This window comes from Saccopteryx bilineata, chromosome 2, assembly GCF_036850765.1.
Source record: "Saccopteryx bilineata isolate mSacBil1 chromosome 2, mSacBil1_pri_phased_curated, whole genome shotgun sequence".
Taxonomy (NCBI): Eukaryota; Metazoa; Chordata; class Mammalia; order Chiroptera; family Emballonuridae; genus Saccopteryx; species Saccopteryx bilineata.
In genome coordinates, this window is record NC_089491.1 from 140,206,841 (window position 1) to 141,360,273 (window position 1,153,433).

The 1,153,433-nt window shown below is 40.7% G+C and overlaps 6 protein-coding genes, 1 long non-coding RNA gene, 1 other non-coding gene and 13 pseudogenes across 27 annotated transcripts; 11 read left to right on the forward strand and 10 right to left on the reverse strand.

The window, feature by feature from the left end:
• The first annotated feature begins 7,050 nt into the window (after positions 1 to 7,050).
• On the forward strand, positions 7,051 to 46,532 carry RESF1 (retroelement silencing factor 1). Of its 7 annotated transcripts, XM_066258071.1 has the most exons (8): positions 7,052 to 7,194; positions 8,457 to 8,550; positions 15,096 to 15,159; positions 28,972 to 29,035; positions 33,798 to 38,766; positions 39,933 to 40,016; positions 40,135 to 40,430; positions 40,461 to 45,467. In XM_066258071.1, the coding sequence occupies exons 5-8, from the start codon at positions 33,840 to 33,842 to the stop codon at positions 41,853 to 41,855; spliced, it is 6,702 nt and encodes a 2,233-aa protein (XP_066114168.1). In that variant the 5' UTR covers positions 7,052 to 7,194; positions 8,457 to 8,550; positions 15,096 to 15,159; positions 28,972 to 29,035; positions 33,798 to 33,839; the 3' UTR covers positions 41,856 to 45,467. The 7 variants fall into 7 exon arrangements, with proteins under 7 accessions (XP_066114167.1, XP_066114168.1, XP_066114162.1 ...); XM_066258070.1 differs by having other exon boundaries at positions 7,051 to 7,194; positions 39,939 to 40,016; positions 40,135 to 45,467; XM_066258065.1 differs by having other exon boundaries at positions 40,135 to 45,467.
• Positions 46,533 to 49,363: 2,831 nt separating this feature from the next.
• Positions 49,364 to 50,557, forward strand: LOC136324757 (derlin-2 pseudogene; annotated as a pseudogene).
• Positions 50,558 to 56,850: 6,293 nt separating this feature from the next.
• Positions 56,851 to 58,466, reverse strand: LOC136322987 (14-3-3 protein theta pseudogene; annotated as a pseudogene).
• A 176-nt stretch (positions 58,467 to 58,642) lies between these two features.
• Positions 58,643 to 59,231, reverse strand: LOC136322988 (ferritin light chain pseudogene; annotated as a pseudogene).
• Positions 59,232 to 102,130: 42,899 nt separating this feature from the next.
• Positions 102,131 to 102,206, forward strand: TRNAI-GAU (transfer RNA isoleucine (anticodon GAU)). Its single transcript has one exon. It is a non-coding gene; the product is annotated as a tRNA-Ile (tRNA).
• Positions 102,207 to 158,101: 55,895 nt separating this feature from the next.
• On the forward strand, positions 158,102 to 391,035 carry BICD1 (BICD cargo adaptor 1). 6 transcript variants are annotated; one of them, XM_066258079.1, is made up of 10 exons: positions 158,102 to 158,786; positions 253,227 to 253,439; positions 303,181 to 303,333; positions 313,873 to 314,298; positions 337,219 to 338,313; positions 343,049 to 343,200; positions 353,441 to 353,758; positions 354,732 to 354,928; positions 380,173 to 380,248; positions 384,706 to 384,908. In XM_066258079.1, exons 1-10 carry the CDS (start codon positions 158,574 to 158,576, stop codon positions 384,791 to 384,793), a joined length of 2,931 nt encoding a protein of 976 aa, XP_066114176.1. In that variant the 5' UTR covers positions 158,102 to 158,573; the 3' UTR covers positions 384,794 to 384,908. The 6 variants fall into 6 exon arrangements, with proteins under 6 accessions (XP_066114176.1, XP_066114177.1, XP_066114172.1 ...); XM_066258080.1 differs by lacking the exon at positions 380,173 to 380,248 and having other exon boundaries at positions 384,706 to 391,035; XM_066258075.1 differs by lacking the exon at positions 354,732 to 354,928 and having other exon boundaries at positions 353,441 to 353,648; positions 384,706 to 384,808.
• LOC136323727 (matrix metalloproteinase-15 pseudogene) lies at positions 320,216 to 322,576 on the forward strand (annotated as a pseudogene).
• On the reverse strand, positions 363,218 to 414,186 carry LOC136324761 (uncharacterized). The gene is made up of 3 exons (XR_010729136.1): positions 414,056 to 414,186; positions 401,867 to 402,025; positions 363,218 to 365,408 (listed from the first exon to the last, which is right to left on the reverse strand). It is a non-coding gene; the product is annotated as an uncharacterized lncRNA (long non-coding RNA).
• On the forward strand, positions 413,646 to 697,023 carry FGD4 (FYVE, RhoGEF and PH domain containing 4). The gene is made up of 17 exons (XM_066258073.1): positions 413,646 to 414,155; positions 608,740 to 608,892; positions 619,404 to 619,587; positions 624,567 to 625,074; positions 646,688 to 646,777; positions 652,940 to 653,085; positions 653,529 to 653,685; positions 656,407 to 656,545; positions 659,092 to 659,150; positions 659,466 to 659,612; positions 671,808 to 671,980; positions 676,865 to 676,895; positions 678,578 to 678,670; positions 678,975 to 679,100; positions 682,484 to 682,624; positions 687,817 to 687,957; positions 690,509 to 697,023. Exons 1-17 carry the CDS (start codon positions 413,879 to 413,881, stop codon positions 690,749 to 690,751), a joined length of 2,808 nt encoding a protein of 935 aa, XP_066114170.1. The 5' UTR covers positions 413,646 to 413,878; the 3' UTR covers positions 690,752 to 697,023.
• On the reverse strand, positions 447,748 to 449,363 carry LOC136323728 (proteasome maturation protein pseudogene; annotated as a pseudogene).
• Positions 453,534 to 454,763, reverse strand: LOC136323729 (large ribosomal subunit protein uL4-like; annotated as a pseudogene).
• On the reverse strand, positions 459,804 to 467,306 carry LOC136323730 (leukocyte surface antigen CD47 pseudogene; annotated as a pseudogene).
• Positions 500,712 to 503,082, forward strand: LOC136323731 (dnaJ homolog subfamily C member 2-like; annotated as a pseudogene).
• On the forward strand, positions 503,389 to 506,154 carry LOC136323732 (large ribosomal subunit protein eL31-like; annotated as a pseudogene).
• LOC136322989 (leucine-rich repeat-containing protein 34-like) lies at positions 508,640 to 510,092 on the reverse strand (annotated as a pseudogene).
• LOC136323733 (adenylate kinase isoenzyme 6-like) lies at positions 606,265 to 607,497 on the forward strand (annotated as a pseudogene).
• LOC136323734 (heterogeneous nuclear ribonucleoprotein A1-like) lies at positions 677,192 to 678,043 on the reverse strand (annotated as a pseudogene).
• A 26,649-nt stretch (positions 697,024 to 723,672) lies between the features above and the next one.
• On the forward strand, positions 723,673 to 790,939 carry DNM1L (dynamin 1 like). 8 transcript variants are annotated; one of them, XM_066258081.1, is made up of 21 exons: positions 723,673 to 723,897; positions 752,060 to 752,207; positions 755,886 to 755,924; positions 757,407 to 757,453; positions 759,175 to 759,246; positions 762,580 to 762,666; positions 764,414 to 764,576; positions 767,497 to 767,617; positions 769,005 to 769,136; positions 770,009 to 770,215; positions 774,965 to 775,085; positions 775,284 to 775,439; positions 777,936 to 778,025; positions 780,878 to 780,970; positions 783,953 to 784,009; positions 785,150 to 785,227; positions 785,478 to 785,510; positions 787,641 to 787,817; positions 787,975 to 788,084; positions 788,214 to 788,373; positions 788,959 to 790,939. In XM_066258081.1, exons 1-21 carry the CDS (start codon positions 723,796 to 723,798, stop codon positions 789,013 to 789,015), a joined length of 2,250 nt encoding a protein of 749 aa, XP_066114178.1. In that variant the 5' UTR covers positions 723,673 to 723,795; the 3' UTR covers positions 789,016 to 790,939. The 8 variants fall into 8 exon arrangements, with proteins under 8 accessions (XP_066114178.1, XP_066114181.1, XP_066114179.1 ...); XM_066258084.1 differs by lacking the exon at positions 785,150 to 785,227 and having other exon boundaries at positions 723,674 to 723,897; XM_066258082.1 differs by lacking the exon at positions 755,886 to 755,924 and having other exon boundaries at positions 723,674 to 723,897.
• A 5,923-nt stretch (positions 790,940 to 796,862) lies between these two features.
• On the reverse strand, positions 796,863 to 819,363 carry YARS2 (tyrosyl-tRNA synthetase 2). Of its 2 annotated transcripts, XM_066258089.1 has the most exons (5): positions 818,561 to 819,363; positions 817,584 to 817,751; positions 800,401 to 800,556; positions 799,567 to 799,737; positions 796,863 to 797,194 (listed from the first exon to the last, which is right to left on the reverse strand). In XM_066258089.1, the coding sequence occupies exons 1-5, from the start codon at positions 819,340 to 819,342 to the stop codon at positions 797,035 to 797,037; spliced, it is 1,437 nt and encodes a 478-aa protein (XP_066114186.1). In that variant the 5' UTR covers positions 819,343 to 819,363; the 3' UTR covers positions 796,863 to 797,034. The 2 variants fall into 2 exon arrangements, with proteins under 2 accessions (XP_066114186.1, XP_066114187.1); XM_066258090.1 differs by lacking the exon at positions 800,401 to 800,556.
• A 68,656-nt stretch (positions 819,364 to 888,019) lies between these two features.
• On the reverse strand, positions 888,020 to 991,790 carry PKP2 (plakophilin 2). Its single transcript, XM_066258091.1, has 13 exons — positions 991,504 to 991,790; positions 974,593 to 974,705; positions 973,323 to 974,005; positions 965,591 to 965,726; positions 951,220 to 951,427; positions 937,625 to 937,802; positions 918,560 to 918,677; positions 917,383 to 917,547; positions 916,165 to 916,338; positions 908,228 to 908,381; positions 894,323 to 894,512; positions 888,368 to 888,455; positions 888,020 to 888,222 (listed from the first exon to the last, which is right to left on the reverse strand). The coding sequence occupies exons 1-13, from the start codon at positions 991,724 to 991,726 to the stop codon at positions 888,154 to 888,156; spliced, it is 2,499 nt and encodes an 832-aa protein (XP_066114188.1). The 5' UTR covers positions 991,727 to 991,790; the 3' UTR covers positions 888,020 to 888,153.
• On the forward strand, positions 978,208 to 979,358 carry LOC136323735 (ras-related protein Rab-32 pseudogene; annotated as a pseudogene).
• Positions 991,791 to 1,153,433: the final 161,643 nt, after the last annotated feature.

Consider the following 1,153,433-nt stretch of genomic DNA (forward strand, 5'->3'; position numbering starts at 1 on the left):
ATCCAAGCCTTTTTCGCACTCAGATCACGACCTGCCCTTTGTGATTCTTGCTCTCTGTAATGCTGGCGGTTGAGGCCAGGCAGGTTCTCATTGAATTTGGGCAGACGGTAGAGGAACTGTGGAGCCGGAAAGGATCAGGCCATACCCATTTTTTGGCGGCTCACTAAGATAGGGAAGTGAATAAACAAGAAAGGAAAAGAGCTAATAAACAAAAGGAAACCTGTTTTTCACAGTGAAGGGCAAGGGAACAGGAAAACTGCACCTTGTAGTGGCGGGAGAGTGATCTGGGAGCATCACTGCCAATGGAGAGCACCAGAAGTAGCCTGACATAGACCCCACACATGTGGCACTGCTATGTGCTCAAGTACTAATCAGGCAAAGTGCTTGCAGCTGGTAAGCCAGCAAGTAAGCTTTACACAGCTGTTTTCCCCACACTCCCCCTCATAAATTTTCTTTCTTCACACTAAGCTGCCAAAGCGCATGGCTGAGGAAGAGACCTCCTCTATCTACTACACCGTTGCTCTGGCAGAACCCCCACCACCCACGGCCCCCTCTCCTGCCTCTTCTGAAGGCCCCTGTCATATTCTCTCCACCTTCCTCTTCTACTACTTTTTCCCCTGGACAATAGCTCACCATGGACCAGAGCAGCTAGTAATTGACCAGGTACTGAGTGAGAATGGTACGGAATAAAGAAATAAACTCAGAGAGAAAGAGGATAGAATCAGGAGGTCTCTGCAAACTGATAGCAAGCCAGAGAAAAGCAAAGCCCCTGGTCTGTTTTATTATATAGTGCAGAGCCATATACAAATAAGGAAGTCTCTGATAAAAAGTCACACATCTGAGGCATAAACAGGAATCCTCATAAGAGTGCACCAGCACCCACCATGCAACAGTCAAGGGTGTGGGTAAGATCCTAGTGTTAGAAGGGTATGGGAAGATCTTAGTCTTAGAAGGGTGTGGGAAGATCTTAAACTAAGCCCTAGGCTCTAAGGATTTTGTCAGTTTACAGTCTGTTTCCCACAACAGCTGCTGCCCCAGATCACTCCCTTGCACACTATATCAGGAACCATTTTTGGCTTCTATCCCTCTTCCACTTCTGCCCCAGTTCTACAGCGCCCTCTAGGACTGAAGTAGCCTGAGTGGAGGGAATTGTCCGAGTACATTCCTTATCTGATTTATTCCAAATAAACAGGAGGCTAGGCTCCTTCACAAAGGACCCTACCACCTCTATCAAGGAAACTGAATATCTCAATCAGTCATATGAACTAACCTGAAATGATTTACATGCAATCCTATCCTACTCAACCCTACAGCCTCAGGAGAAGGATCAGGTTTGGAAGCACTCAAGCTCATGTTAACACCATGCTTTGACAAGCCCCTAATAATCCAGTTGGTGATGAGGCTGTCTCTGTCAGGGATTCCCAGTAGAATTATCAGGAAGATGGTGCTGGCTGCTAAACAAGGGATCATATGATTCTTTGCCTCAATGAGGGCCTTAAGAAGTCCCCACAAAAGGCAGTCAATTGTGAAAAACTCAGAAATTATCTAAGTGAACCATGAGAACCCAGCCACCTTTCCATCCCACCTAACAGTGGCTATGAGAAAATACACTGACCTTGATCCCCCTAGCCTGGGAGGATCAGTAATTCTAAATCTGAGTTGCATCTCTCTGCCCACCCCTGACATCAGATGGAAGCTGCAGAAATTAGAAGATGGTCCTCAAATTCCACAACAGGTACGCCTTAATTTGGCCTTCAAGGTCTTTAATAACCAGCACGAGGAAGCCAAACAGCAGTGTATAGCTGAATACCAAATGCTTGCTTCCGCCATCAGGGGTCCCGAAAGAGCTCACAAAGCTCTTGGAAAGGACAGAAGAAGGGTCTGCAGCAAAAGATACCAGCGGGACCACCTAGTTCCTGCTACAAGTGCAACCAGCTTGGCCACTGGGCAAAATAGTGCCCTGACCCTCGACCTCCACCTAAGCCATGCCCCCAATGTGGGGGAACATATTGGAAATCAGACTGTGGACAGGCCATGCGGGGCCAGTCCTCATTCTTTCCATAGGCAGGTGGAGGAAGGAACCTTGGGCTTGACCTCATCAATCTAGTGGATGTAGACTGAAGATATCTGGGAATGGATGCCCTGTCATCACTACTTCCAAACCATGGGTAACTCTGATGGTGGCAGGTAGGCTAGTTTCATTCCTTATTGACACAGGGGCAACCTATTCTGCCCTCCTTGAATATCAAGGTCTGCTCCGGTCATCAGGGATCTCAGCCCCATTGTGGGGATTGACAGCCCCATTCCCCAACCCCAGGTCACCTGTCCTCTGGCTTGCAACCTCAGTGCCCACCCATTTCTACACGCCTTTTTAGTACTCCCTACTTGTCGAACTCCTCTGCCAGGCCAAGATATATTGTCCAAGGCACAGGCCACCTGTCTTTTGCCCCACCAATTAATTCCAACTCAGTGATAAACAGCCATTTTTACCTACTCAGCCTTTTACAGAAGCCAGCCAGTCACGGGAGGAATCCTTCCCGGTGCCCCCTGAGCTTGTAAATCCCTTTCTATGAAAATCTCTCCCCCTCCCTTGCCACTCATCACAAACCCATCCTAATACAACTCAAGGACTTTTCTCAATATCTTACCCAAAAGCAGTATCCGATCCCCATAGAAGCCCAGCATGGTCTGTAGCCCGTGCTCTCCCCTCTTATGAAGAAGGGATTGCTGCGCCCTTCTAACTGTAAGGACCAAGAAAAGATCAGAATGTAGAAAGCAGGCTAGGCACTAACAGAACAGGGAACTTAAGTGTTACAGGCAGGTCCTGCCCCTGACCGTTAGGAATGCTTTGCCCAAGGTTGCTCAAAGATGCTGACTCACTGACCACAAAATAACAGTATATGTGTTTAGACTTGCAGAATTTTGAAAAATGCCATTCCATATTTAGATTGTTATGCTACATAAGTATGAATTAGCCAATAGCTAACCGCCACATTTGCTTCTATGAACTGCTTGCTTGCTCAGCTTATATAAGGACTTAGTTGTAGGTGCCAGGCGCGATTCCCATTTGCAGCTCCTTGTGAGTACGGTGTCTTAGGACATCAGGGAATTCGCCCCTGCGCAGGTTAAACTGGTCAATAAAGTTACATCTATACTCCTGAAAGTCTCTGATGTTTGTTTTAGCACCTGGTAGATGTTACACTAACTTCCCTTACAATACACCCATTTTTCCCATTTTTAAGTCAAATGGGACCTACTGACTAGTGTAAGACCTTCACATCATTAATCAGGCTTTAAGGCCCATTCACTCAGTTGTTCCTAAAACTTTTTTTTTTTTTTTTTTTTTTATAGAGAGAGTCAGAAACAGGGACAGACAGGAAAGGAGAGATGAGAAGCATCAATCATTAGTTTTTCATTGCACAGTGACACCTTACTTGTTCATTGATTGCTTTCTCATATGTGCCTTGACTGCGGGCCTTCAGCAAACTGAGTAACCCCTTGCTCGAGCCAGCGACCTTGGGTCCAAGTTGGTGAGCTTTTGCTCAAACCAGATGAGCCTTTGCTCAAGCTGGCGCCCTCAGGGTCTCGAACCTGGGTCCTCGGCATCCCAGTCCGATGCTGTATCCACTGCACCACCGCCTGGTCAGGCTGTTCCTAAACCTTATACCATGCTGTCCCAAATTTCCTCAAACACCACTCGTTTTAAGTGCTAGATCCTAAGGATGCTGTAAAGCCAGAAGCCATGACCAGGGCCACCATCACAGCAGCTTGGCCCATGCAGGTTCACATTGGATTCGGACAGTCGGTAAAGAAACAACGGAGCCAAAAGCTGGTGGGCCATTGTCTTTAATTCTAGCTTGCACCCGGTGGGCAAGTAAAACACACACTGGGCTCCAAAACCCACTCACATTCAGTGCTCACAAAGCTACTGATTTATCCGAGTTTCCTAGAATCAAAGGTTTCTAGCTCACCAGACTTATTCACCTCTGTTCCCCATCTCCTTCCTTCTCTCTGCACAAACTCTGCACAAACTGGCATCTCACTCAGCACTCTGCCATCTTGGCTGCTTCTCCTGGCCACATGGCCTCTTTCTTCTCTCTGCTCTGCTCCCTCTGCTCTCTCATGCTAATCATCCCAGGAACCAAGAGAGCAAGCTCTTCTTCTGCCCCCATTTTATATTGTAGCTTCACAACCTCTAATCCAATATACAAAATAGGGAAGTCTCTAATACAAAGTCACTTCTCTAAGGCATGATTGGATTGTACCACCCCACATCAAAAAGGGTAGGAAAGGCTTAATCCCAAAACCAAGCCCCAGGCTACAAGGATTCTGCCTGCCTTTAGCCCACCCCAACACACATTAATATCACCTGGGCGATGGCTTCCACGTGGGCAGCGCCGTCTTTAACAAAGTGAGCATAATATATTTTATCTGCCCAACAGATGCATTCTTCACTATCCCTCTGCATCCTAGTTCTCAAGACCTCTCTCACTCCATCTGGTCTGGCATACTGTTGTAAAATACCGTACCTCACTTCCGCGGGTTTATGTAGAGCAGGGGTCTCAAACTCAACTCAGCATGTGGGCCGCAGAGCAAGATCACAGCTGTTCGGTGGGCCGCACTAGGTCTACAAAAGGCAACTGTTATGCAACACTTTTCTCACTGCAGTTGAAAACAAAAAAAAAATCAGTACAACAAGCACAATCGTACATGCAGTTTACTCAGTGTCACAAAACGACCAGAAACTGTAGTTCGCATCACAACTGCTGTTAACTAAGCTAATATCTAGCTAGGATGCTAGAGAAATGAAAAATACAAGTAGGCCCCTAGGCTTACTTAATTTAATCCAAAATATTTTGAACTTTGTGGATTAGTCTGCGGGCCGCACAAAATTGTTTGGCGGGCCACATGCGGCCCGCGGGCCGCGAGTTTGAGACCCCTGATGTAGAGACAACAAGTCCAGATGAATTTTGAAGGGTTTTATTAAAAGGAGATTTATTAATATGCTGGCCGCAAATGACTAACACAGGGCATATCTGACCCAAATCATGCAGCCCCAAATGTATCTCAGAGGCTGGTTATATACCCTTTGACCACATACAGGTTGGGGGGCATGACAGCATGACACAATCATTAACAAGCTTATAACATTTGTCTAGGGGATTTATAAAAAACGTTAAAACTTTCAAGGTAACACAATGGTGACGTCATTTTACATATCAAAAACATTCATAAACCTTTTAGTGTCTATCTCTCCTCCTTTGCCTAGAGGTACACATTAATCTCAGGACTCCAGGAAGGGAGGGAGAGCCAAAATCAGTGTAGGGTGGTATGTAAATTTTGTCTCTTATTGAAAGGGAAAGGAAGTTCTTCAGATAACCTTAATCCTTTCAGAGAACTAAAACTAAATGACCCAGTTGTCCTTGTAAGTCAGAAGACTTCTATATTCTTTTCCCTCCACTTTCTAAAGAAAGGATGGGACAGAAAACCTGATTTTTCCTCTTTAAAATGGCATTGCCAATGCTAAGTTTTACTGTTCTTTGGCACCTTACCACAATACCAGCAGCGCTAATGAAGTTCACTTGGCTTCTACTGTTAACAGGCCCCATATTCTATGCTTTCCCACTTTTTCTCTTTGGGCCCTGCATCCTATGGTTATTTATGTGATTTCTACAAGATAGAGTAAGAACTCTAATTAATCAAACAGTAGGGCCAGTTCACTAGCAGTCCCAAATAGTGTGCGCTGAGTACATTTCAGAGGCTGGTTTAGTACTCTTTGACTACATACAGGTTGGGGGGGGGGGGCATGACAGCATGACATAATTATTAACAAGATTAACATTAAACAAGATTTATGTTACATTAACAAGATTAACATTTGAAAGCCTGACTTTTCCTTTTAAAATGGCATTGCCAATACTAAGTTTTACAGTTCTCTGGTACCTTACTAAAATACCAGCCAATACCAGAACAGGTTGAGAGTTCTTTTCTTCCAGGCTTCCCATGATGCCCAATGTCTGGCAGGAAATAGCAAAAGAGAAATCACACCCTCTTTCCCCCTTTCTTTATTATAATCAACAAGACATCTTAGAGCAAATGCATCCTCAGGGCTCAAAACTATCCCCTACCAACCCTTCCTTAGGTAGTATGTGATGAACTGTACTTAACCTTTAAGTTGACCAAACAGGAGTCTGTTGCTAAGGGAGGCAGGAGGTGAAACAACAGAAGGAGCCCATTACCGATGGAGGCAGGAACCCAAACAACAGAGGAATACCACAAGCCCAGGCAGGATGCCTGGTAACCAGCACCAACAGAAACTGCCAGAGGAGGCAGCAGAGTAAAATACTAACCCTCTCACCCTTGCTTGGAGCTGACTCCCTTATTGGACTCAGCCTGCCTGCACCCAGGCGCTTACAATAAACTCTCTTTTTTATACTTTGGGCTCTGTGTTGTTGATGTGACTCCTGTCCACACAGACCTTTCAGAGACCAGCAGCAACAGCCAGAGAACTTGTTAGAAACAAACTGTTACATCTCAGGAGACAGACCACAGCAAACCCAAAGCCTCTAAAATGGTTCCTCAACCTTGATAGGGTGGCTATCAAGGTCGAGCGAGCAAGCAGCGTTTACAAGGGTGGAAGAGGTGGTATTAGCTGACTTTATACTTGGCTAAATCTCTAGGGCAGGGCTTCCTGGATGTTGGGTACATAGAGTTCAGTGGAAAATATTGCTACATTTCTAACGGTTGTTTATCTTTTGCCTCCAGCCATGTACTTGATGTACTCAGTTTTCATGGCTGGTGGCCTGCACCACTTTTCCTAAAATGTCACACAAACATTTTCAAGACCACTTTAGATCTACATAATTGGCGGTTTTGCAGGTGGTGCTCTTCAATTCCTTTTTAACAAGGCCTCCCGTGGGCGATTCTGATGCAAATTAAAGGAAGAAAACCACCGCTGAAGAAGATCTCTCCTTCTAATGCTTAAATATGCTTCCCAAACAAAGGCACAATCCACTGGAGGGCGGGGCTGGTCTCGCTGGCTACTTATCCCGACGGCGCTAGGACCGCGGCTGCGCCCAGCACGAAGCCCGCTGCTGGCCCCGCCCCTGAAGGCGGGCCGGAGTTGACTTAAACTCTCGAATCCGGGAGCCCGTCGAGTCCTCCTCTCACCCGGCCTCGGGTCCTCGCTCAGCGGTAAGCGTGAGACCTGGTACTTGGCTATCCCTTCTTGGCTTTTTCGGACTCCCAGCGAGGCGCCAGGCGCCAGGCGCCGGGAGCCCAGGTGCCCACGGGCTAGAGCAGGGTCGCCCCCGACCGCCGAGCGCTTTTGTTCTGAGGCGGTTACGGAGTCGCGCGGGCTGCGGGCGCTCGGGCGGCTCCCGGCCTGGAGAGCCCCGCAGGCCGCCGCCCCGACCTCGGTCGGCGCGCCCCGCCCGCTGCCCGCGGAGGACGCCCGGCCCGCGGAGGACGCCGCGCCTGAGTCCTAGGGTGCCGCCTGGCCGCTGTTTTCCTTAAAGCGCGTCAGCCGTCCGCGGGTGCGCATTTTGTTCAGCTCCGGGGCGTCTGGTGGGGCGGGGCTGGGCGGTGGAAGCGCAGCTCCTGTTTTTAATTATTTCTTGTCGCTGGAGTGAAGAAAAAAATTCTTCGTTTTGCATTTACTGTTTATCGAGCGCTCCCGTCCGGCCCACCATTATCATGCGGTTCCTCCCGGAGCCAGAATACCGCGCGCACCTCCCAGTGGCCCGCGGGCGCGTCTGGCCGGGGCTGCCGGTCCTTGGCGGCGATTCCCGCCTGCAGGCATTTTTAATGCACGGCCGCGTCCCGGTTCTCGGTGCCCCGGAGGCACGCGCGATCCCCCGGCCAGCGCTCCTGGGGTCCTGAGCTGGGCAGCAAGCTTTCGGGGCGTCGTTTCAGTGAAAACGTGGTATTTGTAATGCTTTCAGTGCCTGGCTTCAAGGTGCAGAGAACACAGGCGATGGTGTTTGAGCTTGGAATGCATTTCATTGGGCGGGTCGCAGAGTTTAGTATGTTAGCTGTAAATCATTGAAGTTTTTAAATTTAGTGTTAACATGCATGAAGGTTTAGGTTTAAAGCCCCCTCTCCTTATAGTTGGGTTCTTTTTTTACACATCTAGAAAATTGCTAGTGTTCTTGTTTGGGAATGAAGGAACAGTACCGTGATGAACTTGGAGAAGGGTACGTATATTGGAATTCTAACTTGAAAAAGGAATTGTATTTTAGGCCAGAGCTAGTTTCTATTTTGTTTGTTTTTGCTCACTTCAGAATTTAGGAAACTCAGTGTGCTTTTTGTGCAACTTCTAAGTAACAGCTTTGCACAGCGATGTCATTTCAAGTAGACAGAATTAGCATGTAGTCTTATGAATTTAATAGAATTAAAAATGTCATGCAAATTTAACGTTAAGTAGTTATTAATTATGTAGTTTCTTCCTGTTCCAGGACCGAAGAAGTAAACATTGTGGAGAGACACTGACATATTTGAAGAGAAATGGGAACATAAACAGCAATGAAAGAGTGACTTTTCTGTTTAAAGGTAAGTATGTCACCTACAAATATAACTATTATTATGGCTAATATCATTAGCAGATAGGTAAAGACAAACAAAATTGATTCTTGAGTTCAGTATCAGTCTGGATATACAGGCCTGTTGGTGACTGAGGAATAGTTGTCTACCTTTGGTGTCAGCAGCTCATCCTTATGGGTTTTTTGACATCCATAGTTGGGTAGATGTTCATTCATGGTTAGGTGCCTGATAAGCTGCTTTAAGGGTTAGGTTTGCATGTTTCTTTTTTTCTTTTTTTTTTTTTCTTTTTTCCGAAGCTGGAAACGGGAGGCAGACAGACACCCACATGCGCCCGACCGGGATCCACCCGGCATGCCCACCAGGGGGCGATGCCCTGCCCCTCTGGGGCATCGCTCTGTTGCGTCCAGAGCCACTCTAGCGCCTGAGGCAGAGGCCACAGAGTCATCCCCACCGCCAGGGCCATCTTTGCTCCAATGGAGCCTCGCTGTGGGAGGGGAAGAGAGAGGCAGAGAGGAAGGAGAGGGGGAGGGGTGGAGAAGCAGATGGGCGCTTCTCCTGTGTGCCCTGGTCGGGAATAAAACCCGGGACTCCTGCACGCCAGGCTGACGCTCTACTGCTGAGCCAATCGGCCAGGGCAGGTTTGCATGTTTCTTTAATGGATGTCCTTTCTTATAAATAACATCTCCAGGTGGCAATTATTTTTAAAAGTCTTTGTCCCTGGGAGTTTGCTAAGTTAACCTGATGTGAAGCCAGGAACCCATAGGGCACAGTGGGGCCTTGCTTGTACCTAGCACTGGATCCAGGTCCCCGGGGTGGTCCTGGGTGGGCTTCTTCAGATAACCTGCCAAGCTACCAAGTAAATGTTGGCACCAAACCATTTCCCAACTTCCAGGATTCCTTGGTGTCATCCGTGGCCAATACAAGTCACACTGGGACTTGGAAGAGGAGATCTCAGATGCCTGAGATCCATCCATGTTACTATCTACTTAAAATTCTCTACATCCTGTTTCTTATTTGTTTGGTTTTATTTTTCTGGCAAATAGTGTCAGAGGAAGACAGCATAGAATACAACTCTGAGTCTTATAAAGCCAAAGTGATCATCTCCAGGGTTTCCATGTTGTGAAAACCAAGCGTTCAGAAAGAAACCTTATGTCAGGTGTCCTCAAACATTTTACACAGGGGGCCAGTTCATTGTCCCTCAGATCACTGGAGGGCCGGACTATAAAAAAACAACTGAACAAATCCCTATTCACACTGCACATATCTTATTTTAAAGTAAAAAAACAGAACAAATACAATATTTAAAATAAAGAACAAGTAAATTTAAATCAACAAACTGACCAGTATTTCAATGGGAACTATGGGCCTGCTTTTGGCTAATGAGATGGTCAATGTCCAGTTCCATATTTGTCACTGCTAGCCGTAACAAGCGATATGATGTGTTTCCGGAGCCGTGACTCCTGCATCTCGTGTCACCATGCACCGGAAGTAGTACTGTATGTGAGCAACGCAGCATTTTGCAGCGCCACCACATACTGTCCTCCTCTCACTGGCCACCAATGAAAGAGGTGCCCCTTCCGGAAGTGTGATGGGGGCCGGATAAATGGCCTCGGGGCCGCAGTTTGGGGACCCCTGCCTTAAGTGGTGATTAAGATCGTGGTGCTTGGAATCAGACTGCTGAACATTAGCTCTTGGCTCTGCCACTAACGATGTATACAACCTTGGGAAACTTTAACTTCTTTTCCTCAATCATCTGATCTGTAAAATGGGGATAACAGTAATACCTACTTCATAAAATTGTTGTCATAATACAGCACGCTTGGAGCAGCTCCAAGCACATGTGTTCAAGAAATTTTAGCTGTTGTCATGTTAGAGGAAATACTTTTTTTTTTTTCCAAAGCTGGAAATGGGGAGAGACAACCAGACAGACTCCCGCATGCTCCCCACAGGGATCCACCCGGCATGCCCACCAGGGGTGACGATCTGCCTACCAGGGGGCGATGCTCTGCCCCGCCACTCCAGCGCCTGGGGCAGAGGCCAAGGAGCCATCCCCAGCGCCCGGGCCATCTTTGCTCCAATGGAGCCTTGGCTGCGGGAGGGGAAGAGAGAGACAGAGGAAGGAGGGGGCAGGGGTGGAGAAGCAAATGGGCGCCTCTCCTATGTGCCCTGGCCGGGAATCAAACCCGGGTCCCCCGCACGCCAGGCCGACGCTCCACCGCTGAGCCTACCGGCCAGGGCCTAGACGAAATACATTTTGTGGCTTAAGACAACAGTATGTATTATACAAAATTCAGTTTGCTAATTTAAGCTCTAAATGAACTAAACAGATTTGTGTTGATAAAATTTTTCACTATAGAGTCTGTTATAGTAAACTTGTTATTGAACAAGTTCCAAAGGGAGATGTAAACATATTTTGACCAGTAATTGATAAATGTGACTATTGTGACCTGATAGTGTATGTGTTTGAGAATAAAAAGTGAAACCAAAAATGTATGTAAACATGTTAATTGAACTTGAAGCTTGTTATTGAACAAGACAATGTAAATATTTACATTTGAAGCAAAAGAAAGTTGTAAAGGGGCATGGTGGCTGGCTCAAATATCTAAGGGGCTGAAGCTTCGAGGTCCTCTCTCCTTCTACTGATCCTTGCTGATGTCTGAATGTCAGACGCTTGAGGACTTCATCCCACTGAGCAAGGTCATTCAGGACCCAGTCTAAGCTAAACCTAGGCTGAGCTGGCCACTCCTCTGAACTGTGAGTGAATTAAAGCCTATGTGCCTTTTACCTTCCATTTTGTCTCTGTCTCTAAATCATAAAACCTTTGTTCACCAGCTGGGAATATACTTTCCTGAGGGTTACTATGACATTCTGTTGTAGGTTCTGTTTTTATAAGAAGTACCAGACATAACTCTAGTTTTTACTTGCAGACTTATTTGAAATCATGAATGCCTCTTATTAAATTCTCCACCTAGGGGAAATTTGCAACACTGCTTTTCCATATCCTGTGATGTTACACGAGCTCCATTTTCATATTATCATGTTCTTGGACACAATAGGAACATAAATGTGTAGAGAATTACTGTTTAAAAAGGCATTTGTAAGGGTGGGTTTCAAGATTTTGTTCTAGGCACGTCTCCATCCTCTTCCATCCCCCCACTGGAGGAGGACTATATAAAATAGATACAGAAAGCTCTCCATATGAGATCAACAGCAGTTTACCAACCCTGTTTATAGAAGTGCAAGTTAAAATTTACTTTGTAATATACCTTAAAGAAGGAAGTAATAATGGTGGACCTTGAAGAATTCTAAATGCTTTGTTGAGGCAGCTATGTAGTGTATCTTACTCTAAGTGTATTTGTAAATTGAAGAGCAGTGTTGGCCTGTTGAAATAAATGTCTCATGTGAGACATTTTCTCATAGGTATAATGATTGTTGAGATTTAATCAGTCACTAAGGTTCTCTCGAGATGTATTAAATTACAAGGATATATTTGTAAATACAAATTTTAACTTGCAGTTAAAATTGTAAATTGTTCAAAGAAATAATATTGGATACCCAAGTCGACCCCCCCTCTCCAGGGAATCTTTTGAATCTTTTTAAATTTTTATTGATTTTAGAGAAAGGGGCTAGAGTAGTGGTTCCCAATCCCCAGGCAGTGGACTGGTACCCGTCTGTGGGCCATTTGGTACTGGTCCGGAGAGAAAGAATAAATAGCTTACATTATTTCTGTTTTACTTATATTTAAGTCTGAACGATGTTTTATTTTTAAAAAATGACCAGATTCTCTCTGTTACATCTGTCTAAGACTCACTCTTGATGCTTGTCTCGGTCACGTGATACATTTATCCGACCCACCCTAAAGGCCGGTCCGTGAAAATCTTTTCTGACTTTAAACCAGTCTGTGGCCCAAAAAAGGTTAGGGACCACTGGGCTAGAGAGAGAAACATTGATTTGTTGTTCCACTGATATATGCATTCATTGGCAGATTTTCTTTTTCTTTTGATAGAGACAGAGAGGGCAGATAGGGACAGACAGAAAGTGAGAGAGAGCAGAAAAGTGTCAATTCTTTTTTACAGCTCCTTAGTTGTTCATTGATTGCATTCTCATATGTGCCTTGACTTGGGAGCTACAGCAGAGCAACTGACCCCTTGCTAAAGCCAGTGACCTTTGGCCTCAAGCTTGCAACCATAGGGTCATGTCTGTGATCCCACACTCAAGCCATGACCTTGGGGTTTTGAACCTGGGTCCTCTATGTCCCAGTCCAACACTGTCTACTGTTGCACTGCCTGGTCAGTCTCATTGGTTGATTGTTGTATGTGCCATGAATGGGGATTGAACCAACCTTGGCATATCCAGATGACACTAAGTAATTGAGCCATCTGGCCAGTATTATATACTTAAGTTTTTCATAAGCAGACTACAGTTTTTTAAGACCCAAAAGAAAATTTATTGGATTACATAATTTAAAGGCGACATTCAAGTTTGGCTCGATCCAGCATCTGAATCTGAAATACAGGTTTAAAGACCTCAGACACTGGCTTTGGGCTTTATAGCATTGATTTTATTCTCAGGCACACCGTCTTTTTTTTTTTTTTTTTCCCCATTTTTCTGAAGCTGGAAACGGGGAGAGACGGTCAGACAGACTCCCGCATGCGCCCCACCGGAATCCACCCGGTACGCCCACCAGGGGCGATGCTCTGCTCCTCTGGGGTGTCTCTATGTTGCAACCAGAGCCACTCTAGCGCCTGAGGCAGAGGCCACAGAGCCATCCCCAGCGCCAGGGCCATCTTTGCTCCAATGGAGCCTTGGCTGCAGGAGGGGAAGAGAGAGACAGAGAGGAAGGAGAGGGGGAGGGGTGGAGAAGCAGATGGGCTCTTCAGTGTGCCCTGGCCGGGAATCGAACCCAGGACTTATGCACACCAGGCTGACGCTCTACCACTGAGCCAACTGGCCAGGGCCTGGCACACCGTCTTTTGTTGGGTAGCCCTCATATCTAGCATGTATCTTTAGACAAAAGAATGTCCAAATCTACAGAAAATTTTATGAGTTTATTTGAGCCTAACTGAAAATATGCATGGAAGCAAGATCCCACGGACTGAGAAAATGCTCTGGAGTATGGCAGTTTTGAAGTTCTTTTTATACATTTGGGATTAAAGGAAGAACAGTAGGATTACATGAAACTCACTGACGTAGATTATGGAGGCTGGAGAAAGAGGGTGGGGGGGAGATAAGTCACTGATTGGATAAAAAGTAAAATGGAGATATACAGGGTGTTAGCATTTACAGTAAATAGGGATGGTAAACAGGCCACAAGATCAAAATGCTCCCTTGAGGGTGGTTGTGCCTCCCAGGGGTCTGGAAAAGATTACTCTGGCATTCCCAAGGTATGCTAACCTAGGTTCAGGAGAACAATGGGCAGGGCTTTGAGGCAAAGACAAACCTTTCACTAAGGAAGGCATAGACCGGAGGCATGACTACCCTCTGACAGGTCCAGTTAGGAATTTGTGATCAGATCATCCCAGGAGATGACTTTGGTCCCTGCGCTTGTCACATTTATTAACCCTTTTTTCTCACAGCCAGTCAGCTTCAACATGCACAGGACGTGTTCTTCTGTTCCACCAAAAGTTTAAACTCCATTGGCTCTCGCTGGGTCATGAGCATGTCTGTAGTCATAATAGGAAAATGCTATGGTTCTGGTTGTTAAACTAGCTTTGAGAAGTAATTCATATACCATATTTATGTACAGTGGTTTAAAGTATGGTCACATATATGAATATTTATGTTATTGTCACCACTATCAGTTTTAGAACATATTCTCGACCTCTACCCCAAAAAGAATGTCCGTATTCATTTGCAGTCACTTCTTATTCATGCTCAACCTCCCCATCCTTAGGCAACTGTTGATCTAGTTTGTCTCTAGATTTGTGTATTCTGAACATTTCATATAGATGAAATGTTACTCTTCTCTCACCTAGCACAATATTTTCAAGGTTTATCCATGTCAATGCATTTCTGTACATTATTCCTTTATGTTACCAAGTAATACATTGTGTAGATATGCCACATTTTGTTACCTTTCCATAAGGTAATAGATGTACTATTTCTACTTTTTGGCCACTGTGAGTAATGCTGCTGAGAGTATTCATGTGCAAGTGTTTGTATAGACCAGTGGTAGTCAACCTAGTCTGTACCGCCCACTACTGGGCGCCCCAGCTTTCATGGTGAGTGGTAGTAGAGCAACCAAAGTATAAATAAAAAAGATAGATTTAACTATAGTAAGTTGTTTCATAAAGATTTATTCTGCCAAACTTGGCGAAAATCTGACATAAAGTACTTAGCAAGTAATTATTATATGCTTTAACTTGCTATAACTCTGCTTTATAAATTTTATAAAGTAAAGTTATTTCCCTGTTTTATAAATCACCATTACTGTGGAACCGGTGGGTGGTTAGAAAATTTTACTAATAGAGAATCAAAAGTGGGCGGTCGGTATAAAAAGGTTGACTACCCCTGCTATAGACTCTTCTTTTAAAGATTTTATTTATTCATTTTAGAGAGAAGAGAGCAAGAGGAAGATAGAAGGAGAGAGAGAAGCAGAAAGCATCAACTCCATACCAGGCAAGCCCAGGGTTTCCAACCAGCAATCTGTGTTCTAGGTTGATGCTTTATCCACTATACCACCACAGTCCTGACTGTATAGACATTTCCTTTCTTTCTTGTTTTTGTATTGTTTGTTTGTTTCTTTGCAGGACAGAGAGGAAAGTAGAGAGATGAGAAGCTTCAACTCGTAGTTTTGGCACTTACAGTTGTCCATTGATTGCTTTCTCATATGTGCCTTGACTGGAGGCTCTACCTGAGTTAGTGCCCCTTCCTCAAGCCAGCGAACTTAGGCTTCAAGTCAGTGACCATGGGGTCATGTCTATGATCCCACATTCAAGCCAAATGAGCCCACACTCAAGCCAGTGACTTAAGATTTAAACCTGGGTCCTCAGTGTCCTAGGTTGAAAGTATCCACTGTGCCACCACCTGGTCAGGTTGTAGACACATTTTTAATCCTTGGGTACATATATACGTAAAAGTGGAATTGCTCTGTTAAAGGGTAACTATATTTGACCTTTTGAGGATCTGCAAGACTATAATTTAAAGTAGGTGGACATTTATATTCTCAGCAGCAATGTATGAGTTTCAGTTTGTCCACATCCATATCCATACTTGTCTTTTTTATTTTTTTAGCTTAAGAAAGAGATAATTGGGGACATACAGGGAAGGAGAGATGAGAAGCAGTAACCCTTTTTTGTGGTCTTAGTTCATTGATTGCTTTCTCATATGTGCCTTGACTAGAAGGTCCTAGCTGAGCCAGTGACCTTGGGCTTCAAGCCAGTGACCGTGGACTCATGCCTGTGATCCCACACTCAAGGTGGTGAGCCTGCACTCAAGCTGGTGACTTCAGGGTTTTGGCCCTGGGTCCTCAGAGTCCCGGGTTGATGCTTTATCCACTGCGCCACCACCTGTTCAGGCTACACTTGTCTTTTTAATTAGAGCCATCGTAGGGAGCATGAAGTTGGTAGGTAGCTCATTGTGGTTTTGATTGCATTTCCTTGATGACTAATGATGTTGAACATCTTTTTTGCATGCACATTAGCTATTTGTATATCTGTTTTGAAGGAAGTGTCTATTCAAAAACTTTCTGGCCTGACCAGTGGTGGTGCAGTGGATAGTCATCTACCTGGGACACTTGAGGTCCCAGGTTTGAAACTCTGAGGTCACCAGCTTGAGCAGCAGGGGTTCAAGGGTCACTGGCTTGGCTGGAGCCCCACCCCTTCCAAGGCATGTATGAGAAGCATCCAGTGAACAACTAATGTGACACAACTACAAAGTGACACTTCCCATCTCTCTCCTTCCTCTCTCTTTCCCACTCACAAACTAACAAAAACCCCTCCTTTTTGACTGAATTGTCTTTTTTATTGGTCAGTTTTAAGAATTCATATATTCTGGATTTTAGTTCCTTACTGGTGACCACAAATATGAGGATTTATTTGATTTCTATTCCATTGACCAATATCTATCCTATGTCAGTACCACGTGGCCTTATTGACTGTAGTTTTGTAGTGTTGAAAAACAAAATTAAACCAAATAAATTTGAAGATACTACTGAATTTTTTAATGTTTACTGATTTTTAGAGAGGAAAGGAGAGAGACAGAGAGAGAATTAGGAACATCAGTCTATTCCTGTATGTGCCCTGACCAGGGATTGAACCAGCAATTTCTGTACCTCGGGATGACACTCCAACCAACTGAACTATTCAGCCAGGGCAGATCTTACTGACTTTATTGAGTGATTATGAATCAAGCAGCATCCCAGCTAGTAAACAGGTGCTCCAGGAAGTTCTGGGAAATTAGTAATATTGCATGTCAATATAACTGAAAATTTAAAAAGTGGGAAATAGAAGGATTTTCTAGGAAAACTGGTTGGCAAGAAAGTTATTAACAAAGTCAATGGAAGGATTGTTTTGGGAAGTCACATGACTTGGGGAAGGGCTACAAGGGTCTTTTCAGGCAGATTCAAGTAGATTACCTCCCTGAGATCAAGAAATTCCACGCCTGTCCTGATGCGCAGCGGCTGTGATTTTGGTCCCTGGTCAGGGCACATGCAGGAACAAATCAGTGTTTTTATCTACCTCTCCTCTCTAAAATCAATACATTTATTTCATTCCTGGGAAGGGCTGAAACTGCAATTAAGTCTCAGTTTGCTTTTTGAGGGGCAAATGATCCCTCAGCATATTCTTTAGTAATTCTAGTCAGTTTTGAAAATGAGGCATAAGAGTCCTCCAACCTCATTCTTTTTCAAATTGAGTTTTAGGATCACGGTCTCAATTTCTGCAAAGAAATGTGTGAATTTGGTAAGGATTGAACTGAACTGAACTGAACTGAACCTGTAGATCAGTTTGGAGTATTGCCACCTTAACAGATTAATTCTCCAATCTATAAATGTGAGTTTTTCTCCTCAGTTATTTAAATCTTTGATTTCTTTTAGCAATGTTATATAGTATTAAGGTATAAAGTTTTTATTTTTTTATGTTACTATATTTTTTTCTAAGTTAAATGTTTTATAGACCTACATTTGGGTTTTGTATATTGAGCTTGTATTAGACAACGTAGCCAATCTAATTTATTAGTTCTGTATTGTTCTGTGGATTCCTTAGCAGTTTTCTTTTATATAAGATGATGTTTTCTGCAAGCAGAGATGTCTTGTATTTCTCTTTTCTACTTTTTGTTGAGCCTAACTGCCATGGTTAGACCCTCTAGTACAGTGTGAATTGAAGTGGCAAGAGCAGACATTGTCTTTTTCCTAACTTAGAGGGAAAGCATTCAGTCGTTCACCAGAGTATGTGAGTGGGTTTTTGTAGATGTCCCTTGTCAAGTTGAGGAAGTTTTCTTCTATTTTTAATTTCAGTGTTTTTATAATGAGAGGGTATTGGATTTTAAGATGCATTTAATTTTAGTCACATTTGATGTTGATTTGATCTGTGATGATCGTGTGTTCTGTCCTTTTTCCTTTTGGTATATTACATAACTTTTTTTAATCTATATTGATCAGTCTTGCATTGCTAAGTCTCACTTGCTCACAACATGTAATTATTTTTATTTGCTGCAGTATCTGGTTTGTTAGTATTTTGTTGAGGATTTTGCATGTATGGGGCTCCTTGGATTACAACACAGTTCCATTCCTATGATGGTGATGTAACCTGAATTTTGGTGTAAGTTGAAACTCACTAGCCTAAGTCACTTATGTATCCTAACACAGTTGTAAAATCATAATCTAGAACATAAAAACACAACTAAGCCACAGAAAAAGGAAAACATAAATATAGGGACCATGATAGAGGCCAGAAAGTCACCCAGAAAAGCAACACAAATGGAACACTTGTGCTTTTAACAGTCCAAAATGATGTAGGTAAGCATATTGGAGGACACCAACTCCCTCACTCATGCTGCATTACTGCGTGCATTACTGCGTATTCTTTCTGTACGCAACCAAATTAGTTCACCCATGAAGTCCATAGGTACAATTCTAATGGCATAAGCCAAAACCCTCCGCTCAATTTTTTAAAGTTTTTATGGGAGTGAATATATCATAAACTCGAAACTTTTATATGTTGAGACTGTTATAACCTAGGGACCCCCTGTATATTCATAACCTTTTGGTCTGTAGTTTTATTGTGATTTCTGTTTTGGTATTATAATATTAGCCTCGATTTTTTTTTTTCTTCTTCTTCTCCCATTGAGGGCCTGACCTGTGGTGGTGCACTGGATTAAAGCGTTGACCTGGAACGCTGAGGTCGCCAGTTCAAAACCCTGCACTTGTCTGGTCAAGGCACATATGGGAGTTGATGCTTCCTGCTCTTCCCCCTTCTCTCTTTCTCTCCTCTCTAAAGAAATGAATAAAAAATTTTTAAAATATAAAAACAAATTTTTCCATTGATTTGCGAGGGAGAGAGAGAGAAGTAACAATTCGCTGTTACACTTCGTTGTTTCACTTAAATGTGTACTCATTGGTTGCTTCTCCAATGCCTTGACTAGAGATTGAATGCATGACCTCTTTGCATGTTGGGCAGAGGCCCATTCCACTCGCTGTGGCCTCATAAAATTTAGTTGGGAAGTATTTCCTCCTATTTTGTGTTTTAGATGAGTATGTAAAATTGGTTTTAAATCTTGACATTTTTGGTGTGATTCACGGGAATGCCGTCTGGGCCTGACTATTTATTTCTTTCTGGGTAGTTTTTGTTACTAATGCCATCTCTATAGTTCTGTTTAGATTTCCCATGTCTTCTCGAGTCACTTTTGGTCAGTTATGTCTTTTGGAGCTCTGTATGCAATTCCAGTGTGTATGTGGTGGGAGATTACCCTCACCACCAACAAGTAATTCTCTGCAGACAGATGGAGGGCTCAGTCCCAAATGGCTAGCTCCCCACCATTCAGATGCTGGTGTTGTTACATGTGCTTCTGACACATTGGCTATAGCTTGCAGGTTCCCACAATTCTTTAAGACATTAGATGGCTAGTCTGCAAGTCTAGATTGTTACTTCAACAAATTGAATTGCTCTATAGCATTATTAAAGATTTTCAAGACCCCTTTCCTTAGGTTCAGTTAATTTGCTAAGGCGACTCACATAACTTCGAAACATTTTATCCTCTTGCCTGATAGCTTGATTGGTTTGAGCATTGTCCCTGTGTGCAAACGTTGTGGGCTCAATTTTGTCAGGTTACATGTAGGAACACGTTGATAATTTGTTTCACTCGCTCTCTCTCCCTTCTTCATGCTCTAAAATAAATTTTTTAGAAAAAGGTAAAAAAGAGGAAACCTTTTACTTATGTAATTACTAGTTTATTGCGTAGGATGTGTTAATAGCCTGATGGAAGAGAAGCATAAGGTGAGGTTCATGTGAAGGGACTTTCATGTCCTTTTCTAGCATGCCACGCTCCCCAGATTTCCACACGTTCAGCAACCCAGAAGCTTTCTGAATCCTTTCCTTTTGGTTTCTTATGGAGGCTTTATTATAGTGGTCATGACTGGTGAGATGAAAACATCTTTATTAGTCTCATCACTTAGGAAAATCTAAGGGTTTTAGGAGCTCTGTGCCAGAAATGGGGACACCCTGTACATGAAAAATTCTGAACAAAATACTAACAATCCAAACTTAACATTGTCTATATAGGTCTGTAACTTTAAATCAGGGGTAGTCAACCTTTTTATACCTACCGCCCACTTTTGTATCTCTGTTAGTAGTAAAATTTTCTAACCTCCCACTGGTTCCACAGTAATGGTGATTTCTAAAGTAGGGAAGTAACTTTATAAAATTTATAAAGCAGAGTTACAGCAAGTTAAAGCATATAATAATAATTACTTACCAAGTACTTTATGTCAGATTTTCGCTAATTGGCAGAATAAATCTTTATAAAACAACTTACTATAGTTAAGTCTATGTTTTTATTTATACTTTGGTTGCTCCGCTACCACCCACCATGAAAGCTAGAACACCCACTAGTGGGCGGTAGGGACCAGGTTGACTACCACTGCTTTAAATGAAATGACTGATAAAACCAATCTTATTATAGGTTAATTGGTATATAAACAAGAATTAAATTTCTGTGGCATCTCATCAATGTTAAAACAATGTTATTTGAGGACCTGCTGTATATAAGTAAGGTATTTACTTATTTGTTTGGTTTTTTGAGAGACAGGAAGGTAGAGAGATGAGAAGCACCGACTCTTAGTTGCATCACTGTAGTTGTTTGTTGGAGGAAAGCCAAAGCACCCAATGACTGTCTGTTCTCATCCTGAGGAAGTGAAGGTCGAGGCCAAGCACTCATGACTGAAAGTGGTTGTGTCCAGGGAAGGCCCCAAAGATGTGGGTGTTTTGCCCAACCGGAGCTTTCTGCAGATCAGGAATCAGACAGCAGATGGTGTTATGTCTCAGAAAGGGCAAGAGAAATCTAATCAGTTTTTGCAAAATTAAGCAATACAATTGTACACTGTATTCTGCTTGTTAGTTTCTTACGCAAGATGACAGTTCTGCTTAATAAATTGGGTAGCTGATCTCTCCAAAGCACCTCAATCCTGGAGAGATTGGGGTCTTCCACTTGCAGTGTTGTTGTTGCTGCCTCATTCCTTTGTGGCTTCTCTTTATGAAACTCTGAACATTAACAACAGTTGTTCATTGATTGCTCCTCATACTTAACTTGACTGGGGAGCCTCCAGCAAGCAAGCCTGTGCTTAAAGCCGGCAATCTCGGTTTCAAACCTGGGTCGTCAACATCACAGGTCAGTACTCTGTCCACTGCACACCACCGCTCAGGTTGTATTTTTTAATGTAAATTATAATATCACAGGGGGGTTATCTTTTTTTATTTAAATTGTTAAACATATTGGCATACGGTTATTCATAGTATTTTCTTTAATGTAAGATTGGTAGTAATGTCCCTATAGTAATTTGAGTGTGTGGTTTTTTTTTCTTGGTCAGTCTACTAAAGGTTTATTAATTTCATTGATCTTTTCATAGACTCAACTGTGGTTTGACCCTTTTCTCTATTTTCGTGTTCTCTTGGCAAAACTTGATGACAGCAAAGGATATAAGATCAGCAAAGAAATATGTATAGGCAAATTCCTTAAAGGTCAAATTTTTATTTCTACTTTCTCCCTCCATGAGAATTGCATAGACATGCTTTTTTGGTAGGTGCAGACTGCAGGGACATACGATTTTAAGAATTTTTACATGTAAAAACTCTTCAGGACCCCACAGAATTTTTGTTTTGTATAGATTACAACAGTATTTACTACATTAGAAACTAAAACTGAGGAATTAAAAATATATTTTTTATTTAAAAGTACAATAAATTATTTCATGTTAATATATTTTCCGAAAACAATAGTGAAAAGAGTAGCATTGTTTTGTATTTTTGCAAATCTCTTTTATATCTGGCTTAACAGAAATGGCTGGATTCTCCTCTGCATTTTAACACATGTATTTTTAGTTAAGTAGTTGAAAGGTGTTTCTCAGGTGACTACTTCATTATGGCCCTAAAGATTCACTGCCACAATTTGTCAGTTTTTCCATTTTCTTACTACATGGACCATGTTAATTGGTCAGTTTGTTGTGGCTAGTGTGGCTTGGAGTGTGGAATCCGTCAGTTTCGCAATTAAGTGATTGCCATCCCTTCTTACCCCATAAAACTTGCATAGCTCCCCTGTGTTGTTGAGGAAAGAAGACTGGAGAGTCAAGTGGTGGGAGCAGAAACCATAATGTAATTTATCCCAGGCTGTTACTATCATCCTCAACATAACTGCTGGCCAATGGAAACCATAATCTAAGGAAACTTAGAAACTTTTAACATTTGCTGACTTTGGGCAAGGATGTCCTTGGGAGTTGTGTCCTTGGGCAATGGCTTGAATACCTCATCCTATTAGTCATGATTTCTGTGGCTTCCTGATGAAGGGAAAGCAAAGCACTCTTGTATGTATTTCCTGGGCTATAATTATGGCTCTGAATTTAACTGATTGCTGGATCTGTCATCCCTTTCCTGATCCTGCTGACAAGAAGGTAAACTCTGTCCTATAGGTCTCTTCTGGTACTTCTGGATATTAACCCGTTCCAACAGAACCCAGGACAACCAGAGTAAATGCTGGGATATGGTTTATAATGACAGGGGTAACTAACAGGGAAAACCAGTTTTATCAGATTTCTCTTTAGAAGCATTTCAAACTGATCAGTTTTACTAAGGGAATTTTTCTACCTCAGGAGGCATAAAAAAGGCTTACTCCTATTTTAATGAGTAAAACTTACACTTCTAATACAATTTGTTACCCCAACAATATACTGAATCTCATGTAGCTTACACCTTCCTGTTAAACACTAATCCTGTATGCAAAGCAGTTGTCAGAGATTTTTAGGTATTTGAGACCACTCACCATCTACTGGATCATGTTTCCTTGAATAGGGTACTGAGAGGGCTCCAAAATGAGTTGTAAGGCAGAACTCCAAGGAAGGATAACTGACTTCTTCAGGTGTACTTTCTTATTTTTAATTCCCACTTTAGGTTATAACAGTTAGAAAAAGTGGTCTGAAATTTGTCTCTGTCCTCTCCTTTGGGAAATACAACAAACTACACTTGACCTTTGGACAATGTGAGTTCGAACTGTGAAGATCCACTATACATGGATTTATTTTTCAATAAGTACTAAACTTCATAAGTACAGTGTCATATATAATAACATTCAAAAACATGTGCTTTTTGTTATTAGTAAGGCTTCCAGTCAACAGTAGACTATTGGTTAGTTATGTTTTTGGAGAGCCAAAAAGATATACTTGGATTTTCAATTGCAGGCGGTGGGGTGGGCAGGAGTCAGTGCCTCTAACCTTTGTGTTGTTCAACCATCAGTGTAGACTTTCTAGCCAGAGTGGTAGTTGGCATTGCTCTGAACTTCCTGTTGGCCAGTCATGATGGGATATTTGTGGTTGCCAATACCCTGTTCTATACCTGGATTAATCAATCAGGAAAAAGTAGAGCTGTTTCTGACTCCAGTTTTCCGTGTAGCTCTTGCTGGTGAACCTTGATGGTATCTGGGACATAATTAGTTAGCTTCGTGTGGGGGGCCTGGTCATCCTGTTGGGAGTCATCATCTAGTCACTCTACCTGGTGTAGCCTGAGAGAAAGTATAAGTCATTAGAGTATCTAGTGGATTGGCCTGTGATTCTGAAGAGAATTTGTAGCTGGATACAAAGAAGATTGGAGAGTAGAGGTGTAGGGGAACAGCTTCACCATGGTGCCCCAGTGACTTTGTCTTCTTGTAGGCTGCACAGTTCATCTCAGTCTGACCCACACCTTGGGAGGACATCCTGCACATCCTCCCAGAACAAACTGATAGCCTTGTGAGAAATAGCCACAAGGTTATTTCTTGCGTGCCTCCCTAGTTTCAGTTAGGCTCAGGACTTGACCCCCTCCCTTTCTGTTTGGGGTAGTGCTGTAGGCTATAAAATGGCTATTGTTGGTTCCTCAGCAGCCTGTGGTTTCATCTTCTGGAACTGGGGGCACCGATATTTTTTTTGGGTTTGAGTAAGTAATTACCTGTATGTGAATCTGTTGGTTGGTCTCTTTTCGAGCTATATGGCAGCATGACAAACCAGCTTAACAGCTGTGATAGGAGGGCTTCTAGCCCTGCTAGCCCTGGCGCGCTAGACCCTTAAGTTCATTAATTCATTGTGACAATTAAATGTGATAATGTATTTAAAGCATTCAGCACAATTCTTGACATATAATTAATTCTCAAATGTGAGCTATTATTTATAGAGCTATTTGTAAAGATATATTTTACTATAAAATAATGTAAAATTTAGAATGATTGATTCTTGAAAGCCTGTTTCAAGGGCTGGTAACCTAATTTTCTGTATAACTAAGGGTCCAAAAAGCCAGAACTAGAGTGCATTCAATAAATCATTATACTTTTAAAATTCCTTAAACGAGGCTTTTATACTGGAGTGTTAGTCTTTGTGGGGTTTTATTTATTTATTTATTTATTTATTATTATAGAAGTAACTTTAGCTTTTTCCAATACAAATCAGTTTTTCAATGAAAAATGCTGGCTTTTCTCAATTTAACCACATCAGCAGACACTCAACAAATAAACTTGGGTTGTACAACACATTATAATGAAAGTTCCAGTTAAAGAAACCAGAACAGATTTGTTTTTGTTTTTCTCATTAAGAGAAAAGTATTGTATCATTCATACACATACCACACTCACATGTGTATGTATGTACATGTGTGTGTACACACACATGCGTGCGCACACACATATTTAAGAAGTTCTGTTTTTGAGTGCTGAAATACAGATGAAATCATGATTGGCTTCAATGTGAAGAGGGAGAAGTGGGACTTTTTCCTGTCTATAAAGTTAAATAAGGACTTCTCTCATTTGGTGTTCAGCAGTTGCAGATAGTGACTATTCATTCCACAAACATTTATGGAAGGCCGTTAGTGTCCAGATGCACATTTTGTATTAACTGTGACAGTTTTTTAATGCCTATCATCTTGGCTAATTGTCATAGTTACCTTTCATTCTGTTTCCCTTTTTGTTTGTTTTATTTTAGAGAGAGAGAGATTATAGGCTTCACTTGAGTTCATTGATTTGCTTCTCGCATGTGCCTTGACCAGGCAAGCGCTGGGGTTTTGAACCGGTGACCTCAACATTCCAGGTTGAGGCTATATCCACTGTACCTCCACGGGTCAGGCTTATGTTCAGTTTCTTAACATTTCATCTTACCTATAACAGGCTTGCCCGTGGCTTATCAAATATATATAATAGGTCCATTTTGTTTTGTTTTGTTTTGTTTTATTTTTGCAAGAGAGAGAGGGACAGACAGATAGGAAGGAAGAGAGATGAGAAGCATCAGCTTATTATTGCGGCACCTTAGTTGTTCATTGATTGCTTCTCATATGTGCCTTGTCTGAGGGGTTCCAGCTGAGCCAGTGACCCCTTGTTCAAGCCAGAGACCTTGGGATCAATCCAGCGACCTTGGTGTCATGTCTATGATCTCACACTAAAGCCATTGACCCCGTGTTCAAGCTGGTGAGCCCATGCTCAAGCCGGATGAGCCTGCATTCAAGCTGGCAATCTTAGGGGTTTTTTTGTGTTTTTTGTTTGTTTTTTTTTACAGAGACAGAGAGTGAGTCAGAGAGAGGGATAGACAGGGACAGACAGGAACGGAGAGAGATGAGAAGCATCAATCATTAGTTTTTCATTGCGTGTTGCAACACCTTAGTTGTTCATGGATTGCTTTCACATATGTGCCTTGACCACGGGCCTTCAGCAGACTGAGTAACCCCTTGCTGGCTTTTTTCCTCAAACCAGATGAGCCCGCACTCAAGCTGGCGACCTCGGGGTCTCAAACTCGGGTCCTCTGCATCCCAGTCCGACGCTCTATCCACTGCGCCACCGCCTGGTCAGGCAATAGGTCCGTTTTTATAGCATTTTTTCTGTTTATGGGTTTGTCTACTTGTGCATGTGTGTTTAAGATAGGAATAATTTGATTATTCCTCAAAAGTATGGTTTTAAGTTATTTTGTTTTGTAATTTTTGCAATAAGGTCAACTTAGAACTAAGGGTAGCTATGGGTTGACAATTTTTCAGTTAAACTACATCCTTTGCCTTGTATGGATATAAAATTTTTAAATGAAAATATTTCTCAAAGATTTTCTTCAGTGAGGTCTTTATAAAATGTACATGCATTGTTAGATTTATAGATTAGTCTCCATTAGTAGCAGCTGATCACTTTTTTCCCCTGCTTTATAAATTAATTTGAGTTTTGCAGTTCACAACTTGCTATTCACAGCTTCCTATACTTGTATTTTTAGTGACTTCTATATTTCCAGTTTTCTGAAAGAAGCAAGAGCAGTAATGTCATACAAGATTCAAATCCTGAATCTGACTTAAAGATAAGACTTTGTCCATTTCCTGGATGCAAGAATTTCTTTTAAATTAGGAACTTAAAGACTTCTTAAGATGACACACAGGAAAGCACAGTGGATTCTCTTAGAATAGGAGTATGTGAATTATACCTGAATTTCCCCAGTTTGGGCCATAGCACTTTTCATCAATGTCAGCTCTCAAGAGCTGCTTGCCTCCCAGTGAGAGCTACCACATCTTATCAGTATTGACATGAGTATTGACTGTTCTGTGAACTAAACTCTGCATCCAGATACGGCTTGTTAGTAGAGTCAGACTTTGTGCAGATAATATCTAGGATCATCGTTTAGGGTTCCCTAGTTTTCCTATAGTCAGTCATAGCAAGGTTGTTCCTAGGAGAATTCTCTACAACAGAATATAAGAAGTTAGTGCTTTGGTGGTTTGATGGCACCTGTTCCCATTACTGATGACCCTTTCATCACTTGACAAGTGTACTTGGACTACTGAATCTAGCCCACAGTAACTGCCAGAAACGATAGAGCCTTAATCCTACAAGGCAACCAGTGGGCAATTATTCATTGATTTACATCTTAAGGTACTCTAGTTGTGGGGGGGGGGGGGACTTAACCATAACTGGAAACAAATGTGAGAGTATATAATGTATTCAAACTTCTAATTTCTTAATGATTTTCCTGCCAAGTTGTTGAAAATGGGAAATTGAAGTCTTGCACCCTTTATATGAATTGCGCATTTCTCCCTTGTCTGTTTCCGCTTTTTATTTATTTATTTTTTATTTTATTTATTACAGAGACAGAGAGTGAGTCAGAGAGAGGGACAGACAGGAACAGAGAGAGATGAGAAGCATCAATCATTAGTTTTTCATTGCACATTGCAACACCTTAGTTGTTCATTGATTGCTTTCTCATATGTACCTTGACTGCGGGCCTTCATCAGACCAAGGAACCCCTTGCTGGAGCCAGCGACCTTGGGTTCAAGCTGGTGGGCTTTTGAGCCCGTGCTCAAGCTGGCGACCTTGGGGTCTCTAACCTGGGTCCTCTGCATCCCAGTCTGACGCTCTATCCACTGCGCCACCGCCTGGTCAGGCCACTTCTTATATTTTAATGTTGTGTAATTAGGGGCATATATGTTTATAGTTGTTACATTTTCTTGGTGATTTTATCCTTGTATGGTTGTAAAATGTCCCTCTATCTCTAGTAACTTTTTTTTTTCTATGTTGTCTGATAATTTACTCACTCTACCTATTTCTTGTGGCTGCAGTTTGAGTATCATTTTATCTCCTTTTTTTTTCTTTGTCTTTTTTTTTTTTTTTTAATAGGTGAGAGAAGGGGAGATAGTGAGGCAGACTCATATGCTCCCCAACTGGGATCCACCTAGCAACCCCATCTGGGGGTGATGCTTGAGTTCCTAGCTATTTTTAGCACCCGAGGCTGATTTACTCCCAACAGAGCTAGCTATCCTCAGTGTCCAGGGCCACACTCAAACCAGTCAAGCCACCGGCTGCAGGAGGGGAAGAGAGAGAGGTAGAAAGGTAGAAAGGTAGAAAGGTGGGGAGGGGAGAAGTAGATGGCCATTTTGCCTGTGTGCCCTGATTGAGAACTGAATCCGAGAAGCCCATAAGCCAGCCTGACACTGTTCATTGAGTCACCCCGTCCAGGGCCCTCCGTCCACTTTAAATCTTTTTGTATCTTTGGATCTAAAGTGCATCTGTTTGGTATGTCATGTAGCTAGCTTTTCATAATGTAGTCTGGCATTCACTCTCTTGGGTTTTGTTTACATCCATTCACATTTAATGTTATAAATGACAGTTGAATTTATATGTTCTGTTGTTATTTTTGATCCTATATTTCATGTATTTTTGTTCTTTCCTTACTGTTTTATTTTGCATTAAGTGAATATTTCCTAATGTAGCATTTTAATTTTTATAATGACTTTTTCATTATTTTATGGAAGTGCAAATTTTATTTAAAAAATAAAAATCATTTTTATTTTTATCTACCTTTTAAAATGTTAAGCATTTAAGATCTGATTTATTATATTTATGGTTTTTAACCAAGTTTAAAGACTTATCACTGGTGGGGTGAACAGGTGAAGAATTTGGGGGCCCAGTGAGGTTATTTGGTGAGTATATATGCACACCCACTTGTGAGTGACCTCATTCAGTAGAGACAGGTTGATACCAGTAATAAAGGAAAGGTTCTTAAGATTTTTAAGAAGTAGAGATTTGATAGGAGGATGCATGATGCTGAGTGAGGCAAGCGTGTGTGTAGTTTGGAGTTGTTGGGGACTGGGGAAGAGAGTAATGTGGTCTTAGACCATAAAGTCATTTTCAATATAAATATAATTTTAATAAAATGAGGTAAAATTGTTGGGCAATGTTGAGTTTGACATTTATGTTCATGAAGTAAAATTAATCTGCTGGTTTAAGTGATTTTTTTTTTTTTTCCTCCAGAAAACTTTGGCTACTCCTGTGTGGAGAAGGAGATTCTTAAGTTCCCATAGCTGGGATTTGTCAGGTGAGTGCCACTATTGTCACAGGTGAGTGGGAGTGAGTAAAGGGGGCAGGCGGGGTGGAGATTTGGAGCAAAAGTTTATTTTTCCAAGAGATATTAAGATGATAAACTGTGGAAATAATGTCTCTGGTAATCTCCTGTATAATCTCAAATGACCTAAGAATACATCGTATCCAAAAGTACAGGTTCTGCAATCAGAAAAAAGGTCAGAAAACTTAACTTCCTAATTTAGGTGACTCAGGAATGCTTTTCCAGGCTTTGGTGTCTTTTATGTCTACAAAGGAGATAGAACGGGGGGGGGGGGGTGACAAATGAGTCATATATCTCATTTTTCTTCCTACCCATATGCTTTGTATTAGTCTGCTTCAGATTTTTACTTGGTTTGCATTGGATCTACAGTATTGGTAAATTTTGAAATAATTGATATCTTGTCTTCAAATTTTTAAACATTTCATCTTTACAGTTAGAGTCTTTATTTGTTCTAGTAAGAGGTCTTATATTTTTTATTTTCTAAGTATTTCATTTTATTTTTGTGAGAGGAGGGGAGATAGACTCCCTACCACAGCCTGGGTGGCTTAAACAACAAATTTATTTCTCACAGATCTAGAGTCTTGAAGACTAAGATCAAGTATTTGGTTTCTCCTAAGATCTCTCTTGTCTATGTGACCTCATATCGTCTTTCCTTTCTGTGTATACACCTGGTGTTTCTCTTATGAGGACACCAGTCTTGTTGGGTTAAGAACTCACTCTTCTGATCTCATTTAACCTTAGTTAACATCCTAAGGCAGGAGTCCCCAAACTACGGCCCCCTGAGTCCATTTATCCGGCCCCCACCGCACTTCCGGAAGGGGCACCTCTTTCATTGGTGGTGAGTGAGAGGAGCATAGTTTCCATTGAAATACTGGTTAGTTTGTTGATTTAAATTTACTTGTTCTTTATCTTAAATAACTATTTGTTCCCATTTTGTTTTTTAATTTAAGAATAAGATATGTGCAGTGTTCATAGTTTTTTTTATAGTCCGGCCCTCCAGCTCTCTGAGGGACAGTGAGCTGGCCCCCTGTGTAAAAAGTTTGGGGACCCCTGTCCTAAGGAGTCTACCTCCAAAGGCAGTCACAGTTGAATAGGGCTCCAGTCATGAATTTTGTGGGGACAGAATTCATAATAAATACCACCTACAAGTTTACATCGGGTAATTTATTAGTTTTCAACAACTATTTAGAAGTGCAATTTATTATTTATTTTTAGTTTTTAATTTTGAGGCAGGGAGGCTGACAAACAGACTCCTGCATGTGCAACGACCGGCAAGACCCCTATGGAATGATGCTTTACCCATCTGGGGCCACTGGTCCATTGCTCGTGCAACCGAGCTATTTTAGCACCTGACCATGGAGTCATCCTCAGCCCCTGGGCCCATCTTGCTTGAACCATTCAAGCCATGGCTGTGGGAGGGAAAGAGGGGGAGGGAGGGAATGAGTAGAGAAGTAGGTGGTCACTTCTCTTGTATGCCCTGACCAGGAATTGAACCTCGGACTTCCACATACCAGGCCAGCACTCTACCACTGAGCCAACAAGCCAGGGGGAAGTGCAACTTTCTAATTTGAATTCTACTAATACCTGGTCAATTATTTGTCTTATTAAGGAGCTTCCCTAGGAGGGTTATAGATAGCTCTTTCTCCTTGAGACTTGTTTTTAAGTTTTAAAAGTACATACCTTCAATCTTGTTTTTCTTGAGTTAGTGGATAAACTACAACTGACACTGCCATCCAACCTTGTCCTAATTCACATGTCTATCAATATGAAAATTTATGTTTGTTATTCTCGCCTTTTTTATATTTTCATGTAAAGCTTTGAATCAGCTTGTAAATTTCCACCAAAATAAACCGCTTCAGATTTTTACTTGGTTTGCATTGGATCTATAGTATTGGTAATTTTTAAAATAATTGATATCCTTATTTGTCTTCAAATTTTCAAATATTTCATCTTTACAGTTAGAATCTTTATTTGTTCTAATAAAAGGTTTTATATTTTTTATTTTCTAAGTATTTCATTTTATTTTTGTGAGAGGAGGGGAGCTAGACTCCCACCATGGACCCCTGCTGGGATCCACCCAGCAACCCCACTTTGGACCAATGCTTGAATCAACTGAGCTATCCTCAGCACCTGGGGCTGATGCTTGAACCCATCAAGCTACTGGCTGCAGGAAGGGAAGAGGATGCAGGAGAGAAGCAAATGGTTTTTTCTCATTTGTACCCTTACCGGTGATCCAACCCCAGACATCTGTATTCCTGGCCAACGCTTTATCCACTGTGCCAACTGGCCAGGGCCAGTAATTGATTATTTTATGATCTTGAAAATAGGCCATCTATTGAAATGAATATGATCTTTAAAAATTATTATAATGTGATTACTTTGGTTAATTTTCTAATGACTAACCTTGTATTCCTAAAACAAACCCAATTGATCATGATGTGTCATGTCTGTTATCCTTTCATCTCTCACCCCATTTGTTTGCTAACATTTTGTTTAGGATTTTTGACTCTCTATCTTTCTGATAGAGATTGGCTTCTTAACCCTTTTAGTAGTGTTTTTTTCATGCTCACTGACTCCCCGGGAGGTTTTTTTTTCTAAAACATGAAATTAGTTCCAGTTATAGTTTTATTAACTTAAAATTATGTTTGTTTGATAGTCAATTTATGGAAACAAGAACATAGATTTGCCTTTTTTTAATGTTGCCTTACAAATTTTTAAAATAAAAATTATTTTACTCGATGGTCAGGAGGCACGAGGATGTACATGAACAATTCGTACTACTCAAAGGTTAATTTTCCTTCTTTTCAGCCTTTGTTTTACTAGACTCAGAAGATAGCTGTGACGTATCCCCTCTTTTGTCCATTCTAGGGACTTATACTGTATTATTATAATGATTGGTAGAATGCTCCCATAAAACCATGTGGACCTGACATTTACTTTGTGAAAAGATATTAAATTTTTTAAAAGAGATACATTATGTGTCAGTCCTGGTTGGTTATGTTTTTTAAGGAATTTCTTCATTCCACCTACATTTTAATTGTAGTAGGATAAAGTTTGTTAAACTAAATACATTTTAATGTTGGTAAGGTCTAGTTATACCCTTCTTTCTTAATACACTGTGTTTTCTTTTCATGATCAGTATTGTCAGAGCAGAGGCTTAATGATTTTTTTTTTTTAGAGAAATTAACTTGTGACTTGTTGAATCTATTTTTGTTCATAATTTTATTTCACTGTTTTCTGTAATTTATTTTATTTTCACTTATGATGTGGAGGTTATTTCCCAGTTCCTTTTTATAAATAGGTCTGTGTAGTGCTATAAATTATCTTCAGGTATTATATGTGAATTATGGATTGGGTCGTGTTCCCAAAAATTCTTCCTCCCAATTTCTGTACTGTAACCCTAATCTCCAATGTGTCTGTTTCTTTTTTTTCTCTTTCTCCTTGTTGAAATATAACATGCATTCATTATGCCTCAGTTATTTTTCAGTTTCCTAATACCTTCTCTCTAATTTCTAGATTAATTCCACTGTGAATTAATCTGAATTACTTTAATTCTTTAAAAGTTGGGATTGGCTTGTGAACCAGCCACATGGTCAGTATTGCTAGAAATTCATGTGCACTTAATAACAATGTATGTATTCTGAAATTATTGTGTGTACTATTCATGTGTTTAAGTCAAGTTTGTTTAATTTTATTTTAACCTGTCTTTCCTGTCATTTATTATGGTTATATTAATGGGTTTGTCCATTGTTAAACTTGTCAGTTAATGTTTCTGAGAGTGTAACCTATTTTAGCCATTTTATAACGCAAACTATCACTGTTTATGAAAATAATTTTTATGCCCTTTGACATTGATTTTAGTTCTAGGAATTTCTAGAAACTTGTAACAGAAATATACAAGCATAAATAAGAGAATGTATAGTGCTATAGTTAAGTGCCAAAACTAAGAAAACCAAATACCAGTCATACCTCAGAGACAGCGTGGGTTCCATTCTAGGCCACTAATAAATAGTCATGATAAAGAGAATTATAATCTTTTTGTTGATAGGACCTCTTGCCTGCAATTAGTAAAGCAGTAAAGCAAAGCACAATAAATTTATAAGTATTGCCTATATTTGGTTAATAAAAGACTGGTTAAATGGTTGTATACCCATAAAGTACAATGTTATGTAGACAGTGAGGTGGATGTATGTGTAGAGTAATGATAAGCTATCCTAGGTATAGTAATGAAAATCAGGCAAATTGTAGAGTATGTTTGGTAGGATTCCATTTCTTTGAGAAAGGAGGTTTTACTTATGTGTTAGTGTGTTTTATGTATAGAAATTTTCTGAAAGAAGGAGTAAGAGTTAATATACCCTTAGGTAATATTGACACTAGGGATAGACAGTAATATTTTTTAATCTTTTCTTATACTGAGCAAGGGTTACTTAGAATGAAGAGCAAGTTACAATAATACAGCAGAAAATATAATAATTACCACCTAAATGTACAAGCAAGATTCTAACTGTATTACATAGAATGAATTCCTGTTATGAACATCCCAGAAATATTATTGACATTTCCCATATTTATTGTTTCTTTGCTATTCCTCTTCCAAATTAAAGATGAGACTTTGTCCAGTTTGAGGTTTCAGGAATTATGAAATAGTCAGCATTGGAATTATGATAAACTAGTATCTTTAGAAATTCTGTTCAGGCAAAACAGCTTTATAATAAAAGATGTTTATTTTCTACAGATTCCTGACATTCAAAACAACTTCTACTACATCAAATTAACAATGAATTGGAACACAAAACCAGAGAGTGTCACCTTGCCACCATTATATTCTAAAAGCCAGTCACCTTTTTTGGAGCAGACTTTAATAAACACAACATCTCAAGGTTCTTTAAATTCTCCTGGAAGTAACCAACCAGCATGCATGTTCAGTAATTCAAATCCAGTTTTACAGCCACTGCTCAACATCAGAAATTATAACACTCCTCAACAAATCTCTGTACCTAATATGCATTGTGGGACAACTATGGCCTTGCAGACTTCAGTAGATAAAATAACGTATGCAAACAACATCAAAGGACCCAAACAAGTAAATCATAGTTTGCAAATGTCTTCAGGAGTTGCACAAAATGTATGGTTGAACTCACCAGTGAGGAATTCTATGTTTTCTCATTCTGGGGCAACTGTATCTCAACAAACTGGTCTTAGAACTAATATAGCCAATGTAAATGCACTACAGAATCCATCTGTGACAATGGTAGGAGATACCTATTCTATGCAAGTACAGATGATCCCTTCTAATTCTGTTAGAGTGCCTGTAACTTACCAGGGAAACCAGAGACTTAACTCATCTTTACCAGAGCAACAAAGTGACTGGGCACAACAGTATATATCTGGTGAACTGACTTATCCAGATTGCAGACCACTTCCAAAACAAACCAGTTATTCATCACAAAGTTTTTTGCCAAATCCTAATCTTCAGAAACAAAATCCTTGGCCACCTACATCACTACAAATTAAAAATAGTCATCCTTCAAATCCTGCACTGACTTTACAGTCAAAGCAGACTGCAACTATACAGTCCTATCAGTATGCAGTTAATCAGACTGATAGAAGACTTCCTCCTCCTCCTCCTTATGACTGTAGATATGCAAGCCAGCCTTTGCAAAACGCACAGCATGTTATTAAACACTCTTCTATGGACGTTCCTCATACTCAAGAAACCCACTTACCTGAAATGAGAAAAGACCTCTGTGGAACCTTTCAACCTCAAAACCTCTATGGAAATTTCTGTAACTTCAAAATAAGTACTAATGCGAGTCAGCCTTTTAATGATCCCATTCGATCTGCCCATCGCATTCAGATTGTTTCTCAGAATAATCAAGAAGAAAGAGGAGATTCTTGCAATCTGACTTCAAATCAAGTACTGGACACAAGTGCCACAAAAGAAAAGTTTGTGAAGGACATTAAAACATTAATAGAAATAAAAAAGAAATTTTCTGAAGTGGCAAGGAAAATTAAAATAAATAAAAATGTTTTGATGACAGCAGGTTGTATTAAAACAACTAAAGACCCTTATAGTGAACCAGGTCAAAATTCTGAAGTGCCTGTGAAACTACCTGCCAAAATGCATTCTGGACCACAGGTAACACCAGTCACTCCAGGGACTGCCAATAATAAACCAGCAACTGTATTGGGAACTGTAGAAGAAACAAGTAGAACACACAGTACATTGAATTCCAACATTCAGGACACCAATTGCACAAATTTTAACCAGGTCAATTCTATTTTACTAAATTCTGTGTGTTCAGAAAAGGTGCCCGTGCCAGACCAGTTACATGATTTGAAAGTTACAACTTTAAAGAATTCAACTATTGGGGATACTCACGCAACTTTAAATAACACCCAGTTTTTATCAGGAAATTTAGTCCACATTGCAGAAAATATGCCAGCAAATTCTGAAACAACCGTAAATAAAAATAGGCTGCTTCTCAGTCTTCTTTTACCTGGAGATAAAACTGAGATGTTATTAAAAGATGCTTGTGAAACTATTCAGGGTTCTAAACCGCACAATTTTGAAACAAATCCCAATACCCAGATCACTGGTAACAAACTGAACATGAGAACCATGGAAACTCCAAATACTTATAATATAAATGCCAAGGCTTCAGCCAATTTTTTTTGCCTTGAGCAAAAATCCTCAACAAATGGAGTAACTCTGAATAATGACAATCACTGTCCTGTGGAATTGCTAGCAACCTGTCTTTCTCTTTGGACAAAGCAACCTTCAGAACCTACAGCAATAAAACGGTGTAATGAGTCAACAAGCAGAACAGCAGTTGGAATTTCAAACTCTGTGGAAAGCAGTGATAACAGTCCATTTTCATCAGTGGAAAATTCTCAGAATAAGAATATAAACTCCTCACAGGTAACAACTCCACATATGATAGTACAGAATTATGAGGCTTCCAGTGCAGCTACTACAAAAGGAACAGAACTTCAGATTGCTGTAGTGTCACCCTTAATTCTTTCAGATGTCAAAACATTGCCTGTCAAAGGAATGAGATCTGAAGCTTTGTCTGAAACAGTGTATCCAGTAATTAAAGAAGGCAGTGTTTGTAGCTTACAGAATCAGTTGGCAGAAAATAGAAGTGTTATTGCTGCAATGAAAGTTAATGAATCAGTTGTAAGTACATCAACAAATACCAAGGTTTTCCCAGTGATTCGTAAAGAAAAACAAAATGAGTCACTTAATAGTAATTCAGAAGGCACACCTAATACCAGCCATGGAAAGCATATTGAATCAGAGCCAGATATTCACTATCCTGTGTGTGGTCAACAAGTTTTGTCTAAAGTAGGGGACAGTGACATTGTGAGTAGTGATTTGTTACAGATTGACAATATTTGTTCTCTTGTTGAAGGTGATACATCTTATAATTACCAAATAGCACAAATATTTAGCTCACTTCCTGTGACAGAGGTTGAACCACAGAAATCCTCTCTGCCGGATCTCCAGGTAATTAATGGTAGACAACAAAAAGAACAGTTAGACAATATCACTGAAAGTAAAGACTCTGGTTTTCCAAAAGATAATATTCAGTCCACAGATGTTTTACATAAAGCATCTGATCAGTCAAAGTCATTGCAGCCTTCAGAATCACCAGTTTTGAAGACTGTTGACGCAAATAGTGAAATTTTAGAAAAAAGCATTTTGGAGCATATCACTAAAGAAAGCACAGCTGCTCTTCAGCAGGACAGTAGCACTCAGGAAATTGAAGTGTCCCACAATTCCGCTGCCTGTGATCCTGTGAGAAAAGAGATTCTCGATGATGAGACTTCCAAGTTATATCCACATGATCAGCTCTCAGAACTTTTAAAAGAGTTTCCCTATGGTATTAAAGCTGTCAACATACATGGAAGTTCGGTGGCACAACAAAAAACAGACCAGATACCAAAAGATGAGTGTTGTGATAGAACCAGTTGTGACTCCAAATATTCAACAGACCAAATAAAAATTACTATCTTAAACTCAGAGCAAATGAAGGAATTATTTCCTGAACAGAATGATCCACTTTGTGATGTAGAGGAACTGAAAGAACCTCAAAAAGAAAACCCTGTTACAAAAGAAGAGAGCCAGTGTGACCCACCAGTATGTACAGACAGAGAAAGGTGTAATTCTGTAGTAGATAGGGAGAAAGATGATATCCATTGCTGTGCATTAGGGTGGCTCTGTATGGTTTATGAAGGAATACCCAAGTGTCAGTGTAATTCCATTAAGAACTTGACTGCAAAAGTAGAAGAGGAGGAGCAGTGTTCTTTGGAGACCAACAGTTGTAAGCAAGAAGATTGTACCCCTGATAGAGATCTCCCTATGGATTTTAATAGCCCTCCAAATAACAATCCAAAGATTGCTCTTCCTTTTCCAGATGGGAAAAGCAATTTACCTGAAATAGAACAAGGCAAAAATATAAAAGAAATATCCAAAACAAAAAACAGCTTACTAAGGACAGAACGAGAATTCAATCAACTTTTAATTAAAGGTGATAAGACACTAGGTTCCCTTCAAAGACGCAAAAAGAAAAGAAATCTGAAATTTCATGAGATAACTTTTCATTCTAATAATGAAACGAAAATTTCTCAAGAGAGCCTACAGAGGAAGCTCTCAGCTCAAAACTCACATCCACTAAAAGCAAAGTCGGGTTTCTCGACAATTAAATTTAAAGATCCGCATATGAAGAATGGTTCTTCGGTAAGGTCAGTATTGCCAGAAAAGAGAAAATTGAAAGCAGGCAATGCTGAACAAAGTGTTTCAGAGAAAAGGAAGCTAGGCGAAGGAAACATGCTTGATTCAGGGATAAAGAGGATAAAATATGATAAACAAGAGCAGAATAAAAATGGAGGCAGTACATTGAAAATACATAATTTTTTGTCAAGCCTGGATAAAAGAGCCAAAGTTAAAGAAAAGACAATATCAAATGTTAAATCCTCTGGCACTAAGGATAGTTCATTTAAAGTAAATAGAGCTAGAGCTCTATCACAGAAGGACTGTTTTCAAAGGCAGAAGCTTAAAAAAGCTAAGGGGATCAAAGCATCAAAGAAGAACAGTGGAGAAAATAAACCTTGTGATTCTCAATATGTGAGGTCCAGTAAACTTTCTTTGCAAGCAGGGAGTTATGGGAAATCAAGTGAGAGACACAGTAGCAGTGTGCAAACATCTAAAGAATCATTAAATATTTGTTCAAGGCAAGGTAAAAAACTCAGAGCCCATCATCCTGAGGGGTCTAAAACATACTTATCAGGGAATGTAAAAGAAGTAGTTGGTGGAAAGCAACAGGATAAAATGTGGGTTGCTAAAACCAAATTAGACAAAAATTTAAACAATAATAATGAAGTTGAACTCGGCCAGATGTCTCCCAAAGTAAAGGAGCAAAGGAAGCAGTATCTGAATAGAGTTGCTTTTAAATGCACCGAACATGAAAGCATTTTTCTTACAAAATTAGAGACTTTACCCAAGAAGTTTAATAAGGATAAAGAGAAGAGACTGGAAAATAAAAGTAAAAGCCTGTTACCTCAGAAGGATACCACAGGACAACAAAGCATGCTGGAGTTTAAATTATGTCCAGATGGACTGATGAATAAGAGCACAAACTCGATCGAAGAACAGAAGGATATGCAGTCCTGTGCTCAGAAGGAACAAGCCCCTGTGCAAGGTCCAGTATGATTTTTTTGATGGTGTCTACAACCTTGTAAAGCACTGTAGGTCAAAACCAGGGCTAGCATCTCTAATGCCAGTGAATACATTTTGACCATTAGTTTTTCTCAGTAAGTCAGTGCTTCATTGGATAGTAGTAGTTTCCAATCCTCTTATTGTAAATTTTGCTAAATTTGTACTAATGATGAGGCATATAAAATTGTATGGTCTGCCAAATACAAAGACTTCCTTTTGTACCAAGGAATCCATTATGGAAAAAAAATTTTTTCTATGTTAAAAATTTTGTTATTTCAAGAGTTTTTTGTTGATTCTCCTTTTTATTTGCAACTTTATAGCCCTGTGATGTTGAAATCTTGGTTTCAATATTAGGAGATATGTAATGATTATTAGTGATATCTTTTTATACTGTGTATAAATGTAAGGTTATTATCATTTTTGAAGCAGTTAAAGAGGTAAGGTCCAGTCTGCTTATGAGTGTGGACCATGGAAGCAGTATTCAATATTAAGTGACCAAACCCAGAGTAGCAAATATGACTTGATTAGCTGAACGGTAGAATTCTCAACAGTAGGTGGAAAGGAGAAAGTAGATGGCTAATTATTGTGGTATTAGGGAATATTGAGGTTTTTTGCTGAGAAACATATTTAAAAACTACAGGATGTGAACAGAAATCTGTTTCTCTTGAGCTTTTTAGACATCTGTTAAAGGTATATAAAGTTACAGCATAAATAAGGTATGTTTTCTTGGAATGTAAAAGGGATTTACAATTAAATAGACTATAAGATTTACTTTGTGAGGTATATTGGTTATTTCAGTTGGTGCTTTTAACTAGATCTTTACAGTTTGAGGCATGGATGTAATGGGAATGCTAAAAGTGGGTGGGGGCAATGTGAATGATGTTTCCTGTCATGTGGTCTTAAATACCTTGAAATGTGTTGGTGTTCAGCCCAAGTGGGAAAACTTAATTACATAATGAAGGTGAAATTTGAAAGCAACTCATTTTTTAAATCTCAGATGGGATGCAACATTTTTCTAGGGCCTTTTTAGTATTATGTGACTATATTATTACTTTATAAAATCTATTTTAGACTTACCTGATTTTCCTTCATTATAGTCCTAAAAGTGGTAATAGTTATATAGAGGTCTGAAAATAAATATTTAAATAGTTACAGGAATAAAAAGTACAAAAGAAGATTGGATAAAAGGGACACCTGAGGAGAAAAGGATTCCAGAAGCCAGTCAAGAAATAGGTAAAATCAATCATCTATTTAATTTCTTTCTTCTCTGTTACTCTGTCATATAAGCTTAATTATTCTTGTCAAACTATTGTGAAGTTTGATTTTTCATATTCATTCAAAAATGATTCAGGAGTTTGTAACTTGGATCCGTTGGGTCAGTTCCTGCGCCTCCACTCCAACCCTCGTGGGTCTCTTCTGTGTGCAAAGAGTGGCACTGTCCCAGACATAGCAGATCATAGAAAGCGGGGATTGGACCAGCTCTTCTCTGCCGGTGATACTAATGGACCCTTTATCACGAGCCCCAGCTCAGTCTCCGTAGAAAATGGAAATGACAGCAAGAAGTTCAAAAGTGATGACAGACATGCAGACATGCTCTGCAGAGTGACCTGCAGTCAGAAGCTCCCCAAGGATGTCACTGAGGGCAAGGTCATTTCCCTGAGTCTTCCCTTTCGGAAGGTCACCAATCTCCTAATGAAGAAAAGGAAAAAGGCCTCAGGGGAGGCAGCCACCATCATGGTGAACCACAACACCTCCATGACACCTGTGCTTCACAGCCGGCCCATCGATGTCCAGTTCTCCAACCACAAGGTCCTCAAGACTGACGACTCACCCAACCAGGTGCGGGCCCAGACAACCCTACAAGCACCAAACACAGTTGTGTCAGGGAACCTGGCACAGGCTGCTATAACCGCAGCTGAGGATGCCAGTATGGCAGTAGCTGGCCAGAGCCCAGTGCTCATGATCATCATGGAGCATCTCTTCTCCCCGGTTACCCTGGACTTCCTTCACCAGGTCTTCTCCAAATTTGGCACTGTTCTGAAAATCATTACTTTCACCAAGAACAGCCAGTTCCAGGTACTGCTACAGTATGCCGAAGCCGTCAGTGCCCAGCAGGCCAAGTTGGCGCTGGATGGGCAGAACATCCACAACGATAGCTGCATACTCCGCATCACCTTTTCCAAGGTCACCAACCTCAATGTCAAGTATAACAGCAACAAGTGCCGAGACTATACCCGTCCCAACCTGCCCTCCAGTGCTAGCCAGTCCTCACTGGACCAGACCCTGACTGCAGGCTTCAGTGTACCTGGTATAATGTCAGCCTCTTCATATGCAGGAGCTGGTTTTCCTCCCACCTTTGCCATTACTCGAGCTATAGGCCTTTCTGTTCCCAATGTGCATGGGGCTTTGACCTCTCCAGCCATCCCATCAGAGGCAGCTACAGCAGCAGGCCAGATTGCCATCCCAGGCCCACCAGGGGTTGGAAATTCTGTCCTGCTGGTCAGCAACCTCAACCCTGGGAAAGTCTCACTCCAGTGCCTCTTTATTCTTTTTGGTGTGTATGGTAATGTACAACGGGTGAAAATTTTCTTCGATAAGGAGAATGCTCTGGTACAGATGGCTAATGGGAGCCAAGCCCAGCTGGCCATGAGCCACCTCAGTGGGCAGAAGCTACATGGGATGCCAGTGCATATCATGATCTCCAAGCACCAGAATGTGCAGCTGCCACAGTTAGGCCAGAAGAGTCACAGCCTCGCCATGGACTATAGGAATTCGACCCTGCACCGCTTCAAGAAGTCTTCCCCCAAGAATTTCCACAATGTCTTTCCTCCCTCGGCCACCCTGTTCCTCTACAACATCCAGCCCTACATATCCAAGGATGACCTCAAGATCCTCTTCTCCAGCAATGACAGAATTGTCAAAAGGTTGAAGTTCTCCCAGAAGGATCGTAAGATGGCATGGATCCAGATGGGTTCAGTGGAACAGGCCATTGAAGCGCTCATTGACCTGCACAACCATAGGCTGGGCAAGGAACACTCCCTGTTTGTGTCCTTCTCCAAGTTCACCATTTAGGCTCCACTACCGAGGACCAGCCAGCTGAGTGATTCTGGCAACAACCTTCATCATCCCAGAAAATAGCCACTTTAAACAACAGAAGTGACCTTAAAAGACCAGAGCTCTTTTTAAAAAGTTAACTCTAGCTCACCTTGCTCCCACTGGGGAGATGGGGTGCTATCCTCAGGCTCTTGGTGATGTGTGGACAGTTTGCTCTCCTCTCTGGCCCCTGGCCTGTGCCTTCTGTAGCCTGCAGGGTGGGCATTCCCAAAACTTTACCTAGCTTTCTTGTGCCTTAAATTCACTGTTCTAGCAGGGCCTTCTGGGGTGGGAAATGCATAGGAATTTGGGGACTGAGGGGACAGCTTCCCACAGGGATCATGTGCCTGGCTTGGCAGGAGACTGCCTACTACAGGGTATCCCAACATCCCAATCTTTGGTTTAGTCAAGTGTGTGATTCTCCCCACCCCTGGCTTGAGGTGCCACTCCTGGGCCAAGACTCTCAAGGGTGTTGTGTTTCTGGTGAATTGTAAATCTCCGTGTTGTGCTTTGATGCAGTTGCAGACATCTGGGCCTAGCATTATTTCTAGTTGACCGAATGTTCCAAACTTCATTTATATGCAAAATAAATAGTTTTAAGTAAGCTTTTATATAGCAAGATGATAAAAATGGTATGAGTGTAATATAAATTTCCCTCTTATGACCCTTGTATATTGTATTTTTCTTTTAATGTTTATTGATTTTAGAGAAAGAAGAAGGGGGGGGTCATCAATCTGTTCCTGTATGTGTCCTGACTGGGGATCCAGTTGGCAGCATCTGTGCTCGGGACAACCAACTGAGTTATCTAGCCGGGGATGTATATTGTATTTTTTATTTTATTCATTGTAATTAAGTTGAAGGGCAGGATCTAGTTTCTACGCATCTGCACTGGGCAATTACTAAGGATACCCAGGTCCTTCCTAGGAAGCCCCAAACCTAAAACCTCCAGATACCTTATACCTAACCTGTCCGCTGCCTAGAAGGACAGGGGCTCTCTTCTGTACTTTCAGGGTTGTTGGTTTTTTTTTCCTGCAAATTTTGAACCAAAGTTGTCTGGGTTTTGTCTACCTCTAATGTTGGGACACCTTCAGCGGGATAACAGCCCTTGAGTCTTAATGTGTTTCTTACCTTGTGTATTCCTGATGCCCGAGGGACTTCCCTATGCATACACCTCATGCTGGCTGGTCCAGCCCCTCTTCAGAGTATGGATCCCTTGGGTTCCATGTCTGGGTGGGGACAAAGATGTAAATACAATTTTTTACACTTACTGTAATACATGAGGGGTGGCAAACACAGTTTTTTTTTATCCAGACACACGTTTATTTTTATACCAGCAGTTACAGGCTACGTATTGTAACACGGTGTATGACACATTGCAATGCTTGCCTTATTGGCTTGTAATGTTGAAAGAACTGAATTAAAGTGATTTTATAACAACTTTACCTCTTCCACAGGCTTTTTCTGTTCAAGATGTAGAATACAGTTTGGCTAGTCTGTACTGGACTTTGAATAAACTTTATCTCCAGGTTATATTCTATAAGCAGGTTCCCACTTTATCAGTATCAGGTTAGATCACTTCACTAGTGTTACATGGCTAGTAACTAGATGTCAGGGACTTTAACTGGGTTCCCTCTCTTGTCATTCATTACGTATGGAATTGAGTTTTTTGATGATGAGAGACTGAGGATCCTCATTAATTTTGTGTGGGGGGGCTGGGAAGTGATTTGGGCTGAGTCAATCAGTAAAACTTGAGGTTTTCACATCTAATTTAGTGGAATAAATGTATATTTTTAGGGTTTTGCATTGAGAACTGTAAACTAGTGTTTAGGGAGTTTTTTAGGAGCTAATATGTCAAGACAAGGGTTTAGCGTCACTTGGAAATGAAGAAAAATAATTGCACCACAAGCAACAAGGAGAAGCATACCTTCAAAAAAGAATGACAAGGGGGTATGGAGTAGTAAAGAGGGACAAATACATGGTGATAGAAAATGATTTGACTTTGGGTGATGGGTATACAACATAATCAACAGTTCAAATGCTATAAAAATGTTAACCTGAAACCTAGATATTCTTATTGATCAATGTCACCCTATTAAATTTAATTTTCTTAATAAAATTTTTAAAAGAATGACAAGATCAGAAGACAGTTGAAAGCCCAAATACATGGCACATTTGAAGGTGCATATAGGAAAAAAGTTGCATCAAAAGAGGTGAAATGCACTATTCAGAACAGAAAAGGATCTTAAAGTAATAAACTTGTAAAGTTGGAACACAAGTAGTAAAAATTTGGAAAAATGGACATGTGCATGTAGATCAAAGCAAGGGATACATTTTATTTCCCCAAAGAGAAGGTGAGAAGCATACTTGGAAGCTGAAGGTGAAAAAGTATTCGGAAGATTGATGCATACATAGATTGGCCAGAGATACTCAGATAAGTGTGAGGTGAAAGGCATAAAAACAGTCACAAACACTCAGTAGTGAAGGTGTGATGTCAGTACTGAGAATCATGAAATGGGAAGACCAGGTTGCAAGCACAATGAGATAGATCTACAGCTGTATATCAGCTGGTAGGAAGGCATTCCTATTTTCTGTGTCATGTTATGGAGAGGGAAATAGTGATCTATTTTCCTTTAACAAAATTTCATCATGGTGAGTTCAGTGAGAGGTGGCCCAGTTATACAAGTTGTAATCCTCTACCAAAGTCTGATGAAACTCAAAGTGAAAGATGAAGCGCACATCAAGATGATATGATTGGAGAACTTGAGCCTGTGTGAAAGACAAATGTCCTAACTCCCAAAGAGCTTTAAATAAGTATACACCTAAATGGTAGAAAAGTTTGGAGTGGATGGAGCAAATTATAAAACTCAATATAGGGTAAGCAGCAGAGGAAGTAACAAAAGTCCCAATGGGAAACAACATGAACCCAACTCGGGGGTCAGTATTACTGATGTCATGAAAAAATGAGGGTGTAGAAGAAATTGAAACAAGGACAACACTAGACTCTTAAGCCCCTCCCTCCTTCACTTCCCTCAGACAGGAAAGGAAAAATAACTCCAGAAAGTAATGGCTAGACCAGGAATGAAATACCAGAATTCTTAATCTGGGGAACAGTGAAAAAGGCATATCTAGAACTGCCCAGAAGTGAAAAGCTGGGACCATCAAAAGGAATAGTGAGGTTAATGGAGCACTGAAACAGTATTGAAACAAAAGTACTGACATATCTTGGAATACCTAATACATAACAAGGCCAGAATATTAAAAGGATCCATTCACTGCCTGGAACTGGCTGGTCTTTCTGATCTTCCTATGATAGTTTGGATTGCTGTCACGTCACGGATATCACATAAAGCATTCAAATGATAAATGACAGTTCTATTGAGCATAGGAAAAGGTAGAATAAGACACACATGAATAGAAAATCCCAAAGAACAGGCAAGATGTCCGTGTGTCATTTCTTTTGAGGGGAAAACAAAAATTTACCATGTTTGTCAAGTTTGATAAACTTCTGGTCCTAATTTTTTATCCCAGAGTAGAATGTTTGCTCTGACTATATATTGGTCACTGACGAAGAGAATAATATACAAATGAAATTTCTTTTTCCTTAGATGATAATGTTTTGGCTAATTCAAGAAATGGCAAGAGAACCTTCAGTGCAGATGGATTTGAGACACTACAAAACCCAGTAAAGGATTCAAAAGCAATGTTTCAAACCTTCAAAAAGATGTACCTGGAGAAGGAAAGCAGAAGCCTTGGTAGCAGTCCTTTAAAATAATTTTGAGACTTTAATTCTGATGGTTCCGTAATCTGAGAAAATTTGTCATTTTCTGCAGAATGTTTTGCTGGGAATGCACTAAATTGCTGTGGTAACATTTCTTGGTCAGAATGGTTAGATTTTTTTTGTTGTTTTTTTTTCTGAAGCTGGAAACGGGGAGAGACAGACAGACTCCCGCATGCGCCCGACCTGGATCTACCCGGCACGCCCACCAGGGGTGATGCTCTGCCCACCAGGGGGTGACGCTCTGCCCCTCCGGGGCATCGCTCTGCCGTGACCAGAGCCACTCCAGCATCCGGGGCAGAGGCCAAGGAGCCATCCCCACTCCAATGGAGCCTCGGCTGCGGGAGGGGAAGAGAGACAGAGAGGAAGGGGGGGGGTGGAGAAGCAAATGGGCGCCCCTCCTATGTGCCCTGGCCAGGAATCGAACCCGGGTCCCCCACACGCCAGGCCGACGCTCCACCGCTGAGCCAACCGGCCAGGGCCCAGAATGGTTAGATTTAAGTTATGTACATCATTGAGATTACTTAAAATGGCTTCAGAACCATATTTTCAGGTTAACCATAAAGTATTGAATTTTAAAATCATTGAGCCAAGTTTACCATTCTAAAAGGAATTCCTATGTAGATCTTATTTTGAAATGCTAACTGTTCTGAGAGTGCACTGTTCATCAGTTAAGAACTTATTTTAACTCGGACTGCAAATATACTTTAATTTCTAAAACATTAGTAATACTTAGTGCTCACTGTGAATGTCAAAGTATATTCCATTGTATTTTATACCTAATTGTAAACTATTAGAAATTTTGTTTTATACTTGTTAAACTGAACAATTTTGAATAGTACTGAAACATTACTTTTCTTACTTGAAATAAACAATTTTTTAAAAAAATGTTTAAAATCAAAATGGATTATTTGTGTTTGATTTCCTGCTCTCAGGACAGGACATATTTTAGAAAGTTTTTTTAATACATATAAATAAATTTATTGAAGTAACATTGCATTAATTTCAGACACAATATCTGTACTGCATGCTCAATGTCCACAGTGTAGTTTCTTTCCATTACTATATACCGGATCCCTTATTGCCCACTTAGGCTTCCCCTCTGGTGAATGCTGTTTTTTTGGTCTATATCTAGGAATTTGCTTTTGTTTGTTCTTTGTGTGTGTGTTTTTTTTAATCTACATTGAGTGAAGTTGTAGGGTTTTGTCTTTTTTTTTTTTGTCCTGTTTCCTCTGATTTATTAGTTAACATAATTCCCAAGATCCATCTATGTGTCACAAATGGCAATATTTAGTTTTTGTTGTAGCTTAATAGTGTTCCATTGCATGTATGTGTGTATATACATAGCTCACTTTTTTTTTTTCCAGTCATCTGTCTGTGGACACTTGGGTTTTTTCCATGTCTTAGCTATTATAAATAATGCTGCAATGAACATAGCACTACACATATCTTTGTCAATTAGTGTCTTTATACTTTTTCTGTCGATACACAGAAAGAATTACTGTATCATGTGGTAATTCTACTTTTAGGTCCTAGAGGAACCTCTACTTTTTTTCTTTATGTAAGAGGAGGGGAGATAGTGAGACAGGCTCCCACATGTGCCCCAATTGGGATCCACCTGGCAACCCTGATTTGGGGCCTGGGGCTGATGCATGAATCAAAAGAACTATTTTTAGTGCCTGAGGGTGACACACTAGGACCAATCAATTTGTCCTTAGTGCCTGGGACCAGTACTTGAAACCAGTTGAGCCACTGGCTGTCAGAAAAGAAGGGGGAGGGGGAGAGAAGCAGATGGTCTCTTGTGTACTGTGACCAGAAATCGAACCTGGGGCATCCGTATGCCAGGCTACCACTAGCCACTGAGCCAACTGCTCAGGGCGTACTGTTTCAAATATTTACATTCCCACCAACCTGTACAATGGTTTCCTTTTCTCTACATCCTAACACTTGTTATTGCCTTTTTTATAACTTCTAAAAGGTATTAGATATCTCATTGTGATTTTGTTTTTTATTTCCCTAATTAGTCATTATTATTGGTCATTGTACTCTTTACTTCTGGGAACTCTCAGAATTAAAAAGCAAAACAAAAAAACTTAATGTCTTCGATAAAGCAATGAAAATTTATAATGTTCTGAAGTCTCAGCTCTTAAGTATATATATATATATATTTTTTTAAATATCCTATGATGAAATACCAAATACACACGGGATTACATGCCTTCTAGTCTAATTTGAAGCAGAGATACAGAAGCAATGAAGTATGATGGTCATTGAAAAATACAAATGTTTTAACATGTAACTGACCTAGTTCCATGGAACAGAATTTTTACCTGAATGACTCATTGATGGACATTTTTCTCAAACTCTTCTGACATTTCAAGGAAAAGTATTGTTGCCAATGATAAAGTTGAACTTGGCAAGAAATGTTAGGATTTTAGAAAACTTGTATCTGGTGGCCCTGAATTGAATAGCATCCTACTGTGATGGGATGTATACGGGAATGTGTCAATACTTGGAGGATCTACATAACAGTGAATATTTTATGAAGACCAATGTGTAGTGGTAAGATACCCATTCAAAAAGCCAAATAGGCCAATGGATTTTAATAATGTGAAAAGTTCCTTCTGGCTTCAGCTTCATATTGCAGCTAACTTTCAGGAAACAACTGCTTAACTATTGGTACAGTGTCAAAGAAAAATACGTATGTTTATCTGAAAAGGCTTTTAAGAAACTTGCTTTGTCTGCATAACAAGCTACATATGTATGTGAGATTGGATTTTCTTGACATTTCAAGCAAAACTAGTTCAATAACAATGCACAAGTAGGTAGAATTCAGCTGTCATTCAAGAGATGAAAATATAAAACTCAGACTTCTCAAATTTTTTATTTTGATAAAAGTTTTTCATAACATATAACCATTTAATGGATTCATTTCTAATGAAAAAATTAGTTTCAGTTTGTCAAGGGATAAATATCTTTGGAAGTTTAGTTTGATAACAATTTCTCATACCTTTTGTTTTGCCTAGGTAGAATGGATTTGTCTATGAGATAATGGAATTTTTTAAATGCTAATAGAAAACTATAGACTATTGACTCAAAACATTTAGAAGGGGTAGGGAAGGAAATTTAGCATTTCCTCCACTAAGTCCTTTCAGTTGCTTCCTTCCTCTTTCTTACTCTAATTCTAACTCTAAATCAATAATTTCTTTGAGATTCCGGGCTATTATAATTGTAGGAACCCAGTGATTAGGAACTGCTACTGTGACATTTTTGATACGTTGAATCCCATAAATCTTTTAAGAATTTGTTGCTTTTGATTGCTTTGAATTAATATCCAAAATGTGACTCCCATCATGTGGGATTTAGTCTAGGGATGCAAGGTTGGTACAATATTTGCAAATCAGTAAATGTGATTGATACACCACATAAACAAAATGAAGGATAAAAATAGCATCATATCAATAGATGCAGATAAGCACTTGATGAAATCCAACATCCCTTTTTGATAAGTCTCTTAAGTAATATGGCAATAGGGGAACATACCTCAACATATAAAGGCCATGTATGACAAAGCTACAGCCAACTTCATACACAGGCAAAAACTAAAAGCTTTTCCCTTAAGATCATGAGCAAGATGGTTGACTGCTTTAATCACTTATTCAATATACTACTGGGAGTCCTGGCAACAGCCATCAGACAAGAAGAAAAAAAAAGACATGCAAATTGGAAAGGAATAGCGGGAAGGCAGGTGGCGGTGGGGAAGATGGCGTACCAGAGCCTCCGGCTGGAGTATCTGCAGATCCCACCGGTCAGCCGCGCTTACACCACCGCCTGCGTTCTCACAACCGCCGCTGTGCAGTTGGAATTGATCACACCTTTTCAGCTGTACTTCAATCCTGAATTAATCTTTAAACACTTCCAAATATGGAGGCTTATCACCAATTTCTTGTTTTTTGGGCCAGTTGGATTCAATTTTTTATTTAACATGATTTTTCTATATCGTTACTGTCGAATGCTAGAAGAAGGCTCTTTCCGAGGTCGGACAGCAGACTTTGTATTTATGTTCCTTTTTGGTGGATTCTTAATGACTATTTTTGGTTTGTTTGTTAGCTTAGTTTTTTTGGGTCAGGCCTTTACAATAATGCTTGTCTACGTGTGGAGCCGAAGAAACCCATATGTCCGCATGAACTTCTTCGGCCTTCTCAATTTCCAGGCCCCCTTTCTACCCTGGGTGCTCATGGGCTTTTCCTTGTTATTGGGGAACTCAATCATTGTGGACCTCTTGGGTATTGCAGTTGGACACATATATTTTTTCTTGGAAGACGTATTTCCCAATCAGCCTGGTGGAATAAGAATTCTGAAAACGCCATCTATTTTGAAAGCTATTTTTGATACACCAAATGAGGATCCAAATTATAATCCACTTCCTGAAGAGCGGCTGGGAGGCTTCGCCTGGGGTGAGGGCCAGCGCCTCGGCGGGTAAAGCAGCAGTGCCAATTATGAGGCCCAGCTGGGAAGGACTCAGTGACATACCATTGGGAATCTTTTATCCTTTGTGTTGCAAAAGTGTGGACACTTTTGACAGCTTGACAGATTTTAACTCCAGAAGCACTTTATGAAATGGTACACTGATTAATCCAGAAGACATTTCCAGAAGATTGCCAGTGGTTCCTTACTGCACTGGTACTGAAAGTATAATCTCTTGGAGCCAAAAAACTGGGGAAACAAATACCCTGCCGCCTCTAACGAGCAAGTACACAAGTACTTGGGGCTGTGATGTGAGCAGAGCTTCATCTTCCTCTTCTTTGATAGACGAGGCCATGGTGTAAATGGAAGTTTCAGAGAGGACAAAATAAAACTGAATTCCCTCTCTCTCTCACTGAAAAAAAAAAAAAAAATTGGAAAGGAATAAGTAAAACAGGCATTATTTGCAGATGATAATACTGTATGTAACAAACCCTAAAGATTCCACCAAAAACTACTAAAAATCAATGAATTCAGTAAAGAAAACAAATATTCAGAAATCAGCATTTTCATGTACCTATAATGAATTATCAGAAAGGGAAACTTAGAAAACCCAATTACAATTGCATCAAAAAGAATACCTAGGAATAAATTTAATCAAAGATATAAAAGACCTGTACTTGGAAAATCATAAGACACTGAAGAAGATGAAAATATATGTGGAAGCATATAGCATGTCCATGGATAGGAAGAGTAAACATTAAAATGTCCATACTACCCAAAACAATCTATGGATTCAACACAATACCTATCAAGATACCAATGAGGCCCTGGCTGGGTGGCTCACTTGGCTGGAGCATTGTCCTACAATGCAAAGGTGGCTGGTTCAGTCCTTGGCCGGGGCACATACAGAAACATTGCTTCTTCTGTCTTTCCCTTAACCCCCTTCCTCTCTCTGGATTCAATAAAAATAGAAGATTAAAAAAATAAAGACCAAAAAAAAGGCAACAGAGAACATTTTTAAAAAAAATACCAATGAGGTATTTCACAAAGCTAGAACAAATATTCCAAAAAATTTATATGAAACCACAAAAGACTGCGGATAGTCACAGCAATCTTGAGAAAGAAAAGTTAAGGTGAAGGAATCATGCTACCTGATACCAGACCATACTACAAGGCCACAGTAATCAAAACAACCTGGTAGTGGCATAGAAGCAGACATACAGATCAAAGAAACAAAATAGAAAGCCCAGAAATAAACCCACACCTTTGTAGTCAATATATTATTCACAAAAATTGGGATATTTTATAGCTTCATATTTATTTTTAAATATTCTTTAATTTTTGTGAGCAGTATATTTGACAAAGGCAAGAACAGACAATGGGATAAGACAGTCAAATGTTGGAAATATTGGACAGATACATACAAAAAAATGAAATAACCATTTCCTTACAACATACACAAGAATAAACTGAAAATGGATTAAAGACTTTAATGTAAGACTTGAAACCATAAAAATCCTAGAAGAAAACATAAGCAGTGAAATCTCAGACATTTCTTGTAGCAATATTTTTTCCACTATATCTCCTTAGGCAAGAGAAACAAAAGAAACAAATGGGACTACATTAAACTAAAAAAGCTTTCACACAGCAAAGAGACCATTTACAAAAATAAAAAAAGCCCTCTGAATGGGAAAGTATATTCGCCAATGATACATCTGATAAGGGATTAATATCCAAAATTTGTAAAGAACATACAACTCAACACCAAAAAAAAAAGTCTAAAATGGGCAAAGGATGTGAATAAACAATTCTCCAAAGAGGACATACAGATAGCCAATAGATATATAAAAAATGCTCAAATAATCATCAAAGAAATGCAAATTAAAACCATGAGCTATTACCTCACATCTGTCAGAATGGCTGTCAATAAATCAACAAATGTTGGTGAGATTGTGGAGAAAAGGGAAGTCTCATGTACTGTTTGTGGGAATACAGATTGGTGCTGTCACTGGATAACAGTATGGAGTTTCCTCAAAATATTGAAAATGGATCCTGCCTTAGGATCCCGTGGTTCCACTTCTGGGAATATATCCAAAGAAATCCAAACACTAATTTGAAAGAATTCATGTGCACCCATATATTCATTGCAGCATTATTTAAAATGGCCAAGATTTGGAAGCAGCCTAAGTGCCTATCAGTAGATGAGTGGTTTAAAAAGCTGTGGTGAATTTACACAAAGGGGAAAAGGAAATCTTATCGTTTGTGACAGCATGAATGGAACTGGAGAGTACTATTCTAAGTGGAATAAGCCTGTCAGAGAAAGACAAGTACCATATAATTTCACTATGTGTGAAATCTAAACAACAAAAACCCAGACTCAGATATACAGAGGACAGACTGACACCTGTCGGAGGGAGGGGAGTTGTGGAGCTGAGTGGAAAAGTTGAAGGGATTAAGCAAAAGAAAAAATCATGCCATTATAGTCACAGACAACAGTAAAGTATTTACTCAAGGGAAAGGGGAGTGGTGGAAGGTAGAAGACGGTGAAGGGGGGATAAATGTTGACAGGAGTCTTGACTTTGGAGGGTAAACAATGTAAACAAATAATATGTTATAGAATTGTACACTGGAGACCTATATAATGTTATTAACTAATGTCACCCCAATGAATTTAATAAAAACAAACAATACAGCTCCTACTTTGTGATATAAGGCATTCAAACTTTTTAAGTAGTCAAAATATCAAATATAAATCACATACTTATGGCTACATGGGCTGAGCAAGATATCAAGTTATGTATGGGAAGGATTATCCTAACTCAGTTCCTCTTGGGTGCTTCTAAGTCTTGTGGGAAGCAAAGTTTGTGGGTAGTTATATTTTTGTGCTTAGATTAAAATACACCTTTGATTAATTAGCCTTTATTTGTCTCTCGTTAGTGATTAGTTCATATTCACAATAAGCCAGGCAGTTATATTGTACTTTGTATACCTATGGGACTACTCACACTACTTCTAGTTTGATCCAAAACACTAAAGTCTGTGACTACAACCCATTCCTTTTTATTTTTTAATTTTCATTGGATTTATTAGGGTGACATTGGTTAAAAAAATTGTATAGGTTTCAGGTGTACAATTTTATAATGCATCATCTGTATATTGTATTGTGTGTTCACCACCCCAAGTCAAGTCTCCTTTCTTAATTCATTTCTTACCAAGGAACATTTTCATGACATGATAAATATCAACACTTGCCCTTTCTCCATAATTAGGATTTCTGAACCAGTTGGTCAGAATGTGCCTACTAAGGAATCTCAGCATTGTACTCACAGACTTCTCCTTTAGCTTCCACCTGTATTTGCCTTTGCACATCTAATTTCTAGTGGCCTGCTTCTTCCCCCCCCCCAAAAAAAATGAATAAATAAAGTCTAAAAAAAATAAATAAATGAATTGTTTTTTTAAAAAGATTAGCATTTTAAATTTTCAATAGCCATATGTGACTCATAGCTACTGAATTTTATAGCAGAAGATTCCAAGGTACTTTCAAGTATCTGTAGGTACTGAAGAGGTACTGATTTTTTGAGAATTTGTAAAGTGCTGTGCCATAAATTGCCTGACATTTATCATATACTATATTTCCCCATGTATGAGACACTCCCATGTATAAGACGCACCTTAATTTTGAGGCCCGAAATTTAAAAAAAACATGTATTACATAAAGTTATTGAACTCAAGTTTTATTCATCATAAAATTCATACAACTCTTCATCACTGTCAAAACTCCCATCCATTAGCTTGTCCTCATGTGTCTGATGACAAATCGCTGATGATGAAACAATGAGTGCAAAGACAAGTGTGAAAAAGCAGGAAATGCAAGTAAAAATTCTACAACCACTGTATAAAATGCACCCAAGATTTTAGACCCCAAGGTTTTTGAAAACTGGTGTGTCTTATAAATGGGGAATATGATATTATCTCATTTAACACACATACAATCTTAAGATTCCGTTATCATTATTCCCAGTGTTAAATAAAAAACCATTTGTTTTCTTCACCATTGTATATCCAATTCCTGGCTGATTTTCTGAATAAATATATATTTTATGAATATATTTATGACTATTGAGGAGTGAACATTTGGACTTAAAATGTGTAAATAACTTGTTTAAAGTAACAGAGCCAGGACTCAGACCCACCTCTGTGACTTGACTCCTGGGCTCCTAACTCTATTGATATGTCTCCTGTATGGATAGATGAAAGAACAATTATCTTACTAGTGAGTGGCACATTAATAAGGACATGAAAACCTACCAGAAATAGAAGATTCATCATGTATTACTATATGAAGCAGTTGTTGAGTAACTAAATATATGTCAGAAATGCTAAAAATTGGAGTTACATCAGAGGCACTTGTGGTAAGGTACGTGAACAATAAAAAATCCATCCTTAGTGCAGTCAACCTGATTATATCCTGCCATTGGAAACAAATGAGAGTAACTTTTAAATAGCCTTGGAGTTACTTATACTGCAACACCTCACAGCCTTTTTATGAGCAAATTTTGGAGTGTGATTAAATGTGAAGCAGAAACAGACTTACTAGTTTTTTCACCTCCATAGCATCTACCTGCTTACTAGTCCAGACAGGCAAAAAGCCAACATCAAATAACTACCCTATCAGGTTTGATAAACCTATTAAACAAGTACCAGAGTGACTGACAAGTCAGTGCATCTACTTACTAACTTTGGATAGTGTTGGATAAATAGCCTGCTGTCAAGTCAAGGTTGATTCATGGACTGTGCCTGGTGGGTTGTGCTGCAGTTAATAAACGGGGAAAGATAGAAAGACTGGTAATAAGGAAGTCTAAGGAAAGAGTTATATGGAGGACTTCTTGGATTGGGCATAGTTTAACAAACCTGTGACCCACATCCTGCTCATTAGAGGGCATCCACTGCAGGGTAGCTTCTCAATAATCAGATGAACAATACATCCAATCCTGTGATAGTCAACCTCTTTCCCCAACCATCCTGGGTGCTTGCTTAATAGCCCTGTTTGTAAAATAACATGGCAACAGGGAAGTAAGCTCTGCATGAAGGTCTCCTCACTGAGTTTTATCTACCTTTGCTTCTGCTAAGAGTCAAGGCCAGGCTGAGTCCCTGAACCAATGAACCACTTGAAGACAGATCGATACACTGGACATTTTCTATCATGGAAAGAACAACAATTTGCCCTCGTGGGAATAGAAACATTACAGATATGGATTTGCCTTTCCTGCCCAAAATGGTTTTACCAGCATTAAACAGAAGGTCTTAGTCATTGACAAATTCTCTTTATTCATATTCCATACAAATCACCTCAGATTAAGGAACTTGTTTATACTAAGGGACATAATGAAATAAAATTACACTCACAGAGTTCACCTGCTTTACCATAAGCCCCAACAACCCAGAAGCATCTGGCTTGAAAAATTTGTAGAATGGCCTGTTGAAAGTTAAGTTGCTACCTCAGCTAAAAGAAAATTTCCTAACAGGTGCTGTCATAAAGGATAAGTATATGACTTAAACCAATAAACAATATATGGCGATATCTTCCTCATAGTACATGGAGGTTCAAAATGTTTTTTTTTTCACTGTTTTCACTTTGCTTTTTAAAAACTATAATTCACACATATATATAAAGTGTAAAATTTGGTGTTTTTTTTGTTTGTTTTGTTTTAGTATATTCACAAAGTTCTGTGCCATCACCACTACCTAATTCCAGGACATTTTTGTCACCTCCAAAAGAAACCCCATATGCTTTATCATTCCCCCTCCCAACCACCCACCCTAGGTAACCATTCATCTACTTTTAGTCTGTGGATTTTCTTATTTTGAATATGTCATATACAATAAATGAAGTCATGCAATGATGTGGTCTTTTGCATCTGGTTTCTTTCATTTAGCACAATGTTTTCAAGGTTCATCCATGTTGTAGCATGTATTAGTACTTCATTCCTATAGCCTTCGCTGGCTGGCTCAGTGATAGAGCATCAACCTGTCATGTGGATGTTCTGGGTTTGAGTCCCAGTTAGGGCACACAGGAGAAGCGATCATCTGCTTCTCCTCCCCTCCCCCTTCTCTTTTCCTTTCCTGCAGCCATGGCTCAATTGATTTAAGAGTGTTGGCCCCAGGCACTGAGGATGGCTCAATGGAGCCTCCACCTCAGGTGCTAAAAATAGCTTTATTGCAAGCATGGCCCCAGATGGGGGTCACCCGATGGATTCTGGTCAGGGCACATGGGTGAGTCTGTCTCTCTCCCCTCCTCTCACTTAAATTATTCCATTGAATGGCTTTTTACTTTGAAATGTAATAATACACTTAAGGAAAATTTTCTTCCCATTCCATAACCATTAGGCTCAGTGGATTTGGAAATTCCAATGCCTAGTGGAAGAATGTTCTACTAGCGAGCACTGACATGGTTTTATTAGTTTGGAAACTGATAATCTCCTACCATTTTGGTTTTCTCATGCCAATAAAACATCAAGCAGGCCAAGAGATTGATTTTAATTACCAAAAGGAAATTTTGGCTAGTAGCTAGGTTGCTACTAGCTAATGGGGGAGGGAGGTCAGCCCATGTCTGCAATCCACAGGAATGGGGATGAGAACACATTTCAGAAATGTATAGGAGGTTGTATTGCCAAGACTTTGTGACTGATGAGATATAGGGATTAAGGACAATTAACTCTTCTTTTTTTTTCTAGTTAAGTGTAAGTGAATTTTTATTAGGAAGGGCAGTTGTCAACTGAAACAGCAGCAAATCAAGTGAAGAAGGGAATTCCCTGTTATCAGATACACAAGACTTCCATCATATGTGACACAGGAGGCATTTCAATTTGTGACCCCCAATCTAGAAATGTCAAATGCTTTCCCATTCAATCTAATACTTCTGGATTTCTACCGAAAACGAATACATTAAGAACAAGGAAAAGTTGCTCACAGAAAGGAAACCCCAAAAAGGAGTAAGGTAGGGAATGTAGAAATTAAGAAATTAGGTAAAACACTCTTTAAATTGTAATTAACTACATTTTTATATCTTCACTGTAATACAAAACACAATCACTTGCAGAACTGGTTCAGATTACTTAAATACCAGATACATTTTTAGTCCTCTACGTAAGTGTTTGGAAGATACTTATGTTTATGTGGAAATGAAGCTATTAATACTTTTCTACAGCAGTAACTGCACACCAGGGAGGCCAAGACAAACACAAATCAAGGAATGGAGTTTTCCCAAAGCTGCAGTGTGAAAAGACTATAAACAGCTGATTCCATACACATGAATGGGCTTCTTCCTCTAGGAAATCCGAATGGAGTAAGGAATGGAGTTGTGTACAGTTTCTGGAGGGAAGAGGAGGACATCCTGTCTGCAGTTAGTTCTCTGCCCCTTCCGCCGCATCACACTCTTCTCTCGCACTGTCTGATGTCCATAATGTGAGGTTGTCCCTAAGCAACTGCATGATGAGGGTGCTGTCTTTGTATGAGTTTTCATTCAATGTATCGAGTTCTGCAATGGCCTTGTCAAAAGCCATGTTAGCCAGTGTGCAGGCAAGCTCTGGGTTATTAAGGATCTCATGGTAAAATACAGAAAAGTTAAGAGCCAGCCCCAGACGAATTGGGTGTGTGGGCTGCATCTGTTTCTTGCTTATGTCTAAAGCCTCTTGGTACGCTCCTTGGGAATTATCGATCGTTTGTTTCCGATCATCACCACATGCAACTTCAGCAAGGTACCGGAAGTAATCTCCCTTCATTTTCAGATAGAAGACCTTACTCTCTGGATTAGTTGCGTTGGCTATTAAATACTTATCCAACAATTCCAGGACCGTGGTGCAGATGGACCTCAGTTCGGACTCCACTTTCTCTCGATAGTTCTTGATCAGCTGCAACTTCTTGTCGAAGGTGTCAGTCTTCTCGATGCTGGAGATGACCCTCCAGGCGAACCGGCGGCCACCGACCACGTTCTTGTAGGCCACCGAGAGCAGGTTGCGCTCCTCACTGGACAGCTCGGCGCCCTGCTCCGTCATGGCCTTCATGCAGGTGGCCATGTCGTTGTAGCGCTCGGCCTGCTCGGCCAGCTTCACCTTCTGGATCAGCTCCGTCTTCTCCATGGGGACAGCCGGCGAGGACAGCGAGGGTGAGCACCGAGCCGGATCGGAGGGCCTTCACGTCTCTGCGGCCGCGGCGCGAGTCCCCCAAATAAGAACTCTTAAGTCTGTATCCTTTTCTGTTTTCTGTCTGTTGTTCTATTAAGTACTAGGAGAGGAGCAAAAGGGATAACCAATGATAATTGAGAAATAGTAAAATTTTCCTCTCAGTTTTGTTTCTCCCCTCCCCACCCCATGTATATAGATAGAGTCTGTTTAGAAACTATTCTTATCAAGTGCATATGCACTTAGGGTTTTTATGTCTCCTTGATAAATTGATCCTTTTATCATTATGAAATATATCTGTCTCTGCGAATACTCCTTGTCCTGAAGGGCTCCAAGGTGGTTAAAAGGATGCCTAGTGGCAAAAGCCAGACACCAGGGGAATGCAGAGGGACCCCTCAAGGGCCTCTGGGTTCCAGAGGCAAGTCCTGCTTGAAGGTGAGCCTTTTGAAGAGATACTCACCCAGCCCAGCCTGGGGGCTGGCCAGCCTGCGGAGGTTGGTCAGGTGGTTGCCCATTTTCTTGATGAGTTTCACCTGCTCATCCAGGAAGTGGTTCTCCAAGAAGTCACAGAGATGAAGGTCTCTGCGGGTAGAACGCAGGGCATGCAGCTCCAGAAGGCCTGGTTCAGGCTCTTTTCCATGACTGTGGCGGCTTCCATGGCATCTTGAGAAGGCTTCAGTAGGTCCTGGAAAAGGGCACAGTGACACACTGGTTTTGTATCTTCAAGAGGCGCTGGGCACCCTCCTGCTTATTCTCAGCCTACTCAAAAAACGTGACCCCTGACCTCCAGAGCTGCCCTCCAGGACCCTATCATTAAGGTCAAAATAAAAGCCCAGAGAGAGGTAGGTGTTGGACGCCCGCAGTTGCAGGTTGACCAGGCAGTTGACAGCAGCCTCCACCTCGATGGAATAACTGACGAATTTGAGAGCTCATGATTGTTTGGCAATAAGGAGTTATGCTCATAAACGATATTGGCTGGTCTCAGAGGCTGAGGATGGCTGAGATTGTTCCGAAGGTGGTGAATAGAAAAGAGGTTGGAGGGTGGTGGGAACCTGAAAGAAAGTGTGTCCCTGTGTCTGTTTTGTCCAAACATTGTTGAAGCAAGAGACAGATCTAGGGGACTGCTGAGGGCACCACCCCAGCTTTCTTATGACTAGTGTTTGCATGGTATAACATTTTTCATGCTTTTACTTTTATCCTATTTGAGCTGTCATATTTAAAGACCTTATAGCATATGAGCAACATATAGCAGCACACATTTAATATTAATATTGATAGTATTAATAGCTTGTGTCTAGGGCCCCTTCCAGAACCCTAAGATTTTGATTTTGGATTCATTGGACATCTGTATAAGTTTATTTCATTCCACTTACAGTGACTTTTTAGCACCTTCTCAACTATTCTAAGCACACTTTACCCCAGGACCTTTGCACTGACAATTCTCTCAGCCTGGAACAATATCGGCTGAGAGAGCATGAGCCACTCCTCTTTTAATACAAGCACTCTAATGTCACTGTGATAGATAATTTTACCTTATCTAATAGTTAATTAATATTAGTTAATTCAATAGATAGCTAATTAAACATTATTTTGGGGTGTATTTGTGAGGCTGTTTCCAAAAGAGATTAGCATTTGAACTGATGAACTGAATAAAGCAGGTTTTCTTCACCAGTGTGGAGGGAAATTATCCAATCCATTGAGGGTCTGAATAGAACAAAAAGATAGAGGAAGATTGAATTTGCTTTCTGCCTGACTGCATAAGTTGGGTATAACCTTTGGTGCTCTTGGTTGTCAGGCGTTTAGACTCAGACTGGAGTCTACACCATCAGCTCTCTGGTTCTCAGGCCTTTGAACTATACCATCAGCTTTCCTGGGTCTCCAGATTGCTGACATCAGATCGTGGGACTTCTCAACCTCCATAATCACATGAGCCAATATCATTCATACACACACACACACACACACACTATTGGTTCTATTTTTCTGGAAAACCCTGACTAATACAATTACTTTTCAGAGATACCCTTCAAGACCACATTACCCAAATTACATCCTCATTCTTGAGGCTGACTTGTTTTTCCTCACAGTGTCTATCATAATCCTTTATTACATAATATGTATATTCATTGTTTTTCTCCCTACTGGAATTGATTGATTGATTGATTGATTGATTGATTGAGAGGGCAGACAGGGACAGACAGGAACGGAGAGAGATGAGAAGCATCTGTTCTTTATTATGGCATCTTAGTAGTTCATTGATTGCTTTCTCATATGTGTCTTGACCCAGGGTGGCGGGGCTACCGCAGAGCAAGTGACCTTGTGCTCAAGCCAGCGACTTTTGGGTTCAAGCCAGCAACCATGGGGTCACATCTATGATCCCACGTTCAAGCCAGCCACCCTGTACTCAAGCTGATGAGCCCGTACTCAAGCTGGCAACCTTGAGATTTTGAACCTGGGTTCTTTGTGTCCCAGGCCTATGCTCTATCCACTGTGCCACTGCCTGGTCAGGCTCCCTACAAGAATTTAAATCTATGAGAAGAGGACTTTGCTTTGTTTCCTAGTATTTTTATTTATTTAACAAAAGTTTGTATTTCATTTTCTATGTGTTAGGCACTGCCTTAGTGCTTTACAGTTAGGAACTCATTTTGTCCTCATAGTAACACTCTGAGCCTGGTAGGTACTATTATTATCCCTCTTTTGTGGTGAAGAGAGTGAGGCACAGAGACGTAAAGTATATTGTCCACGGTCACACAGCTAGAAAATATTTGGGAGAGCTGGATTTAAACTCAAGGAGGCTGATTTCAGGGTCTACTATTGATCACGATTCTATGTTATATAGAATAGTGTCTGGTACAGAGTATGTGCTCAATGAATACTAGTTCAATAAAATGTGTTTTCCTGCAATCTTTCTTTACCCAGAATTCAGGTAGTGTTTGATTGCAAGGCAAAAACTGCTTCTCTTGCCTGACCTGTGGTGGCGCAGTGGATAAAGTGTTGACCTGGAAATGCTGAGGTCGCCGGTTCAAAACCCTGAGCTTGCCTGATCAAAGCACATATGGGAGTTGATGCTTCCAGCTCCTCCCTCTGTTCTCTCTCTATCTCTCCCTCTCTCTTTCTCTCTCCCCCCCCTCTCTCTAATAAAAATGAATAAATAAAATCTAAAAAAGTAAATAAATAAAAAATTAAATGAAAAAAACTCCTGCTTCTCTTGAGTTCTGTATCTGAGTGCCTAACACATTTATCTCCGGTCTCAGGTGGTCACAGCCTGACCACCAGCTGGTTGGAAGCTCAGGAGGAAACCACTGCTCTCTAACTCTAAATCTTAGATTCTTTTTTATTATTATTATTTTTTATTTATTTTATTGGGAGGAAGGGAGGCAGAAAGACAGACTTCAGCATGTGCCCCAACCGGGACCCACCCAGCAAGCCCACTAGGGGACAATGCCGTGCCCATGGGGGTGGGGGCACTGCTCCTTTGCTCAGAACTGAGCCACTTCAGCACCTGAGGCAAAGCCATGGAGCCATCCTAAGCATCCAGGGCCAAATTGCTTGAACCATTCAAGCCATGGTTGGGGGAGGGGAGGGGAGGGGAGGCTAGGGAATAAGAAGAGGAGGCGGGGAAGAGAAGCAGACAGTTACTTCTCCTGTGTGCCCTGACTGGAATCAAACCTGGAACTTCCATACACCTAGTCGACGCTCAATCTTAGATTCTTTAGTCTGGAATCACAGGCCATTGTAGGGATGACAGCTTTATAGTATATGAATCAAAGTGAAAGACTTGCAAAAAAAGTTTGAATTATTTTTTGTGAAGGTAACAAATTCAAAATAAAAACAAATGAGAATGTATGTTGGAATAGAATGCAAATCTACAGAAAAGTTTAAGATTTAAAACTGGAACATAAGCCTGACCTGTAGTGGCGCAGTGGATAAAGCATCGACCTGGAAATGCTGAGGTCGCCGGTTCAAAACCCTGGGCTTGCCTGGTCAATGCACATATGGGAGTTGATGCTTCCAGCTCCTCCCCCCCTTCTCTCTCTCTCTCTCTCTCTCTCTCTCTCTCTCTCTCTCTCTCTCTCTCCCTCTCCTCTGTAAAATGAATAAAATAAAAAAAAAGAGAAAGGCTTAACAGAAAATGTTTTTAAAAAAAAACTGGAACATAATTTTACAGTGTTTAGCATGGGCCCTGGCCAGGTTGGAGCACCGTCTCGATGTGCCAAGGTTGCCATTTCCATCCAGTCAAGGGCTTGTACAGGAGTGGATAAGTGGAGTGATGGATCAATAGTTCTCTCTCTCCCTTCCTCTCTAAAAAAAAATCAATAAATAAATATAAAAATATATTAATTTTTAAAATAATAATAATGTGCCTGACCTGTGGTGGCGCAGTGGATAAAGCATCAACCTGGAAATGCTGAGGTCGCCGGTTCGAAACCCTGGGCTTGCCTGGTCAAGGCACATATGGGAGTTGATGCTTCCAGCTCCTTCCCCCTTCTCTCTCTGTCTCTCCTCTCTCTCTGTCTCTCCCTCTCCTCTCTAAAAAAATGAATAAATAAAAAAATTTAAAAAAAAAAAAAATAATAATAATGTTTCTGCCTGGCATGCACCCCATTAGTCAGTCAAGAGAAGTACATTCCCTGTAGTAGAAGGCCTTCAGGAGAAACTACTTTACTGGGAAAGGCAGATGACCTATGGGGGATGGGCGGGGAAGAAGGAAGGAAGAGCGAATGGCCAGGAATACATAAAACTGAGTTGGGGGTTTTACATCTCCACTGTGTCATTCTTAGCTTGTTCCCAGTCCCACAGCATCAGCAATGGAGATGGAAATGTAAACACTCAACCGAATGTTTGCTTCTCTCTGGATGATTTTATACTTTTAGAAAATAAAAACTATTTGACTGTACTTTCCTCGTCCTTTCCCTGTTCCCTGCTGAATCTGAGGGAAGCTCTTGCTGGAGAGCTGTGTTCACTGGACAGTTTGATTTGTTTACCTTGGGCCCAGGGATAATTCTTTGTTTAAAGATGCAGAAGATAGTGGGGGAGGGGGGAGATCTAAACGACTTCTTGTCCTTGAACTTAATATGAAGTGGGGCAATGGAGCAGAATTCAGGGTTAAGGACCTTCAGGAGGATAGTGATTGGTTTATTCAAAATACTAAATGCTAATGACATTTTCAAATCCTAGTTAACAGTTACCCTGCTCTTCGTGTCCTTGGAAGGTTTCAGAGAAGTGTTAAGAAGAACTGTTCTGGCACAAACCAAGACTCTCCTTGAATAGATTGCGTGAAATTAAAGATAATTATAAAATACATTCTTACAGTGTGATTTCATGCTTGTTCCCACATTTTGTGAAACATTCTGTGGCATAATAAAATTCTCATGAAGAGCCTGTATTACCATCCTCACTTTTAGCTGAGGACACAGACAAAAAGGGGGTCGCATAATTGTCCAAAGACACATTAGGGACGAGTGACAGAGGCAGAACATGCACATGGGCGTCAGGACAAACACTGCCCACACTGCTGCTTGATGTGTTTGTGAGTTATGAGTAAAGCTGGATGTGTCCTGAACTTGCTTAACTTTTCACTCTCTCTTCAGCAATCATGCACTGAAGAAGGAATTAAAAATTAGAGGCAAGAAGGTTCTCATTTCATTTGCTCCATCTTTAAGTCTCCTGGAAAACTCCTTTTTTTTTTAATTTGCTATGACTTTGAATTACTTTGTCTTCCCCTCTTTTTGGATCAGTTTGCTCTTGATGTTAAAAATATTTTATTCATATAATGCCCCAGAAGAAAGTAACAAGTGACAGAGAAACTGTAGAGTCAGAACCATTTCTTCTGTGAAGTCTTATAAAATCAAAACAAAATACAACCCTTTCATTTTGTATAGCAAAGGAAACCATCAACACAGTAAAACGGCAACCCACTGAATGGAGAACATATTCACTGATACATCTGATAAGGGGTTACTATCCAAGATTTATAAAGAACTTACACAACTGAACACCAAAAAAACCCCCAAACAACCCAATTAAAAAATGGGCAGGGGACCTGAATAGACACTTCTCCAATGAGGACATACAGATGACCAATAGACATATGAAAAGAGGCTCAATGTCACTAATCATAAGAAAAATGCAAAGTAAAACCACAATGCAATATCACCTCACACCTGTCACAGTGGTTATCATCAGTAAATCAGCAAACAGGTAGTGGTTGAAAAGTAGAGAAAAGGGAACCCTCATGCACTGTTGGTGGGAATGCAGACTGGTGCAGCCACTGTGTAAAGCAGTATGGAGGAGGTACCTCAAAAAATTTTAAATGGAACTGACTTATGACCCAGTGATTCCACTCTGGGAATTTATCTGAAGAAACCTGAAGCACTGATTAGAAAGAACATATGCATCCCTATGTCCATTGCAGTGTTACTTACAATAGCCAAGATTTGGAAGCAGCCCAAGTGCCCATCAGTAGATGAGTGGATAAAAAAGTTGTGGTACATTTACACAATGACATACTATTTGTCTGTAAACAAAAAAAGGAAAAAGAAGGAAATCATACCTTTCATGATGGCATAGGTGGACCTGGAGATCATTATGCTAAGTGAAATAAGCCAGTCAGTGAAAGACAAGTACCATATGATTTTAATTACATGTGAAATCTAATGAACAAAATAAACTAATAAACAAAATAGAAACAGACTCATAGGTACAGAGACTGGCAGCTGTGAGTAGGGAGGGTGGTTGGGGGGCTGGTTAAAAATGGTGACGAGATTAAACAAAAAAAAATACCTCATAGACACAAACAACAGTGTGGTGATTACCAGAGGGAGAGGGGGGTGGGGCAGGTAGAAAAGAATAAAGGTGAGACTAATGGTGACAGAAGAAGACTTGAATTTGAGTGGTGGACACAATACAATATACAGATGATATATTATAGAATTCTACACTTGAAACCTGTATAATTTTATTAACTAATGTCACCCTAATAAATTCAATAAAAATTTTTTTGTAACAATGCCAAGAGGTAATGACAAGATAGTCAATAAACAATTTAAAATTTTTTTTAAATGGGCATCTTGACCAGATAGCTTGGTTGCTTAGCACATTGTCCAGATATGCAAAGATTGTGAGTTTGATATCCTGTCAGGGCATATACACTTAAAGGCTCCAGTGCCCTAAAGGGCTTCATAGGACTCCATCAGGGCCCTGCTCCAGAGTGGAAAGAAAGGTCATTCAACTGAAGCCTGCCAGGCTTCCTGGCCCCATCAAGGGGTACACCTCTGCTGTGGAAAGAGGGACACGAGAAAGTAAGCTGCACCCTTGCTCCATGGAGGGAGGGTTCAGTCTCTTCTAACCCTGCTCCAGCTAACTGTGACCTGACCTTGCCCAGCATGCTGGGAATTGCCACTGAAGGCCCAAGGACATTGTTCACGAGCCTAAAGTATTTCTTCCAAGTTGCAGATAAACTGATCTCATTTCTTGTAAACACAAGAACCTTTTACTATGCCTCATTTGAATATTTGAGTTTTATTTATCCCTCGAAGATCTCTACTGTGGGTATTGACAGTCTGATTTTGTTACTTTATTTAAGGTATAGTATCTCCTCTTGTCTCAATGCCCCATACCTATTGTAGGCTAGGACCTGCTGCTAATTCCAGCTAGAAGCAGTGGTCACTAGGACTTAAACTCTAACTATAAAGTGTAGAAATATAACTACCCTTTCCCTAAGTACTTTCAGGATTTACAGGTTACTCAGAAAACTGTTCAGAGACTGTCCAAGAGGCACTTCCAGCATTACATCACCCAAGGACTGACTTTCACATGGACAGGTCCACACACCGTGATCCTGACAACTCCCACTGCTGCTCAGGGTGACTCTTTCCTCCACCCTGACCATCTGGAGCTCAGAAACAGAGAAACAAAACTGACCTCTTGTCCTTCTATTCTCTATTCACCTTTCATCCTGTATCAACCAATCAGGGCTTTCTACTCATGTGGGACCAACACCTATATGTGTCTCCTGACTCATTGGACAAAAACCTGTATCCTAGTCTATCTCACCCCAAATATCAATCTAATCCCACCCCATGAGCCTCGTCCAGTTCCTAGTACACTACCCATTAATCTATGGACCAAACGAGCTGTACAGGTAATCCCTCTTCTTGTTGCTTTAGAAATCTCTACAAAAGTAGGTCTAGGGACTGGGGGACTGGCCACACTGCCCTGTCTTATTCTCTCTCTCTCTCTCTCTCTCTCTCTCTCTCACTCTCTGAAGCCCAGCAAATTTGTAAACATGGAATCAGTGGTTTCACACAAACTGCGTGTCTTGACTATTGCCTTTCATTGGTCCACTCACTCTCCTATTTATTTTTCCAACTTTTGGACCCTGCCTCTTATGTTTGTTCACTAGTTTCTTACAGAACCACATGCAGACCTTCGCCAATCAGAAAACTGGAAAAATTTACCTAACCCTACACACCAACCCTGAAACCTGCCGTCATGAAACAGAAAAATCTGAAACCCTATATCAGCAAACCTCCTAAATCCTATCTTTCAACCCCTACAGGTCTCCTAACCTTAAAGCTCTCCCGTATCCCTGAAGAACTAGGAGAATGAATAGCATTCACCTCTTAACGCTTCTCAGTCTTTTTACCCTTCACAGAGTAAGGGGACAAGATCGCTGGGTCTTCTTGGCTGAAGAAGAGCCTACAAACAGACATGAAACATTTCTTTTCGCTCAAGCTAACTGCTCTCTCCAGGGCTGCCAGGAAAGAATATCTCTAACTTTACCATGGGAGAACTTTCACCCCCCGCTATACAACCCTCCTTATCTCTGCATTCCTGATCTCAAAATACTTGCCCCCTTCTTTATCAAGTTCCTACAGGCCCAGATGAGAGAAATCTCTAGAATTACCTACAATCAAATGCTCCTACACACCTTTTCCCCAATACCCCAAGGAGAACTTCATGAGGGAAATATCAAATAGGTAGGGATGACAGCAAGAAGCCGCCCCTCAGCCAGAGAAGTTCCCTCCTGAATGTTCTCCAAACCCCCTTTCTTTTAAACCACACATACTCAGTCTTTCTAAAAAACCAACAGGTTCCCTGTCTCTAAAAATCTCCACATATCCTCCCATTCAAGAGGAACCAGACTAGCACATCTCATGAGGCTCAACCAGGAGACCATGTATCACCATGACACTGTCCACTTGGCACTTGCAGCAAGCAACTAACAATTATTACCTCGCAAAATTTTTTTTACTTCCTCACTCAGGTTTTCTGAGACATTGCCTGGTTCAGACCTTACAGCATGGAAATTGATGACCTCCTTAACTGGATGAGGGACTTGGCTTGGCAAGGTTCTCTTCTTGATTTCTCTCCAGAAGAAGCAATAATTTTCCAATTTTTTCTCCCCTTTCTCCTCATCACCCCTGACCATATATATAAAATTAATAACTGCCTTTCTTTTATATGTAACCACAGAGTTGAGAAATGATAGATATGTGTATTCCAAACTGCCATCTTGATGTTCCGCTTATCTGTCAGACCTCACCTTTACTGGACTGTGGCCCCTGATACAGAGGAATTCCAAAAAAGCTGACAAGCCGCCCCAAGGAGGGGCTCTGGACATACCAGGACTTTTGATTCAACACCCACATGCTCGAGGCCCCCTAAGGAGGAGCGTTCAGGACATACCAGGATTTTTGCCTCAGTATCCCCTCAGGCTCTCCCAAACACTATATAACTCACCCCTAGTCTGTAACCAGCATTCTATTCCCCCGGGAGAAGTGCCCAGCAGGGTTCCTTTCTTCCTTTCAATAAAGCCTGTTACTCTGGTCTTTCAGACTCCCATGGATTCCAACACTAGTACTTAAGTAGGAGGACTTATCACCACCATTTGTCAATTATAATTTATTCTAAATTCACCTGGAAATTGGAATGGCCATGTTAATTGGCCTTATATGAAGGAAAAATCAACTTCTCATATACAGGGGTGGGTAAAGGTAGTTGTTTGTATGGAAAATACAATAATTAATAAATAATAATACAAGAAGAAACTCTGTTTCATGTACTCACAACTATCCCATAGGAACTGGAAGAGGGGGGTACTATCTTCCTGGATTTCTACATTTCAAAGAGATGGACTGGAGCAACTTGAGAAAAGACATCCTAGATTATAAACTGGCAAAGGCCTTTTGAAAGATTTGTATGCATCTCAAAGGGGCAGAGAAAGAATTTGTAATGACAAGTTTTCTAAAAAAAAAAAATGCTTTAAGAAAAGAGAGGGGAATCTCTTCCCTCATTTTTTTAATTAAATGAGAGGCAGGGAGTCAGTATCCCTCATGCACCCTGACCATGCCCACCAGGCAAGCCCCCTACCAGGTGATGCTCTGCCTGTCTGGGTCCACTGCTCTGTTGCTTGGCAACTGAGCTATATTTTTTGTACCTAATGCGTGGCCATGGAGCTATCCTCAGTGCCCACAGCAAACTTTGCTTGAGCCATGGCTGTGGGAGGGAGGGAGAGAGAGAGAGAGAGAGAGAGAGAGAGAGAGAGAGATGGGGGGGAGAGAAGGAGATGGGCACTTCTCCTGTGTGCCCTGACTGGGAATTGAACCCAGGACTTCCACATATTGGCCAACATTCTACCACTGAGTCAACCAGCCAGGGCTCTTCCCTCATTTTTAACAGGAGAATTAAGCCTCTTATTTTTATTTTCTACTTGCCCTTACATACCCAAACACTATCACCCGCAATTATCTAGTATTAACAGTTAGTCAGCCTGACCGGGCAGTGCTGCAGTGGATAGAATGTCGGACTGGGATGCGGAGGACCCAGGTTCGAGACCCCGAGATCACCAGCTTGAGTGTGGGTTCATCTGGTTTGAGCAAAGCTCACCAGCTTGGACCCAAGGTCACTGGCTTGAGCAAGGGGTTACTCGGTCTGCTGAAGCCCCCACCCACCAAGTCAAGGCACATATGAGAAAGCAATCAATGAACAACTAAGGTGCTACAACAACAACAAAATTGAACAGTTAGTCATGTTTGCTTCAAACTTTTAAAAATTATTTTATTATTTTTGACAGTGATTGAGAGACAGGAAGGGAAGGAGGGGTGAGAGAGGGTGAGAAGCACCAACTCGTAGTTGCTTTCACTTTAGTTGTACATTGAGCTGATATGTGACAGGGCTGAGCTTTTCTCTCTCGCTCCCCCATGGGGAGATGGCTGGCAGCTGAATGCCTGAATGTTGATACCAAGTCACCAAGGCCAGAGTGCTCTGGGAAACTAGATAAGCGCTTGAGCAGCAACTGCTTTCCCGCCCTCACCCCTGTCAGAGGAGCTCTAGACACTGCACTAGCTGCTGACACTTTTTTCGGCCTCATGCTCCAACTGAGCTATCCAGCCAGAGCTTGAAAAAAATACTGACATTAAAATATTTGTTTGTACTCTCTCCAACCTCAGTCTCCCTCCCTCATTTGAAGCTGCCACTACCCTGCATTCAGTGTGCTTCCTTTCAGTGGTGATTGCTGTGTGTTTTGTTTGCTTTTATAATTTTTTAATCAGAAAACATCTCTCTTTTAGTCTCTGCTTTCATCTGTTTCACTTTTTAAGATTCCACATATACATGAGATCACGCAGTCTTTTTCTTTCTGTGTCTGGCTGTTTTCACTTAGCATACTGTCTCTGGGTTCATCCATGTTATTATACATGGCAGGATTTCCTTCATTTTTTAAGGCTAAATAGTATTTCATTGTACATATGCATCACATTTTTTCTTTCTTTCTTTCTTTGGCACTTTTTAAACTTTATTCAACAATCAGCAGTTAGTTCTCATCCACATTAACTGTTTGCAGATTTTTGAAAGTGTGACAGGTACCTAGGTGACCAATGTATAGAGCAAAATAATACTGAGTGAAACAATTATGTTTTCTGAACAACTCCACCCTGATCTGGTCTGGGTTATTCCTTATCCCTTTGGTCCAGACAGCTTTGTTGAGCCTGGTGTCAGTGCATTAATCTGGAGTCCCCTTCTTCTCGCCACCCTTCTCTATGGGAGCCACTGTGTTGGGCCCAAGTTGGAAAGAAACCTACATCATATTTTCTTTATCCATTCATCCTTTGACAGATATTAGGTTTCTTTCTGCAACTTGGCTATTGTGAATAATACTGCAATGAACATGGATGCACAGATATCTTTAAGGCATACGTGGCTGTTGAATAATATTTCTTGTTTTATGCAGTATTGTTTTGCAATAAAGTTGATGAGATGCCATATGAACTTAACTTTTGTTTATATCAGCCTATATGGTAGAATTTTTTTTGTTATGAAATGGTGTGCAGAAATTTTGCTTCTTTAATATATATATAATCTTTTCTCCTTTATTTCCTTTTGATTCTAACTGATCTCATCCAGCACTCAGACTCACCTGCCTCTTTCTCTCTTGCACACCCACACCCTTAATCATTAAACCCTCAACACAATGAGGTTCTGGCCATCAAATAATCTTAGGAAACAAGCCTTGGGTCTGTTGATCAAAGAGGCAGAGTTTAAGTCAAACTAGAGATAATACCTAGGCCTCAGCTGTGCTTCAGCTCCATAATGACCTCACTAACCACATGCTTGTGAAACCAGATGAGCAATGCCATGACTGACATCAGGACCAGATGAAGTGATCAGCTGCCCGTATCCTAGATCCAGCCAATCAGTAAAGACCATGACCCTAACCACAACGTTAACTGCCTTCATCCCGTATCTAACACATCCCCTAGAAGCCAGGCCTTTGAGCTGTAGCTCACCTATGACTCCAGGCATGGCACTACTTCCTCAGCTAATAAGCCTTTAGTTTTTTACTGCAAGCTCCTGTTCATGTCTCATTGGAGGACTTGGATGCACACAAACAAACCCCTTTAGTCTGGTACCAGTTATGAATCATTTCACCACAGTTCCAAGGACCTATTCATGATGTTAAGCGAGGACTTACTGTACTAACTTCATTTCCTTTGGATATCCAGAAGATGGATGGCTGAATCCTGTAGTAGTTTTATTTTTAGTTTTTTGAGGATCAGGGGATAGGGGAATAAGAAAATGTTGAGCCTGACCAGGTGGTGGCACAGCGGATAGAGCGTCGGACTGGGACGTGAGGACCCAGGTTTAAAACCCAAGCCCACCAGCTTGAGTGCGGGCTCACCAGCTTGAGCGTGGGGTCGCTGGCTTGAGCATGAGATCATAGACATAACCCCATGGTCGCTAGCTTGAGCCCAAAGGTCTCTGGCTTGACGTCCAAGGTCACTGGCTTGAGCCCAAGGTCAATGGCTTGAGTAAGGGGTCACTTGCTCTGCTGTAGCCCCCAGGTCAAGGCACATATGAGAAAGCAATGGGTGAACAACTAAGGTGCCGCAATGAAGAACTGATGCTTCTCATCTCTTTCCCTTCCTGTCTGTCTGTCCCTTTCTCTGCCTCTCTCTCTGTCTCTCTCACACACAAAAATAATAAAATGTTGTTTAAAGGATACAAAGTTGCTGTCTGTAATATGAATAAATCTAGAGATCTAGTATAATGATTATATAAGGTCTACCAGACAGTTCTGTTTCTATCATAACAAGTTTCGACACGTAAGCACATGTCTATTTGGCGCATGTGTGCTTCTCTATTTTTATCACTTAATGTATACATACTCACGTAGCAAATTAACTAAAACAAAGTTGATTCACGTTAGTCTTATGTGTGAAGCGATAGTGTACCCATGGCTACTGATAAAGTTCATTTATGCCACTGTATTTTGGGGACTCGTCAAGAAATTGCAGAACTAGGCTGGGAAATTCTGTCGCATCCACCATATTCCCCAGACTTAGCACCCTCCGACTATCATTTGTTTTTGTCCTTACAAAATTTTTTGAAGGGCAAAAAATTCAAAAATGAAGAAGGTATCAAACAAGCACTGGTTCAATTTTTCGCATCAAAAGATAAAACATTTTTCAAAAATGGGATATACAAATTGCCCTCACGCTGGCAAGAAATCATTAATAATAATGGCAATTATATTATTTAATAAAGTTTATTGACAGTAAGAAAAATTTGTATTTTGTTTTATTCCCAAAACAGACAGAACTTTCCGGTAGACCTTATAGTTAGTAATGCTTATTGAATACTGGAAATTTCTAAGAGAGTAAATTTCAAGTGCTTTCATCACACACACAAAAATGGTAACTGTGAAGAGATGATATTTTAGTTAGCTTGACTGTAATAATCCTTTTACTATGTATATGTATATCAAATCATGTACACCTTAAATATATATAATTTTTATTAAAAATGAAATATTTTATAATGAAAAATATGGAATATAAACAGTGTCACTTTTCTGTGGCCCAGCCAAGATTAAAAAGGGAACAACAGATGAAGTTCCTGGCAACCAGGAACTCTTGCCGGATCTACTCTGACTGTACTTCGCATGTATGCTATGACTCTCCCTCCCAGAGATCCAAATGACGAAATGTGGTCATCTGACTAAACGAAGTGCAGCAAAGTCCAAAGTCATGTGAAAATGAGTCATGCTCTGAAAATTGGTGTGTCAGGGTACTGATGCTTGCTGGCTTATCTCCCCTGCCCTCTTCCCCCAAGCCTCTGTGCTTCAGAAACTGGAATATTCCTGTCCTTGGGCATAGGGCCCATGTATGGCAGCAATAAATAACAATTGAAGGAATATGAGTCACGGGTGCTAGGGACTTGCCAATTAGCAAGAGGATGTTACTTTCATATATGGATATAATGACATGGCTTTTAGGTTATAAAGATGCCTAAGTCCAAGAGCAGAAGGACAGTGTGTCAGTGTCTACCTCCTGCAGAGTAACCATGTTCAGTGGAATGTGTACTTCCTGTTTTCCCGATTTGTGTATATTTTATTTTTTTAGGGTTTTTTTTTTGTTTGTTTTGTTTTTGTTTTTTGTATTTTTCTGAAGCTGGAAACGGGGAGGCAGTCAAACAGACTCCCGCATGCGCCCAACCGGGATCCACCCAGGGGGCGATGCTCTGCCCATCCGGGGTGTCGCTCTGTCGTGACCAGAGCCACTCTAGCGCCTGGGGCAGAGGCCAAGGAGCCATCCCCAGCGCCCGGGCCATCTTTTGCTCCAATGGAGCCTCGGCTGCGGGAGGGGAAGAGAGAGACAGAGAGGAAGGAGAGGGGGAGGGGTGGAGAAGCAGATGGGCAATTCTCCTGTGTGCCCTGGCCGGGAATCGAACCTGGGACTTCTGCACGCCAGGCTGACGCTCTACCGCTGAGCCAACCGGCCGGGGCCTTTTTATTATTTTTTATTTATTGATTTCAGAGAGAATGGAAGGGAGAGAGAGACAGAAACATTGACTTGTTTCTGTATATGTCCTGACCAGGGATCGTACAGGCAACCTTTACATATGAAATAACGCTCCAACCAATGGAGCTGTCTGCCCAGGGCTGACTTGTGTATATTTTAATGCAGCAGTTCTTTCCAGTATAATCCAGAGAACCTGGAAATTCCCCCAAATCATTTCAGGGATTCCACAAGGTCAAAACTGTTTTCAAAATAATACTAAGCCATTATTTGCGATTTTCACTTTCATTTTCTCATGAATGTAAAATGAAGTTTACCAGAGACTATGTGGCATGTGGTGTCATAACAGACTGAATTGATAGCAGATATGAAAATCTGACTGTCTTCTAGCTGACTAGACATCAAAGAGATTTGCAAGAATGTAAAACAATGCCACGCAAGAGAAAATTATCTTGTGTCTTTTTTTAAAATAAAAATGTGTTATTTGCCCTGGCTGGTTGGCTCAGTTGCAGAGTGTTGGCCTGGCATGTGGATGTTCTGGGTTTGATTGCCGGTCATTTGCTTCTCTCCTCCTACCCTTCCTCCTTCTCTCTCTCTTTATCTTTTTTCCCACAGCCATGGCTCAATTGGTTCGAGAGCATCAGCCCTGGGTGCTGAGGATGGCTCCATGGAATCTCCATCTCAGGCACTAAAAATAGCTTGCTTATGAGCATGGCCCTAGATAGGCAGAGCACTGGCCCCAGATGAGGGTTGCCAGGTGGATCCTGGTTGGTGTATTGTGGGAGTCTGTCTTTCTACCTCCTCTCCTCTCACTTGGAAAAGAAAGGGGGAAAATGTGTCATTTATAACTAAATGCTATTTAAAATGGATTAATAAATATTTTTAAGTTTTTAGTTTTAATTTATAGAACAGTAAATATTGATAAATATAAACTATATAAATAAAAGTTCATTGGAGTCTCAATAATTTTTAAGAGTACAAATGGGTCCTGAGTTGCTAAAACATTTGCTTCTTTGTTTAATGGTAAAAATCTCCCATCTACCATATATGATAAATATTTGGTCCAATTTTCTTCCATTCCATTAAAAGAGATTTGACTCTTCTATCACATTATTTTACTACTGATTCTGTCTTTAACCATTTGCATTGAAATCTTTTATATCTAGTTTTGTTTTAGTCAAAAGCCTTAACTAATTGCATGGAGTGGTATAACTTTATTATTAAAAAATGTTTGTTAATGGGCCCTGGCCGGTTGGCTCAGCAGTAGAGCGTCGGTCTGGCGTGCGGGGGACCCAGGTTCGATTCCCGGCCAGGGCACATAGGAGAGGCGCCCATTTGCTTCTCCACCCCCCCCCCTTCCTCTCTGTCTCTCTCTTCCCCTCCCGCAGCCAAGGCTCCATTAGAGCAAGGATGGCCCGGGCACTGGGAATGGCTCCCTGGCCTCTGCCCCAGGCACTGGAGTGGCTCTGGTCGCGGCGGAGCGCCCCCCCCCCCCACCCCGAGGAGCAGAGCGTCGCCCCCTGGTGGGCAGAGCGTCGCCCCTGGTGGGCGTGCTGGGTGGATCCCGGTCAGGCGCATGCGGGAGTCTGTCTGACTGTCTCTCCCCGTTTCCAGCTTCAGAAAAAACAAACAAACAAAAAAAATGTTTGTTAATGAACCAAATGCCTGTAATTTTTATTATGAATGGCATTATGAATTTTCCCCCTTTTCTTTATTTTTCAAAAAAAGCTATATCAGTGAAAACCTACTGGCAGGGGGTTGGTCTCCTCTTTACAGTTGCAAGTAATTAGAAGGAAGATAATTTGGGTTCTTCCTTTTTATTTCTTTTTTTTTAATTTGGGTTATTTCTAATGCTAACATTGTGTTCACTTGGATTTTCAGTGAAGCCCACCCAGAAGAAAGAATTTGAAAGCAAGTAATTTATTGGAAGGTGATCTAGGGAACACTGATAGAGGCATGGAGAAATGAGATAAAACGATGAAAAGAAAGACCTAATTCATACTAACATGATTATGACTACTGCAAAAAACAAACAAAAAGATGGAAAAGAAGGTAGTTAAAGAAAGGATGAGATATCAAGTCAGCTGCCACTGTGAGCACAATCCAGTTTGGGAACTCTAGGAGTCATTATAGAAAACTTGCCTCTCAGTCATTCCATAGAGCAGGGGTCCCCAATCTACGGCCCGCGGGCTGCATGCGGCCCCCTGAGGCCATTTATCCAGCCCCGTCGCACTTCTGGAAGGGGCACCTCTTTCACTGGTGGTCAGTGAGAGGAGCATATTGAACATGTCATTAACCAAAAGCAGGCCCATAGTTCCCATTGAAATACAGGTCAGTTTGTTGATTTAAATTTACTTGTTCTTTATTTTAAATATTGTATTTGTTCCCATTTTGTTTTTTTACTTTAAAATAAGTGTGCATAGGGATTTGTTCATAGTTTTTTTTTATAGTCCGGCCCTCCAACAGTCTGAGCGACAGTGAACTGGCCCCCTGTGTAAAAAGTTTGGGGACCTCTGCCATAGAGGGTTAGGAAGCTGGGGTGTTTATATACTAACCAACTTTAGTCATTGGTTATAAACGACTGGTTGAGTGTTTAAATTCAGACAGCTGGAAATCAGTCAGGCATACAGTACAGAGCAAGAGCATAGACAAGAGCAACAACCAGTGGCAGTTACAAACACAAAGCCAAGCTTTTCATTATAAACACTGCATTATTTTGTATGTTTCGGAAGACTTAGATAACTGATGTCAACTTATTTTTCAAGAAGGTTAAGAGTTGAAGCAAAATACTCAAGGTGGTCTAGATGGCAGCTTAGACTTGGTTGTGTGGAAATAAACAAAGACTAGTCAAAAGAAAACAAGCAGCCCTGGCTGGGTAGAAATGGAATGTCCTATGTGATTGGCTGAGGGAGCATATTTGACTCTTTTTGGTTGATCCCTAGTTGGAAGTCAGGACAAAAATTAGGGGAGCTTGCAGTTACTGACCAAGCCTGCACATGAGGGCATTCCTGTAGGCTTCTGTTTTTTTACTATAAAGTTTTCCCAGTCCTCTGCTGACCTTGAGTCTCTGCCAAAATGCAAGTAATAGTGGCTGACTCTCTTGCTACAGCAACCTCTGAAAAAATAGCCTTTGTCTGTTTTCATTTGGTTGATCTGTATTTGCAAACCAGACTACTTTTATTCTCACCCCCTTGCCTTCTTCCTTATGACTGAGTAATATTGCATTCCATATATGCCACATCTTTATACATTTATCCGTGGATGGGCACTTAGGTTGTTGGGAATACTGGTGGCTATTGTGAATACTGCTGCAATGAACAGGGGGTTGCAGATATATATTTTAGTTGGTGTGTTTGTTTTCTCCATACAAGTACCCAGAAGTGGGATTGCTGGGTCATACGGTAGTTCTAATTTTTTGAGGCAGATATATATTCTAGTTGGTGTATTTGTTTTCTCCATACAAGTACCCAGAAGTGGGATTGCTGGGTCATATGGTAGTTCTAATTTTTTGAGGAACCTCCATACTGCTTTTCATAGTGGCTACATCAACTTACACTCCCACCAGCTGCACACAAGGGTTCTCTTTTCTCCACATTCTTGCCAACACTTGTTATCTCGAGTTTTCTTGAAAATAGCCATCCTGCCCTGGCTGAGTAGCTCAGGTGGTTAGAGCATTGTCCCCATATACCAAGGTTGTGCGTTTGATTCCTGATTAGGGCACACACAAAAATCAGCCAATGATGTATAAATTAAGTAGAACAACAAATTGAGTCCCTCTCTCTCTTTCTCAAATCAATAATTAAAGTATTTTTTTAAAAGAGCCATTCTAACAGATATGAGATAACATTTCATTTTGGTTTTGATTTACATTTCCGTGGTGACTGGTGATGTTGAGCACATTTTCACATTCACCCATCTGGATGTCTTCTTTGGAAAAATGTCTATTCAGATCTTCTGCCCATTTTAAAATCAGATGGTCTTGGGTTTTTTGTTATTGTTTTATAAGTTTTCTATACATGACTGTCAGATATATGACTTACAAATATTTCCTTTCATTCAATAGGTTGCCTTTTTATTTTATTGATGGTTTTCTTTGCTGTGCAGAAGGTTTTTAATTTGATGTAGTCAAATTAAATGGCTTATTTTTGTATTTGTTGCCTTTGTTTTTGGTATCACATCTAAAAAATCATCTCCAAGACAGATGTCAAGAGTTTACCTCCTATCTTTTCTTCTAGGACAGGGGTCCCCAAACTACGGCCCGCGGGCCACATGCGGCCCCTCTGAGGCCATTTATCCGGCCCCCACCGCACTTCCGGAAAGGGCACCTCTTTCATTGGTGGTCAGTGAGAGGAGCATAGTTCCCATTGAAATACTGGTCAGTTTGTTGATTTAAATTTACTTGTTCTTTATTTTAAATGTTATATTTGTTCTCGTTTTGTTTTTTTACTTTAAAATAAGATATGTGCAGTGTGCATAGGAATTTGTTCATAGTTTTTTTTATAGTCCGGCCCTCCAGTGGTCTGAGGGACAGTGAACTGACCCCTGTGTAAAAAGTTTGGGGACCCCTGTTCTAGGAGAAGGTTTCATATTCAAATCTTTAATCTATTTTGAGTCCGTTCTTGTGTATGGTATAAAATAGGTTCTAGTTTTTTTTTTTTTTTGCATGTAGCTGTCAAGTTTCCCCAGCACCATTCATGGAGAGACTGTCCTTTCCCCATTGTATAATTTTGGCTTCTTTGTCATAAATTAATTGACATTGTGAAAGAAAATGGCAAAATCGAATTAGTGTTATTGATAGAGCAATTTGAAATGGAGCTTGGAGGCCTCCAGAAAGCTGAGCTAACACACCCCCTCCTAGTGAAACTGAACTTTTGAACTATGCTAAATCAAACAACACAGCATGATACAGTTTCTGGACTAGCTCTGCATCACTGAACTTTGTTTAAAAAAATTGATTTTTTAAACCTAGCAATAGACATAAACAATTAATCATTTATAGCATAGTGCAAGCCAGCTCACTAGCACCAATCACAAATCTTTCAAAGCAACTTGTGTAACCTTTCTGGAAGCCCCTCTTTTCTGTCTTTATAAACCCTGAACCTTTCTTTCTGCCTCAGAACACATAAGGGTTTATTCCTATATCTGTGTCTTCTGGATTTGCAATTCCTAAAAATACCCCCAAATAAAGCTTTTGTCTGGTTGCAACTCGTAGTTAGAATTGATTGACAACCATATATTCATGTATTTATTTCTGGGCTCTCTATTCTGTTCCATGAATAAGTGTCGGTTTTTATGTCAGTACCATACTGTTTTGATTACTGTAGCTTTGTAATATAGTTTGAAATCAAGGTGGGTGATGCCTCTAGCTTTGTTCCGTTTTTTTTTTGTTTGTTTGTTTGTTTTTTTCAAGAATACTGTGGCTATTTGAGGTCCTTTGTGGATCTATATGAATTTTAGAATTGTTTGTTCTATTTCTGTAAAAAATGTCATTGGAAAATTAACTTTTAATTTTAAAACCTGTCTGCTTACACTTTTGGTAGTCAGGTACCTTGTATCTTACCTTAATTTCTCGTTTGTAAGTGAAAGAGCTTATGTTAACTTCTTGAGTAAAGAAGGGTAGAGGTATAAAAGTAAATTACAAATAAAGACCAGACTAACAGCAGAAACAGCTAAGCAGAAACAGCTAAGCCATGTAAGTGAAACCTAATATTGCTTATTCTGCAATGTAAGCAAAACTTAACTAAGGTTGTTTCTTATAAATGCCTTAAAAAATCATTTAAAAACCTAAATTGTTTTTCCAAAAATGGCATAAGATGGCCACATTTAACCAATTCCCTGTCATTTGAAAGAAAAACCCAGAGCTATAACCAATCATTATAAGGCTTAAATAGCTTCCATGTTTTTACTATATAAGTCATCCTATAAAAACATGCTTCTGGGCTGCATAATACTGTTGGTTTGAAGATTCCCAGTTTGTGAACTGTTAATCTATACACAATAAACTCTTACTAAATGCAATTATATTGATCTGGTTTTATTTTTAATAGTTTCTGGATTTTGACAGGGGCCCCCTACCAAGTTCACATAGGATTGGCCATAAGCATTGAAGTCTGTGCCCTGGCTGGGTAGCTCAGTTGATTAGAGCCATCGACCTGATATGGAAAGGTTGTGGGTATGATCCTCAGTCTGGGCCCATACAAGAGTCAACTAATGAGTATACAATTAAGTGAAAGAACAACCAATGGTTTTCTCTTTCTCTCTTTTCCTTCCCTCTCTAAAATCAATAAATTAAAAAGCAAGGGGCCTGCTTAAGTGGTGGTGCAATGCATAGTGCATCAACCTTGGATGTTGAGGACCCAGGTTCAAAACCCTGAGGTCACTGGCTTGAGCGCAGGCTCACCAGCTTGAGCACGGGGTCGCTGGCTTGAGTGTGGGATCATGAACATGAACCCACAGTCGCTGGCTTGAGCCCAAAGATTGTTGGCTTGAGCCCAAAGTCACTGGCTTGAGCAAAGGGTCACTGGCTCAGCTGAAGCCCCTTGGTCAAGGCACATAAGAGAAAGCAATCAATGAGTAACTAAGGTGCCGCAACTATGATATGGTGCTTCTCATCTCTCTCCCTTCCTGTTTGTGTTTGTCCCTCCTATGTTTCGCTAAAAAAAAAAAAAAGAAAAGAAAAGAAAAGAATTAAAATCTGAACTTTGTCCACTTATGCTGCAGAAAATACTCATTGTAAAGATAAATTTGTAAAACCTTTGATTTGGATCAAGGGGAAGGAATGTTGAAGATAATGTATATTGCTCATTTTAAGAGATAGATATATATTATTATTTTAACATTAATTCAATTTAAAAATGAACAGAGTCTGAATGGACATTTTCCCAAAGAAGATATACAATAGGCCAACAGATTTATAAAATGGGGCTCAATATCATTATTGTCAGGGAAATGCAAATTAAAACTACTATGAGATATCACCTCATACCTGTAAGAAGACAAGAGATAAAGTGTGGGTGAAGATGTGGAGAAAAGGGAACCCTGTGCACTGTTGATAGAAATGTAAATTGGTGCAGCCAATGTGGAAAACAGTATGAAGTTTCCTCTAAAAATTAAAAATAGAACTCTGATATGATCTAGCAATCCCACTTCAAGGTATTTGTCTGCAGAAATCAAAACCACTAAGAAAAAACATCTGCATCCCCTGTTCATTGCAGCATTATTCACAATAACCAAGATATGAAAACAACCTACTAACTGTCTATCAACAGATGAATGGATGAACGATGTGGCCCATACATGCAATGGACTATTATTCAGCCATGAGAGAAAAGGTAATCCTACCATTTGTAGCAACATGAATGAAACTTAAGGGCATTACGCTAAGTGAAATAAGCCAGACAGAGAAAGACAAATACTACATGGTATCACGTACATGTGAAATCTTTAGAAAAGATTTTTAAAAAGCAAAACTCATAGAAACAGAACAGAAAAGAGGCTGCCAGGGGCTGAGGAGTTGAGGAAATAGGGAGAGGTTGGTAAAGGGTACAAACTTACAGAGATGAGATTAATAAGGTCTGAGAATATAAAGTAAAACATGGTGACTATAGTTGATAACTCTGTATTTTATCATTGAAATTTGCTAAGAGAGTGGAGCTTAGCTGTTCTCACCATAAAAGAAAGATAGGACTCTTTCCAGACTTTCAGTAGGCCTTTCACCTTATAGAATTTTGTCTTGGAATTCAGGACAAGAAAATTCCTCCTTCTCTTCTTTCTCCTTTACCTCCCTCTCCTCCTCTTCTTCCTTCACTTCCTCCTCCGTTTCAGCCTTATTGAGGTATAATTGACAGAAAATTCATAAGTTTCAATCACTTGTTTTTTTCCCATTTGGGTGTTTTAATAAACTGCAGCTACACCTCCATCAGGTGTCAGTAAAGCTACAAAAATGGAAACAACTGCCACAAACAACTCTGGGAGTCACCGTCTTCCAGCCCCGCTTAGGCAACTGCTGTGTGATCAAGGATGTCAAATTGAACGCAGCCTCTTCCCTCAAAATGCTTTGACACTAAGTAAATGGAGAAAGAGCAGAGACACACATCAACTACTCTCACCATCTGCCTGCATGTTCCAGATAAGCCAGTGTGTGGACGCTTGAGTAAAATTTAATGAAAACACGGCCACTCCTCAGAGCTAGTCACACGCCCTGTATCAGCAGGTGTACAGATAGCAGAGAGAACCCTTGTCTGAAAACATGAAGTCCAAGTTTCTTCCTCTAAATCAGCAGTTCTCAACCTGTGGGTCGCGACCCCGGCGGGGGTCGAACGACCAAAACACAGGGGTCGCCTAAAGCCATCAGAAAATACATATTTATTATACAATACATTTTTAAATAAAATATGTATTTCCGATGGCTTGAGGCGACCCCTGTGTTTTGGTCGTTCGACCCCCGCCGGGGTTGTGACCCACAGGTTGAGAACTGCTGCTCTAAATCTCTCTCTAAATTGCTGTGTGGCCTAACCTGTGGTGGCGCAGTGAATAAAGCGTCAACCTGGAATACTGAGGTCGCTGGTTCAAAACCCTGGCTTAACTGGTCAAGGCACATAAGAAAGTTGATGCTTCCTGCTCCTCCTCCTTCTCTCTCTTTCTCTCCTCTCTAAAATGAACAAATAAAGTCATTAAGGGAAAAGTAAAGGAAAAAATTATTTAAAAAATTGCAGTGTGTCACTGAGCAACAACAACTTTTTTCTCAATTGTGAAAATGATGGAGCTTGGTTTAAGATTTCTCTAATCTCTTGAGATTATTTTTCCTTCTCTTGTACCTGGAGATTTTTTTTTTATTTTTTATTTATTTATTTTTTTACTTATTCATTTTTAGAGAGGAGAGAGAGAGAGGGAGAGAGAGAGACAGAGAGGAAGAGAGAAGAGAGAGAGACAGAGATAGAAGGGGGGGAGAAGCAGGAAGCATCAACTCCCATATATGCCTTGACCAGGCAAGCCCAGGGTTTCGAACCGGCAACCTCAGCATTTCCAGGTCGACACTTTATCCACTGCGCTACCACAGGTCAGGCCCTTGAGATTATTTTTATTTGTCCATATCTATTGATAGAAACCAAGAATGATGTGATTTAAAAAATTTTTTTGCCTCCTTACTTAATTCCTTAAGGCAGTGGTTCTCAAACTTTTTGAAGTCAGGGTGCATTTAAAATCCTACAAATAATTGTAGGTGCACTATATACAAATTTCTGAGACATATGTTATAATAATTAAGTCAAATATTAAAGAAAAAATATAAAGTCCAAGTGTGCTTTTATGGTAATTAAACAAAATAATTATAACAAAATTAAATTTATTCTGACATTAAAATACATTTTTATGTTACATTTTTGTTACGCTTTTTAGAATTCGTAAAAAAGGAGTTAAAAACTAAAAAAATGACAAAAAGTTATCTTTTATATATATATAGATAGATAGATAGATACATTCTTAATAAGATTTAGTAAATTCGGCAGGTCCTGGCACGAACATTTAAGTTTTTTTCATTCTTGTGTTTATGAGAAACACGAGCCTGATTTGTCCTAGCGGTTTCTTCAATGCTTGGGCATATATTTGAAAGGCAAACTCTCATTTCCTCATCAATACATTGAAGAATTCCTCTTTTTACTCTTAATTGTATTGAGTGCAGAAAACCCCCACCATACATATCATCTTAACCTGACACCAAAGGATAGAAGAAACTTGCCTCCAGTCTTTCCATGGAATATGGGGGTAGTGTAAACAATCCAGCACCACAGTTTAACAGCCTTTGCAACCTAATCAGGCAAGTGAGGTGGGGGGTTGGGCAGACTGTCAGTTTACAGCCAATTCCCCACATCTCTGTCCCCCCAAAAATCTAAACTCCAAAAATCCTGTTGGTTTTTTGGTTTCCAACAGGCACATATTTCTCTGGGATATCATAGGGCACACCTGGAAATCTTCTAGGGCGCACCAGTGCGTCCTGGTGCACACTTTGAGAACCACTACCTTAAAGCTTACTAGAAGTGAATGAAAGATTTGGCTGGTGCTAGGAGGTGAAAGAAACCAGCAGAGAGCAGTAATGCAATAAGTTTGGGTTTCAAGTACCAAATGTGGGACAGGCAATAACTCCTGGCGTGATTTGGAGTACCAGTAATATCAATTGGTAAGTTAATTGAGGGGGTGGGACTAGATCTCAAAGCCTTGCTTATTGTTATGTATAACAAAGTATTAACTGGCTCCATTCCCCATTCCTCTTCAAATAACTGTTGTGGATTTCTTAGAACAGTTCTCAAAGGAATATACCTTATATTAGGACCTAGGACACAGATATATATATGTACATATCTGCATCAATACTTAACCTTACAATACACAATGCATGCTGTTATTTTCTATTCTATTGTGTTTGGTTTCTTTGTTTTTGTTTTCTAATTCTTGGCTTCCATCAGCAGTGTCTAAGCTTTGTACTGGGGTAGAGGGCATGTGGCTAGCAACTGTCTCCTTCTTGGATCTGGGCTGTGAATTTGAGAACAGATGTTTGTTATTCACTCTATAACTTCCTAGGCAGTAAGCCAGTGGGGGTTGTCCTGCTGTTGGTCTTTGCATTGATGGCCCATCTGTCCTGGATCTTGAAGGGAGTGGGTGTAGAAGTAGGAATGCAGGGAGAAATCTTATTAAACATAACCTCGTTCTGGGATTCAGAATGTGACACTGAGTCACCCTGTTGGAGACGTTCTTTTTTAAAGAAAATTTGTATCTGTGATTAAGAGTTTCTAAAAACATAAAATAAAATAGATGATTTTAGAAATGTAGATATCTCCTGCTGTACATCAGTAATCTGTTACTAAAAAATGAGTTGTTCTGTGTAAAAATGCTCATCTGGAGCCTATTTCTCATTTTATTTTAGATAGAAAAAATTTTATTATGTCAGCCCCGAGCCCTCAACTAATTTCTTTCTTTTAAAATTGATTGATTGATTGATTGATTGATTTTACTGAGAGAAGTAGGGAAAGCAAGAAGTATCAACTCGTAGTTGCTTCACTGTAGTTCATACCCAGGGTTTCAGACTGGTGACCTCAACGTTCCAGGTCAATGCTTTATCCACTGTGTCACCACAGGCCAGGCTCAACTAATTTCTTACACAGGTAAATAAAGTGCGGTCACACACAGACACACACACATATATAATTTTAAAAAATACAAACTATCCTGTTAGGTATAAAATGCTTAAAACATTCTTTATTTATAACCAAATAATTATTATAATGGGGTCAATAACAAACAACAGCTTTTGGGCAGTCAAAGGCCACTGACAAAGATGGCTTTACTGTTCTTTGTAGCCTGACTACACTTAGACAGCCTCTTCCTGATTTTAGTCCCCTGAGCTCCCTTTTTTAAAGAGTATTTGCTTTAGAAAACATAAATTCTTTCTTTGCCCCTTGGAGATGTACATCTTTTTAGACACCTCTTGTGAGTTTTACAACCCAGGAAAGTCTTTCTCAAGAACCTGGAAACCATCCCTTTGACATGTGTCATGAGCAAGCCATTTATCTTTCCACAACACCTGGTTTATTGGGAGAGACCTCCTCAGTAAGCCAATAGTCACACGCAGGTTACACACAGGGAAGGGGACCTTATGTGATAGAAGCGAGCAGAGTAAGTGTTCAGCACAATGCCCTGGTCGCTGGTGGTGTCTGCAGGTGGAGAAGTGGTATCAGTCTCAAGCCAGGTGGCTACAGTGGTGGCACATGTCCAGTGGAGTCTGGCAGGGCTCCAAGCATGACCCACTGTACCGCCAAACTCCAGTGTAGGGTGGTTGGAGGTCTTAGTTCTTATAGCCCACAAGGTGTGGAGGTCCCACTCATATTGGAGTCCAGATGAAGTCCCTACCTGAATGTCCAGACTTGTGGTTTTGGGTGTTCTGGGCCCTTCCCAAGGCCATTCTCTATACCACATTACCTCAGTCTTGACATAGTACTTGACATAACCAACATGGCTGACACTCCATGTTGGTTTGTCAAAAGTGTTGGAATCCATGGGAGTCCAAAAGACCAGAGTAACAGGCTTTATTGAAAGGAAGAAAGGAACCCTGCCGGGCCCTTCTCCGGGGGAGAAGAGCACTGAAAACAGACTGAGGTAAAACTTTATAGGGTTGGGGATAGCCTTGAGCAAGGGTGTGCTGGTGTGTTCATCTTTCTGGAATACTCTTCATTGGGGTGATTGACCAGCTTCCTGGAATTCCTTTGTCCCATGGGCGACTGTCCGGTAATTAAGGGTGGGATCAGGGAGCCAAGCGGAACAGCAAAAGGGCAGATTGGAATTCACGTATCTATCATTTCTCAACTCTGTGGTTACATATAAAAGAAAGGCAGTTATTAATTTTATAATATATGGTGAGGGGTGATGAGGAGAAAGAGGATAAAAAATTGGAAAATTATTGCTTCTTCTGGAGAGAACTCAAGAAGAGAACCTTGCCAAGCCAAGTTCCCCATCCAGTTAAGGAGATCATCAATTTCCGTGCTATAAGGTCTGAACCAGGTGATGTCTCCGAAAACCTGAGTGAGGAAGTAAAAAAATTTTGCGAGGTAATAATTGTTAGTTGCTTGCTGCGAGTGCTGATAGAACAGGGTGACATGGTGATACATGGTCTCCTGGATGAGCCTCATGAGACATGCTGGTCTGGTTCCTCTCGAATGGGAGGACCTGTGGAGATTTTTAGAGATAGGAAACCTGTTGGTGTAAGTTTTTAGAAGGACTGAATATGTGTGGTTTAAAAGAAAGGGGGTTTGGAGAACATTCAGGAGGGAACTTCTCGGGCTGAGGGGCGGCTTCTTCCTGCTGTCATCCTTACCTATTTGATATTTCCCTCATGAAGTTCTCCTTGGGGTAGTGGGGAAAAGGAGTGTAGGAGCATTTGATTGTAGGTAATTCTAGAGATTTCTCTCATTCAGGCCTGTAGGAACTTGATAAAGGAGGGGTCAAGTATAGTGTGTGTGTGTGTGTGTGTGTGTGTGTGTGTGTGTGAGAAAGTTCTCTCATGGTAAAGTTAGAGATATTCTTTCCTGGCAGCCCTGAAGAGAGCAGTTACTTTGAGCTAAAAGAAATGTTTCATGTCTGTTTGTAGGCTCTTCTTCAGCCAAGAAGACCCAGCGATCTTGTCCCCGTACTCTGTGAAGGGTAAAAAGACTGAGAAGCGTTAAGAGGTGAATGTTATTCATTCTCCTAGCTCTTCAGGGATATGGGAGAGCTTTAGGGTTAGAGGACCTGTAGGAATTGAAAGATAGGATTTAGGAGGTTTGCTGATATAGGGTTTCAGATTTTTCTGTTTCATGACGGCAGGTTTCAGGGTTGGTGTGTAGGGTTAGGTAAATTTTTCCAATTTTCTGATTGGCGAAAGTTTGTATGTGGTTCTGTAAGAACCTAGTGAACATTCCCGGCCAGGGCACACAGGAGAAGCGCCCATTTGCTTCTCCACTCCTCCGCCGCACTTTCCTCTCTGTCTCTCTCTTCCCCTCCCGCAGCTGAGGCTCCATTGGAGCAAAGATGGCCCGGGCGCTGGGGATGGCTCTGTGGCCTCTGCCTCAGGTGCTAGAGTGGCTCTGGTTGCAACATGGCGACGCCCAGGATGGGCAGAGCATCACCCCCTGGCGGGCAGAGCGGCGCCCCATGGTCAGGCGCATGCGGGAGTCTGTCTGACTGTCTCTCCTTGTTTCCAGCTTCAGAAAAATGAAAAAAAAAAAAAAAGAAAGAAAGAAACTAGTGAACAAACATAAGAGGCAGGGTCCAAAAGTTAGAAAAATAAATAGGAGAGTGAGTGGACTAATGAAAGGCAATAGTCAAGACACCCATTTGTGTGAAACCACTGATTCCTTGTTTACGAATTTGCTGGGCTTCAGAGAGAGAGAGAGAGAGTAGGAGTAAGACAGGGAAGTGGCTAGTCCCTCTGCCCCTAGACCTACTTCTGTAGAGATTCCTAAAGCAACAAGAAGAGGGATTACCTGTATAGCTTGTTTGGTCCTTAGATTGACAGGTAGTATACTAGACTCTGGAAGAGACTCATGGGGTGGGATTAGGTTGATATTTGGGGTGAGATAGATTAGGGTACAGATTTTTTCAAATTAGTCAGGAGACGCATATAGGTGTTGGTCCCAAATGAGTAGAAAGCCCCTGATTGGCTGATACAGGATGAGAGGTGAATAGAGAATAGAAGGACAAGGGGTCGATTTTGTTTGTCTGTTTCTGAGCTCCAGATGGTCAGGGTGGAGGAAAGAGTCACCCTGAGCAGCAGTGGGAGTTGTCAGGATCACGGTGTGTGGACCTGTCCATGTGAAAGTCAGTCCTTGGGTGATGTAATGCTGGAAGTGCCTCTTGGACAGTCTTTAAACAGTTTTCTGAGTGACCTGTAATTCTGCAAGTACTTAGGGAAAGGGTGGTTACATTTCTACACTTTGCAGCTAAAGTTTAAGTTCTAGTGACCACTGCTTCTAGCTGAAATTAGCAGCAGGTCCTAGCCTACAATAGGTATGGGGCATTGAGACAAGAGGAATAAAGGAGATACTATACCTTAAATAAAGTAACAAAATCAGACTGTCAATACCCACAGTAGAGATCTTTGAGGGATAAATAAAACTCAAATATTCAAGCGAGGCATAGTAAATGGTTCTTGTGTTTACAAGAAATGAGATCAGTTTATCTGCAACTTGGAAGAAATACCTTAGGCTTGTGAACAATGTCCTTGGGCCTTCAGTGGCAATTCCCAGCATGCTGGGCAAGGTCAGGTCACAGGTAGCTGGAGCAGGGCTAGAAGAGACTGAACTCTCCCTCCATGGAGCAAGAGGGCAGCTTACCTTCTCATGTCCCTCTTTCCACAGCAGAGGTGTGCCCCTTGATGGGGCCGAGAAGCCTGGCAGGCTTCAGTTGAATGACCTTTCTTTCCACTCTGGAGCAGGGCCCTGATGGAGTCCCATGAAGCCCTTTAGGGTGCTGGAGCCTTTAAGAGCGTATGCCAAAAGCTGGTATTTCTTAACTTCTTTTGGGCCTTATTTGCCTTTTCTGTTACTTCCTTGGCCATTGTAGACCTTAAAAACCATGCTCAGAAGATCTCACTGAGGGGCTTGACTAAGAGAGCAAATTGGGAATTCAGTGTTTAAAGAAGCCTATTAAACTGAGGAGAGAAATGATTTGATATGTGGTGGTAGGTAGTTGGAGACTGCAGAGGGTCTGAGTTAGAACTAGGGTGAGACCTCAGGTGGTGAGGGTTAAGGCAATGCCCAGATAGACTAGGGACTGAGAGTGAAGTTGAGCCTTAGCAGAGCAGACACGATATTCCTTCACAGTGAGGAAGTTAAGAAGGGTGGAGATATGTCTCCTTGAGGCAGGCAGGGAGAGGCTGTAGAGGAGTAGGTTATCTACATATTGTAAGAGAGTACTAGTTTTGAGATTGCATGCTGCTAAGTCCTGAGCTAGTGCCTGCCCAAACAGGTGTGGGCTGTTTTTGATCCCCTAAGGTAAGACAGTCCACATAAAGGTAAACAGAAAGTAAGACAGGGTGTAGAGGAATGGTAAAGAAGGTATTCTTGAGATCTACAATCCTGAAGTGAGCGGTGTTTGAAGGAATGTGTGACAGTAACTTGTAGAGATTAGTGACTACTGGATGGAGGGGAACTATCACCTCATTGATTAGATATAAGTCTTGTACAAGGCGATAAGCCCCTGAAGGTTTTCGAACAGCAAGGGTGGGGGTATTGCAGGGAGAGTCCATGGGGATGAGTAAGCCTGGTTTAAGAGGTAGGTAATTATTGGTTTAAGGCCTTAGAAACAGACACAGTTACATATTAAACAAAGACTTCACATACTATGAATTAAGAAATTTAAATGAGCGTACTTTACTTGTTTCAATTAAAATTATACTAGAGATATTTTCTGACAAACAAAAAGACAAGATGGATTACTTACTCACATAGCTTAATATACAATTCTGCTTTTTTAAAGTTTTTCAAGATGACAGGGAGTTGCAAGCATAGAGGGGAGGAAGAGAGAAAGCAGATGGATGGACAGTGTGAGCAGCTGGATGAAAGAAGGCGGGTCAGAATCTGCAGGAGGAGGAGGAGGAGGGTAAAGTACTGGTGTGGCGTCCCGTGGTCAGAGGAGTCAAAAAAGATTTAGAGCTTTGAGGAGAGGGGAGAGGGCAAAAAGGAAAGAGGCACAATCACAGTTTTTAAGGATGGAGGAGGGATCAGAGAAGAGACAGGCACCACAGCCAGAGCCACAGCTTCTAAAGAGGAGGGAGGGGACAAAGAACACAATGGAGAAGGGAGGGGGCTCTTGGAGGGAAGAGACTCGAGTGGAAAAAATTTTCAGAGGGACCAGAGAGGGGTCCCGAGAGAGGGGTGTCCTCGGGGGTCAGGCAGGAGGGAGAGAGTTGGGAGTCCACAGAGAAGGAAAGATTAGGAGCAGAGGTTTTAAGTGAGGTTTCTTTGGCCAAAAACGGCCTGCGTGTAGAACAAGTAGTGCAGAAATTAAGGATAGGAGTGTGTGACATCCGAATAAAGGCCATAAAATATATTAATAGGCTTTAGAAATAACTTCAAAGGAACTAGTCCAGTAAATGCAACCCATTCCTGGAGCAGATGAGTCCTTGAGATAAGGAAGTCGTTAGACTCCCAGGATGACTAGGAACAGATGGAAGTCGTTAGACTCCCAGGATGGCTAGGAATAGATGAGTCCTTGAGATAAGAAAGTCGTAAAACTCCCAGGATGATTAGTGTAACCCAATCCTGGAGGATAGATAGGGAGTTTTCCAGCTGGGGGCTTTCAACTGTATGACTGGTTACTAAGGCACCTGACTAAAATTTAATTTGAGGGAGCCAATTGCTAAACGCAAAATTCGCTTCTGTATGAACCGCTTGCTTGCTACGCTATAAAAACCCCTAGATTGTAGGCGCTCGGTGTGACTCTGGTGACTGCCACCTGAGCTCACCCCTGCGCAGGTTTTGCTTTTTCTTTGCCATAAAACTTTGTTTAAACTCTCCAAACATCTCCAGTGTCTATTTTACCCGGCGAGTGCAACAGAGTGAAGGAAGAAGAAAAGCCTGCATGTAAGGAATTTCTGATGCCCTCCCCATCTGGTGGCAAAAGTTGCAAGATCTCTTAGGATATTGTAATGGTAGTAGAAAGCAACCTAGCTAGGTGCCTAGACTTTCAAGGAAGTCCGTAGAAGCAGGCTGCTTGGAGTAGAAACCTCCCAAACTGTGAACCACAGAGAGTAGGGTGAGTCCAGAAGGAGTAAAGGAGTCCCAAAGGAGTAGAGAAGTCATCTCTGAGGCCTGAGATTGGGAGGAGCCCATGTTCCAAGGGGAGCCTGGCTGGACGGTTTGGACTGGGAGGAGCCCACAGTGGAGGAGACTGGTGAGAGAAGGGGGCATCCCCGCCTTCAGTCACTGTTACGAGAGGAGAAAATCTCAGTAGAAAGAGAGTCTCAGACAAGAGGTCGTCACCCCAAGGCTGAGATCCCAGGACACAGGAGAGTGGCCTGGCTAGGCACGCCTGTAAAGCCAGGAGCCACGGCCAGGGCCAACACTATCAAAGCAGCTCGGCCCATGCAGGTTCGCATTGGATTCGGACAGTCGGTAAAGAAACAGAGGAGCCAAAAACTGATGGGCCATAGTCTTTAATTCTAGCTTGCACCCGGCGGGCAAGTAAAAATACACACTGGGCTCCAAAACCCAATCACATTCAGTGCTCACAAAGCCACTGATTTATCCAAGTTTCCTAGAATCAAAGGTTTCTAGCTCGCCAGCCTTATTCTCCTCAGTTCCCCATCTCCTTCCTTATCCCAGATACAAACTCTGCAAAAACTGGCATCTCACTCAGCACTCCACCATCTTGGCTGCTTTTCCTGGCCTCCTCCACGTGGCCTCCTTCCGCTCACCTCTCTGCTCTCTCCTCTACTGATAATCTCAGGAACCAAGAGCCCAAACTCCCGTTTTGCCCCCACTTTATACTGTAGCTTCACAACCTCTAATCCAATATACAAAGTAGGGAAGTCTCTAATACAAAGTCACCTCTGAGGCATGATTGGATTGTACCACCCTACATCAAAAAAGGGTGGGCGGTTCGAAACCCTGGGCTTGCTTGGTCAAGGCACATATGGGAGTTGATGCTTCCAGCTCCTCCCCCCTTCTCTCTCTCTCTGTCTCTCTCTCTCTCCCTCTCTCTGTCCTCTCTAAAAATGAATTAAAAAAAAAAAATTAAAAAAAAAAAAAGGGTGGGAAAGGCTTAATCCCAAAACCAAGCCCCAGGCTACAAGGATCCCCAATACACATTAATATCACCTGGGCAACGGCCTCACGTGGGCAGCGCCACCTTTAACAAAGTGAGCATAATACATTTTACCTGCCCAACACACACCTAAACTTTTGTAGAAGTCCATAAAGAAGTAGAGGCAGACCACCCATAGATATGGGGTCTGAAGCCAAAACCATCCGACCAGGAAGGGGTGTTTTTAGAGAGAAATTTGGAGGCCAACCGGGGAAGGGAGAAACTCCTTACCTTTCTGGTCCAGCAGGGGTTCAGGACAAGGTTAGACTGCTGGCCAATTGACCTACAATTACACGTCCAAACAGAATCAGGGAGTAAGCCCGGGACGAGCTGCCACTGTCCATTACTAACCTGGTTGTAAGTTTGGACGGCAAAGAGGGATCATCCAGGCAGTTAGTACCCTGTCCCGGGTTTTGGCACCAAATGTTGGAATCCATGGGAGTCTGAAAGACCAGAGTAACAGGCTTTATTGAAAGGAAGAAAGGAACCCTGCTGGGCACTTCTCCCTGGGGGGAGAAGAGCACTGAAAACAGACTGAGGTAAAACCTTATAGGGTTGAGGATAGCCTCGAGCAAAGGTGTGCTGGTATATTCGGCTTTCTGGAATACTCTTCATTGGGGTGATTGACCAGCTTCCTGGAATTCCTTTGTCCCATGGGTGACTGTCCGGTCATTAAGGGTGGGGTCAGGCAGCCAAGAGGAACAGCAAAAGAGCAGTTTGGAATTCATGTATCTATCAAAAAGTATTTTAAAATATCCTCTCTGCTTTTGCTCTTTATAACATGTAATCAGCAAGGAGACAGCATCCATCTCTCAGTTTCTGTGGAAGTATAGGAGCCTAATTTCAAGATGCCTTGCTCCAAGTTGTCATAATGGTATGGAAATTTTGTTTTTCCCTGAATAAAGCCAATTAGCAAACACAGATGGCCTATAACTTCTCCCTAATGTCCTCTACTACTTTTCCACTGGCACATCCCAGTTCAGGCTTAGTTCTGGCTTCTCTCCCTTATTGTGGTAGCCTTGGATAAAGTCTTCTTTTCCTGCTGAATTTTGTCCAGTACAATTTGTACTTTGACATTACCAATGGTCTAGTACCACACCTTTTTTGCGACTACTCCATTTCACATTTAAAAAAATTTTTTTATTAGGGATTCTATGTTTGTTTCCTAGGGTTGCCAAAACAAAGCATCACAAACTGAATGGCTTAAATAACAGAAATTTATTTTCTGACAGTTCTGGTAGCCAGAAATTAAAAATCAAGGTGTTGACAGGGCTACATTCTCTTTGAAGTATCTGGGAAAGAATCCGTTCCATCCATGCCTTTCTCTTAACTTCCAATGTTGCCAGTAATCCTTGGTGTTCCATGACTCGTGCATGCATCATTCCAATCACTGCCTCCATCAATTTATGATGCTTTCCCTGTGCGTGTCTGACTCTGTGTCTCTTCTCTTATTATAAAAATGCCAGTAATATTGGAGCAAGGGCCCACAATACTTGAATATGACCTCATCCTAGCTTACATCTTAATCATCGTATTTTTCACTCCATAAGATGCACTCTCCCCTTACCCCCCAAAAGTGGAGGGTAAAATGCCCGTGTGTCTTATGGAGCAAAAAAATATGGTATTTTATTAAATATTATTAACATATCATTTGGTTCAGATTTTTTTTTTTCCTCCTTAAAACCGTAGGTGTGCCTTATGGTCAGGTGCATCTTATGGAGTGAAAAATATGGTACCTCTGCAAAGATCCTATTTCCAAATAAGGTCACATTCACAGGTACAAGGGATTGGCTTTCAACATAGTTTTGGGGTTTTTTTTGGCAGGGAGGCACAATGTACCCCACAAATGACTCTGAATAAATATCAATAGTATTTGGAATGAAAGACTTTTCTTGCATATAATTTTGTTAAAAAATATTGTTATAGTGAAGATGTAAATAGATGATTTTTAAAAATATAAAGTTGGCTGGAAATGTTATATTGAAAAAGACATGTTTTGTGAAGGTTGGCTATTAAAAATGAAGTTCTTTCAGGACAAGGTTTGCCTGGGAGACATTAAGCAAAGTATGCAGTAATCTGTCTGCCTGCATGGCATGCTTAGGTGAAGATTCTTTAAGGGGAACCAAGGCATGTATTAAAGGCAAAACTAGGCCTGACCTGTGGTGGTGCAATGGATAAAGTGTCAACCTGGAACTCTGAGGTAGCCAGTTCAAAACCCTGGGCTTGCCTGGTGAAGACACATATGGGATCCCGATGATGCTTCCTGTTCTTCCTCCCTTCTCTCTCTGTCTCTCTTTCTCTCTTTCTCTCCTTTCTAAAAAGGAATAAATAAAGTCTTGAAAGAAAAGACAAAACAATGATTAAAGCAACTGATTTTATTGAGGCTATTGCAATAAGGAGAGCATCCCAGACCCAAAGATCAGGGTGCCTCCTAAGGTTAGTTTTGCCTTAGACTTATATAGACAGAGGTAAATGGGCTCTCAGTGGGTTGATATGGCTATGACTGTTAGACTGAAAAGAAGACTGGCAACTGAAAGGTTTAGAGAATCAGGCTTTATTAGAAAGAAAACCTGCCGGGCTGTCTCGAAAAATGAGAGCAGCCCCGGCTACAGTCTTAGGCCACGTTTTAAGGATTAGGTTAGGGAAGCAGGAGGGGGGCGGAGCATTTGCTGATTGGCTGCCGCTATCGCTGGGCACAAGGGTGCTTTCCACTAATTACGGATGTTTGTACATTTTCAACTGTCAGAAGTTTCAACCGTCCATGACTTCTTGGAATTGTGACATCGGACATTCCTTTGTGGTTGGTCACCTCCCGCAAGCCCTGAAAAGACACTCACGCCGTCAGAGTTAAAGAAATGAAACCTAAGAGTAACTAAGTAATGACAAAGCAGAATGCTTCACCTCTAATGGTTCCGCTCTGCTAATTCCAGTTTTGTTTTTGTAACCTTGCTTGCTTCTTGCATCAGCCAGGGCTATAAAAGGCCCCAAAGCCCGCCGGTCCAGTCGGGACTCAGACTTTGGAATGCTAACTCCTCTGGGCCCACCAGCATAATAAACGGGTTCTCCACCTTCCAAGTGTCGAGTGTCGCTTGGCTTCTTGGACAAGGTGACTTATGTTGGGTTTGGTTGTTTTGTATTCAGAAGTCTCAGGTACCTGAACAGGAAGTGTTTTTCTCTGTGGTTAGCTGGTTTCAGGGGAACAAATAGTTCTAATATTTGCTAATCGATTATAACAAAGAACGGGAAGTTGGAGGATCTATGTCTATGTCTGCTTTGTCACAAGTAAACAGAAGTGTCACCGCTGAGAATTACAGTTGTCATAAGAGAGTGGACAGTGAGTTTTATCCACGTCGTATGGGGAAGAGTATTTCTTTGAGTAAGCCGTTTCCTAGAACGCAAAGGATGGGGGGGGTTCTGAAAACACGGGGTTGGTGCAGGTATTCTTTATCATTGCTGCTTTCTAGAAGCAAGGGCTCAGGCAACTTTGTCAGTAGGCAAGAGGAAGAAGGATCTGTGTATGGCAGAGTGCCTGTAGTCCCTGTAGTCCTTGCCTGCCTCTAACTATGTAGTTCCTATTTTTATCATTATTATTTTTATTTTTATTTTTACAGAGACAGAGAGAGAGGGACAGGCAGACAGGAAGGGAGAGAGATGAGATGCATCATCAGTTTTTCGTTGCGACACCTTAGTTGTTCATTGACTGCTTTCTCATATGTGCCTTGACCATGGTTCTTCAGCAGACCGAGTAACCCCTTGCTCGAGGCAGCAACCGTGGGTCCAAGCTGGTGAGCTTTGCTCAACCAGATAAGCCTGCTCTCAAGCTGGCGAGCTATAGCTCCTTTTTTAAAAAATGGTTTAATTCATCCCTGAAAAATGGATCCAGCTCTGTGGGACACTGCTGCCACCAAGTGGCAGGATCCATTTAGTGACTGCCAAACCTCAGACTTGAAATGACTGTACATTCTTTTCCAGACTCCTGTGTGCTGTGTGTACCCGGGAGCATGCAAGAAAGAGCACTGGGATGCAGGAACAAAATACCAGAACTTCTACGGCATGATATTTTTATTGAAAAGACAAACAAGAATTTAAACTTTACTTATATTTAGTGTGTCAATGGAAGAAATGTCCAAACCTGTAAGAATTTTTATGAGTTTATTTGAGCCAAACTGTCAAGAATTGCCAGGAAGCAAAGTCTCAACAGATTGAGAAAATGCTCCGGAAAATGGCATTTTTACCTCTTGTTTTATACATTAGAATCAAAAGGGAAGACATAAGGGGGTTACAGGAAATGTATTGGTGGTAGATTGGGAGCCCGGAGAAAGCAAAACTGGGGGTGGTGTGTGTGGGAGAATCTCTGGGATTAGATAAAAAGATAAATAATGTATATACAGAAACTTCTTTTACATAAGGTGTAAAATATCAATAGATAACAGTTAATTACCATGATAATAATAAGGAGGTTGATTGGTTCCTGCTCGGTGGGTGCCTGCCCTGATGCCCTGAGGGGGACAGGAAAAGATTACTCTTTATATTTTAAAGACACGTTCTCAGGTACCTTATTGTAGATGCAACAAATAACTGACAGGCTCAGTTAAGGTAATCATTGACCTTTGTTAGAGAAAAATACCTCCCTAGGACAGGACTACCCTCCTGTGAACTGCTTTTAGTTAGGAAGTTTTCATTTCAGACCATCCTGGGTGGTTACTTTAGTTCTATGAGTCTGAAGGACCACCATGCAGGCTTCCCCTGAGCTCTCCAGGTTCAGCGTGGCCCCTTCTTTGTCCACAAATGTACTACCAGCTTATACTGGGTTCACTACTCAGAATATGTCACATGTCACCTTCTCAGATAAAAGTAGAAGCTTCACACAGTGGCTGTTCATCTCTGAATCCCTTCAGAGTATAATAACAAATTGCAAATTGTAGGTGAGTGGTTAAATGCGGATAACATTACCTAGTTTCAACTAAACCTACCTTTACAAAATGGGCAAGTGGCATTAGAAGACTCCTACAGCAGTGGTCCCCAACCTTTTTGGGCCACGGACTGGTTTAATGTCAGAAAATACTTTCACAGACCGGCCTTTAGGGTGGGACAGATAAAGGTATCACGTGACCAAGACAAGCATCAAGAGTGAGTCTTAGACGAATGTAACAGAGAATCTGGCCATTTTTTAACATTAAAAAAAAAATAAAACATCGTTCAGACTTAAAAATAAATAAAACGGAAATAATGTAAGTTACTTATTCTTTCTCTGCGGACTGGTACCAAATGGCCCACGGACCGGTACTGGTCCGCGGCCCGGGGGTTGGGAACCACTGTCCTACAGAGACCTGACCTGTGGTGGTGCATTGGATAGAGTGTTGACCTGGAATGCCGAGGTCGCTGGTTCGAAACCCTGGATTTTTCTGGTCAAGGCACATACAACAAACAATGAACAACTAAACTGAAGAACTATACTTTTCATCCTTCCTCCTCTCTCTGTAAAATAAATAAATTTTTTTAAAAATTTAGAAGATTCCTAAAGAAAAACTACTGGTTTAAAACATAACTTTACTGAGGCATGTACCAGCAAACATAAGCAATAGCATAACTGACAAATATTCTTACAGTAGTAGATGCTCTTTGCCAGCTGTTTAACAAGAAAACCTCCTCCCCCAAATCTAACTTATTTTACAAGAAGTTGGTCAAAACATTAAAAATTGTCAACAATGTTTGAAATATGAATTTGCTCTATTTAAAATTTTGTTTATTGATTGATTTTCAAGAGATAAAGGAAAAGAAAAAGAGAAAGAGAGAAACATCAATTTGTTTTTCCATCTACTCATGCAATCATTGGTTGATTCTTGTATGCCCCCAACCAAGGATCAAACCCACAACCTTGACATATCAGGACAATGCTCTAACTAACTGAGCTCCCCCGCCAGGGCTAACTATAGTTAACATTAGCCTCAACCCAATTGTTTTGTGAGATATGTTTTGGCTATTGCAGCCACATGCCCACTAAGATTTGAAATAATTTGAACTTAGTTCTAATTCTTTATATCATTATTTCATAGTTTTAACCCAGTCTTTTCAAAATTTGTGAAATGCAGCACATACGATCACTGGTCCTCTCCTTATTATAGTAGGGAAGAACCATGACCAAAATCCGTTTGTGCACTTATGAGATATGTTAAAGAATAATTTTACAAAATGGTAAACGCATGACTTCCTGGCAAATATAAGATGAACATATGTCAAAGACTTAACTCACTGATTATTGAAGCAACTAGTAAAGATGCTATAACAAATTCAGTGCTACAAGAAGCTAGGGTATTTATAGCATAATATTTATAGGATGCAATACTGATTAATGTCCAGTTGTCCACAAATTTTTGGATGGAAGTTTTTGCATTTTACGTCTCTTCCCTGTTCTATCCACTGACAAATTATCTGCATCTCTTCCAGTCAAAGTCTCCAAATTAACAAGTAACTTTACTACTAACGTTGGGACCTTGAATCAATAGTAAATAATGGGATAAACTTCACATTACTATGAACGTTTGGCCAAATTTAGCCCATGTGTTTTGCAAAATAATGTTTTGTTGAACTAAGCCACCTCATTCCTTTACTTATTGTCTGTGATTGCTTTTGTCCTCTGGTGGCAGACTTGAGTATCCACAGTCTTAAAAACCCTACAAAGCTTAAAATACCATCTGGATCTGGACAGATAAAGTATGTTGACTTCTGCCCTAGACAAGCCTTGGGTGGGCTTTACCCCCACATTGAAAAGATGAGCAGCCACCTATTTGTTTTCTTTCACTATTTGCAATTTTTGGATAACTTTTCTGACAGATACTTGAGACCTCTTAATACATGGTTTATATATTTCCATTGTTTTCAGGTAAGTCTTTTGGTTCAGAGTCTCTAAGTCTTGATTGCACACATTTTGATCAAACACATACCATGCGCTAGAGGGGACAAGGCACAGGACCCAGTCCAGCTGCTTTCACACTTTAGTGAGCAGGTCAGATGTGTAACAGTGAAGGGGTTTTCTCGAAAGGGATCAAAATTCTGCCACCTTAAGGCTGCTTTTTGGGATATTGATTTTAAGCTGTTTGTTAAGAAACAAAAGACTCAGAAAGACACTTTGACCTACCCTCCCCCCTTTCCTGCCCAAGAGATTTAGACAAAGAAATCTGATTCAGGAAGGAGATCTTATGATGCTGCCTTGGCCTAATTTGAATGAAATGTAAACAAGAGGGCTTCAGGCAGGTGCCTGTTAACTAGATAACCACTGTGTCCTACTGTTTCTGGTTGCCTAGCAAGGCTTCCCCAGCCTTGTTTGTTCCTCTGTCTTCAGACACCTGTAAATTGTGCATTCTCACTCCTGAAATCTAGGACTGACCCTCCCACTTCCTCCTTTGTCCAAAATGTCTTGCATACCCATTGTCGCCTCTCTGTCTGGAATTTTCATGGAATTATCTTGTCTATGTCAATTTCCCATGCATATGTATTAAACTTTGATTTTCTTCTGTAATCTGTTTCTATTAATTTGATAGTTAGTCCAGCATAAAAGAATTTAGGAGGTAGAAGGAAAAGTTTTAATATCTTTTAGCCCCCACAACTCTAAGAGGAACTTGAAATCCAGGCTGAGAAAAAATGTCCCCGATATGTGAAGATTGGAGGCCAGAGACAAACGGGAAGGAAACCCAGTCAGAGGGTTAGTTACTAGAAGAAGAAATTTGAATTGACCTGGAATCTCTTTGTTTTAGGAAAACCACTCCAATGGGCCTTTTGATTATGGAAAAGTAAAACCAAAGTCCTGTTTCGGAATGGAGATGTCTCAGGTAATGGGCAGGTAGGCTGTTTCTCACTATTGTAAAATGTGGTCTTCTCATGTGCATCCTTTCAGTAAAATATGTTGTAACACCCTTTTAACAATGCACCTACTGATACATTTTTTTTTTTTGCTAAATTTCACACTGAAAGCTTTCATTTCTTTTTTAAAAACTTATTTACTGATTTCAGAGAGAGACAGACAGACAGAAACATTGATCTGTTTCCATATTGTCGTGACCAGGGATCAAACCAGCAATCTTTGTACCTCAGGACAATGCTCTAACCAACTAAGCTATCTTGCCAGGGCAAAACACATTATTTAAAAAAAAATTGCCCTGGCTGGATAGCTCCATTGGTTATGTAGCAGGAAAGTAACCTAATGGAGAACTGACATTCAGATAACTATAAGAGGAAAAGAGAATTTATTAATAAAAGCCAGCGGAGCATGTGGGGCCAGTAGCTCCAAAGACATGTGCTCCCCGAAATTAGATTTCTTACATCTTATATACCTTTTACAGAACAAAAGTTCACATACATGGCTCTTGTGTTTCCTTTGTCTAGAGGTACATACGTCAATCACATGATTTCAGGATGGCAGGGGGCTTACATGACTTCAGAGGATAAGCTTTTGTAAATCTCCCATTAAGGAGAAAGAAAGGGGAGAAGAAAGGGCTACTCAAATCTCCCTTCCCCCTCCCACATTCCAGGCTGTTTACATTCTTCCTCACAGGTGTGGGAAGGGAGGGGGTCTGTCTCTCCTTCCTCCTTCCTCTCAAAACCTTCTGGTATGAAAACCTCTCCATTTATAATATAACAACCCATCCTGAGCTGGTGTAAATCACACACAAGTATAAAAATCATATTTACAAAATCTCTCTGAACACTCGGCTTAAATCATAAAGTGCCTTTGAAGCCTCTTATTAAAGGGGGGGGCATATTTTATCTCACTCCCCTTTTTGGAGACCTCCAGAACCTCATTTTATTACTAGAGTCTCACCTTCTTCATGTGGTCCCTGGGGTAAGGCCTGATAGTGGCTGTGTGATGGTTTTTATCACACTCTTTAAGCTGTTTACTAGCAGTGGCAACAGACACGGACCTATTAGGCAGATTTCTAGGAACAGTAAGACTGCTTCTATTAGAGTTTTAAACCCAAGAAAGGTTGAGAATCATCCCCAAAAAGACTATCGGGGTCCCATCCGTGCCAGACTTGCACAGGCACGTGTGCCAGTTTTCTCATCCTTTTGACTAGGTCCTCAACTGCCTGGCCCTGGTCATCTATTTGGCAACAATCAGTGAGATTGAATTTCCCACACATTCCTTCTTCTGCTGCTAACAAATAGTCTAGGGCTAACCTGTTTTGGTAGAAGGCATTTTTCATCTGAGTTTGCTGATGTGCAAGGTGGGTTAGGGCAGTGGTCCCCAACCATTTTTGGGCCACGAACCGGTTTAATGTCAGAAAATATTTTCACAGACTGGCCTTTAGGGTGGGACAGATAAATGTATCACGTGACCAAGACAAGCGTCAAGAGTGAATCTTAGACGGATATAACAGAGGGAATCTGGTCTTTTTTAAAAATAAAACATCGTTCAGACTTAAATATAAATAAAACGAAAATAATGTAAGTTATTTATTCTTTCTCTACAGACTGGTACCAAATGGCCCACTGACCAGTACCGGTCCGCGGCCCAGGGGTTGGGGACCACTGGGTTAGGGCTCTCCCAGTCTCCTATTTTTACCCACTGTAAGGGCTGTGGAGCTGGATGGCCAAGCAATTCTCTTTTCAGTTAGAACTTCATCCCAAAGCACAGAAGTTGCTGGTTCAATCCCCAGCCAGAACACATACAGGAACAGATCACTGTTTCTGGTTCTCTCTAAAATCAATCAAAAATAAATTTTTTAAAAAAAATTTTGTTTCTAAAAAAATTAGTATTATGCTGTAAAGCTAGTAGCCATGGCCAGCATCACAGCTGCCTGGCCCATGCAGGTTCACATTTGATTCAGACAGACGGTAATGAAACAACAGAGCCAAGAACTGGTGGGCCATTACCTTTAATCCTAGCTTGCACCCAGCGGGCAAGTAAAAACACACACTCGGCTCCAAAAGTCACTCATTCAGTGCTCACAAAACTACTGACTTGTCCGAGTTTCCTAGAATCAAAGGTCTCTAGCTCACCAGACTTATTCACCTCTGTTCCTCATCTCCTTCTCTCTGCACAAACTGGCTTTTCCTTCAGCATTCCACCATCTTGGCTGCTTCTCCTGGCCTCCTCCACGTGGCCTTTCTCTGCTCTTCTTCTCTAGCATGGGTTCCTCCTGGAACATAATCACTCTTCTCCCAGAACAACATGATCTCTCTTCCTTTTAAAACCTTTTGGCGCGAGCCCTGGCTGGTTGGCACAGTGGTAGAGCATCGGCCTGATGTGCAGGAGTCCCGGGTTCGATTCCCGGCCAGGGCACACAGGAGAAGTGCCCATCTGCTTCTCCACTCCTCCCCCTCTCCTTCCTCTCTGTCTCTCTCTTCCCCTCCCGCAGCCAAGGCTCCATTAGAGCAAAGTTGGCCCAGGAGCTGAGGATGGCTCTGTGCCTCTGCCTCAGGCACTAGAATGGCTCTGGTTGCAACAGAATGACGCCCCAGATGGGCAGAGCATCACCCTCTGGTGGGCATGCCGGGTGGATCCTGGTCGGGCACATGTGGGAGTCTGTCTGACGGCTTCCCTGTTTCCAACTTCAGAAAAATACAAATAAATAAATAAATAAATAAATAAAAGAAATAAAACCTTTTGGCCTGAAAGCCCTCCCCCAACACATATTAACATAATCACGCCCATCCCAAGCAAGAAGAGCAATTAATATTATCACCTTGGGTGACGGGCTTCTACATGGGCAGTGCCAGCTTTAACAAAGTGAGCATAATATATCTTATCTGCCCAACAAATGCTCAAATTGAAACATACAGGATCAGTAAAAAATTAATTTGTTATAACAATAATATTTAGTTAATATGTATATATGTAAATGTTTGGTATGATCAGATGACAAGGCAAAATGAATAGCGAGTTGCTTGGGCCTCTGTGTAGACTAAGAAGAATGTGTCGGGTACCAATGCATACGGAAACAGTTACGATACTTCACCAACTCAAATACCATACCTTACCATAACTGGAGTTGCCCTCAGAAAAAAAATTTCTTTCCAAATAGAATTAGTTTGCCTGACCTGTGGTGGCACAGTGGAGAAAGTGTTGACCTGGAATGTTGAGGTTGCTGTTCGAAACCCTGGGCTTGCCTGGTCAAGACACATATGGGAGTTGATGCTTTCCACTCCTCCCCCCTTCTCTCCCCATCCCCCATCAAAAATGAATTTTAAAAAAGGGAAAAAAAAAAGAACAACCAAACGGTAAGTAATTCAATAAAATCCTGGGCCAAGTAAGGCACAATCTTTCCTAGATTTTCACAGTGAATACTGTGAAATACAATGAATTCCTGGAAAGTTCATTGTCTAGTAAACCATGCAAAAATATTTTACATATGTGTAAAACAAAGTTAGATTTAGGCTCAGATAATTTTAAACAAGTTTTTAACCTCCATAAATGTGTGAAGGAACATTGAAAGTTCATGCCGGCTGAGAGTTTTGCGTTTACTGTTCTACACATTCAGTGTCTTGATTCGGACAGATGGTAATGAAACAACAGAGCCAAGAACTGGTGGGCCATTACCTTTAATCCTAGCTTGCACCTGGTGGGCAAGTAAAAACACACACTGGGCTCCTACTAAATGAAAGTAGTGCCCATACAAATCCCTCCACTTCCACATCCTAGTCCTTGAGACAGTCGTCAAAAAGACTTTCAAATGTTTTCAAATTGCCCTTCGGAGGGCAGTATAATTCCTGTGGTAAATCACAGAACTACATATAAAGATCTACCATAGACAAACCCTGCCCTTGCCTGTGGAATTAAGGTAGGGGAGCATTATTTTGTGGCCTGGGAGGCTGGCTCAGGATGGGAGTAATAGGGACAAAGGAATATTTTTCCTTTTGCGAGCCCCTAGGGAAGGCTGGAGCTCTGGCGCTTTTCCTTAAAGAAATGACTGAGGCAACACTTAACACCTTTCTCATGCATTTAAAATTTTCCTTCATTAATTTGCCTAAACAGCAAGAATAATATTCCCTCTGTTGGGCAGATAAAATATATGATGCTCACTTTGTTAAAGATGGTGCTGCCCACTTGGAAGCCCGTCGCCCAGGTAATCATATTAGTTGCCCTTCTTGCTTGGGATGGGCCTGATTATATTAATGTGTGTTGGGGGGCGGGCTGTGGGCAGGCAGGATCCTTGTAGCCTGGGGCTTGGTTTTGGGACTAAGCCTTTCCCACCCATTTTGATGTGGGGTGGTGCAATCCCATCATGCCTCAGATAAGTGACTTTGTATCAGAGACTTCCTTATTTGTATATTGGATTAAAGGTTTTGGTTTCTACACTAAAAAGTGGGGCAGACCAGGAGCTTGCTCTCTCTCGGTTCCTGAGATTAGTATTAGAGGAGAGAGCAGAAAAAAGCCACGTGGAAGAGAGGAGAGCAGAGAAAGGCCACATGGAGGAGGCCAGGAGAAGCAGCCAAGATGGAGGAGTGCTGAGGGAGAAGCCAGCTTGTGCAGAGTTTGTGCAGAGAGAAGGAGATGGGGAATAGAGGTGAATAAGTCTGGTTAGCTAGAAACCTTTGATTCTAGAAACTCGGATAAGTCAGTAGCTTTGTGAGCACTGAATGAGTGGGTTTTGGAGCCCAGTGTGTGTTTTTAGTTGCCCGCTGAGTGCAAGCTAGGATTAAAGGTAATGGCCCACCAGTTCTTGGCTCTGTTGTTTCATTACCATCTGTCCGAATCTAATGTGAACCTGCATGGGCCAGGCGGCTGTGATGGTGGCCGTGGCTATTGGCTTTACAATCATCCACTGGTTAATATGCCAAGTAGCAATCCAAAGGGTCAGTCCACAATAGACAGCCCAGCTGTCAGTACAGATCACCAGAAGTGAAGGTTCATTATGGGCAACTAGCCAAACAGCTTTTAATTCTGCCCACTGGCTGCTTTGGCCTGTACCTGTGTCCATCCAAATAGTCTCAGTGGCTATAGCCATCCATTTGGCAGGTTGGCCCCTGCTGGAAACATCAGTATACCAGACATCCTCGGGGATGGGCACCCGCCCTTCCTGGTAGGGACTGACTTCAGGTTCTGCCTCCTGATCCCCAGCTGCACCTGACTCTAAGGTCGCATAGGTGGCTGAGACTTCCTGCAGTTCTTCCTGCAGCACCAGCAACAGGCTGGTGCTAAGAGGGTGGACATTTGAGCCATACCACTACGTCAGGGGTCAGGACCTATGGCTCGAGAGCCAGATGTGGCTCTTTTGATGGCTGCATCTGGCTCACAGTCAAATCTTTAATAAAAAAATAATAACGTTAAAAATATAAAACATTCTCATGTATTACAATCCGTTCATTTCCTACCGCTCATGTTCATGGTTGCAGGTGGCTGGAGCCAATCACAGCTGTCCTCTGGAACAACACCAAATTTTTATTGGAAAATGCTTAACATACATAGGTTGTTGTATGGCTCTCATGGAATTATATTTTAAAGTATGTGGTGTTCATGGCTCTCTCAGCCAAAAATGTTCCCAACCCCTGCACTATGTGGTTTGGTCGCCCAATCTCTCACCCATCCTGCAATAGGGTGTGTTGTCTTGACTGTAACTGGTGTTGTGGTTGTAATGTTCTCAGTGGCCAGGAGGGCAGCATACACAGCTGCTGGCTGCTTCTCCACTAATGAGTAACAATCTTCAGCACCTTTCCACAATTGGGACCAAAGGCCAATAGGTTGCCGTAAGTGCTCTGTCCATTGCCACAAACCCCATCCAAAGCCCTCCGAGGTTACATGAACATCCAGCTCACAGGGCCTGGCAGGATCAAACACATTCAAGGCCAGTGCCACCTTGACAGCTCTCTTAACTGCTGCAAATGAACCTTGCGCCTGCTCAGTCCAATTCCAACGAACTCCCTTCCAAATAAGGTTGTACAAGAGACGTAGTAACTGAACCAAATGGGCTATAAATGCTTGCCAATACCCAACAAACCTAAGAATTCCTGTAACTGTTTAACTGTAGTGGGCATGGGGTATGCTTGGATCTTATCTATAACTGCATCAGGGATAACTTTTGTCTTACCCGACCAGACAGCTCCCAAGAATTTAACAGATAACCCAGGTCCTTGTAATTTGTTCTCGTTGACTGCTCAGCCACATGCTTTCAAATGAGATAGCACGGTAGGGACTGCTAGCTCCAATTCTGGAAGAGAATCACTAGTTAGCATAATATCATCAATATAATGGTACATGCGAACTGCCTCTGGCTGTTTCCATTTAGCCAGCTCGACAACCACCAGCCCATGGCACAAGGTGGGTGTGAAGCCAGTAGCCAGGGCCACCATCATAGCCGCCTGGCCCATGCAGGTTCGCATTTGATTCGGACAGATGGTAATGAAACAACAGAGCCAAAAACTGATGGGCCATCATCTTTAATCCTCCTAGCTTGCACCCGACGGGCAAGTAAAAACACACACTGGGCTCCAAAACCCACTCACATTCAGTGCTCACAAAGCTACTGACTTATCCGAGTTTCCTAGAATCAAAGGTTTCTAGCTCACCAGACCTATTCACCTCTGTTCCTCATCTCCTTCCTTCTCCCTGCACAAACTGGCTTCTCCCTCAGCACTCTACCATCTTGGCTGCTCCTCCTGGCCTCTCCCATGTGGCTTTTCTCTGCTCTCCTCTCTAATGCTAATCTCAGGAAACGAGAGAGCAAGCTCCCGTTCTGCCCCCATTTTATAGTGTAAAAATCAAAACCTTTAATCCAATATACAAAATAGGGAAGTCTCTAATACACATTAATATCACCTGGGCAATGGCTTCCACGTGGGCAGCGCCATCTTTAACAAAGTGAGCATAATAAATTTTATCTGCCCAACAGTGGGGCTATGCAAATAGCCCTGGGGTAACTGTAAAGGTCCATTGTCTCCCTTCCCAACTGAAGGCAAATTGGTCTTGACTCTGCAGCTATACCAATAGAGGAAAAAAGCATTGGCCAAGTCTGCCACAAAGTGGTATGTCCCCAACTCATGGCTTAGCCAATCCATCATGTTAGCTATCGAGGGAACAGCAGCGTGCAAAGGGGGAACAACTTTATTAAGTTCTCTGTAATCTACTGTCATTCTCCAGGTTCCATCTGCTTTGCGCACAGGCCATACTGGGGAGTTGTAAGGACTGTGTGCTGGCTGGATGATCCCCACCTTTTCTAGTTTGAGGATTGTCCCTGTGACTTCTTCATAACCACCTGGCAGGCGGTACTGCTTGGTGTTAGTCACACGCCGAGGGACGGGTAATTGCAAAGGGGAATGTGAAGCATGTCCCCACCACACTGCCTTCACAACCCTGATCCGCAGCCAGAACTCCCCAGCTCTAGTTTCCAACCACAGTCCTTGCAAGACATCTACCCCCAAAATATATTCAGGAATAGGAGATACATACACCTTATATGGCTTAGGAGGCAGTCCTCCTATCTCCAGTGGAATAGTTATTGGCTTCACTTGAACAGTTTTGCCCCCATAACCATCAGTGGCCACTGGGGTCCCAGCAAACTGCTCTGGGTTCCCATAGAGGAGGGAACATTCTGCAACTGTATCCACCAAGGCCAATACCCGTTGTACATTGGAAGGGGATCAGTGGATAGCCAGTTCCATGTGTGGCCTCCGGTCCCCGCCCATTCCTTTTAGACGGGTCCCTCAGCTCTTTTCCTATTCATACTGGTACAATGGGTCTTGGGAGTTCTCCTCTCCCTCGGCCATCTCTATCATATAATCTTGTAACCAAGCTGCCCACACACCCAACGTTTTATTGGTAGCTGCTGGGGCCTTTCGTCTCAGTGGCTGGAACTTCTGTTCTGGTTTAAGCTGCCGCCACAGCTCCAAAAGAATTTTATCAGACTGGCCATCCAATTTCCCCTTATCTGCTCCAGCCGCAATCAAATCTACCCACATCTGCATTTGGGTAACCTTTACAGGCCAGTTTCCCTTGTTAGTTGGGGAGGCAACATAGGCAGCAGCCCTCACTGCTTTATGATCCCGAGCGGCCTCCAACTCTCCCAAATCTGCTACCATCTGTGTAACTGCACTGATGGGCTGGCCCACATAGGGGCCCAAGATAGCCACAAGTGACCCAAAAAGGGCTGACGGGGCGCTAGCAAGGACAAATTCCCTCATTTTTGCCGTAAACACTTCCTCGTCTGGCCCACGAGATCCAAGGTTGAAAACAGCATTCTTCATACCTAGTTCCTGAAGGACCTTTACTAACTCACTGTAGCATTTCCACTGACTCATTGCCCCTGGCCATTCTCCAGCATTCTGACAGACCATACGAATGGCAGCCATCACCCATTCTAATAGGGTATGGCCTCCTGGGTTGCCATGGCAGTTCTGAAGACGTTGCTTTGAGGAGGAGTGTGTGGTAATGGTGGCCAATTTCTCCATCTCTGTTCCAGAGAGCATGATGCCATTCACCCTATGTCCCATAATCGTAGTAACCAGGCTACCAGGGATTTAGTAGGTTTCTGCCTAAATTGTGCCCCCAACTCCATCAGCTCTGCCTGGGTATAGGGCCAAACCACAGAGTGTTCCATTACCTGGGCAGGAGGCTGTGGCTGCCCCTGAGGGAATCTTTGTTGCTGGGTTTTTACCTTCCTGGCGACTACTGGTTGGGCTCTCAGTGTGCGTATGGCAGCTTCAGCCTGAGCCTTCTCATCCTCAGAAGAGGAGTTGCAAGCGCCTGCTCCCGCTGACTCAAAGCCAATCCACCGGCACAGATGCTGCTGCTGCTTTGGTGACCGTTTAGGCTCCTGTGGCTGCTGGCTTTTGGCCAGAAGCTGAGACTCGAGCTCTTGAATCCACAGTTGTTTCTCCAACAACTGCCGGTGCAAACATTCAGCTTCCAGGGCAAACTGCAACTCGCAAACCCTTAATTCCTTTTCCAGTGTTTGCTCCAATTCCAGCCTTTTCTGCCATTTGATTTGCAATTCATACTGAAGCTTTCGACCTCGGGCAGCTTCTCGCAAAGAACTCCTGGTTTCCTCTTGAGTAAAGAACACCCAGCCCATGGCCCCTAAAAGGACAGCCATGGGGAGCCAGAACAGTAACCAGTCCTCTACCCCCACCCATCAAGGGTGGTAGCCCCATACCGATCTCCGAATCCTGCTGCAAACTACGCCAGTTGTAAGGCCAGGAGCCGCCATCGTGGCCGTTCACATGCAGGTTTCCATTGGATTCAGGCAGATGGTAAAGAAATGGCGGAGTTGGAGGATGGTGGGCCATTCTGTTTATTGGTGTCTCACCAAGACAGGCAAGCCACAAGAGAAGACAAGGGAATTTTCCCATGAAGGGCAGGGATCGAGGAGGCCCCTACAATGGTGATAGCAGGAACTGAGAGAGAGCAAGCTCCCGGTCTGCCCCACTTTATAGTATACAAATCAAACCTTTAATCCAATATACAAACAAGGAAGTCTCTGATACAAAGTCACTTATCTGAGGCATAATGGGATTCCTCATAAGAGTGCACATCATACAACAGTCAAGGGTGTGGGGAAAAGTTTAGTCTTAAAACTAAGCCTCAGGCTATAATGACCCTGCTTGCTTACAGCCTGTCCCCCAAACCCAATACAAATTATAAGTGAGCAAACATATATATCAATTCACAAACTTATTTGACCAACATGAGGGAAGATGAACACTGAAAGATTTGTAAACATCTTTGATTGTGTTACCTTGAAAGTCTTAATGTTTCTGTGTATCTCCTAAACAAATGTCAGCCTGTAACATGATGTCATGCTCTCCCCCACCCTTGTGTGATCACGGGTATTTAAATAGCCCCTGAACTATTTTGGGGGCTTGCACACAATTTAGGTCTGTTGCCCTGTGTCAGCCATATGCAGCCGGCATATTTAATAAATCTCCTCCTTTAATAAAACTCTTCAAAACTCATCTGGACTTGGTGTCTCTATGAGAACCCACGGAATTAAGGATTGAATAATTTATAACAAATAAAACTATAAATTTGTTGTGCATAGAAATAGGATTGAAAGGATATAAACTAAAATATTGGCCCTTATTCTGGAGTCTGAAAATCGCAGGGAGTATTAGGGTTTTACAGTGGAGTGGTCTCCTAAGTCATGACTGCAAGCCACAGAAAGCTATGTGTGCTAGCCAGATTTCAATCAAATACCTTTTCAAATTTGTTTTTATTTTTTTACAGTGGAAATAAGTTTAACTTATTTCTTTTATTTTATTTAACAACTTTTTTTTGTTAAAAAATATCTATAACTTAAAAATAAAGCAAAAGTATAATTATATATCCTTTCAAAATCATACTGAAAGAAACTCAGCTAAGGACTAATGTTGGGGGCAATAATTCTCAAAATTGTTGACCTGAGGAACCCCCATACATTTCAAAAATTATTGAGGACCATAAAAACTTTTGTCTATTATATGTCACTATTAAGTGTATTAAAAACTACAACAAAAATTTTAAAAAATTTTATTAGCTTTTTTTTTTAGATTTTCTTTATTCATTTGAGAGAGAGAGAGTGAGAGAGAGGGAGAAGGGTGGAGGAGCAGGAATAATCAACTCCCATATGTGCCTTGACCAAGCAACCCCCAGGTCAAACTGACAACCTCAGCATTCCAGGTTGACGCTTTATCCACTGTGCCACCACAGGTCAGGCTATTAGCTTTTTTATAATAAAAAGAATAAACACATTATATATTAACATAAATATATTTTTAAAAGAACTATATTTTCTAAAAATAAAATAAATGAGCAAATAGAATGGCATTTTTAAGCTTTGTGTTTTCTTTAGTGAGAGAGACAGACAGAGAGATAGAGGGACAGATAGGGACAGGCAGACAGGCAGGGAGAGAGACAAAAAGCAGCAACTCATAGTTACAGCACCTTAGTTGTGTTATAAAGTACTGCACCCCAGATTCTGAAAGGCTCTGTACCTCATTTCATCGAGTTTACATAGAGACACCTAGTCCAGATAAGTTTTGAAGAGTTTTATTAAAGGAGGAAATTCATTAAATATGCCAGCCGTATATGGCTTACATGGGGTAACAGTCCCAAATCGTGTGTCTCATTTATATTCTTGGGGTTGGTTATATATCCTTAATTATACATGGGCAAGGAAAAAGCATGACATCACAACCTTTGTCTTTACCTACACAGGTCTGGGAAAAGGATGAAGGGGGGATGGGACACAATTCATTAGCAAGTTCATAACATCTGTCTATAGAAGCAACAAAAAACATTTCTACACATTAAAATTTACAAGGTAACACAATAGTAAAAATGTCATTCCACACATTAAAACACATTCCTACATCTTCCAGTGTTCATCTGCCATTCCTTTGTTCAGAGATACATATACATTAACTATACACTTTCAGGAGGGGAGGGGTAGTTTCCATGGGGACAAATGCCTGTAAATTGCTCATTAATATAAGAAAAGGTTTAATTTAATCTTTCTCTCCCTGTACCTGGCTAGCTATTCACCCATTTCCCCACAGGTGTGGTGGAAGGTCAGAGAATCCAAGTCTCCTTCTCCTTTGCATTTAAAACACAATGCCATTGGCTATCTTGATTTTATGCTAATCACACAAGCATAGAAATCCCATCTACAAAGTCTCTCTGCGCCTAGCCCAAATTAATAAAATGTTCTTTAAGCGTCCTAAAATATTAATATTAATTTTGTAGCTTTTGGTCCCTTATAACAGTTATTCATTGATTGCATTCTTATATGTGCCTTGACAGGGGGGGAGGGGCTACAACAGAGCAAATGACCCCTTGCTCAAGCCAGTGACTATGAGGTCATTGGCCCCACGCTTGAGCCAGTGACTCCACGCTCAAGCTGGTGAGCCCGTGCTCAAGCCAGCAACCTTAGGGTTTCAAACCTGGGTCCTCTGTGTCCCAGTCCAATGCTCTATCCATTGTGCAACCACCTGGTCAGGCATCATTTTTAACAGTTTTACAAATCTTTCTAACATCTTCTGTCATAGAAGGCAGGTGGATTCTAATATCTGCTTTTTATTAGTTGGCTACAATGTCACATGGAGGCTCTAGAAAACTCTACGTGAGAGTTTGAAAGAATGAGAGTGGAAAGGCAAATAATGTCCTAGTATTTTTGAGAGCCCCTGCTCTAGAAAAATGCACTCAGAACCCAGACTCTGTGAAGTTAAATGTTAAACAGGTGGATAATTTGCAAGTGATTATTATTTTTTTTTTTTGCAGTACTGATGTAAATGATTTCTGTCCAGTAGAAAACATAATCCAAAGGTTACCAATTTTTGTTTTCCTTTTTTTTTTTTTTTTTGTATTTTTCTGAAGTTGGAAACAGGGAGGCAGTCAGACTCCTGCATGCGCCCGACCGGGATCCACCCGGCACGCCCACCAGGGGGCGATGCTCTGCCCATCTGGGGCATCACTCTGTGGCAACCAGAGCCATTCTAGCACCTGAGGCAGAGGCCACAGAGCCATCCTCAGCGCCCAGGCCAACTTTGCTCCAATGGAGCCTTGGCTGCGGGAGGGGAAGAGAGAAACAGAGAGGAAGGAGAAGCAGATGGGCACTTCTCCTGTGTGCCCTGGCTGGGAATCGAACCCGGGACTCCTGCACGCCAGGCTGATGCTCTACCACTGAGCCAACTGGCCAGGGCCTACCATTTTTGTTTTAATTTAAGCTGTTTTTTATCTAATTTAGCAATCATATGCTGATATTCGTCCAACCTCCAAGTGATTATACAGGCATACCTCGCTTTCTGGCACTTCATAGGTATTACATTTTTTACAAATTGAAGGTGGGAACTCCCACCAGCAAAATGATTATGATTCATTTTATTGTGATTCTCACTTTATTAAGAGGGTTTGGAACTGAACCCTCAACATCTCTGAGGTATGCCTGTGTATATCCAGTTTCTCAAATTCTCCTTTGAATCAGATTTTCATCCAACTGGTCCCCTTCGTTAAAGAGTTAAGTAAGCCTTTAACCATGTCTGTGGCACTTTCTCATTTTATATTTATCTAAGATTTTTTTTTTTTAAGTGAATGGAGAAGAGAGAGAGACAAAATTCTACATGTGTCCCGACTGGGATCCACCTGGCAGCCCTGGCACCCTTGTCTGGGACTGATGCTCTAATCAACATAGCTATCCTCAGCACTGCAGCCACTCGCAGCTGTGAAGGGAGAAGAGAGAGAGAAAGGGGAGAGAGAGGGAAGAGAAGCAGATGGTTACTCCCATGTGTGCCTTGACCAGATGGAACCCAAGATGTCTTCATGCTGGGCCGACACTCCATCCACTGAGACAACTGGCCAAAGCCTAAGAGTCCTGTTTTTAAGTGTTTGAAAGTTATACTTTGATATTTCTCAATTTTTTATCTTGAAATATCAATATTTCAAACCTTTAGAAAAGTTGCAAGAATACTATGGTGAGTACCCTATGCCAATTACCTAGATTTAATCATTATATTTTTTACCACATTTACTTTAACTTCTCCCTTTCTCTCTTTCTCCATTATTTTATTGTAAGGATAATTAAAAAAAATAAAATTCTCCCCTTCCCCAGTTCCCATTTTTAGAGCATTTCTGTGAGAAAACTTAGTGGTTGCAAATCCTTTTCCTAATTTTTTTAATTTGAAGTATAATTGACACATAACATTATATCTCTAACTTAAAATTTTTTAGGCCATAGACAGTTGGCTCAGTGGTAGAGCGTCAGCCCAGCATGTGGATGTCCTGGGTTCAATTCCCGGTCAGGGAATGTGGAAGAAGCAACCATCTGCTTCTCCACCACTACCTCTGCTCTTTTTCTCTCTCTCTTTCCCTCCTACAGCCATGGCTCAATTGATTGAAGCACATCAGCCCCTGGCCAGGCACTAAGGATGGCATTGTCAAGCCTCCACCTCAGATGCTAAAAATAGCTCAGTTTTGAGTATGGCCCCAGGTAGCGGTTGCCGGGTAGATCCCAGTTGGAGCACATGCAGGAGTCTGTCTCACTATTTCCCCTCCTCTCACTTGGAAAAAAAAGGAAAAAAATTTTTTAAAGGTGTGATTGGTTTTAGAAAAAGGGGAAGAACGGGAACACACACACACACACACACACACAGAAACATTGCTTTTTTGTTCCACTCATCCATGCATACATTGGTTGACTCTTGCATGCACCCCAACCAGGGATCGAACCTGAAACCTTGGCACATTGGGATGACACTTCAACGAACTGAGCTTCCTGACCAGGGCTGTATCTCTAAAGTTTGGGTTTTTTTAAATAAACATTTTAATTTAGATTGGTAAGTACAAGGGCATTCTCCTATATATTCAAATATAATAATCTCACTCAGAAAATTCAGAGGTTATACAGAAAGCTATCCTATTATCTAATACATAATCTATATTACAATTTTTTCTATAGTTGTGGACAAGTCCTGCCGGTGGTGAGGACGATGGAGACACAAAGACCGAACTGCAGGGACCAGGTTCAGTGATGCAGATCTACTTTATTCAGGAAGTAAGCTAGCTTATATATACAGTTTCAGCCTCTATAGGGTGTTACTCAAAGCCAATGGCTGAAAAGATCAGGGAGGTGCGTGGTTGGCGCTAAGTCACTTCCTTATAGCGGGCGAGCTTCCTTCCTGGGTATGCCCAGGAGGCTTCTGGGAGCTGGAGTATTCTCAGAGCATTGCATCAGCCACAGCTGCTAGAAATGCGCTCTGTGCTCCACCCACATATAGTCCTAATTGTTAGGCTTAAATTGGCCCTTTTAAATCTAGAGCCCTTATAAAATTCAAATTCCCTTCACCTAACTCTTATTAGGGCAACTTCTTCCATAAACATTTTTTTGCCCAACCTCCCCCTCCCCTTAAGCAACTCCCCCCACCCTGGAAAAGCACTGTATGGTTGCAGTTAATCTACTTGCTATTCCCTCCCTTAATGACTGGCCTTCACTTTAAAATGTAGCAAAAAGTTTACCTTAGCAGGAATGTCTGGGAAAACTTGCCCTGAGGAGAGACCTGATGGTTAGGGGATGGGCGTTTCTCCTGTGTGCCCTGGCCGGGAATTGAACCCGGGACTCCTGCACGCCAACCGGCCAGGGCCTACATTGTTTCTTTACCGACTGTCTGAATCCAATGCGAACCTGCACGGGCCAGGCTGCTGTGATGGTGGTCCTAGCCACTGGCTTTACAGCTACATCAAAGAACTTGTGTCTCTGCAGCAGGATTTCCCCTCCTCCTGCTCATCGTCAAGTCAGTGATAAAGGCCACAAACCCTGACATGCTAATCTGATTATGTCCAGGTGCAAGGGAACCTATGTCAGCAAATGCGTGCAACAACCCCTATATCTAATGCTCACTCCTGCAGTTTGGGGCTGATACCTTGCTGGTCTCAGCCTGCTTGTATCTAATATACAGGTGCTTTTAAAATAAATTTTCTTTTTGGAACACACTAGTCTCTTGTTTTTGGTTCATCTCATTGAGGAAGGAGACCGCCCCCTTTAAATAAGAGGCTTCAAGAATATTTTATTATTTAGGCCAAGCATTCAGAGAGATTTTATAAATATGATTTTTTGTGTAATTTACAAAATCTCAAGATGGCCGACCATATTCCTGTTTAGGAAGGAATATTCCTGTTATAATGTAAATAAAGAGGTTTTCCTACTTAGAAGAGTTTGAATAGAAAGAGGAAGGAGCTCAGACCCCCTCCCTTCTATACACCTGGGTGAAAGAAGGTAAAACAGCCAGGAATGTAGGAGGGGGAAGGGAGACTTGAGTAGCCCTTTCCTCTCCCCTTTCTTTCTCCTTAATGGGAGATTTACAAATGATAATCCTCTGGCATCCTGTAAGCCTCCTCTCATCCTGAAATCGTGTAATTAACGACAAAGGAATCACGTGAACTTATGTTCTGTAAAGAGTATATAAGATGTAAGAAATCTAATTTCCGGGAGCATGTATCTTTGAAGCTATGGCCCTGTGTGCCTGTCAGCTTAATAAAATTTTTCTCTTTTCCTCTTATATGTTGTCTGAGTGTTGATCCTCTGAGGTTTTGTTCTCCTGCAACATCATGATTTCTGTCTTTCATTAATAATGTCCTTATATCTTTTCTTTTTGCTTCAAAATACGATCAAGGATCATACATTCATCCTTTAGGAGTTTGAACTCTCCACTGGCTGGGTGAGAGTTTACATTTAAAACATTTCTTCACTCAGTATTTCTGCTGCTTTTCTGTATGTAAGAAAGAAACAGGTAAATAACAGCATGATGTACTTGATTTATATCTTTATATTTGCAAATTACTTAATTTCAGTAAGCTTCAGTGAATCAGTTAGGATGCTCTTGGTTGCAAATAACAGAAAATAAAAATAATAAAAGTAACCTAGACAATTACATTTAATATCTCACATAAAAGAAGTCTGGCATTAGGAGCAGCTGCTCAGTGATGTTATCAAAAAACCAAGTTCTTCCTGCCTTTCCACTGCCATTCTCAGCATACTGGTTTGTCTCCTTAGGCTGCTCCCCTCACAGTTCCAGGACGGCTGCTATAGTTTCATGGCCGCACATGAATTATAATGTTCAATGGCAAAAAATGTATCTCTACTTTGCTCTTTTTCTATAAAAAAAATTTAAGTCTTTAAAAAATGTTTATTGATTGACTTTATAGAGAGAGGGAAGGGAGAAAAGGAGAGAGATAAATATCAATTTGCTGCTCCACCCACTTTTGCATTTCTTGGTTGACTCTTGCATGTGTACTGCACAGGGATCAAACACGTAACCTTGGAGCATTGGAATGATGCTCCAACCAACAGAGTTACCCAGCCAGGGCTCCACTTTGCTCTCTTTTTAAGAACTAAGGAAACCTTCCTAAAAGTCCTGCAAACCAGCTTCATTGGCTAGAATTTAATTCCATGCCCTTGCTCAAACCAATGTGTTGGCAAACAAGATGACACTTCCATGGCTGCCCAGGGTCAGTTAGGGCCAGTTAAAATTTATCTCCTAGTCTGGGGAGGGGCTCAGGATTTGTTTGCATGATGAAAAAAACTTGGTTTAGGAAAGATGACCAACAGTGTCTGCTACACTCAGTTTTCTTCCTTATAAAAGGAGGATGATAACATCTATTCAAGGTTGCTGAGTATAAGATAAAATAATATATGAGTAATCCCCTAAACTGGTGCTTGGAATGAAATGTGTTAAGACAAAATTTCTTTCCCACTTTCTGCTTAAGATTTTCAACTGTTATTCAGCCAAAAGATGGCAGCAGAGGGGAAAATCTTCCACTGAATAGTCTGTGAGCAACTACATAGCAGAGAATATTAGTTCACCTAGTGAATCACTGCATCTATATTAGAATTTATCAGAATTTTTAAGAACTCTGAATTTTAATGTTGTTAGCAGAATAATCTTTATTTGGTTATTGCTTGCATTTTTACTGTTATACTAACTATTCTTCAAATTGAGGAGCCACTGAGCCACTTCACCCACAGGTGTTGTAAGATACCAAAAACTACAGAATTAATATTAATATTTTAAGAGGCTTGGAGAACATTTTTATTAATTTGAGCTAAAGTGTGCAGAGAAATTGTGAGAATAGTCTCTGTACTGTGTGATTGGCATAACCAGGATGGCCCTTGGCATTGTACTGTAAATGCAAAGGGGAGGAAAACATGGATCCCCAGACATTCCACCACACCTGTGGGGAAAGGGGTGAATGGCAAGCCAGGTGCAGGGAGAGAAAAGCCAAAATAAACCTTTTCTTATAGCAATGAACCATTTGCGGGTATTTGTCCCCACGAAAACTACCTCTCCTATGTAAATGTGTGTAGTTAACACATGTGACTCTGGACAGAGAGATAGCAGATGAACACTAGATAATATGGGAATGCCTTTTAATATGTAAAAAGATATCTTTCTGCCGTTTGTTAACTTGTAAATTTTGTTTTCTCCAAAATAATGTATGGCTTGCAAATTGAACGTGGTCCTATCATGTTAAAGGACATATGACTATAACCAATAGTGGTAAGGGGCTCCTAATTACAATTTTTGCTTCTGTACTTCTCGCTTACAAAACTATAAAAACCAAGTAGAACAAAGGGCCGGCGCGCTCCCTCAGACCACTGTTGGAGTTGCCGCCGCTTGGCCAATCTAGACAATAAAGCTTTGGTGTGTAATTGTCGGACTTTGTTTGTGTCTTCAATGTTTTGGGTCCCTCCGGATTAGGATTAACACAAATCACATAAAGTTTCCATATATATCAATCACTTCAGACAAGGAACTATTGTAAATAGGATTCTATGCAGAGCAATTAAATAGGCTTGAAAACATGCTGCTAAAAGCACTCGACTCTCCAATTATTGTTATTTGAGGGGTAAATCATTTAATAATTTCACAATGCCTATATTAGCATATATTAATTAATAACTGATTGATTAATACTTACATCTTCCAGTGGAATTTGCTATAATTCAATCAGTTCAAGAAACATTTAAGCACCTGTTATATGCCAAGCTCTATGCTGCTTTGGAAGAGTTTGTTGTGTTGGGCAAAGACATAAATAGAAATTTGAACAAATAATGCTAACATAGAGGTATGTACATGGTACATAGGAGCAATAAAAAGGGTACTAAACCCAGACTGGGAGATAAGGAAAGTTTTTCTAGGACTAATGAGGCCTGAGCTGCTGTTGGGCAGATAAAATATATAATGCTCATTTTGTTAAAGATGGCACTGCCCACATGGAAGCCTGTCGCCCAGGTGATAGCCTGGGGCTTGATTTTAGGACTAAGCCTTTGCCACCCTTTTTGATGTGAAATGGTGGAATCCCATCATGCCTCAGAAAAGTGACTTTGTATCAGAGACTTCCTTATTTGGACTAAAGGTTTTTATTTCTGCACTATAAAGTGGAGCAGACCGGGAGCTTGCTCTCTCGGTTCCTGAGATTAGCGTTAGAGGAGAGAGCAGAGAGGAGAGCAGAGAAAGGCCACATGGAGGAGGCCAGAAGAAGCAGCCAAGATGGCAGAGTGCTGAAGGGAAGGAAAAGCCAGTTTGTGCAGAGTTTGTGCAGGGAGAAGGAAGGAGATGGGGAACAGGAAAATAAGGCTGGTGAGCTAGAAACCTTTGATTCTAGGAAAACTTGGATAAGTCAGTAGCTTTGTGAGCACTGAATGAGTGGGTTTTGGAGCCCATTATGTGTTTTACTTGCCCGTCAGGTGCAAGCTAGGATTAAAGATGATGGCCCATAAGCTTTTGGCTTTGTTGCTTTTTACCGACTGTCCGAATCCAGTGCGAACCTGCATGGGCCAGGTGGCTATGATGGTGTCCGTGGATACTGGCTTCACAGCTGCTATTCAATGAATAAACTGTACTTAGAATAGCAAGAGTTGGGTAAGCAAAGAAAAATGGTAAGACATTCCAGTATGAGAACAGTCACAAGGCAGAGCACAATCTTCAACTTATAGTGGAATGTTGAAAGAGGGAGAACTATGTGTAGAAAACTACCAGCAACAAAGAATTTCCTGAGGCTCTGGCCAGTTGGCTCAGTGGTAGAGCGTTGTCCCAACGTATGGAAATCCCAGGTTTGATTCCTGGTCAGGACACACAAGAGAAGTGACCATCTGCTTTTCCATCTCTCCCCCCCCCCCCTTTACCCTTCTCTCTCTCTTTTTCTCTTACCCTCCCACAGCCATGGCTCAATTGGTTCTAGCGCATCAGCCTGGGCACTGAGGATGGCTCCATGGAGCCTCTGCCTTAGGTGCTAAAAATAGCTTGATTGTGAGCATGGCCCCAGATGAGCAAAGCGTCAGCTCTATATGAGGGTTGCTGGATGGATCTCATTCATTAACGAAGGGGACCAGTTGGATGAAAAACTGGTTCAAAGGAGAATTTGAGAAACTGGATATACACAGGCATACCTCAGAGATATTGAGGGTTCAGTTCCAAACCTTCTCAATAAAGTGAGAATCACAATAAAATGAATCATAATCATTTTGCTGGTGGGGGTTCCTACCTTCAATTTGTAAAAAATGTAATACCTATGAAGTGCAAGAAAGTGAGGCACGATAAAATGAGGTATGCCTGCATAATCACTTGGGGGGGCACGAATATCAGCATATGATTGCTAAATTAGATACAAAACAGCTTACATTAAAACAAAAATGGTAACCCTTTGGGAGAGAGATGAGAAGCATCAATTCTTTGTTGCAGCACCTTAGTTGTTCATTGATTGCTTTCTCATATGTGCCTTGACTGGGGAGATACAGCAGAGCAAGTGACCCCTTGCTCAAGCCAGTGACCTTGGACTCAAGCTTGTGAGCCTTGCTCAAACCAAATAAGCCTGCACTCAAGCTGGCGACCTCAGGGTTTTGAACCTGGGTCCTCCACATCCCAGTCCAATGCTCTATCTACTGCACCACCACCTGTTGCTAATATATAGAAATAATATTGATTTTTGTATAATAGCATTGTATCCTATGACTTTGCCAAACTCATATATTAGCTTTCATTTTTGTAGCTGAGGAATGATATTTGAAAACTGCAATCTAGATTTTAGGAATGTTCACTGATACTGGGTTGTTATTGTTTCTAGGGCTTTTTATTGGATAACACCAAGAAGAAGTTATAAGTATACCTTGATATTTTCTTTCTTTTAAAAAAGTATTGAGCCCTGGCCGGTTGGCTCAGTGGTAGAGCGTCGGCCTGGCATGCGGGGGGACCCGGGTTCGATTCCCGGCCAGGGCACATAGGAGAAGCACCCATTTGCTTCTCCACGCCCCCCCCTTCCTCTCTGTCTCTCTCTTCCCCTCCCACAGCCAAGGCTCCATTGGAGCAAAGATGGCCCGGGCGCTGGGGATGGCTCCTTGGCCTCTGCCCCAGGCGCTAGAGTGGCTCTGGTCGCGGCATAGCGACGCCCCAGAGGGGCAGAGCATCGCCCCTGGTGGGCGTGCCGGGTGGATCCCGGTTGGGCGCATGCGGGAGTCTGTCTGACTGTCTCTCCCTGTTTCCAGCTTCAGAAAAATACAAAAAAAAATAAAGAAAGAAATAAAAAAGTATTGATTTTAGAGAAAGAGAAAAGGAGAGAGGGAAAGAGAGAGAGAAACAAGGAACAGCAATCTGTTCCTGTATGTGCCCAGATCAAGGACAGAACCAGCAACTTCTATGCTTTGGGATGATGCTCTGACAAACTGAGCTATCTGGCCAGGGCTAGCTTGATATTTTCAATTCGAACTTTTGATTACTGGGTTTTACTTAAAATCTTTGATTGGCCCTGGCTGGTTGTCTCAGTGGTAGAGTGTCGGCCTGGCGTGTGGGGGACCCGGGTTCGATTCCGGCCAGGGCACACGGGAGAAGCGTCCATTTGCTTCTCCACCCCTCCCCTCCTTCCTCTCTGTGTCTCTTTTCCCCTCCCGCAGCCAAGGCTCCATTGGAGCAAAGATGGCCCGGGCGCTGGGGATGGCTCCTTGGCCTCTGCCCCAGGCGCTAGAGTGGCTCTGGTCGCAACAGAGCGATGCCCCCGGAGGGGCAGAGCATTGCCCCCTGGTGGGCAGAGCATCGCCCCTGGTGGGCGTGCCGGGTGGCTCCCGGTTGGGCACATGCGGGTGTCTGTCTGACTGTCTCTCCCCGTTTCCAGCTTCAGAAAAAAAAAAAAAAAAATCTTTGATTGAACTTACATGTATCTACTTTTTTCATGTTGAAACCCCTGATTTCTAACATTATTAGCATAATTACTTATTTATTCACATCAAAATATATATATTTGTATCAAAATATACAAATATACATATATTCATATCAAAATATATAAATATACAAGTATGCAAAATAACACATATATTTGTATCAAAATATTAATATAATTGCTAACAACGAAGACTATTGAATGAGGTTCAAGATTATTTTACACTTTTTATCTTTAGAATATAGTCACTGAGAATGTTCAGTCAAGATACTGTGCAATATAGTTAGCTCCATTTATTTTCCATTTGTAGATATTGATTTTTTATTTAATTTAGTTTATTATTATAGAAACACATTATTTCAGAGTTAAAACTAAATAAGCACATACCGACAAGTCTCATTTCTATCACTGTCCCTTACATCTTATTCCCTAAATGGTAACTATTTTTATCAGTGATTTATCAGCTTTCCATTGATTCATTCAGCAAACGTAAGTACGTATTTTTTTGTTTATTTACACTTGTGTATTTGAAATAGACTACTAGAAATGGAAATATCAGACTGAAGGTAAATTCATTTATAACTTTGTTAGATATGGACAAGTTCCCCCTTACAAGGCCCGAACCATTTTGCTGTCCTTGGAAATATATATATAAGAGGGCCTAGTTTTCCCACAACCTCTCCAATAAAATATAAAATCACATTTTTTGAGTTCCACCAACAGATGAGTGAAAAATGATATTTCAGTATGATTTTAACTTATACTTTGTACCTTATTTTCAAAGATTATTTTTTCTGGAATGTTGTTACTGCCACAAATTTTGCTTTTTAACAGGTACTGCTGATGCTTGGAAAGGAAAATGGATTTAATGACGTGGCTTTAACATTAATTATAATCTGTGTTGAATTCTTGATCAATTATAATTATATTCAAATTACATATTAATTAATGTAGATTCAGAGACTGGCTATCTATATCATGGATTAGCTAAACCTTCATTTCCTTTCTTTCTTCTTGTGTCATATGATCTGTGGCTATTTTACCAATAATTAATGCTTTCCTCATTAGCTGACTAGGCAGTCAGTAAAAAACATAATGAAAACAACTGAATCTGTCAATTTCACTACAGGGTGGGGCAAAAGTAGATTTACAATTGTAAGTACATGAAAAACAGTTTATTCTTGTATTATTATTTATTAATTATTTTATTGTTTTTTTATATGAGCAACTGTAAACCTACTTTTGCCCCACCCTGTATTTGGCAGTCATTTGGCATTATGATTAGTTATACAGTAAGTTTCTCCTTGGATTTTAATAATGCATATTCATTCTTTGCGACCTTGGAACATTCAGTGTTATCTGACCCTGGTAACATATGCTTTAACTGACTCTGGGGAACAGAATGAGAAAGTGATGGTTTGCATGAGTGAGTTTGCATTCCTGGACTATCTTTCAGGCTTCTGTTCGTATTTGTAATTGAGGTTACTGGGTTAGTAAGGCAAGTAATCACTGGCAGGCAAACATTTTCAGGCATATGGCAGAGAACTTGGATGAAGAGCCAAGCCCTGATCACAGCTGTTAGAAGGGTAGCCACTTGTATAACAGTTTTATTATTAATAACTTATATAAGTAGCTCTCTTGTCCTTGATGTACACTGATCATCAGTTAACTAGATAATGCCCACGGTTTGCCAGAGGACCATCAGACTGCAAAGCTCAGTGGTGAGATGCCAAGGTCGGGGCCGGTGCTATGTGTAGGGTGCTCCAGCTGACTTTCCCTGTAGTAGACTAGGGGTAGCTCTAGATGTAGCCCTTGCCCTGTGTGAAAGGGTGGGAGCACTCTGAGAGGCGGGGTTGCTGGTTTCCTGAAGCTGCCATGGTCTGAGTGTTAGTGGTTATATCTCTTTAGAAGTCTCACGGTTGAAACTTCCCCTTTATGCTGAAATATCCTGGAAGACAGGGATCATGTCTTGCACACCTTTCATCTCAGCGTGGGACTCCTGTTTCCTCTTAGACCAGAGGCTGTTGAAGCTCTGGTGGGCTTTGGACTTGGCCAGTGGTTATTTTTCTCTCCTACGATTGATTGTCCAGGGGAAACTTTGTGAACTCCATGAGTGCAGGGGTTCCGTCCATTATTCCTGCTGTTGTATCTCCAACATGCAGAATGGTGTTTGACACACAATGGATGCTCAATTTGTTGAAGGAACCATCTTTTCCTCCTTCAACAAGTGAATGTCAGAGCCTTGCTCTAGGCCTGCACAGTCTCCAAGTCAATAAAAAATAAACCTGAATGGAATTGGATCACCAGCATCTCACAAGGGGGGGATCTGGGGTTGATTTCCTTAACCCTTTGAGTAGTGAGTTTTTTTCATGCTTGCTGACTCCTGGGAGTGAGGTGGTTTTTTTTCAAAAAGTGAAATTAGTTCTAGTTAAGTTTTATTAACTTAAAATCATGTTTGTTTGATAACCAATTTATGGAAACAAGAAGAACATACATTTGCCTTTAAAAAAATGATTTTATTTATTCATTTTAGAGAGGGGAGAGAGAGACAGGAGAAGGGAGGAGCAGGAAGCATCAATTCCCATATGTGCCTTGACCAGGCAAGACCAGGGTTTCGAACTATCAACCTCAGCATTCCAGGTCAACACTTTATCCACAGCACCACCACTGGTCAGACTATTTGCTTTTTTTTTTTTGTATTTTTCTGAAGTTAGAAGCGGGGACGCAGTCAGACAGACTCCCACATGCGCCGAACCAGGATCCACCTGGCATGCCCACCAGGGGGTGATACTCTGCCCATCTGGGGCCTTGCTCCATTGTAACCGGAGCCAATCTAGCACCTGAGGCGGAGGCCATGGAGCCATCCTCAGCACCCGGGTGAACTTTGCTCCAATGGAGCCTTGGCTGCGGGAGGGGAAGAGAGAGATAGAGAGAAGGAAAGAGGGAAGGGTGGAGAAGCAGATGGGCGCTTCTCCTGTCTGCCCTGGCCAAGAATCGAACCTGGGACTTTCATACACCAGGCCAACGCTCTACTGCTGAGCCAACTGGCCAGGGCCTATTTGCCTTCTTTTTAATGTTGCCTTACACATGTACAATCATGCTCTGGATGGTCAGGAGGCACGAGGATGTACATGAACATTCGTACTATTCAAAGGGTTAACAGAGCCCAGAGTAAAGTTCAGAGATATAGCTTTTTCTCTTTTCCTTTCCTCACTCCACATTTTATTTGTCTAATTTGATTGAATGTTATCCTTCTATTTTTTAAAAATTATTTTTATTTATTTATTCATTTTAGAGGACAGAGAGAGAGAAAGAGGGAAGGAGTAGGAAGCATCAACTCCCATATGTGCCTTGACCAGGCAAGCCCAGGGTTTTGAACTGGCAACCTCAGCGTTCCAGGTCAATGCTTTAGCCACTGCGCCACCACAAGTCAGGCATCATTTTTTAACTGAACTGATGCCAGCAGTAACCTACTTCTCAGCTTGTTTTGTGAGAAACTTCATAATTTGTTTAAGCCTCAGTTTGGGTTTTCTTTTACTTGCAAAAGCGTGAATTTCTACCTTGTAGTTGATTTTATCTTTCTAGCAGGTTAGTTTGGTCTGTTTCTAGATAGTAAGTTATCTCAGTGGTCCCCAACCTTTTATGGGCCATGGACCAGTTTAATGTCAGAAAATATTTTCACAGACCGGCCTTTAGGGTGGGACGGATAAATATATCACGTGACCGAGACAAGCATCAAGAGTGAGTCTTAGACGATGTAACAGAGGGAATCTGGTCATTTTTAAAAAATAAAACATCTTTCAGACTTAAATATAAATAAAACAGAAATAATGTAAGTTATTTATTCTTTCTCTGCGGACTGGTACCAAATGGCCCACGGACCAATCCGCGGCCCGGGGGTTAGGGACCACTGTGTTATCTGACACTGTGACCTCAAATTCATGAATTTGTGGTCCAACCCTCTCATGCAATTTTATCTTTCCTTTGGTCCTAATTTTGAGCTGTATACGTTTCCCTGTCTACCACTGGATTATTACCTGCACTTTTCTCTAAATGGTTTGCTAGTCTATCCTGATACAAACATTATATATTTTTTTTAATGTAGGAAACAATGATATATGGAGGATATACTGTCAGCCAACACTCCCCATACCCTTCTAGGTATATTAAAGACCTTCACTGACTCTTTTTTTTTAATTGATTTTTAAGAGATAGACAGACACATCGACCTGTTCCTGTATGTGCACTGACCGGGGACTGAATCCACAACCCTTGCATCTAACCAAGCAAGCTATCTGGCCAGGGCACTTCACTGACCTTATGGCAACCCAATGTCTAAGCATTAGCCTTCTTTCCCACCCCCTTTTTTTTTTTTTAACAGAGTCAGACAGACAGGAACGGAGAGATGAAAAGCATCAATCATTAGTTTTTCATTGCGCGTTGCAACACTTTAATTGTTCATTGATTGCTTTCTCATATGTGCCTTGACCATGGGCCTTCAGCAGACCAAGTAACCCCTTGCTCGAGCCAGCGACCTTGGGTCCAAGCTGGTGAGCCTTGCTCAAACCAGATGAGCCCGCACTCAAGCTGGCGACCTCAGGGTCTCGAACCTGGGTCTTCCGCATCCCAGTCCGACGCTCTATCCACTGCGCCATCGCCCAGTCAGGCCCCACCCCCTTTTATGGCAGAGGAAACTTAAGAACAGAGAGGTGAGGGAACTTGTCTAAGGCCTCTCAGCTAGCAACAGGTAGAGCCCATTTTCACATCTAGGCCTATTGGTTCCTCAAAATGTTCTTGCATTTGGGGGGGGACAGGCTTGAATTTCTTAGTTGCAAACAAAGTAATGCACTGTTCCATTTAAGCAGAAAGGGGCTTATTCCAGGTTTTAATGTAGCTTACAGAATTTCCAAGAGAGCCAGGAACCAGGCTTGAGTGCTATACAACTTGAAGAAACACCCACCACACCACGGACAGCCAACACAGAAACCGCACCTCTACTTGTGCGCTTCTGCACCTGGTGCCTATGGCACTCAAGACCTTAGTAATAGCACATTTTGAAAACTTAAAAAAAAACCTCTAAACATCATCATTGATTATTCTGTGCTAAACCATTAATTAGTTGTCGTTCCCCTCAACCCCCCCCCCCCCGCCCGCCCTTCAAGGTCAGTGTTCATTAATTTAGTACCACCATCTAGCTGGCCAGTAGGGCTTGGCCAGTAGAATCTCTGCCACGGCAGCCCTGGAAGAATCAAGGGTCTCGGCCACAAGAGCGGCCTGGACTTAGAGCAGCTGCCTCCTCCCGGAGTTTCTTTTACTCTCCAAGTCTCCCAGGCTTGCTTGGCAAAACCTGGTCATATATGTAACCGTGGCCACAAGGGCATCTAAAAAATGGAGTCCTCAGTTTTCTAGCATATCGAGTGCAAGATGACAAGCTGTAAGGGGTTGGAACTGGCACTGAATAAGAGGATCTGCTGTAGGCTTCTTTAAACAAAGATTAGAATTTTTTTTCCATTCATTTGTGGGTGGGGGAGTGGAGAGAAAAAGAGAAGCATCAACTTGTGCACTCACAGGTTGCTTCTTGTTTGTGCCTGACTGAGGTGGAACTCGTGATCTCTGCATGCTGGAGCAATGCTCTATCCACTGTCCCACCTGGCCAGAGCAAGAAAGATCTTTCTGTACAGCAGAGATATTTTATTGGTTACTGCCACAAGGCAAAGAGCAAATGGATTGCAATTCAGCTGCATCTCTGGAAAATCTAGGAGTGATAGAATGACTAAGGTAGAATTATAGGCATGAGGGACATGATGAATAAATGATGCCACCCATAGGCTGGGGAGAAGGAAATAGTGGCTTCTTGCCATAGGTGAAGCAGTTATTCTTGAAGTTTCTTTTCGGTGGCTCCATACATATAAACTCATTAAAATGTTCACATGTTTCTTTCTTAAATAAGATGGTGGTCTGCTTCAAAGATACTACTTAGATTTTTTTGTCTTTATATGTTTCAAATTTACTTCTGGAGAATTATGGCCAAATAAAGCCTTTCTTCTGCTCCTACGTGAGTATGTGAAAAACCAACCTGTGGGACATCTCTGTTACATTGCTGTGGTCTTATATGAGATGTTGAATCAAAGGCCTTCTAACTGGTTATGAGAAGTGTTGTTGAACTGGAAGGGCAGAGGAAAGTCTTCTAACTGCTCCCACACTCAACATCTGAGTAATGGGAACATTTTAACAACTTTTAAAAAATAACTCTGTAAATTGCTTCATTGATTATTCTTGCTAAACTGTTAGTTTAGGTTTTTTTCCCCCTACTTTCAAGGTCAATGTTCATTAATTTAGTACCACGATCTAGCTGACAGGTTGTCCTATAACCTGTCAAGGGCATTGACAAGTGACAAAGATATTGCTTCTCCTGAAGGATTCCAGGGAACTTTTCACCCCCACTCACAGGGTACTGACAGCACAAAATGTCAATCCCCTGTCTAAGTGTCACCAAATGGCAGCTTGAGCATTTCCTGCTGCTGCCAGAAACCAGATACCATAGAGTGAAGAAGCTCTTTGCATTCAGCAGCTTCCCTGTTCATTCATTTTCAGAGCCTGTTTTTCCTTCAACAATGCTTCTCAGAGAGAACCGTGACAAGTGTACAGATGAGCTCTCTCTTCCTACTTTGCTGTATAACAACATGTCTACTCTCTTAAATCCTCAAACATATCAGCTTTTAGTTCACTTTCTTGAGGTACTCATTATGATACCTATGCCGAGGGTTATCAAATCAAATTATTATTAGTGAATATCTCAAAAGATATTCTGCAGGATTTCATACCTTTCATAAAATTTGCTATGAAGTTATCTTTAAAATCAGTCATGTTTGGCCTGACCAGGCGGTAGCACAGTGGATAGAGCATTGACCTGGGATGCTGCAGACCCAGGTTCAAAACCCCAAGGTCACCAGCTTGAGCATGGGATCACAGACCTGACACCAAAGTCGCTGGCTTGAAGCCCAAGGTCACTGGCTTAAGTCAAAGTCACTGGCTTGAGGAAGGGGTCACTGGTTCAGCTGGAACCTCCTGGTCAAGGCACATATGAGAAAGCAATCAATGAACAATTAAGGTGCCACATGAAAAACTGATGCTTCTCATCTTTTCCCTTCTTATCTGTCTGTCTCTCTCACTAAAAAAAAAGAAAAAAAAAAATCAGTCATGTTTTCTTTTATTAACATCATCTTACAAAGGAGGAATTTCATGCTTATTAAAAACTAAAGTCAATATATAAGTAAAAGCACTCAGCAGAATGCAGTAAATTAAAGAAAACCCTTTTGCCTAATTTATGGTGGTGCAGTGGATAGAGCTTTGACCTAGAATGCTGAGGTTGCTGGTTCGAAACCCTGGGCTTGCCTAGTCAAGGCACTTATGAGAAGCAACTACTGAGTCAATGCTTCCTGCTCCTCTCCCTTCCCCTTTTTCTCTCTCCTCTCTCTAAACATCAATAAATAAAATATTTTTTTTTAAAAAAAAAGAAAGAAAATATTTTTTTCAGCAGGAGAGAAAGACAGACAGACAGGGACAGACAGACATGAAGGGAGGGAGATGAGCAGCATCAACTCATAGTTGCGACACCTTTATTGTTCATTGATTGCTTTTCATATGTGTCTTGACCAGGGAACTTCAGCTGAACCAGTAACCCCTTTTTCAAGCCAGAGACCTTTGGTCTCAAGACTGTGATCCCGTGCTCAAGCCAGATGAGCCCATGCTCAAGCTGGCGACCTTGGCGTTTAAAACCTGGGTCCTGCCTGACCAGGTGGTGGCGCAGTGGATAGAACGTCGGACTGGGATGCGGAAGGACCCAGGTTCGAGACCCCGAGGTCGCCAGCTTGAGCTCGGGCTCATCTGGCTTGAGCAAAGAGCTCACCAGCTTAGACCCAAGGTTGCTGGCTCCAGCAGGGGGTTACTTGGTCTGCTGAAGGCCCGCGGTCAAGGCACATGTGAGAAAGCAATCAATGAACAACTAAGAAGTCGCATCGCACAACGAGAAACTGATGATTGATGCTTCTCATCTCTCTCCATTCCTGTCTGTCTGTCCCTGTCTATCTCTGCCTCGCCTCTGTAAAAAAACAAACAAACAAACCTGGGTCCTCAGTGTCCTAGCCCGATGCTCTACCCACTGCGCAACTGCCTGGTCAGGCAAAAACAATTTTTTTAGGGAAAGGGAATATCAGTAATAACAATTTTAGTACATTTCAGCAGAGATATTAGATTTTATGTTCATTGGCATATAATCATGTTATTTGCACATTAATCCTCCTGGGTTATTAGGCCTAATTACTGGGTAACCCTTTTAGCCATTTGTTGCAAAGAGCATTGTGATTTGCTGGTGGCTCATGTGGCTTATTTTATTAGAGTTCTATTTGTATTGCAGGTCTCTCTATTTTCAGAACACTTTTAGATAAAATGCTCAATTGGTGTCTTTTATATAACTGCTATGCTGTTAATGGTGAGCCTGGGACTGGAATCTTATCTCTAGAACCAGGCCTGCTGCCTGAGCCATAATACGTTGTTAGTGACTGAACGAGTTAACCTCAACCCTTACATACTGTGAAAGTAATTCCTTCTCTAACTTCTTTTTATTTCTACAAGTTTGTATATCACCACAGGAGGGCTTATTTATTTATTTATTTATTTTAATATTTTATTTATTCATTTTAGAGATGAGAGAGAGAGAAAGGGAGTAGGAGTAGGAAGTATCAACTCCCATATGTGCCTTGACCAGGCAAGCCCAGGGTTTGAACCGGGGACCTCAGCATTCCAGATGGGCGTTTTATCCACTGCACCACCACAGGTCAGGCAGGAGGGTTTATTTAAATGGCATAATCTGTAGTAATTAACAGTAAAAGATGAGGAAAAATAAGTGAGAAAAAAGAGGAAAGTAGATTATTCAGAAGAAACTCAGATAAATTTGGATAATCAGGATATTTGAGCAGTTACTAGTTGAGGACTGGTTTAACCCAGAGCAGGGGTGGGCAAACTGAGTGTTGTTAGCAAAATCTGGCCCAATGCCTGTTTCTGTACAACCCAGGAACCAACAGTGATTTTAATATTTTTAAATGTCTGGAAAAAGGTTTATTTAGTCACATGTGAAAATTATAATAAATTCAAATGTCAGTATCCTTATATAAAGTTTTATTGAAACACAACTGCTCTTTTTTTTTTTTTACAGAGACAGAGAGAGTCAGAGAGAGGGATAGATAGGGACAGACAGACAGGAAAGAAGAGCCATGAGAAGCATCAATCATTAGTTTTTTGTTGCGACACCTTAGTTGTTCATTGATTGCTTTCTCATATGTGCCTTGACCATGGGCCTTCAGCAGACCGCGTAACCCCTTGCTCGAGCCAGTGACCTTGGGTCCAAGATGGTGAGCTTTTGCTCAAACAAGAGGAGCCCGCGCTCAAGCTGGCGACCTCAGGGTCTTGAACCTGGGTCCTCAGCATCCCAGTCCGACGCTCTATTCACTGCGCTACTGCCTGGTCAGGCACAACTGCTCTTTTTTTTTTTTTTAATAATTTTATTTTTTTAATGGGGTGACATCAATAAATCAGGATACATATATTCAAAGATAACAAGCCCAGGTTATCTTGTCATTCAATTATGTTGCATACCCATCACCCAAAGTCAGATTGTCCTCTGTCACCTTCTATCTAGTTTTCTTTGTGCCCCTCCCCCTCCCCCTTTCCCTCTCCTTTTCCCCCCTCCCCCCCCCCCCGTAACCACCACACTCTTATCAATGTCTCTTAGTTTCACTTTTATGTCCCACCTACGTATGGAATAATGCAGTTCCTGGTTTTTTCTGATTTACTTATTTCGCTTCATATCATGTTATCAAGATCCCACCATTTTGCTGTAAATGATCCGATGTCATCATTTCTTATGGCTGAGTAGTATTCCATAGTGTATATGTGCCACATCTTCTTTATCCAGTCATCTATTGACGGGTTTTTTGGTTGTTTCCATGTCCTGGCCATTGTGAACAATGCTGCAATGAACATGGGGCTGCATGTGTCTTTACGTATCAATGTTTCTGAGTTTTGGGGGTATATACCCAGTAGGGGGATTGCTGAGTCATAAGGTAGTTCTATTTGCAGTTTTTTGAGGAACCACCATACTTTCTTCCATAATGGTTGTACTACTTTACATTCCCACCAAAAGTGTATGAGGGTTCCTTTTTCTCCACAGCCTCTCCAACATTTGCTATTACCTGTCTTGCTAATAATAGCTAATCGAACAGGTGTGAGGTGGTATCTCATTGCAGTTTTGATTTGCATTTCTCTAATAGCTAAAGAAGATGAGCATCTTTTCATATATCTGTTGGCCATTTGTATTTCTTCCTGGGAGAAGTGTCTGTTCATATCCTCTTCCCATTTTTTTATTGGATTGTTTGTTTGTTTGTTGTTGAGTTTTATGAGTTCTTTGTATATTTTGGATATTAGGCCCTTATCTGAGCTGTTGTTTGAAAATATCATTTCCCATTTAGTTGGCTTTCTGTTTATTTTGTTATCAATTTCTCTTGCTGAACAAAAACTTCTTAGTCTGATGTAGTCCCATTCATTAATTTTTGCCTTCACTTCTCTTGCCTGTGGAGTCAAATTCATAAAATGCTCTTTAAAACCCAGGTCCATGAGTTGAGTACCTATGTCTTCTTCTATGTACTTAATTGTTTCAGGTCTTATGTTTAGATCTTTGATCCATTTTGAATTAATTTTAGTACAGGGGGACAAACTGTAGTCCAGTTTCATTCTTTTGCATGTGGCTTTCCAGTTTTCCCAGCACCATTTATTGAAGAGGCTTTCTTTTCTCCATTGTATGTTGTTGGCCCCTTTATCAAAAATTATTTGACTATATATATGTGGTTTTATTTCTGGACTTTCTATTCTGTTCCATTGGTCTGAGTGTCTATTTTTCTGCCAATACCATGCTGTTTTGATTGTCGTGGCCCTATAATATAGTTTGAAGTCAGGTATTGTAATGCCCCCAGCTTCATTCTTTTTCTCTAGGATTGCTTTGGCTATTCGGGACAACTGCTCTTTTTAAAAAAATATTATCCATGGCTGCTTTCTTACTGTAATGGCCAAACTGAGCAGTTGTGACAGAGATTATATAGCCTGCAAAGGCTAAAATATTCATCCTTAACTTGATAGCTTAGTTGGTTAGAGCATCATCCTGATATGCCAAGGTTGAGGGTTTGATCCGTGGTCAGAACACATACAAAAGTCAACCAGTGAATACATAAATAAGTGGAACAACAAATTGATGTTTCTTTCTCTTTTTTTTTTCCATTAACTTTTTTTTTCTTTTTTGTGACAGAGACAGAGAGAGTCAGAGAGGGACAGAGACAGACAAGTAGCAGGAAGGGAGAGAGATGAGAAGCATCAAGTCTTCCTTGCGGCACCTTAGTTGTTCATTGATTACTTTCTCATATATGCCTTGACCAGGGGCGGGAGGGAGGGGGCTAAAGCAGATCGAGTGACCCCTTGCTCGAGCCAGCGACCTTGGGCTCAAGCTGGTGAGCCTTGTTCAAACCAGATGAGCCTGCGCTCAAGCTGGCAACCTCAGGGTCTCAAACCTGGGTTCCGCATCCCAGTCCGATGCTCTATCCACTGCACACCATCTGGTCAGACTCCCATTGACTTTTTTTAAAAAAACTTTTAAAATTTTTTATTTATTTATTTTAGAGAGGAGAGGGAGAGAGAGAGGGATGAGAGACAGAGAGAGAGAAGGGGGAGGAGCAGGAAGCATCAACTCCCATATGTGCCTTGACCAGGCAAGCCCAGGGTTTCAAACCGACGACCTCAGCATTTTCAAGTCGACACTTTATCCACTGCACCACCACAGGTCAGGCATCCCATTGACTTTTGAGAGAGAGGAAGGAAGAAAGGGGTGGGGAGAGAAAGAAAGAAAGAATCATCAACTCATTGTTTCCCTTAGTTGTGTATCCATTGATTGCTTCTCATACAAATTGATGTTTCCCCCCTCTTACCCTTCTCACCCTAAAAAAAAATAACAACAAAAAAACACCAAAAAAAGCCCCTAAAATATTCACCATCTGGTCTTTTACAACAAAAGGTTGTCAATCCCTAGATTAGACTTCTGAGTTTAAAATTTGGTAGTTCTGTCTTTCTCACTTTTCCTTTCCTACTCTTCCATTTTCTATGCATATCTTGGGGAGCCTCAATCTGATTTCAGAGGTGGCGTCTGGTTAAAAGTGAGGGTCTTGGCCCTGGCCAGATAGCATGGTTGGTTAAAAGCATGGTCCTGAAGTACAGAGGTCGCCAGTTTGATCCCCAGTCAGGGCACGTGTAAGAACAGCTTGGTGTTTCTGTCTCTCTCTTTCTCTCCCTTCCTTTCTCAGTAAAATCAATAAATTTAAAAAATAATAATTTCTTTTCAAGTGAGGGTCTTGGTTTATACCTACGTCTGAAGTAGAGGGGGCCCGGAAAGAGCAGAGAACCTGACAGAAGACAAACCTGGGCTTTAGACTCTGGCTCTGCTGGTTGTATATCTTTCCTTAATGAGCATTAGTTTTGTCATCTGTAACATAGAGATAATACTTCAGAGATGTGCAGTGTGTAGTCTAAAAAACTGGAATGTGTACAAGGCCTGATATATACTATTATGTCTACAAATACTAACTTCCTTTGCAATTCCCTAAGGAGTAATGCTTTATGCTTGTGGTGGTTGGAGGATAGAGAACTTCTTGCATGGAGTAATTATTTTCTTGGGGAATGCTCCAATGGGGTTATCTTTAAAGTGACCTTCCTGGGCCTAAGTAGACTCCCTCCCTAGACTACATTAGGCACCTTCACCTTGGGGTCTGAGGAGGCCCGCTTTGCACAAGCAAGATCATGGCTAACCTAAAGAATCTGTGCTTAGGCCCTGGCCGATTGGCTCAGTGGTAGAGCGTCGGCCTGGCGTGCGGGGGACCCGGGTTCGATTCCCGGCCAGGGCACATAGGAGAAGCGCCCATTTGCTTCTCCACCCCCACCCCCTCCTTCCTCTCTGTCTCTCTCTTCTCCTCCCGCAGCCAAGGCTCCATTGGAGCAAAGATGGCCTGGGCGCTGGGGATGGCTCCTTGGCCTCTGCCTCAGGCGCTAGAGTGGCTCTGGTTGCAATATGGCGATGCCCAGGATGGGCAGAGCATCGCCCCCTGGTGGGCAGAGCGTAGCCCCTGGTGGGCGTGCCAGGTGGATCCCAGTCGGGCGCATGCCGGAGTCTGTCTGACTGTCTCTTCCCGTTTCCAGCTTCAGAAAAATAAAAAAAAAAAAAAAAAAAAAGAATCTGTGCTTATATGTGACTTTTCATAGTTTCATTGAAGTTTATCAACTAGGCTTTCATTTCCATTTTGCGTTCTCTCCCTCTCTTTCGTGTTCTCTCTCTCATAAAAAATATATATCTGACTTTATACTTAAAATGAATCTCATTGTCTTATAGTACTCCTTTTCCTGTGGAGATCCATAAAACAACAAGAGTCCTGGCCAATTCTACATATTATTTGACCAGGCTCTTAATTTTTCCATTGATTTGAAGGGATGGGGAGAAGCATCAACTTGTTGTTCCACTTAGTTGTTCTGTTTGGTTGTGCACTCATTGATTGCTTCTCATAGGAGACCTTGTTGTGCCGGGATGACATTTTATCCAGTGGGCCACCCAGCCAGGGCTTGACCAAAATGCTCTTAAATTCTTTGATTATATGCTCTGAAACATATACCACAAACTCTAGGCAATATGTTGGGTATTCATTACAGCTTTCACACTTAAAATATCCGCACAATTATTGTCACATCTGAACTTGGTTTTGGTCTGGATAGAAGTTACAATGATGACTCAGTTCATTCTATGAACCTGAAGTCTATTTTGCTAAAATAGACAACAGCTGAGCTTTGTCTATGTCATAATCTAATGAAGCAACAGTATATAAAATAACATTATAAGTCTGGTTCCTGTTTTGAGAAAGAAATTCACTTAAATATAATTTCCTTTTCTATTTATCTAAAGCATGCACTGTATGGTTTTTGGTTTTTGTTTTTGTTTTTTGTTTTTTTTACAGAGACAGAGAGAGAGTCAGAGAGAGGGATAAATAGGGACAGACAGACAGGAACAGAGAAAGATAAGAAGCATCAATCATCAGTTTTTTGTTGTGACACCTTCGTTGTTCATTGATAGCTTTTCTCATATGTGCCTTGACCACAGGCCTTCAGCACACGGAGTAACCCCTTGCTTGAGCCAGTGACCTTGGGTACAAGCTGGTGAGCTCTGCTCAAACCAGATGACTTCCAGGTCTCAAACCTGGTCTCTGCATCCCAGTCCAACGCTCTATCCACTGCGCCACCGCCTGGTCAGGCCGCTGTATGATTTTTGTGTTTTCTTTTCTACTTGATCTCTAGAGGTAAATATTAATTTTTTGCCTTGTGAATGAATGATAAAATTCTTGGTCTTGAAGTGAAAAAATAATTTTTACAAATTAATTATGTCCTCTATCCCTACCCCTGTTCCTGTCCACATCTTTCAAATAGTTGTCCTTTCTCAGGGTCCCTACCTGTTCAGCTTTGTTATACGTTTTCATAGTCTGGAGAGCCTGCCCTTCACACCCTTGCTAATTCTCATTGCTTCAGTGGTCTATTTCAATTTTCAGTTAATTAAATGCTTCAGGCATGATGTTTCAAAACATGAACAAAAATTATCAATGATACTTCACCTGACTCATTTTGCATTGCTTAAGCTTTTAAGTGCATTCCCTAATTTGTAGTTCTACAAGTTAGAGGTCTGGTTTTTTTGGACAATCCCAGCTTCTAGTTTTTTCATTGGTGTCTCTTGGTCTACCTAAGGCAGTCAAAGCTGAAACCAGAATGAATAATCGTCACAATTAGTTAAGGCAAGTTTTCCAACGCAATGGGAAATGCCTGATTTAATTGACATGCCAATTATATCCCAGGCTATATACTCTTATAGGATGTGTCTACTGACCATAGCAAATTGTTCCCATTATGTATTTACTGACTTCACTGGGGCGTGACTTGGGGAAATGGGTTGACACCTTCAGAGTTTGTGCAGTCTGTTATTACAGCCACCAGCACTTTGCTCTTTGGGCTGTGACTGGTGGATACCAGCATGACAAACCCATTTTTGAATCATACTAACAGGTTTTTATATGAGCAGGGTGGATAGGACCTACCTGAGTGACCTCATGATGTTATTGTAAGAATTAAATGAGATAACACATATAAAACTCAGCACAGAGTCTAGAACATAGCAATTGCCCAGTGAATTTTATATGTGATTATATCAAGACAGATATATACCCTCCAAAAGTTAGTTCCAGTCCTGGCTGGATAGCTCAGTAGCTTAGGCCATTGTTCTGAAACTCAGAGGTTGCCTGTTCTATCTCTGGTCAGTGTACATATAGGAGCAGATCAATGCTCCTCTCTGTCTGTCTCCCTCTCTCTCTTTCTCTCTCGCTAAAATCAATAAATAAAAATTTATAAATAAGATAACTTCAATATTGTCTCTTCTGATATTTTTGCTGTTGTTGCTAAATGAAAGGCAGGAAAGCAGAAAGGCAGAAAGACAGACTTCCACATGTACCCCAACTGGGATCCACCTGGCAAGCCCCCTACAGGGTGATGCTCTGCCTACTTGGGGCTGCTGCTCCATTGCTCAGCAATAGAGCTATTTCAGTGCCTGAGGTGAGGCCATGGAACCATCCTCAGTGCCCGGGGTCAAGATTCTTGAACCATTTGCCATAGCTGAGGGAGAGCAAGAGAGAAAGAAACAGAAGGGGAAGGGGAGGAGTGGAAAAGCAGATGGTCACTTCTGTGTGCTCTGACTGGGAATCGAACCTGGGACTTCCATATGCTGGATCGACACTCTTCTGCTAAGCCAACCAGCCCGGGCTCCTTCTGATGATTCTTATGGCCACAGATAAAAAAAGTCATTGGAGTTGCTTAAGACTTTTCACCTTATAAAGATCTTTTATCTCCATCATTTCATCTGATTTTTATGGCTGCGCTGGGAGGTGATATAGGTGTTATTATTATTCCCAAAGGGTTTAAGTGACTTACCAAAGCCACACAGGACATGAATCCAAGTCTTGTGACTACTGGCTTTCTGCTTTGTGCACTAGGGCATGTTGGCAGAGAAGATGGCTTGGGATTCTTAGATACACATTGCAGATGGAGGAGGAAGAGGTAGAAAGTGGGAAAAGAGTCGACGGGCTTAGGGGAGAAGCTTATATGAATACTTGATAAACATTGTTGCCAGGTGTGAGGCCCTGGGCAAGGTGCATAACCTTTCTGTGCCCTCATTTCCTCAGCTGTAAAGTAGCAATATTATCATTATCATTATATTATGATTACTATCAATTTCCTGAGGTTTTTATAAAGGGTAAATTAGTTAATATATGTAAAATGCTTAGAACAGGGCTTGTCATAGAGTGTTATTCAAGACATGTTATCTTTTTTAAAAAGTTGAAGAAAAGGTTGAGTTAGGTTGGAATCAATCTTCCTATCTGTTTACCAAGTTGAACATCAAGAGCTTGTAAGTGGATTTTTCTGAATCACACAAAGATTGTTGTTGCATGTGAAATAAATTGTCAGTGAAGTTTGCGTAGCTCTGCCTAGCATGTGGCCTTGGGCTGGGCATAGCCTCTTTCAGCATCCTCATGAAAATAAACTGAACTATCCAGGTACTTTACTAGGAGAAATTAGAGGACATATTAGAAAACTATTGCGACATGTGCTTTTTACTTTTTAAAAAAATGTAAAAAGGAACAGAATAAACTTAAATGTCAAAAAAGAAGCTAAGAATTTTAGCTGGGTGTGCAACACAATGCCAAACCATTTAACTTCCTTCTGCTGGCAATGAGAAAAAGCATTTCTAAAATGAAATGATTTTAGGAGACAATGATTTGTTTGACTTGGTTTACTAAAAATTACTTGTGCTAGTTGGTTATGTAGTTATGGCATCAGCAGGGTTTCTATGGTTACAAAAATAGTTACCCTTCTATAGTCTTTGCCACAGAGAAGTATTTGATTATGTTCTTAAAATGGTTTTGTAGTTCAAGGAATTTTATTTCACCTTAAAGAGCAAAACTTAATGTTTAACTCTTTTTCTGGAATTGTTCATGATTTAAAAGGATAAGCAAAGAAAGATTATAGAGATGTCCTATTAGTAGCTGTGTGTGGTATGTTTTGTGTTTGGAACTGTACAGCTGTCCTTAGTTAATAAGATTGCGTTCACTCTGCAGGACCCACACACAGACCGAGCATCCGATACGTGTTCCTGTTGCCCCTTTTCCATTGCTGGTGACTGTTGCTTCCCTCTACTATGCTATCTTCTCCTCTCTCAGCAGATGACTAAAGACATAGAAAACAGAGGTCCTTATCTTTTATTTTATGTTTATTTTATTGATTTGAGAGAAAGGGAGAGACAGACAGACAGAGACAGGAACATCAATCTGTTCCTGTATGTGTCCTGATGAGGGATTGAACCAGCAATGTCTGTGCGTCAGGGTGATGCTCTAGCCCAGTGGTCCCCAACTCCCTGGCCGTGGACTGGTACCGGTCCATGGGCCATTTGGTACCGGTCCGCAGAGAAAGAATAAATAACTTACATTATTTCCGTTTTATTTATATTTAAGTCTGAACAATGTTTTATTTTTAAAAAATGACCAGATTCCCTCTGTTACATCCATCTAAGACTCACTCTTGATGCTTGTCTCGGTCATGTGATACATTTATCCATCCCACCCTAAAGGCTGGTCCGTGAAAATATTTTCTGACATTAAACAGTCCGTGGCCCAAGAAAGGTTGGGGACCACTGCTCTAGCCAACCGAGCCACCTGGACAGGGTGAGGGCCTTATCTTTTATTTTATTTTATTTTACCATATTTCCCCATGTATAAGGTGGTCCCATGTATAAGATGCACCTTAATTTGGGGGCTCAAAATTTGAAAAAAATGTATTACATAAAGTTATTGAACTCAAGTTTTAGTCATCATAAAATTCATACAACTCTTCATCACTGTCAAAACTCCTATCCATTATCTTGTCCTCATCTGTATCTGATGATGAATCACTGTCTTTAACAATGAGCATAAAGCCTGACCTGTGGTGGCACAGTGGATAAAGCGTCAACCTGGAAACACTGAGGTTGCCGGTTCAAAACCCTGGCTTGCCTGGTCAAGGCACATATGGGAGTTGATGCTTCCTGCTCCTCCCCCTTCTCTCTCTCTCTCTCTTTCTCTCTTTCTCCCCCCCTAAAATGAATAAATAAATAAATAAAAATTAAAAAAAAACCAATGAGCATAAAACAAGCATGAAAAAGTGGGAAATGGGCCTGACCTGTGGTGTCGCAGTGGATAAAGCATCGACCTGGAAATGCTGAGGTTGCTGGCTTGAAACCCTGGGCTTGCCTGGTCAAGGCACATATGGGAGTTGATGCTTCCAGCTCCTCCCCCCTTGTCTCTCTCTCCTCTCCCTCTCTGTCTCTCTCTCCTCTCTAAAAATGAATAAATAAAATAAAATAAAATAAATTTAAAAAGCCTGATGCAAAAAAATTTTAAAAAAAAGGGGGGGGGGAAATGCAAGTAAAAAAAATCTACAATCACTCCATAAGATTCACCCAGTTTTTAGATCCCAAATTTTTCAAAAAACAGTGATCTCATGCTCAAGCTGTTGAGCCTAAGCTCAAGCTGATAACCTTGGGGTTTTTAACCTGGGACCCAGATTAACACTTTATCCACTGTACCAACCCCAGTCAGGCAAGAGGCACTAGTTTTTAACTGTTAATTGCTTGGGTCCTAGATCTGACTGGCCATCAAATCAAGGGAAATAGAAAGAAAATAGGTTTTGTGGGGGTTTTTGTTTGTTTGTTTTTTGTATTTTTCTGAAGCCGGAAACGGGGAGAGACAGTCAGACAGACTCCCGCATGCGCCCAACCGGGATCCACCTGGCATGCCCACCAGGGGGCGACGCTCTGCCCACCAGGGGGCGATGCTCTGCCCCTCCGGGGGCGTCGCTCTGTGGCGACCAGAGCCACTCTAGCACCTGGGGCAGAGGCCAAGGAGCCATCCCCAGCGCTCGGGCCATCCTTGCTCCAATGGAAACTTGGCTATGGGAGGGGAAGAGAGAGACAGAGAGGAAGGAGAGGGGGAGGGGTGGAGAAGCAGATGGGCGCTTCTCCTGTGTGCCCTGGCCGGAATCGAACCCGGGACTTCTGCACGCCAGGCGGACGCTCTACCACTGAGCCAACCGGCCAGGGCCTAGGTTTTGTTTTGATTTGATTTATTTGGTGGGTGGGAGTGTATGGGGGGCTGGTATAAAGACAAGGTGGTGGAGGCCCTGGCCGGTTGGCTCAGCGGTAGAGCGTCGGCCTGGCGTGCGGGGGACCCAGGTTCGATTCCCGGCCAGGGCACATAGGAGAAGCACCCATTTGCTTCTCCACCCCCATCCCCTCCTTCCTCTCTGTCTCTCTCTTCCCCTCCCGCAGCCAAGGCTCCATTGGAGCAAAGATGGCCCGGGTGCTGGGGATGGCTCCTTGGCCTCTGCCCCAGGTGCTAAAGTGGCTCTGGTCGCAACAGAGCGATGCCCGGAGGGGCAGAGCATCGCCCCCTGGTGGTCAGAGCGTCGCCCCTGGTGGGCGTGCCGGGTGGATCCCGGTCGGGCGCATGCGGGAGTCTGTCTGACTGTCTCCCCGTTTCCAGCTTCAGAAAAATACAAAAAAAAAAAAAAAAAAGACAAGGTGGTGGAAACATATTGGGGAGAAGGGCAGCAATAAGCAAGACTTCCACAGGGTCTGTCAGAAAGCTAGAGGCTAATCCCTGGAGCTGCCTACTTAAAGAGGAGGTCCAGGACTAGCAGATTTCTGGGCCCAGAAAAGGCTTGGGAGCTGAGCCTTTTCATACCCAATCAGATACACTTGCAATTGAATAGCAACATGTCCATGACCAGTGTCCCAGGGGTCTATACCCATTTCTTCTCATAAGATATAGGGAGGGCCTTGTTCCTTGCTGGGTCCCCCATTCATTACCTTGTTTTGGTTTTTTTTTTATGTTTGTTTGGTTTTTTTTTTTCATTTTTCTGAAGCTGGAAACAGGGAGAGACAGTCAGACAGACTCCCGCATGCGCCCGACCGGGATCCACCCGGCACGCCCACCATGGGGCGACGCTCTGCTCACCAGGGGGCGATGCTCTGCCCATCCTGGGCGTCGCCATGTTGCGACCAGAGCCACTCTAGCACCTGAGGCAGAGGCCACAGAGCCATCCCCAGCGCCCGGGCCATCTTTGCTCCAATGGAGCCTTGGCTGCGGGAGGGGAAGAGAGAGACAGAGAGGAAAGCGCGGTGGAGGGGTGGAAAAGCAAATGGGCGCTTCTCCTGTGTGCCCTGGCCGGGAATCGAACCCGGGTCCTCCGCACGCTAGGCCAACGCTCTACCGCTGAGCCAACCGGCCAGGGCCCCATTCATTACCTTGTATAAACATCTTCTATCACCATGCCCTAGCGCAGGGGTCGGGAACCTATGGCTCGTGAGCCTGATGTGGCTCTTTTGATGGCCACATCTGGCTCATAGACAAATCTTTAATAAAAAAAATAATAACGTTAAAAATATAAAACATTCTCATGTATTACAATCCATTCATTTCCTTCCGCTCATGTTTATGGTTGCAGGTGGCTGGAGCCAATCACAGCTGTCCTCCGGGACAACACCAAATTTTTATTGGATAATGCGTAACATACACAGGTCATTGTATGGCTCTCACGGAATTACATTTTAAAATATGTGGCGTTCATGACTCTCTCAGCCAGAAAGATTTCTGACCCCTGCCCTAGCGCACCAGAATAGGAGGTGGGGTAGGGATAGAGGAAGGTTCTGTAGGTAGTGCCCAGGATCCATTCTCAGCTCCTCTCTTCATTCTAGATATACTCCCTGGGCTCGCTCAACTTCCACACAGATTCTCATGCACATTAAATGTGAAATTTCCAGTCTTCTTCTCCTTCTCCTTCTCCTTCTCCTTCTCCTTCTTCTTCCTCTTTCTCTTCCTCCTCCTCCTCTTCTTCTTTTAATTCTGTTGCCTTTTTTAAAAATTACTTCTTCTTATTCTTATTATTATTCTTATTATTAATTTTAGAAAGAGGAAAGGGAAGAGAGGGAGACAGAAACATCAATCTGTTTCTCTATGGGCCCCAACCAAGAATCAAACCAGCCGTATCTGAATCTCAGGACAATGCTCCTACCAACCGAGCCATCCAGCCAGGGCATGAGTCTTCTTAATTACAGTCTGATGGCATCCAAAACAGCTTCCGCACAAGAAATACGTCTAGTTTCTCATTTACAAGTTTTTTTATCTTTGTCTTTGTCCCTTAATCTCTAAATCCTTGATGAATACTGTTCCATAGTAAAAAGGAGAGTCCTGGGAAGGAGAAAGAAGTTAGCATTCATAATCCTCATAACCACTCTATGAAGGAGGTATAGCATTCTTATTTATAGAGGAAGAAATCGAGGCTTGGAGCAAGTAAGTACCTTGTATAACATCAAACGGTTTGAAAGGAGGATGACTAAGGGTTAAAATCAGCTCTTTTTATTTTCTTAAAAAAAGAAAGTTTCTGGTTTTATGTTGGGAAATAAAAATTCTTGTTCCCAGGATCCCTTGTTTCCAGGGATACTAGTCTGACCAGGAAATGACTAGTTATTCTCCAGTACATGTATGAGGTGCTTACTAAGTTACCATATCCTTTTAACCTAAATTTTATTTCAGAATACTGAGTAAAGTCCATGTCCTTCTAGCTTAATCTACCCTCTGACATTACATGGAACCTCGACCTGTCTGGCAAAGGTTACCCTACAGGATTCACACTATAAAGAAAAACACTTCTCCTCCCGTGTACCTCTACTCTCACACTACTCATCCCTGGCACCAGTCAGGCGGGTTCTCCACACATCAAGTAATTCTGCGACAACTGCTGGGCATCCCACAATGTAACTAAATTCTGACACTACCCATCTGGAGGTAGCATGAGATCCCACAGGTCCAAGGCTCAGTCCTATAAGACCGCCCCCATTCCCATTTCAGATACTACTTGAAAGTCCAAGTTCTTACTTTTGCTTCTGATGACTGGCTATAAATCAGAGTTGTCATACTCCAATCTTTGGTTTCAATTAGCTTGTTATAGCAGTTCCCAGAATTCAGGAAAACAGTTTACTTACTAGATTTATTATAATGTATTATAATGGATATAAGAAAAGATACAGATGAACTGTCAGATGAAGAGATACATAGAGCAAGGTCTGGAAACACAGGTGTTGGGGTGTGCCACCCTCCCAACACACGAATATGTTCACCAAACCCAAAAGTTCTCCGAACCCTGTCCTTTTGGGCTTTTATGGAGCCCTTGTGTGGGCTGTGAACACCCTCCTGTTGTAGTTGAGCCTTGATTGCAGTTGGTACATCAAGGGGAGGGATTTACCCCCAAGCTGATCAGCTGCAAAGACTGGCTTCAAGGAGGATCAGCTATGCAGGGCCCATCACACAGAGCAGGACTTATTTTAGTGGGGATCTTGTGCTTGCTGAGTCCACCCCTTGAGTGTGTCACTTGTGGAGGTGTTAGGGTGGTGCTTTGATGTGGTCTGTAGCTGTCCAGTGGGAGCGATGGCTCTGGGGCCAAGGTCAACCACTGCCTGTGTTCTGCTTGGGTTCTACCCACAGATGGCTAATACTTGTGCTGGGCTGGGAGGTGCCCAGGAGAGGCCAAGCTGCAAACCAAGGCTATCTGCTGCTGGTGCCTAGCCAGGGACACTTAATGAGCATGGGGCATACTGAGGCCAGTTGCTACTTGTTTGAGAGATATTAGGAAAATCTGAAGTATGAGCCAAGAAAGGCCATTTGTATGGAAAAGCCACTGGAAATAGCTTGGGTGGGCCCACAGAATGGTTGGGGGTGGGCTTCAAGGAATCACCAGGGCAGGGTAAACAGTGATAGCCAGGTTGATGGAGACTCGGATATGGCTTCCACCCACCAGCTCAGTCTCAATGTAGCTTCTTCTTTATATCCTTAGTTGTAGGACTTCTATTCAGCTAGATTTCAGGTGGTTCTCAGTGATGGTTGTCTGTAGTTTTGCTGTATTTTTTATTTCCAAAGAGATTTTAATGCATGACGAGAAGCTAAACAGAAGTATCTTGTCTCTTCCGTCTTTGTGTAGTATGAAACTCATTTGCCTCAGAAAGATGTTTACTCTGTGAATTTTTGCACTTTGAAAGACTGTATCTTGACCCTGGCCAGTGGCTCAGTGGATAGAGCATCAGCCTGGTGTATGGATGTCCTAGGTTCTATTCCTGGTCAGGGCACACAGGAGAAGTGACCATCTTCTGCTTCCTACCTCTCTCTCCCTCTTCCCCTCTCACAGCCAGTGCCTCAATGGGTTTGAGCATGGCCCCGGGCACTGAGGATATCTCCATTGTAGTGCATCAGTCTCAGGCACTAAAAATAGTTTGGCACTCGAGAATCAGCCCTGGATGAGGTTGCTGGGTAGATTCTGTTGGGGCACATGTGGGAGTCTGCCTCACTATTTATCCTCCTCTAACCTAAAAAACCCACACACAAAAAAGAAAGACCACAGCTTTTTCTTTTTAAAATTTAGATATAATTGACATACAGTATAACACATTAATTTCAGCTGTAAAACACCTAAATTCTTTATTCTAACTTGCTTAGTAAGCCTCAGACTGTTTTTCTTTTAACTCTTTTTTATTGATTGACTTTAGAGACAGAATTAGGGAGAGAGAGACAGTCATTCATTTGTTGTTTCACTTAGTTATGCATTCATTGGTCACTTCCCATATGTTCCCTGACTGGGGATCAAATGTGCAACCATGGTGTTTCCAGATGATGCTCTAACAAACTGAACTAACTGACCAGGGCAGACTCTAGTTTTCGTTCTTTACACCCACCAACTCTTCTCTGCTTTAGACTTATATAAAAGTGGCTCTCTCTTCCTTGATAGCTCTTCTCTCACACTTTGCATATTCAATTCCTTCAAATTCCTTAGATACTAAAATAAATTTCACTTGTTGTTGTTCCACTTCAATCTTATTCTGTTTTTCTTCAAAAACTTAAAAAATAAAACATATATGCTGCTTATAAGGTATCAAATATCCTATTAACAATAATCTCATCAGTAGTTATATTGTTATCCCCTCTTTAAGAATGAGGCAACCTACACACTCACTGCTAGTAAGTGGCTAAGTTGGATTTGACCCAAACTGACTAGCCTCATCTCTTAACCACTATGCTGTAGCCCAGGGGTCCCCAAACTATGGCCCGCGGGCTGCATGCGGGCCCCTGAGGCCATTTATCCGGCCCCCGCCGCACTTCTGGAATGGGCACCTCTTTCATTGGTGGTCAGTGAGAGGAGTATAGTTCCCATTGAAATACTGGGCAGTTTGTTGATTTAAATTTACTTGTTCTTTATTTTAAATATTGTATTTATTTCAGTTTTGTCTTTTTACTTTAAAATAAGATATGTGCAGTGTGCATAGGGATTTGTTCATAGTTTTTTTTATAGTCCGGCCCTCCAACGGGCTGAGGCACTGTGAAAAAAGTTTGGGGACCCCTGCTGTAGCCTCTGCCTGTTAATGTTACAATTTGGAACTATTGTATTAATTTATCTTTTCAGTAGTTGTCTGTTTGGTTTCTGAATGTTTTGTTGTTTCTTTTTTGGTTGTTTATCCCTTACCAGAACAGAAACTCCATGAGGCTAGGGACCATTGACCATTGACATCTCATTGGTCATTGATTTCACAATGCTTACTATTGTACCTAGGACATAATGGATACTTAATAAAGATCTGTTTAATAAGTAAGTGAGCAAGAGCAAGACAATACAATATTTATGCTGATAAAGTTGGTTAGACTAGAGGTTGGTTTGAGGTACTAAGTCACAAAATACAATTTTTAAATTTTATTTAGAAAATTAAATTTAACGGGATGACATTGATCAATAAGAGTATATAGGTTTCAGGTAAACATCTCTATAGCATTTGAACTGCTGATTGTGTTGTATACTCATCACTCAAAGTCAAATCATTTTCCACCAACGTATATTTGTCCCCTTTTTACTCCCTTCCTCTCAACAAAATACAAATTTTCCTAAATATTTGTAAGTAAGAACATTCCATAGGTAATTGGAGGCTGCTAGGATAAAGAAATATGAGAAAACTCCACTTTCAGGAATAATTTTCTACATACTTGTCATTGATATACTTATAGATCTAAATCTATTTATCTGTGTCTATACTCACCTATATTTCTATCTTTAGCTCTATATCTATATGTACATGATATGTATGACATATACATGAGAACAAGAAAAATGTAGCTGTGCAGTACCAGGAGAATATGGTATATAGTATAAGAAAATAAGTTTACTTTCTTCAAGTTAAATACCAACATAGAAAGGATAATAAGCAATATATATATATTTTAGCAAAAGAGAGAGAAAAAAATAGGGAGAGACAAGCAGGAAGGGGGAGAAATGAAAAGCATCAATTTTTCGTAGCAGCACCTTAGTTGTTCATTGATTGCTTTCTCATATGTGCCTTGATGGAAAGGCAGGCTCCAGCTGAGCCTGTGACCCCTTGCTCAAGCCAACGACCTTGGGCTCAAGCCAGTGATCTTGGGCTTCAGGCCAGTGACCTTTGTGCTCAAGTCAGTGACCATGGGGTCATGTCTATGATCTCATACTCAAGCCAGTGACCAGCCTGTGCTCAAGCCAGATGAGCCCGCACTCAAGCCAGTGACCTCGGGGTTTTGAACCTGGGTCCTCTGTGTCCCAGGCTGTCGCTCTAACCAATGTGCCACTGCCTGGGCAAGCAATAAGCAAAATCTTAAAAGCATCTTTTAAAATTGATTTTAGAGAAAGAGAGTAACATCAATTTGTTGACCCACTTATTTGTGTATTTATTGGTTAATTCTTGTATAGGCCTGATCAGGTATCAAATCTGCATCCTTGGCAACTGGGATGACACTCTAATGAACTGAGCTATACAGCCAGGGCAATAAGCAAAATCTTTAAGTGTTAAAGTAGGGTACATGTCTGAATGAAGTCAGACTGAATATATTAACAAAAGCGTTTTAACAGGGATGACGTCAGAGTAATGGCGTGGTAGGAAGCGATACCAATAAATCTCCCCCAAAACTCAACAAGATCTTCAACCAGAAACAGAAAAACCTATCCTTGGAGCCTCCAGATGTTTCGCAATACACCCGAAGGTATGGTCGAGCAAAAAATTGGCTAAATATATAATCAAACCCCAAAGGAAATAGGGAGTAAGAAATGCTCTGCCTTCCTCACTAACCTAAACAGGGCGGCTTTCACTGGGAACTGAGAATATAGAAACTGAGGCGGGCAAAGGGAGTGAATAGATCCAGGCCGCGGCACAAATGGCTGAACCAGGCTGTGGCACAGAGATCCAAGCCGAGGAAAAACTGTTCCTGTGGCAACCCAGGCAATACAAGCTAACACTTGCGCCAAACCCAGACAAAGAAAGACAAGTGGGGCAGCCATTTTCCCCGGTCTCCTGGTTGGCGTGCAGATAGTGGGCGAGAGATTCCTTCCAAAGCCCCAAGAGTGTGCGCCTGTGTTGTCCCACAGAGAGGCAGAGTCAGAGGCTTTTGTGTGGGCCAAAAGCAGAATCTCTGGGCCACTCCAGCACCCTGGGAAAGCCGTGCATGGAGAGGGAGCGAGAACTACAATAATTCCAACACCAGAACTTTTCCATGCGGGTGGGGGTTTCACTCAGGTGAGACTGCTGGCCTGATATCCTGGTCGGCGCGCACGGAGAGTGAGCGAGAGATTCCTCCCAGCACCTCAGGAGTGGGTGCCCGTGTTACCCCATAGAGGGGCAGAGTCAGAGGCTTCTGTGTGGGCCGAAAGCGGAATCTCTGGGTCGCCCCAGCGCCCTGGGAAAGCCGCGCACGGGGACGGAGCGAGAGCCAATTCCAATGCCAGAACTTTTCCGTGCGGGTGGGGGTTTCACTCAGAGGGTGAGGCAGCTGGCCTAATATCCTGGTCTGTGCGCGCAGATAGTGAGCGAGAGATTCCTCTGAGTGCCTCGGCAGTGCCTGCCCGTGTTATCTCACAGAGGGGCAGAGTCAGGGGCCTTTGTGTGGGCCAAAAAGCAGAATCTCCGGCCGCCCCAGCGCCTTTAAAAAGCCGCGCCCGGGGACGGAGCAAAAGCCAATTCCAATGCTGGAACTTTTCCGTGCGGGCAGGGTTTTCATTCAGAGGGTGAGGCAGCCAGCCTGATATCCTGGTCTGCGCGCACAGATAGTGGGCAAGAGATTCCTCCAAGTGCCTCGGAACTGCGCGCCCATGTTATCCCACAGAGTGGCAGAGCCAGAGGTCTTTGAGTGGGTGGTAGCCCCGCCTGATTATCCTAGCAGCTCCGACAGACTGAGCCTTACCCAAAGCCCTGTGCTGAGTGGGAATAGAGTAGGGAGTTGCCAGCTCTTTGAGCCTCTTACTATCCAGGCAGAGGCAGCAGCAACCTCATAGCTGGATTATCAGGCTACTAATTGAGGAAGGAAAGACTAGGAGAAAGGCTCCAGGAACACGAACTCTCTCACTGGTGGAGCCTATAAATGCTAATGAGCCTCAACTGCCAATGAGACTGAAGCACAATACACGACATCACCATAGAGACTTATCAACTGCAAACCTCTACCTGAGCGTGCCAAAGGGACAGAACCCGAGGTACAGAGTCACCGACCAGGAAGAGAGAGAGAAAAGAAAAAGCAAGAAGATAACCTCTCAAAATCAAGAATAATATGCAGACTTTATAGCCTATCCCATTTTATTATATTTGTTCGTTTGTTTCTCTTCATTCTTGATATTTTTTATTCCTCCTCCAATTTGGTCATTTAACTGTCTGCCGGTTTTACTCTTTCCTCTCCTTGAACTACACTACCCATAAGTGTTACATTTCCCATTATCTTTTCTTTCCTCTTCCTTTCTCTCTATGAGGGATGCACTCCAAAACCCTTAACTCTCTCTCTCTCTCTCTCTCTCCTCTTTTTTCTTCTTTTAGTGGTTCCCTCTTTTTTTTCTCTCTCTCTCTTTCTTTTCTCCCTCTATATTAGTTTCTTCCTTTCTCCTTTACGTCTCCTCTCATTCAAACCTCAATAACGAACAATATCTTATCTGGGACTCAAACTTATGTTTGTGGCATTTTGGGGGGTTTTTACTTCACCTTTTTAACACACTAGCAGTGCTCCCATCCCTGGCTCTCCATTTTATCTAGTTCTTGTTCCACTAAATACAATAGTAATTTTTTAATTTGTCCCCCCATTTTCCTGTTTCCCTCTTATTCCTCCCATCATAACTCTTAGTCAACCAACACCTAAAAGCAAATCATTTTATTTTTTTTATTTTTATTTTTTAGAGAGGAGAGGGAGAGAGAGGAGAGACAGAGAGAGAGAAGTGGGGGGAGGAGCTGGAAGCATCAACTCCCATATGTGCCTTGACCAGGCAAGCCCAGGGTTTCGAACCGGCGACCTCAGCATTTCCAGGTCGATGCTTTATCCACTGCGCCACCACAGGTCAGGCAAATCATTTTATTCTTGACCTAATTTTTTTTCTCATTTGCTTTTTGTGGGTCCATACGCCCTTTTTTTTTGCCCCTTTATTACTTCTCGCCAATTCAGGCCCTCCATTACAGGTATTGTTTGTTCTATTTAGTACAATATAATTCACAGGTCACCACAAGATATTCTCAAGAAAGAGGGGAGAGGAGAGGAGAGGAAATAAGGGGGGGGAATAATTTCCTTTTTTTTCCTAAATTTTTATTTTATTTTTTTTATTTCATTATTAATTTTTTTTAAAAAAACCAACAACTCTTTGATTTTTTTTTAACTTTTTATTCTTTATTAAATCTCATTAATACTATCAACAAAACCATCCTCAGATGCCATTAAGGAAAAGAAAATCGAATATCATGGATACAAAAGAAAGAGAGGTAACACAGCTAGATGAGGAAAAATCTATGGAGAAAAAATTTAATATATTGGAAACCTTGGAGCTAAATGACAGAGAATTTAAGATAGAAATCCTAAAAATCCTCCGAGATATACAAGAAAACACAGAAAGGCAATTTAGGGAGCTCAGAAAACAACTCAATGAATACAAAGAATATATTTCCAAGGAAATTGAAACTATAAGCTATAAAAACAAATCAAACAGAGATGAAAAACTCAATTCACGAGCTGAAAAACGAGGTAACAAGCTTAGCTAATAAAACAGGCCAGATAGAAGAGAGGATTAGTGAAATAGAAGACAAGCAACTTGAGGCACAACAGAGAGAAGAAGAAAGAGACTCAAAAATTAAAAAAATGAGATAGCTCTACAAGAATTATCTGACTCTATCAAAAAGAATAACATAAGAATAATAGGTATATCAGAGGGAGAAGAGAGAGAAAATGGAATGGAGAACATACTCAAACAAATAATAGATGAGAAATTCCCAAGCCTGTGGAAAGAACTAAATCCTCAAATTCAAGAAGCAAACAGAACTCCAAGTTTTCTTAACCCCAACAAACCTACTCCAAGGCATATCATAATGAAATTGGCACAAACCAACGGCAAAAAAAAAATTCTCAAGGCAGCCAGGGAAAAGAAGAATACAACATATAAAGGAAGGCCCATTAGATTATCAGCAGATTTCTCAGCAGAAACTCTGCAAGCTAGAAGAGAGTGGACCCCAATATTTAAAGTTCTGAAAGAGAGGAACTTCCAGCCATGAATACTATACCCATCAAAGCTATCCTTTAAATATGAAGGAGAAATAAAAACATTCACAGATACAGAAAAGATGAGGGAATTTATCATCAGAAAACCCCCACTCCAGGAATTACTAAAGGGGGTTCTCCAATCAGATACAAAGAACAACAAAAAAAAAAACAAAGCCACAAGTAAAAGCTCCAAGAAGAACACAATAAAACCAAATTTAAACTGTGACAACAACAAAAAGAAAGGGGGGAGAGGATGGAGATTAACAGTAGCAAAGGGCGATGGAGTGCAAAAGTACTCACAAAATAGTGCGCTACAATGAACAGGGTAGGAACCCTTTTCATTACTTAAAGGTAACCACCATTGAAAAAACCACCACAGAAGCACATGAGATAAAAAAGATAGCAACAGAGGAAAGATGTATGAAATACATCCAAATAAAAACAAAAGATAGAAAAATGAAAGAGAAGGATCAAACAAAACACAAAACTAACAGAAAGCAATTTATAAAATGGCAATAGGAAACTCACAAGTGTCAATAATTACAATAAAGGTAAACGGATTAAACTCACCAATAAAAAGGCACAGAGTAGCAGAATGGATTAAAAAAGAAAATCCAACTGTATGCTGCCTACAGGAAACTCATCTAAGTAACAAGGATAAAAACAAATTCAAAGTGAAAGGCTGGAAAACAATACTCCAAGCAAATAACATCCAAAAAAAAGCAGGCGTAGCAATACTCATATCTGATAATGCTGACTACAAGACAACAAAAGTACTCAGAGACAAAAATGGCCATTTCATAATGGCTAAGGGGACACTGAATCAAGAAGACATAACAATTCTTAATATATATGCACCAAACCAAGGAGCACCAAAATATATAAGACAGCTACGTATTGACCTTAAAACAAAAACTGACAAAAATACAATCATACTTGGAGACCTCAATACACCGCTGACGGCTCTAGATCGGTCATCCAAACAGAGAATCAACAAAGATATAGTGGCCTTAAACAAAACACTAGAGCACCTGGATATGATAGACATCTACAGGACATTGCATCCCAAAGTGACAGAGTATACATTTTTCTCCAGTTTACCTGGATCATTCTCAAGAATTGACCATATGTTGGGCCACAAAAACAACATCAGCAAATTCAGAAAAATCGAAGTTGTACCAAGCATATTTTCTGATCATAAAGCCTTGAAACTAGAATTCAACTGCAAAAAAGAGGGAAAAAATCCCACAAAAATGTAGAAACTAAACAACATACTTTTAAAAAATGAATGGGTCAAAGAAGAAATAAGTGCAGAGATCAAAAGATATATACAGACTAATGAAAATGACAATACGACATATCAGAATCTATGGGATGCAGCAAAAACAGTGATAAGAGGGAAGTTCATATCACTTCAGGCATATATGAACAAACAAGAGAGAGCCCAAGTGAACCACTTAACTTCACACCTTAAGGAACTAGAAAAAGAAGAACAAAGACAACCCAAAACTAACCGAAGAAAGGAGATAATAAAAATCAGAGCAGAAATAAATGAAATAGAGAACAGAAAAACTATAGAAAAAATTAATAGAACAAGGAGCTGGTTCTTTGAAAAGATCAACAAAATTGACAAACGCTTGGCAAGACTTACCAAGGAAAAAAGAGAAAGAACTCATATAAACAAAATCCAAAATGAAAGAGGAGAAATCACCACAGACACCGTAGATATACAAAGAATTATTGTAGAATACTATGAAAAACTTTATGCCACTAAATTCAACAACCTAGAAGAAATGGATAAATTCCTAGAACAATACAATCTTCCTAGACTGAGTCAAGAAGAAGCAGAAAGCCTAAACAGGCCTATTAGTAGAGAAGAAATAGAAAAAACCATTAAAAACCTCCCCCAAAATAAAAGTCCAGGCCCTGATGGCTATACCAGCGAATTTTATCAAACATTCAAAGAAGACTTGGTTCCTATTCTACTGAAAGTCTTCCAAAAAATTGAAGAAGAAGCAATACTTCCAAACACATTTTATGAGGCCAACATAACCCTCATACCAAAACCAGGCAAGGACGGCACAAAAAAAGAAAACTACAGACCAATATCTCTAATGAATACAGATGCTAAAATACTAAACAAAATACTAGCAAATCGAATACAAGAACATATTAAAAAGATAATACATCATGATCAAGTGGGATTCATCCCAGAATCTCAAGGATGGTTCAACATACGAAAAAAGGTTAACGTAATATACCATATCAACAAAACAAAGAACAAAAACCACATGATCTTATCAATAGACGCAGAAAAGGCTTTCAATAAAATACAACACAATTTTATGTTTAAGACTCTCAACAAAATGGGTATAGAAGGAAAATATCTCAACATGATAAAAGCCATACATGATAAACCATCAGCTAACATCATATTAAATGGCACTAAACTGAAGGCTTTCCCCCTTAAATCAGGAACAAGACAGGGTTGTCCACTCTCTCCACTCTCATTTAATGTGGTACTATAGGTTCTAGCCAGAGCAATCAGACAAGAGAAAGAAATAAAAGGCATCCATATCGGAAAAGAAGAAGTAAAGGTATCACTTTTTGCAGATGATATGATCCTATACATCGAAAATCCCAAAGAATCCACAAAAAGACTACTAGAAACAATAAGCCAATACAGTAAGGTCGCAGGATACAAAATTAACATACAGAAGTCAATAGCCTTTCTATATGCCAACAATGAAACATTTGAGAACGAACTCAAAAGAACAATCCCCTTCACGATTACAATAAAAAAAAAATACTTAGGAATAAACATAACAAAGAATGTAAGGACTTATATAATGAAAACTATAAACCATTGTTAAGGGAAATTGAAAAAGATATAATGAGATGGAAGAATATACCTTGTTCTTGGTTACGAAGAATAAATATAATCAAGATGGCCATATTACCCAAAGCAATATACAAATTTAATGCAATTCCCATCAAAATTCCAATGACATTTTTAAAAGAAATGGAGCAAAAAATCATGATATTTATATGGAAGTATAAAAAACCCCGAATAGCCAAAGCAATCCTAAAGAAAAAGAATGAAGCTGGGGGCATTACAATACCTGACTTCAAACTATATTATAGGGCCACGACAATCAAAACAGCATGGTATTGGCAGAAAAATAGACACTCAGACCAATAGAACAGAATAGAAAGCCCAGAAATAAAACCACATATATATATAGTCAAATAATTTTTGATAAAGGGGCCAACAACACACAATGGAGAAAAGAAAGCCTCTTCAATAAATGGTGCTGGGAAAACTGGAAAGCCACATGCAAAAGAATGAAACTGGACTACAGTCTGTTCCCCTGTACTAAAATTAACTCAGAATGGATCAAAGATCTAAATATAAGACCTGAAACAATTAAGTGCATAGAAGAAGACATAGGTACTAAACTCATGGACCTGGGTTTTAAAGAGCATTTTATGAATTTGACTCCACAGGCAAGAGAAGTGAAGGCAAAAATTAATGAATGGGACTACATCAGACTAAGAAGTTTTTGCTCAGCAAGAGAAACTGATAAAAAAAATAAACAGTCAGCCAACTAAATGGGAAATGATATTTTCAAACAACAGCTCAGATAAGGACCTAATATCCAAAATATACAAAGAACTCATAAAACTCAACAACAAACAAACAAACAACCCAATAAAAAATGGGAAGAGGACATGAACAGACACTTCTCCCAGGAAGAAATACAAATGGCCAACAGATATATGAAAAGATGCTCATCTTCGTTAGTTATTAGAGAAATGCAAATCAAAACTGCAATGAGATACCACCTCACACCTGTTGGATTAGCTATTATTAACATGATAGGTAATAACAAATGTTGGAGAGGCTGTGGAGAAAAAGGAACCCTCATACACTGTTGGTAGGAATGTAAAGTAGTACAACCATTATGGAAGAAAGTATGATGGTTCCTCAAAAAACTGAAAATAGAACTACCTTATGACCCAGCAATCCCTCTACTGGGTATGTACCCCAAAAACTCAGAAACATTGATACGTAAAGACACATGCAGCCCCATGTTCACTGTAGCATTGTTCACAGTGGCCAGGACATGGAAACAACCAAAAAACCCGTCAATAGATGACTGGATAAAGAAGATGTGGCACATATACACTATGGAATACTACTCAGCCATAAGAAATGATGACATCGGATCATTTACAGCAAAATGGTGGGACCTTGATAACATGATATGAAGCGAAATAAGTAAATCAGAAAAAACCAGGAACTGCATTATTCCATACGTAGGTAGGACATAAAAGTGAAACTAAGAGACATTGATAAGAGTGTGGTGGTTGGGGGTGGGGGGAGGGGAAGAGGGAGGGGGAGGGGCACAAAAACTAGATAGAAAGTGACAGAGGACAATCTGACTTTGGGTGATGGGTATGCAACATAAGTGAATGACAAGATAACCTGGAGTTGTTATCTTTGAATATATGTATCCTGATTTATTGATGTTGCCCCATTAAAAATAAAATTAATTAAAAAAAAAAGAAAAATACAAAAAAAAGGAAAACATTAAAAAAAAAGCGTTTTAGTCATAAAGGTGGTACAGGGAATGGGCAGCAATTGAACTTAGAAAAAGGAAAGTCACTGAGGCAAATTCCATTATTTGTTTTATCCAAAGGAAAGGGAGAAGCCGGCAATGTATTCCAGGTGTTATGACCCCTTTGGAAGGACTGTGCTTACACAGTGTGGATGAGGGATGGCCGGAGCCATCCTGGAAAGGTAGTTTAACTAACTACAATTACATATCTGTCTTTTTTACTTGAGTAGTTCACAATTATTCATCTCTGTGATAGAAGGTGGGTGCTACAGGAGCACACAAGAGGGCTTTTCAACTGCAGTGTGAGGTCAAGGCAGCATAGGTAACATGATGTGGTCATTATCATCCCTGCTTCTCTGACAGGTTGGATTCATGGTGGTTGCAAGTTTCAAGTGTTTTCTTTCTCTTTCTCTCCCTCCCTCCCGCCCTCCTTTCTTTCCTTTTTTCTTTCTGCCCTCCCTCCCTCTCTCCCTCCTTCCTTCTTATCAGAGAATATTATGTTGTAATTGTAAGCATCTAAGCTTTCTGCCTGTTTCAGAGGCAGTGAAAATCACATTTGAGAGTCTACTAGGCAAGGGCGTTGTCACTTGCTTCTCTTATCGCACCATCAGCAACTGTTTTTTTTTCTTTACCATGTACACAATGATGGGAAAGTTGAGTCCTGCCTTTTAAGTCAGAAAGCTTGTGAGTGTGTGTGAGTGTGTGTGTGTGTGTGTGTGTGTTGAACAACTCCTGGTCACTGAGAAAAAGCTGTGGAATAAGTGCCACCCAACAGAGGGAAGGAATTGGTCAGACCCTTGGTCTATGGGTCTCACAAGCCTCCTAGTTACACAGAAATTGCTCATTTTTTCCTCCTATCTCTTCATTTCCTCTTGGTTGTTCTCGATCCTCATTTTGTCTTTATTTATTCTCTTTCACTCTGACTTTGCCTTCACCTCCTTTTGTGACTCTTCATCGCTCTTCATATTGATTAAAGTGGTCCTTTTATGAGCATATAATATTTAGTTGCTGGGTTTGTATTAGTAATGAGTGAAGGTGAAGCCAGCATAATGATCCAGTTCAGTGCTTTGGAGTTATGACTCAGTTTTGGCTTTACCACTTAAGGGTTACCTTACTTTAGGAAGTCATTCAACTTTGCCTTCCTTTCACCACCTAAATTAGGGATAGTGGTTCCTACCTCAAAGAGTTGTTAGAATTGGAGAGAATGCATGTGTCACACTCAAAATGCTTGGCACATTGTGCTCAAAAAGTATTAGATCTTATTATTTGAAAAAAAGCTTATTGTAGCTTATTGTTGATAGTGTACTTCAGAAACTTCATGTTGCTTTCCTTTATTGAAAAATCCATTATAGAACTACTGGGGCCAGAAAGAATGGCACCAAGAGGTTTCCTTGTTGCATATACCAGAGAAATTTTTTTCCTTGTCAATAGCAATCTTGTGATAAACTGGGCACAGAAAGCCTGGGCGAGGGCAAGCAATCTTTGGCAAAGACTTTCTTCAGGTGGGAATAAGGTTGTTCAGTGTGAGGTGAACCAGGCCAAGGCAGGGAGGGAGCGTGGAGAGGGAAGAAGAAAGAGGGCGGAAGCGGGCGCCTAGGGGCGCGTCTGGCAGGCTTTGCAATCACAGCGTTAGGATACCCGAAGCCTGGAAGAACTCTGGGAGCCCAGAGGGCGAGAAGGATGCACAAGCCCTGAGTGCATTAGTTACAGTTTTCTTTTCTTCGGGGATCGCGCCTAGTTCAGGCAGTTTACAGAGCCGGGGTTCCCGTAGCAGCGAGACAGGGGCGCCCATGCCACTGTCGGGGGCTTTGACGTCCACCCGAGCAAAAAACCCTAGGAGGAACCCCCGCCGCGGCGAGCGGGCCGGGCCGGGCCGGGCGGGCGGGCTAGGGCGGAGGCTCCCTTCCTGGGCGTCCTTCCTCCTCCGGCTCCTCGGCCTCCGTCCCACGCGCCCCCCGGTGCAGTCGGCGGCGCGGCGGCCCTGCGCGCCCGGCGGGACGCGCCTCGGGATGTTTCGGTCTGACCCCTCCCGCCTCCCCCCCACCCCGCGCAGACTCCACCCGCCTCCCCGCCCCCTGCTCCGAGCCCCGACCAGGCGCGAGGGGAGGGAGCGGGCCGAGACTGCATCATTCCGCACCGGCTGCAGCACTGCCAGAGGGAGCAGGTGGAGCGAGCGAGCGACACGCGAGCCGGAGCGCGGGGTCCGGGGAGACTGCAGTGACGCTGCCCGGGAGACATGGCGGCCGGGCCCCTCTGAATAAGCAGAATCCCGAGCCCCTCGCGACCCGGCCGCCGCAGCCAGGGCCATGCCGCACGGCCGCTGACCGCACGCACCGGCCGGCCCAGAGGACACAGGCGGCGCCAGCGGCTGCCTCACCCCTGAGCCTCTCCCCTGTTTTCTCCATGTTGCGTTTCACGTCAGTTTCTCGGGTGGTGTAGCTGCTGCAAGAGGTGCAGTCGGGACATTGCTCTGCTCGTTCATCCAGCCACACTTTTCTTTACCATTTCCCCCCTTCCCTCCCCTTATCCCGCCTGCTTTGCAGCCATCTCCCCCACCCTGTGACCCTCTCCTGCCTCCATCTACCGGGACTATGGCCGCAGAAGAGGTATTGCAGACTGTGGACCATTATAAGACTGAGATAGAGAGGCTGAGCAAGGAGCTCACAGAGACAACCCACGAGAAGATCCAGGCTGCTGAGTACGGGCTGGTGGTCCTGGAAGAGAAGCTGACCCTCAAGCAGCAGTATGACGAGCTGGAGGCAGAGTACGACAGCCTCAAACAGGAGCTAGAGCAGCTAAAAGAGGTGAGTTGCCTGTCACCTCTCTCCTCCTCGCCCCCCCCATCCCCACCTCCACCCCCACCCCAACGCCCGCTCATCATTTGTCAAGAAGTCGGAAAGGATGCTTTTGAAAGGATTGTTACTTCATTTTAGAGCCCTTTGTTGATAAGAGAAGATTGAAAGAACCCATTGTTTTCCTCACAAGAGAAAAATTGCCCAGGAAATGAATGCATAAACTGGAATTTGGGAGGCAGTGGCTGTGGGGGAGGGAGATCCGTAAGAGTCTTCAAGTCTCAGCACTCTAAGGCGACATTCAGCTGGGTTGGAATGTATAATCAAACTTCACAAAACTGCTGTTATTGCTAACCCAGGTTTCAGTGACAATCTCATAATTCACAAAAGGCGATATGTAGGTAGATTTGTGTCGAGGCCCCACAATTTCAGGATGTAGAATCTATGACACCTCAGCCTTCTACTGAATGTAACCACCCCTTGATGAGAGAGGGAACTGTTAGAACTCCCCGCCAATCCCATTTGACAAAGGCTAGTCAATCTTCATTATCCTTGGATTTACTTATTCTTGTTCTCGGGCTGTGGCAGAAAAACAACCCTGCTGGGTGATTCCGCTGCCTCGATTTCACCTGAGCAAGGCAGGCTGGGCCGTGCACAAGTCTTGTAAGGTCACCCTGACCAGGGAAAATTCAACCTCCCCTACAAACGGTCTGAAGAATGATGTACATCAATTATATGGGTAGACGTGCACTTCAAATGGGGCTCTTCTGTTTGAAATGACTGTATTTACAAAACTAGAATATCACAAATGGACACTTGTCCTCTAGTCTTTTTTGGTATTTGGCTTCTTTTAAAGACTGGGTAATGTATTGGAAGAAGAAACTAATAAATGTTTTGATTTCATATCAACATTCACCAGAATATACATATTGTTGAAGGGACTCAGTCTGTTTTATCCCATTCCAGAGGCACTATGGGTAGCAGGTAACTGGTTATAAATTTAAATGTACACACTGCCTTTCTATGTGGTAAGTCTTTATTTTTAGGGGCATAGTGGCATTTTACATGTTAATTCTAGTTTTATATATAATGTCTAAAATGTTTTTCTTACAAGTATTCAGACAGTTATTTTGGGGGGGCATCTTGTTTCACGTTGTTACAGTTTAACAACTTGCCTTCTAATTTGGTACATAATATGGCAAGCATTTATACTTTAAGGTACTTCTTATTTTTATTCTGATGCCTAAATGCCAAAAATAAATATATGGTAAAAATTCTACGTAGAAATCTGATATTTGTGTATCAGGCTGTATGTAAATTTCTAGTTCATGTTTCTCTTACCATGTACATGTCAGTTCTTAACAGCAGCTGGACTTACTGGTATTTTCCAATTTAGATTAGGTCCTAGGTTGATATGTTTAAATTCAGTGATGCTAAACCTTGTGAAGTCAAGAAACAGGATGGTGATTGTAATTCTCAGAGATGTTTTGATGCTGTCTACACCTGTCATCTTCTCTTGGCCAAGAGAAGGAAGTGCGAATCAGGCAGTGTTAAGCCATCGCCTCCTTGGTAAGGAAAGGAGGTAGACTTGACTTAGTGAAAAGGAGGATAACTATTACCTGCTTCCGGCTTGATTTGAAAATGCTTGTAGGGTTTTATTTCCCTGTGTCATTGTACTGACCATGCATAGTAAACCTTAATTCAATTGTCTTTAGCCTTTATTAGACCATGAGCTCTTAGGCAAGGAATCTGTCTTTACTTTGCTTCCAAAGTCTTTAGCACAAACCTAGCATAGTGTGAGTGTGCAATAAATATTTTATGAAAGAATAAATTAATACTGTAAGAAGATACTTTTATGAAGCATTCACTAGTCAACATTGGTAAATGTCAGAGAAAGACGAAGAAAAGTAGAAAGTGACTAGTATGAAAAAACTACCTGTATTTCTTCAGCAATAGTGGGATAAATGATAAAACAGTGTTTTGTAGGAATAGTGTAACACTGGTTTCTTAATACAGAATAAAGCAATTACCAATTTTCTGTTAAAATGTTGAGGCATATTTTGTTTTATATAGCAGGAAGTGGATAAGAATTTATCAGGAGGATTTTTACCAAATGATACTTGTTTACATACGTATTTTGAGTTGCATTTAGCGTAAATCTAATTCATTTATAGGTTCCCAATGACTGGTTTATACAGTTCTACAAAAACATATTTTAGGGCAATAAAATAATCAGTACACTTGATTATTTGATAGTGAAACCTATTATTTTTATATTTTAATGTGATGTACTTTAGTTGGTAGTTTTATTTAAATGAGCTAAGTCAGTTTCAATAATATTCCCTGTTTAAAAAGTAAATCTAAAATAATTGTGCAAACTAAGGTATTTCAATGATGATAGCACATAGAACTCACTTCTGGAAAACATGCTTTGTGAGTGTCCTGATTTTCAAAAGGAAATTTTGTTCATTTTCACGTGTATATAGCAAATGATGTATGTCTATAAAGCCAAGTATAAAATAAATCTTTGGCTTCTTTCTAGGCTCTTTTAACAAATAAGATTCACTTAAAAATAATTGGCCCAGTTTATAGGAATGTCAACAGAAAATACTCTACTCAAGTCCCAAGTTGAACATTAGTCATTTGCAGTGTAGGAACATGGCTCAGTCTTTACAGGCCACTTTGTTTTTGAGCGTCAGCACCCAGCAATGTATTTGCCCTCCTTCCTGGGCTATGTCCTGCTGTGACAGTAATGCAAGTGAGCAGTGTTGCCTGAAGATGCACAAAATCAAGATGATGAAGTCATTAATTTTTTTAGTCATGTCTTAGTCTGGATTGCTTTTTATCCTGCCTGATATTTAGGGCTCTGCCTTGTGCCTACATGACTGCTGTAATTCTACGCCCAAAAGGACACACTTCAAAGAAAAATATGAAAGATCTGAAGAAAGGGTGACTCCTCGCATCACCATGTTCTCCTTTTTATATACTTGAGCAGCTGGACAAAGCAACATGTTGACTAGAATACTGGACTGTGGTTTGATTTCACAAGTAATGCTTGCTTTTCGATGACGTGAGGGGCACCCATGCCCAATTATGTCCTGGCTGATTTTATGTTTGGGATGTGTGTAAATCAACACTCTGTCCTCAGGCCAGAATAGTATTAGAGGAAGAGTCATGATTCTAACATACTTTGAAAATAAAAATATACGTGCATTTAAAAAATAAAAACCTGTAGAATTTAACTTTAGAATTTTTTTAAAACTTAAAAATATAGTTGGAAACTTAAATGTTGCAAAGTTGAAAAAGAGCCCCTAAGAGAGGAATGATTCAGCATTTCTGGTAGCATTTTAGAAAACATATTCGCATGACAACTTGAGAAAAGTTTGGCAGCTGGGTTACAGCCGACTATGGACTAAGACTCTTCAACTCATTTTCTTGTGCCTTTTCCCAACCCTGATACCAGGGATAGACACCACCTGCTGAAAGCACTTTCTGGGCATTGAACAGTGTGTCCTGGAGCCAATTTTATGTTCTTTCTCAGGACCATAATGAAATCATTCAAGAAAGAAATATTTTACTTTGAGAGATTGTCAAATTAGGGATGTGATGAAAGCCATTTAATTACCTGGCTTCATCTTTTTTTTTTTTTTTTTTCCTGAAGCTGGAAAAGGGGAGAGACAGACAGACTCCCGCATGCGCCCGACCGGGATCCACCCGGCACGCCCACCAGGGGCGAAGCTCTGCCCACCAGGGGGCGATGCTCTGCCCCTCCGGGGCATCGCTCTGCCCCGACCAGAGCCACTCTAGCGCCTGGGGCAGAGGCCAAGGAGCCATCCCCAGCACCCGGGCCATCTTTGCTCCAATGGAGCCTTGGCTGCGGGAGGGGAAGAGAGAGACAGAGAGGAAGGAGGGGGCGGGGGTGGAGAAGCAAATGGGTGCTTCTCCTATGTGCCCTGGCCGGCAATCGAACCTGGGTCCCCCGCACGCCAGGCCGATGCTCTACCGCTGAGCCAACCGGCCAGGGCCTGGCTTCATCTTTAAAGAACTAATTTTGCCCCCCTCATATGCTTAGAAAGATTGTTAAATTATTTTATGTGTTTAAATTCTAATGAAATCATAAGGAGGTTAAAAAAAAACCCAAAATGGTTTCCCCCCAATCTATGAATAAACAGAGAAAGTTAATACTTAATTTATTTACCTAAGTATTTTTTATTGTTTTTAAAGAAATGTTTATTATCCCATATGTTATCAAATGAAAACATCTAAACTGTATAAACATAGGCCTCGAGAAGCTGTAAACAACCTCAACAAAGAAACATAAGCACTTTCAATCCCATTTCTTTTTTTCTGACCCAGTTGCTTTACCTTGCATCATCACTTCTTTTTCTTTTAATTCAACACTTCATCTCTGCAAAGTTGTTTTTCACATACCACTTAGCAACGTTATAGTCTATTCGCATGCACAATGTTTGCGTGAGCATGTGCAGCAGCTGTGGTTAAGATTTTGTCAATTTCATGTGTACATGAAATATGCTTGCTCTTTATGGATATTGTTTTCTAAGCTGAAAATATGATACTTACTTGCCTGTTGAAATATTCAGATAGTAAAGAACTCCCTCACACATGAGGTTCTACCTATAAATATGGCTTCGAAGGAGAGGAGGGGACACAAGGAGATGCATAGTCTTACTGTTAAGTAATTTATCACGTTAGGAAAGGAGGCATGTGAAGTCAGGTGGCAGGAGGTGAAGTGGGAACGGGGCAGTGGCCACATTTAGTCCTGAGAATGGGGAACCATTAACAGAAAGTGAAAGGAAACACTTAGTAACTGGTGCCTTATGTCTTATCTCATTTAATCTTCAAAGCAACTGAGAGGCTTACTGCCCATTTTTACAGATAAGAAAATAAAGCATTGGACTATGTACAAAGCTCCATTTAGGCACTTTGCATGTCTTATCTCTAATTCTTATAAAACCCTTTACAAGGTAGCCTGACCAGGCGGTGGTGCAGTGGATGGAGCGTAGAACTGGGACACGGAGGACCCAGGTTCGAAACCCTGAGCTCACCAGCTGGAGTGTCAGCTCATCTGGTTTGAGCATAGCTTACCAGCTTGAGCCCAAGGTCACTGGCTCGAGCAAGGGGTCACTCGGTCTGCTGCAGCCCCCAGTCAAAGCACAAATGAGAAAGCAATCAGTGAACAACTAAGGAGCCACAACGAAGAATTGATGCTTCTCATCTCTCTCCCTTCCTGTCTGTCTGTCCCTATCTGTCCCTCTCTCTATCTCTCTCTCTGTCACAAAAACAAAAAATAAATAAAAACCTTTTACAAGGTAGATATTACTTGAATTATACAGAAGAGGAAAGAAAGTTCCTAGGTCTTAGAGAGGTTAAGGATTCTTCTCAAGACTGCAAAGCTAAGTGGTGAAAACCTGGTTTGGGAAGAAGCCCACCTTCTTGTCACTGTACCGTACTATCTGAGAGGGTGAAACCTCTTAGTTACAGTGCAGTTTTACAGGGGTCTCAAACTCGCGGCCCGCCGAACAATTTTGTGCGGCCCGCAGACTAATCCACGGGCTTACTTAATTTTATCCAAAATATTTTGAACTTCGTGGATTAGTCTGCGGGCCGCACAAAATTGTTCGGCGGGCCGCGAGTTTGAGACCCCTGGTTTAGAAGGTCCTGATGTTGGTCCCAGAGGATGGATTGGAGCTGGGCCAGGGCAGCTGGGGTAGTGAGGAGGGAATAAACCTGGAGGTGTAGCGTGAAACTCAACGTTGAATGTAACTGGAAATGGAAAATGAGGAAAAGAGGAGAGTTGAGAGTCTCAGGATGGATAGAAGGTGGATATACATTCACAAAGGAAGGTCCAATGGCCTGGAGTACTTTTAGAGAATAAAGTTGATGGCCAAGATATGTAATTCCTTTTAATTCATATTTTCTTTTAGGGGAGGCATAAGTTGCATGAGGAATTAAAATACTCAACTCTCCATAAACAAATGAATGATCTGTATAATTGGTTGCCCAAACCTAATTTCCAGAGTATGGAATATATGAAAAATTTAACTCATTTTCACCAATTCAGATTAGATTCTGAGTTAGGAGATGTGCAGAGTAATAATCAAGGAACAAAGAAGCTGGGTTGGCACAGTGAGGACTTTAACTAGCCCTTGCTGACCTTTCTGGTTAGAGGGGCCGGGAGCTACCATACACCCTTCACTTACCCGTACTTGAAGGAGTTTTTTGTCATAGGAGTTTAGTTGCTCTTTAAAAATTACAGTTATAGCCTGACCTGTGGTGGCGCAGTGGATAAAGCGTCGACCTGGAAATGCTGAGGTCGCCGGTTTGAAACCCTGGGCCTGCCTGGTCAAGGCACATATGGGAGTTGATGCTTCCAGCTCCTCCCCCCTTCTCTCTCTCTGTCTCTCTCTCCTCTATCTCTCTCCTCTCTAAAAATGAATAAATAAAATAAAATAAATAAAAATTACAGTTGTATAATTATGACAGTTTATGTCAGCAACCTTAGATAAAATTATATACATTAACAGATTCCCCTTCCTCTCCTCCCAAATCTGTCTGCATTGCTCACACTTTGGTAAGTGCAGTCAGTATTCTCTTGTACGTGTTTTAAGTACCTTTAAACATGTGAATTCATATGCAGGGTCGTTGTTCTTGTTTCTTTGTTTTATTAAAGTGGGATTGTGCCATACATATTACTCTGTGATCTGGCATTTTTCATTTATTAGTATATACTTTTAAAATGCAGTTATATCTAGGACAGGACTGTATTTTTAAGGCACTAATGTTTAAAGTGTGAAGAAAGTGGGGCTGATTAGGGAACAAAACCAGAGAGCTTCAGTGTGTGCAGGTGGAGGTGGGGGCGTGCAGGTAGGGCCCAGGTTCTGCCCTGACCATAGCTTGGGTGGAGACAGAGAAAACCAGTGTAGGCGTGTTTAGAAGAAACGGATGGAATTTGTCCCATGTGATAATACCAAGGAAAAGGGAAAGTGTCGCTGAATGTTTTCTGGGTAAGTTAGCAGCCCTAGTCTTGTTGGCCGGAGGAACTATGTGTATCAGCATAATAGATGGCTGGTTTCCATGGCCGGCAAGAACCGGTCCTGCATTGTAGCCACATCCCGTCCATACTGGGTTTTGGCAAGCAGCCAGGATGATTCAGGCAGTTGGGGCTTGTGACATCATCCCATCTTAGCGCTGAGATAGTTGAGTTTGAGTTTTGAGATAGCTGGTGAGGATCTTATTTGGCATCTCAGATCAGCATGTTATGCAGGTGTTGGGGAGAAGAGGGTACAAGACAGGGAAATGTTTCACAGAAGTGTTCTTCCTAGATAATCTCTATGATTTTTATCAGCTCTGAACTTTTGTGATGCTGTTTTAAAGTAATGTAGTCTCCTTATTTATCTACCTGTCCTTTTCAGATTTATTCTACTTTTTTTTTTTTTTTTTTTTACAAAGTACAGATTACTTTTGCCTAATTGCAGTAGTTTTCACCCCGGCTTCAGGGACATGCATCAGCTGTTTTCTGTATTTTTTCTCCTGTCCATTTCCACTTTGGTCACCCAGCTTCAGCCAGGAAGTGACACCTGCTTTCACACTTGTACTCTAGCCCTCCACAGTTTTGTTTTTTCCTAAAAACTGATTGTTCTTTTCCCCTTTGAACACAGGCCCGATCTCTTCCTTCTGGATTCACTTTACCTCTCTAATCAGGCCTATGCAGTTAGGGCACTGATCCATTGAGTTTGTTTTCATTGACATTTTTATACTTGGCTTCAGAAAGCAGAACAAAGCTCAGTGGGCCCTGGGGGGAGCCAGATTTTGGATCAAAATGAAGAACTAACAGGTATAGCTTTCTAAGAATGGAATGAGGCAGTCCTCGTTAGGAAGTCATGAGTTCCCTGTCACCAAAAAAGTTAAAGGAGATTCTAGCCAGTCACTTGTGGGGAAAACTGGCTTGGAGGGTTAATGCTTGGTTTATGCTAGGTGCCCCTCCTAGTCTCAGTATTTTTTACCTTATTCTGGGTGTTCCAAGTATTTCCATATGTCTCTGCTTTTTATAGTCCCATCCCTACCACCAAAATCACAGATTTTCTAACATGGTTAAAATTTTGTTTTCGTGTTTAGCGTTTCATAGTATTTAGGGACATTTAGAATGTTTCTAAACATTTATAATGTTTTCAAAGTGTAGAAGAAATTTATCCTCATTTTGATTTATGTTTCATTTGATGTTTTTCAGAAGAAAACGGATGCATAATATAAAAATTTCAGATGACTACATCTGTAACTGTTGGCAAATTCAGTGAGACTATACATTTTTCTTTTCTTTTTATTTATTTTTTACAGGGACAGAGAATCAGAGAGAGGGATAGACAAGGACAGACAGGAACGGAGAGAGATGAGAAGCATCAATCATCAGTTTTTTGTTGTGACACCTTAGTTGTTCATTGATTGCTTTCTCATATGTGCCTTGACCATGGGCCTTCAGCAGACCAGGTAACCCCTTGCTCAAGCCAGTGACCTTGGGTCTAAGCTGGTGAGCTTTGCTCAAACCAGATGAGCCTGAGCTCAAGCTGGTGACCTCGGGGTCTCGAACCTGGGTCCTCCGCATCCCAGTCCATGCTCTATCCACTGTTTTACCACCTGGTCAGGCGAAACTATACATTTTTAAGTTATGTGGTTGCATTGGGCAGCAGGGTTTACCGCCTGTGGAGTTTTTCTTTTTTTATGCTTCCAAAAGATGAATGTTTATTCTCAGAGACATCTCTTATTTGAGGAAGGTAACATTTTCATACCAGGAAACTGCAAACCCATTCTCCCCCAACTCCCGTTGTTTACCTTCCATCTACAAATGGCCCCCCAGGCCCATCCAGCACCCACTTGCCATCCCCTCCTGGGGGGTGGCCTTTAGAGGTGCCAACCTGGACTGAATGGGCTTCACTTCTTTTCTGTCTCCCCCTCTCACAACCCCCTGGGTTGTGGAGCGGTCTCCAGGCTACCTCGACCTTCTCATACATCCATTTATTGATGGTTATTTATTCCACTAACGTACCTTCTCTAGTGCAGGACTCTGGACTAGACCATAACCCTCACCAATGGTGGGGTTTCCCATTCTGCTCTTCCAGCACCCGATCTGTAGCAGAACCTTTGTTTTCATACTCGTGCCACCCGTGATCATGTACTTTGTCATTTACACATAGTCCTTTTATAATCTGTATCATTAGTTCTTTACATTATACATCAGTCTGAATTTTCCTTTTTGTTGTAGATTGCCCATTTGTAATGCCCATGGCCAAGGCCAAGGAGGTCTACATTGGATTTGGGCAGATGGTAGAGGAACTGTGGAACCAGAAAGTGTTGGACCATTTCTGTTTAATAGTTTCTCCCAATGGCTGCTGAACACACAGGCTGGGAAAACTGCTTCTCAGGCAAAGAAACAGCAAAATGGCCCCTCACAGTGGCAGGCAGGCAATCCACCATCTGCAGACCCCCTGAGTGCAAGCACCCATAGCCTCATATAGGACACACACACACACACACACACACACACACACACACACGGCGCTGCACTTACACAACAATCAGGCAAAGTGCTTGAAGCCGGTAAGCCAGCGAGCCAGCCTAACAGCTGCTTCCCCACACCATTACTTCTTGTTCTGTTTCATTTATTCATTCAAAAGTTTGTGTTTAGTAGTTACTATGTTTGGTACTATGCCATTTGTTGGAGATATAATTATTGAACAAGACAGACAAGATGGAGCTGTGTGAAAGAGCTTACATTTAGACCAGGGGGACGGTCAGTGTAAGGCTGATGGCCAGGGCCAGGCAAGTTCACGTTGGATTCGGGCCGACGGTAAAGGAACTGTGGAGCTGGAGGATGGTGGGCCATTCAATTTATTAGAGTCTTGCAATGGTGGACGAGCAGGCAGGCAGGAAAAGCCGCTTCTCTCTCCCCAGGACTGATGAGGAAACAGGCTGGGGTGAAAACCCCTTGGGCAAACAATAGCAAAACATGGCCCCTCCCAATGGCTGCAGCAATCCACAATCTACAATCTGCCACCCTGAGGGCAAGCACTTGCAGCCTTATATAGACTGTTCCCACGTGGTGCTGCCCCGTGCTCATGCACTGATCAGGCAAAGTACAAGCCAGCAAACCTAACACACTTGTTTGCCCAGCAGTCAGCAAGCACTCACACTCTTGTGAAGTGAGAATTCCCTGGTGAAGAGATTGGGACAGGCTGGGGAAGGCATAGTCAGAATGTACCTCTCCCTGTAGGTGACATTTGAGCTTGGACTCAAATGTTGAGAGGAGCCAGCCCTGTGGAGATAGGAGGAAGTAATTTTTAGGAAGAGGAACAGTGCAAAGATCTCAGAGCTCTATAGTTGTTAGGATAATGATGGGTCATCATGCCCTGTAAAAGTAACCATTTATATTTGAGAAATGACCATCTATAACATAGTAATTGACTTTGGAGTTTTTGAATAAGGTTTTGTGTCTCAACACTGGAAACGTTTGAGTGGAGCCTCCATACACCCTTAGGGCTTCTTCTGGAATGGGTGGAGCAGACCAGTGGCTTTCAATACAGACTACTTATTAGGATCACCTGGGTAATTTATAAAACTACTGCTGCCTGTGCCCTAGTCTGTGGCAGTTCAATCAGAGTCAGAGTCACTGGGGATGGAGCTGGGGCTTCAGTATATTAAGCCCTCTCCCCTCATAGGTGCAGCCAGGGCGGAGACTGTCTCTCCTGGACGTGGGCAACTGTAGGAGTCAGTAACTCCGCAGCGATAGAAGTGTTTGGTAAGAAAAGCTGAGAAGTTATAAGCTAATATGTAAGCATAAATTGCACAGTCTCAGAAGACTCTGTAATGCCTTTCAGAAAATTAACAAATATCATCAAAAATTGCATTAAGCTGTTAAGATGTATGTTAAATTATCTGTGTTTATTTCATCTTTAGGGTTGTTTAAAGTTTTTTTTTAAAGTTATATGTCTCCTTTTTTCTGTTTATCTTTTAAAAATTTTATTTATTGACTTTAGAAAGAGGGAAAGGGGGAGAGAGAGGAGAAACACTGATTTGTTGTTCCACTTATGTTCGCGTTCATTGGTTAATTCCTGTATGTGCCCTGACCTGGGATCGAAACTGCAACCTTGGCATATCCAGATGATGCTCTAACCCACTGAGCCACCCAGCCAGGGCTGTTGTGTCTGTTTTGTTTTCCTGTTTCATTTGCAGTTGTTTATGCTAGCTTTACAAGTTTAGAATTAGAATACTAAAAAGGAATTGCTTCAATGGATTGATCTTGAACTTCTGGGATTATTTCCCATTGTTGTTTTGGTTATACATGCTTACTATTTTCAAACATTTTATGGAGAAAAAGCACTACTGTAAAATGTAATATTTAACGGATATGTTTTTATCTTTAAATTTGGAACCGAGAATAAGAAACCTGTTTACATTTACGGGAAGTTCACAATAACAATAGCAATTTCCTTAAGAATGTTTTGTTGCAGTTGGCGTGGGTCTGTAATAGAAGGTTCAGAATGATGGGTCTTTGTTTTTCTCTTGCTTACTGCAGACTAATGTGGAATCAAATGCCACTGCTGAAGAGCCCTTAGCCATCAATTTTTGAAACTGAAAGAGGTTTATATTATACTGTGGGTGTGCCTTCTTGATAACCATCACTGATCGCCATATCTAGATGGTTTTAGGAGGTTTTTCGAAGTTGACCTTGGTGTGAGGTGACTAGATGGAGACTGGGTGGGTTTAGTCTTGTACATGACTTCTTTTGTTTAGCTGAAGATACTGTAATCTTGCAGATTATCTCTTTGGCCATTTCCAGCCCCTTTAATTCACAATTTGGCTTTCTTTCTGCTAATGCTGGTTTGTGCACAGAGCCTTTAAGCACAAAACCTCCAGAAAATATAATTAGGAAGGAAAAGCAATAATTAGAAGGAAAAAAGGCAATAATATAATGTATGTATTTGAGGTTATTTATTTATTTTTTGTATTTTTCTGAAGTGAGAAGTGGGGAGGCAGAGAGACAGACTCCCTCATGCGCCCGACCGGGATCCACCCGGCATGCTCACCCGGGGGCGATGCTCTGCCTATCTGGGGTGTTGCTCCATTGCAGCTGGAGCCATTCTAGTGCCTGAGGCAAAGGCCATGCAGCAATTCTCAGCGTCAGGGCCAACTTTGCTCCAATGGAGCCTTGGCTGTGGGAGAGGAAGAGAGAGATTGAGAGAAAGGAGAGGGGGAAGGATGGAGAAGCAGATGAGTGTTTCTCCTGTGTGACCTGGCTGGGAATCGAACCCAAGACTTCCACAAGCTGGGTCAATGCTCTACCACTGAGCCAACTGGCCAGGGCCATAATGTATGTATTTGAAAACCAATTATAAATACCTTTTGAATTTTGAAAACCATTTGTAAAGACCTTTTCACTCTTTGGATTGATATATTTTCTTCTTCTTTTCCAAGTGAGAGGAAGGGAGAGAGACAGACTCCCACATGTTCCTTAACAGGGATCTTCCCAGCAACCCTTGTTTGGGGCCAATTCTCTGCCTATCTGGGGTGGCTTACAACCAAGCTATTTTTAGCACCTGAGGCAGAGGCTCCACAGAGCCATCTTCAGCACCTGGGATGATTTGCTCAAGCCAATTAAGCCATGGTTGGGGGTGGGGGGAGAAGCAGATGGTCGCTTCTCCTGTGTGCCCTGACTGGGAATTGAACCCAAGACATCCACATGCTGGGCCAATGCTCTACCACTGAGCCGACTGACCAGGGCCTAGATGATTTTTTTTAATTGATAGATTCTTAATTAGTGTTAGCAATTCAGAATTAACTATGGTTTAATGATCTGGTTCTACACAATGAGAAGGTTCCCTTTTTGTTAATATTTTAATAATTTAGAACTAGAACCTTTTATTAAAAGAGTTCTCGGTCCTGTATCATAATCACTCTAGTTTTTTCCAATCAAATTTTAGTGCTTTTTTTTCATTTAATGAAATAAATAATTTGCCTTTGCAAGTCACATTGAAGTGTTTGGGATAGTATGAGCTACCATTTGCTAAAATTTAGACCAGAGCTTCAAACCTACAATTACATTTTTAGACAATGGTCACAGTAAGACATGTCAGGAAAGGCAACAGAAAGAACTCTAGACCACTGAGATTTTGGTCATCGTTGATCAATTCCAAGTGAAATATATTTTAAGTTGCACTTTTATTTGTGATACCAGTGTGACTAGAAATTTAAAAGGTGGACACTAGAGTGAATACTGTGAACATAAAGCTACATAATGATTCATTCATTCTTTCCTTCACTAGGATACATTTAGCGCCTCCGGTGTGTTAGGCACAGGTCTGGATACTGAGGACACAGCAGAGAACAAGCCGGACAGAAATCTCCATGCTCATGAGGCTCACATTCTGCATGGGTGGGGGACTTGGCAGGGGTTGGTGAGGAAGAGAGACAATAAACAGATTGAATAAGCAAACTAGAATGTTAGATGGTCCTACACTGTAGAGAGGAAGATGAGCTGGGAGGAGGGAGATGGCCTGTGGCGCGGGGAAAGGTGGCTATTTTCAGTAGTAGTCAGCCGATGCTTCCTTGAGTGGGACTGAAACGAGGCTGTGGGGCTGGAGAGGATTCAGTGAGGGGGTGAATGGGAAATGAGGGCAGAGAGGAAGGGGTGTCAAATGATGGAGCAGCTTCTAGTTGTCACCAGAACTTTGGCTTTTGCTCTGAGCAAGGTGGGAAACTTTTGGAGGCTTTTGAGCAAAGGAGTCACAGTGTTCTGCACTTTTCCCCCCATTGAGATAACCTGTATATACATTTAAGCAAGACTGTAACCTCCTAAGGGAAAAGGAGTTTAAGTTAACTTGGTAGCTCTTGAGATACGTTATAAATTCTTTTACCCTATCTCCCCAATCTTCACCCCTACCTTTAGCCCCTACCTGTCTCCAATAACAGGATTTTAACAGATGTTGATGGTATTGCATTGATTTGGGCTAGGAAAAAAGACAAGGTTATTAAGATAGCCAGCTATTTTGAAAAGAGTTTGGAATCGACTACTTGTTTTTTACAATAACCGTTTTGACTAATTAAACCAGTTAGTGAAAGGAACTGTGCTGACATGCCTGGTTTCTTGTACCTGAATCTTTACCTCACTTTCATCCACTCCCTGTTCCTTTTTCTGGACCATAAGAGTCAGTCTGAGGTGACATAGGGACAGTCTCAACATTGTGCTACGGTTCACTGTTACGGTTATGGTTACGGTTTTAGTTCACAAGGGACTAGAATCAATGCTGGTCATTCACTCATTCTTTCATTTATGTATTGAATATTTATAGAGCATCAATGATATACCAAGCTTTATGCTGGGTATCCAAAAATGAAGAAGACATAGTCTTTATTTATACACTTGATCTTAGCCAGAAGGCCAAGAAATGATTGACAGAGTCTTTTTTTTTAAAGTTACTTATTTACTGTTGGAGGCAACAGACATGAATAAATGTGATTACAATGTTTTATTTTATTTGAAAGAGTATAGACTTTTGAGTCAGAATGCACGGTATTTCAATCTGTTTAGTAAGTAGCTATGTGATCTAAGGCTAGTACTTGAACTCTATGCACCTCATTTTTTTGTAAATGGATAAAGATTGTAACTATGGGTGTTTTAAGAAAAATTTATGTAAAGCAATTAATATAGTCCTTGATACAGAGTAAGCACCTGATAAATGATGGATGTGATGGTAATAATGATAATTAATACAGTGATACCTCGGTTTTTGTTGATAACCTATCCGAAAACAATTGATGGAATCCAAAGCCGATGAAAACCAAGGCAGTTATTTCCATATGAATCAATGTAAATCCAATTAATTCGTTTTAGACATTCAAAAATACATACCAAACACATTTTATAGAGAATAAATGGAGTGTTTAATACTAAAAACAATAAGTAATTAGTATAAAATGAATGTAACAGACTAATGTAAATAATAAATGGAAACTTTCTTTGGTCCCATGATGGAGCTAAAAGGAAAGGGTTAATTTATTAGCAAGGGAAACACTTAACAGGGCCAATGAGATTTGAGCAGATGTATAATTTTATCTTATGTGCATTACATACATTTTGAAACTGAAAAACGCAAAATAAACACATTACACCAAATACTGAATACACAGTAATCACTTACATGTATTATATAGTATTAGCACTTGCAATCAATAAAAAAAGCACAAGAACATTGGAAAGCAATGGAATTGTTTGGCTAGACATGCAGGGTCATGTTCACACAAAGAGAAACACCACCACACTCAGCAGGAGAACGCGTGGGCCGCCCTTTGTTTTCGCAAAACACGTGGGCACGCTGACAAAATTCGAGGCAACCAAGAAAACCGAGACAAATTTTTCGCAGAAAAAATTGATGAAAACCAAAAGTGACGATAACTGAAGTCAACGAAAACTGAGGCATTGCTGTAATAACATTAAAATAATAATGCATTGACTGTGCTTGACAGGGCACCAAAGCTCCTATAAGTCAACTGAAAACAACAGTAATACAGTAGGAAAAAGACAAAGACGGTAACTAGGACCAAATGAAGAGGCTGTGTAGATAATCAATAAACATTTTTAAAATGCTCAGTCTTAGTAGTCAGTGAATGCAAACTGTAATTAGTTTCCAATTTTTAAAAAACAAATCAATTTACAAAAATCTTAAATACTGATAATATGCATTGTTGTAAAGTTTGTTGAAATGTAGCATTCTCATTCAGGTTTGTGGGAGTGTGAATTCGTATGAGCTTTGAGACTGTGATCTGTATCAAGACATAAAATGTATACCATGCTTGGGCCCAACAATCTCATACAAACCATAGTTAATTATACCAGTCCCCAAATTCTACTTGTCAAAGAAAAGTACTTTTTAGCATTGACTATCTAATCTACACCCTATGTAAGCATAAATCATATATGTCTGGAACATAAAAAGAATCAAATTGTACTCATTCTTCTTTTAACAAATCTTTTTTGTTAAATTGATTTTAGAGAGAGAGGGAGAAAGAGACAGAAACATCGATTTGTTGTTCCAGCCATTTGTGCATCTGCTACTTGATTCCTTTTTTTTCCCCTTTAAATGTTTATTTTATTGATTTTAAAAGGAGAGGAAGAGAGAGTGAAACCGGAACATGGACCATTTCTGTATCTGCCCTGATGGGGGTGGGGGCGTGGGGGGGTGGATTGAACTGGCAGCCTCTGTGCTTCCTGACGATGCTCTAATCAGCGATGCTCTAACTGACCCAGCTGTCTATCGGGGCCCACTGCTTGATTCTCGAATGTGCCCTGACTAGGGATCCAACTTGCAACTTTGGCATATCCCATGGATACTCCAACCACCTGAGCCACTGGTCAGGACTTTTAAACATATCTGAATGGACTTGTATGTGCTTAAATAATGCTTCTGTACATTTAACTAAAATAGTATTTAAAATCTAGCTGTACTTCTATATATCCCCACTTACCACTTCTTCTTTAACCCATTTCTTAGACCTAGTTTGAACTTTTAATTTAACAGTCTCAAAGTGTGATTAAAAAATTTGTTTCATTATTTTAACTCGTCTTGTTTTTGAAAATATATGTATGAGCATTTTGACAAAAGGCGGTGCTTGTTATTCTGGTGGTTTCGGGAGTTGCTCCTCCCAGAATAAAGGGACCGCCATCACCATATGTGCTTATTGTTGCCCCAGGAGCGGCCCTACCATTGCTCTACTGACCATATTAGCCAGAGGAAGTTACACATTTGCTCTTAGGTTTACAAATATATTGTACTTATAAGAAACCCTCTTTCCCCTCCTATGAAAGATATAGGTGGAGACTTGGGACATTTTAAATTTATGCAACCTCTCTGTGCTGTTTGAAATATAAAAGTCCTGGAATGTAAAAACAACTCTTTGAGAATTCACTGCAAAACGGAAAATTTGACACAGGAAAAAAATGCTATTCCTTCTACCTTTTAAGTTCTTTAGCAGGGCTACTACTCAAATGATCAGATACACCAATAGGAGAAAAATCAAATTAATACATGTGCATGGGGAATTCCTCAAGCATGAAAATGAAAGGCAGTGAGGTAAAATTGGGTCTATATGTCATTTTTGGAAAAAGAAGAAAGGAAGAGTGTTTTTGGCCTGAGCTTTCAAAGGAAGTAGGCAACTTACAAGTAGTTGAGGAAGAGAGGAACTTCATGGTATGTAAATTTTTGCTGGGCAACCCAGAAACAATTGAGCACAGCAGGTGCTCAGCAGGTAAATACATGACAGTTGCCCTCTTATTCATCATCTTCAAATTAGGCCACCAAAATCCTGAAATTTCCTTCCTGGAAGAGGTCTTTTCCTCTGACTCTCTCAGGCAGGAAAGGAGGGGTGGGGAGGTCAAAGGCTCTCTCCGAATCTTTTGTTTCTTAATGACCAGGTTAAAATTAATATCCCCAAAGGCAGCTCTAGGGAGGCAAAACCTTAGTCGCTTTCACTAGAAATGATGAAGTTAAATGGCACTGTATATCTCAGATGGCCAATAGGCATATTAAAAAATGCTCAACATCACTAATCATTAGAGAAATGCAAATTAAAACCACAATGAGATATCCCCTCACATCAGTCAGAATGGCGCTCATCAACAAAACAATACAGAATAAGTGCTGGTGAGGATGTGGAGAAAAGGGAACCCTCCTGCACTGCTGGTGGGAATGCAGACTGGTGCAGCCACTGTGGAAAACAGTATGGAGATTCCTCAAAAAATTAAAAATTGAACTGCCTTTTGATCCAGCTATCCCACTTTTAGGAATATACCCCAAGAACACCATAGCACTGATTCAAAAGAAGAAATGCACCCCCATCTTTATGGCAGCATTGTTCACAATAGTAAAGATCTGGAAACAGCCCAAGTGTCCGTCAGTGGACGAGTGGATTAAAAAACTTTGGTACATATATACTATGGAATACTACTCAGCCATAAGAAATGATGACATCGGATCATTTACAACAACATGAATGGACCTTGATAACATTATACTGAGCGAAATAAGTAAATTAGAAAAAACTAAGAACTATATGAATTCATACATAGATGGGACATAAAAATGAGACTCAAAGACATGGACAAGAGTGTGGTGGTTGTGGGCGGAGGGGGGGGAGTTGGGGAGGGGAGGGGCACAAAGAAAACCAGACAGAAGTTGAAGGAAGACAATTTGACTTCCGGTGATGGGAATGCAGCATAATCAAATGTCAAAATAACCTAGAGATGTTTTCTCTGAACATATGTACCCTGATTTTTCAATGTCACCCCATTAAACACCCGCAATGCCCAGGCATTTCTGGGCCCTGGGGGTACAAAGTTCTTGCTCGCAGGGGTTGACATACTAAAATAATAATTCTGCATAGTAATGTGTGCTAAAATGTACATAAAGGAGCATAAGGCCTGGCAGGAATGCTAGTGGGGAGGCTATTTTAGAAATGAGGGTCATCCCAAGTGGTGAGAAAGAAGAACTGGTAAAGGATTTCAGAGTCCTGGGTTGAAAGGAACAGCAAACAGGAAGACCTGGAGGTGCTAATTAGCCTGGTGTTTGTGCAGATGTTGGGGTTCTTACTGGTATTGGGGGCAGTGATCCTTTGCAAGGTGGAACTGTGTTGATGGACCTGAGGGTCCCTTGAAGGATGTTTACATCCTTGGCCCCACCCACTAAATGCCAATGGTGTCCTGCTCTTTTAAGTTTTCTGATAACAAAACACTCTCAGCGTGCAGCATGCTGACTATAGTTAACAATCAGTATTGTTTATTTGAAAGTTGCTTAAAGAGTAGATATTAAAAGTTCTCATCGGCCCTGGCCGGTTGGCTCAGTGGTAGAGCGTCGGCCTGGCGTGCGGGGGACCCGGGTTCGATTCCCGGCCAGGGCACATAGGAGAAGCGCCTATTTGCTTCTCCACCCCTCCCCCCCTCCTTCCTCCCCCCCTCCTTCCTCTCTGTCTCTCTCTTCCCCTCCCGCAGCCAAGGCTCCATTGGAGCAAAGATGGCCAATGGCCCGGGCGCTGGGGATGGCTCCTTGGCCTCTGCCCCAGGTGCTAGAGTGGCTCTGGTCACCGCAGAGCGACCCCCCCCCCCCCCCCCGGTGGGGCAGAGCATCGCCCCCTGGTGGGCAGAGCATCGCCCCTGGTGGGCGTGCCGGGTGGATCCCGGTCGGGCCATGCGGGAGTCTGTCTGACTGTCTCTCCCCGTTTCCAGCTTTAAAAAAAAAAAAAAAAAAAAAAGCCTGACCTGTGGTGGTGCAGTGGATAAAGTGTCGACCTGGAAATGCTGAGGTCGCCGGTTCGAAACCCTGGGCTTGCCTGGTCAAGGCACATATGGGATTTGATGCTTCCAGCTCCTCCCCCCTTCTCTCTCTCTCTCTCTGTCTCTCCCTCTCCCCTCTAAAATGAATAAAATAAATAAATAAATAAATGTGGAGAATTCTTTAAAAAAAAAATTCATCACAAGAAAAACAAATTCTGCAATCATGTGCCATGATGGATGTTAACTAAACTAACTACAGTGATCATTCCACAATACATACATATATCAAATCATTATGTCCTACACCTAAAACGAATATAATGTTATATGTCAATTACATCTCAATTGAAAAGAAAACTAAAAAGAAAAACAACAAAAACCACACATTCCGAACACTTCTTCTCCCCCTAAGGGGTAATGTTACCCTCAACCAGGAACCCCTGAAAGCTGGAATGGGGGAGATGGGGGGATATTCAAGAGGAAGATGAGACGTAGACAGTGACTCGGTCCTTGAACCCTGATAAGGAGTCTGGATAAGCATAACGGAAGTCAGTAGAGTGATGTGATCTGATAAGTGTTTTAAAAAGACCACTCTGGCAGTTCCTTGCAGACTGTGCAGACTGTGCCAGGAGCGAGCCAAGGTAGGAGGCTCCAGTGTTAGGTGATGGGGTGGGGGAGAATCTAACAACTGAGAAGCGATCAGATTCAGGATACATGTTGAGGTATTTGCTAATTGTCCTGAGTTAGATAGCAAAAAAAAAGAGAGAGATCGGGATGGCTCCTCAGTTTCTCTGTAAGGAACTAAGAACATAAAGAAATCATATGCTAAGGAGATAAGAAAATGAAGGAATAAAAATGATATTTCACAATTAAATTTAGAAGATAAAATATCCCATAGTTATTTAAATTTAATTCTGTGGATCCCAAATTTGATGCTTTGTTTAAAAAGAATTTAAAAAAGTGTCTGCCAAAAGTTTTAGTATTTGGAAAGGATTCTTGATTTTGACAGAAAAACAAGCATCATCCTGTAGCTATACTCTATGATGTAATTTACTGCACTTAAGTTGGCTACATTTCATGATACACATTGATGTTATAGCTATATTTCTTAATTTCCTATTACACACCTAAAATGCTGTCATTTTTCTTTCTATAAAATAAAACAAACTAGCCATATATACTCTTTTAATATTCTGTGAAGCCAGAGCCATCCAGTTACTAAAATGGATGTCAGTATTTTTTTTTTAACTGAATTTACTAGGGTGACATTGGTTAGTAAAATTAGATAGGTTTTAGGTGTACAGTTCTGTAATACATCATCTGTATCTTGTACTGTGTGTTCACCATTCTAAGGGGAGTCTTTTCCCCTTACCGTCTTCTACCTCCCCCCTCCCCGTCTTCTACCTCCCCCCTCCCCATCTTCTACCTCCCCCTCCCCGTCTTCTACCAACCCCCTCCCCGTCTTCTACCCCCCCTCCCTGTTTTCTACCTCCCCCTCCCCATCTTCTTCCTCCCCCTCCCCGTCTTCCTCCTTTCCCTCTGGTAAACACTAGACTGTTGTATGTGTCTGAGTTGTTTCTTTTTTCTTTCTTTTTTTCTTTTTTATTAATCTCTTGACCTTTTTCACCCAATCTCCCAATACCCTTTCCCTTTGACAGCTGTTAGTCTATTCTCTGTATCTGAGTCTGTTTCTATTTTGTTTATTTTCTTCATTAGATTCCAGGTATAAATGGAACATATAATATTTGTCTTTCTCTGACTGGCTTATTTTACATAACATAGTGTTCTCCGTGGACTCTTTAATACTCATTTACTGATGGGCATTTGGTCTGCTTCCAAATATTGGCTATTGTAACAGTGCTGGAATGAACATAGGAGTGCATATATTCTTTTGAATTAGTGTTTCAGTTTTCTTTGAATATATTTCCAGAAATGGAATTGCTAGGTCATAGGCAGTTCCATTTCTAAGTTTTAGAGGCAACTCCATACTGCTTTCCCAGTGACTTGACCAGTCTGCATTCCCAGGGACAGTGCATGGCAGTTCCCTTTTCTCTACATTTGCCTACACTTGTTTGTGGATTTATTGATAATAGCCATTCCTACAGGTGTGAGTTGAAATCTCATTGTGGTTCTAATTTGCATTTCTCTGATGATTAATGACCTTGAGCTTTTAAAAATATATTTGTTTATTTGTTTTGTACTGAATTGTGTAAGTTCTTTATAAATTTTGGAAATTAACCCCTTATCAGATATATCATTGGCAAACATGTTCTCCATTCAGTGGGTTGTCTTTTCATTTTGTTGATGGATTCCTTTGCTATGCAAAAAGCTGTTTAGTCCCATTTGTTTCTTTTTTCTTTTGTCCTTTGCTTGAAGAGATATATCAAAATATTGCCATGAGAAATGTCTGAGATTTTACTGCCTATGTTTTCTTTGAAGATTTTTATGGTTTCAAGTTTAACATTGAAGTCTTGAATCCATTTTAAGTTTATTCTTATGTATGGTGTAAGAAAATGGTTTAATTTCTTTCTTACTTTTTTTTTTTACATGTATCTAATTTTCTGAACACCGTTTGTTGAACAGACTGTCTTTATGTTATGGTATGTTCTTACCTGCTTTGTCAAATATTAATTTACCAAAAAGACGTGGATTTATTTCTGGTCCCTCTATTCTGTTCCACTGATCTATCTGCTACCCTATATTATGCCAGTACTATCTTTTTTTAAATTTTTTATTTCTGTGGCCTTGTATAGTCTAATATCAGATAATGTCATTCCTCCAACTTTGTTGTTCTTTTTCAAGATTGTTGTGGTTATTAGTGGTCTTTTTGGGTGCCATATAAATTTTTAAAATACTTGTTTTAGTTCTGTGAAATATACCATTGGTATCTTGATAGTAATTGAGTTGAGTGTATAGATTGCTTTGGGTAGTATGTTCATTTTAATGATGCTAATTCTATCCATAAATTCGGTATGTGCTTCCACTTATTTATATCTTCTTCAATTTTTTTCTTCAGTGCCTATAGAGCCCCTGAATAGGAACATAGAACAGGAGTTCAGTGCCCTGAGGTTTTCAAAAGCCACAGTGGCTTTACTGACAAAAGTACTGAACACAGCACAACAGGGATAGAATTAGCAATTCTGATTAATCAGTAGATGGGGATATTTGAGCTACTTCCCTTATCCTTTTGTATTTTCTAAAGAAGTTCCCCTTTCTGACTTACTTATTCTTGTTTCTGCTTCTAAGATTTACTTATTCTTGTCTGTGCTTCTATTTGTGTGTATCAGTAAATATCCATGAGGACCAGGGGTCAGGACCGTCTCATGGAACCTGCCTAGGGGATTGTGAGGTGGTCTCCGCTAGGTCCCTTGGTGCAAGCCACGTGTTCCCTGAGTAGTCATTGTCTTTCTCGACAAGTGGTGCCGTGTGAGGAAGGGAGCCGAAGGACAAGTGCTTACACTTTTCTGAGTTCAGCGCTTTACATCCTTGGCTCAATTTATTTCTAGGTATTTTATTTTATTTATTTATTTTTATTTTATTTTTTGATACAGTTGTAAATGGGATTGTTCTCTTAGTTTCCCTTTCTGATAGTTCATTATAGGTATATAAAAATGCGACTGATTTCTGAATTTTTTTTGTATCCTGCTACTTTACTGAATTCATTTATCAGTTCTAGTAGTGTTTTGGTGGAATCTTTAGCATTCTCTATAGATAATATCATGTCACTTGCAAATAATGACAGTTTACTCCTTCCTTTCCAATCTGGATGCCTCTTAATTCTTCTTGTCACATTGCTGTGGCTAGGACATCAGTGCTATGTTGAATAAGAGTGGTGAAAGCAGACATCCCAGTCTTGTTCCTGATATTAAGAGAAAGGCTTACAGTTTTTGCCTATTGAATATGATGTTGGCTGTGGGTATGTAATATATGGCCTTGATTACATTGAGGTGTGCTCCCTCTATTCCTACCTTGCTGAGTTTTTATCATAAATGGGTGCTAGATTATATTAAATTTTTTTTTTTTGCTTTTATTTGATATGATCAGAACCATACAACTCAGTCTATCCTAGATTCTGCTCAGACTTCAGCAGGGTGGAGATACCAGGAGTCAGGAGGGTGGGGCTTTTATAGAGTGAGGCTAGCAGATCTCCCATGAGGGGGAGGCAGCAGTCAGGTTCTTGGAAAAGTTAGAGGAGTGGCTCACACCCCAAAGTCACACAGTTCAGTCACTGACACCCCCTGAGTGTGCCCAGACCTCTACCTCCTGGCCCAGGCAGCTGACTTCTCCTGCAAACTCGACCGGTTAAAGCCAGAGGCAGTTCAGAGGTTCGGGCTGTTACATTCCCCCAGGCTGATGCTATATGGAGGGTAGTGTTTCTCCCAAGAAAGATGGCATTTGTAGTGTGGAGAGAAACGCAGCACCAGGATCCTGGTGGCTGTCCCTTCAGCTTTCTCCTTGAAGTGACAAACTCCAGTTCTCATGTGAGTCCACTCTGCCCTTCCTCCACAGGAGCCGAGGGTGAGTGGCTGTGAATGAGATTTTGTGTGTTAACTTTTTGAGAGTGCCTGTGTATCTAGCAGACTCCTCTCTCTCCCTGGTGGACAGAAACCCCACTGCTTTTTATAGCCAGATGTTAGGTAGGTGCCTCTTCCCACCTCTGATGCTTTGGAATGGGGGGCCTGGCTTGGGGTTGAGACCCCACTGTTTTCAAGGAGAACCTCTTCAGGTGAGATAACCCTCTAAAATCTCAGCCATCACCTGTAGAAGCAGGGCAAACCTTTTTGGAATCTCTACCCTTCCTACCAGTCTCAATGTGGCTTCTTCTGTGAATCCTTGCTTATAAGACTTCCTATTAGCTAGTCTTCAGTTGGTTATATATGTTGATTGCTCTGTATTTTAGTTACAATTTTAGTTTGGCCCTGGGAGGAGGTGAGTTTAGCTTCCACGTACTCTGTTGCCATCTTGGATCCAAAGTCAGTATTTTAAAAAAATAGTTATTTATATATTCATGAGAGAGAGAGAGCGAGCGAGAGGGACAGAAAGAGAGAGAGAGAGGGTGAGAAGCATCAACTTGAAGTTACTTCCACTTTAGTTGTGCATTGATTGCTTCTCATACATCCCTTGACCAGGGCCAAGCCAGTGTCCCCTTGCTCAAGCCAGTGACATTGGGCTTTCATGCCAGCAACCTTTGGGCTCAAACTGGCCAGCTTTGAGATTATGTGGATGATCTCCTGCTCAAGTCAGTAACCTCGTGTTGACCCATGCTCAGAGCCAGCGAATTGGTATTTCAAACTAGTGACCTCAGTGTTCTAGGATGACACTTTATTCACTGTGCCACCACTGGTCAGGCCGGAGTCAGTATTTATAAACCAAAGATTTAAAATGATTATTTATAGGAAGTGATGTGTGCACTGTAGAGTAGAAATATGGAGACTGGGGCACAAATATATCCTTCAACTGTATTTAAAGTAAAAAATGTGACTGATACAAATAACAGCTTTCTTTCCCCTCTACTGTGAATCTTTGCTGACTCACAGTGCTAGGTCATGCTATAGGCCCCAGGGGTCAGGGAGGCAAGTGAAAAAGTTGATGTGATCTTGGTTTGCAGTGATAGAAATATTGTTCAGAACGTGATGATAAATGTCAGTTCATCCACTCCTGGAATATTGTTGTTAAGCCTAATCTGGAGGGACTCAAAACATTGAAGACATGAATAAAATCCATTGATTACACACCAAAGTTTTATTGTCTAGCTTGGCCAAGCGGCGGCAACTCCGACAGAAATCTGAGGGAGAGCGGGCCGGCCCTTTGTTCTACTTAGTTTTTATAGTTTTGCAAGTGGGAAGTACAGAAGCAAAAATTGCAGTTAGGTGCCCTTTACCACTATTGATTATAGTCATATGCTCTTTAACATGATAGGACCATGTTCAATTTGCAAGCCATACATCATTTTGGAGAAAACAAAATTTACAAGTCAACACAATGGTAGAAAGATGTCTCTTTACATATTAAAAGGCATTCCTATATTCTCTAATGTTTATCCGCCATGTCTCTGTCCAGAGTCATACACATTAACCACATGCATTCACATAGGAGAGGTAGTTTCCGTGGGGACAAATACCCGCAAATGGCTTATTACTATAAGAAAATTTTATTTTGGCTTTTCTCTCCCTGTACCTGGCTAAGCCATTCACCCCTTTCCCCACAGATGTGGTGGAATGTCAGGGAATCCATGTTTTCCTCCCCTTTGCATTTACAGTACAATGCCAAGGGCCATCCTGGTTTTAGGCCAATCACACAGTACAGAGATTATTCTCAAAATTTCTCTGCACACCTTAACCCAAATTAATAAAATGTTCTTCAAGCCTCTTAAAATATTAATATTAATTCTGCAGCTTTTGGTACTTTACACCACCTGCGGCTGAAGTGGTGCAGTGGCTCCTCAATTGTGTTCTAGGTATAATAATGATCCAGGAACCACTGGGTATCAGGTATGGGTGGAACTCAATTTAATATGAAGAAGGACCTTTGTTGGTCAAATAAGTTTGTAAAATATGATTTTTATGTTTGCTTGCTTATAGTTTGCATTGGTGCTGGGCAGCGCCGGCTATATGTGGTCTGTGAAATTGCAAATTACTTTCCTCTTGGGGAAGGGCCATTGTTTTGCTAATGTTTGCTTGGGGGGCGGATTTTGATTGTCCCCAGCCTGTTTCACAGAGAAAGAGAAGAGACAGAAAGAAGCCATGTTTGCAGAGTGAGAGAAGAGAGAGAATGAAGAGTGCTGAAGAAGAAGCCAGTTTGGGCAGAGAGAGAAGAAGGGGAAGGAGAGAGAAGCCATGTTGGCAGGGAAAGAGAAGGTGTACAAATGGGGAACCAGAGCTGAGGGCTTTGGGAGCCCTACTGAGACTGGTGAGGACTTTGATTCTAGGAGGAACTGGAGAAGATTCTCCTGGTTGTGGAACTGGAGAATGTGTCAGTGGCTTTGGGAGTCCTGAGTGAAAGGGAAGTATTTTCCCTGCCTTTTGCTCGTCGGCCAGTGCGAGACTTTAATAAAGGAATGGTCCACCATATTTTGGCTCCTCTGTTTCGTTACTGTCTGTCCAAATTCAGTGGGAACCTGCATGTGAATGGCTATGATGGTGGCAGCCCCTGGCCATACAAACCTTCCTTATGGAAGATAAGAACAGTGTGACAGACAGCAGGCCTTCTGAGGTGAGACCTCCTGTTGGCTAATGGAGCTGATTAAGTAGAAGCCAAAAAGCAACTTGGTAGGGATGTTGAGGAAGTGAGTCAGACTCTGAATTTGGAACAGAAGATGTCTAAACTGTTTTTAGCACTGTGACTCTGTCATTAAATGTACCCATCTCATTAATACCACAGGATTAGAATAAAGTCCTGATTGATGGTCACACCAGTACTGTGGGTGTTTTTTGTGTTTTTTTCAATGACTACTTAGTCATTAGACTTTACAGGTAGAGAGCTATCCTGGAGAGATTGGCCCCTCTCATCTAGAGCAGAGATTGCAAACTGGTATCCATGGGTAGAATGCAGCCCAGAGATTTAGAAACATTTGATATAGGGAGCTGTTTTTAATTTTTTTTTAATTTTCTTTTAAATATATCATATTTTAGGTCTTAGAAAATTTGAAGATTTTGCCAAGTGCTCCGCCTGCATTTCTGTTTGACACCAGAGGGCTGGAGCTGAGTGATCCTTCCCTTTGAGAAGGGGCACGAGAAGCTTGCCGCAGTCCCACCATCCCATCTCACCTCCATCACCCTACTGTCTGCTTCCCTCATTTCCATCATCGGTCACATCCTTGTTGACAGTAGGCTTTTGACTCCTGGTCTAAATGCTGACAGTCTCTTGCCCTTCCAGGGGGAAAAAATAATAAAGGAGAGCCTGACCTGTGGTAGCACAGTAGAGAAAGCATCAAACTGGAATGCTGAGGTCGCTGGTTCGAAACCCGGGGCTGGCCTGGTCAAGGCACATATGGGAATTGGTGCTTTCTGTCCCCTCCCCTTTTTTTCTCTAAAAAATGAATAAATGAAATCTTAAAGAAAATAAAGAAGAAAGGAAGGTCAAGAATGAGAAGGTAGGGGAGTTAGAGGAGGATGATAGTGCCTTCCAAAGAGCCCTGGACTTGAATGAAAAGAATGAGGTTTCATTCTGAGTTCTACCTCGTATACCTTGAACCCTCCATTTCTTCTTCTGCTGAATGGGAACAGTAAACAGGGCTGATGTTTAGTTTTGAATGAAATACATAGTGTATACAGGAGCACTGGACCTTGCTCAAAGTACACACCATGATTATTATCAGCTGGTTGGCTGATGTCTCTGTTTTTCTGTAAAACCTGAGACAACTGTAATGTTCCTCTGTTCTGTGATTGTTGATCTTTCTTTTCTGCTCTGCCAGTTTCTTGGTGTCTTATTCAACTTTATATCAGCAAGCACTACACTTGACGTTTTGATGAGTAAAATAATTGAGTGAATTTTGAGAACGTGGGAAAGAGAATAGAGAAAAGGGAAATAAATGACCTGGCATCTCTTTTCTTCCGCAGACCCCCCTCATCTCCTTCCTCAGATCCTCAGGCTCCTAGTCTTGTGCGAACTCTGATCTCTTTAGAAGGCATTACTGTGCATTGACACATGAGAATGGGGAATTTTGTGGTTTTGATTAATTCATATTCTTTTAAAGTGACCAGGAAAGGAGAGTTGCTACATGCAAGAAAGCTAACATGTGTATAATTTCATAAAATGTTATGACAGTAATAGCTAGGGCCTTCTTTAGTAAGTTTGTAGTTCAGTTTCCATTTTCTAAAACTTTTTACAAGATAGAATTCACATAGTGCTATTAGTTAGCAACTGTGTTACAATTTCCTAATGAGCACTACATACCTGTTTTGTGCCTTAGTCACTGTGGTTGCCAAGGTGACTGCTTTAATATCTTTCATTTGCCTTTGGTGCTGAATTAGATGTCAGTGGACCATCCCTGGTTTAGCCATATTTCCAATGTAGACTCACTCTGAGAATTTTTAAGGCAGTGGTTTTATGGCTTCTGCTGTACTTTTTGTGTGTGGCATGATGAAAAAAATCAAAAGCCCTTAAAGTAAATCAGTTTGATCCGTGTTCCTGAACTAGATGGCAACCTGTTTTAGACCTTTTTCTATATTTTATATGTAGTCACAGCTCAGTAAATACTTGCTGATTGACTGTCAAGTTAAGGATTATTTTCATAGTAGCATATGTTAGGTTTTTAAAGAATTCTGATAGTGAAAAACTTGTTGGCATGTATCCATTTTCAGATTTTTCTAGATCTCATGCTAAATGAGAAGCAGCAGAGCCATCTGTCCCTGGAGCTGAGAGGGAGCTCGGCAGTCCTCCTTTGGGCTGCCCTGTCTTTGCAGTGGCTCTCCCTTGCTGGGCTGTAATTAAGTCAGCCGGTGGGGGCCCCCGTGTTGAAGGGGCCCTCTCCCTGCTGGACAAGTACCACTGTCTTTGTGTTACATGCCATGTTATTGTGGAGTGGATAATACTTCCTGCTTGGGTCTTGATTTAACAGCAGGATCTTCTGGGCTTCTTCCAAGAAGCAGCACATTTCCCTGAAAATAAATGGTGGGTGAATTCTTTCTTGAGATTATGTAAAACTATGCTAAATAAAAACTTTTCTTTTTCTCATGTTCAAAACAAGGCAAAATGTTTGTAGTTCTACTCCCAACGGTTACTTGGTTCACTGGCCTCCTTCTTGCTTTGGCAAAGGCGAATTATTTCCCCCCAAGGCAGAGACATTTTATTAAAAATGTTATATTTTAAAAATGTCTAAAAGTCAAGAATACAGCATCTTTGTAGGCCTCTCAGTGTGGTCTACTAAAAGAAAGGGTATAAATGAGACTGTTAGGATTGGAATTGAGTATCCTCGATTCCTCTTTCTCTTGATTTCATAAAGCCTTGTAGTCCCTCCTTCAGCTAAAGCTCCCTCCACACAACCCTTCTCTTCACCTCCCACCCTTGTCCTGCCAAACACTCTAGGTCTCCATGGTAACCAAACTTCCTCCTTTCTTATTCTCTTCCCAGAATATTCTTTCCATCTCCTCGACTCCGTTTACTTGTCTTCCCCTGTAGTCCTTTGTTGAAGATTGTGCTTGTTTTCTCACACATCCTGTGAATTTAAGAATCCAGGGACAGTGGCATGTTCTCCCCCTCCCCATTGCAACCATTATTATTCTCTCTAATGATAATTACAAAGAATGGTCTTTATTATTTCATTATGCCTCTGTCATTGCCTCTGCTTTTGCTATGCATTCTTGCCTTTGTTTTATTTTGACTGAGTAATTCAGTGAGAAAGACTGGAACTCAGGGGAGGGACTGGGATGGGGTGATGCAAGCAGGCGGCTCATCAGCAGGTACGTGGAGACATGATGCTGTCACTTCTTTATGAAAACATATTACTTCACTCTTAAGTGCTCAGTTCTGACTACATGGCTGAGTACAAAGCAGGTCCAACAATGGTAATAGAAAGTGTGGGTATTTAAGGATAGAAATAATATTCATGGATAAGTATCAGGCAGATAAGTTATTTTTTGCTCACTTCATTAAAGATGGCCGCTGCTCTCACTTGGTAATGCTCTCATGTGATACAGATAATTGCCCTTCTTGCTTGGGAAGGGGCTTGGTTATGCTAAGGGACTTGGTGTATTGGGGGAGGGGATTTCGCACTAAAAGGTTTAAAAAGGGGAGCTAGGAGGTCATTTTGGGGAGAACGACTACATTCCTTTTTTTGTCAGAGAGAGGGATAGGTACAGACAGACAGGAAGGGAGAGATGAGAAATATCAATTCTTCGTTGCGGTTCCTTAGTTTTTCATTGATTGATTTCTCATATGTGCCTTGATGGCGTGGGGGGAGGTGAGGGGGCTACAGCAGACTGAGTGACCCCTTGCTCTAGCCAGCAACCTTGGGCTCAAGCTGATGAGCCTTGCTCAAACCAGATGAGCTCATGCTCAAGCTGACGACCTTGGGGTCTCGAACCTGGGTCCTCCGTGTCCTGGTCCGACGCTCTATCCACTGCGCCACCACCTGTTCAGGCGTGACCATGTTCTTGTAGAGAACAAGAGCCCATGTTATAGCAGGGCAGGGAGGCCATGTGGAGGAGGCAGCCAAAATGGCGGAAATGTGAAGGAGAAGCCAGTTTGCACACGAGAAGGAGATGGGAAACAGAGTAAGACTGATGAGGTGGATGCCTTTGATTCTAGGAAAACTTGGATGAGTCAGTGGCTTTGGAAGCCCTAAATGAAAAGGGAAGTGTTTTCCCACTGTGTGTTTTCACTTGCTTGCTGAGTGCGAGTCTAGAATAAAGGAAAATGGACCACCAGTTTTTGGCTCTGCAGTTTCTTTATGATCTGTCCGAATTAAATGCGAACCTACATGGCCAGGCAGCTTTGATGGTGGCCGCGGATACTGGCTTTACAATAAGATAAATAATTTCACCATGCAATGTTCAGTCAACCAGGTCAATATGGTCCTCCGTCTTCCAAGAAGCATTCCATGCCTTTCATTTCTGGCTGGAGCTTTAGAAGTCTGTTATTATTCCAAGCACTTATTCAAAGGAACAAACCTATTAGAAATGTAAATGATGAAAAATGCTGAACTTGACTTGTGCTCACCAGCATTATGGACCTGTACACAGAGGAAATAGAAATCTACTGCCTTCTTTTTCAAAAATTCTTACTTACTGAATAGGGAAAGCATGCATGTCATGCTGTTTTGAATGTTTGTTATAAGGTTGAACAATTTTTTTTCACGTTATTTAAAAGTCTTTTACTGATAGACTGTTTTTGGGCATGTGTAATAGCCTTCTTATCAAACTGCACATTAATATCTCCATTGAAAGAAGTGCTGTAGTTGGAGAGTAGCTTCATTTCCTAAGCAGTGTATGTATTTGATTAAATTTTTGTAAGAACTAGATCTCCAAACAAAAACCAAAATGTTGAGTTTTATGGTTTTGTATGGATGAGTAAAACTTTACGTAAATTTCCTCTTTCTCACAGGGTTACATCTTTAAGTGTATGTAGTTTTGGCATTTGAAGAAACAGAATTAACAAAAAAAAAAATGTAGCTGTATTAAAAGCATGATATATCCCAGAGGAAATGTGGTGGCTTAGATTCAAGTGATTGGAAACACAAAGATATTCAGTGTAATTGAAATCTTCCTTAGAATGTATATGTCTCCTTGACTCACATAGGAAAACACATTAAGAAGTTAATACTAACTACCTTCTAATTATGTAAAAATTTCTCAAATTCAGAGTCTTCTGTTCCCTTTGAGGGAATAAGTTCAGAACCATGGGTCTCTGTTTTGCTTCTTTTCCTTTAGCCGAGTGGCTGCCTCCCTGAGCCCTTGGCTCTCCGTCTGTGAACAGACGGGACTCCATCTGCCCTTTCCCAGTGAGGGCTTACCATTCAGTCAAGACAGTGTGATCTTACACTCTTGTCCTACACGATTCCAACTTAAAGCTGAGAAAATAGAATCATTCAAGACCTTATTATTTCATGTATAGCTTATTCAGAATTTATACTATTTCTGATTAATTTTTCTGTCCTGATACCTGCTTTGGACCAATTTGTTGTGTTTTTTGTTAAGCTAAAAAAGATATGAAAAGATAACTGATTTAGGGGTCCCTCCTTTGGAAGCACTTTTGAATAGCACCTACTGCAGTAGCCTGTACATATTGATTTTCTTGCCTTTCTTACTCCCTATTCTTTGTAAGCTTCATGAGTCAGTGATCCTTGTCTTACTTGTTTTTGTCTCTCCCCAGGGTTTAGCACATGGTAGGTAATCAACAAATGTTGGTTGAATGTAGGAGTTAAATCATAGTCTAGTTAAAAAAAGAAAAGTATAAATCTCATCAATGTTTTTCACTTTGCTGAACAAAAGAGAAGATAGTAGAATTCTTTTTAAATAGGGAGGAAAAGTTATAATGAAAAGCACAGAAGTCTCTCCACCTATTCCTGCATAATGAATGGTCAGCCTTTCAGGCACACCAGGCTGGCCCTGTGCTGTAAAGGTCAGGAGCGCACAGCTCAGACCGTAGAGATCATGTTTTGATATGAATCCTATCGAATTGCCACTTTTGTTGGTCATGATGATAGAATATTACAGTCCCACATGGGTGAGCCTAATAGAGTAAGCAGAAAAGTGTGAGTATGAGGACTTAAATTTTAATCTATTTTGAGAACCTTTATTATCTGAGAACATCTGACATAGAAAAAGTCAAAGCAAAATGAATTCACTTAAAAATGAGGACCAGCATATCATCGTAAATAGTCAGGAAGAAAAAGGGATTGATTGAAATTCATTACAGACATGTACACATGTGAAAATATGTTGATAAAAATAACTAATTCTTCAAATTAAAAATGAATGGTTTATTGTTATTTATGGCATAATTTTTTTTCTACAAAGAAAATTTTTGTTTTCTACAATAGCCTTCACTTCACATCTGGCTCTTGCAGCATTCCTTTAAAGAAATCTCAAACTAAATTGGAGGAGTTTATTAACTTTTACAAGCCTTTAAAAATATTCTATCATTAGAATTATTTTCTTACAAAGCATCCAAGACATAGGCTTTCTTATTTTCTTTTCATTAATTGTTTACAGTCTAATGTGGCTAGATCCTGTCTGTCCAGGACTTTGGGTGTTATTGGAGTCCTCTTCTGTGGACTTTATGAAATCTTGTTTGTGGCATGATTAGAAATTCCACTGTGCATTCACCTTGCATCCCTTGCTGTGTCGCAGCAGCACTCTGTGAGACTTAGCCGTGGAGACACTGATTCTAGTGTAAATAGTTCTCTCTGCCCAACCTATTCTGTGTACCCTGACCTTTCTTTCTGCATGGCAGTTGGTGTCTCCTAATGATATTTTTTGTTTGTCCTTTGTTTCATCCCATCCAATTTCTAGAGTATTTAGTCTTATATGTCTGCATAAAGCATCTTAAACTGTGAAATATACCATATATACAGAAAAAGTACACAAACATGAAAGATAGTTTTTCTTTTTTATTATTATTATTTTTGGGTATTTTTCTGAAGTAAGAAGATGAGGGGGGGAGGCAGACAGACTCTCGCATGCGCCCGACCGGGATCCACCCGGCATGCTTACCAGGGGGCAATGCTTGGTCCCTCTAGGGCAGTGGTCCCCAACCCCCAGGCCGCGGACTGGTACCGGTCCGTGGGTCATTTGGTACCGGTCCGCAGAGAAAGAATAAATAACTTACATTATTTCCATTTTATTTATATTTAAGTCTGAACGATGCTTTATTTTTAAAAAATGACCAGATTCCCACTGTTACATCCGTCTAAGACTCACTCTTGACGCTTGTCTCGGTCACATGATACATTTATCCGTCCCACCCTAAAGACCGGTCGTGAAAATATTTTCTGACATTAAACCGGTCCGTGGCTCAAAAACGGTTGGGGACCACTGCTCTAGGGTATTGCTCCATTGCAGTCAGAGCCATTCTAATACCTGAGGTGGAGGCCATGGAGCCATCCTCAGTGCACAGGCCAACTTTGCTCCAGTGGAGCCTTGACTGCGGGAAGGGAAGAGAGAGACAGAGAGAAAGTAGAGGGGGAAGGGTGGAGAAGAAGATGGGCGCTTCTCCTGTGTACCCTGGCTGGGAATCGAACCCAGGACTTCCACAAGCTGGGCTGATGCTCTACCGCTTAGCCAACCGGTCAGGGCCAGAAAGACAGTTTTAACAGGTAATAGAGACACTGCTATAGCCACCTCCCAGGTGAAGGAAATAGAATATCGTGAGTACCCAGGGTCTCCCTGTGTGCCCCTCCTCTATTGCAGCTTCTCCTGCCCCAGGCAATCCAGAATTTTGTCATAAGTTTCTTTTAAATTTTTTATTGAATTTATTGGGGTGATGGTAGTTAATAAATTTATATAGATTTCAGGTGTACAGGACATCAGCTGCATAGTCTATCGTATGTTCACTACTCCAAGTCAATCTCCTTCCATCACCATTTATCTCTCCTCTTCCTCCTCTATCTCCCCCAACCCTCTTTCCCTCTTGTAATCACCATATTCTTATCTCTGTGAGTTCTTTTTTTCCCCTTAATTTGTTAATTTTTTTCATCCAGTCCCCAACCCCTGTCCCCTCTGACTGTTATCAGTCTGTTCTCTGTATCTATAAGTCTATTTCTACTTTGTTAGTTTAGTTTATTCATTAGCTTCTATATATAAGTGAAATCATACGATATTTGTCTTTCTCTGACTGGCTTATTTCAGTTAGCATAATACTCTCCAGGTTCATCCATGCTGTTGCAAAAGGTAACATTTCCTTCTTTTTCATGGTCATGTAGTATTTTATTGTGTAAATGTACCATAGCTTTTTTTTTAATTTTATTTTTATTTTATTTATTCATTTTTAGAGAGGAGAGAGAGAGACAGAAAGGGAGAGAGAGGAGAGAGAGAAGGGGGGAGGAGCTGGAAGCATCAACTCCCATATGTGCCTTGACCAGGCAAGCCCAGGGTTTTGAACCGGCAACCTCAGCATTTCCAGGTTAATGCTTTATCCACTGCACCACCACAGGTCAGGCACCATAGCTTTTTTATCAACTCATCTACTGATGGGCACTTGGCTGCTTCTAAACTTTGGCTATTGTAAATAACACTGCAATGGGTTTCTTTGTGTATATTCCCAGAAGTGGAATCACTGGGTCATAAGGCAGTTTTATTTTTAAATTTTTGAGGAAATGCCATAGAGTTTTCCACATTGGCTACAAAATAATATTCTTTCATAGTTTTACCACATGTGGTTTAGTTTTATCTGTTTTTGAACTTGACATGAATGAATTCATATTGTACATATTCTTTCATGCCTTACTTGTTTTAACATGTTTTTTGTGAGGTTCTCCAGGTCGTTGCATATAATAGTAGTTATTTCATTTTATTATTATGTGGTATTCCATTGCATGAATATACCACAATCTATATATTTACCTACTCCTTGGTTGATGGACTTTTGGGTTATTATTTTCATTCTTTGAGCTATTATGAATAGTGCTATTATGAACATTTTACCATGTTGATGAATTTCAATGAATGTAATGTCTGTGGCATAGATATACTGATCTTTAACCTTATCATGTTTTCCAAAGTGATCATGCCAATTTATATGTCTACCAGTAGTATATGAGAATCCATCATGGATATTGTCAGATTGTAAAGTTTTGCTTATCTGGTGGGTGTATAATGGTATCTTATCATAGTTATAATTTGCATTTCCCTGGTTACTAGTGAGATTGAACAACTTTTCATGTTTATTTGAATTTCCTATTTTATGAAATATCTAAGTCTTTAGCCATTTTAAATGTTAGGTTATCTGTCATTTTAAAATGGTATATAGGGCCCTGGCCGGTTGGCTCAGCAGTAGAGCATCGGCCTAGCGTGCGGAGGACCCGGGTTCGATTCCCGGCCAGGGCACACAGGAGAAGCGCCCATTTGCTTCTCCACCCCTCCGCCGCGCTTTCCTCTCTGTCTCTCTCTTCCCCTCCCGCAGCCGAGGCTCCATTTGAGCAAAGATGGCCTGGGCGCTGGGGATGGCTCTGTGGCCTCTGCCTCAGGCGCTAGAGTGACTCTGGTCGCAACATGGCGACACCCAGGATGGGCAGATTATCGCCCCCTGGTGGGCAGAGCGTCGCCCCATGGTGGGCGTGCCGGGTGGATCCCGGTCGGGCGCATGCGGGAGTCTGACTGTCTCTCCCTGTTTCCAGCTTCAGAAAAAAAAAATAATAATAAAATAAAAAAAAATAAAATGGTATATAGAAGTTCTTTATATATATTCTTGATTCCAGTCTTTTATCATTTGTATATATTACAGATATCTTCTCCACAGTGGTTTGTGTTTTTTCTTTTTGTGAAGTTCTTTGATAAAGTTCCAATTTTAATGTAATTGAATGTATCCATTTTTTCCTTTGTTGTTCATGTAGATTTGTGTTTTCTTGAAATTCTTTACTACCCTAAGGTCTTATGTATAATTTGTCCACAGATACTTTTAAAATCTTGTATTACTGTAAGTGTAAATAAATCTTTGAACCCATAGTAGTTGAATTGCATATATAGAGTTGAGTTCATAATTTCTAAGGTGAATATTAGTATATCACAATAGGACAATGGCTTTTTTTTTTTATTGTTTTTTTTTATATATATTTTTAATTATTTTATTTTATTTATTCAATTAGAGAGAAGAGAGAGAGGGAGAGAGAGAGAGAGAGAAGAGAGAGACAGGGGGGAGGAGCTGGAAGCATCAACTCCCATATGTGCCTTGACCAGGCAAGCCCAGGGTTTCGAACCGGCAACCTCAGCATTTCCAGGTCGACGCTTTATCCACTGCGCCACCACAGGTCAGGCGACAATGGCTTTTTTGCTAGAAAAATCTAATGCAGTATTTTTCCTTTTTCATTCATAAAAATGTTTTTGCTAAAGTAGAAATGGATGTATGCAGGTATAAATCTATAGTAGGTGAGAATGCCAAAGATTATGACTTAAACCAGTGGTAGTCAATCTGGTCCCTACCGCTCACTAGTGAGCGTTCCAGCTTTCATGGTGGGCGGTAGCAGAGCAACCAAAGTATAAATAAAAAGATTTAACTATAGTAAGTTGTTTTATAAAGATTTATCCTGCCAAACTTAGCAAAAATCTGACATAAAGTGCTTGGTAAGTAATTATTATTATATGCTTTAACTTGCTGTAACTCTGCTTTATAAATTTATAAAGTAAAATTACTTCCCTACTTTATAAATTACCATTACTGTGGAACCGGTGGGCGGTTAGAAAATTTTACTACTAATAGAGATACAAAAGTGGGTGGTAGGTATAAAAAGGTTGACTGGAAAAAAAAAAAAGGGTTGACTGACTACCCATGGCTTAACCCAACAAAACATATCTTCTTAGACACAAAAAACATTTTGTTAAATATCTGGTTTCATCTGGGCCAAATGAATAATCACCAGGAGATGTTAGGCAGTTAATTTACTTATGGTACCAGCACCTAATAACCACGTTCATTAATCAAGGCAGTTAATTTATTATCTTCCTGCATAACAATGTCCAAAAACCTATATATACAGCAACCTTTTATATAGTGAATGGGACCAAATTTAGCCACTCCAAAATGTGCCTTTTGGGATATTGATTTTAGGCTTGTTATTAAGAAACAAAAGAGTCAGAAAGAAGTTTTGACTTTTCCCTTTCCCCGCTGAAAAGAATTCGGATGGAAAGACCTGTTTTAGGAAGAGAACCTTCACATAGTATGATGGATGGGAAGGATCCCTGTGTAACTTGTTTTTCTGGGTTCCCCCTAACCCAGCCCCATTGTTTCTGGGTCCTTAGCAGCAATTTGTTCTCTGTGTGTTAACTTGATCTTCTGCCTATTAATTGCTTTCTGCCCTTTTGAAAGCACAGACCAATACCCTTTTCTCTTTTTTTTATTTTTAAATTTTTCATAGATTTTAAAGAGAGAAGAGAGAGAGCAAAAGAGTGAGAGAAAGAAAGGGTTGGAGGAGGAGCAATAAGCACCAACTAGTAGTAGCTTCTCAAATGAACCTTGATTAGGCAAGCCCAGGATTTTGAACTGGCCACCTCAGTTTTCCAGGTCAACGCTTTATCCACTGTGCCCTCACAGGTCAGCCCCCCCTTCCCCTCTGTCCAAAATGATATATAAACCTCAACTGTCCAATGCCCTTTGGGTCTTGTATTCTCAATGACCTCTGAGTGTACACTGGGAAAATAAACTTTGGACATTTTCTCCTGTTAATCTGTTTCATGCTAATTTGATTATTAGCCCAGCTAGAACTTAGAAGGTGGGAAGAAAATATACACTACTCACAAACATTAGGGGATCAGGGGATGTGTAGATAATCTGTACTTTCAGCCTTTTGTATAGTGCATTTTCATCAATGAAATAAAAGTTGGTTTTGCATCTCATTTGCATAATCAAACAACTTTCTTTGACTTATCATTTGCTTTTCTAATGCTCTTGTTTAATAAGAAAAAATCAAATGCTTCTTTTTTTATTGCCTCATTTTCATTTTGAAATATCCCCTAATTTTTGTGACTAGTATATATTAATCCAAACAGCTCTGACCTGTTTGGATTTTCTCTCCCTGACCTTTTTTTTTGTATTTCTCTGAAGCTGGAAACGGGGAGAGACAGTCAGACAGACTCCCGCATGTGCCTGACCAGGATCCACCCGGCACGCCCACGGGGGGGGGGGGGGTGCTCTGCCCACCAGGGGGCGATGCTCTGCCCCTTCGGGGCATTGCTCTGTCGCCACCAGAGCCACTCTAGCGCCTGGGGCAGAGGCCAAGGAGCCATCCCCAGCGCCGGGGCCATCTCTGCTCCAATGGAGCCTCGGCTGTGGGAGGGGAATAGAGAGACAGAGAGGAAGGAGAGGGGGAGGGGTGGAGAAGCAGATGGGCGCTTCTCCTGTGTGCCCTGGCCGGGAATCGAACCCAGGACTTCTGCACGCCAGGCCGACGCTCTACCACTGAGCCAACCGGCCAGGGCCCTCTCCCTGACCTTTTGATACTTACATCCTACTCCATACAAAAGGGGCCAGCCGGCATTGTCAGTCATCTCAGTGCTCAGAGCTCTCTCTTGTATCCACATGCCACTTTCTTTTATGGACAAATAGCAGTAGCATTAGTGTGGGTAGAACAAGTGCCATCATCCCTTATTGAAGAAAAGAGATGGCTGTCTCTTGAAGGTTGAGTAATATATAGAGACGTAGAGAGAGACCTAAGTTTTCTTGAAGGCAGTATTTTTAATTCTCATCAATGTTTTAATCAGTACCACTGCGCATATATTATCTCTGCATATTTTATCACCTCGTGTTGCATTCCTTCACGTTTGGTGGTTGCTTCTGCTGAGCACCTGAGTGAAGAAGAGAGGAATGAGGAAGTAAAGCAGCCTTAATCACAAGTACAGCCACTTAATGCTCATAGCTGCACATCTTTGAATGACAAGGAATGCTCACTGACATGGATATAACAAAGAACGACAGAGGAAAAAGCCATGGAAAGGTGCAAAGTAGGAGGGATGGAAAGTTTCATCTTTGCTATCAAAGCCCTATGTTTATGTTTCAAAATCCCATTTCTTCTCCTTTTTGACTATAATTTATTGAGTATGAAGTAAATTACCAGGCACTCTGTTAAGCCCAGTTATCATACAGGAGATCCTGAAAATCTTTAAATAGCTTCTTGTCTTAGATAAAGGAAGGAGAATGGAGATGCTAAAATAATCATACATTATTATTATACTACCTGATAATATACAGAATGCATCGGGAGCACAGAAAAAGCAGGTTTTGAGCTGGCTCCTAGCAGAAGACCAAGTTGATAGAATTTGATGATCATTTAGGTTTGAGGGGTTAGGAAGAGGGAGTTTCTTTGTTTATTTTGTTCTAAGGCTGCAGTGAATATTATTTCTATAAATGCAGCTGTGTTAGGGAGAAAGGCTTAGAAAAGAATTCCAGAAGACAGCTGATTTCTGTTTTCTGTGTGTATACACATCATCACAATTGTTCATAGACACAGCACTCATCCTTGTTCCTATGGTATTCATATAACATTTACCCTTACCCAGTCTGGGTGTCAGCTTTGGTCATAGAGAGTAGGGAGCCAGCTTCTCCTTCGGTGGATGCAATGCCTTCAGAGAAGTTCTTTCTTTCAGTGCTTTTTCTAGTTCAAGGTCTTGATTAGAGCTCTCTGCTTTGTCTCATAACTTATTGATCAATTGATGCCCAGGAAATTTGATATCAGAGACATTTGAGGCTCATTTAATCTTTATAAAAGGTTTTTAAAGTAGTAATTGTCCCTGAAGGCCAGTTTAGTTTTGCTAAGGTGAAAATCGCTATCATAATCAGTATCTTTAATCTAGTAAAATAGAGAATTTTTTGGTTAAATGATGAACCGAAGACTCAACAGTTATACCAAGGAAGTTTTATTTGTCCCAGTAGACATTTAGTGTGTTGTGGTGGAATTAGACCAGGGATTGGGAACCTATGGCTCGCGAGCCAGATGTGGCTCTTTTGATGGCTGCATCTGGCTCGCAGACAAATCTTTAATAAAAAAAAATAACGTGGCCCTGGCCGGTTGGCTCAGCGGTAGAGCGTCGGCCTGGTGTGCGGGGGACCCAGGTTCGATTCCCGGCCAGGGCACATAGGAGAAGCGCCCATTTGCTTCTCCACCCCCCACCCCCTCCTTCCTCTCTGACTCTCTCTTCCCCTCCCGCAGCCAAGGCTCCATTGGAGCAAAGATGGCCCTGGGCGCTGGGGATGGCTCCTTGGCCTCTGCCCCAGGCGCTAGAGTGGCTCTGGTCGCGGCAAAGCACACCCTGGAGGGGCAGAGCATCGCGCCCTGGTGGGCAGAGCAATTGCCCCTGGTGGGCGTGCCGGGTGGATCCCGGTCGGGCGCATGCGGGAGTCTGTCTGACTGTCTCTCCCCGTTTCCAGCTTCAGAAAAATACAAAAAAAAAAAAAAAAACGTTAGAAATATAAAACAGTCTCATGTATTACAATCCATTCATTTCCTACCACTCATGTTCATGGTTGCGGGTGGCTGGAGCCAATCACAGCTGTCCTCTGGGACAACACCAAATTTTTATTGGAAAATGCGTAACGTACACGGGTCATTGTATGGCTTTCATTTTGAAATATGTGGCATTCATGGCTCTCTCAGCCAAAAAGATTCCCGACCCCTGAATTAGACCAATATTATGTATCTATTAGCATTCTGCAAGTCTATTTTGACCTTGATAGACAAATCAAAGTAAAAATCAGCTGTGTTTTCAGTTAATTGTGTTAGTGGCTGTGTCCCTGTACCCAGCAAGTGTTTCCTGAGCAACTGCTATATGTGAAGCACTATGCTAGGTACTAGCCACACAAAGATGAGCACAACATGTATGCATCCTGCCCTCATAGTACTTAGAGTTGAGTGGGGGTGGGGGTGGAATTAATCAATTTTCCATGTTTATAATTACAAATGACATACGCATACAAATATAAAGTTTCTCTCATAGCCCATGCCTTCTTCCCTTTCACTTTTCCTCCTAATTATACCATCTATGTACTAGTTAACAGTCGTTTGTCAGGCTTATTTAGCAACCAGTTCTGCAATTTTCTCTTGCATGTTTTTGTTAACAACTACTGTTAGATAGTCACTTTTATGTATTGGCCAGTAGGACCTCACATCCCTGATGACTTTCTGATTTCCCTCTAGGGAAGGCAGGTGGAATGAGAGGCTGTGAACTGAAATAGAGAAGAGAAAAGGAAAGATTTGTGAGTCAGAAGAAATATGGTTTGGCCTGACGCGCAGTGGATAGAGCGTCGGACTGGTATACGGAGGACCCAGGTTCGAGACCCCGAGGTCGCCGGCTTGATCGCGGGCTCACCTGGTTTGAGCAAAAGCTTACCAGCTTGGGCCCAAGGTGGCTGGCTCGAGCAAGGGGTTACTTGGTCTGCTAAAGGCCTTGCGGTCAAGGCACATATGAGAAAGCAATCAATGAACAACTAAGGTGTCGCAATGTGCAATGAAAAACTAATGATTGATGCTTCTCATCTCTCTGTCCCTGTCTATCCCTCTCTCTGACACACTCTCTCTGTCTCTGTAAAAAAAAAGAAAAGAAAAAGACAAAGAAAAAAATATGGTTTAAACACAGGAATTTGAGGGAACTATGATATGATACATTGCAGTGGGGTACTGAATAGACCGGTGCAAAAACACTTTTTGAGTTTCAGGATTGACCAGTGAAAAAAAGCAAGAAAATTCACAATGAGGAGCCATTAACATGTGTCTGGTTCCGCTTATGCAATATATGGTTTCAGATTATAGTATATATGTTGCTGTCAGGATAGTGGAATGAGATGAAAATGGAGGATGAGCTTGGCCTGTGCTGGCGCATTGGATAAAGCGTCAACCTGGAATGCTGAGGTCTCAGGTTCAAAACCCTGGGCTTGCCAGGTCAAGGCACATATGGGAGTTGATGCTTCCTGCTCCTCCCCCTTCTCTCTCTCTCTTTCTCTCTCTCTCTTTCTCTCCTTTTCTCTTTCCTCTCTCTCTCTAAACATGAATAAATAAAATCTAAAGTTAAAAAATTAAAAACAAAATAGAGGATGAAGGAGGAAGAGAACTGTGTGTGGAGTCCTGGGAGCTCAGCCCTTCAGGACAGGGGAGGAGGGTCGGGAGGACCAGAGTGTGGTGGGGGCTGCGAGAAGGTCAGGACAGTGGGCTTGTGCAAGCCAGCTCTGTGGCACCTCAGGAACGAGAGCCTGAGAAAAACCAGCTCAGGAAAGCAGCCCACAGCTGATTTCTGAATTCTGAAACCCACAGCTCTCTTGTTGCGAAAGGGACAGTTGGGTGGTGGGGCTTCGTTTTCCTTGGCCACCATTTTGGATACAGTAATACCTTCTGGTTTTGTTGACCTTGGTTATCGTTGGTTTCAGTTTTTGTTGATTTCTTTCCATGAAAAAATTGTCTCCGTTTTCGTCAGTTGCCTTGGATTTCGACGGTGTGCTCCTGTGACCTCACTGCTTCTTTTGCGAAAACAAAGGGAGACCCGTGCATTCTCCTGCTCAGTGTGGTGTTGTTTCTCGTTGTGTGAGCATCACCCTGCGCATCTATGCCGAACGATTCCACTGGTTTCCAGTGTTTTTGTGTTTTTATTGATTGTGAGTGCTGGTAACTACAATTACGTGTAAGTGATTACTGTGTATACAGTATCTGCACCTCTCTCGCCCCTGCTCGCTGTCTTCCATACGCCAAGAAGAGTCTTCAGAAAGGTAAATGCCATGTTAAGTGTTTATTTTTTCTTTACATTAGTCTTTTATGTTCATTTTATATTAATTTCTTATTGTTTTTAGTATTAAACACTACATTTATTCTCTACAAAATGTGGTTTTGGTACGGATTTTGGCGCATCTAGAACACATTAATTGGATTTACATCAATTCATATGGAAATAATTGCCTCGGTTTTTGTTGGTTTCGGATTTCACTGATTGTTTTCGGACAGGTTATCAACGAAAACCGAGGCATCACTGTATTTTGTTATCAAACTGCTAAACTTCTTCCTTCTGGGTGGTGAAGATTTACCAAGAAGAATGTCTTTGTTATTTAAGGATAAATGATTTGTGGTTAGAATCATTCAAATTCATTTTTCACCTCATTGCTCATTCAGTCTCTTTTATTCTTTTTCATGTCTGCTTCAAAGCTAGCTACTCTCTTTAGATTGTCTCTATGGTGACTGTTTTTTAAAAAAGCTTTTCAAGTTTTCCAAGAACATGAATAAATACACAATAATTTAGTGAGTGTGGGTGTAAGTATGTGGGCGTGGCAGTAAAGAGCCCGCTATGCATTTGGAAATAAGGAATAAAACAAAGTATCAGAGTCGAGAAGAAAAAACCTCAAAGAGACAGAATGACTCCAGGTCAGCAAGCTTTGACAGGTCTTAAGAGAAAATATGATCTGTTTCAAGGCTACAGCAGTCAGAGAGGCAGGATTGTGTAAAAAGGGAAGCAGAGGACAAGGGAATCTGAGAAGCAGATGGAGGTTGGCAGTGGGCAGGGAATAGGGGTGGGTACCCTGCCTGGCCCTTGCCGTGGTCAGTCTGGACAGGCCTGTGCTGTGGCTGCACACACACTGGGTTTTCGGGGCCTGATGCAGTTACATTCGAGTCAGGCACATCTCATGTTAATTCTGTTCCCTGCTCCCCCAACTGACGCCTGGTTAACGGGGTGCTGGAGAACTTTCCTTTGAGGAGAGAAGGTAATTTTTGTACTGGGGTCTTTCTCTGACCTCTTGGCAGTTAACATAATAATTTTTATTGTAAATAAATAAATGTCTCTTCTGATTTTGTGCAGCAATCTCCTGTGCGGGAATTCACGTGCAGGAGCGCCTGTGAGTCTGGTATGGGATAAACTTCCCTAGTCCATGGCTCATAACCTGAATCAGGTCAAGTTCAACAAGTGATACTCCTGGTTAAGGTCTCTTGGCAGGCAGGCACTCTCCTGGTGAAACTCTTTCATATCACCTTCCACTGGGAGCTTTTACAGGTTACTGTTACTTTTCTAAAAGTGATAAAATTTAATGTAGTCAGATTTAATTCTGTAACTGTAAAGATGTGAATCAGATATCACCTAATGTGCAATGAGTAACTGGTCATTTGTAGGCATGTCATGATTGTCTCATTGCATTGTGCTACTTGTTCTCAACTAACAATTAATTTCTGTATAAGCCGAGAGTCTGAATAAGAGACCATGATGATCCTAAACATGTATTAACTATAGACAAGTAATATTTGAGTCAGTGTTGGTCATCGATATAGATTTTCTCTGTACAGATGGGGTGGTCTCTTATGAATGAGCATTTATACAATTGTAAGTTCATGTATGTTGTATATAAGTTAATATGTGTAACTTTGTAATAAGTTACATAGGTCACACAGTGTAATGGTCTAGTCTGCCTTTTACATGTTTCTATATGTTTTATAGGAGAAATATTTTTTTTCCAAAGTCAAGAAATATACTATATAACGTTTTATATTGCTAAATTTGTATTCTTTGTCCAAGAAGATTGTCTGAAAATAATCTGAAATGTAGAACAATCAAGTTTAGGCTTTAAATATTTTAGATGAACCAAGAAAAAGACTAGTGTCAGTTTAAAAGATGCAAAATGAGAATAAAGACAAAATATTGACCCCATCAGATTGGGAGAATTCTGGTCATGTTAACCTAAGAAGAACAAGTAACCAGTTTGGGATTCCCCAATGGTCTGGTAGGTCATTTTGGACTACCTGAAGGTTTATCTAGGAAAATAAGTGAAAAAACACATGTTTTTTTCTTGACTTTGAAAATTTAGCCTCTGATTGCACTGTGCAAATAGGAAGATCTCAGGCACGCGGATGAGGATAGAGATGACAAGAACTGGGTTTGGGGGCCGAGCAGAGAGAATGATGAGCTGAAGACACCCAAGTAAGATGCTTCTACTCAGTTGTATGAATGCTTTGCTTGTTAACATCGCTGAATTCACATCCTTGCTTTTTCATGCCACAAACAGGTAATTTCCAGGACTTTGGTGTTGTGTAATTTGGTGAGTAGTGATAGAAATGTGCCCCTGACACAGGGGCCTTGGGTTGGTCCACAGCAGTGGTAAGTGTGCACACTCTGATATCCCACGAGTAAAGGTGCTCGAGTATCTTGAGAAATAAGTAAGAATATGCAGGCTGTTGTTTAGAGATAGCAGTGTAAAGAGGAAAACTCTTTCCATAGGTAAAGAGGCAGACAAGACTCATGGCAAATTCATTGATTCTTCTATCTGAGCGTTTCCATGTCATTTTCATTTATAGCCCTTGCTTGTAATCTTAATATAAACTCTACCAAGCTTCTCAACAGTTCTGGTAAATCTTTGTTCTTCAGCAAGTACTCCAAAAAAAAAATTATAGGGTCCACTGGCTTAAGTGTAGGTATCAAAACAGATGGTGGTGGCATTGTTGGAAAGATGGTAGCAGACACAGTTTGCTTAAAGATAAAAGATTTCCTTGATGTAAAAGAAGACTGAGATTAACGTGACTGGAAATTTCTGCACGAAGCAGGTGATAAGGTCCAGGTCCTTCGGAGCCCATAATCCAGAAGTGCACCTGCCACTCATGGAGCCTGCGCCAATTCCACCATGGGCAGCGCTCCCCTTCTTCCTTAGCTGGTCGTTGCGCCCTCACAGCCTTTCTCACTGTTCTGCAGCCTCTGGCCACATGCCTGCCTGCTCACCAGGTGCAGCTCATTAATTATTTGTATGCAGTATGATTATTGGGTTATGGTACAGGTTCGCCTACATCACATACATTTTTCATTTTTATTAATTTGGAGACCTGCACATGCTGACACAAACATAAAATGTTGCACAGTATTTGTTGCAAGACTAGAGCCATTGAAGGTCATGTTCCCAGGCATCCTTAGGCTTATAACTGTACAATATGGGTACTTCATACTGGGTGATGACTAATCAGACTTGATCAGCTCTCCCTCGGGAGTTGGTGAGCTACACGGAGAAAGGAACAGAAGTGCCAGTGGTGGCAAGAGAGGCAGCAGAAGGAAGAGGAGCACATCCTGGGAGCATCCGTGTCAGAGCCCACTGAGTCGCAGAGCGCGGGAGACCTAGGAGACTCGAGGTTGGCGGGCCTCCCTGCCTCTGCCTGCTCGTGTGCATCTCTCTTTCCTGCCTCTGGTTTGCCTCTTTCTCCTTCCTGTGGCCATGCTGGAGGCTGGATGCTCCACAGTTCCTGAGATTACCTCTTCAGTTTATGCAGTCAGCAGAGACTAGTGTTTTTAAATCCGACTGCAGCTGCCAGGGAGAGGGAAGTTGATTGGCTCACCTGGGATTAGGTATTCACAGCTGGTCCATTCTGCTATAACCAGGGAGACAGATTTGTGTGTAAAACATGGTTGCTGGGGTCCAGCCCTATTTGAGGAGTTATTTTTGGAGGCATGTATCATAACTATTTATTTATTTTTTTCTTTAGAAGAAATCAAACCTATTTCATATAGTAATAACATAGTCAAATATAGTCAAAGAAATGCGCAGTCACATCTGGTTAAGTTTGATTGCTCACCTGACACCTGGAGCTGAGGTTGTTCCAGTTACATTCCCAAAGCTTCAGCAGTAAAACTGCCCCTACTGAGTGAGTCAGCCAGCAAGGCCCACCTGACAGAAGAAATTAAAAAACCAAAATCAGTTCAGGTTTATTAGATTCCCAGTACTTGAAAACAGAAGGTGCATTCAAGACTAACCCAGCTCTAAGATTTGTTGATGGACTTCTACAAGTTCATTATGAACCTTATTTTAAACACAGTCAAAAAAATATATATATATAGCCTGACCAGGCAGTGGCGCAGTGGATAGAGCGTTGGACTGGGATGCGGAGGACCCAGGTTCGAGACCCCGAGGTCGCCAGCTTGAGCGCAGGCTCATCTGGTTTGAACAAAGCTCACCAACTTGGACCCAAGGTCTCTGGCTTAAGCAAGGGGTTACTCGGTCTGCTGAAGGCCCACGGTCAAGGCACATATGAGAAAGCAATCAATGAACAACTTAGGTGTCACAACAAAAAACTGATGATTGATGCTTCTCATCTCTCTCCGTTCCTGTCTGTCTGTCCCCATCTGTCCCTCTCTCTGACTCTCTCTCTGTCTCTGTAAAAAAAAAAAAAAAAAAAAAAATAAATATATATATATATATATATATATATATATATATATATATTCAATGTTAACTATTCTGGACTTAATACTTTTTAGTTACTTCCTCCTCTGGGCGTCTGTGACTGTTGTCTTCATTCTCCTCTTAAGTCTCTTCTTCCCCAGTTCTCCAAGTGATTTTTTTTTTTTTTTTTGAGAGTGAGAGCAAGAAAGGAGAGAAAGGGAAGGGAGAGAGAAGCATTAATTCGCTGGCCACGTAGTTGTGCATTGATTGCTCCTCTTATGTGCCTTGACTGGGGATTGGATCATGACCTCAGGCTCAGGCCAAGCCTCTGACCCCTTGCTCAAGCTGGCAACCTTGGGCTCGTGCCGGTGATCTTGGGCTCCTGTCGGTGAACCCTTGCTCACGCTGGTGGCCCTGTGCTCCAGTCGGCAACCTCAGTGTTCTGGGTCAGTGCTCTATTCACTTTGCCACCACTGGTCAGGCTCCCTAAGTGCTCTTTATCTCCGCGCTCTTGTGAGTAGGGCTCAGGTTTGGCCCTTCGCCTCTCTGCTCTTCCTTTTCACTCATTTCTATAAATTTTCCAGTGTGTTGGTGCTGAGAAGACACATTTCTAGTCCTGATCTTTCCCATAACCACTTCTTCGTAGATAACAGTTGCCAATTGAGTACTCAGTGGCTTCATGTCTCACAATTACTAATATTCCCATAATTTCATTAGTGTCATTAAAATTCTTCCATTTTCCTATGCTTAACACCATGCACTCATCTTTCAGTTTCTTCATTGGGTCTCATTTGCAAGCCAGTGGATTTTTTTCTTTGCAGTGACTCTAGGAGTGATCTCATCTGGAATATCTTCAGTATTTTCCTAAGAGGGTTTATGTTTTCTTAAAACTTGGGTCCAGTGGTTCACAGTCAGGAACCACACCAGAATTACTTGAAGACATTTTAAAATTACAAACCCTCTGAGCTCTTACAGTCACAGTCTCGAGAGTGGTCTGAACATCTTGACAAACACAGGCAGAGTCTAGAGTAGAAAGGCTCTGAGGTGGTTGTGATGTGCACCCTCGGTTAAGGATCGCTCCTTCGGTCTTCCCTCCAGTCTGTCTTGCCCCTGTTGGATCAGTTCTTTAAACGCCACTTAAATCCTTCCTTTGTCGGCAGCCTCCTCACACCTGTTAGGTCAAGGCCAAGCTCCTAGTTTGGCCTTCAGCATTCACTATTCCTTTGTGTGAACTCTGAAACAGTAGTGTTTCCTTTATCTGCCACATTCACATTCATTCTGTGACTTGACTGGTCTCATTAAACTATAGTAGATCTTTCTTAACTCCTTGATCTTCTTCACCAAGCTTTCCCAGAGAATCTAGCTCATAGTATCCTTTCTTTCCCCGAATTCCCCTGATCTTACCGTCATCTATATTGCTTACAACCTGGTACTTGATCATGTACTGTCTTGTATGCATAAAATCTTTTCTATTGAAGTAGATTTTCAGTTCTTTTAAAAATAGGAAAGTTTTTAGCATCCTGCACACAATCTTCCATAGCCTGGTACTCTACTTACTCGTACACTAAATAGCGTCCATGCTGATGGGCTGTGACTGTGGGTAAACCTCCTCCTGCTTTACTCTGTATTCAGTTATGATGATCCCATTTTAGGTTTTCCTCTAATTCAGGCAACTTACCCCATATTGTTTCTGCAATTAGGTAGAAAGAGGAGCATCTGTCAAATTAACCTTTTTGCTTTTCTTACTCGAAATGCAATTTTAAAAAATGAGCTGTAGTTTTCTTACAATTCAGTATCTTGAGTGATTTTTTTCCAGTTAATCAGGATATTTTAAAATTTCTTTAATCCACAGTACAGACAGGGCCCTAAAAGCAAGTGTGGACTTTGTCCACAGCTGGACTCTATCAGCCACTAAGTGTCTGATTGCACATTTCAAAGGCACGCAGCAATCATTTACACTCTTTATTACCCAGGGGCATTTCAAACTGTTACTGAAATGCACTCATCCCTGGAGTCACCATCTGTGAATGGTAACACCATAAGGTACAGTGATGAGTGACTAAACCTAATTAATATGCAAAAAGGAGAATTTCAGCTGTCCAGCTATGGAGATTAAAATTCAACCTTTAGTCGGCTGAGCATTACAGCTAAATTTTTTATCATAGTACGTAAGTCAAGAACTCATCATTTTAGGATTCGCAAAGAAAGCAAAACAGCCCTTTTTTTCCACTGACATAAGAACATCTAAAAAGGTATATTCTTTAATACATGTTTACTATAAAATACTGTATTAAAACTCTGTGGGGAGCCTGACCAGGTGGTGGCGCAGTGGATAGAGCGTCGGACTGGGATGCGGAAGGACCCAGGTTCGAGACCCCGAGGTCGCCACCTTGAGCGCGGGCTCATCTGGTTTGAGCAAAAAGCTCACCAGCTTGGACCCAAGGTCGCTGGCTTGAGCAAGGGGTCACTCGGTCTGCTGAAGGCCCATGGTCAAGGCACATATGAGAAAGCAATCAATGAACAACTAAGAATTCGCAACGCACAACGAAAAACTAATGCTTGATGCTTCTCATCTCTCTCCGTTCCTGTCTGTCTGTGCCTGTCTATCTCTGCCTCTGTAAAAAACAACAACAAAAAAACACCTCTGTGGGGAAAGGAAAGTTCTTGGAAAATGCAAGGAGATTGTTATTGGTGTTATAAAATACCACAGTAGCAGTCCACCTCCTTGTTTATGCATTTGCTTGCACTCCAGAATCCCTGAGAGGCGAAAAAGAAAATGCTTTCATTTACTATTTCAACTGCATTAAAATAAAAGAAACTTTTGGGAGCAACATTTGTTAAGATATTAAGATATACTCGCTTATATTTAAATCAGTTTATGACAAAGCCTTAAAATCTTTGAAAATTTTCTCTAACTTTGTTATGACACGTAACCCTGAAGGGGTCACCTAAACTCTCTGTCTGGCTGGATGTATGAAGCCCTCACAGTGATACCAGGCCAGTTGGAATTGTCCAGAAATCCTACAGAACAATGCATCCCTCGGAAAAGATACTCCGTGGTGATTTATACGTCTCTATGGGCAAATCACACCTTTAAAATGTAGTGAGGTCTGGAAATAGCCCTGCTGTTGCAACCCATTGAGAGATAACTGTTCTCCTGAGGTTTGCCCCAGCGGGCGGAAGTGAAATAGCATCTAATGACAGTCTCTGACAGGAGAGGCTTATCAGACATTTGTAAGGGGACAACAGGAGACTCAGGCCTTTCTGCAGTAAAATTGCACTTAAAAATGATTGCTCCTCCAAGGGTGTTTGTATGCATTGTTAAGGCGCATGGCAGTTCAGGCAGCAGGCAAACAGCTTTCTCTGAATGGAGGGACAAGCCTGTCTCTTTGTGACAAGTGCCTGCACTTGTCCTATCTTTGCCAGGGAGGATACAATGCCATCTTCTCTGCTCAATCCCAGCTCCAGGACGCATTAATAAAGAGATGTAGCAGAGGGCCGCTTTAGCTGAGGCTCAGGTTCCCAGCTATCATATTGCTGAGATCTAAGGATATGATTCAAGTAATTAAAGAAAAGCAGAGCGAGGTTATATTAACTTGAGATGAGGTGCTCGGGGAGATCACTGTTAACAGCATTTTGAGTTATTTGGCAATGGAGACCTTGATCATTTTCCCTAACATTTCAATATGTTTTTGGTGTTCTGGGCTCCGGATACTTACTCTCTTTTTCTAAAGAGTTGTGAATTGCCTGTCAAGTTACATGCTCACATTTTTAAAATATTGCCCTGATGGCATTCCTAATCTTGTCTTGCTATTATTTACCACAAGCAGGGGACGTATGTATTTCAGAACAAACTTATTTAAATCAACCAGAAGAACTGCTTGTGACACAATCCCTGAAGCAGTCAGAGCTGCTTTTTATATTCTTAATTATTTGTATTCAGGAAAATCTCCCAACTATTTGAATTCTCCTCTTCAAATAGGGAAAATTCTATAAAATTGTTCTATGTATGTGTATGTATGCATGTATGTGTGTGTATATATATGTATGCGTGTATATAAACACACATAAATGTGTATATACACTTGGGTGTTGTGTGAGACATTGTTTAATTTAAGTAGTATGTGATACTGTGTTTTATGTGTTTGTGAAGTGCTGTGTTTACTATTGTGTGCATGTTTATATCTCTATATAAGATTTACTACCCCTTGAACAGTATTGATATTATAACACTGTGACCTAGAATAAATCTCAGGAAACCCTTAAACTTGACCTCACCAAACAATTTCTCAAACATGACGGTACTGTTTTATGCTGAGTAAATGCTATTGACTATTATATAAATAATAATCTTGACATTTATAAATGAAATAATACTTTTGTAGTCAAGCAAATTCTGATTTGCAGATTAATTTTCACAATCAGTACCGATCTTTTGTACCATGTTGGCTTCCAGGGAGAGTAGTGGACTCTAGTTTAGACTTCTAAATTGTTTATTCCTTAAATAGATACACTATGCTACGTAGTATCGTTCAGTGTTTAAGAGCATGGTTATTAGAGAAAATTCTGGATGTGTTACTTGCTAAGCTGTGTAAATGTGGGCAAGTTACTTAACATCCTTATGCCTCAGTCTATTCTTTTATAAGCTGTATATGTTAATAGTAGCTACCTCTTATAAATTTATGTATTTGTCTATATATCTATACATTTTTATGTATATATTTATACATATTTTTTTCCATCTCTTTCTCTCTAGAAATCTATACTAGAAATGTAGACACACACCACGCCCACCTACATGTAAATGCATATACAGAATAAGTTATATGTATATATCAGTGGTTCTTAACTGGGAGTAATTTTGCCCTCCCTTCCTTCTCTGAGGACACTAAGCAATGTCTGGAGACATTTTTTATTGTACCTGTGTATATTGTATAGAGGCCCAGATGCTGCTAAATGCCCTACAATGTAGAAGACAGCCCCTCAAAACAATGAATGACCCAAAATGTCAATAGTGCTGAGGTTGAGTATAAATCAGCTGTCATCAATATGAATACTATATAAGTTTGTGTGTGTGTGTGTGTGTGTGTGTGTTGGGGGGGAGAGAGAGAAAGAGAGAAAGAAATTGACAAATGAGCATACAAATACTAAATGAATTAGAAAATATAAAACTTTGAACTGTTACCTGGATTATAATTACTGGTATGTATGTGTTATCATTTATCATTATTCTTCTAAACCATAGGTCTGTTTTTATAGGCTTAAAACGTAATAATTTTGGTTGTTAATTGGCACATGTTTTGAAAATATTAGATATTGACTCAGCAGATGAAATGTTTGAGAAACCACTCTTGTCTGTTATAATTATTTTGAGTCCGGAGCCTTATTTTCAGAGATAAGTTCTTGATCCTTGCCTCTGTGTGTCAATTTGAATTTCATTTTGAACATGTAGACCTTTTTATAGTGCCCTTTCTGTATAGATGCAAACATTAAAGAAGGACCTATGCCCATTCACACGGATGCTAAGAGATTCTCTAGAGAGCATGAAATGTTGGTAGGACAGGCTTCTTTGCTGAGGTGCCAGTGTGGGTATGTGGTTATTATTTTTGGATAATTGGTACTAACAGATTTTTAGACCTACCCCTGAACATTTTGGGGACCTAGGACAAATGGAAACCCACAAAATCTTTGTCTAATTGTTAAAAGTGATAAATTAAGGGTGCTCCCCACCTTTTCTGCTTTAGAAATATTCCCATAAGTATGGTTAAAATAAAAATAACCACTCTGATTGAGGTTATAAGAGCTGTCTGACTTGAATTTTATTTATTTATTAGATTTTATTTATTCATTTTTAGAAAGAGAGAGTGAGAGAGAGAAAAAAGAGATAGAGAGAACAGGGGGAGGAGCAGGAAGCATCAACTCCCATTTTTGCCTTGACCAGGCAAGCCCAGGGTTTCGAACTGGTGACCTCAGCATTCCAGGTTGACAGTTTATCCACTGTGCCACCACAGGTCAGGCTTGAATTAATTTTAATTCTTATACTCTGGTATGAAAATCTGAATCATCTTAAAATACAACGGTGCCACTTAAAGTTGCTTTTGTGTTTCATATTCATTCACTCATTCATGTAACAAATTAGGGGTTATTATATATAGTGTACTGTGATGGGTAGATATCCTGTTAATGGTGAAACATTTTTATATTAAGTTTTAGGTATTGCACACACACATACATTTTTGTATTATTATTTTTTCTTTACATAATAAAGGATTAAAACAAATGAAGGTAGATTTAAAAATTTTGTTTTCCATTAAGAGAAATAGAATATTTCTCTCTTCTATTTCTATCATCCTTTTAAGAGAGATAGAATCATCAACTTGTTGACCACTTAGTTGTGTACACGTTGATTGCTTCTTGTATGTACCCTGACTGAGGATTGAACCCACGATCTCAATGCACTGGAAGGATGCTTTATTGACTGGCCCAGACCTACAGGTAGATATTTTAATTGTACTTAAGTTCTATCTAAATTTGCTTTATTTTAAACAAGACTGTGATATAACCTTATAAATATCTAACATACTACTTAAAAATCATTTTTACAGAATGGATTAACTCTATAACATAAGCAGTGTCTTTATCTTCTGTCTGAAAACCTTACTGATACAGAAATATCCAATATTGCCCATAATTTGTTTAGATCCAGAAAGAAAAATGATTTGAATGTTATTATGTCTTCACACTCACCTAAATCTAGTCTTTTACACGACTTACTGAGCATTCCCCACAGGGTAAAAGATCTTAGCGTGAAGATACTGTGGCCAAATTGTCACCCATCATAATGCTGAGTAGTAACCTTTCCAAGCTGAAAGATGGCATACTTATAACAAATGAAAGGGAGCTGATACTAGAGGGAACATTAGTGAAATCAATATTATTCAACAGAGACATAGACTCCATTAATGCTGTGTCAATATGACCAATTATTTTCTGGAGCACCGACATCATGGTTGTATTTTTTCTTTGTCTTTGGGAGAGAATAGTTTTGCTTACCATAATCGTGAAATTACAGTCATTTGCCAGAAGAAGGTCTTGGTAGTTTTGCATTTTCATCATTACTGGTTTCAGTTGGTTGTCATTTGATATTTAAACTCCTGACATTTATTGTAACTTGCCTTAAAAGGATAAAATCAATAACCTGGACTAAATGTTCAGGAAGTTGATGTGAATTCTAGAAATTTCTGGTGATATTCACTGCCCAAGGAATAAATTGAGATGAATGCAGGCAGAACTTTAAGAGTAATGAGAGTTTGTAAATAAATATTTATTTGTAGAATTATTTTGTTTCTGCTCTCCCAATTAGGCTGTAAGTTCCCTAAGTCAGGGGTGGATATATTTTGCTTGTCCATTTTATTCCTATCACCTTATATTGTATATTGTCTAGCAAATAGAAGGCTTTGGATGAATTGTTTTTTTTTAAGTGAGAGAGAGAGAAAGAGAGAGAGAGAGAGAGAGAGCGCGACAGGGACAAACAGGAAGGGAAAGAGATGAGAAGCATCAACTTACAGTTGCAGCACTTAATTGCTCATTGATTGCTTTCTCATATGTGCCTTGACTTGGGGGCTCCAGCAAAGTAATGACCCCTTGCTCAAGCCAGCGATCTTGGGCTCAAGCCAGTGACCTTGGGCTTCAAGCCAGTGACCATGGGGTTATGTCTATGATCCCACGCTCAAGGTGGCAATCCCACACTCAAGCTGACCACTTTGGGGTTTGAACCTGGGTCCTCATAATCCCAGGCCAATGCTCTATCCACTGCACCACTGCCTGGTCAGGTGAATAAATATTTTTTCAAATGCATGTGTAACTTTGCATAGATTTTTGTTCAGTTTTTTTTATATTTGGAAGCTGCCAGCCTCCATAGCACAGAATCTGCCATGATTAGGAAACTGCCACATTGTTGCATCCAGAACCCAGCCATGACTGTTGTAATATGCACCAGCAAATGGATGTTCCTCATCATACCCTTCAGTGCCCATGCAGTGAGGGAATAGCCACTGTGGTCTCTGGTAGCACTGTCACAGAGGAGGAAAATACCTTCATGACCAGGTTTGATAGCAGAAACAGCATATGCTCAGCCTCACTTCCTCCATCCAAGTCCCCACCTGCATGTGTCTGTGGTGGACCCTAAATCACACTCAAAACCCTAGCTGCAAAGAATCTGTAAAGTGCTATTTTTAATATTCCAGCCTTTGCTGGAAAGAAGGCTCGTTAGAAAGAATTTGGAATGGATGATAAGTACCAATCTACTGTGTCTGTTCTTCCTTCTCAAAAGTTTGCATTCCATCAGCAATCTTTGGAAGAATGTAATGTAGGTGAATTATTTTTCACTGCCAAAAGGTAATTGATGTATCTAGGTAGTGGTTAAAATTATGGGCTTCAGGCCTGACCTGTGGTGGCGCAGTGGATAAAGCGTTGACCTGGAAATGCTGAGGTCGCCGGTTTGAAGCCCTGGGCTTGTCTGGTCAAGGCACATATGGGAGTTGATGCTTCCAGCTCCTCCCCCCTTCTCTCGCTCCTCTTTCTCTCTCTCTGTCTCTCCCTCTCCTCTCTAAAATGAATAAATTAAAAAAAAAATTTTTTTTTTAAATTATGGGCTCCAAAGTCTTTATGCTATCTGAAGACAAATTCTCTTTCTTCTCTCTGATCCCTAATTTCCAAATCTGTTAATGGGCATAATCTTGCCTCAAAATATGACTTCGAGGAATAAATGATATGAAGAATGTGCTATGCTTAGCGTTGTGTCTGACTAATGGTAACTGGACAATACACCTATTGTAATTCTAACCCTTATTCATAAAATTTTGTTTCCTAATAGGAAAAGGAGATTCTTTGATTAAAAACTAAAACTTGAATTTTCCATCATGATAGATTTTCATGTCAGAGTACACTCTTATGTAACAAATCTCATTGTTCAATTCTTCCTTTGTCCCCATGCAGCAATTGACTGTTTATTATGCACACAGTTCTAATACGCTAGTTTTTGTGGGTTGATACTCTAGTTTTATTTCATTGATACAGATCTTAGTATATGCTCATTGTGGGGAATTTGAGAAAAAGGAAGTAAATAGAGAATAACATTAAATTACCTATAATGATACTATACAGTAACTGTTGGTAACAAAGTAATATTTTTCTCTCATTTTTTTCCTGCATATTTATGCTTTTAAAAATGACAATTTATATTTAATTTGATATACTGTTAATTCAGTCAAGACTATATTAGAAGCTTGGAAAACATTTTAATGGCTTGATAATGTTTTATTGTATGAAATATAAAAACTTACATTTCTAGTTCTTTAGTGTCATGGTAATAGCTTTTGAACATGAATTCTAGTGCTCGCTAGGTATTCCATGTGTCCCTGATGTTCCTAGCTTCCCTTTTTAGTTGAGTTAGGATCCTGAGAGTTTTAGACTAGCAATTTTCAATCTTTTTCATCTCATGGCACACATAAACTCATTACTAATATCTAAAGCACACCAAAAAATATATTTTTTGCTGCTCTGCAGGAAAAAACATGATACAATTTTGATTTACAAAAAAAAAAAATTGTAATTACCTACCCTTTTACCTCCAAAGTGACTTTTTTTTTTTTTTTTTTTTTTTTTTTTTTTTTTTTTTTTAGAGGCAGAGATAGACAGGGACAGACAGACAGGAACAGAGAGAGATGAGAAGCATCAATCATCAGTTTCTCGTTGCGCCTTGCGACTTCTTAGTTGTTCATTGATTGCTTTCTCACACGTGCCTTGACCGTGAGCCTTCAGCAGACCGAGTAACCCCCTGCTGGAGCCAGCGACCTTGGGTCCAAGCTGGCGAGCTCTTTGCTCAAGCCAGATGAGCCCGCGCGCGACCTCTGGGGTCTCGAACCTGGGTACTTCCGCATCCCAGTCTGACGCTCTATCCACTGCGCCACCGCCTGGTCAGGCCAAAGTGACTTTTAAAAAAATCAGGTGGCCTGACCTGTGGTGGCGCAGTGGATAAAGCGTCGACCTGGAAATGCTGAGGTCGCCGGTTCGAAACCCTGGGTTTGCTTGGTCAAGGCACATATGGGAGTTGATGCTTCCAGCTCCTCCCCCCTTCTCTCCTCTCTCTCTCTCTCTCTCTCTCTCTCTGTCTCTCCCTCTCCTCTCTAAAATGAATAAATAAATAAAATTTAAAAAAAAAAAAAAATCCAGCCTGACCTGTGGTGGCGCAGTGGATAAAGCGTCAACCTGGAAATGCTGAGGTCGCCGGTTTGAAACCCTGGGCTTGCCTGGTCAAGGCACATATGGGAGTTGATGCTTCCAGCTCCTCCCCTTTCTCTCTCTCTCTGTCTCTCTCTCCTCTGTCTCTCCTCTCTAAAAAAAGGAATAAATAAAAAAAAAAAAAAAAAAATAAAAAAAAAAAAAAATCAGGTGCCTATACTTGTGTATAAGGATATCTGGCACCAAGAATAAATGAGATGCAACCTTATTATGCAACATGATCAATAAGATGCAACTCTATAATAGGACCTATATGCTTGTGGATCGAGATGGGGCATTCACACTGGACAGCTATTGTGTTGGTTGTTATCATTTTTTTATTTAACAACGTAAGGGAAAAGAGGTCAGTGCTTCTGATTAAATAGTCAGGTATTACATGTTTTAAAAATTCTTTCAGCACACTGATTGAAAATCACTGTTTTAGACAATCATTTGTGCACAGAAGTCACCACCAAGCCAAGGTAGTTAAGAGCCTGTGTGTTTCCTTTATCTCTTTCTTCCCCTCCCTGACATGGATAGGAAAGTGCTATATTTCAGATGGTTTGGCTGGACGCGAAGCTGCCTGTTGTAACTTGAACATTACCAGAGGGAGAAATATTTGTTGAGTTAAACCATTGAGATCTGCCTATTGTAGCAACTTCTGTTAATTATCCTGATAATTTATAGAATTTATCTTGCTTACCAATGGTTTTGATTCATTATTATACTCCCCCGCCCCCAGTTCTAATGGCGAGGCTATTATGTACCAATTCTTATTAGTGCATTTAACACTTGGTTCTTTCCACCTTGTAAAGTGAAGATAAATTGGAATATATGTTTCCACAGTGGAAGACTAAAGAATGCTTACTACTGTATAATCTATTTTTGTCTCTTTTCTCTTTTCTCTTTTTTATTGACATCAAACCAGGTCAGTATTTTAGACTACAAATTTTCACTGAGTGGAGAAAAATAAATGCACCGGGGAACATCCCTGTTGTTAAGTGAAACTTTATGGTAATACAGAGGCAATTAAGGTAATTAGAGAAAGCCAAATATCACCTGTCTCTGTGTGTTCCTTAGTGGTGAGGGTCAAAGGGGAATTTTGCAGCCTGCATTCAGAAATCCCTTTTAAAAGCACATTGATAGTTAGAAAAATTGTTCTTCAAGGGCCTCAAAGGACAAAAATGAATCCATTAACACTCTAGAAAACAATGTGACTACTGCAGGAAAAAATGAAATCAGGAGGCAAAATGGATTTTAGAAGGTCACAGGAGCTAATTGTTAGTATATATGCTCTTCATCAAAATTGTTTTTAATGAGCTCCCTGACAGCTTTGTGTCCTGACAGTGGAGGTGAAACAGCCCGTCTGGGGTCTTCGGGTCATGATTAGCTGACACTGCCTTGCTTTTGCTGAACGAAGAGGGAGCTCTCCTCTTCAGAAAGACCCCCATGGGACCATGATAAGTCAGACAAAGCATTCCTTGAGACCTTGCATTTCACATCAGAGGTAGAGGAATTGCAATAAAGATGAACTGGGTTCATGAGTAGAAACTAGAATATTATGAGAAGAAAGGCTAGAGTTACTGGAAGACATATTGGAAAACAATTCCAAGGTTAACTGTTCAGATTTGTATAATAGATTTTATTTAATTTTTTTTAACTAAATGAGAGGCAGGGAGGCAGAGAGGCAGGCACTTACTTGCATGCGTCCTAACCAGGATCTGTCAGGCAAGCCCCCTACAGGGCAATGCTCTGCCCATCAGGGGTGGCTGCTCCCTTGCTCAGTAACCTAGCTATTTCAGTGCCTGAGGTGAAGCCATGGAGCCATCCTCAATGCACAGGGCCAACTCGCTGGAACCATTCAAGTTCTGGCTGTAGGAGGGGAAGAGGGGGGGGGGAGAAGTAAGGGTGGAGAAGCAGATGGTCGCTTATCCTGTGTGCCCTGACCAGGAATTGAACCCAGGACTTACACATGCCAGGCCGACACTCTAACATTGAGCCAGCTGGACAGGGCCATATAATAGATTTTGAGGCAATGTTGTGTCAAAATTCATTTGTGAAGAGGATTTGGCAATTAGCCTCAATGTAATTTGTAACTTGACTGATTTGCAAGGATTCAGGTATTCAAAAACAAAACAATAAAACAAGGCAGAATACCTAGAAACTGTAAAGAAGTGCATATCAGGAATCTTGGGAGGGGTATTTATAAAGGGAAATTTGTAGATGATCTTTATTGAATGATTTCTATGGGAAATGTCTATCTCAATTAACAGACTGTGTTAGTCAGACTTTGAGTTTCCGAAGATTGTTACTGAATTTACCAAACTGCAGTAGTTCTCAATTGGGGGCTATTTTGGACCTTAAGCTCTAATGTTGGGAGACATTTTTAGTTGTCACATCTAGGGTAACTACTGGCATCTAGTGGGTAGAGGTCAGGGATGTTTCTAAACACCCAGGCATCCTACATTGCCCAGGAGAGTTTTCACAATAAATAATCATTCAGCTAACAGTTTCGTTCTGGCCCAAGTTGAGAAACCTTGAGTTGACCTAAACTCAATTACTTGCATTTAAATGAACAAAGTGATAAAATTGGGAAATGAAAGCTAACCACATTTGTTCAGCCTGTACCCAGCACAGTGCCCTCGAGTGGGATTACAGATGGATGCCTGCCGCACTGAGATCGTACAATCAGCAACCCCTCCAGTTCTAGGTTGAAACCCTTGGCTGAGGGACATTTCTAGACCTCTCTAAGCTTCAGTTATTTTAAAAAAAAGAAAAAGAAAAAAGAGGAAGAATAATAATAGTACTTGCCTTGTAGTATTTTTGTGAAAATTAAGCAAGAAAACATAAGTGCTTGGCACAGTGCCTGACAATTTTTAAATACCTAATAAATTATAGCTAGTGTTGACATAGAAATAAAATTCAAAAGATATACATATAATGTTTGCATTGGTTGTCCCTGTGCTATGGGTTTTAACTTTCTATTTCTTAGATTGCATTTAAAAATTTTCTACTGTAACATGCACTTTCATAGTAAGAAAATACTAAACTTATTTTAAATTAATTGAGAAGGAAGCTTCAGATTCCATATCATAAATCCTAAGCATTCTCTTCTGTATTCCAGGGTCAAGTCTAGGTTATCTAGATCACAAGACCATCATATTTTCAGCCACCACCTAATTCACCCATGTGTGGGGAAAGCTGTGTTATTGGACTGAAGTGAGAATGAGAAATAAAATGGGCGTCAGTATTCTGAGATAGCAAAAGCAAGGAGGCCTTTGTGACAGACTGGATTGTGAGAATGGATCGCAGGATTTTGTTTTGCTGAAGTTATTCCTAGATATTTGTGCTTTGATTAGACATTAAAATTTCTTCAATGGGCACGTAGTAGAAACAGGGAAGTAGCTAAGAGTCATTCTTTGACATGGATTTTCCTAACGCAAGTTCGTCTGTGCTGAAGGGAAACCCAGAAAGAGCTGCGTGGTGGTTAAAAGCTGGACCGCAGCCGGGTCTCCTTGCCTCGAATCCCAGTCTTACCACTCGTTAGCTCCGTGACCTTGGGGAAGTAGCTTCACTTCCTTGGGAGTTAGTTTCCGAACCTTTAAAAGGGAAATAATAATGTCCTCCATAATATGAAGGGTAAAAGGAGAATGTATATATTCCTTTATATATATTTATTTAAAAAAATATATTTTTAAAATGTATTAAATACATATATATTCCCATTAAACCTTGCCTAGCCCATAATAGGAACTATGTAAGTGCTTGTTATTATTATGGAAAGTTGGATATATTTTTAAATTTTTCCTTTTTTTAACCTATTGCAAAGAAGAAAGACAGCACTAACTTCTATAAAACAAGGTAATTTTGATAGACATTCTTCAACATGTAAGGATATCAGACTGCTCTGGAGTAAGTAAGTATACTGTGGCTCATTCATGCTGTCAGCTACATCAGAATATCATGTTATTTACAAGTATCTATGAATGTATGATTGAAGCTTTTCAAGCTGTAGTTCTTGGTCAAACACTTTCCTTACCTCTCGCACTCTTTCTCAAGAAGGACCTCGCATTTATGTTTGAGTCATGAGATGAAGTCTGAGAAAGCACACTTTTGTGGAGTTCTTAGTGAGAGAGTGGAGCTTCAAAGTTTCCCTTTTCCTGGTGCAGTTTCTTGTTCCTTATTTTCTACTTACATGGTAGGTAAGCCTTGGTCTCCAGGGACTTCCGCTCAGTTCAGTACTAAGGAGCAAGGCCAGGGGAGGAGCCAGCAGCGAAGAGAGCAAGCCCACCCCTCAGGGGTGGTTTCATCCTGGACCTTCAGGGCAAAGGGTAGGAGGTAGGGTGGGGTGGGCCTTGAGATTCAGTTGAGGAGAACAGTTACGTGCCATTTGCCTGACTGGAGTCAGAAAGTCATAGCAGTGCCCTGGATGGATAGCTCAGGTGGTTAGAGCATTGTCCCGAAGCACAGAGGTTGCTGGTTTTATCCCGTCAGGACACATACAGGAGCAGCTCTGTGTTCCTTCCTTCCTCCCTCTCTCTATCTCTCTCTCCCTCCCTCCTCATCCCTCTCTCCCCCCCAAACATTAAAAAAAAAGTCATAATAGTGATTTATCACTCGTAACATTTGTGCTGAGAAATTTTCAGGCTCAAACTTGCCTCAGCAATGCTCAGCAATGTCGAAAGTTCGGGAGTGAGCCAAGTACTTGGGCAGGTCCTGAGTGCATCCAAAACGGATTCCCGAGAAGACTCCTGACTGTGTGCCGCCTGTCTGTCTGTTCTGAGCAAGTGGGACAGCCTTGTCCCGGATGCGCAGCATGGACAGGGGCCTTCATTTTCCATAATAGAAGTGGGCTCAGTGATGAACCCTGATAAGTTGAAGGATCTGGCTTAGTCAGCACCTCAGGCTCTGATGGGGAATTATACCAGGAACTGTTGATTTTCTCATGAAAACATTTTTTCATTTTAATTTTTTAATTCATGTGGTAAAAGAGTGTTTTAAAGAAAAATAATATATAAAACGTGCAAGAGCATAATACATAATTGTTGAATTATTGAATGTATTCAAAGTATTTGAAGTTTTATTCTCTAGATTAGTGGGTTTTGACTTCTACCCTCAGAACCTTTGAGGCCTCCTAAGAGGAGAGAGAATGTGGAAGGAAGGAAAGGTGTAGTTTCGCCTTGATTCATTTTATATATTAGACTTCTCTCAAAGGTTCAATTTGAAGAAAAGGTTTCCTGCTAACCACAGTTTGAAAACTTCTGTGTCAGCAAATGACATCTTACCCAGATCACTGACAGTGATCATTGCAAAGCTACCGTGTTGCTTAGCTTCCTTCCCAAAGAAAAACCTTCATCAAACTGTGTTTCAAAGTTATACTTTTAACTTATACTTAAGGTTCATATAAGAACTGTTTTTCCCCCTGTGAAACTGTAGAGTATGTGTCCTTAGTCCCCACATAAGGCCCTACATGAATTATACCTCTGAGTTTAATCCTAAGAAAAACCTCATTTATATAGAGAATCTTTCCTCTTTTCTGACAGTGAAAATTATATCATTATTTCCAACTTTTCCTTAGACATCCTGAAATTCTGAGTTATGTTGTATGCCCAATCACAGAAATGATACTGACTTTTAAAAAGGATTGGAATATTGGTTTGCTCATTGTTCTTTACCTATTTGCCCTATTTTTACTACTTTCTTTCCATTTTATTATATGTATATTTATATGCCTCTTTGCAGGCTGCCTCAAATGCTTTTTGGAAAGAGGCAGGATATAAATTCAATAAATAAAATATGTCCACTTACAAACAAAACCTTCTTGGGACAGAGCCGAAACATTACTTATATTATATTTAAAGGTCTGGTTCCCCCCCTTCTACAGGAAATTGTTTGATCATTTCCCTGTATTGTACTTGACTCTTTGAAGGTTGCAGACTTTTAGTTAGCTTATTAGCCTATTAGAAGGCTCATGGGTCTAGATTCTGTGTTTGTAGCAGGTGAGCCCTTCCTTTCAGTGGCACTTTACAGGTTATAGTCATCACTCTCTTGGAATGGTATATTTTGTGCGTCTAAAATTTGGCAAAATGTTTCTTTTTTTTTTTTCTTTCTTTCCTGAAGTTGGAAACAGGGAGGCAGTCAGACAGACTCCCGCATGCGCCCAACTGGGATCCACCCGGCAAGCCCACCAGGGGGCGATGCTCTGCCCATCTTGGGGTGTCGCTCTGCCACAATCAGAGCCATTCTAGCGCCTGAGGCAGAGGCCACAGAGCCATCCTCAGTGCCTGGGCCAACTTTGCTCCAATGGAGCCCTGGCTGCGGGAGAGGAAGAGAGAGACAGAGAGGACGGAGAGGGGGAGGGGTGGAGAAGCAGATGGGCGCTTCTCCTGTGTGCCCTGGCCGGGAATCGAACCCAGACTCCCGCACACCAGGCCGACGCTCTACTACTGAGCCAACCGGCCAGGGCCGGCAAAATATTTTATTGGTTTGATCAAAGATTACTAGAGCACTGAATTTTAGAGTTTGAAGTCACATAGAGATCATCCTAAGAGGGAAGGAAGGGAAGAGAGGATGGGAGGGATGGAGGAAAGAGAGAAAGAAACTGCTGGAGTCATTCTTACCTAGTTTTTAACTTCTTTTGAGTTTTGCCTCCTCTCTTAAAAATGAAATAGCTCAAAGACAGATCAAACACCCTAAGACAGCAATCTCTCCCTCTAAATCCAATTCCTTATCAACTCTGTAGAAATTATTTGTCACTTGACTTCAGTTTTCCTCTCTGAAAAATTACTTAAATTTATATACAGTTACCAGATGTATTCATCAAACATTTCTTTAAGAAACATGCACATGGCCCTGGCCAGTTGGCTCAGCGGTAGAGCATCGGCCTAGCGTGCAGAGGACCCGGGTTCGATTCCCAGCCAGGGCACATAGGAGAAGCGCCCATTTGCTTCTCCACCCCTCCGCCGCACTTTCCTCTCTGTCTCTCTCTTCCCCTCCTGCAGCCAAGGCTCCATTGGAGCAAAGATGGCCCGGGCGCTGGGGATGGCTCCTTGGCCTCTGCCTCAGGCGCCAGAGTGGCTCTGGTCGCAACATGGCGACGCCCCGGAGGGGCAGAGCATCGCCCCCTGGTGGGCAGAGCATCGCCCCTGGTGGGCGTGCCGGGTGGATCCCGGTCGGGCGCATGCGGGAGTCTGTCTGACTGCCTCTCCCTGTTTCCAGCTTCAGAAAAATGAAAAAAAAAAAGAAAAAAAAAAAAAGAAACATGCACATATTGGAAGTCAATAAATATTGGTTGGGTGGGTCAATGAATGTGAACTCTTTAGGAATCATTTACCCACAAATGACCTATAACCAAGATTTCCAAAAATTAAATTTGTATTAAGTCAAAAAATAAAACAAAAAAACAAGTCTGCTTCTTCCCACAGAGGTGTTTTTTTTTTTTAAATGTGAGTTTCCTCTGGGTGCCAGCCTTCCTACTCATCAAAGCACACACATTTTTTTAAAAGATTTTATTTATTCATTATAGAGAGAAGAGATAGAGAGAGAAAGAGAGAGAGAGAAGGGGGGGAGGAGTAAGAAGCATCAGCTCCCATATGTGCCTTGACCAGGTAAGCCCAGGGTTTTGAACCGGCAACCTCAGCGTTCCCAGGTTGACGCTCTATCCACTGCACCATCGCAGGTCAGGCCCCCACAGAGTTTTAAAACAGCTTTTACATAATGATCTTGAATATATTTTAATCTTGTTTATAGTAGAAATAAAAAGGCATCATCACATTTTCCTTTTGGGTAGCTTATTATTTTCCTCCCATAAATTCATTGGTGTGTTTTTTTTTTATGAATATAATAGACTTTGTCTGTTTTGAAAATATTTTTTTCTTTTGTACTGTTTATTGAGTTTATTTATGTATCTTTTACCCTACAAAAATGTAAGATGTGTACATAGTCAGATGTATTTATTTTTCTCTTCTACTACATCCCTAGGTTTTATAAATACTCATATATTCTAAAATTTGAAAATTATATTTCCCAATTAAATCTACTGGGATTATTCTGTATTTATTTTCTTCCAGTTGGATAACCAACTGTGTCAGCATAATTAAACTATCCTGCTCTATGAAATGAATAGCATTTCTGTCTGTAGTCACATTTTTCCAAATTTCTTGTTCTGTTCCGCAGATCTATCTTCCTATAATTAGGCCATTATAACATTTGAAAGCATTGTTGCTAACAGAAATTTAAAAATAGTAGAAACTACCTTTATTATTCTTGTTTTTATAACTTTCTTGGTTATTTCCAGATTTTTATTTTTTAATATATGTAATTTTAAATCATTTAGCTTTAAAACTTCATTGGGATTCTAACTGGAATGGCATTATATCTTCTGATTGACAAGCATGAAATGTGTTTTCATTTATTCAGATTTCCTTTTATTTTTTTTAATGTTTTATAATTTTTTTTTCACATAGGGTTGTAGCTTTCCTAAATGTTTTTGGGTTTTGGTATATGCAATTCCAAAAATTTCCTTTTATACTTGGTTATTAGTAGAATAAAGAAAAGCTACTCTCTTTTAATAGCCCTTTATTTATTTGTTTTATAGCATTCATTAGTTGACCTTTTTGTGTCTGTTTCATCTTTTGAATGTTAGCACAAGGTATCTCATGTTTACCTGGTTTACTGTTTAAACCCTAGCATTTCATGTTGAGTGAATGAATGAATATCCTCTTTTTTTTTTTTTTGTGAGAGAGAGAGGGACAGACAGGAAGGGAGATGGAAGCATCAATTCATAGTTGTGGCACCTTAATTGTTTAATTGCTTTTTCATATGCACCTTATGGGGCAGGAGCTTCAGCTGAGCTGGTGACCTTAGCTTCAAGCCAGTGACCCTGCACTCAAGCTGGTGACCCTGTGCTCAAGCCAGCGAACTCAGGATTTTGAACTTGGGTCCTCAGCATCCCAGGCCAGTGCTTATCCACTACGCCACCTCCAGGTCAGGCTGAATATCCTCTTTTAAAAAGTGTTCAAGAGGAAACCAACAATCTACTCTACTTTCCCCCCCTTTTTTTAATGTGCCTAACAAATACTGAACTTTTGATATTCTGCACAATTCAGTGATTTATAGTAAATTTGCAGATGCAGCTATCACTTGAAATTAAATTTAAAACATTTTCATTCTCCTAATAAGATCACTCTTGCCTGTTTACAAATAATCTCTGTTCCCACCCCCACTCTCTGCCCCAAACACCAATCTACTTTTTGTTTCAATGGATTGGCCTATTGTGGACATCTCATGTAAGCGATCATATAATATGTGATGATCTTTTGTAATGATTTCTTTTCCTTAGTATAATGTTACTAAAGTTCATGCATGCTCTAGCATGTATCAATACTTCATCTCTTTATTGCTAAATAATAATCTGTTGTATAGATTATTCTTATATATCTATTCATTAGTTGTTGGATATTTAGATTCTACTTGTTGGTTATTATGAATAATGCTCTTATGAACTTCACATGCAGGTTTGTTTTCATTTCTCTTGGGTGGAGTAGAATTACTGGTTGATTTTATGGTTTTTGAGAACCTGCCAACTCTCTTCCAAAGTGACTGTACCATTTTATATTCCTAGCAGCAATTTACTAGGCTTCTGTTTTCTCCTTTCTTAACTTTTTCCTCCCATTTGTTGTTATATGACTGAGATGTAGTTTGCATTGAAGTATAATTTACATGGGATATAATGCTTATATCTGCAGTGTACAATTAAATGAGTTTTTGACAACAGCATACATACATGTATCCAACCACTACATCAGTCAGGATATGGAAAATTTCTCTCATTCCAGCAACTCACCTTGACTCTCACCATATTTTGTTTATCCATTTACCTGTTGATGGATATTTGAGTCTTTTTTAGTTTATTGTTATTAGGAACAAAATTCCTACTATTGAACATTCTTATACAGTCTTTTTGGGGACATACTTCATTATTCTTGTAGAAATACCCAAGAATGTAGTTGCTAGGCCATAAGATATGTTATCTACTCAGTTGTACCCGATACTAAATCACATTACAAAATTTTATAAGAATTAAGAGTTTTTAAAATATGTCTTTGATATTCTAAATATAGGGGGTCCTCAGGTTACAACAGAGTTCCATTCCTATGACAGTGATGTAACCTGAATTTTGGTGTAAGTGGAAACACACCCTAGCCTAACATAAATAGAACACTTGGGCTTTTAAAGGTTTTTTGTTGTTGTTGTTGTTTGTTTTTTTAACAGAGACAGAGAGAGAGTCAGAGAGAGGGATAGATAGGGACAGACAGGAACGGAGAGAGAGGAGAAGCATCAATCATCAGTTTTTCGTTGTGGCACCTTAGTTGTTCATTGATTGCTTTCTCATATGTGCCTTGACCGTGGGGCTACAGCAGACCTTGGGCTCAAGCTGGTGAGCTTTGCTCAAACCAGATGAGCCTGCGCTCAAGCTGGCGACCTCGGGATCTTGAACCTGGGTCCTCTGCATCCTACATAGTCCGACGCTCTATCCACTGTGCCACTGCCAGGTCAGGCAACACTTGGGCTTTTAACAGTCCAAAATGGCATAGGTAAGCATACTGGGGGGACACCAACTCCCTTGTCATATGCCACTTTACTGCATATTCTTCTACCCTGTGCAACCATACTAGTTCGCCCATGTCGTCCATAAGTATGACGCTATTGACATAAGCTAAAACACATCTCAATTTTTTAAAGTTTTTATGAGAGTGACCATCATAAACTCAAAATGTATGTTGAGACTGCTATAACCTGAGGGAGGATCCCCTATAATTGTACAATTTGCCAATATGTATAATTGACTTCTATGATATTTTACTGATTATTTAATTTTATCGTATAGAACCTCTGAAATATTCAGTAATGATGGGGATATTTGGGACTCTTGTTTCTGTTTAATTGAAATGGGTTTTTTTGCATCAATATTTGGTGAGATGTTAGCTTTTGGTGTGTAGTCTTTATCATGTTTAAGTTGTGTTAAGCTTTCCCTGTGTTACCTAGCTGCTCAGTTTTACCAGCTATATTGTAGGAATATCTTACAGTCTTCCCTTGATTTCCCTCTGTTATTTGTTGATATAATAAATTATGTTTATAGATTTCCTGAAGATGAATTCTTTTAGTGTACCTGTAATAAATCTTACAAAAGACAAAAGTCAGGAATTACAGTTTATTGAAGAGGGAGTTTAAATGGTCAACAAACATAAAAAGAGGCTCGACCTTAGTTTTAGTCAAGAAAAAATGTATTAAAGTAAAATTGATATACTATTGTTTATCCATCAGATTAGTAAAAAGAGTGATGATACACTGTGCTGGTGAGAATTTAAGAAAACTATCTGATAACTATTTATAAACTAATAATACATTGTATTACTTTATGTTGAAATAACCTTATAATATTTTTCATGAATTTTGTATCATAAGAATTGGACTGTCAATGAGTGAGACAGTCATAATCAAAACATTGACTTCTTGAGTAATTAGTGCTATCCTTGATTAGTTTATAAAATGACAGTACATTATCCAGACATTTGATCCATTTGAAGTAACATTATAATAAAATTCTAATTATCAGGTAATTATTTTAATGGTCATTATTTTAATTTTGAATAATGAAGAGTGAGGAGTATGAGGGACATAAGTATTAAAGAGTGCCATTCTTTAAGAAATTTATAATAGCCTGGCCAGGTGGTGGCACAGTGGCTGGAGCATCGGACTGGGACATGGAGGACCCAGGCTTGAGGCCCCGAGGTCACCAGGTTGAGCGTGGGGACATGGGATTGACTGTGGGATCATAGACATGACCCCATAGTCATTAACTTGAGCCTGTGGGTCACTGGCTTGGAGCCCAGGGTTGCTGGCTTGAGCCAAGGTTGCTGGCTTGAGCAGGGGGTCACTCGTTCTGCTGCAGCCCCCGAGGTTGGGGCACATGTGGGAAAGCAATTAGTGGGCAGCTGGGAAGACCGAGGAGCTGCGGCAAAGAGTTGGAGCTTCTCATCTCTCTCCTTTCCTATCTGTCCCTGTCCCTCTCTCTGTTTTTGTCTCTGTCACACAACAAAAATTTATAATAGAAATCATTTGCTCTTCCAAATTGGACAAAATCAAGGATTAATAAGTTAAAGATAGCATGTGTTTCTTATTTCCTTAAGAAAATGTATAGTTTTTTTTCCTTAAAATGTGTATTTTTTCCCCTTTCTCATATTAGATTTGGTGGGGGAGGAAGACATTTTCTTCTATCCTTCTAGGCTATTTCAGCTAGTTTAATAATTAAGTTGACATGAGTCAGATTAACAAGAGAAAATAACCAGATATTGTTATATACATCCACATGGAGCCCCACATACTTGAGCATCAGAGACCCCACATATGTGAGAGCTTCAAAGACAGAAAGGTAAAATGAGAGCAGGATGATAAGAAGAGCAGATGTTTGGTAATTAGATGTTTACTCTGCCCTACAGATAGATCATGAAAAGTTATTTCTGGTGAAAACTCTTATAATGGGCATGACCTCAACTTAAATTCTTTAAGGAAGAGAGAAAAGTTTCTTTTGAGTCTGCAGGGTCTTGATCGCCTTCAACTAAAAAATGATCCACACGCCAAAGTGGCACATGCTGGGAGGCCTCTTCTGAATCCCTTCGATTTCTATTTATTTAGACTTATTTAATGTATTCAGAGTTAGGAGCATAATATATATTTGGACTCAGACTCAAGCTAGATCTTACCTTAATGTGTAGGTTTTTTTTCCTACCCCCTTTAACCCAATAAAATAAAGATTTTTACAGTATTTTTTAAAAAAAGAATAGAATCTATCCTAAGGAAATAAAATCACAGGACTCAAGTGAATGTATACAAAGGTAATTTTATATTATTTGCTTCATGGTAAGAACTAGAAAAATCTGAAGTCTATCGGTAGAAGAATGGTTGGATAAAATCCATATCATGCATTCATATATCATGGCGTTTATGCAATGATAAAAATAATGAGTTAGATCTTTATTGATCTGAAGGAATTTCTGGATTTTTTAAGTGAAATAAATTGCTGAGAAATGTATACAGCATAATAAAATTTTGTAAGCAAACAGTAATGTGTGTATTTGTTTACAATCTTATAGGCAAGAGAAAACATTTCAAAGTATGCATCTGATGACCCTGGCTACATGATTGTGTGATGATGGGTGGTTTGTATGTTCATTTGTTTTTTAACCTTATAGCGAGAAATAGCAAAAGTTACTTCTAGAAGTGTGAATTACTAATGCACTTACTGTCTGTATTACTTAAAGTTTATTCTTCCTGATATAGCCATAATTTCATGAGATTTAGTCATGTCTTTAATTAGTAGACTAATTGAGGGTAGAAATCATTTCTTAAAATACTATGCATCGCCCTCAGAACTTAGGGTAATTCTCATAATGTCAAGCGATCACTGTTGAACACAACCCATATGAGAGAATGGGCTCAGCATTGAACAGGTCAGAGCATGAGACTTTAGAACAGGGGTCTCAAACTCACGGCCCGTGGGCCACATGCGACCCGCCAAACAATTTTGTGCGGCCCGCAGACTAATCCACGAAGTTCAAAATATTTTGGATAAAATTAAGTAAGCCTAGGGGCCTACTTGTATTTTTCATTTCTCTAGCATCCTAGCTAGATATTAGCTTAGTTAACAGCAGTTGTGATGCGAACTACAGTTTCTGGTCGTTTTGTGACACTGAGTAAACTGCATGTACGATTGTGCTTGTTGTACTGATTTTTTTTTGTTTTCAACTGCAGTGAGAAAAGTGTTGCATAACAGTTGCCTTTTGTAGACCTAGTGCGGCCCCGCCGAAGGGCTGTGATCTTGCTCTGCGGCCCACATGCTGAGTTGAGTTTGAGACCCCTGCTTTAGAAGGAGCAGGCAGGCCCTGTTCAAGTGCTCTCCGCGGGGCTGCAGTGCTGGTATCTACGTGGTGCAATGACACAGGCTTGAGCACAGTTCTGGTTGGGACTTGAGCTGTAGTTTCAAGGAGAAGGACAGAAAGGTGAGCTAGAGTAGGACCTGGGTGAAAGGGGACTGATCAAATTTAGGATTGAATTTGATTAACTTTGGTTTTATTCAGACTGGAGCCTGAACTCCAGGATATCCTATCTGGTAAGTGGACCAGGGAAGAAAGACTCATTACTGAGTACCATTAGAAGTCAGGCAGGTGGTCACTTGCTGGCTCTGAGTAGTCTCTAAAATTGTACAGAAGCCCAGTGCCTTTCTGGGTGGGTGAAGGAAATGGCGGCTGTCCTCAAGCCAGTGTAGGGAGTGACTCTATGACTACTGTTGTCCATGCTGTCTCACTGTAGACCAGAGACTGGGGTCACTCAGTTCAGTGCCTTCCAGCTGTGTGGGTGAGGCTTTAATATTACATTTTCATTTAAGGAGCCCACAGTTCCTATTAGGGAAAATGGCTGTTTCTTAGTATATAGAGTACTCTACTTTTAGCCTCTTTTCCCACAGATGGCAGGGAAAGGTTTTGGAACACATGAAATACTAACCAAAAAGAACATGATATATCAATATATTGTAGTTGTTTAAAAAGATCACCAGGGCTGACCAGGTGGTGCACAGTGGATAGAGTGTCAACCTGGGACGCAGAGTACCCAAGTTCAAAACCCTGAGGTCACTGGCTTGAGTGTGGTCTCATCCAGCTTGAGCTTGGGGTTGCTGGCTTGAGCATGGGATCATAGACATGACCCCATGGTCTCTGGCTTGAGCCCAAACGTCACTGGCTTGAAGCCCAAGGTCGCTGGCTTGATCAACGAGTCACTCACTCTGCTGTGGCCCCTGGTCAAGGCACATATGAGAAAGCAATCAGTGAACAACTAAGGTGTCACAATGAAGAATTGATGCTTCTTCTCTCTTTCCTGTCATTTTCTATCTATTCCTCTCTCTGTTTCTCTCGCTATAAACAAACAAACAAACAAACAAACAAACAAATCACCGAAATGGAACTAAATCTTTAAGAGGATGTTCATTAAGAGGGGTTATTTCACATAGTGAAAGGGGTCCTGCTTTGTATTTTTCTGAGTAAAGTGGTCTGTTTGCGCCTTTGTGGGATACAGTGGCCCTACCTCAAGTGATGAAGCAATCTGTGGAGAAAACCATTTACACCAGAATCCAGATGCAGTTCCCACCAGCTACTGTTCCAAGAATGTACTCATATTTTAAATAAATGATAAAATCAATTTCTAGATGAAGTATACATTCCAAAGTAGAAACTTTGTATTATTGGTATATTTATCAATCCATATTAGCTAAGGTTGAACCTGACAGAAAAATATTGATCCAGTCTCAAAATAAGATAAAATACATTTTGAGGTCACTTGTTTTTCTTCTTCTTTGTGCTAGCCAGTGCCTAAAATCTAATGATGGAAGAGTGTAGGAGAGGAAAAAGCCATTTCGGAATGACTGGGTCTGAAGAGTGAGCTGACAAAGGCAAGTTAACAGGAGAAAAGCATACAAACGTATAAGTTTTATATGACATGGGAGCCTTCGTAAGGAATGAGAACTTGTAGGAACTGTTAAACCTGAGTATTTTTATGCTGAGTTTGGTGAGGAGGGCACAGTTGTGGAGAAGTATGCTAGGTTGAGGAATAGGAAGTGAGGGTAGTAAACTGGGCGACACTTAACAAGACCTGTTTTTTTAGATTCTTCTCAGTGTCCCATTATTTTTGGAGGTAAGGATGCTTCTCTCCTCCTGTATAGGGAGGACACAGGGCTTGTCTCACAAAAGGGTTTCAGGGCATGTTGCAAGAGAGAGGTGGGGGAGGGAGAACAGTCAGAGTGGTCCTTCCTCCTGCATTTTCCCAAACTTCTTCAGCTTAAAATATTCAGTAAGCCACGGTGTGGTGCCTTAGTTTGGGACGGTGTATCCTGAACCCCACCAATAGGTTGAATAGTAAGGAACCTAAATTTCTACTTTCTTGGTTCCCAATGTGCTAATTTTACTCAAACTGTGGAAATAAGCAAGGTGTTTTCATGGCTGTAATACTAATTTTTTTAAAAATTATGTGCCGGGCCTGACCTGTGGTGGCGCAGTGAGATAAGGCATCGACCTGGAACACTGAGGTTGCCAGTTCGAAACCCTGGGCTTGCCTGGTCAAGGCACATATGGGAGTTGATGCTTCCTGCTCCTCCCTTTTCTCTCTCTGTCTCTTTTTCTCTCTCCCCTCTCTCTAAAAATCAATAAATAAAATATTAAAAAAAAAAAAAAGAAAAAAAAATTATGTGCTGACTGTGTTCTAGGCTAAAGTAATTTTAGATCTTTGTGGTGGAGTTAAAGAGGACTTGATGTGGAGGATTTCCCTTGTTTATACTAGGCAAATAAGCAAAGCCCTATTTATCCACTGAACCTGAGCCCAAACTTGAATTTCTCTTTGCAAAGGTGGTGAAGTCTAGATTAGACTTCAGAGCTCCTGAGCTCCTGGATTTGATAATCAGCTCTAGTGTTCTGCCCAGAGGACCCTAGGGATTTCTGCCTAATCACCCACTAACACAAGTTTTCTGGGTCTGCTTTTCCATTTTCCTCACCAGTGGGTGTCTTCTCGAATGTCTTCTGGAGGGGTCTCAGTGGCTCGGATGCGTTTATTTTTATTTATTTTTTTATTGTTTTTGCATTTTTCTGAAGCTGGAAACAGGGAGAGACAGTCAGACAGACTCCCGCATGTGCCCGACCGGTATCCACCCGGCACGCCCACCATGGGGCGACGCTCTGCCCACCAGGGGGCGATGCTCTGCCCATCCTGGGTGTCGCCATGTTGCGACCAGAGCCACTCTAACTCTAGCGCCTGAGGCAGAGGCCACAGAGCCATCCCCAGTGCCCGGGCCATATTTGCTCCAATGGAGCCTTGGCTGCAGGAGGGGAAGAGAGAGACAGAGAGGAAGGCGTGGCGGAGGGGGGGTGGAGAAGCAAATGGGCACTTCTCCTGTGTGCCCTGGCCGGGAATCGAACCTGGGTCCTCCGCACGCTAGGCCGACGCTCTACCGCTGAGCCAACCGGCCAGGGCCTCGAATGCGTTTAAATAGGTACCAGAATACCTTGTACTTCCCATTGTGGAGCCGGGCCTTTCTCTTGATGTTTCCTATGGTCAGATTTTTTATTTCTTTACTTTATCAAATTTCCAAATATACTCTCCCTTGGGTCTCTTCCTTCTCTTCTGCAAAGGATTTCCTAGGCAAGGTTAACCACGTGCTGCTGGAAATACACGGGTCCCTGAGGAGACTAAAATAGTAATTCACCACTCTGGGCTCAGCTTGTTACATTTTCCTCCTAACCTTCTGCTCTCCTAGCCCTGGCTTGCTAATTCAAAATATGGTGGTGTCTTCCAAAAGTCATCCTTTGTAAATGTTTTATTAGTAATAAAAGCTAGCATTTATTGTATACTTATTTTGTAACATATATTATCTCATTTACTTCTTGCCATAATGTTATTAATTAAGGAACATTGGCTATCTCAGGCCCGCCACACCAGTGACCCCTCATCTGTGTGGATCCCAGCTTTGAACAGGTTGTTGCTGTTGTCTCCTATCATGTTCTCTTGCATGTATGTATATATGTATGTATGCACCTCTCTTGTCTATATACATACACATTTTAATATATATTATCCTGTAGCTTTAGAGGAGTTTTAGAAGGGAATGAAAACAAATGTTTTCTATCTTTGTTTACTTAGAAGATGGAATGTTACTTTCTACAAGGGAATCAAATGAATTTAGGAATATTTCTGACATTTCGAGAGATTATTTAAAAGAACTACAGAGTTATTTATAAAAATAACTTCACATTTTACTAATTTGTCATACTGAATGCCATGCTGTACAGTAAATCTGGCTAGAAAGTGAAAATGGTTATTTTTAGACTTGATACTTTTTTCTAATTAACATTTGAAATCATTTAAAATGACTCTCAGGAGCCCTTCGTTTTATGCAGATAAATGCAAAAAGACAGCTGGTTATTATATACAGTAGAAGGATTATATTTTAGCACATTTTCAGATTTAGCTAAGCTAATGATCCTATCGGAAAATATTATTTCTCACTCGCTGGCTTTTGGAACATAATTTAATTTTCTTAGCAACTTTTGCTTATAGTTGGAATTTACCTTTTATGATTCTAACAGAGTAAAATACTGACCTATGCAATTTTAGTGTAATTGAGTTTTTCTCTTTATGTCTGTTTGTACCTCATCAATTCAGCAAATGCAGAACTAGAGGTCCCTGCACAGCAGATTGCTGGGGGTGGGAGTAATTTGCTGACCTGTTAGCAGGGTAAGACCCTGGTGTCTGGCAGAATTGTGATGGTAATTGTTCTAAGATGCATTCTCTTTACAAAAGCTAGTGTTGCAGCTGTTTTTAATTAGCTGCTACAAATGAAAAAAACTGCCAGTGTATGCTTGTTAGATCTACTTAAATTTATTCCATTCCAAATGAAGAATTTAAAGAATAGCAATGTAGAACGGGAAACTGTTCATTATCAGTCAGGTTCAGAAAGGTGGTGGTGAGCATCTGAGTGTCTCCTTTTGATTTTTATGGGAAGGAGATAAAGCTGATTTCCTACAGTACAGACCATCACATTCTGCACTGTCTTGTTGTTTTCTAGTGTTTTCTTACATGTAAATTTCTGTCCTGAGCAGATGATGCTTTTGCGAGGAGAAGGAGCTTTGCTGTCCCCACTGCCTGGCACTGTGCTTAGACGGTATTCACGGACACGAGGAGATCTGGAGTATTTCTACCACAGTAGTTCTAAAAACTATTTTGATCAAAGGGTTGGAAATGGAGAGTTAGAAGTGTTGTTATAATTTATATTGAATTTTGGTGAATATTATTTACAGAGCTTTATTTGTCCAGTGGGTTAAAAAATATGCCAGTTTTCTTCTTTCTGTGTGTCTATAGGCCTTTAGGCCAATTTGCTATTTATTTTTATTATAAATGGCAGAATTGATGCTAATCATTGGGACTGTTGAAGAAAGCTGACCTTTTACGTTACTTACTGTAAGGTGTTTAAGTAGTCTGTGATAGTATTAAATGCAGTACCTTGCAAGGAGAAAAGCCGCTTTATTGATTTCATAGTACACTGATTTCTTGCTACTGTTATGGCCCTAAATAGTCAGTAATGGACTGTAACTAAAATGTTTTTTGAAAGATGATTGTTTTCCATCCTAGGAGAAGACTTAATGGGAATTTACTTAAAGTAACAGCAAAGGAACTTAGACTTCAGAAAAGCAAAATGAGGCTGATAGAAATACTTTTTCTATAGAACTCCTTTTGGTTGAAACTCTGGAAAAGGGCAAGTAAATTAGATAGCTAAAATCTCTTTCAACCTTTTTGTGTCTGTGACAGAGACAGAGAGAAACAGAGAGAGGGGGCAGATAGGGACAGACAGGAAGGGAGAGAGATGAGAAGCATCAATTCTTACTTGCAGCACTTTAGTTGTTCATTGATTGCTTTCTTATATGTGTCTTGACCGTAAGGCTACAGCAGACCGAGTAACCCCTTGCTCAGGCCAGCAACTTTGGGCTCAAGCTGGTGAGCCTTGCTCAAACCAGATGACCCACGCTCAAGCTGGCGACCTCGGGGTCTTGAACCTGGGTCCTCCGCATCCCAGTCCGATGCTCTATCCACTGTGCAACCGCCTGGTCAGGCTCTTTCAACTTTTGATTTAAAATTTTCTGTTCCTACTAATTACATTCCTACAGTACCACCTATGTGGTTTTCAGTATCCCTTGTTGCATTCCAGAAGTTGATTTGTAAACCAGTGGTTAGGAATATGTTGTTATGTATAAGTCTGTCCAGATGAAAGTCTCTTTCCCTTTTCTTGTGCCTGAACTAACAGTGGCTGAAAATGCAGGAGCAGAACCCCCCTCCCTCTGCAGCCTGCACTATCTGGCAGGGGAAGCAGGGAAAGCAGGGACTCCACCTTCCCCAGGATATGGAAAGTAATTTTACAAGTAAAGAAGTTCAAGGTGAACGCTGTGCCTAATTTACATTATTGCTTTTGTCATGTTTTCGACCAGTCACAGGAATGTTTCTACTATTAATCACAAATCATAAAATAATCCCATTCTTGGTTTATAATGATTCTATGGACTGCATCCACTGCTATGGTTTTGATACCTTATTAGTCGCTTAGGCTAAGCTAGGGTGTGATAACAAACAGCCCTTAGAATTTCAGGGACTCAAAATGACGAAGGTGTCTCTCTCATGCTATCCATCCATTCCAGGTAACTAAGACTGTTGTCCATGTCGTCATCATTCTGAGACGTGAGCTGAAGGAGAAGCCCCTGCCTGAGACTCTGCTAGTCTTTCAGCAGAGGGAAGAAACTCACAATGGGAGTGTTCAGTGGGTCTTAAAGCTTCTGCTTGAAAGTGGCCCCGTCGTGCCACACACGTTACAAACCGGATCAGATGGCCACTGGGTGTGTGCAGTCCTTTAGAAAAGGGCAGCACAAGTCATGCAGCCCTGCCTGGCATCAGTGTGGCAGGCATGTATAATCCCTGGTGAGGCGCAAGGAATGCTTTTGAATATTGGTACAGTCTACTATAGTTATAGAATTTTGACACTTGCTGTAAACAAACTCTCATCTGTTGTGTAATGAGGTCTGATGTTGGAAGACTTCAGTGACAGAGACAGCCCTCTGTACTTACCACACTATTTAATTTCCTTCCTGGGATTATAGGAAGTTAGCCTTTTTTCAATCCCTTTCTATCTATTAGGGGTCAGGAGAATATTTCTGGCCAGTGGATTATGGGGAGAAATGATGTGTGTACTTTTATTTTTTTTTATTTTTTTTTTATTTTTTATTTTTTTCCATTTTTCTGAAGCTGGAAACGGGGAGAGACAGTCAGACAGACTCCTGCATGCGCCCGACCGGGATCCACCCAGCACGCCCACCAGGGGCGATGCTCTGCCCACCAGGGGGCGATGCTCTGCCCATCCTGGGCGTCGCCATGTTGCGACCAGAGCCACTCTAGCGCCTGAGGCAGAGGCCACAGAGCCATCCCCAGCGCCCGGGCCATCTTTGCTCCAATGGAGCCTTGGCTGCGGGAGGGGAAGAGAGAGACAGAGAGGAAAGCGTGGCGGAGGGGTGGAGAAGCAAATGGGCGCTTCTCCTATGTGCCCTGGCCGGGAATCGAACCCGGGTCCTCCGCACGCTAGGCCAACGCTCTACCGCTGAGCCAACCCGGCCAGGGCTGATGTGTGTACTTTTAAACCTAGCTCCCAGATATCTGGCAAAACCCTTCTCTCCCGCCTTCCTCCCCTCCCCTCCCCTCCCCTCCCCTCCCCGCTCGTCATTGTTGGGGCAAATATGGAGGAGCCTGTCTCTTCAAATCACTGCTCAGAGATGCATCCAAATGGCCTGTCCAGAAACATCTACTTTGAACTATGGGTTAGAACAAATGAACCTTTGTTGTGTTAAGACACTGAGATGTTGTTCCTTGTTTCCGTGTTGCTTTCTCCTGACCAATATAATGTTGCTTTCTGTTTTATTTAATGATACATATTTGCTAGTGATGTGCATTTTGTAGGAAGTGGCCAAATACAACATACACCTAAAAATTTCTGAAAGTATACCTACATTTCTACTACAGAAATATGTAACTGAAGAGCTGATTTTTTTTAGTTTTGAATTTTAATTAATTTAAGTTTAAATGTTTCCACGTGGCTAATGGCTATCTTATTGGACTGTGGAACCGTAGACAGTGGGAAGCTTGTTGGTGATGTGATGTATTTTAAATCTTTCCACTTGCTCAGCAGTCTAAACGTATAGTCAACATGCCATTGTTACCAGAACCCCAATGGTTTTGAGTTTGTCTGCCTATGCACTCTGGCCCACAGAAATGCACGAGCAGGAATTTGCAGTATAGAAAGAAAAATAATTTGTATTGAATTGGCCAATCTGGCTACAGGGAGCTAATGACTCCAGTGGTTTGTAGGTTACAGGTTATATAGGGCAAATCAACAAAACACCATGAGTTGGGTTTGGGGTCATGCTGGGAGCTGGTTGGGTAGAGGTGCGAGATAAAGAGAATAAATCATTCCTTCAGGTCGTGAGGTTTTCTCTGGTGTCCCTCTGTCTGATCTCATGGGAATGTAGCCGCAGGGTAGCTCCACCTTAGGGCTCAGGAGCTGAAGCATAACTAAGGTCAAGGTCTTATCCTTAGCTTGCCAGATGTCCAGATCCTGTTACCTTTAATTAGGTCCAGGCTACTACTACTCTCTTCTGCTGCCTTAGGGCTTGCTGATTATCCGAGGGAAAGACTAGGTCTCTGAAGGGTGTAGAGAGAAAAAAAGGTGATTTCTAGAGCTAGGATTTAAAGCCAAATTTAATCTTAAGTCATAAGGACCCTTGGTTTTTCACTGTCTAAATTAGACACTTTCTGAATGACTAAGAACTATAAAAATAAACAGCCGAAAGTAATTACAACTTTACATAGTGTTTCATTGGTGATGGTTGTGACTTTGGGGTACTGGTCAGAGTTTTTTTACTAGCTCAGGTTGACTTGAGGGTTCATGTTAATAGCTTCTAAATGTAGAGTGCAGAAGAACAAATGGGAGAATGGACATTTTTGCCAGTGTAAGTGTGGTCTTTAAAGATATAAAATAAATGTAAAATGAACAGGAATTCACATTGATTTCTGAATTTCTTCATTGTGAAATATGTGAGATGTATCAGAGTTGACAACTTTGCAAATGCTGTGTCCTTCATTAAATTTCTATATTACATTTGTTGGAGATGCTTACAAGTCTAGGAATCATTTATAAGTGTTATAAAAGACTAGTTTCCTCTATGTTTAAAGGACTATTTTATTGGATTCAGAGCAAAATATCTAGATTATGTTGTTCACGCTCTCCCTAACTGATTATATGAATTTGGGCAGTTTATTTAAACTCTCTGGGTCTTAATTTCTTCTACAGTGAATTTATGAGCTAAGATGACTCACCAACCTCTAATATTATATGGTTCAACATTACTTTATTCCAGTCAGGTATTTTCTCTTTAACCATTTTTTTTTTCATTAAAAATTTTTTTGCCCTGGCCGGTTGGCTCAGCGGTAGAGCGTCGGCCTAGCGTGCGGAGGACCCGGGTTCGATTCCCGGCCAGGGCACACAGGAGAAGCGCCCATTTGATTCTCCACCCCTCCGCCGCGCTTTCCTCTCTGTCTCTCTCATCCCCTCCCGCAGCCAAGGCTCCATAGGAGCAAAGATGGCCCGGGCGCTGGGGATGGCTCTGTGGCCTCTGCCCCAGGCGCTAGAGTGGCTCTGGTCGCAACATGGCGACGCCCAGGATGGGCAGAGCATCGCCCCCTGGTGGGCAGAGCTTCGCCCCTGGTGGGCGTGCCGGGTGGATCCCGGTCGGGCGCATGCGGGAGTCTGTCTGACTGTCTCTCCCTATTTCCAGCTTCAGAAAAATGAAAAGAATAAAAAAAAAAAAATTTTAAGACTATTCATTTTAGAGAAGAGAGAGAGAAAAAGAGAAAGAAGCGGAGGAGGTGCAGGAAGCATTAACTCCTGTATGTGCCTTCAACCAGGCAAGCCCAGGGTTTTGAACCGGCCACCTCAGCATTCCAGGTCAGTGCTTTATCCACTGCACCACCACAGGTCAAGCTCTTGAACCACTTTTTATTTGTATGTAGAATCAGAGATACTAGAACTGAGCCCACCTGTGTCAACATGACTTAATTCTTTGCTTCAGGAAATCTTTGCTCAGGAAGACCATACAGTGAATTAATAAGTGACTTCACTGTTTGCTTTAGGAAATTCTTTCGATCACTTTATTAAGACAAACAGTGTGCTCATCTGGGCAAATAGCTCTCTCATTAGAGCAGTCTGTCGTTCCCCTGGGCAAACAGCTTGACAAGTATATGGAAGAGTGACATTTATGCATTGAGGTCTTGAAAATGAATCTGCTGGAAATGCTTTTATTTTACTATGTAACTGGGAGAAAAATATCTTAGTATGTTTGTGAGTCTAGATATTTTTCCCAACTAGCATGAGATTCTGTATAGTTTGTACATGGATGAGGTTCATTATAACAAGATTAATGAGGTCATCGTCATCAGATTAATTATAACAAGGTGGGTGAGCAAAACCAATTTTCTATCCCAAAAATAGTTTACAGGCCCTGGCTGGTTTGCTCAGTGGTAGAGTGTCATCCCGGCGTGTAGATGTCTGAGTTTGATTCCCAGTCAGGGCACACAGGAGAAGCGCCCATCTGCTTCTCCACCCCTCCCCCTCTCCTTCCTCTCTGTCTCTCTCTTCCCCTCCCGCAGCCAAGGCTCCATTGGAGCAAAGATGGCCCGGGCGCTGGGGATGGCTCCATTGCTTCCGCCTCAGGTGCTAGAATGGCTCTGGTTGCAAAGGACCAATGGCCCCAGATGGGCAGAGCATCGCCCCCTGGTGGGCATGCGGGGTGGATCCCAGTCAGGCACATGCAGGAGTCTGTCTCTCTGCCTCCCGGATTCTTACTTCAGGAAAAAAAAAATGTATACAACTTAATGTAAATGATCATTTGTCTATGGTATACATTCTAAGAAACTCAGTTTTCTAAAACATAGTCTTAGGGTTACAGGCTAAAGTCTTTGCAGTTTGAAATCATGTACTACAGAGGTTCCCTGATATTATTTACCCAACATTTTATAATTTCCTAATACGTAGTTTGACAAAAGACAGAGCATGTGCAAATTTAAATTTGAAGCACAGATTTGTGCCTGTGGCTTAAGTGTTCATTGTTCAATGTGCCCTTAACACCACCAAATGAAAGTACTTCTCAACTCATCACATTTTTAACCCTACACCTTAAATAAATAACCTGTATCAAAGCCATTTTTTTCTTGAAGTTTCTAAGTACCTTCATCACCCATGAGTTCTCTCTTTAATCTAAACTAAAGCTAAATTAAAGTATTTTCAGGTTTATAATTTTCTCATGAAGCCTGATAGGGAGAGCTTTGTTTGTAGGTTCATAGTTTTATCTCAGGAGAGTCAGTCACAGACCTGAGAGCAGTTTGCTGAGGATGTCGAGTTAAACTTACAGTGTGCCTTTGAGAAGAAATAACCCTGAGAAAGGGTCTCACGATAATACATTCTGTTGCTTTGACATAGCATTTTTGATGTGGGGACATTTGATGCAGACTGTAAAGGACAGTTTGATTTTTAGTTAAGAAAAATTACCAAATAATGTGTAAGCAAACAACGTCGCCTTCTGCCCTCGTGCCACTGTTGACCAGCTAGTGTTCTCTTTTCCTTCTCTTTTCTTACCCTCTCCTCCCTACTCCTGCCCTGTTGATATTGGATATAATGGTGGTCCATGAGTTGACCACCCTGATGTTGTATGACATCAAGCCGGTGCGTCCCTCCTTTAGCAGACCTAACAAACATCATCGTATTTTTGGTTTATTGGTGGCCACAATATTATGCAGCACATGACTGAACTGAAACAAAGTACATACATATTTATTCAGAAGCTATAACAATGGAAATAAATAAATGATAGCTACACTAATCAAAATGGACAAATTATATAAAAAAGGATAAATTGTAGGAATTTAAATGAGTTAAAAGAGCAAATTGCAAAAAGATGGCAAAATTCATATAATTCCATTATATGAATTTTATTTATTTATTTATTTTGTATTTTTCTGAAGTTGGAAATGGGGAGGCAGTCAGACAGACTCCCGCATGTGCCCAACCGGGATCCACCTGGCATCCCCACCAGGGGGCGATGCTCTGCCCATCTGGGGCATCGCTTCGCTGCAACCAGAGCCACTCTAGCGCCTGAGGCAGAGGCCATGGAGCCATCCCCAGCACCTGGGCCAACTTTGCTCCAATGGAGCCCTGGCTGTGGGAGGGGAAGAGAGAGACAGAGAGGAAGGAGAGGGGGAGGGATGGAGAAGCAGATGGGTGCCTCTCCTGTGTGCCCTGGGAATCGAATCCGGAACTCCTGCACGCCAGGCCGACGCTCTACCACTGAGCCAACTGGCCAGGGCCCCATTATATGAATTTTAAAAACAAACTATTAAATAATATATTACTTAAAATACATACATTATGGTAAAATATAAAGAAAAGCAAGAAAATGGTAATAGGAAATTCAGAATAGCGCTTACTTGGGGAGGGATTTCTGTGCAGCGAGGGAGACGGGGCCAAGGAGGGTCAGACAAAAGCTTTTGAAGCTAATGGGTCATGGTCAGAAATTCATTTTGATGTTATGTTCTTTGTGCTTATATTTTGTTTTATATTTTCTTTTATAGATAGTCGTTATATATAACAAAATTGAGAAAAATCTCTGAACCGTTGAGAAGGGAGTTTGTTAAGCAAGACTGAAGATACCAAACCATTGAGGATAGAAAAAACACTCGAGGCTTTAAGTTAATATATAAATATATGTGAATGATGGGTTATTAGGTATTGTGTTTTGAAAAAGCTGGGGCACCAAACCAAGTTATGTAGAATATTTAGTTAGGAGGTGTAGAAACACAGTATGTTATTCTTAGAATGAGGCCTCGTCATGACCTATGGGGGTGCAGAGGATAGGGCGTTGACCTGGAATGCTGAGGTCGCTGGTTCAGAACCCCGGGCTTGCCTGGTCAGGACACATATGGGAGTTGATGCTTTCTGCTCCTCCCCCCCCCTTCATTCTCTCTCTCTCTCTCTCTCTCCTTTAAAAAATGAATAAATATATATAATTTTTAAAAAAAGAATGAGGCCTCGTGGCCTTACAATATGATGATTAAATCAGTTAAGGATATGTAATAAATTGTTTAAAAGAAACTGTGGTCAGTTTCAAGTTTAAAATGCGTATTTTTCATTTTTATGATAAATGAAAAATGATTAACAAGATGAGAATAAAAGATTGGTAATCAGGCCCTGGCTGGGGTTGGCTCAACCTGGCATGTGGAAGTCCTGGATTCAGTTTCTGTCAGGGCACACAGGAGAAGCGCCCAAGTGCTTCTCCACCCCTCCCTCTCATACTTTTCTCTCTCCCTCCCCCTCCCTCCTCCTCCTCCTGCAGCCATGGCCTCCACATCAGGAGCTCAGAACAGCTGGGTTGCTGAGCAGTGGAGCAACGCTCCAGACAGGCAGGGCATCCCCCACCAGTGGGCTCAACAGGTGGATCCGGTCGGGTGCATGTGGGAGTCTGCCTCTGCCTCCTCTCTCAATGAATTAAAAAAAATTTGATAATCAAATATACTGTGTTTTCCAGATGGATGGAATTTATAATTGAGTAAGAGTTAGGTTAAAGGCTAAAAAAAGTTGGGGAAGTTAAGTTGAAAATTCTCACTAGAAGAAGGTAAAACTGAATTCTTTGCTAAAATAAACCTTAGAGCCTGTGTCTTGAGAAAAAAAATTTTTTTTTTACATTTTTAATAATCAGAAACAAAAAGATACATTAGAGCTCCCTTTCTGATGTGAGGTTTGGTGTTTCAGAAATGTGTAAGGAGCTGCTCTCCATAAAGAAAGGGACAGTCTCCTGAGTCCTACACACGACCAAGGAAACCTTCACAGCAGGGGGGGCAACAGCTGCCAGGTGTCAGACTTGAGGCTTTCAGGGCAGGAGAGAGATTGTGAGGGTGCATATTTAATAAGCATTCACTGTGTCCAAGGCACTTTGCTATACAGATTATACCTCCTATCTGACACCCTTACCTTTTAGATTAGTCTCCTCTTACCTTTGAGGTGGATGTTATTATTTTCATTTTACATATGAGGCAATTGAGACATAGAAATTCAAAAGTCTTGCCCAGTATTTTAGAGAAAGCAGATTTAAACCCAAATGCATGTGATTCCAAAGCACATCTTCCTACTAATAATAGCCAATAATCAGTGAGCCCTTAGTATATTTGTGTCAAGAACTCTTTCAAGTGATACATGGATTTTTTTCTCTTAGGCCTCACACCAACACTATGAAATAGACCATTTTACAGATGAGAAATCAGGGCACAGAATGTTAAGTAACTTGACGAATTGTCATATAGTTAGTAAGTGGCCATGTTGGTCCAGTCCAGGAGCACATGCCTTTAACCTCTTTTGCTTCCTGTAAAGTACTTGTACCCTTTCAAGAATCAGGCTGAATTTTGATTGTCAGGGAAACCTTTGATTTTTAATAACGTTTGAGCTATAGGAATTGTGGAAATGGATTTCTCCCAGCTGGGTTCTTTTGGGTTGTCACCTCCAATGGGTCCTTCTTTTCTAGTTGGATCATATTTTCTGAGACCTTTTGCTGCTGGAATATTGTGGTTTAGTAAATATTTCTTAGCCAGCTCTAACAAGTTTAACTAGTTGATTCATATTTTTTTGTGTGCTTTTCTTTACTAGGTCCTTTGGGCTCATTGTATTCTGGGGAATGAGAATTAATTCCCCCCTTTTTTAAGGGGAGAGGAGGGGAGATAGTGAGGCAGACTCTCGCATACACCCTGGTCAGGATTCACCCAGCAACCCCATCAAGGGCCAGTACTCAAGTATGGAGCTATTTTTCACGCCTGAGGCTGATGTGCTCCAACGGCTGCAGCGCCCAGGGCCACTCTAACCAATTGATCCACTGGCTGCGGGAGGGAAGAGGGAGAGAAGGGCAAGAGGGAGATGGGGGGAAGCAGGTGGTGGTCGCCTCTCCTGTGTGCCCTGAGAATCAGACCTGGGACGTCCATACGTCAGGTCCACTGAGCATTAATAATCCTTAATAGAATATAATAATCCTTAACAGAACTTTCATTTCTCTTAAACTCTCAAATTTTATACTTTTACATGGACTTCTCTCTCTTTAGACTTAATTTAAAACAAATGGTAATTAAACATTATTTAAGTCATTTAACAGGATTTTAAAAAAAGTATTTGAAGTAGATTAAAATAAAAGAAAATAATACAATGAGGTAGGAATTATAAAATCTTAAAACCATAGAGAAAACAGGAGATGGTTATACCAGAAACTTAAAGTATTTTAGTTATTTGCTACAGAGCATTTATTGCTGAATTTCCTGGTAACTGAGGCAACAGAGAAACACAGTTGTTCATAATGTTTATTATATGTTTAAAGAAGGAAAAAGTCATCCATTGTGGAGGATGGGTTTCAGTGACAGGCCAGTTGGCAACACTTTTCTTTCTACAAGTTAAATCATGCCTACACGTTCCCTGAGGCACTCAGATCTTAACATTCTGTCGCAGAAGCTTAAAAGAATTTCCGCTGACAGTCTTCACATAGACGCCTCAGCTGTGCTGTGGTTCTTGCTAGCAATACTTAAATGTAGGCATGCTCCTCTGGGGAAGGGTCAGATTCTGGTCTCTCTCTCCTTTGTTCAGGTATCTGGTCAGAGATCTTTTCTCTGTCCTCCGTAAATGAAACCCCTCTCTCCACATCTGTCTCCCTCTCTATCCCTGTACTATCCAACGCAGTCGCTGCTAGCTATAGGGGACAATTAAAGTTAATTCCATAAAATAAAAAATTCAGTCCTTTGGTCACACTAGTCATATTTCATCTCAGTAGGCACTGGTGGCTAGTGGTTATCATATTGGCAAAACACAGAGACATCACAGAAAGTTCTGTTAACGCACTGCTGTTTTATGCTCTTATCCGGGCTTTCGTTTTCTTTTCAGAGCTTTTCCAACATTATGGCATGCACTTACTGAAGATTACTCCCAAAGCAGAGATTGTTTTCTAGAACATTGCTGAATGTTCAGTGCCTGAAGCAGTGCCTGTTACAGTTCTCTATAAGTACTTGTTGAATGAACGAATGAATGTGTGAATTTTAGTATTTCTAATAAAAAATATTTTGTCTAATATCTTTGAGTACACTGTTCTGCCACAATTTTTAAGATGAAAGAATGAAAATTCTGTAACTGAGGACACAGACTTTAAAGATACTGCTATTATTAAATATACTAGCCAAACTGTTATTTCTTTTATCTTTGACATTTTTGAAGGGTAATAAATAAGTGTGAAGATTTTGCCTAGTTGGTAATATATTGTCCTAAACATAAAGGTAAAACATAGCAATTTTCTTTGGATTAAGAAGTCATGTGACTGGGATGAGAAAACCAAAGTACTTATTTTATAGCTAATTGGACTTAACTCTGCTCCATAATTTAAAGCAGCTGTGATACATTGCCATGGAATATATGAAAGGCAATATTGTGCAGTGGTAACTACACACACAATGAGAAATCATAATATATTCTAAAATTTCATAGAAATGTTGGTTTACCTCAATTAATTATAAATAAAAATTAGCCGTGAAATGACTCCGGTGTCTAAAGGAATCTGCTTTTTGGACAAAATATAACTAGAAGCATGACTATTCTAGATTTGCCTATAAATAGCCAGCGAAGTGAGTTTTGTTGAGGATGCAGCTTCAGTAGCTTTGGAAATGATTGTTTCTCTTCTCTTGGGCCAGCGTTGTCAGGATATACTTGGAATGGTGATGGAGGAGGGAGGTGCCTGACAGACCCGAGCAGGTCTGGCAGATCAGCTTTCACGATTAGCCAAATGCTAGATGTCAGTTGGTTGTCATGCCCAATTCCAGTTACTGACAATTAGGAATTAGGTAAAGTAGAAGCATTTTCTCCTTCACCCTCCCCCACTAAATGCATTGTCTGCCTTTTAGTTCTCATTTAATTTGGAAATGCAGATCATTGGGTGTCTATCCATAGCTTGTGCAGGATTGGTGTTACTTTTTGTTTTAATTTAAAATGTCCTTGGATAACCTTGCATCCTTTCATTGGTTTTAAAATCATGTCCAGTGAAGGACCAAGTTCTTCATAAAAATATTAACTAATTTTGGAAATCCACATGTTCAATTAAGATTACTAAACTGCAATAAGTATGAATTAAGGATTCATCAGAAGTTTTATATTGGCAGTATCCATTGTTGCTACCTTTTTGAAAATCCATTCTATGCATATATCTGAAATTTTAAATTTTCCTTTGGTGCTAGATCCAGAGTACAACTTTAAAAACATGACATCAAGGTGGATGGACAGATACATTTATTTACTGTTAACACCTTAGGTGTTGTTTTAGTTGCCAGGAGATCATTGCCTATGTGCTGAGAATAATATGGGGGCCATAGACTACCTCAGATCTATTGATTTTACTCAGGCAGAGTAAAGAAAACGGCCATAGAAGTGGGAAAATGGATGTGAAAAGGAAGCTAACTGAGGCGCTTGACACACAGTTCATGCTAATTTTAGATTGTACTAAAACTTGACTATAGAATAAGGGTTCCTTTGCCATAGTGAGAGTCTGCTGGATACCTTACCAGGTCACCCCTCCAAAAGCTTTTTACTGGGTAGTATGTCCAGAATTGACCTCACAGAATTTGACCATTAGTGATAGAAAAGTAAAGTAAATTTCACCTCCCAAAATAATTTTTCAGCCCAGGCTGGGTAGCTCAGTTGGCTGGAGCATCATCCTATTACACCAAGGTTGTCGGTTTGATCCCTGGTCAGGACACACACAAGAATCAACAAATGAATACATAAGTAAGTAGTACAACAATATTTCTTTCTCTCTCAAATCAATCAATTAAAAAATGTTAAATAAAAATATCTGTTCATAAAGGTATCTGTTTAAAAATAATATTAGTTTGCCTGACCAGGAGGTAGCACTGTGGATAGAGCTTCAGCCTGGGTCGCAGAGGACCCAGGTTCAGAACCCTGAGGTCACTGGCTTGAGCACGGAGTCACCAGCTTGAGTGCTGCAGGTTTGCTGGCTTGAGCCCAAGGTTGCTGGCTTGAGCAAGGGGTCACTCACTTTGCTGTAAACCCCTGGTCAAGGCACATATGAGAAAGCAATGAATGAACACTAAAGAGCTGCTACAAAGAACTGATGCTTCTCATCTCTCCCCTTCCTGTCTGTCCCTAGCTGTCCCTCTCTCTGTCTCTCTTGCTAATAAATATATTAATAAAAGTATTTTATTTGTTCATGACTCAGTATGCTTTTTATGAAAAGGTTCAAATAAGAGCCGGAGATTGTAAAGCCAAACACCAGGAGTATTTTGCTCTGTACATATGAATATTGATACCAGAATATTTCTCAATGATTAGTAACCATCTTTTGTCTTTGATCCATATTGAGGTTCTAAGAAGGTTTGAGACATGGGTTTCCAGGTTAGTATTTTTTTTAAAAAAATTTTGTTTTCATGAGTTTAAAGAGTACCAGATTGTCTTTAAAATTACCTAATCAAACTGTCTCTTCCTAACTTTTATGATGTCCCTTATAATGCCTTCAACTTTGTAACAAATGTGAAAATGAATTTCACAGGTTAATTCCAGCCTTATTTCTTTGTGCACTATTCGTTTTATGACATTTTACATTTCAAAATGTACTAATAGCACAAGTTAAATCATAAAGCCATAGTACTTTAACTGAACATAGTATCCCTTTGGTGTTCAAGCATGTACATTCTTTATAACCCTAAATTTCAAAATGTAGTAACAGCACAGTTACATCATAAAACAATAGTATTTCTAACTGAATATAGTAGCCCTTTGGTTTTAAGCCATATACATTCTTTATCATCCTCCTCCTCCTCCTCTTCTTTTCTTGTTGTTGTTATTATTGTTGTTTGTTATTTTTCTGAAGCTAGAAGTGAGGAGGCAGTCAGACAGACTCCCACATGCACCTGACTGGGATCCACCAGGGGGCGATGCTCTGCCCATTTGGGGCATTGCTGTGTTGCCACTGGAGCCATTCTGTCTAGTGCCTGAGGCAGAGACCATGGAGCCATCCTCAGTGCCGGGGCCAACTTTGCTCCAGTGGAGCCTTGGCTTTGGGAGGGGAAGAGAGAGATGGAGAGGAAGGAGAGGGGGAGGGGTGGAGAAGCAGATGGGCGTTTCTCCTGTGTGCCCTGGCTGGGAATCGAATCCGGGACTTCCACACGTTGGGCCGACACTCTACCGCTTTTTTTCTTATTATTTATTTTAAGACAAAAAAACAATAATATGGTTTTTTGTTGATATAGACACTTTACATTTTTAAATTTGATTTGTTGTGGTGACATTGGTTAATAAAACCATATAGATTTCTATCGTACAGTTCTATAACACATCATCTGCATACTGCATTGTGTGCTCACCACCCAAGATCAAGTCTCTTTCCGAAAACATACATTCCTTACAACCCAGTCAGTATTTTATCAGCTCTATCAACTCCTGTAGGGCAGAGACTATACTTACTTATTTTGAAATAATTCTAGATACAGAAAAACAATTGGAAAAATACTACACTAAATTTCATGTACCCTTTTACAACTTCCCCAAATATTAATATCTTACATAATCATAGTACAATTGTAGAAACCAGAATTGATATTGATATAATAATATTAACCAGTATAATGAATCCAATTTTGCCAATTGTCTTACTGTTTTTTGTAGGCCCAGGATCCCACAGTGCATTTAATTGTCGTGTTTTCTTAGTTGTTTCACATCTTTCTGGTCTGGAGGAGTCTTTCTCTAGTGTTCCTTACTTTAATACTTTTCAGGAGTCCTGGCCAATAATCCTGTAGAATGTCTTCAGGTTGGTTTTATTTTTGTGCTAAAAATTGGCTTATGCATTTTTGGCAAGAATATCACAGAAGTGATGCTATGTTCCTCTTGGTGTTAATATATCAAAGTGTACATAATATCACTATGTCTCGTTGCTACTGATCTAACTTTTCGTCACTTAGTTAAGGTCTATCAGCTCTCTCCACTGCAAAAATACTATATTTTTCCCATTGAAATCATACATTTCTTGAGAGGAGATTTGTGTTTGTTTGTTTGTTTGAGAGGGGATGTTTTAAGACTATGCAGATATCCTGTTTCCCATTATACCCTTTGCCTATTAATTTTATATTCTACCGATAATTCTTACCTGCAACATTTATTACTCGGTGTTTGCTAGATGCTGACATATTTTATTTTCATCATTCCTTCTGCGTTTATTAATTGAAGTTCTACAAGAGCTATTTTTCTTCATTTATTCAATTATAACATCAATGTGGCCTTATGGATATTTATTTTATTCTATATATTATAACTCATTACTATAATTATTTATTTTCTTGCCCAGATTATCCCAGCTCTGGATACTGGGATAATTCAGGTGGGCTCTTGTGTCCCTTGACTATCCCCTTTTGTTACTTATCCTCTGGCACCTCAATATGTATTGAGTTCATTTTGATCTAGCCCCTAAATTGATCGTTTCTCCAAAGACTCCTAGTTTTTTAAATTGGAGATTGATATTTAGAAACAAAATTTCGGTGCAAGGTATGGTCATTGCTAGTGGTATGTCATTGCTTCTATGGCAATAGGTTTATGTATATCCATGCATATAAACCTTTTCTTTCTCTGTATCTAGCCTACTGAATATTTACCGGTACCTAGTAAAGACTGTAAGTTCATCTTGGTACTTCTGATTAACCCAAAACCACTCGTTTCCTTCTAGACTTCTACCCTTCCTTGTTTGTAACCCCTTTCTCCAACAGTGAGAAACTTGGCTTTCATTATCTGTGTTCTTACTTGCTCCACCCTAGTATACATCAAGAGAAGTTTCAGAGTTGTGACCTCCTATCCCGGTGAGGTATTTACTAACTGGATAGTAGTGTTTGGGTAGAGTTCCTTTTGTCTTTAGCTTTCCAATATATAGCAAAAATATTGATTTCCAAAATTATTTCAGTTAGCTCTTTTCTTCTCCACCTCTTTCAGTGTAATTATTTTTCTTATCTGCAATACAGCTAGGTTCATTTGTTGTTTGTGTTCCATTTGGGTTCTAGCAGCATATAGGGGTGGATTGTAATAATGTACTTGGGAAGTATATGAAACATTACTGTGGTTCTCACAGAACTCTGAAAAGGAACACTTAGAAAAGGGCCACCCCTTCCTCTTTATCCCTTTTCATTCCCCCTTTCTTTCTACCCATTCCCACTCACCCCTTGAAGTTGACCACTTTTGTTCATTTCTTCTTCTTTCTCTTTTTTTTTAAGAGAGAAGAAGAGAGAGAAAGAGAGAGAGAGACAGGAATGGAGAGAGATAAGGAAGCATCAGCTTAGAGTTGCAACACCTTAGTTGTTCATTGATTGCTCTTTTATACGTGCCTTGGCCAGAGGCTACAGCAGAGCGAGTAAACCCTTGCTCAAGCCAGCAACCTTGGGCTCAAGCCAGCAACTTTGGGCTCAAGCCAGTGGCCATAGAATTATATTGATGATCCCGTCCGTGCTCAAGCTGGTGAGCCTACACTGAAGCTGGCAAACTCAGGATTTCAAAACGGGGACCTTGATCCACTGTACTACCACCAGTCAGGACTCATTTTATTAGTTTCTGGCTCATTATTCTGTATTTCTTTCACCCCTACAAATAAGTAGATACATATGTGCTTTCTTATACAGTGACTACATTTTGATGTCTTTGTGTTATATAGGGCAATTTGAATTTTGTTTGATGATTTGTCTCTTAAGGTTACTGTTCATAATTGCTGTAGCCTTACTGCTAATGTATTAGAAAGCTAATGGCGAACTATAGACATGATCCCTAAAAATATCATCTTTTAGAAAGCTAACAAAACTATTGTTTTCTTTCTTGAAAAATGTTTTGGGGATTATTTTCTAGAATGAAAATGAGAACGTGAATTTTGATGTGCTCATTGGAACTGAACTGTCTGTTCCTTAATGGGATTTGTAAAAAAGAAAAAAAAGATAACAAAGCAGACAGCAATGTTTTTCAGGTTCTCTTTAACCCATTGTGTATATATATGTTTTTAACAACATACTTTAAAAAATTATTCAGCCTTAGCTCAGTTGGTTAGAGTGTCATCCTGCCAAGGTTGCAGGTTCGATGTCTGGATAGAGCACATACAAGAGTCAACCAATGAATACATAAATGAGTGTAACTACAAACTGATGTTTCTTTCTCTCTCTCTTTCTCCCCTTTCCTCTTCCTACCACTCTCTTTCCCTCTGCTCCTTCCTCTCTGTCTTTAAAAATCAATCAAAAAAACTTTTAATAAAAAAATTTATTTCTCCTTATTAATCAAAAATTTTTTTTGAATTTTTCTGAAATGAGAAGCGGGGAGGCAGAGAGACAGAATCCTGCATACACCTGACTGGAATCCACCCAGCATGCCCATTTGGGGCTGTTGCTCCATTGCAGCTGGAGCCATTTTAGCCCCTGAGTCGGAAGCCATGGTGCCATCCTCAGTGCCTGTGCTAGCTTGCTCCAGTGGAGCCTTGGCTACAGAAGGGAAAGAAAGAGAGAGTGAGAGGGGTGGAGAAGCAGATGATCGCATCTCCTGTGTGCACTGACCGGGAATCAAACCCAGGACATCCAGATGCCTTGCTGATGCTTTATCACTGAGCCAGCCAGCCAGGGCTGCATTTGAATTATTTTAAATATCAATGAGAACTGCTAGACTATTAATAAAATATGTAGTTTTTGCTTCTGGGGATCTCGCAAAATTGCTCTTCTTACAAGCAAAGCAAAGCGACTCACTTTCCCAGTGTGATTAATAGTGCTGTTTCAGTGCGTTTCATCGTGTACTCTTCTCTTCACATGCTCTGCAGGCCTTTGGGCAGTCCTTCTCCATCCACCGCAAAGTGGCTGAGGATGGAGAGACTCGGGAGGAAACGCTTCTGCAGGAGTCGGCGTCCAAGGAAGCTTACTACCTGGGGAAGATCTTGGAGATGCAGAACGAGCTGAAGCAGAGCCGGGCTGTGGTCACGAACGTGCAGGCAGAGAATGAGAGGCTCACCGCCGTCGTGCAGGACCTGAAGGAGGTAAACACCCCCTGAGAGAGAGGTGTGGGAGAGAGGACGAAAGTTCCACCAGGGAGAGAGGAATAAACCTTTTGTCTTTACCCAGAGGAGCTGCATTAAGCAAGAAGCACATAATACTGATGCTAGCACAATGCCTGCCTTTTCAGTGATATGGCAGCTTATTCTGAGATGGGCTTTTCCTCGCTCTCTCTCTCATCATTATTAATAATTAAAATCTTTATTTATTGAGGATTTGGGCTTGCTGTTTCTGTGAAGTGTTTAAACAATATGGTGACTTTAGCGCTTCTTCCTCCTTCCCTGGTTTCCCTACGTCATGGAGAGCAGTGGTTGGCAGCACTGCTCCGTGTCGGCCTGATTCAGAAGGACGGTGGGAGCTCAGGACTCTTCACTCTGGGGAGTGAGACGTGGGGGTGTGTTCCGAGGGGTCTCAGAGTCTGGTGAAGGAGAACCATAAACCTGTCCTGGGTGTAGATAAGGCAGCAAATTACAGCTGGTCTGAATCAGGTCTGTGAGCCTTCCTTCCTCCATCCCGTCCTCCCCGGGACTCAGTTTCTGTCAGTGTCCCCACAGCTGCAGCGGGTGCCAGGCAGAGTCGGTCTGTGGTGATGTTGGGGACACGGAGAGCTGAAAGCACTTCGTCCACCAGGTCCTTTTAGGGGCATCTTTGGAAACTTCATATTAAATCATCCACTCCGTTTTTCATATTGAAAGCTGTGGAAGAGGCGCTGATGTCCTCTAATTCCTACATGAGTGCTGTGGAGATTGACCAACAGGGACCAGGTCCACTACTAAGTGGGGTTATTAATTGAGCAGTTTAATAAGAGAAAAAAGTAAGGTGAAAAAAATTGTTTGGTATTGTGAAATATAACAGACGTAATCCACTGATAACTTTCTTAAAATTCCAGATAGCGTTTTATTATTCTGACATGTAAGCTGTCCAAAATTTATTGTATTTAATAAATAATTTACATTTACATATGTTCATAGTACAGTGAACTAAAGGAATATCTACAGTAAAGTTTCTGCTTTACTTAGGTCATTGTCTTTGGACATGCTCATATATAGCATTGTGACTTGTGGAGACAGAGACAGGAGCCAACCAAGAAGTTAGCATTCTTCTTCTTCTTTTTCTTTTTTTTAATAGTGAGAGGAAGGGAGTCAGAGACAGACTCTGCATGCGCCCTGATCGGGATCTACCCAGCAAGCCCACTAGGGGGGCGATGCTCTGCCCATCTGGGGCCTTTGCTCCCTTGCAACTGGAGCCATTTTAGCACCTGAGGCGGAGGCCATGGAGCCATCCTCAGCGCCCAGACCAACTTGATCTAATTGAGCCTTGGCTGCAGGAAGGGATGAGAGAGAGAGAGAAGTGAGAAGCAAGAGGGGGTCAGGTGGAGAAGCAGGTGGGCACTTCTCCTGTGTGCCCTGATTGGGAATCAAACCTGGGACTTCCACACACAGGGCTGTAGCTCTACCACAGAGCCAACTGGCCAGGGCAGTTAGCATTCTTGGTATTAAGTAATAAGAAGAACATAAGACAGTTTTCAGGATGCCCTACTCCTCTTCTCTTCACTGCAAATGATTGTTAAAAGCCAAGCTGCTCTCCAATTCTTTGTCTGATGCATCTGTATGTGTTGGGTTTGGGCCATGACTTGCTTATCCTTTGTAGTAGCAAATTCTCTTTCTCCTAAGAAATTGTTATTCACTCTTAATGCCAGGCATCCCTGTAAGACAGGCATTCACTGCAGAAGTGGACCCACGGTCATCTAGTGACATAGAGCACCATCCTTGATTAAACGAGGTGTCGAACATCCACAGGGGGCAAGCTCGGCAGCCATGAGCAGCAGGTTCCCGTGTCAGGTTAGCAGAGAAGGCGTGACCTGGGCAACATAAGGGCCAAGTGCACATACAGGTGATTTGTGGAGAACTGTGATCAATAAGTCAAGCGGTTTTGATGTCATGTGATTGGATCCTCAAAGATGCACATCCTCATGGTCACGGCAGCTGCAGCTAAAGAAGGTTGAGGAAGGGGCAAAGAATCCAGAGGTGTTTTTCTGTTGAGGCAAAGCAGTGGTGATTGATGGGGCACCCTCACTTTGGTACGCCATGCTTGAGTGCAGTTTCCAATGAGTAGATATGTAATAAGCAGCAGGAGTTGGTAATCAAGAATGAGGATGTAAGTTGGGAATGAAGTGAGGTAACAAAGGAAAAAGTACTTGAGGACCCTTCACTAAGATCAGTTTTGAAATTTAGTAAGCACCAGAATCACTCAGTAAGACATGAGCCCTGGGTCTCACCCCCAGAGGTTCTGAGTCAGTAGGTCTAGGTGGGACTCAAGCATTTTTATTCTTAAGTTTACAGCACAGGAGGCTGTGGCTGCTGCTGTGGAGGCCACGCCGTGAATTTAGACTTTTTGGCTGTCCTAAAGCTGGGAAGGCTGTATCCCAGGATTACAGTTTTGGCAATTGCTATAAGCACCGTAATCTCCTGAATTATAGCCCTTTGTTATAATCTCCCTTGGTTATAGTCTTTTGATTTCTATATTTAGTTGATTTGTAGTAAGAGAATAACGACATTCAAATGTATGTTTTTTTAAATTTGAAATAGCTTGAGGATATTTAGCTGATGAAGGTCAGGTTGGTCAGGAAAAAAGGAAAAAAAAAAGCGGACTTCTGTTGCTTGGTCTTCTAAGTGTGCCTAAAATGTATTTGTTGGTACTGTTTCTGATGGGCTGAAAGCTAGGGGTATCACCTCGCCCCAACGGCCTGCTGGTTTTCATCCAGGCCAGATGTTTTAATGGGTCTAATGAAACTCTTAGTATTTAGAAGAGATTATATTTTTAAGAGGAGAAAAGGAATACATTCCATTTTTTGGCATGTTGATACAGACTGGTGATAAATTAAAATCCCAGTTTTTTTCTTTATTGTAGGCTCAATTTTATTTATTTGTTTGTTTATTTATTTATTGATTGATTGTACTATGGACATTGACTAATTCATAGAGATTGGGAAAGAGGTCATGAAACAAACAAACAAAAATCGTGACCTGATGGACCATGAGATGGAGACAAGGATAACAAATGCAAGATGTAGTTTATATCCGCCTGACAGATGCTGTGTGAACTCGGTAGTTAAGTTACTGGAATCATCTCTTACTGCAGTAGGATTGTTGATATTGTCAAAGGTATGTGTGTGTGTATGCAGTGTGTGTATTGTGAAGCTTTGTACATATGTTTGCATGTGTGTGTGGTCAAATTCTTTTCCATATATGGTAAGCATATGCAAAAACTGGGGAAATTTCTGAATTAGGTATTAGAAAATCAATATTTAGGTCTCAGCTCTGCTAAAAGTTCTAGTTTTATTCATGATATGTATTTGTAAAAGATTATTTTAGTATGAAGTAAATACATAGTAAACATAAAATTGTCATTATTTATGTATATCTACTTTCTTAAGTTAAATATTAGATAAACACCTCTTTGAATTTATTATCTAGAAAATTATTTCTGTTGAGATATGAACATGGCTATAAGAATTATGGTATGTTTTTATTTCTGCTTTGGTTGTTAGAAAGCTCCAGAACTATGTTTAACTGTAAAACCTATGTAAGTGTAACTTATTGTTTCAAAATTTGGTAATCAGACTTACACATAGCAAGACAGAAACAAAAAATGAGAAAGACGAATTGAGTAGAGGGAGAGGGCACAGCACCTGCTGATGGTAGCAGGAAGTAATGGCTGACATCCTGGCACCAAAACAATAAACAACACTTATTTAACAGCCAGTAGGTTGAAAGAGGGGAGAAGACTGGGTGATCTTACTATCAGTGTAAACAGCCTTGCATACCTGGCTGGTTCTTGAAGGGGTCACTGCATTATTACATGTGCTTACTGATGACCTACTTCGTGGGGAAAAGATTAAACTAATTAATGCGTCCAATACATAACAAAGCTTTTCTTACAGTTTCTGGCTGAATAATTGGTCATTGGGAGCTGTGTTTATATGTAGCTGAAAGATATTTTTTACCACTCTGCGAAGGCATGGCGTGGGTAGAGCTGAAAAGGCTCTCTCCTGCTGGCCATACTTGTTGGGAATGGACGTCATGCCTCTCTGGAATGGTGTTAAAGCACCAAACAGTAAAGAATTATCACTGTCTTTAATTGGTTTAAATAAATAATAATGGCCCTGGCCGGTTGGCTCAGCGGTGGAGCGTCGGCCTGGCATGCTGGGGACCCGAGTTCGATTCCTGGCCAGGGCACATAGGAGAAGTGCCCATTTGCTTCTCCACCCCCCCCTTCCTCTCTGTCTCTCTCTTCCCCTCCCGCAGCCAAGGCTCCATTGGAGCAAAGATGGCCCGGGCGCTGGGGATGGCTCCTTGGCCTCTGCCCCAGGCGCTAGAGTGGCTCTGGTCACGGCAGAGCGATGCCCCGGAGGGGCAGAGCATCGCCCCCTGGTGGGCAGAGCGTGGCCCCTGATGGGCGTGCCTGGTGGATTCCAGTCGGGCGCATGCGGGAGTCTGTCTGACTGTCTCTCCCCATTTCCAGCTTCAGAAAAATACAAAATAAATAAATAAATAATAATGTCATAGCTAACATTTATGTTAGTTTACTGCATGCACTTTACATTCATTATCTCTTTTAATTCTCCCAAAAAACTTACTGTTTCTATCCCCCCTTTACAGGTGAGGCAGAGAAAGGCAAAGCAACTTGTCCAACAAGTAGTCAAGCTGGTGTCCTGAACCAGTCAGTCTGACTCTAGAGCCCCTGCTCTTGATAGTGTTAGTGTTGTTTATTGACTTTTCGACTCTGGCAGAGTGAGCTTTCTTTTGGTTGAAAGTTCTTCTTTCCAACATTTGCTGAACCTACTGTAAATAAATCTCCCCATTACCATCATCAGGAATTTGAAAGCAAAGTTTAATAATATACAGACAGTTTACCTTTGAATGCTTATGATTTGATTGTGCCTTTGGGAAATAATGTTACATATACAGGTTTGTTTGTAGGATTACTGTAATTAATTATAGGCTCATTGAATTGTATGTTTGGTTTTAAGTCTGTGAATTTATAGGTCATATGAAGAGTCATGTAACCACAGCCACAATCAGAATGTGGAACAGTTTCACCATCCCCCACATCTCCCCGGTGTCGTGCTATTTCTTTGTAGTCATACACCTTCCCCACCCCAATCTCTGATAACCAATTATCTGTTGTCTGTCACTATAATTTTTGTCTTTTTAAGAAAGTTACGTAAATGGAATTATAAAGTATGTAATCCTTTCTCTCAGCAATGCCAATGAGATTTCATCTAACTTGTTGCATAATGTATCAATAGCTTGACCATAGGTGGCTTGCCAGGTAGATCCCGGTCGGGGCACATTCAGAAGTCTGTCTCTGCCTCCCTACTTCTCACTTAAGGAAAATAAAAAAGTCTGCTTCTTTCTATTGCCAAATAATATTTTACTGTATGGATAGACTGCAGTTTTGTTCTCTTTAAACACCTGTTAAAAAACGTTTGGGTTGTTTTCAGATATTGGCATTATAAATAGAACTGCTATATACGTTCATGTACATTAATGTTTTTGTGTGAACAAAGTTTCCATTCTTCTAAATAATTAGAAGGGTGGGCATTCTGGGTTAGTGGTAAATATGTATTTAACATGTCCAGAGTGGCTTGTCATTATTTAGTTCCACTAGCCATGTGTACGAGTTCTCGTTTCCATTTGTTCTTTCCAGCACTGGATATTATCAGTGTTTTTTATTTTAGCCATTCTAATAGATGTGTAATGGTATTTCATTGTGGTTTTAGTTTGCATATTTCTGGTGGCTAATAATATTAAACATATTTTATGTGTTTATTTGCTTTTCATATAGTCTTCTTGGTAAACTTTCTGTTTCAAGCTTTGCCCATTTTTTAATTGTGTTGTTTCTTATCTCAGGTACATTTTGAGAATTCTTTATATATGCTGGATCCAAGGCCTTTGCTTGGATATGTGATTTGTTCTGTACCTTTGAAATATGCCGTTGGTAGCTGATTTCTAGCCTCATGCCATTGTGACCAGAGAAGATGCTGGATATGATTTTAATCTTCTTAAATTTTTTGGGACTTGTTTTATGTTTTAACATATGGTCTATCCTAGAAAATGTACCATGAGCACTTGAAAAGAATGTGTATTCTGCTGCTTTGGGGTGAAAGATTTTGAAGATATCTGCTAAATGCAGTTGATCTAGTGTGTCCTTTAAGTATGCTGTTTCTTTGTTAATTTTATGTCTGGAGGATTTGTCCATTGATGTTAGTAGGGTATTAAAATCCCCTACTATTATTATATATTATAGTCTTGCTGTTGATCTCATCCTTTATGTCCATCAAAATCTTCTTTTTTTTTTTTTTTTTAATTATTCATTTTTTTTTAGAGAGGAGAGAGACAGAGAGGGAGAGAGAGGAGAGAGAGACAGAGAGAAGGGGGGAGGAGCTGGAAGCATCAACTCCCATATGTGCCTTGACCAGGCAAGCCCAGGGTTTCGAACCGGCGACCTCAGCATTTCCAGGTCGACGCTTTATCCACTGCGCCACCACAGGTCAGGCCATCAAAATCTTCTTTATATAGTTAGGTGCTCTACATTAGGTGCATAAATATTTACAGTGGTTACATCCTCCTGTTGGATTGCTCCCTTTTTTATTATTATTCATTTTTTTTAGAGAGGAGAGAGAGAGGGAGAGAGAAACAGAGAGAGAGAAGGGGGAGGAGCTGGAAGCATCAACTCCCATATGTGCCTTGACCAGGCAAGCCCAGGGTTTCGAACCGGCGACCTCAGCATTTCCAGGTCGACGCTTTATCCACTGCGCCACCACAGGTCAGGCCTGGATTGCTCCCTTTATCATGATGTAGTGACCTTCTTTATCCTTTACTATAGCCTTTGTTTTAAAGGCTATTTTGTAAGATATAAGTGTTGGTACCCCAGTTTATTTTTTAATATTTCCATTTGTATGAAATACTTTTTTCCATCCCTTCACTTTCAGTCTATGTGTATCTTTAATTCTGAGGTGGGTCTCTTGTTTTCAGCATATGTACGGGTCCTGTTTTCTTATCCATGCAGCTCCCCTGTGTCTTTTGATTGGAGCATTTAATCCATTTACATATAAGGTTATTATTGATATGTACTTATGTACTTATTTATTGCCATTTTAGTCTTTCAATCTATAATCCTCTTTTTCTCGATTTCTTTTTTTTCCTTTGCTCTTTTTACAGCAGGCCCCTTAATATTTCTTGCAGTACTGGTTTGGTTGAAATGAATTCCTTGAGGTTGTTTTTTGTTTGTTTGTTTTGGTCTGGGAAGTTATTTCTCCTTCAATTTTAAATGATAGGCTTGCTGGATAAAGTATTCTTGGTTATAGTTTCTGGTTTGCATCACTTTGAATATTTTTTGCCAGTCCCTTCTGGCCTCAATTGTTTCTGTTGAGAAGCTTGATGTCATTCTTATGGGGGTTCCTCTGTAGGTAATTAACTGCTTTTCTCTTGGAGCTTTTAGTATTCTTTCTTTGTCTCTTAACTTTGGCATTTTAATTATGATGTGTCTTGTTGTAGGCCTCCTTGGGTTCCTTTTTAATGAGTATCTGTTTTTTGAACTTGTGTGACTTTTTTCTTCATCAATTTAGGGAAATTTTCAGCTATGATTTCTTCAAACAGGTTCTCTATCCTTTTTCATTCTCTTCTCCTTCAGGAACACCTATGATGCAGATATTGTTTCTCTTCATGTTGTCACAGAGGTCTCTTAGTTTCTTTTTTTTTAATTTTTTAATTTTTTATTTTATTTATTCATTTTAGAGAGGAGAGAGAGAGAGACAGAGAGGGAGAGAGGAGAGAGAGACAGGGGGGAGGAGCTGGAAGCATCAACTCCCATATGTGCCTTGACCAGGCAAGCCCAGGGTTTCAAACCGGCGACCTCAGCATTTCCAGGTCGACACTTTATCCACTGTGCCACCACAGGTCAGGCCATCTCTTAGTTTCTTCAGCCTTTTTGAGCTTCTTTTTGTTTTGCTGCTCTACTTTTGTGTTTATGTTTGTCTTGTTTTCTAAATTGCTGATTTGATCCTCTGCTTCATCTTGCCTGCTATTGATTCCTTCTTCTGCTGCCTTCATTTCTGATATTGTATTTGTCATTTCTGACTGGTTCTTTTTTATGATTTCAATGTTCTTTTTGATGCTTCCTGTCTCTTTATTTAGGTGCTCGTTATGTCCATCCAGTGTTGCTCTAAGATCCTTGAGCATTCTAAAAATCATTATTTTAAACTCTGCATCTGCTATTTTGGTTACTTCCATTTAATTTAGTTCTTTTTCTGGGGATTTCTCTTGTTGATTCATTTGGGTCGTATTTCTTTGTCTACCCATTTTGTCTGTATTGGGTAGCGCTGTCTGACTTGGAAATTTTTGTGGTGTCTTTTTGTTTTTTAAATGTACTTTTTAGAACATTTTATGAATTTGACTCCAATGGCAAGAGAAGTGAAGGCAAAGATAAATGAATGGGACTACATCAGAATTAAAAGTTTTTGCTCAGCAAGAGAAACTGATATCAAAATAAACAGACAGCCAACTATATGGGAACTGATATTTTCAAACCACAACTCAGATAAGGGCCTAATATCCAAAATTTACAAAGAACTCATAAAACTCAACAACAAACAAACAAACAATCCCATAAAAAAATGGGAAGAGGACATGAACAGACACTTCTCCCAGGAAGAGATACAAATGGCCAACAGATATATGAAAAGATGCTCAGCTTCATTAGTTATTAGAGAAATGCTTATCAAAACTACAATGAGATACCACCTCACTCCTGTTAGATTAGCTATTATCAACAAGACGGGTAATAGCAAATGTTGGAGAGGCTGTGGAGAAAAAGGAACCCTCATTCACTGTTGGTGGGACTGTAAAGTAGTACAACCATTATGGAGGAAAGTGTGGTGGTTCCTCAAAAAACTGCAAATAGAACTACCTTATGACCCAGCAATCCCTCTACTGGGTATATACCCCAAAACCTCAGAAACATTGATACGTGAAGACACATGTAGCCCCATGTTCACTGCAGCACTGTTCACAGTGGCCAAGACATGGAAACAACCAAAAAGCCCTTCAATAGAAGACTGGATAAAGAAGATGTGGCACATATACACTATGGAATACTACTCAGCCATAAGAAATGATGACATCAGATCATTTACAGCAAAATGGTGGGATCTTGATAACATTATAAGGAGTGAAATAAGTAAATCAGAAAAAAACAAGAACTACATGATTCCATACATTGGTGGAACATAAAAATGAGACTAAGAGACATGGACAAGAGTGTGGTGGTTACCAAGGGTGAGGGGGGAGGGAGGACATGGGAGGGAGGGAGGGAGAGAGTTAGGGGGAGGGGGAGGGGCACAGAGAACTAGATAGAGGGTGACGGAGGACAATCTGACTTTGGGCGAGGGGTTTGCAACATAATTTGATGACAAAATAACCTAGACATGTTTTCTTTGAATATATGTACCCTGATTTATTAATGTCATCCCATTACCATTAATAAAAATTTATTAAAAAAAAACATAGAAAAGATACAGTAAAAATATGATAGAAAAAAAAATAAATGTACTTTTTAATAAGGTATATACATTATTATTTAGAAATTTTTTTAAATTTATTCACTTTAGAGAGGAGAGAGAGAGAGAGAGAGAGAGAGAGAAAGGTGGGAGGAGCAGGAAGCATCAGCTTCTATATGTGCCTTGATCAGACAAGTACAGGGTTCTGAACTGGCGACCTTAGCATTCCAGGTCGATGCTTTATCCACTGCACCATCATGAAAGTTTTTGTGGTGTCTTTATGAGGAAGATAGGCTCAGTGGTACTGACTTCCAGGCCACCTGTTTTCCTTGTTCTAGGAATGCTTCTTGAGGGTACTGTTTTCCCTCCTGTTGTATGAGTATTGAATGTATTTGGTCCTTTTGTGGGTATGCCTATCCCTTCAGCTGGCTGGCTCTAAGGGTCAACCTTTATCATGTGTATTACACACTGTGCAATGTCTGTCCTGTTGGGCATCTTTTTTCTCCACAGTGTCTGGTACCTGCTAGACTCCTCCTTTGGGCATGCTGCTTGTGTACTAGCTGAGTCTAGGGTTGCTGCTGTCTTCCACCCACTACCAGTTGTGTTGGTTCTAGATCTTCTTGGGTTGGTGTCAGCTGTTGTTTGTAACCCACTGTGGGCTACCTGTCTGCAGCTACTGCTCTTTTTGTTGTTTGTGTCTGTGTTTTCTGTGCCTAGGTCATGTGGGAGGGGCCATCCTGTGTATAAGGATCAGCTTCCTCCTGCTTAGAGATGACCGCAGCTTTGTAAAAGCCCCAAGCTCTGCAAGATTTGCCTCTACTTTTCAGCTGCTCCACCTCCTCTTGCAGCTGCATGGTCTTCTCACAGTCTTCTGTAGAATAACTGTAGCATGAGCCCAGACAGTCCTCACCCAGCCAACCCCTCTATAGGTTGCTAGCTTGTTGGGTCAGGGCAGCTGAGGTTGGGAATACAGCGTTAGTGGGACCCCCCACCTCAGGGGTCTCTTGGTCAGGAGCTCAGTACGGGGAATGTGGCCCCTACTCCAGAGCCTAATCAGCTTCAGCCACTGCTGGATACTCAAATTTTATTTCTCCTCAACAAGGTGAGCAGCAGGTTCATATTGAAGTGGGGCCAATAGTCCTCTCTGCAGAAATTCTTACTACTGGTGAGACCCTGGTCTCAGGGAGGAAGACTGAGAGAGTCCTTTCTAGGGGTTGACTGTGCCCCCTCACCCGAAAGTGGCTAAGCCCCTTGACTAGATTCAACAGTACACTAACAGGGACCCACATTTTAAGTGTCCATGCTCCAAGCCTCTCTCCCTTCCCCCAGTGGAATCTAGCCCAGCTGGACAGGACATCCAGCACCCAGGCTTGCTGACTGTGAAGCTCCACCTGATCCAATGTACATGAGCTGCTGTGCTGGTGCTGATCACAGAGCGAAATTTGCCTCAGCTTGGCCAGGTGTGAGGAGCCCTTCCTTTGGCTACCACTGTAGCTAGGGTTGTTAGGTCCTGAACTCATGCTCTCCACAGTTGGCAAACTGGATGTGCCAGCCCTGGGCCTCCCTGGCAGGAAACCCGGTGCAGACCAGTGGGAAACACTGCCCATGACTGGCCCTCAGCAACCTTCTTAGAGCTACAAGCAATCCAGATTTTGTGGCTGCCTCTGCTGGGCCCAGGTGTACATGGAAATACCTAGCTGCACACCTAGTTGGATTTTGCCTATACTGGGCCTGGGGGAAGGTCTGCTTTAAAGGCCAAGGTTTCCTGAGTCCCACCTCTTGCAGCCTCTGTCTGTTGACTGCTTATTGGGCTTGGCCAGTGAATAAGCATCTGATGGAGTCTAGGGCATGCAGCAACTCAAGGGTTAGAAGGGGTGGTGTGTGTGGCTGCCCCTTGGCCCCAGATGTCAGTCTGTCCATACTTTTTTCACAGACCACTGTAGGTTGTGGCCCCAGGAGTCTGGTGGGTGTGGCCTCTGAAACCCAGAGGTGTGGTCTGCCCACACTCTGGACAGTTTCTACTGAGTCTCTGACGAGGCGGAATTGCCAGTCTTAGACTCAGGAGCATGTATGGGAAAGCTCCGGCCTCAACACTAGAAAACTGAGTCACTGACGTGCCCCCTGCTTCATGGCTTTTCTGTATAACTCATTCTCCATGACTGGGGCAGGAGAGACTCCTCAGGGCGTAACAGTTGCTTTTCCCCAGGCTTATGCTGCTCAGAGGGGACAGCTCCACTCAAGAAAGATGGCGAGTGCAGTATTAAAGAATGACTCAGCACAGGGGTTCCAGTGGCCATCCCCCACAGTGTCTCTCCCTAATCTTCCAATATTACACTCTCCTCATGCAACTCTAGTCCTCTCAGCTCTCACTCCACCAGAGCCCCAGATAAGTGGCTGTGAACAAGATTTTCTGCGTAGACCTTTTAAGATGGAGCCTGCATCTCCAAGAGCTCTGTCTTTCTTTCAGACAGAAACCCAGCTCTTTTCATCTCTAAATGCTGTGTGGGTGTCTCTTCTAGGCTCTGGGGCCCTAGGCTGGGGCTCCAGCCCTGGGGCTGAGGACTCTGCCCTCTCAGGGTAACCCTTTTCACAGTGAGAGTCCCTCCAAACCCTCTACCTCGCTCACTCTTGGGAGCCGGGCAGCCCTTTCCAGGTCTCCGCCCTTCCTACCAGTCTCAGTGTGGCTTCTTCTGTGACCCTTGGTTATAGACTCTTCGTTTAGTCCAAAGTTGCTTTTTCAAAGTGATTATTCATAAATTAAGTTGTACTACAATTTGGTCCTGGGAGGTGGCAGTTGAAATATCTGCCTACTTTGTCACCATCTTGGAATCCTTCTCCATACGTGCCTTGACCAGGCAAGCCTGAAGTTTTAAACCGGTGACCTCAGCGTTCCAGGTTGACGCTTTACCCACTGTACCACCACAGGTCAGGCTGATTCTATTTTTTAAATTTAAATTTTATTTTTCTGTTCCAGTTTACATTTAATATTATTTTGTATTAGTTTCAGATGTGTACAGCATAGTGAGTAGACAATCATATACTTTACAAAGTTTCCCCCCTGATATTTCTAGTACCTACCTGGTACCATACATAGTTATTACAATATTATTGATTATATTCTCTGTGCTGTACTTTACATCCCTGTGTAAGTACCAATTTGTGCTTCTTTTTTGTTTTTTTTCTTTGTATTTTTCTGAAATGAGAAGCAGGGAGGCAGAGAGACAGACTCCCGCATGTGCTTGACTGGGATCCACCATGCATGCCCACTAGAGGGCGATACACCATTGCAACCAGAGCCGTTCTAGAGCCTGAGACGGAGCCTATGGAGCCCTCCTCCACACCCAGGCCAACTTTGCGGCATCAGAGCCTTGGCTGCGGGAGAGGAAGTGAGAGACAGAGAGGAAGGAGAGGGGGCAGCATGGAGAGCAGATGGGCGCTTCTCCTGGGTGCCTTGGCCGGGAATCGAACTTGGGACTTCCACACGCCGGGCTGACACTCTACCACTTAGCCAACTGGCCAGGGTCCAGGTTGTGCTTCTTAATCCCTTAACCTTTTTCTTCCAGCTACCCAATCCCTCTCCCCTCTGGCAAACATCAGACTGTTCTCTATATCTATAAGTCTCTTTCTATTCTGTTTATTTCTTGTTTAGAGTCTACATATACCATATTTCCCATGTATAAGTGCTCCCATGTATAAGATAGACCTTAAGTTTGGGACCTGAAATTTGAAAAAAATTGTATCACATAAAGTTATTGAACTCAAGTTTTATTCATCATAAAGTTCATACAACTCTTCATCACTGTCAAAACTCCCATCCATTAGCTTGTCCTTATCTGTGTCTGATGACAAATCACTGTCTTCAACAATGAGCGCAAAAACAAGCGTGAAAAAGCCAGAAATGCAAGTAAAAAAAAGCCTGTAACCACTGTATAAGACGCACCCAGTTTTTAGACCCCAAAATTTTTTAAAAAGGAGAAAGGTGCATCTTATACATGGGCAAATATGGTAAGTGAAAGTGTATGGTATTGTCATCTTTTTTTTTTTTTTTTTGGTGACAGAGAGAGACAGAAGGACAGACAGACAGAAAGAGAGAGAAGAGAAGCATCAGTTCTTCATTGCAGCACCTTATTTGTTCATTGATTGTTTTCTCATGTGTGCCTTGATCTGGGGGAGGATGGGGCTATAGCAGAGCGAGTGAACTCTTGCTCAAGCTCAAGCGAGCGACCTTGTGTTCAAGCTGGTGAGCTCTGCTCAAACCAGGTGAGCCCGGTCTGATGCTCTATCTACTGCGCCGCCACCTGGTCAGGCTGTCTTTATTTTCTTAAGTGTCTGTTGTAGAACACAAAGTTTTTTATTTCTATGAAGTCTATATGTCAGAAAATTTCTTATGTACTTATGTTTTTGATAACAGATTTAAGAAACTTCTCCATCCCTGAGTTGTGAATATTTTATCCTATATTTTCATCTAAAAGCTTTATAGTATAAAACTTAGATCTATGATCCATTTTAAGTTGAGTTTTATATAAGGTGTGAGGTTTATGTAGAAGTTTATTTCTTTTGCCATATAAATTTTCAATTGTCCCATCTCCATTTGTTGACAGGCTATTCTTTGTCCATTGAAATGCCTTTATACCTTTTTCAAATTGGTCATATTTGTTTGAGTCTATTTCTAGACTGTTCTGTTGATCTGTATTTCTATCCCTTTGCCAATACCATACTGTTGTGATCAAGTCAGAGAGGTAACAGGAAGCAAGTCATGTAGGTAGGGCCTTACAGACCACCGAAAGGATTTTAGCTTTACTCTGAGTGACGTGGGAGCTGTGGCAGCTGGTGAGCAATGCAGTGACAAGACTCTGATGAGGCAGGTATGAGAGTAGGCGGTTAATGTAATCATCAGATATGAGAAAATGGGGGTTTGCGTCAGGGTGACAGGAGGAGGTGGTGAAAGGGGGTCACCAATATTCTGAATATATTTTGAGAGTAGAGTCAACATGACTTTCTACTGGATTATATGTAGAGAATATGAGATAAAAAGGAGAAAAGATAACACAAAGTCCAAGGTTTTTAGCTTGACCAACTTGAAAATTGAGATAGGGAAGGCTTCAAATGAAACAAGTTTTAGGAGAGAAGATCAGAAAGAAGTTAAGTTGTAGATAGCTTAGGTTTTAAATTTCAGTGAGCCTCCCAGATGCAGACATTGATGGGTAGTGAGAGATGAGGGCCTAGAGTTTGGGAGAGCAGTCTGGGGATAGAAGTAGAAATTATCAGGAGATAGAGATGCTATTTAAGGCTTATCACTAAATTTACCAGGACAGGATGTGTAAATAGAAAAGAGAAGGGGCCCACGCACTGAGCCCGGGGCCAAATCTACATTTAGATACAGGGGACAAGGAGGGAAACTAAAAGTAATAGTGAGGTAGAAAGAAGTAAACAGAGAGTGGTTCCCAGGAACCAAGTGAGGAGAGTGAGATCTACAAAGGAAGAGATCAATAGTGGAATGCTGCTAATATGCAGAGAAAACGAGGAATTGACCACTGGATTTTAGCAAGAGGGAGTCATGCCGTCACTTCAGTGAAAGAAGATTCCCTGGAGTGGTGGGAGCAAAACCCTGATTAGAATGTATTTTAGAGAGAATAAAAGGAGAATTGGAGACAGAATAGAGGCAACTTTTTTCAGGAGTTGGTTTTGTTTGCAAAAAGGGCCAAAGAAAGGAGCAGGTAGCTAGGGGATAAAAGAGGCTCAAGAAAAATTGTGGGTTTTTTTCTTTTAAGGTGAAAGAAATAATTGCAGATGTGAATGCCAGTTGCTGATGGTTATGACCGAGGGGGGAGGGAAATTGTAATAATGTGAGAGGAGAGGGGGGAAATGCCCACAGCACCTAATGGCCCTGAGTGGAGACGGGAGGAATGGGATCTGGTACAGAAATGGAGGGATTGCCCTTTGAAAGGAGCAGGGCATTACCAACGTCTTTGGCAGTGCCTGGAGAGGCCGAGCGTGTAGGTGCAGGAATGAAGACGTGTTGGAAAGTCTCTTCAGGCTGCTTCAGTTTCCTCACGGAAGCAGAGAGAGGTCGGCAGCAGAGGGAAGATGGAGGAGGCGTTGGGGATTTGAGGAGAGACTATGGTGAGAGCATCACCTGGGAGATGAGTCACTAAGGTATGAGTGTGGAATGAGTGGACGGGGAGAAATTCGTTCAGGAGGAAGAATTCTAGGAACTGAGGTCATCTATGTGAATATTGAGAATCTGGGAATATAGACGAGAAGTTCTGGAGATGTTGGCAATAAGCCAGGAGCTAAAGCCTTGGGGGAATGGGCAGCGGGGACACGTTGGTGTTTGGGAGGTGACGGTAACAATGCAGGCAGTGGGCAATATTCAGTGACTGTGCCCACCCTGCTGCCACTACCTGGTCCCAGTGAAAACCACTAACAATTGTTTCTCTAAAACTTTATCCATACCAGCTTTAAAAAAATAATTTCATGACATGAAATTTAAAGCCGAGGAGTTGTAGGGAAGGAGGGAGGGAGAATGCTCTGAAAGCAGCCATGGGTGCCAAAGGGGCACCCATCCCACCTCCAGGCGAGCACTGGAGAGGGTAGCAGGAGAAATGGTGCACCTAAGGAAGAGCCAGGTGTCCATTAAAGCACAAAGGATGAACCCTGGCTGGATGGCTTGGTCGGTTAGAGTGTTGTCCTGAAGCACAGAGGTTGCTGGTTCAGCCCCTGGTCAGGGCACATACAGGAACAGATCAATGTTTCTCTCTCTTTTTCTCCCTTCCTCTCTAAAATCAATCAATAAAAAATAAAAATAAAACACCAAGGATGTGCCTTCTACACATCTGTAAGGTCACCTTAACTCCTACCGTGTATGCTCAGAGAGTCAGTGATTCATGATTAAATTGTGTGCATTGCCTTAAGGAGTACTCACACATCATTCTCTTTGTAATGATTGGTAATATTTTTTCCCCATGATTTGGGAAGTTGGGTTATTATGTTTTTCAGTGAGAAACAATACAGCAGCTTCTGTGACATTCTCAAAACGATGTCCATTGATCTTTAATCAAAACTATCTTTAGCCTTTTTGAAGTTATTTTGGGGAGATAATAAGAACCTGCATCTCCATAATCCTGAACATTTGGGGGAAATCTTAAAAACATGTAAGTATTTCCAGCATCCAGATGTTAGACATCATTGGGACACAGCTTCAAAATAGTACCATTTTTTGGCCCTGGCCGGTTGGCTCAGTGGCGGAGCGTCGGCCTGGCGTGCAAAAGTCCCGGGTTTGATTCTCGGCCAGGGCAGACAGGAGAGGCGCCCATCTGCTTCTCCACCCTTCCCCCTCTCCTTCCTCTCTCTCTCTCTCTTCCCCTTCCACAGCGAGGCTCCATTGGAGCAAAGATGGCCCCGGCGCTGGGGATGGCTCCTTGGCCTCTGCCCCAGGCGCTAGAGTGGCTCTGGTCGCGACAGAGCGATGCCCCGGAGGGGCAGAGCGTCGCCCCCTGGTGGGCGTGCCGGGTGGATCCTGGTCGGGCGCATGCGGGAGTCTGACTGTCTATCCCCGTTTCCAGCTTCAGAAAAATACAAAAAAAAAAAAAAAAAAGAAAGAAAAAAAAATAGTACCATTTTTGTCCATGACTCTTTTCTTTCTGCATTAGACAATAAAAAGGGGCATAAACTTCTGGCCTGATATGACAGTCACACCAACTTCCTTTATAATAGCCAGTCATGAAACTAGTGCCAAATGAAGAATTAAATGGGAAACTGCAGGGAAGGTCGAGCTAAAGTTAGAAAGTGGGAGGGAGCATTCATTGCTCAGGGCAGACTGTAGAAGTGGCTGCAGCTCTGGACCTGACACTGGTAAAATAAAAAGTCTGTTTTGAAAGTAATCTCGCATAATCTCTTGATTGTTTTTAAAGGGTAATTAAATTTTCACCAATTATCTTTAATTAAAAATAATAAACAGTGAAAGGCAGCTTTTTATTTTTTTAATTATTTGTTTCTTTTCCTTTTTATTGAATATATTGGGCTGCCACTAGTTAACCAAGTTGTACAGGTTTCAGGTGCACAATTCCACAGCACATCATCGGCACCCTGTATTGTGTGTTCACCACCCTAAGTCAGGTCTCCATCCATCACCGTTTACCCTCCCCAGGCCCCCCCACCTCCTCACACCCCGCACCCGCAGCGTCACCACACTGTTGTCTGTGTCCATGAGTTTTTTCTTTTTTTGTTCAATCTCTCCAATCCCACCCACCAAGCTCCTCACCCCAACAGCTGTCAGCCTGCTCTCCATCTACGAGTCTGTCTCTGTTCTGCTTGTTAGTTCATTTTGTTCATTAGATTCCACATCTGAGTGAAATTATATGGTAGTTGTCTTTCTCTGACTAAGGCAGCCTGTTTTTTAAAATGTAGAATTGATATGGTATATACTGTACTTCCCATATATATGTGGGTTATATATAATATATATTGATTATCTGTGACATGTTAGCATACATATGGATTTCTTTTATTTTTCTTCCTTCCCTTCCTTCATCTCTCCTTCTGCCTCCCCTCCCACCCTTCCCTTTCCTGTCTTGTGAATAGGGTCAAACGCTAGTTTTCTACGTCTTAGAATATAGGAATAAAGATCTGTGCACAATGCATTTTTGTACATAATGATTCTTGAACTAAAAATAGCTCGGTTCAGTTTTAGACTTTTTCTCCCGCCCAAGCTCAGGTTTTGCTCCCTGTGCAGACTGGGTGGCAGGCCTACCAGTGCACAGTCAGCGTTTCAGCTGGAATGCTTACTGGACAATTTTAATCCTTTTCTTTCTTTCTTTTTTTTTTACATCTTGACCTCTATTTCCAGAGAACATTCTGGTTGGCAGATGTAGCCTGATTAAGATTCTGTTCAGGCATTTAATTCTCTTAAGGGAATTTATAGCTTAATCTAACAATGTAGGATACCTCAATTTACTCAGAACTTACTTTCTTGAAGGTTAAGGAAACTTATACTTGAGTAAGACAATAAGAGCAAATTAACAAGTGATTTCAGTGATAGAATGAATTTTGATATATATCTTGAATTATACTTTTTAATACTTAATGAACATACAGTTTTAAAAATAAATATTTTAGACCAATTATGTTAAATTGATTAATAGACCCAAACTTTAGCTTTCAATTTGACTTAAGAGTAGAATACTCTGTATCCTATAAGAAAGGCTATTTCTTGATAACCTCCTTAACTAGCTTCCTCATCATCACTTGTTCAATAATATTAAACATTCTAAGCTTTAGAAATAGTAGTCTGATAGAGTTTTAGTTTCACTTAATTTTTCAAAAAGCAGAAAAGTAAAAATCTCTTCCGAACCTATCACCATGTACACAAACCTTACTGCCTGTAGTGCACTAAAGAAATCTAGGTTATCAAAATGTATTTCCTGCCTGACCAGGCACTGGCGCAATGGATAGAGCCTCATATTGGGACTCGGAAAACCCAGGTTCAAAGCCCCAAGGTCAGGAACTTGAGTGCAGGCTCATCTGGTTAGAGCAAGGCTCATAGCCTGAGCCCAAGGTCTCTGGCTTGAGCAAGTGGTCACTCAGTCTGCTGGAGCCCCCCGGTCAAGACATATGAGAAAGCAATCAATGAGAAACTAAGGTGCTGCAACAAAGAATTGATGCTTCTCATCTCTCTCCTTTCTGGTCTGTCTGTCCTGTCTGTCCCTCTCTTTGTCTCTCTCTGTCTCTGTCACACACACACACAAAAGTATTTCCTGATGGGCTTTGGCACACGATATGGCCCCAGTGTTGTTTTTAAATAAGGAGGTAAGATTTGACTACCTGTATAAAAAAGAGGCCAGCAACCTTTTTCTGGATGACAAAATATTCCTCGTTAGAATGATGGATATAAAAGAACCTGTCAAAATAAAAACATCCCTCTTGCTCCTGGGTATTAATGATAATGAAACCGGGCCCGGAAAGTAGCACAGATCTTACATCATTATTTGAATCAATCTTTCATGGGCATTGTTTACAATGAAATGTTGTTTCACAACTTTTTTTTCCTTATCTCCTTAAGGAGCCTTTTTATTTATTTTTAATGTTTTTAATTTTAGAGAGAGAAAGGAAGGGAGAGAGAAAGATCAATCTGTTGTTCCACTTAACTCCTGCATTACTCCGTTGATTCTTTTGTGCTCTGACTGAGGACTGAACCCACAACCTTGGTGTGTGGCGATGATGCTTTAAACAACTGAGCTGGGCATTAAGAAGCCTTTTTAGATATTTTTTCCTAATTGCCACACAATTAAATACTGAGGAATGAGATTTTGCAGGGCAGGGCTGTATTTCCTATGGCTGCTGCAACAAATTTTGTGGCTTTAGTCAGCAGATTATTCTCTTAACGGTTGTGGAGACCTGCAGTCGCAGATTACTGAGCTAAAGTCAAGGTGCTGGCAGGGCCATACTTCCTCTTGGAGATGCAAGTGGAGTGTCCGGTTCCTCCTTCAGATTCCACCTCTCTCCAGCTTCTAGAATTACATTTCTTGCTTTCATTGGCTGCTGACCCTTCCATCTTTCAGAGCCGGCCGTGTAGCCTCTTGTTGCAGGACCACATTACCTTCTTCTATGTCAAATCTTCTGCCTCTCTCTTCTAAGGACACTGATTACACTTGTGGTCTACCCGGATCATTCATGATAATCTCTCCACCTCAAAACCCATAATTGCATCTGCAAAGTCTCTGTTGCATGTAAGTAACATTCACAGTTCCAGGGCTGAGGACCTGAATATCTTTGTGTGTGTGTGTGTGGGGGGGGGGTGTTATTAAGCCTACCACACAGGAGTGATACCTCCCCTTATTGGAAATGCATTTTCTAGACCATTAAGAAAGAAAAAAAGAAAATTAATATGTAGCTTTGACTAGTAATTAATTTTTTATTTCGAGAGAGAAGACCAGAGAGAGAGAGAGAGAAAGAGAGAGAAGCATCAATCTGTTTCACTTAGTTGTGTCATAGATTGCTTCTCATAAGTGCCCTGACTGGAGCTTGAACTGATGACCTCAGGGATGGACAAGGATCAAGCTGGCACCCTAGGGATTGAGCAGGTACCCTTAGGCTCTAGTCAGCGACCCAGACTATGACCAATGACCTGGGCTCCAACTGGAGACCTCAGTGCTCCGAGATGATGCTCTATCTACTGTGCCACCAGCTAGGGCTAGTGTTCAGTTCTTTATTACATCTTAATTTATTTGTGTCACTTGCCATTACAACAGAAAGGGAAGATATGTTTAAAATTAATAGGATTTAGGCCCTGGCTGATTGGCTCAATGGTAGAGCGTCGGCCTGGTATGCAGGAGTCCCGGGTTTGATTCCTGGCCAGGGCACACAGGAGAAGTGCCCATCTGCTTCTCCACCCCTCCTGTCTCCTTCTTCTCTGTCTCTCTCTTCCCCTCCCGCAGCCAAGGCTCCATTGGAGCAAAGTTGGCCCAGGCACTGAGGATGGCTCTGTGGCCTCTGCCTCAGGCGCTAGAATGGCTCTGGTTGCAACAGAGCAACGCCCCAGATGGGCAGAGCATCGCCCCCTGGTGGGCATGCTGGGTGGATCCCGGTTGGGCGCATGCGGGAGTCTGTCTGACTGCCTCCCTGTTTCCAACTTCAGAAAAATACCCAAAAACAAATAAATAAATAATAAGATTTAAAAGAGGTGATGCCCATCTTGTGTCCGTGTACTCACCCAATTCACTCATTTTTCATCATCTTTTCTGCTGAGGCCAGTGAGCAGAGAAGGGCACTGAGTCACTCCAAGTTACTGTTAATACCTAACTCTTATTGTGATGGGCAGATCCACCATTAAGCTTCAGACTGAGAGCAATACCATTGAGTTGGCAGATGCTTTTGATGTGTACGTGCAGTCATATGTAACCACAGTTTTTCAGACCTTGGCAAAGAAAAATGGGAATTCTGTGCTGTACAGGTATTTTATTTTGCTACAGAATTTATCCCTCAGGGAAGGCCATACTGTTAAGCATCTACTCTGTGCAAGTGCTATGCCAAACATGTGTGAGCCAGTTATTAGACAGTTCAGAGGAATAAAATGAGTATATAATTAATTCTAAGACTGGAAGACACTTCTCCTGGGCTGTTCTTGTCAGGATAGTGGCCTGAATTAAAGCAGGGAATACCTGCCTGACATCCTCTAGCTACACAGATTGATTAGTTTCCTCTGGGAAACATCTAGTGCAGTGGTCCCCAACCCCCGGGCCACGGACCGGTACTGGTCTGTGGGCCATTTGGTACCGGTCCACAGAGAAAGAATAAATAACATATTATTTCAGTTTTATTTATATTTAAGTCTGAACAATGTTTTATTTTTAAAAAATGACCAGACTCCCTCTATTACATCTGTCTAAGACTCACTCCTGACGCTTGTCTCAGTCACATAAGTTGCCGCAAAAATTAAACCCATAAACTAGCAAAATGAGTGAAAAACAAAATTTCATCGAAAGTTTTTTTGCGAAGTGGAAAAGGGCCAGTGAGGAGACAGAAGAAGAACCTACGACCTCGAAGAAAAAGAAGGCTTCATTTAACAGACAATACCAGGAGTCCTACTTGAAGTATGGATTTATCGCAACTGGTGATTCTCGCGCACCAAGGCCGCTCTGCATAATATGTGGCGACTGGCTAAGTAATGAGGCAATGAAGCCTTCAAAACTGCTTTGCCACTTGGAGACCAAGCACCCTACTTTAAAAGACAAGACTTCTGAGTATTTCGAAAGAAAAAATCATGAACAAGAAGGACAGAAACAATTACTGGTGGCCACTACATCAATAAATGCGAGTGCACTGAGAGCATCATACTTGGTGGCTAATCGTATTGCTAAGGCTAAGAAGCCATTCACCATTGGTGAAGAATTGATCCTTCCAACTGCTAAAGTCATTTCTTGTGAACTTCTAGGAGAGGCTGCGGTTAAAAAGATAGCACAGATGCCTCTTTTAGCTACCACTGTCACACGGCGCATGGAGGAAATAGCAGAGGACATTGAATCACAATTGTTGGAAAGGATTAATAAATCACTGTGGTACACTCTCCAGGTTGACAAATCTACAGATATTGACAAAAAGACAATGCTACTTGTTTACATGCATTATCTTTATCAAGAGGATGTGCATGAGGATATGTTATGTGCACTATCATTGCCAACCAAAACCATAGCCACAGAACTATTTAAATCGCTGGATGACTATATATCAGGAAAACTGAAATGGTCTTTTTGTGTCGGCATATGCACAGATGGAGCTGCTGCCATGACCAGAAAAATGTCTGGTTTAACTACTCGGATTAAAGAGGTTGCACCTGAATGCGAGTCTACGCATTGTGTCATTCACAGGGAAATGCTGGCTAGACGAAATATACCACCGGAACTTAACAACGTATTGAATGATGTCGTTAAAGTTATTAACCACATCAAAACACACGCCCTTCACTCACGCCTGCTGGAGCAGCTTTGTGAGGAAATGAACTCGGAGCACAGACACCTTCTCTTATACACAGAAATTAGATGGTTATCCCAAGGGAGGTCGCTGGTCAGAGTGTTTGAATTACGAGAGCCGCTGCAGAGATTTCTCTCAGAAAAAAAGTCACTGCTAGCAGCACATTTATTTCAGTGACGAGGAATGGGTCGCAAAACTCACTTACTTGTGCGACATATTTAACCTCCTCAATGAACTCAATTGGTCACTTCAGGGGAAAATGACAACTGTCTTCAAGTTGGCAGATAAAGTAGCTGCATTTAAAGCCAAACTGGATTTGTGGGGACGACGCGTGAACAGGGGTATATTTGACGTGTTTCAAACATTCGCGGGAATTTTAGAAGAGACTGAGCCCAAGCCTTCATTGTCCCAGCTGGTGCATGATCACCTGTATTTGCTTTTAAAAGAGTTTAACACTACTTCCCAGCCACAAAAGACCCACGAATTGCCAAGGAATGGATCCGCCATCCATTTGTCAACAAACCAGGTGAATCCAGCGTGTCTATGCAAGAAGGGGATCAACTACTGGAGATCGCAAATGATGGCGGCCTTAAAAATATGTTCGAGACTACAACTCTGTCTGGATTAAAGTTATGGAAGAATACCCCAAGATCACCACAAAAGCACTAAAAACCCTGTTGCCATTTCTGACGTCCTATTTGTGTGAAGCGGGATTTTCTGCAGTGACAGCAACCAAAACAAAATTATGGAATAGACTGGACATAAGCAACACACTTCGGGTGTCCTTGTCTCCCAATACCCCTAGATGGGACCCTCTCATTGCAGAGAAACAAGCTCAGGGCTCCCACTGATTTAGCGTTATGGTTGTTGAGAGATAGGCTACTATCTCTCATTCTATAATATATAAACATTATAATAATTAACCCTTAACTTACAATATTTATAACAATGGTGAGTTGTATTTTTCATGCACTTTATATTTGTTTTGTGTTGTATCTTATTTTTAAGGCATGTTTAAACGTTACCATTGCAACTGGAAAGTGTTTGGAGGCAGAGAGAATGTTGTTACTCATGTTATGTTGTTGGTGCGATGTTAAGAGGACGCTTCTAATAAAGTTGCATATGAGTACACAGTGGATTCATGTTTATTTTTATTGTCATAGGTTCATGATTGGTAGTGAGCCTGAACCTATCATATTACATATTGATGTCAGACACAAAACGTTGTCAGAATAACAAATTTCAATACAACCTGAATAATGAGGACATGCTCATTCCTCCTTTAACTTAGCCCAATAAATATCGTAAGTTCAACAATTATATTTAAAAATACCACAGTTTAGCCCTGGCCGGTTGGCTCAGCGGTAGAGCGTCGGCCTAGCATGCGGAGGACCCGGGTTCGATTCCCGGCCAGGGCACACAGGAGAAGCGCTCATTTGCTTCTCCACCCCTCCGCCGCGCTTTCCTCTCTGTCTCTCTCTTCCCCTCCCGCAGCCAAGGCTCCATTGGAGCAAAGATGGCCCGGGCGCTGGGGATGGCTCTGTGGCCTCTGCCTCAGGCGCTAGAGTGGTTCTGGTCACAACATGGCAACACCCAGGATGGGCAGAGCATCGCCCCCTGGTGGGCAGAGCGTCGCCCCTGGTGGGCGTGCCGGGTGGATCCCAGTCAGGCGCATGCGGGAGTCTGTCTGACTGTCTCTCCCTGTTTCCAGCTTCAGAAAAATGGAAGAAAAAAAAATACCAGTTTTTATGCCAGTCACATAATTTTATTTTGTGCATTTATCCATCCCACCCTAAAGGCCGGTCTGTAAAAATATTTTCTGACATTAAACTGATCTGTGGCCCAAAAAAGGTTGGGGACCACTGATCTAGTGGATACCACTTGGCTCTCCAACCTAAGAGAAGTATTACTATTAAAGACTTAATGTCAGTTCTTCTTTGTTTATGTGATGCATATGGTACATGGCCTTGAACTCAGTCAGTTCTTTATTAACAATCTGTGAGTTATACTTCTATCTGAAATGAGGATTCAGGTCAGGATTATGGATTATACAACCACCTTTGGAAACAGACTTCCCCAATACATTCCACCAAATCACAGGCTAAAAACAGTTGCTATTTTTGGGAATATAGGACCTGGACTTCTTAATCTTTTTTTTTTCTTGACTGGATTGCCGGAAATTTTATGGAAGTCTGGCAATACAGTATTTCATGTTGGATAAAGTGGATGCACAAAAGAAAAATTGTAGTAGGCAAAATTCCTTACAAGTTTATTACTTAACACTTTGCAAGTAATTGAAATTAGAAGATTTGGATGTCATACTTAGAGCTAAGTAGAGATTGCCAGGGTTTAACACTGGTTACACATGTATTAGTTAAGTAACCATAGGCAAGTAAATTATCTTCTCTGGGCTTTAATATTGTTATCTCTTAAGTGGGAATAATAACAATACCTACCTCTCACGCTGTTGTGAGGATTATTTTTTAAGAGAGACAGACAGACAGATAGGGACAGACAAACAGGAAGGGAGAGAGATGAGAAGCATCAACTCATAGTTGTGGGCACCTTAGTTGTTCATTGATTGCTTTCTCGTTATGTCCAGCCAAGCCAGTGACCCCTTGTTCAAGCCAGCGACCTTGGGCTTAAGGCAGCAACCATGGAGTCATGTCTATGATCCCACATTTAAGCCAGTGACTCCGTGCTCAAGCTGGTGAGCCCGTACTCAAGCCAGCAACCTGGGGATTTCAAACCTGGGTACTCAGCATCCCAGGCTGATGCTCTTATCCACTGTGCCACTGCCTGGTCAGGCTAAATGAATCCTTACATGTGATACTTGGAACAGCACCTAGCACATAGTAAGCACTGAGTCAGTATTAGTAGCTATTGTATTATTTTGTTGCTGTTTGCATATATTTTTTTAAGTGCATTGAGAATTGTTTTTTAAGAATATTAATTTAGATGTAGAATTACTGGGTCACACGGTATAAGACTATTTTTTTTTCAAGATCATACATATAGCCATGTTGCTTTTTGAAAGTTTTAAAGCAATTTATGCTCCCATTAGAAATCACAAGGAATTCCCATTTCACTGGGCCCTGGCAAGCATTATGCTTTATAACACTTTCAGGTTGCATATTTAGTAGGTAAACCATGGCATCTCGGTATTAATGTGTAAGGTCATCATTTTATGCTTAAACAGAGCTTGGCATGTAAAAGACACTCAGGAAAGGACAAATGGATAAATGTGATATTTGCCACTTTTATAATTTGTGGAATAATTTATTCATTAATTTAATTTTATTTATTAACTAAGGACAATATATAATTTGTAATTTTTGCATGTTTATTAGACTTAATATTTCTATTATTTATGTATGCTTCAGGAAATTAATGCTTTTCTTAATCTTTTGCTATGAGCATCTCACCCAATTTGTTATTTGCCTTTTTTCTTTTTGTTTTTTTTTTGTTGTTGTTATTTGCCTTTTGATTGTATTTTACTTTGGACACAATGAAATTTGTCAGTTCTGTTTTTAAATCTACTCATTGTTTCCTATGAGGTTCCTTTTAGTGGTTTTAAACATAAAATATCTCCTTCCTTCTTCCAGTCTCTCCTCCCAAAACTACAATAATTTAATGCTAATTTCTATCAGTTTTATAGTTTAATTTTTACCTTGAATGCATTCTCTATGTGAGATTGAGTTTGGTGAGGGGTTTACATTTAAAATCTCCCCCTAAATGACTAAATGCCCCAGAACCATCTCAGCACCCTTTTTATAAGAACAGTACATTTTTCACCTGACCTGTGGTGGTGCAGTGGATAAAGCATTGACTTGGAATGTTGAGGTCGCTGGTTTGAAACTCTGGCTTTGCCTGGTCAAGGCATGTACGACAAGCAATTGATAAACAGCTTAATTGATGCAACTATGAACTTCTTGCTCAGCCCCCCCCCCCGTAAAATTAACAAATAAAATTATTTTAAAAATTGAAAAGAATATTACATTTTCATCTATACTTTTTATTTAAAATTACCAAAGTCAGTTTAATCAGAGTAATTGCAATCTGAAAAACAGGACAGAGTAATCACAATCTAAACAAAAATAACACACCCAGAATATTTTTATAATGTAGGCGAATAAAAGAATTGGAAATAAAGAATTGTTAGTAAAGCCATTTTTAATTCAAGTGAAGAAAAATAGAGATATTTAGTACATTATTACTGTTTTCTACAATATACAGCTTTTATGATTTGACATAGTTTTGTTTTTTCAGAGACAAAGTCAGAGTGAGGGATAGACAGGGACAGACAGACAGGAATGGAGAGATGAGAAGCATCAATCATCAGTTTTTTGTTGCGCATTGCGACACCTTAGTTGTTCATTGATTGCTTTCTCATATGTGCCTTGACCGTGGGCCTTCAGCAGACCGAGTGACCCCTTGCTTGAGCCAGCAACCTTGGGTCCAAGCTGGTGAGCTTTTGCTCAAACCAGATGAGCCCGTGCTCAAGCTGGCAACCTCGGGGTCTTGAACCTGGGTCCTTAGCATCCCAGTCTGATGCTCTATCCACTGCGCCACCACCCGGTCAGGCTGACATAGTTTTTGAAGACATGATTTACAAGCTTTTAGAATTGTAAGTCCTGGGGTTAAAGGTGTATATTTCTTATGACAGTTTCAATAATTTTACTTTGGATATTGGAAAACCACAAGAATATAGTCAAATTTAGTCTATCTCCCCAGGCTAATTGGTCAGCAATAAGTTTTGGTGAGTTTCCTGTGTCCTAAATATTCAGTAGTCTTATCAGGTTTGAGAAGGTTATTTCATACGTAGTTTCTGAATAAATAGATTATTTTGGTCTGAGTGATTTTCTTCTTTATTCCCCTTTAAATTTATTTCTTTTTAAAACAATATTTTATTGAATTTATTGGGGTGATACTGGTTAATAAAGTTATGTAGATTTCAGGTGCACAATTCTGCAGCACATCATCTGTACACTGCAGTGTGTGCTCACCACCCTAAGTCAAGTCTCCCTCCACCACCATCTATCCCCCCTCCCTCCTCCACCTCCTCCAAGCCCCGTTTCCCTTCTGCAATCCCCATACTGTTGTCTGTGTCTGTACATATTTTTCTTTGCTTAATCCCTTCATGCTTTCCACAGTGCCCCGGCCCCACCCCCTCCGACAGCTGTCAGTTTGTTCTCTGTTCTTTTCCACAGGACACCTACGTTATCGTGTTCATTGTATTGTGGTTTTGTTTTATTTATTTATTTTTTTTTGCATTGTGTTTTCTATGCCATCTGTCGGTTTCTGTCTATTTTGTCTTCTGTTCCATTGTTAGTCTCTCCACTCTTATTTCAGGTTTTTTATTTGTAATTATTGCCATGGAACCATGTGTTTAAAATTTACTAGCAAGCACTCTCTTCCTCTTATATTTTTCTTCTCTTTCAATTATTTTTGTAGCTATTTTATTTTATTTTTAATTTATATCAGAGTGGTCTGATTCAGTTTGTTTTTAGATTATCAATATGCCTGTATTTTTTTTTATGATTTTTTTTTCTGTATTTTTCTGAAGCTGGAAACGGGGAGAGACAGTCAGACAGACTCCCGCATGTGCCCGACCGGGATCCACCTGGCACGCCCACCAGGGGCAATGCTCTGCCCACCAGGGGACGATGCTCTGCCCCTCTGGGGAGTCGCTTTGCCGTGACCACAGCCACTCTAGCACCTGGGACAGAGGCCAAGGAGCCATCCCCAGCGCCCGGGCCATCCTTGCTCCAGTGGAGCCTTGGCTGCGGGAGGGGAAGAGAGAGACAGAGAGGAAGGAGGGGGTGGGGGGTGGAAAAGCAAATGGACGCTTCTCCTGTGTGCCCTGGCCAGGAATCGAACCCGTGTCCCCCGCACGCCAGGCCGACGCTCTACCGCTGAGCCAACCGGCCAGGGCCTATGCCTGTATTCTTGAGCAATAGAACAGTATGGAAGACAGGCTCATGTTTTTTATTATTATTATTAACTTTGTTAATTAACATTTCTTGCAGTGGCTTTAGGAAATAAATAATCCACAGGTAAGAAGAATCATTTTTTATCAACAGTTCCAAATTACAATCATTGCTTTTGGATATATTCTTTAAAATGAAGTATGGAAACTAATGATAATCATGACTAGACATTGCAAAGATCAAAACTAGGTTTCTTTTGTATTTGAAATAGAGAGCTAAGAGTACCTACTCATACAATTTTTTATCTAATTTTCTGCTAATATCTAGTCAGTATGACAGAGCTCTTCTTAAGGACCATTTCCCCTTATGCAAATAAAGGTGACCTCTATCCAATCAAATCATCAGAGCAGGCTTTTCATTTTTCATGGAATGTCAGCTTTGCCACCCGCTTGCCTGGTACCCAAAGCATATGCATCTATCTCCCTTCAATCTGCAACACAGAATATCCTTCAGAAGCTGTCATCAGAGAGGGTTATCTTCAATTGCCTACTTGTTATTCTCTTCCTGTTAAAACCCAGCAGACAGATATTCAAGGGTCATGACCCAGGTGACATCCAATCCACCAACTCCTCCATTTTTTCTTAAGTTTTATCCTTCTTTTGACATAGGTATTAGAAAGCTATACACCAGCAGTATGATGTGATGTTTAAAAATATGCACTCAGAAGCCAGATGAGAGTTAGGCTTCAATTCAGATCCATTCGCTTACTCTCAGTGGAATCTTGTATAATCTCAAAGTCTTTCCAAGTCCCAGCTTTTTCATCTGTACAGTGGGGATAAAAATAATAGTGAAGAAATCTATTTCTCTTGACTATCTAACGATGTTTTTAAAAATCAGGTAACTAGAATTGTACATCTCTTGTTTCTTTTTACACTGGTTTGATGGGAATCCAAGAGCTCTGTTTAGAGCTCAGTTAGAGTGACTTGTTGAGACCTGGTCGGGATATTGTTGTTTGGTATGTGAGCCTTTTGACCATGTGAGCAGTCTGTTGTCTAAGATCAACTGATTATCCTAAAGCAAACAGTGAATTGAATTACTGATTTACAGTCTTAGCTGCTGTAGACAAAATTTCCCTGGAACAGACAAACAACTAAGTCATATTGACACAGGGCATTCAGTTTTAGTCCTGATAAATAGCTACATCATGTTTATGCTGTGGCCATACTTCTTAAGAATCTGCACTTCTTTTTTTATTTTTTAAAATTCCCTATTTGCCTGCTTGGTGGTATTGCAGTGCATACAGCATTGATCTGGGTTGTAGAGGTCCCAGGTTCAAAACCTCAATGTTGCCGGCTTGAGTGTAGGCTCCCCAGCTTGAGCATGGGGTCACTGGCTTGAGGGTGGGATCATCAAAATGATTCCAGGGTTGCTGGCTTGAGCCTGAGGTCACTGGCTCAGCTTGAGCTCCCCCTTCCCCTGCCCCCCAGTTAGGGCACATGTGAGAAAGCAGTCAATGAACAACTAAAGTGCCATAACTAGGAGTTGATGCTTCTGATTTCTCTCCCTTCTTATCTCTTTCTTTCTTCATATATATATATATATATATATATATATATATATATATATATATAAATCTCACAAAATTTTTTGTTTTATTTTAACTGCTTTATTATTTATGCATATTTTATTAAAAATTGCCTTAAAACATTTAAGTAAAAGTTATAAATAGTGATAATAATATAATACAAGTGATGATATAATTCAAATCAGCAGAGAGAAAGAAAGCAAAGATGCTGTATGGTGTAGTGTTTACAGCATGGGGTCTGGAGACAGACATGTGGGTCTGAATCATGGCCCTGAGTAAATTAGTTACCTCTCACTCCCTCAGTTTCTTAATCTATTAGATGATTATAATATTGCCATACAGTTACTTTGAGGATTAAATGAGAGAGTGCAAAGCTCTTGGAAGTGAACAGAATAAGTGCCTGATAAACAAAAGCTGAAGAAAAGGTATGAAATCACAGTGTGGTCCCACAGTGATTTTAAGGATTTGAATATTGGGTTGGAGTGAGATTGACATCCAAAAGGAAAAAGCATCCAGCTTTTCTTACCAAGAAGCTGAACTACTGTAGATAAAAATTGCCTGACTTTAACACGGCTCCTGTTAAGTTAATGAATTATTTGAAGAATATCACAAAACTCAGACTTGGTTAATTTCTCTGAAAAGGTCGACTTTCCAATTTCAGGGCTGGAGAGATGGATATGGTCATCACTGGCCTTCAGTCTTAGAATCGGGACACCCAGGGAGCAGCCGACACTGCTTCCAGTTCTCTTCCCAGGAGATGTGAGGGCTGTGCGGCTGAGTCGCTGTGTGGAAAGGAATATGAAACTGCCCAGTGTCTGGTTTGAGTTTTAAGTTAAGGGAAAATTATGAAATGATGATGCCTAAGTTGACTTTCCAGTGTAGAACAGAAGGAATGTTTATATCGGAAAAAACTACTTGTCAGTAAATAAGTAAGGATGTGAACAATATCTCTGAGGCTAGAGAAACTCAAATGGTTACAGCTATTTCTCTGACTTCTCAGGATAACCTGATAACTAGGAGAATGATGGAAGGAGAATGAGGAAAATAATTGATTATCTCTACCTCCAGAAATAATACTATAATAATATAACAGATTTCCACCAAACCATTAAAACCTTTTTGCACTTTTCTGTTGAATAAGAAGAACTGTTAAGAAAACATCTTTATAGTTATTAGCTATTTGTAGCTTTTCCAGTGTTTATTGTTTTTACTTTCCTCTCCCACTATTCTGTTTGCCAGGTCCCGGTGTAGGCACTGGAAATACAGCAAGAAACAAGACAAATCCTTGCTCTCATGAAACTTATATTCAGTATGTGAGATGAACAGTGAACTTAATTATAATATCCTGTCATGTTGTTAAATGGGAAGTCCTCGGAGATACTGAGTTGTTCTGTTGATGGTGGTGGTATGACATCAAGAGTTTTGTTTTGATTATGTTTGGTTTGAGATGCCTATGAAATCTCCAAGTGGAGAAGACAACAAGAAGATGATTGAAGCCTGATCAGGCGGTGGTGCAGTGGATAGAGCGTTGGCCTGGGACACTGAGGACCCAGGTTTGGAACCCCGAGGTCACTGGCTTGAGTGAGGGATCATAGACATGACCCCATGGTTGCTGGCTTGAGCCCAAAGGTTGCTGATTTGAAGCCCAAGGTTGCTGGCTTGCGCAAGGGGTCAGAGGCTCGGCTGGAGGCACCCAGTCAAGGCACATATGAGAAAGCAATCAAGGAACAACTAAGGTGCCACAACTATGACTTGATGCTTCTCATCACTCTCCCTTGCTGTCTGTCTGTCTGTCTGTCTGTCTCTCTCTCTCTCTCTAAAAAAGTAAAAAAAAGAAAAAGATTATGATTAGATATATAGTCTAGAGCTCAGGGTAGAGGCTGAGGGTAGAGAAAGAAATGAACTATGAGAATAAGATGCAGCAAAGGAGTATTTACCAGATTTGGCAATAGAGAGGTTGCTGAGACCTTGGCAAGAGAGTTTCCCTGGGGTGGAGGGCACCATGGCCTGATTAGAGAAGGCTGCAGAGAGAATGTGAAGAAATGGAGGTGTTGAGTATAAACAATTAATATCAGGGTTCTCCCCTAAAAGGCAGCAAAGGGATAGGAATATTTTTAGTATCTGCTAGGGTGGTGGTTTCTTCTAATGGGAGATGTGTGCTTGTAGACCGGTGGTCCTTGAAGGAGAAACTGGTGATGAAGGAGAGAGGTCCAAGGGATAATTGCGAGAGTAAAGTACTTGAGCAGGTTAGATCTGCTTTCCTAATATGTCTGTAGATGGAAACCTTAAAAGGATAATGAAGACTTTTGTGCTGATTTTTAAAAAACTAATTAGGATAGGATGGGGATGGTGTGGGGATGGTGTGGGGTGGGAGCTGAATGAACCGGGAAGCTGGGAAGCCTGTGTATTACTCAGAGCCAATCTTTAGGGAAAGGAGCTGCAGGTGTGGAGGGCACAGTGTGGCAACAGATGGTAAAAGGAAAAAGAGGTTTGAAGAAGCAGACTTCCTGGGAAGCAGACCTGGGATGGAAGAGTACGCCTGGGCTTAACTGACAAGAAGCCCGATGTGTACAGGGATCTCTTTAAAATAAAATGTTTTTATAGGGTTGTTTGAAAGGTGAATAAGTGTGTCGTCTCTTTCCATTTATTTGTGCATCTGTTCTTATAGCCACAGCCTATTAGGACCTTCCATTGCCTTTCACAAATTGGTTTAAAGTTTTAATAACACAAATTTCCTCATCTAAGCACAGAGATCATTTCTAGTTAGGTTATTTCTCTGCAGTCAGCCACTTCCCCTCCAAGGTCATAGTCCAGTAGTTCAATCATACAGAAACAATCTTTTAACTGAACCCTGCAGTGGTGGTGGGGAGATGGGGATGAGAATATTTTTATCAAAAAGTGCATTATGGCCCTGGCCGGTTGGCTCAGTGGTAGAGCGTCGGCCTGGTGTGCAGAGGTCCCGGGTTCGATTCCCGGCCAGGGCACACAGGAGAGGCGCCCATCTGCCTCTCCACCCCTCCCGCTCTTCTTCCTCTCTTGTCTCTCTCTTCCCCTCCCGCAGCCAAGGCTCCATGGGAGCAAAGATGGCCCGGGCGCTGGGGATGGCTCCTTGGCCTCTGCCCCAGGCGCTAGAGTGGCTCTGGTCGTGACAGAGCGACGCCCCGGAGGGGCAGAGCATCGCCCCCTGGTGGGCAGAGCGTCGCCCCCTGGTGGGTGTGCCAGGTGGATCCCGGTCGGGCACATGCGGGAGTCTGTCTGACTGTCTCTCCCCGTTTCCAGCTTCAGAAAAATACAAAAAAAAAAAAAAAAGTGCATTATATCTATTGGAAGATTTTTTTGTCTGAGCAATAGTTTTCAAAATTTTCAAATTGTACTAAAATGTGGTCATTGTCAACTTTTTAGCAGATGATTTTCTTTTCGGCTCCCTATTGTAATAGCAGTCATTCAACATTTAAAAAATTAATTTCCTCCTTAATTCTGACCTGATTGTTAAGGCTCTTTCATGTGAGCTGCCAGAACAGCATGTGGACCTTATCATCCAAAAGACGACTTGGGGTCCTCTCTGGCCCCAAATCTAATATATTGACAGCTGAGATAGAATTAGAATGAGCAAGAAGTTAATGAATAATACCTTAATCACTGTGGAAATCAGAGCCCTGACCCGAGAGCGCCGGTCCTGACACTTGAATTCTGGGATGTCCACACAGGAGCTCCCTGGTACCATCATGGTTCCATGGTGGCAGCACAAGAGAGGTTGATGACAGAGGCCAGCAGTGCCAACTCTCTATGTCATTCTGTCTCCCTGGTTGTTTCGTGTCTCTTACTGGGTAGACATTCTCTGGTAAGTGTTAATATTCAGTTCAAAGATCTTCATACTACATGACCACTACCAAGATTTCATCCATAGATCTCTTCTTCAGACCTCCTGGTCCCCAATCTTCCAAACTTTGTGTCCCTCTGGGTCCCTGTATTTATATATAAGGTATATAAATTACCTATAATTTAAATAAGGTGTATAATTTACTTCTTGGTTAGGTCTGTTGTAGGATTGGCATTTAAGTTCAGGAGAGCAGAGATGTTCATAGTTTATTGTTGTTTACTGTATCTCTAGCACTTTCAATAGTATCTGGTACATGATAAGCATTCAGTGAATAGTTGCGGAATGAGTAAATGTTAAATACAAAGCTTTGTGTGAGAAATGTCTATTCTTAGAGGCTTATCTTTTCCTTTACTTTATTGTAAATGATATTTGGATTTCCATACTGAAGTATGGAATTTTAATGTGGTTATATATATCTATAATCCTTTCCTCTATGGTAAAGCCATAAATATATTCTCGTGTAATTTCTTCTAGCCTATCTTTTCCCCACTGATCTGCAGACAGGTGATGTCATTAAATAGCTAATAGACCAACCTACTATGAACATCTGTTTTCCGAATGAACTTAAGCTTTTGTCAAATTTGGCGTGCCCCAGAAGAGCTTGTTAAAACACAGTTTACTGCCTGACCAGGCAGTGGCACAGTGGATAGAGTATTGGTTTGGGACACAGAGGACCCAGGTTTGAAACCCTGAGGTCACTAGCTAGAGTACAGGCTCACTAGTTTGAGTACCGGGTTGCTGACTTGAGCGTGGGATCATAGACATGACCCCATAGTCGCCTGCTTGAGCAAGGGGTCAGAGGCTCGGCTGAAGTCCCGCAGTCAAGGTACATATGAGAAAGCAATCAATGAACAACTAAGGGGCTACAATGAAGAATTGATACTTCTCATCTCTCTCCCTTCCTGTTTTTCTGTCCCTATCTGTCCCTCTCTCCGTCTCTCTCACTAAAAAAACAAAAAACAAAACAAAACTGGAGTTCCTGATTTAATAGATCTGAGGTGGGCCTTGAGCATTTGCATTTTTAAAAAGTTTTCATGTGCTATTGATTCTCCTGGTTCTAGACCACACTATGATGACCCCTGTTATCAATATGTTCATGACAACACGTAGTCATTATTTATTCCTTTTCCCCTAGAATTAATGTTATTAGATTTAAATAGTATTATATTAATATTGAACATCATATTAGAAATTATTTTTTAAATATAATATTGGAAATAGGTTTATGAATACATAATACTTTGTAATTAAAGGAAATGCTGCTGTGATTATTTAAAAGGAATATAAATATGAATACTGTCCTTTCAGACTTCAATAGGAGTCATTCTTTTTTTTTTTTTTTTTTTTTTTTAAATTTTATTTATTCATTCTAGAGAAGAGAGAGAGAGAGAGAAAGAAAGGGAGGGCAGGAGCAGGAAGCATCAACATCCATATATGCCTTGACCGGGCAGGCCCAGGGTTTTGAACCGGCAACCTCAGCATTCCAGGTTAACGCTTTATCCACTACGCCACCACAGGTCAGGCAGGAGTCATTCTTTTTTAATCTAAATTATTTTCTTAGACTGTGAAAACTTAGAGCATATTCTTCTTCATACCTAAGTACAGTACTATATAGAAATTATCAGATGAGTAGTTTAATGTGCTGTGTATGCTCCATATGCAAAAAAAATCATTTTTACTAGTCTATACTTACAGCTTTCTAATTTGATTTAATTCAGAAAGAAAAAACTTTGAAAATTATTTCACCAAAGATAGGTATATATTTAGTGCATCATTTAAGTATTTCTAGCAGTTTGTAAATGCAATTTTAAATTCTCTGGCTTTATAACACTTTGTACTTGCCTTCTGAAATCATCATCAGTCCTATGACTGAGACACTGTTCAGTAACTCGTAAGGAAGATATACTGAAATTGTTCTTTTTTGATTTTTAAAAATATATACTATTTAGACAGAGAAGAAGGAGGGGAGGAGGGGTGGAGAAGCAGATGGGCGCTTCTCCTGTGTGCCCTGGCCGGGAATCAAACCTGGGACTTCTGCACGCCAGGCCGATGCTCTACCATTGAGCCAACCAGTCAGGGCTAAAAATATATATTTAATTTCATGTTTGCTTAAAATTGATTTGTTAATTTAAACCAGTTCTATGGGCCCCAAGCATATGTTAATTCATAATTGTGATTAATCTAAAATATTATTACTTAGGTTTATATTCTCAATTCACTAATGAAAGAGATTAAAATTGTGGTGAATAAAACATTTTAATATATAAACAGTAATAGTATAATGTATCTTAAATATCTGAATATAACTGATACTGTATTTGTGTTACTGCTCATTCTTTACAAAAAGCAGTTCTGGGCCCTGGCTGGTTGGCTCAGCGGTAGAGCGTCGACCTGGCGTGCAGGAGTCCCAGGTTCAATTCCCGGCCAGGGCACACAGGAGAAGCACCCATCTGCTTCTCCACCCCTCCCCCTCTCCTTCCTCTCTGTCTCTCTCTTTCCCTCCCGCAGCCGAGGCTCTACTGGAGCAAAGATGGCCCGGGCACTGGGGATGGCTCTGTGGCCTCTGCCTCAGGCGCTAGAATGGCTCTGGTCGCAACAGAACGACGCCCCAGAGGGGCAGCACATCGCCCCCTGGTGGGCATGCCGGGTGGATCCCGATCGGGCGCATGCGGGAGTCTGACTGCCTACCCATTTCCAGCTTCGGAAAAATGAAAAAAACAAAACAAAACAACAACAAAAAAAAGCAGTTCTGGCTCACTCAAAAATTTATATTTCAGATGTGTATTAATCTAATTGTTTCTGGAGAATGTGAGCTTTACTGAAAGTGTACAAGTTTGATACAAGTGAAATTAAATAAGTGAAGTTCCACCAAAGAATCAAAGCTTATCTCACACACACCTTAATTAAATGGTGAATGGGAACATATTGTATCTCACTATTTAACTCACTAAAATGTTAAATACATAATAAAGCACAAAAGTAATTATCAGGAGCTTTAAGGCAAAACTCTGAAGGGTTTAAAAAAAAATGAAACTCCAACAGAATATCTTATGAACTGTCCCTCCCTCCAGCACACACATGCTGAGAACTCATAGTGATTCTTAATATATATTTAATAGTATTTTTTTGGCCTTGGCCCACAGGCTAACTGCATTTCTCAATTAGTCATTTTGTTGCCTAAGATACTAATTAAAATTCAGGGCAGGGAAAAATACATCACTGGCCTTTGTATATCTATGAAAGGCCTTCTGATTAGACTTAATTTGCTGTAAAAGTGTCTTTTCTATGCACACTGAGAGGGACCCTACGTGTGAAGTGTGGTCAGTGGGTTCTCCCAGAACAACACAGACACCAGTGGCTCACCAGCCGGAAGCCATCGTGCTTTCTCCAGTGCAGCTCTGGCTGGAGGAGCCCCTGAGTTGAGCAGGTGCCAAAGAAGGACTCGCTCTCTAACATTCTTTCCCAGGGCTGGGGGGTGGGGAGCCATGCTTGAGCTCCTATGGGGCACTCAAAGTCTCCAAAGAGGTAAAACTTGTTCTCCTCCCCCAAGCACTCCATTTTCTCCCTGAATTATTGTCCTTCCTTTTGAGCCAAATAAGACTGTATTCAGAGCTAAAGGCTATGACCCCCTTCTCTCTCTGTTTTCGTAGTACTTCCTGCCTCCAGAGTTTGGAGGCCCAGAAAATAATTCATTTTGCAGAGAACTCTTCATTTTCTCTTTATTTTATTCTTCTCCATTCAGTCTGTTTTCTTAAGCTTTCTACCTGAATGTCTAAGTCAGGGAGCCTTAGTAATACACAGTAGCTCAGACTTAGGGATCTGGGGGAACTGGGTCAAACCTAGAGCTATTTTGCCAGGTGCAGTGGATAGAGCGTCAGCTTGGGGTATGAGGTCCCAGGTTCAAAACCCTGAGGTCGCCAGCTTGAGCGCGGGCTCACCTGCTTGAGTGTGGGTTTGCTGGCTTGAGCAAGGGGTCAGTGGCTTGGCTGGAGTCCCCAACCCCCCACCCCCAGCCCGTCAGGGCACATATGAGAAGCAGTCAGTGAACAACTAAAAGTGACACAACCATGGGTTGAGTTTCTCGTTTCTCTCCCTTCTTATCTCTCTCTCTCAAAACAAAGCCCTAGAGTTATCATTTCCTACCTCTGCGCCCTATCCCAGTTCCCTTAATCTCTCTGGGCCTCAGTTTACTCACTATTTGAGTAAAATATACAGTAAGAGTCTTTATTTACCTTATACTGTATGTTTAATTACCGAGTATCAACGCCTAATAGTTAATATGCAGTTGAATCATACATTCTCTTGCTGAGAATTTATTCTTTCCTATGTTTGATAAGTCATATGTCTGTGGTTAAAACAAGGTTTAATAAAACAATAAGTAATCAAGGTTTCCCAATTCAAATTGGTTTCCCACTTTCAGTTGATTGAAAAACATCACTTTGATGACAATGAAGCAGTTGTTTTGTATAAAAGAAGGAGAAAATAGAATCTATGTCACCAAGAAGAAAAAATATTACTGAATATATTTACACACACATAAATATGTATATATATATATATCTCTCTTTTAAATATATACTGAATTTTTACTAAGAGAGTAGTATTCAGATATTTCTGTTCATCTTGCCTTATTGTATTTTATTTGGTTTTAGAAGTCCATCTACAAAGATACAGTTTATAGGAAAATATTCTATTCCAAATGTTTTTCACTGTGAGAATGTGTGAAGAAAATGCTTCAGAATGTTCTCTTAGGGAGGCATAAAATTTCTGATGCTGTTTGTATCCTTTTTTTTCCCCCCCAGAGACAGAGGGGTGGATAGAAGGACAGATAGGGACAGACAGGAAGGGAGAGAGGTGAGAAACATCAGTTCTTCGTTGTGGTACCTTAGTTGTTCAGTGATTGCTTCCTCATATGTGCCTTTGACCCGGGGGTCAAGTGAGTGACCCCTTGCTCAAGTCAACGACCTTTGGGCTCAAGCCAGCGACCATGGGGTCATGTCTGTGAAACCACGCTCAAGCTAGATGAGCCCACACTCAAGCTGGTGACCTTGGGGTTTCAAACTTGGGTCCTCCATGTCCCAGTTCGATGCTCTAGCTACTGCCCAATCAGGGCCCAATCAGGCCTGTTTGTGTCCTTAACACACATTGTTTCTCTTTGGGGCTGATGTGGACGTTCTTGTTCTGCCTTCTGGTGACAAGCAACTCAGTCTCCTCTGAGTGTGTGAAATGTGAGGGAAAGAGGCTGTGCCCTCTCGTGTTCTCTGACATGTCTTTCCTGAGAGCAGCTGCAGTCCATAATGATTGCACTCCACTTTCTTAGCCTCAATTTCTGGCTTAGTTTACTTTTACGGAAGTTGCAGCAAGTGTACAGGGTCAGATCTCTGAAAGAACTCAGCCGATACTAGAGGCATAGTCATATAACGTTGTATAGGGGCAGAAAAGTTTTTCTTCTTCCCTTCTAGGTTCTTTGGCTGGTCTAATAATTTAATTGACATAAGACAGATTAACAAGAAGGAAAAAATTTTATACATATGGGAGCTCCATAAAAATATGGGTCTGGCTGTATTGCTCAATTGGTTAGAGCATCACCTAAACATCCCGAAGCACAGAGGTGGCCAGTTTGATTGCTGGTCAGGGCACATACGGGAACAGATCAATGCTCCTGTCTCTCCCTCCCCTCTTCTCTCTCTAAAATAAATAAAATAAACATTGAAAAAATACTTGAGACTCCCCAGAAGTCAGGCAGTTGCGGCTTTTGTACCATCCTGAGTTAAGGAGCAGGTAGGGGTCTGGGGCGTGAAAGGGGCGGAAGACAATCACGAGAAGGTAAGAAGAGCAGATGTTTGTTTGGTGAGCCGATGTTTGCATGCCATGCAGGTAAGTCTTTCTGATGTAAAATGTTATCTCTGGTAATAGCTCTCATCCTGGCACAGTCCCTTACCTGGATTCTTTTAGGCAGTTAAGGAGAGGTGGAAGGCTGTTCCTGAGTATGCTAGACCTCAGTTATCATCAACTTGAAATAATCCACATGCCAAAGGGGCGGGGCACATTCTGGGGTGGTTTATTCTGCCCTGCCTCAGCTTTGATAAACTAAAGAATGTGGTGCAGCCAGAGAAAAAACAGACGACAGAGAGGGAGGTCTGCGACTTCCAGACCCAGCTCTAGGGCCGTTTCTTAACCTCATGGTATATGCTTTGTGTTCAGGTTGTGAAGCACTAAGATAGACTCAAGATACCAGTTTCCGGGGAGCCAAGACTCTCAAGTTTACAAAAAAGTCTTGTATACCATGCTCCTCATGCAGCTAAATTAGAAAGTGTTATCTAAGAAGCCAAGTACCAATCATCAACCTTTAAATTTCCTACAAATATTGTAATATAAACAAACTAGTAGAATGTGTCTATATTTAACAGCACATTATAACTCACTATAGCTAATCTAGTTCATCCTTGTTAGTGGCCCAGATGTCCAAGGGTCTCTGGAGATGAACATAGAGTTATCTTTGACTGCACACGAATCCCAGCCTTCATTCACCATAGTCCCTGTCCTTTGCAATATTGTTTACCTCTCGCCTGGACCTTATAAATTTTACATTTCATTACCTCGGTCTTCTCCTGTATCTCAACCTATGACTCCTGCCACATCAGAGTTCCTTTCTTTCGGTTATTCCAAAGTTCAGTTTCCACTTATTTCAGGGCAAAGGACAAAGCTGATACCAGGAAGGCCTTGGTAGGGAGAGTTTTGGGGGAAACTTCAGTGGAGATTATAAGAAGTATAAAACTGATCACCTTTAATAATTACTTTAAAAATACATCTTTCAGTTTCTTAGACTTTTAATACAGTTGTTGAAATTGGAATGCCAGTTAAGAAACCTCAATACTTCAGAGTTTGTAACATATATTGCACTAAGCACATATTAACCATGGTCATTTTCGTGTAGGAATAAGTTGGCTCTATAGGTAAAGTTTGAAAATAAATAAGACATAAAGAAAAAAAAAGACATAAAGAAACTTTGGAGGTATATAAAAAATGTTAAGACAGTGGGCAGGGGTGGTAATGAGGCTGATGTGAGAAAAAGTAGAAGTGAGATTTTTACTTATTTGTATATATTTTATAATTTTGGGGTCTGGCATCAGTATCTCCTCATCTTACGCTGTTCATGAGATGAATCAGAGTCATGTACACGTTGAATGGCATTTTCAAAGAGTCTGCAAACGGTTACGGATGAAGAACACCCTAAAGGAGCTCTAGCACCACCTACAAAAGCCTTTGACCGACTTCTTTTTAAAAACTACCTTTTGGTAAAGACGTATGATAGCTCATGACAATTTAGAACGTGCTTTTAGAAATACTTTCTTATTTATTTCTGACAACTCTGGAGTTGAGCTGAAAAGCTGTTTTCCTGCTTTTAGAGGTGAGAAAACTGAAAATCCCCAAAATTTTTTTGGTGTAAGCCAGTATTGAGTCCAGGTCCAGGTCCAGAGCTATGTTTACTCTACCACCCACCTCTTTATAAAGTAGTTACCTTCCTGAAGCTATTATTTTTTATACTGTTTCATATATTGAAGACTTCAATTGAGTAATGATATTCACTATTACTTTTAACTTTCTTCTCTATTACCGTTTGGACTAAAGTTTGTATCTTGAGTAATACAGGTGTTTTATAGCAACAAAAATAAATAGCTGGGTCAGACCTGCCAGATAGCTTGTAAAAATCAATTAGCCTCTATTGTTCACACATACCTAAAGTGTAAACAAAAATAGTGTCTCTAATAGCCTTCAGTCTCTTGAAGGGATAACTTGTACATTTCAAAGCAAGTTATAAATTATATTAATTCCTTTTTTCTGGCCAGCCTTTGTATTCTGAAGGCACTCATCTTGCATTTTGTGATTGGCAATCCCTCCTCCTTTCTCATCACTCTGTAATTTTTTCTTTCAATGTTTTAAAAAGTCACTTTAATGCATACCATTACTTTCATTTTCTTCACTTTTCCTTTTATGATGTCTTTTCTCAGTCACAGTCTCTACATAGTGTGTTTCCACAGTGATGGGGACTAAAATTACTTATGATCTCAGTGGTTTGTGAGACTGTTGATGCTCTTTGTCCCGTGGGTCAGGTCATTCCTTAAAGCCGGGTCGCAATTAAGTCTGTAAGGCTGAGCAGAAGGATGTTTGCTGGAGATCAAACTATTTCTGGAATATTGTGAACCTAGCCTTCATTGTTAGTGCACAATGTATATTTTAAATCTACTTAGTGTATTGCCTACATTTCCCTATTCCTTTAATAGGTTATTATAGTACTTGTGCAATCAGAGCAGTGTGTATATTTGTAATTATAAGGAGATAGTATGAGAAAGGAAAACTGTCATACCCATCATTCAGTATGGAGTTTTGCATCTTTAAATTAACAAATGAGGAACTTAAAAAAGAAAAATCATGCAAGTTAAAAAAAAATCAAGCAAGAAGCAACTAGACCATTTTGGGAAATTATCTTGGTTTCTTGACTTCAAGCTTCATTATAGAAAAGAGAAAAAAAAATCCAGTATTTTATATCTGCAAAAACTCATTCCAAAACAAAAATCAGTATATTCACATTACAATACCAGGTCACAAAGCCATATTTCTATTGATAGAAAATAACTTGCAGCCCACTGAATGAAATTTAAATGATCCTGCTTGTGAAACATAATATTGCGATGACTATGTCTGATAAATGACTGGATCAATGCCAGCACAATGCAGTACTTTGCTGATATTGTGTGAAATACGTTTCCTGCTGCAGTAAAGCTGTCAATAGATTTCAAAAAACAAAAATATTTTGTCAGCAGTAACCAAACTATAAAATCTTGCAGTCTCAAAAGACCACATACTGTATGATTCCAGTTATATGAAATGTCCAGTATCGGCAAGTAGAAAGTAGCTTAGTGGTTGCCTAGGGCTGGAGGGGATGAGAGCGTGGGGAGGAGGGCAGTCGTTAACGGGCATGGACATCGTTTTTCGTGACGATAAAAATGTTCTGAAATTAATTATGCTGATGGTCACAACTCTGATTATATTGAAAACTGTTGAAATGTACATCTTAAACGGGTGAATTATTGGCTTGTGAATTATATCTTAATAAAGTTGATACCAAACAAATCTTACACAAAATGCTTTCCTGTTAAGCACATGTTGTACCCAGTTGAGCTGCAATGTAAATGTTTATTAAACTTTTCTTTTACTTAGAATAATATCTGTATTTTAATATCCTTTTATACAAATAAAAGAAGGACAAAACTACAAATCAGGGTGTAGGAAAAACCAGTCATTTATTTTGTGCCATTCATTTCAAGTGTGTACGTACAATAGAAGGGCAGCCTTTTTGTGGCTGTCAAGACTTTGCTTATGATAAACATTTGAAATGAGGCATTGAAATGTGAACTGCTTGTGAAATGAACTGGTCCTTGACTTCTAATGGAGGCAGATATCCCATGGGAAAGATGCCTGTATTGCTTCAAATTCAGTCTAGGAGAATTAACCCTCATGGTGCCACAATCTGAGCAAGATTCAGATATGTCTCATGGTAAGAATTACAGAGTTTTGGTTTCATTATAGCTTTATTACACTTGTATAATCACTCGCTCATTGCCAATCAGGACCCAATCATTTTGTCTCACCTTTTTTTTTTATATCTCTCCACTCCTGCTTTAATTTTATGCCATTATTTAAATCTGACGGTCCCTTCAGCCTGTGCATTTGGGAGGGATCTGGAGTTGGGCTGTAAGGAACTTGGTGGTTTACCTCACCATCTGCAAAGATACTATGTTTTCTCCTGTCTCGGAGTAATATTTTCCCATCATTTGGTTTGTGGGTTATTCAGAAGGCTCCTTGAAAAAGGCAAAGGTCTTGTGGTCAAATAAATTTAGCACACGCTGCGTTCCCTGTCTTACTCTTACATAGTCTTAGTGCACACTAGTATATTAAGAGATTGGAGAACAACAACAACAAAAATATGTAACTTTATTTAGCCTAGTATTTCTCAAATTTATGTTTGAGTGAGTCCTAGTATCCCTGCACAGAACTGTCCTGCCTCAGAACTCAGTGTGGAAAATGCTTTCCCCAAGTCCTACTTCTCTTCTCCCAGCCATGGCCTATCTCTTTATGTTTCTTTTTTCTTTCTGAGCATGTTTTTCTGTTTTGTTTTGTTTTTAGATTTTGTTTATTGATTTTTAGAGAAAGGAGAGAGAGAGAGAAAGGTGGGGGAGAGCATGTGCCTTAACCAGGCAAGCCTGGGGTTTCAAGCCAGTGACCTCAGCGTTCCAGGTTGCTGCTTTATCCACTGCGCCATCGCAGGTCAGGCTGAGCAAGTTTGTTATCACCCACATTTCAAACTTGTCCTGTCTGTTTTTCTAGTGATTGCCCAGTTATTAAGTCTGGATCGCCTTTGGGAATGCTGACTATATTGTGTACTCATTATCTTGTTGTGTTCATCGATAGCTCTCCTGAAGAATTGTGAAGCCCATAGTGCTGCGTGATAGAACAGTGGGTCTCACCTTACTGTGATTTCTCCCTCTGCATCCATCATCTTGTTAATTACTGAAGATTAAGCATTCTTGGCCCCAGTGCAGAGAATTCCTGCTTGGGGAAGGGCCAGGGGGATTATTGTCCACTTTCTAACAAGGGAAGTGTTTGTTTGTGGACAATGAAGGAAAGTAAGTTTTACGGTCTTGAACTGCCTGAATTCCCTGGCATTGACTGGCAGCTTTCTGGGAGAGAAGTGAGAGAGCCGGAACCACGTTCCCCATCCTTTCCTCTGTCCAACTTTCCCCACTTGGATCAGACCACCTGTCTTCCACTATCCATTCACAGATCCAGAAATTCCTGGTTCGACCATCCAACTTAATATTACTTAAAATTATTTATAGGAACATCATTAACTTTCACATTTACTTCATTGGAAAATTTCTTTTTTCTTTTTTCCTCCCCTTTTTTTCTTTTTTCCTTTTTCTTTTTTAGGTGAGAGGAGGGGAGCTAGTGAGGCAGATTTCCACATACAACCCAACTGGGATCTACCTGGCAAGCCTGTCTGGGGCCAATGCTCAAGTACCAAGCTACTTTTAGCACCTGAGGCTGATGCACTTAGACCAACAGAGCTATCCTCAGCACCTGAGACCACTCTTGAACCAGTTGAGCCACTGGCTGCAGGAGGGGTAGAGGGAGAGAAGGGGGACAGGGACAGTGGGTAGAGAAGCAGATAATCGCTTCTTCTATGTGCCCTGACTGGGAATTGAACCTGAGATGTCATATGCCAGACCTACACTATCCACTGAGCCACTGGCCAGGGCCAATTTCTCTTTTTCTTATAGCTGTATTTGAGTACTTTTATCCTTACTTACACCATTGTTCTTTACTTTTTGTTTGTTGGTTTATTATCACATCAATCAATGACCAAGTCCTATTCATTCTAAGTGAGATGTTCCTCAGCATTCCTCATTTTCTTTTACTTTGGGCTGTTGGAGCAGCTACTTAGCCTGTTCTCTGTGGCTCTTTTTTTCTTGTAACTCCTCCATCCCTGCCCTGAACAGAGTCGCTTGCCAAAACATAGGTCTGATCACATGACTGCTTTGCTTAAAAGACTTTTCTGGTTCCCCAAATTCCTTTGTTTAACATAGAATTTCTTGTAAAATCTGTCTCAAGTTACTTTCTTCCAGCCACAGGAGACTGCATATTTCCCAAACCACTGCCAAGCTAAGGACTTTAAAGGTTCCAAGCACTGAAAACATTTTTGCTTCCTCTGACTGTCTCATAGTTTAACAACACTAATCTGTAATTTAACGTTTTACTGTATGAAATCACACCAAGCTTGCATAAGCTGAGAATAATTAGCAGTTTTCCTGGAGTGGCATAAGGAAATGCTCTAGCTGACTACTGGGTATTTTAGCACTGCCCTCAGCACAGATGTGCCTCTGCTTTTGTTCAGAAGTTGACCTCTGGCTAGAAAGTCTGTCCTCTTTATCCATTTATATAGTTAACTCGACTTGCCCTTCAAGGTTCAGCGCAAATGTAACTTCCTTTATGACGCTTCTCCCTGCCTCTCCCAGGAGTATTGATTGCTCAGCCTTTTGGTGTGAGCCTTTGTAACAGCACTTGTTCTGTTACAATAAACTATCTGTGTGTCTGGGGTCCCTGCTTATTCCTCCATGTATTGTCATTAAACCCTCACAATGACCCTATAATATTAAGTACGTATTAGGATCCCCATTTTCTTACAGATGAGAAAACTGGAGTGTCTGTCACCTACATCACACAAGCTACTATTAAGATCCAATGTGACAACGAATATAAATAATTTATAAAATGCTAAGAGCCATATAATTGGAAGGCATTATTTTTTTATACATTACTCTGTGTGTGGTGCTGAGTGTTCATGTTTATATTTTCTTCTAATATAGTAGTAGTGGGGGAAATTTATTATTCCTATATAAAGAAATCCTTTTCATGTTAATTAAAATTTTAAGAATGCTGCTATATTCAGGTACAGTGCTAATAATGAGGATCATCTGTCCACACATTTCAGGGTAACCCCGTCCCCTGAGGAGGGGCGGGGGCCCAGGCCTCTGGAGGCGAAGGGCAAAGGCTGCACGCTGTCCCTGGTCGTGCCATTTTCTCCCCCTTTCTCTGCTTTTCTTTTCTCTCATTAGTCTTATCCCAGGAAGAAAAAACTGGGAGATAAATGTCCGATGAGTGGTGTGGAAAAACCCCGCCCACAAAACAGGAGCAATCTTTTAAGTTTATTAGGGAAGCAAAGAATATTGCCCATAGAGTCGAATCTTTGACAATTCAAACAAGGGCTTCTAGCAAAATAAATAAGATCATTTTTTTCCTCTGGGTCTTATGTCTGTTTTACTTCAGGCAAGTCTTTCAACTTAGCCAGTATCCCAGCCAAGCTTTTCTTTAGTTAGCATGAGGCGTTTTCCTTAGCTGTTTTATTTTAGTATTTGTTAGTGATCCTCACTAGCTTTGCCATGGTCTTAAAATTATCTTGACATTTTCTGTCTTACCATATAAGATTTTATGGTTAATTCTCAATGTATATGAGCTAGGCTTCTGGTCATTAACATTTTCTTTATAATTTTATATAAAATAACTGGCATCCAATTTATCAGGCTTTTTCATTGCTTTATAAATATAAATAAGGGAAATGATTTATATATCATTCAGTTATGGTAGATCTTTTAAAAATTAGAAAAATATCAACATTTCATGTTTCTGCAAAGTAAAAGAATTTAATGCAATTTTGTAATCTGGCTTTATCAACAAACGACCATTTTTTATTTTACAATTTGTGAGCATGTGTACTCAAAGTATTGTCCAGAGAAGAGGAAATAAAATCATGTTTCCCTCTCCAAGTCACTGGACTGTATAGTGAAAAAGAATTAAATATCAATTATTTCATAAATTTAGGTATGTTTTATTTCAAAGTGTGTTATTCTCCCTTTGTTCCTCACTCTACATCAGTGCAAGACAAAAAGCCACCATCCATACAATAATATTCTTTTTTAAATTTTATGTTGAACTGTTAGCATTGCTGTTTTGTTATTCATCCCATGGCTGTGAAGGCCTAAAATGTGCCAGAAATTAGAACACACATTTAAAAGGTTTATTTTAGCCAAATGAAAAGGGAAAATTTAATAAATGTGAAAAGTGTAAAAGGTAAGTAAATAACCAATTTCAAGTAATGATCAGTGCTATATCCCTTTAACAATTCTTTTTTGAGCACCTACTCAATGCTAGATGCTGATCTATAAAATAAACCATAGGGTGATGGTGAGTGAAGGGGGGAGAGCTGTCTTACATTAGCTATTCATGGAAGACCTCTCTAAGGAGATGACATTTGAACTGAAACCTAAATGACAAGTAAAAGCAGAAGAGTTTCTTAATCTGGGTCCTGGGAGTTGATGGCTAGAATTCAGGATAAGAAACTTGGATGGGAAAAATAATTATATCTCTGTTTTCACTAAACTCAGAATGAAATTTAGCATTTTTTTCCATTTGAGTGTAGGCAACAAACCTCAGAAGTATTAGCAGCACCTGTTACTACTTTGTGATCAATATTTTCATACCACATCTCAGTTCTTGCCGGTATTTTGAAGTATCATCATTGCTTTGAAGTTAAGATATAGTCATGCACTGCATAACAATGTTTTGGCCAATGATGGACCATATATGTGCCAGTAGTTCTAAAAGATTATAATAGGCCCTGGCCGGTTGGCTCAGCGGTAGAGCGTCGGCCTGGCGTGCGGAGGACCCGGGTTCGATTCCCGGCCAGGGCACATAGGAGAAGCGCCCATTTGCTTCTCCACCCCCACCCCCTCCTTCCTCTCTGTCTCTCTCTTCCCCTCCCGCAGCCAAGGCTCCATTGGAGCAAGGATGGCCGGGGCGCTGGGGATGGCTCCTTGGCCTCTGCCCCAGGCGCTAGAGTGGCTCTGGTTGTGGCAGAGCGACGCCCCGGAGGGGCAGAGCATCGCCCCCTGGTGGGCAGAGCTTCCGCCCCTGGTGGGCGTGCCGGGTGGATCCCGGTCGGGCGCATGCGGGAGTCTGTCTGACTGTCTCTCCCCATTTCCAGCTTCAGAAAAATACAAAAAAAAAAAAGTAAAAGATTATAATAGAGCTGAAAATTTTCTATCGCCTAGTGACATCAGAACTGTCCTAATTTAATAGGACAACACATGACTCACGTGTTTATGGTAATACTGGTGTAAGCAAGCCCATTGCACTGACAATCATATAAAAGTATAGCGCATACAATTATGTACAGTACATAATACTTGATAATGATATAAACAACTACTGGTTTATGTGTTCACTATTATGTACTCTTAATCATTATTTTAGAGTGTGCTTTTCTGAATTAAAAATAAAGTTTGCTATAAGACATTATTGCTATAAGGCAGTATGCCATGCTATGCCAGGAGCAGCCTCGTACATCTTGTATTTACTGTATCCTTTGATTGCATCACTTTCTCATGTGCTTGATTTAATCTCTTGTTGTTTTGTGCAGTAACATGCTGTACCAGCTTGTAGCCTAGGAACAATATAGGCTACGCCATAGAGCCAGGTGCGTAGTAGGCTAGACCATCTATGTTTGTGTAAATGCATTCTAATATGTTCATGCAATGAAATAATCACCTAAAGGTGAATTTCTCAGAATGTATCACCATTGTTAAGTGGCACATGACTATTTTTAACTACGCAGACTTTATCTACACTTCATAATATCTAGAATAAGAAAGTCTTATATTGATGCTTAATTATATTGTTTCAGAACAATGAAATGGTGGAGCTGCAGAGAATACGGATGAAAGATGAAATACGAGAATATAAATTCCGAGAGGCCCGTCTCCTTCAGGACTATACTGAGCTGGAAGAAGAAAATATTACGTTGCAGAAACTTGTGTCCACGTTAAAGCAGAATCAGGTAATGTTTAAGAAGTTACTTGGTTACACTCCAGATGGACCACATCTTTTGACTACTAAGGTTGAATCTTCTCTTTATTTCTCAGGGAGGAACCTGTTGAAATTTGCCTTAATCTCCCTACAATAGTTCTGTGCTAAAATTTCCCAATCTTTCTGTTTTTAGCTGAGAAATTTCCTAACCCTTCTATTTTAGCTAAGAAATTTTCCAACCCTTCTATTTTAAGCTAAGATTTAGAAGGCAAACCTGGAAGTAATATAATTTACAATAAAGCTTCATTGGGTAAGAAAAAATTTTAGTGTATACTTTAGCTCTATGTTAATTTATTTCAGGAGTAAGTCATATAATATTGTAATCAACTTTACCCGACAACTCATTAAAAGCTTGGATCTATCTGCTTGTTTTGTACTATAAGCTTCAGGTCTCTGTGCAGTCACATCTCTCTCTCTCTCTCTCTCTCTCTCTCTCTCTCTGTCTGTAAATGGCTTTTGCATCATAAAGGGAAAGGGATTATGAAATATAAAGCAATAAGAACAAAATTATAAGAAAAAGAAAACGGCCTGACCAGGTGGTGGCACAGTGGATAGAGCATCAGACTGGGATGCAGAGGACCCAGGTTTGAGACCCCGAGATCACCAGCTTGAGCGCAGGCTCATCTGGTTTGAGCAAAGCTCGCCAGCTTGAGCCCAAGGTCGCTGGCTCCAGCAAGGGGTTACTCGGTCTGCTGAAGGCCCGCGGTCAAGGCACATATGAGAAAGCAATCAATGAACAACTAAGGTGTCGCAATGAGCAACGAAAAACTAATGATTGATGCTTTTCATCTCTCTGTTCCTGTCTGTCTGAGTGTCTGTCCCTATCTGTCCCTCTCTCTGACTCTCTCTCTGTCTCTGTAAAAAAACCCAAAAAAACAAAACGCCTAATTTTTTTGTCAGCTGTAATCTTACTAAAAAGATTGCATGCATACATTTAAATAATACTTTTTTGGTTATGAACCTTTATTGCTTAATTTTTCTGATTGATTGGCGTTTTGGATTGTTACAGTTATTAGTTATAACATTCTTGAATTTGTAATTTTAGAAGAACTTATTTACAAATACTATTTTATCAAGTGGTTAAGTAAAGGTGAATTGTATGCAAGATCTGTTCACAGTGCTTCTCCAGCCACTACCGCCACTCTGGTCTAAATGCTGTCACGACCTCACAGGTCAGGTCAGCTGTCTGTGAGCCACGCTGCCCGAGGCGAGACCCATACAGAGTCCACAGGGTCAGGTTCTCGCCTTCGGTAAGCTCAGGCCAGCCCAGATGGATGCTTCGACTTCTACTTTCTTTTTAAGTTGGTAGTTCTATACAAAACTTTTATTGGTTTTGCTAGACATAGAGATGTTAAGAGAGGAAAGAAAATATCCAGAAGGAAAAAAATAAAGTCCAGGTATTGATACAATTGAAATTTGATTTCTGATTACTGCCATTTCCTCCCATCTTGGGATCGTGGGAGAAACGAGATGTCTTCTAAGGAGAGCAGGGGGAGCTTCATACTATGAAAAAAGGGCCCCCAGGATATCGCCATGGTGTTTTCCCCTCATTCCCTCCCTTAGACACTGGCTCAGTGTGTGCGGAGGGCTCTCAGTACCACGGGCTTTCCAGCTCTTGATTTGACTGGGGTCATTGAGTTCACAGTGGAGAAAACTAGACTTAAAAGAATTTTAAGAAAAAGAAAAAAATGTATGCTTCTCAGAAACATCTTAAAATAAGGATACTTTCTGTGGCTTTTTTTTTTTTTTTTTTTTTTTTTTGGTCACTGATGAAGTATGTAGAGGACTTGAAGCAAATTTACTTTCAGTGCAAATATTTAAAGTGGCTGTTTCTAGTGATTCCTAAAAAATCCTCCCTGCTTTGCGCAGGCAGGAGGGTGACCAGACGGTCTGGCTGTGGACCCCAGCACTGCGTGTGGTGGGCTTATTTACTCAGGAGGTTAGTTTAGGCCAGTATTAGGTATTCTTGAGAGACTGCCAAGGTACCCTGTGAATATTCATTAACCCAGATGCCATTTCTGTGGGAATTTTTACGCTCAATCTGTCAGATTACTGTCTACAGTTTACCCAGGCCCTTCCACCAGTAGTGGAAACATGGCACTCAAATGCTTAACTCAGAAGACTGAAAAAAATAAAATAAAAAAGCAAACAGGAAAATGTATACGTCTCTTTAATTATATTTTTTATGTGCAATGTGGTAATTTCCCAATTAAGTGTCTAATTAATTAATCTGGAATCATTTTCCATACTAAGGGCCATTCTGGCTTACTTCCTGACAGCCAGGTGCACTGTAGGGTCATAGGTCTTTCCCAATTAAGGAAATGCAGGTTTGGTTTGTTTGGGGTTTTTTCACTCCTACTACTGGCCTTTATTTACAGGAGTTAGCATATATCATAAACTCTCTTTCTAATTAATGAAGTAATAAATGTAATAATTTATACCACAGATTTTTTCAAACAGTTGATGATGGCTGGCTTTCAGTCTCAAATCTGGTCTGAATGTTGCTTTGTTGGAAGCTCCCTGTGCAAAATATACTGTCCAGCCTGATGCGATGTTTCTCACAGCAGCCAAACTATTACATTGTAAAATATTTTAGTTCAGTGAACTTGAAGATGCTTTTCTTCTGAAGTTCCATTTTCCTTATTGATTATTTTCTAGATAATTGTTTAAATAGCACTTGTTATTTCTGTTGTGGTTCCTATAGATTAGTTTGTTTATTTTCCATCTTTCTCTACTACGACATAGCACCTAGAAGAGAGACTGGCCCATGGAAGGCATTAAATAAGTATCTGTTGAAAGAATTAATAACTAATGTCTCTTAGGTTCACTCTTCAACTTAAAGAGGAAGCTAAAATTTTGAGATGATTAACCAATATTTATATATGGTTCTAAATGTGAAATATACGGGAACATCGAAAAGTTGACTGATTTGGGTTTGTGTTCAAAGTGAAATCAGAGCCTGACCTGTGGTGGCACAGTGCATAAAGCATCGACCTGGAACGCTGAGGTTGCTAGTTTGAAACCCTAGGCTTGCCTGGTAAAGGCACATATAGGAGCTGATACTTCCTGCCTCTCCCTCCTTCTCTCTCTCTCTCTCTTTCTTTTCTCTCCTTCTCCCCCCTCTAAAATGAATAAAGTCTTAAAAAATTTTTTTAATGAGGCCCTGGCCGGTTGGCTCAGCGGTAGAGCGTCGGCCTAGCGTGCGGAGGACCTGGGTTCGATTCCCGGCCAGGGCACACAGGAGAAGCGCCCATTTGCTTCTCCACCCCTCCGCCGCACTTTCCTCTCTGTCTCTCTCTTCCCCTCCCGCAACCAAGGCTCCATTGGAGCAAAGATGGCCCAGGCGCTGGGGATGGCTCTGTGGCCTCTGTCCCAGGCGCTAGAGTGGCTCTGGTCGCAACATGGCGACGCCCAGGATGGGCAGAGCATCGCCCCCTGGTGGGCAGAGCGTCGCCCCTGGTGGGCGTGCTGGGTGGATCCCGGTCGGGCGCATGCGGGAGTCTGTCTGACTGTCTCTCCCTGTTTCCAGCTTCAGAAAAATTAAAAAAAAAAAAAAAAAAAAATGAAATCAAGTCCAACCTTATAAATGCATTTTCACCTTTCTGCTTAAAAAATAAAAAATAAAAAGAAGTGTAGGATGAGCAGCCATCAGAAAGGCAGGTCAGGTCAGCTGTCCGCTCCCTGACAGACTACCAGAAGCAGCCACTGATGCAGCAAAGCTGATCCTGGACCTCTTGCATAAGAAACCACCTTGACAGAACCTTAGGAAGGTCTCAAAATGGGAGATTTAGGAAGGGTGTTCAAAGGTCTTAGGGTCTGAACTGGGTTTTGCCTGGTGACAAACTGGTTGGTATAGATTGAGTAGATGGCATAATAGTTTTTAGTCAGGAAGTACAGCACAGTGAGAGTCTTGACGTTTGTCTCGGGAAAGCTGTTTCAGTTGGGCCTCATCTTCTAGAAGTGAGTATTCCCTGTAAGCAACTAAGCTTTCTACGCATAGTCCCAGTGTTGGCACTAGGGGCCAGGGGTAGGAAAATAGCCTGGTGGCAGTGTTACATAACATAGGGGAGGGAATTATGTTAGTTTTAATGTTTAGAGATGTGATAGTGATTTTCCTAGTATCTCACATACTGAATTATACTGAATTAAAGCATGCAACTATTTGTTATCTAAGCATTGGAAACCCTTGATAAAATTAATAATTCAATTATATTTCTATTATGAAAAACATTTCCTCCAGGGATATATTTCTATATCAGGTAATAATGTCATAAGAGACCTAGGAAACATTTAATTTGGTTTGATTTCATTTAACCCATATTTCCAGGATATGGTTCTTGGAGGCCATGTCCTGGGGGTTTTTTTGTTTGTTTGTTTTTTGTATTTTTCCAAAGTGAGAAGCAGCCGGGAGGCAGGCAGACAGACTCTCGCCATGCGCCCAACCAGGATCCACTGGGCATGCCCACTAGGGGGCGATGCTCTGCCCATCTGGGATGTTGCTCTGCTGCAATTGGAGCCATTCTAGCGCCTGAGGTGGAGGCCATGAAGCCATCCTCAGTGCTCGGGCCAACTTTGCTTCAGTGGAGCCCTGGCTGCAGGAGGGGAAGAGAGAGATAGAGAGGAAGGAGAGGGGGAAGGGTGGAGAAGCAAATGGGCACTTCTCCTGTGTGCCCTGACCAGGAATTAAACCCCGGACTTCCATGCGCAGGGCAGACGCTCTACCACTAAGCAAATTGGCCAGGCCCCCCCCTTTTTTTTTTGTATTTTTCTGAAGCTGGAAAAGGGGAGGCAACCAGACAGACTCCTGCATGCGCCCAACCGGGATCCACCCGGCATGCCCACCAGGGGGCAATGATCTACCCATCCGGGCATCGCTCTGTTGGGACCAGAGCCACTCTAGCGCCTGGGGCAGAGGCCTTGGAGCCATCCCCAGCACCCGGGCCATCTTTTGCTCCAATGGAGCCTTGGCTGCAGGAGGGGAAGAGAGAGACAGAGAGGAAGAAGAAGGGGAGGGGTGGAAAAGCAGATGGGTGCCTCTCCTGTGTGCCCTGGCCGGGAATTGAACCGGGACTTCCGCATGCCAGGCCGACGCTCTACCACTGAGCCAACTGGCCAGGGCCCCCCTTTCTTTTTTATTGATTGATTTTTACGGGATTGGGTGTGGGGAGCAAGAAGTATCAACTCACAGTTGCTTCGCATTAGTTGTTCATTGCTTGTCATATGTGCCTTGCCTTGGCAAGCCCAGGGTCTCAAACCTGTGACCTCTGCATTCTAGGTTGATGTGCAATCCACTGCACCACCACAAGCCAAGTCGGCCATGTACTTTTTTAAAGACAAAAGATATGGTCACTGGCTTGACCTGGGGTGGCACAGTGGATAAAGCATCAACCTGGAACCCTGAGGTCACTGGTTCAAATCCCTGGGCTTACCCAGTCCAGGCACATATGGGAATTGATGCTTCCTGCCTCCCCCATCTCTCTCTCTCTCTCTCTCTCTCCCTCCCTCCCTCTAAAGTGAATAAATAAAGTCTTAAAAAAAAAAAAGATATGGTCACTGACTCAGAGCTTATAGTTCCAGTAGGGAATGCAGGCAATGAATTCAAAGCCGTTCAAGCTGTGTGTTAAGTTTGACAATACAGAACCACATTAAGATTTTTAGAGTTCCTAACTCTGAAAAGATTGTGGTACCTCATGTAGTTGAAAATAAAAAGAACTACCAAAACATGAAGTTGCAATAAGGAATCTCAACAAAGTACTAATTTTTTCTCTCATGATAACTACTTTGATGCTGTTTTCAAAATATCAAACATTAATTTTCAAGTTCCTTTTCATTCTGTGTCTTGGTTCATCCAGCTTGCTGGGGCTCTAATCATATGATGCACCCTTATAACAATGGCACCATGAAGGAGTGATCTATTTGACTGAGTGGGTCAACAAACACTTTGGAATTAGGATTAGATTCTTGACTTAGATCTTGAAAGACGAATAAGGGTTTTCCAGATGTCAGCTTTTGTCTAAGCAGAGAAAGACAAAACATCTGGGTGAACATTCAGAGCTTGAACCAGTGAGTAGAGTCAGTGGAAGTGCCCAAACAGAAAGAGATAAGGCTTTGTGGGAAGTCTGCCATCAATTGAATAAAAATCACAAAATTAAAAACGTACAAAGAACACTGAATTAATGTCATCCAGTCTAGCCCAGGAGTTGACAAAGTTTTTCTTTAAGGGCCAGATTGTAAACATGTTAGGTTTTACAGGCCATCAGTCTCTCTTACAACTGCTTCATTTTGTTGTTGTCACATTAAAAGCAGCCATAGAGAACATGTAAACAAAAGAGTGTGTGTTTTAGTAAAACTTTATTTACAGAAATACATGGTAGGCTGGATTTGGCTCAGAAGACATAGTAATTTTGTAAACCCCTGGTCTAGTTATCAATTTAATAGGGATTGAAGAATAAAAGGTCTGTAATGCAAACTGAATTAATGTCTGCAAATGTAAGCTATCACACAATCTGGGAGCAGTCAGAGGACTGGTAGAAATACTGGGAAAGGTTTGCAAGCAGGTGTTCTAAATTGTCCAGAGAAAGAAAAGGAAAAGGTCAGAATGAAAATGATTGAAAGTATATAAACAGGCCTGCAGGAAACTATGATACTAGACTTTGTTATCACAAGCAGTTTTCTGTGACTTGACTCTTCTGAATGATTATATTATGGACCTGTGAAATTCCGTTGACCTGGTATAGCAGTAAGTGTTGGTAGTCCATCAGTATCCATTATATTCCTTATCCCAATGTTTCACGAGTTTTTAAATGGGCACTAGCCTACCCAGAGTAAAGACTATATTCTTCACCTCCCTTGCAACCAAATGTCATATAACTAGTACTGGCCAATTGGATATGAAGAAAAGTGATATGGGCAACCTTTGAGACATGTCCTCAAAGGCAGTGGTCCCCAACCTTTTTTGGGCCACGGACTGTTTAATGTCAGAAAATATTTTCACGGACCTGCCTTTAGGGTGGGACGGATAAATGTATCACGTGACCGAGACAAGCGTCAAGAGTGAGTCTTAGACAGATGTAACAGAGGGAATCTGGTCATTTTTTAAAAATAAACCATCATTCAGACTTAAATATAAATAAAACGGAAATAATGTAAGTTATTTATTCTTTCTCTGTGGACTGGTACCAAATGGCTCATGGACTGGTACTGGTCCACGGCCCGGGGGTTGGGGATCACTGCTCTAGGTACAAGGTATGCCCCTTATATTGTCCCACAGCTTAGAACAGGGGTCCCCAAACTTTTTTCACAGGGGCCAGTTCACTGTGCCTCAGACCATTGGAGGGCCGGACTATAAAAAAAACTATGAACAAATCCCTATGCACACTGCACATATCTTATTTTAAAGTAAAAAGACAAAACTGAAATAAATACAATATTTAAAATAAAGAACAAGTAAATTTAAATCAACAAACTGACCAGTATTTCAATGGGAACTATGCTCCTCTCACTGACCACCAATGAAAGAGGTGCCCCTTCCAGAAATATGGCAGGGGGGCGGATAAATGGCCTCAGGGGGCCGCATGCGGCCCGCAGGCCGTAGTTTGGGGACCCCTGGCTTAGAACATGATCAAGATGGCAAGCCACCTGAGACCATATGGATCGGAATGGGAAGCAGTGTAAGGAGTCTGGCTCCGGGATGACCTCATGGAGCAGAAATTTCTACTGATCCTTGACTGACTACCTCTATATTGTTACAGCAAAGAGAAATAAACTTCTGTCTTGACTAAGTCACTGTTGCTTAGGTCTCTGTCACATTAGCCAAACCTACTACTTCCTAACTATATCAAAAACTTTATCCTAACCTCTGTGAGACAAACCATTGCATTGAGATTATATGAAAAAGGATGGTATGGGTGGAGCAGAACTAGAAATGTATGAAAATGACAATGGTCTATGATCCCTATATTTTAGTTTTTAAATCGTTTTAGCCTGGCCTGTGGTGGTGCAGTGGAGAAAGCATCAACCTGGAATGCTGAGGTCACCAATTCGAAGCCCTGGGTTTGCTTAATCAAGGCATATATAGAAGTTGATGCTTCCTACTCCTCCCTCTTTCTCTCTCTCTTCTCTCAAAAATGAATAAATAAAATCTTTTAAAAAGTCTTTTTAAAAATACAAGTTTAACCTGACCAGGCGGTGGCGCAGTGGTAGAGCGTTGGACTGGGATGCTGAGGACCCAGGTTCGAGACCCCAAGGTTGCCAGCTTGCGTGCGGGCTCATCTGGCTTGAGCAAAATAAAAAAAGCTCACCAGCTTAGACTCAGGGTCGCTGGCTCAAGCAAGGGGTTACTCCAGGGGTCTCAAACTCACGGCCTGCCTAACAATTTTGTGCGGACCGCAGACTAATCCACGAAGTTCAAAATATTTTGGATAAAATTAAGTAAGCCTAGGGGCCTACTTGTATTTTTCATTTCTCTAGCATCCTTGCTAGATATTAGCTTAGTTAACAGCAGTTGTGATGCGAACTACAGTTTCTGGTCGTTTTGTGACACTGAGTAAACTGCATGTACGATTGTGCTTGTTGTACTGATTTTTTTTTTGTTTTCAACTGCAGTGAGAAAAGTGTTGCGTAACAGTTGCCTTTTGTAGACCTAGTGCGGCCCGCCGAACGGCTGTGATATTGCTCTGTGGCCCACATGCTGAGTTGAGTTTGAGACCCCTGGGTTACTCGGTCTGCTGAAGGCCCGCGGTCAAGGCACATATGAGAAAGCAATCAATGAACTAAGGAGCCACAACGAAAAACTGATGATTGATGCTTCTCATCTCTCTCCGTTCCTGTCTGTCCCTATCTATCCCTCTCTCTGACTCTCTCTCTGTCCCTGTAAATAAAAAAAATAATAAAATAAATAAATAAATAAAAAATACAAATTTAAACTATTATAAACACTAAAATAAATTTAAAATTAAACCCATAGTTAATTATTAGTTTCTTATAATGATGTATATTGTCCTAGTTTTTTTCATTCACAATAGTTTATTTAGCAAATACTTACTACAGAGCAGAATTCTGTTGAAACACTATGAAGAAACATGGAAGCACTAGGAAGGACACATAGGTACATAAAGAGTATTTCCTCTTTCTAAGGAGATTATAAGGTGATTGTGGAGACTAAAGTACTTATTGAAAAGTGGTCTGTGCCATGGAAAAGGCCCCAAGGAGGCCATGTTGGCCTAGAGTAGAAATCTTTTCCCTGTGGGTTTACATGACCAACGGTGTTTGCGCAGGCTTTTTTTTTTATATATATTTTTCTGAAGTGAGAAGCAAGGATGCAGAGAGACAGACTCCCACATGCATCTGATCAGGATCCACCTGGTATGCCCACACTAGGGAACGATGCTCTGCCCATCTGGGGCGTTGCTCCATTACAACCAGAGCCATTCTAGCACCTGAGGCAGAGGCTATGGAGCCATCCTCAGCGCCTGGGCTAACTTTGTTCTAGTGGAGCCTCAGCTGCGGGAGGGGAAGAAAGAGATTGAGAGGAAGGAGAGGGGGAAGGGTGGAGAAGCAGATGGCCGCTTCTCCTGTGTGCCCTGGCTGGGAATCGAACCCAAGACTTCCACACGCCAGGCCAACACTCTACCACTGAGCCAACCGGCCAGGGCCTGTGCAGGCTCTTACTTAATATAATTCAAAAGAATATTGATAATACATAGTATAATATATATATATATTTGTTACCACATAATTGATAATTGATATTGTTATTCCAGATTCTATCCTTAAGCACATAAAATTTGGCTTCTTCATTTTACTCTTAAATGTATTTATTGAGATTATATTCTTATTGTGATCTTTTAACTAGCTTATCTCTGGGTATAAAAATTACCTCATTATTAATAATTCAATAAAACAGTAATGGTGATGATAAAATCTTGGTTGTGAATAGTCTGATAAACAATTACGAAAGAGAAAAATCTACATTATATTAGGCCAACGGCACCCTTTTTTGACCATTGGACCTTATAAAAGAAATCCTAAAACAGATACATTTTCATCTCTGCTAAGAATTTAATTTATGCCTGACCAGGTGGTTTCACAGTGGATAGAGCATTGACCTGGAATGCTGAGGACCTAGGTTTGAAACCCCAAGGTCACTGGCTTGAGCAAGGTAGTCACTGGCTCAACTGGAGCCTCCCAATCAAGGCACATATGAGAAAGCTACCAATGAACAACTGAAATGCCACAACTATGGGTTGGTGCTTCTCATCTCTCTCCCTGTCTCTCTCTTTTTCTCTTGCTAAAAAATAAAAAATAAAGAAGTGATTTATATATAATTTCTAAAAAAAACCCATCCTGTGTTGCCTTAAGGATATATATACCATGTATTTTTGAAGATTTATTTTGTAGACTGTTTTTATTTTTTTATTTTTTATTGATTTGGTCCACTAGAGGGTCTAAAGGCAGTTTTGTAAGACCCAAATTTTAGTTTTCTGAATCTTCTCTATCCTTTCTGATCCAGGTTGAATACGAAGGCTTAAAGCATGAGATTAAACGATTTGAGGAGGAGACGGTGCTGCTGAACAGCCAGCTGGAAGATGCCATCCGGTTGAAGGAGATTGCTGAGCACCAACTGGAAGAAGCCCTTGAGACCTTGAAAAATGAGAGGGAGCAAAAGAACAACCTGCGGAAGGAGCTCTCCCAGTACATCACCCTCAATGACAACCATATCAGCATCTCAGTCGATGGACTCAAGTTTGCTGAGGATGGGACTGAACCGAATAATGATGACAAAATGAACGGGCATATCCACGGGCCCCTAGTGAAACTGAATGGAGACTATCGGACTCCTACTTTAAGGAAAGGAGAGTCTCTACACCCTGTTTCTGACTTATTCAGTGAGCTGAACATTTCAGAAATACAGAAACTGAAGCAGCAGCTTATGCAGGTAAGAACTATTTAGGGTTGTTAGAGTGCATTTTGCACAGATGCATAGCATGTTGTGGGAATTCTTATTCTGACATTTTCACTTCTGAGTATTTTTTAAAATATTGCTTCTTCAACAATCAACTTTGAAAGTGCAATATTTTAGAAAATAACAACAGAAGAGGTGTTGAGAAATCTCATTTGCATTGCTTTAAGAAATTAATCTCTTAGAGTCACAAATTAGATTGCAATCAGAAGGCAGAGAGACAGCAAACATCTTGATGCATGTCTAACAAAATAATTGAAAAACTTTACATACAAGTGAAATGACAGAAAAGGAACTTTTCCATCAGAAGCAATAATATATATAGCTTCAAGAAGAGGAGTTATTCTTCATAGCAATGCTTTAAGGTTTAAAAGACATGAAGGTCTTTTAATATGCTAACTAGCCAGGGTACCATATGATTAAAAATACAGTAATGGAATACTATGCAACCATGAAAAAGAAGGAAATCTTACCTTTAGCGATGGTACGGATGGACCTGGAGACTATTATGCTAAGTGAAATAAGCCAGGCAGAGAAAGACAAATATTATGTGATCTCACTTATATATGTGGAATCTAATGAACAAAGTGAACTGAGGAACGGAATAGAGGCAGAGGTGGGGTCACAGAGAGCAGAGGGACAGCTGTCAGAGAGAAGGGGGATAAAGGGATGGAATGAGAGAAGGTGAAGGGATTAGTAAAATTATATATACATAGATACAGATGACAGGACAGCAAATCCCAGAGGGAATGGGAGAAGGGAGGTTAGGAGAAGGTGGCCCAGGGGGGATAATGTAAGACACATTGTTAGGGGTGGAGGGTATTATATTGAGTGGTGCTGGGGTCCAGCCCTGGGGGGAATCCAGGGGTCCCACAGGAAGAGATGGTGTCAGTGTGAATCGAGTGAGAGAACTGAATTCTTTTTTAGCATTCACTGCCAGGCATCTCTGCCAATGGCTAGTCTAGCTTTATTTTTATACACACACACTAAGTTACAATTACATGGTATTCAGAATACATTGATTAATAATTGTTTTTGTTGCACTATGGTTACATATTTCTAGGCAACAGTTAATTCATTTCTATATAAGCTATAAATCAGGTGGTAAGTCATTCTAAGTATAGTTATACAATAACTTGAGTAGCAACAACAATATTGGCGCAAACTTCTAAAAGGTCAGTACTGATTAATAACTCTACCTTACCTAATGTCCTATTGTCTAGTCCAATTTTATTTATTTACTATATTCATACACTAGTTAAGTTCTAACTTTATTTTTCTAAGAGTGTTCCACCACCTGCAGGTCAAGTATGCAAGAAGAAAGGAAAGTTTCTCTACTCTTCCGCGTGAAAAGGCTAGGGAGGTAAAGTAATGAATTAAGTGAAGGCTGAAAGGTGCTTCTGTGTATACTTACTGTTTCTTACCTATTCATAAGTCACAATCTATTTTTCTAACATGATTAATAGGAAGGAATTCTCCTACAAACTTAACCCTTTTCGAGGGATATCATAGCCAGCCTCTTATGTCTATGAGCCCAGGCAAAAGGGCTTACAGGCTTTTCTGTGGAACTCACATCCTCTGTCTCATTTCCAAAGAAATTACTATGAATCTACAGGGACGGTGCTATTATCCTGTGCCATAAATGATCGCACACACACCCAGAAAAGGGGAATAAAAGGCCAAATTAATTCAAAAAGTTAAAGAGGGAAGTATCATTGCGCCTTTTCTCTCCTGTGACTTTGTCAACCAGTAGCTGTTGATTGGCTTCCGACAGAGTGGGATACTTCAATCCATGTTAACACAATAGATTTAAATTTTTATTAAATAAATAAACAAAAGTTCAGGATGGATATAAGTCTGAAACCAAGGAGTTCTGATGCCAGCACAAGCTAGACCTTAAATTGTAGTATCTTCAAATTAAATGTCTTGTGTAGAGTCCCATGTTTAAGCTTATCTCATTGTAAAATGGCTTTCTATATAGTCTTGCCTCTCTCCCAAACCTTAATCCAGTACTAATGGAAAAATTGTCTGGGGAACATCACCATCATCACCATCTCCTGGGGGGTTCTTGAACTCCAAATTGTTGGGCTCTACACAAATCTACTGAAGCAGGAATCCGGTTCAATGAGCTTGTTGGGTGATTAAGTTTGAAGCTTACTCTTCAGTCTGTTACCCTTCCAAGGTTCTTTGCGAATAGCTGATAAAATCAGAGGCTAAGACTCTGGTAGTCATTTATTTTTAGAGCAAATGACACATAATTTTCTATCTCTACAAGAATGGTAAATAAAAAATGAAATTAGCAGAAATCAGTAAGAGACTAGGGAATGAATGAAGTGAATTTATGATAAGTTTTATTTTTAATATATACTATATCAAGAGTCAGCATACCCTGCTCTTTACTTGAGAGCTCAGTGCTTGTGCTGCTAACAGAAAATTAGTTTTCACAAGGATGAATTTGAACCTAAATAGGAAGGTAGGGACCCTGGAAGAAAATGAGTGTCATACCGACTTTTACCAGTTCTGTGTAGCTAATGCTTCCGTATGTCTTTATGCTCAGTTAATACAAGTAGGTTGGTCCTGTGGGGAAGGGGGGAATTTTCCCTCTTTTCCCTCTTAGTTTTTCTGATTGGCCTAAGAATTAAGTTGACATAAGAGGGATTAATAGGAGAAAATAACCACGTTTATTACATTTGTACACATGGGGGTTCTATAAGACTATGGGACCTGAGGTCAACATACAGGGCCATTAGATTTATATTACCTTTCTGGACTAAGGGGGCAGTAGGGATCTGGGGGGGGGGTCTCAGGGAAAGTTTACAATTCACAGGTAAATGAGGAAAAGTAAGCATTTGGTAAACAAATTCTTGCTGGACCACAACAATGTGACAAGGAGGTCGCCTACAAAACAGGCTGTGCCTGGTCTCCCTCTGTCTGCCCCACTTGGTTCCCATGAAGCGAGGGTGATAGCTCCCTTCCCGGACTCCTGTAGGCAGGTGAGGGGGACGAAAAGGGCTCTTCTTCAGTCTTTTGCTTCTTAAAAACAACCAGCTTAAAATCATTGATACCCAAACAAAAAGGTATATTTTGGGGTGGCACACTCTGCTTACCCCACCCCAAAGGGGCAGGTGCAGCACTGAATGATCAAATATGACCATTTCTGTAGTGAAATGTGAGTATTTACAGTAGGAGGAGAAGGTGAGGACTGTGTGAGGCCACACAGCAGGTGCTCAGGGAATTTAGGGCTGTCTGAGTGTGGCCGCCAAGTGAGGCATGATAACGCTTTCATTTAAAGGATGTTGAAATGGTGGCTGCCGTTGGTATAGCAACAGCTATCCGAGGAGGCAGCTCTCAATTTGGTATCTCAGCTTATCACGTCCACATGCTCTGGAGGTGAGAGTTGGTATTTTCACAGTTCTTTTTTCTCTTAGGACTTCTTTTGGCAGGGTTTCAAAGCCCTGTGGTTCAGGAAAGGCTGTGTGCCTTCTAATCAAACATCTGCTCTTAGTTCATGTTGACAGTTTGTGAAGGTGTCAACCAAGGGGCACAGGAAGGAATTTAACACCCAGCACCAGAAATATGCAGCTTTTAAGAGTTTCTTCCTTAGGATGAAAGAAACACTTTGAAAACAGCATCCCCAGGCCAAACTTTTTCTTATCTTACAAGATACCATCTATGCACGTAAATTATGTTTCCCCACCCAGGGGTATTTACTTATTCTTGTTCTAAAATGGAAAAAAAAAAAGTCCCTGTTTCTGCCCTGGGTATCAGGAATGGTGGGTGAGTTGCTTCGTTTCTCTGAGACACATTCATAAAGGGAAAAGCACCATATCTCCCCATGTATATGACGTGCTTTTCCCCAAAAAATTTGGGGTCTAAATACTGGGTGCGTCTTATACAGTGGTTGTAGGAGTTTTTTTTACTTGCATTTCCCGCTTTTTCACGCTTGTTTTTGCGCTCATTATTGAAGACAGTGATTCATCATCAGACACAGATGAGGACAAGCTAATGGATGGGAGTTTTGACAGTGATGAGGAGTTGTATGAATTTTATGATGAATAAAACTTGAGTTCAGTAACTTTATGTAATACATTTATTTTTCCAATTTCTGGCCCTGGAATTAAGGTGCGTCTTATACATGGGATTGTCTTATACATGAGGAAATACGGTAATAAATTCAGGCCCCCATCACTAGTCTCTCTGATGCCTTTGTTGGAATTATGGGAGGACAAATCAGGTCCCCTTCCTCAAGATATCATACTGTCATCTTCTGGGAAATGATGAGAATATGAAAATCTGTGAAAACTAATTTAAATAGTGCCCCCAATTGTGCAGTGTACAACCTGCAGATAATTAAACCGAGGCCCTGGTGAGCATCCTATCCTAGCCTCCTTTGTAGAGTTGTTTTGAAGACTAAATGAAATGGTAACTATGAAACCATGTGTAAATCACAAAATTTTATGTTATTAGACTAGAACTGTCAGTCAGGTTTTGAGGTGTCAAGAGGTTACCACTTCCATTTTATATAAAAAGTCAATACATAAAGTTCAGAAAGTATAGGAAAAGATAAAGGATGGTAAGCCTATATATTTAGGGGTGCTTTTTCCTAGAGAAATTTCGAGTGCATATTTTACTGAATTGTATTTCTTCCTAGGGTATGCAGTAAATTACAGGAATATTTTAAATTTAGCTAGTCATACTAATTTTCACATAACACAAATGCATATGAATTAAATAAGAAAAATACATATAAGGAAACATTTTTTGTAAATAACTTTGTTTTTTTTCAATTACAGTTTACATTCAATATTATTTTGTAGTAATTTCAGGTGTACAGCATAGTGGTTAGACAGTCATATACTTTGCAAAGTGTCCTCCCTGCCCCGTATCTCCAGTACCCACCTGACACCACACATAGTTATTACAATATTAGACTATATTCCCTATGCTGTACTTGACATTCTGTCACTACCAATTTGTACTTCTTAATCCCTTCATCTTTTTCACCCAGTTCCCCAAGAAAACATTTTTCATTCATCTAAGAGTTCTGATAAACTTGACAATAGACCTCAATAGCGAACAGCTCAATTAATGCCATTCTTTATTCACTAAGAGGCATTATTGAATAAACTATTTTGGCTTTTTGGTGCCCTCAAGGCTCTGTTATTTCCAATATAATATAATTGACATTTTCCAGTAAAAGTCAAGTACCTTAATTAGTTTTATTAGAATAAGAAGTAGTAGATCCTGTCTGGGAAAATACTTAATCTATTTAAAGGAGTCTCTATGCTTTTGTAAAAAAATTGTGGGTTTTTTTTTTTTTGACAGATTGGGGGGGGGTGTGCAGATAGGGACAGACAGGAAAGGAGAGATGAGAAGTATCAATTCTTTGTTGCGGCTCCTTAGTTTCTTTAGTTGTTCGTTGATTGCTCTCTCATATGCACCTTAACAGGGGCAGGGGGGAGCGCTACTGCAGAGTGAGTGACGCCTTGTTCAAGCCAAGGACCCTGGGCTTCAAGCCAACGACCTTTAGGCTCAAGCCAGGGACCGTGAGGTAATGTCTGTGATCCCTCGCTTAAGCTGGATGAGCCCGCGTTCTAGCCGGTGACCTCGGGATTTCGAACCTGGGTCCTCTGAGTCCCAGTATCGATGCTTTACCCACTGCACCACTGACTGGTCAGGGGCTTTTGTAAAATATTTATCTTTGGGCCCGGAGCTGCGCGGAACTCGCAGGGAACGTGGGCGCCGGCTCCCTGGCTGGCTTGCTTGCTCGCTCCGACTGGCTCCCTGCGCCTCCTCCCGGGACTGCGAGGAGCCGTGCCCGATTGTGCGTGGGGCGAGCCGAGTCCCGGGCGGGGCGGGCGGCGTGCACTCAGGGCAGCGTCCGGCCCTGGGCATGGACAGAGGGAGCTGGGCACCCTGGGGGCGCTGCGGGACGGGGAGGGCGGGGTCAGACAAAGGCTCAGGAGTTGCCTTGCTCTCGGGAGCTGGCCCCTTGCTGTCGGGAGCCGGCCCCGGGATCCTAGGCGGCGTGAGGCTCCAGCCGGCCCTCTCTTTCGTGGGCTGGCTCCGCGTGCCCAGAACTGCCCTGGCCGCTTCTCCTCGGGCGTGATAATTTGCCGAAGGGACCTAAGCGGCTTCGGTGGGGACAGGGACCTAGACTGGGAGGTCTGCCACATGCAGAGCGGGAGCCAGGGAGCGTCGCAAGTTTCCGAGTCGAGTGCAGGGACGCGGCGCCGGCGAGCCCCGCGTGCTACGATGCCCGTCGGGCTGGGCGCAGAGCGCATAGGCATTGAATGGAGTGCGCCCAGACAGCCGTCATGGGCAGGCAGCCTCCTCGGTGGCGAGGCCCCGACTGCTGCCGCTGCTCCTGGTGCTTCTGGGCTGCATGGGCCGTGGCGCAACTGCGGAAGACGCAGAAGTCAATGCTAAGAACTGGCTGCAGCTCTACGGCTACCGGCCCAGCCCAGCTGCCACATGTCCACCATGTGCTCGGCCAGATCCTGGCCTCAGCCTTTGCCGAAATGCAGCGCTTCTACGGGATCTCTGTTATTGGCATGCTCGATGAAGAGACCAAGGTGTGGATGAAGCGGCCCCGTTGTGGGGTGCCAGATCAGTTTGGGATGCATGTGAAGGCCAAACTGCGGCTGCGGGAGAACTATGGCCTCACCGGCAGGAAGTGGAGCAACCCTCACCTGACCTTCAGCATCCAGAACTACACAGAGAAGCTGGGCTGGTACCACTCGCTGGAGGCGGTGCGCAGGGCCTTCCGCGTGTGGGAGCAGGCCACTCCACTGGTCTTCAGGAGGTGCCCTACCAGGACATCCAGCTGCGGAGGCAGGAGACTGACATCATGGTTCTCTTTGCCTCTGGCTTCTATGGTGGCAGCTCACCCTTTGATGGCACGGGTGGTTTTCTGGCCCACGCCTACTTCCCTGGCCCCTGTTTGACGCAATGAGCCTTGTACCTTCTCCAGCATAGACATGCATGGGAACAGCCTCTTCCCAGGGGCGGTGCACAATCTGGGCCACACACTGCGGCTGGAGCACTCCAGCAGCCCCAGCGCCATCATGGCGCCCTTCTACCAGTGGGTGGATATTGACAACTTCCAGCTGCCGGAGGATGATCTCTGGTGTATCTAGCAGCTCTATGGCACCCCAAATGGTCAGCCACAGCCCACCTGGCCCCTCCCCACTGTGACACCCCGCAACCAGGCCAGCCAGACCACCAGCCCTCCAGCCCCCCATCCTCCACCCCCAGGCAGGAAGCCAGAGCGCCCCCGAAGCCAGGCCCCCCAGTGCAGCCCCGAGCCACAGAGAGGCTTGACCAATATGGCCCCAGCATCTGCAACGGAGACTTTGACACAGTGGCCATGCTGCGTGGGTAGATGTTTGTGTTCAAGGGCCTCTTTGGTTCTGGTGGGTCCAGCACAACCGTGTCCTGGACAGCTATCCTATACCCATCAGGCACTTCTGGCACGGTCTGCCCAGTGACATCAGTGCTGCCTATGAGAGCCAAGATGGGCGTTTGTCTTCTTCAAAGATGACTGCTACTGGCTCTTCCGGGAAGCAAATCTGGAGTCCAACTACCTACAGCCACTGACCAGCTATGGCTTGGGCATCCCCTACGACCGCATCGATGCAGCCATCTGGTGGGAGCCCACAGGGCATGCCTTCTTCCAAGAGGACAGGTACTGGCGCTTCAATGAGGAGACACAACGAGGAGACCCCAGCTACCCCAAGCCCATCAGTGTCTGGCAGAGGATCCCGTGTCCCCCAAAGGGGCCTTCATGAGCAACAATGCAGCCTACACCTACTTCTACAAAGGCACCAAGTACTGGAAGTTAGACAACGAGCGCCTGCGAATGGAGCCCTGATACCCTAAGTCCATCCTGCAGGACTTCATAGGCGCAAAGAACTGGGCCCCTGGTGGCCTGATGTGGCCCGTCGGCCCTTCAACCCCAACGGGAATGCAGAATCTAGGTTGGGGGGTGACAGCCAGGAGGGTGATGAGGGCCATGAGGCTGGCCCAGGCACCGGGAAAGGGGACTCTGGGGTGAGGACGGATAGGGGGCAGCAGCGTGGTAGTGCAGTGGGAGGAGGTGACTCAGACAGTAAACATGGTGATGGTGCTGGTGCCGCAACTACTGCTGCTTCTGTGCATCTTGGGCCTGACCTATGCCCTGGTGTAGATGCAGCACAAGGGCGTGCCCCGCATGCTCCTGTACTGCAAGCAGTCTCTGCAGGAGTGGGTCTGACCGCAGTTCCTGCCTCACGGTGCTAGGGGCCCAGCTGGCCTGTCTGTGGTTCTGCCATGGGCACCTAGCTTGAGCCTTTGCTGGCTTCCTCTGCCCCAGGCCCTCCAACATCCCTGCCAGCCCTGCCCTCATTGTTTATTTATGCCCAGGTTTTTTTGTTTGGGGGGGTTTGTTTGTTTGTTTTTTATTTTTGTACACTGAGCATGAGAAAGCCCTACAGGAATTGTCTGACTCCATCAAAAAAAAATAACATAAGAATAGTAGGTATATCAGAGGGAGAAGAGAGAGAAAATGGAATGGAGAACATATTCAAACAAATAATTGATAAGAACTTCCCAAGCCTGTGGAAAGAACTAAAGCCTCAAATTCAAGAAGCAAACAGAACTCTGAGTTTTCTTAACCCCAATAAACCTACTCCAAGGCACATCCTAATGAAATTGGCACAAACCAACGACAAAGAAAAAATTCTCAAGGCAGCCAGGGAAAAGAAGAATACAACATATAAAGGAAGGCCCATTAGATTATCATCAGATTTCTCAACAGAAACTCTACAAGCTAAAAGAGAGTGGACCCCAATATTTAAAGTCCTGAAAGAGAGGAACTTTCAGCCAAGAATACTATACCCATCAAAGCTATCCTTTAAATACGAAGGAGAAATAAAAACATTTACAGATACAGAAAAGATGAGGGAATTTATCATCAGAAAACCCCCACTCCAGGAATTACTAAAGGGGATTTTCCAACCAGATACAAAAAACAAAACAAAACAAAACCACAAGTAAAAGCTCCACCAAGAACACAATAAAACCAAATTTAAACTGTGACAACAAAAAAACAAAAAAAGGGGAGAGGACGGAAATTAACAGTAGCAAAGAACGATTGAGTGCAAAAGTACTCACAAGATAGTGCACTACAATGAACAGGGTAGGAACCGTTTTCATTACTTAATGGTAACCACCCTTGAAAAAACCACCGCAGAAGCACATGATTTAAAAAAGATAGCAACAGAGGAAAGATGTATGGAAATACAACCAAACAAAATCAAAAGATAGAAAAACGAAAGAGAAGAATCAAACAAGACACAAAACTAACAGAAAGCAATGTATAAAATGGCAATAGGGAACCCACAAGTGTCAATAATTACACTAAATGTAAACGGATTAAACTCACCAATAAAAAGGCACAGAGTAGCAGAATGGATTAAAAAAGAAATTCCAATTGTATGCTGCCTACAAGAAACTCATCTAAGCAACAAGGATAAAAACAAATTCAAAGTGAAAGGCTGGAAAACAATACTCCAAGCAAATAACATCCAAAAAAAAGCAGGCATAGCAATACTCATATCTGATAATGCTGACTACAAGACAGCAAAAGTACTCAGAGACAAAAATGGTCATTTCATAATGATTAAGGGGATGCTGAATCAAGAAGACATAACAATTCTTAATATATATGCACCAAACCAAGGAGCACCAAAATATATAAGACAGCTACTTATTGACCTGAAAACAAAAACTGACAAAAATACAATCATACTTGGAGACCTCAATACACTGCTGACAGCTCTAGATCGGTCATCCAAACAGAGAATCAATAAAGATATATTGGCCTTAAACAAAACACTAGAGCACCTGGATATGATAGACATCTACAGGACATTTCATCCCAAAGTGATAAAGTATACATTTTTCTCCAGTGTACATGGATCATTCTCAAGAATTGACCAGCCCTGGTCGGTTGGCTCAGTGGTAGAGCGTCGGCCTGGCGTGTAGAAGTCCCGGGTTCAATTCCCAGCCAGGGCACACAGGAGAAACGCCCATCTACTTCTCCACCCCTCCCCCTCTCCTTCCTCTCTGTCTCTTCACCTCCCGCAGCTGAGGCTCCATTGGAGCAAAGATGGCCCGGGCGCTGCGGATGGCTCCTTGGCCTCTGTCCCAGGCGCTAGAGTGGCTTTGGTCACAACAGAGAGACACCCCGGAGGGGCAGAGCATCGCCCCCTGGTGAGCGTGCTGGGTGGATCCCGGTCGGGCACATGTGGGAGTCTATCTGACTGTCTCTCCCCGTTTCCAGCTTCAGAAAAATAAAAAAAAAAAAAAAAAAAAAAAAAGAAAGGACCATATGTTGGGCCACAAAAGTAACATCAGTGAATTCAGAAAAATCGAAGTTGTACTAAGCATATTTTCTGATCATAAAGTCTTGAAACTAGAATTCAACTGCAAAAAAGAGGGAAAAAATCCCACAAAAATGTGGAAACTAAACAACATACTTTTAAAAAATGAATGGGTCAAAGAAGAAATAAGCGCAGAGATCAATATACAGACAAATGAAAATGACAATACGACATATCAGAATCTATGGGATGCAGCAAAAGCAGTGATAAGAGGGAAGTTCATATCACTTCAGACCTATATGAACAAACAAGAGAGAGCCCAAGTGAACCACTTAATTTCACACCTTAAAGAACTAGAAAGAGAAGAACAAAGACAACCCAAAACCAGCTGAAGAAAGGAGATAATAAAAATCAGAGCAGAAATAAATGAAATAGAGAACAGAAAAACTATAGAAAAAAAATTAATAGAACAAGGAGCTGGTTCTTTGAAAAGATCAACAAAATTGACAAACCCTTGGCAAGACTTACCAAGGAAAAAAGAGAAAGGACTCATATAAAAATCCAAAATGAAAGAAGAGAAAATCACCATGGATATCATAGATATACAAAGAATTACTGTAGAACACTATGAAAACATTTATGCCACTGAATTCAACAATATAGAAGAATTGGATAAATTCCTAGAACAATACAACCTTCCTAGACTGAGTCAAGAAGAAGCAGAAAGCCTAAACAGACCAATTAGTAGGGAAGAAATAGAAAAAACTATTAAAAACCTCCCCAAAAATAAAAGTCCAGGCCCAGACGGTTATACTAGTGAATTCTATCAAACATTCAAAGAAGACTTGGTTCCTATTCTAATCAAAGTCTTCCAAAAAATTGAAGAAGAAGCAGTACTTCCAAACACATTTTATGAGGCCAACATAACTCTCATACCAAAACCAGGCAAGGACAGCACAAAAAAAAAAAGAAAAGAAAAAAAGAAGAAAACTACAGATCAGTATCTCTAATGAATACAGATGCTTAAATACTAAACAAGATAATAGCAAATCAAATACAACAACATATTTAAAAAATAATACAAGCCCTGGCTGGTTGGCTCAGTGGTAGAGTGTCAGCCTGGCGTGCAGGAGTCCCGGGTTTGATTCCCGACCAGGGCACACAGGAGAAGTGCCCATCTGCTTCTCTGCCCCTCCTCCTCTCCTTCCTCTCTGTCTCTTCCCCTCCTGCAGCTGAGGTTCCATTGGAGCAAAGTTGGCCCGGGCGCTGAGGATGGCTCTGTGGCCTCTGCCTCAGGCGCTAGAATGGCTCTGGTCACGACAGAGCGATGCCCCAGATGGGCAGAACATTGCCCCCTGGTGGGCATGCCGGGTGGATCCCAGTCGGGCGCATGCGGGAGTCTGTCTGACTGCCTCCCCATTTCCAACTTCAGAAAAATACAAAAAATAAATTAAAAAATAATAATAATACATCATGATCAAGTGGGATTCATCCCAGAATCTCAAGGATGGTTCAAAATATGTAAAACGGTTAACGTAATACACCATATCAACAAAACAAAGAACAAAAACCACATGATCTTAATAGATGCAGAAAAGGCATTCGATAAAACACAACACAATTTTATGTTTAAGACTCTCAACAAAATGAGTATAGAAGGAAAATATCTCAACACGATAAAGGCCATATATGATAAACCATCAACTAACATTATATTAAATGGCACAAAACTGAAGGCTTTACCCCTTAAATCAGGAACAAGACAGGGTTGTCCACTCTCTCCACTCTTATTTAATGTGGTGGTAGGGGTTCTAGCCAGAGCAATCAGACAAGACAAAGAAATAAAAGGCATCCATATTGGAAAAGAAGAAGTAAAAGTATCACTTTTTGCAGATGATATGATCCTATATATAGAAAACCCCAAAGAATCTACAAAAAGACTACTAGAAACAATAAGCCAATACAGTAAGGTCGCAGGATACAAAATTAACATACAAAAGTCCATAGCCTTTCTATATGCCAACAATGAAACATTTGAGAACGAACTCAAAAAAATAATCCTCTTCACGATTGCAACAAAAAAAAATAAAATACCTAGGAATAAACATAACAAAGAATGTAAAGGACCTATATAATGAAAACTACAAAGCATTGTTAAGGGAAATCGAAAAAGATATAATGAGATGGAAAAATATTCCTTGTTCTTGGATAGGAAGATTAAATATAATCAAAATGGCCATATTACCTAAAGCAATATATAAATTTAATGCAATTCCCATCAAAATTCCAATGACATTTTTTAAAGAAATGGAACAAAAAATCATCAGATTTATATGGAACTATAAAAAACCCCGAATAGCCAAAGCAATCCTAAGGAAAAAGAATGAAGCTGGGGGCATTACAATACCTGACTTTAAACTATATTATAGGGCCACAACAATCAAAACAGCATGATATTGGCAGAAAAATAGACACTCAGACCAATGGAACACAATAGAAAGTCCAGAAATAAAACCACATATATATGGTCAAATAATTTTTGATAAAGGGGCCAACAACACACAATGGAGAAAAGAAAGCCTCTTCAACAAATGGTGCTGGGAAAACTGGAAAGCCACATGCAAAAGAATGAAACTCAACTACAGTTTGTCCCCTTGTACTAAAATTAATTCAAAATGGATCAAAGACCTAAATATAAGACCTGAAACAGTAAAGTACATAGAAGAAAACATAGGTTCTAAACTCATGGACCTTGGTTACAAAGAGCACTTTATGAATTTGACTCCAAAGGCAAGGGAAGTGAAGGCAAAGATAAATGAATGGGACTACATCAGACTAAGAAGTTTTTGCTCTGCAAGAGAAACTGATAACAAAATAAACAGACAGCCAACTAAATGGGAAATGATATTTTCAAACAACAGCTCTGATAAGGGCCTAATATCCAAAATATACAAAGATCTCATAAAACTCAACAACAAAAAACAATCCAATCAAAAAATGAGAAGAGGACATGAACAGACACTTCTCCCAGGAAGAAATACAAATGGCTAACAGATATATGAAAAGATGCTCATCTTCATTAGTTATTAGAGAAATGCAAATCAAAACTGCAATGAGATACCACCTCATACCTGTTAGATTAGCTATTATTAACAAGACAGGTAATAGCAAATGTTGGAGAGGCTGTGGAGAAAAAGGAACCCTCATTCACTGTTGGTGGGAATGTAAAGTAGTAGAACCATTATGGGAGAAAGTATGGTGGTTCCTCAAAAAACTGAAAATAGAACTACCTTATGACCCAGCAATTCCTCTACTGGGTGTATACCCCAAAAACTCAGAAACATTGATACGTAAAGACACATGCAGCCCCGTGTTCATTGCAGCATTGTTCACAGTTGCCAGGACATGGAAACAACCAAAAAGCCCTTCAATTGAAGACTGGATAAAGAAGATGTGGCACATATACACTACGGAATACTACTCAGCCATAAGAAATGATGACATCAGATCATTTACAGCAAAATGGTGGGATCTTGATAACATTATACGGAGTGAAATAAGTAAATCAGAAAAAACCAAGAACTGCATTATTCCATACATAGGTGGGACATAAAAACAAGACTAAGAGACATTGACAAGAGTGTGGTGGTTGGGGGGGGGAGGGGCACAAAGAAAACTAGATAGAAGCTGACAGAGGACAATCTGACTTTGGGTGATGGGTATGCAACATAATTGATTGACAAGATAACCTGGACATGTTTTCTTTGAACATATGTACCCTTATTTGTTGATGTCACCTTAGTAAAATTATTTTAAAAAATTTAAAAAAAGATTACCTTTCCAACCAAACATATTTGTCAAAAGGCTTACTTTATTACTGTATATCAGTAAACATAAAAGAGCATCTGTAATCACAATTACCAGGGGAGGAGTCTTGTAGATTTTCCTAAGAGCTTTATAGAGATATAATTCATATGCCATACAATTCATCTGTATAAAGGGTACAATACAGTGGTTTTCTAGTATATTAAGACTTGTGCACCCATCACCATAGTCAGTTTTAGAACATTTTTTTAGCCCAAAAAGAATGTACCCATTAGCAGGTACTCCCCATTTCCCAGAACCCTCCAGCCCTAAGCAACCACCAATTTACTTTCTTTCTTAATAGATTTGTCTATTGGAAATTTTATATAAATGGAATTAAACAATATGTGATCTTTTGTGTGTGGCTTTTTTCACTTAGTATAATATGTTTAAGGTTCACCCAAGTTGTAGCATATATATCAGTACTTTGTTCCTTTTTATTGCCAAATAATATTCCATTGTAAGATGTACTACATTGTATTCATATATCAGTGGGTGGCATTTGAGTTGTTTCCACTCTTTGTCTATGTAATGCTGCTGTAAACATTCTGTGTGTACATGTGTTTTCATTCTCTTGGCGATACACTGGGAGTGGAACTGCTGGGTCATATGCTAACTCTTATGTTTCATCTTCTGAGGAACTACCAGACTGTTTTCCAAAGCAGCTGTACCATTTCACATTTCTACCAGCAGTGCATGAGGATGTTGATTTCTCTGCATTCTCACCAGCACTTGTTATTATTTGCCTTTTGATTGTAGCCTAGTTCAGTAGAATGTTGAATAAAAGTAGCAGGAGCATTATTCTTTGTCTTGTTCTTGACTGTAAGAGGAAGGCATTCACCATTAGGTATGTCATCTGTGGGTGTTTTGTATCAGGTTGCGGAAGTTCTATTTCTACATTTATTGACTTTTTCCATCATGAGGAGGTATTGGATTTTCTCAAATGCTTTTTCTCTATATATTGAGACAATCATGTGACTTTTGTCCTGTATTCTGCTAACACAGTATCTTATTTGATTTTTGTATGTTGCAGTCCTAAGCTAAATCTCACCTGGTTGTCAAATTCTTCTTATGTGTTACTAGATTCAGTTTCCTAGTATGTTGTTGAGGATTTTTGTGTCTGTATTTGTAAGAGATATTGATTTGCAGTTTTCTCATTTTATCTTTATCTGGTTTTAGTGTCAATAATACTGGCTTCAGACTAAGTTGAAAGGGTTCTTCTCCATCCTTTTTTTTTTGAAGTCTTTGTCCACCTGACTGACTTTTGCATATGGGTGTGTGAATAAGAGGAAGACATAAAAAAGGAGTTTTCTTTTCATGAAACTCCAAGTATATTCCTTCCTTTTCCCACTGCTGGATTCTCTCAGCTATTCTTTCTCAGTTCTATGTTAAACTTTTCTCACAGTTCTCTCTTGTCAGAGCACAGATATGAACTGCCAGGGATGCTTCACTTCAACAGAGAAGAATTAATCATTTATTTCTGAGTTCTAGTTGTGTATACCGATACTACTCATACTATTACTGGAATTATACCAATAATTCATGTGTCAAATTGAGAGTCACATGACCAGGATAAAGACTTTATGGAAATTAATAGCTTATAAAAGAGCTTTGATTTTTTGTTTGTTTTCTTCTGTAGAAGTCCTAATATGAATGTGCAAATTCTGGATATTCATTTTTGTTGTTGTTCCTTCACAAAAGAATCTATTAGTTCTCAATATGTGCAAATATGTTTATAGAAAAGGTAAATTTCCAGGGAAATGAAATATAATCTCCTTGGGACATAATAACAACTATAATAGTTAAGATATATTGTATACTTACAATGGACTATACAGTTTACAAATTCACCATTCAAGTTTTCTGGCAAAATGACCAGTCCTACAAAGAAAACTAAAATCTTCAGTTCCAGATAGCAGATAAAGATTGTAGAAAGAGAAATAAGGCAACTATTCTTAGTCACTATAGAAGATTATAATTAGCCCTGGCCAGTGATTCAATGGATAGAGCGTTGACCTGGCATATGGATGTCCCGGGTTCAGGGCACACAGGAGAAGTGACCATCTGTTCCCTCCCCTTTCTGTCCTTATTCCCCTTTCACAGTCAGTGTCTCGAGTGGTTCAAGCATGGCCCGGGGTACTGAGGACAGCTCGGTTGGTCTGAGTGCATTACCCTCAGGTGCTAAAAATAGCTCGGTGCTCAAGCATCGGTCACAGATTCAGTTGCTAGGTGGGTCCTGGTCAGGGCGCATGGTGGGAGTCTTTCTATCTCCCCTTCTCTCATTTAAAAAAAAAAGAAGATTATAATTAAGTCAGTAAGTCTCTTGGCTATGTTCACAAAAGGAGATTAAAATAGCACAGTTAAAATGTCTAGTAATGTTAATCTTTAAAGTGCTTAGCATTTATTAATTCAAACCACAGTGTATCTTAAATACTTTAAGCACTGCTCTCTGAAATCCAAATACAGTTATGATACTCTAAGCCTCAATAGCTGAGAGAAAATATAAGGCTGGAGTTTTATAAAATTTTTATCATTTGGTAATTTTTTTTTTTAGTCAGACCAATCTTAATTGTCTAGAAAATAAATGTGTGTGTGTTGTGTGTGTGTATAAAATTTGAATACCATTCCATATTCAAGTGATTTTACCAGAAATGTATTGGCTGTGGAAAGTAGCACTGTATGTGAGTTTGGGCACACAAAAGAGACAGTGTTGTATTTGATGTTTTCTGGAGCTGCTATATGAAGGAACTGATAGACTTACCCCTCTAGTCTTAAAAAATGTTTATGCTGAATCTGAGTTGGCAGAATACAGATTGAAACTCCCCTGAAGGCATTTCCTCACGCATGATAACACTTTTACCTCTAAAACAAATTTAAGACACATTCAGTACATTTTGTTCTGGTCCAGTTTTTTTTTTTTATTTTGTTATTTTATTCAAAGGCTTTTCATTTAAGGGTTTTTTAGAAGTAGCTTTATCTTTGGTAATCATGCATATTAATCTAATGATATTTAGACTTTTCAGAGCAAATTTATTTAATTTTTCAAGAGGAAAAGAAAACAAAACTCCTGAAATAATCTATTTTCATTGAGATCGTATATAATGCCAATGATTTTTCCACCCCCTTCAAAAATTCAAACCACTTGGCTTTTCAACTAATACCATATTATATAATTACCTGGGTTTTTCACTTAAAAATATAGACCAGTATTCTAGACAAAGTCAATTATCTTGAGTTGTGGAGCTACAATCTTTTTATACCTGATGGAACCTGGCTAAGTAGGATTTGTATTCAGATATGTCCTGACTCTGAAATGAAAGGGTTGCTTTTGCACCCAGATTCAAATATGTGAAAACAGATGTGTTTGCCATGTAGAATCATTTTGGTCATGGGAATTAGACTGGAGTTACCCAAATCTTAACAACAGCTAACATAATACCTTGAGCATCAAATTCACCACCTTAATTAACAGAGTATCATTATCACGACATTTTGTGCACCTTTTATAGTCTACTAACTTGAAGCCTGCCCGGAGTCACATAGCTAAGAAAATGTTGGTGCCAAAGTTTAACTTTTCTCTGATGCTGTAGCCTCAATCTTGTTTTGTTTTGTTTTTTTTACCTATAAAACCTATACTATCCTTTTGGAGTATTTTGGTTTCTGTAGTCACAATACATACCCTGTGGTCTATGTTCCTGTCATAGATATGGGCTAGCACTATGTCATAAATAAAGCTACAATTTAGAAGCCTCTAATTAATAATATCACAAAACTGTATGTTCTAATATAATTGACCACACTATGCAAGCAGCTCTTGCTTTGCATGATATTGTGGAAACATAAATATGATTAAGCAAGCTGAAACCATGCAAAATAAATTTATTACTGAGAAAATTACAACTGTTCTGTGGTCTTTAAAAATTTTTTATCAAACATTAAAATATTGGTTGTAAATGTATAGAAAAATGGAAAAAAAAGTAAAACTACTTATTACACTGTAATCTAAAAATTAGAACCATGAAGTATTGTAAAAAATTGACCTCTGAAATAAAAATTTAACCACCCCCCAGAAAAAAAATACCTGGGAAATTAACTTTACATTTTGCAGAATATCAAAGTTATCCAAGCTTTTAAATGAAAATATAATCTCCTCCCCCCAAAAGAAAACTGATCAAGAGTAGTTTGAACTTGCCTTCTTCTCGTGCTGTAACTTAAAATACTGAGCATCATTTTGACGCCTTGACAATTTGTCATACTGTTGTCTAAGTTTAAATCAGCTTCCAGCATTTTATCCTTTACACTTTCAGTGTCTTAAAATATCTCTGACCATATCTTTAGTGTGCTGGTGTCACTTCCTTGAGGATATTTTCATCCTTCTTATAAAAAACAACTATTTTTGATATATTCTTCTTTGCCAAATTGCTTTGATTGCATATATGAAGTCCTTCCAACATAATCAGAGTCCACATTCCCACATTGAACTATTTCTTCTGTAACTCCATTTATGTTTGATTCAAATTTCACTTTCATTTTCACTGTTTCATTTTTGCCCCTTCCTTCTCTCACTCTTTCCTTCCCTTTCTGCCTTCTTTCTTCCTTCATTCGTCAATTCCCTCTTTGGATTATCTATTTTTATACAACATCATATGGGTTTATCACTGAGAGACAAGAAGACAGTATAGGGACACACTTTGTTGTCTAAGTGAACTGAATAACAGATACACAGTGACCAACCACTGACTATATGAAATCATGTGATTGGTCACTGGTCATAATGTTATACGTAATGATTTTGTAGATTGAAGTGGCCAAGTTAGTACTTTACATTTGCTCACAGTTAATATATTGGTTGTTGAAATTTGAATTTTATTTTGGGGGGACTGGTATATTAACTAAACCATGGTCACTGAAACTCATACATATTAGAACAGGGGTCAGGAAACTTTTTGGCTCAGAGAGCCATGAACACCACATATTTTAAAATGTAATTCCGTGAGAGCCATACAATGACCCATGTACATTATGCATTATCCAATAAAAATTTGGTGAGCCCTGGCCGGTTGGGTCAGTGGTAGAGCGTTGGCCTGGCGTGCAGGAGTCCCGGGTTTGATTCCTTGCCAGGGCACACAGGAGAAGCGCCCATCTGCTTCTCCATCCCTCCCTCTCTGTCTCTCTCTTCCCCTCTTGCAGCCAAGGGTCCATTGGAGCAAAGTTGGCCTGGGCGCTGAGGATGGCTCCATGGCCTCTGCCTCAGGCGCTAGAATGGCTCTGGTTGCAACAGAGCAATGCCCCAGATGGCAGAGCATCGCCCCCTGGTGGGCATGCCAGGTGGATCCTGGTCAGACGCATGCGGGAGTCTGTCTGACTGCCTCCCCGTTTCCAACTTCAGAAAAATACAAAAAAAAATTTCCTTTTTAAATTAAAAAAAAAAAATTTGGTGGTGTCCCAGAGGATAGCCACCCGCAACCATGAACATGAGTGGTAGGAAATGAATGGATTGTAATACATGAGAATGTTTTATATTTTTAACGTTTTTTTTTTTTTTTTATTAAAGATTTGTCTGCGAGCCAGATGTAGCCATCAAAAGAGCCACATCTGGCTCGTGAGCCATAGGTTCCTGACCCCTGTATTAGAGCCTTGCCAAGTGAGGGACTATACATGGTAATTATTTGAAGGATATCAAATAACACAAAGGATCATAAAAATACTCTATTATAAAGTTATAGATTGATGTATTCTAAAGTAATATATTGGTTAAAGTAAATATTAATTATATTTTAGTAATTTATATTTATTATGGAATTATAATTTTTCTTGTTTCCTCGGATTTTAGAAGAGTTTGGAGAGATAACATATGATCCATGAAAGTTTGAAACTTGAAACTGATAGCTTTTTCTAGATGTAAAGACATTCAACATCAGTCTGTTATCTTAAAGCAGGTCTCATGATGGTTTATATTTTTTTTAAAAGAAGGAAAAAAAGAAAACAAGTGCAGGAGGATATGATTCCTCTTATACAGTACTCTGAAATGTAAGTGGCTTGACCTGTGGTGGTGTAGTGGATAAAGCGTCAACCTGGAATGCTGATGTCACCAGTTCTAAACCCTGCGCTTGTCTGGTCTAAGGCACATATGGGAGTTGAAGCTTCCTGCCGCTTCCTCCTTTCTCTCTCTTTCTCTCTCTCTCTCTCTCTCTCACTCTCTCCTCTCTAAAATGAATAAATAAAAAAATGAAAATAAATAAAATGTAAGTGATTGCTTATCAAAAAACATGTTTAGCCTGACCAGGTAGTGGCGCAGTGGATAGAGCACCGGACTGGGATGCGGAAGGACCCAGGTTCGAGACCCTGAGGTCGCCAGCTTGAGCGTGGGCTCATCTGGCTTGAGCAAAGAGCTCACCAGCTTGGACCCAAGGTCGCTGGCTCCAGCAGTGGGTTACTCGGTCTGCTGAAGGCCCGCGGTCAAGGCACATGTGAGAAAGCAATCAATGAACAACTAAGAAGTTGCAACGCGCAACGAGAAACTGATGATTGATGCTTCTCATCTCTCTCCGTTCCTGTCTGTCTGTCCCTGTCTATCTCTGCCTCTGTAAAAAAAAACAAAAACAAAAACAAAAAAACATGTTTATATTATAAACATGTAAAAATTATTATTATTTATTTGACAGAGACAGAGTCAGCGAGAGGGATAGATAGGGACAGACAGACAGGAAGGGAGAGAAATGAGAAACATCAATTCTTCATTTCAGCATCCTAGTTGTTCGTTGACTGCTTATTCATTGATTGCTTTCTTATATGTGCCTTGACCAGGGGGCTATAGCAAAGCGAGTGACCCCTTGCTTAAAGCTAGCGACCTTAGGCTTCAAGCCAGTGACCGTTGAGCTTAAGCCAGCAACCATGGGGTCATGTCTATGATGCCTCACTCAAGCCAGCGATCCTGAACTCAAGCCACATGAGTCCATGCTCAAGCTGGTGACCTCGGGGTTTGAACTTGGGTCCTCTGTGTCCCAGTCCAATGCTCTATTCACTGCACAACTGCCTGGTCAGGCTGCAAAAATTCTTAATCCATAATAGTGACCACCTATATGGAGGGACAGAAATGGTTTTAAAAATTCTCAGATTAGCCTGACCAGGCGGTGGCACAGTGGATAGAGCATCGGACTGGGATGTGGAAGGACCCAGGTTCGAGACCCCGAGGTCGCCAGCTTGAGCGCAGGCTCATCTGGCTTGAGCAAAGGCTCACCAGCTTGGACCCAAGGTCACTGGCTCCAGCAGGGAGTTACTCGGTCTGCTGAGGCCCCCGGTCAAGGCACATATGACAGCAATCAATGAACAACTAAGGTGTCACAACGAAAAACTGATAATTGATGCTTCTCATCTCTCTCCATTCCTGTCTGTCTGTCCCTATCTATCCCTCTCTCTGACTCTCTCTCTCTCTGTCTGTCCCTGTAAAAAAAAAAATTCTCAGATTATACTTTCTTATATATTTATGTTTTGGGGGTGTGTGTGTGTGTATTTTTCCAAGTGAGAAGCAGGCGGGGAGGGAGGCGAGGGGGGAGCAGCAGAAAGATAGACTCCTGCATGTGCCCAACCAGGATCCACCTGGCATGCCCACCAGGGGGTGATGCTCTGCTCACCTGGGGCATTGCTCTGCGGCAATTGGAGCCATTCTAGTGCCTGAGGCGGAAGCTATGGACCCCTTCTCAGCACCTGGGCCAACTTTGCTCCAGTGGAGCCTTGGCTGCGGAAGGGGGAGAGAGAGAGAGGAATGAGAGGGGAAAGGTTGGAGAAGCAAATGGGCGCTTCTCCTGTATGCCCTGGCGGGGAATCAAACCCAGAACTTCCACACACCAGCCAGTGCTCTACCGCTGAGCCAACTTGCCAGGGCCTCTTATATACTTATGTTTAATGAGACACTATTTTATCTTAAGACCTGAATATTTTTCAATATAGAATAATAACACCTATATAATAATAAAAGTGTCATAGTATTCAGATTATTTACCAATTTTAAAAATTCTTATTGTGGAGAAAAGGAATTGAAATGATTTATAAATTGTTCTTTTATCCCTAAAATTCTGTATCTCTGACTTTTATAGTAAAAGCTCTTAAATTTAGTATATATCAATTTTGGAAATTAAATACTTATCTTTAGCAGACTGTCGAAGGTTCTCAGCAGTATTTAGTAAGTTCAAGTCTTAGGTTTTAAACCTGATTTCGAGTTAATCTCTGGGGAGAAAGGGGTAATTCAGAGGCATCTTGAGACTACCACTTATCCCACGAGAACTCAGAAGCAGGAATACACTGGGCTCTTGAAATAAAGACAATGCCAAGTACTATCTCTTGAAATCATGTTATTTTTTCTGTAAAGTGTTGAAAGGTAAAAATAAGATTGTTTGAGTAACATTCAAGTTTCATGAGTGGATGTATATAGTGCATGAGAATTCAGATGGGTAAATATGCATAGCATAATTCTTTTAGAATGACATCCTTTCAGAGTAATTGACTCACCAGAACTGCTGAAATAAGAAAACACACTCGTTTCATTCGAAATGAGGGGGACATTGGCTCTGTTGCATTTATTTTAAGTACACATGCCTGACTGGGATGAACTCGGTTCATAGGTGGCGTTGCACTGCAGTCACTCAGAGACTTTCTTTTGCCATCGCAGGTGGAGCGGGAAAAGGCCATCCTCCTGGCCAACCTCCAGGAGTCACAGACGCAGCTGGAACACACCAAGGGGGCGCTGACGGAGCAGCACGAACGGGTGCACCGGCTCACAGAGCACGTCAATGCCATGCGGGGCCTCCAGACCAGCAAGGAGCTCAAGACCGAGCTGGACGGGGAGAAGGGCCGGGACTCCGGGGAGGAGGCGCACGACTATGAGGTGGACATCAACGGCCTAGAGATCCTTGAGTGCAAGTATAGGGTGGCAGTAACTGAGGTGATCGATCTGAAAGCTGAAATCAAAGCCTTAAAGGAGAAATACAATAAATCTGTAGAAAACTATACTGAAGAGAAGACCAAATATGAGAGTAAGATCCAAATGTATGATGAACAGGTGACAAGCCTGGAGAAAACCACCAAGGAGAGTGGAGAGAAGGTGGCCCACATGGAGAAGGAATTGCAAAAGATGACCAGCATAGCCAATGAAAATCACAATACCCTTAATACAGCTCAGGATGAGTTGGTGACCTTTAGTGAGGAGCTAGCTCAGCTTTACCACCATGTATGTTTGTGTAATAATGAAACCCCCAACAGGGTCATGCTGGACTACTACAGGCAGAGCAGGGTTACCCGTAGTGGCAGCCTGAAAGGGCCCGATGACCCCCGGGGACTTTTGTCTCCACGGTTAGCCAGGCGGGGTGTGTCATCCCCAGTAGAAACAAGGACCTCCTCTGAACCAGTTATAAAAGAAAACACAGAGGCCAGCAAAGAACCAAGTCCAACCAAGACCCCCACTATCTCTCCTGTTATTACTGCCCCACCATCATCTCCAGTATTAGATACAAGTGACATCCGCAAAGAACCAATGAATATCTACAACCTTAATGCCATTATCCGGGACCAAATCAAGCATCTGCAGAAAGCTGTGGACCGATCCTTGCAACTGTCTCGTCAAAGAGCAGCGGCACGGGAGCTGGCCCCCATGATTGATAAGGACAAGGAAGCCTTAATGGAAGAGATCCTCAAGCTCAAGTCCCTGCTGAGCACCAAACGGGAGCAGATTGCCACACTGAGGGCAGTGCTGAAAGCCAACAAACAGGTGATCTCATTCTACTTACCGCACATGCTAACCAATGCTTTCCCAACTTGTTTATTCCTTAATGTTTTTGTAGTGTAAACTATCATCAGGGTGAGAGTTCAGAGTCCTGGTCAGTGGAGGAATAAAAACTAAGTCCCAGTACCAGATCAGAATATAATAATTATTTTTAATTTAGTGAATGAATGAAATACTAGGAGAGGAGCAACACTCGTTAGGTGGAGGTAGAGGTGAGGAAATTAGAGCAGGAACAAAGGAGAAGATCCATGCAGACATACAAGGCACTTCAGATGGTGCTCAGCTGGACTCCAGCAGTCAAGTGCAGAAACGGGAGCTGGAGGGATGGCAGAATAGGCTGGCATGGCAGCCTGTCCTTACCCCAGGGAGGCACAGCAAGAAAGACACCCTGGCAGGCAGCCAGAGCAAACAGAGGGGAGTTCTATAGCGAGAGACGGGTAGAGAAACAGAGACAGAGATCAGGGTAGGATGTGCACTAGCTCTGCCAGTGACCACATATCTGAAACTTAGGTTCTGTTGGGATGTTAACTCTTCGGGATCAGAGCTTAAGCAGTAGAGAATTTTTCCTAACCATAGATCTTATCCTTCTGCAGTAAGAATGCTATAACAGGCCCTGGCCGGTTGGCTCAGCAGTAGAGCGTCGGCCTGGCGTGCAGAGGTCCCGGGTTCGATTCCCGGCCAGGGCACACAGGGGAAGCGCCCATCTGCTTCTCCACCCCTCCCCCTCTCCTTCCTCTCTGTCTCTTTCCCTCCCGCAGCCGAGGCTCCATTGGAGCAAAGATGGCCCGGGCTCTGGGGATGGTTCCTTGGCCTCTGCCCCAGGCGCTAGAGTGGCTCTGGTCTCGGCAGAGCGACGCCCCAGATGGGCAGAGCATCGCCCCCTGGTGGGCATGCCGGGTGGATCCCCGTCGGGCGCATGTGGGAGTCTGTCAGACTGTCTCTCCCCGTCTCCAGCTTCAGAAAAAATACAAAAAAAAAAAAAAAGAATGCTATAACAAGAACCTACCTGCTTGACTGGTGGTGGCACAGTGGATAGAGCATTGACCTGGAATGTTGAGGTCCCATGTTCGATCCCAGGTTCAAAACCCCAGGGTCTCCTGCTTGAGCGTGGGCTCATCAGCTTGAGCGCAGGCTCACCAACTTGAGCGCAGGGTTGCTGGTTTGAGCAGGGCATCATAGACATGTTCCCATGGTCTTTGGCTTGAAGCTCAAGGTCACTAGCTTGGCTGGAGCACCCCCCTCCCATTCCCTGGCCGTCCAGTCATGTAGACAAAGCAATCAATGAACAGCTCAAGTGCAGCAACTATGAGTTGCTGCTTCTCATCTTTCTCCCTCCACCACCCCCTACAAAAAAAAAAAAAAAAAAAAAAAAGAAGCAGCAGAATCTACCTAATTTCTAGAGCCCCTCGAGGACTGAATTTGTTTTCCCACCTGAGTTTTACCTGGGTGTCTGTGAAAGACAGGAAAATATTTTCTACCTTTCTTTAATTTCTCTGGAAAATGAACCTTGAAAGATACATTTGAGAAGAGTGCTAAAAAGGGGCGTTGGTTAAGAAGAGCAACAGAGCACCTGAAACCTTGCAAATATAAGCAGGGCTAGTTTTAGAGGGTTAATTTCCAATTTAGAGTTCCTTCTTGTGGGAGCCACACTATTGCTTTTGTCATCTACAGTACAGCTCTCTAGTGTCTTTTTTCTCAGTTTCCATAAATCCATTGATATAGTGTAGAGGTCTAAACCCCAATATTGTCTGCACTGTAAACATGTTTTATGTAAATCTAAAGGCCAAGTAGGACCTTATTTTGTGCCGTCACTTCAGAGAAATAGAAAAGATTAGGGTAGACAAAGAATTTGTGAGAGATCTGCCTCCAATTAGAGGTCAGAATGAAGGAATTTGTTACCATAAACTGTTACAATCCAAAGACCCAGTGATTTATAGTGGCCATAAATAACCAATAGCATATTAGATAAGACATACTATCCAGGGCATTCTCAGACCATTCAGATAACATCTCTGACTTCTTCCTGAAGATTGAATATTAACCTTAAAACCTAGATCTGTAAGAGTATCAAGACACATACTGACACAGAGGTTAGATAATAAGCGTGGTCGATCGGCCAGATGGACTAGTTTGTGAGTAAGCACTCATTGATTACATATTTCATGGCAGGCAGTAAGGAGGGATGAAAGAATAAGTCACTAGTAATCTAGCAGGAGTTCAACAATGCCTATAACTGTTTACAGGATAGTACATATTATTAAGCACTTTGGCACAGTATAGACAATGCCATAGGAATTCAGAGCAGAGTGAAGAATTCCTAGCTGTGGTACTGTTTGCATTACGTTAGCTTCGTTGCCCTCAGGGTCTCAGTAAAGTCAATGAAAACACATTTCCAGCCGTTAGATTTTAATGATGTTGGACCTATTGCTGGGATGCTTAGGTGCTATAAATAGCTTCTAATGGCTATAGATAACATTCATTATATTTCTACACTATGGAATATTAATTATTAAGGCTAAGGGGAGAACTCTGTGGTATAGGAAAGAAGGAAATTTTCTATTTTAAAATAGTTTTCTGCATTCTTTTTGAGTCTTTTAATATGCATACTTTAGGATTTTATTTTGTAAGCACAGTGTCATCTGATGAATAAGCAAATGTTTATGAAGTACCATCTGTGAACTAAACTGTGCTCGATGCTAAAGATTCAAAGATGACTCTGGTCCCTGCCCCCGGGAAGAGGACTCAGACCAGTGGAGATGTCAGAATAGAAACAGATAATTGCAGTGCGAGGTTATACATGCTGTAATTGAGTTATGGGAACATTGCCAAGGAAAAACTGATGTTTTTTTAGAGGAGCTGGAAGAAACTTCACAGAAGGAATTATTGTTATGTCTGTTCCTTAAGGATAAGGAGTTGTTTTCTAGAAGAGGAGGAAGTAATTCCAGACAGAATGAACAGTATGTGGTAGAGGCACAAAATGGAAAGATATTTTCAGGGAATGGTTTTGAAGGTCTCTGTGGCTGGAAACAAGATTTTTTATTTAGAAAGTAAAGTTTGGGAGTGTTGGAAGAATGGGGCAAATAATGTAGATGCCAGTAAATCTACTGATGGGTTATAGACATTTAGAATTACTCAGTTCTGAAGAAGAGCTTTGTACAATCTGTGCACAAACATATCTACAGAAATAAGTTTTGGGAGGGCATTTCTAACAAATAATAAATAACTTTGTACTTCTATTTATATCTTGTTTTTCTCCCTTTGTCATAACACCCTTTAGATAACTGACCATGTGGCTCCTTGCGCTTAAAATTTGTTACATCTACATTTTCACAACTTAAACTTACCTAATTCTGTTCTAAATGAATATATTTAAGGTTTTAAAAAAAATTAATACAGCCATTTTCCCCAGGTCAACTTCTGCATTCTGGATAATTTTCTGAATTTATAAGATTTCTAAAGATGACACTAAGTTATAACACTACAGGACATATTGAACTATTTTTTGAGGAATTTTTCACTTTAATTTGAATTTAAATTCAATCAAAACTTCTAAGAAACTACTTTGGAATCACAACATGAAGAAACTACCACATTGCAACATTGTCTTAATTTAAAAAGAATTTACCTCTATAGAAGTTGGCACTTTGCATAAGAAATTCTGTGCTTGAAATAGCACAGAAAGAAATGTTAAAAATAAGGGTAATCTTCCTGGGAAATTCTGTTAGTAATGGATTTTTTTTTTATTAGTAAGGGACTTTTTTATTAGTATTGAATATTTTTACATAGCCTGAAAAGCTATAGTTAACAGTTTGTAAAAATGGTGTGTTTTCAGTTTGGTTTCAATATGATTACCATGTGATAGGCATCAACAAGGCTGTCCCGAAATATATGATATATTAATTTCATTCATTGATTCAATCAATAATTTTACATTTTATTTCCTACTATATGCCAGGCTGGTTCTTAATTTAAAACTTTATTCCAAGGACTTCAGACATTCCCAACTCTCAAATTCAAATAAATATTTGAGTTCATTCAACATTTTGGAATTTTGTGGTGAAGAATTAAATATGACTACTAAAATTTGATCATTTTGATTTGATTATAGTATCTGATTATTAAAATTTGATTGTTAAATCTGACTATAGTTCACTGTTTTGAAGCAGTTGTATGCAAAGACGTAATTTTTTTCCCCTTAAACATAAAATATAGATTGATAGTTTGCCATATACTCATGTCATAAGTTGCAATGGCCTGTATCTTTTATTCTTTGTTTCAGACCCACCGAGCACAGGTGACTGCAGAATATTTGAGGTCTATCTATCGTGTTTTAGTTGGAAGCAGTGCTTTTCCCCTAACTTCTCCTTGATATAATTCTTCTTGTATAAAGTTTCATTTTGGATTCCTTCATGTCTGAACATCCCACAGTCTCAACAACTTGCATTAAGTAATGATTGAACTATCATTACCTTAGCTCCTGATATTGACGCTGGTTCATGGCTGGTTTCTAGGGCAACTTAACCACATTATGGAGTCACAGCATGTCTTGACATTAAAGAAAAAACTACCTTTTGTCCAAAGTACATACCTGTGTTTATTCAAAATTTAATCAAATCTACTTCACTTCCCTTTATTAAAGTAATAGACCCAGCATGAAGAAATCTGTATGATAGGTTTTCCTCATAGGAAAGTTGTAAGCATTGTGATTTTTCCACTTTAGACAGCTGAGGTGGCCCTAGCTAATCTCAAGAATAAATATGAAAATGAGAAAGCAATGGTGACTGAAACGATGACGAAACTTAGAAATGAACTGAAGGCTTTGAAAGAAGATGCAGCAACTTTCTCATCCCTGAGAGCAATGTTTGCTACAAGGTAAGTTTTTTTTCTTCCAAGATTAGATGTGGTACATGGGGGAAAGGCTTTAAAATTCACATGCGTGGCCTGACCGGTGGTGGCACAGTGGATAAAGGTCCCAGGTTCAAGCCCCAAAGTCGCTGGCTTGAGTCCCAGGTCACTGGCTTGAGTAAGCGGTCACTGGCCCAGCTGAAGCCCTTCCCCAACCCCTGTCAAGGTACGTATGAGAAAGTAATCAATGAACAACTAAAGTGCTGCCGCTATGAGTTGATGCTTCTCAGCTCTTTGTCTCTATGCCTCTGTCTCTCACAAAAAAAAAAGTAAACTTCACATGTGTACCTCTGTGTGAATTGTGAAGATAATGGAAGAGATTCCACTCTGACAAATCTAAGAACTTTTGTCCTGTATTCCAGTGCCCTCTACTGGACACACTGGATCAAGCAATTCCTTTACATAGAAGCATTTATAGATTAATACAACAGATTAAAAGAAATACTTCCAACAAAGGAAAAAGTCCTACTTGCTAAAGTAGCTAAATATAATCCCCAGTGAAATTTACTCTCACCAAAGTATATAAAAGTACTACTTATCATTATTAAAGATTGCATGAGAAAGATACCATCATAATGAAGATTAATATTTCTCATATCAGCTAATTACTTAGACTTAATACATTGATGTAAATATAACTTCTAAAATATAATTATATAACCATGTGTTTTACATTGCCCAAGTAATTAATTACATGCATATTAGTTACCTCCTCCCCCCACCAGTTTCATTACAAGGTGCCACTGTATTTTTTTTTTAACTTGAAGTGACTGTTAAGAATGTATTGAGTCAAGGCATTCCAAATCCTGAGATTTTCAGTATGTGACTTTTTTTTTTAATTTTGAAGAGTTTTATTGCAGGAGAAGATTAGTTAAATATGCCGACTGCATATGGCTAACACGGGGCAATTGCAGACCCAAATTGTGCGTGCTGAGTATATTTCAGAGGCTGGTTATATACCCTTTGACCACATACAGGTGGGGGGCCATGACAGCATGACATAATCATTAACAAGATTAACATTTAACAAGATTTACATTACATTAACAAGATTAACATTTGTCTAGGGGATTTACAGAAAACGTTAAAACTTTCAAAGTAATACAATCAAAGACAGTCACAAATCCTTTCAGTATCTCTCTCTCCTCCTTTGCCTAGAGAGGGGTAGTCAACCTTTTTATACCTACCGCCCACTTTTGTATCTCTGTTAGTAGTAAAATTCTAAAAACTGCCCACCGGTTTCACAGCAATGGTGATTTACAAAGTAGGGAAGTAACTTTACTTTACAAAATTTATAAAGCAGAGTTACAGCAAGTTAAAGCATATAATAATAATTACTTACAAAGTACTTTATGTTGGATTTTTGCAAAGTTTGGCAGAATAAATCATTATAAAACAACTTACTATAGTTAAAGCTATCTTTTTATTTATACTTTGGTTGCTCCACTACCACCCACCATGAAAGCTGGAACACCCACTAGTGGGCGGTAGGGACCAGGTTGACTACCACTGGCCTAGAGGTACACGTTAATCTCAGGATTCCAGGAAGGGAGGGAAAGCTAAGATCAGTGTAGGGTGGTACGTTAATTCTGCCTCCTATTGAAAGGGAAGAAGTTTCTCAGTTAACCTAATTCTTTCAGAGAACTTAAGACCAAATGACCCTAGTTGTCCTTGTAAGTCAGGAGACTTCTATATTCCTCTTCCTCCATTTTCCAAGGAAAGAACAGGAAAGCCTGCCCTTTTCTTCCTAGAATATCAATATTAATTTGCAGCTTTTTGGTACCTTACAACATTCCCTACTGGCTTTATGTCTAAGTCAAATCTTTGACTTAATTTACTGAAAAGCATGAGGCTGTTGTGTAGGGATATTAACTTATAACATATAACAGATATTTAACAGACAGCATTAATAGCAATACAGTTCACTAAAGAAACAAATGTTACTGATCAGTTTCCCATAAATTGCACAAACCTTTTGCAACTTTTATAAAATTAACTGGCTTTTGTTTTACCCTAGTTTCCCTTCTCCCCAATGTCTGATTAAAAAGGAGTCCTTAGTGAGTTTCTTCATTCTTTAGCCATACGTAGACCAACCAGCTTCTGGTTTGTGATTGGAGTAGGGCACACTATTTTTCTACCTTAGCAGCAGTGGGAGTTGTCAGGATCACGGTGTGTGGACCCGTCCACATGAGAGTCAGTCTTGGGGTGATGTACTGGATTTCCTGGTAATGTTGGAAGTGCCTCTCAGATAGTCTTTTCAACAGTTTGCTGAGTAACCTGTAAATCCTACAAGTACTTAGGGAAGGGGAGGTTGCGTTTCCTTAACTATTTGATTCATGCATTTTATTTGCCTGGACCTTTTGGGTGCCTGTAGGTACAATATAACTTCAAATTAGCTTCTAATTAATATTGAGTTCCTTTCCTACTAGCTTTGAGACTGTGGACACAAATGCAGGCATACAGCAATTTCCTTACTTTGCCCAACATTCACTTGGACACAAACTGAACACTCAGATATTATGCCTTCTGCAATAGATTCTAAGTTTGACTTTTCCAATTATCCCTTTCCTGTTGGCAAAATCTTTCTCTAATTGGCTTCAAACAAACCTTTGGCAATAAGGGTCCCCAAACCCCACTGGCTTTGGGTGGCACCTATTCATTTGAATTACTATGTTCTGATTTTGAAGCAGATTGGAAAAATATAAAATAAACAATAAAATTCAAACAACTAATGTTAACAAATACTATAACAAGTGTCCTAATACAATAAAATCACTAAAGCCTATTAGATTATTAAACAAAACAAAGTTCTAACTAATATAACAGGATCCAGAATAAAATTCTTACAGTCACAAATGTTCTTAACATGTTAACGTAATTTCACTAAGTCTGTGTTGACAATATTGCTGCTTTAAATTATTTACAACTGTAACCTAATTTCTATTTCAATCTGAGAAATGTCCTAAAGAGCAGGAGTTACACACATTCAGGAAAAGTCCACAAAGCATTGGGGCTTTGGAGTTGTGGTCACATGCTACATTTTACAGCTAGAGTCTGTCCCAATGATTAATGTTTCTAGCTGGAATTAAGAGCAGGTCCCATCCTACAATAGGCATGGGGCCATTGAGACAAGAGGAATAAAGGAGGCACTATACATTAAATAAAGCAACAGAGATAAGACTGTCAATACTCACAGTAGAGATCTTCGAGGGATAAATAAAACTCAAATATTCAGGCAAGGCATAGTAAATGGCCCTCCTGTTCACAAGAAATGAGATCAGTTTACCTGCTACTTGGAAGAAATGCTCTAGGCTCGCTCACAGTGATGTGAGATGGGGACAACGGCCCTGGGCACCTTTAGCCTTCAGTGGCAAGTTCCAGCATGCTGGGAAAGGTCCGGTCACAGGTAGCTGGATTAGGGCTGGAAGAGACTGAAACCTCCTCCGTGGAACAAGGGGGCAGCTTACCTTCTCATGTCCCTTTTTCCCACAGCAAAGGCATGTCCCTTTGAGAAGCAGGGCAGGCTTTAGTTCAATGACCTTTCTTTATACTCTTGAAGCAGGGCCCTGATGGAATCCTGTGAAGTCCTTTCACGGTGCTGGAGCCTTTAAGGTCATGTGCCAAGAGCTGGTATTTTCCTGATCTCTTTTGGGCTCTATTTGCCTTTTCTGTTCCTTTCTTGGTCATTATAGACATTAAAAACCATGCTCAGAAGATCTCGCTGAGGGGCTTGAGGGCCCTTTTCTGTCTATATAAACTTTTGGAAAAAGACAAAAACAACATTATTAGCTGGATCAAATAAAAGAGGATAAAAGCTTGCAGGAGGAACAGGTTTGGTGTCTCCTTTAGAATTCCAGAGTCTCTCCACTGTTCAATAACTCAGTACATTAGCATTCAAAAGAAATTTTAACAAAAGTGTGATAAAATAGATTTGCAGGAGTTTCAGGATATGACTCCTTTCCTTGTATTACCTAGCACTAAACAATATTGTTTCAAAATGATAATAAACTAAACATTACATAAAAAGACATTATTAACAATTATTACATATTTTCCAAATATTTAAACTAAAATCTTGACATCACAGGGCTATGATATAGCAGATAAAAAGAATTTACAAAAGGCCTTTGAAATAACACATTTTTAACATGGAAAATATTTTTACACAACAAGGGAACCTTGGTACAAAAAGGAAGCCTTTTGAATTTGGAAGGCTATATAATTCTATATGCCTTAATGTAAAGCCAGTAGCCAGGGACACCATCACAGCTGCCTGGCCCGTGCAGGTTCGCATTAGATTCGGACAGACGGTAATGAAACAATGGAGCGAAAAACTGGTGGGCCATCATCTTTAATCCTAGCTTGCACCTGGCGGGCAAGTAAAAACACACACTGGGCTCCAAAACCCACTCATTCAGCGCTAACAAAGCTACTGACTTATCCAGGTTTCCTAGAATCAAAGGTTTCTAGCTCACTAGCCTCATTCTTTTTTGTTCCCCATATCCTTCTCTCTGCACAAACTCTGCACTAACTGGCTTCTCCTTCAGCACTCCGCCATCTTGGCAGCCTCTCTCCTCTCCTCCACATGGCCTTTCTCTGCTCTCTGCTCTAATGATAATCTCAGGAACCAAGAGAGAGCAAGCTCCTGGTCTGCCCCACTTTACAGTGTAGAAACCAAAACCTTTAATCCAATCTACAAAGAAGTCTCTGATACAAAGTCACTTATCTGAGGCATAATGAGATTCCTCACGAGAGTGCACCACCCCACATCATGTAACAGTCAAGGGTGTGGGGAATAGCTTAGTCTTAAAATTAAGCCTTAGGCTATAATGACCCAGCCTACTTACAGCCTGTCCCCCACACCCAATGCAAACTATAAGCGAGCAAACGTATATATCATATTTACAAACGTATTTGACTAACACTTATTATTAGTGCAATTTTAGTACAGTTTACAGTAAAAGAATTGTAAACTACTACCCCAATGAATTATTGATTGAGATAAATAAGGAATGGTCAAAATGCATTCACTATTTCATAACTACCCAGCTGACAAAGAGATATTAATTTTCTTTTGACCCACAGTAATTTACACTATTTAGGTCAACACGAGGGGCGGGATGCCTGGGATTCTTGGTGCCCAAGGGGGTACTGTTATGGCTAAAGCAGTGGGTCTCTCCCATGAATCCCATGCCTCCCATATTAGATAACAACCATGCCACATGAAGGAACTGGGGAAGGGGAAGGGAAACTTGGAGGGGACCCTACACCTGCTTCGGTCCTGCAAGAGAGTTGGAACCTTCCTCCCAGGGCTAGTTTTGTTCATTTTATACTTATTTCCCCTTCTATAACTTTCTGCACACTAGTGGAGGGCAATAAGCCATTAATCCTAATCCATGGAAGGCCCACGGGACCCCTATGTCCTAGGGAAGGGAAAGGGAGAGGCAGCTGGAGGGCCTGTTTCTGATAATCCCATTCCCTATAATCCTGTTACTCATGATCCCATCACTCATTCTCCTGCCCTGATAATCCTGTTTTCTATAATCACATCACTCATGATCCCATCACTTTTTCTGGATTGCAGTTCATAGCAAAGAACTGATAACCAGCAAGTTCTACACCTGTGGTTTGTTAATTTCTAATTCCTTTTTACCAGGTCTTGTTTCCTTTTCTTTTTCTAAAATTTTTCTAAAGCAAGGTTCTAATCTTTAATGCCATTCTTACCCTGTATTTTCCAAATGGGTAAAACTTCATTTGGTCAGTAGACGGATATCTGAAACTAGTTTTTATTCTATACTTTCTCTAGTCACTTCACTTCACCCTTAGTTGTCCCTGCACCCTTCTCCGACTGCTGTGCTCACAGCACATCCTGGCCCTGCTTTTTTTCTCACCCAAACCGCTTACTTGTCAGCCCTTTGCCCCAGAGGCTGGGGAAACACTTCAAACTGTCCAGAGAGAAGGCAAGAATTAGCACACTAATAAAAAGCAAGAAAAATAAGATGGACAATTAACTAGCACCCAGAATAAAGAGTGTTTGACTATAGAGGACACAAGACAAGAAATAGGAGCCAATAGAAGAAAATAATTTCTTCAGGAGAGAAATCAGAGCCCTGAAGCTAGGGGTCTTGGATCCAAGAGATTTTATATTTTTCAGGCTTGTTTTGCAAATTTTCTTTTACTTTTGCCCAGAAATTTCTAATTTTTCATGTAAAAATTCAATTTAGGCCTTAGAAATACACATTAAACAAAGACTTCACATACACAAATTATAATTTAAGAAATTTAAATGAGCACACTTTACTTATTCCAATTAAAATTACACTAGAGATATTTTCTGACAAAGAGACAGAACAGATTACTTACTCACAAGGAAGGGGTTCCACTTTCAGGGGCTTCTCAGGTGTTTTCCTAGCCACGTGCCCGGAACTTAGGCTTAGGCACCAGAGATTTCCGCTCACACACCACACAGCTCAGGAGTTTCAAACAGAAACAAGGAAAGCAAAGAACGAGATCCCGACAAACACAGAGAAGTCTCTGGAAGTCCAAGGCGAGACTAATAAATTCAGGTTAGCTCAGTCTCCACTGATTCAGTGTGATGCGAGACTGACTAATCCTGGACAGACTCAATCTCCACTATGCCTTCTTAGAGCACAAATGAAGTCCCCACTAAATGTCTTTTACTGAGAGCACAACCAGATACCTCTGGAAGTTCTGGGCAGGATGCAGTCCCCACTAATGTCTCCCTAGAGAAACAGACGTCTCTGAAGGCCTGAGGCAGAACTGGTGGACCTGGTCAATTCAGTTCTCACTAATGTCCTTCTAGAGTACAAGCAGATATCCCTGAGAGTCAGAGGCAGGACCTAATCCCCACTAATCTTCCTTTCAGAGGATAACCAGACGTCTCCCAGCAAAGCCCGAGGCAGGACCTAAAAACTCCACCGAAGTCTCGGTCTTGGAGAGCCTGTTACATGGGTGAGATCACGTCTGATCTCCACACAATAGCCCAAATTGACTAGTGTCCAAAACAGAACAGAAAAGCAAGAATTCAGAGGAAAGCTAGAATTCAGTAAAGCCAAAGAGTTGCTTTACTTACCTCCTTGATTTCTCTGCCAAATTGCCCAAATTGTCAAATTTGGGAACCGGGGGTGTCTACCGGAAAACTGTCCAGACCCCACAGGAAGACTGGGAACCCTGGAACATCTCAGGTGGTGCCTCTCTTTGAGAAACAAGCGGGGCCGGGCAGCTCAGCAGAAAGTCCATCCAATTCGGAGTGTCTCTATCCAGTACACAAAGCACCGGTCCCGGGTGAGCCCCCAAATGTTATAAAGTACAGCACCCCAGATTCTGAAAGGCACTGTACCTCACTTCAAGTCCACATAGAGACACCCAGTCCAGATGAAGTTTTTTTGTTTTGTTTTGTTTTTTACAGGGACAGAGATAGCGTCAGAGAGAGGGATAGATAGGGACAGACAGACAGGAACGGAGAGAGATGAGAAGCATCAATCATCAGTTTTTCATTGTGACACCTTAGTTGTTCATTGATTGCTTTCTCATATGTGCCTTGACCAGGGGCCTTCAGCAGACCAAGTAACCCCTTGCTCGAGCCTGCGACCTTGGGTCCAAGCTGGTGAGCTTTGCTCAAACCAGATGAGCCTGCTCTCAAGCTGGCAACCTCGGGATCTCGAACCTGGGTCTTCCGCATCCCAGTCCAACGCTCTATCCACTGCGCCACTGCCTGGTCAGGCTTGAAGAGTATTATTGAAGGAGAAGATTAGTTAAATATGCTGGCCGTATATGGCTAACATGGGCCAATTGCAGACCCAAATCGTGCGCCAGTATGTGACCATTTTTGCTGTCACATTTTATTGCCAAAATAAAAACAGTTATACGCATATCTTACATGATGCAAACTCAGTACAAAGTTCACAAAACATAACTATGCCTTTATTTGCAAATTCAGTAAATAATTTACATTTAACTTATACAGGTGTAAACCAAAATCCTGAGTTAAATAAAGCCCAGAATCTGTCTAGCTTTCTTTGGATTTCAGGAGAGAAAGGCCCAAGCTGATACTTTGTGATTGACTCTCTGGAGATGGCAGAGAGGAGGCTGAGTGCCCGAGGGATCCCAGGGGTGTGAGGGAACCAAAGGGAACTGACTTCTGGGTCTCCAAGCATGATAGGAGTTTGGGAGTAGAATATATTTATATATACCTCTGGCCAGGGGAGACAGGGCAGAGAATGAAGATGGTGCACATACCCCTCCCTCAATGATGAAAGAAATCAAGATTATATGTAAAATTAAGAAAACAAATTTACTCTTTGAAAAAGAAATCAAAACATTTTTAAAGGCTCAATCTGATTTATATAAGAATTATTTCCCCCAAATACTGCATTTTCACAGAAATGTGATTTTTTTTTTTTTTTTGGTATAGTAATTGCCTTATTCCATAGTACTTTTTTTTTTTTTTTTTTTTTTTCAGAGAGAGAGAGAGAGAGAGTCAGAGAGAGGGATAGATAAGGACAGACAGATAGAAACAGAGAGAGATAAGAAGCATCAATCATTAGTTTTTTGTTGCGACACCTTAGTTGTTCATTGATTGCTTTCTCATATGTGCCTTGACCGTGGGGCTACAGCAGACCAAGTAACCCCTTGCTCAAGCCAGGACCTTGGGTCCAAGCTGGTGAGCTTTGCTCAAGCCAGATGAGCCCGCGCTCAAGCTGGTGACCTCGGGGTCTTGAACCTGGGTCTTCCGCACCCTAGTCTGATGCTCTATCCACTGCACCACCGCCTGGTCAGGCCATAGTACTTTTTAAAATATTGTTATTAGAGCCTGATCAGATGGTGGTGCAGTGGATTGAGTGTCGTACTGGGACACAGAGGACCCAGGTTTGAAACCCTAAGGTCACCAGCTTGAGTGCTGGGTCATTGGCTTGAGCATGGGATCATAGACATGAGCCCAAAGATCACTGGCTTGAAACCTAAGGTCACTGGCTTGAGCAAGGGGTCACTCACTCTGTTGTAGCCCCCCAGTCAAGGCACATATGAGAACAACTAAGGAGCCACAATGAAGAATTGATGTTTCTCATCTCTCTCTCTTCCTGTCTGTCCCTATCTGTCCCTCTCTCTGTCTCTGTCAAAAAATAAAATATTGTTATTTGACCCATTAAAATAAATCCAGGATCCTGAAATTCACACTGTATTTAAGCCCTGAATTTTCTTATGATATCTCTACGGTGCTTTTTGATATGCAAGATTAAAGAAAATGAGCACCCACCCAGATTTCAAGTTCTTTCACTACAAGGTCTCTTTCTTTAAAATGCCATAGGGCTTCTGCTGATTTCACATTGTATACCATGTATTTTGGATAACTCCACAGAGTCATAAAAATACATGAAGAACATTTGTTACTATTATCTTAGTAGGTAAATCAACTCAGATAAAACTCTTAATTATGTGAATGACTTTTTTTTCCAACTGTGTATGTGCTCAGGTTTTACCCTTGATGGGAATAGATATCACTGAGCTTACCTTCCGGCTGCAGCACGAGTATCAAGCCTGAGTACAGATGTCTGACAGCCTTCTACATCTGTATCAGATCCTGTGCAGATTTTGGGTTTCTTTGGCATCTATTGCTTAATCTTCCAATTGAAAAATCATTGAAAATACTCAGGTTTTTAGTTCAGACAAATCTGCCCTACTGAAAGCAGTGGTGGCTGCCATCTGTGCTCAATTAAAATAAAGCCTATAAATATAGATAAAGAAGGAATGGTTTTCTTTATAAACATTATTATTCTTTTACATGCTACAGGCATCGCCTATAAGAAACTTGTCACATTACTCCCAAGAACACGTTACATGGTAGGAAAAGCCACTGTAACAAATCTTAGATGCTGTGAACACTGCCTGGGACTTGACTGCTTATTCCTGTGTCGCCAGGCAGCAGTCCCCACAGTAACTGTCCTTGGGGTGTAAGATGTTACCTTTTAAGAATGTCCCCATATGTACTCCATTGTATAGATGAACCGTCAATCGTTGAGCCTGCTCTACTGTTTCTAATAGTCTAATATAGTAGGGTTACCTCAATCCTGCTCTAGGAAGACCGGTCAGTGTTCTAAATATCTAAATTCCAGTAAAATCTATTACTTTTCCATTTAAATTTCAAATTCAGGTTTGCCATGATTTTCTCCTGACGTTTTGGTTTCAGATGTGATGAATATGTCACACAGTTGGATGAGATGCAGAGACAGTTAGCAGCCGCAGAGGACGAGAAGAAGACTCTAAATACTTTGTTACGAATGGCTATCCAGCAAAAACTCGCCCTGACCCAGCGGCTGGAGGACTTAGAGTTTGACCATGAGCAGTCCCGACGCAGCAAAGGCAAATTTGGAAAGAGCAAGATCGGCAGCCCTAAAGTAAGTGGGGAGGCATCAGTCACCGTGCCCACCATAGACACTTACCTCCTGCATAGGCAGGGCCCACAGACACCCAACATTCGGGTCAGCAGTGGCACTCAGAGGAAAAGGTATGCCTGCAGCAATCTTCATAGTACGGTGCAGTGGCCAGATTTTAATTAACTGCAAAAATGAATGTGTTCTTATTGTGGATGATGGAGGAAGGGAAGGAAAAGGAAAACTGGGAATGGGTATATAAATGGGCCTTACTAATGCTGGGGTTTTTTCAAAGCAAAACTTTTGATAATTGTGTTTATTTATTCCTTTCTGTCCTCCACACACCCCTTCTTAATTAACCATAATATGACTTTGAAGTGTCAACATTTTTGCTATTCCTTGTATGCATAAATATACAACGCCCTTACCTCCAACCTAATAACTGGTAGATAAATGTGGATATTAAGAATGAAGCTATATTTTACATGGATGGTCATTCTAAAATCATTATACCTCTGGTAATGGTTCTTTCACCAGCTTCTCTTTAACGGGGCAAGAATGTGACTATGTTCTCTTAGAGGAACTTTTATTTGTGTTACCAGAACTGATGACTGACTAAAGGAGATGTCTATATTTAGGTAAAATGGGATGGAATGTGTATAATCTTTTTCTTAAAAGAAGGTTTTTGTGTATTTTTATTTGGTATGTGAATGTTGCGCAAAGAAACCACTCGTAAGGTTTTCAGCGGCCTGATTTTTCTCATCTTTATTTCTAGAGTCCTGGATGTTGAAATATTTACCCTATGTTTTCACTTAATGGTGAAACTTTTATTTTAGGAGCTTTCAGTAAGAAATCAAGTAATATAAATATATTCTATTTGTGGTTCAAACTAACTATAATAAATCTCTTTTTCACTATCTAATACAGTTTCCAAATGGGGTTGTATCCTGGTGGGGAAACTAAACAATTAGCAAAAAATCTTGATTTACATGTTAAAAAAAAAATTAAATGCCAATAGAAATAATGTTGTCACTGGTGAGGCTTTGAAAGGTAATTAAAGTAAAACTTTTTTGTTTCCTATATGTATTTTCTTGGATCTCCTGCAAGACAATTTTCACCTTCCCTTTGTGATCAGAGCCGTCCCAGGACTTCAGGGGCTTCCTACCTACAGACTTTATTAAGAGTTCCCCCTGATCCCACCTCCACAGAATCATTTCTTCTGAAGGGCCCCCCTTCCATGAGTGAATTCATCCAAGGGCACCGGCTCAGCAAGGAAAAAAGGTTAACCGTGGCTCCTCCACCAGGTAAACATTTTTTCCTTGGGTGCATGTGACGCAAATGACTAGCTGAACAGACAGCTCTCCCCTTCCTTCCAACCACTCACGCCCACCCATCCGCAGAGCCTAACTTTGATGACGAGCACATTTCGACAGCTCAACTAAAAACACCTTTACCCTTAGCCTCCTGTTTCCTCCTTTATTCATCCAGACCATCCTTCCTTAGGAGTCTGTAGGGACTTCCTTTGAACCAACAAAGATGGAAAATGAGAGTTGGAAGGAATGGGGTAGGTAGAGGGCGCAGAGCAGGACGCACACCTGGGTCCTGTTTGCAATTTGGTAACTCATAGCAGTTCCATCTTGGTCACGTTTTGTTATTTCGTTTTGAATAGTTTTAAATAAAAAGAAAGTCCTTTGGGGCTCATCTCCTTTTGTAGTGACTCAGAATGTTTCCTCAATCTTTACAGACAAAAGTAAAATCCTCTAAAGCTGTGCTCCTCAGGGACATTCAGGTCTTTACAATGTTCTTGCAATTTGCAAGCCCTTATTCATTTCTGCTTACCCATATGCTCACAATTTACTTTAGCTTCACTGTGTGGCGTTTTTCTTTTTTCTATGAAGGGCTGTCATTGAAAACGTGACTTCTGGCAAATACAGTTAATCTTTTTGAGAAGCCCCTGCACGCTGTCTAAACATCAGAGGGAGGGCACAGGAAGCCCATGGAACAAAATAAGCCCAAGGACATCGATTATTTGGCTATCACACGGAATGAAAAATTAAAACTGATGAAGTTGTCAGCAGTTAGAAACTCAGAGATTTCACATGGGCATCTGTATTTCTGGCCTCCCTTGAAAGATTCTGAATATCGGGCAGCCCCAGGTCTGCATTCACGCATGTCAGCAACCTGTTAGAACTACGTACTGAGCTGCTGCTTTTGAACAGGGCAGGCTGTGCAGTTAGCCGTCCCTCTCACTCCGTTACTTTAACCCAGGCTGCCGAATGCGGTTCTGTTATCTCCTGGTCACTACTGTGGCCTTTGAGTTTTCCACCTTTGCCCCAGGTATTTTTGTTTGTTTACTTCGATTTTACCTTAATTCCTTTTTGGAAACCTCAGTCTTTGGATCTCTGATACTTTGCTTACGTGATTCATGAATGAGCCCACTGATTGGAATTAAAAAATGTGTGGAAGTTTTGAGAACATGTTAAACATTCTGCAAATATTTGAGAAAATCCATAGTGACAATGACTTGGAAGAGCCTAACAGTCAAAATGTAATCCCCTCCCCCCAAACAAAGAACAACTCTAAGAGTGTTTCTACTTGCATAGCTCATTTCCTATTGCTTTAAACCCCATAGGAAGGTACCTGGAAGTACCTGTGAATTACAAAGTGGTAATGATTAATTTGGATACTTGACTTAAATAAAACCCCACAAGTCTTCTTAGTGTTACAAATAGATTTAGTAGCACTGTCTACTAGAACTTAAAAAAGAAATTTTATAATTAATGAGTAGCCCTATTATCTTAATTTTAAAAGTATCATGTTGATAGAATTAAAAATTAATAAATGAATAGTTATTTTCATTTTGTATATGACTATTTGATCATTGTTTTTCATGAATATGTATTTTACATTCTTGTTATTACATTGTGGAAACCATTAACATTGTGTCATAAACTTTTCCATGTTGCTATCTAGTCTTATTTTTATTTTTAAAGATTATATCATACATTTTATTTCCGATGTTACCCCATTAATCACTGCTTCTCTTGTTAACCACTGAGATAGTTTTCCATTATTTATGATATTATAGAATGCTGCTGAGACTATCCTCATGCATTCAACCTCTCTAGTTTTTCTCAAGAGTGAGATCACTGGGTTAAAAGTCTGAACATCTTTATGTTTTTGCTCCATTTTGACATTGCTGTCAAAAAGGATATGTCAATGTACTATAAGCTCCACAAAACATTTTTCTCATTTTCACACATTCTAAATCTTTCTACTACTTTATGCACATTTTACTCATCTTGCAACTCTGAGGCTAGTTAACATACATGAATGAGACTACCATTATGTTGTCTTAAATGGTTTGATTTTGAATAATCAGAAAATGGCATTAGATTTAAATTTTTTTCTGTGTACAAGATTAAAGATATAAATAATGTTAGTCAATGTGATCCCTAGGCCAGAAAATCACTTCCATGACAATATAATATCATCATATTAATAAACCTTATTTTTAACCATTTATTTCAAGTTAAAATAATAAAAGAGGGGAGGGTGTAAAGTTGTTATTATGTATATCCCAAGGAATATTATGAAATCAACCAAACTAGTCTTTAATAAATTCTCAGATTAATCCAGCAGCATTTTCTAAAAGGTTTCAGTTAAATGAATTACCATAGAAACTGAGTAACCAACTATAACAAACAAATTGTAGCTTCTAAAAATATTTGCATTATTGACTATGTATCTATATTTTTAGGCTGAACTATATTGGGTAACACACACATATTAAACATTATTTATGATGTTTTTACCTTACAAAATATTTTTAAAAGGTTGAAAAAGGAAAAACATGCCTTATATAACCAACCCAAGGTTCTATGTGAAAATATCTTAAACCCATGGGAAGTTATAAATTTTATGAGTGTTCTTTATTCATGAATTTATAAGTTATTAATTTTTATAAAAGTTAATGGTTAGTAAAAGTATGTAGTCATCATTTTTAAAGGATAATTCATTGTTAATTTATTAGAATGTTTTTTTTGATAGACTTTGTTTTCTTTTTTTTTTTTTTTTTTTTTTTTTATTTTATAATTTTATTTTTTTAATGGGGTGACATCAATAAATCAGGATACATATATTCAAAGATAACAAGTCCAGGTTATCTTGTCGTTCAATTATGTTGCATACCCACCACCCAAAGTCAGATTGTCCTCTGTCACCTTCTATCTTGTTTTCTTTGTGCCCCTCCCACCCCCTATCCCTCTCCCATTCCCCCCTCCCCCCCGTAACCACCACACTCTTATCAATGTCTCTTAGTTTCACTATTATGTCCCACCTACGTATGGAATAATACAGTTCCTGTTTTTTTCTGATTTACTTATTTCGCTTCGTATCATGTTATCAAGATCCCACCATTTTGCTGTAAATGTTCCGATGTCATCATTTCTTATGGCTGAGTAGTATTCCATAGTGTATATGTGCCACATCTTCTTTATCCAGTCATCTATTGATGGGCTTTTTGGTTGTTTCCATGTCCTGGCCACTGTGAACAATGCTGCAATAAACATGGGGCTGCATGTTAGACTTTGTTTTCTAAAATGTAGTTTTAATATATCTTTTTAGGTAATTTTAGTTATTCTAATAAGCACACATAAGGGTAGTTTTTCTATTGAGGATCATTGGTCATTAAAAAGAATGAAATTAATTTGGTTTGGATACTTTGGTTGAGAATTGAGAGCTATAAATCTCATTTAAAATGTTAAGGCACAGAATATAAAATATTATTTACCATATATAAGAGATAGTTTCAAATAGATCTTATTTCTATGAGATGGTTAGCAGAAAAATCCCATCTTCTTCAAGGCATAATTTCTCAATATCTGGAGAATTAGCTCTAGGGTGGAGCACAGATTTTCAAAATTAGTAGAATGTTTTATACTAATTGATTTGCAACCTTTTAGAGGAAAATTCTAGCCCTGGCCTCTGGCTCTGGCTCAGTCTGTGCTACCTCAGCCTCTGAAATTCTGTTTCTAGGCATGGCCTGTTGACTTTCTTATTCTTGATTTTATCCCTACCCCGTTACACAAACTCCAGTTCCTCCAACATGTGCCTACCAGCTGGACTCGTAAGGAACCCTGTTGTCCTCAGCACATTTACAGTCAGGCAGCAGATAGTGTGTCTGTGTAAAATCATTGGTTATTTTGTAGCCAACATTTTATCTCGATGCCTTAACTACCTAGGCCTACATAATGATAATAATACAATCTCACATGTATTTAATAATTAAACATAGGCTACCAGAATATGTAGAAGGTATCTATGCGATTTGTAGGCAAGAGACCTTACTTCTGTAGTAGAGACTTAACTGCAGTATATGTACAGGGCAAACAAGAAATCTCAAACTTGGAAAAAGCAAGTGTGAACTCTCTTCGTAAAGTAGGAGCCTGAGCAGTTGCTTCTCATACTCTGTTTCCATGCGGGAGCTTTTGTGTCGGGGTGTTCCTCTGTCCTTTCCTGCTTCTTTCTTTTCCACCCTCTCTTTCTCTGACACCGTCTCAATGAACCAGTATGAAATAATAGCATTGATTTGAAATATGAAAAATTTCTATGATATTTTAGATTTTACTAATTTGAAAGCAGCTATCAGAAAGTCTTAACCTTAGATACATAATCATCACTTCTCGGCCTTCTGGCTAAGATCAAGTGTAGACACATCATCAGCCCTTTAGATGGGTAGTCAACAGCAGACATGCACGTGTTCATTAGTAAAAGTTGCCTTTGCATTTCCCTACATTCAAACAGGTAGACATTCATTTGTCTGTTATATTTAAAGCCTGTGTTCTTAAGCCTATGCCCAAATCATGTTTTTTTATTAACCCATTTGCTCATTATTAACTCATTCTTTAAAATTTAACAAAATATATTGAGTGTCTACTATGTCGGGCTATTTTCTTGGCTCTTGATAGAATGATATTCAAATAAAATTCTACCCCTGTTATTCAAAAAACTCATAATCTGATATGGGAGGTAGACAGGCAGATAAGTAATAATGTTAATAGATGTTCCTGTAATAACAGAGAAGTTAGGGTAGTTAGGAGAATCCTCCCAGAAAAGCATTAGTCATGAAAGGCAGCAAGAACGTAATAGGGGTGCAGGTGTGGGTCATGAGAAAAGCCTTACAAGAAAGCAGGTCAACTTGTGTAAAGGCCGTGAGCTTGCGACTGGGAACTGGGCAGGACTCGGAGTGATGGGAAACGAGACTGGGGTGGTGGGCAGGGATCTGAACACAGAGGGCCAGTTGAGTGCGAGCAGACTTTATTCTGTGGGCTTGGTTAAACGTTTTAAGAATAAGACCAGGTCTTCATTATGTAAAATCACGCTAACAGCAAGGGTAGGGATGGATTAAATGCGGCTAACACCTAAGGGAAAGAAGTATGTACAGAGACTAATGAAACGTGCAGGTGACAGGTAGTGGCAACTCGGGATCAGAACTGTGAGGAATGTGACTGTCTACATGAGTCTGACGTCAGAGAAGTCCAGCTAGACATGAAAGCCAGCATAGCCCGTGCACACACGTGACTGCCTTTACTCCTTCGTCCTCCCGTGGCCTTTTGTGGGAGGAGCTCCCTGAATGCTCTCTGAACTGACCACCTCAGTGGGATTTTTTCCCTAAAATATTTTCCTCTAGAGGCTTTTACCTTGGGGTGTGTTTCACTTCCCCAAACACTATACTGTGTTTTTCCACAGGATTCCATTCTTGAAGTAGCAGGAGTGAACAATATTTTGTTGAAATTTGTAGTTTTTTGGGCTTGTGTTTTCTTTCAATGAAGCTTCCACAGAGTTCTTAACCTGGGCATTTCCTGGTGCCAGAGCATGTTGCCCTGAGTTTGGAATCCACCAAAACAAAAATTAATTCAAAGATACTAATCCACAAAATTATCAACGATATTGAAAAATACATATTTATATCTTGCCTCAATGAAATATGCAATTAGATATTGCGTCAGATTTCCCAGGTTTAGGGAATTAGGTGCTGCAAGAGTATTTTTCTTACTTGTTCTGGGTTAGTCATGATTTATTTTAGAGTAGAAACAGACAACACCCTCAAATTTCCTCTCATTTCCTTCAATATTTTTCAAATAACGATTTCATTTTTACAGGAAATCTTTTAGTATGCAATGAACTTGAATTGGAATGTGCCTTGTGAACAATGTCATATGACAGATGTGTCTCTTCAGTAGATTCTGTCCGTCTCTCTAATGACAGATTCCTAATTGAAAACTGAAAATTAACAGAAATTTATCTAATGTATTCCCAATGAGTTCTGTGTTTGTTTAGATCAATGCCATATATCCTCCAGTATTGCTGAATGTTTTGATGTTCATCCAGATAACTATATAGTTTTGTACAAAACTAGTTTGAAATTTTAAGATTTTCCCCTTATTTTCTGTTGCAAAGGGTTACGCTATATGTATCTTACATACCAGCGCTATCACTGTGTACAAAAAAAGCACAAAAATTTTGAAAACTTTTCTGATCTCCTGTCTCCTGTAGGTAGAATTAGCTGCTCCCTCTGCCTGTGCCCCACAATAGACAACACAGTCAGTGTCCTAAAATCAGATTCCTCTGTAAATCTGGAATCTTCTTTTGAGCAGGAACCCTGCCTCCTCAGTATTTATTTATTTATTTATTTATTCATTCATTCATTCCATGGAGCCCTCATTCTGAGTGCACAGGCCAGTTTTTGCTCCAGTAGAGTGTTGTCTGCGGGAGGGGAAGAGAGAGATAAAGGGAAAGGAGAGGGGGAAGGGTGGAGAAGCAGATGGGCGCCCCTCTTGTGTGCCCTGGCTGGGAATCAAACCTGGGACTTCCACACACCGGGCGAATGATCTACCACTGAGCCAACCGGCCAGGGCTCCTCCATCATTTAATACCTAGGTCTTGCCCTGTAGTTTGCACACAAGAGATCCTCAAGTTGTTGAATCACTGGTAATCGGTTCAATTTTTCTATAATGTATGGCTTTATAGTGACTTATCATCTATACATGTACTTCTTCTGTTGTACAGAATTATAGTGTATTTCAGATTTTTTTTTAGTCTTTTTTTTTTTTTTTTTTTTGTATTTTTCTGAAGCTAGAAACGGGGAGAGACAGTCAGACAGACTACCGCATGCGCCTGACCGGGATCCACCCGGCACACCCACCAGGGGGCGATGCTCTGCCCCTCCAGGGCGTCACTCTGTTGCAACCAGAGCCACTCCAGCGCCTGGGGCAGAGGCCAAGGAGCCATCCCCAGCACCCGGGCCATCTTTGCTCCAATGGAGCCTCGGCTGCGGGAGGGGAAGAGAGAGACAGAGAGGAAGGAGGGGGGAGGGGTGGAGAAGCAGATGGGTGCCTCTCCTGTGTGCCCTGGCTGGGAATCGAACCCGGGACTCCTGCACGCCAGGCCGATGCTCTACCACTGAGCCAACCGGCCAGGGCCTTAAGATGTTTTTTTAGAAAAAACATTTCTTACAATCTTGTTTCTTTTTTTAATTAAATTTTTTTCTATTACAGTTGACACTCAGTATTAGTTTCAGATGCACAGCATAGTGATTAGACATTTATATTCACTGCTCAGAAAAATTAGGGGATATTTTATCACTGCACCTTCATTTTGAAACATCCTCTAATTTTTGTGAGCAATATAATTTATGAAGTGATCCCCCAATCAGTCTAGGACCCACCTGGCCCCAAACATAGTTATTACGATATTGTTGAGTATACTTCCTATGCTGTACTTCACACAGGTATGGTGTATAATATGGTGATCAAATTATATAACAATTGCATTTGGAAAATTTTCAAGTCAGTTATTCACTAATTATTTAATCCAGGCAGCATATATCATTTTGAACTTTCTTTTTTAAATATATACCCCCAAGTCAAAGCAATTATAAGACAATATCTATTTTAGAGGGCAAAACATCTGCTAATACAAGGTAGAGAAAAAGTTTCCATATAAATATATAGGCTTTCCTTATTTTTTTCTTATTCCTTTTATATTTGGTTTTACAGTTTTTAAGTATATTTTTCAGTAGATGATTCAAAATTCAAAAGGTTCAAAAAAGTGTACAAAGAGGAAGTAGCTCTGTCTGCCACAGTTGTGTCCAGCCAACATTTCAGAAACATTCTCCATGTATACAAGAAAATTTATATAAATATATATATATACTACAAATATGTATTAATAACATTGATGCAACCATAAACATTGTTATGCATGCTATGTTTTTCATTTAATATAGCCTAGATTTTTATTTCGATCAGTTCGATCTTATCTTTTTGTTTATTTTTAACCAGAAGTATGGAGAAGGAAGATACACTTGACCCATTTAGAAAAGCTTAAAATGTTTCCATATGTAGAATAGAAATATTTCTTGCCAGATAATAAAATGACAGCTATAAGATGTTTCATGTTTTAGACCAGAGCTATTTGCTAGAAAGATAATGTGATATTTATATATGTCATTCTAAATACTCTGGTAGCTATTTGAGAAAAATGAAAAGAAACAGGTGAACTTAATTTTAACAATGTATTTTATTTAACAAATGATATCCATAGTATTACCATTATAACATGCAGTCAGTGGAAGCAATTATTAAGATATTTTACATTCTGTTCTTCTTATTCAGTCTTTGAAATTCAGTGTGTATTGTGCAGCACATCTCCAGAAATAGCTATATTTCAAGTGCTCAATAGTCTGATTTGGCCAGTGGCTACTGAATTGGACAGTGCAGTTCTAGACCTTACTTACCAATGGTTTTAACTAGTTGAAGACAGAGGCCTCCAGAAGGTGGATAAGACCAATGGGGTGTTGAAGAGGCACAGGTGGGTTGAGGCACATGGAAGGCCCAGGAGATTCCGGGCAATAACTACCTTCCTGTCCTGACTCTGCCTGAATGACACTTTCTGGCTCACTGAAAAATATTGACAAGCAGAGGGAAAACTGGAAAGACACCATCACCTTTAGGGTTGCTTCCTAAATCATAGCTCCTGCTGCAGCTCCTTTGGTGGACTCACCAAAGAGACCACCCTCTGCCCCCAAATGACAAATTAGTCCACAGTCTAAATTTAAAAACTGCGCATGTTATCCTACCACCTTCTACCTATGCATGTTCCCCACCCTCAAGTCAGAGAGCAGCCTGTTTCTCCCAACCTGCAATCAGTTATTACAGCACCTAACCATTACTGCTTGCTCCTTTGTGCCTGGGAATCAGGTGTACAGCTGTCTGCCATGGGCATGGCCTTCCCTTTGTATCCCAAAGCCCTCTGTGCAGAGGAGAGTTTTAGTGCTCTCTTCTGGGGGGCTGCTGGGGCCTCTCCCTCACCGTGTTCCAGGGGAAATGGCCGTCAGCGTCTTCTGTGCTGTGCTCACTGTTTAATCCAATCTGCTCGCACTAGTCTATCATATTCTACTGTTTGCTCTTCCTGTAACTACATAATAACCTCTATTGTAAGAAACCGTCTGATTATAAGCATTTCCTGGATTGTTATATTCGGACTGCAGCTTTGAGAAAGCCACAGTAGGTACCCAGTGGAGCCAATCTCTAGGTTAAGAGCCATAGGCTCTCCTTTACCTATATAGGGTATATGGACAGTTAGAGTGAAGCAATGCTGAGGGACCTTCTCCAACCCCGATACTCTCTGATTCTGTGAATACAATTTTTTTTTCTCCATGATTGGGGCTGGAGTTCATTGTGTACGATCCATGTTTCTAAATAGAACTATATTAAAATATCAGCATCATATAGTATACCTTCCATCAAGGAAAAAGAAAAACCGCCCTGGCTGGATGGCTCAGTGGTAGAGTGTCGGCCTGGCATGCAGGAGTCCTGGGTTTGATTCCCAGCCAGGAAAAGTTGGCCCGGGCGCTGAGGATGGCTCTATTGCCTCTGCCTCAGGCGCTAGAATGGCTCTGGTTGCAACAGGGCAATGCTCCAGATAGGCAGAGCATCGCCCCCTGGTGGGCATACCAGGTGGATCCCGGTCAGGCACATGCGGGAGTCCATCTGACTGCCTCCCCGTTTCCAACTTCAGAAAAAATACAAAAAAAAAGAAAAAGAAAAAGAAAAGGAAAACCCTGTTCTCTAACATTTTGGGGACAATTTAAAATATATATGTGTTATAGACTGACTATATACAAGGCAGGAAATTGCAATATTCCTAGTTAACGCTGAAGCCCAGCTGCCCCTGGGCTTCAGTTTCTAAACCTATATGTGTTTTGTTACACTGCATATGAGCCCACTGATTTAATTAAGAAGTCTAGCCAACCTTTTTGGTACCCTTCAACATGGCAGCCAGGCATACTCTTCCGAGCGTTAAGAAACAGCTTGGAGAACAGGCCTTTCTATGCACTGGCCCTGGGTTCAGCAGCTCTGCTGAGCTCAGAGCAAGTTGGGCAGGGCCTGAAGGAGCAGTCTGAGTTCCTGCTGTGAGCGTGGTGCAAATGACTGGTAGTTCTCTTGCTTGTGGGAAGCCTACGCTTGCTACTAACTATTCCTTTGTTTTAAAGACATAATGAAAATGTAGTTTCATAGCACTCACACCTACTTAAAGTGACCTCGTCATTAATCATCCAGGAAAGATTCACAGGGCGCGGTCTCATTACACAGCAGTGCAGCACCCCACTGGTTCTCGTGTGCACAGCTGACTGTCCCGTCTTCCACACAGCCCTCTCTTTAGTCATCTTTTAACTCTTGTTTGGTTGTCTTGGCTGTTTGTCCAGTGTAGTTGTTAGGCCTGAAAGGTATGGGAGGAAAAGCACAACTTACATTGGTTGACTCTACTCCTTTCTATTGTTTACTTAAAAAATAAGTCAAGTCACCTGACCAGGTGGTGGCACAGTGGTGCAGAGGATAGAGTGTCAGACTGGGACGCGGAGGACTCTGGTTTGAGACCCCGAGGTCGCCACTTTAAGCGTGGGTTCATCTAGTTTGAGCAAAGCTCACCAGCTTGGACCCAAGGTCGCTGGCTTGAGCAAGAGGTTACTCGGTCTGCTGTAGCCCCTGGGTCAAGGCACATATGAGAAAGCAATCAATGAACAACTAAAGTGCCGCAAGGAAAAATTGATGCTTCTTATCTCTCTCCCTTTCTGTCTGTCTATCCATTCCTATCTATCCATCTCTCTGACTCTGTCTCTGTCAAAAAAAAAAGTAAAGTCATAAAGATATCATATACCCATTGATTTTGTTGTCCTTTAAGCCAAAAAGAAAAACAGTCATTGATATACTCTCAATATCACAAACTTCAAGTTTTCCTGACCTGTACATGTAAATGCCAAGTGTGTTTTGGCTTTCCACCTTGCTGGACTCCTGGATCTTCTTTTTCTGTTAGGATGCTTAGGCTGCTGACAGCACTTCAGTGTGTCCAGTCCTCAGATCACATCTCCTTTGCAGGGGCTGCTTCTTAAACTGGCCTCTCAGGTAATTCGCCTGAAACAGCGAATGTTCCTGTTTTATTTTTTTTAAGCATTTTTAAAAATATTTTATTTTTATTCATTTTAGAAAGGAGAAGAGAGAGAAAGAGAGAGTGAGAAGCAGGGGAGGAGCAGGAAGCATCAATTCCCATACGTGCCTTGACCTGGCAAGCCCGGGGTTTTGAACCGGCAACCTCAGCATTTCAGGTCAACGCTTTATCTCCACAGGTCAGGCGCAGATGTTCTTGAAAGGTAGACTAGATTAGACTGCTACTCTCATAATAATTATTTAAAAGAAACAACTTCTGCAGTTTCAAGTATTTGCATTAAAGACTTATATAAAAATATGTATATTTACATATTTTGCAGGCTAACGGTTTTGAACAGGACTGTCATTTTAACTCACCTTACTTTGACTGGATATAAAATTGATACTTTTTTTTTTAGTTGAAGGAAAGATACACTTTGCTCATATTGTGAACTTTTTTTACCAGTCTGATCCTGTTCATCTAATCCTTTTTTTTTTTGTTCTAAACTGAGCTTCACCTGTTAATTCTTTGTTGCATCTAATATTATGTCTTACTAACAGCTGAAAATCAATGTATGATCGGTTTGGATCATGAAGACTGACAGCAGTAGAAATTTAGAGTAGACAGGGGTACCATTTCTCTGATCAAATGTTACCCACGTCCCTGACATAGACATACATCCCAATGAGGACGTTGTTTAGTTCATCTTAAATATTTATACATACTTCTGGCTTTCCAGGCAGTCCTGGCTCCACCTCTATTCATAGGATCCTTTGAAAGAACAAGTATAGTGTAGTCATTTAGTCTCAGTAGGTATTTATAGAGTAAGCCATCATGTGGTGACAGTAGAATCAGTTAAACATAAATTTTTTTCTCTTTTTATGCACTACTTGACATCAAGCAAAACGAGGTAAGTTGGCTGTAAACCTGTAGGTGAATCTTACTTTCTTTAATAAATTTATTGCTTCAGTTAAATTTCTACAAATCAAATGTTTTTACCTTAGGAAGTTTATTGTAAATCTTTATTCTTTTCTTGAAAAATGAATAAGCCTCTTCTGTAAATTTGGATTTTAAAAATATTTAATATTTAACCATATTGCTTTTCCTTTAGCTGAGATATGCTGATGGTTTAATTTGCTTATGAGGGCACTGTACATTTTGAAACACTTGGTTTAGTTTGTGGGTTTTTGAATTGTTTTCCCCAAAAAATGTGGGTTACATGTGATAAACATTGCTTATTTTCTTTAAAAATTTTTAAATAAATAAATAAACAAGGGAAAACTGACATTATTGAAAGCCTGTACTTTTCAGATCTATGGCTTTGTAAAAGAGGCCGTCCTGAACCTCTCAGGGTATTTTCTAGCATTGATTTTTTTTTTCTTGAAAATGACAAAAAATAATGAAAGAAATATTAAATAAGAAAATCAAACACATGTCACTGAGTGGTGTTTCATATATTTTTCTTGTTTGGGATATATTTTTACAATTAATCTTTTTAGTGGGTTTTTGGTTGTAGTTTGTTAAACTTAATTATCTTTTGTTTCTCTTTGATGGTGAATTAATTCTGACATTTCAAAGGTATAAGGTGGTCTTTACCTGATACATGCTATTATTATTGACTTTGCTAAATTGAGAACAGACTACTGTACCACCTTGAGTTAACTCTGTGCTAGCTGACGTTGTTCTTGGGAAGGTCCTTTCTGAACACAAGGTTATTTTCTAATAGGTGTTTAATTGGTGTAAAAATCTGGCAGTAAAATGTACTTTTACCTCTTGGTGCCACTGCGTTTAATTACCCCCTCCCCCTTCACCTTCTGTGCCTTTCCTGCCATCGGCTCTTGGTCACACAAATGTTCATGGTTTAATTGTAAGTTGTTCAGAAGCAGAAAGTTGACTCTTCTTCAGGGCATTTTTATATTTCTCTTCTGCAAGGTTTGAAATAAAAATAGATTATGAATATCGCTTTGTTTATCAGCTAGTCCTATGATATTCATGAGGACAGCAAATGGAAAGCTGGGTGAAAGTTTTTGTCAACAATCACTGAAAAGTCTAAAAATGTTCCCTCTCCTTAGCAAGTTATACTTCGATTCTACGTTGTTGAAGACAGTTTTAATGCTTGTCACCAAAGTGTGATAAACTATATATAGTTGTCATTATATAAAGTCAGAGCCAGATGTTTTTAAAGATTTGTCAGTCATATTTTTGCATTGTCTAGACTGAAATTTTTTTATGTGTTTTAACAAGTCTATCTTTATTGTCCTCTAGAAATATTTAATGAATAATAATTGCTTCTGATTACCAAGGCTATAAACATATAATGGGATTTGCTGTGTTAAACACTGATGTAAATAAAGTTAAGGCTGAAGTGGCTGGTGACATAAATGAGCAGATTACACCCCTGAGTGGTTGGAAATTATGCTGTTATCTGTGGGTACTTTCTGAGAAACTAATGTATTAAGAGGATATGTGATATGTTTGGCAAAAAGAGATGAGATAGCCAACTCTGTGTTTGATTATAAAATGCTAAGAATTGTTCACAGCTGTCCATTCCTATTAGTGCACCATTAAATTCATCATTAGGTTTTGGAAAATATTTTAACTTTTCCTAACTGCTGTATATATTTTTATAAATGTTTCTATCTCGTTTCTCTGTTTTTTTTCCTTTATATAACGTTTCTACCTTACGGTTTTTTTAGTTTTTTGAAATTCTCTACTTTCTATGTTTGTGTTTAATTTATATGTATAGACACCCAGGGGACTACTTAACTGTTCAAGTTGTTACTTCTAGGGAGTGTATTTTGGTGCTTCTTTCTATTAACTTTTCTGTTAATTCACTAACACACTATTAATCATTCTGTAGATTTAGTGAGGAATAATTTAGTATTGATGTCATTGGGCACACTTTAAATAATGGCACTTAAAATGTTATTTTTAAGATGTATACATCAAAGTCTTACAGTTATCAAAGAATAATAATAACTAACTGCCTGATAACACTAAATAACCTTTAAAATCTTTTATCAGATAGTATTTCCTCTTTCTTGTTTCTGTTGTTAGAAAGATGTGGTTTTGATGACACGACTGTCTGCATAGTAAACTGTTTTTCAAGTGGATCCATCAGACAATGTCATTAACAAAGTACTAATAAAGAAACAAATCCAAAGATCTTTTTGGGGAAGTGAAGTCAGTATATTAGCAAGTATTATGCACCTCGTGCAAATTCTCCGAGCAAACTACTGTGGGAAAAGAAGAATTACAAGAATTAGGAGGCAAGGCTCTCTCTTGCCCTCAACCGCAAAGCCTGGCTGAGGAAATTAGGTAAACTGCACAGAAAGCAGTGGTCACCAGCTGTACACAGGAAATGCTGGAGGAGATGAGATAGTGCTGAAGGAGCTTAGGGGAAGCAGACACTTCCTTCTTGAGTGGTCAGGAATACAGACGAAAACTTATTAGTCAGAGAGAAGAGAGAGCATTGCAGAAGAATATAATGTTAGGAGCAAAGACTTATGGAAATAATATCATCGTATAGTTTTTATGGGGCCTTTTAAATTTCCATTGTGAATGGTATTTACTTTTTTTCCTTTTTATTGAATTTATTGGTGTTTATGTTGTTTCTTTAAGCTAAAAACCTAAGGTCATCTGACTCTTCCTTTTGGTCCCTCATGTCTAATCAACGACCGATCAATGACCATTCCTGTCAATGGGCCCCAGGCTGCGTGCCTGTACAAACGTTCTTTCACCTGATCTCTGCAAAGCCAGTGTTTATGTCCTTACTTAACAGATAGAAAAACTGTGACTCAATGGTAAAATTACTTCCTCAGTGCCCCTCAGCTACTGGTTGGTGGAGCAGGGATCTAGGCATGGAGCTCTCTCTTATGCACTCTGATTCTCTTGCTGAAATGAGGGAAGTTGAAGAGCACAAAGGAGAATGAAGAAGACAGGCAAAGAGACAGGAAATTACTGCAGACGCATCATTGGCAAATAGAAGAAAATTATTGTGAGGTACCTATTATTATCTATTCCCATAGATTGTTGTGTGAAAACCCTCACATAAGAAGTATGTCATTGACTATGGGGAGCACCTTTGTGCTATTATGCACAAATGTTCAGAATTCCTGAGTTTGGGAGACTTTTTTTTTTTTTTTGTATTTTTCTGAAGCTGGAAACGGGGAGAGACAGACAGACAGACTCCCGCATGCGCCCGACCGGGATCCACCCAGCCTGCCCACCAGGGGGCGATGCTCTGCCCCTTCGGGGCGTCACTCTGCCGCGACCAGAGCCACTCTAGCGCCTGGGGCAGAGGCCAAGGAGCCATCCCCAGTGCCCGGGCCATCCCTGCTCCAATGGAGCCTTGGCTGCGGGAGGGGAAGAGAGAGACAGAGAGGAAGGAGGGGGGGGGGGTGGAGAAGCAAATGGGCGCTTCTCCTATGTGCCCTGGCCGGGAATCGAACCCGGGTGCCCCGCACGCCAGGCCGACGCTCTACCGCTGAGCCAACCGGCCAGGGCCGGGAGACTTAAAAAACAAAAACAAAAAAAAACTGGCCTAACCTGTGGTGGAGCAGTGGATAAAGGGTCGACATGGAACACTGAGGTTGCTGGTTTGAAACCCCGGGCTTGCCCGGTCAAGGCACATATGGGAGTTGATGCTTTCTGCTCCTCCCCCTCTTCTCTCTCTCTCTCTCTCTATCTCTCTCTCTCTCTCTCTCTCTCCCTCTCCCTCTTCCTTCTCTAAAATGAGTTTAAAAAACCCAGTCAGGGCACATAACAGGAACAGATCAATGTTCCTCTCTCCCATTCTCTCTCTCTCCCCCTTATTCTCTCTCTCAAATTGATTAAATAAACATTAATAAATAAATTAATGGTTGTGCAATTTTTTTTGTCTTCAGGGCACAGTGCAGAAAAATTTATACTTTATACTAACACAATTATTCAAATTTGACATCCTATCGATTTAGTTTTCCCTAGCACCACTACTTAGACCACTTCTATATCTTCCTACAATGCTTTTTGCTAAGAAATTCAGATGCAGATTTTCATGTAGAATTTGTGCTCTGTTCTTCTGTTTATCTTTTCCTTCACGTTCCCTTGAATTAAAACATATTTATCTATTTCAATCCATGGACTGTTTAAGTTTTTTTGTTTTTGTTTGTTTGATTGATTGATTGATTGATTTTTAGGACTACTTAGGTTTTGGAAGAATTCAAGAGAAGTTTAGCTATTCTTGTTTTATTGAGAGGTACTATTGGCAGAGTGAGAGAGAGTAATAACTGCTTTCGCTTTGGATCAAGTATAAAGGCTCTGTATTAGGCTGAGGGGCTTAAGCAGCAAACATTTATTTTCTCCCAGTTCTACAGGCTAGAAGTCCAAGATCAAGGTGTAGGCAGGTTTGGTCTCTTTGTACACAGGCCGCCTTCTAATGGCCTTTTGTTGGTGTGTACGCACCCCTGGGTCTCTGTGTCCTAAATCTCCAGTCTCTTCTGCTTATAAGAACATCAGTCATATTGGATTAGGGCTTAGCCTACCTCAATTATGTCTTCAAAGGTCCTATCTCCAAACATAGTCATATTCTTAGGAACTAGGGTAGTATTTCAACATAAGATCTGAGGGGGGCACACAGTCAGTCTATAGCAGGCTGCATAGGACATCCTAGTGAATGAGCACGGGGTGGCCAGTCAGAAACCTGGGCTCAGGTTCTCACTCTGGACCTCTCTCTATGGGTCCTCAGAAAAATCTTTTTTTTTTCTTTTTTTTTTCTTTTTTTTTTGTGACAGAGAGAGGGACAGATAGAGACAGACAAGTCAGGAAGGGAGAGAGATGAGAAGCATCAAGTCTTTGTTGTGGCACCTTAGTTCATTTTATTGCTTTCTCATATGTGCCTTGACCGGGGGCTACAGCAGAGCGAGTGACCCTTTGCTCAAGCCAGAGACCCTGAGCTCAAGCCAAATGAGCCAGCACTCAAGGCACCAGCCTCGGAGTTTCAAACCTAGGTCCTCTGTGTCCCAATCTGATGCTCTACCTGCTGCGACACCACCTGGTCAGGCTCATTTAATTCTTCTGATGCTCAGTGTTCTACTGTATAAAACAGGCATTATGACATCCAAACTCAGTTGAATATTCTAAGCACTAAAAAGCTTTTGTGCCCTGGCTGGTTGGCTCAGTGGTAGAGCATTGGCCTGGTGTGCAGAAGTCCTGGGTTTGATTCCCGGCCAGGGCACACAGGAGAAGTGCCCATCTGCTTCTCCACCCCTCCCCCTCTCCTTCCTCTCTGTCTCTCTCTTCCCCTCCCGCAGCCAAGGCTCCATTGGAGCAAAAGATGGCCCGGGCACTGGGGATGACTTCTTGGCCTCTGCCCCAGGCGCTAGAGTGGCTCTGGTCGCAACAGAGCGACGCCCCGGAGGGGCAGGGCATCGCCCCCTGGTGGGCGTACTGGGTGGATCCCAGTCGGGCACATGCGGGAGTCTGTCTGACTGTCTCTCCCCGTTTCCAGCTTCAGAAAAATACAAAAAAAAAAAAAAAAAGCTTTTATTCATTATAATACACCATATAGGAAATGATCGTGCATAAATTTCTTAGTCTTCCTAAGCCTCAGTTTCTTATCTATAAAATAAGAACAAAACCTGTTTCTCTGAGTTTTTGTAAGGGTGAAAGAACTGTTGCATGCAAAATGCTTATAGCCTAGTGTTCACATATATACAGTGCTCAAGAAATATTCCATGCTACTATTACTACTTTTCATCCTTTCCTCCTTCTTCTACATTCCTTTTGCATGCTCTTCCTTTTCTGTGTGTACAGAAATCTCAAGTAGAGAATACTTTGAAAGGACAAGGCCAGGTTTTCAGAAAGAAGAAAGAAAGATATATATGAACATAAAAAAGGATGTCTCTGTGCTGTGATCATTAACTATGGAGTTATCTTAGAACAATCTAAAATGATTCTGTCAATTATTAATGTAATAACTTTTATAATTAAACATTCTTGCTTTTCTACTATTAATCATTTGCCCTATTCCAACAGTCCTAATGAATAAGTGACTGTTGCCTCCAAATAGGTAAGATTTTTGTTCCAAAGTGATATTTATTTGAAAATAATAGTGATATATTCTATAACAGCAGTTGTTCAAGTTGGTAGATCTAATTATTAAACCTGTCTTTCTTTACCAGTGTTGGAAACAGTACATCAAGTTATCAAAGATATAAACTGTCTCACCAAGAGGCGTGTTTGCTCTTTGTATCATGAATTTTAATTTTTCCTGCCAATATCTGAGTTGCCATTTTCAAAACAAAAAAGGGAAACATATATCCTTTTCTGTCTCACTTTTTTGTTGGAGGAAAAATGCTAAAAAACCATGGCCTCACAGAAGACAAAGACAAAGAGAGAAGTCCCACAGAAACATAGAATATGAAAGTGAAAAGAGGAATTTCTAGGTGTGTCAGAAGGATAAATTAAATTTTTATACAATATGAAAGAAAATAGTTTCTCTATAAACTTGACCTATAAACTTGAGGCTGATCCTCAGTAGTTTTCTAGAAATTCGTGGGTTTTATATGCTCACTATAAAGTAGGGATTACTAAAAACCAACATGATAAGTTCATCAAGAATGACTTATAGCCTGACCAGTGGTAGCACAGTAGATAGAATGCTGACCTGGGACACTGGGTACCAGGTTCAAAACCCCAAGGTCCCAGCTTGAGTGTGTGCTCATTGGGTTTGAGTGCAGGGTTTCTGAGCATGGGATCATCGACATGATTCAAGGGGTCACTGGCTCAGCTGGAGCCCCTCGGTCAAGGCATGTTGGAGAAGCAATCAATGAACAACTGAAGTGCCACAACTATGAGTTGATGCTTCTCATCTCCCTCTCTTCCTGCCTTCCTGTCCTGATCTCTCTCTCTCTCTCTCTCTCCCTCTCTCTCTCTCTCTCTCTCAAAAAAAAAAAAAAAAGAAAGGACAATGACTTATGATAGACTTACCTTTATCTGTAGCTCCTAAGACCGGGGAAAGTGCTACATAATTTATCTGAATTTTGGCAAACAACTAACCAGATATTTTATAATATTTTTTACACAAAGTAGGAAAAATTTTAGAGGATAATATAATTGTTTGGATTCATAACTGGTTGAATGGACATGTTCAAAGCATCCAGATTCCTGATTGATATTTGTAAAATACTGTCTCTGCTTAGCCTGGCCATATCAAGGTCACGGTTATCACATTTTCTGATTTGAAAGAGAAATAAAAGGGAGAGGAGGTTAATATTGCTGGATGACAGAATCTGATCTAGAGGATGTTTCAGGTAGGAAAAGGTGAAACTCTTATTAGAGATGAACATAAAACTAAAATGATATAAAATGCTCCATTGGAATTCCAGACACCACAAGTACAGGTTGGAGGAAGCGTGACTTGAGGGCACCGCCTGTAAGCAAAGCAAGCTCATGGGGAGCAGCAGTGTGGCCTGGCTGCCCCGGCAACGCCAGGCAGGCTTCTGCTCATTTCCTAGAGTCAGGATGCCTCAGCGAAGCCAAACTGCCACTCCACTCTGCCCATCACATCTCATCACACGTGACTTCCTTTCTGAGCACCTCGGTGTTAGAAGGCCATGCACAAACTGCTCAGGAAGCAGAGGAGAGTGAGGGAAGTTGAAATCACGTCTTATGAGTAAGAACTTGGCCTGAGAAAAACTCAAGGGACCGGGATAGTTTTCATGGGAACCTGTGTAGCACCTGGAGGAGTTTATGGTCACGAGGGAAGGAGATATGATAATGGAAAATAAGATCTCATGAAAGGGTAGAAATGCATTAGTTCTCAAGTCAGGAAAGCCAGGGGTTGGGTGCAGGCCATTTTGTAAGAGACTGTGTGCCACCAAGAGGTGCTGCTCTGCCTCCACCGAGCATCTGAGCCCCGAGGATGCCATCCCTGCAGCCCACCCCCCGTCCTGGCTGGATGTGGTTTCCACAGATCAGCCTCCATCCATGCTGTCCTCACCAACCCCACCACTCTCATCTGAGCCAAGCGTGGAGTCAAAACATGGAGGTGTCCCCTGCCTCCTTCCACAGGAGCCTCGCCCCTCCCCCACCCCAGATGTGGACTCCCAAAGGCATTGATTAATTTTATAAATTGCATTGAAAAGTTTAAAAATAGTAGAAGCCTGCCTGACCAGGTGGTGGCGCAGTGAATAGAGTGTCGGACTGGGACGCAGAGGACCCAGGTTTGAGACTCCGAGGTCTCCAGCTTGAGCGCAGGCTCATCAGGTTTGAGCAAGGCTCACCAGCTTGGACCCAAGGTCGCTGGCTCAAGCAAGGGGTTATTTGGTCTGCTGTAGCCCCATGGTCAAGGCACATATGAGAAAGCAATCAATGAACAACTAAGGAACCACGATGAAGAATTGATGTTTCTTATCTCCCTTCCTGTCTGACTGTCCCTCTCTCTGACTCTGTCTCTGCCGCACACACACACACACACACGCACACACATACACATACACAAATTAAAAAATAGTAGAAGCCCGAGGAGAGACCATATGACAAGACTTGCCCTGCCAAGGAAATTTCTTCATTCCAGCCGCCTCTTTATAGAAGCCGGAAACTATCTCATTCCTACGCCCTTCATCGTGCTTCATGTTTTCGAGGTAATTGGTTGCTTCCACATTACTATGCAACTGTGTGGTGAAATTCTTATGTTTCTTTGGTTCTCGGACCCAGGGATTTTCTAGAGGTAGCTGTGTCAATTGGAGAGACCGCTGGAGTAGTGACTAGACACGAGGCCTTGGTGTCAGAACGGTCTGCAGTCAGGTCCTCGATCCGCCACACTCCCCAGCTGGGTGACTTTGGGCACGTAATGTCCTGTATGTGGTGATCTGAATTAATTCAATCAGCGAAGGTTTGTGGACCTAAGCTCCGTATTTACTTCTGGTAGGAAAGGCCATGAAAAAAGTTAAAGAAAAAAAAAAAAAACTGGTCTCAGGATATATGAGATTTTGATGTAGTACCACATACCAAAAGTACTTATTTTCTTCCTGATAGGAAGAGTAAAAATAAGAACTCCAGAGTGTCTAATTTCAGACAGATAACTGTCTGGAACAGATCATACAAAGGCCCTAGAAGAAATACTTCATGATAATTCAGCAAATAATTATTTTCCTTTGTTCTTATTCTTTTATATCTTTCTTTCTACTTGAGGCCTTTATTTATGGAGGAATATCATACAAGGATACTCTTCAGGTGTCATTAAAACAGACCTCTAGGTGCTCTAAGCAATAATATCCTTTATTTTTCTCTGCTTTTACGGTACTAACAATCTCTTGAGTGTGCATTTCTCAGGCCAGTGACCTTATTATGTAAACCTACAATGTTATGTAATTTTGTTCTGAATATATCAAGTAAACACTAATTTTATAAAATAATTACTATGAGTAGAGACCATAAACAGTTTAGGTGTACAGCATATATGTTACAACCTCTAGGGAGCAGCCCGTGCCCACTTAGGTTTAATGTGTTGTTTCTGCTCTGAGATCCCCAGCTTCCCTATCGTGGGAAGCAGTGCAGTGATGTATCTTTAAGTTTCATTCAGCTCTTGCATCGTACCATCCTAGATTCAAATCTCAGCTCTACCTCTCAGTGGACTTTGGCAAATTACTTAACCTAAGTCCCTCTTTCTTCATCCATAGATTGGGAATAATAACACAGGGTTAAAGGACAGCATGTATGTTAAGTACCTGCAACGTGACAGGCACATGGTAATCAATAAGTGTGAGGTGCTATCATTATCATCATTATCATCATCATCATGACACTTTTTTTCCCCTTTTTTTTAATTCAGTGAGAGAAGGGGAGGCAGAGAAATAGACTCCCGCATGCACTCTGACCGGGATCTGGGGCATTGTTCCATTGCTCAGCAACCGAGTTCTTCTTAGCACCTGAGGCGGAGGTCATGGAACCATCCTCAGTGCTGGGGGCCAACTCGTTCCAACCGAGCTATGGCTGCAGGAGTGGGGAAGAGAGAGAAGCAAGAGGGGTAGGAGTGGAGAAGCAGATGGGCACTTCTCTTGTGTGCCCTGTCCAGGAATCGAACCTAGGACATCCACACATCGGGTCAATGCTCTACCACTGAGCCAACCGGCCAAAACCATGATGACACTTTATTGTAATAGCTTGTTGAATGTGCTTGTCTTCTCAATTGACCAGGGACCAAATCTTCTCTGTGTTCCTTTTATTCCCACCTCCAAACATAGTTTCAAACACATAATAGGAGTTTAGTAACTTGATTATTGAATGGTTCATATGAATTTTGGTGACCCAGATAACAGCATTGACTGCTGGGGTTCTACAGTGCCTCCTCCTTAAGATACTTAATTTTCATCTTTTATGCCCTCAAAGGCAATGAGAGAGGCCTAGTTCCTTCAAGAGTGAGTTTACCAGCTTCTACACAGAGAGGTGAGATTGTGTAAAGCCCAGAGCATCTCACAACTGGAAGGAATCTTCTCAATCTCCCAACCCACCTTTTAATTTTACGAAGTACACGCTAATATGTGTGGGTGGTTCAACTAGGTTAGACATGCACGTGCTCGGAGGACTACAGATCTGAGAAGAATTTAGAAGACGGTTGAGTTGGAGCAACACAGCTATTTTCTAAATTTTTTTTTTCATCTATCACCATCTTATTTATGGAATTTGCTTTTTACTCTTTAAGCATAACACTTAGCTTAGTACTTATAAATAATAAATGCAAAAAAAATAATAATAATTAGCCTGACCTGTGGTGGCACAGTGGATAAAGCGTCGACCTGGAATGCTGTGGTCGCTGGTTCGAAACCCTGGGCTTGCCTGGTCAAGGCACATATGGGAGTTGATGTTTCCTGCTCCTAACCCCGTCCTCTCCCTCTATAAATGAATAAAAATTTAAATAATAATAATAATAATTAGCCAGAGGTGGTGTTACTTCTAAAGAAGGAAAAACTGATATTCACTACAAACATAAGGAATATCCACCTCATTTAAACAATTGATTAAGGTGGTACATTATAGTCCTGCTCACCTGCTTTCTAATTTTAAACACAGGGTTAAAGCTTATTTCAAATGAATAATCTGTGAATGCATTGGCAAAAAAATAAAGTCTAATATAAGTGAGAAATGGAAAAAAATTTAAACTTTTAAAATAGTCTAGTTCTGAGGCTTTCCATTTTACCTAAGCTGAAACTTTGCAACAGAAGAGCTTTATTTACACCGCCCCCTCCCCTGTAAAGCATAAAGCCAGACTCCCCTGTGTTTTTCCCAAGTGTTCATGTTCATTTGTATTCATTGCATTTACACAAATACACCATAGGAGGGCAGCACACACCAGGCCGTATCAGAATCCTTATCTAAATCAGTCCAACACATTCCTAAATTATCATTTAGATAGAAAAGCCATTGGAAAAGATAAAAGGAGCATAAAGGAATTTACCCTTTAAGACTCTGAGTTTCTACAAAAGGGAATCATTGAGCTAATCAAGCTGCAAAATGGGAAAACAGAAGGGAAAAAAGCCTACTACAATATTTCCCACAGCCGAGAAAACGGAAGTATTGGTTACATTTGAAGGACTTTTGCTAAGTGTGCAATCTGAAGATCAGATACGAAAGGAGGATCAGATCTTGTTCCTGTTAGTAAGCAATAATTAATACGTTAACTTTCCAACTAAGACCACCTTGTAAGTGGGTCCTTTCAGTAATGATGGTCTCCTAAATGAGCTCCGAGGAAGTCTGCCTTACATTGTGTGTCCTTTGCATCAAGACAGCTGTAGTGTATTTTTAATGCCTTAGGTCAGGGGTGGGGAAATTTTTTGGCTGAGAGAGCCATGAACGCCACATATTTTAAAATGTAATTCCATGAGAGCCATACAACGACCCGTGTCCATTACGCATTATCTAATAAAAATTTGGTGTTGTCCAGAGGACAACTGTGATTGGCTCCAGCCACCCACAACCATGAACATGAGCAGTAGGAAATGAATGGATTGTAATACATGAGAATGTTTTATATTTTTAACGTTATTAATTTTTTTTATTAAAGATTTGTCTATGAGCCAGATGCAGCCATCAAAAGAGCCACATCTGGCTCACGAACCATAGGTTCCCAACCCCTGTCTTATATAAAAGCATTAGCAATTTTCATGAATTTTGGTATTCTGGAATTGTATCATCAGGTTTTGTTATAATAAAGAATATACTCACTTTTGAACAAGTGATACTTAAGACACCTGCTTTGGAATATAGATTTTTATACAGCCTCCTTAACTCAGGACTATAAATCCATAATATGTGATCATTTGGCTTAAATATTATCCACATAGCAGAGAAGCGGTATGCTAAGCAAAAATATGATCTAAGCATGACTTTTACTAGCTAGCACTGATGTTAACTTAGTGTGAGTCAAGTATCACTTAAAAATGGCAAAAATAAAGCAAAAGTGGATTTCCCATTCAGGTTAGCTTTCTCCATCAGTACAAGTTACTAACAATTTACTACAGAGTAAACTGTCTAACATTTCTGCTAACAGTCCTTTCTTATGATATATAAAACCAATCTGAAAACTGTAAAGATGATGTTCTTCTCTGACATCCTTCTATTAATCATGGAAAAGACTGTATTGCATGGTTTTCTCAATGTACTTATGGGATTGATAATATGCCCATGTGTCCTGACAATAAAACCAGTTATCTGAATATATTCCATTTTAGAATAGCAGATCTAAGTGCTAACTACCATCATGTTCAAGTTCAGAACTTGATAATTTTTCATTACATTAATAGACCCTTTATTTTTAGATGTATCCAAATACCAAATACAAATGTCCTGATGTACTTGAGTAATCCCGCTACTAATTTTCTCACTAATTTTCTAATACAATATTTAAGATAAAAAGTCTCGTCTCTTCTATTGGCATGATTGGGAGGGGGTCAGGGAGCTTAATTCAGATATTTCTGTGTGAATACGCATTCCTCACTAAATCTCTCAGGCAGCTGCTTTAGTTACTAACACAATGCTCTGTCGTCTTTGTATACATGTCTAATTTATCAGTTTCTCGTAGATTGTCAGCAGCCTGCTGCCTCCGTACCGCCACAGTGCTCACAACTAGCCGGGAGGCCAGACTGCCCGACGGTCAGGTAAATTCAGACGCCCTTTCTCTCCCCACCCAGCTGCATGTCAGAGCCATAGACCCCAAGCTCCCCTTTTCAACACCCTAACTGCCGATACCTAATTACATTTGCTACATTTTACTTCACATGTGGTGACACAAACACACTCTGGGTACTTGAGGTTTATAGGGGCCAGATGGAAATCTAAGAGAGCTAGAGTGTATTTTGCTGGTTACTAGAGGGACCAATGGCTGCCACCAGTTCTCAGGTGTGAGGAAATATTTGCATTACTCCAACGTTTCATTGCGCTCCAAAACAGAAAGCCTGGAATTGTGAAGATGTGTGGCCCACATTTTTGTGTTGTTGTTTGTCTCTTGTCTTCAGGCTGTATAGCTCAGGCAAACAAACAGGAAGGACATAAAGCATGCCTAATGTCTGTCCTCAGACAGCTTTATGAAAGTGTTTCTGTTTTCTGTCCATTCAGTACCTTCATTAAAACTGAAATTGAAAGGTGCAGCCTATGACAGACGCTCAGTGCCTACTGCTGCTAGGACTGAGTGAAGGAGCTTTGAAGTCAGATTGCTTAGGTTTCAGTTCCATCTCTGACCCATACCAGTCATACATTCTTGGAAAGTTACATTTGTTGACTGAGTTCCAGCTCTTATAAGTCAAGGATAAGAACAAGGCACAGGCCTGGCCCATCTGTGCCCTCGCTGCCTGTCACTGCTGCTCACCGTGCTTGGTGCCAACCTTTCCTCAAGACAGAGACCTGCCCTCTCTTTCAGAACTGCTCTCATTTGCTTGGGCTAAGATTAGAGAAGGCTAGTAGGGAATACTTCTAACTTTTATTTCACCCCCCCCCTTTTTTTTTTGAGAACCAGTTTGACTAAACAGCTCCCTGCCCCAGTTCCACATCTTCTGGAATTACTGACTCTAGATGGCTTGCCACCTCCACACAAATGATCCACTTTTTAAACGAAAGCAATTTAATGAACTACGAATGTTTCTGGTTTCTACCTACGTGAATATAGATAGCATGGTCCAGAGCAGGCTTCCACGGAGCCTCGTTGTGGTCTACACAGAGAAATGGTCAAATGCAGACAGACCTGAAATGACTGTCCTTTCCAGAGTCACGAGAATAATGACTGGCTCCCTTCCCACCTGTGCCCACTGCCAAGTGGATCGGATTGAATGTCCTCACAGCCCTTTTCATTTCCTTCTGAAAACTTAACACATAGCCCACCTTTGAAGATACCATACATACACGTTAAATTCTTTATTCTTATTAATCACTATGACCCCCATGAGGTAAGCAGTTACTACACCTGTTGGAAAATGAGGGAAATGCGTTTTGGGGAGGTAAAGTGACTTGTCCAGGGTAACCTACCTGGAAAGCAGCTGGGCCCAGTGACTCAGGCACCCATCCCTCTAACCACCACCGTACACCACAGCTGTCAGGACATACTCCCCCCACCCCGTTAGTTACGTTGTGAGAAGTTAAGTCAGATAGTATATAAATCACCCACATTGACTCTTTATCCCTGAATTGAAAGGAACATCTGTTTAATGAGAAACAAAATGTGCTAAGAACGTTGATTGATTTTAGATCAGGTATTCTACATCTGATTTTCATTTTAAAAATTGCTTTAGCCTGACCTGTGATGGTGCAGTGGTTAGAGCCTTGACTTGGAATTCTGAGGTTGCTGGTTAGAAACCCTGGGCTTGCTGGGTCAAGGCACATACAGGAAGCAGCTATGAGTTGATGCTTCCTGCTCCCCCTCCCTTTCTCTCCCTCTCTCTCTCCCCTCTCTCTAAAATGAATAAATAAAATATCTTTAAAAATTGTTTTATTCTTTCTACACCTTATACATATATTCAGATAGCTATTTAGGTGAATTGTTTTGAATTAAAGAGCACTTGTTCATATTTAAAAATATAGAACTTTTTTGTATATGCTTTTTATAGACTGATTCCATTGTAGAGCTAAATTATTCATGTTGTTTATAGATAATAGAAACTATAATATGAAAGGGAGGCCCAAAGTGTTGTGGCCTTGGATATAATATTTAAATATATAGAGATATTTGGTAGGCCCGTTGAACTGTAACCTATGTTTAAGCTGTTGCTACACACTTCACTGGTCATGCAGAAATGCTTGTCTTCCTTTATCAAGAATTTATCCCTCTTTGCCTGACCTGTGGTGGCGCAGTGGATAAAGCGTCGACCTGGAATGCTGAGGCTGATGGTTCAAAACCCTGGCTTGCCTGGTCAAGGCACATATGGGAGTTGATGCTTCCTGCTCCTCCCCCTTCTCTCTCTCTCTATCTCTCTCTCACTATCTCCCCCCTCCTCTCTAAAATAAATAAATAAAAATTAAAAAAAAATTAGCCTGACCAGCTGGTGGCACAGCAGATGGAACATTGGACTGGGATGCAGAGGACCCAGGTTTGAAATCCCAAGGTCACCAGCTTGAGCACAGGCTCATCTGGCTTGAGCGGAGGCTCACCAACTTGAGTCCAAGGTCACTGGCTTGAGCAAGGAGTCACTAGGTCTGCTGTAGCCCCCCCCCCCCAAGGCATATATGAGAAAGCAATCAATGAACAACTAAGGTGCCACAAAAAGAATTGATGCTTCTCATCTCTCTCCCTTCCTGTCTGTCCCTCTCTCTATCTCTGTCACACAAAAAAATAAATTTTAAAAAATGTATCCCTCTTCAAAAATTTATTCCTTTTGTGCTATTTGCCATTATATTGAATAACATGTTTGGTCCCCTGAAGAGAAACTCATTCTAAATCATGCAGATTTAACAGAAAGAAATTCTGTTGGGTCTGTAGAAAAGTCTGTCTGCTGCTGTGTTTCCAGGGCCATGTGACTCTGGAAGGGGAGAAAGAATCTTGCCATAAAGTATTTTCTCAGTCCACTTGAAACTCTAGGTCTCCTGTGTTTACCTCCCATGTTTTTTAAATTGATAGGAAAAGTCATTTTTATCAGTGGTTGTTCTAACTATACAGAAGAGCATATCTCCTCTTACACTAGATTTATAGCAGTTCAAAGACTTTGGGAAAAGTAAGAGTGACCTTAAGCAGATTGGTATTTGACATAATTTGGATTTCATATCAAAATTCTAGTATTCTAAAATATACATGAAGGATAATTTCAGTGCCAAAGATTAAAAAATTTTAATGATAATTTTGAATGACCTAAATGACACTAGCTTTTAAAGCTATATATAAATAGTAATAAACAACATTGGGTATTTTTCTGAAACATTACTCTTGTCAGAAATGAATTCTCTGACCTGACCAGGCAGTAGTACAGTGTCAGAGGCAGAGTGTGAGACAGGGACGCGAGGACCAAGGTTCGAAACCTCCAAGGTCACCAGCTTGAGCGCAGCGTCGCTGGCTTGAAGCCCAAGGACACTGGCTTGAGCCCAAGGTCACTGGCTCGAGCAAGGGGTCACTAGCTCAACTGTAGCCCCCCAGTAAAGGCACATGAGGAAAGCAATTGATGAACAACTAGGGAGCTGCAACGAAGAATTGATGCTTCTTATCTCTCTCCCTTTCTGTCTCTTTCACAAAAATAAAATAAAATTCTCTCGTGCTGAACTTCATAATATAAGGAGGAAAGCAGAGTTATGGAATAATGTCAACCTCTTTTAATAATAAAAATATCCCCATAGTGGATTTTCCTTGTTTGATTTCAAAAGGTCTAAACCCAAATGTGATTTGTAGTTTTACCTTAGGAAATTCAATAATTTTGCTTCCTTGTTCTTCAGAATTCTTTCTCATGGCATTGGTGAGCCTGAGCATTTCTGAGTTTATTTAAATAAATAATACTCAGAGGTATTTTGCAGGTTGGCATTATGTACTAAACAAATAGGAGGTGTTTTAAAACTCCAGTTCTATGTAAACAACCAAGCTAAAGCAGATAGGGGAACCATTGGAGCAAATTAGGGTTTCAGTGACAAATTCATGATCCTCTTGAATCTTGATCTACCAGAGAACTGATTTGGAATCCTCTGAAGCCTTGGTCCAACACTGCCCGCATCCCTGGGAGCCTGTTAGAAATGCAGATTCTCGGGTCCCGCCCTGGACTATGAACCAGAATCTGTATCTCACCAAACTCCCCAGGTGATTGGCATGCACACTGAAATTTGAGAAGAACTGATCTAAAGAAACCTTGCAACTAATCCAGAGCCCTAGTTATAAAAGCCTGTGTGCAAAACTTACCAAAGGGATTGTAAGGAAGAGTTCCCACATTTCCCTAGCATGTTTTATCTTTCATTTTCGCACATGGTCTTGAAAAGCCCTGGTCTCTTGGCATGCTTTAAGACTTAAACTATTTTCCATGCAAAATTTTGGTTCTCTCTCTCTCTCTCTCTTTTTTAACTGTCAGTGAAAATAACGTGTCTGTGTATCCTTTATAAGTGTGCCTGGACCCTTGTCACTACGTTTCTCGCTGACACACTTGTTTCTTATTTTCAGTCCTGACGTGGCTCTCCCTGACGAGCAGCCACCTCCCAGCTCGCAGTGCGCCCCTCTCCACTGTCTCTCCAAGCCTCCTTACCCCTAGACTTCATCTCCCGCGGACGAACATCTGGGGTGAACGTTTGGTAGCCACGCGCAAGATACTGCCCAAGATCCAGCTGGTGTTTTCTTCTCAGTTGTTAGATGTTATGATGGGATTCATGCCCGTCACTTAGAAGATGAAAGAAATTTGAGAAGAGCAACACAAAGCACAGGCTCCGCTGTGATGAAATGTTTTATGGTTTCTCTAGGTCACAGATAAACTTCTGCAATGAAATCGCTACAGTTCAATTAAATAAAAAAAACCAAACAGGACACATATATCTCAGATGACTGGCTTTATCTCGATAGCATAAGAGAGACCTAAGACCATGTAAAATATATATATTATAACATCTTTCCTAACACATCACATTCGGCTACGGAAGTTGATTCCAATATTTTTTCATCATTGATATTTATTTTATACTTTATTTGCCATATGATTTATGTCTGTTAAAGTCATTTCTGTAAGAGGTGAACTTAGTTCATTTATTTTTAAATAAGCATAATTTTCTCTGTTAAGTATGAGTTTTAATATAGTTTGAAATCTGGAATTGGCCAGGCTATGGTCATTTTTCTTGCACAAAATGATAAATGAGGTGCATCGGAATGTTAACAATAACTGTATTTTGCTGCTACATTGATATTGTTTATGCACTTATTTTCTAATCAGTAGCTCATTAACTGCTGGATTTTTTTTTTAACTAGAATTCTTCACTGGACATTATGAAGTAAATCTAAGAAAGAGACTATATTATGATTCATTGACTTATTCAACTTTTGAGGGCATCTTTAATTTCTTAAAATTGCAGACAAGTAGATGCACTGGTGCTGCTCCTTTGTGTGTGTGCATGTGTGTATGACGATGTTAGAGAAGGCTAAATACCATGAAAGGGAAAATGGGTGTGTTTATTTAATGACCAGAATTTTTTTTTTACTTCTCCCAAATTCAGGGTCCTGTTATGAGTCTTTCCTGCTAAAAGGTATCAAGTACAGATGGGAAAATATATACATAGATAGATGTAGGTTAGCCTTTGGTTAGTGACTTTACCCAGAAAGTGTTCACATTTTGATTGAAAATGTATGTTTTGTTTTTTCATAATGAATCTTCCTTGCCAAAAAAAAAAAAAAACCAATAGATAATAAATCTTAGCTCATTGTCTACTTTTGACAAACACTCAGGTGCCTACAATCATATTATACATGTTGAGATAATACATATTCCTTGTTAATTTACAGAGTCTGCTGGGTAACTTTTATGACGATTTAAGACAGTAGGTTTCATAGCAAAATTTACTTTGCACATAATCTGACAAACAAGGAAAACAGCTAATTGAGCTGAAAGGTCTAACACTCTTGGGCTCCTTAACTACCAAGTGCTGCCCACACAATTGCTCCTAGCCCTGATTCCTTGTCTAGTCAGGTAGCCTTAACTTATTTAAAATCATAACAGTTTGACGTTTTCATGTAACAATATCTGTAACTTCTCTCTAAAACCAACAAAAAAATTCCTCACTGTTAACACAAATGATAGGTAACAATACAGGGCCCTAACAATGAAGATCTAGTAAGAGCCGCTCAGCTTGCTGAGTGGAAGCGGTGGGACGTTAATGGGATGGTCCATCAAAGATGGCGGCCAGTGGGTAAGTCATACGGCATGGTACAGCCCCTTGCATCAGTCATAACACCTGTTAAGTCATGGTCACTGTTACCAAAGCAAGCAAGAGGTTATTAGTTTCCTATGTGAGTGCTATTTTCAACAGTGTCATTTATTACACAACTTGAAGTAGTTAGAAATCTTCAACACAAATCGGGCTTCAGCTGAAAGTACAGAAAAAAAAGATAAATCTTCCTAAAGTCTTGATGGTGGCAGCCTAACCTTCTGTTCTTTCTCAACTGCATTGCCTTGCAGTTCCTAAACACTATCTTCATTTTATTGATGTTGTATCTGCCCTGCACCAGTATTAGTGAGACAGTTTAGATTCTATTAGAGTTCAATTAAAGGAGCTACCCCTGATCCTTGTTTTTTGTTTTTTAAGCATCATGTGGTTGGCCCTGAGAATTGTTATAGCTGCGAAGTTGACTTTTAATAAAAATTCTTTGTGCCTGAGGGAAAATATGCCATTTTAAAAAGTACCTCAGGCCTGACCAGGTGGTGACACAGTGATAGAGTGTTGGACTGGGTAATGGAGGACCCAGGTTCGAGACCCTGAGGTCGCCAGCTTGAGCACAGGCTCATCTGGTTTGAGCAAGGCTCACCAGCTTGAGCACAAGGTCACTGGCTCAAGAAAGGGGTTACTCGGTCTGCTGTAGCTCCCCAGTCAATGCACATATGAGAAAGCAACCCATGAACAACTAAGGAGCCGCAACAAAGAATTGATGTTTCTCATCTATCTCCCTTCCTGACTGTCTGTCCCTATCCCTCTCTCTGGCTCTCTCTGTCTCTGTCACACACACAAAAAAGTGGTACCTCAGAACATCTTTCTATATTGCCTCGTCAGTTTTGTTGGCAGTTCTGGGAATTCAGCAGTAAGTATCGTTTCTATATAGTTAGAGAGGAGTCATCCTGCCAGCAATGCAGTATTATATTTTTGCTCCTTCGCTCTGTGTGCCCCAGTGAAAGGTCAGGTCACAGACAACACAGGTACTCCAACCTAAAGTTTATCAAATCTACTGTATACTAATTTTATTTCAGTTCCTTTATAGCAACAGAGAGGGAAATATTGTTTTGAAATATCAATTCTATAAAAAATTTGTTTTAAAATATCAATTCTATAAAAATACTCATTTTAGCGAACCTTTGCCAGGAAGGTATAGAAACTCAGAAGTAAAATTTCTAATTTTCAGCACAAAATTAAGTAATAGTCCCTAAGCAGTTAGATTCCTGTGTATTTACACTGTGGCATCATTTAGCATAGTTTAAACTGAGCCTTATCTACATTTACTTATAGGCATTTCAAGTGAATAAATATGTGTAGTACTGATAAAAGTCAGTCCTTATAAAGAATATCAGGATTCAAAAGGAAATTGAAAAATTGAAGAACTAGTGAAAATCAAAAAGAACAAACCTGAGTAAGACCAGTTGAAGAGAGATGTGGGGTGAAAAAAAGACTACAGAAATACAAAGGATACTGGCTAATTACTGCCAACACGGCGGGCAAGGATGAAAGGTAACCAGCAAGCATGGTTAGCAGATTAACCAGGTAATTTTTAAAAAGTAAGCACAATTACCATACTGGAAAGGACAGTGTGCAGAAATGCTTTTCTACTGAGGGTTTTTCTGAGTTAAAAGGTAAAAAGGAGCAATGGGTTGTCTTCAGCCTGAGTGCGTTGGGCATACAAGACCCCCAGGTTAATCTCTCCAGTGAACTCATGATTCATCAGAACCCCTTGCTTCCAGTTCTGTTTCAGTAAGAGCAATTTGGATAACTCTGAGAAGTCAAAGCTAAGTAATGAAGAAAAGACCTATTGAGAAAGATTATACTTTAGGCAAAAGAAGAGGTACACTATTGATCTTCGGGAAAATTTAACCAGTGTTAGACACCAGCTGTAGATATCGTTTTCAAGAATGTAGAATAAGACTAGAATAAGAAAAAGTTTTCAGTGTGAAGGATTTATATTAACTCTAGGATAGAGATCCTTAACAATGGGAAATTGATCATTAAAAGTGGTAATTATAAGAACTTTTAAAAAAATTACACTGGACATCGGATGTCCAGTAAGGATTAAGTGGCAAGATACCTTATGATAATGTATTATAATTCTAAATTTTCACAATCCTATGATCCTTTTATTTTAGATTTTAAAGTGAATTATTCTGGTTAGTATTAAATTATTTTTATTTATTGCAAAAGTTCAGCAATCTCAACTTTTCCAAAATGTTTGGTAAAAAATAAAACAGGATTGTTGGTATTTTTCCTTGCAGCTATAGTTCATATCTTTAAAGTTGACCAGAATGTGGTAATTTCACTATAAAAAGCCTCACTTGTCAGAGTCTGAAAAAAAAAAAAGTCCTTAGGAATACTTTGAAAATAAACGGTTTGTAATCCCTTAAGAGGTAAAGGCCTCTCAAACTTTATCTTAAAGAATCATCAGTCTACAATATTTGCTTTTTCCATGCTTTGGGAAATATTCATGTACCTCTGCTTCAAACAAGCGTGAAATGTTGGTCAAATAAACCATAAATGCAAACTTTTCCTGATTGTATCAAATAAAATCCTCTACAGTTCTGAAGTGGTAATTACAAAATATGACAAGAAATGAAATATATTTACTACTGGGATAAGAATGGCAAGTTTAACGTACAATTGCTATATTCCATCAGTCAAAAGACATAATCTGCCTCAGACACATCAGGGGAACCGATGGATTTCTTGGAAGCGGCTGGGCTGGTTCAACCCAAGGATGCCACAAATGCACTGATATTATAGATACAAAGTAGGACTTAGGTTCAAAGTGAACTAAGATAAAGTTCATAATTTTAATAATGGCCCTACAACTTTTTGTTTATAAGTCAGAATGATTCTAAAATAGTCCTGATATTTAAGATTGTAAAATTTACAAGTATATGTTTCCAAGTACGAGGAACATAATTCTCCAAAATAGTCTTGAGTTGTGATAAGTAGAATGATCAGTTGCTAATATTGACATTATTTTTACCTTAAAATCAATTTCTATGGTCACAGAAGACCAATCTAGCTCCCGAGTGACCTTTTCCAATGTATATGAGAATGCCTCACAATGAGTTGTGTCTGTAATTAAATCAATCTTTTTTTTAATGCCAAGTAAACTGCCATTGTCCCTGATGTATTATTTTATTTGCAGCCTAATTCTATTATTTAATGGCTGAACACCTCTTCCATTATTTCTACCCAAAGTATAACTGAAAAGGGTATTTTGTATTAAGACATGTTCCTGAATCAAGGGGTTTCCAGAAATAATCTACTTATGAAGAACAGCAGCAATTAACTGCCTTTAGTGTAAGGGTGTGAGTGCATACAAGTATGCCGTGTAAAATGTTTGCATGAGATATTTTGCATCATGTAAGCTTTCCCATATTCATAATATGAACACTATAGAAGTCTTATTTCTTGTGATTTCTCCATTAGGAATATAGGGAGATTGTTGCCTATATCTGATCTCCTTTCCATATTGAAATGCATGGCTCTAGTCCTCAGGATATTTTTATCCCTTTCCTCTGGAGTTATTTAAAATTTGTCCTGTTTAAACGGAAGCCTAGGTAAACTGCTGGGCCAGATTATTTCTGTGATTGGAATTTAATTGCTGTATAACATTGAGAGTACATTTTTATTTTAACTTTTTTTTTCTTTCAGAATTATTCTCTGATCATTGTGGTTCTCTAATGAAAACAGTGAAAAGAAAATCTGGTGCATTTTAGTGTGACCATTTTTCTTTTTTAAAGTCTTTCTTAAAATGAAGATCAGGGAACTATAAAGATCAATGTCATCATTTTGTTGACAAATCATTATTCGATGATAATGGAGATACAGAGGGAGTCATTTTGTTGTTTGAGTTCATAGTATGATTATGCACCAAAAGTTAGAGGAAGAGAATGATATTCACATTATTGCCACAAAATTTTTAAACTTGATGACTTTTTAAGAGTCAAGTAAACAATTCTTTGAAAATCTTTTATGATGTTTTTGTAATCTCAGTGTTTTTATTTGTGTGATTACGCATATATGATGAACCATACATGATCCTGATCTTGTATTTCTTTCCAGTATGAACATTTGTGTAATGTGTGGCCAACCCCGACTTGTATGTACACTGTGTGATTAGTGTTGTATGTAATTAATTATTCTGCTATTTCCATCTTTAATTGCAGTTGTTATTATGCCTTTTGGGGTTGAATGATGTGAAGCATTCCACATAATGATAACATATGAAAATGTGACTAAGACACTGACCTAAGAAACTCTTGTTGCTAATTATTTTTTAAAATCCAAATTTCAAAGGACATTTTATCTCAAAGACATATGCATTTGTTTTAAATTCAAAAAATTACGAATCTGTTATTGTTTGTTCTTTTCCATTCTTTTAATCTTAGACAATCCAAAGTGAATGCCTCCTGGGAGAGTCCGTGTGCGTGCCGGCATTTGTGTAATCTGATCATGCACTCGATGGTTGGGAAGATACTCCAGTGCTAAGAAAATACCTGAAGCCGATATATTAATTCTTATATCTTGGTTTATGTTACCAACTAAATATAGTGTAATGCGTAACTCTTCCCAGTAAATAAACTGGTTATCTTTTGTTCATTTCATCTATGCTACCTTTTTATTAGTTAGAGCATTTTTTCTGTATATCACTTTCGTTTGTACTTAGACAAAAGAGAAACATTTATGAATTTCTACATGATTGATACATTTATTCAAGTTGAGCCCATATTTGAACTAAAAACTGAATGCTTTGCTTTGATTCCTACGCATTCCTTCCTGGGGAATGTAAACCCCCTTGCCCGCCCTCTCCCTCTGTCATCTCCTTGTCTTCTCTGAAAGGTTATTTTGGCAGGAGGCTACACTTAGGTGCATTAGGTTAAGAATGTACCAGCATGCCCTGGCCGGTTGGTTCAGCGGTAGAGCGTCGGCCTAGCGTGCGGAGGACCCGGGTTCGATTCCCGGCCAGGGCCCATTTGCTTCTCCACCCCTCCCTTCCTCTCTGTCTCTCTCTTCCCCTCCCGCAGCCAAGGCTCCATTGGAGCAAAGATGGCCCGGGCACTGGGGATGGCTCTGTGGTCTCTCCCTCAGGCGCTAGAGTGGCTCTGGTCGCAACATGGCGACGCCCCAGAGGGGCAGAGCATCGCCCCCTGGTGGGCAGAGCATCGCCCTGGTGGGCGTGCCGGGTGGATCCCGGTCGGGCGCATGCGGGAGTCTGTCTGACTGTCTCTCCCTGTTTCCAGCTTCAGAAAAGTGAAAAAAAAAAAAAAAAAAGAATGTACCAGCATGAAAGAAATACCTGTTCTAAAAAGGGAAACATTTTTTTTGTTTGTTTTTTTATTTATTCATTTTAGAGAGGAGAGAGAGAGAGACAGAGAGAGATAGGGGGGAGGAGCTGGAAGCATCAACTCCCATATGTGCCTTGACCAGGCAAGCCCAGGGTTTCGAACCGGCCACCTCAGCATTTCCAGGTCGACGCTTTATCCACTGCGCCACCACAGGTCAGGCAAGGGAAACATTTTAATGAAAGAAACATGATTTTAATGAAAGAAGAATGAAGTTTGTATGTGTTATTTGGAGGGACAATTCTTTGTTCTTTTATGAAGGAATTGTGGAGTCCAAAAACTTTGAGAAGGTTAATTTACTCACTCCTTCAAATATGTGTCATAGCAAATCAGATGATTTCCGGGTCATCTGCTTTGACTTGATTTTTTGGAGGAAGGGGAGACAGAGGGTTGGAGAACCAGGCAGAATTGGACTTCTGTGAGGTTCTAATAGTTGAAACCTCTAATACAATCCTTATTATACTCCACCAAGGGCACTGCATCAACCCCAGCTAGAGCTGCCTGCTGGCCTGTTGTATAAACACACCAGAAATAATAGCATAAGCTTTCCTAAAAATCTCTTATTTTCCTCTTCTGAAAGATACTGGGGTGTTTTTTTTTTGGGGGGGGGTGAGGTTGAATCTATAAGTCTCTTTGATCCTTGGATTTCTCTTACGCAATAAAGCTGGCAGTTTGTTACATTCAAAATCTAAAACAACTAGATAGGCTTCTAGGACTGTCAAGAAGATTTCTCATCCCTACATTTTGCAGGGGACTTGGGTAGCACTGTATTGGTGTGAGGACAACATGGTGGGTGTCTGCAGTGCCACAGGGGTAAGAAAGGGCCAGAATTGATGTGAACTTGTGGTAGGGCTTTTCTCTTACTTTGTGTTGCACACAAATTGATTAGCACATTGTAGGAACTCAATAACCCTTGCCATCTAATTTTCTTATAACACATCTGGAACTGACTTTAAAGAACCTAATGTCAGCTATGATAATATCAGTAGGCACTAAATACTAACTAATGGGGGAAATAGTCCTTTTTAAAAATTATTTATTTTTCAGAGAGAGAGAGAGAGAGACAGAAACATTGGCCTGTTTCTGCATTGTCTGAGTGGGGACTGAACTTACAAACTTTGCATAGCAGGACAACTGAACTATCTGGCCAGGGTGGGAAATGGCCTTGAAATAAAGTGAGTGCTTATTTCTATCATTCTCTCCTGGCAGTCTAAAAACTAGATCTCTAACACTGTGTTTAAAAGAGCCTTAATATGTACAATACAATCATCTGACAGAGTGCCTTCTTAAACATTTTATGAATCAACTGTGACTAAAATATATACTTTGAGAAGAAACACAGAACCATTTTTCTACAATGTAACTGTCAAGGTAGAGAAATCTCACTGGCAGAAATATTGCCAGTGTCAAAAGTAAACACGATTTACAATATAATTTAAATGTAGAAAGCAATGCAAAGATAAATAAATCATAACTCTAGCAGCATCCTGTTAAATAGTGAAAAACTGTTGCAACTGTCTACATTATTTGTGAGACCCAATGAAAATGAAAATGTGAATCTCTTTGTTTAAAAATTATTAAGAATTTCAAGACAGCAGCAGTAGAGCATTAAACTAAGAAGAGAGGGTCCTGGATGATTGGCCCAGCGGTAGAGCTTTATCCTGACTTGAGGATGTCCTGGGTTCGATCCCTAGTCAGGGTACACAGAAGAAGTGACCATCTGCTTCTCTTCCCCTCCCTCTCTTCCTTCTCTCTATCTTTCTCTTCTCCTCCAACAGCCAAAGCTCCACTGGAACAAGTTGGCCTTGGGTGCTGAGGATGGCTCCATGGCCTCGCTTCAGGCACTGGAATGGCTTGGTTGCTGAGCAACAGAGCAACGGCTCCAGATGAGCAGAGATCGCCCCATAGCGGGGCTTGCCGGGTGGCTCCCGGTTGGGATGCGTGCAGGAGTCCCTCTGCCTCCCAGCTTCTCACTTAAGAAAAGTAAATAAGTAAATAATAAACTAAGCAGAGTCCTAAGTACAAGCCCTTTGTGACATAAAGGTCCACTTGCCTGTGAAGCCAGCCTTGCTCCAGACGATGCTGAAGTGATTTCAGACCTCAACACTAAATGTAGCTATCCAGAATCTGGTCCTTATTTTTAACAGAATGGATTTCCCAGTTCCTGTGCTTAGGGGGGAAAATTATGTGTTTATGTTCTGGAAAAAAATTAATGCTATTAGTTCAAAAAGTTAATAAAGTTGAATCTTGCTCCAATATTCCAATACGTTTCAAGCAAAAATATCTAAACTCTCATGTACCAAGTTGTTGAGAGATTATAAAAATCATTAAAAGAAATCTTCAAAATATCAGTCATGAACTTTTTTTTGAGGGATCTCAGGAATTTCATTGGGACCCTGTAAAGTCAGAGGCTCACCCACCTCCCCACAAGCCAAGGAGGAAGGTGATGGAAGGGTCAGCCATGCCAGGCGCACGGTATTTCTGCACGTGGTTCTCACTGTGTCAAATGGCACGTCAGGCTGGCCTGTCATAGCCCCACTCGGGCACCAGCCTCCCTTACTCTCCACATTTTCTGAGCTCCCCCAGGAGCAGTAAGCACTTTAATTAGTGTATATTAAAGTAAAGCGAAGGGTTTAAGAACCCTACTGATACCTTTATAACTTCCTTTGACATTTTAAATTATTAATGTCAGTCAAATGTCACAGGACAATTTACCTTGGGCTATTAGCCCAAGATTAATAAGTGATTCATATCAAATTTTTTTCAAATCAAAGGAAGAAGAGATTATTCACTACATTTAAATCCATTGACACAAAATATCAGCTCTCATGTTACAGTAAGCTACCCAATATGTAAGAAAGGAAGAAAATTTCATATGTATTTTGTTTTCGATAAAGTGACTGGAAAACTATAGAAATAGTTATTAGTAGAAGAGCAAAGAGTTGATGGGAAAACTGGGTGTACAGGGAGGGAGTCATACTCTTCAGTAGCTATCTTTTTATATTTCCTATTTCAACTATGGAAATATAGTATCTATTAAAATATAAAGAAATATATGTGCTCACAGAAGTTTCAGTGAAGTCAAATAAAAATAAGCATGAGTTCTAGAGAAATCATTGTTCTAGAACAGGCTATATCAGAAGAAGTATTTTTAAAAGCATAGAATTTTGTGTAAATTTTAGCCCTTGCATTTAGTAGCTCTGAGATTTTGGAAAGGTACTTAAGCTCTCAAACTGTCCATTTAAAAAATGAGGATAAAAATGTCTACCTGATAATGTTATTGCAAAAATTAAATGAAATAGCATACATAAGATCTTTTAAACATGTTTGTTTTTAGCCTTTGGTAGGTAGCCAATACTATTTCCAATAACACAGTAGCTAGACTATTGAAGTTCTATGTGGATGAAATTCACTTATTCCCTTAGACATGTATTAATTCACAATATTTATTGAGAATTTATTTTTGTGCCAGATATTGCTCTAGGGAATTAAGATGCATCAAAGAACAAACCAGAAGGTTCATGCCTTTTTAAAGTTTGTGTCATAAGTAGCAAAGGGAAAGTATAAAAAATAGTAAACATAATAAATACCAAAGTACATCAGACAGTGAAACTTTCATGTAAAAAGAAATAAGTAGAGGCCCTGGCCATTTGGCTCAGTGGTAGAGCATTGGGCTGGCATGTAGAAGTTCCGGGTTTGATCCCCAACCAGGGCACACAGGAGAAGCGCCCATCTGCTTCTCCACCCTTCCCCCTCTCCTTTATCTCTCTCTTCCCCTCCCACAGCCAAGGCTCCATTGAAACAAAGTTGGTCCAGGTGCCGAGGACGGCTCCATGGCCTCCACCTCAGGTGCTAGAATGGCTCCAGTTGCATGCAATGGAGCAACGCCCCAGATGGACAGCGCATTGCCCCCTGGTGGGCATGCCAGGTGGATCCTATTTGGGTGCATGCGGTAATCTGTCTCCCTGCCTCCCTACTTCTCACTTCAGAAAAAATACAAAAAAGAAATAAGAAAGAAAAGAAAGAAAAAAGGAAGGAAGGAGGGAGGGAGGGAAGAAAGGGAGGGAGGGAGGAAGGAAGGAAGGAAGGAAGGAAGGAAGGAAGGAAGGAAGGAAGGAAGGAAGGAAGGAAGGAAGGAAAAAAGAAAAGAGAAAGGGGAAGAAAGAAGAAGTAGTACAGGGAAAAGAGATGGTTCTGGGTAGGGTAGGGAGAAAGTGAAACTTTACAATATTAAATGGGGTGGTTCGGTTGGTCCTTACTAGAAAGAAGAAATATAAAAACTATCCTGCTCACATCATGACTGCTTCAGTTTTTAAAATTATTAAATTACATCTCATTCAAATTTTTAGAAGTTATTATCCATCTAAAATGATCAAACAGCAATTCACAGTGAGCCTAGCACTCTCAAAAACTGGTCTTTGAAAATGTTCTAATATTTTGGATTAACAGTAACAAAATATGTATATATTTTATTTCATGTAAATGTTGCTTTAAAGTCCCAATATTTACTTTACAAGTAGATATTATGCTTTCTTGGAGGTTTTGGAAATGCCCATTTCTACTTCTCTAATAAAAATTTTAGTCAAATAATTTCATCCATCAGTCTTATTGATAACTGTCAATTCTAATAAACTTGGAATTGTATAAATAATTTTTTAAATAACTCAATGTTGTCCCAGGGTAGTTCAGTTGGTTGGAGTGTCATCCCAATACACCAAGGTTGTGTGTTTGATCCCAGGTCAAGTCAAATACAAGATTCAACCAGTGAATGCATAAGTGGAACTACAAATCAATGTTTCTCTTTCTTTCTAAAATAAAAATATACTTCAAAGTTGTTTTTCTTTTTTTTTTTTTTTTAAATCTTTTTTTTCCTTTTTTTTTTCTTTATTCATTTTTAGAGAGGAGAGAGAGAAAGAGAGAGAGAGAGTCAGAGAGAGAGAAGGGGGGAGGAGCTGGAAGCATCAACTCCCATATGTGCCTTGACCGGGCAAGCCCAGGGTTTCAAACCGGCGACCTCAGCATTTCCAGGTCGATGCGTTATCCACTGCGCCACCACAGGTCAGGCTCAAAGTTGTTTTTCAATACAGGGCAGGGCAAAAGTAGATTTAAAATCATTTGTATAGAAAATACAGTAATTAATAAATAATACAACAATAAACTCTTGTGTTTTTTGTACTCACAACTATAAACCTACTTTTTCTCCACCCTGTATATAGTCAGAAGCTAAGCTATTTTTTCTAGTTCTAAAGTCCAACTCCCCTCCTTGAATGATCCTCTCATCCAAATTTTCCATGAAAGTAAACGTATCTTTTAAAATATATGATCACAAACTTTCTTCCTAATACAAAAGCAAGAAACATACTACATTGATAAGCTTTGTATTAGCTTGCTAGTGAGTGTAACCATTTTTCTTAAAATTTGTATAGATTCATACTTCAGGCTTGGTTGTTTCAGTACAATTTATAGAAAGTAACATATATAAAATATTTAAAACTCTGCCTTTTCTTTATTCTCATGAATAGTTGCCCTAATCCTGAGTAACTTAATTAGAAAACAAAGGCCACGTTACTAAATATATGTAATGTAGAAAGTGCCTCATCAAATCACATGCTGAGGTAAGTATGCATACTTAATGTCACACAAAGATGAAGATACAATCGAACTGATGAAAGAAAATATTACCTATTAAAAGCCTAATTACCTCCTGTGAAGAGTTCTCTAATGTCATTTCTTTTCAGCAGATGCAAAAATAAAGTTGGCTTGAATTCAAGTATAATTATGATAATGTGATTTTAATTACACACACCAAACCAGTCAAAGGTTGTCCTTTAAAAATGTGCTTTCTCTGGAAAATGGCTGTTCTTTGGATTGGACAATGATAGCCTACCATTATCTGTAATATCATTTGATTTCAACATCTAATGATTGGTGGGGAAAAGCAAGAGTTTTGAGAAATACGTCTTAGAAACATTCTTTTTGGATGTTGAATATTTGAAAGTCCACATTTGTCTATATCGTGCACATTACTGTATAGTTTCTATCCATTTTTAAGGAGGTATGCATACTTACTTTTTTTCCTAGAGAGAGGTTGAGAGCAGACAGGGACAGACAGGAAGGGAGAAAGATGAGAAAACATCAACTCATAGTTGTGGTACTTTCATTGTTCAGTGATTGCTTTCTAATATGTGCCTCGATGGGGGGCAGGGGGACTCCAGCTGAGCTAGTGACCCCTTGCTTAAGCCAGCAACTTTTGGGCTCAATCCGGCAACCATGGGGTCATGCCTATGAACCCACGCTCAAGCTGGTGGCCCTTGTGCTCAGGCTGGTGAGCCTGCACTTAAACTGGCGACCTTTGGGTTTTGAGCTTGGGTCCTCAGTGTCCCAGGTTGATGCTCTATCCACTGTGCCACCATTTGGTCAGGTTAAGGGATATTTTATTGCTTAGTATACTTCATTAGAACTCTGAAAGTGAGATCAGATCAGGGAAGTGGAATAACTAAGTAAGTTCCAGTGATTACAATATGTATAGCCCTGGCTGGTTGGCTCAGTGGATAGAGCGTTGGCCTGGCATATGGATGTCCCAGGTTTGATCCCCAGTCAGGGCACACAAGAGAAGCAACCATCTGCTTCTCTCCCCTTCCCTTTCCCCTTTCTCTCCCTCTTCCCCCTCTCAGCCAGTGGCTCAACTGGTTTGAGTGTCGACCCCAGGTGCTGAGGATAGCTTGGATGGTCCTAGCATTGGCCACAGACAGGGGTTGCCAGGTGAATCCTGGTCGGGGCATATGTGGGAGCCTGTCTCTCAATCTCCCCTCCTTTCAGTTAAAAACAAACAAAAAAACAATATGTAGGTATCTATCTGTTCTTATGTTCTCTTGTTAATAACTTCACATTTGACTATTGAAACCACAGTGTTTTCTTCTAAGCAAAGCAATTCAGTTACTACCGAAAACCTTTATGGCAGTTTGTAGATAAACATTTATTGATCATATATTACATTTATCAGTGGAATCTCAAAAATTCCTTTAAGATCAATCTGTTGAGCAAAATTATACCAACTACCGCCTGACCAGGTGGTGGCGCAGTGGATAGAGCGTCAGACTGGGATGCCGAGGACCCAGGTTCGAGACCCCAAGGTCGCCAGCTTGAACGTGGGCTCATCTGGTTTGAGCAAAAGCTCACCAACTTGAACCCAAGGTCGCTGGCTCGAGCAAGGGGTTACTCGGTCTGCGAAAGGCCCACAGTCAAGGCAAATATGAGAAAGCAATCAATGAACAACTAAGGTGTTGCAATGCGCAACGAAAAACTAATGATTGATGCTTCTCATCTCTCCATTTCTGTCTGTCTGTCCCTGTCTATCCCTCTCTCTGACTCTCTCTCTCTGTCTTGTTAAAAATGAATAAATAAATAAATTTACTTGTTCTTAAAAAAAAAAAATTATACCAACTACCAAACATGAAAATTTGGAAAAGATGTAGAAGTAATGGCGTTCTCCCGGTGCTTGCAGTCCTATACTGAACAACAGCAATTCTCCAGCAGCCTCATTATTGAGGACATACAAATACAATAGAATATAGTTGTAAGTATGTACCAGAACACAGCTGATAAAAGTTTGAAAACAAGCACAGAGAGCCTATGACTGTGTCTATTAAACTGTCTAAGGTATTGAACAAATTATTCAAAACTGATTGTATTCTTATACACCTTCTATCTAGATGATCAGAGCCGCGGGGTGGTGATTGGCTGGGTCAGAGAAGATCACGCAGGGAGGCTGCAGGGGCAGGGGCGGTTCCAGAGCCTATTCACAGCCCAGTTTTGCTAATTAGGCTTGTTCCTCCCAGAGCTTCCCTTTGTCCTTGGGTGGGAGTTAAATCTCTCCCTCACAGCCAAGAGGTTTGGGAGAGACCTGCTCATTCAGGATAAAAGCATTCATTTCACCTGAAATAAATCAGATTATTTTCCTGCCGAGTGGTCAGAGATGAGGTTCTACCCACCCCGTTCATTTATTTTCCTTTTTTTCCCTTTTCCTAGTAGTTAAAAGTAATACATGTTTACTGTAGTAAATTTTGAAGATGTGGAAAAGTAGAAAATGATATTTACCTGCAATCTTATCTCTCAATGAAAACTTAACATTTTGGTGCCTTTCCTTGAATCATACCGAATATACAATTCTGACTCCTGCTTTTTACTCTAAACATTTTATGGTATTTTTCTAGGTTATGAAAAGTTTTTAACTACATTATTCTTAAGGCTGGTATAATATTCTATAGCATGGATAAATTATACTTTTTTAAAAAGAAAAGACTATTTGAGCACTGATTTGTAAGTTGCTTCCAGACTTTTACTATTACAAATAAAGATGCCATTGAAATCTATCCAGAAATTGTCACATAAATATCTGTTATTTAGGATCCATTTCTTTAAGTGGAATGCTGTTGCCTGACCTGTGGTGGTGCAGTGAATAAAGCGTCGACCTGGGATGCTGCTGTCACCAGTTCGAAATCCTAGGCTTGCCTGACCTGTGGTGGCACAGTGGATAAAGCATCGACCTGGAATGCTGAGGTCGCCGGTTCGAAACCCTGCACTTGTCTGGTCAAGGCACATATGGGAGTTGATGCTTCCTGCTCCTCCTCCCCTTCTCTCTCTCTCTCTCTCTCTCTCTTTCACATCTCTAAAATGAATAAATAAATAAAAATAATTTTAAAATTGTTTCTGATTTGTCAATATTCTATGAAAATGCTTATCTTATATCTATCTGTGTCTACTTTGGGAAAAAAAACTCTTGAGATACTGTATAAGTAATTCCACTGACTTCAGTTTGTACTTGGTCTCATCATGAACAATTTCCGGCTTGTTTTGAATATTCTAATGACACAGAGTTATGTGCACCACTGCACATGCTTACAGATGTGCGAGCTTTGTAATAAAACAATGGAGTCATTGGAGAAAGAGGTCCATTCACAATGACAGACTGGCTACAGTCTTGTTGCTTTAATGTGTCACCTGCTCTTGACTTTGTTATGGAATGTACAAAGGCATGATATATCAGAGCTTCCATTATAGCTTTTTTTTTCACAATAGCTTCATAATTTTTCAAAATCCAACAAACTGTTATGTAAGATTCTTATTTTCATCTATATCAGGTGTTGACAAACTTTCTCTGTAAAGGGCCATTTAGGAAGTTATTTTTCAGAGCTGTTGTCAATCTCGTCTCTATCCTGACTACTCAACGTCGATGCTGTAGTGCAGAAGAGGCCGTAAACTGCTGGCTGGGTTCAATAACATTTTCTTTATGGACATAAAAGTTTGTATTTTACATAATTTTTATGTATAACGAAATATCCTTCTTTTGATCCCCCTCCCAGCCATTTAAAATATTAAATAGTATAAACATTAAAATGGTTTGTTCATGGGCAATAGAAAAATAACTGGTGGTATACTGGAATTGGCTCACAGATCACAATTTGCTGACCCCTTACCTACATGATCTCATTCAAAAAAACAAAGGGGCCTGACCGGGCGGTTGTGCAGTGGATAGAGCATCGGACTGGGATGTGGAGGACCCAGGTTTGAGACCCCGAGGTCGCCAGCTTGAGCGAGGTCTCATCTGGTTTGAGCAAAAAAGCTCACCAGCTTGAGCCCAAGGTCGCTGGCTCGAGCAAGGGGTTACTCGGTCTGCTGAAGGCCTGCGGTCAAGGCATGTATGAGAAAGCAATCAATGAACTAAGATGTCGCAACAAAAAACTGATGATTGATGCTTCTCATCTCTCTGTTCCTGTCTGTCTGTCCCTGTCTATCCCTCTCTCTGACTCTCTCTCTGTCTCTGTAAAAAAAAAAAAAACCACAAAGGGATATGTATAATTCCTAAACTCCAATATTGTTAAGCAGTAATAATAAAACATTAAGTACAAATTTTATAATTATACAACTTCAAGTGCTTTTCCTAAAATTTAGTTGAACTATTTTCCTGTTATTGATATGCTGTTGGCTAAAGGTAACAAAAATAGTCTCACTAACAGTGGCTTCACAGTGAGGACAGTTTATTTTGTCACTTACCGAGGATTTAAAAGGTGGGAACTTCCTGGTTTGTCTCAGTGGTGTGTTGGACTCAGCAACAGCCTGGGCTCTGCCCACCGTGCTGTTCTGTCACACTCAGGAGCTCCGACGTCTCCCCACGGTTGCCAGATGGTCCTAGCAGCTCGTCACTGGCACCTGCTGTGACATTCGAATAAAAGCTATAAAATATATTAATAGGCTTTAGAAATAACTTCAAAGGAACTAGTCCAGTAAACAGGTGAGCCCAGACTCCCAGGATGGCTAGGAGCTGAAGAGTCCTTGAGATAGAGAAGTCGTTAGACTCCCAGGATGGTTAGGAGCTAAGGAGTCCTTGAGATAAGGAAGTCACAAAGAACTCCTAAGACAGTAAATGTAACCACATCCTAGGGGATAGATAGGGATATTTCCAGCTGGGGCTTTCAACTGTATGACTGGTTACTAAGGCACGTGACTAGAATTTAATTTGGGGGAGCCAATTGCTAAATGCCAAATTTGCTTCTGTATGAACTGCTTGCTTGCTACGCTATAAAAACCCCTAGACTGTAGGCGCTTGGTGTGGCTCTTATTACTACCACTAGAGTCCACCCCTGCGCAGGTTTATTTTCCTTTGTTTTGTTCTCTAATTCTTTTAGCCATAAAGATTTGTCTTAAACTCTCCAAGCGTCTCCAGTGTCTGTTTTACCCGGCGAGTGCTACACTGCGTGCTTACAAAACCACAACTAAGAGAGGAGGAGTAGGGAAGACGTGGGTAGAGCATGGTTTCTTCTATTTTTACTCTTTATATTTTGGTTTTCTTTCTTATTGAATTTATCAGAGTAACACTGGTTAATACATTTGTATAGGTTTCAGGTGTATAATTCTATATAACACATCAGTGGTATACTGCACTGTGTGTTCTCAAGCCAAATCAAGTCTCCTCCCATCACTATTTGTACCCCCTTTCCTCTTTCCCACCTCCCCCAGCTCCCCTTTCCCTTGGGTAATCGCCACGTTGCTGCCTGTGTCTATGAGTTTGTTGTTTTGCTTAATCCCTTCACCTTTTTCACCCAGTCCCCCCAATTCCGCTCCCCTCTGACAGCTGTCAGTCGGTTCTCTGCTTCTATGAATCTATTTCAATATTGTTAGTTTATTTTGTTCATTAAATTCTACATATATGTGAAATTATATGACACTTGTCTTTCTCTGACTAACTTATTTTACTTAGCACAATACACTCCAGGCCCGTCCATGCTGTCACAAAAGGTAAGATTTCCTTCTTTTTTACACCCAAGTAGTATTCCATTGTATAAATGTACCACTGCTTTTTCATCCACTCCTACTGATGAGCACGTGGGCTGCTTCCAAATCCTGGCTATTGTAAACAATGCTGCATGAACATGGTGCATATATTCTTTCGAATCAGTGTTTCAGGTTTCTTCAGGTATATTCCCAAAAGTGAAATTACTAAGTCATAAGACAGTTCCTTTTTTATTTATTTTTTTATTTTTTATTTTTTTATTTATTCATTTTAGAGAGGAGAGAGAGGGGGAGAGAGAGAAAGAGAGGCAGAGAGAGAGGAGAGAGAGACGGGGGGAGGAGCTGGAAGCATCAAGTACCATATGTGCCTTGACCAGGCAAGCCCAGGGTTTCGAACCGGTGACCTCAGCATTCCAGGTCGACGCTTTATCCACTGCGCCACCACAGGTCAGGCCCAGTTCCTTTTTTAATTTGGGGGGGGGGGTAACTCCATACTACTTTCTCCAGAGGCTGCATTCCTACCAACAGTACATAAGGTTACCCTTTTCTTCACATCCTAGCCAACACGTGTTTGTTGATTTAATTTTTAATTTTTTAATTGATTTTTAATTTTTTTTTTTTTTTTTTTAGAGAGAGAGAGAGAGAGTCAGAGAGAAAAGCAATCATTTGTTGTTCCACTCAGTTATGTATTCATTGGTGGCTTCCCAAATGTGCCCCAACTGGAGATTGAACCAGGAACCGTGGTGTTTCAGGACAACATTCTTACTGACTGAGCTAACTGGCCAGGGCTTAATTTATTGATGAGCGCCATTCTATAAGGATATATCTCATTGTGGTTTTAATTTGAATTTCTATTGATGATTAGTGAGGTTGAGCATCTTTTCATATGTCTATTGGCCTCTTTCATATATCTGTATGTCCTCTTTGGAAAAGTGTCTATTCAGGTCATTTCCCATTTTTAAATTGGATTGTTGTTGTTTTTTTGGTGTTGAGTTGTAAAAGTTTTAAATTTTGCATATTAACCCCTTATCAGATGTATCATTGGCAAATATGATGGCTCACTCAGGGGATGGTCTTTTCATTTTGTTGATGGTTTCCTTTGCTGTGCAAAAACTTTTTAGTTTGATATAGTCCCATTTGTTAATTTTTTTCTTTTTCTTTGCCCCAGGAGCTATATCAGAAAAAGTATTGCTTTGAGAAATGTCCAAGATTTTACTGCCTGTGTTTTCTTTAAAAAATTTATGGTTTTGCTTGGCCAGGTGGTGGCGTAGTGGATAGAGCATCGGACTGAGACATGGAGAACCCAGGTTCGGGACCCCGAGGTCACCAGCTTGAGTACGGGCTCATCTGGTTTGAGCAAAGCTCACCAGCTTGAGCCCAAGGTCACTGGCTTGAGCAAGGGGTCACTCGGTCTGCTGTATCCCCCTGGTCAAGGCACATATGAGAAAGCAATCAATGAACAACTAAGGTACCGCAACAAAGAATTGATGATTCTCATCTCTCTTCCTTCCTGGCTGTCTGTCCCTCTCTCTGTCTCTGTCACCAAAAAAAAGAAAAAAAAATTATGGTTTTGAATCTAACATTTGAGTTTATCCTTATGTATGGTATAAGAAAGTGGTTTAGTTTAGACCTGTGGTGGCTCAGTGGATAAAGCAACAACCTGGAATGCTGAGGACACTTATTTGAAACCCTGGGCTTGCTGGTCAAGGCACATATGGGATTTGATGCTTCCTGCTTTTGCCCCCTTCTCTCTCTGTCTGTCTCTCTCTCTCACCCCTCTCTAAAATGAACAAAGTCTCAAAGAACATTTTTTTTTAAAAAAAGAAAGAGAGTGGTCTAGTTTCTTTCTTCTTTCTCTCACTCTTTCTTTCCTTCCTTCCTTCCCTTCCCCTCCCTCCCTCCCTCCCTTCCTCCCTCCCCCTTCCTCCCTCCCTCCCTCCCTCCCTCCCTCCCTCCCTCCCTCCCTCCCTCCCTCCCTCCCTCCCTTCCTTCCTTCCTTCCTTCCTTCCTTCCTTCCTTCCTTCCTTCCTTCCTTCCTTCCTTCTCCCATTATATGTTCTTGCCTCCTTTGTCAAATACTAATTGACCACAAAAGTGTGGGTTCATTTCTGAACTCTATTCTGTTCCATTGATCTATATGTTTGTTTTTATGCTGCTGTATTTTTTTTTTTTGCCCTTATTCAGCGAAAGGAGGGGAGGCAGAGACACTCCCATATGCGCCCTGACCGGGATTCACCCAGCAAGCCCACTAGGGGGCAATGCTCTGCCCATCTGGGGTGCTGCTCTGCTGCTCAGCAACTGAGCCCTTCCCAGCACCTGAGGTGGAGGCCACGGATCCATCTCTAGCACCCAGGACCAACTTGCTCCAATTGAGCAAGTTGGGAAGGGAAGGAAGAGAGACAAAGAGAAGAGAGAGGGGGAGGGGTGCAGAAGCAGATGGGTGCCTCGCCTGTGTGCCCTGACCAGGAATCAAACCTGGGACATCCACACACTGGGCCGATGCTCTATCACTGAGCCAACTGGCCAGGTCCATACCATGCTGATTGATCACTGTGGCCTTGTAGTATAATCTATATCAGGTAGAGTGATTCTTTCAACTTTGTTCTTCTTTCTCAAGATTTCTGTGGCTCTTCAGACAAGAAGAAAAATAAAACACATCTAAATTGGAGAAGAAGAAGTAAAACTGTCGTTATTTGCTGATGAAATGATACTGTACATAGAAAACCCTAAAGTATCAGTCAAAAGCTACTAGACCTGATAAATGAGTTCGGCAAGGTGGCAGCATATAAAATTAATGTTCAGAAATCAGTGGCATTCTTATACACCAACAATGAACTATCAGAGAGAGAAATTAAGGAAACAATCCCCTTAGCTATTGTAACAAAAAAAATAAAATACCTGGGAATAAATTTAAGCAAGGAGGTAAAAAACTTGTACTTAGAAAATTATAAGACATTGAAAAAAGAAGTTGAGGAAGATACAAACATTTGGAAGCATATGCTGTGTTCATGGATAGGAAGGGTTAACATAATTAAAATGTCTATATTACCCAAAGCAATATATAGATTCAATGCAATTCCTATTAAAATACCAATGACATGCTTCACAGATTTAGAACAAATATTCTAAAAATTCTGACCTGTGGTGGTGCAGTGGATAAAGCGTCGACCTGGAAATGCTGAGGTCGCCGGTTCGAAACCCTGAGCTTGCCTGGTCAAGGCACATATGGGAGTTGATGCTTCCAGCTCCTCCCCCCTTCTCTCTCTCTCTCTCTCTCTCTCTCTCTCTCTGTCTCTCCCTCTCCTCTCTAAAAAAAAATGAATAAAAAAAATAAAATAAAATATTCTAAAAATTTATATGGAACCACAAAAGAACCTGAATAGCTTCAGCAATCTTGAAAATGAAGAACAGGCCTGACCTGTGGTGGCGCAGTGGATAAAGCATCAACCTGCAAAACTGAGGTCACTGGTTCAAAACCCTGGGCTTATCTGGTTAAGGTACATATGAGAGGTGATGCTTCCTGCTCCTCCCTCTTCTCTCTCTAAAAATAAATAAAATCTAAAAAAGAAGAAGAAAATGAAGAACAAAGTGGGAGGTATTACGCTTCCTGATATCAAGTTAGACTACTGCCATTGTACTCAAAACAGCTTGGTACTGACATAAGAACAGGCATACAGATCAATGGAACAGAACAGAGAACCCAGACATAAACCCATTGTGTAAGGTCAATTAATATTTGACAAAGGAAGCAAGAGTATACAATGGCATAAAGACAGTCCCTTTAATAAATGGTGTTGGGAAAATTGGAGAGGTATATGCAAAAAAATGAAACTAGACCACCAACTTACACCATTCACAAAAACAAACTCAAAAGGATAAAAGACATAAATGTAAGTCACAAAACCATAAAAATGTTGGAAATATAGGCAGTAAACTCTCCTATCTCTCTCATAGCAATATTTTTGCCAATATATCTCCACAGGCAAGTGAAATAAAGGACAAAATAAACAAATAGGATTATATCAAACTAAAAAGTTTTTGCACAGCAAAAGACACCATTAACAAAATAAAAAAATAGCCCACTCAGTGGGAGAACATATTCGCTGATATGTCTCAGAAGGGGTTAATAACCAAAATTTATAAAGAACTTTTAAAACTCAACACCAGGAAGGTAAACAACCCAATTTAAAAAATGATCAAAGGCCAGGTCTTGGTACAGGTGGGTAGAGTGTCAGCTTGGGAGGCAGAAGACCCAGGTTTGAAACCCCAAGGTCACTGGCTTGAGTGCGGGGTCATCTGGCTTAAGCGTAGGCTCACCAGCTTGAGCACAGGGTCACTGGCTTGAGTGTGGGATCATAGACATGACCCCATGGTCTCTGGCTTGAGCCCAAGGCCACTGGCTTGAGCAAGGGGTCACTGTCTGCTGTAGCCCCCCAGTCAAGGCACATATGAGAAAGTAATCAATGAACAACGTGGGTGCCACAATGAAGAATTGACGCTTCTCATCTCTCTCCCTTCCAGTCTGTCTATCACTTTCTCTCTCTCTCTTCCAAAAAAAAAAAAAAATTGTACCAATTCAAAATATCACATTTTTACTAAATTTCTCTTAAAATGACTATATTCTCTTCTTCAATTTAGATCTTTACGAAATTATAGTGTGCATATCAGCTCCTTAATGCTACTATATAAGCCAGCATCCTTTATGCCTTTTCCTGACCTTTTCATCTTTAATGACATTTATGTGATTTCTTACTTAGGGATAGCATCAAAGTAAATAAAATAACTAATACATCTATAATTCATTTACTGAGGAAATAACATAATTTATTATTAAAGTGAGAAAAGTTTTCCATTCTTTTCTAGTAATATTAAAATAATAAACTTGCTGTAAACTGTTGATTCTATTTAATTGTAGTTTGGGAAGTGATGTTCCACCAGTAGTTGAAGCAGCTTATTAATTTATTATTTTTATTTTTATTATTCTTTTTTGGTTTTATTTTGTTTATTAGGAATGAGATCAATTTGAGACAGGTTATGTTGATGAAATTCAATAGAATGTTTAAAACATCTGAACTAGAATTAAAAGGCATCAATCTACATATAATTTTTGCCACACTGGAAAATAAAAATGTTACATTTAAGGAACATGAATCAGCCCATAGTCTTCCTGTTATTATATTTATTCCCAGGAAAGGGGTCATTCTGAGCCGCCAGTTCCTCTGTTTATAGTGGCTCTCCCATGGGCCAGGATGCCAGGCTCCTCCACAGGTCCCTGGGCATGCATGCCAGTGCGTGCAGAAGAGTAGAGAGTTTCATGCCAAGGGTGCAGAAACCAGGTCTGAAGGTGATACAAACCACCTCTGCTCACCTAACTGCAAGGGAAGGTTTAAATCAGTCTCCTTGTGTGCCCAAGGAAAATGATACAGGATTTGGTCAGCTCTTAGCATTGTCTTGGCTGCAGGGATATGGAGTATGAACATCTGTGTGTCGTGTGCCTCCCTGTATTTCAGGACCTAGCACAGTTCCCATGCAACATATGTTAATGAATTACTGACAAACTTCCTATTAACTGTATAAACAAATAAAATAGTATATTAAGACTATATGTACAAGATTATATTCAATACTTTGTTCTACTCTAAGATAACTTGAGATCAAATAAAGTCCTTTTGACTCATCCATTGTTGTAAAATGTAGTCATGAAATGCAAAGTCCCTTAGAAATGGTTTTTATCAGAAAGTAATCAGCAGCAGTAACATCGATAGAGGTAATAATGTTAGGTGATATGTATATTATAAAAAATTCCATCTGAAAATATAGACATCTACAGATTTCAACTGATATATTACTATGCAAATGCAAACAACTTGAACCTAGAAAGATATAGAAATGTGAATAATGTAAACAAGTTAAAATATTCAAATGGAGAAAAACTGAACTGCTGCTCAAATACTTGTGGTAAATGTGTTTACAGCAGTTCTCTATAGAGAGTGATCTACAGAAAAAGTATTGGGGGGTACTTTAAGCTTCATCAGTAACCAATTTTCCTTTTTTTTTTATAGAGAGAAGGATAAATAGGGACAGACAGACAGAAAGGGAGAGAGATGAGAAGCATCAAGTCTTTATTGCAGCACCTTAGTTGTTCATTAACTGCTTTCTCATATGTGCCTTGACCAGGGGGCTACAGCAGAGTGAGTGACCCCTTGCTCAAGCCAGTGACCTTGGGCTCAAGCCAGCGACTTTTTTTTTAAGTCAGCAACCTTTGGGCTTCAAGTCAGCAACCTTTGGGCTCAAGCCAGCGACCATGAGGCCCTATCTATGATCCCACACTCAAGCCAGCAACTCCTCGCTCAAGGTACTGAGCCCATGCTCATGCCAGCTACCTTGGAGTTTCAAACTAGAGCCCAGTCCGAGGCTCTATACCACGCATGGCCAACAGTTTTTGCCCCTGGGCCAGATTAGAAAGAAAACTTTTTTCACAGGCCGGATGAAATATTAAAATTAAAAAATGTTAAATACAAAAATGATTCATTTAAGTAAACAAAATTTTATTATGTAATTTGTTTATGAATAAATGTGAGTGAAAAAATTTAATATATTATTTTAATAAAAATATTTTTAATTAAAATACAATTATATACTGTATAAATATCCAAACTGTATCACAATCAATTGAAGCAATATTTAATTAATAGAATGAGTTTGAAGGGGTTATATCACAAATAAAACAATTATTTTGTTTTACAAACAGACTGGACACGTTTCCAGTTATCAACTGCAGCTATTGTTTATGCACAGTGCCACTTGATTCAGCACACTTGACCACAAAAATAATGAATTGTTTGACCTTGGGTGCGCACTGGCAAACTCCGCCTAAAAGAATGTGGGTTTCACATCGCTGCTAAACGTCAAACAGTTCATATTGAGTACAGACGAGTACAAAAGTTGTAAATCTTTATTTTTTTTTGTATTTTTCTGAAGTTGGAAATGGGGAAGTAGTCAGACAGACTCCCGCATGCGCCCGACCAGGATCCACTGGCATGCCCACCAGGGGGCTATGCTCTGCCCATCTGGGGCGTCGCTCTGTTGCAACCAGAGCCATTCTAGCGCCTGAGGCAGCAGCCATGAAGCCATACTCAGCACCCGGGCCAACTTTGCTCCAATGGAGCCTTGGCTGCAGGAGGGGGAGAGAGAGAAAGAGAGGAAGGAGAGGGGGAGGGGTGGAGAAGCAGATGGGCGCTTCTCCTGTGTGGCCTGGCCGGGAATCAAACCCGGGACTACTGCATGCCAGGCCGACGCTCTACCACTGAGCCAACCGGCCAGGGCCTATAAATTTTTTTTTTTTTTTCTGAAGCTGGAAACGGGGAGAAACAGACAGACTCCCACATGCACCCAACCGGGATCCACCCGGCACGCCCACCAGGGGTGAGGCTCTGCCCACCAGGGAGCCATGCTCTGCCCCTCCAGGGCATCGCTCTGCCTCAACCAGAGCCACTCTAGTGCCTGGGGCAGAGGCCAAGGAGCCATCCCCAGCACCCGGGCCATCCCTGCTCCAATGGAGCCTTGGCTGCGGGAGGGGAAGAGAGAGACAAGACAAAGAGGAAGAAGGGGGGGGTGGAGAAGCAAATGGGCGCCTCTCCTGTGTGCCCTGGCCGGGAATCGAACCCGGGTCCCCCGCACGCCAGGCCGACGCTCTACCGCTGAGCCAACCGGCCAGGGCCCCTATAAATCTTTATAATGGTATTTTTTTTTTTTTAGATTTTATTTATTCATTATAGAGAGGGGAGAGAGAGAGAGAAGGGGGGAGGAGCAGGAAGCATCAACTCCCATATGTGCCTTGACCAGGCAAGCCCAGGGTTTTGAACCGGCAACCTCAGTGTTTCCAGATCAACGCTTTATCCACTGCACCACCACAGGTCAGGTTATAATGGTATTTTTTTAAAAAATAAAGAAGTATCACGAATCCATTCGACCAATTATTGGAAGTTAACCCTAAATTAGTCACACGTGGAATTCTTTTCCGCGTATCACTATCTTCTTAAATATCTCGATTTCCAATAATCAAAGATGCTTCTGTTTCTGAGTAGCTGAGATTTTAAAGTAGTGAAGAATATTAAAAATTTAATCGCAGGCCATATAAACTCATTACGTGGGCCAGATCCGGCCCGCAGGCCGTATGTTGGCCATGCCTGCTCTATCCACTGCGCCACGGCCTGGTCAGGCTTTAATAACGAGTTTTCTAAAGGAGAAGACTGCCAGTGTCTTTTCTCAGAAAAATAAGTTTCTCTAAGCTAAGTTGCTAATTCAGTATTATTATTTGCAACACTACCTTTTTATTGAAGCAAATTATGTTATAAATTTGTATTTAAATTGTAGTGAACTTATGTAAATGGAGATAAAACTCCTTTCAGTATTATTTTATATTTGAAACTATTTGTTTAGCCCTGGCTCAATAGCTCAGTTGGAGCATTGTCCTGAAGTGCAGGGGTTTCCAGTTTGATTCCTGGTCAGGGCAGGAACATGTCAATGTTCTTGTCTCTCCCTCTGTCCCTTCCTCTTACTCTAAAATAAATAAACATTAAAAAAAAGAAACTACTTTTAAAAATAATTTCCATTATGATATGGCATAGAAGAAAACACCACAATTCCACAGAAGGAGACACTATAACTAGGTACAATGCAGTGATATAGGGATAATAAATCTGAAGGGAGCAAAAGCTCCTTTGAACTTGGTCTGAATGTATGCTTTAAATATTAGGAGGGCAGTTCTTTCTTTCTCCTTGAGTAGCAGTCAAGGAGACTGAGATTGTTCAACTGTCGTGTGTGTGTGTGTGTGTGTGTGTGTGTGTGTATGTGACAGAGACAGGGAGACAGAGAGAGGGACAGCCAGTCAGGAAGGGAAAGAGATGAGAAGCATCAATTCTTCATTGTGGCACCTTAGTTGTTCATTGATTGCTTTCTCATATGTGCCTTGATGGGGGTGGGGGGTTACAGCAGACCGAATGACCCCTTGCTCAAGACAGCGACCTTGGGTTCAAGCTGGTGAGCCTTGCTCAAACCTGATGAGCCCGCACTCAAGCCGGCGATGTCGGGGTTTGAAACTGGGTCCTCTGCATCCCAGTCCCACGCTCTAGCCATTGCACCACCGCCTGGTCAGGCTGTTGAACTGCCCTCTTAAAAGATTTCCTGAGGGTCTGACTGGAGACTAGAGGTTTCACAGTGGATAGAGTGTGGAACTGGAACGCTGGGTCCCCTGGTTTCTGGGGTTACCAGCTTGAAAGTGGGATCATTAACATGATTCCCAAGGTGGCTGGCATAAACCCAAAGGTCTCTGGTTTGTACAAGGGGGTCATTGGCTGGGCTTGAGCCCCCTCACCAAAGGCATCTATAGGAAGCAATCAATGAACAAGTAAAGTGATGCAACTATGAGTTGATGCTTTTCATCTCTCTCCCTTCCTCTCTCTCTGTATCTCCCTCTTTCTAAAAATCATCGGTTTATTGAGGAGGACTGGTTATGGGCTACACACTTCAGGGAGCGGGAGGAGACGTTACCTTGGTGAAGGGCAATTTGAATAAACGTGGGATGGCTTCCTAGGTGAAAGGGATGGCTGGGGAACTCTTTCTGCTTGAGCTCAAGCACTTCGTTAGCCTGCTGTCCTGTCCCTTCTTATCTCTGCAGTTTTAGAACACAGTTTCTTTGTTACTAGAGAGACTAGTGAATTCTAAAGTGCAGGTAAGCAAACTAATAATTTAAAAATGTATTTTTTCCACTTGGTATTTAGCTGACATTAAAGAAAATTACTTGACAAGTTAAAAAGACTCTAAAGTGCATTACTAATGAAGTCCTGAAAGTTCATGGTGATGAAGGTTTGAACCTTCTGGAACCTGTGGAACCTATGGATTGATAGCTGCACCTCTTCTCTTTTACTTCCACGGAGACACCTTCAGGGTTCTCTGGCCCCATGCTCTTGACAAAATGATTTGATTCTGCAAGATGAGGAATGACCTTGGGCAGAGACTCCCCTAAGGATTCTAGCTCTGCAATGCTATGTGACCTATTGTCGCTTCCACATCTTGGTTTTCTTATCTGAAATATATTTAACTCACTGTATAGCTCTACGACATAAATAAGATTGTTATTAAGGGCTCAAATACCGTAGCTTGAGACACAAGTAAGACCACTGTCATGTAAGTGTATGAGAGCAGCAAGCCACTGGGCAAAGTCTAAAGAAACTATAATTATCTACCCCCCCCCCCCCCCAATCCATTGCGTGGCCCGCAGGTGTGCGCGGCAGACCTGCCTCACACCCTAGGTGTGCCGCCGCAGGTGAGCGCCGCGCGGTTCCTCTCGGCCAATGGGCGGGCGGGAGGCGGCGGGGCGGGGCGGGGCGGAGCCGCCAGGCCACCCGCGCTGGGGCCGAGCCCGGGGCGCGCCACTAGGCACTGCGCGTCCTTGGCAGCGCTCCCGGCTGCAGGAGGAGGGGGCGGCCCCGGCTGCGCGAACCGCCTGAAGGCTCGCTCTCCCAGCCCCGCCCCGGGGCCTCGGGCGCTCGGCTCCGGAGAATAGTGGGCGGAGGCCATCCTGGGCGGGTCGCGGGCGCGGCGGCGTTAGGTGAGAGCCGGAGCCGCAGAGCCGGAGCGCCGAGTTCTGCGTGGCCCTCAGCATCCCGGCGAGGAAGGGACGAGGGAGCACTGGCCACGGAGCCGCGGCAGCACAGGGGCGCGGGGGCGAGGCCGCCCCGGAGCCCCCCCTCCCGGGTCGCGCCGCCCGTGGGCATGCAGGCGACGCCCCCCCGGGTCGGGCTGCCCGTGAGGAGCCCACCGAGCGTCCACTCGCGTCCAGATCCGGGCGGGAGAGAGCGCGGAGCCGCGGGCGACCCCGGCACCGGGAGCAGCAAGGGCAGCTACGACTTCAGGCGAGTGGCGATCCGGCGGAAATCCAACCCCTCCTACCTGTTGCCTGGGACCCCCAGACCCTGGAGCAGGCCCTCGTCACAGCTGGGATGGGCCGAGACGGCCCCCTTCAGGATCCGGTCACCCGCAGCCCCCCCAGGTCAGTGCCTCGGGAGGGGAGGGGTGAGCGGGCGGCTGGCGCAGGTGAGGGACGCGCCCAGTGCCCTGCAGGTGCTCCGGCTCTGCGGCTGCAAAGGGAGTCAGCCCGGGACTTTTCCCCAGAGGTTTCCTGGCCACCTGCCCTCTTTTTGACCCTTCCCCCAAAGGACCTTGCTTGGGCAGGAACCCGCCGAGGGCCGAACTTGCCCTGGAGGTCAGTTATCAGAGCATTCCGGAAGTAAAGATATCCCTCTTAAAATAAAAGTTTGGTTATAATTCCCATTTTCTAAATACTGAAGTTTAAGTTTCTCCGCTCAGTTCTTGCTTCCGGCGAGTCCTCGTGAAGGTCGAGTGAACCGGAGAGGCTGGTGTCCATCCTGGTCCGGCAGCCTGGCTGCTGAGTGACCAGAGGCCGGCTCTCCTGAGCGCTTCTGTTTTCCCTTTTGAAAAAAACCCTCGACTCCCACCCTGAGTGTGAAAATCTGCAAGTTTCTTATATGGAAAAATGTTCCTAACATCAAGAAATTTAGTTCTTATTGCTGTTTTGGTAATGCGGTATTTTGAATTGTGAATTCTCATCGGATCTGAGTATTGGAAGAAATTCTCAGAATGATCTATTCAAGCCCAATCTCTTTAGCCCTTGAAAGGCTTCCTTTCTCCCAAGGAGAATTTGAAACTGTGTGGAATATATTAGAGATATTTTTCTTGATTTGCAAAAACTTTTCCTTACAATCGCCTAGCCCCTTTCTTGTGCTTCTGTTATGCCAGAAGTGGAGATGTCTTGCATGTAGACTGGTTGAGTCAAACCCTTATTTAAGCAGCAGGAATAGAAATATTTTAATTCGTTTTCACTCATTTTATTGGTTTAGCAAAGCTGTTACGATGTTTTGAATGTGATGAGCATTGGAGGTTTTGAATTTTTCTGTCTAGTCCTTGTCCTAAAGTTGTGGTAGTCATAGGGCAGAAAAATATGATGATGACTTACAATTCGATGAATTTAGAGCCGCAATAGATATGAGCAGAAATAGCGATGTGAGAAAAAAATGTAAACAAGTGACTGAATGACAGTGCTTGAAGACACTGGTGAAATAATCTCTGAAATCTCTTCTGGATTTAAGTGATTCATTTTAAAAGGAATATAAGAATGTCTTCTTCCTTTTGAAGTGAAAAGGTATTGCTTTGTGTTGAAATTATTCATGAGTTAATTTTTTGTTTGAGCTACCCAATGTCTTCATCATCAGCTGTTTTCAACTTGAGGGTAATAAAACCCAAGTTTTACACATCATTTTACTTAAAATCACCTGCTTAGTTTCAAGCTTTGAGCAGGTTAGCAAAAGATAAAAGAGCCCTCAAATAAATAGTGAATAAAGTTGTGGCAGTGTAAAAATCATTTCTATAAGGCGGCTGTGCTTATAAAAGAAAGAGTCCTTTTCCGCCCCTTTTCTAGTCTATTTTTTATCCAGAGAAAATCCAGAGTGCCTTTTTTTTAAATGAAATGGAGAATCTAGCAATAACTTTTCTTAGTTGTTTACATGATCTCAGTATTGTTTACAAGAACTCCTAGTTTTTGCTATTATTTTCAGGGTTAAAAGGTAATTCCTATATCTTCCTGGGTACAGTTCTTTTCTCTTTACCACAATATAATTTGTAGTATCTGTTGGAGAATGATCTGATGTGCTTTTCTGATTGGTTTTGTTTTCTTTTTAAGTGAGAGAAGGGTATATAGACAGGCTCCTTCATGTGCCCCGACAGGGATCCACCGGGCAACCTCATCTGGGACAGATGTTCAGATCAACCAGGGTTATCCTCAGCACCTGGTCTGCCAGTTGCCAGAGAGGAAGAGAGAGAGATGGGGAGAGGGAGGGAAAGAGAAGCAGATGGTCATGCTTTTCATGTGTGCCCTGACTGGGGATGGAACCCAGGACATCTCATGCCCGGCTGACACTCTATCCACTGAGCAATCTGGCCAGGGCCTGATCGGGTGTTTTGACAGGTAGTCTTAAACTTTGAATGGCCACACTTCATTCAACTTGGTTGGGTAAGAACATTTTAGAAAGTGCTTCCTTCTTTAAATCAAATCTGCCACTCTGTTAAGTCTCATCCAACTATCTATTACCGTATTTTTCCATGTATAAGACACCTTTTTTCCAAAAATTTGAGGTCTAAAAACTGGTGTGTCTTATACAGTGGTTGTAGATTTTTTTTACTTGCATTTCCCGCTTTTTTGTGCTTGTTTTGCGCTCATTGTTGAAGACAGTGATTTGTCATCAGACACAGATGAGGATAAGATAATGAGAGTTTTGACAGTGATTTGTCATCAGACACAGATGAGGATAAGCTAATGGGAGTTTTGACAGTGATGAGGAGTTGTATGAATTTTTTTTTTCCAGAGACAGAGAGTCAGAGAGAGGGTTAGACAGGGACGGACAGACAGACAAGAACGGAGAGATGAGAAGCATCAATCAGTTTTTCATTCTGTGTTGCCACACCTTAGTTGTTCATTGATTGCTTTCTCATATATGCCTTGACCATGGGCTTTCAGCAGACCGAGTAACCTCTTGCTCAAGCCAGTGACCTTGGGTCCAAGCTGGTGAGCTTTGCTCAAACCAGATGAGCCCGCGCTCAAGCTGGCGACCTTGGGGTCTCGAACCTGGGTCTTCTGCATCCCAGTCCGATGCTCTATTCACTGCACCACCGCCTGGTCAGGCGAGTTGTATGAATTTTATGATAAACAAAACTTGAGTTTAATAACTTTATGTAATTTTTTTTTGTTTCAAATTTCAGGCCCCAAAGTTAAGGTGACTTATACATGGGAGCATCTTATACATGGGGAAATATGGTATAATATCTCATCATCAGAAAGTAAACAAGGTTTAAATTCCTAAGAATATATCTATTCCTAAATAATACCTACAAAAGTATTTACCCAGGACAATCACAACGTTTGACCCATTGCAAACTCATAATCAGATTGTTACTTTCCCTCTTGAAGAAGGAACAAAAACTGAGAGGTTCAGAACTTAGCACAGAATTCAGTTGAATGGTCTTAGGTTATAGTCTATGATTGTGAAACCCACTATTTTTAGAGTTTACTGCTTTTTGGTAAAAAAAAAAAAAAAAAGGAAAGGCTACCAACTGCATCTTCTCTGGGGAGCTAAATGTGAATCTTCTCATCTAAGGGAGAGGTGAGGTAATTAAGACAGGGTCTGGGGTGGTATAGCACCCAAATTGTAGTCTCACTTTCATTTCTAGTTGTGTGAATTGTACCAAAACACTTAACTATTAGTTTGCTCATCTGGCCAAGGGAGAAAACAGTACCTTATAAGACTGTTGGGAAAATTAAGTACAATTATATAGATAAATGGCACAAAACAAACATGCAAGAGGGTATCCTAACAAGGAATCATTATCCATCTTTGTGTCCCAAAGAGTCTAGCATCACCACTGGCACGCAGAAAATGCTCTATAAATGTTCACAATAGCTACTATTTATTTGAGTGCATTTTGTATACTAAGAACTCTTTTATGTGATATGCACATGAATACATATGTGTATGAATTTATTTCAAAATAATCTTAATAGGTAGGTATCATAGAGTGGTACTTGGTTATCCAGGATTCAAGTTCAAGTGTGTCTGTCATCAGAGGCAATGCTTTTACCACACATAACATAAAGCACGTAATCCCAGCCTTACCTGTGGTGGTGCAGTGGATAGAGTATTGGCCTAGAACGCTGAGGTTCCTGGTTCGAAATCCCAGGCTCCATTTCCCTTCCAAGACCTTCAGCTTCCGGGAGCCAATGGTATTGCCCCCAGGGCAGTGTGGGCTTACCAGTTAGTTTGCTACTGGGGTTTATGTTATAGTTCTTTTTCTTTTTTTCCTCTTATCCTTGAGAACCTCTTTATCTTCTTGTGATCCCAGCAGTACACTTAAAAATATATCTTTTGTTATTTGTTGAGCATCTGAGTGCTTTGTAATGAAGGACTCTTCACATTATTATGACCTGCAAGGTTTCCTTAAGTAGAGTTTCTTTTCACAGTTCTTACCATGGCTGGTATACTCAGGTTTTCAACACATACCCCGATATCTTGAGCACTTTTAGAGGGCTAATTTCACTTTTATTGGGAAGGGGTTGGGATGGAGATTTGGATAAGAACAATGAGAATAATTACTATTTATTGAATGCTGGCTCTAAATCAGAACTATATGTATTTTACTTCCAATTCTTATTCTTTTGACAGCCCAGCAAGATGGGTGGTATTATTAGCATTTAGAGAAGAAAAATACCCCAAGTTTTAGAAAGTTTTACCTGTAATTTGTACAACTAGCCTAAGTTTCAGAGGCAGGGTTTGAACTAGGCCTCGCTGGCTTCACTTCTCACAAGCTTGTAACACTAGTTTTTAGTATGTCCCAGGCCTTTGAAAAGCAAAATACAATGCAGTAACATTGTGTCATATATGTTTATATATACGCTAGTGCTAATACTATTTGTAACATGAATGAATGTATATTATTTAAAACTGTGATCTAAAAAAGTAATGTATCTAAATATGTATAATAACATGATGATGTACATACATAATGCTTATATTTGTTAGAAGCTGTTTAAAGACAGACTTTGAAATTAGAAAGTTCTTTAGAGGAACAAGAAACAGGAAAAGTTTTTTTTCACTTGGCTTTCCTTCCAAGAGCAGTTTAAAAGAGTAGTCAGTTGTCTTTTAATGAATAGCCATTCATTAGGGGTTTGACCAACGCCACTACCTCTGGACTTCCAGGGTCCTTGGATTCAATCCTGGTGTAGCTGGGGTTGTACTGAAATTCTTTTTTACAAGCATTTGCTGGAAAGTTGACTGAAAAAAGACTCAAATGTGAAGCATTTATTTTTATTGATGTGAGTATAGTGAGATTCACTAGGTTTGGACAGGAGCTCATGAATCTGTATTTTTAAAAGGTATATCAGATAATCCTGATGAGTTGCTTGGTTTCCAGATGCCATTCTACTGGCTGCATCAGAATTACTTGGAGTGCTAATTAAAAATTCTTAGCCGCACCCTGATATAAATCAGAATCTCCAGGTGTAGGGTTAGAGAAGCTTGATTTTTAACAGGTGCCCCAGATGATTCTGAATGCAGCCTGGGTTTTGAACCACTGTGCATTCCCAACCAAGGTAAACTCCACCTTTGGTCCTGAAGACAGGCACCCAGGACTTGCAAGGGCAAGGAATGATAGATCATCCCTCAGTTGGCATATCACCTGGGCCCTCTGTACTTCTTGGCAGATTTATTGCTCATTTCTCATTTATTTATTTTTTTAAAGATTTTTCTTTATTCACTTAAAAAAAATTTTTTTATTTATTTATTCATTTTATTTTAATTTTTTTTCGTTTTTTTTCTTTTTTTTATTACTTTTTAGAGAGGAGAGAGAGTAAGAGAGAGAGAGAGAGAGAAAGAGAGAAGGGGGAGGGAGGAGCAGGAAGCATCAACTCCCATATGTGTCTTGACCAGGCAAGCCCAGGGTTTTGAACTGGCAACCTCAGCGTTTCCAGGTCGACACTTTATCCACTGCGCCACCACAGGTCAGGCACTATTTATTCATTTTAGAGAGGAGAGGGAGAGACAGAGAAAGAGAGAGAGGAGAGATAGAGAGAGAGAAGTGGGGGAGGAGCTGGAAGCATCAACTCCCATATGTGCCTTGACCAGGCAAGCCCAGGGTTTCGAACCGGCAACCTCAGCATTTCCAGGTCGACGCTTTATCCACTGCGCCACCACAGGTCAGGCTCTTTATTCACTTTTTTAGAGAGGAGTGGGTGGGGGAGGAGCAAGAAGCATCAACTTCCATATGTCCCTTGACCAGGCAAGCCCAGGGTTTCAAACTGGCGACCTCAGCATTTCCAGGTCGAAGGTTTATCCACTGTGCCACCACAGGTCAGGCTCTCCTTTATTCCTAATTGCATTTTTTTTAACATCTTTTCTACTTTGCTTGTTGTTTCTTAACCCCACCGTGTCCCCCTTGAAGTAGTCTTTTTTTTTTTTACAGAGGCAGAGATAGACAGGGACAGACAGACAGGAACGGAGAGAGATGAGAAGCATCAATCATCAGTTTCTCGTTGCGTGTTGCGACTTCTTAGTTGTTCATTGATTGCTTTCTCACATGTGCCTTGACCGTGGGCCTTCAGCAGACCGAGTAACCCCCTGCTGGGGCCAGCGACCTTGGGTCCAAGCTGGTGAGCTCTTTGCTCAAGCCAGATGAGCCCGCGCTCAAGCTGGTGACCTCAGGGTCTCGAACCTGGGTCCTTCCGCATCCCAGTCCAACGCTCTATCCACTGCGCCACCACCTGGTCAGGCGAAGTAGTCTTTAATTTATACAGATGTACTGTTTATATCCAACAGAAGTGTCTGATGTGAACTCGGTTGACCTCTTTTTGCTTCTTTCTCCCCTTCTCTTCCCTTTGAATGAATTAAATTTGACTATTCTCTGGAACTACCGCCCAGCAGCATTCTTCCTTAAACAGCTGTATGAACTTCATTTGCTGTCTCCACTTCTTTATCCTCCTCCCTACTTATTTCTAGGCTGCCTTCTGTTTCCAGCACTGGATCAGTACTCTGTTACCTAATAGTCTGTTTCCAGCCTTTATTCCTTTTTAAAAAAAATTTTCTTTTTAAGTGAGAGGAGGGGTCCACCTGTGTCTGGACCTGGGTCCACTCAGCAACCCTTTTCTGGGGCTGATGCTTGAATCAACCGAGCTATCCTCAGTGCCTGGGTCCCAGGCTTGAACTATTTGAGCCACTGGTTGAGAGAGAGGAAGAGAGAAGGAAGGGGGAGAGAGAGGGGAGGAGAATCAGATGGTCACTTCTCATGTGTGTCCTGACCAGGGATTGAACCCGGGACATCTGCATCCTGGCTGATGCTCTGTCCACTGAGCCAACTGGCCAGGGCCTATTTTTAATTATTTTTATTTTTATTTATTGATTTTAGTGAGAGAGAAAGGGGGGAAGAGAAAGAGAGAAAAGAAAGAGAGAGAGGAATCAATCTGATCCATCTGATCCTATATGTGGAACCGGCAAACTCTGTGCTTTGGGACAATGCTCTATCCAACCAAGCTATCCAGCCAGGGCTTCAGCCCTGTTCTTAATTTCTTAGTGTCATTTGCTTCTTTTTTAAAGTTTTTTTTTGGGGGGGGGTAGGGGTCTGGATTACCCAATATCACCTGATTTTCCTGCTTCTCTGGATCTCTTAAGTTTCTTCCTCTGGCTAGCCCATTTTTCTTCTTCCTTCCCTCCAATCTCTAGATTTCCTGCCGCCCCCTCTGTTCTTGAGCAGTCTCCTTCTGGCTTCTCTAGGTCATCTATACTGCTCTGCTAGGGTTTGCTTCAGAAATGGAAAATGTTATAAGGGCACCAAGTTGCAACTTCTTTCTCCTCCTGACACTCCTTGGAGGTATTCCCAACCTTGCTTTTGTTAGGCTTCCAAGTTTATTTTAAATCTGCTCCTCTGTTATCTACTTGCCATCCAGTCAGCCCCCAGTTCTTATTGGTTCACCTTCATTGATCATGTTTCAGTCCTACTTCTCTCCCTAGCAATGCTGCTTGCCACTCTATGTACATACACCCCCACCCCCAATAATTTTCTTAAATCTGGGAATTGATCATATCCTTCCCGTGGCCAGAAGCCTTCCACAGCTTCCCAGCTGCCTGTTATTGATGTCTGTAATGAGATACTCTATATATCAGGGGTCCCCAAACTTTTTACACAGGGGGCCAGTTCATTGTCCCTCAGACCGTTGGAGGGCCGGACTATAAAAAAAAAAAAAAGAACAAATCCCTATGCACACTGCACATATCTTATTTTAAAGTTAAAAAAAAAAAAAAACAGGAACAAATACAATATTTAAAATAAAGAACAAGTAAATTTAAATCAACAAGCTGACCAGTATTTCAATGGGAACTATGGGCCTGCTTTTGGCTAATGAGATGGTCAATATCCGGTTCCATATTTGTCACTGCTAGCCATAACAAGTGATATGTGCTCCTCTCACTGACCACCAATGAAAGAGGTGCCCCTTCCGGAAGTGCAGCGGGGGCCGGATAAATGGCCTCAGGGGGCCGCATGTGGCCCGCGGACCGTCGTTTGGGGACCCCTGCTATATATTTTTTATTATTTATTTATTTATTTTATATTTTTCTGAAGTTGGAAACGGGGAGGCAGTCAGACAGACTCCCGCATGCGCCCAACCGGATCCACCCGGCATGCCCACCAGGGGGTGATGCTCTGCCCATCTGGGGCGCTGCTCTATTGCAACCAGAGCCATTCTAGCGCCTGAGGAAGAGGCCATGAAGCCATCCTCAGCGCCCGGGCCAACCCTGCTCCAATGGAGCCCTGGCTGCGGGAGGGGAAGAGAGAGACAGAGAGGAAGGAGAGAGGGAAGGGTGGAGAAGCAGATGGGCACTTTTCCTGTGTGCCCTGGCCAGGAATTGAACCTGGGACTACTGCATGCCAGGCCGACGCTCTACCACTGAGCCAATTGGCCAGGGCCGAGATACTCTATATTTAAGAACGATCACTTGGTAACTATTGGTTAAACCTTTACCAGTAATCCCTCAGTAGGGAGATGGACCTTTGAGTTCATACAAATGTTTAATATTCTTAGTTTTTGGTGTGTTTTTTTACAGAGACAGAGAGAGATTCAGGGAGAGGGATCGATAGGGGCAGACAGATAGGAACGGAGAGAGATGAGAAGCATCAATCATCAGTTTTTTGTTGCAACACCTTGGTTGTTCATTGATTGCTTTCTTATACGTGCCTTGACCGCGGGCCTTCAGCAGACTAAGTAACCCCTTGCTCGAGCCAGCGACCTTGGGTCCAAGCTGGTGAGCATTGCTTAAACCAAATAAGCCCACGCTCAAGCTGGAGACCTCGGGGTCTCAAACCTGGGTCCTCAGCAGTCCCATGCTCTATCCACTGCACCACCGCCTGATCAGGCACAAATGTTTAATCTTATTTGAACTATTAAAGTTGCTCTAGTTATGCATTGACCGCACTTTAGGAGTTGTGTATGTGTTCTTTTTTTAATTTTTAATTTTTATTTATTTTATTTTCTTTTCTTTACAGAGACAGAGAGAGAGAGAGTCAGAGAGAGGGATAGATAGGGACAGACAGACAGGAATGGAGAGAGATGAGAAGCATCAATCATCAGTTTTTCGTTGCGACACCTTAGTTGTTCATTGATTGCTTTCTCATATGTGCCTTGACTGAGGGGCTTCAGCTGAGCCAGTGACCACTTGCTCAAGCCAGCATTCTCTGGGCTCAAGCCAGTGACCATAGGGTCATATCTATGGTTCCATTCTCAAGCCGGTGATCCCGCACTCAAGCTGGTGAGCCCACGTCAAGCTGGCTACCTTGGGATTTTGAACCTGAGTCCTCAGCATCCCAGGTTGATGCTCTTTCCTCTGTGCCACCGCCTGATCAGGCCTGAGTTCCTTTTTAATGAGAATACTCAAAGAGAGGCTAAGTGACTTATCGGTGGTGCTGTACAAGAGAGTGGATGTCAGATGTAACCCTTTCTGATCAGTAATCCCAGCTTGCAAACTAAGTATTCTCACATCAGTGGTTCTCAGCTTTCCTTCTGTGTCTACATCACTCCTGTGCTCCTATCAGGAAAATGCAGTTTTGTGCAGGGGTGTATTAAGGAAGGTGTGGGAATAGCACACTCTGTTCTTTTTCAGAATTCATGGAATAGATGTCCCTTTTAGTGTAACAGGTTTTATTATTCCTGGCATTCTTTTTGATGCTGTGATGTGTTGACTTCAGAGGTATAGGCATTTGTAGGATCTGGATTGCTCCTCCACTGAAGGCTGCAAAAATGCTTTCTTAAATTGTAAAGAGCTTCATTATTTTATACCTTTATCATTTCCCATTTCTGCTGTCTTCTTTCATCCTTTATAGCCTTTTTCTTTGCCTGTTGTTTCTCACTGTTAGGACTTGGCTTTAAAAGACAAAATTCCAAATAAAAGCCCTTCTTTCTTCTGTCCATCTCAAATGGTCACATCTTAAACAATTTGAGAGCCAGAAATTAGAAGTAATCAGCCTGACTGGTGGTGATGCAGTGGATAGAACATTGACTTGGGACTCTGAGGTCCCAGGTTCAAAACCCCGAGGTAGCCAATTTGAACGCAGGCTCACCAGCTTGAGCACAAAGTCGCTGGCTTGAGCTCAAAGGTTGCTGGCTTGAGCCTAAGGTCACAGGCTTGAGCCCAAAGGTCACTGACTTAAAGCCCAAGGTCGCAGGCTTGAGCAAGGGGTCACTTGCTTGGCTGGAGCCCCCCAGTCAAGGCATGTATGAAAAGCAATCAATAAACAGCTTAAGTGATGCAACTATAAATTGATGCTTTTCATCTCTCTCCCTTCCTTTCTCTCTCATGCAAGAAAAAGAAAAAACAATATTAGGAATAACCAGAAGCTAGATTTTAGCTCTCAGCTCTTCCAGAAAATAATGAGACTGTAGAATATTTTTTTTATTTATTTTTTATTTTTTTATGTTTACAGAGACAGAGAGAGTCAGAGGGATAGACAGGGACAGACAGACAGGAATGGGGACAGATGAGAAGCATCAATCATTAGTTTTTCGTTGCGTGTTGCGACTTCTTAGTTGTTCATTGATTGCCTTCTCATATGTGCCCTGACTGCGGGCCTTCAGCAGACTGAGTAACCCCTTGCTGGAGCCAGCAACACTGGGTCCAAGCTGGTGAGTTTTTGCTCAAGCCAGATGAGCCCATGCTCAAGCTGGCGACCTCGGGGTCTCGAACCTGGGTCCTTCAACATCCCAATCCAACACTCTATCCACTGCGCCACCGCCTGGTCAGGCTACTGTAGAATATTTAATACCTGAAATACCACTGTATTGTGTTCTGTTTCTTTGTGTGTGTGTGTGTGTGTGTGTGTGTGTGTGTGTGTTCCGTTTCTTAATGTATTTCATCAAATCTAAAATGTACACTTTTTCATACTTTAACATCTCTGAAATTGTGATGCTTTTTTTTTCAATTGATGGTGAGACATTGATTTGTAGATTAGCCTAAATTTTAAAATATAATTGCACAATATTTACTACCTCTGAATAATACAGATTATGAAACATATTTCTGAATTATATAAATGAGAACATTTACTAAGCTTCCCTACCTCCCCTTCTAAACTCAAAACATAACTATATGTGGCTATCTCTCCCTTCCATATCTCTGGTTACTGCTTCAGCCCTCTTAATTATGGTTATAATTGCAAGAGTCATGATAATAATAGCTGTCATTTATTGAGCACTGTGTCCTAAGTTCTTTATGTGCATAAGCTCAGTTATTACAAATAGGACCCATTATTCCCATTGTACAGAATAGGAGCCAAAAACCTAGACAGAATTATGTAATTTGTCCAAGTTCAAAAGGCTGGAAGAGCCAGGATTTAAACCAATGCTCCTAACCCCTGTACTTTCTATCTACCATAACTTTTTTTTTTTTTTTTTAATTTTATTTATTCATTTTAGAGAGGAGAGGGAGAGACAGAGAGGGGGGGGGGGGTAGGAGCTGGAAGAATCAACTCCCATATGTGCCTTGACCAGGCAAGCCCAGGGTTTTGAACCGGCGACCTCAGCATTTCCAGGTCAAGGCTTTATCCACTGCGCCACCACAGGTCAGGCTACCATAACTTTTTTAAAAACTTATTATGGGTTTATTTGAGCCAAACTGTCAACTATTGCCGGAAAGCAAAGTCTCAACTTGTTGAGAAAAGGCTGCCACCGTAACTTTTTAATTTTTATTGCCAGTTTTTTTTTTTGTTTGTTTTTTTACAGAGACAGAGAGTCAGAGAGAGAGATAGACAGGGACAGACAGACAGGACAGAGAGATGAGAAGCGAGAAGCATCAATCATTAGTTTTTCGTTGCGCGTTGTGACACCTTAATTGTTCATTGATTGCCTTCTCATATGTGCCTTGACCGTGGGGCTACAGTAGACCGAGTAACCCCTTGCTCGAGCCAGTGACCTTGGGCTCAAGCTGATGAGCTTTTGCTCAAACCAGATGAGCCCTTGCTCAAGCTGGCGACCTCGGAGTCTCGAACCTAGGTCTTCCACATCCCAGTCCGATGCTCTATCCACTGTGCCAATGCCCGGTCAGGCTTATTGCCAGTTTTTCACATCTCTGAATATAAAGAGACTAATTATTGATCTCTAGTAATGGAGAAATACTTTCCTCCTGAGATATTTTTATCCTGAGTATTAAATAGAGCTTTACCTGTGGTGGTGTAGTGGATAAAGCATTGACCTGGAATGTTGAGGTCGCTGGTTTGAAACCCCAGGCTTGCCTGGTCAAGGCACATATGGGAGTTGATGCTTCCTGCTCCTCCCCCCCCCCCTCCTTTCTAAAGTGAGTAAATTATATATATATATATAACATATATATTTAACATATATATATATATATATGATATGAGTATTAAATAGAAAAGCAACTCTAATCTGTAGCTAGTGTGGAAGGAAAGGAAAACCATTTTCCAAAAGAAAGAGAAGCGTATTCTTAGGAAAGGTCCTGGAAGTGGAAACAGGAATAGCTTCCTAGTCTTTACTGTGCAGCCACTTTTCTTGGGAATATGAAATTCAAGCCCTATGCTGCTTCTAGGAACTTGGCTACATTATATCATAGCTCATTAGCTGGGTGATGGTTGCTTACTAAACTCTGAAGTTATGTGAATAGTATTAATTTTCAAAAATCCTGGTAATTTTAGGTGTTCAAAACTATATTTCTTTTTTTTACTCCATTTAAAAAAAAAAAGGAAGTTGGCCCTGGCTGGTTGGCTCAGTGGTAGAGCGTCAGCCTGGCATGCAGGAGTCCCGGGTTTGATTACCAGCCAGGGCACATAGGAGAAGCGCCCATCTGTTTCTGCACCCCTCCCCCTCTCCTTCCTCTCTGTCTCTCTCTTCTCCTCCTGCAGCCAAGGCTCCATTGGAGCAAAGTTGGCTCGGGTGCTGAGGATGGCTCCATGGCCTCTGCCTCAGGCGTTAGAATGGTTCTGGTTGCAGCAGAGCGACGCCCCAGATGGGCAGAGCATCGCTCCCTGGTGGGCATGCCGGGTGGATCCCGGTCGGGCGCATGCGGGAGTCTGTCTGACTGCCTCCCCGTTTCCAACTTCAGGGGAAAAAAAAAAAAAAGAGCTCTAATGCATGACCAAATAATAAAATGTGTCTAGATATACACACATACATGTATCTGTGTATAATCTATATGTAATACTAAATATTAATACTAGGCTCCTGCTTATATAGTTAGCAAACCACTTAAATTTTCTCTCTCTCTCTCTCTCTTTTTTTTTAAGTAAGAAGAGGGGAGATAAGACTCCTGCATGTACCCTGACCATGATCTACCCAGCAACCCCCATCTGGGACCAGTGCTTGAATCAACCAAGCTATCCTCAGTGCCCAGGGCCAGCGCTCTAACCAACTGAGCCACTGGCTGTGAGAGGGGAAGGGAGAGAGAAGGGGGAGAGGAAGGGGAAGAGAAGCAGATGGTTGCTTCTCCTAAGTGCCCTGGCTGGGAATTGAACCTGGGATATTTGCACACCAAGTTGGCGCTCTATCCACTGAGCCAACTGGCAAGGACATTTTAATTTTTCTAAGAGAATTAGTCATAGCTCTTTTTTTTCTCTTAATAGCTTAGTGAATAGAAAATTGGGTTTGAGTAGCCATACTCAGAGATACTGTCCACTGTTCAAGAACTAGGGAACTGACTGGGGTGCTAATTAGAGCCCCTCTGTAGTCCTTTTATAGAGAGTGGTAAACTCGGGCCACTGGTTATGAAAACAGTGAAAAGAAAGGAAGAGGAGGATTGAGGAGGAAGCACGGAGCAAACTGCCAATGGTGGCAGTCTTTGTTCTGGAGTCAGTGTGGTGCCCAGTTTAAGCTCATTTTCATTGAGAACTAATGCCCATTTCTAAGTTACAGAACTGAATGACCAACTTGTATGTTTTTGTTAACCTGCGAGATTTGCTTTAACCACATTGTAGACGTTGGGAAGGTAGAAAAAAAGGAATAAAAAATTGAAAGAAATTTACATAACCCTAACTTTCACTGGGCAGCTGTCATCATAGAATGTCTGATTGGCTGGCAGGTATGGGCTGGGTGGTGCTTCCATTACTTATGGTCTGATGGTGACTCATTTCTATAAACTCAAGGAAAATTGTATTGCCAATGCATTGTCTCACTGATGCACTAAAAGCCCTTCTTTCAGAATATTCATTCCCATAGAGCTTTTGTTAATTGTCTATATTTACTTGAGATTCCTGGGTCCACTACAATTTATACTTTTTCACTTCAAAAAGGATTTTAATTTTTATTCTCAAAGCCAGTTCCTTGCAATTAGTTCCTATAAATATTATAGTGGCTCATTCAGAAAAAGGCTTTGTTATGGACTTTTGGAAAAGTTTAACAGTTTATATTTGCTTATTTTCTTTTGTCCAAAATTAGATTAAATATAGATTAAAAATAATATCCCTTTATTAATTTTTTCTAATATTTTTCTCTTTGCTCAAGTGTTAAGTGACACCATTTTTTGTTGGAGATCTGAAAGTCTTGACTCATATATGAAATTTCAGTCACTTCAAAACTTATTTTCAGTGTTTGAAAAGTATTGAGTTTATCTGCTTTATGTTTTTACTTAAATGCGCCTTTGTGCTAATGTGTTTTCTGGGTCACTTTATTTAAAATGGAAGCCCTACTCCTGTGCTCCTTACCTTGTTTTATTTTTCACTTACAACACTTACCACTATGTAACTCTTTGCAGTTTTGTCCTATTTTCTGTCCTCCATTCCCACCCCCACCCCCACCCCAGTACACTCGCTAAACCCCAGGAGAGCAGGGGCTTTGTCTGCTGCTCTCTCTTTCAAAGGCAGGATACAGTCAGGATTCCCAGTGTGGAGACTGCCAGGCTCAGGCCTGAGAACTCCGTCTGGGCCGCTGGTCTCTGATACAGGGAAGAAGGTGATGGGGGTGGGTGGTGAATGTGAGCATTGCACTGACCTCCAAAATGTTTTGTCAGGACTGGGCCTTTTGTACCAGTGGCCACAGCAACTGGGACACCAGGGGCTGCTGTCTTGACAGGAATAGGTGGAGGCAGAGTGTGGGATCAAACTTAGGAATAGAGAAAGGAGTTGGCATGAGGCCTTCAGTTCATCAAGTTGAGAGCTGTGTATATGGAGAATCTTTCTTCATTGCCTCTTGGAGTAACTTGTAGAAACCACTTTAACATGCAGATGCACATTTATGTTAGTTAGCAGCATGAGAGCAGGGCTCAATCCTGTCTTGTTCCCCACTATTTCTCAAACACCTAAAAGAGTTCCTGGCTCATGTTAGGTGTTTGTGAAATTCTAATTGAGTGAATGAAATCCTGTGTTGAGTGTTACATTTTCAAAGTGTGTATTTTATGAGAGTCCAATACCTAATTTAAATAAACTTAACTAAACCAGCAGTTCTCCACCTGGGCAATTTTGACTCGAGGAATATGTGGCAATGTCCAGAGCTGCTGGTACCTAGGGAGGAGAAGTCCGGGTGCTGCTGAACACCCTACAATGCACTGGACAGCCCCCAACAAAGAATGACCCAACCCAAAATGTCAGTAGTGCCAACTTGAGAAGTCCTGCACTAACCATTTATCTTGTTGACGGTCATCTTAACCATCATACTTAGTTAGTGTCAATAGCTGAAGAAAATCCTTTGTTTACCAACCACTTTCATTTGTAGAAAACTTTAATATCTTTTATCCCACTTTCTTTTGACCTCACAAAGACATAAGAGGTGGGTCAAGGAAAATCACAGAAGAAGAAAGAAGCCTGGTTTTGATTTAATGTCCAGAATGTTATTTCTATAAGTTATACTATATCCCTCATCTGATATATGAAGTGATAATTGCAAAAAATCTGGGTTGAAATTTCTAGGAAATTATATACTAACTTGCTGTCTACAGTGCTAAATACTAAACTTTTTTTTTCCTGGACAAAGATATAATTGCAAATGTTCATTACTGAAATGTGGGTTGGCATCGTAATTTGTTCCTGTTCATCATGTCAAATTGTTAGACAATTTCTGTAATATCTAAAAGCTACACACTCTTTTAGCCACTTCCCACCAGAGCCACTCTTGTTCCTCTCCTAATCTGTGGCTTATTATCTGCTGTGAGCAATGGAGTAATTAAAAGCAAGATTAAAGAATTTGCTGAGTGAAGGCTAACATGAATAAAGTACAGAGTTTTCAGCATTGTAAGAGCAGATACTCTTTTTCTTTTTCAACTTGGACAGATGTCCTAATGGTTACTGCTGTTACCCCAAACCTGACCAAGATGAGTGCAAGTGGTATTAGATGTTAATATGTTTCCAAGCCATTTCTACAATGCAAATGAGTATTTTATGTTTTCCAAGATGAGAAGAAATGTCTCAAGGAGCATTATTGCATATTCCTACTTGCATCACTAGAGAGCCACAATATTGTGAAAATATCATTTTCATGATGGAAAAGAGTGTGTATGTGATATGTGGGATCATACAGTGAAATGATGTGCAATAGTAGGATTGTGTCACTTTTGATGAAAATAAAAAGACACTAGTCACTTACAAAACATCTGAAAGGAGAACAAAGAATTCATACATGTTGCTATAGGTAAGGTGACCAACTTTTTTACAATGAAAAGGAAGACAAAAATAAATGGAAGAAAACAATATCATAAATAAAAGAAACATTTTATTCATTGCAACAATAATATACTATAATATGATAAATGCATAATAAAAACATTTTATATTATAATTATGCTTACATGCCTATTAATTTTTAATAATTATAAGAAAAAGTACTCACTTAGATATTATTAATTAGATATTAGATAATTATTTAGGTATTAGATAATATCTAAATGAGTTTTCCATTGAATGAATATTTTTTATCAATGTATTATCTTGTAACAATATACTGGAAATATCTAAACAAGAAATATCTTTCATACTGAATTTTATGGCAAGTGCTGCAGCTAGAGTATCAATCTCAATTTCTCACTTGTCCAAAAATCATTAGTAATTGAAAACTCTTCCAACTGCTGCATTAGTTCCAGGGCAGCACAATGTAAATTGAACAAGAATAAATCAATTTTTACATGGCATATGTTCATTTTTGAAATGGCTGAATATTTCCACCCATCTTTTATCAATTTCAACGTGTTCATTTTCCCATTGAATTGATTTTTCAGAACTTAAATAGACATTCAATCTTCTAATTTCTTCAAGGTGACAATTGTCTATTTTGAAGTCTGGCATTTCTTTAGATAAAAACTCAAGACAAGATTCAATATCTGTTCAATATACTTGCGATGAAGTAAAAAAAACACCATTGAAAACTGTTATTTCCGTGACGTTTGTTTCAGACCACTCTTGATACATTGAAAACATGTCTGGTAAAAATTCTGCATTTCTTTGATAAACTTTTTTATTATGCCGGATTTGATTCCTCTAAGTCTGACAATTTTTTTTTTGTAATTAAAGGAAGAAATTTTTCTTTAAAACAAAATTTATATTGAAGGATAAAGTCATTCAAAATAAGACTAACTTCCGTAGCTGAGATGTATTCACCTTCAATCTTTTGAATCGTTTTGTGAAAAATAGATGCTTGATTATGTACAAAATACATTAATATCTCAGATATTTTATTACTGAAAAATGATTCCAGGATTTTAGGACATATGTCTAAACTTAAAAAATATGAATGGAGAGACTCAAATAATTGTAGAACACGCTCTATAGTGCAGGTGTTAGAGCAAGCCTTCTAACTTTTGAATATCCTATAAGTTTTTTGTAGTCAACATTTGCTTCTTCACAAAATTGTTTTAAAGTAGTAACACGAACAGTAAAACGACTAAAATGCAAATAAATTGTAGTTATTACTACTTCTACATCAATTGGCATGGCACATGATGCTGTGTTGATTGCATTTGACAAAATATGTGCATTACAACCTATTCCTAGTATTTTCTTTTGGAATAACACTTGTAATTTTAAATACACAATATTCACCCCTTTGCGTCTTTGCTCACCAAAATTTGTATTTGTATTATCAGCCTTAGTGTAACAACTTTGGATTTTAAATTGTTTTCATTTATTACTCTGTATAGATCAGGGGTCGGGAACCTATGGCTTGTGAGCCAGATGTGGCTCTTTCGATGGCTGCATCTGGCTTGCAGACAAATCTTTAATAAAAATAATAACAACATTAAAAATAGAAAACATTCTCATGTACTACAATCCATTAATTTCCTACCGCTCATATTCATGGTTGCGGGTGGCTGGAGCCAATCACAGCTCTCCTCCGTGACAACACCAAAGTTTTATTGGATAATGCGTAAGGTACACGGGTCGTTGTATGGCTCTCACGGAATTACATTTTAAAATATGTGGCATTCATGGCTCTCTCAGCCAAAACGGTTCCCAACCCCTGGTATAGATGGTTTGACAAAATTTCAGAAGTTTTGCCCTCAATAGATTCTAAATTTAAAATTTTTACTTGAATGCCCTTGGTAACATTAAAATATCTTACTATTATTGGATACAATTTAATTTCACTATGATTTGATGCATCAGATAAAATCGTTACAAATGCTGCAGTTTCCAAGTCCTCTGTAAGTATTTTGTCACAGTAATTTTTTTTAACTTTAATTAATTATTTATTTATTTATTTATTTTTACAGAGGCAGAAATAGACAGGGACAGACAGACAGGAATGGAGAGAGATGAGAAGCATCAATCATTAGTTTTTTAGTTTTTCGTTGCGACTTCTTAGTTGTTCATTGATTGCTTTCTCATATGTGCCTTGACCACGGGCCTTCAGCAGACCGAGTAACCCCTTGCTGGAGCCAGCGACCTTGGGTCCAAGCTGGTGAGCTTTGCTCAAACCAGATGAACCAGCGCTCAAGCTGGCGACCTCGGAGTCTCGAACCTGGGTCCTTCCGCATCCCAGTCCAACGCTCTATCCACTGCGCCACCACCTGGTTAGGCTGTCACAGTAATTTTTAAATACCGATTTCAAAATAGCCTCGCATTTTGTCCTGGTACATGAAAATTTTGCATTGTGAAACTTTTTCAATAATTTTTTTTAAACAACTTACTATAGTTAAATCTATCTTTTTTTAAAAAGATTTTTTATTTATTCATTATAAGGAGGAGAGAGAGAGAGAGAAAGAGAGAGAGAGAAGGGGGAGGAGCAGGAAGCATTAACTCCGATATGTGCCTTGACCAGGCAAGTGTTTCCAGGTTGACGCTTTATCCACTGCGCCACCACAGGTCAGGCACTTTTTCAATAATTTAGTTGTACAATCCATACTATGAAAACTTTGATTGTGAATTATGGTATGAAATGCAAATGTTCCCTCCATTGCAGCCAACTGTTTTTAATCTTTAGAATAATTTGAAGTTTTAAAAAAACTTGTTACTTTACAACTGGAAGTTGATGCATCTAATGATTGCTTCTGTTTGTTGGTGGTCAAGTGTTTTGTTATCGCTGCTCTGCCCCCAACTGCGATACAAAATTCTCCGCTGCAAATATTGCAGAAAACAATGGTATCTTTCTTTGATATGAGGAATGGAAATTCCTTTTCAATTTATCATTGAAATGGCATTTTCTCGTTTTTGATTTTTCCATCCCTTAAATAAAATTTAGATTTAAAAATAATATATAGAGCTACATGAACAATGCAAGCACATTGGGAACTGAAAACGTTACATCATAGTAGGCGAATTTTCTGGAAGCTAACTTAACAAAACTAAGTATCAAACAAAACCACTAATTTGGAGTGATATTCGGGTGTATTTATCATTTTCTAATTAAGAAATGTCTGTTTTATGCAACTATTTAATAAAAATGCATTATTAATAGATATGGTTTGAGGTTAGATATTCACTTTAAAACTCAAATTTCAGGAAAATACCTGTAAATAAATAAAATTATACGTATTTGGGAATTAATGAATTAATAAAGCGTAAATTGTGCTTACCTGTCTATGATTGAATATTCACTGAGAAAGAAATATTCATGAGTCTACAATGTTGTATGTGCTGTGTCGTGTTTCAGTAAGAAGTACACAAAGCCATTTGTGCACTTGGTATATCGTTTGCTCTCTCAAGGTCTCCAGAGCAGAGAGCATGCGTCTCATAATTGCTTCTCCCTGCACTGTACTGATCCTTGACAGATCACCATGTCAAATACAAATATGTCACATCGCACACAGTATCAGTCAAATATGGACATTTACAGATTAGTCTTCCAATATCAAAAAGGAGGACATGTAGGAGGACACTTTTTGAGGGAGGACGAACTTACAAAAGAAGGACTGTCCTCCCTAAAGGAGGACGATTGGTCACCTTATTGAGGTCACTTTGCCATGGATGGACTGTGGGGAAAACGGCTCTGTTAGGCTCGCTGGCAGGTTTACCTGCTGCAAACTCTTTGCCTGATAGGTGTGTGGGTGCGGAGCAGCACTATGTGTGCGTGGTCTACAAAAGGCTGCAGGTGCTTTCCCTGGGTGGAGATTCTCCCAGATGCTCTCCCGCCACCATGAGTGTGGTTTTCCTTGCTCCCTTGCCCTTACTGAGAATAGCAAATTTTCCTTTGTTCCCTTTTGTTGTTTATTTGCTCGCCTGTCTTAGGAACCTCCAATAAACGAGTATGCCCCCCTCCATTCTTTCCGGCTCCTGCAGTCTGCCCCATTCGATGGGAACCTGCCTGGCCTCTGCCACCTGCATTACAATGGATCCAGAGGGTATTATGCTAAGAGAAACAAGTCAGAGAGAGACAAATACCATATGATTGCACTCATGTAGAATCTAAAGAACAATCTAAACAAACAAAACAGACAAATTAATGTAGATCACAGACTGATGGTAGCCCAAGAGGAGGGAGTGTGGGGGACTGGGTGAAAAGGAGAAGGGATTGAAAAGTGCAGATTGGTAGTTATAGAATAGTCGTGGGCATGTAAAGCACAACATAGGGAATATAGGTAATAATTTTGTAATATGCCAGGTGGGTACCGTAAACATCAGGGGCATCACTTTGTAAAATATATGATTGTCTAACCACCATGCCACACACCTCAAACTAAACAAAATAATACCAGTAAATGTAATTGAAAAATTAAATTAAAAAATTTTAAGTTCATTTTGCAAGATTTTAGGAGCAAATTCAAACATCTGAGAATGTGAAATCTGCTGGTTCTACTCAAATTAATACCACCAGTATCTAAAAGTTTGGCTGCATTAGTTTTTTATCAGATATCTTCAAAAGGGCTCACGACAATTCCAATTACCAATTAAAATACACACACTATGTGTGTGCATGGTGTATAAGTAAAATTTGCAGCTAGCATTACTGAGTACTATGTAAATATAACAAGCTCTACCTGCATTACTTAATTTAATCCTTCAGAACCTTACAAAATAAATACTTTTATTATCCCAATTTTATAAAGAAGCCAGCTTAGGCCATGCAACCCACTTAAAGCTATGAGTAGAAGCAGGACTGTAACCCAGGCCTGTCTGATCATTGAGCCAGATCTCTCACCCAGTTTTATCATACTTTCAAGAAATCAATCTAATCCTCTCAGAACAAAAATTTTCTATCATTTCTCATTATATTTGATGTTTTAAAATCTTATTTGCGGCCCTGGCCGGTTGGCTCAGCAGTAGAGCGTCGGCCTGGCGTGCGGGGGACCTGGGTTCGATTCCCGGCCAGGGCACATAGGAGAAGCGCCCATTTGCTTCTCCACCCCCTCCTCCTTCCTCTCTGTCTCTCTCTTCCCCTCCCGCAGCCAAGGCTCCATTGGAGCAAAGATGGCCCGGGCGCTGGGGATGGCTCCTTGGCCTCTGCCCCAGGGGCTAGAGTGGCTCTGGTCGCAACAGAGCGACGCCCTGGAGGGGCAGAGCATCGCCCCCTGGTTGGCAGAGGGTCACCCCTGGTGGGCGTGTCAGGTGGATCCCAGTCAGGCGCATGCAGGAGTATGTCTGACTGTCTCTCCTCGTTTCCAGCTTCAGAAAAATACAAAAAAAAAAAAAAAATAAATAAATCTTATTTGCTACTCCATGACTTACATGCAGTACACAGACAAAATTCAGTCAAAACAAAAGTTCATCACATTGTGTAAATGTTTGAGTTAGGATAAATTTGAACCTTGTTCACAAGTAAATCACTTTCTAAATGTCAATTATCTTCAAAAGTTTCAAGTAGCCTGACCTGTAGTGGTTCAGTGGATAAAATGTTGACTTAGAATGCTGAGGTTGCCAGTTTGAAACCCCTGGCTTGCCCTGTCAAGGCTCATGAGAAGCAACCCACTCCTCCCCTTTCTCTCTCTCTCTCCCCACTCTCTAAAATCAGTAATATAATCTTAAGAAAAAAAATAGTTTCAAGTAGTTCCTACTTTCCTAGCATAAAACACCGAGAAGGCAAATAAGTTCATTATACCCATAAAAAAAAACCAGTCAGCCCAGATGCACAAAAAGACTGATTTACATGAATGAAATGACCTTCTTGAAAAAGTGTGATTAAAGCTCTCTTCTTCCTCCTCTTCTTCTTCTTCCTCCTCTTCTCCTCCTCCTCCTCCTCCTTTTAAATGTTTATTGTATTGATTTTAGAGAGGAAGAGAGAGACAGGGACGCAGATCTGTTCCTGTATGTGCCCTGACCAGGGATCAAATCAGCAATCTCTATACTTCAGTACAATGCTCTAACCAACTGAGCTATCTGGCCAGGGCAAACCTTTCTTCTTTGAAAAGATCAGACTATTTCAAAATAGCTAAGAAGTGAATTTAGCTTAAGAATTAAAATTATTTTCATGTACATGAAATTTACCAGGAAGGGTGAAACTGTTTTAAATACTTTAGCTGTAAAGAGTTATTTGTGTTCAAACTGTCAATGTTCACCTGAGCCTCATTTTTTTAGTTACAGGATAACCAACTTTTCTGTGGCTAAGGAAGATCTAATGCAAACTAACACAGTCAGAACAAATTGCTGAGGTTTAATGTTCTCCATTTCATTCATTTATTTATTCATTCATTCATTTATATTTTCAGAGAGAGAGAAACAAGAAGGAAGAGAGGGCGAGAAGCATCAGCTTGTAGTTGTGACACTTTAGTTGTTCACTGAGCTTCTCATACGTGCCTTAACTGGGGCTGTGCGAGTGCCTCCTTGCTCAAGCCAGCGACTTTTGGGCTCAAACAGGAGAACTTTTGGGGTGGGGTGGGGTCATGTGGATGATTTCCCTGTTCAATGTTGATGAGCCTGTGCTCAGAGCCAGTGACCTCACGGGTTTTGAACTGGCGACCTGAGCATCCCAGGTGGATGCTTTATCCACTGCACCACTACCAATCAGGCTAACCTCCATTTTAAAAGTGTAGACAAAAGCTTTTATAACGTAGTATTAATGAAAAGAGCTGGAAAGGGATGGAGTGTGTGAGGAACCTCAGAAAACCAAGAGAAAAGGCTCAGCTTATTATGTAGGTCAGGTCAAATGTAATATTAGATAACTAATCCTTTTGCTTTACCGAAAGTTATTTTTCCCCCCATGCCAGTAATATTTTCAAAGATGTAACTTGTCTCAAAAAAGAAAATTAACAGCGATGTGAATCACATCAATAGGTATAAAGGCTACTTTGTTGCATAAAACAGGTACACTTTTTAGAATTGTAGCTAAAAGCACTTTTCAATTGAATCCTGTCTCAAATATATCAAGGAAATTTATAGAAATCCAAGTTTAGAAAAAAAGTAGGCACTGAGTCATGAAAAACTTGAAGGCGGTAGATGTATTAGCTGTAGGATGTTCAGCAGCACCCTAATCTCTCCTCCCTAGATACCAGCAGCTCCCAGCATTGTCCCGAATTCCCTGAGAGTCAAAACAGTGCTCCCTGCCCGTGGGAGACATCACGTCTTCCAGCAGTATGCCACTTGGGGGTGTGCACATGGCTTCCTGCTTTTGGTTAATAGCTTGTTAGTCTAGGTAGATTTTTATTTTTAGGAAAAATATTTCTAAGGCTAGAGAGGACTTGAAATTGTTGCTTGGTAAGATAAATGTATAAGTCAGCCAGACATAACTCAAACTGTTGTTCCTCCCTACTGTCATTTGCATAAATGAAAACCTCTGGATCAATTCTTTTCTTAGAGAAATTACTTTAGGTAATCCAAATTTATGAGCAGTTGGCTCCTAGCCATCTGGTTTTATGGTATGTGTCATAATAAGTAAATTCTTCTGTCCCTCCTAGTTATGCAAAGATTCTTGAACCATCAGCTCTGGGACCTGGCCACACTGGCACATTTCATTTTTGTCCCCAGCTATTTCTCAAGCAAAAGCTTTATCTTCAGAGCTCCATTCTTGTTTGTAAGTTGTCATATTCCTCAAAGTGTTTGCTTGTTATTATGACTGAGAAAGCTTTTGTGAAAAACAAAATATCAGGCCTGACCAGGCGATGGCACAGTGGATAGAGTATCAGACTGGGACACAGAAGAATGAGGTTGAAACCCTGAGGTCACTGGCTTGAGCGCAGGCTCACCACCTTGAGCATGGGGGGGGCGGGTTGGCTTGTGGGATCTAGATATAACCCCATGGTCATTGGCTTCAGCCAGAGGTCACTGGCTTGGCTGGAGCCGCCCAGTCAAGGCACATGTGAGAAGCAATCCATGAACATCTAAAAGTATTGCAACTATGAGTTGATGCTCCTCATCTCTTTCTCTTCCTCTCTCTCTTTCCCTGTCTCACTAAAATAAAATATCAGCATATCTGCTTAAAATAGGCAAATTGTATGGTATCTGAACTATATCTCAATAAATGTTTTTATTTTTAAGTCAGCATGTTAACTTTTTTAAAAAGATAATTTATTACTTTAGTTTGGCATTAAGCGTTTTCAAATACTATTCCTTTTTCAAAACTGCTACTACATGGCCTGACCTGTGGTGGTGCAGTGGATAAAGCCTCGACCTGGAAATGCTGAGGTTGCCAGTTTGAAACCCTGGGCTTGCCTGGTCAAGGTACATATGGGAGTTGATGCTTCCAGCTCCTCCCCCTTCTCTCTTTCTCTGTCTCTCCTCTCTCCCCCTCTCTGTCTCTCTCTTTCCTCTCTAAACATGAATAAATAAATAAAAACACACAAAAAAACCCTGTTACCACAATCCAATACAAAAAACTGTACTTGAAGCTTGTATTGTTAATTTTCATTCCAGCTTTTTGATGACTACCCAGTACTTGAATAGGATATTCTTGACTACATATATATTTATATATATATGTATATGTATATGTATATACACACGTATATATAGTATGTACATAAATATTTATATATTTTTTAAAACATTCATTTTAGAGAGGAGAGATAGAAAAAGAGAGCTAGCGAGAGAGAGAGAGAGAGAGAGAGAGAGAGAGAGAGAGAGAGAAAGGGTAGGGGAGGAGCAGGAAGCATCAACTCCCTAATGTGCCTTGACCAGGCAAGTCCATGGTTTTGAACCAGCGACCTCAGCATTCTAAGTCGATGCTTTATCCACTGTGCCACCACAGGTTAGGCTATACATATATATGTATATACATATATATGTATTTTGTGACAGAGACAGAGAGGGACAGACAGGAAAGGATAGAGATGAGAAGCATTAATTCTTTGTAGTGGCACCTTAGTTGTTCATTGATTGCTTTCTCATCCGTGCCTTAACGGGCAGGGGAGGGGCTACAGCAGAGTGAGAAACACCTTGTTCAAGCCAGTGACCTTGGGCTCAGGCTGGTGACCTTGGGCTTCAAGCCAGTAACCTAAATTTTTACATGCTCAATAATCGTAAAACCCTATGTCAAGATTTTTCCTATTTTCACTTTATTTTGCTATTTCTGTGGTAAAAATAGGAATTTAGGAAATTTGGCTTACATAATTCTTACCCTTTGACCATTGCTTAGGAATGATTAGGTTGCAAATTGAGTTTGCCTTGAGTACAATGGCTTTTTATATGAGCAGGACTGAAGGAAACAACTCATGATGGGGTTATTGAATAAAATCTCTTGTTTCTGGACTCGGAGGTACAGAGAACAAACTGAGGGTTGCCAGAGGGGAGGGGTCTGGGGGCTGAATGAAAAAGGTAAAGGGATTAAGAAGTACAAATTGGAAGTTACAAAATTGTCGCAAGGATATCAAGGATAACATAGGGAACAAGTTAATAATATTGAAATAACTATGTATGGTGCCAGACTTATGAGGGGGATCCCTTTGTAAGTTATATAAATGTCTAACCACTCTGCTGTACACCTGAAACTAATATAATATTGAATGTCAGCTGTATTTGAAAATAAAATCATTTGTTTCTGTTGTGTGCTGAAAATGGCAATCAGAAAATATACACTGCTCACAAAAGTTAGGGGATCAGGGAACATGCAGATACTCCAGTACTTTCAGCCTTTCATATTGTGCATTTTCACCAATGAAATAAAAGTTGGTTTTGCATCTCATTTGCATAATTGAACAACTTTCTTTGACTTGTCATTTGTCTTTCTGATGTTCTTGTTTAATAAAAAAAATCAGATGCTTTTTTTTATCACTTCATATTTGTTTTGAAATATCTCTTCATTTTTGTGAGTAGTATTTTTGTTAACATTTAATGCATTGTTTTTTTGGGGGGGTCTGAATTTACACAATTATTTTGAGAATGAAGCATAACTTGACAATGGGAATTAGGCTATACTGTGAGTTGTGAGTAAAATACATATTATTTCCAAGAGTCTAAATTTTTTTGATTAAACACAGATTCAAATAACTCTGCTAACAACCTTTTACCTGTGTAACTTCCAGTTTTTCTAAAGAAGCCTAAAGGCTGGAATTTAATGTAAAATTTCTCAATGGTTGTGATTAATGGAAAAGTTTTAGTTTGTTTTGTGGACCGAATAACCCGTGCCTTTGGGCTGTGTGTCCATGTGCGCTCTGGCCTGGCCGGTGTGAGGTGTGCTTCCACCCCCAGTGGGGAGCCGTCAGCGCCTGTTACACAAACTGGAAAGTGACTGTTCCCAGAGTGCAGAGGGGTGCCAAAGACCTGCAGCGGGGCAACCGCAAGAGTCCACAGAGGAAGAGGCACTCCTCTGAGCCCTGGGGGTGGGATTTAGGGGTAGGTCAGTGAGCCATGGGCATCCTGCCCAGAAAAGGAAACACAGGCTGATTCTTGTGAGTAGCAATTCCAACCTTGCTGCCAACCTTGGGCTGTAGAGATATTCCAGATAAAGGCTAAAGCAAAGCCCTCCCCATAATCTGGATGAGCACCCTCTTTCCCCTAAACTTCCCCATGTGAATTGTGCAGTGAAGGTTAAAGAAGGATCTGAAAATTTGAAAATAAGAAAAATCAGCTCAGGGGTAAAGTCCCTTTGCTCAGCCAGATTATTGATCCTTCACAACTCTTATGTACAGTGGAATTGCTACTTTTTTTTATATAGTCACCCCATTTCTCATCTGGGGGCATCACTGGGCGGAAAATAAAATCCTCACATAACTTTCAAGTGAATAAGATATTGGCTCAGTACTGAAACAATTTGGTACCTTAAATTTTGATTTTCCTTCACAAGACTTTCATATTTTACAATTGCCTTTTATATTTCAAAGTGCATAGTTTGTGGGTGTGGTTGAATGAGTCAGATAAAGGCCATTAAAGTTACTCTTTCACCTTCCCAAAGTTAAAGGTCATTGCCCTTTTCTTTAAACCAGCGGTTCTCAACCTGTGGGTTGCAACCCCAGCGGGGTCGAACAACCAAAACATGGGTCACCTAAAGCCATCGGAAAGGCGACCCCTGTGTTTTGGTCGTTCGACCCCCGCCGGGGTCGCGACCCACAGGTTGAGAACTGCTGCTTTAAACATTAGATTTATGATTTAAGGTGACACCATTATGAAATTGTGTTATATATAATATTAAATGAGACTGTCCATTTGAAATATGGGAAGTAATCTGACATAACTAAGAATTAAATGCATAGTTTCATGTTTAATGCTCAAAGGCTTAGCATTTTAGACCTGAGTCATCCACTAACTTGCATAATGATGTAGGGCAAATCACTTCCTTGAGTGATGTACTTAGTTTTTCACCTGTTAAAAAGAGAAGTGTAACCTGGTCACATACTTGATAGGGCAAGGTTTGGAACACACAAACAGAAGTGCTGCCCCTCCCCCCGTACACTGTCAGATTTGTTCACCCGAGAAAGCTAGTATGGTGGTGCCTCATGCATCGCTGGCACTCAACCAAACATTTGTTGGTTGAAGTCATTGTAGAAGAGAAATCTACTTTTTTCAGTGGTGTTAGGAGTGGCAGAAAGTATATATTTTCAGGGTTTAACAACCAAACACTCATTAGGAGTGAAAGAACACAGGTACAGGAAAGTGAACTGTTCAGCAAAAATTGGAAGTCAATGCTTGCCTGATCTGTCCCCAAATCTTTAGGTTACCTTCGCTCCTTTCGTACCCTTACTTGTTCACTTTGGTTAATTAATTCATTTCATTCAGAACTCATTTTTTGAGCACCTGGTAGATGCCAAGCTCTGATTTAAGCATGATGATGGCCAATACGAAGTCAGGTGTATGCCACTGAGTAAGCCACCATCGTAGTAGAGAAATGAACAGAAGCGGACCACAGTGCTCACTGTATGGTGTTGAAGGTGTCATGATGAATGTCTGTGGCCGCTATGGTGGGAATGCAAGTAAGGAAGCCACCATTCTGAGCAGATGGAGCGGAGTCATATGGACTCAAAGTTTTTTTAATAAGGGTGCTTGAAATATGAACGTACATTGAGTAAGGGGAAGGAAAAGGCAGTAAATGACAGTGACAGATGGAAGAGAAGGGTCTGGTGCTGACGATGCAGGAGCAGCAGCTTGACCACTGCTCAGCGGCTGAATGACAGGAGATGTGAGGGAGAGAGGCACGGCAGAACTGGGAAGACCTGAGCCAGGAGACAGCCCCTGCAGCAGAGTCCTCCTACTGTAGGATTAGAAATTAATATATTTTGTATGAAATAATACTTATTTCCAATAAGTATACCAAGCATCTGATTTTTATGCAATTTAATCTTCATAATATTATTGGGAGATAGGCAGTATTGTTTCTATTTGTAGACTGAGAAACTGAGGTAGAAAAATCAAAGTCAGGAAATTCGCTTAGGGTAACACTGGGTGTGAATTCTCTATCTTAAAAATATATATCAAATGTACCCAAAAAAGTGCAAATATAGTACATAGAACTTATTCTTGTAAAAGCTTTTTTTCCCCTTCTTGATTCAATAGTAAGTTGCCTACCTGATACCTGATACACCATCATCCTAAATGTTTAGTGTTTTGTTTTGTTTTTTAATAAACCAGGACATTAACTTACATACTCATAACATAGCCATCAGAATCAGGAAGTAGCAGTGATTACAACATCTAATCCTTAGGTCCCATTTAAGTTTCACCAATTGCCCCAATAATGTTCTTTTTATTTTTTTTATTTTTATTTTTTTTATAGAGACCGAGATAGGGACAGGAAGGGAAAGAGATGAAAAGCATCAATTCTTCATTGCAATACCCTAGTTGTTCATTGATTGCTTTCTCATATGTGCCTTGATGGGGGGGTGGGCTACAGCAGAGCGAGTGCTCAAGCCAGCAACCTTTGAGCTCAAGCTAACGACCGTGGGGTCATGTCTATGTGACCTTCAAGCCATTAACCTTGTGCTCAAGCTGGCGACCTTGGAGTTTTGAACCTGGGTCCTCTGCATCCCAGTGTGATGCTCTATCCACTGCACCACTACCTAGTCAGGCACCCCAATAATGTTCTTTGGGGCAAAATAATCCATTTGGAATAACCCATGGCTGTTTATTTATTTATTTATTTTTTAAAAAGATTTTATTTATTGATTTTACAGAGAGGAGAGAGAGGGGGCAGAGATGAGAAGTATCAACTCATAGTTGCTTCACTTTAGTTGTTCACTGATTGATTTTCATGTGTGCCTTGACCAGGCAAGCCCAGGGTTTCCAACCAGTGACCTCAGCGTGGGGCAGCTATGTTAGGCTTGTTCGCAGGGTTACCAGCAGCAAGCACTTTGCTTGATTGGTGTGTGAGCACATGGCAGAGGCATGTGTGCATGGCCTATATAAAAGGCTGTGAGTGCTTGCACTCGAGAGAGATGGGGAATTGCGGGTGAGCGGACTGCCTGCCCGCCACTGTGAGGGGCCATTTTGCTGTTTGTTTGCCTGAGAGGTGGTTTCCCCTGCCTGTGTGCTTGTCCACCATTGTGAGACTTTATTAAACAGAACGGCACAACACTTTCCGGCTCTGCAGTTTCTCTACTGTCTGCCCGAATCCGGTGTGAACCTGCCTGGCCTTGGCCACTGGTATTACACTCAGCATTCCAGGTCAATGCTGTATCTACTGCACCACCACAGGCCAGGCTACCCATGGCTTTTTTTTTTTTTAATTTACCAAGAGGTACTATGTGCCAACACATGATTCACTTGGGAGAAATCTCTACAGCTGCACGGTCTCCTGCAGAGCCCAGTGCATGCATTGCCACCTCCAGGTCCTGCACGGCTCTCTGCAGCCCCACATTCAGCACGTTGAATAGATGAACCGAGGGCAGTAAAGATACCATAAACACATGATGCATGAATAGTCACTTTCATGGAAGTGCAAGGTTGACATGTGTGTCCTCCGAGAACTAGACCTAGCTTAGGAACAGTGTGCCCCCACCCTACCCATAGGTTGGCATTGTGGACATCACCAGTGGACACCTGGGAACACAGCCCATTTCTACAGGACAGGCACTGGCAATGGTGAGTGCAGGCCAAAGTTTGTCCGTGGAGCCCACAGAGAAGGGTGTTTCCACCGGCGAGGCAGAGTGAGCGTTTGCAGGCTTTCACCAGAACAAGAGTGCAGGTCCCGGTGTGACTTCCTTCGCTCTCCTGTTTTCTCCTCCAGTTAAGTTCACACTGCTTCCCAAACAGAACATCAGCTATCATCTTCAGGTCCAAAAGACTTTTTCTCCAACTCTGAGAAATGGGGTCTTGTCCGGAAGTAGCAGACCAGCTCATAGCTGTGGACATGTGCCTCCTCCACACTGGGTTTCTTTGCTGCGCAGCTGAGCCCTGACCACATTCCGTGTGTAGACGGCGACAGGCTTGTGCATCATACACAGCACGTGCTTCCAGTGGGGGGGTGTGTGTGTGTGGAACAGCCCCCTGCTCGGCACCAGCTGTGGCTCATTCATCTCCAGGTCTGAAAGCAGACACTGAGCCAGGCGGTAAAGCTATGCAGAGTGCCAGCTCTCTTGGTATCAAAGCTCAGCTGACTTTTCATTGTCTCCACACCAACAACCTGCACTGTTTTGATGTCAGGCTGCAATGCGGTGCACAATTCAGAGAAACAGTCTTCTGGCTTTACAATATAGTTATACTTGGGCTTCAAGAAACCTCCCTATTTGATAAAGATTTGAGAGTTCTGAGGTTGAACGCATAGGCGTTGTCCCAGAAGAGAACCTCACATACCAGGACCCGAGGTGCAGTGTGGCCGTGATCGGCCAGATGACCTGTCCTCCTTCAGCTACATGTCCTGGGTGTACATGGTGGAGTCAGTCATCAACTCAAACTGCCCTGTGGTCCCAGTGGGGCCTGTGCATGACCTGATCTCCACTCCACCCCTTACAATTCCTGAACAGCCTCTGGTTGCCTAAACATGAAAAATCCTGGGGGCACAAAGCACCTAGACCCAATTTCTAAACCCCCACCCCACCCATGGCTTTTCATTGACCTATTTATTTAGTTTCCTGTGGTCTGGAACAGATCCTTACCTTAGTCTTTCCTTAACTTTCATGATTTTGGCACTTCTAAAGATGAGAGGCCAGCTATTGTAGGATGGCCTTCCGTTTGTGTTTGTCTCAGCTTTCCTCATGACTAGATTCGGATTAGGCATCTTCAACAGGTATATCACAAAACATATGCTGTGTTAGTCTAATTGCATCTTCTCCACCCTGAGATGACTCACGGTTTGTCTTGATCCCATTCCTGATGATGCTGTTCACTTCGATCCCTTGGCTAAGGTGGTGCCTGCCAGCCTTGTCTACTGTAACATTTCTTTCTTTGTCATTGAAAGGTAGTTTGTTGGGAAGTATTTTGAGATTTTTAAATCTCATTTTTCATTAAATTTATTCATTTATAGCAGTGTGTACTCATCATTTCCTAATAAATGTGTTACCTTTTGACAAATTCCTGTAATTCTTCTTTTAAATTGACATCTGTTGATTGCTTTGTTAATTTTCACTTTAAAGGCAAGACTAAAATAAAAAACTCTGAACTTAGACTTTTGAACCTGAAAGAACCAAATAATAGCTATATTTTAAAAGTAGCTTCCATAAAGCAAATATTATTCTTATGAGTACACGTGGAATATACTGAAACAAGGTGAAATATCTGATTTTGTACTTAATTTGAAGTGTTTCCACTGAAATCAATGAGATGTTTACTCTGAAAGAGGCTACTGTGGAGACTGTAGACTCAAATACTAACAACGCTTATTCCAAATTTAATGTATGGAATACCTAAATAATAGGTTAAATTGAAAACCTGTTGTCAGTTTTATAATACAGTGATGCCTCGGTTTTTGTTGATAATCGGTTCAAAACCAATCAGCGAAATCCAAAACCAACGAGAGCCAAAGCAATTATTTCCATATGAATCAATGTAAATCTAATTACTGACAACTGATGAAAACTGAAGTCAACAAAAACCAAGACATTACTGTATTTATTAGCAACAATTTTTTTTTAAGTGGGAGGATGAGAGATAGACAGACATCCACATGCACCTCCACCCAGATCCACCCAGCAACCCCATCTGGGGCTGATACTCGAATAAGCTGAGCTGTTTTTAGCACCTAAGGCTGATCTGAGACATCCTCAGTGCCCAGGGCAGACACAATCAAGCCACTTTCTGCAGGAGGGGAAGATGGAGAAAGCAGCATATGGTCACTTTTCCTCTGTGCCCTGACCAGGAATCAAACCTGGGACTTTTATACGCTGGGCCCATGCTCCATCCATGGAGTCAACTGGCCAGGGCCATTGGCAACAATTTTTCCAAGATATAAAGGGCTATTATTTTCATATAAATCAGGAGTTTTCAAACCATCTCTAGTGCCTTCTTCTGCCACATGGTCATAAACCAAAGACCTAGATAATTTTAAATAATTAGATACTTATTAGATGACAGTTTTCATGGGTCAGTACTTTTAATATTGATTACATAAAATTACAGTAAAATGATGACTGTAAACAAGATGTAGTCCCTCTTTTAATGATCAGCACATTGTATTACAATAAATCAAGTTAATTTTTTTATAGACTATTTTTATTTATATATTTTTTAATTCTTAAAGACTTTATTCATTTCTTTTAGAGAGGAGAGAAAGAGAGAGAGAGAAAATGGGGGGGCAGGAAGCATCAACTCCCATATGTGCCTTGACCAGGCAAGCCCAGGGTTTTGAACTAGCGACCTCAGCATTCCAGGTTGACGCTTTATCCAGGCCTCAATAAATCAAGTTTATAATCCACCATTAGGTGTGGCTCCCCATTTAGTTCACTCTGGGATGGCTCATTGAGAATCTCTTCAACTCCAGTAGTCTCATCATTACCCCTCAAATACTCGAGTAAAAGGTTTGAGCTTGGAAGCACCTGTTGCACTGCCTTGAATTCCATTTGCAATTTTGGTGGAGCAAGCAGACTCTGGATGTTTCACAGCATGGATAAATTAATTTTATTTTGGTTGAGCTGGAAATTATTTTCTGATAATTCAAGAGGATGACTGGGCACAAGTTTATTTTTCACACTAGAAAAACTTTTTCAAAGAAGATCATGGCTTTTAAAAGCTCCACTTGCTGAAAGCTCAGTAACTAGAACGCTGCCCCTCCGCTGAGATCCAGGTCCTCTGGTGTCGTCTTAGCTCGCTCTGCAAACAGCCTCGCCGCCCCAGAACCGTCCGCCAGCTCGCTCTGCAAACAGCCTCGCGGCCCCAGAACCGTCTGCCAGCGCGCCACTAGCTTTGTTGCCCCCAGAGTTCTTTGAGCAGCACTTCTGGCTGGCACAAGAGGGCCTGGGGTCACCTTGTTCTTTCCTGCCCCAGTTCTGGAATCAGCCACTTCTCCAAGGAGCCTGGGTTCTTTTTAATGGAGAATGACAGTTAGATATCAAGACCTGGCCTAACCTGTGGTGGTGCAGTGGATAAAAGCTTCAACCTGAAATTCTGAGGTCGCCGGTTCGAAACCCTGGGCTTGCCCTGTCAAAGGCACATATGGGAGTTGATGCTTCCTGCTCCTCCTCTGCTCCCCCCCCCCCTTCCACCCCTCTAAAATGAATAAATAAAAATCTAAAAAAAAAAAGATATCAAGACCTGGGTGCTGGATATAACCATAGCTATCAGGGTGTTCCTGTTCCCACATCTTCTCAGCGAGGGAATATATGCACTTATATGCATATATATATACATAGTATACACACTTCGTCTATCTAAATATTATGAGTCATTCGTACAGATATAGCCAGTCCTAATCTGACTCCATAGCATTCATTCCAGTCTTTGCCCTTATTTTTTTTATTTTTTTACAGAGACAGAGAGAGAGTCAGAGAGAGGGATAGATAGCAACAGACAGACAGGAACTGAGAGAGATGAGAAGCATCATCAAATCATCAGTTTTTCGTTGAGGCACCTTAGTTATTCATTGATTGCTTTCTCATATGTGCCTTGACCGGGGAGCTACAGCAGACCAAGTAACCCCTTGCTTAAGCCAGTGACCTTGGGTCCAAGCTGGTGAGCTTTTTTGCTCAAACCAGATGAGCCCACGCTCAAGTTGGCAACCTTGGGGTCTCGAACCCGGGTCCTCAGCATCCCAGTTCGATGCTCTATCCACTGTGCCACCGCCTGGTCAGGCTTTGCCCTTCTTATATATCGATATTTGCAACTTCCTTTCCTGAAAGTGAGAAACCAGGTCCTTATTATCCTTAATATAATGTTTGTTTATTTGGTCAATCTTGATGTCCATAACTAGTCTCCCATTGCTGCTGCCCACCTCTTCCACTGTGCAGGTGTGCTCACATCACATGGGCTCTGATACCTGCTTGGCCAGGTTAACCCACATGTGGACATCTTCCCGACTCAGGTTGAGCTTGGTTCTTTTGTAGTTTTATGTGTGCCAAGGATGAAAAACTAGTTTCCTTCCCTTGTACTTTGGGTAAAGGGATAACGGAAATCTTTCCTATCCTCTCATAATACTAAACTGCCTTTTTTTTTTTCTTTTCTCTTTTCTTACAGTGACAGAGAGAGAGTCAGAGAGAGGGATAGATAGGAACAGACATACAGGAACCAAGAGAGATGAGAAGCATCAATCATCAGTTTTTCCTGCAACACCTTAGTTATTCATTGATTGCTTTCTCATCTGTGCCTTGACCATGGGCCTTCAGCAGACTGAGTGACCCCTTGCTCAAGCCAGTGACCTTGGGTCCAAGCTAGTGAGCTTTGCTCAAACCAGATGAGCCCATGCTCAAGCTGGCGACCTCGGGGTCTCGAACCTGGGTCCTCCGCATCCCAGTCCGACGCTCTATCCACTGCGCCACCACCCGATGAGGTTAAACTGCTTATTTTTTATTAGAGGTTTGTTTGTTTTTTTATCTAATTAGGTATCTTTTTGTCTGTTTTGTCCTCATCTTTGGTAGCAATGAATATATTTACATGTGCATGTTTTGATGCTTGTATCAATACTCGAATATATCATTAGTGGACAGCTTATAGTATGTTACATAAATGTGATATATATGACATATTTTAAGCATAAGTAGTAAAGTCAAATGTTTATATAGCATCATAAGATGCAAAGATGCTAGAACTGGCTTAAAAATTCCACATTTCATTAAAAAAATTTTTTTAATTAATTTTTAGAGAGAGGAGTGAGAGAGAGAAAGAGAAGAAGCAGGAAGCATCAGCTCATAGCAGTTGCTTTCTGTACATGCCTTGACTGGGCAAGCCAGGGTTTTGAACCAGAGACCTCAGCATTCCAGGTCAATGTTTTATCCACTGTGCCACCACAGCTCAGGCAAAAAAAAAAAAAAAAAAAAAAAAATCCACATTTCTACCTATTATTCTCATTACCACAGATTGCAGTATAAATTAGAATATTGCACACATTTAATTTTCTGATTTTAAAAGTACATAGAAACATTATCATTGTTTTAGTTTCTTTCAGTATTTATGTTACTCCTTAGAAGGATGTCTTTTTTTTTCTTTTATATATGCATGAGGAGAAAGTTACTGATTCACATCATGCTGATGTAAAAATAACAATAACAGGGTTTCTTACCTTCCTGAACTACGTTTCTTTGAATATCCTTCACAAATAAGCCAGTGGGTTGGAAAATCGCATTTCCTGGACGTTCTTTCTTAAGGGCATTTACGTGTTTTGGAGGAAGCTGTGTAAATGTGGGCACTCAGAACAGTTGCTGCCTGATCCCCAAAGTTCTAATTGATTAAAAAGCATGCTGACTTTAAAGTTCTGTTAATATTTTTTCTTCTTTAGATTTTCTATTCTTAAGTTTGTCCTGATATAATACTTCTGAGAAACTATTCTATTCTGTTGTTTCTTTTCAGTGATTTGTGGAGCAGTTTTATAGGAAACGGTTTTATAGCTGTCCTTGTGGTACAGGGAACTTCTTGTGGAATTCTGGATCTTGATAAGCACTAGATAATACTCACAGCTCGTTTTGTTATGAATCTAGAGGTCACTGTTGCACCCATGGCTGGACAGATAACATTTTATCCAAAAGCAAGTAAATGCATTCAGTTGTCTAAGAATGGAATTGTGGTGAATCAAAAGTGGGCAACTGCTGAAGAAGTTACCAGTACAAATGTAGGTGTATCAGCTTGGGAGGTACAGTCACACCACAAATAATACAGCTGGCTGGACTGACTACATTTACTAGTTTTTTGAAGTTGGGATCCTGAAACAAAAAGTAGGGAGCTTCAAGTGATCACATGGTGGGTGAATAATTTCACTTGAGCATTCCCTTTGCATTCTAGTCCATTGTTGATCTATGAAACCACTATATTTTTCTTTTTTTTGAGAGAGAGAGAGACAGGACGGGGGTGGGGGGGAGGAGAGTGATGAGAAACATCAATTTGTAGTTACTACTTTAGTTTTAGTGGGGGGTTTTGGTATGTGTATGATACACACACAGAGAGAGGTAGGGACATACAGACAGAAAGGGAGAGAGAGCAGAAGAATCAACTGCAGTTCCTTAGTTGTTCATTGATTGATTTCTCATATGTGCCTTGACCCATGGGGCTACAGCAGACCGAGTGACCCCTTGCTCAAGCCAGCAACCTTGGGCTTCAAGCCAGTGATCTTGGGCTTCAAGCCAGAGACCTTTGGGCTCAAGCCAGCAACCATGAGGTCATGTCTATGATGATCCTATGCCCAAGCCAGCGACCCTGTGCTCAAGCTGGTGAGCCTGTACTCGAGTGGCATGAGCCCATGCTCAAGCCAGCGACCTTGGGGTTTCGAACCTGGGTCCTCTGTGTCCCAGGCCGATGCTCTATCTACTGTGCCACCACCTGGTCAGGCTGTGTTTTTTTAATATTTTAATTTAATTTAATTTTAATTGTTTCTCATATGTCTGGGGCCTTAGCCCAGCCAGTGACCCCTTGCTCAAGTCAGTGACCTTAGGCTTCAGGCCTGTGATCTTGGGCTCAAGCCAGAGACCTTAAGCTTCTAGCCAGCAACCTAGGCTCTAGCCAGTGACCTTGAGATCATGTTGATGATCTCAAGCTGACAAGCCCTTGCTCAAGCCAGTGACCCTGTGCTCAAGCTGATAGAGCCCATACTCTAGCCAGCAACCCTGAGGACCCTCAGTGTTCCGGACCACCACTTTATCCACTTCACTACAAATGGTCAGGTGGATCTTAATAGCTGAAAGTGTTTGTGGGGTTTTTTTTGTTTTTTTGTGAGACAGAGAGAGGGACAGATAGGGACAGACAGACAGAAAGGGAGAGAGATGAGAAGCATCAATTCTTCGTTGTGGCTCCTTAGTTGTTCATTGATTGCTTTCTCATATCTGCCTTGACTGAGGGGCTATAGCAAAGTGAGTGACCCCTTGTTCAAGCTAACGACCTTGGGCTCAGGCCAGTGACCATGGGGTCATGTCTATGATCCCACGCTCTAGCCAGAGACCCCGCGCTCAAGCTGGTGAGCCCGTGCTCAAGCCGGCAACCTTGGGGTTTCGAAACTGGGTCCTCTGTATCCCAGTCCGATGCTCTATCCATGGCTACACTACCTGGTCAGGCTGTTCTAACCATTTTTAAGTGTGCAGTTTAGTGGTATTAAATACAGTCACATTGTATAATCAGAACCATCCATTCCCATAACTCTTTTCATCTTGCAGAACAGAAACTCTGTACTCATTAAACACTAGCTTCCCATTCTCTCCTCCCCCCAGCCCCTGGAACCTCCAGTATATTATGTTTTTTGACTACTCTTAAGTACCTCATATAAGTGGATTCATATAGTATTTGTCCTTTTTTTTTTTTTTTTGCAAAGCAGGGACAGAAAGGGACAGATAGGAAGGGAGAGAGATGAGAAGCACTCAGAGTTGTACCACTTTAGTTGTTCATTGATTGCTTTCTCATAAGTGCCTTGATGGGGTGAGGATGGGGGGGGGGCTCCAGCTGAGCCAGTGACCCCTTGCTCAAACCAGAGGCCTCGGATTCAAGCCAGTGACCTTGGGCTTCAAGCCAGTGATCTTTGGGCCCAAGCCAGTGACCATGGGGTCATATCTATGATATGACATTCAAGCCAGTGATCCCGTGCTCAATCTGGTGACCTAAGGGTTTTGTACCTGGGTCCTCAGCATCCTAGGTCAATGTTCTATCCACTGCACCACGGCCTGGTCAGGCTATATTTGTTAATTTTGACGGGTTTATTTTACGTAATATAATGTCCTCAGGTTTCATCCTTGTGCAATATCGCAGAATTTCCTTCCTTTTTAAAAAAGAAATTATTTAATGATTTGAGAGAGAGAGAGGAAAGGAAGAGAAAGAGACAGACAGGAACATTGATCTGTTCCTGTATATGGCCTGACCAGGTTTTAAAGATTCATTTTATAGAGGGGGGAGAGAGAGAGGGAGAGAGAAAGAGAAGGGATAAGGGAAGAAGAGGAAGAAGCATCAACTCTCACATGTGCCTTGACCAGGCAAGCCCGGGGTTTTGAACTGGTGACCTCAGCATTCCAGGTTGACACTTTATCCACTGCGCCACCACAGGTTAGGCTGTATTGAGCATCTTGTGCATGGGAAGTTTGTACTTACTATTTAGGGTAGCAGCTTTATGCTAAGTGCCATACAGATCATTTAACTGGCAGAGAGCACTTTTAGTCCAAATGCAGAAACAAATGCCTACCAGGAGAAGTTTAAAATGTTCAGTTTGTTTACATTAAACAGTAATTCCAGGGATGTTTATGAAGGCTTTGATGATACTGTTGTCCTTGTTATATATGATGCAGGGTCTCATGCATTGGATAGATCAGGGGTCCCCAAACTACGGCCCGCGGGCCACATGCGGCCCCCTGAGGCCATTTATTCGGCCCCCGCCACACTTCTGGAAGGGGCACCTCTTTCATTGGTGGTCAGTGAGAGGAGCATAGTTCCCATTGAAATACTGGTCAGTTTGTTGATTTAAATTTACTTGTTCTTTAGTTTAAATATTGTATTTGTTCCCGTTTTGTTTTTTTACTTTAAAATAAGATATGTGCAGTGTGCATAGGGATTTGTTCATAGTTTTTTTATAGTCCGACCCTCCAACGGTCTGAGGGACAGTGAACTGGCCCCCTGTGAAAAAAAGTTTGGGGACCCCTGGGATAGATGATGGTTTCTCATTTATTCCTTGCCAGCTCTCATTTGCTGAGAGGGATATAAACTTTTGATATTATTTTAGGTCTTACATTTCTTAAGATGAAAAACAACCTCCTTGGTTTTGGTGTAGCCTTCAACTTGATCTTCAACCACCAAACAAGGTTTAAGGAACTTCCTCAATGAGTGACCTTTACACCAGTGCTGGTGATGCCGAGGCAGCCAGGGCAGAGCAGATAGCATATCGTTTCTGTGTTGAGTTCACTATGCGGTGCTAATGGCTCCAGGTTTTTGTTGGTGCAAACATGTGGTCCCCAGAACACATATTTCCAAAAGCATTCTGGTAAGAACAGTGAGTCCCACCAGCTCACACTTGGGTTATTTGAGCTATAGCTCTGCCAGGACCTTATGACTCAGCATTGGTTTGATGACCTGCCAATTCACTGACCACGTTGGGCTGTCTATTGTTTTTTATTGCAAGTTGGTGTGAACAGAGTTCACGAGATCTGGTCAAATGGGAGCCATGAACACTTCAGGCAAAGTGACATTTTTGCCCGATGATCTCCCCCTTTTCAGAGTACACTGATATTGGAATAGCAACCCATCTAGTCTTGGTGGGAAGAGGAGATGGCTGTGCTCCTCTCATTCCGGCCCCTCCCACAGGAAAGGCTGGTGGTTCTATTTTAAAATTTTGGAGGAAGCACCATACTGTTTTCTGTAGTGACTGTACCATTTCACATTCCCACTAAAAGTATGCAAAGGTTCCAATTTCTGTAGACCCTCACTAACACTTTTATTTTTCTTCTTTATAATAGCCATTTTAATGGTTGTGAGGTAGAATCTCATTGACTTTTTTTTAGGATTGTATTTATTATTTATTTATTTATTTACAAGGACAGGATGAGTCAGAGAGAGGAATAGATAGGGACAGACAGACAGGAAAGGAGAGATGAGAAGCATCAATCATGAGTTTTTCGTTGCAACACCTTAGTTGTTCATTGATCGTTTTCTCATATGTGCCTTGACCAACCGTGGGGCTACAGCAGACCGAGTAACCCCTTGCTTGAGCCAGTGACCTTGGGTCCAAGATGGTGAGCTTTTTCTTGCTCAAGTCAGATGAGCCTGCGCTCAAGCTGGCGACCTTGGGGTCTCAAGCCTGGGTCCTTTTCCGCATCTCAGACCGATACTCTATCGACTGTGCTACCGCCTGGTCAGGCTCATTGACATTTTGATTTACATTTTCTTGATGATTAGTGATGCTCAGCATCTTTTTGTATGCTCATTGGCCATTTTTATATTATCTTTGGAAAAATATTCTAGTCCTTTGCCTGTTTTTGAATAAGGTTATTTGTTTGTTTATAGTTGATATCTTAGGAGTTCTCTATATATTCTGGATATTAATTCTGTATCAGATTTGCAAATATTTTCTTCCATTATGTAGGTTGCATTTTTACTCTTGATAGTGTCTTTTTTTTTTTACATTTAAAAAAAATAATTATTCATTTTAGAGAGGAGGTGGGGAGAGAGAGAGAGCGAGAGCGAGAGCGAGAGAGAGAGAGAGAGAGAGAGAGAACGGAGTGAGGAACAGGAAGCATCAACTCCCATATGTGCCTTGACCAGGCAAGCCCAGGGTTTCGAACTGGCGACCTCAGCATCCCAGGTCGACATTTTATCCAATATGCCACCACAGGTCAGGCTTGATAGTGTTTTTTGATGCATAAGAATTTAAATTTCCACAGAGTTCAATTTGTCTATTTTTCTTTTGTTACCTATACCTTTTGTGTCTTATCCAAGAAATCACTACCAAATCCAATGTTGTGGATGTTTTATCCTTTGTTTTCTTCTAAAAGTTTTATGTCTTTCATTTAGGTTCTTAATTTATTTTGAATTAAGTTCTCCATATGGTGTTAGGTAAAGGTCCAACTTTATTCTTTCACATGTGAATATCCATTTTCTCCAGCACCATTTGTTGAAGAGATTGTCTTTTTCCCACTGAGTTGTTTTGGCACCCTTATTAACATCATTTGGTCATGTACATAAGGGGTAATTTTTTTTTTTTTATAAATAAATTTTTATTTTAATGGGGTGACATCAATAAATCAGGGTACATATATTCAAAGAAAACATTTCCAGGTTATCTTGTCATTTAGTTATGTTGCATACCCATCACCCGAAGAGAGATCGTCCTCCGCCACCCTCCATCCAGTTCTCTCTGTACCCCTCCCCCTCCCCCTCTCCCTCCTTCCCTCCCCCCACCTCCCATAGCCACCACACTCCTGTCCATGCCTCTTAGTCTCGCTTTTATGTCCCACCAATGTATGGAATCCTGCAGTTCCTGTTTTTTTCTGATTCGCTTATTTCACCCCCGCACAATGCTACCAAGACTCCACCATTCCTCTATAAGTGATCCGATGTCACCATTTCTCCTAGCTGAATAATATACCATGGTGTATATGTGCCCCATCTTCTTCATCCAATCCTCTATTTTTTTTTACAGTGATTAAGAGCCTTTAAGCAAACTCTTGGCAAATACAGCAAGAATCCATAAATGAGTAGTGTCCTTAACATGTTCCCCAAGTCCAAGTTGACCCCATCACCATGCCAAATCCCTGAAAAATGCAACCCAACCACAGTTCAGTCTGTTAGGAGCTGTCACAGGGAGCAGGAGTCCAGGAAAGTTCCCCACAGGAAAAGTCCGCATGGCACTGGAATTGTTGTCACCATTCTATACTTTGCAGCTCATGTCCAAGTCCCAATGACCGCTGCTTCTAGCTGGTAATGATTCAGGTAGACTGGAAAAAGCCATTTTCAGCATGCGTGGATATGGAGCTCCTGTTCTCCTCTGCCTGGAGAGTTGAGACCAGGTTGCTTTTTCCTGGAGCTCTGTGACTGTGGCCTGGTAAAGAGAACCTTGGGATACACTAAGTTGGGTGGCAAAGGTAAATTCATAATACAAGTTGGCAAAAGGAGGAAAGAGAGCTCTAAATTAAGAGTAGGTCCCAGCCTGAAATATGAGTGGGGCATTGAGGTAGGAGGGATAAAGGAAACACTATATATTAAGCAAAGCAGCAGAAAATAGGACTATCAACACCCACAACAGAGATCTTTGAGGGAAGAATAAAAAACCTGACTATTCAGGCAAGACATAGTTAAGTGGCCCTTGTGCAAATGAGATCAGTTTACCTGCTTCTTTAAAGAAATACCCTAGGCTCGTCCACAGTGTCGTAGATGGGGCCGACGGCCCTGGGCACCTTCAGCCTTCAGTGGCAAACCCCAGCTTTCTGGGCAAAGTTAGGTCATAGGTGGCTGGAGCAGGGGTGGAAGAGACTGAACCCTCCCTTAGAGGAACGAGGGGGAAGCCCACCTTCCAGTGTCCCTGTTTCCTCACAGCAGAGGCGTGTAAGTCTGGCAGGCTTTAGCTCAATGACCCTCCTTTCCACTATTGAAGCAGGACACAGATGGCATCCTATGAGACCCCTTTGGGGTGTTGGAGCCTTTAAGGGTGTATCCTAAAAGCTGGTAGTTCCCTAAGGGGTAATTTCTAAATTCTATATTCTCCATTGGTCTGTATGGCTGTCTTTATGCCAATTCCATAATGTTTTGATCACTGTAGCTTTGCAGTAAGTTTTAAAATTAGTGTCAGTTTTATTTTTTTTCAAGATAAAAGACATTCAAATTGGAAAAGTAGAAGTAAATTGATTTCTGTTTGCAGATGATATATCTTCTCTGTCTGTGTAAAACTTTAAAAATTCCACACACACAATAAAGAGCTGTTAAAACTCATGAATGAATTCAGCAAAATAGGATGCAAAGACCACACACAGTTGTGTTTCTATACACAAACAGTGAATAAACTTAAAGGGAAATTATATAAACAATCTCATTTACATTAATATCAAAAAGAATAAAATACTTAGGGATTAGCTTTATCAAGAAGGTGATGGCACCCTGGCCGGTTGGCTCAGCAGTAGAGCGTCGGCCTGGTATGCGGGGGACCCGGGTTCGATTCCCGGCCAGGGCACATAGGAGAAGCGCCCATTTGCTTCTCCATCCTCCCCCCTTCCTCTCTGTCTCTCTCTTCCCCTCCCGCAGCCAAGGCTCCATTGGAGCAAAGATGGCCCGGGCGCTGGGGATGGCTCCTTGGCCTCTGTCCCAGGCACTAGAGTGGCTCTGGTCACAGCAGAGCGATGCCCTGCAGGGGCAGAGCATTGCCCCCTGGTGGGCAGAGTGTCGCCCCTGGTGGGCGTGCCGGGTGAATCCCGGGCGGGCGCATGCGGGAGTCTGTCTGACTGTCTCTCCCCGTTTCCAGCTTCAAGAAAGATAAAAAAAAAAAAAAAAAAAAAAAAGAAGGTGATGGCCCTGGCTGGTTGACTCAGCGGTAGAGCATCGGCCTGGCGTGCAGGAGTCCCGGTTTCGATTCCCTGCCAGGGCACACAGGAGAAGCGCCCATCTGCTTCTCCACCCCTCCCCCTCTCCTTCCTCTCTTCCCCTCCCGCAGCCAGGGCTCCATTGGAGCAGCATTTGCCCGGGCGCTGAGGATGGCTCTGTGGCCTCTGCCTCAGGCGCTAGAATGGCTCTGGACGCAACAGAGCGACGCCCCAGAAGGGCAAAGCATCACCCCCTGGTGGGCATGCTGGGTGGATCCCGGTCGGGCGCATGCGGGAGTCTGTCTGACTGCCTCCCGTTTCCAGCTTCGGAAAAATGAAAAAAAAAAGAAGGTGAAAGACTTGTATAATAAAAACTACAAAACATTGCTGAAAGAAATTTAAAAAGACATAGATGAGAACATATCCTGTATTTTTTTATTAGAAGACTTAAATATTAAAATGTCAATACTTCCTAAAGCAATCTATAGATATAATGCAATCCTTATCTAAATTCCAATTACTTTTTTTTTTTTTGCACAAATAGAAAAACCCATCCTAAAAATCATGTGGAATCTCAGGGAATCTCAACTAGCAAAAATAGTTTGAAAAAGAGAAAAACTAGTCAACTCACACTTGATACTCCCTTGATAGGTATTTTGGTCTACTTGATGATGTCTCAGAGGTCCTTAGGCTCTGTTTGCTTTTCTTCAGTTTTTTTCCTTTCTGTTCCTCAGATTTGATAATTTCCATTGCCCTGTCCTCAGGTTTGGTGATTATTTCTTTTGCCTGCTTAAATCTGCCTTTGAATCCCTCTAGTGAAATTATCATTTTAGTTATTGGACTCTTTAGCTCCAAAATTTCTTTTTGGTATCTTTTTAGATTGTCTATCTCTTGCTTAATATTTCCATTTTGCCACACATTTTCTTGACTTTCTCCACATATTCCTTTAGTTTTTTTGCATTTTGATGATTTTTAAAAAAAATCTTTGTCTAGTATATTTGCTATTAGACCTTTCTCAGGGACAATTTCTGTTGTTGTTTGAATGGGTTATACTTTTCTGTTTATTTGTATTCTTGTGATTTTGTTGTTGACCATTGGACATTTAAATCTAATGTGCTAACATAGGAAATCAGATTCTCCACTTTCTGAAAATTTTCCATGTTTTGTTATTTTCTTTATTTTATTTAATGGTCGTCTCTGTGCAGAGGATCAGCCTGAGGTGTAAACTTCAGTCTCTTCTGGTCTTTTCTGAGCCTTTCTGTGGGCATGTGCGTGGTTAGTTTCTAGTTTTCCTGAATGTGCTGTAGTTATTGAAAATACTAGTCTTTAATGTCTGCCTCCTGAGGGGAAAATGTAAAAAAATGAAGTGGGAAAAAAAGGCTCTTACTCTTTAAATTTTCTGTAAATCATTTCATCTGGTGGGGGAGGGTAATATGAAAAGGTATAACGGCCCTGGCCGGTTGGCTCAGCCGTAGAGCGTCGGCCTAGCGTGCGGAGGACCCGGGTTCGATTCCCAGCCAGGGCACACAGGAGAGGCGCCCATTTGCTTCTCCACCCCTCCGTAGCGCTTTCCTCTCTGTCTCTCTCTTCCCCTCCCACAGCCAAGGCTCCATTGGAGCAAAGATGGCTCGGGCGCTGGGGATGGCTCTGTGGCCTCTGCCTCAGGCGCTAGAGTGGCTCTGGTCGCAACATGGCGACGCCCAGGATGGGCAGAGCATCGCCCCCTGGTGGGCAGAGCATCGCCCCTGGTGGGCGTGCTGGGTGGATCCCGGTCCGGCGCATGCGGGAGTCTGTCTGACTGTCTCTCCCTGTTTCCAGCTTCAGAAAAATGGAAAAAAAAAAAAAAAAGGTATAACAACAGTGGCTGCCCACCTTTCAATCTGCCCTCCTGTGATCAGAAGCAATGAAAGCATAGGTCCCCATTGTTCGGAGGACAGGGTCCTTTTTTTGCCTGCCCTGGTTCCCATAAGCTGTGTGCAGCTGCTCCGGGAACGTGTGCACAGCTGCTTGCCAAGCAGCTGGGGCTGGGGAGTGGGCTACTGCTTCTGTGCTCGGAGCTGAAATTGGCCTGTATTAACCACAGTTTACCATGCCAGTCTTCCTCCAGAAGTTGCAAGCCTTCAGCAGACTCCAGAGTTTCAGAATAGTTACCATCAGACAGATTCTTCTAGTGCAGTTGTTGTCTATATGGAGAGACAAGGTACTTGGTGTTCCCTACTCTGCCTTCTTTCCAGAATCCTCTCCATAGAGAACCGTTGAAGAGCTCATCTTACCACTATAGTATAGATTGGGTACTGTGATACCGGTACTTAATTCTATTTGGCTTGGTTTAAAATTGTTTTTCTTCTTTCCTCTCTGATTATCTAATTCTAAAGTCTTGTCTTTTAGATCATACTGCTTTTTTGCAGTTGGCTGTTAGGTTTGGATTGTCACAGATGACTTCATGAAATGAATACCCCCCAAAGATATATGAGCTTAATTTTGAAGAATTGGTAAAATTTAGAATGGCAAAGATGGAACAGGAGTTGGAAGGATATATTCCAGATCTCTGAAATGTATAGAACTATATCCAATTATAATAAAATAGATATTTTCTTTTATGACAAACACTTTGTTAGGTCTTTTAAAGCATTGTTTATAATTCAGCAATAACCTTAAGCGATAGATATTGCTATCCTCATTTTCTGTGTAATACTAGTCTCCCTGAGACTTCCCTGGGTTTTATACTGGTATCTCCTCTTGTTTATTATGGGTCTTGGATAAATGTTTTAGTTTGGCTAATGAATTATATGCTCATCTAACAGAGAAGCAAAGTGGTGTTTAGTTTTATTAATATTAAACTTATCCAGCTTGCTTGGAAAGAGCCCGATTTGAGCTCTTATATTTCAGATTATAACAAATAATATTGTCCAAATCTATCTTGGGTAGATGGTTTTGTAGTAATAGTGGTGAGTAATTAGCCCTAGATCAAGAAATGCCTTGGACTTGTTTAGCAAATCATCAAAGCAAGACCTGAAAGGCACAAATTGTTCCAGGTAGTTTCTAACTGCATCCTGGAACAAAACTCAAGAATATTTATAGGAATACAAAAATATCCAACATCCAGCAAAGTGAAATTTAAAATACCTGGCATCCAGTCAGTGATTACTAGGCATGCAAGGAAACAGGAAAACACAACTCTTAAGGGGAAGAATTATCACTTGAAACCAACCCAAAACTAATACAGGTGTCAGAATGATCAGACAAAGCCGTTAAAACATGTTATAACTGTATTACATGTTTAAAAAGTGTTAAGTGTAGATAGATATGGGAGATGTAAAAAAAAAAAAAAAAAAAAAAGACCCAAATAGAACTAAAGATGGAAACTATAATATCCGACGTGAAAAATACACCAGATGGGATTGATGGCACATTAGACATTGCAGAAGAAAGGACTACTGAACTTTTAGGGATACTAGAAATGCTATAAAACAAATCCCTGGAGAGGTGGGAGAATGAGGAAAAAAATTGAAAAGAGGATAATTGAGCTTGGAATACATTAAGCAGGCTGATACAGTATCCTTGTAATCCCTGAGGATAGAAGAAAGAGGTGAGGGACAGAAAAGTTGACGAAATATCCAAAACATTTCCAAATTTGGTGAAAACAATAAATCCATAGATCCAAGAAGCTCACTAAACCCAAAGCACAAGAAATATTAAGAAAGTTACACAGAAGCACATCATAATTAGATTGTTCAAAACCAGAGATAAAGAGAAAATCTTTAGTCAGTGAAAAAAAGATTTTTTACATATAAAGGGATAAAAATAAGAATCTTTGATAGCAGCTGATTTCTCCTCTGAAACAATACAAGGAGGAAAAACAACATCTTTCTAATAGAGAAACTATAAACCTGGAATTTTATACTCACTGAAAATATCTTTGAAAAATCAAAGGAAAATGGGGAGGGGGTGTTGGGAGATGGGCAGTGTTGGTTAAATAAGTTTGTAAATATGATATGTATGTTTGCTCGCTTGTGATTTATATTGGGTGTGGGGGACAGGCTATAAGCAGGCCAGGTCGTTGTAGCCTAAGGTTTGGTTTTAGGACTAAGCTTTTCCCCACACCCTTGACTGATTGTATGATCTGGGTGGTGCACTCTCATGAGGAATTTAATTATGCCTCGGATAAGTGACTTTGTATCAGAGACTTCCTTGTTTGTATATTGGATTAAGGGTTTTGGGTTTTCTACTCTATAAAGTGGGACAGACCAGGAGCTTGCTCACTCAGTTCCTGCTATCGTGATTGCAGGGGCTTCCCTGATTCCTTGCCCTTCATGGGAAAAGCTGGTTTTCTGCTTTTTTCCCTTGACTTCTTTTGTGGTTTGCCTGTCTTCGTGAGACACCAATAAATAGGATGGCCCACCATCCTCCGACTCCGCCGTTTCTTTAACATCTGCCCGAATCCAATGGGAACCTGCATGGGCCAGGCGGCTGCTTTGATAGTGACAGCCATGGCTCCTGGCCTTACAGGCAGAAAATGGAAAGAGGATTAAGAAGTATAGACTTCTGCTTTGTCTGGATAGCTTAGTTGGTTAGAGCATTGTTCCAGTACATCAAGGCTGGGGGTTCAGTCTCCAGTCAGGGCACATATAAGAATCAACCAATGAATGCATAAATAAGTGGAATAACAAATTGACATTTCTCTCTCTTTTTCTCTCTTTCTTTCTTCCTCACCCTTCCCCCTCCCCCTTTCCCTAAAAATCAGTGCATTAAAAAAAAAGTGTAGATTTCTAGTTATGTCACAGGGATGTAATGTGTAGTATAGAAAATAGAGTCAATATTATAATAATAACTATGTGTGGCGACATAGTTCCTAACTATGGTAATCACTTCATAAGGTATATGTGTTGAGTCACTGTTATACACCTGAAACTAATGTAAGACTGTATGTCAACTTAATTTAAAAAAAAAATTAAAGGTGAAATAAAGACATTTTAGACATTGCCAGACATACAAAAGCCAACACAATTTGTCATCAATTGGGTGGGCTTTCAGATACCCTGTTTGATTGGGCTCAGGTGATTTAATAAATAGGCAGACCTTAGCTGGGCCAATCAGAATATTGTTGGGCAGATAAAATATATTATGCTCACTTTGTTAAAGATGGCGCTGCCCACATGGGAGCCCATGGCTCAGATGATTGCTTGGGATGGGCGTGATTGTATTAATGTGTGTTTGGGGGGGGGGGGGTTGTAGGCAGGCAGGATTCTTGTAGCCTGGGGCTTGGTTTTAGAACTAAGCCTTTCCCACCCTTTTTGATGTGGGGTGGTACAATCCCATCATGCCTCAGATAAGTGACTTTGTATTAGAGACTTCCCTATTTTGTATATTGGATTGAAGGTTTTGATTTCTGCACTATAAAGTGGGGCAGACCAGGAGCTTGCTCTCTCTAGGTTCCTGAGATTATCATTAGAGCAGAGAGCAGAGAAAGGCCACATGGAGGAGGCCAGGAGAAACAGCCAAGATGGTGGAATGCTGAGAAGCCAGTTTGTGCAGAGTTTGTGCAGGGAGAAGGAAGGAGATGGGGAACAGAGGTGAATAAGTCTGGTGAGATAGAAACCTTTGATTCTAGGAAACTCAGATAAGTCAGTAGCTTTGTGAGCACTGAATGAGTGGGTTTTGGAGCCCAGTGTGTGTTTTTACTTGCCCGCCAGGTGTAAGCTAGGATTAAAGCTAATGGCCCACCAGTTCTTGGCTTGTTTCTCTCTCTCTTTTTTTTATTTTATTTATTTATTTATTTTTTTGATATTTTATTTATTAATTTTTAGAGAGAGAGGAGAGAGAGAGAGAGAAGGGGAGGGAGGAGCAGGAAGCATCAACTCCCATATGTGCCTTGACCGGGCAAGCCCAAGGTTTCGAACCGGCAACCTCAGTGTTCCAGGTCGACGCTTTATCCCACTGCGCCACCACAGGTCAGGCACTCTCTTTTTTTTTAAAGTAAACAATTTAATGTCTCACATAGATGAAAGCCAGTTTCTTTCTTTGTTTTCTTCTCTTGAACAGTGAGTGAATCAAGGCCATGGTGCTTAACCACAAGTGCATTTCTTTCACATCTCCCAATCAGAGTCCATCAGCTCAATTCAGTTACTTCTAGGAGGTTGTATAGTCCTCTGATTAGAAGCAATAAGTTTCATATAAACTAATCCAAGTAATTCTGCTAAAGCTATAATACCCAAACCTGAAATCAGAAGAGGGGCATTGTTGGGCAGATAAAATATATTATGCTCACTTTGTTAAAAAATAGCGCTGCCGCCCTGGCTGGTTGGCTTAGCTGTAGAGCGTCGGCCTAGCGTGCGGAGGACCCGGTTCGATTCCCGGCTAGGGCACACAGGAGAAGCGCCCATTTGCTTCTCCACCCCTCTGCCGCGCTTTCCTCTCTGTCTCTCTCTTTCCCTCCCGCAGCCAAGGCTCCATTGGAGCAAAGATGGCCCGGGCGCTGGGGATGGCTCTGTGGTCTCTGCCTCAGGCGCTAGAGTGGCTCTGGTCGCAAAATGGTGACGCCCCGGAGGGGCAGAGCATCGCCCCCTGGTGGGCAGAGCATCGCCCTGGTGGGCGTGCCGGGTGGATCCCGGTCCGGCGCATGCGGGAGTCTGTCTGACTGTCTCCCTGTTTCCAGCTTCAGAAAAATGAAAAAAAAAAAAATAGCGCTGCCCACGTGAGGCCGTCGCCCAGGTGATATTAATGTGTGTTGAGAATCCTTGTAGCCTGGGGCTTGGTTTTGGGATTAAGCCTTTCCCACCCTTTTTGATGTGGGGTGGTACAATCCAATCATGCCTCAGAGAAGTGACTTTGTATTAGAGACTTCCCTATTTTGTATATTGGATTAGAGGTTGTGAAGCTACAATATAAAATGGGGGCAGAACGAGAGTTTGCTCTCTTGGTTCCTGGGGTGATTAGCATGAGAGAGCAGAGAGAGCAGAGCAGAGAGCAGAAAGAGGCTATGTGGCCAGGAGAAGCAGCCAAGATGGCGGAGTGCTGAATGAGATGCCAGTTTGTGTAGTGTTTGTATCTGGGATAAGGAAGGAGATGGGGAACTGAGGAGAATAAGGCTGGTAAGCTAGAAACATTTGATTCTAGGAAACTCGGATAAGTCAGTAGCTTTGTGAGCACTGAATGTGAGTGGGTTTTGGAGCCCAGTGTGTGTTTTTACTTGCCTGCCGGGTGCAAGCTAGAATGAAAAATAATGGCCCACCAGTTCTTGGCTCCATTGTTTCTTTACCGATTGTCCGAATCCAATGCGAACCTGCATGGGCCAGAAGGCTGCTTTGATAGTGGCCATGGCTCCTGGCTTTACAGGCATGCAATGGGCTACAGTGTGAGAGAGCACAAAGCCCAGCACTTGAAGGATCAATATGGCAATGCTGAAGGAGGACATCCCAATAGCTGGAGTTATCATAAACATACAGTATTGAAGTGTTGGGCGGATAAAATGTATTATGCTCACTTTGTTAAAGATGCCGTCGCCCAGGTGATATTAATGTGTGTTGGAGGCAGACAGGATCGTTGCAGCCTGGGGCTTGGTTTTGGGATTAAGCCTGTCCCACCCTTTTTGGTGTGAGGTGGTACAATCCTATCATGCCTCATAGAAGTGACTTTGTATTAGAGACTTCCCTGTTATGTATATTGGATTAAGGGTTTGGATTTCTACACTATAAAATGGGGACGGAACGAGAGTTTGCCCGCTTGGTTCCTGAGACTAGTATTAGAAGAGAGAGCAGAGGAGAGCAGAGAAAGGCCACGTGGAGGAGGCCAGGAGAAGCAGCCAAGATGGTGGAGTGCTGAGTGAGATGCCGGTTTGTGTAGAGTTTGTATTTGGGATAAGGAAGGAGATGGGGAACTGAGGAGAATAAGTCTGGTGAGCTAGAAACCTTTGATTCTAGGAAACTCGGATAAGTCAGTGGCTTTGTGAGCGCTGAGTGTGACTGGGTTTTGGAGCCCAGTGTGTATTTTTACTTGCCCGCCGGTGCAAGGTAGGATTAAAGGCTATGGCCCACCAGTTTTTGGCTCCATGGTTTCTTTACCGACTGTCCGAATCCAATGCGAACCTGCACAGGGGACTGGACGGCTGTGATGGTGGCCCTGGCCCTGCCTGCTGACTTTACATGAAGTAATATTAATATCACTGTAGGAACCACAATTAAACCAAGTTCACTGGCCTTCTTTGTTGAAAATTCACCTGGGACGAAAAGAATGGCTCCAACGATGACAAATGTAGTAAGCACCAGTCCAGCAACAAATAAAAGAATAGTTTTCTCCTTCGTGATACTGGAATTATATTTAAGTATCACAATACCAAACTGTCCCCAGAAGTATAGCCAACATTGGGAAAATGATAGTAAGGATACTTTCTTTTGGAGAAAACCATGTAACAGTACGGTATTTTCGTTCTATTATGATTTCACCCTCTCTGCTTAATTCTGTTACTTCACAAGTGTAGTTTCCAGGAACGGCATCCTTCTTATCCAGTTGCAAAGAGGCAATGCCCCTTAGTAACGCCTCTGGTTCGATTTTTGCACTCTGGAAGTTATCGCTGGCACTGAACGCCTTCTTATCTCCATCATAGTTGACGATTTCTTTTCCTCGAAATTTCCACTTTAAATACATGTCTGAAAGGGTAGTTGCCTCCACATTGTTAGCAAAGCAGGGGATGACAACAGTTTTATTGCAAGCGGTGTATTCTGCAGATTTGGTCAAATTAAATGTTATCTGAGCCGAACCACAGCGCGCTGAGCTCAGCAACAGCAGCACCACCGGGGGCCACATCTCGGCGCCTGCTGCGGGGCCGCCGCCGGGGTCTGGGAGCAGCCACCGCCGTCACAGTCGGGACCGGCGCTGCCCGTCCTTTGTTTCTTTACCGTCTGTCTGAATCCAATGTGAACCTGCATGGGCCAGGTGGCTGTGATGGCGGCCGTGGATACTGGCTTCACAAATATCCTTCTAGGTATGTGGATCTTGGATCATGAAAATATTATTAAAATGTGAAATCGGGGCCTGTCTGTATAAAGGAAAGACTATTCCATGATGTGACTTCTGCCTGGGCAGCTAGATTCAGAGCTGAGCGGAGATTGCTCCCCCTAAATTCCCTCTGACCCCTCCCCTTTGCCCTACAGGATGCTAGTTGGTGTCAGTTCCTGGAACAGGGTGTTGCTCTGCCCCAGGCAAGCATGATAAGTTTTCTCCTTATCTGGGGTGAGTCATGCCCCAATACCTATAGCCATCTTGCCTCCTCCTATATAACCCCTGGGCACCTACAATGCAGTGGGGGATTCTCCATGGTGTCTCACCTCCTTCACCACCACCACCCACCACCACCCAGAATGAGCACCTCATATATAAATTTCTTTAGTATACTCTTGGCTCTGGCTGGGAAATTTCCCCAAAAGTGTGGTAGGCCAGGGAGACTGAATTACAGAGAAGGTTGCCAAAGAAAGAGTTGTCCATGAAATGAGACATAGAGGCCAGAAGCAGACACTCCCTTGATACCTGGTGGTCTTTCAATTCCCAGTTCTTACCTGACACTGAGTTGCAGCCCAGCATTTGGATTCTGTGAGAAATCATTCTATCTTTAGCATGAACTTACCTCCTTTTTTTTTTTTTTTTTTTTTTTTTTTTTTTTTTTTACAGAGACATAGAGTGAGTCAGAGAGAGGTATAGACAGGGACAGACAGACAGGAATGGAGAGAGATGAGAGGCATCAATCATTAGTTTTTCATTGCGCGTTGCAACACCTTAGTTGTTCATTGATTGCTTTCTCATATGTGCCTTGACTGCGGGCCTTCAGCAGACCGAGTAGCCCCTTGCTGGAGCCAGCGACCTTGGGTTCAAGCTGGTGGGCTTTTGCTCAAACCAGATGAGCCCATGCTTAAGCTGGCGACCTTGGGGTCTTGAACCTGGGTCCTCTGCATCCCAGTCCGACGCTCTATCCACTGCGCCACCGCCTGGTCAGGCTGAACTTACCTCTTTTGAAGCTAGCCCTATATGTTCTTAGATATTTGTCATAAAAAAATAATAATAAATTCCAAATTCTTGTTTATTTTAGTGTGAATAATAATGATGAGATCACATCTAAACATAAGAACAGAAATAATAATAAGGATTTAGCATTTCTAGGCCCATCATATCTTTCTGATAAATGTGAAGGCCTTGGATTTCTGAGTCATGGAGGGAAAAGATGCTATAACTTTTAAAGTTAGTTCCCATTCTCACCATTTCATGTGCCTAAGTAGCCAGAAATTGTTGAAGAAATGAGGAAACAATGCCTCTGAATGTTGGAGTCAGAGTCCAGGAAAAATTAGAGTTTTCCATATGTACTATTTACTTTTCAAGCATTCTGCACAAGATACATGTTCTGGTTGTTACTAGGTATGTTAAGCAAAATTTTTAATTTCCATAGCTGAAAAAGCCTTTTATTTTACTATTTTATTTTTTTAAAATTTATTTATTTACTTCTTTAGATTTTTATGTATTCATTTTTATTATAGAGAGAGGGGGGAGAGAGAGAGAGAGAGGGAGAAATAGAGAGAGAACAGGGGGAGGAGCAGGAAGCATCAACCCCCATATGTGCCTTGACCCGGCAAGCCCAGGGTTTTGAACCGGCGACCTCAGCATTCCAGATCGACGCTTTATCCACTGCGCCACCACAGGTCAGGCCTACTTATTTTATTTTATTTATTATTAAGTGAGAGGTGAGGAGGCAGAGACAGACTCCCACATGTACCCCAACCAGGATCCACCCAGTAAGCCTCGTACAAAGTGATGCTCTGCCTGTTTGGGCCGCTGCTCCATTGCTCAGCAACTGAGCTATTTTAGTGCCTGAAGTAAGGCCATGGAACCATTCTCAGTGCTAACTTTGCTTGAACCATTTAAGCCATGGCTGCAGAAGGGGAAAAGAAAGAGATGGGGGTAGGAAGAGAGGTGGAGAAGTAGATAGTCACTTCTCCTGTGTGCCCTGACCAGAAATCGGGTGATGCTGTACCATTGAGCCAACTGGCCAGGGCCTGCCTTTTATTTTTTATTATTTATTTATATACACTGTGTCTGTAAAGTCATGGTGCACTTTTGACCAGTCACAGGAAAGCAACAAAAGATGATAGAAATGTGAAATCTGCACCAAATAAAAGGAAAACTCTCCCAGTTTCATACCTATTCAGTGCAGTTCGATGTGGGCTCACACACAGATTTTTTAGGGCTCCTTAGGTAGCTATCCCGTATAGCCTCTACAGACTCGTCACTGACTGATGGCCTACCAGAACGGGTTTCTCCACCAAACTGCCAGTTTCCTTCAACTGCTTATCCCACCGAGTAATGTTATTCCTATGTGGTAGCGCATCGTTATAAACACGCCGATATTCACATTGCACTTTGTCACGGATTCGAATTTAGCGAGCCACAGAACACACTGAACTTTTCTCTGTACCATCCACATCTCGATTGGCATGGCCGTTGGCTGTTCCGCTGAACACACGGTGTTACGTCATCATCTGCTGGGAGGGTTTTCCTTTTATTTGGTGCAGATTTCACATTTCTATCTTTTTTTTTCTTTTATTAATTTTTAGAGAGGAGAGAGAGAGAGTGTGTGTGTGTGTGTGTGTGTGAGAGAGAGAGAGAGAGAGAGAGAGAAGGGGGAGGGAGGAGCAGGAAGCATCAACTCCCATATGTGCCTTGACCAGGCAAGCTCAGGGTTTTGAACCAGCAACCTCAGCATTCCAGGTCGAGGCTTTATCCACTGTGCCACCACAGGTCAGGCTCTATCATCTTTTGTTGCTTTCTAGTGACTGGTCAAAAGTGCACCATGACTTTACGGACACATTGTATTTTGAGAGAGACAGAAATATAGAGTTGCTCCTCTATGTGCCTTGACTGGGGAATTGAACCAGAAACATCTACACTCTGCACTTGTTCCAACCAACTGAGCTATCTGGCCAGGGCTTTTATTTATTGGTTGTTTTTATTTGTTTTTTAAAGGGACAGGGAAAGAGAGGCAGGGAGAGAGAGGAAAAAGAAGTATTCATTTGTTGTTCCATGTACTCATGCATTCATTGGTTGCTTCCTGTGTGAGCACTGACCAGGGATTGAACTTGAAACTTGTTGTTTTGGGATGATGCTCTTAGCCAGCTGAGCTAACTGGCCAGGGCCACAACCAAAAGTCTTAATAGGAAGGGTTTATTGGACCATTGCTGGCAAGAAAAAGAAGACCAGGTCCTTTGGCATGAAATCTAAACCATTGTCAGCATATGCCAGGGAGAAAAGGCAAAATCTCCAATGGCAGGTGTTGGTGTCTGTAAAGCCAGTAGCCAGGGCCACAATCACAGCTGCCTGGCCCGTGCAGGTTCGCATTGGATTCGGACAGTCGGTAAAGAAACAACGGAGCCAAAAACTGGTGGGCCATCAACTTTAATCCTAGCTTGCACCCGGCGGGCAAGTAAAAATACACACTGGGCTCCAAAACCCACTCACATTCAGTGCTCACAAAGCTACTGACTTATCCGAGTTTCCTAGAATCAAAGGTTTCTAGTTCACCAGACTTTATTCACCTCTGTTCCCCATCTCCTTCCTTCTCCCTGCACAAACTGCACAAACTGGCATCTCACTCAGCACTCCACCATCTTGGCTGCTTCTCCTGGCCTCCTCCACGTGGCCTTACTCTGCTCTCCTCTCTGCTCTCTCCTCTAATGATAATCTCAGGAACCAAGAGAGCAAGCTCCCATTCTGCCCTTATTTTATACTGTAGATTGATAACCTTTAATCCAATATACAAAATAGGGAAGTCTCTAATACAAAGTCACTTATCTGGGGCATGATGAGATTGTACTACCCCATATCAAAAAGGGTGGGAAAGGCTTAATCCTAAAACCAAGCTGCAGGCTACAAGGATCCTGCCTGCCCACACAGCCCACAAAGACACACATTAATATCACCTGGCAACGGCCTCCATGTGGGCAGTGCCATCTTTAACAAAGTGAGCATAATATATTTTATCTGCCCAACAGTGACTGTCTGTAGAGCCAGAAGCCACGGCCACTATCACAACAGCCCGGCTCATGCAGGTTCGCATTGGATTCGGACAGTCGGTAAAGAAACAACGGAGCCACAAACTGGTAGGCCATAGTCTTTAATCCTAGCTTGCACCCGGCAGGCAAGTAAAAACACACATTGGGCTCCAAAACCCATTCACATTCAATGCTCACAAAGCCACTGACTTATCCGAGTTTCCTAGAATCAAATGTTTCTAGCTCACCAGCCTTATTCTCCTCAGTTCCCCATCTCCTTCCTTATCCCATATACAAACTCTGCACAAACTGGCCTCTCACTCAGCACTCTGCCATCTTGGCTGCTTCTCCTGGCCACATGGCCTCTTTCTGCTCTCTGCTCTGCTCCCTCTGCTCTCTCATGCTAATCATCCCAGGAACCAAGAGAGCAAGCTCTCGTTCTGCCCCCATTTTATAGTGTAGATTCCAAACCTTTAATCCAATATACAAAATAGGGAAGTCTCTAATACAAAGACACTTCTCTGAGGCATGATTGGATTATACTGCCCCACATCAAAACAGGTGGGAAAGGCTTAATCCCAAAACCAAGCCCCAGGTTACAAGGATTCTACCTGCCCACAGAGACACACATTAATATCACCTGGGCGATGGCCTCCTCGTGGGCAGCGCTGTCTTTAACAAAGTGAGCATAATACATTTTATCTGCCCAACACTGTCTTTTTTTGTGTGGCAGAGACAGAGAGAGGGACAGATAGGGTCAGACAGACAGGAAGGGAGGGAGATGAGAAACATCAATTCTTTGTTGCGGCTCCTTAGTTGTTCATTGATTGCTTTCTCATATGTGCCTTGACTGGGGGACTACAGCAGACTGAGTGACCCTTCGCTCAAACCAGATGAGCTCGCGCTCAAGCTGGAGACCTTGGGGTCTTGAACCTGGGTCCTCCACATCTCAGCCCGACGCTCTATCTACTGCGCCACCGCCTGGTCAGGCATTGGCGATTGTCTTTACACAACAACTAGTGGAGGATGTAAACTGTTTTGAAAGAATGTACATTGGGTGGGAGAAGGTGATGTGGAGCTACTTCTGGGGCAGGTGCAGCAGAGTTCATAAGAAGGAAGTGTTTGTTCCTTCCGATGGGTTGTGGGCACACCAGAGGGGAAAGTTCATGTGTCAACAAGGAGCAGAAGCTCCTAGGGTTCCCTGGTGCCTGGCTGTGCTCTCTTTTAGGTACCAGTGCCTGGAAGTTAAATCTGAGTTCTGGCACACACTCAGGAATGTGAGAAGTCTTGATAGATGGCCCGGAGTTACTAACAGATTAACAGCCCTGTCTCTCTTTTTCACTTTCCAGCCCACTGTACTTTAATTTAGAGCAGGCATCCCCAAACTATGGCCCGCGGGCCACATGCGGCCCCCTGAGGCCATTTATCCGGCCCCCTGCCACACTTCTGGAAGGGGCACCTCTTTCATTGGTGGTCAGTGAGAGGAGCACTGTATGTGGCGGTCCTCCAATGGTCTGAGGGACAGTGAACTGGCCCCCTGTGTAAAAAGTTTGGGGACCCCTGATTAGAGCATCTCAAATTTTTTCTTTCGTCACATAGAACTTTTGATTTTGCCCTTTTATCAATCACTAGTCTTTTACAAGCCATTTTTTTTTACATTTAGTCATTTTTTTTAGAGAGAGGAAAGAGATAGAACAGAGGGAGAAGCAGGAAGCATCAACTCCCATATGTGCCTTGACCAGGCAAGCCTGGGATTTTGAACCGGCGACCTCAGCGTTCCAGGTCGACGTTTTTACCCACTGTGCCACTGCAGGTCAGGCTACAAGCCTTTTTTAAATCATTTTTTTTAAATCACAAATGTTTTAAAAAACAGAATTAATATAATAGATTCCAGCTTCTGAGTTTATACCAAATGATTGTTTTAAACAAGTTTTGATTTTTATTTGTCAGCATCTCTAATCCAGTAGTTTTGTTTTTCTTTCTCTTATTTAATTCAACAGGATTACAAATTTTCTGTTAACCAAGTGTTTTGCTGGTAAATAACTTTAACTAGATTCCAACTTAAGAGTCTCAGAAAATTCTTTTAATAGTTTCCCCTTTTAAAATCGTCAATGGCCTTGTTTCTGACAATGTATCTTGTGCTTCTTTGTATTTTTCTTCCTTTCTGGGTAAAGTGACAGCATGAAAGTCTTTCATGAAGGTTTTGGTGATCTAAATGCTGTTTGAGGAGCTTTGACCTACTTAGAATGGCTCTTTGTGCTGGAATCCCCAGGGTAACTGCCACAGAATTGCCCCGTGTGAATGCATTGAAACTTCCCACTTGTCAGATCTTTTATTACACCAGCACAATGCAGCAGCATGCAGCCAAAAAGAAGTGAGGAAGGTCACATTGTACTTGACTTCCTTGAATTAAGTTTTATTCCTCTCAGTGTTTTCTGCAGATTCCTTAACAGTAAAACTGTGAAGGAGGATTTCCCAGCAGTCGTTGCTTGCTGTGTGTGTTCATTCTCAATACGTTTGCTGGGTTGCGAAACACCTTTATCCATTTTGTTGAATAGGACATTATGCTTACAGATAAAATTTTACTTTATATTTAGAGCTTTTATAGGCCCTAAACTATCAGAATACTTGTATCTAAACTGAACAGCATACATTTTTAAATATTATCATTTATTAATACTTCATTTTTATGACTGACTACAAAATATCCATGTCATGTGCTCTCTCTCTTTCAGGTTGGATCATTTGCAGTGGACTTTTTCCCCCAATCATTTCAGTTTTGTTTTGTTTTTTAACGCAAGTAGATATCTACCAATATATTTGAAAAAGAATCATTTAAGATTTAAAAAATAGCCTGACCAGGCTGTGACATAGTGGATAGAGCATTGGACTGGGATGTGGAGGACCCAGGTTCGAGACCCTGAGGTCGCCAGCTTGAGTGTGGTGTCATCTGGTTTGAGCAAAGCTCACCAGCTTTGAGCCCAAGGTCACTGGCTTGAGCAAGGGGTTACTCGGTCTGCTGTAGCCTCCCGGTCAAGGCATATTTGAGAAAGCAATCAGTGAACAACTAAGGTGCCACAACAAAGAACTGATGCTTCTCATCTCTCTCCCTTTCTGTCTGTCTCTCCCTTTCTGTCTGTCTGTTCCTATCTGTCCCTCTCTCTCTCTCTGTCTTAAAAAAAAAAGATTAAAAAAATAATCAGGTCATGTTCTCTTTGGTCATTATCAAGGTGGATTTGAGGATTTATTTTGTGAAGACTACACATTGTGATGAGTGTATAGGTGTTTCAGTGTACCTCTGGCCACTAGGAGGCGGCATAATCTAGTTCAAATTTCTGGGTTCTGAATAAGGAAACTTGGTCCTTTCTCATTTTAAGAACTTGGCCTGCATGAAAATGTTTGTCCTCTGAATCATTAAGTAATACTGGGAATGAATAAAATAACAGCTGATACCACAGAACCCTCCAGAAGGATATTTGCTATGTTATTTTCTTTGTATTTAAAAAGAAAAAGTAATTATTGTGATTGCCATAGCAGTAGCCTAATGTTTGAGGAAGTAAAAGGAATTAATAATTTTAAAGAGTGGGTACTTGTCCATTTACAGGCCCCAATTCTTTTTTTTTTTTTTTTTTTTTTTTTGATGTGTATGAATCTAAATTCTATTTTTTTTTTTTTTTTTTATAATTTTATTTTTTTAATGGGGTGACATCAATAAATCAGGATACATATATTCAAAGATAACAAGTCCAGGTTATCTTGTCGTTCAATTATGTTGCATACCCACCACCCAAAGTCAGATTATCCTCTGTCACCTTCTATCTTGTTTTCTTTGTGCCCCTCCCACCCCCTATCCCTCTCCCATTCCCCCCTCCCCCCCCGTAACCACCACACTCTTATCAATGTCTCTTAGTTTCACTATTATGTCCCACCTACGTATGGAATAATACAGTTCCTGTTTTTTTCTGATTTACTTATTTCGCTTCGTATCATGTTATCAAGATCCCACCATTTTGCTGTAAATGTTCCGAAGTCATCATTTCTTATGGCTGAGTAGTATTCCATAGTGTATATGTGCCACATCTTCTTTATCCAGTCATCTATTGATGGGCTTTTTGGTTGTTTCCATGTCCTGGCCACTGTGAACAATGCTGCAATAAACATGGGGCTGCATGTGTCTTTACGTATCAATGTTTCTGAGTTTTGGGGATATATACCCAGTAGAGGGATTGCTGGGTCATAAGGTAGTTCTATTTTCAGTTTTTTGAGGAACCACCATACTTTCTTCCATAATGGTTGTATTACTTTACATTCCCACCAACAGTGTATGAGGGTTCCTTTTTCTCCACAGCCTCTCCAACATTTGCTATTACCTGACTTGCTAATAACAGCTAATCGAACAGGTGTGAGGTGGTATCTCATTGCCGTTTTGATTTGCATTTCTCTAATAGCTAAAGAAGATGAGCATCTTTTCATATATCTGTTGGCCATTTGTATTTCTTCCTGGGAGAAGTGTCTATTCATATCCTCTTCCCATTTTTTTATTGGATTGTTTGTTTGTTTGTTGTTGAGTTTTATGAGTTCTTTGTATATTTTGGATATTAGGCCCTTATCTGAGCTGTTGTTTGAAAATATCATTTCCCATTTAGTTGGCTTTCTGTTTATTTTGTTAGGCCCCAATTCTTTTGTGCAAGTGTTCTGTGATCATTACTGTCATGAACAATGAATTTGGGTCTTATTTCTAGCTGGTGTTTTTCTAAAATACTGTGTTCAGTTTGTCTAAATATATTTTGAATAAAATAATGAGCAACAGTATAGCTATTATCAAAAACTATCTAAAATTGGTTGAAATTCTGGAAGTACCTTCTGCCAATTTTTCTCTGTAATCTGATAATTTTGCATGTCATCAAAATGTACTCTGACGTGACTATTGCTGGCTTCAGGAGAGTAGGGACTGTGAATGAGCTTTAAGGGGACAGTGGATGAGCAGTTGGCCTGTAGTCTATTTTTCTTCCTTTTCTTGTTCTCATGTCACCTGAATAATTGCTATTTAGTGACTTGGAGAGAGTATTACAGTGGAGAAATAAGGCCCCTTGGTTCTTCTGGGAATTGCCACTTTTAGGAAAATTTATTCTGCTCAAAAAAAGATTGGTTCAGAAGGCAAAGGCACTTGTGGGAGTATTTATTTATAATCTTATTTATCAGTTTGATGTTATTGTTATTGGCATTATTTAATTTTGAATCTGCTCCAACTAGAACCGCTTATAGTTCAGGTTATGCTCTTTTACCGTTGAATACACTCAATCTGGAAAGATTTAACTAAAGTAATCAAAAGTTAATCTGAAATATATGATGCACATTAAGAAATATTAGAGCTGTCATGTATTCTAAAGAAGTCCAGTAGTTCTTTTTGCACAAAGGGATGCAGTCCTTTAAAGTGGAACTCCCTGTGAACAAATAATCTGGCATTTTTTTGTTTGAGTCGTCTGAGACTTCTGCCTGCCCTTTTATATTTGAGATAAAAAGGTCTTCAGTCAGCTAATGAGTTGGGCTTCTTCTTCGTCATCTCCTTCTCCTCTTTTTGAGATCTTGGATGAAAGGCACCTTATAAAATATTATACAATAAAAAATAATAGGGGTAATTACTAGCTGGTTTTGTCTGTGTAGGATAATTAGAGAGTTTTCCTCTGGCAGATTCTGAATTTGTGCAGGAACATATGGATTCAAACAGAAAAATTGATTTGAGAGTTTTGGAGCCACTGTTATGCTTCCTCTAACATTCAAAGATTATGGACTGGAGTCTCTTCTGAAATCTGAAGGGCATTGCATTGGGCTACAGTTGCAAAGGATTTTCGAGAATATCTGTCCAACCTCCTTGGTTTGCAGATAAAGCCAGTGAGGCCCAGAGACTTGATATGACTGGCTCAAAGTCACATAGCAAGTGTGAAAGAGTCTCTAGAGGTCCAGTTTCTGGACACCCCAATTTGAGGACACCTATAACCACTCCTTCTTCTTCATTTAAAAAAAAAATAAATGTTTGGGTCCTGGCCGGTTGGCTCAGTGGTAGAACGTCGGCCTGGGGTGCAGGAGTCCCGGGTTCAATTCCTGGCCAGGGCACACAGGAGAAGCGCCAATCTGCTTCCCACCTCTCCCCATCTCCTTCCTCTCTGTCTCTCTCTTCCCCTCCCGCAGCCAAGGCTCCATTGGAGTAAAGTTGGCCCGGGCGCTGGGGATGGCTCTGTGGCCTCTGCCTCAGGCGCTAGAATGGCTCTGGTTGCGGCAGAGCGACACCCCAAGATGGGCAGATCATCGCCCCCTGGTGGGCATGCCGGGTGGATCCCGGTCGGGCGCATGCGGGAGTCTGTCTGACTGCCTCCCCGTTTCCAACTTCGGAAAAATACAAAAAAAAAAAAAAGAAAAAAAAGAATTAAAAAAATAAATGTTTGGTTAGCCTGACCTGTGGTGGTGTAGTGGGTAAAGAGTCGACCTGGAATTCTGAGGTCACCAGTTCAAAACCCCAGGTTTGCCTGGTCAAGGCACATATGAGAGGCAATTACTATAAGTTGATGCTTCCTGTTCCTACACACACACACCTGCCCTGCCCTGCCCTGCCTCTCTAAAATCAATACATGAAATCTCAAAAAAAAAAAAAAAGAAAGAAAGAAATGTTTGGCCTGACCAGGCAGGGGTGCAGTGAATAGAGAATTGACCTGGGACACTGAGGTCTCAGGTTTGATACTCATACTCTGAGGTTGCCAGCTTGAATGCAGGTTCATCTGGCTTGAGCCACAGGCTCTCCAGTTTGTGTGCGGAAACACCAGCTTGAGTGTGGGATCACAGACATGACCCCATGGTTGCTACCTTGAGCCCAAAGGTTGCTGGCTTGAAGCCCAACATCTCTGGCTTGAGCAAGGCATCACTGGCATCTATGAGAAAGCAATCAATGAACAACTAAAGGTGCAGCAATAATGAGTTGATATTTCTAATCTCTCTCCCTTCCTGTCTGTCCTTTCTGTCACTTGCTAAATAAAAAATAAAAATAAAAATAAATGTTTGTTGTTTTTGCATCAACAGGATGATATTTGGGACAAATTGGCAATGGGAGACCATGAACTGGTATAACCTGTTCTCAGCTCTATAATAGGCAGGTGTGTACTTGAAGAAGTAATTAAATTATTTGGAAGCCTTTACATTTTAAAAAGCAAAATAGAACTGGAGTACTTTTCATATATTCCATATCAATTACTGAGTAACTTATTGGTAAACATATAATTTATACAAAGAAAAACAGTATCATTTTTAAAACTATTGTTTCAGTATTGCTTATTTTTTAAATATAGCTTTTTTTAAAAATTTTAAACTAGAAATTATAGGTAATAAAGTTGAATCACTGTGAGGTATTTTATATTTTAGCCAGCATGTCTAGGATTTAGAGAAGGAGGCTGAAAAGGCAAAGAGGGAATGGTCATTTGAGGACCTATTTAGGTTTTGGTAGCTACTATAGTCTGATTTACTTTTTTTTTTTTTTAAGTGAGAGGTGAGGAGGCAGAGACAGACTCTTGTATGTGTCCTGACTGGGATCCACTTGGCAAACCCCCTACCAGACAATGCTCTGTCTACCCGGGGCTGCTGCTCTGTTGCTCGGCAATTGAGCTATTTTAGCACCTGAGGTGAAGCCATGGAGCTATCCTCAGTGCCTGGAGCCAAGTTGCTCAAACATGGCTGCGGGATGGGAAGAGAGAGAGAAGAGAGAGAGAGAGAAGAGGGAAGGGTGGAGAAGCAGATAGTCACTTCTCCTGTGTGCCCTAACCAGGAATCAAACCCGGAACTTCCACATGCCAGGCCTACACTCTGCTGCTGACCAACCAGCCAGGACCAGTCTGGTTTACTTTTTAATGTGTGCTATGTGACATAATATGGAGACAGTAATCCTGTGAGTACACATTTCCACTTCATAGATGGCGATCACAGTTATTCTGCTGTAGATTCAGTATTTCAGCTGAGGTCTCTTCAAAACTCGTGGTCTTTCTGCGTATTGTTTCCATTGGGTGTTGAGAAAGCTGAGATAAAGAATACAAGTAACTCACCTGACCTGTGGTGGTGCAATGGATAAGGAGTTGACCTGGAATGCTGAAGTTGCTGGTTAGAAGCCCTGAGCTTGTCCGGTCAAGAAGCAAATATGAGTTGATGCTTCTTGCCACCCTCGCCCCTCACCAGTCCTGCCTTTCTCTCTCTAAAATCAGTAAGTTAAAAAAGAAAAAGAAGAAGAAGAAAAAAGAATACAACTAAATTACTCTCTCTAGTATATTAGTAGTGAATGTTTTGTGAAGTCATATTTATAGTAACCCTACCCAAGTCATCTAATCCATGCATGATATGTGTTATTCGTTTCTGTGTATGGGGATCATATTTTGAATTGGGTTGAAATGTAACTATTTAAGCAAGTAAAATTAGTGTATATACAAAATTTACTGATCATTTCTGTTGACGTTACCTACTTCAGATAAAGGTTTTTATGGCTCCTAATGATTCATGTGTCTCTAGGCTCATAACAAGTTTTCAGATGATTTTTTCAATTTTGGAAGCAAACAAGATGAAGAAAAATGCCACAATACTTAAGAGGTTTTTGCCTGATGATTTTAGTAATAGATACTTTCATTTTATTCATCTGTTTTTCTGGTTATTTTGACATTTTTTCACCAGGTGTTTTATTTGTCTGCTGTGAAGTTATACAACTCACAGAGTGGAATTTGGATCCACATGTTTGCACAGATCACTGGGAGATGCTATAAAACAAACAGAAACCTTCCTGGGGGAATTTCAAGAATGCTGTGCATTTTAAAAATAGAAGTAACCACGTCTCTTGTTCCTGGTTTATGCTCTTTGCCCTGTGACTATTATCATTCCTTTTGGCTTTTTAAAGGTCTTCACTGTGACCTTTTTAGTTTTGAATTTGGTTTGTGTTCTGCAGACTATCAGGTGGTTAATGACAAGTAAACACAACATATGTGTCAGAGGAAAGTTGGCAGAAAAGTTTCTTTTCCATTCTTGGTGTGGCAGACTTGAGCGCTTTCATAGCTTACTCCAGGAATTGCCTTTTATGGTGAGTATCAAATACAACGACACATAAGAAACTTTTAAGTACTTAGTATTTAATTGCTCTTAGTACATTATTTCCTCCTATATTTGACTCTCTCCCTTATTTGGTTTAAGGCCATTAACTTTCACTTATATATTCTCTCTAGGGTTTGCTCACTTTTTAAATCAGTGAAACCCCTACCATGTGCTAGCATTTGCTTTTTGCCTGTTTCTGCTTTATCTTTGATGAAGCCACTATATACTTTTATTGAAAACAACACTTAAATTTTATCCTGATAGGTTTCCAAATGTTTTTTTTAAGAGGTTATTATTTATTATTATTATTATTATTATTATTATTTTTACAGAGACAGTCAGAGAGAGGGATAGACAGGGACAGAGAGATGAGAAGCATCAATCATTAGTTTTTCATTGCCTGTTGCAATACCTTAGTTGTTCATTGATTGCTTTCTCATATGTGCCTTGACCGCGGGCCTTCAGCAGACCGAGTAACCCCTTGCTTGAGCCAGCAACCTTGGGCTCAAGCTGGTGAACTTTTGCTCAAACCAGATGAGCCCGTGCTCAAGCTGGCAACCTCAGGGTCTCGAACCTGGGTCTTCCGCATCCCAGTCCCACGCTCTATCCAGTGCGCCACCGCCTGGTCAGGCTCCAAATGTTTTTAAAGATAAACGAAAGATTAGAGGCAGTTTGTAAGGGGAAAAATGCTTGGGATTTGTTGGGCAGATAAAATATATTATTCTCACTTTGTTAAAGATGGCGCTGCCCACTTGGAAGCCAGGTGATTGCTTGGGATGGGCGTGATTATGTTAATGTGTGTTGGGGGTGGGCTGTGGGCAGGCAGGATCCTTGTAGCCTGGGGCTTGGTTTTGGGACTAAGCCTTTCCCACCCTTTTTGATGTGGGTGGTGCACTCTCATGAGGAATCTTATCATGCTTCAGATAAGTGACTTTGTATCAGAGACTTCCTTATTTGTATATTGGATTAAAGGTTTTGATTTCTACACTATAAAATGAGGACATACCAGAGCTTGCTCTCTCCTTTCCTGAGATTATCATTAGAGCAGAGAGCAGAGAAAGGCCATGTGGAGGAGACCAGGAGAAGCAGCCAAGGTGGTGGAGTGCTGAGTGAGAGGCCAGTTTGTGCAGTTTGTGCAGATAGAAGGAGATGGTGAATAAGAACAGAGGTGAATAAGTCTGGTGAGCTAGAAACCTTTGATTCTAGGAAACTCGGATAAATCAGTAGCTTTGTGAGCACTGAATGAGTGGGTTTTGGAGCCCAGTGTGTGTTTTTACTTGCCCTCTGGTGGAAGCTCAGATTAAAGATGATGGCTCACCAGTTTTGGCTCCTTTGTTTCTTTACCGACTGTCCGAATCCAATGCGAACCTGCATGGGCCAGGCAGCTGTGATGGTGGCCGTGGCTACTGTCTTTACAGGATTCTACTTACCTTCTTAGGGGAACTCCATTTCCCCCATGTTTCTTTCTTTTTTTTTTTTTTTTTTTTTTTGGACAGAGAGAGAGAGGGACAGACAGACAGGAAGGGAGATAGATGAGAAGCATCAAGTCTTTATTGTGGTACCTTAGTTGTTCATTGATTGCTTTCTCATATGTGCCTTGATGGGGGGTCGGCTACAGCAGAGTGAGTGACCCCTTGCTCAAACTAGCGACCTTAGGCTTTAAGCCAATGACCTTTGAGCTCAAGCCAGCGACCATGGGGTCATGTATATAATTCCACACTCAAGCCAGTGACCGCGCGCTCAAGCTGGTGAGCCCGTGCTTAAGCCAAATGAGCCTGCGCTCCAGCGGATGACTTCGGGTTTCAAACCTGGGTCCTCTGCATCCAAGTCTGATGCTCTATCCACTGTGCCACTGCTTGGTCAGGCTTTCCCCATAGTTTCAAGATTGTAGAACTAGGATGATAATAAAGGAAACAGAGCAACTACTATATGCCAGCCACAGTGCTTAGTTGTTTAGTAAACATTATAGAATTAATTCTCCCCATTTTACACTGGAGTCTTGTGGCTCCTGCCTGGTGGCTGGGAAAGAACTTGGTTGGCTCAGGGAATGGCCTAGACTTTTTTGTCTCTTGAACACTAGGAGTCATCATTACTCTAGTCATGTGAATTCTGCTGCCAATAGGTGGCAAGAGAGAGGCAAGAATTTTAGGCAGACCTATAAGATTACAGTCAGCCATGCCTGCAGAGGTGGGAGGTAGGGAGAGGTCACTCAGAGTGCCACAGGAAAGGAAGTGCCCTCAAGTTTATTTCTCTGTTACCTAATTTAATTCTACCACTGGTGATGAAGTTCCTGGTAATGGAAATTATTACTTAGCATCTGTCATCTAAAAGGTATGAATCATAGAATGATAGCTGTCAAAAACTTTGTGAAGTGCTGCCATCAGAGAGGCAAGGTGCTGCTATTCCAGTTTTATAGATGCACCAATAGAGGTCCATAGAAATTGGCTCACAGGTCACTGGCTGGTCTTGCTCGTTAATTCCACTTCTGTGCTAATGTGTATTGTTTTGCATGCAGTCTATTTATGGAAAGAATTAGAATCTGGAAGATGTTCTAAATCCTACCCTCTAGTTATTCATAACCCTGAATGTAGGTCTTATTTGGCCACAACCAGACACTGCTGTTCAACAAGTGGTAATGACCAAACTTGCCAGTTCTGTGACTACAAGAAAGTGATTTTTACTAGGTCATCATTTCACATGTAAAACTAGAGTCGTAGTGGCTACCACATTGTGATACAGGATTGTGAAGATGAAAGGATAATGCCTATATGTGGCAGAAAATCTAGTATCATACCTGGTATTAACCAAATGTGTTTCCCTCTCCACCTGCCCCCTCAGTAGTAAATTTTTTTATATATATGTTTGCCTCTTATTTTGAAAATGTATCAGTTCCCTGGGAATACTAAAGATCAGTTGGAACTAGTGTGATCAAGTAGGAGTGAACACTTTATTCTCAAGAGTCTACCCTTTCCTTTTTTTTAGTGAGAGGCAGATAGACAGGAAGGGAGATGGGAAGCATCAACTAACAGTTGCGCCACTTTACTTGTTCATTGACTGCCTCTCACACATGCCTTGACCAGGGGCCTTCAGCCAAGCCAGTGACCCCTGGCTTCAAATCAGCAACCCCCTAGCCCAAGCCAGTGACAACGGGGTCATGTTTGTGAACCCGTGCTCAAGCCAGCAACCTCAGGGCCCTGAACCTGGGTCCTCAGCATCCCAGGTCATTGCTCTATCCACTGCACCACCACCTGGTCAGGCTTAAAAGTCCATCCTTTTAAACTGTTTTCTTTTTCTTTTTCATAGTAATGGACTTTTAAAAAGCAGTTTTAACATGGACACTGAATATGTAAATACATTTTCAGTTGTTTTCAGGAGAGCAGTCAGAAACTATGCTTTTGAATAGTGGCTTTCACAATTTTTTAACTACCCAACTCAGTACAACACTGTGTGTGCATGTGAGTGTCTGGAATTAAGCTTATCCTGTGCACTTATCCACTCCACTATTTTCTATCGGACCCACTAAATGGGATGCGATCACAGTTTGAAAAATCATCTGCCTTAGAGAATTCTTTTGGCTTGACTTTCTCTCTTAACTGAAGACTTTCTAGGTTGGTCAAATTCAAAATGAGAAGGTTATCCCTTTTGAAGGATGTCGGGTTGGATCTTAGACCTTGGAGCCTCAAGTAGTACTTGGGGGGCACTGATATTTTCGTCAGCTCATCCACATTTACTTGTGTTAGAGCAATGATTAAAGGCAGTGAGAACTGAAAGAAAATGCAACATAAGCACTGTGATTCACAGCTAACACTTTCGCTAAAACTTTTACTCACCCTGTGTTCTTCTGTGGGTGAATTTTAACCTTATTTCTTGCAGTTCCTGAACCAGTGGGCTTGTGTTAAGACACATCGCCTAGCAAATCCACTTGAGGCAACTTGAGCTGTTCAGGTGTAAACTGTTGAAAGAAACACACAGCTGCTGATGGAGTGGTGTAGCCATCATGACTGGGGCCTTCTTATTCATAACTTGGTATGTGTGAGCTTATTTTTGCCTCAGAGAAAAGATAAAACTGTCTTCTTTATTCAAAACACTCACCACCACCAAAAACGAACAGGCACATAAAACCCAAAGATTCAAGAGGTTAGTTGGCTTGCTAACCTACCACATAACTATAGGGTCAGACTAAAGTTTCAACCCAGCTCCGCCTAATTACTGAAAATCTTGATTTCCAAAATCTTCCCTAATATTTAATTAGAAATGTCAATGTCAAGAGTACCTTTGTTGACATTAATACTAAACAGAATTCTTTGGGAGGCAGATAGTTAAAGACTATAGTACAAGAAATACATAGTTTTTTAAAGGTGAATAACTCATTTATACTGACCTTGTGCTTCATATATTTAAGAACCCTCCCAGAAGGAACATCAGTTCAGTCCCCACAGATATGTTTTCTCCTCTGTGCAGCAAACCTGGAATCCTGTGCCAAATGCCCGACTTTACTGGTTTTACTCTGAGAAACCTGTGCAGTAAGAGGACATGGTTTCATTGTTGGCAGACTAAGGTATGAAAAGGTTATGTGAGCATGTAAATGAGAACTCAGGTCATCTGACTGCCTGCCCACTTGTTTGCACAGAAGCATTACTTCATGTGGGCACAGTAGCTGAATGTGTCAGGTAAGGGCCCAATGTCAAAACTGTCAAACGAAGAGGATCACACCTTGTATTTGCTTCTTGGGTTCAGAATGTAGCTGCATCAAGACTGTTTTGTCGGTGTTCTATAGAGTGATCCCGTAAGGGAAAAATTAAGTGAAGTTCTGCACTTCCTGGGTCTTTCACGAAGCCAATAAGTAGTCAACTCAATAAGCGGAAATATTCTTTAACTTGTGATTTTTCCTTTCTGTTCTCAGTTTCTAGTCAAGTTTTGCTAAGCACTTTATTTGCATGTGATCCAGGGAAGCAAGCTGTGTAAATAAACTCTGGATTAGACATAGTTCTGAATGTATTTGGCCTCATCCAACTGTAATTCCTTTTTTTTTTTTTTACAGCAAGAGAGAGAGAGGGAAGGAGGGAAGGAGGGAGGGAGGAAGGGAAGGACAGACAGCGAAGGAGGGAGATGAGAAGCGTCAACTCATAGTTGCGGCACTTTAGTTGTTCATTGATTGCTTCTCATATGTGCCTTGACTGAGGAGCTCCAGCTGTGCCAATGACCCCTTGCTCAAGCCAGCAAACCTTAGGTCAAGATAAATGAGCCAGCGACCTTAGGTTAAGATAAATGAGTTATTTGTCTCAAGCCAGTGATCATGATCCCACACTCAAAAGCTGATGAGTCCGTGCTCAAGCTGGCAAACTCAGGGTTTGAACTTGTGTCCTCAGCATTCCAGGTTGATGCTCTATCCACTGCACCACTGCCTGGTCAGGCCAGCTGTAATTCTTGATTCTACAGAAGATTATAAAAACAGGACAAGAGTGAGTAGGGCATTTACATTATATAACCATTGAAAGGCTGATTAGATAATAAGAATGGATAAAGTTTTTTTTTTTTTTTTTTTTTTTTTTTTTGCATTTTTCTGAAGCTGGAAACAGGGAGAGACAGACAGACAGACTCCCGCATGCGCCCGACCGGGATCCACCCGGCACGCCCACCATGGGGCGACGCTCTGCCCACCAGGGGGCGATGCTCTGCCCATCCTGGGCGTCGCCATGTTGCGACCAGAGCCACTCCAGCGCCTGAGGCAGAGGCCACAGAGCCATCCCCAGCGCCCGGGCCATCTTTGCTCCAGTGGAGCCTTGGCTGCAGGAGGGGAAGAGAGAGACAGAGAGGAAGGCGCCGCGGAGGGGTGGAGAAGTAAATGGGCGCTTCTCCTATGTACCCTGGCCGGAATCGAACCCGGGTCCTCCGCACACTAGGCCGACGCTCTACGGCTGAGCCAACCGGCCAGGGCCTGGATAAAGTTTTTGAGAGCTGCCTATGTTCCATGCAGTGTTCAAAGTGTTTTTACACATCTCATGAAATCTCAAAATCCCAGTGAAGACAGATACTATTATTATTCAATTTTTTTTTGTATTTTTCCATAGTAAGAAGCGGGGGGGGGGGGGGGATACGACAGACTCCCGCATGCGCCCGACCGGGATTCACCTGGCATGCCCACCAGGGGGCGATGCTCGGCCCATCTGGAGTGTTGATCTGCTGCAACTGGAGCCATTCTAGCGCCTGAGGTGGAGGCCATGGAGCCATCCTCAGCGCCTGGGCCAACTTTGCTCCAATGGAGCCTTGGCTACGGGAGGGGAAGAGAGAGATAGAGAGAAAGAAGAAGAGGAAGGGTGGAGAAGCAGATGGGCACTTCTCCTGTGTGCCCTGGCCGGGAATCGAACCCAGGACTTGTGCACGCCAGGTCAACGCTCTACCACTGAGCCAACCAGCAAGGGCCTATTCAAATTTTTACAGATGAAAAAAGCCACTAATAGTTTAACTATTGAGGGTCATAGTTTGATAAGTGGTGGAACAAGTATAATCTGCCTTGAGATCCTGTGCTTTTAATAACTTATACTGCTTTCCTGTGAAGTCGACATGAAACTAAGAGTTCATAGAAAATGGGTCCTAATTGTTGATTTTTCATTCATTTACAGTCTGAACTTGTACAAGTCACTTCATCTCTTTTTGCCTCTGTTCCTCATCTCTAAATAATGAATAACAGTCATTCTGCCTACAACTTCAGTTTGTGATAGGGCTTCCCGCTAGAGAGGTGTAGCGGCCACACACAGGGCAGGAAACATTGTGGAAATGAGAGGCAAAGGGAAGTAAGAAAACATGATTGAAAATAGTAGAAAGTATATTCCTAAAATGTTTATATGTAAAAAATACTTCAAAACATTGGTTTGGTGCCTGACTTGTGGTGGCACAGTGGATAAAAGCATCAACCTGGAACACTGAGGTTGCTGGTTCAAAACCCTCAGCTTGCCTGGTCAAGGCACATACAGGAAGCAACTACTGTGAGTTGATGCTTCCTGCTTCTCCCCCTTTCTCTCCCTTCCCCCCCTCTCTCTTTCTCTCCCTCCCTCCCTCCTCTCTCTTCTAAAAATCAATCAATAAATAAAAATTTAATTTGAAAGAAAACACATTGGTTTAGTGAGAGAAAAGTAAGTACACAAGGGGTCCTAAGGTTATGACAGTCTTGACATACAAAGTTTCAAGTTTACGATACTCACTCCCTTAAAAAAAAGGAGACATAAGTTAGCGTTGCACTTACGGACTATGTGGGTGAGCTAGTTTGGTTGTGGGCGTGGAAGAATATGTGGTAACACGGCATATGAGTGAAGGAGTTGGCGTCCCCCAGTACGCTTACCTACTCCATTTTGGACTGTTAAAAGCACAAGTAGGTGTTCTGTTTGTGTTAGGCTACAGTGTAAGACCTCCTTAAAGGAGTAAGCCTTTACCACCCCACAAGGGCCATGTGTTGAACCCACCCTAACCTCAGAATGCCAGCATTTTTAGTTAAATATATTAAGTAGAAATTTTATAACCCCTTTGGATCAAATTAATGGAAAAGAGAACACTTTAAAAATTGTGAAGCAGTTTATAAATGCAAGGAATTGAGGGAAGTGGGAAGTGAAGAGGGTGGGGTAGAGTTTAGTATAATTCGGTGGATTGCCACCTGTCATGAGGATTATAGTTTGGCAAGAGAACAATAAACCCCTTTTTTGTGACTGGACTGCACATTACCGTACACAGTGCAGTGGAGACCTTAGAACTTTCTCTTAGACCTACAAGAAAGCCCATCTCTATTCTGTGGGAGAGTGGTTTGGTGTGGGACCTTTGGGACTCAGGTTCTGCTATGTAGCCATTGAGTTCTCACATAGTCTCATTGCTGCTGGTTCTTCATAGGACTCCTTGTCCTGTGCAACCCAAGCGTTGAAGAATTGGATAGATGAAAAACATAATTTGTTTACACAGCAGCTATCTATTTTTTTTTTAATTTTTTTTTTGCAACAGAGAGAGAGGGACAGATATGCACAGACAGACAGGAAGGAAGAGAGATGAGAAGCATCAGGTCTTCATTGTGGCTCCTTAGTTGTTCATTGATTGCTTTCTCATATGTGCCTTGATGAGGGAGTGGAGCTACAGCAGGACAAGTGACCCCTTGTTCAAACCAGCAACCTTGTGCTCAAGCCAGCGACCTTGGGTTTCAAACAAGCAACCTTTGGGCTCAAATCAGCGACCCTGGAATCATGTCTATGATCCCAAACTCAAGCCAGTGAACCTACACTCAAGCTTGTGACTCAGCACTCAAGCCGGATGAGCCAGCACTCAAGATGGCAACCTCCCAGTTTCGGACCTGGGTCCTCTGCGTTCCAGTCTGACGCCCTATCCACTGCACCACCTCCTGGTTGCAGCAACTGTCTTTTGAGCTATATGTCATATTGGGACAATCTAATAAAGTAGAGGGGGTGATTATGTTGTTGTTTATACTTTCAGATAGAGTGACCCCAATTTTAACTCTTCTAGTCAGTGTTGGACAGTATTTTTGCACAAAATTGCATAATAAATATTTGGCTTAAAATATTTTATTTCTGTATTCATTTCTTTTATCTCTCTTCTGATTTTTCCACAGCTCACATTGGCATACCTACTATGTGAGGAATGTTGTATTATTTTTTATTTTTTTAAGTTTTTTAAAATTGAATTTAAAGAGAGAAGGAAGAGAGAAGGTCATCAATTTATTGTTTCACTTATTATGTATTCATTGGTTGATTCTTGTATGTACCCTGACATGGGATTGAACCTGCAACCCTGGCATATCAAGATGGTGCTTGAACCAACTGAGCTACCTGGCCAGGGCTTATTGTAGTATTTTTGATCAGTTTCTGTATGTTCCCAGCCAAGGACTGAACCAGCCACCTCTGCATTGCAAGACAATGTTCCAGCCAAGCGAGCCATTCAGCCAGGATTATTGTAGTATTTTTTAGGTGAAATTTAGCAAATAGAATTTAGATCTACTCCTAATGAATTTTTAATGACATTAATCTAAATATCATAGTGATGCCTGACCAGGCAGTGGCGCAGTGGATAGAGCGTCAGACTGGGATGAGGAAGACCCAGGTTCGAGACCCCGAGGTCGCCAACTTGAGCCTGGGCTCATCTGGTTTGAGCAAAAATTCACCAGCTTGGACCCAAGGTCGCTGGCTCAAGCAAGGGGTTACTCGGTCTGCTAAAGGCCCTCGGTCAAGGCACATATGAGAAAGCAATCAATGAACAACTAAGGTGTCACAATGCACAACGAAAAACTAATGATTGATGCTTCTCATCTCTCCGTTCCTGTCTCTCTCTCCCTGTCTATCCCTCACTCTGACTCTCTCTCTGTCTCTGTAAAAAAAAAAAAAAAGTAAATAAATAAAATAATTTAAAAATAATTTAAATATCACAGTGGAAATAAAGTGCTTAATACTACTACATATTAAGTACTATATAGAATACTTTTTTAATAACTTGAATCTTTCATTGTGTTTAGAATGTAAAACTTTATTTACAGAAATGATGGTGTTTTTATTTTCCAGTGAACTCTTACAACAAAATGCTCAATTAAAAATAGCTGCCTGATACAGGAAACAGCTCAGATAGCAGCTTCTGATTCTGTTCTAAAAACAGACTTGAGCTGCTTGTGTGCTAAAGTGGAGTGAACATTGAAAACTGTGTCAACAAATTCAGGTAAAAGTATGCTATATTTTAAGAAGGGCTTTGTGCATCCTTACATTAGTGTTTTTTTCTGATTATAAGAGTCATATGTACTTACTACTTTAAAAAAATATTACAATCATGTATTATGTAGAAAGCAAAATTCTTACCCAAATAGTGCTGTTGGTTTAATCTGGTGGTTTCTACCAGATTTTTTCTATGCATAACAAATAGTATATAATTATTTTAAAAATGTAATTGTATGTTTTTTTTCAACTCATATTTTCATTTATATATTAGGAATTTTCCATATTAAATCTTTTTAAGTGCTCTTCCTTTCATATCTCTTTTAAGGCAGCATAATATTTTACTCCATAGCTGTATTATAATTTGTTTAAACCAGTTCCCTATTAAGAGACGTGTGATTTGATGCTCTTACATTTAAATTTTTTCCTTGAAAGTCATTTTAGGGCAGATACACTTATAATTTAACAAATGTAACATGTTGATATTGTAATATAGAGAGTTCACTATATGTCTGGAACTTTTTAAAGCACTATTCTGTGAATATTGGAAGAATAATTTTACCATCTTATGAGGGACTTACTATCATTGCCCCTGTTCTTGAGATGCAGAGAGCCTCCAAGCTCCCTGCATGCTGTCATGGTCATCCATAGATGGACTAAAAGACATGGTGACAGGATCAGACATGTGAGGACCCAGAGCAACTAAGCAGAAGGACAGCAGCTTCGTCAGCATAAGAGAAGGCAGAGCTTACACATTTTTATTAGAGTTACTGATGTCAAAAATCTTTGCTGGTTGCCATAACAACAGACTTTGGAAGACCTGCTATGTTAATCTTTGTGACTGTGCCTTGAGGATTCCCTGCTTATTAATACAGATTGCCCCTGTATGTCCCCTGCGACTTTCAAATTCCTGTTGTAAATTTGCCTGATAGCAGGGCCTTTCCTTAGATTTGTCTGGGCCCCTGGTGTGCCTTGCTGAACACCAGGACGTGTCAGCCTGTGCTGATCTCCCATCCTTGGCCAGTCTCCCTGATGGCTGGTGTAGCTGTTCATTGCCTTCTTCTTTTTTTTTTTTTTAATTTTTTTTAATGTATTTATTCATTTTAGAGAGGAGAAGGAGAGACAGAGAGAGAGAAGGGGGGGAGGAGCTGGAAGCATCAACTCCCATATGTGCCTTGACCAGGCAAGCCCAGGGTTTCGAACCGGCGACCTCAGCATTTCCAGGTTGACACTTTATCCACTGCGCCACCACAGGTCAGGCTGTTCATTGCCTTCTACTGAAAATGAAAACTCTTAATTTATCTTTTTTAATTTTTTTTTTTTTTAGCACGAGCGAGAAAGCATTTGAGAGACAGACAGGGACCGACAGACAGGAAAGGAGAGAGATGAGAAGCATCAACTCATAGTTGCGGCACTTTAATTGTTCACTGATTGCTTTCTCATATGTACCTTGACCAGAGGCTTCAGTTGAGCCAGTGGCCCCTTGCTCAAGCCAGCGACCATGGGGTCAAGTCTATGATCCAGCGCTTAAGCTGGTGAGCCCGCACTCAAGCTGGTGACCTGGAGGTTTCCAACCTGGTTTGTCAGTAGCCCAGGTCAATGCTCTGTTCACTGCGCCACTGCCTGGTCAGGCCATTATTTTTTATTTTAAGATTTGTCTCCAAGACAGACTGTAAGAAAAGTCTCCTGAGATTTAAAGTGTATATTTCATTTGCTTAGATGATTGTTGAATTGATCCTACGTATAATGCATTAAATTTTTGGCGAAAAAGGGTTTATTCCACATTACATCTCTTCATACGTAACCAGCTTATCATGACTAGAGAGAATTTAAGTTAAAATATACCAAAAGAGACCTGTATTTTGGTTATTTATTGCAGTTTAATAAACCTTTCCCAAATTTAGTAGCTTAAAAGAGCAATTTATAACCTCAGAGTTCAGGGGGTTGACCAGGCAGTTCTGTTTCATGTGGTTGGATAGGAGGCTTAGATAGGAGCTTGGCAGGGATCCAGTGGCTGTTTGGGTTGCCTTTTGATGTCTGGGTTCCAAAAGGGAAGAAGTGGATGCTGCCCAACCAATTTAGGGCTAAGCCTGGAATTGGCAATGCATCACTATTGCCATATTTATTTATTCTTTTATTAATTTTAATGGAGTGACATTGGTCAATCAGGGTACATAGGTTCAGAGAAAACATCTCCAGGTTATTTTGTTATTTGATTATGTTGCATACCCATCACCCAAAGTCATATAGTCTTCCGTCACCTTCTATCTGGTTTTCTCATGCCCCTCCTTTCTCCCCACCCCATCCCTTCCCCTCCCCACCCCTGGTAACCACCACACTCTCCCTCCTCACCCCGGTAACCACCACACTCCCTCCTCACCCAGGTAACCACCACACTCCCTCCTCACCCCGGTAACCACCTCACTCCCTCCTCACCCAGGTAACCACCACACTCCCTCCTCACCCCGGTAACCACCACACTCCCTCCTTACCCCGGTAACCACCACACTCTTGTCCTTGTCCCTGGACACTATTGCCATATTTAAATTTAAATTTAATCTCACTCCATTACTACATCAGCCTGAGTGCAGGATTTTTTTTTTTTAATTTTTATTTTATTTATTCATTTTAGAGAGGAGAGAGAGGGGGAGAGAGAGACAGAGACAGGGGGGAGGAGCTGGAAGCATCAACTCCCATATGTGCCTTGACCAGGCAAGCCCAGGGTTTCGAACCGGCGACCTTAGCATTTCCAGGTCGACACTTTATCCACTTCACCACCACAGGTCAGGCTGAGTGCAGGATCTTATATCTAAATCAGGTCAAGATGCTGATGAGGCTCTTTCAGTACAGCTAATCTCAAACTGAATACATGTGAACTAAAGGGAAAAATTATTTGCTCCCCTCTCCCTAACACTCAATAGTAAGGCAGGGACAGGAAAATTGCAACAGACATTCCCATTCAAAATGGTATTAGAGACTGTGGAGCAATCCAAATCCTGATGGATTGCTTGTGGGAATGTAAAGAGAAAGGAAAACCTATCCGTACAAAACTTGTTCATGAATGTTGATAGAGACATTGTAATAGCCAAAAGGTGGAAACAATTCAAATACCCATCAACTGAGGAATGGATAAATGAAAATTTAAGATATCCATACAATGGAATGAAGTACAAAAATGTAGTACAATATGCTAAGTGAAAGAAGCCAGCCACAAAACGTCACATCTTATATGATTCCACTTATAGGAAATGCCCAGAATAGTCAAATGTATAGAGACAGAAAGTAGATTAGTGATTTCTTAGGACTGGTGGGGATAAATGAATGGGGGTTGGGGTGGATGAAAACTAAAGGATACAGATTTCTTTCTGAGGTGATAAACAATGTTCTTAAATTAATGGGTAGTATATATCTGTGACTGTGTTAAAAATCTTTGAATTGCAAACTTGGAATGAATTGTATGGTATATGAATTTTTTTAAAAGTCAGAAGGGGCCCTGGCTGATAGCTCAGTTGGTTAAAGCGTCATTCTGAAGTGCAAGGGTTGCAGGTTTGATCCCTGTCAGGACACATGCAGGAACAGATTGATGTTTCTGTCTGTCTATCTGTTTCTTTCTCCTCTCCCCCTTCCTCTCTCTCTCTCAAATCAATAAGTTGTTTAAAAAAGGCAGATAGGGAAGGTAGGCAGCACATAGCAGTCCCTGCTCCATAGCAGTTCTGAAATCCAGCTTGCCTTATGTCAGTGGTTCCTTATTTAGGGACCAGTTTATAGCTTGGGTGGTTCTACATGGCTATTGTCTCCACCTCCTAGGGTCTTGGCTGTGTTTTCTGAATCTTTTTACTTTTCCACAAGAACTAGTTCATATTTGCAGCCTCCTTCTGTCCAAATAGGACCCTGATTTTTTTTTTTTTACCTGTTTCTGTCCTTTTAGTCCAGGCTGATAATGCTTCTAATGATACATTTCTCAAAGTCTTTGTCGGGTTTTCCATGTATCTCTTTGGGGTTCACACATTAGATAAAAACCATGGTCACAAATCTCTTTGAGATGGGGTTCTCTCTACCTTGAACTGCCTTTATGTCAGAATGTTGTGTGAAAATGCCTTTAAGAGTCTTAGAAGCTCTTGTGTCTGCTAGAGATGGTCCTTATGATGCTCCCTTAAAATTTTTTAAAGACTTTTGGTTTACTTCTGTGATTCACAAAGTATGGTGTCTGCCAGCAGCATTAGCATCACCTGGGAATTTATTACGAAGGTCAGACTCCATTTTAGATCTGCTGAATCAAACCATGAGGACCCAGCCCAGTAATTTGGGTTTTAGCAATTCCTCACCTCACCCCCACCCCAAACCTAGCTGCATTGCACACACACAAAATTTTAGAACCACAGATCTAAATGGAAAAGGTCTATAAGGAACCGCCTAAGATCTTTATGAGGCTCAACAAAAGGTTGTACAACCCCCTCCTTGAGGCCACATTTTCCTGGCAGCACAGGATTTGATCTTTGCCCTGAGCTGTTTCTTACTTTGTGCATCTTTTGCTAACATGCTGAAATGAGGAATAGTTTTATTTTTGAACCCATCAAGTCTGACTCCTTTGTGTTTATTTCCTCTAAATTCTGCTTGGAAAGGAACCAAACAATTTCTTTTTTAGTCCATCTCACTACTGTTCTCTTTTATCACAGGCAGCTAAAATAAGCCAGTTGGTTATTTCAACATTCTTCTTGGAATTCTCCTTAGTCAGACCCATGAGTTCGGTGGGTAACCTTTCTACCTTCCACATTACTGCATGCAGTGGGTTTGCTGATGATTCTGCCAGTATGTAACGTAAGTTCCCTTTCTTCAGCCACCAACACCGTATCTTTACTTCTTCAAATCTTTATTAACAGTCTCCTCAAGATTCTTCCACCATCTTCTATTTACCACCTGGACCAAAACCAGTACAAATTTTATGTTTTTGTGACTGTAAAGCCCCACTTCTGGTAACAAATTTTGTTTCAGTTACCTACTGCTGCATAACAAATCACTCCCAAATTTAGTGGCTTGAGGAAACATTTATCTTCTTGCTCACAATTTTGGGATTCGCCAGGGTTTGGTGAGGATGATTCACCTCTGGTCTGAGACAGCTTGATTAGGTTAGGGCTGTGGAATTCATTTCCAAGATAACTCACTTGTACAGCTGGCAGGTTTGTTTTGACTGTAAGGTGGGATTTTAGCTGAAGTCATCAGCTGGGGTCTTGATTCTCCTTGTGGGCCCTTCTCATGCATGCAGCTGCTTACACCTTCTCTGAGTGTAATGCCTAGATTTAAAGTGGAGGAAGCAAAAGGTTCCAGGCCCCTTACAGATTTAGCCCAGAACTGGTGCAATGTCATTTCTTCCTTTTGCTGTTGGACAGTCATAGGCCCAGCCCAGATCCAAGGAGTTGGAGAAATAGACCTGCCTCTTAATGGGAGTAGTGACAAAGAAGTTGTGGCTGTTGTTAACCCTCTCTAATTTAAGTTTTGGTTGTTGTTTTTTTTTTTTAAATAATAATGAAAAAGTACTCTTGGCTAAAGTTAGGAATTGGTGAAAAGTAATTTGTTCATCACTTGGAGAAAGGTTCACGCTCTGGAAAGAGCTTTAAAAGAAAACATTTATATATGCAGAGCCTCTCAATATCTGTGGAAATTTTAAATGTTTTATTTCATTGCTAAACAGAAGTCATTTTTCTTTCTTTGGTAGAATTAAAATTTAAAATTTCTAATCAACTGAATAATAATACTCTTTGTCACTTTTGGTTGTGTCAAAATTTGTATGTGTTGGGGACATTTGAATGCATTTATGTGTCTGATTTGGTCTTAGCCCTGGCCTGTGAATTTTTAGTAAAGGTTGCCTTATACTGTATATTATCGAATGTGGAGAAGTAGTCTCCTTCCACAGACTGCCCCCTATTAAAATTCGAACCGAATGCTGTTTGTGTTGTGGACAATGGAAGGCAAACTCTGGGTGCGTTGTAGAAATGGTTGTGGTAAAGGCAGAGGGTGATGAAGGGATGAAGGAATCCCAGGGTTTTCTGTTATTTGAAGCTTGGGCAGCTGTTTCTAGATTGGCAAGAGAGGACAAAACAGATGGCAACAGGAGCTGCTTCTACTTTTGGTTATTTACCTAAATATTCTAGTAGGTTAGCTCACTCAGCCTAATAAGCAGCTTCCTGATTTTGTTAAGCACTTATATTAGTAAATTTTTCCCTATCCAACTTGATGCTTTACTTTAAAAAATCAAATTAATGCTCTATTACAACAGTGTTTCAATGGAGTTTAAATATAACTTGTAGCTTTAAGATTCATAGAATCTGATAGATATGAAATCGTTGACCTTTAACTTTAGTTCCTGTTTTTAGCTTTTGGGTTGGGTTATACATTATCGTGAGACACTGGTAAGTTGTTCAATATTGAGGTAATTTGAATATTTATCAATCATTTGATTGTAAAAATGTTTTGGGGGCAACACTAGTTTTTCTTACTTGCTTTTAGTTTAGTCTCTCATATCTGAGTGGTTGTCAAGTGAGACTAATAATGCATTTTCTCTCTCTCCTTGGTTCTGTTTATGTTTTTTTGTTCTTTATTCTACTCATACTTTACCAAGTGTGGTGGTAAGACATAATTTAGGAGTGAGATGATGAGTACTGTGGATGAGGTGACAATGACACAAGCATCTGATTCTGTTTGAGAAATCCCTCTAGCTTCTTGATTTTCTCCATCTACTGTCCAACTTCCCTAGCATGATATCATTACCAAAGTTTAGAAAATGATGTCCACACACTTGGTTTTCAGAAATTATCTTTTTTTGTCTCTCCACAAATTATAATTCCATTTGTTTTAGGATATCCTAGATATGTTATCATCAGTTTACCAAGCAGTTATTATGTGTGAAACAGTAAAGCATTCTGGGTGACACAGAGGGGAACAGAAAATGGTCACTGTTATTTGCTCCTCAGTCACCAGTCTCCATACTCTTCGTTCTCAGTTAGACTTGAAAGCAGACCATGGTTTCCTGAAGGCTTGGATTATTCACGTGAGGAACGTTGGTGGGAGGGCAGTGTGAGTTATTTCGGTCCTCTCAAGCCTCTACAGTTACTACATGCATTGATCGTTAATAGGACCTTCTCGTTTCAGAAGTTGTACAACCTATTACAGTCTCATTATTTTGAGTTCCGATTGTTAAGAATATATGCTTGGATATAGTTTTAAATTCTCATTTATTTCCTCTGGGTAGGTATATACCTTCCTGATTACCTTCCAGGTATTTTCACAGAATTCTCATTTCTGGGATAAATAATTTTAATCTTTTTGATTTTTTCATAGCTCACTTTCCCTGAAAGCTTTAGCAAATTGTCCAAATAGTTAATACATTTACTATTCAATAGAATTATTTTTCCACTTGACCTTCCTTCTGTAGATGGCTAAGCAGCAAAATTTATGAAACATTATTTTCTACCATTTACTCTTTAAAAATACCATTTACAAAATATATAATGTAGAACTTGAAAGGGACCTTTGAAGTTATATATGATACATATAATTTAGCCTGACCAGGTGGTGACACAGTGGATAGAGCATTGGACTGGGACACAGAGGACCCAGGTTCAAAACCCTGAGGTCGTGGGCTTGAGCACAGGCTCATCCGGCTTGAGCTCAGGCTCACCAGCTTGAGCGCAAGGTCACCGGCTTGAGCCCAAACTTCACTGGCTTTAAGCCCAATGTCGCTGGCTTGAGGAAGGGGTCACTCACTCTGCTGTATCACCCTACCCCCCAGTCAAGGCACATATGAAAAAGCAAACAATGAATAGCTAAGGTGCTACAATAAGGAATTGATGCTTCTCATCTCTTTCTCTTCCTGTTTGTCTGTCCCTATCTGCCTCTCTTTGTCTCTGTCAAAAAAAGAAAACAAAAAAGAAAAGAAATTATATAATTTAGAGCCCTTATCTTGCACTATTATTGCACATATAATGCACAGACTTGAGACATTGAATAACTATAATAATCTAAAAAAGAGAGGAAAACAGTGATGCATGGAAGATACTTATTCTATCCTCCTTTATACCTCTGGTCTGCTCTGTTTACTGTTTTAGTTACAAAATTCCTGTGGTGCCTTTAATTTCTTTGTAAATTATATAAAGCCTGTTTTTTCAGAAAAATCTGCTTATTTGCCCCAAATGGACATATTTTGGTTTATTTTATTATTGATTTTTAAATTCATTTAATGAAGATAATTTTGACTTTCAAAACTTGTTTGGACTATCACTTTTTATTCTGGTAGTATTTATAAGGTATTTTTACTTTATTTACTTGGGTTGCTTTAAAAAATTTTTTTAATTTTATTTATTCATTTTTAGAGAGGAGAGAGAGACAGAGAGGGAGAGAGAGGAGAGAGAGACAGAGAGAGAGAAGGGGGAAGGAGCTGGAAGCATCAACTCCCATATGTGCCTTGACCAGGCAAGCCCAGGGTTTTGAACCGGTAACCTCAGCATTTCCAGGTCGATGCTTTATCCACTGCGCCACCAGAGGCCAGGCCTACTTGGGTTGCTTTTAAAAAGTACATCTATGAAAACTACAAAGTACTGATGAAAGTAATCAAAATCTAAATAAATGGAGAGATATACTGTGTTTATGGATGGGAAGATTCTCAATATAGTAAAAATAAAAGTTCTCCTAAGTTGATACATACTTTTAACACAATTTCTATCAAAATTCTAGCAAGATTTTTGTAGGTATAGATAAGATTATTCTAGAATTTACATGAAAAGACAAAGTAACTAGAATAGCTAAAACAGTTTTGAAGAAGGAAGAATAATGTGGGAAGAGTCATGTTGCCCAGTGTTAAGACATTATGTAGCTACTATAACAAGACTATGGTATTGCCAGAGGGAGATACAAATAGGGAAATGCAACGGAATGGAGAGCCCGCAAGTAATTCCACACAAGTGCAGTCACCTGGTCTTTAACTTTGTAAAAGTAATGCAGTTTATCTTTCAACAAATGGTGCTAGAGCAGTTAAATATCTATAGACAAAAAAAAAAAGGGAGCCTCAACCTAAAACTTAGACTGTATACATAAATTAACTCGAAATAAGTCTTCAATTTAAATGTAAACCATAAATCTGGAAAACTTTCAAAAAAGTAAAGAAAATCTTGAGGGCCTAGGACTTGGCAGAAAGTTCTTAGCCAGGACACCAAAAGCATAAACCATAAAAGAAAAAAATGGATAAATGGGATTTCGTCAAAATTTCAACTTTTGCTTTGTAAAAGCGTGTTAAAAAGGTGAACTGGAACAAATATTTGGAAACCTTATATTTGACTATGTATTCTATCTATCTATCTATCTCTTAAAACTCAGTACTTAAAAACTCAAATAATCTAATTAGAAAATGGGCAAACAATATGAAGACACATTTCACCAATACAGATGACGAACGAAAGTAAGCTCATGGGGATACCTATCACACAATCATACGCTTCTGGACCTGCAGCCCAGAGAAATGAAATCCGCACTAAAACCTGTGTGAGAGTGGTGATAGCAGTTTTATTTGTAAAACACCAGAAACTGTGAAAACCTAATGTCCTTTAACATGATGGCCAAACTAACCATGGTATATCCACACTATGGAGTTCCACAGAGCCATAAAAAAGAACCACGTCACTGATGCATACAGGAACTTTAATGGATCTTCAGGGCATTATGCCAAGTACAAAAAGACAATCTCAAAAAGCCACATACTTATATAGATAGCATTCTGGAGAGGACAACATGGTAGAGCTAGAGAATAGATTAGTGGCTGCCAGAGGCTAGGAACGATGGGGAGAAGGGTGCTGGGTCTGACTGTAAACGGGGACACAGGGAGTTCTTTGTGGTGATGGAATTGTTGAGTATCCTGATGTGGTGGTGGTTTCGCAAATCTATACAAGTGAAAAAATGGCATACACCTTAACACACATTGTACCTGTGTCAATTTCCCGTTTTTGATATTGCACTATAACAAAATGAAGGGAAACTGACCTTTCTGTACCATTCTTGTAACTTCCTATGAGTCTGTTTTAAAATAAAAAAAGTTTTAAAATGAAAGACATACCCAGACTTTAATCCTGTACTGTCTGTCCACTAGCCACAGGTCATTTTTAAATTTAATTAAAATAAAATTGATTTCAGTTTCTTGGTCACACAAGACATGTTTCAAGTGCTTGTGTGGCTACCTTATGAGATATACATAGTATAAATGGAGAATATCTCCATCACTACAGAAGGGTCAGCTGACAGCACTGCTAGAGCTGCAGTAGTGGGTGCTAAGCGCCCTTTGCCTGGATTCAAACCGCTCTCCACCTGGATGTGCACTGCTGTGCCCATGGGGCTGGCCCCGCCCGTCCTTGTCATGCTGCTCCTGCCCAGTGCTGTGGACGCTCTGGGCACTTTCATCACCCACGTGCTGACCTCTGATTTATTCCATGCAATGCATTGAAGTCTTTTGACTCTTTTAATCACAGCCTCAGCACTGTGTGAAGTTGAACCTGTGGGAAGATGGTTTGAAGCTTTTGTTAAGTGGAGAAACAGAAATTCTTTTGCCTCTTCAGGAACTGCATGATGAGAAAGAGTTATCAGAGGTGAAGAATTGCAGTTAGAAGAATTTCCCATGCTAAAGACACTAGATCCCAAGACTAGAAAAACCAAGACCATAATGCAGTACTTAGACTTGTCCCTGTAAGAAACAAAGCTACACTGAGACAGATCAACGTAATTTTGATAACTCAGTTTTTTCTAAGTGTGAAGCAAAGGTGTTTTCCCCAGTGTTTGAAAAGGAATTCCAGATGATCAAATTTTAAAAATGTCTCAGATTTGATGATATGAATTCCTCATTTAAAGGTGTAGATACATTTTACTCTTCCTAATATAATTTTGATTCTTGAAAAAAATTTTGTCGTTCAGATGAGGGAAAGAAAAATAATGTCATGATGAAAGGAGATGAATTGAAAAGCAGAACAGAGGAACAAGGGCACAAAGAAAAAAAGAAGAAACAAACAGAATAAGAACATTAGTTGAGCCTGACCAGGTGGTGGTGCAGTGTATAGAGCATCAGCCTGGGACACTGAGGACCCATGTTCAAAACCCTGGGGTCACTGGCTTGAACGTGGCTCATCCGGCTTGAGTGCAGGTTCACCAGCTTGAGCATGGGGTCGCCAGCTTGAACGTGGGATCATAGACATGACCTAAGGTCTCTGGTTTGAGCCCAAAGTCACTGGCTTAAGCAAGGTGTCATTGGCTCGGCTGAAGCTCCTGGTCAAGGCACATATGAGAAAGCAATCAATGAACAACTAAGGAGCTATAACAAAGAATCGATGCTTCTCATCTCTCTCCCTTCCTGTCTGTCCCTCCATCTTTCTCTCTCCTCCACAATAAATAAAAAAATATTAAAAAGAAATAAAGAACATTAGTTGATAACACATACACCTGATATTCAAGAATAAAAATATTTGAGGAAATAGAAAAGGCCAAGAGAGAAGCAGAAAAGAAAGGAAAAGCAGAAGCAAAATCGAAGCAGCAAGAAGCTAAAACACCAAAAAACAAAGACAAGCTGAATTAGAAGCTGCCCCATTAGCTATCAAGAAAGTTAGATAACAAGTATTATTGGCAAAGAAGGGAAAGTATATCCAGGGGAAAAAAATTATTAAAAAGGAAAGGCAGAAACCTCAAAACTCTTTCAAGAGCTGGAATTAATTTTCTGATAATGAGTCAGAGTGGGTTAAAATGTGGAATAACTTTGTGATCACCTTTAACTAGTAAGTTTACAGTGTTTGAATTAAACATAGAAGAAAGAAATGAGCAAATTAGAAAAGAGGAAGAGAAAGCTGAGGCTCGTAGGTGATAAGCATCTCAGAAATGAACTGGTGGAGATGGAAATGGCATTAAAAATTGGTCAGAATATGATCTGCAATGATTGATTAAAGCTGCCAACCTCTTCTCTGCTGCAACAAATTCAAGACAGGAAGTTCTTGTTAATTATCCCTTTGAGCAGTACGAACGTTCATGTACGTCCTCGTGCCTCCTGACCATTCAGAGTACGAGCGTACTTGTGTAAGGCAACATTACAAAAAGGCAAATGAATGTTTTTCTTATTTCCATAGATTGGTTATCAAACAAACATGATTTTAAGTTAATAAAACTGGAACTGGAACTAATTTCATTTTTTGAAAAAAACCTCACTCCTGGGGGTCAGCAAGCATGAAAAAACTCACTACTCAAAGGGTTAAATAAACATATATTCTTCTTCTGGAGCCAAGAGAATCCCCAAAGATGTTATCAGCAAAGCAAAGAGTCTTCAAATATTTGACCCTCCTCGAGAAATAGACATAGACAAATGGTTCTGATACATTTTTAAGAGAACGCGCAGTGATGCCTCAGGCAGACGACCGTGCAGCGCCTTCAGAACGATTTGAAGGTCTACGCGCACATTTCACGTCTTGGTCAACAGGAGAGCAGAGCTTTTGGAACAAGCCTTAAAAATGTACCAGTAAATACATCTGAAAGATGAGGGGGAAAAATCACAGAAAGCCACCTATACTGGCAGGATAAAGAAGGACTGCCTGAAATGACAAAGGACTTGTCAGATGGTAAAAGCAAAGGTAGCTGCTCAAGAGCAAGAACTGGACGCACATAGAGCCAAGAAACGACTTTGGCTGTCTTTGTTGTGTGTGCCTGTTTGCAGTATAACTGGAAATACTGTAAAAGCCGGGCTAGTACTGCTGTAGACAAATCCCTCTCCAGGGCCAGAAGCCACGTGCGCAGGTACCTACACACTTCTTAGTGAGCTGCCTTCCATTTATAAATCAAAAGATGATAGTTTGTACCAATAAGATTTACATAGAAGACGTGGACTTGATAAGACAATTAAAAAAAAAGGATCTTAATTTTTGAGGCTCTATTCCATATTTTAATTAGAAAAGAAGATGAAACATTTGTTTTATGTTTGAAATAGGCATAGAGTTTTTTTCTTATCTGCCAAGGCCATTGCAGTTTCTTCCCATAATGGCAATATAGACCATACCCTACAGGAAATGGGTGAAACAGACCAGATGAAGAGGTATGGGAAAGAGCAGCAGGAACAGTATTTTAAATATCCTGTACTTGTTATTTTCTGTTTCTTAGTGACTGACCAGCTTACCAGTGGCAGCTCACCATTGCAGAGGAAGCGTGGTTTAGCAACCAGACTTGAAACCAGAAATCTATTTCTGGCTTAAAGTGACCTTGAGGAAGTGACAAATTTACTGTCCTCGTTCTCATAACCAATAAGCAAATAAAGATGAAAACGACTATTGCTCTGGTGAACTCTTAAGTTATTCTAAAACGATTCTACTGTTTTAGTTTAGATGTAAAACTATTTGCTTTACAAGTAGGTTAAATACAAAGGTTTTAAGGAATTTAGTTATGAAAAGTCATCCGATGTAGAAAGAGGAAGTTTACCAGTTTTAGGTTTTGTATTTGGGGGTTAAAAACAAGAAAACTCGGATATAGGGTAAATGTTTTTCTTATTCCTTCCCAGGTTAGTAATTTTGAGAAAATTTTGGGAGAATAAGCAGACATTTTCCATTTTAGAGATCTGGTTTTGAAGTTAAACAGTCCAGGGTTTGAATTGCAATTTTGCCATTTACTCTCTGGAGAAGTTATTTAATTTTAGTTCGCAGGTTCACCATCTATTTACGTGAAGCTAATAACACCATTTTGTTAGGGTTGTTATGAGAAGGGCATGTAGTAAGTTTACAGCTGTAATTATAGATAATATTAATTTTATTGAGATAATGGAATAAATGGTGGTGGAGTTAGGAGCAGATAAATAGCTTTATTTACTCTCTTTATATGAAAATTTATTTTTAGCCACACATAAAATTGTTTTGAGGGACTACTAAATTTTAGCTTTGTAACAAATTGATTGATATCATGGCTCCTAAAGCCATTCTCAGATTTAACTAAACACACGTGTATCACTGGATTGATCAAAATCATTTGGTTTAAAGTAAAAAGGTCTAAATCTGTTTTTATAAAATCTAGCAAACCAAAATATAAGCAGCAAGCTAAAAAATAAAAAAGAACACATTTAGCCCTGGCCGGTTGGCTCAGCGGTAGAGCGTCGGCCTGGCGTGCGGGGGACCCGGGTTCGATTCCCGGCCAGGGCACATAGGAGAAGCACCCATTTGCTTCTCCAGCCCCCACCCCCTCCTTCCTCTCTGTCTCTCTCTTCCCCTCCCGCAGCCAAGGCTCCATTGGAGCAAAGATGACCCGGGCGCTGGGGATGGCTCCTTGGCCTCTGTCCCAGGCGCTAGAGTGGCTCTGGTCGGGGCAGAGCATCGCCCCCTGGTGGGCAGAGCATCGCCCCTGGTGGGCGTGCCGGGTGGATCCCGGTCGGGCGCATGCGGGAGTCTGTCTGACTGTCACTCCCCATTTCCAGCTTCAGAAAAATACAAAAAAAAAACAAAAACAAACAAACAAAAAAAAACACATTTATAAGAGAAATTTTATTTTAGTGTAATTTTTACAGCATGTTTCTAAAGGTATATTCCCATACTATCTTGAATGAACAGTGAAAAGCTTTAGTTACTTATAAAGATATATAAAAATCTACAATGTACAGTATCAAATTACTGGAAAGTATTCCACATGAATTTTTTTTGCCCACTAAACTGCTAAAACACTGATAAAAAGAGGTCGAGAACCATGGCCAACACACTCAGTGGGATCCTGCCAGCCCTGGTACTCCGCAGCAGAGTGGGGCACTTGTAGTTTTAGCCAATGGTTTGCTGGCATGTGGTCAGTTTGAAATTTCCTGCTGTCCTCTGTGCTAGAAAGGGGGAAGCAAAAATGCTGACATCTCATCTGACTTCATCACTCACGTCTGAGCACATACATCAACGCTTCCTGTGCGAAACCTAGTCTACTACAGAGGACACCCACAGCCCTCAGCTGACCTGGGTAGGGTCTGGGGCAGAGCGGCTCCCACAAAGAAGGGTGGTGAGAAGAAGGGCCGTTCTGCCATTAACAAGGTAATGACCAAAGAGTACACCATCGACATTCACAAGTGCATCCATAAAGTGAGTTTCAAGAAATGTGCCTCTTGCACACTCAGAGAGATCTGGAAATTTGCCATAAAGGCGATGGGAACTCCAAATACACAGATTGACAGCAGGCTCAACAAAGCCGTCTGGGCCAAAGGAATAAGGAATGTCTATGTCTGGCTGCAGTTATCCAGAAAATGTAATGAAGCCGAAGATTCACCAGATAAGCTCTATACCAGGGGTCCCCAAACTTTTTACACAGGGGGCCAGTTCACTGTCCCTCAGACCATTGGAGGGCTGGACTATAAAATAAACTATGAACAAATCCCTATGCCCACTGCACATGTCTTATTTTAAAGTAAAAAAACAAAATGGGAACAAATACAATTTTAAAATAAAGAACAAGTAAATTTAAATCAACAAACTGACCAGTATTTCAATGGGAACTATGGGCCTGCTTTTGGACGTCTTCCATTGTGCAGCCACATAATCCTTTGCGCAGTACCTCGTTCTCGTTCAGTTACTCTCAGAACACTGACCACCAATGAAAGAGGTGCACCTTCCGGAAGTGCAGTGGGGCCGGATAAATGGCTCCAGGGGGCTGCATGCAGCCCGCGGGCCGTAGTTTGGGAACCCCTGCTCTATACACTGGTCACCTACCTATCTGTCACCATACACTGGTCACCTACCTGTCTGTCACTATACACTGGTTACCTACCTATCCGTCACTACTTTCAAAAATCTACATAAACAGTTCATGTGGATGAGAACTAACTGCTGATTGTTGAAGAAAGTTTAAAAACTGCAAAAAAAAATTATGCCATGAAAATTCCACTGAAAAATTCTGTCAGAAGATCTGAAATGTATATAGCTTGTCTCATTAATATCTACATAGCTATATCTATCTTACCTTAACGCTCTTGACCTCAGTTTTCTTACCCATTCAGTGGGAGAATTTCTAAGCTTCTAAGACTTTGTGATTGAAGTATGTGTTTACCAAAGTAGTTTCTTTTCATGCTTGCACTTGTTGGTTTATAAGCTGTATCAAAATTTTATTTAATTTTATTTATCAAAATTTCCTTAAGTGCTTTAAGGTAATATCCTATTTTCAGTTTGTTATTCTTTCAGAAACTCAGTAATTGGATGAAGTGATATCTCTAAATTGAACTGAGTCCAGGTATTACAGTTTAATTTTGACTTCAACATCTATATGTTACACAAAAGGGAATTAGAATTAGAGCTCTTAAGTAAACATTCGGTCATGATGATAAACCTTTAGGTCTTTTGAGAAATCTATAATATATGATGCATTAACTAAAATATTGACTTTAACCAGTAATTTTCTCTTAGTAACATGGCAAGGATGAGAAATTTGCTCATTGGTGCTTTGCCTCCTTTGAAACTCGATATGTTTTTATGAAGAAGTTACTTGGGATGGCTGGGTAACCTGGGAAGGAAACAGAGGCCCATTTGCTCTGGGGGAGATGAAGAGCTTAAAAACAGTTTCATTTTTCATGATTTCTTATGACTAGTCACCATGAAAAAAAAAATCCTAACATCCTTTAACACTGAGTTTTGAAGGATAGTTTGTCATACATCTGAAGACTGTGACTACCATGAAGTCACATCAGTTGGCCCCATGCTTCCCATTCATTCTACCACAATATTCCAGCGCTTCCTCACTACATTTTGAAATACCTTCATGGGATTTTGAAATGCATTGCTTCCGTAGTTCTTTGAGGCTCCATCACTGCTAGAAATAAAGTTATGAAACCTAGCTGTGCACTTCCCATTAGTTAGTTCTTTACTGTGTCTAACAGAAGTTGTGTGCGTTTCTGATACCTAAAGGCAGAATGCCTATGGATTTTACTCAAAAATCGTATATACAGATAATTCTTCCACAAGCAGGAAATAATGATTAATCAGAAGAGGAAAAGGCATTGCTGGATGCTGTTTGAAAGAAATCCTTTATGGGGGGCTGTGAGTATTGTTATTTTTGAAATTTCCATTTCTGGAATCTCTCAAGGGAAAAACATTTGAAACTTTTGAATGTACCAAGTACATGGTGTTTGCCTTTTTGTTTGCTACTGTATGATAAACAATTTGTTTCATTATTAACAAATTATTAGGGCTCTTGTTTAGAATGGTTTTATATTGTGATTCTAGCACAAAACTACTTTTTCTTAGTTTCATGGTTAATGTACGATCACTTGAGGTAACGGCATTTGTCTGAGGATTCATTGCACAGCATTGTTCCCTGACAGTAGAGAAAGTGAGCTATGCTCTAAGTGCAGTCATCACTGTTGACCTTTCTTATGTGAGACTTTTTATTATAACTTCTCTTGTCCTATTTCTAATTTCTATTTATCTTTTTTTTTTCTGTTTCTTATATGAGCTATACTTCAGCCAATTTCTTAGAACTTACTTGTGCACTTAATATTCTCTTGATCACCAATTATTGGGGAATAAAATGCCTTCTATTTCTGAAACATTAGAAAGGTACATTGGTAATCCTCAAGGAAGGATTTCTTGAATTTACATATGATTTTTTAGAATATGTAATCTAAGTCTAGTTGACTTGACTAGATCCTTTTATCTAGTCTTGTGTCTTTAATGTTCTTCTGGTCTTGTATACTTAAATGAAAAACCATTTTAGGTGAATGTCTTTGTTCAGAAAAACATGTTTAAACAAATTTTTGTTGAATAGTAAGGAGAAAGAAATTAAACATCCAGATATGGCTACTGGCAACATTTTGATGTGTTTTTCTTCTCTTTATATTTGTTGTTCTGCAAAGTTGTGGTTATATTGTACATAGATTTTCTTTTAAATCATACTTTCCTTCCCCACATAACGTTATTTCATGTTACTAAGAATTTAATAGATGTATGATATTGTTACAAAGTAATACTTTATTTTTGTTAACTTGGCCTCTATTAGATATTTTAAATTTTTCTCTTTTTTTAATTGAATTTATTAGGATGGCACTAGTTAACATAATTATACAGGTTTCAGAAGCCAATTCCACAACACATCTCTGTACACTGGTTTTGAGTTAAAAAAGAACACTACCACTTTTTTTTAATGGACAGCAGTACAAAGTTCAATGTAGTCATATCTTTTATGCATTTGACAAAAGTAACGTACTAATTTATTAAAGGAATTTAATAGGCAATAAAATATTCATATCAGTGAACATAAGACAAATGTGTGAAAATTATTGTACAGCTTTTATCATAGCTGTTGACTTACTGTTTTTTTTTAAAGGCCATTGGAGACTTATGCAAGATATACATGTTCGTCTACCACAGATAGCTCCACATCTGTATGGTCTGGCTTTAGATGGCCCATTTGGATGAAGTCTGAATATGCTGCACATGTAGCCTCATCAAATTTGTTTTCCTAAGTGCAGACATTAGAGAGCGTGGAATTTGTTTTCGTTGATTGAGAAAGTGAAAGTCCTTCTCCCTCTATGTTGTTGCTGACTACTGACGATCCTTTATGACTCCTGTTGTGTGAAGCAAGAGTTTCACTAAGATTCTTGCTCCTGTATTTTCTATTCTGTTAAAAGAAAGCTCTGTTACTTCCAGAGTAGTATTACTCTTCAGTACAGCAGCCAGTAACACCATTCTGTCACAATTTATTTATTGCAGCTGACATCAAGGTAGTGAAGACTTTTGTTCAAATACTGCATATCACCGAACAGTTTTAGACCACAGTTTCTTTTTTTATTTTTTTTTAAATTTTTTATTTTTCTGAAGTGAGAAGCAGGGAGGCAGAGAGACAGACTACTGCATGTGCCCAACCGGGATCCACCTGGAGAACCCACTAGGGGGCAATGCTTTGTCCATCCGGGGCCATTGTTGCAACCAGAGCCATTCTAATGCCTGAGGCGGAGGCCATGGAGCCATCCTCAGCACCCTGGCCAACTTTGCTCTAATAGAGCCTTGGCTGCCAGAGAGGACGAGAGAGATAGAGAGAAAGGAGAGGGAGAAGCAGACGGGTGCTTCTCCTGTGTGCCCTGACCGGGAATCAAACATGGGACTTCCACACGCCAGGCCGATGCTCTACCACTGAGCCAACCAGCCAGGGCTAGACCACAGTTTATTATATCATGCTTACTCACGTGCAGTTCAACACAACAGTGGTTTTCTTTTAACATGTGACCTACATCAGCTTTGGACTCTTCCTGTTCACTGTATAGTATAGGTTGGTTTAAGTTATTTCTACTATTTGTTTTAAATAAGGACTGTAAGCAAATGCTATCACACTTTGCATTACCAGATCACAGTCACCCAGATCTAACTTCTCTAAGGATGAATAAATCAATTTGTAGCATTGCAGCAAAAAAATTTCCACTTTTATTTTTAATCTTGTTCCCAGTCATTCTTTAGGTATTCTTATGTAGTGGTTTAACAATCAGTTCTCTACCTTTGGGCCCAATATCATTAAACATAAGGTTTAAGTAAATGAGATTGTATTGTTTCTAAAGCAGTTTTGCAGCATAGTATGCACCAGCATCACTTATGAGGTGATATCTAACACCCAAATCATTAATATACAGGGTCCTTCCACTGTCATTGAGTGATTGTTACCAGCCATGTTTAATGTGCTTCCTTCCAATCCCTTTTCAATCTCTTCACTCCTTGGAGTATATGCAATATAAAGGATTAATTTTCTGGGACTTTCCCATTCATATATTATTATAATGTTCCTGGAGACTGCTAGTAGGTTCTGGAGCTTCACTGCTGATGGCCTGGATCCAAGCCGCAGTAGGATTCGGGCCTGGAGTGAGGGCCAGAGTTGGGACAGGGACATGGCTTTGGTGTCCCCTTCTGGGCTGCACCACATGCTCCTCTGACCCTATGGGCAGCTTGTCATGATGCGTCACCATTTAAAAAGTGGTTTTTTATTGATTTTAGAGAGAGAGGAAGTAAGACAGAGGGAGGGAGACAGATAGAGAAACATTGATTTGTTGTTCAACTTATTTTATGCATTCATTGGTTGATTCTTGTGTGTGCCCTGACAGGAAATTGAACCTGCAACTTTGCGTATTGGGAGGACACTCTAATCAACTGAGCTACTCTATTTTGCAAGGTGCCTTAGGTGCAAAAAATCCCATTGTAGTTTATTTTGATTTAAGAGGTTAAAGTCCTGACCTTCAAAGTTAAAGACAAACATTGAATTAGGACTTTAAACAACCCTGTTGAGTTCCACATTTCAATTTATGGATGTCATCTTTTTTTTAACTTTTACTTTTATGCAGCAGACAGCTTATGTACTAGCTTTTTAAAATGTGAATTTCATTGCTTTTTTCATAGAGACAAATATGTGGGATCTATAGATAAACTTTTATAAATAGGCATCTTTGAGGAAAATTGCAAGAGGACTTCCTTAACCAAAGCAGGTTCTTCTATGCGAAAAGCCTCATGTGAATGAAAAACTAGATGCATGCATACAACATTAAGTCCAATATGGGATATGAAAATATTAGTACCTGAAAAAAATTTACAAAGCTTCAGCTAAAGTTTTCCTCTGTTTCATTAGGTTATAAATGGCCTGAGATTCTCCCAATAATTCAGTCATAGAAGAAAGAAAAAGCTTGTTGTTCCTTATTCCCATTGTATGGAGCACCTGTGTTACATACAGACTTGCACCAGGATGGAGTACTGACCTTTCTTGTGGAATGAATGGAACTGAGTTTAGAGTACTTTGAGTTACATCTTCTATTTTAAGGCATAAAGATAAATTCTAACAGAGAAATAGCTAGGATAATCAAATATGGAAGTTTGGAGCCTTAATCTCCAGTAATTATTTGGGGTCATAAAATTTGATTTTAAGATATCAGGGGATTTATTTTTTCTTTGCACTGCCTCTGTCTTCTTGCTAGTTTAGATAGTAATACTAAATTAATAGCCTGATTTTTCTTTGTAAGTGACGAAAATTTTATTGAAAATGTGTTATACTTAGAAATAATCATTTCTCCTAGTTTTTCTTATAACTTTGAAATTTAGGATCTGGTTACTACTAAATATATATATATATTATATACATATATGGGGGTCCTCGGGTTATGACAGTTCCACTCCTACAACAGTGACATAATCCAAATTTTGGTGTAAGTTGAAACACGACCTAGCCTAAGTCACTTACCTATCCTAACACAGTTGTAAAATCATAATCTAGATAGAACATAAAAACAGCCTGACCTGTGGTGGCGCAGTGGGAAAAAGCATCGACTTGGAAGTGCTGAGGTCGCCGGTTCGAAACCCTGGGCTTGCCTGGTCAAGGCACATATGGGAATTGATGCTTCCAGCTCCTCCCCCCCTTCTCTCTCTCTCTGTCTCTCCTCTCTCTCTCTCTCTCTCTCTGTCTCTCCCTCTCCTCTCTAAAATAATGAAAAAAAAAAAAAAGACAGTGATTAGAACATAAAAACAGAACTAAGCCACAGAAAAAGGAAAAGGACACAAATACTGTACACTATACTGCGTATTATTCCGCTGTGCGCAACCAAACTAGTTTGCCCACATAGCCGGTGAGTATGATGCTAACGGCATAAACCAAAGCACTCCTGTCTCAATTTTTTTTTAGTTTTTATGTGAGTAAGCATTGTGAACTCAACACATCATATGTCAAGACTGTCATAACCTGAGGAGCCCCTGTATTTATATTAAAAGGAAGTGAAAGTGGGCTTCATTACAGGACCTGTATGTTTTATTCCCCAATGACCAGTGTGAATAGATCTCTATGTTAGACTAAAGGAGATGCAGAATTAGGCTGAAACCTGCAGTAGTACTAGGGTGATTTTTGTCCCTTTTATATTTCAGACATCCTAAGCTGCATATGCTGCTCTTCAGAGTGTGTATAGAGTACACATAGTGTTCTAAGGGTTGACTTTGTAACTGAACCAATTGGACTCCCTTCCAGCAGTTACGCACATTTTGGCATTCCTGCCCAGTTGTTTAACTTTCCAATTCATCTGATCTTCTGGCATGAGAGCTGACAGCTGCAATTGCATATGGGTTTCATAACATAAATGAAGAATGAAAGGCCATGACCCAGTTCTTGTACAGTTTCACTGATGACTGAATTGGCAACTCAGAAATACTACAAATTTATTTGGCAGATTATCTTTATTTTACAGGAGGAAACTGTATGTATAAAAGGGTTTGATAATTGACCCTGAGTGATTTAAGTTCTCTTTCCTAAATCCTGGCCTTACTGTTGTTGAATACCTGTTATAAGTCACAGTGCTTTGCGTTATATGCACATTATATCTAATCCTTAGAATAATATTGTAAGAGAGGTGATATGACCGTATTTTTTAGATGGAAAAAGCAGATGCAATGAGATTAAATACTCATATCTACATATTTAGTAGTACATGGTGAATAGTAGGCCATGAATTCAAGGCTAAGATTTTCTGTTCTCAAGCTTGTGGACTATCCATTACACATGGTAGCAGTAATATTTTTCTTTTGTGCAAATGGTATTTTATTTCCATTTTGCTATTGATGGACATTGACTAGTATGATGAAGGGTGCTGTGAACATTATTGTACATGTCTTTTGGTGGAATTGTTTGATCACGGAGTAAATATGTTCTGTTTTAGGAGATGTTGCCTAAAAGTTTCCCATACTGGTTCTGGTGTGTGAGTGTTCTAGTTGTTCCATTTCCTTACTAACATATTCTGTTGGTTTTTAAAACTTTTACCCATGTGGCAGATATTTAGAGGTATCATTTTGTGATTTCAATGTGCACATGTCTGATGATTTATGATTTTTATATGCTTATGAGAGATCTTCTTTATCAAGACTTTTGCCATAATACAAAAATTGAATTGTTTTTCTTTTTTTTAAAGTTCTTTATATGTTCTGAGTACTAGTTCTTTGTCCAAATTTTGAATTACAAGTATTGTTTTTTTCCTGTATGTCTTTCTTTTTTATATTTAGTGATGTCCTTTGAGTACTGATGTCCAGTTTCAGTTTTTTCCTTTAAAGTTAGGTCTCTGTGTTCATTTTTTTAAAAAACCTTTGCCTATCTGTAGGTCATAAAGATGCTTTACCACAGTATTACTAGAAGCTTTTTTATTCTACCTCTTACATTTAGGTCTATGATCCATCTAAAATTGGTTTTCATGTAAGATATGAGGTACTGATCAAGATTAATGTTTTGGCTCATGTGGATTTTAAGTTGATTTCACACCATTCATTGAGAAGACAAGGACCATGTTTCCTGTTTCATTTCATCGCACCTAATACAGTGCTCTGTGTACATTGTGGGAAAGAGGAGAGGACTTACCAGTCATGGGAAGGTCTTCATAAAGGGAAGGTTGGTGTGTCCACCATGTAGGAGAAGGTAGAGAAAATGGTTTCACATTGCTGGATGAGAGAAGTTTGTGTGGTTTTGAGGTCTTCCTAGCTTCACTTGTCCCATAGATTTCTTTCCAATGAAAATTATGGAAATTGCAGAGAGTGAATTGCAGTCACTCTCACTGGATTGAAAACAAGAGAAATTGTCCATTCAAAACAGAGTTCTTTAGCTGCACCATCTGATGTTTTCTATATATAGTTAATAAACCTATATATAGTTTACCACAGTGGGGGGAACTCCCCCCCCCCTTGTTTGCTCTGTTTCATTGGTTCTGCTCAATGACTAATTTGATTTTTAAGTATACACTAAGAAAGGATTCCGTGAAAGGCTTTTAGTTCTGGCTGCAATGGAATAATTTATATTGAAATACCCTCCTGCCATAAAAAAACAACAACAAAAGAAAATAACAACAAAAAAAACCCCTGTAAAACAGGAACTGTTTGCAGGCATATAAACCTTATATGCTTGTATTTGAAAGAAAAGTTTTAATATCAGTGATCTGGGCTTCTTCCTGAAGAATTTAGAAAAAGAGCCAATTAAAGCAAAGATAAGTAGGAGGAAAGAAATAATCAATATAAAAGTGGAAAAAATACGATGGAAAACAGACAATAAAGGGAGCAAAAAATTGTTTTTTAAAAATGTTTAGTAAAATTAATACATCTCTATAAAGATTGATCAGGAATGAGAAAAGACAATTCCAACCTCAGGATTCTTACATTAAAAAGATAGTGCCCTGGCCGGTTGGCTCAGCGGTAGAGCGTCGGCCTAGCGTGCAGAGGACCCAGGTTCGATTCCCGGCCAGGGCACACAGGAGAAGCGCCCATTTGTTTCTCCACCCCTCTGCCGCACCTTCCTCTCTGTCTCTCTCTTCCCCTCCCGCAGCCAAGGCTCCATTGGAGCAAATATGGCCCGGGCGCTGGGGATGGCTCTGTGGCCTCCGCCCCAGGCGCTAGAGTGGCTCTGGTCGCAACATGGCTATGCCCAGGATGGGCAGAGCATCGCCCCCTGGTGGGCAGAGCGTCGCCCCATGGTGGGCGTGCCGGGTGGATCCCGGTCGGGCGCATGCGGGAGTCTGTCTGACTGTCTCTCCCTGTTTCCAGCTTCAGAAATATAAAAAAAAAAAAAAAAAAAAAAGTAAAAAGATAGTAAGTATTATGAATAATTTTTACAACTTAGTTGACATAGATATTTCTTTGAAAGACAAACTGAATAACACAAAAACCCTGAGGAAATAGAAATTTAAATCACCCCACTAAAAACAATTGAATTTGCATTTTAAAATCTAACCAAAAGCCTGACCTGTGGTGGCGCAGTGGATAAAGCCTCGACCTGGAAATGCTGAGGTCGCCGTTTCGAAATCCTGGGCTTGCCTGGTTAAGGCACATATGGGAGTTGATGCTTCTAGCTCCTCCCCCCTTCTCTCTCTCTGTCTCTCCTCTCTCTCCCTCTTTGTCTCTCTCTCTCCCTCTCTCTCTCCTCTCTAAAAAATGAATAAATAAAATAAAATAAATTTAAAAATTAAAATTAACTAAAGAAACCTCTGTCTTTTAAGAAAGAATGCCAAGATGCTGCTGGCCTAGGAACCACAGTGTTGTATGCTGTGTGGTCCATGAACACCAGAAATAACTTTCAAGACTCTTTATATGATCTGCATGTAACATAACATTTTTTGTGTGTGTGTGTGACAAAGACAGAGAGACAGAGAGAGGGACAGATAGGGACAGACAGGAAGGGAGAGATGAGAAGCATCAATTCTTCATTGCAACTGTTTGTTGCAACTCCTTAGTTCATTGATTGCTTTCTCATATGTGCCTTGATGGAGGGTGGGGGATAAAGCAGAATAAGTGACCCCTTGATTAAGCCAGTGCTCTTGGGCTCACGCCAGTGACCTTGGGCTTCAAACGAGCGACCTTTGGGCTCAAGCCAGCAACCATGAGGTCATGTCTATGATCCCATACTCAAATCAGCGACCTTGGGTTTTCAAACCTGAGTCCTCAGTGTCCCAGGCTGATACTCTATTCATTGTGCTACCACCTGGTCAGGCATTGGCAAATGTTAAATAGAATTAATTGATTGAATGACATGAAACTACAAAAGTAGAGAATTTTCTCTTCCCTTAAGAAATTAAACAGTTTTTACCTTCTTTCTTTGGTTAAGGAATCTTTGATCTGTTCTCTGATTCATTTCAGAAAATATATAGAGCCTATTGAAATGAGAAAGCTTTAATTTCTTGTGTATGTAAAATGATATATGATTAGCAATACCTCAGGGGTTTCTTGGTGAGCATCTAAGTCATGTTGGGTGTAAGTGTGGGCTATATTGTTCCCAGGCATGCTACTTTCACCTGAAATCATAAGTGCTGGTGTCTTATATGAGTTAAACCAAAAGTGACATCAGTTCTTTTTAGCAATGGTATTTCTTTTTTGGAGGGGAGGGCAATGTGTGTGTTTCCATGCATTATAGTTCTGTTGAATACTATTTTGTCCATTTTAAAAGAAAGAACCAAATTATAGCATCCCAATTATTTCTTAAAATTAATGAGGTTCATCTAGCATTCAGCTAACAGTTTAAAACCCTCTAAAGTGAACAGTGTTTAGGAGGCTATTAGAAAGTTAGACAGTGACTCTGAACAATGAGTAGTTCAACCTGCAGCAGAAAACTGTACATCAACTGAAAACAAATTCTCCTTTGAATCAAATAGGAAGTCTTTCTGGACAGAGAGTTTTGTTTATTCAAAGAAACGTGAAATAAATGTACTGATATTTATTGGGTCACTACAGAAATTATGCCCCTGATCAGTGCCAAGTCCTATAAAATAAGTTAAGTAGGCCCTGGCCGGTTGGCTCAGTGGTAGAGCATCAGCCTGGCATGCAGAAGTCCCGGGTTCTATTCCCGGCCAGGGCACACAGGAGAAGCGCCCATCTGCTTCTCCACCCTCCCCCTCTCCTTCCTCTCTGTCTCTCTCTTCCCCTCCCACAGCCGAGGCTCCATTGGAGCAGAGATTGCCCGGGCGCTGGGGATGGCTCCTTGGCCTCTGCCCCAATCACTAGAGTGGCTCTGGTCACAACAGAGCGACGCCCCGGAGGGGCAGAGCATCGCCCCCTGGTGGGCGTGCCGGGTGGATCCTGGTCGGGCGCACGCGGGAGTCTGTCTCTCCCCGTTTCCAGCTTCAGAAAAATACTAAAAAAAAATAATAATAAGTTAAGTAGCTTAATTATATATCAAAGTCTGCTTTTATCTAAAATTCCCTGACATGATTGAGAAAAAATGAAGCAACCTCTTCTTTTAAAATGATTTCATAAAATTTTTTACAGAGCTCAATGTTGAGAAAATCCCAACCCCTATTTGTATTATGCAAAAGCTTTAAAGGAAATACATCAAAATGCCGGTAATTTTTACATGGTAGTTTTGTAGGTCATTTAAATTTTACTTTATTTCTGTAATTTATACATTTGTAAAGATGTTACTTTTTTAGTCATTTAGTTATTTTTATTGTTTAATAGAAATATTTGGAAGAGTTAACTAGAATAGAGATTTTCTTGAAGCCTAGCAGTTAAAATCAGTTGCACATCTTATTTATTTTTCAGATTTTAAATATACTTACAAATGTGTTCAACAGAATGTATATCTGAAATTGCAATAGTTTTTAGTAAAAGATGATAAAGCAGAATGTTTTGTAAAAATGAAGTATTTGTGATATAGTTATGTTTCTAGGATATCATACCATATGTGCAGAAAAACATCTGGAACAAGTACCCCAGGATGTTCATAGGGGTTATCTCTGGGCGACAGGAGTAAGCTGAATTAATTATCTTTTTGCTTATGCTTTTAAAAGTGCTTTTGCAGTCAACATGTATTACTGGTTTATAAAGTTTTTTTGTTTGTTTGTTTGTTTTTAAGCAGCATGGGAGCCAGCATTTCTTCCAGTTTAGCAAAGGTGAGAGGCTGGTGCTGCCCTCAGCCCGGCAGCCCGGCAGCCCAGCTCCCCAGCGACAGCCTGTGGAGGTGGAGACACAGGAAGAGAATGTAGTTAGGTGCTTATGGGTGAACCAGTTGGACCAGACTCCCAAGTCTGCTGTCTCTTCTACTTCTGTTTTCAAGAGGAAAACTCCATGTGAGCTGATTGGAATAGTGTTGGGATTTAGGTAACTACCAGGTGTAGGTCATGAGAGTCAAGTCTGGGTCATAGACAGGGAAGGTGGGGATCTAGTGTCAATGTCACCAGGCAGTCACTGTCCAGTCACTTTGGAGAGCAAGGAAAGACAGAAGTGCAAAGAGAAGATACAATTTTTTTTTTCACTTAAGTCACAGTCTTGCTAAGGTGTACCTCTCTTTTTCAGTTTTCCCCCATAAAGCATCTAGCATGTTGTGACCATTGTAGGGTGCCTCATGGCCTCCTGAACTGCCAGGCATCTTCCCATTGAGCTCCATTCTCTTGTCCTGGAGAAGCAGTGGTACCGTTGATAAGTAACATTCATTAGTCCTGAGATGTCACTTCCTGCCAACTGGTTCCTGGAGACTAGAGAGCACACTTGCTGCTTGACTTATTGCAGAACTTATCACCTGCTTCCACTCACTTTTATGTGTCCGTGACCCGGTTCCGTGGTCACTTCCTTGCTTCTGAGCCTCGTCTTCATTCATTCCCTGCTAGTTTTTACTCTTCATACGTTGACAAAGATGTAATGAGCACCTGCTTTGTGACTGACATTGGAGGTTCCTTGGCAACCAAAAGAAAGCCGCTATCCTCATGGAATTTACTTTCGAGGGCCAGAAAATAAAATGTGTGAAAAAGGAACATTTAATATAATGTTAATCAATGTTGAGTGCTATTAAATAACAACAAACAGATCAATGTATGTTTTGTTTTGTTTTATGTTTTTTGCTTAGATGGTACTCTGTACCGTGCAAATACATTTTGTTTTTTTGACAGAGAAAAAGAGAGAGTCAGAGAGAGGGATAGGGACAAACAGATAGGAAGGGAGAGAGATGAGAAGCATCAATTGTTTCAGCTTCTTAGTTGCTCATTGAATGCTTTCTCATATGTGCCAGTGACCCCTTGCTTAAGCTAGTAACCTTGGGCTCAAGCCAGTGACCATGAGGTCATGTCTATGATCCCACGCTCAAGCCAGATACCCCACACTCAAGCTGGTGAGCCCACGCTCTAGCCAGGCAACCTTGGAGTTTCGAACCTGGGTCCTCCGTGTCCCAGTCCAATGCTATTGCCTGGTCAGGCTAATATTTTATTTTATTATTTTTAAAATTTTTATTGTTTTAATATATTGTGTTTTTTCATAGATTCAAGTGTCTCACTAAATATATCCCCCCACCCCCATGTTCCCTCAACATCCCCTTTGCCCCCCTAACCCCAACGCCCTCCCCCCTTCCTTCCAGGATTAGCTTTCCTGCTTTCTATAATGCTGTGTTATGTATATATAATTTCACCAATCTCTTTCCCTTCTCTGATCCCATCCTCTCATCCCCTTTCCCTGTTTGCTTTCCCTCTGGTCCCTTTGATCCCTCCTCTGCCTCTATTCTACTCCTCAGTTCATATTGTTCATTGGATTCCTCAACTGAGAGAGGTCATATGATACTTTTCTTTTTCTGCCTGGCTTATTTCACTTAGCATAATAGTTTGCAGGTCCATGATGTTGTTGCAAAAGGTAAGATTTTCTTCCTTTTCACAGCCGTGTAGTATTCCATTGTGTATATGTACCACTGCTTTTTGATCCACTCGTCCACTGATGGACACTTGGGCTGTTTCCAGATCTTGGCTATTGTAAACAATGCTGCAATAAACATGGGGATGCATTTCTTCTTTTGAATCAGTGATTTGGTATTCTTAGGATATATTCCTAAAAGTGGGATAGCTGCGTCAAAGGGCAGTTCCATTTTTAATTTTTTGAGGAATCTCCATACTGTTTTCCACAGTGGCTGCACCAGTCTGCATTCCCACCAGCAGTGCAGGAGGGTTCCCTTTTCTCCACATCCTCGTCAGCACTTATTATGTGTTGTTTTGTTAATGAGCACCATTCTGACAGATTTGAAGTGATATCTCATTCTGGTTTTAATTTGTATTTCTTTAATGATTAGTGATGTTGAACATTTTTTCATATGCCTATTGGCCATCTGTATGTCCTCTTTGGAGAAGTGTCTATTCAGTTCTTTAGCCCATTTTTTTATTGGATTGTTTACCTTCTTGGTGTTGAGTTTTACAAGTTCTTTATAAATTTTTATTATTAACACCTTATCAGACGTATTGGCGAATATATTCTCCCATTGTGTGGGTTGTCTTTTTATTTTGTTAATGGTCTTTTGCTGTGCAAAAGCTTTTTAGTTTGATATAGTGACATTTATTCATGCTGTCCTTTATTTCACTTGCCCGTGGAGATAAATCAGCAAATATATTGCTGCGAGAGATATCGGAGAGTTTACTGCCTATGTTTTCTTCAAACATGTTTATGGTTTCACGACTTACATTTAAGTCTTTTATCTATTTTGAGTTTATTTTTGTGAATGGTGTAAGTTGGTGATCCAGTTTCATTTTTTTGCAGGTAGCTGTCCAATTTTCCCAACACCATTTGTTAAAGAGACTGTATTTACTCCACTGTATGCTCTTACCTCCTTTGTCAAATATCAGTTGTCCATAAAGGTGTGGATTTATTTCTGGGTTCTCTGTTCTGTTCCATTGATCCGTATGCCTGCTCTTATGCCAATACCAAGCTGTTTTGAGTACAATGGCTTTATAGTATAACTTGATATCAGGAAGTGTGATACCCCCCACTTTATTCTTTTTCAGGATTGCTGAGGCTGTTTGTGTTCTTTTTTGGTTCTTTATAAAATTTTGGAATATGTGTTCTATATCTTTGAAGTATGCCTCTCATTGTGGTTTTAATTTGCATTTCTCTATAATAATTAGTAATGTTAAACATTTTTTTATCTGCCTGTTGGCCATCTTATGTCCTCTTTGGAGAAGTGTCTATTCATTTCTTTTGCCCATTTTTGGATTGGATTGTATATCTTCCTGGTGTTGAGTTTTATAAGTTCTTTATAAATTTTGGTTATTAACCCCTTATCGGACGTATTGTTGAATATGTTCTCCTATTGTATGGTTTGTCTTTTTATTTTGTTCAAGTTGTCTTTAGCTGTGCAAAAGCTTTTTAGTTTGATATAGTCCCATTTGTTCATCCTGTCCTGTATTTCACTTGCCCATGGAGATAAATCAGCAAATATATTGCTGCGAGAGATGTCAGAGAGCTTACTGCCTATGTTTTCTTCCAAGATGATTATTGTTTCACGACTTACATTTAAGTCTTTTATCTATTTTGAGTTTATTTTTGTGTATGGTATAAGTTGGTGATCTAGTTTAATTATTTTGCAAGTAGCTATCCAGTTTTCCCAACACCATTTGTTAAAGAGACAATCTTTACTCCATTGTATGCTCTATGTCTTTTGTCAAATATCAGTTGTTCATAAAGGTGTGGGTTTATTTCTGGGTTCTCTGTTCTGTTCCATTGCTCTGTATACCTGATCTTATGCCAGTACCAAGCTGTTTTGAGTACAGTGGCCTTGTAGTATAACTTGTTATCAGGAAGTGTGATGCCTCCCACTTTATTCTTCTTTTTCAAGATTGCTGAGGCTATTCATGTTCTTTTTGGATTTCATATAAATTTTTAGAATATGTGTTCTATATCTTTGAAGTATGTCATTGGTATTTTAATTGGTATTGCATTAAATTTATAAATTGCTTTGGGTAATACAGACATTTTAATGATGTTTATTCTTCCTATCCATGAACACAGTATATGCTTCCACTTGTTTGTATCTTCCTTGATTTCTTTTATCAGTGTTTTATAATTTTCCAAGTACAAATCTTTACCTCTTTGGTTAAATTTACTCCTAGGTACTTTATTTTTTGTTGCAACAATGAAGGGGATTGTTTTCTTAATTTCTCTTTCTGACAGTTCATTGTTGGTGTATAAAAATGCCTCTGGTTTCTGAATATTAATTTTATATCCTGCCACCTTGCTGAATTCATTTATCAGGTTCAGTAGTTTTTTGACTGAGACTTTAGCGTTTTCTATATACAGTATTATATCATCAGCAAATAATGATAGCTTTACTTCTTTTTCCATTCGGATGCCTTTCATTTCTTCTTCTTGTCTGATTGCTGTGGCTAGGACTTCCAGAACTATGTTGAATAAGAGTGGTGAAAGGGGACACCCCTACCTTATCCCTGGTCTTAAGGGGATTGCTTTTAATTTTTGCCCATTGAGTATGAGGTTGGCTGTGGGTTTGTCATAGATGGCCTTTATCATGTTGAGGTATGTTCGCTGTATTCCCACTTTGCTGAGAGTTTTGATCATAAATGGGTGCTGGATTTTATCAACTGCTTTCTCTCCTTCCTTTTGTTTATATGATGAATCAAATTGAATGATTTGTGAATATTGTAATAGCCTTGCCTCTCCAGAATAAATCCTACTTGTTCATGATGTATGACTTTTTTCATGTATTGCTGGATCTGGTTTCCTAATATTTTGTTGAGAATTTTAGCATATAAATTCATCAGAAATATTGGCCTATAGTTTTCTTTCTTTGTATTGTCTTTACCTGGTTTTGGAATGAGAATTATGCTCACCTCATAAAAGGAGCATGGAATTTTTTGAAATAGCTTGAGAAGGATAGGAGTTAGTTCTTCTTTGAATATTTGGTAGAATTTGCCTGTGAAGCCATCTGGCCCAGGCTTTTGTTTGTTGGGAGGTTTTTGATAACTGTTTCAATCTCATTAGTTGTAATTGGTTTGTTTAGGTTTTCTGATTCATCCAGATTGATTTTTGAAAGATTATATGTTTCAAGGAATTTTTCCATTTCACCTAGGTTGTTTAATTTTTTGGCATACAGTTCTTCATAGTATTTTTTTTTTACAATCTTTTGTATTTTTTCTGTGTCAGTTGTTACTTCTCCACTCTCATTTCTAAATTTTATTTATTTGACTCCTCTCTTTTTCTTGGTGAGTCAGGTTAAAGTATCATCAATCTTGTTTACCTTTTCAAAGAATCATCCTTTGGTTTCATTGATCTTCTGTATTTTTTTTTAGCCTCTATGTCATTTATTTCCGCTCTGATTTTTATTATTTCCTTCCTTCTACTTCCTCTGAGCTTTACTTGCTGTTCTTTTTCTAGTTCTTTTAGATGCAGGGTTAAGTTGTTTATTTGAGCTTTTTCTTGCTTCTTAAGGTATTCCTTAATGCTATGAACCTCCCTCTCAGGACTGCTTTTGCTGTGTCCCATACATTTTGAATTGTTGTATGTTCATTTTCATTTGTTTCAAGGAAATTTATGATTTCTTCCTTGATCTCATTGTTAACCCATTCATTATTTCATAACATGCTATTTAGTTTCCAAGTGTTTGAATATTTTTCAATTTTTCTATTGCAGTTGATTTTTAGTATTATGCCATTGTGATCAGAGAAGATACTTGATATGATTTCAATCTTCCTAAATTTATTGAGATTCATTTTGTGTCCTAACATGTGTTTTATCCTAGAGAATGTACCATGAGCACTTGAAAAGAATGTATATTCTGCTGCTTTGGGGTGAAAGTTTCTGAAGATATCCATTAAATCCTGTTGATCTAGTGTGTCCTTTAAGGCTGCTGTTTCTTTGTTAATTTTCTTTCTTGAGGATCTATCCATTGATGTTAGTGGGGTATTGAAATCCCCTACTATATAGGGCTATTGATCTTGCCCTTTTTGTCCATCAAAATCTGTTTTATATATTTAGGTGCTCCTATATTAGGCACATAGATATTTATAATGGTTATATCTTCCTGTTGGATTGCTCTCTTTATCATTATGTAGTGACCTTCTTTATCCCTTACTATATAGCCTTTGTTTTAAAGGCTATTTTGCAAGATATAAGTATTGCTACCCCAGCTTTTTTCCATTTCCATTTGTAGGAAATATTTTTTTCCCATCCCTTTACTTTCAGTCTATGTGTATCTTTTGTTTTGAGGTGTGTCTCTTGTAGACAGCATATGTACAGGGCCTGTTTTCTTATCCACATAGCTACTGTATGTCTTTTGATTGGAGCACTTAATCCATTTACATTTAAGGTTATTATTGCTATGTAGTTGTTTATTGCCATTTTATTCTTTAAATCTACATTTCTCTTTTACTTGATTTTCCCCCCCCCTTTGTTCTGTTTACAACAAGCCCCTTAACATTTCTTGCAGCATTGGTTTGGTTGTAATCAATTCCTTGAGTTTTTTGTTTGGGAATCTTTTTATTTTTCTTTCAATTTTAAATGATTGTGGACAAGGCCCACCAGGGGTGAGGATGATGGAGATGCAGAGACCCAACTCTGGAGACCAGGTTCAGTGACGCAGATCCAATTTATTCAGGAAGTAAGCTAACTTATATACACAGGTTCAGCATGTAGAGTGTTACATCATGTCCTTCACAGCCAATGGCTGAAAAGGTCAGGGAGCTGCCTGGTTGGCACTGAGTTACTTCCTTACAGCGGGCGAGCTTCCTCCTAGGTATGCCTAGGATGGTTTCAGGTGCTGGAGTGTTATCACAGCATTGCATCAGCCACAGATGCTGGGAATGGGCTCTGCGCTCTACCTACAAATGATAACTTTGTTGGATAAAGAAGTCTTGGTTGTAGGCTCTTGTTTTGCATTACTTTGAATATTTCTTGCCATTCCCTTCTGGCCTCAAGTTTTTCTGTTGAAAAGTCGATGTCTTCCTTATGGGGACTCCTTTGTAGGTTATTGACTGCTTTTCTCTTGCAGCTTTTAGTATTCTTTATCTCTTAGCTTTGGTATTTTAATTATGATATGTCTTGGTGTAGGTCTCTTTTTTTTTTTTTTTGTATTTTTCTGAAGCTGGAAACGGGGAGAGACAGTCAGACAGACTCCCGCATGTGCCCGACCGGGATCCACCTGGCACGCCCACCAGGGGCGTCGCTCTGCCCACCAGGGGGCGATGCTCTGCCCCTCCGGGGTGTCGCTCTGCCATGACCAGAGCCACTCTAGCGCCTGGGGCAGAGGCCAAGGAGCCATCCCCAGCACCCGGGCCATCTCTGCTCCAATGGAGCCTTGGCTGCGGGAGGGGAAGAGAGAGACAGAGAGGAAGGAGGGGGTGGGGGTGGAGAAACAAATGGGCACTTCTCCTATGTACCCTGGCCGGGAATTGAACCCGGGTCCCATGCACGCCAGGCCGACGCTCTACCGCTGAGCCAACCGGCCAGAGCCTTGGTGTAGGTCTCTTTGGGTTCCCCTTTAATGGAACCTCTCTGTGCTTCTTGAACTTGTGTGACTTTTTTCTTCATCAATTTAGGAAATTTTTGGCTATGATTTCTTCTTCTATCATGTGCTCTATCTCTTGTTCTTTCCCTTCTTCAGGAACCCCTATTATGCAGATGTTGTTTCTCTTTATGTTGTCACAGAGCCCTCTCTTAGAGTTTCCTCAGACTTTTTGATCCTCTTTTCTTTTTGATCCTTTTTTTTTTCTGTTCTGCGTCCATGGTTTTGCTTATCTTGTCCTCTAAATCGCTGATTCAATCCTCTGCTTCATCCAGCCTGCTTTTAATTGCTTTAATGTAGTCTTCATTTTTGATATTGTGTTTGTCATTTCTGTCTGATTCCTTTTTATGGTTTCAATGTCCTTTTTGATGCTTGCTGTCTCTTTGTTTAGGTGCTCATTATGTCCATGTATTGTTGCTCTAACATCCTTGTGCATCCTAACAATCATTATTCTAAACTCTGCATCTGGTATCTTGATTATTTCCATCTCATTCAGTTTTCTAGGCATTTCTCTTGTTGATTTATTTGAATTGTATTTCTCTGTCTTTCCATTTTGTCTCTGTATAGACTGCTCCTTTGAATGTGCTATTTGTGTAGCTAGCTGAGTGTAGGGTTTGTGTTGTCTGCCTCTAGCTTTCAGTTGTGTTGTTTCTAGATCTTCTTAGGATGGCTTCAGCTGTTTGTAATCTACTGTGGGCTACTTGTCTGCTGCTACTGCTCTTTTTCCTCTTTGTGTCAGTGTTTTCTGTGCCTTAGCTGGGTCAAGTGTGGGGAGCCTTTCCTTAAGATACCACTCTAACTAGGGTTGTTAGGTCCTGAGCTGATGCCTTCTGTATCTGGCCACTGGATGTACCAGCCCTGGACCTCCCTGGCCGGAACCTGGCGCAGACCAGTGGGGGTCACTGCTATTGACTGGCCCTTAGCAACCTTCTTGGAGCTACAAGTGATCCAGAATTTGTGGCTGCCTCTGCTGGGCCCTGATGCCATTGTAAATATCAGCTGCACTCCTATGTTGGCTTTTATCTACTCTTGGCCAGTGAGTGTGGCCTCTCTATTCACAAGGTGTGGTCTTTCCACCAGCCCGCTGCCTCTGCCACCTCCTCGAGCACTGGCCCTGCAGGACACCTCTCCCAGCTCCACCCCTCACCATCACTGGGTTCTGCCCCCCACATTCACATTGCTGGGCTCCGCCCCCTGCTGCTGCATGGGCCACAGCCGCAGCTGGGCCCTCCCGCCCTTCAGAGAGTAGTCAGCAGTTTGGGGGGGGGGGTGGTATAGCCCAGACCTCAGCACTCAAAACCTGTGTCACTGACTGGAGCAGGAGAATTTCTGGTGGGTGGGGTAATTACTTCCCTTTGCTGCACTGGTTCTCTCAGGAAGGATGAGCACTTTAGGTTTGGGGAGTGACCCAGTACTGGGGTTAGGGTGGCTGTCCCCCACTGTCTCTCCCTGTGCCCCCAAACTGTTATAAACTGTATTCTCCTGTTGTAACTCCAGTCCTCTCAGCTCTCCCTGTTCCCGGAGCCCTGGGTAAGTGGCTGTGAACGAGATTTTCTGCGTGGTCTCTTTAAGAGGGAACCTGAGTATGAAAGTTCTGTCTCCCTCTTGCAAACAGTAACCTGACTCTTCTTTCAGCTAAATACTGTCTGTATGCCTCCTCTAGTCTCTGGCGCTCCAGGCTGGGGTTCTGGTCCTGGGGTAAGAACCCATAAGTCTCTGCGAAACCCACCCCGCCCTGAGAAACCCTCCGGGCCGCCTCTCACTCCTGTGAGCAGGGCAGCCTTTCCACGTCTGCCCTTTCTACCAGTCTCGGTGTGGTTTCTTTGGTTATGCTTGGTTATAGATTCCTCTTAGTTTAGTCCAAAGTTGGTTTTTCAAGATGATTGTTCCTAAGTTGTAATCCACTTTGGTTCTGGGAGGTGGGAGTTGCAATGTCCGCCTACTGTGTCGCCATTTTCTCTTCTCTCTATTATTATTATTTTTTTTTAAGATTTTAGCCTGAGGGTGGCACTGGCTCGACTGGAGTCTTCCCCCCACCCCTCCAATCAGGGAATGTGTGAGAAAGCAATCAATGAATAGCTAAAGTGCTGAAACTATGAGTTGATGCTTCTCGTCTTTCTCCCTTCTTGCCTGTCCCTGTCTCTCTCTCTCTCTCTGTCTCTCTGGGCTGGGGGGAGTTTTATTTATTCATTTTAGATATATAAGGGAGAGAGATAGAGAAAGAAAGGTTGGTGGGGAGGGGTGGAGGAGCGAGAAGCATCAATTTGTAGTTGCTTCTGGCTTGTGCTTGACCAGCCAAGCTCTGGTTCTGAACCGGCGACCTCAGCATTCCAGGTCGAGGCTTTATCTACTGTACCACCACAGATCAGGCACATTTTTGTTCTAAATTATCTATTTAAAGGTAATTGCTTAAAAAACAAAACAAGTAAACACCTGTCAAATTACCAAGAAAATCCTGTAAAACTTCAAGTAAAAATACAAAATGCATGGTAACACATTTAAAATATCTAGGAAAATGTCACCTCTTTACAGATGTATTTTCTGTCTCAGTGTCTGTGACTGGTTAGCGCTGTTGTTCACTTCCGTGCTTTTTAGGCTTACATGATAAATTTGATCTTCAGTGAGGATAGGTAACTTTAGTGTGTCACAGGCTATACAGCCCTACCACTGTCCCGTCATTCCATCATTTAAGCCATTTGTCAAGAGGGAGTTTCCACGAGAGAAGAACAAGGAAAGAGCACTGCTGGTGGCTCTCAGCGTGTAGCCTACACAGGTATCTTTGTGTAGATACACTTGCCAGCGACCTGGTTCTTTAGTAACAACTCCTGCTCAAGCTGTCGTACTACACCTAAGTGTGTACACAATCGCTGCTCCAGCAGATTGTAGGCAAAATTGCTGCCCGCCCAGTATTTGAAGAAGATAAATTATCAGGCATCCTTGCCTTTTTAATGCCTTTTTATCTTGAGAACGTTTGGGGGATTATTGGCTCTCTTTCACATGTTCTACAGCCTACATTTGGGGGCCCTATTATGAGGTTCTGGGCAGTATGGCTTGAAGAACTATGTGGAGACAATGTCAGAGTACCCAGAGATGAACTTGGAGCTGAAGAGGACACTTTCTTGCCTTTCTTAGATCTGCCATTGTTTTTCTTTCTGAGCAGTTCCCATAGAATCAATTTTCTACAAACTACGAGCCAACTTTTTTTTCTTTTTTAAAGCTTAGTTTATTTATTTATTCATTTTAGAGAGGAGAGGGAGAGACAGAGAGAGAGACAGGAGAGACAGAGAGAAGGGGGGAGGAGCTGGAAGCATCAACTTCCATATGTGCCTTGACCAGGCAAGCCCAGGGTTTCGAACCGGCAACCTCAGCATTTCTAGGTCAACACTTTATCCACTGCGCCACCACAGGTTAGGCTGCCAACTTTTTTTAGTTGCTTTTTTTGGTGTGTGTGTGTGTGTGGGTGTCTTGCTAGTTAGTAGATCCAACCAAGAATACAGTGGAGTGAACACTGGAAAATATGTGTAGGAGGAATAAATAATATTTTATGACATGATTATTTATGATATTAAACATTTTGGAAAACAGGAAAGAAAAATATCACCAATATTTCTTTCACACTGCTTTTAAAACTTTGGGGTGGGTAAGCCTAGGTGTTTGTTCCTAAGAATATTTTCCTTTTTATGTAGTTGTTTGTAGTAAGTTCTTTAGTTATGTTTCCTTCTGTCCCTCTCTTCTAGAAGGTTGTGGAGCATAGTGACTTAGACCTAAACTTTGGTCTCATGAGGTTCTAGTCTTAGCAATGTGTTGTAGGGCAGAGCTTAATTTCTGAGTCTCAGTTTCCACAACTAAAAAATGAGGATACTAATACCTACTTCTTAGTCCCTGTGAAATTTCAATAAAATAGTTGTAAAGTGCTTATTATAGTGCCTAGCACATACCAGGGACTCAGTAAATCGCACATTGTTATTGATATACCGTAAACATTTCCTTTTACCGTAGAGTCTTTATGACCATATTTTTAATGATTGGATGATATTTTACCAAGTCGTTTGCATCCTTATGTGCATACCTATTCATCTGCATTGTTCACAAAAATTAGGAGATACTTAAAAATGAATACAGCCTGACCAGGCAGTGGCACAGTGGCTAGAGCGTTGGACTGGGATGTGGAGGACCCAGGTTCGAGACCCCAAGGTCGCCGGCTTGAGCAAGGGCTCATCTGGTTTAAGCAAGGCTCACCAGCTTGAGCCCAAGGTCGCTGGCTCGAGCAAGGGGTTACTTGGTCTGCTGTAGCCCCCCAGTCAAGGCACATATAAGAAATCAATCAATGAACAACTAAGGAACCACAATGAAAATTTGATGTTTCTCATCTCTCTTTCTTCCTGTCTGTCTGTCCCTCTCTCTGACTCTCTCTGTCTCTGCCACACACACACACACAAAAAAAAAGAATATGAAGTGATAAAATATCTCCTTATTTTTGTGAGCAGTATATTATTAGATTCTTAGGTTGCCTCTAAATTTACACTGGAAGAAAAACATCTTCAACAAACTGTTACTCAGCAGACTTAATAAGTTGTCACTACGTGCTAGGACCTTTGCTTGGCATTGGGAGCAGAGACTTCAGAGTGGCACAGTCTTGGCCTTTAGGGGCTTACAGTCTGAGGAGGGAGATGCATACAGATTACTCTTCTGTGGTAATTGACATTCCTGTCTGAGTTACTGAGAAAGTGCAGAGGAGAGGAAAAAATGTCAGACTCTGGAGAGCTTAGGGAAGGCAGGAAAGTGTCATAGGAGGTGAGTCACAAGAGTTAACGGGGTAGGGAGCAAGTTATTAAGGGCCCTTTAGGCCATCATACAAGAGGTTTTTATTCCCAGTGCAGTAGGAAAGTCAGTTTTGAGATGAGAAATGGCATTTTCTGCTTAGTTTTTACAGCCTCTGGAGGCAAAGTGGAAGCAGAGAGTTTAGTTAGGAAGTTATTAAAGAAGCCAGGTGAGAGATGGAGTGGCCTAGACCAAGTGGGAATGATGGAGGTGGTAAGAAGTGGCCAGGTTAGAAGAAATAACCCACAGAAGAGCTGTCAGGTGGGATGGGAGCTGTCTGAGAAAGAGCAGCATCAAGGGTGAGCTCCTGCATGGATAGCAGAGTCGACTTGCCATTTCCAGAAATAACAATGGATGTGGGAGAAGCAGGTTTGTGGAGCAAAGCAGAAGCTGAGTTTTGGAATATGTTATGTTTAAAATATTTATTAAAGAGCTAGGTAGAGATGTCTAATAAAAAGTTAGATATAGGAACCAGATTTGCCCTGAAGTGATAAATTTGGGCTGTGTCAGTATATTTGTGGCATTTATAACATGTTTTAAAAGTCTGGTTAGTTATTTTAGCATTACTTCCCTCATACAGAATTTCCTTTGGGATTTTCATCTTTAAAATAAAATCTAAATAAACTTTAGAGTCACATTTTTAAAAAAATGCTTTTTAAAAGATTATATTTATTTTAGAGAGAAGAGAGAGAGGGAGAGAGAGAGAGAGTAGGGGGGGAGCAGGAAGCACCAACTCCTAGTTGCTTCATAATTGCTTAGTAGTTGGCTCTCATATATGTGCCTCGACCAGGCAAGCCCAGGGTTTTGAACTGGTGACATCAGCGTTTCAGGTCGACGCTTCATCCTCTGCGCCACCACAGGTCAGGCTGTAAAATTTTTTTAAGTAAGTTGTCCTGTGGTGGCGTAGTGGATAAAAGCATCGACCAGAAATAATGAGGTTGCTGGTTTGAAACCCTGGGCTTGCCTGGTCAAGGCACTTATGGGAGTTGATGCTTCCTGCTCCTCCCTCCATTTTCTCTGTCTCTCTTTCTCTGTCTCCTCTCTCTAAAATGAATAAATAAAATGTGAAAAAGAATCTTTATAAAACCTTTAAAAAAGTTTCTCTCTTTTGCTCTCTCTCTAAATACATACACACATACACATATACATACATAGGGTAAGGCAAAAGTAGGTTTACAGTTGTTTGTATGGAAATAATATAACAATTAATAAATAATACAAGTATAAACTGTTTTGCATACTCACAACTATAAACCTACTTTTGCCACATTATGCAAGTTAATTAGAAGATTTATTAGAAAACCAGAAGTCCTTTGGGAAGACTTGGCATCTTTAACATCGGTCTTTGTATCAAGTATCACATTCTATCTCTCCACTTAGTTTTCCTTTTCTATCACACACATTTGATTGTTTCTTGATATTATTCTTGATACTTCTTGATATTATTCCCAAGTGTCATATACTTTTTGTTGGCATTGCAAGTCACCTCCTTTTTATTGGTATTTTGATAGATTTTGCTCTTATATATTTGCATACTCAACTTATAGTACTATATTCTTGATTTCTTTGATTTTTTAAATTTTTTCTAGGAATAGACTCATATCACCTGCAAGTAAGAGTTTTGTATTTTCCTTTTTTTTATTCATCTTCTTTTCCAAGTGAGAATAGGGGATATATAGAGAGAGAGACTTCCACATGTACCCTGACTGAGATCTACCCGGCAACCTCTGTCTGGGGCTGATGCTCTGCCCATCTGGGCTATGCTTGCAACTGAGCTATTTTTAGCATCTGAGGCGGAGGCTCCATGGAGCCATCCTCAGCACCTGGGTCTCATGCACTTGAACCAATCAAACCATGGCTGCAGATGGAGAAGAGAGAGAGAGAGACTGGGGAGGAAGAAGGGTGGAGAAGCAGATGATTGTCTCTCCTGTGTGCCCTGACTTAAAATCAAACCTGGGACATCCACCCCAGGCCAACACTCTATCACTGAGCCAATAGGCCAGGGCCTGTATTTTCCTTTTCAATATTTGAGTCTTATATTTGTTCATGCTAAAATAAGAAATCCTAAGTTTAAGATAGGAGTGACTACAAAGGAAGGAGGCAAATAGTACCTAAAAGTCTAATCACCGCTTACCATTTTTGTTTTGATTTTGCTTTAGGCTTGTCCTAATTATTCCTTTTCTTACCCTTTTAAAAATCAATTTTTAGCTCTGGCTGGTTGGCTCAGTGGTAGAGCGACCGCCTGGCGTGCAGGAGTCCCGGGTTCGATTTTCGGCCAGGGCACACAGGAGAAGGCCCATCTGCTTCTCCACCCCTAACCCTCTCCTTCCTCTCTCTCTCTTCCCCTCCCGCAGCTGAGGCTCCATTGGAGCAAAGTTGGCCCGGGTGCTGAGGATGGCTGTATGGCCTCTGCCTCAGACGCTAGAATGGCTCTGGTTGCAACAGAGCAACACCCCAGATGGGCAGAGCATTGCCCCCTGGTGGGCATGCCGGGTGGATCCCGGTCGAGCACATGTGGGAGTCTGACTGCCTCCCCATTTCCAACTTCAGGGAAAAAAAAATCAATTTTTGATGGATTTTGAATCTGTAGAGCTTATATGTTATAAATTTGTGCAGTACCCCTCCCTAATGGTTGGTTTTGGAGTGGTACACGTATTTGGTTTCCAGGCATTTTGTTCTTTAAGGACTTATTCTGGTGTGTGATCATTACGGTAGATGGAACACTCTTCTCCTGCTGAATCAGCATTTAACATGTATTGCTACTGAAAAAAGTTAAACCCAGTAGACAGTACCTAATCAGATGATTTCAATTCTGTAATTGGGTAGAACTGTAATGAAAATTTTAAATGGAATAGCCTGCTCCCACCCCATCAACACACTAAAAATGAATTTATATTACAAGTGTTTAAGTAGTTATTACATAATTTATAAAACAACTGCTTTTGAAAACTTTCGAACTGAGATACTATAGTTTTGCAAATTTGAAAACCGTTTTTGTTTGAAAAATCTTTCTAAATACAAAGCCTGTTTAACTTCTGCTATAGATTGCAAATCAGAAAATGACTTGCTGATGCACCTGAGATTTCTGGAGTGCTATACCATAAATTTTTGAGTTAATGTTCAAGTTTTGTTTTCTGTTTGTGGTTAAGCTTCCTGTGACCTCTGTCCTTGAAGGAGCAGGGCACACTCTGAAATGCTGGGACTTTGTACCACCAATGATAGATTTGCTGGAAAGCTTTTAATTGGCCTGCAGTGCCTTGTTTAAATAGCCAAACACCTGCTAGGCAAGCCCTGAGCATGTGAGTGGGGCTATATATGTTCCTTCCTTTAGGATTTGCAAGGTTGGAGCACAAAGACAGCGTTTGTTACCCAATAAGCAGTAGTCACACACTTCTACCAATCGCCTTAGGAGGGCTGGTTACCATGGAATCCACCATCTGTTCACTCCCTGCCGGAATGTGATTATCTTTGCTGGGCTGGGAACTGAGGGAAGCAGAGGAGCGTGTGCTCGTGTGCTGCGTGAAATGATCTGCCATGGACTGGGTGAATGGGAGGCTAGACCTGGCTCGCTGGAAGAACAAATGAAGGGAGTTTTGCTTCTACCATTTGTGACTTCTAACCAAGAGGAATAAATTCAGCCTTTATAAGGTAAGTAACTGTGCATCCAGTTTGTACTACATTTGGTTTGGGGCATTATCTCCATGTGGTACAGGAAAGAGAACTATAAGCTCTTCTAGAAGAAATCTCTAGCATTACATACTTCTGCTCTATTGACTTTAAACAGCTTTTATGCCTGTACAATTACATGTTAATGCTGGAAAACTGGAAGAATGGTTCTTTAATCTTTTACAGTATTTTGTGCCTGTGAAATTGTTTAGTGTCTTCTGAAAGTGGCAAAAAGACAGTCATTTTTAATGGTTTCTCAGAGTGAATTATACCAATATTCTTATTTGAAATACGCCCATGGCCACGTGTTCAATGTCTGTTCTTCAAATAAAATGTCTCAGGTCAGGGACATTTGTAGGTTATGGTTTCATTAACAATTATTCTGGCCCACATGACTGACCTACCATCACTAGCTCATGTTTTGAAATGTTATGTTTGTGCCGTTTTATTTTGCAATGCTTTTGCACAAGTTTCAAGGGCCGGAGCATGTGGAAACAATGTGACAGAGCTTTAACAGCGGGCGGGCGGGCACACTAATAAAGGAAGGGGCAACGATAGGAAGATCTGCTTCTATTTCAAGGGCTTCCTTTGTTTTTCTGTCTCAACAGCCCCTTAAAATGTGTGATGCATATTGTAAGCAGTAGAAGGAGATGCTGGTGCTAACAAATGGATGACTGACATTTTTCTGTGTGGCTCAGAGGTTGGTAGCTCAAACAAGGGACTTCTATGTCCTTTGTAAGGCAGCATTGTGTCCCCTTCCCCAAAACTGGGCCCTAAAATGTAAAAAGTAAAGAACAAAAAGAGTGCTGTCTATACTCTGGATACTTCTTTTGTGTAAGTTTTCCTGTCATTTAAACCACAGCGCCAGGGCTCTGAGTCAGCTGGGTCTGCCATTTTTATTTGCTATAGGAAGGCTTGCAAGGACAGGCTTTGCTTATGGAGCTTTCATCCTTCTAGTTGTGCTGTTCAGCTGTCATCTTGGACATTCCTGTCAGTGACTGCTCAGAGAGCAGGCAGAGGTCATTGCTACAGACTCTAGTTCTTTCATTTTCTTTTTTTAATGATCGTATAAAATTAGATAACCTTGTATTGGTCAAGGATTCATGTCCTTACTTGAAGAACAGGTCTTTAGGACTGTCGGTTGTGGGTTTTTGGTATTAATTGTAGTTGACTTAAAAATTCTTACATTTTGTGCTTGCTGGCCTATATACATTATTATTATAATACTATTTTAAATATTAATGATATACAGAATTAGATTAGGTACATACTAGGTCTAAAAAAGCATATTTTTTTCATTAATAATAGATGTATGTCTGCCTGCAAATTTAACAGCATCTATAAATATAAAAAAAAATTTTAAAGCTAAAATTATATTATTGGGATGGAAATTTTACCCATAAATGTCAACTATTCATAAGCAATATAAGTTTCAGAAGGAAATGAGATCATGTAAAAGCCAACCTGTGAGTAAGTAAGTGGGTTGAAGTGCCTGAGCGTTCACGTGTGGGGTTGCAGTGACTAAGCCGTGGAGTGGGCTGGGCACACTGGCACACTTCTGTTTTCTAGTGCTTGTGAATTTCCTTACTATTTTTATTGTTACCGAGTTAAAGTTTGATTGTATATTTTAAGTGGGTATTTGTCACTTTATCCCAGTGTGTTATGGATACTGGCAAGCACGTAGTCATTTATTTTCACTTTTAAGCGTATTTCCTAGGTTCTTTGACTGAGTTTTCTGAGTAATTAATAAAGCCATGAGGTATTCAAGATGTGTTGAAAAACCCTTTGTTCTCTAACCACTGACAAGAAACTTAAGGTTATACTTTCGGCAATTAGTGAAGAGGAATGGGCAGCAGGGACAGTCCCAGCCAGTGCTTCTGAGGGCAGGATGTGCACAGCCAGGTGACCTGTAGTTCGCTGGAGGGATGTGGCTTTTGGACCTGGTGTTTCTTATTGCCCGTGGTGAGACGTTCACTTCCATACACACACATTGTCAGCAGTAAAACCACCACCACGTGCCTACAGTCTTGTGGTAACGAGTTCTCGGGTCTGCTACAAAGCATTGCTTTCTGGTCCTCACTGTCACTGTCCTGTCTTGAGGGTGGGGAGAGGTGCCGGATGGAGTTCAGTGACTTCTGAAACTTCCTCCGCTTTTCAGACTCTCAGGTGGCCTGATGCTTTTCAATCCTTCAGTACAACTTTTAAGATTTTACTAAATGCCAAGTTTATATTTATGTGTGTACAGATGTAAAGCTACCCTTAATTCAGAGTTATTTCTTATAAAAGTGTTGTATAGATGACAAATCAGAAACTCTGAATAAAGTGCTTGGACTAATTCGAATTCGTAAGAATATGGGTGGACAGCAAATCAGCCCACCACTGTTCAGTGCAAATAGTCCGGCCTTTCTGCTTCTTCCTTTGACACATTAAGCCGGACTGCTGCCTGAGTTGACTTATAATTGAAATAGACTACAGAGTGAACGAACAGCTGTTAAACCTTACATTTTTTCCCTATGTTTTACTGCCACAGTCTGTCTAACCTATAAATTGAGTCTTTCTGTCTCTGTGCTTTTGAGATAACAGCTTTATAATCCAGGTTTTGAGGTTAACTATTTTTGGTCACTGTGGTCCATTTGGTCCTTGAGCTGCCTGTGCTTTCAAGATCATCTCATTTTATAGAGAAGATCCGAGGCCCGTAGTGATTAAGCAATTTGTGCAGGTTCACAAAACATGAATTGCAGAAATACCTCATGTTGGCTATTGTGTGTTGAATTCAAAGATATGGGGTAAGGTCAACTGACTTCCTGCATTGTTACCCTTATGAGGAGCAGAACAGTGGATGTCACCTCAGAGTCTCACAGGTGGACTCTTTAAGGATTAGAATTAAAGGAGAATCTGGATGCTGTCATTGCTGATGCTGCTATATTCACGTGTCTCTGGTGTTAAGCTGTTTGCATTCTACATGACTTTTAAAAATAGGTATACATAGTGAAAATTGCCCTTTCCCACAATTCCATATTACTATGGTTTCAAGAAATGCTTAGAATGAATTAATTTTGTGCGTTAGTAAAATTTTGCATTGCTGCATTAAACACAGAACTACGGGATGTGAAGCCTATAGGATGTGCACACAAACGATGGAAACCCACCCAAAGCGGTGGCTCAGAGGTGGCGGCTGTGTTTCACAGGGCTTCTCTCTAGATGAGTGGTACACCATGTACTTGATGATCAGCAGCTGTTTCTTCTGAGGTGCTTCCTCTCCTGTTTTTATAACTGCTCCTATGGTTTCCTATAAATTAAAAAGGCAAACCGTCTGTAACTTGGCAGTGAATGGGTCTATGTAGGCAGCAGTCGATACTTGGAACGGTTTGGTGTAACACACTTACTCCTTTCTCTCGCGGTGCCATCACTTGAAGCCCAGCTTGCTGGAGTTGAATGAGGGTGTCTAGCAGCACCTTATTCTGGGAAGAGTTCCATGTTTTGTGAATAACTTTCTCTCTGTGGGCTAATTGTTCTCTGGTAACAAATGTTTTGAGTTACTGACTTCCCCTATAAACAGTAGTTTCCTTCCTTTCTTCCTTCTTGTCTGCTCAAACCTGTGTTCTTTAAAAACTTTACCAATTTCCTGGTCCTGAAATCAGATTAATGAAATCATGTGACAAGATATATTCCCATACGGCCAACAGATGGGATCTAATGGATTTTTTAGATCTCTATTATGTTATGGGGTGTTTATTTTCACATAAAGATCTGTCAGGATTATCTCCTTTTTAACTCTAGTTTTACAGAAAATCATCTGAGGCCCATAAAGATTAAGCAAGTTGTCCAGGATCACAGAACGGGACTTGCAGAAACAGCTGATGCTGAGTGTTGTATATTGAAGGCAAAGGTATGGGGTAAGATCAACTGACTTCCTACATTGTTGTCCTTAGGAGGAGCAGAACGTGGGATGTCACCCTATAGTTCCACAGGTGTGATTTTTAGTATGCTCAGAGGGAGAGCCTCTTTGAAAGACAATTCTTTCAATAACCAAATTCGTAAGAAACAGATCTATTTCTCATTATAAATGCCTATACTTTAAAAAACTTTAACTGCTAAACCAACTCGGTGTTTTTGTTTTTTAGTTTTCAGGTTGTTTCCCTTATATCCATATCTACAGAGGAAGTAAAGTGATGCTCAGAATGTTACTTAGTGATCGTAGAGCCCAGAGCAGGTGGGGGCAGAGCACAAAGGCAAGACTGCCTGAAGGATGATAAAGTTCTACTCTAGGCCACACTTGCCCTGTGCATAGTCCGTCCCTGCTGTGGGTTAACGGACCCTCTTCTGTGGACAGTGCTGAACTGACATACAACCCTGATAGCTGACCTTTCCTCCCTTTCCTCTGCTCCCCTCACCCCATGCACCGTGGACCACCCTACCGCTACGGAGACATTCTTTCTTTGGCTATGTTACTGGTATCAGTGTTCACCTTACGTTCATTCTTCAAATATTTATTGAACATTAATTTTACTCCTTGCTGGGCCATGTGACCTGTCAGAAGATAGGGCACAGAACACAATGGGTAAGGTCCTCAGTGAAACTTACATAATAAAGGAGGAAGACCTAAAACACAAATACATGAATGATGTAACTTCAAATAGTGACAAGTATATAAAAACAAAACATGATGTGTGTTAAAGGAGGATTTTCAGGCAGCTGACTTTTTAGTGGGTCTTCAGGAAGTGCTTCTCTGGGGAGGTCTTCTATAAGCTGAGACACAAATGATAGGGATCTAGGAGTTAGAGTGTGTTATCTCCATGGTATTCAGGTGGATATTGAGGAAAGCCTGTCATCAGGATCAGTCCCTGGTCAATTAGTGCTGTAAAACCACACTTCATATTGATACAAAGATATCTTCTAGAGCCAAGGGGACAATAAGTTCATCTGGCTGCTGACCTCGCAGGAGGAGGCTGAACTGGGATTGTTCCCCTTCCTTTCCCTCAGACGGGCCTCTTTTGCACCTCTGGGTAGATGGTAGAAAACATGGCCACCCCAAATTGCAATTACACAAAAACCAAGGACCTTTCATTTTACTGCTATGTGTTTGTGTTATTTTTTTGCCCAAGTAAAGTAATACTAAAGGTATAGTCTTTCTGTTTATTAGGAAAAAAGTAGCTTCTTTTTAAAAAACATATATATTTTTAAAGACTTGATTCAGTTTAGAGAGGGGAGAGAGAGAGAGAAAGAGAGAGAGAGAAGGGGCGAAAGGAAGCATCAACTCCCATTTGTGCCTTGACCAAGTGAGGCCAGGGTTTCAAACCAGCAACCTCGGTTCCAGGATGACACTTTATCCACTGTGCCACCAACAGATCAGACTAAAAAAAAAGTAGCTTCTTAAAGAGTAAGCTGATCCCAGTGTTTAAAGTTAGATTGACATTTTCTATAAAGCTCATTTCCTCTCTTTAAAAAGTTGGGATAGGCATAAAATTATGTCCATAAAAGTGATCAGTAATATAGCTCTTCTTTGACTTATTTTTTCTGCTTTCTGGTCATTGTGTACACTGAGTCTCTTCTGTGATGAACAACTTCTAACTTCTAATCCTGATGAAGTGCATCCTAAACTCAAGGTCATGGCCACTTTGGGGGCTCTTAGTGGAGTGCTCATGACTAAGCTCACTTAGCTTCAGCTTTCAGGTATCTGTTGGTTCCATAGCATTTGGGACTCTTTGGCCCCTATTAATGTTTGTCTGCTGTCTTCTCGTTATACAAAATTGTCGAAGCAATAATTCCTTATCTCAGAAGAGCCAGCTCTGTACCAGGTAGACTATTAACTAATTCAATAGGTTGACTACCTAAAGCGTACAATATGCTTTGAAAAAGGCTGTCTCAAGGACCAGCTCTTTCTCTCCCAGAGAGAATATTCATTTTATTTATTTATTTATTTTTATTTATTTATTTTTTTTTTCATTTTTCTGAAGCTGGAAACGGGGAGAGACAGTCAGACAGACTCCCGCATGCACCCTGACCGGGATCCACCCGGCACGCCCACCATGGGGCGACGCTCTGCCCACCAGGGGGCGATGCTCTGCCCATCCTGGGCGTCGCCATATTGCGACCAGAGCCACTCTAGCGCCTGAGGCAGAGGCCACAGAGCCATCCCCAGCGCCCGGGCCATCTTTGCTCCAATGGAGCCTTGGCTGCGGGAGGGGAAGAGAGAGACAGAGAGAAAGAAGGGGCGGGGGTGGAGAAGCAAATGGGCGCTTCTCCTGTGTGCCCTGGCCGGGAATCGAACCCGGGTCCTCCGCACGCTAGGCCGACGCTCTACCGCTGAGCCAACCGGCCAGGGCGAGAATATTCATTTTAACATTAGTAAAAATTGAGTTGTTTTGGCCAGGTGGAAATGAAAAGGAGTTGGAGTGAGAGACAGATGGTTTGAAGCAAATGTAACAGCCACTTTTCCTGCATCTTAAATCATCCAGAACCATTTTTACCTGATAACCATAGTTATATTTTCATAAAACCTATTTTATTGATTGTATTGGCAGAAAGGGGGAAGGCAGGATGTACATACAATTTGTAGAGAACAGACCAAATGGAATCTTCTTTTTTTTTAAAGTTAAATAAGTTTATCTCAGGGAGCCTGGATATTCCTCTAATAAACATGTAGTATTTTTTTTGTGTACAGCATTGTACTGAGTAGTAAAGATACAGTCTCGCTCTCAATAATCTCACTTTAGTAACATGTATAATGCAGTTTCGTAAAACTGTATGAAGGTGAGTGTAAAGTGTTGTGATTGCAGAGAGAGAAGGAAGGAAATACACTCGGGCCAGAGAATCAAAGTTGTTGTCTTGCAGATAGCTCTACACTGTATCTTGAGGGTGAGGAGGTTTCTGCAAGGTTGAAAAGGAAAGAGTATTTCCTATCAAAGGAACAACATAAAGGCTTGAAACTATAAAAGGAATAACACATGTTTAGAATACAAGAAAGTTGTGCCTGACCAGGCTGTGGCGCAGTGGATAGAGCATCAGCCTGGGATGCAGAGGCCCCAGGTTCAAAACTCCGTGGTTGTCAGCTTGAGCAGAGGCTCACCAGCTTGAGCGAGGGGTCGCTAGCTTGAGTATGGAATCATAGACATGATTCCATGGTCGCTGACATAAGCCCAAAAGATGCTAGCTTGAGCCCAAGGTCACTGGCTTGAGCAAGGGGTCACTTGGTGTGCTGTAGCCCCCCCCCCCCCCAGTCAAGGCACATATGAAAAAGCAATCAATGAACAACTAAGGTGCCACAACAAAGACTTGAAGCTTCTCATCTCAGTCCCTTCCTGTCTGTCTGTCCCTATCTGTTCCTCTCTCTCTGTGTCTCTATAAAAAAAAATTGCTATACATTGGGATTGGGTGTAGTAGTGGATAAGAGGCATAAAATTACAGCTAGTGCTCGACTTATGACCATGATTGGTTCCGACAGACCGGTCATAACACAATTTGGTTGTAAGTTGAGTAGGCTATATGTACAGTACTGTGAAATGATATTATAAAAATCTTTAAGTCATATTTTATCATAATTTGTTTTCATTATTGTTATATATCATAATTTTTTTTGTTCATTTTATGCCATTTGTATAATCTCTACACCATTTTGTTTCTTATTTTTACATTTGTCAAGTTTAAGTAAAACACTGCATTACCAGTACAACTGGTTTAATATTTGCAAAGACAATTTCCTCTTGGTAGACATCTTGGAAGGGGTTTGATGAAAAATATCCAAGACACAAAACACGAATTGCTGTACCGAGTCTGGGATAACAGTTGAAATGGTGCATGTGGAGATGGTAGTGCTACTGGAAGCTGGTCCGCACCGTCGTATGCCCAACTGGGCAACGCTTGCACTGCCAGACGTGGAGCAGTCATGGCTAGTGATTGTGGTCATTAAGTCAAATGGTCGTAAGTTGCATAGGTTGTAAGTCAGTCAATACTTGTATATTAGTTTGTCTAAACCAGTGGTTCTCGCCCTAGGAGATTTCCAGGTGCGCCCTGTGGTATTCCAGAGAAATATGTGCCTGTTGGGGACCAAAAAACCAACAGAGTTTTGGAGTTTAGATTCTTGGGGGACAGAGGTGTGGGGAATTGGCTGTAAGCTGACAGACTGCCCAACCCCCCACCTCACTTGCCTGATTAGGTTGCAAAAGGCTGTTAAGCTGTGGTGCTAGATTGTTTACACTACCCCCCACGTTCCCCAGAAAGACTGGAGGCAAGTTTCTTCTATCCTTTGTTTGGTGTAAAGTTAAGATGATATGTATGGTGGAGGTTTTCTGCACTCAACACAACTAAGAGTAAAAAAAGAGAAATTCTTCAATGTATTGAGAAGGAAATGAGAGTTTGCTTTTCAAATATATGCCCAAACATTGAAGAAATCACTAGGACACATCAGACTCATGTTTCTCATAAACACAAGAATGAAAAAATTAACACATTTGTGCTGGGTCCTGCCAAATTTACTAAATCTTACTAAGAATGTATCTATATATTAAAAAAGATAACTTTTTTGTCATCTTCTTATTTTTAACCCCTCTTTATTATGAATTCTAAAAAGCATAACAAAAAATGTAACAAAAATGTTTTTTAACATCAGAATAAATTTAATTTTGTTGTATTTATTTCATTTAATTACCATAATAGCACGCTTGGACTTGGTATTTTTTTCTTTAGTATTTGATTTAATTATTATAACATATTTCTCAGAATTTTGTATATAGTGCACCTACAATTATTGGTAGAATTTTAAATGGGCCTCGAATTCAAAAAGTTTGAGAACCACTGATCTAAACCATGCCTCAGTGGGATTTTATCCTGTTGGCAGTGGAGAAAGCTCTTACTGATTTGCACGGGCAAGCAACATGGTACCTTTATACATTTTGTAAAGATGACTCGGATTAGGGTGGCAAGGTATAAGAGCCCTGGTATTTTAAGAGGGAGCAGCTCGTCCTGGAGAGAGATGGTGAGTTCCCTGAAGTAAGACTACGGATGGCTCAAAGATGTGGAATAGATAAGTCTATAGGAATAGAATTGTCAGAACTTGGTGATTAAATAGGTGTGGGCATAGGGTGAAGGAGTGGGAAGAAGCAAGGACAGTGCTGAAGTTTCTAGCTTGGATACCTGGCTAGATGATGCATCATTAGCTATGGGCAAAGCAGGCTACTTTTTTGTCTGTTTTTGAGAGAGAGGGGAAGATGAGCAGCATCAACTCATAATTGTGGCATTTTAGTTGTTCATTGATTGCTTCTCATATGTGCCTTGACCAGGGGGCTCCAGCAAAGTGAGTGACCCCTCGCTCAAGTCAGTGACCTTGGGCTTCAAGTGAATGACCTTGGGTTTCAAGCGAATGACCTTGGGTTTAAGCACACACAAGCCCGTGCTCAAGCTGGTCAGCCTGCCCTCAAGCTGGCAACCTTGAGGTTTCGAACCTGGGACCTCAGTGTCCAAGGTCAATGCTGTATCCACTACACCTCCACTGGTCAGGCCAGGCTACATTTTATTTGGAAACTATTAAGTATTTTATCGTATGTCTAACTAGTTTATATTTATGTAGGATATTTATATTTTTTACAATTTCAAAAAGAAATGCAAAATAAATCCATTAAGTTCTTAGTGTGATGATATATATGAGATTCCATTTTACAATAAAAAGGGGAAATATAACACCAAAAAGCAAAGGAAGAAAGATTTAAAAACAACTCCTAGTTTTCCTTTGAGAGTCATACTTCAAATTCTAGCGCTTTCTACCACTTAAGATTAATTGTTGCCTGTAAATAGGTGGCTGAACGCTAGCTGTGGAGTGAACACCAACAGCAAAACAGGGTTCTTCTGAGTTTACAGTGTAAGTTAGAAAAACTAATATTTACATTTTTATACAAAATGTCTAAATCTATCCAAGCAGGAAATTAGTTTGTTGGTTATATATATTTCAGTAATAAAATATTGAAGCGTTGTGAATGTTGAAGCAAGAAATGCCTATATGACATTGGGGGGGGGGTGCTTTAATGTCAAAAAAAATGTTTCCAGTGTTAAGTGGGCTCCTTGAAGACTCCTCAGTCACCAGTCTTCTAGTAAGGCTTTCTTCCCAGCCCCGTTGCTCTTCTCTGAGCTGGAGCACTCTGTGATTGTATCTGTCAGCAACATATAATATATTTTGCATTTGCTTGTTCTTGTCTCTCTCTCTCTCCAACTAGATTGAGTTCCTGAAGCTATTTTCCTTATCTGAAATCTCCAGCTTTTGGCTCAGTACTGAACCCATGCTTACATTTATTTATTTTTTTCAACTAATTTATTTATTTTAGAGAGAGAGATAGAAACATTGATCTGTTCCTGTCTGTGCCCTGAGTAGGAATCAAACTGGCAACCTCTGTGTATCTGGATGATGCTCTGACCAATGGAGCTATCTGGTCAGGGCCCAAGCTTACTTTTAGATTATTGAACTGAACTAGGACTAACAAAAAATATTAAGGTAAAAGAATTTGCCCACACCTAGGATTAGAACAGTAACTACCTGTTGGGTAAACAAGTGTGTTTAGGTTTGCTCACTTGTATTTTGCATTGGCACCATGTGTGTGCAGTCTATGGAAAGCTGCAGGTGCTTGCCCTCAGGGCGGCAGATTGCCCGCCTCCAAGGGGAGGGGCGATTGTTTGCCATTGTTTTGCTTGTTTGAATCCTGAGAGAGAGAGAGGGAGTGCTGAGGGGCTTGGGAGCCCTGAGATTTCGGCCCTGCCTGCTTGTCTGGGAAGTGCCCAGGTTGGTGGGGGCCTGTGAGTCTGGAGACAGAGTCCAGCTAGTCTGGAAAGAGAAAGGGAAGCGGTCTTCCCTTCCTGTTTCCTCATCTGCCATTATGAGACTAATAAACAGAATGGCCCACCATTTTCTGGCTCCACAGTTCCTTTACCATCTGCCTGAATGCAATGAGAAACTGCAGGGCCATCGCGGTGGTCACTGGCCTTACACTTCCTCATCTAGCTGCCCTGTCTCCACTTTAGAAAAGAGCTCTACTGCAGCAAACAGAATTGGAGACTTTCCCTCCAATCTCTGGTGGTTCTGGATCCATTCTTGTCCAGCTCTCCCTGACTAAACTGGGAGCTGTTGGAGGTCATGGGTTTTGTGTATCATCTTTATGCTCCCGGGTACTTACTTGCACAAAGCCCAGCAAATAGAAGGCACTGGATAAAGCATCTAGTGGAAAGAATGAGAAGAATGTGTCTTACCCACATATCTCCACAATAGAACTGCAGAGCAAAGGTAGCTATAATCTTTGAATGGGTGGGAGGAAGGATGGTGAGAGAGTTCATCACACTACTTAGAACACATACAATTTAAAAATTGAGAATTGTTTATTTCCAAAGTTTTCCCTTTAGTATTTTTGGACCATGGTTGACCATGAATAACTAAAACCATAGAAATCAAAACCACAGATAATGGAGGGTACTGTACCACTTTTAAAGGGGCAGTCAGATAAATTTTCAGTAATAGAGGTACTCTTGAACAAGTCGATTCCAGTCTATAACCAGTAACTTGATTTTTGTAAATAACAGGCTGTTAATTAAAAATTATATATGATGTAATAACTCAATTGTCAAAATCAAAACATACACTCTTCTCAGAAACCAGAAGGAAGAAAACAATAGTAAAGGTGGGGGGTGGGGGGTGCTTTGAAAATTATAAGATATGGAACTAATTTTCTTTTTTCAAGTTGTAGTTAGTATCATCAGCATTTTCTATTTGCACTGAGTATGCATTGTCTTTTCGACACTACCCTGGTCAAGGGTATGGTAGTGAAAATGAGAAAGTTTATCTATTCTAAACATGTATACTTATATTGATGCATACCATAGACTACAAACTGTGTAAACTGTAAAGTGATCATTTAGAGCAAATTGTTACACTTAAAATAGAATAGTTTATTTAATAGAATAGAAATCCCTCATTTCAAACTCCAGAGTGAATATTAGATGATCTATACATAAATTTCTTCTCTAGTAAAATATCTCTGACCTATGGATGTCCCAAACTTTAATTCATTATTTAAATGACGGAAGAAATGGTAAACCTAGTACTTTGGCTTGAGATGACGATTTTACCTAATCAATATATCTATGACATATTTTGGAACTGTTACTGTGTAATACAATAATGGATCTGGAAATGATTGCAATTTAAATTGGGCAATTTTAGGTCTCATGTATTTTTAGTGAGAATCCTAAAAAGTGCCTAAATGCTTAGTAAAGCTTCTTTATTAACTCATTTAAATAGGCAAATATTTTGTAGCTTCTGTGTACTTCAAACTGACCTTGTCTTAAGGAAAAGAGTACAGGAGGTCCTTGGGTTGTGACAGTCTCAACATAACGATGTTTTGAGTTTATGACACTCCCATAAAATCTTTTAAAAATTGAGACATGTTTTGGCTTAAGCCAAACATAGTGTCATACATTTTTTTACACTCATTTTCTGTCATTTTTCTATTAGTACAATCTAATGTAGAGTACAGTATATTTATGTCCTTTTCCTTTTTCTGTGGCTTAGTCGTGTGTTTCTGTTCTAGATTATGATTTTACAACTGCATTAGGGTAGTTACGTGACTTAGGCTCAGCTGTGTTTCGACTTACACCAAAATTTGGGTTATAGCACTGTCATAGGAATGGAACTGTGTCATAACATGAGGACCCCCTGTATAGTTATAAAAATAATTTTGTTAAACTGATAGGTTGCTTTGAGTTACTTCCTGTTCTAAATGACATTACATTCACCTTTATGTATATAGATTTTTGTTTAGGAAATCTTGCCCAAAGTGGCAGAGGTAGGTGATGTGCACTTTTTCTGGCATTTGATATGAATTATTATTTTGCTTCCTCAATGGCTATTTCAGTTTACCTGCCACTGGTGGTGTTTGGAGTTTCCTTAGGATTGGATCTTGTACTTTAAAAGCATTTATTCTAATCCAAGGCTAAAAAGTGATATTTTGAATGTCTTTTATTATGAGGATGACATTCTTTTTTAAATATTTCTTTATCAATATTATTCAGTTACTTTTAGATGCAAATATAATGGCATCCTTAATTTCATGATATTTTTTTGGTTTTTCATTATCATAACTGATATCCTAGAATGAAACCATAGTGTCTGTTGGTTTTATATCATCTCAGACAATCTGGAGATATGATTAAGATTTTGGGAGACCTCAACTTAAAATCATTCTGGAGATTTTTTTTTTTTCAAATTACTTCAGGTTTTTTGTTTTGTTTTGTTTTGTTTTTACAGAGCCAGAGAGAGGGATAGACAGGGACAGACAGACAGGAACAGAGAGATGAGAAGCATCAATCATTAGTTTTTCGTTGCGCATTGCGACACCTTAGTTTTTCATTGATTGCTTTCTCATATGTGCCTTGACTGCAGGCCTTCAGCAGACCAAGTAACCCCTTGCTTGAGCCAGAGACCTTAGGTCCAAGCTGGTGAGCTTTTTGCTCAAACCAGATGAGCCCGCGCTCAAGCTGGCAACCTCGGGGTCTCGAACCTGGGTCCTTCCGCATCCCAGTCCGACGCTCTATCCACTGTGCCACCGCTGGTCAGGCACTTCAGTGTTTTTACATGTAGCATTTATAATATATGCAGTCATCTTTATTTCAACATTGGTACAATAACATTTATGTCAGCTTTTTTACTTCTCTAAATTTCCAGAATAACTTGAAGATCAAAGGATTATTAGATGAAATGTACAAGAGACCTGTGGAAAATTCCCTAGAAACATAAATATGAGTTATCTTCTAGAACAGTGGTAGTCAATCTGGTACCTATGCCCACTAGTGGGAGTTCCAGCTTTCATGGTGGGCAGTAGCAGAGCAACCAAAGTATAAATACAAAGATAGATTTAACTATAATAAGTTGTTTTATAAAGATTTGTTCTGACAAACAGCGAAAATCCGACATAAAGTACTTGATAAGTAATTATTATATGCTTTAACTTGTTGTAACTCTGCTTTATAAATTTTATAAAGTAAAGTTACTTCTCTACTTTATAAATCTCCATTACTGTGGAACCAGTGGGCGGTTAGAAAATTTTACTACTAACAGAGATACAAAAGTGGACGGTAGGTATAAAAAGGTTGACTACCCCTGTTCTAGAAGTAGTGGTCTAGGAAGGGTTGTAATGCCCAAGGATGTGCAAAAGATGGACCAAAGATGAACCATTGTGGAGCAGGAAGCAGGTCCTGGAACTTGGAACATTTTCCCTAGGGGCTTTAAAATAATCTTAACATTCCTAATATTTATGGGCTTATTCTGGCACCTTCATTCAGTGTATGTGTCAAACACATCCAGTATGTCGGTGCATGTGAGAAATTCCACAGGAAGGGGATGAGACAGCGCAGCAAGCCCGCTGCCGTCCTTTCTGCCCATGGCACCTTAGGCTTGGTTGATGAAATAGAGTGCGGTTCTATTATCTTAGTGGAATTCTGGGAATACTTAGAAATAAATGAACAGAAACATCATTTGTACCACCCAGAAAATTTTTTTTTTGTATTTTTCTGAAGCTGGAAACGGGGAAGCAGTCAGACAGACTCCCGCATGCGCCCGACCGGGATCCACCCAGCACGCCCACCAGGGGGCGATGCTCTGCCCATCTGGGGTGTCACTCTGTAGCGACCAGAGCCACTCTAGCGCCTGGGGCAGAGGCCAAGGAGCCATCCCCAGTGCCCAGGCTATCTTTTGCTCCAATGGAGCCTCGGCTGCGGGAGGGGAAGAGAGAGACAGAGAGGAAGGATAGGGGGAGGGGTGGAGAAGCAGATGGGTGCCTTTCCTGTGTGCTCTGGCCGGGAATCGAACCCGGGACTTCCGCACGCCAGGCCGACGCTCTACCACTGAGCCAACCGGCCAGGGCCCAGAAATTTTTAGGTTATATAATAGCACAGTACTGAATTGAGTTGTCAGACTAAAGAGTTTGAGTTTTTACTTTTACACAAAAAGGTGTTCCCTATACACTAACCTTTCATGTGAATACAAGTGTCTGTCAGCACATATTTATCAGGTTCTTACCTAGCATATATGTTTGAAAAAAATAAATAGAACCTGTCCTTTGGAGCTGAAGGTGAGATGGGAATGAGTCAGAAAGTAAATGCAGTTAGTTGGCAGAGGCCGGCGCATGCTGGACAGTGGATGGTGGTTTTTGGAAAGTTTCCATTAATGCATAATTATATCACCAAAATTGTGTGTATCTTATTTTTTTTCCATTCATTTTTAAAAACCTCACTTCTGTGCACACATTCATCTTACATATACATCTCTTTAGTCTTGTTTTATTGATAAAATCTTTGAAATAGTTTTAGTAGGCTTTAGACCAAATTTTCAAAAAGGAAAACTTCCAAGACATTAAGGCAGATGGAAATGTACCAGAAGAGTTTCAAGGAAAATCATCGTGTGATTGGTAGATGGGACATTAAAATGTGTATCCTTGTTTTGTGAATGCGTCCCAGGATGTACCTCTTCAGAACAATGACTCTGGGGGGGGGGGGGACAGGCACTGACACCAAGTGTGGAAGTAAACTGACTTAGAGCTGCGGCATCATGGACTATATATTTAACCACGATTTAAAAAAACAAAGCAGACCGAGTCACATTGTTTTCTCAAAAATGATATTTTTTTCAGTAGAGCGTCGGCCTAGCGTGCGGAGGACCCGGGTTCGATTCCCGGCCAGGGCACACAGGAGAAGCGCCCATTTGCTTCTCCACCCCTCCGCCGCGCTTTCCTCTCTGTCTCTCTCTTCCCCTCCCGCAGCCAAGGCTCCATTGGAGCAAAGATGGCCCGGGCGCTGGGAATGGCTCTGTGGCCTCCGCCTCAGGCGCTAGAGTGGCTCTGGTCGCAACATGGCGACGCCCAGGATGGGCAGAGCATCACCCCCTGGTGGGCAGAGCATCACCCCTGGTGGGCGTGCCGGGTGGATCCCGGTCGGGCGCATGCGGGAGTCTGTCTGACTCTCCCTGTTTCCAGCTTCAGAAAAATGAAAAAAAAAAAAAAAAAAAAAAAAGATATTTTTTTATCTTTACCTCATCCTACTTTAAGTTCTACTTTTGTGTTTCACAGTGTACATTTTAGTGCAAAAATAGTTGTATTTAACTTACACCTTTATGCATACATACATACACATACTTGGGACTGCAATACCCAGATTTCACACTGAGAGGGATGTGTCATCAAAATTTGGAGATATTGTTCTAGAAAGCCTTCCCTGACCCTCCTCTGTGCACCTACAGTGGTAACAGGGCCCCGGCCAAACTTCCCAATCACCGTTTTACTTCCCTGCTCTCCCTGTGATGCCTTGGAAGGGACCATGTGATGAGATTGCAGTCCTGTCTGACAGTGTCCATGGGGCCTTAGTAACAGGACAGTCACGGTCCTTGCTTTGCAGAAGTTTTGGAAATGGTAGGAAAGACAGATGCTAAACGAGGACATTGAACATTTAATTACAGTTGTAAAGAAGTGTTCAAAGGATATCCACAGGGAATAGTGAGATTAGTCATATGTGAAGACCTTAAAAAGCCATAGGAACTGAAAAGAAAAATGTGGCTGAAGGAAATGAGATTACAGGAAAGACTGTGCACACATTACAGGAAAGGTCTGGACTTTCTAAAGAATTCTCAAGTGCCTCGAAGTTTGCCATGTACACTATATTGAGTCCCAAGCAGGGGCTCAATAATTCTTTGTAAATAAGCAGATAAAAAATAATTTTAGAAGAGGTTTCAAATTCATAGCTTTATTATTAATTTTTACCCACCCAATGTTTTTGAGTTTTAAATTAAAAAAAAATCATTCTTCAGTTTGCATCCTTGCCTGTTTGTGTTATTCACGTTGATGCTAATATATCTATTAGCCTTTGCTACCCTGTATAGAGGATAAAAATTTGCCCTATTCCATAGTCAGTGAGCTGCTTAGTAACATAATTTATCTTGAGAGTTGTAGGGATTAATGTAGAAACTAAAGTTTTAAAGGGCTACATGGATATTTTATAATCCTTACTATAATATTGAAAACCTGTTTATGTCCCACCATTATTGGTCAAGTTTACAATATATAGATTGCTAGGATAGTAATTTGAAAATTTCAAGCAAATAAATTTGTAAGTTATTAAGTACGCATTTAACAATTAAGCCCATATGATAAAAATGAGATTTTTTTTTGTATAAAAATGAGATTTTTAAAATTAGCTTTCTCTTTATCTTTGATCTTATTTCCTGCTACAAAGGCAGTAACTTAGGAAACATTATCTGAAAGTGTACTGAAATCTGGATCAACTATTTTTCTTTCTTTCTTTGGAACATTCTTTATCCCAGTAATATCCTTTCGAGATTGCAGCAAAAAGGAAACTACATGTTTAAGTGTGTCATCAGCTGTGAAACAAAAGGCAAGAAATAGGTAAAGTGGATGACTGGCAAAGATAGGATGGTGTTGGATATATTTAGGGTATCTTTTCTTTCCACATTCTGAGTTTGTCCTTTAAGAATAGTTGGGCCAGGTCCCTGGCCGGTTGGCTCAGTGGTAGAGCGTCGGCCTGGCGTGCAGAAGTCCCGGGTTTGATTCCCGGCCAGGGCACACAGGAGAAGCACCCATCTGCTTCTCCACCCCTCCCCCTCTCCTTCCTCTCTGTCTCTCTTCCCCTCCCGCAGCCGAGGCTCCATTGGAGCAAAGATGGCCCAGGCGCTGGCGATGGCTCCTCGGCCTCTGCCCCAGGCACTGGAGTGGCTCTGGTCGCAACAGAGCGACGCCCCGGAGGGGCAGAGCATCGCCCCCTGGTGGGCAGAGCTTCGCCCCCTGGTGGGCGTGCCGGGTGGATCCCAGTCGGAAGCATGCGGGAGTCTGTCTGACTGTCTCTCCCCGTTTCCAGCTTCAGAAAATACAAACAAACAAACAAACAAAAAAAGAATAGTTGGGCCAGCATGACCAGGCAGTGGTGCAGTGGATATAGCAGTGGCCTGGGATGCTGAGGACCCAGGTTCAAAACCCTGAGGTCGATGTCATGAGCACAGGCTTACCAGGTTGAGCACAGGGTTTCTGGCTTGAGTGTGGGATTATGGACATGACCCCATGATAGCTGTCTTGAGCCCAAAGGTTGCTGGCTTGAACCTATGTTCACCAGCTTGAGCAAGGGGTCACTGGCTCAGCTGGAGCCCTCCCATCAGGGCACATATGAGAAAGCAATCACTGAACAACTAAGTATCACAACATGAGGTCGTGCTTCTCATTTCTCTCCCTTTCTGTCTGTCCGTCCGTCCATCCTTCCATCTGTCTGTACCTGTCCCTCTCTCTGTCTCTCTCTGGCTTAAAAAAAAAAGAATAGTTGGGCCAACAGAAGAGACCTAAACAGCTGCTGTTACACCAGAAAGCTGTGCATTATGGTCTTGGGGAAAGGAAGACAGTCACTGAAATCTGAATGAGGCAGCTGGAGAGAGAGAAATGAAAGCTTTTCCTCTTTCCTCCCAAGTTAGTTGTAAGACTGGATGTGCTTTACCCTTTGTCTGACCTGGCAAGGGCAAAGCCTAAGTTTTATTTTCTTAAACCCTCAGAGGAGCCTTTTCTGGAAGCTGCAGGATAATTTCAAAGTTGGAAAAAATAATAGGTTCCTGTGGAAATTTATGAAAAGAAAACATTTTTCTTGACTTCCTTTTCAAAACCGGTGATTGATAGAGGGAACATGGTTTGGGAACATACTTTGAAAGCGAAGTGGCAAGAGATGAGGCTAGAAAAAAGTACTGTATTTCCCCATGTATTAGACGACCCCATGTATAAGACGCACCTTAATTTGGGGGCCTGAATTTTTTTTATAAATAAATTTTTATTAATTTTAATGTGGTGACATCAATAAATCAGGGTACATATATTCAAAGAAAACATGTCCAGGTTATCTTGTCATTCAATTATGTTGCATACCCATCACCCAAAGTCAGATTGTCCTCCGTCACCTTCTATCTAGTTTTCTTTGTGCTCCTCCCCCCAACCACCACACTCTTGTCCATGTCTCTTAGTCTCGTTTTTATGTCCCACCAATGTATGGAATCATGCAGTTCTTGTTTTTTTCTGATTTACTTATTTCACTCCGTATAATGTTATCAAGATCCCATCATTTTGTTGTAAATGATCCGATGTCATAATTTCTTATGGTTGAGGAGTATACCATAGTGTATATGTGCCACATCTTCTTTATCCAGTCTTCTATTTTTTTTTTTTTACAGTGATTAAAGCCTTTAAGCAAACTCTTGGCCAATACAGCAAGAATCCATAAAAGAGTAGTGTCTTTAACATGTTCACCAAGTCCAAGTTGGCACCAACACCATGCCAAATCCTTGCAAATGCAACCCAACCCCAGTTCAGTCTGTTAGGAGCTGTCATAAGGAGCAGGAGTCCAGGAAAAGTCCACATCCAGGAAAAGTCCGCATGGCACTGGAATTGTTGTCACAATTCTATACTTTGCAGCTCACGTCCAAGTCCCAATGACCGCTGCTTCTAGCTGGTAATGATTCAGGTAGACTGGAAAAGCCATTTGCAGCATGCGTGGATATGGAGCTTCTGTTCTCCTCTGCCTGGATAGATGGGACCAGTTGCTTTTCCCTGGAGCTCTGTGACTGGCATGGTAAAGAGAACCTTGGGATACACTAAGCTTGGTGGCAAAGGTAGATTCATAATAGAAGTTGGCAAAAGGGGGAAAGAGAGCTCTAAATCAGGAGTAGGTCCCAGCCTGAAATATGAGGGGGGCATTGAGGTAGGAGGAATAAAGGAAATACTTTATAATATTAAACAAAGCAGCAGAAAATAGGACTATCAGTACCCACAACAGAGATCTTCAAGGGAAGAATAAAAAACCTGACTATTCAGGCAAGACATAGTTAAGTGGGGGCCTGAAATTTGAAAAAAAAAAAGTATTACATAAAGTTATTAAACTCAAGTTTTATTCATCATAAAATTCATACAACTCCTCATCACGGTCAAAACTCTCATCCATCAGCTTATCCTCATCTGTGTCTGATGACGAGTGTTTGTCTTCTTATACTGCCTCATCCTCAGTTCCACCTTTGTTACTGAAGTCCCACAACCACTGTATAAGATGCACCTAGGTTTTAGACCCCAAATTTTTCTGGAAAAGGGTCCTTCTTATGCATAGGGAAATACGGTAAATAGAGGACTGTGTAGCACTGGCCATCCAGGGTATCAGCTGGTGCTTGGGGAGCATTGCTGCAGGCCACAATGAAGCTTGCAAATTTGCCACAGTTTTTCTCACTGCAGACCTGAAATAAGATCCTTTCTAACCTCTTGCTGCCTGGTGAATTCACACTCACCCTTCAAGGTAAAGTTTAAACTTCTCTTCTTCACTGAAGGAGAGAGCTTCCAGGCCTGTGGAAGTGAGAACATGCAGCTGAAAAGAGACGTTGGTACTGGCAGTAGGTGTTTCAGAGTCTTCTGCGGAGTGGGGGAGTGCGGCCCTCGAATGGGCCAGCTGGCCAGAGTAGCTACTGCAGAAAGAGAAGAATGCAAAGGACCAGAACGGGCAGTCGAGTCTGTGAGGGAATTCATAAGTGTGGACAAATGGTTTGGGGCACAGCAGAGATAGCTGGTTGGGCAGCATAAATTGATGAAAGAAAATGTTCTAATTGCAATCATTTTCATTATTGTGGTAAAAAAAATACACATTACATCCAATTTACCATTGTAGCCATTTCTGTGACATTAGTACATTCACATTATTCTACTGCCATCACCCCTGTTCATCTCTGGAACCCTTCTGTGTTCCTTTACTGAGGTTCTGTGCACATTGAATTGTTGTATTTTGCTCTCAATACACAGAAGCCTCACACTAGAACCCTATAGGTGGGCATTGTCGTGACAGGTATAGAGAGAGGTCCAGGTAAAGAACAGTAAACTGCTAGAGAAAGCATTTGTAAAGAGTGACTCCAGTGAGGCAGATAAAGCCTCATGACTATGTTAGGAAGGGATTGAGCAGACCAGAGTATCATTAAGTGCTTTGTATATGTTCTTTAATGAAGCTATTATGAAAGCTAAGAATGGTTTTATTTAAGAGTTTTGAGTAGGAAAGATAGAAATCTAGGTGGTGGCAGGTTGAGAATTGTAGTACCACAGGGTCCTCGGGTTACAGCATAGTTCCTTTCCTACAACAGTGACATAACAAGAATTTTGGTGTAAATCGAAACACACTCTAGCCTCAGTCACTTACCTATCCTAACACAGTTATAAAATCATAATCTAGAACAGGGTCAGGAACCTTTTTGGCTGAGAAAACCATGAACGTCACTTATTTTAAAATGTAATTCTGTGAGAGCCATACAACAACCCGTGTACATTACACATTATCCCATAAAAATTTGGTGTTGTCCTGGAGGACAGCTGTGATTGGCTCCAGCCACCCGCAACCATGAACATGAGTGGTAGGAAATGAATGGATTGTAGTACATGAGAATGTTTTATATTTTTAACTTTTTTTTTTTTAAGATTTGTCTGCGAGCCAGATACAGCCATCAAAAGAGCCACATCTGGCTCGCGAGCCATGAGTTCCCAACCCCTGATCTAGAACATGAAAACATAACTAAGCCACAGAAAAAGGAAAAGAACATAAATATATTGTACTGTACACTGTACTGTATTAACAGAAAAAATGAATGTTAAAAAAAAATTCCTTACCATTATTCCTGTGGTTGGCTCGCACACTGGAAAGGGCGTTGCAAGGTGGGAGGGAGCGACCTATGGGGAGGAGGAAGCTGGAGAGGCAGGAGAACCTGCAGAGGGTAATGGAGATCCTGGGTCAGGTGGATCAGGATTGCCTAAGTAAGGAACATGCAGGAGACACTGGAGATGATTCTATCTGTACACAGTGTTCTTCTCGAGAAGCAGCTGATGTAGAGGGTACAGGATCTGTTGCAGGCCTCTCTACCAGCTTAAAGAATTGTTCCAGGCTAGTCTGAAAGGTTGATGAGTTTTTTTCTTCCAAAATCTGCGTATAGCATTGCAAGGCATCCATAACAGCCGTCTCAATTTTTTTTAAGATTTTATGGGAGTGAGTGTTGTAAACTCAAAACCTCATATGTCAAGACTGGCATAACCTGACAACTCCCTGTATTTGAAATCTCAAAATAAACTACTTAATGAAGTGAATATGAATTACTAACAAGAGTGTCAGCCTGGCATATGGACATTCTGGGTTCAGTTGCCAGTCAGGCACACAGGAGAAGCAACCATCAGCTTCTCTTCCCCTTCCCCTCCCTCTTCTTTTTCTCTTCCCCTCCTGCAGCAAGTGGCTCAATTGGTTCAAGGATGTGGCCCTGGGTGCTGAGGATGGCTCAGTTGGTCCAAGTACGGCAGCCTCAGGTGATAAAAATAGCTCGGTACTTGAGCTTCAGCTCCGGATAGGGTTGCTGGATTGATCCAGGTTGGGGCACATGCAGGAGTCTGTCTCACTATCTTCCCAACTCTCACTTTAAAAAGTTATAAAGAAAGAAAAAAAGAAAGGGGAGAGGAGGGAGGGAGAGAGGAGGGAAGGAGAGGGAAGGGAAGGGAAGGGAGAAAAGGGAAGGAAAGGGAAGGAAAGGGAAGGGAGAAAAGGGAAGGAAGGAAGAAAGGGAGGGAGGGAGGGAGGAAGGAAGGAAGGAAGGAAGTTCTTCTAGTATAGCGTGGTTATTTCACATTGCTCATGTAGAATCCAAAGAAGCCCTGTAAAAATAATGATGGTTGGCCTGACCTGTGGTGGCGCAGTGGGATAAAGCGTCGACCTGGAACACTGAGGTTGCCGGTTCAAAACCTTGGGCTTGCCTGGTCAGGGCACATATGGGAGTTGATGCTTCCTGCTCCTCCCCCTTCTCTCTCTCTCTCTCTCTCTCTCTCTCTCTCTCACTCCTCTCTCTCTAAAAATCAATAAATAAAATATTTAAGAAAATAATGGTCACAATTAAAGAAGAAACAAGCACCATATTTATTTATTAACTTTGTTTCTGCTTTGAATTTAGATAACATAAATTATCCTGAATTAGTATATAAACAAAATTAGATTAAAGGCACCCCAGATGCAGAGAAAGAGTGGACCTTAATGGGGGTGCAGAGAATGCTAAAACGAAAGAAATATCACTAATTTAAAATGTGTTTCCTGCCTGACCAAGCAGTGGCGCGGTTGATAGAGCATCAGACTCAGAAGCAGAGGACCCTGGTTTGAAAACCCAAGGTCGCTGGTTTGAGCGCAGGATCATCTGGTTTGAGCAAGACTCACCAGCTTGAGCCCAAGGTCTCTGGCTTGAGTAAGGGGTTACTCGGTCGGCTGTAGCCCCCCGTTAAGGCACATGTGAGAAATCAGTCAATGAACTACTAAAGTGCCACAGCGAAGAATTGATTCTTCTCATCTCTCTCCCTTTCTGTCTGTCCCTATCTGTCCCTCTCTCACAAAAATAAGTAAGTAAATAAATAAAATGTGTTTTCCACTGAACAGTGTAGGTCAACATATAAAATGAGGGATGTGGTGCAGGAAATCCGTACAGATAAGACTGGACAGGTTATCACCACGGCATGGGGATCAATTTCATAATTTAGATTAGAAAAGAGTGACTTTATTTTCTAAGATTATTTATTAGAAGAGCATTATTAAAGTCAGATAACATTTCAGATACAAGGTTTCCTCTGCTAAATCATATACCTGAGATATCCAAATTATCCCTAGTCATATCATTAAAAAGATGTATAGCTTTCCATGGGCTTCCCGAGTAGTAACGGACTGTGTTATTGGAACTACAACTGAACGTCAACTAAAGAATTAATATAAAACATTTACATTAAAAAAGTTTCTTAAATACAGACTCAGGGATAATAGGCCTGCTTTGAAAATCTGTATAAAAATAGTTTGCTACAAAAATATTCAAGCAACAGGGTGGCACCTGGCATGTGTTCAAGCATTTCCAGGCTTCAGAAAGGCTTGCAGACAAGCAAAATGAAAATTATGCATCAGTTGGTTTTTAAAATTAAACTGTGTGTTTTTTAAGCCAATGAAGGAATCATTTTAATACAAAATTGTTGTTTGATTTCGTTAGGTTGTTATTAGAAGGCGAAAGAGTGCAAAATGGGTTGAGATTTAGATGAGTTTCATTCTATTTGAGTGGACTGCTTTCCAGTTAAACACCACTGGAGAATCAGTCAGAGGATTTTACTCCTTAGTTGATAGCTGAAAGTCAGAAGTACTTCAATTATTTTTTCTTATTTCTTGTTTGTTCTAGCTGAACAAAATGAAATATTAACATTCACTTGGGATAAACATCCTGTTATTTTATTGCCAAAATATGTATTAGTAAACAATTATTGAAGACAACTTTTTCATTAGTGCATGGAAGTTTTTGATTATATGACAGGTGGTGTGCCAGGTAGCTTTAAATAAAAATGGTGGAGCAGAGCCTGATCAGGTGGTGGCGCAGTGGATAGAGCATCGGACTGGGATGCAGAAGACCCGGGTTCGAGACCCTGAGGTCGCCAGCTTGAGTGCGGGCTCATCTGGTTTGAGGAAAAGCCCACCAGCTTGAACCCAAGGTCCCTGGCTCCAGCAAGGGGTTACTCGGTCTGCTGAAGGCCCACGGTCAAGGCACATATGAGAAAGCAATCAATGAACAACTAAGGTGTTGCAATGCGCAATGAAAAACTAATGATTGATGCTTCTCATCTCTCTCTGTTCCTGTCTGTCTGTCTGTCCCTGTCTATCCCTCTCTCTGACTCACTCTCCGTCTCTGTAAAAAATAAATAAATAAATGAATGAAATTTAAAAAAATTAATAAAAAAAATGGTGGAGCAGAGACCTTAGGCCCTCTTTCCCATATAAAACTTTTTTTAAAAAATCTTGTAGATTAATAAATTTTAATTCAGAAGCACAGATTATAAATTTTTGTTTAGATTAATTCCATTACAACTGCTATGCCAAGGGTTGGGAACCTTTTTGGCTGAGAGAGCCATGAACGAACGCCACATATTTTAAAATGTAATTCCGTGAGAGTCATACAACGACCCGATACGTTATACATTATCCAATAAAAATTTGGTGTTGTCCCGGAGGACAGCTGTGATTGGCTCCAGCCACCTGCAACCATGAACATGAGCAGTAGGAAATGAATGGATTGTAATACATGAGAATGTTTTATATTTTTAATGTTATTATTTTTTTTATTAAAGATTTGTCTGCGAGCCAGATGCAGCCATCAAAAGAGCCACATCTGGCTCGCAAGCCATAGGTTCCCAACCCCTGTGCTATGCTATTGAAAATAATACAGATAGCCTTAATAAAAAGTAAATTAAGTTCAGTATAATGAAAAAACAAGTGGTTATGAAATACCATATGAATGTTTGGCAAAACTTTCTAAGTTCTTTATTTAATAAAAATGTGTAAAAAATAACATGCTCTACTAGGAGGAGAAACATAACAGCAAGGTGACGACTGATTGAGTCTTGAGTGTCCAGGGTATTTTGTGAATAGCTATGAATTTAGTGTGGGTTTTAGATTATTTTTTAGAACTGATATCTATGACAAATAATCTTTAACTGAATTAACTAAATTACCTAAACATTTATTTAAATATCCTTTTAATTATACTGTCAAAAACTTCTGTCTTCACAAATTTACTTTTTGTAGGGAGCTCACTGGGTCATCATTTAATTTTTCAATACTTTTCTTATATTTTACTTTTTTTTTTTGTATTTTTCTGAAGTTGGAAACCGGGAGGCAGTCAGACAGACTTCCACATGCGCCCTACCGGGATCCACCCGGCATGCCCACCAGGGGGCGATGCTCTGCCCATCTGGGGCGTTGCTCTGTTGTGACCAGAGCCATTCTAGCGCCTGAGGCGGAGGCCATGGAGCCATCCTCAGCACCCGGGCCAACTTTTTGCTCCAATGGAGCCTTAGCTGCGGGAGGGGAAGAAAGAGACAGAGAGGAAGGAGAGGGGGAGTGGTGGAGAAGCAGATGGGCACTTCTCCTGTGTGCCCTGGCCGGGAATTGAACCCGGGACTCCTGCATGCCAGGCGGACACTCTACCACTGAGCCAACCAGCCAGGGCTTACTTTTTGTTTTTATTATTTTTTTTCATTACAATTTGCATTCAATATTATTTTGTATTAGTTTCACAGGTAGGGTAAGGTGATTAGAAAATTGCATACTTTATAAAGTGTTCCCTCTGATATTTCCAGTACCTACCTGGCATCATACATAATTATAACAATATTATTATTATTATTAATACTATTATTTTGACAGAGACAGAGAGAGGGACAGATAGGGACAACAAACAGGAAGGGAGAGAGATGAGAAGCATCAGTTCTTCGTTTTGGCATCTTAGTTGTTTGTTGATTGCTTTCTCATATGTGCCTTGACAGGAGGGAGGAGAGGGGGGCTACAGCAGAGTGAGTGACCACTTGTTCAAGCCAATGACCTTTGGACTCAAGCCAGTGACCATGGGGTCACGTCTATAATCCTACACTCAAGCCAGCAACCCCACATTCAAGCTGATGAGTCTGCACTCAAGCCAGGTGAATCTGCACTCAAGCCAGCGACCTCAGGCTTTCAAACCTGGTTCCTCCGCATCCCAGTCTGACACTCTATCCACTGCACCACTGCCTAGTCAGGCTATAACAATATTATTGAGTAGACTTCCTAAGCTATACTTTGTATCCCCATGACTATTTTGTAACTACCAAGCAGTACTTCTAAATTCTTTTACCTCTTGAACCTAGTCCCTCAACCCCCCTCCCTCCCCTCTGACAAACATCACTCCATTCTCTGTATCTATGAGTATGTTTCTGTTTTGTTTATTTTGTTCTTTAGATTCCAGATATAAGTGAAATCATATGGTATTTGTCTTTTTCTGACTGAATTATTTCACTTAACATAATACCTTCTAGTACCATCCATGCTGCCTCAAATGGTAAGATTTCATTCTTTTTTATGGTCAAGTAATATTCTATTGTACATATGTACTACGGCTTTTTTGTTCACTCACCTATTGATGGATACTTGGGTTGCTTCCCTACTTTGGTTATTGTAAATAGTGCAATGAAATAGGGGTACAAATATTCTTTCAAATTAGTGCTTTGGGTTTCTTTGGATATATATCCAGAAGTGGAATAGCTGGGTCATGAGGTAATGCCATCGTTAATACTTTGAGAAACTTCCATACTGTTTTCCATATTGGGTGCACTGATCTGCATTCCCACCAACAGTGCACAAGTATTCCCTTTTTCCCACTTTCTTATCAACACTTGTATTTGTTGATTTATTAATGATAGCCATTCTGACAGATGTGAGGTTGTGGTTTTATTTTATATTTCTCTGATGGTTAGTGATATTGAGCATCTTTTCTACTCTCTCATGAGCATCTCTATGTCCTCTTTGGAAAAGTGTCTGTATAAGTCCTTTGCCCATTTTTTAATTGGTTTGTGTTTGTTTGTTTGATTTTTGGTGTTGAGTTGTATGAGTTCTCTATAAAATTTGGGTATTAACTTCTTAATAGCTATATCACTGGCAAATATGTTCTCCCATTCACTGGGTTGTCTTTTCATTTTGTTGATGGTTTCCTTTGCTGTGCAAAAACTTTTAGTTTGACGTAGTCCTATTTGTTTATTTTTTCTTTTGTTTTTCTTGCCCAAGGAGTTATATATTCTAAATCAAAATTACAAAAAGAGGCCCTGGCCAGTTGGCTCAGCATTAGAGCGTCGGCCTGACGTGCGGGGGACCCGGGTACGATTCCCGGCCAGGGCACATAGGAGAAGCGCCCATTTGCTTCTCCATGCCCCCCTCCTTCCTCTCTGTCTCTCTCTTCCCCTCCCGAAGCCAAGGCTCCATTGGAGCAAAGATGGCCCGGGCGCTGGGGATGGCTCCTTGGCCTCTGCCCCAGGCGCTAGAGTGGCTCGTCGCGGCAGAGCGACACCCCAGAGGGGCAGAGCATCGCCCCCTGGTGGGCAGAGCGTCGCCCCTGGTGGGCGTGCCGGGTGGATCCCGGTCGGGCACATGCGGGAGTCTGTCTGACTGTCTCTCCCCATTTCCAGCTTCAGAAAAATACAAAATAAATAAATAAATAAAAATTACAAAAAGAAATTTGCCTCAGATTTTACTGCCTATGTTTTCTTCTAGGACTTTTATGGTTTTGAGTCTTACATTTAAGTCTTTAATCCATTTTGAGTTTATGCTTGTATATGGTGTAATAAAGTGACCAAGTTTTAATATTTTGCATATATCTGTCCAATTTTACGAACATCATTTATTGAGTAGACTGTCTTTGTCCTACTGTATGTTCTTATCTCCTTGTCAAACACTGACAGGATAGGCATTGGCTTATTTCTAGGCTCTCTATTCTGTTCCATTGATAGATATGTCTATCTTTATACTAGTACCATGCTGTTTTGATTATTATAGTCTTGTATTATAGTTTGATATCAGGCAGTGTGATTCCTTCCAACTTTATTCTTCTTTCTCAAGATTACTGTGGCTATTCTCCATCTTTTGTGGTTCCATACTAATTTTTAATTATTTGTCTTAGTTCTGTGAAATGCAGCATTGGTATTTTATTGAATCTATAGATTGTTTTAGGTAGTATGGACATTTTAACTATCTTAATTCTTCCTGTCCAGAAGCAGGGTATGTGCTCCTATTTATTTGAATCTTCTTCAGTTTTTTCTTCAGTGTCTTATAATTTTCTGAGTACAGCTATTTTATAGTCCTGGTTAAATTTATTCCAAGGTATTTTATTTATTTTATTTTATTTTTATTTTTTTTACAGGGACAGAGAGAGAGTCAGAGAGAGGGATAATAAATAGGGACAGACAGGAACAGAGAGAGATGAGAAGCATCAATCATTAGTTTTTCGTTGCGACACCTTAGTTCAGGGGTCCCCAAACTTTTTACACAGGGGGCCCAGTTCACTGTCCCTCAGACCATTGAAGGGCCGGACTATAAAAAAACTATGAACAAATCCCTATGCACACTGCACATATCTTATTTTAAAGTAAAAAAAACAAAATGGGAACAAATAAAACATTTAAAATAAAGAGCAAGTAAATTTAAATCAACAAACTGACCAGTATTTTAATGGGAACTATGCTCCTCTCACTGACCACCAATGAAAGAGGTGCCCCTTCTGGAAGTGCGGTGGGGGCCGGATAAATGGCCTCAGGGGGCCGCATGTGGCCCGCGGGCCATAGTTTGGGGACCCCTGCCTTAGTTGTTTATTGATTGTGTTCTCATATGTGCCTTGACCGGGGAGCTACAGCAGACCGAATAATCCCTTGCTCGAGCCAGTGACCTTGGGTCCCAGCTGGTGAGCTTTGTTCAAACTAGATGAGCCCGCGCTCAAGCTGGCGACTTCGGGGTCTCGAACCTGGGTCGTCCACATCCCAGTCTGACGTTCTATCCACTGCGCCACTGCCTGGTCAGGCTTTTATTTTATTTTTTGATGCAGTTGGAAATGAAACTTCCTTAGTTTATCTTTTGGCAAGTTCATTACTGGCATATAAAAATGCATACAATTTCTTGTACCTTGCTACTTTACTGAATTTATCAGTTTTAGTAATATTTTGGTGGAATCTTTAGGGTATTTTACATACAGTATCATGTCATCTGCCAATAATGAGTTTTACTTCTTCCTTTTTGACATAGATGCTGCTAATTTCTTATTCTTGTCTTATCAGTGTGGCTAGGATTTTCAGTACTATGTTCAATAAGAGTGATAAAGTGGATATCCCTGTCATTTCTGATCTTAAGGGAAATGCTTTTAGTTTCTCCCTATTGAGTATGGTGTAGCTGTGAGTTTGCTGTTTATGGCCTTAATTACTTTAGATATGTTCCCTCTACTCTCACTTAGCTGAGAGATTTTATTATAAATGGATACTGTATACTTGTCAAGTGCTTTTTCTGCATCTATTGATATAATCATGTGATTTTTAACCTTTATTTAGTTTACTTGATGTATTGTGTTAATTGATTTGTGTATAGTGTACCACCGTGTATCCCAGAAATAAATTCCACTTGATCATGGATTACAGATTTTTTAAAGTATTGCTGGATTGGATTTGCTATATTTTGCTAAGGATTTTTGCATCTATATTCATCAGGAATATTGGCCTATAATATTCTTTCTTTATAGTGTCTTTATCTGGTTTGGAGGTAGGATAATGCTGGCCTTATTAAATGAGCTTGGGGGTCTTCCTTCCTTTTGAATTGTTTTTGAATAGTTTAAGGATAGGTGTTAGTTCTTCTTTGGATGTCTGGTGAAATTTACATGTTAAGCCATTCTGCCCAGCACTTTTGTTTATTGGAGGGGTTTTTATTATTATTACTGCTTCAATTTTATTAGTTGTAATCTGTCTGCTCAGATTTTTTGTTTCTTCTTGATTTAGGAGATTGTTTCTAGGACTTTATTCATTTCTTCCAGATTGTCTAATTTGTTGGCAGATAGGTGTGCCTAATTTTCTTATAACCCTTTGTATTTCTGTAGTATCAGTAGTTCTCTTTCATTTTTTATTTTATTTATTTGGGTCCTCTCTTTTTTTCTTGAAGAGTCTGGTTAGAGGTTTATCAATCTTGTTTATCTTTTCAAGGAACCAGCTTTTGATTTTTTTGATCTTTTATATTGCTTTTTAAGACTATTTTGTTTATTTCTGCTCAGATCTTTTTACAAAGATAAAACAAATCTTAATGGTCCTAAAGGGAGAGATCAACAGTAATACAGTCATAGTGTAGGGGATTCTAACACTCCGTTTACATCATAGATAGATGATCTTCTAGAGAGAAGATTGACAGGGAATTATCGGCCTTAAATGACACACTTGACCAACGGTATTTCATTGATATCTTCAGAGCATTTCATCCCAAAGCAGCAGAATATACATTCTTTTCAAGTGCACATGGAACATTTTCTAGGATAGACCACAGGTTATGACACAAAACAAGTCTCAATAAATTTAAGAAGATTGAATCATATTATGTATCTTCTCTGACCACAATGTTATGAAACTAGAAATGAAGTATAAGAAATAAACTAAAATAACACACAAAGACATGGAGGCTAAATAACATGTTAATAAACAGTAAATAGGTTAACAGTGAGATCAAGGAAGAAATAAAAAAATACCTTGAGAAAAAATAAAAATGAAAACACAGTAACCCAAAATCTATGGAACATTGTTTAAACAGCCCTATAAAATAAATTCATAGCATTACAGGCCTACTTCAAGAAACAAGAAAAATGGCCCTGGCCGGTTGGCTCAGTGGTAGAGCATTGGCCTGGTGTGCGGAAGTCCTGGGTTCAATTCCCCGGCCAGGGCACACAGGAGAGGTGCCCATCTGCTTCTCTACCCCTCCCCCTCTCCTTCCTCTCTCTTCCCCTCCCGCAGCCAAGGCTCCATTGGAGCAAAGATGGCCCAGGCGCTGGGGATGGCCCCTTGGCCTCTGCCCCAGGCGCTAGAGTGGCTCTGGTCACGACAGAGCGACGCCCCCTGGTGGGCGTGCCGGGTGGATCCCAGTCGGCCGCATGAGGGAGTCTGTCTGCCTCCCCGTTTCCAGCTTCAGAAAAATACAAAAAAGAAAGAAAGAAAGAAAGAAACAAGAAAAATATAAAATAAACACTCTGACCTTACATTTAAAGCAACTAGAAAAAAAAAAACACAAAGCCCAAAGTGAGTAAAATAAAGAAAATAAAGTGGAGAGCAAAAGTAGCTTTACAGTGGTGATACAAATAAATTATACTATAATTAATGTAATATATAATAATGCAGGAATAAACTCCATTGTGTATATTCACAACATAAACCTACACTTGCCCACCCTTGTATTCAAAGTGATGAGAAGCAAGGACCCACTACTGAGATGACTACCCAGCTAGGCTGTCATTTAAATGTGAAGGAGAAATAAAGATTTTCCCAGACAAAAAAAAGCAAAAAGAGTTTATTACCACCAAACCAGCATTACAATAAATGTTAACAGGTCTTTAAAAAGAAATTTCAAAAGAGATGAACGTAGTCATAAAAAATAAAAAGGTGGTGGTGGTGGTGCAGAGGATAGCGTGTTGACCTGGGACATTGAGGTCCCAGGTTCAAAACCTCGAGGTTGCTGGCTTGAGCGCAAGCTCGCCAGCTTGAACGTGGGATCATAGACATGATCCCATAGTTTCTGGCTTGAGCCCAAAGGTCGCTGGCTTGAAGCCCTAGGTTGCTGGCTTGAATCCAAGGTCCCTGGCTTGAGCAAAGGGTTGCTGACTCAGCCCCTGGTCAAGGCATATATGAGAAGCAATAAACAAACAACTAAAGTGATGCATCTATGAGTTGATGCTTCTTACCACTCTCCCTGTTTCTCTCTATTTCTCAGAAAAATAAAAAGGCAATAAACACATACATATCAATAATCAGTTGAAATGAAAATGGCTTAAAAGCTTCAATTAAAAGACTTAGGGTTGATGAATGGCTAAGAAAACAAGACCAATATATATGCTCTCTAAAAGAGACCCACCTCAGAACAAAAGATACATAGACTAAAAGTAAAAGAATGGAAAATGATGTTTTATGCAAATGTAAATTTTAAAAAGCTGGAGTAGCAATATTTACATCAGACAAAATGTACTTTAAAACATAGGCTTTAATAAGGGATAAAGATGGACATGGCATAATGACAAAGGGAGCAATTCAACTAGACCATATATTTTATGTAAATATTTATTCACCCAATATAAAAGCACCTAAATATGAAGAAGGGCAAATGTAGGTTTACAGTTCATAGAGAAAAATATATAATACAAAAATCAAGAATAAACTTTTGTGTACTTATAACTGTAACCTAGTTTTGCCTAACTCTGTATATCCTGCCAACCCTTCTGACAGTCATATGGGAGCTTTTCTATAAGTGACTTAACTGTCTTTTCTTTCTTTTCTTTTCTTTTTTAGTTGGAGAGACAGAGACAGAGAGAGGGGACAGATAGGGACAAGCAGGCAGGAAGGGAGAGAGATGAGAAACATCAATTCTTTGTTGAGGCACCTTAGTTGTTCAATGACCTCTTTCTCATATGTGCCTTGACCAGGAGGCTACAGCAGACCCAGTGACCCCTTGCTCAAGCCAGTGATTTTGGGCTTCAAGCCAACAACCTTGGGCTCAAGCCAGTGACCATGGAGTCATGTCTTGATCCCACGCTCAAGCCAGTGACTTCAGGGTTTTAAACTTGGGTCCTCTGTGTCCTAGTCCGAGACTCTATCCACTGTGCCACTGCCTGGTCAGGCTGACCTGTCTTTTCTTTTGCTGCTTTTATGATTCTCTCTTTGTCTTTAACTTTTGCCATCTTAATTATTTTGTGTCTCTGTGTGGACCTCTTTGGGTTCATCTTATTTGGCACTTTCTATGCTTCCTGGACTTATGTGTTGTTCTTTTCCCTTTTCTTGCCAAGTTAAGGAAGTTTTCAGTCATTAGTTCGTCTAATAGTTTATTAATCCCTTGCACCCTCTCAATGTGGATGTTGTCATGCTTCATGTTTTCCTGAAGGTCTTTTAAATTATTATTAGTTTTTAAAACTTTTTTTTTCCTGTTCAGATTGGGTGTTTTCTTTCACTTTGTCTCTGAAAACATTGTTTCAGTCCTCTGCTTCATCTAACCTAGTGTTTATTCCTTGTTGTGTATTCTTCATTTCAGATATTGTATATATTTCTGATTGGTTCTTTTTTATGGTATCTATGTCCTCTTTTATGCCTACTCTTTATCTTCTCAGAAATTCATCTATCCTTATTCTAAATTCCTTAAGTATTTATTTATTTATTTATTTATCGACAGAGAGAGGGACAGATAGGGATAGACAGGAAGGGAGAGAGATGAGAAGCATCAATTCTTTGTTGTAGCATCTGAGTTATTCGTTGATTGCTTTCTCATATGTGCCTTGACTGGGAGGCTGCAGCAGAGTGAGTGATCCCTTGCTCAAGCTATTGACCTTGGGCTCAAGCCAGTGATCTTGGGCTTCAAGCCAGTGACCTTGGGCTTCAAGCCAATGACCTTAGGCTCAAGCCAGTGACCATGGAGTCATGTCTATGATCCCACGCTCAAGCCAGTGACCTCATGCTCAAGCTGGTGAGCCTGCCCTCAAGCCGGATGAGCCCACGCTCAAGCCTGCAATCTTGGGGTTTTGAACCTGGATCCTCTGCATCCCAGTCCGATGCTCTATCCACTGTGCAAACACCTAGTTAAGCATTGAGCATCGTTTTAACCATTGTTTTGAACTTTGTCTCCAGTAGATTGCTTGCCTCCATTTTATGTACTTATTTTTTCTAGAGATATTTTCTGTTCTGTAATTTGGGGCATGTTTCTTTGTCTTTTTATTTGACTTCCTCTCTATGTTTATTTCTGTGTATTGCGTAGATTTGTCATGTTTTCCAGTCTTGAACTGGTGGCTTTATGTATTAGGTGTCTTGTGGAATCCAGTGGCACTTTCTCCTTGATCACCTGAGCTGGGTGCTCCGGCAATGTCCCTTGTGTGGGTTGTGTGATCCCTCCTGTTGTACTTGAATCTTGATTGCTGTTAGTCTGGCCGTCAGTGGGGCTGACCATCCAGGCTGGATGATGTGAGTATCAACACTGACCACAGTGTATGCTGTGGGTGCTGAGGACATGACGCAAAATTTTTCTCAGCAGAGTCTGTGCCTGCTGAGATCTCCCTTTGAACACACTGCTTGTGAATATATTGGATTCTGCTCTGATGTAACCTGACACTGGCCACTGGATGTGTTGGTTTGGGGGCCTTTTGGGAGGAACTCTGGTGCAGGTCAACGTCAGACACTGCCTGTGACTGGCCTTTGGCAACCCTTTTGAAGCTACAAAGCTATCCTATCCACAGTTCGTGGCTGCCTCTGCTGGACCTGGGTATGCATGAGAAGGGCCAGGCTGAACACCAAGGCCAATTTCCATCATAATGAAGCCTAGATCCAGGTCGGGAAAAAGTCCAAGGCAGCCTGAGATCTGCCTTCATCTGCCTTTGCCTGTGGCTTTATGTTAGGCTCAATCACTGAAAGAGTCCCTGGTGGTATGCAAGTGGTTTGAGGTAGATTCTCAGTGAGTCACCAGCTAGGGGAAAGTGTTGTTTATCAGACTGATACAGATGGAAACTTAGGGCCAGTTCTGGGTCTGAGTTCACTTAGTAGAAGTGCTTGGGTACTCCAAGGCTAGTTGTCACCCCCCCGCTGCCCATAGACCTTTGTGGTGGGACAGGGTCTCAGGGACTCATCACAGCATGGCCAGTAGCCTTTATCAGGCCCAAACAGATCAAGATCTGGTTTTGTGAGGAAAGGCTCTGCACCAGTCATGTGTGGGAGCCAGAATTGGGTCTTTGCCTAGAGCCATACAACTCATTCTGCCCGGATTCAGCCTGAACCTCCTGGAGAGCTCAAATCGGGCATGGCAGGGCTGCAGGGGGTAGTGGATTTCCTGAGAGGGGGTGACGCTGGGTAGGTTTATCTGAAGGTGGGGGGAATGGCCTCTGCCCTAGAGCCATACAACTTGGTCACTGGCACCCTTTGAGTCTGCCCAGTATGGGCCCCAGCAGCTGACTCTACCACAGGGCATGCGCTTTGCAGGGTGTGGTGAGAGGGAGTTGGTTGCATTCCTCAGGCTGATGCCCTTTGGAGGGGAGCGCTTGACCCAAGAATGATGACATCTGTGGAATGGGAGAAGGACTCACACAGGGACCCTGGAGGCTATCCCTTCTGCTCTTGGGCCACCCTCCCATTGCAGGAGCCAGCGGTGAGTGGCTATGAATGAGCTTTTGTGTGCAGACTCCTTCAGAGGGTGCCAGGGTTTCTATCAGAGTCCTGTCTCCCCCTAGTTGATGGAATTCCCACTGATTTTCATAATTAGATGTTATGTGAGCTCCTCTTCCCAGCTCTGGTGCACTGGGCCCATGTACTGTTGTGGGTTTGAGGCCCCTCATTTCTCTGGGGGAAACTTTGCAGCTAAGCTATCCCTCCAGATTCTCAGCCATGGCACATGAGTGTAGGCCAGACCTCCTTTTCACATCTCTGCCCTTCCTACTTGCTTTGATGTGGCTTCTTCTGTAAATCTTTGGTCATAAGACTTCAGTTAGGCTTCATTGGTTATTCAGGCTGATTGTTTTATATTTTAGTTGTATTCCAGTTCGGTCTTGGGACGAGGTGAGTGTAACTTCTACCTAGTTTGACGCCATCTTGGATCACTCTCCTTTTTATTTTTCAGTTACAGTTAACATTCAGTCAAGACATGGCTTCTTCTTTATATACTTATAGGGATTTTATTCCACTAGCTTTCCTCTGGTTCTGCAGTGTGATTATCCTATAATTTAGTTGTAATTTTGATGTGATTGTGGGAGAAGGTGAGCAGAGTGTTTCCTACTCTGCCATCTTGACTGGGAGTCTGTCATGATTTTTTTTTTATCACAGGAATCAATGATTATCTCTACTATTGATGAGGAGAAAGGCAATAGATATACCAAAAATCATTTAGTTTTGAGTTTACACTATCTAAGTAAGACAAACAGTTCATTCCTTAGCCCCTTGCTTTTTTTACAGAAAAAAGCTTTTATTTTCTGCTCAATTTTGTAAAATTTGAGACAATTTATATACAGTAAAAATTCACTCTTTAGGAACAACTCTGATTTTTGACAAGCGCACGCAGCCATGGAACCACCACTAACTACCGTGTAGACACGGAGCAGTCCCATCACCTTTGCAAATTCCATCACGCCCTTTTGTAATCAGTCAGTCTCTCCCCATGCCCCCGACAGCCTCAGATCTATTTTATGTCCTTACAGGCTTACCTTTTCCAGAATATCATATGGAATCATGTCTATGTAGCTTTTTTATATATAAATTTTTATTAATTTTAATGGGGTGACATCAATAAATCAGGGTACATCATGTCCATTGTAGTACACTATCTTATGAGTGCTTCTGCACTCCATCGTCCTTTGCTTCTATGTAGCTTTTTAACCCTTTAAATAGTGAGTTTTTTTCATGCTCGCTGACTTCTGGGAGTGAGTTATTTTGTTTTGTTTTTTTTCAAAAAATAAAATCAGTTACAGCTTTATTAACTTAAAATCATATTTGTTTGATAACCAATTTATGGAAACAAGAAGAACATGCATATGGCTTTTTTCAGTGTTGCCTTACACATTTTAAAAATAAATCAATCATGCTCTGGATGGTCAGGAGGCACGAGGATGTACATGAACATTCGTACTACTCAAAGGGTTAAGTTGACTTCTTTCTAATGCACATGCATGTGTCCTTAGCTCATTCCTTATTATTGCTGAGTGCTATGCTTTTGTGTAGATTTAAGACAGTTTGCTCAGCCATTTGCTAATTAAATGGCAGTTGGATATTTCCCAGTTTGGTGATTAGGGATAAAGTCTCTGTAAACATTCATGTGCAGGTTTTTGTGTAAATGTTAGTATCCACTCGGGTAAGTATCTATGAGTGTGATTGCCAAATTTTAGGGAAATACTTGCTTAACTTTATAAGAAACTGATGTGGAAACTTAGTGGAAAGCTCAGAATTTAGTTACAAGTTTGTGGTAGATGCTGAATACAATTGTAGATTATCCACTAGTGGACAATGAGAGTCAACGATAATAGTTATATTTTATCTTTTTTTTTTTTAGCAAGAGAGTGGGAGTGGACAGAAAAGAACAAACAGACAGGAAGGGAGAGAGATGAGAAGCATCAATAGTTGTGGCACTTCAGTTGTTCATTGATTGCTTTCTCATACGTGCCTTGACCGGAGGGCTCCAGCTGAGCCAGTGTCCACTTGCTCAAGCCAGGAACCTTGGACTCCAGCCAGTGACCTTGGGCTTTATTCCAGCAACCATGAGGTCATGTTTATGATCCCACGCTCAAGCTGGTGAGCCTGCACTCCAGCCAGCAACCTCGGGGTTTCGAACCTGGGTCCTCAGCGTCCCAGGTCGATGCTCTATCCGTTCATTGCACCACCACCTGATCACACAGTTATATTTTATCCTAATTAAAACTTTTTAGCTGTAAATATTGTTTTGGTCTTCTAGTTTTCATCTTTAAAGTTTCAAAGTAGATACTTAATATCTTAATTTATTTTTTAAAAGTGAATTTTTTCTTAAAGGTTACTTTACTAGTGTTATTGGCCAAAATTTTAAACTTCTTAAACCTAGTTTTCTCTTCTGCAAAATGCTAATCAATTATTATTCCTTACCTTACCTGTATTATTCCTTTTACATAAAAGTGGTTTCTTCTGTAAAATAGTGATGAATTATGATTGCCTTAGAGTGAGGATTTAATGAAATGCTGCATGGAATGTAGCACCTGGCACAAAGTAAATGTTAGCTGTAAAAAAAAAAAGAAGTATTTGTCTGAAAACCATACCTGAGATTATAATTTAAACATTGCTATCAAAGCTCAGGAAGTACAGAAAAAAGTTGGGGCATTTTTATAACAGGAAAACATTCTGCTTTTTACATTATTGAAATTTGCCAAGGCTAAGTGGTCTTGGAATCAGATGTAAACAGTTTTCCTGACACAGTGAAATTTAAACGCTCGGGTAGAGTTTGCAAAGGAAATAAAAGACAACTCAGGCTTCTTTTCTTTCCTTGACTCCTTTTCCCTGACGTCTTTTCTTTTTAGATTAGTTTTAAAACCTATTTATGCCTAATTTGCAAACAATATGTATTAAGAATTATGAAGTTGATTACCATCAGTTCCACTTCTGAGTATATATCTGAAGAAACCCAAAACACTAGTTCAGAAATATCTATTCACTCCTATGTTCATTGCCCATTATTTACAATAGCCGAGATATGGAATCAGCCTATATGCCAATCAGAGTAGTGGATAAAAAAATTAATGGTATATAAATGCTATGGAATATTACTTTGCCATAAAAAAGAATGAAATCTTACCATTTGGAACAGCACAGATTGACCTAGGGGGTGTTATGCTAAGTGAAATACATCAGAGAAAGACAAATATCGTATAATACTGTATTAACTTAAATGTGGAATCTTAAGAACCAAATAAATGAACCAACAAAATAGAAATAGACTCATACATCTGGATAACAAACTGGTTGCTAGAGGGGAGGATGTTGGTGGACTGGGTGGAAAAGGTGAAAGGATTAAAAACAAATTGTCCCTGGCCAGTGGCATAGTGGATAGAGCATCATTCGGAGCACTGAGGTTGCTGACTGGATCCTGGGGTCACCGGCTTGACCCTCAGGGTGCCAGCTCAAACCTTCATCAGGGCTCAGATTAGAAACAATCAAGCACAACTAAGTGGAACAATGAGTCGATAGATCTCTTTCTCTTTCTTCCTCCCTCTCTTATCCTTTCTCTTTCTCCCTTTCCTTTGCTCTCTTTCCTTCCCTCCTCCCCTCTCTCTCAAAAAAAAGTACAGATTGGTGGTTACAAAATATTCACAAGGATGCACAGTACAGCATAGGGAATATAGTCAATAATACTGTAAAAATGATATATGGTGCCAGGTGGGTACTAGAGATATCAGGGGGAGCACTTTGTAAAGTGTATGGTTGTCTAACCTGTGCTGTTCACCTGAAACTAATATAAAACTAATACAAAGTAATTTTGGATGTATAATGTAATTGAAAAATAAAATACTTATTATGTTGATAACTCCATTTCTTGCTGAGCAGGTAAAGTTACTGTGTGTTCCATTTGAATGAATACATAAGCCACCCTCACACCTCATCCCGAGCCTTGTCACCTTTGCCCTGATTTTAAGCAACTCCTAAGCATGTGCAATTGATTCAGAGCTTAAGCCATCAGTGAGTGAGTCTATACGTGAAAGAAGCAAGTCTCTGCCCCAGTGGTTCTCCTGTGGGCTTTTAGGAGGTTTCTTGTGGGTGTAGTCCCGGAAATACAGTCGCAGACCAGCAGTGTCAGCGGCTCCTGGGAGCTTGTGAGAAATACACATTCTGGTGGAGTTGGAGCCAGGCAGTGTGTGTTAAAATGCCATCCACGTGACTGCACAACACACTGCAGTATAAGAACCACTATGTCTGGACACACCAAGGAGGGGACTAGAGAGTATTTTCAAAGTTGAGGGTAATGTCTATACCTGAGTTACTTCATTGTGATTTTATAAATATTTTAATTGACATTTTCTCATTTTTCAGGGCTATGAGAAAATTTTGAAGTACTGATTAAGTGATAAAAGCTTATAAGATATACAAAAAAGAAGTGATAAATATTTTATCAGTTAAATAGTGTTGGTCTCCTTGGGAAATTACATGAGTAGTATTTATTCACTGTGCACTATTGATTCACCAATGGAAAGTCGTAAGTGGCAAAATAGCATTTGAGATCATGCAAAACGACATTGTGACATCTTAAGCCTGTGAATCCTGAATCTGTAACCTCTGTATCCACTTCAAGTGGAAACAAACTGTTTTCATGCTGGCTTTTTTAGACCATTACTAATGGTTAAGGAATTAGTTCATAAACCATCTTATTCCCAAATGTATTTTTCAGTGTATTTGCAGCTTCCATGTGCCTCCGTTGTTGTTTATTTTACTGTAATAAATAGCAGTCTCTCCATCCTCATGTACTTGGTCTCATGAAAACACGGCAGCAGCCCTTCCTCCGGGGAGGTGTGGCATATTATGCATGAGGTCGTCTTAGAGCAGTGAGGTCTGAGAGTGCCTTGAAGTACACAGTGCTCCGCTCAGAGCTCCTGGCTGATGTGTGTGATCTCCAATCTACCAGAGGCTTTAAAGCCAGGAGTGAGGTATTATCACATGAACTTTAAAAAAGTGAAGACAAATATTTTCTTATCAAACCAGTGTAGTCTAATTATCAATACATGTGAAATCATGTCTACTGATCAAGGTAAGTAGTTTCATTTTCTAGTGTGTCTCCTTGTTTTTTTTTTTTTTTCCTTCCCCCAGATATGTGGGTCACTTTATAATACAGCACGCTGAGGGACATTGTAGTGGCAGTTTGGTTGTATTTTCAAGTTAAGAATAAGGTTCACATCGGTTTTCTACTTTAACATTAAAAATATGTACTGTGTTCATGGGGTTTGGCTCTTCCAGGAGGTTTCTTGTGGGCTTGTGAAATACAAATTTGTTTAATAATTCTGTTCCTCTGACTCATTCTTAGCAACAGTCAGGAAAGTTTGAAAATTCAGTCACCGAAGGGAGGAATGCAGAGAAAGAAAGCAAGTCTTCGTTTTTTCCTTCTGTTTCTGCTGTTGAACAAAGCTAAGAAATGTTTACCACTAACCCTTTTCTAGTGCCACTGCTTGGGAGCCCTGTTCTGTTCAAACACAAAAGTCCCAATCTTGTTTCAGCCAAGTTCAGGGGAGTGGGTGTAACTTGTTTTTCCATATAAGATAACATTGTAGAGACAGGCATGGGTTTGTTATTTTAAATTGATAGTGGTATTAAGCCACTGTTCTTTTTCCTCCAATATTCTACAGGATACTAATGACAAATTGAGTCTTTCAAAGGGGAATGAAATGCTACTGTGTGGTAGAAATGTAATCACGTGACAGGAAACTTCTGCTAGAAATATTTTTAAAACCTGAAATGGGTTCATTTTGTGTAGCTCTTTTCCCATTGTTTCTGCATAGATACAGGAGAACGTCTATGCTGTCAAACAGGACAAGCTGAACTTAGCAAGGGCAATCTTCAGAGTCACCGGGACTCTCTTCCTTGTGGTGTCACTCTTCCCCTCTCTCGGTCTCAGGGGGACTTACACTTTGTGTGGAAGCCCAAGGGTGGGGCTGGTCCAGGGCTGCAGCCCGCAGCTGCACTGCCTGGGCTGGCTCTGCTCCCAGGTCCTAGCCGGGGCAGAGATTGAGTAGCCCAGTTCCATGCCTGTCCTGGTTTCCTCCATCATTCAGGCAAGAGCCTCTGTTCCTTTGCTGGGGTCCCATCATTCTTGCATAAAGTTCAAGGTTTATGTGATCTCTCCGTGGTTTATCATTACGCTCTAAATATGAAGACTTTTTAATGTGGCAAAAGGGCAAAAATATTTTCCTTCTCTGTCAGAGATATTCTTTCTCTGAAACAGCTTCTGTCCTTGCTCAGTTCACCTTCAAACAGCAATGATTAGATCAGGGGTCCTCAAACTATGGCCCGCGGGCCACATGCGGCCCCCTGAGGCCATTTATCCAGCCCCCGCTGCACTTCCGGAAGAGGCACCTCTTTCATTGGTGGTCAATGAAAGGAGCGCATTGACCATCTCATTAGCCAAAAGCAGGCCCATAGTTCCCATTGAAATACTGGTCAGTTTCTTGATTTAAATTTACTTGTTTTTTATTTTAAATATTGTATTTGTTCCCGGTTTTTTTTTTTACTTTAAAATAAGATATGTGCAGTGTGCATAGGGATTTGTTCATAGTTTTTTTTATAGTCCGACCCTCCAACGGTCTGAGGGACAGTGAACTGGCCCCCTGTGTAAAAAGTTTGGGGACCCCTGGATTAGAGAGAGTTAGTATTCCCTCCTGGAAGGCAGCTCTCCACTGAAGGGAGAACCACTACTAGAATGTTCTTCAGTAATGAACCAGCTCCTTGTACTGAATGACTACTTTTACAAAGCTGTGGCTTGAGAAGTTCCTTTTAATGTTTTTAAACTGAAAAGACAGTAATATAGTGGGTACTTCCTGCCCACACTGCTGAGATATTTTATTGCCTTAAAATTTTTTAAATATACATATTTAGTATATATCTTATTTGCAAAAGTTTTATCTTTTTTAATGACTTGTAGAAACTTCCCTTTTTAAAACCTTGTTGTAGGCAAACCCACATGAAAATGGAACAGTGAAAAGTAGATTGTGAGGCATGACTCAATCGGAAGTATTGTTCCTTCTTTGCAGGGTGATAATATTGTCTTTGATATTTACCCAAACTATATGTAACTTAAATTGTGATTAAAAATTAAGATTTAAATTGGACCAGCTCTCCTGAGGCACTAGAACAACACTCACTGTGATAATATAATGGCTTTACCTCGACGCTTGCAGACCTATTCATCCCTACCCTCCCACAGCCCCCATCGCATCATCTTTACTCTCTGCGCTCTTTCTTTTTTATAAAATAGCCAATTTTTATTGGCCTGAAATATATTTGTAAAGGTCTTCACCCTGATTTAAACGTTGCCAGACTGGTCCCCTACCACAGTACCCATTAAGCCCTGCTTAGATCAGATTCGTCTAAGGTGGTTCTCCTCATGGAAATTGGTCATTCTACAAGGGGATTATAAAAAGCTGGCCCGGAGAAAATGACTGCCCCCCCCCCCCCTTATAGAATGACTACAGATAGGATTAAAAAAAATTATACAAAAACCACTAAGTCATTGTTTGCTCAGTCTTCTCAATGTCATTAGATAGCAGTTGGGGGGGGGGTGTTTGTTTGTTTTTCATATACTTAGACCAAACACCTTAGTCTCATTTGAATCCTTTATTTTTTTTATACATTCAATCTGTTAACAAACCCTGCTTTAAGAGATAGCGAACTAACCATATCTTAATTCTGCTACTATTTTCCTGGTTCAAGCCCCACTCGACTTTTTCTTAGATTATTTCAGTAGCTTCCTATTGACCTCCTGAAGTCTCTTCTCCACCCAGCAGCCTGAGTGCTCCTTTAAAAATGGAAAACAGATCGCTGTCCTTCCTCTGCTCAGAAGCCTCCAGAGGATTCCAACTCTGTCAAAGGAAAACAAGCCTCTGTCCTGTCAGTGATACCTGTCCTGCCCTGTTAGCTAACTCTCTGACCTCAATGCTGGGTACGCCCCTCCCTGCTCATTCTTCTCTATCCATGGTGTCTGCCTTATTTCCCCTTGAACACACCAGCTATGCTCTCGTTAGCTTTTTGGCAGGTTTATCCTTTGTTTGGAATGTTAACCCCACAAATATTTGTGTGCCTCACTCCCTTCGTGTCTCTGCTCAGCTGTCATCTGTGCAGGGGGCCCTTTCCTGGACTTCTTAAGAATAATAGCAGCCCCCTCACCTAACAGCACTCTCCATCTGCTTTCCTCCACTTTATTGTCCTCATAGCACTTTCTAACATCTCCTAACATCTAGTGTGTTATTAAGTGCTTTTTTGTTGTTATGTGGTTCCCTGCTATATCTCTAGATGTACACTGGGTACTGATTTTTGTTGGGTACTTCACTAATATTTGCTGAATGAATAAATACACTTCTAATATTCATAGACCTTTTCTGTTTGCAAATTTAAAGCTAAATGAGCAGGGATATAAGAGAAGTTCATTATAAATATTCGTAGTGTTCTCCGTTTCTTCCCCCGAATTCTCTTTGAAAGAGTAAATACTCTGCTTACTAGTTTCTGGTCTCACTTGTTGAGCAGAATCTGAACAAGTAAAAGTTTCTTCCCATTCGCCTGAGATGCCAAATCGATCACAGTTATAGAAAGGATGGGTAATGAGATGGGAGTCTATTGATGGGCTCAAGAAATGGTTTGGATTGCAAATTATGGGGCTCTGTTGGGAGAGAAGAAAATCGAAGTTCTGGAGTGTGAAACCAAGAAATTTGGGGAACAGTTTGCATGAAAAAATGGTGGCAAGATGAAGAAAAACTATTTAAGATGCTTTGCTATGTATTAAGGGTATACATTTTTTTTCTTATTTTCTTTTCTCCTTCCTATAAGGCATTTAACTTTTTGAAACTCTCCTGGAAAGGTGGGGGGTGGATGAAGAAGATAGAAAAAAATGTAACAACTTGGAAATGTTTCCTTTTAATAGTTCTTGTGAAGCTTGATTAGAAGGAGCAGAAAGTCAGTGCATGTGTGAAAATTATATATATATTTATATTCATGAAATTTCTTTCTAAATTCATCTGGAGAATTAGAAACTGATCTGCATTTAAAAATCTATAACCAACAGTTTAGGTAAATTTTGTTAATTATTATTTGATATATGATAATATCCTTGACCTGATTAATAATGACATTATTAGATCACTTGACTTCTTAGAAACATGAAATCTGTTTTGAGTATGTAGTAAAGAAAGTATACAGAGCTTGAAAATGAGTTTTTGTGGTTTTATAAAATATAAGCTCCCTAATGACTTGAACTGGTGGAGTTGCCAGTTCATATGGAATATCTACACTTTTTCTCTTTTCACATTGCCCAATAGAATTTTTTCCTTGATTGACTTCTATCAGAGTCGCTAAGTTAGAGTGTAAATTAGTAAATAGTGAATAAGAATATTGGCAAAGAAGATCTTTTGTATGCTTCTTAAGTCCAAAATAGATTAATTTATTAGAGGACGATGGTAAATAAACATGCTTAGGGGCAGAAAATATAACTGTATTCACTAGACTCAATCCTAAAACTTGTAATATTCCTGCCTTGAAGGGAGTTTAAGTCTGTTTCTGCCATGGACATCTGAAAGCAGTGGCTCTGCATGACAAATGTCAGAGAAGAGGTACAAAATAATATGTCTGGAGAGTAGGAAAGGGGAAGCATCTGACCCTTTTTATGATCCAAGAAAATGTCTTTCAAAAAAGGTGACATTCATTGGAACTCATTGTGTTTAAAGGAAGACTATCAAGCTAAGAAAACAGACATATGCAGAAACATGCAGAGACACACAAAGAAGAGTATAACATGTTCCAGGGATGGAGAAGATTGGAATGTGGTTAGTGCATTAAGGGTGCACGGCTGTGAGTAGAGAGATATGCAGGCAGGTTGATATCTGATGGTGAAAGGTCCTTTGTGACAAATAGAGTTGTTTTACTTTGGATCTTGCAGTCCCCTTCAAAGAATTTTAAGGGAGTATTAAGATTGGCTTTCTAAGTGAGTGAATGAAATAGTCAAACCTTTTCTGTATAAGAGTGATCATATTTGGCTTAACCAAACATGACTTCATGTAGTATAGGATTTTTAATTTAATTTTTTATTAAGCGAGAGGCAGGAATGCAGAGGCAGACTCCACATGCGCCCCAACCAGGATCCACCCGGTAAGCCCCCTACCAGGCAATTCTCTGCCCATCTGGGGCCACTGCTCTGTTGCTCAGCAGCCAAGCTATTTTTAGCACCTGAAGCCATGGATCCACCCTCAGTGCCCTGGGCCAACTTGCTCAAACCATTTTGAGCCATGGATTCAGGAGAGGAAGAGAGTGGGGGGGGGAGGGAGGGAGAAAGAGAGAGAAAAGAAGAAGAGAAGAAAGGAGGAGAAGGAGGAGGAGGAGGTGGTGGAGGAGGTGGTGGAGGTGGTAGTGGTGGTTGGAGAAGCAGATGGTCGCTTATCCTATGGCCCTGAAGAGGAATCGAACCTGGGACTCCCACACACTGGGCCAACAATCTACTGCTGAGCCAACCAGCCAGGGCCGATATAATGTATTTTTAAAATTCAGAATTAGAAAAGTGGTGATCTTTGATGAATTGACATACTTTTTCTCCCCAACTTCCTCTTCAGCCAGAAAAGAAAAAAAAGGAAATAATTGATAAGCTAGATGCAGTATTTGTTTTTCAGTTTTGTATGACTGCAACAATCCTCTGCATGGTGAGAAGCTGAGCACACAGTGCTATTGTGCCCTGGTCCAAAATTACGTCAAATTTTGACCTTTCAACCTCTAGTTTTACTAATCCACCTTGTTTTTTCCTAGGGGGAAAAATGTACTTGCCAATAAGCATAGCCTGGCTTCTTGTAGCTGGTTCGGCTGGTCGCAGTACTACAGTGATAGAACTGTTGCAGTTAAAATAAGTAGCTTTCAAGGTGAGGGACTCTGTCACCCTAAGGAGCTTTTCCTATTTGTTCATTTTCTCCCTTATTCCCATGAAGCTAAATTTAGGTTTGAAAAATGAATGGACACTGTCAGTAACTGCAAAACAAAGTGTTGGAGAACAGTGGCTGAGAAGCGTACATCGGCCAGTAATTTTAATTAGGCAGAAGCTCCCAGAAATTAGTTTACATAGGATGTCCGACTGGGATGTTTCAGCTCTTGGGGAATGGGTTTAGAGAAATCAGGTACAGAGAAATAAGCCAAAAAAGCAGTACAAAATTAACTAAAATCAGCAAGGTCAGGGAGGGTTTGCTCAGGGAAAGCATGTATATTCTCTTTTATGAAGAGAAACAGTAGCACATTCTTGGTTGCTTGTGACTGTGATAATTAAAAACAATTCTGTTCGTTTGTAGCAATATCCTTTTCCAGCTGTTTGAGACATTGGCCAGTTTGATTTTCTTCTTCTTCTTGGATCTGCAGATAAATTTATTGTGAGTAAATGGAAAATAGTTTGGCATGGGTAGAAGGACGTGGAAAAGCCAAGATTCTGTGAATTTATAAACCAGACATCTTGAGTAAATAAGTGGGCTGTAGCTCCTACGGAAAAAAAAAAGGAAGCTATCTTTTGCCCTTCAGGTTCTTTTCTGACATCTGTTTTTATTTCTTACAGAGTTTATGAAGTCAGTAAAGATTTTTAATTGTTTGAGAAGTCTCTCCTTTCACAACAGAACTTTCCACACTCTCTATCAGCCAGAAATCCTTTCTCTTGAGAATGCTCAAAGATCCTAATCTGTAGCTTTTCATTCAAACCAGGGGCAGTCTAGCTTATTTGGAGTCGTAGATTCTAAAATCAGATCATCGTACTTTACCTGCCACACGGTGAAGTGGGCCTCACACCTGACATAGACGTAGATTGGCTATAACTTTAACAGGAGTCAGTTGAATCTTGTGAGCCTAAATCATTTCTATTAAAATTTCACCAACTCTTCATGATATCTTTGTTTTAGGATATAATTTTTGTGGAATTGTAACTGTGTAAAATTAATGAATTCATTTCATTCAACTTCCATGGCAAGTACTAATCTGATCCAAGCCTGTTCTCATGCTAACAGGCATGGTGGTTCTCAGCCTTGACTTCACAGGGGAATCACCTGGGAAGTTTTAAAACATGAGGATTCTTGGACCCCGCCCCTGAAATTGTGATTCAGTTGGCTTGGGATCCAACCCAGGTATCTTGGTTTTCTTTCTTTCTTTTGTATTTTTCTGAAGTTGGAAACGGGGAGGCAGTCAGACAGACTCCCGTATGTGCCCGACCGGGATCCACCCGGCATGCCCACCAGGGGCGATGCTCTGCCCAGCTGGGGCATCACTCTGCTGCAATCAGCCATTCTAGCGCCTGAGGCAGAGGCCACAGAGCCATCCTCAGCACCTGAACCAACTTCGCTCCAATGGAGCCTTGGCTGTGGGAGGGGAAGAGAGAGACAGAAAGGAAGGAGAGTGGGAGGGGTGGAGAAGCAGATGGGCACTTCTCCTGTGTGCCCTGGCCGGGAATCGAACCCGGGACTCCCGCACACCAGGCCAACGCTCTGCCACTTTCTTAAGACCAAGAAGGTGATTCCTGGTTGAGAACCACTAATGAGGAAACATTGTCTATTGACCTATTGGTTCACATGCAGTAGATAGCTGGGGAAAGTCATTTTTGCTGAAAATATTAGGGCAGCTGAATCAATAGCATGTGGGATTTAGACCAATAAGAAACTTAAAATTGTACCCTGTGACACTGTTAATTTACCAGACATACCACAGAATCAGCTGTGCCATAATAGTGCCAAAGAGTTCCCTAAAATCTAGGGGATTTTTACTTGACCAAGGACTACTATTGGCTGGGGACAGAACTAAGACTCATTCTGGAAAGTCATAGTACTAATAGTGCTATACTAACTGTTACATTATAGCACTTACAGCACTCACCCATGGTTTGTTTGCCTTGATTATTTAGGTCAAGCTCTGCAAACCTTTTCTGTAAAGGGCCAGATCACAAATATTTTAGGCTTTGCAGGCCATGTGGTTTCTGTTGGAACACTCAACTCTGCCAGTTTAATGAAAAGTTACATACACAATATGTAAAAGAATAAGTGTGCCTGCATTTCAGTACAATTTGATTGACAGAAATAAGTGGTGGACCAGGTTTGTTTGGCCTCTGAGCTGTGAATTGCAGGCCTCCCGTTCCAGGTGTGTTTTAATCTTCCCGCTGAGGGACTGACTCATCATCATCATGGGCTGTAGTTTGCAGTCCCCTGATTGAGGAGCCTTGTACCCTTTCTACCTGAGAGCAGATTGAGGATCTTACTGATGCTACACAGCATCTGGAGCTTACAGATCCTGCTAGTGATCCTTGCAAGGTGCTAAACAGCCGCTTGTTGACTTGCATGCATGCAGCTCAACCTTTTTTTGTTCGTTTTTCTATTATCTCTAACCCACCTGTGTAACTAGTCTTTCTGTAGGGGGAAAGGTTGGCACAAAGTCCAGTTATGGAGAAGACCTGTGCTTCAGTTCTTAGAGGTTTGTGGCAGGTTGTAATTGCTGTTTGGTAGAATTCTGGTTTTTGTTTTTGTTTTGTTGTTGTTGTTGTTGTTTTACGAGAGAGGGGGGGAGATAGACTCCCAAATGCACCCCCACTGGGAACTACCCAGCAGCTACCTTCTGGGGTCAATACTCAAATCAACCAAGCCATCCTAAGCACCCTGGGCCAGTGCTTGGGCCAATCGAGCCATTGGCTGTGAGAGGGGAGGAGAGAGACAAGGGGGAGAGAGTAGGGAGAGAAGCAGATGGTCGTTTCTCCTGTGTGCCCTGACTAGGGACCAAACCAGGAACTTCCGCATGCCAGGCCGACGCTCTTTCCACTGGGCCAACAGCCAAGGCCAGTAGAATTTTTAAAGTGAATAGAGATTTGATTTGCTCTGAGGACGTTTATTATTGTCCTAATGTCCTAGAACAGATTCTAAGACTTTATTTAAAAACTCAAAGTATTTTTTTTTCTTATTTTGTGTGTGTGTGTGTGATGGAGACAGAGAGAGAAGGACATATAGGGACAGGCAGGCAGGAAGAGAGAGAGATAAGAAGCATCAATTCTTCATTGCGGCACCTTAACTGTTCATAAATCGCTTTCTCATATGTGCCTTGACCGGGGTCTACAGAAGAATGAGTGACCTTGGGCTTAAGCCAGCAACCATGGGGTCGTGTCTATGATCCCATGCTCAAGCCAGCAACCCTGCTCTCAAGCTAGTGAGCCCGTGCTCAAGCTGGCAACCTCAGGGTTTCATACCTGGGTCCTCTGCATCCCAGTCTGACACTGTCCACTGCACCACTGCGTGGTCAGGCTAAAAACTTAAAGTATTTCTTAAACTTGTTTTCCTGACAACTGGGGTGTTGTTAGTGATTTAAGGAGTATGTGTAGTTTCTCAAAAGAATATTTCATTTAATTTGGATTTAAGGATACTAAAGTGCTTATATGTGGTGAGTAGAGTCTTTGGCAAAATGAAGCAAATTCTGATGGGTCCTCATAGCCCTAAAATACTGGAAGTACAGCTTCACATCATGAACCCATTTCTAGAGCAAAACACAAATAAATAAGCGTGACAACAGGGCCATAAGTTGTAGTGGAAAAAGCATTGACCTTGGAATCAAAAGCTCTGATCTGATTCTTGGCTTACCCCTATTTACCTACCTTATCTCCATCAACTATAATATACAGAGGTATGTCCTAGATACCTTGCACGGATGCTTAGGGTAGACTGTGGTCCTTTCTCACCTCTTCTTAAAGACATCTGAGCCATGTAGCCCAGTGCTAACTAGGACTAGACTAGCATGAGTAAAGCTAAGGGAGTATGCGCACTGGCTTCCAGAGAAAACGTCTGAGAGTCTATAATGGAGAGATCTTATCATCCTCAGTAGAGCAAGGAGATCAGAAATATGAGAAACTGAAGAGCACATGAGTAGGAGGTTCATAGCTGTGAAGAGGCAAGGAAATCTGGAACTCTATCTTGATCTGCTTAGTTACCTCAAGTCAAAATTCACATTCTTATCTTGTATTTCTTTTTAGTATGCTTTAAATTTTTTTAAATTTTTTTAAATTTTATTAATTTTTTTCAATTACAGATTATATTCAATATTATTTTGTATTAATTTCAGATGTATAGTATAATGGTAAGATAATCATATACTTTGTAAGATGTTCCCCCTGACATTCCAGTACCCCACCTAGTACCATACATAGTTATTACAATATTATTGGCTATAGGCCCTGGCTGGTTTGCTCAGTGATAGAGCATCGGCCTGGCATATGGAAGCCCCCGGTTCTATTCCCAGTCAGGGCACACAGGAGAGGCGCCCATCTGCTTCTCCACCCTTCCCTTTTCCTTCCTCTCTGTCTCTCTCTTCCCCTCCCGCAGCCAGGGCTCCATTGGAGCAAAGTTGGCCCAGGCACTGAGGATGGCTCCATGTCCTCCACCTCAGGCACTAGAATGGCTCCGATTGCAGCAGAGCAATGCTCCAGAGGGGCTGAGCATCATCCCCTGGTGGGCATGCTTGATGGATCCTGGTCAGGCGCATGCAGGAGTCTGTCTGTCTGCCTCCCCTCCTGCTTTTCACTTTGGAAAAATACAAAAAATATATATTATTGGCTATAGTTTCCTGTGCTGACTTTAAATCCCCATGACTATTTTTATTTTGTAATTAGTAATTCTTAATTCCTTCACATTTTTCACCCAGTCCTCTAAATCCCCCCTTCTCTCTGGCAATAATCAGTATGTTTTCTGTCTCTATGAGTCTGTTTCTGTTTTCTTTGTTCGTTTATGCTATTCTTTAGATTCTACATATAAGTGAAATCATATGGTATTTGTCTTTCTCTGACTTATTTTCTTAGTATAATAGGTCTGTCAGTGCTAAGACAAATAAGATTTTATTCTTTTTTTTTTTTTTTTTGTATTTCTCTGAAGTTGGAAACAGGGAGGCAGACAGGCTCCCGCATGCACCCGACCGGGATCCACCGGCATGCCCACCATGGGGCGATGCTCTGCCCATCTGGGATGCAGCTCTGTTACAACCAGAGCCATTCTAGCACCTGAGGCAGAAGCCATAGAGCCATCCTCAGCGCCCAGGCCAACTTTGCTCCAATGGAGCCCTGGCTGCGGGAGGGGAAGAGAAATAGGAAGGAGGGGGGAAGGGTGGAGAAGCAGATGGGCGCTTCTCCTGTGTCCCCTGACTGGGAATCTAACCCAGGACTTCCACACACTGGGCCAATGCTCTACTGCTGAGCCCACCCGCCAGGGCCATTTATATTCTTTTGAATTAATGTTTTAAGTTTCTTTGGAGATATTCCCAGAAGTGGAATTGCTGGGTCATAAGACAGTTTTGTTTTTAATTTTTCAAGTAACTTCCATACTGTACTCCACAGTGGCTGCACCAGTCTGCATTCTCACCAACATTGCACAGGGGTTCCCTTTTCTCCACTCCTTCCCAACACTAGTTGTTGGTAGATTCATTGATGATAGCCGTTCTGACAGGTGTGTGTTGATATCTCGTGATTTTTATTTTTATTTTTCTAATGATTAGTGACCTTTAGCATCCTTTCCTATTTCTGTTGACCATCTATATGTCCTCTTTGGAGAAGTGTTTATTTAGGTCCTTTGCCTATTTTTAAATGGGATTGTGTGTGTGTGTGTGTGTGTGTGTGTGTTGAGTTGTATATGTTTTTTATAAATTTTTGGATGTAAACCCCTTATCAGATGTATCATTGGCAAATATGTTTTCCTGTTCAGTGGGTTGTCTTTTCTTTTTGTTGATGGTTTCTTTTGCTGTGCAAAAAATTTTAGTTTGATATAGTCCATTTGTTTATTTTTTGTTTGTTTCCCTTGCCCAAGGAAAAATATTTCTTGAATAAATGTCTGGAATTTTACTGTCTAGCTTTTCTTCTAGGAGTTTTATTGTTTTGCATCTTATATTTAAATCTTTAATCCATTTTGAGTTTATTTATTTTTTTTTTCATTTTTCTGAAGCTGGAAACAGGGAGAGACAGTCAGACAGACTCCCGCATGCGCCCCACCGGGATCCACCCGGCACGCCCACCAGGGGCGGTGCTCTGCCCCCCAGGGGGCGATGCTCTGCCCATCCTGGGCGTCGCCATATTGCGACCAGAGCCACTCTAGCGCCTGAGGCAGAGGCCACAGAGCCATTCCCAGCGCCTGGGCCCTCTTTGCTCCAATGGAGCCTTGGCTGCGGGAGGGGAAGAGAGAGACAGTGAGGAAAGCGCGGCGGAGGGGTGGAGAAGCAAATGGACGCTTCTCCTATGTGCCCTGGCCGGGAATCGAACCCGGGTCCTCCGCACGCTAGGCCGACGCTCTACCGCTGAGCCAACCGGCCAGGGCCCCTGAGTTTATTCTTTATATGATATAAGAAGGTGGTCTAGTATTATGTTTTGCATGTATCTGCAATTTTCCAATACCATTTATTGAATAGAATGTCTTTACTGCATTGTATGTTCTTGCCACCTTTATCAAGTGTTAATTGACCATATAGCCATAGTTTTATTTCTGGGCCCCCTGTTCTGTTCCATTGATCTCTATGTTCTGCTTTTATGCCAGTAATATGCTGTTTTGATTATTATGGCCTTGTAATATAGTTTGATTTCAGGTAGCATGATTCCTCTAACTTTGTTTCTTAAGATTGCTGAGGCTATTTGGAGTCTTTTGTGGTTTCATGCAAAGTTTTGAAATATTTATTTTTAGTTCTGTGAAATGCACCATTTGTATCTTGATAAGAATTGCATTGAATTGTAGATTGCTTTGGGCAGTATGGACTTTTTAATGATGTAAGGTCTTCCTGTGCATGAGCGTGGTATGTTTCCAAACATTTGTACCTTTTTCAGTTTTTTTCTTCCATATCTTAAAATTTTATGAATACAGATCTTTTACAGCTTACTACTCATTTATGGATTCTTGCTGTATTGGCCAAGAGTTTGCTTAAAGGCTTTTAATCACTGTAAAAAAAATAGAGGACTAGATGAAGAAGACGGGGCACATATACACCATGGTATATTATTCAGCTAGGAGAAATGGTGACATTGGATCACTTATAGCGGAATGGTGGAGTCTTGGTAGCATTGTGCGGAGTGAAATAAGCGAATCAGAAAAAAACAGGAACTGCAGGATTCCATACATTAGTGGGACATAAAAGCGAGACTGAGAGGCATGAACAGGAGTGTGGTGGCTAAGGGGGGTGGGGGGAGGGAAGGAGGGGGAGGGGAGGGGGAGGGGTACAGAGAGAACTGGAAGGAGGGTGGCAGAGGACGATCTCTCTTTGGGTGATGGGTATGCAACATAACTAAACGACAAGATAACCTGGAAATGTTTTCTTTGAATGTATGTACCCTGATTTATTGATGTCACCCCATTAAAAAAAAAATAGTGTTAAAAAAAAAAAATAAATAACTCTTAGACAAAAAAAAAAAAAAAATTTATTCCTAGAGGATGTGTGGTTTTTTTTGATGCAATGTGAATGGGACTGTCTTCTTAGTTTCTTTTTCGGTTAGTTCATTACTGGTATATAAAAATGCAAACAGATTGTGGATATTTATTTCTTTTGTATCCTGCTGCTTTAATGAATTTAGTTATCAGTTCTTGTAGTTTTTTTTGGTTGAATCTTTAGGGTTCTCTATATACAGTATCATGTCATCTTCAAATAATGACAGTTTTACTTCTTCCTTTCCAATTTGGATGCCCCTTATTTTTTCTTCTGGTCTCATCGCTGTGGCTAGGATTTCCAGTACTATGTTAAATATGAGCGGTGAAAGTGCACGTTCTTGTCTTATTCCTGATCTTGAAAGGAAATGCTTTTAGTTTCTCCTTATTGAGTATGATGTAGCTGTGGCTTTGCCATTTATAGCCTTCATTTTGTTGAAATATGTTCCCTCTGTTGTCAACTTTGCTGAGAGTTTTTATTATAAATAGGATTTTGTCAAATGTTTTTCTACATGTATTGATACAATTTTTGTCCTTTATTTTGTTTATGCGGAATATCATGTTAGTTGATTTGTGGATATTGTACCAACCTTGCATTCCAAGAATAAATTCCACTTGATCATGGTGTACAGTTTTTTTAATGTATTATTGCTAGATTAGGTTTGCTAATATTTTGTTGAAGATTTTTACATCTATGTACATTAGACATTCTGGCCTATAATTTAATTTTTTTTTGTAGTGTATTTATCTGGTCATAGAATTAGGATAATACTGGCCTCATAAAATGAGCTTAGGAGTCTTTTTTTCAAACTTTTTTGAATAGTTTGAGAAAGATAGTTGTTAGGTTTTATATATATATATATATATATATATATATATATATATATATATATATATAAATTTGCTAAAATTTAGGTGTTAAGCTGCCCTGTCCAGGACTTTTGTTTGTTGGAAGTTTTTTGATTAATGCTTCAATTTCATTAGTTATAATTGGTCTGTCCAAATTTTCTGTTCCTTTTTTATTTAGTTTTGGGAGATTGTATGTTTCTAGGAGTTTATTCAGATTGTACAATTTGTTAGCATATAATTGTTCAAATATTTTCTTATAATTCTTTGCATTTCTATGGTGTCAGTTGTTACTTCTCCATTTTTGTTTCTGATTATATTGATTTGGGTCCTCTCTCCTTTTTCCTTGATGAGTCTAGTTAAAGGTTTATTAATCTTTATCTTTTTGAAGAACCAGCTCTTGGTTTCATTAGTCTTTTGTATTATTTTATAAGACTTTTTTCATTTATTTCTTCTCTGGTCTTTATTATTTTCTTTCTTCTCACTTTGGGCTTTGCTTATTGTTTTTTCTCCTTCTTGTAAGTGTAAAGTTAGATTGCTTATTTGATATTTTTCTTGAGGTGGGCCTGTAATGGTATTAATTTTCCTCATAGGACTGCTTTCACAGTGTCCCACAGAGTTGGGGTTGTTGTGTTTTCATTTTCATTTATCTCAAGATATCTTTTGTAAGGTATTTTTCCCCGCCGAGAAGGAAGGAAGAGGGCTCGGAGCCGCAAAGTGTGGAATAAGTAAACGGCTTTATTGAGTACAGAGCACACACCCCGCCCCGCAAGGTTCCCTAGCCCCGAGGAAAGAAACATGGAGGCTAGGGAAGTTGCACGGATTAAACCGCGTGGGAGATATTTAAAGGGTCCCTCTAGGGAAGTGGAGCTACTATGACGTGGTGAAATTTCACTGGCTGGCAGACGATCGCTTCTTTCCAAATGGTTCCTGGGAAGCTTCCTTTGGCGGGCTTGATTGTGGGCGGTCCTAGCCAAAGTGGGTGGGTCTGAGTTCTCCACATGACTATCCTCCATTATCCACCGACCTTACATTCTGACCTTTTGTGTTAAATAGAAAAAGGGGCGCCATTTATTCATCTGGCTACTTTCTGCTGAATAGGGGCGTCGTGGGGAGGGGGAGATCAGAAGGTGGTGGCTTTGAGGGATGTTAAGAGGAACATCTGTGTGGCTGTGACTGGAGAAACTTCGCAGATGCGGTCCTGTAAGGATTTTTTAAAAAAGAGAGGAGTAATAGGGGATTTTGCAGGGTCCAGCCTTTTGGTGAGCTGGAGATGGATGGAGTCCAGTGGTTCCGACTGCCAGAGGTCCTATAAGGAGGCAAGCTTGAGGCAGAACTGCATGTCAGGAGTGGCGTAAAAAGGGGAAAGGAAGAGGGTCCCATCCATTCCCATAACCGAAACCTGTGAGGGAACTAGAGGTCCAGAGTATGCAGGTAAAAACAGCGAAGGCAGCCCCCATGTACACAAGAAATGAGGTGGACTGACTTACCCACTTGTTGCAGAACCCTGGGTTCTCCAAGTCCAGGCCATGTCCTAGGAGTTTGAGCGATGCACCCACCTGGCTGGATTGGCCTTCCATTTGGGCGGCTTATCCTCCACGTAGAGGCTCTGAGGAAAAAACCTGTTGCCCAAAGGGGCAATCACTCCACCAGTGACCGGGCTGCTTGCAGTCAGGGCAGGGCTCAGTGGGCAGCCACCAGCAGGGGCCCTGCCGGGACCAGTGGTCCTACTTGCCACACTTAAAGCAAGATACTGGTGGCTCTGCTGGTCACAGGGTTGCCACAAGAGTCGAGGTTTGGAGCATTACCTTCTGCTGCATGGGGGCCTGGCGAACAGGCCTGTTTTTACTAGTTGGGACCGTTAAAAACTTTAAATGCCATGTTCACAGGTTCCGGATAGGGGTTTGGGGGATTGGGAATAAGAGGAGGAGGGCTCGTGCGGAGCCCGGCATCCAGATCCTGCAGGAAACGCTGAAGCCAAAGGCAAGACAGGGCAGGAATTTCCGCACCATGCGCCGAAGTGGGTTGAAGTCGGAGATCCTGGTACTTTCTCCTGGTTTTTTCTTGGAGGAGAGGAGAAAGGAGCAGCCCTTGCGGACTTCTAACTCCTTCCCGGGTTTCGGCACCAAAAATGTAAGGTATTTTTCCCCGCCGAGAAGGAAGGAACGGGCCAGAGCCACAAAGTGTGGAATAGCAAACGACTTTATTGAGTACAGAGTGCACACCCTGCCCGGCAAGGTTCCCTGGCCCCGAGGAAAGAAAGAGAGATGGAGGTGAAAGATGGAGGTGAAAGATGGAGGTCAGAGAAGTTGCACGGATTAAACTGCGTGGGAGATATTTAAAGGGTCCCTCTAGGGAAGTGGAGCTACTATGACGTGGTGAAATTTCACTGGCTGGCAGACGATCGCTTCTTTCCAAATGGTTCCTGGGAAGCTTCCTTTGGCGGGCTTGATTGTGGGCGGTCCTAGCCAAAGTGGGTGGGTCTGAGTTCTCCACATGACTATCCTCCATTATCCACTGACCTTACATCTTTTGATTTCTTCCTTAATCTCATTGTTAACCCATTCATTATTTAGAAACATGTTTTATAGCCTCCATGTGTTTTTTAGTTTTTTTCCTTGTAATTGATTTTTAGTTTCATACCATTGTGGTCATAGAAAATGCTTGATATGATTTACGTCTTCTTAAATTTATTGAGACTTGTTTTATGTCATATCATATGGTCTATTTGAGAAAATGTTTCATGTGCACTTGAAAAGAATATATATTCTGCTTTAGGATAAAATGCACTGAAGATATCAATTAAATCCATCTGATCTGATGTGTCATTTAAGGCTGCTGTTTCCTTGTTGATTTTCTGTCTGAAATATCTATCTATTGATGTTAATGGGGTGCTAAAATCCTCTCCTGTGACTTTGTTCTGTTGATCTTGCCATTTGTAACCATCATGATTTGCTCTATAGGTGCTTTTTATGTTGGGTGTATAAATGTTTACAAGGGTTACATACTTTTACTGGATTGACTTGTTTATCATTATGTAGTGTCCTGTGTCTCTTGTTATAGCTTTTGTTTTAAAGTCAAAATTTTTGTCAGATATAAATATTGCTACCACAGCTTTTTTTAAATTTCCATTTGCATAAAATATCTTTTTCCATCCCTTTACTTTTAGTGTTTGTTTGTTTAAGTCTTTATTTACTGACTTTAGAGAAAGGAGGTGGGGAGGAGCAGGAATCATCAAATTATAATAAATAGTTGCTTCTTGTATGTGTCTTGACTGGGCAAGCCGGGGTTTAGAACCTGCAAGGTTAGCATTCCAGGTTGTCATTTTATCCACTGTGCTGGTGGTGGTCAGGCAGTCTGTGTATTTCTTTTGTTTTGAGCTATATCTTTTGTAGACAGCATGCGTATAGATCCTTTTTTATTACCCATTTATCTACTCCAGGGGTCCCCAAACTACGGCCCGCGGGCTGCATGCGGCCCCCTGAGGCCATTTATCCAGCCCCCACTGCACTTCCAGAAGGAGCACTTCTTTCATTGGTGGTCAGTGAGAGGAGCATAGTTCCTATTGAAATACTGGTCAGTTTGTTGATTTAAATTTACTTGTTCTTTATTTTAAATATTGTATTTGTTCCCGTTTTGTTTTTTTACTTTAAAATAAGATATGTGCAGTGTGTATAGGGATTTGTTCATAGTTTTTTTTATAGTCAGGCCCTCCAACAGTCTGAGGGACAGTGAACTGGCCCCCTGTGTAAAAAGTTTGGGGACCCCTGATCTACTCTTTGTCTTTAGATTTTAGCTTTTAAGCTGTCTACATTTAAAGTAATTATTGATAGGTATGTATTTATTGCCCTTTTATTTTTTATGACTATGTTGCTCCTTTATTTTCTATCTTTTTAAAGAACATTTAACATTTCTTGTAATACTGATTTGGTGGTAATCACTCCTTTAGCTTTTTCTTGTCTGGGAAACCATTTTTCCTTCAATTTTAAATGATAGTGTTGCTGGGTAAATATTCTGTTTTGTAGGTCCTTGCTTTTCATCAATTGAATATTTCATGTCAAAACCTCTGGCCTGTAATGTTTCTGTTGAGAAATCAGCTGACAGTCTTTGGGAGCTCCCTTGTAGATACCAAACTGTTTCTCTTTTGATGCTTTTAAGATTCTCTCTTTGTCTTTCATGTTTGCCATTTTAACTACTATGTGTCTTGGTGTGGGCCCATTTGAGTTCATCTTGTTTAGGACTCTTCACTTCCTGGACTTGTATGTCTTTTTCTTCATCAGATTAGGGAAGTTTTCAGTCATTATTTCTTCTTATATGTTCTCAATCCCTTGCTCTCTGTCTTTTCCTTCGGGTACTCTTATGATGCAGATGTTGTTACACTTCATGTTGTCCCAATGATTTGTTAAACTTTCCATATTTAAAAAAGATTTCTTTTTTCTTTTTTGATTTGGTACTTTTTACCACCTTGTTTTCCAAATCACTGGTTCAGTCCCCTACTTCATCTGACCTAATATCTTCTTGTCTAGTCTTTATTTCAGATAATGTGTTCTTCATTTCTGACTTTTTAATGATTTCTATGACCTGTTTCTTTCTTTTTTTTCTTTTTTTTTATCAGGGACAGAGAGAGAGTCAGAGAGAAGGATAGATACAGACAAACAGGAATGGAAAGAGATGAGAAGCAACAATCATCAGTTTTTTGTTGCGACACCTTAGTTGTTCATTGAATGCTTTATTATATGTACCTTGACCATGGGGCCTTCAGCAGACTGAGTAACCCCTTGTTCGAGCCAGCAACCTTGGGTCCAAGTTGGTGAGCTTTGCTCAAATCAGATGAGTCCACGCTCAAGCTGGCGACTTCGGGGTCTCGAACCTGGGTCCTCCGGGTCCCAGTCCAACACTATCCACTGCGCCACCACCTGGTCAGGCTCAGTAAGTTTCTTGAGCATCCTTATAACCATTGTTTTGAACTCTATATATAATATATAGATTGTTTCTATTTCATTTAGTTTGTTTTCCCCCTGGAGATTTCTTTCATTCTTTCATTTGGTGCATATTTCTTTGTCTCCCCATTTTTGTGCCTCTCTGTTTCCATGTATTAGGTAGGCTGTGTCCTGGTAGGATGGACCTAATTATATATTAGGTGTGTTATGGTGCATTCTCCTTGATAACCTGAATGGTACTCCAGGAATGTCACTTGTGTGGGTTGTGTTAGACCTCCTGTTGTAGTTGAGGCTCAATTGCTATTTGCCTATCCATGCATGGGCTCAGTCCTCATACTAGCTGACTGTGAGGACTGATACCTACCACAGTCTACAAACTACTGTGAAGGTATCGACCACACAAAGCAGAATTTGCTCAGCAGAGTCTGCTGCCTGCTGAGATCTTCATTTAGATGTGCCACTTGTGGAGCTAATTGTATCCTGTCCTAATGTTGTCTGAAGCTCATCACTGGCTGTGTTTGTTCTGAGGCCTCTTGGGTGACTCTGGTCAATATCAAATACTGCCTGTGACTGGCCTTGGGCAACATGTTTGGAGCTACAAAGCGATCCACAGTTTGTGGCTTGCTCTGTTGGGGCTGGGTGAGTATGGGAGGAGCCAAGCTGTGCACCAAGGCCAGCTTCCAGCAGCACTGAGCCTAGGGACAGTCAGGAAAAGGCCCAAGGCACCCAGAGTTCTACCTCCACCTGCCTCTGCCTGCTGGCTTCCTGGTAGGCCCCATCACTGAAAGAGCTGCTGGCGGTATGTGAATTACGTGAGGGAGGTTTTCATGAGTCACCAGATAGAATGAATGGTGTTCACCAGCTGATACAGATTCAAAGTCGGTGCTAGTGCTGGGTCTGAGGCTGCTCCGCAGAAGTCCCGGGTTTCAGGTAGGCTAGCTGCCACTCACCTTGTGCCTTCAGACCTTTGTGGTGGGATGAGGTCTAAAGTTGTCAGGGTGAGGCCAGTAAGGTTTATGAGGTCCAAACAGATCAAGATTAGGCTGAGTGAAGGGGAGGGCCCTACACCAGTTAAACATGTGAAGGAAAAATGGCCCCTGCCCTAGAGCTACTCAAGTCAGTCTGTCCTAGATCCTACCCATGCCTCCTGAAGTGCTAGGAATAAGGAGTGTGGGGCAGTGTATCTCTTCTTTAGGAGTGGTGCCAGTGAGGCTAGTGGGAAGGTGGACGGGACGGCCCCCCACCCAGGATTCTCACAGGCCAGTCTCGTACGTGCCCAACACCACCAGAACCTCTGCACCCTGGTCACAGGCAGCTGACTCCTCCCCAGGATGTTAGCTCCTTGGGGCGGGGCGACAGGGAGTCGAGAGGGTGGGACTGTTGCATTCCTCCAGGCTGATGCCAGATGGAAGGGAGTGCTTCGCTCAACTAAGATGGCATCTCCATCTACGGTTCAGGAGAGGGACTCAGTACCGGGACCCTGGCAGCTCTCCCTCCAAGTCTCTCGACGTAGTCACAGAACCCAGCCTCTCTTCCCAGGACTCTATTCCGCTCTCAACTACCCGTCCTTTTCCGGAGCCCAGGGTAAGTCACTGTGAATGAGGTTTTGTGTGTTGGCCCTTTAAGAGGGTGCCTAAGTTTCTAGTAAACTCCTGCCTTGCAGACAGAGGACAGAATCTCTGCTGATTTTCACAGCCATATGTTAGGTGGGTGCCTTTTCCTGGCTCTGGTGCTCTGGTCTGGGGAGCCTGGCATGGGGCTAAGACCCCACCCACACTCCTTAGAGGGAACTTTTGCAGCTGAGATGTCCCTCCTGATTCTCAGCCGCCACAAATGGAAGCAGGGCCAGCCCTTTTCATGTATTAGCCCTTCCCACCAGTCTCAGTGTGGCTTCTGTTCATCCTTGATTGTAAGACTTGTTCAGCTACTCTTCAGCTGATTATTCGGTTGGTTATTCTATATTTTAGTTGTAATTCTAGTTTGGTCCTGGGAGGAGGTGAGTGTAACTTACCTACTCTGCCACAGTCTTGGAAGTCTTGTTTTTTGTTGTTGTTGTTTTAGTGAGAGACAGAGACAGGAAGGGAGATGAGAAGTATCATCTTGGAAGTTGTGGCATTTTAGTTGTTCATTGATTGCGGTCTCATACTTGTCTTGTTCACAGGGCTCCAGCCAAGCTAGTACCCCTTGCTCAAGCCAGCGACCTTGGGCTTCAAGCCAGTGGCCTTTGGGCTCAAGCCAATGACTGTGGGGTCATGTCTATGATCCCACACTCAAGGTGGCAACCTCAAGGTTTTGAACGTGGGTCCTCAGTGTCCCAGGTTGATGCGTTATCCACTGTACCACAATCTGGTCAGGCATCTTGTAGTTCTTAAATTGGATTTTAAAAAATATCTTGGGTATTTTGAAGCTCCTGTCTGCATAGTATTGGCTTAAATGGAGGTACAAGTTCAGGGCAAATAGCTGTAATATAACAGAGGTGTAATTATTCTATTACCTGCTGAGTGAAGGGCAAAGGTATATGAGCTAGAGTTCTTGTCCAGGGTTCTTACAAACTGTATGTAAATATATGTAAATATAGCATCTAACATCAGCCTTGTCACTTAACACCACTTCAGCTTCCTCATCTTTATAATGGACATAAAAATGCCAGCCTTACTTTATCTCATAGGTTTCTTGAGAGGAACAAATAAAATGCATACAATGTGTTTCACATACATACTACATATTTGGCACAGAATAAACAATATTGTTAGTTTTTATTACTACCATTATTGCTAATGGTAGTAAAAACCATAGTAGTATTTGCAAGCAAATTTTTTGTAAACAGTATAAGGTTTAAAGCACCATGAAATACCAAGTTACTAATATTTTTGTCAACATTTTTGTGACAGTCAGTATACATATTTTTGCGTGTATGTTACTGAACAACATGTTTCAGCTCAGGGCATCCCAGTCTGAAGCTATGCGTTGGACTCATTTATACAACTCTTCTCAGTGTCGAGAGAACAAAGCAGTTGAGAAAAGGCCATCTTGAAAACGAGTTGTTTTTTCCAGGGAGCACAGCCTACTCTAGTACCCTGTTGGTATATGTGTTATAAATCTTCAGAAAGAGGTTAAGCTTCTTAGCACATGAAGTGTTTGCCACATCTTGGGGTTGAAACCCACAGGGAAATCACAGAGCAGAGAAACAGGTGTATCTGTTTATGACTGCAGAGTGAAAGACCAGTGATAGGTTTTTACATTCAGAGTATGTTTAGTTTCTCTAAACAGTATTTGAATTCATTTGGATTTAAGATACCTATAATGCTTTTATGTGGTGTGTGGAGTCTTTGGCAAAACGGAGCAAATACATATATTATGATACTTGTCTCAGTGAAATAAAAATGCCTGCATTATTCTGCATATGACTATTCTCTGCATTGTTAATCTTTATACTTTACATCCAGTTTTATAACCTCTTTAAGAAAAAGTCCCTTTGAAGATTTTTCTGTCTTCCTAAATTGTACGCCCCCAAGTGTGCTAGGTTGTGGATTTTGCAGGTGAGAGGAGGAGGAGGAATGTGAAGAGAATGGAGAGAAGGTGGACTGGCAGAATTACAGGTTTTACCTGGTTTTTGAAAGCTGAGGGCTAATCTAGTTTGAGACTGAGCAGAAGTCAAGCACCTGTCCCTGGTGCGCTTCGTGCTCAGCTCATTTTGGGATTGTGTAGCCTCCCAGCTGGAGGCATCAGGCTCACATTCAAATACCCAGGACAGTTTTGGTTTGTAATTTGAGAGTTGGGATCCTGAGGGCAGCCAAGTTGATTCTGGGGAAGTCGGGAGCAGGGGCCAGTAACGGAGATGGGAAAGTGTGGGGAACAGCCAAGGCGATTGCTGAAGGGAGCGGGACACAGTCCCTGGAAGCAACGTTCCCCAAAATGTGTTTCAAGACACACTGGTTCTATGTGTAGAGTGTTTACTTGTCCATCATATGTGATGGGAAGGTTTCCTGGATATGCACTGGGTTCAAAGTTAGGCTTTTTTCTCTTGGAGGGCTTCTCACAGTCTAATGTGCCCACTGGCATTGTGAATATACAAGGTAAAGGTGTAAATTTGGCAGGGCACAAATATTTCATATAAAATCATGGCTGTTTGGTTGTGGCGAGGGTGGGGGAAGGGGGGAGGAAGATGGAAGATCCTGTTGCTACAGTCGTGATTCACAGAATGCCCTTTGGGAAAAGTGTCCCCAGGGCATGTGGCCTGGCCTCTTCATTGGGCCGCTGGGGATCCTGTGTAGTCCTGAAGGAGCCAGCGAACACTCAGAAAATGTTCTCCAGGCTCTTAGTACATGCTCTCTTTCTCCCTCCAGCCTAATCACTTAACTGGTATTTACTGATATTAATAAAATTAAAGAGATCAGTCCTTATAGGAAGAAAGACGGTGATTTAACCCATAATTAGAGACCAAAAAAAACAACAAAAAATAGGTCACAGCCTCTGTACAGTTGGCCTGTGTCAGACAAATAGGCTTTTTCTGCCCTCCCTTAAATGGCAGTGAAATATTTTAAAGACAATATCAAAGGGGATATGTCTGCAAATTTCAAAAATGAGGAGTGAGGCTGACAGGAGTGTATAGGGACGGCGACCCCAATGAGTGGCAGGGCAGACTGTTCATTACGGACCGTCTCACAGGCTCCTGAGCCTTAACACACACAAACTCCGTTCTTGTGTTCTTCCTTAAAGGAAAGGCCCTGTTTCCATGTCACATTAGGCAGAAGCCTAAGTAAGGATCATCCTTTACTCCTGTCTTCCTCCTCCTTCAGCTGGGTCCCCACGTGTCCCACAGTGATTCCTCCTCGTCACCCTCCCCCATCGCCACAGAGCAGGTTCCTATCCTGTGCGCGGACTGGTGCCGTTGCTTCCTCTCCATAGTTAGCGAGGGGATGGGAGGCCGAGTGGACGGTGTTCCAGATACCTGTGGAATTGTACATCTCTTTCCCCCTTCAAACCGTGAATGACTTGAGGGAGAGGATTTGTCTTCCTGTCCCCAGTCATTTACAGAGTACCTGGTACTTTTACTTTGGGAGTTATCAGTCAATATATTTAAGTGGAGACCAAAAAAAAGAAAAGAAAAAGTGGAATAAAATAGATGTGCCATAGGTTGTATGACTCTCTTTGCAGTTGGTCATTAGTTATCCTCAGTGCTTACAGATCATTGGTACTTTGGAGACATAAAGATGAGCACTATTAAAATTAAATACCGAGTTTCTTTAAGAGGTCATAAGTAATTTAAATGTGCTTTTCAGAAAATGATTCATTGCCAAAGCCAGCAATTGTGACTAACAGCAAATAAAGAAATTGTCCAATGGAGGAAAAATGAAAAAGGTCTGTGGATTCACAATACACAGTGACAATCATGGGAAAGAGGAAAGAATGTGATTGCCCTGGCCAAATACTGTCATTTGGATGGTGAGAGCACTGTCCCGGAGTGCAGAGGTTGTCAGTTTAATTCCTGGTCAGGGCACATGTGGGAACAGATGAATGTTCCTGTCTCTCTCTTGCTCCCACCCGTCCTCTCTCTAAAATCAATAAAATAAACATTAAAAATAAAAGTGAAGGACATGATGAAATCATTTAGAGTTAAGATCATCTTCAGTACATTCTCCAAATGTCAGGCATCCTTTAATCATTACAAATACTGTTATTATCCTTAGTGAATAAGGGATTCATGGTTGATGTGCCATGCCATATACTTTAATTAATTATTGTGATAATTTGCAAGAAAGTCATTATTTGGTCAAAATTTATCTGAAGTGATCTATTCAGAATCCCTGAAAATGGAGGGATTGGGCACTAGAGCAGCTGGCAGGAACTGAGAAAGTAAGGCAGCAAGGGCTAGTGCTGCGGCGAAAGTGAACCAATGCAGGCAGCGGTGAGGGCAAATACAAGCAGACAGGAGGCAAGAGGGAAGGGCCTTACAGGGCTGGAGGGGGACGAGACTAAGGATCGGTTCCCTGATCCACTCTGCTGACATTGTATAGTGCTGAGTGTCATATAAAATAATAATAGCAGATACTCATATCTAGCACTTAGCATGTGCTGGCTGCTACTCTAGTACTTTCACTAGCATCAGTTAGATTGTAATCCTCACAACAACCTTATGGAAGGGTGTTTCTATTATGAATCCTATGAATTCTCATTTATAGATGAGGAAATTGAAGTATAGAGGAAGTAAGTCAATCACCCATCTAATAAGTGGAGAAGCCAGGATTTTGTTATATGATAGTTATAAGACTGCAGTGCCCTGAAGAATGTTACATTTTCAGCAAGGGTATATAGTTAGTGCTTAGTAATATACAAAAACCTGTGCAGCTGGGACCAAAGCAGCCAGACGGCAGGCCTCTGGGGATCAGGGAAAGCTGTGTGGTGTGTGTGTGCATAGCCCCTGAGTCGCCCTTTTGATAGAGATGATCATATCAGAGAAATCTAACATTAATGATCATGTCCATCTGCACAATTAAATACTTTGAGATTTTTGTGGTATATTTATTAATATCAAAGCTTAAAACTAATGAATCTTAGGCTCTGGTAAAAAGTGCAGTGGCTTCAAAACTTAGCAATTATTTGATTGTATAGATGGGCAGCTTCTCAGGGACATTTCTCATCACCAGCATAGTAGTAACCTAGGGAATTTGGATAAACCCAGAAATGGGTGTTGTAAATTGGTAACAATGTATCGGGTAAAGCGTATCTGTCTATGAACTGCCTCCAACCCAAGATGTTGTCAACTAGAACCATCCTTTGCAAGGAAGAAAAAAGAAGCACATGTAATTGATTGTGGTTTTTCTCTGCTCCCACCTTCCTCTCTAGTTATGTTGCAGATACAGAGTAATTCTTGTGCTTTAAATAGCAAGAGCTTTTGGTAACCTTGACCAACATTCTTAGTTGAATGTAGCCAAAAGGGGGAACCTCCCTCAGTGCATGGTTATGGCTGGGTGAGCTACCTCCTACTCCCTTCCCAACACAGGGATTCTAGAGTAAGTTGGGTCACTAAAATAACACCTAACCAAGACACAGCAGAGCAGACTGACCAAGCACCAATCTGACATCATCATGGAATGTGAACTTTACACTTCGTATGGAGGCATTCATGGTACATAATAAATAATTCTGAATGTGAGGAGCAGGTATTCGAACCCCTATGGCCATCTGTGAGCTCTGACTCCAAACTAGAATTTTGACAGGCTTAGTTGAAAGGTTCGGTTCCGTTTCAGTTCAGTTCATGTGACAATTCTAACTTTTAAGGGACTACATGCAATAGCATTCTTTAGAAATTTTATTATCCTTTTCATCCCTTCAGGGCATCAAGTAAAAAAAATCAGTAAATATTTCTGGAGCATGTTTTGTATTTCAGGAAAATAAAATATTTCTAATTTTAAAACACAACTGCCTTTTTACACATTTTATTGGTGTCATCCAGCTGTGGGACCTTTAAAAACATTGACTACAGTTACCTACCTTCAAGGCTTATTATTTTGAGTTCACATTGCTTTTGAATTTCAAAGGCTTCTAACAGTCAGCTTTTCTTGACAATATAACATTCTTTAATTTCAGGTAGCATCAGATGAATATAAAACATTGGTAGCATTTAGTGCATTTTAGTTAGTGAGGCTGGTAAATGTGAATAAAATTATTATTTTCGAAACATTTCCATCAGTTGCTGGGATTTTTGGCTGCTGCTGGGGTTTTTTGTTTGTTTGTTTTATCAAGACAAACATGGATTTTACAATTCTCAATGTTTAGAAATCTGGGTTATAAGGAAGAACCCTTCACTTGAGTCAAGGTTTTTCCTAGAAATATATAATTTGTAGAAACAACCTTGAATGTTTTGGAATTTATTTATTTATTTATTTATTTTTAAATTGACCACATGCTTTTTTATTATTTATTATTTTTTAATTTATTTTTTACAGAGACAGAGAGAGAGAGTCAGAGGGATAGATAGGGATAGATAGACAGGAATGGAGAGAGATGAGAAGCATCAATCATCAGTTTTTCGTTGCGACACCTTAGTTGTTCATTGATTTCTTTCTCATATGCCGTGGGGCTGCAGCAGATGGAGTAACCCTTTGCTTGAGCTAGCGACCTTGGGTCCAAGCTGGTGAGCTTTGCTCAAACCAGATGAGCCTGCGCTCAAGCTGGCGACCTTGGGGTCTTGAATCTTGGTTTTCTGCATCCCTGTCCGACACTCTAACCACTAAGCCACTGCCTGGTCAGGCGAATGTTTTGGAATTTAGGTAAGAATGGAAATGTTTGAAATTTTGGATAGAGTGAGCTCTAAAACAGATGCGTATTTCCTTATTGTTGGAATTCAGAAAACATCAGTCCTGAGATAACAACTAAAAATGTAGGCCAATGGAGAGGAACTTGCCTGAGGTCTCTGGAAGTATTACTGAGCATCTACTGTGAGAGGTGATGCCCCTAGGGTACATTGAAAACAAAGAGCATTTCCTTCCCAGGCTAACACTGTAACCAGAGCACAGACAGTAAGCTGCGGATGAAATAATGCAGTTTGTTAGAAGGTAATAAGTGCTTTGGAAAAATAAACTGTAAAACATTGTAAGAGTGGCACTTACACTGGAGTTGTCAGGGAATCTCATATTGACAACAGCTAGACCAAAGGCATCACAGCTGTGCTTGGCCTGTTTGAGGAACTTCAGGGAAACAAGTATAACTGAGTGGAGTGAGCAAGGGGGGGGCAGTACCAGCTGAGGTCAGTGGTTAGGGGTCTTGGACCAGATAATGTAGAGCCTGTCAGACACTGAAAAGAGCTGAGTTTTTACTCTGAGTAAAATATGGGGCCATTGGAGAGTTTTTTGTTTTTTTTTTGTATTTCTCTGAGGCTGGAAACGGGGAGAGACAGTCAGACAGACTCCCGCATGCGCCCGACCAGGATCCACCCGGCACGCCCGCCAGGGGGCGATGCTCTGCCCCTCTGGGGCGACGCTCTGTTGCGACCAGAGCCACTCTAGCGCCTGGGGCAGAGGCCAGGTAGCCATCCCCAGTGCCCGGGCCATCTTTGCTCCAATGGAGCCTTGGCTGCGGGAGGGGAAGAGAGAGACAGAGAGGAAAGGGGGGGAGGGTGGAGAAGCAGATTGGCGCTTCTCCTGTGTGCCCTGGCCGGGAATCGAACCCGGGACTTCTGCACACCAAGCCGACGCTCTACCACTGAGCCAACTGGCCGGGGCCCATTGGAGAGTTTTAAAGCATAGGATGATGAGAAAAACTTGAGTTATAAAAGGGATCTTTCTAGTCCTGGTTGACAATATGGACTGTCCTGGGGACAAGGGGAGGGACATGGAGACCAGGTGGAAGATCTTGATGCAATCCAGTTAAAGATTATGGTCATTTAGGCCAGAATAGTATGAGTGGATGTGGTGGTGGTGTAGAGGCAACAGAATTTCTTGAAGGAAAGAGGTGCTCCCAGTCTTGTTGCCCTAAGCATAGGTGAAGTTGCCACAAACTGAGGTGGAGAAAACCGTAAAGGTCGTTGGTTTGGCGTGCGAATTGGGAGATGAAGGAGTCACATTTGATTATGTTGAGTCATAGACACACTAGTGGAGATGCTGAGTGGGCAATTGAATGTAGTAATATTTCTTGACTTTTTCTTCATTAAGCAAGAGATATGCTTGTTTAATTTAAACATTTAAAAATTATGTTAAAAATGCATACCAAATTTTACTATCTTAACCATTTTAAGTATACAGGTCATTGGCATTAAGAACGTTTACACTGTTGTGCTACCATGACCACCGACCATCCCAGCTTGCAAAGCTGAAACTCTTGCCAAGGTGAAACTCTGTACTTTCCATTCTCGCCTCCCCCCAGTCCCTGGCAAATACCATTCTGCTTTCTGCCTCTGATTTTGACTGCTTTGTAATTCATGTAAGTGGAATTATACAGTGTTCATGTATTTCAACTGGCGTGTTTTACTGAGCCTGACAACATAGAGGTCCACCAAGCTGTAGCATTGGAAGGCCAGTGGCTGTGGCTGTGGCCATGCAGATGCAGGTTCCCATTGGATTCGGGCAGATGGTAAAGGAACTGTGGAGCCAGAAGATGGTGGGTCATTCAGTTTATTAGAGTTTCATAATGGTGGATAAGCAAACAGGCAGAGAACACCACTTCCCTCTCACTCCCAGGGTTCCTAAGCCCCTCAGCACTCGGGATTCACCAGACTCATCTTCCAGATTTACTGGACTCATAGGCCCCCACCAGCCTCAGCACTCTAGCAAAACAGGTGGGCGGAAATACCCCCTCTCCGGCAGACAATAACAAACAACCCCCCCGTGGAGGCAGGTCACCCACAATTTGCAATCTGCCACCCTAAAGGCAAGCACCTGCAGCCTTTCATAGACTGCACACACAGTGCTGCCCAGGCCAGTGCAAAATTCAAGCGAGCAGCAAACCTAAACACACTTGTTTCACACTTGAAACACATTGGTTTGCCCGACAAGCATGCATCACAATTTTCTTTTTTAGGGCTGAATAATATTCCATTGTATATGCTCAATTTGAGGGACATTCTACCAAATGCCTGACCTTCAAAAACTCCAAGGTCATGCAAGGCAAGTAAAGACCGAGTAACTCATAGATTAGGGTGCACCAAGGGACACAGTGACAACTAAATGCAACATGATATCTTGGATTGGACCCTGTAACAGAGAAAGGATGTTTGTGGACAAATTGGTGAAATCTGCAGTTTAGTATTAATATTGTACCAGTATTAAATTCTTGGTGTTCATAAATGTATCATGGTTTTGTAAGATGCTACTAAGGTTAGGAACCTGAGTGCAACTCTCCTGTAAATTTAAAATTAATTCAAAATAAAGTTGTTTTATTTTTTAAGGTCTCTTTTCACTTCTGGACAATGTACTCCTAAAAAGATTGTCTCCCTTAGAAAACTACTTCTGTCCTCTCAAATCCAAGAGGTCCTCTTGTCACAAGGGGCAGCGTCCATTGAGATCTTCTGGGCTAGGAACTTGGTTGGGATTAGGGGAGATGTTATGGATGGAAGATGCAATATAGACATGGCCATAGCACGGCCCTAAAGATGTGACCTGAGGTTTTGGGTACCATAGCAAGAGAGTAGGCCTGAAGAATCAGAGAACTGAGTGGTCATTGCTTTGGAATAGATGGCCAAAACATAAGTTCAACCTTAAAATGTGAAAGCCATTCAAGAATGACTTGGCAGCCTGACCAGGTGGTGACTCAGTGGATAGAGCATCGGACTGGGATGCAGAGAACCCAGGTTCGAGACCCTGAGGTCACCAGCTCGGACCCAAGGTTGCAGGCTCGAGCAAGAGTTTACTGCAGGGGTCCCCAAACTTTTACACAGGGGGCCAGTTCACTGTCCCTCAGACTGTTGGAGGGCCGGACTATAAAAAAAAACTATGAACAAATTCCTTTGCACACTGCACATATCTTATTTTAAAGTAAAAAAACAAAACGGGAACAAATACAATATTTAAAATAAAGAACAAGTAAATTTAAATCAACAAACTGACCAGTATTTCAATGGGAACTATGCTACTCTCACTGACCACCAATGAAAGAAGTGCTCCTTCTGGAAGTGCTGCGGGGGCCGAATAAATGGCCTCAGGGGGCCGCAGTTTGGGGACCCCTGGTTTACTGTCTGCTGAAGGTCCACGGTCAAGGCACATATGAGAAAGCAATCAATGAACAACTAAGGTGTTGCAACGCGCAACGAAAAACTAATGATCGATGCTTCTCATCTCTCTGTTCCTGTCTATCCCTCTCTCTGACTCTCTCTCTGTCTCTGTAAAGAAAAAAAAATGACTTGGCAAATCATAACAGGCAGCACAAAGTTTTGTAAATAGGAAACAAAGTCACCCTAAACCCCATCAGAGGTATTATTATCTGCCTCTTAAGAGTGTCCTGCAAAAGAAGACAGATCAAAGTTAAGTCACAGGCGCAACCTCTTCAGTTGGAAGAGGAAGCCTTATACAGTTAAAGATGAGGCTGGATTGAGAATATCTGAGATGCTCCCTGCAGTTAGCAGATGTCTAGATATTCCTTATAGGAAATAAGACCCAGAGATCTTAAGTGAGTGGCCCAAAAACAGAGGAATTCAAAATGGTTAGAGCCAGTGACTAAAAGATTACCAATTGTTAGGAGAAAATAGTATTTAAATTGGACCCCCCCAAGCTAATATAATATGACTAGTTACATCTGTGCCCAAGATAACCGTTTAATTGCTCTTTCTTGTTCTTGGTAAATTGGACCAAAAAGCCTCTTTAGTTATTATAAATTTTCTTGAATGGGTGGATCATCTGGTTACAATTTTAGTTTCATGTCTCTGTTACGCAACTGGCATCCAAATAAGAACTGTCTCCAAATGTGAGTAGGCCGAATCAGTCATAAACAAGCAAAAAGAAGTTTAACTTTTTATTGCTAGTATCCAGTATTAAGTGGTGCTGCTTTTAGTTAAACTTCCTTTACCTGATATGTTTGACCTAGACCAGTGGTGAGCTACATTTCCTGTGAAGGGCCAGATAGTAAATATTTTTGGCTTTGCAACCACATATGGTCTCTGTTGCATATTTGTCATTGCTTTAAAAAAAAGAAAAAAACAACCATTTAAGGATGTATTTTCTAGAGCCGTCACGTTGAGGAGCATGTTGCTTCCAAACATCCTCCTCGCCCATACACCAGTGGTTGGAAAAACCACATAGGCAAGGAACTTGCACATGATCAGGACTAAAATACATTAATGTGGCCATTCAGCTCAAGAAAGGTAGTAATATGATAGCTGTGATGAAGAGGACAATTGTCCCATTTTAGATGAAAATAGAGTAGTTGATGAGTTAGAAAACCAGATGAGTGAAGGTAGAATTATTGTTGGTTACTGCCTGACCAGGCAGTGGCGCAGTGGCTAGAGCATCAGACTGGGATGCAGAGGACCCAGGTTCGAGACCCCAAGGTTGCCAACTTGAGCGCGGGCTCATATGGTTTGAGCAAAGCTCACCAGCTTGGACCCAAGGTCGCTGGCTCGAACAAGGAGTTACTCAGTCTGCTGAAGACCCACGGTCAAGGCACATAAATGAGAAAGCAATCAATGAACAACTAAGGTGTCGTAACGAAAAATTGATGATTGATGCTTCTCATCTCATTCCATTCCTGTCTGTCTGTCCCTCTCTCTGACTGTCTCTGTAAAATAAAGAAAAAAAAGAATTATTGTTGGTTACCACAATTGGGATTTCTTCCCTGATCATGGATTTTATGTAGTTTTTGTGCTGAAAACAGTTAACAGTGTATTGTACAAAAGATTTGAAACAAGGGAGTATAATGAGAAGAACCTAGAAGATAACATTCAGTGTGAAATTTTTCAAATTCTGGCTCTGGGCAGTGGCTCAGTGGATAATGTATCAGCCCTGCGTATGAATGTCCCAGGTTTGATTTCTGGTTAGGGCCCACAAGAGAAGTGACAATCTGCTTCTATCCCCCCTCTTCCTGCCCCCTCTCCTTTTCTCCTTCTTCCCCTCCCAGAGCCAATGGCTCTATTGGTTCTAGCATGTCCCCATGCACTGAGGATAGCTCCATTGGAGTGCATCAGCCTCAGGCGATAAAAATAGCTTGGTATTCAAGCATCAGTCCTAGATGGGGTGGCCCGGTAGATCCTGGTCAGGGCACATGTGAGAGTCTGCCTCACTATCTCCCCTTATCTCACTTAAATAAGTAAAAATTTCAGACTGGGATGAACGCTCCTTCATAAGGAGCATTGGCATCCTACAAGGAAGGAATAGTTGTGTCAGCTGCCCAGCAATAAACTAGATGTAGAGATAAATATCAATCAGATATTGAAGTATAGACTGAGTAAGGAATCAAAGCTCATAGCTCTTGACTTATAAAACTGGCCATTTTATAATCACTTTATTATTTTTTTATTTTTTTGGCAAGAGAGACAGACAAGAAGGGAGAGAGATGAGAAACATCAGTTTGTAGTTGCAGCCCTTTAGCTGTTCAATGTTTGCTTCTCATATGTGCCTTGATAGGGGGTGGGGAGGACTCAAGCTGAGCCAGTGACCCCTTGCTCAAGCCAGCGACCTTTGGGCTCAAGCCAGCAACCATGAGATCATGTTGATGATCCCATGTTCAAGTTGGCAACCGTATACTCAACTGGTGAGCCTGTGCTCAAGCTGGAGACCTCAGGGTTTTGAACATGACTCCTCAGTGTCCCAGGCCAACGCTCTATCCACTGTGCCACTGCCTGGTCATGCCAAATCACAGTTTCTTAAATGGCATACTTTTATTTAATGATAGTGAGTTCCCTATTAAATTTTGTTTTCTCCTAAGCAAGGTCCAATATGTTAATAATATCACCATGTCAACTAGAAGAAAGGAAAATTTAATAGGAGTATAAAAAAAAAACAATGGCATATGATTCTTTAAAAGTCATAAGTTCAACATTTAATGTCTATGTCAGAAATGAAACAAAATTTCTCTCTCAATGTTTTAAAGTATATTTTGGAATTTTGAGTTGTAAATATAAGACAGTGTTACCCATATAATCTTAACATTCCTTTTCGGGAGGAAGCATGGATATTAGCTCATTTGGAGTCTATGTAAGCTAGTGAGTGAGAGGAGCATGTGTGCATCTCGAGCCGTTGGCAGAGAGGCCTTGGGTCAGCTGTTAGGCTGCTGCTTTCCTGCTTTGTTCTTTTGAGTTGCTCACTGGCTGGACTCTGGAAAGCTTTTAACAGATTAGTGCTGGGGCCCTCTGGTTCTCTCCTTAGCCGGCTTCGTCTGCATCATAGCAGCTGCATTATGCCCTTTTCATGGCCTTGCAAGGAAAGGAGTGGGTGTGGGGGGGGCAGGGGAGAGGGGGCCTCTGCCTGTGTGTGTGTCCGTGTGTGTGCGTGCACACGCGCAGTCTCTGTCAGTGTGCATTATAACCTTTCTCAGGCACGTGGAATGAGATCTTTCCCAGGAAAACTCTTTGTCAAGGTCAGCACACATGGGGAAAGTATTTCTGTACTTAGTCTTGCAGTTGTGCTGCTCCTGCTTTGTGGGGTCAGAAGAAATGTAAGTCATGAGACCAAGTTGTGCCCTGCCTATGCATTTACCTGCCCTTTCTTTTTGAACTCTCTCAGGCAACAGTACCTGTCCGAAGATCACTATAGTTCCACCCTTTCTGAAAAGTAGCACAACGACACTGGTTGATCAGAATGTATCTAATGAAGAGGCTCAGGGAATAAATGGAAAAACGCCAGCAAAACACTCGGCTGCAAGTCCAAAGCCACAAGGTATGCTAATCAGGGTTCTCTGAACAGGTTGGGCACTTTGTTTGTCAGTGAAGGCCACCCGGAAGTATGAAGACCATTAAGGAAGTGTTTTAAGCTATAAGTGGGAGGAATTGGGCGCATTTATTTATTTTAGGAGAAAAGTCAGTCGGTGAATCTTCTCAGAGTTGGGTATTTGCTCTGCTCCTAAAACACCTTATATATTTTTCTACCATGGTTCTTTTCATGTTTTGGAGATTGTTTATATGTCCCCTGAGGGGAACTGTGGTCTATTCATGCATTGTGCCTGACTTAGCACAGGGCCTAACTTGCTGTTTGTGTAATAAATGTGTAACAAAGGAATGTGTGTTTAGAAGTACTATCAGCAGCTAGTATGACCTGCAAGATACCAGAGGTTTTGTGAAGCAGACCATTCTAGAGCAGTGCTTAATGTACGCAGTAAGATGATATTATAATATTAAGGAACCTGGGTTTCAAAAATCTTCTTTTTTTTTTTTTTTTCTTTTCATTTTTCTGAAGCTGGAAACAGGGAGAGACAGTCAGACAGACTCCTGCATGCGCCCAACCGGGATCCGCCCGGCACGCCCACCAGGGGCACCGCTCTGCCCACCAGGGGGCCAAAAATCTTAATGAAGTCATTAGAAATTAAAAATAAACCATTCAATAATGGAGTAGCCAACAAGTGGAAAAACAGTTACAATGGTGGATTTGTTCAGTGACTGTTTCCTTTTACAAATAAATTTCTAGTGAATTGGGTATTAACTTTGAGAAGCACAAGGTTATTGTGATAATAGCAGGCCCTTTGAAATGTAGTAGAAAGCGAAGCTCCACTATAATTTAATGTGTAATTTCCTCGTAACAACAGATTTTTATTTACACTGAATGCTCAACAGTCAGCCCAGCAACAAACTGGACATTCGTAAAATTACTATACTTTGGAATAATCTTTTCTTTTCATTTTTTAAATTCAGTTTTTTAGGGAGAGGAGAGGAGAGGAGAGAGAGAGAGATAGAGATAGAGATAGAGAGAGAGAGAAAGGAAGAAAGAAAGGGAGAAAGAGAAGAGGGGAGGAGCAGGAAGCATCAACTCCCATATGTGCCTTGACCAGGCAAGCCCAGGGTTTCGAACGGGTGTCCTCAGCAGACTAGGTCAGTGCTTCATCCACTGTGCCACCACAGGCCAGGCTGGAAAAATCATTTTGTTTGGTTTATTTTGTATTTATTTTGTTCTCCTTCATGTTCTGCAAAGAAAAATGTATTATAGAGAATGCATTAGAAAAGAGCTGGTGTTATTCTTTAAAAGTTTTTTTTTTTTTAAGGATTTTTGAAAGAGAGCCATAGAAAGGTAGAAAGGATTTAAAATGGAGTCTTCTACATTATAAGATATTTTCTTTTGTTCTTATCACTAGCTATGTTTATAGCAGTATAGGTATAATTATAAAGCAAGATAGAAAAATTGGTGATTCAAACGAATAGCCCATTCATGAATTTATAACCTTTCCTTTTGGCCATACTCATCCCTATAACATTGATGTGACTATGAACATAAAAATTAAAATTTTATTTTATTGATTTGAAAGGGAGAGAGAGACAGGGACAGGAATTTAGATCTGTTCCTGTATATGCCCCAACTGGAGATCTAACGAGCAACCTCTGCACTTCAGGACAAAGCTCTAACCAACTGAGCTATCTGGCCAGGGTGAACATAGAAATTTTTTATTATGGTTTTATTTAGCCATTTATTTGCAAAGTACAAAATTCCATCTTGCTTATTAAACCTGAGCTGACAAAGATCAAGTGATGTAAGAATATAAAAAAGGAATATAATTTAATTTTATGTAATTGCCCACATCAAAAGCAAGAATTTCATTATTTATAAAGCCTTTTTTTGGAAGCATTCTTGCATTACTTCATTGTTTTTCATATTTCACTGAGATAAATTATAGCAATGTCCTTACTAAGCTACCATGTGCTGAAATAACAATATTATTATTTTTTCTTCTTTTTAGGGGGCACTTTAGTTGTTCATGGATTGCTTTTCATATGTGCCTTGATGGTGGGGGTGGGGGCTCTAGCTGAGCCAGTGAACCCTTGCTCAAGCCAGCGACCTTGGGCTCAAGCCAGCTGCAACTTTGGGGCTCAAACCAGCAACCATGGGGTCATGTCTCTGAGCCCACGCTCAAGCCAGTGACCCCACACTCAAGCTGGGTGAGCCCAGGCTCAAGCTGGTGACCTCGGAGTTTCGAACTTGGGTCCTCAGCATCCCAGGCCAACACCCTATTCACTGCTCTACTTCCTGGTCAGGTGAAATAACCATATTCTTTAATGAGACAACATTTAACCTTGCTTTTGCTGTTTGTAGCTATATGAAAGTCAGTGTATTGCTACTCAAATACATGTTTATTTCCTATATAGAATGTGGGTCCATGTGCACAATATTACTTCAGATATAGTCATGTGCTGCTTAGTGATAGAGATACATACTGAGAAATGAATCATTAGGTGATTTCGTTATGCAAACATTATAGACTCACACAAACCTAGGTGGTTTAGCCTGCTGCGCACCGAGGCTATATGGTAGAGCCTATTGCTTCTAGGCCTGGACAGCCTGTTGCTGTGCAAAACAACGTGAGACTAACTGAAGTGAGACTAACTGAAGCACGAGAGAAATGATGCAATCGGAGATGTGGCAAACACGAGGAGCATGAGGCCGCTGCCTGCGTCATAACATTGCGTACTGGGTTTTTGTTTTTGTTCTTATGACATACAGTTTTACAGCATTTTTTATTTTGTGACAGAGACAGAGAGAGAGTCAGAGAAAGGGACAGATAGGGACAGACAGACAGGAAGGGAGAGAGATGAGAAGTATCACTTCTTCGTTGCGGCTCCTTAGTTGTTCATGGATTGCTTTTTCATGTGTGCCTTGCCCGGGGGGCTGCAGCAGAGTGGATGACCCCTTGCTCAAGCCAGTGACCTTGGGCTTGAAGCCAGTGACCTTTGGGCTCAAGCCAGTGACGATGGGGTCATGTCTATAATCCCATGCTTATACCAGCGACCCCACACTCAAGCTGGTGAGTCTGTGCTCAAGTTGGATGAGCCTGTGCTCAAGCCAGCGACTTCAGGGTTTTGAACCTGGGTCCTCCACATCCCAGTCTGACACTCTATCCACTGTACCACCTGGTTAGGCTACAGTAATTTTTTTATGTGTGAAGAGTGCACTCTAATATAATGATAAGTATAGTATAGTAAATCCATAAACCAGTAACATAGTTATCATTATCAAGTATTATGTACTGTACACAAGTGTATGTGCTCTGCTGCTGTACAACTGGCAGTGCAGCTGTAGTTCTGTGTACACCAGCATCCCCTATGCTACAATCCCTAGGCAATTGAACCTTTCAGCTCCATTTTAATTTTAAAAGGGATCACAGTTGTATATTTGGTGCCTCATTAACTGAAATATCATTATACAATTCCTGACTATACTCAATAAATTACATAAAGTACTTGATACTTCTTTAAAAAAAATATATTCTCACTCCCTGGCCCCCTCTTGTTAAAATTTTAACCCCACCCTCAACTCTGACATTTCATATTTCCCCATCCCTACATTTTCCCCCCTCATTCATTACAATCTGATCTCCTATATAGTTTACTCATTCACATGGAAATTTTCTCTGCCTTTTGCACTACCGTGTCCCCCATACCTAGCACATAACACAGCAGATCTTCAATAATCCTTGTTGAATGAATTGCTGCTTTATCACCACGTTCCCTCTACTTACTTTGTTTCTGCTGTTTTTTTGTTTACAACTCAGAATGTGTGCCACACAGAGACCAGCATCCCTGAAGTGAGGATGCATGTTGGTATTATGAGATCAGCTGCCAAATACATTGGGCACTGCTTATTGACTTATTGACCAGTGATCAGTGTTTCCCACCCTCTATGAAAGGAAGCTACTTTTTGTTTCTCCAGACCCTTAAGAACATCTGGGTGACTGCGGTTGAGAAGGGAAAGGGGTGCTTATGGGCACCCTGTACAGGTGAAGGGATTATCACACTGACACCTACGTCTTCAGTGTATTGCAAATATCTTCTAAGTTATGAATGGTGAGGCTTCCAGGTCCATTGCATAATTTTAATTTAATTGAAGATTTTTTTTTTTGGTGGGTGGTGGGGGCAGACACGGACAAACAGGAGAGAGAGAGATGAGAAGCAGCATTTTAATTGTTCATTGATTGCTCTCTCATCAGTGCCTTGACCCGAGGCAGGGGGCTCCAGGTGGGCCAATGACCCCCTGCTCAAACCAGTGACCTTTGGGCTCAAGCCAGTGACTATTAGGTCAGGTCTATGATCCCATGCTCAAGCCAGCGACCTTCACTCAGGGTGGTTGAACCTGCGCTCAAAGCCTGGGACCTTGGGGCTTTTGAGCTTGGGTATTCAGCATCCCAGGTCAACACACTATCCACTGCACCACCACCTGGTCAGGCTAATTGAAGATTCTTAGTCTAAATCAGTGTTTCTCACCTGGAGACAATACCACAATTGATATTATCTGGAGACTTTTTTTTGCTTGATACAATTTGTGGGAGTTGCTACTGCACCTACTAAATAGAGGCTGGTTTTACGGCAGTATCTTACAAGATACAGGTCAGTCCCCACCCTGGCCCCAAATAATTATCTATCCTCAAATGTCAATAGTTTGTGAAACTCTGATTTAGAATCTAAAAACAGCTCATAATTAAATTTTGTTTGCTTCTCATGTGGAATGCTAATAAGATCATAGCTATAATTTATTGTGATTATTTTAAAGTAGAGACAATATTGAATAGCTTTTGTTTATGTAGTAATGTGTCTGGAACAACATCAGGTTTATGTTTGTTAGTTACTAATAAGTAAATATTTTTGAAGAATTATAGTTTTGAAAGGATAAAAGAGCTAAATTTTAGATTAGAGATTAGATAAACTTGTATTTGAATCTAGACTGTAGATTTAAAAATGGGTTCCTTCAATAGTTAGGGCTTGTTTTTCCTCAGCCTTGGAAAACACCCTGAGGCCTTGGAAAACAATGGTATATTTAGTTCATACAAATCAGACCAGTCAAACAAATAAATTAACAGAGCAACTTCAAATGTGAGTCTTTCCTCTTTTCATCACTTTTAATATTGGCCTGTTTCCTGCCATGCTAGACATAACTCAAAATAACTTTCTTAGCAGTTAAAGCTAATTGTTCTTTTTCTCTTAACAGCTTTGATCCACAAATATTTTTCATAGTTAATTATTTTGATAAAACCTATATGTTGTCACTTCTCCATTATTAAACCTAAATGTTGGGAAAGTTTCATGAACTTGGAAAGCCACATTATTGTGTTTTTATATAATTAAGTATATTTAAAGTACTCAAACCTATTTCATTTACTTCTAAAGTAAAACATTCTATGTGGAATGTTCAATTCTTTTTTTTTTTTTTTTTCATTTTTCTGAAGCTGGAAACAGGGAGAGACAGTCAGACAGACTCCCGCATGTGCCCGACCAGGATCCACCCGGCACGCCCACCATGGGGCGACGCTCTGCCCACCAGGGGGTGATGCTCTGCCCATCCTGGGCGTCACCATGTTGCGACCAGAGCCACTCTAGCGCCTGAGGCAGAGGCCACAGAGCCATCCCCAGCGCCCGGGCCATCTTTGCTCCAATGGAGCCTTGGCTGCGGGAGGGGAAGAGAGAGACAGAGAGGAAAGCGCGGCGGAGGGGTGGAGAAGCAAATGGGCGCTTCTCCTGTGTGCCCTGGCCGGGATCGAACCTGGGTCCTCCGCACGCTAGGCCGACACTCTACCGCTGAGCCAACCGGCCAGGGCGAATGTTCAATTCTTAAGGTAGAATGTTGTCAATGTATATGTAATGCATTAATACATAGCCAGCTATTATTTTTCATTGTAAAACTAATCACAATGTAGTGGGCATCCCCAACTTAAACTGCAATTAGTGTCTCTTTCATTTAAAAGGTTTTAAAATTTATTGACTTGAAAGAGAGAAACATAGATTTGTTGTTCCACTTACCCATTCATTCACTGGTTGACACCTGCATGTGCCCTGACTGGGGATCGAACCCACAAACTTCAGTTATGAGGACAACGCTCTAACCAACTGAACTATCCTGCTAGGGCTCTTTCATTTTTAATTATTTTTGCATAGTTGGAAATTTCTGAATTATTAAATTGTTTTGTTCTATTTACTGTCTGTAAAGGCTATAATAGAGCCCATTTTAGTTATTGTCACCTAGATATCTCAAACTTAGTGTGTCCAAAACCACACTATTGATTCTTCCTCTAAAAATTGATCTACCCGTGTGTCAGTTGATGACGATTCCATCCTTCCCATTCTTCAGGCCACAGATCTCAGAGCCATTCTTGACTCCTTGCTTTTTCTCTCATACTTCACATTTACTCTATCAGGAAATCTACTTTGAAAACTTACCTGGAATTCAACTCTTTCTCACTGTCTCCTTCTAAGCAACATTATCTCTTGCCTGAATTTTTACAATAACTTCCTATGTCTACCTGTCGTCCCCCCCATCCCCCATCCCTCCCCCATTCTCAACACAGAAGCCATAATAAGGCTGTTAGAATTTAAGTCATATATCAGTCCTGTAGTCAGAACTCTGCAGTGACTTCTCATTTCAAAATCTGTACAAGGATATACGTTATCAGGCCCTCCTACTGACCTCAGTACTTGCTCTTGTGGGAATGCTCCTTTGGGTCCAGTCACATTGGCCTCCGTTGGTCTCTAGCTTTTGCTCAACATGGTGGAATGCTTTTCCCCAAATGACTCCCTCAATTTCATCAAGTCTTAGTCAAATGAGAATTTCTCAGAGAGGCCTACTTTGCACACCCTTCTTTTTCTTTCTTTGTGTCTTTTCTTTATTTCTTTATTTATTTTTATTTTTGCAAGAGAGGTGGGGGAATAGACAGGGACAGACACACAGGAAAGGAGAGAGATAAGAAGCATCAACTCATAGTTGTTGTCATCTTAGTTGTTCATTGGTTGCTTTCTCATATGTGCCTTGACCGGAGGGCTCCAGCCGAGCCAATGAACCCTTTGCTCAAGCCAACGAACTTTGGGCTCAAGTCAGCAACCATATAGTATATCCTGTCTATGACCCCACCCACACTCAAGTCAGCAACCTGGAGGTTTCGAATGTGGATCCTCAGCATCCCAGGCCGACGCTCCATCCACCCTTCTTAAAACTGCAAACACACACCCCCCTGCACTCCCTACAATCTAGATCCCTTCTAGCTTATTTTTTAACTCTCTTCCATTTTTTCTCTTAGCACTTACCACCTTCTGCTGATATATGATTTCCTTACTATGGTTTCTGCTTCTTGTCTTTTCTTTCCTTCTTTGATATGATCAAGTGCATAGAACCTAATAGGTATTCAATAAATATTTGTTAAATTAATGAAAAAGTAAAAGATTTTTTAAAGCCCTGTATAGTATAGATGTGTAAGATTTTTCTAGGGTATATATTTTTGGAAATACCTCATTCTTAATGGTTGTATTAATTTATGTTTCCTTCCAAAATGTATGAGATTTCACATTTGCTTCATATCCTCACTGACACTTGGCATTGTCAATTTAAAAATTTTGGTTAATCTAACATGGCTGGAGTGGTATCATATTGTGGATTTAATTTGTATTTATTTCTCTGATCATTAGTGAGGTGGAACACTTTTTCCTTTTCACATCCTTTGGGCTACGGGAGAAGAAGTAGGAAGTTGAGTTTTAGTCATAATAAACTGGAGGTGCTGATGGGATACCTGGAAGATGTTCAGAAAACATTTCAAAAGTTTATACCCTCCACAGTGTAAAAGAAAAGTCATAAATGGTGAGAGAAAGGGAGAGGGAGAGAGGAATTATTTTCACTTTTTAGTTACAGTTTTTAGCAAAATAGTCATTATTTTTCTCTACAGCAGTGTTTCTGATACATTAGCCATTCTTGTACCATCATGAGATTTTTGGAGCATTTGTGCTTTTATTTACACTGTGTATATTTACTGATTTACTATACATTTGGACCCTTCCTCTGTGCTTCTAAAATAACTGTGTCCCCAGTGGCCACCTTTATCAACACCATTAAACTGTCTCTGCTCGAGACTGTGAGCTCCTTGATGACACAATTGTTTCCTTCATGTATTCCACAAACGTGCCACCAGCACTGTGCACACAGTTGCTGGGAATGTAGTTGTGCTCAAAACAGACATTTTCTTACCCTTGCAGCACTCCAGCCTTTTGGAAGAGAAAGCTTTACATCTTTAAATGCATTTTGTATTTTATTACTGGTCTGTTACTTAATACTACTAATTAAGTAATTATAATAATTATAAGCACATTGGGGCAAAGTACACATTGTTACAAAACAGTTTAAGAGATAGGCATCCCAGAGAATGGAACGGTCGGTGGAGTCATCTCCGAGAACCTGGCCAGCTGACCTTTCGATCATCTAACAGTATCCCGCACATAATAAGTAAGAAATGTTTATTGAGTAAACTCTAGATTAGATTGAGTTATTTTATAACAATCTTTGCAAACAGAATTATAAAGAACATATTTGCTTCCTTCTTTGAATATTCTAGTTGTAAATGTTGAAATTACTACTTATGTTAAAACTATTTATGTGTGTGTATAGGGGGATGATATTGCCCTTTTTCCTATCTTGGTACATATTTGTTCTACAAAGGAATTTTTTCTTAAGATTAGCAAATACCACACTTATAAAAGCCTCTTCCTTTCCAATTGATACTATATTAAACACCCACAAATATTATATATCTTGAAAAATAACATCATTTTCATGAATGAAAGCATGTTTTTTTTCCATTGGGAATTTATTCTTATCTTTGTTGACAGGGAATGAGATGAATTAATTGTTACACCTATGGCTTATTGTGACATACATTTTTTTCCCTTCTCTATAAGACTTGATAACTGGCACAGAAATGATGCGATCTAGGCCAGTGAGCATCAGGCAGCCAACCATCAACTGCGTTTATAAAAGAGACAAAATGACTGAAAATCAGGGTAACCTGCTTGGGGAAATGGGGCACGTGATTAGGAAGAGACATGATTCCCCAGCCTTATTCCAGAAGTTGGGCAAAAGGTTAAAAAAAAAAAAAAAGATGTGATTCTATTTGATTTGTTAAACCCATTTATAGAAAAACGCATACATGTTATATATATATATATTGTGTGTGTGTGACAGAAACGAAGACACAGAGGGACAGACAGGAAGGGAGAGAGATGAGAAGCATCAATCCTTCCTTGTGGCACCTTAGGTGTTCATTGATTGCTTTCTCATATGTGCCTTGACCGGAGGGGCCACAGCAAACCAAGTGACCCCTTGCTTGAGCCAGTGACCTTGGGCTTAAGCTAGTGAGCTTTGCTCAAACCAGATCAGCCCAAGGCGACCTTGAGGTTTCTAACCTGGGTCCTCCATGTCCCAGTCCGATGCTCTATCCACTGCACCTCTGCCTGGTCAGGCAACATGTTATATTCTTTTATCCAGGATGTAAATTAAGCTTTTTATGGCATATTACATTTTCTTATCTACAGTTTCTCATCTGTTAAGGGAATATCTATAGATATTAGTATTTTAGGAAATGATCTGTTTCTATTCTGTTCATTGGATGAAGGGCTTACTGTAAGCAGATGATTTGCAGTAAATTGATGCAAGCCAGCTATTAATGTAGAAGACAATAATAATAGAACTTTTCTATCCCCCTTTTGCTGGATTTATGGTGGGGGAGGCACAGTGCTGATAACAGAAGGTGCCAGAGTCTGGATACCAGTCATAAAACCAGATTAGCCTTGTTACCCCAGGACAGTCACTTAACCTCTCTCAGCCTTCATAGACACAGAAATGAATAACGGTACCTACCTCAGAGGACTGTAAAGAAAGAATTTTTATCTGAGATCAAATGAGATAAGGTGCTTTTGTTAAATGGGAAGATGCTATAGTAATGCAACATTATTACTATTTGTCTGTTGTTGTTTTGTTGGCTTTTATGTTTAACTTAGTAGGTCTGGATTCTGATATATCTGTTATTCTCTCTGTTTTTCAAAATGTGTTCTGTAGCAAGCAGTGTATCTCTAAGACTTAATTTAAAATTTAGCACTTTCTTTTCTGTGATTATGTAAATAACTGCTATGTTACCTCTAATAGTGTTAGAATACCATAGCCCTATGTGGATCCCTAAGTGTTTAATAATACCTTATTTAACACTTAAATAAGGACCTAAAATGAAAAGCACCACTTGAAACTTGGAGATGCAGTTTCCATAGGACACAGAGCAAATGTCTGAGATAGATAAAGGTCCCCTGGTTAAGGTTCAATACAAAGTTGACAGACCTCTTCATAAAAGTTTGATAATGCTAAAGACTTTTATAGCCAGGACACCAGACTTTTTGTTCTTGTTGTTATTGTTAAGAAAATATTGAATTCTATTAATTCTTTTTCTACAGTGCCTCCAAAGCCATTATACCTGCAGAAGTCAACTTTGTCCAGTATACACCAAACCCCCGGGTATAAAGCTTTATCTAGTGCAGCACCCAAGATGGAGGAAGTTAAACCTGCCTCTGCTTCTTGTGTCTCAAAAGAAAAATCCAATAAAATATCAGATCTCATCAGTCGCTTTGAAGGAGGCAGGTAAGAACCAATTTACAATGGGAGAAGGCAGAGGGGTGTAAGCCAGGCTTTGAAAAAAGTTTATAGAGCCAGTCAGTTTTCCAAATCAAACATATATTCTTCCTCCATTAGGTTTGGTAAGCCTTTTAGAAAGAACAAAATTTAGAAGTACTTAATCTTATCCTAATATAAATTGCCACTTACTGTCCATTACCTGTGTGCAGCACAGAATGCCACCAGCTGCTCCTTCACACTGTGTGCTGTGTAGATCTACGGATAGGCTCCCTCATTTCCTCTGTGTGTGTGTGTGTGTGTGTATGCGCGTGTGCGGTCATCGTGCTGGTGACCGGATATCTGGGCTGGAAACACAGGAGCTTGTCTCTGTTTCTAACTCCGTGTATTTGTAAATGTGACTCTGGTGGGCCTGTCCCATCTCTGCAGGCTTCTTTCCGATCCATTTTATTTAATGTGGGTCTTCTATATCCATTTAGTCTCTGTTTCCCCTCTCCCCACACCCCTGTACTATATGCTAGGTATTGTGAAGAGATATTGACCATAGCAAAATGTATGCTAAGTTACAGTCTTGTGTTTGTCAGATACAGTTTTATATTCTTTTGTTCTAATGTTTCAAAAAAAGTAGGTGAGATACTGTATATTTTTAACTTAAAAATAAGTGCACACATAAGTTGCTTTTCTACTTGTATAACTCTCAATTGTATTTTCTTAGAAATCCCATCACTAACAAATAAAATTTTTGAAAATTTTAATCATTTTTATGTCAGCAAAAGTCTGTATATAATTTAGCAGTGTGTGTGTGTGTGTGTGTGTGTGGGCGTGCGCGCGTGTGTAAATTTACTCTCATTGTTTTTGTTTTGTTTTGTTTTGATAACAGAGACTGAGAGAGGGACAGATAGGGACAAACAGGAAGGGAGAGAGATGAGAAGCACCAATTTTTCGTGTGGCTCTTTAGTTGTTCACTGATTGCCTTCCCATATGTGCCTTGGCTGGGGGACTACAGCAGAGTGGGTTACCCCTTGCTCAAGCCAGTGACCTTGGGCTTCAAGTCAGTGACCTTTGGGCTCAAGCCAGTGACCCTGCGCTCAAGCTGGTGAACCACACTCAAGTTGGATGAGCCTGTGCTCAAGCCAGCGACCTCGGGGTTTTAAACCTGGGTCCTTGGCATCCCAGTCTGATGCTCTATCCACTGCATCACCACCTGGTCAGGCTACTCTTATCTTTGAAGCTATCTATTTGCATTAATTTCACTGTAATATTTGGGAATGGCTTCCCATTAGGGTGGTTTTATTTGCAGGATTTATTGTTATATATGTACTGAATCAAAGTTTGGAAATGCTTTCAAAATCTGGAAATTGTGACCAAGTACAAAACTGCAGTGTCCTTCATTTAAAATGAGACTAAATTTAGCAACAAGTTCTGGGGGAAATTAGTTCAGAAGCCTGTCTTCAATTTTCATTGTCAATAAATTGTGGGAACTTGAGTCATGAATGTTTAGACTTCAACATCTCCCCCTCTGAAGTAGGGTTTTTGATGGCTTTGCTGTCTTAAATTATAGTAATCTTTACTAGAATGATTTAATTCCACTTATATATTTTTTGTTTCCCAGGACAAGTTGATTTAGTTGCAGGTCCCCAGGGCATGTCCAGGGGCAGTATACTGTAACGGGCCACTGGAGCTTGGGCCCCTGTTTACAGTGCAGGCCAGACCTGACCCTTAAATGGGTCTGTATTTCGAAGGCTGAGCCCTCTACCCATCACAGATTTGATAACCCACTTACTGCCTTCTCCATACACAAAAGGTGGACAGTTTCCCCACTTAATGATATCAGGGTTTTTTTCCTCTCTCAGATTTCAGATTCCAAGTGGCATTTTGATGCAAAGCTGAAAGGTTGGATCTAAGGAGAGATGTACTATCCTTTGTGACATCTTAAGAAAACTTGTTTTAAGTGAAGCTAGGATGTCGTGAACATTTTGGCAAATCTGGTGAAGGACTGTTACGTGTGGCCAGGTCCACTACCAATACAAAAAATAATTATATGGTCTTCGTGAGGTGTTACCAGTAGCAATAGACCCCGAGTTAGTAGTGTTCCATTGGGTCATCAAGGCTTGAATGGGAAGTCTGTATTTCTTGTTGAGTGATGTCCATGTGCCTGCAGTATAGCTCTTGGGTTATACCCTGGCTATTAGAGCTTAAACTATCACTTTGTGGAAGAGAGGGAGATTTGGCAGGTTATCAGCTACCACAGTAAATTGACAAGAAAAACCAATGTCGGTTACAGTGGCGTCATTGGAGACTATGTTGCACTTATGAAGACCTTACCCATGTATCATAGTTTTGCTCTTTGCAATAATCTAAGTAACTCTGTTTTATTGAGTATCTTAAAGGATATATTTGAAACAAGTGAAATTTTATTTTTTGTTGGGTTGTGGTTTTTTTTTGAGAGTAAGAGAAAGTAATATTTTTAACTTATGAAAGACCACGGGATTTAGGACAAAATAAAGAACATTTCCCTGTGAAACTGAACATTGGTTTCTCCCAAGGACACTGCTACGCCAACTGTTTTTCTCCAAAGCAGCAGGAATCTCCTACGTACTCGTTCAACCACTGCTTTTACTAACCTCCCCCTGCCGCCCTCCCACACACACACCCCTTTACCTCGTTCCCCCCAAGTATCTCCTGGCTGTCACTTAATGCAGGAAACCCGCACCTGTCATCCCAAGCTGTCCTTTGCAGCAGTCCTAAGCAAGCACAAGGTTTGTTGCAGAGACTTGGCCGAGGATCTTTCTGCTGGGCTGCTGGATACTAGTGTGGCCAGAGGGCAGGACAGTTTGATTCAGTTCTCCAAGGACTGTTTGGGAAGCTCTCTGGGCCAAGGGTATGCTTTCGCAGAAGGCAGCGCTCATTGGTGGAAGTGTGTCACATCTATCGATGCTGCTAACCTCTAACGTCTACATATATGACGTTTTCCCCACCAGTTTTCCTCTTCCCATGGAGCTGAGCTTTACCATGTCCTTTTGCCTCCCTTACTACTTTCTTGCTGTCTGTTGTTGCCTGTTCCCGCCTCCAGTCCTGAGCAGCCATGCCTGGGAGGAATGGAGTGAAGGGAGACAGTGGCACACCACCCAGCATTGTCTGTGACCCTTGCTGCTTGCCACCCCCACCTCCCTTAGCCCTGTGACCTCTCCCTGTGCCGGGGAGGACGCAGCCCTGGGCTATCTTCCCACGTTTGTGTGCAGCCTACTCACCTGCTCCCCACTCCCTCCTGCATGTTCCAGCATGTTTATTATAATATAGGTTAAGACCGTGAGGTTTAGCATCAGACCTCATGGTTTGAACTCTGGCTCTAGCATTTGTTAGCCATATGGCATTGCCACATTATGTAAGTTTCCAAGCCTGGATTTATAGAGTCCCTATTTTGGAAACACAAGGATGAAAGAAAATTATGTGAAGAGCTTGGTGTAGGTTCTGGCGCTTAATAAATGTCAGCTGCTAATATTGAATTAGTGCCATGCTCATCATCACAGCCACCATTATTGATTACTCATCGAGTATTTACTGAGTACTTTCCATATGGCAAGTGCTATGCCGAGAAGTGGGGATAAAGCCGAGAACACGACAGGTACGTTCTGCACCCTCACAGAATATTAGTCTAAATTTATCTTTATTCCTCATTAGGTCATAGAAATCTCTCCAAGACTGCAGCCCAGAGTTTTATGTTTTTCCTCCCTGGAATCTTGGATTAAAATGCTGTGCAAGTATTTCCAAGGGGACATTGTAATATATTGGCATTTAGGTTCCATCATACTGTCTATTATGGTGTTCTATTTAATGTCAAGTAATGATAAGGGCTTTAAAGAAAATGAAAATAAAATGTGTAGCTAGTGGTTGAGTGTGCTGTACTGAATAGAACAGTGTAGGAGGTGACATTCGAGCAGAAACCTGAATGATGTGCAGGAGTAAGCCAGTCCAGTGTCTTGGGGAAGGTTGTCCTGGGCGGAGAGGACAGCAGCTCAAAGATCCTTAGATGTGTGTATTTGCTCACTAGAAGTAAGGGTCAGCAAGGAGACAGGTGTGACAAGAACACTGTGAGTGAGCAGATGGAATTTCATGAGGCCAGGGCTAGCAGAGTATGAAGAATCTTGTAGGCCATTGGCAGAATGCCAGGTTCACCTAAAAGTGTGGGAGAAGCCCGCACAGTTTGGTCTCTGGCCGACTTGGAGAGACCAGACTGGAGGGATCAGGTGTGGAAGCAGAGAGCTCAGTTAGGAGGCTGTGGCAGCATGCGTAATAAAGTTTATGAGACTGTGTTTCTGCTTTCCAAATAAAAATAACTTTTGGTTTCTAACCTGCTTATAAATTGAGGGCTGACTATATTCATTTTTAAAGTGTTAACAAAGTTGCCTGACCTATGGTGGCTCCGTGGATAAAGCGTCGACCTTAACAAAGTGGCCTGACCTGTGGTGGCGCAGTGGATAAAGCGTCGACCTGGAACACTGAAGTCGCCAGTTCGAAACCCTGGGCTTGCCTGGTCAGGGCACATATGGGAGTTGTTGCTTCCTGCTCCTCCCTCCCCCCCTTCTCTCTCACTCTCTTTCTCTCACTCTTCTCTCTTTAAAATGAATTTTTTTAAAATTTTGAAGTGTTAACAAAAGTATAAATTTTGGGAAAAGATGGTTAATTAAATACAGATATTTCTCATTTCTATGTCTCTACTAATTAATATTGATAAACAGCCCAAGGAAATGTTTCAGATCTTATAGTTATACTCAGGCCGGTCATTTTTGCTGAACTGTTTAAGTGCAGGTAGCATCGCAGGAGACTGGAAACTGCATCGAATGTATCATCTGTATTTCTAAAACTATCAGAGGAGGAAACATTTTTTTTACTAAATACCGCTTTTTAGCTGGAATAAATTTTTTTTTTTTAATTCTAGAGCTTGTCTATGCCAGTGTTTTCACACTTCCTTGTATTTTCTCTTTTAGCACATTATCAAGTTACAGTGATTTGAAGAAACATTCTGCTATGAACCTAAATGCTCCCAGCACCCCAGGAAGGCACGGATTGACAACCACACCTCAGCACAACCTCTCCCCCCAGCACCCTCCCCAGAAACAAGGAAATGATCCGGATCCAACTCAGGGTGTACAGACGTGTGTGGCTAACGGTGTCGTGGAGGCACAGCGCGAGATGGAGTATGAGGAGGCGAAAGCGACCGCCGTTAGCCCAGACACTCCTATTCAAACCTCTGAACCCTTGCTTGATACGAACTTAGTAAATGGAGAGAAGGACGAGAGTACCAGGGGCCCCGCCTCACCCACAATGCACGACTCTGATGGAAATGCTTCTGACAGTAGCTGCAGGACTCCAGGTGTGGACCCAGCCCTCCCCCTGGAAGAAGGAGGGGCAGACGCAGAAGCCGAGGCCCACGAGAGGGAAAATGGAGAAAGCCCTTCGGAACTGGACCAGCTGGATCAGCACCATGAGACGAAGGTAAAGCAGGAGACCAGCTCATAAGCAGGAGGGAGCACTGACCATGCCACTACTGTTTTAAAACTCTATTTCATAGTATCTGAAATGAGTCAGATCACTGTCCCCATCAGTTACACAGTTTTTCCACTCGGAGGTGCTAAATGGTTGTTTCCCTAACCAACTCTCTGTAGGTTCTGTTGTTCTCGGGTGATTTCAGGGGTCAGAAGAGTGTGAACACTTCGATCTAGGAAAACCACAGACATTGCTTTTATTTACATGAAGAAAATGTTCTTTGTTGCTCTGGGTGTTAGAGTTACATCCTTCATTTTGCTGCTCTAAGCAAGCTACATCCTTCATGTTCATGCTCTAAGCAAGAGGAAATTGTATGATCTTTGCTTTTCAGACATTGCTAATCTGGTAATAGAAATAGACTTGGAAGATTAACTTGTACTAGCAAATGTTTCTTGTAAGGACATGAATATGGAAATATTCACAAATTATTCAACAGATATCTAGAACACTTTCCAGGCTTCTAATTTTTTTAAAAAAACAAAAGATTAATATACAATTTTAAAATTAGAAATCTCTTTAAAAATCATCTTAGCGAGTGATTCATCTATAAAAGCAGAAATAGTCCCGGAAAGCTGAAGTGGTTTTCCAGGGTTACAGTAATAGCCTAGACCCCTTGTTCCCTGATTCTCAGGCCAGTATTATATCCCTGGTGCAAGAAGTCACAACCATAAATGCCAGACCGTGGGAAATGTCAGTGAAAGCAGTAGCCATGAGTAATATACCAGAGGGAGGTGAGACTGTGGTAAACTGGAAGTTGATATCTTTTAAAGAGGCAGTAGTTCAACGAACCACCTGAATGGCATTTCTGCCCACGTGCTAACAAAGAGCCAGTTTGCTGGTGAAATATGGTCATGATTTACCTGTGTTACAGCAGAAACTGATACAATTCCAGCGGTAAGACCATTGCATTCATATTGCTTATTCCTGTCAGTATTGTGCTTTGGAAATAGTAATGAATATGGTTTTTACAAAGTACTTGGAATTTCTTGGATCAAAGGTGCAATATAAGCATCAATAGATGTTAGACTCTAAAGTTGTTTACATCTCTGAAGACAAGAAAAAACTTTCCACTGCTTAGTCTCTTATCAATTTTAAATAACAATCTATGTAGAAAAGTTGAGAATTGAAAACTGTATAATTATAGGAAAATTGGTAAGTGTCAAATCTGAGTCCTGAATCAGTGTACTTTTTTTTTTTTTTTTTAATGAGGCAATGGCATTAACATAGGCAGAAATTCAAAAGGACTGATATTAAAATACTAGAGTAAAAAGTGATTAATTGAAGTATTTAGAACTTTAAAGTGAAATGCACCTTACGGGGCAAGTTTCACTGCCCCTGAAATAAGAATTTCCAAAATAGAGCTAATGGTTTATTTCCTTGAGGTTCGGGAATTGATTTTGAATGCTGACTTTCCAGCAGGGAAAGTTTAAAGAAGGAAGTGGGGGGGGGTGAGTCATGCTGGGTAACATCTGAAATGTTAAAGACACAGGACATTGCAAAGTGAATCTCCACGTCTTGGTGGAATGTGAATTTTAGTGTCGCTTTGCTTGAACCATCGTGAACGAAAGAGAAGGTTAGAACCAAGAAACTCCAAACTCAGACATGTGTCCTCTTACCGTTGGGATGATGCCATCAGCAGTTATTTATAAAACAGTAAGAGCTGTTCTTTTTTCTTTTTTTTTTTTTACTTTTTTTTTTTTGTTGTATTTTTCTGAAGTTGGAAATGGTGAGGCAGTCAGACAGACTCCCGCATGCAACCAACCATGATCCACCTGGCACGCCCATCAGGGGGCGATGCTCTGCCCCTCTGGGGCGTCACTCTGTCGCAACCAGAGCCATTCTAGTGCCTGAGGCAGAGGCCACAGAGCCATCCTCAGCGACCGGGCCAACTTTGCTCCACTGAAGCCTTGGCTGCAGGAGGGGAAGGAGAGAGGGAGGAGTGGATAAGCAGATGGGCACTTCTCCTGTGTTCCCTGGCCGGGAATTGACCCCGGGACTCCTGCATGCCAGGCTGACGCTCTACCACTGAGCCAACTGGCCAGAGAAGAGCCGTTCTTATTAAGGGAAATATTTTAGTTCAGGGGTCCCCAAACTTTTTACACAGGGGGCCAGTTCACTGTCCCTCAGACTGTTGGAGGGCCGGACTATAAAAAAAACTATGAACAAATCCCTATGCACACTGCACATATCTTATTTTAAAGTAAAAAAAAACAAAACGGGAACAAATACAATATTTAAAATAAAGAACAAGTAAATTTAAATCAACAAACTGACCAGTATTTCAATGGGAACTATGCTCCTCTCACTGACCACCAATGAAAGAAGTGCTCCTTCTGGAAGTGCGGCGGGGGGCCAGATAAATGGCCTCAGGGGGCCGCATGTGGCCCACGGGCCATAGTTTGGGGACCCCTGTTTTAGTTGGTCATGATGCCTGTAGGTGGCTGGGTCCTACTTTTTTTCCTCCTGTCATATGTTATTATGTATATATTTTCAGAGATAAGTCTTACATGGTTTGGGAGATACTTAATAGGGCTTCCTTATTGCAGTGGAATCTAGAATGGTACAGCTGGCCTTTTCTCCTAAATGGGAATTTATGGCACATGGTGGATGGCACATGGTGTATGTGGGAAGAAAAAAATTTTTCTTCCTCTGCAGAGAGCTGTTGATCTGAACACCACATGCGTCTCCCATCTGAAAAGGACTGTCGGGATTTAATTTCCACATTTGATTTGACAACGTGTCCTCCTTTGCTGTGCTGATGCTTGTTGCATTGCCTTTCCTTGTTCCAAAGTGTGAGTGTTAGCAGTGTTAATAAGATGGTAAATTTTATATTATGTTCATTTTACCACAATTGAGAAGAAAAAAGAAATCCTAAAAAATTTTAACAGTATGTAGTGAATTGGAACCAGGAAATCTTGATGCTGCTTCTGGCTTGCCCACTAACTGAGTGTATGACCTTCAGCAAATCACTTCTTTGTGCCTTCAGTTAAAGGGTATGATCATAAGGCCCCTTCAGTGATTGCATCATGACTCTGTGCTGCCCTGTGCAGGTGTGTTCCTTTGTTAGCACAGCCCTTCAGGTTGTCAGCTGCTCCTTAAACTGTCTACCGTGTTGAATTTTTAAGACATTATGGAGTATTTGAGTTTCACTATGTAGATAACTGGGGAAAAAAATCTCTTAATTGTTATCTAATTCGATAAAGAGATTTATGTCAGGATAGTCTTAAATAAATTTCATTTATACCAGAATTAATGGACACTTTCTAAGTGCCCACCAGGAGTGTGGGAGAATGAGGGGTTGGGAGCTGGAAGGTAGGAGGAGATAGTTCATAAAAGTATATGCATGCTAAATACATCTTGAACAGTCATTATTAATCATTGAGAACTGACTTGAAAATTGTCTCAGCTTATGTAACTGTGTCGTTCATTATCTGCTGCATTTTGATGAAGGCTCACTTTCAGGGAATTAAGAATACTGTTATTTTTACCATGGAAAAGGTAAAGAATACCTACCTTACTGAAACTATTGATGCTATCATAAACATTTTTTTTTTAAAAATCTCAGAACCAAAGGACAATTGTTAACATTTTGTGATACCTTTATCTCTTACCCACAGGGTGTTATAGTATCTTTAAATTAAGGTTAATCTGTCTTTCATCAGCTTAAATGCTTGAAATCTTCTGAAGGGGAGATGTTATAAGGAAACCTTAAAACCCATAAGTTCCAGGGAAGGTAGAGGCAAAGGAATACTGAGTGTGTCCGTGTGCTGCCCACAAAGGCTTGCGTACTTGCGGAGGTTGGGGTGGGGGGTTATAATAGTATTAGAATTTCTATTTGCCATGACAAATTTGAGGTATCATAAGTAGCTTAATTTATATTAAGGGACTCATAAATGGTTCAGTATATTTTTTAATGAATTTCATTAGAAATGGTCACCTTTTTTAAGATTTGTAGGCTTTGGTATGTAAGCTTTAGTAGTAGAAGTACATTAATGTGGAATGTTGCTTTCATAGATTATACCCTATCTGTTAACTTCTCTTTAGTTTTCACGAGCCATTTAATATGCAGTATATACTTTAATATGTTATTGATAGATTTTTCTGAGATTTATTATTTTCTTCCATATTTCACAGAGTAAGGCAAGTATAAATGTGTATAGATACAAGTTTTTAAGGCTAGAGTTTAAATAACAAATCTGGTAGCAGTGTATTAAACCACTAATAATAGCAGTTTTATCAAGACTGTAACAGAAATAGGGTTTTTGTTTGTTGTTTGTTTTTTAGTCAGAGTAATATTATGTAAAGTTAAAATATCCACTGGGATGATTTCCCACCTCATAAAAAGTATTACCAGGCCCTGGTCAGTTGGCTCAGCAGTAGAGCGTCGGCCTGGTGTGTGGAGTCCTGGGTTTGATTCCTGGCCAGGGCACACAGGAGAAGCGCCCATCTTCTTCTCCACCCTTCCCCCTCTCCTTCCTCCCTCTCTCTCTCTCTCTCTCTCTCTCCCTCTCCTGCAGGCAAGGCTCCATTGGAGCAAAGTTGGCCCAGGCACTGGGGATGGCTCCATGGCCTCTGCCTCAGGTGCTAGAATGGCTCCCATTGCTGTGAAGCAATGCCCTAGATGGGCAGAGCATCGCCCCCTGGTGGGCATGCTGGGTGAATTCTGGTCGGTGTATGTGGGAGTCTGTCTGTCTGCCTGGCTCCCCCCACCCTTCTCACTTCAGAAAAATACAAATAATAATAATAATACCAAAGTAAATTTAGATATTTTCCTTAGTACAAACACTCCCCACAAAAGTCTCTGGTTTCTTGCCTTTTCTTCTTTCTCCACACCACCAGGAAGATTAGGAATTTTTGCAAATAAATTAACTGCATATAAGCAAGTGCTCCCTTTTTAAAAATCCCAGTCTCTGGGCCAAAACGCCTCTAAAATATGAATTGCCCTAGGATTGTTGGCTTTACTTTCATATCAAAGACTTCTTTCTCAGCCCACCGTGTCAACAATCATGCCGAGTGAACTGCACTGCCCTCAGTTCATCTTGCAGGAAAGAGGAGGATTTAGTAGACATTGTTTGGCTTTGACTTCATGACTCATCTAGTACCAGGCCAGATCCTAGGCCACACCTGACTGGGACAGCATTATTATGTTCATTACACTCTTCTGCCATCCCTCTTCTTCCTTCTCCTCCTCCTCCTCCTACGTTTTTTGGGAAATCATTGAGTGTGGTGGCAGGTGACATGTCTCTTGGTAAAACCAAAGGCACGTGACAAGCTAGCTTCAGTAGCGCCATGCCGCCCTTCTAATGCAATCTGTCTTGGTCTCTGGTGTGGGTGGCGTGTCAGCCTCACCCCCATCTTCCAGGATTCTCAGTGGTTTCTTGTTCTTAAATAGGTGTTAGTTGGTCTGTGGGCGGAGCAAAGTCGGAAACAACTTATGTCACCCTGTTGGTTATGTCATTCCCTAGAAAGAAAATTTTTAGGTTAATCTTTTATTTCACCAAAAATAAAAGAAATTATATAATAAAGTAGGGGATAGATGAAGAAGGAGGTGGCCAGCTACAAAGTAGAGATTTATTGAAACATTTTTTTAAGTCATTGTTTATTTCCGGGTTGTTTTTTTAATAATCATTTTATTTATGATATCATTACATAAGCCCTGAGGGTTTATAACCTTAGAACATACTCAAATTAAAATTAGGAAGATAATTATCTCCTAGGGAAAAGAATGACAGATAATTAAATTCAGAAGTAAATTATGACTAGGAAACTAGTGCTGTAATTCAAATAAACTCACTTTTCCTCTTTTTTTCTGTCAATTACCCCCTACTGAGTTTGTCAGTTACTTAAAATTATTGATTGATTTTACAGGATATAATGTAAGGCATCAAAGTTTCCTGGGAGGTAAAATAATGTTTATCTTGATTATTCATTTCTTATGATGGGCAACAAGTTTTGTTTTTGTTTTGGTAAAGCTTTAAATTTCTTTCAGTTCACTTTTTAAAAAAATTTTATATATTCATTGATTTTTAGGGAAAGAGAGAAAAACATCTGTTTGTTGTTTCACTTATTTATACATTCACTGGTTGGTTCTTTTTTCTTTTTTTCTTTTTCCAAGTAAGAGGGAGATAAAGAGACAGACTCCCACATGTACCCCAACAGGATCCACCCGGTAATTCCTGTCTGGAGCCAATGCTCTGCCCATCTGGGGTTATGCTCTCAACTGAGCTACTTTTAGTGTCTACAGCAGTATCACCCTGAACACGCCCGATCTCAGCTGATCTCAGAAGCTAAGCAGAGTCGGGCCTGGTTAGTACTTGGATGGGAGAGGTACTTTTAGCACCTGAGGCGGAGGCTCCATGAAGCCATCCTCAGTGCCTAGGGTGATGTGCTCGAACCAATGGAGCCATAGCTGCAGGAGAAGAGAAAAAGAGAGAGGGAGGGGGCGGGGGCGGGATGGAGAAGCAAGTGGTCCCTTCTCCTGTGTGCCCTGATCAGGAATTGAACCCAGGAGATCCATATGCTGGAATGATGCTTTGCCACTGGGCCAACAGGCCAGGACCCATTGGTTGATTCTTGTGTGTGCCCTGGCTGGGGATCAACCCTTAAACTTGTCATATTGGGACAGTGCTCTAACCAGCGGAGCTCCCTGCCAGGGCCTCTGTTTACTTCTTGAAAAAATAAGGCAGACAACTGTTGAGGTCTTGTTAGATTTGAAGACAAAGTAAGTCACTCCTTAGTTATTTCTTCTCTTGCCAAACCAGCTTGATTCCAAGTCAGTGAAGCACTGCAAAGAAATTACCCAGCTTCACGGATCAGCCTTCTGTTGTTGCTGTTATTACAGTGAGAACTCCAACTGAAGTTGCAGGGGTTTGAAAACACTGTTTAGGATAAGGGGAAGGTTACCTACCAACCAGGTGGCTATTTCATAAACGTTTTGAGAATAGTTTTTCTTAATTCACTTAAACTTAATGAACCCAGAAACTGCTTTATTTTATAGTGACTTTGTTTAATATGTTAGAAAGTTATACAAAAGTAATAAACAGCCTGACCAGATGGTGATGCAGTGGATAGAGTATCAACCTGGGACGCTGAAGACCCAGGTTCGAAAACTCAAGGTTGCTGGCTTAAGCGTGGGATCCTAGCCATGAGCTTGAAGCCTTAGGTCACTGGCTCAGTTGGAGGCCCCCTCCCGCCTCCCCTGTCAAGACATGTAGGAGAAAGCAATCAATGAACAATTAAAATGCCCCAACTACAAGTTGATGCTTCTCATCTCTTTCCCTTTAAAAATTAAAAAAAAAAGGGGGGGAAAGGAAATAATAATTTAAAAAGAAAGAAAGAAATGAACTGCAAAGAGTGTGTCTCTTTTACAAAGAGAGTAAAAGCCACCTTTTACTCAGTCTGAAAATTCAGAATGCCCGGTTCACTCTCCAGGTGCTGAAGCAAGTGAACGAGACAAGCCCTTCCCACAGAACCTCAACCTACTGAACACAAAGAAGCATCAGTAAATCACCATAATGTGGTGGCTTTGTGCTTCAGAAACACAAATGAAGCAGCCCCGGAGCAGGGCTGAAAGAGGGGCGGGCTGTGGAGAAGCAGTTGAACTGGGCTTAAAGAAAGAGTGGAAGTGGCTGGGCAGTCCAGAACAGATAGGAAAGAGGTGACAGGTGCGTCTGGCAGAGGGAACGTGTGAGGAATGACTGGAAGGAAGAGCGTGGATGCTGTATTTGGAGTATTTCTGGCATTTACATAATAAGAGGCCAGAGGGCCAGCCCTAGCCAGGTAGGTCAGTTGCTCAGGGCATCATCCTAGGATACCAAGATTTGATCCCTAGTCGGGCCACACACAAGAATCAGCCAGTGAATGCATAAATGAGTGAAACAACAAGTCAGTCTCTCTTTCTCAATCATTAAATAAGTTTTTTGAAATTAAAAACTAGTAATAATAAAAAAGGACCAGAGGGCTAAAGACATGAGTGTAGATGTGTAGAGGGAAAGGCTTAAAAAGAAAATATAGCCCTGGCCGGTTGGCTCAGCGGTAGAGCGTCGGCCTAGCGTGCGGAGGACCCGGGTTCGATTCCCGGCCAGGGCACACAGGAGAAGCGCCCATTTGCTTCTCCACCCCTCCGCCGCGCTTTCCTCTCTGTCTCTCTCTTCCCCTCCCGCAGCCAAGGCTCCATTGGAGCAGAGATGGCCCGGGCGCTGGGCATGGCTCTGTGGCCTCTGCCTCAGGCGCTAGAGTGGCTCTGGTCGCAATATGGCGACGCCCAGGATGGGCAGAGCATCGCCCCCTGGGGGGCAGAGCACCGCCCCTGGTGGGCGGGCCGGGTGGATCCCGGTTGGGCGCATGCGGGAGTCTGTCTGACTGTCTCTCCCTGTTTCCAGCTTCAGAAAAATGAAAAAAAAATAAAAATAAAAAAATAAACTAAGGACAAATTGTAATGGCTTTATATTGCCTGAGTTGTATATTCTCCCCCTGAGAACAGTGGAAACTTCTTAAAAAGATTTTTGAAAGTCTAAATAAAAATTAATAGTTCTCATAGAAAATCAAGAAAATGCAGCAAAGCATAGAAAATACAAAAAGCATCCGGTCTGACCTGTGGTGATACAGTGGATAAAGCGTCTACCTGGAATGCTGAGGTCGCTGGTTTGAAACCCTGGCCTTGCCTGGTCAAGGCACATATGGGAGTTGATGCTTCCTGTTCCTCCCCCCTTCTCTCTCTCTCTCTCTCTCTCTCTCTCTCTCAAAAAAAAGGTATGAATAAATAAAAATCTTTAAAAAAATGGAATTAGAACAATTCAAGTCCTAATTTTAAAAAGCATCTGTAGTTCCAATTCCCAGAGAGAATTGCTCTGCTATTTAACATTCCAGCTTGTTTTTCTGAGCCAATTAAAAAAAATCAATATATGGTCATTCTGCATCCTGTTTTGTTTTGTTGGATTAAGCATAGGTTTTTTTCCCCATGTTATTTCAAACTTTCCATAAGCCTGGTACTATCTGCCCCGAGGGGCACTGCATTAAAGCATGGAAGTGACATGATTTTATATCTGTGGGTTTTAGAAGAATGAGTCAGATAAAAGGAAAAACAGCTGGAGCTGCGTACATAATAAGCAACCTCAGGAACCCAGGTGTGAGAGGATGTGGGCCTTGCTGCGCAGGGGTTAGGAGAGGGGAGCGGTTTCTGAGGATCCGGTGTCTGGATGTGGGGAATGAGTCATGTTCAGCTCCCAGCTTGGGGCAGTGGCAGATGGTCTACCATTATTGAACTACAAAGAAATAAAAGAAGGGGCATATTTGGGGGGGAGGGGATAATAAACTGGATTTAGACATGCTGAATTTGAGGGACTTCTGGGATGTCCAGCTAAAGATGTCTAAAACAAAAATGGAATCCTCTGGTGACATGGTTTGTTGCTTAAGGGGGAAGGCTTTCGATTAAAAGAAGAATTCATATCCCAGCTCCATCACTTACCGACTAGGTGACCTGGGGCGTGGCACCTTCACACCACTCTCTCTGGGTCTTGGTTCCCCAAGTTATTAATGAAATAACTGAGTGGCAGACAGGAAGGAAAGTAATGGCTCTTGGAATGAGGGAAGGGAGTGGAGTGGCTGACTAGGCTAGTTTTGTACTGCTGCGTTTGTGGCGCCTACAGGGCGTCCACTTGGAAATACTGATTAAGCCAGTGGACACAAGGATCTGGAGATCGGGAAGGGGAAGAAGGAGGGAAGAGGATGTACACAAGGGAGGGGTTAATATTGCCAAAATAGAATATGGAGTAACAGAAAAAAGGTTGAGTACTGAGCTCTAGAGGCACAAACGTAATCAAAAGAGGAACTTAGCGAGTTGTCTGAGAAGAAAAAGAAGAGGAGTGGTGTTGTGAGCACCAGTGGGCCCGAGAGGACAGAGCACATGGGAGTGTTGGTGAGCTCAGGAGGATTTAGAATACGGAATTCCAGTTAGCCGGGAGAGCTAACTGCGACAGTACAGCTAACCAGCCCAAAGACCCTGGGTAATCAAGTTAAATTGAGTGAATTTATATTGTACATATACTGTGTGCAAGGCACTGAAGTGAATACAATGAGGAAAGTAACAGTAGAGAAGGGGGATTAGGATAAATAAATGACCATAATTTAAGATATCCAGAGGCGAAGGGGAAAGGAGAATTCAAAGGCAAAGGTAAAGTTCGATAGCAGGGCTGAGAGGGGGGAGTTCCCTGTTGTGAGCAGAGGTGGAGAAGCCAGGCGGAGTCTGGAACTCAGTAACTGAAATGTCCTCAACGGGTAGGATTTGGAGCTTGAGGACGGTGGAGAAGGTTGCTCTTGTGATAACCTGTGACTGTGACAAAGCTGGTGGGATCAGTCAACAGTCTTCCCAGCCTTATGTAGCGGCCTAGGACTCGGTACAGAGAAGAGGCAAACCGGGAGTGGGTGGAAGTAAGCCAGGATCAGCAAGTCAGCAGTGCCAAAAGAGCAGGGCATAACGGAGTCGGCAGGGGGTTTCACAGTGTTGCCATGAGCCAGACGTTTTGGGACAGTCGGCTGCATGGAGGGCAGTATGAGAATATAGAGCTGGTTTACAGTGCATGTGAAAAGAATGGAGAGGTCAGATCTAGAAAACATAGCAGTTGTATGTGGCTTACACAAACAAAGACAAAACAATACACCATAACCTGGTAGTCAGGAAGACAGGCTCAAGAGCCAGACTCGAGGTTTGAATCCCAGCTCAGCCACTAATCAGCTGTGTTACCTTCAGCAGGTCACTCAAACCTCTCTGCACCCAGTTTCTTGATCTATAAAACGGAGGTGAATATACCTATCTCATAATGTTGTTACAAGGCATAGATCATTTAATAGTTGTAAAGGACTTCGAACAGTGCCTGAAACATAATATGAGCTGTGTGTTTGTTAAATAAACAAAATAAAGTCCTATTTTCTCATTTGTAAGTCAAGATGAATAGACCAATGACTGCCCATAATTGCAGATGGCCTTCAACAGACCCCAGAATTCAACATATTCTGCCCTGTGAAGACTCCGCCCCCTCTATCATTTCCGTGTCCAAGCAAGGTACTGCTGCTGGGACACACAGAGATAAGTTTAGGTGCCTCTTCCTTTCTAACTTAGGTTCCCCTGTGTTTTGTTCCTCTTGCCTAAAAACCATAAGTTATTACCACACAAGGCGCTCATGTCTATGTACAAGTTTTTAACTCCAGGGAATTATCAGAAATATCTATCAATGACCTAATTTTTTTTTAATGTTCTGCCAAGACTTGGGATAGGTTATTTCAGTTCTTGATTGTGAATATTTGTTAAATTCCTCTTGGTGTTTAATCTTGAATTTTTGCAGAACCCCAAAGGACAGTTTAGTCTAATGTGTACACTCTGTGGAGTATAAGACGAGCAGAGTTCTCTCTTTGCTACCACTTACTTCCTGTCTGACCTTGTGCAAGTAACCAAACTGCCCTTGTCGGTGCAAGCTCTATTTCTCCTGCTTCCTCATCTTGTTTCAGAAGGATGTACTAAATAAAACCTTCAGATGAGAAGCCCATACACACCCCCATTCTCCTGTTTTGAACCAAGGACAAAAGATTGGAAAAGCATTGGTGCTGGGTCAAAAGTAGGCTCAGACTTTGCTCTCAGAGCTTCCTGAAGGATCATGCTAAATGAGCCTGTTTATGCTTGTGACGCAGTATTATGAAGCACTGGGAAAGGAGAAATGTCTGTGTGTCACCGTGGGCACTCTCTTTTTCTTGTCTTGTGAAACCTGGTGATAAATTCCTTGCTGGTTACAAATCTTCCCTGAGACCACATGACCTGGGACATTATTACATGGTCTTCATTGACTATAAAAATCTGTTTTATTCCCTGCTCTTCTCATTTTCTTATTTTCTTCATCTAGAGGAAGTTCTCTTGGTTCAAAGGTTATAACAGAGCAAGAACTTTTGTTTTCATAGACCTGGATTTGAATCCTGGCTCAATCACTTACTAGCTGTATGACTTTTGAGCCACTTTGAAGACTTTGATGTTTGGAAATACATTAAAAAATGACACCAGAATTTTGATGCATCTCATGAATTGTGGTACAAAATCAAGTGTTTATTCTCTAACTTAACTCATCTTGTTTTGAGAAAATGGACTTCAGGAACACAGAGATATGTGTACCTATACAAAGCTACATCTTCCTTTTATGGAAGAATATAATTAACTCACGGCAGATTTAGGGAGAAACACCCCAGGGCCAAGGAATACTCATTCTGGTTCTATAAAAACCTGATAATTTGTATCCCTATTGCTTTTAATATAACCTCATAAATATATGGAAAAGGCTGTAATAACTTTTAGTAGATTTGATTCAGTGCTTTTAGAAAAAAATTCTGCTTAAAATAAAAGCGCATGAGCACATGTACTGAAGGTTACAAAGCATTAATACCAATATCTGATTTATTTTAAAATAGTAGAAGATGTTGCTCCTAAAACATCTTTGAAGAAACTGTAATTGTTTGTTAACATTTACAGAATTCTTTCTACAATATCTGCTCCCCCGTTGGTGGTTTTGAGGCGTGTGGCAGGGCGGATGGCACTAAGACTTTGAAGAATGACTCACTGGCTCCACACTGGCAGCATCTGCCTTTCCAGTTAATGAACTCTGTGAGCTGCGGGGGGAGGGAGCTCTTTGTCCGGCTGCTGCCATCTGGAAGAGTCGTGTCAAAGGTCTGAAAGGAGCTGCAGAAGCTCGTGACATCTGCATATAAGGAGGCAGAACTGACACTGCAGCACATTCATGAGCCGGCAGGTACAGTGACTAATAACTAGACTCAACCTGACCCCTATGCAGATGGGCCACATCTCTAGGAAAGAAAGGGACAGTGCGTATGGGGAGCCACTGCACCGACTAATAGCCTCGTAAGTGCAGTAAGCAGAGAGGAGTCGGAGGGAAGCAGATGGCATCGGGTAATCTCTTATTGTAAGTGGAGTGTATCTTACTTTTCTGAGCCTGGTACCTCAGGTGTGCTCTCGTGTGTTTGAGGCCATCATACACTGGAAATCGGCTTTCAGTATACAAGTGTATATTTGCAAGTGAAAACAGACTGCTCACAAAAATTAAGGGATATTTTATCGCTTCATATTCATTTTGAAACATTATCGTAATTTTTGTGAGCAGTATAAATCCCATCTCTCCATTGAATAGAGAGATATCAAAAGTCAGATGCTTTTAAATTAACATTTATCATTATTTTGTGTATGAGCTTCCAATAGACTCAAGTAGGATTACTTATTAAATCAATATTATTAATAAACAAATCAAACCATTGTTTTTTTCCTGAAGAATCACAAGAATAAACCACAGGACTTAATAAAGTGCTAAGCACAAAGGAGGAGTTATATACCTTCCAAGGTGGCAAAGAGTAAGAACTGGTATTATATATATAACTTTGCCTGTTTAACATTCTGCTTAAAAACATATGTATCAGACTGCAGCCCCAGTGTATCAGCAATTTAAAAACTCCTTTTTCCATTATTTAAGTGTAAGTCTGATTGAGTGATGAGAGCCTCATGGATGAGAGGGACTGTGTATTTCTCCCTAAGTGTGCTTATAAATGAGTTTTGGTAACTAACTTTTTGGTAACTAAATTAATTTTTTAAGGTTAGATGCCATCATGTTATTACATCAAACATGACTGAAGTTTTATACCTAATGATTACAAAAATGCTGGAAAGTCAGCTATAGTAGAATTTTGTTTAGTAATTAATGTATACATTTTTTTTAGATTTTATATATTCATTTTTAAAGAGAGAAGAGACAGAGAGAGAGAAGAGGGGACGAGGCAGGAAGCATCAACTCCCATATGTGCCTTGACCAGGCAAGCCCTGGGTTTCTAACTGGCAACCTCAGTGTTTCAGGTCGATGCTTTATCTACTGCACCACCACAGGTCAAGCTAATGTATAATTTAAAAAAAAAATTTATTGATTGATTTCAATGAAAGAGGAAGGGGGAGAGAGAGCGCGCCCTGTATGCGCCCTGACCGGGAATCAAACTGGAAACCTTTGTGCTTCCAGATTAAGCTCTAATCAATCGAGCTCTCTGGCCAGGGTGTAATTAATATGCGTAGTAGGTACCTCGTTCCATTTTTAAGTGGGGTAGTTGGTATTTCGTTAGTCTGTTCACCTGTAAGCACTTAATGCAGCCTTCTTGTTTGTTGTGAAGAAGGCTTAGAGTGAGAGCCAATTGCTAGTGAAGAGTTACATAAAATCACATACCACAGATAAGAATCTGATTCGGTCACCTTCTAACCAGGTGACCTTGGGCAACTTTCCAGACCTCTTTGAGCCTGGGGATTTTGTTCTGTTGTTAGTGGGCTGCCTGTAAAATAACAATAGTAATGCTATCTATATATGTATTTTATAAAAATGTTGTAAGGATCTTGGTAAAATACTTATAATAGTGTCTGATACATAATAATCAGCAAGTTCTTATTACAATGATTTTTTCTTTTGGCAGCAGAGAAAATGAGAGGGAGAGGGAGGGAGAGACAGACAGGAAGGGAGAGAGATGAGAAGCATCAATTTGTATTGTACTTGCCGTACTTTCGTTGTTCATCGATTGCTTCTCATGTGCCTTGACCAGGAGCTCCAGCCAAGCCAGTGACCCCTTGCTCAAGCCAGTGACCTTGGGCTTCAAGCTAGCAACCATGGGATCATACTGATGATCCCCTGCTCAAGCCAACAACCTCAGGGTTTTAAACTTGGGACCTCAGCCTTCCAGATCTATGCTCTCTCCACTGTGCCACCGCTGATTCAGGCTTATTACAGTGATATTATTGTGTGACTGACCTAAAACAAGGGTCCATGAGTCAGTGATTTCCTGACTTCAACCACAAAATCCCTAGTAACTTTTCACAAGCTTATATATGAGTGATTAAACCATGTCAGCAAGCTTATTTTTGCTTATCTTTGTGTTGGCTTTGGCAAGGTCAGGAACCTAACATTAGAAGACCATCTGTGTGGAAGGAACATAGCTTTTACTAATAACTGCTGGCATCTCCATAGATTTTGCAAAATAAAACCAGGCTATCCACAATTTGCCATGTTCAGCTAAAATATGATTAGCAGTCAGCAAAAGATTGTTTCTTATAAGCATCCTAAGATCCCATAGGTTGTGGAAGACCCCAGGAGTACAATAATAGACAGTATGATCTGTTAATTAATGAATTCTGAATCATAACAGATACATTATTTTATTATAGCTCAAATTCTAAATGATTGTTTTCTTTAAAGGAAAGTTCACCCTTTGGTAGTGGAATTTTTATACTAAACGCTTATTATACTTCATACTCTCCTTTGTCAGAACTAGAATCAGAACATATAAAACAGTGTGAGTCAAAATGATGCATCACTATTATTAAAATAAAACTGTGAGCTTGAAAAGAACAGACCTCTGAGAATAACTGCATGGGTATGTCTCAGACGCATTTCGATAAAGGAAAGAAGCGAGACTCTAAAGGCACGGACTCTGATTCCATTCACACAGCACTCTGGGGCAGGATAGATCAGCAGTTACCAGGAGCTGGGCCTGTGAGAGAGTGTGATTGACTACAGAGAGAGCTAAGATAAGTTCAATGCAAATGTTCTGCATCTTGACTGTGGTGGTGGTGACATGATTATAAGCCTTTGTCAAAACTAAAACTTTACACCAAAAGGGTGAACTTTACTATTATCTGTACATTGTATCTCAATAAATCTGGCTTTAAAAAACAAATCAAACACAAATAACTTGTAGTGTAGATGCAGATCAATGTTTCTTGTAAGTATAAGGTCTACCGGAAAGTTCTGTCTGTTTCTATCACAAGTTTCGACACGTAAGCACATGTTTATTTGGCACATGTGTGCCTATTTTTATCACTTAATGTATATATACTGACGTAGCAAATTAACTAAAACAAAGTTGATTCACGTTAGTCTTATGTGTGAAGCAATAGTGTACCCATGGCTACTGATAAAGTTCATTTACACCACTATAATTTTTATGAATTTCAACAAGGAAGAAATGCTACAAAAGCATGTCTGTCGCATCCACCATATTCCCCGGACTTAGCACCCTCCGACTATCACTCGTTTTTGTCCTTACAAAATTTTTTGAAGGGCAAAAAATTCAAAAATGAAGAAGATATCAAACAAGCACTGGTTCAATTTTTTGCATCAAAAGATAAAACATGCCCTGGCCGGTTGGCTCAGCGGTAGAGCGTCGGCCTAGCGTGTGGAGGACCCGGGTTCGATTCCCGGCCAGGGCACATAGGTGAAGCGCCCATTTGCTTCTCCACCCCTCCGCCGCGCTTTCCTCTCTGTCTCTCTCTTCCCCTCCCACAGCCGAGGCTCCATTGGAGCAAAGATGGCCCGGGCGCTGGGGATGGCTCTGTGGCCTCTGCCTCAGGCGCTAGAGTGGCTCTGGTCGCAATATGGTGATGCCCAGGATGGGCAGAGCATCGCCCCCTGGTGTGCAGAGCATCGCCCTGGTGGGCGTGCTGGGTGGATCCCGGTCGGGCGCATGCGGGAGTCTGTCTGACTGTCTCCCTGTTTCCAGCTTCAGAAAAATGAAAAAAAAAAAAAAAAGATAAAACATTTTTCAAAAATGGGATATACAAATTGCCCTCACGCTGGCAAGAAATCATTAATAATAATGGCAATTATATTATTTAATAAAGTTTATTGACGGTAAGAAAAATTTGTATTTTGTTTTATTCCAAAAATGGACAGAACTTTCTGGTAGACCTTAAATATGTAGAATAACATATTACTTTAATTTCCCCTGAAATGTTGATAGTTTTCTCATGTATCTACTGTGTATCTGTGTTCACTTTTAACAGTTTCTAAGTCATATTTTTAGTTCATTAAGTATTTTACTTGCTCTCTAAGTATTTTTAAATTACTTGAAAGTTTTAAAATGTCATGATATATATGGCATCTTTTACACCAGGGGTCCCCAAACTTTTTACACAGGGGTCCAGTTCACTGTCCCTCAGACCGTTGGAGGGCCAGACTATAAAAAAAACTATAAAAAAATCCCTTTGCACACTGCACATATCTTATTTTAAAGTAAAAAAACAAAACGGTAACAAATACAATATTTAAAATAAAGAACAAGTAAATTTAAATCAACAAACTGACCAGTATTTCAATGGGAACTCTGGGCCTGCTTTTGGCTAATGAGATGGTCAATATGCTCCTTTCACTGACCACCAATGAAAGAGGTGCCCCTTCCGGAAGTGCAGCAGGGGCCAGATGAATGGCCTCAGGGGGCCGCATGCGGCCCGCGGGCCGTAGTTTGGGGACTCCTGTTTTACACAGTGTTTGTTTCTTATTAATCATAGTGCTACAAATAAAATCAATAACACTTGGCCTGGCTTAAATAATAACAACTTTTATTGACTTTATCTCTGTGGTTATGGAATGGCCATTCATAGCAGTTAAGCCAACACAGGTACTCTCATTCACATGGAGCGGCAAAGAAAGAGCTCTTTTTCCGGTTCTTCCTTTAAGGGTAATGAGCCTCCTTTTCCAAAGCCCTCCAATCCCTGTGTATATTTCTTCATGTCTCCTTGGCTTCTGAACTAATCACTGTGTACCCATCATTACTATACCATTCAGGGTCCCCCTTTTGATCTGGAGTTGAGGTTAGTTTCCGCAAAGGAAAGGCTACATAGTAGTGGGTAGACATACACTAACCAAACCTGGATACCATTACAGAATGGGGGGAAAGATGCCAGGCAGGTAAGTAACAATGCTAGTGCTTTACCCTGAGTTTATCAGGTTAAACCAAAACATTGACTACTTGGAGACTTTGCTGATTATATGTACATAGTTGTTATTTCACTATTTCTGAGGCCACAAATTATTGAAACAGTACTATGTTACTTAAAGACTTCACATAAAGACACCTCATCTCAGTACTGCTGTAAGAAGCAACTTGGTAATTTTCCACATGAGAATGGACACTGCATATAAAGCATAAAGTAGATCAAATACATGTTGAATACAATGAAACATTATAATAGCATTTTATATAGTTTAAAATGTAACATTTACACAGATTAGACTGGGTTTAAAATATAATTTGGGTTGCTTTGGTACTGGAGTTTTTATATTAAACCTTTATTATACTTCATATTCTCCTAGAGTGAAAAGGATATTTCAGCAAAGTAACTAGGTAGAAATTTCTAAATTAAAAGATGTTTAGGTATAAAATATAAAATGCATTTTAATAGGACCAAGCCCAAGGGCTTTGACAGTTAGAGAAGGCTCCATAGATCAGGATGAAAATTCAGCAGGCCATCAAAAGGAAAGGAAGTTTGTTTGTTTTTAGTGAGAGAAAGAGACATACAAGGACAGACAGACAGGAAGGGAGAGAGATGAGAAGCATCAGCTCGTTCTTATGGCACCTTAGTTGTTCATTGATTGCTTTCTCATATGTGCTCCAGGCGAGGCAGCAACCATGGGGTCATGTCGATGATCCCACGCTCAAGCTGGTGAGCCCATGCTCAAGCCAGAGGAGCCCACGCTCAAGCCAGCGACCCCAGGGCTTTGAACCTGGGTCCTCTGCATCCCACGTGGACACTCTTATCTACTGCGCCACTGCCTGGTCAGGCAAGAAAAGGAAGTCTTTTTTTTTTTTTTTTGTATTTTTCTGAAGCTGGAAACGGGGAGAGATAGTCAGACAGACTCCCGCATGCGCCCGACCGGGATCCACCCGGCACGCCCACTAGGGGCGATGCTCTGCCCACCAGGGGGCGATGCTCTGCCCCTCCGGGGGGTCGCTCTGCTGCGACCAGAGCCACTCTAGCGCCTGGGGCAGAGGCCAAGGAGCCATCCCCAGCGCCCGGGCCATCTTTGCTTCAGTGGAACCTTGGCTGCGGGAGGGGAAGAGAGACAGAGAGGAAGGAGGGGGTGGGGGGTGGAGAAGCAAATGGGCGCTTCTCCTATGTGCCCTGGCCGGGAATCGAACCCGGGTCCCCCCGCACGCCAGGCCGACGCTCTACCGCTGAGCCAACTGGCCAGGGCCAAGAAAAGGAAGTCTTAAACACCTAAGATACAGCAAGAGCATATGCCAGGCAGAGACGATAAAGGAAAGTTTTGGGGATATCTGAGACATGTTTGGATAAAGGTGGACAGAGGAGTGTTTTTGGAGGAAAATGTGCAAAGAAGTTCAAGGAAGTAGCAAGGTGTGAACAACCCTGATTGGTACACAGAGCCTGGATTTTATCCTGTCATTGAGGGGAAGACTACTGAAGGCTCCTCTTTCTATGGAAAGTAGGGCTATCCTGGGCAAAGCAGAGTTTTAGGAATATCCTCATTGCAGCAGTATACAAGGTGGGTTAGACCAAAAAACAGTACCATCAGTGCATTTGGCAACTATTGATTGGCCTGGGCTTGAGATATGGTATGAGCAACACAGGATCGCACTGATGAGAACTTAAAGGGTGGACACTGGCCCTGGCCGGTTGGCTCAGCGGTAGAGCATCGGCTTGGTGTGCAGGGGACCCGGGTTTGATTCCCGGCCAGGGCACATAAGGAGAAGCGTCCATTTGCTTCTCCACCCCCACCCCCCTCCTTCCTCTCTGTCTCTCTCTTCCCCTCCCGCAGCCAAGGCTCCATTGGAGCAAAGATGGCCCCGGCGCTGGGGATGGCTCCTTGGCCTCTGCCCCAGGCGCTAGAGTGGCTCTGGTTGCGGCAGAGTGACGCCCCGGAGGGGCAGAGCATCACCCCCTGGTGGGCAGAGCGTGGCCCCTGGTGGGCGTGCCAGGTGGATCCCGGTCGGGCTCATGCGGGAGTCTGTCTGACTGTCTCTCCCCGTTTTCAGCTTCAGAAAAATACAAAAAAATTTAAAAAAGGGTGGACACTAAAGACATAATATCAGGAAAGGAGTTGATAGCTGACTAGATTTTATGGCTAAGTTTAAAGTTGTGCAAGGTGCCCCAGACAGATAACTGGAAAGGGATGGAACCATTGCCAGGATGTAAAGTTTAGGGATGGTGGCGGAATAGATGTTTTCCAGAAAAGATGAGTTTAGTTTTAGGTTGACACCATGTCAAAGTGGTAATAAATGTCCACTGGTTAGGTATGTGAAACTTAAAGGTATTTTATTGAGTGTCAATATTTTACTGAAGCATTGTGGTAGACACAGGAGATAGAACAGTTAACAAGCAAAAGCTGTTCCCATCCTCTTGGAATTAGGAAGTTTCTACGAATATATTTAAGGGTTTAGTAAATATGTATTGAAGAAATAATGGGGTATGAATTTAATTTTAAAATATGGGTAGAAGGAGGGGGTGGGGCACAGATGGAACAAGTTTAACAATAGGTTGATAACTGTTGAATCTCGGCAATGGCACATGGACGTCCATTGTACCCCTTTCTCTACTTTTATGTATGATTGCAGTTTTCGACAATGAAATGTGTTTGGCAAAAGCAAAAAGTTCTGTGCGTAGAGCTGATAATTAGAGAAGATGTTTGAAAGAGTGATGAAATCATGTCCAAACAGTAGCCCTGGAGAGGTAGGGAAAAAACAAAAAGTACAGTGTCTAGGAACTGGAAAAGGTAAACAGTGTTTCAAGGAAAAGATGGGTGATAGTGATAACTGACTGCTACAGAGGTCAGAGAAGAAGTTAAAATTTAAACAAGATGCTACAGATTATATTTAGCAAATTGCTCAATTCTTTTTTTCCTCCTAGCAAGTAAGAGAAACAGACAGACAGACAGAGACAGACAGGAAGAGGGGGAGAGAGATGAGAAGCATCAACTTGTCGTTGCGATACTTTAGTTGTTCATTGATTATTTCTCATACGTGGCTTGACTGAGGGGCTCCATCAAAGCCAATGACCCCTTGCTCAAGCCAGTGACCTTGGGCTTCCAGCCAGTGATCTTTGGGCTCAAGCCAGTGACCACAGAATAATTTAGATGATCCTATGCCTCAAGCCTGCAACCTCCGGGATTTGAACCTGGGACTTCAGTGTCCCGTTTTGATGCTCTATCCCAGTGGTAGTGGTCCCTACCGCCCACTAGTGGGTGTTCCAGCTTTCATGGTGGGCAGTAGCAGAGCAACCAAAGTATAAATAAAAAGATAGATTTAACTATAGTAAGTTGTTTTATAAAGATTTATTCTTCCAAACTTAGCGAAAATCTGACATAAAGTACTTGGTAAGTAATTATTATTATATGCTTTAACTTGCTGTATCTCTGCTTTATAAATTTTATCAAGTCAAGTTACTTCCCTACTTTATAAATCACCATTACTGTGGAACCGGTGGGCGGTTAGAAAATGTTACTACTAACAGAATCAAAAGTGGGCGGTAGGTACAAAAAGGTTGACTACCCCTGCTATCCACTGTGTCACCACTGGCCAGGCTGTTTCTAATTCTGTTTCTTTGTGGTTGGATGTTCCTTGATGGTTGAAAGGAATGGGATACCTGAGAAGCTTGAGAAAACTTTTAATCAAACCATGTGATGATGTGTTTATTACTTGTAAAATATTATCCAAGTTTTATATCCTAATATGTGAATATCTATTCTTTCTGTAGGAAACAAATGAGCAAAAACTTCACAACATAGCCAATGAACTTTTGCTTACAGAAAGAGCTTACGTCAACCGACTTGACCTCTTAGATCAGGTAATATTTTCCTTTTTCAGAATCATTTTAATTTTGGGCTCTATACATTATTTTAACTTAATAGAGAAAGTGTTTAGAAACTACAAAGAAGGACCTGACTATTTTTGGCCAGTGAAAGGAAATGTGTAACATTTCTAGCTTTGCCAGTACATTCTCTGGGTATACAGGCGTTAGACATCATAAAGAACAAACCGAAGAAGGACTCTCAGTATAAGTCACAAGCGTCTTTATCTGTGTCTTTCAACTGTACACACTAGTCTGTTTCTTGACCATTTATTGTGATTCTACATGCCATGTTACTATTAAAATTTAAATAAGTGATTGGTGATTCTGATGTGATAACTATCATGAATATATCACGCATTCTGTTTGGCTCTGTGTGCATGATCTGAGTTTTTGCAGTCATAGGGCCCGAGGGGATTTTGAGAGTTCACTTGTGCAGCCTTGTGGGAAACATTTAATACAGCGCCTGGTGTAAAGTTGCACAGTTAATATTTGTTAAATATGTGAATCTACTCTATCACATTTTGTACTTTTATCCTGGTAGAGCCTTTCAAATGCACATTTACAAAGAAAGTTGTTTTTTTTCCTCAGTATTTATTTGTTTAAGATTAAAAAAAATGAATTGAAATTATTGGAGTGATATTGGTTGATAAAATTATGTAGGTTTCAGGTGTACAATTCTATAATACATCATCTGTATATAGTACTGTGTGTTCGCCATCCCAAGTCAATTCTCCTGCTATCACCATTTATCCCTATTATACCCTCTTGTACTCCCCCCCACTTCTCTTTCCCTCTTGTAACCAACATACAGGGGGTCCTCAGGTTATGACACAGCTCTGTTCCTACAACAGTGAGATAACACGAATTTTGGTGTAAGTCAAACCACACCCTAGGCTGTCACTTACCTATCCTAACACAGTTGCAAAATCATAATCTAGAACAGAAAAACACAACTATACTGTACTCTACACTGTAATATAGTAACAGAAAAAATGAGTAAAGAGTTAAAAAAAAAAAAAAAGCCTTACCTTTATTCCTGTGGTTGGCTCGCACACTGGAAGGGGTGTTGCAAGGTGGGGGGAGCGACCTATTAGGAGGAGGAAGCTGGAGAGGCAGGAGAACCTGCAGAGGGTAATGGAGATACTGGGTCAGGTGGATCAGGATTGCCTAAGGCCCATGCAGGAGACGCTGGAGATGATTCTGCCTGTACTACAGATGTTTCGCCTTGAGAAACAGCTGATATAGAGGGCACAGGATCTGTTGCAGACCTCTCTACCTTCTTAAAGAATTGTTCCAGCCTGACCAGGTGGTGGCGCAGTAGATAGAGCGTTGGACTGGGACACAGAGGACCCAGGTTCAAAACCCCAAGGTCGCCGGCTTGAGGACAGGCTCATCCACCTTGAGCGTGGGGTTGCTGGCTTGAGCCCAAGGTCACTGGCTTGAGCCCAAGGTCACTGGCTTGAGTAAGGGGTTACTCGCTCTGCTATAGCCCCCTAGTCAAGGCCCATATGAGAAAGCAATCAATAATCAACTAAGATGCCACAACAAAGAATTGATGCTTCTCATCCTCTTTCTTCCTGTCTGCCTGTCTCTCTCCCCTCCCCCCCCCTCCTCTCTCTGTCTCTGTCAAAATAAAAAAAAGAATTGTTCTAGGCTAGTCTGGAAGGTTGATGACTTCTTCTCTTCCAAACTCTGCCTATGGCATTGCCAGGCATCCATAACAGCTCTGTAGACCTTACTGAATCTGTCATCGCTGGGATCCTCAGCCTGAAATTTTGCCAACTCATCCTCTACCATAGAAACACCTCTGCCAGACCCTTGGTAGTAAACCTCATGGGTTCTGGAGTTTCTATCTCTTCCATTCAATCAGCTGCTTCTCCAGCTGAATAAGGTCCTCAGCAGACAGCTCCTCTCCATGTGATGCCAGTAGCTCTGTGACACCCATTGTGAAGTGATGGCTTTTCTCTTCTTCGAAGCACTACCATCTAAAAACTCTGACTTTTGTTTAGGAGCCATGATAAGGGCCAAAAAGTCACCAAAGCAACACAAATGGAACACTTGCACTTTTAACAGTCCAAAAGGGCGTAGTTAAGCATACTGGGGGACACCAACTCCCTCACTCATATGCTGCATTACTGCGAATTCTTCCTCTGCACACAACCAAACCAGTTCGCCCACATAGTCCATTAGTACGGTGCTAACGGCATAAGCCAAAACACTCAGGTCTCAATTTTTTTAAGTTTTTATGGAAATGAGCGTCATAACCTCGAAACATCATATGTCAAGACTATTGTAACCTGAGGACCCTCTGTACTATTGTCTGAGATTATTTTGTTTTTGTTTTTTTGTTTAATCCTTTCACTTTTTTCACTCATCTCATCAATTACCCTCTCCTCTCACAGCTGTCAAGTATGTTCTCGGTATCTATGAGTCCTGTTTCTATTTTGTATGTTAGTTTATTTTGTCCGTTAGATTCCACATATGAGTGGTGTGAATTCATGTGGTATTTGTTTTTGACTGACTGGCTTATTTCACTTAGCATAATACTGTCCAGGTCTATTCATGCTGTTGCAAAAGGTAAGATTTCCTTCTTTTGTACAGCCAAGTAGTGTTTGTTTCGTTACATAAATGCACCACAGCTTTTCTATCCACTCACCTACTCATGGGCATTTGGGTTGCTTTCAAACCTTGGCTATCATAAACAATGCTGAAGTGAACACAAAGGTGCATATATTCTTTCAGAACAGTGTTTCTGGTTTCTTCAGATATATTCCCAGAGTGGAATCACTGTGTCACAAGGCAGTTCCATTTTTAACTTTTTGAGGAAACTCCATACTGCTTTCCACAGTGGCTACAGTGATCTACACTCTCATCAGCAGTGCATGAGGGGGTTCCCTTTTTTCCACATCGTCACCAGTACTTGTTGTTTGTTTGCTTGTTGGTAATAGCCATTCTGACAGGTGTGAGGTAATATCTCATTGTGGTTTAAATTTATTTCTTTAATGATTAGTGACATTAAGCATTTTTACATGTCTGTTGGCCCATCAGTATGTCTTCTTTCTAGAGAAATTTCTGTTCAGGTACTTTGCCTATTTTCAAGTTGGATTGTTTGGTTTTTGGTGTTGCATTTTTTAAGTTCTTTATAAAGATCGAATTTTAACCCCTTATCAGATGTATCGAGGATATGTTCTCCCATTCTGTGGTTCGTCTTTTCAATTTATTGATAGTTTTCTTTGCTATGTAAAATTTTTTAGTTTGATGTAGTTCCGTTTCTGTATTTTTGTTGTTGTCCTTGCTTGAAGAGATATGGCAGGAAAAATACTTCTGTGAGAAATGTCCAAGATTTTACTGCCTATGGGTTTTTTTCTAGGATTTTTATGGTGTTGAGTCTAACATTTAAGTCTTTAATTTAGTTTGAATTTATTCTTGTGTATGGTATAACAAAGTGGTCTAGTTTCATTTTTTTAACGAATCTGTCAAATATTCCCAACACCAATTATTGAATATACTATCTTTACCATATTGTATGTTTTTGCCTCCTTTGTCAAATATTGATTGACTGTAAAGGTATGGATTTATTTCTGAGCTCTCTATTCTGTACCATTGACTTTTTTTGTTATTATATCAGTACAATGCTATTTCAATTACTGTAGCCTTGTAGTATAGTTTGATATCAGGTAGTATGATTCCTCCAACTTCGTTCTCTTTCTCAGGATTGCTGTGACTATTTAGAGTCTTTGGTGGTTCCATATAAATTTTTGGAATATTTGTTCTAGTTCTGTTAAAAAGTTTTAAAATGTATCATAAGAGTACCTGTTGAAAAGTAAAGTCTCATAGTCTGACATCAGTGATAAAAGAGTTAAGATAATTGGTAGATTGTCTGCTAATACAGACTCCTTTTATTAGAAGAAAACATCACCATGTTTGAATGTCAGTTGTAAGAAGAATTGACCCACTTCTGCCATTGGAAAACTAGAACTTCATGGGAGTAGGTTGTCCTGTGCCCACTCCCTGTCGTTGATTCCTAGAGTAAACCGTTTCCCTGTTACGGTGAGCCATAAGGGGCCGCATTAAAGCTGTATTCTTTGCAGTAATGAGTTCATGACTCAAACATTCACTTTTCACAGAATTTCTCCATAAGTAAATCAATTTATGTTGAGCTTTCTTTTTCTTTATTATTTTGGGTTTTTTTTGTATTTTTCTGAAGTGAGAAGCAGAGAGGCAGAGAGACAGACTCCTGCATGCACCCAACAGGGATCCACCCAGCATGTCCACTAGGGGGTGATGCTCTGCTCATCTGGGCCGTTGCTCTGTTGCAACTGGAGCCATTCTAGTGCCTGAGGCGGAGGCCATTGAGCCGTCCTTACCACCCCGGCCAACTTTGCTCCAGTGGAGCCTTGGCTGCAGGAGGGGAAGAGAGAGACAGAAAGGAAGGAGAGGGGGAAGGGTGGAGAAGCCGATGGGCGCTTCTCCTGCGTGCCCTGGCCGGGAATCAAACCCAGGACTTCCACACACCAGGCGAATGCTCTAACCATTGTACCAACTGGCCAGGGCGAGCTTTTTTTTTTTTTGTATTTTTTCCTGAAGCTAGAAACTGGGAGAGACAAACAGACTCCCACATGCGCCCGACCGGGATCCACCCGGCACGCCCACCAGGGGGCGACGCTCTGCCCCTCCGGGGTGTCGCTCTGCCGTGACCAGAGCCACTCTAGCGCCTGGGGCAGTGGCCAAGGAGCCATCCCCAGCGCCCTGGCCATCTTTGCTCCAATGGAGCCTCGGCTGCGGGAGGGGAAGAGAGAGACAGAGAGGAAGGAGAGGGGGAGGGGTGGAGAAGCAAATGGGCGCTTCTCCTGTGTGCCCTGTCCGGGAATCGAACCCAGGACTTCCACACGCCAGGCCGACGCTCTACCACTGAGCCAATCGGCCAGGGCTAGAGCTTATTTTTTTTAAACTAATTTTGTCCTCATCAGGATCACAGACCTGAAGCTTTTCGGAATTCCCATGGTGGAGATGTGTCTTTGCCTCTCACCCAATTTTGTCCCGGCCCCCCATTTTCCTGCCACAGTAGTTTGTTCAGCTATTGCTGACTTCAGAGAATTTTAGAGTCTAAATTACTACAATACCCATTTATTGAAGTCTAAGGATATAATTTTGTGTTATTTTTGCTTTCCAAAAAGATGAAATGGAGGTGAATTTAGAAAATTAACAACCATCTGGACATTATGAAGAAACAGACCTCCTTCTGTCCACATTTAACAGAAATACAAGTTGTACAGTAGCCCTTGTGGAGGATAGCTAAGATTGCAAACTCATTGGAGAACTGGAATATTCTTTTGTTCAGCCACTGACCAGCTATTAAGCACCTTTTGTCTTATGGAAACTAAAGGATGATGTTCTCTCTCTCCAAGGAGTATACAGTTTTAATAGAAAAATGAGATTTATTCTAACAAATGACAATAAAGGCACTATGGAATAAATGATATATAAATTATTCAAAACATAAACAAGAGTGGAACATACCACAGTTATTATATGTTTGTAAAAAATTTTTTAATCTCTTAACTCTACCTGTGGATAGGGAAGGTAAATCCTGTCAACCTCAACTGGAAATTTTCTAGCAGAAAAGGTTAACGGTTCCACAGAAAGAGGCATAGCCTGGGTTAGAGTCAGAGTTTTCTAATTCTAATTCCTGGTTTTTCTCAATCAAAGCACATGCTCATTCCTACAGTTAAAAATTAATTAATTTCTGCCTGATCAGGCGGTGGCGCAGTGAATAGAGCATTGGATTGGGATGCAGAGGTCCCAGGTTCGAAACCCTGAGGTCGCCAGCTTGAGCCCAAGGTCGCTGGCTTGAGCAAGGTGTCACTCGGTCTGCTCTAGCCCCCTGTTCAAGGCACATATGAGAAAGCAATCAATGAGCAACTAAGGTGCCACAACGAAGAATTGATGCTCTCATCTCTCTCCCTTCCTGTCTGTCTGTCCCTGTCTATCCCTCTCTCTGACTCTGTCTCTTTAGAAAAACAATTGATTTATTAAACCATTAACTTTTCCATGTATTCAACAAAAAGTTATTAAAGAACCCACTGTGTGACTAGCATAATGCCAAGTGAGAAGCCAATAAATTTGAAATAATGTTTGCTTTATTCTCTTGTTCAGGTATTTTATTGCAAACTATTGGAAGAGGCAAATCGAGGTTCATTTCCAGCAGAGATGGTGAACAAAATCTTTTCTAATATTTCATCAATAAATGCCTTCCATAGTAAATTCCTATTGCCAGAACTGGAGAAACGAATGCAAGAATGGTAAGAGGAGCAGATAGCGAATGATATGTCTCAGGCAGTCATGCTAGATGCTGTGTTATTCAGCTTTTAAATTGAGATGTTAATGTTACAGAGCTGTAGCCAAACATTTGTGCTAAATTTTTATTTTATAGACAAATAATAGAAGTTATTCAACTTTAGTTGACTAGGATTTCATCTCTGCTCTCCAAACTATTTTGACTAGTGAAGATAAGATATTAGAGGTAAACTTGAGCTTCAAGATTTTCTTAGTATCTCTCTTTACTATGTCATTCTTAAACTTCTTTTAATTCTCTGCCTTCCTTTGTTGTCTACTAATCTCACAGCAGAGTGTATCTGATTAAGAAATCACAGGGTGTGTGTAGGAAAGTGATTACTTCATTTGAAGTCCTGTTAATTCACTCATTCTGTAAGAAATCTTAATGACTTGCCTCTATTTTACACAGGGAAACTACCCCTAGAGTTGGTGACATCCTTCAGAAATTGGCGCCATTCCTTAAGATGTATGGAGAATATGTGAAGGGATTTGATAATGCAATGGAATTGGTTAAAAACATGACAGAGCGTGTTCCCCAATTCAAATCAGTAGTTGAAGAAATTCAGGTACTATGACTTTTTTTTTTTTTTGTATTTTTCTGAAGCTGGAAATGGGGAGAGACAGTCAGACAGACTCCCGCATGCGCCTGACTGGGATCCACCCAGCACGCCCACCAGGGGCGATGCTCTGCCCACCAGGGGGCGATGCTCTGCCTCTCCGGGGTGTCGCTCTGCTGCGACCAGAGCCACCCTAGCGCCTGGGGCAGAGGCCAAGGAGCCATCTCCAGCGCCCGGGCCATCTTTGCTCCAATGGAGCTTCGGCTGCGGGAGGGGAAGAGAGAGACAGAGAGGAAGGAGGGGAGGGGGTGGAGAAGCAAATGGGCGCTTCTCCTATGTGCCCTGGCCGGGAATCGAACCCGGGTCCCCCGCACGCCAGGCCGACGCTCTACCGCTGAGCCAACCGGCCAGGGCCCAGAATAAATCTTTATAAAACAACTTACTATAGTTAAATCTAGCTTTTTATTTATACTTTGGTTGCTCCACTACCACCCATCATGAAAGCTGGAATGCCCACTAGTGGGTAGTAGGGACCAGGTTGACTACCACTGGTTTAAATATTTAAACAGGGCCTGACCTGTGGTGGCGCAGTGGATAAAGCCTTGACCTGGAAATGCTGAGGTCTTCGGTTCAAAACCCTGGGCTTGCCTGGTCAAGGCACATATGGGAGTTGATGCTTCCAGCTCCTCCCCCTGTCTCTGTCTCTCTCCTCTCTAAAATGAATAAATAAAAATAAATAAATAAATATTTAAACAATTCTTTAGCTTACATAAGATTCTGGGGTTGGGGATTCTGTTGCTCCTTGACTATTCTCTTTTGTGGTTTCTTTTCCATATGTTTCTGTGAAATAGTATATTCAAGATGTTAACATGGAACTTGTTGCATAGTAAATGCTCACTACACGATTATGGTGATGATGTTTATTATTTTATTAAATCTTAAATCTACGGTATCTCTCATCTCCATATTATGAGGATTGTGAAAGGAACAATGGATTAAGAATCAACTAACCTAGTTTAGAATCCTAAACTAATCCTAGTTTAGTAGTCTGCTACTTACAATCATTTGACCTCAGAAAACTCTCCCAACTCTTCTGAGCCACAGTTTCTTTATGTACAAATTTTGGGATCAGTAATATTTTCCTGGAGATATATGTATACATACACTCAATAGATTTGTTAGAGAAAATCAAATGAGATAGCTACATTTATAAATATTTATTAAGCAAAGCCCTCATCTTCCATACTAATTTCAGGCTCCTTTTACTTTTCGTCGTGTACAATACTAACTTCCAAACTAGTTTCCCCACGTTTCCCTAAAGCTACATTGCAGTAGGTTGATCTTAATGGCTCTCTAATGGTATTATTCCCCTGCGTGAAAACCTGCTTTAGGTGAAACAATACTAACCCCAGTTTGGCATTGTTAACCCAGATTACTGTTTCTTCTTTATCATTTATCATTTCCCTACAGTATATACTGCTCACAAAAATTAGGGGATATTTTTAAATGAATATGAAGCAATAAAAGAAGCATTTGATATTTTTTTTATTAAACAAGAACATCAGAAAAACAAATAAGTCAAAGAAAGTTGTTTGATTATGCAAATGAGATGCAAAACCAACTTTTATTTCATTGGTGAAAATGCACTGTACAAAAGGCTGAAAGTACTGGAGTATCTGCACGTTCCCTCATCCACTAATTTTTGTGAGCAGTGTATTATTATTTGCCAACAAAACTCATGTGTTCTTTTTTACTGGACATGTTTCATGCCCTACTCTCTTAGACCTGTTCTCCAAGGTCCCTTGATCTTTACTTGCCTCCTGGTCTTCCTCACTTTTCTTACCATCCAAAGGCTGCCCTCTCCAAGTTCACATTTAATGCTTCTTTCTCTACGAAGCCTTTGGTTTGTTTGCTTTAAATACAAACATCATGTCTTAATACAACCCTGCAGTGCTTTAATCTTGGTATGAGTTCAATAAATATGTTAAAAAGATTCATGCTTTCTTTAATATAAACAAGAACACACTTTTTAAGTAATATTTTCCCTTTCTTATGTTAACAGTTCATTGAAAACAAATGCTGTAGGCTCGATTTCAACCGAGAAAAAAAATCTATTTACAGAGGTTGGTTTCTAATGGAAAAGAATGCCATGACCTAATGAAAAATTAAAACTTTCTGACAGATAATAAGATGATCAGATCTTGTCATTCTTCCATGAGAATCTCTTTTAAGTTCAAAGAAAATGACATTTGTGGTAGGCTTATTATAAAATGGTTTCTGCTGAGTCCAAAGTCATTTAATGAAGTTGTTCTTAGTGAGCTCATTAAATACATAGATGCTTCTTTTGAAAATCTCTGGAGTGTGATTTAATAATATGACCTCACAGACCCTTGTAGTGAGTAATGGAAGTAGTTGCCAGCAGTATGGAATTTCTGTGCTTAAAATTCTGCTTGATTTTCCTTTCTGTTCCTATGTTAGGTTGGTGGTCCTCAAACTGTAATGGAAGAATCTGGGGTGTTTTAAAACACACATGCCCAGGCTATAACCTCAAAGATTGTAGTTTCATAGATTGGAATGGGGTTCAAAATGCCCATTTTGAATAGCACCCCAGCTATATGTAATGCAGGCGATGCCCAGACCATACTTTGTAGAGACACTGCCCTTACGGTGACTTTTTAGACTGGCTAACCTAATTTTTACATCTTTCTTTACAAACCTTTCTAATTACAGAAACAGAAGATCTGTGGGAACTTGACTCTGCAGCATCACATGCTAGAACCTGTTCAGCGGATTCCCCGGTATGAGATGCTCCTTAAGGACTACCTGCGGAAGTTGCCCCCTGACTCTCCAGACTGGAATGATGCAAAAAGTAAATGCTTTCCCCGCTCTTTCCATTATGGGATAATTTAGTGGCCAAGCAGCCTTGTGATTTCAAAGCAAGATAGATCTCATAGCCACTTCAGTAAAATATTGGTGCCAGAAAATAATCTCACCGGAAATTATTATCAGCACCTCAATTAGGCAAGCACTTGAAAGCGATGCGAATCACATTTGTCATGCTGGCTTCACATGAATTATTAACTCTGAAAAACAGTCTCTAAGACATGCGGAATAGCAATACACCCTTGCCTTCTCACAGGAAGAATGCAACCATTCACAATTGCTAGTGCTGCTGGGTAATAATTAGATAGATTGATGCATACCAAGAAAGTTTGTTGGCATTTATTATATAAAAATCACCTAAGCAGAGTTGGCTCTATTTGCTCAGAAGAGAAAATGGTGCAATTTAGTGTCAGTTAACATTTTCCCTGAGAAAAACTATTCCTATTCTGCTAATTATCTTTTATTTTTTAAGACTTGCTATTTATATCTTTTAGATTATAAATGAAGGCTCCTTTTGTTTTGTTTTTTTTTTGCTTGTTTGTTTTTGTTTTTTGTTTTTTACAGAGGCAGAGATAGACAGGGACAGACAGGAATGGAGAGAGATGAGAAGCATCAGTCATCAGTTTCTCGTTGCGCGTTGCGACTTCTTAGTTGTTCATTGATTGCTTTCTCACATGTGCCTTGACCGTGGGCCTTCAGCAGACCGAGTAACCCCCTGCTGGAGCCAGCGACCTTGGGTCCAAGCTGGTGAGCTCTTTGCTCAAGCCAGATGAGCCTGCGCTCAAGCTGGCGACCTCGGGGTCTCGAACCTGGGTCCTTCCGCATCCAAGTCCGATGCTCTATCCACTGCACCACCACCTGGTCAGGCTGAAGGCTCCTTTTAAGTGTCAAGAATTTCAATAGTAATTTTACTTTCTCACATACTTAAAAATAATCGATTAGCTGCAAAGGTAAGAATGAAAGTTAAGAAGTAGAAACGGGTCAGTACTCAGTGAGTGTGCATACTGCATGTGCAGTCTTAGAGCACTGCTACTTCCCCTAATAATTTCTTATCTTCTCTTATAAATGAACCTTGCTAAGAAACAAGGAACACAAACCACAGTTTGTCTGGAGCCTGGGTAGTGTTTTGAACACAGGCTGTCTCTGATTCGATCCTCCCACCATCCAAGTGAGTCAGTGACCACAGGAACCTCTCTTTTCCCTTTCTCCCTCTTCAGTTTAGATCTCTCGTGACCTGCTTCCTTCCCTGTTTTATTTCATCTCTGCTTTCCACTCACCTGGCCTGGGAGCTGGTGTTCAGGGCAGACGTGGCAGTCGGGTTGGAGGTGGGAATCCACGCTGCTCCTCAGACTGGGCTCCTGGGCAGTGGCCCCTGTCTTGTTTTGTTTCCTTCCATCGTGGATTCTGTCTGGAATGAACAGAAAGAATTGCCCAAATCAGCATGGTTCTGCAAAATGTGAAATAAAATTCTGTTTCTTCTATACTCAAAGAGTTGGACTTGTAAGGTGCCAATGTCAAAGATGACAAAGTCAGTAAGGGGATGGTGAGTTTTGTTGCTCATTTTGATTTCCCGTTGCTGCTTACAGTACTCAGGAAATCCTAGAGGGAGACATAAAAGTAGGGAAAGCAACAAAGTGTGTTCTGTTCGGCAGTGCAACAAGGAAGACAGGTGATAAGATTGTTGTAGCAGAATTACCCCAACTAGCATTCACAAGATGGTGAAGAAAGGCAGAGAGCAGGACACAAGGTAGGGTTGAGAGAACTCCCTGGGGTCGAGCCAGCAGGAGGCTTCAGCTTCCACTCTTCACCAGTGGTCCCTGACCTCTGGCTTTGCTCATGCCAGGAGTTCCCATCCCCATCTGTGAACCACCAGCCCCAGCAACGAAACCCTTTGTAGCATCTTTCACCTGGCCAAGGCTACAACTGTGGTTGTCTTTTCTCCAAGAATGTTGGTTATGCTGAGTCGTAAATTCCTTATGAAAGCAAATAAAATGATGCCACTGAAATGTAGAAAGTTGAGTCAGAGGACTTAAGTTCAAATGTGGCCTTTTAATATCACAGTTTTGTGTGACCTTAGGCAGGGCGCATCACTTTCCATTTCTTTTTATCTTAAATGGAACTAATATACTTTTCTATTCAGGGTTGTGTAAGAAGTGATTGACATAATACCTATGAAAGCACCTGGCAGACTGCCTTGTCCCAAGCTAGTGTACACGGTTTTTGTTGATTTTGAAAGTTCCCTTATGGTTTAAATATACCTAGAAACCTAGTCATTGTATATGATATTTTACGTGGAAATACCCTGCAAGTTCCAAGTATTAATCTACTTACAAATGAACGTTTCAAAGTATCCAGTTTGTAAATGGATAGAAATTGCCACTGCTTTTATTGTGTATCTTTGGTCTCAGATTTCTGCTTCTTCTTTTTTTCTTCCAGATCTCTTATTGTTGTATAAGATGTATGTCATTCAGCTATCTAGTAGCAGAGTAAGGACAACACGTGTTTATTTTCTTTTCTTTTTCCTCCATTTAGAATCACTTGAAATTATCTCTACCGCAGCAAGCCATTCTAATAGTGCAATAAGAAAAATGGTAAGTGGTTTTCAGAGGAGACAGGACTCTTCTAGTTAGGTAATTGTCAATAATATAACCTAGTATTATCTAAGGTTTGGATTCAAATGAATTGCTACAGATAAACAAAAAAAGATTGTTTATAAACTGTTTAGTGTTATCTGTAGTAATCTCCTAGGTTTTAGTTTCCTCATAACCAACCTATCAAAATTTATGCCTTGTTCCAATCGCTTCTGAATTATTCCTGTTTTAGCTAAGCTTGTTGTATTATTAAAGCCACTAAGGTGAAACCTCCTCATATTTGATATTGCTGTGTTCTATTTTTTAATTTCCTAGGAGAACCTAAAGAAACTCTTAGAGATTTATGAAATGCTGGGAGAAGAAGAAGACATTGTAAATCCTTCCAATGAACTAATAAAAGAAGGACAGATCCTTAAACTAGCTGCTCGGAACACATCTGCACAAGAACGCTACCTTTTCTTAGTGAGTATTGTGGTGTGAGCAAATCATATGAGAATGATTTATAAACGTTGTGTTACATACATCTTGGAAAAGTGGGATGCTTCCTTATGTACCAAAACAGTTCTGTCTAAGCTGGTGTAGTCACCACTGTTAAGGTTCCACATGTGGGATATCTTTAGTACCTGAAACTTGTTCTTTCAAGGACATAAGTCTTCTGTTTATTTTCCATGTGTAATTTACTTTATTAACACATACTGAAGACAGTTCAGCCTTTCCATGATGATCACAGTCATTAGTGTTGTATGTAAGGTATGACATGCTTTCTAGAATCCTCCTTTTCTTGTTTCAGATTCTCTTTCCATTCATTCTTACAGTCTAAATGGTATTACTTCTTGGATGTTATGTCAACGTATTATTTCATGACAACAGTTCTCTTCCTAATCATCTCTAAACACTAGTTTTTCTTCTTTTCCAAGTGAGAGGAGGAAATAAAAAAAAGACAGACTTCTGCATGCGCCCTAACTGGGATTCACAGGGCAACCCCTCTCTGGGGCCAATGCTATGCCCATCTCAGGCTGTGCTCTCAACCAAGCTATTTTTAGCATGGAGACAGGGGCTCCATGGAGCCATCCTCAGCTCCCAGGGCTAACTCACTTGAACCAATCAAGCCATGGCAGCAAAAGGGGAAGAGAGAGTGGGGGGGGGGGAGGTGGAGAAGCAGATGGTTGCTTCTCCTGTGTGTCCTGACTGGGAATCAGACCTGGGACATCCACACACTGGGCTGACGCTCTACCACTGAGCCAACCAGCCAGGGCTCTAACCACTACTTTTCAATTATCTGGTTTGAAGAAGTACATAAGCAACTTTGGAAAACTTGTGCCTAAAATATCTGTGTGACAAGTACATGAGTTTGCTATTTAGTTCCTTTCCACTGCAGTCAGTCCCTGTCCCTTCCTTTACTGCCTGGAAATGACAATTAGTCTGGGGTCTATCTGAAATGTAAGAGCTCTTCCTGGGGTATCCAGGCCATTTATTTTTAGTCACTGGTAATCCCAGCTCCTTTTCATATCTAGTGATATGATAATATAGGAATAGCTAACACTGAGTAACAATAAGCTGTTGTAAAGTACCGTAACTTCCGTGGGTTTACATAGAGACACCAAGTCCAAATGAATTTTTGAAGAGTTTTATTAATAGGAGGAGATTTATTAATAAGCCAGCTGCATATGACAAACACAGGGTATAGCTGACCCAAATCATGCAGTGTCCAATATAGCTCTGAGGCTAGTTATATACACTTGATCACATACAGGGTGGGGAGAAAAGGAGGAGGACAGGAGCATGACAATCATTTAAGCTTATAACATTCGTCTGTAGCAATGGTAGTCAACCTAGTCCCTACTGCCCACTAGGGGGCGTTCCAGCTTTCATGGTGGGCGGTAGCAGAGCCACCAAAGTATAAATAAAAAAATAGATTTAACTATAGTAAGTTGTTTTATAAAGATTTATTCTGGGCCCTGGCCGGTTGGCTCAGTGGTAGAGCATCGGCCTGGCGTGTGGGGTACTCGGGTTTGATTCCCGGCCAGGGCACATAGGAGAAGCGTCCATTTGCTTCTCCACCCCCCCTCCTTCCTCTCTGTCTCTCTCTTCCCCTCCCGCAGCCGAGACTCCATTGGAGCAAAGATGGCCCGGTCGCTGGGGATGGCTCCTTGGCCTCTGCCCCAGACGCTAGAGTGGCTCTGGTCGCGGCAGAGGGGCAGAGCATCGCCCTCTGGTGGGCAGAGCGTAGCCCCTGGTGTGCGTGCCGGGTGGATCCCAGTCGGGCGCATGCAGGAGTCTGACTGTCTCTCCCCATTTCCAGCTTCAGAAAAATAAAAAAATAAATAATAAAAATAAAAAAAGATTTATTCTGCCAAACTTAGCAAAAATCTGACATAAAGTACTTGGTAAGTAATTATTATATGCTTTAACTTGCTGTTAACTCTGCTTTATAAATTTTATAAAGTCAAGTTACTTCCCTACTTTATAAATCACCATTACTGTGGAATCGGTGGGCGGTTAGAAAATTTTACTACTAACAGAGATACAAAAGTGGGCTGTATGTATAAAAAGGTTGACTACACCTGGTCTATAGTATCTATAAAAACGAATTCCTATATATTAAAATTTATAAGGTAACACAATAGGGAAGGATGTCGTTTTACATACCAAAAGACATCCCCAAATCTTTTAGTGTCCATCTGTCATCCCTTTGTCTAGAGAGGTACATACATCAATCACATGTTTTCAGGATGGGAGGAGGCTTACATGATGTCAAAGGATAAGCGTTTGTAAATTGCCCATTAAAGAGAAAGAATGGGGAGAGGAAAGGATTATTTAAATCTTTCCTCCTTTTCTAGCACCTGGCTTGCTGTTTCCCTCTTTCCTCACAGGTGTGGGGAAGGAAGGGGGTCCAAGTCTCCTTCCTCTTTTCATTCAAAACCTAGTACAAAAACCTCTCCATTTACAATACAATGCTACCGGCCCTCCTGAGCTGGTGTGAATCACACACAAGTATAAAAATCATATTTACAAAAATGTCTCTGTATGCTTAGCCTAAATTATAAAATGCCTTTTAAGCTTCTTAGTAAAAGGAGGTTTCTTATCTCAGTACATAGTATGTCCAGGAAACTCCCACATTCCTCTCCCTTTATTCTCCACAGAAAGGAGGGTTCAAGAAACCTGACTCTTCCTCCTAGAATATTAATATTAAGTTTTGCAGTTCTTTGGTACCTTACCACAGAGCTACTCAATAAGCTACTGTACAATAACTCCGTAACTGATAGCTATTATTACAGTTGTTGTTACAGGCAAAGAAACAGACATTGGTAAAGAGGCTGCCCAGTGACTGGCACATGATTATAGTCTCAGGATGTCACATTGGGCTTTTCTGCTGCAAGGCTGCCATCTCACCACTATAAAATGAGTTGTCGGGGGGGGGGGGGTGTAGAAGTTTCTATGATCTACAGCCTCCTTTTTTTTTTTTTTTTTTTTTTTAATTTTTATTTTATTTATTCATTTTAGAGAGGAAAGAGAGAGGGAGAGAGAGACAGGGGGGAGAAGCTGGAAGCATCAACTCCCATATGTGCCTTGACCAGGCAAGCCCAGGGTTTCGAACCGGCGACCTCAGCATTTCCAGGTCGACGCTTTATCCACTGCGCCACCACAGGTCAGGCCTACAGCCTCCTTTTAAAAGGAAAATTTAAAGGAATTAATTGTCATGTGGAGGAGTGAAAAAGAATATCTGGTCACCATATGACCTAGCAGTTCTACTCCAAATTTGTGTGACTCAAGAAAATGGAAAACATATGCCTATTCAAAACTTGTGCATGAGTGTGCACAGCAAAATTATTCTATATACTAGCCAAAAAGTGGAAACAAATGTTCAGAGACTGATGAAATGGTAAACAAATGGTGGTATATCCATGCAGTGGAATATGAGATGGCAAGACAAAGGAATAAACTATATGCTGCATGGATGAACTTTGGAAATGCTGTGCCAAGTGAAAGAAGTCCTTCCTGAAAGCCCACACTATATGATTCCATTTATAAGAAATGTCCAGACATTCAGGTAAATATATAGAGGTAGGCTGTAAGTTGGCGTTGCCTAGGGTTGGTGGGGAGAAGGAAATGGACACAAGTTTGCTGTTTGGAGTCACGAAATATTCTGGAATTAGATAGTAGTGAGCATTGCACAATTTATTGGTTATACAAAAAAACGATGAATTACACATTTTAAAAGGGCTTGGTGCCTGACCTGTGGTGGCGCAGTGGGATAAAGCGTCAACCTGGAACACTGAGGTTGCCGGTTCAAAACCTTGGGCTTGCCTGGTCAAGGCACATATGGGAATTGATGCTTCCTGCTCCTCCCCCTTCTTTCTCTCTCTCTCTCTCTCTAAAAATCAATAAATAAAATATTTTTTAAAAAAAAGGGCTTGGTTTATGGTATTTAAACTATATTTTAATAATTTTTTAAAAATATGCCTGACCTGTGGTGGCGCAGTGGATAAGGCTTCAACCTGGAATGCTGAGGTCACCGGTTCAAAACCCTGGGCTTGCCCGGTCAAGGCACATACAAGAAGCAACTGTAATGAGTTGATGCTTCCTGCCCCTTTCCCCTGTTCTCCTCTCTTTCCTCTCACTAAAATCAGTAAATAAAATCTTAATAATAATAATAAATTTTTTAAAATATAGATTGTAAAGCCAGTAACCATGGCCACCATCACAGCCGCCTGGCCCACACGTTTGCATTGGATTCGGACAGTCGGTAATGAAACAATGGAGCCAAGAACTGGTGGACCATCATCTGTAATCCTAGCTTGCACCTGGCGGGAAAGTAAAAACACACACTGGGCTCTAAAACCCACTCACTCAGTGCTCACAAAGCTGATTTATCCGAGTTTCCTAGAATCAAAGGTTTCTAGCTCACTAGCCTTATTCACCTTTGTTCCCCATCTCCTTCCTTCTCCCTGCACAAACTCTGCACAAACTGGCTTCTCCTTCAGCACTCTGCCATCTTGGCTGCTTCTCCTCTCCTCCACGTGGCCTTTCTCTGCTCTCCTCCCTGCTCTCTGCCCTCCTCCTAGAACACAATCACTCTTCTCCCGGAACAACGTGATCTCTCTTCCTTTTAAAACCTTTTGGCGTGAAAGCCCTCCCCCAACACACATTAATATAATCACGCCCATCCCAAGCAAGAAGGGCAAATAATATTATCACCTAGGCTACGGGCTGCCACGTGGACAGCACCATCTTTAACAAAGTGAGCATAATATATTTTATCTGCCCAACATAGATATTGTCCAAATTGACTATAAAAATCATTTAAACTTAACAGAAGTATGTCAGCTTTCAGAAGTTATAAAGAGCTAAACATATATCAGGGACATGGGATGTCCTTTCAAGATTCAGAGATCTATTTATTTTGAAATGTAGATTTTGTTATTCAGGTACAGTGAGGCCGGCAGACTGGAGATGACCACCAGTGAAAAGGTAGCTATACTTACAGATGCCGAAAGGATGGTTATTCCACCCCAGGGGCGGGGGGCTACACAAGAAGGCACCAGAGTCAGGAAGCAGAGGGAACAGGCAGGAGACATGAGCAAGAGCTTTTATTGCGGTTTCTGCATAAAGGGATGGGCAAGGCAAGGGCAACAGCCTCAGATGCCCAGTGTACCCAGCTTTATCTGACTCTGGGACTCAGGGGGTGGTGTTAGGACCTGGCCCCAGGGTGATTAGGGTGGGGGAATTCTGACTCAGCATGTGAGAGCCTGATAAAGGAGGTGGTTGGAGTATGTGGGCTCTGGATAGGTTAGTTTCCATATGAAAGGAATGCTTGTAGGTGCATTTAGGTCCCTGGGCATTGGGGACCTAATGCACTGCCCCACGTGGGCTTGCCTGGTCAAGGCACATATGGGAGTTGATGCTTCCTGCTCCTCCCCCTTCTCTCTCTCTCTCTCTCTCTCTCTCTCTATCTCTCTCCTTTCTAAAATGAATAAATAAAATAAAAATAAATATTTTTTAAATTTTTTCTGGCAATAGTTTTAGGTTGCGTACCTCGATGCAGATCCAAGTCAAGCAGTTCTCTGGAGGACAGGAGGCAAAGAGCCTTCGGGGATCCAGCTTGTTCCAGTTCCTGTCAGCTGGCAGACAGCCTGTGATGCCACTGCCTCCAGGGAGAGTAAAGTCACATGGCAGGAATATTAGGAAAGCCCCATTCATCTCTTGAAGACCATTTAGAAGCATTTCCTCTAGTGTCTTTTTCTTTTAATCCTTCTGCTCTGATCAGGGACTTGTCAATCTCGCCTCTGGCCAGCACCCAGCACCCTTTCATTCCCATGCAGCATGATGGTTTTTTCATACCTAGAAACATTGGAAGTACCATTTTTTTTTCTCTCTCCAGAAAGAAAATGAGGATGGGTGTTCTTTTTGTCTGAAAAGCCAATTCTGTTTAGACTCTTATTGCGGCGTTCGAGTCTTCATGTGTTTTGCAGATTTGCTTGCCTTCACGCCATTTTTTTAAATGGCAATGGTGTGGTATTCTGTTAATTAAGTAAAAAAACCATACCTGACACCTGAAAGTTAAAAAAAAAAAATCAAGTTATCCTGTAGAGGTTTTATTTTTGGCTCTTTGGAGTTCTATTTTTTATTTCCTTGTAGCATGACAGATTTAGATTTTTTTCCCCTTATTTTACTTTGAATATAGACCAGGCTCTGGAAATTTCTTCAATAATGTACTTTTTACTTTCTCACACAAACTTTAATGAAACAGTCACTAGTGAGACATGAAATTAAATTATTTCATTCAAGTAAACATATTTTAAATAACTTGAAATGAACAGTTAAGGAACAATAGAGAGCAAGAAGGGGACGCCCCTAACTTTTAATACAGTTGAGACTTGCTTCTAGGTTTCGGGACGACCTGGCACTTCTAGAGCAGCCCGCTCGCCAGGCATTGCTTTGTAAGTTGTTCCTCCAGAGCTGTGGGCAGGGGACCAAAAGGAACCCCCTACACTGAAAAGGAAAGTTGATCTAATCAGTTACAGTTGCTCTAACTTCCTTTTTCAGTACCAAGTGAAAACTCAGAAATGAGGTGACAGTGGCTTTTGCCACAAGAGCACGGTTCACAGAGAGAGCAGTACTATCTAGCTCATTCCTTTACATCTGTGGCATCTACGTCTTTGTAAGCAATATTTTATATCCTTCCCGAGCTCCCAACTTCACCTCTAGGAAGAAGAAAAAGGGTATTGATTGACTAGAATTAGATTGTGACCTGAGGTATAAAAGGTTATTATGGCCCTGGCCAGTTGGCTCAGTGGTAGAGCATCGGCCTGGCGTGCAGAAGTCCCGGGTTCAATTCCCGGCCAGGGCACACAGGAAAAGCGTCCATCTGCTTCTCCACCCCTCTCCCTCTCCTTCCTCTCTGTCTCTCTCTTCCCCTCCCGCAGCTGAGGCTCCATTGGAACAAAGATGGCCCGGGTGCTGGGGATGGCTCCTTGGCCTCTGCCCCAGGCGCTAGAGTGGCTCTGGTCATGACAGAGTGACGCCCCGGAGGGCAGAGCATCGCCCCCTGGTGGGCAGAGTGTCGCCCCCTGGTGGGTGTGCCAGGTGGATCCCAGTCGGGCGCATGCGGGAGTCTGACTGTCTCTCCCTGTTTCCAGCTTCAGAAAAAAAAAAAAAAAGAAAAGAAAAAAAAAAGGTTATTATATAGTTATTGACAATTTGGACTGTGAATTTCCACTTATTAAGAATATAACAGGGGGCCTGACCAGGTGGTGGCTCAGTGAATAGAGCGTCGGACTGGGATGCGGAGGACCCAGGTTCAAGACCCTGAGGTTGCCAGCTTGAGCACGGGCTCATCTGGTTTCAGCAAAGCTTATCAGCTTGGACCCAAGGTCACTGGCTCGGGTAAGGGGTTACTGAGTCTGCTGAAGGCCCACGGTCAAGGCACATATGAGAAAGCAATCAATGAACAGCTAAGGTGTCGCAACGCGCAATGAAAAACTAATGATTGATGCTCCTCATCTCTCCCTGTCTGTCTGTCCCTGTCTATCCCTCTCTCTGACTCTCTCTCTGTCTTGGAGAAAATAAAATAAAAAAATATTTAAAAAAAAAAGAATATAACGGGGGGCCTGACCAGGCAGTGGCACAGTGGATAGAACGTTGGCCTGGAACACAGAGGACCCAGGTTCAAATACCTGAGGTCGCTGGCTTGAGTGTGGGCTTACCAGCTTGAGCATGGGCTCACTGGCTTGAGCATGGAATCATAGACATAACCCCATGGTCACTGGCTTGAGCCCAAGGTCACTGGCTTGAGCAAGGGGTCACTTACTCTGCTGTAGCCCCTCAGTCAGGGCACATGTTGGAGGGCAATCAATGAACAACTAAGGTGCTGCAATGAAGAATTGATGCTTCTCATCTCTCTCCCTTCCTGTCTGTCCTTATCTCTTCCTCTCTCTTTGTCTCTTGTGAAAAAAAAGATGTAACAGGGGAGCCTGACCTGTGGTGTCTCAGTGGATAAAAGCGTTGATCTGGAAGGCTGAGGTTGCTGGTTTGAAACCCTGGGCTTGCCTGGTCAAGGCACATATGGGAGTTGATGCTTCCTGCTCCTCCCCACTTTCTCTCTCTCTCTCTCTCTCTCTCTCTCTCTCTCTCTCCTCTTTATCTAAAAATGAATACAGTAAATAAAATCTAAAAAAAAAATGTAACAGGGGAAATGTAATCTTGAAAGCATGAAAGAGAAAGAGGAACATGTCATTTATTATGAGGTAGTTTGTCACCTCATATGGATATAACTACAAAAAGCAAATGCTAAGAGCTTCCATATTCATGAACTCTTGTTTCTATAAAATAACCAGACTTTGATGAGCTTTATAAAGTGAACTTGTGGACAAGTATCATAAAACTCAAAAAACATTACATTTGTCACTCAGTTTGGAGAGAAATTTGGTGGCATTTGCTACCTGGAAAGTGTGAGCCCTGTCCATTTTGGTGGCTCCTTGGCAACTCATCCTGCACCATTTGTGGCCTTGCGCAAAGCCCCTCCTGAGAAGGCCTGGATAGACGAGAGAAGGAAATGGTAATGGGAACAGGTAGCAGGCAAGCTGTTGCCTTCAGCAAGCTGGGATGGAGAATTTTCAGTGCATTTTTGAAATCTCTACATCCTAGGTACTGTGAGGAGGCAATGATTGCCGTTGTTTGAATACAGTGGGTGTGATAATAGCCTAGGTCTAGGTCATTAGTGTTCTCCTCTAGAAACATAAAGGTGAAATGGGGTGTGGAGATATATGTGAAATGTATTTCGTGTCCTTTTATTTCTACATTTTCCCGTTGTGGAAATGAAATTTCTGACACTGGTTATAGGAAGTTGCAAAATAATGGATGAGGAACAACTGGTGAGAAATTGGCTTTCAGAATGAGTACAACAGACGGTATCACATAAACATGTTGAAATGTCTTTAAATATCCATCACCATTTTTTGTCTCTATGGCTATGTGGAGCAAAACAGAGGACCTGGTAGAATAAGACATTTTTCCTCATTTAATCCTGTCAGTAACTTGTCATTTCTACAGATAATGATCCTGAGAGATGAACTCCTACATTGCAAATAAGGGTTTAAGTCTCCCATTGCTCTTGTCCTTGAAGAATATATTGATATGTAGCTTAGAAACAATAAATATAAATAGGAAGATAGTTATGTACCTCCTTTAGGAATCTACCTACAAATTAACCCAAATATTTAGACTTTTTATCCTTTTTCATGTTTTAATGCATTCAAAGTGAATTAAATGCCCTCCCAAAATCATTGCTTGGGCTTTTTGTTTGTTTTGTTTTTTGTTTGTTTGTATTTTTCTGAAGCTGGAAACAGGGAGGCAGTCAGACAGACTCTCGCATGCGCCCGACCAGGATCCACCCAGCATGCCCACCAGGGGGGCAATGCTCTGCCTATCTGGGGCGTTGCTATGTTGCAAGCAGAGCCATTCTAGCGCGTGAGGCAGAGGCCATGGAGCCATCCTCAGTGCCTGGGCCATCTTTGCTCCAATGGAGTCTCGGCTGCGGGAGGGGAAGAGAGAGACAGAGAGGAAGGAGAGGAGGAGGGGTGGCGAAGCAGATGGGCGCTTCTCCTGTGTGCCCTGGCCGGGAATCAAACCCGGGACTCCTGCACACCAGGCTGACGTTCTACCACTGAGCCAACCGGCCAGGGCCCATTGCTTGGGCTTGATGTTTGTGGTTGACTAGAAATGAGGCACTACATATAATTTGATTCAGGTTTAAAATAAAACTTTTATTTTAGTTTTAAATGTTTATTGGGTTTAGAGAGAGAGAGACAAGAACATTGATTTGTTCCTGTGTGTGCCCTGACTGGGGACGAACCCACAACCTCTGTGTTTTGGGATGATGCTCTAACCCAGGGGTCCCCAAACTACGGCCCACAGGCCTTATGCGGCCCCTGAGGCCATTTACCCAGCCCTCACCGCACTTCCAGAAGGGGCACCTTTTTTTTTGGTGGTCAGTGAGAGGCATCGCTCACATTTAGTACTGCTTCTGGTGACGTGGGACACCCGCGTCACGGCTCGGGAAGCACGTCATATCACTTGTTCCGGCTAGCAGTGACAAATATAGAACCAGACATTGACCATCTCATTAGCCAAAAGCAGGCCCATAGTTCCCATTGGAAATACTGGTCAGCTTGTTGATTTAAATTTACTTGTTCTTTATTTTAAATATTATATTTGTTCCCGTTTTGTTTTTTTACTTTAAAATAAGATATGTGTAATGTGCATAGGGATTTGTTCATAGTTTTTTTTTATAGTCTGGCCCTCCCAACAGTCTGAGGGACAGTGAACTGGCCCCCTGTGTAAAAAGTTTGGGGACCCCTGCTAACCAATTAAACTATCTGGCCAGGGCTGAAGTTTTTATTTTAAAGGTGGATCCTTTGGAGAAGGTTTTTAAAGACTTTTTGCTAAAATAGATGACTTTTCTGTTCATTCATAAAAGATGAATTCTTAAGCAAGATGCAGGTCAATATATAACAGTAAGAGTTTTTTACATCGAGTTAATGTGCTAACCCCACATGTTTGAATAAAATTTAAAGTAATAATTTTGGCTCTACAGGAGATCCTCAGGTTACAACAGTCTCAACATATAACATTTTGAGTTTACAACGCTCATTCCAATAAAAACTTTTAAAAATTGACATGTGTATGTTTCAGTTTAGGCCGTTAGCATCATACTCACAGACTACATGGGTGAACTAGTTTGGTTGCACGCGGTGGGAGAATACACAGTATTCTTTTTCTGTGGCTTAGTTGTGTTTTTATGTTCTAGATCAGGGGTAGTCAACCTTTTTATACCTACCTCCCACTTTTGTACCTCTGTTAGTAGTAAAATTTTCTAACTGCCCACCGGTTCCACAGTAATGGTGATTTATAAAGTAGGGAAGTAACTTGACTTGATAAAATTTATAAAGCAGAATTAACAGCAAGTTAAAGCATATAATAATAATTACTTACCAAGTACTTTATGTCAGATTTTCGCTAAGTTTGGCAGAATAAATCTTTATAAAACAACTTATTATAGTTAAATCTATCTTTTTATTTATACTTTTGTTGCTCTGCTACCACCCACCATGAAAGCTGGAACGCCCACTAGTGGGTGGTAGGGACCAGCTTGACTACCACTGTTCTAGATCAGGGGTCCCCAAACTTTTTACACAGGGGCCAGTTCACTGTCCCTCAGACTGTTGGAGGGCCGCCACATACAGTGCTCCTCTCACTGACTACCAATGAAAAAGGTGCCCCTTCCGGAAGTGCGGCAAGGCCAGATAAATGGCCTCAGGGGACCACATGCGGCCCGTGGGCTGTAGTTTGGGGATGCCTGTTCTAGATTATGATTTTACAACTGTGTTAGGATAGGTAAGTGACTTAGGCCAGGGTATGTTTCGACTTACACCAAGATTGGGGTTACGTTACTCTCATTGGAATGGAACTGTGTTGTAACCCGAGGAGCCCCTGTAAATTAATTTAACATTGAATACACTGATAAAAAGCCTGACCTGTGGTGGCGCAGTGGATAAAGCATAGACCTGAAGTGCTGAGGTCACTGGTTCAAAACCCTGGATTTGCCTGTCAAGGCATATATGGGAGTTGATACTTCCTGTTCTTCCCCACCTTCTCTTTCTTTCTCTCTCCTCTCTAAAATAAATAAATAAAATCTTTAAAAAAATAAATACACTGATAAAAATAATTGCTAAATATTACACTTTTCCCCTAAGCTATTATACAGTTGCTAAGATATAACAATGAGATATTTTGTCGTCTAAGTACTTCATCTTTATGGATTGAGAACTGTTGCTGGTCTGTGGAAGGTTCTCAATAAATTGTTGCTGAATTTAGTTGAATTAATTTTTTATGGTACAAAATGATGACTGAGTTATTTAAATATCAATAAAATGTTTAAGAACCAACAAAGGGAAATATATGCTGTATATTATAAAATATGATAATTTTGGTACAAGCCTAAAATCTCAATGTAGTATTTAAATAATTTTGCTCACATAGAACGTATGATACTCCTTGGGAAGCCCTTGGAATATTACCTAGGGCTACTTTCAATATGGGTCATTTTCTTCTCTCTTTGTTTCCCTGTTTGTTGATATGTGTTCTGTCTCCTTGCAGTTCAACAACATGTTGCTGTACTGTGTGCCAAGATTCAGCTTGGTGGGCTCTAAATTCACAGTTCGAACCAGGGTTGGCATAGATGGCATGCAGATTGTGGAGACTCACAATGAGGAATATCCACACACTTTCCAGGTATCTGGGAAAGAGAGAACACTGGAATTGCAAGCCAGGTAAGAGGACCATTCCTGTCACATGGTTTGCAAAAGCATCAGAACTCATTGTAGAATAGAATCATTCCAAGACTCTCTCTCAAGTGAATGCTACAGACCTCTGCGAACCTGGTTGTACAGAAGTGGAGAGAGAGAGGTTCTTAAAAAGCAGGAATTATATCTTCCCTTTTGATTCCTCTGTAGTGCCTGGGATAGTCATTTTCAGCAAGTAAACATTGAGTAAATTATATTTACTCTTTAGATTTACAAGGTGCTGAGAGCATGAAATGTGGTGTTTAGGCCAAGGTTTTGAGCCTTGTAGGAAAAGATACTCCCTCAGCCCCTTTTCCTTCCATCCTTCTTTTGGTCCATGCTAAGTGTTGAAGTTTAACTCTTAAGCCCTGCAGAGGCTCTGCATTCATGGGACTTAATGGCACTTTGATGGAGAAAATGTTCGGAGGAGACAGTGTAGCAATGGGAGTGGTTCTCTTGCCAGAGTGGAAGGATATATGAAGGTGGCCATTTGGGGCTGCAGTGGCCTCTAGCATCGGGGACTTCTGAAGGGATGCTTCTTCCTGTATGCTGTACTGAGTGGGAGCGAGGGCTGGAGTTCTAGCCTCCATCCCCCTAGCATAACCATGTCTGGAAAGAAGACAACATGAGAACCACTGCAGTAGATTGCAGCTACCTCGTGTGAACCACTGCAGGTCAGAATGCTGTCAGGTTTTGAAATATCTTCTTTAAAAGACTGTTTTCCATTTATCTTATAAAGGCCTGGCATGGTGAGAATTGAGATACTCCAGAAAGTCACAGATCAGAGAGCTAAGTCCCAATCCCAGCCCTGTTGGCTCTAATACCCTAGATGCCGTGCAGCATGAGAGAGCCCTTCCTTTCCTTTCTGTTCCCTTGCACCAATAGCACGTGGTCTGGCTGCTCAGGCAGATTCATCCTGGATATATGTAATTAGTAACTGCATAGAAAAAACTTATAAAAGAATAAAAAGCCTGGCCAGTTGGTGCAGTGGATAGAGTGTTGACCTGAGACACTGACAACCCAGGTTCGAAACCCTGATGTCGCTGGCTTAAGCACCGGCTCACCAGCTTGAGCACAGGGTCACCGGCTTAAGCACCGGCTCACCAGCTTGAGCACAGGGTCGCTGGCTTAAGCACCGGCTCACCAGCTTGAGCACAGGGTCGCCGGCTTAAGCACCGGCTCACCAGCTTGAGCACAGGGTCGCCGGCTTAAGCACCGGCTCACCAGCTTGAGCACAGGGTCGCCGGCTTAAGCACCGGCTCACCAGCTTGAGCACAGGGTCGCCGGCTTAAGCACCGGCTCACCAGCTTGAGCACAGGGTCGCTGGCTGGCTTGAACCCAAAGGTCACTGGCTTGAAGCACATGTTCGCTGGCTTGAGGAAAGGGTCACTGGCTCAGCTGGAGCCCCCTGGTCAAGGCACATATGAGAAAGCAATCAATGAGCAACTAAAGTGCTGCAACAAGTTGATGCTTCTTATCTCTCTCCCTTTCTGTCTGTCAGTCCCTGTCTGCCCCCCATCTCTCTCACTAAAAACAAACAACAACAAAAAAAAAATCAGAAAATAACAAATTTCAGGCTTTCGAAAGAGAATAAATCATCTTAGCAGAAATTTGCGCCCTGGCAGTCAGGGACCTGGTGGAATTACAGTTGTGGAAGATGCGGCAGGCGGCTGGGGACTGATCCAAGGCTTCGAAGGAAGCATTCCAAGCATGAGTGAAAATGGTGAAGGACTTGGTTCTGAATATCATAGCTCTTCTACCTCATTGTGATGAGTTTTGACCCTAACCATCAATCCCTAAAGAAGAATGTATGATGTTAACTCACTGGTTGGGTCTGGTAACAAAGAAAACTCCCTGTAGTTCTGATAATTAGAGAAGTCTTCCCTGCAGAAGAATAAAGGTGCCTCCGGCTCTGAAATGCCAGCACGCGCCCAGACCTGCAGACCCTAACAGCGGATTGTCAGGGTGTCTTGAGTTGCCTAAGTGGGGACTGCAGCCCTCCCGGAGTAGCTTGGACTGTTTTCTCTTTAGAATGGGGCTGGTTCCTGAGGAGTTTTCGTAAGGACAGGTAGTCATCACTTTGTAGGGTTCCAACATGGCAGTACTGGGTACATTCCAATTAGATTTGAATCATGGTCACTTCCTTAAAGTTTTTAATCCCCTCATATCATTGCTCTAGTTATATTTATGATTGTATGGTAAACTAAAGGCCAAAATGGATTACTTGTCTGTCATCTGTTCTATAATGACTCTCAAGAATAGAGACAAACATTGAAAGACCCAGAAAGTCAGAATGTTAGTGAGATTACATAGAACCCAGAACTGGGTATATTTGGAGATATTTCAGGAAAATTCCCTTCTGAAGCCCCCTGAAGAAGGAGTCTGCTCTCCTCGCTAAATGATTCTGCCTCAAGACTGGCCACTCCTCCTCTGTGCACACACTCCCCTATTCAAAAGGGTATAAAGTATTTTTTTTGTCATTTTTATTCAATGATTTTTAGTTGCATAATGAATATAAAAATATAGTGATAAACTAAACAAAAGAGTCAGTTAGTCTACTGTGACTGAGAAAATAAAACAAAGAGCATTAGAGACATACCAAGTGCCCTTGCATTTAAAAAAGCTAAAGCTAGGCCCTGGCCGGTTGGCTCAGTGGTAGAGCGTCGGCCTGGCTTGCAGGAGTCCCAGTTCAATTCCCGGCCAGGGCACACAGGAGAAGCGCCCATCTGCTTCTCCACCCCTCCCCCTCTCCTTCCTCTCTGTCTCTCTCTTCCCCTCCCGCAGCCGAGGCTCCATTGGAGTAAAGTTGGCCCTGGTGCTGAGGATGGCTCCATGGCCTCTGCCTCAGGCACTAGAATGGCTCTGGTTGTAACAGAGCAACGCCCCAGATGGACAGAGCATCGCCCCCTGGTGGGCATGCCGGGTGGATCCCTGTTGGGCGCATGTGGGAGTCTGTTTAACTGCCTCCCCGTTTCCAACATCAGGGAAAAAAAAAGAGCTAAAGCTAAAAGCATTTAGCATGCAGCTGTACTCTCAGGGCAGTAGAGCTGATTGGGGGGTGGCAGGAGACACAGGAAAATATCAATAGGGAAATATCTTTTTTCAGGGGGGAGATTGAAGCCCCCTCACCTCCAAGGATTACCAGATGAACGATAAGCAGAATCTCTCAGGTGACAGTCACAGAGTTCAGCAGCGGTCCTCAGACACTAATGCTCAACAGTATATTTACTGGAAAGATGGATACTGTCACAGGAGCAAACCTCCCGTCAGACTTATACATATGTGATCCCTGTGAGAACAGGCCTGTGACATTCAGGCTGGAACTTAAACTTAGCCCTAGCCTAGCAGACAGAAGCCACTCTTGGAAAGTCTTTAAAATTCCTTGATTTGGAGATCTTAGTCCAGAGTCGACTAATACTAAAGTGGATTTTTCTAATATAGTACAACAACCAGCTACACAAGCTACCACAAGGGAGATGAATAAAGAAAATTTGCCTCAACAGGAAAACAGAGGACTTGACTATAGTTAAGAAAATTTTTTTTCAACAGAAAATTATTAAATACTGGGGTCCATTAATCTGTGAAACTTACCTTCCTACAGCCATTTAAAATTTTTGTTTTGCTTTATCTATAATTGGCTAGGTGTGGTATTATTACCTGAAGCCTTCTAGCAAAATATAATTAAATTATTCGTCAAAGGAAATGTTCAATACTCCCTAATGCCTTACAAAGATATTTTAGGCCCTGGCCGGTTGGCTCAGCGGTAGAGCGTCGGCCTAGCGTGCGGAGGACCCGGGTTCGATTCCGGCCAGGGCACACAGGAGAAGTGCCCATTTGCTTCTCCACCCCTCCGCCGCGCTTTCCCTCTCTGTCTCTCTCTTCCCCTCCCGCAGCCAAGGCTCCGTTGGAGCAAAGATGGCCCGGGCGCTGGGGATGGCTCTGTGGCCTCTGCCCCAGGCGCTAGAGTGGCTCTGGTCGCAACATGGCGACGCCCAGGATGGGCAGAGCATCGCCCCCTGGTGGGCAGAGCGTCGCCCCTGGTGGGCGTGCCGGGTGGATCCCGGTCGGGCGCATGCGGGAGTCTGTCTGGCTGTCTCTCCCTGTTTCCAGCTTCAGAAAAATGAAAAAAAAAAAAAAAAAAGATATTTTAGATCCTCGAGGCTAGTTATAATCTTTCTTAAAATGAACTGTCACTAGTAGCCTTTAAAACCCTCTTCTGTCTTTATAAAGGTGAATTGGAAGATAAGTTGTATATCAGTGTAATGCTAGATCTACAGAGTTGTCTGATGTCTATAACTAGATGGTGGTTGTTAAACTTATTATCAGTACAGTATGTTATAAAAGCTAAGCTTATCTGTCCCCACCAAAAATTATGTGTACAAAAGTAAGTGGATGGTCTAAAACTCTGTTCAAGAATTTATTTGGCCTGACCAGGCAGTGGCGCAGTGGATAGAGCATCGGACTGGGAGGACCTGGGTTCAAAACCCTGAGGTCACCAGCTTGAGCCCAAGGTCGCTGGCTTGAGCAAGAGGTTACTTGGTCTGCTGTAGCCCCCTGGTCAAGGCATGTATGAGAAAGCAATCAATGTACAACTAAGATGCTGCAACAAAGAATTGATGCTTCTCATCTCTCTCCATTCCTGTCTGTCCCTATCTATCCCTCTCTCCGTCTCTGTCACAAAAAAAAAAGAAAAAAAAAAAAGAAGAATTTATTTGTTCAGTTGCCAGAGATTCTGTTTAATTTTGATGGTAACTCCTTCTTGGACATCCCTGAATTTTCCAGAAAGTTGGAACAACATTAAAATGTAGTTTTATTCACCAGTTGTAACTCATTAATGGTCTCTGCATTCAGTTTAATTTTGTTTTGTTTTAGTTCTGAACAAGACAAGGAAGAATGGATCAAGGTAAACTTTATTTCTATTTTTTTTTAAAGACACATTTATTCAACATCATTACATTTAGCAATCAACAGCATGTGTGCAAAATAAATCTACATTAAAACCCTGTTGGAATGCTTTACATTTTCCACAGGACAGAAACGAAAATAACCTGTGATACAATTAGTCACAAATGCAGTCCTTGAGTTTTTGTGCCAGTTCACTTGCATGCTGTCTAAAACATACATTCTCTGCCACAGCTAGGCCCGGTTACCACTGTGCTGGGCTGAATTGATAAGTCTGTTGTCCCCTGGAGCTCCCAGTCACTTCTCCGGCTCTCCTCTCCTGCTAAGTTTTGCATCCTGGCAGTAGTCAAAACCCCTGCCACCGCCTTCGCTTCTACAGCTGCAGGAACTGCCACAGCCACTTCCGTTTTGTGATTTAGCAAAATATTGGCTTCTGCCTCCAAAGTTTTCTCCTTTCATTGGCCCAAAATTTGAAGGTTGGTTGTTGTAACTGCCAAAATTATTGTAGCTTCCACCACCTCCAAAATTGCTTCCGGCATTACCAAATCCATTATAGTCATCCCCACTGCCATGATATCTTCCACCATCACTGCTGCCACCAAAGCCACCATGACCACTGAAATTTCCTCCATGATCACCTCTGAAGTTTTCAGAACTTCAGCCTCTTTGGCCGGATGAAGCACTAGCCATCTTGCTAGATAAGGCTTTCCTTACTTCGCAGTTGTGGCCATTCACAGTATGGGATTTCTGAATGATATTCTTGTCTACAGAGTCATGGTCATCAAAGGTTACAAAAGCAAAGCCTCTCTTTTGCCACTGCCTTGGTCAGTCACTTCAGTTTTTTCATACTGTTCAAAATAATCTCGTAGGTGATATTCTTCAGTGTATTTTTTAATACCACTGACAAAAGTCTTCACAGTGAAGCGGGCACCAGGTCTTTGAGAATCTTCTCCTGAGACTTCCTCTTTGGTCCCACAACTCTTCGATCCTCATCACGTGGCTTTGCATTCATGGTTGCATCCACCTCCTCCACGGTGGCATCTCTGATAAACCAAAAGCCTCTGGAGTTCTTGGTGTTTGGGTCTCTCATCACCATATAGTCTGGGAGTGTTCCCCATTGCTCAGAAGGGCGCCTCAGACTCTCATCGGTTGTTTCAAAGCTCAAACCTCTGCTTGACCTGCGGTGGCGCAGTGGATAGAGCACTGAACCTGAAGTGCTGAGGTCTCCAGTTCGAAACCCTGGGCTTGCCAGGTCAAAGCACATATGACAAACAACCAATGAACAACTAGAGGGAAGTAGCTACTTCTCGCATTCCCTTCCTCCTCTTTCTGTAAAAAATAAATAAAATCTTTTTTTAAAAAACCTCAAACCTCTGATAAAGAGCTTCCCCAGCTGCTTGGGAGACTGCCTCGGACATGATGACTGCGGGAGGGGAAACCTGAACGATGCTTAGTCGGCGGTGTCTGCTTGCAACTAAACCTTATTTCTATTTTTATTTTTGCTTTTTGGTGACCTCTGTGTATACACAGGTATGCAGATGTTGTATTGTGTACATGTAATTATCAGAGCAAGGTCACTGATATTTAAAGTGTTTCCCATCATAGATATTTGTTTAATAAAGTATTTTCATTGCTTTGCATGTGATACTTTAATGTGTGCTTTGAATTTTATTTATATCTCAGGCCCTTCAGGAGACTATCGATGCTTTCCATCAGAGGCATGAAACCTTCAGGAATGCAATTGCGAAGGATAATGACAGTCAGTCGGAGGTTTCTGTAAGTTGGATTAAATGAATTAAATTCTTATCTTTAAGCTCTTCACTCTTTGCAGTTATAACAGATCCATCAGGTCATCTCATCCTCAAACCTTTTTCCTTCACAATAACAGAATCTCATTCCTTCTTCAATGAATGTAGTAGTGAGTCCCTTTTTTATGCTGCTTAAATTCTTTGAACCTTTTACTCCTTTACCAGAACCTGGTATGAACAATGTTGTTAAAATGCTTTGTAGAAAGAAAGAGAGAAAGAAAATGACAGGTTTTTTTTTCCCTATTAAAATTGAATTTCTCTTTTCTTTTAAGACTGCCGAGCTAGGGAAGAGAGCCCCCAGATGGATCCGAGATAATGAAGTCACGATGTGTATGAAATGTAAAGAGTCTTTCAACGCGCTGACAAGGAGAAGGCATCACTGTCGGGCCTGTGGCCATGTACGTGAGATTGCCAGTAACTATAGGTATTGTAAAATCATCACCTCAGCAAAGTGCTTTGTGGATAAACTTACTTGCACAAAGCACTATGTTGGGTCCTGGAGGAAAAAATTGGTAAGCAAAATGATACTCAGCTTCACAGGGCTTACATTCTAACGGAGAAAATAGACCCAAGCAGGTAAATGGACAAATAAGCATTTCAAATTATTATAAATACAGTAAGGAGGCAGTCAAAAGGTTTAAAATGGCAAATAATGGTAAGGAAGAGGATTTGACACCACTTTTAAGAGCTAATGGAGTTGATATTTAAGCTGATGCCTCACAGATGGAAAAGAGCTGACCACAGGAGGGGAGGTGGGCAGAGCCTGCATGTCCGAGACCCTGAGGTCGGCCTGAGCTCGGTCTGCTCTTGAGACTGTTGAAAGGTCGTATGCCGGAGTAGAATGAGTAAGGTGAATTGTGGCGGAAGAAATAATAACCAAAGGAGTTGATGGCTTTGAGAAAATAGATAGAACTTGTTAGTATAAGTGGCAGTCCAACCTTTTGATGGGGAGAGGGCAACTTTCCTCCATTGTAATGGAAAGGATGGGTACAAATGTGGGTGTGTTGTAGATTTGGTGGTGGGAAAGGAGGGCATTGAGGTCTGATGATAGATATATTTTCATCGATGTATGAGAAAATGTCATCAGCTGAAAGTGGAGAGAGGGAAGGAAGAGATGTGGGGGAGATTGACATAGTTGTTTCTGGGCAGGAAGAAGTGGGCCCGTATAACACAGGGGCCCACTGGGTGCACCTTAGAGCTTAACGGTTATAAACGTAAAAGGACACACTGGTCCATTTAAGAGCAGTGATATTTCTCTAACAAAATCAGCAACTCAAGGCCAAGGAAGCACAGAACAGGTTTTCAGCAATTGAGTTGTTTCATATTGTAAGAGTAACCAGGAACAAAGCATGATACGAAGCTAGAAAGAGGTAGCAGCAGGCTTTGGAGGGCCGTGTAAACCCAGCTGAAGATTACACACTGTCTTCTAAAAAGCAATGAATAAACATAGAGAAGGGTGAGCATTGTAGTGTAATGATCTAATATATTATTAGTGTGCTTAAGTGCAGCGGTTCTTACTGCTAGCTCTTTTAGAGTATTTTCACACTACAGATTTATTCTTTCTCTGTTCCTAAGTTCTGACTCAACAAGGCAGTTTTATAGTCAAAATCAAATTTATAGCAGGCATCTCTTTTTGTTTACCCTCAGGGTAAGACTATTTAATATTTATCATTGAATTTGCTTGAAATGATCTTAGGTACTGATATACATGGTTCAGTAAACAAATGAAAATGTGTTTGAGCCTGACCTGTGGTGGCGCAGTGGATAAAGCATTGACCTGGAACACTGAGGTCATGGGTTTGAAACCCTGGGCTTGCCTGGTAAAGGCACATATAAGAGTTAGTGCTTCCTGCTCCTTCCCCGCTTCTCTCTCTCTCTCCTCACTAAAATAAATTTTTAAAAAATGTGTTTGAATGTGGATCATCAAAATACTATGATATGATTTGAAAATAAGATATTAATAGGAATTTATAGATGCAGATATGTCTGATTTTAAATCCTAGAGTAGTTTATAGTAATTATGAGAAAACAGTGAATACTTTTTTTTCTTCTTTTCCAAGTGAGAAGAGGAGAGATGGAGAGACAGACTCCCGCATGCACCCCTACTGGGATCCACCTGACAACCCCATCTGGGCTGATGCTCTGCCCATCTGGGGCCATGCTCACAGCCAAGCTATTTTTAGCATCCGAAGTGGAGGCTCCATGGAGCCATCCTCAGTGCCCGGGGCTGATGCTCTTGTACCAATCGAGCCATGGCTGTGGGAGGGGAAGAGAGAGAGAGAGAGAAGGAGGGAGGGGTGGGAAAGCAGATGGTTGCTTCTCCTGGGTGCACCGACTGGGAATCAAACTTGGGACATCCACACGCTGGGCCAACACTCTACCACTGAACTAACTGGCCAGGGCCCAGTGAATACTTTTTAATCATGAATTTTACATGCTGGGAACCTAAACTAAAAGTGTTACTAATACTTACATTTCTTGAATAGAGTTTGTTCACTATGAATGGGGGAAAATTGCTTCTAGAAGCAGAAGATAATTTTTTTAAGTGGAAGGTTTTTTTTTTAATAACACTTTTCCTATAGCAAGAAAAAATACCATTCACTGAGAGGTAGTATATATTTTCATTATAGTCATTCATTCCTTGGCATTCTATAGATGCTTATGTATGCTGCTGAGCAGAATATACAAGGACAATCCCATAGAGTTGACAGCCTACTCAGGGCGACAGTCAGATAATCACACAACCATGTGATTAGAACTTGGATAACATGAAAAAGAGTACAGGAAACTCTAGTAGCCCAGGGACAAGAGACATGCTATGTTCTGGATGTTGGAGGAGTCCTCCTTAAAGATGTGAAATTTGAGTCAACATCTCTGAAGGATGATCAGGAGTTCACTCATGAAGCAGAGATGCAGGAGGAGAGAGCGTAGCACTTTGAGGGACTGTAGAAGCCATTGTCACTACAGATACAGGGAGGAGGTGGGGCAGATGACGCAGGACTCCGTAGGCTGTAGTTAAGAATTTATTTATTATCTAACAGCAAAGGGAAGACTAAAGGGTTTTATGTAGAGGAGAAATATACCAGATTATGGTTTTTAAGAACCATTTTTCTGTTAAAAAATGCTATTTGGAAAATAGCTTGGAGAGTACGAGAGTAGAGGCCTGGAGGCTAGTAAGAATGTGACAAGGAGCAGTCACGAGGCTATCGCGGTCCAAACCAGGACTGATAGCCTGTACTCGGTGACTACAGGGAGCTGTGGGAAAATGGGCAGATTGAAAAACTAGACGGTAAAATCAGCAGGACTTTAATGCAGTTACTTCAGGGGGTGAGCTGTAGAGGATGTTGGGATGATCCTAGGTTTATGACTTGCCGCGACTGGTTAGATGGCTGTGCTATCTCCTGCTTTAGGGACACAGGGAAAGGGGGCCGGTTGGGAAGGGCGGGGTGGGGGAAGCAGAGCGCTGAAGGCAGAGAATCTTATGGGTGCATTTTGGGAGGATATTGATGAAACATCCAGAGGTATGAAGAGGAAGGGTCTGGACCCAGCCTTTGAAGATCAGCCATTAGAGGTCAGGAAGAAAAGGGTGAGCAAGCATTTCACAATCAACATTATGTTATTATGATAAATAATCCTAATGTTCACAGGGATATACTTAGTGTAATAAAACTTTGCCTTTATATATAACTCTTTCTCATTTATTATCATTATAAATGTTTATGGCTTAAATCTTATTTTTTAAATGTTATTACTCACTTTTCATTACCTTTTCTAATTTAAGGTGGTTTGTTGGAAGTGTTCTGATTACAAAGCTCAGCTGGAGTATGACGGTGGTAAACTGAGCAAAGTTTGTAAAGACTGTTACCAAATAATAAGTGGATTCGCAGACAGTGAAGAAAAGAAAAGAAAAGGGATTTTAGAGGTATGAAATAGTAAATGTTGGATGTGCTTGAGATTTTTATATAAGGAAAATAAAATTGTCTTTTAACTCTAAAGAATAGAAATAACACATTGTGTTATTTTTTAGTATTTAACAATTTGGAGAACAATGAGCAAGTCATACTTTTGTTATGTATTGCTGAATTTTGGGATCACAGTTGTATAAAAAGAAAAGGGGTGGTGTTCTGCATTTGCGAGTAAATATAATATATATTGATTTTATGAAGGTAGCTATAGTCAAATACTAAAGAAGTAATTGTTATATTGTCTAATGCCCAAATTATTATAGTGGTTTTTTGTTTGTTTGTTGAGAGAGACAGACAGACAGGAGGGAAAGAGATGAGAAGCATCAACTCATAGTTGTATCACTTTGTTCATTGATTGCTTCTCATACAAGCCGTGATGGGGGAAAGGGTGAGGCTCAAGCTGAGCCAGTGACCCCTTGCTCAAGCCAGTGACCATGGAGTCACGTCTGTGAACCCACACTCAAGCCGACGACCCAGTGCTTAAGCCAGTGAGCCTGTGTGCTCAAGCCAATGAGCTCGCACAAGCCGGCGAACTCAGAGTTTCGAACCTAGGACCTCAGTGTCCCATGTCGACACTCTATTCACTGCGCTACCACCAGTCAGGCAATTGTAGTGTATTTTTTAAAAGGAAATTTTTTCTCTTGGTTTCATCATACTGGCTTTGAAATACTACTGGATGAAATTATTAAACTTTAGATTAAAGTATTCATTTATTACCTGAAAAGTTCTTCCAACTTAATGACTTTTAGTAAAAGTATTATTTAATAGCCAGTGACAGTAATCTCATAGGTACATTTAAATATTATTGAAATATTTCACGAGTGATTTTGACACATGTTGCAAATATTGAATAGAATACATTCAGACCCCCGAGCCTGAAAACCATAATGCAACTTGTATCTGAAATGAGTTTCACACCGAAAGATATAATAAGGCCTTGGAGGCAGAAAGTTCAAGATAGCCTGGAAAATCTGTAAAAAATAGGCTCAAGATTAAAATTCTATGTACATAAAGTGATAGATAGAGCTCTGGCCAGATAGCTCAGTTGGTTGAAGTGTCCCAAAGCACAGAGGTTGCAGGTTTGATTTCTGATCAGGGCACATACGGGAACAGATCGATATTCCTGCCTCTTTTTCCCTCTCTCACTTCCTCTCTCAAATCAATAAAATAATTAAAAAAATAAAATATTAAAAATATTAAAGTCATAGATATACTTAGTTCATTAAGTTTCTATGGTTAATTATTAAGAATCAATGAGTGGCCTGACCAGGCGGTGGCGCAGTGGATAGAGCATTGGACTGGGATGCGGAGGACCCAGGTTCGAGACCCCAAGGTCACCAGATTGAGTGCGGGCTCATCTGGTTTGAGCAAAAAGCCCACCAGCTTGAGCCCAGGGTTGCTGGCTCGAGCAAGAGGTTACTCGGTCAGCTGAAGGCCTGCAGTCGGGGCGCATATGAGAGGGCAATCAGTGAACAACTAAGGTGTTGCAATGCGCAATGAAAAGCTGATGATTGATGCTTCTCATCTCTCTTCATTCCTGTCTGTCTGTCCCTGTCTATCCCTCTCTCTCTGAAAAAAAAAAAAAAAAAAAGAATCAATGAGTGTTTATTGAGCATTTACTCTTTATAAGTATGCAAAGGTCATTTTGAGTAACTGGAAAAGGCTCATGAACTTCAAGGTTCATATAAGGTTAAAGTGTAAGTCTGCACACAAAAAGTGTAACTCTGAATTCTAGCTGTCACTCGAATAGCAGACCGAAATGGGGCTTTCTCAGGCAGGGTGGGTGGAAAGGACACAGGCTCCGTACTTAACAACAGCGACTGATGCGACTGAATTGTGATGACAGCTTGTTTGAAGAGGTGAGTTCCAAGCTGCATCTGTGAAATAAAAAATCTAGCCGGTTTTCTAGAAAAACCTATACTTGAGGGCAAATAGCAATTACTTAGCTAGGCTAACGCACATGCACACATACATACACGCAGTATTTGCATCTTGCTTTGTGCCAACTAGTGTTACATGCGCTAGACCTTGCTTTGTGCCAACTAGTGTTACATGCGCTAGACCTTGCTTTGTGCCAACTAGTGTTACATGCGCTAGACCAAGGGTCAACATCCTTTTTCTGTAAAGGACCAGAGAAAAACTATTTCAATTTTGCAGGCCAAGAGGCAAAACTTGATATTATATAAGATGAGAGAAAACAAATTTTCACCAATTTACATTGACAAATTTTAAAATGTAATAATTTAGTAAAATTTTTTGTAATGTAGTAAAAAAAAATGGAATTCTTTGGTGGGGGACGGGAAGGTGACATTTCTCTTCATTGGAGTTCACAAAGTTAGTGTTCTCTATTATTAAATTGATTTTAAATGTTTATCTGTTAAAACTCTTCTAAACTCACAGGCGGTACAAGAACAGGGGTCAGCTGGTGGCCAGAGCTTGCCACCCCAGTGCTTCTTGAACTATCTGTGATGAACTGGTTATTTCCAAACCATCACAGTTCAGTACCTTTGTAAGATACACAGTTGTACCACATATATATAGTCAAATAATTTTTGATAAAGGGGCCAACAACACACAATGGAGAAAAGAAAGCCTCTTCAATAAATGGTGCTGGGAAAACTGGAAAGCCACATGCAAAAGGATGGAACTGGACTAGAGTTTGTCCCCCTGTACTAAAATTAACTCAAAATGGATCAAAGATCTAAACATAAGACCTGAAACAATTAAGTACATAGAAGAAGACATAGGTACTCAACTCATGGACCTGGGTTTTAAAGAGCATTTTATGAATTTGACTCCAAAGGCAAGAGAAGTGAAGGCAAAAATTAATGAATGGGACTACATCAGACTAAGAAGATTTTGCTCAGCAAGAGAAACTGATAACAAAATAAACAGACAGCCAACTAAATGGGAAATTATATTTTTAAACAACAGCTCAGATAAGGTCCTAATATCCAAAATTTACAAAGAACTCATAAAACTCAACAACAAAGAAACAATCCAATAAAAAAATGAGAGGAGGACATGAACAGACACTTCTCCCAGGAAGAAATACAAATGGCCAACAGATATATGAAAAGATGCTCATCTTTATTAGTTATTAGAGAAATGCAAATCAAACAGCAATGAGATACCACCTCACACCTTTTAGATTAGCTATTATTAACAAGACAGGTAATAGCAAATGTTAGGCTGTGGAGAAAAAGGAACCCTCATACACTGTTGGTGGGAATGTAAAGTAGGACAACCATTATGGAAGAAAGTATGGTGGTTCCTCAAAAAACTGAAAATAGAACTATCTTATGACCCAGCAATCCCTCTACTGGGTATATACCCCCAAAACTCAGAAACATTGATACCTAAAGACACATGCAGCCCCATGTTCATTGCAGCATTGTTCACAGTGGTCAGGACATGGAAACAACCAAAAAGCCCATCAATAGATGACTGGATAAAGAAGATGTGGCACATATACACTATGGAATACTACTCAGCCATAAGAAATGATGACATCAGATCATTTACAGCAAAATGGTGGGATCTTGATAACATTATACGAAGTGAAATAAGTAAATCAGAAAAAACCAGGAACTGCATTATTCCATATGTAGGTGGGACATAAAAGTGGGACTAAGAGACATTGATAAGAGTGTGGTGGTTACAGGGGGAGGGGGGAGAGGGAAAGGGAAAGGGGGAGGGGGAGAGGCACAAAGAAAACTAGATAGAAGGTGACAGAGGACAATCTGACTTTGGGTGATGGGTATGCAACATAATTGAACGACAAGATAACCTGGACATGTTATCTTTGAATATATGTATCCTGATTTATTGATGTCACCCCATTAAAAAAATAAAATTATTAAAATTAAAAAAAAAGATACACAGTTGTGTGCTTGAGTGTCATCACAAAATCAAATTGCTGTGACTGTCTCAGTGTTTGCTCTAACTTGCTGCATTTACCTTGAACTAGTAACAAAACAATTTGCGGCCCAGCGCTGTTGAATGGATGACACTGAGTAGCAGTACCCTAAGAATTTGACACTTTCCTTAATGTGTGCAGTAAAAACCATTATGTGGTCAAATGGTTTTATTCCTTTTTTAGCCAGTGATTTATATAGTTGGAGGCAAATCAGAAAACTGTAAATGGCTCTGCAAACAGTTAAGGCAATTTTTAAAACTTAAATGATCTCAATTCTCAGGACAAAGGTTGCTGGCCAGTATTTACCTTTTTGATGCTGCTTTCCTCCATCGTTGAAGTTGGGATGCATTGTGGTTAAAAATTTAGGCTCTGGATCCAGACTCAAACCCCAGCATGCCAATTCCTGAGTGTATGATCCTGGGTTAGCCATTTCATCTCTGAACCTCACAGATAATGAAAGTCGTAACTCCTTGGTGTTGGTGTGAGGATTAAATGAAATCATACATTTCTTTTTTTATATAAATAAATTTTTAGAAATCATACATTTTTTTTTTTTTTTTGTAATTTTCTGAAGCTGGAAACGGGGAGAGACAATCAGACAGACTCCCGCATGCACCCAACCGGGATCCACCCGGCACGCCCACCAGGGGGCGACGCTCTGCCCCTCCGGGGTGTCGCTCTATTGTGACCAGAGCCACTCTAGCGCCTGAAGCAGAGGCCAAGGAGCCATCCACAGCACCCGGGCCATCTTTGCTCCAATGGAGCCTTGGCTGAGGGAGAGGAAGAGAGAGACAGAGAGGAAGGAGAGGGGGAGGGGTGGAGAAGCAGATGGGCGCTTCTCCTGTGTGCCTTGGCCGGGAATCAAACCCGGGACTTCTGCATGCCAGGCCGACGCTCTACCACTGAGCCAACCGGCCAGGGCCATGATACATTTCTTAGTGAGCTATGAAGAGTGCCTGCATAGTAAGTAGTTAATAAATGTTTAACTTTAAATTTAAGGTCTGCTAATACAGAGAGTTAAAACTGACTTAAGTATTTTCCCACATGACTAATAGATCTAAATGAGTGTTTAAAATAATAATTGCAGATGAACCTTTTGGATGATCCCAGGAGATATTTTATATAAACACACTTATTTAATAAATGTTGCCTTCTATTGAATTCTTCTCTATCTTGTCTGTTTTGTGTTCTCACCCTCTCACTCTCTTTCTTTCCATTATGTTTTTCTAGATTGAGTCAGCAGAGGTATCTGGAAACAGTGTGGTGTGCAGCTTCCTCCAGTATATGGAGAAATCAAAACCTTGGCAGAAAGCTTGGTGTGTGATCCCCAAACAAGACCCTCTCGTGCTCTACATGTACGGTGCCCCCCAGGTATCCACACTGCATCTGTCTGAGGGGGTGGAGGCCATGGGGAGGGAAGCAGTTAGACACTGGACTCAGAATTCTCCCACCGCCTGGCCAGGCAATGGTGCAGTGGATAGAGCATCAGACTGGGATGCAGAGGACCCAGGTTTGAGACCCCGGGGTTGCTGGCTTGAGTACAGGCTCACCAGCTTGAGCATGGGGTTGCTGGCTTGAGTGTGGGATCACAGACATGACCCTATGGTCTCTGGCTTGAGCCCAGAGGTCACTGGCTTGAAGCCCAAAGTCGTTGGTATGAGCCCAAGGTCACTGGCCTGAGCAAGGGGTCACTCGTGCTGCTGTAGCCCCCTGGTCAAGGCACATATGAGCAAGAAGTCGAACAACTAAGGTGTCGCAATGAAGAATTGATGCTTCTCATCTCTCCCTTCCTGTCTGTCCCTCTCTGTTCCTCTCTCTCTCTCTCTCTCTCTCTCTCTCTCTCTCTCTCTCACACACACACACACACACACACACACACATACACACACTTCTCCCACCACTGCTTATAGAACAAGAGAGCCCAGCTTCACTGTTTCATTTCAATTGGAAAAATAATAAGTAACTAAAATTCAAGTTTACTTAAATTGGTGGATTCCTTTTATTGCCAATAATTTCTTTTTTTTTTAATTTTTTTAATTCATTTTAGAGAGGAGAGAGAAAGGGAGAGAGAGAGACAGAGAGGGAGAGAGAGAAGAGAGAGAAACAGAGAGAGAAGGTGGGGAGGAGCTGGAAGCATCAACTCCCATATGTGCCTTGACCAGGCAAGCCCAGGGTTTTGAACCAGTGACCTCAGCATTTCCAGGTCGAGGCTTTATCCACTGTGCCACCACAGGTCAGGCGCCAATAGTTTCTTCACCCCATGAATCTGCCCTTCTCTCATTCCTACTTAGTGGGTTTGAGAAGAATGTGACCTGAGTTAGGAAAGGGTATCGGGAGAAGGGGGTGAAGCAGAAGGAGAAGCAGGAGGGAGAAGGAGCCTTTTTAATGGTAGGAAGTAAGAGTAAGCCTTTCTCACCCCCTCCCTTGAATGGAGGGGTACCTGAAAGAGGAAAATTGAGAGGATGGGGAATTTACATCAAGCTTAGGTTAATGTTATCCAGTAAGAGTTGTTTAGAACCATGTGTGCATGGATCTGAGATGAATCTGGGGGAACAACAGACATGCTTCTAAGCAGAGCAGCACCAGGCACCATGAATTGTATAATACTTAACAAATAGCGCTTGGCCTTGGCCAGTTGGCTCATTAGTAGAATGTAGGCCCGGCCAGGGCACAGAGGAGAAGCGCCCATCTGCTTCTCCACCCTTCCCCTTCTTTTTCCTCTCTGTCTCTCTCTTCCCCTCCCACAGCCAAGGCTCCATTGGAGCAAAGTTGGCCCGGGCGCTGAGGATGGCTCCATGGCCTCTGCCTCAGGTGCTAGAATGGCTCCCATTACAGTGAAGCAATGCCCCAGAAGGGCAGAGCATCGCCCCCTGATGGGCATGCCTGGTAGATCCCGGTTGGACACATGTGGCAGTCTGTCTGCCTCTCCCCACTTCTCACTATGGAAAAATACAAAAAAAAACACCCCACAACAACAACAGAAAAAAACAAACAGCACTTAAACCAGTGGTAGTCAACTTGGTCCCTACCGCCCACTAGTGGGCATTCCAGCTTTCATGGTGGGTGGTAGCAGAGCAACCAAAGTATAAATAAAAAGATAGATTTAACTATAGTAAGTTGTTTTATAAAGATTTATTTTGCCAAACTTAGCAAAAATCCAACATAAAGTACTTGGTAATTATTATTATATGCTTTAACTTGCTGTAACTCTGCTTTATAAATTTTATAAAGTCAAGTTACTTCCCTACTTTATAAATCACCATTACTGTGGAACTGGTGGGCGGTTAGAAAATTTTACTACTAACAGAGATACAAAAGTAGGCGGTAGGTATAAAAAAGGTTGACTACCCCTGACTTAAACTAAGAATGCATTCACCTAGAAATACATAAAATTTTAAATGTACCTGTTGTATTTTAGCATATATCTACATTAAGGGCTGATAAAACTTTTATTTTTATAAATGAATTTAAAACACCAAGGTACATATTTTATTCTCTTTTGTGGTTTTTCTTATAACTTCTTCCTGTCCGTAAATCGATGCATAAAGGAACGAAACACCAAATAAAACTGTTTGGTAATGAAAGAATCGTTAACATTTGTTGGGTTTATACAGTAAGATGGCTATTTTTTTTTTCTTTTTCTCACTAAATGAAGAGCTGAGTAGGTCCGCCACAGAGAGGTGTCAGTGAATCCTAGCTGACGTAGATGTTCACTCATTCAGTCAGTCAGCATTGTCAGTGGCCTCACATACAGGCACTGTGTGATTGCTAGATCACCATCTCTGTCCATGAGAGCTCACAGTGCAAGTGTGTGGGATACGGTGGTAGGAAAAGAGGTTTAGTAGGAGGAGCTAGGTCACAAAGGGCGGTGCATAGCACGCTTATACATCTCACCCACTCAAGTATTATATCTTGTCTTTAGGACGTCAGAGCCCAGGCCACCATTCCACTCCTGGGCTATACTGTGGACGATATGCCAAGGAGTGCAGACCTGCCCCACAGTTTCAAGCTGAGCCAGTCCAAATCTGTGCACAGCTTTGCTGCAGACAGTGAGGAACTGAAACAGAAGTGGCTGAAAGTCATCTTTCTGGCTGTCACAGGTGAGACACCGGATGGTCCTGACGAGCATTCAGCTACCTTGGATGATCATCCTGAACCTAAATAAAAATCAGAATGCTGAACTCCAATACCAACCACAGTGTGTGTGGGGGTCTCAGGATTCACAGCTCAAGACATTCCCAGCTCTCCTCATTCATCTCTTAGCACTTTATGTTGGAAAATATAGGATCATAAATGTATCTGTTAGGGGACTATTTTCCTATGTTTGTACACTCTTGGTGAAATTAATGTGCAGAGCCATTCTACCGATAAAAGTTGGAAATAATGTGAAAAATGGAGCATTTTTTAATGAGCTATTCCTTGAATATGTACTTTTGTTGTGTAGAAAACGGTGTCAATTGATTATATCACTATCAGGTTAGAATAGGCTATTTTCATTTAAGAAATCGTTTAATATCTTCTCTTTCATATGTAGGAATTGTTAACAGTTTGGAAGATATACCTCCATGTTGCCAAAATAGATCCATGGTTAAAAATATTGTAAGGACAGTTTAGGCTGTTGTATTAACTTATTTTATTTTAGTCTATATAAAGTTCAAGCTGCATAAATAACATAATGTCCTTTTAAAACAAAAGAAAAAGAACAGATTGTTGGGTTTCGAACTTTCAACTTATTAAGAAAAGGTAATATTTGTTTTTGTAGAAATGCTCCTAAGAATAAAATATCTTAAGTATATAGCAATTATGTATATATAGAATTAAATATAAAAATATATACTCTACATGCTTTTCAGCTTTAGCTTCATATTTGTTTCTAATTTATTTTTAAAGTATAAAGCATGTTTTATCTTGCAATTGGACAGTGTTCTAATCTTTAGTGTTTTTGGTAATTTATGTTGAACTGGTTGACATCTAAGTGTATTGATATTTTTATAATAAGAAAAAGCAGTGGCATGGGATATATTTATCAATTCCAACCATATTTTTAAAGTACTATTTTTTTTGGTTTTGTTCTGTGCCTATTTAAAACAGTGCCTCTGTTTGAAGGTGCTAATAATTCCTATTTAAAGTGAGGTTTTAATTAATGCTTCAATTTTACTTATTCTGAGATAAAGTGCATTTTGGTCACCAGGATGGTCAGAGTCCTACGGGTTGTTTTTCCTTTTACAATCCTCTAATGGTTAAGCAGTTACTATCACTTTGTACAAAGATTTTCACAGAAACCTGAATGGTACAGAGCACCTGACCTTATGCAGCTCTGGGACATCAGCAAACTGCACACTGTACTGTTTTTCATAAGGCTGTTAAGCGTGGTTAAATGAGTACTGTATATAATGAATACTTAAGATAACTGTGTGGGCCTGTTCCTTTGTCAGCTATGAAACAAAATTAACATGTGATAACTTAGTTTGAAGGGGCTGAGTAGATACTAAAGGAAGTTTGTGCTCCACTCTAAACCTCCTCCATGAACGAAGGAGAGACGCAATATTGAAAAGCAGTGTTTCAATGGCAGGTGTTCGGAGGTACAAGATAATTGAAGAGCGTTGGAGTATTCTTTTCTCATTTATTCTTCTGGGGAAATCTTACAGACAAAATTGAATTCCTTGTGACGAAGGCTGCTCTTCATTATATTGTAGTTATGATTAAAACCTCACATAAACTTATTAAGTTGGCTATTTAACTTACTTCTTTTCTCAAATTACCATATTTCCCCATGTATAAGATGCATTTTAATTTGGGGGCCCAAAATATGAACACAGTATTATGTAAAGTCATTAAACTCAAGTTTTATTCATCATAAAATTCATACAACTCCTCATCACTGTCCCAAAAAAGTGGGAAATGCAAGTAAAAAAATCTACAACCACTGTATAAGATGCACCTGGTTTCTAAGACCCCAAATTTTTTGGGGAAAGGTACGTCTTATACATGGGGGAATACGGTAGATCTGGGTTTTGTTTGTTTTGCGTTTACCTTGTTATACCAAGAACAGTATCACTTTTACTGCATCAGGTTAGAAACCCACAAGGATGACTTCACTACTCTCTGCTTTGGGAATTACAACTTAAATGTAGACTAGAGTCACTCAAAATTTGAGATTTTCACTCATCGATTTAGGCCCTTTTAAGAAAATATGAACTATCTCCTATTTTTCCCTACCCCAAAGGAGCAGATAAACTCTTTATGGCTGACATAATTAGGTTGCCTTCCTCCATTAAAGAAATACCAGCCATGATTATTTATGTTAAACCAAATACTTGGAGCCAAAAAGAGAAAAGGTAACTTCTTTCTATTAAACCAGGGACAGATTTAGAAATATTTTGCATTGCTTTCCTTGTCTAGTTGCCAACCGTGTGCGCGTGTGTGTGTGCTTGTACGTACAACATCTGTGTTCATGGATTGTTATTGAGAAGGTTAAACTGTAGCTATAGATGATGCTTTGGTTTTCTTATTCTCAAGAATAGAGAAGCAGCAAAAATGTAGAATGGTTATTGAGAAGATGACTTTTGTAAATGTGGATAGAACAGTGGAAAGATAAGGGCCAATTGGAAGATTTATGCACCAGATTCTTTTTGAAAACTAAACAGCAAGAAGACTACACTTTTCCTCTCAGTAAGTTCTCCTGAAGTGGAAGTAACATGGACATGTTTTGGCTCAATAAGTATCCGTGTTATTTAACTTAGGTTATTGAAAGAATACTCATGAAGAGAATATTTATTATCATGCTCTTAATATTATCCATAACTTGTTTTTTTAATTAGAAATACTATTATAAGAAGAGAATTTCTGATTATCCCATCACTCTCTACACATCCCACCCCATCTTCTTTAGCTAAGCACAAAAAGAAGCAATGAAAGCAGCCTTTGCTGGTTTTTTTTATTAAAGAAATCGCTAGTGCTTTACTTGGAGAAAGGCAAAGAAATAGTCTTAGTCAGCCATTTAGTAAACACTCAACTAAACCAGAAGACCTCAAAGTATGACTCATTACAAGAATAACCGGTGTCTTTTGATTTCTGAGACACCTGAGCAGTCATGACAGATTGAACCTAAAAAAAGTAATTGGTTGCTTTCCTATTAAACCCAACATTCCATATGAGTCTTATTTATTTTCTCTAATTTGGTGCTTTCCAAGCCATCTTTTCTTTAAAGTGCCCTTCCTTTGAACTTAAAAAATACTTCTTTGCTAAGAGTGGCTATTCATTATAAAACATTCCAATTTTTTTAAACTTAGATTTTGCTTTATTGAAAGTCTACCATTTGGGAAGTATGAAATATAGTGCAGACCAATCTTCAGGTTTTAAGTGGGACTCAATAATGAAAAATGCCACCAGCCACTTTTATAATAATGGCATCTATAAATGCTATCATGTATGCAAGCAATAAAACTCTTCAGGGTGTTTTTATACTGAAATTTTAATATGAATGCCCCTAGCCACAGGACATAGAGAATTAACTTCTAGAAATAATAATATAACTCATTGCTCAGTATAGGGAAGAGAAAGTGTGTGTGGGGGGGAATGGGCATTATTCCATGGATTCAAATAACTTATCAAAACCAATTTGCTTTTGCAAAGGGTATGGATGGTGAAACAATTAAAGCACATCTGCACTACTTCATCAAGGAACATCTCATTTTCCACCAAATATAATAACATACAGGTTGGAGTATTTAGCTTCACTGGGACCTATGCCATTTTTTTAAATATCCCGATTTTTTTAAATTACCACACCTTTTTAAAGAACTAGCTTTTTAAATGTCCCCACCTATAGATAAACATTGGATTTTTTTTAAAAGAATACTTGTTGTAGTCCTAAGTACATACATTTAAAAAAAAACAACTGTATACAAACTTTGTAGTTCTGCAGGGTTGTTAAGGATTCATTGATGCCTTCTAAAAACCTTAGGTCAAAGATACTTGGGCAAGTTCACAATTACATTCTACTTTTTCTCGTCTACTTTGTGGAACAGGGTGTTTTTTACCTTTAAATTTTAGGTGTCTTTTCTGGTTCTATTCAAAGCCTTAAGTTCTTATTCTGAGCATATTGTCTGTGATAACTGATGATTTTTCTGGGCTAGATCCATCCTGAGGAAAAGGCACCAACAGAAGCAAATAAACTAGGGAAAAAGATTTTTTTTTCCCTAACTCATTTTTTGCAGTTATCTTTGCTATAATGCAAAATAGGAGATTAATTAAAATTTCCTACATCATATGATATTTGTGTTAGCGGGTCTAAGATTAAGCACATAGTATTTGTAAGTTAAAATTCATTCAAAAGACAAGAATGTCTTAATGTTTTCATTCTTAAATTTTGTATTCTTCAAGAATGTATTAATATAAAAACTGTGGCTAACCAGTTCTTTTTTTTTTTTTTTTAATTTTATTTATTTATTTTTTACAGACACAGAAAGTGAGTCAGAGAGAGGGATAGACAGGGACAGACAGGAACGGAGAGAGATGAAAAGCATCAATCATTAGTTTTTCATTGCACGTTGCAACACCTTAGTTGTTCATTGATTGATTTCTCATATGTGCCTTGACCGTGGGCCTTCAGCAGACCAAGTAGCCCCTTGTTGGAGCCAGCGACCTTGGGTTCAAGCTAGTGGGCTTTTTGTTCAAACCAGATGAGCCCGTGCTCAAGCTGGCGACCTCAGGGTCTCGAACCTGGGTCCTCTGCGTCCCAGTCCGATGCTCTATCCACTGCACCACCGCCTGGTCAGGCGCTAACCAGTTCTTATTCTTAGGACTGTATTGACATCCGTGGACCATGCTTTTTCTTTATTCTCATCCAGTTTTAATTGAATCAGGCTGCTTTTTATTTTCATATTACTGTCTACTATAGATCCTCCAGATTTGGAAAATATGGAGATATATATATATAAAGACCACTAAATCCACTTTTAAAATCCTTTCTGTGAATTTCTGAGTTTATATATGTATGTAAAAATACTGTTGATTTCCAGTTCTGTTTTTTCATAGGAATGAAATTTTTATAGGAACTGTTTATTTTTAGTTTAAATATTTTAACATAAATTATTCACATGCATTTTTAGTATAATTCCTTCTTATTTATGCCTGTAATCATGTCATGAGATAATAATTTTGCTTTCTTTACTGATACAGTAGAGAGGAATAAAATTAGGAACTGAAACAAGCAGGAATGAACAGAGAGGTGGACAGAACAGACTGCTGGCCTCCAGTTCAGAGCAATGTGTGTTAAGATAAGAGAAAAATACTTAAACTGCAGATGTGATATAAAGTAAGATACAAATCTACATAATTGCATACTGATGGAATTTATTGTACCCAGGCCTTTCGCCTTGGCCTCTTAATTGTATCATTTGTATCTTTATATAAACATATTTTTTTAATTTTTATTTATTGATTTTAGCAAGAGGGAGAGAGAGAGAGAGAGAGAGAGAGAGAGAGAGAGAGATAGGAACATCTATCTGTTCCTGTATGTGCCCTGACCGGGGATTGAACTGGCAACACTTGTGCTTCAGGACGATGCTCTTACCAACTGAGCTGTCCAGCCAGGGTGGTATCATTTATATCTTGTCATTTCTTTCTTTTTCCTTCAGGCTTTGAAAAAGATAATGCCATTCTATTGGGCCACTTTTGACACTATTAACTGAGGTAAAAGATAATCCCTCTAAAGTCCGTTATGGTCTTTTGCTTTCTGGACTGAACATTTGGCAGAATGTAGTGTCTTTTCCATGTTTTGAGATGAAATAGCACATGACTTCCACAAGATCATTTCTAACTTGTTGGGGTCACTGAGTAACATGATGGTCATCACTTTCTAAAGTTCATTATAGATTGAATTAGTGAGATTAGGTAATTTAGTGATAAATCAAGAAATCTCATTGTAGCATATTTTAATAAGTGAATACCAAATACATAGAGTGATATATATGTAGGTTAGGGGAGAAACATAATATTCTGTAGGGACCATTATGATAATGGAATTGCATTATATATTACACATTATATAGATGTTGGAATGTATCACTTGAGGGGTGTCCTCCCTTCATTAGCAATCATGTCTGTATATAAAATTGTATTTTGTTTTTATTTTACCAAACTAGCATTTCATTTTGTGAGTGGCAGTTGACTTATATTTTTGTATAAGTGTTATTTGGGTTTTGAATTACTGACTGATCAGATTGAAAAAGTATGTAATCAGAATTTTAGAGTTAACTCAAATGTGAAAAAGTATACACAAAGTAATTTTTCTTTTCTAGCTATATGAATGTAAATACTTGCAGATAGTGTATATATTGTGTAACATATGTATATATGGTCATAAAGGCAGAGAATCAGAAACATTGTAAAATTAAGCACTTTAATTCATATTAAACATTTGTATCTTGTAAATAAATACATCCTTAAATGAATTCTAAAGACTTAGATGTTATTTCACTTATGGTTATATATATGTTTGGTTCACAAATTTTGGTTGGTTCTTCCTTCTCCCCCCACCATCAAATATGCAGCCAGGGTTATTTATTAAAGAACAAGTCAGATACGTTGCTCCTCTACCTCTGCCCTTCTAGGGGCTTCCCATTTCACTCAGAATAAAAACCAAAGTCTTTGAGTGGCTTCACAAGGCCCTATATGTCTCCCCCGCCCCTACCATATTTCTCTGCTTTTCCTTACCCAAGCTGACTACCCTCCAGCCATATAACACACTGCTATCTGCTTCCCCTTCTTGTAATGCTCCTTCCCCAGATATCCGCATGATTCATTAACACCATTGCCAATTTAAAGTCTTTGGTCAGATCTCACCACTGTCTAACTTGACCATGCGTGGTATCTTAGATTCCAACTGCCTCCACTACCAACATAACACTCCCCTTCATCCTTAATCTGATTTATTTCTTTCTCATAGCACTTATAATCTTGTAACAAATTAAATAATTAGCTTTTCTAATGTTTGTTTTTATTGTTTGTCTATATCTACAAGAACATAAACTCCATGAAGATAAGGATTTTTATGTTTTGATCACTGATGTCCCCAATTCACAGCATAGTGCCTGGCACATTGTAGGCAATCAATAAATACTGACCAAAAAAGCTAGGTTATATAAAAGATTTTAAAAAATGAATAGGCCCTTCCTACAAAAGCATCAAATTGTCATGGGTACAGACTACTGGAATAGCAGCTAATGGGAAAAGAAAGCAACATAGATGAATTGCTTTAATAACAAAGCCAGCCTGACCTGTGGTGGCGCAGTGGATAAAGTGTCGACCTGGAAATGCTGAGGTCGCTGGTTCGAAACCCTGGGCTTGCCTGGTCAAGGCACATATGGGAGATGATGCTTCCTGATCCTCCCCCTTCTCTCTCTCTGTTTCTCTCTCTCTCCCTCTTTCTCTCCTTTCTAAAAATGAATAAATAAAATTTAAAAAAATAAAAAAGTTAAAAAAAATAAGTAACAAAGCCAGACTCTACAAATTGATGTTTCTCTCTCCCTCCCTCCGTCCTTCCCTCTTTCTCTCTTAAATCAATCAATCAATAAATAATAATAATAATAGTAAAATAGCAAAGACAGATTCCTAATTAAGGGTTTAAAAGTATAGTCAAGGATTTCAAATTATAATGGTGAAAATCTTAGTCACTCTTTTCATGATGGATTCTTTTAAATAAAAGTCAGTATCAGCCCACCATCACCCCAGCACCTGGACTTTGAGGAAATTAGAAGCAACTGGTCACTTCCAGAAAGAGCCAGAGGCATTGAAAGATGTGTCCTGAGGAAGTGGAGCTGGCAGAGGGGCCCTGGCCCAGGTTTGGGATAATGAGCCCTTGGTCTGCAGTTTACTCTCAGAGAGGAAGTGATTCGTGCATTATTTTGGTCCTGCATTTAAGTAAAAACAAAGCTGTTTTGTCTCAGTAAAAACACTCTTTCATACAGTTAAGATGTATGAAACCTCATGGTCTATTGTAGTATTTTCACAAGAAATATTTTTAGACAGTCACTTAAATATATCTTTATCATACACTGAACAAAGCTGTGAGTCGCTGATTCTGGGAGCTGATCGTCTAGGTGAAGTCTAAGTCTGTGGGCAAAGCTCTGAAATGATACTTCTTGGGCTTTGAGTTAAGTTCATCTTCTACCAAAGAGTACAGCCAAAGGGTCCCTTACAGAGATATAAAATAGTTGTAAAAGCCTGTTAGTAATTTAGGAAATTTAATTCTGCTAAAAAGTCATCTTTTAAAAGGTAAGAGTTTTGTTTTATTTTGTTTCTATTTAGAAAATTAAATTTAACAGGGTAACATTGATCAACAAGAGTACATAGATTTTGGGTAAACATCTCCACTTCATTTTTTTGTTGTGTTGTTTTTAATTTATTTTTTACAGAGATAGAGAGTCAGAGAGAGGGATAGACAGACAGGAACGGAGAGAGATGAGAAGCATCAATCATCAGTTTTTCATTGCGACACCTTAATTGTTCATTGATTGCTTTCTCATATGTGCCTTGACCATGGGCCTTCAGCAGACCGAGTAACCCCTTTCTGGAGCCAGCGATCTTGGGTTCAAGCTGGTGGGCTTTTTGCTCAAGCTGGCGACCTCAGGGTCTCAAACCCGGGTCCGCTGCATCCCAGTCCGACGCTCTATCCACTGCGCCACCGCCTGGTCAGGCGTCTCTCCACATCATTTGAACAGTCAATTATGTTATATGCCCATGGTTTTTTGTTTGTTTTAGCAAGAGACAGAGAAAGAGAGGGACAGACAGGAAGGGAGAGAGATGAGAGCTTCACTTCTTAATTGTGGCACCTTAGTTGTTCATTGATTGCTTCTCATATGTGCCTTGACTGGGGGGCTACAGCAGAGTGAGTGACCCCTTGCTCAAGCCAGTGACCTTTGGGCTCAATGTCTATGATCCCACACTCAAGCCAGTGACCCTGTGCTCAAGCTGGTGAGCCAATGCTCAAGCCAGCGATCTTGGGATTTTAAACCTGGGTCCTCTGCATCCCAGGCTGATGCTCTATGTACTGTGCCACTGCCTGGTCAGGCTTGTTTTGTTTTTTAATCCAGAGATACAAAGAACTCCTAAATCAGGAAGCCTTTGTCAAATTGAGGTTCAAGAGAACTGAGTTCTAATCCTGAGCACCTCTCTGAGCCCTGGTGTCCTTACTTGTAAAATACTACTGTTGGACTAAAATTAAAATAATGACAATTGTTAACATTGCTTTATACTCCAGTATTATAAGATTCTTATTGCTTATATTTTTGTTATTTATTGTTCCCCTGATTCCCTTTGCCTTTTTGAAAGCCTGTAGTTGCAAGTGTAATTTAATTGTATGTATAAATATACATGGTCACTTCTATTTCCCTAAATGTTCTTCAAGTCCTTCCTTAATATAGGGCTATATGGAGAGTCTTCTGTCCGGTGCTGTTCATCCAGAAGGTTCTGATCTCTCAGCAAAACCCACAGGCACTAGTGGATCCTGCGAGGACCAAGAAGGTAGCTGGTGGCCCTGGCCGGTTGGCTCAGTGGTAGAATGTCGGCCTGGCGTGCAGAAGTCCCGGGTTCGATTCCCGGCCAGGGCACACAGGAGAAACGCCCATCTGCTTCTCCACCCCTCCCCCTCTCCTTCCTCTCTGTCTCTCTCTTCCCCTCCCGCAGCGAGGCTCCACTGGAGCAAAGATGGCCCGGGCGCTGGGGATGGCTCCTTGACCTCTGCCCCGGGCACTGGGGATGGCTCCTTGACCTCTGCCCCAGGCGCTGGAGTGGCTCTGGTCGCAACAGAGTGACACCCCGGAGGGGCAGAGCATCGCCCCCTGGTGGGCAGAGCGTCGCCCCCTGGTGGGTGTGCCGGGTGGATCCCGGTCGGGCGCATGCGGGAGTGTCGGACTGTCTCTCCCCGTTTCCAGCTTCAGAAAAATACAAAAAAAAAAATTTAAAAAAAGAAAAAAAAGAAGGTAGCTGGTGGGGTCAGCATTAGTGGTGATACACATTGAAATATTCTCTCAAGAGTCAAAAGTTTTTCTTCAGGCAGTAGGCTGGGCTGTCAGGTAAGGCATGCCGGTGCTGCACTGTGGTGTTGAGCAGGGTTTGTAGAGGCCATTTGCCCTGGCTGAGCTCTAGGCTTGGAGTCCGAATCCTAACACCCAGCACACTTATTGGTGCCACCTACCTGTAATTGTATTTGGAGATAGGGAGAATAAAGATGTAACATTAAATGGTCATAGGAGTGTGGCCCTAATCTGATAGAGGAAGAGACATCAGAGGGCTTTTTCTTTCCACATGTGCACAGAGCAAAGGCTATGGGAGGACACAAGGAGAAAGCAGCCATATACAAGCTAGGAAGAAAGGTCCCACCAGAAACCAACCTTGCTGGCACCTTGATCTTGGACTTCCTGCCTCTACTCCAGAACTGTGAGAAAATAAATGTTTGTTGCTTAAGCCACCCAGTCTGTGATATGTCATTATAGCAGCATAAGCAGATTAATACAAATATGTAAAGTTTTTATACTCTTATTCTTGGAGTCTTTGTTGAGAGAGACATATCTCTCTCTCTCGCCCCGCACCTCCCTTTTAGTGGATGCTTTACAAAGCCCACTTCAGGAATAAGCTGAACCCACAAAATGAGAACTTTTCCAATAACATGTCTATCAAATTAGGCTGCTGTACTAATGAGGATAATTAGTACACCAACTGTTGCAGCAGACTATAAATATTAAAGTCTCTAGCCCTGACCTGGTAGTTCAGTTGGTTAGAGTATCTTCCCCAATATGCCAGGGCTACAGGTTCAATCTCCGGTCAGGGCACATACAAGAATCAAGCATTGAATGCATAAATAAGTGGAACAACAGATTGATGTTTCTCTCTCTGTCTCTTCCTCTCCAAAAAATAATAAAAACATTTTAAATCCTAATATCTCTACACGATAAAGATTTATTTTTTGCTCATTTGCATGTCTAATATGTTTTGTCAGGGACCTCTATTTCACATAGACACTCAGGGGCCCAGGCTAAGAGTTAATTAACCATCTTGCTACTTCACTCAACATATGGCTTCAGAGTTTGCCAAACTGGAGGAAGAGAGCTTGAGGGTTGAGCAAGGCTTTTTACTGACCCAGCTCAGGAGATACACATGCCACTCTTGCTCACAGTTAGTGCAGAACTAGTCACATGACCCCAACTAGACTGCAAAGGAGGCTGGGAAATAATAACTATGTGAATATTTAGTGATAGCAAATGTTCTTGTCATGTTCCTTATCATGAATTGAATTATATTCTTCCCAAAAGATATGTTCAAGTCCTAACCCCCAGTATCTCAGACTCTAATCTCATTTGGAAATACAGTTTTGTTAATCAAGTTAAATTTCTTTTGAATTAAAATCCTTTTGTCTCCTTTTAAAATGAGATCATTTGAGTGAGCCCTCATCTAACTTGACTGGTGTCTTTATAAAGAGAGGTCTTTTGGGAGAGACAAGATGGCGCTGGAGTAGGCGGACGTACCAGCATCTACCTCCCAGAACCAAAGTGGATTACAAACTAATTTTATGAACTATCAGCTGGAAAAACCAACTTTGGACTAAACTAAAAGGACTCTTCAACCAAGGAACGCTGAAGAAGCCACACAGAGACTGGTAGGAAAAGCGGAAACGTGGAAACGTGGAGAGGGCTGCCCAGCTTCTCAGAGCAAACGGCAGCAGGGAGAGACTTGCGTGGCGGGAAGTGAGTTTAGCAGAGGGGAAAGGGTCCTGAGCCCCAGGAACAAAGCCCCAGCCTGCAGCCCCAGAGCCCAGAAGAAGCGTAAGGACAGTATTTAGCTGGAAACAAGTCAGGATACTGTTTGTGAGAGAGTCTGATTTCGCAGACCCCGGATCCTTCTTAAAGGGACCGCGCAGAACATCTCTCTCACAAACACTCACCCGGGGCTCCTGGGGACGGAGGGAGAGGGGAGAGAACCACAGTAACAGGAAGAGAGTGCGATCTAGGAGGCATAGGGAAAACATTTTGGGAGATAGCCGCCCTAACCCCTGGGACGAGTCACTCCCCAAAGCTGAAGTGAATATTTCCCCCGGAAGCAGCAATACCAGCAAAGGGAAGCAGGAGAGCAGCCAAACAAGCTCCCCTGCAGCATTCAGAGCAGAGTCGCATAGAAGGAGGGAGCTTTTGGGTCTACAGTAGTGAGTCTTAGGGTCCGAGCTGCAGCGCCCCCACCCACGCGGCTGAGGGCTCGCTGGAGGGCGAGCGGCAGTGGGAGACAAAAGCGCGGTTCTGCTGGCAGGGTTGGAAGCCGGCTGGCCACCACTGGGCTCAGGTGTGAGCTCAGTCTTGCCCGGCTAGGGAGAAGGGGGCTTGCAAAAGCAGCCAAACTCAGCTGCCGGCAGCCTGTAATCCAGCCTCCGGGAGAAGGGCGGGAAACCCGGAAAGAGTATAAACCAGGCCTGGAGCAAGGGCAGAGGAGCACATCCCTGCCCCGCCCATGCAACCCAGGCTTCTGGTCTGATTTGGTAGCAGGCTCCTCCCACGGGGGTGGAGCCAAAAGCCCAGAAGAGGCAGAGTTCTGCTACGGAGCTGAACTTGGGCACGCAGCCCTGCCTGGTGGTAGAGCCAAGGCTAGCAGCTGTTCCTTGAGTGGGATCATCCTGCAAAGGCAGGGCAAAAGCTCAGAAACAGGCGGAGACCCGCAGCTGAGCAAAGGTGCTCGCCAGTGCCCTCAGGACCGAGCATAACGTCACACACGGGAGCGGGGCAAAGGCCAAGGCCACCAACCCTTGTGCACCCGAGCAAGTGATCACAGCCACTCCCGTGAAGAGAAAATGCGGAGGCAGAGAAATACAACACAAATAAACCAAGAGAAATCCCCAGAAAAGGACCTAAGTGAATCAGATATAACCAAACTACCAGATGCAGAGTTTAAAATAACGATTGTTAGGATGCTCAAAGATATTAGAACAACCATAGATGGCCATTACAAAAACCTAAATAAAGAGATAACAAATATAAAAGAGGACATTGAAATAATAAAAAAGAATCAGACAGAAATGACAAATACAATATCTGAAATAAAGAATACAATGGAAGGAATTAAAAGCAGGATGGATGAAGCAGAGAATCGAATCAGTGAGTTAGAGGACACAATAAATAAAGGCACGAAAGCAGAGCAGAAAAAAGAAAAGAGACTCAAAAAGTCTGAGGAAACTCTAAGAGAGCTCTGTGACAACATGAAGAGAAATAACATCCGCATCATAGGGGTTCCTGAAGAAGAAGAGAAAGAACAAGGGATAGAGACTGTGTTCAAACATATTATAGTGGAAAACTTCCCCCAATTAAGGCAGGAAAACATTTCACATGTTCAGGAAGCACAGAGAACTCCATTAAGGAGAAACCCAAAGAAACCAACACCAAGACACATCATAATTAAAATACCAAAGCTAAATGATAAAGAGAAAATATTAAAAGCTGCTAGAGAAAAAAAGACTATCACCTACAAAGGAGCCCCCATAAGGATGACTTCTGACTTCTCAACAGAAACACTGGAGGCCAGAAGGGAATGGCAAGAAATATTCAAAGTAATGCAGAACAAGAACCTACAACCAAGACTACTTTATCCAGCAAGGCTATCATTTAAAATTGAAGGAGAAATAAAAAGCTTTACAGACAAAAAAAAAAACCTCAAGGATTTCACTGCAACCAAACCAAGGCTGCAAGAAATGCTAAGGGACCTGTTGTAAACAGATCAAAGGAAAAAAAGAATATAGCAAAAGAGAAAAACAGTTTTAAAGAAAAAAAATGGCAATAAACAATTACATATCAGTAATAACCTTAAATGTTAATGGATTAAATGATCCGATCAAGAGACATAGGGTAGCTGCGTGGATAAGAAAACAGGACCCATACATATGCTGTCTACAAGAGACACACCTTAAATCAAAAGATGCACACAGACTGAAGATAAAAGGATGGAAAAAAATATTTCACGCAAATGGAAATGAAAAAAAAGCTGGGGTAGCAATACTTATATCAGACAAAATGGACTTTAGAACAAAGACCATAGTTAGAGATAAAGAAGGACACTACATAATGATAAAGGGAGCAATCCAAAAGGAAGATATAACCATTATAAATATCTATGCACTTAATATAGTAGCACCTAAATATATAAAGCAGACTTTGATAGACTTAAAGGGCGAGATCAACAGCAATACTATAATAGTAGGAGATTTCAATACCCCATTAACATCATTAGATAGATCCTCAAGAAAGAAAATTAACAAAGAAACAGCAGACTTAAAGGACATATTAGATGAACTCGATTTAATAGATATCTTCAGAACCTTTCACCCTAAAACAGCAGAATATACATTCTTTTCAAGCGATCATGGTACATTCACTAGAATAGACCACATGTTAGGGCACAAAAGCGGGCTCAACAAATTTAAGAAGATTGAAATCATATCGAGCACTTTCTCTGATCACAATGGCATTAAACTAGAAATCAACCACAATAGAAAAATTGAAAAACATTCAAACACTTGGAAACTAAAAAGCACACTATTAAACAATGAATGGGTTAACATTGAGATCAAAGAAGAAATTTTAAAATTCCTAGAAACAAACGATAATGAGCATACATCAACTCAAAATTTATGGGACACAGCAAAAGCAGTCCTGAGAGGGAAGTTTATAGCATTACAGGCATACCTCAAGAAGCTAGAAAAAGCTCAAATAAACAACTTAACCCTGCATCTAAAAGAACTAGAAAAAGAACAGCAAGTAAATCCCAGAGCTAGTAGAAGGAAGGAAATAATAAAGATCAGAGCAGAAATAAATGACATAGAGGCTAAAGAAACAATACAGAGGATCAATAAAACCAGGAGCTGGTTCTTTGAAAAGGTAAACAAGATTGATGAACCTTTAACAAGACTCACCAAGAAAAAAAGAGAGAGGACTCAAATAAATAAAATTAGAAATGAGAGTGGAGAAATAACAACTGACACAACAGAAATACAAAATATTGTAAGAAAATACTATGAAGAACTGTACGCCAAAAAACTAGACAACCTAGATGAAATGAACAAATTCCTTGAATCATATAATCTTCCAAAAATCAATCTGGAAGAATCAGAAAACCTAAACAGACCAATTACAACAAATGAGATAGAAACAGCTATCAAAAAACTCCCAAAAAAGAAAAGTCCTGGGCCTGATGGCTTCACAAGTGAATTCTACCAAATATTCAAAGAAGAACTAACTCCTATCCTTCTCAAGCTATTTCAAAAAATTCAAGAGGAAGGAAGACTTCCAAACTCCTTTTATGAGGCGAGCATAATTCTGATTCCAAAACCAGGCAAAGACAACACAAAGAAAGAAAATTATAGGCCAATATCCCTGATGAACTTAGATGCAAAAATCCTCAATAAAATATTAGCAAACCGGATCCAGCAATATATGGAAAAAATTATACACCATGATTAAGTAGGATTTATTCTTGGGAGGCAAGGCTGGTACAATATTTGCAAATCAATCAATGTGATTCATCACATAAACAAAATAAAGGAGAAAAACCACATGATAATTTCAATAGATGCAGAAAAAGCATTTGATAAAGTCCAGCACCCATTCATGACCAAAACTCTCAGCAAAGTGGGAATACAGGGAACATACCTCAACATGATAAAGGCCATCTATGACAAACCCACAGCCAACATCATACTCAATGGGCAAAAATTAAAAGCAATCCCCTTAAGATCAGGAACAAGGCAGGGGTGCCCCCTTTCACCACTCTTATTCAACATAGTTCTGGAAGTCCTCGCCACAGCAATCAGACAAGAAAAAGAAATAAGGCCTGACCTGTGGTGGCACAGTGGATAAAGCGTCGACCTGGAAAATGCTGAGGTCGTCGGTTCGAAACCCTGGGCTTGCCTGGTCAAGGCACATATGGGAGTTGATGCTTCCAGCTCCTCCCTCCCTTCTCTCTGTCTGTCTCTCTTCGTTCGCTTTCTCTCTCTCTCTCTCTCTCTCTCTCTCTCTCTCTCTCTCTCTGTGTCTCTCCCTCTCTTCTCTAAAAATGAATAAATAAAAGAAAAGAAAAGAAAAAGAAATAAAAGGCGTCCAAATTGGAAAAGAAGAAGTAAAGCTATCATTATTTGCAGATGACATGATATTGTATATAGAAAACCCTAAAGTCTCAGTCAAAAAACTACTAGACCTGATAAAAGAATTTGGCAAGGTGGCAGGATATAAAATCAATACTCAGAAATCAGAGGCATTTTTATACACTAATAATGAACTGTCAGAAAGAGAAATCAGGGAATCAATCCCCTTTTCCATTGCAACCAAAAAAATAAAGTACCTAGGAATAAATCTAACCAAGGAGATTAAAGACTTGTACTCGGAAAATTATAAAACATTGATAAAAGAAATCAGGGAAGATACGAATAAGTGGAGGCATATACCATGCTCATGGTTAGGAAGAATAAACATCATTAAAATGTCTATTTTACCCAAAGCAATTTATAAATTCAATGCAATACCAATGAAAATACCAATGACTTACTTCAAAGACATAGAACACATATTCCAAAAATTTATATGGAACCAAAAAAGAACACAAATAGCCTCAGCAATCCTGAAAAGGAAGAAAAAAGCGGGAGGTATCACACTTCCAGATATCAAGTTATATTATAAGGCCATTGTACTCAAAACAGCATGGTACTGGCATAAGAACAGGCACATAGATCAATGGAACAGAACAGAGAGCTCAGAAATAAACCCACAGCTCTATGGACAACTGATATTTGACAAAGGAGGTAAGACAATACAATGGAGTAAAGACAGCCTCTTCAACAAATGGTGTTGGGAAAAATGGACAGCTACCTGCAAAAAAATGAAACTAGACCACCAACTTACACCACTCACAAAAATAAACTCAAAATGGATAAAAGACTTGAATGTAAACCGTGAAACCATAAGCATCTTAGAAGAAAACATAGGCAGTAAGCTCTCTGACATCTCTCGCAGCAATATATTTGCTGATTTGTCTCCACAGGCAAGTGAAATAAAAGACAGGATAAACAAATGGGACTTTATCAAACTAAAAAGCTTCTGCACAGCTAAAGACAATAAGAACAGAATAAAAAGACAAACTACACAATGGGAGAATATATTTGACACAGCGTCTGACAAGGGGTTAATAACCAAAATTTATAAAGAACTTGTAAAACTTAATACCAGGAAAACAAACAATCCAATCCAAAAATGGGCAAAAGAAATAAATAGACACTTCTCCAAAGAGGACACACAGATGGCCAATAAGCATATGAAAAAATGTTCAACATCACTAATGATTAGAGAAATGCAAATTAAAACCACAATGAGATATCACCTCACACCAGTCAGAATGGCGCTCATCAATAAAACAACACAGAATAAGTGCTGGCGAGGATGTGGAGAAAAGGGAACCCTCCTGCACTGCTGGTGGGAATGCAGACTGGTGCAGCCACTGTGGAAAACAGTATGGAGATTCCTCAAGAAATTAAAAATCGAACTGCCTTTTGACCCAGCTATACCACTATTAGGAATATACCCCAAGAACACCATAGCACCGTTTGAAAAGAAGAAATGCACCCCCATGTTTATGGCAGCATTGTTCACAATAGCAAAGATTTGGAAACAGCCCAAGTGTCCATCAGAGGACGAGTGGATTAAAAAGCTTTGGTATATATATGCTATGGAATACTACTCAGCCATAAGAAATGATGACATCGGATCTTTTACAACAACATGGATGGGCCTTGATAACATTATACTGAGTGAAAGAAGTAAATCAGAAAAAACTAAGAACTATATGTTTCCATACATAGGTGGGACATAAAGATGAGACTCAGAGACATAAACAACAGTGTTGGGGTTACAGGGTGGGGGGAGGAGAGGGAGAGGGTTGGGGGAAGGGAGGGGCACAAAGATCATGGCTTTTCAGCATTTGCCATATTCCCCCCTTAATCTATAGACAGACAGCAAATAATTACGTATGGTGTTCCCACTATAAAGACTGCTGTCTTAGGGACAAATGCTGATAAAATATTTCAGCAGTTCCTCCTTCTTCAAAGACTTGTATGTAAACATAGAGCTCCATGGTTCATAGGACATACTCAAGCTCACTCCATGCTTCCTGGAGCTTTAGCACAAGGGAATGCCCCCCCCCTTTTTTTTTTTAGTATTTTTTCTTTTATTTATTTATTTTTTGTATATTTCTGAGGTTGGGGATGGGGAGGCAGTCAGACAGGCTCCTGCATGCGCCTGACTGGGATCCACCTGGCATGTCTACCGGGGGGAATGCTCTGCCCATCTGGGATGTTGCTCTGTTACAACCGGAGCCATTCTAGCGACTGGGGCGGAGGCCATGGGGCCATCCTTAGTGCCCAGGGTGGATTTGCTCCGGTGGAGCCTTGGCTGTGGGCGGGAGGAGAGAGACGAAGAGGAAGGAGAGGGGGAAGAGTGGAGAGGTGGATGGGCGCTTCTCCTGTGTGCTCTGGCCAGGAATCGAACCCAGGAATCCTGCACACCAGGCCAATGACTCTGACAGGTCTACCATATCATGCTTTTTACTTAAAAAAAAAAAAAATTTACATTTCTTTTGATTACTGATGAACAGGAGACACCAAATCTTTTTCGCCTGCAAACTACTACCTTCTTTATTAGATCTAGCTAATAACACTGTTCTGTCTTTTTTCCAAATAGCTCCAGATATATGGAAAAGATTTATATAGGCGGATGGGGATCCTCAAACCCCTCAGCGAGATCTTCTGAGAATGGCTTTTAAGATACCTAGAGGCAGAAAAAGCCCAATAGAGATCAGGGGAACTACCAGCTTTTAGGATACACCCTTAAAGGCTCCAACACCCCAAAGGGGTCTCATAGGATGCCATCTGGGTCCTGCTTCAATAGTGGAAAGGAAGGTCATTGAGCTAAAGCCTGCCAGGCTTACATGCCTCTGCTGCGAGGAAACAGGGACACTGAAAGGTGGGCTTCCCCCTCGCTCCTCTAAGGGAGGGTTCAGTCTCTTCCAGCCCTGCTCCAGCCACCTATGACCTAACCTTGCCCAGAAAGCTGGGGTTTGCCACTGAAGGCTGAAGGTGCCCAGGGCCATCGGCCCCATCTACGACACTGTGGACGAGCCTAGGGTATTTCTTCCAAGAAGCAGGTAAACTGATCTCATTCGCACAAGGGCCACTTAATTATGTTTTGCCTGAATAGTCAGGTTTTTTATTCTTCCCTCAAAGATCTCTGTTGTGGGTGTTGATAGTCCTATTTTCTGCTGCTTTGCTTAATATATAGTGTTTCCTTTATCCCTCCTACCTCAATGCCCCACTCATATTTCAGGCTGGGACCTACTCCTAATTTAGGGCTCTCTTTCCTCCTTTTGCCAACTTGTATTATGAATTTACCTTTGCCACCCAGCTTAGTGTATCCCAAGGTTCTCTTTACCAGGCCACAGTCGCAGAGCTCCAGAGAAAAGCAACCTGGTCTCAACTCTCCAGGCAGAGGAGAACAGAAGCTCCATATCCACGCATGCTGCAAATGGCTTTTTCCAATCTACCTGAATTATTACCAGCTAGAAGCAGCGGTCATTGGGACTTGGACATGAGCTGCAAAGTATAGAATGGTGACAACAATTCCAGAGCCATGCGGACTTTTCCTGTGGGGAACTTTCCTGGACTCCTGCTCCCTGAGACAGCTCCTAAAAGACTGAACTGTGGTTGGGTTGCATTTTTCAGGGATTTGGCATGGTGATGGGGCCAACTTGGACTTGGGGAACATGTTAAGGACACTACTTTTTTAGGGATTCTTGCTGTATTGGCCAAGAGTTTGCTTAAAGGCTTTTAATCACTGTAAAAAAAAATAGAGGACTGGATGAAGAAGATGGGGCACATATACACCATGGTATACTATTCAGCTAGGAGAAATGGTGACATCAGATCACTTATAGAGGAATGGTGGAGTCTTGGTAGCATTGTGCGGGGTGAAATAAGCGAATCAGAAAAAAACAGGAACTGCAGGATTCCATACATTGGTGGGACATAAAAGCGAGACAAAGAGGCATGGACAGAAGTGTGGTGGCTATGGGGGTGGGGGGAGGGAAGGAGGGAGAGGGGGAGGGGGAGGGGTACAGAGAGAACTGGATGGAGGGTGACGGAGGACGATCTCTCTTTGGGTGATGGGTATGCAACAGAACTAAATGACAAGATAACCTGGAAATGTTTTCTTTGAATGTATGTACCCTGATTTATTGATGTCACCCCATTAAAATAAAAATTAAAAAAAAAGAGAGAGGTCTTTTGGACTCAGGGATGGACATGCATGGAAGGATGGTGATGTGAACACATGCAGAGAACAGACTGAGATTGGAGTCAGGCTGCCACAATCTGAGAAACACTTGGGCTCCCCAAAAGCCAGGAGAGGGGCATGGAATAATAGATTCTCCTTCACAGCCCTCAGAAGGAACCAGTCCTGCTGACATCTTGATTTTGGACTTACAGCTTCTACAACTGTGAGACAATAAATTTCTGTTGTTTTAAACCAACCAGTTTGGCCTGACCTGTGGTGGCGCAGTGGATAAAGCGTCGACCTGGAAATGCTGAGGTCGCCGGTTTGAAACCCTGGGCTTGCCTGGTCAAGGCACATATGGGAGTTGATGCTTCCAGCTCCTCCCCCCTTCTCTCTCTCTCACTCCCTCTCTCTCTCCTCTCTAAAAATTAATAAATAAAAAAAATTAATTAAAAAAAAAGAGAAAATACTTTATTAAACCAAACAGTTTGTGGTACTTGGCTACAGGAGCCCTAGGAAATGAATATACTCCTTTATCAAGTTTATGCAGAAGGTGATTTAATACACTGAATTAGAAGCTAATAAATCTGTTAAAATAACTGGGATAACAGGCTCTAGCCTAGACATGCAGAAATTACTCCTAGAACAGTTGGAGCACCAAGAGTTCCTGTTACATTGCCACAGCCAGGAGGTTCCTCTCAGGAGCACTGCAGGTCAGCCACGAAGAACGTTAGCTCCAGGACCACACCATGCCTCCTGTGATCTGCACAAGCACAGCGGATGCCTTGTGTAACTCTTCATCCTCTCACAATTTAGTTCCAAAGTGAAGCGGTGAGTGAATGTGTCTGATACACAGAATTTTAATTATATCTGCAACACTTAGTTGCAAAGATATTTGAAATGTAGCTTTTTGGTTTATAGCTTCTGAAGCAAAAACAAACAAAAAACAACCCACAAAGAGGAGATTGAAATACATTTTAACAAGCCATTCTGTTTTATTTTTCCTTTTATCTTTTTGGTCATTATTTCATGGCTTCCTTAGCATCTTTCTTCTCTCTCCTCTTAATTGTTTCTGCTGCCCATTCTGTCCTTGACTTTTTTTTTTCTTTATATTCTCTAGATAAGTGCACATATGTCAAAATTTTTCAGGTGTCTCTATCTGCATTATTATGAGCCTCGTATACATTACCATCATTTCTGACTTGAATTACTATAACACTCCCTATCTGGTTTCCTATTCTCTCTTAGCTCATCACAATCCAATGGGATGAGGGGTGGGTGACCTTTATAAAGTTCATAATATCATGTGTCTCTTTACTCGCTCTTCTGATTTTTTCCATTACTATCAGGGTGCATTTCTAGTTCCTCCCTCTCATGAGTTCACCTTGACTGACCAGCTATTAGCTTTGGCCCACGCTGTTCCCTCATAGACCCTCCTGCCCGATATTTAGCCACACTAAACTATAGTATGTAAAGCATCCAGAATGTATCATGTTCTTTCCTTCCTCTTCACTTTTGCACAAGCTGCTGCTCTCTGCCTGGTTTGAAGGTTCTTCTTCTTTCTCTGGTCAACTCCTCTTCATCTTTTAATCCAGGAAGCCCAGGCTAGATCCTTCTCCTACATTCTGACTTCTGTTATATTAATTCTGGTTCCTTATTTTCTTCTTGAGAGGAGGGGATGACAAAAAAGGGAATTTGAGGAGTTTGGAGGAATGCCAGTAAATGTGTTTTATTGTTTTTTGTCTCTTTAGTGCTTAATATAGTACTTAATACCTGTTCTTTTTTTTTTTTTTGTATTTTTAAGATTTTATTTATTGATTTTACAGGAGAAGAGGTAGGGGGGAAACAAGAAGTATCAACTCATAGTTGCTTCACTTTAATTGTTCTTTGCTTGTCATATGTGCCTTGGCCAGGCAAGCCCAGGGTTTTGAACTGCTGACCTCAGCATCCCAGATAGACACTATCCACTGCACCACCACAGGCCGGGCTGCCTGTTCTGTTTTCATTTTTATTTTGTTTTTGTTTTTGTTACTGGAGTGAATAATGACACACATTTAAGACTGCTGTATGGATTTTGGGTGCATCATTTTCTACATTTGCATTAGTACTGCTAAGCTTTTTTAAACGATTTATTTTGGTTGTATCACATCCTTAGTAGTTATACAGTGTGTCCGTAAAGTCATGGTGCACTTTTGACTGGTCACAGGAAAGCAACAAAAGACGATAGAAATGTGAAATCTGCACCAAATAAAAGGAAAACCCTCCCAGTTTCTGTAGGATGATGTGGCAGCATGTGCGCATGCGCAGATGATGACGTAACACCGTGTATACAGCGGAGCAGCCCCCAGCCATGCCAGTCGAGATGTGGACAGTACAGAGAAAAGTTCAGTGTGTACTGTGGCTCACTAAATTCGAATCTGTGACCACTGAATAGGTATGAAACCTGGAGAGTTTTCCTTTTATTTGGTGCAGATTTCACATTCCTATTGTCCTTTGTTGCTTTCCTGTGACCGGTCAAAAGTGCACCATGACTTGACGGACACACCGTGTTATTCCTATTTCATATCTCAGAGGTTAGTAGTAAGATCATAGCTTCTTAAAGAGGATGATTAATTCAGAACTTTTTCTCTCATCCTGTACTAGTTCTAAAATAACAACTTGGTTAGTCCCTGAATAGCCTGATGAAGTATATGTAATATGCAAAACATTTATTCATTCACCCATTTACTTAGTCAAACATTCAGTAACTGAAGAGGAATTAAAATAAATAAAAGCCAGCATAAAGAAACAACTGTTTTTTGTTTTTGTTTTAGCCAGAGAGACATAGAGAGGGACAGATAAGCAGGAAGGAAGAGAGATGAGAAGCATCAGTTCTTTGTTGCAGCACCTTAGTTGTTCATTGATTGCTTTCTCACATGTGCCTTGACTGGGTTGGGGTGGGGGCTCCAGCAGAGCCAATGACCCCTTGCTTAAGCCAATGACCTTGGGCTCAAGCCAGCAACCTTGGGTTTCAAGCCAGCAACCTTGGGTTTCAAGCCAGCGACCTTTAAACTCAAGCCAGCAACCATGGGTTCATGTCTATGATCCCACACTCAAGCCAGTGATCCTGCGCTCAAGCTGGTAAGCCTGCGCTCAAGCCAGCAACCTCGGGGTTTCAAACCTGGGTCCTCTGTGTCCCAGTCTGATGCTCTATCTACTGCGCCACCACCTGATCTGGCAAAAAGTTAACTGTTGGATAAACCTTTAGACATATTACACATACTGTGCTTGATACTTTATGATATACTGCCTTACTCACTGATGTGTTATGATTGTATGGAATTTCTAGACAATTGGTTTCTTTTTTGAGGTTATTTTCCTTTTTTTAACTGATTTTAAAAATTTATTTTAGATTTATTGAAATGACAATTTTTTATTTTAAATTTATTGTATTGACACGGTTCCAAGTGTCCCACTCAATACGACACTTTGCACCCCCAGCGTCATGCTCCCCTCCCCCACATAGTCTCTTTCCATTCTCATTTCACCCCTTTTGTCCCCCCACCTTCATCCCCCCTTTCCCTTTGGGACTTGCTACCATTATCTGTCTCCATGTGCAGTATCATGTCTCCATGTATATAATCTGGCTGATCCCTTCACCTCCTCTGATCCCATCCCCTCTTCCCCCTTCCCTCTGACAGCTGTCCCTCTGCTCCATGTGACCCTGCCTCTGTTTCTATTTTGTTCCTCAGTTTGTGTTCTTAGATTCCACATAAAAGTGATATCATATGATATTTGTCTTTCTGCCTCGCTTATTTCACTTAGCATAATAATCTCCAGGTCCATGGGATGATAGACAATTAGTTCTTTTTTTAAATATTTTATTTATTCATTTTAGAGAAGAGAGAGAGAGAGAAAGGGGGAGGAGCAGGAAGCATCAACTCCCATATGTGCCTTGACTGGGCAAGCCCAGGGTTTTGAACCAGTGACCTCAGCGTTCCAGGTCGACGCTTGATCCACTGCGCCACCACAGGTCAGGCTGACAATTAGTTCTTAAAACTCAAATTGACTTTTGCTGCCCACTGCTGTCTATCTAGATGAACTTGTTAGGGAATTAAAAAGGAAAGATGTTCAAAGACTCTACAACAGTGGTCCACAACCTTTTTTGGGCCACGGACCGGTTTAATGTCAGAAAATATTTTCATGAACCAGCCTTTAGGGTGGGACAGATAAATGTATCACGTGACCGAGACAAGCGTCAAGAGTGAGTCTTAGATGGATGTAACAGGGAATCTGGTCGTTTTTTTTTTTAATTTTTTTAAATTTTATTTATTCATTTTAGAGAGGAGAGAGGGAGAGAGAGAGAGAGAGAAGAGAGAGAGAGAGAGAGAGAGAGAGAGAGAGAGAGAGAAACAGGGGGGAGGAGCTGGAAGCATCAACTCCCATATGTGCCTTGACCAGGCAAGCCCAGGGTTTCGAACCGGCGACCTCAGCATTTCCAGGTTATCTGGTCATTTAAAAAAAAATAAAACATCGTTCAAACTTAAATATAAATAAAATGAAAATAATGTCAGTTATTTATTCTTTCTCTGTGGACCGGTACCAAATGGCCCACAGACCAGTACCGGTCCGCGGCCCGGGGGTTGGGGACCACTGCTCTACAAGACCTGGCTGCTGCAGGGAGAGTCCCTGGTGCACGAATGTCCCTCTGTTCACCACATCATACTTGTCAGTGATGGGATTCAGCCAGTTCACACAGGTTCAGCTGAACTGATACCTAATTTTTTGTTGAATTCAGTGAACCAGTTGTTAAAATGGCACTTGTTTGTTTGATTGTTTTTTGTATTTTTCTGAAGCTGGAAACAGGGAGAGACAGACAGACTCCCGCATGCGCCCGACCGGGATCCACCTGGCACGCCCACCAGGGGCGATGCTCTGCCCACCAAGGGGCGATGCTCTGCCCCCTCCGGGGCGTCGCTCTGCTGCGACCAGAGCCACTCCAGCGCCTGGGGCAGAGGCCAAGGAACCGTCCCCAGCGCTTGGGCCATCTTTGCTCCAATGGAGCCTTGCTGCGGGAAGGGAAGAGAGAGACAGAGAGGAAGGAGGGAGAGGGGTGGAGAAGCAGATGGGCGCGTCTCCTGTGTGCCCTGGCTGGGAATTGAACCCGGGACCTCTGCACGCCAGGCCGATGCTCTACCACTGAGCCAACCGGCCAGGGCCTAAAATGGCACTTGTAATCAGGGTTTTCTCCAAGGTGTACGGCCGGGCAGCTGCTTAATGTGGAAATCACAAATTTACATTCCTTACTCTTTTTTAACATCCGTCTGTGCAACAGTATATTCTAAGTGCCTGTAGTGATGATGTTCATTCTGTCCATAAGTGAAAAAAATTTGACAGAACTATGCTTATAATATTTATTCATTTCATAAAACTCATTATACCTTTGATGAAATACTATTGATACATTTTAATTCCCCCACATTTGTTACTTCAGTAACAATGTAAAGAGAAAAAGTGCCAAACAACCAGGAAGTGACAACTTGTATTGTTTTTGGGTTTTTTTGGTCAGGTATTAATATTCTTTCATTAATATTTTAAAACTCTTTCTTATAATGTAATCTAGTTTTGTGTACTTCTTTTGATGTTCTTATTTAAGTATTAAATGCATGAAATAATAAACTACCTACCTTTTGGTATATCTTTTTTTTATACTTAAAACAGTCATTAGGGCAGAGAACCGATTGTTAAATGATTTGAATCCCACCACTGGTACTAGTGTGCTTTTGATGCCCAAAGGTAGTTAGCTCCCCAAGGGCTGAAAAACCGTACTTCTCTTTAACATAAAGTGTGGGCTAATAATGGAGTCGGTGCAGGGAAGACAAAAAGGAAGCCTGAAAAACAGGGGAGAAAAGAGATTTAAGGAGCTTCTAAGAAGATTTAAGGAGCTTTTAAAGAACACCAAACAACATGTTGGGAACCTAGAGAGCAGCTGGCAAGAAAAGAGGCGAACGTGAAATTCCCAGAGGCCGATGCTGATGCCAGGTAGAGTAGTTTAAGAACAGGATTGTCTAATGGAAACTTTCAGTTTTGGCATTACTGTGATGTCAAATCACTCTGTTATCTCAGTTAAGTATGTCACATTTTGAGGATGGAGGATTAAAAGGCTCAGTTCCATTGGTGTGTGGGTGTAGGGCAAACGAAGAAAAACAGTCTGGGGAGATGAGAGGACTCTACTAGTGATTTTATTTATTTTTAAAGATTTTATTTATTGATTTTACAGAAGAGTCAGGGGGTGAGGGATGAGAAGTTTCAACTGATAGTGCTTCACTTTGGTTGTTCATTGATTGTTTGTTGTATGTGCCTTGACTGGGCCAGCCCAGAGCCTTGAACCGGCGACCTCAGCACTCCAGGTCAGCACTCTATCCCCGTGCCACCACAGGCCAGCCAGTCTTCTTCTTCTTTTTTTTAAACTTTCAATTTTATCTTGTATTGGTTTCAGGTGTACAACTTAGTGATTACAGATATAATTTATGAAGTGATCACCTCAGTAAGTCTAGTACCCACCTGGCACCATACATAGTTATCACAATATTACCGACTGTATTGCCTATGCTGTACTTACATCCCTGTGACTGTTTTGTGACTACCAATTTGTACTTCTTAATTATTTCACCTTTTTCACTGTTTCCCACCCACGCCCCCACGCCCCACCATGGTAACCACCAGTTCTTCTGTGTCTGCGAGGACTCAATTACTCTTTTTTTAAAATATATAATGCATGTAATAGTATTTTATTATTTAGTTAGTTAGTTAGTTTAGAGAAGAGAGAGAGAGAGAGAGAGAGAGAGAGAGAGAGAGAGAGAAGGGGGAGGAGCAGGAAGCATCAACTCCTACATGTGCCTTGACCCGGCAAGCCCAGGGTTTTGAACCAGCGACCTCAATGTTCCAGGTTAATGCCTCATCCACTGCACCACCACAGGCCAGGCCTCAACTACTCTGAACTGTGTTGTCACAGCGCCCTCTAATGGGCTGTCAGTACCAGGTTCAGTTGCTGGCTTCTGACCCATTGGATCCACTCATCTGCAGCACCTGCCTGCAATGCCTGTGTTAAGCTTGAGGTCTAGGGGGCAATGCAAATTGATTGAAGCTGTTTATCATTTTTGCAAAATACTGGCAGTTTCCAAAATATGACAAAGAGGCTTCTCCATCAGAGTCGTGTATTTTATTGTAACGTTAGATCTGCACATCCAACTACAGGTATAATTTCCAAACATGGAAAATGGCAGCTTGGCTATGACTAATGATCAAAATGTTGGCATAATATGAATTTGGATATTTATGTTATAAAAAAATCAACTGAATGATCTTTTGTAAGAACTATTAAATTTTTTTCCCAGTTATTAATTTGATTTAAAAGCAACTTTCTCAAAAAATAAATATAAAAAATAAACGCTCTCTTATTAGGAGTTTTAAGTTAGAACTGAGTCAGCCTACTCCCTAGCAATAACGGGGCAGCTGTTCTGATGACGAGTCCAGTCCCAGGCTAGCTTAATATGTTTTGGATAGGTTTGACTGCAAATCCTCCTTGCAATTACATCAATTGCTTAAAGCCTTGCTATTCCAGACTTTCCAAGTGAAATAAAAGGAACCCTGACCTCAGGTTTACTAGAGTGGTATTACATAACAAGCGTCATATTAAAGAGGGGGGGATAACTAGCTAAATAAGACACTGCTTCTGCTCACTGCGAGCTCACTGTTGACTACGGGGAACGGCATGTTATGTCATGTCCACAGTCCCTGCCTCTCCCATTAGCAAATACTGGAGCTGGCTAAAATCCATATGCCTAATAAGTTACTTGATAAATATGTGTTGAATAAATGAGGGAATGAAGAAATGAGGCGCTATGTATAGACGGTAAGAGTTGGCCAAATAGCCTGTCTTGGTCCCAGCTCTGCCACACAGTGGCACAGTTAGCTATGCAAACATATCACTTCACTTAAACCCCTGAAGCATCGGTTTCCACATCTATCAATGCATCCCACAGGCAATTATAAAATGCTTAGTGCAGTGCCTCACACACAGTAAGCACTCAATAAAAAATAGTTTAATAATATTGTGGGAGAAGAGCAACCAGGAATAGAGGGAGTGATTCATTCTGGGAATTAGAATTTCTAAATTAAGTGCTATATATGTACATTTAGAGATAGGGAACAATTGTTGGATTTGGAAAAAAAATTTTATGATGAGTAAGGCATGTACTTTGTTTTCCAAAACCAACTTATTCCATGTGGTAGGAAACTTGATCTCTGAAGACAGTGACTCACATCATTATAACTCCACAACAAGAGAGAAAATTCTCTGGTTAACTCAAGTTTAAAAAGTCTCAGTGAAGGCTTCTAGATGGCCTTGCTTGGGTCAGGTTCATCCTCAAACCGACCACCTTAACCTGGTGTGGTAGGCAGAAATATGGCCCTTCTAACACATCCATGCCCTAATTCTTGGAACCTGTGAACTTTACATGCCAAAAGGGATTTTGCCAGCATGATGAAAGGTACACACTTTGCAGTGGGGAGATTGTCCCAGGTTATCCAGGTAAGCAAATCTAATCATGGTTTGTTTGTTTTTTACAGGGACAGAGAGAGGGATAGACAGGGACAGACAGACAGGAATGGAGAGAGATGAGAAGCATCAATTACCAGTTTTTTGTTGCAAGACCTTAGTTGTTCATTGATTGCTTTCTCATATGTGCCTTGACCGCGGGCCTTCAGCAGACTGAGAGACCCCTTGCTCAAGCCAGTGACCTTGGGTCCAAGCTGGTGAGCTTTGCTCAAACCAGATGAGCCCGCACTCAAGCTGGCAACCTCGGGGTCTTGAACCTGGGTCCTCTGCATCCCAGTCTGACGCTCTATCCACTGGGCTTACTGCCTGGTCAGGCTCTAATCATGGGTTCTTAAAAGCAGAGCACCTTTCCTGGCTGTGGTCAGAGACAGACATGATGACGGTAAGGTCAGAGATGTGACATTGCTAGCCTGGAAAATGTTAGAAGATGGGTAAGAGCTAGGAATGGGGCAGTCGCAAATCTGGAAAAGGCGAGCAGATGCGACACTTTGTGTGGAGACTCCAAAAAAGAAATGCAGCCCATATGATACCTTGATTTTAACTCAGTAAGAGCCATGTTTGGGTTCCTGACCTATAAGGCTGTAAGATATTAACTTCCTATTGTTTTCAGCCACTAAGAGTGTAGTAATTTGTTGAGGCAGCAATAGGAAACTCATACATCGGGAAAGCAAGGTGGAAACGTAACTTCAGTTCCTCCCCAAATTTGCTCGGCCTCATCCGCCCAGGCGCAGCCTGCTTAGTGAGATCCCCTACAGCCGCCATCACTGCCTCTCACTTCACTCATAGGAATCAATGAATTTGAAGGTATGAAGTAGGTGATGCAGAGGGAGACAGTGATAAGATGCTGTCTGAGCCCATGTTTCCAGTTATTTTTGAGGCAAACGTCATGTTAGCCTTTTGGTTGTGCAAGTTAAGTTATCCCTCTTTTGGAGTGCATTAATTTGAGTTAAATTTCTATGACTTGTAACCAAAATGTTCTAAATCATAAACATATAGTGATAGAGGGATGGCTCAGGGAGGAGTACTTTTTTAACTTCTTTATTTTTTTAATTTGTTGGGGTACAGGTTTCAAGTGTGCAACTCAATAAAATATCACCTGCACCCTGCATTGTGTGCCCACCGCCCTAAGCAGTCTCTTTCTGTTCCCATTGCCCCGCCCTTACCCACCTCCACAGCCTCTCCCCCTTGCCCTCTGACTGTCACCACATGGTATGTGTGTCTATGTGTTATGTATATATGCTTTTTGGTTAATACCTTCACCTTCTGTCATCCACTCTACCACCCTCCCCTCCTCTCTCCTCTGACAGCCGTCAGTCTCTTCATGTATCTATGTCTCCATTTCTATTTTGTTTGAGAGTTTATTAGATTCCACATATAAGTGAGATTATATGGTATTTGTCTTTCTCTGGTTTATATCACTTAGAGAGAAGAATGGCTGAGAGAGACTTTTTTTTTTTAAGTCTTGGAAAACAGTACCTGATAATGGCTTAATTTGATTCCATAGCAACCCACTGAGAAACACATTATCCTACTTTAGATGAGCAAAGTCATACTTACTGGCTAAGTGGCTCTCCCACAAGCAAAAGTGTTCTGAACTTAAAATGTGAAAGGCCTAATCTGTTTGCCTTGTCTCCAGTGAAACACATTGCACAGAGTATCCTGCCTTATGGTTTTTTTTTTTAATATTATCAAATGAGAGCCACTCTTTTTTAAGGCCTCACCACTTCCTGCTTCTCTGGCCTCAGAAACTTTAATGTGCCCAGTAAACTCAATGCTCTAATGTCTAAACAAGTACTGGACAAACCTGTCTGCTTTAATCTAACTAGCGGTGGTAGTGACAGAACTTTTGAGCACTGGCTATGTGATCATTCTTTCTTCTAGAAAAAAATAGAATTAAGAAGCAGTCACTATTGTTCCTGAAGCATGTTAATACAAGGCTCTGGGTGTTCCAGCATGTGATATTTTATAATTTAAATGAAAATATATAATGCCTTATAAAATTCATGACATTTGTCTTTCTGGAATATATGTGTGATTGCTCTTTTAATTTTGCCATCAGCAATTAGGTGTAAGACTATGTCTATTGGTGCCACAAATAAGGGAAAGGGTAGTAGTTACATTCTTTCTGCCACAGGGCCGCTTGCCTCCGTGAGACAGTTACTGGTTATGCTTACGGAGCTTCCCTGGGAGTCTCCCCTCTCTCTCTGTTGTTTTTAGGAGTTTAGAAATTTTTCGTCACTTGTCTCAGGAAGTTCTGTTTTTAAAATGTATCAAAGGAGGGAATGTTTATAAAACTTAATAAGGTATCAAAACACTGCTAGTGGACCTTCGGGTTGTAGCTTGGCTTCATTCATTTGTTCAAATGTATCTATTGAAGCCCTGGCCGGTTGGCTCTGCGGTAGAGCGTTGGCCTAGCGTGCGGAGGACCCTGGTTCGATTCTCGGCCAGGGCACACAGGAGAGGCGCTCATTTGCTTCTCCACCCCTCCGCCGCGCTTTCCTCTCTGTCTCTCCCTTCCCCTCTCGCAGCCAAGGCTCCATTGGAGCAAAGATGGCTCCGTGGCCTCTGCCTCAGGCGCTAGAGTGGCTCTGGTCGCAACATGGCGACGCCCAGGATGGGCAGAGCATCGCCCCCTGGTGGGCAGAGCATCGCCCCCTGGTGGGCAGAGCATCGCCCCTGGTGGGCGTGCCGGGTGGATCCCGGTCGGGCGCATGCGGGAGTCTGTCTGACTGTCTCTCCCTGTTTCCAGCTTCAGAAAAATGAAAAAAAAAAAAAAAAAAAAAAAAAAAAAAAAAATATATATATATATATATATATATATATATATATATATATATATATATATATATATATCTATTGAGTGCCTACTGTGTGTCTTGCTGAATAAATCAAGCATGTTCCCCACAGCACTGGATGGCTATGCCGGTGAGTGGTACCTAGTGCACAACTTTCATACTGCTGGTGGTCCTTCCTTCCCTCATGGAGATTGAATCTTGAGACCTCTATGAAGTCTTGCTTGACCTTTCCTTCCCCCTAGACTAGAAAAAGTGCTCCATAGTGCACCAAATCAGAGGACTTCACCCATTTATTTATAATGGTCCTCTGTTAGATTGTAAACATAGAGGGGACTGAGATTGCGTCTATCTTGTCACTTTCTAGGGGCTAAGGATGCACTAGTGAATTACACAGTCAAAAAAAATCCCTGGCTTCTAGCAGCTGATAATCTAGCAAAGGGCAAGGAAGCACAAACACATTCATTCAATGTGCAGCATGCTAGATGGAGATAAAGGCTATGAAGAAAAATTAAGTAGGGAAGGGGGTTTTCTCCTCACCTACTTTGGATCTTTGCTCAAATGTCACTTCTTTTTTTTTTTTTTTTTTTACTTTGAGATAGGAAACCTTGGAAGTTTGGATTAGAGGACAGATAACTGTCTAAAAAGAAAACCAACATTTAGGAAAAGAACAGTAGGCACACTTAGCAAAAAGCTAGTAAGGCAAGTTATCAGATCTCCACTTTGTTGGGAATCAGGCCACAGCAAATAACATTTTATACTAAATATAGAGAACAACGACCCAGCCTTTCCCATCTAAAACTCGGACACTGTTTCTTCCTAAACACATTTTACAAAAATCCAGGAGAACCGTGTTCTAACCTAGGCTGGCCTTGTAATTTTGCGAAATAGCACCCCACACCACCTGCCATCTACTATCAATCAGCCTTCAGATCTTTTGCACCAGGCTGGGGTGTCTGAGGCTAGAAGCTACTTAAGCCTTTCCAAACTGTCCCTTTTGACAGTGTCCTCAGAAGGAAATGACATCTTCGATAATCAAGAGATTCTGCTGTACTCAACATACATTCGGCATTTTCACAATCAACATGCCTCGAGCACAGGCACAACAGTATCTCTTCTCTCCCACTCTAGTCATGGCTATCTAGTCGTTTGACAAGAGCTAGGGAAGCAGCCCCAAAACAAGCAACCCTGCCTCCGGGCTAGAGGTCTGCGGGCGCCTCGCAGCCTTCTGGAAGTCGTAGGCCCTGGCTGTCCGCGGCAGAACTACAACTCCCGGCAGGCCTTGTTTCTCACCACCTTCCTTTCAGCGCACAGCTTGCCGGGAGGGGGCAGGTAGCGGCCGGGCGGGGTCCAATGGGTGCCGGCTCCCGAGGAGAGGGCGGAGGAGAGGAGGAACGAGGCGGAATCTGGGCCCCGGCCCCATTCATTGCCGCGGCCCTACCGGGCGGGGGGGTCCCGTGTTTTCAGAGTCATGGAGGCGCTAATTCCTGTTATCAACAAGCTCCAGGACGTCTTCAACACGGTGGGCGCCGACATCATCCAGCTGCCACAAATAGTTGTGGTGGGGACGCAGGTGAGAGCCGAGGGCGACGTCCGCCCTGGCCAAAACTCCGCGCGCGGGCCTGGTCCCGGCTGCGCGGCGCACGCCCCGCGGCCTGCGGGACGAGGCGCGGCCGGGGCCCCGGGGCTTCCTGGGCTCCGCCGCGCCGGCCGGCCGGCCCCGGGCTGCCGTGCATCGGGGCTGGGAATCGGGGCCTGGCCGGGAGGCGAGGGGCGGAGCCGGCGCCGCGGGCTCGGCGGGTCCCAGGGGCGGGGTAGGGAAGGGACGAGCCGTCGGGCGGAACTTCAGTCCTGTGGGAGCGGGCGCGGCTTTCCCCGCGGCCGCCGCTTCCAAGGGCACTTGGGGGACGCTCGGCGCACGCGGGGCGCGTTGGCTCGTGGGGGGCGGCTAGTCCCTTCTAGGCTGGTTTCAGGGCCGCCGGGTGTTTTGTCCCCCCCACCTCGCTTTGCTGAGGGGTTGCGGAGTCCGCTTTGGAACCGCTACTGTGTAGCGCCTGACTTGTTCTGCAGTGTAATCTATCCTTCCAAGGTTTCGAGAGCGCCGAAGCAGTTAAACACAAATAAAAACTAGAAAACGACCCCCCCCCCCCCACCTGAGTGTTAGGAAGGAACATCCCATTTTTCTGCATAGACTGTGGTTTTTTGTCTTCCGTCTAAATTGAGCATCAAGGTTCTCTGGTCTCTTACAGATAACATTTTTTTATATGCAGAAATGTTGAAGAAATAATGCTATTTCTAGAGTGACAGCGAAGTATAAATTTAATTTTCTCTGCCTGCTGCTTTTTTTATTGAAAAGGAATCATGGGACATTTGTTAGAGTTCAGAGAATCGCATTTTAGAGATTAACTAGTATGTCGATTTTAAATCCTTGCTACATCTTGTACAAAATTAAAGTATAGAGTAGAGCATTATAACAGGGAACTTAATGTTCAAAATACTACATATGTAGAGTATATTCAAACACTGGAAACCTTGGAAACCAGAGACATCCTGTACTCTGTGTGCTTTTAATTAGTTAAAGCTATAGGAATTACTATTTCAGAAACAAATTTCCTTGATCTGCTATAAGAGATGTATAGATTCTGCTCTGTCCTAGAGTATTTGTAACTCTTAATGTTTGTAATAATTGGCAACTCTGAATCATCAACATGTAGCAAATTATAACCAGTATTTTTATTGAACATATATTCTTCACTGCTGTGCTCCTACTCCTAGCCCCTGGAACAGTCTGGGTTGTGTAGTAGCCGCTTCATAAATGTTTTGAATGAATATCATTCACTGTAACTAGCTAGATATTTTAAACACCAGTACTTTCATCATCAAAACCCGTTTTTGTAAATAGAATTAGAGGTGATATAAATTAAATCTTTGGTCATAATTTGGAAGTTTCCTAGAGGTAGACTAGAAACTTTTCATATACTTAAAGGGATTCTCAATGCTTTTTAAGCTCAAACCAGAAAAAGAAACAATATTGTGTGTGTACTATAGTGTCAGCGTGAATAGTTTAAAATCACAAAGTGTTTTTCTTACACAAGAGAGTGTATTTCAGTGAGTAAACCCTGTTGGCAATATTGGAAGGGGCAGGGTAGAAAAGTAAAGATCTCCCCATTTATGAAAGCCGTTAACATGTGCTAGCAGAAACCATCCTAGTAGTGACAGTTTTATGCCACATTTGCATGTTATGTTTGAAATTACTCAGAAGCAAAATTACTCAGTTTTTAGACTTGATCTAATAGGGTTATCTCCATTTAGGTCTTGATGAGCTGAAATTCAATCCTATATTACTGAGGTAGGTACAAAAGAATAACAGGAAAATGTCTTCCATGTTTTCCTCAGTATGTTGGAAAAACCTCAATACTTGATTTGAATATAAATACACCACTACTTTGTTATCTGTGCCATTTAATGTTGTGTAACATATATACAGTACACACCTCACATTCATAATTAATGGAGTAGTGTACAATGAGTGAGTTTGACATAATGTGTTCTGTGCTTAATTCTGACTGGTAAACTCAATTGCAGTGATCCTGTCTTCATAATACAGGTAAAGTCTCTATCTTACACATCACCTATATCTTAAATGGCTAAAGGTCATTTTTAAAAAAATTATTTATTTATTTTTCAAGAGAGAGAGCGTGGGGGGAAGCGGAGAGAGAGAAATTCCAATTTATTGTTCCACTTATTTATGCATTCATTGGTTGATTCTTGTATGTGCCCTGACCAGGAATCTAACCCATAACCTTGGCGTATTGGGGAGGATGTTCTCACCAACTGAGCTACCCAGCCAGGGCTGCAGGTCCTCTTTTATTGAACTTTTTAGAACAGTGTTTCTAAACTTGTTCTATATTGGAATCACTTTGAAGATATGTTTTCTGGACTCCATCCTTAGACATTTTTTAAAATTTTTTTTGGGGGGTATTTTTCTGAAGTTGGAAATGGGGAGGCAGTCAGACTCCTGCATGCGCCCGACCGGGATCCACCCGGCATGCCCACCAGGGAGCGATGCTCTGCCCATCTGGGGCGTCCCTCTGCCGCAATCAGAGCCATTCTAGCGCCTGAGGCAGAGGCCACAGAGCACCTGGGCAAACTGGCTCCAGTGGAGCCTCGGCTGCGGGAGGGGAAGAGAGAGACAGAGAGGAAGGAGAGAGGGAGGGGTAGAGAAGCAGATGGGCGCTTCTCCTGTGTGCCCTGGCCGGGAATCGAACCCGAGACTCCCACACGCCAGGCCGACGCGCTACCACTGAGCCAACTGGCCAGGGCCCATACCTCCTAATTTGTAGTATGTGAGTGAGTCTTTGATTTTAAAATGCATAAAACCGGAGAAAACAGGGAAGGGAGGCGGAGTCTGAGGGCATACCACCATCCAATAGCATGTTGATCTTGGTGGCATTCTTGCTTCAAAGTATCAACTCCTGGGTAACATTTGCTGACCCCTAAGTGTTTTAAATGTTGATTTCTTAAATTGCCTAGTATTTGTTTGGGGCCTAGAGATTTGGAAACATTAAGAAAGAGGAATTATGTTAACAGCTGTTGATCCTTCACAGATTTTATGATGTAGCTAAATAAATTGCTTTCCTGTTTCTCCAGTTGAGATCCTTTGTGTGGCAAGAACAGAAAATGGGCCCTGGCCGGTTGGCTAAGCGGTAGAGCGTCGGCCTAGCGTGCGGAGGACCCGGGTTCGATTCCCGGCCAGGGCACATAGGAGAAGCGCCCATTTGCTTCTCCACCCCTCCGCCGCGCCTTCCTCTCTGTCTCTCTCTTCCCCTCCCGCAGCCAGGGCTCCATTGGAGCAAAGATGGCCCGGGCGCTGGGGATGGCTCTGTGGCCTCTGCCCCAGGCGCTAGAGTGGCTCTGGTCGCAACATGGCGACGCCCAGGATGGGCAGAGCATCGCCCCCTGGTGGACAGAGCGTCGCCCCTGGTGGGCGTGCCGGGTGGATCCCGGTCGGGCGCATGCGGGAGTCTGTCTGACTGTCTCTCCCTGTTTCTAGCTTCAGAAAAATGCAAAAAAAAAAAAAAAAAAAAAAGAACAGAAAATGGGGAGAGCAGAGGTTAATACTTTTGTTTCTTTTTTTTTTTTTAATTTATTTTATTTATTCATTTTTAGAGAAGAGAGACAGAGAGAGATTTTGACCAGGGTGTACTTTGCAGGTGGAGGAGGAGATAAGACTTAGATAACTTTTGTTAGTCTACTTGAGAAATTTAATCACTATTTCTTAAATTGAAGGAGAGCCCTTTAGCATGTAATCCAAGCCACCACTCAAGATAGGAATCCCAATTCATAATATGAACCTGAGACTCTGGCTCAGTGTTACTAGAAATGTGCTTTTCACTTTGCCCCTCCCCCCCCCTTTTTTTGTAACAGAGACAGAGACACAGGGACAGACAGACAGGAAGAGAGAGAGAGACAGAGCATCTGTTATTCATTGCAGTACCTTAGTTGTTCATTGATTGCTTTCTCATATGTGCCTTGACTGGGAGGCTCCAGCTGAGCCAGTGACCCCTTGCTCAAGCCAGTGACCTGGGCTTCAAACCAGCAACCCTGCACTCAAGCTGGTTGAGCCCGCACCCAAGCTGGAGACCTCAGGGTTTCGAACCTCAGTCCTCTGCGTTCCAATCCGATGCTCTATCCACTGCACCACCACCTAGTTAGGTTCGCATTGCCTTTTATTTCAGTGATTTCATCATTCTACCTTTTGTAATTCAGAAAAATGCAAAAAGAAAGAGAATCTTGGGTTTAATTTTATTTTGTTTGGAATCTTGGGTTTTAAATGACCAATTTGCAAACCAGTATATTTTTAATTTAATATTTTAAACATTGAAATATAATGTATAAAATTCACCATTATAAAGCTTACAATTCAGTGGTTTTAGTTTCTTCACAATGTTGTGCAACGACTGTCACTAATTTCAGAACATTTTTATTACCCCAGAAAGAAACTCTGCTCATGAGCAGTCACTCCCCATTTGCCCTACCACCAGCCCCTAGCAACCACTAATCTTTTTATTTCTATGGATTTGCCTATTCTGGACATTTCAGATAAACGAAATCATACAATGTATGGTCTTTGTGTCTGGCTTCCTTTTTTATAATTTAAAAAATAATCTTGAATTATAGTTTACATTCAGTATTATTTTGTATTAGTTTCAGGTGAACAGCATGACTGTCTGGCTTCTTTTGTTCAGCATGATGTTTTAGAGATTCATACATGTAGTTGCATATATTAGTACTTCATTACTTTTTATGACTGAATAATACTCCATCATAGTGATTTTTTAACTGGTGTGCTGCAAGAATTTTTTTTTTTAAATCTTTTTAGATTTTATTAATTAATTAATTTATTTAAGGACTTTATTTATTTTAGAGAGAGAGAGAGAGAAAGAGAAAGAAAAGGTGTGCAGACGGTATCTTCTCCTGTGTGCCCAGACCAGGAATCTAACCCGGGACATCCACATGCCGGGCTGACACTCTACCACTGAGCCAAGCAGCCAGGGCCACAATTTATATTCTTTATAAAAAATTGAGATATAATTGACGTATAACATTACACTAATTTCAAGTGTACAGCATTATGATGTGTGTGTGTCTTGAAATGATCACAATAAATCTAGTGACCACCCATCACATATAGTTGCAAATATTTTTTATGATGAGAATTTTGAAGATTTATTTTCTTAGCAACTTTCAAATATGCAATACAGTACTATTATCTAGTCATTTTGCTGTATATTACATCGCAGGACTTTTTCTTTTTAATGTTTATTGACTTTTAGAGGAAGGGAGAGAGCAGGAGAAAGACAGGAACATTTATTCCTGCATGTGCTGTGACCAGGGATTGAACTGGCAACCTCTGTGTTTCGGGATAGTGCTCGAACCAGCTGAACCATCTGGCTAGAGCAGGACTTACCTAGTTTTCTTTACTTTTTTAGGGCTTATTTTTGTAACTGGAAGTTTTTTTTTTTTTCTGAAGCTGGAAACGGGGAGAGACAGTCAGACAGACTCCCGCATGCTCCTGACCGGGATCCACCCAGCACTCCCACCAGGGGCGATGCTCTGCCTACCAGGGGGCGATGCTCTGGCCCTCCGGGGCGTTGCTCTGTTGTGACCAGAGCCACCCCAGCGCCCGGGGCAGAGGCCAAGGAGCCATCCCCAGCGCCCGGGCCATCTCCGCTCCAATGGAGCTTCGGCCGTGGGAGGGGAAGAGAGAGACAAGAGGAAGGAGAGGGGGAGGGGTGGAGAAGCAGATGGACTCTTCTCCTGTGTGCCCTGGCCTGGAATCGAACCCGGGACTTCTGCACGCCAGGCCGATGCTCTACCACTGAGCAAACCAGCCAGGGCATGTAACTGGAAGTTTTTACCTTTTGATCACCTACACCCATTTTACCCATCCCCCTTCCTCTGGCAACCACCAGTCTTCAATCTTCTTTCTGTATCTCTTGACTCTGGTCTTTTTTTCCCCCTTTGTTTTCTTGTGTAAATATGATTCCACATACAAGTAAGATTGTGTTAATTTGTCTTGGACGTTTCACTTAGCATAATGCCCTAAAGGTTTATTCATGTTGCCATGCATTTCTTTTTTTATGGCTGAATAATATTTCATTATATATAAAATCATGTGTTCTTTATCCAGTCATTCATCAGTGGACACTATGTTGTGTCCATAGCTTGGCTATTGTAAATAATGCTGCAGTGAACATTGGGGTGCATATATCTTTTTGGAGTTAAGTGTTTTGTTTCATTCAGATAAGTACCCAGAAATGGAATTGCTGGATTATCTGGTAGTTCTATTTTTAATTTTGTGAGGAAATGCCATACTGTTTTCCCATTTACATATTCATCAACAGTATGCAAGGGTTCCCTTTTCTCCATATCCTCACCAACACATTATTATTATTATTATTACTATTTTATTTATTTGTTCATTTTAGAGAGGGAGTAGATGCTTCCAGACTATGCTTTAACCAACTTAACTCTCTGGCTAGGGCTTGATGGTTTTATTTGCTGGGCGGAAACTTTTATTTATTTATTTATTTTTGCGGAAACTTTTTAATTTAATGTAGTCCCACTTGTTTATTTCTACTTTTGGTGTCAAATCAAAAAAATCATCACCAAAACTGATGTTAAATAGCTTTTCACCCATGTTTTTTCTCTAAGAGTTTTATGGTTTGAGATCTTGTAGTCAAGTCTTTAATTTGTTTTGAGCTGATTTCTGTGTATATTGTAAGATAATTGTCTAGTTTCATTCTTTTGTCAGTGGCTGTACAATTTTCCCAGCACCTTTTTTTTTTTTTTTTTTTTTTTGTGGCAGAGACAGAGTCAGAGACAGGGACAGACAGACAGGAAGGAAGAGAGATGAGAAACATCAGTCCTTCATTGTGGTTCCTTAGTTGTCCATTGATTGATTTCTCATATGTGCCTTGACTAGGGGGGGGGGCCTGCAGCAGACCGAGCGACCCCTTGCTCGAGCAAGTGACCTTGGGCTCAAGTTGGTGAGCTTTGCTCAAACCTGATGGGCCCGCGCTCAAGCTGGCGACCTCAGGGTCTGGAACCTGGGTCCTCCACATCCCAGTCTGACGCTCCATCCTGGGACTGCGCCATCTCCTGGTCAGGCCCAGCACCATTTATTGAAGAGACTGTCCTTTCCCCATTGTATTCCTTGGCTCCTTTATTGTGAATTGACCATATATGAATAGATTTATTTTTCAGTTGTCTATTCTGTTACTGATCTGTGTGTTTTATGCCGATACTGTACTATTTTGTGGTGGTGGGAGAGGAAGGGAGAGAGAAGCATCAACTCCTTTCATTTAGTCGTGCACTCATTTATTGCTTCTCATATATGCCCGGATTGGGGCTCAAACAGGCAACCTTGGGGTTGAGCTGACGCCCTCGAGATCAAGCTGGTGACCCTTGGGATTGAACTGGTGACCTCAGTACCCTGGGCGATGCTCTATCCACTATGCACCTAGCCAGTGCCGATACTATACTGTTTTTATAGCTTTATTATGTAGTTTGAAATTGGAGCATGATGCCACCTGCTTTGTAGTTCTTCCTCAAGACTGCTTTGGCTATTCAGGGTCTTTTGTGGTTCCATACAAATTTTAGAATAGTTCTATTTCTTATTTTAAAATTTCTTTAGATTTTTTTTTTTTCGACAGAGGGGAGAGACAGAGAAAGAGAGGGGAGAAGTGGAAAGCATCAACTCATAGTAGTTGCTTCCAGTATGTACCTTGACTGGCAGTACCCGGGTTTTGAACTGGCGACCTCAGCATTCCAGGTCGACGCTTTATTCATTCACTATGACACCACAGGTCAAGCAGGATTGTTTGTTCTCTTTTTGTGAAAAATGCCATTGGAATTTTGATCGAGATTGCATTGTATCTATAGATTGCTTTGGGAAGGTAGTATGGATGTTTTAACAACATTCTTCTTTTTTTTTTTTTTTTATAATTTTATTTTTTTAATGGAGTGACATCAATAAATCAGGATACATATATTCAAAGATAAGAAGTCCAGGTTATCTTGTCGTTCAATTATGTTGCATACCCACCACCCAAAGTCAGATTGTCCTCTGTCACCTTCTATCTTGTTTTCTTTGTGCCCCTCCCACCCCCTATCCCTCTCCCATTCCCCCCTCCCCCCTGTAACCACCACACTCTTATCAATGTCTCTTAGTAACAACATTCTTCTAATCCATGAGCACAGAATATCTTTTCATTTGCGTCTTTAGTTTCTTTCATCAGTATCATACAGTTATCAATGTAGAGGTCTTTTATTTCCTTCATTTAATTTATTTCTAGGTATTCTTTTTTTAAGATTTTATTTATTGATTTTAGATAAAGGATAGAGAGAAAAGCAGGGAGGAACGGGAAACATCAACTTGTAGTTCATCAGGAATACTGACTTCCAGTTTTCTTCTCTTGCAGTGTCATTGTCTGGTTTTGTTGTCAGGGTAGTGCTGCCCTTGTAAAATGGATTTAGAAGTATTTTTTCCTCCTTTATTTTTTTGGAAGAGTTTGAGAAGGATTGGTATTCTTTAATATTTGGTAGACTTCACAAGTAAAGGCATTTGTTCCTAGGAAGTTTTGTTTTGTTTATTGGACAGTTTTTTTAAAAAAGATTTTATTTACTGATTTTACAGAAAGAGGAGAGAAAGGGTTGGGGATCGAGAAGTATCAACTCACAGTTGCTTCACTTGAGTTGCTCATTGCTTGTGAGTGCCTTGACTAAGCAGGCTGAGGGTTTCAATGCGGCAGCCTCAGTGTTCCAGGTTGAATGAAGCTCTATCCACTGCGCCACCACAGGCCAGACCATTGGGAGTTCTATTTATTTTTTTACTGATTCAGTCTGCTTACTAATGGTATGTTCAAATTTTATGTTTCTTCGTGATTCAATCTTGATAGGTTATATGTTTCTAGTAGTTTATCCATTTCTTCAAAGTTGTCCAAATTTGTTGGTGTATTTTTTTTAGTTGTCTCAGCTGATTTCTTGTATTTCTGTGTTGTTATTTCTAATTTTGTTTATTAAATCCTTTTCATTTTTTCTTGATGAGTCTAGCCAAATGCTTGTCTATCGTTTATCTTTTCCAAAAAGCAGGTCTTAGTTTTATGTATTTTTTCTATTGTCTTTTAGTCTGTATTTTGTTTATATCTGCTCTGATCCTTTTTTTTTTTAAAGAGACAGAGTCAGAGATAGGGACAGACAGGAAGGGAGAGAGATGAGAAGTATCAATTCTTCGTTGCATCACCTTAGTTGTTCATTGATTGCTTTCTTGTATATGCCTTGAATGGGGTGGTGGTGGGGCTCCAGCAAAGCGAGTGACCCCTTGCTCATGCCAGTGACCTTAGACTCAAGCCAGCGACCTTGGTCTCAAGCTAGCGTCCTTGGGCTTCAAGCCAGCTACCTTTGAGCTCAAGCTAGCAACCATGGGGTCACATCTATGATCCTACGCTCAAGGCAGCAACTGGGCGCTCAAGCTGGTGAGCCCGCACTCAAGCCGGCGACCTTGGGGTTTCAAAACTGGGTCCTCTGTGTCCCAGTCAGACTCTCTATCCCAGGGGTCCCCAAACTTTTTACACAGGGGGCCAGTTCACTGTCCCTCAGACCGTTGGAGGGCCGGACTATAAAAAAAAACTATGAACAAATCCCTATGCACACTGCACATATCTTATTTTAAAGTAAAAAAACAAAACGGGAACAAATACAGTATTTAAAATAAAGAACAAGTAAATTTAAATCAACAAGCTGACCAGTATTTCAATGGGAACTATGCTCCTCTCACTGACCACCAATGAAAGAGGTGCCTCTTCTGGAAGTGCGGTGGGGGCCGGGTAAATGGCCTCAGGGGGCCGCATGTGGCCTGAGGGCTGTAGTTTGGGGACCCCTGCTCTATCCACTGCGCCACTACCTGGTCAGGCTATCTACCCCGATCTTGGATAGTTTGTTCTTTTACTACTAACTTTGGGCTTAATTTGTTCTTATTTTTCTAGTTACATGAGGTGTAGTAATGTTTGTTTATATGACATTTTTTTAATAGATTGATTTTTAGAAAGAGAGAAAGAGAAAAGCTTTCACTTGTTCCGCTTAGTTGTGCTTTCGTTGGTTCCCCATATGTGTACTGATGGGGATCGAACTTGCAACCTTGGTGTTTAGGGATGATGCTCTAACCAACTGAGCTAACTGGCCAGGGCCATTCTCTTATTTATTAATGTAGGTATTTATTGCCATGAAATTCCCTGTTAAGACTGCTTTTGTGGCACTCCAGAATTATTGGTATGTTCTATTTCCATTTTTATTTCTCTGAAGATGATTTTTGGTATCTCTTTTCAACCATTGGTTGTTCAGTAGCATGTTATTTAACCTCTATGTTATTTGTGAATTTTCCAATTTTCTTGTAATTGATTTCTAATTTTATACCATTGTGGTTCAAAATGAGCTTGATGTAATTTCAATCTTCTGAAATTTATTAAGGCTTGTGTTATGGCCAAACATGATCTATCCTGGAGGATATTCCTTGTAAAGTTAATAACAATGTGTATTATGTTGCTTTTGGATGAAAATGTTCTGTGTATACCTGATAAATTCATCGTTATAGTGCATTGTTCAATGCCAACTTAAAAAAAATTTTTGTTTGGATAATCTACATGTTGATAAAAATAGGGTATTAAGTCTAATGTGTTGCTGTTTGTTTTTCCCTTTAAATCTGTTAATATTTGCTTAATATATTTAGTGTTTCTATTTTGGATGCATAAAAATTTGCACATGTATATTATATTCTCTTGTTGGATTGACCTCTTTATCATTATATAATGACCTTTGTCTCTTAATACAGCCTTTCTCTTAAATTCTATCTTGTTTGCGACCCTAGTTTTCTTTTGGTTTCCATTTGCATGGAATATCTTATTTCATTCCTTCACTTTCAGTCTGTGTATGTTATGTCTGAATTGAGTCTCTTGTAGACAGCATATAGATGGGTCATGATTTTTTTTTAAATTTTTTTTTCTTATTTATTCATTTTTAGAGAGGAGAGAGAGAGAGAGAGAGAGGGAGGAGAGAGAGGAGAGAGAGGAGAGACAGAGAGAAGGAGGGAGGAGCTGGAAGCATCAACTCCCATATGTGCCTTGACCAGGCAAGCCCAGGGTTTCGAACCAGCGACCTCAGCATTTCCAGGTCAATGCTTTATCCACTGCGCCACCACAGGTCAGGCTGGGTCATGATTTTTTAATCCATTTAGTCAGTCTGTAATTTGATTGGAGAATTTAATCTATACTGCTCACAGAAATTAGGGGATATTTCAAAATGAATATGAGGCAATAAAAAAGGCATTTGATTTTTTTTTTATTAAACAAGAACATCAGAAAAGGAAACAGCAAGTCAAAGAAAGTTATTCAATTATGCAAATGAGATGCAAAACCATCTTTTATTTCATTGTGAAAATACACTATAAGAAAGGCTGAAAGTACTGGAGTATTTGCATGTTCCCTGATCCTCCTAATCTTTGTGAACAGTGTATTTGCATTTAAAGTAATTATTGACAGGTATGGATTTACTACCATTTTCATATTTTCTGTTTTATAATTCCCTCCCTTGCTCCCTTACTTCCTTCTCCCCTTCCTTCCTCCCTCTCTCACTCTCTTCCATTGTGGACTGATGATTTCCTGTAGTGTGGTATGTTTAAATTCTTTTTCTTTTTTGTGTATCTGCTATAGATTTTTGCTTTGTGGTCACTATAAAGCTTACATAAAGTAACTTATACTAACAGTGGTCTATTTTAAATAAATAACCTCAATGTGAATGCATTCTAATGCTCTACATTTTTAACCCCCCTCACTTTATGTTTTTAATGTTATAATTTACCAGTACATCTTTTTATCTTCTATATCCATTTATAAATTATTATAGTTATTTTTACTACTGTTGTCTTTTAACCTTCTTACTAGATTTAGAAGTGATTAACCAACCACATTAGATTTTCCTGAGTTTTAAAATATTTACCATTACCAGTAAAATGTATACTTTCATATGTGTCTTCCTGTTACTAATTACATGCTTTCATTTTAGCTTAAAGAAGTGTCCCTTTAGTGTTTCTTATAAGGTTAGTCTAGTGATGATGAACTATGTAAGCTTTTGCTTGTCTCGAAACTCTCTCCTTTGTTTTTGAAGGACCATTTTGCCGGGTAGTGTTCTTGGTTGGCAGGTTTTGACACTCTAAATATCTTTTGACACTCTAAATATATCATGCCACTCCCTCTGGCTTGCAAAGTTTCTTATGAAAAATCTGATTATTTTATGGGGCTTTCCCTTGTACACAAAAGGTTGTTTTTTTCTCTTCTTTTAAGATCCTCTCCTTTAAATTTTTAAACTTTAATTATAATGTGTCTTGGTTTAGATCTTTTTGAGTTATTATTATTTGAAACTCTCTGGGCTTCCTGGATCTGGATATTTTTAAATTTTTCCAATTTAGGGAAATTAGCCATTATTTCTTCAGATACATTTTCTGCTTCTGCCTGACCTGTGGTGTGCAGTGGATCAAGTATCTACTTGGAACACTTAGGTCACCAGTTTGAAACCCTGGATGTGCCTGGTCAAGGCACATACAGGAAGCAACTACTATGAGTTGATGCTTCCAGCTTTACCTCCTTTTTCCTCTCTCTCCCTTTCTCTCTCTCTCTCTTCCCCCTCCCCTCTAAATATCAATAAATAAAGTGTAAAAAAACAATTAAAAAAAGTTTTTTGCTTTCTCATATTCTTCTGGGACCCCTATAATGTAAATATTGGTCTACTTGATGTTTTCCCAAGTTATTTAAGCTATCTTCACTCTTTTTCATTATTTTTTGTTTGTTTTTTGGCCTGATTGTATGAGTACACTTAGAGTTCACCAATCCTGCTTCATCTTAGTCTGTTGTCAAACTGTTCTTTTATGTCAGTTCAGTTATTGTATTCAGCTCTATAATTTGTTACTTTCTTATATACTCTCACAAAAATTAGAGATGTTTCATGAATGTGAAGCAATAAAATATCCCCTAATTTCTGTCTTTGTTGAAGTTCTTTCATTCATTCATTTTTCTCCTGAGTTCATTGAGCATATTTAAATCATTAATTTGAACTCTTATCAGGTAAATCACTTATCCTCATTTCGGAAAGTTTTTTTAAGTTTTATCTTTTGTTTGCTTGTTTGAAACACATTCCTTTATTTCTTTGTTTTCCCTGATTCTCAGTTTGTTTTTATGAATTAGATAAATAACCTGCTCTCTAGTCTTGTAGGATTGGCCTTGTATAGGATATCTACCTTATTGTTCTACTCTGCTCTAGCTCTGACTTGCTCCCAAAACTGTAATTGTTTAAGCAGCCCACTTTTTTCTTAGTGGCTCCCAGTAGTTGAGGGCATGCCAAGATCTCTCGGTGCCAAGGGAGATGGTCTCAGTTGGCACCTAGATCCAGGCTCATTGGAAGCCGAACCTTTAGGCAGCAGCTTATTTATTTATTTATTTATTTATTTATTTAGTGAGCGAGAGACCAAAGGACAGACAGGGACTGACAGGAAGGTAGAGAGATGAGAAGCATCAACTCGTAGCACTTTAGTTGCTCATTGATTGCTTTCTCATATGTGCCTTGACTGGGGGTTACCAGCTGAAAAGGATTTTCTTTTTAGATTTTACTTATTGATTTTTTAGAGAAAGGAGAGAGAGAGAGAGACAGACAGACAGACAGAGAGAGGAGAAGCGGGAAGCATCAGCTCAAAGTAGTTGCTTCCTGTATGTGTTGTGACCAGACAAGCCTGGAGTTTTGAATAGGTGACCTCAGTGTTCCAGGTCTATGCTTTATCCACTGCACCACCACAGCTCAGGTCAGGCCTGGCAGCAACTTTAAAGTACATGTAAATATACCTTTTTCAGAAGAAGACTGAAAGATGGGCATTTCTGTTCACTCTCTGTCCTGTGCTTTGGGGGTATGGTGAATCTTCATGAGTCCTTTAAGACCCATTTCTCTGTTCATTATAGCCTTGTGGGTCTTGTGGACACAATCCCTGTTGACTTTCAAAGCTGGATGTTTGTGGGCCTATCTCAGGTGTGGGTCTTAGAAGTTAGGGTACTAGATGTGAGGCTTACCCTTTGCTTCTCAGGAAACATCTGAGTGTTCTTAGTTCCTTTCTATTGTGGGTCATTGCATCTGGGTTGGGGTTTATGGCAGAATTGTGTCAGCCTCTCCTACCTGTTTCAGTGTAGGTTTTAGCCCTTCATTCAATGTGTGGGTATTACTGTTTTTTGTTTCTTTCAGAGGGAGTTGTTTAGTTTGCAGCTGTAGATTCAGTATGTCTATGATAGGATGTGAATTCAGGATCCTCCTGTATCCTCATTTTGAACTAGAACGAACACATATGATATACATATATGTATATATATTTTTTAATGTAATTGTTGCCAATGTTTAAAGATTGGTAGATTCATTTTAACAGCCCAGATACCCAGTTTTTTTAAAAAGAAAAAAATTAGAAAAATCTAACAACACTGGGCCCACATTTCAATAATCTGAGCAATGCCTATTTTAGATGGGTCAGACTGTATCTAGTCTGCCACAGCTCCCTTGCTCCTAGTTTCCTTCCTTGGTTTGTCAGTCTGTTTTTTTTTAATGGTTTGTAGAGAGACTCTGGCTGGTTGGCTCAGTGAATAGAGTGTTGGCCAGCGTGTGGATGTCCTGGGTTCAATTCCTGGTCAGGGCACACATGAGAAGCGACCATCTGCTTCTCTTCCACTCCCTTTCCCCCTTCTTTCCCTCTTTCTCTCCCTCTTTCCTTCCTGCAGCTAGTGCCTCGATTGGTTCCAGCACTGGCCCTGGGCACTGAGGGTAGCTTGGTTGATTTGAGCATTGGCCCCAGACAAGGTTGCTGGTGGATCCCAGTTGGGGCACATGTGGGAGTCTGTCTGTGTCTCCTCCTCTTACGTAAAATAAAAAAATAGTGTGAAGAGGGCAATGAAATATTTCCTTTTTCTATGTCTCTTATCAAAAGTTCAATACTACTTGAGAAATAATCTTTTATATATATTTTTATATATGTATTTAAAATACATATATATACTAAAAATAAATAAAATACATATATATATATTAATTTTAATTTTTTGTATTTTTCTGAAGTGAGAAGCAGGGAGGCAGAGAGACAGACTCCCGCATGTGCCCGACCAGGATCCACCCGGCATGCCCACCAGGGGGCAATGCTCTGCCCAGCTGGGCCGTTGCTCCGCTGCAGCCAGAGCCATTCTAGCGCCTGAGGCGGAGGCCATGGAGCCATCCTCAGCGCCCGGGCCAACTTTGCTCCAGTGGAGCCTTGGCTTCGGGAGGGGAAGAGAGAGTCAGAGAGGAAGGAGAGGGGGAGGGGTGGGGAAGCAGATGGGCGCTTCTCCTGTGTGCCCTGGCCAGGACTTGAACCCGGGACTTCCACCCACCGGGCTGACACTCAACCTCTGAGCTAGCCAGCGAGAGATCTTATATTTTAATGTAAGAAATAGTCTTACCTTTTTTAAAATTGTTTAAAAATAACGTTTTATTTCATGATGTGAGAAATATTTTTCATGTGCAAATAAAATATCAGAAGAATACAATTGGTATGTCATTTTGACTGGTCTGGGTTGGTCTACTACCTGATTTTTCATGTGCAAATAAAATATCAGAAGAATACAATTGGTATGTCATTTTGACTGGTCTGGGTTGGTCTACTACCTGCCTCTGTGTGGGCAGTTGAGTTTGTAACCCCTGTGTTATTTTGTCAGGGCTGCCATAAAATATATTACACAGACTGGGTGGCTTAAATAACAGAAATTTATTTTCTCCACGTTTTGGAGGCTAATTCAACATCAGGGTGTTGGTAGGTTCAGTTCCTTTTGAGGCTTCTCTTCGCTTGTACATGGATGACTGCCTTTTTGCTGTGTCCTCATGTAGTAGTTTCTCTGTTACACTACTGTGTCTCTGTGTGTGTGCAAATTTCTTCTTTTGTAAGGACATCAGTAGGTCAGGCTGGATTAGACCTACCCTATTGAACTCTTTTTTAACTTAATCATCTGTTTAAAGTGCCTATGTCCAAAAACGTTTTGAGGTACATATTCTTAAGGGAGGAGGTTGTTAGGGCTTCAACATATGAATTTTGGAGTAACACTGTAAGTCCAAAGCAACTAGTTGTTAAAAATCATCTAGTATGGTCTGGCCTGTGGTGATGCAGTGGAACGGGCACCAACCTGGAACACTGAGGTCCCAGGTTTGAAACTGGACTTGCCAGGTCAAGGCACATATGACAAGCAACCAATAAACAAGTAAAGTGAATCAACTATGAGTTGATACTTCTCGCTTCCCCTCTCCTCTTCCTGTAAAATCAATAAATAAAAATCTAAAAAAAAAAATCTAGTCTGGAGAAACATAACAATGTATAACTGAAAATCAGTAGCCATAAAGGAGGAAGCTAAAGTAGATCATCAGTTTAACAAAATGCAGTTAATACAGAATTTAGGAGAGAAATTTAAAAAGTATTCTTTGTGAGATATCTCATTTAAGAAGGAAGGGATAAATGGCATAGTTGATGTGATCAGGCAGCAGTAGTCACATTGAAGTTGCAGAAAACATAATTTATGAAATAGAAAAACAGCTTGAGTAACTTTTAAAAGGTAGGTCAGAAACATATGCTATGAAACATATTACAGATAAGAGACTTGATTGTAAAAGTTCAGAGAGCCGAAATTTTTACCATAGTTGATGGGGAAACTAGGAGATGACAAAGAATAAACAAAAGTTCTTTGGAGCTAAAGGATGACAGCCTTAGATTCCAATTGCTGAGCAGAAATATTGAAAGAACTGGCGTGCCTTGGTTAATTTCTGAAATCATAACAATTCGTGTCAAAATAGGAAAAGGGAGGAAAAAACAGGTTTCCTAAAAGGAAAAGAGCCAGACTGGTATCAGACCTCCAATCTGGAACAGTAACTGTTATGTGACATAGAGAAATGTTTAAAATGTAAAGTGATGACAGATTAGAAGCAAAACATGAACAAATAAACATAATGGAGAGCCTGACCTGTGGTGGCGCAGTGGATAAAGCGTCGACCTGGAAATGCTGAGGTCGCCGGTTCGAAACCCTGGGCTTGCCTGGTCAAGGCACATATGGGAGTTGATGCTTCCAGCTCCTCCCCCCTATCTCTCTCTCCTCTCTGTCTCTCTCTGTCTCTCTCTCCTCTCTAAAATGAATAAATAAATAAAGAATTAAAAAAATGAATAAATAAACATAATGGAGAAATGTTTAAAATTTTCCTAGGAAAAATAGTGGTGATTATAAAATCTGTATACATACATACTACAACCATTGTTTAAATGCAGAGAAACATAAATTAATAAGAGAACAGGTTTTGTTTTGTTTTTTATTGCCCCTTTATTTTCTTATATAAGATAATGTGAAATAAATTTGAAATTACCTGAATTGCTTCCAGTTCTGTTTGTAGCTTGAGTGTAGTACTTTGAACTTTCCAGCAGAATTGGACACGTAAGCTGTTACAGATCACTTGTGCAGGAGGACAGTTGGACACAGGAATTAACCTGTAACGTATCTCTTAGCTGCGTGGCTGTACCAAGTATCTGCTTAGGTGTGGAAGGAAGAGGCAAATGTTTTAACTTCTTAAATTATCTCTTCAAAGGAGATCCTGTACCACATATGAAACATTAAAAAATTATTTATTTATTTATTTATTTATTTTTTTTTTTTAATTCATTATAGAGAGGAGAGAGAAGGGGAGAGAGAGAGACAGAGAGGGAGAGAGAGAGGAGAGAGAGAAGGGGGGAGGAGCTGGAAGCATCAACTCCCATATGTGCCTTGACCAGGCAAGCCCAGGGTTTCGAACCGGCAACCTCAGCATTTCCAGATCGACGCTTTATCCACTGCGCCACCACAGGTCAGGCTGAAACATTAAAAAATTATTTTGAAATACTGAAAATGTCAACAAGGTATAAGGAAAAATACTATGAACACCATTGTATCTACTACCCAGTTTAAGAAATAAAATGTTAACTACCCAGTTGAATTTCCCTCCTTGCCATAGAGAGAGAACCGTTTTCCTGATGTGGTGTTTATTGTACCTGTGCACATCATTATATTTATATATCGTACATTAGTCTATCACCTAACTAATATATAGGTTTATGTGGTATAAACCCAAAGTAGTGTTGCCTGACCTGTGGTGGCACAGTGGATAGAGAGTTGACCTGGAACGCACTGAGGTCACCCTAGGCTTACCTGGTCAAGGTACATACAAGAAGCAATCAATGCACAACTAAAGTGAAGCAAGTAAGATCTCACTCCCTTTCTAAAATCAATAAATAAAACCTTAAAAAAAAAAAGTTCTGGCTGGTTGGCTCAGTATATAGCATGTTGACTGGGCATGCGGATGTCCTGGGTTCAATCCTTGGTCAGGTCACATGAGAAATGACCATCAGCTTCTTTTCCCCGACCTCTCCTCTTTCTCTCTCTCTTCCCCTTTTGTAACCAGTGCCTTGATTGGTTCAAGTGCTGGTCCTAGCTCTCAGGATAGCTCAGTTGGTCCAAGTGTGTCAGCCTTGGGCACTAAAAATAGCTCAGTTGATTCAAGCATTTGGCCTTAGATGGGGTTGCTGGTTGGATCCCAGTTGGGGTGCATGCAAGAGTCTGTTTATCTCCCCTCCTTTCACTTAAAATAAATAAATAAATAATAAAAATAAACTTGAAGTAGTGTCAAATAGTATGCATTTCTCTGTAGTTTTTTTTACACAATCATACATGTGATGATTTTTACTTATCTGTACACATTCTTGGTTTGCTCAGTTATACTGCTGTATAACAACCCATTACGTATATGAGTATGTCAGAATTTATCTTCCTGTTGAGTAATATTTGAGTGTTTCCCATCAATTTTTATAGTAATTTAGTAAACAATGGTATTAGGAACATTCCTATAAATACCTCATTGTACATGTTGGAGAATTTCTCTAAGGCAATGATTCTCAAACTTTTTGAAGTCAGAGCGCATTTAAAATCCTACAAATAATTGTAGGCGCACTATATGCAAATTCCTGAGAAATATGTTATAATAATTAAGTAAAATATTAAAGAAAAAATATAAAGTTCAAGCGTGCTTTTATGGTAATTAAATGAAATAAATACGACAAAATTAAATTTATTCTGACATTAAAAAACTTTTATGTTAAATTTTTTGAGTTATGCTTTTTAGAATTCGTAAAAAAGAGGGATTAAAAAATAAAAAACCGACAAAAAAGTTACCTTTTTATATATATAAATACATTCTTAGTAATATTTAGTAAATTCGGCAGGTCCTGGCACAAATGTGTTAAGTTTTTCCATTCCTGTGTTTATGAGAAACATGAGCCTGATGTGTCCTAGCGATTTCTTCAATGTTTGGGCATATATTTGAAAGGCAAACTCTCATTTCCTTGTCAATACATTGAAGAACTCCTCTCTTTTTACTCTTAATTGTGTTGAGGGTAGAAAATCCTAATTCACATAAATAGGATGTTGAAAACTGTAGTAAAATGTTCAAAGCTTTTTAAGATACTGCCATATATTATTATTTTATAGAAATCCAAAAGGCTTCAAGAGACAGTTCCTTATGTTTAATCATCAATTTACGATCGGTGGATATACCTGCCCATTCTTCTGTTAATGTTAAACCAAAATCACTTGAAGCTTCTGTGAATGGGTTTCTACTCCAATTGTATTGTTCAGTGTTAAGTGATGGAAAATACTATAAATTAAATTCTGCCTGTCAGCCTTCAAGTCATATTTTATTTACACTTAACTTTGCTCACTTCCAGAATTGGATTGTTCAGTATCACACTTATTTTTGAGAAATCTATCCATTTCATTTGGGTGTATTTATCTAAAAATAATATATAATGTGTTAATAATAAATATAATAATGATGTATTAACAAAAAGCGGTATTTCTGTAATGAAATGGTATAATAGAGTAACTATATTTTTATATCTGGGCACATGCTACGAACCAGTGCAGCTAGTAATTCCAGGTCTCGAGTGGGAACAGTGTGGAATTAAGAAAATATGGGGTCGGGAGGGCCCTGTAATTGCTGCTGGCAAGAACAAAGTGCGCCCGGAAACCACATCTTGCTTTATTTATAGGGCAGAGTGAGGCCATTAGCAAATCAATGGTCTCTGATTGTGTTTCCAAGGCAACCCAAGAATTTTACCAAGTACAGAAAACCCCCACCATACATATCATCTTAACTTTACACCAAACAAAGGATAGAAGAAACTTGCCTCCAGTCTTTCCGGGAAACATGGGGGGTAGTGTAAACAATCCAGCACCACAGTTTAACAGCCTTTTGCAACCTAATCAGGCAAGTGAGGTGGGGGGTTGGGCAGACTGTCAGTTTACAGCCAATTCCCCACACCTCTGTCCCCCAAAAATCTAAACTCCAAAAACCCTGTTGGTGTTTTGGTCCCCAACAGGTACGTATTTCTCTGGAATACCATAGGGCGTACCTGGAAATCTTCTAGGGCACACCAGTGCTCCCTGGCACACACTTTGAGAACTACTGCTCTAAGGTATCAAGAAGTGGAATTACTAGACTATAGGATATATTGTCATTTTTACTTGACATTGCTACTTTCTGCGAGAATGGTTGTTACCATTTACATTCCCACCAACACAGAAATGTTTGTTTATATCTGTACTTGGTGGTGTTACATTTTTTTAATTTATGGTATCTCATTGTGTTTTTTATTGCATCTTCCGGTTACTAATGAGTTTGAAGATCTTATGTCTTGGCCCTTAGTGGTTCTGTTTTGTCATATCTTTGTGTATAATTTATTATTATTCATCTTTTTTATGATTCGTAGACTTTATACATTTGATTCTTAATTTTTTGTCAGTTATATGGATTACAAATATTTCCCAATTTTTAAAAATATGAATCAAAGAAATACTAATTTTACTGTAAATTATCAATCTTTTTCTCTAGTTTGTGTATTTGTATATTAAGGAATCATTCCTTACCTTAAAGTCGTGAAATCATTGTTATAGTCTCTAATTTATAGTTATGCCTTTTCACATTTGTTTATAATTCATCTGGAATTTATTTTTTTCTCCTTAATTTTATTTTTTAACAGCTCTACTGAGATATCATTATGTACTCTAAAGTTCATCCCTTTGAAATATATAATTTAATGGTTTTTAGCATGTCTGTAGAGTAGTGTAACCATCATCATAATCTGTTTTAGACTATTTCATTATCCATAAAAGAAACCTTCTGTCCATTAGCAGTCAATCCCCCACCCTTCTACCTCCAGTGCTAGGCAGCCACTTAGTCTTTCTTATTTCAGACATTTCATAGAAACAGGATCAAATAATATGTGGTCTTTTGTGACTTTTTTCACTGAGCATAAAGTTTTTAAGGTTAATCCATTTTGTAGCATATATCAATACTTCTTTTTATGACTCAGTGTAAAAATAAATCTTATGTAAGACTAAACATTAGTATTTCTAAGTGGGTTAAATTTCCATATTAAGGATTCTGGGAAGATGACAGCAGTGGTAGAATAGTTTACTGGTCTCTGTATGAGACTTTCCCATAACAACAGAATAGGATAGGGAAAGCAAAAACCCATGAACAATCTTTTACAAGAAAATTAGTTGACCATTTTTCTCCATAAACCCTCAAATATCAGTAGGTTGGGAGCAAACCACCAAGAGCTCCAACCCCTGTGTATTATTATCTATGTATAAAGAAGAAGGAAGCAATAGAACATCAGGTGAATCTGAGAATTAAAAAATAGCTAAAAGGGAAAAAAAAGCTAAAAGGCAATAACTGGAAAGCGTAGCGGGCCAGTTTAAAAATATCAGCTGAAACTGGAAGGGGTTTTGCACACACTGATAATGGGTTAGTGAAAGAGGTCTATTGTCAAGTCTTAAGGGCCTGAAGCTTCTTCATGAAACTTTTAAAATTAACCAACCAAAGCTCTCTTCCAGGACCAGTCCTCACAGTGAAAAGGAACTGAGAATACAATTGAGCATTCTCTGAAAAAATAGAAAGGAAAGAGAAGGTCCAGATAAAAGCAATGGGGAGAAACAGAGCCAAGATATTTTAGAAAACAAAGAAATATATTTTCAAGTACTTTTAAGAATACAGTAAGAGGAAATTTTAGAGTATGGAGTTAGAATAACTAGGCCAGGGCTCCTTTAAAAGTTCATGAAAATGGATTTCATTTAAATATCAACAATATGAAATGATTATTGTCGAATATCAAAGTTTTTAAAGAAAAATGAGTCCCAGAATAGCATTCTTATAGACAGTGTCCACAAAATAGATGAACATTATTAGATAGTAAGACAAAAGGCAAGACAAAAGACATTGTAATTAGAACATAGAATTTCAAAGAAACCAAATTTGTATAAGAAACATTTTAAACCTAAGTGGTAGAACTGAATAAAGTATCAGAAATAAAAATATTATTTTAGAATGATAAATTATAAGGAACACATAGCAGATAAACATAATATTGTTAAGAGAGGCCCTAGTCGGTTGGCTCAATGGTAGAGCGTCGGTCTGGCATGCAGGAGTCCCGGGTTCGATTCCTGGCCAGGGCACACAGAAGAAGCGCCCATCTGCTTCTCCACCTCTCCCCCTCTCCTTCCTCTCTGTCTCTCTCTTCCCCTCCAGCAGCCAAGGCTCCATTGGAGCAAAGTTGGCCCGGGCACTGAGGATGGCTCTATGGCTTCTGCCTCAGGCGCTAGAATGGCTCTGGTTGCAACAGAGCGGTGCCCCAGATGGGCGGAGTATCACCCCCTGGTGGGCATGCCGGGTGGATCCTGGTCAGGCTCATGCAGGAGTCTGTCTGGCTGCCTCTGTTTCCAACTTCAGAAAAATACAAAAAAAAAATATTGTAAGAGACATTGTAAGGAGAGAAATAGTAAAAATAACAAGGATAAGAAAGGTACAGAAAATTTGATAGAAATTGACATTGAAATTAGGCAGAGATCCAACATGTGTAAAGTAGGAGCCCCCTAATAAGAAAAAAGGATTGCAAGGGAACAGATACTAAACTGAAGTAAAAACTAATTTTGGAACTCCATTTTGAAAGCGTACAGCACATACTTGAGAACACATACAGAAAGACCCACACACATAGTCTAGTGAAATTATTGGGCTTTAGAGGAAAAATAAAAATCTTTAATTTGGGCAGAAGTCTCTTGTAAGGGAAGGAAATTCAGATTATTTATTACACTTTTCTACAGAACAATTTCTGAGAGCCTGACTGGTGGTGACTCAGTGGATACAGCGTCGACCTGGGATGCTGAGGTCCCAGGATCAAAACCCCGAGGTTGCTAGCTTAAGCGCGGGCTCACCAGCTTGAGCATGGGATCATCAGTATGATCCATGGTCACTGGCTTGAGCCCAAGGTTGCTGGATTGAGCAGGGGGTCACTGGTTCAGCTGAAGCACCCCCCCTCCGTCAAGGCACATATGAGAAGCAACCAGTGAACAACTAACGTGACACAACTACGAGTTGATGCTTTTCATCTCTCTCCCTTCCTGTCTCTCTCTCTCTCAAAAAAAGAAAAACAATTTATGAAAGAAGACAATTTGAGAGGACACAATTTAATATGGAGTTCCATATTTAAGATACTCAAGAAACTTGAGCCCAATATTTTATAACCAAACTGAATTTCAAGTGTAAATGTCACAAATTGTTATTAATATGCTAGAACTTAAAGACTATTGTTCCCATTAGCCCTTCCTCAGGAATCTGTAGTGAACGAGCTTCAGAGAATCAGAATGACTAGAGAGACATTAATATAAGGACTGACTGTTAACATTGTACAGATATTTATAGAACTACCACTAAAAAAGGAGAAAGTATGTTCTGAAAAGAGGTGGGAGAATGGTGGGATCATATGCAAAACATTTAAGAGGGAGAGAGAGAAGCATCAACTTGTTGTTCCACTTATTTGTGCCATTGATTGTTTCTCATATGTGCCCTGACAGGCTGGAACCAGTGAGCTCGGGACAAGCCCGCGCCCCTGGATGGAGCTGGTGACATCAGCGCTCCTGGACAGCACTCTTGTTTACTGGACCACTGGCCAGGGCAATGCAAAAAACTTTTAAAAACTTTTCATTAATCATATTGGTAGTGATAGTATTGGTTTTATTCAGAGACTCTGTAATGTGAAATAAAATGCAAATGAATAATTATGTTATTCTAATTCTGTCATAAACTGTGTCCTTGAGAACCATGATTCTCAGAAGAAAGAGGATAGAGAGAACTCAGATATGACCAATAAAATCAGTGTGTATAAGGTTGGTGAGATAAGTATTGGTAGCCAGATAGAACAAGTTAAAGATTTAACTCCAGGAGTTTTTAAAAAATAGAATAGATAACTAACTTCTCTATCCCAGAAAAAGAAGAAGAAAACCAGGAAGAAGAAATTAACAGTATTAAAAACTTAAAAAAAAATAGAAAACCAAAAAAAAAAAAAAATGCACCTATCAAAAAAATTACAAAATGAAATCAGTAAAATATAGATATGACCAATAAAATTAGTTTAATGCTCAATTGGAAAATTCGGTCAGAAAAAAGAACATAAAGCCTAACCAGGTGGTGGCGCAGTGGATAGAGCATCAGACTGGCACTCGGAAGACCCAGGTTCGAAATTCCGAGGTTGCAGTCTTGAGTGTGGGCTCATCTGGCTTGAGCATGAGCTTACCAACTTGAGCACAAACTCGCCAGTTTGAGCATGGGATCATAGACATAACCCCATGGCCACTAGTTTGAGCCCAAAATTTGCTGGCTTGAGCAAGGGATTACTGGCTCTGCTGTAGCACCCTGGTCAAGGCACGTATGAGAAAGCAATCAATGAACAACTAAGGTACTGCAATGAAGAGTTGATACTTCGCATCTCTCTCCTTTCCTGTCTCTCCGTCCCTTTCTGTCCCTGTCTCTGTCAAAAAAATAAAAGGAAAAGAAAAAAGAACTTAAAGACAAAATATTAGAAATAAGATAAATGAGCAATTTCTAAAAACATTATAAGCAGTTATGCCTGTAAATTTGAAAGCCTAGCATTTACTGATGGTGGTGCAATGGATAAAGTATTGACCCTGAACACTGAGGTCACTGGTTCAAAGTCATGAGATCTCTGGCTCTGAGCGTGGGCTTTTCAGCACAGATTGTCCATATGATCCCAAAGCTCACCAGCTTGAGCCCAGACATTTTAGGCATGAAAAGCCCAAGGTCACTGGCTTGAGCAAGGGGACACTGGCGTGCCCGGATCAAGGCACATGAAAAGCAATCAATGCAGTACTACAGTGAAGGCAACTAGGAGTTGATGCTTCTCACCGCCCATCCCCAATTAAAAGAAAACCCAGGAGCATTAGATGATTATTATGGACAGGTTTATCAAACACATAAAGAACAGGAAATTTTTGTTGTTTAAATTATTTCAAAGCACAGAAAATAAATGATGGAAAGTACCCATTTTACTTAATAAGATAAGCCTGGTTACTAAAACCTAGCAATACTAGATAAGCAATGTAATTTTCAACATGACCCTCCATATCCTGTTTTCTCTTAAGTGAGGCTTTTCTGGACAACATGAATGGGCCCTGGTGTCTTCTGGCTTCTGATTGGATTTGGAAATGGGGAGCCCAGGCAAGAATTGGAGAAAGGAGACTAAAGTTCGGGTATTTATTCCTCTGGCGCACTCCCTGTATGTAGGTTCCTAGTCCTTCCTTGGGGGCCGATGGGTGAAGAGAGCTGCTTTGTTGTTACTTGCCTGGGTTTTTGCACTACCCCTTGTGATTCTCCTAGGCCTCAGTGACAGCTTTGTAAATAGTCCACTTGTAAATAAACCCTCCTTAAGTTAACCTAAGTGGGCCATGTACTTTCTGTAGACCCTTTCTGATACAAAGATGAGTTTAGAATTTTGCATTTATAGAAAATATAAAGCTAAAAGATGTACTGTTTTTGGCTACTAAGAAAATATACAGTAAGAAAAACATTAATTACAAAGTTAAGAAAAACAAATACTATGAACATTTAACATGTATAATACAAACAAAGGGTTTATATAGTGTTTGATTTTTCTACCATTAGAACAATAAGTTCTCAGTGTCATTTATAGGATGTGTGACATTAAGAAAATGACATATAATGAAACCGGTTTTTACCATAGGCTAATTGATATAATCGAGAGTAAGTTCCTGTATTACATCATCAATGTTATAACCAAATGACGTTATTCAAGGATCTGCTGTATTTTGTCGATATTAGATTTTTTGAGTGTGATCATTGAATTGTGGTTATATGGAAGAATGTCCTTGTTCTTAGAGATATACCTCAATATTTAGAGATGAAGTGTCATATATAAAACTGTCAAATGGGACAGCAAAAGAAAAATGTATGTGTGTGTAAGAGAAAGTCAGTGTGTCAAAATGTTAATAATTAGTGCATCTTTGTTAAGGTATATGGGTAGTCACTAATATTCTTGCAACTCTTTTATGGCTTTGAAATTTTCAAAATAAGTTTGAGGAAATACTGAAAACAACAAAAAATGAAATACAAGGATAAAGAGCTTTATAGAACTAATAAGAAACATGATAATATGCCAGCATTTAAACAAGCGAATTACTGGAGAAATATTGAAAGCCCTTAAACAAAATGATGCTTGACTTGAATAATAAAGGAGTGCAAATTTAGATAAGCTGCCAGTGTTTGATCTATCAGAGTAGCAAAGATGCAAAAAGTGATAATGCCCATTGCTGATGGAGATGTAACAGATTTAACAGGAAATACAGCTTGGTGCCTGCCATGTTGTGTGCGGCCTGGCACTACCTGTGAATGCTCAAAATCTGTATGATCTTCAGTCACAGCAATTTCATTAAATGAAATAAATCTAATGAGGTAATTGGAGAAGTGAAGAAGGTTGTATGTACAAAGAATATAATTTGAAGCATTGTTAATAGTGCAGAAATCATTTGGGGTTTGATTTTTACACAGTAGAATACTATTTAACTGTTATACACAGAAGTTAATATCTTGATATAGAATGATATCCCTTATTGTTATATTAAAATAAAAGCAGGCTAGAGAAAAATACATATAGTGCTACCCCATTTAAAGTAAAATATCTACATATTATAGGTATAATTTTATATATACCAATATTATAGAGGTTTTGAAAACCTAGTAGGAAGACTGTCAAGAAGGTAGGAAAATTATGGGAGAGTGGGACTTTATTTGTGTGTGTGACAGAGACAGAGAGAGGTTCAGACAGGGACAGACAGACTGGAAGGGAGAGAGATGAGAAGCATCAATTCTTCATTGTGGCTGCTTAGTCTCCTTAGTTGTTCATTGATTGCTTTCTCATATGTGCCTTGGTAGGGTGGCGGGGGAGCGCTACAGCAGAGTGAGTGAGTGACTCTTTGCTCAAGCCAATGACCTTTGGGCTCAAGCCAGTGACCATGCAGTCATGTCTATGATCCTACACTCAAGCCAGTGACCCCCCCCCCCCCCCCCCCCCCCCCCCCCCCCCCCCGCTCAAGCTGAATGAATCTGGGCTCAAGCCAGCGACCTCAGGGTTTCTATCCACTGTGCCACTGCCTGGTCAGGCAGGATTTTTTTTATTTTAAAGAAATAAAGATCATATTATAGAAAAGAACTGTTTTCCTTTAAAAGTCTCGGCAACCATCTTTATTAAGATAATTTTGTATATGTTGCTGTGTTCGTCTAGTCTTACTGAGTTATAAGAAAATCTATTGAGGCAGTGGCGCAGTGGATAGAGCATCGGACTGGGATACGGAGGACCCAGGTTCGAGACCCCGAGGTCTCCAGCTTGAGCGTGGGCTCATCTGGTTTGAGCAAAGCTCACCAGCTTGGACCCAAGGTCGATGGCTCGAGCAAGGGGTTACTCGGTCTGCTGTAGCCCCACGGTCAAGGCACATATGAGAAAGCAATCAATGAACAACTAAGGTGTCTCAACGAAAAACTAATGATTGATGTTTCTTATCTCTCTCCATTTCTGTCTGTTCCTATCTGTCCCTCTCTCTGACTCTCTCTCTGTCTCTGTAAAAAAAAAAAAAAAAAGAAAGAAAGAAAATCTGTTAAGAAACTCATGTTGCTCTTGTATATTTTGTTTTCAGAGCAGTGGAAAGAGCTCAGTGCTAGAAAGCCTAGTGGGGAGGGACCTGCTTCCCAGAGGCACTGGTATTATCACTCGGAGACCTCTCATTCTGCAGCTAGTCCATGTTTCACCTGAAGATAAACGAAAAACAACGGGAGAAGAAAATGGTAAATTTTAGTATGAAATAAGAATTATTATTTTGGTTGAATCTTAAAGATATGAATTGATTAGACAGAAATTAGTAGCTGTAGCAGAAGCAGAAGTCCTCTGACGAGAGGTGTAAAAAAAGGAGTAATTTTTGTTATTTTGCAGAAGATGAGTAAACTTGTGTGGAATAGAATAGTACCTTTTTGATCAGTTTAGTAAACTGTTGTTCATGCTTTTTAATAAATTAGGATTTGGTGAGATACTCAGAAAACAAGAATCAGTTACTTTAAAGAAAAAGTTTTTGTCTTCAGTGTTTAAAAATTTTTCCCCCCTAGTGTTTAAAACAATGTATTTGCTGTTTTAGTTTGATGTAGAATTTAAATAATATAGATTCTATTTTAACGATTTATTTTAAATGAGATTAAAACGACTTTGCTTTTCAGCATAGCAATATTACCTCACCTTCCTTTTTTTGATCTTACCAAAGTGCCTGCTAAATTTTAATCTTTTGCCCTTCAATAGTATAAATATTATTTTTAGAAAATTTTGATTTTTTAATCTTTTTTTACTATCCTTCTCTTGCTAAGGCTTACCTACATAGCACATACTATTTTGATTTTTAGATCCCCCTCCCCCAAATAGTAAATGTGGATTATTAAGATAAGAAAATATGCAGTCCTTTATCGTACTTTGACTAAACTGAAAATATTTTAAGAAATGCTATGTGTGTACATCAGCAGATTTTAAATTACTTATTAAATATGTATCCCGTATTAATCATTTATGTTAGTGAAGTTTGAAATGTTTGATGAGTAATATATTTAATGTTCCTTTTTTAGTTTAGTGTTTGGTTCAGACTTTCTGTCAGATTTTGGAAGTGTAAAGTAGCTAATGATTAAATGACATTTGCAGCAGAGTACCATGTGTTTTCCATCTGCCGGGATCTGTTTTCAGTGCAGTTTCATTCTACTTTCTGTATTTGATCTAAGATGACAGTATTGTTGAAACTGAAGTTACTTTAATTTCTGTATCTGATTTTTTTCTTTCACTTACTATAGCAGCACTGGTGATGGTAGCTTCATTCTACCCTGCCCTCCACCCTTTATTCTCCCCTCCCCAGAGAAACGAGACCTGTTGTGAGCATTTACAATGACTATCAAGTCAATCACTGAAGCAAGTTAATGAAGTTATAGGTATTAACAAGTAATTTTTGGGGGAGAGACTGCCCAAGGATCTGAGGAGCCTTTTAATTATATTAGGTGGCTTCTTGGTATATTATTCATCACTTTGCATTTCTATATATTTTTTTATTATTGAAATTCTGGACCTTGAATTTAATCATTTTGCACTAATTTATGGTCCAGATTCAAACATATAAAATTACACTTTTAACGTTTTATTCCTACTAACTTACTAAATCAAATTTGCCAAATACCTTAAACTAAAATTTTAATAAACTGTATGGCATTCATTAGATATCTTTTAACTTTTTGTTTTCTTCAGTCACCTTGAAAAGGACAGATGACAACCTGTCTCTCAGATGTGGGCATTTGTTTCTGCAGGCGGGTGTACATTTCAGCTATAGAAGTATTAGTTTCTTCCTCTTTGCTTGTATGTCCACTATATTTTGTTGCTGTCTCTTCTTGGTGGTTGGTTAGTAAATCTGCATATCTTTACCTGTATAAATATATATATTTTCCAAGCTTAGTGCTTATTTTTTTATATAAAAAATTAAAAGTTCTCTTTAAAATAACAACTCAGTGTGAACACGCAATACACTCACTGTACCCAGATGTGTTGTAGAATTGGGCACCTGAAACCTGTATAATTATGTTAACCAGTGTCACCCCAATAAAATCCAGTTTAAAAAAAGACAACTGAGTTACTAAGAACACAAAATAGATTTCATAAATTTTGAGTACTAAATTTCATGTGCCTTATTAAGAACTAGAGTAAGTTCCTTAGTTTCTCGTCAGAGCCTCTTTATTCTCGGGATAAACAATTCTACCTAATCATAAACCATTCTAACCCTGAGGAAATCAGAGAGAATGATGCAGAAAAACATTTAGTTAGCCAGAAGAGTACGAACTATCTGACAGCCTGAGAGAGAGGAGAAAGGGAGGAAAACATAATCAGAAGAACTTCAAAAAAGGAAAAAAAAATCAGTCTCTAAGCATTTTGTACAGGGTTTAGCCTCAGAGGGCTTTGTCATGTTACTAATAATAGGTTAACTTAAGGACTGTATTCTAAGATGACATGGAGCAAAATGTTAGATATAGAGTTCAGTAAAACTGGCTTAAAATATTTTAATACATATGTATAATTTAATTATCAGGAAAATTTACTTAACATGAGGTCTCCCCTCTTTTTTTTTTTTTTTTTTTAAGATTTTATTTATTGATTTTACAAAGAGAAGTAGGGGGAACAAAAGTAGTTGCTTGTCATATGTGCCTTGACCGGGCAAGCCCAGGGTTTAGAACCAGCTACCTCAGTGTTCCAGGTCGGCACTTGATCCATTGCGCTACCACAGGCCAGGCAAAATTCATTATTCTGCCAACTACATAAGATAATAGAGGTGTTATGTAAATTAATAGTATTTTTCAGCTTGTCCCTCACTTCTGCCAATGTAAAAGAATTTTCTGGTAAAATCTTAATAAAAACAAAATCAAACTGTTAAAGTGGGATGGTGATTTAGTTTGAACTTTGAGTTCCATGATTATCTCTCTTATAAGAAATAAATGATATTTTCCTTAGATTTCTCTTAGTTAAAAATCCGAAAGTAGCATGCTGACGAAAGACCAAATTCTGTGTCCTATTAAATTCAATATATATTTCAAAGAACAATCCCTTATAAAACCCAGTCTTAGCGAATATATACTTGTATGTATGATATATACTTACTCTTAAGGTTCTGAAAGATGTATTTGTTATGTTTTGTAGAGTCTTTTTTTTTTTTTTTTGTATTTTTCTGAAGCTAGAAACGGGGAGAGACAGTCAGACAGACTCCAGCATGCGCCCAACCAGGATCCACCCAGCACGCCCACCAGGGGGCGATGCTCTGCCCCTCCAGGGCGTTGCTATGCCGTGACCAGAGCCACTCTAGCGCCTGAGGCAGAGGCCAAGGAGCCATCCCCAGTGCCCGGACCATCTTTGCTCCAATGGAGCCTCGGCTGCGGGAGGGGAAGAGAGAGACAGAGAGGAAGGAGAGGGGGAGGGGTGGAGAAGCAGATGGGCGCTTCTCCTGTGTGCCCTGGCCGGGAATCGAACCTGGGACTTCTGCACACCAGGCCGATGCTCTACCACTGAGCCAACCGGCCAGGGCCTGTAGAGTCTTTTTGACTATGTAGTTTGTTGTTTTCCATAGTCTATTATCAAATATCTAAGGCAAATTTTTGAATAGTAAATTAATTTTAATCTATTTGTGTTAGAATTTGAAACCAGAAGTGACATAGTTGTAATGGAAAATAAAAATAAATTATGGCACACAACATTATTTATATCACTTAAAATATTCAAGTGTATACATCCCTCTAATTAGAATTAATTATAATAGATATTATACAGTTGTAAATTTTGAATAATTGGATGCTATGTGCATTTGAAATGTATTTAGGTTTCTGCACATTTTTAAAAAAGGTTTAAAATATTAGGGATAAGCACTAAACTTACCATTCTGTGCTGTTTCTCTTTAACTACAGACCCTGCTACATGGAAAAACTCAAGACACCTTTCTAAAGGTTTCCTTTCTCCATTTGTTTCTGGCCCTTCTTTTTTTATTATGCCTGCATGTGTGCTTATGTACTCTTACAGGCTGTGCATTTTCTTCCATTTTTATTTGCCTATCCGCATTGATTGTGCAGGTTTTAGTATTGATAGTTCTTGTTACCTTTTGGCATTTCATCAGAATGAAGGCTTTTTTTTGGTGGTGAATGTAATTTATTTTTATTAAAAAAGAAACATGCTTGTGAAGCCAGGCCTTTTCTATACAAGGTAAATTCAGAACACCCCTCTGGTATGTAGTATCTGCCTCTGTGAGTTCTGTTCACCTAGATTACTCCAGTCCTCCAGTGATACCTCTTGGAAGAAGGTACTAAGCTTCAAGTAGGTGAGCATTTTACTTGTAAAAAGGATCCAGTTTTATTTACCTTTTTTCCACCAAAGAACTGACCCACTTTTTCCTCAATAAATATTTATTTGACTTTCTTACAGTGATTTTTATTTTGATTTCAGGTGGCTGATATACATTATTCATAAACTCATTAAGACATTTAAAACTCTTAATTTGGCAAAAGGCAGAATAGCTGTGTTGGGGAAGGTAAAGGTAGTTTACCTTTCTACAATTAAACATTTCTAGTTCCTCTGGGAAAAATAAAGGTAAACTTGATAAATTCTAGACTACTTGAGCTGTGCCTACAGTGAATCTATTTTCCCTTTTTCAGCAAGTGCAGGAGAAACAGACTTATTATTGGAAACTAATGGAGCAGAACCACCTCATACAGTGCATATGCTAGGGTGTTCCCCTTGACCCCCCATTTAATTTCTTTCCCTGCTTTCAAACCTAGAAAACATAGTCTTGGCCCTGGGAGGGGGGAAATTCACCTGGAAAGTGCATATAAATTAGATAATAGCTTCACACTCCTGAGAAAGCTCTTGAAAGAAACAGCAAATTGTGACTTCATAGGTAAGCAGCAGGAAACTAAATTTAAAAAAATGAAAATGCGTTGAAAAGTTGTTTCATTCACATATTGCAAATTTAAATCTTAAGTTGTGTGTGGAAATCTGTTATATATGCTTTTTGCATTACTCAGTGAGATTCTTAATTTTTCTTCTTTTAAGTCATTACCTTGAGTACTTTCATCAGATAAACTACTTTTATGTGTAAGATATTTAAAAATAAAGAATATACTTTTTACTGTAATATAACAAAATATGAAGAGAAGCAAACAATTTTATTAATAAAATCTATATTTCAAATAGGATGAACTGTGATCAACTCTGAAATTAGTCATGTTTTAATTTTAATACATAATATAATTTTTAATACATAATACAATTTTAAAAATGTGAAAGTGTATGTTAGCAGATCTTAAAATACTTGTTAACTTGTAGTTAGTGGCTAAATAGGAATCAATAATATTGTGTTGCGTTTTTGAATTCCTAACTAAAGATAAAAAGTAATTTCCATAGTTTCCAATAAATGGAGTTTTTTCTTTTTCCAGGGGTTGAAGCAGAGGAGTGGGGTAAATTTCTTCACACCAAAAATAAGGTAATGACACAAGAATATCATGAATAAATAACATGGTGAAAAAACTTTTTGTACAAATAGTTGATAATTTAGTTTTCTTATTGGTAATGTGGCATGTTATCTTGAAGCAGCTATTTCTTATAAAATAAAGCTTATTTCAGTAACATTTCTAATGACAGTAGTTTATTTTGAAAACACTAGGTAGAGCCCTATTTCTAATTTGGAGATTCTTTTTTTAAATTTTATTTTTAAATTATAGTTGATGGTATAATCTATTAGTTTCATGCATATATTAATAGTGATTAGACATTTTCTCTTTTTTTTCTTTTGACAGAGACAGAGGGACAGATAGGGACATACAGACAGGGAGAGAGATGAGAAGCATCAATTCTTTGTTGCAGCTCCTTAGTTGTTCATTGATTGCTTTCTCATATGTGCCTTGACCAGGGGGCTACAGCAGAGCGAGTGACCCCTTGCTCAAGCCCAGTGACCTTGGAGTCAAGCCAGTGACTTTGGGCTTTAAGCCAGCGACCCTTGGGCTCAAGCTAGCAACCATGGGGTCATGTCTATGATCCCACGCTCAAGTCAGCGACTCTGTGCTCAAACTGGTGAGCCCGTGCTCAAGCTGGATGAGCCCGCGCTCAAGCCGTCACCTCAGGGTGTTGAACCTGGGTTCTCTGAGTCCCAGTCCCGACACTCTATCCACTGCGCCACTGCCTGGTCAGGTGACATTTATTTCTTTACAAAAAATTTTTTTAATAGTAATCATTTTAGAGAGAACAAGCGAGAGAGAAGGGGGAGAGGAGCAGTAAGTATCAACTCCCAAATGTGCCTTTGAACAGGCAATGGACATTTGTATACTTTATGAAGAGATCACCACTGTCTAGTACCCACCTGGCACTATACATAATGATTACAATATTATCAACTATGCAGTCTGGTCCCTTGATGGTGAACCTTTTTATAAAAACTGCCCACTTTTGCAGTGCTGGTCAACCTGGTCCCTCCCGCCCACTAGTGGGCAGTCCAGCTTTCATGATGGGCCAATCGTGCCACTACTGCCCACCATGAAAGCTGGAAAGCCCACTAGTGGGCGGGAGGGACCAGGTTGACCAGCACTGCAAAAGTGGGCAGTTTTTATAAAAAGGTTCGCCATCATGGGTCTACTATACTGTACTTTATATCCCTGTGATTTCCCCACCCCCCCAAAAGCTGGAAACTGGGAGAGACAGTCAGACAGACTCCCGCATGCACCTGACCGGGATCCACCCGGCATGCCCACCAGGGGGCGATGCTCTGTTGCGACCAGAGCCACTCTAAAGCCTGGGGCAGAGGCCAAGGAGCCATCCCCAGCGCCCGGGCCATCTTTGCTCCAATGGAGCCTCAGCTGCGGGAGGGGAAGAGAGAGACAGAGAGGAAGGAGAGGGGGAGGGGTGGAGAAGCAGATGGGCGCTTCTCCTGTGTGCCCTGGCCGGGAATCGAACCTGGGACTTCTGCACGCCAGGCCGACGCTCTACCACTGAGCCAACCGGCCAGGGCCCCTGTGATTATTTTTATATGGAGATGCTTAACTGTTGTGGGATCAGTTAGCCTTGAAAAGCTCATATGATTCCTTGATTCAAAAAAATGTATGTATATAAATTCTTTGAAACATCTATAGAAATCCTTGAAATTTATCAAACCCTCACTTAAGAGCTTTTAATATTATTTTGAATATCATGCTTTTTTGTTTTAATTTTTAGCTTTACACAGATTTTGATGAAATCCGACAAGAAATTGAGAATGAAACAGAAAGGATTTCAGGAAATAATAAGGTAGGCATCTTTTTGAGCTAGAAAGTATAAGCGTTAGTAAATTCATCATTCAGCGAATTTTGTATATAATGTGTAGTGAACATTGTAAATTCATAATCCTGGTCTTTGACGATAGTGGAGTGTTTTCACAAATATATTAAAACTACTAAAGTCCCTTTTACAGTTTTATATACTGTCATATACTATATTTCATTTATATGTTCTTGGTCTTGTAATATGTATGCCACTTTATTATATAATTTTTCTATTAAATACTGTTAGAATAAGTTATCTTTTTCAGATGGTTTGATTTTACTTTAATTCCAGAAGCACTGTATAACTTAGGAGATACAGTACAGTATTTTAAAGAGCTCTTTTTCTTTTACCGGTGTAAGGCTGGATTTAGTTATGAATGCAAAGAAGAAAGAAACTAAATTTTTTTTTTTAAAGAAAGTACAGTTTCTTCTCTCAAGGATCTTTTTTTTTAAAATTTTTTTATTTATTTTTTACAGAGACAGTGAGTCAGAGAGAAGGATAGACAGGGACAGACAGGAACAGAGAGAGATGAGAAGCATCAATCATTAGTTTTTCGTTGTGCACTGCAACACCTTAGTTGTTCATTGATTGCTTTCTCATATGTGCCTTGACCACCGCGGGCCTTCAGCAGACTTGAGTAACCCTTTGCTCGAGCCAGCGACCCTGGGTTCAAGCTGGTGAGCCTTTGCTCAAACCAGATGAGCCTGCGCTCAAGCTGGCAACCTTGGGGTCTCGAACCTGGGTCCTCTGCATCCCAGTCTGATGCTCTATCCACTGCGCCACCACCTGGTCAGGCCTAAATATTTTTATTCATGGAATATGAAAGGTACAGTTGACCCTTGAAGAACGATGGGATTAGTCATAAATCCCAGCACTCTGCATACTTAGATTCCTCGCCATGGAGTTGACCCTTGAAAAATACGGGTATGAATTGTACAGGTTAACTGAAAAAAATCCATGTGCAAGTGGAGCCAGACAGTGTTGTTCAAGAGTCCATTTAATGTCAGCAAGTGAGTTATTTTCTTGTTTTCTAAGGTTGTGAGAATTTTAAGATAAATTAGGTGTCTAAGATGACGTTAATCTTGACACTAGGCCCTATCAAACTGCCTCCTTAAATGCTTCTGTTTTCTCACTCTCTTTTATTCATATTATTATCCTCTCTTTTCTCTTTCTTTTCATTTTTACCTGTATTCTTATGTTACCCAGAGGCACATTTATCCTACAAATGGGCCTTAGCCTAGTACTAATAGTCAACAAGCATTTATTGAGCCCTTTTACCTGCTAGGTACTGTGCTGGAGAGGTTACCTCTGACAGAAAGGCCTTTTTGGAGCCATGTTAATGCTTTATGCCTATGCAGGCTCTTTTGACTCTACTTGGTTGATTATTGAACTTTAGGCTGATTACCTTTGAGTTACTGCTACTGCTGCTATGTCTTTGAATTTCTAATAATTGTGTTGTATAGAAGATAAAGAAAGAGTGGCAGGAAACTAGATTAACTTATCCTCAGTCCTGTTCTTATTATCAGGGATAATTATGACTTTTGGGATGTTATTAATCATAACACCAGTCTGAATTATCTTTCCTGCAATTCCCATGGATTTACTGAACTCAGGCATTGGTGGCAATTTTACATGGTACTAGAATTTAGAGTTGATATGAATGGTGATTCAAAAGGAAGGTTTTTAGTTACACTAAACTGAATGTCATGAGGGATCAAGTCCTTATACATACAAGATGTTTAAGGTATGAATTATGATAGACTTACCTAGCAGGTTTCCTCCTCACCACTGTCCAAAAGATATGTCCCCTGCTCTCAAACTTATAGAAAATCTTTTCTGTATCATGTTTGTAATAAAGTAAATGATACTTTGATCTTAAATAAGTAATTTTAGTTGTGAAAATGTCTAAATGGTTTCATATACCTAAGATAAAGTTTTGAAGAATTGAAATATCTTTGAGATTGGAGTTGTCAAGGATTTTAGAAAAAGTTTTGTATTGAACATGATAAGAGAATGCCTGAGAAATATACAAACAAGATAGGAATGCCGAATATCAACAGGTAATGACTTTGGAACAGTGCAGTATTTAAAAATAGAAAAATAGTTCATAGTAATCCAATACAGAAAATGTAATTGTATAGAGAATTCAAAGTAAAGGATGTTCTAAAAAAGCTCTCTGGGAAATCGGTATTTTCAGTAGATTAATGAAGGAAGATATAAAGTGGGTAAATAGCTGAGAGGACTTTTGTTTTTTTTTTGACAGAGAGTCAGAGAGAGGGACAGACAGACAGGAAGGGAGAGAGAAGAGACACATCAATTCTTCATTGCAGCTTCTTAGTTGCTCATTGATTGCTTTCTCATATGTGCCTTGACCGGGGGCTAAAGCAGAGCAAGTGACCCCTTGCTCAAGCCAGCGACCCTGGGCTCAAGCCAGCAACCTTGGCTTTAAGCCAGCAACCATGGGGTCATGTCTATGATCCCACACTCAAGCCAGCAACCCCACACTCAAGCTGGTGAGTCTGCACTCAAGCCAGATGAGCCTGCGCTCAAGCCAGCGACGTTGGGGTTTCGAACCTGGGTCTTCCACGTCCCAGTCTGACGGTCTATCCACTGTGCCACTTCCCATTCAGGCGATGAGAGGACATTTTAAAGGATAAAGAAGGATGTGTAAGAAGGCAAGTTATGAACATTTTATAAGTTTCTTTCAACAGGTAACTAACTCAACTCTAAAACTTGTAGAGAGCCAGTGGTAAAGAGTCTATAGTTTTAGTATAGGGGAGGGAAAGTATGGGTATCTCATACCATCCAGATTCTCAGTATTTGATTTCAGGGATTTGGAGATCCAGAAAAAATTTCTGAGAAATCTTTCAATTTACACCTTTTGCCACTTGATATTCGAAGATTACGAACCATACTGATTTGGGTAACTTGTTACCTGTGCCTCACTTTCTGAGTTCAAAAACCTCTAAACTTGGATAGCAATACATTATCCTTTTGTTCAGCACTATCAAACATATTTAAGAAATAGCATCTGCTTAGGATCAAGAGAAGAGAATGAGAAAGAATACAGGGGAAATAAATTGTGAATATTATTGTTTTAGGGCTTAATAGGATTATAATATGCTATACACTTGACTGCCTCAATTTCCATGTGTTTCATTAGGTTTTGATTGATGAACTGTTTTAGGAATTATGGTTTAATTTATATTTAAAATAGAATCTAATGCCCATCTGCTTGAAATGAGGTTTGCTTTAACATTTTATATTTCATGAAATTTCAATGTGATTTTAATATGATGTTTTAAAACTTATTTTTAGGGAGTAAGCCCTGAACCAATTCATCTTAAGATTTTTTCACCCAACGTTGTCAATCTGACACTTGTGGATTTGCCAGGAATGACCAAGGTAAAGAATAGTTGTTATTCATTATGGATTTTTGTTTGTTTGCTTGTCGAGGTTTTTTCTGCACTGAACTTGATCTGTTAGTAGCATTTGATATCGTTGAGCTCTTCCTTCTCTTTGGAGCAATCTTCACTTGGCTTCTACACTCAACTGGTTTACTTCACTGGCCACTCCTTAAAGTTTCTTTTGCTGGTTTTTTATCTTCCCAATGTCTAAACAGTGTGTGTCCCAGAACTCAGTTTTTAGATTCTTGTCAAGTAGGTACACTTAGCCTCTTGATGATTTCATCCAATATTAAGGCTTTAAATACATGAGTCCCTGTATGCTGAGAGTATTTAGGTATCTACAGACTTATATATCCATCTCTAGAATTTTATGTCCAAGTATCTACTTGAAATGTATACTCTAATGTCTAATAGGCATTTCAGTCTTGATGTGTTTAATACCTGACCTAGTCCTCAACTTGACTAGATCCCTCTGTGATCTTCCTCATCTCAATAAATGACAACTCCACCAGTTGCTTAACCAAATAGTTTGACACCAATCCCTACCCTACTTCCTGTCAGTAAATTATCTTCGCTCTGCTTTTAAAATATATCCAAACTGTTTTATAGTCTGTGTTGTATGTTACACATTCATAGCTACCATCCTGATCTGGCACTATCATCTCGGCTGGGTAACTGAAAGAGCCTCCTAACAGATCTTCTCTATAATCTGTTCTTAACTAAGCAGCCAGAGTAATGCTACTAAAGTGAAAGTTTTATTATGTCATTTCTTGGCTCAAAATCTCTCTAGTGGCTTTTGATTTACTCAGAATAAAAGCTTAAGTTCTTAAAGAGATTAAAATATCTTCTTGAGGCCCTGGCTGGTTGGCTTAGTGGTAGAGCGTCGGCCTGGCGTGCAGGAGTCCTGGGTTCGATTCCTGGCCGGGGCACACAGGAGAAGCGCCCATCTGCTTCTCCACACCTCCCCCTCTCCTTCCTCTCTGTCTCTCTCTTTCCCTCCCACAGCCAAGGCTCCATTGGAACAAAATTGGCCAGGGCACTGGGGATGGCTCTGTGGCCTCTGCCTCAGGCGCTAGAATGGCTCTGGTCTCAACAGAGCGATGCCCCGGAGGGGCAGAGCATTGCCCCCTGGTGGGCATGCCGGGTGGATCCCGGTAGGGCGCATGCGGGAGTCTGTCTGACTGCCTCCTTGTTTCCAGCTTCAGAAAAATACAAAATAAACAAATAAATAAATAAATAAATAAATAAAATATCTACTTGATTTGTCTCTATTACTCTTCTCCTAACTCCTCCTGCTCCAGTCTCCTGCCTTTTATTGTTCACTCTGCTGGAATGTTCGTCCCCCAAATATCTATATGTACCTCTCCCTTAACTCCCTCAGTTTCTGATCTTTCTCTGAAGTCATTATCTGGTAAGGTCTTCCAAGCTGTACAAAGACAGGAATTTTGGTCTTTTTTTTTATTCATGACTGTGACATAATCTGGTATGTAGAACAGTGTCTGAAATACAGTAGGCTGCCAATAAACACTTGCTGATTGAATGAATGTGTCTAAGGTAATTAACATTGACCAATCTTTAACATAGTAAACTTGATATTTGTAAGAGTTACATTTTGAGACTCACATATTACCAAATTCACATATAGCACTGTATATAATTTCTTTTTAACTATCTGTGGATTAAATGGGGGAAAAAGCTGAGTCAATTTTTATTACTAGTTTTTTGATCATCTCTGTTTGGTTCAGGTGCCTGTAGGTGATCAACCTAAAGATATTGAGCTTCAAATCAGAGAGCTCATTCTTCGGTTCATCAGTAATCCAAATTCCATTATCCTCGCTGTCACTGCTGCTAATACAGATATGGCAACATCAGAAGCCCTTAAAATTTCAAGAGAGGTAGATCCAGATGGTAAGAACAGATGTTAATATTTATTGAGATGCTTGGTTAACAATGGTAACTCTATTTACTTTCAAGGAGAGGACTTTTTATTTCTGAGAGAAATAGCTCTAGCTGTTAATTCTGATTTTAAAATAATGCTTTCCTATTTTGCTTATAGTTTCAAATAGAAATTCTTATGGAAAATAAAGTTTTAATGGATTAATTACTGTATAGGCTAGGCAAAACTACGTCACCATAATGTTCACATTTGTAAATGGTTCCTTGAAGGTTTAAAAATAGCAAGATGGCTTTGGAAAAGTTTCTTGTTTTGTGTAAATAAAATGGCTTGGGTTTTTGAATGGCTGACTTCTAAGAGTAATTCTCATAGTAATCATTGCAGATTATATTTTAGCAGATAATTATGGTATCTACAGTTTTCAGAGGCACAAAACATTTAGACATGTACAAGGAAGGAGGGTTCCTAGAAATAAAGGTAAAATCCTTTTATGAGTGATTCATAACCCCAAGGATAAGTTCATACTATGCGTCAGTGTATGATACTTGACTAATGCTATAGTATGCACCACTTACTGGATATAAAATGCCAGCTTGTAAGAGGGTAGTTATTGTTGTTAATAAATATATGCTTTGCTCCATACAGGAGAGTTTTGTTTTTTCTACTTGAGTAGTTGGAAGGTCAGTGGGCTCTGCCATGTTTCTTTTTTCCTGCCTTGAAGAATTGCAAATAAAAATTTAAGAAATGTTAGTGCTAAGACTGCTAACTAAAATTTCCATCTTTGATTATTTTTGATCTAGTAATCTTAATATAGTAATATATTATAAGAAGAAAGTAATATAATCTAGCATTATTTATAGTATCAAAGAGTTAGAGTCAACTTATTATATGGCCTACAGTAAGAATGATTAAGTAAATTAAGATAATAAAATATGAAATTATTAAAAAGGATGATTTTATAGATTTGAAGCAAATAGAAAAATGCTTAAATTGAAAAATGTCTAGGCAGACAGGAGCTGGAACTTGAGTACATTGCTGGTGGGAATGGTGCAGCCACATTGGGAAACAGTTTGCCGGTGTCTTAGAAAGCTAAATCAGTAGTTCCGCTCCTAGGCAATTACTCATGTTAAATGGAAACTCAGGTTCATATAAAACCTGAATGCAAATGTCTATAGTAGCTTTATCTGTAATCTCCTAAAACTGGAAACAAGTCAAATGTTTCTCAAATGGGCGATAGATAACCAAACTAATGTATGTTCATACTATGGATATCATAAGAAGTAAAAGGGAGGAACAGTTGATATATGTAAAAACATGGATGACTCTCATGCATTATGCCAGGTAAAAGAAGCCAGATTCAAAAGGTCATATATATATGATTACATTTATATAATTTTGGAAAAGGCAAAAGTAGCATGAAAAATGGATTTGATTGTATAGTACAAGAAAAATTAGGGAGTAATGGGACTGTTTGTCTTGAGGTAGCACTGATACAACTCTTTGTGTTTGTCAAAACTCATGGAACTGCACACCAGGAATGAGTGAATTTTAAATCTAAAAATGCTTATTAAAATGTTAGCCCTAAAAGCTAGTAAGTTTATGTGAAATTTTTAAAAATTATACATAATGATTAAAATTAGTTTTCAAAAGTATTTGTAAGCAGAGGTTAGAAAAGCATTATCAAAATGATAAGAGGTAATGTTTGGTGAGCCCTGGCTGGATAGCTCAGTTGGTTAGAGCATCATTCTGAAGCACAGAGCTGGTTCGATCCCTGGTCAGGGCACATACAAGAACAGATTAATGTTTCTGTCTCTCCCTCTCTTCCTCTCTCCTCCCTCTCCCTCTCTCCTCCTTTTCCCTTTCTCTCTCTATCCCTCTCTCTAAAGTCAATACAATAAACATTAAAAAAAAGAGAGGTAATATTTGGTGAGATTATAAATGATGATTTTCCTTCAATTATTCCTTTAGTTTTAGAATTTTTATCTTGGCCCTGGCCAGTTGGCTCAGTGGTAGAGTGTCAGCCCTGCATGTGGATTCCTGACCAGGGCACACAAGAGAAGCACCTATATGCTTCTCCACCCCCCTCTAGCTTTTCTCTCTCTCCCTCTCTCTCTCTCCCTTCTCCCCTCCACTTCTCGCTCCCTCCCTCTCCCCCTTTCCTGCAGTCATGGCTTGATTGGAGCAAGTTGGCTCTAGGTGCTGAGGATGGCTCCATGGCCTCTGCCTCAGGCACTAAAAAGATCTCGGTTGCTGAATAACAGAGCCATGCCCCAGATGGGCAGAGCATAGCCCCAGGTGGGGGTTGCCAGGTGTATCCCAATCAGGGCACATGCGGGAGTCTGTCTCTGCCTTCCCTCCAACTGAATGAATGAATGAATAAAATTAAAAAAAAAATTTTCTTAGAAACTTTAGTTTTTAATGACAGCAAAGAAGTAAGCACTTACTGTTCTTTAGATTGGCAAATACATTTCATAACTTCTAGAAACACAGGTTCTTCCACTGGCAAACACACACTTTCAAGAAACATACTTCTAATAAAGTATAAGACATTCATTAACAGCTCTGAATTTATTTTCTAGTTTCTCTGTAAAGCCACAGGTAGGTAGGTGAATGTAAGACTTGTCAGTGTTCTAGTATTTTATGCTGTTTCATGATCCGTAGATATTCAGTAATTTTTGTCAAAATTCACTAATTTGGAAAAGAACAAATATTTACCTCCCAGAAATGTATGTTTTAAAAGATGGCCAAGATGAGAGTTCTTGACGAAAACCATATATTTACACCTCAAAGTTACCGGGAAAGAAATGCAAGCTTTTCCCTAAAGAATTTTTGTTTCTTTTTTTATCCTTATAGCCATTTTCGGAGACCTTAATGATTTTAATGTTAAAAACTTTATTTAATGGGTCATTTTCTTTTCTTTTTTGCATTTACCAGGTCGCAGAACTTTAGCTGTAATCACTAAACTTGACCTCATGGATGCTGGTACTGATGCCATGGACGTATTAATGGGAAGGGTTATACCAGTCAAACTTGGAATAATTGGAGTAGTTAACAGGTTAGCTGTCAAAAATGGAATAAGAATTGCAGCATTCTCATGTCATAGCAAATCTGAATTTTTAAAATCAGTCTGACATGTGACATTGTTTCTATTTTCCCATCTTATACTATAATCTTGGGATTGTTAAAGAAGTTATTGCTCTAAAAGAGAAGAGATTCATGAAAGCCTCATATAGATATTTTTAATGGAAAAGGTTCAAAGTAAGCAGTGCCACAAAATGTAAGGAAATGTAATAGCGAGACTTGAAATATGCCTGCCTGTTGTGTATGAAGAGAGCACTGGATAAGGGGAAAAAGTCTTATATAATTTGTACCCAATCACGAAAGAGTTTGTTTAGGTGGTGGTAGGACTGTAATAGGTTGATTTAACTCCCAGCATTAGTGCAACTATGTAATTGCCAGGATGTGCCTTGGAGAAATTTTATTAAATGTATCATAATTAAAAATAGCTGGTATTAAAAATTATGGAAGAGAAAGGGTATCTCATTATGTTTCAGACACTATTATAATGAATTGGCAAATGGTATCTCTTTGAACCCTTATACAACATCCCTGAGGTAGGAGTTTATGTCTATTTTATAATCAGAAAACTCAAGTTAAGCATTTACCAAAGCCACCTGGCTGGTGAAAGCAGAGCAGATTCAAGTGAGGATCCCTTTTAGGTAAAAGCCTTTATAAAGTCAGAAGCACTGAGATTATAATGTTGTCCACAGAGTAGATATAACGTGGGTTTAAATGACACCTAACATCTCTGGTTCGCAGACCTTTTAAATTTAAAATGTTTTTATTAAATGGTATCTGTAGGATCCATCACTGTTGTCTGCTTTCTATTCATATGTCCTACCTCATCCCTATTCCAGTTTTTTTTTTTAACTCCCACTGTTTTTCTTTTTAGGCAAGCAGGTGGTATGGCACTGTTTGTTGTATTTGTGGATGACTGCTGATCAAGTTAAATTAATTATTTTTGGTATAAATTAGTTGCCTATTCATGGACAAAACGTACAGTTGATGAAAACACACATTTTTTCACCTGTCTGTCCCTTTTATTTGAGAGTACTGCTTTTGACTATAGTTAATGGTGATGAGGCCAAAACTTTTTAGGCTTTATATACTTGTAAGTCACATGGTTTGCGTTTTGCTGAACTACCGCTTAATATGTGACCTTTGGTAGGTTGGTTAATCTCCCTGAGCTTCAATTTCGTTGGTGTAAAATGTCATAATACCTATCACATAGAATTAGTGTGAGAATTAAATAAACTAGCCCAACCAGGCATTACAAACAATGCCTGGTGATGCTGTATCACCATCATCACCATCATCACCTAGGGTACATAGAGGACCGCAGTTGATTTCAGCTGAACAGTTTTATTATTTTTCAACCCCAGGAGCCAGCTAGATATTAACAATAAGAAGAATGTAACTGATTCAATTCGTGATGAATATGCTTTCCTTCAAAAGAAATACCCATCTTTGGCTAACAGAAATGGAACAAAGTATCTTGCTAGGACTCTAAACAGGTAATTTTTTTTACCTCATAGAAAATGATGTTTTTCATTTGCCAGTATGTCTTGAGACACCTTACATTTTCAGTTCCTTATATCTTCATAATTTTGCATGTATAACTTTACTTTTTGTTTCTTATATAGTAGATTCTTGAGATGTAGATGTCTCTCTTTTTACTGAGGTGGTTAGCATTAAATTATGTAGTCTAAGAATTGTAAAATGAATTTTAATATGTCTGAATTATAAAATTCTTGACAGTCAATTTTTGATGATAGAATTAGTTCAATTCCACTTTGAATTTCAGGAATTGAACTATTCTTAATTAAGCATGTCTTTTATTCCTACTAATAAAAATAATTTAAGCTAAAGACTTTAAAATCTGAAAACCCACAGATGGTAGAGAGATTAGAATGCCTTTCTAGATAAAAATGACTGAAGTCAAAGCTGTTTTACTTTTGTCTTATTTCTATAAAGAAATTAGGGACTTAGATCTTAGTGAGATTGTCATTATGTATGCTGAGGGCCCATTGTAAAAGATAAGTCAGAAACCAAAATTATGTAGGTAAAATTGGACTGAGTAGCTTACTTTCTTTGAGGGAATTGCAGTAATTTAAAATAATTTTCTTCAATTTATATTTGGTTCTTTAGCAATTGCTATAATTTGATGGGTTCAAGGCAAATTTAAAAAGCATTGGCCAAGACAGCTTTCTTCATGGCATTTTTTTCAGACTCAAGTATTTACTTCTGGTCTAAGATTGCATCATTTCTTGCCAAGACAAGTTATTTGACAGGTTTCCCCATTATTTGCATTTTTTAAATTTGATGTGTTTGGGTCTTCAAAATATATAATATTACTTTAAAATCCTTCCTTTTTAACATTTGTTAGGTTACTAATGCATCACATTAGAGACTGCTTACCAGAGTTGAAGACAAGAATAAATGTCCTAGCTGCTCAGTATCAGTCTCTTCTAAATAGCTATGGTGAACCGGTGGATGATAAAAGTGCTACTTTACTCCAGCTTATTACCAAATTTGCCACAGAATATTGTAACACTATTGAAGGAACTGCAAAATATATTGAAACTTCAGAGCTGTAAGTAAGAAATTTCTCTATCAGTTTGGATACTGGATTGATAAATTATATTTTGTTACAGTGACAAAAGATACTGTGAGATTATCTGACTGTGAAATATATATTACCTGAAAAATGGGTAATATGATTTTGTAGAAATGTTAGGATATCTGGTATATGTGTTAAAATTCTTTGTAAAGCATGGCCCTCTCTGGTTGGCACAGCAGTAGAGTGTCAGCCTGGCGTGTGGAAGTCCCAGGTTCAATTCTAGGCCAGGGCACAGAGGAGAAGCACCCATCTGCTTCTCCACCCTTCCCCCTCTCCTTCCTCTCTCTCTCTCTCTTCCCTTGCCCCTCTCTTCCCCTCCCACAGCCAAGGCTCCACTGGAGCAAAGTTGGTCTGGGCGCTGAGGACGGCTCCATGGCCTCCACCTCAGGCGCTAGAATGGCTCCAGCCACAACAGAGCAATGGCCCAGATGTGCAGAGCATCGCCCCCTGGTGGGCATACTGGGTGGATCTTGGTTGGGTGCATGCGGGAGTCTGTCTGCCTCACCCCCGCTTCTCACTTCAGAAAAATACAAAAAAAAAAACTATGTGAAGCACAGTAAAAATTTCAGGTTTTTTTTTTTAAATAAGACTTTAATTGATAAGCCCTTAAGAAGATTTCATGATTTTTATTTTTTTATTTAGAGAAAGAGAGACAGGGAGAGAGAAAGGTGAGACACATCAACTCATGGTTGTGGCACGGTAGTTGTTCAGTGATTGCTTTCTCATATGTGCCTTGACGGGGGCGGGGAGGAGCTCCAGCTGAGCCAGTGACCTCTTGCTCAAGCTGGCTACCTTGGGGTTTCAAACCTGGGTCCTCAGCATCCCAGGTCAAGACTCTGTTCACTGTGCCACCCCCTGGTCATGCAAGAACATTTCATAATTCAACTTTTAAAAAATGCTTGTTTCTTTAATACACACCATATAACTGTTAATGAAAAAATAAGAAAATATAAAAAGGAATAAAGCATAAGGACAAAATTATTCTTAAACCCATCATCCAGAAAAATCTCTGCTAATTTTGGCATTGACCAAGACATTTTTCTATGCATCTATAAAACATATCTTTAAGAATCAGATGTTAGCCTGAGCAAGCGGTGGCACAGTGATAGAGGGTCGGACTGGGATGCAGAGGACCCAGGTTCGAGACCTCAAGGTCACCAGCTTGAGCATGGGCTCATCTGGTTTGAGCAAAGCTCACCAGCTTGGACCCAAGGTCACTGGCTTGAGCAAGGGATTACTTGGTCTGCTGAAGGTCCGCGGTCAAGGCACATATGAGAAAGCAATCAATGAACAACTAAGGTGTCGCAATGAAAAACTAATAATTGATGCTTCTCATCTCTCTCCGTTCCTGCCTGTCTGTCCCTATCTGTCCCTTTCTCTGACACACTCTGTCTCTTAACAAAAAAAAAAAAATCGGATGTTGGCCCTGGCCAGAGAGCTTGGTTTGTTGGAGTGTTGTCCTAAAGCGCAGAGGTTGCGGGTTTGATTCCTGTTCAGAGCACATACAGGAACAGATGGATGTTCCTATCCCTCTCTCTCTCTCCCCCTTCCTCTCTCACTAAAATTAATAAAGAAGCTCCTTCTTAAAAAAAAAATGAGATGCTATACCTGCTATTTGGAATCATTTCTTTAAATCAACATGTCATAAGCAATATTATACATTTGTATTACTAATCTTAAGATTTACATAGTGTTTTATTTTTAGATATACTATCATTTGTTGAACCAGTCCCATACTATTGATAGGTTGTTTTCACTTGTATACAAATATAATATAAACAGCTTGTGACTGACTGGGGCATGTATCCAAGTAAACCTTTAGGATAAATTCCTGGAAGTGGAATTACTAGTTCAAAGGCCATAACATCCTCAGTCTCTTACTATTGCCATACTATTAATAGATTTATTGTTTTACTATTAGCAGTATATAATAAAGTCCATTTCTCTAGAAAAGTATTTTTGTTTTGAAATTATAGACTTTGTGAAAGTTGCAAATGAATATAGAGGGAGGTTCTGTTCACCCTTCACTTTGTCTCCCCCGGTTGCCATCTTGCATAACTGTAGTATAATAACAAAATGAGAAAATGGACTTCGGTGTAAGCCATAGATCTTATTCAAATTCACCAATTATACCCATATTTGTATGTGTGTGTGTGTGTATGTGTTGTGTGCACACATGTACAGTTCTGTGTATTTTTGTGTGACTTCAGTGGTTTTTTCTTGTGATTTAACTCCATAAAGAGATAGAGTATTTAATTATTGGTTATTATATATATGTCATATAAAGAGAAATAAAAATTACTAAAATGACCCTTTCAAGAGTTAAGTGATTAAGGTATGTCAAGGTTACATAATGCTTGATTATAAAAAGGAGTATAAATCAAGTATTTTAATTCACATACTTCTTACTAAGTATAATACTTAGAAAAGTACATATAACATATGTGGAATTTCATAAGTAGTTAATAAAGCAAACATCTGTGTACTCACCTACTCAAGCCTTTAGAACACTGGAGAGAGACCATTTACATTTCTTTCAGGGATTGAGAGAGATCCCTCGTTTTGAATGCATTTAGGTTGGGCTCTTAGAATTTGGGAAGGCAGTAAGTCGGCTGTTTTAGGCTTTTGAACAGCAAAGAATAACCCAGGGTGTATTTAGAGAATGACATGTAGAGTGATGGAACATAATAGGAGGTAAGGCTTGAAAGTTGTCTAACAATACTGTAGAAAGTTGAGTATCTTCATGATTTAGAGAACTTCTTACTCTTACTGGGGTCAGAGGTAACTGTTTTAGGATAATCCTGGTCATTAAGAACATTATTTGAAAAGGGAAAGGTTGGAGAAAGACCAAGTACTGGTATTTTTTTTTTTTTTTTTGTATTTTTCTGAAGCTGGAAACGGGAAGAGACAGTGAGACAGACTCCCGCATGCCCACCAGGGGCGACGCTCTGCCCACCAGGGGGCGATGCTCTGCCCCTCCGGGGCATCGCTCTGTCGCGACCAGAGCCACTCTAATGCCTGGGGCAGAGGCCAAGGAGCCATCCCCAGCGCCCGGGCCATCTTTGCTCCAATGGAGCCTCGGCTGCGGGAGGGGAAGAGAGAGACAGAGAGGAAGGAGAGGGGGAGGAGTGGAGAAGCAGATGGGCACCTCTCCTGTGTGCCCTGGCCGGGAATCGAACCTGGGACCCCCGCACGCCAGGCCGACGCTCTACCACTGAGCCAACCGGCCAGGGCTAGTACTGGTAATTTTGACCCAATTTTTTTTTTTTTTTTTTTTTTTTTTTGTATTTTTCTGAAGCTGGAAACGGGGAGAGACAGTCAGACAGACTCCTGCATGCACCCGACCGAGATCCACCCGGCACGCCCACCAGGGGCGACGCTCTGCCCACCAGGGGGCAATGCTCTGCCCCTCCGGGGTGTCGCTCTGCCGTGACCAGAGTCACTCTAGCGCCTGGGGCAGAGGCCAAGGAGCCATCCCCAGCGCCTGGGCCATCTTTGCTCCAATGGAGCCTTGGCTGCGGGAGGGGAAGAGAGAGACAGAGAAGAAGGAGGGGGGGTGGAGGGTGGAGAAGCAAATGGGCGCTTCTCCTGTGTGCCCTGGCCGGGAATCCAACCCGGGTCCCCCGCACGCCAGGCCGACGCTCTACCGCTGAGCCAACCGGCCAGGGCCTTGACCCATTTTTAAGCGTATATAATTCAGTGGCATTAATTACATTCACAATATTGTACAACCATCAGATTGTATCTACTTCTCAGTTTTCATCACCCCAGCAGAAACTTTGTATCCATTTAAGTAATATCTCCTTGTTCACTGTGCCCCAGCCCCTGGTAACCTTACCTTTTGTCTCTATGAATATTTCCATTCTAGATGTTTCATATAAATGGAATCATATCATAATTGTCCTTTTGTGTCTGGTTTATTTTACTTAGCATAATGTCAGATTTAAACCCTTTGCTTAGACTACTGTAAGGAAGTATTGAATAGTGATGGTGAAAATAGAGGGAAAGAGCTGATTTGGGGAGACATAAAGTCATTTGTAGGACTTAAGTGGGCTTAAATCATTAAGAAACACAAGATGCTTAGTACATAGGCCCAGAGATTTGTTTAAAGCCGGAGTATGCAAACTATAGCTCATTGATTTTTGTATTTTAAAAAGGTTGAAAAAAGTTTTTAAATAAATTCAAATTTTAGTGTGCAAAAGTTTTATTAGAGCACGTCTTTGTTTATGTATTTAAATGTTATCTTTGGCAACTTTTGTGCTCAGTGGCAGTTGAGTAGTTGTGACAGAGAAAATTATGTCCTATTTACTATCTGGCCCTTTATAGAAGAGGTTTGCAGATCTCTAGATTGTGAATAAAAAATAAATAAGATACTATTTCTTGTCCTTAGGGAGCTCAGAGTCTAGTTGAAGAAACTAGGACAGAGAAAAGATGTTTAGTAGTTCTCAGAGTTGATGTTTCCTGGCAGAACAGTATGTGTGTGTGCGCATGTGCTTCATGAAATGACTCCTTTCCCCCATTAAGAAATAAAAAAGACTGCACAGAAACTGGTCACAGTGGAGTTAAGGACACATGGAAATGGGAATGGTCTAAATGTAATTGTTTATCTGAGACTTTCTCAGATGAGTCAAGCTTAAAGCTTATAGAAAGACTTCTGACTTGTAGCTTCTGTCCCCTTTAGTAATACTGGAAACCATGTATTTCATTGTCATTGCCTTTCAGATGCGGTGGTGCTAGAATCTGTTACATTTTCCATGAGACTTTTGGGAGAACCTTAGAATCTGTTGACCCACTAGGTGGCCTTAACACAATTGACATATTGACTGCCATTAGAAATGCTACTGTGAGTATGGTTAACTCAGGATTTCTTGAAATAAGGTTAAACCATTTTTCTAAAACCCATATTATATAGCTTTATAGTTTGGTCTCATACATGAAATTAGGAAGCACTTTTCATGAAAAATATCAAACTGTGATTTAATTTCGGTGAAGAACTAAAATTCAGTGTAGCTATAAGAGCTCACAATTTAATTGTTTTTAGGGCCCTCGTCCAGCTTTGTTTGTACCTGAAGTTTCATTTGAGTTACTGGTCAAGCGGCAGATCAAGCGTCTGGAAGAGCCCAGCCTCCGTTGTGTGGAACTGGTTCATGAGGAAATGCAAAGGATCATTCAGCACTGCAGCAATTACAGTACTCAGGTAATGGAGATGTGAGGGCAGTGCAGCAGTGACAGTACTCAGGTAATGGAGATGTGAGGGCACTGCGGCAGTGACAATACTCAGGTAACGGAGATGTGAGGGCAGTGCAGCAGTGACAGTACTCAGGTAATGGAGATGTGAGGGCACTGCGGCAGTGACAATACTCAGGTAACGGAGATGTGAGGGCAGTGCAGCAGTGACAGTACTCAGGTAATGGAGATGTGATGGGCAGTGCAGCAGTGACAGTACTCAGGTAATGGAGATGTGATGGGCAGTGCAGCAGTGACAGTACTCAGGTAACGGAGATGTGAGGGCAGTGCAGCAGTGACAGTACTCAGGTAATGGAGATGTGAGGGCACTGCGGCAGTGACAGTACTCAGGTAACGGAGATGTGAGGGCAGTGCAGCAGTGACAGTACTCAGGTAACGGAGATGTGAGGGCACTGCAGCAATTACAGTACTCAGGTAATGGAGATGTGAGGGCACTGCAGCAGTGACAGTACTCAGGTAACGGAGATGTGAGGGCAGTGCAGCAGTGACAGTACTCAGGTAATGGAGATGTGATGGGCAGTGCAGCAATGACAGTACTCAGGTAACGGAGATATGATGGGCAGTGCAGCAATGACAGTACTCAGGTAACAGAGATGTGATGGGCAGTGCAGCAATTACAGTACTCAGGTAATGGAGATGTGAGGGCACTGCAGCAGTGACAATACTCAGGTAACGGAGATGTGAGGGCAGTGCAGCAGTGACAGTACTCAGGTAACGGAGATGTGAGGGCACTGCGGCAGTGACAGTACTCAGGTAATGGAGATGTGATGGGCAGTGCAGCAATGACAGTACTCAGGTAACGGAGATATGATGGGCAGTGCAGCAATGACAGTACTCAGGTAACAGAGATGTGATGGGCAGTGCAGCAATTACAGTACTCAGGTAATGGAGATGTGAGGGCACTGCAGCAGTGACAATACTCAGGTAACGGAGATGTGACGGGCAGTGCAGCAGTGACAGTACTCAGGTAATGGAGATGTGAGGGCACTGTGGCAGTGACAGTACTCAGGTAACGGAGATGTGAGGGCACTGCAGCAATTACAGTACTCAGGTAATGGAGATGTGAGGGCACTGCAGCAGTGACAGTACTCAGGTAACGGAGATGTGAGGGCAGTGCAGCAGTGACAGTACTCAGGTAACGGAGATGTGAGGGCAGTGCAGCAGTGACAGTACTCAGGTAACGGAGATGTGAGGGCAGTGCAGCAGTGACAGTACTCAGGTAACGGAGATGTGAGGGCACTGCAGCAATGACAGTACTCAGGTAACGGAGATGTGAGGGCACTGCAGCAATGACAGTACTCAGGTTACGGAGATGTGAGGGCAGTGCAGCAGTGACACTACTCAGGTAATGGAGATGTGAGGGCACTGCGGCAATGACAGTACTCAGGTAATGGAGATGTGATGGGCAGTGCAGCAATGATAGTACTCAGGTAACGGAGATGTGAGGGCACTGCAGCAGTGACAGTACTCAGGTAACAGAGATGTGAGGGCAGTGCAGCAGTGACAGTACTCAGGTAACAGAGATGTGAGGGCAGTGCAGCAATGACAGTACTCAGGTAACGGAGACGTGACGGGCAGTGCAGCAGTAACTACTCAGGTAACGGAGATGTGATGGGCAGTGCAGCAATGACAGTACTCAGGTAACAGAGATGTGAGGGCAGTGCAGCAATGACAGTACTCAGGTAACGGAGATATGATGGGCAGTGCAGCAATGACAGTACTCAGGTAACGGAGATGTGAGGGCAGTGCAGCAATGACAGTACTCAGGTAACGGAGATGTGAGGGCACTGCAGCAATGACAGTACTCAGGTAACGGAGATGTGAGGGCACTGCAGCAATGACAGTACTCAGGTAACGGAGATGTGAGGGCACTGCAGCAATGACAGTACTCAGGTAATGGAGATGTGAGGGCACTGCAGCAATGACAGTACTCAGGTAACGGAGATGTGAGGGCAGTGCAGCAATGACAGTACTCAGGTAATGGAGATGTGAGGGCACTGCAGCAATGATAGTACTCAGGTAACGGAGATGTGACGGGCACTGCAGCAGTGACAGTACTCAGGCAATGGAGATGTGAGGGCACTGCAGCAATGATAGTACTCAGGTAACGGAGATGTGACGGGCACTGCAGCAGTGACAGTACTCAGGCAATGGAGATGTGAGGGCACTGCAGCAATGATAGTACTCGGGTAACGGAGATGTGACAGGCACTGCGGAAATGACAGTACTCAGGAACGGAGATGTGATGGGTGTCAGGGGAAGTAGTAAAAGATAGGAGGTAGTGGTTTCATGGGGTGGGAGGAACTAAATAAGATGGGCTAAGAGGTAAAACATTCATTTCCCTTGTCTAAAAGTGATTTAAATGTAGCTTCCAAGTCTGATTCAGTGATTAACTTAATTTCCCTTTAAACAAAATAGACATATTTTTTTCCTCTATCATATATAGGAGCTGTTGAGGTTTCCTAAACTTCATGATGCCATAGTTGAAGTAGTGACTTGTCTTCTTCGTAAACGGTTGCCAGTTACAAATGAAATGGTGAGCTATCATTTCACAAATCATCACTGTAATCACAAAAAAATTTTGTAGAGCATAATGATTAGAATTTAGGCATAATGTTTCTCGGTGTATTGGGAAGAAAAGTGGATTTCAGCCTTATTTCAAAGGAAGCTTCAATAATTCTAATACAAAGTGTTTTCTTCTTATTTTAATCATTGTTAGTCTGCAGCCACAGGTTGTCATGAAAAGGGAGTTCTTACTGAGGCTTGTGAGTAGTTTTGCTCTGTTGTGTTGGAAGTGATCTAATGAAAAATTAGTTTTTATCTTGAGTCTTTATAACAAGCTCTTACTTTAACTCTGATGTACATCAGGATAATTTGGCCACTTCTACAGTTTGCTTGTTTGATGACCTAATACTTTAATATTATGGTCACTTTCTTTTATTTTGTGTGTTGCTGCTATTCTTTAAAATAAAAATGCTGAAATTTGCAGAAATACAAAAACTTGGCATTGCCCTTTTTCCTCTAATAGTTGGCTGGGCTTTGTTTCTTTTCCTTTCTGGTTACTAAAAGTGCATTTGGGCCCTTGACTCAGGATGGTGAGCCCCAACGGAGGGTTACTGAGAGGACAAAACCAGCCTTGGAAACAGAATGTTAAGTGCTGCTGCTTAGTTTCCTGAGCAGGTGTAACCCCCAGATGATCTGACTCCACCCACTAATGTCACAAATCATTATAGTTTCATTTGAATAGATCTGTACTGTAGTGCTGTTCTGATACCTGGGATTTGGTGGGACAACGCAAATGAAGTTATTTTTTTATTTTTTTTGTATTTTTCTGAAGCTGGAAACGGGGAAAGACAGTCAGACAGACTCCCGCATGCACCCGACCGGGATCCACCTGGCACGCCCACCAAGGGCGACGCTCTGCCCACCAGGGGGCGATGCTCTGCCCCTCCGGGGCGTCGCTCTGCCGTGACCAGAGCCACTCTAGCGCCTGGGGCAGAGGCCAAGGAGCCATCCCCAGCGCCTGGGCCATCTTTGCTCCAATGGAGCCTTGGCTGCGGGAGGGGAAGAGAGAGACAGAGAGGAAGGAGGGGGGGGGGCGGAGAAGCAAACGGGTGCTTCTCCTATGTGCCCTGGCCGGGAATCGAACCCAGGTCCCCCGCACGCCAGGCCGACGCTCTACCGCTGAGCCAACCGGCCAGGGCCAATGAAGTTATTTTATTCTCTCTGCAACGCTGGTGAAATTTCAACTTCCCTTTTTGATTATTGTCCCACTCGGATTTTGAACCATATAAAATATTTAAACTAGGTGCTTCATTGATTTTACACAGAGGAGGGAGGGTTACGAGAAGTGTCCACTCATAGTTGCTTCACTTTAGTTGTTCATTACTTGCTTGTCATACGTGCCTTGACCGGGCAGCCTCAGGGTTTGGAACCAGCGGCCTCAGCGTCACAGGTTGACACTCTATATCCACTGTGCCACCATGGGGCAGGCTTAAACCAGGCACTTCATAATTAAGGTTAATCAGTCATTACCTTTTGTCAGTGGTTCTCAAAGTGTGCACCAGGGCGTACTGGTGTGCCGTAGAAGATTTCCAGATGTGCCCTATGGTATTCCAGAGAAATATATGCCTTTTGGGGACCAAAAAACCAACAGGGTTTTTGGAGTTTAGATTTTTAGGGGGACAGAGGTGTGAGGAATTGGCTGTAAACTGACAGTCTGCCCAACCCCCCACCTCACTTGCCTGATTAGGTTGCAAAGGGCTGTTAAGCTGTGGTGCTGGATTGTTCACACTACCCCCCATGTTCCCCAGAAAGACTGGAGGCAAGTTTCTTCTATCCTTTGTTTGGTGTAAAGTTAAGATGATATGTGTGCTGGGGGTTTTGGATTGATGATTAAACATAAGGAACTGTCTCTTGAAGCCTTTGGATTTCTATAAAAGAAGAATATGTGGCAATATCTAAAAAAGCTTTGAACATTTTACTACAATTTTCAACATCTTATTTATGTGAATTAGGATTTTCTACCCTCAACACAATTAAGAGTAAAAAGAGAGGAATTCTTCAATGTATTGATGAGGAAATGAGAGTTTGCCTTTCAAATATAGGCCCAAACATTGAAGAAATCGCTAGGACACATCAGGCTCATGTTTATGAGAAACATAAACACAGGAATGGAAAAACTTAACACATTCATGCCCTGACCTGCTGTATTTACTAAATCTTACTAAGAATGTATATATTTATATATATATAAAGATTAAGTTTTTAAAATTTTTTTTATTTTTTAACCTCTTTTTTTATGAATTCTAAAAAGCATAACTGAAAAAATGTAACATAAAAATGTTTTATAATGTCAGAATAGAATAAATTTAATTTTGTCTTTATTTATTTTGTTTACCATAAAAGCATGCTTGGACTTTATATTTTGTATATAGTGCACCTACAATTATTTGTAGGATTTTAAATGCGCCCCAACTTCAAAAAGTTTGAGAACCACTGCCTTATGTCTTTAAATGTATTCTTAAAGTTAACATCTTTATATCAAATTATGAAATGTTTTCTTAGTGTTGAAACTGACCTAAAACTTTGACATGGAATAGTGAATGATCTGAGGTTTTAATACCAAACTTGAATAAAGTGTTGGGGACTTAGATTTGCAATACATAGATAACATTCCTCCCCCCCCCAACTTAATACTTCTAACTACCTTAATGTCATTCCCCCCTTTAGATGCTAAAATAGAAATGATTAAAAAGATAGAGCAAATATTATTTAGCATAAGATTTATCACTTTGGGTGTAATTATCAAGTATTTATGTAGGCATCTGTTTCTTGTACTGGTTGACATATTTTTATGTATAGCCTAATTTTATTTTATTTTTCTAGGTCCATAACTTAGTGGCAATTGAATTGGCTTATATCAACACAAAACATCCAGACTTTGCTGATGCTTGTGGGTTAATGAACAATAACATAGAGGTAAATACAATTCAAATTAACCTTTTTATGAAAGTAGAACGCAGAGTCTGGGATTCATTGATATAGTATTGAAGGACTGCCTGGCTCCATTTCTGTGAAGGTTGTAGTTTATTCAGGTTGGAGTGTGTAAAACAAAGTGAATGTTTAAAATTGTTGTCATTTGGCTCTGAAAGCTGTGAAGGTAATATTCCAAGAATTATCTACATTGGTGTAAATTTGGAAACGTAGGGTGCTCTTTTCATTGGAGTGGCTGCATTTCATGCATCTTTTTTTTTTCCATTTGAGGTTAATATTGAAAGTTGCATAAGATCTCAGATGGAGCAGAGGCTGGTGGATGAGGAATTTATCTGATGCTAATTTTTTTCTCTGCCACTTTTATCCAAGAACAGTAAATGTTTCTGCTACTCCTTAATACAATAGGACTTCACAGTCCCCTTCTATATCAGATTTCCTCTTATGCATATGCATGGAAAGAATATTGTAAACATGGAATTTGGGAACTGGAAGGGACCCTGGGTTATCGACTTCAGTCCTTTGGTTAAACAAGAGATGAGGAACCGAGACCCACAGATGCTAATGGCTGTTGCTTTAGTGCTTATTTTGCTGGGCACTGTTGGAGGACAGAAGCACCTTCTCTTTAACAGGTACAGGGAACTATTTTCGTTAGTACATAGTGACTCCTATAGTCAAAAAATCCTAAAATGTACATGAGTAAGGCACTCAAGTTAAACTGTCAGAAGGTAAACTATATATAACGGTTATGTTAAAATTAGCATGTAGACACTATCTGAGGATAAGTATTTAGTTCTTATAACATTGAAACCAACTTCATGGAAAATTTGGGTCTGGGAGATTTTGTAATCATTGACAAGGACATTTATGATATATGGCATCATTCAGGTCCGTATTTTTCTACAAAAGTATGTCTCTAGTTTTAATTACTATGCCAAAGAACTTTATGTGAATATTGTCATTTAATCTGTACAGTAACCCTATGAGGGTAGACCTGTACAGTTAAAGCTAGGAAGTCAGGACCGTCGGGCCCTATGGCCAGTTGCGTCAGTAACTGCTTGGTAGCAGACGAGGGTGAGAATTTCTGGTGTTTGGGTTCCCTCCCTTGTGCTTGGTGTCCCTCTTCAAAATGTTCACTTTAAACGTGTTAACTTTTTATTCTGAACATAGTTAAAATACATATCATCTGCTATATATATATATATATATTTTTTTTTTTTTTTCTGAAGCTGGAAACGGGGAGAGACAGTCAGACAGACTCCCTCATGCGCCCAACCGGGATCCACCTGGCATGCCCACCAGGGGGCGACGCTCTGCCCATCCTGGGCGTCGCTATGCTGCGACCAAAGCCACTCTAGCGCCTGAGGCAGAGGCCACAGAGCCATCCCCAGCGCCCGGGCCATCTTTGCTCCAGTGGAGCCTTGGCTGCGGGAGGGGAAGAGAGAGAGAGGAAGGAGAGGGGGAGGGGTGGAGAAGCAGATGGGTGCTTCTCCTGTGTGCCCTGGCCGGGAATCGAACCTGGTACTTCTGCACGCCAGGCCGACGCTCTACCACTGAGCCAATCGGCCAGGGCCTCATCTGCTATATTTTTAATCACTGATACCCCCCATGAAAAAATTAAAAATGGGTGAAATTTCAGTCAGAACACTTCATTAACCACAGATCATCACTCCAAAGCTTTATTAACTTAAAACTTTTTGCAAGTTTGGGAGTATTTATGAAATGCTTTTTACCCAGGAACAATTTTAACTACCAGTAAATGCTTTTCTACTATATATTTGATGCTACCCATGACAGAGTCATTAATACCTACATCCTTCTGTTTTCATAGTCTTGCACCTATCATGGTGTTTTAACATATCATAGATGTTTATTCAATACCCGTTTTTGTGAACTGTATCTTTAGCTACTTGTATTAGAGTTACTTTGATAATATTAGCAAACTATTGTAGAAGAGCAGGCAGTGAAATTATCAGGTTACAGAAAGGACTGTCAGTTTACAACACTATATTTATGTCCTGGAGATGGTTTAGGGCAGTGGTCCCCAACCTTTTTTGGGCCACAGACCAGTTTAATGTCAGAAAATATTTTCAGTGACCGGCCTTTAGGGTGGGACGGATAAATGTATCATGTGACCGAGACAAGCGTCAAGAGTGAGTCTTAGACGGATGTAACAGAGAGAATCTGGTCATTTTTAAAAAATAAAACATCGTTCAGACTTAAATGTAAATAAAACGGTCCGGAGGTTGAGGACCACTGGTTTAGGGTAAAGAAAATGGAACATTTTTACAGGATAACCTTCACCACAGATATCTCTTAAACTTGTAGTTTTGGGTGTGGGAGTTGCGTGACTGTAACACAGAGGTGTCTAAATTGGAGTGATTGTAAAGGCTTTGCTTTAGTTTTCTCTAATCTGTGCACTTTAAATTCTGCATAATATGCTGAAGGCATATACACATTTATGTGGGAACAGTTTAAGATTTTATTTACTCATTATAGAGAGGGGGGAGAGAGAGAGAAGGGGGGAGGAGCAGGAAGCATCAACTCCAATATGTGCCTTGACTAGGCAAGCCCAGGGTTTTGAACTGGCAACCTCAGCGTTTCCAGGTTGACGCTTTATCCACTGCGCCATCACAGGTCAGGCTATGTGGGAACAGTTTAAATCATGGCTCTTGACTTATTGGGAAAGGCCATTGCCTCATGAGATTCGGTCCCTGGCCCCTCAGTGCCAGGGAGCCTCCATTACTGACAGTTGTAGTGTATCCTTCAGGTGTGTTGGGGCAGAAAAAAAGATTGAGAAGCATTGGGTTAAATGATTTGTTTGTTTTAAAATATAATTATGGTATGAGTTTCAACAGTGAGAGGATATACTGTAAGTTATTCCAAACTTTTCAATTAAGCTATTTTTTAGTAGGCTTATATCTCAGTGCTCCGATAATCACTTTTGTTTTGCTTGGTTGTGTTTTATAGGAACAAAGGAGAAACAGGATAGCAAGAGAATTACCTTCAGGTGTATCACGAGACAAGGTAAAAAACAATGTTTTTAAAGCATATTCCCATTATGCAAAGGTGGACTGGTAAGCCTCAGGGTATTACTCCTATGAGTAATTTTTTCTTCTCCCTTTAACAATCCATTGGAGCCTTTTCGTTGTTGGAGGAAAGGTATGCAAGTTTAAAAACAGACTTTGAATAATTTAAAGATAATGGTATTTTTATAGAGAACAGGCTGATGGTTTTCAGATGGGAGGTGGGTTGGGGAGCTGAGTTAAAAGGTGAAGTGATGAAGTACAAATTGGTGGTTATAAAATAGTCACGGGGTGTAAGCACAGCACAGGGATATAGTCAATAATATTGTATTAACTATGGTGCCAGGTGGGTACTGGAAATTTTGGGGCTGGAGGAAACACTTTGTCAAGTGATTAGCTACTATGCTGTACACCTGAAACTAATATAAGGTGATACTGGCCCTGGCTGGGTAGTTAAGTTGGTTAAGAGTGTTGTCCTGATACGCCAAAGTTGCAAGTTCCATCCTCGGTCAGGGCACATCCAGGAAACAAGTGAATGCATGAATAAGTGGAACAACAAATCATGTTTCTCTTTCCCTTCCTCCTCTCTCTAAAATCAATTAAAAAAAGATATTGAATGTAAACGATAATTGAAAAATAAAATTAAAGACAATGCATAAAAATGGATTTTAAGTGTCCGGCTTTATTTACTTACTTATTTTTAATTCACAGTGACTTTATCAACTTTGTGAAATTAGTTGAAGTGACTAATGACTGTTAACAGGAAGGCTTTTTGGAGAGGGAGGACAATAATAGTCACATAACAAATTAATACCAGTAATTGTTGAATATATCGTTTCTGTTTATAAAATTCTATTACCTCAAATTCTTTACCAAAAAAGATCTTACCAAATTCCAAAAATAAAAATGATGTTTTTTGATTTGGATTTTTCTTAAGTATTCATCTGAAGAAAGCCTTCACAGAGGTGACATTAGTACAGGAAATAAGGCAGAAAAAACATTAATTTTATGTCCCATAATTACTTTTGTTTTTCATGTTACTTTACTATTTTGATACAGAGGGAAAAATTCACATTTATAAAATGTTTCTGAATTCCATTTGGCATCCTTGATTTTTTTCCCCTGCATTTTTTGCCTTTAGTCTTCTAAAGTTCCCAGTGCTTTGGCACCTGCCTCCCAGGAGCCCTCCCCTGCTGCTTCTGCTGAGGCTGATGGCAAGGTCTGTTCTGATGTTTAATCTAAGCCTGCATGCCTAGTGTTTGGTGCGACGACGTCATCTGGAAACAGTACACTGCATAACAGTATTAATGTGGACTGTATAGAACAATGGATACTTATAAATTATTCTCTGCATGCTTTGCACAGAAAAAGAAGTTAAAGAGGAAATTATTCTGTAGTGTTTTAATTTCATGCCATTGATACTGAAATTGTGCTTGTTAAACTGCATGTTTTAACGTATCTTTTAACAGTTAATTCAGGACAACAGAAGAGAAACTAAAAATGTGAGTCTCTTACTTCAGAATGGCCATGTTGGTACCTTTGGTTCTCACTGAAACACTTTCAAAACCACTGAAGAGCCCATCAGTACAGTGGCATCCAACTCGTTGTCTGTGTTGTGTTTTTAATGTTTCTCTTAGCTAACTGATCCCTTTAACTTAAAGATGGCATTAATTCTGGTTTTAACATTGTTTTAAATAACAGTAGACTTTCCCACTGTTTTCTGTTACTTTCAAGAATAGCTTTGAATTTAAGATTTCAAGAATGGAGATTCTACTGTTGGGCTATTTCCTCAGTAAAGGTCCTGAGATGTGCCCAGTACTAATGGATAACCCTCTCATGCTCTTTCTCGTGCTTCCATTCTGTCTGCACTTGCCACCCTGTGTACGGAGCTTAATGTGAGCCCCAACAGCGTAAGCACAGTAATGCAAACGGACTGTGAGAGTTTGAGACTGTTGTTAATTCTTGATAACATTTTTAGGAGAGAACTAATCTGTACATTTTTCAGACCCATTCTTCTGGTTTTTCTGCCATTTAGGTCCTTTTCTATTGTCCAGATTTAAGGTTTTGAATCTTAAAATATGATAAATACCTTCTCTCAGCCCACTGTGCTAAGAGAACCATCTGAAAGCGTTGCTGAAGTGTTACTTCATGGCATCACCCTGAGTTTGCTTGCATTTCCTCAAGATCTTATTTGTTGTATCATTTGTGTCTACTTAACAGGCATTTTAAAATTAATGTGTAAATACACTGCCTATCTTTGGATAAAGCTTATCTTAACAGAGACATACTTAGGCCAGAATGATACTAAAAACTGACATTTTTAAACAGCAGCCATAATACTTGTGCTAAGTTTATATAAGCCATTTTTATTTCAACCTATAAATTTTGGGTATCATCTTACAGCTATTTGAATATAAGATCTTAAAGAGCATCTGATCTCTTAAGTATTGATGAATTACTGGTTTTCTTATCCTAGTCATTTTATTTTTAGAAATCAAGGACTAACATATTCTAGAAAAATGAAGAAGCAGTTGTGATTAGTGGTAGCACTACATTTCTTTCAGTAGATCCCATCTCAGAAGTACAGGCCTTGAGGAAACTTGCAGTGTGTTCATGTCATATTTCACATTCTAGGTAGCTTAAAGTCACCATCAGCTTAAGGTCATAGGTATATTCATTCTCATTTCTTTTATTAAAAAGTGTCTACTTTTATCCTGTGCTATTTCACTAACTATAAAGTAACCTTTATAGTTTACTATAAAGAAACGCATTATGTATTTCTATACATAAACTCAGCTTTGGAGACCTGAGTTCATACACTTTTTGGAGCGCTCACAGTTCAACAGTGGTGTTTAAATTTACTTTGAAGAAATTAAGCTGAGTGGTAGTTCTATTTTTCCTGAGCAGTCTTATTTTTAAAGGCATCTTATACTTCTTCTACAATTTAGTGTTAAGAGGGTTTGGAAAAAGGGAAAAACTTTGAAAATCTAGCCAATGCTAAAGAAGAAAGGAAATAGGTCCTGGCCGGTTGGCTCAGTGGCAGAGCATTGGCCTGGCGTGTGGGAGTCCTGGGTTTGATTCCCGGCCAGGGCACAGAGGAGAAGCACCCATCTGCTTCTCCACCCCTCCCCCTCTCCTTCCTCTCTGTTGTCCCCCGCCACCCCCCCAGCCGAGGCTCCTTGGGGCAAGGATGGCCGGGCGCTGAGGATGGCTCTGTGGCCTCTGCCTCAGGCGCTAGAATGGCTCTGGATGCAACAGAGCGACGCCCCAGATGGGCAGAGCATTGCCCCCTGGTGGGCATGCCGGGTGGATCCTGGTTGGGCGCATGCGGGAGTCTGTCTGACTGCCTCTCTGTTTCCAGCTTTGGAAAAATGAAAAAAAAAAAAAAAAAGAAGAAAGGAAATAATAAATAATATTGGTGGCGGCCTTGCAAATATTTTATAGCAGAACCTCTTCATTTAGATAGCTCAGAGCTCCACTTATACATGCCACCCATCTCTTTCTGACCCTAGTGTAGCTCCAGCTCGGTATTGGATGTGTTTTCTTTGACTCCTATCAAAAAGAGCTTTGTTTAGTTGTTGTCACATTTGATATAATTGACAGATTGTGGACATGTTTTTTTTTTTTTTCAGCTTGCACCTGGAGGTGGTGGGGTTGGAGATGCTGTTCAAGAACCAACAACAGGCAATTGGAGAGGAATGCTAAAAACTTCAAAAGCTGAAGAGTTATTAGCTGAGGAAAAGTCAAAACCAATTCCAGTTATGCCAGCCAGTCCCCAGAAAGGCCATGCTGTGAATCTGCTGGATGTGGTAAGCCACGAGAACTTGGTTATTCCAAATTAGTAGGAAAACACTACGAAAGACAAATGAAAAGTTTCAAAAACTTACTTGAATTTTGAATGCTAAATATTGCCATTTCAAAATCGCACAAAAATATTTTTTTTTTCTATTCCTCACCCCCATTTAGCCGGTTCCTGTTGCACGAAAACTGTCTGCCCGTGAGCAGCGAGATTGTGAGGTTATTGAACGACTTATCAAATCATACTTTCTTATTGTCAGAAAGAATATTCAAGACAGGTTTGTAGTATGTACTGTAAATGACTCTAATACTGATCGATGATGCCAGAATCTATTTTGAAAATACACGTGTTTTTAAAATTTTAGGTTTTTATTCTAAATCAAAGGGATCATATTGTTTTTTTGCAGTGTGCCAAAGGCAGTGATGCATTTCTTGGTTAATCATGTGAAAGATACTCTTCAGAGTGAGTTAGTAGGACAGCTGTACAAATCCTCCCTGTTGGATGACCTTCTGACGGAATCTGAGGACATGGCTCAGCGTAGGAAAGAAGCAGCTGATATGCTTAAGGTATTACTGTGATTTTTTAACTGTCACACTTTGGTTGTAGATACAGATACCTAATGCATTCTTTTTTTTGTGATAGAGACAGAGAGAGAGAAAGGGACAGATAGGGACAGACAGGAACAGAGAGAGATGAGAAGCATCAATCATTAGTTTTTCGTTGCGCGCTGCAACACCTTAGTTGTTCATTGATTGCTTTCTCATATGTGCCTTGACCGGGGAGGCTACAGCAGACCGAGTGACCCTTTGCTTGAGCCAGCGACCTTGGGCTCAAGCTGGTGAGCCTTGCTCAAACCAGATGAGCCCGTGCTCAAGCTGGCGATCTTGGGGTTTCGAACCTGGGTCCTTCGCATCCCATTCCGACGCTCTATCCACTGTGCCACCACCTGGTCAGGCTAAAATGCAATTTCATTACTGGATACATCTGTAGTCTTTATAGGATGGTTAATCTTATTCTCTTGGTACTTGATTAGATTCAAGATAGATACTAGTTAGTATACTAGTATAAATCAACCACATAATACAGATTACTCCACATAATTCAGATTCTTTGATATAAGTATGTATTTATAATTCTTATCTTTAATGCAGGCATTACAAGGAGCAGGTCAGATTATTGCTGAAATCCGAGAGACTCATCTTTGGTGAAGAGGACTATAAAAAACTGAGACTTTGTTGACTTGAAAGTTGCTAGTTACTGCCTACTTGAGTAGATTTGTATTTATGAACTCCTGCTGTGTATTGCAATGGAATGAAACTGGCTATAAACTGAAAGTTGTACTATATATTACAGAATGAATTACATTTAGTCCAAATAATAAATGGCTGTTTCTAAAGTTTCCCACTATATAAATACATCAAGTCTGTCTTGGGACAGTTTCATCTGAACTTAAAAAGAAATGCTAATGTTCTTGTGCAAGCAGTCTGCCTGTGGATACGATGCCCTGTGTAATGTCAGTAGTCTTACCGCTGCCGCCATAGTCCCTCAAGAACGCACCGAGACATTTCATACGACTCTACTGCATGCACTCTACAAACCGATCTGGCTTTGAAAGGTGTGGGTTGACAAGTTACTCACATAGTCACTTCCACCTGTCCTTTGATTTAGTTTTATCTCCGCAAACTTTGATTTGTTAGTAAGAAAGCTGGATGCACAAGAGGATCTATCATGATGACAGTGACGTGCTGTGTGTACTGTGTAGCTATGCAGCCCTTCCACTTCTGGGTCCACACTGCCCTACTGCATTAAAATGCCTTTGATTTGCAAACCTTGAAGCATGAATTACATTTTCCTGTATTAACCCTTTGAGCAGTACGAATGTTCATGTACGTCCTCGTGCCTCTCGACCATCCAGAGTACAATCGTACATGTGTAAGGCAACATTTAAAAAACGCAAATGGATGTTCTTGTTTCCATAAACTGGTTATCAAACAAACATGATTTTTTAGATTAATACAAGTGTAACTAGAACTAATTTCATTTTGCTACTTCAAAGGGTTAAAAACAACTATCTAGACTTGACTATCTATCTAGTAAGCCTTGGTGATGACCAGTTCCTTTCGGTTTTTAGAGGTTCAAAAAGTAAATCCCCTTGGTTTTCAAATATCATAGTAGTGATTCAGATATATCTTTAAATTGGGGCACCTGCACCATGTTCCCAGATTCACTCGGAGGCAACTACTGTGCTGATTATAGAAGAAGTGTGTCTTTTCTCTATTGGTAATATTTCTGCTTCATACCAGGGAAATACATTAGAATAGAGGTGAGAAAATATTGGTGAAGCTTTATTTAAAGAGAAACATGCAGATACATATTCCTAATGGCTTCTAGACTACTAAATTGCATTCAGGGATTTGGGGGTGAGGTTTAGAATACATACACATTTTATTAAAATTCCTCAGGTGATTCTTGATATAAATTTTAACAAGGGTCAAAATCCTTAAGGCATCTAGCTCCATCATAACCAATATATTATTTATATATTGCAGATAGTAAATTTTTTAAGTTACATTTATGAAGAACTATTGACAGTATGAAAATGTTAACTTTAGCATGTGGTTCCCATTTCCTAAGAAGCAACAGGCTCATCAACTGATCTCAAACATAAAAACACCCGATTCAGTCTGATACATGGTACTTTGAATTGGTGAGTAGTACCATCTTGACAGAATACATGGCACCAAAATGTTTGTTAGCACACTTTAAAATCACTACCATCATTAAACATCAGCTTTGAAATTATAGCCATCCATGATTTACTTCAGACAGATCAGATAACAACCATTTTAGCCATTTGAATTTTAAGGGTAAAACCCCTCCTAATGTACCTTTCTCCAGTATATCAAACATTTCCAATTAAAAATGTTACCTTTAAAGACATGCTATGGTAATAATGCACGTTCTAGTACTACACACAGTGTACAAAGGAAAATAGGAAAGAACGGTATGGAAAGGGAAAGCCTTTGTTGGTCCTTAAACTGAGTGAAGTTTTGAAACGTGGAGATGATCTATGACATTTATAATGGATCCTGTATGTTCTTGCTGTGTAAATAAAGTTGCTGGTTTGTATCAGTACTTTCTTCCTAACTTGACTCTCAAAAAAAGATTTAGATAAACTTTGGCTTTTAAACATAGAAATCTAATAGTTTATATTGTATGAAAATTTTATGACTTTATTAGATTTTAACAATTCCCTTAAGTGTTAACGTCTTCTCCATTTTTTGCATATGGAAAATAGTGACTTGCTCGAAATACTCCAGGCAGTAGTTGGCTGGAACTTGAACATTAAAGCCTTGCTCTGCTGCCCGTAAGGTTTTCCAGAAGAAATTTGATTCTGAACCACATTGTATGTGTACCTTCCACTTGATCCTCAGGGAAATGGGGTGCTACTACCTTGATTTTTCATATGTGGCAACAGTTCTGGAGATTAAACTTGCCTGATGTTGGAGAGCTTAACTAAGTCTTGATACCAAATCTTTTAAATCTGACCTGAAAACTTCCCCTTACCTGTGTCTTTTGATATTCTCATACAATTGGATAGTTAATATAATACAGTGTGTCTGTAAAGTCATGGTGCACTTTTTTTTTGACTGGTCACAGGAAAGCAACAAGACGATAGAAATGTGAAATCTGCACCAAATAAAAGGAAAACCCTCCCAGTTTCTGTAGGATGATGTGGCAGCATGTGCGCATGCACAGATGATGATGTAACACCGTGTATACAGCAGAGCAACCCACGGCCATGTCAGTCGAGATGTGGATGATACAGAGGAAAGTTCAGTGTGTTCTGTGGCTCGCTAAATTCAAATCTGTGACCAAAGTGCAACGTGAATATCAGCGCATTTATAACGAAGCGCCACCACATAGGAATAACATTACTCAGTGGGATAAGCTGTTGAAGGAAACCGGCAGTTTGGTGGAGAAACCCCGTTTTGGTAGGCCATCAGTCAGTGATGAGTCTGTAAAGGCTATATGGGATAGCTACCTAAGGAGCCCTAAAAAATCTGTGCGTGAGCCCACATCGAACTGCACTGAATAGGTATGAAACTGGGAGAGTTTTCCTTTTTATTTGGTGCAGATTTCACATTTCTATCATCTTTTGTTGCTTTCCTGTGACAGGTCAAAAGTGCACCATGTCTTTATGGACACACTGTATTTGCCTCTTACTTTGGTTACTTAAGTTTTCAGGTTATCACAAGTTATAATCTGCTAGGGGACAGAAAATGAAATTTAAAACTTAATTTCCAAATTTATAAAATATTGCTACCTTCAGTAGTCTGACAAAACGCTGTGAATACATTTAGTTACACTGAAACAGGTACGGGAGTGGAAAACTGAATTAGAAACTCTGAAATGTCAAGTACTGATTTTTAATCTTTGGAAAGAAACTATTTCTATTGTAATTTCTAATGCCAATTATGGCTTTACATAACTTTTTTGTGTGTATATATATATTTTTTTGTATTTTTCTGAAGCTGGAAATGGGGAGAGACAGTCAGACAGACTCCCACATGCCCCCGACCGGGATCCACCCGGCACGCCCACCAGGGGCGACGCTCTGCCCCTCCAGGGTGTCGCTCTGCTGCGACCAGAGCCACTCTAGTGCCTGGGGCAGAGGCCAAGGAGCCATCCCCAGCGCCCGGGCCATCTTTGCTCCAATGGAGCCTTGGCTGTGGGAGGGGAAGAGACAGAGAGGAAGGAGGGGGGGGTGGAGAAGCAAATGGGCGCTTCTCCTATGTGCCCTGGCCGGGAATCGAACCCGGGTCCCCCGCACGCCAGGCCGACGCTCTACTGCTGAGCCAACCGGCCAGGGCCTATATATTTTTGAAGTGAGAAGCATAGAGGCAGAGAGACAGACTCTTGCATGCGCCCAACTGGGATCTGGTAAACCCACTAGGGGGCGATGCTCTGCCCATCTAAGGCATTGCTCCATCGCAATGAGAGCCATTATAGCGCCTGGGCCAACTTTGCTACAATGGAAGAGAGAGATAAGAGAGAAGGGAGAGGGCAAAGGGTGGAGAAGCAGATGGGCACTTCTCCTGTGTGCCCTGGCCGGGAATTGAATTCAGGACTTCCACATGCAGGGCTAACACTCTATACCACTGAGCCAACCGGCCAGGGCAACTTTTCTCCTTTTTAAGGAAAAGTGTATTTGCTTCCTAAACAACACAAAAAATAAGTTTCTAATACTAGATTTTGCATTTCTAATGTGGAGGCTAGAGGCACTGCGATTTTAGAACAGTATAGACCAGGGGTCCCCAAACTACGGCCCACGGGCCACATGCGGCCCCCTGAGGCCATTTATCCGGCCCCCGCTGCACTTCTGGAAGGGGCACCTCTTTCATTGGTGGTCAGTGAGAGGAGCATAGTTCCCATGGAAATACTGGTCAGTTTGTGGATTTAAATGTACTTGTTCTTAAACAAGAGAGAGCCCAAGTGAACCACTTAACTTCCCACCTTAAGGAACTAGAAAAAGAAGAACAAAGACAACCCAAAACCAGCCGAAGAAAGGAGATAATAAAAATCAGAGCAGAAATAAATGAATTAGAGAACAGAAAAACTATAGAAAAAATTAATAGAACAAGGAGCTGGTTCTTTGAAAAGATCAACAAAATTGACAAACCCTTGGCAAGACTTACCAAGGAAAAAAGAGAAAGAACTCATATAAACAAAATCCAAAATGAAAGAGGAGAAATCACCACGGACACCGTAGATATACAAAGAATTATTGTAGAATACTATGAAAAACTTTATGCCACTAAATTCAACAACCTAGAAGAAATGGATAAATTCCTAGAACAATACAACCTTCCTAGACTGAGTCAAGAAGAAGCAGAAAGCCTAAACAGACCTATCAGTAGAGAAGAAATAGAAAAAACCATTAAAAACCTCCCCAAAAATAAAAGTCCAGGCCCTGACGGCTATACCAGCGAATTTTATCAAACATTCAAAGAAGACTTGGTTCCTATTCTACTCAAAGTCTTCCAAAAAATTGAAGAAGAAGCAATACTTCCAAACACATTTTATGAGGCCAACATAACCCTCATCCCAAAACCAGGCAAGGATGGCACAAAAAAAGAAAACTACAGACCAATATCTCTAATGAATACAGATGCTAAAATACTAAACAAAATACTAGCAAATCGAATACAACAACATATTAAAAAAATAATACATCATGATCAAGTGGGATTCATCCCAGAATCTCAAGGATGGTTCAACATACGTAAAACGGTTAATGTAATACACCATATCAACAAAACAAAGAACAAAAACCACATGATCTTATCAATAGACGCAGAAAAGGCTTTCGATAAAATACAACACAATTTTATGTTTAAGACTCTCAACAAAATGGGTATAGAAGGAAAATATCTCAACATGATAAAGGCCATATATGATAAACCATCAGCTAACATCATATTAAATGGCACTAAACTGAAGGCTTTCCCCCTTAAATCAGGAACAAGACAGGGTTGTCCACTCTCTCCACTCTTATTTAATGTGGTACTAGAGGTTCTCGCCACAGCAATCAGACAAGACAAAGAAATAAAAGGCATCCATATCGGAAAAGAAGAAGTAAAGGTATCACTTTTTGCAGATGATATGATCCTATACATCGAAAACCCCAAAGAATCCACAAAAAGACTACTAGAAACAATAAGCCAATACAGTAAGGTCGCAGGATACAAAATTAACATACAGAAGTCAATAGCCTTTCTATATGCCAACAATGAAACAACTGAGAAGGAACTCAAAAGAATAATCCCCTTCACGATTGCAACAAAAAAAATAAAATACTTAGGAATAAACATAACAAAGAATGTAAAGGACTTATATAATGAAAACTATAAACCATTGTTAAGGGAAATCGAAAAAGATATAATGAGATGGAAGAATATACCTTGTTCTTGGCTAGGAAGAATAAATATAATCAAGATGGCTATATTACCCAAAGCAATATACAAATTTAATGCAATTCCCATCAAAATTCCAATGACATTTTTTAAAGAAATAGAGCAAAAAATCATCAGATTTATATGGAACTATAAAAAACCCCGAATAGCCAAAGCAATCCTAAAGAAAAAGAATGAAGCTGGGGGCATAACAATACCTGACTTCAAACTCTATTATAGGGCCACGACAATCAAAACAGCATGGTATTGGCAGAAAAATAGACACTCAGACCAATGGAACAGAATAGAAAGTCCAGAAATAAAACCACATATATATAGTCAAATAATTTTTGATAAAGGGGCCAACAACACACAATGGAGAAAAGAAAGCCTTTTCAATAAATGGTGCTGGGAAAACTGGAAAGCCACATGCAAAAGAATGAAACTGGACTACAGTCTCTCCCCCTGTACAAAAATTAACTCAAAATGGATCAAAGATCTAAACATAAGACCTGAAACAATTAAGTACATAGAAGAAGACATAGGTACTCAACTCATGGACCTGGGTTTTAAAGAGCATTTTATGAATTTGACTCCAATGGCAAGAGAAGTGAAGGCAAAAATTAATGAATGGGACTACATCAGACTAAGAAGTTTTTGCTCAGCAAGGGAAACTGATAACAAAATAAACAGAAAGCCAACTAAATGGGAAATGATATTTTCAAACAACAGCTCAGATAAGGGCCTAATATCCAAAATATACAAAGAACTCATAAAACTCAACAACAAACAAACAAACAATCCAATAAAAAAATGGGAAGAGGATATGAATAGACACTTCTCCCAGGAAGAAATACAAATGGCCAACAGATATATGAAAAGATGCTCATCTTCTTTAGCTATTAGAGAAATGCAAATCAAAACGGCAATGAGATACCACCTCACACCTGTTCGATTAGCTGTTATTAGCAAGACAGGTAATAGCAAATGTTGGAGAGGCTGTGGAGAAAAAGGAACCCTCATACACTGTTGGTGGGAATGTAAAGTAGTACAACCATTATGGAAGAAAGTATGGTGGTTCCTCAAAAAACTGAAAATAGAACTACCTTATGACCCAGCAATCCCTCTACTGGGTATATATCCCCAAAACTCAGAAACATTGATATGTAAAGACACATGCAGCCCCATGTTTATTGCAGCATTGTTCACAGTGGCCAGGACATGGAAACAACCAAAAAGCCCATCAATAGATGACTGGATAAAGAAGATGTGGCACATATACACTATGGAATACTACTCAGCCATAAGAAATGATGACATCGGAACATTTACAGCAAAATGGTGGGATCTTGATAACATGATACGAAGCGAAATAAGTAAATCAGAAAAAAACAGGAACTGTATTATTCCATACGTAGGTGGGACATACTAGTGAAACTAAGAGACATTGATAAGAGTGTGGTGGTTACAGGGGGGAGGGGGGAATGGGAGAGGGATAGGGGGTGGGAGGGGCACAAAGAAAACAAGATAGAAGGTGACAGAGGACAATCTGACTTTGGGTGGTGGGTATGCAACATAATTGAACAACAAGATAACCTGGACTTGTTATCTTTGAATATATGTATCCTGATTTATTGATGTCACCCCATTAAAAAAATAAAATTATAAAAAAAAAAAAAAAAAAAAAAATAAATTTACTTGTTCTTTATTTTAAATATTGTATTTGTTCCCGTTTTGTTTTTTTACTTTAAAATAAGATATGTGCAGTGTGCATAGGGATTTGTCCATAGTTTTTTTTATAGTCCGGCCCTCCAACGGTCTGAGGGACAGTGAACTGGCCCCCTGTGTAAAAAGTTTGGGGACCCCTGGTATAGATACTAGCAAGATCTGAGATACATATACTTGATATAAAACTACCCATAATCTCTTATAATACCTCCTTTTCATTGTTGCTCCTCATGTCTAAGAAGGATAGGATTATAAAGATGGCATTTAGTTTCTTCATGAGATAGACTTTTTAAAACAAATTAACCTTAGAAATCATGGTTTTCTATGGTAGTCCTTAATGCTTAAGGATTCAGAAATAAAATATCCCATAATTACACAAACAATTATTTATTGACCAGTCAAAAAACAAAATTACACTGTGAGGCCCAGAGTACACTCCATTCTCTTGATGTGCACAGGTGAAGGTGTAAGATCTGGAGCCAACTTTTCGTACATCTTGACAATGAATGACGGATAAGTCTGAATCACCTGAGTGATTTTTCATCATAGCTGAAGCCATTTTATGATGTAAAAATTCCTTTTTCCTATTTTAAGTAATGAAAGCCCATTCTTAAGAATATGTTGTCCAATGACTAAAACACTCTCAGGATTTGTTACTTGTCTGTGATTTATACTGACTCCGCCTTCTGTTATCATCCGATACCTAAAAATAGAAATGTTTAGTAACTAGATAAAGCCAATCACTGTTGATCTCTCTTATAATACAAACACATCATTACAATATTTCTAAATCTCAGAGGCTCTCCAGTTGAGACCTTTTAGCACTGAATTTATCTCCACATTTACTAGATTTGCCTTCCTTTAATGCTCTTGTAAAGGAGCAGGTTTAAGGCATAACAGGTTTCTTGTTTTGTGAACAAAGAGAGCTAGGATATCTCAGCTCTTGATAGAACTGTTCAGTGGATAATGGTTTAAAAAGGAAGTGAACTGGAATAATGGAGGATCACTTTCTGGAAGGTGCCCTCTACCTTGGGGGGTGGGGGCAGAAGAGAAACCTCCAGAGCAGTGCTGCTTTTTAATGAGCTACCTGTGAGACACAAGTCACAATTATGGAAGACTTCAATGTCATTGACAGGTTCTTGGGAACTGGTTTTAAGGGAAACAATACATAAGGGAACCAAATGTTACCACAGGCTGACTGATTATAAGAGAGTCCTATGGCATATTTCTGGTCACAAAAATAGCATAAAATTTTAAAGACTGGACTGGAAATTTTCCTGAAAGAAGAGTCCTGAAACTGGGAGAGTAGGTAACAGTTATTTCCACAAACAGGGTGGGGAGGCATGGGAGGAACTAGAAAGAGGTGAGATTTCAGTAGAAAGGAGGGCTGGAGAGGAAAGCCCCGGAAGTCCTCCTGCAAGGCAACTGCTGGGCTTCTCTTAGCTGAACATTTTACCAAATAAAATTAAGAATCGAGTACTAGGCATGGTTTTACCTCAACAGTAAAAGATTTAAGGACAGATTTCTTACTCCTAGGAAGTGTTACTTTAGGCTGTTTGCTATAGTTTCCAGATATGGTCTACATTTTGTTTAAATGCACAAGCCAACTTTGTTTAACTTATACAATCTAAAAAATGTAATCATTACTTAGAACTCTGGCTAAATCAGATATGGTGTCATCTTAGGTAATAGTAAAACTTCCGGTATCAGTAAATAAACCACTAGGACAGTTCAGAAGGGGAAGAAAATTGCTTCCACAGTGAGGAAAATTCTTAGAACTACTGACTCACTGTGGGGAGGTGTATGACATCACCCTCAACCCAGGGAATAGTAAGTAAATAATTAGGAAGTCAATAAGGTGGAGTGGAAGGTGATACAAGGAGAGACAAAGGCTATTTTCTCTGTATAGAGAAATCTAAGGTTCTTTAGGATAGAAGCAAATAATCCAAAACAATTGAAAAGAAACCTCCCCACCAACTATAATACAACAAATGTCCTTCATAACCATGAGCATGGACTGATAACTATATTTAGCTTATGCTTGAACTCCTGCAGATGAGTGACTCAGGGTTTTCTGGTTACCTAATGCTTCTCCTTCTCCAACAGTTTCATGTATAACTGGATAAACAACAAACATAAACCTTTTTGTGGGATACCTTATTTCTTAATAATGCCACATAACAGGAACTTAAATATTCTACCTGCTTCCTAAATTGAGAAAATTCACAGGAGGAAAAACTGTATGTAGTTGGTAAGTCTTATTTACTTTTTAATTTTTCTTAAGTGAGAAGTGGGGACAGACTTCCACATGCACCCCAACCGGATCCACCTGGCAAGCCCCTTATGGGGCAATGCTCTGCCCACCTGGGGCCACTGCTCTGTTGCATAGCAACTGAGGTATTTTAGCACCTGAGGTGAGGCCATGGAGCCATACTCAGTGCCCGGGGCCACCTTGCTCCAACTGAGCCATGGCTGTGGGAGGAGAAGAGAAGAGAAGAGGGGGAAGGGTGGAGAAGCAGATGGTCGCTTCTCCTGTGTGCTCTGACTGGGAATCAAACCTGGGACATACACACACCAGGCTGACACTCTCAATGAGCCAACCAGCCAGGGCCTATAATAATAGTCTTATCAAGTTACACTGTATACTTATTCATTTTCAGAAATTCAACTAAATTTCAAATAGGTTGGACAACCCTTCTACTCCCCCAAATAAAGAGGATCTAGACTGAACATGAGAAGGTTTATATGAATCTGTCCATGTGTTCTTGTGATCTCAAATTGTGACCATCCCTGAGCCGACCGATCCCAGTGTATTTACTGAATATACTGATCCCTTAAACGCAAGCCTTTTCAATGTAGGAGGAAAAACTGACCCAGTAAGATTTAAGAAACAGTATAGTATTACTAGACTTCATAGAAAATTTAAGCTATTTTTCTCAGACTAACCTAACTTTTGGAGGGAATGAGATGCCATTAAAGCACTCTCAGGAAAAAACCCCTCTCTGAAAACACATCCTCTGAATTTTAACATTTAATATGGAATTAACTATAAATCTGAAAGTTAAATAATCTTACCCCCGGGGACCATCTGGAATGGCATTTGCTTTGCGGCATGTATCTAGGACACTTGTTCCAGGGTCAAGAACTAATTCAGAAAATGAAGCTTCTTTAAACAGCTCTTTTAACTCTTGATCAGACATGAGTTCCAGTGCATCTATGCTGCTGTGGTAAAGGGCTTGTGTACACCTGAAAAACAGTTTGAGAATACCGTGTGAGCGCTCGTTCAGACACATTTTCTAATACCCAGTAACCAGTTATGAAGTACCCATTACATTCTAGGCTGCAAGATTTTGAAACAGCAACTTTTTTTTTTTTAATTTTTCTGAAGCTTGAAACGGGACGCAGTCAGACAGACTCCCACATGCGCCCAACTGGGGTCCACCTGGCACGCCCACCAGGGGGCGATGCTCTGCCCATCGGGGCGTCGCTGTTGCGACCAGAGCCACTCTAGCGCCTGGGGCAGAGGCCGAGGAGCCATCCCCAGCGCCCGGGCCATCTTTGCTGCAATGGAGCCTTGGCTGCGGGAGGGGAAGAGAGAGACAGAGAGGAAGGAGAGGGGGAGGGGTAGAGAAGCAGATGGGCGCTTCTCCTGTGTGCCCTGGCCAGGAATCGAACCCGGGACTTCTGCACGCCAGGCCGACGCTCTACTACTGAGCCAACCGGTCAGGGCTGAAACAGCAACTTTTATGTTTTATAATTTATAAACTTAATTCAGGATCATCTTTCTTTACAGTAAAGAGAGGCTATTTTAAAGCAGTTAAGGCACACACTGGCAATCCTTGTTAGTGAAAAAAGACAACTTAAAGCAGTGCGGCTGGAACTTCATCAGGTGTTATTCTAAAAGGCCACCTTTTAGCAGCATCCAGCCCTTCCTGTCCATGAACGAGCTTTGTGACCTCTGCTGCAAGTCGTTTCTGAGGACCCCGCTTTTCCGGCTCTTTGACATGCAGCTGCATTATGTGTTCAATCTCCGGGAGGGGCAGGAAAGTGAAGAGCTTCAGGTGTCTTTGGGACAAAAAACAAAATGTTCGAGTTATACCACATACTTAATTTTTTATCTCCAGCACCGTTTTCCTTTAAATTTACTTATTTATTTAAAAAGGATTTATTGATTGATTTTACAGAGGGGTGGGGAAGCAAGAAGCAACTTATACTGTAGTTGCTGCACTTCAGTTCATTGCTTGCTTGTTGCTTGTCTATGTGCCTTGACTGGGCGAGCCCAGGGTTTCAAACCGGAGACCTCAGTATTCCAGGTCGATGCTCAATCCACTGCGCCACCACAGGCCACGCTACATTTATTTTTAATTGCGAAATATAACAATTATGTAGAAATGTACTGAACATAAGACAATCATACAAATGCCACCTGGACTGAAGTGTTATTATTTTGCTGTCTTTGTTTCAGATCTATCTTCTGAGTCAAAAATGACAGGTGCAGATGAAGGCCCCAACCCCATCATACTCCTCTTGCCCTTAATGATAACCACCAATCTAAACTTGTGTGCGTCCTTCACAAGCATGTCTTTATACTTTTTTTTCTTTTACAGAGACAGAGAGAGGAACAGACAGGGACAGACAAGAACGGAAAGAGATGAGAAGCATCAATTATTAGTTTTTCGTTGTGACACCTTAGTTGTTCATTGACTGCTTTCTCATATGTGCCTTGACCGCGGGCCTTCAGCAGACCGAGTAACCCCTTGCTCGAGCCAGTGACCTTGGGTCCAAGCTGGTGAGCTTTGCTCAAACCAGATGAGCCCGCGCTCAAGCTGGCAACCTCAGGGTCTCGAACCTGGGTCCTCTGCATTCCAGTCCAATGCTCTATCCACTGCGCCACCACTTGGTCAGGCTATACTTTTCTTTTCTCTGTTATGTACCCATAAGTAAAAACTGGCAGATATTTAAAAACTGGCAGATATTTTATATGTATTCTTTTTAATATTTTCTTTAGTGAAAAACAGAAAAGTAAACAAATCACGCATAGCTTCATGTAAACATAAAGCAGATGTTTACATAGATATACACTGCCCCACCCCAGACCAACTGGATCACCCCCTCCCATACCTCCACGTCAACACGCTTCTGCCTTTCATGGTAAACACTTCCTTCTTTTTCTTCACTTGGTTCTGCCTGTTTTTAGACTTTCTATAAAAACAGGCAGACAGAGCCATGTTGTATACAGCTGTTGTATGCAGCATTCCATGCTATGAATAATTCATAATGTAATTTATTCTACTTTGGATGTTCGTGTTGTTTCTACTCATGGACAATTGCTAATAACGCTATGAATATTCCCATATATTTCTCTTGGTGTACAACATACTCCTATTTCTGTTGGGAACGTGCCCAAGAACTGCTGGATCACAGGTTATGTGCATATTCAGCATTCGCAGTCATAGCCACATATCTTAGCGAAGTGGTTCTATAACTGTACTTTAAGTGCCGGACAGTCAGCCTTTGATTGCCAAAGTATCCATGTCAAAGACATCCACTTTTAAAATTTTTTTAATTGTATTTATTGGGATGCCAATTAATAAAACTATATAGGACAGCCCTGGCCGGATGGCTCAGTGGTAGAACATTAGCCAGATGTGTGGAAGTCGATTCCTGGCCAGGGCACACAGGAGAAGTGCCCATTTGCTTCTCCACCCTTCCCCCTCTCCTTCCTCTCTGTATCTTTTCCTCTCCTGCAGCCGAGGCTCCATTGGAGCAAAGTTGGCCCAGGCGCTGAGGATGGCTCCATCGCCTCTGCCTCAGGTGCTAGAATGGTTCCAGTTGCAACAGACCAATGCCCCAGATGGGCAGAGCATTGCCCCCTAGTGGGCATGCCGGGTGGATCCCGGTTGGGCACATGCAGGAGTCTGTCTCTGACTCCCTGCTTCCCACTTCAGGAAAAAAAAAAAAAAAAGTAAATAAATAAATAAAACTATAGAGGTTTCAGGAGTACAAGTCTATAATACATCCTCTGTATATTTGTATTTTGTGTTTATCACCCCAAGCCAAGTCTCCTGTCACCATTTATCCCCCTTTACCCTCTTCTACCTCTCCATACCCCCTTTCCTTCTGCTAATCACCATATACCACAGTGTTGTCTGTGTTTATGGGTGGTGGTTGTTTTTGTTGTTGTTGTTAATCCCTTCACCTTTTCCACCCATCCTCCCAACCACCTCCCCTCTGACAGTTTGTTTTCTGTATCTGAGTCTCTTTGTTTTGTTTATTTTGCCCATTAGATTCCACATATAACTGAAATCACATGGCATCTGTCTTTCCTTGACTGGCTTATTTCACTTAGTATAATACTCTTTAGGTCCATCCATGCTGTTGCAAAAGGTAAGATTGCCTTTTTTTTACAGCCACATAGTATTCCACTGTGTGAATGTACCACACTTTTTTATCCACTCATCTACTAATGGACATCTGGGCTGCTTCCAAATCTTGGCATTGTAAATATTGTCAATAACACTGCAATGAAATAGGAGTGTATATATTCTTCAAATCTGTGTTTTGAATTTCTTCAGCTATGTTCCCAGAAGTGGAATTGCTAGGTAAAAAGGCAGTTCCATTTTTAATTTTTTGAGGAAACTCCATACTGTTATCCACAGTGGCTGCACCAGTCTGCATTCCCAGCAACAATGCATGAGGGTTCCCTTTTCTCCACAACCTCACCAACATTTGTTGTTTGTTGATTTATTGCTAATAGCCATTCTGACAGGTGTAATATCACATTATAGTTTTATTTTTTTTTTGTATTTTTCCAAAGTTAGAAGTGGGGAGGCAGTCAGACAGACTCCCACATGCGCCTGACTGGGATCCGCCGGCATGCCCACTAGGAGGCGATGCTGGGCCCATCTGGGCCGTTGCTCTGCTGCAACCAAAGCCATTCTAGCACCTGAGGCAGAGGCCATAGAGCCGTCCTCAGCGCCCAGGCCAATTTTGCTTCAGTGAAGCCTTGGCTGCAGGAGGGCAAGAGAGAGACAGAGAGGAAGGAGAGGGGGAGGGGTGGAGAAGCAGATGAGCGCTTTTCCTCTGTGCACTAGCTAGGAATCAAACCTGGGACTTCCACACGCCAGGCCAACACTCTATTGATGAGCCAGCCGGCCAGGGCCTCACATTGTGGTTTTAATTTGCATTTCTCTGAAGATTAGTGATGCTGAACTTCTTTTCATATAACCCCTGGCATATGCATGCCCTCTTTGGAAAAGTGTCTTTTTGGAGAAGTGTCAGGTTCTATTCCCATTCTTAAAAAATTTATGCACTGATTTTAGAGACAGAGAGAGGAAGGGAAAGAGGGAGGAAAGGGGGGAGGAGAAAGGGAGAGAGGGAGGAAGAGAAGGAACGAGAGAGGGAGAGGAGGAAGAAAGGAGGGAAAGGAGGGAGGAAGGGTCAGGGTCCTTTGGCCATTTTTTAATTGAATTGTTTGTTTTTCTGGTGTTAAGTTGAATAACTTACTCATAAATTTTGGATATTATCCTATATTAGATGTATCATTGGTGAATATGATCTCCTACTCAGTGGGTTGTCTTTTCATTTTATTTGATGGTTTCCTTTGCTGTGCAAAACCTTTTTAATTTGATACAGTCCCATTTATTTATTTATTTTTTGTTTTCCTTGCCAGGAGACGTAGAAAAAATATTGCTACAAGAAATGCCTGAGATGAATTTAATTGATATCTTCAGAGTATTTCACCACAAAGCAGAGTACATAAATATTCTTTTCAAGTTCACATGGAACATTTTCTAGGATAGACCAAATGTTAGGACACAAAGTGAGCCTCCATAAACTTAGGACTGAATTCCTACCAAGCATCTTCTCTGAACATAATGGTATAAAACTAGAAATCAATCAAAAGAAGAAAACTGAAAAATACACAAAGCCATGGAAGCTAAATAACATGTTACTAAATAATGAATGGGTAAACAATGAAATCAAGGAAGAAATCAAAAGATACCTTGAAACAAAGGAAAATGAGACTACAACCACCTAAATCTACGGAACACAGTGAAAGCAGTCCTAAGAGGAATATTCATAGCATCACAGGCCTATCTCAAAGAACAAGAAAAATCTCAAACAATCTAACTTTACACTTAAAGGGAATAGTGGCCCTGGCCGGTTGGCTCAGTGGTAGAGTGTCAGCCTGGCATGCAGAAGTCCCAGGTTCGATTCCCGGCCAGGGCACACAGGAGAAGCACCCATCTGCTTCTCCACCCCTCCCCCTCTCCTTCCTCTCTGTCTCTCTCTTCCCCTCTCGCAGCCAAGGCTCCATTGGAGCAAAGATAGCCTGGGCGCTGGGGATGGCTCCTTGGCCTCTGCCCCAGGCGCTAGAGTGGCTCTGGTTGCAACAGAGCGACGCCCCGAAGGGGTAGAGCATCGCCCCCTGGTGGGCAGAGCTCCCCGTTTCCATCTTCAGAAAAATACAAAATAAAATAAAATAAAATAAAATAAAATAAAATAAAGGGAATAGTGAAGAACAACAAATTAAGCCCAAATTGAGAAGAAGAAAATAATATTTTTTATAAATAAACTAGAGTCTTAAAAAAACAAAAGGATCAATGAAACCAAGAGCTGGTTCTCTGAAAAGATAAACAAGATTGACAAACCTTGAACCAAATTCATCAAGAAAAAAAAAAAGAGGACCTAGATAAATAAAATCAGAACTAAAAAGAAGAAAAAACTGACTCCACAGAAATACAAGGAATTGTAAGAAAGTACTACGAACAATTATATGCCAACAAATTCAACAAGCTGGACAAAATGAACAAAATCTTTAAAACATAAAATGTTTTGCTTTTTTTTGTACTTTTCTGAAGTTGGAAACCGGGATGCAGTCAGACAGACTCCCGCATGCACCCGACCGGGATCCACCGGCATGCCCACCAAGGGGGCGATGTTCTGCCCATCTGGAGCGTCACTCTGCCGCAATCAGAGCCACTCCAGCACCTGGGGCAGAGGCCACAGAGCCATCCTCAGCGCCCGGGCAAACTCTGCTCCAATGGAGCCTCGGCTGCAGGAGGGGAAGAGAGAGACAGAGAGGAAGGAGAGGGGGAGGGGTGGAGAAGCAGATGGGCGCCTCTCCTGTGTGCCCTGGCCGGGAATCGAACCCGGGACTCCCGCATGCCAGGCCGACTCTCTACCACTGAGCCAACCGGCCAGGGCCAAAACATAAAATCTTATAAAACTAAGTTAAGAAGAAAATCTGAACACACCAATTATAACTAACAAAATTGAAGCAGTAATAAAAAAAACTCCCAATAAAAGTCCTGAGCTGGATTAATTTACAGATGAATTTCAGTAAACATTCAAAGGACTAACACCTATCCTTAAACTATTCCAAAAAATTCAAGAAGAGGAAAGAGTCTCAAGCTCGTTGTATGAGGCCAGCAGTATCCTAGTTCTAAACCAGCTAAGGACAGTACAAAGAAAGAAAACTATAGGCCAGTATTCCTGATGAACACAGATGCAAAAATCCTCAATGAAATCTTAACAAATCAAATTTAGCAGTATATTCAAAAGATCATACACACAATCAAAGTGGAATTTATTTTGGGGATGCAACACTGTACAATATCCACAAATCAATAAATGTAATATACCACATAAACAAAATAAAGGATAAAAATCACATAATCATATCAATAGATGCAGAAAAAAACATTTAATAAAATCCAGCACCCATTTATAATAAAAACTCTCAGCAAAGTGGGAATAGAAGGAACATACCTCAACATAATTTTATATATGACATATATGACAAGCCCACAGTCAACATCATACTCATTGGGCAAAAACTAAAAATATTTCCCTTACGATCAAGAACAAAACAGGGATGTCCGCCTACACTACTCCTATTCAACACAGTACTGAAAACCCTAGCCAAAGCAATCAGACAAAAAGAAATAAAAGATATCTATATTGGAAAAAAAAAGTAAAACTATCACAATTTGCAGATAACATGATATTGTAAAGAACCCAAAAGATTCCACCAAAATACTATTAGAACTGATAAATGGCCTAACCAGGCGGTGGCAGAGTGGATAGAGCGTCAGACTGGGATGCAGAGGACCCAGGTTCAAGACCCTGAGGTTGCCAGCTTGAGCACAGGCTCATATGGTTTGAGCAAAGCTCACCAGCTTGGACCCAAGGTTGCTGGCTCGAGCAAGGGGTTACTCGGTATGCTGAAGGCCCACAGTCAAGGCACATATGAGAAAGCAATCAATGAACTAAGGTGTCGCAACAAAAAACTGATGATTGATGCTTCTCATCTCTCTCCGTTACTGTCTGAAACTATCTATCCCTTTCTCTGACTCTCTCTGTCTCTGTTAAAAACAAAACTGGTAAATGAACTCAGTAAAGTAGTAGGATAGAAAATAAATCCAGAAATCAGTTGCATTTTTCTTTTTTGACAAAGACAGAGTCAGAGAGAGGATACAGACAGGGACAGACAGGAAAAAAGGGAGAAAGATGAGAAGTATCAATTCTTTGTTGTGGCTCCTTAGTTGTTCATTGATTGCTTTTTCATATGTGCCTTGACCGGGGGTAGGGGAGTGGGAGGGTGGGACCACAGCAGAGGGAGTGACCCCTTGCTCAAGGCAGCGACCTTGGGCTCATACCAGCAACCTTGGGCTTCAAGCCAGTGACCTTTGGGCTTGAGCCAGCGACCATGGGGTCATGTCTATGATCCCATACTCAAGGTAGCAGCCCTGAGCTCAAATTGGTGAGCCCGTGCTCAAGCCAGTGACCTAGGGGTTTCAAACCTGGGTCCTTTGTGTCCCAGTCCAATGCTCTATCCACTGCACCACTGCCTGGTCAGGCTTGATTGCATTATTTATTTATTTATTTATTTATTTATTTTTTACAGAGACAGTGAGTGAGTCAGAGAGAGGGATAGGCAGGGAAAGACAGACAGGAACGAAGAGAGATGAGAAGCATCAATCATTAGTTTTTCATTGTGTGTTGCAACACCTTAGTTGTTCATTGATTGCTTTCTCATATGTGCCTTGACCGCGGGCCTTCAGCAGACCGAGTAACCCCTTGCTCGAGCCAGTGACCTTGGGTTCAAGCTGGTGGGCTTTTGCTCACACCAGATAAGCCCACGCTCAAGCTGGCGACCTCGGGGTCTCGAACCTGGGTCCTCTGCATTCCAGTCCGACGCTCTATCCACTGCACCACCGCCTAGTCAGGCTTGATTGCATTTTTAAATCATTTTCTTTAATTTATTTTATTTATTCATTTTAGAGGAGAGAGAGAGAGAGAGAAGGTGGGGAGGAGCAGGAAGCTTCAACTCTCATATGTGCCTTGACTAGGCAAGCCCAGGGTTTCCTACCGGCAACCTCAGTGTTCCAGGTTGACGCTTTATCCACTGCGCCATCATAGGTCAGGCCAAGTTCTCCTTTTAGAAAGCCAGGTAACCTAGATAACTGATCACTTGACTGACTCCATGAAACCTCAGGCACCCCGTCTTGACCCCAATAAAGGCAGAGTCCCTGGTCCATGCTCCCTCCTCATCTGTATCCCTCAGAGCACTATGTACCCTCCAGGACTTCGAATAAATTTTGCTTTTCCAAAGTCTCCGGTGGTTGCTGCTGGGGTGGTCCAGCAACCATAATATGAACCATAAGGGCTGGTGCAGCCACAATACTGGCTCCTGTTGAGAGAATGTCTGAGAGGAGGGTGCTTACCACAAGCAGTATGGGCCCAGGTGAGCACCTGCAGGCATTTTTAGCCAACAGTATCGCGATCAATAGGCTGAGGCCAGCACAGCCACTGGTGTAACTGGCAGGGTTGTGTGACTGCACTCACAATGAACTGAGGGGAATGCCCCTCAGCCTTGCCTGGCTCACTAACTGGCTAGCCCAAGTGGGTGACACCCCTTCGAGAGGCAGCCTCGCTTGCCGGTATGTGCTTCTGCATTGCCTCTGCCACGTGTTACCTGTGGTATCTATCCCAAAATGTCACTGCTGCCATAAACTGCAGGGACCACAGAGCAGTGCGATCAGGACCATATGGTCTAACGAGATGATTAGACCATTAATTGGCTACTAATATACATGAGGGTTCTCCAGGCCTGGAGCTAAGTAAAGCTATTATCAGCCCCCAACCCCCAAGGAGAGCTTTGTGCTAAAGGCCTGAAGGAAAGGATACTCCAGTAAAGATGAGGGAGACCTCCCACCACCACCAGTGAGTGGTGAGTCACACCAGGACTGTGTCCCAACCTGGATGGGTCAGAGTCTTGCAACTGGATACTAATGGCACCACAAACGGGGAAATACAGCTGCGGCCTGTTACACCTGTGCGGCCACTGCATTTGCTGCTGTCCATCTTCGTGTCCCAACCCGATGGGATATCATGGATCCAATCCCTGGGTGATGTTGCTAAACAATTAATGGACAAACATAAACATCCCGAACATCTTGTGCCAGTGCCTCCTAAGACCCCGAGGAGAGCAGCTGCTCCCGACAAGGCAACCCCTCCAGGAGCTCCCGCACGTTGCTTAGTGCTGCCGTGTACCTACACACCAACTCTGTGTGAGACCCCAGCAAGGCCTGGCTCTCCCAAAGACCCTAGGGTACGGATCGCATGAGTAGAGACACACCCCATTCCTGGGGAGGTCAACAAGAGCACCCTGGAAAGACAGGAAGCCACTTATGAAGAAGGCTCACAGGGACATCTTCTACATACTTTTTTGGTAACAACACATAAAATTCAAGGAAATGAAAAAAATCATGAAGTAAAAAATAAAATCACAAATTATACCTTAAACTGTAATTCTAACATTCCTTAAAGATTTTGTACTGGGGGAAGGAGAGAAGGGAGCTGATTGGCTATTGCAGATTTTTGGGACTTAAATTGTTACTCAGGGCTGCCAAATTGCACCCAGTGGCTGGTATTTCTAATCTATAAACGTCTCTGAGATCCACCCAGGCTCTATGTCCGCTTCCTCTGAGATACCACATAACCGGAGCCCCCTTGGCTGTCCCCTACGTGGGCCAGACCAAAGCGACATGCACCATTAGGCACCTCTGCCACCAAGGGAGAAGCTGACAGGGTTACTGAGGCCTAGAGTGAGGACACAGAGAGAGAAAGGGAGGCAGAGGCCCCTAGAGTGGCTGACACGCACAGCAGGGCCTCCCCTCTCCTCACCTGGGTATTCCTGCCTGGCACTGAGCCCAGCCTTCCATCACAGTGGTCACTGCTAAGGCTCTCAGTGAATGGGGAACATTAGACGAGACCTATCTGCTCCTGTTCGAAATAGGCATGGTCCAGTGGTTTATCATTTCTATGACCTCAGTGACTCAAATGACCCTCTCCTCATTTCTAACCCTGAAGAAGCCCCATCCGACTGAGTCCAGAGAATTCTTTTTAGAAGATGCTCCCCCTAATTGTGGAAAAATGCTCCTTTTATTGGGACTTGAAAGGCATGTGAAAGGCACTGGAGAGCACTGACATGGTTGCTAGGCAGATACCCACTCAGACTCTCATACATGTCCAGTACTTCCAACTGACACTCCTACACCCCTGCTACCGCTAGGGGTCTTCCTTGAGCACATTTATCTCAATGAAAAGAGCTTTGCCTTCTTCCCCAAGAGACCCCCACCTAACCTAATTTTGCCCCTTATAGGAATACACAGGCTAATGTCCACTGGGAGTCAAAAAGCTTTGAGGTTCCTGCCTGACCAGGCGGTAGTGCAATGGATAGTGTCGGACTGGGATGCAGAGGACCCAGGCTCGAGACCCCGAGGTCGCCAGCTTGAGCGCAGGCTCATCTGGTTTGAGCAAAAGCTCAGCAGCTTGGACCCAAGGTTGCTGGCTCGAGCAAGGAGTTACTCGGTCTGCTGAAGGCCCGCGGTCAAGGCACATATGAGAGAGCAGTCCACTGACTGCAGTCCATTGACAAAAAACTAATGATTGATGCTTCTCATCTCTCTCCATTCCTATCTATCCCTCTCTGACTCTCTGTCTTTAAAGAAAAAAAACAAACCTTTGAGGTTCCTGAGCATTTACTCTCTGGATAGCCAGTCCCTAAACTCCAGGCTATAAAACTAGCCTTCTCCCAGCTACAGCCCCTCCTGCCACCTGTCACCTGGCCACAGAGCTGCCCTTCACCCTTCTCTACCCTCCAGAGGGCAGCCACCCAAGCTCTAACCTAGGAAACCAGCAGCTCCCAGCACTTGTCCCACCTCCCAGGGACCATCACCCTAAGCACTGTGCTAGCCCATTGGGACAATAAAAATGCAGTCCTTTTGGGCCCTTTTTGACACTGGGGCCTAAGTCACTGTTATTCTAGGCCAGGGGTAGTCAACCTTTTTATACCTACCGCCCACTTTTGTATCTCTGTTAGTAGTAAAATTTTCTAACCGCCCACCAGTTCCACAGTAATGGTGATTCATAAAGTAGAGAAGTAACTTGACTTTATAAAATTTATAAAGCAGAGTTACAGCAAGTTAAAGCATATAATAATAATTACTTACCAAGTACTTTATGTCGAATTTTCGCTAAGTTTGGCAGAATAAATCTTTATAAAACAATGTACTGTAGTTAAATCTATCTTTTTATTTATACTTTGGTTGCTCTGCTACCGCCCACCATGAAAGCTGGAACGCCCCCTAGTGGGCGGTAGGGACCAGGTTGACTACCACTGATCTAGGCAGTTTCTAAATTCTTATAAAGGGAGCCCTGCCTACAGAGCATCGCCAGTAAAATAATCAACGGTGTATAAATCCATTTGGACGCACTACTGGGACTGTTCACTCAGAGCCCTCTGAGGGTGGCCCCTTGGCTCTCTCTCTCTCCCTACTACAGGCATGGAAGCACTGACCACGCCATGCCATGTGGAGCAAGTCCAAGTTCTTCACTTCCTGGTGAGACTCACCAAAGGATGCTGGTGACTCTACTACTCCAGTCAAGTTGGTCCCCCCAATACCAAGTTAAATAGGGCACTGGAGGCCTACAACCTGTTATTAAAGATTTGCTTAGGATGGAAGTCATGATGCCCACAATCTCCCCTTTTAATAGCTCCATTTGGCTGATACTTAAACCAGCCACCAATGAATGGCACCTTGCCATTAGCTATCAAAACCTTACTGTTTAGGTTCCCCTGATTAAGGGTCCAATTTTTTTCTTTTTCTTTTTTACAGGGACAGAAAGAGTGAGTCAGAGAGAGGGATAGATAGGGACAGACAGCCAGGAACGGAGAGAGATGAGAAGCATCAATCATCAGTTTTTTGTTGCGACACCTTAGTTGTTCACTGATTGCTTTCTCATATGTGCCTTGACAGCGGGCCTTCAGCAGACCGAGTAACCCCTTGCTCGAGCCAGCGACCTTGGGTCCAAACTGGTGAGCTTTCCGCTCAAGCCAGACAAGACCACGCTCAAGCTAGCGACCTTGGGGTCTCGAACCTGGGTCCTCTGCATCCCAATCCGACACCTCATCCACCGCACCACCGCGTGGTCAGGCAAGGCTCCAATTTTTAATACAATAGAATTGATTGAGGACATACAATGGGCCCAAGGAACTTACTTTGTGGTGACTGACCTAACATATTCTGTTCCCACCATACAGAAAGCCAGGCCCAATTTGTGTCTTATTCTTCATTTTCTTAACTTCTGACAGGGCTTAATATCCTCTTATGTAGCTCCCAATGTGATATTTAAACAGCCTTGCAAATGCACAGAAACTCTACTGCCAAGACTGAAATACCTTACAACTGGAAAACGGTTTGGCAGTATCCTGATGACAGACTGAGGAAGCACACCCTCTGAGGAAGCAGTGTGGGCAGTTACACACCCTCCCGCCCCACCTACACCAGTATGGCTGGGCAGCTTCTCCTCACAAGATGCAAGGCCAAGCCTTATCAAGTTTCTGGGCATCATCTGGCTCTCTGAGGGCAAAGAAATCCCACCAACAATCAAAAAGGAGTTACTCACTATAAACCACCAACTATGCTCAGACAGGTACAACACCTATTAGGCATTTTCATGTTATGAAAGAAACACATTCTCATCTCTCACTGTTTGCCTTAGATACACAATCACAGGGAATGAAATGCAAGTCTGCCATCTCCCAGTGAGGCGAAGTAGTTGGGGACTGCAAGCCAACAGGGTCTTTGCAGTTTAGATTGTGGGGGGACAGGTGTGGGGGATTGGCAGTAAGCTGACAGTCTACTCAACCCCCCACCTCACATGCTTAGTGCAGTTGCTAAGGGCTATTTTTCTCCACACCTTCATGTTACCTGTGGTGCTGGTTTATACTCTCCTATCCCCCATGTCCCTCGGAAAGACTGGAGGCAGTTTCTCTTTACCCTTTGTTTTGTGAAGTTAAGATGTTATGTATGGTAGGGGTTTTCTGTACTTGGGAGAATTCTTGGATTGCCTTGGAATTGTGACTGTTTAAATGATACCTTTGATTTGCTAATGACTCACTTTGCCCTATAAATAAGGCAGGTAGGGGGGTAGGGGGGTGGGTACTCGCTCTTTGCAAGCCATCTTCTGCGTTGCAAAAAGTCCTCCCAAGCCCATCCTTTTTTCTCTTTAAGTCTATTTTCTTAATTCTACACCATTCCCCTCAGGACCTGAAATTAGTAGCCACGCTGGTGTGCGGCAGTGAGGCCCAACAGTGTGCCTTGAAAGTTGCCCAGCAGACAGTGCAATAAGCCTTGCCTTTGGTCACACCTGGTCTACATTCCAAGTCACTCCTGGCTATGTCTCCTGGAGTCTCTAGGCCAAACATGAGTCTACCTGATTTCCTATGAGGTTCTGGATTAAGCACCTACCCCCAACAACAGCCCCTGAGCACCAACTTTGGCATCTTACTGGGCTCTTTTAGAAACTGAGGCCCTGCCTGACCAGGTGCTGGCACAGTAGATAGAGTGACGGACTGGGATGCAGAGGACTCAGGTTTAAAACCCTGAGGTCGCCTGCTTGAGTGTGGGTTAATCTGGTTTGAGTAAATCTCACTGACTCGAGCCCAGGGTGGCTGGCTTAAGCAAGGGGTCACTCGCTCTGCTGTAGCCCCCTGGTCAAGGCACATATGAGAAAGCAATCAATGAACAACCAAGGTGCCACAACGAAGAATTGATACTTCTCATCTCTCTCTCTTCCTGTCTGTCTGTCCCTATCTGTCCCTCTCTCTGTGTCACCAAAAAATAAAAAATGAACTAAGTTGCCACAGCAAAGAATTGATGCTTCTCGTCTCTCTCCCTTCCTGTTTGTCTGTCCCTATCTATCCCTCTCTCTGACTCTGTCTTTTGTCAAAAGAAAAATAAAATAAAATAAAAAGAAGAAAAGAAAACTGAGGCCCTGACTGGCCAGTACTCCATACCCAAGTTCCTATAATACCCTGGGGTAGAGTTGGTTCCAGTAGTAGCCTGGCAAAGCCACTGATGCCTCCTTAGCAAAATGGAAATGGTACCTTAAAGAGGGCAAAATCTGATGTCAAGGCCTTTTCAAATTACAGGAGGATGTGGGCTCCTGCATGCTCAGCTCCCTGCTCCAGAGTCTGGCCGAGTTAGTGTCCAGGCTTGTTTCCTCCTCTGGCTGCTTGGGGAGCCTCGGGACCACTGTCTGGGAGGGACAGGGTGTCAGTGCTCTTCATCAGTGGCAGCTTACAGGGTGCAGCGTGCTGTGGCTATGGTATTCCACCCGGCCTCAGTTCCACTGGCAGAACTTATAGAGATGTTCACCTAGCCCTTAGGAGAGCAATAAACAGGGGCCTTTTGCAGATCCATATTTTTAGGCTCCTGGGCTACTGCTTACCACCTTGCAGCTCGGTCCGACCAATGGCTAAGGGACAATTTTCTCATATAAAAAAGACAAGCCCATTTGGGGTACCCACCTATGGAGAGGAGTCCCTAGTTCCTATCATGATGTTTTTGTTCACACTAACCACTCTATGTCAGAAGACATTTTCAACAACCTCATAGACTCCCTCGCTGAGCCCACCTCACTCTGCATGGTACAGACTCTTCAGGGTAGTAACCCTTCAACCAGTTTGAGAAATGGACCCCATGATCTCAGGCCACTGAGGAATTCATTGGGCTCAAATGAGAAGTTCATTGGGCTCAAATGAGGAATTCTAGGGCTCAAATGAAGGGACTCCTTTTCTCCTTGGTGGCAAAGTTATGACAGATGATTGCATTTTCTGTTCCCAAACCAAACAGTGGAAGCCATCCAGATGGTGACCTACTCCCTGGGGAGGATGTGTTTCCACTCCCGCTGGCAGACTGATTTCATCACCCACCGCCCTCCCTCTGCAGGGCTTTCCAGAAAGGCCTCCACAATCATTAAATACACACACGGGACTCCCCTTGGCGACTCCCACCCAGAATTGCTCTTAAAAACAGGCATACCTCATTTTATTGCACTTCACGAATGTTGTGTTTTGTTAGATATCAAAGGCAAGACCCAAACCAGCAAAGCAAACAAACAAAAAATCCAAAATTACTACATCTTTATTGTGGTGGTCTGGAACTGAACCCACAGCATCTTTTTTTTTTTCTTCTGAAGTTGGAAACGGGGAGGCAGTCAGACAGACTCCCGCATGTGCCCGACCGGGATCCACCTGGCATGCCCACCAGGGGGCAATGCTCTGCCCATCTGGAGCATTGCTCGCTTTGCAACCAGAGCCATTATAGCGCCTGAGGCAGAGGCCACAGAGCCATCCTCAGCGCCTGGGCCATCTTTGCTCCAGTGGAGCCTTGGCTGCGGGAGGGGAAGAGAGAGACAGAGAGGAAGGAGAGGGGGAGGGGTGGAGAAGCAGATGGGCGCTTCTCCTGTGTGCCCTGGCCGGGAATCGAACCGGGACTCCTGCACGCCAGGCTGACGCTCTGCCACTGAGCCAACCGGCCAGGGCCCCCACAGCGACTTTGAGGTCAGCTGTAATCACAAAATTCCTGGTGGACTGGCAGTTGAGAACCACTGCTCTGGACTGGAGATGACGGGCGTATCGCCAGGTCTGAGGCCTCAGATGGCCCGACTCCCTAGTCTACCTCAAACTTGGCAAAATGTTGAATGAAATAGGGACTATGACTTTTCAGGAACAATGAATTAAATATATCGCTCTGAATCTCGCTCAGGTGACTCACTGGAGTATTATTTTCCCGAATTTGAATAGTGTTTGCCTACTGACCCTACCCTATACCAAGATGTCTGTCAAACTGTGAGGATGTCCTCTGCCTGCTGCAGGGCACTACTGCATCAAATCTCCCCACTGTGGCAGGCCAACGTATGCATCTGGAACCAGACAGCTGCCCTACCTAGAAATGGCACCGTTTAGACTGCTTGCCCTCACTAGAATCATGGTGAGCTTGCACAAGGATTCCCAACCACGACTTCTGCTGGCCACCACTAGCCCCCGCCCCCAACACTAGCCCTGATACTCTCATGGCCTCTCCCACCACACTTCCCACCATCCTTTCCACAGGGCTGGCAAGACACTTCCCAAACACCACAGCCATTTACAGTCAGTGGGCGGGGTGGCTCCTCCCACACTGGAAATCGGAAATCGCGAGAGCCCCACCTTCAATGCTTTCCCTCCCGATCCATAGGGGATATTGTGGGTCTGTTTGCAGACCACTGTAACAAAGTGAATCATGATCTTTTTGCTGGTGGAGTCTTGCTTTCCATTTGTACAAACGCCACAGCCGTGAAGAACATTAAAGCGAGGCTTGCCTGTATTCAGATGACTCTATTTACCAAACGCTGTCTCTGTCAGGGCTTCCCTTCAGTTAGATGCCGTCACATTTTCCACCCCCGTCCCCCAAGGGATTGTTCTGTGCCCTCCTTGGGACCAGATGCTGCATGCACAGCGACGACTCAGCATCATCAATTCAAACCTATTTACATCAGATGGTCCAAGACATTAGTCTTTCACAATGAATGACCCAAATACATGAACAGATTCCCACAGATCACTAACTGCTTGCAATCTGAATTTGTTTGCAGAATTTTTTTTAAAGAAAAAAGGAATAATGGGCAGGTCAATTAAAGAAAGTTCATTCTGAACATCATATCCATTTTTTGAGCATCTCCTCCAGAATAATTTTGCCTTTTACTCTTTTTTTCTGGCCTTTCCTCCTCTTTTACATTTACCATGCAATTTGTGGTAATGATATCGGCAACCTGCAGAAGAATGGGTTCTGGAGTTGAAGTCAGATGATAAAAATTCAGTTCAGACCTGCATGTCTTTTCTTTAATTTTTTATTTTTCAGGCTGACGTGTGGTGGTGCAATGGATAAAGTGTTCACCTGGGACTCTGAGGTTGTTGGTTGGAAACCCTGGCCTTGCCTGGTCAAGGCACATGCAACAAGCAAGCGAGAAACAACTAAAGTGAAGCAACTACAAGCTGATACTTCTCACTCCCCCACTGCCCTGCTCTATAAAATCAATAAAAATCTTAAATTTTTTTATTATTTTTCAATTACAGTTAACATACAATATTACATTAGTTACGGGTGTGTACCCTAGTGGTTTCCTCAGTAGTGTTTCTGAATGTTCTGCAAGTCTTGCAAATTTAAAACTATTTCAAGAATTATTCCTAGATTATTTTGATGGTAGTCATATCAAAAATTTTATTTTTTTGAAAAATTTGGGTTTTTTTTTTGTTGCAGGTGTTTTTGTTTTCTTATTAATTTAGATTCTTCCAAGAGTTTAAGATAATGTGAATCAATGAGAAAATAATTTTTTAAAAAGCTCTTCAAAAGGTGTTTTTTGTTAAAGAAAAGGGACTTGACGGACAAAGATAAAATAAGGGTTAGTCACGTTTAAGATGAAAGAAGCAATAATGTCCTCACTACTTGCCAGATATAGATCATAACCTTGGCTCTAAGTTTTCAAGCTACCACAGTAGTTTTCTGCTTTAATCAACCAGAAGTGTTCAACTTAAAAAGTTAAATTACAGTGTTCTGTGATGAATCTGTTTATGCCTTCAATAGACTCTAAGTTAAAGAAAATATAAAAACTACAAAGCGTATGCAGATTCAATGCTAAAATTATTTCATAAGCTTATAAACACATTTTTTCTCAGCACACTATTAAGAACTTACCTTTCTACAGAATTATCTGGCTGCCTGACAAAGAATTGATACAATTCAAATGGAGATGTCTTATCTCTGCTCAGCCAAACAGCATTGCCAGCAGACTTGCCTAGTTTTGCTCCAGTTGTACTTGTAATTAGAGGAAGAGTGATTCCAAATACGTCTTCTCCAGTCATCCTATGCATAAAAAAAAACAAAAAACTTCATTATGTGTTCCAGGCACAGGTGGTGGCAGGTTCTGCTAATCACTCTTCAAATTTCAGTGTGGTCTGTTGTCCCAAGAAAATATCTGGAGTCTTGTCTCTTAACCGCTTTCACAGCATTCACTCTACTTTGGCATTTGTCGTTCTGAACTGCAACTGAACCAGTGACTCTGGGCAAGCCACGGAGGGGTGCTGCTTAACTAGGGCCTAGACATGTTTAAAAGCTGGGTAGGAAGAGGAGAGAGGTGTGGGTAGAGGGGGAAGTCTGGTGGAGCCACTAATGGAGAAAAATGAGTAGCTAGCCCTGTGGTTCATCCCTCTCAAGAAAATGCCATTAAAATCTACATCATTTGCCAAATTATTTGTAGTTGAAAACAACCTTCGGGTTGTCAACCAAGATGAGAAGCTTCACGGAAGTGCACAGCTAACGGAGAGGCTGCTCAAGGAGCTCTTATATGCGCTCAGGTATCAACAGTGAAAAGCAGTTTCTCAAGTTAGGAACAGAGCTACTTAGGGGAAGCAAAACATACAATCTGAATCCTGACTGGTGGTCTGTTTCCTGCAGAGCTCTAGAATACATCCCACACCTAATACTTCAATCCAGCCCTTCTGTTTTCATTAGTGAGAGATATGAACACCGTTACAGACCCATTATGAATGGAAATAAAAACCATGCCGGGCTTGAACGAAGCGCATCATTTCACAATCCTAATACTGCACCACAAGCTACTTCTTTGTAAATTATTTGGTCCCAGAATTTCCCCTGGGTCTAAAGACGCTTACTTGTGAATGAACTCATATCCCGACGTGATATTACCCAGCTGATCAGATCCACCCAGCTGGACGCGGCATCCATAACGCTGGAACAGGTAGTAGAAATCATAGGCCTGGAGCACCTGGTAGAAGAACTCGGACAAGCTCATGCCCTCGGGGCTCTTGAGCCGCGTCTGGACGCTCAGTCGGCTCAGCAGCGTGCCCATGCGAAAGTGGCCGCCCACTGCCGCCAGGAAGTCCACCAGGTGCTGCTTCTGGTACCAGGCCGAATTGTCCAGCACGGTGAAGCTGCCCCAGGTCTGTCCACTAGCGAAGAGCTGCTGGTGATTAGCCGCCAGGGTCTCGAGCCCCTGACGCAGGGCGCCCGCGTTGCTGCCCACACGCTCCGCGTCCAGCGCCTCGCGCTCCTTAGTGCGGCCGCTGGGGTCTCCCAGGCGCGCCGTGGCGCCTCCCACGAGCGCGATCACGTTGTGACCTGCTCGCTGGAAGTGAAACAAGCCCAGCAGCGCCAGCAGGTGCCCCACGTGAAGCGAGTCCGCGGTGGGGTCGAAACCGCAGTAGATGGTCTGGGGAAAGTTGCCCGCGATGCTGCGGTCGAAGAGCTCGGGGAGCTCGACCTTCGTCCCCTTCTCGGGGAAGAATTCCTTGAACAGACCCCGAGCCTTCTGCACCGCCAGCAACCCCTTAGCGCCCGAGTGGGTCTCTCGCAGCCCCGAGGACAAGGCTGTCAAGGGGTTTGGGGTACAAAACCACCGGCCCCAAGAGATGCACCGCAATATGGGCGCCACCATCTTGGTGGTGGCACGAAAGGAGTGCTGGGATCTCTGCCGCGCAGCTCAGCACCCGCCCCCTACAAACGCCTATCCAATTGGCTTCAGTGTTCATGTGCGCATGCTCGAGCAGAGCGGGCGGTTGCTTAGTTACGGAGCTGGCGCTCTAAGCTGTCATTGGCGTTCTAACTACTACAGGGAGGGTTTCGCTTAATGTCCAGTCATTTTAAATTCCATAAAACTTAATTATTCTTTTTGCAACATTGATGTGTTTATTATAATAGTTCCTCCCTTATAGGGATGTTGTGAAGATTAAGAATTAAAGTACGTGGCACATTGCATGCTACAAATATTAGTTTTTGTTTAAATTTCCACGTTAAAAAATTGATGCAAAGGTCCTTTGAATTTGTGTTTCTATACAAAAACTTGTTCGTAGAGGTTGTGAAGGGTTAGGAATTGGTTTAATTTCACGGAGAGATATGGAGTTGGCGTTGAGAGGCAAAAACACCTTTCTAATGATTCCTCAAGTACATAGATAAAAGTTCCTCAGCCTCCAGTATTCATCAGCTTTTCCAGCAGGTGGCAGTGTTGTCCAAGCTATACCGAGAGAAAATTTAGTAAAATGCAGAAAGCCCTGTTTTATTTAAGTTCAGGTAAGCAGGTGGGACATAGCTCAAGCATAAACGGATTCAAATTAGTAATCACATTGCTACAACATTGTCAGGTACTATCAGCACTCCACTCACTAAGGACAGGTTCTCATTGGCAGCTGATTGGCAGGGAATCAACTCCAAAACCCATTTTAGGAATGTCATTTCTAGAATTACTTTCAATACCGTCTTAGGTTGAGTTCCTTGGGAAACAGACTCAAATTTAGGGGGTTTTGTGCAGGAAGATTATGGGGGTGTGCTCTTGGGAACAACATTTGTAATGGAGTGATGGAAGCACTCCATTGGGAGAAATTGAACTGTGGACAGTAGGAGCCTCAGACGATACCATAGAAGGGCTCTGGAGCTGGGGTTGCATTCAGTCATCCTGAGTTGAGACAAGGGGGCAGGCCTTTGCACCCTAGCATTAGCCAGTTGTTAAATGTGGGATGCCTCTGGGGAAGGAGGCAAAACCTTGGGCAAAGCTTTGGCGGAGAGCAAGATGCAGAAGAGGACTCAGCCCCGGTGGTGTGGCTCATTGTTCAGAGCATCATCCAGATATGCTAAGGTTGCAGGTTCAATCCTCGGTCAGGGCACATACAAGAATCAACAAATGAATGCATAAATAAATGGAACAAGTCGATGTTTCTTTCTCTCCCTTTCTCTAAAACCAATTTTTTAAAAAAGAATAAAAGACTTAGCTGTGAGCCATTAGCGCTGATACTCTCAGCAGGTGGGAGACTGAATGTCTTGGTCCTGAAGCAGGGATCTGGGTCATGCTTCAAACCATTCCCTTCCTGGACCTTTCTACTTCTTAACGTTATAAAGTCATTTGAAAAAATGAAATATTTTTAAAATGAACTTATATGCATTTATAATTGCTAGTGAAGTAAATTTGTCATTACCAAGTGGTAATTTTGATAGGATTTTTAGATATTTATTCAATAAGCTATGTAACATTATCCCAAATGCTGAAGAAAATAAACAGGTCATCTTCTATCTCCAATACTGATATTCAAAATATCTTAAAATTTGCAATCCTGTTTATCTGTAACCTTATTTTACACCACTTTGGCCAGGGGTATATTTCATTTTGTATAGCAGGAAATTCTCCCAAGAACACAGCAAATGGTGCTTCTTGTTTAGTACCTGACACCCAGGAAGATTCAAACATTTTTAAGGAGGTATTTTTCTGCCTCACCAGGAAGTGGTTCAGTGGATAGAGAAAGCATTGGTCTGGGATACTAGGACCCAGGTTTGAAACCCCGAGGTCTCTGACTTGAGCGCAGGCTCACCAGCTTGAGCACGGGGTCTCAGGCTTGAATGCAGGATCATAGAAATGATCCCATGGTTACTGGCTTGAGCCCAAAAGTCATTGGCTTGAGCCCAAGGTCTCTCGCTTAAGCAAGGGGTCACTGGCTTGGCTGGAGCACCCCCACACACACCCCGGTCAAGGCACATATGAGAAAGCAGTCAATGGACAACTAAGGTGCCGCAACCCTGAGTTGGTGCCTCCTATCTCTCTCCCTGCCTGTCTGCACACTCCCCTTTGCCTCTGCTAAATGAAAAAAAAAGGGGGGGGGAGGTATCTTTTATTCTTGAGGTTTCTGGTTAATGTGACAGGTAACTTATCTGTGGCTTTTACAAGAATGTTAGTAATTTTATACCAGAAAGTATGACTTCATATTGCGGTTTAATTACTTAGCCACTTCAGGAAAACATACTTCTCCTTATAGAAACATGTACCTGTTTCAATATTATTTGATGGCCTAATCGGGAAGAATTTCAGTGGAAAAACAGAAAATTTATATATAGGACTAAATTTTATTATAAAGGTCTGGTACAAAAGTTAGTATCAGAGTAGGCTCTAAGAGTCTCAACAGTGGCTCAGTGATAGCAATGATTTTTTTTTTTTTTGTATTTTTCTGAAGCTGGAAACAGGGAGAGACAGTCAGACAGACTCCCACATGCACCCGACCGGGATCCACCCGGCACGCCCACCAGGGGCGACGCTCTGCCCACCAGGGGGCGATGCTCTGCCCCCCTCCAGGCGTTGCTTTGCCGCCACCAGAGCCACTCTAGCACCTGGGGTAGAGGCCAAGGAGCCATCCCCAGCGCCCGGGCCATCCCTGCTCCAGTGGAGCCTTGGCTGCGGGAGGGGAAGAGAGAGACAGAGAGGAAGGAGGGGGTGGGGGGTGGAGAAGCAAATGGGTGCTTCTCCTATGTGCCCTGGCTGGGAATCGAACCCGGGTCCTCCGCACGCCAGGCCGACGCTCTACCGCTGAGCCAACCGGCCAGGGCCAATCTTTTTTTCTTTTTATGATTTGTCATGGTGTGACAAGGAAAATAAGTCTTTGTCCAAAGACAGGAACGAGCAGAGTAAGTGGGGCTTTTTACCTTTTAATTGTATACATAGCTTACATTTTATGGGACTTGACCCATGACTTGAGTGTTCGGGGTAAGAAAAGTGCACAAATTGATTCTTGCTGATTTATTGTCTTAAAAAGTGAATGGATAGTATAAAAAATTATGTTAGAATATATAATTGATCTCAACTGTGATAACTTGAAGTTAGCTGACTTTGAATTAGAGGCACATCTATTTTGCAATTCCTCTGTGTAAATATTCACTATGATGCAATGACCCCTGGTTTATGTGGTTTGGTTTTCAAAATATAAACAATTATAAAAACACAGGTGTACCTTGGAGAGAATGTGAGTTCAGTTCCAGACCACTGCAATGAAGTATCACAATAAAGCAAATCACACAATTTTTTTGGTTTCACAGTGCATGTAAAAGTTATATTCGCCTGACCTGTGGTGGTGCAGTGGATAAAAGCGTCGACCTGGAATGCTAAGGTTGCCAGTTCGAAGCCCTGGGTTTGCTCGGTCAAGGCACATATGAGAAGCAACTACTACAAGTTGATGCTTCTCTCTCCTTCCCACTGCGCTCTCTCTCTCTCTCTCTCTCTCCTCTCTCTAAAATCAATAAATAAATTTAAGAAATTAAAAAAAAGTTATATTCACACTATACTGTAGTCTCTAAAAAACTATGTACATACTTGAATTTAAAAATATTTTATTGCTATCACTTCTTGGCCTTTGGCTAAGATTAATTGTAAAAATACTTTATTGCTAAAAATGTTAACCATTATCTGAGCCTTCAGGGAACTGTAATGTTTTCACTGATGGAGGGTGTTGCCTTTAATTTGTAAAAAAATGCAACATCTATGAAGTGCAATAAAATGAGGTCTGCCTGTTACAGCACAAGAGAGTAAATATTAAATAGTGTTTCAACTGGTCTCTTGCAGGTTATGCCCCATAGTTTAAAGGTAGGCAGTCCAGGGCCTGACCTGTAGTGGCGCAGTGGATAAAGCGTCCACCTGGAACACTGAGATTACCGGTTCGAAACCCTGGCTTCCCTGGTCAAGGGACATGTGGGAGTTGATGCTTCTTGCTCTTCCCCCTTCTCTCTCTCTCTCTTCCTCTTCTCTAAAATGAATAAATAAAATCTTAAAAGAAAAGAAAACCTTGTCCCTTGTTAAAGGTAGGTAGTCCAACTTGATTCTGAAACGTGTATCTGTGGCATGTTACATGTTCAAATTACAGATGAAATATGGCGGAGCTGAAACATGAGTCGCCTAAAGGTCACAGCAAAATGACAGCAAAAGGAGTCTGAGGACCAGAGGCAGATTGAGGTCAGTTGAGGCCCCGGGGCACAGAAGAAAATCTGGGTCCCTTAAAAAAAAAGAGAGAGACAGGGAAACCATATTTTTAAATAAATAAAAAATATTATGTACTATTGGCCCTGGCCGGTTGGCTCAGCGGTAGAGCGTCGGCCTGGCGTGCGGGGGACCCGGGTTCGATTCCCGGCCAGGGCACATAGGAGAAGCACCCATTTGCTTCTCCACCCCTCCCTCCTTCCTCTCTGTCTCTCTCTTCCCCTCCCGCAGCCAAGGCCCCATTGGAGCAAAGATGGCCCGGGCGCTGGGGATGGCTCCTTGGCCTCTGCCCCAGGCGCTAGAGTGGCTCTGGTCGCAGCAGAGCGACGCCCCGGAGGGCAGAGCATCGCCCCCTGGTGGGCAGAGCGTCGCCCCATGGTGGGCGTGCCGGGTGGATCCCAGTCGGGCGCATGCGGGAGTCTGTCTGACTGTCTCTCCCCGTTTCTAGCTGCAGAAAAATACAAAAAAAAAAAAAAATTATGTACTATTAATGTTAAAATTGCACATATGAAACCAAACTTAAGTGTCATTAGAAAAAGTGTAAAATTGGGGGTTTGCAGGGCCCTTCAGAAGTCAGGGGCCCAGGGCACGTGCCCTGGGCACCCGCCATTACATCCACCTCTGCTGAGGAATTCTATAAAGAATCACTCCCACTTGTGTTTTCTCCTCTCTTGGAGACTGGAGATACAGGTTTCTTTCAGAAGATGGGTGATGACATAGGATACAAATGAAAGTGAACAGGAACAGAGAATAAAAATTGCAATTCATTTCAGAGATTTAGGGATAGCCTTTCTTCCGATTGAAGTATTTCCATTCTATTCCTACTTTTTACTTCTTGAGAAAATTTCTAAAAGCTCATTTCAATCCTTTGTTGTTTGCCTATAATTAATAAGTCAAATCACCTCTTAATTTCATCCTCTCTCATGGGCTTCCTGTTGCAATTATTCTTGAAACCCACACCATAAATCCTAAAGCATCCTCCCACCCTGTCCAACCTTACCTGCAAGTCAATTGCTTCTTTTTCATGCTAAAGAAATTCCTTCCAGGAAGTTTCCTCTGCATTCACTGGGACAAGAGAAGAATGCTCTTACTATCCAGGTTCTTCTGACTCCTAAAATTTGTTAAAATGTGAGATCAATAATGCTTATCATCCTCACAAGAAAGGAAAGGCAACTGTTTGTAAATAAAGTGCCTTCAAACCTAGTGTACACCCTCTTCATTAAAGTGGCTCTAACGCTTTTTGAGCTGGTGATCATCTTAATATTCAAGCATTTAAAAAAAAATTTCTCTGAAGTCAGAAGCAGGGAGGCAGAGAGACAGACTCCCACATGCGCCCGACCGGGACCCACCTGGCATGCCGACCAGGGGGCAATGCTCTGCCCATCTGGGGCATGGCTCCATTGCAACCGGAACCATTCTAGTGCCTAAGGCGAAGGCCGTGGAGCTATCCTCAGCACTCGGGTCAACTTTGCTCCAGTGGAGCCTTGGCTGTGGGAGGGGAAGAGAGAGACCGAGAGAAAGAAGAGGGAGAAGAGTGGAGAAGTAGATGGACACTTTTCCTGGGTGCCCTGCAGGGAATCGAACCCAGGACCTCTACATGCCAGGCCAATGCTCTACCCCTGAGCTAGGCAGCCAGGGTCAATACTCAAGCATTTTTAAAGAGATTAGTTTCTTTTCATTTTTTACTTTTTTTTTTAACAATTAAGCTATTTTATTTATCATGTGATAGATAGTTGCCATAAGAGATTATTTTCTTTTAAACTGCTGGTTACAGGAGGATACTGACCAAAAATAAAGTTACTGAATGTGTATTTTCTTTCTGTATTGCAGTTTAGAGAAGGATAAATAACTATTCTTGCTTTCTTTTAAGCTGATTTTGTGGCCAGTAGAATAACTCATAGGGCTCACAGTTGACTTAATTATAGGCACCTGGTCACATACTCCTATAGCTGAATAATGGGGTTTTTTTGTTTGTTTGGTTTTTGTTTTTTTTTTTGTATTTTTCTGAAGCTGGAAACTGGGAGGCAGTCAGACAGACACCCGCATGCGCCCGACTGGGATCCACCCAGCACGCCCACCAGGGGGCAATGCTCTGCCCATCCAGGCCGTTGCTCTGTTACGACCAGAGCCATTCTAGCACCTGAGGCAGAGGCCATGAAGCCATCCCCAGCGCCTGGGCCATCTTTGCTCCAATGGAGCCTCGGCTGCGGGAGGGGAAGAAAGAGACAGAGAGGAAGGAGAGGGGGAGGGGTGGAGAAGCAGATGGGCGCTTCTCCTGTGTGCCCTGGCAGGGAATCGAACCCGGGACTCCTGCACGCCAGGCCGACGCTCTACCACTGAGCCAACCGGCCAGGGCCTGAATAATGTTTTAAGATATTTAAGACATTGGTTTTCTATCCTTTGTCTTTCCCTTTCCATTCTATCCATCTAAGCTGGTGGGAAATTCTGTGTGTTAGTGCCCCAGGGAAGTCAGGGAGGAATGCAGAGTAAGCTTGGAATTCTTTTGTGGCTTTTATTTCCCAAAGTCAAAAAACCTAGAGACAAGAGAAAGGGCATAAGCTTGGAGAAGAAGAAGAGAAAGAGATAGAACCCTCCTTATTAAAGAGGACCCCTGTTGGGCAAATAAGTTTGTAAAGTGTGTTTTTTTAGGTTTGCTCGCTTACTTTGCATTGGTCTGGGAAGCACCATGTGTATGGGTCTGTGAAAGGCTGCACTGCTAGCCTTCAGGGAGGCAGATTACAAATTGCAGATTACCTTCCTGCTTGGGAGGGCCCATTGTTTGCTAATGTTTGCTGAAGAAGGGATTTTTTCCCCAGCCTGGGTTTCACAGGAAGAGGAGTGCAGATGTGGAACCAGGGCTGAGGGGCTTTGGGAACTCTCCTGAGGCTGGTGGAGACCTGTTGGGCAGATAAAATATATTATGCTCATTTTGTTAAAAGATGGCACTGCCCATGTGGAAGCCCATCACCCAGGTGATTGCTTGAGATGGGCGTGATTATATTAATGTGTGTTGGGGGCGGGCTGTGGGCAGGCAAGATCCTTGTAGTCTGGGGCTTGGTTTTGAGACTAAGCCTTTCCCACTCTTTTTTTTTTTTTTACAGAGACAGAGAGAGAGTCAGAGAGAGGGATAGGCAGGGACAGACAGACAGGAATGGAGAGATGAGAAGCATCAATCATTAGTTTTTCGTTGCGCGTTGCAAAACCTTAGTTGTTCATTGATTGCTTTCTCATATGTGCCTTGACTGCGGGCCTTCAGCAGACCGAGTAACGCCTTGCTCGAACCAGTGACCTTAGGCTCAAGCTGGTGAGCTTTTGCTCAAACCAGCTGAGCCCGCGCTCAAGCTGGTGAGCTCGGGGTCTCGAACCTGAGTCTCCCGCATCCCAGTCCGATGCTCTATCCACTGCGCCACTGCCTGGTCAGGCAATTTCCCACTCTTTTTGATGTGGGGTGGTGCACTCTCATGAGGAATCCCATTATGCCTCAGATAAGTGACTTTGTATCAGAAACTTCCTTGTTTGTATATTGGATTAAAGGTTTTGGTTTCTACACTATAAAGTGGGGCCGACCAGTAGCATTGTTCACTCTCAGTTCCTGAGATTAGTATTGGAGAGCAGAGAGCAGAAAAAGGCCACGTGGAGGCAAGATGGGGAACAAAGGTTAATACGTCTGGTGAGCTAGAAACCTTTGATTCTAGGAAACTCGGATAAGTTAGTAGCTTTGTGAGCACTGAACGGGTGACTTTTGGAGCCCAGTGTGTGTTTTTACTTGCCGGCCGGGTCCAAGCTAGGATTAAAGATAATGGTCCACCAGTTCGTGGCTCTATTGTCTCATTACCGTCTGTCGAATCCAATGCGAACCTGCATGGGCCAGGCAGCTGTGATGGTGGCATGTTTACTAGCTTTACAGGGCCTTTGATTCCAGGAGGAACCAGAGATTTTCTAGGTTGTGGAACCAGAGAATGCGTCAGGGCTTTGGGAGCTCTGAATGAGAGGGAAGCGGACCTCCCTGCCTGTTTGCTCTCTGCCAATTTGAGACTCTAATAAATGGAACGACCCACCATTTTTTGGCTCTATTGTTTCTTTACCATCTGCCCGAATCCAGTGAGAGCCTGCATGGCCAGGATGGCACTGGCCACTGGCCATACAAGCCCCGACCTGAGCCAGAGAGCCTGGGCTCTCGGCTCCGCTTGCAAGAGGATCTGTGCATTGTTTCCTGGTTCAAAGAGATGCTCTCCTGGTGCCTTTAGGCCTGACCAAAGATTCCTTTGCTCCATTGGAGGCAGGGGAATGCCTGAGTGCTAACTGGAGGTCTCAGAGAACCACTGTGGGTTTGGCCAACAAGGATGCCTAGAGTGACCAGAATAGATTAGAGAACAGAGATATTTCCTAGGCATCATATAAGATGATCAAATTTTAGTTAAAACTTTGGACACATTTAGCTCAACCTTAGGACACATTTATGAACCAGAGAAAGATCCCTGACCTCATGGAGATAGAATTATTTTGTGAGGTTATATTTCTATGAGCGGTCTTGTTCTTCATCAATTTCCTCTTTCTGACCCAGGGTCCTTTTCTACCCCCAAGCCTTGGAGCAAAGATGGGGAATGACCCCAGGGCAATTGATGAGGAACCTGCAGGTTAGGATGTGTTGGAATCCATGGGAGTCCGAAAGACCAGAGTAACAGGCTTTATTGAAAGGTAGAAAGGAACCCTGATGGGCACTTCTCTGGGGAGAAGAGCACCGTTACAGACTAGGGGCGAATTTTATAGCGTTTTGGGAGAGCCTGAGGGGATACTGAGTCAAGAGTTCTGGTATGTTCTTTTTTATGGTTTTAGGATTTCAGCTTTCTAGAATGCTCCTTTTTGGGCTGTTGATCAGCTTCCTGGAACTCTTCTGCCTGATTATCCAGTAAGTAAGGGTGAGGTCAGGCAGCCAGGTGGGAACAACAAAAGGGCAGTTGGAGTTCCATGTATCTATCATTTCTCAACTCTGTGGTATGATAAAAAAGGATAAGAGGTGAGGGGGAAGGAGAGAGTATGGGGTTCAGGAAGGTTTGTCTCAGACCGGCCATCTTCTTGAGCTACTTCCTGCTGTTATCCCTATTGGGGCCTCCTTTGTGAAACCCCCCCCCCCGGGTAGTTGGTGTAAAAGCTTTTGATTGTAGGTAATCCTGGAGATTTCCCTCATTTGAGCCTGCAGGAACTTGACAAATAAAGGGGCAAGCATTAATATTAGGCACAAAATTAGGATTGGTCCTATAATTGGTGATAGCATGGAGAATAAGGAATTTTTCCACCATTGTTCGGAGTAGGGGTGTATTATATATAGGGTTCCAGATTTTTCTGTTTTGCAAGGGCAGGTTTCAGGGTTGGTGTGTAGAGTTAGGTAGATTTTTCCAATTTTCTGATTGGCAAAGGTCCACATGTGGTTCTGTAAGACACTAGTGAACAAACAAAAGAGGCAGGGTCTAAAAGTTAGAAAAATAAATAGGAGAGTGAGTGGACTAATGAAAGGCAATAGTCAAGACACCCAGTTTGCCTGACCAGGCGGTGGCGCAGTGAATAGAGCGTCTGACTGGGATGCAGAAGACCCAGGTTCGAGACCCCAAGGTTGCCAGCTTGAGCGCAGGCTCATCTGATTTGAGCAAAACTCAAACCCAAGGTCGCTGGCTCGAGCAAGGGGTTACTTGGTTTGCTGAAGGCCCGTGGTCAAGGCGCATATGAGAAAGCAATCAATGAACAACTAAGGTGTTGGAATGCACAACAAAAAACTAATGATTGGTGCTTCTTACCTCTCTGTTCCTGTCTGTCTGTCCCTATCTATCCCTCTCTCTGTCTCTGAAAAAAAAAAAGACACCCAGTTTGTGTGAAACCACTGATTCCATGTTTATGAATTCACTGGGCTTCAGAGAGAGAGAGAGAGAGAGAGAGAGAGAGAGAGATAGTAGGAATAAGACAGGGAAGTGGCCAGTCACCCTGCCCCTAGACCTACTTCTGTAGAGATTTTTAAAGCAACAAGGAGAGGGATTACCTGTACAGCTCATTTGGTCCTTAGATTGATGGGTAGTGTACTAGGAACTGGAAAAGGTTCATGGGGTGGAATTAGGTTGATATTTTGGGTGAGATAGTTTAGGGTACAGGTTTATGTCCAATTAGTAGGGAGACACATAAGTGTTGGTCCCACACAAGTAGAAAGCCCTTGATTGGGTGAGATAGGCTGAGAGGTGAATAGAGAATAGAAGGACAAGGGGTCAGTTTTATTTCTGTTTCTGAGCTCCAGATGGTCAGGGTGGAGGAAAGAGTCGTCCCAATAAGTGGGGAGAGTAGAGGATTGTTAGCTAGGGTGACTAATTAAACATTTTTTGAAAACCAATTTTCTGACTGTTCAAATTTTCAAATTCTCTTTTCTCTGTACAGACCTCCTACAACCTGCACAAACCTTCTACAACTTACATAAACCTTCAGCTTTCATGCACTTTCTTATCCAGAAATAACTGGCCTTCATAACAACTTGCTTTTTCCTTTTCTTTCAAAAGTATTTCCATACCTTATACTTTCTATTATCAAAACCATACATTTCCTTTCTAGTCAGAACTCTTGATTTAAAAATCTTTAACCTTTAGTGACAATTAAGTTGACTTTTTTTTTTTTACCCTAGTTTCCCTTTTCCCAAAATCTGATTAAAAGAGTCCTTAGTTTCTTCATATATTTGTCATATGTAGACCAACCAGCTTCCAGTTTGTGGTTGGAGTAAGGCATGCCGTTTTTCTACTTTAACAGCAGTGGGAGTTGTCAGGATTATAGTGTGTGAACCTGTCCATGTGAAAGTCAGTCCTTGGGTGATCTAATGCTGGAAGCGCCTCTTGGACAGTCTTTGAGCAGTTTGCTGAGTAACCTGTAAATCCTGCAAGTACTTAGGGAAAGGATGGCTACATTTCTACACTTTGCAGTTAGAATTTAAGTCCTAGTGACCACTGCTTCTAGCTGGAATTAACAGCAGGTCCCAGCCTACAATAGGCATGGGGCATTGAGACAAGAAGAATAAGGGAGACACTATACATTAAATAAAGCAACAAAATCAGACTGTCAATACCCACAGTAGAGATCTTCGAGGGATAAATAAAACTCAAATATTCAGGAAAGGCATAATAGATGCCCTTGTGTTTACAAGAAATGAGATTAGTTTATCTGCTACTTGGAAGAAATACCTTAGGCTTGTGAACAATGTCCTTGGGCCTTCAGTTGAAATTTCCAGCATGTTGGGTAAGGTCAGGTCACAGGTAGCTGGAGCAGGGCTAGAAGAGACTGAACCCTCCCTCCATGGAGCAAGGGGGCAGCTTACCTTCTCATGTCCCTCTTTCCACAGCACAGTCGTGTCAACCGTTGGGGCCGGGAAGGCTGGCAGGCTTCAGTTCAGTGACCTTTTTTTCCATTCTGGAGCAGGGCCCTGATGGAATCCTATGAAACCCTTTAGGGCACTGGAGCCTTTAAGAGTGTATGCCAAAAGCTGGTATTTCCTGACTTCTTTTGGGCCTTATTTGCCTTTTCTGTTACTCACTTGGCCATTATAGACCTTAAAAGCCATGCTCAGAAGATCTCACTGAGGGGCTTGACTAAGAGAGCAAAATGGGGAATCTAGTGTCTAAGGAAGCCCATTAGACTAAAGAAAGAAAGGATTTGATTTGTGGTGGTTGGAGACTGTGGAGGATCTGAGTTCAATTTAGGGTGTGACCTCAGATGGTGGGGGTTAAGGTGATGCCCAGATAGACTAGGGACTGAGAATGAAGTTGAGCCTTAGCAGAGAAGACATGATATTCCTTCACAGTGAGGAAGTTAAGAAGGGTGGAGGTGTGTCTCCTTGAAGCAGGTAGGGAGGGGCTGTAGAGGAGTAGGTTATCTACATATTGTAAGAGAGTACTAGTTTTGAGATTGCATGCTGCTAAATCTTGAGCTAGTGCCTGCCCAAACAGGTGTGGGCTGTTTTTGATCCCCTGGGGTAAGATAATCCACGTAAATTGCTGGGCTGCATTAGTGTCCCCGTAAAGGTAAATAGAGAGTAAAAGTCAAGGTGTAGAGGAATGGTAAATAAGGCATTCTTGAGGTCTAGGACCGTGAAGTGAGTGGTGTTTGAGCGAATGTGTGACAGTAACTTGTAGAGATTAGGGACCACTGGATGGAGGGGAATTACTGCCTCATTGATTAGGTGTAAGTCTTGTACGAGGTGATAAATTCTTGAAGATTTTTGAACAGGAAGGATGGGGGTATTGCAGGGAGAATCCACGGAGATGAGTAAGCCTGGTTTAAGAGGTGGTTAATTATTGGTTTAAGGCCTTAGAAACAGACACAGTTACACATTAAACAAAGATTTTATATATAAATTATGAATTAAGGAATTTAAATGAGTGCACTTTATTTGTTTCAATTTAAATTATATTAGAGATATTTTCTGACAAACAAAGACAAAATGGATTAATTACTCATACAGCTTAATATACAATTCTGTTTTTTAAGCTTTTCGAGATGGCAGGGAGTTGTCAGCATAAAGTGGAGGAAGAGAGAAAGCAGACGGATGGACAGTGTGAGCAGCTGGATGGAAAGAAGGAGGGTCAGAATCTTCAGAAGGAGGAGGTGGTGGCACCATGTAGTCAGAGCAGTCAAAAAGATTTAGAGCTCTGAGGAGAGGGGAGAAGACGAGGGGTAGTGGAAGGCACAGTCAGTCTCAGAGGAGGGGGAAGGATGGGTCAAAGAAGAAAAAGAGACAGAACTGCCAGTCTGTAAGGAGGGAGGAGGAGTTTAAGAACACAGTGGAGAAGGGAGGGGCCCCTGGCCAGCAGGGGAGGAGAAAGAGAGAATCGTATTTGCAGGTGAATAAGAAACAGAATCCTGAGATGACGTCAGAGTAATGGCGGGGTAGGAAGCGATACCGATAAATCTCCCCCAAAACTCAACAAGATCTTCAACCAGAAACAGAAAAACCTATACTTGGAGCCTCCAGATGCTTCGCAATACACCCAAAGGTATGGTTGAGTGAAAAATTGGCTAAATATATAACCAAACCCCGAAGGAAATAGGGAGTAAGAAATGCTCCACCTTCCTCACTAATGAGAAAATTTATCATCAGAAAACCCCCACTCCAGGAATTACTAAAGGGGGTTCTCCAATCAGATACAAAGAACAAAAAAAAAAAAAAAAAAACAGAGCCACAAGTAAAAGCTCCAAGAAGAACACAATAAAACCAAATTTAAACTGTGACAACAACAAAAAGAAAGAGGGGGAGAAGATGGAGATTAACAGTAGCAAAGGACGATGGAGTGCAAAAGTACTCACAAAATAGTTCACTACAATGAACAGGGTAGGGACCCTTTTCATTACTCAAAGGTAACCACCATTGAAAAAACCACCACAGAAGCACATGAGATAAAAAAGATAGCAACAGAGGAAAGATGTATGGAATACAACCAAATAAAAACAAAAGATAGAAAAACAAAAGAGAAGGATCAAACAAGACACAAAACTAACAGAAAGCAAGATATAAAATGGTAATAGGGAACTCACAAGTATCAATAATTACACTAAATGTAAACGGATTAAACTCACCAACAAAAAGGCACAGAGTAGCAGAATGGATTAAAAAAGAAAATCCAACTGTATGCTGCCTACAGGAAACTCATCTAAGTAACAAGGATAAAAACAAATTCAAAGTGAAAGGCTGGAAAACAATACTCCAAGCAAATAACATCCAAAAAAAAGCAGGTGTAGCAATACTCATATCGGATAATGCTGACTACAAAACAGGAAAAGTACTCAGAGACAAAAATGGCTATTTCATAATGGCTAAGGGGACACTGAATCAAGAAGACATAACAATTCTTAATATATATGCACCAAACCAAGGAGCACCAAAATATATAAGACAGCTACTTATTGATCTTAAAACAAAAACTGACAAAACACAATCATACTTGGAGACCTCAAAACACCGCTGACGGCTCTAGATCGGTCATCCAAACAGAGAATCAATAAAGACATAGTGGCCTTAAACAAAACACTAGAGCACCTGGATATGATAGACATCTACAGGACATTTCATCCCAAAGTGACTGAGTATACATTTTTCTCCAGTGTACATGGATCATTCTCAAGAATTGACCATATGTTGGGCCACAAAAACATCAGCAAATTCAGAAAAATTGAAGTTGTACCAAGCATATTTTCTGATCATAAAGCCTTGAAACTAGAATTCAACTGCAAAAAAGAGGAAAAAAATCCCACAAAAATGTGAAAATTAAACAACATACTTTTAAAAAATGAATGGGTCAAAGAAGAAATAAGTGCAGAGATCAAAAGATATATACAGACTAATGAAAATGACAATACGACATATCAGAATCTATGGGATGCAGCAAAAGCAGTGATAAGAAGGAAGTTCATATCACTTCAGGCATATATGAACAAACAAGAGAGAGCCCAAGTGAACCACTTAACTTCCCACCTTAAGGAACTAGAAAAAGAAGAACAAAGACAACCCAAAAGCAGCCGAAGAAAGGAGATAATAAAAATCAGAGCAGAAATAAATGAATTAGAGAACAGAAAAACTATAGAAAAAATCAATAAAACAAGGAGCTGGTTCTTTGAAAAGATCAACAAAATTGACAAACCCTTGGCAAGACTTACCAAGGAAAAAAGAGAAAGAACTCATATAAACAAAATCCAAAATGAAAGAGGAGAAATCACCACGGACACCGTAGATATACAAAGAATTATTGTAGAATACTATGGAAAACTTTATGCCACTAAATTCAACAACCTAGAAGAAATGGATAAATTCCTAGAAAAATACAACCTTCCTAAACTGAGTCAAGAAGAAGCAGAAAGCCTAAACAGACCTATCAGTAGAGAAGAAATAGAAAAAACCATTAAAAACCTCCCCAAAAATAAAAGTCCAGGCCCTGACGGCTATACCAGCGAATTTTATCAAACATTCAAAGAAGACTTGGTTCCTATTCTATTCAAAGTCTTCCAAAAAATTGAAGAAGAAGCAATACTTCCAAACACATTTTATGAGGCCAACATAACCCTTATACCAAAACCAGGCAAGGATGGCACAAAAAAAGAAAACTACAGACCAATATCTCTAATGAATACAGATGCTAAAATACTAAACAAAATACTAGCAAACCGAATACAACAACATATTAAAAAAATAATACATCATGATCAAGTGGGATTCATCCCAGAATCTCAAGGATGGTTCAACATACGTAAAACGGTTAACATAATACACCATATCAACAAAACAAAGAACAAAAACCACATGATCTTATCAATGGATGCAGAAAAGGTTTTCGATAAAATACAACACAATTTTATGTTTAAGACTCTCAACAAAATGGGTATAGAAGGAAAATATTTCAACATGATAAAGGCCATATATGATAAACCATCAGCTAACATCATATTAAATGGCACTAAACTGAAGGCTTTCCCCCTTAAATCAGGAACAAGACAGGGTTGTCCACTCTCTCCACTCTTATTTAATGTGGTACTAGAGGTTCTAGCCAGAGCAATCAGACAAGACAAAGAAATAAAAGACATCCATATCGGAAAAGAAGAAGTAAAGGTATCACTTTTTGCAGATGATATGATCCTATACACCGAAAACCCCAAAGAATCCACAAAAAGACTACTAGAAACAATAAACCAATACAGTAAGGTCACAGGATACAAAATTAACATACAGAAGTCAATAGCCTTTCTATATGCCAACAATGAAACAACTGAGAAGGAACTCAAAAGAATAATCCCCTTCACGATTGCAACAAAAAAAATAAAATACTTAGGAATAAACATAACAAAGAATGTAAAGGACTTATATAATGAAAACTATAAACCATTGTTAAGGGAAATCGAAAAAGATATAATGAGATGGAAGAATATACCTTGTTCTTGGCTAGGAAGAATAAATATAATCAAGATGGCCATATTACCCAAAGCAATATACAAATTTAATGCAATTCCCATCAAACTTCCAATGATGTTTTTTAAAGAAATAGAGCAAAAAATCATCAGATTTATATGGAACTATAAAAAACCCCGAATAGCCAAAGCAATCCTAAAGAAAAAGAATGAAGCTGGGGGCATTACAATACCTGACTTCAAACTATATTATAGGGCCACGACAATCAAAACAGCATGGTATTGGCAGAAAAATAGACACTCAGACCAATGGAACAGAATAGAAAGTTCAGAAATAAAACCACATATATATGGTAAATAATTTTTGATAAAGGGGCCAACAACACACAATGGAGAAAAGAAAGCCTCTTCAATAAATGGTGCTGGGAAAACTGGAAAGCCACATGCAAAAGAATGAAACTGGACTACAGTCTCTCCCCCTGTACAAAAATTAACTCAAAATGGATCAAAGATCTAAACATAAGACCTGAAACAATTAAGTACATAGAAGAAGACATAGGTACTCAACTCATGGACCTGGGTTTTAAAGAGCATTTTATGAATTTGACTCCAAAGGCAAGAGAAGTGAAGGCAAAAATTAATGAATGGGACTACATCAGACTAAGAAGTTTTTGCTCAGCAAGAGAAACTGATAACAAAATAAACAGAAAGCCAACTAAATGGGAAATGATATTTTCAAACAACAGCTCAGATAAGGGCCTAATATCCAAAATATACAAAGAACTCATAAAACTCAACAACAAACAAACAAACAATCCAATAAAAAAATGGGAAGAGGATATGAATAGACACTTCTCCCAGGAAGAAATACAAATGGCCAACAGATATATGAAAAGATGCTCATCTTCTTTAGCTATTAGAGAAATGCAAATCAAAACGGCAATGAGCTACCACCTCACACCTGTTCGATTAGCTGTTATTAGCAAGACAGGTAATAGCAAATGTTGGAGAGGCTGTGGAGAAAAAGGAACCCTCATACACTGTTGGTGGGAATGTAAAGTAGTACAACCATTATGGAAGAAAGTATGGTGGTTCCTCAAAAAACTGAAAATAGAACTACCTTATGACCCAGCAATCCCTCTACTGGGTATATATCCCAAAAACTCAGAAACATTGATACGTAAAGACACATGCAGCCCCATGTTTATTGCAGCATTGTTCACAGTGGCCAGGACATGGAAACAACCAAAAAGCCCATCAATAGATGACTGGATAAAGAAGATGTGGCACATATACACTATGGAATACTACTCAGCCATAAGAAATGATGACATCGGAACATTTACAGCAAAATGGTGGGATCTTGATAACATGATACGAAGCGAAATAAGTAAATCAGAAAAAACCAGGAACTGTATTATTCCATACGTAGGTGGGACATAATAGTGAAACTAAGAGACATTGATAAGAGTGTGGTGGTTACGGGGGGGAGGGGGGAATGGGAGAGGGATAGGGGGTGGGGAGGGGCATAAAGAAAACTAGATAGAAGGTGACAGAGGACAATCTGACTTTGGGTGGTGGGTATGGGACATAATTGAACGACAAGATAACCTGGACTTGTTATCTTTGAATATATGTATCCTGATTTATTTGTGTCACCCCATTAAAAAAATAAAATTACTAAAAAATATATATATAACTTAAAAATAAACTTATTTAATTTTTAATAAGAAAAAAAAAAAAGAAACAGAATCCTGCGAAGAGGGGGGGCTTTCTGGAGGGAAGAGACTCGAGCAAAGAGATTTGCAGAGGGCCCAGAGAGAGGTCCCGAGAGAGGGGCGCCCCCAGGGGTCAGGTAGGAGGGGAAGAGAGTTGGGAGTCCGTGGAGAAGGAAAAATTAGGAGTGGAGGTTTTAGGTGAGGTTTCTCTGGCCAAAGTACGGCCTGCATGTAGAACAAGTGGTACAGAAATTAAGGACAGGAGTGAAAGTAGAAAGAAGCCTGTACATAAGGAATTTCTGATGCCTTCTCTGTTCAGTTGCAAAAGTTGTCAAGGGCTCACAGGATATAGTAATTGAATGTCCTGTTTTCAGGCTGTTGGTCAAATAAGTTTTAAAATATGCTATATGTGTTTGCTCGCTTATAGTTTGTATTGGGTGTGGGGGACAGGCTGTAAGCAGGCCAAGTCATTATAGCCTAAGGCTTAGTTTTAGTTTTAAGACTAAGCTTTTCCCCACACCCCTGACTGTTGCATGATGTGGGGTGGTGCACTCTGATGAGGAATCCCATCATGCCCCAGATAAGTGACTTTGTATCAGAGACTTCCTTATTTGTATATTGGATTAAAGGTTTTTGGTTTCTACACTATAAAGTAGGGCAAACCAGAAGCTTGCTCTCTTGGTTCCTGCTATCACCATTGCAGGGGCCTCCCTGATCCCTTGCCCTTCATGGGAAAAGCTGTTTTTCTGCTTTTTCCTTGTGTTCTCTTGTGGTTTGCCTGTCTTGGTGAGACACCAATAAACAGAATGGCCCACCATCCTCTGATTCCGCCACTTCTTTACCATCTGCCTGAATCCAATGGGAAACTGGATGTGAATGATCATGATGATGGCTCCTGGCCTTACACAGGCCAATGGGAATCATTGTCTAATTGTATTTGGGGCCATGCCGTGTTACAGAAGAAAATGAGTTTTTTGGCTTAAGGTCAGAGAGGCCCAACTTAGTGAGGTTTTTTATGAGACATCCTAGAGGGGTCTGGTCAGAAGGCTTAGACTCTGAGGAGCCCATAGTGGAGACAGGTGAGCAAGAGGGGGCATCCCCGCCTTTTGTCACTGTTCCAAGAGGAGAAGATTTCCGTGTGGGGAAGTCGTTCCTGATAGAGGTTGTCACCACCTGTCAAGGAGTTCCGAGAGAGAGAGTCGAGAGGTTTGGCTAGGCGCCTAGTCTTTCGTGCAGTTTACTGAGACTGAAAGTCAAACCCCTCAAAACATGACGCGTGTCAGAGAAAACCGTCCAACCAGAGAAAATTTTGTAGAAAAGAGAAGCCGACAGGGGAAGGGGAGGGGAGAAACTCCTTACCTTTCTGGTCCAGCAGGGGTTCAGGACAGGGTTGGACTGCCAGCCAATAAACCTACAATTACACATCCAAACAGAACCAGGGAGTAAGCCCAGGTCGAGCTGCCGCTACCCATTGCTTCCCTGGTTGTATGTTTGGATGGCAAAGAGGGATCGTCCAGGCAGTTAGTACCCTGTCCTGGGTTTCGGCACCAAATGTTGGAATCCATGGGAGTCCGAAAGACCAGAGTAACAGGCTTTATTGAAAGGAAGAAAGGAACCCTGCTGGGCACTTCTCTGGGGAGAAGAGCACTAGTTACAGACTAGGGGTGAATTTTATAGCGTTTTAGGAGAGCCTGAGGGGGTACTGAGTCAAAAGTTCTGGCATGTTCCCTTTTACAGTTTTAGGATTTTAGCTTTCTGGAATGCTCCTTTTTGGGCTGTTGATCAGCTTTCTGGAACTTTTCTGCCTCAGGGGCAGTTGTCCAGTAAGTAAGGGTGAGGTCAGGCAGCCAGGTGGAACAACAAAAGGGCAGTTGGAGTTCCATATATCTATCAGGATGGGGCTGTGGGGGAGGAACACTGGGGAAGATTTGATAAGGGAAGGAAATCCCTTCCTGAATACTGTGAAAGGGCTTCTGGGCCATCAAATTCAAACCATTCTTCCCCTTTCAATCTGCAGTTGTGTCTTTACAATTGCTGCACTGATTATTTTTCTTTCAAGTAACAATGTTTTTCCTCAAGTAACCTTCCTTTTGCTATGAGTTTGGTGAGAGCTGGGATCATGTCTCAGGGGTGATTGGCAAGCCCTGAGCTGCTTATCTGTTTGCCAACATGCTGAGAAAAGTGGCCTGTCTCCTACAAATGGAATCTTGGAGACACCAGTTGTGATTGTATTGTGAGGAGCTTAGTTCAAAAGGATGATGTCTTCAGACAAGATAATTTTGGAGTTCTTCCATTTCTCAAATTACCTTAGTCATTTCCTCATTGCTCTGACATAATGTACAAGTGAATTAACAACTCATCACTGGCCTTCCACTGAGACCAACTGAATTTGTAACTCCACTGGAGAAGAAGTGAAACAATAAGCAATCAGTCTAAGTTTTGTAAAGCATTCCGATTTTGATTCCATCTACATATTTCTGTCTTGTTCTTTTCAGTGTCTTTTTTTTTTTTAATTTTTGACAGAGACACAGAGAGAGTCAGAGAGAGGGACAGATAGGGACAGACAGGCAAGAAGAAAGAGAGATGAGAAGCATCAGTTCTTTGTTGTGGCACTGTGGGTCAAATAAGTTTGCAAATATTATGAATATGTTTGCTCACTTATAGTTTGCATTGGGTGTGCAGGACAGGCTGTAAGCAGGCAGCATCCTTATAGCCCTAAGGCTTAGTTTTAAGACTAAGCCTTTCCCACCCTTTTAATCCTAAAATCTTCTCAACACTAAGCTTTTCCCCACACCATGACTGTCGCATGATGTGGGGTGGTGCACTCTTATGAGGAATCCCATTTATGTGACTTTGTATCAGAGACTTCCTTATTTGTATATTGGCTTAAAGGTTTTGAATTCTACAATATAAAGTGAGGAAGACCAGGAGCTCTCTTGCTTGGTTCCTGAAATGCATTGCAGAGGAGAAGCAGCCAAGATGGCGGAGTGCTGAAGGAGAAGCCAGTTTGTGCAGAGTTTGTATAGAGAAGCAGATGGGGAACAGAGGTGAATAAGGCTGGTGAGGTAACACCTTTGATTCTAGGAAACTAGAATAAGTCAGTGGCATTGGAAGCCCTGAATGGAAAGAGAAGTATTTTCCGACTGTGTGTATTTCTTGCCCATCAGGTGCAAGCTAGGATTAAAGCCCAGCAGTTCTTGGCTCCGTTGTTTCATTACTGTCTGTATGAATCAAATGTGAACATGCAGGGGTCAGGCAGCTGTGATGGTGGCCATGGCTACTGGCTTTATAGGCACCTTAGTTGTTAATTGATTGCTTTCTCATATGTGCCTTGATTGGGGGTGTAAAGCCTTTTTTGATGTGGGGTAGTACACTCTCATGAGGAATCTCATCATGCCTCAGATAAGTGACTTTGTATCAGAGACTTCCTTATTTGTATATTGGATTAAAGGTTTTGGTTTCTACACCATAAAGTGGGGCAGACCAGGAGCTTGCTCTCTCTCAGTTCCTGAGATTAGCATTAGAGGAGAAAGCAGAGAGGAGAGCAGAGAGGCCACATGGAGGAGGCCAGAGGAAGCAGCCAAGATGGTGGAGTGCTGAGTGAGAGGCCAGTTTGTGCAGAGTTTGTGCAGGGAGAAGGAAGGAGATGGGGAACAGAGGTGAATAAGTCTGGTGAGCTAGAAACCTTTGATTCTAGGAAACTCGGATAAGTCAGTAGCTTTGTGAGCACTGAATGTGAGTGGGTTTTGGAGCCTAGTGTGTGTTTTTACTTGCCCGCCGGGTGCAAGCTAGGATTAAAGATGATGGTCCACCAGTTCTTGGCTCTGTTGTTTCATTACCAACTGTCCGAATCTAATGCAAACCTGCATAGGCCAGGCAGCTGTGATGGTGGCCGTGGCTACTGGCTTTACAACCAGATACCCTGATGTTGAGGAGAAGTTTGTCTTGTAAAAGAGTATAAGACTCAGTGACAGGCCCAGTTGGTAGACAAATTCTTGTGAGGTTGTATGCTTTCCTGTAGGAAGGCTGATATGACCTGAGTTCACTGAATGTTGCATCTTCTCTCTTGGTCACAGTATTCGTTTCTTATGTATAAAACTCTGTATTTTTCTTGGGTTTGAATATACCCAGGGAGGAATCTTTTCCCTGGAGACAGCATAACAGTTCCATTCAGTTGGAAGTTGAGATCACTGCTTGGCAGTTTTAGGCTTTTATTTCCACAATATGAGAGGCAAAACACACAAGTGGTTTGGGTGATTTAGCCTAGCTCTCCAAAAGACAGAAGTTTGCTACACAATGGGGATAGAAAAAGGTATAGCTAGAACCCAGAATAGGTTCTAGTCCATCTATGTCCATTAAATGGAATAGAACGCAATATTTTAGAGGCAGGAAGTTACAGGGTATGATTTCTAAGAAATGAAGGTTTAAACCAAAAGCCTAGGTAAGGAATTCAGGTCAGATTAGGTGTTGACTGAAGGAAAAAGGAAAGAGTAAATGGGATGATTAAGAAGGCATGAGAAGGCCCTGGCCGGTTGGCTCAGCGGTAGAGCGTCAGCCTAGCGTGCGGAGGACCCGGGTTCGATTTCTGGCCAGGGCACATAGGAGAAGCGCCCATTTGCTTCTCCACCCCTCCGCCGCGCCTTCCTCTCTGTCTCTCTCTTCCCCTCCCGCAGCCAAGGCTCCATTGGAGCAAAGATGGCCCGGGCGCTGGGGATGGCTCTGTGGCCTCTGCCCCAGGTGCTAGAGTGGCTCTGGTCGCAACATGGCGACACCCAGGAGGGTCGCAACATGGCGACGCCCAGGATGGGCAGAGCGTCGCCCCCTGGTGGGCGTGCCGGGTGGATCCCGGTCGGGCGCATGCGGGAGTCTGTCTGACTGTCTCTCCCTGTTTCCAGCTTCAGAAAAATGCAAAAAAATAAAATAAAAAAAAAAAAAAAAAAAAAAGAAGGCATGAGACTGGAAATGCTGAGGTCGCCGGTTCAAAACCCTGGGCTTGCCTGGTCAAGGCACATATGGGAGTTGATGCTTCCAGCTCCTCTCTCTGTCTCTCTCTCTCCCTCTCTCTCTCTTCTCTAAAAAAAAAAAAAAAAAAAAAAAAGAAGGCATGAGATCATAAATACCAACTATAACCTTATTACCACATTGTAGATACAAAGAAGGATACACCTACATTTTTTCTTGCAGAGTCATGTGTATATACACACAGTACAAACTAATTTCCATTTTCTTTTTAACTCTTCTGTCTTTCCTCTCTCTTTCCCTCTTTTATTATTTTATGTCAGCTCATACCTTAAATGTTATAGAAGTAGCTTGACAGGTGGTGGTGCACTGGAAAGAAAATCAGACAGGGACACAGAGGACTCAGGTTTGAAACCCCAAGGACACCTGCTTAAGCAGAGGCTCATCCGGCTTGAGCATGGGGTCACTGACTTAAGTGTGGCATCAAAGATATAACCCCATGGTCATTGCTTGAGCCCAAAGGTCACTGGTTTGAGCTCAAGGTCGCTGGCTTGAGCAAGGGGTCACTGGCTCTGCTGTAGCCCCAACCCCCACCCCTGTCAAGGTACATATGAGAAAGCAATCGATGAACAACTAAGGTGGCGCAATGAAGAATTGATGCTTCTCATCTCTCTCCCTTCCTATATATCCCCCCTCTCTGTCTCTATCTTTCTGTCTGTGTCACACACACACAAAAAGGTTATTGAAGCAGGCCCTGGCCGGTTGGCTCAGTGGTAGAGCGTCGGCCTGGTGTGCAGGAGTCCTGGATTCTATTCCCAGCCAGGGCACACAGAAGCACCCATCTGCTTCTCCACCTCTACCCCTCTCCTTCCTCTCTGTCTCTCTCTTCCCCTCCCGCAGCTAAGGCTCCACTGGAGCAAAGATTGCCCAGGCACTGAGGATGGCTCTGTGGCCTCTGCCTCAGGTACTAGAATGGTTCTGATTGCGGCAGAGCGATGCCCCAAGATGGGCAGAGCATCGACCCCTGGTGGGCATGCCAGGTGGATCCCGGTCGGGCACATGCGGGAGTCTGTCTGACTGCCTCCCCGTTTCCAGCTTTGGGAAAAAAAAAAAAAGAAAGAAAGAAAGAAAAAAAAGATGATTGAAGCAGAATTATGTTAAAATAAGAAAAGTAACACTGGGGAACAAAATTTTTAAAGTTTTCTGATGCATGAGGTTTTAGAGCTGTGTCTATATATTTCTGTATCACTGATTCCAAATCTGAAATCCATTTTTTGTTGCATGCTCTAGTTTTTATGCAATTTTAATTTCTTTCTGTTACAGTTAATGGCATGCATTGGTTTTTACATTGGAGTTAAAGGGCAATGACTCTTGGATTGAACATAACCACAAGGCAATTAATGTTTTACAAACATCACTTTTACATAATTGTAGTTGTTTTTAAATGTAAAAAATTATTTTCTGATAAAAACACCCTCTTATTTTGTTTTAAGATTGAATCATGGCTTCCTCGAGTAGGCATAAATGTAAGAATAGTCCTGACACCTTCTGTTATATATGTGGCTGTTACACACTTCAACATCAAAAGTGCAATATTTCATCATTTGTGACATGTGCATATATTGCCTATTTTCAAGTTCCCCTTGGCGATCAAGGCAAGAATTGGGCTCCTCATATTGTGTGTCATAATTGTGAGGAAATGCTTCATGACTGGACAAAAGGAAAATGCAAAGGAATGCCTTTTGGTATTCGATGGTTTGGCGTGAACCTAAGGACCACAGCAGTGACTGTTATTTCTGTCTGATCCATACAAAGGGCACCGGCAAGAAAAAACAGCATATGATCACATATCCTAATATTCCTTCAGCAATACAACCTATCCCACACTCTGAGACACTCCCAGTTCCAGTTTTCAATGGTTTTATTTCTTCTAAGGATGAAGAAAGTGAACATGGTGATCAAGTGTATTTTGATAAGATGCATGAGGAAATGGTTGTAGAATCTGAAGGATCTTCTGATGCCAAGCAGTCATTAACCCCTCAGCAGTTTAGTCAACCCAAATTGAATGACTTAGTAAGAGATTTGGGTCTATCAAAGAAAGCTGCTGAGTTATTAGCCTCCAGGCTTCAAGAAAAGAATGTACTTCACCAGTCAGCTAAAGTATCCCATTTCAGGAAGCATGAACAAATTTTTGTGGGCTTTTTCCCAAAGACAAACACTTTGTTTACTGTCATAATATCAGTAGTCTTCTCAGCCAGCTAGGTGTTACCACTTACAGTCCAACAGAATGGCAGCTATTTCTTGACAGCTCTAAACAGAGTCTGAAATGTGTTCTCCTACACAACAGTAATGTTTCTGCAGCTGTTCCAATTGGTTATTCAACTCATCTGCGAGAAGATTATAATGACATAAAAATTGTCCTCGACTTTCTGAAGTATGAGGAGCATAACTGGATTATTTGTGTGGATCTTAAAATGGTAAATTTCCTGCTAGGACAACAGAAAGGTTTCACAAATTATCCTTGCTTTCTGTGTTTGTAGGACAGCCGAGCTTGGGAGAAACACTGGACACAGAAGGAGTGGCTGAAACATGAAGCTCTGGAAGTAGGGATGCAAAATATTGTGAATGAACCTGTAGTTAATCGAGACAGGGTCATTTCCCCCCCATTTCACATCAAACTTGGCTTAATGAAGCAGCTTGTTCAGGCTTTGAATAGAAAAAGTGAATGCTTTCAACACTATTTCTGCTTTTCCTGCCTTGTCTTTCAAGAAGATAAAAGCAGGTGTATTCGGAGACCTGAAGATGGCAGCAGAGTAGGCAGATGCACAGACTCCCAGCTTACACCACCGAACTGGATTATAAACTAATTTATGAACAATCGGTATGAAAAACCAAATCTGGACTACAAAAACAGCTTTCAAAAATCAAGGAGCAAAGAAGAAGCCACAACAAACCTGGTAGGGAGTGCCTGAATCTCCCCTGCTTACAGGAACAGGGTGGGGGGTGAGGCTGGGCTCTCAATTCCAAGGAAAAGAGCAGTAAATACTGCTCACAGCCACTTGCCTGGTGATCAGGGAACAAGGTGTGTTGAAAGGGCCTGCTTGTCTTCCAAAAAGAAAGGAGAAAGAGAGAGACGGATGGTAAAGGGGAGAGGAATATAGGTGATGACATAAAAAGCTGACTCATTCAGTGCTGGAGGCGGCCATAACTGGGGAAGGGGCTGATCCTTCCACAAAGCAAAATACAAAAGTACTTCCAGGTTACAGAGATACAGACATCTCTCCAGCTCCAATCAGAACAACAAGACACAGCTGAAAACAAGAAGTGGAGAGGAGGGGCAGTAACTCAGGTCTCCATGGAGATCTGAGATACACCTCCCCCTACTGAAGCTGAGAAAGCAACCCGCCCCCAGAAAGATTAACTGGCAGAAGAGGACTTCAGAGCCTCAGATCACACCCACTGCATTCCTGGATACAGTTTCAAATAAGCCCCCTGCTGAGATCAGCAAACAAGACAATCACCGGTTAAGAAAACAAATCAAGACTTCAAAGTGGCCCAAATCCTAAAGTGGATTATAAATAATAGCTGATGCCAACCCAAGAAGACTTAGAAACAACACAAGTAGAAACTAGAGGCAGACAACACCAAGCCTAGACTCAACCAGCTCTACAAACAAAATACCCAGACACCTAGGCACAATGAGAAGACAAAGAAGTGCAATCCAAATGAAACCACAAGAGAGACCTTCAGGAGATGAACTGAGTGATATGGAAATAATCAAACTTCCAGAGGCAGAGTTTAAAATAATGATTGTAAGGATGCTTAGGGATCTTAGAACAACAATGGATGGTCATCACAAACACCTAAATAAAGAAATAGCAAGTATAAAAAAGGATATTGAAATATTAAAAAAGAATCAGTTGGAGATGACAAGTACAATATCAGAAATGAAGACCACAATGGAAGGAATTAAAAACAGATGGATACAGCTGAGGATCAAATCAGTGAGTTGAAGGACAACTGGAATGAAGGCATGAAAGCAGAAAAGAAAAAAGAAAAGAGACTCAAAAAGTCTGAGGAAACTCTTAGAGAGCTCTGTGACAGAATAAAGAGAAATAACATCTGCATCATAGGGGTTCCTGAAGAAGAAGAGAAAGAACAAGGGATAGAGGCTTTGTTCAATCATATCATAGCTGAAAACTTCCCTAAATTAATGCAGGAGAAACTCTCGCAAATTCAAGAAGCACAGAGAACTCCACTAAAAAGAAACCTACACCAAGACACATCATAATTAAAATACCAAAGCTAAGTGATAAAGAGAAAATATTAAAAGCTGTGAGAGAAAAAAAGGTCATCACCTACAAAGGAGCCCCCATAAGGATTACATCAGACTTCTCAACAGAAACACTTGAAGCCAGAAGGGAATGGCAAGAAATATTCAAAGTAATGCAGAACAAGAACCTACAACCGAGACTACTTTATCCAGCAAGGCTATCATTTAAAATTGAAGGAGAAATAAAAGTTTCCCAGACAAAAAAAAACTCAAGGAATTCATTACAACCAAACCAATGCTGCAGGAAATGTTAAGGGGCATGGTGTAAACAGATCAAAGTGGGAAAAGAATATAGCAAAAGAGGAATACAGCTTTAAAGAATAAAATGGCAATAAACAACTACATGTCAATAATAACCTTAAATGTAAATGGATTAAATGATTCAATCAAAAGACATAGGGTAGCTGCATGGATAAGAAAACAGGACCCATACATATGCTGTCTCCAAGAGACACATCTTAAAACAAAAGATGCACATAGGTTGAAGGTAAAAGGATGGAAAAAAACATTTCATGCAAATGGAAATGAAAAAAAAGCTGGGGTAGCCATAATTATATCAGACAAAATGGACTTTAAAACAAAGAATATAGTAAGAGATAAAGAAGGCCACTACATAATGATAAAGGGAGCAATCCAACAGGAAGATATAACTATTATAAATATCTACACACCTAATATAGGAGCACCCAAATATATAAAGCAGACTTTGATGGATATAAAGAGCGAGATCAGCAGCAACACTATAATAGTAGGGGACTTTAATACTCCACTAACATCACTAGATAGATCCTCAAGAAAGAAAATTAAAAAAGAAACAGCAGACTTAAAGGACAGACTAGATCAACTCAATTTAATAGATATCGCAGAACCTTTCACCCTAAAGCAGCAGAATATACATTCTTTTCAAGTGCTCATGGTACATTCTCTAGGATAGACCACATGTTAGGGCACAAAAGTGCTCTCAACAAATTTAAGAAGACTGAAATCATATCAAGCACTTTCTCCGATCACAACGGCATGAAACTAGAAATCAACCACAACAGAAAAGCTCAAAAATTCTCAAACACATGGAAACTAAATAGCAGGTTGTTAAATAATGAATGGATTAAGAATGAGATCAAAGAAGAAATAAAAAATTCCTAGACATGAATGATAATGAACATACAACAACTCAAAATTTATGGAACACAGCAAAAGCGGTACTCAGAGGGAAGTTCATAGCACTACAGGCACACTTTAAGAAGCTAGAAAAGCTCAAATAAACAACTTAACCCTGCATCTAAAAGAACTAGAAAAAGAACAGCAAGTAAAGCCTAAATGTAGTAGAAGTAAGGAAATAATAAAGATCAGAGCAGAAATAAATGACATAGAGACTAAAGAAACAATCAATGAAACTAGGAGCTGGTTTTTTGAAAAGGTAAATAAGATTCATGAACCTTTAACTAGACTCATCAAGAAAAAGAGAGAGAGGACTCAAATAAATAAAATTAGAAATGAGAGTGGAGAAATAACAACTGACACAACAGAAATACAAAGGATTGTAAGAAAATACTATGAAGAACTGTATGCCAAAAAACTAGACAACCTAGATGAAATGGACAAATTCCTTGAAACATACAATCTTTCAAAAATCAGTCTGGAAGAATCAGAAAACCTAAACAGACTGATTATACCAAATGAGATCAAAACAGTTATCAAAAAACTCCCAACAAAGAAAAGTCCTGGGCCAGATGGCTGCACAAGTGAATTCTACCAACTATTCAAAGAAGAACTAACTCCTATCCTTCTCAAGCTAAAAAATTCAAGAGGAAGGAAGACTTCCAAGCTCCTTTTATGAGGCGAGCATAATTCTGATTCCAAAACCAGGCAAAGACAACACAAAGAAAGAAAATTATAGGCCAATATCCCTGATGAATATAGATGCTAAAATCCTCAACAAAATATTAGCAAACCGGATCCAACAATATATGGAAAAAATCATACACCATGATCAAGTGGGATTTATTCTGGAGAGGCAAGGCTGGTACAATATTTGCAAATCTAACAATGTTATTCATCACAGAAACAAAAGGAAGGAGAAAAACCACATGATAATTTCAATAGATGTAGAAAAGGCATTTGATAAAATCCAGCACCCATTCATGATCAAAACTCTCAGCAAAGTGGGAATACAGGGAACATACCTCAACATGATAAAAGGCATCTATGACAAACCCACAGACAACATCATACTCAATGGGCAAAAATTAAAAGCAATCCCCTTAAGATCAGGAAAAGGCAGGGGTGCCCCCTTTCACCACTCTTATTCAACATAGTCCTGGAAGTCCTAGCCACAGCAATCAGACAAAAAGAAGAAATAAAAGGTATTCAAGTTGGAAAAGAAGAAGTAAAGCTATCATTATTTGCAGATAATATAATATTGTATATAGAAAATCCTAAAGTCTCAGTCAAAAAACTACTGGACCTGATAAATGAATTCAGCAAGGTGGCAGGATATAAAATTAATACTCAGAAATCAGAGGCATTTTTATACACCAACAATGAACAATCAGAAAGAGAAATTAAGGAAACAATCCCCTTCACTATTACAACCAAAAAAATAAAGTACCTAGGAGTACATTTAACCAAGGAGACTAAAGATTTGTACTCGGAAAATTATAAAACATTGATAAAAGAAATCAAGAAAGATACAAACAAGTGGAAGCATATACCATGCTCATGGTTAGGAAGAATAAACATCATTAAAATGTCTATATTACCCAAAGTAATTTATAAATTCAATGCAATACCAATTAAAATACCAATGGCATACTTTAAAGATATAGATCACATATTCCAAAAATTTATATGGAACCAAAAGAGAACACGAATAGCCTCAGCAATCTTAAAAAAGAAGAATAAAGTGGGAGGTATCACACTTTCTGATATCAAGCTATACTACAAGGCCATTGTACTCAAAATAGCCTGGTACTGGCATAAGAACAGGCACATAGATCAATGGAACAGAACGGAGAACCCAGAAATAAACCCACAGCTCTATGTACAACTGATATTTGACAAAGGAGGTAAGGAAATACAATGGAGTAAATACAGCCTCTTCAACAAATGGTGCTGGGAAAATTGGACAGCAACCTACAAAAAAATGAAACTAGATCACCAACTTACACCATTCACAAAAATAAACTCAAAATGGATAAAAGACTTAATTGTAAGGCGTGAAACCATAAGCATCTTAGAAGAAAACATAGGCAGTAAGCTCTCCGACATCTCTTACAGCGATATATTTGCTGATTTATCTCCACGGGCAAGGGAAATAAAAGACAGGATAAACAAATGGGACTATATCAAACTAAAAAGCTTTTGCACAGCCAAAGACAATAAGAACAGAATAAAAAAGACAAACTACACACTGGGAGAACATATTTGACAGTATGTCTCATAAGGGGTTAATAACCAAAATTTATAAGGAACTTGTAAATCTCAACACCAGAAAGACAAACAATCCAATCAAAAAATGAGCAAAAGAAATGAATAGACACTTCTCCAAAGAGGATATACAGATGGCCAATAGGCAGATGAAAAAATGCTCAACATCATTAATCATTAGAGAAATGCAAATTAAAATCACAATGAGATATCACCTCACACCGGTTAGAATGGCGGTCATCAACAAAACAACACAGAATAAGTGCTGTCGAGGATGTGAAGAAAAGGGAACCCTCCTGCATTGCTGGTGGGAATGCAGACTGGTGCAGCCACTGTGGAAAACAGTATGGAGATTCCTCATAAAATTAAAAATCAAACTGCCTTTTGACCCAGCCATCCCACTTTTAGGAATATACCCCAAGGACACCATAGAATGGTTCCAGAAGGAGAAATGCACCCCCATGTTTATAGCAGCATTGTTCACAATCGCGAAGATCTGGAAACAGCCCAAGTGTCCGTCAGAGGACGAGTGGATTAAAAAGCTTTGGTACATATATACTATGGAATACTACTCAGCCATAAGAAATGATGACATCGGATCATTTACAATAACATGAATGGACCTTGATAACATTATACGGAGTGAAATAAGTAAATCAGAAAAAAAACTAAGAAGTATATGAACTCATGCATAGGTGGGACATAAAAATGAGACTCAGAGACATGGACAAGAATGTGATGGTAACAGGGAGTGGGGTGGAGGGGTGGGCAGGGGGCGAGGAAGGAGAGGGAGGGAGTAGGGGGAGGGTAGGGGCACAAAAAAAACCAGATAGAAGGTGACGGAGGACGATTTGACTTTGAGTGAGGGGTATGCAGCATAATCAAAGGTCAAAATAATCTGGAGATGTTTTCTCGGAACATATGTACCCTGATTTATCAATGTCACTGCATGAAAATTAATAAAAATAAGATAAAAAAAGCAGGTGTATTCAATGGGCCTCAAATTCAAACCCTCCTACGTGATGAAGAATTTGCCAGGAAGATGAATAAGGGGGAGAAAGCAGCATGGCAGTCTTCTGTGGCAGTTACAAAGAACTTCCTTGGCAACAAAAAAGCAGAAAACTATGAACTTTTGGTTCAAAGGATGCTGTTGGCTTTCCGCGACATTGGATGTAACATGAGCGTTAAGATTCACTTCCTGAACAGTCACCTTGTTAAGTTTCTCGAAAATCTTGGAGCTATTAGTGATGAGCAGACTACTGCTGGAGCATCAAATGAGATTGTTCTCAACAAGTACACAAACACAAGAACTACAGACGCAAATTTTTTCCTGAATAGAATTTAAATAAGTTTTGTGCAAATTTTATGATTAAAATAAGTGTTTTAATATGTTCTATTTCAAAATTGTAGACAAATTCTGATGCAACCATATCTTTTAGTGTATTAGTATATTTACTGCATTATATAAATTATTATATTTTCACAAAGATGATGCCCAAGAAGACATTCTACTTCATTATGTTAAACTAAATGTTGAAAGTTTTACAATAAGATGAAAACATAAAATCTTGAATTGCAAAATAACTGTAGATTACAGAGAAAAACTAATATCAGATTTGAGATCAGCACACTCAAATTAGGTAAGAACAAGTGTTTTTGTTTATGCAACAAAAATGTTGTTTCCCAGTGTAATGGGCATCTCCTACAGATCCTGAAATAAGATGTGGTAACTAATAAATAGTTGTGGAAGGAATGAGTATATATTTGATATACAAAGCATAGTTTTAATGTGTTATTAGTAATCATACATGTAAGTGCATGCATCCAAATACATATTTAGAATTTATAATAGGGGGAAAAACTCACTGGATATTTTGGGGGCTGCTCACTGTCATTCTTCCTTTCTACATTTGGATTATTCTCACTTTGTGAATTTTGGTGGATGATATAGCCTGTAAGGCCAGGGGCCATAAGCATACAGGTTCTCATTGGGTTCGGGCAGACGGTAAGGGAATTTGGAGCCAGAGGATGGTGGGCCATTCCGTTTATTAGAGTCTCGCAACAGCATATAATCAAAGAGGCAGAGAAAACCCCTCCATCTCTCTCCTAGGACTGATGAGCAAACAGACTGGGGGGAAAACCCTTCTATGACAAATAATAGTAAGCAATAGCCCCTCCCAATGGTGGCATGCAATCCGCAATCTACAATCTGCCACTCTGAGGGCAAGCACCCACAGCCTTACATAGACTATGCATGTGGTGCTGCCCTCAGGCAAAGTACAAGTGACCAAGCCTAACACACTTGTTTGCCCAACAATCTATATAGGGTACTTACCATGAATGGAGGTCACAGGATTGGAAGTTGCTCTGGGTGCCAGTGAGCTGTGAGGGGATGTGACAACCCAGGACATCACCCTGCACTATGGAGACTTCACAAGCTCTGTACACTTAGATGGCACTACATTTATAAAAAATATTATTCTTTACTATTCAATGATAAATTATCCTTAGCTTACTGTAACCTTAGCCTTTTTACTTTATAAACTTTTATTTTTTTAACTTTCCAACTCTTATTATAATATTTAGCTTAAAACATTGTATAGCTGTACCAAATATTTTATTTCTTTATATCCTTAGTCTATAAGATTTTTTCTTTGTGTGTGTGTGTGACAGAGACAGAGACAGAGAGACAGAGAGAGGGACAGGGACAGACAGGAAGGGAGAGAGATGAGAAGCATCAATTCTTCATTGCAGCTCCTTAGTTGTTCATTGATTGCTTTCTCATGTGTGCCTTAATTGGGGGGGGGGCTGCAGCAGAGCAAATAATCCCTTGCTCAAGCCATCAACCTTGGGCTCAAGCCAGTGACCTTGGGCTCAAGCCAACAACCATGAGGTCATGTCTATGATCCCACGCTCAAGCCACCTCGGGGTTTTGAACTTGGGTCCTCCACATCCCAGTTGGATGCTCTATCCACTGCACCGCCGCCTGGTCAGGCACAAGTTCTAATTTTTAATCCTGTATCCCAATGGGTAAATTTGCTCCCTCCATGGGGTGCACACCCTCTATTTTAGAACAAATGCCTTGTGCTTCTGGACAAAATGCAAAAGAGCAAACCCCTGCAGTGGTGAAGCTCTCCTCGCTCCCTCCTAAGGAATACTTTTAAATGAATTTCTAATGGTTTTTTAATTTTCGTAATGGCCACAAGTAATCCTTCTTACTTTAGGCTTTAACTAACTTAATGCTTGATTTTTCTTGTTCCTCTCTGACTTCTGTCTTATTTCTCTCCTCACGCTCTCTTTTTTTATTTGCAGTCTTGTTTTCTCTCAGGCCCTCTATTTCTTACCACATTTTAACATTTAAGAACATATGCATTTACACAGACTTTTACAAAATAACGCTCCCAGCAATATTGACAGGACACACATGCAAGCAAGGAGGGAGTGATTGCTTTTAGAGTCCCCTTGGATTCTGCCCAAGATGGAAAAAACCTGGAAGCCATTCAAAGACTGGATAAACTGCCAGTTGGGTAGAAAATTGGAAAGGAAAATGGGATTTCCCACATGTAAAAAATACATAAAAGAGACATGAATAGAAATAAAACCTGTACTACTTTTCACTGGAAAAATAACTCTTTATCTCATACATAATAAGAGCTGTGATCTCAGCCATTTGACCATCATATTTTAAGACCAACATCAAAAGCCTATGGGCAGTGGTAGAGTGTCGGCTTGGTGTGTGGAAGTCCCGGGTTCATTTCCCGGCCAGGGCACATAGGAGAAGTGCCCATCTGCTTCTCCACCCTTCCCCCTCTCCTTTCTCTCTATCTCTCTCTTCCCCTCCTGCAGCCAAGACTCCATTGGAGCAAAGTTGGCCTGGGTGCTGAGGATGGCTTCATGGCCTCTGCCTCAGGTGCTAGAATGGTTCTGGTTGCAACCAGAGCAACACCCCAGATGGGTAGATCATTGCCCCCTAGCAGGCTTACTGGGTAGATCCTGATCCAGCGCATGAGGGAGTCTGTCTCTCTGCCTCCCCACTTCTCACTTCAGGAAAAAAAAAAAAAGTCTATGGGGACCTGGCCTGTGGGGGTTGCAGTGGATAAAGTGTTGACCTGGAATGCTGAGGTTGCAGGTTCGAAACCCTGGGCTCGGCTGGTCAAGGCACATATGGGACTTGATGCTTCCTGCTCCTCCCTCCTTCTCTCTCTGTCTCTCTTTATCTGTCTATCTATATCTCGCCTCCCTAAAAAAATGAAAATGTTTTTTAAAAAGCCTATGGATTGAATTTGTGCCGTTTAAAGATAGGTTCTGCTTTCTTCTAGAAGACAATCATTGCTACCAGTTTCTTTTGCATCTGTTCAATATACTATGTATAACATTAATAATAACATACCATACAGATTGTTCTGTATCTTTCTTTTATTTGACATTATATCTTGGCAAAGTTTCAGGTCAGTATAGAGAGAGCACCATCCTGATTTTTTTATAATCTCATAAAAAGGTATAACTTTATGTAACATTATATTAGTTCAGGTGTACAACATAATGATTCAATATTTATATGTATAGGGGTGGGCAAAATTAGGTTTATAGTTATAATACAAATAAATATAATAAATAATATACAAGAATAAACTGTTTCATGTACTCACAACTATAAACCTACTTTTACCCACCCCATATAGTGGCATGCTCACTATAAGTTTAGTTAAAATACATCACCATAGTTACAAAAAAGTTTTTTCTTGTGAGAACTTTTAAAATCTACTCTTTTAGCAACTTTCAAATATTCAGTACAGTATTACTGACTATAGTTACTATGCTGTATATTACATCTCCATACTTATTTATTTTATAACTGGAGGTTTGTATATTTTGACTCCCTTCACCCATTTTGCCCACCTCCACTCATACCTGGCAAGCATGATCTGTTCTATCTCTGAGTTTGTGTGTGTGTCCTTACAATGCTGGGTATAGTGCTTTCTAGTTGGTAAGAACTCACATATTCATTTATTGATCCAGTAAAATCAAATAAAGCAACATATAAGGTCTACTGGAAAGTTCTGTCCGTTTTTGGAATAAAACAAAATACAAATTTTTCTTACCGTCAATAAACTTTATTAAATAATATATTTCCACACCAATCCTATCTTCCGAATATGGTCTGAAATGGTTTACTGAGCTGAATTAAGCCTTTCTGCGATATCTGATGTTATCAGAAAAGGATCTTGCTCCAACATGGTCTTTTTTTTTTTTTTTTTTTTAATAAATTTTTATTAATGGTAATGGGATGACATTAATAAATCAGGGTACATATATTCAAAGAAAACATGTCTAGGTTATTTTGTCATCAAATTATGTTGCAAACCCCTCGCCCAAAGTCAGATTGTCCTCCGCCACCCTCTATCTAGTTCTCTGTGCCCCTCCCCCTCCCCCTAACTCTTTCCCTCCCTCCCTCCCATGTCCTCCCTCCCCCCCCACCCTTGGTAACCACCACACTCTTGTCCATGTCTCTTAGTCTCATTTTTATGTTCCACCAATGTATGGAATCATGTAGTTCTTGTTTTTTTCTGATTTACTTATTTCACTCCTTATAATGTTATCAAGATCCCACCATTTTGCTGTAAATGATCTGATGTCATCATTTCTTATGGCTGAGTAGTATTCCATAGTGTATATGTGCCACATCTTCTTTATCCAGTCTTTTATTGAAGGGCTTCTTGGTTGTTTCCATGTCTTGGCCACTGTGAACAGTGCTGCAATGAACATGGGGCTACATGTGTCTTCACGTATCAATGTTTCTGAGGTTTTGGGGTATATACCCAGTAGAGGGATTGCTGGGTCATAAGGTAGTTCTATTTGCAGTGTTTTGAGGAACCACCATACTTTCCTCCATAATGGTTGTACTACTTTACAGTCCCACCAACAGTGAATGAGGGTTCCTTTTTCTCCACAGCCTCTCCAACATTTGCTATTACCCGTCTTGTTGATAATAGCTAATCTAACAGGAGTGAGGTGGTATCTCATTGTAGTTTTGATTTGCATTTCTCTAATAACTAATGAAGCTGAGCATCTTTTCATATATCTGTTGGCCATTTGTATCTCTTCCTGGGAGAAGTGTCTGTTCATGTCCTCTTCCCATTTTTTTATTGGATTGTTTGTTTGTTTGTTGTTGAGTTTTATGAGTTCTTTGTAAATTTTGGATATTAGGCCCTTATCTGAGCTGTCGTTTGAAAATATCAGTTCCCATATAGTTGGCTGTCTGTTTATTTTGATATCAGTTTCTCTTGCTGAGCAAAAACTTTTAATTCTGATGTAGTCCCATTCATTTATCTTTGCCTTCACTTCTCTTGCCATTGGAGTCAAGTTCATAAAATGTTCTTTAAAACCCAGGTCCATGATTTTAGTACCTATGTCTTCTTCTATGTACTTTATTGTTTCAGGTCTTATATTTAGGTCTTTGATCCATTTTGAATTAATTTTAGTACACGGGGACAGGCTGTAGTCGAGTTTCATTCTTTTGCATGTGGCTTTCCAGTTTTCCCAACACCATTTGTTGAAGAGGCTTTCTTTTCTCCATTGTGTGTTGTTGGCCCCTTTATCAAAGATTATTTGACCATATATATGTGGTTTTATTTCTGGGCTTTCTATTCTGTTCCATTGGTCTGAGTGTCTATTTTTCTGCCAATACCATGCTGTTTTGATTATCGTGGCCCTATAATATAGTTTAAAGTCAGGTATTGTAATGACCCCAGCTTCATTCTTTTTCCTTAGGATTGTTTTGGCTATTCGGGGTTTTTTATAGTTCCATATAAATCTGATGATTTTTTGTTCCATTTCTTTAAAAAATGTCATAGGAATTTTGATGGGAACTGCATTAAATTTATAAATTCTTTTGGGTAATATGGCCATTTTGATTATATTTATTCTTCCTATCCAAGAACAAGGAATATTTTTCCATCTCATTGTATCTTTTGCAATTTCCCTTAACAATGCTTTGTAATTTTTATTATATAGGTCCTTTACGTTCTTTGTTATGTTTATTCCTAGGTATTTTATTTTTTTTGTTGCAATCGTGAAGGGGATTATTTTTTTGAGTTCGTTTTCTAATATTTCATTGTTGGCATATAGAAAGGCTATGGACTTTTGTATGTTAATTTTGTATCCTGCGACCTTACTGTATTGGTTTATTGTTTCTAATAATCTTTTTGTGGAGTCCTTCGGGTTTTCGATGTATAGGATCATATCATCAGCAAAAAGTGATAGCTTTACTTCTTCTTTTCCGATATGGATGCCTTTTATTTCTTTGTCTTCTCTGATTGCTCTGGCCAGAACTTCTAGCACCACGTTGAATAAGAGTGGAGAGAGTGGACAACCCTGTCTTGTTCCTGATTTAAGGTAGAAAGTCCTCAGTTTTATGCCGTTTAATAGGATGTTGGCTGATGGTTTATCATATATGGCCTTTATCATGTTGAGATATTTTCCTTCTATACCCATTTTGTTGAGAGTCTTAAACATAAAATTGTGTTGTATTTTATCAAAAGCCTTTTCTGCATCTATTGATAAGATCATGTGGTTTTTGTTCTTTGTTTTGTTGATATGGTGTATTACGTTAACCGTTTTGCGTAGGTTGAACCATCCTTGAGATTCTGGGATGAATCCCACTTGATCATGATGTATTATTTTTTTAATATGTTGTTGTATTCGGTTTGCCAGTATTTTGTTTAGTATTTTAGCATCTGTATTCATTAGAGATATTGGTCTGTAGTTTTCTTTCTTTGTTCCATCCTTGCCAGGTTTTGGTATGAGGGTTATGTTGGCCTCATAAAATGTGTTTGGAAGTATTGCTTCTTCTTCAATTTTTTGGAAGACTTTGAGTAGAATAGGAACCAAGTCTTCTTTGAATGTTTGATAGAATTCACTAGTATAACCGTCTGGGCCTGGACTTTTATTTTTGGGGAGATTTTTAATAGTTTTTTCTATTTCCTCCCTGCTGATTGGTCTGTTTAGGCTTTCTGCTTCTTCATGACTCAGTCTAGGAAGGTTGTATTGTTCTAGGAATTTATCCATTTCTTCTAGATTGTTGTATTTGGTGGCATATAATTTTTCATAGTATTCTACAATAATTCTTTGTATATCTATGATGTCTGTGGTGATCTCTCCTCTTTCATTTTGGATTTTATTTATTTGAGTCCTGTGTCTTTTTTCCTTGGTGAGTCTTGCCAAGGGTTTGTCAATTTTGTTGATCTTTTCAAAGAACCAGCTCCTTGTTTTATTGATTTTTTCTATAGTTTTTCTGTTCTCTATTTCATTTATTTCTGCTCTGATTTTTATTATCTTTTTTCTTCGGCTGGTTTTGGGTTGTCTTTGTTCTTCTTTTTCTAGTTCCTTAAGGTGTGAAGTTAAGTGGTTTACTTCGGCTCTCTCTTGTTTGTTCATATAGGCATGAAGTGATATGAACTTTCCTCTTATTACTGCTTTTGCTGCATCCCAGAGATTCTGATATGTCGTATTTTCATTTTCATTTGTCTGTATATATCTTTTGATTTCTGCGCTTATTTCTTCTTTGACCCATTCATTTTTTAGAAGTATGTTGTTTAGTTTCCACATTTTTGTGGGTTTTTCCCCCTCTTTTTTGCAGTTGAATTCTAGTTTCAAGGCTTTATGATCAGAAAATATGCTTGGTACAATTTCAATTTTTCTAAATTTGCTGATATTGTCTTTGTGGCCCAACATATGGTCAATTCTTGAGAATGTTCCATGTACACTAGAGAAAAATGTATACTCTGTCGCTTTGGGATGAAGTGTCCTGTAGATGTCTATCATATCCAGGTGTTCTAGTATTTCGTTTAAGGCCACTATATCTTTATTGATTCTCTGTTTGGATGACCGATCTAGAGCCGTCAGCGGTGTATTGAGGTCTCCAAGTATGATTGTATTTTTGTTAGTTTTTGTTTTAAGGTCAATAAGTAGCTGTCTTATATATTTTGGTGCTCCTTGGTTTGGTGCATATATATTAAGGATTGTTATGTCTTCTTGATTCAACTTCCCCTTAATCATTATGAAATGACCATTTTTGTCTCTGAGTACTTTTTCTGTCTTGTAGTCAGCATTATTAGATATGAGTATTGCTACACCTGCTTTTTTTTGGGTGTTGTTTGCTTGGAGTATTGTTTTCCAGCCTTTCACTTTGAATTTGTTTTTATCCTTGTTGCTTAGATGTGTTTCTTGTAGGCAGCATATAGTTGGATTTTCTTTTTTAATCCATTCTGCTACTCTGTGTCTTTTTATTGGTAAGTTTAATCCATTTACATTTAGTGTAATTATTGACACTTGTGGGTTCCCTACTGCCATTTTATAAATTGCTTTCTGTTAGTTTTGTATCTAGTTTGATTCTTCTCTTTTGTTTTTCTATCATTTGTTTTTGTTTGTTTGTGTTCCATACTTCTTTCCTCTGTTGCTACCTTTTTTAAGTCAAGTGTTTTTGTGGTGGTTTTTTTAAGGGTGGTTACCATTAAGTAATGAAAAGGGTACCTACCATATTCATTGTAGTACCCTATCTTATAAGTATTTCTGCACTTTATCATCCTTTGCTACTGTTAATCTCCATCCTCTCCCCCCTTTTTTTCCTTTGTTGTCACAGTTTAAGTTTGGTTTTATTGTGTTCTTGGTAGAGCTGTTACTTGTGGTGTTGTTTTCTTTTGTTCTTTGAATGTGGTTGGAAAACCCCCTTTAGTATTTCCTGGAGTGGGGGCTTTCTGTTGATAAATTCTCTCATCTTTTCTGTATTTGTGAATGTTTTTATATCTCCTTCATACTTGAAGGATAGCTTTGATGGGTATAGTATTCTTGGCTGAAAGTTCCTCTCTTTCAGGGCTTTAAATATTGGGGTCCACTCTCTTCTAGCTTGTAGAGTTTCTGCTGAGAAATCTGATGATAATCTAATAGGTCTTCCTTTATATGTTGTACTCTTCTTTTCCCTGGCTGCCTTGAGAATTTTTTCTTTGTCATTGGTTTGTGTCATCTTTATTATGATGTGCCTTGGAGTGGGTTTGTTGGGGTTAAGAAAACTTGGTGTTCTGTTTGCTTCTTGAATTTGAGGCTTTAGTTCCTTCCACAGGCTTGGGAAGTTCTCGTCTATTATTTGTTTGAGTATATTCTCCATTCCATTTTCTTTCTCTTCTCCCTCTGATATACCTATTATTCTTATGTTATTCTTTCTGATGGAGTCAGACAATTCCTGTAGGGCTTTCTCGTTTTTTATTATTTTTGAGTCTCTTTCTTCTTCTCTCTGTTGTGCCTCAAGTTGTTTGTCTTCTATTTCACTAATCCTATCTTCAATCTGGGCTGTTCTGTTAGCTAAGCTTGTTACCTCGTTTTTCAGCTCGTGAATTGAGTTTTTCACTTCTGTTTGATTTGTTTTTATAGTTTCAATTTCCTTGGTAATATATTCTTTGTGTTCATTGAGTTGTTTTCTGATCTCCCTATATTGCCTTTCTGTGTTTTCTTGTATCTCTCTGAGTATTTTTAAGATTTCTATTTTAAATTCTCTGTCATTTATCTCCAAGGCTTCCAATATGTTAAGTCTTTTCTCCATAGATTTTTCCACATCTATTTGTGTTACCTCTCTTTCTTTTGTATCCATAATATTCGATTTCCTCTTTCTTATCGGCATCTGAGGGTGGTCTTATTGATAGCACTAATTAGAATTAATAAAGAGTAAAAAGTAAAAAAAAAAAAAAAGGTAAAACACCCCACAAAAAAAAAACAGTAATAATTTATTATTTCCCCCTTTTTTTCTATCTTCTCTTTCCCTCCTCTCCCCTCCTCAGGGAAATATCGTGCCTATAATGGAGGGCCTGATTTGGGGTGAAGAGTTCAAGGGGCAAAAAAAAGGAAGTAGGGACCTAATAAATGCAAAAAAAAAAAAAAAAAAAAAAAGGAAGAAAATCTTAGACAAGCATAAGATGATTTGCTTGTAAGTGATGGTCAACTAAGAGATATAATGAGAGGGATAAGAGGGAACCAGAATAAAGGACCAAAAAAGAATAATAAAGAAGAAAAAATAAAAATAATAAGTAAAAATCTGTTGTATTAAGTGGAGCGAAGACTAAATACAATGGAGACCTTGGGTTGGGAGGACCCAAAATGCCACAAAAATAAACAAACAAGAAAAAATAAAAATAAATAAAAACAAAAGCAAAAAAGAGAAATAAAGCCAAAAAAAGCCTTGAGTCCCAAATTAACTTATTTGTTCGTGATTGAGGATTATATGGGATGAAAGTAAAATGAGAAAAGAAAAAACGAATAGAAAGGAAAAAATAAGAAAAAGAGAACAACGAAGGAAGAAATAAAATAGGAAGAGAAAAAAACAAAATAAAGCAAGACAAAAAAAAAAACAAAAGAGGAGAGAGTGAGAGTTAAGTGTTTTGGAGTATAACCTTAAAGGAGGGTGAGGATGAAGAAGAAAAATAAAATGCAACACTCATGGGTAGTGTAGTTCAAGAAAGGGGAAGCATAAGATGGGCAGAGAATAGAAGGACCGAGGTGGAGGATATAAAGGCAAAAAGATAGAAGAAACAAACAACAACAACAACAAAAAAAAATTAGTGGATCAAGTTGTAAAGTCTGTGGGTTTTTCTTGATTTTGAGAGGTTAACTTCTTCCTTTTTCTTTTCTCTCCCTCTTCCTGGTCGGTGACTCTGTACCCCAGGCTCTGCCACTGTGTCACTCTTAGGTAGGGATTTGCAGTTGATGGGATTCTATGGCAATGTCATATAATTGGCTTTAGTCTTGCTGGAAGTAAAGGCTTGTTGGCGTTTGCAGGGTCCAACGATGAGAGAGTTTGCTTTCCTGGATTCTCTCTCCTAGTCCCCCCTTTCTGAATTAGCAGCCTGGTGATCCAGCTATAAGGCTGCAACTGCTTCTGCCTGGGGAGTAAGAGGCTCAAAGAGCTGGGAAATCCCCACTCTATCCCCACTCGGTGCAAGGCTTTGGGAAAGGCTCTGACAGTCAGGGCCTCCAGTGTAATCAGGCGGGGGTGGGAGTCAATTGTTGTCAAGGTGACTGTTCAGCGCCTATCATTTAGTTGGACCTCTCAACCCAGGCTTTCCACACTTTGTAGCCTGTTTTTGCAGGGAAGAAGAGGCACTAGTCTCTGCTTACGACTAGTGTAGTATAGACCTTATTATCTGCCAAGTCCTTCTTGTTAGTGTTTATCCCTGAATATGGAGGCTCTATCAATCAGAAGTTGCCCCCGCCCCTTTAGCGAGAGGCACTAAAAAATATCATGCCTCTTGTCTTGGATCGCTGAACTGAGAGCGATCTTATCAAATAGAACCGAGGGTGCGCAGATTTCATGGGTTAAGCTAATTTCAGTGATTGGGACGCAGCTGTGCTTCCGAAGGTATTTTAGGCTGCCTGCACGCGCCCCTCCCCCAACGCTTGATTGTTAGCTTGAATGGCTGGGTGAGGTGCCCCGCCCATGGAGAGAATCTCCCAAGCCTCTCCCGCTCGCCCCGCCGCTGGCGGCTGGACCGCACCAGGCGCAGGATAATGGAGCCCCCTGGGTGTGCGGGCCAGCAGGGCGCCCTGGGCGCGTGGAATGCCCAAGGCACGCACGCGAATGGGGCGCTCCGGGCACCGGTGGCCGGTGACCCCCACTCGCAGTGTGCGGGCCGCTGGGAACGTCAGCGGTGCTCAACCGGACCGGGCGCGCTCGCGGCGGCTCGCGTTGGCGGTTCGTGGCGGCCGCTCGCAGCGGCTCGCGGTTCCCAAGTATATGGGCTGACTCACCACAGGCGCACTTCCTTGCGGTTTGAAAGAATGTCCCTGTGGTAGATTCCTCCACACCCTCGTCTCTCAGATTCAAGTGATAACAGTCCTTTCGCTATCAGTTTGTGTGGAACTCCGGAATGCTCCGAGGATAAATTTTTCTGTTTCTAGTTGATAAATTTGTTGTGATTTAGGGGAGAGCTGTCGGACGCGCTGCTCACTGCGCCATTTCCGTGACGTCACCCCAACATGGTCTTAACAACATCTTCATCGATCAAAGATGGTCGCCCAGAACGTGGCTTATCAGAAAGGTTGAAATCACCTGTTTCGAATTTTTCGAACCATCTTCTGCATGTCCTATCAGAAACTGTACCTTCACCAAACATATCAATAAATTTCTACATGCTTCTGTAGCATTTCTTCCTTGTTGAAATTCGTATACAATGCAGTGGTGTAAATGAACTTTATCAGTAGCCATGGGTACACTATGGCTTCACACATAAGCCTAACGTGAATCAACTTTGTTTTATTTAATTTGCTACGTCAGTATGTATATATTAAGTGATAAAAATAGAGAGGCACACATGCGCCAAATAAACATGTGCTTATGTGTCGAAACTTGTTGTGATAGAAATGGACAGAACTTTCCGGTAGACCATATATGTAATAGAAATGGAAAATACATAATCTTCAAGACTAAAGCATTATTATCATTCTCAATAATAAATCCCAAAGCAGCTCATGTTAGACAAATGCATTCTGGGTTTACTGCTTCCTCATCCAGGCCTGCGCACAGAGGTAACTCCGATGGAGCTATCCATCTGAACTCCACCCTCAGCTTATGAACTTGCATCACACTAGTAGCCATAGTTCTGGCTTCAAAAAACTTTTGTTTTAAGAAAAGAGGGTGGCCCTGGCTGGTTGGCTCAGCGGTAGAGCATCGGCCTAGTGTGCGGAGGACCCGGGTTCGATTCCCGGCCAGGGCACACAGGAGAAGCGCCCATTTGCTTCTCCACCCCTCCGCTGCGCCTTCCTCTCTGTCTCTCTCTTCCCCTCCCGCAGCCAAGGCTCCATTGGAGCAAAGATGGCCTGGGTGCTGGGGATGGCTCTGTGGCCTCTGCCTCAGGCGCTAGAGTGGCTCTGGTCGCAACATGGTGACGCCCAGGATGGGCAGAGCATCGCCCCCTGGTGGGCAGAGCGTCCCCCCATGGTGGGCGTGCTGGGTGGATCCCGGTCGGGCGCATGCGGGAGTCTGTCTGTCTCTCCCTGTTTCCAGTTTCAGAAAAGTGCAAAAAAAAAAAAAAGAAAAAAGAAAAGAAAAGAGGGTAATGTTCTGTTTTATAAACAAAAGGCAAGAATAGATCCTCTTCGCAGAATCCGTTTGCTCCGATGAGGAGCAGAGCTGGCTCTGTGCTTCCAGGTGCGCTTCTTTGGATGAGAAGCTATTCTTCCTAATGCCTCAATTGAAGTCAACCTGCTGAGCAGATAGATGCTCTTGTTCAGCATTAACTCCAGTTGAAAGCATTTAGGCCATAAATTAAATCCTATTAGCAGGAAAGATCCAGATGCTCTCAGAGCTCTGAATTAAAAAATAAACAGAGAATAAGGAGTGGACGGAGGATGCAACTACTGGGCACGACAGTTGGTGCTCTGGCGTTTGGGTTTGCATAGCCACATGTTAATTTGTATTATCTGTCCCTTTACCCCAAACGGTGTGGATTACTATAAATGCCATCTTCTTTAGGTTACATTAGCTCTATTAGAACTGTGAAGGCTCACAGGGAACCAAGCCTTCTGTTCTAAAGGATGCACACAGAACCTTGTGTTGCTCTGATTGCTAAATACACTGGCTGGGCTATATTCACCCACATCTAATAGCAATTTAAAGCAAGAGAAGAGGACAGAAAAACCCTGCCCTGAAATAATGAGGCAGTCCTCTCAAAATTACTGCTCTGTGGATGCACTCTATTTTTAGAGAGTCTGTGATATCGATCCCAATCCAAATAGATCTAAACTTTGTTTTACTCCTGTTTTTTCATAGTTGGTCTCCAAGCTTGGAATCTGCCTGGCTGTTGCACTCCACAATTGTATAGGTCCTGGCTGGTTGGCTCAGTGGTAGAACATTGGCCTGGTGTGTGGATGTCCCAGGTGCGATTCCTGGTCAAGGCACACAAGAGAGGTGATCATCTGCTTCTCCACCCTTCTCCCCCACCCCTTTCCCCTGAAGCCATGGCTCATTAAAGCGAGTTGGCCCCAGGCACTGAGGATGGCACCATGGCCTTGTCCCAGGTGCTTAAATAGCTTGGTTGCCGAGCAATGGAGCAACAGCCTCAGATGGGCAGAGAATCGCCTCATAGGGGGCTTGCTGGCTGGATCCCAGTTGGGCGCATGTGGGAGTCTGTCTCTCTGCTTCCCTTCCTCTCAATAATGAAAAAAAAAGTTAGCATAGAACATCAGAGACTGATCTCTTACTGATAGTCTTATAAACTATTCTCTCTGACTTGATTACCCATGGTTTGAATTTTGCAGGGGGCCTCAGCTGAGAGATAGTCAACACTGGCTTTTTAATCTTTGCTTTACTGTTAGAAGTCATGGTAATCATGTGCTTCCCCTCTATGAGAGCTGGTCCATACAGTCCTGTGGCCGTCATCCTGCTTTAGCAGTTTTCCTGGCCTGCTAGAGTTCAGAGTAGAGTCCCTGCGACTTGGGGGAGCCATTGAGTGCAGTTAAGATCCAGGATTTGGACTAAGAAAAACATGGTCTGAATCTCTGCTCGTTTTCTTTCTGGCTGTGACTTTGAGTGAGTTACTTAATCATTTTGAGTTTTAGTTTTATAATCTGTAATATGGTGATAGTACTGTTTATGGCATGAGCTTTTACTCATAGGATTGGAAGCAATAATGTGCACCATAACATTTTTGGCAAACACACTTTGGTATCCACTCCATCCTGCAGCCAACTTTGACCAGAGCCTGCTTTTCCCCTCCAATCAGTGAGGACTGTGGCAGTCTTCACAATTTGTATGCCCTTAAAGAGATAAGGGGAATGTGTTCCTTTTTCTTCTTTTCTTATCTTCCAATATGATAGCTTTGTGGACTCTTCCTCTTCATAATCCTGAGTAAAAAAGATGAAAGTGTTCCTAAGCCCCCTGTTGAAGTATGGCCCATTCAACTCTCTGATAATACAAGAGAGTGGTCTCCTGTGGAAGGTCCCAGGCCAGTGCTCTTCTTAGTGCTAGAAATGTTTTGTGTGAGGGTCCTACTGGGTGTGAAAATGCAAGCTTTCAGCATGGAGCTCACATACACACACTCCTTACAATTATTTCTGTATTTCATAATAGTGTAAGAGGTAAGCAGATTAGAAATTATTCTTCGATCATGAATATCCTTATGTTGAGAAGGCCAATAAACGTTAATATACAGATCAAGGAAAGTTGAGATAAGGAAATCAGACCGCTTTGTGCAAAAGATCATACGGGAAAGTGGTAGGTGCGTTTTCAAACACCAAGCTCTCAAAAGGAGGATTTTCTTGCTCTGCACCTGAGAGAGATTCCAAATTATCTGTTACAGTTCTTTTGCAAAAACCTCTCAAGTAAAAAAACCCAAAAAAACAAAACAACATACCTCTCAAGTCTGAAGATCATTATTAATTTTGCCTTCTGCTTCTTCTTGCCATACTAAGTGATTCTAATTTTTAAAAAGTTTTTAAGATACACTGTTTTTCAATGATTTGGTTCCATTTTGAATTCTCCTTAAAAACTGTATATTTTTAAGTGGAATAACCTCTACGTGATCACTGTTTTCTAGTGAGATTTAATCCATTACTGGGTAGAGCTACAGTTATTTTGTCAGGTGCTTTATTACCTGCAAGACTGGAAACCAACATTTCTAATATACAGAAAACAATCTTCAATCCAGAATACCCCTATCCCAGTTCAGCTTTGAGAGTGGCTGGGCCCTAACTAGTCCATGTGCATGTGTCTGCGGGGACTGGAGTTTAGAAAGAGAAGGACATGTCAGTAATGGCAAACCTAAAAGGCTGGACAAAGCTAATGACAGGCAGCATTTTTGCTCTTCTTAATCTAAGAAAGGAGCCAAGAGAAGAAACAAAGGCACAAAATCAAAGATATTTTAGAATTGGAAGAAGTTGCTGATCTTCTGGTCTAAACATTTTATTCCAGAAGTGATGACCCAAGGCCATGATGCTAGGAACTGGCAGGTGCACCAACTCTATACACAGGCATAATTTTAATACCAATTTTATGAATGATGAAATTTAAGTAACTCAGAAAGTGGCAGAACTAGAGTTTAAACCTAGATTTGGTTGGCTTCAGGGCCTAGGTTTTAACCTCTGTGCTATCTCATACACATACCTTTATGAGGTGTTTTCTTGCATTGGTTCAGTTATGATTATTCATGATAAGTGACATTTACTCCATTGTGTTTTGTTCATTCATATTTCCTAAAGGACTTAGGTTGTTTCAGTTGAAGGAAGAGATATTCTCTTATATTTAAGAGACCTGAATTAATACATATGCTTTTCTCCTCTGGAGAATTTTCTAACCTCCAGTGTATCCTAGGAGTTAGAAGTGGCAGAGAAAATGGGCATTGAAAGGCCAAATTGAGAGTCCAACAACAACAAAATAAAGGTAAAATATGGGGAGCAATAACCACAAGTATATTTTTAGTAAATTAAGATTCTGAAAGCAATACCAGTCATACTTTTTTGTGTGTGTGTGAGAGGAGGAGCAATAGTGAGGCAGACCCCTGCATGTGCCCCAACCAGGATCCACCCAGCAATCCCATCTAGGGCCGAAGCTCAAGTATCGAGCTATTTTTAGCACCTGAGGTTGATGCACTCCAATGGAGCTGTCCTCAGTGCCTGGGGCCACACTTGAACTTACTGAGCAACTGGCTGTGGGAAGGGAAGGGGGGACCAAGTGGGAAGATATTTCCAGCAGATGGTTGCTTCTCCTGTGTGCCCTGACCAGGAATTGAACTCAGGACTTCCATACACCAGGCTGACACTCTATGCACTGAGCCACTGGCCAGGGTCTCGTCATAATTTAATAGTGGAAAATAACATTGGTAAAAGAGGTAAGTTGAATTGAGGGGCTGAGTGAAAAGGAGGCTACTATGAAAGAAAAAACAAGGACTCACTGTTTTTCTTAAGGCCTGGCTTGAAATGTTAAACCTTTCATGTATTTTTACATGATAAGTAGGCAGAAACTGAAAGAGAAGCAGGAGGTATTACATAAAACACACTGCAGAGGACATATTCATTTCAAAATATAAGTAATAATCTTCACCACTTCACTTATTCAATAATTAAAATTTATTGGGCACTTATTCTGTGCCAAGCCTTGCAAGAGATACTACACATCCACAGACCCCAATCACTTTACTTCTTCAGTCAATTCACTTCCCGGCAGAAGGAGACAGACAATTAAGCAGACATTGCAACATAATGGGTAAGTAAGTAGTAGGACCATTGAACTTTACTAGAACAATTTGATCAAGCAACTCAGCTTGCGGTATCTGGGATATCATCACAGAAATTTCTCTTGAGTTGTCTCTTGAAGCATGAAAAGAAGTTTTCCAGGTGAAGAAATGAAGGGGAAGATATTTCCAGCAAATGGCACTACATGAGCAAAGGAATTATGAAAGAGCACGTATGGGAGGTCTGGAAAATTGTGAGAGAAGTTAACGTGGCTGTAGTTACAGGACTGGGAGCAGCAGCTATCATAGTAGCTAGTAATAATAAAATTGTTCATGGTTTTTATATTTAGTTCCATGTATGTTCATGCCAGACTGAAGTGTAGTTTGAGAAAGGCTGGGTCTTAAAGAGTGGGAAAGAAGGTTTCTGTATATGATAGAGGTTATTAAAGGTAAGAGGAAGAGAAATGTCATATCAGAATGATGGACAATATATAGTCAAACTAATCCTTTCCAGAGTTTAAAGACGTCTCTACAACAGAGATACAGCTAAACGGGTCATTTAACCTGGAGACAGCAGTGCTGAGTGCTTCGTGAAGACCAGGTGGAACTTGGAGAAACTGTAACTATCGTAGAATAAGCAGAAAGAATAAACAGAAATATCTGTGCTATCCTCTAGGACTTTCTTTTAAATAACATGTTTAGGGTAGAGTATAGTATCCGCAGTCTGAAAGTCTGGGGGTTTAAATTTTGGCTCTGCCATTTACTAGCTACATGGCTGTGGACAACTTAACTTCCTGAAGCCTCAATGACCTCAAGTGGAAAATGGAGATACGAGAGGCTCCTTGCAGAGATGACACCGTGAAAGGCCTAGCACCATGCGTGGTACCCAGCGTGAACCCCCAACATGACAGTTATCACTGCTGCAATCCCAGGGGGATTACTTTGAACATTTAACTAAAGCTTCTACCTTCTTCAAAACAATTCTAGAATAAACTCTTTGGAATAAGCTGTGTTCACCATGTGTAAGATGATTCCATTTAGTGGGAGTGTGTCGATGGACAGGTGAGTAGCTGTTAATGGACCTGGAAAAACACATCTGTTGAAAATCAGCTTTCAGTGTTGATTAATGCATTGAGCTAAGGCCTCTACAAGTATTTGTTTGTACTTCACTTTTGTGGATGATGTTCGAGTCAGCTGGAACCAGCCTGTCAGTCCAAATCCTTCTTTTAGAGTACTTTTGAAAGGCTTTCCTTTTAATTTTTGTAGTACTCTAGGTCACACAGAAGTAGCTTTGTAGCTTTCTCAGCTGGCCCATGTGTGCATTCTGCTTCTCTAGCTACGGGGCTGGGTTCTTGAGGTAGAGACAAAGGACAGTGCTGGGCCCATGGTAATGGTCTGAGAAGGAGTTCCACATTGAAATGGTTTTAGAACAAAGAAAAGGAAATTCTACTTCATTTAGTGGGTGACTGATAACTATGCGAAGCTTCTTATCAGTGTTATATAGAGACTGCCATTTATCAATAAAGCTATGTACCCTATAAAAGGTAAGCTCCATGATAAGTGCAGGTGGTGGCCGTGACCCCCTCCTCAAGTAGATGAAGGGACATTAAAAACTGGACATTCTAGATCACCTCCCCCAGACATCCGGATTGACTCACCTGGGTGTGGAAGGTCCCCTAGCTTACTTACGGTTAATCCTCTCCCCACCCCTAATGACTACCAGCCCCCACCCTCAAATCCCCTATTTAACCCTACCTGTTAGACAACTGGTCGCTGACCTCTGCCTTAGGAGTCAAGCTCGACATATGACCCCTAAATAAACATTTCTTTTTTTTTTTTTTGTACTTTTCTGAGGTTGGAAACGGGGAGGCAGTCAGACAGACTCCCGCATGTGCCCGACCGGGATCCACCCGGTATGCCCACCAGCGGGTGATGCTCTGCCCTCTGGGGCATTGCTCTGTTGCAACCAGAGCCATTCTAGCACCTGAGGCAGAGGCCACAGAGCCATTCTCAGCGCCCGGGCAAACTTTGCTCCAATGGAGCCTCGGCTGCGGGAGGGGAACAGAGAGACAGAGAGGAAGGAGAGGGGGAGGAGTGGAGAAGCAGATGGGTGCTTCTCCTGTGTGCCCTGGTCGGGAATCGAACCTGGGACTCCCGGACGCCAGGCTGATGCTCTACCACTGAGCCAACCGGCCAGGGCCCTAAATAAACCTTTCTTGCCTGAACTCGTGTGTCCCCCTTCGGCCGACCTTACACTCCACAAAGGCAAGGGCATCTTTATCTTGTTCTCCATATTCTCAGTGCTAAGCACTGTATTTGACATGTAGCAAGCACCAAGGAAGTATCTGTTGAATGAATGGTATTGAAAGGGGTTAGGTATGTCAAAGATGGCAGAGCCTTAACAGACTGAGAGAAAATTGGTAAGTATTTTGGGGAGACACTAGCTTCTTTATGTTGTCACTGATGGAACAGCTGTCACACTAGCCTGTTAAATACTCCTTAGTAGAATCCCTGAGCAGATGAAGTTCTTAGAAACACCAGCCGTGCAGGTTCACAGAGCTCACATTTGAATGGACAGTGTTACACAAAAAGACTGAAAGATGGAATCAAAATGGTAGGGAGGTTTTCCATTCCTCCTTTAACATGAAACATGAAGCCAGGAGACTTTCAGATCATTCCTGTCCTCTTTTCCCATTTCCAGCCAGAATAGATTCCTTTGGCCTCTCTCAAAATTTCCCATTTGTTGCATAATTTTGGAAGCTACCTTGGAGCTTGTCTTGCTGTTACGCAGAACAGACCCAAGGGTGATGTTTTCTATTTAAGGCAGAGCTTGGAAGTTGCCAGCTGATTTCCAAACAAGACTGAAAGGCAAATGCTGGTATCAGGTTTTATCCCTTTGACTTAATTCCTTCCCTCAGACCTTAAACAGCAGCCTGGTGATGACTGCAGTAGGATCATTTGCATTGGTGATATTTCTTTAAAAGGCAAGGAGCTGGAAGCATCAACTCCCATATGTGCCTTGACCAGGCAAGCCCAGGGTTTCGAACCGGCAACCTCAGCATTTCCAGGTCGACGCTTTATCCACTGCGCCACCACAGGTCAGGCCAGAACTCTTGTTAACTGTAAGAGGTCTCTGTTGAATACGTTCACAGCGGAAGAGATTCCGCACAGTATGTGATTTTGATAACACATCATTTTAAGAGCAGTATCTGTTTTCAGTGATATTGAATTGGTGCCTTTTCTCAATCTCAAATATTTCTCACATGTTGCATAATGATTTACAGCATGTTTATGTCATCACATTTGAATCCTAGGAGAGGCAAGGGGACTAGACCTTTATAATCTCATTTTAACCAGTCTGTGGATATGGGCTTTCCCTGGCAAGGGGGCATGACCTTGGGTTTTATGGCTGTTTTCAGCAAGTCCCAGTGAGAGACTCAGCCAAGATGATGGGTACCACCACTCCCAGGAGCCTGTGCTTCAGACCTGGGGGAAGGGATCTGGACCGTGTGGGGGGCATGTGCTTTAGACCTGGGGGGGAGGGATCTGGACCATGTGGGGGGCATGTGCTTCAGACCTGGAGGAAAGGATCTGGACTGTGCAGGTGGTGTATGCTTCAGACCTGTGGGGAGGGATCTGGACCGTGTGGGGGGCATGTGCTTCAGACCTGTGGGGAGGGATCTGGACCGTGCACCATGGCCTCTACTAGAGGCAGGACAAGTGTGTGTGACCCCAGGGCCTTGGGCCTTTTCACTTTTTAATGACATCAGGTCATCTTTACTTTGAAAATGGTTTCAAACTTTTAAATCACGACATACACCATGCTTGAGAACTCATAATATATGTATAACAAATTTGCCATTTCCACCTTAGAAGTCCTCACAGGAATCTTCCTAATTGTATCCTTCTGTCCAGAAGTAACTTCTGATCTGTTTTGGTGTTTGTCATTTATGGTCTATTCTTTATAGCATTTAAAAAAAGGACGCCAATCAGATTGGGTTAGAGAACACGACTCAGCCTGTAAGATTTCCCCCTTTCAAACACCTTTATTACAAGTGTTTGTCTTCTTTACAGGTGTTACAGAATGTCGGAGACATCCACTCACTGATGAAGCACTGTTCTCAGGATGGCAAGCAAGGGATATTCTTACATCTTCTGTACAAGTGTTCTTAAACACTTCTCTACATGCAACTTCACAGCTTGTTAAAATCACATAAATATCTATTCCCAGTTTGCTTTTTGGTTTAGTTCTTAAACTTTAAGTGGAATCACCTTACTTTATATTGTCTTCATCTAGTTGTTTTCTGCTTAGCAAGGTCTAATTTAAGTTCACTTTCATTGATACTCGTAGTTGTAACTCATTCGTTTTCATTACTATTATTCCATTACATGATGATTTATTATGAAATGTCACTGATTTGTTTTATATGGTCTTTTGTAGTTGGTTGGACTTTTGGTGTTAACTTGCTCACCAGAGTTTATATCTTAAAAGAGGTTTTATATTTAACCAGGCCCTCAATCTCTAATTGTTGAATTCCAAGCACTGTGACAAAGCAGATATAAATATGTTTTTAAAAATTCATTTTAGAGAGGAGAGAGAGAGAGAAGAGGAGGAGCAGGAAGCATCAACTCCCATATGTGCCTTGACTAGGCAAGCCCAGGGCTTTGAACTGGCAACCTCAGCATTCCAGGTCAATGCTTTATCCACTGGACCACCACAGGTCAGGCTAAATATCTTATTTAAGTAGGAACTTTTAAAAATACAAATGTGTTTCTTTATACCACTTAATCAGTCTCCATTGACCTACAAAGTATTGTTGGTTTTTGTAGGCTCATAATTAACATTTTATAGTTGTTTAGTAAACTGTGACTCTATAGTTGAAAGGCTAAACAAGGGAATACCATCTTTGTTTAAAAAAATGAGGTCAAAACGTATGCAAGAATCACAAAATAACTGTGGCATATAGAAACAAATTCTGTGTACGGGTTCCTTGTGAACTCTGACCATCATTTCTGAGTTTTACTGCAGTACTTACCAAACACGGGGCTCCAGCCCAGAACACACCTTTTCAAAATAATGAATCTTGGGCAGTGAGTCAAGAAATGTTGAACTTCAGCCCACAACTCTAAGAATGAGGAATTTGCCTATTTGCTTGCGTTTTTATATTGAACTAATGTTGTGAATAGTTTTACAAAAAGATTAATTTGTCAAGCATAGCATCGTGGGACATGACCTTTCTCAAATGGTTTTCCTAATGCAGAAGGAATTCCAGTGTAATTCCAGGGCTAAACACGGAGCAAGTCAAAGGGTTCCACTATCTGCTCACCAAAATTTGACTAAAACTAGGGGCTTGTTAAAAAATTATTTTATAACATCTAGAACTGCTAAGTATCCTTTTTAAAAAAATTTTTATTTATTGATTTTAGAGAGAGAGAAATTGGGGAGGGGTGGGAGTGGGAAGCATCAACTCCTAGTAGTTGCTTCCTGTATGTGCCTTGACCAGGCAAGCCCAGGGTTTTGAATCAGTGACTTCAGTGTTCCAGGTCGGTGCTTACCCTCTGTGCCACCACAGGTCAGGTGAAAACTGCTAAGTAGTTTTGGTTCAGGAAATTTCATTAAAATAGGGTATAAACTGAAGACCTGGAAGTGCCTCTCATTTCCCATCAACTCAAACATATTAAGCTCTCAGGAACAATGGCCATTCTCCAAGAGGTTAAAAGCAAAGAGTTTTTTCTTTTTCTTTTCAAAAGAATACTGTTCTCTAATTTTTAATTATTTTAGACTTTTTGTATCAGGTACTAAAGTCAGCAATGTCCATATAATGGTATTTTTTTAAAATGATGGCTGACGAGATAGGTAATGAAGCAAAGCATAAACACAGTAATTACACTGTGTATGTGGGCTTGCAGAATTCAATTAACTCTAGTCAGTCTGCAAAGAGATTAACTGCAATCTTGCTGGTGTGTGGGTATGAGTAAGAAATTTACCCCACCTAAGTAAGATAAAATGTTGCTAGAGCTTGGGTAAGGGGAATAGGTACCAAAAAAAAGCATGTGCTTTAAAAGTCCTGTTTCTTTAAGAACAGAGAGAGCTCATCTGTGGTTCCAGTGGCTTGGGTAGAATCAAACGGGACCCAGACCGTTGTCCAGGTCTGGAATCTGCCTGTAACCAGTCTGAAACAGCATTTGGGCCTGGATTTTATATGAAATGGACTCAGCCATCCTGAGGGGGTAACTTGGCTTTCCTTAGCTGCAGCAGTGACTTTCTAACCCCACAGAGACTGAGAAATGCCACAGAGATGACATAAATCAAAACAATAATTTTAATACTTCTAAGTATACCTAAAGTCTTAAAATTATAATCTGCCTACATGTTACTTAATACATTTAAGAGAATTTGACATTTTGTATTTGTGATTTTATTTTGACAGAGAGTTAGAGGGAGAAACAGAAGGAACAGATAGGGACAGACAGAAAGGGAGGGAGATGAGAAGCATCAGTTCTTCGTTGCAGCACCTTAGTTGTTCATTGATTGCTTTCTCATGTGTGCCTTAATAAGGGGGGACTGAGTGGGGGGGGGGGAAAGAGCAGAGTGAGTGACTCCTTGCTCAAGCCAGTGACTTTGGGATTCAAGCCAGTGATCTTTGGGCTCAAGCCAGCGACCTTGGGATCATGTCTATGATCTCATGCTCAAGCCAGTGGCCCCGTGCTCAAGCTAGTAAGCTCATGATTTTGAACCTGGGTCCTCAGCATCCCAGTCCAATGCTCTATCCACTGCGCCACTGCCTGGTCAGGCTGTATTTGTGATTTTAATTGGAACTGTTTAAAACTAGTCTTCCGATTTTTATGAGAATGGTATTTGACTTAGTTTGTAAATAGTAGTCGAATGTTTAAAGGAATAAGCTATTTCAAATTTCTTGACACAAGTTTCTCAGCGCCATCAAACTGCTCAGGAAAGTTTATTTGGCTAAATGTTTGGGTTATGCTGCTATATGCGCAAAAGTCTTGAGATACATTGAAATTATGTGATTAGAGTTTAGCATGCTTAACTGGATATAATTAATTAAGGTGTTATTTGGCATAAATTGCTGTTAAACTTATTAGTTCTTAGATTCCTAACCAGGCCTTGACTGGTTGGCTCAGTGGTAGAGCATCAGACCTGCATGTGGATGTCTCGGGTTCGATTCCTGGTCAGGACACACAGGAGAAGCAACCATGTGCTTCTCCACCTTTCCCCTTCTCTCTTTCTCTTCCTCTCCTGCAACCACGGCTCAATTGATTCAAGTACATCAGCCCCAGATATGCTGAGATTGGCTCTGTGGAGTCTCTGCCTCAGGTGCTAAAAATAGCTTGGTTGTAAGCATGGCCCCAGGTGGGCAGAGCATCAGCCCCAGACATGGGTCACCGGTCAGGATACATGTGGGTATCTGTCTCTCTGTCTTTCCTCCTCTCACTTGGAGAAGAAGAGAAAAAAATTGACTATTAATCAAAAGTCAAGTAAGTTTTATAAGAAAACTATTAAATTTATTGAAAATGGCCAGATATTTTAAAAACTTTTAAAATTTATTATGTTAACATGAATTCAAGTGCCCTCTCAATATAACATCCTCATTCCCAACAATGTGCCCTCCATTATACCCCCTCCCCGCTCCCTCTGGGATTTGCTGTCCTGTTATCTATATCTCTGTGCTACGTATATATAATTTCACTAATCCCTTTACCTTCTCTGATCCTGTTCCGTCATCCCGTTTGCAACAGCTGTCCTTCCATTTTCTGTGACCCCGCCTCTGGCTCTATTCTGTCTCAGTTCACTGTGTTCATTAGATTCCACATATAAATGAAATCATATATTTGTCTTTCTCTGAAAATGGCCAGATATTTCAATTGAGCTTATTGTTTAAGAAGTACATACACATCATTAAAGATTCCTTATTAACATTAAAATAAAACTCAGTGGATAAACAAAATTTGGCTCTTCTGGGAAGCTAATTTCCCCAATTACTAAAAATAAGTGTTTGGAATACTGTACCAGAAGTCAGGGCAGAGAGCAGAATTCACTAGATATCTGAGTAGAAAGAGCTGCCTGTAGGAATTTGGGTGTCACACACTGTGGAAGAGTTGGTGAAGTCAGGGGCAGCTGCTGTTGTTAATGTCTTCACACCTGTCACTTAATTAAGTCTGATTAATTAAGTCACGGCTGCCAACACTTACAGGCTGGTGACTAGACATTGGTACACTTACATCTTTTGGGATTTACTTTGCAACCACAACAGCAGCTGGAAATGGCCTCTATCTTTATACCCAGTGGCATCACACTGGCAGACCCTAAGCTGCATCCAAAACTCTTAACTGTAAGAGTCAGGAAAATGTAGTTTTTTGTCTTCTAGCCCTTATGATACAACAGGAGATAATTCAGAAATGGTAGGAGTGGGTACTGAGTGCCCAAAGACAAGATCCATGAAGCAAAAGTTCCACAAATCCTTATATGGCTATTATGACTGTGTAATGTTTCTCAAACACCACAATAGGCAGGTCAGAAACCGGATGCCTTGTCAAACAGAGCCCCCATGGATACACTGTATTAGGCAACTGTAAATGGTTTTCCAATAGAGGTTTTAAAATGTTTTTGACCTAAGTTAGCTGTATACTTAATAACTCTTTCCAGTGTATAGAAACTATTTCCTCTTGACATTTGTTAGCAAATACATCATAGAGAACAGGGTTTACTAGTCACATAGCTTTATGGACTGTATTTCAGGTACTAATTTTCCCCCAGGCAATACGGCACAGAACATGCTTCTCAGCGTACCAGCAGGCCAAGCCTGTACCTTCCAATTCCCTGTTGGAATTGTATTTATTTTTCTATCAATTAGAATTAATTTCACAACATGGCTAAAGACTGCTTTGTAAAGAGCTTTATCAACAGGATAAAGGGATCTGAAGTACAAAATGAACTTACTAAATTTGCTTCTCTTTCTCTGTATTCTTACTAGCAATTTAATCTTGTAGTTGACATTTTGATCTAGGACAGAGGTTTGGAACTTCTTTTGATTTTGCTCTAGATAATGGTGTCAAGAAGTAACAGAATTAAGTCTGATTATGAGTACATAAACCAAAATAGCCTGACCTGTGGCAGCGCAGTGGATAAAGCATCAACCTGGAATGCTGAGTTCCCCAGTTCAAAACCCTGGGCTTGCCTGGTCAAGGCACATATGGGAGTTGATGCTTCCTGCTCCTCTCCCCCTTTCTCTCTAAAATCAATAAATAATATTAAATAAAAAAGAAAAGTGAGGAAAACCTGGAGGCATGGGGAGAGAGTAGACGGGGCAAGGAGGTTCAGGAGGTGAGTTTTCCCTCATCTCTTATCACCACTGTTTTATGGAGTTTGCTGTCTGCCCTAAGGTGATCCCAGGGACACCGTGAAACAGGGCAATACAGCTGGAGACAGAGGTTGAAGTTTGCAGACCTCTGGGTGGCAACCAGATCTATTAATATAAGAGGGAGGAAGTAATTGCTACCTTTTATTTAGTACCTAGGTGTCAGGCATTCTGAAAACATTTTGTCCCCTCAAAAATCCTATGAAGTAACACTTTTCAACTCCATTTTACCAATAAGGTAAAACTGACACTCAGAAACTTGAAATAAAGAGAAGTCAGAATCCAGAAACACTTCCAGTTAAGATGGTGAAGTAAATAAACGCTGTGCTCGCCTTCTGTCATGACTACATCAAAATCACAACTAAATTATAGAACCGTCACACCGAAGGCTGCCAGACAGAAGAGAGAGAGAGAGAAGAGGAGGAGCAGGAAGCATCAACTCCCATTTTGTGCCTTGACTGAGCACGCCCAGGGTTTCAAACCACTGACCTCTGCATTCTAGGTTGATGCTTTATCCACTGCTCCACCACAGGTCAGGCTGTTATCATTCTTTTTTTTTGTGTGTGTGACAGAGACAGAGAGTGGGACAGATAGGGACCGACAGACAAGAAGGGAGAGAGACAAGAAGCATCAATTCTTTGTTGTAGCACCTTAGTTGTTCACTGATTGCTTTCTCATAATGTGCCTTGACCAGGAGGCTACAGCAGACCAAGTGACCCCTTGCTCAAGCCCACTACCTTGGGCTCAAGCTGGTGAGCCTTGATCAAACCAGGTAAGCTGGCACTCAAGCTGGCGACCTTGGGGTTTTGAACTTAGGTCCTCCACGTCCCAGTCCGATGCTCTATTTACTGTGCCACTGCCTGGTCAGGCTGATATCATTCTTAGTAATATTTTTTGGATCTGTCTCCTCAGGCAAGAGAAACAGAACAAAAACAAACAAATAAATAAATGGGACTACATCAAACCAAAGAGTTCATGCACAACAAATGAAACAATCAACAAAATGAAAAGATATTCACCAGTGTTACATCTGATAAAGGGTTAATATCCAAAATATATAAAGAACTCATATAATACAACTTAACACACACACAAACCCAAGAAATGAGATTCAAAAAATGGGCAGAGGCCCTGGCTGGTTAGCTCAGTGGATACAACATCAGCCCAGCATGCAGATGTCCCCAGTTCAATCCCCCGTCAGGGCACACATAAGAAGTGACCATCTGCTTTACTGCCCTTCCCTCTCCTCCTTCTCTCTTTTCCCCTCCTGCAGCCAGTAGTTCAAGTATTGGCCCTGGGTGCTGAGAAGAGCTCGGTTGATCTGAGTGTCAGCCTTAGGTGCTAAAAATAGCTGTTGATTTGAGCATCGGCCCAAGATGTAGATTGCCAGGTGGATCCTGGTCAGGGCACATGTGGGACTCTATTTCCTCTCCTCTCACTTAAAAAAAATGGACAGAGAACTGGAACAAACATTTTTCCAAAATGGACATACAGATGGCTAAAATCCATATGAGAAAATGTTCAACATCATTAATCATTAGGGAAATGCAAATTAAAATCACGAGATATCACCTTACATCTGGCAGAATTGTTATCATTAATAAATCAACAAACACCCTGGCTGGTTGGCTCAGTGGTAGAGCATTGGCCTGGCGTGCAGGAGTCCCGGGTTCGATTCCCAGCCAAGGCACACAGGAGAAGTGCCCATCTGCTTCTCCACCTTTCCCTTCTCCTTCCTCTCTGTCTCTCTCTTCCCCTCTGCAGCCAAGGCCCCATTGGAGCAAAGTTGGCCCAGGTGCTGAGGATGGCTCCATGGCCCCTGCCTCAGGTGCTAGAATAGCTCCGGCTACAGCAGAGCAATGCCCCAGATGGGCAGAGCATCACCCCCTGGTGGGGATGCCACGTGGATCCTGGTGGGGCGTATGTGGGAATCTGTCTGACTGCTTCCCTGCTTCTAACTTCGGAAAAATACAAAAAAACAAACAAACCCCAAAACAAAACAAAACAAAAATAAATCAACAAACAAGTGGTGGTGAGGATGTGGAGAAAAGGAAACCCTACTGCACTGTTATTGGGAATTCAGATTGTGCAGCCAGTATGAAAAACAATATGGAGATTTCTCAAAAAATTAAAAATAGAACTACCATATGACTCAGCAACCCACATCTGGGTACTTATCTGAAGAAATTCAAAGCACTATTTGAAAAGACATAAATCCTATGTTCATTGCAGCATTATTCACAGTAGCCAAGATATGGAAACAGCCTAAATGCCCATCAATAAACTAATGGATAAAGATGTACATATATAAAATGGCATATTAGCAATAACCCCCCCCCAAAATCTTTTCATTTGCAACAACATAGATGGGCTTTGAGAGTATTATGCTTAACTAAAACAAGTCAGAGAAAGACACTATATATCAATAATTTCACTTATATGTGGAATCTAAAAAAAATAAAATAGATGAAAAAACAAGAGAAAAAATTCAGATATAGAAAATAGACTGATAATGCCAGATGGGAAGGGGTTAGAGGACTGGATGAAAAAGGTGAAGGAATTAAAAATTATAAATTGGCAGTTACAAAATAGTCACGGCAATATGAAGTATAGCATAGGGATTATAGTCAATAATATTTAAGTAGTTATATATGGTGTCAGGTTGGCACTAGACTTAACTGAAGTGATCACTCCTTAAATTATTTCTGTAATCACTATGTTGTTTTACACCTGAAACTAATATAATATTGTAAGTTAACTGTAACTAAACATTTTTTAAAAAAATTAAAGAAAAAGGGCACCTTTTTCTAACCTTTAGAAGTGTGAGTCCAACGAGTCCTGAGGAAAATAAAAGTCAGATTCCAAACCCAAGTTCTCTCTATTCAGCTAAATTAATGTCTCATTGAGAAAAACAAAGATTTTTCCAACTACCTCAGGCTCAGGTCAACTTTCTTCCAACTATTCCATTCTATTGATTTGGTCAATAAAGATGTAATGTGGATTTTACAGTGAGTAGTTAAAGGTGAAGAATGGTAGATATCAAGAGAGAATGAAAAAGAAGCACAGAAGCAGCTTCTGAAACAGTTTTATTCCACCCTATTGTCTAACCGTGGTAGGCAAACTGTGGCTTGCGAGCCACATGCGGCTCTTTGGCCCCCTGAGTGTGGCTCTTCCACAAAATACCACGTGCGGGCGCTACCTCGATAAGGAATGTACCTACCTATATAGTTTAAGTTTAAAAAATTTGGCTCTCAAAAGAAATTTCAATCATTGTACTGTTGATAGTTGGCTCTGTGGACTAATGAGTTTGCCGACCACTGTATACCAACCTTACCATCTTTAGTGTTCTTGAAATCGTATTGGTTTGCCTGCAGTTCCTTGCTCTCTCATCGTTCTTTATCCACAATCTTTCACGGACTTTGTCCTAAATGCAATGTAACAGCCATAGCAGAAAAACTTCTTTCACCTGCATCCTGTCAAAGAATACTGTTATCTCACAGGGCAGAGGAAATCAGTTTGCTAAAAAACGTTGAATTCTTTCTTTCAGTGTCCCTACATAGGGAAGATGATGTTGGTCTACTACCCTGCAGCCCTTTTTCATTGTTCAGTAAAACCTTGACTTTTAAGTATTCACCATCAATGAGGCTCAGGGAGATAGGCCCAGCTTTGAGTGAAATATGGTTGGTTTAAGAAAGGAACACTAGTTTCATTCTTCTCACCAGGATTGGTTTAGAAATGGAAGTGTGATATAATTCCAGGCAATAGGAAATGAGAGATATTTGATGGAGGATTCTTGGAGGAAAAAATTTCTTTACTTATTAAAAAAACAGATGCCAGAAAGAAATGTTACTTTCTGGCCTTGGAAGTGGCTTTGTGAAGATGGGATGTTCGGAGCTGCTGTAACCATTCTGTCAACATGAAAAAATCAACCAGGACACAAAAGGTCACAGGACAAGAACGGTACAGCAGAAGGATTGAAGGAATCTGGGTTCTTAAATGACTTTAATGAGCTAGTGAAATGACCAAGCCTAATCCTGAACCTGGTCTTCCCGTTATAAGACCTTTATGTCTTTGTTATAGTAAAAACATCATTTGTTGCTTATGCCATTTTGTGTTGAATATTTTTTCATATTCAAATATAAATAGAGTATTCTAAGTGATAAACTAAAACAGGAAAAATAGAACATGACATGCTGTTTAACATGTTCATATGTAATTCTTATAAAAAGCTACTTAGGCAACACCACAAAAACAGATTACTTCTTCTATTTTTTTTAAATTAGGAGCCAAAAAAAAAATGTCCAGAGTAAGGAGTAAAAGAAATAAATTCTTAAGAAAAGAAAATTTTAAATTAATTTTATTTACTGTATATTTATTTATTTTAGTGAGAGAAGGTAGGTAGGTAGAGGGAGAGAGAGAAAACCAATTTGTTGTTCTACTTGGTCATACATTCACTGGTTGGCTCCTGAATGTGCCCTGACTGGGGATCAAACCCACAACTTGGCATTTTGGGATGATGCTCTAACCAACTGAGCTATCGAGCAGTGTGAAAGTCTTTTTGGTCAGTTTTCTAAATATTAGAATTTTCACACTCTGATTACAAGTTGTCAATTCTGACAACTCCTGGCTAGAAATGAAGATATCTTCTTTTTTTTTTTGTATTTTTCTTAGGTTGGAAACGGGGAGGCAGTCAGACAGACTCCTGCATGCGCCCGACCGGGATCCACCCGACATGCCCACCAGGGGGTGATGTTCTGCCCATCTGGGGTGTGCTCTGCCGCAATCAGAGCCATTCTAGCACCTGAGGCAGAGGGCACAGAGCCATCCTCAGCGCCCAGGCAAACTTTGCTCCAATGGAGCCTTGGCTGCGGGAGGGGGAGAGAGAGACAGAGAGGAAGGAGAGGGGGAGGGGTGGAGAAGCAGATGGGCGCTTCTCCCGTGTGCCCTGGCCAGGAATCGAACCCAGGACTCCTGCATGCCAGGCCAATGCTCTACCACTGAGTTAACCGGCCAGGGCCTGAAGATATCTTAATGATTCTCTACTTCTCAGTAAGCATTTCTTGTTTTATAAGAGATATTCCAGAAGATCCTTATGTGTCTAGACCTCCTTAATCTTCACCCTACAGTTGACGATTTTGCATTTCCAAATATACGGTAAACTGTGACAGTGTCTATCACAATGAAGCCAGTTTTACTAAGATCAGAGCAATTTCTCATAAAGGTGCTTCTGACTTTTTTTTTTTTTTTTTGCATTTTTCTGAAGCTGGAAACGGGGAGAGACAGTCAGACAGACTCCCGCATGAGCCCGACCGGGATCCACCCGGCATGCCCACCAGGGGGCGACGCTCTGCCCCTCCGGGGCGTCGCTCTGTCGCGACCAGAGCCACTCCAGCGCCTGGGGCAGAGGCCAAGGAGCCATCCCCAGCGCCCGGGCCATCCTTGCTTCAATGGAGCCTCAGCTGCGGGAGGGGAAGAGAGAGACAGAGAGGAAGGAGAGGGGGAGGGGTGGAGAAGCAGATGGGCGCTTCTCCTGTGTGCCCTGGCCGGGAATCGAACCCTGGACTTCTGCACGCCAGGCCGATGCTCTACCACTGAGCCAACCGGCCAGGGCATAAAGGTGCTTCTCACTGGTCCTCAGCTCCAGCAATAAGTTCTCAATACATGCATGTTGAAAGATGTAATTAGTAATGGAAGCCCCCTTTTTCTAAAACAAACACCCATAGAACTAGTTGTTATTGGGAAGAACATCCCAGTCTAGTTCTAAGAAAATCTGTAAGTTTGGACTTGTTTTTATTCCTTGCTAGATGTATTGTGTGTTAGCAGCATACAGGTGAAAATCAGGTTTCGTAAAGATTTAAGTGCGTCTTGATGTGAAATTTATGAGATCTGATGCTCAGCCAGATATAGGGATGTCTGCTGCTGCCTCACCTGCTTCTCTGGGCTAATGACTACCTTAGAGTTCTCCTCTGGCCTGTAGATTAGCAGCACTCCAGGTGGTGAACAGCAAATTGATGTTTCTCTGTCCCTTCCCCCCTCTCTCTAAAATAATTAAAGAAAAAAAGAGATGGACTAAAAAATAAAAGCAAAGACACCCCAAACCAGGGAACTCCAGAAAATTTAGTTAGCATTTATTGAGGACATACTGTTAGGGAATGTTTTAAGTGCTTTATAATTAGAAACCTTTAACCCTCAAAACAACCCAACAAGGTGACTACTGCTTCATTCCTATGTAACAGATAAGGAAAGCTGAGGCTCAGAGAGAGCAAGAAACTTAACCCAGCCTGTAAGTGGAGAAGCCACAATTTGAGCTCAGGTGGCTGGTTCTAGAATCAGTCCTCTTCAACACTGTCAGACTGCCCCTCTGAACTCTCCAAGAGACAAGCCAGAAAGATCCACATTTCTCCAGCATGGAAACATGAGTCTGTCGTTTTTGCTCCCCACAGAACCCCCAGTCACCCCCACCGCTGTTCACATAGCTCCTGTGCCCTTTTTAGCTGTGACTTTGGAATGTAACTTAAACTCTGTTTCAGGCTATCTTCATGTATAAAATACAAAAAAGAAAATATATACACACACTTCATGAGGATACTGTAAGGCATGCTCAATACGTCCACGACTGTCGGGCTAGTCTCTCGAGTCTCCACCTAGGGACTCTGGTCTGTCCTCTACTGTCAGGGTAACACGGTGTCATCTTCTACACGATGATCTTTCAAATTTTTAAACGCAGGTAACACAGTGCCGTTCTCCAGGCTAAATAATGCCAGATTCTTCAACTGTGTCACCCAAAGTATTGCTTTCAGAATGCTTCCTCCTTTGCTCATATTTCAAACAGCTCTTCTGCCAACGTGTGGCATCTTGATTGAGCACTTTCTTGAAGAAATCATAAAAAGAGAGAGCTCTTCTTTTTCTTATTTCTTAAAAGGTTGAAGTTAATTTCCTAAGAGTTGAAACAGTCAGTACCAGCATAAACTAAAATGTTAAACCTAAAACAGAATTTTATCTTGAGAAGTTTATTTCCTTTTTTATCTATTTTCCTTCTTCCAACAAATGCTTTACTATATTAGTTATTGAGTCTTATGATGGACCCATTACAGGGTCATGTTGGGGATGAGTTGAATGAATGTTTGGACATTTTTCTTCTCTGTCACTTTAACAAGAACAGAGTCTTTTCTGATGCAAGAAGTTACTTTAAGGAGGCCATGACCAGATGCCTTCTACATTCCCTCTTAATCCTCAGATTCCATGACTTGAGGCTTCTGTAATTTTGCTCAAAGTACACATATACTGAAGTCTTCCTTATTCCAATGCAGTAAATTCATTACATGTTAGTAAAAGGAAGTTTCATTTATAACTTTAGTATCTATAAATTATAAATATATATATATATTTCTCATTCCCCTTATAGCAAATTGCTTCTTCAGAGGGTGATTACATTGGATTTAAAGTGGTTTATCTCCTCATGCTGTTTATATTCCCATTTGATACGTTAATCCTCTATTCTGGCAGATAATCCTTTAATTATTTCCATCAGGTATAAACAAATGTTTCCAGTTTTAGAAACCCAGGGCAGCAACATACCATATTCCAGAAGACCACTGAGAATTCTTGACAAGGGAGCGGCCCTTTGGAACTATCAGCACAGATCAATGCAACGGCCCAGCTCAGCAGATCAGTTCCTTTGATCACATGGGCATGGTCGGGATACACGGGAAATATAAGTGCTTTGTGTGTTGATCTGTGATCAAAACTGATAATCAGTTTTGATAATCACAAGGACCTCCCTCAGAGGTGTTCACAGCTAGCAAAGTAGTAAAATCTTTGTAAACAGCGACGAAGCAAAACACAGGGATCTAGCATAGTCTTACCTTTTGTGGTCACAGACTCACTCCATTTACAGAAATCTAACAATAAGTAACACATTTGTGTGTCTCTTAGTTTTTATATGTTTTAGTCACTAGCTAGTTCTATCTTTCTTACAGGAAGTGTTTCTTGGTAAAGAATTTAGGACTTTAATTTTAAGAAATATAAGCAATTACAAAGTATTAAACTCTTAGTAATCAGAGTTAAAATTTATAAAGTCAAACCCTCAAATGCCATGTCAATCATACCATATATTCAAAGATACACAAATAAGATCACAATACTGATGCAGGCAATGTTATTTTTGCCTTGCTTTGTGTTGAACTTTATTGAAGGCTCCACTGGTACCTTAAAAAGTACAGAAACTTCGCCTGACCAGGCAGTCGCGCAGTGGATAGAGCATCGGACTGGGATGCGGAGGACCCAGGTTCGAGACCCTGAGGTCGCCAGCGTGAGCGTGGGCTCATCTGGTTTGAGCAAAGCTCACCAACTTGGACCCAAGGTTGCTGGCTTGAGCAAGGGGTCACTCGGTCTGCTGTAGCCCCACGGTCAAGGCACATATGAGAAAGCAATCAATGAACAACTAAGGTGTGGCAACATGCAACGAAAAACTAATGATTGATGCTTCTCATTTCTCTCCATTCCTGCCTGTCTATTCCTCTTTCTGACTCTCTCTCTGTCTCTGTAAAAAAAAAAAAAAAAAAAGTAAAAAGTACAGAAACTTCTTGAGCATATATCAAGTATCTGGAGGAGTAAGCTACTCTAAGTGCTTATTGTCAAAACTCTGGAAAAAGAGAATTTCTCTCTTCAGTATTTTAAAAATTGGTATCTAAATAATTTCAGTTTAAACTAGGTTAGTAAACTTCACTCTTCTTCATTGAGCTGTTAACACTGAAAAAAAGTCAAGTTCTATATATAACAAAGACTTACACATTCAAATTGAAAATGGGAATTTATTGTCTATTATACTTTTCTGGCCAAAAGAAGAGGAAGAGTTTTTTCCTTATTACTTTCTTATAACATTGTCGTATTTTTTTTAAAGCAAAATATAACAGAACTGTAGTTGAGAAGACTGAAATTTATATGAATGGTACTAACTACAGCCCTGTTAAAATAGCAATAGCAATAGCAATAGCAACAGCAATACAGATTTGCTTTAACAGATGACATTGTCAACTTTTAAATTTAGCACTTCTCATATCACTTCTGGATGGCCCAGCCTCAATGTAATTTCTTCATTTTTCTTCTCTAGAGTTTCCTTGACATAAGATAATGGCTTGAGGAAGATCACATGAGACTTAATGGCCTTGTGCTATTTTTTAAATGTTGGGTGGATAATGTAACTCATTAAAATGAGCTGTGTTGCCTGACCAGGCAGTGGCGCAGTGGATAGAGCATCAGACTGGGATGCTGAGGACCCAGGTTTGAAACCCTGAGGTTGCTGGCTTTAGCGTGGGCTCACCAGTTTGAGCACGGGGTTCCCGGCTTGAGCGTGGGATCATAGACATGACTCATGGTTGCTGGCTTGAGCCCAAGACCACTGGCTTGAGTAAGGGGTCACTCACTCTGTTGTAGCCCCCTGGTCAAGGCACATATGAGAAAGCAATCACTGAACAACTAAGGTGCCGCCACAAAGAGTTGCTGCTGCTTATCTCTCTCCCTTCCTGGCCCAACAGTTTGAAAGGCCTAGGTTCCTTCTGTAGCCAGAGTCTGTTCTTCCACCAGCCCCCTGCAGTGGCTGAAGAAGTCCAGAAAATTGATTACATTGAATGCTACTGCTCAGAAGAGATTTGCATTTAATGCTGTTAGAGGTAAAGCACCTCCTTGAGCCAAAATCTCATTTCCTCAGTGTTTAGAGGAAATACTGACTTTCATAGCCAGTTTCCTTTCTCTGTGGAAAAGATTAAAAACCTGCTAAGAGCACTACCTTTCAGTTCTTTTTCTATAGTCATACATGCTCTGCCATCTAAACCGAAGTTCACTTAAAAGCAAAGAAAAAAATTTAAGAGGATAAAAATAAGCAAAAATAAAAAAAACAACAACAAACTGTTCTGCCATTACATTTTCTCCTGGAAAATTTAGCAACTCTTTCTCATTTCCAGTGTTTCAACACTGCCAGACAATATGCTCATGGCTCATCGGTGAAGCACTCTGCGTGTGAGTGACAAAGCATGGGAACCAGGAAATATGCATGTAAGTCAAATCACTAAAATCCCAGAGATGCTACAACAGCTTCTTCCTTATTCTGTTACTGTCCATTCCATGTGAACTCACACTGTGCTTCCAAGGCCATGCGTTGTAAGCCCCGACCACAGGGACCCCTATTTGTAGAGGGTAAATAGAGCCTTTGCCAGTATCATCTGGTGGCAAACTTGTGAAAATCTTCCAGAAGGCCAATAAAATCATATTCTGATGATCTGCTTTCTGGATTTGGCGGACTATGGACACAGAAAAGAATAAAAACATGACATGCTTTTTTTTTTTTGACGTTTCTTGAACTGGGAAGTAGAAAAATAGATGTTTTCTTTTCTTTCTCTCCTCTCTTTCTTTCTTTCTTTCTTTCTTTCTTTCTTTCTTTCTTTCTTTCTTTCTTTCTTTCTTTCTTTCTTTCTTTCGTGGCTGAGAATGGTGAGGTTGGTATTTCTGAGAGCACTTTTTCACTTTCCTCAGTCTTTAAGGGTGTGGTAGGCTTTAGTAGTCCGGCTGTTGACAAAATCTGTCTTCTTAAACTGAGCCTTCGGAATAAACAAGCAAAAATGTGAACGGTAACATTTGGACACGTAAAAATGCTACTCTTAGTGATTTCTCACAGGGGGCAGTCAAGCAGGCCACAGGATCTGGCTCTGTTGGCTACGACCCACGCCCTTCCATCACTCTTACCTTCTTGTAGGCATTATGGAGCTCCGTGTGCGTCCACAGAGAATATAAGAGAACAGAAGCAGCTTTACTTGCTTTGTTGGAGGCATAGCTGAAAGAAGAAGAGGGCACGCCAGGATCAGTGAGAGTGTGTGTGGGCTCCCAGAGGTGGCCTCTGACGTTCTGTTCAACCTCTTTGAGTGCTGTCACTCAGCAGCCCTCCATGAAGTCAGGCTACTCAACAGCAACAAGAGAATTAAGTCTACGGCCGCACCACCCTGAACTCACCCGATCTCGTCTGATCTTGGAAGCTAAACAGGGTCAGGCCTGGTTAGTACTTGAATGGGAGAATGAAATGGTGTCACAGACCAGGGACCGCTTTTCAAAAATTGTTAATACATTTTTTAAAACCTGTAACACAGTGCTAAAACTAAGTAGTTTACAGAGCAAATTCTTGATATTTTTTAAGGACTATATCCTTAGACATGTTATAGATCCTTTATTTAGAGAATATAACTGACACTTGTATATTTATATTGTCATTTATAGATAATAAATACATTTGTATGTTTGTATGTGTATACATATATATATGAATGCAAATATAAGAACATAAGACTGAAAAATATATATCCCTCTCTTGACTGACTGCCTCTATAAAGGTAGGGGTAAAGTAATATTTTCAAGTTAATGAAATAAATTCTTATTGAAACATTGTTAAAATAGTTTCTTTCATTCTTTTTTTTATTAGATGAGAGGCAGGAGGCAGGTAGGCAGAGATAGATTCCCACATGTACCTCAATGGCAATCAACCCAGCAAGCCCCCCACAGGGCGATGCTCTGCCTATCTGAGGCTGCTGCTCTGCTGCTCGGCAACAGAGCTATTTCAGCACCTGAGGCCATTCTCAGCACCCTTGCTCAAATTGCTCGAACCATTCGACATTTGAGCCATGGCTGTGGGAGAGGAGGAGAAAGAGAGAGTGAGAGAGAAAGAATGAAAGAGAGAAGAGGGAGGGGGTGGGGTGGAGAAGCAGATGGTCATTTCTCCTGTGTCCCCTGACCAGGAATTGAACCCAGGACTTCCACACACCAGGCCAATACTCTACTGCTGAGCCAACCAGCCAGGGCCTGTTAAAATAGTTTCAAAATGTCTTTGTTCTTGTACAGAGCAAATGTAAAATGTGTTCCTACTTTAAATTCAACCTCATTGAATTTAAGTTTGTACTTAAGTTTTTGATGTTTTGCTTTTAAATTTGTCCTTCATTTCCTGTTTCTGGCTGAGGAGAAAATGCTTTGATTGTTCTCTCTTCTATCACTGAACTACCACATGGCTGAATTTATTTTTCTAACAAAGAAACAGTATCTTTTATTTTTCCTACCATAGGAATTTGTAAACATGCAGCCCAAAATAGACAACACAAATCAGAGCTGTATGGAGAGGCACCTGCTGGTTTACTCATCAGCTAAAAGCCTTGCTCTTCCATACCAACATGGCAGAGAGGTTACAGCAAACCACCCCTGACAGACTTCCTGGGCACCTCGTGGACTCTCAGAGCAGCTTGCTCATAACCAAGATACTAAGTAATCCATTAAAGCTATGGTTCTCTAATATTTAAAATTGGGAAAAGTTCTTAAATACCAAGTGAAGGGGAACAGAATACATCACCCCACAAAATGCCTCTGGCACAGGATTATTCTAGGCTAATAATTTTAAAGAAACAGCAGACACAGGGAGAGCTCTGAAAACTGAGAAGTTACCCTTTGTAAAAGACATTTGCATTTATAAGGGGAATCTCCATTTGTAAGGAGTGTTTTCCCCCCTCTGTATCAGAAAGTGAAGGATGACAAAGTCTTTAGAAACTTTTATCAATGGAGAGGGAAAAGACTTAAATTTGTATAATAACCTTTGTTTACTGTGCTTTTTTGCTGGTAACCATCTCCATCCCAACATCTTTTGTCTTTAGCTGGCGATGTTATTTAAGGAGGCGACTTGGGCCATTTTAAGGAGTTACTTAGTTATTCTGGGTCTCTCCCATGTGTACAGAAGGTCTACCATGTTATCAAATTTCTGTTTATCTCCTGTTAACTTGTCTTTTTTTTTTTTTTTTTTTTTTTGTATTTTTCTGAAGCTGGAAACGGGAGGCAGTCAGACAGACTCCCGCATGCGCCCGACCGGGATCCACCCGGCACGCCCACCAGGGGGCGATGCTCTGCCCATCTGGGGCGTTGCTCTGTCGCGACCAGAGCCACTCTAGCGCCTGGGGCAGAGGCCAAGGAGCCATCCCCAGCGCCCAGGCCATCCTTTGCTCCAATGGAGCCTTGGCTGCGGGAGGGGAAGAGAGAGACAGAGAGGGAGGAGAGGGGGAGGGGTGGAGAAGCAGATGGGCGCTTCTCCTGTGTGCCCTGGCCGGGAATCGAACCCTGGACTTCTGCACACCAGGCCGACGCTCTACCACTGAGCCAACCGGCCAGGGTAACTTGTCTTTTTTTAACAAGGATGTCTCAGCCAAGAACCTAGAAGGGTAGAAAAAAATTATTTTTCCTCTCCCTCACAAGAGTGTTATATTTGCAAAGTTTGTTTATAAGTTGGTTGATAGCACTTGGGAACTCATTTATTCAAAGATAAAATATTATAAATGACAACTGGTCCTCAGGCTGGCCCAAGTGAAAGGATTTAGCCTAGAATAAAACCAGAGGATATGAAATAGAGAATGTCACACATGCCCCCCTCAGAACAGAACTTATGAGCTGGGAGACTGATTCCCTGTAAATGCTAATAAAAGAGGACAGACCCCCCTCCCCCTCCACTGCCAAGTAGCTTGTTGCAGCACCGTTTATCAGAATTGCAATTCCTCTGCTCTTCCCCAGTGAACTCATATTCTGGTCATTTGAGCTTGCCTCAGTTAATGTCTTCACTTAGGTAGACCCCCACAAATTATAGGTCAGCTATACAACACTCTGGCAAGGAAGCAGCAGGCAGAGCCAGCAGAGGTTCCTTGTTGACTTACTTTTTCTTTTTTAGACAGGGCATATGAGGACTAGCTCACAAATGGACACTCGGCAACATGGAAGCAACAGAGAAGCATATCTATATGTTGCTAAGCTATTAGAAGTTTCTAAAAGTGCGTATTCCAATATGCTGGTTATGCCTGAATACACAAGTAATTAAAATCATATGGTCTTATGGAGATTTGCTCCATAAGAAATTTGGATGACTATCTGTTGGGCAGATAAAATATATTATGCTCACTTTGTTAAAGATGGCGCTGCCTACGTGGAGGCCGTTGCCCAGGTGATATTAATGTGTGTCTCTGTGGGCTGTGGGCAGGCAGAATCCTTGTAGCCTGGGGCTTGGTTTTGGGATTAAGCCTTTCCCACCCTTTTTGATGTGGGGTGGTACAATCCCATCATGCCCCAGATAAGTGACTTTGTATCAGAAACTTCCCTATTGCCCTGGCCGGTTGGCTCAGCGGTAGAGCGTCGGCCTAGCGTGCGGAGGACCTGGGTTCGATTCCCGGCCAGGGCACACAGGAGAGGCGCCCATTTGCCTCTCCACCCCTCAGCCGCGCTTTCCTCTCTGTCTCTCTCTTCCCCTCCCGCAGCCAAGGCTCCATTGGAGCAAAGATGGCCCGGGCGCTGGGGATGGCTCTGTGGCCTCTGCCTCAGGCGCTGGAGTGGCTCTGGTCGCAACATGGCGACACCCAGGATGGGCAGAGCATCGCCCCCTGGTGAGCAGAGCTTCGCCCCTGGTGGGCGTGCCGGGTGGATCCCGGTCAGGCGCATACGGGAGTCTGACTGTCTCTCCCTGTTTCCAGCTTCAGAAAAAAAAAAAAAAAAAAAAAAGAAACTTCCCTATTTTGTATATTGGATTAAAATACAATTGGATTTCTACATTATAAAATAGGGGCAGAACGGGAGCTTGCTCTTGGTTCCTGAGATTAGCATGAGAGAGCAGAAAGAGCACAGCAGAGAGCAGAGAAAGGCCACGTGGAGGAGGCCAGGAGAAGCAGCCAAGATGGCGGAGTGTTGAGTGAGAGGCCAGTTTGTGCAGAGTTTGTGCAGAGAGAAGGAAGGAGATGGGGAACAGAGGTGAATAAGTCTGGTGTGCTAGAAACCTTTGATTCTGGGAAACTCGGATAAGTCAGTAGGTTTTGGAGCCCAGTGTGTGTTTTTACTTGCCCACCGGGTGCAAGCTAGGATTAAAGAAGATGGCCCATCAGTTTTTGGCTCCTTTGTTTCTTTACTGACTGTCCGAATCCAATGCGAACCTGCATGGGCCGGGCTGTTCTGATGGTGGCCCTGGCCTTGGCTACTGGCTTTACACTATCCCAAATAGTCATTTTTATTTTGCAGAAATAATTTGTTGTTTCCATGAAGACAGAGCAACTGCTATCTGCCAGGATCTGCAGACAGGTGAATAGTCTTTGCTCTTGGGGAAATGACCTTCTAACCAGTACTCCTTTTAATCACGTGACTCTGTATGTGGTCTTCATTCTCATGAGCTTTGCCAGAGGAAGACTGCAGAGCATGGGTGGGTTTAACTGGGTGGCGTGTGGTGGCGGACATGTGTGATTGTCCCGGCTACCACACACCCCTACGCTCATCGTTGTGTGGCCAAGCACACGTTTGTCCATTATAAGTGAAGTCTGTTTGCTTTGCAACTCATTAGAACTGAGCTGCAACATTTCTTTTTTGTTTATTTACAGAAGGAACTTGTATTGAACACGTCAAACAATTCAGAATTGCATAAAGAAAAAAAGATAATAATCTTCATGCCCCGTTTGAATCCCATCACTATAAATTAAGTAATAATAATAATTTGGTTACACTAAGGTTTTCATTCTCTTGCTCCCTTTTTTAAATAGGGAAAATTCAAAGACAGAAACTGGGATGTGGGCTGATGTATATGCATTAGACCTTCTGTTCTCAAAAGGGAAAAAGAGGTGGAAAGAGATGAGATAAACTGGGCTAGAATTTATTATGCTGCCTCCCGCTTCTTGCGTTATCACTACTTCTTCTTAGCCACATGGGCTGACACTGGCTCCACAGACTTCAGAGAGGAAAAGGGTACTCCCTGTCCACAGGACTCCCACTCTGCCTATAGTCTGCTGTTCTTAAATCACAGCTGTAGTTCTCAGAAACAAATTCATTAATTTGACCACCTGACCAAGTGGTGGAGCAGTGGACAGAGCAGCAGCTGGGGATGCTCAGGCCACAGGTTTAAAACCCTGAGGTCACTGGATTGAGAGCAGGATCACCAGCTTGAGTGGGTGGTCGCCGGCTTGAGAGTGGTTGCTGGCTTGAGCCCAAAGGTTGCTGGCTTGAACCCCAAGGTTGCTGGCTTGAGTAAGGGGTCACTGGTGTGGCTGGAGTCCCCAGGCAAGGCACATATGAGAAAGCAATCAATGAACAACTAAGGTGCCACAAATTAACTCATTAGTGGTCGGCAAACTCATTAGTTAACAGAGCCAAATATCAACAGTACAACGACTGAAATTTCTTTTGAGCCAAAATTTTTAAAAATGTTTATTTACTGATTTTAGAGAGAGAGGAAGGAAGAGAGAGAGAAAGAGAGACAGGAACATCAATCTGTTCCTGTATGTGCCCAGACAAGGGATCAAACCGGCAACCTCTATGCTTCGGGATGATGCTCCAACCAACTGAGCTATCTGGCCAGGACTGAGCCAGATTTTTTAAACTTAAACTATATAGGCAGGTACATTCCTTATTGAGGTAGCGCCCACATGTGGTACTTTGTGGAAGAGCCACACTCAAGGGGCCAAAGAGCTGCATGTGGCTCGCGAGCCGCGGTTTGCCGACCACTGCATTAGGTCAATAAAATACTGGAAGCTATGGAGTATGATTATCTCTGAATCCTGTCCATGGCCCTCAATGACTGAATGTTCACAACCATATTTACACATGGGAGTGGTGGTGGGAAAGGGGAGACAGCTGATGGGTAGATGCTAAAGAACTTACGTGTCGCCTGTGCTGATAGTCATAATTTTCTGCAGGCCCCCAGTGTTTAGAAGGTCCTGGGCATTCTGGTAACTATTCTGGATTATGTTGTTCAAAGTGTAACAGGCAGAGGCTGTAGTTTCAATGAGAAGCTCAGTAGTTGGAACTGTGTCAGGAATTATGGAAACCAAATCGGGCAGAGTTTCTTTGGCTAAAAAATGAAAGAAAAAGAACACTTGATTAAAAAAATTGTTTCTTTTTTTTAAAGATTTTATTTATTTATTTTTTAATTTTATTTATTCATTTTAGAGAGGAGAAAGAAAGGGAGAGAGAGACGAGAGAGAGACAGAGAGAGAAGGTGGGGAGGAGCTGGAAGCATCAACTCCCATATGTGCCTTGACCAGGCAAGCCCAGGGTTTCGAACTGGCAACCTCAGCATTTCCAGGTCGACACTTTATCCACTGCGCCACCACAGGTCAGGCAAAAAATTGTTTCTTAATCACAAGATCTCAATATATTTTGGGTAAAGAACATTTTAAAAAGGAAATACAACTGGTTAACAGTACATGGAAAGATGTAACTTTTCTAATACTTGAGTTTTAAAAGGATTTTTATAAAGATGACGTTCTGTGCTCAATACACTGGAAATCTTTTTAGAAAGTAATTTGACAGAAATGTCAAGAATTTAAAAATTTTTCACATTCTTTGATTTAGTAATTCTACTTCTGGAAATTCATTCTAAAAATATCACATTAAAGATAAAAAAAAACTTTTATGCAGCTATCTTTATTATATATATAGTATTATATATAAATGGAAAATTATGATAAGCCTAAATATTCCAATAGAATATAATTAACTAAAATATATCTGCAAAAGTTTTTACGTATCACAAAATCTATCTATGAAGCCTGTAAACAACAAGAAAATATTTATATTACTATTCCATGTGAAAAATCCATATATTTATATAAAGAATACATAATATTGTAACATTAGGAAACAAAATGCACATAAGCATCCTTAGAAGAAATATATTAAAATGTTTATAGTTGTTTTTCTACAATATTGATAATGACCGAAACATATTTTAAAAAAAATTATCTCTGCTGCCCAAAGTTTCTTTACTATATAATTAATACTATTATTTTTGTTAAAAAGACAGATTTTAAATTTATATTTTTCACTAAGTATATAAGTTCTTGGTAGTAGGGTTTTATTTTGGCTTCTTTTGTAGTAACAAGAGAGGTATTAAGAGTTGATGATTTCATTATAACTTGCCCTATGGTATATATATTTTGGGCAGTATGAATTTGTACTTGATGTTCTGCAATAATTCTTCTTTTTTTTTTTTTTTTGTATTTTTCTGAAGCTGGAAACAGGGAGAGACAGTCAGACAGACTCCCGTATGCACCCGACCGGGATCCACCCAGCACGCCCACCAGGGGCGAAGCTCTGCTCCTTTGGGGCATCGCTCTGTTGCGACCAGAGCCACTCTAGCACCTGGGGCAGAGGCCAAGGAGCCATCCCCAGCGCCTGGGCCATCTTTGCTCCAATGGAGCCTTGGCTGTGGGAGGGGAAGAGAGAGAGAGAGAGGAAGGGGGGGGGTTGGAAAAGCAAATGGGCGCTTCTCCTATGTGCCCTGGCCGGGAATAGAACCCGGGTCCCCCCGCACGCCAGGCCGATACTCCACCGCTGAGCCAACCGGCCAGGGCCTAATTCTTCCTGTTTTTTAATAAATAAATTTTTATTAATGTTATTGGGGTGACATCAATAAATCAGGGTACATATATTCAAAGAAAACATGTCCAGGTTATCTTGTCATTCAATTATGTTGCATACCAATCACCAAAGTCAGATTGTCCTCCATCACCCTCTATTTAGTTTTCTTTGTGCCCCTCCCTTCCCTCCCCCTCTCCCTCCTTCCCTCCTGCGCTCCCCCTCCCCTGCACTGCCCCAGTAACCACCACACTCTTGTCCATGTTTCTTAGTCTCGATATTATGTCCCACCAATATATGGAATCATGTAATTCTTGTTTTTTTCTGATTTACTTATTTCACTCCATATAATGTTATCAAGATCCCACCATTTTGTTGTAAATGATCTGATAGTATCATTTCTATGGCTGAGTAGTATTTCATAGTGTATATGTGCCACATCTTCTTTATCCAGTCTTCTATTGAAGGGCTTTTGGTTCCATGTCTTGGCCACTGTGAACAATGCTGCAATGATCATGGGGTTACATGTATCTTTACGTATCAATGTTTCTGAGTTTTGGGGGTATATACCCAGTAGAGGGATTGCTGGGTCATAAGGTAATTTTATTTTTAGTTTTTTGAGGAACCACCATACTTTCTTCCATAATGGTTGTACTACTTTACAGTCCCACCAACAGTGAATGAGGGTTCCTTTTTCTCCACAGCCTCTCCAACATTTGCTATTACCTGTCTTCTTGATAATAGCTAATATAACAGGTGTGAGGTGGTATCTCATTATAGTTTTGATTTGCATTTCTCTAATAACTAATGAAGATGAGCATCTTTTCATACATCTGTTGGCCATTTGTATTTCTTCCTGGGAGAAGTATCTGTTCATGTCCTCTTCCCATTTTTTCATTGGATTGTTTGTTGTTGAGTTTTATGAGTTCTTTGTAAATTTTGGATATTAGGCCCTTATCCGAGCTGTTGTTTGAAAACATCATTTCCCATTTAGTTGGCTGTCTGTTTATTTTGATATCAGTTTCTCTTGCTGAGCAAAAACTTTTTAGTCTGATGTAGTCCCATTAATTTATCTTTGCCTTCATTTCTCTTGCCTTTGGAGTCAAATTCATAAAATGCTCTTTAAAACCCAGGTCCATGAGTTTAGTACCTATGTCTTCTTCTATGTACTTTATTGTTTCAGGTCTTATATTTAGGTCTTTGATCCATTTTGAATTAATTTTATACATGGGGACAAGCTGTAGTCGAGTTTCATTCTTTTGCATGTGGCTTTCCAATTTTCCCAGCACCATTTGTTGAAGAGGCTTTCTTTTCTCCATTGTGTGTTGTTGGCCCCTTTATCAAAAATTATTTGACCATATTTATGTGATTTTATTTCTGGACTTTCTATTCTGTTCCATTGGTCTGAGTGTCTATTTTTCTGCCAATACCATGCTGTTTTGATTGTCGTGGCCCTATAATATAGTTTGAAGTCAGGTATTGTAATGCCCCCAGCTTCATTCTTTTTCCTTAGGATTGCTTTGGCTATTCAGGGTTTTTTATAGTTCCATATAAATCTGATGATTTTTTGTTCCATTTCTTTAAAAAATGTCATAGGAATTTTGATGGGAACTGCATTAAATTTATAAATTCTTTTGGGTAATATGGCCATTTTGATTATATTTATTCTTCCTATCCAAGAACAAGGAATATTTTTCCATCTCATTGTATCTTTTGCAATTTCCCTTAACAATGCTTTGTAGTTTTCGTTATATAGGTCCTTTACATTCTTTGTTATGTTTATTCCTAGGTATTTTATTTTTTTGTTGCAATTGTGAAGGGGATTATTTTTTGAGTTCGTTTTCTAATATTTCCTTGTTGGCATAATAGAAAGGCTATGGACTTTTGTATGTTAATTTTGTATCCTGCGACCTTACTGTATTGGTTTATTGTTTCTAGTAATCTTTTTGTGGAGTCTTTGGGGTTTTCGATGTATAGGATCATATCATCTGCAAAAAGTGATACCTTTACTTCTTCTTTTCCAATATGGATGCCTTTTATTTCTTTCTCTTGTCTGATTGCTCTGGCCAGAACTTCTAGTACCATATTAAATAAGAGTGGAGAGAGTGGACAACCCTGTCTTGTTCCTGATTTAAGGTGGAAAGTCCTCAGTTTTATGCTATTTAATATGATGTTGGTTGATGGTTTATCATATATGGCCTTTATCATGTTGAGGTATTTTCCTTTATACCCATTTTGTTGAGTGTCTTAAACATAAAGTTGTGTTGTATTTTAGCGAATGCCTTTTCTGCATCTATTGATAAGATCATGTGGTTTTTGTTCTTTGTCTTGTTGATATGGTGTATTACGTTAACCGTTTTACATATGTTGAACCATCCTTGAGATTCTGGGATGAATCCCACTTGATCATGATGTATTATTTTTTTTAATATGTTGTTGTATTCGATTTGCCAGTATTTTGTTTAATATTTTAGCATCTGTATTCATTAGAGATATTGGTCTGTAGTTTTCTTTTTTTGTGCCGTCCTTGCCAGGTTTCGGTATGAGGGTTATGTTGGCCTCATAAAATGTGTTTGGAAGTATTGCTTCTTCTTCAATTTTTTTGAAGACTTTGAGTAGAATAGGAACAAAGTCTTCTTTGAATGTTTGATAGAATTCACTAGTATAACCGTCTGGGCCTGAACTTTTATTTTGGGGGAGGTTTTTAATATTTTTTTCTATTTCCTCCCTGCTAATTGGTTTGTTTAGGCTTTCTGCTTCTTCATGACTCAGTCTAGGAAGGTTGTATTGTTCCAGGAATTTATCCATTTCTTCTAGATTGTTGAATTTGGTGGCATATAGTTTTTCGTAGTATTCTACAATAATTCTTTGTATATCTATGATGTCTGTAGTGATTTCTCCTCTTTCATTTTAGATTTTGTTTATATGAGTCCTTTCTCTTTTTTCCTTGGTGAGTCTTGCCAAGGGTTTGTTAATTTTGTTGATCTTTTCAAAGAACCAGCTCCTTGTTTAATTAATTTTTTCTATAGTTTTTCTGTTCTCTATTTCATTTATTTCTGCTCTGATTTTTATTATTTCCTTTCTTCAGCTGGTTTTGGGTTGTCTTCTTCTTTTTCTAGTTCCTTAAGTTATGAAGTTAAGTGGTTCACTTAGGCTCTCTCTTGTTTGTTCATATAGGCCTGAAGGGATATGAACTTCCCTCTTATTACTGCTTTTGCTGCATCCCATAGATTCTGATATGTTGTATTGTCATTTTCATTTGTCTTTATATATTTTGATCTCTGCGCTTATCTCTTCTTTGACCCATTCATTTTTTAAAAGTATGTTGTTTAGTTTCCACATATTTGTGGGTCAGTTTCAAGGCTTTATGATCAGAAAATATGCTTGGTACAATTTCAATTTTTCTGAATTTGCTGATGTTATTTTTGTGGCCCAACATATGGTCAATTCTTGAGAATGTTCCATGTACACTAGAGAATAATGTATATTCTGCCGCTTTGGGATGAAGTGTCCTGTAGATGTCTATCATATCCAGGTGCCATAGTGTTTCATTTAAGGCCAACATATCTTTATTGATTCTCTGTTTGGATGACTGATCTAGAGCCGTCAGCGGTGTATTGAGGTCTCCAATTATGATTGTATTTTTGTCAGTTCTTGTTTTAAGGTCAATAAGAAGCTGTCTTATATATTTTGGTGCTCCTTAGTCTGGTGTATATATATTAAGGATTGTTATGTCTTCTTCATTCAGTGTCCCCTTAATCATTATGAAATGACCATTTTTGTCTCCGAGTACTTTTTCTGTCTTGTAGTCTGCATTATTAGATATGAGTATTGCTACACCTGCTTTTTGTTGGATGTTATTTGCTTGGAGCATTGTTTTCACTTTAAATTTGTTTTTATCCTTGTTGCTTAGATGTGTTTCTTGTAGGCAGCATACAGTTGGATTTTCTTTTTTAATCCATTCTGCTACTCTGTGCCTTTTTATTGGTGAGTTTAATCCATTTACATTTAGTATAATTATTGACACTTGTGGGTTCTCTATTGCCATTTTATAAATTGCTTTCTGTTAGTTTTGCATCTTGTTTGATTCTTCTCTTTTGTTTTTCTATCATTTGTTTTTGTTTGCTTGTATTCCATACTTCTTTTCTCTGTTGCTACCTTTTTTAAGTCATATGCTTCTGTGGTGGTTTTTTCAAGTGTGGTTACCATTAAGTAATGAAAAGGGTACCTACCATATTCATTCTAGTACCCTATCTTATGAGTGTTTCTGCACTTCATCGTCCTTTGCTACTGTTAATCTCCGTCCTTTCCCCTTTTTTTTTGCTTTTGTTGTCACAGTTTAAATTTGGTTTTATTGTGTTCTTGGTGGAGCTGTTACTTGTGGTTTTGTTTTGTTCTTTGAATCTGGTTGGAAAACCCCCTTTAGAATTTCCTGGAGTGGTGGTTTTCTGATGATAAATTCCCTCATTTTTTCTGTATTTGTGAATGTTTTTATTTCTCCTTCGTACTTGAAGGATAGCTTTGATGGGCATAGTATTCTTGGCTGAGAGGTTCCTCTCTTTCAGGGCTTTAAATATTGGGGTCTACTCTCTTCTAGCTTGTAGAGTTTTTGCTGAGAAATCTTATGATAATCTAATAGGCTATCCTTTATATGTTGTATTCTTCTTTTCCTTGGCTGCCTTGAGAATTTTTTCTTTGTCATTGGTTTATGCTATTTTCATTATGATGTGCCTTGGAGTAGGTCTGTTGTGGTTAAGAAAACTTGGTGTTCTGTTTGCTTCTTGAATTTGAGGCTTTAGTTCTTTCCACAGGCTTGGGAAGTTCTCGTCTATTATTTGTTTGAATATATTCTCCATTCCATTTTCTCTCTCTTCCTCTGATATACTTATTATTCTTATGTTATTCTTTTTGATGGAGTCAGACAATTCCTGTAGGGCTTTCTCATTTTTTAAAATTTTTGAGTCTCTCTCTTCTTCTCTCTGTTGTGCCTGAAGTTGCTTGTCTTCTATGTCACTAATCCTACCTTCTATCTGGCCTGTCCTAATAGCTAAGCTTGTTACCTCGTTTTCCAGTTCATGAATTGAGTTTTTCATCTCTGTTTGATTTGTTTTTATAGTTTCAATTTCCTTGGTAATATATTCTTTGTGTTCGTTGTTTTCTGAGCTCCCTATATTGCCTTTCTGTGTTTTCTTGTATATCTCTGAATATTTTTAGGATTTCTATTTTAAATTCTCTGTCTTTAGCTCCAAGGTTTCCAATATATTAAATTTTTTCTCCATAGATTTTTCCACATCTGTATTACTTCTCTATCTTTTGTATCCATGATATTCGATTTGCTTTTTCTTTTTCTTTTTTTCATTTTTCTGAAGCTGGAAACAGGGAGAGACAGTCAGACAGACTCCCGCATGCGCCCGACCGGGATCCACCCGGCACACCCACCAGGGGCGGTGCTCTGCCCCACAGGGGGCGATGCTCTGCCCATCCTGGGCATCGCCATATTGCGACCAGAGCCACTCTAGCGCCTGAGGCAGAGGCCACAGAGCCATCCCCAGCGCCCGGGCCATCTTTGCTCCAATGGAGCCTTGGCTGCGGGAGGGGAAGAGAGAGACAGAGAGGAAAGCACGGCGGAGGGGTGCAGAAGCAAATGGGCGCTTCTCCTATGTGCCCTGGCTGGGAATCGAACCTGGGTCCTCCGCACGCTAGGCCGACGCTCTACCGCTGAGCCAACCGGCCAGGGCCAGATTTGCTTTTTCTTAATGGCATCTGAGGGTGGTCTTGTTGATAGCACTAATGAGAATTAATAAAGAATAAAAAGTAAAAAAAATGGGAAAAAATTTGGAAAAAAAATACAAAAAAACAATAATAATTTATTATTTCCCCCCCTTTTCTTTCTTCTCTTCCCCTCCTCTCTCTTCCTCCTTAGGAAAATATTGTGATGAACTGTGAATTATATTATGCTAAATGAAACAAAAACTACCTATAACGGAAAGCCTGAGTTGGGGGGAAATCTTCAAGAAGCAAAAAAAAAAAAATAGGGACCCACAAAATGCAAAAAAAGAAAAAATTTGGGTCAAGTATAAAATGATTTGCGATGAGTAAGTGATGATCGACTAAGAGATATAATGAGAGGGATAAGAGGGAAATAGGAAAAAGGAAAAAAAATAACTATTGTAATAAGTGGAGCAAAGACTAAATAGAATGGAGATCCTGGGTTGGGAGGAATGCTAATGAGTTAAAAAACAAAGTAAAAAGCACCCAAAATGCCACAAAAAAAACCACTTGAGTCCCAAATTAAATAATTTGTTCATGAATGAGGATTGAATGAGAGGAAAAGTAAAAGGAAAAAAGAATAAACTAATAGAGAGGGAGAAATAAGAAAAAGGGGAAAAGAAAAGGAAGAAAAAAGAAAAAAAAACAAAAAGAGAGAGAGAGTTAAGGGTTTTGGAGTGTAACCCTCATGGAGAGAAAGGAAGAAGAAAAGAAATAAAATGTAACACTTATGGGTAGTGTAGTTCAAGAAAAGGAAAGAATAAGACGGGCAGAGAATAAAAGGACCAAGGTGGAGGAAATAGAAATAATAATAATAAAGGCAAGAAGATGAAAGAAACAAAAAAATAGTGGAACAATTTAGAAGTCTGTGGATTTTTCTTGATTTTGAGAGGTTAACTTCTTCTTTCTTTTTCTTTCTTCTCCCTCTTCCTGGTATGTGACTCTGTACCACAGGCTCTGCCCCTGTGGCACGCTTAGGTAGAGATTTGCAGTTGATGAGACTCTATGGCAATGTCATATATTTGGCTTCAGTCTCGTTGGTAGTCAAGGCTTGTTAGCGTTTGCAGGCTCTGACAATGAAAGAGTTCGTTTTCCCGGAGCCTCTCTCCTAGTCTCTCCTTCCTGAATTAGCAGCCTAATGATCCAGCTATGAGGCTGCCGCTGCCTCTGCCTGGGGAGTAAGAGGCTCACAGCGCTGGCAAATCCCCACTCTATCCCCACTCAATGCAGGGCTCTGGGTAAGGCTCTGGCAGTCAGAACTGCCAGCGTAATCAGGCGGGGCTGGGACCCAATTGCTCTCAAGGTGACTTTCTATGAGCCTCCAGGCCTGTTAAGTAGCCTAGCACTCTGTGGGAGCACTCTCCCCAGGCTTTCCGCACTTTGTAGCCTGTTTTGGCTGGGAAGAAGATGCTGTAGCTGCTGCCTGCAGTACAGGAGGTCTTAAAATCTACCAAGTCCCTCTTTTTAGCGTATATCCCTGAGTATGAAAGCTCTGCCAATCAGAAGTTGCCCCCACCCCTTTAGCAAGAGGCACTAAAAAATATCACGCCTCTTGTCTTGGATTGCTGAACTGAGAGAGATCTTGTCAATTAGAGCTGCGTAGGTCAGTTGGGAGGTGAGCAGACTGTGGGTTAATCTAATTTCAGCGATTAGATCCACCGATCTGCTACAGAAAGGACTGCAAGTTGCCCGCACACCCCTCCCCCAACGCTTGATTGATAGCTTGAATGGCTGGGTGAGGCACCACGCTCACCTAGAGAAACTCGGGCGTAGGGAAGTTTGCTTTGGCGCACTCCCTGCGCGCCGCTGGCAGGTGCTGCTTGTGGCGCACTGGCGGCTGCTCAGGCGGCTGCTCGCGGCATGTGTGAGTGGCTGGATTGCCCGTGCGGGCTGACCCACCACAGGCACACTCTTTCCTCGGCTTGAACGAACGTCGTGCTGCAGCCTAGCTTCCTCCACACCCTTAGCCCCTCTCCCCCCAACTGTCAGTTCCAAGTGAAAGCAGCCTTTGCTCAGGTTAGTGAGGAAGGCAGAGTGTTTCTTTGTCCAACTTATTTCCTTCAGGGTTGATTATATATTTAGTCAATTTTTCGCTTGATCCTACCTTCGCCCTTCAGTGTGTGGAACTTCCATACGCTCCAAGGATAGATTTTTCTGTCTCTGGTTGATGAACTTGTTAAAATTTTGGGGAGATTTGTTGGTTGCGCTCCTCATGGCGCCATTTCTCTAATAATTCTTTTCATGTATGTTTTCCTCTTTTTCTCTAAATACTTTGGACTCTCCTTAAAAGATATGAAGCATGTTTCTCTTGCTTTTGTTGCTCCTCACAGCTGTGTAACAGTGTTGAGTTCATTGCAGTTATACAAGAAATACTTCTGCTTCATTTTATTTTTTCATCTGAGTTTATGTGGCACCCGGAACTGTACTCCTCTCTCTATGATACTGGGTTATAATTAGTTATGCTGTTGTCTGAATTCCCAATGAGGCTACACATCTCTTGAAGATAATCATTGTATTCATTTCTGGTTTTCCAGCAACCACTATGCCTATAACGGAGACTTACTCAATAAAAGGATCTGCCGCTATGTATCCTGTGATAATACCTGGACCCACTGACAGGAAAGATGTACTTTCTGCTCAAAGGCCAGAACACTTTCTCTGCATTTAAGCATTACAGCATAGCATAGTGTTAAGAGCTTAGATCTCAACCTGTGAAGCCATAATTTAGCTTCAGTCCTGTCTCTGCCATTTAATGGCTGTGTGGTCTGGGAAGCTACCTACCCTCGCCATGCTTGATTTTTCCTAATTTATAAATTGGGGTAATAACAGTATCTACTTCACACAGTGAGGGATAAACAAATTAATATGTGTTACTGTATCATAGTACCCTGGGCACAGTAAGTTCTCAATAGAGATGAGTTGTTACCAGAAGGCTTCCTCTTTTTTAATAAATTAAACCATAGAATTAAAGGCCTTGATGACATGAATTTTTCTTCCACTGAACTTAGGTTGAAAACATAAAAAATAAGTCTGCGGCAATCACAACAGAAAAGGCCCAATCCACGTCTCTGCAGGGTGCAGTAGCGGCTGCGGAGAGCCAGGCTGCCCACGTGGAGACCGATTCCCACGGAGGGAGCCCCACCTCTCCTTCCTCACCACAACCAGCATGGACGTCCACGGCTACAGATTAATTTTGAGGCTGAAATGTAGGGTGCCATGTTTAAGGAGCAGTGAGAATTAGAGAAGATAGAGCAGGGGTCCCCAAACTTTTTACACAGGGGGCCAGTTCACTGTCCCTCAGACCATTGGAGGGCCAGACTATAAAAAAAACTATGAACAAATCCCTATGCACACTGCACAGATCTTATTTTAAAATAAAAAAAACAAAATGGGAACAAATACAATATTTAAAATAAAGAACAAGTAAAGTTAGTTGATTTAAATCAACCAACTGACCAGTATTTCAATGGGAACTATGCTTCTCTCACTGACCACCAATGAAAGAGGTGCCCCTTCCGGAAGTGCGGCAGGGGCAGGATAAATGGCCTCAGGGGGCCACATGTGGCCCGCGGGCCGTAGTTTGGGGACCCCTGAGATAGAGTCTTCAAGATTTTGTAGCATGTTTGTTTTTCTTAGAAAAGTAGTATAACTGTTTATATCAACAAAGCTTAACTCTACAGTATACCAAGGGAGGGTCTTTAGGTCTCTCTCTCTCTCTCTCTCTCTCTCTGTGCATATATATATGTATAATACCGGGTAAGGCAAAAGTAGGTGTACAGTTGTTCATATGGAAAACAATACAATAACTAATAATGACAAGAATAAACCTTCATGTACTCACAACTGTAAACCTACCTTTGCCCCACCATATGTGTATGTACACACACACACACACACACACACACACACACTGGGGATATCCATAAATACATTTACATTAGAACAATTAAAATTGGACCTTTAATAGTGACATATAAAATTAAAGGCCTTATCATGATACTGGAAAGTTATAGCTCAATGTCATATTGTTGAGGTAGATTTATTGACTGGCTAAAAACTCAACCAAGACATTAGCTGGATGTTTGAAAATATTTGTAACAATGAATGTGACCTGAGATTCTAGAGACGTATCCAAATACTTCCTCTTGCTTGCACATACTGTACAGTATGTCATCTGATCCCAGGGAAAACACTGTTGGCAGCAAATATTAATCTCCCTGTTTGGGGCAGTTAAGTGACTGGCCAAGGTGACCTGTGGCAAAGGAGCATTGCAGGATGCAGACCCACTATTCTGTCACCACACAGTTGTCTTTCATTTATTCCTGGCTATTAATACTCTGACTCATGGACACAAAGCCAATTTAGAATTTAAAAACTATTTGTCTTGCTGAAACCTCTTCCCACTATTGCCTTTAAAGTGAGGGGAGGGTTAGCAGTGAAATCATCTTACATAAGCTATGGAGCTGCAGCTCTGTCTTCCGACAGTGAGAGGACCGAACCCGAGACCGGGCAGCACTGCCCTGAGGCACAGGCGTAATGTGTACAGTGCACTAATTTTCATCAGCGAGGTTTTAAAGATGGAGCCAACCCTTTATTTGGGGAAAGAAAAATAATCAAAAGATAATACAGCTGATTGAAGTAGAGCACAAAAGTCCACAGAAGACAATGGGGAGAACACTTTCATCATTTTGAAAGTGCCGATGGCAAAGTTTCTTTTAGATTGCCTAAAAAATGTCCAGGCTCTCTTTATATTTATATTTATAATGGGCATGAAACCACCTGTCCAGTGTTGCGCTGCTGGCTGCCTTTGCAGATGACGTTATTAAAACATAACCACAGGCCCTGGCCGGTTGGCTCAGTGGTAGAGCGTAGGCCTGGTGTGAGGAAGTCCCGGGTTCGATTCCCGGCCAGGGCACACAGGAGAAGCGCCCATCTGCTTCTCCACCCCTCCCCCTCTCCTTCCTCTCTGTCTCTCTCTTCCCCTCCCGCAGCCAAGGCTCCATTGGAGCAAGGATGGCCCGGGCGCTGGGGATGGCTTCATGGCCTCTGCCTCAGGCGCTAGACTGGCTCTGGTCGCAACAGAGCGATGCCCCGGATGGGCAGAGCATCGCCCCCTGGTGGGCGTGCCGGGTGGATCCTGGTCGGGTGCATGCGGGAGTCTGTCCGACTGCCTCCCCGTTTCCAGCTTCAGAAAAATACAAAAAAACCCCAACAAAACATAACCACAGACTTCAATATCTCTGATGCCATGTGTGTGTAATTTCAGAATAATCCAATCTGTTAAAAAATTTAAAAAATTTGTTTATAATTTTAGTGAAATGACTAATTTAGGGAGCATTAGGATGCATAATTAATGTTAACATTGCCTAACGAGGTGGTGGAACAGTAAATAAAAAGTGTCAACCTGGGATGCTAAAGACCCAGGTTTGAAACCCTGAGGTCAGTGGCTTGAGTGCAGGCTCACCAGCTTGAGTACAGGGTTGCCAGCTTGAGTGTGGGATCATCGACATGACCCTTGGGTTGAGCCCAAGGTTACTGGTTTGAGCAAAGGGTCACTGGCTCAGCTGGAGCCCCCCAGTCAAGGCACATATGAGAGGCAATCAATGAACTAAAGTGCTGCAATTATGAGTTGATGCTTCTCATCTCTCTCCCTTCCTGTCTGTCCTTATCTCTCTTTTTCCCTTAAAAAGAAAAAGAAAAAAAGGTTAACAGGTTAACATAGTCTTCCTATTATCCCATTTTATAGTTTTTGAGTTGATACACAGTTAGCAGATATTTCTAGGTATGAAGCAAATAAATGAAAAATTATTATGTGAGTATAACATAGTTACTGTTTTTGTCAATAATACAGACTCAAAAAAGGAGCAAACATGTTCAATGTATTTATTCTAAAACCATGTAGCTGAATCCACATATTCAGTGACTCTTTTTTGTCTATTTTTATTTTTAATGATCATCTGTCTATCCATGTTTCTAGTCCAACAATGGCCAAGTTTCTAAAGTGAACAACCGCTGTGTGAGTGATTTTAATGTTTCAGAAGAGTGGTGCTTCAATAGACCACACAGAGGACATTCTGAAAGGCAGCGCATGGATTAAAAAGACGGCACTGGATGCCATGGCTGAGGGCTGAAAAATATCGAATATGTTACTTATCTTGTTAATTATTAGTATGGTCTAAATTTGTTCTTCCTCAGTAATTAAACAACAAAAATAATGCTAGATATGAAGAAAGTCCTAATTGAGACCTAGTGAGAAAGTCTGCCCTTGATGTCTGGGTGCATACAAGTCAGGACTGCTTGTCACATTTTGCTCTTTATTCACATTTTCAGTCTATCATTGTAAAAAAAAAAAAAAAAGAACGTGATAACGACAATGTTTTACTGCACTTGTATTTTGCGATATGGTCACATTACATCTAGACACTCTTAGAGACTCACCAATTTCATTGCACAGGGGAAGGTTCCGTGACAGATTCCTCAGCAGGGAGACTGCAGTCTTTTTCACACTTGGGTCACCAACATGCAGCATCTTCCGAGTGTGCTGCAGGCCATTTTCCTTCTGGACCACGGTCTGCGCTACCGACACCGGCATCTGTTTTGTAAGATACATCCTATAAATACGATCGCATTAGACTTCATGGTAATAGTAAGGTTCTGTAGATTACTAGAGCTTGAGCAAGGTGTTTTAAAAACCAGAGTTGCGATAAAATCAGCTTAAAGATATTGTCTTTAAATTCTCATTGGGTTTTCAATTGCATTACTGGATAAAAAGAGTTTATGCAGTATTTTTAAATATAACACTGGATTAGCTACATCTTTTTGCATCTGTTATAGATAAAATGGGCCTGTCTTTTCCTTTTCTTTCTATTGATCCATCTGCCCTCTATTAACATCTTGAGCTCATCACTGTGAAAATAATGTGATAAAGACAGTGTTTTAGAATCAATGTTGTACAAAGTGACATTATATTTATTGGTTGTTGGCTTACTCATTTTTCTCTGTTTCTTCTTGTTCAAATTTTGGCATTTTATATATTTTAATAAACTTACTCATTTCTTAAAAGTCAGTTTATTCTTAAAAAAGACATTGGGCTTTTAAATAGATATGTATTGCCAGTTAGTTTATCTGTAATTCTATGCTTTGTGTCAGGCACTGCATATGCAAATTGCTGGTCCACATCCACTAGGAGCAAATCTCATTGGAAGTAGGCTGGTCACCTATTTTCATGGCATCTGAGTTCTGACTAGATTCTTCCTAGCATTGATAAACCTCTAACAATACTGAGGCCTTATTTTCTGTGTTGCTAATGTTATAGAGATTTCTATTTGAAGCTCTCTGAGGTCACCATAATTTCTGTAATTCATGACCATTCTTCAGGATGTATCTTCTCTGTGTATCTTATTTAAACACTGCTTGTTTTCCCCTACCTCCTACAGATTGTTGTTCTTCTTACATTCTCCCCTGTACATTTAAGAACAGGGGCTCTTAAAATAGGGTCCAATATATATGGAGAATACAGGAGATCCTTAAAACTACTTTTGCGTTTATAATAAACATTCTCAGGGAGAGGATCCATAACTTTTAGATACTCAAAGCCTCTTTGACTCAACAAAGCTTTAATAACCATTATTTTAGAATGTTTGTCTTTATCATAAGTTATATTTTGTCTTTCACTAATTCACAAAACATTCCACATTATCAGCTCTCCTCTGAGAAGAATCCTGCCTCCTGGAGAGGAGGCTATTTATTCTGTACAACCCCTATGTCTCGGGCACGGAGGTACATTTAACATGCCTCTCTTCCCAATGGCTTGTCTAGTATTTGTCTTCCCTCATATCTAAAACTCTGCTTTTTTGAGTCACTGACATTCAGCTCTATCACTCCCATAGCATTTCCTTTGTCATATCAAGACCTATTCGTCATTTCCCAACATCCACTGGGGGCTTCAGAGATTGGCTCACAGTCTTCTCCACCGCCTATCCATTGCAGGCGACCACATCAAAAGTCACTGACCTTCAACTTTTCTGTACATGAGCCATGCACTTCCATGGTCACACAGAATCCATATCCACGCAGATACAGCTTGACTTTGAGAACATCAACTCCAATGTTAGACTCTGAACACAACTTCCTGTTCTCCTTGCTCTCTCTCCCACCATGTTCTTCCTTAGCCTCGCCAAGAACTCCTGCTCCTTCATCTCAAACTTTACCCCACACCTCACATTATCCATTCTCTCCTGCCTTTAAGTTCTTTCTTATTTAGATTAAGGTACAGAAACATCACATCAAACACTAACTTTCTAATACCCTTAGCTCTTTTATCATTCTAGCTTTTTTTCACCTACCCCCTAAAACTGAAAAATTGATTTTATACTTGGTCACCATATATTGTGAAATGGTGCATTTGCAGGTTGCCACTTCGTAAATGTATGGTCTCCAATCTCCACCAGGAACCAACGTTGCTAGTAAATTTGCTGTTTCTTAGACACCAGTGGGGATTTCTAAATCCCCAGAATGATCCTTTTGAAGTTTGATCTTATTATATTCCACCTCAAGTTTAAATGCTGTGATGACTCCCGATTGCCTTCAGAATGATGTTGAAATGTCTTAGTATTAGCATATATAGTCCTTCACAGCCTGGCATCGTCTTTCCTCTCTTTCCTTACTGTTACTCCTTAATTCTTTTTTTTTCTTTTTAAGAGAGAGAGAGAGAGAGAAGAGAAGCATTGATTGATAGTTAAGTCACTTTAGTTGTTCATTGATTGTTTATCATATGTGCCTTGACTGGAGGACTCATACTGAGCCAGTGACTCCTTGCTTAAGCCAGTGACCTTGGGATCATGTTGCCCCGGGACCTCAATGCCCCAGGTCAATGCTCTATCCACCATACCACCACCGTTACTTCCTAATTCTTTAGGTTACAACTATACTAAATTGTGTATCTCTACTATTATAGCATAAAATCTTTGAAAGGAGGAAATCTATCTTATCCATTTTCCCCCCTCAGTTCCTACAATATGATAGGTCTTATATAAATGCTTATTGAAATGAACTATATAAATAAATATGCTATCAATTTTTCCTAAAGATTTACTATCATCTCAGAAGGCACTTGATGAGAATCAAGATGGACTAAAGTCACATATTATTATTGATAGATATGTGAATTCCAAACTGCCCTCTTTTTTTTAAATTTAATTAATTAATTAATTTTTTACAGAGACTGAGAGTGAGTCAGAGAGAGGGATAGACAGGGACAAATAGACAGGAATGGAGAGAGATGAGAAGCATCAATCATTAGTTTTTCATTGAGCGTTGCAACACCTTAGTTGTTCATTGATTGCTTTCTTATATGTGCCTTGACCGTGGGCCTTCAGCAGACCAAGTAACCCCTTGCTGGAGCCAGCGACCTTGGGTTCAAGCTGGTGGGCTTTTCCTCAAACCAGATGAGCTCGCACTCAAGCTGGCGACTTTGGGGTCTCGAACCCGGGTCCTCTGCATCCCAGTCCGATGCTCTATCCACTGCGCCACCGCCTGGTCAGGCCCAAACTGCCCTCTTGATGTTCCACTTATCTGTCAGACCTCACCCTTACTGGACTATCGCCCCTGAGACAGAGGAATTCCAAAAAGCTGACAAGCCACCCCAAGGAGGGGCTCCGGACATACCAGGACTTTTGATTCAACACCCACATGCTCGAAATTCTTCCTGACCCTATAACATTTGTCCCCCTAGCTTGTACCGGTGCCTTTCTCCCCGGGAGAAGTGCCCAGCAGGGTCCCTTTCTTCCTTTCAATAGAGCCTGTTACTCTGGTCTTTCGGACTCCCATGGATTCCAACACTTATTTCTTAATATTTTTGTTTTAAAATATAAGAAGCTTTTAAAATTAAAATCTTGCTTTATATGTATATTATATTATACCATTAATGACATATTCTTATGCACAATAAAGAGCTGTGCTATTAGTATATAAAAATAATCATTGGAAACATGCAAGCCTAGATGAACTCTGGATCATCAAATGATGTTTGCTCAACTAGAAGAAAACACAGCAGAGTCTTATTAATTCTGATTCACTGAGGGAACAGGACAGTCTGAAGTGGGATGTCTTTAGAATTTGTCTAGGAAGGAAGATAAACAATCAGATTTCCCAAATAGAGATTTTATATTTTGGCTTTGGAGAGTATATGAGAATGATGTTAATTAGTTGGTCAGCTGTATGCAAATGACACTCCCAGTTCATATTGTCTTGATTACTGATGAGGTTAAAACACTTCAAATATTTTTACTGTTAACTTAGTTAGATTCATTATTTTCTAGATACCACCCTTTCTTACAAAAATATTTTCCTACTGTACAGTTTACCTTTTTACTGTCTTAACAATGTCTTTTCATAGCATAATAGCATGTTATTAATTTTAATGTAGTCAATTTATAAAATTATTTTATGGTTAATGTTTTTTTGTGTCCACTTTTAAGAAATCTTTCCCTATTCTAGATCATGAAAATATTTTTCCACGTTGCCATTTAGAAGCTTTATTGTTTTACCTTTCACATTTACATCCTGTTGGAAATGATTTTGGGGTAAGGTGTGGCATGGTAGGGGGTATGTGGTATTTTTTCCAACAGATGTCAAGTTAAGTTGTTCTAAAGTGTTTTAGAAACTTGAAAAGTGTTTATTTCAACAACTATTAACTTTTACAATGTGATGTTTAATCTAAATATTTATTTTATTAAGATATAACTGACCCTGGCCAGTTGGCTCAGCAGCAGAGCGTCAGCCCAGTGTGTAAAAGTCCCGGGTTTGATTCCCAGCCAGGGCACACAGGAGAAGTGCCCATCTGCTTCTTCACCTCTCCCCCTCTCCTTTCTTTCTGTCTCTCTCTTCCCCTCCTGCAAGCAAGGCTCCATTGGAGCAAAGTTGGCCTGGGTGCTGAGGACCACTCCATGGCCTCCATCTCAGGTGCTAGAATGGCTCTGGCCAAAATGGAGCAACGCCCTAGATGGGCAGAGCACTGCCCCTTGGTGGGCATGCCGGGGGGGATCCCAGTTGGGAGTTGGGTGCATATGGGAGTCTGTCTGACTGTCTCCCTGCTTCTAACTTCAGGAAAAAAACCAAAAAAAAAAAAAAAAAAGATGTAACTGCCATATAACATTGTATTAGTTTTTGGTATATAATATAATGATTTGATATATGTATGTATTATGAAATCATTGCTTCAACAAGTTTAGTTAACATCCATCACCACATACCACACAGTTAAAAATATTTTTCCTCCTTGTGATGAGAACTTTTAAGATCCACTCTCTTAGCAACTTTCATCTATACAATACAGTATTGTTAACTATGTTCACCATGTTGTGCATTACATCCCAAGGACCTAAATTTATCTTATAACTGAAAGCTTGTACTCTAATTTTTAAATTTATATTCCACTTTTTATTTATACTGTTCTTATAAACTTATACTTTATACTATACTTAGTTTGCTAAATGGGTAAATTTTATGGATATATCCCTTTTCCTTATTTGTTATTAGAATGATTATTATGTCTGAACTAATAAAGTTTATATTAAGTTAGTTTTACAGACTTTTCTTTGTGACAGAGACAGAGACAGAGAGGGGGACAGATAGGAATAAACAGACAGGAAGGGAGAAAGATGAGAAGCATCAACTCTTCGTTGCAGCTCCTTAGTTGTTCATTTATTGCTTTCTCATATGTGCCTTGACCGGGGCTATAGCAGACCGTGCGACCCCTTGCTCAAGCAGGTGACTTTGGGCTCAAGCTGGTGAGCCTTGGGGTTTTGAATCTGGGTCCTCTGCATCCCAGTCTGATGCTCTCTCCACTGTGCCACTGGCTGGTCAGGCTAGTTTTACAGACTAGAAATTATGTCATGATTTTATACTTACACTATATAATTATCTTTTAGGAAGCTATTCATTTCAGATTAGGTTCACTGCCATTGAAGGCATATGGCCATCAGTTGATCAGCACTATCTCAGTTATGAACATAAGGTTTACGGACTGATTATTTTCTGGAACTATATGTAATGATATGCTTTTCATGATTTTCTATCCAATCATTCCTTTTGGAAATTTATTCTTTGCTTTGATCATAAAATGATTACAAAATCAAGTATTTTTTAATCACACAATCTAACAAAATTAAGAAAATGAACAATTATTCATAGAAGTCAAAATGATAATAAAAAGCATCTCATAAGTTATAAGAACAAAAGGTCTTTATAACATTGTTCCATGTTGCTAATCCTTTCTCCTATAAATCTTGAGGCAAGTTCAGTTCTAATGAGCTTGAGTATGCATTAATACTAGGTTAGAGTAGGCCACCTTTGGGGGACTGGACGGGTCTAAGGTTAGATAGATATGATTTTCAATGCCTTGACACATTTGGGGCAGTTATGCAGGTATCTCTGTTGTTTGGATTCCATGAGTGATGTTGGAGTGCAAGAGGCTAAAATCCAAGCTTAAAGGGTCTTGTCATAGTGAGCTATACTCGGATCAGAACAAGCTTAAATACACACATATACCACAATTTAATTTCTGACATTTTCATGTATGTTAGTAGTTAATAAGACGGCTTCTGTAGTTTGGGAAAGTCACAGAAATGGTGCTGGGAAACGTAGCTTGGGAAAACGAGAAGGTAAGAATGATAAATTAATGTCTCAGTGTCATTCAGGTCTCTTTAGTAGTTTCCCACTTCTATTTGTATAAAAGTACATTTGGCAGAAAACCAGATTAAAAGTTTGTTTGTATTCTTAACCACAGTGAAAGATAAATGTTGGCTTTAGTACTTCACAATTTTATTCAAAGCAGAGCAAGCTTCTGTGTAAATACATTAAAGAATTAATATGGTTTCTCGAAGAATAAATAATATTTTTGTGGTCTACAAGAGTGCTTTCCCCTATAAGGATGGGTACAGAGATTGGCCATACAATAAACTATTTTGGGGAAGTTTATTCTAATCACTTTATGACCAAAGCAAAGAATATAAGTTTAGTTCAATAGTTAAATGCTATTATATTTATAGCATCCTGCCTGACCAGGCGGAGGCGTAGTGGATAGAGAGTCGGACTGGGATGCAGAAGGACCCAAGTTCGAGACCCCGAGGTCGCCAGCTTGAGCGCGGGCTCAACTGGTTTGAGCAAAAGCTCACCAGCTTGGACCGAAGGTCGCTGGCTCGAGCAAGGGGTTACTCCATCTGCTGAAGGCCTGCAGTCAAGGCACATACGAGAAAGCAATCAATGAACAACTAGGGTGTTGCAAGGAAAAATTGATGATTGATGCTTCTCATCTCTCTCCGTTCCTGTCTGTCTATCCCTCTCTCTGACTCTCTCTCTGTCTTTTAAAAATAAATAAATAAAATAATTTATAGCATCCCTAACTATGTGTAACAAGGTGCAAAAAAAAAAAAATGAGGAAGGGAATAAGCTTTTACTGTTTTATGTATTTTGACTTTGCTAGTATAAATTAAGTGAGAAACAGCTCTTTATATTGTGTAATTGAATTTCTTGAACACAGAAGTACAGATGTCCCTTCCAATGCCATGCTGCAGTGGACATCTGTTGTGCTTGCCTGCCCAGCATTCATTAGTCCTTTTGGCAATAACACTGATTTTCCATAAGGTGCTACTTACTCCTTTACTATGCCAGTCCAGTCCAGTGGGTACAAGTGGCAGTGACCTTCTCCTGCTCCAACCATGCTTCTGAAATTCACTCATAGGCACATGACCCAGACCTGGCCAATTAGAACATCACAGACTCTTGGCCGCAGGTCCTGACTCAGAATGGGTAAGGGAGACTCATTCTCTGAGTTCTTAACGGAGCTACTGGGCGAAAAGTAATTTCTTTTCTTATAAGGACATTAGGCTGGATAAATGTAGCCTGAAATCTGTAGTGGCTACCTTTGCTACAACATGAAGAGAGCTGTTAAGAATGAAACCAACAAAGGAAAACAGAGCCCGGAGATAAGAGTCATGATTCTAACTGCTGGGGCACCTACGTCCCAATGACGAAGGGAAGACCCGTCCTGAGCTTCTCAGTTATATAAGCCAAGAAATCATTTATTATTTTATTATTATTATTTTTACCTAAGCCAGTTTAGATAGGGTTGAGATGTATAACTGAAAGAGCCCTGACCAGTATCAGTCTGTATGACTTTTTCACTTGCAGTGGCTGGGCGGGGCGGAAGCTGAGGCAGAACGTTCTGGAACTCTGCAACTCTGGCAATTCCTGAGACCTGTCTTCACGGAAGTGAAAAAACTTTTGTTCTTACTTCACTGTCTCATGTCTAACCCTAATGTGGGTATGTCTCTAATGTCATTACTTTAAAGTCATAAAGCAGGCGTGATACTCACTGGTCCACTTCCTGCCGTGAGATTCTGGAGTGCTCCCAAAGACGCCTCCTGGGTGTAGCTTCGGACACTTTTGGCGATCAAGGACAGGTACATTCGTATCACAATGGAGTGCCACAGCCACTCCACACCCTTGGGGTTGCTTTTCTCCTCTGGCATGGGAACGTCCTGGTATTGCTTACCACACACAGGATAAAATCTGGAATTAATGCCTTTAAGGGATGTCTACAATTCTATACCCACATCAAGAGACTAGAAATACTGCCTAGTCAGAGCAACTAATAGTTGGTATAATAAGAAGCCCCTGAAACAGAAATGAAAAGGCAAATATGTATGATGACTTCCAATCATTTAACTTTTAGCCCACGATGATGATTTCTCCCCAGCAACATCCCATACCCCTCAACTTTACATGTCACGGAGAGAAAGGACTCAGAGAATAAAGCATAGGCTGTCCCAGAATAGTGTTCAGGTTACTGTTAAACTAAAAGCTAAATTAGGCACAAACTCTCTAAAGATAAGAAAACCAGGCCTCTTCCCTCAGAGTCCAGTGAAGTGGTCTGGAATCACATCAGAATTCTAAATTGACTGGCTGTTCTCCTAGTTCACAAATACAACACTCCGAAGGGCAGGACAGGCCCCGTTCTTCCGGTTTGCAAGAAATGCCAGGACGGACAGTACTGCTTCCTATGGGTTTTGCCTTCAGGATGTCCAGAGTTTATTTTTATAATGTCCAAATCTGAACATCAAGGCTGTTTTTAATGTTAAAACAATTTATACACCATTGGCCATGTTGCATTAAACCTATTTCCTAAGCTATAGAGCATAAAGCAGCATGATTTAACAGCTAACAATGCAAATCAGAAGCCTGACTGCTTGGAATTGAATCCCATCCTCTCGACTAATCTGCTGCATTATTTGGGGGAAGCTGATTAACCTTTCTGTACCTCTGTTTCCTCTTCAGTAAGTGAGGGTATTAATAGGATACATCTCGTAAGGACTAAAAAAACTCAAAATAACGTCTGATTAGGGGTGGGCCAAAATAAGTCTCTCACTGTCTATATGGAAAATAATACAATGATTAGTGAATAGTAATACAAAAATAAACCCTGTGTTTCATGTACTCACAACTGTAAACCTACTTTTGCCCACCCTAGTATAGTCAGCACTCAGAAATATACTCACATAAACACCTTTTCTTTTGAAGCCCTCCCAACATACCTCTTTCACTTTCCTGCTTCGATTGCCAAAACACCCAATACTTTTGTTGTTGTCAGTCTGGATATTCCGGTTTTGAATATAGATACTCTGGGAATATTTCTCTGGGAGCTCTGTCTCCAGCTGGTAGGAGAGGTTATGAAGAATGCACACACAGTTCTCTGTGGCCTGAGAAAAGACATAAATATTGATCATATATATACAGACATCCCTTTTTTTCTTTTTTTTTTTAAATAAGACTTTACTTACTTATTTTAGAGAAGAGAAAGAGAGAGAGAGAGAGAGAGAGAGAGAGAGAAGGGAGGAGGAGCAGGAAGCATCAACTCCCATATGTGCCTTGACTGGGCAAGCCTGGGATTTTGAACCGGTGACCTTAGCGCTCCAGGTCAATGCTTTATCTACTGCGCTACCACAGGTCAGGCCAGACATCCTTTCTTAAGTGTGATCTCACAAGACTTATTAGGCTTTAGCTCTTACCAGGTTTCCTGGATGCTTGAACTGTAGGGAGCTTGGGGGAGTGGAATGGGTATGGTTAGAAAGGTTAAGGCTAGATCATGAAAGGTCATGAGCACAACGATAAGGAGGCTGAATTTCTTATAACTTTGTAGAGCCGTTCTAGTTTACTTTTCTAAGAGTATGTTTGTTCAGAATAATTCTGCATTTGAAATACATAACTTAGTAGTCATGTGGGGTTGGAAAACAGGGGGAGATGTTTGTAGGGACCACTCAGGAGTCAGTTGTAATAATCAGTATAAAACTTCTACAAACTAGGACTGCAGAGGTAGTATTAGAGAGATATGGTATAAACCAAACGGTATTTCAGAGGGAGAATTTCAGTAGATGTGGAATGGGGGGGGGTAGTGTGAGATTTCTCAATTTCTATTTTTATTTGGTGGGTGGTAGTAATGATCAAGAAAGATTATACAGAGGAGCACGTTTGTGGCATTTGGGCTCTTTTCAAATATCTACATAGAGTTGCTAAAAGAAATTTAGATCTGAAAAGGTCAAAGCACTGGGCCTTCACAGATTTTAATATTTCTAAGCATGTATGGGAAATCTTAAGCTCAGTAAATGAGTAAATGAATAAAGCTAAACTCAAACAGGTACTTCAGAAATCCTCTGAGGAGTCTTAGTAAGACAAAGAGAAGTCCGTATGTGAGATATTTAACTCCCACATCACCTTGTCATCTGGCTGGTAATCTGCAATGGTTCCTCGGACATAATGGACCAGCGAGTCAATCAGGCCGTCACACCTTCTCATCACTTTCCTCCCATCAGGGCCAGCTGAACTCATATTTCTATCAGGAAAAACAAAACGAAAGAGCGTGAGACTTAAGCCATGTTTCCCACAGGCCTTTGTTTCAAAGCTTTACTTGATGTTTCTTTCTAGGGTTTGGCAAACTGGCAAATTTGTCAAAATGTAACAGACTTGTCCTGGGGTCGATATCAAATGGTTCAACGGCCATTAAATCTGGATATAACTTCTAACTATATTCACATTAACATGTCATCATTAAAGGTCTTCTGTTTACTTCATTCCAAACACCAAGGTCATAGCCTTGTTTACTTCTTCATCCCATTTTTGAGAGGTAAACATAGGAAGCAAAGATTTTGCAATTAAAAGAACAAATGAGCCTGACCAGGCAGTGGCGCAGTGGATAGAGTGTCGGACTGGAATGCGGAGGACCCAGGTTCGAGACGCCAAGGTCGCCAGCTTGAGTGTGGGCTCATCTGGTTTGAGCAAAGTTCACCAGCTTGGACCCAAGGTCACTAGCTCAAGTAAGGGGTTACTCGGTTTGCTGAAGGCCCATGGTCAAGGCATATATCAGAAAGCAATCAATGAACAACTAAGGTGTCGCAACGAAAAACTGATGATTGATGCTTCTCATCTCTCTCTGTTCCTGTCTGTCTGTCCCTGTCTATCCCTCTGTCTGGCTGTCTCTGTAAAAAAGAAAGAAAGAAAGAAAAAGGTGTTGGGCTATATTATTTGGGGTTTTGTAGGTTTCGGTGTAAACTGTTATTGACAAATATTAAACCAGGTGTTCTAAAATGTGATGATTCTATCATGAAAATGGCAGAGAGACGTCAGGAAAAATGCAGGGTTTCACAGTGTGTTAGATTCAAGTCAAACACATAACCTATAAATATCTTTGCACTTAGTCTATTTCTAATTTTGCTAAGCCATGACACCTTTCTATAAATAGTAACTAAATCTACAAGTGGAGATTGTTTCCTCATAGAGAATGAAAGCTTAGCTTATAAAGTAATGTATTTGGGAATCATGTTTCAGATTCAAATCATGTTTATATTACCATGTTCCTTTAGATTGTATTTCTTGTTAGCATTAACCATTTAAAAATATCTTTTCCCCTAAAATGTTAACATCTTTGTCAATAAGAATGGCGAAAGCACAATACCTTCTGCCAACTTCGACTGCTGAGAATGATTCCTAATACATTTATCAAACCAGTTCCTTATACTGGCAGACAGAACATTCAAAACACATTAAAGGCTTGTCTATAATGTCTCAGTGTCATTCTGGATAACAGAAGAACTACAATTCCGAGAAATATGGAGGTCTTATTTTCTTCATTTTAAAAATAAAATATTGAACTGAGTGATTTCAAAAAGACTTTATGCTCCCAAATACTACATTCAAGAACATTGAAGAACAAATGCCCAGCGTTATTGCAAGAAACAAAGGGAACCAGGAAGGAGCACAGAGCGCTGTTCTTGGTTCCCCTGGAGATCACATTTATAGGCTGAAACCGATGATGCCTGGCTATGCTTAACCCACAAAAATGCAATTTCATGACTCAACCTAATAGTTGAGAAGTTAACACCACTACACCTAAAATGAAGGATATATTAACAGTTTAAAGGTTGTTCATTTGATACAATAAATTTTAGATTTCAACAAAATCTTATCTGTGACTTTGGTTCTCATTTGATATTTCCAATTAAACATTCACTTCCTTACTTTTTACTGTACCTGAATAACTCTGACACTTTGTCTATTAAAAAAAGACAATGAAGGGTTCATAAACTTAATGAAATCATTTTTATTACAGTTTATTCTCAAGAACTGACCATTGGAAACAAGATCCCCTATCTAATCTCTGAGCCAGTCCCCTTATTTTTTACACTTGGAAAAACAGAGCTCCAAAGAGTTTAAACTACTTTTCTTGGTGACAGTAAGTTAGCGGTAAAGTTGGGACAGGAGAGCTGCTCTTAATTCTGTGCCCTGGGTGGCTCCAGAGCAAAGTGCAGCTCATCTAACATTCATTCAGCCTGCCATTTGTTTAGCAAATACCATATGTCTCCAATTCCAAGACAATGTTATCATGTTTTAAAGCTTCCCTTTGAACTTTTCAACCTCTGGCTTGGAAACATGGCAGTGCTTTAAGATTGCTTTGACAATCAAAGGCCTGTCTTTCCCACTAGCTAAACCCCACTACATATCTCACAGATGGATGACTTAGCTTTGTTTAACTTCAGGGTGTTTATTTTGGGTGAGAACGGTCATTCAGTTTGGCAGTACTGACAGTTCACATGCACTAACTGTTGTCTTGTAGTCTGGCATTATCCAGACTCTACTTGCTTGAAATGGGACTTATCAGGGATTTCTGGCAGTTGATACCTTTGCTGACAGAAAGCGCAGAGAACCCACTGCTTCAGCGTTTGCTCCTGCATGTCAAAAATAGTTCCTACCTCACTCAGCCACCCAGAAATACAAATGATAAGAATATATTACTTTATAGCACTACGTCCATGAATAGAAGTCATTAGTCAGAAAGGTATTTGTTACTGTAGCAACCAATAATTATTAGAAAATAATAGATCCATCTTAAAGTATTTTTCAACGGCTCATACTTCATTTTGTGGGAACCAGAGAATTAACATGGCTAATCTTAGGCAGAACTGACCCTTTTATAATGTATCCCCTGAATCATGAGAAGTATTTACCCATAACTCTTTCCTATGTATAGCCCAATAGAGGTTTAATATGGAAAAATATCTGAGTAAATGTGTGTGTACCTTTTAGGAAACTAAAACTGTACACTATTGTATACCAAAGTTTTTTATTTGTTTATTTGTTTGTTTTGTGTGGCAGAGACAGAGAGAGTCAGAGAGAGGGACAGATAGGGACAGACAGACAGGAAGGGAGAGAGATGAGAAACATCAATTCTTCGTTGCAGTTCTTTAGTTGTTCATTGATTGATTTCTCATATGTGCCTTGAACGTGGGGGCTACAGCAGACCAAGTGACCCCTTGCTCGAGCCAGCGACCTTGGGTCCAAGCTGGTGAGCCTTGCTCAAACCAGATGAGCCTGTGCTCAAGCTGGTGACCTCAGGATCTCGAACCTGGGTTCTCCGCATCCCAGTCAGACGCTCTAACTACTGCGCCACCACCTGGTCAGGCTATTGTAAACCAAAGTTTAAATGTAAAAACCAGGTCCTTAGACTGGGACTTGGAAGCTGTCCCCCTCTTCACATAAAGGCAGGATTATTTTGGAACTTTTAACCTCCACTGGGCTTGAGTAAGGGGAGACCAGCCTGATCTGTAACTTGTGTTTGAAGTTAAAATTTTTTCTGGTAATATCAATTGATTTGTAAGGGGTGGGAAAGACATAATCTGAACTCTGTACATCTCTGAATAAAAACTTCATGTACTTAGGAGGATTCAGGTGTTTTTTTCTGAAAGCAAATCAGTAAATCATGACTTTCCCCAGGACCACTCATACATTCCAAATGAGTGTCACAGTAAAAAGGCAGAAAGAAAATCATACTCTCTGGACCTTACTAAAATTAAAAGGAAGACGGGCACATCTTTAAGATTAGTGACAGTGTGACTAAACCTTCAATTCATATGGCACACAAAGAACAGACAATGTCAAATGATAAAAAGAGTTGCGGTTTGGTGTGTGTGCCTGTGCGCTAGACATTATCCTAGGTACTTTACAAATATCACAATCTGTGATTTTCACAAAATTCCTGAAATTAAGGTTCGCTAACATCTCATTCAGAATCTTGACCTGTGACTCTTGTTTACAATCAGAATGACTTGCTTCTAACAGGGTTTGTCCTGGCCCTTCCTTGTGTGCATGTGGCTACAGGCAGGTGCCCCCTCAAACAGCCAGTCTGCCCGCACTGAAAGTCCAAGCTCAGTGGTGGTCACCTGCCCCAGGAAACAATGTGCTGATAGGCAATGTTTAAAGTAAAAAGGTATAATTATTTCCAGGACATGAAAATGGCAGACAATAATAGGAATGGAGTGAATCTTTTCAAGATACTTTGCCAACAAAATAAGTAATTCTAAGAGGCAGAGATCTTTTTTTTTTTTTTAATGGAGCATTTCTACTTATAATAGGTATGGTTTCCTACCAACACACAATTTACGTGTTCATCATATGCAAGACCTGGTGCACATGGGACCAGTCTTAAAGTTCTACCAGCACACTGAGACAGTGATCATCTCAATGCTTTTTAAAAACTGTGGGTACGTCTTCCTCTTCCCTAATAGTTACAGGCTTCCTCATACTGTTATAAATTGTGCGTTTAAGGCCCCCAGTAGTACCAGTCAATTAAGTTCTTGGTCAGAGTCCATTCTAAGACCCAATAGGCACTTGATAAGACACCGGCAGATAAGAAGGCATCCTTCTTCCTCTCGTTATTTGAGATTTAGGTCTGTGCTTTTGTATAACTCTCAGCTGATACATATCAAACAGTTGGGCCTTGTCTGTGATTAACCCAGAGAAAGCAGGAGAGGCAGCCTGTGGTTGTATAGAACAAAAGGGGAGCCTCATTTGAACTGACAGAGCAATAGAAGTCTCTGCCCAAAGAAGGGCTTGTCTGTTATTCTGAAGTCAACATCAGATCCTGAGGGTATCCGCAAACATCAGCCAAAGTCAACTGTTATATCTGTAGACAGAAGGAACGCTGGAGGTAGAACAAAGCTCTACAACCTACACGTTTTGTTCCTCCCGGGACAAGGAACATTCACTGAACAAAGAGATGTTAGTATCTATTACACATCAAGAAACTAGAACGTGGAGGAGAAAATCTATCCTTGCAATCCTTTAGTTCTGCTTTCCCGAATTTTTGGATCTTCCAAAAGTATGCTGACGAGTCTATGCAGCCAGTAATCATCTGGTTGGTAGGCAACAGTCATTTCCCCTTGATTTAGCAAGCTGTTCAAGGTAGAGTGCCAAGTTCCACTTAAAATCAATTATAAACAGCAAATGAATTTCTAAAATATGCCCAGAAGCCACTGGAACTTGAGCAGCTGTTCTTGATACATCAAGTAGAAGTTTAGGATGCCAGACTAGGATTGATGGAGAGGCTCAAGACCTAGAGTAGAACAGTATACTGCTTTGATAGCCTGCACCTCCAAGGCAGGGCGGGTTTTAACCACAGGATAGCAAAAAAGTCTTCAGTGGTATTCAAATATCTCAACCTACCCACGGGTTTTTTTTATATATAATGATGAATTAAAAAAATATTTAATAGTAGTCTGACTGTGATGATAGTTTCTACGTTTTTTGTAAAAAAGACCACCTTAAATTGTAAGCTATATGCAGATTTTCTTTTTAAACATAAAGAAATTTTTTAAAATCTCTGACAAAGACATTTTTGGGAATTCCTTTTTCTTTTCAAGACTCAACTCATTAACTGATGAGGAAAGACAAGCAAATATAGTCTTCTTGATAAAATAAAAGTTATTCTTCTGTTTCCTGATTCTTCTTCTTCCATATTTTCCTTATTCATGTATTTTTAAAATAATTATCCCAGGTCTGGGCCCAAACTAGGCAGTCAATATTTATGGACCGATAAGTAATAACAAAGAGTTTCTTTGGCAAAGAGAAATGTCATGTTTTCTGGGAAGTACAACTTTTTAATCTGGGTCCACCTGCGAAAGCCATGAATAATAGGGTAGTGGAAAATTTAGTCTGAAGAGTGGGTACCTTTGCAAGCGAGGTGGTTGTAGCTGTGCTGCTTGACAATTCCAACGAGACACAAACTCTCAGAAACGTTGGGGTCAGAGAGCAGAGAAGGGTTAGCAGGTAAGCATGGCTACTTTGTTTTGTTTGATTATTTGATTTGTTTTCTTCACCAATTTAATTATTGTTAAGAGATTTCAAAATAATGAGCTAAAACCTTTGAGCAATCATTTTGTAAAATTATGATCTAATTTAGCCATTTAAATACCTCTTACACTTTTTAAATTTACTTAAAGTTTACAAAATAATTCATTAAAACATGTTTGTATGTCTAAAATAACCAATTTATAAAATGAGATTATGACTGACTGTGTAACATTACTAGAAATACTGCCAATTCCATTATTTATATTTATATATCAAATGTAAGGAGTTTAAATAATTAACCACGTAACAGGTTGAAGTTCATGATTCAATAATTGCCTTTATATTTCTAGAAAAGTCACTCTTCAGAGTGAACAATATGGATACTTCTATCAGGTTTACACTGTTTCAGCTAACATTCTTGTGGTTTTATGTTACATATTTTCTCAGAAGTAACTAACCATGATTAAATTTGAAAAAGAACAAACTTATAGACACAGACAGCAGCGTGGGAATTGCAGGGGGAAAGAGGGCTGGAGGGAAGTGGAGAAGGTTAAAAGGAGGATAGACAGTGCTGGAGGGACACTTGCTTTGGGATGAACACACAATACCATATACAGATGATGTAGTGTAGAACTGTGCTCCTGAAACCTGTACAATTTTACTAACCAAAGTCACCCCAATAAATTCAATAAAAAAATTTTAAATGATTAAAAAAAAATGTAGGCCCTGGCCGGTTGGCTCAGCGGTAGAGCGTCGGCCTGGCGTGCAGGGGACCCGGGTTTGGTTCCCGGCCAGGGCACATAGGAGAAGCGCCCATTTGCTTCTCCACCCCTCCCCCTCTCCTTCCTCTCTGTCTCTCTCTTCCCCTCCCACAGCCAAGGCTCCATTGGAGCAAAGATGGCCCGGGTGCTGGGATGGCTCCTTGGCCTCTGCCCCAGGTGCTAGAGTGGCTCTGGTCACGGCAGAGTGACGCCCTAGAGGGGCAGAGCATTGCCCCTAGTGGGCAGAGAGTCGCCCCTGGTGGGCGTGCCGGGTGGATCCCGGTCGGGTGCATGCGGGAGTCTGTCTGACTGTCTCTCCCCGTTTCCAGCATCAGAAAGAAGAAGAAGAAGAAAAAAAAAGAATGTAGATTCTGGATATTAAGCTTATATTCTTATAGAAAGAAAAACAGGTCTAGGCCAGTTGGCTCAGTGGATAGAGTGTCGGCCTGGTGTGTAGATGTCCTAGGTTCTATCCCCAGTCAGGTCACAGAGGAGAAGCAACCATCTGCTTCTCTCTCCCTCCCTCTCTTCTTCTTCTCTTCCTCTTTTCCTCCTGCAGCCAGTAGCTCAAATTAGTTTGAGCATCAGCCCCTAGCACTGAGGAGAGCTTGGTTGATTTGAGCATTGGCCCCAGATGGGGGCTGCTGGGTGGATTCCAGTTGGGGTACATGTAGGAGTCTGTCTCTCTATCTCCTCTCCTCTCACTTAATTAAAAAAATAGTTATTTGATATCAGGTGAATTAGACCCTCATTTAATTAATTATCTTCTTAATTATCTAAATAATAATCTGGGATAATGTATAGGTTAAAACCAAACAATTCCTTTTCTGTCATGAGTATTCAGAATAAGTGGTGAGTGAGCAAAGGTAAATAGAATGAAAATGGATAATTAAGGAAATGTAGAATCAGTAAAGTCTGAAGTCTGATATTCAGAGAAGCATAAAAAAGTGAAATTTTGCCTGACCAGGTGGTGGTGCAGTGGATAGAGCGTCGGACTGGGATGCAGAGGACCCAGGTTCGAGACCCTGAGGTTACCAGCTTGAGCGTGGGCTCATCTGGTTTGAACAAAAGCTCACCAGCTTGGACTCAAGGTCGCTGACTCAAGCAAGGGGTTACTTGCTCTGCTGAAGGCCCGCGGTCAAGGCACATATGAGAAAGCAATCAATGAACAACTAAGGTGTTGCAACTCGCAATGAAAAACTAATGATCGATGCTGCTCATCTCTCCGTTCCTGTCTGTCTGTCCCTGTCTCTCTGTCTCTGTAAAAAAAAAAAAAAAAAAGTGAAATTCTGTGTAACAATGATTTTTTTGCATGTGTGCTGTAGTTGATAGATAGACATTCTCTTTCCAGAGAATGGCTAGTATAGATATTCAAAACAACTTGCCACTAACCTCACGGCTAATTTAGAACAAGACTGATAGTTACAGCTTTTCTTTCTAAAGGTACAGTTTGCTTTAACCACTCCTCCTCCCAGCTAGATTTACTGATAGGTGACAATGGAAATTTCTTTTAAGACAGTTAAAAATTTTAGTACATATACCTATATTATACATTCACCAAAACACATTTACTACACCACAACACATGGGAGAAAGTGAAGGTTAAGTCAGTTATAGGAGAAATGCATTTTTGATTAACTTGCATAAAATAGGGTTAAGAAAAAGGAATATGCTTTATAATGTGCTATAGTAATGTTTGTCATTTTGTCCTATCATCCTAAACAAAGTGGCCAATTCTGGGGAGGTTTATACAGTGCAATGCAGAAACAGTAGTTAGTCACACTGTGGTGATAAGGTTAAGGCACAATTTTATGATCCTTTCTCAGTATGATCACATTGAAAAACGACAGAAATGAAGCAGTGATAGAATGGTGAGCTAAATATAGAGAGGAACATTCAAACACTCATTCTCTTATTTTTCTTTTTTAAATTGATTTTAGAGAGAGAGGAACATTGATTTGTTGTTCCACTTCGATTTGTTTGATCCAATTATTTTCGCATTCATTGGTTGATCCACTCATTCTCCAACAGCTCCTTCAAGGGGACTCTCCAGTCAACATTTTTTTCACAACCACCAGGCAACTTCAGTTAAGCAACTCAGTGCCTCCGCACCAGTCTTCTCATACCTCTTTTATCAAATGTAATGTGATTATCTCTTTCGGTGCCTCTATCTCCCACCAACCCTAGAGTTCCTCCAGGACAAAGATAGGTTCCATGCTCCTTTGAAATTTCAGAAACTTAAAAAGTGCTTTGGATATAACAGGCACTTAAGGAATAATGATAGGGTTGGATTAGAGCAAGAGGAAAAACAGACCAAGTGGTAAAATCCCAAGATGGCTGGACTGGTTGCCTTTCTCAAATATCTGTAATTGTGGAGGAGTCAGTGGCACTTAATTTCTTCAACTGAAGGAGGAGACCATATCACATGCTGCCTAGATGTATCTATATCTGGCTTGAAGTGCTTTTTGTCATAACTTTGAAGCTCACTGCTCTTTGAATAAGCATTTGTTGCCATTCTCTAGTTTGAAAGACCCTACCATTTCCCAGGGTGTGACACCTGTCCACTTTCCGTACATGCCAGCCCCCTAGAGGTACATTAATTCCTGCCCTCTCAGCTGTTTCCAAACCTCTTTTTTAAGAGAACAAAGACTTAGGGAAGAAGAGTGAAGAAAGAAAAGAAGGAAGGAAAGAAAAGGGAAGAAAGAAGCTATGAGAGCCTGACCTGTGGTGGCGCAGTGGATAAAGCGTCAACCTGGAAACGCTGAGGTTGCCAGTTCAAAACCCTGGGCTTGCCTGGTCAAGGCATATATGGGAGTTGATGCTTCCTGCTCCTTCCCCCTTCTCTCTCTCTCCCCCCTCTCTATAATGAATAAATAAAATCTTAAAAAAATAAAATAAATAAAATAAAAATAAAAACAAGTTTAAAAAAAAAAGAAGCTATGAGAATGATATGGAGGAATAAAGAAATAATAAATGTTTGGTAGAAATTTTGAACATACCTTTCATAACCATTGGTTTTATATATGTCACATCCAAAGGTTTTCCAAGTGTGAAAATCAGTGAGGTAGAAAACAGATTTGTTAGCCAGGTCACCCCGACTCCCAAGCACTCACCGGTCCGAAAGGAAAGCAGGGACGACAATGAGTGTGTAGGAGAGGCTGCATGCAGAGGAGGAGGCTGCTGCTTTCCGGTAATTTACAATTCTGTGACTGTCACTTAAGTTCTTTAGAATCTGAAATATCTGGAAGAGTATCTTACTGATTGCAGTAAGTTATTAAATTAGTTTAGCTCTTATACTTCTTGCTCTAATAAAAATAATTTTTAAAAATAAAGCATTTTAGGTTTTTTCCACTAAAAGAAAAAGGAAAATGCTCAAGTTTTAGAATCCCTTCCAAGAAAACAATTGTTTCTTCTTTGAAAAAAGATGTGTGTGGAGAAATATGCCTATAACCTAATAATTCACATTTTTTGTTAAAGTAATCATGTAATGGAAATTCAGTATCCACAGTTTGCTAGTAACTGTTTAACAACCAGCTTTCTCAGGCAGGGGAGCAGGAAGATCTCTGATTTGTAGTGCTTGCCAATTTCTGTGGTATAATTACTCCACCATGGCTGATTTCAAGCTATGAACATGATGTCATGCATGTGTAATTATGAAGAGATGTTGGCGACTGCTCTTGCTGGTTCTAGCACAAATCAGAGTATACCAATTCATTTTTCTCTCTGCTACCTTGGATTTTACTACTCATTATGCTAGTATAATATGGCTTAAGAAAAATGTTGAAATTTGCATGAACACATTGTTTTCCTTATTGTGAAATCTGTGTCCCCCTTCAGTGAGTAACTTCAGCCCTGAAAAGTATGTAATTCCAAAAGGACCTAAAGAAAGCATCAAGGCCCATGGGAAATGCTGCTGTAAGCAGGTGTCAGCCCTGTAAACAATGGCATACTTGACAAATATGGTGCACCAGTGCTAGCCCTTCTGAAGGATAAACGTGCATGTTCTGACATAGGAGCACAATCTCACTGTAGCAGCTTCAAGAGGGCAGAACCCAGGCACTGCCACAAGTTCATTAACAAAGCAAACAATTTCACCTAGAGACTAGCAGACTGACTCTGTACCATTGCTATATGCAGATCAGAGGAAATGATATATATATAGTTTTTCTCCAAAGTAGATTGAAAAAATTTAGTGACACTAACCTAAGTCCACCATAATGCCAAAAATACTACTCATGTTACTAATTTATTGTTGGCTCTACACCTGCTGGGGAAGAGAATACTTAAACCTGTAGGAATTAAGATTATCTGATAACACTTATGACCTTTTCATGCAGCTAATGTTCACTCTTCTTAGGACCATTCTACACCTGCCTCACAATCTTTTCAGAGTAGGCTGGGGTCATAAATAAGCACCTACTCAGCAGACACCTCTACTGTCACAGAAACTGAGTATCTGATTGCAGGTTCCCTACTGGTCTTTTCTTACATTCTGACTCCTAGTTCCTTGTGGCTTTTACGTGCATTGTGACAACCTCTACTCTGAAGTTGTCTCCAATGCCGTCTCCTCTCTTGGAAAGATCTCCAACTTCTTATGCTTCATCTTTTTTATCTTCTCTGTTTATATGAAATGCAGTACAGAGTTCTATGTGCACAGAACTTCTAAAACAAAAACACTGAAATGCAGATACAATGTCCATAATGAGACCTGGACATGACTGCAAGTGGCCTACTTGACCCTGTGAGGCTGCCCGACTGGGAAGGGGGGAGGCTTTATCCACATCCGCACAGTCTGTAGCCACATGACTAACCTTCATGTATCCAGTACCCTACCGAAGAGCTTTGGCTTTGGGAACAGGCTTCCTGGAGTAAATTCCAGCTAGTAAGTTGCGTGTGATGGGAAAATCACTTAACTTCCCCAAGCCCTAGTTTCTTCATCTATAAAAGGGAAAACATACTTTAAAATGGTGTCATTCTGATGGGAGTACATTCAGCAATTACAACTTCTGGAAAATGGGTGACCACTAGGGCACTGCATCACCTGATCCACACAAGTCTTTTATTCCTCATTCACAGGGGAGACTAGGGGAAGAAATTGTTCAACAATATCTTTCTCTTTAGATTTTTGCCTTCTCAATATACCTTTCCTGTCGTTATAATTATTCTTCTTCATCCAGAACATATAGTCCTATCCTCCCCACACTAGAACATAATGAACTCCTTTACATGACCTTCATAATGAACTCCTTTACATGACCTTCATAATGAACTCCTTTACATGACCTTCAGGGCCTCCAGAGTCGGCCTTGGCCTGTTTTCCAACTTCTGTTTCATTACTTTCCACCACAAATTATAGATACTCTAGCTAGACTTGATCATTCATCTAATGTTTCATGTATTTTCATTTGTGCTCTCACTCATTTATTCTTTTCATTTGTATACTTTATACTTGCTTACCCTAGGCTAGAAACTTTTCTAGGTGTTAGGAATTAAAGATTTTTAAAATGCATAGGCTTGTCTGCATTTGTCATGAAAGCCCAATGTGCAAAAGAAGAGGATGCAGAGATGAGATAAAAAAAAGAAAGAAAAAAAGCAAGTCCCAGGGGTGCTGAATTTCAGTCCCAGCTTTGGAGCCGTGGTTCCTGGTGTGCTTCCTTCACTTCCACAAGTGACTGTCAACAGCTCAGCCACATGAGTCAATGAATCCCAACTTGGCATCAGCAAGCTGAGTTGAGCTTCAGCCTTTTCAAATGAAAAAATCCTGACTGATGCCACATTAAGAACTCTGCTGTACATGGTAAGGTAATGGGTACTAGAGAGAAATTTAAAAACGCAAAATATTTTAAAATGGGTCAAATGTTGTAAAGGCTCAAAAGTGTATTAAAAAAGCAGTTCCAGCCTGACCACAGGAAACAGAGGGACAGCTGTCAAGGGGAAGGGGGATGAGGGGATAGGATCAGAGAAGGTGAAGGGGTTAGTGAAATTATATATACATAACACAGAGATACAGATAACAGGACAGCAGGTCCCAGAGGGAAGGGGGGTGGGAGTTGGGGGACAGAGGCTAAGGGGGGGGTAGGTAGGTACATGTGGGGGAGGGTGTTGTATTCAGAGGGACGCTTGAATTCATGTTAACACAATAAATTAAAACTAAAAAAAAAAAAAAAAAGGCAGTTCCAGCCTGAGGCAGTGGCGCAGTGGATAGAGTGTCAAACTGGGATGCTGAAGACCCAGGTTCAAAACTCTGAGGTTGCTGGCTTGAGCACGGGCTCACCAGCTTGAGCACGGAATCACTGGCTTGAGCACAGGGTCGCTGGCTTGCATAGACATGACCCCATAGTTGCTGGCTTGAGCCCAAGGTCACTGGCTTGAGAAAGGGGCCACTCGCTCTGCTGTAGCCACCCCCACTTCCCTACCCCAGTCAAGGCACGTATGAGAAAGCAATCAATGAACTAAAGTGCCACAACAAAGAATTGATGCTTCTTATCTCCCTTCCTGTCTGTCCATCCTTATCTGTTCCACTCTCTGTCTATCACACACACACACACACACACACACACACACACACACACACACACACAGCAATTTCAGTGGACTGTACAAAAGATGGATTCAAGGGAGACCATTAAGACGCCTCTTATGCTGTTCAAGAACTTAGTCCTTCGTCCTTAGAGAACTTCTGAGTATTGAAAATAGTCCGCCAGGGCCCAGCTCACCTGGCGCCTCTCCTCCAGTGTCTTTCTAATCTCACTCAGCTGGCATGAATGGTCCTTTGTTCGGCACTCCCGCAGCACTGCGCTCGGACCTCTGACGCCGGCAGTGCATCGGAATCACCCTGAGAGCTTCTGATTCAGTAGCTGCGCGGTGGGACCCAAGAATTCCAACAAGTTCTGGGTGATGCAGATTCTCCTGCTCTGGGGACCCTGCTGTGAGAACCACTGCTCTAACACATTTCACGGTAGCAGTATTCTAGATGGTCTGCTCCTCAGCATCCCCCGCCAAATGAAAAGTTCCTGAAGGACTTCCTAAATTAGCCTTGTAAAACTCTCAGAAGCTAACATTAGGTATTACACAAAATTGGCATCTGATATGCACTACTGTGTGATTAACTGTGGAAATAAGAGAACCATCTTAGTATAACAGAAACATCAGTTAACACCCAGATTCCCTCACAGACAACAAAACAAAACTCCCTCGAAAGATAAAAAATCAAAAGGCAGAATATATCCTGACTTCCTTGAAGTTGCCTAATTTTGATTACATCAGGGGTCCCCAAACTACGGCCCGCGGGCCGCATGCGGCCCCCTGAGGCCATTGATCCGGTCCCCGCTGCACTTCTGGAAGGGGCACCTCTTTCATTGGTGGTCAGTAAGGGGAGCATAGTTCCCAGTGAAATACTGGTCAGTTTGTTGACTTAAATTTACTTGTTCTTTACTTTAAATATTGTATTTGTTCCCGTTTTGCTTTTTTACTTTAAAATAAGATATGTGCAGTGTGCATAGGGATTTGTTCATAGTTTTTTTTTATAGTACGGCCCTCCAACGGTCTGAGGGACAGTGAACTGGCCCCCTGTGTAAAAAGTTTGGGGACCCCTGGATTACATCCTCTATCTGATTTCTTTTTATCCTTGGACATAAGGACAATAATAATTTCCCAATATGAGAAAACTTGATGTACGTGGACCCTAGAGAAGTTAAGACTAGCACTTCCCTTCCTCCTGCGTGTGTTTCTGTTTCTTCTTGATTTAGTTGGCATCTGATAGTCCAAGTGAAAAAACATTTGGCCCTGGCCGATTGGCTCAGCGGTAGAGCGTTGGCCTGGCGTGCGGGGGACCCGGGTTTGATTCCCGGCCAGGGCACATAGGAGAAGCGCCCATTTGCTTCTCCACCCCCCCCCCCCCTTCCTCTCTGTCTCTCTCTTCCCTTCCCGCAGCCAAGGCTCCATTGGAGCAAAGATGGCCCAAGCGCTGGGGATGGCTCCTTGGCCTCTGCCCCGGGCGCTGGAGTGGCTCTGGTCGCGGCAGAGCGACGCCCCGGAGGGGCAGAGCATCGCCCCTGGTGGGCGTGCCAGGTGGATCCCGGTCGGGTGCATGCGGGAGTCTGTCTGACTGTCTCTCCCCTTTTCCAGCTTCAGAAAAATACAAAAAAACAAAAAACAAAAAAACATTTCAAGCATTTTTCCTTCCAGTATTTAGAAATGCTGATCAAAATAACTTCTTTATAGCTGTTCTTATGGTAACTTTCTGTCCTGTTAGGCAGTATTGCCTGATAGCTATTTAAAAACACCTAGGGATATATTTAATCAGGAGGCAAAAGCTTAAGACACTGAATAAGACACACATAAATGGGAAGATATTCCACACTTGTGCCCTGGACAAGTGATACTGTTAAAAAGTCCATACTACCTAAAATAATCTATAGGTTCAGTGCAATCTATATCAAACTTCCAATGGCATTTTTCACAGAAATAAAAGAAAAAATTCTATATGGTAATTTGTATGGAACCACAAAAGACCCTGAATAGCCAAAGCAGTCTTGAGAAAGAAGAATAAAGATGGAGGCACCATGTTTCTTGATTTCAAACTATATAACAAAGCTATATTATTTAAAACAGTATGGTATTAAAAAACAGTATGGGTATTGACACAGATCAATGGAACAGAATAGAAAGTCTAGAAATAAACTCACCTATATGCAGTCAATTAATTCACAAGGATTCAAGAATATACAATGGGGAAAGGAAAGCCTCTTTAACGGATAGTGTTGGGAAAACTGGACAGCCACATGCAAAAGAGCAAAATGGGCCTGACCAGCTCATGGCACAGTGGCTAGAGTGTTGACCTGGGATGCTGAGAATCTAGGTTTGAAACCCCAAGGTTGCCAGCTTGAGTAAGGGCTCTTCCGTCTTGAGCACAGGCTTACCAGCTTGAGTGTGGGGTTGCTGGCTTGGGCATGGATCATACACATGACCCCATGGTTGCTGGCTTGAGCCCAAAGATCACTGGCATGAAGCCCAAGGTTGCTCGCTTGATCCCAAGGTCGCTGGCTTGAGCCCAAGGTCGCTGGCTTGAGCAAGGGGTCATTGGCTTGGCTGGAGCCCCCCGTCAAGGCACATATGTGACAGCAATCAATGAACAACTAAGGTGCCTCAATGAAGAATTGATACTTTTCATCTCTCTCCCTTCCTATCTGTCTCTCTCTCTCTTTTTTTTTTAAATGAACAAATGGGACCAATATTTGGCACATATAGAACAATTAATTCATAGTGAATTAAAGACTTGAAACCATAGAACTCCTAGAAAAAAATACAGGCAATAAGCTTTCTGACATTGGTCTTGGTAATGATATTTTGGATTTGACAGCAAAAGAAAAGGCAACAACAATAAAATACAAGGAAGACTACATCAAACTGAAAAGCTTCTGCACAGCAAAGGAAATCATTAATAAAATGAAGAGACAACCCACTGAATGGGAGAACAATTTGCAAATCATATATCTGATAAGGTGATAAGGGGTTAATATACAGAATATATAAAGAACTCATACAACTCAACAGTAAAAAATAATTAATTAAAAATTAGGCACAGCCTGATCAGGCAGTAGCATAGGGGATAGAACGTTGGCCTGGGACAGAGGACCCAGGTTTGAAACCCCAATGTCACCAGCTTGAGTACGGGCTCACCAGCTTGAGCACAGGGTCACTGGCTTGAGCATGAAATCATAGACATGCTGGCTTGGGCCCAAAGGTTGCTGGCTTGAGCAAGGGGTCACTGGCTCTGCTGTAGCCCCTGATCAAGGCACATATGAGAAAGCAATCAATGAACAAGTAAGGTGCCGCAACAAAGAATTAATGCTGCTGATCTTTCTTTCCTTTTCTGTCTGTCTGTCTCTCTCTCACTAAAAAAAAAATAGGCAGAGGATCTGAATAGACATTTTTCTAAAAAAGACATAGAGATGGCCAACAGGAAAAGATGCTCAACATCACTAATCATCAGAGAAATGCAAATCAAAAACCATGGTGAGCTATCAACTCACACCTTTTAGATTGGCTACCATCAAAATGTGAATAGGCAAGTGTTGTGAGTGTGTGGAGAAAAGGGAACCCTTGTGCACTGCTGGTGGAAATGTAAGTTGGTGCAGTAACTACAGAAAACAGTATAGAGGTTCCTCAGAAAATTAAAACAGAACTACCACATGATCCAGCAATTCCATTTCTGGGTATTTATCTAAAGAAACCAAAACCACTTACTCAAAAAGATATAAAAACCTCATGTTCATTACAGCATTATTCACAATAGCCAGTATATAGAAACAATCTAAGTGTCCATCGATAGAAGAACGGATAAAGGAAATGTGGTTCACAAACAATGGAATATTATTCAGCCATAAAAAAGAAGAAAACTCTGCCTTTTTTGGCAATATGGGTGGACCTTGAGGGCACCATGCTAACTAAATGAAGTAAGTCAAGCAGAGGAAGGCAAATATTGTACGATCTCACTTATATGTGGAGCTGAAGAAGAAACAAAAACCAAAACCCGAAATCACAGATCCAGAGAACAGACTGGTGGCTGCCAGAGATGGGAGAGGAGCTGGGGGGATGGGGCTGCTGGCAAAGCTGTTGAAGGGAATCAAAAGATGTAGATACAAACTTCTAGTTAGAAAATAAAGTAAGTCCTGGGGATGTAATGTATAGCATGGAGACTACAATTATAACTGTATTGCATGTTTGAGAGTTAAGAGAGTAAATCTTAAAAGTTCTCACCACAACAAAAAATAATCTATAACTATGTATGGCGATGGATGTTAACTAGACTTATTGTGGTGATCATTTCACAGTATGTAAAATAACGAATCATTATGTACCTGAAACTAATATAATGTATATCAATGTATATACCTCAAAGAAAAAAATTAAAATAATAAAAGCACCAGGTTCAAAATTATTTTTTTAACCATGTCATTAAATTAGATGTTTGTGGATTAAGAGTAACAGGAAGGCTGCTGTGAGGCCAGTAGCTGTGGCCGCCGTGGCCATGCAGGTGCAGGTGCCCATTGGATTCGGGCAGACGGTAAAGAAACAGTGAAGCCAAAAAATGGTGGGCCATTCCTTTATTCTAGCCTCGCAACAGCAGGTGAGTAAATACAGCAAGAAAAACACTTCCCTTTCACTCAGAGCTCACAAAGCTACTGACACGTCCGGGTTTTCCTAGAATCAAAGGCCCCCACCAGTCTCAGTCATCTTTGGTTCCCCTTCTCCTTCTCTCTGCACAAACTCTGCAAAAACATGACTTCCCCTTCTCCTTCATTCTTCTCTCCTTAACACTTTTTTTGGGGGAAAACTCTTCCTCCAGCAACATTAGCCTAACAGTGGTCCTTCCCAAGCAGGAAGGTAATTAGCAATTTCACAGATCACATACTTGGCTTGCTACTCAGTGCCATTTTCTTTTTTTTTTTTTGTGACAGAGACAAAGAGAGACAGAGAGAGGGACAGACAGACTGGAAGGGAGAGAGATGAGAAGCATCAATTCTTTGTTGTGGCACTTTAGTTTCTCAGTGATTGCTTTTTCATATGTGCCTTGACCAGGGGGCTACAGCAGACCGAGTAACCCCTTGCTCAAGCCAGAGACCTTGGGGTTAAAATGGTGAGCCTTGCTCAAAGCAGATGAGCCTGCACTCAAACTGGCAACTTCGGGGTTTCAAACCTGGGTCCTCCACATCCCAGTCCGACACTCTATCCACTGCGCCACTGCCTGGTGAGGCGGCCCAGCAGCCATTTTTAATAATAAAAGTGAGCAAACTCAAAAGATACAAATTTTACAAACTCATTTGCCCAACACCTGCCTTAAACCCTGTGAGACAATGAAGGCCTGTCTACACAGACTTCTAGGTGGTCAGATCAGCTTTCTGGTTTCTCTACTGGAACTGGCATCCTTTCTCTTAGGAGCTACTGTGTGGATAGCTTCGGAAATCAAACATATCTGGAAAAAATACTCTGTTGAGACTTAAACCTTAAAAATTGTCTCCACATCAGTGTTTTTCAACCACTGGTATGCGGGAGTCGGTGTGCCAAAAATTTCGTGCTGATCCATGAAAGAGTTAACAACCTCGATGTTGTATGAAGATTATGAGTCTTTAACCATTGGGTCTGTAATCTTCATACAACATCAGAGTGGTAAACTCTTTCACACACTGGCATGAAATTTCTGATGGACCAGCAATTAAAAACCACTGCTCTACATTGTGGTTCTAGTAGAGTGATCTTACAGTATCTCCAGGTAGTGGGCTAGAGTTTTAAACAGACATGGATGCAGTAATTAAGGTGCACAGAGAAAAAGTGTGTGTGTGTGTGTGTGTGTGTGTGTGCGTGCGCGCAGGGGGGGAATGAGGAGTGGCATTACCTTAGGCATCCTGTGACATTGTAGAATATATCAAAATCGAGCAAACCATTTGCTTTGGGGTAGTCTCCTTCTGGCCACCCCGAAAAGGGGATGATGATATTCTCAGTCAGGATAAGCAAGGCTTCTGTTATCATGAGATTCTTGAGTTTGTCACTAGAGGACAAATTCCACAGCAAACCTAGAATCAAAACAGTGCAGGGTTGGTTCAGAAGGACTGCTGAACAGATCAGAGGCCAGCACCCCTGGGGCTATGGCCTGTTATAAAAAAGTGTGGGGTCGGGGTGACAACCCCTTTCCCAATTGAAAAAATTTGTTTAGAGCTAATTAGATGACAATGCAAGCTGACCCTCTCTCCCGCTCTCTCTAAAAATCAATCAATAAATAATCTAAAAAAAAAGCCCAAACAAACCAAAAAGATAGATACATAGACAGAGAAGGGGGGGGGAGTGCTTACAATATAAAACTATGCAGTTTTAATTCATCAGGAATGTGAAAGCAAGCCAGAAATCCCTAGACATGCTGTTTCTCTTAAACCCCTACCTACAAAGCTGAGCTCATTGAGATAATAAATTCTGAGCTCATCAACAAGGAGGCTTGAAATGATCCTCTTCTTACTAAGCCTTCAACATTTTTAAAGGGTCATATTTATTCTCCCTTAGATGCATGGAAAGAATACCTTCCTCTGCCTCCTGCTCCCCACTTCCTGCAACTTCCACCTGACATTTGCCTCCTAATCATGGCAGAAGGCCCGCAGAAAGCCTCCCAACTACGCTGATGCCTGTCAACAGCAGGCTGAACAATGTCAGCAGTTACTACTTATTGACTCCAACCCAGTCAGAGATTTTTTGTCCTCCTGGAATCTAGGCTGGCAACCTCCTGTATTTCTTACATTATAGACTGGCAGTGAGGGAGAGACAAGAGTGTCTTCTCTACCTGCCAACGTGGATGGCCTCAGCATTGGTCTAAGTAAGGCTGGTGCCACATTTACTCATTTAACTTTCCCTTTCCTTTTGAACTCTCCCACTCCCCACCCCCATTAAAGAGAAAGGCCATCTGTTGGGCAAACAAATTTGTAACAAGTGTTTTTTTAGGTTTGCTCCTTGTATTGGGGCAGCAGCATGTGTGTATAGCTATGGAAGGATGTGGGTGCTTGCACTCAGGGCGGCAGATTGCAAATTGAGGACTGTCTGCCATTGTGGGGAGGGGCTATTGTTTGCTATGGGTCCCCCTCCTTGGGGGCTGCTTTGCTGGGAGAGCCTAGAGGGAGAGAGGGATTGCTGAGGGGCTTGGGAAGCGGTCTTCCCTGCCTGTTTGCTCATCCACCCATTATGAGACTTTGATAAACAGAATGGCCCACCATTTTCTGGCTCCACGGTTCTTTTACCATCTGCCTGAATCCAATGAGAATCTGCAGGGCCACAGCTGCGGCCACTGGCCTTATACCGTATCAACTCAGGAAAAAATGAAGAAATAGGACACTGTACTTTCCAGGGCATTTGTGAGACCAACTGCAGCTGGGTACTGAGAAATAACACAAAATGGTATATACATTTAGGGTTTGTTTTTCTTACACATATTTTGCTCAGATACTTCTGGTTCACTGCAAGGGCTCCACATCTATTGCTTGTGATTCCAGTGTCTCTCAGGAGGTATAAAGTTGCCTGGCCACCTTTCACTCCTCAGTAAAGTTCCTTGAACTCACTAACATCCAGAAAAGAAGAAAGAAAGTGGGACAGAAAGAGAAGCATTCTTCATTTCCTTCCTTATTCACTCGCCTGTTGTCCTGTCAATAACTCCTGCTTGATAAATTCACCACTTTGTCTGCACGAAGGAGAGGTATACAGAACAGTCTCCTTTATGTAAAACGCAAGCATGGCCATCTTGGCAGAATTACCTGGTGATATCATCTCCCCCTAACTTTAATGACTGAAATAATACTCTGTATATATAGTTAACGCTTGGTAATTATTCAAGCATACTTGTACTTGGCCCGTCAGTTAGAATACGCTAAGCCTGATGCAGTCTTTTGTGTTTACACAGTTTACTTTGGCTGTACAGGTAACTAATTTCTAAAACAACAAACTAATTTCCACTGCAGCCTGCACTTAGCTTCCTTTAGACATAGCAACTCTGGCTCTGGCATCTTGTAAGGGCTAGAATTCTGGCTAAGGAGGAGGTCTTTTCCTGATCAAACTAGCATTGGGGGTTAGTCATCAGCAGTGTTGTGTGGTGTGGTGTGCCCCCCCCACCCCCCCCCCCCGCCACAGGTTTTGCAAGTCAATGACTTCATTCCTCCCACTTCCTCTAAAGAGGCTCCAGAAGGGAGAAAGAAAGGATTAAACTCCAAAGGTGGTTGGAAACAATGAAAGGCACGTCTGAAGTTGAGTTTTGGTTACTAAGATACAAAATAAAGTTAAAAAGAAATGAGAGAAAAAGGAAAAAAGCGTCCTGTACTAAATAAACAAATTAAGAGTCTCTGCTTACGGTGATGATGATGGCATGAGACTTGAGTTGGGGTGGTGAACACACAATACCGTGTACAGATGATGTGTTGTAGAATTGTACATCTGAAATCTCTTTGATTGAATTAACTAATGTGACTCCAATAAATTAAGAAATAAGTCTCTGCCTGCCAGAGAGAGGCATAATGACATTCCCCCTTGTATAAAAGACCACACAGGCAGTCAAAGGAAAAGTACACCTTACAATAAAAACCAGAGAAGATTTATTTGAACAAAGGGAGTGAAATTTTCCTTCAACAGTCAAGCTTGACATGCAATTACTATTCCTACATTATTTCTATGGTTTGTGATGTTTATAGTATATATAATTTAAAAATTTTAAATGTAGGATATTGGATAGAAATGTCATGCCTGCCAAATTTCTGTATGGTACAAAGCTAGGAAAGAGCTTAAATGTTCCCTCGAGATATGAGATCATAAACTCATATGTACACACCCTCACACATATGCACATAAAATCAATAAATGACCAATTACAAATTGGGAAAATAAGTATGACAATATGAGACAAAAAGTTAATACTCTTAAAATACAAAGTTCTTATAAATTACTAAAAATTAGTATGACTAGAGTGAGATCGATTGGCAATGGAGGAAGGTCACATGGGGAACCAGGCCCGGGAACTTTGGCTGGAACCACCCACACCCATGAGCACCAAAAGAAACTTCCCAGAGCCCTTAAAAAAAAATGACTGTCTGTCAGCCAAGGAAATTTCGCCACATCATATCAACTTGACCACCCTAACAACCCTATAAATTACCCCCACACGGATCCCCCCACGCGACTTCTCTGGCCCCTGTCCCCTGGACCAGAGAACCTCGTCTGGGAAGTGCTCTACTAAATAAAGCTTTTGCTTATCCACACTTGGTGGCTATGCCCTTCCTTCTTCCTCAGTGGGAAAAATACCTTACATTTGGTGCCGAAACCCGGGAGGAGCTTGAAGCCCGTTGGGGCCGCTCCTCTCCCCCTCCCCTCTGAGGAAGAACCAGGACCTCTGACTTTCCACCCACTTTGGCACACGGTGCGGTAAGTCCCCTGCCTCCAGCCTCCCCTCAGTTCTTTCCACCGAGACTCCCTGTCTGTAATCGCAGCTGCATCAGGGACCTCTTATCTGTTCCAAGTGTGTGTATGCCTGTGGAGACATCCCGAACACACCCACTCTACTCAACCGTTTGGTGACCAAAGGCTGAGTTGCGGCATGCCAATTCTCATCTCTGATCACTCCGAGACTGAGGGTGGCCCTGGGGGCACAGGAATCTAAACCTGATTCAAAAACACTCCTGGAGTGCCTTATCCAAAATCTCTCCCTCCCTAGAGAAGAAGAAACTGTTCTTTTTACCCACTGTGGCCAGGCCACAGAACCCACTGAATAATCAAACCAGGTGGCCTCCTGAAGGGACTTTCAATTTTAACACCCTCACCAATTTAACTATTGTCAAAGAATTGGGAACTGGTTGGAGATGCCTTACATTCAGGGCTTCTAGTATTTGTGCTCCCGTCCTAATCTCTGTGCCGCCTCTTCTACGGCACAGGCCCTCTTTGTCCAGAGAAACCTCAGCTAAATCCTCCACTTCTGATCTTTCCTCCTCCGCCGATCCCCAACTCTCTTCCCCTCCTGCACGGCTCCCTCCATCCTATCGGGCTCCTCCCCTCCCTTCTCTGAATCCTGTTTCTCATTCACCTGCAAATACCAGTCCCTCTTTCTCTTTCCCTGCTGGCCAGGAGCCTCTCCCTTCTCCGCTGTGTTCTTAAGCCCCTCCCCCATCAGGCCACCCTCCACCGGCCATCAGCCCTCATGCGGGTTTGCCAACCCCAGTCTTCTTGCAGGAAAGCATGGCCTTGTTCTGCCTCTGGCTCCAGCGTTTCCAGCCAGATCTGGGTGCCGGGCTCCCCAGGAGCCTGCCCCCCTTTTATTCTCAACCCCCAAACCCCTATCCGAGACCTGGTGAACATGGCATTTAAAGTTTTTAATAGTCGTGGCTAGTAGAAAAAGGCTGAAGCTGTTTGCCAGGCTCGCATGCAGCAAAAGGTAATGCTCCAAATCCAGACTCTTGCGGCAGCCCTGAGGCCAGCACAGCAACAGGGGCAAGGCACAGGAGGTGCCTGACCCAAGTCTGGGCTGCAAAGAGGATCCCCACCAGGAGCTTGCTTGAAGTGTGGCAAGGAGGGTCACTGGTCCCGGCAGTGCCCCTGCCTGAGGCCACACACTAAGCCCTGCCCTGACTGCAAGCAGCCTGGTCACTGGCAGAGCGATTGCACCTTTTGGGCAACAGGCTCTTCTTCAGCGTCTCCACACGGAGGACAAGCCACTCAAATGGGAGGCCAAGCCAGCCAGGCGGGCCCACCACTCGACTCCTAGGCCTCATGGACGACCGACACAGGCCGGACTCGAAGACCCCCATCACCCTCGCCAAGCCCAGATAAAGTTGCAAGTAGCGGGTAAGTCCATCTCATTTCTTGTGGACACGGGGGCTACCTTCTCTGTTTTGCCATCATATTCTATACCTCTAGTTCCCTCACGGGTCTCGGTAATGGGAATGGATGGGACCCCTTATTTTCCCCTTCGCACGCCACCGCTGACATGCAGTTTGGACAGAATTCCCTTTTTGCACTCGTTCTTAGTTATGCCCTCATGCCCTGTACCCCTTCTGGGTCGGGACATTCTACAAAGTCTCGGAGCCACTATCCTGCTGACAACATCTTCCTCACTACCAAGGGCTCCCCCATAATCAAGACTACCCTCATTTCTAACCATGTCTCTCACCTCAAGCTTGCCCCCACGCAGGACCGCTGGCAGTCGGAACCACTGGGCCCTACCCCGTCTCTGGCTCACTAAAAGGTTGGGCCCTGCTGATCCTCCTGTTGCTCCTGACCCTCCCACTGAGAACCTGCAGCCAGAGTGAGTTAAAGCAGGAAGCAATGCTGTTCAATGAGACTGGCCTGATGGAAGAAAGCATCGGGGTCCTCCACTGTCTGCAAAAGAAACTGCACAAGGACCACTCCTCCCACAACCCACTTAACTCCTGGTGGCAGTCACCCATCCTCACCTGGGCTGCCCCTATCCTAGGTCCTCTTCTAATTATCAACATATTACTCATATTTACTCCTCTTTTTAAAATTTTTATGGGACCGCATCCACGAAGTTTCTCGGGTCATGGTCAGACAGATGCTCCTACACCCATATAGGCGACTCCCCTCAGAGCCACCACCTTCCGACCTCCCTTTCCCACAACGCCCTTAACCAGCAGGAAGTAGCCAGATGAATAGCAGCGCCCCTATCTAACACAAAAGGTCAGAATGTGAGGTTGGTTGGCAATGAGGGAAGGTCACGGGAATTTTGGCTGGAACCGCCCATACTCATGTGCACCAAAAGAAACTTCCCAGAAGCCCTTTGAAAAAGAACGACCATCTGTCAGCCAGTGAAATTTTGCCACATATCAACTCGACCACCCTAACGACCCTATAAATTACCCCCATGCGGATCCCCCTTGCCCGACTTCTCTGGCCCCTGGCCCCCGGACCAGAGAACATCATCCGGGAAGCTCTCTAAATAAAGCTTTTGCTATTCCAAACTTCGTGGCTATGCCCTTCCTTCTTCCTCAGTGGGGAAAAATACCTTACAACTAGTACAAAAATTAACCCAAATCTAAAAGATATTAAGAGTCTATTATACACAGGAATGCATGTTCTCTAGAAATGCAACAGCTAGATATCATTTTTTGTGACTGTAGGAGGTGAAACCAGAACTAGTGGTGGAAATCTTGGGAAGGAGATTTTGGCTCACTGAAAGTATAAACTTCTAAGAGAGCATTGAAGAAGAGAAAGAGCTGCTTGTAAGATCCAGCTCTATTGCCAGTGGAGCTGATAAAAATGAGCTCTTTTACCAAAATATCGACAAGAGGGTTTTATTCTGAAATCAGTTTTAGACTAGACTAACCGTTTACAAATGAGCCCAGTGGCAAATCAAAATCACATATTTCTGGGCTATATCCCAAACTGAATGAGCCAGAATCTCAGGGTGAATTCCAGGAATTCTTTTTTTTTTTTTTTTGGACAGAGACAGAGAGAGTCAGAGAGAGGGATAGGGACAGACAGACAGGAAGGGAGAGAGATGAGAAGCATCAATTCTTTGTTGTGGCATCTTAGTTGTTCATTGATTGCCCTATCATATCTGCCTTGGGGGGGGGGCTACAGCAGAGCGAGTGATCCCTTGCTCAAGCCAGAGACTTTGAGCTCAAGCCAGCAAGCAACCTTGGGCTTCAAGCCAGCAACCTTTGAGCTCAAGCCAGCAACCACGGGATCATGTCTATGATCCCACGCTCAAGCCAGATGAGCCGCGCTCAAGCCAGAGACCTCGGGGTTTCAAACCTGGGTCCTCAGCATCCTCGTCTGATGCTCTATCTGCTCCACCACTGCCTCATCAGGCCAAGAGTTCATATTTTAAAACTAATTCCCATTTCTTGTATTGGGAAACCAAGGGCCCACAAGACCCTGAATACACATTGTTTCCAATGATCTGATCTTAGACTGCCTGACATAATATTAAGATGTTAGATTTTCATTTGTTTTGCCTTTAACTTCCAGTCAATTTTTTTCACAGTGCCTAATTTCAATTATTATAGTTCTCTGTTGCAGCTGGTCTGCCTGTAATTTTCTATCACTAAGCTTTCATTCCAGCCAAAAAGAGAGAGAACTGGATTCTACTAAGAGGTATACTTTGAATAATGAGCAATAATGATAATTGCATTATCCAGAAATTTATTGCCAACTGTGATATTTGCAAAAAAAATTGCTAACTAATAAAGGGATCTTATAGATATTAAAACCCATGTTTTATTAATATTGCCCTCTAGGATTGGAAGTATAGCTATTTAAGTCTGCATAACAATTAGGTAGCAAAACTTGCAAATTCATTGGTACAGGAGAAGGGGGAACAGGACGAGGAGGAGAACTGGGTTTTTTTTTTTTTTTGGTATTTTTCTGAAGCTGGAAACTGGGAGAGACAGTCAGACAGACTCCCGCATGCGCCCGACCGGGATCCACCCGGCACGCCCACCAGGGGCGATGCTCTGCCCACCAGGGGGCGATGCTCTGCCCTTCCCGGGTGTCGCTCTGCCGTGACCAGAGCCACTCTAGCGCCTGGGGCAGAGGCCAAGGAGCCATCCTCAGCGCCATCTTTGCTCCAATGGAGCCTTGGCTGCGGGAGGGGAAGAGAGAGACAGAGAGGAAGGAGGGGGGGGTGGAGAAGCAAATGGGCGCTTCTCCTATGTGCCCTGGCTAGGAATTGAACCCGGGTCCCCCGCATGCCAGGCCGACGCTCTACCGCTGAGCCAACCAGCCAGGGCGAGAACTGGGTTTTTTAACCTTGGTTTTCAAAGTGATCACAGAACATGAGGATTTTTTTTAAACAATCTCCTTTGCATGGATATACTCCTCCTTTCACCTAAATGCTGTCAGTTTTATATAGAAACACATTATCATAAAGGCCATTTATTCCAAGTTTTAAATAAACCCAAGGGACCTTGTTGCACATTACAAATAGTACACACTTTAAGAAGGTGCATAATATTTTATAGCAAAATGTTTTTGATATTTTATGAAAATACAGCAAATAAATGAAATTATTTCCATAAAATAATGCAGAGGTTAATATGAATTTGCAACAAATTTCATTGACAGTCATTCCCTGACTCTTCCTTACGCAATATTCAGAAGAGGGACAAGACTCTCCTGCTTCAGCCTGACTGGTGGTGGCATAGTAGATAAGAGTGTTGATCTGGGACGCTGAGGCCCCAGGTTTGAAACTCCAAGGTCACTGGCTTGAGCATGGGCTCATAAAGCTTGAGTACAGAGTTGCCAGCTTGAGTGTGGAGTCATTAACATCATCTATAGTCACTGGCTTGAGCCCAAAGGTCATAGGCTTGAAGCCCAAGATCAATGGCTTGAGCCCAAGGTCTGGCTTGAGCAATGGGTCACTGGCTCAGCTGGAGTCCCCCAAGTCAAAGCACATATGAGAAGCAATCAATGAACAATTAAAGACCCCCCCCCCAAATACTTCTCATCTCTCTCCCTTTTTGATGGTCTTTCACGTGCAAAAAAAAGAATCCTCTGCTTCTTTCGATTCCTATCACCTGTCTGATTTAATCCAAAGCAGAGCCCTGCACACTACAGTCAGTGCTCATTACTCAGTGACCTTGAAGATGAATCTCTGAGACTTGTATGTACTGTTCTTATTTCAATGTACCTACCACACTCACTATAAGGGAGGGGGAACAATCTCATGGGAGGGGGGGGGAATCTGATCCTGAAGCGTTTTCATTGGAAGAGGAAAGAGCTTCCCTCTTTGGTACAGAAAACACCAGAAAGGTCACTGAGTTGACATTCCCTACAGCAAACAAAGCTCTGTTACTAAACTTCTTAGGCATATATATATCTGATGGTTATAAACTGATGGTTCTTTTAATAACTTGGTCAGAAAAGTCAAGGTCTTACCTGAAAATAGATCTGATTCTCTTATTTATATATAATCTAAATATTCCCAGGCCACAAATCTCTCTTTTTATATATTTGATCAGACAGCCAGAGTTGCTGAGAAACTTACACGAGCACCACATTGTTACTGCAATAAACAGACAGGCATGAAGTAAGTGTCCACCTAATAACAAAGGATGCAAAGGTAGTCCAGAGAAGCCCCTTCCTTCAAAACTAGGGGTGAGGGTGGGAGGGGCTGACAGCAAAGAATAGAGGGATGGCATCTGACAATACTTCAGAGAAGTGATATTTGAGACAACTAGTGAAGGGCGAGAGGGTTCTCTAGGAGTGGAAGAGGACACCAGTCCAAGGCAACAGTGGCAAAGATATCAAGACAGAAAGGAAACTCGGCACAGACCAGCAGATCCTTTAGGATTGAGAGCTTGGGATGGATGAGCATGAGAGGAGACAATGCTCCAGTGGTCACCAGGCTCAGATCACAACATCTTTGGGTGGTATGGTACAGATCACAGACTTTATCCTACAGGTACTGAGCATAATGAGACAATACTTTCATTTTAGAAAGAAATCACTAGCAGAGTGCTGGAGAGGCGGGGGATATGTGATACTGAATCACAGAGGTCAGGTATGAGGCTACAGCAAGAGCAGATCAGAGGGAGGAAGGCTTGAACCCAGGCAGTGACAAGAGGAGAGAGGGAGTGTCAATGAGGAGTTGGCAAGAGCTCTCTGAGCTGTAATCCTCAAAGACAAGGCCCTTATCAGAGACAGGTAAAAGTTCGTCATCCCCTGCCCTTATGCTATATGTAGTATGTAGTAGACACTTTTTTTTTTTCCTGAAGCTGGAAACGGGGAGGCAGTCAGACAGAATCCCGCATGCACCCGACCAGGATCCACCTGGCATGCCCACCAGGGGGCGATGCTCTGCCCATCCAGGGCATCGCTCTGTAGCGACCAGAGCCACTCTTGCGCCTGGGGCAGAGGCCACAGAGCCATCCCCAGCGCCCGGGGCCATCTTTTGCTCCAATGGAGCCTTGGCTGCTGGAGGGGAAGAGAGAGACAGAGAGGAAGGAGAGGGGGAGGGGTGGAGAAGCAGATGGGCACCTCTCCTGTGTGCCCTGGCCGGGAATCGAACCCGGGACTTCCGCAAGCCAGGCCGACACTCTACCACTGAGCCAACTGGCCAGGGCCTAGTAGACACTTTTGATAGAGCAAAACACCCAGTAAAACTAGATTCAAATCTGGGCTTTGTTCTTTACTAGTTTTGTAACCTTGGGCACTTTACTTAATCTCCCTGAACTTCACATTGATCGTATATAAAACATCAATAATGCCTTATGGAGAGGAAAGGAGAAACAGAGATGAAAAATGAAAAGCCCAAGTTTAGAGACCCATAGTAGGGGCTCAATAAAACAGACAAGAAAAGATTCACATATATGGTTACTCACTTTGTGTTTCTAAACAAAGAAATAAACATGTCTATTTAAGTCAACAATTTCTGAGGCCCCGAATGACACTTATTTAACTTTTCTATTTGTAGAGCTAAAGGAAGTGATTTAGAAGGATTTGTATCAAACATTGAAAGTTCAACCCAATTCAATGAACATGCAATGAACACCCTCTGGAAGGAATATTTTGGCTTATACTAGAAATCCTGGGACTTGCATAGTCAACCTCCATTTATCAGCTCTGTAGATTACATGAAGATAACCAAATGGTTTCTGTGGCATCAATACCACAGAATGTTCTCTGACCTTAGTTTCCTATTGCCTACACAAGAAGAGGAAGCCTGGTTCAATGGATTACTTCCCTGACATACACCCCTCCCAAGCGTTGTAGCAACCACGGTACCCTAACCCCAGTCACTCTTATTGGCGCTTCTATTCAATGACCAGCAGCTTCTTTCTGCTTCTCTGCTGTGCTAGTTGTGATGTACACATTGCTGGGAATAAGTTTCACTTTCCTTTAAAACACCATTTAAAGCCTATCCCTCTTTAAAGGTCCACAATGAAACATACCTCCTTCATTAAATCTTTTCTTTTTCTTTTTTGACTCATAAATATGAAAAGAACTAACCCCATGGGACATGGGACATGTTGGCAGAAAGGTAGTATGGTACAAACCTCCATATAGTTTTATAAAATTAAAATATATCAAGATAGAAAAAATTTGATATTCAAAGATACAAATGAGTAGAGGACATATAACATTTTATAAAAGAAAAAAAGAAACTTGTTAAAGTGGGGATGGCATAAGTGCAGTATATTCAATTTAAAACCATATTTATGAAGTACCTCCTTTTTACATAAGAACACTGTCAACTATTACCATTAAAAAAAAAAGTATATAGGGCCCTGGCCAGTTGGCTCAGCGGTAGAGCGTCGGCCTAGCGTGCGGAGGACCCGGGTTCGATTCCCGGCCAGGGCACACAGGAGAAGCGCTCATTTGCTTCTCCACCCCTCCGCGGCGCTTTCCTCTCTGTCTCTCCCTTCCCCTCCCGCAGCCAAGGCTCCATTGGAGCAAAGATGGCCCGGGCGCTGGGGATGGCTCTGTGGCCTCTGCCTCAGGCGCTAGAGTGGCTCTGGTCACAACATGGCGACGCCCAGGATGGGCAGAGCATCGCCCCCTGGTGGGCAGAGCATCGCCCCTGGTGGGCGTGCCGGGTGGATCCCGGTCGGGCGCATGTGGGAGTCTGTCTGACTGTCTCTCCCTGTTTCCAGCTTCAGAAAAAAAAAAAAAAAAAAAAAGTATATAGCCTGACCAGGTGGTGGCGCAGTGGACAGAGCGTCTGACTGGGATGTGGAGGACCCAGGTTCGAGAACCCGAGGTTGCCAGCTTGAGCGCGGGCTCATCTGGCTTGAGCAAAAAGCTCACCAGCTTGAGCCCAAGGTCACTGGCTCGAGCAAGTGGTTACTCGGTTTGCTGAAGGCCCGCAGTCAAGGCACATATGAGAAAGCAATCAATGAACAACTAAGGTGTCGCAACAAAAAACTAATGATTGATGTTTCTCATCTCTCTCCGTTCCTGTCTGTCTGTCCCTGTCTATCCCTCTCCCTGACTCTCTCCCTGTCCCTGTAAAAAAAAAAAAAAAAAAAAAGTATATATATTAAAAGGGTTAACTTCTTTGGGTCTTAAGTTTCCTCATCTGTAAAATTGAGATTTAATACCCAATAATACCTAAAAATACCTGAAAACCTAAGGCTTGGCTTATAATTAAATTTCAAAGTGTTTGTGTATCACCTGGGACACTGGAGATACTTAAGGCTTCCCCAAGACAATGCTACCGAAGACTCCGCCAGGAATGCTCCCTGCACGCAGTGATGTGGCAGGGAGCTGCAGCAGAGAGCTGACTGTGAGGCAGGGAGGGTGGCCTGAACGTGGGTGAACCACCTTCTCCTCTGCCATATGCACTAGTTCTTCAAATAAAACTAGGCCTCCCTTCTCTGTGCTTCCCATATTTCTAAAACTTTGCTTGAATTCTATCTGATTAGGTCATATTTTCAATCCATTGGGTGGAAAGGAGGTATTTATTGGTTTAAATCAGTATTTGAACAGGCTGACCAGGCAGTGGCGCAGTGGACAGAACGTTGGACTGGGATGCAGAGGACCCACGTTTGAGATCCCGAGGTCGCCAGCTTGAGTGCAGGCTCATCTGGTTTGAGCAAAGCTCACCAGCTTGGACCCAAGGTTGCTGGCTCAAGCAAGAGGTCACTCGGTCTGCTGTGGCCCCCGGTCAAGGCACATATGAGAAAGCAATCAATGAACAACTAAGGTGCCACAATGAATTGATGTTTCTCATCTCTCTCCCTTCCTGTCTGTCTGTCCCTATCTGTCCCTCTCTCTGACTCTGTCTCTGCCACAAAACAAACAAACAAACAAACAAACAAAAAATAGTATTTGAACAAAAATATGAAGTACAGAACTGAAAAACATATCCAGTCACTCATTTTTTTCCCCTTTTTTGGGGGCAGGGGGGGTGAAGAGCTAGGTGGGCTAGGGAGCTGGTATTTTAAGGAATTCGGGTGATGGAAGGATTGAAAAATATAGTTTCTGATATTTTGACCAATTTGACTAAATTGATCCTCTACATCAGGACACTATTTGACTCTCCAATTTATTTTCTTTGTATAGATTTAGCAAATAGAATGTTGCGTAAATGATAAAAAAAATTTGGCGTAGTTCTTGTTGGGTTTCTTTCAGAATGTTTTGGACTCTTGGATAATATTGGAACCCCAAACATTCTCAACATTACAAAGTTCGCTGTTAGTGAATTTATGCAGAATTTTCATGCAGGGAGTCTTGTCAAGAAGTTGTTTTAAAGACATGTAGTCAAAGGTGCATAGACTTTGTAATGAAAAATATTAAGCAAAAGCCTCAGACTAATTTCCCAGTCAGAAGAAAAGGAATTCAAACTTAACTTAAACCTGGTGTCTTAGCCAGTGGGCAACAATGTTCTTTGAAAGCCATCTGTCAAATAACAATGAGCCCGTCAATCATTTGTTCCAGGAAACTTCAGAAAAAAAGACGATATAACACATCTAGCTGTGGTGCACCTTGTATGCCCTGTAATCTTTGGTAAGCTACCTGTTATTTGTTTTTTAGTCTCCAAGTCTCTGGTTTGCTTCAGCACCTGCAGCAGCCGAGGTACCCCGTTGAGTTCAGCTACCTCCAGCTTGTTGTCGTTGTCTTCAAATACCAAGTTCCTCAAGGCCCCACACGCGGCTCTCTGAACGTCTTCATTCTGAACTTTTAGGAGCTGCAGAAGCTTGGGGATGCCGCGAAGCTGATTGACCTGGGGAAGAAGTGGATACATATTTCAGATATTTATTAATTTTGATGTGGTGTAAAAACATTCAATGAGATACAAATGAACAGGTAAAGCTGATTTTAACTCCCATCAATCAACCACTATGTGTGGTACAACCTGAGACTCACAGCATACAATGTACTCCTGCTGTAAGAAATCTCTAATTGAGGAGCATATGATGAATTAGGGAAATTCAAACAAAAACCTATGGCTCTGGCCAGATAGCTCAGTTGGTTTGAGCATCGTCCTGAAGCATAGGGGATGCCAGTTCGATCCCCAGTCAGGGCATATACAGAAACAGATTGATGTTCCTGTCCCCTCCTTCCCTCCTTCTCTCTCTCAAGTCAATGAAAATAAACATTAAAAAAAAATCTTATGGAAAAATGAAGGAAAAAGTTAAATGATAAAGGGTATATCAGTGATAGCTAACTGGACAGAGTTAAGTAATAGCCCTGGTTGGTTGGCTCAGTGGTAGAGTATCAGCCTGGCGTGTGGAAGTCCCGGGTCCGATTCTGGCCAGGGCACACAGGAGAAGCGCTCATCTGCTACTCTACCCTTCCCCCTCTTCTTGCTCTCTGTCTCTCTCTTCCCCTCCTGCAGCCAAGGCTCCATTGGAGCAAAGTTGGCCCAGGTGCTGAGGATGGCTTCATGGCCTCCAAGTCAGGTGCTTGAAATGGCTCTGGTTGCAACGGAGCAACGCCCTAGATGGGCAGAGCATCGCCCCCTGGTGGGCATGCTGGGTGAATCTTGGTAGGGAGCATGTGGGAGTCTGTTTCTCTGTCTCCCTGCTTCTCACTTCAGAAAATAAAATAAATAACTACAATAACAATAAAACAAATTTTTTCCTCCTCTTTCTCCTCCCACTTCCATCACTAGGAAGAATAAGCACAGTGTTAAGAGTATTACATATATTATCTAATCAATAGCTTGCTAGAACTTTAAGAAGAAAGTACTCTTTTTGGTCCCTTGAGGCTTCACTGAGGGTAACGGGAGTAATACTTCCTTCGGAGGAGACGTTTGCAGAACAGGAGACAATGGAAAGGTGGACCACAGCAATTTTGATGGGCAATGTCTAAAGCCATTTGAACATTATAATGACAAGGCTAATGATAAAGATTTCATTTCAGCCCTGGCTGGATGGTGCAGTTGGTTAGAGCATCATCCCGAAGCACAGACGTTGAGGTTCTGATTCCCAGTCAGGGCACATATAGGAACAGATCCATGTTCCTGTCTCTCCATTCCCTCTCTCACTAAAATCAATCAATAAAAATTTTTTTAATTAAAAAAAAATTTTTATTTCATAGCTATCAGTTAAATCTGGTCTAACAGATCATCTATTTGATCACTTTATCTATAACCATTACTATTTTACCTTAAAAGCAGAAAGGCACAATTTATTTTAAAACAGGCCTATGTTTCCCTAATTTAGTCAAATTCTATTACATAGTTGGGTTTTAAGGTGGTTCAGCTCACTCCATAAAATGCCAGCAAGACTAAATCTTCACAGTAGCAGCATAAACATCAGATGCAGAAAGAAAATCCCTTGTCCTGAAGGTAATTTGGCAGCTTTGGAAATATTACTTAACTTAAAATTTATAAATTGCCTTCTTCAAAATATAATATGAAGTGGCTTACTGACCACACTGCATTTCCAGCTGTGATGCTAGCATTAGTGAGAGGTGGCACATGGCAGCTTCCACTGCCCTGTCTGGGGAGCGTGGACGCAGGCTTCTGTGTGAAAGCCTTCTGACCCGTTCTCTTAGCCTGCCACCTCTGTCCCCTTGGCTTTCAGCACTTGCAGACACACCATGCTCAGATAAAGGCTGAGACCTGACTACTGTTCTACTTTACTGTAGATTTGACTTCCTAGTGTCTGGCACCTACCCCACATTTAAAAATAGAATTTAGTTACTTTAATCCTTTTTATCAAGCAAATGGATAGAAATCATACCAAATGCATAAAGATGATCCCAGTCCCCTCATTGCATAGAACTAGAAGGACACTGGAAATGAATTCTGTATATATTAGAACACCAATGTCACAGGGGCTGTTCTTGCCCCTTTAAATTTAGGGCAGCAGCTGGAACCAGAGAGGTCACATCTGTTTCCCAGTTACACTAAATCCTCAGGGGATTTGTTCTCTCTTTGGGGTTAGGAAAAAAGATAAAGACTAACGTGAATGTCTCAGAACTTCAAAGGAGCTTTCATTTGAGATGGTTTCTAAATATATGAAAGGGCAAAATCACATATTAGAATTTTAACTTTTTCTTGGACTCTATTCTGATTCTCTTCCCTGCCAACTCTAAAATAATTAAGTGATCTGGATTTGTGGTGGCAAATTCTCAGAGAGAACAGACAGCCTCTGTTGGGCAAGGGCCCCCTCGAGCCTGTGCCTTTGCTCTCACTTCCTTTCCTGCTGGGAGGGCCCGGCCCCCACTGCCTCTCACCAGCAAAGCCCTACTCATCCTGCAGGAGCCAGTTCAAATGTCACCTTCTCTGTGAAATGTCACTCCCCTTCTCTTCTTTCCCTCCCTTTAGAATTAATCACTCCTCATAAAATGGTATAACCTTCAGGAAGGCAATTGGCAATTTATATCAAAAAAATAAAAATCTTCATAAGGAACCAATCTGAAATGCAGAAACAGAATAACACACAATAATAGTACCTACGTTATTCATAATAGTGAAGAAGAGACCATAAATGGCCAACAACAGGGGAGGGTTGGTTAATGATTACCAAGCATATCCATGGGAGAGGTAGGACAATGTTCAAACTGACAACTATTGTATTAGTCATACAGTTTCCTCATTAGTCAGAGGAAGATTAGCTACTGTGTAAGATTAGCTACTACTATCACCATTAATACGCCATCATTAAAATGCCTACAAACTATTAAAGTTATGTGAAAATGCTCATGATATACTGTTATTAAAAAAAACTGAGTTCCCAGCTGGTGGTTCAGTAGATAGAGCATCGGCCTGGCATATGGATGTCCTGGGTTTGATTCCTGGTCAGGGTACACAGGAGAGGTGACTATCTGCTTCTCCCCCTTCCACCTCCCCATTCTCTCCCTCTTCTCTTCCCACAGCCAGTGGCTCAATTGGTTTGAGCATGGCCCAGGCACTGAGGATAGCTCATTTGGTCTGAGCATGACAGCCTCAGGTGCTAAAAATAGCTCGGTATTGGAACACTGGCCTTACATGGGGTTGCTGGGTGGATCCCAGTCAGGGTGTATGTGGGAGTCTGCCTCACTATCTTCCCTCCTATCATCTTAAAAAAATAAAATAGTTGAATAAAATATCTGTATTTCTATTCACAAACACAGACATAAAAAAGGGAATGAGTTTCAGAGGTTTGGGAGAAATGGTGAGGGTATAAATTATGAACGGGGCTTGCTACTTTGTATATTTTTAAATGGCAGTATTTGTGCATACTTTTAACAATCACAACAAAAAGTCCCCACAGAGCCACATATTCAATTGATTATAACAATCTTCATGTGGGGTTAGGCAAAAGTAGGTTTACAATTGTGAGTACAAGAAACAGTTTATTCTTCTGTTATTAATTTTTTTTAAATTTATTTATTTTTTACAGAGACAGAGAGTGAGTCAGAGAGAGGGATAGACAGGGACAGACAGACAGGAATGGAGAGATGAGAAGCATCAATCATCAGTCCTTCATTGTGCATTGCAACACCTTAGTTGTTCATTGACTGCTTTCTCATATGTGCCCTGACCGCGGGTCTTCAGCAGACCGAGTAACCCCTTGCTGGAGCCAGCGACCTTGGGTTCAAGCTGGTGGGCTTTTGCTCAAACCAGATGGGCCCGCGCTCAATCTGGCGACCTCAGGGTCTCGAACCTGGGTCTTCTGCATCCCAGTTCGACGCTCTATCCACTGTGCCACCGCCTGGTCAGGCTGTTATTAATTTTTATATTATTTTCTATCTAAACAACTGTAAACCTACTTTTGCACCACCCTGTATATGCATTAAAAAAATCAGAGAACAAAACCATAATGATAATAATGGTGAAATCATGGGTATGTTTTTTTTTCCTCTTTTCTTTCTTAATTTTTCAAATTTCTTATAATAAATCTGTATTAGTTTTACAGTAAGACTTTACGAGACAGGTACGGCAGTCACTGCTTCTGTGATGAGGTCTGAAGCAGCCATAAAAATAAAACCCATTTAAGAAGGGAGGGTCATGCAGGTGAAATTATGGAATTTGTTCTTTCTCCTGCAAGCAAACAGGGCAGCTCATAAAAGGTCTCCTGGAAGCTGTGAGGAGAACAGATGAAGAATGGACAAGAACGGAGGGAGGGAGATTAATTAGGAGGCAGCTGGATTAACAGAGGTGATGGTGACTGGGGTGAGCTGTACCGCTACCTGGGTGAACTACTGCTCATAGAGGCTATGGTGACCAGGGTGAGCTGTACCGTTACCTGGGTGAACTACTGCTCACAGAGGTGATGGTGACTGGGGTGAGCTGTACTGCTACCTGGGTGAACTACTGCTCACAGAGGTGATGGTGACAGGGGTGAGCTGTACCATTACCTGGGTGAACTACTGCTCACAGAGGTGATGGTGACCGGGGTGAGCTGTACCATTACCTGGGTGAACTACTGCTCACAGAGGTGATGGTGACAGGGGTGAGCTGTACCACTACCTGGGTGAACTACTGCTCACAGAGGTGATGGTGACCGGGGTGAGCTGTACCATTACCTGGGTGAACTACTGCTCACAGAGGTGATGGTGACTGGGGTGAGCTGTACCGCTACCTGGGTGAACTACCGCTCACAGAGGAAATACTAGTCCCTGAGTTACTTATTCTGGGGCAGGCACTGCAACATGATCTGATTGCATTCTCATAGCTCTTCGTAGGACAATTACTCCTCTATATATATAGCAAAACTGAGGTTTAGAGAGGCAAAGTATCTTGCTTGAGGTTACCAGGTAATTAGGGTACTAGGATTCAAATCCATCCCTGAGTGACTCCTGAGCATCAATGCTCAAACCACCAAGTGTCCTACCTGCTAAACGCAGGAAGAACAAGTTTAGAAGGAGGGTTGGATAATAGAGAAGTAAAAACAAAAATAATGCATACATCTTTTTGATAAGTCGATGTTGATTTTAGTGGGAAGTCTAGAACATAGAGGGACATGCGGTTTGGAACCCGGGGGGGGGGGGGGGGGAGATGAGCTGGAGATGCTTATGGGTCCTATGCATGTAGTCACACATTAACAGAAGCCACAGAAGTGGATGCAGCAGGTCAAACAAGGTATTGAAAAGTGCCAGGGAGGCATCTAAGAGATATTCAAGCATAAACTTTTCACAGAGGAAACCTGAAGAGGCCACAGAGATGGTGAAAGAACCAGGAGATTCTGCTCCAAAGAAAAGAACGTTTCAAAAAGGAGAGAAGCTCAACAGTGTTATACGCTGAGACTCCTAATTGTATAAAATAAGAACTAAAAAGTTGCCACTGGTTTTAAAAGTTATGACTTAAAATTTTTATCTATATGTCCAAATTGTAACTGTTCTTTACACATATTCAAAAATTACAGCATTATTCTTAATGTTAGCAAGATTTTGTTAATGTTCTTGAGTTATTATATCATAATTCATAAATTTTCTACAAAGCATGTTTTTATTTTTCAATATCGTTTTTATGTTTCATTATTCTCAAATCTGGTCTTTGTTTTAGCTTTATCACAGAATGAGAGTTAAGAAGGCAAGCACAACTTTAATTCTATATTTAAGCAAAATAATATTTGTAATCAAATTAGCAATTTAAGAGATAGTGGAAATCTAGCCCAACTTGGGTAACGAAAGAAAATCCAAGTCTATTTTATAAAATAGAAATACACATAATAATGACCAGTTTTCAAAGCCTGGGAATAAATAAGATTTAAACATTTATCTGAGTTAGCCATAAAAAGGACCAATTTTTAGCCCAATGCTCCTGCAAACCACCACCACCACCAACTTTGCAGTCGTCTAAGAAGTCCCCGCAGAAGCAGCCCCTCCAGCCCCACGCAGGCCTTCGGGCAACAGCAGCTCTAGCCAAAATCCTGACTGCCAACCACTACACTGCAGCTGGAAGTGCTTCTGTCTGACTAGACTTACCTGAGCTGCAGGATTGACCACACTTTCTTTTCTCTCTGTGAAATCTACTGATTTCCTGAGTATTATCAAAGCTGGTAGGTTCTTCTATGTTGGGCTTTGAACCCCTATGCATACCTAGTTGAGTTATATGTTTAAGTTAGGTTTGTTTCCCAGTGTATTGATGTAAACTGTAATTGTTATTGTTATGCAACTTATTTACCTATTCTGAAAATGAATGAAATATAAGTATGAAAAGACTTTTGCCTCTGTGAAAACGTATATGAATGCTTTGGAAAGATGAAATTAAAGTGAAGAAAAATAATATTAATGTAGAAGACTAGAGAAAATGTAAAAATATAGAAGCATCTGAACTCATATGAGTTAGTACCATTAAGTTCTTATCTCACCTTAAAGAAACGAAAAATGGCAGATAATACATAAAGGGCATGTTTATATAAGAAATAAGATGACAAACTCTTTATATATGTGTATTATTTTTAAAAAGATGTTCTCTGTAACTGTTTGATGAACTGACCAACTATTAATCTTGATTTCAAAACACAGGAGAATTTCTACAATAAATGGTACTTTTTGGGGGACTTGTCAGATTAACAAAAGGAAACAAAAAAAAATAATGGCTGTGGTAGTAATGGCTCACACTGTTGGTGGGAGTGTAAATTTGTACCATTTGGGGGAGGAGTTATTAGGGAGTTATTTATCAAAATTAAAAATGACTTAATAGTAAAAAGGACTGAATTACCTACTGCCTGAAACAATTTTAAACACCAGACAAAACATACAATGGTTTCAATAACTGGACATGGGGCAACGACAGAAAGTGATTCTGAGGATGGAAAACAAGCACGGGAGCCTCACTGCGGCCTCAGGGCCCTTTCTGCACAGAGCTCCCAGGCTCCGGTGGGGACCCTGCCTGGATAGAGCTCCCAGGCTGCGATGGGGGTGGCAATGCAGTGAGAGGAAAGTGGAATTCAACAAGTGGAGTTGAGGAGACAGTGTCTAGAAGAAGCAAGAGGCGAGTGTTTGCAGGGAAGTGCACCAAAGACCTGCACAGGAGAACTCCTGAGATGTGCAGAGGGTCCCACCCCAGCATTCAACAGTGTATCAATTAGTGCACATGCGTGAGAACACTGCCCGGGGCCAGGGAAATAACCCCCAAAAAGGATGCTAGCAGAGGCCCAGGCACTCTGCCTATTTTCATCCAGCCAGAAAACCTCCTAGTGGATGGGAATTTGCGTCAGAGTTCTCAGAAGTGTCTTGCTTTAAGAAATGAGGACTAGTTAGTTTTAGAAGAAATGCTGCTCTGGTCCCACCAAACAAATCTCCAAAGCAGGATTTAAAAAAATCACACTGTTTTCAAGTAACTTACCAGTAATTGCATCCTAGAATATAGCTCAAGTATTTGTATTTACAGCAAAATAAAAATATCTAGCAGTCAACACAGATAAAATTTATAAGTGGCATTCAATAAAAAATTTTCAGGCATGCAAAGAAGAAGAAAAATATGATTCCTAATGAGAAGAAAACACAGTCAATTGAAACCTACCAAGAATGAACACATATGTAAGAATTAGCAGACAAGGTCATTTAAGCAGCTATTTTAACAGTCTTCCATATGTTCATCAATCTGGGGGAAAGATAGAACATGTTACATAGGGACATAGAAGTTATAAAACAGACTCAAATTTAACTTCTAGAGATGAAAATATAATTTATGAAATACAAAAATATACTGGATAAGATTAACGGCATATTAAACATTGCAGATTAGTGAATTTCAACCATAGCAACTGAAATTATCCAAATGGAAGCACAGAAACAAACTAAAAAAGAAAAACAAGTATGAATGAGCCGTGCAATAACTTCAAACAGCCTAATAATATGCATGTAAATAGTTCCCAGAGGAGGGGCAAAAACTATCTGAAGAACTAACGGTTAAATATCTATTTCCAACCAAAATTCCTAATGTGCTAAAACCCAGAGATCTACAAATTTAAACTAAATGAACTCCCAAGCACAAGAAACCTAAGGAAAACGACACTAAGGCATATTGGGAACAAATTGCTCAACACCAGTGATAAAAAAAAAGTCTTCAAAAACAAATTGGGTGGGCAGGGTGTGGGGGGTGGCAGAGACACATTATATCATATATAGAAGCAGAATAAGAAAGACAGGAAATTTCTTGTCTAAAGAAATTACAGTTAAACTCTTCCAGAAAACTGAAGAGGAGAGAACACTTCCCAATTTATTCTGTTAGGCTAGTATCACCCTCAATCCAAAACTGGACAAAGATATTACAAGGAGAGAGAATCATAGATTAATATCCTTTATAAATATAGGTGTGGGCCCTGGCTGGTTGGCTCAGCAGTAGAGCATCAGCCCAGCATGTGGAGTCCTGGGTTTGATTCCCGGCCAGGGCACACAGGAGAAGCACCCATCTGCTTCTCCACCCTTCCTTCTCTCCTTTCTCTCTATCTCTCTCTTCCCCTCTCACAGCTAAGGCTCCACTGGAGCAAAGTTGGCCCGGGCGCTGAGGATGGCTCTGTGGCCTCTGCCTCAGGTGCTAGAATGGCTTCGCTGCAACAGGGCAACGCCCCAGATGTGCAGAGCATCACCCCCTGGTGGGCATGCCGGGTGGATCCCAGGTGGATTCCAGTTGGGCCCATGTGGGAGTCTGTCTCACTGCCTCCCCGCTTCTAACTTTGAAAAAACACAAAATAAATAAATAAAGAAATATAGGTGTATAGTTTCTTAACAAAATTTTTGGAAACAAGCTAAATGTTCATTGATAGATAAATGGGTAGAGAAAATGTTATATATATATATGATATATACAACATGTATATAACAAAATATATATACAATATTTTGACTTAGAAAATATATACAATTTTATGACTTAATAGAATATTAAGTCATAAAAAAGAAAATCCTGCCATTTGTGACAACATGAATAAATCTTGAGTGCATTATGCAAAGTGAAGTCATAAAAAGACAATATCATATGATCTCATTTATATTTGGAATCTAAAAAGCAAATAAACAAACAAAGCCCTCCGCACAAATCACAGATACAGAGATCAGATTGGTGGTTGCCACAGTGGGTATTTGGGGGGTGGGTGAAATGGGTGAAAGTGGTCAGAGGTAGAAACTTCCAGTGGTAAAATACATAAGTCATGGGATGTCGCATAGGGCATGGTGACTCTAGTTAATAATACTACATTACATATCTGAAAGTTGCTGAGAGTAAATATATCTCAATTTTTAAAAAATGATGTTAACAATACTAAAATATAAAACATTGTCCTTTCTTTTTTTTTTTTTTTTTAGATCAAGACATTTTATTCTTAGTTTGCTAGGAGTTTGTCCTTTATGAATAGTTGTCAAATCATCATATAAATTTCCTTTTAATTTGTTAATTACATTAATTTCTTTTTAATAAATTTTTATTAATGGTAATGGGATGACATTAATAAATCAGGGTACATATATTCAAAGAAAACATGTCTAGGTTATTTTGTCATTAAATTATGTTGCATACCCCTCGCCCAAAGTCAGATTGTCCTCCGCCACCCTCTATCTAGTTCTCTGTGCCCCTCCCCCTCCCCCTAACTCTCTCCCTCCCTCCCTCCCATGTCCTCCCTCCCCCCACCCCTGGTAACCACCACACTCTTGTCCATGTCTCTTAGTCTCGTTTTTATGTTCCACCAATGTATGGAATCATGTAGTTCTTGTTTTTTTCTGATTTACTTATTTCACTCCTTATAATGTTAACAAGATCCCACCATTTTGCTGTAAATGATCTGATGTCATCATTTCTTATGGCTGAGTAGTATTCCATAGTGTATATGTGCCACATCTTCTTTATCCAGTCTTCTATTGAAGGGTTTTTTGGTTGTTTCCATGTCTTGGCCACTGTGAACAGTGCTGCAATGAACATGGGGCTACATGTGTCTTCACGTATCAATGTTTCTGAGGTTTTGGGGTATATGCCCAGTAGAGGGATTGCTGGGTCATAAGGTAGTTCTATTTGCAGTTTTTTGAGGAACCACCATACTTTCCTCCATAATGGTTGTACTACTTTACAGTCCCACCAACAGTGAATGAGGGTTCCTTTTTCTCCACAGCCTCTCCAACATTTGCTACACAAAAAGATTATTAGAAACAATAAACCAATACAGTAAGGTCGCAGGATACAAAATTAACATACAAAAGTCCATAGCCTTTCTATATGCCAACAATGAAATATTAGAAAACGAACTCAAAAAAATAATCCCCTTCATGATTGCAACAAAAAAAATAAAATACCTAGGAATAAACATAACAAAGAATGTAAAGGACCTATATAATGAAAATTACAAAGCATTGTTAAGGGAAATCAAAAAAGATACAATGAGATGGAAAAATATTCCTTGTTCTTGGATAGGAAGAATAAATATAATCAAAATGGCCATATTACCCAAAGCAATATACAAATTTAATGCAATTCCCATCAAAATCCCTATGAGATTTTTTAAAGAAATGGAACAAAAAATCATCATTTTTATATGGAACTATAAAAAACCCCAAATAGCCAAAACAATCCTAAGGAAAAAGAATGAAGCTGGGGGCATTACAATACCTGACTTTAAACTATATTATAGGGCCACGATAATCAAAACAGCATGGTATTGGCAGAAAAATAGACACTCAGACCAATGGAACAGAATAGAAAGCCCAGAAATAAAACCACATATATATGGCCAAATGATCTTTGATAAAGGGGCCAACAACACACAATGGAGAAAAGAAAGCCTCTTCAACAAATGGTGTTGGGAAAACTGGAAAGCCACATGCAAAAGAATGAAACTCGACTACAGCCTGTCCCCATGTACTAAAATTAATTCAAAATGGATCAAAGACCTAAATATAAGACCTGAAACAATAAAGTACATAGAAGAAGACATAGGTACTAAAATCATGGACCTGGGTTTTAAAGAACATTTTATGAACTTGACTCCAATGGCAAGAGAAGTGAAGGCAAAGATAAATGAATGGGACTACATCAGAATAAAAAGTTTTTGCTCAGCAAGAGAAACTGATATCAAAATAAACAGACAGCCAACTAAATGGGAAATGATATTTTCAAACAACAGCTCAGATAAGGGCCTAATATCCAAAATTTACAAAGAACTCATAAAACTCAACAACAAACAAACAAACAATCCAATAAAAAAATGGGAAGAGGAAATGAACAGACACTTCTCCCAGGAAGAGATACAAATGGCCAACAGATATATGAAAAGATGCTCAGCTTCATTAGTTATTAGAGAAATGCAAATCAAAACTACAATGAGATACCACCTCACCCCTGTTAGATTAGCTATTATCAACAAGACGGGTAACACTGTCCTTTCTTTTTTTTTTTTTTTTTTTTTTCATTTTTCTGAAGCTGGAAACAGGGAGAGACAGTCAGACAGACTCCCGCATGCGCCCGACCGGGATCCACCCAGCACGCCCACCAGGGGGCGACGCTCTGCCCACCAGGGGGCGATGCTCTGCCCATCCTGGGCGTCGCCATGTTGCCATGTTGCAACCCTCCTGGGCGTCGCGATATTGCGACCAGAGCCACTCTAGCGCCTGGGGCAGAGGCCACAGAGCCATCCCCAGCGCCCGGGCCATCTTTTGCTCCAATGGAGCCTTGGCTGCGGGAGGGGAAGAGAGAGACAGAGAGGAAGGCGCGGCGGAGGGGTGGAGAAGCAAATGGGCACTTCTCCTATGTGCCCTGGCCAGGAATCGAACCCGGGTCCTCCGCACGCTAGGCCAACGCTCTACCGCTGAGCCAACCGGCCAGGGCCACACTGTCCTTTCTTAAAAAGAAAACAACTCACAAATACTCCTGGCCTAGATTAAATCTCTCCAAATAATAAATAAACAAACTCACAGGGAGCACACGACTTAATAGTGAAAGAAAGACTGACTGCTTCAAGGACAAGTCTCACTTTTTAACAATGTGCTGGTGGTTCTAGTCAAAAGAAAAAGTAATGTAAGTCATTTATATTGGAAAGGAAGAAACAAAATTGTCTTTGTTCACAAATGGCATTATCTTCTATGTAAAGTCTGATGAATCTACAAACAGCACACGAGAACTAATAAGTGAATTTAGTGGTATGACAGGATACAAGATGAACTGTATTGATTAAGCTGTATTTCTATATACTAGCACTGGACAATAAAAAATTAAACAAACAAACAAAAAGAAAATAAAGAAACCTGGCCATTTATAAAAGTATCTAGAAATATGATATCCTTAGGGATAAATCGGACAAAAATCACTGAAGACTTCTAGAGTAAAAACCATAAAACAATGCTGAGATAAATCAGAGATCTAAATAAATATTGTAATATATCTTGTTCAGGGGTCAGAAAACTCTATTGTTCAGATGTCAGTTCTCCACATGTTGATCTATGAAGTCAATGTAATCTCAAACAAAATCCCAGAAGTTTTATAAATATAGAAATTGACAAGCTGATTCTGAAATTCAAATAAAACTGCTAAATACTGAGAATAGCCAAAATAGCCAGAAAAAGAAGAAAAAGGACTAACATTACCTAATTTCAAGACAATATAAAACTACAGTTTTTGTGACAGTGTGGTATTTGCATAAATATAGACAAATCAATGGAATAGACTACACAGTCCAAAAACAGACTTATTCACGGTGATGAATTACTTTTCAACAAAGGCACAAAAATAATTCAATATCAAAAAAGTCTTTCAACAAATGGTGCTTGAAAAATTTCATAAACATATTTTTTGAAAAGCAATTTGAACTCACATCTTGTAATATATAGAAAGATTAATCCCAAATGAGGCCCTGGTTGGTTAGAGTGGATAGAGTGTTGGCCCGGCATGCAGACTGCCGTCCTGCTCAGGGCATGCATGAGAAGTGACCGTCTGCTTCTCTTTCCCTCCCTCTCCCCCTTTTCTTTCTCTTCGCCTCTCACAGCCAGTGGTTCAATTGGTTTAAGCATCCATCCTGGGTGCTGAGGATAGCTCAGTTGATTTGAGTGTCAGCCCCAGACAGGGTTGTGGGCTGATCCAGCACAAGACACATGCGGGATTCTATCTCTCCTCCTCTCACTTAAAAAACAAACAAACAAACAAACAAAAAACGCTTGCATTCTTAAAAAAAAAGTTAAGTAATCTCAAATGAACCATAGACCAACTATAAAATCTAACACTTGTAAAACTTCTAGAAGAACATATAGGAGATTATCTTTGTGACTGTAGAGTACAGAAATATTTCTTAGATACACCATAAAAATCATGCTTCATAAGAGAAAAAAACTGAATAGCCTAAAATACATACTCACTCCCCCCCACCCCCCAAGTACACAGATTGCTGACAGTTGCCTCTGGGGACAGCTTCAAAGGGAGAGAGAGGTTGGGGAGACAAAGAAGGGGGCTGTTTGTGTAGTGACTTACTTTCTAAGTTTCTGAATTGCAGGACATTCATAAGTGAATATTTTCTTTTAAATTAAAAACTCTCAATAAATATTTTTATTTTATGTTTTAAAAAATTGAGCTATAATTGACATACAACTCAATGAAGATGTTTAAAAATGTAAGTTAGCCTGACCAGGTGGTGGCGCAGTGGATAGTGTTGGACTGGGACGCGGAGGACCCAGGTTCGAGATCCCAAGGTCACCAGCTTGAGCACAGGCTCATCTGGTTTGAGCAAAGCTCACCAGCTTGGACCCAAGGTGGTTGCTGGCTCGAGCAAGGGGTTACTCGGTCTGCTGTAGCCCCCCCTCCTCCCGGTCAAGGCACATATAAGAAAGCAATCAATGAACAACTAAGGTGCCACAATGAAGAATTGATGCTTCTCATCTCTCTCCCTTCCTGTCTGTCTCTATCTGTCCCTGTTTCTGTCACAAATAAAAATAAAAATAAAAATGTAAGTAAATTATTGGTTTCGGTTTGCAGGGTTGCAATAATAGATGGGGGAGGGTGCTAGTTTTGCAATGGACCTCAGGCAACACTTACCCTTTTCCGAGCGTCAGACTTCTGGAAGCACTCGTGCTGTATGAAGGTGGCCGCCACTGAGATCCTGGTAGGTGGTGTGCGGTCAGCATCCAGCATACTCACTGCCCGCTCCAGAGTCATCTCCAGGTCCGCATTCCTAGACAAACAGTCACAGATTCAGCTAAATCCCAAACCTGCTCTCTCCTGCCTACCAACCAACCTTCAAGAGATGACTTGGCTAACATTGGGAAGCACCCAGAACATCTGAGTCCTGGGTCATCTTTAGCCAAGAGAAAAATCAGTCCCTGACATCAGAAGCTGTAGGAAGCTAGTAGCTGAAATACTCCAGCTTTAGTCAGACTAGCCTCAGAAGACGTCAATGAATTGAGCAGAATCATAACATATACCAAAGAAAGAAACTGAAACTCCGTTTAAGGTAAATGTGGAGTGTGATAATTACATCCTAAAAAGTGACTTTAAAGGCACAAGACTTTAGATGAAACTGAAATCTGGCCACAGAAATGAAAAATTATGGTTACCCTGGTAATGTCACATCTGTAGAGAAAACACTTTTCTTTAAAACTCATTAGATTTTTTTCAAAGCTGTTCAGGATCTGTTATTTCACCTGAAGATGAGCTTTTAAAAAAGCATTCTAAAAGTGTTCTTATTTAATGAATATAACAGTATATAAACAATAAAAGCCAGGGAAACTGAGCTGATTTTGTTCAAATAAATCATGCTGGTATGACACATTCCATCAGGAAAGGTAATGATTAAGTGCAATTATAAATATCTTTTTTCCTTAAAAATATTTTAATACATATTATCATTTGCTTTGCTATTAAGATGACACTGACCTTTTTTCTAGCTAGTCACATACTTTTGTCCTTTACTAATTGCAGGTATTTATAGTGGCGATGAAATCTGATGCAGTTTGACATAGAGAAGATAATTTATAGAGGACAATTAAAACTGCTACTTATAAAACATAATAAATGTTAACTTCCAAATGCCTCATAGAACTACCCTGGTTTCTCCTCCTTTATTTCTGCCTAGAGGTTGACCAGATTAGGCAGTCTACTATCGATGTATCAATAGTTCAGCTTCCTTAAGCATCACCTCAGAGAAACTACTCAGGATGCTCATGTCGTAGAATTATGGCTAAAGACATGCCTTGAAGGTAACCTAGGCCCCAGCTTTTGCTTCAAAGGTGGTTACACCTGATTCATTCCAGGTAATAAACTCCAAAGACATTTTGGGAGGGTGTTTTCTGTACCTGCTGGCAAGCACAGTGAGTAAATTCTCTCTTCCATCAGGCTAACCCACAATATATGCACATGTGTTCAGATGTGAGCATGTGTTGTGTTGTGTTGCACGTGGTGTGTGTTTGTGTATGGGCAATGTGGTGGCTCCAGCGAGGGGATAAATGAGCCTCCGGACTGAAAGCTAATCCCCACTGCTTCTGAAGCACATGTTCAAACGCCAAAGTGTTACCTCAAGAGTGTAAGAGCATTGAAAATGAAGCAGAAAACAGTTTTGGCATCTATACTGAGAATTATATAATGATCTCATATTTTAACATGTTGTGCCTCAGGAGTCAATTTAATTGGTAAAAATATGCAGGCTATTACCATTAAAACCAGAATTTGAGTCATTGTTTAAAAATATAAATACACTTTTAAAAAGAGAAGAAAGTATTTTATATGCAAACATTCCACTGCCTTTACAGAGAAATCAAAACACTACCAGTCTCAATTTAAATGGCAATTTTAAATCTTTAGCATTTACCTCTACAGGTGTTTTGAAAGACAACTCATAGCATAAGAACAGGCTTTTTTTTTAACTCAGCTTTTTTTTTTTAAAAAAAGATTCATCCAGCCTGACCAGGCAGTGGAGCAGTGGATAGAGCGTCGGACTGGGATGCGGAAGGACCCAGGTTTGAGACCCCGAGATCGCCAGCTTGAGTGCAGGCTCATCTGGTTTGAGCAAAAGCTCACCAGCTTGGACCCAAGGTCGCTGGCTCGAGCACGGGGTTACTCGCTCTGCTGAAGACCCGCGGTCAAGGCACATATGAGAAAGCAATCAATGAACAACTAAGGTGTTACAACGAAACACTGATGATTGATGCTTCTCATCTCTCTCCGTTCCTGTCTGTCCCTATCTATCCCTCTCTCTGACTCTCTCTCTCTCTCTGTGTAAAAAAATAAAAAAAAAATAAAAGATTTGCCATTAATCCACTTTATAAGTCACAAATGACTCAGGAAGTTTAAATTTCCCAAAATAATTCCATTACTTGAATCTTTTATTATCCTGAACATGATTTACAAAGAAGCTCTGCATTCACTCCTAGCCAATCCAACACCATTTTATCATTAAAAACAGTTCTCAAACTGAACAAAGACTTCTTCAAAAAAAGTCTGCCATGGCTGCCAGGGCGTCAATTTTCCATTTTGTTCCTGTCTGTGATGCCCAACTCTAAAACATGGCGTATGTTCTGACCCCAGCCTGGCTCCACCCCTGCCATCCTCAATCCTCTCTTAATCCTCCTCTGATCAACTGCCACATCCTCCTATTACACCAGACTTTTAATACTTTTTTAGACAATACATGCCTCTTCATAAATCACTCTCCAATTTTTCTAGAAAGCCCATCCCTCTACCTAATTATCTATTCTTCAGGACTCAATTCAAATATCCTCACTTCTATGAAATCTCTCTAGTGCCCTTTTCTCCAGCTAGAGCTATTCCTTCTCTCTTCTCCTATAGCACTCCTCCCCTCCATCCCCTTCTTTTTCTTTTTTCCTCCTTCCTTCTTCCCTTCTCACTCACCCATAAAGCACTTCCTGAAGCCTGCAGAAATGTGGCTTGGGAATGGGGTCAGGGGAAGAGAGGACCAGGAACTGCAGCTGTTCCTGGACCCCATTATCCCCTGAACATACTCGCCAGAACAGTCTTTTCAACATAGCATTGGTTAATATGTTAAAATAAGGTCAATGTAAATGAAAAATATAAGAGGAGGCGAGGTTAAATATCCTTGGTTAGAATATGAGCTATTTAGTAATAAATAACAACCAATGTTTTTTTTATGTGTGCAATCCCTCAGCAACCAGCGTTCCTGCCAGCTAACAGCAGAGCCCTACCGCATGCTGGTTCCCAGACGCTAGAATAGGATAATCTGCCGAAGGCCAACAGACAGAAGCTGATGAGTGGAAAGCTCCTGCGTTGTGGTCCCAGATGTTCAGGAAATGCAACTTCCCCTGCCTCAGAGAGATTTTCAGTGATGAAAACACTGCTTTGGAAAGATGACTCTGGAGTGGCCGTGTGTTTCTAGAGACAGTTTTGAGGGCACTACACGAGTCTTAGTGGAAGCAAATAAGCCTTGAACTTGGCTGTTAAAAATGAAAATAGTTGAAGGAGACATGAAGAATTACGAACTTAAGGGAGGTGGTAATTAAGAGGACGTGTAGGGAAGCTGGTATGACTTCTTTCCTGCTCTGCACTGCTCTACGCCACAGAACTGACTGGTGATCCCCCTGGAGATCTGTCTCTCTCCTTAATCTCAGCAAACCGCCCTCTTGTTCTCTGAATTGCTAAATACATCAGTATGGACCACACAATCTGGCATTTGATGCATCTTACTGTCTTTCCTGAATCTCTGACCTTCAATATCCCACTTAATTTTTCCCTTATGGTGCGTACTGCAGTGCTGGGCACACTGGGTGAACCACCAGTCCCCTATAAGTATAGAAATCATATTTTCAGAAAAACTGATCCAGGAGGTTTTGCTTGGTGACTTCTTGAAACTTTCTTAAAAGTCCGACTGAGAGCAGGTGCTGACTGTCTTTTACTGCCATGTCTTGGTTTTCAGCTACACTAGCAACTAACTCTCTGACCAGACATTCTTCTTTTGGAAAGAAACATCCATTGTTTAATACCTTATGTCATTATGCAGGTTTATAGTGTTATCTAGCTACTCTACAGAAATGTTCCATAAATGTGAAAGAACAGTTCTTTACAAGTGGGACTTTCATTAGACGTGAAAAGGTAAGATTCTAAAAATAGGGGTCGGGTAGATCTGAAATGTGTGACAACAGGAAGAACAGCCGCGGAGGGGGCAGGACTCTCAAGGGACAGTCTGAGAAACTGAAATGAGCCTAGGGGCACACCAAAGCAAGGGAGAGTCAGGCCGAGATGTCACCTTGATCACTTATTTTCCTCATTATAGGAAATAACCTCTGACTTTCCTTTCCGTAGAAAGCAAAATTTTCAAAGAGTTCATTTCTATGATTTCTGGTCTCTAAGATGGCAACTTTAGGAATCATCAAGAATAGATTTTTTGCCCTTTATTTTAAATATCTTGACCCCAAGTGTTCCTTCTATTCTCTGAGATATAATTATTCTAATAAAATCTACCCTATTTGTTAAAATAATAACCTGAAACTGTGGTTAATACTTCCAAAATCTGAGTAACAAAAAAACCTAGATGGTAAAAAGGAAAGAGTTTATATTTCATTTCTTCCCTCTTTAATTCCTTCATTCTCTCACCATTCATTTATACAGTGATTGTGAAGGATCTACCTCTGTTTTATGGTGCTGAGAATATAAAGATAATAAGACACACTCACAAGAAGCTCAAAGTCTAGAGGGAGAGCAAGTAAGTAAATGAATAACCACAAGATATTATTCTGGTAGAGACACCCACACAGTACAGCTAACTGGGGCACATGGACCAGACTGGGAGGGGAGTGGTCAGGAAAAAGATGCATTCTGAGCTAAGCCAGGCAAAACCAGAGCTCCTGGGGGAAAAGGAATGATAGGCAGGCAGGCAGGCAGGTAGGTGGATGGGTAGGTGGGAGGGTGGGTGGATGGATGGATGGATGGATGGATGGAAGGAAGAAGAAAGGAAATATATGAATGAATACCTTCCCTTAAGGGAAATAAAAGAGGTTCCAAGTGGCTTGAATGTTTGTGCAGGGGTGTGTTTGGAGATGGTGGTCATGAAGGGTGAAGATGAGAAAGATGAGACTAAAGGGATGAGCAGGGGAAAACACAGGCCTTGTGTGCCATGCTAAAAAGTGGGAAAACTTGGTAGGGTTGTGGGGAGGTTATAAACTGGGGAGAGAAATAATCAGCTTTGGGAAGCTTATTAAAACAGTGCTAGAGAATGGTTCAGAGCAAATAGGACCTGAGACAGACAGATCAACCTAGGCAATAAAGATGAAAAGAAGAGTAAAAATTTAATACCCATTAAGGAGATAAAGATATAACATGGTGATATGTGATTGTGAAGGAAGAAGATAAGAATGACTTCCAGGTGTATAAATGGTAGGGATTTAGTATGAGGAAACGGTTAGCAGTAGAAGGCTGGGAGGGGCTGATAAACTTAGTTTTGAATCTATTGACTTTGGGATGTCCAGGATGTTATTGGAAATACAGGGTGGAACAAAAGTCAGTTTACAGTTGTTTGTATGAAAAATAATACCATATAAATAATAATACAAGAATAAACTGTTTTGCCTACTTATAAGTGTAAACCTACTCTTGCTCCACCCTGTATACACAAATCTAGATTCAGAATAGAAGACAGCTGAAGACGAAATTCTGGGAATCACAGGATTTATTGTAGGACACAGGGCTCCTCTGGAAGAGCACTGAGACTTGGAAGAGAAGGATTACCAAAGATGACTTCTTTGGGCACGCAGAAAAGTCTTTTCAGAGAAGACTAAGAGGAAATATGTGTGGAGGCAAGCAGAAAACTAGGAGAGGCTGGTGCCATGAAAACCAAAGGAAGAGAGAATTTTGCAGACAGTGGTGTAAATGCTGCCCAGAGGTTGAGTACTGTAAGGACTGAATAGGTGTGCCTCGAATACAGCAATAAGGCAGTCATAGGTGCATTATGGGAAAAGTGTTTCGGTCAAATGGTGAGAACCAACACCATATTGCAGTGGATTGATGACAGATTGGAATGTGGGGGCTCAGAGATGAAAGAAGAGAATGCCAGTTGCTGGAGGAAGTGGCATGATAGCTTTGTTATGATTAAAATCATTTTATTAGGATTGTGCCTAGCACAAATCCCAGAATATAGTAGGTATTCAATAAATTTTGAATTAGCCTGACCAGGTGGTGGCGCAGTGGGTAAAGCATCGGACTGGGATGCGAAGGACCCAGGTTTGAGACCCCGAGGTCGCCAGCTTGAGCGCGGGCTCATCTGGTTTGAGCAAAGCTCACCAGCTTGAGCCCAAGGTCACTGGCTCGAGCAAGGGGTCACTCAGTCTGCTGAAGGCCTGCGATCAAGGCACATATGAGAAGGCAATCAATGAACAACTAAGGTGTTGCAACACGCAACGAAAAACTAATGATTGATGCTTCTCATCTCTCTGTTCCTGTCTGTCTGTCCCTGTCTATCTTTCTCTCTGTGTCTGTAAAAAAAAAGAAAAAAATTTTTTTGAATTAGAAATGTAAAAGCCTTGATCAGCTTTTTCCTTCCATAACTCTTTTGAGTAGTGAGTTTTTTTAATGCTCGCTGACCCCTGGGAGTGAGTTTTTTTTTTCAAAAAATAAAATTAGTTCCAGTTCCAGTTTTATTAACTTAAAATCATGTATGTTTGATAAACAATTTATGGAAGCAAGAACATACATTTACCTTTTTTTATTGTTGCCTTACACATTTTTAAAATAAATCAATCATACTCTGGATGGTCAGGAGGCATGAGGACGTACATGAACGTTCACTCAAAGGGTTAACTACCTCATGAATTTTTCTTCCTTATAAGTGTGTCCATATTGACAAAGATTTGCTTTCTACAAGAAATGCTTGAAGTCTCATGCACAATTTTGCTTTATAAAAAACATCTCCTGCTTCAAGTTTAGACTAGCCCTAACATCTTTTATTAGCAGGACCTGCACAGTCAATGAATCCTGTACAATTCCACTTAAAGTGATATTAAACAATTAAGCAGCATTATAATTCAAACAAAAATCACATATTTAATGTTTTGTCATAATGATACATCATTATTTCAGGACTTGGTCACTTATTCACTCATTCATCATCAACCTTTTTTTTTGCAACTTTCTCAGTTTTTAAAATTTGTGCTTCAGCACGCAACTTGAATAAGGGTTAGGTTCCAAAGATTAGATTAGTCAAGACATAAAGCAAGCAAGAAGGCAAAGGAATGACTTTGAAAATTTAATTTTTTAAACTATTTGGTATTGCCAAAAAATACCCTCCAAATCACTGATATCAGAATTAAAAAGTAAATGTATTAGGCAGAAAAGGCAGGAAAGACACATCTAAAACTTAGGTGCCTTCGCTTAGCTCTCGGTTTTATGGTAGTAATTACCAATACAGCATTTGCGGTTCACTCAGCACCAGGAATACATCTTTTCTGCCATTTTCCTTCCTTTATTTCAAGAAAATGCCTGCCATTATCCATTTCTTCATCTGCCTTGGACTTAGCCCTTGTTCATCAAAGACGTAGCCATTTCTGCAGCCAGCATCTAATTTAGAACAACAGATGGACTAATCATCACATTTCCCGGCAAAGCGGCCATGAGGTAGCCTGGCCTCTGTCCCTGAAATAAATAGGCTAATCTGTCAATTAAACAGCTGCCTGAGAAGCCATTATTTTAATCACTTATCTCTGGAAACCTCTCCGTGCAGCCTCAGAAGTGCCAGCTCTCGGCGGCTGTAAGGGCTGTGGGAACAAAAAGTGCTGGCAGGGAGCGCATGGTGGTGGGAGTGGGCGCTCACCTGAGCTGGGAGTCAGTGAAAGTGCTTCTCTCCGCAAGCATGTTCCCGCTGCCCCCTGCTGCCACCTGGCCCACGGTCATGTGCGTCCTGCGCCCGCCGGAATCCACAGCGACACTGGGCCCGGCGTCCCTCACCGTGCGGCTGCTGTGGAAGGAGCTCTGATGCCAGGAGGTCCGCGCGCCCCTGTTCTGAGTGACGGGCTGCAGGGGCACCAGCGGCCGGACCTGCCCTGAAGTCAGGTAGTTCTCCTTCTCCAGGAGGTTGCCCATGCTGTGACTGGTCCCCGGCCTGGGGCATGTGAGCATCACTGGGTTGGGAGGGGCACCGTCAAAAACGCTGTCGTTAACAGAGCCGTACTGGAACTGTCTGTGGTAAGTGTCATAGTAGCGCTGTCTGCTCACGGGGCCCGCGGTGAAACCGACAATCTCAGAGCGGGCGTATCTCGGGGGCATGAGAAGGGTGGACCTCCGGCTTTCCTGGTGCCGCAGCGTGTGCCCCGCCTGGCTCCTCTGGCTGTACAGGTGATCGCTGTGGGAGTAGTGGGCCCTCTCAGGGCTGCTGTCTGGAGAAATCTCCAGTCTTCTCAGGGGCTGTCTCAAGGATCTTTCTTCCACTGACTTCTGCGAGCTGTACTGCGCAGTTCTTCTCCCCCAGCGACCTTCGTAAGTGGTGGTAACGCCGGACTACACAGAGAGAGAAATCAAGTTTAAATGAGGCATAAAGCAGTTTCCATCTTTGCTGAAGACGAACTATTCCAGAACTATTACACAAGGGGTCCGTTTCTCTGAATCACATGGAGAAGTAGGGCCCCTTCTGGGTAAAATCTGTTTTTAAATAAGAGTTGGTTAACTTGATTGAGGATTTATTTGCACCAGGAGTTGATACTGTAACTTATGGACACAGACAATAGTGTGGGGATTGCAGGAGGGAAAGGAAAGTGGTGGAGGAGAGGGAGAGGGGATCAATGGTGATGGAAAGAGACATGGTTTAGGATGGTGAACACACAATACAATATACAGATGATGTGTTGTAGAACTGTGCACCTGAACCCTGTATTACTTTATTAACCAATGTCACCCAAATAAATTCAATAAAAATTTTTAAAAAATGTTCCCAGTTTTCAACCGTGTCCACACAAAGTCAATCTTTTCACAATTCATTTAGGAAATAGTAGTATCTGGGAAAGGTGACATTAAAAAAGAATCTATGAGAGTTGAAAACTGTTTTCATGGTAATCTGATAACTAGTGTTACATTCTTTGGTATCCTACCTTGAGCATGTCATAGGTTTTAGGAACAGGGGAATGCCCGCCAGCAAAGTCATTTTCAACCAAGTGTAGGTTGTAGACATACTCAGGAACACTGCTAGTTCGGTGAAGATTTCCTGCAATCAAGCATATGGATGAAAATAATATAAGTGGGCCAATCAGTAGTTAAACATTATATGACAATTATATATTTATTTTAAATTTCAGTATGAAGGCCAAAAATACGTATTAGATTTACATTACTGTTTTTAATGCTGGTTTAACCTCTTGGATGTGGCAAATGATCAGTGGTGATCATAACATTCCCTACAGGCTTTTCAAAATAAAAGTTAAATTAAAAATAAAATATATAATTATTATTTTTAAGGAAAGAGAATGGGAGAGGAAATTTGCACAAACATCCAAAAATGTTTGTTTGTTACAATGCTGAGAAATTTGGGAATCACTTATTGGCTTAGGTGGGTCTGTACTATATAAAGTTCAGCTTCTTAAGTCACACCACTCTATTCCCAGGGCTGGACCCCAGGAGCTTTCTGAGAAGGCTGGAGGTGTAGGCAATAAATACAAGGGTGACTCAACACTAGTAGATAAGATAGCTTGTATAAACAACAAGGTGACTCTGTGTGGTCAAAGAAAACATGCACCGCTTGAAAGAGACCAAGCCTGGCATGGAGGTATCTGGCCACGTGAGAGTGAGACCGGAGAGGAAATCGACCTCTGCTCTACAAATGACTGTGTTTTTGGTATCAGCTTGGTTGGCGCACTCTTAGTTTGGCGATCTAACAGCCAGCCCACTCTCCTGCAATTACTGAGTAGGACACAGCCCATCCTGCTCTGCTCGGTCCAGGGAGTGCACAGGGACTCTAAATTGTTGCATGTCTCTTAAAACACTCCTCTGAGGATCAGGTGGTAGAAGACAGTGTACTCCTTGATCCTTCTCCCAGCTTTTTATTTGCTCTTCTTTTATAATCTCTTACCATCTTAAAAAAAAAAGAAAGAAAGAAAGAAAAAAGCTAGTCAAAATAAGCAAAGATCTCTAAAACCTAAGAAATTCCTAATTCCCTAATTTTAGCCAAAATTTTTTGTTATGGCCCTGGCCAGTTGGCTCAGTGGTAGAGCACTGCCCAGTATGTGGATTTCCTGGGTTTGATTCCTGGTCAGGGCACACAGGAGAAGAACCCATTTGCTTCTCCACCCTTCCCCTTCTCACTTCTCTCTCATTCCCTCCTGCAGCCATAGCTCGATTGGAGCAAGTTGGCCCTGTGCACTGAGGATGGCTCCATGGCCTCTGCCTCAGGTGCTAAGAAGAGCTTGGTTGATGAGCAATGGAGCAATGCCCCAGATGGGCAGAGCATCGCCCTCCAGTAGGCTTGCCAGGTGGATCCCAATCCAGGCACATGCTGGAGTCTGTCTCTGCCTCCCCTCCTCTCAATTAAAAAAGAAAGTTATACTTTTTTTGTCATTTAGTATTCTTTTAGGAATCAGAGAAAAAAATACTCAACTCTTCTAAGCTTCATAGACCTCATGAAAGATACTGAGAATAAGATGACACAGGCAGTCCCTTTCCAACATAATTGGAATACACCAACACACTTTTCCAATAAGTTGTTATAAAGTCAAAGCTTCAAAGACTAACAATAGATTCACAAGTTATTTTGAGAGAGAGGGAGAATGGAGATTGTCAAGAGCGCTGAAAAGAATGAATCCATCCCAAAATGTGCATGTATGTGTGTCTTTATTTCCTGGACCAGGTTTTAGGTTTCAAGGGGTCCTGGGGGAGGCAACTGCAGGTATGTAAATGTCACTCTAAAGACCAGGGAAGCTGAGTTAAGTTAGGCCTCTCCTGTTTCTAGGGGACTGATTTCTCCACAAAGGACGGTAAAAGGTCAGGCAGCCCCTTACTTTTTAATCTCAATGACAGAAAATGCCTGAAACCAGAACAAAGAATGAGGAAAGTAATCTCCTCTAAGACCCCAGAGCAAAGTTTCTGAGTGGCCTTATGATTCCATGCTCAATGCCCACCTCAGTCTCCTGCCTAGGCTGCCCACAGTCCCTAACTCTGCCCTCACCATTCCTTCTGCCCTTACCCCAGGCTATCAGGAAGGCAGGGCTGCAAGGGTCCTGCTGGTGTGGGAGTCCAGCTGAGCAAGTCCGAGGAACATCCTGGCTCTAATTCTGACGGGTCTGGGGACCAGACCTCGTCACTGGGGGGTGCGGTGGGGGCAGTGCTTAAACCATGCCTCTCTCCAATATAACAAAGCCCTTTACTACAGGGTTTTGTTTACTGCAGAGGTTATGGCAAGGCAGAGAATTACTGGTCAGTTGATATGTAAGAAACCAAATTTATTACCTTTAAAAAGGGTAGTTTAGGGGTATCCATGTTCAGAATTTTAAATTGTATAAAAATTAAAGATAGGAAAGTCAGGGACAATCTAGAATGGGAAAACACTAATGGCATATATGAATGGTTGCCAGAATAGTCATTCCTGTTACTCTATAATAAAATGGCACATGATGAAAGGGTGTGATTTTAGGAATCCAACAAAATTTCTTCAATGGGTCCCACTAGCCCACCATCACCTGCAGTGTTCCAGGAACACGTAGACGTTCAGAAACAGTTACTGGGGGGCTACTTGCATCTTTAAGCCGAGATTCCTGCAAGGATTTTTAAAAGGTATAAGAATCTTTGGACAGGACCCAGGGAAACAGTATATACTATCAAAAGAGCTAATCATTGAGTTTTATAATCAGGTCTGTTGAAGTAAAACGTTTAACTCACATTGTTGGTGGGGGTTGTAAGGTTTTTTTAAAGCAACTTATATGAACTCCTTACATTTCAGTATTATTTTTCTTTCAGGAACTCAAATTATATGTTTCTTTTCAATATTCTGTGACGCAGAGCCAGCTATTATCATTTTCCTTTATAAAGAGGGAAACAAATTACTTGCTTTAAATTGCAAAGAGATTCAATATCAGGTTTGAGTTCTGGCTTCCTCCTTTCCCCTGGGCTCTGCTGTTTCAGTGCACTGTGGCTTTCTGAAACTGCCATTTATTAAAGCATTAAAGGGATGATCATACCTAGTTTTTGATATGAGGACAAAGAACAATCATTCTCTTTCCTCTAGAACCTTTGCCTGGGCAACTCCAAATACCCTGTAAATATTAATTCTTTATTTTCTAACATAAGTCCTTATAAGGAAGCTTCTCTTTTAGTTTTCAGATGAATGAACTGAGACCAGTTTACTGGTTCCCAAAATAACTACAATGTGGCTGGTAACAGGGAATGAAATAAGACTCGATTTTTAAACCAGATCCTCTTCTTTTGCCAGCAAGGTTGTGACTCCTGATATCCAGCCTGCAGGTGAGTACAACAGATGGTTCCGCTGGTCAAAAGGCCAGTCCGAAACAGCAAATGATGCAGATTAATTTGCCTAGGCAGTCATGAGTTTGAGATCAGTATAGTGGATTAAAGGAGAATTAGCAGCTGTGTTGTAAGATTTTAAAGAAATTCTGAAAGGGGTGGAATTTTTCCTTAAAAGATAAATATTAATCAGGGTGGAAACTAAATCCCTTTAAGGAAAGTCATTTTCTAGTCAATCAGAGAATAAAGTATATACTATGACTATTGAACATATAAAACAATGCAGCCATGAAATATTTTTCTCTAAAGATAGAACAAGAGAGCAGATAAAAATATACTACAAAGAGAGCACCTGCCAGCTGCAGCAGGGTCGGGGGCACGCATGGCACCTCTTTCACGTGCTGGTCATCGGCGAGCTTGGCGTGGGCAAGACCAGCATCATCAAGCGCTACGTGCACCAGCTCTTCTCCCTGCACTACCAGGCCACTATCGGGGTGGATTTCGCACTCAAGGTCCTCAACTGGGACAGCAGGACGCTGGTGTACCTGCAGCTGTGGGACATAGTGGGGCAGGAGCGGTCTGGCAACATGACCCACATCTACTATAAAGAAGCTGTTGGTGCTTTTGTACTCTTTGCTATATTGAGAGGTTCCATGTTTGAAGCAGTCTTAAAATGGAAGAGTGGGCCCTGGCCGGTTGGCTCAGTGGTAGAGCGTCGGCCTGGCGTGCAGGGGTCCCGGGTTCGATTTCCGGCCAGGGCACACAGGAGAAGAGCCCATCTGCTTCTCCACCCCTCCCACTCTCCTTCCTCTCTCTCTCTTCCCCTCCCGCAGCCCAGGCTCCATTGGAGCAAAGATGGCCCTGGCGCTGGGGATGGCTCCTTGGCCTCTGCCCCAGGCACTGGAGTGGCTCTGGTCGCAGCAAAGCGACCCCCCCCCCCAGGGAGGGGCAGAGCATCGCCCCCTGGTGGGCAGAGCGTCGCCCCCTGGTGGGTGTGCCGGGTGGATCCCGGTCAGGCGCATGCGGGAGTCTGTCTGGCTGTCTCTCCCCGTTTCCAGCTTCAGAAAAATACAAAAAAAAAAAAAAAAAAGAAATGGAAGAGTGATCTGGACAGTAAAGTCCATCTTCCAAGTGGCGGCCCTATTCCTGCTGTCCTCTTAGCTCATAAATGTGACCAGAAAAAGGACAGTGGCCAGAATCCTTCCCAGATTGACCAGTTCTGCAAAGAACATGACTTCACTGGATAGTTTGAAACCTCCGCCAAGGATAACATAAACATCGATGAAGCAGCCCGGTTCCTAGTGGAGAACATTCTTGTGAACCACCAGAGCTTTCCTAATGAAGAAAATGATGTGGACAAAATTAAACTGGAACAGGAGACCCTGACAGCAAATCTCAGTGCTGCTGACGTGCGTGGCCTTGGCTCCTGTCTCATGCTTTCAGGATGTGGGATGTGACCTGGCTTGATTTCTCCATTTGGGGCCAATTCCTGAGAACAGATTAAGGTGGTGGCTGTGCAGCTCTGTGGATTTTCCCAGGGCTGTGCTTTAAAATGACAAAGATGGCGCCCCTGGGAGCCTACGCCTAAAAGAGGTGTCTGTGTTATAATCCTAATAGTGGCTCTGACCTTAATGTGAACACTTAGGCTTCTGTTGTTACTGCCATCAGATTCAGGGTAATGTTTACATCCTTCTTAACATCTCTTAAAGTGACAGTGTAAGCACTGGGGTGGTAATAAAACTCTCCTTGCAGTCTTACAGTAACTATATGAGTCCATTTTTTGTGTTCCATCTTCATTCTGTAGAACACATTTAGACTTTTAGCCACAGCAAGCTTGAAGTTTCTGGTCTTTTCAAATCTATAATAGTCATGGTCAAGGAGAGAATTTATTTCAAAGCATATACAATTAAATCCGAGGTACTGTGGTATGAGTTGTGACATAAACTGGCTCATTTGTGCTTTTACATAAAGTTTTGGGCATTTAAAGTATAATACATGAGAAACTAAAATCTGGCTCATAATATTTGTATTGCCATTCAACCAAACTAAGAATAGAATAAATATGTTGACTGAAAAAAAAATGTTTTATACATCAGGCACATCCTTTTTTTTTGGTGACAGAGACGGAGAGAGGGTCAGACAGACAGGAAGGGAGAGAGATGAGAAGCATCAATTCCTTCTTGCAGTTCCTTAGTCTCCTTAGTCGTTCATTGCTTGCTTTCTCATATGTGCCTTGAGGGGGGGGGGCTCAAGGCACCATAGGATCATGTCTATAATCTCATGCTCAAGCCAGCAACCCTGCGCTCAAGCTGGTGAGCCCATGCTCAAGCCGGCAACCTCGGAGTTTCGAACCTGGGTCCTCCATGTCCTAGTCTGATGTTCTACTCACTGAGCCACGGCCTGGTCAGGCCAGGCACATCTTGCTTTAAATAATTAAATCCAATGTGAAAATCCACATCTTCTAACATGAAAAATGAGGGTGTGGCTATATTTCAAAGGGTTCATTTACTTCGCCAAAGGAGTTAGATATCTTCCTTCCCTAAACCAAATTCATCTGTGGACTTGCTCTGGAGCCTCCGGCTCTACCCCTTTTCATATGTCTGGACAAATCGTTTAGATGCCTATTTCCCTTAATTCCAGCTACTAACAGAGTTGCTGAGAGAGAGGTTTACTTGAAAAAACACATTCATATGATTTAAATTGTAAAGCAACATGCAAAAATGAGGTGGTTTTGGAAACAAAATCTGGATCACAAAGAAACTTGTTTTCACCCTTTCTCTTGAATTAATCTGTTCTAGAAGGAGTAAACCAGTTTGTGAGCTTTAGTTTACATTGTGCTGTACCTTAGAGTGTTTATTCTGGTAAATTTACCAGTGGTATTGAATTTCACTTTTTCTGGTTTTTTTTGGGTTTTTTTGACAGAGACAGAGAGAGTCAGACAGGGAGAGACAGGGACAGACAGACAGGAAGGGAGAGAGATGACAAGTATCAATTCTTCGTTGTGGCACCTTAGTTGTTCAGTGATTGCTTTCTCATATGTGCCTTGACCAGAGGGCTACAGCAGACCTAGTGACCCCTTGCTCAAGCCAGTGACCTTGGGCTCAAGCTGGTGACCTTGGGGTCTTGAACCTGGGTCCTCCGCGTCCCAGTTCGACGCTCTATCCACTGCGACACCGCCTGGTCAGGCTTCTGGTTATTTTTGATTGACCCAGCCCTGAGGACCACAATAACATTGTTGCGATTTTCTTTTCTTCTTCTTCTTCTTCTTTTTTTTTTTTTTGGCCATTTATTTCACTTGCACCATGCAATTTGTATTTTGGGTGTTTCATAAAGGAGGTGATGATTTACAGGGAATATTTCAAATTAACTCAGGCAACATCACCCAAACCTTTTCTTCTGAGAACACCATGGACATTGTATGGAGCCCACTTTAAGGGAAATGAAAGTAGCAGTTATAGAACTTTAAACCCCACCCTCCTCCAATAAAAAGCAACTCAATTCAGGTCATAAAAAGCAACTCAACTCAATTTGCAGGGGTGGGGCTGCAGAGGGGTTGGGCTAAAGGAAGAGGGTGAGGGGCGTTGGTTTTGGTGGAAGGATTTCAAATTGCTCAGAAGATGGCAGAGTTGATCTTACAGGATAAGGTAATTTTCTCTCTTTCCTGGTCTGAATGTTAATCTGAATGAAATACTATCCCCTAAGCAGTTATTAGGAAAAATACCTTGATTTCTGGTCATCTATGCATGTATTGTCCAAAATAATAAATTATTTTAGGGTTAAAAAAAATAGGTTGATTTCCATAATCAGTTTTCCTTTGTGGCTTTTATGAGCAGCTTTATTATCTAATTGGTTAAATCTAATACACTTATGAAATCACACTGACAAGCCTCTATTTTGACATCAGTACCTATATTTGGGCACATTTAAAAAATCAACTCCAGCTTCCTTTATGGTAAATTGATGATAGAGAATTGCTAAACAAACAAACAAACAAAACCTTCATATACCCTGCTTTTATTAGAAAAGAGTAACATTCTTAGTCAGTAAAGCATATTTTCTTTCAAGCTTCTAGTACTTTCTGAGCCTGGTTAAAAAACTAATCTGGTTCACACTGAGCTTTAAAAGGAGAATGTCAGAGATGGAGGTACAAAAAATTCTCATGAAAACAAGTATTGTTAAATGTATGCATGGACTTTTTTTGCCACATTTACTGAGTGGATGAAGGGCATTCTCACCAATTAAGACTATCCACATTCCAGAAAATGTCAACATCTCTCGGAAAGGGCTCACAGTTGTTTGTGAAGGGCCCCAGCGGCACCCTGCAGAAGAACTTCAATGACAACTACAGAGAACTCAGTCTCCTTGCAAAGAAAAAGAGGCTCTGGTTTGACAGATGACGGTGAAATATACTGCTCACAAAAATTAGGGGATATTTCAAAATGAATATGAAGTGATAAAAAAAGAAAGATCTGATTTTTTTAAATTAAACAATAACATCAGAAAAGCAAACAAGTCAAAAAAAGTTGTTCGATTATACAAATAAGATGCAAAACAAACTTTTATTTCATTGGTGAAAATGCACGATACAAAAGGCTGAAAGCACTGACCCCTAATTTTTGTGAGCGGTGTTGAAAGGAGCTGGCTACCATTTGCACTCCTGCTGCCCTGTGTAGAACAGGGACCACGGGTGCTACACAGGGCTTCCTTTACCACTTGGGGTCTGTGTACTCGCAATTCCCTATCAGTGTTGTTGTTCAGGAGAATGGTTCTGTCAAAACCCTCAATGTCTTGGGTGAAAAATACATCCACAGGGTTCGGATGAGGTTGGGCCTAGCTTGTTCAGTATCTCAAGCTCGGAAAGACGAGTGAATTAAGGAAATGCCATTAAACTTGTATCAAATTCAGCTCTTTTGCTTCAATAAGCCATAACAGTTAAAAAGACAGGTATCAAGAAATTTTGGATGGTGTGTACGATTCTGAAAAAGGAACAGTTCAGTAGGCTGATGAATATGATCTAAGTTGACCTGGTACAGAAAATGCAAGGTGTCAGGTGATTCCTCAGACTTATCAGTGACATATTAAAGATACCATAAAAGCCATGTATTGACTTGGGGGGAAATGTATGCATAGAAATCAGTAGGCATTCACTACTGTTGTTGATTTAAACGCTATCCTTAATTGTGCTCACACGCAGTTGCCTTCACAGTGGAGATGCACAATGGTCATTTTTGATGGAAAATGAACTTGGAAGTCTAAAAGCTATATCACCTCTTGTATTTGGTCTTCGTATAGCAACCTCTGGGTAACAAGAGATCTCTTTCTCTGCAAACCTTATAAACATTTCACTTCTTCCATTAGAGTAAAATTGGGGGCATGCTTTTACAGATGAGACATGGCATCTTGACATTTATTAGAAGAAATCTGTACAGCAATTCATACTTCAGTGGCTCCTTAAAGTAATTTATCAGCAAAAGTAGTAACTCAAAAGAAAACATGAAAAATGTTAGGACCCATCAAGAACCATACATCAGGACTTATGAGTTAGTTGGTCACACATTTTTGCCTGTGTGGGCATATAATAGGATTCTTTCCCCTAGATCCCTGGTCGGCAAACTGCGGCTCACGAGCCACATGCGGCTCTTTGGCCTCTTGAGTGTGGCTCTTCCACAAAATACCACGTGCGGGTGCTACCTCAATAAGGAGTGTACCTACCTATATAGTTTAAGTTTAAAAAATTTGGCCCTGGCCGGTTGGCTCAGCGGTAGAGCATTGGCCTGGCGTGCAGGAGTCCCGGGTTTGATTCCCGGCCAGGGCACACAGGAGAAGCGCCCATCTGCTTCTCCACCTCTCCCCCTCTCCTTCCTCTCTGTCTCTCTCTTCCCCTCCCGCAGCCGAGGCTCCATTGGAGCAAAGATGGCCCTGGCGCTGGGGATAGCTCTGTGGCCTCTGCCTCGGGGCGCTGGAATGGCTCTGGATGCAACAGAGCGATGCCTAAGATGGGCAGAGCATCACCCCCTGGTGGGCATGCCAAGTGGATCCTGGTGGGGCGCATGCAGGAGTCTGTCTGACTGCCTCCCCGTTTCCAGCTTCAGAAAAATGAAAAAAAAAAAGTTTAAAAAATTTGGCTCTCAAAAGAAATTTCAATCATTGTACTGTTGATATTTGGCTCTGCTGACTAATGAGTTTGTCCTAGATTAACATTAAAAAACAAACAACTTCTTTTATCTTCTTTTATCCTTACTTTCTAAGAAAAATGACCAGATATTTATGGAAAGCACATTTTCACACCATACATATAAGTACTTGTTCTGGCTGGAAAATGAGCAGAATTTGTTGGTTTCAAACACCATGGTGAAAAAATGTTTTAAAACACATCAAAGTCTAGTAATATTTTGCATTATTGGAAAAAACGAAAGTATGCAGTTGTGATTATTGTGTAATTATTATTATTGTTAACACAGCTCACATAATCACCCTAAGAAACAATTCAGTGTACCAGATGTATAGCTGGATAGTACAGGCTATGAATTCTTACAAAGTTGAATATGCCAGGAGTTGGCATTGGTGGTATAGCGTGGTGAGCACAGCTGCCTTTCCAACAAAGCTGAATATGCCAGGGACAGACCAGTGCTCTGGGGAGAACGGGCCACTTGCTCCACATGCTACTGAGGGACTAGTCAATGGATATACCAACCAGCCAATTTTTCAGGAGCCCCCTTTAGCAGTTTGAGGTTATCCTCTGATATACCAGTTGATGGCATTTTGGAGATAATCTTCAAATTACTGCCCAAGGTCCTTTCATATTACTGATATCTATAGAATGTATTTTGAGTAGCCAGAACAGGTGGTTACAGAATTCATGATTATAAACAGGTAACTCAGTACACTGGTGAAGTACTAAATTGCTACATTCTGGAAGTTTCTAAATCTCTTAATTCCTGTAATTTGTCTCCTTACTTTGGCATTCCTGCCAATTCATTTGCTGAGCTATCCCATGATGATTACTTTAGAACTGCAATGACAAATATCACATACTCTCACAATGATGCAACAGTCAAAAAGAAGAATTTAAGTGTCACACCAATAAATTCAATTTAAAGTAAAAAAAAAACCCATGAATTTATGAAACTCATGAATTTATTTATTTAGCTTTAAGTTTACTATGGGGGATTTTGGAATCCGTCTTAAGTTATGATATTTCCACAGCCTCTCAATTGTCACAGCTAACCTCTTTCCTTCCAACTGATTCATAACTGCTATTCCTTCTCCTTTAAATCCTCCAAATCTATCAAAAGTGGTTTCAGAAAACTCCTGCATTTCCTGTGTTTCTTCCCGATTAAACATCTCTGACTCACAGTGATCAAAGCTTTCACTTGTATTTAAGGTCTACCTCTACAATATAAGGTGGACGGAGGAGGGGTTCGAGAGAGTGCTGTGTGTGGAGGACACAACAAGACTGAGTTTTGAGGGGCTCGTAAGAGTTAACTGGGCCAAGAGAAGGGAGGGAGGAGTGCAGCAGGGGTAGGAGTAAGAATACCAAACAAGATAAATCGCACACATTTGTTTGGGCTGTGGGAGTAGTGATGATTGGATGACGTTTGAGAAGTTGCAGGTTTGAGATCACAAAGACCTTGGAATGCCATGCTGAATGAGGGTTTACTCCTGTAGATAAGAGCAAGAAAATAAATTGAAGGAAAAGAAATCAGAAGATGATTAGATGAAATCTTAGAAAATCTACCCTAGTAGCCATGGGGAGAATGGGTTGGAGTGAGGGCAGAATAACACAGGAAAAGATCGTCTTTTCTTTCAAAGTACATTTTTACTTCACTGACATGAAGACTCATGCCCTTTACTTCCACTTCCAGTACAGTCCTGCATCAGCACTTGACAAGTTAATTGTTGATTAGTCATATTTCTTTATACATTCAAAAATGCTAGTTATACAAATTCAGTTTGTACTTAATCCTCCTGGCTGACATCTATCCTGTGGATTGCCACAATGGAGCCAAAATCTGAGGACAATAGTTGCTTGTGTGTTTCTATTTTATAGTGGATTGAAGGTACTCAAATATTTTCTACTATTTCTCTGTCATGCTAGGAATACAGAAGAAAAATTTCCACCAAATGAAGGCAGACTTTCTTCCTAAGTGATTAGAAGAGCTATGTTCATTTTGGCACAATTAGTTCTACATCTGGATTATATATACTTACTGTCATTCTTTTCTCTGTGTGGCTTATGTATTTATCTGTAATATTTTGATGGCCTGTAATAAGTTCCCATTATCTGCCAAGAAAAGTTCCCATTTTTCTCCTTCAAAAAAAGGTAATCAAGATACAATAATTCTGATGTGATCCTTCTCAACCCCCATGGATGTATTACTGAGATTTAAAATTTAGTGGGAATAACTTATTAAGCTTCTAATGAGTAACATTTTCTTCCAAAAATAAAGAAATTGCTGAAATTTGACAATAATGCTCTGGCCATATTATTTGACTATATATTTGATTATAATAGGCCTAAAGTTGATTATTCCAACAACATAAATATGTGAATTCTTTTAATGGTAATGGCAACTGTGTTCTCTTTTCTGTAAATATGCATTTTTCTCTAAGGGTACATATTTGGTTTTCTACCTCATCTGTAAGCATTTAAAAATATAACAACTATTTTTACATCCAATATCCAATCACCAATTAACTACATTACACAAAGATACAAAATAGATTTCTTAATAGTTCTGTTGTAAGAGGACCTGAAATTCTGTTATTATTCTTGCCCTAATAAGGCAGGGGAATGGCATTCTAATACAAAGATTTAGTTTTCTCCTAATTTTGCCTATTCTTACTTGCAACATTGCCTTTTACTATTTAGTTCCCCAGAAGACTGGCATCTATGTCTTCACACATATGTGTACATACACAAAACAGCTGGAAAACATTTATGGCAGAATCATATAATTTAAAATTTCCAAATGATATCTGCGATAGAACCAAATGATCGTATTAGGCCGTATTAATCAAGTCTGATTTTTAAATAGAGATTTTAGCAACATATTTGTTATTATATTTCATTACTATCATTGATAGGTTGCCAACAATCTGCGTGTTCTTTCAGAAAAGAAAAAAATAAAGCATTAGTAATTTTTATGGATCAGACCAGAAACTCAATTTGAGTGTAAAATCAATGTTAACTATTTGAGGATAAAATAATATAAATACGTATATCCTTATTTTAGTACACGAGAGAATAATTTAACGTTGATATCCAAAACAACACTTCAGGAGAATGAGCTAATGTGAACAACAAATACCTAGAATATTTCGTTCAAGTGAGCTATCCTGTGTTCTCATGAGTGGAACCACTAGCACAGGGCATAGATAACATTAATGAGCCTTTTAAAAAGCCTAAGGGAGCAGCAGTCTTCTTCTCTTTAAGGTAATTTCCTGTATCTTATCTGTGACACATAGAGTACGGAACTTTTATAATCACACACTGTTCCATTGATTCTGCAGCCTCCCTACCAAGCCCTGCCTGCCTCAAGACCTCACCCATAAAAGATGTGGTCTTAACATTTCTAGGGATGGAGGGCTCATTTTTCGTAAACACCGTTATGCTAACATTCTAATTCCTTTGACTAATTAAAAATCAAAAGAATTTCTTAAAAAAAGACACACTTTTTTTGGCACTCATTTCAAGAGATTTGCTAGACACTGGACAAAAAGTGCCCCATGGGCTATAGCAGGCAGACACGAAGGTACATTAAATCAGGTGGCACTACTGACACTACATTTAGAGCAGCATGTCATGTCCTGACCACCCCAACACCAAACTCCTTTTTTTCCCTCCCCTCTCCAGATCTCTCCTATTGATACTTTCTGAATTACCAGTCACCTCCCTTCCAGAATTGCTTCATTCCTGGAATTCCTTTTTGGCAATCAAAGCATTCAAACAGAATTTAAACGTCTAACTCCTCCCCACCACCCACCACCCACCACCAGGGGTCAGGTAGCCTTTCTTGCTACCTTAGCCAGTGTTCAGTCCTTTCTCCAGAAGGCCCTCTGATCACAGATATTCAAAAGATATTGGCCAGGAAAACTATATAAGTAAATGGCATGCCTCAAGTTTTTATGGTAGGTTTCCAAATTAGTTGCAAATTTTATTAAGATATTGTTCATTGTGTTTTATAAGTATTACATAACAATTTAAAACATGACTTTCTTCCTACACAGGCACCTAGCGGGAGACACTGTAATAAATAAAGTAGTAGTACTTTCAAAGTAAGTATAATAATTGAGATGTAGACACTTAAAATTTTTCTTCTTGCTGATACCTGCAATTCTTAAAATGTCTTCTGGTGACTTTTATAAAAGAATTTAAAAACTCCCTACAATACAGACTCATTTCTATATACTTCTGCCCCTCTGTTCCCACTCCCCATGAGTTATAGCTAACTTTAGAACCATTCAGCACAGCTTAACAACCAAAGGTAGAGAGATTTACAATGGAAACCACCCACCTATACTAAAGCAGTAGAGAGAACCAGATGGGTTCAAGTCCTCGCACAGTATTTATTAACAAATCAGCCCCATATATCTCATCTGTTTTCAGCCTAAATCTTACAGGTATGTCAACAATTCAGAATTCTCCAGGGCCCTGGGGCTAACAGCAGTTAACACCAGGGCCCTTTCTTCCCAGAATTTCTTGTGTTGATACGGGATTCTTTCCAGACCAGCACTGTATCAACAATTGCTTGTCTGTTTCAACTTTATAGACATGACAGTAATAGGGAAATAATAAACACAGTACTCACAAGCATCAAAAGCCCCTAGAACTTTTCAATGAACTTTAATTAAACAACATACTTGAACCACCTCTGGCAATTGTTCCATGGCAGGTTAATGTTAAATTCCTTTCAAGCCGATTACTTTTTTGAGTCTCAGAAAGCTGAGGCTTTAAAGTAAGTAGGTGTTGTTAGCTGTCTTATCACTCTGCCTGACTTGCACTTCTGTGTAGGCTGCTGAGTCTATTTCAGCTTGCTAGGAAGCCCCTGTTGCAATCAAAATATTTCAAACATTTTGTTCCGTAGTATGAAGAGCCACTCAACCAGTTGCCCTTAGCATTAGAGCAGAAGCACCATGACAGTGCCCTTTGCTCTACCAATCAGTTCTGTGAACTATGAAATATTCCTGTTATTACTGCCTAAAATGCTCTTCCCTCCAGCCACCTCCTTCTGTCCAGTCCTAGTAAATTTTGGGGATCTAAAATCCCAACTCCTCCTAGAAGCTTTTCAAAATTCCCTCTGTGAGTGGTCTAATTCATCTATCTAAACTCCACAATGTATTTATCAGCTGTTCTTTTTTTAGGGCTGATTACCCTTTATTATTTGATAACACATTTTTTTTAGAGGGAGGTTTCTTTCTTAGGACTTTGAAGTCCTTGCTTTAAAGCAAGCAGTCTGTTAGTTAATCAGACTCATTTGACAGTTCTTGAATTCACGAAGCAACATGAATTCATCACATTGTAGAGAGAATAGGTCGTGTGTGGGTTTGGGACTAAGTGTCCAATAAATGTTGAGGGACTAACATATTTTCGAATGTGAAATAACTCCTCATGTCTATCTCATATAATTGTTTTAAAGATATAATAAAATGCAAACATATTCTTGAACAGGGTTAAGCACATAGTAGAAGCCCGGCAATGCTCCCTTTCCTTCTGTTCATTCCCGTTTATTGACTAGATGTCTGCTTGCTCTTTCTGGCTAGCGATTCTCAGAGGGAACAAAAGAATATCTCATTTGCATCCCTGTGTCCAGGAAGTAGAAGCTAGTTTGGTTCCAGTGTAGCACTGGACCAGCACAGGCTAAATAGACGCAGTGCCTCCATTGGTCAACAACTGGCCTCAGTTTTCCTTGAGTCATTAGACAACCTCCTAAATATAAATTTAGGGGTTTTTTTCCCCATGGACTGTGGCAATTCTGTGCCCACTGTCTCAGAAACACCTCAATTTTATTTAAGAAAAAAATGGGAGGGAGATTTAGTGTCTAATAAAAATGCTATTTTGTATTAATAACCAACAAGCTTAATTAATAATATGACTGATGAGTGGTTTAAAAATTCAGGTTTGAAGTTTAAATATCAGTTCCACTACTTACTATCTGTGGGAACTTGAGTATTACCTAACTGCTTAGTGTCCTCATCTGTAAAATGGGGATTAAAGTACTTCCCTAACAGAGTTTGTTTTGTTTTTGTTTGGGGGGGGGATGGTCTGGGCGGTGGAGGATACAACACAATGAACTGAAACCATATAGCCCAATCTTTGGCACATAGTAAGCACTCAGTTGCATTAATTATAATCATTAAACATCTGTTTAACTTTTAAATATCTAAACATTGACTGCCTGATCCTTTAGGATTCTTTTACACAAATGAAAAGCAATACAGTCTCCTAGGGTGTGCTGTTTTAAATTTCCAGGATGATTTGCAAGCGTTTTTATTTTTCCTAATGTGTTCTCCATTTCCCACTGCCCAATTACTTCCTTGAGAAATAGTTCAACACTGCAGGAAACAAACTGATATCCCAACATAATTAACTGGTCAATATCTTTCTTCTTCTCTTTTCTCTAACAAGCTTATAACATTTTTATAATAAAAATAAATTAACTAATAAAAGTGGGACTGTGTAGCTCTGATCATCTGACTTTTAGCAGGGGAGAAAATATTTAATGTTTTCCAATTTTTACAATTAGTTTGCCTTCTTCGTCACCTGCCATCTTCCCTATTAACTACTGATACAGCTTTTACTTCTTTTTAAACTTTTTTCTCCTCTGCAAGGCCGAGGGGGTGGGGATGGGGGGGGGTACTGCGGCCTGCAGGGCCAAAGTCCCCTTCCTCCTCCCCCTCTTCCTCTGCGGGGTGGTATGATTGTTCCCTGACCCCAAAGCCTCCTTCCCAATTTTTTCACTTCCTAGATCAACTGCTCGCGCGGTACACTGGGTGGAGCGCCCCGAAGTCCGTGGGCGAGCCTCCGCAATCCCAATTCAGTTTCCTGGAGCACCAGTACTTTCAGGTTTTCTTTTTCAGAATTTTACTGGGATCATAGACTGTTTAAAAAAATCTAATAACATCTGTAAAAAAAAGGATCATATCAAATTTCTGAATAAAATGTCAGTATTTATAGACGCCTGGAGCCTCCAGGTTACGACTCTTGTACGGCGGGCGTGGGGAGGCGGGAGAAGTGAGCAGGTTAAGGAAGGAGTGAGAATCTTGGACTGAATTCTTTCACAGATATATATGTGCATTTAATATACGTAGATACACATATGACAAAGCTGAGTAGGAAGTTATTTCAGAAAAGAGTGCTCTCCCCAAGTACGCCAATGGGAGTTGGGAGGCGCGGCAGCTGCTACAATGGGACCGCGAGCAACAGGTGGGAAGGACACCAGGTCCCGCACCCCCAAGAAGCAGCGAGTCGAAACAACGGGGTGAGGGAGAGGTAGGGAACGGGGTAGAGGGGGCGGTCATGGCGGTGCAGGTGGCGGCGGGGCTCCACTCACCGTTGCCCACGAAGCTGCGGCCCTTCCGGGCCAGGGTCTGCTGCACCTGTTCTTGGATCCGCAGGTTCTTGGCCGCCTGGACGCTGCGGCCGCTGCTCCCCGCCAGCTTCAGTTTGGCCTCGGAGGGCAGAGCCAGGCTGGAGCTGTCCAGCTGCTCCAAGATCTGCTGGCCCAGGACCGTCCGGATGTAGCCGCATTCAGCGGGGGCTCCGGGGGCTGCCATGAGACCGAAGGAAGCGACCAAGCTGCTCGCCCGCCTGGAGACCTGCGGGTGAAGCTGCAGCGGAGCCGGGAGCACTGGTGCGAGCCCCGCCCCGCCCCCCGCCCCGGCCCCGCCTCCGGCCCCGCCCCCGCACCGGTGAGAGGGGAGTGAGGCCACGGGAACCTGGTAGTCCAGCCTCCCCGGGGAGGGGGCGCGGCTCCCGCCGGGCAGGCGCAATCGGCCTGGGAGCGGGGGCGGGACCGGGCGAGGGCGCAGACACCTGGCTAGTTGGACCCGCCTTCAGAGAGGTGGGGGAGGGCACAGTCCGCCGAGGGTCGCGCGCACTCTGGAGTCACCTAGGGTTTCGCCTGCAGGGCCGCGCCCAACTTGAGTTGCCTTGCTGGGCCTCCGCCCAGCCCTCGAAGGATGTGATTTCCGCTCGGTTGAGGAGGGGCCGCCCTCCGGGCAGGTGCGCCCTGGACAGTCATGTCTGTTCCTGGGCTGAGGATTGCCTCTGGAATTCTCTAGTCAGTAGTATATCTGGTTAGTCAGGCTGTGGCAGCCTGTTCCAAACATTTCGTGTATTTTCTGGACCTGAGGGTGAAAAAGGGCTACTTGGTCAGGCAGGACAAAAGTAGAAGGAAATTATGCCAAGAAGATGACATGTGTGAAATAAAAGATTTTTTATAATATGGTAGTTTTTTTTTCTTAGTACAACTTCAGGAACTATGTACTTTTTGCACAGATGCAGTCTCAAACATATGTTCTTCCTCACTGAGATCTGTTTCCTCTTACAAATACACATTGTACCCAGTACACTCTGCTCACCAGCTCCTCTCCTACGAGCACTCCCACACAGAGAGACTCCAATAAGAGGCACTAGGGAAGAGCACACTTTTAATAGGTGATAATTTTTAATAGCCCTATAAATGTTGATTAAGTCCTCGTTCTGACAGGCTCTGTAGGGGGGCTCGTGAAAGGGCCCTCTGACTTTCAATTGCGTCTTCCACAACTTAACATTTATCGCGCTATTAAGTTTCACACGTAGTTGACTACCAGGAACTTGAGAGCTAAGCTCAACAGAAAGGGTCCTTGACCTTAACGTTTACAACCTAAGCCACTTGTCCTCTTTGGACTTGAGAAGCAGAAAGAAAAACATCTATCCCTGGTGTTAAGTAAGACAACCTTCCTTTGAATGTTTGGGTTCCTACATTGCCCTTTCCCTCAAATCACTCAGTTACTGTACAACTCTGTTCGGGTCTGGAGTGGCTATGGCTGGAGAACACAGTTCCCTTTCGCATTGTCCTATGCATGGCTTTTTATCTTTACATATACCCTAATGCACACGTACATGAGCTTCCAGGGAGTAAGGAGAAATCAAGGGGCTCCAATCCTGAACAAGGAAACGGGGATAGTTCTGACACCGTTTCTTAACCAGCCACATGGAATGTAGTGCTTAAGTGAAGTCATGTGGATGGTACGTCTTGGAAGTAATTCCTCCCATCTCCGCAGGACCAGTCTTGAGGTAGATTATACCTTGTGAAGAACTCAGTTATGTAGCCAGTTGAAAACATCCAACCCTGATGCTAAGATTCAGTGAAGAGAGGGGTGAACAGAAGGGGAAATGACGATAGAGACTTCCAGCAACAAACTTTGTTCCTATCTTCTCTCCTCTCCTTGGTCCTGGCCTCTTTTGGTAGCTATGAGGGTGCTGCTTTGAAAGAGGATTTCAGTACCTGCCCCCATAGGGCCACCTGTTCATTTATTTTTTTTCTCTCAAATTGATTTCTTTTTCTTTTTAAGTGTGATGTTGTAATTGACGATCCTATTAGGTAGGTACCCATATTGAGCATGTAGAAATCTTGATTTGGGTAGTTGGGTGATTTGACAGGAGGAAGATGGTCAAAAACACAGCTTGCGAGTGAGGGAGGGTTAAATCTTAGCTTATCTTTTATAAGTACGCAGTGTGGCTTTAAGCAAGTTTCTGTAAATTTGTAAGCCTCAATTCTCTTAATCTATAAAATAGGAGCAATAAAAAATATACCTGTTATGAAGTGCTGCTGTAAGGATTAAATGGTAAGTGGATATAAGAAATCCTCAATAAATAATTGTTCAATGATCTTTAACAAACATCCCTCTGAGATCCAATTATGGATTTTCTCACCTTTTTTGGGTCTCTGCTCATGACAGCTTATCATTTGAATGATATACTTGCATGCACACACACTACATAGCACTCATTTTCTTACACAGGATTTATGCTTTGCTTACTTAATTGTTGTCTCCTTACTGCAGCATAAGCTTACTGAAAGCAGGGATTTTGTTTTGTTCACTGTTGTTCTCCAGATCCTAGAATAGTACACATAGTAGACAATAGGTATATTTTGAATTGATGAATAAATTAATGATGCATGAAGCACTTAGTATATTACATGGTATATGATTGTTCAACAACTGTTAGTAATAATTATTTATACATACATTATTGGTAACTTTGTGTGTGTGTGTGTGGCAGAGACAGAGAGAGTCAGAAAGAGGGACAGATAGGGATAGACAGACAGGAAGGGAGAGAGATGAAAAACATCAGTTCTTCATTGCGATTTCTTAGTTGTTCATTGATTGATTTCTCATATGTGCCTTTACTGAGGGGCTACAGCAGACCGAGTGTCCCCTTGCTCGAGCCAGTGACCTTGGGCTCAAGCTGGTGAGCTTTGCTCAAACCAGATGAGCCCATGCTCAAGCTGGCGACCTCGGGGTCTTGAACCTGGGTCCTCCACATCCCAGTCTGATGCTCTATCCACTGCACCACCGCCTGGTCAGGTGGTAACTTTTTTTTTTTTAAGTCAGAGAACCTTATGTATTCTAGGTATTTAATTATTTACTATGTAATATTCCTTATAAATAAAAAAATAAACTACACTGAGAACATTTAAAAATACTTTCTGAATTCAGTGATTTGGGAAAACAATCCTTTTGATAATAAGATAAACATAAATTCATTAAGGCTCCCTTTGGAGATGAGAATCCTGTTGTAATAGCAATCGTTAATTATAGGGTGAGGCAGTATGCAGACTCTGGCATTGTGCACCCAAATCTTGTCTAGAGGTGCTTCTATTCCAACAAAATGCAGGCCCTGCCATGTCTCCTGGGAAAGCTGCCTAGCCAACTTCCTAAACTGTGAGCAAGGCCTGAGATAACTGCTGAAGGTAGCTACCAGCCAACAAATTAAAGCACGGAAATAAAATGCTGTGAATGCTTCTGTGGTGTTTGGCTGCTCTATAATCTGTGACATTTTAATATTTAGGTCCAGTTTTGAAAACTCTTTTATTTCTTTTGTTTTTCACTTACCAGCAAAATTTGATAAAAGAAAGAAAAAAGTAGAACCACAGGAATGTTGAAATGGAATATAAATAACAGATAACTGAATTATGAGGAAACAATTGTAAGTTTTGTTTTCCTTCTGATGGAAACTTACAATAATGATTCAGAAATTCTTGAGTTCTACACTTGCCTTTTAATTTGATTTACACCCTATGGCTTTAAAGCACTCATCTTTAATTGTTTTCCAATCTACAGTTAGGGCCTCCTCAGAGTAATTTCATATCCTTTAACCATATGTACATTCCAGTATGGGACATTTCAATATGCAAAAATTTCAGGGAGTTACTAAAAACCTACATATAGTATAAAATTTAGAGCAGAAGTAATAATTTCGTGGAGACTATCAAAGAACATGAAGGGCATCAAAACTCTGATCCATATTTAAAAAACAAACTCTTAATACATTTTCCTGAGTGTCTTCTCTCATGAAGTATTTTCCTGTTACTATTTGTAAGCTATTATTTTGTATTGCTTTTAAAAAGTATTTCCTAAATTAGTGTAAGAGATCTGGCAGGTACAGAATTTAAAATAAACCTCAGGTTTTGTTTCCTTTTTTAGCACATGGTTGTGTTGCCAAGGCAATGGGTAGCGGGTTATCATTTGCTGCATATAATGAGGGTGGCTCAGGACTGGAAAGGGAGCTCTGGATGTGGAGGCTGAACACCACTCTCCAAAGGGGGCTTTCAGTAGCAATGAGGGTTAGGATGTTTCTCTTTAATGCAGATATTTATTTTGTCTGCTAATATGGATATATTGTGAATGTGTAGGTCTGAGAATGATTCTTTTTAAAAGCTCCCAAATATGGTGTGAGAGGTAGAAACCAGATGGGCAACCACTAGTACTGGCAATGAGCAATTTGTTGATAGTTACTGGAGCTTTCAAGACGGTTCCTTTAATCATGACTCATGGCATATATGAGCTGGTAGATCTGTTAAAATGATTATCTTCTGGGCCAATGGTCACAGCTACTGCATTACTGCCTGTTAGATCTCTTATCTGATGGCCAGAAAGGCTGAAGGGAGTGGACAACTTGATCGATTCCTATCACATATTCTTGTCTTTATTAGAGACCATGGTCTTCACTTTGTCTCCTCCATGAATCTAGCGATGAGTTAACTAGCAGGTGCTTAATAAGTCATGAGTGTAACTTCTCACCTACAGGCATTTTGATTAACTAGTTTGCCTCTGTGTGGGCCTAGGTGCAGCTGAACAAAAGGATCCTGAAGGAGGTGGCCTGGCCTGAAACCAAACATCCAAGTGACTGGAGCACAGTGTTTAGTGATTTTTAACCTTACAAAAGTAGCAGGGAAGTTCAGGAGAACCGAATTTTTTATATAAGTTTTTAGAGGAGCTAGCATCTCAGTGTCATGTATTGTTTAAATTATTAAAATTATTGCACTATATACGTTTTTGTTTGGAAGTTATTTGAATATAAAATATTGATTAATATATGTGTATATTCTTTTTTTTTTTTTTTGACAGAGACAGAGAGTCAGAGAGAGGGACAGATAGGGACAGACAGACAGGCAGGGAGACAGAGGAGAAGCATCAATTCTTCATTGTGGCACCTGAGTTGTTCATTGATTGCTTTCTCATATGTGCCTTGACCAGGGGACTCCGCAGATCGAGTGACTCCTTGCTCAAGCCAGCAACCTTGGGCTCAAGCCAGCAACCCCACGCTAAAGCTGGTGAGCCTGCACTCAAGCTGGTGACCTTGGGATTATGAACCTGGGTCCTCTGCATCCCAGTCTGATGTTCTATCCACTGCACCACTGCCTGGTCAGACTGTGTATATTCTTTTATAAATAAATTAGCTGTATTTTAAAATTTGTCTCCTTTTTTCATACACACAACTATTTCCTTGAAATTCTTAAAATAGAAGTATTACATTCCATATAGAAAAATAATACAATCTGATTTGGATTTTAAAAACCCCACTAAATTCCCTTGTTTCCTTCACAAACATCATCATAGAATGGAAGGGTGATATAAAGGTGTGCTGAAGCCAGAGCTGGGTTTGATTTGTTCCTTTACTGTGTGACTTTGGGCAAGTTACTTAAATTCACAGAGCTTCAAGTTTTTTATTTGTAATATGGTGTCATTACATTACTAGTTTTGGCCTCACAGGATTGTCAAGAAGATTCATTTAGATACTAAATATAAAGTACTTAGATCTCTAGTCCATACTTAGTATATCAGTTACCTATACGTAATTGCAAAAAATCCATCCCAACATGTAAGAGGTTAAAATGAGAAAAATTTCCTTTTCATGATTTTGTGGTTGATTCCACAATACTTCTGTGGGTCTGTCCTGGGTTCACGCATCTGGTAAAGGTCTGGTGGTGGCTTGGCTGGGGCTGGATTGTCTGAGACAGTCATTGTCATGAGTGTGGGGCTTTAACTGGTATTACTGAAACAGCTGGGGTGGTTGAGCCTCACTTTCTGTGTGGCTTCTCATCCGCCAGTAGGCTAGCCCAGGCTTCTTTACAGGATAGTCTTCAGCAGCATTCTGAGACAGCAAAAGTAGAAGCAATAGGCCTTTTTAGACTTAGGCTCTGGCACTTGCTTAATGTCATTTTGACTGTTTATTCTTACTGGCTAAACTGGGTAACAAGACTAGCCCAGATTCAGGGGGTGAAGAAAGAGATGCCTTTTTTTTAGCAAGAGAGAGAGAGAGAGAGAGAGAGAGAGAAGAGAGAGGAGAGAAAGACAGAGACAGAGATAGGCAGGAAGGGAGAGAGATGAGGAGCATCAACTCATAGTTGCGTCGCATTAGTTGTTCATTGATTGCTTCTCATATGTGCCTTGACGGGGTGGGGTGGAGGCCTCCAACTGAGCCAGTGACCCCTTGCTCAAGCTACGATGTAGGGCTTAAGCCAGCAACATTGAGGCTCAAGACAGTGACCATGGGGTCATGTCTCCCACTCAATCCAGTGAGCTTGCGCTCAAGCTGGATGAGCCTGTGCTCAAGCCAGTAACCCCGGGGTTTTGAATCTTGGGTCCTCAGCATCCCAACTCGATGCTCTATCTCAGGGGTCCCCAAACTTTTTACACAGGGGGCCAGTTCATTGCCCCTCAGACTGTTGGAGGGCCGGATTATAAAAAAAACTATGAACAAATCCCTATGCACACTGCACATATCTTATTTTAAACTAAAAAAAACCAAAACAAAACACAAAACGGGAACAAATACAATATTTAAAATAAAGAACAAGTAAATTTAAATCAGCAAACTGACCAGTATTTCAATGGGAACTATGCTCCTCTCACTGACCACCAATGAAAGAGGTGCCCCTTCCGGAAGTGCGGCGGGGGCTGGATAAATGGCCTCAGGGGGCCGCATGTGGCCCGCGGGCTGTAGTTTGGGGACCCCTGCTCTATCTGCTGTGTCACTGCCTGGTCAGGTGAGACACCACTTCTTAAAGGAGAGACCACAAGGAGTATGCATGCAGGGATGCAAGGAGCTATTGTGGCCATCTTTCCAAACCATCTAACACCCTTACTGTTCAATAAATGGTGGTTGCTACTGCCTGACCAGGTAGTGGCACAGTGGATAGAGCATCGGACAGGGATGTGGAAGACTCAAGTTTGAGACCCCAAGGTCTCCAGCTTGAGCATGGGCTCTTGAGTAAGGCTCACCAGCTTGAGCCCAAGGTCACTGGCTTGAGCAAGGGGTCACTCAGTCTGCTATAGCCCCCTGGTCAAGGCACATATGAGAAAGCAATCAACAAACAATTAAGGTGCTGCAACAAAGAATTGATGTTTTCTCTCTCCCTTTCTGTCTGTCCCTCTCTCTGACTCTCTCTGTCATAAAATAAATAAATAAAATAAAATAAAATAAATGGTGGTTGCTACTATTTTTCTCATAATCATTGTTATTATTATTTGGAATTGGCTATCTTGCAGAGGTTGGCAGGGTTGTTATTACCTTTTGATGGCTGAAGGAACAAAGCCAAAGGAAAGGAATCTTGATTTACCCAAGATCAGTGAATACAAATAGCTCTCTTCTTGTTATATCACTGGGTGGTAAATTCTATTTAGAGAAACACTGAACATCTTTAGAAATCAAGTGCGGTTCATCCAGTCATGTTTCACTGGATGTGAAGGATTCACTGTTAGTCCGCTACTGGTTTAAAAGTGAATGGTGTCCCAGTTTGCCACCTCAGTGAGGTCACCAGTGCTTGAACTATCATCATCTTGGATTTTCTTCAGAGCATACTTATTAATAATTAAAAAATTAATAAAAGTGCAACATTGATCCTCAAAAATGATCAATGATATATAACAATTTTATTGTGACATTCCTATTTAGAAAGATAAGGGGGAAATACATGATACCTTTAAGATAGAAAGAAGGAAAGTGCACTATTCACTTGGAATCTAGATGCTATGGTTCACAAGAACAGCAACTGCCAAGAGAGATGTGAAAGAGAGGACAGACCAGTGGCCGGCAAACTCATTAGTCAGCAGGGCCAAATATCAACAGTACAACGATTGAAATTTCTTTTGAGAGCCAAATTTTTTAAACTTAAACTATATAGGTAGGTACATTGTTATTAACTTAATTAGGGTACTCCTAAGCTGGCCTTTGCTAAAAATGTCCCATGCTATTAGGTCGCATGTGGCTTGCGAGCCGCGGTTTGCCGACCGCTGGGATAGACCATTGTTTGTCCAACCCTGTTACTTTACATTGTTATTCCATTATTGTCTTAGTTTGTTCAGGATGCTATACAAAATACCATAATTTAGGTGGTTTAATAACAATAAGCATTTATTTCTTAAGTTCTGGAGGCTGGGAAGCCCAAGATCAAGACACTAGCAGATTCAGAGTCTGGTTAGGACTTTTTTCCTGCTTTAGACAGCTGTCTTCTCACTGTGTCCTCACAAGGCAGATGGGGGAGGGATCTTTCTGGGGTCTCTTTTATAAAGCACTATTCCCATTCATGAGGACTTTACCCCTGCCCCCAAGAGCATCCCCCACTTCTGACCCAAGTACCTTCGAAAGGTCCTGCCTCCTAACACTATCACAGTGGGCATTAGGTTTCAACATATGAATTCTGGGGACACAAACATTCAGACTATAACAAATATGTTTTGTCCCCTCTTATTAGGTCTGCAGCATAAACCCCAATTTAAACATTGTCCAGGTGAGGTTGTGTGTGTGTGTGAGGTAGCGTTCTTTTTTATTTCATGATGAAATACACCTGTGCATTACTTCTTTCCTCTTTCTGGATGATGCTTTTCTGAATTTTCAAGGGATTAACTTTTTCCTGTCATTCAGATTTGTTTAAATATCTTCTCCTCAGAAAGAATTGCCCTGATCAACTAACTAGTCTTAAGTAGCTACCCTGTCATTCTTCACAAAGCACTCACTATGGCCTGACAGTTTCGTTATTTACAGAGGTATATATGTTCATATGTATCATTTTCCATACTAGAATGTAAGACCCATGCAAACAGTAACTTTTTCTTGTTCACCAATTCATCTGTAGTTCTTAGAATCCATTCATATAGTAAGCTCACAGGACTTGTTCAATAAATGTATAATAGAAAGACACTTTAATTTTAGTTATCTTTTTAAACAGAGTTTCAATGTGGGAACAAATACATATATATATATTTACTTATTAAGTGAGAGGTGGGGAGGTAGAGTAGACTCCTGCATACACCTCTATTGGGATCCACCAGGAAAGTCCCCTACCAGACAATGCTCTACCCATCTGGGCCACTGCTCCGTTGCTCAGCAACTAAGCTATTTTAGCACCTGAGGCAAGGCCATTGAGCCATCCTCAGGACCAGGGGCCAACTTTGCTCAAATGAGCCATGACTGTGGGAAGAGAAGAGAAGAGAAGAGGAGAGAGAGAGAGAGAGAGAGAGAGAGAGAGAGAGGAAGCAGATAAGTGCTTCTCCTATGTGCCCCGATCAGGAATTGAACCCAGGACTTCCACACTCTGGCTGACGCTCTACCGCTGAGCCAACCAGCCAGGGCCAGGGACAAAACTTTTAGTACTTTTTTATATGGTTTATAGTGAAAGATGAGATTCTGAGGTTTATATACTTATTTTATTATTATTATTTTTTAAGTATAATGATCTGAAATGATGTGTTAAATATAAGTAAGGTTAAGCAATTGCTTCTTTTTACAATTTGTTGTAGATCCTGGAATCTGAAACCCAGAGCTTACTGCTGATTTCTGGAAAATCTCCCAGAGCCATCCCCTAAATCCTCTAAAGGGCAAAGACCTTTTGGGAAGCCCTGGATTTTCATGGTTTCAGGGACATGTCTAGACAGGACACGTAATTCTGCATTCCTGAGTCCACTTGTATTATCATTACAACCCAAGTTTTCTGAAATTCCCTACTATCTCAATTTCACTGAACTAAACAAGTTTAAATTGGAACTTGTTCAGATCTGTCTTTTTTAAGCTTACAGTCTTAATATATTTCAGGTAGTAGAAAAGCTTTGAAGAAATATTCTGGCCATAGAACCAAAGTCAAATAGGAATCTAGTGATTTGTCTGTGGTAAAGAAGAAAAGGTAGGAAAGAAGTTCTTTTGAAGTTGAAGTTGTGACTGTGGCAACAGCTTCTGATAAAAAGGGATCAGAATGATTTGCTGGGCATTTGGATCAACGCTGCTCATATTTCAATGTTCTAGATTTTAGCAGAAACATCCAGCTTTGAGGCCATGAATAATAAGGCATATTGACTCAATAAGTCAAATTTCAAAGATGTTCTCGGGAGAGTATTTAGGCGAGGAAATGACCCTTAGTGACAGTTGCATGAGGGATCAAGGCAGCATCAGTGGTCCTGTCATTCTGAGGTCTTCCCCACCAGCCTAATCCTGGCAAGCTGACTTGATTTCACAGGATGGAACTCTTTAGCACAGACATTCTGAAGCAGCCAGGCTAAGATTCTTATTAGCCCCTAAATTACGGGTGCTCATTTCCTATTATTTTCAGCAGCTGCTGCCTAGGTTAATTCAACCCATCTCTTAAGGCCCCATTCATGCTCCTGCTCCTTAGCAAGCCTGACTTCATCTGTTTTCCTGGTTTTCACCTTGCCCCACCTCCTAGACCCCACAGAATCATTTGTTTTTGCTCCTGAGATTTGAACAAGATGATATATATTTTTTCAGATCTTAGCCTGGTGTCCTGAATAAAGAGGCCCATTTTATATGTGTTTGCATATATAGGATTCTTAAAATAAAAATTAAGGGATAACAAATGAATAAAAATGTGTGATAGATAAAGAAATACAGCCTAATGGTTAAGAGTGTAGCCTCTGGAATGAGCTGAACCTGAATTATTTTCCTACTCTGCCACTGAATAGTTATTTAACCATGGTCAGGTTGTCAAACTTCCCTAAGGCCTAGTTCTGACTTAAAGATGGGGGTAATAAATACTACCACATTTAATAGGATTAATATCATAAGTAAAATAACAGTTATGAACAATTTTATAAATCATAAAGCACTATAGGCATGTTAAATTTACCTTGCATATTTTAGAATTTTAAGAATGTGTCATCAAAGTAACAAACTCTTTTAAAGTCAGAAATATGCAAGACAGTAGTTAGAAGCATAGTATCCAAAAAGGTAAGGTACATTCTTGTCTAGGAGGCCTTTCCATTGCAGATTGTAGGTAGAGAGATAAAATGAAACTATGTAGAAGATAATAGCAATAGCATGTTGGAAATGATTCAAAACAACACTGAAGGAGGCAGTGTGGGGTGAGGTGCCAAATAAATTGGAAAGATCGGCAGTACCCCTGAAGTCCCAGGAGTAAGACACTGCTTTCCTGTTGGTGCAATCAGGGAGGATATTTGTAGAGATTGAGACTGTGGTTGTGTACTAATTGAGCTGAATCTGTAGAGTGGGTAGGACTCGAGTAGGAAGGCAGGTGGAGGGTAGAAGAAGGTGGGCAGCAGAAATGAGGAGATAGAAGAAAAGTGGGAGAGTTGGAAGGCTGAAAAGAAACTAATCTGGCTCGAGTAGTTCTGGCTCCTATTTCTAGAACCAGGTGAACATTAGATTCAAAGAAGAAACTTTAAAAATCATACAGATTCCTGGGCTCCAGTGCAGACCAATATCATCAAATCTCAGGGGTGGTGTCTGGGATCTATAGTTTGAAAACACTTTTAATGTGCTTCTGATGAACAGTCAGGTTTGGGAACCACAGGTAAAAAGGATTAATCGACCATAATGAAAGAAATTGAATTGAGGTCCATATTCCAAGGACTTGAATGTTAAGAATAGATTTTGTACTTTAGACAAAAGTACTTCCCAAATTTTAGTACTGTATGGATAATTTTAAACGGGATCCCATGAAAAAACTGCAATTAGTTAGTGAAGAGCCATGAAAAGGTTTGGAGGAATGACAGTGCTTTGTGGTATGAATCTAAGATACTCATCTACTTACTTATATTCTCTGGAATGGCCTGGAAGGGAAAAGAAAGTAGAGGTGAACTGATAAGTGAAGATTCCACAGAGGTCCTGCAGGGTTAATGGGGGTCAGAAGGGGAATTTGGGGCTCTGGAGTATGTATGTTCTCAGCCAAAGGAAGGAATAGTAGCAGAAGCCTTGGTTATATAGGAGGGATGTTTAGCACCATTCAAATGACCCCTAAGAAATTCAGTTCAGTGGTTTAGGAGGTCAAGACTGCTTCTTTTCTCTATCTCCTTAGGCTCTTAACACAAGCAACTCTTGGGACATTTTTCCACTCACTTGTTTGGGAATCCCAAATTTCTAGTCCTGCCCTTAAAAAACTATTTTTGTATAAGTTTTCTCTAGTCAACTTCTAAGTTCAAAGCAGTCATTTTTAAAGCACAGTGTACAGACACTCAGGGTACCCCAAGATCCTTTCAGAGAGTTCTACAAGGTAAAACTATTTTCGTAATATTACTATTGGAACTTTACCTGACTTTTCTGCTCTGTTGCCATTTGCACCAATAGTGGAAAACAGTAGGGGCTGGAACTGCTGGCCAGGCAGTGGTCCTGCACTGCACTGGGGTTCATTGTAGTCTTCTTGGCCATACACTTGCAGTAAAAAAAGAAAATCTGCTTTCACTTAGGAATATCCTTAATGGGGCAGTAAAAATGATAAATTTTATTAAATCTTGATCTTTGAGTATGTGCATTTTAAATATTCTGTACGACAAATTTGGAAACACATATAAAAAACTGCTGCACACAGAAGTGTGAGGGTTGTTTTGAGGGAAAGCATTTGTGCAACTGTGAGTTGTAAGTGAAACTAGTCTCCTTTTTTTCATGAGCTTTTTTTTTTTTTTTTTGTATTTTTCTGAAGCTGGAAACGGGGAGAGACAGACTCCCGCATGCGCCTGACCAGGATCCACCTGGCACGCCCACCAGGGGCCAGGCTCTGCCCACCAGGGGGCGATGCTCTGCCCCTCCAGGGCGTTGCTCTGTCGCGACCAGAGCCACTCTAGCGCCTGGGGTAGAGGCCAAGGAGCCATCCCCAGCGCCCGGGCCATCTTTGCTCCAATGGAGCCTTGGCTGCGGGAGGGGAAGAGAGAGACAGAGAGGAAGGGGGGGGTGGAGAAGCAAATGGGCGATTCTCCTATGTGCCCTGGCCGGGAATTGAACCCGGGTCCCCCGCACGCCAGGCCGACACTCTACTGCTGAGCCAACCGGCCAGGGTCATGAGATTTTTTTACTTGTAAGAACTGACAAAATATTATTATTTAGATGTGGGTAATAATTGGCATGTATTTATGTGTGTGTGTGTGTATGAAAATAAATAAAGTAAACCTGTCAATTCAAGGACACAAACTATAAGTATATATATGTTGCAAATGACAAGGTTCAAGTTTCTAAGTAAAAATTAGAATTTTGAAAAACATGCATCTGCTCATTGAAAATTTCCCATGTTTGCTGATGAGGTTGATGGTGATATTAACAAATATGATTTTTTGTTATTGTATAGTAAGATAGATGTGTTATTGTATAGTAAGGAGATAACGTAACTCAGTGAACCAATATTTCTAATGTTACAATCATACATGGATGAAAGAGCTATTCAAAGTGCTGAATAGATGAGAGAGCTTAGTGTGTCCAAGTAAGAAAAATTCATTCATGTCGTTTCAGATCTCACATCACAACTGACCTTTAAATTTATTTATTTATTTATTCATTTTATAGAGGAGAGGGAGAGACAGAGAGAGAGAAGGGCGGGGAGGAGCTGGAAGCATCAACTCCCATATGTGCCTTGACCAGGCAAGCCCAGGTTTCGAACCAGCGACTTCAGCATTTCCAAGTCGACTCTTTATCCTCTGCGCCACCACAGGTCAGGCCTTTTTTAAAAATTTATTTATTTATTTATTTATTTATTTATTTATTCATTTTATAGAGGAGAGGGAGAGACAGAGAGAGAGAAGGGGGGGAGGAGCTGGAAGCATCAACTCCCAGACAACTGACCTTTAAGATTCTACCATTTGTTGTTTTCATGTAGTAGTAAGGTGACCAATCATCCTCCTTTAGGGAGGACAGTCCTTCTTTTGTAAGTTCCATCCTACCTCGAAAAGTGTCCTCCTTTTTGATATTGAAAGACTAATCAGCGGTAGAGCGTCGGCCTGGCGTGCGGGGGAACCGGGTTCGATTCCCTGCCAGGGCACACAGGAGAAGCACCCATCTGCTTCTCCACCCCTCCCCTTCTCCTTCCTCTCTGTCTCTCTCTTCCCCTCCCGCAGCCCAGGCTCCATTGGAGCAAAGATGGCCCAGGCGCTGGGGATGCCTCCTTGGCCTCTGCCCCAGGTGCTAGAGTGGCTCTGGTCGCAACAGAGCGACACCCCGGAGGGGCAGAGCATCGCCCCCTGGTGGGCAGAGCGTCACCCCTGGTGGGCGTGCCGGGTGGATCCCGGTGGGGCGCATGCGGGAGTCTGTCTGACAGTCTCTCCCCATTTCCAGCTTCAGAAAAATACAAAAAAAAAAAAAAAAAAAAGAAAGACTAATCTGTAAATGTCCATGTTTGTTCGATGCAGAGTCGATCCATTGCATATGATGTGATGTATTTGTATTTGACATGATGATTTGTCAAGGATCAGTTCATTGCGGCGAGATGCGATTATGAGATGTATTCACTCTGCATGGGAGACCTTGAGAGAGCACGCGATATACTGAGCACGCAAATGGCTTTGTGTACTTCTTACTAAAACGTGACATGGCTCATATGACATTGTAGACTCACGATTATTTCTTTCTCAGTGAAAATTCAATCATAAACAGGTAAGCACAATTCACGTTTTATTAATTATCTATTTAATAATTTACAAATACGTATAATTTTATTTACAAGTATTTTCCTAAAATTTGAGTTTTTTTTTTTTAATAAATTTTTATTAATGTTAATGGGATGACATTAATATTTCAGGGTACATATATTCAAAGAAAACATGTCTAGGTTATCTTGTCATTAAATTATGTTGCATACCCCTCACCCAGAGTCAGATTGTCCTCCGTCACCCTCTGTCTAGTTTTCTCTGTGCCCCTCCCCCTCCCCCTAACTCTCTCCCTCCCTCCCTCCTGCGTCCTCCCTCCCCCCACCCCTGGTAACCACCACTCTCTTGTCCATGTCTCTTAGTCTCGTTTTTATATTCCACCAATGTATGGAATCATGTAGTTCTTGTTTTTTTCTGATTTACTTATTTCACTCCGTATGATGTTATCAAGATCCCACCATTTTGCTGTAAATGATCTGATGTCATCATTTCTTATGGCTGAGTAGTATTCCATAGTGTATATGTGCCACATCTTCTTTATCCAGTCTTCTATTGAAGGGCTTTTTGGTTGTTTCCATGTCTTGGCCACTGTGAACAGTGCTGCAATGAACATAGGGCTACATGTGTCTTTACGTATCAATGATTCTGAGGTTTTGGGGTATATACCCAGTAGAGGGATTGCTGGGTCATAAGGTAGTTCTATTTGCAGTTTTTTGAGGAACCACCATACTTTCCTCCATAATGGTTGTACTACTTTACATTCCCACCAACAGTGTATGAGGGTTCCTTTTTCTCCGCAGCCTCTCCAACACTTGCTATTACCCGTCTTGTTGATAATAGCTAATCTAACAGGGGTGAGGTGGTATCTCATTGTAGTTTTGATTTGCATTTCTCTAATAACTAATGAAGCTGAGCATCTTTTCATATATCTGTTGGCCATTTGTATTTCTTCCTGGGAGAAGTGTCTGTTCATGTCCTCTTCCCATTTTTTTTATTGGATTGTTTGTTTCTTTGTTGTTGAGTTTTATGAGTTCTTTGTAAATTTTGGATATTAGGCCCTTATCTGAGCTATTGTTTGAAAATATCAGTTCCCATTTAGTTGGCTGTCTGTTTATTTTGGTATCGGTTTCTCTTGCTGAGTAAAAACTTTTTATTCTGATGTAGTCCCATTCATTTATCTTTGCCTTCACTTCTCTTGCCATTGGAGTCAAGTTCATAAAATGTTCTTTAAAACCCAGGTCCATGAGTTTAGTACCTATGTCTTCTTCTATGTACTTTATTGTTTCAGATCTTATATTTAGGTCTTTGATCCATTTTGAATTAATTTTAGTACACGGGGACAGGCTGTAGTCGAGTTTCATTCTTTTGCATGTGGCTTTCCAGTTTTCCCAACACCATTTGTTGAAGAGGCTTTCTTTTCTCCATTTTGCGTTGTTGGCCCCCTTATCAAAGATTATTTGACCATATATATGTGGTTTTATGAAATTTGAGTTTTAAAGTGGAAATCTAACCTCCAACCATATCTAGTAATAATGCATTTTGATTAAATAGTTGCATAAAACAGATGTTTTTTAATTAGAAAATGGTAAATACACCTGAATATCACTCCAAATTAGTGGTTTTGTTTGATATTTAGTTTTACTAAATGAGTACTTTTTTCTTACAATTATTAAAAAATAATAGACATGTAAGCATAATTACAATATAAAATATGTTTTTTTTTTGTTTGTTTTGGTTTTTTTTTTTTTGTATTTTTTCTGAAGCTGGAAACAGGGAGAGACAGTCAGACAGACTCCCACATGCCCCGACCAGGATCCACCTGGCACGCCCACCAGGGGTGATGCTCTGCCCACCAGGGGGCGATGCTCTGCTCCTCCGGGGTGTCACTCTGTTGCGACCAGAGCCACTCTAGCACCTGGGGCAGAGGCCAAGGAGCCATCCCCAGCGCCCGGGCCATCTTTGCTCCAATGGAGCCTTGGCTGTGGGAGGGGAAGAGAGAGACAGAGAGGAAGGAGAGGGGGAGGGGTGGAGAAGCAGATGGGTGCTTCTCCTGTGTGCCCTGGCCGGAAATCGAACCCGGGACTTCCACACGCCAGGCCGACGCTCTACCACTGAGCCAACCGGCCAGGGCCCAAATGTTCTTATTATGCATTTATCATATTATATAATATGTTATTGTTGCAATGAATAAAATGTTTCTTTTATTTATGATCTTGTTTTCTTCAATTTATTACTCATACATCTCTGAAAAGGCTACTGAAATACTCTATCCCTTTTAAATTACATGTCTGCATAAGGCTGGAGTTTCTTCCTATAGTTTGATAAAACAACTTAACACAACAAAATGAATGTAGAAGCAGGAGTGAGAATCTAGCTATCTTACATAGCTGCAAATATATAACAATTTTACTCTTGTCATTAACTTTTTATTTTGGAAAATATAGTTATCTTTTCAAGAAATACGTTATTTATGTTTACTATATATAATGGTTCCATTGTTTTGAAAAATTCTAAGTTTTAATTACTAATATAATGAATATTGACAGACATGACCCACTCAATTAATGTTCTTTGGGTTCTTTAAGAGTGTTTGTGAATGTAAAGAGTTATAGAGACCAAAAAGTTTGAGAATTACTGGTTTAACTAAAGTTGCTCTGCCTATTCCTACAGTTTTTTACTTCCTTTTACTGTCATTGGAGACTAATGAAAAGAGAAGGGATATGCTACAAAAAGTATCACAGTTGTTCCTCTAAAAGTTAAACAGCCTGACCAGGCAGCAGCACAGTGGATAGAGCATCAGACTGGGATGCAGAGGACCCAGGTTCAAAACCCCGAGGTCACCGGCTTGAGTGTGGGGTCACTAGCTTGAATGTGGGATCATAGACATGACCCCATGGTCACTAGCTTGAACCCAAGGTTGCTGGCTTGAGCAAGGTGTCACTTGCTCTGCTGTAAACCTCTGGTCAAGGCACATATGAGAAAGCAATTAATGAACAAGCAATCAATGAACAACTAAGATGCCTCAACGAAGAATTGATGCTTCTCAACTCTCTCCCTTCCTGTTAGTCTGTTCCTATCTGTCCCTCTCTCTGTCTCTGTCAAAAAAAAAGTTAAACATAAAATTACCATATGACCTAGCAATTTCACTTCTGGGTATATAGCAAAAAGAATTAAAAACTGGTACTCAAACAAATACATGTACACACATGTTCATATAAATATTATTCAAATAAGCCAAACGGTGAAAATAAGCCAAATATTCATCAACAGATGAACAGATAAATAAATCATGCTATATACACATGATGGAGTATTATTTAGCCACGAAGAGGGATGAAGTACTAATACATACTACATCATGGATAAACCTTGAAAACACTAAGTGAAATAAGCTAAGACACAGAGGGTCACATATTGTATAATTACATCTGTAAGAAATATCCAGGATAGGTACATTCACAGACGCAGAAAGCAGATTGGTGGTTGCCAGTGATAGAGGGGAAGGGAAACAGGAAGTGACTGCTTAGTGGACATGGGGTTTCTTTTTGATTGGTGGAACTGTTTTGAAAGTAGATAGAGGTGGTGGTTGTACAACTTTGTGAATGTAATTTATGCCACTGAATTGTTGTTTTAAAATGGTTAATTTTATGTTATGTGAATTTCAAATTAATGTAAAAATATCAGAGCTGGATGATACAGGACTTGGCACTTGATGTGGATTCAGAATTTCTTTTTCAATTTTACTCAAGCAAAATGAACAGTATCTGTTTTCTTTCTGTTGGCAGTGTTTCAGGTATCTGGTGCTAGTATAATCATTATTTTGGCTATTATCAGACTTAGCTATGCAATTTTTGCTTTGATATTCTTCCCAGTTGTTGTGTTAGGAAGAAGGCAGAATTAGGCAGTATGCTAAAATTAAATCAGTATTTCTTACATAAATGATGGGTTGGGCAAGTCTGTTTTTGGTAATAATTCCCCTTTGAAGTCTAAAAGCAAGCAAGAAACTTGAGATTGCTGATATTTTCTACAGAAGAGTGAAATTCACTGAGTGAATTTATCAGGCAAAGGTGGGGCTACTCATTACTCATTGGGTTTCTTTTTCAAGGTATAGGTTCTTCTGTCCCTTACTTAGCAAAATTTCGGGAAATGTTTAAGTGTGTTGGATTATGATAAGCAGTTGGCTCATAGCTCTGGAGTTTGCCATTAGCTTCTTTTCCCCAGTAACCAGAAACAGTATGACTCATCAAGAAGATTGCATATTATGTCTTTGTGTATAGTCTAATTTTCCTTGAAGTCTGCACAATAGACATTTAATAAATTGGTCAGTAGCATAGCAAGATGGTCATATTTCTGATAACACAAAGCAGCAACTAAAGAAGAGAAAAAAAAATCTAAAGAGGTCTTTGTGTTAGGATTTCTGACCTTAAGATTAGGGTGTGAGGGTGGAGAAGGCAATACCCTAACCCTAACCCTAACCCTAGCTTCAATCTCATTTGTAAAGATTCATTAATGGTACAACTCATGGAGGATTTTGTGAGAGAATGTACATATGTATATGGAATATATAGGATTGTCCAGTAAAGGGAACACACACAAACACATACATTTATTTATATAATGTTATAGGCTATATATATTTATAGATAGGTTATATAAAATGCTAGAACTAAAACTGTGCTCGTCTAAAAGGAAAGACCAAGCAGCAAAGGAAGGTGGAATTAGTTCAACTTTCCTTTAGCTGAAAAAACAGATACATAAATAAAGCAAAAGATATAGTGACTGCTATTAGGAAAATATATACTGGGTAACATTTAAAGAAGAGAAAAATAAAGAAGCTCTGTGAAGGACAAGAGATGAAAGGAAGAAGGGTCGAATGAGGATAAAGTATTCCCAGGAAGTTCATTTGAATGGCATGAGGATGGGCAAATGTAACATTATTCAGTTACATAGACTATCAGGTCAGCTTACATTTTCTAATATTATAAATTAGGAGAGGTGTAGGACAAAGCAAAGCAGAGATTTACAAACCTTGCTGATATTCAGAATCACTCTGAGAAACTTATAAAAGCACACATGTCTATGCCCCACCCCGGTGATTCTGATTCTGTAGTTCTTGGGTAGAGAGTCCAGGGATCTGTGTTTTTAAAAAGATCTCCAGATAAATTTTGATACACAGCTACATTTGAGAATGGCAGTCATGGGAATATTTGCCTCTGCCCAGTGGTATCTGCTTAGTCCCTTCACATAATTCCCTTCTCTTTGCAGAGCAAGAAAAAAAGACATGGTGGAACAACCCAATTCAAAACAGAAACAATCATTACCTTTTAAAAATGTCCATGAGAAACTATTCACACTATATTTGTCTCCTTTTTCTTTTCTGATGACTTAGGAAGGAGCCACCTTCTCTCTAAAGCTGAAGACAAGCTACAGCAGTGACATCAAGTGGTGGTTGTCAGGTATTTTCTTTTTTATTTGAGGCTTTGATATTTAAACAAATTAACTAAAATAGGGTGTTGTTTTCCTACCCGCTCCTTCAGTCTGAGGATGTATTTTTTAGTCCCTGCATACCTCACTCGACAGAAATGCTAAAAGAATAAACAAAATTTGACCTTGATGTGAGATCTTTTACGTGCTTTCCAATATAAACACCTTTGTTTAGTTGTTTCTAGAACCAGGTGGTTTCAGTGGAGTAAAAGAAAGCCTACACAAAACTCTACATGCAAAAAAATATGATAATGTTGAAGAAACTGTCAGCAGTTTTAAAACAATATGACTCATAAGTGAGAGAGCACTATGAACTTGACGAAAGTGAGAAAACTTTGAGCTGATGCCAAGAAAATTCAATGAAAATTATAATGAAGGTCAAAACTCCTTTTAAAACCATCTGCAGTGAGCTAAAAGTTAGGTATCTGAAGAATAACAACACCAAAAAAACTGAGTTTTAAGGAAAGAAATTAAGAGGTGGCTTTCAGGATTTTTACCTTATAATTGCATTCATCAAAGATTTCCTCAAAGAGTGATCTCACAGTATATTTATACTATGACTAAGTTTATAAAAACTGGATAGACACAGTTTAAAGAAATACAATTGCTGAACAGACCGTGACACACCCAAATTACAAAGAAAAGAAAAGAGAGGAAGTTAGGCAATTAATTGGCATGTAGATGTTCAGTTACTCTGGACGATGGTGCTTCAAAACACTGGCAGAGGAGGAACCCTCAATGAATTAAAAACAAAACAAAAACAGAGGAGATAAGATTACTCTTGATCCCAGGGACCATTATTTTGTATGTGGAACCAAAGATTTGGTTGAATACCACAGAAATGCTGGTAGATGAGCCTCTCATCCCACGCCTCCGATGCTGGTGTGAGAACTGTAGAATGAAGTCACCAATTCACAGGAGGTGCTTTTTACTGTTGTACTTGTGTTACTCAAATGTCATTTAGAAAATAGTTTTAATATGTCTGTTTTATGCTTCTAAAATCTGAAAATAAAAGGAACTATGTTTTATTTTAAAATTCTAGAATTAGCTACCTTCTAAGTAGGGGACAGAATGGATTCTCAGTTAGCTCCTTGATGGTTACTCATTTTAAGTCACAAGTAGAAGGCTGATACATTTATAAGAACTAAAAATAGCAGCCAGCTGATAGGTAGGTCATGGACTTGCTGCTGCCTTAGACAATCAATGTTCAGAAACCATAAACAGGGAGAGAACTTTTATGAGTTATCTATTTTTGAGCTAAATGTTCTAAAATTTGTGAATGACTAAGTGATGAAGCATCCTTCTGCATGTCACATTCATATGTGAATAATAGGGAGGGATGAATGAGTGTTCTTCTTTAGTGTCTAAGTAATAAATCATTCTAAGACGAGGAAGAATGCTTTGCGTTGCCTTAAACTGAAAGTGTCCCTGGATTGAAATACTGGAAATACTTTATAAATCCCTATGAGATTATCTAAAGGCTCCAAATAAAAGGATAGAATTTTCTGTTTTATTTTACCCAATCAGATGTTAAAACAGATCGAAAACACAGAATAGCATCAACATTCAGCTTGTAGCCAATAATAATTGCCCTTCTGCCAAGTCATTCTATGCTTCCTCCTCTAATGACTGTGTAACACCGAGTAAGCAGGAGATAAAGTCGTTAGAGTAGACTGGGGCTGGAACATGACACTATCTTCAGAGATAGATGGATGTTGTCAAGAAAACAAAAGAGGCTCTGGCTGGTTGGCTCAGTGGTAAAGCATTGGTCTGGCGTGCAGGAGTCCCGGGTTTGATTCCCGGCCAGGACACACAGGAGAAGTGCCCATCTGCTTCTCCATCCTTCCCCCTCTCCTTCCTCTCTGTCTTTCTCTTCCCCTCCTGCAGCTGAGGCTCCATTGGAGCAAAGTTGGCCCGGGTGCTGAGGATGGCTCCATGGCCTCCACCTCAGGCGCTAGAATGGCTCTGCCACAATGGAGCAATGCCCCAGATGGGCAGAGCATTGCCCCCTGGTGGGCATGCTGGGTGGATCCCGGTCGGGCGCATGCAAGAGTCTGTCTGACTACCTCCCTGTTTCTAACTTCAGAAAAATACAAAAAAAAACCCACCCCAAAACCAAACAACAACAACAAAAAACAAACAAACAAACAAAAGAGATGATCATACCTGCATCTTAGGAAGACATAACTGGTAGTGGTGTGTAAAATACACTGGTGGAGATGAGACTGAAAGGAGTGAGACTGGCAGATACCATGGCTGGAGAAATAGAAAGGAGGGTACAATTAATGGGGTTGGCTACTGTGAACTTTTCTCTCATTTAAAAAGAGTGAATAGCTGTGGTTCAGTGGATAAAGCATTAAGCAAAAACACTGAGGTTGCTGGTTCATAACCCAGGGCTTGCCTGGTCAAGGCACATATGGGAATTGATGCTTCCTGCTCCTCCTCCCTTCTCTCTCTCCTATCTCTAAAATGAATAAATAAAATATTTAAAAAAATAAAAAGAATGAATACTAGAGAAAAAAAAGTGAGTTGAATACATGCTGGTCATTGTTGAGGAAAGAAAATAGTTAATTAAATGTGACAGTAAAGTCTGAAGTCCTAATGGATGGATTTTTTTTTTTTTTTTAACAGAGACAGAGAGAGAGTCAGAGAGAGGGATAGATAGGGACAGACAGGAATGGAGAGATGAGAAGCATCAATCATCAATTTTTCGTTGCGACACCTTAGTTGTTCATTGATTGCTTTCTCATATGTGCCTTGACCGCGGGTCTTCCGCAAACAGAGTAACCCCTTGCTCGAGCCAGCGACTTTGGGTCCAAGCTGCTGAGCTTTTGCTCAAACCAGATGAGCCCATGCTCAAGCTCCCGCCTGACCAGGCGGTGGCGCAGTGAACTGGAATGCAGAGGACCCAGGTTTGAGACCCCAAGGTCGCCAGATTGAGCATGGGCTCATCTGGTTTGACCAAAAGCTCACCAGCTTCGGCCCTGGCCGGTTGGCTCAGCGGTAGAGCGTCAGCCTAGCGTGCAGAGGACCCGGGTTCGATTCCCGGCCAGGGCACACAGGAGAAGCGCCCATTTGCTTCTCCACCCTTCCGCCGCACCTTCCTCTCTGTCTCTCTCTTCCCCTCCCGCAGCCAAGGCTCCATTGGAGCAAAGATGGCCCGGGTGCTGGGGATGGCTCAGTGGCCTCTGCGTCAGGCGCTAGAGTGGCTCTGGTCGCAACATGGCGACGCCCAGGATGAGCAGAGCATCACCCCCTGGTGGGCAGAGCATCGCCCCATGGTGAGCGTGCCCGGTGGATCCAGGAGGGGCGCATGCGGGAGTCTGACTGTCTCTCCCTGTTTCCAGCTTCAGAAAAATGCAAAAAAAAAAAAGCTCGCCAGCTTCAACCCAAGGTGGCTGGCTTGAGCAAGGGGTTACTCGGTCTGCTGAAGACCTGTGGTCAAGGTACATATAAAAAAGCAATCAATGAACAACTAAGGTGTTGCAACGTGTAACGAAAAACTAATGATTGATGCTTCTCATCTTTCCGTTCCTCTCTGTCTATCCCTCTCTCTGATTCTGTCTCTGTAAAAAAAAAAAAAAAAAAAAGTATTACTTGCTCCTAAGGAAATCACTCATCATTTACATGAGGGAAAGAAGAAAACGTGGTCAAGAGTGCAAAATGCTGCAGAGGTGAAGAAAATGAGAAAAGACTAATGAATGTGTGTAACAATTGAAGTGGTCATTAGTGATTTTTTTGAGAAATAAATTTCATAAACTTTTAGGCTGAAAAAATCCTACAGGAAATCTTTGAACTCTCCCTTTCCTTCCATTTTTAAATGTGGTAAAACTGACACTCAAGAATTTAAAGGATGCATGGGGTGGATAGGAGGTAGATGGGGGTGGATAAAGGGTGGATGGGGTAGATAGGAGGTAGATGGAGGTGGGTGGGGGTGGATAAAGGGTAGATGGGGTGGATAGGAAGTAGGTGGGGGTGGGTGGGGGTGATAAAGGGTGGATGGGGTGGATAGGAGGTAGATTTGCCCAGTATCTAGGAGCACTAATTCTCTACATTTATTTTGATATCAGGTTTGTGTCTTGTATTCCTCTTTCTTTATTATTGTTTTCCATAAAAAATGCTCTGAGCTAATATGCTTTCTTAAACACTTAAATTTGGGGAATGAGAAAGCCTAATGAGCTAAATTCTGTTAAGTAAAACTGACTCTGGGGAATACAGGAGAAGAACATTACTGATAGCATAGGATATACCAAGATCATCTACATTTAATTTTAGAGAAAAACTCAGAATTTCTTTCAGTACCTCTTTCATCCAGAGGATGGCTTTCTGTGCATCTCCTAACTAAAATAAGTGTCCATGTTTTGGGGTAGATGAAGGGGAGGTGAAGAAGTGGGTTTTAGACTAGGTAACTTCCAAAAGCAATTCCTTTTCTATTCCTGTATAGCAGAATGATGAGAGTGAAAGCTCTGCTGCCCAGGGTTGAGCAGTCACCAAGATGTGAAGATTGGAGGCAGGGTAAGGTGACTATTTATGAAATAAGTTTGGTAGCAAATGACAAGAGGTTGCTAGGAGAGGAAGGTAATGGCACTAAGGAAAAAAATAGGAAGAGGTAAAAATATAGTCTTTACTGGATGTTTCTGATTCTGACTCAGTCCCATCCCTGAGTGCTCTATTTACACATTTCTTTATTTGTTATTCCCTTTCATTAGACTCCCTTTGAAAATTCACTTTCCTGGCCCTGGCTGGTTGGCTTAGCAGTAGAATGTCAGCCTAACATGTGAATGTCCCAGGTTTGATTCCTGGTCAGGGCACACAGGAGAAGCACTCATCTGCTTCTTCATCCCTGCCTCTCTCTCATTTCTCTGTCTTCCCTTCCTGCAGCCATGGTGCAATTGGAGTGAGTTGTCACTGGGTGCTGAGGATGGCTCGATGGCCTCTGCCTCAGGTGCTAAGAGGAGCTCAGTTGCTGAGCAACAGAGCAATGCCCCAGATGGGCAAAGCATTGCCCCCTAGTGGGTTTGCTGGGTGGATCCCAGTCCATGTGTATGTGGGAGTCTGTCACTGCCTCCCCTCTTCTCACTAAATAAAAGAAATAAAGAAAAAGAAAAAGAATATTCACTTTCCCTCTGACATCCTTCCTAAAAATAACCATCACATCCTATACTACTGTATCCTATACGTAATTTTTAGTCACATGTAATAATTATGTACCTTTGCATGTTATATGCTTCTGTTCAGTTTTTAAAAATTCAGCAACTTAAAGATTGTGTTTCATGTATCCAACCCTAATACCTTATTACACACGCAGAGAGATGCTCACACGGGCACTAAAATATTGTTCTTATTTTTGCCATCCTCTTCAAATAATCTTTAAGCTTTTTAGTCATTCAACATATTTCTGAGCACTAGTGGGATGAAGAAATAGATACAAACCAAGGTGGATGGGACTCTGTCTGCCACACCACTGGTTTCCAGTCCTGGAAAAGTGGGTAGCTTTGTGGCTCGTGTAGCTGTTTATTTACCCAACAGTCATTGCCTCTCTTCCTTCATGCTAACTGAACCTTCCTTCTGTTTAGACATTGGACAGGCAGCAATGGGCCCTCCCCTTGTGCAGGAAGTGAGCCACATGTGATTAAGCTAGTCACATTAATCTTGTTCTTCTTTTCCACGGGAAGAGGGTAGGCTTGGTTCTAGTTATGGCAATGGAACACAAGGGAAGTCTTCTGAGAATATGTGACAAACATTGATAACAGAGAGAACACTTGGTGGGTTGGTACTGTCTGACCCCTCTCTACTTTTTTTCCTAAGAACACCAGTGGGAGGAAGTGCTAATTGGAACTGCAGTAGCTTTCCTGTGACCTTGCTGTAAAAGCCAGGAGAATCTCAGAGACTCTTACCTGGAACACTGACAACTCTGAGCTGATAAACTGGTTGGAACCACTTACTTCTAGATGTTTTGTTAACCACTAGTTATATCTCTTTGGCTTAAGCATCCCTTAATCAGGGTTTTTTTCCTCTCTCTTTTTTTGATTACTTGTATCTGAAAGCATCTTAATAGAATCTCTGATCAAAGGCCTGTCCATGAGGGTAAGGTAGCTAGGTGGGAGATAGGAACATTCCAAAGTTGAGATAATTCAGAGAAGTTATTTATTAAGGAATGTTTGAAGTAGTGCAGCTGGAGAAAGAATAATTATTGAGGGCTAAACGTCAAGAGTTGTGGAGAATGTCTCCAAAGTCTAAGCAATGTCTAGCATGCTAGATCACAATAAATACTTATTAAATGTACTTACTAAAGAACAATGCTGATGGTCAAATTTAGCATATGTGATAAGGGTAAGGAAAGTGATCAGGAGGATAATAAGTGAAATAAAAATATAAAAATTCATTTAAGAAATAGATCAAGAATGTGAAAAAATATTTGCAAATGATACCTCCAATAAGGGGCTAATATACAAATATATAAAAAAATTGTACAACTCAATAATAAAATTCCACAAATAATTGAATTTCAAAATTGGCAGAAGACCTGAACAGACATGTTTCCCAAAAAGATATGTAGAGGACCAACAGACATATGAAAAGATGCTCAATGTTACTAGCTAAAATGGATATGAAAATCAAAACCACAATGAGATACCGCCTTATACCTGTGAGAGTGGCTATTACTAATAAGACAGAAATTAAGTGTTAGGATAGTGGGAATGTAAATTGGTGTAGCCACTATAGAAAACAGTATGGGGGTTCCTAAAAAAATTAAGAATAGAGTTACCATATAAACCAGCAATAGCTCTTATAGGTATTTACCCTAAATTTTGAAAACACTATTTGTAAATATATATATATGTATCTCTATGTTCACTGTAACATTATTCATAATAGTCAAGATGTGGAAACAATTGAAGTGGTGTCCCTCAATGTATGATTGAATAAAAAAGATGTGGTAAATGGAATATTACTCAGCCATTAAAAGATGAAATACTGACATTTGCGACAATATGGATGGATCTTGAGAGTATCATGCTAAGGGAAATAAGTCAGATGGAAAAGGACAAGAACCACATGATTTTACTCCTCTGTGGGATATAAAGTAAAAGGCAACAAACAAACAAACAAACAAACAAACAAACTCATTGACACAGACAACAGTATGGTGATTACCAGAGTGGAAAAGGTTGAGGGGAAGATAAAAAGGGTAAATAGGATTAAATATATGGTCACAGAAGGAGACTAACTTTAGACAGTGAGCACACAATGTAATAATACACAGATGTTGTGCTATAAAGTTGTACACATAAAACCTATACAATGTCTTTAACCAATGTTACTTCAATAAATTTAAATTAAAAATGAAAAACTACCCCAAATAGGTCAGGATGAATAGCTGAGGGTTAAGTTTATGTGGATGTAGTGTGAAGTTTGGTGAAGGGATAGGACACTAAAGTAGCCATCTATACAGCATCAGACACTCCAGGAATCCCCGATCTTTTATGGGAGATAAAACATGCATATGAATGTAATGCACTATAGATAAGTAAGTACAGATAAAGGACTGTAGAAATCAATGGTGGGAAGGATTTTTGTTTGGATAGTAAATAAATCAAGAAGTGGTGACATTTGAGCTGGATTTTGAAAGGCAGAAATTGACATGAAGGAGGTGGGTCAGGCAAAGCAACAGGAGGAGCAAAAACACGGAGTCCGGTTTGGTGAAGATGGGTGATGGCTGATAGAGTGCCCTTTCTCTCTTTTCCATTTTGTCCGTTCACTCAAAATAACCTCTTTTCCTTAAAAAAAAAAAAAGTTTAGGTGACTTGTTTTAATTCCATTTTTTACTTTTTAATTGTGTCAAAATACAAAAACATAAAACATTTACCATCTTAACCTTTTTTTTAAGTGTATGGTTCAGTGACATTAAGTACATTCACATTGGGCCCTGGCTGATTGGCTCAGCGGTAGAGCATTGGCCCAGTGTGTGGATGTCACGGTTTTGATTCCGGGTCAGGGCACACAGGAGAAGCATCCATCTGCTTCTTTACCCCTCCCCCTCCCCTTTGTCTCTTTTTCTGTCTTTCTCTCCTGCAGCCATGGCTTGGTTGGTTCAAGCGCATCAGCCTGGGAGCTGAGGATGGCTACAAGGAGCTTCTGCTTCAGATGCTAAAAATAGCTGAGTTGTGAGTATGGCTCCAGATTGGCGGAGCATTGGTCCTAGATGGGGTTGCCAGGTGGATCCTGGTTGGGGCACGTGTGAGAGTCTGTCTCTCTATTTCCCCCCCTCTCACTTTGAAAAGAAGAAAAATAAAAAACAAACAAATAAAAAAGTACATTCACATTGTTTTATAACCAATCTCCTGAACTCTTTTCTTCTTGCAAAAATAAAACTCTGTATTCATTAAACTGACTTCCCATCACCTTCCCCTCCCCCAGCCCCTAGCCCTTGACAATCACCATTTTACTTTCTGTCTTTGACTATTCTAGGTACTTCATGTAAGTGAAATCATATAATATTGATATTGGTCATTTTTTTGTGACTGGCTTATTTAGCATAATGTCCTCAAGGTTCATCAATGCTGTATCATGTGTCAGAATTTTCTTCCTTTTTAAGGCTGAAAAATATTGCATTATATATATATATATGTATGATATAGATATATAAATGATATATATATATCACATTTTATTTATCCATTCATCTACTTATGGACACATGGATTGCTTTCACCTTCGGCTATTGTGACTAATACTCCTATGAACATGGATGTACAGATATTTCTTCAAGACTCTGCTTTCAGTTCTTTTGTATTTATATCCAGAGGTACAATTGCTCAATAATAGAGTTATTCTATTTTTAATTTTTTGAAGAATTGCTGTACTGATTTTTATAGTGGCTGCAATATTTTACATTTTCAATAGTGCACTAAGGTTCTGATTTCTCTATATTCTTGCCAACATCTGCCATTTTCTTTCTCTCTATATATATTTAAATATATTTACATTTATTTCTAAATATATACATTTTTATATATATTGTGGTAGTCATCCCAGTGGGTGTAAGGTGGAATCTCATTGCAGTTTTAATTAGCATTTCCCTAATGATTAGTGATGGTGAGGATCTTTTCATGTGTTTTGTTGATCTTTTGTATATATTCTTTGGAGAAATGTCTACTCAATTCCTTTGCACATTTAAAATTTTGTTTTTGTTTGTTGAGTTGTCTCTTATCATTCTTAAAAATGCCTAGAGTTAACACTTAAATCTGTTGAGAGAATTGTCTTAGACCACTTGTAAAGCTAGCCCAGTGGCCAGTATTATGCCACATGTGGCTGAACTTGTCATTAACAGAAAAACTGAACATAGCAGATGAAATGGTCTACATTCTGTTTTTTTAAGTATGATAAATAATTGAGTTAAAAATAATAAAACTCATTTCTGAATAAATTTTGAACATATTTATTGAATGTTTACTGTATGTTAGGCATGGTTTCTTGGATATATTGGAATATATACATAAAAACAAGATACATTTCTTTTTTTTATTATTTTATTTTTATTTTTTTATTAAATTTAATGCAGTGACATTGATAAATCAGGGTACATATGTTGAGAGAAAACATCTCCAGATTATTTTGATATTTGATTGTGCTGTATACCCCTCCCCCAAAGTCAAATTGTCTTCTGTCACCTTCTATCTGGTTTTCTTTGTGCCCCTTCCCTCCCCCAACCCCTCTCTCCTTCCTCACCCCATCCCCCTTCCCCCCACCCCCGTTGCTATCACATTCTTGTTCATGTCTCTGAGTCTCATTTTTATGTCCCATTTATGTATGGATTCATATAGTTCTTAGTTTTTTCTGATTTACTTATTTCACTCCGTATAATGTTATCAAGGTCCATCCATGTTATTGTAAATGATCCGATGTCATCATCTCTTATGGCTGAGTAGGATTCCACAGTATATATATACCAAAGCTTTTTAATCCACTCGTCCTCTGATGGACACTTGGGCTGTTTCTAGATCTTCGCTATTGTGAACAATGCTGCCACAATCATGGGGGTGCAATTCTCCTTTTGGAGCCGTTGTATGGTGTTCTTGGGGTATATTTCTAAAAGTGGCATAGCTAGGTCAAAAGGCAGTTCGATTTTCAATTTTTAAAGGAATCTCCACACTGTTTTCCACAGTGGCTGCACCAGTCTGCATTCCCACCAGCAGTGCAGGAGGGTTCCCTTTTCTCCACATCCTTGTCAGCACTTATTCTGTGTTGTTTTGTTGATGAGCGCCATTCTGATTGGTGTGAGGTGATATCTCATTGTGGTTTTAATTTGCATTTCTTTAATGATTACTGATGTTGACCATTTTTTCATATGCCTATTGGCCATCTGTATGTCCTCTTTGGAGAAGTGTCTATTCATTTCTTTTTCCCATTTTTTGATTGGATTGTTTGTCTTCCTGGTGTTGAGATTTACAAGTTCTTTATAAATTTTGGTTATTAACCCCTTATCAGACGTATTGTCAAATATGTTCTCCCATTGTATAGTTTGTCTTTTTATTTTGTTCTTGTTGTCTTTAGCTGTGCAAAAGCTTTTTAGTTTGATATAGTCCCATTTGTTTATCCTGTCTTTTATTTCATTTCCCTGTGGAGATAAATCAGCAAATATATTGCTCTGAGAGATGTCGGAGAGCTTGCTGCCTATGTTTTCTTCTAAGATGCTTATGGTTTCACAGCCTACATTAATGTCCTTTATCCATTTTGAGTTTATTTTTGTGAGTGGTGTAAGCTGGTGATCTAGTTTCATTTTTTTGCAGATAGCTGTCCAATTTTCCCAACACCATTTGTTAAAGAGGCTGTCTTTACTTCATTGTATTTCCTTACCTCCTTTGTCAAATATCAGTTGTCCATAAAAGTGTGGGTTTATTTCTGGGTTCTCTGTTCTGTTTCATTGATCTATATGCCTGTTCTTATGCCAGTACTAGGCTGTTTTGAGTACAATGGCCTTGTAGTATAACTTGATATCAGGAAGTGTGATACCTCCCACTTTATTCTCCTTTTTTAAGATTGCTGAGGCTATTCGTGTTCTTTTTTGGTTCCATATAAATTTTAGAATATGTGATCTATATCTTTGAAGTATGTCATTGGTATTTTAATTGGTATTGCATTGAATTTATAGATTGCTTTGGGTAATATAGACATTTTAATTATGTTTATTCTTCCTAACCATGAGCATGATATATGCTTCCACTTGTTTGTATCTTCCTTGATTTCTTTTATCAATGCTTTATAATTTTCTGAGTACAGGTCTTTAGTCTCCTTAGTTAAGTTTACTCCTAGGTACTTTATTTTTTTGGTTGTAATAGTGAAGGGGATTGTTTCCTTAATTTCTCTTTCTGACAGTTCATTGTTGGTGTATAAAAATGCCTCTGATCTGAGTATTAATTTTATATCCTGCCACTTTGCTGAATTCATTTATCAGGTCCAGTAGTTTTTTGACTGAGACTTTAGGGTTTTCTATATACAGTATCATATCATCTGCAAATAATGATAGTTTTACTTCTTTTTTCCAATTTGGTTGCTTTTAATTTCTTCTTCTTGTCTGATTGCTGTGGCTAGGACTTCCAGACTATGTTGAATAAGAGTGGTGAAAGGGGGGCACCCCTGCCTTGTTCTTGATCTTAAGGGGATTACTTTTAACTTTTGCTGATTGAGTATGATATTGACTGTGGGTTTTTCATCGATAACCCTTATTATGTTGAGGTGTGTTCCCTGTATTCCCACTTTGCTGAGAGTTTTGATCATAAAATCAAATGTTTTTTCTGCATCTATTGATAAAATCATGTGATTTTATCTTTCTTTTTGTTTATTTGATGAATCACATTAATTGATTTGTGAATATTGTACCAGCCTTGCCTCTCAGGAATAAATCCCACTTGATCATGATGTATGGTCTTTTTGATGTATCGCTGGATCTGTTTTGCTAATATTTTGTTGAGAATTTTAGCATCTATGTTCATCAGGGATATTGACTTATAGTTCTTTTTCTTTTCTTCTCTTTTTTTCATTTTTACAGAGACAGAGAGAGAGTCAGAGAGAGGGATAGATAGGAACAGACAGATAGGAACAAAGAGAGATGAGAAGCATCAATCATCAGTTTTCTGTTGTGGCACTTTAGTTGTTCATTGATTGCTTTCTAATATGTGCCTTGACTGTGGGGCTACAGCAGACCAAGTACCCCTTGCTCAAGCCAGTGACCTTGGGTCCAAGCTGGTGAGCTTTGCTCAAACCATATGAGCCTGCACTCAAGCTGGCGACTTCGGGGTCTCGAACCTGGGTCCTCTGCATCCCAGTCTGATGCTCTATCCACTGTGCCACCGCCTGGTCAGGCTAGTTTTCCTTCTTTATAATATCTTTACCAGGTTTTGGAATGAAGATAATGTTTGATTCATAAAAGGAGCTTGGAAGTCTTCTCTCCTGTTGAATTTTTTGAAATAGCTTGAGAAGGATAGATGTTAGTTCTTTGAATGTTTGTAAAATTTGCCTGTGAAACCATCTGGTCCAGGACTTTTGTTTGCTGGGAGTTTTTTAAAATAATTATTTCAATTTCATTTGTTGTAATCAGCCTGTTTAGGTTTTCTGATTCTTCTAGATTGAGTTTTGCAAGATTGTATGTTTCTAGGAATTTATCTATTATACCTAGGTTGTCCAATTTTTTGGTATATAGATCTTCATAGTATTTTTTTTACAGTCCTTTGTATTTCTGTGATGTAAGTTGTTACTTTTCCACTTTCATTTCTATTTTTTTATTAGAGTCCTCTCTCTTTTTTTCTTGATGAGTCTGGTTAAAGGTTTGTCAATCTTATTTACCTTTTCAAAGAACCAGCTCTTCATTTTGTTGAATTGATCTTTTGTATTTTTTTTAGCCTCTATGTCCTTTATTTCCTTTCTGATTTTTATTATTTCCTTCCTTCTACTTCCTCTGGGATTTGCTCCTTTTCCCATTTTTTTAAGTGCTGTGTTAAGTTGTTTATTTGAGCTTTTTCTTGCTTCTTAAAGTGTGCTTGTAATGCTATGAACTTCCGTCTCAGGACTGCTTTTGCTGTGTCCCATAGATTTTGAGTTGTTGTATGTTCATTTTCATTTGTTTCAAGGACATTTTTTACTTCTTCCTTGATCTCATTGTTAACCCATTCATTATTTAATAACATGTCATTTAGCCTGTAAGTATTTGAATGTTTTCCCATTTTTCTGTTGTAGTTAATTTCTAGTTTCATGCCATTGTGATCAGAGAAGATACTTGATATAATTTCAATCTTGTTAAATTTATTAAGACTTGTTTTGTGTCCTAACATGTGGTCTATCCTAGAGAATGTATCACGAGCACTTGAAAAGAATTCTTTCTTTTTTTAAGTGAGATGAGGTAAGTTAGAAAGACATACTCTCACATGTGCCCTGACTTTGATCCATCCGACAACTCCTGTCTGGGGCCAATACTCAAATCAACTGAACTATCCTCAGCACCCAGGGCTGACACTCGAACCAATTGAGCCACTGGCTGTGAGAGGAGTAGAGAGAGAGGAAGAGGGAGGGAAAGAGAAGCTGATGGTTCCTTCTTATGTGTGCCCTGATTGGGGATCAAACCCGGGACTCTGCATGCTGGGCTGATGCTCTGTTTACTGAGCGAAGTGGCCAGGGCCTTCATGTTTCTTGTTCTTGGGATTTGTTGAGCTTCTTGGATGTAAGGGCTTACAAATTTTACCAGATTTGGAAAAAGGTTAGCCATTACTTAAATAATTTTCTGTCTACCCCCTCCTTTGAAAATTTCAGTTATATGTATATTAGGCCCCTTGACATTGTCCTGTAGCTCATTGATATGTTGTTCCATTATTTTTTTCAGTGTATTTTATTCTCCGTGATTCATTTTGAATAGTTTCTATAGCTATGCTTCAAGTTTCCTAATGTTTTCTTTGACAGGGTCTAATCAGCTCTTAATCCTAGCTGATATATATATTTTTTAGTTAAGACATTTTATTTCATTGATTAAAGATTAATTTTTAAATATCTTTTACTTCTTTACTACACATGCTCAATCTTTTTCCACATTTTTGAACATAAGGAAAACATTATATATATGCTCTAATGTTCTTTTCAACTAATTCTAACATCTCTATCATTCTGTCTTTCTACTGATTGATTTCAATATTATTGGGGCCATTTTTCTGCTTCTTTTCATATCTACTAATTTTTATTGGATACTAGATATTGTGAAGTATACCTATTGAGTGCTGTGTTTTGTTTTTTTTTAAAGATTTTATTTGTTAATTTGAGATAGAGGAGAGAAAGAGAGAAAGGTGGGGAGTTGGGAGCAGGAAGCATCAACTTGCTTTTTGTACGTGCCTTGATCAGCAAGCCCGAGGTTCCAAACCAGCAACTTCAGCATTCCAGATGGATGTTTTATCTACTGTGCCACCACAGTGTAGGTGAGTACTGGGTATTTTGTATTTTCTATTAATATTCCTGAGCATTATTCTGGGGTACAGTTAAGTTATTTGGAATAGTTTAATTGTGAAGCTTGCTTTTAGCCTTTGTTACAGGATGAGCAGAGTCTAGGGTTTATTTTGCCCCATACTGGGACCTTTAGAGCACTCTATTGGGTGAGAACATGAAGATTTTCCATCCCTGTGTGAACTTTGAAAATTTTTCCCTCTGCTCTCTCTGGCTGCCCCCCCACCCCCAGACTTCAGGTAGCTTCCTTGTAGGTATGTGCTGATCTGGTCAGATGAAGACTTAAGGGAACCCTTCTGCAAATCTCTGGAGTTCTCTTTCTATGTGGCTCTAGTAGAGGAGAGAAAAGTTCTCCTTGACTCTCTTGGTGTCCATGTTTCGGTCTGAAAAGTAAACTGACAAAGACAAATCAACAGGAGATAAGCATGCAAGATGAGCCAGGAGCACCTAGCAAGCCATTTCCAGTTTCCTGACCTGAGGAAATTTTGTGAGATAATAAATGTTGATTGTTATTTTAAGTTGCTGAAGTTTGGAATCATTTGTTATGCAGCATTAGATAACTATTACATATTTTCATACCTAAGTCAAGAGTGCTATCCTAAGAAAACTTAAAAATGTGGGAGTAGCTTTGAGGCCTGGCAGTAGGCAAAAGCTGGAAGGATTAAAAAAGTATTATTTATCTAGCCTGACCAGTGATGGCGCAGTGGATAAAGCATTGGACTGGGACATGGAGGACCCAGGTTTGAGACCCCGAGGTCACCAGCTTGAGTGCAGGCTCATCTGATTTGAGCAAGGCTCACCAGCTTGAGCCCAAGGTCGCTGGCTTGAACAAGGGGTCACTGGGTCTGCTGTAGCCCCCCGGTCAAGGCACCTATGAGAAAGCAATCAGTGAACAATTAAGGTGCCACACGAAGAATTGATGCTTCTCACCTCTCTCCATTCCTATCTGTCTGTCCCTATCTTTCCCTCTCTCTATCTCTGTCACAAAAAAGCTTATTATTAATTAATTTATTTATTTGAGAGAGAGATATTTATTGCTCTACTTATTTATGCCTCATTGGTTGATTCTTGTATGTGCCCTGACTGGGGAAGGAAACTTCATGTATTGGGATGACACTCTAACTAACTGAGCTAACAGGCCATGGCAGAAGCTGAAAAGCTATTGAGGAGAGTGTGTGTGAAAACCCAAGGTATCCTGAAAAGACTGTCAGTAGAGACCTGCTGGCCTTTCAGAAGGTTGCCACTGAGCACTTAAAGGAAATAGAGGAAAATGTTTTTGAAACTGAATTCATGGGGTCCTTGAGTAGTGGCAGTAAGTTTAGCAACATGGTCATCTGAGGTAATGTAAAAACTATAAAATATACCTAATGAACTGGGCCATCTAGTTAAGAAGATGCCCAGGCTAAGTGTTGGTGATGTTTTCATATAGAAAAATGAAAGAGAGAGAGAGAGAAGGCTTAAACATTACCTGCTATGATTCATGGATCTTGGGTGGCAGGCTGGGCTAAAGGACATAAGCCTGGCCCTCCTAGTTTAGAGGGAGGGAGAAATATGAGGACACCTAACAGGTACTTCTTTGCCTATTTAGGAATAGAAGAGAGAGGTGGTGAGAAGTCTGTCATTACTTGGTTAATAGGGTCTGAGATTCAGCTTTCCTTGGAAGCTTTGGGAAATTTCAGTGCAGAGATCTGTAAGCAGGAAGAGAGAGAGAGAGAGAAAGAGAGAGAGAGTTTGTGTGTGTGTGGGTGTGTGTGTTGAATAGAGGACATTTCTCAGTGGTCTAATTTAAGTTTGTATTTTTTCAGGTTTACATACAAGTTTTGGGGCTTATGCAATTTTGAAAAGAGAAATATGGTTCTATTCTTGCCCACCTCCCCTTACCCACATTGACAAAATTGATTTTCCTGGATGCAACAGAGCTTTGTTTATAAATAAACTAATTCTTGCAATATTTATGATGTTGCATTTTATTGTATTCTCTGTGTTTTGGAAAAGATCTACAGTTGCAGAATGAAGTGTGCCCTGGAAACTTTCTATCTGCACTGGCTATTTGTAAGTTTGCAGTTGGCAAACTCATTAGTCAACAGAGCCAAATATCAATAGTACAATGATTGAAATTTCTTTTGAGAGCCAAATTTTTTAAACTTAAACTATATAGGTAGGTACATTCCTTATCGAGGTAGCGCTCGCATGTGGTATTTTGTGGAAGAGCCACACTCGGGGGGCCAAAGAGCCGCATGTGCTCGTGAGTCACGGTTTGCCGACCACTGGTTTAGGGGATCTTTAGTTGATGACCTTTTGCTCCCCAGCCAGGTTCTTCTTGGATATTTTTATAGAATGCAGACTTTTATTTTATTTTATTTTTTTACAGAGACAGAGAGAGAGTCAGAGTGAGGGATAGACAGGGACAGACAGACAGGAACACAGAGATGAGAAGCATCAATCATCAGTTTTTCGTTGCACATTGCGACACCTTAGTTGTTCATTGATTGCTTTCTCATATGTGCCTTGACTGTGGGCCTTCAGCAGACCCAATAACCCCTTGCTCGAGCCAGCGACTAAGCTGGCAAGCTTTTTGCTCAAGCCAGATAAGCCCGCGCTCAAACTGGCAACCTCAGGGTCTCGAACCTGGGTCTTCTGCATCCCAGTCTGATGCTCTATCCACTGTGCCACTGCCTGGTCAGGCTAGAATGCAGACATTTAAAATAATCTCTTTCTCACATGCTGATAAAGCTGATGTACTGAAATCATCTGATAGTTTATAATTGCCCCACTTTATGTTAACTGGGGCTCCAATTTATGTGATTTTGGGGGCCACTGATTACCACAGGAGGTGTTAGGGTACAAAACACCAACATAAGGGTCTTAATTTTTTTCTCTGCACAGGCTACTGCTTCAGATGTGGAAGTTTTCATGAACTTTTTCTCCCATTAGAGTCTATACACTGAGCCTAAGGTATGCTTCTCACTCATACAGGAAATTAAAACAAAACAAAACAATTTTCATAGACTAGCTTGTTGAATCTTGCTGATAAACTTCCCAATAAAACGCTGAATGAAACAAATAGGTCATTGACCTGCATTATGACAAGTAAGTGAGAGAGGTTCTTGTCAGATCAAACCTGCCTGTGCTCTGTCTCTGGAACTGCCTTGTAGGCTAGGTGTCGAAATTGTTCGCACCAAGGTTAATACATGAAAGTAATTCCTGAATAAAAAGCTAAGTGAGCAGGAAATTAATGTGCACCTTGATTTTTATTCAGGCCTTCAGTGCCTTGGATATCAATGTGGAAATTATGCAAGAAGGAATTACTCCCCAGCAGGTACTCTGTGGAAAGGTTGTGCCATATCAAATGACATAAATAACAGATACTACATACATTTAAGATGCAATTGAGGGTTGGATCTCACTGGGAGATGGAAATGCCTGGATGACAAAATGATAAGTGACTACCTTAAGAATTTTAAATACTTCTTTTTACCACCTGCAGTATGCTAGATGTTGTCTCCTCAACTGCTATTAGCTGCCATTATTTTCTGATGATGATTTCACGTGGGATATGCGTGTTTTCCAGTAAGCATTCATTCTGATAAATAAAAGCATGTATGAGCAGCAAATCTAAATGGAAAAAGTAATACAAATAAATTAAGTAGTAAAACCATCTCTATCCTTGCCAATAACTGGAACCTCTTGTCAAAGTTGTAGTTATTGTGCCCATACTACTTAATTTAGAATTTTGATAAAGTAGTGTAGTCTCATAATTTCTACAGCTAAAATTAATGTTTGAATGTACATGTTATGGAAACATAGTATACCTATTCTCTTATGTATACATAAGTATACTCTAAAATATAGGTCTGTTATGGCCTGAACTATATCCCCCAAATTCAAATGTTGAAATCCTAACCCCCATTTACCTCAGAATGTGGCTATATTTGAAGATAGAGTGTTTAAAGAGGTAAAATGGCCTGACCTGTGGTGGCGCAGTGGATGGCGCATTGACCAGGAATGCTGAGGATGCCAGTTCGGGGCCCGAGCTTGCCTGGTCAAGGCACATGTACAAAGGAACAAGTATGAGTTGATTATTTCCTGCTCCCAACCCCCCTTCTCTCTGTCTTTCTCTAAAATCAATAAATAAAATCTTAAAAAAAAGGAGGTCTAATGCCATCATTAGAATAAGCCTAATCTGGTTTCCTAACAAGAGGAGATTAGGATATAGACATACACAAAGGGAAGATTACACAAGGTCCAGGGAGAAGACAAACCAAGGAGAAAGGTGAAAGAAGAACAATCTGCTGACAGTTTGATCTTGAACTTTTAGCCTCCAGAACTATTTGAAAATAAATTTCTATTGTTTAAGCCAGGCAGTTTGTGGTACTTATTTATGGTAGCCTACAAAATTAAGACAAGGTCTCAAATGGCTGCTTTGAGAGAGGATGGGAGACTCTAGGAAAGCTGATGTTCGTTTTCTCTGCAGAGGTATACCTTTCCCATTGTGTGTGTGTGTGTGGGGGGGTGGGCATGAGGGAGAGTGTTGTTGAGAACAGAGTTCTCGAATTTTAGTCAACAATGTCATAACACATGTACGGCCTATAATTCCTCTTATTCTGAAGATTCTTGGTCGTAAATAAGAAAGCTCAACATATCATTGTAAGCATAAAGAAAAGAATTACAAAGCAATAGTATATGATACTTCCACTAATATGTTAATTCAGATTCCTGTTAGTGCCCATGTCTAGACACTGAAAAAGTATTCCCAATTAAGCACAAAAGGATATTAAGAAAAAAGATCTTCCTTGTTGAATGAAGTTAAATATGTACTTCTAAAATTAAAATTTGAGACCTGAAGATGGCAGTGGAGTAGACAGATGCACAGACTCTCAGCTCACATCACCGAACTGGATTACAAACTAATTTATGAATAATCAGCTTGAAAAACCAACTCTGGACTACAAGAACAGCTGTCAAAAAACAAGGAGCAAAGAAGAAGCCACAACAAACCTGGTAGGGAGTGCCTGAATCTCTCCTGCTTACAGGGACAGGGGGGTGGGGAAGGGTGAGTCTGAGATCCCAGAAGGGTTCTCAATCCAAGATAAAGAGCAGAAAATACTGCTCACAGCCACCTGCTTGGCAACCAGGGAATGAGGTGTCTTGAAAGGGCCAGCTTGTCTTCTAAAAAGAAAGGGGGGGGGAGAGAAACAGACAGTGAGGGGCAGAGGAATGCAGGGGACGATCTGAGAAGCTCACTCATCCAGTGCTGGAGGTGGCCATAGCTGTAAAAGGGGCTGATCCTTCCAAAAAACAAAAGACTTAAGTGCTTCTGGGTCACAGATCTCCAGACATCTCCCCAGCTCCAATCAGCACAACAAGACACAGCTGAAAACAAGAAGTGGGGAAGAGAGGCAGTAACTCAAGTCTCCATGGAGATCTGAGATACACCTCCCCCTACTGAAGCTGAGAAAAACAGCCTGCCCCAGAGAAAGTAACTGGTAGAAGAGGTCTTCAGAGTCTCAGGTTACACCCACTGTATTCCTGGATTCAGTTTCAAATAAGCCCCCGGCTGAGATCAGTAAACAAGACTATCACCTGTTAAGAAAACAAACAAATCAAGACTTCAAAGAGGCCAAAATCTGAAAGTGGATTACAAATAATAGCTGATGCCAACCCAAGAAGACCTAGAAATAACACAATTGAAAACTGAAGGCAGACAGCACCAAGTTAGACTCAAGCCTAGACTCAACCAGCTCTACAAACAAAACACCCAAACACACAGACATAATGAGAAGACAGAGAAGTACAATCCAAATGAAACCATAAGAGAAACCTTCAGATGAACTGAGTGATATGGAAATAACTAAACTTCCAGATACGGAGTTCAAAATAATGATTGTAAGGATGCTTAGGGATCTTAGAATAACAATGGATGGTCATTACAAACACCTAAATAACAAAATAGTAAGTATAAAAAAGGATATTGAAATATTAAAAAAGAATCAAGTCGGAGATGACAAATACAATATCAGAAATGAAGACCACAATGGAAGGAATTACAAACAGGATGGATAGAGCTGAGGATCGAATCAGTGAGTTGGAGGACAAGTTGAATGAAGTCATGAAAGCAGAGAATAAAAAAGAAAAGAGACTCAAAAAGTCTAAAGAAACTCTTAGAGAGCTCTGTGACAACATAAAAAGAAATAACATCCACATCATAGGGGTTCCTGAAGAAGAAGAGAAAGAATAAGGGATAGAGACTTTGTTCAATAATATCATAGCTGAAAACTTTCCTAAATAAATGCAGGAGAAACTCTCACAAGTTCAAGAAGCACAGAAAACTCCATTAAAGAGAAACCCAAGGAAACCTACACCAAGACACACCATAATTAAAATACCAAAGCTAAGTGATAAAGAGAAAATATTAAAAGCTGCTAGAGAAAAAAAGGCTATCACCTACAAAGGTGGCCCCATAAGAATGACATTTGACTTCTCAACAGAAACACTTGAAGACAGAAGGGAAAGGCAAGAAATATCCAAAGTAATGCAGAACAAGAACCTACAACCAAGACTACTTTATCCAGCAATTCTATCGTGTAAAATTGAAGGAGAAACAAAAAGTTTCCAAGACAAAAAAAAAACTCAAGGAATTCATTACAACCAAACCAATGCTGCAGGAAATGTTAAGGGGCTTGTTGTAAACAGAACAAAGTGGGAAAAGAATATAGCAAAAGAGGAATACAGCTTTAAAGAATAAAATGGCAATAAACAACTACATATCAATAATAACTTTAAATGTAAATGGATTAAATGATCCAATCAAAAGACATAAGGTAGCTGCATGGATAAGAAAACAGGACCTGTACATATGCTGTCTACAAGAGACACACCTTAAAACAAAAGATGCACATAGGTTGAAGGTAAAAGGATGGAAAAGAACATTTTATGCAAATTAAAATGAAAAAAAAAAGCTGGGTTAGCAATACTTATATCAAACAAAATGGACTTTAAAACAAAGGGTATAGTAAGAGATAAAGAAGGCCACTACATAATGATAAAGGGAGCAATTCAACAGGAAGATATAACTATTATCAATATAAATATCTATGCACCTAATATAGGAGCACCTAAATATATAAAGCAGACTTTGATAGATATAAAGGGTGAGATCAACAGCAATACTATAATAGTAGGGGATTTCAATACCCTACTAACATCACCAGATAGATCTTCATGAAAGAAATTAACAAAGAAACAGACTTAAAGGACACACTAGATCAACTCGATTTAATAAATATCTTCAGAACCTTTCACCCTAAAGCAGCAGAATATACATTATTTTCAAGTGTTCAAAGTACATTCTCTAGGATAGACCACATGTTAGGGCACAGAAATGGTCTCAACAAATTTAAAATTGAAATCATATCAAGCACTTTCTCTGATCACAATGGCATGAAACTTGAAATCAACTACAACAGAAAAACTCAAAAATTCTCAAACACATGCTAACTAATAGCAGGTTGTTAAATAATGAATGGATTAAGAATGAGATCAAAGAAGAAATAAAGAATTCCTAGAAATGAATGATAATGAGCATACAACAACTCAAAATTTATGAGACACAGCAAAAGCAGTACTGAGAGGGAAGTTCATAGCACTACAGGCACACTTTAAGAAGCTAGAGAAAGCTCAAATAAACAACTTAACCCTGCATCTAAAGGTACTAGAAAAAGAACAGCAAGTAAAGCCCAGAGGTAGTAGAAGGAAGGAAATAATAAAGATCAGAGCAGAAATAAGTGACATAGAGGCTAAAGAAACAATACAGAGGATCAATGAAACTAGGAGCTGCTTCTTTGAAAAGGAAAACAAGATTGATGAACCTTTAACAAAAATCACCAAGAAAAAAAGAGAGAGGACTCAAATAAATAAAATTAGAAATGAGAGTGGAGAAATAACAACTGACACAACAGAAGTACAAAATATTGTAGGAAAATACTATGAAGAACTGTATGCCAAAAAACTCGACAACCTAGATGAAATGGACAAATTCCTTGAAACATACAATCTTCCAAAAATCTATCTGGAAGACTCAGAAAACCTAAACAGACCAATTACACCAAATGAGATCGAAACAGTTATCAAAAAATTCCCAACAAAGAAAAGTCTAGGGCCTGATGGCTTCACAAGTGAATTCTACAAAATATTCAAAGAAAAACTAAGTCCTATCCTTCTCAAGCTATTTCAAAAAATTCAAGAGGGCCCTGGCCGGTTGGCTCAGCGGTAGAGCGTCGGCCTGGTGTGTGGGGGACCCAGGTTCGATTCCCGGCCAGGGCACATAGGAGAGGCGCCCATTTACTTCTCCACCCCCCCTTCCTCTTTGTCTCTCTCTTCCCCTCCCTCAGCCAAGGCTCCATTAGAGCAAAGATGGCCCGGGCGCTGGGGATGGCTCCTTGGCCTCTGCCCCAGGCGCTAGAGTGGCTCTGGTCGCGGCAGAGTGACGCCCAGGAAGGGCAGAGCATCGCCCCCTGGTGGGCAGAGTGTCGCTCCTAGTGGCGTGCTGGGTGGATCCCGGTCGGGCTCATGCGGGAGTCTGTCTGACTGTCTCTCCCCGTTTCCAGCTTCAGAAAAATACAAAAAAAAAAAAAAAAAATTCAAAAGGAACAAAGACTTCCAAGCTCCTTTTATGAGGCGAGCATAATTCTGATTCCAAAAGTAGGCAAAGAAAACACAAAGAAAGAAAATTATAGGCCAATATCTCTGATGAATATAGATGCTAAAATCCTCAACAAAATATTAGCAAACCGGATCCAACAATATATGGAAAAAATCATACACCATGATCAAGTGGGATTTATTCTGGGAAGGCAAGGCTGGTACAATATTCGCAAATCAATCAATGTGATTCATCACATAAACAAAAGGAAGGAGAAAAACCACATGATAATTTCAATAGATGCAGAAAAAGCATTTGATAAAATTTAGCACCTATTCATGATCAAAACTCTCAACAAAGTGGGAATATAAGGAACATACCTCAACATGATAAAAGCCATCTATGACAAACCCATAGCCAACATCATATTCAATGGGCGAAAATTAAAAGCAATCCCTTTAAGATCAGGAACAAGGCAGGGGTGCCCCCTTTCACCACTCTTATTCAACATAGTCCTGGAAGTCCTAGCCACAGCAATCAGACAGGAAGAAGAAATAAAAGGCATTCAAGTTGGAAAAGAAGAAATAAAACTATCATTATTTGCAGATGATATGATATTGTATATAGAAAACCCTAAAGTCACAGTCAAAAAACTATTGGACCTGATAAATGAATTCAGCAAGGTGGCAGGATATAAAATTAATACTCAGAAATCAGAGGCATTTTTATACACCAACAATGAACAGTCAGAAAGAGAAATTAAAGAAACAATCTCCTTCACTATTACAACCAAAAAAAAAAAGAAAAGTACCTAGGAGTAAATTTAATCAAGGAGACTAAAGACTTGTACTCGGAAAATTATAAAACACTGATAAAAGAAATCAAGGAAGATACAAACAAGTGGAAGCATATACCATGCTCATGGTTAGGAAGAATAAACATCATTAAAATGTCTATATTACCCAAAGCAATTTATAAATTCAATGCAATGCCAATTAAAATACCAATGACATAAAGATATAGATCACATATTCTAAAATTTATATGGAACCAAAAAAAACCCAAAACACAAATAGCCTCAGCAATCTTAAAAAAGAAGAATAAAGTGGGAGGTATCACACTTCCTGATATCAAGTTATACTGCAAGGCCATTGTACTCAAAACAGCCTGTTACTGGCATAAGAACAGGCATATAGATCAATGGAACGGAACGGAGAACCCAGAAATAAACCCACAGCTCTATGTACAACTGATATTTGATAAAGGAGGTAAGGGCATACAATGGAGTAAAGACAGCCTCATTAATAAATGGTGTTGGAAAAATTGGACAGCTACCTGCAAAAAAATGAAACTAGACCACCAACTTACACCATTCACAAAAATAAACTCAGAATGGATAAAAGACTTAATTGTAAGGTGTGAAACCATAAGCATCTTAGAAGAAAACATAGGCAGTAAGCTCTCCGACATCTCTCACAGTGATATATTCGCTGATTTATCTCCACAGGCAAGTGAAATAAAAGACAGGATAAACAAATGTGACTATATCAAACTAAAAAGCTTTTGCACAGCTAAAGATAATAAGAACAGAATAAAAAGACAAACTACATAATGGGAGAACATATTTGACAATACGTCTGATAAGGGATTAATAATAAAAATTTATAAAGAACTTTTAAATCTCAACACCAGGAAGACACACAATGCAATAAAAAAATGGGCACAAGAAATGAATAAACACTTCTCCGAGGAGGACATACAGATGGCCAATAGGCAGATGAAAAATGGTTAACATCAGTAATCATTAGAGAAATGTAAATTAAAACCACAATGAGGTATCACCTCACACCAGTCAGAATGGCGCTCATCAACAAAACAACACAGAATAAGTGCTGACGAGGATGTGGAGAAAAGGGAACCCTCCTGCACTGCTGGTGGGAATGCAGCCTGTGTGGGAAACAGTATAGAGATTCCTCAAAACATTAAAAATAGAATTGCCTTTTGACCCACCTATGCCACTTTTAGGAATATACCCTAAGAACACCATAGAACTGTTACAAAGGGAGAAATGCATCCCCATGTTTATGGCAGCATTGTTCATAATAGCAAAGATCTGGAAACAGCCCTAATGTCCATCAGAGGACGAGTGGATAAAAAAGCTTTGGTACATATATACTATGGAATACTACTCAGCCATAAGAAATGATGACATCGGATCATTTACAATAACATGGATGGACCTTGATAACATTATACGGAGTGAAATAAGTAAATCAGAAAAAAACTAAGAACTATATGAATCCATAAATAGATGGGACATAAAAATGAGATTCAGAGACATGAACAAGAATGTGATGGTAATGGGGGGGGGGAATGGGAAGGTGGCGAGGAAGGAGAGAGAGCGGGTGGGGGGAGGGGAAGGGCACAAAGAAAACCAGATAGAAGGTGAAGGAAGACAATTTGACTTTGTGTGAGGGGTATTCAACATAATCAAATGTCAAAATAATCTGGAGATGTTTTCTTTCAACATATGTACCCTGATTTATCAATGTCACTGCATTAAAATTAATAAAAATAAGATAAAAAATAAAATTAAAATAGTTTGGAAAATAAAATACTTGGATTTTATTTACTTTTAACTTGTTTTTAGAGAATTTAAAGCACTAACTTAAAATGGCTTACTAAAAGGAGAAATTCCTGGTATGACCTGGCAGACATTCCTATAGTAGAGATGTTATAAAAGTTTGTTTAATGTCTTAATTCTGGCTAATATTTTTAATATGCATTTCAACATTGAAAATAAAGTCTAGTGTTAAATGAAGCCAACATTGCTATCTTCTTTTATTTGAGTAGTTATTATGGGTTAGATACCATTATAGGCACTGACACAGTAGAGAATGATACAGACAAAGGCCCTAACTTACAGCTTACATTCTAGTGGTGGTGTTGAGTGTAAGATATAGAATAATCAATCAATACGTTAAGATGATCTGTCATGATTTCTTTGCACAGAATACCTGTGTAGGAATCACCACAAACAAATGGCATTTTTTTTTTACACATAGGCAGAATGCTGAGTTTATGATGGTTTCTAATGTGATATTAAGCAAATTATTTGCAATTCAAAATCTCTTTCTAGAAACAATTAATTTTCCATTCATTTTAATCTTAAGATTGACTATCATTGGGGCCTTTGATTCTTTAATTTGTAGCCTAGCAGTGGAGACCACTGCTAGGGCCTATATTAAATGATAGTTGACAGATTACTGGGTAGTTAAATTTTCTATTATTAGATTTTATTTTATTTTTAATAATCACATCAGAGATTATGTTCAGTGGAAAGTGTTGGACGGCTAAATGTTGAATAGTTAAAATTAGGGTGTGTATATATTTTGAGAACAAAAATTATAGAATTTGTTTCAGTTGTCTTATTACATTTTTATGAGGCACACATTCATGAGTGTGTCTTAAAACAATAGCAAACATAATTATGACAAAGATCGGAACTTATTAAGTAACTTGCCTTGTGCCAGGCACTGCTTCTAAGCACTTCTGTGTATCTGTTTGTTGAATCTTCAGGACTACCACAGGAGGTAGGCATCATTCTGAGCCCTGTTTTACAGACAAGTGAAATGAGGCTCAGCCAAATTAAGTAACATTTTCATATATTAGAAAATATATGCAATGACTTTTCTCATGTTCTTTCCTCAACTGGTTTATGGATTTATTTCAGGGGACTAGCCATCCTGGTTTGCCTAGGACAGTTCTGGTTTTCACGCTGAGGACCCTCGGTCTCGGCAAAACCAAGACAGCTGGCCACTTGAATGTGTCTGCTAATTATTTAAATCCTGTGTGAGTCAGACTATTGTCAAGGAAGGTTTTTCCATTTAACTTGTTTTTATAAACCGTTGCTCATCCATCTTTCAGGGAAGAAGTTCCTAATCCCAGCTCTATTTCCCCTCTCTCAGGTGTTGCTTTAAAATACTCCAAAGGTTTAAAAAATTAATTGATAGTTATTTCTTTATTATATCTAACCTCACTCTTCAATATTTTCCAATTTATTTAAAGTGACTGTTCATAATTAATGCTAACTTTGTTATAAAACATTTAGCATAAAATTTTTAAGCAGAAACATCTCAGGGGCACTACTCTGGGCTGGGGGTGTGTGGAGATGAGTCCCGCCAGGTGAGCCGGTGTTGATGAGTGTGACACAGGAAATGACCCCACGGGCCATAGTAGATAGTGAGGATCTGACATATGTGTTGTTTTTGCACAAGTCTGGCGACTACCACAGGTTCATTTCTGCTGCCTGAAGGAAACCCGGCTAGGAATGTTCCTGAAATTCTGAACTGGAAATTCTGAACAGTATCTCAAACATGGCAGGACTGCATTGAAGCTACAAGTTGAAACCTGAAGTGTGGAAAACATTGATTTTTAGATACTGTATCAGCAATGAAGTGCTAGGTTCACTGCCGGGCTCCGAAGTTCTATTTCGTGCTCCTTCCTTATGGTTTTTAAATACCTATAAGTTTTCCTGCAGTGCCCTGGGGTACCTTGGCACACAACTTCAGATTTTAAAAACTTTCAGTGAGTCCCTATATCCTCATCATTCTTCTATAGGACATATTTCTATGGTCCTACTAAATTTAGTATTTTTAGCCAGATTTACTTTTTGCAGCTTCTCTACTTGCTGAGCTTCAAGCCACTGAATAGATCCCAAAGGGCAATGTGATTGCATGAGAAGAATACCAAATTGTGCATGATCAACTAATTTTTTATTATAATCACTCCAATATAATTAGATCAACATTTTAAAATTTGCTTTATGATAGAAATATATTACATGAAACATAATCCTACAAGGTACTCCAAGAAAAAAAGAAACAAATATTCAAATAAAGGTTGTGAAATCTGCATACTACTATATTTATCCTCAGTAAAAGAGTAGGTGTAATTGTCAGTATTGTCATTGATTCAGTAACTTTTGGAGAAAAGTCTATAGGTACATTAAATATACACATCAATCTGACTAGTGGTGGTGCAGAGCACTGGCCTGGAATGCTGAGGGCCAGGTTCAAAACCCCAAGGTTGCTGGCTTGAGCCCAAAGGTCACTGGCTTGTAGCCCAAAGGTCACTGGCTTGATCCAAGGTTGTTGGCTTGAGCAAGGGGTCACTAGCTCTGATTGAGCCCCCTGGTCAAGGCACATATGACAAGAGTTTAATAAACAACTAAAGTGAAGCAACTACAAGTTGATGCTTCTCATCTTTTCCTCCACCCTAAAATAAATAAATAAATAAATAAATAAATAAATAAATAAATAGATAGATAGATAGATAGATAAATAAATATACACATCAATTATAAGTCTAATATTGATTCCAAAAAAATTACATGGTGAATAAAAGTACATCAGTGCATTGGGAATATATTGAATATTCTTTTTCTTTGAGAGACAGAATGCAAATTAGTATATTAAATGCCTTGATAAGACTCACATTAATAAAAGCTTGTTGTTTTTGTTTTACTCTGGGTTATCCAATATTACTTGACCATGAATGCCTTTTTGCATGTACCACTTGCCCATATATTGTGACTCCAATGATCAGACTATAAGGAATGCTGCCTTTCCAATTGGCTATTGTTTAAAAGTGGACCTCCACTATTTCAGAGTTCAAAAGAACATTTTTAGGAATAGCTTGAACTTTTTTCTGATCAGACTTCCCACTAGGTGGTAGTGTTAGAACAGCAAAATCCTTCAGAGTAATGGCCTAGCAACTCCAATTCAATTCCATGGGTGTTTATCTGAGTGCCTGCTTTTTGTGAGATACTGTCTAATGTTACATAGTCTAGTCAAGTGACTTTGCTGAAATGAGGATCCAGCCCCCTTCACTCTCAGGCCAAGGCTCTTTCCATTTTACACACCATGTGCTCTTAAGAAAGCAACTGCCTCATTTTCTTAACCAAAAGTCTTTGAGATGCTCTGTACTTACACATTTGCAAAAGAAACTTTTCTAAGGCATTATTCAAGAAGGCAGATCTCTTTATGAGAAAGCAAAACTGACAGCACAAAAGATCCATGAAAACTTAGGAGAATTTTTCATGAGTTCCTAGACCCCAGAAAGGTGAGAGATAGATATAGTCAATTCTAGAAACAGTTCAGCTCAGGAAAAACTTACAAAACAGATATACAGCAGTCCTAGCATATCCTAGCATATGTGATTCCTGCATACACTCGAGGTCATAGTGTTTATCAGCCTGGATACCTGTCCTATAATACTGAAGCTGCTGGCAAGTCTGGTACATGTTGCAATTAGACATGACCTTAAAGATTCTCTTGTTGAAGACCTTTATTTTATAAATAAGGAGGCTAAGGTTAAGGAAAACAAGTCATTTGCTAGAAATATTTCTAACACACACATGAGCAGAGTAAAATCTAAGGAGATCTGTTTTTAGGACATTATTCTAGTTCCCTTCATTTCTAGGACCTCTGATATATATATATCTTTCTCCCAATTTTAGAAGTGGTACCTTCTGAGTCTTTCTGCTTGTCCAGAACTTGTTGCTATTATGATTCCTGTATTTTTAAAAATATTTTTATTTATTCATTTTTTTAGAGAGGAGGGGTGGGGAGAAGGAGCAGGAAGCATCAACTCCAACATGTGCCTTGACCAGGCAAGCCCTGGGTTTCCAACTGGCAACTTCAGCATTCCAGGTCGACGCTTTATCAACTGTGCCATCACAGGCCAGGCGATCCCTGTATTATGAGCAGAAATCTATCTGGCTAAGACTCTAAGTTCTTGCATCATAGAATGGAATCATCTGAGCATGGCCACAGCCTGGCATGGTGCCTAGCACATAGTAATCCCCTGTGCAAGCATACATCTATTCTGACCCATCCTGTCATCGCCATCCAGTCAGATAGTAGGGGAATAATTTGATAAAATCTCCAGAGGCCTCCTTCATTTTTGGTAACATCTATTTTTAACAATAACTTTTTGGAAACAGCATTGCTGCTTTTCTTGCCTTTCTTATATGGTTTCTGTATTATGATATTATATTACAGACCTCTTCTCTGTCTTGATTCAGACATTTTCTTGCATTTTCACCTAGTATTACTTATTATTCATATTGACATTTTAATCTTTAATCATTCTAGAATTTATTTTTGCATAAGGTTTGATAATTTTCTGATACCACTTACTGATTTATTTATCCTTTCTCCACTGATTTGAGGTGTCATATTTGTCATTGTTTTTATATACTATATAATTATATATAACAAATTAATATAATTCATCATTATATAGAATAATAAAATATGTAATTTTTAAATGCTATAAATTATAAAAATATAAAGTACATACTTTATATATAATAAAGAAAATATTAATCATCTGTTTCTATAATTTTATTATATTTTATCAATTTGTCTATCTGAATTTTTATTGTGGAAGAGATAAAATGATCCTACACTAGGTAAATGTCTATAGTATGCCACTGAGATTTTATGATCATTTGCTATGCAGCATTATTGTGCAACAGATTAAATAAGACACCTACTTACATTTATTTATTATATACATTATTCAGATTTATTGAAAAATTAGGAAATAAAAAGCAAAACATTCTTTCATCTGTAAAATTTGAACATTTTAAGTTTTGGTATTTAGAATGGTTTTATAATTTAGATATCATTATCACCAAATGCCCAGAGGACTGAATTGATGATTTTTCAGGATACAGCTGGAAGGTCAGGGTCGGAGCTGAGCAGCACCCAGTACATAAAGATTCAGGAATCATTTTCCAGGAAAGGTTGTGCCCTTTGCTTCATGGCTGTTAGTGGTTCTGGGTGCATTTATCCATAATGTCCTCAATGAGAAGTCCTGGTCCTCTGCTTCTCTACCTTTTCAGCAATTTCCTTGCATTATTTAAAGTTATGGTTCAATTTTCCAAAAATTTGTTCATTTCAGCTGTTATTAGGGCATCTGTTTGGATAGTTTGTTTTCTGTGTACATGCAACTCATGAAAAACAGAGTTTTGTAATTGGAAGAAGCAACATAATTAACCATCCTATCAGTTTTTTGATGAGAAATCTGAGATATGCAAAAGTTAAATTACTTTGCTTCTAGAGCATTCAGCAAATAAATTGCAGAAGTAGGATTAGAATTTGTAAACACTGACCATTAGTCTAAATGTGTTCTAATCATATCTGAGACATTTCCTCAGGGACAGTGAAGCATCACCCCTCCCCAGCTCTCTCTCTCTTTTTTTTTTCTGAAGTTGGAAATGGGGAGACAGTCAGACAGACTCCTGCATGAGCCCGACGGGGATCCACCCGGCATGTCCACCAGGGGGTGATGCTCTGCCCATCTGGGGCTTCGCTCTGTTGCAACCAGAGCCATTCTAGCGCCTGAGGCAGAGGCCACAGAGCCATCCTCAGCACCAGGGCCAACTTTGCTCCAATGGAGCTTTGGCTGCGGGAGGGGAAGAGAGACAGAGAGGAAGGAGAGGGGGAGGGGTGGAGAAGCAGATGGACGCTTCTCCTGTGTGCCCTGGCTGGGAATCGAACTCGGGACTCCTGCACGCCAGGCCGATGCTCTACCACTGAGCCAACCAGCCAGGGCTCCCCAGCTCTCTCTCTACAGAGGACTCTGGCCTTGTCTACCTAGCCCCTTAGTAGAAGGTTTGGTGTTGTCAGGCTGAGTGAGCTAAAATCTACTTGTATATGTAAAGGTAGGTATAAAACAAAAATGAGTAAAATTATGTGTTTTATCTTCCCTGGTGCAGAAAGGAATAACATTCCACCACCATGACTTCTTTTCTTTCAGAGCATTTCTTCAGAAAACTTGGAATGAATATAAACCCCTTCAAAACCTTAATAAGCCTCTTGCCTGCATTACAACTCAGAAATGTTTTTCTCAAGGACCTGGGAGCCATCTCTTTGAAGTGGAATCCTTAAGGAAAAGAGTATCTCTTTATCACTCAGTTTCTATGCGAAGGTAGGAGGCTAGCTTCCATCGGCACCTCACTCTGTGAAGATATGAGAAGCTTGTTTCTTCTCTGGATAAAGCCAATGCTCTCACATAGAGGGTCACCCCAGCTACCAAGTGAATTTAGGACGAATCATGTGTGACAAATGGTGCTCTCAAGTCCTCCTACTTGAGGATTAGTTACCGTTTAGCTTGAGGACATGTCTGCCACATTGACTGCCTGGCTGTATAAAAGGGCGAGATTTCTTTCTGTCTGCAATTTCTTAGTGGACTGCCTGTGATAATGGTCACATTCTGGTTTCATGCTTATTTGGTACTAAACCTGTTTTCTTTCCCTTCTACCTTTGTAGAGAGGTTATCTGAGTTGGCAGGAGATTTTATTTTTAATTATATTTTCCCAACACATGATAAATAGTAGTAAGAGAGAGGGAGGCAATAGGAGAATAAAATTGCCTGGGCTAGGAAGAGAGGAGTTCTCACATGGATATGAAGAGAGAGAAACAGGCTCAAAAGGCACTAAAGTGAGAGCAAGGATGGGAGAGGAAAAAGAGAATTTTCAACAAATTAGGCACTATATCCATTTTCCTTCACAGCATTTAAGTACTAGAAATAAAAGACTTGGGTTAAAAACTGCAATTACTTTGGCTATCTTGCTTTTTGGCCACAATATCACTCTGGGCCTAAACAAAATGGGGAATAGGTTTGTAGCAGTATGAAGAAATCAAGATTTATGGTTTTGAAATCTTCCAGTTGCATTCAGGCAACACACATGCCTCAATCTATTTAGCATATGCCAAATAGCTTTATCTTTCAAGAAGCACATGAACAAACATATCAATAGAAAAATAGCTAAAGGATAAATAAACAATTAAAAAATTAATTTTGAGAGTACATGTATAAAATTGTTGAAATGCCCTAGAAATTAAGTAATACAATTCAAGATAATCATGATACATGAATTTTCATTTAGCAAGGATATAAAATGCTAATTTAGATAAAGGTGGGGTAAAGTGAAATTCTTAGAATTTTAAATTGCTGTAACTTTTTAGTAATGTGTATATTAAACATGTATTTGCTTTTTTTTTTTCAGAGACAGAGAGAGAGTCAGAGATAGGGATAGTTAGGAACAGAAAGACAGGAACAGAGAGAGATGAGAAGCATCAATGATTAGTTTTTCATTGATTGCTTTCTCATATGTGCCTTGACCGTGGGCCTTCAGCAGACCGAGTAACCCCTTGCTCGAGCCAGCGACCTTGGGTCCAAGCTGGTGAGCTTTGCTCAAACCAGATGAGCCCGTGCTCAAGCTGGCGACCTTGGGGTCTCGAACCTGGGTCCTCCGCATCCCAGTCTGATGCTCTAGCCACTGTGCCACTGCCTGGTCAGGCTGTATATGCTTTTTATTGATCCATAAATTTTCTTCTGGAGTTGTATCCAATAGAAAGAATCTGATAATATTTGTATATCACTGTCTTTAATATCAAAAACTTGAAAACACTACAATAGCCAAGCAATAGATTTGATAAATTATAATATATCCATATAAATTCATATAAAGAAATACTATTTAACCATTCAGATAATTATTTTATGTTCATTGATCTAAAAAAACCCTAAAATTATGTCAAACCAAAAATGCAGATTACAAAATAGTACACAGATTATAATTCTATTTTATTTAAAAGCATTTTGAAGGGCATATCAAAATGTCACACTAATTATTTCTACATCTATTTATTTTCTGTATTTTGTTTTTATTTTGGTAAAAGCCCTATTGGGGTAGAAGATATTTGCAACTGAAAGCATAGATAAGAAAGTAATACAAAATATATAAAGAACTCATACAACTCAAAAACAACAGTCTAATTAAAAATGGGCAGAAAACCTGAATACATAATTTTCTAAGGAAGATATACAGAAAGCCAACAGACATATGAAGATGCTGTTGCTCAACATCACTAGACATAAGGGAAATCAAAATCAAAATCATGAGATACAATCTCATACCAATTGGAATGACTATTATCAACAAGACAAGAAATAACAAGTGTTGGAGAGGATGTGGCAAGAAGGGAACTTTCACACACTGCTGATGGGACTATAAATTGGTGCAGTAACTATGAATAACTGTATGGAGGTTCATAAAAAATTAAAAATGGAGTTACAATGACCCAGTAATCCTTCTTCTGGGGGTTTACCTGAAAAATTTGAAAATACTTATTTGTGAAGATGTATGTACCTCTATGTTTATTGCAGCATTATTCACAGAGGCCAAGACATGGAAATAGCCCAATTGTCCTTCAACTAATGATTTGATAAAGAAGATGTGATACATATATACAATAAAATATTACTGAGCCATAAAAAGATACTACCACTTTTGACAACATGGATGGATATTGAGAGTATTATACTAAATGAATTAAGTCAGACAGAAAAGGACAAGAACTGTATGATTACATTCATCTGTGGGATATAAAAAAGTAACAAATGAACAAACAAAACAAACATACAAACATACTAAAAACAGACTCATAGATGCAGATAAAAGAATGGTGGTTGCCAGAAAGGAAGAGAGGAGAGTAGGAGGAGCAGGAGGAGGGTAAAGGGGGTTAAATACATCGTGAGAGAGGGAGACTAGACTTCAGGTGGTGAGTGCATAGTAGAGTACACAGATGTTATTCTATAAAGTTGTACACCTGAAATTTATATGTTATTGATCAATGTTATGTCATAAATTTAATTTAAAAGAGCTTTATTGGAATATAACTCACATCGATGTGCCAAGTTTACATATGTTTTGTCAGGTTCAATCAGAGTTATTTTGCAGCTATTATTATTACTTTACTATTATGAATGAAATCTTTTTAAAATTCACATTTTCTAAATTTAAAATAGAAAATGCTATTGTATATTTATAAAAAACCTATTTTCATTTAAAACATTTTAGCATTGTTTAAATAAAGGATTCATTAAATTTAAAAAAGAGTTCAAATCAATTATTTCTCAGTACTTTCACCAATATTTAGTGCTTAGGGAACATAAAAAAGATCACTATGCTAGTGTAATAAATAAAAATAAATGAATTAAGTTATATTACTCTGTTCAAAAACCTCTGGTTCCTTCCTAGACCTGTGGGACAACTTCTTCAGCTTTTAAACCCATCTTTAATATGATTCTAATTCTACCATATTGATTTATTGATTGGATATTTGGCTGATTTTTTTCACAAACACATATTTTCCAGGTTCTTTTCTATTTTCTCTTCTACTCTTACCTTCTCTAATCATTGCTGCAATTTAACCATGTTCTATACATTGCTACTTCTTTGCCAATGGAATTTCTCATAACTTGAAGTCCATTTATTCAATACTTATCCTCCACTAAGTCACATGTAGAAACCTAATATTTTTTCTCCAAATATGCCAACTCATCTTTCTTCCATTTCAAATAATCCAGGTTCCTACTATTGACTCTGAATAGATCACACATTGTGAGATTTCAGTTTGGGGACTAGGATTGATAGAGAGGGAGCTCTGATGGTGGTGCCTGCCCCAAGTTGAGGATGGGGATATTCACTGGATCTTCCTGTCTGTATAGTAATTCTTTCCTATCTTGTTGGTCTATGATCTTGGCCCTTGATATGTCCTTAACCGAAGAATATTAACAATCAGATTTAAGATGTGACTGAATAAAGAATCCAGTCCTAAGGTAAAACATGATGGTCTTGGAGGATCTAAATTTAGCTTGTAATATTTTCAAATAAGTTTACAATGGTTCTAAGTGCACTTTTAATGTGTTCCTCTAGAGCTGATTACAGTTTTATGGTTTATCCCTAAAATTTAAAATTCCTTGCATACAGAGAGCATTCATGGCCTACCTGTTACCTCTCTTTCTCTCTTCTATAACAATCCTTGGCTACACCTGTCTTCTAATAGTTTCCTTTCCATCCATGCTTGCTTGCTCAGTGCCTTTAGCCTTTATTACTATCGCCAGTCTTTCTGTTCATCAAAATTTCACTAAATCTTATGGATTTAACTCAACACTCATCTAGATAACTATCAGTAATTAAATGTGGTCTAAGTTGATCCTTTGCTATTTGTATTTCTGGAAAGATTTTTCCCCCGCATTATCTGTATATGCATCACACACTTGTTTTGTCTTGGATTTATTGTGTCTCATCCTTTTAAAAATTTAGTCTGACTAAAGTTTAATTCCCTCAAAAGCAGCTGCACAGTTGGTAAAAGAGCATGGATTGAGAACGTGGTTTGATTGGTAGCCCAGCCACTTCCCAGCTGTTTGATCTTGGGAAAGTTACTTAATCCTTCCAATGCTCAATTTTCTTCTCTTTTAAAAGAAGGTAAACAAAAGGCAGAAACCACAGGCCAAACCAAAAACATGAGGCTAGTGTGTTCCAAAAGGAAAACTTATTTTAAAAGCACTTGGGTGCAGGCGGGCTGAGATTAACAAAGCTGCAGGAGGGAGTGTTAGATATAGGGGTTGCTGCAGGCATTTGTTGGCATGGGGTTGCCTGCACATGGTCATGCTCAAATGAGCATAACTTGGTTTGTGGCCTTGGTCAGTGACTTGATGATGAGCAGAAAGAGGAGGATTGAGCTACAGAAACACAACTTCTTTCTGATGTAGCGCAGGTCTATTCAGCGTGGTCCCTTCTGTGTTCTTGATAAATCTTGAAGACAGCCAAGAGGTCAGGAATCTCCCAGGAACAGTTGAGACCTGGTGTCTCTGGGCCTGTGGCTAGGCCAGGGGTCGGGAACCTTTTTGGCTGAGAGAGCCATGAATACCATATATTTTAAAATGTAATTCTGTGAGAACCATACAATGACCCGTGTACGTTATGCATTATCCAATAAAAATTTGGTGTTGTCCTGGAGGATAGCTGTGATTGGATCCAGCCACGCGCAACCATGAACATGAGCGGTAGGAAATGAATGAATTGTAATACATGAGAATGTTTTATATTTTTAATGTTATTATTTCTTTTATTAAAAATCTGTCTGCGAGCCAAATGCAGCCATCAAAAGAGCCACATCTGGCTTAGGGGCCATAGGTTCCTGACTCCTGGGTAAGGCTATCACAAACAACTATTGTGGTTTAAACTCTCCTAATGCTCAGGTCCTTCCCCAATGTAAGCTTTCCCTGAGATGCCTGCAAAGATAAACTTTTTGCTACATTTCAAAGTAAAGGCCAGGAAGCTATTAAGAGAAAGCATAGCAAGCAAATTAACTACAATCTCACAGTGGGGGATGAGAATGTTCTGTTTTGAGCCCTAGTGGGAAGTTGGGTGAGGGAAATTTGAGTTTTGAAGGGGTTCTGGATTTAAAGGAGCCCTGAACCTAAACTTAACAGTAAAGATACCTTTATCATGTAACTGTGGTGAGGCTTAAATGTGAGGTATATAATGTGCTATGTACACAGTAAGTGCTCTAAAATGCTATTGTCTCTTTTCTTACTAGATAGGAAACATTAGATTATACTGTGGTAACAAATAATCCAAACCTCAGTCACATAACACAGCGGTTTATCTCTCTCCTACCGCTTCCCAGTCCGATGCTCTAACCACTGCGCCACCGCCTGGTCTATCTCTCTCCTAAATTTCATGTTCAATATGGGTCAGCAGGGAGGCCTTGCCCATAGGAGTGACTTATCCTAGGGTGATGGAGACTCATTTGACACATCATTCTAGTGTCATAGAGGCAGTGAAGAAAAAACATGGCCAATGAGTTGGCTCTTAAAACTTCTGCCTGTAAGTAGTCCACTTTCCTTCTACTCACATGCCATTGGCCAAAACAAGTTACCTCTGATTTATAGCCAGTCACTCAGAAGTATAGGCGACAACCAGGGGTTATGAAGTTGAATGGTTGAGGGCACTCTTGTGGAACTGAGCCCTTAACATGTGGAATCTGATGCTAACTCTAGGCAGATAGTATCAGGATTGAGTTAAATTGTAGGACCCTCAAATGGTGTTGGAGAATTGCTTGGTGGGGGAAAATTCCCAGGACATCTAGCGTCAGAAGTGTTGTGAGTGTGGGACTACTGTGAAGTAAAGGAGCCACACAGGAGGAGAAGTGGGTTTTCCCCTACTTAGGTGGAAAACTGGGAGCTTTCTCAACTCAAGTAGGCTGTTCCATTCTAGTTCTGTGAAGCATTGTGACTTTTTCCCAACATTATTGCATTTTAAGTTGGGGAAAGACCTGACAGGTCATCTAGTCCAGGGTCTTAGCCACCTTCCTCCATGTTTCCCCGAAGTGGTTATTCAGCTTCTGCCTTTGAACCTCTGTTGATTAATTAGACTAAAAGTTTGGCAAGAATTTCTTACTGAAATAATTAGATTTCAGTAGGGTCATCTATGCAGGTCTGTGAGTTACAAATTTATGGGTTTCTGTTTTACTTTTAGAGCACTTTGAATTTTGTTTCTGCACATAAATCTTGCTATGGTGCTAACACCTGATAGCACAATGAACATTATTAGGAGAATAAAAAAGATTGATGCATCCTACTCCAACCTGCAGGTGAATTGTTGCTTTAATGTGATTGTTCTGTTTTATGCCTGGACTTTGTCCCACTTTAGTGAATACTGAGACAAAATATTGCAATTTAGTCAGGAGAGCACCAGGTGGTACATAATGTCATCACTGAAGATGCTGTTACTATGGCACCCAGAACTCTATTCCAGCTCTGTGCTTTCACCATCTTTCTCTGTTTTCACAGAGGGACAGAAGCTGCTGCAAACCAGATTTTAATATTTTAAGCATAGCTAGGAGGTTTTGTTCTCTATCAGAATGGATGTTCTTTTTCGTCATTTCTTTTTGCCAAGCAGTCTCACTGTTCATAATCCAAAGCTTCTTTTGGTGTTCATAGAGTCATTTCCAGATAAAATATTTTGGAGTAGTACCATTGTGATTTAGCAGTTGAGCCAGAGAAAGAGAATGAATCTTCGGGAAAACATATTAGTGAACAGAAAATTGACAGGCTTCCTGTGCACTGGGGAGGCTTGCTGGTAAATGAAATGATCTTCCTTGTTTCTAAGAACCTTAAAATATATGTGATTGTTTACTTGGTTCTCCAGACACTGCAAGACAGTCTTCTGCATGACAAATTTTTAGGGGAAGTTTAGACACAACAAAGGCTTATGGTGTTAAGATTTCTCTTAACCCTAAATCTTTATGGTGGTAACAGTGATAAAGTGCAACATTTTGGTATAATCTTTAAGAAAGAGGAAATGGAATTCTGAATCTCAGAATCAGCATTTCCCAAAGTATGTTCTGTAAGATATTACTGAATGTTATAGAACAAATGGTTTCTTTGAGAAATGTTGGATGAAATAAAATTAAGCAGATTGACTCCCTAGAATAATTTATAGGATTAATTAAGGCACAGGGTGAATTTTCAAGAGTTGGATAAAGTATTTTTCATTTTTATTTTACTATAAAAATTAAAAAAACCCAGAGTATGTTAATGGTCTCATGCTCCCCAAAGCAACCTAAATTATCCTTTGGAAAAATGTTTTGATTACCCTACAGCCTACATATATAGATAAAGCATTTTTTGCTTAATAAAGCAATGTATACAGGATCAGATAAAGACAGTTATTGTAAACAACAATAGATTATACAAATTGGAATCCTCAAACATTCTTGAGTACCTACCAGCAATCAGACAGTGCACTGTGACACACTGGGAGTGTGCCATGGTTTACTTATTTCTCAACTGTGTTTTATAGTAAAAACAAAACAAAACAAAACAAAAGAACATCACATTTTAAATTAGGATAGTTTTTCAATTTAGTTTTTTAAAAAAGTAATGCTTTTTTATCTTTAATTTTTCCTTATGGAGGGAGAAAACTCCTTTAGGAAGTCAGTGGTTGCCACTCTGTCCTCTTTGGGCACTTAAATATTCTGATTGCACCTGTGTCTCAGTCACTGGTGTGGGGTCAACCACATGCAGAGAACCTCTGACTGTTTTTCATTTAAAAAATTTTTTTTTTTAATTTTTCCAGAAGTTAGAAGCAGGGAGGCAGTCAGACAGACTCCCGCATGTGCCTGACCAGGATCCACCAGGCATGCCCACCAGGGGGCGATGCTCTGCCCATCTGGGGCTTTGCTCCGTTGTGGCTGGAGCCATTCTAGCATGTGAAGCGGAGGCCATGGAGCCATCCTCAGTGCCCAGGCCAACTTTGCTCCAGTGGAGCCTTGGCTGCAGGAGGGGAAGAGAAAGATAGAGATGAAGGAGAGGGGGAGGAGTGGAGAAGCATATGGGCGCTTCTCCTGTGTGCCCTGATTGGGAATTGAACCCAGGACTTCCACATGCCGGGCTGACGCTCTACCACTGAGCCAATCGGCCAGGGCTGACTGTTTCTGGTTTTAAAGTTCCACCAGTGGCACAGAAAGAGCAAAAGTACAATACACAAACAGTGGTTCTCAGCTCTGAGTATACATGAACACAACTGGAATCTTTCACAGATACTTTTACTCTGGCTCCTTTTTCCTTAGGAGAGTCTAATTTAATTGGCCTGTGATGTGGCCTGTACATCAGCACTTTTAAGACTTACTTGGTGATTATAATAAATAGCTGGGTTGAGACACACTCTTGCAGAAAAGCCCAATATGTATATAGTTTATCTCTAATGGGAAAAAAGGTTTATTCTTTCCTCGGGCCATTGTAAACAATCTTGTAAGATATAACATCAAGATTTTATTAGTAGCTTTAAATTAGTTTATTCAAGGAAGTATGAAGACAATAGAAACGACTTTTAATTTTCCCTCAGTGTCAAGAAAGAGGCAATTTTAGAACAAGTAGAATAATACAATGTTTTACTTGACAAGTAAGCAGTCAATCCACAGAATGCATTGTTCAGACTGTCAATGTGGGCAGAAAATAGAATAGGTTCCACAGGGCACAGAATGATGAGTGAGAGATTGTTTAGAAGAAGATGGGGACTATTCAGAATGCCTGTTTAGCCCTTGGGTTTAAAATCATGAAAATGATTGTATATTTTTCCCCAAAAGTCATTCTGATTCATAGTCACATACAATACTAAGAAAGAATCACTAATTTTACTCATATAGGATCTTATCACAGAGTTCTATAATTGAAAAGGATCTCCAGAATCATGGAAGCAAAGCTCCTCTATGCTCTTGAACTCCTGCTATCACCTTCACAGCAATTGGTGTACATCTTTTGCTTAAACAATCCTAGTGGTAAAAAAATCACTGGCTCACATTTAAGTCTGAATATCTCCAGTTGTTAGAAAATGTTTTTTTGTACTTCATAAAAATGTGCTAGTCTGTAACTTCCATCCTTTTATTCTGTATGGCTATCTGAAAGGGGAAGAAATCATTTGTGAAGGTAATTGTACTAAGTAAATCAAATAAAATAATTAGTGATTCTTTTCTGTGCAGATGAGAAGTATACGGACAAAAATTACAACAGAGTTATAAAAAAACATCAAGTTTTCTGAAATTTTGCTGGTATATAAAATGAAATATTCTAATTTATCAAATATTAAAATTACTGAGAGCATAATTCTATTTAGTACATAATGAGTGCCTTTTAGGTACAGAAATATGAAGATGAAGTAATGTGAAACAAATGACTGCATATATGTAAGTGAAATTCTGGTTGCTTAAACAATTTTTAAGCTAGAGAAAACTCTCTCAATCAGAGAACTAAGGTTTATACTTGAATTTCTCCTGGTCAATCTAGTTATCAATGTCTTAGACAAAGATATGAAAAGCTGGATAATCAAATTTACAGATAACAGAAATCTGGGAATGGGGCAAATGGTTATTGCAGTGTCATGAGGCACCTTAGTGAAGCCTGGGCTTAAAAGAAAAATGTGTGCCCTCTACACATTTACCAAAACATCCTTCCATGTTGTGAACCAAATGGAAAAGGTAATAAAAACTCTACAATAAAAAACTATGGCTATTTATATTTAGTGCTTCAATCTGGCTAGTCTGCGTGTCATCCTCAGCTTTCCAAACCCACTGGTTCAGGGATTAGACAGGGTGGGGGGCATGCCACAGCTACCCTGGCCTGGGAGCTGCAGGCTGCTTGAGAATGACTGTTCTTATTGCATATTAAGGCAGGCTGTACAACAAACAAACAAGAATTGTTTGTCTTAATTTAAAATTTTGATTTCTGTATCATAATTTTTGCATAGATTTTTTTAATGTTGCATAAACTATTACTTGCTATCTTGAAGACACATCTGTGCTTCCATGTCCCCTGCAGCATTATTCATAGTAGCCAGGTATGGAACTAATCCATATGTCCATCATGGATGACTGGATAAAAAAATGTGTTATATGTGTATGTATGTGTGTGTGTGTATATATATATAAAATAGAATATTATTCAACCATAAAAAGGAAGGAAATTCTGCCATTCATGATAACATGGGTAGGTCTTGAGGCATTATGCTAAGTGGAATAAGTCAGACAGAGAAAGACAAATACTACAGGGTATCACTTATACGTGGAATAAAAAAATGGTTGAACTCATAGAATGGTGGTTGCCAGGGGCTGTGGGATTGAAGAAACAGGGAGAGACTGGCAAAAGGGTACAACCTTTCAGTTATGAGTAAGGTCTGAGGATCTAACATATAACAGCATAGCTATAGTTGATAATACTGTATTGTATAAATACATATAGAGAATAGGTGAGGTGATGGATGTGTTAATTAACTCAATTGTAGGAATCCCTTCACAATGTATACATATAAAAATCATCATGTTGTATACTTTAAGTATATTACAATTTTATTTGTCAATTATACCTCAAAAAGCTGAAAAATTGTTGATTTATGAGAGTTTTGGTGCCCCTTAAATTTTGTCCTTGAAGAGAATGCCTGACTTGTCTCACCCTAATTGTGACCTAGACCAGGAATAATGTGATGAACAACTGCATAATGACTCATTTAAAATGAATAAAACAGAACAAATGGAAGTAAGCTAACAAGATGAAATTTATCTGGGGTAAAAGTTAATCAGGAAATTCACAAAATCAACTTCGACTATTCAGAATTGGGGATGTGTGGTTTAGTGTCAGTTTACATGAAAAGGTATGAAGAGCTTTGGTGAGTGTAGGCTCATTCTGTGTACCAGTGTCACACAGTTATTCAGACACTAATTCAGGTCAGTCTTCAAAGAATAAGAACTTTATTCTGCACTCATCAGACCACCGGTGAATGCTAGGCTGTGCATTTAAAGACTGACTGACTAAGTAGAGTATATGCAGGGAATTACGATGATGAGAGAATCTGGGAATGATGTCATATGAAGAATAATAGGCAGGAAATGGGAAGAGTTAGTTTGGGCAAGAGAAGATTAATAGCGTTGAGAACAAGAGTTCTCTTTCCAAACACAGTGCTTTTCAACCCTGCCTGCACATTAGAACCACATGTTCTCCAGATGCCTCAATAGGCACCCGAATGTGAGAACCATGGATTTTTTTTAAAATTGGAAACTGGAGGCAGTCAGACAGACTCCTGCAAGCGCCCGACCAGGATCCACCTGGCATGCCCACCAGGGGGTGATGCTCTGCCCATCTGGGCCATTGTGCAGTTGCAACCAGAGCCATACTAGCGCCTGAGGCAGAGGCCATGGAGCCATCCTCAGCACCCAGGCCAACTTTGTTCCCATGGAGCCTTGGCTGCAGGAGGGGAAGAGAGAGACAGAGAGGAAGGAAAGGGGGAGGGGTGGAGAAGCAGATGGGCGCCTCTCCTGTGTGCCCTGGCTGGGTATTGAACCTGGGACTCCTGCACGCCAGGTTGACGCTCTACCACTGAGCCAACCGGCCAGGGCCCGAGAACCATGAATTTAAAGGATAAGTAGTAAAAACCTTATTTTGTCATGTTTCATGGGATAGAGCTAGGTTCCGAATGTGGAAGCTTCACAGAGAATTACTTTGGCTCAACATAAAAACCTATTTGATCTCTTCTTTTCTGTTGAGAAGAGGAGACTGCCATCACAGTTATAGTTCAAACAGAGATTGGGTATTGTGGAGGGAACTTCGCTTTGGCTGGGAGGATAAATTAAGTAATTTCTAATGTTATATCCATTTTAATAATTTTATTACCCTTTGCCAAAAAGTTATTTGACAATCCTCTTTAGAATGACTATCCTTTTGCTTACTTTGATCTTAGAGTCAGAGGTTCATTTACTGCCTGACCTACCCATTTCTGCTCTGCTACTCAATTAAGATAGATTAAAGCTGGACTAACTACATTTGCAATGAGAGCTATTAGTCTGAGCAGATTATCTCCATGATAATCTAATTGCATAGGTGCAAATGACTTTGCAGTAATGAGTATTTGAGAAAACATTTCTAATCATTCTTTTCTGTGCAGAATATAAACTACAGCATCAGGTGAAACTTAAATACTAGGTTTTAACTTTGATTCTCAGCAGCGAAGGGGCAAGTTGCAATTTTACCTTCTGGACAGTTTTGGGTAGGAAAGCAGGGTCAGTAGAGAGAACTATTCTTCATCTATTTAAAACAAGCATACTTCTTTCTTTACTCAGTTCTGTGACAAAATGATAGATGATATGTGTGTACATCAGACACTGAGATAATAAAAATTTTCAAGAGCCAGAAGTATTAAATACTTGAATAATGGTATTTAATGAGAGTAAGCTTCTTCCAAAATTAACATCTTCATTTATCTACACTTATTTCCAAGTATTCTCTTCTGATAACTTACTTTTCCTTATTATACTTATATATTTAAAATCATTCACTTTTTTTTTTATAATACATATAGTAAAATCCTTCATAAATCCCAGAAATTTCCCTTAGAAAGGTAAAAATCATTCATACTGAACAATGAAAACCAGAGTTACTAATAAACACTATCACTTAATTGTAATTTTACGGAGCTGTAGTATTGTGATTTGTTATCATTCGGGTTAATATTTCTCTCTGTGTGGAGTTGCAAAACTGTGCGACAGAAAATGAAGAGCTGAGTGTAAATCCATTACCATTGCCTCAAAAACTACTTGTATTCAAAAAAAATTTAATGAGTGCCTACTGTGTGCCAGGTAGTATGCTGGGTGATTGGCCTGCATCGTGAACAAGATAGGCAAAGTTTCTCCCACCATGAAGCATGGAGAATAGATGATAAAAGAAATTAAACATGTGAGTGAATAAATTATAGAATTTTAGGCATTTATAAGAGTTACAAAAGTAATGTACAGTCATAATAATATAGCAATAAGGGAATAGAAAGTCATAGGTAAAAAAGAATCTACTTAGGTAGAAAAATACTTTTTGAGGAGATGATACTTCAGCAGGGACCTGAATAGGTGAGCTAGGAAAAATAAACATCTGAGCTGAGTGTGGTAGCCAGTCTGCAAGATAACCCCCAGTGGTCCTTTTTTTTAAAAAATGTTTTTTTTAAATTTTATTTTAATTTATTGTGTTTACATAGATTCTAGTGTCCCCCGAATATACCCTTCCCTCCCCCGTGTCCCCCCCTACATCCCCCTTGTCCCCCTCCCCGTATTGCCCTTCCCCCTTCTCTCCAGGATTTGCTTTTCTGTTCTCATCTTATCCTATCATCTTCTTTCCCTCTGTCCTCTTTCCCTCTGGATCCTTTGATCCCGACTCTGTCTCTACTTCCGTTGCTCAGTTCATATTGTTCGTCAGATTCCTCAAAAGAGTGAGGTCATATGATACTTTTCTTTCTTTGTCTGCCTTATTTCACTTACCATAATAGTTTTCAGGTTCATCCATGTTGTCACAAAAAGTAATATTTCCTTCTTTTTCATGGCCCCATAGTATTCCATTGTGTATATGTAGCACTGCTTTTTAATCTACTCCTCCACTGACGGACAATTGGGCTGCTTCCAGATCTTGGCTATTGTAAACAATTCTGCCATAAATCTGGGGGTGCATTTCTTTTTTTGAATCATTGATGTGGTGTTCTTGGGATATAGTGCTAAAAGTGAGATGGCTGGGTCATAAAGCAGTTTGATTTTTAATTTTTTGAGGAATCTCCATACTGTTTTCCACAGTGGCTGCACCAGTCTGCATTACCAACAGCAGTGCAGGAGGGTTCCCCTTTCTCCACATCCTCTTCAGCACTTATTCTGTGTTGTTTTGTTGATGAGTGCCATTCTGACTGGTGTGAGGTGATATCTCATTGTAATTTTAATTTGCATTTCTCTAATGATTAGTGATGTTAAACATTTTTTCATCTGCCTATTGGCCATCTGTATGTCCTCTTTGGAGAAGTGTCTATTCATTTCTTTTGCCCATTTTTAAATTGGATTGTTTATCTTCCTGATGTTGAGTTTTACAAGTTCTTTATAAATTTTGGTTATTAACCCCTTATCAGACATATTGTCAAATATGTTCTCCCATTGTGTAGTTTGTCTTTTTATTCTGTCCTTATTGTCTTTAGCTGTGCAAAAGCTTTTTAGTTTGATATAGTCCCATTTGTTTATCCTGTCCTTTATTTCCCTTGCCCATGGAGATAATTCGGCAAATATATTGCTGTGAGAGATGTCGGAGAGCTTATTGCCTACTAGAAAGCCCGGCGGTCATACGAAATGACCGCTGTTCTAGATATTATAAATTGTAATTAAAATGATTTGTGCAAAGGTGTCTGCTAATTCAAACTGAATTACCCAGGGCAGGCGGTGAGGATGCCCCTTTGCTTACTGCCCCATGGGGTTTCCCCCTTCTACTTGCTTAATTGCTTAAAGTAGAGTGCAATGAAGGAAACCACTGGCGGTACATTTCTTAAGAGCCACCGCTAGCTCAATAAATAAAGGTGATTTAAATAATAAAATGTTAATTCACATATCAAAGATCTCTTTGTACACAACATTTCTTGTGTAGATCTTTCCATCATTTTTAAGCTTGCCTTGCAGAGGACCATCAATTATTTTTAATTTTACGTCCGTTCTTTCACGAACTCTTGAACAGGCAACATAAAGTTGACAGTGTCCAAATGCAGGCTCAGGTAAAAAAATGCCAACACACTTAAGTGTTTGGCCCTGAGACTTACTGATGGTCATAGCGAAGGCAAGTTTTATAGGAAATTGTCTACGTCTCAATTGAAATGGCAACCCTGTTTGAGATGGAGCCAAATCAATTCTTGGAATGACATGTATTTCACCTTTAGAGGAGCCAGTTAAAGACTTAGCTATTATGACATTATTTTTCAATTGGAGAACCTCTAGTCTTGTACCATTGCAAAGACCCCTTCTGGTGTTAAGATTTCTTAACAGCATAATAATTGCTCCAATCTTTAACCTCAATTTGTGAGGTGGCATGCCACAAGGCGGACTATTTGAATGCTGTGGCAACTTCAACCCATTGGTTAGTACAGTTACGCAAGCAACCAATAAGCTATCGGTGACAAACAGACACTTAAGCCGCATATAATAAAGATGCTTTCCTCTAGGATGCTTATGGTTTTACGGCTTACGTTTAAGTCTTTTATCCATTTGAGTTTATTTTTGTGAATAGTGTAGTTTCATTTTATTTGCAGGTAGCTGTCCAATTTTCCCAACACCATTTGTTAAAGAGACTTTTACTCCATTGTATGCTATTACCATCCTTGTCAAATATCAATTGTCCATAAAGGTGCAGGTTTATTTCTGGGTTTTCTGTTTGGTTCCATTGATCTATATGCCTGTTCTTATGCCAGTACCAAGCTGTTTTGAATACGATGGCCTTATAGTATAACTTGACATCAGAAAATGTGATACAACCCACTTTATTCTTCTTTTTCAAGATTGCTGAGGTTATTCGTGTTTTTTTTTTTTTGGTTCCATATGAATTTTTGGAGTATTTGTTCTATGTCTTTGAAGTATGTCATTGGTATTTTAATAGGAATTGCATTGAATTTATAGATTGCTTTGGGTAATATAGACATTTTAATGATGTTTATTCTTTCTATTCATGAACATGGTATATGCTTCCACTTGTTTGTATCTTCCTTGATTTCTTTTATCAATGTTTTATAATTTTTTGAGTACAAGTCTTTAACTTCCTTGGTTAAATTTGCTCCTAGGTACTTTGTTTATTTATTTATTTATTTATTTATGGTGGCAATAGTGGAGTAGATTGTTTTCTTAATTTCTCTTTCTGACATATTATTGTTATTGTATAAAAATGTCTCTAATTTCTGAGTATTCATTTTATATCCTACTATCTTCCTGAATTCATTTATCAGGTCCAGTAGTTTTTTTACTGCAACTTTAGGGTTTTCTATGTACAGTATCATATCATCAGCAAATAATGATAGTTTTACTTCTTCTTTTCCTATCTGGTTGCCTTTTTTGTTTCTTCTTGTCTGATTGCTATGGCTAGGACTTCCAGAACTATGTTGAATAAGAGTGGTGAAAGGGGGCACCCTGCCTTGTTCCTGATCTAAGGGAATTGCTATTAACTTTTGCCCATTGAGTATGATGTTGGCTGTGGGTCTGTAATAGATGGCCTTTATCATGTTGAGGTATGTTCCCTGTATTCACACTTTGCTGAGAGTTTTGATCATAAATGGGTGTTGGGTTTTATTAAATGCTTTTTCTGCATGTATTGATATTATCATGTGGTTTTTCTCCTTTTTGTTTATGTGATGAATCATACTGATTGATTTGTGAATATTGTACCAGCCTCCCCAGAATAAATCTCACTTGATCATGATGTATGATTTTTTTCATGTATTGCTGGATCCAGTTTGCTAATATTCTGTTGAGAATTTTAGCATTTAAATTCATCAGGGCTATTGGTCTATAGTTTTTTTCTTTGTATTGTCTTTGTCTGGCTTTGGAATCAGAATTATGCTTACCTCATAAAAGGATCTTGAAAGTTTTTCCTCCTCTTGAATTTTTTTGAAATAGCTTGAGAAGGATAGGAGTTAGTTCTTTGAATGTTTGGTAGAATTCACCTGTGAAGCCATCTGGCCCAGGGCTTTTGTATGTTGGGAGATTTTTGATAATTGCTTGATCTTCTTTGTTGTAATTGGTTTATTTAGGTTTCTGATTCTTCCAGATTGATTTTGAAAGATTATATATTTCAAGGAATTTGTCCATTTTACCTAGGTTGTCTAATATTTTGGCATACAGTTCTTCATAGTATTTTCTTACAATCCCTTGTATTTCTGCTGTGTCCATTGTTACTTCTTTGCTCTCATTTCTAATTTTATTTATTTGAGTCCTCTCTCTTTTTTTCTTGGTAAGTCTGGCTAAGGGTTCATCAGTCTTGTTTACCTTTTCAAAGAACCAGCTCTTGGTTTCATTGATTCTCTGTATTTTTTTTTAGTCTCTATTGTCATTTATTTCCACTCTGATCTTTATTATTTCCTTTCTTCTACTTCCTCTAGGTTTTACTTGTGGTTCTTTTTCTAGTTCTTTTAGTTGCAGGATTATGTTGTTTATTTGAGCTTTTTCTAGTTTTTTAAGGTATGCCTGTAATACTATGAACCTCTCTCTCAGTACTGCTTTTGCTGTGTTCCACAGATTTTGAGTTGTTGTATGATCATTTTTATTCGTTTCAAGGAATTTTTTGATTTCTTCCTTAATCTCATTGTTGACCCATTTATTATTTAATAACATGCTATTTAGTTTCAAAGTGTTTGAGTGTTTTTCAGTTTTTCTATTGTAGTTGATTTCTAGTTTCATGCCATTGTGGTCAGAGAAGATGCTTGATATGATTTCAATCTTCTTAAATTTGTTGAGACCGCTTTTGTGCCCTAACATGTGGTCTATCCTAGAGAATGTACTGTGAGCACTTGAAAAGAATGTATTATATATTCTGCTTCTTTGGGGTGAAAGGTTGATCTAGTGTGTCCCTTAATTCTGCTGTTTCTTTGTTAATTTTCTTTCTTGAGGATCTATCCAGTGATGTTAGTGGGTATTGAAATTCCCTACTATTATTGTATTGTATTAATGATCATGCTTTTTATGTCCATCAAAGTCTGCTTTATATATTTAGGTGCTCCTATATTAGGTGTATAGATATTTATAATGGTTATCTCTTCCTGTTGGATTGCTCCCTTTATTATTATGTAGTGACCTTCTTTATCCCTTACTATAGTCTTTGTTTTAAAGTCTATTTGTCAGATATAAATATTGTTATCCCAGCTTTTTTTAATTTCCATTGGCATGAAATATTTTTTTCCGTCTTTTAAATTTCAGTCTATGTGTATCTTTTGTTCTGTGGTGGGTCTCCTGTAGACAGCATATGTATGAGTCCTGTTTTCTTATCCATTCAGCTACCCTATATCTTTTGATTGGAGTATTTAATCCATTTACATTTTGGTCATTATTATTATTTTTAAATTTCTTTATTTCTTTATTCAGTTTAGAGAAGAGAGAGAGAGAGAGAGAGAGAGAAGGGGGAGGAGCAGGAAGCATCAACTCCCATATGTGCCTTGACCAGGCAAGCCCAGGGTTTTGAACCAGTGACCTCAGCATTCCAGGTCGATGCTTGATCCACTGTGCCACCACAGGTCAGGCAAAATTCTCAGTTGGTTATTATTAATATGTAGTTGTTTATTGCCATTTTTTTCTTTAAGTCTGCATTTCTCTTTTACTAGATCCTCCCCCCACCCCACTTTGTTCTGTCTACAGCAGGCCCCTTAACATTTCTTGCAGCACTGGTCTGGTTGTAATAAATTCCTTGAGGTTTTTTTTTTTTTGTATCTGGGAAGCTTTTTATTTCTCCTTCAATTTCAAACGATAGCTTTGCTGGATAAAGAAGTCTTGGTTGTAGGTTCTTGTTCTGCATTACTTTAAATATTTCTTGCCATTCTCTTCTGGCCTCAAGTGTTTCTGTTGAAAAGTTGGATGTCATCCTTATGGGGGTTCCTTTGTAGGTGATTGACTGGTTTTCTTTTGCAGCTTTTAGTATTCTTTCTTTATTTCCTAGGTTTGGTATTTTGATTATGATGTGTCTTGGTGTGGGTCTTTTTGGGTTCCTTTTTAATGGGGTTCTCTCTGCTTCTTGAACCTTTGTGACTCTTTCCTGCATCAATTAAGGGAAATTTTCAGCTATAATTTCTTCAATCAGGTTCTCTATTCCTTGTTATTTTTCTTCTTTTTCAAGAACCACTATTATGCTGATATTGTTTCTCTTTATGTTGTCACAGAGCTCTCTTAGAGTCTCCTCAGACTTTTTGACCCTCTTTTCTTTTTGCTGTTCTGCATCTGTGCTTTTGCTTTGCTTGTCCTCTAAGTCACTGATTCAATCCTCTGCTTCATCCAGCCTGCTTTTATTTCCTTCTAGTGTAGTCTTCATTTATGATATTGTGTTTGTCATTTCTGTCTGGTTCTTCTTTATGATTTCCGTGTCCTTTTTGATGCTTACAATTTCTTTATTTAGGTGTTCATTAAATCCATCTATTGTAGCTTTGAGATCCTTAAGCATCCTAACAATCATTATTTTATATTCTGCATCTGTTAATTTGATTTCTTTCATTTCATCCAAATCTTTTTTCTGGGGATTTTTCTTGTTGATTTATATGACTTAGGTTTCTCTGTCTTCCCATTGTTTCTGTGTGTGTGGCTTGCAGGCTTGTTGTGGTCTCCTTACCTAGTAGAGCTGCTTTAAAGTCTTGATTTGTCTGTTTTCAGTTTACTTAACTCAGCAATGTGCTTGTTTACTGATCTTTGCAGGGGCTTATTTGAAACTGTATCCAGGGATGCAGTGAGTGTGACCTCTGAGAATCTGAAGGCGGGTTCTGTCAGCTGCTCTCTGGGGGTGGGGTGCATTCTCAGTTTTAGTAGGGGGAGGTGTATCTCAAATATCCCTGGAGACCCTAGTTACTTCCCCCTCTGCCCCATTTCCTGCTTTCAGTTGTGTCTTTTGTGCTAATTGGAGCTGTAGAGCTTTATGGAGGTGGGTCACCCGGAACCACTTTAGGCTTGTGCCAGGTGAAGGGATCATCCCCTCCCCCAGCTATAGCTGCCTCTTCACTGGATGAGTCAGCTTCTCAGGTCATCTCAGGCATTCTGCTGCCCTTCATCATCTGTCTCGCTCTCTTCACTATCCTTGTGGAAGACAAGCCTGTCCTCGCAGCCCTCCTCACCTCCATGGTTCTAGGCAAGTGGCTGTGAGGATATTTTCTGCTCTGTCCCTTTAAGGCACCTCCTCCACTTCCCGCACACAGAACCTTGCTCTTCACCCCTCTCAATGCTTTCCATCTGTCTCCTCCAGTCCCTGGATTTCTAGGCTGGGTCTCATGTTCTGAGACTGAGTACTCCCATCTCTCAGGGTCTCTCTCTTTGTAATGAGAGCCCTTCTAGACTCTCAGCCTTAGCCTCCTCTCACTCCTGGAAGCAGGGGAGCTCCCACTGTGCCTCTGCACTTCCTACCAGGATCATTGTGGCTTCTTCTTTGTGCCTTGGATTTGAGACCTGTTCTTTTAGTCCAAAGTTGGTTTTTCACAATGATTGTTCTTAAATTAATTTGTAATTCAGTTTGATGGTGTGAGCTGGAAGTCTATGCATCTGCCTACTCCACTGTCATCTTGCTCAAAAAAATCCCCAGTGGTCCTTGATGCTCTTGTATTTATGTCCTTGTGTAGTGCCCTTTCACAGTGCATTAGTATCAGGATTTGTTTATGTGACCACTAGAACACAGTGGAAATAATGGAGTGCAAATTCTGAGGTGTAGACATAAAAGATATTGCCATCTCCACCTTAATCTCTTGGAATGTTTTCTGGGGAATGCCAGCTGCCATATCATGAGGAAGCTCAAGCAACTCTAGTGGGGCTACATGGTGAAGAACTACTGTCTCCTGCCAACAGCTATCATCGATTGTTAGCCACATGAAGAAGCTGTCATAAAAGTGGACCCTCCAGACCTCAATCAAATTTCAGATGATGATAGCTGAGCTTATTGCAACCTCATGAAGAACCTTGAGCCAGAGCTCCCAGCTAAGCAGCTCTTGAAGTTCTCACCCAAAGGAACTGCAGAATAGTAAGTACTTAGTGTTTTAAGTCATAAAGTTTTGTGGTATTTTGTTACACAGAAATATATAATTAAGACAAAAGGAAATAACAAGTACAAAATCTTTTGGGCTAGATCAAACTTGGCATGTTTGAGGAACAGCAAAAGGGCTAATATGGTTGGAGATTAGTGGGGAGGGGGAGAGTGGTGAGCAATTTCTAGTAATGGCCTATTTTTAATTAAATAATGGAATATAACCAAAATTTTATAAGTACTCAGTATACATTTTGTGTTCATAGTTCTTTAATTATCTTCTTATGTTTTATAATGTGATAAATCATATATTTAACAAATCATCACTTGAAAGCTATATATAATGTAAAATACTCTGTTTCTGCTATTGTCAGGTTCATGACCTTTTCAGTGGGTATGTAATATTTTTTTTGTAAATAATTCTTTGACTGGGTTATTTGGATAGGAAGAATTCTTTGAATAGTTTAATCATCATAAAGCATGATGAAGCAGGATTAATCCCCCAAGCATTAATATTATATAGAGTGAAAAATATGAAAAATATTAGGCTATTTGGTGATATCTGGTTACCACTAATGGTCAGACACAGATGGAGTCTTTGAGAGTGAAGTAAAAAAATAGTAAATGATTATTTTAAAATAAAAATAAAATTTCTCTGCTTTCTGATTCATAATTAAATAAAAATTTTCTTGGTAAAACTAGGTCATTGTTAAAATAGACTTTGGGATCAAGACAATGTCTGCACAGGATATGAATAATTAGAAAATTAATTTTAATGTCTTAGCATTTTGTTTATAAATTATTAGTTGACTAGATCTCAACCTTTGAGTACACTTCTTTTTAATATTCTGGGTAATGAAATACAAAGTATTCACACAGCCCTTCTGCTATATATGGCAGTGTGATGGCTGTCTTGAGAGCAAGCCCTTGTGTGACTGTTTGATTTATGAGATGAGCTAACTGCTTCCTCATGGAACACTTGTGCTTGAAAGTGTTTGGCAGAAAACTATGGTTATTCAGATTTGGTTCTGGCAGACATTTCCTCAAAAATGAACAAAATGACCTTGCTTCTTTTTTTCTTTTAATATTAATTTAAAAATTTTTAATTGAATTTATAGGGGTGACATTGGTTATTAAAATTATGAGGTTTCTGGTGCACAATTCTATGCTACATTATCTGTATATTGTAGTGTGTTCACCACTTCAAGTCAAGTCCCCCTTCATCACCATCTATCTCCCCTCTATCCTTCTCTCCCCCTTTCCCTCCTGCAGTCTTGACAAGATACACAACTGACAGCATTGTTCCAAAGATAAAATTAGAGCTTTAAGTCTTTATAAATTGTAGAAAATTGTATGTGGTACTGCAAGCTTCACAGCTTCCCAGTACTTAAAAATATTTTCTGATCAGGTCAATGGTAATATTAACAAAATTGTGGCATAGTTAGGATTCACACTCAGGGATCCTAGCTCTAGAGTGTGGTTTACTATCCTTACTCCTATGCTTTCTATAGAACCAATGAAGTCCAAATCCTTTAGCACACCAATCAGACCACATTTGTCCACCCCATGAAATGACTGAGCAACGGCTGTGGCAATGGCAGTGGGGCAGACATCCAGAGATACTCACAGGTGATTTCTGTGAGAAGATGGCCACCCTTGTTGATGGCCTACTAGACAAACAAGATAGGTTGGACTGTGAGTTCCCTTGGGCAGTCCTTCCAGAAATAAAAACCAGATTTAATTATTTGAATTGAACTGGAAATCTTAAAGCTTATCAGCTCACTGGAAGGCCACCTAGGATGCACTATTAGCCTGGGTCCCTAGTTTGATGTAAGCTCCTTTTAGATGTCCCCAAATTATAAACAGCACTTCTATCCAGGGTACCATGTGCACTCTTGGGAATATAATTTCTGTGTGGAAGCCAGGCACTAACATGCTTTTCTTCTGAAAATACAGTGACTTGCACCTTAGAGGTACTTGTAAGACACCTTTAGAGGTTTTAAAAAAAACCTCCCCTTGATTCAATAGCCCTCAGAAGACTAGAGCAATCCCTCCAAATTGAAATTACCCTTTAGTACTTTCAGCAGCTTCCACAAAGGATAACTGACTTGTTATTTATCTTCATTTTAAAGATAGCAATTTCTACAATGGGAGGGGCATTCAATTAGGTAAAGTGACTTTCACTGACGTGGTCAGCGGTACCAAATTTGTGCAAAAAAACCATTTAGATTGGTGTTAACTCCCTGACAGGCATTTTTATGGAGAGAATTGCTTAAGACTTCTTTTTTATATATAAAACTGAGACTCATGCACATAGATAACAGTAAAGTGGTTACTTGGAGAAAGGGGATGTGAGGAAGGGGATGGGGAAGGTCAGGGGGAAGGGTGTAAAGAGGGACAAATATATGGTGACAGAAAATGATTTGACTTTGGGTGATGGTATACAACATAACTAACAGTTCAAATGCTATAGAAATGTTTAGCCAAAACCTATGTATTCTTATTGATCAATGTCCCCATGTTAAAGTTAATTTTTTAAATAAAATTTAAAAATAAAAAAAATACTTCTATTTTTTTTGGGTGGGGGGTGCTGAGCTGGAGAATGAGCAGCTGATAATATATATATTTTGTTTTACTTAAATTAATGTCTCCAGCCAAGTAGAAAGGTCAATACAGAAGTTTAAAGTGAAGGCCCCTGGGTTTCTAATGTAGATTTATTATTTATTTATTTATTTATTTATTTATATTTTTTACAGAGACAGAGAGAGAGTCAGGGAGAGGGACATATAGGGACAGACAGACAGGAACAGAGAGAGAGATGAGAAGCATCAATCATCAGTTTTTCATTGTGTTACCTTACTTGTTCATTGATTGCTTTCTCATATGTGCCTTGACCACGAGCCTTCAGCAGACCAAGTAACCCCTTGCTCCAGCCAGCGACCTTGGGTCCAAGCTGGTGAGCTTTTGCTCAAACCGGATGAGCTCACGCTCATACTGGCGACTTCGGGGTCTCGAACCTGGGTCCTTTGCATCCCAGTTCGACGCTCTATCCACTGCCACTGCCTGGTAAGGTAGATCTTGATGGTTTCTGATATTTGTTTAGCTGGCTAGGTCCTGGACCCAGAAAGGCGTGGTTGGGGTCAAACCTGCAGGTTGGTCTCATCCTAGTGGTTGAAGCCTTTTTTCTTATAATCTTAATTAAGACTATTTATTACTGAATGAGAAAAGTTGAATGGATTAGGTCCTAGCCTATGTTTGTCAGATTAATTTGAGTGGCTGATGTGGTAGTGTACTCATTAGAAAATTCACTAGAAGCCAAAATGGTGTGGAAATTTGAATTGGATATTGTTGGAGACAATTCCCCTTGAGTCTCTTATATTTCTGTGCATTTTGTGGACAGGGACACAAAGATGACCTTTGTTCTGAACTATCTTTTTAAGGATGTAAAAGTGGTGAATAGTCTTGTAAGACAGAGATAATGTTTCCTTCAAGAGGAACTGTTACAGTCTTGGAAAGAGCCTCCCTCTGGAGCAGAGGACAGGCGTGCTTACTTCCCATTTTAAAGTTTGGTTTCCCCAATCTCTAAATTTCTACCCATCATGTGCGCAGGTATCACCCGGTCCTCTTGTCCCTCTTGTGTCATCCTACTGGAGTTGGAGCACAGGGAACAGTATAAGAAAATGCTGAAATGTTGGCTACCTTTATTATTGCTGTGAATAATGAGATACTGTATTGAAGCCTTGTGTCTCCTGCAAGCATCCTTGAAACTGTGGCAGACTACCTTCTTTGACTGCAAGGAGGGTAAAATGTCAGACCCTTTTCAGTTCTTGGCATGCAGGTATAGTACGTCTCTTGAATTTCTTTTTTTCCAAACCCATTTGGTTATGCTACTAAATAGGTTCCCCAAGATTCACCTGAAGGTAGGAAATAAGAAGCCAGGTATCTGGGATGGCAGAAGGGCTGTTTTATTCAGAGTTTACAGGTATTCTTCTCCCCTTGTTTATACTGAGCAAATTGGTGATCTATCACAATTTACATGGGTAACTCAATCATTGATACACTTTTAGATTTTTTCAAGTTTTTTTACATTAATAACATTGCTATAGTAAGTACTATTCTGCATTTGTATTTTGAAATATGTCTGTATCTATAGGGAAAATTTCCAGCTAGGGAGTCCCTGGGTCAAAGTACATGCTAATTAAAATGAACAAATATACAATAAAAAAATCTCTGTCCTATCCCTTCCCTTGGCCATTCATTTCTCCCTCCAGGTATCCAATATTACTGTTTCAGAGATATTTTATGTAAATACAATCCAAATGCATTCATGGTTTTGCCTCTCTTCTAGTTCTTTTTTTTAAAATTTTAGTGAGAAGGGGAGGCAGAGACAAACTCTGACATGTGCTTGGACCAGGATCCACCCAGCAAGCCCACTAGGGGGTGATGCTCTTGCCCATCTGGGGCCCTTGTTCCCTTGCATCTGGAGCCATTTTTTTAGCACCTGAAGTGGAGGCCATGGAGCCATCCTCAGTATCTGGGGCTAACTTGCTCTAATCAAGCCATGGCTGCAGGAAGGGAGGAGTCGAGAGAGAGAGAGAGAGAGAGAGAGAGAGAGAGAGAGAGAAGAGAGAGAAGTGAGAGAGGGAGGGGTGGAAAAACAGATGGGTGCTTCTCCTGTGTGCCTTGACTAGGAATTGAACCTGGGACTTCCACATGCCAGGCAGATGCTCTACCACTGAGCAAACCAGCCAGGGCCGCTAGTTTAGTTTTTTAAAAAATAAAAATGATTATATATTTCACACGTTGTATTGTATCCTAATTTTTTTTTTTAATTTTATTTATTCATTTTAGAGAGGAGAGAGAAAGGGACAGAGAGAGAAGGTGGGGAGGAGCTGGAAGCATCAACTCCCATATGTGCCTTGACCAGGCAAGCCTAGGGTTTTGAACCAGCGACCTCAGCATTTCCAGGTCGACGCTTTAACCACTGCGCCACCACAGGTCAGGCGTATCCTAATTTTTTTATTCTTATTTTCAGATTTTTCTATTCAAGCCATAAAAGAGCTTATTCTTTTCTTATGGCCATGTAGTTTTACATTGCATGGATTTTCCTTCCCAGTGTCCTATTGATCCTGTACATTTTTAAACCTGTCAATTATAGCACCATGGACAACACAGCTAATTTGACTTTCCTACTGTTATATTATTATACTTCTTGTTTGGCAGTAATATTTTGTCTCTCTTAATTTCTCAGTAATTACATTTTATACAACAGAAATCTCACTGGTTTATGCACACAATTCTCTAAGTATCAATATTATTTATAATGACCCTGTTAATTATCTGATTTATTTTATCAGAGCAAATCAAATTACCTTATTGTTTTTATGGTAATCTTTCTACTTTTTAAAAAAATTCAGGTCTTGTATGTGTCCTCCAAGGTTATAATAGTTATTCCCTGAAACAGAGCAATGAGCTCTGGATTTTGCCAAACTCTCAAGATGTTTCTACATGAAGAAAATACTTTCAGACATTTGCCTTCATTTTTTGCTTTCTCTTTGTTATGGTTGTTAGCAAAGATCTGGAGTCATTGTCCATAGTTGCTTGCAAAGATGATAGGAACCCATGCTGTTTCAGTTTGAAAACTTTAATATTTCATATCTGTATTAAAAAATTAGAATAAAGGTGTTTAAAAAGATGGCGTAAGATAGAGGGAAGGGTAATGAGACTTTACAGAGCTTACTTATGTACTTAGATTTTTTTTTTCTTTATTCATTTTAGAGAGGAGAGGGAGAGAGAGAGAAGGGGAGGAGGAGCTGGAAGCATCAACTCCCATATGTGCCTTGACCAGGCAAGCCCAGGGTTTCGAACCGGCGACCTCAGCATTTCCAGGTCGACGTTTTATCCACTGCGCCACCACAGGTCAGGCTGTACTTAGATATTTTTTAAATAGTTACTTGTTTGATATTGATTTGTGGTTGGTATATTTAACTCCACACCTTCTTTGGTTTAAAGTTTATTCTAATTAAAACCCTAAGTGTTAATATTTGTAAATACTAGGAATGGTGTTTGACTTTGCAGTTTTGTTTGTAATCTCATTTTCTTTGTTAATTGGTTTGCACTGTGAGCTCATTTTAAAATGCTAAGAAAAATCCTGGAGACAAATGAATATAATTAAATCAGCGCATCGGTCACTTCTTATTGCCTCTTTTGCCAATGGGCAGAGAATTTCTATAGACAGAAATGAAGTCTATTTAAAAGAAGTAATTAAAGTTCCAATTTACATTTTCAGTGAGGATGAAGCTCATTGCATTTAAGATGATCATTGTGAAACTTAATCGTTATGAAATATGAAATGAGAAAAACAACACTATGAAAAGATCTGTGTAATATTGTTCTGTTTGAGAGCAACATTTAGGATTTCATGGGGGTTGCTTTTGGTATAGAAGAACAAAGTTTAAAGTTAGATAGACCCGAGTTTGAGTCCTGAATTCAACATCTACTACCTATGAGATCTTGGTTAAGTTACAGTATTATACTTTCTAAGTTTCAGTTTCCTCATCTTTAAAATGAGTATAATAATAGCTGCATAATAACATATTTTAAGAATTAAATAAGGTAGCATACATTCTAGGCATTTAATAAATGCTAACTTATTTCTCCTTCTAGTCTTAGATGATTTAGGGAGAGTAATTAGAAACGTACAATGACAATAGAACTCTGCCTATAAAACCTTTCTCCTTGCAGGTCACTTAGATAAAGGCAGTTACATCTCATGCAGAGAGAAGTATTAACAATATTTTACTATCAATTTGGTTGGGGATTCATCATAAACCAAAGAGATTAGTCTGAATTTCAGAAGCAGAGACTTCAGGTAGGCTATGAACAAAGAATATTTTGACTATTACTGTAGAAAATCTGAGCTGATATAATACATTTTGTTTTACATTGTGGAAATGTATTTACTTTGACAACTAAATCAACCCCTCTGTGGTTAATTGGGGAATTATTATTTTTAACCTAGAATAAGAAAACATATGACACAATTGAGCACAGTAATTTATTTTTCAAATCGAAGAAATAATTCTTTAAATAGTTTCATATAATTATTCCTTGAATTTAAAAAGTATTCACTTATTGTAATAGGATGTGTAAGTCAATGATTAGAAATGAGCACACAAACAGAATATACTGAAAAAGCCATGCTTTCCAGTTTGGGAGTGAGGAGGAGAGGAAGAAGGTGGAAGGGAGATTAGGAATTGAGAGGTAGCTAAATCCCTGGGAAGATGAAAGTAATTAAAAACATAACCTTGAAAAACTTGATGAATAATTAATGCTGAATAATCTCAACAGAAATCAAAACTGGCTACTGTACTTAGATGGGGAAAGAGGCCCACGGGTAAAAGGTAGAGCATGTCTATCCATTCACCTGTCAACCAATATGTGAGTGGCTATAATATAACAGAGCTAAAATTGAAGACTATGTGGGGGGCCTGAATAAAATCCCATTTGTTATAGAAAGAAGTAGGGGTAATTTAAATTCAAATACTTTCTTCAGTTTACAAATGAAAGCCATATGGCTGCATTGAAAATGACCATTCTAATTATTATAAAAATTACTGCTTAAAAATTATTTTTGGCAAATGAAAATTGTATATATATATTTAAGGTGCACAGCATGTTTCAACATTATGACATGATGACTACAGCTTCAACTAATTAATATACCGGTATCACCCTCACAGTTACTCTTGTGAGCATGTGCATGTACATGTGTGCAGTGAGAACACTTGAGACCTACTGTCTTAGGAAATGTCAAGTAGAAACTACAGTATAATTAGCCATAGTCACCACACTGTACATTAGATCTCCAGAACTTGAGTAACTTCTTGTCACTGAAAGTTTGTTCCCTTTGATCAGTATCTCCCCTTTTCCCTCCCCATCCAGCCTTTGGTAACCAGAGTTCCACTCTCTGTTACAATAAGTGACGAGAGCCTCCATCATTGACATACCTGGGATTATGGGATTTTGTTTAAATTACTCTGGGAATGGCATTTAATGCCCTAAGTCATGCTGCACAGAGCTTGACTTCAGCATTCACCTTTTAAAAAGAATGACAAGAGCACCAGTGTGGCCTCATCTCTAAGACAAACAGGAATGTGGAATGGCAACCATGAGGTATACATTTATAAATACATAATAAAACAGCATTTCTGTTTCTGTGCCTAGGTTTGGTTTTTAAAAGACGTTTACCAGCTCAATTTTTATCCCTCCATTCCAACCAGGCAAAGAAGGAGGGAAGGGACACTAAAATATTCTAACTCGTGAACGCAATGCAGAGAGTGAGGGATCTAGGCTGTGACCAGAGTGTTGATAGAACCTAGTGGCCTTGCGGGCTCCGCCCCTGAGCTGCCCGCTCAAGCTTCCCGCACTCTCTGGGAGTCTGGCCTGCTGGGGGACCGTCTGCAGTTCTCATCAAGACAGTAAATATTTCAAGATCAAGAATTTGAGGACAGAGGTGAAGTTTTTTTCCCCCAAATCTCTAAATCATTTATTATTTCTCCTACAAGGGGAAGATGTATTCCTCGGAAAGAGGCACGAAACACAACATTTGACTCTTGATTTATTTTTACCAGTAGATCAGCTTTTAAAAATAGAGAGCAAATTATTATGTCTGAGCAACTTCAGAGCCTTCCTACCATTCCAATTTGCAACCGTGATGGCTCCATGGAGGATCGGGCTGTGGGTGAGTGGGCGTGAGGAGGAGAAGGGGAGGAGGGCAGGCAAGCTGCCAGGAGCCTGACAGTCTGCAGTCACAGCCGGACGAGTTACCGCATGTCCTCGGTTGAACTGCAGCGGGCAAGTCTTGGAAAGAAAACTAAGAAATTCATTCTTGAGGTAGGAAGGAAAAGATTTTATACATTCCTTGGACTAGAATCTCTAAAGAATATTTTCATAAAGCTTTTTCAGATCCAGGCCCTATGTAAAAAGGTGATTTGGAGAGAGTCATACGGAGAAAATAAAAAAATTACAAGCATTTCAAGATAGATGACTTTTTTTCTTACTTTGATCTTATTTTGAGGTGAGTAGAGAATAGCTTAAGAACCATCCTGAAAAAGTCAGTTCAAGACAGATAATCTCTGGTGGGAACTAAATTATGCAGCACTTTAATTTTTTTTAAAAAGAGGCTTTGTATTTTTGAGCAGTTTTAGGTTCACAGCAAAATGGAGCAGAAGCTACAGTGATTGCCCATATACCTTCCGCACCCACACATGCATAGGCACTCCCATTGTCAACATCATCCACCAGAGCGCTACCTATGTTACAGCTGGTAAACCATGGTACATTATAATCACCCAAACTCCATAATTACATTAGGATTCACTCTTGGTGTGCATTCCGTGGGTTTGGACAAATGTGTAATGTATCATACCGTGTATTTCCATTTCTCTAAAAAGCCTCTATAGTCTCTTCATTGCTCCCTCCCCACAACCTTTGCCAACTACTGATCTTTCTACTGTCTCTACGGTTTTGCCTTTGCCAGCATGTCATATAAGTGGAATCATACACTATGTATCCTTTTAAGACAGCTTGTTTTACTTAATTATATGCATTTAAGTTTTCTTTATGTCTTTTCATAGCTTGATAGCTCATTTCTTTTTAGTGCTGAATCATAATACTCCATTGTCTGAATGTATCACAGTTTATTCCATTCATCCACTGAAGGACATCTTGGTTGCTTCCAAGTTTTTGCAAATATAAATAAAATTGTTATAAACATTCATATGCAGATTTTTTGTGTGGACATAAATTTGCAACTCCTTTGGGTAAATACCAAGGAATGTGATTGCTGGATCACATTCTCTATTTTAATTTTCATAACATTACTGCCATTCACTTCATCTTTATATAGATAAACTTGTATTATATTTTCAAAGGTCCAGAAAATTCATGCACTTTGTTTTTCTTTATGCACATTTATTTCTGAATTCTTTGTTCTATGAAATGAAGTTAAAAAAATCTCTGAACTAATTCATACTGTTAAGAACTTGGAATGCCTTTTTTGACTCCCTGTTACTAAACTCTGCTTTGATGCTCAGAGTTTAATTTCCTTTGAAGAATGCTCCTCAGATATCAGTGGTTTTCCTGAGTTTCTGGTATGTGAAACTTATTTTCTCATTGAACATTAAGGCGTGTCTGGGCTTACTGTCAAGAATTACAGATAACCAAATAATCCGCAAATACAGTGATTTACACATACATAATAAATCAAACCTGACTTTAGAACTGTATTTCTTAGCACTAAAATGCTTTTTCAAACTCAGTGGTTTGAAATCCCTTCCCTTTCCTTCCCTCTCCCTTCCTCCCTCCCTCCCTCCCCTCCCTCCCTCCCTCCCTCCCTCCCTCCCTCCCTCCCTCCCTCCCTTCCTTCCTTCCTTCCTTTCTTCCTTCCTTCCTTCCTTCCTTCCTCTTTCCTCCCACCTTCTCCCCTCCCTCCCTTGTTCCTTATCTCTCTTTCTCCTTTTCCTTTTATCTTCCTTTCATCTCTCTATTTTCTTTCCTTCCTCCCATTCATCCTTCATTATTCATGCATATATTTAGCAGTTACTAAAAGCCAGACTGATAGTAGCTAGAGAGAGTGAAAGATAAGCCGTATAAAAATGTAACTAGTATAGCATGCTTTACCAGATAAGGTAAAGGGTGAAGCCCACAGACTAATCTAGTGACTCTGAAAACATGTTGGTGGGGATATAGCTCCATAAACTGTGCCTGAAAACATTCATGGTTTGAAAATAGAGAATATGTTCTTTATGGTTTTTCTTAGCAGAATGGTACATCAATGAATATTATGACTGGAACACATTTCCAGCTGTTAAATAAAAGGTGACACTTCTTCTCTCCTCCCTTTCCAGCCACCCCCCTCAACTAACCCCAGATTTGTTCATTACCACTGACTTTGAGAGATTTTTGTCTTAGTTGTTGATATGGTTGCAGGTGGGGGCCACGATCCCCTCCTCTCTTAACTGGACAAAGGGACATTGACAAACTGGATGTTCCAGGTCACTACCCCAGGGCATCCTGGTAACTAACCCAGGTATGGAAGGTCCCCTAGCTTACTTATGGTTAATCTTACATAAATTCCCTAACAACTACCAGCCCCCACCCTCAAATCCCCTATTTAACTCTACACGTTAAAGAACTGGTTGCTGACCTCCACTTTAGGAGTCAACCTGGCAGATGACCCCCTAAATAAACCTTTCTTAACCTGAACTTGAGTGCCCTTCTTCAGTTGACCTTCCAGTTGTGATCCTTTAAAAAGCTGACCCTATAAAAAAGAGTCGGGTGTAGGTAGTTTATCTGGGTAAATCCCAGGATACACAAGTGCAGGAGTTGAGAAGGTGAGAGGGGAGGGAGGAAGGCCCTGGAGGGTTGCCCCTGTAGGCAGCAAGGGTTCAGTCTGGCTGGGGATGCTCTTAGGAATTTAGCATTATTCCCTGCGGACAAAGAAATTGGGGTATTCCTTTCCTTCTCTTATTTTTAAAAAAAATTATTCATTTTAGAGAGGAGAGAGAGAGAAAGAGAGAGGGAGAGGAGCAGGAAGCATCAATTCCTATATGTGCCTTGACCAGGCAAGACGAGGATTTTGAACTGGCGACCTCAGCTTTCCAGGTCAATGCTTTATCCTCTGTGCCACCACAGCTCAGGCTCCTTCTCTTATTGTTGGGGGTTACTCTTTGTGTTGAATCCTCAGCATTTCCGGAATGCCCACAAGTAGGGATAAACAAAAGCCTTGCTTATTATACTAGTTTTGTCCCATAACAGTGAAAGTGTGGAAATATAACATACACTTGAAGCAGAATAACGCTGAGATTTCTGCATGGCCATCCATGCAAACAGGTGGCATGAGCTATCTCCCACAGGAAAGAGAGTGCCTGCTGGTGGATAAACAGAAAAGAAAACGTGTTGGAATTGGGAAGTTGTCAGTAGACCCAGAAACTGCCCTTGAGAACTACAGGAACCCACTGGGGGGAGTTGAGGGGACATGGAAGAGAGTGGGGTAAACTGTATTGAGGAGCCACTGAGCTGCTTCACTCGCAGGTGTTGTAAAGTACCAAAAACTACAGAATTAATATTAATATTTTAAGAGGCTTGGAGAACATTTTATTAATTTGGGTTAAGGTGTGCAGAGAAATTGTGAGAATAGTCTCTGTACTGTGTGATTGGCATAACCAGGATGGCCCTGGGCATTGTATTGTAAATGCAAGGGGAGGAAAACATGGATCCCCAGACATTCCACCACACCTGTGGGGAAAGGGGTGAATGGCTAGCCAGGTGCAGGAAGAGAAAAGCCAAAATAAACCTTTTCTTATAGCTATGAGCCATTTGCGGGCATTTGTCCCCACGGAAACTACCTCTCCTATGTAAATGCATGTGGTTAATACATGTGACTCTGAAAAGAGAGATGGCGGATGAACACTAGATAATATAGGAATGCCTTTTAATATGTAAAGATATCTTTCTACCAATGTGTTGATTTGTAAATTTTGTTTTCTCCAAAAGGATGTATGGCTTGCAAATTGAACATGGTCGTATCATGTTAAGGGACATATGACTATAACCAATAGTGGTAAAGGGCTCCTAATTACAATTTTTGCTTCTGTACTTCCCACTTACAATACTATAAAAACTAGGTAAAACAAAGGGCCAGTGTGCTCTCCCTCAGACCTCTGTGGGAATTGCCGCTGCTTGGCCAAGCTAGACAATAAAGCTTTGGTGTGTAATCGATGGACCTTGTTCGTGTCTTCAATGTTTCAGGTCCCTCTGGATTGGGTTTAACAGTATGGGTTTTAAAATATTTCAATTTTTTTTAAATTATTTATTTTTTTATTTTATTTTATTTTATTTTTCTTTCTGAAGCTGGAAACAGGGAGAGACAGACAGACTCCCGCATGCGCCCGACCGGGATCCACCCGGCACGCCCACCATGGGGCGACGCTCTGCCCACCAGGGGGCGGTGCTCTTCCCATCCTGGGCGTCGCCATGTTGCGACCAGAGCCACTCTAGCACCTGGGGCAGAGGCCAAGGAGCCATCCCCAGCGCCCGGGCCATCTTTGCTCCAATGGAGCCTTGGCTGCGGGAGGGGAAGAGAGAGACAGAGAGGAAGGCACGGCGGAGGGGTGGAGAAGCAAATGGGCGCTTCTCCTATGTGCCCTGGCCGGGATATTTCAATTTTTTACTTAGTGGAACTTGAACTCAGTTAGAATGGATGCTTCAAAACCCCCTCAGTGGATGCTTTTTGCTGGCACTACGTTTACACATGCTAGAGGGTGAATTACGTCTTCACACACGGAGGCAGTTGTGAAAAGACTATAAAAGGTCCACAGTGTGTGCAGTAAGGGGAGGGGCAGGTCTTTATCTCCCAAGTTTATTGCCCTCAGTGCAATCCGCTAGTGTATCTCTCCTTTAGTAATCTCCGAGAAGCATACTGCAAAGATCAGGGAAACTATTCTCTGTCAAACTAATTGGAGATTCCTACAGATATTTCTTTACTTACTAAGAATTAAATAAAATGTAATGATTTTAGAATAATAATTACTTAGCAATTTCAGAAAGTTGGAAGTTACTTGTTGAATTAAGCTTGTTAAAATCTACAAATCATATGATGTATATGTACATATATATCAATCTCACTCAGTGGAGCAGCTTTTTAATGAATCTTTTAGCAGAAAAGCAGTCACATTTCAGGATGGACATTTGAAATGAGGTGGTTGAAGCTATTATTTCTATCTGAATGGCAAAAAGCTGTCAACAGTTCACCCAACAAACCAAATTAGCAAGACAAAGTGTACTTTATAGGCAAAAAGACAATGCCTGAATGTAGGCTGCTGTTTTGTAATTAGTGCAGCAAGACTGAAATGATGATTTTATTATAATGAGGAATAATATAAACACCACCAAATCCCAAGGTCTTCATTACTTGGAGAATCTTCTTTTTAAGGAGAATGATTTTATGTATAATACCCAAAATTGGACATTTAACCATAAATGTGGGTATTTTCAACTCTTTGCTGTCTTCTGTATCTTCTCTTATGCACAGGCAGAAATTACATCAGTAGCTTTTCAAGATTAACTACTCAAAAGACTTCTTCAGTATTTAATTTATGTGTAATATGTGGCACAGTCCATAACTGGGGAAATTTATATGGAAGATCTGACAAGTTTTTCCTGAAATAGAATAAGGAGGAAGAATATTTGATATTCACATGTGGGATAGTTCATTCTTTTTATGCTTATTTAATGGCTATTATGGGCATTGTTAAAAATGCAAAGGTAACAGAACATAGTACTACTTGTTTTTGAAGAACTCATAGTCCCTCAGGGGAGACATATGGAATCTTTTTGCATTATATGTGTTGTTGCTTGGTGACAAAAATGCATTTAAGGTTAGACCCCAACAGAGAGAGCCTTTATAAACAGTCTCCTGGATTAAGATTTTAACTGTCTTTCCAGAAACTTTTAAAGCAAAAAGACTATTTCTACCAAGTTTTATTTCTCATCTTTAAAATGAGTGATTGTATTATAAGGTACAAAAGGCTACAGAATTAATATTAATATTTGAGGAAGCTTAAAGAACATTTTATTAATTTGGGCTATGCATACAGAGAGATTTTGTAAATGATCTCTGTACTTGTATAATTAGCATAAAATCAAGATGGCCGATGACATTGTGTTGTAAATGTAGAAAGAGAAAGGAGACTTGGATTCTCTGACCTTCCTCTATACCTATGGGGAAATGGGTGAATAGTTAGCCAGGTATAGGGAGAGAAAAGATTAAATTAAACCTTTTCTTATACTAATGGACCATTTACAGACATTTGTTCCCATGGAAACTACCTCTCCCCTCCTGAAAGCATGTAGTTAATGTATGTATCTCTAAACAAAGGAATAGCAAATGAACACTAGAAAATTATAGGAATGTCTTTTAGTATGTAAAGTAACATTTTTACCATTATTTTGCCTTGTAAGTTTTTTTTTAAATTTTATTTTTCTGAAGTTGGAAACGGGGAAGCAGTCAGACAGACTCCCACATGCGCCCGACCAAGATCCACCCGGCATGCCAACCAGGGGGTGATGCTCTGCCCATCTGGGGCATCGCTCTGCTGCAATCAGAGCCATTCTAGCACCTGATGCAGAGGCCACAGAGCCATCCTCAGCACCCGGACAAACTTTGCTCCAATGGAGCCTTGGCTGCGGGAGGGGAAGAGAGAGACAGAGAAGAAGGAGAGGAAGAGGGGTGGAGAAGCAGATGGGCGCTTCTCCTGTGTGCCCTGGCCGGGAATCAAACCCGGGACTCTCTCACACCAGGCCGATGTTCTACCACTGAGCCAACCGGTCAGGGCCTGTCTTGTAAGTTTTAATGTAGAAGCGTTTTTTATAAATCTTATAGACAAATGTTATAAACTTGCTAATAAATTGTGTCCTATCCCCCCTTCCCTTCATCCTTTCCCCAAACCTATATAGGAGAAAACAAAAGGTATAGGTTTACATCATGATGTCAGGTTATTTCCCTGCCCATGTATAATTAATGGTATATAACCAACCCCTACAATATTAATGAGACACACAATTTGGGACTTTGGAACTGCCCCATGTAAGATATATGTGGCCGGCATATTTAATACATTTCCTCCTTTAATAAAACTTTTCAAAAACTTATTTGGACTACGTGCCTCTATGAAAACCTGCGGAATTGTGGATTGGGTACTTTACAACAATTGGACTGGTTATAATTTAAATTCTCATGTAACTGTAATTCTACATTTAATGTAAATATAGCTACATTGTAAAAAGTACATTGTAAAAAGTATAAATGGTTAGGGAGCAGGGCTGGGGAGAGTGGAACATCATCATAAAGGAAAGAAAATGTGGCCCCCCACCCGAAGCTCTTTTGTAACCTGGTCCATACTATGTCCAGTAGGGCACACTCACTCAGGGCTGATGGGAATCCTCTATGACTGAGTTCACAGTCACGAAGCTTCACCTCCTCATCCTTTGAATCATTCATCAGATAGAAACAACTTGCATTTTTATGTTTTAATTTATACCCATTTTATAAATTTGCATTATCTGAAAAGTTATTCAATTGTGTATTGAGATCTGGGAAAAATGGAGGCAGTAGCTTTCACTTTATATTTGTCAGATGTAGTGTATTCCTGTCACGTATATGATTAAATAACATGGGCAATTTTGCTTTGGATGTAATCAAGACAACATAAAACTGCTCAGCAGTGGAATGCTGGAAGAACCAGCTGTGGCAGACCCCTAGGACAGATGAATGTTTTATTTCATCATCTTTAATATGCAGCCTCACTTTGATTTTTATTAGATTAGGCTTTTTTCTTTTTCTTTTTTAAAATTTGACTACTTTTCCTATGGCTCCTTTGTGAGGGCAACATTACAGGGGCTTTAAAAATAGCATACTGAACGAAGAGAAACTTCAAGACATCACAATGGGATGGTGATTTTGCTATAAAAATCTTCTCTGAGACAGATATGTTTATGACTAACTTCATTCAGATTTGCTTATTTATTATTGGCACTATTTTAAGTCAAAAGTGTTCTCTCTTTCAAAGTATATTCTTGATTTATAAGATGCTTAAGAGATGGAAGTGAGGAGGAGGACAAAGCATATGGAATATTCCATTGTAATTGTCTGTCCTCTGACGTGGAATGGGCAGTGGACAGTGGACGCCCAGACTGGTGTTTGTGTAGGAAGATAGTGGACACCATCTTGGACAACTACTCAGATTCTGTAGCCATTATAGTTTCTGAAAGGATGCTTAAGTAAGGGCATGGGGATGGAGAAGGACACTGGGGGGTGGGGTGTTCTTTCTGCATTTTTGCATTCAGGTACCCAGACAATCCCCTGAGACTGATAAATTTATCTAATTTCTTCTGTGTGTAAAAGCACTGTTCCACACACCTCCTTGCTATCTCATTTAAACCTTCCAATGGGCCTTTGAGGTAACTGCTCTTTCTGTAAACAGCTGACCCAAGTCTTAACTGTCTGAGGACCCAGATAAGGTCCTGTTAACACTCACACCCAAACTGCAATGGCTTTCAGCCCTGTCTGTGTGAGAGCCATACTTCCAGTCACCCCACCCCCTCCATGGGTGTCTCATGTGGGCCCGAGAGCAAGGCTACTTCTTTCTGTTCCTCCACTCTGACTGATGTGGTCAGCACTGCGTCTCCTGGGAACACTCTCAGCAGAGCTGTTCTGGGTGGGCAGCTGTCCCTGGATCCCTCAGCACTGAGTCTAACATCAGGGGCTACTGGAAAGGGCTTCAGCACAAAGGGTGGCTTTATCTCCATTTCTGCACAGCACCTTTCCACCTGGTACAAGCTGCATTGCTTGTACCATTGTTGTACCCCCACCCCTACCCCTAGCTCCACCAGTTATTGCTCTTCAAATTCTATTCCTAATTCCTTCTTCCACTGGGGGCTCAAAACTAATTCTGGGAGAGGGAGAGGGACTAAGAGAGGGAGAAGAAGAGGGAGGCAAGGATGGAGGGGGAGAGAGAAAGGATACCTCTTCATTCTCTTCATCCTCCCCATCTCTTCCCTCTCTGGATTTGCAGCTCACTCCTCTCTACCTCTCTTCTCCTTCTTTAGGTCAAAATTAAACACCCTTATAAATACCAACTATGCAACAGACATCTGAAGGGATAATGTATCCACCAGTTCCACACATAGATGACCAGTCTCTGAAATCCCTTTTGGGTTTGGCTGGGAAAACTGGCCAAACAGTCCCTGGGCTGTGACTGAAACACAGAGCAGTGTGGCTCCGAAGGTTCTGCTCTTCCTGAATCACATTGTGTCGGGACAACGGGCCTGGGACTTGACTTGTTTCCCACTCACCTCATTTCAGAAAACTTGGTTCTTGATCCCTAATTTATAATGATTCTCAAAGAAAGAAAAATAAGAAGCATGGAAAACTGTTCTGAATTTTAATGCCTAAAACCTTCGTGTTATTTGAAAGTTAATCAAATGCGGGGTACTAAAAGGTGTCATGCCGAGCATCACAGGGAGAAATTAGTACCCAAAGAACAGTGGAATCTGTCAGGAGAAACTTCCATTTTCACGGGGTGCTGAAGGAAGCAGTGATTTATTATTTCTAGGTACATGACTAATTTAACATGTTTTTAATTGTGTCTTTGATGCTGTAATATGCACAATGCACATTAATAGACACATTTTAGCTTGCGACTACATCTGAGTTGTCCTCATTGTAAGGTTGGTGGATAATGGGGAAAGGTCACGTGGGAACCCAGGCCCGGGACCTTTGACTAGGATGGCCCACAACCAAGCACGCCAAAAAAACTTCCCAGGAGTTCTTGGGAAAAAAAGCATCTGTCAGCCAGTGAGATTTTGCTATGTCATATTAACCTCACTTCCCTAGAGGACTCCTTTTAAATTTGCTCACGCAGTTTCTCCATGCACAATTTTCCTGACCTCCATCTTCCTGGCCAGTGAATCTCGTCCAGAAATGCTCTGTACTAAATAAAGCCTTTACTATTCTACACTTGGTGGCTATGCCCCTTCCTTCTTCCTTGGCAGGGAAAAATACCTTACACTCAAGATCAAGTCTTCTGAGTGTCATGAAGAACATGGCTGGCTGCCCAGTTTCTGGCCAGGCTGTGTGGTCTGAGCTCTGGATGCAGCCGCGCTGAGGTCGCAAACTCATTCGCAGGAGAGACGGCCAGACCAGTGGCACTGTCTTGTCTTCACTCCTTGGAAATGTTTACACTGCAACTGTCACTCGTCCTCCCACTGTGCTTAATGTCCCTGACAAAATATTAAGGCATCAGAAAACCCACAGTTTCATAATAGTATAGATTGTAATATTTTATTGGCGTTTTTAACTTTTAAGGCACTTTTCTCACATAGTCATATTTTTGCTAATAACAAGCTCATCAGAAGCTGGAGCTGGTGTTATTAGGGGCTTATACCTGCAACAGAGGGGGAATAGTTGAGAGGAATGCCTAGGATTGTCCTTTTGTGGGTGTCTTAACTATATTTTTTCTTATTGATTTATTTTTTAAATTAATTTTAGTGGGGTGACATTGATAAATCAGGGTACATATGTTCAGAGAAAACATCTCCAGGTTATTTTGACATTTGATTATGCTGCATTCTCATCACCCAAAGTCCAATTGTCTTCTGTCACCTTCTAACTGGTTTTCTTTGTACCCCTCCTCTCCCCCGACCCCATCCCTCTGCTCCTTCCCCACCCCCGGTACCACCACACTCTTGTCCATGTCTCTGAGTCTCATTTTTATGTCCCACCTATGTATGGGATCATATAGTTCTTAGTTTTTCCTGATTTACTTATTTCACTCCGTATAATGTTATCAAGGTCCATCCATGTTATTATAAATGATCAGATGTCATCATTTCTTATGGCTGAGTAGTATTCCATAGTATATATGTACCAAGGTTTTTAATCCACTCATCCATTGACGGACACTTGGGCTGTTTTCAGATCTTTGCTATTGTGAACAATGCTGCCATAAATAAACATAAGGGTGTTTTGGAACATTCCTTTTGTAACAGTGCTATGGTGTTCTTAGGGTATATTCCTAAAAGTGGGATAGCTGGGTTTAAAGGCAGTTCGATTTTTAATTTTATGAGGAATCTCCATACTGTTTTCCACAGTGGCTGCACCAGTCTGCATTCCCAACAACAGTGCAGGAGGATTCCCTTTTCTCCACATCCTCGTCAGCACTTATTCTGTGTTGTTGATAAGCGCCATTCTGACTAGTGTGAGGTGATATCTCATTGTGGTTTTAATTTGCATTTCTCTAATGATTAGTGATGTTGAGCATTTTTTCATATGCCTATTGGCCATATGTATGTCCTCTTTGGAGAAGTGTCTATTCATTTCTTTTTCCCATTTTTTGATTGGATTGTTTGTCTTCCTGATATTGAGTTTTACACCTTCTTTATAAATTTTGGTCATTAACCCCTTATTAAACATATTGTCAAATATGTTCTCCGATTGTGTAGTTTGTCTTTTTATTCTGTTCGTATTGTCCTTAGCTGTGCAAAAGCTTTTTAGTTTGATATAGTCCCATTGTTTATCCTGTCTTTTATTTCACTTGCCTGTGGAGATAAATCGGCAAATATATTGCTGCGAGAGATGTCGGAGAGCTTACTGCCTGTGTATTCTTCTAAGATGCTTATGGTTTCACGGCTTATATTTCAGTCTTTTACCCATTATGAGTTTATTTTTGTGAATGGTGTAAGTTGGTGGTCTAGTTTCACTTTTTTGCAGGTAGCTGTCCAATTTTCCTAACACCATTTATTAAAGAGGCTGTCTTTACTCCATTGTATGCTCTTACCTCCTTTGTCAAATATCAGTTGTCCATAAAGCTGTGGGTTTATTTCTGGGTTCTCTGTTCTGTTCCATTGATCTATATGCCTGTTCTTATGCCAGTACTAGGCTGTTTTGAGTACAATGTCCTTGTAGTATAATTTGATATCGGGAAGTGTGATACCTCCCACTTTATTATTCAAGATTGCTGAGGCTATTTGTGTTCTTTTTTGGTTTCATAAAAATTTTTGCAATATGTGTTCTATATCTTAGAAGTATGTCATTGGTATTTTAATTGGTATTGCATTGAATGTATAAATTGCTTTGGGTAGTATAGACATTTTGATGATATTTATTCTTCCTAACCATGAGCACGGTATATGCTTCTGCTTGTTTGTTTGTATCTTCCTTGATTTCTTTTATCTATGTTTTATAATTTTCCAAGTACCAGTCTTTAACCTCCTTGGTTAAATTTACTCCTAGGTACTTTATTTTTTTGGTTGCAATAGTGAAGTGGATTATTTCCTTAATTTGTCTTTCTGACAGTTCATTGTTGGTGTATAAAAATGCCTCTGATTTCTGAGTATTAATTTTATATCCTGCCACCTTGCTGAATTCATTGATCAGGTCCAGTAGTTTTTTGACTGAGACTTTAGGGTTTTCAATATATAATATTATGTCATCTGCAAATAATGATAGTTTTACTTCTTCTTTTCCAATTTGGATACCTTTTATTTCTTCTTTTATGATTGCTGTGGCTAGGACTTCCAGAACTATGTTGAATAGGAGTGGAGAAAGGGGGCACCCCTGCCTTGTTCCTGATCTTAAGGGAATTGCTTTTAATTTTTTCCCATTGAGTATGATGTTGGCTGTGGGTTCGTCATAGATGGCTTTTATCATGTTGAGGTATGTTCCTTGTATTACCACGTTGCTGAGAGTTTTGATCATGAATGGGTGCTAAATTTTATCAAATGCTTTTTCTGCATTTATTGAAATTATCATGTGGCTTTTCCCCTTTTCTCCTTCCTTTTGTTTATGTAATAAATCACATTGATTGATTTGCAAATATTGTACCAGCCTTGCCTCCCCAGAATAAATCCCACTTTATCATGGTATATGATTTTTTCCATATATTGCTGGATCCGGTTTGCTAATATTTTGTGAGGATTTTAGCATCTATATTTATCAGGGATATAGGCCTATAATTTTTTTATTTGTGTTGTCTTTGCCTGGTTTTGGAATCAGAATTATGCTCGCCTCATAAAAGGAGCTTGGAAGTCTTCCTTCCTCTTGAATTTTATGAAATAGCTTGAGAAGGATAGGAGTTAGTTCTTTGAATATTTGGTAGAATTCACTTGTGAAGCCATCAGGCCCAGGAATTTTCTTTGTTAGTGTTTTCTGATAACTGTTTCGATCTCATTTGTTGTTATCGGTCTGTTTAGGTTTTCTGATTCTTCCAGATTGATTTTTGGAAGATTATATGTATTAAGGAATTTGTCCATTTCATCTAGGTTGTCTTGTTTTTTGGCATACAGTTCTTCATAGTATTTTCTTACAATATTTTGTATTTCTGTTGTGTCAGTTGTTATTTCTCCACTCTCATTTCTAATTTTATTTATTTGAGTCCTCTCTCTTTTTTTCTTGGTAAGTCTGGCTAAGAGTTCATTGATCTTGTTTACCTTTTCAAAGAACCAACTCCTGGTTTCATTGATCCTCTGTATTGTTTCTTTAGCCTCTATGTCATTTATTTCCACTCTGATCTTTATTATTTTCTTCCTTCTACTACCTCTGGCTTTACTTGCTGTTCTTTTTTTAGTTCTTTTAGATTCAGGGTTAAGTTGTTTATTGAGCTTTTTCTAGCTTCTTAAAGTATGTCTATAGTGCTATGAACTTTCCTCTCAATACTGCTTTTGCTGTGTCTCATAAATTTTGAGTTGTTGTATGCTCTTTATCATTCGTTTCTAGGAATTTTTTATTTCTTCTCTGATTTTATTGTTAATCCATTTGTTATTTAAGAACCTGCTATTTAATCTCCATGTGTTTGAGAATTTTTGAGTTTTTCTGTTGTGGTTTATTTCTAGTTTCATGCCATTATGATCAGGGAAAGTCCTTGATATGATTTCAATCTTTTTAAATTTGCTGAGACCGCTTTTGTGCCCTAACATGTGGTCTATCCTAGAGAATGTACCATGAGCACTTGAAACGAATGTATATTTTGCTGCTTTAGGGTGAAATGTTCTAAAGATATCTACTAAATCGAGTTGATCTAGTGTGTCCTTTAAGTCTGCTATTTCTTTGTTAATTTTCTTTCTTGAGGACCTATCTAGTGATATTAGTGGGGTATTGAAATCCCCTACTATTATAGTATTGCTGTTAATCTTACCCTTTATATCCATCAAATTCTGCTTTATATATTTAAGTGCTTCTATATTAGGTGAGTAGATATTTATAATAGTTATATCTTCCTGTTGGATTGCTCCCTTTATTATTATGTAGTGGCTTTCTTTATCTCTTAAAGTCCTTTAAGAGATAAAAAAAGTTCTTTTAAAGTCCATTTTGTCTCATATAAGTATTGCTACTCCAGCTTTTTTTTCACTTCCATTTGCATAAAATATTTTTTTCCATCCTTTTACCTTCAGTCTTTGTGCATCTTTTGTTTTAAGGTGTGTCTCTTGTAGACAGCATATGTACGGGTCCTGTTTTCTTATCCATGCAGCTACCCTATGGCTTTTGATTGGGTCATTTAATCCATTTACATTTAAGGTTATTATTGATATGTAGTTGTTTATTGCCATTTTATTCTTTAAAGCTGTATTCTTTTTTTGCTATATTCTTTTCCGCTTTGATTTGTTTACAACAGTTCCCTTAAAATTTCTTGCAGCATTGGTTTGGTTTTTTTTTTTGTCGAAAAACTTTTTATTTCTCCTTCAATTTTAAACAATAGCCTTGCTGGATAAAGTAGTTTTGGTTGTAGGCTCTTCTTCTGCATTACTTTGAATATTTCTTGCCATTTCCTTCTGGCCTCAAGTGTTTCTGTTGGAAAGTCCTATATCATTCTTATGAGGGCTCCTTTGTAGGTGATAGCCTTTTTTTCTCTAGCAGCTTTTAATTTTTTCTCTTTATCACTTAGCTTTGGTATTTTAATTATGATGTGTCTTGGTGTAGATTTCTTTGAGTTTCTCCTTAATAGAATTCTCAGTGCTTCTTGAACTTGTGTAACTTTTTTCTGCATCAATTTAGGGATGTTTTCTGCTATGATTTGATTGAACAAAGTTTCTATCTCTTGTTCTTTCTCTTCTTCTTCAGGAACTCCTATGATGTGGATGTTATTTCTCTTCATGTTGTCACAGAGCTTTGTAAGAATTTCCTCAGATTTTTTGAGTTTCTTTTTTTTCTGCTCTGCTTCCATGCCTTGTTCAACTTGATCTCCAACTCGCTGATTTGATCCTAAGCTTCATCCATCCTGTTTTTAATTGCTTTCATTGTGGTCTTTATTTCTGACATTGTATTTGTCATCTCTGACTGATTATTTTTTAATATTTCACTCTCCTTTTTTATACTTGCTATTTCTTTATTTAGGTGTTTGTAATGACCATTCATTGTTGTTCTAAGATCCCTAAGCATCCTTACAATCAATATTTTGAACTCCGCATCCAGAATTTTGGTTATTTCCATATCACTCAGTTCATTTCCTGGAGGTTTCTCTTGTGGTTTCATTTGGGTTGCACTTCTCTGTCTTCTCATTATGTCTGTGTGTTTGAGTGTATTGTTTGTAGAGCTGGTTGAGTCTAAGCTTGGTGTTTTCTGCCTTCAGTTTTCAGTTGTGTTATTTCTAGGTCTTCTTGGGTTGGCATCAGCTTTTTTTTGTAATACACTTTCAGATTTGGCTTTTCTAGTAGAGCTGCTTTGAAGTCTTGATTTGTTTGTTTTCTTAGTTTTCTTAACAAATGGTAGTTGTTTACTGATCTCAACAGGGGGCTTATTTGAAACTATTTAGGAATGCCATGGGTGTAACCTGAGACTCTGAAGTCCTGATCTGCCAGTTTCTCTGTGGGCGAGGTGTTTTCTCAGCTTCAGTAGGGGGAGGTGTATCTCAGATCTCTATGGAGACCTGAGTTACTGCCCCTCCTTCCCACTTCTTTTCAGCTGTGACTTGTTGCGCTGATTGGAGCTGGAGAGATATCTGGAGATGGGTCACCCAGAAGTACTTTAGCCTTGTATTGTGTGGAAGGATCAACCCCTCACCCAGCTATGGCCGCCTCCAGCACGAGATGAATCAGCTTCTTAGGTTATCCCATGCATTTCTCTGCCCCTCCACATCTGTCTTTCTCTCTCCCCTTTCCTTTTGGAAGACAAGACAGCCCTTTCATCATACGTCATTCCCAGTTCCCCAGGCAAGTGGCTGTGAGTGATATTTTCTGCTCTTTTCCTTGGAGTGAGAGCCCTTCTCAGCTATCAGCCTGACCCCCACTCCGTTCCTATAAGCAGGAGAGACCCACTGATCCTCGGTGTTCCCTACTAGGCTTGGTGTGGCTTCTTCTTTGCTTTTGGTTTTTGAGAGCTGTTCTTGTAGTCCAGAGTTGGTTTTTCATGCTGATTGTTCCTAAATTAATTTGTAATACAGTTTGGTGGTGTGATCTGGGAGTCTGTGCATCTGCCTACTTTGCTGCCATCTTGGAATCCTGTCCTAATTCTTTTGATTGGCTTCTGTTTTTGTTAATAGATAGAATGAGAGGCCTTGACATAATCACTCTGGGTCTATTTCTATCATTTTAAAAAGCCATTCTGAAAAAATTGACAGTGTCTTAGTATTTATTTATTCATTCAAAATATTAATCAACACTTAATACTAATATCTGTGGATATAGCTGGGGAAAATACAGTCAGAAACTGCTTTCATGGAATTTTAATTATAGCAAGTTGAGTTCATGCAAATAACAGGTCAGTAGGCTACATAGTGTACAACGTGGTGACAAGTGCTAAGGAGAAGTAGGAAAGGTGTTAGCAGTGGGCTACATTTTAGACAAGGTGCCCAAGGATGGCATTTGTTTGAGGTGCAAAAGAGAACATGAGAGAGGCTGGGCTTGTATGGTGGATTTTATAGCTCACAGTTTTTCAGTTGCTGTCAAAATATAAAGACATTTGGACCTCACCAGAGAGAATATTTACAGATGAAGAAAATGAATTTTGTCCAAAGTCATGAAGCCAATTAATGTTCAAGTTGGACATAGAATTAAAAAATAAATTATTGGTCCTTTTTATGTCTTTTCCACTATATAAACTCTCCCTCTGTAAACCAAGACTAAATATATTTTGAAGGTTTCTAAAAAATAGATTTAATACTCTTACAATAAAAATTTAAAATCCATTTTTTTAATTTAAAATGTAGAAATTAGAGTCATATAATATCTTTTATCATACTTGAATCATATTCAGTTACTCAAATTCGGTACAACTAATTGCTTGAACAACTTTTAATTTTGTCTACTTATATTCACTAAATACATTTTACCAAGTACCAGCTATGTGCACAGAACACTATTTTGTGAATAGAATAAAAAAGGCTACATAGTCAGATGAGCCATCATGAGGTTCATTGGACTACTTCTTGTGACTGTGACAAACCAGAGATTCTTCTGGGTCTAGTTCTTGGCATCTGGGTTCTGGCAATGGTATATAGGACACAAATGGGTTTCATTTATATATCTTCTAGTAAGTTCATTTCCTCATATGGTGGGTCCTCTGTTCTTGTTTGCAAAATTTCAGAAAAATGGGTGTGGTTAATTGTTCCTATTAGACTCTTTATGCAATAACTGGAAAGGAAAATGCACAAAGATGTTTCCAAATCCCTTAGACCCGTAAGAAAAATAATGATGGTTTTAGTAACTAAAAGAACTCATTGATTGGTCTTCTAATTCTCTTTTAAAAAATTATTGATTTGAGAGAGAGAGAGAGAGAGAAAGAGAGAGAGAAAAAAAACATTGGTTTGTTGTTCCAGTTAATTATGTATTCATTGATGACACCTGTGTGTGCCCTGAGATCAAACCTGCACCTGATCTACCTGGCCAGGGCTCTCTCATTCTTAAAATAAAAAAGAATAAGAAATGTAGCTGTAGCCTGACCAGGCAGTGGCACAGTGGATAGAGGGTTCGTCTGGGATGCAGAGGACCCAGGTTTGAAACCCCAATGTTGGTGGCTTGAGCATGGAAACATCCAGCTTGAGTGTGGGCTCACCAGCTTGAGTATGGGGTCACTAGCTTGAATGTGAGATCATAGACATGCCCTTACAGTGGCTGACTTGAGCCCAAAGATTGCTGGCTTAAAGCCTATGGTCACTGGCTTGAAGCCCAATGTGGATGGCTTGAGCAAGGGGTCACTTGCTCTGCTGTAGCCCCCCAGTCAAGGCACATATGAGAAAGCAATCAATGAACAACTAAGGAGCCACAAAGAAGAATTGATGCTTCTCATCTCTCTCCCTGTCTGTCTGTCCCTATCTGTCCCTCTCTCTGTCTCTTTCCCTGTCTGTGTCACAAAATAAATAAATGGATAAATAAATAAATAAATAAATAAATAAATAAGAAATGTAGCTGTAGCTTTCTTTCCTTGACACTGAACATTAAATGATGACTTTTTTTTAAAAAAAAGTTGAAAATGGATATAGAAAGAAAATACCTCAGCATAATAAAGGTTATTTATGACAAGCGATCAGCTAACATCATACTAAATGGTAAAAAAACTGAAAACTTTCCCTCTAAAATCAGGAACAAGGCCCTGGCCAGTTGGCTCAGCAGTAGAGTGTCGGCCTGGCGTGTGGGGGACCTGGGTTCGATTCCCAGCCAGGGCACACAGGAGAAGCGCCCATTTGCTTCTCCACCCCCACCCCCTCCTTCCTCTCTGTCTCTCTCTTCCCCTCCCGCAGCCAAGGCTCCATTGGAGCGGAGATGGCCCGGGCGCTGGGGATGGCTTCTTGACCTCTGCCCCAGGCGCTAGAGTGGCTCTGGTCGCAGCAGAGCGACGCCCCGGAGGGGCAGAGCATCGCCCCCTGGTGGGCAGAGCGTCGCCCCTGGTGGGCATGCGGGTGGATCCCGGTCGGGCACATGTGAGAGTCTATCTGACTGTCTCTCCCCGTTTCCAGCTTCAGAAAAAGAAAAAAAAAAAAATCAGGAACAAGACAAGGCTGCCCACTCTCTCCACTCCTATTCAACACAGCACTGGAAGTTCTAGCCAGAGCAATCAGACAAGAGAAAGAAATAGAAGGCATTCATATTGGAAAAGAAGAAGTAAAGGTTTCATTTTTTGCAGATGACATGATCCTGTATATAGAAAACCCCAAAGATTCCAGAGAAAAGCTATTAGAAACAATAAACTAATACACTAAGGTCTCAAGATATAAAATTAATATACAGAAGTCTATTGTTTTCTTATATGCCAACAATAAAACCTCAGAAAAAAAACTAAAAAAAAAATCCCTTTTACAATAGCAACAACAACAACAAAATACCTAGGAATAAACATAACAAAGAATGTAAAGAACCTATATACTGAAAACTACAAAGCATTATTAAAGGAAATTGAAAAAGACACAATGAAATGGAAAAATATTTCTTGTCCATGGATAGGAAGAATAAATATAGTTAAAATGGCTATACTACCCAAAGCAATATACAAATTTAATGCAATTCCCATCAAAATTCCAATGACATTTTTTTTTTTTGTATTTTTCTGAAGCTGGAAACGGGGATAGACAGTCAGACAGACTCCCGCATGCGCCCGACCGGGATCCACCCAGCACGCCCACCAGGGGGCAATGCTCTGCTCCTCCGGGGCGTCGCTCTGTCACGACCAGAGCCACTCTAGCACCTGGGCAGAGGCCAAGGAGCCATCCCCAGCGCCCGGCCCATCTTTGCTCCAATGGAGCCTCACTGCAGGAGGGGAAGAGAGACAAAGAGGAAGGAAAGGGGGAGGGGTGGAGAAGTAGATGGGCACTTCTCCTGTGTGCCCTGGCCGGGAATCGAACCCAGGACTTCTGCACGCCAGGCTGCTCTACCACTGAGCCAACTGGCCAGGGCAACATTTTTTAAATAAATGGAACAAAAATAATCAGGTTTATATGTAACCCTAAAACAACCTCAAAGTAATCCTAAGAAAAAAAATTAAGCTGGAGGCATTACAATACCTGGCTTCAAACTATACTACAAAGCTATGATAATCAAAACAGCATGGTACTGGCAGAAAAATAGACACACAGACCAATGGAACAGAATAGACAGCCCAGGAATAAAACCACATATATATGGTCAAATCATCTTTGATAAAGGAGCCAAAAACACACAATGGAGAAAAGAAAGCCTCTTCAATAAATGGTGCTGGGAAAATTGGAAAGCCACATGTAAAAGAATGAAACTTGACTAAAGTTTATCTCCTTGCACAAAAATTAATTTAAAATGGATAAAAAAACTAAACATAAGATCTGAAACAATAAATTACATAGAAGAAACATAGGTACTAAACTAATGAACCTTGGCCATAAAGAACATTTTATGAATTTGACTCCCAAGGCAAGGGAAGTAAAGGCAAAGATAAATGAATGGGACTACATCAGACTAAGAAGCTTCTGCACAGCAAAAAAAACTGTCAACAAAACAAATAGGCAACCAACTAAATGGGAGATAATATTTTCAAATAACAGCTCAGATAAGGGGCTAATATCCAAAATATATAAAGAACTCACAACACTCAGCAAGAAACAAACAAACAATCCAATAAAAAAATAGGAAGAGAACATGAACAGACACTTCTCCCAGGAAGAAATACAAATGGCCAAGAGATATATGAAAAAAATGCTCATCATCACTAACTATTTGAGAAATGCAAATCAAACTACAATTAGATACTATCTCACACCTGTTAGATTAGCTATTATCAACAAAACAGGTAATAACAAGTGCTTTAGAGGTTGTGGAGAAAAAGGAACCCTCATCCACTGTTGGTGGGAATGTAAATTAGTACAACCATTATGGAAGAAATATGGTGGTTTCTCAAAAAATTAAGAATAGAACTACCATATGACCCAGCAATCCCTCTACTGGGTATATACCCACAAAACTTGAAAACATGGGTACGTAAAGACACATGCAGCCCCATGTTCATCGCAGCATTGTTCATGGTGGCCAAGACATGGAAATAGCCAAAATGTCCTTCAATAGATGATTGGATAAAGAAGATGTGGCACATATATACTATGTTATGACAACATAGATGGACCTTATAACATTATACTGAGTGAAATAAGTAAATCAGAAAAAGCTAAGAACTGTATGATTCCATACATAGGTGGGACACAAAATTGAGACTCATGGACATAGACAAGGGTGCAGTGGTTACTGGGAGGAAGGGAAGCGTGGAGAGGGAGTGGAATGGGGGAATTGGAGGGGCTTAAAGAGACACAAAATATAGGGTGACAGAAGATGATTTGACTTTGGGTGATGAGTATACAGCATAATCAACTGTCCAAAGGATGTGAGATGTTTTCTCTAAATCTATGTATTCTGATTGACCAATATTACCCTGTTAAATTTAATTGTCTAAAAAAAAAAAAAAGTTGAGTGAATGGCCACATCCTACTTGATTTACTTTCCATTGCTCACAATTTTATGGTACCCAGTAGGCAACAACTTGGCAACAGTTTGCTAAATTGCAGAGAGGCACCATATTCACACTGCCTCTTCACCAGGCCTAAGAGAAACCACCAGTAACTATAGGAGATGATATGAGACTCCCATGATGCAGTCATGGTAGCTGTAAATTGTATTTTTCCTGGGCCCCTTTGAAAACGGCCACTTCATTAGGCAATGGCATGCTCATGAACATCATCTTTGCCTCCTATAGTTCTCAAAGTTTCCTGGCTTGCCTCTTTCTCAATAAAATAAGCAATTTTCTCTAACTATGCTCTCTGTTGTCCCTGTTTACTGAATCAGAGTTTCCAGGTTTTGGTAATTGGTCTCCTGCAAGTGTTGCAGCCACAGTGGTTCTATCGCTCAGCAGCAGCTGCTCCCATGGCAACAGATGTGTTTACATTCACAGTGTTATTCAACTTCATTTTTGTTCCTCCACCTCTGCACTTCAGAAAGAAGAAAAATTGATGTGTGAAAAGGGAAGATATTGCTATAAAAAGGGACAGGAAAGGAAAGGGATTTTTTAATTACAGGAATTAATAAATATTTAAAAAGCAGAGTGTATTTGCTTCTAGGGAAAGTAATAAAGGCAGGGCTGGAGGCTTTGAGAGAAGTCAATATTTTAAAATCAGAAATAAATATAGATTTTATTGCAGGTTCGGATGTAGAGTAAGTTGTAGTGATTATGAAGGTAAGAATTACTTTAATTCAACTCCAGGAAGAGATTATATGTGAACATAGTGGTTTTCACACCTTCCCAATAAAGATTTTTTCTCTCTAATCTTAAGATCTTTGGGCTCATCATGGACTGAATGCTTGTGTTCCTTCCAAATTCAGGTGTTGAAGCCATAATTCCCAATGTGGTGGCATTTGGAGGCAGAGTCTTTGAGAGGTAATTAGGTTTACATGAGATTATGTGGGTGAGACTCCTGTGATGAGATTGATGTGATCCTCTCACATATAAGAAGTGGAAGAGACACCCAGAGCTTTCTCTATGCATGCATACACCAAGGAAAGGCCATGTGGGCACACATCGATGAAGTGACCATCTGTAATCCAGAATGGGGTTCTTACCAGAACCCGATCATCCTGGCACTGATCTTAGACTTCCAGCCTCCAGAACTTTGAGAAAATAAATGTGCTGTTTAAGCCACCAAGTCAATGGTATTAGTGATAGTAGTTTGGGAAAAGCATGACAGAGTCCGATTATTGAACCTATGGAAATGAAATACTCGGTGCTGATATGCTTCAAACATTGTAAAACAAGATGAATGCTATTTCTCTGTGAAGGATCATATCTTATTGATATGCTCTGCCTGTGTGTTCCCATAACTTAGACTTCAAGTGAGACAACCTGAAGTTTGAGGAAAGGCCTGGTCATACCTTGGGTATGAAGTCTTTCTGCTCATTTATTCCTGGAAATGGAAGCTAAGACTCATTTTTATCCCTGTAAACTGATGGATTGACAAGTTGCAGGCAAGACAATATCACAGAATCATTTTTTTCCCTGCAGTTGTCCAGAGGCTAACCTCCACTTCATTCACTTTCTAAGAAAATGGGAACTGGGGAGGATTTTTTGGTTTTATTGAGTGTAGTGGTGAATGTGAAAAGCAAATGAGTAAATTGCTAGGATATGGACTTAACAAGAAAAATAAGAACCGCAGAGGGGGCAGGGAGGAAGACTAGTGGAAGAATAAAAGGAAAAAGTCAGGTAGGCCGAACAGTTTTTGGAGTTTGTTCAGGGAAAGAGGGAAGAGCAGCCAGTAACTGCTATATGTATCTAAAGAGGGTTTTAAAATTTACTAGTTTGCTCTGTGATGAAATTGCCCTACTGTTAACTCATCAAGTGGTCTTAGACCTTGATTATTTTTCTGTTTTTTCTTTTTTTAAAGTTTAACTTGGATTTTTTAAAAGTTTGACATTATGGTGAAACTGGCAGTAAGAAACAATTTTAAGTTTTATTTTATATGAACTTCCAAGACTTCTTGTCATCCTGCTTTCATGAAACTTGACCAAAATGATTCAATTCTCCTCCTTACATGTCCTGGGGAATACATCAAAATCAACATGTCAGCTTTGAATTTTTCACAGCCCCTTTACCATATTAATTTTAATCTATTGCCTCTCTGTCTTCTTAATGCTTCTTTTCTGAAATCTCAGAAACCACCCTGAATCCTTCTGCCTAACCTCGCCTATTTATGTCTCAGTCTTCTGCATTTTTTTTTTTTTTGTATTTTTCTGAAGCTGGAAACGGGGAGAGACAGACAGAATCCCGCATGCGCCCAACCAGGATCCACCCGGCACGCCCACCAGGGGCGACGTTCTGCCCCTCCGGGGTGTCGCTCTGACGCGACCAGAGCCATTCTAGCACCTGGGGCAGAGGCCAAGGAGCCATCCCCAGCACCCGGGCCATCTTTGCTCCAATGGACCCTTGGCTGCGGGAGGGGAAGAGAGAGACAGAGAGGAAGGAGGGGGGGTGGTGGAGAAGCAAATGGGCGCTTCTCCTATGTGCCCTGGCCAGGAATCAAACCCGAGTCCCCCGCACGCCAGGCCGATGTTCTACCGCTGAGCCAACCGGCCAGGGCCTCAGTCTTCTGCATTTTATTATAAGGCATTAACAGTCACCTAGTACTTCAACCCCTTACCTCATCCTCAAACTATTGGCTTTTATGGTAGATAAGAAATGTCTATAAATTCTTGTAGCTCCTCCCATCAAAAGGTGAACTCTATTTCCCAACTCCTTGTATCAAAACTGGCATTGTGATACTTTGACTACCAGAATGCAGTGAAAATAATATTGAACTGTTTCCAAGCACAGACTTTAAGAGACCTTGCAGCTGCCTTCACTCTATTGAAGTGTTTTTCAACTTCAGCACTATTGACTACTATTTGGGTTTGGGTATGGGAGGCCAGGATTGGAGATCAGATAATTTTAGACCAGATAATTTCTTGTTGGGGGTTATTCTGTGCATTTTAGGATGTTTGCCAGCATCACTGGCCTCCATCACTAGATGCAAACTAGTAAGTCTCTCCACAGATCACCACACTCCATTCCATCTCCTTACCTTTTCAATTGTGACAATCAAAAGAAGTCTGCAGACATTGCCAAATGTCCCAGGGGAATGGAGCAAAATTGTCTCAGTTGAGAGTCAATGCTCTGTTGGAAGTCTGCTGCCATGTGAACAAGGCTGGTCTGAATTATGGGAGATGAGAGACTGTGTCAAGCTGAGAAGAGCATTCATAGGAGAGGCCTCCCATCTTACATTATCCTAGAGTATCCAGTCTTAGCTGAGAAGCCCAGCAGGCCACTCAAATCAGCTAGCCACCTGTGTATGGCTTAAAGTCAGATTCAAGTTTCATTTTTTGCATATGGTAATCCAATTGTTTCAGCACTACTTAAAGAGATTATTTTTTCCCTTTCTTTTTCTTAGGTCAAATGTACATATCTATATGTGTGTAGTCTGTTTCTGGGCTTGCTATACTGTTCCATTGGACCACTTGTCTCTTCTTGCAAATATAATTTCTTAATTATCATATGTTTATTGCAAGACCCAATATATGACAGCTTAAGCTTTTACCACCACCATCACCACCACTACAAACACACTACCATTACTGCCTCCTCCTTCTCCTTCTTCCTAGTACCTTTGCTATTCTTACTTCTTTATGTTTCCATATATATTTTAGAATAAACTTGTTACTTTATACCAACAGTTTGGAATTTTGATTGGTATTACACAGAAACTACATCAATTTGGAGAGAACTGATATCCTTACAATATGGAATATTTCAATCTATGAAATATTCTCTCCTACTTGTTTTGGTCTTTAATTTCTCTCCATAATATTTTATATAAAGCACCTCACAAGTTTTATTAGCTTTATTTTTAGAAATTTGATATTTTGTAATATCAAATAATTATAAATAGCATAATTTCATATTGCTATTTATAATTATTTATATTATTATATGAATAAAATAATATGAAAAGAAATTCATATTATTACTGTTTCACAACTGGTATGTATAAAGGCAATTGATTTTCCAAAAACCCTGTTAAATAAATTTATTAATTTTAGCATTTTAATTTTATATTCTTTTGTATTACTTTACATATATAATCATAAGATGTACAAATAACTCTTGTAACATATTTTTTTTATTGCCTTACTTTACTAATTGGGAACTTAGTTGTATTTTTTTTTTAATCTCCAAGAGAAAGTTTTAAACACATTATCATTAATTATATTTGGTATTGATTTCTTATAGATATACTTTAACAGTTTAAAGAAATAATTTTTGATTTCTAGTTCAGAAATAAGCATTAAAAAGATTTTTTGAATGTATGTTGAATTTTAAGTCTTTTCTGCATCAACTGAGATGATTTTTAAAAATTTATTCTGTTAATGTGGTGAATTAGATTGATTTATTTTCAGATGTTAAAAGAATTTTGTGTTCTTGAAATAGATTTGACTTATTTGTGTTTTATTACCTTTTTATATTTTACAGGGTTCAGTTTTTTAATAATTCATTTAAGGTTTTTCTATCAATGTTTATGAGTGTGGCTGATCTGTAATTTCTCTCTTTTTTGTGACAGAGAGACAGAGAGAGGGACAGATAGGGACAGACAGACAGGAAGGGAGAGAGATGAGAAGCATCAATTCTTTGTTGTGGCATCTTAGTTGTTCATTGACTGCTTTCTCATTTGTGCCTTGACCAAGGGGCTACAGCAGAGCAAGTGACCCTTTGCTCAAGCCAGTGATCTTGGGCTTCAAGCCAGTGATCTTGGGCTCAAGCCAGCGACCATGGGGTCATGTCTATGATCTCATGATCAAGCCAGCAACCCCAGCACTCAAGATGGTGAGCCTGCATTCAAGCCAGCGACCTTGGGATTTTGAACCTGGGTCCTCCACGTCCCAGTCTGATGCTCTATCCACTGTGCCACCACCTGGTTAGGCTGTAATTTTTCTTTATTGAAATGTCCTTGTCAAGTTTTATTTTCAAGGTTATGCCCTCTTATAAAGCGAATAAGCGAGCTGCTATAATTTCCTATTCATTTGCCCCTTTAAATCTTTTGTTTTCCTCTGCCCCTTATATGTCCAGGAAGACTATTAGAGATTCACCAAGGCTACTCTGCTCCATGACTTGTACTTGAGTTTGGGAATAGGAGGCAAGGATTGGAAATTAGAAAAAAACAGGAATGAGTGAGTGATTGGGGTGTTTATTTTTCCTATTCTCTCCAGGCTTTGCAGTTGCTATCTTCCTTTCAAACTACACATTTTGCTAGGAATCCCTTACTGTGTGGCCCTAGCTTTCCTGGCTCTCTGATAACCAAGTTCCTCAGGGCAGTAGAGGTCTCCCATTGTTGCAAGTCCAGAGGTGCCTTTTGTTTGTGCTTGTCACCATGTCTACACCTCTGTGCATACTTTCCCCCTTAAGTTCTCTTTAAACTTTTTTTTGTGCATCATCTTTCTGTCAGGACCTTGATTGAGAGATAATGGTTCTAGAACTGGACTGGGACTGTGAAATAAAACTTCAAAATAGGGCTCTGAGTTTCAGCTGTTCACGGTTGAATGAACACACACACACAAGCTACTTAATGGAGGAAATGTGGCACATTTATTCTGTGGCACACAGCAGCTTCACAATTATTTAAACTCTCACTGATGATGGCACACAATACAATGCCAAAGAGGAAGGTGTTGGGGGACTGGCTCTGGGATTTAGTCTCTATGGTGACAGTGTTTTGATTTTTCTTTTTCTTTTTAATTGACAGTGTTTATTACAAAGATATTGAGTTAGGCTGGTCATTTATGTGTCTGCTGGAGAGCTTATAATAATAATAAAAGCACAAAAATTAAATAAATAAAAATTAAATTAAATAAAAATAAAGGCGTTGGATTTCCAATTAATGTCATAAGTATCAGAAAGCCTTCATGTTGGCCATAAAGAAAGACCTTCTCTTATCTAGTCACAGGGCAGACGCTGCTGAGCCTCAGGCCCAGATCCCCATGGTAAGGTCTGCAGATTAGCAAAGCTGTGAAGGTAAGTCCCTGGTGCTAAGGAAACTGGTGGGCAGATAATGAGAAAAGTGAGAATTTTGGATCTCCATCTTATCTTGAAACTTCTTTCCTCATGGAAGGGCCCCTTCACCTCGCTTTGAGCAAACAATTACTTCTGTGCATGAATAACCTTCAATGACAGTATCTAGGATAGTTACCTGTCCACAGGAAACTCCCACAACACCTGTCATTGACTTAAGGCCTCTGATGGGAGTTAATGTCCAGGGTAGCCCAGATAGAGAAGTATAAGGTCCACTTTTAGGAAGAGAAAATACATACATACTAAAGGGAGTTACAAGATTGTGCCAGTTTCTATCTATAGGAGCTTAGAAAGCAGGCATAAGAATGGATAGTAGGGTTCTTAGTTCCTTCCTTGTTTACTTTCAACCCTAGGAGTAGTTAGGCTTTCTGTTTTTGCATTTCCTGTATTCTTTAGAATACTTTTTTTGTAGTTCCCACTCTTTTTTTAATTGATTTTAATTTGTTCTGTTTACATAGTTAAAAGTGTTCCCCCAAATATATCTCCCTCCCTCATCAACCCCCACCCCGTGTTCTCCTTGATATCCTTTTGACCCTCCCCTACCTCCTTTCTCCTCTACCCTCCATGATTTACTATCTTGCCTACTATCTCTCTGTGTTATGTGTATATACTTTCACTAATGCCATTCCTGTCTTTGATCCCCTCCTCTCATCCCCTTTCCCTTTGACCACTTTCCCTCTAGACTCTTTTACCCCTTCTCTGCTTCTCTTCTGTTCCTCAGTTCACATTGTTCATTGAATTCCTCATGTGAGTGAGGTCATATGATATTTTTCTTTCTCTGCCAGGCTTATTTTGCTTAGCATAATAGAGTCCAGGTCCATCCAAATTGTCACAAAGGGAAAAATTTCCTTCTTTTTCACAGCCGCATAGTATTCCATTGTATATATGTACCACTGCATTCTAATCCACTTGTCTACTGATGGATATTTGGGCTGTTTCCAGATCTTGGCTATTGTAAACAATGCTGCAATAAACATGGGGGTGCATTTCTTTTGAATCAGTGAGTTGGTATTTGTAGGATATATTCCTAAAAGTGGGATAACTGGGTCAAAAGGCAGTTCCATGTTTAATTTTTTGAGGAATCTCCATACTGTTTTCCATAGTGACTGCACCAGTCTGCAGTCCCACTAGCAGGGCAGGAAAATTCCCTTTTCTTCACACCCTCACCAGCACTTATTCTGTGTTGTTTTGTTAATGAGCACCATTCTGACAGTGTGAGGTGGTATCTCATTATGGTTTAATTTATATTTCTCTAATGATTAGTGATGTTGAACATTTTTTCATATGCCTAATAACCATCTGTATGTCCTCTTTGGAGAAGTGTCTATTCATTACTTTTACCCAATTTTTGATTGGATTGTTTACTTTCCTGGTGTTGAGTTTTACAAGTTCTTCATAAATTTTGGTTATTAACCCCTTATCAGACATATTGGCGAGTATGTTCTCCCATTGTGTGGGTTGTCTTTTTATTTTGTTTATGGTGTCCTCTGCTGTGCAAAAGCTTTTTAGTTTGATATAGTCCCAACTGTTGATCCTGTCCTTTATTTTACTTGTCTATGGAGATAAATCAGCAAATATATTGCTGCAAGAGATGTCAAAGAGCTTACTATGTTTATTTCCTAGATGATCATGCTTTCACGACTTACATTCAAATCTTTTATCCGTTTTGAGTTTATTTTTGTGAATGGTGTAAGTCGGTGGTTTAGTTTTATTTTTTTGCATGTATTTTTCCAATTTTCTCAGCACCATTTGTTAAAGAAACTGTCTTTACTCTATTGTATGATCTTACCTCCTTTGTCATATATTAATTGTCCATAAAGGTGTGGGTTTATTTCTGGATCCTCTGTTCTGCTCCATTGATCTGTATGCCTGTTCTTATGCCAGTACCAAGTTGTTTTGAGTACAATGGCCTTGTAGTATAACTTGATATTAGGAAGTGTGACACCCCCTGCTTTATTTTTCTTTTTCAAGATTTCTGAGACTATTTGTGTTCTTTTTTGGTTCTATATAAATTTTTGGAATATTTGTTCTATATCTTTGAAGTAAGAAATTGGTATTTTAATAGGAATTGCATTGAATTTATAAATTGCTTTGGATAATATGGACATTTTAATGATTATTCTTCCTGTCCATGAACATGGTATATGCTTCCACTTGTTTGTATCTTCCTTGATTTCTATTATTAATGTTTTATAATTTTCTGAGTACAAGTCTTTAACCTCCTTAGTTAAATTTACTCCTAGGTACTTTATTTTTTTGGTTGCAATAGTGAAGGGGATTGTTTCCTTAATTTTTCTTTCAGATAATTCATTGTTGGTGTGTATAAATGCCAAATAATTTTTTAGTATTAATTTTATATCCTGCTAACTTGCTGAATTCATTTATTAGTTTCAGTAGTTTTTTGACTAAGACTTTAGGGTTTTCTATGTACAGTGTCAAGTCATCAGCAAATAATAAAAGTTTTACTTCTTCTTTATCAATTTGGATACCATTTATTTCGTCTTCTTGTCTGATTGCTGTGGCTAGGACTTCCAGACTATGTCGAACAAGAGTGGTGAAAGGGGGCACCCCAGCCTTGTTTCTGTTCTTCAGGGGATTGCTTTTAATTTTTTCCCATTGAGTATGATGTTGGCTGTGGGTTTGTCATAGATGGCCTTTATTATGTTGAGGTATGTTTCCTGTATTTCCACTTTGCTGAGAGTTTTGATCATAAATTTTATCAAGATTTATGTGCTGGATGTTATCAAATGCTTTTTCTGCATCTATTGATATTATCATGTGGTTTTAATCCTTCCTTTTGTTTATGTGATGTATCATGTTGATTGATTTGCAAATATTGTACCAGTCTTACCTCCTCAGAATAAATCCTACTTGATCATGATGTCTGATTTTTTTTTAAATTTTATTATTTATTTATTTATTTATTAATTACTTTATTTATTTATTCATTTTAGAGGAGAGAGAGAGAGAGAGAGAGAGAATGGGGAGGAGCAGGAAGCTTCAACTCCCATATGTGCCTTGACCGGGCAAGCCCAGGGTTTTGGATGTCTGATTTTTTTTTTTCATGTATTACTGAATCTGATTTGCTAATATTTTGTTGAGAATTTTAGCATCTAAATTCATCAGGGATATTGGTCTATAGTTTTCTTTCTTTGTAGTGTCTTTGCCTAGTTTTGGAATGAGAATTATGTTCACCTCATAAAAGGAGTTTGGAGGATTTTCCTCCTCTTGAATTTTTTGAAATAGCTTGAGAAGGATAAGAGTTAGTTCTTTGAATGTTCGGTAAAATTCACCTGTGAAGCCATCGGGCCCAGGACTTTTGTTTGTTGGGAGTTTTTGATAACTGTTTCAATTTTATTTGTTTTAATCAGTCTGTTTAGGTTTTCTGACTTTTCCAGATTGATATTTGAATGATTATATGTTTCAAGAAATGTATCCATTTTATCTAGGTTGTCCATTTTTTAGGCACACAGTTCTTCTTGTATTTTCCTACAATCCTTTGAATTTCTGCTGTTTAAGTTGTTACTTCTCCACTCTCATTTTAAATTTTATTTATTTGAGTCCTCTCTCTTTTTTTCTTGGTGAATCTGGTTAAAGGTTTATCAGTGTTTACCTTTTCAAAGAACCAGCTCTTGGTTTAATTGATCCTCTGTATTGCTTTTTTTTTTTTTTTTTTTTTTTGCCTCTATGTTATTTATTTCTCCTCTGGTCGTTATTATTTTTTTCCTTCTACTTCCTCTGGGTTTTATTTGCTGTTCTTTTTCTAGTTCTTTTAGTTGCAGTGTTAAGTGTTTATTTGAGCTTTTTCTTGCTTCTTAAGGTATTCATATAATGCTATGAACTTTCCTCTCAGGAGTGCTTTAGCTGTGTCCCATAAATTTTGAGTTGTTGTATGTTCATGTTCATTTTTTTCAAGGAAGTTTTTGAGTTCTCCTTTGATCTCATTGTTAAGCTATTCATTATTTAATTGCATGCTATTTAGCCTCCAAGTGTTTGAATGTTTTTCAGTTTTTCTATTATAGTTAATTTCTAGTTTTATGCCATTGTGATCAGAGAAGATGCTTGATGTGATTTCAATCTTCTTAAATTTATTGAGACTTGTTTTGTGTCCTAACATGTGGTCTATCCTAGAGAATATACTGTGAGCACTTGAAAAGAATGTATATTGTGCTGCTTTGGGGTGAAAGGTTCTGAAGATATCTATTAAATCCAGTTGATCTAGTGTGTCATTTAAGGCCGCTGTTTCTTTGTTAATTTTCTGTCTGGAGGTTCTATCCATTGATGTTAATGGGGTATTAAAATCCCCTATTATTATAGTATTGCTGTTGATCTTGTTCTTTTTGTCCATCAAAATCTGTTTTACATATTTAGTTCCTCTTATATTAGGTGCATATATATTTATAATAGTTATATCTTCCTGTTGTAATGATTCTTTTGTCATTGTGTAATGACCTTCTTTATCTTTTACAATAGCCATTGTTTTAAAGTTTATTTTGTCAAAGAGTATTACTACCCCAGCTTTTTTTTTTTTCATTTCCATTTGCGTGAAATATTTTTTTTCATCCCTTTACTCTCAGTCTATGTGTATCTGTTGTTCTGAGGTCAGTCTCTTGTAGACAGCATATGTATGGGTCATGTTTTCTTATTCATGCAGCTACCCTATGTCTTTTGATTGGAGCATTTAATCCATTTACATTTAAGGTTATTATTGATATATGGTTGTTTATTGCCATTTTATTCTTTAAATATATAATCCTCTCTTTTTCTCTTTCTCTATTTCTTTTTTCCTTTGCTCTTTTTACAGCAGGTCCCTTAACATTTCTTGCCAGACTGGTTTGCTTGTAATGAATTCCTTGAGCTTTTTTTTTTTTTTTTTTTTTTGGTCTGGGAAGCTTTTTATTTATTCTTCAATTTTAAATGATAATCTTGCTGGATAAAGAAGACTTGGTTGTAGGCTCTTTTTTTTTTTATTACGTTGAATATTTCTTGCCATTCCCTTCTGGCCTCAAGTGTTTCTGCTGAAAAGTCAGACATCATCCTTATGGGGGCCACTCTATAAGTAATTGACTTCTTTTCTCTTGCAGCTTTTAGTATATATTTTTTTTATCTCTTAACTTTGGTATTTTAATTATGATGTGTCTTGATGTAGCCCTTATTGGGTTCCTCTTTACTGGGACTCTCTGTTCTTCTTGAAGTTGTGTGACTTTTTCCTTCATCAATTTAAGAAAGTTTTTAGCTATGATTTCTTCAAACATGTTCTGTATCCCTTGTTCTTTCTCTTCTCTTTTAGGAACTTCTATGATGCAGATGTTATTTCTCTTCATATTATCAGAGTTCTCTTATAGTTTCTTCAGACTTTTTGAGCCTCTTTTGCTGCTCTGTTTCTGTGTTTTCATTTATCTTGTCCTCTAAATAGCTGATTAAATCCTCTGCTTCATCCAGCCTGCTGTTGATTCCTTCTAGTGTAGTCTTCACTTCTGATATTGTAATTGTCATTTTTGATTGATTCTTCTTTATGATTTCAATGTTCTTTTTGATGCTTGCTATTTATTTATTTAGTTGCTCATTATGTCCATCCATTGTAGCTCTAAGACCTTTAAGCAATCATTATTTTAAACTCTGCATCTGGTAATTTGGTTACTTCCATCTCATTTAGTTCTTTTTCTGGGGATTTCTTGATTCATTTGGATTGCATTTCTCTGTCTTCCCATTTTTTTCTGTGTGCCTTTTGAAAGCTTGTTGGGTTAGGGCAGCTGAGCTTGGTACAGGGAATGCAGGCCCTCTTCCAGGGCTTTATCTCTCAGCCCCTGCAGCTTGCTTGCATTTTAAATCTCCCTAACAAGGTGAGCTGCATGAAAGTCTTAATTTCTCTGCTTTTTTTTTTTTCTGAGCCTAACAGCAAACTTCTGTGATTAGGCTGGGGTTAGTGGGTGTATCTTGCTCTTTGGCCCCAGTTGAAACTCTGTAGAAGCCTTTTTTTTCTTGTATGATAAGTCCAGATGAATGCGATGGGTGTGACCTCTGAGAACCAGAAGGTGTGGCTGCCCAGTTACTCTCCAAGGGCCGGGAGCATTCTCCATATCAGAAGGGGAGGTGTAGCTCAGATCTCCCCGGAAAGCTGAGTCACTGACCCTCCCCTTTATTTCCTCCTTTCCGGATGGCCTTTCATGCTAATTGGAGCTGGAGAGGTTTCTGTAGGTGGGTCAATTGGCCTTACCCTAGGCTCATGCTGAACGGAGGGAGTGCCCCTCCCCCTGCATATGGCCACCTCAGTATTGGAGAATGACTCAGCATGGGTATTCTCCCCATCACCATTTGTGTCCCTGTGCCTAGATTCCCCCACTCTCCTCATGCAAGACCAGTCCTCTTAGCTCTCCTCATCCCTGAAACCCCAGGTAAGTTGCTGTGAGCAAGATTTTCTGTGTTGACCCTTTAAGGCAGCATCAACTTTTTCACAGGCTATTTCCTGTAGACAGAAATCATTATCTTTTCCCCACTCAATACTGTCAGGTTGTCTCTTCTAGTTTCTTGGTCTCTAGGCTGGGACTCCAGTCCTGAGGCTGAGAATCCCTGCCTCTCAGGGTCTCTTTCCCTGCAGTGAGAATCCATCTGGACCTTCAGCTGCCCCTCACTCCTGGGAGCGAGGGAGCCCCCGCCATGTCCCTGTACTTCCTACTAGTCTTGGTGTGGTTTCTTCTGTGCTCCTTGCTTTTCAAGTCCTGTTCTTTCAGTCCAAAGTCGGTTTTTCACAATGATTGTTCTTGAATTAATTTGTAATCCAGTTTGTTCCTGGGAGGAGGCAGTTTGTATGTATGCCTACTCTGCTGCCATCTTGGAATCTCCCAGGGTGCAAGTGTGATGAAACAGTATATCAACTTCTTATAGGTTATAAAGTGTTATCTCCTTTTTACAGATGAGGCAACTGAGATCCAGAGAGGTAAGATGACTTGCATAATATCAAATTGATAAGGAGGTGGGTCTTGGCTCCAAGCTCAATGTTTTTTCACTAAAAACGAACTTTTAATAGGTTTTGAGCTTTGGTGGCACAGTGGATAAATTATCGACCTGGAATTCTGAGGTCACCAAATGGAAACCCTAGGTTTGCCTGTCTCACTAGCTCCCAGTTTTCAGCTCAGCTCTGTACCTCTCCCCATCTCGCACCCCTGCCTTCTTGCTCCCCACTCTTTAAAGTTAATAATTCTTTCAATTAAAATTTTCCTGTTGAATTTATTAGAGTGATTTCTGTCTTTTGATTAGACCTTGACAGAAAGGGACAGTTTTGTAGAACTCTGCAGTAATAAGACCTGAGCCTCATCCTTATTTATGGAAGATTTTAAATAACTGCTTCAATTTATTTAACAATCATGGTTCAATGTATCTATTTTTCTCCTACACTTCCTTGCATTATATTTGGTAATGATAATAATCATACCTTCATTGTGAGTTACTATTCTTTTCCTTTTACGTGAAGTACATCTTTTAGAAATTCCTTATACCAGGTCTCTAGTTACTGTTCATTTAGTTCAAGCTTTCCTCATTGCTCACCTTGTATTTCTACCTGTCATTGGACCATGCATTATTCTTCTAACTAAACTACTTGTCTTCCAAAACTTCATTATCTAAATAACTACCAGAGTTACTTTTTACCAAAAAATATATATATCAGGTCATTTCACTTGTTAAAAGCCTGAAAGATATTAAATTTTACTACCTAGCATGGTTTCTTAACTTGGCTCCATAAATGAGCTCCAGGAGTCTAAGATATTATTTAAAATTATATGCAATTATTTACACCATTGATAATATTTACACAAATTACTGTAAGAGTATATATATAGTTATCACTCTAGGATATGTGTTTAAGCATTCTCAGTAGGTATGTCTGTAGGCTGGCTGAACACTGCTGAACTTTTACAGTCAAGATCCTTATGTCCAGAGTTGGCATGTCCATGTAAGAAGCCAGCCACTAAAATACTGACTTAATAAGACTTACATCTATTTAATGTTCTACAAATTAGCAAATACTTGGTAATTATATATATTGTGGTAAAATTTTAAAAACTCCGAAAAACCTTTTTTTTTTTTGACAGAAACAGAGAGAAAGTCAGAGAGAGGAATAGATAGGAAGGGAGAGAGATGAGAAGCATCAATTCTTTGTTGCAGCTCCTTAGTTGTTCATTGATTGCCTTCTCATATGTGCCTTGACTGGGGGGCCACAACAGAGCAGGTGACCCCTTGTTCAAGCCAGTGACCTTTGGGCTCAAGCCAGCAACCATGGGGTCACGTCTATGATCCCATGCTCAAGCCAGCAACCCCATGCTCAAGCTGGATGAGCCCGTGCTCAAGGCGGCAACCTCAGGGTTTTGAACCCGGGTCCTCTGCATTCCAGTCTGATGCTCTATCCACTGTGCCACTGCCTGGTCAGTCCCAACAAAACATTTATGCAATAAGTTACCACTTCCAATTCTAAGCAAAAAAAAAAAAAAATGAACTAAGAAGGAAAGTTTTTCAGATATATAGGAGGAGAATGCTGAAGCTGTTGTTGGGGAGGAACAACTCTTCCTTACCCTCAGGTTCAGCGACTGGGGCCTGCACATTACAGTAAAAAAAGAAAGAGACAAATTAACAAGAGAAAAGGCACACAATTATTATTAACACTTATGTGCCCAGGAACTCATAGAAAAAAAAGTGAAAATCAAAGAAGTAGTTACACTCAGGGGCTTATATCCATTTCAATAAAGGAGAGGGGATTTGGGCTTCAAAGGAATGTAAATTGTGGGAGAGTGACTGGGAAGTACATGGGGAACTAACAAGAGATGAGGGGTTAGTAAAGTTTGCTCAAGCACACTCATCTCCAGGCTGCCTCTCTGTCTCTAGTGGTAGTCTCTCTTCTGTTCCTGGTGCAGGAGAGGGGGGCACCCTCATAAAGGGAGATTTATGTTTTGCTTCGAGGCAGATAAGGGGAAAGCAGAGACTATTCTTGCTATTAGTCTGCTGCCCTGTATACAGTCATCCTTTGAGCAGAAATTCACTGTGCATATATGCATAGGAATCTATGTTGGGAAGCCTTGTTTCCTTTTTCCTGAGCACATGATTCAGGTGTGGGCTTGGAGAGGGGATAGCAAGAAGCCTTTGGGGTGATCAAATGAATCTCATAAGTGTAAATATTGAGGGGCAGGTAGTGTGCTGGTTAAAGGAAAAAGAGATAGATCAGATATATCTCTTTATCTACAAAATTTAAACCCCTTCCTCTGACCTACAGGACATTCCCTGATCTGACTCTAGCATGCCCCTTTGCACTTCAGTCTCTACACTTTCTTTTCCTTCCCTGGAATAGACTTCCCCCAGATCTTTGCATGGCTGGGTCCTTTGTGTCATTGGCTCATGGACATCTCTCCTCAAAACCCAATCTAAACTATTCTTTTAAGCCTGACCTGTGGTGGCACAGTGGATAAAGCCTCAACCTGGAATGCTGAGGTTGCCGATTCAAAACCCTGGGCTTGTCTGGTCAAGACACATATGGGAATTGATGCTTCCTCTCCTCCCCTCTTCTCTCTCTCTCTAAAAAAAAGAATAAACTAAAAAAAAAATAATCAAACTATTCTTGCAAGTCATTCTCTGTCACATCACTCTGTGTTGCTTACTTCATGGCACTTATCACTGTCAGAAGTTGCCTCACTCATACAGTTGTTTACCTGAGTATTGTCTAATTCCACTAGATCCTTTCATGGTTCAATATCCCTTTCTTTTCCTTCTCTGAGGTGAATGAGTTTCATCTGAAGGCATTACCAGGCTCAGTCTGGTTGTGTCCATCAGTTTTTCCTGGCCTATCTATGATCCAAAACATTCACACTAGGATTTAATTTTCACCTCTTTTAGGGGTTCCTCTTATATAAGTAGGGTTAAAATCTTCAAGATATAGATTGATACTAAATGTCTGTCATAGACAGACCAGTGTACAGCTACCCTCACCCCTGCTGGGCACTGTGAAGTAGCTGGAGAGGAATATCTGGGTACTAAAAGCTGTGGCCAACTTGCCACATTAGAGGCAGATCAGGGAGTCCTGTTCCCAAGCTGAGCCCGACACAGATTTAGGGCACAGGGAAGATGCCAATCACCTTGGTTGGCATTAATGAACTAGCTTATCCCTGTCCAATGATATCTTTCCTCTCATGGGTTCAACTTCAAGATGGTGCGGCACAGCCGTGGCATGCTTTACTCACCCTCACTTTCATTTTTAGTGTTCAATAGTTCAGCCATCTCAGTAAGCATTTAGAGGTCCCTCCTAGTCTCAGTAAAGTTTATTTTCTTAAATCACTCTTTCATAATTTTGGCCTCTGTGTACTAGATTTTTCAAATTGAACTTCATGATTCCAGATAGCAGGTTCTCAATGAATATGTAATAGAAGAACATTTCTCTCCTGCTTGATAATTCTTGATTATAAGTGCAAACTACAAATCCAAATGACTCTTCCTATAATTTAATCTCCCAAGAAAGAAGGAGGACCATCTACCATCAATACAGAGGTTCTGATGACTTTGAATCCATTTGTAACCACTATCATTAGATCCTACAAACCAGCAGTGTTTTTGTGTGGGTTGCCTATTGTTTTAAAATAGAGAAGTTTTATATTTACAATTTAGAGTTTTATCCTCTCTAGACAAGGTAGTTAACACCTGGTGCTACTGGACTTGTCTTCCCATTGAGCTGAGCTGTTGGCCATGCAGAGTAGTGATGGCCTCCTTTACGTGGGCACATGCTAGCTAACCAGTGGCGGTCCTCACCACACCTGGTCTCTGACTTCTAGGTGTTCTCAATCAACGTATTACCTGATGGGTTGATGGAGAAATTTGAGTGTGCCACCACGGTATGGACTCTTACTTAGTTGACAGTATTTTCACCATTAAAGACTACTCAAAGTCACTTTTTTTTTTATCCCTGATATAGAACTTATCAGGATATTTCTGTGTTTTCTTATAGAAAAGAACCTGTACTGGTAGGTTTATATCTGCTTAGTTATAAGTTTTTGTTTTGTTTGTTTGTTTTTCTTTTTCTTGTAGCAAGACAGAAAGAGACAAGAAACAGACAGGGAGGGAGAAAAATGAGAAGCATCAACTTCAACTCACAGTTGCAGCACTTTAGTTGTTCATTGATTGTTTCTCACATGTGCCTTGACTGGGGTCTCCAGCTGAGTCAGTGATCCTTTCTTCAAGCCAGCAACCTTGGACTCAAGCCAGTGACCTTTGGGCTCAAACTGATGAGCCTGCACTCAAGCTGGATGAGTCTGTGCTCAAGCTGGTGACCTTAGGGTTTCGAATCTGGGGCCTCAGCATCCTAGGTTGATGCTCTATCCACTGCACCACCACCTGGTCAGGAAGAAACAAATTCTATTTTAGAAACAAACCCAGATCATTTGGTGAATCAGGATAAAGATTTAAAACAAGCCTTAATCTATCTGTCACTAACAGCTTCTCTCTCTCTCTCTTCCTTGCTTCTTTCTTCCTTCTTTTCTTCTTTCTTTTCTGTCTTTCTTGCATTTTTTGGGTTAATGCATTTATTGGTCAGATTCTCAGTGAATGCTTACTTTCTGTCATGCTTGTCCTGGTGTAGAGTGATATGTAAAACTACATACAGTTCCTATAATCATGAAATTTAAGATGGGAGTGGGGTTGTGGGGAGAGAAAGAACAATAATAAAGTAAACATATTAAAAATATGAGTAGCAAGGGACCAAACCCCAGGACCCAGGTTAATCTAGGAGTAATAGGAAAGCATTAAATGGTTTTAAGCAGTTGTGAGTTTGTGCGGGTAGTTGATAGTGTGTATATTTGACATGGCAAGATCTATATTAAAATAACTATTCTTGGTAACGCATGGAGAAAGGATTGTAAAGGATCTGGGTAGATGAAGGCAGACCAGCTATGCAGCTTTTGTAATAATCTAGCTGAGAAAGGATGATCATGCGGAATGGGGGGGGGCAATGACAATGGAGAGAAGGGGATAGATTAAAAAAAGATTTAGAAAGTCAACAGGCCTTTATGACATGGGCGGTAAAGTAGAGGGAAGGATGAAGGACTACTCCTAGGTTTCTGGAGGTTCAAGATGATGGTGCTGCCATCATTGTATCAGAGAACACTGATCAGTTTTGAGGGGACAATCGGTACTTCAGCTTGAGAGATGTTGACTTTAAGGTGTATTTATGTTTTTCTTGTGGAGATGGAGTGTAGGCTATGAGCAGGACTGGCTATGTGATTTTCAGGACTCATTGCAAAACAAATATGTGTAGCATTTATTAATAATAATTTTAACATGGTTGCAGGAGAGCATTAAATCAAAAGATGGCCCTTCTAAGCACAGGTCTTTGTGACTGTCCATGTTGCATGCCCTTGAATGTCTTATAAATCTCTTTATAAATCTGGAGCTCAGAGGAGATGTCTGGGCTAGCAAATGGAAGACATTATGGTATAGATAGTAACTAAAGGTGTGGGCTTGAGTAAAACTATCTGAAGAGATTTTAATGAGTGAGAAGGAAACAAAGGCTTAAACAACTCCAACTGTGCCATAGCTACACAAGAGGTCCCTGAGAACTCTCAAGAAACCAGAAGTCCATATATGCTGGGTTACAAACCAGTTTCTAGGGAATTACTTAGAATTTTTTAAACTTTCTCAATTTAGTGAACTTACAAAAACAGTATAAGCTCAATTTTCTGCCTGATGCATCCAGTTTAAACTATGTGGTCTGCCCAAATCTTTAATTCTATGTCAGTGTGAACTCTGTGATATAGTGCCACTAAAGAAACCAGCATGGCTTAAGCTTGCTCCTATCACTCAGGTCCTGCTGTAGGTTTGAAGTCCATAGTTGGAGAAAGGGTTATGGCCAGCAACTTCTCTCATTTTTCTATTACCACTATCCATGAATTCTGTTTCTGATCCCTAGGGCATTTTAGCCTGCACTGAAGGGAGGAAGAAGAGGAAGGAAGCCAGAAAGCTTTTACAGAATGGTCTGTGTTGTGGCTTGTTTTGGTATCTGTTCTCTAACCTCTTAGAATCCTGACTGAAACTTCAATTTCAACTTCTATTATAAAAGAATGTACCAGTGATGTCTCTAACCTGTGGCATGAGTCCAGAAATGCTTTATTCATGAGTTTCTGATCAGGGACTGTTGATTGGAACTTTAATCTTTGACTGAACAATAGATACTTTTTTTCTCCTTTTCCAAGTGAGAGGAAGGGAGATAGAGAGACAGACTCCCACATGTGCCCTGACTGAGATCCACCCAGCAACCAACCAGCAACTCCTATCTAGGGCTGATGCTCTGCCCATCTGGGACCATCCTTGCAACCAAGCTATTTTTAGCACCTGAGGCAGGCCCCACAGAGCCATCCTCAGCCCCTGGGCCAACACGCTTGAACCAATCAAGCCATGGCTACAGGAGGGGAAGACAGAGAGAGTAAGAGAGAAAGAGGAGGGGGAGGAACAGAGAAGCAGATGGTCATTTCTTCTGTGTGTCCTGACCAGGACTTGAACCCAGGACATCCACATGCCAGACTGATGCTCTACCACTGAGCAAACTGGCCAGGGGCAATAGATAATTTTTTTCAACTGACTCAACTGAAGATGCTGTGGGATCAGGGAGACCATATCTAGTCTCAGATCAAGGAAGGCTTTTGGGAGCCTGGGTATTTTCATGTAAGTGGGGGAGCAGGGGTGATAAGGTTTGAGGTGACTATGTTGGAGTGTTGGAGAGAGAGCTCAGCACAATCAAGGGCATGAGTCAGAGAGCAGAGACACTCAGAGAAGTGGGAGGTGCTCAGTACAATGGATCAGTAGAGCTGGAGAGGGGCTGCAATGACATATGAAGCTGAGAGTTAAGAAGTCAGACTATGAAGGCCCTGATGATTGTTAAGGAGCAATGGAGAGTCATTGATAGTTTATATCAGAGATGTGGTATGGCCAATTTTGCATTTTCAAAAAATAATCCAGATTACAGTGTAGAGAATAAATTGGAGGAAGTAGGGAGAATAATTAAATGGTTCTTAGAGGAGTCACTTCTCTGACATCAACTTCCAATTATTAAATGTATTAATCTGGTCTACTTCACCATCAAAATAATATTAATAAATAATTTTTTTGTGTCTTATGTTGCTTAACTATCTTCCTTCAAAAACCACAGAGAGAATGTGGCAAGTGTACGAATATTCCAAAAGGGTTTTTAGAATGGAAAGGGACATAGATCCAAAATACAGCGTGCTCCTTAATCCCTTACTTGACATCTGAGCCCCTCAAAGGTAGATGGTCATGGCCATTGGTAAGCTCCAGCCTGTGCAATGTGGTTTCTCATTGTATTAGAAGGCCTGTATATGATGCAGCGAATTCTTTACTACAATTTTCCAAGAATGAAGGGAGGAGTGATCTTAGCTTTCAAAGAAGAAACGAACAAACAAAAGCATTAATTCCAATTTTCTTCATTTTGAAAACATGCTTATAACCAAATTTTCTCTTCAGTTTCCTTTACTCAGTCCTGACTGGTTGACTAATTATTACCTCAGTCATTGTTCACATAAGAAATTTCTCACCCTGGCCGGTTGGCTCAGTGGTAGAGCATCGCTCTGGCGTGCGGAAGTTCTGGGTTCGATTCCCCGCCAGGGCATACAGGAGAGGTGCCCATCTGCTTCTCCAGCCCTCCCCCTCTCCTTCCTCTCCATCTCTCTCTTCCCCTCCTGCAGCCAAGGCTCCATTGGAGCAAAAGATGGCCCGGGTGCTGGGGATGGCTCCTTGGCCTCTGCCTCAGGCACTAGAGTGGCTCTGGTCGCGACAGAGCCACACCCCGGATTGGCAGAGCATCGCCCCCTGGTGGGCGTGCCTGGTGGGTGTGCCGAGTGGATCCTGGTGGGGCGCATGCGGGAGTCTGTCTGACTGCCTCCCTGTTTCCAGCTTCAGAAAAATACAAAAAAAAAAAAGAAAGAAATTTCTCTATCTATGCAACCCAACTTAATGACAGTCTCAACAACTGAGAATGTCTCTAGTGTAATTTTCAGTTTTTATACTCCATCCATAGAGTAATTTCCTTCAGATCATCACTTGGTTAATTCCCCTTCCTTCATGTTGTCCCTTATTATAACCAATTTCCCTTTTTATAGGTCTTAGAATATTATAATTTCATTGTATGTGATTAATTTTTGTTAGATTCTCTTGTTTCTTGGGTAGGACAAGGAAGCCTGTAAATTGTTCTAGTTTTAAGTATTGGTTTGTTAGGCTGTGCCTTAATCCCGATGAACTGGATCTCTTTAATAGGATATTTTTAGGATACCGGCAACTGGAATCTCATAATTTCAGGCTCTAAAAAAGCAAAATGTTGTATAATTTGTTTCTGAGGCTGAGGGTATATTAGTACATGGCCCAAGGGCTAATCCTGTTCTCCACACCTGTCTACCTTCAGTCCCTTGTCCCTCTGAGTCCTTTACTTCTCTCAGAATGTGTTCATGAATGGACCCTTTCTAGATTGCTTATCTTTTATTTTTTGGTTTCAGATCAACAGGATCCCTTCATTGTTCACAGACGATATTTGGGTAGAGACAGCATAAAGAAGCCTTCAAAAATAGTCAAATAAATTGCTTGGGATCAGCAACACTATGTGGCTGCTGAATTTGAAGGAGTAACAAAACAATACCAGCATTGTATCATGATCATGGCAACACCTGACATTTATACAAACACTTCTAATTTTGGGAGTTTTGAAATTTATTTTCACAAGGCCTTTATTCACAATCTCAATTGGGATAGTTGATTTCCAAATGGTCACCTTGCTGCCTTTCAGAGAAGAAATGAATAACACTTACTTACTATAATAAGGTTAACATGACAAACTAAGCTAAATAAAACACACTAATCAAATCCCAATTAATAACACTTCAAGAGAGGATTATTCTTATGTTTTAAAAGACTGGTTAACCCTGCTGGTTAGAAAAGGGTGCCATTTAATATCAAAGTGTTTCTTTTGTTAAGTCCCTTCACCTTTTTCACCCAGCCTCCTAACCTCCATTCCCTCTGACAGCTTTTAGCAAAGACATAAAACCTCATAGACATAGCAACAGTATGGCGATGACAAGAGGGAAAGCAATGGGGTGGGGGAGGTGGAGGAGGGTATAGGGCAGATAAATGGTGATGGGAGACTTGTCTTGGGGTGGTAAATACACAATACAATATACAGATGATGCCTTATAGAACTGTGCACCTGAAACCTATGTGATTTTATGAATCAATGTCACACCAATAAATTCAATTAGAAATAAAATTTTAAAAAGTAAATTTTACCTAAAAAGATAATTCCTGATAAGAATATTCTCTTACTGGAAGAGCAATCAGCCATCATTAAACAAGGATGGATTTCCTTCAATGACCATACTAGAAACATAAAGCTGGGATGTTAGGACATTTGTCTAGCTTCTTATTTTTGTTCCTCTCTTTGCCCTCTTTGACTGTTGGAAATCCATTAAAGAGGAAAACATGGTGGTCTTTTCTTATTGGATCTCAGTTTCTTGAATTTAGTCATTGAAGGAGAAATGTGATGAGAGATGAATATTGCAGATCTTAATCAAATGGCTATGGCTAGCCTGACCAGGCAGTGGCTCAGTGGACAGAGTATCAGCCTAGGTCACTGAGGAGCCAGGTTTGAAACCCCGAGGTTGCCAGCTTGAGCGTGGGCTCACCAGCTTGAATGAGGTTGGTGGGGAGGGGGTTGCTGGCTTGAGCATGGGGTTATAAACATGGTCCCATGGTTGCTGGCTTGAGACCAAAGGTTAATGGCTTGAAGCCCAAGGTTGCTGGCTTGAGCCGAAGTTCACTGCCTTGAGCAAGGGATCACTGACTTGGCTACCCCCAATCAATGAACAACTAAGGTGCCACAAGTATGAGTTGATGCTTCTCATCTCTCTCCTTTCCTGTCTCTCTCACTTAAAAAAAATATGGCTGTGACTAAATTGCAGTGAAGTGATGAATTGAGAGACTAGAAATGGGAAATATTGACCAGCACCCTAACGATGGGTAATATACAATTAGGGTCCAATCTGGGGTCCCAGCAGTGGAGACAGAAAGTGAAATGTGTGAAAGTGACATGAATACATCTCCTGCTCTCTCCTGTATTGATTGAAGTGTCATCTTCCTGCCGTGTGGTGACATTCCCAAGACCACCATTAACTTTGCAAAGCAGCTCAAGAAGGAAAAGCCACAGTGAATGTGGTGACACAATCAGAACCTTTACTTTTTCATATAAAATGTCCAGCACTTGTGCAATAATTAATAAGAAGAAAAAGAAACAGGACTGAAGAAAAAAAGACGAAAAATAGAAACAAATACACAGGTGACCTACTTATTGGATTTAAAAGACATGGAGGTTTTTTGCTTGTTTGTTTTTTTAGGTGAGAGGAGGGGAGACAGTGAGGCAGACTACCATATGTGCCCTGACTGGGATCCACCTGGCAATCCCATCTGGGCTGATGCTCGAGAACTGAGCTATCCTTTGTGCCTGAGGCTGATGCACTCCAACAAAGCTATCTTCAGTGCCCATGCTCAAACCAATTGAGCCACTGGCTACAGAAGGGAAGAGGGAAAGAAGGGGGAGAGTTGGGAGGGAGCAGATGATCACTTCCCCTGTGTGCCCTGAGCAGAATTGAACCCAGGACGTCCATACACTGGGTTAAGCTCTATCCACTGAGCCACCAGCCAGGGCCGACATGGACTTTTTATTTTATTTCTTTTTTTTTAGAAATTAAATTTAATTGGGTGATATTGATCAATAATATCAGGTAAACATTTCTATAGCTTTTGAACTATTGATTGTATTGTGTAACCCACCACCCAAAATCAAGTCATTTTCTGTCACTATATATTTGTCTCTTTACTCCCCTCCCTCTGGTAATCACTTTACTTTTATCTATATCCATGACAGCCATAAACTTTTAAAAACCTGTGTTAATCATCAATACAGAGAACAAACTGATGGTTGCCAGATGGGAGAGGGGTTGGGGGATGGGCAAAAAAGATAAAAGGAATTGAACAGTACAAATTACCAGTTGCAAAAGAGTCACAGAATATAAATTACAGCATAGAGAATATTGTAAGTAATATTATAATTACTATGTATAGTGCCACATGGGACTAGATTTATTGGGGTGATCACTTTGTAAGGCATGTCCATGTCAAATCACTATGTTATACTCTGGGAACTAATATAATATTATGTGTCAACTATAATTAAAATAAATAAAATGCATTTTAAAAATTAAAAACTATGTTTTCTCAAATATCCTATTTCTAAAATTAAAAAGTTATAAATTAAATTTTTAAATGAGTTAAAAGAATAAATTTCTCCTTAGATTAAACAACTCAAGTGTTCCATAATTAACAATACTTGCTTTTACTTTGATTTGATGCCTATTTAGATACGTTTCCTTTGTAGAAGATTTAGCTATCTCTTTAGGATTTATTCTGAATAAATTGAAAAACCAGTGGAAACAAACTGAGAAGAATTAATAAAAATCTTGGAGCCAGCCTCGTTTATTGACTAGGATAGTGGAGACAAAAACTATCAACTTCCTGATAGCCAGCAGCCGTACAATCTTGGTCAAGTCGCACACTCCTGTGTCTTGCCTTAAAAATGAGAGAGGCTGTAGTTAAAACATCCCTTCCACCTCTAACATGTCTCTGACTTTATGTTTAGCTGGTTTAATCTTTCTAACTCCAGAATTCTAACACTCTTTGAAAGAGAGAATATTTATAGAAACACACTGAATTATTTTGGCATTGATTATATTTGAAAACAATGAATAATGATGATAGTTAACACCATAAAAAGGAAAATAATAAAGGGCCACAGTTAAGAGTACTGAGGAGCAAGGCCTTAGGGTAAGATTGTGCCAGAAGGGGCAGGGGGAGAACTAGAAAATAAAGGTGTGTGCTAAGGTGAGGGAATGAGAAATGCAACTGGCACTGAGTAGGCTGAGGACTGAGTAAGAATGGTGAAGTTTTAAGAGGGTCCTTTGTGTGGTTTAGAGAGCAATCTAAATACCATGGTGAGTAAGGAGTCAGACTGGGAGGGATTTAGATAGAACAAGCCTTTAAATGTGAAACTGTAAAACACTGTGATTAAAAAGAAGGTGATAGTTAAAAAAAAAAACCAGATCAAGTCAATTTTTTTAATCTGGATATTGGAAATGGTCCTATGGATGAAAGTATTAGAAAAGGAACAGGTAAAGTTTGGAACAAGGGCTGTCAGATCTGTAGGCGATAGACTCCAGAGTATAGGCAGAGAAAATGTAAAACAGACAATTGTCAACTATTTGTAGCAGGAAACAATTAGGGTGGCTATGTAATTTGTTCTGGAGAATGGAATGTAAACGGAAGTGATTATGTCACTGATGGGACAAGGTGGTTTGCTAATAGGTATTTCTGCCTCATACTCTCTCTCCCTCCTGGCCATATGGTCAGGAAGACAGAACTCTAGGGTAATGAAAACACTGCGATGAAAGGAACCCTAAAAGCTAATTGCTTGCTTCTAACCCCCTCCCACCAAGTAAGATTTAAGTGACTTATTGCAAAGAGGAGGTTAAGGATGTGGTCTTTCCGTCCCTGTGCTAGATAATCTTGGGCAAACACAGTGAAATTGTTAGAAGAGATAGGGCAGGGACCAGAGGGAGAGGAATAACCAAAAAAAATCAGGCTGAGAAGTACTCCCAAGATAAACTTTGAGTGTGACTAGTAGCACATGAAACTAGTTGCAATCAGAGCTGAAAAGCCCACCATGTTTTTGGAGAAATTATATTGCTGAACGTAGAATAAAAAGCCTTTTACTGTTCTGGACTTAAAATCATTCTTGTGTTCTCAGCCTCCTAGAAACAGAGGTCACTTTGATGACTGTACAAATCTGCAGAAGAGCATTAGGATAAGGGAACCTTCCAGGGGTTCCTAGAGTCACAGAGAACCATGGACAAGGCAGTTCTTTGCAAAAAGCAACACCGTCCAAGTTTGAAAGTTTCTACCCTGCCATGGTAGAGACTTCACAGTATCTTTCCTTAGAATTCAGAACTGCTACAGATGAGAGCCTGCTTTCTGTTTCCCAGTTTTCTACTTCCGAAAGGAGCATCCAGTGCTATTGCCCTGTTTGTATACTACCATTGTCTACTGAGCATGCGCCGAGTGATATAACCCGCACTTTAGTTCATAGGAGGCCCCAGGATGCACATATCTGGATCTAGTGAATGGGACATGGAGACATGATTCTTATAACAACTCTTTAGGGTATGAACAAAGATTTCTCAATTATACAGAGGAGTGAATGGGTAAGTAACATGCCCAAAGTCTACACAACTAGTGAAAGCACACTGAGTACTGGATATGAGCTGGTTGTGTCTTTGGGTTGGGCACCTAGGAAGCAGTGTTTTCTGAATGTAAAAAGAAGGAACCAAAAGGATATTTGGTAACTAAAGGGAAGACAACAGCAACTGTTAATAATGCTGAACAATGTCCTTGTGTTGCATCTTCCTTTTCCAGACTCCCTTGTAATTAAGTTGGCCATCTGACTAGTTTTGGACCATGAAATATGATCAGAAGTGACATATGCCACTTCTGGGTTAAGGGCTCAAGGGCTCAAGTGTCTGGTTCACCTTGCCCAAGTGCTCTCTCTCACTTTCATTTGTGTTTCTGGAAGCAAAGGGCTCCAGGATAGCTTGATCACATGATGAAAGGGCCCGGATCCTTTGATTTTTGCCTGAAGAGTGTTGTCCAGCCTTCACTGGACTTTATGTAAGTGGAAAAGAAATCTGTAATGTGTTTGTCCACCAAGACATTGGAACTGTCTATTGCAGTGACTGGGATTAATCATTCTGACCAAGACCATATTAGAAACCACTGTTGGATAAAGATGCCACATTCTCTGTACTCAGTCACTTTGAAGATAATGGCTGTGAAGCTATCAACTCTTCACATTTTCAAAGATTTATAACACTGAGTAACTATTCAGGGAAAGTTAGCCAGTACTATTATGCTGTAAAAATATGATCTGTGTAGGAGCATTGATGAAGGATCAGTCTCAGGTGAACATAGAATTACTGTGTTTTAATGCTGGAAGAAACTTTGCAAAGTATATTATTTTGAAGTGATTTTGACTTAATTAAAAGATCTTATTAGTGATAGAGCTAAGGCTATAAAGCCCTAGTCTTTTCAGACAAGATCATTATATGAAATGTGCTTTAGTTTTCTCATTTTTAAAATAAAGTGAATTCCACAGAAACTGCATCCCATTTTGGGGATCTTTCCAGCACCTACCCCTTCTCTCTGGTAACCCATTTCCCTATACCACCAAGATGGGACCCTAAGTGCCACATGTGAACTACATGACTGATTCCTTGGTGACAGTCAATAGGCTTGGGTAGATGATGTGCGAATTCTTACTTCTCAGAATTCAGAATTTGATTTGAAAAGCATTAGTTGGTCTTATGAACTGGAGATGAGGCAGCTGAGGACCATGAACAGCTATCTCCGTGAAGTCACGAGCGAAGAGAGGCACACACAGAGTGGTGAGCAGGGAGGCTTTCTGGTTTCTTTGCCTGGTCCCTGGTATGTTGTGGAGCTGTGCTTCATCTTCTGCCCTTTGTTTTTATGAGATACCTTAGTACCTTTCCAGTAAATCCTTGTTTGATCACTCTTCTTCAACAAGTAACCCCTCAAGAAGGCTATTAAAAGGATGAAATGAAACAAAAGGTGCAAATTGCTGTCACCGTGATTGTTACTGTGACTATGGGGAACAAGGAGGAGGAGTGAAGGGAAATAAAAAAACCCCAAAAAACCCTGAAGAGTAAGGTGGGCCAAGGAACATTGTAACATGGGCTCCCTTAAAGAGGATGCTTAAATATCTTCAACTGCAAAGCAATTACATTAGACTTCTTTGAATGTGCGTGAAAGGGTGGTAGAGATGTGGAATAAGGTTAAGTAAGCAATCAACAATTCTTCTGCCTTGTTCAAGACAAAACTGGGTTAAGCAATAACTGTAGTGCGCTGATGCCATTATAAAATATAATGAAACTGTTGGTGGCAAATAGAAACACGACAGGACCATATCTTGGGTGACTGTACTGAATCAAAAATAGCATTTCTACAAACAATTTTGTTATTTTGAAGGAAAAACCAATAGGCTTCACAAAGCTCATGTTCCATTGCATTTTTGAAGGGAAAAAAGATTTATGTGCTCAAGCAGTGGGCCCCATCAGGCTAAAATGACCACTGTAAACAAAGGATCCAGAATTAAAGCCAAGAAGTGTGTATTTGCTAGGCTGCCTCTCCTCACTGCTGGAAAAATGTCAGATCTTATTTTGTTGTTGAAAACGAGGTTCTAACAAAGACAATCAAATAGCATTCACAATCAAAGGAACAGTTTTTATAGGTGCTTGGTATACTAGAAGAAGGCAAGAGAGCCGTGGCCCTTATTTTTATTTTCATCAGATGAAAAGATGACTTCGGAGAAAGACAGCCAAACAAGAAGAGAACACCATTGGATCCAACCTTTCTCTCCCTGTCCTTCCATCCATGATTCATGCTTTTTCTTTTCCTTCTTTCTTAGCTTTTTTCCCCTATAATTTAAGTGAAAAATATGAGGTCCTATTAATAAAGATATCTTACAGAATGACAAACTTTAAGGAGCGTATTTCTTTCTCATATGGAGATGAAATAAGGAACTAGAAATTTGGGCATGTTAAGCTCTGCAAATTAAAGAACTAGACAGATTTTTAATAGATTATTTTTGTCTACCCTGTATCTTATAATCAGGTCTAAAAATAAAATAAATAAAAAATATAATTTCTATTTTCTTAAAAAGAATTCTTAATAATTCTAGGAAATTTTCTTGAATAATTTGAGTTCTCTTTTTAAAAAATATTCTAGGGAAATCATCATCATAATGCATTATTTTCCAAAAAAAATTCTTTAAGAATAAAAACCATGGCCTGACCTGTGATGGTGCAATGGATCAAGTGTCGATCTGGAATGCTGAGGTCGCCGGTTCAAAACCCTGGGCTTGCCCAGTCAAGGCATGTATGGGAGTTGGCGCTTCCTGCTCCTCCCCCCACTTCTCTCTCTCTCTCTCTGTCTCTCTGTCTCTCTTCTTTAAAATGAATAAATAAAAATAATTTAAATATATAAATAAATAAATAAATAAAAGCTTGACCTGCAGTGGCGCAGTGGATAAAGCATCGACCTGGAACGCTGAGGTCACTGGTTTGAAACCCTGGGCTTGCCTGGTCAAGGCACATATGGAAGTTGATGCTTTATGCTCCTCCCCCTCTTCTCTCTCTCTCTCTCTATCTCCTCTCTCTAAAATGAATAAACTAAAAAAAAAAAAAAAGAATAAAAACCATTTTTAAAGGATTCTAGGAGAAAATTAAGTAATTATTATTATTATTTTTTCTTTCTTTTTTTTTTCTTTTTTTTTTCATTTTTCTGAAGCTGGAAACAGGGAGAGACAGTCAGACAGACTCCCGCATGCGCCCGACCGGGATCCACCCGGCACGCCCACCAGGGGCGATGCTCTGCCCACCAGGGGGCGATGCTCTGCCCATCCTGGGCGTCGCCATGTTGCGACCAGAGCCACTCTAGTGCCTGAGGCAGAGGCCACAGAGCCATCCCCAGCGCCCGGGCCATCTTTGCTCCAATGGAGCCTTGGCTGCGGGAGGGGAAGAGAGAGACAGAGAGGAAAGCGCGGCGGAGGGGTGGAGAAGCAAATGGGCGCTTCTCCTATGTGCCCTGGCCGGGAATCGAACCCGGGTCCTCCGCACGCTAGGCCGACGCTCTACCGCTGAGCCAACCGGCCAGGGCAGTAATTATTTTTAAATTTAGAAATTAAACTTAATGGGGTGACATTGATCAATAAGAGTACATACGTTTCAGGTGAACATCTCTATAGTGATCACATTGCATGCCCATCACTCAAAGTCAAATCACATTTTATCACTGTATATTTGTCCCTCTTTACTCCTCTTCCCCCATCTTCTCCATCAGGTAAAAATTAAATATTTTTATAATTCATTCTTTATAAAGAAAATAATTTTTTTTTTTTTTTTTTTTACAGAGGGAGAGTCAGACAGGAACAGAGAGAGATGAGAAGCATCAATCATCAGTTTTTTCGTTGCAACACCTTAGTTGTTCATTGATTGCTTTCTCATATGTGCCTTGACCATGGGCCTTCAGTAGACCGAGTAACCCCTTGCTCAAGCCAGCGACCTTGGGTCCAAGCTGGTGAGCTTTGCTCAAACCAGATGAGCCCACGCTCAAGCTGGCGACCTTGGGGTCTCGAGCCTGGGTCCTCCGCATCCCAGTCCGACGCTCTATCCACTGCGCCACTGCCTAGTCAGGTGAAAATAATTTTCTTAAAGACTATTACAGAATTCATTTCCTTAAAGAATTTTAGGGGAAATTTTTAAAATCTGCTTGGAAAGATATTCTAGCCAGAAACATCTTTGTCAGTGACTCCCATATTTGTTGCTATCATCAAAGGTTGTATATTAATACAAGGATTATATCTTCAGTGTAGCAAGCCAGCCTTCAGTTGTTCATGCTATTGGAGGGAACTCATGCCTTAGATAATCCAAATGGTGCAAAAATCTCACCAAACTCTTTCTTTTGCAATATGATTTTGTATTTTATGTGGATAAGGTTGAGTTTGATAACCTGAAAATCTATAATCTCTTAAACAAGATATAAAGTCCTGCTGTATAAGCTCAGAGAGGCTCAGAGATGTCACCGACAGCACTCAGAGCTGGAAGTCTCCCTTGTTTCATTCTCTGAGTTGTAGACACTATATACTTTCTACATGCATTTATAGTTACACATCTTCCTCAGCTGGAGAAGAAAGTTAATGCTTTGATTAAAAAAAAAATCTTGTTCAGTTTTTGGGAAGTTGGAAGAGAAAATGAATGCAAAAAATCTTAATGTATTCCACAAAAGTTAGTTATTTAGAATTGAAATATAATGGAAAATAGCTATATATTACCTTTCCATTGCTTGCTTTTTAGGCTCCAGGGTAGCAAAATTTATCTTTCCACATTGCTTCTAATTTCCTATACTTCTTTGGAAGTATAGGAAATTCTGTTGCAATTTACTTCCATTACCATATCAACATGACTCAAACTGAACATGGCTTTTGAATGAGGGTTTTGCTATTCTCAAGAATAAATGAAATTAGTTTATAATTATATGGTAATCCTGCTATATTAGAAAAGCATTTTAAAACTTTGAAGAATTATGGATCTATATTTCTGATTTTTAAGTTAGAGACATTCAAACATTATTTGCCTATAGTAACCATTACGTGAAGTTAACCCTTTATATTAACAACATATTAAACATTTTAGAAGTTTTTGTGCTGTTGCACTTTTCATGGTAACATTTATATCATGAAGAACATGATTCTCACAGATTGTGATTATTGAAGTAATGGAAGAAATGAGTTGGGGGATAGAAACATATTTTGTATGACACTGAGTCTTATCTTCTTACAGATCAAATGCAAACATTATTTACAATAACTACTCTAGTGATTATATTTTAAGTGAATATATTATAGTAAACATTATAGTTGTTAATAAATATTATTATAGCTTGTTCACAAAGAAAAAGAGACTCAGAGGTGGAGGACCTTGCTGATGTTCACATAGGTAATAAAAAATGTGATTAGAATTCAAATCCAAGTCTGCTTAATTCTAAACTCAATGTTCTTTACACGGTGCTTCCTGACCTTATGGTTTAATTTCCATCTGTTCTTTCACAATATTTTGGGTTGTTTTCCATGTCAGGAGAAAGTTAATGATGGTGCAATAAGTCATGAATTGATTTCCAGAGACAAGTTCTAATTATGAGCAACATGAGTGAATGGGTACATGGAGGCTTAAGGTCTATGTCAGGAAATTAAATTTTCAGTAGGGTCTCTCTGCCTGTTTGCCTGTCTGTCTGTCTGTCTCTGTCTCTTGCCCTCCTTCCCTTCCTCTCTTTTTTGGTCTATGGATGTAGTAATGATTCTAGTCCAAGTTTTCTAGTTAGGCTCCTCTTTGTAAAAGAAATTGTGATTATTTTTTCACTGTCCTTCTTTTCCTTGTAATATATTCAGAGAACTGGAAATGAGCATGATCAGTCCTTGACTTTTAGAAATTACTAAAATCTGACAAAATTAGTTCCTTTAACCACTTATTGAGGGTTTCAATTTCCTTTTTAAAAATGCTGCCAATCTCATTTCTCAAAAAAATGTTTTGTGGTCTCTGATGGACAGCCTGCTGTCCCATGTCTCTTTCAGTCTAGATTCAATAAAGAATAGCATAAAGGTAACAAATGACAAACCCATTGTTTTACAGAAAGATATGTGGCATTAAAACTCAGAATAACAAATGACTTCAATACAGTTTTATTCCAGAGAGGTTTCAATGAATTCTATTCAAATACAAAGAAAAAGTCCTTTCTTATAATTATTATCTGTAGAGTTCCTTAAAAATATTCACTTAAATATTTCCTTTGTGTAAAATAAAACATTTTTATCTAGCCTACCATGTATGTGAAAGTATTATATGTACAGCTGAGTTTGAAAAATGTATTACCTCAAGTATATGAATATTATTTTGTAGAAATAAAGATGGAATTTTGGGAAGAGGGTCTATGGAAAAATAATATCATAAATGTTATGGTAAACTCAGAAATTGGTACTAAACATCTTACAATTGCAAATATGAAGGCAGAAGTCTCATTTTGACACTGAAGTTGTATTGTTAATAGCTGATGAAAATATTTTCTAGATGTTTTTAATTTTCAGAATGCCTTAGGGAATTTTCTAATAATCAAATATCCTTTGAAGCATCAACATTTACTCTGGCAGTTTTAATGAAAATCTCTTAAATATGTGTTTCTCAAGTTTCTGTTTCTTTACTACATGTGGAAGCCTTAGCTCAGTTTCTTTGGCAACTCAGGTTTATCATTATACAAGTCAGTTTACTACATCAAATAGAAATACAGTAATATTAATCAGGTGCTCCTAAGCTTCATTGACAGTTTTCTATGCCTTCAGCATATTTATATTATGAGCATCTTAAGATTTTTTTATAACCCTTTCCATTCCCCCTTGGATTTTTCCCCCCTCTTTTTCCAAGTGAGAGGAGGGGAAATAGACAGATTGCCGCATACACCCCAACCAGGATCCACCCAGCAACCCCAGTCTGGGCTGATGCTCTGCCCATCTGGGGCCATCAAGCTATTTTTAGTGCCTGAGGCTGAGGCTCCACAGAGCCATCCTCAGTGCCAGGGGTGATATACTTGAACCAATCGAGTCATGGCTGCAGGATGGGGACAGAGAGAGAAAAAAAGAAAAGAGAGAGAGAGAGAGAGAGATAAAGGGGGGAGGAGAGGTGGAAAAGCAGATGGTCACCTCTTTTGTGTGCCCTGATTGGGAATCAAACCTAGGCTGACATCCATACAATAGGCCAAAGCTCTACCACTTAGACAGGGCCCACTGTTGAATTTTCAAACTTGCTTCTGGTTGTCATTAGTATAGCTATTTCTAGTTTGATGGAAGCCCTTTTTCAATGTGATTGGGAAAGTGGATCTTTAATTGAAAAGTTGGTAAATACATAAAAATTTTATATACATACAATAAATATTTCATTTGAATAAAACAGATAAACATATTTTTGTTGGCCCTTATTTTTATATAAAGCAAGGGCTGTTTCTTGTATATAGGTTCTGTGATTGGAATTCCTTATTCTCTTTCTTACACAAATCAGACATATAATACATTATCTGATAATTCCATTTTGCTGTTGTGAAATTTCCACTGGTCAGGTATGGAACTAATCAAACTTGTTATAATTGTATTTGAAATAAGGATTTGTAGGTCATAGTAAAGCAGCATATCATTAAGCATTATTGGTTAGTATGGGAGTTCCAAGATCTGTAGTAATTTTCTATTGCTGTTGTGTAATAATTTGCCGTAAACCATGTGGCTTAAAACAACACATTTATTATCTTACAGTTCTCTTGGTTAGAAATCCAACATGCATCTCACTGACTGAAGTCAAGGTATCAGCCAGGCCTGGCCAGGTGGTAGCACAGTGGCTAGAGCATTGAACTGGAATGTGGAGGAAGTAGGATCAAAACCCCAAGGTCTCCAGCTTGAATGCTGGTTCATCTGGTTTGAGCAAGGCTCACCAGCTTGAGCCCAAGGTCGCTGGTTTGAGCAAGGGGTCACTCAGTCTGTTGTAGCCCCCTGGTCAAGGCACATATGAGAAAGGAATCAATGAACAACTAAGGTGCTGCAATGAAGAATTGATGCTTCTCATCTCTCTCCTTTCCTGTCTGTTGGTCCCTATCTGTCCCTCTCTCTTTCTCTGTCACACACACACACACACACACACACACACACACACACAAAGGTATCAACTGGATGTTATTTTCTGGAAGCTCTAGGAAACCATGTTTCCTCGACTTTTTCAGTTTCTAGAGGTTGCCCATGTTCCTTGGCTCAAGACCACCTTTCCCTATCTTCAGAGCCAGCAGTATTACATTTCTCTGACCATTTATCCACAGTCACATCAAGCTCTTCCTATAGCTAAGAGAGGTTTTCTACTCTCAAAGATCCATGTAGTGAGACTGAACATTATTCCCCTTCAGTAATCCAGAATAATCTCTCCATCTCAAGCAACACAAGCAAAAACAAATGAGTGGGACCATGTTGAGCTAAAGGGCTTCTGTACAACAAAGAAAACCATAAAAAATAAAAAGGCCACCTACAGAATGGGAGAAAATATTTGTAAACCACATATTTGATATGGGTTAATATTAAAAATATATTAAAAATTCAACAACTCAATAGCAAAAACAAACAAAAAAGCAAGAAATAGGCAAAGGACCTGAATAGATATTTTTCCAAAGAAGACATAAAAATGGCCAACAGGTATATAGAAAGGTACTCAACATCACTGACCATCATGGAAATCAAAATCACAATGAGATATCACTTCATACCTACATTATTAGGATGACTGTTATGAAAAAGACAAGAGATAGCAAATGATGGTGAGAGTATGGAGAAAAGGGAACCCTTGTACACTATTGGTAGGAATGTAAACTGATATAACCATTATTGAAAATAGTACAGAGGTTCCTAAAAAAAAAGGAACAAATTAGAACTAATGTGTTGTACAGCAATCTCACTCTGGGCACCCATTTAACAAAAATAAAAATCAGTATCTTGCACTTTCACGTTTATTACAGTATTGTTCACAATAGCCCAGATGTGGAAACAAGCTAAGTGTCCATTGATGAATGAATGAATAAAAAAAATGTGGTATACACACACACACAACACACACACTGGATGAATATTCAGTCATAAAACAGATGCAAGGAATGCCATTTGTGACGACAGTCATGAACCTAGAGGATATTATGCTCAATGAAATAAGCCAGACAGAAAAAGACAGATACTATATGATTTCATTCAAATGTGCAATCTAAAAGTCAAACTAATAAAATTAGAGAGTAGAATGGTGGTTGCCAGGGGCTGGGGAGATAGGAGAAGTGAGGAGATGTTGGTCAAAAGGTACAAAGTTTCGGCCCTGGCCGGTTGGTTCAGTGGTAGAGCACTGGCTTGGCGTGCAGGAGTCCCGGGTTTGATTCCCGGCCAGGGCACACAGGAGAAGTGCCCATCTGCTTCTCCACTCCTCCCCCTCTCCTTCCTCTCTGTCTCTCTCTTCCCCTCCCACAGCCAAGGCTCCATTGGAGCAAAGTTGGCCCAGGCACTGGGGATGGCTCTATGGCCTCTGCCTCAGGCTAGAATGGTTGCAACAGAGCAATGCCCCAGATGGGCAGAGCATCGCCTCCTGGTGGGCATGCTGGGTGGATCCCGGTCAGGCGCATGTAGGAGTCTGTCTGGCTGCCTCCCCATTTCCAACTTCAGAAAAATTAAAAAACAAACAAACAAACAAAAAAAGGTACAAAGTTTTACTTATAAGATGAGCAAATTCTGAGGATAGTATATATAAGAATGGTGACTACAGTTAATAATACTGCATTGTACTCTTGAAATTGGATAAGAATAAATTTTAAGTGTTCTCAACACCCACAAAAATAACTATGTGAGGTGATAGCGTGTTAAATAGCTTGATTGTGATAATCTTGTCACAATATATGTATATCATGTCATGTTGTATACCTTAACCCTTTGAGTAGTACCAATGTTCATGTACATCCTTTTGCCTCTTGACTATCCAGAGTGTGATTGATTTATTTTAAAATGTGTAAGGCAACAATAAAAAAAAGGCAAATGTATGTTCTTCTTGTATTCATAAATTGGTTATCAAACAAACATGATTTTAAGTTAATAAAACTGTAACTGGGAGGTGCCAAGATGGTGATGGAGTAGGCAGATGTACCAACTTTCACTTCCCAGAACCGAAGTGAATTACAACTTAATTTTAAGAACAATCATCTGGAAAAACCAACTTTGGACTAAACTAAGAGGATGATTTAACCAAGGAACACTGAAGAAGCCACACTGAGACTGGTAGGAAAAGCAGAAATGTGGAGAGGGCTGCCCAGCTCCTAGGAGCGAACAGCAGCCTGGAAAGACTCAGTTGGTAGAAAGTGAGTTTAGTGGTGAGGGGAGGGTCCTGGGCCCCAGGAACAAAGCCCCAGCCTAAAGCTCCAGAACCTAGAAGAAGCTTATGGACAGTATTTTTTTGTGAAACAAGTCAGGACACTGTTTGTGAGAAAGAGACAGATTTCTCACACCCAGGATTCTTCTTAATGGACTGCACAGAAAACCTCTTTCACAACCATGCACCTGGGGATCCGGGGGATGGGAGAGAGGAGAGGACCAGAGTAACAGGAAGAGAGTGTACTCTAGGAGGCACAGGCAGAAACCCTTTAAGGAACAGCCAGCCTAACCCCTGGGCTGAGTCACTCCCCAAATCTGAAGTGAATATTTCCCCTGGAACCAGCAATACCAGCAAAGGGAAGCAGGACACCAACCAAACAAGCTTTTCTGTGGCACTCAGAGCAGAGTTGCTTAGAAGGAGGGAGCCTTAAGGAACACAGTATTGAGTGATAGGGTCTGAGCTGCAGTGCCCCCACCCACACTGCTGAGGGCTTGCTGGAGGGCGGGCGGTGGCAGGATGCAGAAGCACGGTCCTGTCAGCAGGGGCTAAAGCCAAGCTGGCCATGATGTAGGCCCAGTGTGAGCTCAGTCTCACCCAGCAGGGGCGAAAGTGGCACACGAAAGCAGTCTGGCTAGCTGAGGGCACACCTGCAATCCTACATGCAGTGGAAAGGCTAAACCCTGGGAACTGCAGAGACCCGTGGCTGAGTGTGGGCACGCAGCCCAGCCCAGCTTGCAGAGCTGGGGTTTACAGCTGAACGTGTGAGCGCAACTCTGCCAGTGGGGGTGGGGCAAAAGCCTGGGAATAGGCGGAAACTTGTGGCTGAGCACAGGCACACAGCCCCAACTGGCCAGTGGAGCCGGGGCTTGCAGCCTGATGCTTCAGCACAACTCTGCCCGTGGGGGTGGGTCAAAAGCCCGGGAATAGGCAGAGACCCACAGCTGAGCAAAGGTGCTCACCCCTGCCAGCAGTGCTGAGGCTTGCAGCCCTGGGTGCGGTGCACAGCCCCACCTGCAGGGGTGGGTGAATGCTGAGGCTTATAGACCGAGGCATGTGAACACAGCCCTTCCCCTGGAGGAAAGGCTGAAACAGCAGAGGCGGCCACAGCTGACCAGTGTCAGCAATGCCCATACCAGAATGCCCAAGGCAGTGGCAGAGGGGGTGGTGGTCCTGCAGACAGACCACACCTAGGGAACACAGAGGCCACATGCATTGGACTCTATTGGTCATATCCTTTTTTATACACAGACAAAATGGGAAGGCAGAGAAATGCAAACCAATTGAATCAAGAGAAATCCCCAAAAAAGGACTTGAATGATTCAGATATAACCAAATTACCAGATGCAGAGTTTAAAATAATGATTGCTAGGATGCTTAAAGATCTAAGAACAACAATAGACAGTCATAACAAACAGTTAAATAAAAAGATAGCAAGTACAAAAAATGGCATTGAAATAATAAAAAATAATTAGTCAGAAATGACAAATACAATATGAGAAATGAAGACCTCAATGGAAGGAATTAAAAGCAAGATAAATGAAGCTGAGGATTGAATCAGTGAGTTATAGGACAAGAAAAACAAAGGCATGGAAGCAGAGCAGCAAAAAGAAAAGAGACTCAAAAAAGTCTGAGGAAACTCTAAGAGAGCTCTGTGACAACATGAAGAGAAACAACATCTGCATCACAGGGGTTCCTGAAGGAGAATAGAGACTTTGTTTAATCAAATCATAGCTGAAAACTTCCCTAAATTGATGCAGGAAAAGTCACACAAGTTCAAGAAGCACAGAAAATTCTATTAAGGAGAAACCCAAAGAAATCTACACCAAGACACATCATAATTAAAATACCAAAGCTAAGCGATAAAGAGAAAAAAATTAAAAGCTGCTAGAGAAAGAAAGGCTATCACCTACAAAGGAGTGCTCATAAGGATGACATCTGACTTCTCAACAGAAACACTTGAGGCCAGAAGGGAATGGCAAGAAATATTAAAAGGAATGCAGAACAAGAGCATACAACCAAGACTACTTTATCCAGCAAGGCTATTGTTTAAAATTGATGGAGAAATAAAAAGCTTCCCAGACCAAAAAAACCCAAAAAACAACAAAACAACAAATCAATGCTGCAAGAAATTTTAAGGGGCCTGTTGTAAACAGATCAAAGGGTGAAAAGAATATAGCAAAAGAGAAATACAGCTTTAAAGAATAAAATGGCAATAAACAACTACATATCAATAATAACCTTAAATATGAATGGATTAAATGGTCCAATCAAAAGACATAGGGTAGCTGCATGGATAAGAAAACAGAACCCATACATATGCTGTCTATAAGAGACACATCTTAAAACAAAAGATGCACATAGACTGAAGGTAAAAGGATGGAAAAAAAATATTTCATGGAGATGGAAATGAAAAAAAGCTGGGTTAGCAATACTTATATCAAACAAAATGGACTTTAAAACAAAGACTATAGTAAGAGATAAAGAAGGTCACTACATAATGATAAAGGGAGCAATCCCACAGGAGGATATAATAATTATAAATATCTATGCACCTAATATAGGAGCATGTAAATATATAAAGCAGAATTTGATGGATATAAAGGGCGAGATCAACAGCAATACTATAATAGTAGGGGATTTCAATACCCCACTAACATCACTAGATAGATCCTCAAGAAAAAAAATTAACAAAGAAACTGCAGAATCAAGGGACACACTATATCAGGGGTTGGGAACCTATGGCTCGAGAACCAGATGTGGCTCTTTTGATGGCTGCATCTGGCTCCCAGACAAATCTTTAATAAAAAATTAACTTTAAAAATATAAAAATTCTCATGTACTACAATGCATTCATTTCCTACCGCTCATGTTCATGGTTGCGAGTGGCTGGAGCCAATCATAGCTGTCCTCTGGGACAACAACAAATTTTTATTGGATAATGTGTAATGTACACCAGTTGTTGTATGGCTCTCACAAAATTACATTTTAAAATATGTGGCATTCATGGCTCTCTCAGCCAAAAAGGTTCCAGACCCCTGCACTAGATCAACTGGATTTAATAGATATATTCAGAACCTTTCACCCTAAAGCAGCAGAATATACATTCTTTTCAAGTGCTCATGGTACATTCTCTAGGATAGACCACATGTTAGAGCTCAAAAGTGGTCTCACATATTTAAGAAGATTGAAATCATATCAAGCATTTTCTCTGATCACAATGGCATGAAACTAGAAATCAACCACAACAGAAAAACTGAAAAACACTCAAACACTTGAAAACTAAATAGCATGTTATTAAATAACTAATGGGTTAACAATGAGATCAAAGAAGAAATAAAAAAATTCCTAGAAATGAATGATAATGAGCAAACCACAATTCAAAATCTATGGGACACAGAAAAGCTGTATTGACAGGGAAGTTCATTATAGGCATACCTTAAAAAGCTAGAAAAAGCTCAAATAAACAATTTAACCCTGCATCTAAAAGAACTAGAAAAAGAACAGCAAGTAAAGCCCAGAGGTAGTAGAAGGAAGGAAATAATAAAGATCAGAGAGGAAATAAATGACATAGAGGCTAAAGAAACAATACAGAGGATCAATGAAACAAGGAGATGGTTCTTTGAAAAAGTAAACCAAATTGATAAACCTTTAACCAGACTCACCAAAAAAAAAAAAAAAGAGAAGATTCAAATAAATAAAATTAGAAATGAGAGTGGAGAAATAACAACTGACACAACAGAAATACAAAGGAATGTAAGAATATACTATGAAGAACTGTATGCCAAAAAATTAGACAACCTAGATGAAATGGAAAAATTCCTTGAAAGATATAATATTAAAAAAAATCAATCTGGAAGAATCAGAAAACCAAAGCAGACCAATTACAACAAATGAGATGGAAACAATTATCAAAAAAGTCTCAACCAACTAAAGCCCAGGGCCTGATGCTTTCACAAGTGAATTCTACCAAATATTCAAAGAACTCCTATCATTCTCAAACTATTTCAAAAAATTCAAGAGGAACAAAGACTTCCAAGCTCCTTTTATGAGGCGAGCATAATTCTGATTCCAAAACCAGGCAAAGACAACACAAAGAAAGAAAATTATAGGCCAATATCCCTGATGAATATAGATGCTAAAATCCTCAACAAAATACTAGCAAACCAGATATAGCAATATATGAAAAAAAAACACACACTATGATCAAGTGGGATTTATTCTGGGGAGGCAAGGCTGGTACAATATTTGCAAATCAATCAATGTGATACATCCCATAAACAAAAGGAAGTAGAAAAACCACATGATAATATCAATAGATGCAGAAAAAGCATTTGATAAAATCCAGCACCCATTCATGATCAAAACTCTCAGCAAAGTGGGAATACAGGGATCATACCTGAACATGATAAAGGCCATCTATGACAAACCCATAGCCAACATCATACTCAATGGGCAAAAATTAAAAGCAATCCCCTTAAGATCAGGAACAAGGCAGGGTGCCCCCTTTCACCACTCTTATTCAATATAGTCCTGGAAGTCCTAGCTACAGCAATCAGACAGGAAGAAGAAATAAAAGGCATTCAAGTTGGAAAATAAGAAGTAAAACTATCATTATTTGCAGATGATATGATATTATATATAGAAAACCCTAAAGTCTCAGTCAAAAAGCTACTGGACCTGATAAATGAATTAAGCAAGGTGGCAGGATATAAAATTGATATTCAGAAATCAGAGACATTTTTATACACCAACAATGATCTGTCAGAAAGAGAAATTAAGGAAACAATCCCCTTCACTATTACAACCAAGAAAATAAAGTACGTAGGAGTAAATTTAACCAAGGAGATTAAAGACTGGTACTCAGAAAATTATAAAACATTGATAAAAGAAATCAAAGAAGATACAAACAAGTGGAAGCTTATACTGTGCTCATGGTTTGGAAGAATAAACATCATTAAAATGTCTATATTACCGAAAGCAATTTATAAATTCAATGCAATACTAACTAAAATACCAATGACATGCTTCTAAGATATAGAACACATATTCCAAAAATTTATATGGAACCAAAAGGAACACGAATAACCTCAGCAATCTTGAAAGGATAGAATAAAGTGGGAGGTATCATACTTCCTGATATCAAGTTATACTACAAGGCCATTGTACTAAAAACAGCTTGTCACTGGCATAAGAACAGGCATATAGATCAATGGAACAGAACAGAGAACCCAGAAATAAACTTAAAACTGTATGGACAACTGATATTTGACAAAGGAGGTAAGAGCATACATTGGAGTAAAGACAACCTCTTCAACAAATGGTGTTGGGAAAATTGGAGATCTACCTGTAAAAAAATGAAAGTAGACCATCAACTTACACCATTTACAAAAATAAACTCAAAATGGATAAAAGACTGAAATGTAAGCTGTGAAACCATAAGCAATTTAGAAGAAAACATAGGCAGTAAGCTCTCCGACATCTCTCGAAGCAATATATTTGCTGATTTATCTCCACAGGCAAGGAAAATAAAAGACAGGATAAACCAAGGGGACTATATTAAACTAAATTTTTGCACAGCTAAAGACATTAAGAACAGAATAAAAAGACAAACTTTACAATGGGACAACATATTGAACAATACGTCTGATAAGGGGTTAATAACCAAAATTTATAAAGAACTTGTAAAACTCAACACCAGGAAGATAAATAATCCAATCAAAAATGGGCTAAAGAAATGAATAGACACTTCTCCAAAGAGGACATACAGATGGTTATTAGGCAGATGAAAAAGTGTTCAACATCACTAATCTTTAGAGAAATGCAAATTAAAACCACAATGAGATATCACCTCACACCAATCAGAATGGCACTCATCAAGAAAACAACACAGAATAAGTGCTGGTGAGGATGTGGAGAAATGGGAACCCTCCCGCACTGCTGGTGGGAATGCAGACTGGGGCAGCCACTGTGGAAAACAGTTTGAAGATTCCTCAAAAAATTAAAAATGAACTTCCTTTTGACGCTTTAAACTGCATTGTTTCAAAAGGAGAAATGCACCCCTATGTTCACAATAGCAAAGATCTAAAAACAGCCCAAGGGTCCATTAGTGGATGAGTGGTTTAAAAAGCAGTGGTACATATACACAATGGAATAGTATGGGGCCATGAAAAAGGAGGAAATCTTACCTTTTGTGACAACATGGGTGGGCCTGGAAACTATTATATTAAGTGAAATAAGCCAGGCAGAAAAAGAAAAATATTATATGACCTCACTCATTTGAGGAATCCAATGAAGAATTTGAACTGACGAGCAGAATTGAGACAGAGGAGGGATCAAAGGGACCAGAGGAAAGGAGAACAGAGGGAAAGGGGATGATAGGATACGGTAAACATTAAGGGAAGGGGGGAGGGTGCTATCAGGAGGGGTGCAAGGGAGATGTTGAGGGGAATACAGGGGAAGGGGGATGCATTCGGGGCAACACTAGAATCTATGTAAACACAATAATTTAAAATCAATAATAAAAAAAGGAAAAGAAAATTGGAACTGGAACTAATTTAATTTTTTGAAAAAAAACAAACAACTCATTCCTGGGGGTAAGTGAGCATGAAAAACACTCAGTACTCAAAGGGTTAAATATAGAAAATTTTCATTGTTCAATCATATCTCGTTAAAACTAGGAAAAAAAGGTACTTAATTACTTCTGCAAAATTTATTTTGCCATGTAAGGTAACATATTTACAGGTTCAAAGGATTAGGACTGTGCTGGCGAACCTATGACACGCATGTCAGCCCTGACACACGTAGCCATTTTCGATGACATGTGGCTGCATGCGGCTGCACACAAGAAAAGTATGAGGCCCGCATGCCGAGAAGGACATTTCATCTCGGCTCCTGCACGGCCAGGTGCAGTAGCCGAGGGTAAAATATTCAATATTTGCTGTAGTGTAGACAGTCTGTGCTGGAGGTCTGTGGGCCAAAACAACAGAATTCCGGCACAGAGTGTCTAGGTCTGGGACTTCCGGTTAGGCTGTTAGGGGATCTTTGAACTTACTTCCCGGCCAGTGGAGCGGGGAGCAGCGGAATGCCGAGGGGGATGCATCTCTGGGGGCCCTGTGATCGCCATTACCAGCAACCGCATAACCACAGCAACCATCATCCAATTTACTGTTGTGGGGTGTCTGGATTTCTAATTGACCATCATCACTGAGATAAATGAGGGGCAGGCTGGGAGAGGCGAGGGCCTGTGCTATGGGTGCCATTTCCTGCCATGAGAAATAGCAACAGCCATCTTAATTTACATAAGATGCAACTTGCAGTATTTCAAGACAGCATCTGGGCTCAGGTATTTGTCAACTTGAGGTCAAAGCTTGAGAATCTGGAAAGGTGCCACTTGGAGAATCAAGAGGAGTGCCACTACAAACAGAAAAGTTAGAGTGCCTGAAACTGATTACCAGACACTTTTAGCACCCTGAAAAATATAGCAATGGCTTTACTCACAATTTTTCCTTCTACGTACTTATTCTCAACGTTAAATAATATCAAAACCAACAAAAGAAACAGATTGACAGTTGAAGTTAGTAGCAGTTGCTTGGGCTTGAAGTGTACAAAATACCAACCTTCAATTGAAGTTTTAGCCATTGAAATTCAGCAACAAAAAAGGTAGGTTAAAGAATTCCCCCTCCCCCTCACTTATCTTAGTTCACGGCACCCCACACAAGTTAAATAATATCAAGACCAAGAAAAGAAACCGACTGACAGATGAACAAAGAAGTCGCTAAGCAGGTAAGTTAAATAATTAGTTTTTGGTTTATTAAATACAGTTATATATTACAATTATACATTTTTGTTATTGAAACTATAAATATCGCAAAATTATGGTTTTTTTTCTTGAAGTGACACACCACCCGAGTTATGCTTGTTTTTTTGGCGAATTTTGACACACCAAGCTCAAAAGATTGCCCATCACTGGATTTGGACATAGCCATCTTTGGGGGGAACATTATTCTGCCTACCAAATTCTTCCCCATAGCCCCCCAAATTCATGTGCATCTCACAAAATATATCCACCCTATCATAGCATCAACTTAGTCTAAAATCCCATCAGTTCAAAGTCCAAATTTTATTATCTAAATTTTCTAAATCCAGTATGGGTGAGGCTATTGGTATAATCCATCTTGGAGCATATTTCTTCTCCATCTATGTACCTGTGAAACTCAAGAAATTGTTACCTGTTTCCGAAATACAATGATAAAACAGGTGCTGGACAATAAATATAAACATTCCAGTTAAAAAGATAACAGCAGCATATCCTTTTATTCTTTCATTTACTTTTTAGAAGTTTTCTGGTCTTTACCCACTGCCTAATTCCAAAGAATTTCACATTTTTAGTTATTTGTTAGAGCAACATCCTAACTCATAACCAATCCCTCTCTTCACTCACCTCATCCTAGAGAGTCTATACTTTTTATAACTATATATTAGTTTTGCCTATTCTAGGACATCATGTAAATAATGTAATAGAGTATGAATTCTCTGGGTTTTTTTTTTCTTCCTTTGGCCAGCATAATGTTTCAGGCTTTCCTTTATGTTTTTGGTGTCAGTAGTTAATTTGCTTTTATAGTGAGTAAGTAGTCTTTTGTCCAAACATGCCACAATATGTTTTTTTCCAGTTTGGGGTTGAAAAAGGTTGCTATGAACATTCTTGTATTTTTATTTAAAATTTTTTTCTTTCCAAGTAAGAGGAGGGGAGATAGAGATAGACTCCTGCATGTGACTGGACCAGGATCCACCTGGAAACCACCATCTGGGCTGATACTCTGCCCATCTGGGATCATGCTTGCAACCAAACTATGTATTTTTAGCACCTGGGGCAGAGGCTCCATGGAGCCATCCTCAGCACCCGGGGCCTATGTGCTTAAACTAATCAAGCCATGGCAGTGGGTATGAGGGAGAGAGAGAGAGAAAAGTGTGTGTGTGTGTGGGGAGGGAAGAGAAAGAGAGAGAGAGAGAGAGAAATGGGGGAGGGAATTGGAGGAGTGGAGAAGCACATGATCGCTTCTCCTGTGTGCCCTGACTGGAAATTGAAACTGGGACATCCACACGCCAGGCCAATGCTCTACCACTGAGCCAACTGGCCAGAGCCAATGAACATTCCTTTAATAAGTCAATCTATGGATATCTATTTTTATTTTTGAATAAATACATAATAATGAAATCGTTGTGTCATAGTGTTGATATGTGCTTAACTTTTAAGAAATTGCTTGTATTATTATACACTTGTGAAACAGTAGAGTACAAAAAGCTTGGTTACTCTATATATTTACCAATGTTTGGGAGAATCAGTCTGTTTTATTTTAGATTTTCTAGTAGGTGTATGTAGGTACCACTGTACCTCATATGGTATAAATTTACTTTACCCTGATGACTAATGATGTTGACCATCTTTTTCTCTCTCCTCTTCTCCTCAAGTACTTTTAAGATGTCCTCATTATTGATTTTTATAAACTTGGTATTTTACCTTGGTGTTCATCTTGCTTGGGGTGCAATGTTTCTTGTTTTTGTGGATTACTAAATTTTTAAACAAATCTGAAATATTTTCAGCCATTATTTAAATATTTTACTTGCCCTTTTCCTTTCGAACTGTACTTACATATATACTGTTCACAAACAGTAGGGGATATTTTATAGCTTCATATTCATTTTGAAATATTCTCTAATAATTGTGAGTAGTTTATATTAGATCATTTGCTATTGCCTCACAAAGTCTTGAGACATTTTTTCTTTTTTCCTTGCCTTCAAGTTCGTTGAATATTTTCTTCCGTAGTACCTACTCTACTGTTAATTTCATCTAATTCTTTGGAATCAGAGTTATTAAAATATAATTTATACATAGTAAATTTTATTTTTTTCTGGTGAATTTTTAATTTTGGTAATTTAAAGATTCTAGATTTGCATTTTTATGTCAAGAAGTTTTAATTGGTCTTGTTTTTTTCACACTTTTCTCATGATCATGTTTTCCTTTGCATTCTTAACATATTTTGAAGCTGTTTTAAAATTTCTTGTCTCTTTTCTATCATCTTTGTTATTTCTATGTATTGTTTCTATTGATTGATTTTTCTCCTGGTTTGGTTCACCTTTTCCTGTTTTATTTGCTTTGTGTTGAGCATTTAGACCTTGTATCCATCCTTTAATAGGTGTTTGGTAAGGCAGTAAGTAGTTCATTTCTTGAACGGCTTAATTCTTCTGGCAATTTTTTCTTTTTTAATTTGTTAGGGTGCATCCAGTGTTACCTTTCTGCTAGGACTAGGTGAGTCTTCCTCCTAACGTGTGACCTTTTTGGGTCTCTCCTGAATGGTTCAGGTGATCAGTGAGGTTGTCTTTTTGCCTGGATGTAATTTGGGTATCTTCCAGTCTTGTGTAAATTGTGATATTTGCGCTTTTCATTAATAGTGGTTTTTTTTTTTGACAGAGAGAGAGAGAGAGAGAGAGAGAGAGTAAGAGAGAGGGACTGACACACAGGAAGGGAGAAAGATGAGAAGAATCAATTCTTCATTGCAGCTCCTTAGCTGTTCAGTGATTGCTTTCTCATGTGTGCCTTGACTGGGGGCCTACAGCCAAGCCAGTGACCTTGGGGTCATGTCCTATGATCCCACACTCAAGCCAGTGAACCCACACTCAAGCTGGTGAGCCTGTGCTCAAACCGACGTCACTCAAGCTGACGACCTTGGGGTTTCAAACCTGAGTCCTCCACAGCCCAGTCTGATGCTCTAGCCACTATGCCACTGCCTGGTCAGGCCCTTAATAGTTCTTTAGTTAACTTCATATCTCCCAACTTATGTACAGTTTAAAAATCAAAGTCTCAAGAGGATCTTACTCAGGTACTCTGCTCTTCAAATTCTAGCTAACATTAGTTTTTATTTCTCAGAACTCACTTTCTGTCTCCTCTAACCAGTGACACCTTGGTAGTCTGTTGGTGTTCCTCTTTTCTGAACAGCATTTCAGGATGTGTCTCTAGGGAAAAAGTCTGACAGTCTAATGGCTTACTTTGTTTCCTTTTTCTCAGAATTATAATCTTATGCTGTCTGTTGTCCAATGTATGAAAAATACATGAAACTAAACAAATTTCACTATATGAAAGTAATTGTTTCATATATATTTGGTCTAGTATTCTTCTTTTGTGCAATGAGAAGAATTATTAAGTACCAGTTACTCTATTGTGGCAGAAAGCCATGATACATTTTTGGATGCCTACATCAAGCTGTCATTAAATCAACCAAAAGCTATAGCACCTACAATGAACTTTTGTTTGTTTTGAGAATTTCATTAATTTATAGTTTCAATAATTTTAAAATAAATTTCTACCACAAGTATTACAATCAAAATCACCATAAGGGGTAATTATTGGTGATGTATAGATAATACAACATAATATTTATATTCATTATCTTAATGATATCTGGGTTCCCCATTTAAATGGATATATAGAAAATTCTGCTGGGTTCAGAAACAAGTCACTCAAATGCTTGAGAGAGAATATTAAATGACTTACCTCACATACATGAAGACAGGTCAGTGGCACTGAGTTGAATTAGCTCTTGGAAGAGCAATTTAGGAAAGACAATGGTCACTGAAATCAGAAAGGGACATGATGGTCTTGCATTCCACTAAGAATATGAGTATAAATATATTTAAAGAACAGAGAGAAGATTTACATAACATAGAAAGCTAAATGTTCCAAAAGTTTCCTGCATGTTTTTAAATAGTTTGGGATGTGACATCTTTCCCTGCTTGGGGGATGTTAAAACAGCAGGGCGTCTTCTTTGTAAAATGATTTAGATGTGGGATTAGCAGAAAGTTAAATAAACTACCCAGGTTTCTTTCAGGCCTCTGATTCTAATTGTATTAAGGAAGACATTTCTTCTGCCTCCTGATGGCTACTTTCATAGTTTATGAGATTGCTTTCCTTCTTATTTTTTTTTTTAGTAGAACAATGCTTTTTTTGATATTCTTTAAAAAAAATTTTTTTTTTCAGTTGCCTGAGGTCTTTGTTAAGATAGCAAAACAAGAGAGTTCTTGGCCTCATTGATTCTTCTTTCCTGGGCAAGAATTATTTTTTTATGAAAACAAAAACCAGTACTTATATTTGTATGCAAAATATCAAATATTTATGGAGTTTGTTCCAACAGAATCCAGAACATTCTCTATAAGAGAGGAATGATGAATTGATATAAATGATAAAAAGAACAACAACATTAAAACAGAAAAAAATTTTCAATTACAGCATAATGATTCCCAAGCTTTCTTCTTCTTCTTCTTTTTTTTTTTAAACGAGACATCTGTCTGTGAAAAACAACCGTATTAAAGAGAAACTTTCTTTCAGTCCCCTTTTGAAAATGATTCCTCTGTAGATTTGTTTTCTAAAATGAGATTTGAAAATTATACTGGCACAGACTACTTTTCTGCCCCGACTGGAACAGAACTCAGTGGTTGTTTTTCAGCCAGAGGGAACAGTAATGTTCTTGACAATTGTTCTAAGGAAAGGATCAAGTTTAAATCCTTAGAGGATATACACAGTAGTATTGGATTTACCAAGAAAAGTCTTTTAGCCAGGACAAAAGATAGAGTCCTTGACTTATTATCTTTTCTCTGGTTAGCATTTGCTCCATATTGTTATATGTTTATAGATATTGGAGTGTTCTTTTAATAATATAATATGAAGAGATTGTAAAACTCCACATCCCCTCAATTATCTCCTACATACTTACTATAACAACATAATCCCCCTATTTAACTCATTCTAACAATTAATAGTTTATTTTGGGGGTGGGTGGGGTGGTGGAATGGCTTTTAGAATATATTCATACAATTTGGAAGTGTAGGAAGATGGCTGAGGGTGGGAGGCAGAGGTAAATGGTTCCATTATGTCTCACAGGTTACTTTATTGCCTTAGTTAACTGTTACTTAATGAGTCATTTGTAGAAATTAGGATTGAGAGGCTAATATTAATTTTTAAGGCAGGCTTACTTTGGGAGAAGTTCTGACCTAAAAGGTATCATCACTTTACAGTGCTTTTTCATGTGCCCTCGAGTTTAGGAGGAAGCATGATAGAACCTGGGCAGGAAAAGTTGGAGGTCAGAAGACCCTAAAATGACTAAATGATTGTCTAGGCTGATTTGAGAAATCTAACATCAGGCTGCCAGTGGTAATGTCTTCTAAAGATATCCACTCTGTGGGTATCTCTCCTGATTGCATGGACTCATCTATGAAGGAGAACATTCCCAGAGAGCAGGCAGTGTATTATAATTATTTCAAGAGTACAGAGTATACCCAGCAGAGTCTCCTCTGCAGTACTGCTAAAAAGAAAGCCTTGAATGGCCACTGGCTGTGGGCATTTAACAGGCACGCAAGAGGAGAGTATGGAAGCCTATGCCAGCACTTGGCATGCTAGTGCACACGAATCGCTAAAGGCACTGAAAACAAACTCAACTGGTTTTGGTAGAAGCAGTTTTCCATATTATGATTAGTCAACAATCACAAGTGAAGCCCTCAACATCAGGATCTGGATAAGACATGTTTAGAATACTCCAATGGCAGCTCAAGTATAACACTATGTTGGGATATCTGTTTTAAACTGATGATATACTGTCCTGTATTAGAGTCATAAGTCTTTGAGGTCATGGGAGCTATACTGTGAGCTGCTGAAGTCAGGAATGGTGTTTTATTAATCATAGCATTCATATAAGGCATACTCCATGCTTTATTCCTAGAGGGAGCTCAATCAATGTTTTGTGAATTGAATGGAATATATCATGATGTCTTCTGACTCTTAAGTCTAAATAACTTACGTAAAATAAATAGTAATAGTGTTTGGGGTACCCTATTGCATTAGAGTACAAATCTAACAATAAAAGGGCTACCCACAGGATGTATAAAAGAGAGACTGGTTGGTTATTTCCCAAAAAGATATATGGTAGCTAGTGAGACAGAGAAACTTCTCTTTAAAAGGCAGAACAGGCCCTGGCCGGTTGGCTCAATGGTAGAGTGTCGGCCTGGCGTGCAGGAGTCCCAGGTTCGATTCCCGGCCAGGGCACACAGGAGAAGCTCTCATCTGCTTCTCTACCCCTCCCCCTCTCCTTCCTCTCTGTCTCTCTCTTCCCCTCCTGCAGCCAAGGCTCCATTGGAGCAAGATGGCCCGGGTGCTGAGGATGACTCCATGGCCTCTGCCTCAGGCGCTAGAATGGCTCTGGTTGCAACAGAGCGTCGCCCCCTGGTGGGCGTGCCAGGTGGATCCCGGTTGGGCAGCTGCAGGAGTCTGTCTGACTGCCTCCCCATTTCCAGCTTCAGAAAAATACAAAAAAAAAAAAAAATGGCAGAACAAAACCAAACAAAACTTCTCTTCTTTCTCCCTTGTGAATGAAACAATGTGTGTAATTCACTGGTGAATGGAGAAAAGGTTTGGGTTCATTATTTCATTCTTTCTTTTAACATAGGTAAGGCAATGAATAAAATTTATGTATTATATTCTGAAACTATAAAATAAATTAAAAATATTTTAATAATATATAATAAAAATAATTTAGTTTCTTTTAAAGTCTCTCTCTTCTCAGTCTTCTTCCCAATTTATCTCATTAACTTTTCAAAAGGAAGATAAAGAGTCATATTAGTCATCTCAATACCAAAACATATTCTGGCTTTATAATAGCTTCTGAAGCACAAAGAAAAGAAACAAAAAAAATAACAGGGAATGTTATTTACATCTTTAGTAAAAAGAACAGTTATGTATTTTATGAACAACAACAACAACAAAAAACTATATTCACAAAATCATATTTTAAGTCTTAAAGCAATTCTTCAATATATAGAGAAGAAAGTTATATAGATATAACTATATTTAAAGTGTTATTGTAGGTAACTAAATATTAATATGGGAAGGAAGCAGAGGGAATCAGATATTGAGCATAATAAATGAAGGAAGAGAGGATCAAATATTAAGATTAATAAAACTGGGAAGCCTGCTTCAGTAGAAAGTTATAGCATTCAATTTTCTAGGCAGCTACAGCATTTATAGTTTCAAACACCCCAGAAACTGCAGCCTTGCCCTACTAAGGGGGATCAATGCTCCTTCCAAACACTGTGTAGGGAGGCTTTTCAGTTTCCTTGGGGTACAACTGATCTACCCCAGACTGTGGAGGTGGGTGCTTTTACTTTGAGGCAAGTGCAGTAAAAGCAATGATAGTGGCCATAAAGTCCTGTCTATCTATCTTGGGAAAAGGATCAGATTGGTTAGAAGCAGAGGCTGATAGAAGTCTCTCAAAGATTAAGAAGCTGCTTGGTTGGTTGGTTTGAAGAAAAGCTAGTTCTTCCCAGCTCAAGATAATATAAATCCAAACTTAACAAAAAGTTCTCTCTTCTTTTCATTTGCTTGGAAACAGGTGCTTAACTCATTCATTCATTCATTCATTCATTCATTGATTCATTCATTCTCCAAGCAGCCATGTGGCTGTAGGAGTTGTGTGGGCTGCAGCAACTGCACAGATTCCTAAACACAGGCTCTGAGTAAAGGCCTGCATACAGCAACACACACACAAGGACAAAAACTGGACTGGACTCAGCTTTGATATGAATTGAACAATGGCACAGAATAACTGGACATTGAACTTTGTATTAGGTTTGATGAAAGCTAGGCTGGATTTTTTTCTATCGTGGAATGGAGGAAGATGAGACCTGTTGGTAACCTGTGGTCAGTCTTCCATTTCAACCTTGAATAAATTTTACCATGAAAGCTTCATTCCCGACCACCCAATACGTGTGTCTTTGGAATGCTATCCTCATGACCGTGTGGAAGAATACCATTCCTACTGTCATCAAAAGTAAATTTGCAAAATAATCTTTATCTCCTTTTATAGTTAATAGCTGAAAATATATAACATAGAAAATTGTTTACTTATGATAGAAGAGAATTGAGTGTTAATTTACTTGTTTATTTTGATCTAATTTTGTATCTTTGCATTCTTTGCTTAGGGATTTTGGTAATAATTAGTCTGTAATTTTAGGTTCTCCTCAATTGAGAGAGGGGGGGGGAAGAGAGAGAGAGAGAAGGCTCAATTTAAAATTTTTTCCCCTTAATCCTTCAAATAAAATTAGAACCATATTTAAATTCTACAGAGATCTGCACTGAATAGCTCTGCAGTCTTGGGAAAGTTATTTGACTTGAGTTCAGTTTCATCATCTGTAACATGAAACTAATATTTGCTTTGTAGTATAGTGAAGTGACTAAATAATATAATATTGAAAATACTTATAAAGATGAGGAACATATGCTTAATAAATGTTATAGCCCTTCAAATTTACATTTAAATATTTTATTTTTCTAACATATTTGGCTTAACCATTTGATAAACAAAATAGCAAACTGGTTGTAGTCAGCTTTCTCTCCTTGAGACAGGTCTTCAGATTTGAGAGAAATAATTTGTAGCAGTCATTCAATGAAATTTTAAGGCACAACATATATCCTCAAGAGATATAAGATTTAGGAGAGAGGTTCCAAGATGGCAAAGGAGTAGGCGGACGTTCCAACTGCTGCCTCCCAGGACCAAATTGGATTACAACTTAATTAAGAACAATCATCTTGTAAAACCAACTTTGGACTAAATGAAGAGGAGCTTATAACCAAGGATCACAGAAGAAGCCACACCAAGACTGGTAGAAAGGGTGGAAATGTGGAAAGGGCTGCTCACACCCAGGAGCGAGTGGAGGCTGTGGGTCCAGAGGGACTCTCAGTGTGGGGAGGGTCACCCTGAGAGGTATGGATGCTCAGCCCCATGCCCGGAGCCCCAGCCTAGAGCCCCAGAGCCTAGAAGAGGTGCTCACAAAGCATTTGGTGGTGAAAAGAGCAGGATTTCTGTCTGCGAGAAAGAGACAGAGCTTTCAGATGCAGGCTCCATCTTAAAGGGCCTGGGCAGAAAATCTCATTCACAGTCACTTACCTGGGCACTGGCGGGAGAGAGCTGAGAGGACTAGAGTTGCATGAGGAGAGTGAAAAGTTGGAGGCCCAGGGAGAGACACAGTGGGGGACGGCCACCAGAACCCCTGTGCTAAGTCATTCTCCAGTACTGCAGTCGTCATCTTTCTTGGGTGGAGCAGTTCCCTCTGTGAGGAATCAGCCTGGGGAAAAGCAACTGTTCCACCCTTGGGAGTCTCTCCTATCCCAGTCATGGTGATGGGTCCTTCTGAGAAGCCAGGAGATAGGGGGCACAGCAGTGACTCAGTTTTCTGGTGTTGAGGCCAGAGCTACCTCTGACACTCTCTGGAGTCTATGACTGGTGCTTCTGCCTCACGGGAGACTCAATAGAAACTGTCCTGCAGGCAGGCAGACCACACTTCTAGGTCTCAAAGGCTACACCCACTGGACTCCTGGGACCACATCCTACTGATGTCTGTGAAAAAAGTCTGGACAGACTGACACCTGGACAGAGCCACACCCACCAGCTTTCCTAATCCCTGAATTGCTGCAGATGCTAGACTCTAGTAGAGTTTTTTTCACTTACTGAGCCCAACAAGCAGCCAGCAGAGGCTGCAGGAGGCGGAACTCAAGGAAACTTTGTCTTTTAATCGAACATTTCTCCAGGCCCAGTGTGGATAAAAGCCAGCCTAAGAGTGCAGCTTGGTATTTCCATGTACACCTGGGCCAAGCAGAGGCAGCCACAAACTCTGGATTGCTTGTAGATCCAAGAAGGTTGCTGAGGGCCAGTCATGGGCAGTGTCTCCCACTGGTCTGCACCAAGTTCCTGCCAGGGAGGCCCAGGGCTGGCACATCCAGGGGCCAGCTGCAGAAAGCATTGGTTCAGGACCTGACATCCTTGCTACAGTGGTATCCTAAGGAAAAGCTCCTCACACCTGGCCCAGCTGAGGAGAGTTCCACTCTCTGTGATCAGCACCAGCACAGCAGCTCATGTGCATTGGATAGGGTGAAACTTCACAATCAGCTAGCCTGGGCACTGGATATTCTGTCCTGATAGGCTAGATACACAGTGGGTAGGGAGAGAGGCTTGGAGCATGGACATTTAATGTGTGGGTCCCTGTGAATCTATTGTTGGATCTGGTCGAGGGGCTTAGTCACCTTTGGGAGGGGCACAGTCAGCCACAGGAGAGGACTCTCTCAGTCTTCCTCCCTAAGACCAGGGTCTCACCAGCTGAAGGAACTTCTGCAGAGGGGACTATTGGGCACACACAGTCTGAACCTGCTGTTCACCTTTTGGGGAGAAATAAAATTTGAGTATCCAGCAGAGGCTGAGGGATCAAGCTCTGGAGTAGGGGCCACATTCACTGTACTGAACTCTTGACTAAAAGACTCCTAAAGTAGGGGGTCCCACTAATGTTGTATTTACAACTTCAGCTGCCCTAACCCACCAAGTATGCAACCTGTAGAGGGGTTGGTTGGGTGAGGCTACTTTGAGCCCATACTATAGTCATACTAAAGAAGACTCTGTGGGAAGACCAGGAAGCTGCAAGAGAAGGAGGAGCAAATGAAAAGTGGAGACAAATCTTACAGAGCTTTGGGCTTTTAAAAAGCTGTCATCTCTAAGTAGGAGAAAGCTGATCCTTATACAAAGATTGCCCCCTCCCCACTACACAGGTACAGAAAACACAGACCCAAACCATGAAAAGTGCAGTAGCTGTAGACTGGTAGCCCAAAGCAGGTTACAAACAACAGCTGATGCCAACCCAAGAAGAACTAGAGCCAACACAACTGTTAGTGAGTGGCAGACAGCACCAACTCTACACTCAACTACCTACACAAGCAGCATGCCCAAAGGTAGAGTCTAGCAGGCACAAGACACTGTGGAGAATAAATACACCAAACAGGACAGACACTGCACAGTGTGTAATACACATGATCAAGGTTGACCCTTAGAGCCAGCCAGCCTGAAGGGATAACAATACCCATGAAAGGACCAACTGCATTCAATACTCAGATACAACAAGAGGGAAAATAGTACCCTCAAGAAGCATTCCCAGAACAAGGAAAACAAATGGTCTAGAGGTCAGTACCACCAAGCCCATCTTCTTCATAAAGACACCACAAAAATTTCAAAGTCAGACAGCACCATCTAAAACACAGACAAAATGAGCAGACAGAGAAATGCATCCCAAATGAATCAGCAAGAGAAATCCCCAGAGAAAGAACTGAATGTGATGGAAGTAACCAAACTACCAGATGCAGAGTTTAAAACAATGATTTTTAGGATGCTCAAGGATCTTAGAGCAAGAATGGGTGGATATAATGAACACCTAAATAAAGAGATAGCAAGCATCAAAAAGGACACTGAAATTGTAGAAAAGAATCAGTCAGAAATGACAAATATAATATCAGAAATGAAGACTGCACTAGAAGGAATCAACAGCAGGCTGATGAAGCAGAGGATCAAATCAGTGTTTTAGAGGACAAGATAAACAAAAGCATGAAAGCAGAGCAGCAAAAAGAAAAGAGGGTCAAAAAGTCTAAGGAAATTCTAAGAGAGCTCTGTGACAACAGGAAGAGAAATAACATCTGCATCATAGGGGTTCCTGAAGGAGAAGAGAACAAACAAGAGATAGAAAACCTGTTTGAAGAAATCATAGCTGAGCCTGACCAGGCACTGGTGCAATGGATAGAGCGTCGAACTGGGAGGTGGAGGACCCAGGTTTGAGACCCTGAGGTCACCAGCTTGAGTGCGGGCTCATCTGGTTTGAGCAAAGCTCCTCAGCTTGGACCCAAGGTCACTGGCTCGAGCAAGGGGTTACTCCATCTGCTGAAGGCCCACGGTCAAGGCACATATGATAAAGCAATCAATGAACAACTAAGGTGTGGCAACAAAAAACTGATGATTGATGCTTCTCATCTCCCTGTTCCTGTCTGTCTGTCCCTGTATATCCCTCTCTCTGACTCTCTCTCTCTGTCCCTGTAAAAAAAAAAAAAATCATAGCTGCGAACTTCCCTTATTGATGATGGAAAAAGTCATACAAGTTCAAGAAGCACAGAGAGTCCCATTAAAAAACCCAAGGATGCCTACACCAAGACACATCATAATTAAAGTGCCAAAGTTAAGAGACAAAGAAAGAATATTAAAAGCTGCAAGAGAAAAGCAGTTAATTACTTACAGAGGAGCCCCCATAAGGTTGACATTGACTTCTCAACATAAACACTTGAGGCAAGAAGGAAATGGCAAGAAATATTCAAAGTGTTGCAAAGCAAGACCTACAACCAAGACTTCTTTATCCAGCAAGGCTATCATTTAAAATTGAAGGACAAATAAAAAGCTTCCCAGACAAAACAAAACAAAACAAAATGAAACAAACAAACAAACAAAAAAAACTCAAAGAATTCATTACAACCAAATCAGTAATGCAAAAAATGTTAAGAGGCCTGCTGTAAAAAGAGCAAAGGAAAAAAATCTAGCAAAGGAGGATTGTAGATTTAAAGAATAAAATGACAATTAACAGCTACATATCAATAATAATCTTAAATGTAAATGAATTAAATGCTCCAATCAAAAAACATAGGGTAGGTGTGTGGATAAGAAAGCAGGACCATTTCATGCAAATGGAAATGAAAGAAAAGCTGAGGTAGCAATACATATATCTGATAAAATAGACTTTAAAACAAAGGCTATAGTAAGGGTTAAAAAAGGTCACTACATAATGATAAAGGGAGCAATCCAACAGGAGGATATAACCATTGTATATATCTATGTGCCTAATATAGAAGCCCCGAAATATATAAAGTAGATTTTGATGAACATAAAGGGGGAGGTCAACAGCAATACTATAATAGTAGGGGATTTTAATATCCCACTAACATCAATGGAAAGATCCTCCAGACAGAAAATTAACAAAGAAACAGCAGCCTTAAATGACACACTAAATCAACTGGATTTAGTAGATATCTTCAGAACCTTTCACCCCAAAGCAGCACAATATACAGTCTTTTCAAATCTCATGGAACATTCTCTAGGATAGACCACATGTTAGGACACAAAACAAGTCTCAATAAATTTAAGAAGATTGAAAGTATATCAAGCATCTTCTCTGATCATAATGGCATGAACTAGAAATCAACTCCAATAGGAAAACTGAAAAACAGTCAAACACTAGGAGGTTAAACAGCATGTTCTTAAATACCAAATGGGTTAACAATGAGATCAAGGAGAAACCATAAATTTCCTTGAAACAAATGAAAATGAACACACAACAACTCAAAATCTATGAGACACAGCAAAAGCAGTCCTGAGATGGAAGTTTATAGCATTACAGGCATACCTTAAGAAGCAAGAAAAAGCTCAAATAAACAACTTAACCCTGCATCTAAAAGAACTAGAAAAAAACAACAACAAATAAAGCCCAGAGGAAGTAGAAGAAAAAAAATAACAAAGACCTGAGTGGAAATAAATGACATAGAGCCTAAATAAACAAGACAGAAGATCAATGAAACCAAGAGTTGATTCTTTGAAAAGATAAACAGATTGATAAACCTTTAAGCAGACTCATCAAGAAAAAAAGGAGAGGACTCAAATAAATAAAGTTAGAAATGAAAATGGAGAAGTAACAACTGACACTGCAGAAATACAAAAAAATGTTATAAAATACTATGAAGATCTATATGCCAAAAAATTGGACAACCTAAGCAAAATGGATAAACTTCTTAAAACATACAATCTTCCAAAACTCAATCTGGGAGAATCAGAAACCTAA

Coding starts and splice junctions, on each gene's coding strand:
- DNM1L (XM_066258081.1), top strand. CDS start 723,796: ATGGAGGCGCTAATTCCTGTTATCAACAAGCTCCAGGACGTCTTCAAC. Junction 759,247..762,579: donor GGATTTCAGGAAATAATAAG/GTAGGCATCTTT, acceptor ACTTATTTTTAG/GGAGTAAGCCCTGAACCAAT. Junction 770,216..774,964: donor TATATTGAAACTTCAGAGCT/GTAAGTAAGAAA, acceptor ATTGCCTTTCAG/ATGCGGTGGTGCTAGAATCT.
- PKP2 (XM_066258091.1), bottom strand. CDS start 991,726: ATGGCAGCCCCCGGAGCCCCCGCTGAATGCGGCTACATCCGGACGGTC. Junction 937,803..951,219: donor GACTAAAAAACAAATAACAG/GTAGCTTACCAA, acceptor TTTTGATTCTAG/GTTTGCTGTGGAATTTGTCC. Junction 894,513..908,227: donor TCCCCTGTGCAATGAAATTG/GTGAGTCTCTAA, acceptor TTCATTTTTTAG/CCAAAGAAACTCTGCCCGAT.
- FGD4 (XM_066258073.1), top strand. CDS start 413,879: ATGCAGGCGACGCCCCCCCGGGTCGGGCTGCCCGTGAGGAGCCCACCG. Junction 646,778..652,939: donor GACTTGACCTCTTAGATCAG/GTAATATTTTCC, acceptor TCTCTTGTTCAG/GTATTTTATTGCAAACTATT. Junction 679,101..682,483: donor ACTGTCGGGCCTGTGGCCAT/GTACGTGAGATT, acceptor TTCTAATTTAAG/GTGGTTTGTTGGAAGTGTTC.
- YARS2 (XM_066258089.1), bottom strand. CDS start 819,342: ATGGTGGCGCCCATATTGCGGTGCATCTCTTGGGGCCGGTGGTTTTGT. Junction 817,752..818,560: donor GGATATGAGTTCATTCACAA/GTAAGCGTCTTT, acceptor TTTTATGCATAG/GATGACTGGAGAAGACGTAT. Junction 797,195..799,566: donor ATTCCAGATGGTCCCCGGGG/GTAAGATTATTT, acceptor TTCTATTTTTAG/GTATCGGATGATAACAGAAG.
- RESF1 (XM_066258065.1), top strand. CDS start 33,840: ATGAATTGGAACACAAAACCAGAGAGTGTCACCTTGCCACCATTATAT. Junction 38,767..39,932: donor GGAACAAGCCCCTGTGCAAG/GTCCAGTATGAT, acceptor ATATTTAAATAG/TTACAGGAATAAAAAGTACA. Junction 40,017..40,134: donor AGAAGCCAGTCAAGAAATAG/GTAAAATCAATC, acceptor AAAATGATTCAG/GAGTTTGTAACTTGGATCCG.
- BICD1 (XM_066258080.1), top strand. CDS start 158,574: ATGGCCGCAGAAGAGGTATTGCAGACTGTGGACCATTATAAGACTGAG. Junction 253,440..303,180: donor TCGTGCAGGACCTGAAGGAG/GTAAACACCCCC, acceptor ATATTGTTTCAG/AACAATGAAATGGTGGAGCT. Junction 353,759..354,731: donor AGTGGCACTCAGAGGAAAAG/GTATGCCTGCAG, acceptor ATCTCCTGCAAG/ACAATTTTCACCTTCCCTTT.